General features: G+C 37.9%; 4 protein-coding genes across 4 annotated transcripts; 3 read left to right on the top strand and 1 right to left on the bottom strand.

Moving 5' to 3' along the window:
- Window positions 1–13,586: 13,586 nt before the first annotated feature.
- On the top strand, window positions 13,587–36,072 carry LOC131679333 (protein obstructor-E). Its single transcript, XM_058960043.1, has 4 exons — window positions 13,587–13,693; window positions 34,910–35,254; window positions 35,317–35,710; window positions 35,785–36,072. The coding sequence occupies exons 1-4, from the start codon at window positions 13,609–13,611 to the stop codon at window positions 35,930–35,932; spliced, it is 972 nt and encodes a 323-aa protein (XP_058816026.1). The 5' UTR covers window positions 13,587–13,608; the 3' UTR covers window positions 35,933–36,072.
- A 19,594-nt stretch (window positions 36,073–55,666) lies between these two features.
- LOC131679316 (importin subunit alpha) lies at window positions 55,667–57,966 on the top strand. Its single transcript, XM_058960024.1, has 4 exons — window positions 55,667–55,902; window positions 56,010–56,084; window positions 56,153–57,565; window positions 57,635–57,966. The coding sequence occupies exons 2-4, from the start codon at window positions 56,013–56,015 to the stop codon at window positions 57,728–57,730; spliced, it is 1,581 nt and encodes a 526-aa protein (XP_058816007.1). The 5' UTR covers window positions 55,667–55,902; window positions 56,010–56,012; the 3' UTR covers window positions 57,731–57,966.
- Window positions 57,967–89,648: 31,682 nt separating this feature from the next.
- LOC131679305 (uncharacterized) lies at window positions 89,649–705,000 on the bottom strand. The gene is made up of 23 exons (XM_058960013.1): window positions 703,954–705,000; window positions 657,751–657,852; window positions 633,784–633,872; window positions 592,208–592,309; window positions 583,562–583,680; window positions 356,733–356,797; window positions 355,877–356,078; window positions 340,588–340,724; window positions 339,949–340,054; window positions 315,447–315,713; window positions 315,057–315,347; window positions 300,055–300,189; window positions 288,469–288,585; window positions 272,210–272,421; window positions 271,525–271,674; window positions 259,196–259,375; window positions 235,281–235,419; window positions 216,849–217,058; window positions 159,520–159,911; window positions 143,866–143,995; window positions 117,810–117,945; window positions 116,973–117,707; window positions 89,649–107,938 (listed from the first exon to the last, which is right to left on the bottom strand). Exons 1-23 carry the CDS (start codon window positions 704,616–704,618, stop codon window positions 107,307–107,309), a joined length of 5,313 nt encoding a protein of 1,770 aa, XP_058815996.1. The 5' UTR covers window positions 704,619–705,000; the 3' UTR covers window positions 89,649–107,306.
- Window positions 402,559–575,202, top strand: LOC131679306 (uncharacterized). Its single transcript, XM_058960014.1, has 12 exons — window positions 402,559–404,016; window positions 418,710–419,050; window positions 419,436–419,608; window positions 428,683–428,751; window positions 456,390–456,533; window positions 456,709–456,838; window positions 492,474–492,607; window positions 493,836–493,980; window positions 509,565–509,824; window positions 521,031–521,120; window positions 556,400–556,535; window positions 574,519–575,202. Exons 1-12 carry the CDS (start codon window positions 403,953–403,955, stop codon window positions 575,002–575,004), a joined length of 2,172 nt encoding a protein of 723 aa, XP_058815997.1. The 5' UTR covers window positions 402,559–403,952; the 3' UTR covers window positions 575,005–575,202.
- Window positions 705,001–855,964: the final 150,964 nt, after the last annotated feature.

Here is an 855,964-nt window from a genome sequence, read left to right as displayed (position 1 = left end):
ACGTTTGCCGGTGAGTGGTATGCTGACTTGTGATCTGTGGTGAACAAAAGTTTTCGGAAAATTTATGAAAATTTAATTTGTGCGAAAAGCTAGCAGGAACTAGAAAACTGTTTCAATCCTCAATTTTATCACATTTTAGACTGAATACAGTTTTTTGATTCGGCAGAGTTAATCAATACATATACGGTATATTGAGCCCGCGCCACTTCAGTCCAGTTAAGAGGTTACACCACCGCAGAGCACGGAAAAATAGGCATATTACAGGAATTTTTCTTAACGGAATAAAGAGATGAATCGATACCTTGTTAAATGGGATTTATAGCATATCAGAATCAGGAATCAGAATATATTGGCTTAAATGCCACGTTCCCCGTATGTAGTCGGGGATTTGTGCCTTGCCGTGTGTTCTCATTATTTTCTGAGCAGAAGAAAAGGAGAAGGAGGTGTGGGTAAGTAAAATTGGAAGAGTGGGAAAAATAACAGCACAAAAACAAAAACAAACAGCAGGTAAGTTAACCTTACAAGTAGTTCTCGGCTGCGAGTAAGCCTAAAGCTCTTTACCACATTGGATAAGAAACTTTAGTATGTCTCTGAGTTTCAGTCGTCCAAACATGGTGTCATTTATGTAAGGACGGCCGAAAACTCGAAATCGCAATTGCGCTACTGTTGGACAGTTGCACATCAGATGATGAGGTTCCGTAGTCGGATTCACAAAGATCACATGAAAAGGACTCAGCGCGCTGAATAGTTACCATGTGATAATTGAGTTTGCAGTGGCCGGTTAAAGCCCTGGTCAGCATGCCGCAGTGGAACATCGAAAAATGTAGGAGATTTTTCGAAATCACTGGGCACGGTTGTTCTAGAAGCGTCTTTGTTTGGCGACAAGTTTCTAGATTTCTCCTATATTTTCGGTGCTCGGACGAAGCCCAGGATCGTATTTTTTCCCTTATCCAACTTGTCGAAATTAGCAGGGTGGGCTCAGGACCTACGAAGTTAATCGCTGAACCTGTCCTGGCCAATTCGTCAGCCCGTTCATTTCCAGTAATACAGGAATGTTCGGGCACCCAGACAAGGTAGATAGTGTTGACAATGCTTAGTTCTTCGATTTGGGTTCGGCACGTGATCACTAGCTTAGACCATGATTTGTCTGAGCTAAGGGCCCACACATAATCGCAAAGATTTCTGCTTGAAATACAGTACAGTATCTACCTAGTGAGTGAGATTGTTCCAATCTCATTACACGACAGTAGACACCAGCACCAGCACGTTCCTCCATCAGATAACCGTCAGTGTAACAGACCACTTGCGTTTGTTGTCTTTCCATATAGTCAGACAACCACTCCCCTCGAGAGGGAATCCTGGAATGTCTTGTAAGGCAAACTACATGTGAGTGTAATATCGCTGGGAGCAAGAATATCTTCACTCCATGTAACCATTTGTGATTACAATCGTGTATGACTGGTAGCAAGATCAACATGGTTACTGTCCCAAAGCCCAGTAACCTGCAGTCTGTACGCACATGATAGTGCTTCTTGTTTGAGGTGAATGCATTCGGAGTTGTGGTGAAAGCACCAGTCAACGCCATGAGCGCCATTCTTTGCAGATGGTTTAGTTTTGATCGGACTGTCATCACCTCTTCCCTCTGCCATTACACAAGGCATCCGTATGACAGTATTGGACGTACAATTGTCGTGTAAATCCAATAGATGTATTTAGGTTTGTGACCCCAGGTCTTTCCAAAAGTTCGTCTGCACTGCCCCAAGGCTATGCACGTTTTCTTGCCTCTGAACTCAATTCAGTTTGGAATCCAATATAACTCCGACGTATTTGACTGATCTGCACACAGTAGCTCAGAATTAAAGAACTGCAAGGGACGAACCCCGGTTGTTATTCGCTTCTTCGTGAAAAGAACCATTGAAGTTTTGCTTGGGTTAACTGATAATTTAACTTGTCGACACCACTGTTCGACAGCTCTTAATGCCTGTTGCATTAAGTCAAAGATTGCTCCGATGCAGAATCCAGTAATTAGTATTTGGTAATCGTCAGCAAACCCGTAGGTTGGAAATCCAAGCTTATTGAATTTCTTCAACAAGCCGTCGGCTACCAAGTTCCATAAGTTCCATACAAGTTCCTGTCGCAGTGACGAGTAAAGAATGCGGTTATTAAGCATTGCGTTTATCCAACCCGAGATACATGACCGCGCATCGCTTCCAAAATAGACTGAAAGGACACGTTGTCAAAAGCACTCTCAATATCTAGTAATACACCCAAGCTAGATTGCTTGAGCGAGAAGGCTTTCTCAATGTTGTAAGCAGAGTCCCAGGATTTCCCACACTGATATGCATGTTGCATTTTGTGCAGTGGATATTCAACTAAGCTAACGTTCCTGATGTGATGATCGATTATCCGTTCCAAAGCTTTCAGAAGAAAAGAACTTAAGCTGAGAGGCCTAAAACTCTTGGCTTCTTCATAGCTTGAGCGCCCCCCTTTGGGAATAAATCTAACAGTTATTTCTTGCCATGTTTTGCCGGTAGCAAGACTGGAAAGCATAATCTTTTTCAAGACATGTTTAAGAATATCAAATCTATTTTGCAGTCGCACGGGAAGTATTCCATCTTTTCCGGGTGATTTGTATGGAGCAAAGCTGTCAACTGCCCACTTGACCGATTCAGTGGAAACCAATGTCCGAATCACCAGAATGAGATCTGTGCTCCGGATCGGATAAAAAAAATTGTATATCATCTAACTAGCCCAAAGACTGGTGCTAGTTACTGATGAGGAGAATCCAAAACGATAAAAACTAATTTTAAGTTAGGTATTGTGCCCTCCTGCACGAAAAAATATTTTTTTGCATAGTGCCAGGCGTTTTGGTTCGCAAGTCAACTTTTACTATTAAAAATTCTACAAAGCTCCCAATTTTGCGGAAACGTATGTGGTGCCTCTGCTTATCTATACATACATTTACAGTAAGATTCCATTTTTGGCATGCTCCCTTTTTGGCACATTCCGATTTTGGCAACTTATGGGTTCCGTTTTTGGCAACATTTTTGTTGTACATAATAAGTCTTTTAAAAATTTGCAATTGATATTTGTTTGTATTAATTGATAACACATTTTCCAAACATGGAAGTCATGTTAACCCTCAAAGGCGCAAATCATTTTTTTAAAAATTTTGTTGAAAATTGTCTCATAGTTTCAATACATAACTGTGATAATTTTGAGATGATTTTCGCAATGTTGTTTTAAAACATCGTTATGCATTTAAGGGTTACCTATATTTTACACTATACGTGTTGTATCTAATGATCACAATAAGTATAGAGATATATTATTTATGTATAATATAACTGGTAATAGTGTAACTAGTGTCTGACGGAATCAATTTTTATAGTAAGACCCAGAGTCTGTGCACTTTAAGAGTCAAGTACAGGGGAATGCGCTACACTGCATAAAAGACTAGTTCTGGAGAAAATTTTCAATTGAACCTTAGTTGCATTGTGAGCCTCTTTCTCTTTGGATTATTACGACGTCAACACAAAGCTTGGCACTAAATTTTCAGCACATATCGAAAGCTGGCCATAGTGCGTCCCAAAAGTGTATTTAGGAAAACAAAACTGATGGCCCCCAAATAGTTTGGTGTAGCTTTGTGATGTCTTTGGAAAGGTTGAGGAGTTCAAAGTATCGACTGTTTATATGTGTGATGTTTACCTGCGCAATGCCCTACAATATTGTCCGTTTCATTGGAAACGAGCCATTAAATCATTTTGATGCGACGAATTGAATTGGCGCATTTGATAGTAAATACTCAAAAACGTGGAAAAATATGTATTACCCAAGATTAATGTGGGCTAATTATTTACTTTTTTCCTTTTTTATTTCGACTATGTTAGTCACATTTTCTTTTTTACATTTTAACGACTTTCAATTAGCTAGAGATTACTGGGTAGGGAAAGTTATGAAAATTAGAGCCATAGTATTCGAGTGAGAGCCAGGATGTAAAGTAAACAGATCGGAAAACTAGAAGTGGCAGGGTCATTAGAACAGGCTTAATATCGTACAGGCTTAATCTTTGTCTTCTGTTAATGAGGGTCGAGCTTAGGCAGTATAACTACGAATCACCCGAGTTCACTAACATGTGCCCTGGTATCGATAGACGTGTCCATCGACGGTTGTCACGGTAAAGATGGATACGTCTATCGATACCAGAACTCGTCGTTAAAATCTAATTATTTACTTTAACTAAATTTGTCAATAAAACTGACTGTCGGTGTTAAGTCAGACCGGACTAAGTCGCTAATCATACCGGATAAAGAATTTCTTCGATACATTCAACTTTTGCCAGATTTGAAATATGAATTATGGCAAAAATATTGTCCAATTATAACGCAGAGGATGCTTCAATTCAAACTTTAAACCCGTTTTTCTCGAAATCAATATTTTGTCACTTAGTCCGGTCTGACTTAATACCGACCAACTGTGCTTCTAATGTTTCAGGATTTCGTATGTTTCATTTACAGTAAAATATTTACACAAAATTGTACCACCTTTTATTAAAGTGTCATTCATCCCATAAGAAATACATTGCGACGAATCGTGCGCCGAATAGCGCTACGAATCTTGCTGCGACGAAAAATAATCGTCGCGTCTCCTTTGGAAAAGTACGGATAATATAAGGTTTGTTCCAGTACCAGGAGAAACTGGAAGTACTCCGGAGCAAACAGGGAGAAAAACGTTCCTGTATTATCTTCTTCCCTTTTTCTTCTTTTGGTAGCAAACCGGAGTGAAAAGGAGCAAGAATTTTTTGCTCCGGAGCAACAGGGAGTAACTTCCGTGTACTGGAACAAACCTATAGTAACACAAATGAATTGAAGCAAGTTTTCTGAATAAACAAGGGGTATTTGTTATGATTTCTTTTAAAGATTTGAGGTAGGGTGGCTCTTGAAAAATAGGGTTGCTTATATTATCTTTTGATGTGTTAATTTCTCGCAAATGTATTGTTCTAGAAATTTTTGGAACTTTTATTGGAGCACATTTTCACCGTAGCACTGATGTTTCAATCCCTTTTGTTTGGACAGTTGCAAGTGATTTTTACAACAAAAATAGTTTCCTTTAAACCTAATTATCTTCAAACATTGCAATTTGATTTTCAATCTATCAATTTCATCTGGAAGATCGACGATTGGTTAGTTATGAGGAACAAAATTTATTTATTTTTGTCTGAATTTGATAAAAACATGAATAAAACTGAATTTGCTTATTTTTTCTATCATCTCATTCGATTTCACATATGATTAAAATCCTTGAAACATTTTTGAAATCGTAAATTGAAAATCCAATCTTTAAAAATAAGGTTCCATTTTTGGCATGGTTCCGGTTTTGGTAACTGAAAAAAATGAAATTGTTGCCAAAAGCGGAATCCTACTGTAATATGTTGTTATACGTTCTCCTTGAACAATTGTTCGACCGTTAAAAACTAAATATTATAGCTTTTTAATATATAGCATACCCTTAGATATCACTAACCAATCGAACTACATGTTGCTGGAAAATTGTGCTTATGTGGCAGAAACATGATATCCTGTCGTGACGCTTTGCTGTGGCGTTTCGATTGTTTTCCGCAGCAGAAGTTGCATGCACGCGCTGCTCCGGCAGCAGCTTGTTGAAGTACTGAAAAGCTGTATTATTATCACTGACGTGATTCGTGATTGTTTGTGAACATAAAATTTGGACCTAAATGGCTGGGTGCCACTCCCCTACACTAGCAGCAGAGTAATTGTTATTTGAATAGCGTGACATGCTCGCCAGCAGAATGTAGTTGCACAATTTACCTAATAAAACCGAGCGCATATGGAGATGAAACGATTTTGTTTATTGTAGTACTCAGGGAAGCTAGAAAACTATGAACAATATATGGAGTTTCAGTTATTATGGCCTGTGTAGTTCGCCATGCAAACAAATCAACAGGTGTCAGTGGTTTACTTTGGCGTGAAAAAGTGTGTTTTATGTTTGATTAGCTAACACAAAGGCTTTTCGATGAATTATTAAACCATATTAATGATGTGAGTTATAATTTTGGTAATCTGAAGAGGACTCTAGGCAATGTTTTAAGATAAATAGACCAACTGCAACAACAGACGCCAGCAGGGGGAAATTTTAAAGCCTAGACGTGACTCTTTAAGGAAATTGAGTGAAAACCCATCGTTGTGATTAATAAATGGAGATTGCCTATCTAGAGAACTACTCTTAGTTGGTTTTCTTTCCGTATAATAACAAAATTCTCGAAAAATGCCATCTCCAATGACATGTGTGATTTCACAACGCATGACATGAACGAATATTTTTCTTCGAATTATACAACCGATGATGAATTGATTTCCCAATTTCCTGAACGTTCCAGTGGTTTCCATTTCAAATTTGTCGAAAACTTTGAAGTTGTTAACGCAGTCTGTTCGATGAATTCCGCTGTGGTAGGTTTTGATAACATTTCAATAAAGTTTATTAAAATAATCCTGTCATTAACACTTCCTATTATCGTTCACTTGTTTAATTCCATCATCAAAACATCGATTTTCCCAAGCGAATGAAAGCGTGCCAAAGTAATTCCCATTAAAGAAAGAAGCAATGTTACAAACATAACAAACTATCGCCCAATTAGCCTTCTCAACGCACTTTCTAAGGTTTTTGAAAAGCTGCTTAATACCCAAATCGTGAGTTTTGTAGATCAAATGCAGTTTTTGTGTCCATTACAATCTGGATTTCGCTGCACTCATAGTACTGAAACAACTCTATTGAAAGTGCATGACGATATTGCTCAAACTATTGACAAACGAGGAGTAGCCATTCTTTTGTTGATCGATTTTGCAAAGGCCACAGGGTTACCCACAACCAGAGGGGGAACAACTTGACAGCTGCTATACAAATCGTTGAAACTACATTTTTTGGGTCTGTGGGTCTAAAATGGCGGATAAATCTTTATTCAAGAGCAATTTCTAAAAAAAGCGTAAACTTGTTTACAGTGAAAATTTTCTTGTTCAGATTTTTTTACTTCCAATAATTCATTTTTGAAGACTTTTTGGGTTTGGTGTTGTTTTATTATAAAAATAATGCATCTTTATTCCGATGCATTATTTCTAAATGATTCATGATTTTTTGGAATCATCAGCATACAAACAAGCGGCACTTATTATAGTTAGTGAGCATCTTCATTTAGTTTTAAGATATTAGGTAGTAATATTTGCATTGCAATGTAAACAACACACACAATGATACTGGACTGTTTTTCTTCCTCTCCGATAGAAAATGAGCTGTCATCAGTTCTGAATTTTGTGGAAACCTTTGCACCGTAAATGTCGCATGCTGTCAGAAATAAACAATCGAATTCAATCCCGCCATTGTTAAATACGAAGTGAAAAATGATAATCACAAAACTAAATGTATTTAAGATTAACGACAAACTTTCGAGAATTTTCATATGCGAAAGATATTTCAAGGGCGACGGGAGAAGAAAAAGTTCACACTAGAAGCGCACTCAAATCAAATCATGCATTTTACATTCGGCACAATTTGTAATCCTTTTATGAAACTCCAAAATGACGAATTAACTTGTTTGTACTTATATTAAATTATTACGCTGTTTTGAAATGATCATCTTGATTACCGCTTCCGAATGTAAATAAAGAAAACAAGTTCGTAAAAGACGTCACGGAATTATTTTCTCGCATAGAAATTTACAGTATCGCAATTTGTGGACGGCGTTCTATGGTGGCGACATCATTCGAAACATGGTGGTTTCATGCAACTTAGGCTAAACGTCAAGTTGCGGGAGGGTTGCCCACAACAAATTATTAGTTAAATTGGTCTCTTCTTTCCGATTTTCCCACACTGCGGCCAACCTCATTAAATATTACTTATGTGGACGTACGCAAGCAGTATTCTGTAATAACGTCTCATCTTCATTCCATAGCATTCAATTAGGAGTCCCACAAGGATCTGTTCTGGGACCACTCCTTTTTATTATTTATAAATGATCATTTATATAAATTTATCAAATTTATTTCATCAAACTCGAAAGAATTCAGTATCGTTGTTTGCGTATCGCCTTAGGGTGCATGCAGTCGACCCATACGATGAGTTTCGAAGTCCTGGCGGGCGTTCTCCCGTTGAAAAATCGATTTTTGGAACTCTCATATCGATTGCTCATTCGATGCGATATCTTGAACCCGGTGGTGATTGAAAATTTCGAAAGGCTTGTTGAGCTCAATTCTCAGACCCGTTTTATGTCCCTGTACTTTGACTACTTGGCGTAAAATATCAATCCTTCTTCTTACAATCCCAATCGTGTGCATTTCATAAATACTTCTGAATCTACTGTTTTCTTCGACATATCCACGAAAGACGAGATTAGTGGAATTCCGGACCACATACGCCCACAAGTGATTCCAAACATTTTTTATAATAAATTCCGAGAAGTCGACTGTTCTAAGATGTTTTACACTGACGGATCAAACCTGGAAGGGTCCACTGACTCAAAAGTTCACCGCCTCCTACAAACTCAGTGACCCTGCTTCAGTTTACGCCGCAGAACTAGCTGCTATTCAGTATACCCTTGGAGTCATTGACACATTACCCGTAGACCATTACTTGATCGTCTCGGATAGTCTGAGTTCTATTGACGCTATTCGCTCGATGAAACATGGAAAGCACTCCTCGTATTTTTTGGGGAAAATACGGGAGCTACTGAGTGCTTTATCTGACAAATCTTTCCAGATTACCTTGGTGTGGGTCCCTTCTCATTGCTCCATTCCGGGCAATGAGAAGGCGGACTCCTTAGCTAAGGCGGGTACCCTAGAAGGTGACGTTTTTGAAAGACCAATTTGCTTCCACGAATTTTTCAGTTTTACCCATCAGAGAACCCAACTTTCGAGACAAACCTCGTGTAGCAATGGGGAGCTAGGAATCCCTAAGGTATCGACGAAACCTTGGTTCAAGGTGATGGATGTGGGTCGTGACTTCATTCGTGTGATGTCCCGACTCATGGCAAACCATTATACGCTGGATGCACATCTCCGGCGTATTGGGCTCGTAGAAAGTGGTATCTGTGCTTGTGGCGACGGCTATCACGATATCGAGCACATTGTCTGGGCGCGCACCAAGTACAGTTTCGCCAGGTCTCGGCCTTTGGACACACTCCGGGCCCGAGGAAGACCACCCAACGTCCCGGTTCGAGATGTGATGGCAAGCCGCGATGTCCTCTACATCTATATAAAAATAAAAAAACTCGTAAAAACCATCTATATAAAAATTTAACTGCCCCTTCTTATTTCCTATCATTCTCCCCTGTACCATACACCCACGAAGGTTTGATGGAACTCTAAGGCGACACAAAAAATCTCTGTTGAATGAGCCAACAAACACGGGACCTACAGTACGAACATCGCACGCGCAACTCGAACTCTTCTGCATCTGAGCCGCCTGGAGGAACCCCTGCCGACTCGAGGAAGAACATCCGGCCTCCCTGTACATAATTCTTCTTGATGAAGGCCACCCGAGTCTACATCCTATACCGTTGATCTCCCGATGCCTGAAACTGAAAGTTAATAACTTTTTTCCCTGCCATCTTTGTCCATCCTCCCTCCCCTGACTCTTATACCTAGAAGTATTACCCCCCCCCTCGTTTTCTATTCTCTAGTTCTAACTATTCTATTATATAATCTCATTGAAAATGCCCAACTTTACTACCAAAAAAATCCAATTAATCTCCCCGAATCTTTACAAAATTAAATCACGTTCTCTAGTTATTCATAGTTTTAAGATAGTTATAAAAAATGTTCCCCTTATTTAAAAATTATTTGCTTCAATAATCTTCCTGCTAAAAATATCAAACCATATTGCCTTAAAAACTAAATGACCCCCTAATCTTACGTAAATTATATTACCCCCTTGTGTATATGTATAGCTATAAATTCTCCTTAGTTTAATTTAAAAAAAATCAATATGTAATCCCCTATTTTTGAGTAATTTGAAATGTAAAACAAACCAAGATTGCCACCTTTAAGCTAACGCAAACCTGCAAATAAACAAATTGAATAGAAAAAAATCGCTTAATCTTTCACAGATTTTCAATAACCTGACATAATATAAGTATAAACCAGCTGTAAGGGTAGAGATTGAAGGCGTTGTCAACGATTGTCAACGAGTTTGACATGGGAGAATCTGCTACAGTGCGGGTTTGGCTGTTTTAGAGACTGCTTTCTTCAGCCGATGAAAATACTTGATTGGGAGCATTTGCATTCAGTAACAGTCGCTTGGGAATGAAAGGAAAGCCTATCCCAATCAAATTTTTCGCTGCAATCGTTTACCGAAATACATCCTCTTCAACAAGGTCCGTCTGCCTGTTCATCTGTTTGTACCGCAGGTCATGAATTGCACAAAATGTAAACAATTGGGCCACAGAGCCATCCATTGTAGCAATAAGGTCCGCTGTGGAAAATGCGCTGTGGAGGTGAATGATTCGCCCCATCCTTAGTGCAGAGAGTCTGAATGATATAGACTATGTACAAACTGTGCGGGGATGAATTGAAATGTTCCAGGTCGGGACGTCCTAAGCGTTTTTTTGCATAAATGTTAAGAAAAGTTTCGCCACCACCCTCAACGAACCTCTAGGTTCCCTTGCCTTCTAACGAGAGCGACGCTGATGATCCACAAGAAGTACCATCTACTGGAATGCCTAGAAGTTATAGAGAGAGGAGAAATGTTTCCTCTCCAAAACATCCTTGTAAAGGCCAAAATATGTTCCTTGTCGGGCTCCAAAAGTGACATCTCTTGGAAGTGCTGGTTCGTTGATGAATTAACGAGAGAAACATCAATGAGCACTCTTTGGGGCACAGCCCGATGAATGTTACACCGAAACACTACAAACAGCATGGAATGTTCAAACCATTGGATATTCGATTTCGCCAAGAAGGTTGGTCCGGACTTCATCATGGCACGATCGCGCGAACGAGACACCATTTTCAACAGTGGAGTTCTCACTCGCTCTCTTGTCATGTAACAATAAAGCCCCAGGGACAGACAGAATCAAACTTGTTCAAGAATCTGCCAAACTCAGCTAAAAACGCTTGTTGAATTTATTCAATAAGTTTCTTAAGGCTAACATTGCCCCACACGATTGAAGCCAAGTAAGTGTCACCGTCATCCAAAAACCAGGAAAACTAGCCTCTGATAACAATTCGTATCGACCGATTGATATGCTCTCCTGTATCCAGAAGTTGTTCGAAAAAATACCTTGTTCCGTCTCGACAATTGGGTCGAATGCACAATTAGGCTTCCCCAAAGTAAAAGGAAACGATTGCCGTTCGTAGATCTCAACCGAAATTCAAATTCTAGCAAAAAGCAGATGGCATCAGTGTTCTTAGATATTAAGGGGCTTTTGATTCAGTTTCTTTCAAAGAAGCTAAACCATTATGGTCTTTCACCGATTTCAAACAGCTTTTTGACAAACTTGCGGTCTTGAAAGCACATGCAGTTTTCGCATGGTGATTTATCGATATAACGATTTAACCATATGGATCATTTCCAGCGGTCGTTTCTAAATCCCTTTTTATACATTTTTTGTCTTCGACGTAGACGAATGCCAATTAATCTATTTTTAAACTACATTGTGAGCTTCAGCATAGATAATAGAAAGTGGATTTTGCTTTTTCAGAACATTAGGTGAATTATTTGTTTAAACTGTTATTCCAATGCATTTAATCGAATTAGAAGATGGGAGTTCAAGAGAATAATTCTTCAAATTATGACGAATGCCATTCATAACACCACCAAAATGGAAACATTTATTTTTTCTTATAACCTTACAAATACAGAAGATATCTAGATTATTATTACAAATGAATGACTTCAAGTGATCAATTGTTGGAATAATACTTCTACAATTCCATTGTAGCAATTTCAATTTGTTGTAAGGACATTACAAATTTGAAAATAATAGAACAATGAGAGGAAAAAATGAAGATATGTTGCTAAAAAGAGTAGAAATCGAAGGGACGATATTAATTTTTTTTCCAAAAAGAATTACATCCCAATAATTCAATAAGCTTTATTCAAATGTTACGTACCATAGATTTTGATTCATCGGGATAAAAATGATTAGAATTATTTTTATGAAAACCTGAAATATTTCTAGATAATGTAGATTAAAGTGGAGGGAATTCTTTTGGATTGAAAGTAACTGACTTGGAAGGGTTGTTATTTTTCTTTGGTTCGCGTCGAACATTACTTTTTCTGCGTTTAATTGGAGGATGGTAACTACAGTGGAGTTGAGGATCAGAAGTATAATTATCATCATTATTAGAAAGTAAATCGAGAGAATTTCCAATAGGAAAAAATAGAAGAAGAAGAAGATTAAAGTAATGCAGCTTGATTCATGGTTGAATATATTATGAGAATTAATAGATTTTCCAAATATAACTCCATCAATTTCAACAGGATCTAAAGGAACATAAACTCTATACATATCAGAAGAGTTTGGAAGATACTAAAGAATTCGCCTCAATACAATCAGAAAATTTATTTAAAGAAACATTTTTAATTTCATTGACGCGGATTTAATTTTTTTATAAATCCGTTAAAGAAATTAAAAAATTTCTTTAAATAAATTAAAAATTACTTTTTATGATTGCATTGAGGCGGATTCTTTAATATCTTCTAAAATCTTTTCTGGTATTTATAGAGTTTCTCGATTTACTTGATTTATTCTTCTTATTTGAATTCAAACTTTCTGATTAAACTAATAGTGAATCTAAAAAGTATCCACATGAGAAAGTTGAAGAAAACTCTCCAATCTTCAATTTGAATATTTGGTAGGCCAAATTAATTTTTTTTAGTTTTTGGGATGTTCAGAAGTTTTTTAGAAGTTCTTGAGTTCTGAGATGTGGTTACCCAATGAACTTTGAACAAGTTCAAATTTTAAAAAAGAATTTGGTGAATCCATTGAAAACGCATTATTAGATAAAATTTCAAGTATGATGTTCGCGTTCATTTGATCAAAGTGCATAGGAAAACACATCGAGATACGCTAAGAAATCACAAGTTTTTTTGCACACTAGTATATCCCAACAAATTGCAAAATAGCTAAAAATATATACAACAAATTAGCAAAAACAAAACAACCCAGAAAACGCAAAGAAACGTGAGCAGAGGTGTTTAATATGCGCCGAGAAATCTAGGTCCCGATCAGTCCAATATTGTTTGCCCAGTCGGAACGGTAGGCTAAGTAGGTTATGAAACGAAACCTCTCGACCAATGAACATTTCCCGCTTCCACGCCTTCGGGCAGCCAGTTGCCAGTCATCCATCGCACCATTCCCGCATGCGAGCACGACGTACCGCAATGTTTGCCACGAACCATGGCTACGCTGGCATTATTACTTTTACTACCGCGGCTTCGTGTTCAGCCAGACGGCAAGAGATCCAAGATTCGGCCTACGGGCTCGAGAGCGACTTCTTGTTTCCCGACACGACGTACGACAAAAGCGACGAACCCGCGATCAACGATCAACGACGTTCGACGAGTGCCTTTAGTTGTTGTTATTTTAAACAAATTATTTAAATGTTCAGTCGAGAAACGGGCGTCAAGATGAAAGCAGCTGCCAAGTTCGGTCTAAGTTTTCTGGTGCTACTCAGTGTTGTGTTTGGTGAGTCAGTTATACAAGGCCCATGGCAAATATTGAAGACTTACTCGCGGTAGTTTATGAGAGCAGGTAGCATTGTTGCAAACAATATGTCGTTTTTGGATAACCGGTCGGCTGTAACGATCTGCATTTGATGTCGTGGCGTCTGGTGTGTTTATCCTACATACAGGAAATACTACTATTGTGCTGAATATTCGAAAGGCGTTATTTCCTATATAGTGGCTCTATATATACACAAGAAGTGGCTGAACTTGAAACTGTTGTTGCATTAACCGACACAAGTCTATTTGCTACTAGAGATAGTGATGGGCCGATGAATGATGCAGGAACGGGGCTACTGCACGATGAGTCGTGCGTAGATTGCATATTTGAAAGCGAACCATTCCGTTGACAATATAATAAAGCTCTTACAGTGTGTGCACAGTCGAAAGCTATTACGTGCTAAAATATGAAAGTGGATGCATCAAAAGTTTATCGTACTCAAATGAAACTGTGTTGTGCAGTGTCTCATCTTCCCCGAGCTCCGACGGACCGTTATGCCTATGCAACATTAAATGGATTGGAAAATACACTATCGTGGTGCAGGCTATCATGCGTATGTGACATCGTGCCGGTGGTGTTTAGATAATCGATTACAGCACTCTTCACATTGACACGGCTCGGAATGATGTTCGCTCAAAATCATTTTAAGTCTAATTAGGTTCTATATCATTGAATGTTACCTTTGTTTCATGTGACAGTTGCTAGTTACGAGAAGTATGGGTATGATGCTTGTGGTCAGCGCAGCGGAAGCAATACAAATTTTATCGAATTTTTAGTTAATTATAATGGAAGCTATCATTTCCCATGTGATCAGTTTCAAAGTCAGATTGATCATTCTAGCGGCTAAATAAATAATGGTGGTGATGCAAGTAGGACAACAGCCCATTGGTATAAATGTTCACTTCAACAGCTCTATTCACTATGGTTGCTGTCCCGGCTATGTCTGGTTGAACGATTTCTATGTTAGTGATTCTAGTTCACATTATTCCGAAGTCTTTGATTAATTGACTGTTCAATGATGACTATTTGTAGCATTTCACGATCTCGCACTTGGAATATGAAATACTTTTCTCAAAAGTTCATGTGGAAATAAAAAAAAAATGAAAAAAATGATGTTTAATCTTAATGTATTGTATGGTGTTTTATAATATGTATAATAGATAAGCGTACGTACCAACATATAGACAATCAAAAGTTGTTTTGTGAACTGATAATAATCGTAATAAGTGCAATACTTTTTGGGTTGCCGACTAGTTTTTCTCAAAGCATTTGTAGAGTTGTATGTATTGATGTATATTAGGCTGTTCTAAAAAATGCGATAAACGAAAAATTGCTGTGTGGGAATCTTAAATCAATTCATGAAAACATCGCTTTCTTTTTCGATAACTGTTGAGGAACGCTTCCGAGAATTGCTACAGGGTTGCCACTATTTTGCAAAGAAAATCTGGCAGTCCAACTAAAAATGTTTGGCAAAATCTGGCACTTGACAGCGACCTCAAAGACATCAAAATTTGGCATACATTTTAGTTTTCATAGAATGTGATCGATTTTTGTAAAATCTAGGACATTATTACCCAAATTTCCAAAATGTGAATGTAGCAGCTTCTAAAACTTAAAAATCTGGCAGAATGAGAGATTTGTCTTTTTGTCTGGAAGCTGCCAAAACATCTGGCTGTACCAGATAAATCTGGCATAATGGCATCCCTGGTCGCATGCACGTTTTACCATGTTTAGATCTACAGATGGCATAACCGGGGCCGCAGCGTGATCTTCTGGCGCCCATGGCGAAGTATCAGTTTAACGCCTCTTTGACGTTTGCTGTGGCTTTCTTTTTTAGTTCGGTTTTCCAACAAGAGTTTAGTGTGTACATTAGAGTTACAAGAAAAAAAATAATTCTCATTGGCCTACCCCTTGTTCAGTTCCTTGTCCCAACAGGAGTATTTGCTCCTAATTTGAAGCATATCGGACAAGTCTAGCTACCGGACAAAAGTTCCTGAAATTTGTAACGGATTTTTTTGACAATTCACATGCTTTTTACTCATTTAAGATAAAATTATTATCTTTCGCGAAAAATTTCGGCATTTTATGAGTAAAAACCAACTTAATCGAAAAATTATCTCGAAAGCTTAACGTAGGGGTAAGGTATTTTTTAAATAGAATGTGTAGTGTATGCAGAATTTTAAATAAAACGGTTAAGTAGCTTCTACAAAAAGCTTCATCATCGATATTTTTGCATAAAAAAATTACAGAATGTTATTGAAATGATACATTATATTGCACAAACATTTTGATTAATTCGCTCCACCAAAATTTATTTAAAATATCGCAAAAATGTGTTTTTCACGTTTAACCCTAAGACTACCATCAAATTCTATCAAATTTGCTCGCCAGCGCCAGTTTACTTAACCAGTTTTGGATTTTCTTCAGTATCCGCTTGACGATGGACTAATATTCCTCGATTGGGCCGAGCTCTTGTGTGCTGGGAGGGTTCTTGTTCTTAGGCGCCACCTGAGCCTTGCAGGCGTCATTCCGCTACTTGTCCTTTTTCCGTTTTGGCAGGATTCAAAATTTGGCCAAAATAGCGTGGAACAATCGTGTTGCTTCATGAAAGGTATCATACGTTTTTTCATGCACTCTTTCACATAATTATCCTTGCTGACGGGCTCGGTAGCAATAAAAATGTCACTTTTCAAACCGCAGGTACAGAAAACATGCCAAACCAGATAATACTGTGTGAAGTTCGATAGCTTCATGTGTTTGAAAATATACGCCACTATTCCTTCCGGTTGCCATTACGCTTGTGGCAGTTGATTTGGCCACTTTTAACTTGGCGTGCAAGTAGTTCGGGTTGAGGCTAAACACGAGCAAAATTTCTCTGTGTGACTGCTCTTGCTTGGACGACACTTTTATAATTGAAGAATAAATGACAAAATCAAAAATCGACATCTTTCTGCACGCAGGCAAATGAAGGTTATACAAATTTTTTGAATATCGTGCAAAAAATCGTAATTGTAAAATCTTTTAAATATTGAAATTTTGTCTTTGAACGTAGCCAATTTATTAATATTTTCATATTTATTCGAATCTTTGTCTGGTTTCACCTAGAATTCGTTAAAGAAACAACATATTCGGCAAAGTCGGTGCGCTACAATATTATCAGCTTCTGAAAATACAACATCTCATTTGTTCGATAGTGTTGCTGACAATTTTTGGATTCGAGGAAAACTGATTCAAGTGAGTTTTGCAGTTTTGATAAAACTCATAATTAAAACCTTGTACAAATTGCAAAAATAGTAGCAAAAATGAAAGTGTAGTAAATTAAAAAAACAAAAGAAATGTTCAATGGAAGTAGAATTTAAAGAGAGACAAACAAAACAAACAAACGAGGAGAAACTAACAAATAGATAAAATGAAACAAAACGAGAATGCCAAAAATGACAAAATAATTGAAATAGATTAATAATATGCAAATAGTCAAAAACTTACCAATATTGTAAAACTAGAAGAAAAAAATTCAATGCGGAGAAGCAACAGAAAATGGCCAAAATTAAAACAATTCAAAAAGTAAAATTTCGAAGCATGTGAACGATTTGAAGAAATAGCAAAATAAAAACGTTGAACAATTAAAACAATCAAATTAATAGAAAAAATGAAAAAAAAATGAAAAAGGAGAAATAGAAAAATATTACAAAATGGTTAAACATTAACATGAAAAAATATCACGAGCATTGAAAACAGGCAAAAAGTAAACAAATATAGAAATGAACAAAATGGATCCACTGAGTTGAAGGTAAAAATAACAATAATTCAACAAGTTTGAAATATAAAAATTGGCAAAGAAATAAAAAATAAAAAGCATAAAAACCGGAAAATGGGAAAACCTTAAAAATGTTTTAAACTAGAAGAAATTATAAAGAACACGAAATAAAATAAATAGATAAAAATAAAATAGGGGAACTCGGGGCTATTCGGGTCTACTTAAGCAAATCGCTCTTTTAGATGGATACATGTGAAAGATTTTATTGGTCGAAGGTCCTAATAGTTAGTTTAAAACCTTAGTTACATTTTCATCATTCCATGGCAGCGCTGGGCGACGATTTACAGAACTCTACGTTTTCCATTCTTCTACAATGTAGGGGTGATTTGGACCTCCCTAGGGGCAATCCAGAAAGTATTTTTTTCAATGGAATTATGTTTACCTATGAAATAGTTATTGGAGAGACTCCTTAAAAAACAAAACAAAATAAATTGCGTTACAAAAACTTTATCTGGTTAGTCACAGCTGTCGATTGGCGCATCATGTATTTTTTTTACTGTGGCGTGTGGAATCGTATGCGTAGCCGCAAGCCGCTGAGCGGTGGTTGATGGAATAGGGGGTCCAAATAGTCCCGTACGCTCATTACGGGCAAAAGTGGTGAGCGTTTTGAAATTATCTGTGTTTTCACCGAAACAAAAATCATTCCATAAAATAGGAGCCTTAAGCTTTCCTGTGATTTTGACACATTTTATTTGTTGTTTTAAACACGGTTTCACCATTATAATGATTTTTGTTTTGAGGATGACAGAAAAAATGAAACACGTTGCATCTCCTTTCTAAAAAAAACCAAAGAATTAGATTCAGCTGTCAAAATGAACGCTTCCACAAATATGTACGACAGTCAGAAGGTCTCACGATTTTCTGAGATATCGTGGGGGTCCGAATTACCACCACGGGAATGGGAACAAATACACGGAATAGATTAAAGTTAAAATAGAAAACAGGAGCAAGTAGAAATAGCCCAAAAACAGACAAAACGGAAATTATAGAGAACATGTAAATTAAAAATGGTTTAAATGGGAAATAATTGAAAATGAAAAATATTCAAGTCCTATTTTACATTTCAATTTAATACGGGAAATTTCTTAGGAACAGTATCTAATCTGGTCGTGAAGATTATTGCACTTTATTGCTTTGGTTGGCCGTTATCGAATGCCTAACAACTGCGATGTAATTCACTTAAGTTTCCACCTAGCATTTGTTACATGAAGGTGTGCGCTAAATTGTGAACGACGATCTCTTTCACAGTAGTGTGTCATAAACTGTGAACAGAGCAAAGCGCGAAAGTTAATATTTGAATAACTAGTTGCTCTTTTCACCTTTTCCTCAATATAGCAATGAAAGCAACGGAATCTCTCCTACGATGTGCCTTCTAGTTGAAGTAATTGGTGCATGTAAGCACTGGAAGGAATACTGTTAAAGAGTTAATATCAAAACTGTGTTGGATTGTTCGTGAAGATTGAAACATTTTGGTGCCGCAGCCTTTAACTCTCCAACCTCAGCCGCATTTTACTTAACGTTTGTTTCCAGTGGTTGTTCTACATACGTTGTTGGAAGAAAACCGATAATCATTTCCGGCATGCGAACACAATACAATCTGCTAGAATTATGCAAAATTAGCGTTCATTTAATATCTCTGCATTCCGCCGGCATGCACCAGCACCGTCCATCGAGAGATCAGTATCATGAAAATAAAAAAACAACAAACGTAATGACGCAGTCTGTTCAACTGTGCCACCATTCACTTTCGCTTTTCCTGCTACTGCTCCATTGAGCCGAGTGAGCCGCTTCAAGTGAGCCAGTTTTCCCAGTTTTGCTTCCTTACGCCGGAGCATTGAGCAGAGTTCATGGACACCGCACGAAAGTTCACCGAAAGAAGGTGAACAATAATAATTCCACTAGAACCGCGGGCACTTTACGTGGACCTGAAAATTAATTAATTAAGCTGAAACTAGTTGATCCACTCGTGTTGCTATGTAACTACGAATGGTTCATAAAGATCGAGCATGCCGTGAGCGTTGCTGATACCGCCGCCACATCGACGGCGATGGCGGTCTGCGACTGCTTCTGAGAAACTGATCGTTGCTCGCGAATTGTTGAAAAGGTCAACAAGTTTTCAACAATAGTGTCGGCTTTGGGAGAGTTTATCATCAATGTCATAACAGCTTGAGGCGGTTGCTTTTTGATGGTAGCCTTATGTGGGAAGCGATTGCAAAAAATCAACGGTTATTCTGACTTCTGGAAGGACCTGGACCATCTTTCAGTTGACAATTTAGGTGTCTGGATGCTACCAGTTACATTGAGGATAATAATAACAGGTTTCAATTAATGAAATTTCCATGTTTTATTCGTAGCTGTAAATTGAAACTTTGTGACTTCTTAGAACTTCACTAAGTCAAGATTTTGGGTTAATAATATTGTTGATATAGTAAGGGGGGGAGTGAGGAGTGGCTCCTAATTTTTTTACTACGTAACAGGCCGATGTGGGTACCCAGGTACCCACAAAACTGAAATACCAATAACTAAGGTAATTTCCAACCGATTTTGATACTTTTTGGTGTTTTGGATTTAGGAACTCATCCACTTTTAGACTTGGTAAAAATGAATCGGGCTACTTCATTCGGTTCCCGGGAATCCGGATTTCCGGAAGCATGTTCCAGTGCTGGGATACTATTTGTGAATTTCAATGGAATACTAGCAATATGGGTATATTCTTGGAATTGCATCAGTAGAATATATTTCGTGATTTTGGAATCATTTGGTGATTTGACCCCGGAACGGATATTTCGGAGCAGGTTTCTGGGCCGTGAGTGGCCATTCCATTCCAATTCCATTTTTCAAACTGCCGTAAGGTCCCGTAACAATGCATAACAGAATTCCAAGACAACTTGAAGAGTTTGAATACTCATATTGCTAGGACATTATTAAAATTTACAAATCATGCCCTAGTACTGGAACATTACTCGGGAAAATCCGGATTACCAAGAACTAGATCCCTTTATCCGGTTCAGTTTTACAGAATCAAAAAGTGGACGAGTTCCTGAATCTAAAACACCTAAAAGTGTCCAAATCGGTTGAAGGAAGCCATAGTTATGAGCATTTCAATTTGAGGGTACCCGGGTACCCTCGTCGGCCTGTTGAAGGTGTTTTTTTTGTTGGACACATAACAGAGAATTAGAAATATAATTTGCAAACATTAAGGGGTTAGTAGGGTAGTCTGGCTTGTTTTTTTTTTATATTTTTATAGAAATTTTTATTTTACAATGAAACTCTTTTACATTGAGTCATGTATATTGAGGAGTGCATAATTTTTTTTCGAAAGTTGTTGATGGGTAAATGAAGTTCGTTTTTTTTTCTGCTCGCTACGCTTGATGAAATAGTCTATAAACAAAATGAATCAATATAGAATAGCTTTCACACCTCCACATACCGTGCAGGCACATAATTCCGTGCACCTAAGGCATACGTAAACCTAAACTCGTTCCAAAAATCAATCAAAATTGAGATGGTTAATAAATTGGTCCCACTGGTTAGCAATTTTATCATTTAAACAGAATTATACAAAAATTGCAAAAATGCAAGATATGTCGCTGTACCAAATTCCACGCATAATATATTGCACCGATTGAAATTCCGCGCGCAGGTATTTAAAATTCCGCACTTTTAGCAGGAATCTAACAAATATGGAAACTCATCTACATCTGGACCAAAACGCGAAAAACGAAACCACGTGAAATATAAAATTTATTTCGTTTGTGCACTTTTTTGATTTTTTGTGGGTGATAGACATCCTGAAGTATCGAGCAATGCAACTGTCAACTCAAAATTGTTAATGATATCGAAGATATCACGCTCGATTTTGCATTACCTCTTAGTGAGTAAAAACAATCAAAAATTGAACGCTAAACTAAAAACGCTTTTAATCCACCTAACAGTGTGATGAGACATTTCTTATAGCTCTTATCACTCTCTTCTGATATTATATCGTATGAGAACATTTAAAACTTGATGCTTCGCGATGTTTTTGATAACACATACTACATGGGATTGTGGCAGGACACAGAGAATCGCTCAAATCAGCATAGGACAACATCAGTGCTAGAAATCTCAAACCAAATCAATAGGAAAGCGAAAAAATGGCCCATAAAATAGACATACAAACGAATTATTGCTAATGCTCTGTTAATAAAATATCTAAATTCCTCAATCAATGCATTGTGGTGGGAAAACTGAATTTTCCTAAAGGGGTTATGTATATTGTACTGAGCCAAAAAATTGATTTTTTTTTTGAATCGAAATGAAGTTTATACTTTACTCAAATTTCCAACGCGACTGAGACCTAAAAATCAACGCTTTTTCTGGAAAAAAGCGACACTAGCAGTGACACCATTCAAAGAAAATCAACAGTGAATATTTCCAGACTTGGTTTTATTTCCTATTTAAGAACTATTGTGTTTTTTACATCCTAGATTGCATGATTCAGTGATCGAAACCCAAAACTTCATGAAGTATTTGAAATTATTAAATTAAAATTTGTGTTTGCTATTGAAATTGACAAAATGATAGTATCGCCCCTTTGACGATTGTTTACTTTTTCGGTCCCACCTATCAGCATTGAAGTATCGCCCTTACGTTTTTTTTACAATACCAATTTTACAATTGGTGGGGGTTTGGTGAAAATCGATCTAACTGTCCAAACGGCATAATTCCGAAACCGTAATTTTTAAAGTTTTAAAATTATGCAGAATTAATTTATCAGAAAATAATAACAGAGTTCGTGATTTTAGCGAATTTGTTGAGACTTTATTGTAGTCATGAATATTAACCTGAGAAAATTCACCATAAATACTTCTTGGACGATATACCGCCAAAATTATTTTATCAAATGATGCGCTAACATTTGTAAAACTCATCGAAGATACTAAACCTCCGAAATTGGCGGTTTAAAAATGATGTTATCTTGACCTTAAATTACTGTTTTTGAACATTTGACCTATACATATAATTGGTCATACAACAAAAATCAAATTCTCATCAAAATCGATCAGGACCTGCTAGAATCGAATGGAAATCGTCATTTTTCATAAATTTCTCTCTACATTCGGAAAGTGTTATCCTCGTTATTAATCATATTACGTTTGCGTCTCAACTCGACGCATTCCCAAAATATAAACTTGTTTTAATCCACCTAGTGGTGCAATTGTGCTTGTCTCACTTGTCCAGACTACGATGGTTATGTTCAATAAAATGGTGGAAATGAATATTTCATGTTCAGTACGATTTGCACATACATACAATGGATCGACAGCCACGATCTTGAGATACTATGTGATACTGAAACATCGCTTGACCGCCGCTGGTTTCAAGCGATGTTTCAGTATCACATAGTAAGATCCGGGAGGTCCGGGTCCTGCCGAAAATTTTCAACTTGTTAAGAAATTTTAAACTAGTTTTATTTTTAAAGTAGCAACCACTCACTGCATACTCCCTCCGGGCCGGTATGATTGACGATTTTTAGATTGATTGCATGACCTTTCTGTATGAGAAAGGCAAAAGGGGGTGGGCGTGGCGTAGTTGGTAAATCGATTGCCTTGTACGCAGCGCACCTGGGTTTGAGTCCCGACCCCGCACATAGGGTTCGAAATTTTTCACAAGAGATTTTTCAAACCCGAAGAGGCGAATGACCTTAAGGTTAAAACCTCTATAATCGAAATAAAAAAAGAAAGGCAAAAATGTACCAAAGTCCAAAAAAATTTTTGTCAAACATTATTTTTTCGAGTTTACATCAAATCTCGAAGTTTCATGCATTATAAAGTCATTTGGCATCAAAAATACAAATTTGATTTTGAAAATTTTTCATTTCAGTTTATATGGGAATTTGCTGTGTGATTGCACTCTTCAACACGTAACTCCGGAACCGGAAGTCCAATCAATAAAAAATCAATTGCAGCCGATGGGAAGGTTGTACCTTTCATTTGAGACTAACTTTGTGCAAATCGATCCAGCCATCTCTGAGAAACAGAGGTCACATATTTTTCCACATACATACACACAGACATTTTCCGATCTCGATGAACTGAGTCGATTGGCATATGACACTCGGCCCTCCCGGTCGGGATTAGATTGACGAATTTTAGAGTGAATGAGAAAGGCAAAAACATTTTTAGCAAATGTTGAAAGTTATGCATTTTTTGGTGCGCAGTTCTATGTTTCATAGACATTAAATCAATTTTTACTTCGCTTCCTATTAAATAAAGACCCTTATTACAGTACATCTCTACAAAAACGAGCTCAATTTGAAAAGAAATCTGAGGACCATGATTGAAAACAGAACTCTGGAATTTTCTATTGGAATGTTTTCAGGCAGGATTTTGATATTGATGCAATTAGACAACTGTGAAATCAAGACCAAAAGATCAGTTACATATCAGGACCCCATTCCGACAATTTATCAAAAGTCCTCATGATGTTTGCAACAACAGAATATCAATGTACGGATCAGATAATTGTTATTGTAGTATTGAATTAAATCAGTCTGCATCAATAAATTTTCAACTTCAATCCAATTTTTTTTGTTGGTGTGGTGGGGGGGGGGGCGTTGTATGGTGTTAAACCCCAAAACCTTCTCTTGGCTACGCCGTTGCTTGGAGTTAGTTATTTCGCTTTTCATTTTCCAATATGTTTCAGATCGATCCGATGGTCATGAATTAGAAAAATTGCAGTCAGAAGATTCGCACAAATGAACATTTTTGCACTGATAAGTTATCAAGTTCCTTCCAGACAACTTGGAAGTGTTCGGTGATTATTTCTAGCGGTTGTAGATAGAAAAATGAAATACAAAATTCGTTTTATCGAAATAATGTTTGGCTTATTTCAATGGATTATTACTATATTGAACAATAAATAGGCGACAAAGAGTAATCCACAAACAACAAGCCATAACTTTTAAAGTATTCAAAATAGATATTTGAAGTCTTCAGTAAAGTTATTTGCAAAAGTAAGAGCTACAAATTTGCTGAAGGCATCATTTCGATATAATCACTTCCAAGAAAATTTGGAAAAATATCTCACTCATAGGGGGATTAATCAGCAAAAGCACAATACCAAAAGAAAGGGCATATTTCCTCCATTAAATTCTCCGAAGATACTATTGACCTAAAATAAGCCGTTTTGGCGTTAATAATAGATTACATGTTTTTGGTCATATTTCTGGCAATGGGAAATGATAAAAATCTTTCGTCCGCATTTAATGTTAAATATCTCTTTTGATAATAGTCCGATTTCAACAATCTGTAGCTTGTTCGAAAGGTATTCGTTGAAGCTGTCTAAAAACATATAAATTGCTATTCTATATTGTCAATTTCGGCAGATAATTCAAAAAAACTGCAAAAAACGCCATTTTTACGCATTCAAACATTCATATCTTGGAAACTAAACATCAGAATCAAAAACAAATTAATAGCGTTCATACTGTTTTTTAGTTCTTTCATTTAAAATTGGTTTGGATAAGATCGGTTCAGCCATTGCTGAGAAACACGAATGAGAATTTGTCCGTTACATACACACACAGACACACACACACACACACACACACACACACACACACACACACACACAGACATTGTCCCAAATCGTCGAGCTGAGTCGATTGGTATATAAGACTCGGCCCTCCGGGCCTCGAAAAAAATCTTGAAAGTTCTATACATTTCTTTTATAAGAAATGTAAAAAATAGTTATATTCAACATATGTTATTTTTTACGTGCTATATTTTTTGGGTAGATTAAAGTTAGGTAAACGTCTCTGTAAGGAGTACTCGAGGAAACAAAAATTCATCGGTTTTTTGTATGACAAAGTATTCGGTCGCTTTTTTAAATGTAACGTAACAGTCCAAAATCCCAAAAAGTCTTTTTGTGCGTAGTTTACCACGTCATCAAAACATAAACATAAAATTTTCTTCGACCATTTTTGAACTATTTTCTGAAAAAAAAATAAAATAATGGCGTTATATTTAGAAATATCATTGTGTAGAGCCAAAAACAATTTGTAACGTAACAGTCTTTTTTCAAAGATTTCTTAATTTTTTATACTGTGTTGATTTCATAGCTCAAAATGCACTATTATGCTCAGAATAAGTTAAATGGCTTGTAGTTTGCAAATAAGTTCATTGCTGCAGTTACTTTTTTCTCTTCAAAAGCGAATTTGGTATGAAAAATTAATATAACTATTGCACGATTTCACCCGGAAAATTCTGTATTGATAGCATAGAGGCAAATGCCAAAATGATGTCAAGGAAGCATATTTTTACTTGTGATTGTATCGTACATTGCTTCAAACTTTGATACTGTAATAAACAGTACACACACCAAAAAAATCTGAATTTTATCGTTGACGTAATTGCAAACATGACACAATTCAACAAACCGTAATTTACGAAATGACAGAACATTACCGTGTTTCATTTAATTTCACATGAAACATATACTTTACATGCGCAATGACTTAAAATTACACTTCCTACCATTCAGAACAAACGCTGTATGTGGAGTAAAATTACATGATTTACGAAATTAAACGTCATGTAAAATTAAAATCAAACGTAAAACTAAGTCATTTTTGATGCTCGTATATGTCATGGTCAGAAGACGTAAATTTACACTATTTTTTCTAGGTGTGCAGAAATTAATATTAACATCGATAAAGCTACAACAATTGATATCGACGTAATATACATATTGAATGAGCTTGCCTTCATTACTAAAGTAAAAAGTATTCGCGACATAGCGACGATTCATCAAATTCAAGTGAATAATGCAGCATTCGCTTTTTGTAATACTACGTAACAAGGATATAATTCATTATACTCATTCACTTTGAATTGGGTCACAACATGAACAATAAAATTCTTTGATTGCATAAAGAAGAATTTTATTCTTCATGTAGTGACTTAAAGAAGTCAGTTTTCTAAACGTAACCATATGAATTTCCACTTGAATCTTCAGAAATAATTAAAATTCATTTTCTACTACAGTGTAAACAGATTTGTTTAATACAATCGGACTTACTCAACAATTGTTATACTCACAGGGCTTAGCGTCTTTCAACCTAAGCGAAAGTATAGTAGGAAGGTGGTTGAAAGGAAGGTATTGTCCAATTTCAAAAAAGAATTTTTAGTTCTCAATTGACCACGCATGATTAACGTCAGCTTTATCGGAATAAACCAAAAAATGACACATTGTATTGAGACCCAACTAGAAATATAGTTTTAATTTATTTATATAAAATTAAAAATAAATTGGGTGTAGCTGGGTTTTTCCTAATTTAATTTTGATTTCTTGGAATCTGTTGCATGTTTTATCGTGAAACCATGTTTTATCGTGAAAGTTATCCATTGTATAATAGAACAACTAAAGTCAGTTTAATGCATAATTCAACTTTAGACGCAAACCAAGATCGCACATGAAACGTAACAGTCTTTTAGTGTAACGTAACAGTCCGAACATTTTTGCTTTTACACGAGTCAAAAAGAAAGTTTTCAGCATTATCGACATTTTGTTTTCAGCTTTCATCTTAAGGCTTAGAAAATATGTAACATTTGTTAAAAACAGTTTACTAGGAGAGCAGACTTTTTCGACAATGTAAGGCAACTTTAAAAGCTGTTTCCAAAATTGTGTAACGTAACAGTCCATGCTTAGACGTTCTTAACTCACAAATAACAAAGCATACAAAAACTTTTATATTTGAATAAAATCTTACCAAATGAGCATACTTTCAGGTGATTGTATAAAAAATAACAGAAATATGTATTATCAGGGGAATTCATGTCGAAATATCCGTCTGAATGTAACGTAACAGTCCGCGATTTGGACCATCTATTGGATTTTTATGAACGTATCGTTCAAGAATATGAAAAACTACTTGAAATAGAATTTTTACTCAATTTTAGGGTAACGATTGAATAAGGTGAATTTAGGTAACCGCGGTGAAGATAATTTCCTTTCAACCACGGTATTTTGGTTGTTTTTTTGCTATGTGTACGCATTGTGGATTGATTCGTTACATTTATATCATTAGTTTTAGATTGGATTGGTTTTTACACTGCAGTTCCCTTTCTTTCCGTTCTTCGTCAAGTTATGTTTACTTGCTCGTTTTTATCTGTTCTCGCTTTTTATTCAATCTCACTTCTATTTTTGTAAATTTTCTTTCAACATTTTTTCTTTATTGTAACCTCATTGAAATAAATAAACTATGATAAACTAGTCGCAACAAACGATAGCTATCTTTTCGTATTGTCTTGGGATTTACGTTTGTTGGTTTGTGAAAACCTTTATCAAAAAACATTTTGGGATATTGTCAATTCAGCAGATTCTATAATCAAATCATATTTATTTGATATCAACTCAGAATGAAACATCCAGAATTTGAGTTTATCTGACTACTTATTGAAATGTTGCTTTTAAATCGCAGATTACCAATTGAAGAAGAACAACCTCTTTCCTTGGATACTGGGCGGATTACTGTCTCATCTATATTGTTAATTCCAGAAATTGCTTCCAGTTAGCGTTAGAAACAGAAGTTTTGAAAGATTCGACCTAAACCAAAGCAATAAAAGAGTACGTGATAGGTAGGGGAAAGAGGGTAACAGTGGAACTATGAAAACAATACGTTTTCATAGTTCCACCGTTACCCTCTTTCCCCTACACGTACTCTTTTATCTCCTAGGTTTAGTTCGAATCTTCCAAAACTTCGGCTCAATGTTTGAAGACAGGTGGTACTCTTCCAGATATATTTGGATGGCGCTGAAACCTTTTATCCATTAACTTTCCGGAATTTTCGCAGCTTTTCCGGTGGAATGTACTGATCAATAACCTCTTTAGGATTACTAGTAGTTGCACATTGAAAGATGAATTATCTACTGATTCCCTTTACAACTTCAGCTAATCCAGATCGATAAAGGAGTAGTAGCCAGGGATGGTCGAACATTCTTAAGCTTATTTAGCTTTAGACAGCTTATACGAAATCGATGTTTAACGTTAAATAAGGACGAATGATTTTTATCATTTCCCTTAGCAGAAATAAGACCAAAACACGTAATCTATTATTAAGGTTCAAAAAACTTTGGGTGAGCGTCCATACGAATTGAATGCTTGATAGTATGTGTTGAAAAAAATGCGTTCAACTTTGTCACCGGTTTATCCATATAGAGCATTTATTAAACTCTAAAAGAAGAAAATCAGTTAGTTTATTAGATTATTACGATTCAAATTATGCAAAATAGTTGGTGGAAAAACAATTGATCGGGCGCAATGGTGCTTAATACTTAAGGGTTTATATGTTGCAGATTGAGAAAAAACATAAATTTTCTGCTTTTTTCCTACACAATATTACAAAAGCTTATTAAACAACACTCCCTAATATGGTTGTGAAAATTATAAAGTATTTGAAAATTTCAGAGCAGCGCGTACCGAATGGACTAACGCAAGTGACAAAAGGTTATGGAAATGTTTCGTGAAGACGAAAATTCCAGTATGGATGATAATTTTCCCTATCGGGTTTCGAGAGTTTTTCATTATTTGGCATTGGGATTAGCGATAATAATTCAAATCAAAGATACTACTGGGAAGTCACTTTTAGAAAAACTCGATATCGAAGTAAAGTTTGAACTATGCTCGCATGCATTTCAGAGGTAGCGTGATATCAAGAGTTTCAATTTCAGCTCTTAGTTCTCAGTCGCGTTGTAAATTTGAGTAAACGTTATTGAGAATATGAACTTTAAATTGATTGAAAAAATCGGTTTTTTGGCTCAGAACAACATATATAAGCCCTTTAAGAAAATTCAGTTTTCCCTACACAATGCATTGAATGAAGAATTTGGGTATGTTATTAACATAGCTTTAATAGCAATAATTCATTTGTGTGTCTATTTTATGGGTCATATTTTGCTTTTCTATTGATTTCGTTTAGCCTTTGAAATTTCTAGCACTGATGTTGTCCAATACTGATTTGAGTGATCCTCTGAGCCGTGCCACTGTTCCATGTAATATGTGTTATCAAAAACATCGCGAAGCATCAAGTTCTAAATGTTCTCAATCGATGTAATATCCGAGGAGAGTGATAAGAGTTATAAGAAATGTCTCATCACACTGTTAGGTGACTTAAAAGCGTTTTTGCGGGTAAAATGACATAATTCCGAAACCGCCATCTTAGGAGATTTAAAAATTTCGAAGAAGTTTTCCAACATAAAACAGGGCGTATTTTGATAGAATAATTATAGTGATTAATCCTCCTAGAAGTAAATATGGGGATAAAATATAAGTGACTTCTTCAGTGAAGTTATTAAGAATGTCGAAAAACAACTTTGTTGCAGGTATGAATGCATGTAGCATATTGAGGTATAAAACGATATTTACGAAATTTTCCAAAATTAAGTTTTATTTAAAAAAACTGTTTATTTATTTAAGCTTTAGAAACTCATGCCTTGAACAAAATGGGATTTTTTTTGTTGATCAACAATAGAAGAGATTTTTCGTATATAGTAATAACAGAAAAAATTATTTCAAAGATTTTCTTTCATAATTAGCCTTATAGATTTCGATACCCCGAACCCAATAAAGTTGTTTGTAATTGCACTTTTGAAAACTTTAGTGAAGACATTAACTCACGATATAATTTTATTTAAAGGGTAAAGTTGACGGATTTGAAATGGTGTAATCTTGACCCTAAACAACAGTTTTCGAACATTTATTTTATCTATTCATATCATTGATAATACAACAAAAATCTAATTCTCATAAAAATCGATTCTGACCGGCACAAAGAAAAAAGGAAACCGCCATTTGTCACTATTTTCTTTCTACTTCCCTAAAGTGTTATTTTGTTATTAATCATACTATTTTTTCGTTTCAACGCACCTTCATCACAACTTCACAAAAAACATTTTCACCAATTGTTGAAACTTATGAAATTTTTCGGTGAGCTGTTCTATGTTTTATAGCCATTCATCCTACCCCAACCTTACTTGCCATTCGTCTCTAATCCATATTTCGATACACCCCTTCAAAGTGCGCTTTTGGGCCACTGGAAATCTTAGGGTTTTAATTATTAGTTTCCGAATTCCGGGACCAGTTTCTATTGGTGTCTTCTCATGCAGGTTTTCTAATTGATATTGATATAATTTGATAACTATGACTAAGATAACTCTGAACCCTACTTCTATAACCTTCCGGAGGTCGCGCAAATGGCTTACTGAACGAGCAGCCGCTGGTACTCTTAGACGATTTCGCTAGATTTTCAAATCTAGGCCTGCGGTCATGCACTTTGCTTGATCCTAGGTCTATCTGATCGTGCTAGTTCGCTGGTCTCATAACCGGCATATCTATCCTGCATGTCATGATATTGTACATGCGGTCCTATATCCGTTGACCGGTTGGATGCCCTGGTCGATTCAGCGATTCTGGTTGGAAGGGGGCTTCGGGTTCACTAGTGCCTCGATAATCCTCTTTGCGTTGGTGGTTTTGTTGCGTTCGGTGCTACACGGCATAGTCCCCGACGTTGGAGCTAGCCTACCTCGGCGGAGAGTACCCCGACGAAGGAATGTCTCCCGAAACCGTTGAAGGATGCGTTATTCTTGCTTCTATGCAGTCCGGCTGAGTGCCGAGGTCTGTCCAACGATTCCTGTTGGCGATTGCGTTCGGCTCACTGGTGCCCCATCGATTTAAGCCGGTGATTCGCGACGAACTACCCGAAATAGTCCCAGACTCCTACTCCGACGAAGACTTCCCTGGCAGTGGATGATCTTCCGAAACCGATTCTACTCGGGCAGACGCCGAGGTCGGTCCTGCGATTCTGAGTGGAGGGTGACTTCCTGTTCACAGGCCCCCCGACGACCACTTGCCGGTGCTACTTCACGATCTACTCGAGCCAGTCTCTAGTGGTGCGCCTAGCCTATTCCTATGGAGAAATCTAACGACGTCGAAAGTTCTCTCGAAACTGCTATCTCGATGCTGATCGGTTAGGTGCCGAGTTCATTCACGCGATTCCGGGGTGAGATGATTTTCGGTTCTCATATTCTCCAACGACCCATCGTCGATGATGCCTGCGCTCAGTCTAGTCCCCGGCGGTGGAAATGGCCTATTCCGGTCGTCCCCGCTGGTCTTCATTATCTCTCTTCAGCAGACTGATTTGTCGAGTGCCAAGGTCGATCCGGCGATTCTGGTTGAAGTGTAACTTCCGATTCATCGGTGCCTCGACGACCGTAAGCCTTGTACTGCTACGTTGCAGGCAGGTATTGCATTTATCGCTCGTATGAGTAAATGCGCCCCGATAGTTTGCTACTGCGACAATAAAAACTCACATTTTCACACGAAAAGTTATTGGCACTCACACAACTTCTCCGGATAAATACAACGTGTTATTTCTCTGGATAAATAAAACAGCCGGAGAATGAGTGAATGAGTTTATCACGGTATCCTTTTTTCGCTCGCTGCTTTCCTGTCGTTATTGCGAATCTTTTCTAAAATCCACATCGTGACGTTTCAGCCATGCGCTACCAAGCCGTGCGCCGAATTACGCGCATGTTCACTTTGCATTAGTGCGGTTTGATGTTTATTTTTGTTTCGTTCGCACTCATTTGTGTCACATATAGTAACAAATCGACAAAATGCTAGTTTATCTCGGGATAGACAATATTCCAAAACAAGAAAAAAACAAATCTATCATATTTCATTGCCGCTTTTCTTTGTAATTAAGTGTAATTAAGTGTATTCCAAGACCGTTTATGGCGTCCACGAGGGATCTACCTTTCGGGAAGCCGAATTTCATATCGGATAGGCCATATTCTCATTTCGTGTATGTTGTAAGTTTGTTGAGGCTTACTCTTTCAAGCACCTTGCTGACTGATTACAACAGGCATATCGGCCTGTATGCTGAAGGATCTCAGGGCGCCTGGTCTCTTCCAGATGTCGGGGAAGTTACCATCGTCGAAACATTTTTGCAAGGCGATCCTAAACAAATCTGGGCGCCTATCCGGTGGAACTGCTGGTCCTCTTATCTTCGACATGGCAACTCAATAGGCGTCGACTTACGGTTTTGAATTGGCGATAAAGCTCCTCTAGGTAGGCTTTCTTACTGAGCTGGATTTCCCTGTTAAGTGCGGCTCTTACCGCCTTATACACTGGTCTTAGAGTTGCTCTTTCAGCGACGTTGTGGGGTCTCTGCATTTTCCTCCGGGCTCGTTGGCAACAAGCTCGTAGGTCAGCAATCGTCTAGTCCCTCCAGAAGTCTGGGCGGCGACTTAACCTGGGTTTACCTTCTCTTGGCATTGTTTCATCGCACGCTATTGCTAATGCCGTTGTCGCTTCATGTGCATTTAAGTACAGATAATTGCACTCACGCATCGCTTGGACGAAGACTCCCTTGCCGACCTTCGTTGTTTTCCACCTCCGCTCGTTTCATTAGGTAACACGTGGTCGCTGGTGGTGTACTCCTCGCGCACTCTCCAATTCAAACTGTCAGTCCTGGGCTGCACAAAGTAACGTCAATAACTGATTCTCGAACTTCCCGGCGGGTCACAGTGGATGATTCGTGTTACCTTGTGACTTCGTTGCAGACGCATGTTTGAAGGTCGGATATCGTGAGCCTCCTGTAACATGTTTATTACTTTCTTCTTTTGCATAGATTAGACATTGGCCTTCTTCCCCGCACCTTCTGCATGATTTGCTTTTGTCAGGTACACGGCAGTCTCTAGCCAGGTGGCCGAACTTTTGACACTTAAAGCACACTTCCGGTCGCTGACAGACACTCAGTGGACATTAGGATGAACCAAAAGACACGAAAATCGGAAAATCCAAGGTGCACAAGCTGTCACACACTTGAAAAAATACATGTATTTCCCATGCATGCGTTAGAATGATCCAATTTCGTTCAAATTTAGCCAATTATTTTCATTTTTTTATTGATTTTATGAACGGCGATAGACAAAATCGAACATCGAAAAAATAACAACCACCCTAGAAATTTGTTTATTTGTACCCAGTTCCTATCATTATCCTAACCATTTGTTGGTTATAGCAGAATCTGCCATTTTTGATAACACATTGGCTCAAATGGTCGGTGTTAGGTCAGGCTGAACTAAGTGACATTTTATTGATTCCGAAAAAAACGAGTTTAAAGTTTGAATCGCAGCACCCTTATAAATTTTTGTTTATTAAAACACATTTCAAATGCAGCTGAAGAAATTTTTTGTCCAGTGCTGTCATCGGTCCGGCTTAAAACACTGATCAAATGGAGGCTCTCGATTTCGCTTTCGTTGTGAGCAAACACTAATATTCCACCATTTTTAGGTTCTTTTGTTCTTGTACTGGTTTTCAGGAACGAAGCTAGCAGGCACCATCACAAATAGGGTCCAAATACCAACGCTACATAAAGTTTTTAAAAAAATTTCCTTATCTTAAAATCTTCCATTACTTACGGATATAGGATATAATGAACTATTTACAAAATCACGATTCCTAATGCCATAATTTATGTATTCAGAGCTTGTTGTAGAGCTAGAGAATGCAACAATTTCAAAGAGCATCTGGTGTGCCCGAATTCCTCCACCACCTCGTGTTTGTTCGTTTACCCAATGCGTAATACTTCGCACCATCTCCGGATTGCCAGCTTTGAAGTGGGCGAACAAGACCACTACCGCAGGTTTATGTTTATTTATGAATTTATCAAAACATACGACGGACGCTTCTGTAATGGGAATGGCAAGCTACTCCGATGTGCTACTTGTCAGCTCTAGATAATCCAAATGTTGAGCAAATTTTAACATATGTATATGAATGTGCGGCGCTGGAGGCTCACACAAGGATCACCCATCGGGATTCCCGTTCTAGATATGGACTCGGCTAGAGCTTGAATTTCCCCCTTTGTTAGCTGTGTTGATTTATGGGTTGTAACATAAAGTAGTGCACGATGAGTGATTTATGGGCCCGTTCTAGTCATAAGCTACAGCAATACATATAGCGATGTACATGGTGTCACTTGTTTGTATGAGAGTGATCCGAGCTTTTTATGATTTGACAGTGCATACTTTTTGCGGTAGAATCTGTCTTACCTACATACATATTTAAATGTGGCTGTTCGAAGGGAGGAGAAAAGAAGGAAGTTTTCAGCTAGTTTGTGATTTCGATGAATGTTGCTGAAGATGACTAAAGATTAATTTAGCATTATGAATCGGTAACAGGTTCAACAGGTTTTGTTGACATTTTCAGCTGAAATTAAGGTATCTTTATTCTTTTTTGTGCGGAAATGTTGTATTATAGCGGTTGTAAACTTGAACTCAATAGCACGATGATATAATAATTGTATGTTTTAGGTCTGTCGGTGGCACAAACCCAGCTGAGGAGGCAGTATGAGACCAACCGTCGTACACCTGCTCGCGACAGAGATGCCTCGCTAAAACCAGCACCTGTGCGAGAAGCAGCTATTCCCAGTAGGGCAGCCTCGGATGACGAATTGGACGCTGAATTGTCCGAGAACTGTCCCGAGCCGAATGGGTTTTTCGCGGACGCAGAACAGTGTGATAAATATTATGCGTGCCGCGATGGACACATTGAGGAGAAACTATGCCCCGACGGAATGGTTTTCAACGATTACGATCTGGAGCAGGAAAAGTGCGATCTACCCTTTAACCTTGATTGCTCCAAGCGACCAAAGCTTCGTAAGTGGAGATGTGATTTTGAACGAATTGACAATAATGTTAAGAGAATCCTATTTTTTTAGAAACTCCCATTCCTTCACAGCATTGTCCTCGTCAGAACGGTTACTTTGGCAGTGAGAACGGATCCTGCGATAAATTCTACTATTGCGTAGACGGCAAATTCAACATGATCACATGTCCTGCTGGACTTGTTTTCAATCCGAAAACCGGCATCTGTACATGGCCCGACGAGGCCGGTAAGCTGGGTTGCTCATCGGAAGAGTTATTCAAGTTCTCATGTCCAAAAGTAAACGAAACGTTTGCTGTTAGTCATCCAAGGTACGCTGATCCAGAGGATTGCCAGTTTTTCTATGTGTGTATCAACGGTGAAACTCCTCGCCGTAATGGATGCAAACTGGGGCAAGTGTTCGATGATACCGCAAAACACTGCGAATGGGCCCGAAAAGTTCCAGAATGGTGAGAGATAAATATATTTGTCAAACCCGGAAATATGGATACAATTGATAGATATTCTGCTTTATTCATTACAGCGCCGATTGGTATAAAAACCGCTTATCTGAAGCTGAGTTGGATGCATTGGAGAATCCACCAACTACTAAGGCACCGGCAGTGAAGGGCTCGACGAAGGTTTCACGTCGACGGCCGTCTAAAAGACCAAAGCAGGATGAGGAGGAGTAACAGTGTACCGCGTATACAATATGTGTTTGCAATTAACGCAAATCATAATACTCATAGTAGTTGATACTTTGGATCAATACTCAAATATTGTTATTTATTTGTTTTCCGGGTTCATCAAATTACATCAGATTGAAGAGAAATGTCTAAAATATGTCATTTTAATTATGTATTTATACATTCCATAGTAGTTGGACAGACTGATTATATCCGAAATACTCAGAGTTTTGCTTGCATTATTTAAATTACACGGTGCTACAGTCATTTTGTACTCTTCGAGTGACCTAGTGTAGGCTGTAGATCTAATAAAAAACAATACAAAACAATGTATGAAAAATGTTCTAAACTCTTGATTTATAGCACAAAAAAACTATTTTTCGAGACTTTCGGCACTAAAAAATTAGCTACGCCATCATATTTAAACCGTTCGTCATCTTTTCGAGTGTTATAGAAAGAAAAAGAAATGGTCTTTCCAACGGAACCTTATGTTATGTACTATGCGTTTTGCGACAAAACTATGAAAGTAATTATGATTTTACGTTTTTTCATGAAAATTGAAAATTGGTCGGAAAATGACCGCTTAGCTAATTTTTTAATACCGAAAGGCCTAAAAAATAGTATTTATGCGATGAATTGAAATGTTAAGGGTATATTAAATTGATCAAACATAGTTTTGTGATGTGTACGACTAGACCTACAACCTTCACTAGATCACTTGAAAAGTACATTCATTTTTATTTATTTTGTAGCACCGCCTTATTGAGCCTTTGCATTTTTTTTAACCAAGCGCTTTACATATTTCTTGTTACAATTTTTAACGACTTCTTATCACCATCACCAAATTTACAGCTGTACATCTTTTCGCCTTCCTATATCAGGTGTATAAATAATATAGTTCTAAATTTAGAAGAACCCGAGATTGACCTTAGTCTGTGCCGGAGCGAGGCTTTCTTTTATAATGGAGCTACATTCATTCCGTCTGTCATTGGTCCGGTCTAAATTGATCCCATATACTTGCCGACTTCTGTTCAATTTTTTACTTTAGTATATCCCAATATCCCATGTAAGGAGTCTTTTTGCATCCCAAGTCACAGTTTTGGTTACATTGAAGTTTTATAGCGTTCAATACAACAAATGTTCAAAACCTTCCATGCATCCCTCATAGTTTTAATACTTTTCTACGGGCTGCTATAGACCCGTGTTATGACTAGTTGGCCCAGTTGTATTGCTATCAGTAAAACTTGATATGTAAACCCCCATAAAAGTAATCGCTTTAGAACAAAATACTTAGAGCCTCTTCTGCTTTCCATGTTTCAGTTTTCATTTCTAGCTTGAATTTTCTCCATAGAATACATCCAGATTAAACTTTATTGTGGTTTTATTCCTTCATGTCAGATGCCTTCAATCATCAAACGAAATGCAATTTAATATTTCTCAAAATATTGAATAGGCGAGATATTTGTTATAGTTTGAAACCCATGAAATATTATGCAAAGCTAACTCAAAATATGTGCGCCCTATGGAAAATAACTTTAAATTACATTTAATATGAAAAATGAACCAGAAAAATAAACTATATTAAGTTATTTACGTTCCATAAAAATGTATATTAATATAAATAAAACAATGGCTGAGTTAACTCTGAAGTGTTTATTGGAATAACGATAATAATAACGATACAATTTAGTTTTTTTGTGTCGATCAACTGAAGCTCTAGCTTGATTTATGGAAGCGTTCCCTCTCAAAATCACTCGCTCCAATTGCAGATGAGACGAGTAATGATCGCACAACATGATCGCGTGGGCCCAAGCGTTTACATGTTCGCGCTTAAATATTATATTTAAATATTCACTCAAGCTTCCCTTTTCGCGAAAGCGAAATGCTGGGCCTTTCGATTGACTCCTTCTGTCAAGTTTTGCACAGTCGCGTTGATCACTTTCCTCATCGCATAACGCTAGTTTGCCTAGAGCTGTATCTCGCTGACAACTGTCTTTTGCGTCTTCTGTAGGTTTTGCTTGACAATTGCCCAATATTTTTCTATTGCTCGGAGTTCTGGCGTGTTGGCCGAGTTCATGTCCTTGGGCACCAACTGGACGTTACTCGCGTCATACCACTCCATGGCTCAATTTAAAATGCAAATCACCTGAGTCTGTGACAAGTCCGGAAAAGCGTAAATTGACTTAGTACTTTATGCTGTCAGAACAGATCACCCAAACCAGAGACTGTCACGAACCTGAAAAGACACACTTGAAACAAACAAAAATATAATATTCAATTGGCTAACCAGCGTGAGTTCAATGTCGCCAAACCATCTCCGGGGAATTGATGTGAGTTGGTTATTTTGAACAATGGCCACTTTTCCGGGGCATTTCCGAAACCGTCTATGGTGGCCTCGTTTAAAGAGTCGGTTTTTTAAGCAATTGCATAACCTTTCTATATGAACAAGGTAAATAGATAAAAAAAATATGAAAGCTCCAGAAATTTTAAACATTTTTCTTGCAAACCTTCCTGAAATTACCTTGATAAAAATAAATAAAAAATATTCAACAAATATTTCAAATTAGCATGTTTTTCTGAAAGATGGAAAAATCTATTGGTAAATAATTCCGAAAAAAAATCTACGTGGTAGAATTTCTATTCTATTTCTATTTTTCAGGCAATCATTCAAAATATTTAAGCTTCGTTGCAGTCGACCGTTGGATGTCGCGCAGACTTCTACCCGTTAGAGAGATGTTAGTATCATCACAGGAAAGTTGAATTTCCAATACAAAATCTAGAATTCTCATTAACATGTGACATCATTCTTTTAAGGACGATTTTTTTTTTCTAATAATAGAGAACCTGGATGTTCTAGTTTTGTTGAACATTTGACAAATAATTGACTAAATTTTGTAAACATTGACCGATATCTGACAAAATATCAGGTGATTCAGGGCAAATGGCATACTCTGCATTTTCGAAGAAAGATCTACGACCCGATCGTAAATCGCTTCATTCGCGGAAATGGATATTGTATTAATCAATTTGATAATAAATCCCGAAGTTGATTTAATTTTTTTCGATTCACTTTTCATGGAGTCAAAAAAAGAACAAAGGCAGTTAATATCACAATACTTTCTATTTAAAACCCTAGAACAAGATGCTCTGCTCATGTGAATACGAAAAACTTCTGCTCGCTTGGATATGTCAAATTGATGTGTTTAATTTACGGTTGACAGCATTTGGCATATCTGGATCTGGATGCTGTGTAATCTAGCTATCTATATAAATAAAAGTCAATGTTTATATGTATATGATTTATAGACTCTCAAACAGCTTAACCGATTGCCGTAAAAATTTGTACATAGTAGGCATTTGTTATGGAGCGTGTTTATATGCTATTGGTTGGGGATTGTCTGCCCGCCAGATGGCATTTCGGAACAAACATCCTATTTCGTTAAAAGCCGCAGCAACGCGCGATGGGTATTAGCTAGCTTATTATACAGATAAAGCCAATGTTCCAACTCAATTCAGTTTAAATTATTTGCCAATAATTTATAACGAAATCCTTCCAGTTGTCATGTCGGTTTGTTGGTGGTGATAATACGATTAGGGTGAAAATAGACTCATTACCCATATGTAATAATAAACCAATTCCAATGTTCTTAGGCAGGCAGCCGTACCCTCTAGTTACTCTGTGTTATATACCTTCAGACATGCTAAACATATACAAATCTCTGCAATAGTTCATTCACGAGTAAGTTCTCGCGAAAATGGAACTAGGTATCCTTCGAAGTGCATTTGGCATATTGCATTATGATTCGCTACAAGCTCCACAGACTATGGCATGATATGTTTCGGTGGAATTCATTTCCTGTCTGAAACAAGCTTTGCGTTATTTATGGACAAACAAAGCCACATGTTGGTAGAGAAAAGTTTATTTTAGGAATTCCAGGTGAGCTTACAACTACTAAATACATTTACAAAATTTTGAGAAAATTGAGGAGTGGTGCATGGAATTAAGCATTCCATTAGATGTTTCTGTTTTTTTTGTTTTTCCTTCTGGGTTTTCAAAGTGCGATGAAATTGACGATTCGGTCGCCTGTAAATTAGTAAAGAAAAAAAATTCTCATCGAATGCTTAATTCAATTTTACCTTATTAGGTTTTTTTTTATTATTATTTTTCGCCAAAACTCTTGCTTATTATTACATATTTCAAAACTGGCAAAAGTCGAATGTAGCTGAAGCAATTTTTTATCCAGTCCTATCATTATCTCATTTTTTGATGCTTTGCGATTTAGTCCGGTCTGACTTAGCACCGACCATTTGTGTTTCAAAGCATTATATTATTGAACGGTGTGTTTTAGGCTCGGTTTAAAAATAGAATTAGCAATCGTTTTCTGATGCCGCTATTATGCAACCTACAGGCAAAAGATTATATTTGCTTAGTGTTGATTCATACAATATGCGCTATGTCAATTGCCTTGGAATGATCCGTTGAACTTGCTACCACACGAGAACCGTTGTCGGCTATTAAGACTACATCTTTAGAAAATCGTTGCTAGGCGTCGTTACCTTCGCATCGAAGCTTAATATGACTGACTTTGATGCTCCCGATGCACTGGCCATTTCAACGATTTTATCGAAATCTTTGACGTCGTCGTCGATTGGGTGATTAAACCTTATACTGGTTTTGGTCTTTTCCTATGCAGCAGATGATAAAGATACGTAGTCGTACTTCCTTCATCTTTTGTATGTAAAACCTTCCATTCATTATCTTTACTTCCTATATTTTTACTGGGTTAACTCTAAAAGATGCTAACCCACGCACAGTGGTGTTTTGACAAAATCGTGCGATCTATTAATTATGGGTGCCTTCGTAGGAATTTATGCACATTACAAACCTTTTCATATGGCGTTGTTATTTGATGACTCTCCCTAAAAGAGAGATATATTTACCAAACTTCTTGCAAGTGCTTATATTAAAATTATGTCTTCGACAAAAGTTGTAGAGCAAGCTTTTGCCAACAACTTTGCTAAGGACACAAGGTCTTTATCTTCAATATCTTCAACATTATTGCTGGTTGTTTGTTGACGATCTTTTTAAAGCCAATTAATTAATATTAACAATTAAATAAAAACTTGAACTAAAAGAGCCAACCTTCAAACATTCCATAGCTTCGTCCTATCGTCTTTTATCTCGTACAGTCCCAAAAGTGGTTGAAAATGAAATTTAATATGTACCATAAAACTGCAATAAGGAACAACCCCATTCCTTTTGTCGTTAACATTTTTTTTCCTAATTATAGAGACCCTTGTTAAATTTTACAATGTATGTTAAATTAAAAAACTCAGTTAATGGTCAAACGATGAACACAAAGTCACAATGTGAGCCAGTTCTCTTACGAAGGATGGCTTGAATTTTTTATCTTGGAGAATCCCAGTGACCTCGATTGGGATTAAACTTAGACATGCTGGGGTAAACAGGGCAGTCAGGCTGAGTAGGTGGATTGTTATTGTTTTCATCTTCCCAAGCCGGTCATAATAAACAAGTGTACAAAACGTCTACTGAATTCTTTAGCAAAAAATACTACCTCAACAAAAAATTCGTCCAGAAAGGGCAAATATTGAAAAGAGCCATTATTTCTATTCCTACAACGAGGATGGTACTCAAGGTGTTATGCGCGCTTGCAATCAACATTGGAATTGTAATGTTCATTGGAAGAGAATATGTAGCTTTCACTAAAGTTGAATGTCGCCTCTGACCAGTTTCATTACATCAGAAATGTTGTACTGATCACAATCAAGAAATTTTGAAAAAAATTAAACAGGATAATCTTACTGCATACTGCAATCAAAACGTTGAACTTAACCTATCATGCACGGTCAAATGGCGTGCTTGACTACTACTCATTGGAAAATGCATTTCCAATTTCAGTTAGCTCAGTTCGAAGCAAACACATCTTCTCTTGTTGATTGCACATTCTTTAGCCTTAGAGCTATGAGAAGAGAACTCCGAAAAAGTTAACGACAATATCAACGAACAATATATATAAAAATCTATCTATATATCTATATATCTATATATGTATATATCTATATATCTATATATCTATATATCTATATATCTATATATCTATATATCTATATATCTATATATCTATATATCTATATATCTATATATCTATATATCTATATATCTTCTTCTCTTTTTATTGTTGAAAAAATATCGTACTCAAAAAAAAATTGGCGATACCGAGAGTATTAGTCTATTCAGTCCATAATGCAACATTTAAGCAATATTTTCATAAATATTCATCGCAAAATATTGAAAATTGGGTGTATTACAGTGAATCTTCAGGAGACACCTCGAATAAATGCGATGTACAGCATAACTCAAAATCTACTAAACTAAATTGTTTGAAATTTTGCACAGTTCTCCTTCATATCATAACATCATTAAAGATCATAACTTTGTTCACAAAAATAAGTTTTATGATTTTTTTTAACGAAAACGAAAATTTTTTTAACGAAAATTTTTAGCTGCAGAATGCTACGAAAAATTCAAATATCAATAAAAAAATAAAAGCTTCGATCAATACCTGGGGATATGTAGAAGAACTGTGCAAATCTTGAAAACGATTGGTCCAATATATTTTTATTTATGATGTACACCACAAAGCAAGTTTTCAACGAGATACCTCCAGAAATTCTCTGTCACTGGCTCAATTTTCAGTATTCTGGTATGATATTTGAAGAAATATTGTTCAATTGTGCAGTGATCATATGGAAACTGAATGAATATACTAACATTCACTGTGCATCGCCAAAAAAAAATTAAATGTGCCATTTTTTATGATTTAACTTTACCCACGTCCACCAACACTCCCTTATGTCTCGTATCATTGGAAATATGTTTCGAAAACAGAACTTTTCACTATATGTGCATTCTTTTATTGAATGATTCTTATAGTCACCTTCGCAGGTCAATTCGCCAGAAAAAGTTAGATATATGGATTGGGAAAATGTTAATCGATGCAACAATAAATTGCACAACATTTCCACATGATTTTGTAAAATAATACAATCCGTTGAAGAATTAATCGATTGCGTATATTGACTTCAATTTCCTACATTACTCCATCCAAAATAAAATCGATGGGCATTCTGTTACGCATATATCTATGGATTATCGTGTTGAATTATTTAATTCAGTCGATCCACCATGCTTTCAGGAGTATTGGTTTTATACGTATCCTACCCAGCAGTCTCCGTCAGACGAAGGTTTTTATATTTATCGAAAGAAAATAGTTCTTTTTACGAATTTTTGCGATTAAGTAAGTTGCTTAAGGTGTAAATTGATCTAAAAATATACGAAAATTGACAATAACTTTGTTGTTTCGAGAGCTACAGATTCATCGTTGTTATAAAAAATGTGTATTTTATCGCTTTTAACAACTTTGTAGAAGACACTTTTAATAATAAAAAGTAATCGTAAAAATTTATATTCGAAAAACTGTTTTCAAGGGGTCTATCCCAAGCAAACCTACATACTCGATACTGTTACTATATGGAGCTTTAGTATCTTCAGTAAAGTTTTTCACAATAATATTTTCTAGAACTTTGCTGAAGACAGCGAGCTTCTAGCAAAATTTTTTGGGCAAATAAATTTTTAAATAAATAAAATAGGGGATTACTCACTCAATTCATTATATCAAAAGATGCATCTATTTATATCTAGAAACAATCCATTCTCCAAAACCAATGATTCAGGAGTTATTGAATTTTGATCATGGAAACGTCGTTTTGCAACACTGTACATCGCATGTGTTGCAATTGAAACTGTGTGTGCCTATTATATTAGTTACTGCGCAGCATCGACCCACCACAACTGTGCTTTGGTTGAAAAATTTCATTTAAGCGACCATTGTAACTAGAAAATATAAAGGAGCAGATGTACTGCTACCTCGAATTCGAATGATACCAAGGGATTTCAAACGATTGTGTGTAGGAAAACAGAGCAATATATTTAATTGTGTTCCAGGTAGTCAAACTAAGAATTGTGAGAATTGGACTGCTTGATATTTTATTTTGCTTAATCCTCTTAGATACAAGCGACCATATGTTAGCGACATTTGGTGACTAATGATATAGAATAGTCTCGATGTTAACAAATTCAGATTGAGCATTTGAAAACCGTACTATTAAAAATATTTAAGAAATACGAAATTTCGTGGTTTGTTTACGAAAATCCCTTGCTGGTCAAAACAAAATTCAAATTGTGGACGGTAAACCTCTCTGCTTCAATATTCGCCCTGACCAAGACACTCTTCATTCTCAAACAACGTCATGCAACTATGAAAGGCAGATTACCACATGTTAATTCTTTTAGGTTATTGCTACATTATGCAGCGGCTATTAACAGAAACACCACGCAATATCTTTTATTTCTAGCTTTCAAATGTCCTGTTATCTTTCCAATAACCACCACAATATTTCTCTTTTCAAAATCTTAGACTGAAACACGAATCTTCTCTGTGATATGCTCACTGAAATCCATTCGGTGAAAAAAAAATAACGCAATTAATTCTTGTTTTCTTAATTAGTTGATTTCAACCAAAACTTCAAAATGTCATTAAATTTTCCTTTAATTTTGCGAGATTCTAAAATAATATTTATTGAAAACTATTATTGATATTTATTCAAGACAAAATACATCAAAGTAACTAGTAACAGTGACCATGTTCATACACGCTGGGCACAACGGTTGTGCAGGTAGGTAGTTTTTTCAGCTTGTAAAGTTTGTTCTAGCCTGGACGCAGCTACCTGAGACAGTACACAAACAACAGAAATTTAACTGCCCTCATTGTCGGTTTTAACTAGTTTTTCTTAAAAAATATTTTAATAATGGAATGATTTTGATTAACATTTTGTTTCAATACCTATATGCTACTAAAGGTTGAAAGTATTGTCGAAGATTGTCAAAATCAATTTCGGATTTAGTAGATGATACGGTAGAATATCAATTAACAAATTTTGTAATTTGCAATATGATAATTATTTTGCATCTTTTGGGATTCCAAACTAGATGTGGAATAAGTATAATGTTTTTTGTAGTGTTGGCTGACCAAATAGAAAAGAAAATAAAATTATACCATTCACCCGAAATTGAAATCATCAATCAATTATCTACAATCCTTAAGTACGTTTGACCATTTCTTCTCTTTTAAGACTGCAGTTCATGAATCGGTTTCCCGTGCTGCTTTAAATTTTAATTGCTAGTAACCCTACCCTTTGACTGTCCGATTTTTTGCTTTTTTGGAAAACTTGCGCATGATGGAGTCACTGGCTAATAAAGTTTCAGATCATCTTACGTGTATAATGCCACCTGGTGGTGGAATCTATAACCGTGTATTTTCTCCATAAATTTTGATGGTTTTTCCCATACAAACTTTAATGTTGGCCTACTTAGTTCAAATTTTAAAGAGCCTTAGAGTGGCATGGAGAACTATATATCTATTTACACCTGTTTAATGATAAGGGCTCCTTAATTCAATAGTGCCCAGGGGCCTCACGTGGTCTTAAGACAACGCAGTATTGAATATTACATCGCTAATAAACAATATGTAAATACTATACTAATTCTATATTAACTGTTGCCGTTCTATTATGCTGATATATGAGAACTGTCTGGATACAGTGATTCTCAACCTGGGGTCCGCGGACCCCTAGGGGGTCTTGAAGTCGTTGCTGGGGGTCCGAGTAGAAAAATATTTTTTCGGAGTGCATATTCAAATGTCAAGTCTTGTTTCCTAACAAGCTGAAAATAACATTGATAGCATACAAAATGGATGTTTATCCGTGGGTGTACGCAGCAACCCAGGGTGATTTCTAAGGGGTCTGTGATTGGAAAAAGGTTGCGAACCGCTGGTCTAGAATATACGTGTTTGTACAATACTATTTTAGAAATAGGATTGGATTCATTATCATCCATATGTATCCGTGTCTTTTTCGTCCAATATCCACACACCAACAAAATAGGAATGTTATCATTTACGTAATTTCAAACTTGCCACAATTTTAGGTTGAACAGAGAATGTGCAAACATCGAAATCTTCTTAAAAATCAATCATGAAGCTCCAACACACGGTATGAAAAAAAAACTGCTTTTTTCGTTTCCGATTTTTGCCCATTCTCTGTCCGACCTTAACCATCGGTGGCGGCGTGGTGTGGCGACGCACATTTCTAGTTAAAAGCATTCAAATCGAGGAAAATCTCTTCGAATTCTTCTCAAACAGATGCCAGTCCTCGTGTTCGATTGGAATGACACTGGTAGATAAATGCGTAATCTCACAACTTTTGCATGGACATGTGTGACGTCTATGGCTTAAACAACCCAGTTTAAACCGGTTTACAAAATGTATGTACATAAATTTTATAAATTCTATTTGATTTTATGCATCATGAATTCGTGTCGCATTAATCATAATATTTAATAGATTTTCCACATCCTTCTTTCATACATTTATTTTAAAAGACGGATACTTTCAGTACTTTCTTAGAGTAGGTTGAATCAACCTTACAGACAAGCTATAGCCACAAACAGCTTCCACAAGAAAACTTGTTGCATACGTTTAAAAAGTGAAAAGCGTTGAACGGCGTACCAACCATGCGCCCTTTCCAGCGGATATGTTGTACCTACATAGTTTCGCTCTCGTGTCATCGCCGCCAAGAACATATTCCGATGCGATTCTGTTTGTTGCTGGGATTATGAGCGCATAAAATTTCGGATGCAATTTAAGAAGTTTAACTATGCTTGGCGTTCGGAGTATGTGTATCTGATGCTGGCAAGCAAGGGTGTACAGAAGTTCACATAGATTGTGCCCTAAAATTGACGCAAAACTTTTAATCTAATCAATTAAACATATTGTTCTTTTCCTTCTCTTCGGTTCCCTAGCTGGGTAAACAAATGTTCTGGGTTCGCTGTTTTACCACGAGTAAATTTTTTTTCTTTGCAAGATTAAGTAGAGTTCAGACTTGTACGGGGAACGACTGTACATTATTGGACACAGCGAGGGCGAAGGAAAGCAAAAAAAAAAGAAGGAAATTGTAGAGTTACTCTCTATACCCAAGAGATGTAAGCTAATTTATAAGAAAAGTTTCTAAGCCGGGAAACATTAAGTCAACTTTGGTACTGCTGGCCGCATGCCAACTGTGGTAATTGCGTTTACATTTGCTATTGATTTGACTTTTGCCTCGGTATTCGTTCAATGTGGTCATTTGTTGAACGACAGCCGTGGAATGTAAGTTTGCAATTGATTCTAGGTTAGAAGAATATGAATATTACAATTTTTTCATCGGTGATGCGATGCAAAAAGTCTCGTCGATATTGACTATGTTTCGGGTACTCAGCACAACATATTTTTAGATATTATTTCCAATACTAACTTCTGTCTCATGGTTAGTATTCCCGGCTGTAACATTGGCAGTGCTGGTATTATGATTGGACTGAATTTTTTATATACTTTAATGGTTCGTTCATCTATAGGCTCTAGATCAGATACTTGTTTGAGTCGCTTCCTGCATGGGAGCCTACACAAGTTGGTGTTTCGGTTAATTAGTGTTTCTCGTATCCCAAAATTTACCACAATGATATAAAGGCTATAGCAGTTTTTGTATCAGAAATGATTGATCGCGTACGGGGTGGTCACAACTTGAACCTAAATATTATAGCTCTGCCAATATATCTATTCTTGTTCGATAAATTACAACCGCTATCCATGCTATTGACTTGCGGTTATCTGTGCACCGTGCAAATATATGCTTTATTGATACATGTTCTACATGACTTGGAGCTCTTCTTCGGATATTTGAACTATAGGGATACCATAATTACGGTTCTATGAAAACGCATTTCTCAGGTAATTACACATTATCGCATAACTTTGTAAATGATTTGCACGGTCTTTGGGCACCAAATCGTATGCCAGTGATTTATAGCAATCCTAGTTGGTGTATTGCAGCGTCTTCTCACCGACACGCACAGACCAATATTACTTATAGGCAAACACCATCGACTAATTAGAGTAATGAATAATCGATATTTTGCTATATGCACTGAGTCGGTATATCTCCTATTAAAATTCTGTGGGCTCATTTCGCAATGGTAAGTGATAATGTTGTTTTGTGAGCAAAGTCAAATTGCATGTGAATTTCAAAGCGTTAGCGGTCGTAACATTGTACTAGTAGTTTGGACAGAGACATATTTTAAGGGCCATAACCAGGAATAAACTACTGCAATCAGCGGCGGATTCAGGAGGAGGGTCCTCTGCCAAAAACGCGCGCTTCGGAGGATGGGCCATAACCCCGACAACCTTGAATATTTATTTTAATTCAACTTCCCAACAAACATTTTGTGGTTTTTTAAACGTTTTAACAGTAGCTTTATTCAGCTCTAGCTGAACATTGGAGGTATACGTGTAATCATATATCGTTTATTCCACGCTTAAACATCCGGGATTTGGAGAATTTATTCAGCTTGTGTGATTAAGATACATTAAAGAACAATTCTTCAGCATGTATACATCCTGAAGAAAACCACAGTTCAGCTTTATCAATAAACCTTTCCGTTACCGCTATTCAGCTGAGAAAATTATCATAGAAAAATTATTAAAAAAGACATTTATTTCAAGTTACACACGCCGCCATCAATCTCTTTGGAAGCCATACACTTTTATTAGTGTTACGTAACAATTAGAGAAAAATTGTATTACCTTGTTGGATATCATATCACGTACCTGGATCCGAACCAGCAACCTGTTGAATACTAAGCACTTACCTTACTGTCTGCATAAATCTTGCATACATCGAATGCTTAAGATTTCACCGATGTACCGAAAAGTCCAGGCTGCTGAATAGAGTCTGTACAAAGACTAAACTAGCCTTTTATAGATTTGAGTGAACCTAGTTGGCTTGGGTTGGAATGCCAACCTACGATAATTTTTTATGCGATAATTTTTGGAACATTCGGAAATTTTAAATTAGACAATTTACTAATTTCAAAAACTAATGATTGTAGACGTTTTTGTATCCAAGATGAGGACTTACGTATGTCACAAAACTTTTAGACAAGTAAAAATAAGTGTCATATAAAAGTGGTGCCATTTATAATTCTAAGGTGGCAATCTCACACGATTTATTTACCAAATGGTCCATGGTAACAATTCTGGTGTCAAAAATTTACAGCATCGTTCGAACAAAAATTTTCTCTTGTGTTCAGTAAGTAAACAGACCATTTTGAATTAAAGGGTAAATTTACATAAACAAGGGCGCGTATGATTTGGCAAGCTTTTACATTGAAAAACTGTACAGTGACACAATCTCATATTCGTACACCTCTAGTGTATATGTTTAATATTGTTTCATAAATGTTTGCGCTATTTAATATAGGTATTGTTTTGTAAATGTCATAGTAGAATCATCATCTGTCATTTTCTTATCATTTGTAATCAAAAATGTGCAAGTTTCCGTACACTACACATAAAAAATCATTACTTGGTGTAAAAATGGCACAATTTCATATTCGTACACTTTTGAAAAGTCAATTAATTTGTAATTTAAGAACTGTTATTTCTTTATTTTTTTTGTTTTACTTAGAAAAATAGATTTTATGACTACAAAAAAAGGTTCATTGGCACAGTTTGCTCTACACTAGTTTAAGAAATTCCCTCAAATTAACGTAATGGTTAAAAAAATAAACTAACTGCCAACTAGTTGTCGCCAATGTAATAATCATATATTATTCCAGGGACTTTATAGTCCACAGATAGGCACTTCGAAACAGGAATGGGCGATGTCGAAACGAATTTTGTCAAAATCGATGTTGTTAACTTAAAAAAATTGATCTGGTAAAATCGATTTTTGTTTCAAAATTGTCATTGAAAAAGATATGATTTTGTTACTGATATATATGTGTATCAATACAGAACCCTATGATCTTGAGACAAAATGTTTAATGATAAATTATTACTATTGTTAGTTGTTAAGTTGGTAGCGAACTAGTGTGTAAGGCAGTTTCCTGTAAACGATGCGTGAGTCGGTTCTCGAGAGACAGTCGTAGAATAAAGAGGTGAAAACTAAACTTTGCCTTTTAATTATTCGATACACAACAGTTACAACCGATCTTTTTGTCTCGAAAAATCGAGAATTTTTCGAGATATCAGTATAAAACATTACTTATTACTCGACTGTGCGGGAATTTGGCTAGGTCCAACTAAGTGTGTATGGTATGAAGTGTCCTTGGTATGAATTATTTTTTAGGTTTACTAATGCATCGAACCAACTTGATAGCTTCTTTTTGTTAGCAGACATTTTTTCCGGACGAAATTGAAATTGCAAATTAAGTGCATGAAATTGAAAAAAACACTGTATAAATGTTACAATAGCAAACCGTTGAAGCAACAAATAGAATAAGAAAAGGGTTCTAAGTGAGAAGTATTTCACTTAAAAGTAAAAAAAACCAACCCAGGTCGGTTACCATTCGTCATGGTTCGCTAATCGTGTCAATTTTTGGAGTAGTTACAATTACCTTTGTTAAACACATAATTCAGCTAAAAGTGAAAGGTGGTATAAGGGCAAATGTATAGGTAGAAACAACCTTTTGAAGACATGTAGTGCAGCTTAATGATTAAAGGTAATAGTATTGGTGACTGCATCGTTTATTCAACTCGTAATTCAGACTAATTAAGATGGTTTAATAAAGGCAATAATATTACTGCTACTACATTTGTTAGTAGTATAGTTCAGCCTAGTTTGAACTGGCGAATACTGGAGTTTAAATAGGCTGAATAAACTGTTAATGTTTAAATAGTTCAGCGAAAGTATTATTCAGTTTAAATAGCATTTAATCTGCTTTTAATCAGCAAGTAGTTTTATAGTTCAGCTCCTAATGTTTGTTGGGTTGCTTTTTCTAGCTTGGATAGTGCTACTAACGAACTTTTTTTTCGCTTTTTCAAGTAAAATTTGCATAAAATACTTTTGAAAAATCACGAACTTAGCTCACTTTTTCGCCACAACTTTGTATATAACCCCTTAAACATGAATTTACACAAAGTCCTATGAGGGTTTGTTAGTAGAAACAACCAACATTTTCTTCGACGCTAATAACAAATATTTTTGAATCTAAAAATTACGATAAGGCCCTGCTTCAAAAATATTTATTTTTAATTCCAAAGCGGGTTATTTTGGAATACAATATACATATATCTCTGTGCATGGTTGCTGAAACCCGGAAACTATGTCGCTAAAATTCAGCAACCGATATTTACTTTGCCGGTTAGATCCTTGCAGGACAATTGTTTCACAAAATTATATTTTTGATTTTTATTTAAATCATTAATATAATTTACAAAACGCTTTTTGAATAAAAATGCAAAATTTAAAAAAAGGTAATTTGAATCATCCGGAAATTTAAAAAAATCCTCAAAAACATCCGCAAATTTGAAAAATCCGCGGGAAAATTTCAAATTATTGAGACAACTCAGTTTCAAATTATTGAGACATTCACCGAAACGTACACGTCGCACCAACTGCTCATTAAAGACCGCTCTAAAGTTGCTAGCAAGTTTTTGGTGTATCTAGTACTTGCATTTAATATTTGCGATAGTAATAAGTCGCCCATTTTGGTTTAAAAGCAAGGACAATTTTTAAAACAGAATTTGATTGATAAAGTATAGCTCATTAGGGGCCGTACACAAATGACGTAGCATTTTTTCCATGATTTTCGACCCCTTCCTCCCCCCTCGTAGCATTTGGTCACAAAACTCAAACCTCCCCCTTGAAAATAACGTAGCATTTCCCTACATCCCCCCCTCCTTGCGTAACGCGGTCGGGAATGAAAAAAAAATACATATGTTTTTCAATTCTTTTAAATACATGTCCTTACAATATGTTTGACGACTTTTATCAACATTTTCATTATAACAGCAAATTGCGTGCAAAATAAGCCCATTTCATGACAAATATAGTGTTTATAGTTTTGTTTTGAATTTTATATGTCAAGGAGCATTAAAAAAATTAAAGGGTTGTGTACAGGACACGACCACGGTGACATTAAAAATGTAGCTTTTTCAAGAGCGTGCAAATGAATTTTATCTATCACACATCGACTAACGTTCTTGTTCACTCGCCTGCTTTCATATGTTACAATTTGCTATATACCCTCCCCATTAAAACATAATTTATTGAAGGTCTTTCAACGGTAATCTTTTAATTAATCAAGTATCTCACTAGGTGATTGGCATTATTTGGCTGATCCATCTAGTAAAAATAGGCTGGTCTGTCCAGAAAATATATTCAAAAGAAATGTTCCATATTGAGAACTGTGATGAGGAAGCCCACGCCCGCCTACGGAAATATACAGATTCTCCATGAAATATGAAATTTCATTTTCCATTTAAATTTTCAATAATGTACTAATGAACTTAAGTAAACAATGTTAAGGTTAAGTATTTCTTGATCGATTAGTGGTGGAAAAAATGAAATTATTTGAAAAAAAAACTTTGTTATGCAACGTTCGCACTACCAGTTAAAACGGGTTTTTATGCTATCTTGATGACATTTTTCTTGTTGCTAATTATTAAGACGTATTATAACTCTGTAGTGTAAACATTGTATTATTAAACCAATTCTGCAGCGTTTTATGTTATATAGGTGTTTTATGTGGTAATAGGACTGACATAATTATATCTTCAGTACAGCGGTTTGTTTCATAATTTAAAAAAAAGATTTATTTTAAAATTAAAATTTGTATACCCAACCGTTCTATTTGTTGTAAACTTTAAAACGCAATTAGAACTGTGTTTTAAATAAATAGGGTAGGACAAATACTCTGACTGGATAAACTGGAAAAACAATTTTAAGTCCAGTAACGCTTAAGACATGGCTTGAATTTGAATCGAAAAAGAACACCCGCTTAAACTGCTGCTGGGACGGTAAGTTCTGTTTTGAAATTTTCCATTGTGTGCAGTACGAAACAAAAGTGTTTGAAATTAGAAAACAAAAAGTTCTGCTGGGAATGTGATTGTTTCCGATGCAATTACACTCAGGTTTTTTCACACAGGGGATACAGGCCGTGAAAATGAAAACCGCGTGAATTTAAAAAAACGCGTAAATGAAAACCGCGTAAATTTCAAAATCCGCGTAAAAAAAAACCTGAGTTTACTCTCCTATATAAAATACTACGCTGCTGAACGGTGCAATAACTACAGAAGCACGTTTTCAGATGCCTTACCGATAAAAAACATATAACCGAAATATGAAACATATGAAAACCAATAGGCTCTTTACCCTACGCAGCTATAAAGCGCCGTAAACATGGATTAACAAGTTACAACGCACACGGATGCATCAAATAAATATATTTTTTTCAAACGCAACACTCTTAAACAGCACACACCGTATTGAAATAACTCCAAACCACCCCACCCACCCACTTTGCAAATCATTCTGTGACACCGTGCTGGTACCCGAAAAATCCGCACACGGCCACCGCTGCCGAAAATGCATAGCGTCTACCGCTTATTGTAGTGCCCAGACGCTGCAGCCATGATCTTACCCGTTCGACGTAAGAACAAAAACTGATTCAAACGGGTACGCGTCACCTCTATTTATAAACTAACCGTATATGGTTTAGTCACTTAGGTGCGAGCAGCGTTGCCAACATTTTTTCAAAAAAAACTGGAACCTTTCTTGAAAAAAAAACTGGAAAAACTGGATGCTCGAAAAAATCCTACTTTAGCCTTGTAATGTTTAAGTCAACGATTCAATGAACGTAATTTTTAGTAAACACGTATGTTCCATACCTCCTTTTACTGAATATTTCAGTTAGTTTTTTGATATTGTTGTCTAAATTAAAAAAAATAATAAAGCATTCGAATTTAAATTTAATTTAGTTAGTCGATTTTTACTGTTTTGAAGGTTTCAATCTACACATCCACAAAATCCTAAATTTATGACCATTTGCTAAACTGGAGGATGCGCTTAAACCTTTCTTTAGATACCACTATAGCAACTAGCTGAGAATTCAACAAATGGTCATCAAAATATTAGACACAATGTAGTTTATTGTTTATGTTTGAGTAAAATTCATTTGAAAACGAATCATTTGTACATTCCCGAACCATTTTACTCACCAGTAAAAAGAGTTCAGGTTACGGTGGATTAAAATTTTATTCTGGAGTACTCGGCATCATCCCATGGCTTGCTTGAAAATTCTATGAACCAAGATTCAATTTGCGAGAAAAAAAAACTAAATATATGATTATTTTAAAAAAACTGGATAAAACTGGCTCACATTTCAAAAAACTGGAAGATTTTTCCAATTGTCTGTTTGACTGGATGCTGTAAAAAAAACTGGAAGAATCCAGTTTAAACTGGAAGGTTGGCATCGCTGGGTGCGAGTGTGTGCAAATGCCAACGTTGCCGAAAATCGATAGCGCTTATTGCATCGCCCGGAGACGATGTCACTCGTATGGGATAAGAGCAACAACTGATTTAAACGGACATGCGTCGCTTCTATTTATGACTTTTCGTCTTTCATTGAGTCACTAAGCTGCCCTCTTTTGACGGCTGTGTCTGAGAAATCTGCCTCACGAATGGTAATTTTCCCGTTTTTCGTGAACTTTTTAATTTTACCAATTTCCAAAAGTCTACTTTTATTGGGGAGATATTAAATTATTACCAATATTTAAGTTAGGTGTTTCTGAATCGGTTGGTGTATGAATGATTAAAATCCATCTAGTAATATCGGAGTTATAAGCGTGCAAACCTTACATAGTTTCGTTACATGGGAGATAGTTTAGATTTTAGAATGACACCTAGCCCCAGATAGTGGAGTAAGACATTTTTAATGTCAAAAGTTCTCTCAGTTAAAAATCCTGCAGTTGCCAATGATTCTAAGAAGCATACCTTCATCTAAATTACTAAATTTTGTTTGATTGAATCCGAGAAGAAAAGTCTACTAGTTAGCAACATTAGCTAACTAATGTAAGTAAAATCTGCATACAAAATGTTTCGTTTTTTTGCGAGCTTGCAATTCCGGGAATCGTAAAATTTACCACATCAAAAACCGCGTGAAAAATAACTTGTGTGAAATTAAATTTATTTCTCTTGGGAATGGAGGAACATTAAATTGTTTTCTCTACTCAATGAGTTTTGATGTCATTAAAAAAATTAAACTGAATGCTACGTCGCACAACTTCTGACCCTACCCTCCCCCACGTCACACTTCGTCACAAATTCGGTATACCCCCCCTACCCCCCAAAATTCTACGTCATTTATGCATGGCCCCTTAACCCTCCGGCACTCGCGCGAATGAGCAGCCGCTGATGCTGGAAGACGATTTCGCTAGAGTTTCAGAAGGTGTTGCACAAAATACAACGGCGCGAGTGCGAAGGGTTAAACCAATTTAATCAATTCTGAAATCTAAAAAGAATTTTCAAATTTTACTGAACGTGCGTTCAAGGTGCGAAAAAATGAACGGCACATTCTTTGACGATCAATTTCAAATTCAATTTCCCTTCAATCGCCCATAATTATGCAACCAGCTGGGCACATATCGTCTAAAGCATTAGTGGAATCCGACATTTTGATCGTTTCGCCGGCAGCGCGCAATTACAATGACAGCTGATTTAGCGCGACTCCGACACAAGCCAGAGACTGCACACGAACACAAACGCAGTATTCCACGATTAAATTTTTTGAATAACGATCGGCTTTCAAACGGTCTGCAAATTTCGTTCGATCTAGTTGTGTGTTGATCCTGTTTGGTCCTGTGGCCGGTGAATCCTTTGTCATTGGTTTTTTTTTGCTTACCATTGAACGTCCATAACGTGTGCCTTTTTATTTTGTTGGATTTTAACTTTTTACGAGATTGTCTAATATTTTGTTGAGGATTTTGTTATTTTTGAATTGTGTGAACTTATCGTAAAAGGAGGTTTGTATTTTTCTGTTTAATTTAAATGACTTCATTCGAGCAAACTGATTGAGGTTAAGAAGGTGCATGAACAAAAGGCGTGTTAGCAGTTTATTGTTACCTTGCAGATCATGAGTGCAGAGAATTCTGGTGTTCCTAACAACCGGCTTTCAGCCTACAAACATGGAGTCAAAAGTAATACGGTAAGCTCTTTATTGCTAAAATCAAGAATAAATGGCTGCATACTAATGGTGCCCAAATGTTCCTATAGGAACTCCGTCAAAAACGCCACGAGGTCACGGTGGAGCTGCGCAAAAACAAGAAAGAGGATCAACTCTTCAAACGTCGCAACATCCATAGCGAGGAACCAACCGTCACGTCTCCATTGCAAGAAAACAACGCCCAGAGCCCTATCGCGCTGAAGTTCGAGGAAATCATCGCCTATATAAGCAGCAATAATCCGCAGAAAGAATTCGCAGCCGTCCAAGCTGCTAGGAAGATGTTAAGTCGAGAGAAGAATCCACCGATCGATAAAATGATTGGCCTGGGACTCGTCCCCATATGTGTCAAGTTTCTGGATAAGTTTGACAGGGTGGACTTGCAGTTTGAGGCAGCTTGGGCGCTGACAAATATTGCATCTGGAACGTCCGAGCAGACCAAGGCCGTTATTGATGCTGGGGCAGTTCCTCGGTTCATTGCGCTGTTGAGTTCTCCTTCGGGCAACGTTGCCGAACAAGCGGTTTGGGCTTTGGGTAATATTGCCGGTGATGGCGCTAAAGCGCGTGATATTGTGCTGGATTATAACAGCGTTGAAGCAATCATTTATCTGGTACAAAGCTCCAACACACAGATATCGTTCCTGCGCAATATCGTATGGCTGATGTCCAACTTATGTCGAAACAAAAATCCGCAACCGCCATTCAGGCGAATTCAGCCTATGATTCCGATTATTTCACAGTTGCTTGAACACGAGGACTCTCAGGTTTTGGCGGATGCATGCTGGGCACTATCCTACGTAACGGACGATGAGGCCGCCAGGATTGAGTGTGTTGTCGCTTCTGGGGCCGTGCCACGACTAGTTCGTTTGTTGGGTTGCGAGAATCCTGCGATTATCACGCCTGCCTTACGAAGTGTTGGCAATATTGTTACCGGAAACGATACCCAAACCGATGCAGTTATCGAAGCTGGAGCTTTGGAGTACCTCGGTAAACTTTTGCGTAACAGCAAGAATAGTATTGTAAAGGAAGCCGCTTGGACAATTTCCAATATCAGTGCTGGAAATCAACAACAAATCGGCAAAGTGTTCGACTCGGGTGTAATTCACATATTAATTGAAGTCCTAATTAAGGGCGATTTCAAGTCGCAAAAAGAAGCAGCCTGGGCGATTACTAATATCACTACCGGTGGTTCGACGGAGCAGATCGTTCATCTGGTGGAAAAGTACCCAATGATGAAACCGTACTGCGATCTACTGGAAGCGAAGGATAGTCGAACAGTTCGGGTGGTGCTCAGCGGAATTAGCAATGTTTTCCAGATGGCTGATAAGATCGGTGGTACGGAGAATCTTTGCACGTTGTTTGAGGAGATTGGAGCATTGGACAAGCTTGAAGCGTTGCAGAATCACGAAAACGAGGAAGTGTACAAAAAGGCACTACAACTGATTGAAGCGTACTTTATTGACTCGGTTAGGAGCTATCCGGAAACATCCGGGACTGTTTTGGAAATTTTTATTTTGATTCGTTTTAATTTTCAGGAGGATGCCAATCCGGAGAACGCCCCGAAGGAAGTAAATGGTGCACTCGAGTTTAACCCGAGCTCGCAACAGGAAGGTGAAAAGTTCTCGTTCTAGAAACGCTTCGCCTAAACGCCGCGCCTCGTATAGCAAAATTGAGAATAAGACTGGAAGGACAACTGGATTGATCTTTCGGTGTCTCGCGATAATTGTCACTCATCGTCATTATTGTCATTCGTTCATTACTGGTCTAGTTGTACATGGTGCCTTTCCACAAATTATATCTGCCAAGCTTCTGCTACATTTAGTGAGGTGATAATTTAATATACAATTTCGTTTGAAAACAGCGTTGATAGCATGTTTGTTGTTTCCCATAAATCTTTGATGACACGGGGACATTGACAAAATCGGGACATTGTTTCTTTTTAACAAACCGAAGCTCAACATTTAGTAACTAATTACAGCTTTTAAACATTCGATTCAAAATTTATGTTTTGATTTTCATGGCAGTGATGCTGGCTGTACAGAGACGTCGTCCTTGACAGGGGGCTGGATTATTTAGCTTAAATTTCGCTAAGGGGGGTCTGACAGCACCAAATAAAAAATTTTGGTTTTGTATAGAAAAACTCTAGAAAGAGAACTGCGTAGACTCCATTTTGGATCGATTGGATTCGCGTTTAGCTGTCAAAAAACGAATCCAATCGAACATTGCCTATCCTTATGACATTGGACGTGTTGCCATACAATGCCGGGGCATACGTTGCCAAAAATGCTGTTTTTCTCTCCGCAGTTCTCTTACACTGAGCAAAAAGCATCTGAGAATTTCATAAGTCTCGGCATATGAACCAACCTTCTGACGATGTCATTGAACGCTTTAGAATGTCCTAGGCAGGCTTATGAATTCATTGATCTTTATTCATGCACTGCATAGACGTACAAATAATGTATTTCATAAAACAGTCTTATGACTTCGCTCCAATATATGCCTTTAAGAATTTCATAAGTTTTTCTCATGAAACCCATATGAGATCTGTTATTGATTCTATAAAATTGTGTTTTGTTTTTCATAAACGTGCAACGGGTGGCCATCTGTTACATTCAAACTCACGTAACTCCCATGTAAACAAACCACCGAGAATTGTTAAACGAAGTTCATCCGGCTCATTTTGTGGGGTTATGTCGGTTGGTGTAAAACCTAATATCCTCTCAAGGTTGATTTTTACTGTTGATTTTTTGTCTACTAAAAATGCTCGAGAAATTGCAGCCTTGTTCTTTTTTTATATAAATGCACAATAATATCCATAAATAAAAAACTTATGGCATTCATTCGAACATTGTAATGAATTTCATAAGACTGTTCTATGGAAATCGTTATTTCTACTATGTTTTCTACTTATAAATGTCAGCAATTTTCATAAATGGGCACCTATGGCGTTCATTCGGACATTTTCATAAATTTCATAAGACTGTCTTATGAAAATAATAAGAGATGGATTTGGAAAATTTCCCCTCCAAATCATAAGACAGATTTATAAAATCCATTCAAAATCCTTATGTCTGAAAGTCATAAGACGTTTTTTTGGAAATTCAATGTAAATTTTGCTCGGTGTACTAGAGTTTTTCTACACTGAAACGAAGATCATGGTAATTGTTACTATATTGGGGGTTTTAATTAAAAAGGGTGTACCAGTGAATTTTGGTAGATAATGTACCATGCTTAACGTGAATATTATTCCTGTCATTTGTACCATAACCATTCCGATATAAGGATATGGTATTTATTACTATTTCATGGTATTTTTTTTTATTCAAATCGTTTATTTGATAAGGCACGTTGCGTTAGCTTAAAGGTGCCAATTTTGTTTTGTTTTACATTTTAAATTGCTTAAAACTAGGAGATTACATATTGATTTTTTTTAAATGAAACTAATGCGATTTTATAGCTATCTTATATATCTACACAAGGGGATAATATTGTTTTCGTAAGATTAGGGGGGTCATTTAGTTTTTGTGGCAATATGGTTTGACATTTTTATCAGTGAGATTATTGGAGCAAATAATGTTTAATTAAGGGGGACAATTTTTTACGACTAACTTAAAACTAGGCATAACTAGAGGGCATGATTGAATTTTGTAAAGATTCGTAATTATAGTTATTTTTGTGGGTAGTAGAGTTGGGCAATTTCAACGAGATTATATAATATAATAGTTAAAACTAGAAGAGACAAGAAGAGCTAAATGCTTCGTGATGATATTGGGGGGGGGGGGGGGGGGGGGTAGGGGTGTTACTTCTGGGTATAAGAGTCAGGGGAGGGGGGGTAGACAAAGATGGCAGGGAGAGAAAATTATTTCAGTTTCAGACATCGTGAGATCAACGGATGGATTACAAACTCGAGTGGCCTTCATCAGGGGAATCATGTACTGGGACGCCGGGTGGTCCTCCTCAAGATGGCAGGGGTTTTTCCAGACGATTTCGTAGTACGGCTCAGATGTGGATCGGCTACATTTCGAGTTAAGCGTGTTATGTTCGTGCCGTAGGTCCCGTGTTTGTTGGCTCATTCGATACAGATGGTTTGATACAGGTGGAAGAGCGTTCTGAGAATGATAAGGAGATAACAAGGGGCAGTTAGACTTGTATATTGATGGTTTTCACAAAGGTGTATATAAGGGACATATAGAGAACATCGCGGCTTGCCAGCACATCTCGAACCGGGACGTTGGTTGGTCTTCCTCGGGCCCGCAGGGTATCCATTAGCCGAGACCTAGCGGAACTGTACTCGGTGCACGCCCAGACAATGTGCTCGATGTCGTGATAGCCGTCGCCACAAGCGCAGATACCACTATCCACGAGCCCAATACGCCGGAGATGTGCATCCAGCGTGTAATGGTTTGCCATGAGTCGGGACATCACACGAATGAAGTCACGACCCACATCCATCACCTTGAACCAAGGTTTCGTCGATACCTTAGGGATTATCGAATGTAGCCACCTTCCCAGCTCTCCACTGCTCCACGAAGTTTGCCAACTTTCGAGGGTTCTCTGATGAGTAATACTGAAAAATTCGCTGAAGCAAATTGGTCTTTCGTAAACGTCTCCTTCTAAGGCACCCACCTTAGCTAAGGAGTCTGCCTTCTCATTGCCCGGAATGGAGCAATGAGAAGGGACCCATACCAAGGTAATCTGGAAAGAGTTGTCAGATAAAGCACTCAGTAGCTCCCGTATTTTCCCCAAAAAATACGAGGAGTGCTTGCCTTGTTTCATCGAGCGAATAGCGTCAATGGAACTGAGGCTATCCGAAATGATGAAGTAATGGTCTGCGGGTAATGTTTCAATGACTCCAAGGGTATACTGAATGGCAGCTAGTTCTGCGGCGTAAACTGAAGCAGGGTCACTGAGTTTGTAGGAGGCGGTGAACTTTTGATTGAAAATACCGAAGCCAGTGGATCCTTCGAGGTTTGATCCGTCAGTATAAAACATCTTAGAACAGTCGACTTCTCGGAATTTATTATAAAAAATGTTTGGAACCACTTGTGGGCGTATGTGGTCCGGAATTCCACTAATCTCGTCTTTCATGGATGTGTCGAAGAAAACAGTAGATTCAGAAGTATTTATGAAATGCACACGGTTGGGATTGTAAGAAGAAGGGTTAATATTCTGCGCCATGTAGTCAAAGTACAGGGACATGAAACGGGTCTGAGAATTGAGCTCAACAAGCCTTTCGAAATTTTCAATCACGACCGGGTTCAAGATATCGCATCGAATGAGCAATCGATATGAGAGTTCCCAAAATCGATTTTTCAACGGGAGAACGCCCGACAGCACTTCGAGACTCATCGTATGGGTCGACTGCATGCACCCTAAGGCGATACGCAAACAACGATACTGAATTCTTTCGAGTTTGATGAAATGTATGTTCGCGGCGGAGCGAAAGCAGAAGCATCCGTATTCCATTACCGACAGTATCGTTGTTTGATACAACCTAATTAGGTCTCCTGGGTGGGCACCCCACCATGTTCCGGTTATTGTACGAAGAAAGTTGATCCTTTGCTGGCATTTCTGTTTCAGATACCGAATATGGCATCCCCAAGTACCTTTCGAGTCGAACCAGACCCCTAGATATTTTACTGTGAAGACCTGAGCGATAGTTTGACCCATTAATAGAAGCTGTAGTTGTGCTGGTTCACGCTTCCTAGAAAATACAACTAGCTCAGTTTTCTCCGTGGAGAATTCGATACCCAGCTTAATAGCCCAAGCAGACAAATTGTCCAGGGTATTCTGTAATGGTCCTTGTAGATCGACAGCTTTGGGTCCCGTAACAGACACCACGCCATCGTCTGCAAGTTGCCTTAACGTGCAGGAATTGTCAAGACATTCATCAATGTCGTTGACATAGAAATTGTATAAAAGGGGGCTTAGACATGAGCCCTGGGGAAGGCCCATGTAGCTAAATCGTGATGTCGATAAGTCACCATGCGAAAAATGCATGTGCTTTTCCGACAACAAGTTTAGTAAAAAGTTGTTTAAAGTCGCTGAAAGACCATGCTGGTGCAGCTTCTCTGAAAGAATGTTGATCGAAACTGAATCAAAAGCCCCCTTAATATCTAGGAACACTGATGCCATCTGCTCTTTGCTAGCATAGGCCATTTGAATTTCAGTTGAGAGCAACGCAAGACAATCGTTCGTCCCTTTGCCTTTGCGAAAGCCAAATTGTGTATCTGACAGTAAGCCATTTGCTTCGACCCAATTGTCGAGGCGGGATAGGATCATTTTCTCGAACAACTTCCGGATACAGGATAGCATTGCGATCGGACGGTACGAATTGTGGTCGGAGGCTGGTTTTCCTGGTTTTTGGATGGCGATGACCTTCACTTGTCTCCAATCGAGTGGGACAATGTTAGCCTCGAGAAACTTATTAAATAAGTTCAACAAGCGTCTCTTGGCAGAGTCAGGCAGATTCTTCAACAAGTTGAATTTGATTCTGTCTGGCCCCGGAGCTTTATTGTTACACGACAAGAGAGCAAGTGAGAACTCCACCATCGAAAAAGGTGTTTCGTTCGCGCTATCGTGAGGAGACGCGGCGCGGTAAATCTTCTGTGCCGGGGCGGAATCCGGACAAACCTTCTTGGCGAAATCGAATATCCAACGGTTTGAATATTCCACGCTCTCATTAGTACTGTTTCGATTTCGCATACGTCGGGCTGTTCCCCAAAGAGTGCTCATCGATGTTTCTCTCGTTAATCCGTCGACGAACCGGCGCCAATAATCGCGTTTTTTGGCTTTCATCAAACTCTTCATTCGCTTGTCTAACGTCGCGTACTGTCGAAAACTGGCGGGTAACCCGTCGTTCCGGAAGGTCTTAAACGCGGCGGCCTTCTCTGCGTACACGTCTGAGCACTCTTTATCCCACCAGGGATTGGGAGAACGTTTTTGTATGTTCGCGCCGGGTACTGGCCTAGTCTGAGCTTGATTCGCGCTGTCGAGAATCAAGCCAGCCAAAAAGCTGTACTCTTCCTCCGGAGGAAGTTCTTGGGTAGATTCGATGTTGTCGGATATCGCGGCAGCATAGCTCTTCCAATCGATATTTCGTGTGAGGTCATACGAAATATTGATTGATTTCAATGGCCTTGAACCGTTATTGATTGAGACTACAATCGGCAGATGGTCGCTGCCGTGGGGATCAGGAATTACCTTCCACGTGCAATTTAACCGCAGCGATGTTGAGCAAAGGGACAAGTCTAAGGCGCTCGGGCGCGCTGGAGGAGCAGGAATCCGTGTCATTTCACCCGTGTTTAAAATTGTCAAATTGAAGTTATCGCAAAGATCCTGAATTAAGGAAGACCGGTTATCATCATAGAGGCAACCCCATGCTGTACCGTGAGAGTTAAAGTCTCCTAAAACTAGTCGCGGTGCTGGCAGGGATTCTAAGATGTCTTGTAGCCGTCGGTGCCCAACCGCGGTGTTGGGGGGAATATATATGGAAGCTATGCAAAGGCTTTTGCCTTTGGTTGTTACTTGACAAGCGACAACTTCAATACCTGTTATCGAGGGAAGGTTAATTCTGTAGAAGGAATAGCACTTTTTGATCCCCAAAAGCACTCCTCCATAAGGGGTGTCTCGATCCAGGCGAATAATATTAAAGTCGTGGAAGTTGAGTTCTATGTCGGAAGTTAACCAAGTTTCACATAATGCAAATGCATCGCAACTCAAATTATTTATTAAAATTTTGAAGGAATCGATTTTCGGGATGATACTTCTGCAATTCCACTGTAGAACAGTGATCAAATCCGTGACCTCGTTCGATGAGTTAGCCATCGAAGGATACAATCGCTGAGAGGAGGGGCCATTTAGCAGTCAACTGCTTCAAAAATGTTCTCACTGTAGGGAGAAAAGCTAACATAAGACTTTTAATAGGATCAGTAATATTGAAAGTTTTTATTATCCAGTCCACTATGTCCGAGAGTTTTATAATTCCAGTGCTGTGATTACTCTCGAACTGAAACAAAGGAACACTTGGGATTTTTGATGTTCCTGGAAGTGCTGGGAACTCCTTCTCTGAGCTTAATCCTCCGAGACCAGGAGCTAATTGCTTCGGTTTGATTGCAACACTTCCAATAGATGTGACTTTCGGAGCCCCCTCAAGGGACACCTTCTGGCCTTTACACGGAACTTTACGAGAGGAAGTGTTCCTCCTCTTCCTATAAATTCTAGGCACCCTAGTAGATGTTCCCTCTTGTGGGTTACCAGCCTCGCCCTCGTCAGGAGGCAAGTGAGTATAGATGTTTGCTGAGGATGGTGGCGTAGCATTCTTTAACATTTCTGCGAAAGAATGTTTGGATCGTCCCGCAAGGGAACGTTTCAGTTTATCCCCGCGTAGTTTGTACGCGGGACATGCCGAGATATCATGCAGACTCTCCGCACAGTAAGGACACTTTTCGGCTTGCCTACTGCACGAATCATCTAGATGATTCTCCCCGCATTTTCCACAGCGGGCCTTGTTGCTACAATGGGTGGCTGTGTGACCCAGTTGTTTACACTTTGTGCAATTCATGACCCGCGGCACAAACAGACGCACAGGCAGACGAACCTTGTGCAAGAGGACGAAATTTGGCAAAGCGGTACCAGCGAAGGTCACCCGATAAGAGTTTGATTGGGGGTACGTTTTTGAACCATCCCCCGCAACTACTACTGAGTGCAAACGTTTGCACTCAAGTATTTTAACTGGCTGAAGTAAGCGGTCTCTGAATCGGCCAACCCCGTACTTCAGCAGATCCTCGCACGTCAAACTCTCATCGGTTACGACGCCTTCGGATTGTACTCTTACAGCCGGAATATACACGTTATAATCCCGCGTAAAGTGCTCACAGCAAGCAATATCGTTTGCCTGCTTTGAGTTGGCTAGCAACACCCTTATCTTGTCCGAGCGGACCTTTGAAATTTCGGTCACAGCCGAGAACCGTTCCGTCAGGTCTCTAGAAATCTGAAGAAGATTCAGTGATTTAGTCTTGGGCCGAAAGAAGACCACAAATGGACCAGTTGAGAGTTCTGGATAGCATTTGGGCCGGGGGGGAGCCTTAGAAGTTGAACCCGATTCAACTTCCATTTGACCATCCGGAGAGGGAACCATAGAAAACGTCAACGCACGGGGTCAGCGCCCGCGCAGACGGAAGAAAGCAATAAATGTGTTACAAAAGACAAAAACCACTTAGCTTTAAACTGGTGTCCAACGACGAACCGATCCAGCTTATACAGCTGGCTATTGTTTAATCCTCACACGCGAACAAAAGACTGAGGACCGAACCGAACTGGCAAAATAACCTTGAATGCGGATTAAAACTATTCTTTATCGCCTCACACAGCACTACGGACTAGAAAAAAAACAACCTCTGTCTCGATGGAGAGCTCGAAAACGAATGATCTATTATTTCATGGTAATACAATAGTAATTTTTACTACATACCTCTAATTACACTATATGGTTAAAATTACCATGTGTATGGTTGTTTTAAAAAGTTCTAGCTGATTATAGTTACTACTGAAGTTTACCATGTTATAGTAATAATAGTATATGGAATTTCTTTTAGTTACATCAGAAAAGTTTTATTCTTTTAATTCTATCAAGGCATGATTTATTAATTTTTTGAATTTTACATATCTCAATTGTTAAATTTAATATTATTAGTAGTAGTTCTTACCTACAACGTTCACATCAGTTTTAAAGCCTTACATTTCTTTTAAAATACAAACAAATAAGCAGGTCATCCTCCATACATAAATTCTGTCTGGAGATTGTTCCAGTTTCTGACAATATGAAATCGCTTCATAAAGCTCTGGATTTTTATTGACATCTAGAGGTTGGGAAATATATTAAGAAAATTTTGGCATTTGGGCTAGTGTCAGAATTTACTAATGTTTTACTTACCAATGAGAATTACGCATCCGTATCGCAGTCGATAATCAATTATCTTCACTTTATTCGACTTTATCTTCAAAAAACTTCAAGCGAAAAGAATGGGGAAAAATTGCATGAATGCAGAGAAAATGGTTTTTTCACAATATGGTGGATGCAAATTTTGCAAATACATTATCACCACGCAAACGTTACCACGCTTGTAGTAATTTCAAAAGTGAAGAGTGTTCAGTCAAAAAACACTGGTAATTCCTTTTATTATTACCACGTTCACAGTAAAACTGATTGGAGTCGAAAGAGTTGGGACAATTCGACCACAAAAGCACATTGAAATTGAAAATATTGTTACTTATTCCAACCATGGGATCAAGGTAAAATCAAATATACAAAACAGTAAAAACTACCATACGGGTTTCTTCGAATCATGTAGTTGTTTCAACCATTATCTAGTAGTTTCATAATAATTTATGGTACATTTTACTATTTATTAAAAACGTGCTTTCTACCATGACTATGTAGTTGGCACTACCATGTCTTTCTTCTCAGTGTAGTTTTGTATACAGGTCGGACTCGATTATCCGGCGATTTCAAAAAAATATTGCTTGTGGCACTAAAAACTGGATTCTAGCCGCACAGCGCACTTACCATTCTTCCATTAAATTCTTCTCATAGACTGGTTAGTTCGACTGGTCTGTCTATGAAAGTAACATCTCTATTACTTGAAATACATGTGTTTTGACAGCTCGCACTTTTGAGATCACTCGCACTTTAAAAGTGCGGAGTCCAGGTTGGTGGGAAGTGCGCAATAATCGGATCACCCGGATAATCGAATAAAACTTTTTTATGCGTTATTTTATGAATTTAAGTTTCATTCGCGAGGAAATTGGAAATAAAATGATCAGATTAAGTTTTTCTATTATGGTACATGTAAATGTACCTATTTCGACCCAAGTCGATTTTTCAGAATTTCAAGGCGTGATTTGTATTTTCAGTCGGTTTTTATTTATTATTTATATTCACAACGAATTAACAGTATGTATTAATTGTTTATAGCTATTTATTTTTTTAATCTAAAGTTTTATTGGAAACGGCTCAATGCGTTAGCACAACTGAGCCGTGGGTCTTAATTTTTTTTTGCAATAAAAATAAAATAAATTCTAAGACAAGAGCTGCCAGATCTTGTTGACGCAGTTTGCTGCTGCGTGTTGACATCCTTTTCCTTCGCGGTGAAGCCGCTTGGGGGTCATTTAGTCTGTCTTCCCTCGCGTTATCGTTCCCGTCCATGTCATCATCTGTACTGATTTCTTGCTGTTCATGATCAGATGTTCTTATTTGTTTGTTTATCTTACGGGTCGCTGTTGTGAATATCGTGGTCGTTGTACCTGTATTATTGGTTGATCGGATCGTTGTTTTTGGGTTATCTGTAAGCGTCGGTGGCAGCTTGTTAGTTGGCTGTAGTAGATGAGATTTGACTAGTTGCTTCGGCGCATGTTTTCTCGTAGTGGGCTGTATGGTTACAGAATTGGCATGTTAAGGTCTGTCCGGGATATGTGGTTAGCGTTGTTTGCTTATAGGTCACGCCTTCTGTCGGTGATTTGCATTCGATAGTCATTTAAGAAAGTATCGGTTTAGTCACTCGCATCCTCACAATACGCCGTTGGGAATGCCGATGAAAAAATTTCTCCAGGTGTCATTCGTAATAGATTCTACTTCTCCATATTAGGCAATCCATGAGACGTTTCTGATCAGCTGATTATTTCTTAACAGTTTTTTCGGCATTTAATTAGCAAGGGACTGGAAGGTGAAGTATATTTTTCAATATTTAGAGCCATAGTACTCAAGGGAGAGCAAGGTGTTGAAAGGAGAAAGTTTAGAAAAGCGTGGAAGGATCATATATGCAAGCTTAGAGCTCACCGGCGACTTAACCCTTTGTCTGCTACCGTAGTGGTCAAGGTCTTTTGGCATTAGAAATGCGAATCACCTGAGTCTACGGCATGTCCGAACAAGCGCAAAGTAACTTGTTACTTCATGCTGTCGGAACCGACAAAAAGTTAAGTCACGGTAAACTTCCACACTAAGCATTTGCGACGTTGAAACTCATTGAATGAGCCAGTTTTGTTTGTTCCCTCACCAATTGCCTGCCTGAGTGATTTTATTTTATCGACTATTGTGACTGTCTCAGCGTGTGTGACAATATGGTCACATGTGTTGCTGATTTGCACGGTGTCGGCAGCTTTCACCCAACGCTGCAACGATGAATCCCCATCACGGTAAGTTCTATTTTTACCATTTTTTTGTTAACCATTTTTGTTAACGACCTATTGAGTTAATTTGTCAACAGTTTTTTCGGCATTTAATTAGCAAGGGACTGGAAGGTGAAGTATATTTTTCAATATTTAGAGCCATAGTACTCAAGGGAGAGCAAGGTGTTGAAAGGAGAAAGTTTAGAAAAGCGTGGAAGGATCATATATGCAAGCTTAGAGCTCACCGGCGACTTAACCCTTTGTCTGCTACCGTAGTGGTCAAGGTCTTTTGGCATTAGAAATGCGAATCACCTGAGTCTACGGCATGTCCGAACAAGCGCAAAGTAACTTGTTACTTCATGCTGTCGGAACCGACAAAAAGTTAAGTCACGGTAAACTTCCACACTAAGCATTTGCGACGTTGAAACTCATTGAATGAGCCAGTTTTGTTTGTTCCCTCACCAATTGCCTGCCTGAGTGATTTTATTTTATCGACTATTGTGACTGTCTCAGCGTGTGTGACAATATGGTCACATGTGTTGCTGATTTGCACGGTGTCGGCAGCTTTCACCCAACGCTGCAACGATGAATCCCCATCACGGTAAGTTCTATTTTTACCATTTTTTTGTTAACCATTTTTGTTAACGACCTATTGAGTTAATTTGTCAACAGTTTTTTCGGCATTTAATTAGCAAGGGACTGGAAGGTGAAGTATATTTTTCAATATTTAGAGCCATAGTACTCAAGGGAGAGCAAGGTGTTGAAAGGAGAAAGTTTAGAAAAGCGTGGAAGGATCATATATGCAAGCTTAGAGCTTACCGGCGACTTAACCCTTTGTCTGCTACCGTAGTGGTCAAGGTCTTTTGGCATTAGAAATGCGAATCACCTGAGTCTACGGCATGTCCGAACAAGCGCAAAGTAACTTGTTACTTCATGCTGTCGGAACCGACAAAAAGTTAAGTCACGGTAAACTTCCACACTAAGCATTTGCGACGTTGAAACTCATTGAATGAGCCAGTTTTGTTTGTTCCCTCACCAATTGCCTGCCTGAGTGATTTTATTTTATCGACTATTGTGACTGTCTCAGCGTGTGTGACAATATGGTCACATGTGTTGCTGATTTGCACGGTGTCGGCAGCTTTCACCCAACGCTGCAACGATGAATCCCCATCACGGTAAGTTCTATTTTTACCATTTTTTTTGTTAACCATTTTTGTTAACGACCTATTGAGTTAATTTGTCAACAGTTTTTTCGGCATTTAATTAGCAAGGGACTGGAAGGTGAACTATATTTTTCAATATTTAGAGCCATAGTACTCAAGGGAGAGCAAGGTGTTGAAAGGAGAAAGTTTAGAAAAGCGTGGAAGGATCATATATGCAAGCTTAGAGCTCACCGGCGACTTAACCCTTTGTCTGCTACCGTAGTGGTCAAGGTCTTTTGGCATTAGAAATGCGAATCACCTGAGTCTACGGCATGTCCGAACAAGCGCAAAGTAACTTGTTACTTCATGCTGTCGGAACCGACAAAAAGTTAAGTCACGGTAAACTTCCACACTAAGCATTTGCGACGTTGAAACTCATTGAATGAGCCAGTTTTGTTTGTTCCCTCACCAATTGCCTGCCTGAGTGATTTTATTTTATCGACTATTGTGACTGTCTCAGCGTGTGTGACAATATGGTCACATGTGTTGCTGATTTGCACGGTGTCGGCAGCTTTCACCCAACGCTGCAACGATGAATCCCCATCACGGTAAGTTCTATTTTTACCATTTTTTTGTTAACCATTTTTGTTAACGACCTATTGAGTTAATTTGTCAACAGTTTTTTCGGCATTTAATTAGCAAGGGACTGGAAGGTGAAGTATATTTTTCAATATTTAGAGCCATAGTACTCAAGGGAGAGCAAGGTGTTGAAAGGAGAAAGTTTAGAAAAGCGTGGAAGGATCATATATGCAAGCTTAGAGCTCACCGGCGACTTAACCCTTTGTCTGCTACCGTAGTGGTCAAGGTCTTTTGGCATTAGAAATGCGAATCACCTGAGTCTACGGCATGTCCGAACAAGCGCAAAGTAACTTGTTACTTCATGCTGTCGGAACCGACAAAAAGTTAAGTCACGGTAAACTTCCACACTAAGCATTTGCGACGTTGAAACTCATTGAATGAGCCAGTTTTGTTTGTTCCCTCACCAATTGCCTGCCTGAGTGATTTTATTTTATCGACTATTGTGACTGTCTCAGCGTGTGTGACAATATGGTCACATGTGTTGCTGATTTGCACGGTGTCGGCAGCTTTCACCCAACGCTGCAACGATGAATCCCCATCACGGTAAGTTCTATTTTTACCATTTTTTTGTTAACCATTTTTGTTAACGACCTATTGAGTTAATTTGTCAACAGTCCCTTGCTAATTAAATGCCGAAAAAACTGTTGACAAATTAACTCAATAGGTCGTTAACAAAAATGGTTAACAAAAAATGGTAAAAATAGAACTTACCGTGATGGGGATTCATCGTTGCAGCGTTGGGTGAAAGCTGCCGACACCGTGCAAATCAGCAACACATGTGACCATATTGTCACACACGCTGAGACAGTCACAATAGTCGATAAAATAAAATCACTCAGGCAGGCAATTGGTGAGGGAACAAACAAAACTGGCTCATTCAATGAGTTTCAACGTCGCAAATGCTTAGTGTGGAAGTTTACCGTGACTTAACTTTTTGTCGGTTCCGACAGCATGAAGTAACAAGTTACTTTGCGCTTGTTCGGACATGCCGTAGACTCAGGTGATTCGCATTTCTAATGCCAAAAGACCTTGACCACTACGGTAGCAGACAAAGGGTTAAGTCGCCGGTGAGCTCTAAGCTTGCATATATGATCCTTCCACGCTTTTCTAAACTTTCTCCTTTCAACACCTTGCTCTCCCTTGAGTACTATGGCTCTAAATATTGAAAAATATACTTCACCTTCCAGTCCCTTGCTAATTAAATGCCGAAAAAACTGTTGACAAATTAACTCAATAGGTCGTTAACAAAAATGGTTAACAAAAAAATGGTAAAAATAGAACTTACCGTGATGGGGATTCATCGTTGCAGCGTTGGGTGAAAGCTGCCGACACCGTGCAAATCAGCAACACATGTGACCATATTGTCACACACGCTGAGACAGTCACAATAGTCGATAAAATAAAATCACTCAGGCAGGCAATTGGTGAGGGAACAAACAAAACTGGCTCATTCAATGAGTTTCAACGTCGCAAATGCTTAGTGTGGAAGTTTACCGTGACTTAACTTTTTGTCGGTTCCGACAGCATGAAGTAACAAGTTACTTTGCGCTTGTTCGGACATGCCGTAGACTCAGGTGATTCGCATTTCTAATGCCAAAAGACCTTGACCACTACGGTAGCAGACAAAGGGTTAAGTCGCCGGTGAGCTCTAAGCTTGCATATATGATCCTTCCACGCTTTTCTAAACTTTCTCCTTTCAACACCTTGCTCTCCCTTGAGTACTATGGCTCTAAATATTGAAAAATATACTTCACCTTCCAGTCCCTTGCTAATTAAATGCCGAAAAAACTGTTGACAAATTAACTCAATAGGTCGTTAACAAAAATGGTTAACAAAAAAATGGTAAAAATAGAACTTACCGTGATGGGGATTCATCGTTGCAGCGTTGGGTGAAAGCTGCCGACACCGTGCAAATCAGCAACACATGTGACCATATTGTCACACACGCTGAGACAGTCACAATAGTCGATAAAATAAAATCACTCAGGCAGGCAATTGGTGAGGGAACAAACAAAACTGGCTCATTCAATGAGTTTCAACGTCGCAAATGCTTAGTGTGGAAGTTTACCGTGACTTAACTTTTTGTCGGTTCCGACAGCATGAAGTAACAAGTTACTTTGCGCTTGTTCGGACATGCCGTAGACTCAGGTGATTCGCATTTCTAATGCCAAAAGACCTTGACCACTACGGTAGCAGACAAAGGGTTAAGTCGCCGGTGAGCTCTAAGCTTGCATATATGATCCTTCCACGCTTTTCTAAACTTTCTCCTTTCAACACCTTGCTCTCCCTTGAGTACTATGGCTCTAAATATTGAAAAATATACTTCACCTTCCAGTCCCTTGCTAATTAAATGCCGAAAAAACTGTTGACAAATTAACTCAATAGGTCGTTAACAAAAATGGTTAACAAAAAAATGGTAAAAATAGAACTTACCGTGATGGGGATTCATCGTTGCAGCGTTGGGTGAAAGCTGCCGACACCGTGCAAATCAGCAACACATGTGACCATATTGTCACACACGCTGAGACAGTCACAATAGTCGATAAAATAAAATCACTCAGGCAGGCAATTGGTGAGGGAACAAACAAAACTGGCTCATTCAATGAGTTTCAACGTCGCAAATGCTTAGTGTGGAAGTTTACCGTGACTTAACTTTTTGTCGGTTCCGACAGCATGAAGTAACAAGTTACTTTGCGCTTGTTCGGACATGCCGTAGACTCAGGTGATTCGCATTTCTAATGCCAAAAGACCTTGACCACTACGGTAGCAGACAAAGGGTTAAGTCGCCGGTGAGCTCTAAGCTTGCATATATGATCCTTCCACGCTTTTCTAAACTTTCTCCTTTCAACACCTTGCTCTCCCTTGAGTACTATGGCTCTAAATATTGAAAAATATACTTCACCTTCCAGTCCCTTGCTAATTAAATGCCGAAAAAACTGTTGACAAATTAACTCAATAGGTCGTTAACAAAAATGGTTAACAAAAAAATGGTAAAAATAGAACTTACCGTGATGGGGATTCATCGTTGCAGCGTTGGGTGAAAGCTGCCGACACCGTGCAAATCAGCAACACATGTGACCATATTGTCACACACGCTGAGACAGTCACAATAGTCGATAAAATAAAATCACTCAGGCAGGCAATTGGTGAGGGAACAAACAAAACTGGCTCATTCAATGAGTTTCAACGTCGCAAATGCTTAGTGTGGAAGTTTACCGTGACTTAACTTTTTGTCGGTTCCGACAGCATGAAGTAACAAGTTACTTTGCGCTTGTTCGGACATGCCGTAGACTCAGGTGATTCGCATTTCTAATGCCAAAAGACCTTGACCACTACGGTAGCAGACAAAGGGTTAAGTCGCCGGTGAGCTCTAAGCTTGCATATATGATCCTTCCACGCTTTTCTAAACTTTCTCCTTTCAACACCTTGCTCTCCCTTGAGTACTATGGCTCTAAATATTGAAAAATATACTTCACCTTCCAGTCCCTTGCTAATTAAATGCCGAAAAAACTGTTGACAAATTAACTCAATAGGTCGTTAACAAAAATGGTTAACAAAAAAATGGTAAAAATAGAACTTACCGTGATGGGGATTCATCGTTGCAGCGTTGGGTGAAAGCTGCCGACACCGTGCAAATCAGCAACACATGTGACCATATTGTCACACACGCTGAGACAGTCACAATAGTCGATAAAATAAAATCACTCAGGCAGGCAATTGGTGAGGGAACAAACAAAACTGGCTCATTCAATGAGTTTCAACGTCGCAAATGCTTAGTGTGGAAGTTTACCGTGACTTAACTTTTTGTCGGTTCCGACAGCATGAAGTAACAAGTTACTTTGCGCTTGTTCGGACATGCCGTAGACTCAGGTGATTCGCATTTCTAATGCCAAAAGACCTTGACCACTACGGTAGCAGACAAAGGGTTAAGTCGCCGGTGAGCTCTAAGCTTGCATATATGATCCTTCCACGCTTTTCTAAACTTTCTCCTTTCAACACCTTGCTCTCCCTTGAGTACTATGGCTCTAAATATTGAAAAATATACTTCACCTTCCAGTCCCTTGCTAATTAAATGCCGAAAAAACTGTTGACAAATTAACTCAATAGGTCGTTAACAAAAATGGTTAACAAAAAAATGGTAAAAATAGAACTTACCGTGATGGGGATTCATCGTTGCAGCGTTGGGTGAAAGCTGCCGACACCGTGCAAATCAGCAACACATGTGACCATATTGTCACACACGCTGAGACAGTCACAATAGTCGATAAAATAAAATCACTCAGGCAGGCAATTGGTGAGGGAACAAACAAAACTGGCTCATTCAATGAGTTTCAACGTCGCAAATGCTTAGTGTGGAAGTTTACCGTGACTTAACTTTTTGTCGGTTCCGACAGCATGAAGTAACAAGTTACTTTGCGCTTGTTCGGACATGCCGTAGACTCAGGTGATTCGCATTTCTAATGCCAAAAGACCTTGACCACTACGGTAGCAGACAAAGGGTTAAGTCGCCGGTGAGCTCTAAGCTTGCATATATGATCCTTCCACGCTTTTCTAAACTTTCTCCTTTCAACACCTTGCTCTCCCTTGAGTACTATGGCTCTAAATATTGAAAAATATACTTCACCTTCCAGTCCCTTGCTAATTAAATGCCGAAAAAACTGTTGACAAATTAACTCAATAGGTCGTTAACAAAAATGGTTAACAAAAAAATGGTAAAAATATGATTATTTCTTGTTTACTTATTCTGACGTTACTCCGAGGGGTGCGACGTCCGACAATATCGTTAATTTGTTCCAACATCAAACGAATCGGACTAACGAAAGTTGTTTGTCGGACGAGTTTTTCTGTTCGCAGGAGTAGACTTGTTGACAGCACCCACCGCTGAATTGTCAAACAAACGTCTAATGGATTGCCTAATTGTGACATGATTCGTTTGATGTAATCATCCCTAGTGCGCGGGGCCAAATCATGGATACGCACGTCCACCATGTCGTTTTCCATATGCACGGGGATCTTGATTCTGGTGTTATTAAATTCGACCTTGTGTTGCATGTTGTTCTTTGCAATGAAGTTTTCGGCCTGTGCTAAGCTTCTAAACTTGATCAAAACCTGGGACGGGACGTGCAAAGTGAAAAAAAGCAAATGTCACCGCGAACCGGCAATGACCTGTCATTGCGAACCGCACCTATCTTGACGATTTTCATTTTCTTGAAATGGGTGACGTTTGGGTAGTATCGTTATTTGCTGGCAAAGTCTATTACGTATTGTTGCATCTATAAAATTTGGTTTGAATCTATATTTATGTGCATTTGTTAAAAAATGCAACCTTTAAATGTATTTTGAGGCGAAAAGAAGTTCCTATTGCTATCACAATGTGTTAACGAAGATTTTTTTCCGCGCTGCTCCCGGTGTATTGGCAATTAATAAAAAGGATAAATATTTCAAACAATTGATTTTACGCTGCTGTAATTGTGCATCAATTATATAAAAGCTCAATAATGAAATTGCCACAAAACTAAGAGAGTTAAGAATTTGGTGTCAAAAAATAAATGTTAGAATTGTTGCTTTACTATATAGATTTCTAAGAAAAACTTAATGAAACCAAAAAAAAATAATTGCTTTATTTTCAAACAAACAAATAATTCCATACGTGAGTTTGATCACCTTAGCACAGAGAACATGATCGAACAAAAATATTTAAAAAACGTGTGTAAACATTTGAATTAATATACGATAAACACTAGCGCCGCCACGCCAACCTATCCCAACTATCCGTCAAATTCATTCCGGAACCGGTTCGAAATCCTGAATGGATTCAGTATGGAATCTTGCTAAAAGAAAACAACCAATTCATGCTGGAAGTCCGAATCGGTTCCGGACTAGTTTAACTGAGTAGATGAATAACCGCTGTCAATTCTGTCGAACTCAACCACAAAAAAAAAATGACGACAGTAGCGCACCTGGTTTGAATATCCCAACTACCTTCGAAACCGTTAGAGATTTTACACAAGTTCAATGCTGAAGATGGACGTCTGTTCTCTGTGACCTTAGCGACCGACAAATGCACATTTATATTATACAGTGAAAAATCAATACAGAATATATTTATTGAAAATTTTTAGGAGTATTTTTTGAATAATCAGTGAGATAATCTATAATCTTTATATATATAAAAATCAATGTATGTTTGTATGTATGCATGTCCGCTAACTACTTCTAAACTACAAGTCCGATCTTGATGAAATTTGGCATACGTCAAAAATTCGTTGCACATTGTTTTTTTTCACCGTAGGAGCTCAATTATCAACTTTCCAGAAATCCGTTTGTTTATTTCAACGATCTGATGTTAACGAAAAATGTCAATTCGCGGAGTAGTAAGCCTCGTTCCTGTGAGCCGTGGTAGCAAACTTCTGTCAAATCAAAAACAGCCACCTCAGTGCTTTTAAATGATCATAGTAACCTGTCTCTGCGTTTCCCGTAGGGAGGGGTACAGAAAATCTAGAACTAGCCCTTTACCTCTTATTTTGGATTGCCATAGCAAAAATAACCTGAACAACTGATTCAACTTATAGAACATTGCGTCTGTCGTTCAAATTTGTCGAAAATTATGTGTGCGTAGAAATTAGTTTAACTTTCTCAGCAGAAAGGTTATGTAATTGCTCTGTTTATACCAGACCGGTGAAATTGATCAATCGATTGCGCTCTATTGTTGTATGACAAGACAAATTCAAAATTCTTCTAAACCGTTATTTGATATTTGGCTCTAGGTAAAAATTAATGTCTCTAGATAAAAATAGGTAGGGTGATGAGCCTATTTGCGCCATGTTTCTATTATCACCCTCCCCATTTGAAGCCGTTGGTTAGAGCAGTGTCTGCCATCTTTGTTCACCGCATTGAGTCAAATGGTAGCGCAACAATTGGGGCACTCGATTCGAGTTTTCATTGTGCTCAAACACGAGAATTTTACTGTTTTCAACACATTTGTGATTATATATTGGTTCTTAACAACGAAGCAAAGCGGTTGATGTCAATTTTTACGCATTCCATTGATTGTAAGGCAAGAAATTATCGAATTAGTGAGGCACCTTGCTTAGTATGGTGAAAATAGGCTCATCACCCTACAAAATACTACTATTTGGCAGTTACGGAAAATGAAACTATAATCAAATTATTCATACGAATGATAACATAATTTATGCCACAGTCTACTTTCTACTTCTGCCCAAGTCAGACGTACAATCGAACCAAGTGAACAAAAACTAGCAACCTCTCGATCTAGTGTGCATTGTCTCGAGAACAAAGGAAACTTTTAATTTATTCTTGCCATCATGAGTAAAGTTGACGAAAAATCTCTGCTCCGACCCAACGCAGCGGTCGTTGACTTTAAATTCTGTTCAATAAGATTGAGTTTTCGTGAAGTGGAATACCTGCTTGAAGGTGAAGATGCAGCTTATACTCAAGGAGGTTATGTATCTACAGTATCATCATCTTCGTAATGTCGTACTTATATCATTCAACACGTTAGCACAAGCCGAACGTTTCGTTTTGCAGAACAACTTAAAGCACGTGGCTCAAAGTGATAAAGTTGGAATTAAGATTCCCGTGTATATAGAAAAAGACTATGTACACGCAAAAGAATTGTGCATGTTTGATTCTATAAATTATTTCTTCATTTTTAATCTATAAAAATTCTTTATTGTGAACCAAGGAATTTATTAAACCAAACTTATTTTTTTGGTTAGATCAACCAAAATATCTTTTGAATCAATCTTACAAGTTTTGTTATCTGTGCTTTTCGAAGATCGACAAAATTATTGTTTGTTCCAAACAAATCAGTGATTCTAACAAAAGCATGCAGCTAATTGATTCAAAAGGCTGAATGCATTACATCAACAGTCCTTGTTGAATTGAAACAAATAAAAAATAAAAGTTGCTACGAAGAAGAAAACTTTTTCCACGTGCGTCAATGCTGGAGAAATTCGCTATTTTTAAATCAGGGAATTCAGATTTCGGTAAATTCTTATAGTGCTCAGATTTTCCGGACTCGAAGGGCGCAAGTGCAGCTTGAAAATAATCATGATGTCGCACAAAGGTTAGTGAATAAATTAAGTCGAATGCACACGGTGCGTTTTAGGGTGCCTTCCTCTATTCCAGGACTCAAACAAAACACCCTGTGTGGCTTAAAAACGACAATCGCAGAACTGAAAACACGTCACCGCACCAGAGATAAATAATACCCGTTCGAGAGAGCAGTTTCCTGTACTTCACCATCTCTGGTCCAACAGGAAGACACAGCGTATTCGTGCGTCTTCTGCAATCTTTTTGGAAAAGCCGAGACTCTGAAGCACTACATTATAGCGCATATCTGGAATAAACCACGCGCACGGTCAAAGGTACTACATAAAGGGACGGTGATTGGAATCGTATGCGCTGCATGTAATAAAATTTCATTTAGTTCCAAGCAAACCTACTCCGGAACAGGTTTGGAATCCCTTATGGATTCTCGCTCAAATGCAACAAACGATTGAGTCGGAATCGGTTGTTGCCTTTGAGCTGGAACTCATAATGAATCCATTCAGAATTCCTAACCGATCCCGGAATGGGTTTGACTGGGCCATACTGCAACCATTCAGGATTCCGAAGCGGTTCCAGAATGATTTGACTGCGTAAAATTAAAGCGTTTGTAGCCTGTTTTTAGAGAAAGGCCAATAAATCAATGGCAAGTATTTACTTTGTGAGGTTCATTTCATGATGTTATCTGTTGTCAGCGAGTAATGGTTTATTCTAAATTTGTCACCATGACAATTGGCCTTTGGTTCCTATTAAAGAATAGGCATATTTTATATACAATAAAATTGGTTTTGCTTCAATATATGCTACGCATTGATTCAAATATTTGTTATGTTTAAAACAATAAAAGATATTATTTGATTTAACAAAAATGTTTTTTGTATTGAACATTTGACATGCATTGATCCAAATATTTTATTAGTTTTATTCAACAAAATGAGCTCATTGATTCAACAAAGTTATTTGTTGTTTCGATTGCTGTTATGATAAAATCAATAAAAAATTTTGTTGGTCCAACTATTTTCCATGTTTGATCCAATAAATTCTTCAGAATTATTTCAACAATTGTTTTATTTATATAAACATGTATTTTTTATTGAACACAGAACAACTTGGTAAATTTATTATTTCAACCCTCATATTATTTGACATTAAAAATAATTTTTCTGCGTGTAGATGTAAAGTTACATGACCTATCACCACGTACCCCTCCTGATCTAATCGCAAAATACATGTCGCAATACGGCGAAGTAGAATCAGTTACACGTGATACGTGGAGAAATTTCTTCCCGGGTACACCTAACGGTGTTCTTGTGGTGAGGATGCGGATCGAAAAACCTATCCCCTCCCACTTGACTATAAAACTCAAAACCCACGAAGCTACTATTAATCAAACTACGTTATGCACCCATGAGGGGCGAACTCCCACGTGCAAGTATTGTAATCAAACAGCACATCACGGACAACCTTGCGCGGAAGATACAGAGGAGAATGCATCTCTACCGATTGCCAACGAATCCACGGTAAACCAACCCAAAAAATGGTTTTCAATACCAATACCTGAACCACAAACGGTTGCCAAATTTGTGGCAGCTGTTCAGTCTATATTGACAACTGCCAAAGCAGCATCCAGCACCCCAGAAACCACTGTAAGCAACATCGGTGATGAAGATAATATCAATGACGACGGATTTACATCGGTCACCCGTAAGTGCCAGAAGCAGGAAAGAACATCTGGTCGCGAGCACCAAGGCTCTTTTAACGATGATGACCTTGATGTGGAGGACAGGAGAGAATTAAATGGTCCCCATGACGCAGTAGGTGAGCCGCGAAAGAAGGTCTCCACTCGCAATAAAAAGTTGCGCGCACGAGATCCAACGGACAATCAATAATATTTGTTTTATTTTTATTTTTTACACATTGTAAACACATAAAAGATCCACGGCTCCGTTAAGCTACCGCTATGAGCCGTGTCAAATAAACGAAATTAAAAAAAACATAATTTATGTCATGTGAAAGCTACATCATTTTCGGTACATCATCGGCACAACTCTGTACCTCATCTACACAGCTCCATCATTGACCTTTGCTTGAAATTATATTGTGAGCGGATTTTTCCTTGCAAAATAACAACAAAATTGAGAGTGAAAAAGAAGACCGTCTTCGCATGTCCCGTCCCAGATCAAAACACAGTTTTTGTAGCTGAATGTACGTAACTTCCGCGAGATTAAGCTCCATTTTATCTTTAACTATTTTTTCCACTTCCTGAACTGTAGGTCTAACACGAGTTTGTTGATAGAAATCGTGTTATCCCGCAGGTGAGTCGTAGTTTACAACAAAAAGTTCATTTTCTTCTCGGAAAAAGCTTACCACTGCCAAAATATGAATAAAACGAGTAAGAAATTTAGTTTTATTTGCAATTATTTTGAAATTACAGCCATTTGCAACTATTTGGCTCGTACATTTCTTCGAAATGTAATCGCGGTATTATTGTGGTTATAAAAAATTGTTCCATAAATAAAGTTCCATCTCGAAACCGAGATCCAATCAGTACCAGTGTCAAATTCCTTCATATTTTGGACTACGTACGACTGTACGAGATTCAGTGAAGACTATCAGAGAGAAGTATCGGCTTGTGTATGATACAAAGCTGACACTTTTTTACACCATCTCATGAAGGTTTAGCTTAATTTAGGAGGAACGGGAAATGATGTTGCGGCGGCTACGGTGCTCAACAAATTACATTTTGGAACAGCACACATATAGCTCTGCGAATAATATTAGAAACCATTACATTTTACACCCTTTTCGCAAGATGTTTACTCATCATCTTATAAAATGAAGGTTTTCGTTCATTTTCATAAACAATTATCAACAAATTGATTGGTGATTTGGTGTTTAAAAGTTATTTTTTACCAATGTTTACAGAAAATATATGCACTATGACAGAACAGAATCAAATCAGCAACAGTTCCAGCGCTATCTGTGAGCGGTTTCAACCTAGAATCACCAATAGCGTAACAATTTTTCGCTTCTGCTTTGTGCGAGGTCAGAAGACGTGACTGATATAGCTATATTGTGCTTTTCACCGAAGATTAGCATGCGACGGAATCAATTCAAAATAGCGAAAGAATTGAAAATATACCCTGTTAGCTCCATCTGCCCAGTTTAAAACAAACATCTAGCAATATATAGGCCCTGTTGATCAGGTATCGGACGGTCATGAATTGACAGTTCATGGATTTATTCACCCCTTCACTACCTGTTAAGCGAAAATCGGAAATTATTTGTTACTATTTTTTGGTACCCATTTAATTTATTGCTTAGTGTGCCTTTTTGATGCCTAACTCGATTATTTTGCATCCTTCTACGTTTTTCCTTGGTTCAAGAGCAATAGTCGCTCGAACACTTCATATAAGAATCAATTCAAATTACGCTTTTGTAGCCTTGCGGAATTGAAAAGGTTAAATCTTAAAAATGGCAGTTTCGCAATCTTGTCGCTATCTTTTTTTTCGCTATTTTTGCTAATTTTTAGTGATAACCACAATATTTATGCAACAATTCTAAGACAAAATTTTTAATAATGTGTGTCTTCTGTAATACAGGTCAAACTCGATTACCCGGGGCTTCGATTTTCCGAGGTAAATTATTCAATTACTCGTATACTAGAATACAAAGTAAGTAAACCGGGGGTCGTCTGTTTCTTACCTCCAGTTTAATTTACGTTGTGGTGTCACATATAACAGCTAACGTTTCTTTTAACCCTCATTCTAGTTAGAAGGGGGCGCATTGTTCAACCAAAAAGAGTATCTTGTCTTTGTAACATCATTTAGATAACCAATGTCGTACCGGATTGTTTTCGAAAACTCTCCCACTCAGGTTTGTCACCAGCGAAGAACTACATAAGATTACGTAGATGATGGGTTCCCGGCGGCCTCAGCGATAAGTACTGCTGGCGACTTCTTAACATGGCCTAACATCCATTTTTGCTTGAGCTATCCAATAATTAAAATCGCCTCCAGTGACTACCGGATCTCTTATCAGAATCTTGTTGACCATTCCTCTACCAACTTTTTTTCTATCGCATATAGGGTTCCAAAACTATTTTTCTTAGAATTATTGGTGTCATGAAACACGGAAAAGCAGGTTTAATAAAGATAGGTGCTTCTTTCGCAGTGTTAGAAGCTGCTCAATATTTACCTTCTGATCAAGTCCAATTTCATGAAAAAGGTAGTTGAAGGCAGTCTAAATTAGAAAGTTCTATCAGTTTCCAACGACCTCGGCTAGGATTGAACCCAAACTAACTGGAATGAGTGGCGGTCACGCTTACCACTCAACCACCGGCGCCGTCTCTGTGGCGACAATTGGGGTTTTCGATTGATTGACACCGGTGAAGTGGAGTGCACTGAAACTGCACCGTTTTTGCACTTTCTAGTAGAAGTGCAGAAAACTGGGTATGTTCCATTGACACTTCTGCTAGAAAGTGCAAAACCAGTGCAATCCACGACACCGGTGTCAATCAATTGAAAATCCCAAATGAGTTTTTCAAAATGGTAAACATACACTGATAAATAAAAAAATGCATGGTTAGTATACTTTTTATACCCGTCTCATTTTTTCTGCTGGGATTTTTATGCATTTTCATACATATACTTCTAGTAAGCATTCAATGTGTGGATAGACCGAATATATCCACACGATAAAAAATCTTCACGTTGATGGAAAGTGATTTGCAGTTGATTTCGCTCTACATGCTCAACATTTCAATGCGATGTGTCAATCTGTTGGAATGGTTCATTTCAACCCGTATAAATAAATACCATTCCAGAAATCTTCATAACCATTTCCAAACTATTCGTATAATGCTCACCATATGTGACCTGTGATTTCTTAGGTCACAATATCGTCGCTTTGGTCACTGAGCCCAGCTTGTATATATTTGTAAATATTGTTATTTTTTTTGTCGTATAAATAAATAACAGTGTACGGTCTATCCCGTGTATTTGACGACGCCTGTTCTTTGTTTATACTTTGAAATTATTGTTCGTAAATGTCTAAGTAGAATTTAAACGTCAAACCGTTACTACTCCGTGCTTGCATGTTTGAGTCGCGTTTAAGTTCTGCTTAATAGCCCAGGTTGGTGTCAAATGCAGGTTTCGTTATTTATTTGTTCAGAGATTTATTTACTTATTTATTTATTTATATATTTATGTGCTTATTTATTTATTTATTTATTTATTTATTTATTTATTTATTTATTTATATTTGTTATTTATTTTGCTTGTTTATTTATTATTCATTTTGTTATTATATTCGTTATAATTGTTCATTATAAAAAAAATCAAGGAAACAAGTACCGCACGTTTAGCATGTCAATACATTGTACTAAAATTTGAGCATATTTCGTGACACCAACCAAAACGATAAAATTTTTGTAAATGTCAACCGTCATCGTCCTGTCATCTCATCATCACCGTCATCAAATGCGGGGTGGGATGCGAGGAGGCGCGGTGGGTATATTTTGGAAAACGGACAGGGCAAGGATAAAATCTACCGCGAAAAAGGAATGCGGGCTCTAATAGAAAATTGACCCGGAGAAGTGACGACCAGCAGCAGCGAGTCATACACCCAATGTGACCGCGCGTTTCCGTAGTTGAAAAGTTTATGTGTCGATCCGTAGGATCTTGTTGACCGTTCAGAACATCCACACGATCGCTTGGTTCTGTTCGGTTGCTCGAGCGGGATAAGTGTGGCTACCGGTTTTTGTGTATTAACGACGTCCGACGCGAGTGCAGAAAACGGTCAGTGATTGGCAAGCCAAAAACGCCATTGTGGACGCCTTTACCCAAGTACCGGTAGGGTAGGGTCCACTCGACCGAAAACGTTAAAAATCCCGCTCGATTGATAGTGAGACACTCGTGTGTGAAAAGTGCGCATTGTACCACTCTCCGGGCCCAAAAGTGAAACGCAGGCCTCCGCTACAAATAGGCCGAGTTGCTGCTTCTTCAGGAGTCCCCCGTCGCTATCGTCCGTACGTTACTGCACCACCGTCGAAGCCCGCGCCTCATCGAGCCAGCTGCAAGTCGACCAACGTCATCACGATCGCAACGGTATCGACAGAAGAAAGTTTTCGTCGAATAAAAAGCAAGTAATAAATTTGTTTGTTTTTATTAATAGCCCTTCTGGCTCAAGTCAAGAAATCAAAAAAAAAGAATAGTAGTGTTAAATAAAAAGTGTATGGTCTGTATATACAAGTTGTGTCGTCCATTTTGTTTACAGTGCATTCCTTTAGGTACTTGTTTCCGCCGAAAATTAATTACGATTCGCTCAGTGACCATAGTGTGGGAAGAAAAGTCCGCCCAGTGTGAATTTCTCCAGGAGACAATAGTGAAACGACCCTAATAGCTGGTGAGTACAGTGTGGCCCCACCACCACAATAAGAACGTTACGAAACCGATACGTAACACATATTGGGAATACTACTGAAATATTTCACCATTATAATTCAACTGTTATACTACCATACCCATTTTAGTTACCATTTCCAATACCTTCCGTGTATCCTATATTGGAGATTTGTATACTACATTGCAATGTCCTTTGGCGCCAGAGGTTAATATTGCTCTGGTGGGCTTTGTTACTCGAATATCTGTTTACCCTGCTCCAAAAATCTGTAGTTTAAGACGGTCAAAAATCATCGTTTAACAATATTACGGAGATAGCTCAATTGGATAAAGTGTCAGTCCACTTAGTGTCAACGAAGCATTCTTCAGAAGATGCGAGAGCAAAATAATATTTCTTCAATCGATAGAATTTGAAATGTGAAGAAGAAGAGATTTTTTCTCCAGCTAATATCCATCGCTAAACCTAAAATATGCATGCCACCATAATCTGTATGGTTCTTGAATGGTATGTTGTCAAAATATATATGGAAAACAGCCCATTTTGGTATGGTGACTGTTCTTAACAACCCGTTGTTTGTACGGTCGAGTATGGAAAAACGACACTGGTTATGTTCGATATTATACTAGGCAATGGTTAATCTATTGTTGAACGAACCATATTGAAAATGGTTTTGAAACGATTGATGCAATGGTTGGCATATGGTACACATTTATGCGGGAAAGCACTACGAAATCAACAGCAAATCACTTCCATTTGAAATGTGTTGCACATTGCTTCTAATAGATCTTGCATTTGACTATATACGTATACCTTACGGTATATCGCATTATGGATTACCTGAGAACAAATAATTACATAATAAATTAACCACAAGTAAAATATACAATACTCACGTTCTACATTACTTTGAAAATGCAAGTTTTCCATTTTACTCCTATTTCCGAGCATATGTTTGTAGTCGATTAAAAACTTTAGTGTTTTGACACTTTTGACACTTGTAATTAAAGATGGAACCACTCAAATTCAATAGATTAGTACAGTGGTGCGAATTCAACGGATGTTCATTTCAATTTAAAATTCATTTTTATTAAATAGCTTTCAAAGACCAGGTCATTCTGATACGAATTATAAATCCTTAGAAAATCAATGCTAAATCACTTCAATTGTTAGTGATACATGATAAACTGATTCAAGTGCAACATCATTTGAATTAGACGTGACAATTTTTTACCGTGTAGTAAGTATTTCGTACCAGAGATGCCATATTCACAGACATGTCTATAAATGTGAAGACTTTTATTTTTTGATGCAGACTTTTTTGGCAATGCAGATATTTGCAGATTTTTTTAATTTTTGTTACAGATATTTACAGACTTCAAGTTTTAGAAAAAAAAAAAAGAAATTTTGATACCCTGATTTAAAACTATTCAACCCAAATCACGATTTTGTCTTGTTTCTGTCGGAATCCCGGCAGGAAAGGCAGTAACCGATTGAATTCCAAATCATTCCGGATGGGTTTGACTCGGAAATCGAATGATGCGAGCGATGCGTTTTGCAACACACATAAAATTAGCGCGAGAAGCTTCAATTTTGAATTGTGCCGAAGAATTGGGAAGCTTTTATTTCAACGTTGTGGAAATGTCGCGAAAATTAAAAAAAACTGCGGGAAACTCAATAACAAATTATTTTTAAGGGGTCAAGCGAGGAATCAAGTAAGTTTAAATTAATTTAATTTATATACCATTTAAGAATTACGATTACTTGTCTAATTTACTAAAGATTTTTTGTTTGTAGATACCAACGATGATCGATTCTCTGCTCAACCATTGACCGGCATCAGGGTTTTGAGTCGTGTTGGTCTGAAGCAACTAGCGGACGGTAAGTCCACTGACCCACCGTCAATCGGGACAGCTAATAAACTCAATCTACTGCGCCAATTTCGACATTTGATGTCACCGCTAATCCACCGTTAAAATTATCTGACTTAACCGGTCCGTCCTCGGCTCTATTATCTGAATCGACGTCTGATGATTCGTCGGATAACGAGTGTAGATCGCTTTCAGGTAAGTTGCAATTGAAGGCATTTTGATGACACTGCCCATATCTCGGTCCATATTTTCCTGTCCGAAACAATGATTTTTCTTGGTTTCAGAAACAACAGAAAAGGTTTCAAAAACAAAACGCAAGAAATATATCCGCAAGTTATCGACTGCCTGGTTAGCCAAATTTCAATAGTTGACTCCAAGCAATAAAGGTGCTACATTTGTTTATTGCAAAGTGTGCGATAAACACATCAGCTGTAGTGGAGGTATACCTGACATGACGAAGCACGAGGATAGAGAGAGTCATGCTAAAAAATCAAAAGAGCTAGCAAGTAAGCTACCTACACTAAACAAGTTTGTCGAACCGCCCAGAGCGATCAAGGATGCGGAAGTGCAGATGTGTGCCTGGGCAGTTGATCAAAACAAATCTGCGACAGATATTCAAGAGTTTTCCAAACTGGCGAAAATAGTGTTTGCGGATTCAGCAGTTTCCAAAAATATTTCGTTGGGTCGGACAAAAGCATCTGCCATTGTTGAGAATGTTCTCGGGGAATCGCATCATCAAGAACTGGCTGAAATAATGCGACACCCTTGCTTCAGCTTACTGATCGATGAATCCACTGATATTGCATGTAAGAAAGCATTGGTGATGGTGATACGAGTACATACTTGGAAAAATGGACAGCTTGTGGTGAAAGATTATTTTTATCAAGTACTTGAAACGGTTGAAGCTGATGCTACAACTATCTTCAACAAAATTGTGGATGTTTTCGAAAAAGACCAGATACCATACAAAACGCATTTAGTAGGTTTTGCTGCAGATGGCGCGAATGTCATGTTTAGGGGCAAGCATTCCGTAGCTGTACTGCCGAAACAGGTATGTCCGAGAATTTTTATGATTAAATGTGTTTGTCACTCGTTCGCATTGTGCTCCGCGTACGCCTGCAAGCATATTCCTGTATACGTGGAACGAGTGTGCCGAGATGTCCACAACTTTTTAAACAATTCTCCGTTGAGATCGGCCAAGTTCGACGAGCTTCAAGATGTGATGAACTTAAAATTATTAAAAATGCTTCATTCGTCGACCACTCGCTGGTTATCATTAGAAACCGTCATTAATCGAATGCTGGAAAGACATGAGGTACTGAAGGTGTACTTCAGCTTCCAAGATGCTTCCATCGATGAAAGCCAGGTCATCAAAATGAAGGACATCCATGAAAAGCTTTGTAATCCTCTTACCATACTATATTTCAATCTGCTTGGATATGTCATACCTAAGATCAACAGACTGAATCGGTTGTTTCAATCAGCAAATCCAAAAGTATACCAGCTACACTCTGAAATTGAACGACTTGTTCGCACTATTCTGGATAACTTTATGCGACCTGACTATATAATCAAACTGAAAAATGTTGCTGATGTTGTTCTTGAATCAGGACATTATTGTGAGTTGGACAAATTGTATATGGGAGTTAAGGTTCAAAATCTGCTAGAGCAATATGTTGGCAATATTTCTACTGATGATATTCACAACTTTAAACTGGCTGCAATGAGTCTATATATTTCGATTATTATTCAAATAAAAAAGAGCTTGATTCTCGATGATGAAGTATTATCAAGCCTAGTCGTATTGGATCCTAGAAATGTTCGGCGTAGAATCCACCCGAGCGCTTACAATCTGTTTAAACACTTTTCACGTACCGAATATAGCCAATCCTCAAGTATTAGACGATGAATTTAGAGAGTTGATAAATATGAAATGGGAAGTTGATCAAGATTTTGAAGATGGAGTACAATTCTGGGGTACAGTATTATCTACGAAAAGGGTAGATGGCAGCATAGCGTACCCTAATCTCCGAATACTCATTCCTGTGCTCGTATCGCTTCCTCATTCATCTGCATGTGTTGAACGCATTTTTTCATCGTATAATTTTATTAAAACTAAAACAAGGAATAAGTTAATTACATCAAGCATGCAAGGCATACTTGCTGCTAAAGAATACGTGCGGACACACAAAACACCTTCCGGAGTTGTCGTCGTAACCGAAGCTGCAAGGAGTCGTTTCACAAAGGAAATGTATTTTAAAAATGATAAGTCCTAGTTTATCAGACGTAAAACCTGTAAAAAAATATTCGTAGAGAAAATAACGTAAATAGAAAATGAGAGAAAATATACTTGTAAACGTATAATAACACTTGGACTTTTTTAAATACATTTAATGTTCACAGACATTTTTGGAAATTCCCAGACATTTTCAATTTTAATTGCAGATATTTCAAAAAATATCTGGCATCGCTGATTCGTACCCAACATCTGTTGGACCGGACCTGATTATCGCGGTTAAACAGCAATAAATAATACCTTTTACAACTATGTCAACGACTAGTACACGAGACATGCGAAACCGCTTACCCTATATTCTCTTTTTGGGGTGAAGTAATTAAAAAACGGGGTCCAAAGTGCTGGACCGATGCGAGATGTTGGGTACGCGCAAAATATATGGGATTTGACAACCACAGCCCACCCCTGTGTAGATCAGCTGATCACCATCAAAATATTGTTCACACGTTCAAAAGATTTTTGTACGATTTTCCAAAAATGGCTAGCCCGCAGATCACCGTCCGCTTGCCAGAGGACCATATAGGGTATTAATGTAAAGCTGTACGAGAGATGAAATAAATTTATCGCCTGTAATCGTATTTTGTTGAATATCATACAAATCAGTATAATGATGTTTACTTGGAAAAATTGTTCCTAGAAATAAGAAAGCGTGACAGAAATACGATTATAGGACAACTCTATTGAGAAATGAAAATGTGTTAAGTGTTGTGATCCCAAAATTTATTATATTAGCGAAGGGAATACTTACGCTGTACTGTCGGTGGGTATACCACGGCACTAGTGAGCTCATTACTGTGCCCGACACGTCCCAGCCGCATGATTGAGGTTCGCAATATTTTTTGCGAGTTCCGTAAACATGTATATTGGGTAAGCTTTAGTCAACGTCTACTGGTTTCCGGGTGAAAGCGTTAAAAGGAAATTTCGGTAGCACATACAAGTAAAAAACTTTGTTCGTCACTTTCCATTCTTTTATGTATTACGTTTATTTATTGGACCTTGCCTTTTCCTTGCCAACGTGTACTAAATCGAAATTTAATTGAATTTTCTCGCGAGACAGATTTTATATTCGCTCAATAGAGTGTGAAAAAAGTTCGGTTCGCTTGTTTTGGCTTGTTTCTGAAGTTGGTAGAAAAAATAAGGATGCAACGCGCGTATCGGTCGCAATCGGGTGTGTAGAAAAAGTTTTCACTAATTACATGACTATATTAGTTCAGTCTGTACAATTTGAAACAAAATGCACTCGCATGGGGATCTGATTTTCATACTATTAGCTAGATTATTTTATATAGTACAGGTGCGATGTTATTTCTCTGGGTTCTATCAAATTAAACTATACAAAATGGGTAACAAGTATCATCATTTGTCCTAATAAAATGCTATATGTACAAAACAAACTATTATTTACAATAAGTGTACCATTTTAAACGGTTCCGTGTATTCTAGCTGCCAAATGTTCTCCTTCTGAGTAGAATGTTGCTTAAAACTATTACCTGTGGCTGGGTTGCCTTGAAGAGCTTCACAAATTAACAGGGTTCCACGAACCAATTGATTTTCTTTTTTAAACACCTTTTTAGTGAGTATACCATAATATTTACCAATTTACCATAATATTTACCAATGAGATAAATCAAATTTATTTCGATCATATAGATAAGTGTAAGATCAGGTAAGTGAAAACGTAGGACAATCGGACGAAGATCCCTAGTGCTTTGTCGTTTCTCTTTTCAATTTCCAAGTTCAAAGTTCTTCATGTTTTAGCTGAAACTTAGTAGCTACAAATAGTTTAAATTCAAAAGATTTTTCACATCTCGCACAGAGCCGAAGAAAAAAAAATCCACTATACACAACAGTGAAGTAAGCAAACAATTTACCTATCGCTTTGTTCGTTATCCAGTGCACAAACTCGTAGCCTCTATCTACTGTGCGAAATATTGATGAGTTTCCCACTGTTGGCAAATTTTGTTGCTATCGACTTTATTAAATTTCCCACAAGACCAGCTATGAAATTTTTCATTTATAACCTTACTTTTTATCACAGAGAACAGACATATAAGCTAGAACAAACATTCCCGAAAAACCTGTGTAAACATTTACATGAAAATACGTTGAAAATCACCATCACATGCAGGTTTGCATGCGTGAGTTACCATTGCATTCAAGTTTGCGTACAAGTCCCGTATAGCGATTGCCGACCAATCGAAGCGCCGATCAGTGGCAAGTTGCTACTTGCTGTTGTCATTTCAAAGCGACAGTTTAATTTCTTACACAAGTTGAAAACTTTACTTGTATGTCAGTTCTCAGTGTTTTTATTACATATTTCATAGAAAGAGATCATTAAATACACCATGAAACTTTTGAACGATTTTTTATTTATTTATTCTCTGTAAGGGCTTCTTTGTCTCCATTTTTTATTTGGCTATCACTCCGTATAAAAAAGCCCTTACGGGGTATAAAGGAACAAATATAGTGGTTTTTTTATTGATATTCTACGATATAGTAAGATTTTTCTTAGTAGCTTTTTGAAGCAACGGAGTATCTCCGCCTGTACAATACCGAGAAGGAAATATTGGCGAGCTGTGCACGGCTGGTGGATTATTCAATTAGTTTGTGTCTAAATTAGTTATGGAATTTGCGTTTCGACTTCTTCTCATCAGAATCCGACATTAACTTTGTTAACAGACTAAGCTAGCGCCGGATTAACGCTAGCTCCCAAAAACGGAGACACAATTTGTATTCCTGAGCAAACCCCTAGTCGATCGTGATGCTGATTTAGGTTCCTGAGCAAACCCCTAGTCACACGCAAAGATGACTTTAAACAATTTTCTCCTTAATGGAGCAAAAGTAGTTTTTACCAAAATTGTTCTCCACTAAGGAGAAATATAGCATTGTGCATAGTATTGACGTTTGTAGCTTCTAGGGCCGATCTTTTCACCAGCGCTTGACTTTTAAACCAGATTTACCAGTACGTTTAAACCTGGCTTATGCGTTAAACAAGGATGATGAAATCGGCGTTTAAGAGGTTGCATAACTTTTTGTGAGAAAAATTTCAAGAATGTTTGAATTTAGGGAAAGGCATAAAGCAATGATTTTTTTACATCAAACCTATAGTATTTTGGTTGTACATTCTTCAGTGAAATAAACTAGCATAAGTTTACAAAAATATATTGATATTTGGCGGAGTTATGGATTTTTTTCCCGAAACCCTTTTATATTTAAGACGATTGAAGACCAATAGATCCCAAAACTTAACGTTATACAAGTGTAAACTAGGCTTGCTACCCAACGCTCGTGTATGGCAGATGCAGCAATTCAAGCGGGGTTGGTATGATTAATAATAAAACCCACTTGTTTTGAAGTCATGCTGCTTCTTTAGTTAATAACTTTTCTCTGTGAATTTTTACAAACTTACAATGTTCCACGAATGCGTTCAGTAGAAGAATACCTTTAGAAATATATAGTTTTCTCATGAATTGATTGATGAGGTGATTTTTTAAGAATTTATTTTCAATTTTACCCGATTTTCCATACTAATTTCCATATAAACTTTGAAATTTTTGGAGGGTCCGTAGACACATCCGATCGGTACCAAAATTTGCACAATTACTAAGGGCCATCACTAAGAGGAAGAGGAATCAGTAGAGCCTGGTGGAGCTAAAAGTCAAAAATTGAACCAGTCTAGTGAATAGTCTCCTACTTCGTGGTGGGCAGAGATTGCTTAGAATTGTACGCGAAAGGGACTTTTGAACGCCGGATTGCTCGATTTTTTCATAATATATGCGACGCTACAAATGCAAATGAAAAACTTGATGAAAGCTGAAAAACGCGATTATTGGCATCGGTCCGCCGACGGATTAACGGACGGATCTTCAAAGAAACGGCTAGGGCCTACGTTGTGTTTTTGATTCATACTGTGATAGGAGTACACGGCACGTTCGTCATATGATGACAGCTATACATCGGTTTTATGCTAATTATTAAGACAGTAGTGGTGAGTGCAATCATAAAAGAGTCTGTGCTGCCAACTTTCTCCCCACAAAACTGATGGTTTTATATTTACCTATCAACGACCATGCCCACATCGTTACAGTTACAGGCTCTGTTTCATGGAGCACGAAAAGCACTCTTTGTATTTCCTGGAGAAAACAGGGGAAATCTGAAAAAATCTAGCAGATTACCTTAGTTTGAATTCTTTCGCAGTGCTCCATTACGGGTAATGAGAAGGCGGCTCTTGGATTAGAATGATATTGAGAAGATGGACATTTAGACATTTAGATTTTAGACATTTAGACCCATCTCCGGTGTATTGGGGTCGTGGAGAGCGGTCTCTGCGCTTGTGGTGGCGGTTATCGCGATATTAAACATGTTGTCTGGTCGTGCGCTAAGTGTTCTAGTGCTAGATTTCCGTTAAACTAATCCCTTTGGCCTCGTTCCAGTCCAGTCCAAGATGCTATACCAAATTCGTTACTGATACTTTTTGCATGTATCTGATAACTAGCAGTTGGGAAATTAGATTCTGAGATGGATATGACTTTCATTGGTTTAGTTTTCGATAAACTTTCACTAAAAAAAAATTAAGCTTTGCAAGGAAAAGTTTTTTTTAAATAACTTTTTTTCCTTGAAAGTGCCCAACTTGAATTTTTGACGGTAGGTAGAGTACATAATTACCTATCTTGGAACAAAATTTCATCCAAATCAAATATGGGTTTTTTGTAAATCGACTTTAAATTTTTAAAATCGGTTTTTTTCAGTGTAGGAGTTAATGAAGAATTTTTTTCAATATTTGTATTCAAAAAATGACTAATGACTAATTTTGCGAAAATCACTCATGCAACATTTTTGTGTGGGATTTGTCATTTTTAGACTACAGCCATTTCAAAAAAAAATTGGTAAAAAAAGTTTGACCCTTTTCAAAAGACAGTCTGGATCATTTTTGGAAAAAACAAAGTATGCAAAGTGACTTTTTTTGACAAAGTTCTCATGTCTCGTCTTTTTTTCTTGCATTCGGGAACGTTTTTCCTAAAAAATCGCTGTTTTAACCTCTAATAATTGTATTTTTTAAATTTGATTATAGAGGTTTTATCCATAAGGTCATTCGCCTCTTCGGGTTAGAAAATTTTTTTATGAAAAATTTCTAACCCTATGCGCGGGGTTGGGACTCGAACCCAGGTGCGCTACGTGCAAGGCAATCGATTTACCAAATACGCTACGTCCACCCCTAAAATTGTATTTAAAAACTCTCATCTACAAAACAAAAATGTATGCATAAAAAAGGAATCGTGAAGGTACGAGAAAAAATGATTACGATCAACTGAAAAAAAAAAATGAAGAAAATCGGTTCAGTGGTTTTTCGTCAATCATGATCACGGAAAAATAATTTTTGGAAAAAACGACATTTCGAGATAATCGAGTTTAAAATTTCAAGTTACCACTGCTCTTGGTAGACAAAGCGCGCTTGGAAGCGCTGTAACTTTTGATCTTTTTCTCGAATATTTTAAAATTTGGGAAAATATATTCAAGGGGTTGTACTTTCAGATAAAGTAATAATTTTTTTACGATGATCAAAAAATAAAAAAGGTATGTCACCCCTTAAACCGTTCATTTAAAAAAAAATACTACTGGCAACTTAGTTGACCGATTTCAACAGTAAGGAAATTGTCGTAAGACACAGATTGTTCGTGATATTTCGTGTTCTGAAAAGTTTCGGTTTTGTATATTTTTTAAACTATTGTTTTTAACAAAATGAACAACAGATGTTCTGCGCCTCTATAGAGTAGAGTGTGGTCAAGTAGGTCAGTTTGTTTTGACGAGCTCGTGCGATGATATTTTTGCACTGATTTTGACAAACAAACATTCGTTGGAAAGGTTATACATCTGGCAACGTTTTGGCAACAATGATGTTATGCTTGGCTAAATATTTTTCAAGCTAAATACAATTATGGGAAAGAACTTTTTTTCGTTATTTTTAAAATCTGGGGGTGCGATAGATCACAATATTCGAGGTTAAATAAAACAATATACACACCTAGAAAATCAGCAGTTAAACTATTGTTTAAAGAGTGTGAATACTGCAGATTACTTAAAAAATATTAACACAAATAATACATGCCAATAACGACATATAGGCAAGAAAATGAAAAAGTGGCAAAAAATGTTTAAAAAACATGTGTGCGTCTGGCTTTGTACTTGCGAATGACTTATTCGGTGACCTCGTCATCGACAGAGTGTGGAATTGAAGTTGTGCATTCCGGCTCATTTGGTTGCTTAGCTGTGCGACAACCACGTTTGCATTATTTTGGATTCCTTTTCCTTCTCTTTTTCGATCATGTTTTTTTTTTCAATTTTCTACTCCAACAATCCCTGCAATTATTATATTGTTACCTCGCGCGAAATATCTGACACGCTTTCATTGATGACGAGCGCTTCACAGCCTTCCGTCCAATCGATCCAGTTGCATGCGTCGAACGGTATAACACTGCTCAATTCACAACCGAAAGCGCGGGAAACATGTCGCCATGTCTAGTCTAGTAGATGTGAACTTTATTTTTTGATTGGTCCAACTGAATGTATGGACCTAAGTTGCTAGGACGAAGGGAAATAATTTCCGGACGTGACCGATTCATGATCGCGCGAACACGGACTTTGCTGTTGTGTGCTCACGTGCATGTGCAATTTGTAACCGTGTGTCCATTCACATATTCGCGTTCGTTCTTGGATTGTCACGCGGACCGTCATTCTGATATTTAGTTTACGGTGTAGAATTCATGTTCTGACAGGGAGTGAGTTACCCCATATCACTGAAGCGTCCCGGCCATGTCGCCATGGAACGTGTTGTCCAGTGGATATGAAATTTTTCTTTTTTAATTTGTTTTATTGAAGACATGGACCTAGTCTGCTGATACTAAAAATAGAAACTTCCGGATGTGACCGATTCATGATCGTGCGAGCGCGAGAGTTGTTAGGCCTACGCTTGCCGTGGATGGTCGCGAAAGGCTTAAGCATTTGCACTAGAGATGGGCGGGTATGGATTTTTTCGTACCCGGACCCGACCCGAACCCGAATATTATTTTTGTAAGCTTACCCGAACCCGACCCGTACCCGGATTTTATAAAAATATAAAACCCGAACCCGACCCGTACCCGGGCCGGTAAAAAAAAATCCGAACCCGAACCCGACCCGAACCCGACCCAAATCCGACCCGCATCCAAATTAAAATAAATTAAAAACCGTGTCCGACCCGAACCCGATTTTCAATAAATAAATTTAACCTATTCGATTCGAAAGAGTAGGGAAGCCCGGTGCTAGTTGGCGGAATTTTCATTTTTTATCTCTTTTATTTAAGTAGATTGTGCATTATTGAAAAATATTATCATTCACGTAATAGAATAAAACTCACCGGAAATAACACAAATCCCACAACATTAAGGAAATTCGTTTATTACGTTTGAAAACTGCACCCATGATTTTTACAAAATAAAATGAATTGCAATATACGAAAACATATTTTACATAATTTGTGGTAAAAAACGAGAGATGTCTAATAGAAACGAAGCCAAAGGAACTCTGCCAACTTATGCCTTCCGCAAACAGGCCCGGGCTCTTCTATTACACTAGTTTACCAATTTTCTGGTAATTGCAGTAAGCTAAGAAAAAAGGCATTTTCAATGCCAATTTTGGGTCGCTGAACGCGAAAATCATATCCATTTTCTTTTTCGTAGAATCGTTTTTGAGCTTTTTGAAAAACGTGTTTTTGGAACTTTTTGTAGTCTTAGGAATAAAACTTTCAATCAACATAATCGACCCACCATTTGAAAGGTTTTGATGTGCTAATAACAAAAATGTATAACATGTTCGGATTAAATATCAACAACTTAAGGGGTTAAGAGCGACCAAAGTCAAAAAAAGTAATTTATTGTAAATTATTCATTTTTAGTAACAATTCAGAAAAAAGTCTTTTAAAATCTTATGTGACAGAGAAACTCTTTACATAAATTTCAAGCCTAAGAGTAGCCTTTATATAAAATATTTAAGCCATTAATTCTCGGAATCATTTCACATTCAATGATGTATTGATGACATGTTTTGGTCGACAAAGGTATTCGAAGGGTTAGGCCAAACGAACCTCAGATATTATCAGGGATACTGAAAACGCCCCGCCAGCAAGGAAAAGAATCGCAGTCCGCACTGGTTAATTGCGTGCGCAGGATTCGATGAGCACGTGTTGAGAATGATTTTTCTTTCATTATCTTTTTTTACAAATATATTGAAAACATCCACGACTTTGTTGTTCTAAAACTCGCACCATTGTATCTAGTACAACACCCTTAAAATCTCCAGCAAAATCATGTTTGAGCATCAGCGGCTGCTCATTTTGGGAGCTATTCACGTGAATACCAGAAGGTTGAGCTTGTGCGTCGAGCCAATAGACCAGCGGTTTTCAATCTGTTTCGTACCACGAACCCCTTATAAATCACCCTGGGTCGCTGCGGACCCCCGCGGATAAACATCGATTTTGTATGCTATCAATATGTTGTTTTCAGTTTTTTAGGAGAAATACTTGAAATTTCAATCTGCACTCGGAGAATATATTTTTCTTCGCGGACCCACTAGCAACGACTTTACGGACCCCTAGGGGTCCGCGGACCGCAAGTTGATAATCACTGCAATAGACGATTTGAAAAAGGTTTTTTCATCATAGTTTTTGAACGTTGCCGAAGCAGGCTTTTTGTGACGTTGTGTATGGCTTTCCGGAATATTCAATACAACACATACGAAAACGTTCAAGTGGAAAAGCTTATTTTCGACCGAAAGTGTGATTGGGTCAAAATTACATAGTTCCTATGTTTACTTAGTGTCTCACAACATCCGTGATGTGAGGACATTTTTTCCAATACTACCTTTCTGTAAAATCGGGGTATATTTAAGCTTATATGAGACCTCTTTAAGTAAATGTGAGATGAGATTAATTCTCCCAAAAATCTAAACAAACACCAATTTTATTCCAAACATTTAGCGGGTTATCTTGCAATTGAGAAAGGTACAATTTATCAGCATATTTTGGATCAATTGGAATAATCTCGTGTAAGCATATACATGTGAACATTGCTTCTTAAATAAACTTTTGTAGTAACCCTAAACATTTTTGCCAATAAAATCATAAAAAATCTACAATTTTTGATGTTTGGTGGTTAATTTAGACTATTTTCCTTGAACAGATCGTTAGAAGTCATACACTACATATCTTTCCCATGTACTTGTTTTTCTTTTTGAATAGTGGAATGAAGGAAATTTACAACATTAATGCTTCAAAAATGCTCGAGAAACTTCACAAAAAGCGATAAATGTTTCCCTGTTTCATTGAACAGCAAAATTTTTCAAACGAAATATTCTAAATGATGAACTTCCAGTTCAAAATCTCCCGGATAGTCCCGTTCACTCGATACACGCTCCTGGAAAATTATGTTTGTTTTAATATTTTTGTACGGGGATAAGTTATCATTTTTTGATTTTGAAGGAAAAGGTCATCCAAACATTCAAGAACGGGTAAGTGCACAATTTTTCGAAAAAACCCGACCCGACCCGTACCCGGAATAATTATTTTTTAATGTACCCGACCCGACCCGTACTCGGTGATAACAAAACCCGAACCCGCCCCGGTTCCTACGGGTACGGGTTCGGGTCGGGTATCGGGTAAAAATACCCGTGCCCGCCCATCTCTAATTTGCACGTTAATGAGATAAACTCTTTACTATGGGATTCTTGATTAATAAAGATTACAGACACGTTATACACAGACTAGCGAAGCGTCAAAAATTGCAGCCAAACGGACTGTCAAAAAGTGCAGCCAAACGAGCATGAGGGTTTTGAGAGGGGAAGTGCAAGAGGAAGCCCATGCAAATCTTATGGGAGCTTCCGTGATGCCAGTTTACATTCATGGTTGCTAGTTTTACTGTTTTTCTCTCCACTCCACTCCACTCTGTTATATAAAGTGTCTGTAATAAAAATATACTTAGTAGAGCTACTAAATTAGCTCCGAATTAGACAATATCTTCTCACAAACTGAGTTTTATTGCATTCTATGATTATTATTACTTTCATTGCTTTAGTTTTCGATAAAAATACACTGAAAAAAAATCAGTTTGGACAAGGAAGACATTTCTTCAATTAACTTGAATTTTTGACGGTGGGTAATGAACATAATTACCTATCGTGGAACAAAATTTCATCCAAATCGAAGACGTTTTCTTTTAAATTGACTTTAAATTTTTAAAATCGATTTTTTTCAGTGTAGAAGACTTTTTTCAAATATTTTTATTCAAAAATTTGTAAAAATCACTCCTACAACATTTTTTGTAGGATTTGTCATTTTTAGACTGTAGTCATTTGAAAAAAATTAGTAAAAAAGTTTGACCCTTTTCAAAAGACAGTCTAGATCATTTTTGGAAAAAACAAAGTATGCAAAGTGGCTTTTTGTGACAAAGTCTTCATGTACAGAAAGTTTTATTAAAATCTGAGAGGGTGCTACCAACTCTGAATACTATTTAGCGTGAAATTCGTCAAATGGAGAATCCTACGGGGAACACAAATCACCTTGAAACATAGTGGACATACGTGGACAAAAAAAGAATTTCAATTATTTAACAAAAACTTTGGTTGAAACCGTCTACTACAAAAGCGCGAAAGTTTTTGACATTTTCTATAAACAAACAAAATAATATCGTTTGGACATCAATAGATATAAATAAAGTACATACCGTCAGTATAACTTTTCATTATTTTAAATTCGAAACCGACCCTCTTATCAATATCCAGCTAGACTTGAGTAATATTAAAATTTCGAGAGCTCCATATAAATATGAACAAAATATGAACAATATGTTTGGATGTACCAATACCTCAAATATGTGAATTTTGGAGCGTTTCGCTGAAAATAGCATGCAGTAGCACCATCTGAAGGACAATATGTGTACTAGAATCCAAAGTACTACCATGCAATTTGCGACTTTTGGCCAGGTTTTTAGGGAAATCCGCCACAGTGCGTCGCCGCGCACGGAATTCGAACAACGGATTAAAGGCGTAAACAGCTTGCGTTGCGGCGACTCCGCGTGGACCAACAGGTCTGTTGCAGGTTTTGTAGCATTATCAAAGGATAATGAATGGATGCCCGGCTGGCAAGTGGCATTAATTCTGCCTATAGATTTGAGTTTAATGCGATGGCATAAACATATTTATACATAAATCGGATGCAAATAATGCAAGCTACAATTTATGGAACAAAGTTGGTTGAAATTCATTTGAAATATGTCATTGTGTTGAATTATAATATATTGGCTGTATGAATGAAAATTCTTAATTTCTTCGTATTTCTGTGATTTGTATATTTCATTTTTATGCATAGTTATTATTTTCACAAATGCCCACGACTTGGTGTAGTCTCTGAAACGAATGTTGAAATAATTAATTTTGCGCATTGATAGAAAAGTACTTTTTCAATAAATAAAAGAAAACTGTGCTTCTCTAATCACTTTTATCTCAATATGGTTGAAAAAGATTTGACGCGTAACATCGCACGAATAAAAATGTAAAATCATGTATGCTTAAATTAAATGCTTATTTGATTGATTGACCCCCAGAGAACAAGTGTCCTCAGTTACCATTAAACGCTGACGATTCAGAGTTGTAATGAGATTACATCAATTGGCTGAAAATTAAATCCGTTTATAATGTCTCATTTCACGAGTGAAGATGGATACATTGTTCAGACACTATGTGTGCTACATACCATCATCATAAGATAATAGCACCCATTAGCTAATTTTCAATTCAGAGCTTTGTGGGCGAACGATACTGGAATCCGAACAATTAAATTCACCTCACAATAATGGCTAGGACACGTGTAGGCATGATGTTTTCGCGAAACATGTCCCGGCACAACACCATACCTTTGTCCTCTGAACACTACCAGCGGATTAAACACGCGAATAATTATACATATATATGTTTCATTGATCAATCCAGTTTGATGTTGTCAGTTTAGCTTCACACCGCACCATATTGCTTCGGAAACACGATACGTCACGTCACGTTGCTACATATTACGCTTATTCAACCTAATTAACCACACATAGCAACGAACTGATTTATTTCATGCGCTCTTTTACCTGTTGCCAATCTTCCGGAAACACGATGCTTCCTGTTCCTCCGAATATATATTCTCCCAAAAGAAGCACATCAACAAACGGTCCCAAGACCCGGCGTATAATTTAATTAAAATTAATTAATTTAACGCATACCTACTCCTTTGTCCCGATTCATTTCAATAGGGGGAATGGGGATAAAGTATGCACGCTACATTTAGTTTATTGACGGGAGCATTTCAATTGATGAAATGCTGAACTCATCACATAGGTGCGCAACTGTTCATTACAGAATTAAAGCAAATTGTTTTAATTATATTTGTAGTTCATCTGAAATTCTCCAAAATGTTGTTTGTAGCATGTCATGCGGGAAAAATCAATGCTTTAGCGGGTACATGCACTAAAATAAAGTTGGATGTTACATGTACATGTATTATTATTTAATTCAGAGGCGACGCGTCGCACAGTGGCGGGTCTTTAAACAAAAGTCGGACAAAACCTCAAACGTTACCTAATTTGGCTGAAAATCACAATTTAAGCTAATTTTGAGGTGCTGAGCTCATTTTTGATGTCAAAAGTCGAAAATTATTAAATGCATTTTTCCATACAGTGTCATTGAACCTTTCTTATAACTATGATCCAGTTTTCATGATAGATTTTCTATTACTGTTCACCAATGTCAGCAATATCATAAAAAATGAAGAACACTACTTTAAATCCATTGTATAACGTGTTGGTTTACTGTAGATTGTTTAACTATTTTACACAAAAAACCATGCACCTCCATATCAGCAACAAAGCTTCAAAATCTCCTTAAACCTTTTTGCGCACCTAGGCGCAGAACGAGACCATGATATTCGAAAAGTAGAGGTTATTTCCCATAGAATGTATTCTATGTGACCGTTCCGAAATGATTCCGAAATTTGTACAGAATACATTAGTGAAAAAAGTATTTGCGATCTGACCACCTCAAACATATTTGAACTAAAAAGTCATAGTTCCAAGCAAATTTGCCAAACGTATTTTATTCGTAAACCAAGTTCTTTCGTTCCTCTACACAATGAAACAAGTTGTGCTAAAATCGGACCAAAATCAAGAGAGCAACATGCATTTGAAGTGAACAGAGCAATGGTGGTTTCGGAAATGAAAATCATTAAAAAACCTGGACTTTGCTACGTTTACACTCATGTTAAAAATCGTGTTCTTGTCCAATGATCATTTGAATATAGATCATACAATATATGAGAAATTCAGGAAAAATATTAAATATCAATATTTCAAAAATAATTTTTTGAGGTTTTGGCCAGCTTCCAGCCACTGTGCGTCGGTACGTTCAGCCTGTTCATTGAACAGGTAAGCTAAATCTGACGACCCGAAACCCATTTACAGTTAAAATAAATATACAGCAGCAGCACACAAATTATTTTAAATGAAAGTAATGATCTTCAAACCTTAATAATTTGATCCGAACGATAAACCAACCTAGCATTCCAAGTAGGTACATAAATTTCAAAAAAAAATCTGTCTTCCCATGACCGGTTCAACCTCAAACATGCACGCATCTCGTACTCTCACCGCATGGTCTGGATAGAGCAACTGCATGAGCGACGGCTGGAACAGCAGCGTCATTTTTTTAGCGTAGCCTAATTTAAATTTGATAATATTGCTTGAAAAATTGAGATGAATATGGATTATTGCTTATTTTCAGTTGTGAAGTAATAAAAACCAAAAAACTAGCAACGTGACAGATCAAAAATTCGAAAAAGTTTTGAGGACCACACTAAAAGCATGCATACAATGTCTAACCTGAATTTTTTCTTGCTACTTTGAGTCTACTTTTTGAAACTGTATTGTGAAAACCTTGAAGTTTAATTCATTTTTAAGAAAACACAGTTGATCTTATGTAACGTGATATATGTTTTCTGCAGTAAAGCAATTTCATCAAGTTTGATTCAATTACGTCAAGAGTTGTGATCATATTTGATTCTGAAACTTTTTACGTTTTAGCTATATGAAAGACTAAGTATTTTGCAATATTAAACAAACAAATTCAAGAGTAATATTTCAAAAGAGCGTATGAGATATTGAAAGCACTACTTTCAAAATATATTGTTCGAAAATTGCCATTTGTACAGCAAAACTCTATGATAGCGAGTTCTAGGGAATTAATTCTTCTGTGTGAATATTTTTTATTCACGTTTGTTCATCAAAACCGACATGTTTTGTTTCAAAATAAACATGAAATTTCCCGTTAATACTCAGTTCCTAGATCAAGGATGATTTGTGTACAACTGTCTTGATATCCTTGCTTCAATAAAAAATGCAATACTGTAACGTGACAGATTCTGGTTGTGACGTGACAAATCATTGAGAATTCTCCATAAAATCGAAAAACAAAGTTTTTCTTCAGGAAAACTATATTTCAAACTCTTCCTTGTTTTCCAAGCTTCAACTTAAAACTGTGTTCATGCAAATTTGGGGGTCAACGGAACAGACTTTTTCAATTTAGTCGGGCAGCCTCTAAACTAACTGCGAAAATTGTGTAACGTGACAGACGTATCAAAATGACAATAAAGTGAAAACGGCTCATGATAGAAAAAAGAGCGAGTAAGGGCGCTATAACCTAGGCTCATTAGCCAGGGCAGGGCTAAATATGTCGCTGTCCCATCCCAGGAACCTAGGACCAAATGAGTGACATTAAATCTCTTAGCAAAGTCACTCCCAACGATTTATAAAACCCCCATCAAATTGAAACGGTTATGTACGGTTGTCCACGTTTTTTCCTTATTCATGGTTTAAAATAATCCGTTGATTAAATTATTCATTGAATGAATAATTTGATTGTCGTATAATTTTGAATCATCTTTATTTTGTACGCTGCACAGTTGGCCTGGCCGCTTTAATGCTTGTGTCATATTCAATATGTGCCACAAACATTAATAATGACAAGAAAAATAGTGGACGAACGTCTGCAATTTTCCAGGATCCCTACATGTGTTGGCTGTGTATGTGTAGACTAGACTAGACTAGAAACGGTTCATGATAGAAAAAAACTTTCTGTAGAAAAAATGTGCGGTTTAGTGACCTTAATAATGTGCAGTTGTGGTAGAATCTGGTTTTAACGTTTTTGCTAACTTATCTTATGAAATATGCGTAAAAATGTAACGTGACAGACAGAAGCCTTGACCATATACACCCTAGGCCACAATGACACATGACGAGTAGCCGTTCAAATGAGCTATATAAACTTCTCATCGTTGCAGCAGCGATCACACGTGCGATAGCATAGAGACGTTGGTATGTATATCTACTGTGTTATTCAAGTTATCTCTTCACTGTGTAAACAATGTGTAGCTATGGGGTACGATATTGTATTGCATAAGTATGAGGTTGGTTGAACACTAACGAATCATTTGGGAGCTTTTCGCTCACAGTTCGAGAGAGAAAAAAAAAGATGCATTACGCTCACAAAGATTCGTTTTAAGTGTAAGAAAGATCCGTCGTCGAAGACTATTCTGAGTAGTCCGTAGTGAATCGCCGGCTTGAATCGTCAGAGCACCAGTGAACCGGACGCAATCCTCCACCCGGAATCTCTGGACTGACATCGGCATTCTACTGGACTGCATCGAAGCAAGAATAAGCGTCCGTCAACGGTTGCGGGAGACATTCTTTCGTCGCGGAACTCTCCGCCGAGGTAGCTCCACCGTCGAGGACTAGGCTGAGTAGCATCGACCACGGCATCCAACTGATCAACGTATAGAGGAGCGCATATCATGTCGTGCAGGACTGATTTGGCGGTTATGAGACCAGCGAACTAGCACGACCAGCTAGATCTGGAATCAAGCGAAGTACATTAGCTCGCCTCCCCCCGAAGTAGTCATTGCAAATGGAATCCGGGGGATCAGGCAAATGTTGGACTCCTTGGTGGAGTTTAGAGGAGTAGGGTTCAGAGTTATCTTCTCTGTTCAGAGTCCCACATTATGGCACACGATGAACGAAATTGGTAGTATGGTCTAACTACTAAACGTGTGCTGGGTCGGCGTAATGGCTTTACCACCAAGTAAAAAAAAAACATGTACACACACATTAAGATTTTTCCGATCTCGACGAACTGAGTCGAATGGCATATGACACTGTCAATTGATCGAGATTGTATCAAATATCGATAATTTTAGCTTGACATCCATTTTACAAAGTTTTGTATCATTTTGATATCAAAGTAGTACCAGTTGGTATAAGAAATTTTGTTGTGACTGCACTCTAAAACCCGTAACTCCGGAACCGGAATTCAGATCGACTCAAAATTCAATAGCAGCGGATGGGAAGGTTGTACCTTTCATTTGAGACTTCAACAGAATCATTAGATTTGAATAAACATGTTGGAATGGGAAAATTATTTTTTATGATAAATATGGTGGTTTGGAACCTTTGATGTTTGTGCTGAATTCAAAGCTCATTGGATGCCGCTGACTTCTGTTAGCATGGCGTGATTGGTGTAGGTGTAGGTAGTCAACCGGTTATAATTTTACCATGTGTAGTATATTGCAGATTTCAAATTAAACCACTGGATCAATCAAATAAAGTATTGGTCTAAGCTTGAGCTTGAGCTTGTGCGACCACCTCTGGCTGCTACTCCATTATTGATCTGGACTAGCTTAAGTTGCACAGAGAATAAGTAGATAATTATGCTTGTGAATAGCGAAACATCTTTCAATGTGCAACTCCTGGTAATCCTAAAGTATTGATCAATACCGGCGCCGGCCAAGCCCGAACGTAGATCGCGGAAGGAAAGGTAAGCAATGGTTTGTCCGATACTTGCTTTTGCTAGAGGCCGTATATACTACTGCGCACTCCACAAGTATCACAGGAGGAGGATATTTTTGTTAGTAAGAGTATAGAAGTTGGATCACTTCTTCTTTACTGACGCCAGAGAGGTGACTTCACTATCTGGACTAGATATCGATTCACCAAACTCATAGACCGGGGACCAACGACTTTACTTCCCTTCCGAAGGAAGACGTGACCACAGATTTTTTCACCTCAGAAAAATCTCAACGATCTCGGCTGGAATTGAACCCAGGCAAATTGGAATGAGTGGCGCTTACCACTCAACCACCGGCGCCGTCTCAAATAAAGTATTGGTCTAAGATATGAAAAGTACGAAATATATCTTCTACTTTCTGCATTGACTTTTTTCTTTACCATGTAAACTAACCTTAATCAGCGCTAAAAGTTGTCAAAATGTCCGAAGTGTAGTCACGACACTTGTGTTATGTCACAGACATTACCCACATCGGTTCAATTTAATTATAAATGGTATACATGATTGTATATTGCCATTGTTAGGTCAAGCATCAAAAGGTTTAACCGACTGTTTGATCCTGGCAGGTAGAAAAGAGAATAATTCTATACCGTTTATTCAAAACATAATAACTAACAAATGTAAACAAACTGAGTTTATTATGCCAAATAAAAGCTAAGCATTGACTCTTTATCGTCCACAAATAATAGAGAAAAATGATAACTCTTATATGTTAATTTAATCTTAATTCAAAATGCCACATATAGTATACACAAGCTTTGCTAATATTTTGTAGATGTGATGTTTTGCGTTGTGATGTTTCTCCAAGTCGACTGTAGTTAGTATGTTTTGCCAATGCCAAACCTCATATCTACACTCTCGGTTGCAATACAGCACATGCAATATATCACAACTACAAGCCCGTCTCTCAAAACGTCACAGTAAAATGTACCATCTACAAACGGTGTTGCCAAGACCACATATGTAAAAGAGCATAATAGCAAAAGTGATCGGCAAAATGTAATAAAATAACAGTTATCAATTATCTCTCTATTATTTTCGCGAAAAACATGTAATATGCTTATACGATCCTGCAATGAGTAAATGCCGAGGTGATAGTAGAATTAATAGCCTTCTGTGTGCTTTAATTGTTAAATAAATTTAAAAGTTTCAAGGAAATTTTTGAACGCGATTTTCTCCGTTTGACGTTTCTGTTAGATACGATGTAATGAAAAAAAGCTCTAGAATTCAATTCTAATTTGTTTCCTAAACTCACCTAATGGTTCATGAATTGAAAAGATTAGACTTATTTCAATTGATGGTAAGTTGCTAAGTCTATCATCTTGTACGTAGCTCACCTGAGACCGGTGCTCAAAATTCCGCTCAAAGGGATTTTCCTAACCCGAAAAAGTGGCGAATGACCCTATTAGAATTAATTTCTCGGTTAATTTGAACATTTTCCTGCCGTCATTCGGAAATATGTGACTATAACCTATATAATCGAAATAAATAGAACTATTTTCATAGATTGTTATTTGAAACCGCCATGTAAATTGTGAAATGTCTTCATTAGCATCGGGAGAAAATGAATATTGGAGCCAATCAGTATAAAGGGGATCCTATCACCCAGAAAAAGTGCATGTCTTAGTGCGAGGGACATTCGTTTAGAACGCGATGAGAGGAACATTTAGCTATCTACTTCTTCAGACTCTTCAATAATTACTTCGTGAACACTGTGGCAAGTCGCAATTAGTGGCGCTTTCTGACAGGGTGCAGTACTATCACTCATTGTTCCACTGGTTGCAGTGCTGCTGCTACTACTATTTACAATGTTACTGCTACTGCTACTACTACTGGCGCTGCCACAGGTTTGCCGCAGCTGAATAGGTACTACGGTAGGCACCTCAGAGGTACGATTTAGCAGATAGTCCAGATCGTGTGAGATACGGTCCAGCATACCGTCGATGCGATGTGGCTCATCGGTTCCAGTTACTGTTATGATTGGAGCAGTAACTGTCTCCACTAACTGGGAAGCGGTCGGTTGTCCTATCGACGTTTGTGGTTTTGGATGATGCTGATGATGCTCCACCACTACGGGAGCAAGCGATACCGCGGGTACTGCTGTCACCACAGGAAAAGAGGCCATAGTTGGTATCAGTGCAGAGGGGGCTCCAACCATCATTACCATCCCCACTGGGGGTGGCTGATGCTGCTGCTGCTGCAGCAGACAGAGTGAAGTTGGTGGAGGCGATGTCGTTTTTTTGCTCCCCGATTGGTCAGGTATGTCCAGTGCCATGCTACGAATACCAATTACGCTGTCTGGAAGTAAGGAAGAAAAATGTCTCAGTGAGAGTCGTTATTTATTAACAATCTTTTTAACAGTTTTGATGATGAAATCAATACTGATGGCAATAAGAAATGCTTAAGCTAAAAATATATATGGCTCAATTTCACAAAGACAATATCACAACAAAAATTGACTTTTTGTGGAACACCACACAATCGGGAGGTGATTGGCTCAATAAACATGCCGAAAATGGACTTGATCGGTTGCTTCAGATTTACTCACAAGAATTTTCAAGTTTGTATGTGAAAATATATGAAAAATTGGGAACGGAAACAATAAATTCAGTGAAAAAATACCAGAATCATCTTGTGCATCACAAAATCTGTAGATATATAGGTAAAGGGGGGCACTCCATCAAGACATTTCAAAAAATTGATTTTTGGGGAAGGATAACGGCGGATTTTATACCGCTCAATCGTAAGCAGCAGGAAAGAACATCTGATCGGGGGTACCACGACAGCTTCAACGATGATCAGCAGGACGTGAAAAACAAGAGAGAATTAAATGACCCCCCTGACGCAGAACGCAGTTTGTAATTGGCGATTCCGAAAAAAACTAGTGAACCAAATGTCTTCGTGTAGCATTTAATTTGAAGGGCATGTGTTCTATGTGAATGGCAGATTTATAAATTTTTTGAAGTACACAATGAGTGATAAGGCCACATGGTTCATATAAACGAATTAAATAAAGTTTAAATAGTTTAAACTTCACTGAATGTACCACTACAAGTTTTAAGATTGATTTCGCAAAAACCCATAAACAAATATTCTCTGTAATTAGTAGTCTTCTACAGTCCGGGGAGACACGAGAAGCTCTTCCGCATTATTTTTCGGCACGTACAAAATGTTCACAAAGCTCCCACTGCCGTTGTTGACTTTCAAATAACACGCAGAGGACCCCGTGGCTTTGGTGGTTTTACAAACGATGGTACATGTTAAATAACAACAAAAACAACACGGGAAACCCGACCACAAACGGTGCACTGAAACAAGACATAGTACGTAGATTATTCTACCGGGGAGGGCTTGAAATTTGTTCGCGTGGAGTAAATAAAAAGTGCCATAAAGTACTAATTGTATACATACTTCCAGTGTATTATCCACTGGAGGTTCAGCTAATGAGATCAAGAGTCAGTTCACCGGAAACGTTGTTACATCTGATATTTGAATGGGAATGTTACGGTGGCAGTTTTGTTGTCAAGTTGCTGGTAGTATGTTGCTTTGTATGTTAATATTGCGCACTTCCCACCAACCTGGACTCCGCACTTTCGAAGTGCGAGCGATCAAACTGCTACTGAAAACTGCGAGCTGTCAAATCACATGTATTTCAAGTGATAGAGATGGTATTTTCATGGACAGACCAGTCGAGCTAACCAGTCTATGAGAAGAATTCAATAGAAGAATAGTAAGTGCGCAGTGTGGTTAGAATCCAATTTTTACTGCCACAAGCAATATGATTGTGGTTTTTCTGAACGTGCGGTGGTTGTAATTAAAAGAGTTTATATATTATATCATGAAAAATTCTTTTTCTTAGAATGGCAAACCATAATTGCATAATAGTTTTCGAGGACACCTAAACCAGAAAAATAGTGTTACAAATCTGATAAATGAACTGTTATTTGTTCGAGTTCTGATCAGGAATCATTCTTAGTAATTACAGAAACATTGTTTTCAATGGCTCAGGAAAAAAGTTACGCGTTTAAAATAGATTTTCATCTAATCTATACGAAGGAATATGATATAGCTTATAGCTGAAATTCTCATAAAACTTTAAATGCTTCTACTGATTAGGATTCGAACAAACGACGGTTTCTTTTGTATATTGTATCACCATATCAGGCAAAAGTATTTCATTGAGCAAATGCAAAATGTATGTGATAAATTATATCAGAATGGTTCAATCTCACTGTTAGGTGAATTAAATCGATCTTTTGATTTCCCAACAACAGTTTTGTGATTCAGAATTTTTTTTTGACAAATTCTTTCAAATATTCCAAGTCTGCAATGAACGTATTCTGAGATGTTTAGGATTGAAACGTTGGTGTTGGTATTACTTTTGCAGTGTTGACAGAAACAATTGATTCCTGCGATTAATTTGACACTTCTCGACAAACACATGATTAGGGCGTATAAACTAACTACCAAAATTCTCCCTACAATACGTTATTGACCAAACACCGTTCACAGCAGTCAGCAGTTAATGAAAGAGAAAATCGTTTTTTTGTTTACTCCCAACATGTGTGTTTTGGAGCAATGGTTTGTCCGGAATTCACACTGAAAGTAAATGTTGCTAGTTGGCTTATATTCTCCAATCATATCCCAAGCAACCAAAAGTTCGTATAAAGAAGCTGCATAAGCTTCTCGTTTTAAGTAATTTTACGTTACATTTTATGTTCTAACAGCGGCTTAAGCAGCTTTCAAGTTCCATTAAAGCTTAAGCAGCTTGAAAGTTCGCTAAGAACTTTATGTGAACTTTAAAGTGTGCTTTTTAAGTATTATCCGAACTTCTGGTTGCTTGGGATGCTTGTCAAGACTTCTATCTTAAAAATCGCAATAACATTTTTATGAACCATCCTAGCAAGTTACTGTTTTCGGCAAAGTTTTCAACCGCATCTTGAACAAACTGTCTATGAAAGTGTTTTTTTAAATTTTGCTGAAATAGCAATTTGAAAGTCCGGAGATGAAAAAAGCAGTGGTTTCCATTTTAATTTCCTGGAGAGCAACCATTCGTCCACAAATTTGATACAGGCATTTGGGACGACCGCAGGAAAAATTAGCAAGCTTAAACCGAAATTTTGGGTTGCTTCAACCGACAAACTTATTCACTTAAAAAAATGTTTTCATTGACACAACAATAAACTTTCAATTTCAATAAAAACATTTTTAGTTTCAATTAAAATATTAATAAAAAGGAAACGATAAATCTTTTTATTTAAACAATAATTAAATTTGTTTAAAATCAATAAAATTATTGTCTCCCGACAAATAGTCCATCCACAAACGACGTATCAGTATATGGGGAAAGGGGGAGTTTGGTATTTTGTGACGATTTGTGACGACAGGGTGTGGGGGGTCATGTTAAGCTACGTAGCTTTTTTGGGGAGCATAGGTTTTTTAATTCTTGAGAAAATCATTTCTTTTCTCTTTGTATAATCTGTAATAATAATATTTTAAGAATACTTATTCAAAACCGCAAAGTAGAATCGTCAAACCCAAAGTATAGGATCAAGTCAAAATAAAACAATCGAATATTCCGCATTTTTTAAAAGCAGCATATTTTAAAAATATTCTCTGGAAATTTCAGGCAAATCGTTTATAAAGATAAATAACTCTAAACGGAACCGTGTTTTATCTATAAGCAAATTGTACACAAAACTTTACACGCGTTGTTATTTACGATTCCGACAAATGTTATTTACGATTCCGAATGGATTCAAAGATACGAATACTGAAGTTTTGAGGTTTGCATTTTGAGATTTCAATTAAAGTCGTTGTAGGGTTTTGTTATGGGCAATTTTGATATGGGGAAGATTTAGCAAACCAGTAGAATTATGTATCTTACATCCAATAAACCCCCAGAAGTACAAATCTTTCACAGTAGTTTAATCTATCAACTGCGAAGATTGTAACAGATAATCAGAAAATTCGAGAAATTTTTGAGGATTCTTCGATGTGACGAATTCTAGAATATTTAATATTTTTCTGTAACACATTTTGAAAATTTGATTTATTTTAAGGAGGAAATTAATTAATATTTTTGCCTCACAATTTTTAGCTGTTTCAAGCATTATTTAAAACACATATTTAAATTGTAACAGCATATAATAATGCCACTTGGATAATGCATATATTCAGAGATTTCTATTTGCTTATGAATTTTCTTTCCCCCTTGAAAGGTTTTGGATGTTTAGGCCATTATTGATCAATATTTGATTGCTTTATGCAGCATACTCACAAATAGGAATCTTTCAAATTTGAACAGGCCGCCATATTACGTTTTTAAACTTTCTACAAAATCAATCAAGTATCTTCAAAAATCTTGATTATCACAAGAATCTGTTAGCTCGGTAATTTTTTTGAGAGGAACGAAGCACCATCGAACACAAACATTGGAATATATGCATTCAAAGCACTTATCAGTTCAACCGTAAAATGTCTAACTGATCTTACGTGGAATGAAAATATACCACAATCAAGCAAACTTAAACATTTTTATGCGGGGGATTAAATAAAAAAATTGCAGTACTTTGGTAATTCAAGAAACAAGTTTTGATTGTTTATGAAAAATCCGAATAAATTGGAAAAAGCAGACTGAATATCTTCGAAGATCCTCAAAATACATAACGATGATTGAGGAGAATAACTGATAGGGTTGAATCCTCCATAATAATCAACAACTAACATCATTTGACTAAACCATTAAAAACAATGCAAAAACGCTTTTTTGTTTCAACTCGCATTTCTTTAATTCATCTGGAGTGCTTGATAGTTCGTGCATCTTCTTCGAAATAAGTTTAATAGAAAAACAATAATCTTTAGAAAAGCTTTCTGATAACTATACGATTCCAAAACTTTTTTATTAATATTTGAAGTTTTGTGTCGGGCAAGTGTCTTAGAAACTAGATAATGTCATCTCTTTCTTCAAAAATGGGTGCCTACAAAAGTTTAAAAGTAGAGAAAACTCTTTAAATGGTTGAGCCAAATATAGGTGCGTAATTTTGTTGAAGGAAATGTATAGCTACGGCAAATGCAGTATGAGTTTTTTTTAAATTTTGTTCTATTTTGAAATTTTTAGCAATTCATCAAAAATAATACAGTTAAAAAAAAATAAAATAAGTCAAGTGTGCCTAGACCACATATTGTTTGTACAATAAATGGAAGAAAAATTATGAAAAGTGACGTTTTCCGCTTGTATTTAGTACGTCAGGATCAGGTTTAATGACCATTTGATGAGATTTTTGTACTACCAATTATAAAAATAACGATAACTTTACTAATGACGCAAAGTCTCTAAATATTTACTTCTCGTAAATCTTTATCGAAAATACAGAGCCTTCAAAATTGACTATTTCGGAATTATGTGATTTATGCGGTAAAGATCAGTTGCTCAACACTCAACTCATTCTCATGCATTTCTCTTCACTTTAAGGTACCTAACATGGAAATGAGACATTATATGCAAAATATGAATACGCCATTCAAATCAGCATTCAAATATATGCAATAGCTTGTCACTAACTCGAAATTTTTTTTTTGTAAATTTTCGTAATTTTCAACCCCTCTAGTTGGTTATTAATATACTAAATAATTATAAAAAAGTCATCAAATTGTCATAAAATCAGATTCTGATGTACTAGAAACAAATGGAAAACGCCATTTTCATAATTTTCTTTCTATTTTCCGAAAAAATGAAATGCGGACTAAGTATAAATTGTTTCATTTTGCGGAACATTGTTATTTTGATGAGTAGCATAAAATTTCAAAAGGTTATTTAACGAAAACCTAAATAACATATACCTCATGCGCCGTAGCTATACACTTTCTTCAACAAAATTACACCTCTATACTCCGCTCAGCTGTTTGAAGTGTTTTAGTGTTTTAAAATTTTGCAAATATCCAATTTTAAAGAAAAATTAATGAAAAACACTAAAAATTGCACTTTTTACTTTTAGTTTTAATGTATCGGCCGCTTTCATAATCCAAAAATTGTACAAACTAACTCGTCAAACTTCTCAATTTGGATCTCTAGGAAAATTAAAAAAATGCCTAAAAAAATTAAGGACAGTTCAGGAGCACTTCAACAGGCATGAATTTGAATATCATACTCTGTTGCGTTTCGGCTCCGCCTCATCAGAAACCGACACTAACTTATTGTCGGAATAGATTAGCGCCGGCTTGACGCAAATCCCTTAAAACTAAAACACACTTTGTGTTTTAATCGAACGACTGGTCAAACGTGATGTCCCGTTCGAGCAGAAGTTCTGTTTATGCCGATGAGACACAGTGAAGCCGAAACTTGTCTTGGCTTAGCAGGCCTATGCGAAAGCACTATGCTATATTTCACCCTAAGGAGGAAAATTCGGGTTTTACCAAATTTTTCCTCCTTAGGGTGAAATATAGCATAATGAATTTGAAATTTACCCAAAATTAGCCCGTATTTAAAAAAAAACGATTCAGCACTAGTATGGAACGTTTAGCAAATTCACTACATAGAAGAAAGTGGTTCTAATACCCTAAACTTTCATTTAAGAAGGACCTGACGGAATCCCATCATCTATCATTAAAAAAATGCTCGTCGTCGCTTTGCCTACCTCTGTTCGTCGTTTTCAATATGTCGTTAAGTTCCGGAGTGTTCCCTACCATCTGGAAATCATCTTACGTTTTTCCGGTTTATAAAAAAGGATTCAAAAGCGAAGTTCCCAATTACCGAGGAATCGCATCTTTATGTGCACTATCGAAATTATTGGAGCTCATCGTTCTCGAGATTTTGACACATTGTTGTTCTTGCGACATCTCAGAAACTCAATACGGTTTCATCCCCAGGCGATCTACTTGCACCAATTTAGTAGCCTACACCTCATTTATCGCTCGCTCGCTACAGGATCGATTTCAGGTTGATGCAATATATACCGATCTGTCGGCCGCCTTCGATAAAATCAACCATCAGATTACGATTGCGAAACTGGAACGTCTCGGTTTATGCGGCAGTTTTCTGGAATGGCTTCGATCTTACTTGTCAGGCCGTAAAATGTCTGTTAAAATCGGGAATCATTTATCTTCATCCTTCGACGTAACGTCCGGCGTACCTCAAGGCAGTCATATCGGTCCTTATATTTTCCTTCTATACATAAACGATCTGGATTCATTGATTAAGTGCTTCAAGGTGTCTTATGCCGATGATTTTAAATTATTCCATACGTTTAAAAGTTACTCTGATGCATTGTTTTTGCAATCTCAGTTAGACATTTTCGCTAAATGGTGCATGACTAACAGGATGGTTTTGAATGCCTTGAAGTGTTCTGTGATTACGTTTGCACGAAAACGCTCCATCGTAACATTCGATTACACTATCTTGCAAAACATACAAAAAAGAGAAACTACAGTGAAAGATTTAGGGGTTCTTTTGGATTCAAAGCTTACATTTCACTAACGTACAGTGCTTAACCGTTGTGTGTCCCACGCGGTACCCGGGTACCTTTTTAAGTTTCAATTAATTAAATTCCTATGTTTTATCCATAGCTGGAAATTGAAACTTTGTGACATCTTAGAAGTTCACTAAGTCAAGCTTTTGGGTTAATAATATTGTTGATATAGTAAGGGTGGGAGTGAGGAGGGGCTCCTGGATTTTTTTACTACGTAACAGGCCGACGTGGGTACCCGGGTACCCACAAAACTAAAATGCCCATAACTAAGGTAATATCCAACCGATTTCGATACTTTTGGCCGTTTTGCATTCAGCAACTCATCCACTTTTGGACTTAGTAAAAATGAATCGAGTTACTTCATGCGGTTCCCGGGAATCCGGGTTTTCGGAAGCAGGTTCCAGTGCAGGGGTACTATTTGCGAACTTCAATGGAATACTAGCAATATGGGTATCAAAATTCTTGGAATTGCATCAGTAGGCTGTATCTCGTAGTTTTGGAACCATTTGGTGATTTGACCCCGGAACGGACATTCCGGAGCAGGTCCCGTGGGGCCGTGAGTGGCTATTCCATTCCAATTCCATTTTTAAAATTGCCATAGGGTTCCGTAACAATAAAAAACAGACTTCCGAGACAATTTGAAGAGTTATGATACTCATATTGCTAGGACATTATTAAAATTTATAAATCATATCCTAGTACTGGGACATTACTCCGGAAAATACGGATTACCAAAAACCAGATCCATTATTCCGGTTCTATTGTACAGAATCAAAAAGTGGACGAGTTTCTGAATCCAAAACATCTAAAAGTGTCCAAATCGGTTAAACGAAGCCGTAGTTATGAGCATTTCAATTTGTGGGTACCCGGGTACCCTCGTTGGCCTGTTAAAGGTGTTTTTTTTGTTGGACACATAACTGTCAAAAACGTTGTACGGCTCGCTCGTTCGTTTCACACTGGAATACGCCGCAGTTGTTTGGGCTCCTTTCTACTAGAACAGCATTCAACGCATCGAGAGTATTCAGCGTAAATTTGTGCGTTTTGCGCTGCGTCACCTGCCTTGGAGCGATCCCTACAATCTCCCCAGATACGAAGATCGTTGCAACCTCATTGGTCTTGAAACACTGTCTTTGCGCCGCAATGTGGCCAAAGCGTCTTTTGTCTCTGATCTGTTATTGTCTCGCATCGACTGCCCTGATTTACTCCTTTTTCTCAATGTTGATATTCGCCTCCGAAACCTTCGTTCCACCTGTTTTGTCCGTCTTCCCGTGTCTCGTACTATTGATGGCAAAAATGAACCCGTCAGTAGCATGTGTAGAGTGTTCAATCAATGTTACAATGTCTTTGACTTCAATTTGTCTTGAACTTCTTTAAAAAAATGTTTTCGCGCGCCATTTCCCAAACCTGATAGTGTTAGCCAATTTTTTATGTTATGTTAATACTTTACCTATGTAAGTTAGAGTTTAGGAAGTGTTTATTTTAAGCAGTGTTTAGTGTTAGTCATTGTATCATTTGGTTTGTTTGTTAACTGTTGATACCTAAAAGATAGAGGTTTTGTGCCTACGGGAGAAGGAGCTTTTGAAAATCCACTCCCGCGGGTTTTCCCTCTCAATAATAATAATAATAATCAAAAATAAGTGAACACGATATTTTTTTAAAACATTGTGTCACTTTGGGACACCCTAATGACGAGCCACTCTAGTATCCATCTGCTCTACTCTGTTCATAATAAGCGGTTTGTAGCCTTTTAGCCACAAATAGCCTACCTTCCCCTATTTGAACCACACTAGGTAGGGTTGCGTTAATGAGTTGATCTCTTCTGTATTAATCAAGGAACATTTAGTGATTCGTTCTAGCTAACGTACCTTGGCCAACACCTTTCAGTATATCCAGTCCTCCAACGCCAACGAACTCGTTCGTTTCCGGTTGCTGTTGGTTGTTGATGTAATACGTTGTGCCACTGACAGCGCCCTGATGCGGAAAAGAGGTTTCTCGTAAACCACTGCTGCCATTCGCACTTCCACATCCCATGATGCCGACAATGGCCTGCTGAGACTGTTCATGCTGTTGCTGTTGCTGGTGCTGCTGGTGCCAATCGAACTGACCTATCACACCACCAGACGGGGGAGGCACTGCTGTCGTTGATAAAAGCGTGGTATTCTCCATTGGGATCCCACTCGGTCCCACCGCTGCTGCTGCAGCGCCCGCTGACGACGGATGATGATGATGATGGTGATGATGATGATACCGTTGGTCCATCAGTTCACAGCATCGCGCTGCTGTGTTTGCATTGAAATTACACAAACCATGGGGACTCGATGTAACCGCGGCTGCTTTTGCACTTTCATACTCGTGCGCAACGATGTTGCAAATGCTGGTCGTACCCACCGAAATACCACCACCCAAATAGGTTTCTACACTGTGACCATCGCCATGGATGCATGGCTCGATGGTTGTGATATGGGTGGGCAGCTGAGTTTGATGATGGTGTTGCTGTTGCGGCTGATTAGGTGAGGGCAGTATTGTCAGCGGAATTTTCGTTGTTTTGCCACTAGAAGGCATACATTCATTTTCCTTATCTAGATCTTGGGTAGTATAAACTAGAAACAGTCACACAGAATGGAAAATGGATTCTATTTATTTCTATCATCTATCTGACTATATGTACAACATTTATGGGTAGCATTAATGGGAACACTTACAACTTAACGGACTATTTATTGATCCCGAACAACAATTATCATCTAAACTATTTTTGGTACTAGATTTACTACTGGTGGATTCCGATTCGTCTTTCACTTCAGCCTTTATCACGAAACTGAACAGGATGCAGAATCCCTGTGGAATAGATAAAAGAACAAACGAGTGGTTTAGTGCAATGTTCGTATGTGTGGTAGGGATTTACATGATTTGAATAAACAGTCAGTATTATTTCGAGCGAAAATGGTAAATGGTAATTGGTAAAGTTTTATCCCAATTTTCTTAAACTGAAGGGATCCCTGGTTTTATTGGATAACTTGAACCTTTCTCTTTCGAAATATAAATTCTTTAAAAGAGCTCTTTCAAGAAGAAGCAATCATCTTCTTGGAAGCAGAATAATCAAACGTACCTGAGTTAAAATGATGCTCAAAAAAGGAAAAATTTAAGAGGGTCTATTCAACGTTAAAAATTATTAATTCTGCTAAAAATATTATATCATGCTCCAGTGATACGCTTCATGAAGCACGTAGACTTGACTTCCAACTAGTTGGTATATTCCTACAGACTATGGCATGTTTATTTTGTGGTCTGAATATCGGGAAAACTTTTCTTCGAATGGAAAAAAGGTGGATATTTTTTTTGCTACTTTGCCCGGCCATTTACGAAGTGAGCTCTAAGAGTGTAAGTAGACTGTCGTTAATATGACTCGCTGCTTACGGTGGGGATTTTGATGGATGTTTACCATGGTCGCAAAATAAAAATAATAACGAAATGCGCAAAGAATTGTTGAAAACGATTCTTGAAGCGTATATAAATGATAAAAAGAGGTGTACAGTTACAAGCTGATGCTGTGAATGTGAAGCGGGGGATGAAATCAATAGGAGAAGGAAAGTTAAAATTGTGTTTCTCATCCAGAAGGTATCTCGCAGCAACAATTTCTGTCAGCATATTTTTCACCATGTAGATGATGTTGTTTGGAAAATACATATCGTTTACAGCTGTCTCGCCTTTCATCTTGCATTTTTCCTGGCAAATGGCTAAATTGAAGCTTTTGCTTTGAGCGGAATATTTCATTTTCAAGTTGATTTTAGTGTGAAGCAGCATCTTTCTGTACGTTTGCGTACAATCAATCGGGTATGAGGGTAACGTGAAATGGGGTGAAATGAGTTTTAAGAAATAATGAAATGCATATAACAATTGCAATGCGTATGAATTTTATGATTATCATTAATAACTAGGCTAACGAAGATATAAAGTGAAACAATAAGCAGTTATGATAGTACGCAATCTTCAATGGCGGGTGCGTTTTCCGTTTATATCAATCTACACTCCATATAAGTTAATAAGTGTTGAATAATATTAGGCTTGTCGATGAATGGGAACGTCAGATTTATTGAAAACGTGCGCTTTGTAAATATTTTCAGATACATATCGGGTTTGGTGATTGAGAAAATTTATTGGTATAGGCAACAGAAGATAAAAGCTAAGCCCGTAAGGTATTAAACCTGTTCCAATGACCCTGCCACTTCTAGCTTTCCGATCTGTATACTTAACATCCTTGCTCTCACTTGAGTACTATTGCTTTAAATTTTCATAACTTTCTCTACCCAGTATTCTCTAGCTAATTGAATGTCGTTAAAATTATTATGAGTTTAAGGTGAAGATGTGTGTAAGCCAGGAACGCACGCTTATTGCTAGACACCGACTCGCTTGTTTACAATGAAAAAAATTGGAATTAGAAGTGAAAATTCAAACGCACAAATGAGAGTTTTCGGACATTTTCCTTCAGTCATCTGTACAGTGGCAGAAAATTTGAAGTTTTGTTTGTAAACGATTAAAGTTTCGCGGGTGTTTTTTGTAGTGGTGTGTGAAATAAGTGCATTTGGAAAAGTGCAATGAAAATGAGAAGAAGAAACATAAGAGTGTTTCGAAAAGAAACCAAGTGAAGAGGGGTGATTTTTTTATATCGATTACACTAGTTTACAAGAAAAATGAAGCTCCAAGAAAAAGCATTTTTTAGACTAATTTTGGGTCGCTGAACACGAAAACAATATTCATTTTTTTGTTCAAAGAAGCGATTTTGTGATTTTCTCAAAAAACTCGTTTTTGAGCACTTTTTGTAGTTTTTAGTCAATATTTCGTGTCAAAATCATCCAATTAATATAGTCAATATGCAAGTTGAAAGGTACCGAGATGTCCTTTCCAAAAACATATAATATGTGTCGATCATATGTAAAATTTTTAGTGCTGCAAGCGACCAAAGTTTTAAAAAAGTGCATTTTTGACCATTTTTAAAAGATACTCATTTTTAAAAGATTTTTTTACCGAAAAATAATTTTTTTTCAGACCTTTTAGAATCTAAGATGACAGATAATATGTTTACATTAATTTTAAGCCTAATATCACTAAGATCGGATGGAAAATGTTGATGCTATGGCACATTGAGCGAAATGGAAATTTTATGATTTTGGCGGACCCTGCCCTGACGCGGCGGTTTAGAGAGTGTAGCACTGGGCTCATAAGCCAGTCTTCAAATATTCGAATCCCTATCGGGAAGGAGTCTCAGTGGGATCGTAGCACTAGCCACGTAATAATCTGTGAACTGAGAATCTGCTGTGAAGCCTGTTGAAGCAGAAGGCGAAAATTCCTTTAAATCGTAAAATATATACTCACCACAGAGAAAACAAAACTTTTCCAACAATATTTCCGCATTTGAAAAAAAGCACTTAGTTGTACAATGAAATATCCAAACCTTTCAAATGCCGCAGGATGGATGGATGCAAGCTCGAAAAGACAGTACCCAACACAAACAATAACTATCAAGTATAGAAGATTATTTCAGCCGAAAGTATGATTGTGCGAAAAATAAAAAGTTACAATTTTCACTCAGTGCTTCATACCATCTACATTTTTAATCCGACTTTTGTGACCATTGGATAACAATTTATGCAAAAAGATTATTTATCTCATTAGATTCTAAAATAATTTTCTTTTGTCCTTGATTTATTATAAAAAAATTACTAGAAATATGCATTTTTTAAAAAAAAAGGTCGAGCATTAGACTTTTTTTTTACTTTGGTCGATTGTAATCATAAAAAATGTACATTTCTCGACAAACATACGACTACAGCTTAAAAGCCAACTGTCAAAATTCTCTTTGAAAGACAATTCCGGACAAACCGTTACTGGCTAAACGCAGTTCATAGCAGTTGATGCAAGAGAAAACTTTTTTCTTTTGTTTACTATACACATCTGTGATTGGCGGGTAACAGTTTGTCTGAAATTTCCTTTGAAAGAGAATTTTGACAGTTGTCTTTTAAGCCATAATAATATATTTGTCGAGATTTGATCCACGCATATTATACATTTTCGAAAAGGGCGCATCAATACCTTTCGAACTGTTTCGGTCGGATCCTTTTTTATTGACAAATAACTAAAATAGTGCCCCTTTTTCAAAGAAATCTTGAAAATGTTTCTTTGAAAAAAAGGACTATTCAGCGATCCAAAATTAACTGAGGAAACACCTTCCTTCTTAGCTTATCGCGATTACCTTAAAATTGTTAAAATCTGTCACATTAGATTCTGAAAATATGAAAAATTATTTTTCTGTAATAAAAAATAGAGCAAAAACAAAAAAGCGGAAGCAAAAGAAAAACTTTTGTTTAACTTGAACTTCTTTTAAAGAGAAATAGAGTATTATTTTCGTATTCAGCTACCCAAAATTAATCTAGAAAACACTTTTTCTCGTAACTTCATTTTTCTTGTAAACTAGTGCAATCTTATTTAAGACCAAAAGAGATATGTGAAAAGCAGAGCAATTTTCACTCGGCGCTTAATAACATCACCAATTTTTGTCGGATTTTCGTGATCTTAGGCTTAAAATTCACGTGAGAAATTTGTCTGTCACATAAGATTTTAAAAGATTTTTATTGCTGATTTATTTTTTTATAAAAAATCAACTAAAAATTAGTAATTTTACCAAACACTACTTTTTTGACTTTGGTTGCTCTTAACCCTAAATTGTTGATATTTTATCCTAACATGTTATACATTTTTGGAATGGGCACATCAATACCTTTCAAATGGTGAGTCGTTTGTGTTAATCGGAAGATCTGTTCCTGAGATATTGATCAAAAACTGCAAAAAGTGCTCAAAAACACCATTTTCAAAAAATCACGAAAACGGTTCTTTGACAAAGAAAATGGATATGATTTTCGTGCTCAGCGACCCAAAATTGACTTAGAAAACACCTTTTTTCTTAACTTCATGCAATTAACCCAAAATTTGTAAACTAGTGTTATAGAGGTTTTAACCTTAAGGTTATTGGCCTCTTAGGGTTAGAAAAATCTCTTATGAATTTTTTTAACTCTATGTGCGGGGTCGGGACTCGAACCCAGGTGTGCTGCGTACAAGGCAATCGAGTTACCAACTACGCTATGCCCGCCCCCAAGAGGGGTGATATTTTCGCACAAAATAAGAACTACAGATGGCATTCCGTTAAAAACTCGGGTTGATTGTATCGGAAAATGTTCTAGCTTCCTCCGGTAGCAGTTTCGTGGTACACCGGCAAGGTTAGTGTGTTGAAAAACGTATTTTTATATTTGCTCATTCCAGATATATGGTTAGGCAGGGGAGAGGGGTGTGTGTGGCGTAGTAGCTATGTTGTGGCACGCTTGTATAATGTCCTTAAAGCTCAATTCAGATTTTAAATAATGATTAATATTTTTTAAATTGGGATGCTCGTTCACTAAAAACGTGTGAAGATGAATTTTTCAACTTCCTTAGGGTACATAGTGTGCATTGGTTGGCAAAGCCGTGCTATTGTGCAACATGAGACCAAACTATGTCGCCATTCACCTCTGATACAGAACTCCTGTCTCTTACCTCCCTACGGTTCCAACCTGGTTACAGGCCATCTAATGGCGTTTTTGCTTGAACCCGTGACTGGGTCGGGTTCTATCCACAAACACTGTCAGTTCATTCATTTCAACAGGTTGACGGATTTGAGCCTGTCTCAGTTTCGTTTCGAGAGGAAGGCATTAGTGAAGATCAGCCGGGATGTGGTCGTATGCAGACAGAAAATCGGAATGCGTGCGTGGAACTGCTAGTTTATCCATTATGCACTGAAGTATTTCAAATGCGGTTTTTAATGCAGCTTTTACGCGGATTTTTGAATCAACTCAGTTTTTTAATTACCGCAGTTTTTGTAATTTAACCTGCTCATGTTTTTTTCTAGCGCATATAGGGTTTCAAAACTATTTTTCCTTATGACAGTTGAGTTCAAGAAACACGAAAAACTGATTTTGATCAAGATAAGTATTTTTCTCGCAGTACTAGAAGCTGCTCAATTTTTACCTTCTAATTCCAATGCACAATACAATTTTCCTTGGATTTTTTCAATAGTCCAATTGCTTGGACAAGGTAGTCAAAAACATTCACAATTGACATTCACAATTGACAGATTTTACCAGTTTTTAATGAAATTTAATGAAAATGCAGCAAAATTTTCGTTTTTCATCATTAAATTAAAGGGTTACACCACTGTAGAACACGAAAAAGGTATATTTAGGGAATTTTTCCAGACGCAATAAAGAGGTGAATCAACATGCTGTAAAACGGAATTTATAATACTAGTTGTGAAACACAAAAAAAATCATGTTATTATGTCACAATATGGCAACCGTGCAAGCGACGTACGTAGTTTTTTTTCAATATTCTGATTGTTCGCGAAATGGCGCTCTTTTAAATAAAAAAAAACACTGAAATGGATTAACATGGTATATGAGTTCTATAAAAAACAACAAGGGGCAGTTCTATGGGGTTGCACGAACTGTAGACGTAGGACTATACTACTTAAATCAAAATTTGTATTTTATTAGTACATTTAGTTTAATAATAAATCAAATATATTTCCCACGTATAGTTTAAGCACAAACAATCAACATCGAATGTTACATATTGAACTAACCCTTCTCAGGTCATTTCATTTGTAGTAGATGATCGAATCCGATTAAACTTATTTGAGAAGATCTGAAGAAAGAAGACAGAAAACCTTGACCGAACTAATATTTGGAATCGATCCGGGTAAGTTTGTTGCTAAGAAAGTTTTCACCTTTGAGCAACGAAAGCACAGATTGCTATCATGCAGGTTATGCATGTAACCGCTAACGAACAGGGATGCCACATTGAAATCTGTGTTTCGGTCAAAAATATCTTTTTACCATTTGTGATAACTGAAACAGTAAAATCATATGTGGAAAGTCACAATATTTCCAAAAATGTGTGAAAATCTGTGAAATTTTCATCAAAATGCCAAAAATCTGCCATCTGCAAAAAGACTCTGTGATCAAAAATTGTGAAAAAATCTGTGACATTACAGAAAAATCTGTAAATATAACCCTGCTAACAAATTAGATATACCTACCCGCACATTCACCTGAAACATTGAACCCAAGTGCACCAAGCAATATGAGTCAACGTTAATGATGATGGGTAGAGCGAAAGAGACAACAAGCTACACTGGCTGTGAAAACACACAGCGCAGTGATTTACTCCGCCTGCCGTTCAACAGACAACTGATCTTGTCTGGCCAAATCCGTTCTTTAACTAGGTTGCACATTATTTAATTTTTTAATGCCATGATATCAAAAATCTTTGGGTTTATCTAGTGGAATCTATTCTTAGTAGTATTTCGGGGCGACATGTGTAAAAAATTTGAAAATGTATCGTGAGACGGCTGAATTATATGCGTTTAAAATTGGACCACTTTTCGTTACATACCATTTTTGTGGAATTTGCAAAGTGCACTCCCATATCGAAAACAAAGACGTAGTCCTACGTCAAAAAATTAATTACTCTAGTAGATATGTCCATACAAAGTTTGACAAAAAATAACATCATTTAACGCAAATCAATAAATTACGAAATATTTTCTATAAGGAAAGGATTTTTCACTCCAAACTTTTAAAATTACCTCATGGGATCCAAAAAAAACATGAAAATATTTTTTAAATAACAAGTTATTGATAATTGTTGAATATCGCGCTTGGTCAACTCTCTCTATGTTCCCCTAACTAAAATGACAAAGGAAAATATATCAGGAAGCCGTTCCACGGGAGTTCTTCTTCAATTTATTCAAGATGAATTGCCAAAATGTGGGATTTCAATTTTCCAACTTACATAATAAATATAATTAAAAATTATCTTACCCAGCGTACCTCACAGGTATTTTATCAGAATTGTACAGCCAATATGCTACCCGTTCAAGAAGGCGACCCTTAAGGGTCAAGCGTCGCTTTAATCCTAATATTTAACTTCTGATCTTCCAAATATACCCGTAGGCTATAAAAAATCTCTATTCTGAGATGAGCATCTTGACTGCAGGTAAGAGACTTAGAGTCATTTGTCGTCAAATTTTTTAAGCGCATAAACAGAGAGCTTCTAATCTTAAAACTAATCAAAAACATATTGAATTCAATGGTTTGAATTTACCGTGGGTAGATTAAGCTAAATGTTTGAATTTGATTTACGATAAAAAGTTACTTTCAAGGGCCACATTGAAGGAATCCAAATGAAATGCAACAAATTCAAATCTCGCTGGAGATGTATGGTAAATCCCCAACTAAGCACGGGGAACGTGCCATTTAAGCCAATATATTCTGATTCCTGATTCATCGTTTCCATGCACGTGGGGTGTATACATAGATTCTTTATTTTCCCCGAAACCTTTAGATCCTGAAGCCTAATTTTTGGGATATGTTGTGTAGAATTAAATGATTTTTCAAATAAAAATGTAAAAGTTTGGAGTGGTTAAGGCCCTTCGTAGTGAAAATCAAGAAAAACCAATTAATACGCATTTTGTTCACACAAAAACCAATATTTTCCAATGTTTACCACTTTTTCTTGAAACTACATTTAAACACCTTTCATTTGACTTATAACCGATAAAAATCGGTGCAGCACTTTAACCCATTCATGCCCATGTTGTTTGTGGACAACAAAGTCTTTAAACAGCCATAACTTTTGATTGAGGCAAGATTTGCTCACAAAAACAAGTAAGACCCATTAATGTGATTATTGCCTTTAATTTAAGTATTAACAGTTACAAGGATCAGCTCTAGAACTGAAGTTATTGCAATTAGTCTGATTGGACTCCGATGGAGCAGTGCTGCCAGGGCAGTTTACGTTGACGACGGAAAATGATTTTTTCGTTTATCTTCGTTATGGTGCAATATTATTGAAAACTGATAAAACTTATCAATTTAGATTGTCGTTGGCTACGTTTTCCACGTAATTGGACTATTGTAATTATTCTAGGAGAATTGTATTAAGCATTAGAAGGTAAAAATTGATTAGTTTCTAGCACTGTCGTGGAAGCACCTGTCTTTATGAAAATAGGCTTTTCGTGTTTCTTGACCCCACCGTTTTCAAGGAAAAATAGTTTTGAAACCCTACATGCACTAGAAAAAAGTTGGGCATGAAAGGGTTAAAAGTTACGAATATTTAAAAATTTCAGCGTGATTTTTCACGATTGTTTGGACCAGTCTAACGTGGAAAGGGACACCCTAATGATGAAATAAAAAAATACGCATCTAATATTTTTCGGTAAAGAACGATTTTACCAAATGTTACAGAATTCTGAGAGATTGTATAAGTTTTTTTCGTGGAGTTGCTGTTATAGGAGGATTAATCACGAAAATCATAGCAGAAAATAAAAAAAACTATTGCTATTTTGATGAGTAGTCCGAAAACACTATTAACGTAAGCTCTAACGTGGAAACGGAACAACCAAACACCATTTGAAACGCTTTATTTTTCAAAAATTGCAATGTGTCATCCCTGTTTGTTAGCGGTTGCATGCGTAACCTGCATGATAGCAATCTGTGCTTTTGTTGTGAAAAGACGAAAACTTTCTTAGCAACAAATTTACGCGGATCGATGGAAAACACAACGAAACTTTATTATTTACGTTCGATCAATTCATTGGTTCATTTCCACTTCACGTGATTCATTTCCACTTAGCCTGTCCTATTTTGATTCTGCTAATAGGTACATACTACAAACCCTATTTATGAATGAATACAATGCCTCTAGAAAAATTGTTGCAAAAACGCATCTAAGTCCACATATAAAATTGTTTTCTATTCTTGTATATTTATGGTTTCGATATATGATTAAGATCACTGCATTCGCTACATTTTTATGCGTACTTTAGGAAAGTTACAATAATGTGACTAGAAAGCTTGGTCTATACATGAAATGTTATTATATTGTCTAAAACAATCGAATAGTTTTTACAATTTTTAAACGCTGATCTTGTGCTATAAAGATTTAGTTCCATATATTAGTTCGATCACGGTTTTCTGTCTTCTTTCTTCACATCTTCTCAAATAAGTTTAACAGGATTCGGTCACCTACTACAAATGAAATGACCTGATAACCAAAAAGTTTTTGTTCAATATGTAACATTTGATTTTGATTGGTTGTGCTTAATCTATACGTAAGAAATATATTTGATTTATTATTACTCTAAATGTACTAAAAAAATAAATATGTTACATTAAGTAGTATAGTCCTACGTCTATATTACGAGCAACCCCATAGGGCTGCCCCTTGTAGTTTTTAAAAATTAATGACACAAATAATACATCCATTTACGTCATTTAGATAAAAAATGAGGAAGTGGCTTATGAAACCACGGAAGGAAATGTTGAAAAAAATGTTGGATAAACATCCCTTTGGCAAAAAAAACATTGAATGTTTTTTCTGCAGTTGCGTCTGGTTTTGTACTTGTGAATGATTTCTTCGATGTCTTAGGCGTCGCCAGAGTGTGCGATTGAAGTTGTGCATTCCGGCTTACGTGGTTGATTAGATGTGCGACGATCACGTTTGCGCTTAGGAGCATTTTTTCGATTCCTTTTCCTTCTCTTTTTCCATCCATTATCTATTGCAACAACACCTTAAATTATTATATTGTTAACTCACGAGAAATATCTGACGCACTTTCATTGATAATGAGCATTTTCCTTTCCCACGAGCACGTAATGTTTTGAACGTAACCTTGAATTGGTTAGAGGCTAATCGAATTCTGGCGCCAGTGTTTTTCGCACAAAATTACGTAAAATTTACCTGTCAAAATAATTTTAATTTACATTATAGTAGTGACCTCTAGTGTTCCCAAACCTATTGTGCCCCAAGCGTATGTTTCAGGTTGATGTCCTTATTTTTTCAAAACCAAAAATAACGAAAAACCACCACAAAACTCGTGTTCACCATAATTTTTACATAAGAAAAACTCACTGGACATTTTTTACATTGATTAAATGTACGGTACTGAGAATGAAAGACAATGAACGTTTTCGCAGAACAACTTATGCAAAATGAACGACGCCGTAACTAATACAGCTGATCCACAGTATCAGCCGATATGACAGTCGTCAACGATGTTCTTTACTGTATATATAATTCATATAACATGAGCGACCTCTGCAATAACATAGCAAAGATAATGCCATATACCTATTGTACCCCCATACCTATTTGACCCCATTGTACAATCATTAATTGCAACGATTAGACCTGTTTATAGTTAATAAGTTAGTTTTAAAGATTTGTTTAGCTCTGTTATTCACAAGATAATCAATTTGATGCAAATGTTTTATTTGCTAAATTGAATTATTTTTTCTTTTGATCTCCAAAGGTTAGAAAATATTACATATTCATTCCAATTTCTAGAAATTACCAAACAATCGGGTTCGTGTCAGGTCTTCAAAAAGCAAATATAATAAATCCCACTTATCTGCGTGCACTGTAAAATGCTGCTCCTTATAATGATTCCAATTACTTGGATGGTAAAGGGCTTCTAACATCTACATGATCGCATTAAAATTCTCATTTTTCAGTTCTTGTGAGTAAGCTCGGTTTTCTATAGGCAAGGAAACGCGGACGTCTGCTGACGGCACCCGTCAGTTCTGAGCTTAGTGCGAACGTAAGGAGGATTTACGTTTTCCGCATGCAAACAGCACAATCAATGAATGGAGATGGGAAAGATGCTGCTGCTGCTGCTGATGATGATGATGATTACATATTAGAGACTCGCACAGTACTTTCGATGCATCACGGCGTGAGCATTATAATAAGGTGGATGTTGGAATATGATTAGATCTAGCTTGGTCTTCATAATTCTTTCATATGTTTTTCTATTATACCGCCCTTTTCGATTTGAAGAAAGCTTGTAAAATTTGAATCCAATGTTGGGGAACATTCAAAATTGAATATAGAAGCTTATTGTAAAACATTTCTCTTTTATTTTAATATTTCGTTAGTTTATTAATTTTGCGACGAATTAACTTTTTTCGGGTGGAATTATCTCGCTGTGCTTGTTATTTAAGATAAATTTTCAGTAATCGATGCAGTGTTACCTCAATATTATTTGTTTTGATGTACATTTTTTACATGTTGTAAGCATATCCATCCACAGCTCGGTAAAGCTACCTTCCATTTATACCCCATTCCTACCTATACTCAGTAATTAGCAAATATGTGATACTAGTTAATCAAGTTTTAGGAATAGATTTCAAAGTAGTTCTTGCAAATAAAGATTCTTCTGCAAACATGTGTCCTTAATCTTCTGTAAACACTTTACCCACGGTTGAACGCATCTTGTTCTTCTGCTAAGCTCAATCGTACCTACACACATCACGTAACTACCATCGAAAGAAACCCGGAAAATCCAGAATCCTGTACATCAAACGGTGTGAGAGTGAATCAACGAACCGACGAAGCTGGTGGGTGGTTCTGCTCTGAATGCTAACAACGTTTCGGTGAATTTCGATCACGAGTGCAGATTTGTTCTGATTTTTACGACTCTTCTTAATCTGAACTATGGGTACTACCTACTTGTACTGCCCTGCACTGCTTCCGATGATGCTTTTTGCTACCTTCGGTGCAAGTTGAAGAAATCCAGCTTTTCCTCCGAATGATGTGGAATTTTTCGCGAAAGATGCTTTGGCTATTCAATTTGGGAAATGGTACCATTTCCTTTCAATTGCATAGAACTGATGCTCGTTGTGTATATGGTACAGAAGTGGGAAAAGGAAGGAGATACATTGATACTATTTGGGAGAAATGTTTCTCTGGGGAGGGCTTTGACGTAAGCGAACGTCCGTTCGGGCTTATGAAGATTTGCAGTAATTTTCAACTCTTAATTAAATAATATTTGTACAATTTGTACTCTAATTCTATATTTTAATTCAAAATGGACGAAATGCGATATCAAATTGTATACAAAATGCGCCAGATAGCATAAGAACGCGAGCGAATAATTATAACATAAGAATCAATCGTCCGCGGCGAAAGAAACCAATACATAATTGTCATTAATAACAATACAAAAGTTTATGCACGAAAACTTATGCTTGTATTACGAAACCTTAACATAGGGATATCGACAAATGTCTAGAGACACTATAGTCGTAAGCTCAAATGCGTACTAACTATTTTTAAACCGGACTAACTTTAAAACCGGCCTAAACTATTTGGCAAGCTTTAACCAAACGATGCTGTCATTTATATTGCTGCGTTCTGATCTGCGATACACGACAATGTTAACAACAATCTTACAACAAATTCATGTTAAAGAATATGAGTGAATTAGACAACACGGAGAATTGTTTTTCATTCCGATATTTTCTTGCGGTAAAATAGTTTTTCCTCGTCATATGTCTCGTTCCATATCGCGTGAGAACAATTTTGTCAACATGTAACCGATATGTTTCTGAACTTGGAACATTAACTTGGTGGATAGGTTATAGTTGGCCGATGATGCACAGCATTTTGTAGTGCCATAATATTCAATGCACAAAAGAAAATAAGTTTGAGGTGGTTGAACCATCGTTTGTAACTGGTGCCATGATAGTTATTTTAAACTTTGATTAAAAAATTGGTTGAAATATTTCAATTTGAATTCAAAATGAACTGTGAATGTCATTCTAATTGAACACGATACCTGTCGACACGGGGGAGATAATTTATATTCGTTTCAAGCGAATTTTAACAAGTTTGGAATAAATATCAATTATAAATAAAGGTTAGATCACACTCTGCGAATTAATATTGTACACGTTTTTTCTGCGAAGTTTAAATAAAAAGTAAACAAAGGTCAAACAAAAAATCAAACTTTGACAGAATGATCATTTTAAATTCACAAGTGTTATATTTCATATTTTTGTTTGTACTGTGGCAGACAGAGAATATAGATATATTTCTGTAATGCATCAATGCAGATTGGAACGATTTTATTTGCTTACAAAATTTCTACGATTTTATAAATAAAATAATAAGTACATTAAAACAGAATTGAAAGTTTTGAGCATCCCAGTAATATATTTTAACGAACAAATATATTGATCACCGTTGCGTTCGCAATCAATTTTAAAATATTTTTATTTGGATTTTTTATGTGAGTTTATTAAATTTTATTAGGAAAAATGCGCATATTTAAAATCTTTTATTAAATCTTTGCTTAGGGTATTTATGGAGTTACTTTGTAAGCAGTTAACATTCTGATTCAATTTGTGAACTGGGAGTGAAAATAAAAAAAAATTAAAATAGTGCATTTTACGATCTACATCCGATTGTCATTTATTTGGATCTATCCAATGAAAAAAAACTACAAGGGACAGCCCTATGGGGTTGTACGAATTAAAGACGTAGGACTGCAATACGTGAAATATTTAATTTCTTATTACATTTGGATTAATAATTAATCAAACATTTCTTTCTACAGTTAACTTCATGAATCAAATCGTCTTGCTCATCAGGTCATTTTATTTACAATGAGCGATCGAATCCGATTAAAGAAAGCAGACAGAAAACTGCGATGGAAAACCGAACTAGTATCTGGAACTGCTTTAAAATTTTAAAAAGGTTTCTATTGTGTGCGGTAAACAACCAGACCGATGCTTAAAAATCATGTTGCCTTTCTCAATAGAAAGGTATTGCAATTGCTCTGAAAACCGACTTTTTAACGGTGGCCCGAAGGGCCGAGTGACATATACCATTCGATTCAGTTCGTCGAGTTCGGCAAATGTCTGTGTGTGTGTATGTATGTGTGTATGTATGTATGTGTGTGTATGTGCGTATGTGTGTGTGTATGTGACCAAAAATGTCACTCATTTTTCTCAGAGATGGCTGAACCGATTTTGACAAACATAGTCTCAAATGAAAGGTGCAACGTTCCCATAGCTTGCTATTGAATTTCTAATGGATCCGACTTCCGGTTCCGGAATTACAGGGTGATGAGTACGAACACGCAGAAAATGTCGATTTTAATAAATTCTGCAATGAATGTATAAAGGTGAATTTTTTTCCAAAATATGACCACAACTGCTTCGATTTGTAGTATTAGGTCACTAACATCCATTCAAAGTCTATTTGGCCACATTGGCCACCATCATCGGTTCCGGAAGCCCCGGCGGAAGTATCTAAATTCAGAATAACAGTCACATCGGTTTCTCGGAGATGGCTAGACCGATTCGACTAAGCTTGGCCTCAAATGAAAGGTATTGCGTCCCCGTAAATGGCTATTTAATTTCATCCCGATCCGACTTCCGGTTCCGGAGTTACAGGTTGTGGCGTGCGATCACAGCAAATTGTGATTCAAACCGATACTCCGATGAAAGCAAAAAAGGTAAAAATTTCGCTAAAATGTCTCTCAAATAACTTAAATTTGCTGTTCTAGGTCACCGACGGCCAACCAAACTTTCGTTGACTACATTGACCACCATAGACGGTTCCGGAAGTGCCCGGGAAAAGCGGCCATCTTTCAAAATTTACGAACTCACATCAGTTTCCCGAAAATGGTTGGGCCGATTTTCACAAACTTAGTCCCAAATGATAGCTATAATATCCCCATAGATGTCAACAAAATTTCGTACGGATCGCTTATATGGGTCCGGAAATATAGACTAAATCGTCCGGTCACATATGAAATTCCCATATAAGCCGGAACTCAAATTTTTTTTTCAAAGGGGGGACCTCATGAAATTTCAGAAATCGAATTCGTATTTCTGATGCCAAACATCTTTAAAATGCATGAAACGTCGAGATTTTATGTTATCTCGAAAAATTTTTTTTTTATAAAAATCGACTTTTTGAGACTTTGCCGATTTCGCACCTTTTTTCAGTTCAATATTACCGTGGCTGTTTTTTCTTTTTCAAAATTTTAGAACTCGAATAATGATTTATTTTCCTGTATATAGTTGTCATGTGATGTATAATAATAAAATGTAATATATGCATTTAAAAGTTTTTAATGAATATAAAAAACGCACGCATTCTCGTGATTCATGATTGAGAAAGGCACAATTGCACCGCTAGGTGGATTAAAATAGGTTTTTTAGACAATACAGTTACAGCTCTAGTATAAGACAAGCTTTATAGTTTTATTTTGCCGATATCGTAATTTTCCTAAAGTACACATAAATGTAGCGATTGCAGTGGTCTTAATCATATATCGAAGCAAAACATATACAAGAATCGAAAATAGTTTTATGGATGGACTTAGATGCATTTTTTTCAGCGATTTTTTGAGTAACAGTGCATCCATTCATAAATAGGCTTTGTAGTACCTATGTATTGGTAGAAGCAAAGTGGGATAGGTTGAGTGGAAATAAATCTCGTGGAATCAATAAATTGATGAAACGTAAATAATAAACCTTCGTTGCGCTTTCTTCAATCCATTCGCGTGAATTTGTGGCTAAGAAAGTTTTCGTCTCCTTAGCCTGTCATAGAGACGACAACGCAAAGAAAAAAAAATTAAGGGTTGTGTACAAGACACGACCATGATGACATTAAAAATGCAGCCAGTTTTATGAGCAAGCAATATTATCCGTGGCCAAGTTAAAACCCCTTAATGCCATCGACTGTTTCAGAACTACACACAGGCATGCAATTTTTCACTAGAGATAATTGTTGAATTTTTAAATTAAAATCGATAACCTGTAGTGTGACGAATTCAAGTTTTAAAAAAGTTTTATTCAAATCCACGAAATGGGAACATAAATTAATGATGCTCACAAACAAAATCTTACATCTTCCTTTAAATACCTGCTATCAAATTAAATGTTTGCAAGCACGATAGAAAAATAACTGGTCATAACTCAAACTATTCGTAAACGAAGAAAGTTTAACCCTTTCATGCCCAACTTTTTTCTAGTGCATGTAGGGTTTTAAAACTATTTTTCCTTGAAAACGGTGAGATCAAGAAACACGAAAAGTCTATTTTCATAAAGATAGGTGCTTCTCTTGCAGTGCTAGAAGCTGCTCAATTTTTACTTTCCAATGCTCAATACAATTCTCCAAGAATATTTACAATAATTCAATTGCATGGAAAACGTAGCCAAAGACAGTCTTAATTGATAAGTTTTATCAGTTTTCAATAATATTGCACCACAACGAATATATATGAAAAATTCATTTTTCGATGTCAACGCAAACTGTTCCTGGCAGCACTGCTCCATCGGAATCCAATTAAACTAATTGCAATAACTTCGCTTCTAGAACTGATCCTTGTAACTGCTATAACTCAAATGAAAGGAAATAGTCACATTCATTCGCCTTATTTGTTTTTGTGAGCAAATCTTGTCTCAATCAAAAGTTATAGCTGTTTAAAAACATTGTTGTCCACAAACAACATGGGCATGAATGGGTTAACATATGTATCTTTATATATTCGGTGGTTTAATTAACATTAACTCTGAAATGTTCTATATTTGGAGTCCATTGGTGGAATCCTGAAAAGGACTATTTGTGGAATCCACCAACACGCGTACTATGGAATGAAAAGTACTAAACTAACTAAGGGCTTTTGGTTTAACAAAAATAACATGCAGAATCGAACAATTAGCTTCAAAACAAGGTCTGCCTTCTCATGCTATTTACATCAGATAAATATTTCGAAATAAAAAGAAACAATCTTTCCCTTCAGAATCTAATATGAAATACTGATAGCTTGAAACGTGACATCGGCTTTTATCACTTTCGCACTGATGATGGAAGGATACCTTCATGCAGAATAACGAAAAAATATTTGCGGATTTTTCACATCCTCCGATTTCTATAATATTGCAGACTTTTGGCTTTGGTTTGATTTTCGCCAATTTCAGCATGGTAATATACTTTTAAATAACTTTACATTTTTGTATTGTTTCGGAAGGAAAATTTTAAACAAATCACAGATTGTTGTAGATTGTCAAAGTACGCGCAAGCAACAAGTAACGAATATAAACGGCGGAATTGATGGAAGGACTGCCTTCATGCAGAATAACGAACAAAAATTTGCGGATTCTTTTTGATACGGCTTTCGCTAGTTGACAGTGTTGCCACATCCTCCAATTTTCTGAAACATTGCAGAATCTTGGATTATGTTTCCGAAAGATTATTTTTAATAAATCACAGGTTTTCATTAATTTCAGTCTGGAAATGTACTTTAAGTAGCTGCACATTTTTGTATTGTTTCGGAAGGATAAATTTAAACAAATAACAGATTGTTGCAAATTTCAGATTGCTTGCGCGTATGCAAGCAACAAATAACGAATATAAACTGCGCAATTGGATTATCGCTGTCAATGATTGGAAATATTCAAATTTGTTCTTCATTGTTTGTTATAGCCCTTAAAAGGGCTTTTAATTTAATAATAACATGCAGAATGGAACAATTAGTCAGCTTCAACTGAGGTTTGCCAACTTTTCCAGCCGCGCGCTATTTACATCGGATCACCCCCAGCGGTAGCAGTGATCAAATGCAGCACTCATCGCAGCGCATTGTCAACATGCATGATTGCTACTGCTGTTCTTTACGGCCCGACGTTCGACGGGAGAATGAAGTCGCTCGAGAAATGATATTCTTTACATAGTCGAGGATGACGTCATTCATAGAAGCGTAGTGTGCTGGGTGCTCAAATCTGTCGTACGAGACGCTATAGGCACGATGTTATTTGTTTGGCAAAAGAGCAACAACTGATTCAAACAGGCACAAGGCACATTTATTTGTAACTTTTCGTGTTCGTTTGAATCACTAAGCTGCTCACTATTGACGGCGCTGCCCGGGGTAGATTGACTGATGTATGGGAGTTTTCACGTTTTCGAGATCAATAGTGTACTATTGAAATACAAAAACACTATAGCAATAAAACATAATTTCAGTTAATTCCGAATTGTTTGGTGATAACCAGACGGTAATCCGTTCATAAATAACGAAGTTATTAGCGTTCAAAATAGTGACGCAAAGACGGGCAACTGAGCTTGCCCGACCAAATCTGCTCTTTAGATAGTCGATGATGACGTCATTCATAGAAGCGTTGCGCGTTAGGTACATAAATCTGTCGTGCCAGACTAGGGAAGCGCAGCCTTCTGTGTGCAAATGCGTGGTATTTTAACTATGTTGAACATTATTTAAAATTTTGATGCCATGATATCAAAATTTTTTGGGTTGGAATCTATTCTTAGAAGTATTTCTGAGCGATATGCGCAAAAAAAATGAAAATTTACCGTAAGATGGCTGAATTATAAGCGTTTAAAATTGGACCACTTTTCGTTACATACCATTTTTGTTGAATTTGCAAAGTGCACCCCCATATCGAAAACAAAGACGTAGTCCTACGTCAAAATTGCCCGACTTAGTCAATGTCCCCATTTTGTCAGCCTAAAATACACCATGAGAATGATAAAAATGGGTCTTTATCGTATGTATTATTCACTGTGTTTCACATTAATAGGTACATTTCATTTTTGGGGATTTTTTTATTGCATCGAATCACAACAATTTTAGGCAGTTTTCAAGGGGTTATTTTATAGACTTCTTCCAAAATTTGGCGAACCTATTCCAATTCGTATACCAACTAATTGGTATACTTAAGAGTTTATATGTTGCAGATAGAGAACATACTGAAATTTTCAGCTTTCTTCCTACACAATATTACGAAAGCTTATTAAACATTTTTTCCTAACAAGTTTGTGAAAATTATAAAGTATTTGAAATTTTTTAATAGTTTTATTTTTTATTTAACCGTGATTTATTATTAAATAGTGACCATCGCTTCACAACGTAGTCTATTTTTCATGGCTTGCGGTGAACACGATCTCTCGAATTGCTGAACTGAGAATTATGGAATAGAAATTAATTTTTAATATTTTTTACAGATTTAACTCGCCGCCCAGATAGCTCTGAATTAGACCCGCTGGTGCCCTAAGACGCTAGATTTTCAGAGCACTGTGCACCCAGCGCATTAACGCAAGTGGCGGAAGGTTATCGAAAAGTTTCGTGAAAATGAAAATTCCAGTAATGATGATGATTTTCCCAAACGGTTCGTTTTCGAGAGGTTTTTATTTGATCTTTGGCATTAGGCAGGGCAGGAAAATTTCGAAAAATGAATTGATTGCTGTTCGAAGCTTCACGAAGCACCTTCTCAAGCATACCACATGCAATCGATGAGTTTGACACAATCGCTGCGAACATTTAGGGGTAAAACTTATCTCTGCTCGGACGAAGCGAGCTTCGCATCTAGTTCGCTCTTTACAATGTTCGAAAAAGTTCACATTAACCTTAGAAGCACACATCGTCGAACACGAGGTAAGCTCTTGGCTCGTGGTTTTTGCGTTTTTGGAACATTTCCACAGAGTTTCGAAGCGATATTCGGTGAACACATATAAAGCGAATGCCTCGTTTATTTGAGAATCGCGAACATCGAAGTTTTATATCGCTTCAAGCATCAGCATCATGAGGCCACCGCGAACATGTTCGCTACGTGACTATCTGTCTTAAAATCATAAACTGTAAATCTTATTTTGAGTATAAATAAAATGGATTATTTTAAGATTATAATTTAGGATTTAGGGATTAGGTGCGTCGCATACCTTACCAATTTATGAGCCACGAGTTTGAATGAGCGTAGTGGTAGTGAAATTCAAATTCTTTTTCTCGGAATACAATTATGTTTACTAGCTACTTTGATTGCAAACTCGTCTTTTCTTCTTCAATCGGAGTATATTTTCCCTGCCAAGGAGTTTAGGTGAAGATGTATAAAGTATGTTTAAGGGGGTAAGGGTTTCAGCGTGAAAAAATGTTTTTTGGTGAAATGACTCTTTTGGATGAAATGATACATTATAATGTACAAAAGTTTTGATCAATTCGCTTCGCCCAAATTTCTAAAAAAATCGCAAATAGTGTTTTTAACGCTACAACCATTACCCCTCTCTTAAATTTCTCCCTATCTAAAACAAATTCTTCCTAAAAAGAACAATTTTCGGATGGAATCTCACTGCTGACGTCCGAGTTCAGTTAGACGGCGAACTTCAGTTATTTGCATCCACTGAGGGGTAGTTAGGCGTAGTCCATTGGCCTTTGTTTTCAACTTGTTGCGGTTTCTAACGTTCTTGCGCAACATTCCTAAATCGGCTAGTCATATTCACTCAATAATATGCGATGATTTGTGTGTTAAACGTTATTTTTAATTTTACCAAATGAATTTATTAACAAATACCTACATACTTGAATTTATTATTATTGTCATTAATTGAATTATAATTTCTTGGCATCTGTACCAAACCAAGAGGAAAGTTTCCAAATGATTTTTATAATATTGTTTTATAAGTTTATTGGTTGATTACCTAATCACAAGAGACAAAATATTTATTTTCAAACATTTTCGACAGAATCTGTTCACTTAATAAATGAAGTGTCAAACTTATTACATGTTCCACTTTTATGAAATTTATTTCCTGACTCCTATACATGTGTTTTGTGATAAATAATGAGAAGGATATTCCAACTTGTTTGTATTGTATTTGTTAACTAATTACTGATGGAGAAACGCAAAGAACTTACAAACAATGTTCTAGTGATTTTTTTTTGTTGGAAATCCAAAAACAATTCTGAAAAGGACAAAAATTGGTTTATCTTCTCCATGATGTAATCTTCCCTTATTTGACTTTTACTAATAAAAAATAAAAGAAAGAAATCTTTAGGGCCCCCTGTATTTTTTTTTTGAATCAGTTATAGCCGAAATGCTTTATGTAAGGGAAATCTCGGAAAATGAGAAGCGAAATAAATAACTCCAAGAAGAATGAAAGTCGTTCTAAACTCGAACTTTTTCGAATACTGTCTTTCCATTATTATTCGCTTTTTGTCGCATTCCATATTTTGATATATTATTTTGAAGACCCATATTTAAGATCAATACAATAGTAATTCTTCAAAAGGGCTAATGAGACTTTTGTAAACAAACTTATTTCGCTCATTTTTCCGCTACAGAGTTGAATTTTATGAAAAATACACATGAATCAACATCTTTGCCCTTGGTAAAATCGATTTCAAATGTTTTCTGTGTTGAAATGATAACAAATAAAGAGAAATCAGCAAAACAAAAGTTGGTTCACAAATCTTATTAGCCCTATTCAAATGTTGATATGGAATAATAAAATCAATCAAGATCAATTTCGATTTTTTTTTAATTTTGCGGTGGTGTAATCCCTTAAGTGGTTGATTCAATGGCTTCTTTCAAAATTTATCGAACCTACTCCCATTCGTTCATTCGTTAGAGTAGTTTATGTTAAAGAGAGTGTACTAAATTAATAGGAACACTTAAATTTAGGAAGTTATGACCCTCGCTCCACAATGCAGTTTGCGACAGAATTGCTCAACTGAAAATTATTAAATGAAATGAATGAAAACAAACATTAGACTATAGCATTTTGTACGCATGCACTTCAGAGGTCCAAGGGTTACAATTTCTGTTCTAGTTCTCGGATCGCCAACACATTTTTTTCGATTTTTTGACCCAGTTCTCAAGGGAAATCCAGTTTTTAACTTTTTGCGTACATATTGCATTGAATGAAGAACTTAGATAATGTATTCATAAAGTATTAGTAATAATTCGATTGTCCGTTCATTTTAAAAGGCTATTTTCTATAACTTTACAACTGATTTAATTTCACTTTCAAAATTTCTCGAAATATCATGTTCTAAAAGTTCTCAACCGATATAATATTCGAAAACAGTTATAAAAATGTCGCATCACACTGGTAGATGGATTCAAAGCGTTTTTTTTTAAATAAGTGCACGAAAAAACATGCGCCCTTCTAAAACATACTTCTGAATCAAAATGGTTTTACTGTTAGTCGAAAACAAGATTTACAAAACGACCAGAACTGCCAAATATGAATCGGGAATGGTCGAGTTTATTGACATTCCCTATTTATTTCTAGGATTCATCATACACATCATGACGTTATTTATTTAACTGATAATCGATTTTTTACTTTGAATGGATATCGATATCTTTATCCTCAAGAAACTGACATAACTGGATCCTCAAGAAACTGACATAGGAACATGACTAAGATAAGCGAGCCACTCAATACGTTGTGTACATTGTGTTTAACTTCATTTTCTAGCCCTAATTTATTTCATTTGAAAATTTATCCCCGCCCTGTCACGAAATCTTGATTTTATCCCTACTGGTAATATATCAGTAGGGTATCTTAAATAAACTTGTTACGTCACTTTTCAGTTAACCGCAGCATCCATAAGCTACACATTGTCACAATTATATTCACCTATTCCACCCTTAATACAAGGCCTCTGTCTAGAATATACTTTTTTTTTGCATAACTAGTGGGTAGGTATCTGAATAAATAAAACTAATATCGTCCGGCGAACATGTTAGCGATGGCCCTCGCGATGCTAAATTGATATAATCCTTCGGTGTTCGCGATTCTGAAATACTTCGAGGTAATCTTTTTTCTGTGTTCGCGAACATCGCTTCGAAGCTCCGTGTTACTGTTTCAAAAATATCGATCACACGAACCAAGACCTTAGCTCGTGTTCGTCGAAAACTACGCAAAAGCTTTTACATATCTTTCCGAACATCAATGAAATGAACAAGAAGCTTCATTTGTCCTCGCCGAAGAGCATGCAAAAGTATCGCCCAAATGTCCGCAATTACGATGGTAAGCGATTGTGATGCGAAGCTTGTGAATACGAACCAGTAACGCAAAGCTTCGCGCTTTGAAAGTATTCGAACATAGGTTCGGTTCGAATATTTCCTGCCCTGGCATTAGGATTAGCGATAATAATTCAAATCAAGGATACTACTGGGAAATCATCTTTAGAAAAAGTCGATGTCGAAGTAAAGTTTGGAACTATGAACGCATGCACTTCAGAGATAGCGTGATATCAGGAGCTGCGATTTCTTTTCAACGCTTTTTTGTGAAAAGGTCGATACTTACAAATGTAAACATAAGGCTTTTTTCATACATGCGAATGAGGGCTTTGAAACGCAACAAATTAACCTAAAAATTTTGATTCTACGATATTGCTTTCTTAAACTACAGCAAAAAATACTACGGGAAAAACCATATTTTTGTTTATTTAAAGTTTCGCCCTCCACGCTCCATGCAAACAAACAGGGCGATACTTTTTTGCTAGCAGTTTAGAGGCGAAACTGTTATTTTCGTATTTTTTTAGGATTATCAAGCTGATACCAGCTGTAAATAGTAACAATGATCGCTATTGAAAAAACCCGGACGAAATCGGTGGTGTAAAACGGTAGTTATTGTAAAAAACGTAAGGGCGATACTTCAATGCTGATAGGTGGGACCGAAAAAGTAAACAATCGCCAAAGGGGCGATGCTATCATTTTGTCAATTTCAATAGCGAAAACAATTTAATTTAATAATTTCAAATACTTTATTAAGTTTTGGGTTTCGATCACTGAATCATGCAATCTAGGATGTAAAAATCACAATAGTTCTTAAATAGGAAATTAAACCAAGTCTGGAAATAATCACTGTTGATTTTCTTTGAATGGTGTCACTGCTAGTATCGCTTTTTTCAAGAAAAAGCCTTGATTTCTTAGTTCTCAGTCGCGTTGGAAATTTGAGTAAAGTATAAACTTCAAATCGATTAAAAAAATCGATTTTTTTGGCTCAGTACAATATATAACCCCTTTAGGAAAATTTAGTTTTCCCACCACAATGCATTGATTTAGGAATTTAGATTTTTTATTAACAGAGTATTAGCAATAATTCGTTTGTATGTCTATTTTATGGGCCATTTTTTGTTTTTCCATTGATTTGGTTTTAGATTTCTAGCACTGATGTTGTCCTATGGTGATTTGAGCGATACTCTGAGTCCTGCCACTATCCCATGTAGTATGTGTTATCAAAAACATCGCGAAGCATCAAGTTCTAAATGTTCTCAAACGATATAATATCCGAAGAGAGTGATAAGAGTTGTAAGAAATGTCTCATCACACTGTTAGGTGGATTAAATACGTTTTTAGTAATAATCAGACTTTGGCTTTAAAGTGATATGAAAAGTTCGAAAATCGACCAAGAAATAAAAGCTCCATTAGTTACTTCTGGAGTGATGTTAAAAACAACTATGCCAATGTATCAACGATTAGTCCAGCAGATTTTGAGTTATGGTATACATCGCAAAACCAGTTTTCGACGTGGCATCTGAATGAATAGATATACAATCTTTGTATCGAAAAAAAAAATTAAGGAATCCAATTTTTTGCCGATAATACCTCACACAACCCCCCTTAAGTTCCGACACGATTCGGGCAATTCTTCCGCATTCAACTTTTTGTGTCATTTTGCCAAGTCATCTGTCCAGTCTCAACTTTCACAACTTCTGTCATGCCCTGTGCAGTTCAGTTCTATCACTAAGAATTAAACGACAATTTGTTTTACAGTGGAAATGCTAATCGTCCAAGATCTGATGAAAAATTATATTGCCGTCATATTTAAAAGTGTTACTTAGGTTGTATGGCTTGGTTTTATTAACAATCTTTTATTTAATCATAGTTTAGACTCTTTCGAAAGCAGTAAAAATGTACGTAAACTTCCACTTGCTTATTGTGTTCTTTGTGAGGAAATATAACTGGAAAAGGGTACAAATTGTGATTATATTTTCTTTTCTTTTTCTCTTGTTAAACTAAATAAAAAATTGTGGTCAAATTTAACAGCTTCACTCATTTTGATAGCCATAAGTAAACTAACAAACGAAATCAATTTTTATTTAATGCATCTCTGCATCCAATTATAAAATTTCGTTCTACAGTTTGTTTCAAAATGATTCGACTTCTGCTAACCTGCAATATAACTCTTCGAAGTGGCGTTTTGAAATGAGCAATGAATGATACAATTGTTCATCTGTCGGTTGATTCGATGAAACATAAGCATCACTCCCAACTATCGGCTTTTCGGAGCTGAAGTTGATTTTTTTTGCAAGCCGAGCCTTTACAAATTAATCCAACAAACGATAAATCTATCATTAATTCTTGGTATCCAGCTGCCCAGAGCTATAAACACATGATAACACTTCTAAGAGTTGCATAAATTGTATCACTCATCAAGGTAAATCCAGATTTGTGTAGCTTTTTACCCTTTCCTACTAACAAAAACTCCGTCTCGTGCAAAAGTGGAGATGCAGAGGTATACACGGTCTCCATAATAACGTTTGCTACACTAACATTCCATTCCTTTCCCGATGATTGTAAGGACGTGGCCGGCGCCGTTATTGGCATTTCAAAGTATAGCACTCTCGAAACGTGAACATTGAGAATAGATAGCTACTCCCAAGCCTCATTCGTTGATTCTGTCTGCAATTTCGCTTGTTCTGGTCAATCACGGAGTAGCAACGGAGTAAGGTCATCATGCTCATGCTGATGCTCTTTATTATTATTGTTACAATAACATGATAGCACTTTCTGAATCGCCAAAGCTAAAAACGTGTGAAAAACGTGTCTTTTTACCGAATTTACATTTACAACTCCCCTCAACCATTCTAACGATCCCAAAACATTTCACAGTTGAAAATGTTCCTCCCCTAAAATCAATTCCATCTGAGTGCTGTTTCAGTGAACATGGCCAATCTCGCCTATTCTGGCCAACAGCTGTCATTCGACGAGAGCAACATAAAGTACGCGTCAAGTACCTACGCGCCATAAACTGTGTCAACCGAACCGGTGGTAGATGAAGTAATTTACTTACCATGATAATACTGCTAGCGCTGAAGGCGTAACCACTGAGCAAGTCCTCGGTGTTCAAGTACACCAAGTAAAACGAATGACACAGCACATTGGACACGAACAGCATGGCGGTCCGGTAGAGCAGTCCTATCCTGGAATTGGAAATGAACGAGAAGAAAAAAATTACATTGGATAACAAAGTTTCAGTTGACAACAAGGAGGGCGAAAATTTGCTAATAGTTTATATATAGCTCAATATCGTGGCAGATTTGCAGGAAAAAATAACTGATTTCAATGTTGTGCTTGGTGTTTGTCAACAAGAGGAGTAAATGGAATTTAGATGTTTTTTTTTTGCGTTACGGGTTCAGTGCGATGGTGAAACATTTCCTTGGTCACCGACGCCATCATGTGCACAAATAACTTATCGTAGTACATTTTACTAGACAAAAGCAACCTTAAAAAATGGAAGAATTTCAAACTGGTGAATCAAGTTTCCCCATAAGTCATTGGAAGTATAGCGATAGTTGGGCAAAAAGATTAACGTATTGTTTGAATGCAATTTACTGAACAGCGGAGGGTTGCCACGAAGGATTGTGAAAAATCATATACATTGTGAGCATAATCTAAATGCTTATTCTGTATCTAGAACCCGAATTATTTTAATATGTCTTAAATTGGAACAGTTTTCCTAATAGCTCTTACAATCGCTAACGAGAGAAAGCAGCAGTTGAATATCTGTCCCGTTCCCGATCAGTCTGTATAGTTCAAGATAAGTTATCATTAGCATTCGCCACTCGACAACAAGCTCCAAACTGACTGTAACGAGAGATTTTCATAGCAATCTGCCATTCTTAATATTTCGCATCAGCCAGCCAGTATTCCGTTTATTCTACTGAAACGATAGAAAGCTTATCCATAGCACTTGAACCTCAACAATCTACGATGGAATAATAAAATGACAAGATTGCTTCATTCCACTTTGGAACGTTCAGCTCCAATATTCTCGGTGTGTATGAAGTAAGGAGTTTAATTTATGATAATCTGAAGCATGGGAGTTGAATAAACCCTTTCCTTCTACCTGGTAGGATTGCTTCCATATTGCCAGTAGAAATCCAACCGTGTTATGTGCTGATGAAAGTATTTCCGGTTTCGTAACTGGTAAAAAAAAAACTTCAAGTACTTTGATGAATAGCAAATTCAATCAACAGAAACGAAAGTTCTACCGGGGTAAATATCCCTTGCATCGAGTGATCGCTGGCTACTAGTCCTACCCATAAAGGTGGATAAAAATCGAGCTAAGTTAAAGCGTGTCAAACTGCAATCTTTTCTGTCGACCTTTTTCCTCTTGAGAATGGTAGGAAATAGAAAAACCATTAAAATGAGACCGAACTTTTTATAAGTTCATTCGAGCTATGGGGACTAAGTTGCACAGCTGATTCGAGTTCCTTGAGTTTTTTTTTTGTAGTCGAACACACATAGAACAACTTTTCATTCGAGTTTCCTTTAACCATGGTTTGTTGAAATACCAAAAAGTTTTACATAAACAATCTCTTTCTTCTGGTTAGTAGTTATTTCGGAGGCATGTTGTGGTGTAATGTATTTCTTCCTCGATTCATGCGAAAATTAATTCTCTTCGAAACGGAGAGGCTTTTTTCTCAATCGCAAAGGGGAAAAAGTTTAAAAAAATGTCCAGGAGGCTGGGTGAAGTTTATCGAAAAGTACCTTTTATTTGCAAAAAAGTTTCAACAATCGATTGCAGGTAGTTAAACTTGGTAGCGTATCACCATGCTGGCTTTGCTACAATTCACCCTTTTGCTTTGGTTTATTGTCTAGAATGACTGTATAACTTGGTTTATTCGAAAACTCGAGTACTGCAGAAAGTTCGAACGGTCACATGAGACGATTCAGCTTGTTCCACACCCAATCTTTACTTCGAGTTTTCATTTAAACTAAAATTCACAATTTGCCTCAATTTTTCGAGTTTTCAATTAGTTTTGGCTCTATATGTCTGAAGGAAACGCCAAAAACATAAACTTAATTTACAAGAAACCAAACCATCGAATATTTTTGTAGGGCGTCTTTGGCGGAATTATTCATATCAATATTCCCCACAATCATGGTTTACCATGATCGAACTAAAAAAAATAGCTTTTATACTGATGAAGTAGAAAGTTGGTGTCTTTGACAAAGTTTTAGAAATGCTGCCGTAAAAAATGTAAAAATTAACTTTGAAACGAATGAGTATTTTACATACATTCTTCAACAATATAATGTGGTTTTAATGTCTTCACATTTGTCTGGATCATCGTTTGCACGTCACAATGGCAAATGTTAAAATATTTAAAAAAAAATAAATTTAAGGGGGTTGTCATAGAAAAACACTTAAAAAACGATAATACGGTGCTACAGTGATTTTGTAGTATAGGTTGTAGATCTAGCCCGATCAGAACGACATAACAGAAAGCTATCAAATTTATATCTCATGTTGATATTTATTACTCACTGTGTTATCTTTGTGATATCCCAATCAGCAAGGCAAGCAAACTTATATCAAGATTATATCTTCTGGTGATATGATTGAACTGCTTATATGTTATAAATGTACGCATACAACGATGATACTATAATATATTACATATTCTTTCACAATTATCTTCGAATGCTAACTGTATACTGTAGAGCGGGCAAATGACCAGTTGATTAAAGCCCCTATAAACAAATCAATCAATCAACTGTGAATGATTGTTATATTACACAGATGACCGTCTATTTGCTAATACGCTGAAGCCTCTTTTTATGCGTCGTTTTTTGACTTTTTAAAGCAAATTTTCGAAGTTTTTATTGATTTTCTAATATTTGCGTTTTCCACATAGATATTCAAAGTTCCACAAGTTTGAGAATAGATAAGTTTTAGAAGCAAGTGGTCGGAAAATTCGAAAGTAAGGTGTTCAACTTACTTGGTTGCATTTTGATTAAGAAATTACCTATTTTCTGAGACACTCGTCTGACACGCAATTTCGAATATGGGGCTTATGATTTCAATGTTTAAGACTTTATTCAAAAAGTTTTGGAATCGTAAAGTTATCAACAAGCTATTCTAAAGATAATAATTTTCATATAAAACTTATTTTAAAGAAGATACAGGAAGTATCAAGCACTCCAGATGAGATAAAGAAACGCAGATTCAAATAAAATAGCATTTTTTAAACTATTTATTATGGTTTAGCCAAATGATCATATAATTAATTTTCTTTTAATTAATTGTGCATATTGCGAAAACGAATTTTCAGAAGTCAATAAACTGTTTGATATATATTGATTTCCACTATACCGTTATAAATTTGGAGGATCTTCAGTCCGATTTCTCCAATTTATGTGGGATTTTGATAAACAACCGAAACTTGTCCAGTTTGTGGGTATCTGATTTTGTGCGTTCTCCGAATTACCAAAGTATTGCAATTTAAACCCCCGCATAAAAATGTTTGAGCTTGAGATTCATTCCACCTAAGATAAGTTTGACATTTTACGGTTGAACTGACAATTGCTTTGAATGCGCATATGTGCTAATGTTTGTTTCCGTTGTATTCGATGGTGCTTCGTTCGTCTTAAAAAAATCATCGAGCTAACAAATTTTCGTAATATACAAGCCACTTGATTCATTTTGTTCAAATTGTTGAAAGATTAATATTTGTGAGTATGCTGCATAGAGCTATCAATATTTCAAAATGACCTAGAAATCTCTGAATATATACATATCCCAGATGGTATTTCTGTTTGCTGTTACAATTTAAATATGTGTTTTAGATAATGCTTGAAATAGCTAAAAGCTTCAATGTAAAAATATTGAATAATTTCCCCCTTAATATTAAATAAAATTTAGAAAAGAAAATGTATTTTAGAAAATATGAAATATTCTAAAATTCGTCACACCGAAGAATCCTCAGCAATTCCTCAAATTTTCAGATTATCTGTTACAACAGATAATCTGTTATAATATTCGCAGTTGATAGATTGAACTATTGTAAAAAATGTATTTCTGGGAATTTATTAGGTGTGAGATAATTGTACTAGTTTGCTTAATCATCCCCATATTAAAAATGCCAATAACAAAACCCCGAAAGCGACTTTACTTGAAATCTCAAAATGCAAACCTCAAAAGTTTGGTATTTGTTTCTTTGAATCTATTCGGAATCATAAGTAACATTTGTAGTATTCTCCGTAAAATAATGTAGGTAAATTATCCGCCCAATGTTACCATATCGCATCGACATTATTTCTAAAAATCGTGTAAAACATGTAAACGTACAAGAGAAGCACCGAGGCGCACTATTCAGAATCAAAAAAACCCCACTTTCCTAATCTGAAAAGATATTATAAAGCTATTCAGTCTATCGTAATATAGGCAGCTGTAGTAGTGAGCAAAACTGAATGAAAACAAAGCGTACGATACAAGGAAAACAAACAGTCCTTAGGCTTTGGCAAAGTTCAATGTGTGCGTTCATCTGCAACATCTGCATCTATAATCGTTTTGCCCTTGACGGATGCGTGGAATATTATGCTAACATTATAGGGGAAGATGGGGTAAAACGCACCCCCGGGGCAAAATGCACCCCTTGCTTATATCGAAAACAGCTGAAAATTTCTAGAAAACGGTAACACCAGTCGAAAGTCAGCCATAGTAAACATACTTTGTCAAAGTTTGATAACCGTACATCAATAGCAGCTCGAGAAATAAATAAAAAACAATAACGTGCTCTTCTCATGTAATTATTGTGGCTCGTAAAACAAGGATTGTCCGCTCTTATAAATACTGTTTTACTATTATATTTGAGCATTCCAGTTCTATTTATACCGCTGTTCATTATTCTGTCGCACTACATATGAAAAATCTACAAAATAATTCACTTTTTGCTAAATTTATATATCTACTCCATCGGGGGCAAAATGCCCTCTTCTCTGTTTTTTCTGATTTTTAATCGAAAGCAGAAAAATCGTTCTGAAAACCTACCAATTGCATAACCTAAGGCTATTTAATATCACGCTTTTGTGAAATCTCTTCAGAAAACAAAAATACTTGCTTGTTCGCCGAGCATTATGCCCCGTTGTTGTAGGGCATTATGCCCCGTTGTTGTGGTGCATTTTGCCCCCGCACAGGAGCGTTTTGCCCCGCTTATTTTTCAAAAGGTGATTTTTATTGATTTTGAAGAATTGAATTATTTTCATGTTTTTGAATATTTTGCAAAGCGTTATGATTTTGATTACAGAGGAAAATGTTGGCTAAACGATATCATTAATAAAATTCTCCCAATTGATGTTCTATAGCTTAGTTATGAGCATATTTCCTTAGGGGGTGCGTTTTACCCCATCTTCCCCTACATTGGTTGAAAGCAACGTCGTTGGTTCATCTAGGAAACATCCCCATAAAACTCAGAATACCCAGGTTCAAATCGCTATACAGTAATGTTTCGATTATATCACGGTCGGTCTGTATTTTAGCGTGATATATTTGAAGCGTGATATATTCAAAGCAAAACAAAAAATTACATTCAAATATTAATCTATAATTCTATAAACAAAAAGTAATAAAAAGATAAAGTTATTCAAAAAGAATAAATTATAGTAGGGTAAAGAGCCTATTTTTGCTATGTATCTATTTTCATACTACCCATTTCAAGCCGTTGGTTAGAGCAGCGTTCGCCATCTTTGTTTAGCGCATTGGGTCAAATGGTATGGCATCAGCGGATAATTTTTCTCCACATAGCTTCACTTTACGTATCCCGCACCGTTTTTTAAAATTGTTGAACCACCAAAATCTAAACTTGATGGAATTTGGCACGTTAAGATGTATTCGAAGGGACTACGATTCAGTTCTCGTTGTTTCAACATCCATATAAATAGTCCAATATCCAATCGTTGATGTTGTCCTTCCAAAAGAAAAGGTCCATTCAAGAGAAAATGCCATATCTTGGCATACCTACCACATCTTTCCTATTTTGTTTTTCTCATCATTGTGTTAGATTTTCCTGGGGATAACAAACAATTAAGCGAATAAAAATGAAGTCATTTTTTACCCGCTACACCAGACGCCTTCTTAAGGAAACGGCAATTAAGTTACGAATAATTTAAAACAAAAACTACTACTTAACTACTGTTTCTACTACTTAGACCTCTAAAAAGATTTCAGATTCATTCCTAGAATATATTCTTTAAGATAAAAGAATAAAAAAGTTCGACTTTTTTAACATCATGTATAAACCCTTAACGAAATAGTCCGAAACCCAATAATAGGCTCATTACCCTTAAGCAATTTAAAAATATCTTAAAAGTATCAGAACATGTGGCTTAATTGGGTCACAACGCAGTGTGCATTGCATGTTTTTCAAAAAGCGTGATATAATCGAGACAAAACCGTGATATCTCGACAAACATAGGATTACGGCCTAAAAGCCAGATGTCAAAATCCACTTTGAATGGAAATTCCGGACAAACCGTTACACGCCAATCACAGATGTTGGTAGTAAACGAAAGGAAAAAGTTTTCTCTTTCATAAACTGTTGTGAACTGTGTTCGACTAATAACGGTTTGTCTGAAATTTCCATTCAAAGTGGATTTTGACAGTTGGCTTTTAGGCCGTAATCATATGTTTGTCGAGATATAATCGAGGGTGATATAAACGAGTATTGATATAAACGCATAGTGATATAATCGAAACATTACTGTATCAACAAATAACAATCAGCGTGTCATATATTCATAATAACAATCAGCCAAGCATGTATGCAATAATTTGACAAAGCTATATGAAGCTTTTTGCTTGCATACGAAAAGCGCCTTTATGTATGCTATATTTTTCTATTCTATTCTATTCTATTCTATTTTTAGACATGCACGCTAAATTTGTTGATACTATACAAAAGGTAATAAAAGCTATATTGGCCGTGGGAGAACCTAACAAAATTTGTTATAATTCTGATAGAAGCCTATCACAGGTTGTCATATTTTTGATATATACTAGAAGAAATTCTGTTATGTTTTCTGTTATTTTACCAACTAACGAGACCAGAGCTATAACACAACTTGTTATCATAACAAAGTAATACAGTCTGTAATAATTTTATTTCTTTCTGATCGGGTCGACAAACATAATACAAGACAGTGTTTGAAGAATTTTGTGTACCCTCAAAATCTTGATTTATGGCAAAAAACAATTTTTCGGAACTTTCGGCATTAAAAAAAATTCTACGCGGTCATTTTTTAACCGATTTTAAATTTTTTGAGTGTTCTGAAAAGAACACCTTTCCAACGGCACGCTATGTTTTGTTCTTTTGTCAAGGATACTTTGCGGTTTTGGGTCAACAATATGAAAACAACCATAATTTTGCGATTATTCCATGAAAAATATGAAAATTTCAACGACCCGTCCCCCTGATCTTACGAATATTATATTATCCCCTCTTTTATATGTATAAGTTAGCTGTAAAGTTTTTTTAGTTTCAATATATAAAACAAAATAATATTTAAATGTGTAACCCCCTAGTTTTAAGAAATTCAAAATGTAAAACAATGAAAAAATGGCACCTTTAAACTATCGCATACGTGCCTTATCAAATAAACAAATTGAAAAAAAAATACTTTTTCAAATTAGAAACTTGCTCGAATGCACTGTTGGGGTTAGCGGGGTATTGTATCGCACTATAAGATGCTATGATTATATCTTTCATTATGTTTACCAATTTCAAGCTCAAAGTTTACACACAAACATTTGAATGTATACGTAATCTAGCAAAAAAAATCTTTTTTTGGAAAATTTTATATGAGACTGTCTCCCTAATAAATGATCCAACAATGATATGTGTAAGAAATGTTTCATCTCACTGATGGTGGGTTAAGTTGGTTTTTTCTTCATTTTTCAATTTTGAATATAATTTATCATAATAATATGGTTAGAATATCTAGCAATATAAATTTCGTACCTTAAAACTAAATCAAATCCTTGTGTGTTTTCCACTGCCAACACAAACCATCTTTGACTTTGAAATTCAAATTTTGAAATACAAACAAAGAGAAGGAAAGGCGAATTCGTGTGTCGAATCAACAAGCGCCATAGCAAGCTGAAATATGGCGGGATTCTTACAGTCCACTTTCGAAAAAAAAATTGATGACAGCCGGAATATTGACAAAATTTGCAGGTTGCAAGATTTTCTTTCAAGCCTCGTTGTTTCTCTTTTCTATTTTCATGTAAGAAATGGAGAGACTAAAAAGCGACATCTTATGGCACAATTTAGAGATACGACTATGTAGGGCTTTGTTTACGTAGTTATGCTTGCGGTCGACCGTAAGTGCGGCCCGGGACTAGAGGTCATAAAGTGAAAGTAGTTAAAGGCTTAGAGAAGAAAATATGGACACATTAACCCTCTGCTGCCCAACCCAGTCTTTTGGTGGGGTTCAGAAGAATGGTTGTAAAATGTACAATACACGTCAACCCTACCAAAACCTTTTCGAAACATGTCCACCTATCATATCCACCTACCATATAAAATGCTTGTTGAAATCTCAAAATAAAAAAAAATATATTTGATTGGAAGTAGGAAATTTGAAGGTAACGAGAAAAAAAACAATTGTGCGTGTAATAGTACAATTTAATTGGAAAATTATCACCTTCAAAAAAAAAAAATTATTGGTAAGTTACTTTACAGTAATACTTCACCGTAGAATTGAAATTTGGTCGAGTACTAACTTTAAATTACACTTATAAGCTGAAGAACTTACCCCGCCAAAAGGCGGTGTTGGGCAGCTGGGCGAAAAAAAAAATTACCGTCTTCGAAGTACTTATCACTTTAAAATTTAGGTCTTCATTTGGCTCTAGTTTTCTCAATCTTCGATCGATCTCAACAAAACCACTTACAAATGATCGGGGAATTATTCAAGATTTATTAACTATACTTGTTAGTCGGAAAAGAAAACCGGTGCTGGCTTTACAAAGAAACCTTTTAGGATCTGTCAGAGGGTCATGTGACCCATATTGAATACTCATACGACTTCTAGCTCGAAGTTCGTCTTAGCATAACCTGAGTAGAAATAAGAATCATAAATGTCAACCTTCTGAATTAATTTGGATACATATTAGCTAGTTTTGGGCAAACTAGAAATAATCCTTTAGCGGTTCAGAGGGTAAGGTGCTGGTCTCAAAAACCATTCGTCGTATGTGCGGAACTCATCCAGGAAGGATTTGTAGTGATCAGTAGTATCGTCGTAGCACTGCCCTGTAATTTTCCTGTACAGAATTGGCAGCGAAGTCTGTTGAAACAGAAAGTCAAGATCCCAAACGGATATCAAAGTTTTGTTTTGCTTTTAGATAAGGTTCCAGGAAATATTGTAAAGGGCATCCCCACAATACCGAGCGCCATATCAAACTTCACAGTTATCCACGAGAGTACTGTAGTATTCTCTATATTTTATTCCTGGTTGCATTCGAGAATTTTTGAGATACCCTTAGACCGATTTCATAGAACATGGTAGAGAAAACGTTTTCGAAAAGCACAACTATAAAACATTTGCTCCTTGATATTACTGCAATGTCATGTCTAATTTCACCAAATCGATGATCAGTGAATAATAAGCAGTTTAAAGAATCCGAACACTTGCGGAGATTTTTCTGCCGGGTCCGGGTATTGCGAAATCGGGTTCTTCGGATCACCTGTTTGTGTGAATATTACTGTCATGCGCCACCGAAAATTAAATCAATAAACGATCAATAAACACTGCAGTTACATTTGTACATCTATGCTTTTTTTGGCCGATTTCTTCACCTTCGCTTGACTTTTAAACCAAGTTCATCAGTACGTTTAAACCTGACTTAAGCGCTAAGCAAGGGTGAAGAAATCGGCCCTAAGACTGATTGCGGTAATTCTAGAATTTGGTGAATCGAACCAACAATTGTTTATTAATATTCCTGACTCATCATTATCTTTCCATTGTGACGCGAGCATCGCTTCAAACACCAGATAAGATGAATTTTGCGTCTGCCTCGATCCAATAGGATCACCTGGAAAATATACTGGAAAGCGAATACTAAGGTCACAGACCTTTATAGGTGTCGGTGTACACAAACTAGGCATGTTTCCGCGACATTCGACCCAGAAAAAAACCATTTCAAACGCTTTATACTACGTTCACACTACGAGTTAAAACGTGTTTTAACGCTATCTTGATGACATTTTTCTTGTTGCTATTTATTATAACGTGTTTTAACTCTGTAGTGTAAACGTAGTATTAGCGAGAAAAAATATTTTATTTTTTTTTATCCCAATCCTGCGTTTTGGCAGGTTACATGTTTTGAGGTTTAACTGAAAACCCCGAAACTTTCGTAAACTGGCGATATGTTTTTCGGTTTTCTCATCATAAAAACACACTACTTAAGTTTTTTGAAGTGTAACAAAAATTTGGGCAGTAGAGGGTTAACCGTTATGTGTCCAACAAAAAACACCTTCAACAGGCTGACGAGGGTACCCGGGTACCCACAAATTGAAATGCTCATAACTACGGCTTTCTTTAACTGTTGATGAATAAAATAGGTGATAAGGGACGCGGACGAAAATAGCTGACCACCGCCCATTCATCCGGCTCAATTTCACAGAATCAAGAAAACGGACGAGTTTTTCAATCCAAAACATGTGAAAGTGTCCAAATGATACAGCTGTCAGCTATTTTCGTTCGCGTCCCTTATCACCTATATCATTCATCAACAGTGCTATCTTTGAAAATGAACCACCTTGGTTATGCAACTAATTTTTCCAATCTTATTTTATTGCAAATAATTAAGTAGTCTTCATTTTATTATATTCAGAATTCTATCGTATGTAATTTTAAATGTTTTTTGATTTGATGACATTGTAAGGAAACACGTATCCGCCGGTTGATGCCATTCGAGCTGACATTTCTTTGGACTGATCAAACTAATTTCTTCGGTTGTTCAGTCTTTATTTGACCAACCAGGAAACTAATCCACTGGGTACTGAATCATATATGAGGGTTGAGAATTGACAGTTCGCGAGAAGAATCAGAAGCCAGTTACCAATTTGCAGCAGTCATATCAGCACGAAGAACATATGCTTCATTGTCATATTCATTGGCTTACTTTTAGGCCAATAAATCAATTAAATTAAACCAAATGAATAGTTCTCATTATATTGAATACTTTCATTTGCTTTGAAGTAGTACATGCACTATATTATTGATTGTCATGTTAACCATATTTCTTCATGAGTATAAAAATATTCTAGCTTGATTATTGGCGCAAAAGGTGACAGGTTAGTTTCTATTCGTTCTTATTGCTTCCAATCTTGTTCTAGTAATTAGTATAAAAATTAGCGTCATCGATTATATATTCGACATAAAAAGCTGGTCGTTTCAGGTATTTCGGCAGTGCTTATTTTATACCGTCTTTAAGCACTAGCGACCGCTAGTTCAGTGGCCATTTACGCGATCTCCGGAGGAGTAACAATGCGCGCGAATAACACTCGGTACCTTAATCAATTGTTAGCGGAGAAAGAAATCAATATATAAATAGTGTTTGTATTGCGAAGCCTTCAATTACATAGGTATTTCCGCATATATATCGACAGATCTCTTGAGACGCTAAAGATAATCGCTTTTTATAATATTGAATTCTTTTTGGAATATCGTGTTTCGCGGGAATATAGAAACAAGGAATAATAAAATTGTTCACATACCGTCTGATTCTATTAAACATAAGCAACACTCCCGCATGTCGGCAGACCAGAGTTGAAGTTGCTTTTTGCAAACCGAGCATCCCCAAATTAATTCCACAAACGATAAATCTTTCAAATTCTCGGCAGCCGGCTGCCCAGAGCAATAAACACATGATAACACTTCTGAGAGTTGCATAGATCGGAGCACTTATCAAGGTGAATCCAGGTTTGTGTAACTTTTTACTTCATCCTATTAACAAAAACTCCTTCCCGTGGCAAACGTGGAGATGCAGAGGTATACACGGTCTCCATAACAACGTTTGCTACACTAACATTCCTTTCCTTCGCCGATGACTGTAAGGACGTGGCCGTCGCCGTTATTGACATTTGAACGTATAGAACTCTCAAAACGTGCACATTGAGGATGGATAGCTGCTTCCAGGCCTCATTCGTGATTCTCTGTGCAATTTCGCTTGTTCTGGTCAATCACGGAGTAGCAACTACAAATTGTACGGTTATCATGCTCATGCTCATGTGAAATTGAACCGGATGAGTGAATCTGGTTATTGGTAATCCGGATTTTCCGGAGTAATATTCCAGTACTAGGGTATGACTTGTAAATTTTAATAATGCCCTAACAATAAGAGTATCAAAACTCTTCAAATTGTCTCGGAGGTCTGCTATTTATTGCTACGGGTCCATATGGCAATTTGACCTCGGAATGGCCACGGCCCCACGGGAACCTTCTCCGGAATGTCCGTTCCGGGGTCAAATCACCAAATGGTTCCAAAACCACGAGATACAGCCTACTGAAGCAATTCCAAGAATTTTGATACCTATATTTCTATAGACCTATAGATTCACAAATAGTATCCCAGCACTGGAAAATACTTTCGCAAATTTGGATTTTCGGGAACCGAATGAAGTAACCTGATTCATTTTTACCCAGTCTAAAAGTGGATGATTTTCTGAATCCAAAAAACCCAAAAGTATCCAAATCGGTTGGAAATTGCCCTGGTCATAGACATGTCAGTTTTGTAAGTACCTGGGAACCTTCGCCGGCCTGTCACGTAGTAAAAAAATTCAGGAGCCCCTCCTCACTACCCCTTACTATATCAACAATATTATTAACCCAAAAGCTTGACTTAGTGAAGCTCTAAGACGTCACAAAGTTTCAATTGCCAGTTATGGATAAAACATTGGAATTTCATTAGTTGAAACCTGAAAAGGTACCCGCATACCGCGTCGGACATATAACGGTTAAGCGTTTTCCTCAAATTTTCAGAACACCAGGATAGTAAGTTATAAATCAGGAAATGTCCTGGGAACCCAGAACGTCTGGTCACCCTACGTTTAACTTCGTTATAGCGATCCGCTGTCAAACTCATTCAGGGACTGGTTAGGAATTCTGAATGGTTTCAGTGTGGTTTCCAGCTTAAGGGGGTCTTCTACTTTCATGGTTTCAAAATATCAAATATTGTTTTCTTTGTTTAATTTTATCTATATGTATCTGACAATACTCTACAGAAATTGGTGAACATCATATTCCTTAGTATGTTTCTGGGAACCGAAAGGTACCCATCTCCGTTTCTGAGATACCAAACGTGGCGCACCGCGATGGCGCTTGTCTATGTAAAAATAATTGTTTAAAGAATTCACCAGTTCATGCTTTATGGTTTATGTATATGTGAGCCTCTGTAAATGGTCTCTTGTTTTTTTTTGGGACGAGATTATCGTACGGAAGAAAGAATGCGTCGGACATGTTGAGAAGCGTACGGGAACGAGATTACGAAAACTGAATAAAGGAAACAAAGGTATCGGTGGGAAAGAAAAGGGAAAGATGACGGACAAAACAATCGCCCAGTTAATATAATGTTATGGGCTGGTGATTCGGAGAAACTTTTGTAGAACATATGCGAAATGCAATCTGGGCTTCCCTCGAACACTGCTCGTCATCGAATGAAAATCCCCAGGCGTCAGGCTGAAGTAAAAGGAACTTTAGAAACTTTCGAACATGTCAGAATCTACGAAAGTCTATCATCGAACGATTTATTAGAAAGATGCTTAGGAGCTCACAACCAAAACATCAATGAATCTCTGAATAGCGGAATCTGTTCCTCAGTGCCAAACCATATGCACAAATTCTGGCAGGTAGGTGGTCAATGTTGTGACTTATTTGGTAGTCAGTGTGTTCAACCAAGAATTTTCATCGATCTTACACGCTATGGAGGTGATGGGAATTACCTTGGGGACTGAAGCTGAAAATGTTTTATTCGACTCAATAATGAACGTAAAACTCGTACTGAACGCAAAGTGGGTGTCGCGGTAAAACTGGCCCAAATTCAACAGAGGGAGCAAAATGTGCAAAGCCAAGTACATTTTCGTGATGAGGAAGGTAAGCTCTGCGGACCAAGTATAGTAGATTATCTAGTAAGTTACTACTATCGAGTTATACACCGTACTTTATTTTTAAACGCGTTCAATATGCAATCTTCAACAAAGCGGTTCGTTATAAAATAAGCCTTGTGGTCATAAGTTTTGAGGTATGCAGATCTACTGTGGAATTTTTTTTGGATTTTGGGTTTTAATTTCCGAGTTTCCTCTTGTGGGTGAACTATAGCTATTGGAAACAGCTCATATTTTGCCAATGATTTGTGCATCCAATTACCATTTGAATTAGCAGTATTCCGAAAAAAAAGTCAAAATTGTTGCCAGTCTGATACATATATGGATATATCAGAGTGATATAATTGAAACATTACTGTAGTTATATTTCTTTAAAAAAACTAGCTGACCCGGCAGACCCTATCCTGCCTATAATTATTTACTGGAAAATACAACGAGAGCCAAAAACTGATCTACTGATCGTGGATCAAATATCAATTTCTTTCAAGTTTAGTGAGGTTGTGATGTGATGATGATTCCAATTGTAAAATACGTTCCCAAATAAACGTTATAATAAACAATGTTTTTGATTGTTCATCTCTCTATATACAGGGTGTTTGGTTCATGATTAAGAATCTCGAGGGGTGATAGCGGATCATATTTGGAGAAAAAAATTGTTCTACACGTACTATCAAATCTCAACTGTTACAGAGTTATTGAACTTTTTCTGTATATGACTAGATCGTCTTTAAATACCTCTACTTCAAAAAGTATATTTTGCATTTTGAATTTTTTTGTTTCGAAAGTTTCCTATTGAATGCTGTACTCACTTGTTTCAGTTAATGAGGTTAAGTAATATTTTAGAGTTAAGTTATTTTAAAGTTAACAATTTTTATCAATTTTTCGTTCATATTTCGAAAATCTTACTAGTTAACTTCACCATTTTAATAATTCAGATTGTTCGTCTGGAAGAGGTGCACAACTTGTTCTTTGACATGATTTACTTTCACTTTTCTTGCTTCCAATCCGTCATGTCGTTCTTGAGTTACGCGATTACGAACGGAAACCATTTCATTTTTGTATATAGAGATAAGCTGGAACTAATTTATATTGAAATATATTTGAGGAGTTGATGAGGAGTTCATAATGTCTAATGTTAAAAGTTAACCTTTTTCGTTTAACCCGTATTATCCGTAGGCCGTTTTAATCCGTATAACATAGTGAGGAGTTCTAGAAGAACATATCAGCAGATTTCCACAATCTGATATCTGTGGAAAAGTTGAAGAACCCTTGTGATGATTAACACAATAAACCAAAAAGTGGGCAACAAATTCACAATCCCTTTAATTGAAATCGTAAATCAACGTCCAATTCAATTACAAGCATTAACCACCAGCAGAAGCGAAGACCGTACGTAATCTGCAGAAATTGACTGATGTTTTAAAATTAAATTGCGGTTTAACTGCCCTCCCAGCTGCCGTAGGCGGTCTTCAGCATGCAATAAAAATGTTTTTTTTTCTAGCCAAACGTTTGCCCCAATTAGTGTAGAACTACTGCAACATCAACACGTTTCGACCTACCTTCTCAGTATGGAAGTGTTGTGCTTGTCATGCTTTTTGGCGAGGTACAAAAGTTTCTTCATCAGGGTCAGAAATAGCAATAAAAACAGTATCACAAACAGCAACTCGATGACGATAAAGAGAATGAAACCGAACGAGTCCGTAGTGTGCCACCAGTGGGCCGGTGCCTCAACCATAACACTGTACACCAGGGGTGTCGAGGTGGCGCAGAGGATCGGGAGGAACCAACTTAGTCCTATGCTGCCAGAGATTCCGGTGGCCAGGGTGCTGGTAGCGGCCGTAAGCTTCCGGGGACCGAGCTCTGTCGTTATCAGTACAGTGATGGCGATCAGGGATGACGAGCTCAGGAGGAGAAATGCGGTCAGCAGTGCGATAACCACGTTGAACCATTCCTGAAATGATAGGATAAGAGGGAGTAACATTTGTTTAGAACTTGTTTTCACGTGTGTAGAATCTAAATCAAATTTCCAATTAGAAACAGTTATTCACATCAAATTCATCCGCCTTTAAATTTATTTCACCATAATGTGTGAACATTCTGGACGAACATTCATTGCAATTATTCGATCATTTGCTAAATGTTTCCGTTTATAGTGATGATGATGAAGCTGAAAGGACGAAGGAGGGAAGCCCATAAATTTCATTTTCACTTGATTGATGGTGATGCCATCAGGCATTTGGCTCTCCTGGATTACTTCCTGATACCGTAGCTACGAGAGGAAGGCATACACGTTAATGAATAGCATCGTTGGTCAAGCACAACACAATCAACCGAAAGCTTTCGGGCGGAGTACTTCAGCATTGCCTATCGCCCGTTGTACGTGGAGTGACTGCAGGAACGGAAGTGGCCACATAAGTGCACGTCTGTCGAAGATGAAAGGAATAGGCCTAGCCTCTCGACTGATGTTTAGCTTTACTGGGTCGTGTTGTTGTGTTAGTTTGGTTTGATTTAGTGTGGTTTGGTTGGTGTCCAGAATGACACATATTCATCCTAGGTGGTCGATGATTTAGCAAGGATAGTGGCAATTATTAACCAATTTGTGTCTAGTTGGGTCTGATTGGCACATACGAAGTGATAATTTGATTTGAAGTCGAAATCTAACCGGTGAGGTTTGATTTGATTTATAGTAAATTTATAGAGTTTTGGAAATAATAAACTGCGGAAGATAACAATTCAAATGCAGAAATGATGAGCAAAACACTGGAACCGAAGGTTCTCAAATTTGGAAGACCTAGTGTTTTGAGTTTCGGGGAACGCTTTGAAACTGTGCTTTTGTACGCGTATCCTAGCGACTATTTTTACTCTCTTTTGCTCATTTCAGCGCGTGTTGGATTTTATTTATTTACTCGCTCCGCATCTGATTTGTAAGTATCGAAAATAGTGAGCTCTACGGCTACTTGACCAAACGTATCCGACAATAGGTAAACCCACAATATTTCCATTATTATTCTACATCCAAACATATTTACAAACGAAATAATGTTTTAAACAAAATCAACCGGCTAGGGTACAAGAGAAGAAACCGTTCGGTCCGGTTCCTCTCAATTACGCTGCTGATATGTGTCGTGAATCGATGAGAACACTGTACGGACGCGTCTATTCGCGGTAAACGTGGTTGGGTGAATGACGTACGAGGTTTATATATTTTCGCTCGTCGATCTGTATGCATCGTACATACTCACACGCGCACACTGGCCTCTCGTTATTCCGATCTCGGGTAATAGTTCTCGTGCATCAGAATATTGCTCTCGCCCGCTCTATCGCGATTCTTCCATGCACGATGCACACATACCCTTGCAGATAGGACGATGAGACGGCGACAGGTTCTGCGGTATAGAAGCAACGAGATGCTTACATGCACACATCAGCAAGTTGCTATCCCGATTCGAGTCTCGAGCGTCTTTTAATGTTTATTTACCGCTCTTTCTCTCAGTATGGTTTCGCTTTCGTGCATGCATAAACACGTAGGTAGAAAAGTGAACGAAGAATAGAATGTTCGCTTCGTACATCTTCAACATGTGTTCGTTCGTTTATTCATTCGGATCATAGTTGTATATTTTTAAGAGAATGCGATATCAGAGGCCAACCAAGAATACATGCAAGGTCTGTATTCACCAGGAGTGAAATAAAATAAAATGATACCAACATTTTACGCTTTCCGGTATGACTCATTTATCTAGGCCTTATTCTCCACATTCTTCCCCTTCTCTACTCCTAGCAAAAACTACGCTTTCGAATTTATCATCGAATCGTTTGGGTTCTTAATGTTGTTTATATAGAGTAATAACCATTAAACCAGCCATATATGTCCTTGTTCTCTTGCTTTATCATCATTATCTGACGATACCATGTTTATGGAGCGTGCAACGTACTCCATGAGATGACTACCTTCATTCAGAAGGTTATTCGTTGAACCAAATGCTCGATTTTGCTTTCAGTTTGAACTAACTTTCTCTCGAAGAGCTTTCAAACAATTGTTTTCAACGCAGACCTTTTCTATTTTCGTCGTTTTTTTGTATTCACCAATAACATCCGTTTGGTCGTCTCTTCATCGGAAATCAGTTTGATTTTATAAACACTTTGTTGCATCACCCTTGCGTTACATAACTTCAAATTTGAAAGCCTACTTTTTGATACCGACCTATCAATTTATCTAGGTCCGTCGAAATATGCATTCTACAACTCATGTGTCCAAAACGTTTCTTTTTTTGTTTTGTTATTCCGTCCTTCTGTTTGAAAACAACCCTTTCATATAAAATTTCAATAGTTAATACTTCGAGATTCTACGAAACACTCAGTTGGAGCTGATGAAACTGCAATTCTTAAACACCAGTATTGAAAGGAAATCATCTCAGTCGTAACACTAGGTACAAGACACTTATTTATCGATAACTCACATAGTAATTATTCACAATTCATGACTAGTTAGATAAGCTAGCTGTTTAATGAAAGGAATGAAAACAGCTTATCCTAACTGATAACTATAAGATCATCCCGATTCATCGAAATCGACGGCTTCTAAATTTAATAAATATTCGTTGATCTCAATAGCTTTTGAATCTTATTTTCGGCACACTAGTCTCTCAACGCACCTACTTGAATAACAGTACTAGTCATTGCATCGTGAGATTGAGCCATCTTTTCTTCGGCCCTGTGTAAGTAAAATATTAAAATATGAAAAATATTCCACAACTTTCGATATAGTTAAACTGTCCCTTCATAAATATACTAGCAACTACTTATTTTAAAAAAAGATTAGGCGCCTTTCTGTCGTTAATACGCTAATTTATCTAAACACAGCAATACTGCCAACTTACGTGATCGTCATATTTTTTTCACCCCCTTTCTCAAAAAAAGTTCAAGAGCAACGCAGAGCTACCTATGCATCAGTAAATATCAATTTCTACTTCACATTGCTTAGCTTCTTTTCCGCCAGCAAGCACTTTATTTTATTTCAAATCATCTTTTTTTTTAATTTCTACTTCGCTCTTCCGTCGAGGAGAATACACACATTGCTTTACTGCCCTTCCGTCAGCAAGCATCTTCCTTTTTTTAATTTCTACCTCGCCCTTCCGTCGAGGAGAATTCGCACATTGCTTCACTGCCCTTCCGTCAGTAAGCATCTTTTCTTTTTTTTTTTTTTTAATTTCTACCTCGCCCTTCCGTCGAGGAGAATTCGCTTCGCCCTTCCGTCATTAAGCATATTCTTTTTTTTAAATTTCTACCTCGCCCTTTAGTCGAGGAGAAGTCACACATTGCTTCACTGCCCTTCCGTCAGTAAGCATCTTTTTTTTTAAAATTTCTACCTCGCCCTTCCGTCGAGGAGAATTCATAATTGTCAGCAAGCATCTTCCCTTTTTTTAATTTCTACCTCGCCCTTCCGTCAAGGAGAATTCGCACATTGCTTCACTGCCCTTCCGTCAGTAAGCATCTTTTCTTTTTTTTTTTTTAATTTCTACCTCGCCCTTCCGTCGAGGAGAATTCATAAATTGCTTAACTGCCCTTCCGTCAGCAAGCTTTTTCTTTTTATTCGCATAACTTCTCTCTCCCCCTAATTGAGAGGAATTTCGTACACTTACCACAAAAATGCACCATAATGTGATATATTTTCTCATTGTGATATATTTACAAAAGCACTGAACTTAATTCTTTCGGAAATGATTCTTTTCTTACCTAATTGGAGCATTTGCTGCGCCATTGTCGTGAATCGATGAGAACACTGTACGGACGCGTCTATTCGCGGTAAACGTGGTTGGGTGAATGACGTACGAGGTTTATATATTTTCGCTCGTCGATCTGTATGCATCGTACATACTCACACGCGCACACTGGCCTCTCGTTATTCCGATCTCGGGTAATAGTTCTCGTGCATCAGAATATTGCTCTCGCCCGCTCTATCGCGATTCTTCCATGCACGATGCACACATACCCTTGCAGATAGGACGATGAGACGGCGACAGGTTCTGCGGTATAGAAGCAACGAGATGCTTACATGCACACATCAGCAAGTTGCTATCCCGATTCGAGTCTCGAGCGTCTTTTAATGTTTATTTACCGCTCTTTCTCTCAGTATGGTTTCGCTTTCGTGCATGCATAAACACGTAGGTAGAAAAGTGAACGAAGAATAGAATGTTCGCTTCGTACATCTTCAACATGTGTTCGTTCGTTTATTCATTCGGATCATAGTTGTATATTTTTAAGAGAATGCGATATCAGAGGCCAACCAAGAATACATGCAAGGTCTGTATTCACCAGGAGTGAAATAAAATAAAATGATACCAACATTTTACGCTTTCCGGTATGACTCATTTATCTAGGCCTTATTCTCCACAATATGAACCTTCACATCAAGCCCATAGCCAGGATTTTATTTCGGGAGGAGCTTAAAAAATCACTGCATAACTGCAATAATTCTGATGACTTGATATAGTCACTAGAAACTGAACGAAATTCTTAAAAATTCTTAATGAAAATAATTCCAAATCTAAGATAATGAAAATTGAAATCCTAAAAGTATGTTCTCTATTACAAAAAAGTCTTATCGAATTATTAATTTTGAATTTGATTTTTAATATTTATTCCTAAGCAACATTTTTTCTAGTTGCACCAATGGACATTCAAGAGTTCAAAATATTTATGCGCTGACCGAAAATGACAATCGCAGACGGTGCTAGAAAATGCAATGTGTTCTAGTCTACATATTTAAAAGGTGTAGAAGATGATCGGAATGAGTAGAAAAATATCCAAAGGTCGAAATTTGGTCTAAATCTTCTGATTTGGCAGGCGATTCGTAGTTACGGATAAACGGTTCAACTTCAATTTTCTTGATCTGGCATCTCGCCACTATTACCAGTTCTGTGGCGTCACGCTAACACTTTTTTGTTATGATATTTTCTTTTTAAACGAAACTATTTTCAAAGTGGATCAAAGCTCCAACAAGGAACGATTCTTGGCGATCAATGGGATCTTAACACTAGCCCCGCAATAGTCCTGTACATTAAGAATCGACTGCGAAGTCTATCGAAACAGAAAGTCAACTTTCGTTAAGAAACGGAATGCATAATGGTTTTGCTTTGCTTTTTTTACTGTACTTTTACACAATATATTCGGCAATATTGTCAGACAGTTTTTCACTATTACTATTAATTTATCTGTTTTAATATTCAAATTCTTTTACTGTCCTTATTTTTTGTATTAAATTGATACTTTTATATCACTAAATCTGCTGATTTAAAATATATCAAACTAATTTTTCTAGCTCAGAAGAATTTCTAGATCTCTGCAAAAATGGCCAAAGGTAGACCAGTAATTTTCAATACATATTCGGAAATGTTTCCCGGTGTATTCGAAAGTTTGTGCACAAACACTAATGATTTCTCTATAATGCAAGATTAAGAACTTTAGCTCTGGTAACTTGCGAAACCATTGGTACCTGGTAAGATTACTTAGATTAAGTAAATCAAAGATTTAAGCAATTGAATCTTCTAGAATTCCCAGCATATCTGACAAACAAAAATATTTGTTTCGGAATTTATTGAGTTTAAGGTAGCGCAAAATATATATTTGAATAATTTAATCTACTATATCAAACTGTCCAGAATTGAATTTATTAAAGAAAACTGCCCAGAAATAATTTACTAATCGAAAAAAAAGCGCTTAACACTGACTACTGTTACCTTCTAATTTACGTAAAATTGGTTAAATGTGTCATTGATGACAGTAACAAAATAACTGGAAACTGTAAATATGGTTAAGCTCAAGAATTTCAGCATCACTCGCTTCCGATGCACGGAGGAAAATACATCGTACTTACTGTGCCTTTACCGAAGATTAGGCCAACTTACCATGATGATTTCGGTTACACTTTCTAAGTCAATTCGTCACTTCGTTGAACATACAACGGATAGTCAGGGTTGCCATTATTTTTCGAAGAAAATCTAGCAGTTCAACAAATATCTGGCAAAATCTGTCGCTTGACAGCGACCTCAACGTCATCGAAATTTGGCATACATTTCGGTCTTCATAGAACGTGAATTTATCTAATATGACCCAGATTTCCAAAATTTGTGTGCACCAACTTTTATAATTTAAAAATCTGATAGAATAAGAGATTTGAGTTTGTGCTGGAAGCTTAAAATTCCTTTGGCTGTCCAGATATATCTGATATAATGGTGTCCCGCTGTGGTGTATCGCAGAATTCAGCATATCTGGAAAAATCTGGCAAAATTCTAGAAATCTGGCATAATGTCTGGCTTGAACGAATGTCTGTTCAGTTGGGAAAAAGTTGGGATAAATCTGGAACATTGGCAACGCTGTAGGATAACGAAGACCCAAAGTTTTTTTCGAAAATGAAAGGATCAGAGAGCAATTTCGAAAGCACTCGGGTTGAGTATGGAGAAAAGATAGGAGAGATGCTCTTACGTCGCTTTCAATTGATTGATTCTTTTTCTCTCTTTTCTCTGTGTTTTCTGATCATCTCTCTGATTTTATTCCACCACGAACGAAAGACTGTTACATACTGAAAACATGAAATCGGAACAAGAATCCTATTGACTTATATAGATTGAACTAATTACAAATAGAAATATCTTTCTTGCCTAGCCCGCTTGAGTGAGATACTAAGCGTAAAGTGCGCTAACCTAATATAGAAATTCAAATTGTGCACAAATTAAAAACTTGTCATATAAATAGCTTACATTATTCTGATTCATATCCAGCATTATATCCGCGGTTTGACGTGGCAATCACTAGCGATAAAATGTTCATTTTGGAGGGCTTTAGTGCTCAGCCTGCTACAAGATTTCTATTTTTTATTATATAATTTGTTTATTTGACTTGGTTCAATCCGTTAGGTTAACAGAGCCGTGGGTCTTTCATATATTTCCTTGTTGATAAAAATAAAATAAAAAAGATAAAACGAGTTTTAATGGTTTTCCGGTAGATCTCGTGGGGACTGATTTACTAGGCAGGGAAATAATTTTTCCTTATCAACTCCGTGTCATCATCGTGACTCACGTGAGTACTACCTTTATGTTCATGGTTTCTTTTTTGTTCTTTGGCCATTGATTTTGAAGCTTTCCAAAAATTTGGCAACTGTTTGTGGTTCAAGTAATGGTATGGGAAGTTGTATGTGTAGAAATGCAATGTGTGTAATAATACTATCGCATTATGGTTTGTAAGTGCCGGTGCAGGTAGGAGTAAATGGGTCGGTTCACCTGCGTACTAACCACGAAACACCATTCGAAATAGGTGGAAGAAGTTCCTAAATATGTCCTTTGTGATGAATTCCATTTCTTACAAATATGACATGAAAGCCTTTATTGGCCTCGGTGAAAGTTATCAGATCTTGTAACCGACCATTGATTTCCTCATTATCCATATATATCAGGATATCAATCGTAGCGTTGTCGCACACAACCACGTGTTACAAATTGTTATGTAAAATGATTGGTTTTGCCTGGGCCGATTTGTTAAACGCCATCAGCACCTTGTGCAAATATTTCGGTTTTATTACGAATACTCGGTCTTATTTGAAAAGGTGGGAAGTCAATAGCGTCCGTATATGACTAGAGCACTGTTTCTTGCTTCTGCGATTTACTCAATGCGACAGACAAGAATTAGGTTATATAAGAATTAGGTTTTTTTACGCGGGCATACGCACTGCATAAAAAAAGTGTAAATGCGGGTAAAAAACCGCAGCAAAAGGCTTAGAATATTTTTAGAAGTTGTTTGGAACGGATTTCACAATTTACATGGTTTTTGCAAAAGTATTTTAAGTACGTTTGAAAGCGAAAAGAAAGCACTTGAAAGATTTTCGGACATATGGAAAAGACGAATCTGGAAGACTCCTTATGGCCCACACCTCAATAATACGGGAATTTTTTGAATTAGACATTGTTATGTTTTTCGCCGATTTAGTAGAATTGAAATTAAAAGCCGTGTGGTGTCCGGCGGGCTGAAATCTTTTTGCACTATTTCAACCAAGAATAGAACCTCTGGGAACTGCTCCCATGTCGTAAGAGGCGACTAACAACATGCTAGGAGTTCCTAGGTCGAGGTTTTGCTCCGTACCGAAGACTTAACCTGGACGGACCTTAAGGTTTTCCATATTACCCTCTTTCCAGTCTGTATTTAGTGAATCACTGACATATACTCACCTTTTCTGATTCGCCTTTCGTGATTGTGTACCAACGTTTTAAGTTTCTTCTGGCGGTTGTATATTAGCCGTAAATGACGAAATCTAATTCTACACTAAGTAACAGAATATATTAATATACCGGCACTTCCACGCCAAGGTTTAACTTCCAAAGCTTTGGTTTAAAAACCGTTTTTAAAAAATGGAAACTTTCATGTAGGAAATTTATTGAATTGGCCTAAGATGGAGCTGTCGAATTTCACAAAAAGCTTTTTATGTTGCAAGTGATCTGTAGTTGTGTTAAATTAGGTATTTTTCTATTATATTTGGAACCGTCTACCGACAAATCTACATTTACGAATACCTCCAAAAGTGACTTCTTGAGGTCTCATGAAGGCCTGACACTAGCTTTATGATACTTTTGCTTTTCTAAACAGTAATAAAAATCTTAATATTCAAGAACTTCACTTTGTCAGAAAATGTAGGGCCATCGGAAGCTAAAACTTCGTAAAATCGCACTCCTGGTCCTTTTTTCAAAATCATCCAGTGCAGTACTCTACGTCACTCGTTCGAATTTGCACCGCTCATATGGTAGTCGGTATTTGCTAGTATTGCTGTTCTTCCATCCATTCTGGTCGTCAAACGATGGGATAGCAAAATTCTCACTAGTTTCCTATCTCATGCCTCCACGCGAGTCTAAGTCTATTGATGATATTTGGTCCTTAGACCGGCGACGACTGGGTGCTATCAGCCTTTTGTCGATAGTAGCAGAATGAGAGAGTGCGAACAGATCTAGTCGAGAAAACATTGCCGTAAAAATGAATAGTTGATCGGAAATTAGCCCCAATACGACTAATCTGACTAGTATCTATGAACACGGGTCAATACGTATTGAAAATTCGCCGCGTCTGTTTTTATGAACCCAATTTAAAGCTCCGTTATTGCTAACAAGCCCGTGCATCAGGTTAACAATCCTTTATATTTCCCTTCAGTGTTCGATATTATCGCTCGTATACTTGTATTCCACAAACAATCCGATATGGAAAATAAGAAATACTGTCCTTGATTTATAACATCTCGCGCTATTTTTGCCAGTATAATATGTTGTCACTCGGTAGTTTTGAAGCCAATAAATATATCGTAGAGAAGAAGTAGAGAATTCTGTTCAAATACTGTTGCAATAAATAGTGATCCGGCCCATTACGCAGATAAGATTAGCTTTTCTAGGCAATACTCCCACGATCGGCTGTGTGGAGTTCAAATTGCTTTTGTTTAGGGAACATAGTATACTCTCGGTAGCCGGCTGCCCAGAGTTTAAAAATAATGAAAAACTAAACAAGATCTTCTCTTTTTCGAGTGATCGTGCACTCGAAGGCTAACTAAACAACTACCTAATAAAATATGCTTTACAGGTCGCATCGTTTGCTTGGAGCGAATCCTAGACCTGATACCCTTCCAAACTACCAACTCCGCGACACCTATGGAAGAGTCTGATGAATCGTCGTCCTTCCGTTAAGTAGGTGGAGCATCAACACTTCCTGTCTACCTTATCCTTTATCCTTCCCCGTGAACGATGGAGATGGGGGCGGCCGGCAATGATGGCTATCATGCTGTTGAGGTTTTAATATGGGTCGGATTGGTATGAATTCCTACTTACCACTTCCTAAGCAACTCTTATTAGATAATCAGCAGTCAAACATGATGAAGTCAGTGTGCAATCCGCCAAAATCATCGTCACAACGCAACGCAACGCAACGCAACGATTTAGTAGAATTGAGATTAAACTTAATCAGAGTACAATAGTTTTCATTGGGACGAATTAGGAACATGATCTTTTTCGATCTTGAAAAGTGAGAAAATCCTGGCTTTAGTTTATTAAAAACCAAGAAAATTTTGTATCGAAACAATTTGCATCATTGACCCCTTCATGTCCGTGTTGTTTATGAACAACAATGTTTATAAACAGCTATAACTGTTGGTTTAGGCAAGAATTCCTTCCAGAAACAAGTAAGGTTTTTACCTTTTGTTTGAGCACTGACAGTTACAAGTATTAGTTTTGGAACTGAAGTTATTACAATTAGTCTGATTGGATTCCGATGGAGCAGTGCTGCCAGGGACAGTTCATGGTAGCGACAAAAAACGAAATTTTGATACATGTTTTTTGCAATATTATTGAAAACTGATGGAACCAATCAATTTACACTGTATTCGACTACATTTTCCACGTAATTGGACTATTGTAAAAATGGTAGGAAAATTGTATTAAGCATTGGAAGGTTAAACTTGAGCAGCTTCTAGCACTGCGATGGAAGCATCTATATTTATGAAAAAAGGTTTTTCGTGTTTCTCGAGCCCACCATTTTCAGCGACAAATAGTTTTGGACCTCTGTATGCATAACAAAAATGTCGAGCATGAAAGATTTTGTTTCCACGCGCGTATTTCAATCAGTTAAGCAGAATTAACAAACATCTATCTTTGACAGTTAGTAGTGTTGCCAAGCTTTAGTAAATATTTGCAACATGGTTACCTTCTATACTCCTATGCGCACTGCTTTTTGCCACCATGTGGATGCTTCTTCGTCGTCCAATAACTACATACACACTTATATTTCGAATTCTTAGCTCTTTCTATTACGCATCTTGTCCAATCTAACACAAAGCTGACTCTCACATTCGATATATTAAAACATTTAGAATCTTCACCACACAGAACCAAACAGATATCAAACCACGCTTTTTAGTCAGATTAAATAAATCAAATAACCGTGCAAAATTTGGGGTCGGTCGGTTCTAATCCGTAGCGCATTGCATTGAGAGTTTGTGTGGGAAAACCTACTTAGCATTTTCATTTCTAGAGACCATAGTCTTTTCTGCAGTATGCAACTAATTGAACACAAGTGTAGTTAAGAATTTAGCCAACATCTTTGCTAAAGAAAACAAGGTGCGACAATATCTCTGAGCAAACTTATAGCTGTTCAAAATTCGATTAAAATCATTTATTTTGCCAACACTGCCGGTGTACCATTGCATAGTGGAGTATTCGGATAAAAAAGCTTGCCAAAAGTATTAATATATTTGAATGGCTGGTGTCCAAAAGGGGCTAACCCACATTTTTCCCGATATTTTTTGATAGTTCTTAGTAATACACGTGTAGAAATTTGAAAATATTATTTAGATTTTTTGCTATTAGCAGTCAAAGTTGACCATGGCGGTAACACCAGTACCAGGTGACGTCCAAAAGGGGCTTACCAACCCCCTCCCCTCCGGCAACTTGACGTTTAGCCTAAGAAAAATGCAAAATGCAGGTTTCGATTTAAGTGCGCTTCTAGTGTGTGTTTTTTCTTCTTCTCCCCTATGACAATTCTCTAAAGTTCGTTGATAATCCTTAAATACATCTAGTTTTGTGGTTATCATTTTCAACATTAAACAAAGCAGGGATTGGCGTCATTTGTTTATTTTTGACAGCATATCATTTAACTGATATGCGCTATGACATTTACGGTGCAAAGATTACCACGAATTTAAGGAGTGATGACAGCCCGTTTTTTACCGGGGATGGAGAAAAACAGTACAGTATCATTGTGTTGTTATGTTTTCATTGCAATACAAACAGTGCTACCATAATATCTAAATAATAACTAAATGAAGGTATTCACAAACTAGCCTGCGCGCCGCTTGTTTGTATATTCCAAAAAAATGATTCGAAAAAATTGATCGGTTTACAGATCTCGCGTGTTTTTTTAAAAGGGCCAATAAGTAAACTGTCAACATTCACTTAGAGAGGAAATCGACAAACCATTAATCGCCGATTATAAATTACAACAGCAGACGAAAGAGAAAACTTTTCTCTTTCATAAAATGTCAACATCCATTCTCGGCGAGCTACGGTTTGTCCGGAATTTTCTCTCAAAGTGAATTTTGACAGCATGCTTATTGGCCGTTTACAAAAAAAAAACACGCGAGAGATGCATTATTTTTATAACACAAAAGCACCAAACCACCAGAAGCTCTTCAAAAATGAATTATCGAAATTAAAAAATATCTAAATGAGAAAATTGTCACTGTTAAAAAGTTAACGCTTTTTTAGAAATTGGTCTTGAATAAAGATTGATTCGCCATTTTAGACTCACAGACCCAGAATAGTGGTTTCAACGATTTGTATAGGAGCTGTCAATTGTTCTCTCTCTGGGCTAACATCACATTAAGTCTTATTGAAATTCAAATTTTTTCGTTCGTTTTCCGAGGTTTTAAGAAAAAGTAGTCTATCGATTCGCGATCAGTAAATTTTATGTTGTAGCTTACATATCGGTGAACTCGATATAATACTGTTTTAGTTGGATTGCATTGTACGTTGACGGTTTGACCCAGGTCCGTGCGCAGAAAATTCTCAAGAGGGGTTTTGATTTTTTTTAACGTTTATTTTGAAAGAAACGTACAGAAACCCTCAAATTTTGAAGATTTTTTCAGTGGCCTGGACCTAGTTTTGTGAACCAAACGACTCAGCTCAACAAATTGAGTAAATGTTTGTTATCGAGAAGGAGTCATAAAAAGATACCGCCTCATAGTGGTCAAAAACGTGAACTTAATTCACTAGAGGTTGTAACACGTCAGGGTAACAATTTAGCACTGGGTGGAAATATACCTATTTGTGGGTATACACTCCGTAGAGTGTATTTGTTGACATGTAAAATTATGCTCATCGCTGTTCGATTGGTTGCTGGATATACTGCAAAGGCGATGACAGCTACGCACCGAGGCGGTTTGTCGGTTTTGTTTTGGTCGGGTGGAAAGCGGCTATCGCGGTGATAGTTTAGTTAGTGACAGACCACGGTATATGCGAGACGTCCTCGATAAACCGTTCCAAGACAGTTAATAGCCACAACAGCAAGTGTATGAAGTGCGCGTATGTGACGGATGATATTCGTCGGAAGTGCCGGCCCGTCGGGGGAAGCTAATTATAAAGGTGTTTTCGCTTCACCGGCTAACCGCAAAGGATCCGGACGCACCATTCCGCCCTTGCTGGGAAGGATAAGCAGAGCGAGCCTTGCTCTCCTTCCCAGCTAATAGGCAAGGAGGGCGAAGCAGGGTGGACAGCGGCTCCCCCTGGGAAGAACACTGCGGTGTCTTCCGGGATTCTTTGCGGGGAGCATTCGGTGGTGATTCGTCACCACCGTCACTAAGGAGGTTCCGAAAAAGGAGCAAAGCTCATCTCCCTGACTAATTGTTAAGGACCGCTGTCAGAGTAGCCAACGACCACAGGAGAACGCGGCCGTTTTAGTCCCGGCTGTCGAAAGTAATCGTCCGCCTTCCCGCCATCGTCACCAGCAGCGGACCGTAAGAAACGACCAGTGAAGTGTTGAGGAAGAATACACGGTAAAAGTGATTTATTTATTTGTTCACTTTTTTTGTTGTTACGAAAATCCGAAATTCTATAGAGGCACCTAGGCCGCCCTGAAAAGAAGGGTTCGCCGGGCAATCAGAACCCGAGTAGTAGGCAAACCGCAACTTGCAAGGTCCAACCATCGAATATATTCACAGGGTATCTTTGGACGAATTGTTTGTCAGAATATTCCCCAAAAACTGATAAAAATCAAAATTAGGCATGGCTTACTACGATCAAACTAAAAGAAATATCTTTTTATACTGACGGGGTAGAAAGTTGGAGTCTTCGACAAAGTTTTAGAAATGCTCGTAATGAAGAATTTTGTTGAACAACTTGACAACTTATAGGACTTAAAGATATCGATTTATAAAGCGTTTTCTATAGCAACACCCTTAAATTTAGTTTTTTTTTTAATATAACTTTTTCCACTGTGACTTTTCGTGCAAACTATGTTCCAAACAAATGTGGAGGGCCTTAGAAAACGCTTTATAAATAGAAAACATTAAGTCCTACAAGTTCAAGTTGTTCAATAAAATTCTTTATTACGAGCATTTCTATAACTTTGTCGAAGACATCAACTTTCTACTTGTCAGTATAAAAAGTTAATTTTTTCTAGTTCAATCATAGTAAGCCATGCCTCAATTCAATCTTTATCAGATTGTGGAGAATATTTATATGAACACCCCGTGAATATATTCGATGGTTTGGCCTCTAGTGAACGTTTTTGGTATTTCCGACCACTGTGCGCTGCCTGCTGCCGCTGCCTGGTGGATTTGTATTGGTTTGTAGTACTTGTTAAGCCAACCAATTAAATTTAAACCTCTTGTATCTCACAAACCTCATCCATCCGAAGCAACCGTTAAGTACTGTTTTGTGTTCTTACTTATTTTGTTTTGTGTTAATCGTCATGTTTTATCCATAGCTACTTTTCCTTACTTGCTATCTAACCTTCGCGATGCATCGAACCTGCTCAGGTCTGCTGCAAATATCGTACCCTGTTGAGACATGAACCGATCCGGAGGTGTCGACCAAAAGGATTTACATCTGTTTACAGCCACATTCGCCGTGCTTGCTACTCTTCTTGGTGCTAGTCGTTCCTATTTATCTGCTACCTGGTGCTGAGAACTTCTCGGCGGCGGTATTTCACCCTATATCGATGCCCCTTTTCGCGATCCATTTCGCTGCCATTCCAACGGAATAATCATCGGCGGTAAAATTTCTCTAGACAACGATATCCTGATTTTCTCCAACTTCGTGTTTTTTTCCTCATTAGCTGCCGTTACTAGCCCGCTGACCGACATCTGCTGTCTACTCACTACTGTTGCTAATATCGAAGCGTGTCGAAAAGTGATCCGATCCTTCAGAGAAGCGGTCCAACTTGACATACATTCCTTTCCAGCCACCCTCGCAAAGTTTCGTCCTTGGTTCTTCATTGACTTGTTTCTAGAGTGACCGAACTCAAATGACATTTTATTAGTCACAACGGTTTGCAGTATATTTTTTTCCTGAACAGGAAGTTAATGCATTTTTAAAAGTAATTCAAAACCTTCATGGGGGGGGGGGTTTGAACCCCCAACCCCCCGCCCCCCTTGCGCACGGGCCTGGTTTGATCCAATCAGTCGTTCCTGAAGGTGAGGGCCGCCGACACACTTGCTATATATCTCGCGTGTTCTTGTAAACGGCCAATAAGCATGCTGTCAAAATTCACTTTGAGAAAATTCTGGACAAACCGTAACTCGCCTAAAATGGATGTTAGCATTTTATGAAAGAGAAAAGTTTTCTCTTTCGTCTGCTGCTGTGATTAATAATCGGCGATTAATGGTTTGTCCAGAATTCCCTTTCAAAGTGAATTTTGACAGCATGCTTATTGGCCCTCTTCAAAAAACACGCGAGATATGGCTATTTTCTATGTATCTTTTTAATCGACTGGGGGTATTGACTTTCGCAGTCTTGTATAAATATCAAACGACTTATTTTTTGATTGTCCGACGTTTCTGCCGTTTTTGGTGGCCGTTTTTGGTGCCCCTTTTCAAGGAAAATTATCTGTCTGTCGCTGTTGTTATGGATATTTTTTCCAACGTTGGGACGTTTGGTTTCTTCTTTTCATATGTGCGCTTTGGAGTTTCTAACGGCACAAGATTTTTCACGGGTACACTTTTGGTTTCTACTTGACGATCCCTTTCAAAAACTGTTAGTTTTGGATGGATGGTTTAATTGTTTTGAGTTGTAATGGATTTCGAGGTTCTCATTAGTCTGTAGTAGGCAGATATTTAGAATCTTTCTGTCCGTGCTAGTTTGATTGTGCGTGGATTGATTGCGATTTGGCAAATCTTAAGTGTGAGTAAATTGGAGGTTCTGAAACTACAATCGCCAGTATTTGTTTTTTTATGTGAGTCTGATGCAGTGCGATGTTGTACTTGATATAAATGTAATATTTTGCGAATATTTCCCTTCGAAGTGCGCTAAGAAATAACTCATCACTTTTGTATGTATCGCACCTGAGCAGTCCGCCGTCGTTTTCGTTTAGTTTAGCAACCAATTTGGTTAGCCTTCCACGAATTCCCCAAAGCGCAAATCTGTACCTTCCTTCAATCACTTTTATATTTGGACTACCACTCATTTCCCAAAGTAACCAAAGTTTCTCGTTACCCCGCCACGAGCCTTACCAAACAAGGGGGAAAACATCGCTCCACGATGGAAACAATCACAATACGAAACGAAACAAAAATAAACCCCTTCAAAGATTCCCGTACCCGGGGCAGGACCATCCGATAGAAACAATTTTCTCCTTCCGAAAAGTATAAAGATGAGTGGTGGTCGATTGTTCAGTGGCAGCCACACCAGACTGCTCGGTCGGGCCCAGGAAAACTTTCGGTCAAGTATTTAAATAGTTGTTTTGCTAGGCAACGGTATTGTTACTGTCGGGAAAAAGTCTCGAAATTGAAAGTTTTCCGACGAGCTGCCGTAATAAGGCGCATGCTACGGAATGCAAAATGGAGAAAGTAAATGTTTCTTATTGTTGTTTTGTTTCTTTTTTTTCATTTTGAAGTCTAGGGTAGTTTTCGGAGTTATTCGTCAAAGTATTCATCTTGCGAAAACTTTGTTACAAGTCAATTGAACAGGATTGTTCATAGGAGCCCATATAACTGAATTATTGAAGGTTGGCGGGAAAGTTATCGACTAAATTAGATTCCTCTCAGTTACGTGCTGTTTATCAGTTATTGGAAATAACCCAATAGGCTTAGTATTCTTAGAAGATATTTGATATGATCTGTGAATAGATTAGGTTTTTGACGTAGGACTACGTCTTTGTTTTCGATATGGGGGTGCACTCTGCAAATTCTACAAAAATGGTATGTAACGAAAAGTGGTCCAATTTTAAATGCATATAATTCAGCCATCTCACGATAAATTTTCATTTTTTTTGCACAAATCGCCCCGAAATACTTCTAAGAATAGATTCCAACAGATAAACCCAAAGATATTTGATATCATAGCATTAAAAAATTAAATAATATACAACCTTGGCAAAATATCGCGCATTAACACACAGAAGATAGCGCTTCCCAAGCCCTGTACGACAGATTGGGGTACCTAGCGCGCTACGCTTCTATGAATGACGTCATCATCGACTATTTAAAGAACGGACTTGGCCAGACACGCTCAGTTCTCTGTTGAACGGCTGGCGAAGCAGATCACTGCGCTGTGTTTTTTACAGCCAGTGTAGCTGAGTTAGAAGTCCGTTACACTGGCTGTGGAGGGACACTACACTGTGTCGTCCAACAGGCGACCGCTCCAACTGCTTCCTAAATGCCGCTGTAATGTTGCCAGTAAATTTTTGGTTTAACTAGCACATGTATTTGCTATTTGCGCTTGAAATTAAGTAATGTAGTGGTAGTAATAAGCTTCCCATTTTGGTTTAAACGCAAGGCCTGTTTTTGAAACAGGATTTGATTAATTAGTTTAGCTCATCCCAGCAATCCCAGGAATTTTACGGAACTTGGTGAATTTGGCCCCACTTGCAACTGGTATAATCAACCTGCACAAAGTGTTGCATAACGCAGGGCTGTTTTTGGAACAAAATGTGTTATCATTCAGCCCTTCGCTATGCAAAATCACGATATTATGACAAATGGGCTAAGCGCGGCCGTTCCTTTCAATCGGGAATGGCCGCGTTGAATTTTGGTGAAATGCACTAATAGTGTCGTGGTGGTACTAGTTGTCTCTTTCGCTCTACCCATCATCATCAGCGTTGACTCATGTTGCATTGTGCGCTTGGGTTCAATGTTTGGGGCGAATGTGTTGGTAGGTAGGGGGACTGGCGGTAAAATGAACACGTTAAGCAAAGTCATTATTTTCTAACTAATAAGTGAATGAGATATTACAATCACCTTATGTTTCTTGTTAGACATGTTTTGTACATATCTGGTAAAAATACTTCGTCATAAACACATTTTTTCAAACATGATTCTTGATTTCTAACCATGTCCAAAAATGAGACATGTTTATAGCGAGTGGGTAAATTGAACATGTGGCGGTGGTAAATTGAACAGCTTCTGGTGACTTGCAAAATGTCCTGTATGTATGCAATGCGCAGCGTTGGAAAGCATTTTTCCGATCAATGCTAATATCCCAACAAATCATGAGCTTTGCATACACACAGGGCATTTTGCAGGCAAATAAAATGTCACGGAAGAATGGAATTTTCATGACGTAATATTAACCATTTTACAATACTGTGGCATCGAAACACATCTACAAACTTAGGGTTATCCAAGGGTGTTTGAACTTTTAGGATCTGTTTGAGAGCAACTAGAAAGCTTGGTCCATACATAAGATGTGATTATATTGTCTAAAATTTGATTTTTCTTCACCGGTCCGGGTGTTTTTCCCAGACACTAAGTACTAAGAAAATAAATATTTTACATTAAGTAGTATAGTCCTACGTCTACAGTTCGTGCAACCCCATAGGGCTGCCCCTTGTAGTTTTTTTTTTAAATTTTCGTTTGATATTCTTCCGTGCAAACTGTTGAGAACATTTGATGCGCTAAATTGTCACTAGGTACAACGAAAAATACATTCCACATTTGTGAATAACGTGCATCACATTTTAATAAAATTACGTTCTTATGTTACGGATATATGACCGAGGAAAAATTCATATGTTTGGAGTTGTGATTATACTGTTCGACATTTATAAGCATTTGAAGATTTTCGTATTATCAATTATAAACAGTGTAGCGTCAATTCTACGCTAGCTTAGTCGTGTCACTAAGTTAGTGTCGGATTTTGATGAGACGAAGTCGAAACGCAAATTCCATAACCAATTGCTATTCAACATTGCAAAACGTAGTATGGCTTTATCTAAAATGATTAAAAAGTTTCTTTTTTGATCTTGGTAAAATTAGAACCACATCATCGGTTGCTTAAACTAAAAGAATGGGCAAGAACAAGGTTTGACGTTTCAGTCAAAAGGTAAAATTCCCGCAAAATTCGCTTTCTGGACCACTGTGCATAGTGCCACTGCTATGGAATAACTGCCATAGGCGATTCCAACCTATCGGGTAGCGTTCACTTATGCGAGAAGTTTTTTCCTCATTTATTGGGGTGTCCTTTGTCCTATGAAATATATGCTTTAAATTGCGCAACGAATATAATCAAAATATACATAAAACGGTTATAGTTTTGATTGAACAGCTCATTGAGTAAATTTGACGAACCATAGCAAATGCAAGGACAGCAAGCAACTATAAACATGCATATAATTCTCCGAACCACTCAATTCCGATCATTATTGGCTCTAACTGCCGGAACCACAGAACATGATGAAAAGCCATTCAATTTTCCAGTTGCATATTGTGAGGTGGGCTCTTAACCAAATGGAGCACTCAAACACCATCGATAGATGAAATAAAAATCGGCTCTGTGTAGTTGATATAGAGAGGGTTTGGTAGGCGAGTGGTTACCAGCTGTATATCGATGGGTTGAAAATCCGAGGGTCACAAAGTCACTTCTTTCCACATGAGGAAAGGACGAAAATAAATTTAAAAGGCTGTGTGGAAGGGTTGTGAGCTGGTATAGCTACGATTAATATAGGCATATTTCAATTTGAAAAATTCATCAGCGTGTTGCACATTTTGAGGAGCGCGTGAAAGGTATTAAATTGACATCGGATAATTGTGGATTACCACTATAATTTCGAAGTGGCATATTTTTTAAATTATTATTACGAAAGTTATAGATGTTAAACAATTCATCCAATCTTTTAGAATTGATGTTTGACAACATCGAATGTTATATATTAAAGAAATATGGTAAAATATTTTTTTTCAAAATACTCATCACTACGAAAGATGTTTATAGAAATTCTTGCTATTAACGAAAGAGATTCGTATTCAACCCAAGAAATTTATTTTGCGCTAATCACGGTTTGTGCTAAAGAATTCGCGCAATATTTATTTAACAAAAGTAACTACGAGAGTGTATGTAACTTATTCGTAAATATCACGGACAAAGCATCTCAAAAAGATTCTAAGAGATCGGGTGAAGAATATACGAAAATTTTGTTCGATGAACGAAAATTAAATCATGCGACAAACGAAATATTCGTGCTATATACAAACACTTAGTAAAATAATGAAAAATTTCGTTTCAACCACGAAAACTGATTTGGTTTTCGAAGATAAATTTCGTGCAACGTACACCAAATATTTATAATAATGAAAATTTTCGTTCTTCAAGTCGCCATTTATTTAGTTCGCGGAATGAACGAAACCAACTATTCACAGTGCATGAAAATGATTGCGTTTAATATCATTTTCGTTCTGTTTACGAATTTATTTTATCAGTGTATCTTTTTACCTTTATTATAAAAGAAAGGAACCGCATAAACTTTGTATTTTTTCCGGGGCGTGGAGGGCCGATTCCCACATACCACTCGATTCTGATCGACCCTTTCTGACAATGTCGGTATTTTTATAGTGGACGAATTTCGCGCTAAATCGTATTCACAGTTGGCAGCACCCTCTCAGATTTTAATGAAACTTTCTGTACATAAAGACTTTGTCACAAAAAGCAACTTTGCATACTTTGTTTTTCCAAAAATGATCAGGGCCAAACTTTTTTTACCATTTTTTTCAAATTGCTATAGTCTAAAAATGACAAACCCTACAAAAAATGTTGGTGGAGTGATTTTCACAAAATTAGTCAAATTTTGAAAAAAAAGTATTGAAAAAAATCTTCATTGACTACTACACTGAAAAAAAAATCGATTTAAACAATTTAAAGTCGATTTACAAAAAACCCCATTTTTGATTTGGATGAAATTTTGTTCCAAGATAGATAATTATGTTCCCTACCTACCGTCAAAAATTCAAGTTGGGCACTTTTAAGGAAAAAAAGTTATTTAAAAAAACCTTTCCTTGTCCAAACTAATTTTTTTCCCTTCAGTGTATTATTATCGAAAACTGCACCAATGAAAGCCATAATCATCTCAGAATCCAATAAAACTCAGTTTGTGAGAAGATATTGTCTAATTTAGCAACAAAGCATATTTTTATTTATGGGGTAAGTACTTTTTCATTTTGCATAAAATCGAAATATTTTATTACTTTATCTGAAAGTACGAATCATTGAGAATGTTTTCTCAAATTTTCATAGAGATCCGAGAAATAGATCGAAAGTTACAGCGCTTCAAAGCGCGCTTCGTCTACCAAGAGCAGTGGTAATTAGAAATTTTGAACTCGATTATCTCGAAATGTCGTTTTACTAAAAATGGTTTTTCCGTGATGACGATTACCGAAAAACTACTTAATCAACTTTCTTATTTTTTTTTTTTTCAATTGATCGTAATTTATTTTTTTCGTACCTTAACGATTCTTTTTTTATTCATAAATTTTTGTTTCTTGGATAAGAATTTTTTAATACCATATTTAGAGCCTAAAACAGCGTTTTTTTACTAAAAGCGTTCTCGAATACAGAAAAAAATATTTTTTATTCAACTAATCGTTTAGGTACGAGGAATACTCATATACTAATGAAATTTTTTGAGTTTTGGGATTTTAGATTATCTATTGGTCTTCAATCGTAATCACCGCAAACCTCTTCAATAAAAACAGGTTTCGGGGAAAAAGTCATAACTCCACCAATTATCAATTTATTTTTATACTCTTATGCAGTGGCGTAGTAGCGGGGGGGGTTTTGGGGACGAAACCCCCCCCGAAATATTTTGGAGAAATTTGAAAAAATTGAATATGTTAAACAAAAATATGCCTAATATTTTAAATGAAATTCTCAAAGTTTCATTTGCAAAAGTTATCTTGTAAAAAAATTTCCTTGTGGTGAAAATTGGCTGCAGACTCGACACCTACCTGTCGGCACGTTGTGGAGGCTAGCTCAACCGCCGAGGACTATAACGAGTAGATCATGGCGAAGCGAGGAGCTAGGAACTTAATGGTTCACGAAACGGATATCGGTACCGAGAGAAATTTCGCCACATTCTGTAGTCCTTGACTTACGGCGAACATGGACTGGAGAGTGTGAGGGAAGTGTCCCCATAGAGGCCACCAGGCGATTCGCTACCGCATCGGTCAATGGAACCCTGCTGCAGCACGAAGAAGGACGGGCGGCAAGCTAAAGTCGAAGACGAAAGCCTTTAACGAAAACCTCTTTGTTGAGTTACTTCGGCGAACAACGGAATCGATTGTGACGGCTTGTGACGTTACAATGTCACGAAAACTAGGGCCATGTAGTAGACGGTGTGCAGCTTACTGGTTAAATGAGTAACTCAGTATGCTATACGCTGCTTGTCGTAGATCCAGAAGGCGGGCTCAGAGCGCAAGATCGGAGAGTGAGAGAGGAGCGCAAGCGACGTATCTAGAAGGTAGGGACTCTTTAAAACAGGAGATCAAGCTTAGCAAGCCAATTGCCATAAGTAGCTGTGCTGAGAAATAAACGCCAGTCCCTGGGGGACGCGTACTGAGTCGTCATGACGAAGATGAGGGTCCGTCGACACCAGCTGAAATATGCCCGGGTAAGCTAAAGATAATCGTTGAGGGTCTCTTCCCGAATCACGATTCAACTACCTGGTCACCGACACCGTACGGCGAAGAAGAAGGAGGTAACACAGTCGAGTGGCAAGTGACTAACGACGAGCTCAAAGACGCGTCGATGTGACTAAAATCAAAGAAAACCCCTGGTCCGGATGGAATACCAACAGCGGCGCTGAAAGCTGCGATCCTGGCATATCCGGACATGTTCAGACATGCTGAAGTCTTTAGACGATAGTAATCCCCGAAATGAGGAAGGTGCAGAAACTGATGTTGCTGCCAAAGTCAGGGAAGTCACCGGGCCATCCAGCCTCGAATAGACCAATGCCGCAGCGTGGCATAAAAGAATGAGCCAGATCCTGAAGAGCTACTTCCAGAGTAGAGCACTGCTGTACCAGACGAACAAAAGGGCAGAAGGCAATGCGAGTCGCAGCGGGCGTTACTCAGGGCTCCATTCTCTGTCAAACACTTTGGAATGGGATGTAAGATGCACTGATAACATAAATTCGTGAATATAATAAATCATGCAATGCACGAATTCATTCGTCGTTTTCTGCAACGAAGTATTTTCGTGCATTGTAAATAGTAAGTTTCGTTCATTTTATGAACAAGAAAGGCCGTATGGTGAGCGAAAGCTTTCGTAAATTTTACACATTTAATGTACACTGCACGAATGATATCGTTGATAACAATATTATTTTTCGTGAATGAAATGAAATGTTTTGGTTATTTTAATAAACGTTTGTGTATATTACGAACGATTTCGTTGGTCGCACGAAATCTTTTCGTTTATCTTAGAAAAGTTTTCGTATTTATTGGCCTCTTATTGTTTTCAGTCGATCTTTTAAGATCGATGTTTTTTTTATTTAAAAAATCTATCTGGCCAATACGATTTTATTGTGATTCGAAGAAATGGCCGCTTGATGAACGAAATTTTCGTTTATTTTAATAAACGTTTATGTATATTACAAACGAATTTGTTGGTCGCATTTTATCTTTTAGGATCGATGTTTGACAACACCGATATCGCTCTGGCAGAGAAAAACTCAAAATTATTCATACAAAATCAATGAGCAGTTCGCGACGGCTCAACTGATTCTGTACTGCTCCAGATTCTGAATCAACTGGAAGCGAAAGAGGTTCTGGAAATCTTCCTGCAACCGGCGGACACGACTACGACTACTAAATAGTCAGACAACAACAATTATCTGACGAATAGCAACAATGGCTCCATATTGCTCTTTTGACGTGGACGGTTTGACGAATGGTGCTCGTAAATTTTATAAAGATATTCGTATATAACAGCGAACGACTCGTTTGCTGAATGAAGCTGTTTCGTAATAAACTAACGAAAGTCATTTCGTGGTTTTCACGAAAAACTCGTAATAAAAAACAAAAGTGTTTCGATAGAACTACGAACGATTCATCATATGTACGAAAAATTCGTATATTTTATGAAAGTTGTTTATACGAAATTAATTCCGAGAGATTTACGAATATGTTCTATCAGTGTGGGGTCTTAACACTGCGGCTGCCCAGGAAAGTGAAAATTGTTGGTTTTGTGGACGATGTGTCAATAATGGTGAGACACTTGAAGAAATGGAGGTATCGGTGACGGAGACAATAGATGCGATCGAGAGCTGGATGAACGGGTCAAGCTGCAAATAGCTCACCACAAGACGTTGTTGTTGGACAGCAACTGCAAAGGGGTTCAGCGGATACAGATCACCATCAAAGGGCATGTGATTGCATCGAAGCGTGCACTGAAGCAATTGGGAGTGATAATCGACAACTGATTGAGCTTAAACAACCACGTTGATTACACATGCGAAATGTCGGGTCTTTATCTAGTATTTAGTCATCGATACTGCTTAGGGTGCAGCGCTGAAAACCAAGAGAAACCGCGAAAAGCTGAACAGGACGCTTCGACTACTGGTCGTACGAGTTGCGATTGCGTACCGGAGGCAGTATGCCGTGATGCCGAGATGATCCCCATCTGCATTACCCTGACGGAGGATATCAAGTGCTACAATCAATGAAATGTCAGAAACGTGAGGAAGATGATGAGAATCGATTCGATGATGACGTAGCAGCAGGAATGGGATAATACGGAGAAAGGAAAGTGGACCTACTGGCTCATCCAAACCTGTCGACGTGGGTCAATAGAATGCACGGAGAGATGACCTTCAACCTGAAACAGCTTCTACCGAGCCACGGCTGCTCAAGGAGTATCTTCATCGGTGTGGGTGCGCAACGTCAACACTGTGCCTGGAGCGTCTTTGAATGTCCGGGGTTTCAAGTATTTGAATGTCCGAGGAGAGTCTTTGAATGTTCGAGGTTTGAAGTGACGTGCAGGGAGCTACTTAAAATGGGAGAACCGGACATCAACCCGGATAATGTAGCCTACAGAATGACAAGCGACGTAGAGACGTGGAACGCAGTAAACAGAGATATGATGTAGATCAGTGATTCTCAACCTGGGGTCCGCGGGCCCCAGGGGGCCGCGAAGTCATTGCTGGGAGTCCGCGAAGAAAAATATATTTTCCGAGTGCATATTGAAATTTCAAATCTTGTTTCCTAACAAATTGAAAATAACATATTGATAGCATACAAAATTGATGTTTATCTGTGGGGGTCCGCAGCAACCCAGTGTGATATCTAAGAGGTCCGTGGTACGAAAAAGGTTGAGAACCGATGATGGCATGACCGTCTTACAGCGGAATAGACATCGAACAACGATTTCGGGAGAGCAATCACCGCCAGGGAACTCTCCGCAGGTATAAGCTAGATCCACCGCCGAGGACTAGTCGAGTAGACCGCAACAGAGCAGCGAGTATGAGTCGTCGAAACGCCAGCGAACCGGACGTCACGCTCCATGCGAATTCGCCGGACCGACCACGGCTCCCCAGAATCGATATTGGGAAAACTTTTTTCGTCAGGGAACTTTCCGTTAGCGTAAGCTAGGTTCACCGCTGGGGACTAGACGGATTAGACATCAATGAGACACCACTAGTCGCGGGTCATCGGCGCACCAGTGCACCGGATACCCAGCTTCACCAGAATCGCCGAACTGAACTCGACACCTAGCTGATTGGCTCGATCTCGGGAGAACTTCTCTCGCCGGGGAATTCTCTGTCGGAGTAGGCCAGGTCCATCGTCGGGGACTAGACCGAGTTGTTTGCGAACAAGTCGAGGACTGAATGGACCATCAAGGAAGTAGTGCTAAATGGCCCAAGAAGAGAACTAAATGGCTTAAAGGAGTTGCGGTGCTAAATAGCACCGGTTACGGAGCCAAAGGGCTAAAGAAGTTGTAGTACTGAAACCAAATAAGAATCGGTATCGGGAGAACTTCTTTCGTCTGGGACCTCTCCTTTAGCTTACAGTCAGATTCACCGCCGGGAACGAGACCGCGTAGACCGCGACGATACACCACCAGCAAACCGGATGCCCCACTCTACCGGAATCGCCGAACTGACCGTAGCACCTGGTTGGTTGGCTCGAACTTCTCTCGCCGGGGAACTTTTCGTCGGTGTAGGCTAGATCTATCGTCGGGGACTAGACCGAGTAGTTCGCTAACTAGTCGGAAGATCAACGAGGAAGTGGTACTGAATGGCACAAGGGAACTGAAGGGCTCAGTAAATTAGACAGTCTGAAGTTTGCCGCCCAGATTGTCCTCGTAGGGGAAGAGCATTTATTCTCTACCAACAGCTAGTTTTCCTACCTTGACTACCCAAACCTGTTCCCTGAGTTGTTGGTTTTTGAACATTTTTTCCTGCTCAGAATGTTTTTGAACATTTTTTCATATATATACAAAAAAAATTTCATATCCCCCCCCGAAAAATTTTCTTACTACGCCACTGCTCTTATGCTTTTTTATTTCACTGAAAAATGTACTACCAACATATTATAAGTTTAATGTAATGAAATCATTTTTTTATTCCTTTACGTAAATTCAACTTTCTTGACATTTTTATCACTAAAAAGTATGCAACCCCTTAATCAAGAATCCCATTTAAAAGAGTTTATGTCATTAAACGAAAATTCCATTATTACTTCTTTATTTTCTTGTTTAGTACTGTGGAAGAATCAGAGAAAGAAATAACCACCACAACATTATGTATTGAATTTTACATAATTATTTATTTCTTTTTATATATAACATTTGTCTTAAAACTATCTTCAGGCATGCTATTTTGTATTATTTTTATACAAGGAAAATATTTTTGGTTCATCTTCTGAATTAGAATACCTTTTCGTCCACCAGGAATAGGCACAAAGCTGTAGAATTTTTGAGTTCCAGATATTGTTGTGGAGTTATTATACAGCTCTTCGAGTTCTTCTGACATTTTGTTGTACTGTTCAGTGAATATGTAGCAGAAACTTATTTTTGTGATATTTTTATCAGTTTGTTCAACTGCCCAGTTATATAGCTAACTATCCAGTCTTCCAGTCTTCCAGTTTTCCAGTTTTCCAGTTTTTCAGTCTTCCAGTCTTCCAGTCTTCCAGTCTTCCAGTCTTCCAGTCTTCCAGTCTTCCAGTCTTCCAGTCTTCCAGTCTTCCAGTCTTCCAGTCTTCCAGTCTTCCAGTCTTCCAGTCTTCCAGTCTTCCAGTCTTCCAGTCTTCCAGTCTTCCAGTCTTCCAGTCTTCCTATCTTCTATTCTTCCGATCTTTCAATCTTCCAGTCTTCCAGTCTTCATTCAAGTTTGTTATGAATATATACCAAATTCATTACTGATACTGGTTACTGATAGCTGGGAAAATGGATTCTGAGATGATTATGACTTTCATTGGTTTAATTTTCGATAAAAATACACTGAAAAAAGTCAGTTCAGTTTGGACAAGGAATAGTTTTTTTCAAATAACTTTTTTTCCTTGAAAGTGCCCAACTTGAATTTTTGACGGTAGGTAGGGAACATTACCTATCTCGGAACAAAATGTCATCCAAATCAAAAATGGTTTTTTTTTGTAAATCGACTTTAAATTTTTAAAATCGATTTTTTTCAGTGTAGGAGTCAATGAAGAATTTTTTCAATATTTTTATTAAAAAATTTGACTAATTTTGTGAAAATCACGCCTTTTTGTAGGCCTTGTCATTTTTAGACTATAGCCACTTCAAAAAAATGGTAAAAAAAGTTTGGCCCTCATCAAAAGACAGTCTAGATCATTTTTGGAAAAAACAAAGTATGCAAAGTAGCTTTTTGTCACAAAGTCTTCATGAACAGAAAGTTTCATTAAAATCTGAGAGGGTGCTGCCAACATTTGTTCGAGTTGGCGCGAAATTCGCCAGTGAGGTTTAAAAAGCTTCAATAGCTTGGTATTTATAGTGTCTGCAATGTGTGGGACTTACTTTCGTGCCCATCTATTAAACACACTCCTTACTCCTCTTCCGCCTTTTCCCCCAAGGGAACTACATCAAAGTTTGCTTCGTGAGAGGGGGGGGGGGGGGGAGATCTCTTTCATCGCACCTCTTTCGTTTGCTTACGAGTTTTCCGCAGTTAACTCGGAGCCTCGCTTGATCTATGAAATGAAATGAGCTACCACCTGACTTTCCACTTCCTTTCCGTTATTCTCTCCATTTATTACGCTATTTAGATCATACTGCATACTTTAGCAATTTAGCTCCGAATATCACTCGAATATTCCTCGGAGCTAAATTTGCTCCGGTTCCCGTGAGTCATTTGGCTCCCAGCTTATCGCGATCTACTCGAATAATCCCCGGCGGTGAACATATTCTACTCCGATTGTGAATTCCTCGGTGGTTGATTTCTCCCGATAATGCTTTCATGAGCCGTTTAGCTCCCGGCTTCGTCAGTGCCGCCTCAGATCAGATCAGAAGAACAGATGTAAATATTAATAAAAAAAATAGGAACCATCATTTCACGAATGTCTAATTTTAACATCTGTTGTTTGAATCGAAAGCTTCTAAAATGAAGCATGAAATTGAAATCCACAGTTAGCAATAAGCTGACAGGAATAACATATGGGAATCTGTTCCTCATAGTTACATAACGTTTATTTTTGAGGATGAAGAATGCATTGGCCAAGAAAGAAGAATGATGGATTGGGGTGGTGCATACCGGGGCTGCTATCAGGAAATATTGGGGCCCTTGTTTGGGCATTCTCTGCCGGAGAGTGGGGGCCAGCCTCAACCAGACCTTTGCGGATCCGAACCTCGAAAACGTCCATTCCCGCGCTTAGCAAAAGCGTGTGACAGGGTGATAGCGTATGCCTAAGCTGACCAACTCTGACGAAAAAATCTGTACACTCGCACAGTACTGTTCACCTGAGCGTGGTGCCCGATTTCGTTTCGTTGCGGTATGGTGTACGGATTTTTTCGTCAGAGTTGGTAAGCTTACGTATGCCTCACCAACCACCGGCACCTGCTTCGACGACTGGGCGTTCTCTTCGCTCCTGACACGGACTGGTCGGATATCCTTCGGTCACTAGCTGAGGTATAATTCGTCGGATCCTAATCAGCGATCGGACGTGCAGATATGACGCGACACTTGAAAATTAGTGTACTTTCCGAAAATGAATATCTTATTTTGCCCCTTTCTGCCCCGAGGTATGAAAAAAGGTGATTTTGTATTATATGGCTGAAGGAGACGCATGGTAGCCTTTGATTGCCCAGGGCTCGTAATATAATTTATAGATGTGTCTTATCATTATCAGCAATTGAAAAAATGTGTATTCTGCTTAAAAATTCACCACACCTAATTTTTTGAAAATGAATTTTCGGATATAGTGCATTTTATGTTCGTGAATTTGCAATTTTTGAAACACCTTAAGTTCCCAAATTTTGAGGTAATAAAAAACAAAAAATGAACATCAAATATTAACTCAGCGTCACAAAATTGCCTTAATGTGAAGTTTTCATCAAATTTGGGCCACTTTTGAGGTTTTGTCCGACTTTTGTATGGAAGGCTTCCAACGACTCCCATTCTACAACACTTCTTATCTCCTTATACTCGATCCTCTACCCCTTTTTCGAATCCGGACACAGCGATGCTGCGCTGCGAAATGTTTCGTTCAGTGTGCGGAAGTTGTCCTAAAATCTTCACCAATGGGATGTTAGTCGATAGTAGTAGACTTACGAACTATGAAACGAAAAAAACTATAGATTACTTTATTAAACTAATCGAGTCAGCTCTCGCCAATCTCCTCTCACCTATCGTACCCTTCCGCTGATAACACTCGATATCATCGGCTAGAGGACTCATCCTTGCGATGATGCATACAACTTCCCCATATATGGTTCTGTATGAGCTTGCGACTCGCATGACCAATAGGGAAGAAACGCGCTGTTCAGCGTATCTGAATTTCGCTTGGTCTTCAATGCAGCGCGCCAGGCTGGAGCACTATACCTTAGTATCGAAAATACCACACAAGTCAGAAGACGCTGTGGAAACCGCCATTTGCTAACTGGAGAATCGCCCAGCACAAGATGTGCACCTCTTACCTTGTAATGTTCAACACGAATGAGGCCGCTAAGAGTGAGACAAGCAGGCTCTGTCAATCGCGCACAATCCCCCGTTCACGTTGGTAGCTCTGCGTGAGGTGTTGCTCATTCCATCAATCGCAACCGAGTCTATGTTGACAGCGTATTATATGTTATACACAACATTAACTATAGGTACCCCACAGACGCCTCCTTTTGCTTTCTGGATCACTACTATTCTGCATTATTCCAGTTACCGAGTTGGTCACATTTGCCGCTTTCTCACACGCACAATCGACGTGGCTATTGAAATTTATCCGAGCCCTGATCATTACTCGCACATGTTTCAGTACATGTATCGATGCTATGGTTATGACTCCACCGCTAATCTGAGACCGCTGTAACGCTTTGTAGTTGCTGACTAGCACCACCTCCATTTTGTGGTAGGATAGCTGTAACTTGACTCCATTCACCAAGCTTTCGATTGTGTTGATGGCCTCCATTGTCTGCATTTCCACCTCTTCCAGCATCTCGCCTATTATCGTCAGTACGACGTCATCCTCGAATCCAACAATCTCGACTCCACGTTATTTGACGCATTCTTGAAGTCTCTCGTTACCACGGCGCAGTACTGATTTCCACTCCTCTGCTTTTTGGACGCCTTCTATGCTCTCTCACTCTATGACTGTCCGGATTGCTTCTACCGTCGATTTTCGTTTCCGGAATCCGAACTGTTTATTCCCAAAACCGCTTTCGTTCTGCGTGCATTTTGTAACCCTGTTCAATCTTCTGACGGTTTCCCTTGAATGAGCAGCAACACCAGACTTTGGATTTTCGATTCCATCGGCAACGAAATCTTTCTTCACTCTTAGACCCTTTGCTACTTCCAGCAGCTCGTCATTGCAATTGGAGTCCTGAATATCTCCAGTGCTTTCTGCTTCTGCCTCGCCGTCTGACGGCCACGTCGTTGGATCGAGCTGAGGGAAAAAGCCTCCACGATAACCCTCTGGTTAACCGGGCAGATTTCAGCTGGTGTCGATGGTCCTTCGATCTTTGCTTCTTGCATCTCTACCTGTTTCGGTTCTGGCTCGTCGAACGCGTATTTTTGGTTCCAAGAGGGGCAGCCCGGAGAGTGGTTAGTGTCCCAGCTAAACGCCCTCTGTTTAATGATGCTGGGTAATTGGGCCGAAGTTCATTTGGCCGAAGGACATTAGGCCCAACCGTGATTGGGCCGAATGGTCATTAGACCTAATGGACATTAGGTCATTAGTTTATAGCCCCCGTGTTTCAGTAATCCGGGCAAATGGCTTTGCTTGCGATGGGCCGCCTCTTTCGACGGCGGTTCGGTGGCCTCTTCAACGATTTTACACTGCATTACACTGCACACCAAAAAAATCTGAATTTTATCGTTGACTTAATTGCAAACATGACACAATTCAACAAACCGTAATTTACGAAATGACAGAACGTTACTGTGTTCCATTTAATTTTACATGAAACATATACTTTACATGCGCAATGACTTAAAATTACACTTCCTACCATTCAGAACAAACGCTGTATGTGGAGTAAAATTACATGATTTACGAAAATAAACGTCATGTAAAATTAAAATCAAACGTAAAACTAAGTCATTTTTGATGCTCGTATATGTCATGGTCAGGAGACGTAAATTTACACTATTTTTTCTAGGTGTGTGGCTCCCCCGCAAAAACTAGAGCAGTGTAGAAACCGATGGTACAGCACGTGTTCACATATTTAAAAAGTTGTCGCTTTTGAAACTTCTTTACATGCCGAAATAATGAAACTGGTAATTATCTAATAGAGTTGGTTAGAATGTTTTACATTACATACAATTCGAAAGAACAGCTCATGATATAAAGAAGGGTATAAGCGAATAATTGGGAAGTTTTGATTTGTGTTGCCTTTCATTATTAAACATTCGGCTTCTTGACCTTCGGCCTAGTGTCCATTCGGCCGAATAACCTTCGGCCTAGTGACCCTCGGCCCAATGGCCGGACAGCTGTTCTATGACTCCAGTTTTCTAGGATTGCTTGTATCACAAGTCCTCATTAACGCTTCCGTTAATGATAGATTCCCGGCCATCTCGGTGAGAAGTGCTAACAGGGCATTCGTTAGACAGCTTTGCTTCCAGTTTTACCATAGATTCCAGTAGGCTAGATCCTCTTGCATTAGACAATGTCTGGATGTGTGTATGTCTGTGAATGTATGTGTGCGTTAAACTCACTAGTGTCTCAGAAATGACTGAACCGATGTTGATAAAACTAATCGGCTAGCAGAGGATAGGTTAAACACATCTCAATAACTGTGGTGGCTCTTAAGGGGTTACATACTTTTTTGTGAAAAAATGTAAAGAAAGTTTGAATTTACATAAAGGCATAAAGCAATGATTTCATTGCATCAAATTTATAGTACATTGGTAGTACATTTTTCAGTGAAATACATAAGCATAAGTTTATAAAAATGTATGGACAATTGGCGGAGTTATGGCTTTACCACGAAACCTATTTTTATTTAAGCGGTTTGCAGTGATCACGATTGAAGACCAATAGATTAACTAAAATTCCTAAAAAACTAAAAAAACTAAAACTCAAAAAAATCCATTAGTATAAGAGTATTCCTCGTACCTTAACGATTAGTTGAATAAATAAAATTTTGTTCCTGCTTTCGGGAACGTTTTTCCAAAAAATAGCTATTTTAAACTCTAAAAAGTGTACTAAAAATTCTCATCAACGAAACATGCATGAAAAAGGAATTTTTATGGTACGAGAAAAATTAACTACGATCAATATTGAAAAAAATTGAAGGAAATTAGTTGAGTGTTTTTTTAGAACTCGTGATCGCGGAAAACAATTTTTGAAAAAGGACATTTCGAGATAATCGAGTTTAAAATTCCAAGTTTCCACTGTTCTTGATAGAGGAAGCGCGTTTGGAAGTCCAGTCCTATTCTTTTAGTAGATACTGCACATCATTTGAAGTGGAAATCTTTGCAATTCTGCGGTATAATAATCTATTTTGCTCTTACAGTCAGATTACTTTAAAAGCACTTAGTTTTGCAGATTAGAGATCGGAATTAGTAATCGGAATCGCATGATGAACTCAAATTAAAGGCCTCAGATTTTTAAATGCTGTTAAATGCTGGTTTTGCCTTTCTCCTATAGAAAGGTTGCATAACCTTCACTCTGAACATCGTCAACTTAGTCCCGGCCAATTTTTTTGACTTACATAGGTTTTCTGTATTTTAACTGGGTTGTAGTTAGGGGAATACTTTTTGAAATGATTTTGAGTTTTGAAACTAATTTAAAATTTCTTAACAAGTTATAAATTTTTGGCGGGGTCGAAACCCCCGAACCCTCCTCCTGGATCAGCCGCTGGTTTCAAGTGTTTCAGCGTCCACACATAGCAACTCAAGTTCGTAGCTGTCGATACATTGTACGTATGCGTAAATCGCACTGAATATCCAATAGAAATTTCCACCATTATGTTAAACATAACCAGCAATGGAATAGTTTGAATAAATGAGAAAGGCAGAATTGCACCACTAGGTAGATTAAAACGGGTTTTTTAAGCTTGCGCTGCATCATGGCTCAATAAGTCTCGATCAAAAGGAGTTCAGAACAGTTTGGTGCGTTTATATTTTTCGGCTCAAAAACCACAGAATTAGCCGCATACTACTCCTGCACTGTTTTGGAGTAGTAGCATGGAATCACATCGGGCCTAAACAACGGGTTTTAATCGTGCTGTCTCGGAAACAGTTTTTGCAGGCATTCAATTTTGTAAATCTCACCGTTTGTGGTTCCTTGGGTCACGAATGATTCACTACGTGTGCCGCCTACTAGATTGTTTGCTACATGTGCTTGACAGCTGCGTTTCAATCCATTGCATTGATCGCTGCGCCTACAAACGTTGACCAAACGTTTGTTTCAATAAAGTAGATTATAACTACTGGAGGTCGCATGTCGCTGTTAACACTGATAATTTATCATCTCGCTCTTACATATGCTGGGCCCATTGGTTTGACACATATTACCCCGGGTATACACATGTCAAGGTAGTGGGATACGGTATGCTGGAGCGAGACCCCATGTTTCAGTCTGTGAATACATGGAGACAGTGGCGCTTTGTTCCCTCTAGTAGTTATAATCTCTTTTGTTTCAGTCGTTTAGTGAATGAATTCGGAATTTTTAGTAGCAGGTATTCGAATCGAGCCTAAACGTCTGTTGTCTGTGGTTGAACGCATTTCTAATAAGCGCATTAACATATACAGTGCGAGATATTGTTGTTGGTAGCAGATGGAAATTTCTAGAATTGGTCTTACACGTTCGGTATATTGATAAATTGACGGATTGGCGGCCTTTATGCTTTCGATATTTTTGTGAAAGAAAAACTGTTCGGAGTGACAGTGTGTTGATGGTTTTTGTAGTGCAGTGATCAATCGCTTAAAAAAATTTATTAGCAGAGCTAATAAAAAATAATTCTAATAGGTTTTGAGGCTCTTAAGATCGACAGAGTAAAGGAGAAATATAATGTTTATTTATTTTACTTGTTTTCACTGTGCGATATATATGGTGGTGGTTGTGTGAATCTCACAACGGTGCGAGTGCATGAAGATGTTGAATTGAAACATTCCAATAAGATTGGGAAATGGGACAGCGAATGAAAGCGCACAGAACAGAGTGTGCAATGAGTGGGTTTGTGTGTGATGTTGTCCATCGTCTATAGGGCAGGGTTGCCATATTGGCAGATTTGATATTCGTATGGTTTATTTTCCTGATATTTCAAAATGCTGAAACGTGTTTTGTGGAATCAATGGATTTTTAGACGTCAATTTTTTATACATAATTTTATTTAATTTATATTAGTTTTGCATTGCATTTCGACTTCGGTATGTTGGGTGTTTGGTCGCAGTTGGCTTTTGGTCCCTATTGCTCGCAAGCTTTACTGGTAAGATGTGCCTAGTATACTTTCGCTGATGAATGATTTTTGCTATAGAAGTAGTGCTTGTTGGATGTGGCGGAATACTGAACGGACCTTGAAAACTAACTTGCAAACTGTAAGGAGAGCTGGTTGTTTGAGTTGATATTTGCATCGATTGTTGTCGTAAGTTGCTTGTGATGCGGTTCGTCATGGTTTCTAGTGTCTGTGCGCAGGTCTGTGCAGCTCCTTTGTGCTGGGCCGGTGAGGACGCTTCAGCAATGTCCATAATTTTATTCTGAATACTTTGAAGCGTTTTCCGCCTGGTAGCACAACAGCTTGCCCAAATTTGGACTGCTATATGATTTGTGAAAGGGCTTGTGCGGAGGAATAGTTGGATATATATTGCTGCATTTGGTGTGATTTTTTATTTGTTCAGATGCTGGTGTCATCACACCAAAGTTATTCAGATTAGAAGGATCAGAGGTGAAAGTATTATACAGGATTGGAGCGACGCTTGACTTTGATGGCGCGTTTGCTCTGAAGGGTAGTGTGTCCGATATGGAGTTCCGATGGATTGTCTGTGGAGTGCGATCGGTTATGTAACCTTACCTTTCTTTTGTTTTTTCTGGCTTCGGTATAGTGAGATATTAAATATGTAATCATTCTTCTTGTATCTATTTTAGTAGTTAGCATAAAACAACGCGCGTGCCGTCGTTAGTATTAGGGTTCGTCGCGGTGCGGATGTGGGCGGTAAATGGATTGTCCGCACCGCAACCGCAAAAAAATAATCAAACCGCACCGCTTACCGCAACCGCAATTTATTTACCGCACCGCACCGCGCGGTAATGCGGTAAATGCGGTAAAATTTTTATATTTAAAAAAATAGTGTTGAAAAATTGTTCATTTGTGTAACCATATATAATAAAATGTTATTCACACGAAATTTAACTTTTGCATTTTCTATTAATAAAATTCCGTACATTTTAAGGCAAACATTATACATTCAAAAACGATCCACTGCAGTAATAGGAAAACTTTTATTTTAGCAACCCTTCAGTTACTGGAAAAAAATGGAATAAAAATGTAATAAAAAATGAAGTTGCATATTTTTTTCTTAAAATTTTCATATTTTCAATGTTTTTGACATATGAAAATGAAACGAATGATTTTATCATTTACGTAGTGAAAACCACTTTTCATTCTTAAAGGAATTTCACCAAAAAAAAATTTAAATTCGAAATACCAGTACTTCTATATAGTAGCGCATATATTCCAATACAGTGAAATAAAAACATATTGTATTTCATTAATAAGAACGACGCCATATTTGACGAAAAAAAAATGCTCTATACATTGCATCCGTGGAGTTCGGTCTCAACCGGCACAGAATTATTGAACATTAGAAAAACTGCGAAAAATGTATTTTTTGTAGCATACAACAGAAATGATTTTTAAAAATAGAGTGTTTTACGGACAAAATATCCCAAAACTCTAACTTCCGCATTCTTCAAGAAACAGATGTATTCTCATTCAAAAACTAAGTTTGCTCCCTTTAAAAATGTATGAAGTGTAATTTTCTAAAGGCTAGTTCGAAAGTTCTAGCATTTAATGTATTTTCCTCTAATATTTTTCCAAAGAGCCAATGCCAAAAACTTCAATTTAAGTGAACGGGAGTCAAACTATGTGGTATTTGGCAAAAAAGCTTAAAAAAATCTACAAAATAGTCTTAACTGAAAAATATTAGGACTTAATTTGGTAAAAAAATTATAGTAAATTTGAATGGAAGTACGCGAAAAAAAGTTATGTAGCATAGTTTTTGAGAAAGAGTCCACTAAATCTGACTGCAGAAAAATTCACATTGAATTTACACAGCAATCACAGCAAAGATAGAAATACGATGTTGATGAACGAATGATAATCATCCTATAATCATCCTCATTTGGACCCCTCCTTATTTTGGATGCATTCATACATTTATATCCTTTACTGCCAATTACTCCAAATTCGTTTGGCTTGATGAAGATAATTATATTCTTTGGGTTGTGTTTAAGTCCCAGCATAATTAGTTCATCTCTAATTCCTTTAAATTAGTCAAAATTCGCAGTTGAAAAATTGATATCGAAAACGATTCATAATTTCACGATTTCCAACAGAAATCGGGAGAAAAGATGAATTTTTAAATTGGATTAAAGAATACAAATTTATTGTTTTAAATGATCTAATAATTTTGTCTCTATTTGGATCTTGCATTTTAAGTATTTGAAATGGTTAGTTTGCGAAGTTTTACTCAGAAGTATAAAATATTTTCTTTCGTAATAGCAGTCTGTTTATCAATTTAGAATAATCAAAATTATTACTTTACCAATTACTTTTTTGCGGTGCTGTTGCGGTAAAACCGCGCGGTAAAAGCTCTTTCCCGCACCGCATCTGCGGGAAACAGTGTCTAACCGCACCGCAGATTTTGCGGTGCGGGTGCGGTAAATACCGCGCGGTTGCGGTAATTACCGCAACCGCGACGAACCCTAGTTAGTATGTCCGCCATACAAAGCTAGTCATTCCGAATATATTTTATACTATTGCAAGTTAACCTAACAACGCGCGCGAATATTGATTGCATGGGAGTCGGCATTTTATTCAACCGTTCGTAGAAAAAAGAAAATAATATATAGTTATCATTCCATTGCTTATAATAATACAAAAGCTTATACATGGCAAATATTATTTGTATTACGAAATCGTCAATTACGTATCTACATCGCCAAATATCTCGAGACGGTAATGGCGTTATATTTCATAGTTCTTGGATTACCTTGTTTCGCGGGAATAAAGAAACAGGATATAGTAAAATCATTCACATACCGTTTGAAAAAGATCTGATTAAATTGAACAAGAGTGATATTCCCGACAGTCGACTGTCCAACTATCTATAAGAATAGTACCTGCTACAATAAAAAGTAAATCGCACACAAATACCTGTTGTATATGATTTCGCAATTGTTTCAAACGATCGGCGGGTAAAGTTAGCACCGACACAGCAGAAACCACTGAAAATACGAAAATACGCGTGGTAAAAAAGGGGATGAAACCGATTTATTAAAATATCAGCAATGCTCCTCATAGTCGGCTATCAGGAGTTCAAGTTGCTTATTCGGCCTATCGTACTAATACAATAAATGGTAAACTTCCTAAATTCTCGGCAGCCGGCTGCCCAGAGCAATTATTACATGGTAACGCTATTGGCAAACTTACTAACAAATCTTCCCTTCCCGTGATACATGTGGAGATGCAGAGGATTTCTCGGTCTCTGATAGCAACACGTGTCGGACTAACATTCCTTCCTTCCCCAGAAGATCTGCATTCGAACGTGGCCGGCGTCGGTATTGATTAGCATGCAGGGATCAATATCGATTGCACAATGTGGCTCATCATGTTATTCCCAAGCATGTTGTTCCAATGAATATTTTGCAATCTAAATTGGTTCTGGTCAATAACGGAGTAGCAACTACGGGCGATCTCTTATGCTTATGCTATGTTTTCAAATGCTCGTTTGTCAATTTGATATACAACTTCGCAAAACAATAATAATTTGAATTCAACGAAGTTTTTTTTATTTCAATTATAGAGGTTTGAACCTTATGGTCATTCGCCTCTTTTTGGGTTAGAAAAATCTCCTTAGGAAAATATTTCAACCTATGTGCGGGGACGGTATCTAACCCAGGTGATCTATGTACAAGGCAATCGATTTACCAACTACACTATGCCCGCCTGATTGTACAACAGCGAATGATCAAAGTTGTGAGCTGATTCTTAGCTGTTAGTTGTTTGATTGATTCGATTTAAATGATTTGAAGAGAATGTTAAATGTTCGAAAACTCTCTTGGGTACGCCACTGTATGTGCATGTTATCATAACAACATTTATTCTTGAATCATCCATCGAAGGTGTTTCAGCAGTCGCAAGAAGTTGGAAAACATGATTGGAAAAAAAAATTAATTGCTAAATATAAACCACAAGAATTGTACATTAGTATTCAAATTTCACAAATCAAGTCACATACAACGCAGCAGAATCAATTTGATAAACCGGTAAAGAAAAACAATACCCAGCTCGTGTCATGAAGCAACCTTCTATTATAAAAAACGGCATACACATGTTGAGCACTAACCCCGTTTTAGCAAATTACAAACTACCAGCCGTTGTATGTGCATACTATCTGCAAAGATTATCCATACAGCCGTAAACAGTTCATTTCAACGCGAGCCCCAAATGAAACCCGATGTTTATTCAGGACCGGTCCGGTTTTTGTCTGACTTTGCTATACCACACACAAAAATGATATCATAAATATTATTCAACATCATCCCTTCAGTCTGCGGTCGCCAATCGAGTAGGAACGTTGAACGAAAGGGAAAAAAAGCGGAGCACTATGAAATTTTGATTAAAAGTTCCACTTTTGAATGCCATCAACAGGACCACATATGCAACAATTTCTGCATGGGTTCACCAATCTACAGTTATGCCGTATGCACGTCAGCAGAATTATATATTTTTGCTGTCCCTTTCCATTCTCGCATCTCCCTCAGTTTGCGCCTATCTGCCATAAACATAAATTTCCCACGCTGCCATCACTTGCATGTTTTCGAGCAGCATTCACTAGAAAGCTTTTATACGCAGGCATCCATTCAGTCAAACACAACCGCGCTTAAGGTTAAACAAACCGACTCCAGCTGGTATTCAATATGTAAGCTGAAAGGATATCAGACGCGACACGCCTAGGAATGTGAACCGAGGTGAAACCCAAGCGACGGTTTTAACACACCCTACTCCCGTGTGCGGGTGTGATAATATATGGGCAGTAAATTTACTGATTTTTGACCTTGTTAGCAGGCAATTGGGCGTGGGTAGTAGCCTATCGACACACTGCCCGAAGTAGAGATAACCCATTTAACTGGACTTCGTAGCAATCAATGACCGAAGGCAGTTAAAGTGCAGTCATGAATTTGAGCGGTTTTTTACAACGAGTGTTATGTAAGTTAATTAAGTTCTAATTCCCTTTCAAAAGATCAAAAGTCTAATCTAGATTGTATAGTAACAGTATGAGACTTTCTGGACGCCCTTTGTATGTTGAATGTATCGAAATTGGCAGTAGTTCCAAGGGTAATTTATGAGAGGTAGGCACACACTGATCTCTTAAGCAGGTCGTCATCTGTTTGAGTTCCACTCAGTAAAGATCCGGTACACAAAGATAAGTAGTGCCAAGGGTACGGTCCGGTTTATTCCCTTATCGATATTGATGTCAACTAGTCCCTATGTATTATGTCACATATGTGACTTGCACATAAACTACTATCAACCTGTCTTCAGTAATAATCCTAAAGCTTTTGATTGTTCGAATGGACGGACGTACTATTGGACAAGTAACCCGATATCTGACACAAGTCTGTTCTAATGTCAAAACGTTTGCCTCGTATGTGACAGAACATCAGATTATTCACCTAGAGCGTAAGATTACTGCACACGCTCTATCTATTCATTTCACGCTATTTGGCTTGACGCCAGCAATTATGCATTATTAACATAATTCAACACCGCTGGCCATCACAGGGATTTTGAATAAAGGTAAAGCCAACCACCACCGGGTAGCCAGAAATCAACCAAGCTGCTGATCCTGGCGATGACGACGAGGGGAAGAGGTTGAACGTGACTGTATTCACAAACGTGCCCACCGTTACTGCATCTTGCTTCTGGCTGCCGGGAGAATCGATTCAGCTTATAAGCATCGCCTTTAGTTGAGCTCGTTTATCATCAATTAATTATCTCCTGTTTCCTTCTCAGTGAGCAGCAGGTTACCTCATCGGTGCTGGGATTTCCCACGATTTGTATGTTGCCCGGGGTGAAAAGGGATAAAGATCAATCCAGTGGGGGAGAATTGAATATTAAGCTGTTTTGGATAGTAGAGTACAACTGTGGAAAGTTATAGAGGAAACTAGGAAAACTTGACCAAATGTCCAAGATAAAATGCGTATTTATTTGGTATACACAAAAAATAGTATAGAATAGAGATTTATGTTTTGACTTCGTCTCATAAATATCTGGCAGACCGATTTGTCACCAGTCAACACCAAATTCAAAACGGAAATACTACGTGTTGTGAGCGTGATGACACAGAACTGGAAATAGTGAAAAGATGCCAGATCAAAAAAATTGGAGTTGAACTGTTTCTCCGCAGACAAATCGCGTGCCAGATCAGAAGATTTAGGGCAAATTTCGACATTCTCTTCGTTTAAACATTTTCTGAATCATTCCGAATTTAACGTCTTCTACTAATTGTAAATTGGCATTTATTTATTGAAAAAATATCGACTTAAAAATCGCTTTAGTATCCTTGGAAAACTACGTGAGCTGTGGCTTAGAACGTTCTCCTATCCATTTGATCCAGTAAGTTTACAACGATTATAATTTTCAATGACTTAGATTTGCATATAAAGTTATGGCTTTTTGCAGCTGAATTCAGCATTTGCAGAGTTCCAGGTCATTGATATTCACAACACAGCTGCTTCCCCAAATTGCCTCAGAATTGTTAACAAAAAGCGGAAGCCCTTTATATGCTCCCTTGCGACAATTGCGAATCCTGTGCACGTTCAAACACCACCTATTAAAGAAAAGGGAAAACACCTTAACCTCGGGTGACATTTCCCTTTTTGGTTACAGTGCTTATTGGGTGGGTACCATAGAAAAATTAATTTTCAATACTCGATATCCCGTTGCAGTTGAAAAGTGAGTAAAAATTGAAACCCGTTAAATTTTCGGTAATAGGCTTACTGCTCCCTAATTCATCTTAGCTCCTCTATTCATCTCACCCATTTGAACACGTTAGTTAGAGCAGTATCTGCTATCTCTATTCAACTCATTAGCTCAAATGGTAGGATGAATAAGGGTACGTTGTACTCGTCTTTTCGCTTCGCTCAAACGGGAGCATTTCACATTTTCCAGGCAAAAATTTTAACTGTTCTTCTTCTTAGGTACGTAGCAAAGATGATGATACCTATTTAAGCGCAATCCAGTCACTTTAAGTCGAGTTATCAACTAAATAATGTGACATACTGACTAATAAGATGAATAAGGGCACGTCTACCCTAGAATTATTCAGAACCTCAAAAATGATATATTACCTACCATATTAATCATAATATGCTCTTTGATAAGTTTGCAAACGTGAATCGCGTTCCTTATTCGCAGTCAGCGTCGTTGCTAGCATCGGTTTCACTGTTTCATATTAACACATTCCAGCGTTAGGGGACAACGTTTGCACGCATTATGCAACTGTTAACAGCTCGTCGTTTGAAAAATCCTACGATGTACGCTCAAAAAACTTAATTGAATACTTTAAAAGTCCTAACACAACGTTTATGTTATGGGTTTGATGTTTTCAGGTAGTTCTTTCATTCTGAGAGGTGAAAATGTCGCGTTAGGGGACAACAGCGCAAAAAATTTATTTTCCAACCTACATTTGTATTTATCAAAAAACCTGCTCTGTCTCAAACTTAAGAGCATTTGATCATCGATAGTCACAGAACAATACTGTATACTTAGATTTTCGAGTTTTTAGGAATTTTTTTTTCACGACCGCTACGAACACTGCGTTTGGGGACAACACCAAAATGAACACAAACGGTCGCATATTAAGTGTTGTCCCCTAACGCGACTGAAGAATTTGTTGAAGCTCAAACAAAGCGATGTATATTACCTCTGAACCTGTAAATAACTCAAAATAAAAATTTGAAACGCCAAACCAGATGTATTTCTAGTTTCACTTTCATTTGTTTTATTAAGAAATCAAATTAATATGAAATGAGAACAGGACACACCGCATACCACAGTGTGGCGCGGTATAGAAGAGATTGTAGACCACAATCGCCACTTTCTAATGGACCGAAAAAGGTGGTTTCAAGTAGTTTTGGTAAGTTTAATATATTATTGACATCAGTGGCGGATCCAGGGGGAGGGTATTGGGGGTCCGGACCCCCCCCCAGAATTTTTTTACATATTGAGAATTTTTAAAAGTTTTTTTAAAATTCATTCTAAGTCCAAAATCTTTGCAAACCAGATTCGATTACCAAAACTGAGTTTAATTGAATGAGGGTATTATATATTACGTATTGTACAATGAATATTTTAAAGTCGAAATTTTGGACCCCCTCCGAAATTTGTTCTGGATCCGCTCCTGATTGACATAGGAAAATATATGAAATAAAATTATCTGTTTCTTAGGGTGACTCAATTTTTTGCCTTTCTCATATAAAGAAAGGCTATGCAATCACTGTAAAAATCGACTTTTTAATCGACGCCCGGAAGGCCGAGTGTTATACACCATTCCATTCAGTTCGTCGAGATCGGCAAATGTCTGTGTGTGTATGTATGTATGTGTGTGTCATTTAAACTCACACAATTTTCTCAGAGATGGCTGAACCGATTTTCGCAAACTTAGTTTCATCTGAAAGGTATAACGCTCCCATAAGCTGCTATTGAATTTTTAGTTGATCCGACTTCCGGTTCCGGAGTTACGGGTTGAAGAGTGCGGTCACACAGCAAATTCCCATATAAACTGGTACCACCATGATGTTAAAATGATGTAAAACATATTAAAATTGATGTAACATTACTCTAGTTTGCGGATCTGGATCACTAATGATCAATTAAAGCAGCTTTGACCACATTGGCTACTTATGACGGTTCATGACGCCCCCGGGGAACCCGCCAAGTTCCTAAGCTAATATCACTCCCATTCCCCAACGAATTCTCTACCGATTTTTACAAACTTGATTTCAAATGAAAGATACAGTAATAACATTGACTGCTGCTGAATTTCATTCGGTTCTGACACTTGCTTCCGGAGTTACAAAGGTTTTAGTAAGGATACACTGGAATTTCACATATTAATCGGTACAATCGTAATACCTCAGAGGCTAAAAACGATTGAAATGGTCACCAAATTACTTCTAATCGCAGATCTAGATCACTGATTGCCAATCAAACATTCTTTGAATATATTGTCCACTACCGAGATTCCGGAAGTCCGGAATTCCGGGCATATTCCACAATTAAAGTCACATCGGTTCTTCGGTGATGACTGAACCGATTTTCTCAAACCAAGTCTCAAATGGAAGGCAAAATATGCAGTTGAGTATTGCGTCGCCGCCCCCCGCCTTTCCCTTACACCTCCCTCCTCCATCACTCCCCTCCGATTGGACCACCTTCACGCCCGCATTTCCTTCATCCACCCCGTATACCGAAATAAGATGAAGGATTTCTGACGTATCCTCCACTTCCACTTTACTAACCCCCCATTCCCTTCACTTTCAAACCTATTCCACCAACATTTCAAAATATAACCACATGAAGATAACATTGAACTCATGCTGATTAAGCTAATTAAATATTATTCTTTTGCCTTTCTCATATAGAATTGCATAACCTGAAATTGCTCCAAAACCCGACTTTCCAACCGAGGCCCGGAGGGCCGAGTCTCACATAACATTCGACTCAGTTCGCCGAGATCGCAAAATATTTGTTAACAAAATGTCCACATCGGTTTCTCGGAGATGGCTGAACCGATTTTTACAAACTAAGATTCAAATGAAAGGTATAATATTCCCATAGGTTGCTATTGAATTTCATCTTCAACCGACATCTTGTTCCGGATTACGAGTTGAAGAGTATGGTTACAAAACAAAATTTCTTGATTTGTCCACACGGTTTCTCGGAATTTTCTGAACCGATTTTGACAAACTTGATTTTAAATGAAAGGTCCATCAGCTGCTGTTGAATTTTGAGTGGATCCGAGTTCTGGTTTCTGAATTACAGGGTGATACGTACGATCGCGCAGCAAATCCCGATTCTAACGAATTCTGCGATGAATGTAAAAGGGTGATTTTTTTCCAAAATGTAAACACAACTGATGAATTTGAAGATCTAGGTCCCCAACAGTCATTCAAAGTCTGTTTGGCTACACTGGGCACCATCGACGGATCCTGAAGTATCCAAATTCAGAATAACGGTTATATTGGTTTCTCGAAAATGGCTAGACCGATTTGATCAACTTAGTCTCAAATGAAAGGTGTTGCGTTCCCGGAAACTGATATTAAATTCCATCTCCATCCGACTTCCGGCTCCGGAGTTAGGGGTTGTGGAGTGTGATCACATAGAAAACTCCGATTCAAACCGATACCGCGATGAATGCAAAAAGGTGCTCTTATATATACTTACCAAGTGTAATAAGAATGAAAGACATTTTCATAATGGTATATTGTACGAACCATCTATTAAATCATAGTTTGGAGAAATGAGAAAGGCACAATTGCACCTCTAGATGGATTAAAACAGGTTTTTTTTTATTTTGTTCACCAACTAAGTTTTTTTCGTGTAAGTTTGGTGCACTGACTTTGTTTTTTGACCTTATAAAATCTTGAAAATAAAATTGACTGGTGGTTAGGGAAGATAAAATACGTCATAGGGTTGTTCAATATTGATTTTCTTGTTACGTTACAAATACACAAATGTGACTCTGAAGCAATTCAACAAAGGAAAGACAGTCAAACGATTATACTCAGTCGAGCAGTTATTATATTTACATATTGTTTATAATGTTGTCGCGAAATACGAGTAATATGGTTGAAAAAAAAATTCGAAAGAGAAATTTCGCCCTTCCAGTTCATCTTCTGGCATTTGCACAACTGTTTCTACTCATAGATCTGCAAGACGACACTTATTAGTGATGATTGCGGAAATTAATCAAAATGTAGCCGTTTTACGCAATTTTTGGAAAAGAAGGGTAAGATCCAGCTTTTTGAAAATTTTGATATATTAGAGTACAAAAAAAAAAAAATTCGTTAAGAAATTTGACACAATTGCGGTCTTATGACTCAGATGGCTGGCTTGTCATTGAATTATCTAAATAATGGAAAACTGGAGAATTTCGTAAAATTGTATCTTTTATTAGCGAATTCTAAGAAATGCGTATCCTCAGGATAACAATTTGAATTTAAAGTGCTATAAAACATCAAAAAATTGCATTAAACCACGATGTTTGGTTCATGTTGAAGAAAATCTATCCCGAAAAGACAAATCGGGTTAGTTCCAAGTGGTCAATAATTATCCCGCTAATTTGAAAGAATGTGACGACGAGTGAGTGTTATTCCCTATGACCAAATTCTTCCGCGCGCTCTCATGCTTATTTGGTATTCTAATGCGTTCCATTCTATATCTTTGAAATCACTTCGAACTCTGTTCTGAAATTATTGATTTATCCTTAGATAGTTTATTTACTGATAAATGTAATAAAAAACTTGATTATTTTTCGATATTATAGGGTGGCCTCCCCCTTAATGGCAACCTCCCCCCCCCCTCTTCCCGCCCCTGAGGCCCAACATAACACTGCATGGTTGCGGTATTGCTGAAATAGGTTAGTTATATCTTTTATGTCTATATACTGTTCTGTAGGGTCTCAAAGTATCTCTGCAGAAGGATTTATCGTACTGTAACGAAAAGCGTTAGGGGACAACACTTCAGTGCACCCCTGTGAAAGTAAGATTCCAAAGCTTGTTATATACAAATAGCATATTTTTAGAAAGGTATTGATGAGTACTAATAGCTTCTAAAAATATTTCATAGACAGCGTGCTTTGTTTTCGTGAAAAATTGAAAAAACATGACATTTGCGTTAGGGGACAACGCAAAAATGGTCAATTTTTGCCCTCCTTTTATCCGACGATCAATTCACTCAATAAATCTGCGTCCGAAGATGAAATCTTTGTACAATATGTGAACAATAAAATGGAACTTAAGCTTATTCCAAATAAATTTTATTACAAACCTGTCGGTGTGGTACGGAAAAATCAATTCAATTATTAAAAGCAAGTCATAAATATATTTCTGGTTTTCATCGACGACCGTCAAAAAATTCTTTTAAAAAAATTCTATATATCTATGATTTGGGAGCCTTAAACCTATACCAACATATTTCAGAACAACTTTTACTTATATTAGCAGATTTATTTTTATGAGGTAAGCGATACAAGTGCGTGGAATGTGTCTATTGACGAGCTACGTTTCAACTGCCCCAGTTTCCCACTTTGTTGGGCAAAGTTTTCTCAAAAAGTCAATCGTGGGCTAGCTAGTACTAGCAGTTTGTTCCCAGAGCTGTCTAATGATTGCAATTCGGGAGCAATTTTCAGAAGGATGATTTAAGGTAGGGTAATTTCGGCAGAGATGCCACGTCGGGTGAGATACCGCACTCTCTATATCTCGTACATAGGGTTACTTTTATACGGTAATATGATATTGTGAGTTTGTATTTAGAAGAATTACAACACTGGAGATGTAAAATAATCCTTTTTATTAACCCACAAAAATTTTATTAATGATTATGTGCGTCCAGTTGCATCATAGTGTACCGAAAAATTTTCAGCACCACAGTAAAATTTGTTTTTTTTTTTAAATTTTTCGATTTTTTGGTAAATCATGAGTTGAATAGCTGGGACCTTTTACAAGGTATTCTGATCATGAGCACTGTTATCCATAATTTCAGAGGAAAATGTCGTCGTGCGACATCTCTCTCCTACAATTGGGAGAGATGCCGCATCAAAATTGCGGGTGAGATGCCGCACTCGATGGAGGAGGATGCGTAGCTAAAATGTATTTGTTTCACCTCGGAATGTCATTAAATAATCATCATTTCACAGTATTTTAGAAACTTGTCGCAATCGATAGAAATTATTTCATCAATTATTAAATGGTTTAATTTGATGCAGGATCGATTTTTAGAAAATCCGAACTGATCATGGGGTGTGTAGAAAATTAGCACGTCGGTATTGAACAAATTGAAACATGTGTTACTTTGGACTGAGAGTAAATTTTGTAGTGAATTTTCCAGGCATATTGAGCTAGAATTTTGATATACCTACACGTTTGACTCGCCATAAACCGTTTTGACCGATTGCGGGCAAAATCAATTACATCCCCTAATGGGTCGCTCTGGTAGTGGCTACCCTTCGGCGTAACTACCAACCACCAACATCAACCATGCGTTAACTAGGAGTGCAAGTGTCTTGCTAGAGCTGATTGTACGTCTGGCCACAAGCGTTTGCAAACATCCACCATGAATGGAAGTGTTGAGCCACTAACAAATGGTTTGACCGTGCCGTGCGTGATCGGAATATTTCGGTCAGCTGGAGCAGAGCTAGGATTTGTTGAAGGATTTATGGTGTGATTCAATGAAACGCAGCTTTTGGAGCTCTCCAACGTGGGATAATGGCAATAAATATTCTGGTTACTCGGCGGTGGTTGGTACAATTTCGAATAAAGTGTGGTAATGTTGGTCCGTCGCGTGTGGTTGAATTTGAAATTATTTCACTGCGATTTGTTGGCTTGGTGATTTTTTTTCTTTCGGTTCCGAAATTGCCATACCCAACAGGATGATTTTGTGTCCTCTAATGAACGTATTGTCATTTCTTAACTTAAGTCACACATACATTGTTCTAAGTGTGCTAAGTCTGGCATTCGACAAAGTCAAAGTCTAAAAGTTGCATTCAAAAAAGTGTAATGTCAATCGTTTACATTTCTTAGAAAAGAAATGTATAAAATTCGCTCATTTGATAAAATAAGTTTGGCGTTATATCCTCCAAGAAGTATTTATGGCGAATTTACTCTTCAAACAAATTTAGTTCCAGACTTAATATCTTCAGCAAAATTTTGGGGACTGCTATTACAAACCACTTTGTTGAAGACATGAAGGCTTCATGTGTTCAAGGTATTAACGTATTTTAGACTATTTCTATTTAATTTTAAATTAAATTATTATGATTTTACTATTTATGATAAATCTCTTCTATTGTTTATAAATGATAAAATTTACATTTTATCCAAAGCTTGAGTTTGTGAAACTAACAAGCGAAAGTTGTTTTAGAAAAAAACTATATTAAGGAACACTTCCTAAATATCATCTTATAACTAGATATACTCCATATACGTAGTATTCATGTCTACAATAAAGTTGTTTTAAATGAAAGTCTCAACGAATTCGCTAAAGACAGGAACTCTGTCACAATTTTTTGAAAAACTGATTCTCCACAATTTTAAAGCTTCAATGATGGCGGTTTCATAATTATGCCATCTGCACAGTAAGTTAGATTTTCACCAAATCCCCACCAAACCGAATTTCTGACTTCGCCACTGACTCCAAGTAAGTAGAAACAAAGTAGTTCTACACTCGTCCATAAGAAACTTCTTCGAATACTGCTGATCTATTATAATACATTGAAGACCCGATTTGATCAGCCCCCAATTTTATCAGCCTCATATGAAAATATGTTTGATGGGCTCAAGCAGATAAACAAGGCTGTATTTGAGTAAATCCTTTCTTGACCATGTTTTCCTTATCTTAAAGATGAAAATATGCAAAAATAATAAATTCATTTTTTTTCAATTTTTGGCGCTAGAAGACTATATTAAATAATCAGAAATAGTTATTAGACTACATCAAGGGAAGGGAAGAATATTTTAACAGCTTCAGTTTATTATGAAGAAAAAAAAATATCGCGATTTAGTCAATGTCCCCATTTTGTCAGCCTAAAATATACCATGGAGATGATAAAAACGGGTCTTTACTGTATTTATTATTCACAGTAATAGGTACATCCCATTTTCTGAAGATATTTTCTTTCAATTGCGTCGAACTACACCAATTTTAGGTAGTTTTCAAGGGGGAATTTTATCGACTTCTTCCAAAATTCGGCGAACATATTCCCATTTGTTCGATGGTTTATGTTAAAAGGGTAGCCTGAATTAATTGGTATACTTAAGGGTTTATATGTTGCAGATAGAGAAAATTCATAAATTTTCAGTTTTTCCTACACATTATTACAAAAGCTTCTTAAACAATTGTTCCTAATAAGATTATGTAAATTATAAAGTATTTGAAAATTTTTAATAGAAGTGGCGGAAGGTTATCGAAAAGTTTCGTGAAAAAGAAAATTCCAGTAATGATAATGATTTTCCCAAACAGGTTTCGAGAGGTAGTGAGATATCAAGAGCTGATCATACCGGCTTGAGCCTTCGTTCGAATCGGTCACAAACCTTGATAGCGCCTGGTTTACCTAGAGTTTTTCAACAGCAACAGTCTTTCTCAAGGCTACCTATATTTTCGCTCAATCAGTCTTTCTCAAAACTACCTACTTTTTCTACTCAATCAGTCTTTTTCAAGACTAAAACATTTTTCAAGAACAATTCAGCCTAAAGATATATTTAATTCTTCCAACATGCCTGGGTCCTCCTAGTAAGGCCGTGTGCCAAAAATTAAAGCTAAGCGGAAAAGGGTATCTTCTCCACTCGAAAATTCAATTGACTGCAGCAACTGATTCGATGTTTTATCCGAATGTGAAGCTGATGAAATTTCTAAATTTCCTCGCATTGTGCATAATGCCAATGATAAGAAAACGCAATCACCTCCACCTATAACAGTGATAATCTCCGACTTCAAAGCCTTTCGAACTGAGCTTTCGACGTTCCTTCCGGACGTGAAAGTCTGTCGAGTTACAGCGGAGGAATTGATCGGCCACAAACGACTACTCCAGTATCTTACGGAGAAGTTATATAACTTTTATTCATATGATTTCAAGACAGATAGACCATTCAAGGCTGTCTTGAAAGGGCTACCACAAGTTCAAAGTTTGGATGAAATGTCCAGCAAATTGAATAATTTACTTGGCTTTTCTCCTTCACAAGTTATTCTTATGAAGAGAAAGGCTAGCGGCGATAACACGCCAGTACGCTCTGGAATTATCCAGGAGCTTTATTTAATTCATTTTAACCGTAATGAGGTTAATAATTCGAAAGTATTTGAAAAAGCACGTTTTATGTTCCACGTGCGAGTAAAGTGGGAACATTATAGACGACATGGGGGCAGAATTCAAAATCTGACCCAGTGTCGTAGATGCCAAGGCTTTGGGCACGGCACAAAAAATTGTCATTTGGATTCCAAATATATGATCTGTGGTGATAAATCGCACACGAAAGATACTTGCCGGTGAAAAAAACCACAAAAAGTTTCAAATGCGCTAATTGTAGCGAAAATCAAAAATCGAATTTCTGGGGTTGTCCTGTTCGAGAAAAAAATATAAATTCTCGTTCTAGACAACAAATAAAAATGTACCTATTTCTTCAGGTACACTTCAAGAAAACACGTCCAAACGTGTTAATCCGATTCAAAATAGATTAACAACTTCTTCTACCTCCGTCACACCATCCTACACGGGTGTGTCATCTTACGCTTCAGTGGCAGGTAACAAGGCCAAAATAACGGCTACCGTTACCAAACCTACAAACTCGTTTGCACCCAACGCTTCCTTTAGTCCAATGGATCTAGATAGCGTAACGGAAGAAAAATTAAAATACTTGCAAGACTCTATGTTACCTATGATGATTGCTATGTTAAATTCTACCTCCATGTTTGAAGCTTTTCAAGCGAAGTGCGAATTTGCTAACAAAATTGTAATGAAATTAAAGTTTAACAACGACTTTAAATAATCATTTAAATTTATTAAATTGGCATGCTCGTTCATTAAAAACGTGCGAATGTGAATTTCTCAACTTCTTGAGAATACATAATGTGCATATAGCCGTTGCGACCGAAACTTTTTTAAAACCAAATATTAAATTGAAGAGTAACTCTAATTTTGTTATTCATCGATTTGATCGAATTGTTGGATTTGGCGGAGGAATCGCAATAGCGGTTAATCGCAGGATTAAACATTCCGTTTCGCCGTCTCTTGACACCAAGGTGATCGAGAGTTTGGGTATCGAAGTTGAAACTGATCTTGGTACCATTTTTATTGCTGCGGCCTATTGCCCTTTCAGTGCACTGGCGAGCAAATTAATTTTTTGAAAGGAGACTTACAAAAACTTACAAGAAATCGGTCGAAATTCTTCATAATCGGTGATTTTAACGCCAAACACCGAGCCTGAAATAATGCTCAAAGCATTTCCAACGGTAAACTACTTTTTAATGATTGCTCTGCTGGTTATTATTCAATTTTGTTCCCGAATGGTCCTACGTGCTATTCGTCTGTAAGGAATCCATCAACAATTCCATATTAAATTTGCAAAAGGACGAATAAGATTTGTAAACAAATTTTTATTTTGATGGTTTCTCTTAATTTACCATAATTTCAAAGCAGAAAACAATTGAAATTACTTCTACGAAGGGTAAAAATTTACATTAGCGCATATTTTTCATGAAATTCCACTCTGCTGCAGTCTAATGAGCGAAACAAGTTTGTTTACAAAAAACACTTTCGCCCTTTTGACGAATTAATATTGAATTGATTTGGTTTTGACAGATCAAAGTCACCTTTGTAGCGAATTGTTTATGCATGCTGACTTTGATTCTGATCATCTTCCAGTAACTTTTTCACTTTCTCGAGAAGCTGTTTTCAATCCGATTAGCTCAGTGTTCAATTATCACAAAGCGAATTGGGAAAGGTACAAAACTTATATTGAGAATAATTTTAATCATGACTTTGATTTACAAAATAAAGCTGACATTGATACGGCATTACAAAATTTAAGTAATTCTATGGTTATTTTTTTTTGCCATTTTTTTGTTAACCATTTTTGTTAACGACCTTTTGAGTCAATTTGTCAACAGTTTTTTCGGCATTTAATTAGCAAGGGACTGGAAGGTGAAGTATATTTTTCAATATTTAGAGCCATAGTACTCAAGGGAGAGCAAGGTGTTGAAAGGAGAAAGTTTAGAAAAGCGTGGAAGGATCATATATGCAAGCTTAGAGCTCACCGGCGACTTAACCTTTTGTCTGCTACCGTAGGGGTCAGGGTCTTTTGGCATTAGAAATGCGAATCACCTGAGTCTACGGCATGTCCGAACAAGCGTAAAGTAACTTGTTACTTCAAATTGACAAATTGACTCAATAGGTCGTTAACAAAAATGGTTAACAAAAATATGGTAAAAAATAGAACTTACCGTGATGGGGATTCATCGTTGCAGCGTTGGGTGAAAGCTGCCGACACCGTGCAAATCAGCAACACATGTGACCATATTGTCACACACGCTGAGACAGTCACAATAGTCGATAAAATAAAATCACTCAGGCAGGCAATTGGTGAGGGAACAAACAAAACTGGCTCATTCAATGAGTTTCAACGTCGCAAATGCTTAGTGTGGAAGTTTACCGTGACTTAACTTTTTGTCGGTTCCGACAGCATGAAGTAACAAGTTACTTTACGCTTGTTCGGACATGCCGTAGACTCAGGTGATTCGCATTTCTAATGCCAAAAGACCCTGACCCCTACGGTAGCAGACAAAAGGTTAAGTCGCCGGTGAGCTCTAAGCTTGCATATATGATCCTTCCACGCTTTTCTAAACTTTCTCCTTTCAACACCTTGCTCTCCCTTGAGTACTATGGCTCTAAATATTGAAAAATATACTTCACCTTCCAGTCCCTTGCTAATTAAATGCCGAAAAAACTGTTGACAATTCTATGGTTGATGCTAGAAATTTATCAGTACCAACAACACAGAAAAAAAATTAATACTCCTATTATTGACGACGATTTTCAACTTCTGATTCGCTTGAAGAATGTTCGAAGACGTCAATATCAACGTTCTCGTGATCCTGCTATGAAATGTATCTATCAGGATCTACAAAAAGAAATTAAGCATAGATTCACACTCTTAAGAAATGAAAATTTTGCGAAAGAGGTTGAACAAATCAAGCCAAATTCTAAACCTTTCTGGAAACTTTCTAAGGTTCTTAAGAAACCGCAGAAACCAATTCCAGCTTTAAAGGAAGGTGACCACATACTTCTTACAAACGAAGAAAAAGCTCAAAAACTTGCTCAGCAGTTTGAAAGCGTCCATTATTCTAATCTCAACGTTGTGAGTCCTATTGAAACCGAAGTCTTACAAAAATATGAAAACGTTTCAAATCAAGTATTGTCTCTAGACGATACTGTTGAAACAAACTATGATGAGATCAAATCCATCATGAAAAAGTAAAAAAATATGAAAGCTTCAGGTTATGATGGAATTTTTAACATTCTTCTTTAAATTCTTTTTTCGAAATCACCATGAGATACTTGGTCAAAATATTCAACAAATGTTTTGAATTAGCATACTGAAAGATGGAAAAATGCCAGGGTTATTCCTATTTTGAAGCCCGATAAAAACCCAGCAGAAGCATCTAGCTATCGACCAATTAGTTTACTCTCTTCTATTTTCGATAGTGTTTGGCACAAATGATTAATTGCCAAAATGGGGGATTTAAATTTTCCAATTTACATAATAAAGATAATTAAAAATTATCTTACTAACTGTACCCTACAAGGTTCTTATCAGACTTGTAAATCTAATAAGCTACCCGTTAAAGCAGGCGTCCCTCAAGGATCAAGCATCGCACCAATCCTATACAATATTTTTACCTCTGATCATCCAAATCTACCTACAGTCTGTAAAAAGTCACTTTTCTGTGATGATACTAGCATCTCAGCCACTGATAGGAGCCTTCGTATTATCTGCAGTCGACTGCAACGAAGCTTGAATATTTTCAATGATTACCTAAAAAAATGGAAAATTTACACTAATGCGGCAAAAACACAATTGATTGTGTTTCCGCATAAGCCAAGAGTGTCTTCTCTTATACCAAATAATAACCATATTATTAAATTTAATGGTTTGAATTGGGTTTGATTTACGACAAAAAACTCACTTGTTGTGGTACTAGGGAGAAAACGCTTCAAAAGATTCAGAATAAAATTCTGAAAATGATTTTGAAGCGTCCTCCCTGGTTTAGCACAAATGAGTTGCACAGACTCGCAAACATAGAAACATTAGAAATGACGAACAGTATTATAAGCAACTTCCTAAAAAAATCGTTGCAATCTTCAATTGCAACGATTTGCTCTCTTAGCTTAGTTTGGTGGAAGTTGTAAGTGATATTGTGTTTTCGAGCATACCAAGTAAATTTTCTCAATTTTAAATACTTTGCGTTATTTAGGGTGATTTTCAATTTATTTCCCGAATGTCAAAGTCAAAATGCCGGGGTATTGAAACTGAAATATAATAGCAAATGTCGGTTAATATACAGTTTTCTCGAAAAGACATTCAGCACCTTCCACAAGGACCCTAGAAGTAATTGAATCTCCATTTAATTGCTTAGTTTTTGGCGTATAGTCACATACCGCCAACTTACCCCGGGGCCGGGGTAAGTCGGCGGGTTTTCTGCGTCACATATTTTTGTCTCTAAAATGCAGACAATGCATCAAACACTTTAAAAAAATCAGAGATGTTGCCAACAGTCTGCTCTTTCATGCCGCGTGTTCTATTTTGCAAGATCTACCTACATCAAAGCGATAAAAATTGAAAACTGAAAACACCGCCAACTAGCCCCGGTCTCCCCTATATAAAAAAACGTAAAATGCCTGAAAATGGTGAAATACTCGTGTTTCAGCGCAACGAAAACTCGAACAGAGTGTCGTTATTATCGCTCTGCGATTTGAGCCAATGCGTTGTACAATAATGACAGACGTTGCACTTGTCAACGGCTTTAAATGGGTAGGGTGGTAATAGGTATATGGCAAAAATAGGTTCATAATATTATCATCTATTTCTGATAACGTGTGAAAATATTACCGTTTTACAATATTCGTTAAAAACTTTTATAGGTAATCTCAGTTTTATTTTAACTTTATCCGTACCATCGCTGAAACTGTAGTAGTTCTTTTTTTAAAGTGCTTCGTCTAGAAATAGTCTGCAAACACTAGCTTTAGAAGTGCCAGTCGGATGCATTTCCACTACTGGCGCTGCTATCATTCATTTTCCGGGACCGCTTTGTATATGGCGCTAAAATAACACAAACAGGCAAAGTGAATGGTCCGCGAAGTGGGTTAAAACAAAGGAATGGAATTGAAGCCGTGCTTTGCATCTCGTCAAATGGGAAGCTTATAAAAGTCAATTAGTCGAGAGAGTGAAGAATAGAACAAAAATCCGCAAAATGACAGCTCAAGAGGATCGTTTGGTTACCTAGCAGTCACAGACCATTTTGAAGTTGCGTTTTTGTTGGTTTTCAAGTTGTTATTGTTATTGCTTCAAAGTGGCCTTGGTGATGGTTTAGGTCTGCTTAGTTGCCTTTTCAGACGGGATTATGAATTGAATTAATTAGGATACAGTAAAGATGATTTTGAAGCATGTTCTTAGACGTGTCTTTGGACACTGTTTTTGTGTCACTGGAAATATGGAAAAAATGCTTTTATGCTATTTTATGCTCACATTTATAATAGCCCAAAAAGAATTTGGATTATAGTTATTATTATTATTACCTTCGATATTTCCAACACGTCTGCGTTATCAGTGATAACACAGTCTACCTAGCCTGAATGCAATCAACTACTCGGCGTTTTCATTGTCTGTTGCCAGCCCCCGGTTCCATATTAAAACCACAAGACACAACCAGACCAAAAACTACCAACAGAGGTTGGTTTTCGTTAACGCTTGGCTTCGTTCATGCCATGTTGTCTACTTGTGGTTTCGTTCCCCAGTAGTTTCTGCCAGCTGTTTAATGTGAAGCTTATAAATAAATAGAAGCTCTGTTATCATCGTTATTGTTATTGCAGCTCTCGAGAAGTTGACAACTACACTTTTCCGAGAAACGGACGAGAACAAGCTCGTATCAAATGTGAGCACTCTTCACCGTGGACGTTCGCTTCGAATATAGACCCATTAAATGTAAGCCTTCGTCTGGTTTTCTAGCGCCATCGAAGTAGCAATCATTATTATCGGCAAGCATATGTAGAGCTACATCGCAGGACAGGAAGAACTTACTTGCGGGAAAAGTTGCAGCAGTCCCAGGATGAAAATTGCCATCGCCATCGACGTGGCGGAGCAGAATTGCATTTTTAAAAAGGTTACACAGCATCTCCGCCTGTACAGGATCGGCAGCATGATGGCGAATGCGATGCACGACTGCAGGAAGCAACATCCACAGCTCATCACCACCAGAATCGGTCGGGCTGAGGTTCTGGTAACCGAGGCCTGCAGTAGTTGGTTTGCGTGAAGTGTTTTTTTTGTCGGTGTCGCCACGTTGTTGTCGGTAGGTTTTCCAAGTCACCCAGCCGGAGTCGTTCGTTGTTCGGCGATGTTCATCCGTGCAGAAGGGGGTTGCGGTGTCGAGGAAAAGAAAAAGAAGAGAAAAATATCGGTTAGTTTCAAGAAGCATACTTTCAGATGAAGTAGAAAAATTCTCGATTCTACTGGTAGTGTTTTTCTAGTCCCGCTTTGCTCTTTCGGACCCAGAATTGCGGTTTGGGGGAAGTAACGTAAAAAGTAACGATGACTGTGAGTATGCGCAAAAAACAGAGCTTTAAAACGTAATTTTTTGCTCAATCGTTAAAAAAGATAACTAAAAGTCAGGCAAACTAGAGTGTACCAAATTGGTTTTATAATGCGTAAACTGCTAAATCCATTTTAAAGCTCTACAGGACAAACTTCCTAGCATATTTATGTATGTCTGATCCATTCGAGGGTAGCTGGGTGGTTCAGACTGCCGAAAACAATTTTAGTCGGTCGACTCATTGACACAGTGTCATTATTTCGTAGGCCAGCAAAGATCGTGGAATGAAAATTGTCCTGTTCAGATATGATGATTCAATTGAAACTTCCTCTTATTCAATGATGAAGGGTACAATTTCAAAATATCAATTTCGAATTTCAAATAATTTCAAATTTAAATCCCCTAGTTTTAAGAAATTAAAATTGCAAAACAATGGAATTGGCACCGCCAAGCTAACGCAAACATGACATGTAAACAAACGAAACACTTGAAATACATCCGGAATGATTAGAAACTCACACAATCCCATAATTGGGAATGTATTGGTGAATGCAATATTATCATATAGGGTTTTCGATTGATTGACACCGGTGTAGTGGAGTGCACTGAAACTGCACCGTTTTTGCACTTTCTAGCAGAAGTGCAGAAAACTGGGTATGTTCCATTGACACTTCTGCTAGAAAGTGCAAAACCAGTGCAATCCACTACACTGATGTCAATCAATCGAAAATCCCTATAGTAAAGGTTTAGAATTACTCTGCACTAAAACGTGAACGATTTAGATACGATTGAAAATTGGTCAACTTCAACTTGGTGCATTCTTTTTTTATTGCGCATTAAAAGCCTGTTACAACTTTTTATGGACGTCACATAATGCGTTTGGCAGAAATTTTCAAACATATTAAGCTGTCGAAAATGGCAAATTGGTCTTGTTTGGTAGGCCATCTGTTCCTGTGGTTTAAAGAGCTGATGTAGCTTCTAAGGAAGAATATTGATAGAAACTGATTCAAAAGCCCTTAATATCCAAGAAAACTGTTGCCATCTGCTTTTTGCTAGCAAGGGCCGTATGAATTTCTGTTGAGAGCAGCGCAAGACAATCGTTCGTCCCTTTGCCTTTGCGGTAGTTAAATTGTGTATCTGACAGTAAGACATTCGCTTCGACCCAATTGTCGAAGCGAAACAAGATCATTTTCTCGAACAGCTTTAGGATACAGGACAGCATTGTAATCGGTCGATGCGAGTTGTAGTCGGAGGATAGTTTTTCTGTTTTTTTGGATGACCTTGATGATTAGATTCTTCAAACAGTTAAATTTGATTCAGCGTGGCCCTGGTGCTTTATTGTTGCATGATAAAAGAGCAAGTAAGAAATAAGGTGGGACAACCCACGAGGCCGCAGATGGCATTTTAGAGCCAACATTTCCTCGTAGGATATGTTCACAATATTATTCCGAGACTTTGTGAATAAAAAATGGTTTAGACGAAATTAGAGTACCCGAGCAAAATTTTCTTTCAGAGCCGGCGGAGGTCACGCGATAGGAGTATGAATTAACATATGTCTCCTTCTGTCTTTGACTTTCACCCTGAAAAAGATTGCTAGTGGCCCGGTTGGCGATTTTATTTCGACATCCATTTCGCCTTGAAACAAATCATTATCAAGGGAAGTCATTTTTGCACGGGCCTGTTGCCCAATGCAGGTTGGTATTAGAGACAAGAATTGTAATATTTATGCGACATTTAACCCTCCGGCACTCGCGCGAATGGCTCCTCGAATGAGCAGCCGCTGGCGCTGAAAGAATGCTTCGCTAGCTTTTCTGAAGGTGTTGCACAAAATACAACGGCGCGAGTGCCGGAGGGTTAATTCGTATAGCGATATCCAGACGGCTTATAAGAAACGAAACACTGTTGCTCCACAGCTGTTGCCGAATAACGGTAAACGCGCACACAGAAAGACGGAAAAACTACAAATGACAGTCCTATGGGGTCGCAAGAACTGTAGACGTAGGACTACACTACATAACATACTTCCTTTCTTAGTAGGATTGGATTAATAATAAATAAGATTTAATTCTTTCGCACAGTTTAAACACTTTTTCGTCCATATCAGGTAATTTTATTTGTAGTAGGCGATCGAATCGGATTAAATTTATTTGAGAAGTTCTGAAGAAAGTAGACCGGAAAGTGCGAGCTATCTGGAATTATTTAAAATCTGTATGAGACAATCTCAATCTTGAAAAATTGTTAAAATTTTTCGATCGTGTGCAGTAAAAATCCGGACCGGTCTAGAAAAATAAAGTTTTAGAAAATATTGCCATTCTATGCATTTAATATATAGAACAAGCTTTGTAGTAGGGGAGACCGAGGAGGGCTGAAACAATTGTTTGTTTTTATTAGATAAATCGATAAAAACTCATTTTATATTCTATTTTTTTTTACTTAAAGCATAATATCAAATTACATCAGAATAACTGGTACTAATCAATAACACAGCACCAATATATTGCTTTTTGCAACAGTCTTCTCTTTGTTTCAACTCTCTTCTTACCGAGGTAAGTTGAAACAGCAATCAATGTGAGTTGAAACAAGTAATCAATTATTTTAAATATTATCAAAGCGTTTTCTGAAGCATCAAATGTGTCATTTTTATTCGCTCACACTAAGATAATTTCTTAAAATGACATGCATTATTATCTTTATTTACTACAGGGTATATTGATGTATAAACTGACACTTGTTTTGAAAAATAATGTTAGATTTTGGTTAAAAATGCAGGAATTTCTGCAGAATCTTGATTATTATTATTAGTTCAATTAATGTGATTTCATTACCGCACCACTAGAAGTGAATTATTGAGGAGAGTTGAAACAAGGTGTTTCATCTCTCCCAGGTCGAGAAGTAAGGCTTGATCCACAATTTACAATTTATTCATTGCAAAGATAGAAAAAACGCATTTAATTCCTAAATGTTAACTGTAACATCACATAATAATGATTGTCATGATCAAACATCACTAAATATCGCCTTTATACCAATTTCAAGAATATAACGAAAACTTACTTTCTTCTTCTTCTAGTTCTGGTTATTTTCCGTCGGCCTATTTCCGCTACGAGGCCAGAGAGGTGACGACTCCCACTATCTGGACTAGATATCGACCAATCAACTCATGGACCGCGGATCAACGGTTTCACTTCCCTTCCGAAGGAAAGCGTGACCTCAGATTTTTCTAACCTCAGAAAAATCTGAATGACCTCAGCTGGGATTGAATCCAGATCAACTGGTGTGGTTGGCGGTCACGCTTACTACCCAACCTTCGGTGCCGTCTAAACATACTTTTGCTATTTTTTTGTAGTGTGTTTACCGTAAATACTCAACCACACATTTAACGTAATTGGCGTGTATTAAAGGATTTGTGGGCACGATATAAATAAAACAATTGCATTAATGCTACTGTTTCGCTAGTAATGAGTACTGTTTAAACTCTCTTCTGTTTCAAATCTCGTATTATTAGCAGAATCGAAGTAGGATAGGCTGAGTGGAAACAAATCACGCGGAATCAACGAATGGATCAAACGTCAATAATAAACCTTCGTTGAGCTTTCCATCGATTCGTGTTAATTTGTTGATTAGAAAGTTTTCGTCTTTGCGAACCGAAAGCACAGATTACTATCATGCACGCATGCAATCGGTAACAAATTAGGTTTCTATACACATTCGATTCAATCATTGAACCCAAGCGAACGGTGCACAGTTGTACAATGTAGCCAGGATTTTGATTCGGGAGTGGCTAAAAACTTGTTGCATAAATGTGTGTTAATTCTGGTGATTCATGCGATATGCGTTACATTAACTGCCTTGTGACGATCCGCTGAACCTGCCATCTCTCTCATTTTAATCCAAAAAGAACAAACATCAGACCAAGCGACTGCCATATACTGAAATCGAAACTTCTAAATTCAACCAGTCACAACATTTTAGTCGCAACAATGTTTTAATACGAAACGAAGTCCTCGCATGTAAATGAAATTAAGTGCCAAAGAAAATGACATTGCGTTAAAATGACGCGAATTTAATATTTGTTTGCCTAGTACGCTTGAATGTGATGCCTAGTATTTATACTTAGAGCACAGAATGCACAGACCTATTACAGAAATTCAAATTGGGTATAATTCAAAAACTTGTCATTTAAATTTGATATAGAGTAGCCAAAATCGAGTATTATATCTGAGCGTTATTAAACGTGACAATCACTTACGATGAAGTGTTCACTTTTGAAGAGTTTCAGTGCTCAGTTGTTTATTGCTCTTTTATGTCTGTTCGGCCATCTATGGAAGTTGTCCTTTAATGTCAGCTTCTTTCTCCGAACAGCCTAGATAAGCCGTGTAGTGTCGGTAGCGGTTGTTCCAACCGGCTAAGAATTACACTACGGACTACCTGTTCCAGTGGTAAAAATCCACCAAACAGGGAACCCCAATTCCATAGTGTCATGCGACCCGTGCTGTGGGTAAAATTGTTGAGGGGGTTTAAAACATTCTCAATGGCGAACGGAGCATGGGAAGAGTTGGGCGAACTCCCCAGTATGCTGCATTACGCAGCGGAACGTTCACTCTACACACCGAAGTTTTTTCACCGATGATCCACTTAATTTTGCTGAATTTTTGTTGGCTGGGGGTTTGCTGAGACTCTCGGCTGATGGTAGTTCGGTGAAGTTTTGTTGAGTTTCGATTATCAAATTTCGATGTGTACAGATGAACCTGCCCAGAGGCCGTGTGGTATCTGGCCAAGAATTGAGCCACTGGAGTCCTGCTCCCATGTCGTAGGAGGCGACTGAAAGTAGGAGACCCTAAGTCAAGGTGTAGTTCCGTGCCGAGGACTTAATGACTGGAGGGTCTAAAATATGCCAGTCGCGCACGGAGCATTTTGGGTTTTGCCCTTACTGTGTTATGCGAATCTCTGACACAGTGGACCATTATTTTCTTCGCAAATCGTGGGAATCAAATGATCATGTCCCATTTAAACCTGATATGGCTCGCTATATGCGTTAACATCCCAACTCGCTTGGTGTCCTCTAGTTGTTGTGCAATTTATGTTGGAAATGTAATGTACAGTTCTCTAATCAACAATGGTTAGAATAGCACAAATCTATCTCCAGCATAAACGTACAGCAACTATGAATTTATCTCGACCAATGCAGGAAGGTAAAGTTTCCATAGCATTGGTTCAAGAACCGTATTTCCATAAAGGAAATTTCTATTTTGGAAAGTTACTTAACACTGCCTTCATTGCTTACAACAAGACAGGCATGACTAACCCACGTGAAATGCCTCGTGCTTGCATTGCAAATAAGGCTATTGACGCGTGTCTCTTATCGGAGCTCACAACTGGCGATATCTGTGTTGTCACAGTTACACTGACTGTCGGAAACGTAGACAATATATATATATATATATATATATATATATATATATATATATATATATATATATATATATATATATATATATATATATATATATATATATATATATATATATATATATATATATATATATATATATATATATATATATATATATATATATATATTTATATATATATATATATATATATATATATATATATATATATATATATATATATATATATATATATATATATATATATATATATATATATATATATATATATATATATATATATATATATATATATATATATATATATATATATATATATATATTCAGCATATCTACCGCATAACTTCCGCTTCATTATCGGCAGTGATGCGAATCGTCATCACATCATTTGGGGCAGCTCTCAGACTTTAATCTGAGAGGCTCTGAACTGATGGAGTACATAAGTACATAAGTACAAATCTCCATATTCTGAATGTGGGAAACCGACCAACTTTTGCGAGATCTGGGAGGGAGGAGGTGTTAGACATAACACTTTGCTCTGATAGAATTTCGCATGAGCTGGGAAATTGGCAGATTCCAAATGAAACTGAACCGCCTCTATCCGATCATAAATATATATTTTTCGATCATTTTGATGTCACCTTCAATGTGGTAACATATCGTAATCCTAAATCTACAAACTGGGACCTCTTTTTAGAAAACTTGGCGACTAAATTTCATGGATATTTTCCAACAATTAGTCAACTAGACGACTTAGATGACATCGTAGATACAACAAACTCATTCATATTAGCATTCTACGAAGAAGCTTGTCCACTTCGTACTGTTAAATCGATTAGGGGAACTACTTGGTGGAGGGCTGAGCTTGAAAGGATGAAGAAAGTTATGAGAAGAGCTTGGAACCGGCGTCAGCGTGATGACTTCAGGGCTTTCAGGTCAGCTCGTAGTGCATATAAGAAATGTCTTAGATCTGCAGAACGGGCTGGCTGGCAAAACCTATGCACTAATGTCTCTAGTCTGAACGAGGCTAGCAGGTTAAATAAAATTCTCTCCAAATCGAATGATTTTCAGATGAGCTCCTTAAAAACCAGAGATGGTGTTTATGTGACGGAAGAAAAAGATGTTCTTAATTGTCTATTCGACACGCACTTTCCAGGTTGTATCGATCCGGAGTTGAACAATGTTCACAGATCTCATTCTGGTGATTCGGATTCGTGGGCGTTAGCACGCACATTGGTTTCCACTGAATCGGTCAAGTGGGCAGTTGACAGCTTTGCTCCATACAATTCACCCGGAAAAGATGGAATACTTCCCGTGCTACTGCAAAAGGGATTTGATATTCTTAAACATGTCTTGAAAAAGATTTTGCTTTCCAGTCTTGCTACCGGGTATATCCCGAAAGCATGGCGAGAAATAACTGTTAGATTTATTCCCAAAGGGGGGCGCTCAAGCTATGAAGAAGCCAAGAGTTTTAGGCCTATCAGCTTAAGTTCTTTTCTTCTGAAAGCTTTGGAACGGATAATCGATCATCACATCAGGAACGTTAGTTTAGTTGAATATCCACTGTACAAAATGGAACATGCATATCAGTGTGGGAAATCCACGATCACTCTGCTTCACGATGTTGTTTACAACATTGAGAAAGCCTTCTCGCTCAAGCAATCTAGCTTGGGTGTATTCCTAGATATTGAGGGTGCTTTTGACAATGTGTCCTTCCAGTCTATTCTGGAAGCGACGCGCGGTGCATGTATCTCGGGCTGGATAAACGCAATGCTTAGTAACCGCATACTTTGCTCGTCACTGCGACAGGCTGAGATACGGAAGTTAAGTATTTGCGGTTGTCCTCAGGGCGGCGTTCTGTCACCTTTGTTATGGAACTTGGTAGATGACGGCTTGTTGAAGAAACTCAATGAGCTTGGATTTCCAGCCTGACTTTGCTGACGATTACCAAATACTAATTACTGGATTTTGCATCGGAACAATCTTTGACTTAATGCAACAGGCATTAAGAGCTGTCGAACAGTGGTGTCGACAAGTTAAACTATCAGTTAACCCAAGCAAAGCTTCAATGGTTCTTTTCACGAAGAAGCAAATAACAACCGGGGTTCGTCCCTTGCAGTTCTTTGATTCTGAGCTACTGTGTGCAGATCAAGTCAAATACGTTGGAGTCATATTGGATTCCAAACTGAATTGGTCTGCTCACATTGAGTTCAGAGTCAAGAAAGCGTGCATGGCCTTCGGGCAGTGCAGACGAACTTTTGGAGAGACCTGGGGTCTCAAACCTAAGTACATCTATTGGATTTACACGACAATTGTACGTCCAATACTGTCATAGAGGGGAGAGGTGGTGACAGTCCAGTCAAAGCTAAACCATCTGCAAAGAATGGCGCTCATGGCGTTGACTGGTGCTTTCACCACGACTCCGACTGCTGCTCTTGAGGCACTTTTAAATATCAAACCATTACACATACACTTAAAACAAGAAGCACTATCATGTGCATACAGACTGCAGGTTACTGGGCTTTGGAACAGTAATCATGTTGATCTTGCTACCACTCATACACGATTGTGGTCACAAATGGTTACATGGGGTGAAGATATTCTTGCTCCCAGCGATATTACACTCACTTGTAGTTTTCCTTACAGGACATTCCATGCGAAAATTCCCTCTCGAGAGGAGTGGTTGTCTGGCTTTATGGAAAGACAACAACAAACGCAAGTAGTCTGTTACACTGACGGTTCTCTGATGGAGGGACGTGCCGGTGCTGGTGTCTACTGTCGTGAAATGAGATTGGAACAATCTCACTCACTAGGTAGATACTGTACTGTATTCCAAGCAGAAATCTTTGCGATTATGTGCGGGGTGCAATCGGCCCTTCAACTGAGTTTGTCCGGCAGAGTTAAAAACTTCTGCTCCGATAGTCAGGCTGCAATCAAGGCCCTTAGCTCAGACAAATCCCGGTCCAAGCTAGTGATCGCGTGCCGAACCCAAATCGAAGAACTAAGCATTGTCAACACTATCTACCTTGTCTGGGTGCCCGGACATTCTGGTATTACTGGAAATGAATGGGCTGACGAATTGGCCAGGGCAGGTTCAGCGATTGACTTCGTTGGTCCTGAGCCCGCGCCGCCAATTTCGACAAGTTGGATAAGGGAAAAAATACGGTCCTGGGCTTTGTCCGAGCACCGCAATTATTGGAGAAATCTACAAACGTGTCGCCAAATAAAGGCGTTTCTAGAACAACCTTGCCCAGTTATTTCGAAAAATCTCCTACATTTTTCGAAGCTCCACTGCGGCATGCTGACCAGGGATTTAACCGGCCACTGCAAACTCAATTATCACATGGCAACTATTCAGCGCGCTGAGTCTTTTTCATGTGATCTTTGTGAATCCGACTACGGAACCTCATATCATCTGATATGCAACTGTCCAGCGGTAGCGCAATTGCGATTTCGAGTCTTCAGCCGTCCTTATATAGACGAAACCATGTTTGGTTGACTGAAACTCAGAGACATACTAAAGTTTCTTATCCAATGTGGTAAAGAGCTTTAGGCTTATTCGCAGGCAAGTTGAACTACTTGTGAGTTTAACTTACCTGTTGTTTATTTTTGTTTTGTGCTGTTATTTTTCCCACCCTTCCAATTCTACTTCCTCACACGTCCTTGTCCTTTCCTTCCGCTCAGGAAATGATGAAAACACACGGCAAGGCACAAATCCCCGACTATGTACGGGGAACGTGCCATTTGAGCCAATATATTCTGATTCCTGATTCCTGAACACTAAGCAAATCATCAAAAAAACTTTTGAGTAGAGTTTCACTTGTTCAAAAAATATATTGGTTGTAGAACAGAACATTCGAGTCTGCTTCAGCAATCGGCACAAAAAGATCGCGCTAATATATAACACAAATAATATTTATCAGAAAGTCCATATCTGGTTTCTGTCAAAAGCTACATAGGGGTACCGACAACCGATCAGTGCCGGCAACCGACGACTTTCCTCTATAATATGGACAAGTTGCAAGTGATTTTTAAAACAAAAATGGTTTTCTTCAAACCTAAATATCTTCAACCATTGCAGTTCGATTACCATTTTGAAGCAATAAATTTATTAATTTTTTAAAAGAGCTGTGTTTTTTAAACAAAATTGTTCAATAATTTTCAGAAAGAAGACATAACAGCCCCAGGAGCGAAATCAACACTACCATTCAATGAATTGTTCAAGTTTTGATGTTCAGTGGGCCGAAGTAATGCGATTCGAATTAAATGCTATTTTACATATTCGTAATGAGGGGAATTGCACTCGAGAAGTTCGCGAAGATTGTGAGAATTCTACAGGACGGCACAGTGGGCAGAATGCTACTTTCGATGCTCAAATCCTCTAGCGCCCTGGGTATGTATCCTGAAGGATTTGTGTCTTCGGAAAAGTATCTTGGATGAAAATGAGCATTATTTTGACAACTGACTGATAAACGTTTCTTGCAAAGAATAAGCACAGCCTTATGACTGAACTAAAATTCGGAAAACTGCAGAAAGGACTAGACACAGCAGTGATCTTAATAAGATTACTTTATGAATTACTTGATAAATTTATTCTCAGTTCGAAATATTATATTTGAATTCGAAAACAAGAAAATATTTGCATATATTTTAGTTTACTCAAAAATTATCTAGCAAAGTAGGAACTATTTAACTTGAATTATATTTTTTTCCTCATTTCATTTTTCTGCAAAAGGCCCATCTTGCCCCACTTTTTTCTCTTCGTGGTTATAAAGTTAAAGGTTTTTACTAGTCACAAACAAAATTCCAGCGTCCGCCATCTGCTGCTTCGTGGATTATTACAAATTTTGTGGAACATATTTTTTTTTATTATTTTTGATGAAAACAACCTTAAAATGTCATAATAACATTTATCACTCTTTTAAGCATTTTTATTATTGTATATTTTCGAAGATTTAGGAATAAAACATTTATTTCTAGATATATTTTTCATAAACAAATGTTAAAATTCGTTTTCTCGAGTATTTTTTTAAATGTCATGTAGCGCCATCTACATAGGTTATAAAGTATAAATGTCTTCAGTACATGTGTTAGAAATATCAAAACAAACAACTTTGCCGAAGAAAGTTTTTTGGTAGAACACTTCTATCAAAAGATAGAACTAATCTTGATCAGTTTCTACTTATCTAGATTAAAACAAAAGTGGTCAAAATAATGATCATTTCCATCTAAGATGCTTTGCTAAAGACACTAATCCTCTAGGATATATACCCAGGGCGGTAGAGGTTTTGAGCGTCGAAAGCTTGCCCCACTGTACGACGTCTGAATTTGATAAAATCATGAATAAAATTGAATTTGCATATTTTTTCTTTCATCTCATTTCATTTCACATATGATTAAAAATCTTTGAAATATTTTTGAAGTCGTAAATTGAAAATTCAAACTTTAAAAATAAGGTTCCATTTTTGGCACGGTTCCGGTTTTGGCAACTGAAAAAAATAAAATTGTTGCCAAAAACGGAATCCTACTGTACATTCATTCCATCTGTTATTGGTCCGATTTGGTCTATATTGATCCTATATACTTGCCGACTTCACTACAATTTTTTACTTTAGTATATCCCATGTAAGGAGTCTTTTTGCATCCCACGTCACAGTTTTTGTTACATTGAAGTTTTGTAGCGTTCAATACAACTAATGTTTAAAACCTTCCATGCATCCCTCATAGTTTTAATACCTTTCTACGGGTTGCTATATACTCGTGTTATGACTAGTTGGCCCAGTTGTATTGCTATCAGTAGAACTTGATATGTAAACCACCATAAAAGTAATCGCTTTATAACGAAATCCTTAGAGGCTCTTTTGCTTTCCATGTTGCAGTTTTCATTTCTAGCTTGAATTTTCTCCATAGATTGGATGTATTCGATTAAAATTTATCGTGGTTTTATTCCTTCATGCCACATGCCTTCAATCATCAAACGAAATGCAATTTAACATATTTAACAAAATAGTGAATATGCGAGATATTTGTTATTGTTTGAAGCCCATGAAATATTATGCAAAGCAAAATCAAAATATGTGCGCCCCATGGAAAATAACTTTAAATTACATTTAAATATCAATTCTTCAAAAGTGCTAATGAGATTTTTGTAAACAAAATTATTTCGCTCATTATTCCGCTGTCGAGTTGAATTTCATGAAAGATACACATAAATTAACATTTTTACCCTTGGTAGAATCAATTTCAAATGTCTTCTGTGTTGTTTACAAATCTTATTATTCAAAAGTTAATATGGATTTAATATAAAGAATGAACCAGAAAAATAAACAATATTAAGTTATCTGCGTTCCATAAAAATGTGTGTTAATATAAATAAAACAATGGCTGAGTTAACTCTGAAGTGTTTATTGGATCATTCATGGAAAACGGCTAATTAATCAAATATATTTTGTCGACCTCATGCTAACAAATATCGATACAATTTAGTTTTTTTGTGTCGATCAACTAAAGCTCTAGCTTGATTTTCGGAAGCGTTCCCTCTCAAAATCACTCGTTCCAATTGCAGATGTGACGAGTAATGATCGCACAACATGAGTGGGACATGGTTATATGAAAAAAATAAAATTTGGCTCCGAGTAACTTTTTGGGTCCCATTTAGCTCCCAGAACAACTCTGCAAATTTTTAGCTCGATCGATGAAACTATATTTTTGCGCCCACGCTTTAAAGTTTACATGGGATTTCGCATGGGAAAATTGTCTTTTGCAAATTAATTCTTCCAAGAGCCGTCCGTTATCTCCTAAAAATAAACAGATGTCTGATTTTTATAGGAAATTTGTCAAGGAAGCAAAGTCTAGAAGACTGCAAAACGATCTGATGCTTGTGGAAAAAGTTATTAAGCAAAAACCGATTCATGCCCTGAAGATTGATGAAAATTTCACTTTTCATAGCATCACTGCTTCTGACGGTTTTATTATATACAAAATTTTTAACTTTCTCTTATTATGTACAAAAGAAGCCTCAATTTATCCCTCAAAACCTTGCGAAGTGGCCAAATAGTATAGATAAACGATTTAGATACGTTAAGAGAGGATTAAAACAAAATTGCGTATAATTGGACAACCAACGGCAGTGGTGCTAGAAAAAATGAATATTTTATCAATCGTCAGAGCATCAATCGGTTTCTGCTTAATAACTTTTTTCTGAAGCATCAGATCGTTTCGTGGTTTTCGAATCTTTTTTACTTTGTTAAATTTCCTATACAAGCCACATACCGATTAATTTTTAGGAAGTAATGGGCGACTCCTGGAGGAATTATTTTGTGAAAGTTAACTTTCCCATACAAAATCCCATGTAAACTTTAAACAGTGGGCGCAAAAATATAGTTTCACCGATCGAACTAAGAATTTGCACAGTTGTTCTAGGACCCAAATGGTACCTAAAAAGTTGCTCGGAGCTGGAATCTATTTTTTGTCCCACTCTAATGTGCATACAGACTGCAGGTTACTGGGCTTTGGAACAGTAATCATGTTGATCTTGCTACCAGTCGTACACGATTGTGATCACAAATGGTTACATGGGGTGAAGATATTCTTGCTCCCAGCGATACATGTAGTTTTCCTTACAGGACATTCCATGTGAAGATTCCCTCTCGAGAGGAGTGGTTGTCTGGCTTTATGGAAAGACAACAACAAACGCAAGTAGTCTGTTACACTAACGGTTCTCTGATGGAGGGACGTGCTGGTGCTGGTGTCTACTATCGTGAAATGATATTGGAGCAATCTCACTCACTAGGTAGATACTGTACTGTATTCCAAGCAGAAATCTTGGCGATTATGTGCGGGGTACGATCGGAATTTCAACGGAGATTGCCCGGCAATGTTATAAACTTCTGCTCCGATAGTCATGTTGCAATCAAGGCCCTTAGCTCAGACAAATCACGGTCCAAACTAGTGATCGCGTGCCGAACCCAAATCGAAGAGCTAAGCATTGTCAACACTATCTACCTTGTCTGGGTGCCCGGACATTCTGGTATTACTGGAAATGAATGGGCTGACGAATTGGCCAGGGCAGGTTCAGCGATTGACTTCGTTGGTCCTGAGCCCGCGCCGCCAATTTCGACAAGTTGGATAAGGGAAAAAATACGGTCCTGGGCTTTGTCCGAGCACCGCAATTATTGGAGAAATCTACAAACGTGTCGCCAAATAAAGGCGTTTCTAGAACAACCTTGCCCAGTTATTTCGAAAAATCTCCTACATTTTTCGAAGCTCCACTGCGGCATGCTGACCAGGGATTTAACCGGCCACTGCAAACTCAATTATCACATGGCAACTATTCAGCGCGCTGAGTCTTTTTCATGTGATCTTTGTGAATCCGACTACGGAACCTCATATCATCTGATATGCAACTGTCCAGCGGTAGCGCAATGGCGATTTCGAGACTTCGGCCGTCCTTATATAGACGAAACCATGTTTGGACGACTGAAACTCAGAGACATACTAAAGTTTCTTATCCAATGTGGTAAAGAGCTTTAGGCTTATTCGCAGGCAAGTTGAACTACTTGTGAGTTTAACTTACCTGTTGTTTATTTTTGTTTTTGTGCTGTTATTTTCCCACCCTTCCAATTCTACTTCCCCACACCTTCTTATCCTTTCCTTCCGCTCAGGAAATGATGAAAACACACGGCAAGGCACAAATCCCCGGCTACATACGGGGAACGTGCCATTTAAGCCAATATATTCTGATTCCTGATTCCTCTCCATTAAACTTCTACTACTTTTTTAAAATAATTCGTTTAGTGGACTCGGTTCAATGCTTTAGCAAATCGTAGCTGTGGTTTTTTATCTATTTCTATCTATTCCCAATAATAAAAATAATAAAACGAGCTTTAATGGTTGTCCAGCTGATCTTGCGCGAGCTCTTTGCCATTGCACGTGGATGCTCGTTTACGAGGCGAGAAATATTTTTCCTCACCAACTGCGTATAGGGGGTCGTTTATATTTGTCTCGCTATTGAAAATTTCCGTGTCATCATCGAGCTTGCTGCCTTATGTTCGTGAACACCTGTTTCCGTCCTTGCTTGTTGCCTTTACGAGTGAGAGTTTTCTCAATGATAGTACTGGCTGTAGATATTGAGATACTTGACGCAACTTTTGTCGTTGGTAATATTTCCTGAACAGGTGCCACAAATTTGGTAATTGTTTGTGTTCAGCGGTTTCTGATCAAGATAAACCGTAAAGTGCCGTTTTTTCACATACTATACATACTATACTATGCGTAATTGTATTATCGTATTATGTTTTGTGCTCCGTTTCTCCCAAATGTATCTGCAAGAAAGCGGTATCCGATCTTGTAACCGAACATTGATTTTCACACACAAGCATATGTTTTAAATTATTCAAAATGAGTGGTTGCGCCTGGGCCTATTTGTTGAACGCTATGAGCGCTGAATACCTGACATGGTTGAACTCGATAAAGGCGACTATCTTTAGTCTAACCTCCATCTTCACCTTCAGAAAATGTTCCTTATCACGAATAATTGGTCTTATGTGAGTCATCAATAATCACCGTATCTGGCCAGAGCACCACTTCTTGCTTCTGTGACTCACTCATCTCGACAGCTTACTAGTATAGTAGCAGTTTCCTTTGCTCTGCAGCCCTATATCGAAAACAAAGACGTAGTCCTACTTCAAAATACTGTGACCTTGAAAGCGACTTAAAACTATTCCTTATAAGGTTACACTGCACGGACCGCAACGGTCGACTTATCATTTCGAGAATCACCGAACGAATGTAGTGGTTTAGCCTCAAACAAATTTAGCAAAGGAAATTTATGCTTTTTAAATATGTTTACTCTTTTTCTGAGTATATATCATAAGAAAACCATAGATCCTTCCATTCGTCGAACACATGAATGGCACCGTTCAGGAATTACTCCCATTAGGTGTTGTTGGTCGTATGATTTGCAACTAGTCTCCACCCTATCTAATTCCCGCCAGCCAGCGTATCACGTTTAGAGTGACAAATCAAGCAAAAAGTGGGGTAACGATTTTATTGGATGATTTCTCTTGCAAACTTTTTCCACGCAAAAACCTTCCCTCGTTCGCTGATATCAAAGTTGATTGATGGCATCAATATAAATTCCATAAATCAAACGATTCCACAAGCAGCACTTTTAGCTTATGAGAAAAAGTTGATTGCCGATAATCCAAATCACCATCAGTAAAGATCCGTTGAAATATTATCAGGGGGCGCGTCAAAATACTTTTATTCCGTCACGAAAAATTGCTTTGAATATATTTTGTCTGTACGCCTTCACCGGTTTCAGTAAAAACAGCTATTATTCGAATGGCTTCTACTTATCGGCAGACTTTTGGGTTTGTCCCAGTTTTTGCGAGTTGTCAAAAATAAAAAAAATCTTTCACGACGATAAGGCATAAGTGACGGTTACAATAAAAATCAAATGCAAGCCACTAAATTTCGAACATCCTGCAATCAATATACAATTGTTCCTCACTAACTAGTCCGTCTGAAATAGCCAGTCAATCCCACGTGTTCAAAAATACTCCGAACATGGGCTTGGCATTCGTTTATGGGAACAGCCCACTCTCCACAGTTTCCGGTGTTCTATCCGGTGCTGTACGCAGAACAGACCCCAGTGACCGACAAATTTTATGACCATCGGGCTCATAAATCCTTTTGCTGTCGTCCATCGTTGCGCCATGGCTTTCCTGGCACTGTGTATGAACGTTAGGCCCAACCATGGGACCCTGCTTTTTATGAGTCACAATTTCATTGCCACGTTTAAAGCTTCTGTTTTTCCCCCGTCCACGGGTACGAAGTCAACATGGCATTACAGTACCAACCGGGACTGGTCGGCAATTAAGTTCAGTCGCAGCCGTGATGTCTGAGAAATTTCGCTCGCATCCAGCACGGCAGCGGGGACCAGAAACGGTCGCCGAAATGCCTAATGGCTGGAAATGAGATTAGCGCCACTGCGAGTCGCAATTCTGTTTGATAGTTGCATTTTATGAGAGTTTCTCGTCGGTGCCATGTTTGTCAGCCACGATTGTGGTTATGGATCAGAATGCAAATGAAATGAGATTTTGTTCAGGCTGTAAACCATCCACTATTTTTATGACGAGAGGGTTTATCTCATCACTTGAAGGATTTTGGAGTTGCGAGAAAGACACGCTTTACAATCTGAACATTTGACTTGGTGATTTACTAAACTCAATCGCAATAACGGATCACCATAGTATATTCACTCACGACTCTACAACAAAAACAAAAAACACATTCACCCCGTGTGTTATTTTGGTGCATGAAAACTACTCGCTCGAACCGTACGATTGTTGTATCTGTGGGTAAACAGCAAATATAGAAGCAACCAACGACTAAGAATGCCTTCCTCGCCATCCCCGGCGAGTGCTGTGGCGAAGCGTTTCTGTTTCATCTCCGAAACGAAATGTTCTTTAAATGGTTTCTTAAGTATCATTAAACAGAATTAAATGGGAATTTATCGCTTCGTGCAGTGAATTATTTCCGTCTCCCCCTACACCGGGTCGTCGGGGGTGTGCGAGCGTAAGACAGCAACTGTTTTTGCGGCACGCGTGTCGGAGAATACAAAGAATCAAGTCTGACGGGATTTCAGTGATTTTCCGACTTTACTGACTTGCATTCGCAACGAGAGTGGGAGTAGAAAAAAAAACTTCGAACAAGAGAAGAACTGGATGGAATTTCGACCAGTGAGTGATGGAACGAAGAATGCCGGAAAGGAAAAGCGCCATTCTGGCGCATTGCTTTGGCTGGCTTGTGCTCGTGGTCAAGTTCAGCTACAGCTACAACTCTGTGTGATGTATTGTTCGGAATGCTCGCAACATTGTTTCTGACGGTTGGCTTTCAACTGTGTTGGGGGTGTATTTCTGTTTCCTTCCAAAAAATGGTTGATGGAGGCACAGGATACTTTGATCGCAAACAAAACAAATGGGAACGCATGGTCTACACAGTAATGCAGCCATTCAACCTAACGAATCGAATGATGTTCATGCAGTTGTAAGTTAAGTATCCTGTTGGTACATTCTCGATGATTTGAGTTAACCAACCATATCGCATCTAAGGGATAAGTTGTATTTCTTTGAGAACGGCACCCCTGTTATGTATGGTACGGAAAAACGGAAATATGTACGAGGTGAAATCATTACACAGCAACAGAGCTATCGTCGTTTCGAAACCATCATGGGCATGTCTGACCACATTTCAAGTGTCGGATAAGCGTACTTTCTAGCAGTACGTGGAATGGCACAAAGAGCAACGGTCATCGGATCAGCTTGCTTTTCACTCTGAGCAATGAAAGATGCACCCAACAAACCAGTTACGTCCCGAATTGTTTGTTGCTACTGGGAATGGCTTCCTGACATGGCTCGACGATGAAGGATGATGCTGAAATAGTGGCACATAACACATTCTTCCTGGGCTGAAAGAGCTGAACAAGTTGAACGCTGCGTCGGTACTTACGTTGTAGTTCTTTTTGGCAAGCAAAACCACAAACGTGCCCGATAATGGGCAAATGCATCGGGTGATGTTCTCCATCAGATTCTCGGTGATGCAGAGATCGGTGCGCCAGGTTGGCTCAAACGTCGCCTTCGCATCGTACCTGTACGTTGGAATGGATAAGAAAAGTGTAAGTTAATACCGAGTCCATACCTCATTTACATTTATTCGATTATGTGGCCCTTACATGATGGAAGGCTTTCTTGTCACTCAGATAATGGTAGATGTAATGGAATTAAGATTTATAAAAAAATATCGAGGTGTTTGGTTGTACAAATGCCGGTTGTCGAATATTTTGTTTAAAGTACAAAATACTTAGTCTTTAATGAGAATGAAAAAAAAGTATACCCTGAGTGCAGTTTAACTGACACGGCTCGCAGTGGAGATCATTGTGTGTCGATTTGTCGGTCGACTTCGTCATCGTGCTAATTATTTAAAAAAATGTAAAAGTCTAAGGCTATTAGTGTTATTTCATTATTGTTTACATTCAATTTTGTTATGAATATATACCAAATTCGTTACTGATACTTTTTGCATGTATTAGGGAAATTGGATTCTGAGATGATTATGATTTTCATTGGTTTAGTTTTCAATAAAAATACACTGAAAAATTCAGTTCAGGCAAGGAAAAGTTATTTTCAAATAACTTCTTTTCCTTGAAAGTGCCCAACTTGAATTTTTGACGGTTGGTAGGGAACATAATTACCTATCTTGAAACAAAATTTCGTCCAAATCAAAGATGAGGTTTATTTGTAAATCGACTTCAAATTTTTAAAATGGATTTTTTTGCAGTGTAAGAGTCGATGGAGATTTTTTTCAATATTTTTATTCTAAGTTTGTGAAAACGGCTAATTTTTTGAAAATGACTACTACAACATTTTTTGTAGGATTTGTCATTTATAGACTATAGATATCTAAAAAAAATGGTAAAAATAGTTTGACCCTTTTCAAAAGACAGTAGATCATTTTTAGAAAAAACAAAGAATGCAAAGTGGCTTTTGTGGCGAAGTTCTCATGTACAGAAAGTTTCAAGGAAAGAACATGCGTTGTATAACCCGTTTCAACTATACTAGAATATAAAAATCGGAAATAAACTTCAAGCGTGAAAATAGGATGGAGATCTTTTAGCATAAGGATTGCTTCAAAATGTTCACCCGTAAAGCTTGGCAAAATTGAACCTCCAGTATAAAAATCGGTTAAAATTAAACAAATTGTTCGCAGAAGTATCCGTATATCGTGATGTTCAAGATAAAAAATCGGCTAACAAAAACTACTTTGTAAGAATCGGATAAATTTATTTCCGTTTTTTATATGGAAGGTTATTTTATCCGACTTTTACAGAGCAAAGCCCCGGTTCGATTTTTATGCTTGAAGTTTATATCCGGTTTTTATATTCTAATATATTTGAAGGTTCTGCATGCACTGTCCTTGCGACTTTTATTTTCAGTTGCTCACATGTATGCAGCATATCGAGATATAAAACGATATTTAGGAAATTTTCTTAGAGCAACTAGCTCCTCTTCAATTTAATTTTTTATTGTACCCTCGTTCCTTGAATAGAATATGCATTTTATTCACAATAAACAGCATAATACCATCTACGGTAATATCAGAATAACTTGTTTAAAAGGTTTTCTTGCACATTTAGTTTAGTATACACCTTAATTTACGAACTCTTTTTTGGATAATATTTGATTTACGTAACTTTTTCTACGAACTAATTTCAAAAAAACGGTCGTATAAACTTAAACAGTACAGTATGAAGTTGTCTACAATTTAAAACATTCTTAGTTAACTGTTACTAATAAAAGCTGGGTATTTTCGGAATGAGTTTGACGAGTGGATGACGAAAATCGATATCTGAAGCCATTTTGAAATCCAAGATGGCGACTTCCTGTTAAGATAAATTTTCTATAACCTTCATAATGTAAGTAAATCCACGTAACGGGTAGCCCACTACTCAGGTTCTTGTTTGCCCGACGGACCCTTCTTTTCAGGGCGGCCTAGGTGCATCTACCGGAATTTCGGATTTTTGTAACACAACAAAAAAAGGTAATCAAACAAATAAATTATTAAATTTACCGACTTTTATTCACCTCTCTTCTCTGTGCACTCTCTGCTGCTCGTCGATCTGCTGCAGTTGGCGGGAAGACAGCGGTTTTGTCCGACCGGCCGAGTTTACAATGGCAGAGTTCTCCCGGAATGTCGTTGGCTGCTCCGGCAGCGGTCCTTGGCGTTTAGCTAGGGAGGTGAGCTTGGCTCCTTTGTTGGAGCCTCCCTAGTGACGTTGGCGAATTATCGCTGGATCTACTCGCTCCCCGCGGGAGATCCCAGATGTCACCGCAGTGTACTTCTCAGAGGGCACCTTTGGCCGATCTGCTTCGCTCTCCTTGACGTTTAGCTGTGAAGGAGATGTAGGCTCGTTCGGTTGATCCTTCACAGGGAGAGCGGAAAGGCGTCTTCTGGGTCCTTTATACCTAGCCGGGGAAGCGAGTGACTCCTTGGTGCTTTGCTACCTTTTCCGGCGACTTGACCCCACACTATACACTGTGCCCGAACCACGAGCCGGCACTTTCCGACGGTCTTAGTTTGCCGTCGCATTCGCGCACTGAAACTTTTCTCTAGTGCTGGAAACTGTCTCACAAAACTTATTACGGACGTCTGTTATTCGGCGTGGTTCGCCACTTTCTCCTTTTTCATGATGGCCGCTTTTTTCACTCGACCAAACACCACCAAAAACGCACCGCCGCTTAGTTGTTATTGCTATGGTACAGCATAGTCAGCAATCACTTTTGCAGCGAGAGGAGAGCGGTGACCTATCTAAACCCTATGTTTCTTATATACAAACATAAAACATAATTTACTACACGCACAAAACCGTTCACAAACGCGAAACTATACAAAAAATTTCAAATCAAATGTGAACGGTATCGAACAGCGGTAAGCATAACTTTAACGTAAACAATACACTCTACGGAGAGAGTACGCACGAATAGGTATATTTCCACCCAGTGGTAAATTGTCACCCTGGCAGTTTTACAATAACATGAGTATTTTCGGAATGGGTTGGTGCGTAGATGATGAAAATCGATGTCTGATGCCATCTGGAAATCAAAAATGGTGTCTTTCGGTTCAGTTCAAATCTCTATAACCTCAACAATATGGGTACTTTCAGAATAAGGTTGACGAGTAGATGATTGAAATCGATGTCTAAAGCCATTTAGATAGTGACTTGCGGTTTAGATGAATTCTCTATAAACTCAACAGTGTGGGTATTTACGCAATAAGGTTGACGAATGCATGACGGAAATCGATGTCTTAAGCTATTTTGAAATCCAAGTTGGCGAATTTCGGTTTAGATAAACCCTCCATAACCTCAATAATATGGGCATTTTCGGATTGGGATTATAATTGAGGAAATATATAGGGGAACCCGGGGCTATTAAGACCGTGTGGGTAATTCGGACCATCTTGATTTCGACTTTCTGACTGTCGTGCATATTCGTGGAATAGCTAAAACATTAATTTTGACAGATGAATCTCATTCTTTGTTTTTTTTAGAAAGGAGATACAACGTATTTCATTTTTTTTGCCGTCCTCACAACAAAAATCATTATAATGGTAAAACCGTGATTAAAGCAACAACTAAAAGTGAAGAAATAACAGGTAAGTGTTTTGGAAAGCTTGACGTTCCTATTTTATGGAATGATTTATGTTTGGGTGAAAACACAGATATTTTCAAGACGCTCACCACTTTTGCGTGAAAAGAGCGTACGGTGCTATTCGGATTCCCTATTCCATCAACCATAGTTCAGCGGCTTGCGGCTGCACATACGATTGCGCACACCACAGCAAAGAAAATACATGCTGCGCCAGTTGACAACTGTTATTAACCTGATTAAGTTTTTGTATCGCAATTTTTTTATTCTTAAGGATTTATTCTCTAATAAATATTTCATAGGTGTATTATGTGTACCGTAAATCATAAAAAAATAAAATAAAAAAATAAGGTCTGATTTGCCCCGTAGGGAGGTCCGAATTACCCCTACATTGTAAATGGATGGAAAAACGAAGAGTTTTGCAAATCTTCGCCTAGCGCTGCCATGAAGTAGTGAAAATGTACTTTTATAGCATCAAAATGTAGCTGAGGTTTCAAACTAACAATTAAGACTCTGGACCGATAAATTTTTTCACGCCTGTCCACCTAAAAGGGCGATTTGCTTAGGTAGGTCCGAATAGCCTTGGGTTCCCCTATGTAAGTATTAGTGATGATATGGCTATAGAAAATGTTATCCAACTGGAAGTTACTATTTCGGCCTTCAATATGACATCACTCATCGATTTCCGTTATTTACGCGTCAAGCTCATCCCGATCAGAAACACATAACAGAAATATTTCAAAACTATATCTCGCATTGTTACTTGTTATAAATTTCTGTTATTTTAACTACTAACGAGACCTAATTTATAACACAATATGTTACAAAAATTGTGTTCTGTTATTATCTTGTTATTTCATTCTGATCGGGATATCACGGGTTAGGGTTGTATAAAATTCCGCTCTACCGGACGTCGCTATTCTGGACTTCATAAAGGCGCTTCCAAACATCTATTTTCAACATCTACTTGTCAAGCCTGTTTCAAAAATACTTATATTGTTAGGGTTATCAAGAATATTGCTCAATCGGAAGTCGCTATCTTGGATTTCAAAATTGTGTGAAACATTTATTTTCAACATCTACTTGTTAAGCCCGTTCCAAAAATATCCATTTTGTCAAAGTTACCGAGAATATTACTCTACCGGAAGTCGCCATCTTGGATTTTAGAAAGGTCCCAAACATCCAGCTTCATCTTCTACTTGTCAAGCCCGATTCAAAAATACCCATATTGTCAAAGTTATCGAGAATATTGCTAAACCGGAAGTCACCCTCTTGGATTGGAAGAAGGTTCCAAAAATCCATTTTCAATATTTACTTGTCTGCCCGTTTAGAGAATACCCATATTGTTATGGTTATTGAGAATACAGTAAAGACCCGTTTTATCAGCCCCTTGGTGAATTTTAGGCTGATAAAACGGGGATATTGATAAAAACCTGACATACATTTTTCTTTCTTTTTATGAAACCGAAACTCTTAAAATTTTCTTCATTAGTCCTTTGATAAAGCCGTATAACCTTTCCTGATTATTTAGCTTAAATTTCTCTTAATGGGGTCTGACAGCGCAAAATAAAATAATTTTTTTTTTGAATATTTCGAATCTCTAAGATAAGATGAGAAAAATATGGTCATAAAAGGATTTACTCCAATTCAACTTGGTTCATCTACTAGAGTCCATCAAACTACCAACTATACTTTTTTACGAACCCCTGCGGATAAGTAAATTGAAGTTTCAGTATATTCCGATACGCTGAATACACGGAGTAGTCAAGTCTTCAGCAAAGTTGTTTGAAATAGTATCTTCGGAAACTTTTCTGATGGCATTAAGACTCGAACTAAATTGCTTGAAGATTAAATTCTCTATAATTGACGATTAACCGTCAAAATTATTTCATCAGAAGATGTGCTGTTTTATGTTGTAAAATTCTACAAAGAATAATAATTTCACTAATAATGTTCACAACTTAAGGACGTGTCCTTGTATACGCCATTCATTTTAGCATACAAATATACACCATTAATACCAAGTAACTTGAAATATTTTGAAATTTAATTTTTTTCCTATCCTGCTTAGAGGCCTTAATTGTTAACACAACAAAAATCAACTGAATTTTGAAAAGATGGGACCCGACCCGCATACCATTCATCTACAAACTGCATCACACAGTCACTGTATTGGGATAAAACTGGGTCTCTAGGCTCTGCTCTGGTTACTAATCACACTGAATAGACAGTTTAGTTTCTTTAATACCCCATGCACCAAAACTGAGTTTCGCCTAAAAAGATGAATTTTTTGGGCAGCTTATGGCGGAAAGTTTGCTTGGCTGAAATTCAGGTCAATCCAATTCCAAAATTTGAAGACGTTCGAGCGTATATTTTTGACATGATGAAATTGTAGAGAAACATGAAAAAATTAAAAAAAAAAAGTTATGATGTCAATTCATTCATCAAAAAAAACTACGATTGAAAACAAATAATGGTAAAAACACCCTTTATTTAAACTTTTCTCCCCATTCTTGCCCTTTCTTTATATTTCAGTACATTTCCAAAATGCTCACAATAATTCATGCAGGTATTTTATTTGATATTTACATGATTTAACAACAGTCTAAATGTGGATTTTCTCCAATATTGAATCATTATTTGTTCAAATTATTGTCAGAAAATAGCATACACTTTTCGTGTGGTGAATTTTCTACTAACAGAATAACTCTTAAACTGTTATTAAAATCTTCTGTACTTTACTCTTATGTATATTTAATTGAACATCATCAAATTAATCAAACAAAAATGTATGTAAAGCGGTCAAACTTTTCATTAATTCATCAAATCATGCTACTTTTGCACGTTCAATTACAGAATAAGAAAAAGTGTTCACTCAAGCTTCCATTTTAGCAAACGCAAATTGCCGGGCCTTTCGTTTGACTCCTTCCATCAAGTTTTGGACAGCCTCCTTGCTCACTTTCCTCACCGCAGAATAACAGTTTGCCCTGAACTGCATCATGTTGACAACAGTCTTTCGCGTCTTCTTGAGCATTTGCTTGACGATCTCCCAATATTTTTCTATTGGACGAAGCTCACCCTAGTAACAATTGTGGTTTTATGATAGTTTTATAGCCATCGATTAAACTTAGATTGCACTTGTGGCGTGCTATAAAACCTCAATTGTTACTTGGGCAGGCGTGTTGTGAGAGTTCATATTCTTGACGTTATTCGTGATATACCAATTGACCATTTCCGTAAAAGCAAGACGCCAAAATCCGGCCAAAACTGATTGGAAACAATTGTGTTGCTGGAGGAAAGGCAACAGACGTTTTTCCAGGTAGTTCTGCACGTAAATATCTTAGCTGATAAGTCCGGTTTTGTAATTGCTTATTGAGGGCTTTAAGGTTCCGGTTTTGATGTAAGTGTAACTCTTCAAGCCCTAGGATCAGATGGCCTGCCAAACGAGATGTTTCTTTGTGAACTTCGACAGCTTAATCTGTTTGAAAATCCAGTCGACGTATAATATTCCTGTCCAGGAAGTTGTCTAAAGTCTGCCTTGACGTAGGTCATCCTTTACCACGCAAATAAACATCGTCGGCATCTTCAGGTACAACTTCCGCGATCGTTCTCTAGCCGACTTTTTTGCTTGTCCTCACGATTTAGTGTCACCACCTTCTTGTGAGTGAGCAGTCTGGCTCGTTTATTGGCTCGATCCACAATTGTAGACGACACTTAGCGTGCTGTTTAGTCTTCCTGACTGTCGACAAACAGTTTCTGAACACTTTTATTACCTACGTTTTTGACAGTCTATTTGACCACATTCAACAACTTGGTGTTCGAGTAGTTTGGATTTTCGCGATGCCCGAGAAAAATTTTGCTTCGATGCCATTTTCACATCCAGAAAATTAAATGTCAAAATCAAACAGTACACACAGGTTTTTTTAAACGCACAAAAAATGTGTTATGTTGAAGTTGACCAATTTTTGATCGTAACACCCTTTATTTCAGATCGAAAGAAAACAGAAGCCGCATATATGAGCTTCAATCAAAGCAAATTTTTTTCTTGTTTGTTCCTCCATATCTCCACGGTATATAGTCCCTAGCTATTTAAACAAAACGTCAGCCGGATTCATCGGTTCCCCGCATGTTTCACACGAACACCTATGAGCAGTCACATTTAATGCATCTGCTGCGTGCCCGTTAAATTAAAATTAACTTGTTAAACCCTCTCGTAACACACTGTCCTGCGAGGTAATCGTATTGGTTATGTTCGCTTTGGGATGATCAAGAACGGTTCGTTCCACGGGTACTGATGTATGTAGGTATTTTGAACGCAATAAAACCGGTCGCCGTTCAACAAGGACAGGAAATTCATTTCATCATTACACCAGCATGTCTACTTTGCCAGGAAACGGACTACAGAGTTGTTTACACCAGGGCACCTGTTTTTCGATCGGAAAACACCAACCAAGGTGTGCGATTGTAGCTGATGTGGACTGTTTCCATCCGTTCTGTTTTCCCTAAAATACTAATATGAACGATATAGGCAGCATTACACCCGCTGAGTTTGTGTGTAGTAAAATGAGATTAGGTTTGTGTTAATATACCGTAATTAGGGTCACAAAACAATCAAACTAACAACGGGAGCAATTTTGAACGGATTGTTTGCCACTATGTTCAGCCCATTGTGATGCGGGTTTATTGAAAGTTGAAAGGGTTTTCCCTAACTGCTTCGAATGTAAATGCTGCGAAATTATTTGTGTTCGTGGAAATTTTAAATCAATGCTGCCTAACACCACGAGTATTCTGAGCTTTTGCAGAGAGCTTTTATGATTTTTTTTTATCCACAAGAGATAGTTACGCATCGGCTTAACCACATTTTAAATTCATCGCAGATAGCTTTCATTTTCAATGAGCTGTAATTCCGCACACGACCGTTATTTTTGCACAGGATATGACCGAAATTAGGTCAATAGAAGAGTGTCGTTCCTCAAAGCCCTTCATAGGCCTGCCAAGCAAATGTGTAGTAAGAGCGATTTGTTTCAATTTCTTCGAATGTCCTACGATAAGAGGATTAACAGCATGGGGGCTTTCATTCTTCAATGAAATAAACGTAGACTTCTCTGGAATCGGTAGATTGTCCAACGATGACCATGCAGAGGCACGTTTCTTCTATTTATTTCTGCTCGGTTATAAACACGTGTAGGATTACGAAAGAAAGAGTTACACCCATTTCTCTTTTTTGGCTGGACATTCTGACATTTGGTTCGATATTCGAAAGTGCACAAAAATACAGAAAATAGTCTGTCATTAGGAACCCGTATAAAAACAATTGTCGCGTTTTTAGTATCTATATGTAGAAATAACTCGTCGTTTGACGAAACATCTGGGCAAATTAACAACCAGCGTCCTAGCTGACTTACCGTCTCAATATAAGAGTACGATATAAAAATAAACTAGTACAAAAAATGGTTTAGAATTCATTGTTTCGAATCGTTCTATTTTTCACAGTTCCTTAAAGTAACACATTTATTGGTTGTCCGATAAAGGAATATTATTAGCTTTTCCTATCCATCTGGTACGTATAAAAGAGAATCGGTTGTATTCAATCTACGAAAGCAACGTAAGCCTTGGTGCTTCTAGTTTGCAATGAAGTGTTTTTGTGCAAAACAATCGGAATTGCCGTAAGAAATCCGATGTAAGGACTTGATTATAAAGACTGGAACTTGTATCGACACCCCTTTGGATGATGATTGATTGCAAAGGTTGGCTTGCGAAGAACATATAAAGATTAATTCAAATGTAACAAGTTAAAGGTAGAGATTCGGTTTAGCTTGGAAGGAGTTTTACTAGGAAAATTATCTGGTTTCTTTACACAGATAGACAGTACGGGAGCGGGCATAGCGTAGCTGGTAGATTAATTGCCTTGTACGCAGCTCACCTGGGTTCGATTCCCAACCCCGCACATAAGGTTAGAAGTTTTTATAAAGAGATTTTTGTAACCCGAAAAGAGACGAATGACCATAAGGTTCAAACTTCTATAATCGAAAACAAAAGATAGGCAATATGTAACTGCTAATATATTAACCCTAGAACGTTGCACTGGGGTACAAATGTACCCCACGCGTTCTTTGGAGCCGTGTGAAGACGGCATTTTTCCGACCTGCGACCCTAACCATAATTCAATTTAGAGTTCCTTGTAAGAGTAGGAAAATGTGGTATAGCCACTTTGCTTATAGCCTTCGTGGAAGAAGGTGTCAAAGTTGGCGTGGGGTACATTGGTACCCCCAGTGTACGGTTACCGTTAGCGTTTCGTCAGGTTTCGCGCTGTTAGTGTAAATGTGACTCGTGGCAATACCAGTTTAAATACTGCGTAGGTAATCGTAGTTTTAATCATTTATTCAATTAATTTATTTTAATTTTGAAGTAGAAAAAAATCGTTCTCATTTTTGCTGATTTTTATTGTTTTATTGTTTATTTTTGATAGTTTTTCAAAACAATGGCTCGCAAGTATAATTTGCGCACAATAACTGCAGTAACAGTAACTTTACGTGTTACCAATGTACTACTGGTCAGAAATATTTTTTTTCATTTCAATTTCCACCCCATTTCGTGGTATTTTCCATAACCCAATTTTCACTCTTCCAAATAATTGTACTTTTTTAAACATATGGAAATTGCACATTTCTTTGTTTTGATGTGTGTTTTTGTTGTTTTCCTTTCAAGCATTTTTATGAACGCGTCCACTGGAAAACAGACAGAGAAAGAATGACCGGAACGGTGAGAATGAAGAAATGGTGAAAATTCACCTTTATTGGAAACACTGAGAAAAGATATGTCCTCAAGCAGGAATCGAACCTGCGATTTCCAGTCTCTAGTTGGGTGCGTTAACCACTCTTCATTCTCACCGTTCCGGTCTTCCTTTCTCTGTCTATTTTCCAGCGGACCCGTTCATAAAAATCGAAATTGCGTTTTATACAGTTCGTAGATCATTCTTTCAACTTTTAGAATCATTTTATTTTTTTCAAATCGGTTGAAAATTTGCAAAGTTATAGTATTTTTGTGAAAAAGTCAAAATCACGATTTTTTGTTTAAGCCAATTTATGTACCATTAATTCAATAAATTCCGTACTTTCACTTACACAGCTGTTTTCGCAATTAAAAAACGAAAAAAATGATGTATTATACATTTCTTTTGTTTGCATTTTTACCTGCGAAAATTGCGATCAAACGCGTAGGGTACATTTGTACCCCAGTGCAACGTTCTAGGGTGGAAAACGCAAATGCAACGTTCTAGGGTTAAAAGCTAACTAATCGTCACTAAATGTCTATTCTAGTTAGGATTTGAACATAGCACGCTACAGGTGCAATGCAAGTTTTATGAGAGGCTATAAAACTACCATATAACCTTAATTGTTATTATGTTTTACTAGACCAGCGCACAGTGCTTTAAAACGCGGTTTTCGTGCTCTAAATTAATATTAAAACATTTAATTAAACTAACCTAATTAATATTGTAGATCTACCTTTAATAGCTCTCAAGCCTCAATACATGCTCATAATAATGATCCTCTTGATTCCACCATGGATAGCGACAATAGTTTCTCTTCCACTATATCCTGAAAATTCATCAGAGCCATGGATGAAATTCCATGGGTCTATATCCCAGCTCGTGAAGTTAAAGTAAATGGAGTAGTATTTTCAGGGGTTTGACTTGTGAGGACTGGACCAACGAAATTTTCTAGATTTTTAGACTAGATTTTCCCAGCTTTCAATGTTACTGATCCTTTTAAAAACTATCTGATAACAATTATCCCTATAGTGAGAGTACTTTTGAAGCAGTCGTCGTGCCCTACGGTTTGTAATTCATCGAATGAGGTAACGGATCGGAACACTGTTCTACAGTAGTATTCTCCCAAAAATCGATTCTTTCTAAATTCTAATGAATTATTTGAAAGCTTAGTTCCCCATGAAGCGAAAGTGTAATACTTTTGCATTATGGGAAACTGGGTTAATTCAAAAATAAACCTAAACCGATTTTTGTTTCATTTGCTTGGTTGAAGTACATTCCCACGGAGGAGTACTTTTAGGGATCAAAATATGCTATCATTTCAATCCAATTTACCTCTTCTCGACACCAGACATTGAAGTTGTCGCTTGCCAAATTTTAATCAAAGACAAAGACCTTTGCATGCCTTTTATCTACGTTGCTCCTAGAACCTCGGTAGGGTACCGAACGCTTTGTAATATCACGGAATTTCTTCCAGCACCGCGGCTAATTATAGGAAACTTTAATTCCCATGGTAGGGTAAAAGGTTGTTTTTATTATTACTTTTTAATTTTTTTTAGAAGTATGGAAATGCCTCTTTGAGTGAAATTTCATTTAAATCTCTTCTCAAAAAGTCATGAAAAACCTACTTATCTTTTCCAAAATATGTATATACAATATATTCTTAAACTACTATAGCTCCATCGGTTAAAAAGGGGTTGTTCTTATGATGATAATAGATCTATATTAATCCAAGAAATCACCTTTTTCGATGGTGAAGTTATCGCTTGCTCTCTTGTCATGTAACAATAAAGCCCCAGGGCCAGACAGCATCAAATTCATCTTGTTGAAGAATCTGCCAGAATGTCAAAAGACGCTTGTTGAATTTAATTAAGCCTCCAGCACACGCGCCGTTGTATTTTGTGCAACACCTTCCGAAACTCTAGCGAAATCTTCTTCCAGCAACAGCGGCTGCTCATTCTGGAAGCCATTCGCGCGAGTACCGGAGGGTTAACAAGTTTCTTGAGTGTAACAATGTCACACATGATTGGAAACATGTGAGTCTTATCGCCATCAAAAAATCTCCATCAACGGAAATTATTCGACCATTAAAATGTGTAAGGGGTTATATACAAGGTGGATGGGAAAAGTAAGCCAAGTTCGTAATATTTTTAAGGGGTTCATGCAAATTTTTATTGAAAACCCGAAATACAGTTTGAAAAAGAAACCAGGTGAATTAAAAATAAATATTAAAACTTGTCGAAGGAATAACCCCTACTACGAAGTGCGTTTGTTTCACAAAGTATTGCGGAAAACACATCCCAATGCGAACCGCTCGAACTGAAATAAACTGAAATAAAAGAAGTAAAAAAAATATTGAAGGAAAATATATTTTTGTGTTCTGGACCAGTTTGGTTTTCCGAAATTTTTTTTTATATAAAAGCAATGATGACCAAAAAAATCGGTTTTTGAGGTGTTCAAAATTCTAAACAAAAATTAATTCACTGCGAAGAATCGGAAATTTTTATACGAAAAAGGAATCCTTCAAATCCACGAGAATATCTTAATGAAATTAAAACAAAACCGGTTGATTACTTTTTGAGATACCACGTTCACCGCAGAGGTACATTTCAAAACCTCCATTCCGAGAAAATCGCGTTCAAAGGTCTGTGTTGACTTCATTCGTAGATGGAACCACCGCCCTACGAACAGCCGTAGATTGAAAGCTAGTGTACGATCTGGATGAAGTTTCGCACAGATACATTCAAAAGTATGAACTTTTGGAATAGGCAATGAAAAAAATCTCGATTTTTCGAGCTCCAACTCCTGAAGCTCCAAATTTCCTTGAAAAAATCTGTTATGTATAGTGCATACGATCTTTATAATTATGCACCAGTTTTTTGCTGCTTTTGTTTGTATTACAGAGCTTCCATTTTTTTACAGGTTTGTTTGGCCTTGGAGGACGAACATATCTCAAATCATGCCCTTCTATGTTCAAATGGCAGTGCCTTGTTGCATCATTCATTCAAACAGCCCAGTCGATCAACCATTTTCCATTCCATTCCCAACAGCCGTGTAGTCACAGTGAAGTGGGATTTGTTTGCTGATTTTCGGTGAACTATTTTCCGAATATCAGCTATGAAAAGTAACTTTTACTGAGATTTTAGTCACAAAATTGTTTACTGAGATCTCAGCGTTGAGATTTAAGAAAAAAGATGCGAAAAAGCTGTGATTCGGCAGAAAAATAATTGTGTAGCAATATCAAAAATAGCAATCCTATTCTAAGTTTAGTACAATGCAAAAACGGAAACATTAAAACAATGAAGTAATTGAAAATTTTAAAATTGATCGGAAGAAAAACTAACAAAACCAACAAAAGATGAAGTCATGATTAACAGAAAATCAATAATCGAGAAAAACCATAACACGAACGAAAAAAAAACATAAAACTAGGAAAAATAATTACAAACATTTAATAAACATAATAGCAATAGACCAATTAAAAAAGAAGAAAAGACAAGCGTTGAAAAAATTTATAAAGCACTAAAAAATGAAAGAAAAGAACACATATATGTAAATAAAGATTAATAGGAAACTTTGAAAAATCGAGAATAATAAAAATGTTCACGGGCGGGCATAACTTAGATTGTAAATCAATTGCCTTGTACGCTGTTCGTCTGGGTTAGAATGCAGCTCTGCAGCTAGGGTCAGAAATTTTTCTAAAGAGATCATTTTAATCCAAAAAATAGGGAAATCACCCTAAGGTTAAAACTTCTTAAATCGAAACAAAAAAAGCTTAATTTAAATTGTGAAATTTATTATACAATAGAAAGACAAAGTGAGATAGAAGAAATGTATAAAATTAGAGAAATGAATGTAAAGTAGTAAAAATAAAGTATAATATGAAACATAAAAAATATAAACAAAATGGCCAATTTAAAAAAAAACTATGATGGCATGAGTGGAAGAAAATGCAGAAATAGGACGAATGAAAATAGAAAACCTTTAACCCTTTCCTACCCAACTTTTTTCTAGTGCATGTAGGGTTTCAAAACTATTTTTCCTTTTAATCGGTGGGATCAAGAAACACGAAAAGCCATTTTTCATAAAGATAGGTGGTTCTCTCACAGTTCTAGGAGCTGCTCAATTTTCACCTTCCAATGCTCAATACAATTCTCCTAGGATATTTAGAATGATCCAATTGGATGGAAAACGTAGCCAAAGACAGTTTAAATTGTTTATCAGCCAAAGACAGTTTAAAGTTTTATCAGTTTTCAATAATATTGCAAAATAACGAAGAGATCTGAAAAATTATTTTTCATTGTCAACGTAAACTCTCCCTGGCAGCACTGCTCCATCGGAATCCAATCAGACTAATTGCAAAAACTTCAGTTCTAAAGCTGATCATTGTTACTGTTAATACTCAAATAAAAAGTAATAGTCACATTTTTTAGCCTAACATGTTTTTGTGAGCAAAAGTTATAGCTGTTTAGAAACGTTGTTGTCTACAAACAACATGGGCATGAAGGGGCTAAAAATTGAAATGAAAGAAACGAAATATGGAGAAATTTGGGCATTATGGATTGTACAAAAATATAATAAATGGATCAAATTGACAGTGAAAAACGCTTTTAATCCACCTAACAGTGTGATGGGACATTTCTTATAACTCTTATCACTCTCTTCGGATATTATATCGTTTGAGAACGTTTAGAACTTGATGCTTCGCGATGTTTTTGATAACACATACTACATGGGATAGTGGCAGGACTCAGAGAATCGCTCAAATCAGCATAGGACAACATCAGTGCTAGAAATCTCAAACCAAATCAATAGGAAAGCGAAAAAATGGCCCATAAAATAGACATACCATCGAATTATTGTTAATGCTCTGTTAATAAAATATCTAAATTGTGGTGGGAAAACAGAATTTTCCTAAAAAGGTTATTTATTAATCATTCGCATGTATGAAAAAAGCCTTATGTTTACATTTGGGAGTATCGCCCTTTTCACAAAAAAGCGTTGAAATGAAATCGCAGCTCCTGATATCACGCTATCTCTGAAGTGCATGCGTGCATAGTTCCAAATTTTACTTCGACATCGACTTTTTCTAAAGGTGACTTGCCAGTAGTATCCTTGATTTGAATTATTATCGCTAATCCTAATGCCAAAGAACAAATAAAAACCTCTCGAAAACGAACCGTTTGGGAAAATCATCATCATTACTGAAATTTTCATTTTCACGAAACTTTTCGATAACCTTCCGTCACTTGCGTTAATGCATTGGGTGCACAGTGCTCTGAAAATCTAGCAAAATCGTCTTAGGGCACCAGCGGGTCTAATTCAGAGCTATCTGCGCGGCGAGTTAAATCTATAAAGAACACTAAAAATTAATTTCTATTCCATAATTTTCAGTTCAGCAATTCGAGAGATCGTGCTCACCGCAAGCCATGAAAAATAGACTATGTTGTTAAGCGATGGTCACTATTTATTAAAAAATCACGGTTAAATAAAAAATTAAACTATTAAAATATTTCAAATAGTTTATAATTTTCACAAACATATTAGGAAAAATTGTTTAATAAGCTTTCGTAATATTGTGTAGGAAAAAAGCTGAAAACTTCAGTATTTTTCTATCTGCAACATATAAACCCTTAAGTATACCAATTAATTGGTATACGAATTGGAATAGGTTCGCCAAATTTTGGAAGAAGTCTATAAAATAACCCCTTGACAGCTACCTAAAAATTGTTGTAGTTCGATGCAATAAAAAAATCATATTTGGCAATTCATATTTGGCTGATAAAATTGGGGTGTCAATGTATTATAATAGATATTCAGCATTCGAAGAAGTTTCTTTCGAGTGTAGAACGACTTTGTTTCTACTTACTTGAAGTCAGCGGCGTAGCCAGAAATTCGGTTTGGTGGGGGTTTGGTGAAAATCGATCTTACTGTCCAAACGGCATAATTCCGAAACCATAAATTTTAAAGTTTTAAAATTATGCAGAATTATTTTCCAGAAAATAGTAACAAGGTTCGTGTCTTTAGCGAATTTGTTGAGACTTTATTGTAGTCATGAATATTAACCTGAGAAAATTCACCATAAATACTTCTTGGACGATATACCGTCAAAATTATTTTATCAAATGATGCGCTGTTTAAAGTTTATAAAACTCATTGAAGATACTAAACCTCCGAAATTGGCGGTTTCAAAATGATGCTATCTTGACCTTAAATTACTGTTTTTAAACATTTGACCTATACATATAATTGGTCATACAACAAAAATCAAATGCTCATCAAAATTGATCAGAACCTGCTAGAGTCGAATGGAAATCGTCATTTTTCATAAATTTCTCTCTACATTCGGAAAGTGTTATCCTCGTTATTAATCATATTACGTTTTCGTCTCAACTCGACGCATTCCCAAAATATAAACCTGTTTTAATCCACCTAGTGGTGCAATTGTGCTTTTCTCATTTGTCCAGACTACGATTCCATGGCTGGTTATCTTCATTACAATGGTGGAAATGAATATTACATGTTCAGTACGATTTGCACATACATACAATGGATCGACAGCCACGATCTTGAGATACTATGTGATATTGAAACATCGCTTGAAACCAGCGGCGGATCATGGAGAAAGATCCGGGAGGTCCAGGTCTTGCCGAAAATTTTCAACTTGTTAAGAAATTTGAAACTAGTTTTAATTTTAAAGTAGCAACCCCTCACTGCATACCCCCCCTCGGGCCGGTATAATTGAAGATTTTTAGAGTGATTGCATAACCTTTCTATATGAGAAAGGCAAAAATGTACCAAAGTCTAAAAAAGTCAATTTTTGTCAAACATCTCAATGTTTCATGCATTTTAAATTCATTTGGCATCAAAAATACAAATTTGATTTTGAAATTTTTTCATTTCAGTTTATATGGGAATTTGCTGCGTGATTGCACTCTTCAACTCGTAACCCCGGAACCGGAAGTCCAATCAATAAAAAAATTCAATTGCAGCCGATGGGAAGGTTGTACCTTTCATTTGAGACTAACTTTGTGCAAATCGGTCCAGCCATCTCTGAGAAACAGAGGTCACATTTTTTTTGCACATACACACATAGACACACATACATACACACACACAGACATTTTCCGATCTCGACGAACTTTAGAGTGAATGAGAAAGGCAAAAACATTTTTAGCAAAAATTGCAGTCAGAAGGTTCGTACAAATGAACATTTTTGCACTGATAAGTTATCAAGTTCCTTCCAGACAACTTGGAAGTGTTCGGTGATTATTTCTAGCGGTTGTAGATAGAAAAATGAAATACAAAATTCGTTTTATTGAAATAATGTTTGGCTTATTTCAATGGATTATTAGAATATTGAACAATAAATAGGCGACAAAGAGTAATCCACAAACAACAAGCCATAACTTTTAAAGTATTCAAAATAGATATTTGAAGTATTCAGTAAAGTTATTCGTAAAAGTAAGAGCTACACATTTGCTGAAGGCATCATTTCGATATACTCACTCCCAAGAAAATTTGTAAAAATATCTCACTCATAGGGGGATTAATCAGCAAAAGCACAATACCAAAAGAAAGGGCATATTGCCTCCATTAAATTCTCCGAAGATACTATTGACCTAGAATAAGCCGTTTTGGCGTTAATAATAGATTACATGTTTTTGGTCATATTTCTGGCAATGGGAAATGATAAAAATCTTTCGTCCGCATTTAATGTTAAATATCTCTATTGATAATAGTCCGATTTCAACAATCTATAGCTTGTTCGAAAGGTATTCGTTAAAGCTGTCTAAAAATATATAAATTGTTAATCTATATTGTCAATTTCGGCAGATAATTCAAAAAAACTGCAAAAAACGCCATTTTTACACATTCAAACATTCATATCTTGGAAACTAAACATCAGAATCAAAAACAAATTAATAGCGTTCATACTGTTTTTTAGTTCTTTCATTTAAAATTGGTTTGGATAAGATCAGTTCAGCCATTGCTGAGAAACACGAATGAGAATTTGTCCGTTACATACACACACACACACAGACACACACACACACACACAGACATTGTCCCAAATCGTCGAGCTGAGTCGATTGGTATATAAGACTCGGCCCTCCGGGCCTCGGAAAAAATCTTGAAAGTTTGAGCGAATTCTATACATTTCTTTTATAAGAAATGTAAAACATGATAAAGAGTAAAGCCATGTCAAGTGATCCTCGAATTTTTCACAAAATCACCGATTTTCATGAGATATATTTTATTGCATAGGGATTATAGTAAATTGCTTTTGGTATAAATATTTCGTTAAAACTCCTTTTTTCCTTTGAGATATTAACCCTTAAACTTTATTGCATGATAAAATTGTAAATTTCGTATCTCAAAAACTACTGAAGATAGTTGAATGAATTTTTGTACACTTGTGGAATGATATTTATACTATCTCATAAAAATATTTCTTTTGTATAATTGTGTGAATAACGGTACTTTGCATCTATTTAAAAATTTCAATTGTATTTTTTATTGTGTTCTTCACGCCAAAATTTTTTAAAAAGTATGTCAAGTTACGCATCATTCTTTCACCTTCAATAATATGTATTGATAATTTTTCTTTTTTGTTTCTATCGAGAGTTATGGATGATTTTGTAACGGTGCGTTCCTTCAACGCACGGCCCATTTTGATGCAGCCCGCGAGAACGTACATATTGGCAACGCCGCACTCCTCAATGTCAGAATGCGCATCGCGTTGGAAGTGTGCATCGCATGACTAAATGAAACCACATCTCTAGATTGGTGCAAAAGAACAAACTGTTCTATACGGATTATCAAAGGTTATTGTTTTCCGGATATTTTAAGATACTTTTTGATTTTTTTGACCATAGTGCACAACAAAACAATAGTTGTTTAATGAATACTTTTTTATTATAATTATACGTTACTAGAAATTAAACTGTATCGCAAAGAACCGAAACATAACTTATATAATACGTTTATGTTATTTCCATCTTCAAAGACATTGTGGGATTTTCGTTTTTGACAGTGTTCAACACCAGTGTAGTCGGGGCTATACTCATTCAAACTTGGATGCAATCAATCTGTCTCATTTTTTGCACTACACTGGTGTAGTACCAGGTACAAACGAAAACGTTATTAGTCAATGTTATGAAACATTCATTATTATTCTACAACATTATACAGGAAAATGGAACATTTTTTGAGAACATCATTTTACTTCGCATATTCATGTCCACTGAGTGATCTTACTTATAAACAACGAAGTGTCTTCCAAAGTTTACTTTGAATCTGTGTTTCAATCGCATTAACGTGTTTTATTTATCACTATTGCTTCTGTTAATTAGTGGTTCTCCAAGTTCTCGTAAGATATTATTTACTTCATAAAATTTCAGTGAATCATCAACGATTTATAATGCAAAGTCATCGTTACTGTTTTAACGCAATACAGTATTTGTTTGGTCGAACCAAATTTATAACATAAAAACAAACGAATGTTTTTTTCTAGCAAATATACCGTGCTAACACCAACGGAAACAACGCACGATAAATAGTGGTAAAATATGTTAATTTGCAAAAAAAACATATCCATGCAGATTCAAACATGCCCACTGCTCAAGTTTGCACAGCAACTGCCATCATCCGAGCGCGCCGGTTTGAGAGATTGAATGACAGAAAATTAAATAACTCCTGAAAAATATAACGCTAAAACCATGCAACTTACTCGGAATACGTTCACCTTTAATAATCCGTACAGAAAAGCTAATCTTTTTGCTCTAATATCAGAGATGGCAATTTAGGACATAAGATACGCTCTTCCAAAGCGATGCACAGTAGGACGTTGCGACATGCGTCGTTGCCAATATGTAAGTTCTCGCGGGCTGCATCAAAATGGGCCGTGCGTTGAAGGAACGCATCGTTACAAAATCATCCATAACTCTCGATAGAAACAAAAATGAAAAATTATCAATACATATTATTGAAGGTGAAACACTGACGCGTAATTTGACATACTTTTTGAAATTTTTTATCGTGAAGAACACAAGAAAAAATACAATTGAAATTTTTAAATAAATGCAAAGTACTGTTATTCACATAATTATACAAAAGAAATATTTTTATGAGATAGTATAAATATCATTCCACAGGTGTACAAAAATTCATTCAACTATCTTCAGTAGTTTTTGAGATATGAAATTTACAATTTTATCATGCAATAAAGTTTAAGGGTTAATATCTCAAAGGAAAAAAGGAGTTTTAACGAAATATTTATACCTAAAGGTATTTACCATAATCCCTATGCAATAAAATATCACATGAAAATCGGTGATTTTGCGAAAAATTCGAGGATCACTTGACATGGTTTTACTCAAAGTAATGAAAATTCAAATTAATATCGTTCGGAAAAAATTAAAAAAGGAAATATAAGAAAATAGTAACAAAAATGGGAGATAATTTCAAAAAGTGCAAGAAAACTAAATAATAAAAAAATGGAAAACTGGTGCAATGTAAAGTAAAATAAGTTCATAGAGAAAAAAAATACAAATCGAAAGAAAAAAGATTGGTCATTGAAATGGAAAAAAATAATATAACTGAATATTTTTAACGAATATGACAAGTACAAAGTAATGAAAAATAAGAAAAACGAAAAATATTGGGAATGGCGAACAGAAAAATTTATGCAAAAGCTCGGTCAATGGAAATCTGAAGCAATAGATATAAAAAACGAAATCAAAATAAATAAACAAAACCATAAGAAAACGAAAAAGAAAAAAAAATCAGCTATTAATTAACGAAACGAAAAATTGAGACAAAGTGAAATAATGGGACAAAAAATGGGATGAATGAATAGAAATAAAAAGCTTATATGAATACAAAAATGAAAAATATGATATGAAATGAATAATATTCAAAGGTACAATTGGAATAAATGAATTAAAAAGGCAAATGGAAAAAGTGGAATATTAAAATATAAAACAGTAGAATAAATAGAATCAAGAAAAAACAAAGGATGTAAAATTAACCACTGCGAAAAATACTAAATGATGGAATAATGCATTGGAACAACCAAATGAAAATTGTGAAAGAAAAATCAGCTAATAATGAAATGGCCAAAACAGAAATAGTAAGCAGAATAAGAAATGCAAAAATGTGGTAATGATTAAAAAATAGGTAAGAAAAGTAAACTAGAAGATATAAAAAATTATGTGAATAAATGTAGCAAACAAACAAAAAATAGGAATAATTGGATTAATTTGAAAACTAGAAAGTAAAAATATTGAAACATAGACAAAATTTAAAAAGGTTTGTGGTGCGACAGGTTGGTTTCAAAAAACAGAAACTTTGTGTTGGAAGGTATTACAAGAATGGTGCAACTTTTGAACAAGAAATTTTTACGTTCAGGAAGCAAAAATTATTAAGGTTCATAATGTCATGCTCCTGAAGGTGCGATCATTTCGAAACGGGCAATTATTGTAATTTCGCTATAACTTTCTGATGAATTTTTGACTATCGAAGATGTAAATCAGGATTATTTGTGTTAACTAGGTTTGGATTTTTTTTCGGTTTTCGGGGCGTTTAATAGTTTTTGTGATTATTTTTTGTTCTTAATATCAATTTTGTCAGGCAGGATCGAGATTTTTTTATAACATTTTAATAGATACTTTTGAGTTACCCCTTGTATTTCAGAAGACAGATATTTAAAAAAAGGAAAAAGTTCTAGTTTTTATAAAACTCATAGGCACAAGCAGAGCAAATCGCACGCACTGCCTCCTCGATATAGTTTTCACAAGTAAGTTAGACGAATGATCTGGCTGTGTAATACAGTGTGTATATGTAGCGGTAGAGAAATAATAATACTTGTACCCAATAATTTAAACTAATAGAAATAGATCGAAGGCCGCATAATCGAAATTGCCAATAAAATAAAAACGTTTCCACTGAGGAGCAGGTATTTGAATTGATCCATCCTGAGTTTTCAATACCAGCACTACTCAAGCGCGGTAATGGTTCTGTATAGGGAGCACTACTACAGCACAGAGCTTTAGCACCAGAATGGATCGAACCCCAGCCAGTAGAACGGATAATCGTATTCGTGGGATATACCACATGGCCATTTTTGGTTGGTTAGCAGCCTTAGTAAACGGTTTAACTTTGAAGTCAAAAACACAAAAATAATTTGCAAATAAGTTAGAGTTCAATGTTGGCGCCAATATATTGCATTAGTTGATAAACAAAATTCTGCATCCTATGATCCTCGGTAATATGATTATCCTTATGAATTTTTAGAATTTGTACAGTTTTCGTCTTTTTCTAATAGATATTTTTAAGGCCCAAATTGGCCTTAACTTAATTTATATACTTTAAATTGTATGCGTTCAAACATACAATTGAAATATCATATTACAAAACCAAATTCACGAAAAAGAATTTGGGTAGAAATTCTAAATTGCTGCAACTTAAAACTTTGAGAGAGACTAGCTATCATCATACATAAGCTGACCAACTCTGACGAAAAAATCCGTGCACCATTCTGCAACGAAGCGCGATCGTTCACCACGGACTGTGTGCATGATGTACGGATTTTTTCGACAGAGTTATTCAGTTTAGACATACACCAGATATTTAAATTTTAACTTTATTTAAAGAAAATTTTTTGGCGATATAATATTTGTCGGAATTACAGTTTTGCTCCAAATCCGGAACCTTTTGGCAATAACTCTTCTTACAAAAGCATGTTTTAACGTGTTTTCTAGTTTAAATAATTAATTTGATTTATTAATATTTCTTGTTGAAAATATTACTACTCCTTGAATACAACTGTAGTTGACCAACCTCCCCTACTATATATTGCCTCTTGTTAATCGGACTATATTCCTAGTTTCAAGATAGCTGTAAAATTGTTACCCTTAGTTAAAGTATAAAAATGATCTCAAATTGTAATCCCCTAGACTAGGGGGATAATCTTAAGAAATTTAAAATTTTTGCAACCAATTTATTATATCTTTTTTACAAGAAATTGGCATCGTCAAACTAACCCAAACAGGGCTTATCAAATAATCGAATAGAATAAAAAAGGATGTATGTAAAAAAATAGTAAGCCATTTATACCTATTGCCGCTCCAGGTTCGCAGTAATGCTTTACCCGCGAATAGTCAAAACTAAATGGTGAGCGATCCATTCAAAACAACCACCACTCAGCTTCAACGTGTGCTCTTTTTGCTCTCTCCAATCAGTTAAAACCTGCAGCTAACACGAGGTACCCTCGTAACCCGATGGGGTTAGATCCGATAATAAACTTCAAAAGCCACAATTTTACCATCGACGACTCGACCGCCCAAATATCCGTGGGTTAACTTTTCCACCAGTTGAACTATCGAGACCGCGAGTGGAAGGATCGACACAAACACACACACAAAAAAACACTCAATTGAACTTACCCGCACAACGGTATCCACTCGCTGGTCGGCGAGTTCTCGTGCTGGAAGATGATTTCCACGTGAGCCGACTCGAGGGGCACGTGCAACGGTCGGTTCGGTTCGTATCCGGTGCGGTTTGCGTAGTACAGCCAAGTGGATATGATTTTCGATGCCGGGATGTAATCGATATCCGTTCCGAAGCTAGGTGGTGGTATTGAATGGGTGGGGAAAATTGGATGAGAGAGAAAGAATAGAAAAAAACTGGATTTAGATACCAAGTGCAGGGAAAATATGCTTAGTGCCAAGCTTTTCTGCGGTTTAGTGTGCCTTTTGTCTATGCGCCGACCACCAGGGCTATGGTGGGAGGTGAAATCAATTTATCAGTTCGACTGGAAGAATGAAAAATGTTTTTTTCGTCCCCCAACCCCCTTCGGAGGGAAAATGTAAGGGTGTGGAAAATATTGCATATGTAGCCGGAAGTTTGGAGTTTCGTAGGCACTTTGGTGCTCTAGCGAGCCACACATTCGATGGAATTGAAGTGGGATGCATGGAATGACTATGCGAGAATGGGTTTGCATGTTGCTCTTGTTGCTACAGATGAACCGCTGATTGAGCAATTGAGTGAGGGTGTACCGTGATGATACATTTTCGAGAGATTTTTTTGCTGGTACGTTAGATTGTTTCTGTTTGATGCTTGCAGCTGGCAGATTTTGTTATGCTACGTTCATGGATTTGTGTTTGCGTCATATCGACAGAACAACCCTCACATGTTGAATTCGAAATGATTATTATGCATTGTGTGCCTTTGGAATTTAACAAATACGCTCGAATAGCGCGATTGGAAATTTTCCGAATTTGCAATTTGCGCTGGAACGGTCAAAGATTTTGTTATTAACATACAGTTTGGGAAGGTGGTTGGAAATCCCATAATTCCTTGTATAGAATGAACATCCTGAATAGTTGAACCATCTACTTCAAGCCAAGCAGGGTCAACATTCAAATGGAATGGATAACGTAAGGCTTATCGGGGATACACAATTGGAAACCATCTGATGTCTGCGTGTACGATAATCATCGGAGCAGTGTTGCCACATTTGAATCTGTATTGATGCTTGTTACATTAACCAAACTTTTACAACTGTTTTTTTCGTATAGTTATTATCGATGCCTCTGCTTGAATTTACTAATCAAAATTTAAAAGAATTGCTGTTATTTTAGTTGATATATGTTTCTAAAATAATTAATATTTTTATCGGATGGCTTTAGCTGAATTTGCTCTAGGACACAGCATATTGTTAAACTTTTTGTTCGTTTTATTCAATTTCGTAGCCATATCCAAATCCACGTCTATCTCTCTCTCTTAACGTGTCATTAGTGCAGCGGATCGAGAAACTATGCGAATTTTCATCATTTTCTCTAACCAAGATAGCAACATTTTATTAAGCAAGCTTTTTATTGTAAAGAAGTGCAGTAGACCGGCAACTTTTTTGAATTTTTTCTTAAACACTGGTATATCAAATGGTAATTAGTTCTGGAAACCATATTCCAAATATGATCTTTTCTTGTAGTTCTAGTTCACTCACAAGAGTTTAAAAGTTTCTACGATGAAATATATAGAAAATCAGAAATAAAAAAATCAAAATTCAATAAAAACTTCCACAGTTACTCTGCATGCATCAAAACTTCCGGTAGTGTAACATTTTTAAAAACGAACAACTTTGTTGAAAGTTGCATGGTGATTGGAGTTTACCGGCCAAAGTTATTTAACTTCAAAGATCAAATTAAACTGCGATAGCTCAATTGGATAAAGCGTCAGTCCACTGAGTGTCAATGAAACTTTCTTAAGCCGTGTGGTGTCCGGCGGGCTGAAATCTTTTTGTACTATTTCAGCCAAGGATAGAACCTCTGGGAACTGCTCCCATGTCGAAAGAGGCGACTAGCAACATACTAGGCGTTTCTAGGTCGAGGTATTGCTCCGTACCGAAGACTTAACCTGAACAGATCTTAAGGTCTTCCATATTACCCTCTTTCCATTCTGTATTTAGTGAATCACTGACATATACTCATCTTTTCTGATTCGTCAATCTCGATTGTGTACCAACGTTTTAAGTTTCTTCTGGCGGTTGTATATTAGCCGTAAAGGACGAAATCTAATTCTACACTAAGTAACAGAATATATTAATATACCGGCACTTCCACGCCAAGGTTTTACTTCCAAAGCTTTGGTTTAAAAACCGTTTTTTAAAAAAGGAAACTTTCATGTAGGAAATTTATTGAATTGGCCTAAGATGGAGTTGTCGAATTGCACAAAAAGTTTTTTATGTTGCAAGCGATCTGTAGATGTGTTAAATTAAGTATTTTTTTTATTGAATCTGGAACCGTCTACCGACAAATCTACATTTACGAATACCTCCAAAAGTGACTTCTTGAGGTCTCATGAAGGCCTGACACTAGCTTTATGATACTTTTGCGTTCCTAAACAGTGATAAAAATCTCAACATTCCAGAACTTTACTTTGTCAGAAAATGTAGGGCTATCGGAAGCTAAAACTTCGTAAAATTGCACTCCTGGTCTTTTTTTCAAAATCATCCAGTGCAGTACTCTACGTCACTCGTTCGAATTTGCACCGCTGGTAGTCGGTATTTGCTAGTATTGCTGTTCTCCCATCCATTCTTCTTCTGGATCACCGAGGGATCCCCTGTCGTAGTGTTTATTATATTTGTTACGCATAATAAACATGTCGTTTGCAATTGGTATTTAACCAAATTATGGGAACGTGTCTGATAGGGAGAGTGGAGATACCAACTTGTCATTAACATTTCGCAGAGAATTTTTTCACATTCATTTGGGATATCTTTTATACATTTGTACGCTTTATTTGTACTGCAAACTTTGAAAATGATTGTTGAAGTGTTAATAAGAAGCATTACTCCCGATGGCCGGCTGTTCGGAGTTCAAATTGTTCGTTTCGAATTCTCGGAAATTGAACGCGAGCGACTTCGTACATATTGCTAAGATCATATTGTCTATAGATGAATAGACCTCTATCATATTCAACGCGGCTTTATCCTTTCATTACGCCCCACGGAAGAATAATTTTTAAAATGCCTATTTGAAGGGTTTCATATTTCTACTGGAGGTCGCACATCTGAAAACTTTGATCTAAAAAAAAGACAAAGCTACTTAGCTAAATCACAATATCTACCAAGATATATCCTGATTCATCTCCCTACCTACTAACACCAATCCTGTCCTGTGACACTTGTGGATGATGCAGAGAATTCCTCGGTCATAATAGTCACAAGTGTTGAACTAACATTCCTTCCCATCCCAAAATTGACCTGCATGGGCGTGGCCATCTACGTTATTGATCATACTATAATCTTAGTCTCTTTAGGTTGCACGTTGAGTATGATGAACTACTCCCAAGTATCATACAATTGGTTCAATATGCAATTTCAACAGGCTTTGATCAATCACGGGAAACTCACGGGCGGTCAACTAACCTAAGCTAAGCAAAGTTATTTAACTTCGAAGATCAAAAGAATTTTTGGAAATGTCCTATTCTTAGAATGTGCGAGAAAGAGAGGCAGTATTAGGATCTTTTTTTTACCACAAAGTAGGAGTCTTCTGCAATATTGATCCTTTCATCTTCAGCTATAAATCTGAGGATTTTAGGATACATGGGATTATGCTAGCATTTTTTACTGAATTTATTGTTTCCATTGTCAAAATTTTATATTTTTCAATGCAATCTAAAAAATTCTTGCGAGTAAACCAGAAGCATCCGAATAAGTTGGTATTGGGAATAGGTATTCTGGAGCCAATTACCATTCCATTGAGTGGTGTTCCGAAAAAAAGTCTATCTATTCTATTTGGTCGACAAAACTTTAGTAAGAACACGGTGCTACAAAATAAAAAAATAAATGTACTTTTAAAAGTTGTAGATATCGTCAAATACAACACACAACCACGTTTGATCAATTTAATATACCCTCAAAATCTTTATAGCAAAAAAAACATTTTCAGGACTTTCAGCACGAAATAATTTTCTACTCCGTCATTTTTAACAGATGTTAAATGTTAATTTAACAGATGTTAAAAAGTGTTTTAGAAAGAAGAAGAAATGACCTTTCCAACGGTATGCTATGCCTTGTACCTTTGTTAATAGTATGCAGCTTTGGGACAACAATATGAAAGCACTTCAGAGGGAACTGGACAGCTTTAGTACGTGATGTGATCTAAACAGAATGGTTTTAAACCCGAGCAAATGCTCAATCGTTACGTTCACGCGGAAACGCCATCCGATTCAGTTTAACTACCATCTCTTCGACTCGAGTATTCCAAGACACTCTAGCGTCAAGGATCTCGGATTCATCATGGATTCGGCACTAACGTTCAAACCACATACATCATCCATTGTGGATAAGGCTTCAAGACAGCTTGGGTTCATCTTCCGAATAGCGAAAAACTTTAAGGACGTATACTGTTTAAAATCTCTCTATTGTGCGCTGGTTCGCTCAACACTGGAATATTGTTCTGCTGTTTGGAACCCTTACTACTAGAACAGTGTCGACAGAATCGAGGCCGTCCAACGCCGGTTCATACGCTTTGCACTCCGACATCTTCCTGGGCAAAACAGATTTCAGCTGCCGAGCTACGAAAACCGTTGTCAGTTAATACAGCTCGATACTCTAAGCATCCGGAGGGACTGCTCTCGAGCCCTGTTCGTCTCGGACTTGCTGTCTGCCAGGGTGAAAATTGCTCTGCATTTTTATTAGGAAGCCTCCTTGTTTAATAAGAAATTTAGGGAGAAAAATTAATTCCGCATCCAACGACCTATTTATGATCGAAATTGGTTGAAAAATAAGAGAGTTATTAATTTTTTCATTCAAAAGTATGTGTGTGAACTTTGAGCTTGTAATTGGAAAAAAAGACGGAAGATATAATTATAGTTTCTTATAGTGCGATACAATACCTCACTAATCCCTTAAGAGTTCATGCGAGCAAGTTTCTAATTTGGAAAAAAATAATGACTCTGCCATTTTTCAAACGATTTGGATGATAAATAGGTCGTTGGATGCGAAGTTGAATGCCCTTTCAAAAATTGTACCAAAACGAAGACGCTTCTTAAGAAGAATGTTGAGTAATTCTCATAATTTTCATGGACAAATCGCAAAATTATGGTTGTTTTCATATTGTTGACCCAAAGTCGCAAAGTATCTTTGATAAAAGAACATAACATAGCACACCGTTGGAAAGGTCATTTCTTTTTCTTTCCAGAACACTCAAATCGGTTGAAAAATTATCGCGTAGAATTTTTTTCAATGCTGAAAGTCCCGAAAATAGTTTTTTTGTCATAAATCAAGATTTTAGGGTGTACAACATTTTTCAAACATGGTCTTGTGTTGCATTTGGCGAGATTTACAATCTGCACAAAGTCACTTAAAAAGTTTACAATCGCTGTAGCTCCGTGTAATAGGTCAAATTGAAATTTCTCATTTCAATCGCTGTCTATCGGGACATCTGAAAATTTTAGGTCGTTTGTTTCAACGGTATTCAAAGTATATTGGTCACCGCGAGGTCACTTTTTGAAAAAATAGTACCGAGACAATCGCGTTCAAGCGCATACATTTCAGAGGTAGTGTATTATTAAGAGCTGTAATTTGAGTTATAGTGCTCAGATCACCATGAAAATTCGAATAAATATTATTGAGCATATGTACGTCAAATATATCAATATATCAATATATATTTTTCGGTTTTATCACCAAGCGCGACATATATAATCTCTTAACATAGCTCATATGGACTTATTTTCTGTTGAAATCCATTTTTTTGCTCCCTTCTGTTGCCGATTTCACTTTGTTACAATGCTTCCGGAGTGCCTGCTACAAGGTGGCACATCATTTCTCAATTGACCACAATTTTGGTGCGGTCCGGAGAATTCAGATTCTTGGACACGGTATTAACTTCCCTAGCCTTGCACTGCTTCAGAATATCTTTCGAGCAATGGCACGAGGCTAAATAGGCCAGTAAAGCGTGGGGCTATCGTGAGACCACAGAAGTGAGAAGTAGACGCTTTTTGGAGGTTTTCTTTCAAGTACACTTGGCCATTGACCATTCCTGTCGTCATGGACGGGGTGGTCCACATTCCGCACCAACAAATTGCTTGCGAAATCTTGCATTTTTTTTGGAAAATTTGGGGATCTTCTGCTTCAATCCAAACAATACATATTGAATTAATTTCACCCAAAATTTTAATAGGAAATACCTAATAGAAAAAAGTTACAGCAATTCGGTTCCGTACACTTTTTATGTGGCCATTCCGCTTTGATATAGAATTCCCATCTCATAGTTCTCAATTTGAACATGTTGCAGCGGGGTGTGGTTTCTTTTGAACTGCTTTAGAAAATACACCAACTTACGCATCGGAAAAAATTGAGAAATGTTAGTTATTTTAATCATTTTGAAGTCGGTTGCTGATATCCTTTTAAGATTGCGATGGCATGCGTCTCAGGATCGCTACCTTTCTCCGGATTCCGACTAAATCCTATTTGAAATTCTATTCTGGATTCAGTCGGAATCCGTCGCAGAATACTAATTGAATCGCAGCATTTCAATGAAATCTTACTTAGTATTTCTACAGTGTCCTTTTCAGCGTTCTGATGAAATTGTTTTAAGGATTTCGGTGAAATTCGACTATGAAACTTGAATGAATTTCCGCACCCCAATCGTTTGGTTGAAATCGATTGAATTGATGAGTGAAAAACGATGCCAAGGTTAACCAATGTTGTCATTTTTGAACCTGTGATCTACCTAACGGGCCAAGTCGTTCTGTTAGCTATTGATGAGAATATTTCGAAGTCGGCCTATCGATTGTTTTAAGCCTCTCGACCCCCAATAGTTTTACGATTAAAAAGTTTTGACAGTCTATAAGGCCTAGAAGTAAAGGTGGGCATGAAATCATGTATTTTTGTTCATGAATTTTTGAACGGATTATTTTTTCGTGTACAACTGCAACATATCTTTATTTCCACGATTACTACATCGTGAAAATAAAAATATGTAGCAGTTGCACACGATAAAAAATCCGTTTACAAATTCAAAAAAAAAATCACGATTTAGTGAACTGAACGATTTACGAAAATCGTGACCAGGTTCCTGAAATCATGGATAATAATCCTCGCATTCATGAAACTATGAGTGCTTTTAAAAAAACTATTTCGCGCAAAAATGTACCTGGCGTTTTGTAATGATTCTTGTTCATACACTGGTTTGTAGTATCTCATTAAAACAATGCTCATACTTTCAGTAGCTTCACCGCGATTTTTGTAATTTCCCATGCCATATTCATGAGTTTACTGCCGGATTTTTATGGCAAAGTAGCACGATCTATGCTCATAAGTTCAGGGCTTTAGTCACGACATTCATAATTTATATTCACGCTTTTGTGATATTTCATTCGCCAGCTTTGTGTTTGATTTTTCTAAGTGAGTAGTATGACTTATGTTCTTGATTTCAGGATCTCAGTCACTATTTATAGTCCCAAGTAGTGTGATTTGTGTTCATGTTTTCAGGATGACAGACATGATTTTCGTAAGTTATATGCCCGTTACCGTGATATTTTATTCCTGAGCTCACTTTCGAATTTAACTCTTGGAGTAATATGACTCATGTTTATGTTAAATTACTATCGGATTTTTACTCGGAGTAACGCGACAATATGAATTTGGTTCATAAAAGCGTAACTGATTTTCGTTTTCGTTTTCTGTACGAACATTACATCTTATCAAATGAATAGCGATGTTCGAGGTCCTAATAGTTTTTTTTAATCTGCTCCTCGCACCCACTATTAGTCGCTAGAAGCTGGACTCATGAACCAGTTGACGAACAGATGAACGATATTTTATGTCTTTTTTAACTATTTCACTGGAACATCTGGTCAGGTGTGACTATTATACTAGGAATCATGAATCAGTTCACGTATTCATAAATATTATTTTTCGATTTTATGAACTATTGCACCCAAAATTCGATGGGTATGTTTCTATTACTTTTGGGTAAGATTTTATTGTCTTTTCGGTAACAGACCAGGCAATTGCGCATTGCGGTATTAAATTCATATTCCCGCAAAGGTAGTAAACGGTGGAATGACGAACTTCGGTTGCTGTTCATGTACGTGTATCACACAACCAAACAATTTTCAGTATGTGTCAACCTGGGCTCTGATCGTATGTAGGATAATTTGGTCGATTTCTATGATAGTGTTAGTATTGGGTCAAACCAACCAAAATTCAGGCAAATTTCTATCAAATTCAGGCTGGAATCTGCCCCAATATTGGCAAAAACCAGCCAGAGTTACGGATTTTTTACTGGGTAGATTGGAAAGTGAAATAAAAATTATAGGCAGTTTTCGGATCTGGCGAAGTTCCCGAACCGGACCAGTTCTCGGATCCGGACCAGTTACAAAACCTTGTCCTCCCGGAGCCGGACCAGTTTCCGGATGGGGACCAGCACCCGGATCCGGACCAGTTCCCGGATCCGGACCAGTGCCCGGATCTGAACCAGTCCCTGAATCCAACCCATCCCGTATTCCTCTTGCCAGGTCCGGACCTGGACCAGGCCCAGACCTGGTGCTTAGATCCAGAGAAGTGTCTGGATCCGGACCCTTGGCCGAGTTTAGGGTGTGCACTAGAGTGACAGGAAAAAAATGACCCCTATCGGCCCACCCCTGAGTCGATTTATAGTCCCATCAGGAGTACTTGTTCCAAATTTGAAGCAAATCGGACAAGTCTAGCTACTGGACCAACGTGCCTGAAGTTTGCATGAGATTTTTCTACAATTTACATGGAGAAAACCCACTAACTCGCATTTTTGCCGCTGGGTGGCACTGTATGCATCGTATTATCACTGAAAGTGAAAATAAGAAAGATAATTTAATTGTCTACAACTTTGTCGAAGACTGCTAATGAATCCGGCTTTGTTAAAAGAAGTTATTAAACTTTTAGCGAAGTGAGTCAGTTTTCCATAGGGCCTATCAGTGCACGAACGAATCATTTTTGTGAAATAACCGTTGGATTTAGCTCAATAGTATGTCCAGAAGAATTGTAGTAAATAATAGGAGTCATGTTTTGGTTAGAAAATTTTAGTTCCATATTGTACCGCATAGAGGGCGCCAACACTAGCTTTTCAACGGAGACAGATAGAAATTAGGTTTCTTCCACAAAGTTGTAGAACAGGCATTTTTCAATAATTTTCCCGAACATCTCGATATTCTATCTTTTCTATGAAAAGTTAGTGTTGGCGCCCTCTATGCGATCACAGTTGGAACTAAATTTTTCCAACCAAAACACAACTCATATTATGTGGTATAATTCTTCTGAACATACTATTGAGCTAAACCTAACTGTTATTTCACAAAACTGTATAGTTCGTGGGAATCGAGTACTGATACATAACCTTGCACTGCTAGGCCCTATGGAAAACTGACTCAGACATCACTTCGTTAAAAATTTAATAACTTCTTTTAACAAAGCCGGATTGACTAGCAGTCTTCGACAAAGTTGTAAACAATTAAATTATCTTTCTTATTTTCATTTTCAGTGATAATACGATGCATACAGTGCCACCCAGCGGCAAAAATGCGAGTTAGTGGGTTTTCTCCATGTAAATTGTAGAAAAATCTCATACAAACTTCAGGCACGTTGGTCCGGTAGCTAGACTTGTCCGATTTGCTTCAAATTTGGTGCAAGAACTCCTGGTGGGACTAGGAATCGAATCAGGGGTGGGCCGATTGAGTTTTCAAAAATTCATTATTTTTCTGGGCAGTCTAGTGTGCACAAGCTCGAATGCTAAGTCGTTACTATTATACTAGGAATCATGAACTAGTTCACGAATACATGAAAATTATTGCATAGTTTTGTGAAATTTTTCATGATCGTGAATGGCGAGTTGTGGCTAATTCACTAGAAATCATGATTTAGTTCACGTATACATGAATAACACGTTATGATTTTGTGAACTATTTCACGAACATGGATAGTGCATCACGGAAAAACGCTGTAGAAAATTCCCTAGTGGACAGATTCTTTTCAAAGTTTCAGACAATAAAATATAATCCATCAGTAAGGGGAAGTGTGCCGATTCGGACCCGTAGCCAATTTGAACCCCTAGCTGTTTCTCAGCTATGGTAAAATTATGAATAGCGTATGTATCATTTTCATGATTGTCATGTAGCTCTGTTCTATCTCACACATTTTTGGGATCTCAGTTTTCGTGGGCTTGCGCTAGGGGCGAATGTTGTTTTCGAGCGCTTGTTGTGAAAAATGTGTAAGACGAAAAACAAGATTTTTGTTAGCAACAACAATTCATTAAATCAAATTTATTAACGTGATTTTGGATCTACCAGATAATATCGCAACGCAATAACTATCGAGACTATCAACTGTTTTCATTTAATCGGTGTGTGAATAATAGAATATGGGGTGGTCAAATTCGGACCTTTTTTCCGTATATACGATCTGAAATGCGATAAGTTTTCGTAAATCGGTTGAGGGATTGCGATGTTATAGCTATTTTTAAGTAATTTGGGCCAGCTCTTACTTACTATTGTAGATTTGCTACAAAGTTTGATATATCGAAAAAAAACTTCTCATTTCACAATTTAGTGAAAATCAAATTGTCCAAAATAGGAATTAAATGCTATTGCACAAAATCGATAAGCAATGGGTAGTCAGAATTGGAACAGGGTGGGAGTAATTCGGACGTTTCATGTACTTTTGCGCAGAACCGTTTATACACAACACGGTAAAATATCGGAAAAAGTCGCCTTAAAAATGTACGAAATTGTTAAGGCTTTCAGGAAAAAAAAAATATTTGTGAATCGGCTGACACGTTCCATTTCTATAGCTCATAAACCCTTACTAGGTCCAAATTGGCCCAGTTCCCCCTAAGCTTTTGATTTATTTATTTTATTCAACTTCGACACCATGACCGTACGCTTGCACCTTACGCTTAACTCCACTCATTAGGTTCTGTACAACATCTGGCTGCAGCTTATTCAGTACGGAAGTCCACATTTTCTTCATGTTTTCCTCAAATTTGACCTTCTTGGGATGCTTTTGTAGTGCCTGTTTCATAATTGTCCAGTATTTTTCGATGAGCCTTAGTCCTGGTGCGTTGGAAAGGCGATTCAGGTCCTGTTGGCTTTGTACTACTCCAGGACAACATTTGATTTGCGGCACGAAACTAAATCTGACCAGAAGATAGTGGAGGTTTCGTGTTGTTTCAACAGAGCATGCAGACGCTTCTGTAGACACTCCTTGAGGTACAGTCCCTTCCGGTCCTTGGTTCTCTGAATGAAAGACTTGAACAGATTTAATTTTTTGGCCACATCCCCGACAGAAGCATTGGAATTCCGCTTAAACACTTTCGCTACACACTTGTGATCCTGATCATTAATAGAACATCCATTCTAACTGCATTTCTCTTTCGTTCGATACTCAGAGTTTGGTAGTTATGTTTGATCACATGACTCACCGTTGACTGCACGATTCCTAGTTGTTTTCCGATATCCCGATGAGAGAGTTGAGCAAAATCATTTCGCGACGTTGCTTTTCGGGTGATGCCATGTTTTTTAATTTTCGAAAAACTGACAGCGATAAAAATACAGTGTAAACAATACACTCTAAACGACTTCTACCCAATTTTTCAAATGAGAACACCCAATGGGCTTTTTTCTACATCGCTTTTTCCGTGATGCAATTTGATGTGGGACATGCTTTAATATATTTGGAATCATGAACGACTTCACGATGAGTAAAAGGATTCATTAATGATATTACCGGTTTCGTGAAATAGCTCACGATAAAATATGTTTTGATTTTGTGAACTACTACACATCCACGAAAGCCTGATCATATTCAAGGTGTAACAAATCATGAATCAGGTCACGTCGCATCGTCGGACTCTGAACAATATTCCAAAAGCTATAAATGAAATCACGATTCAATCTTGGTTCATAAAGTTGCGAACTAGTTCACGTACAGAAAATGTAGATGTGGCAACACTGCACAGCAGCTATAATTTGCATAAAGTAAATCAATAAAAATCAGCCCCGCATTTACCCTGTCTGATGTAAATGTGGGTTGGATATGATGGATATACGAGCTTTGATCATGATGCGATGATTCTGATGATGATGATGATGAAGATTGCAAACGATGGTGACGTTGATGAATGTATCAGGTAGCTGGATGGGTCACGAAGGAAACGAGACGCGTATTGTATAATTTAGAGTAAACATGCACAGTTCAAACACTCACCGGTCAGTTGCAGGAGAGATTTACCTGTTTTTGGCAAAGTAGAACCGGGGCAAAAACGTGGTCAGGTTTTTGTACGAAATGACGGTCACCAGGACGGTCCCGTTGGATACGATATCTAGCAGCGAACTGGTTACGTCCATCTCCATGTACAGCTGATCCGAGTACAGTTGATCACTAGAGAAAGAGGGAGGTGGTGGTACCGGAGTTAATTAAATTCTATAATAAATCACTGCTGGCTGCTGGTGTGTGCTTTGGCCTAATGAGCTCTTTCTGCATGGTGTGTTTTCAATCTATCAATCATTGTTTCTATAATTATTTTCTATTGCTTTAATTACCATAGTTAAACACAAATGCAGTTAATTTTTAAGGAAGTTGTAATTTACATTTACGTTGCTTTCGTTTACACAGATTAATTTGATGCGCATTTAACGTGCTCTAAAAAAATAGAAAGTGCAGCTATTTTTAATCCAAACTTCGCGCTACGGTGATTTTTAACCCATTATTTCAGTGTCATATTACTAATCCATGTTCAAATCGAAAATATGGCAGTGAAGGTTGTGCAGCTTAGGTACTATAAATTTAGTTCGAATTTTTTTTACAAATGCTGATAACCGCAAAACAGGAACTCATAGTTTAGTTAAAGCTCACCAATATACTAATACCTCAGTATTCTTAGAATGGGAGTGTCATAGCAGCATTAATCACCTACCCGTAAATTTGTAAATTGAACGGTAATCCTTTGACCGACTCTGTGTACAAGTAGAAGGAATTAAGCTGGTGTGTCACTGTTGTGGTTGCAGCAAGGGATGCCTTTGAGGAGGATGATGACGACAGCGAGGAGGAGGAGGAAATCGGAGCGGCCATGGTGGTTTCACGGTTCAACGCTGCCGCTTGGACTAGATCTTGTAGTTGCTTGATTTGCTGGAAAATAAGTTGGAAGAAAGGGAAATGTTCGATGTTACGCTTGATTGTTGTGCGATTGATTGATAAGACTATAGTTTGGCTCAAGACAGTGTATCTCCAGCTGGTTTTAATGAGATGTGACTGTTTTGAGGATTCGCGAAAATACGGTAATGATTATTACTTCCGGATTAAAGGCGAGTTGCGGAATCAATTTTAGATTATTTACTGCTCCTAGAATTCAATGTGTTAATTCTCGAACTGTCATTCGACTGTCAACTTATAACTGAAAGACCTTGAAAACTTGAAGCATTCATCTAAACATATTAATCTCGTAGTAGATTTTGATTTTTTAGTCTTGTAGTAGATTTCGAAATGAACATTGTGAAATATTTTTTTTATGTTTTTAACGACATTCAATTAGCGAGGGACTGGAAAGCGAAGTATATTTTTCAATAATAAGAGCCATAGTACTCAAGGGAGAGTTGAAGGAAGAAAGTAGAAAAGCGTGGAAAAGGGTCATTTGAGCAAGCTTTGAGTTTACCGGCGACCGGGTTACATATCTTTTTGCGCGAAAAATGTTTGTTTGAAAGAAAGTTTGAATTTACGTCCTTAAAGCAATAATTTCATTACATCAATCTTACAGTATTTTGGTAGTACCAAACCATTTTCCATTTAAGAGTTTTGCGGTGATCACGATTGAAGACCAATAGATCAACTAAATACCCAAAACTCAAATATTTTCATTAGTACAGTCTTCCCATTAACATCGACAAGTATGCACCCATGTACAAAATTTCGTGCACGCGTTCATCCTCAAACATGCTTTGCCTTTGTGTACAGGTTTGCATCGAACACCGAACCCAAGCGAACGATGTGCAAATTTAAGTTTAAATACTGTGTACGTACACCGTGTTCGTACACAAGAAAGGTAAGCACAAAACAGAATGATTCAACGCTAGTGATGATGAATGAGAGAAAGAGAAAGCTAGTATCAAGATCCTAATCTAGTTTAAAATTTCAAGCTACCACTGCTCTTGGTAGACGAAGCGCCCTTGGAAGCGTTGTAACTTTCGATTTATTTCTCAGGTCTCTAAAAAAAATTGGGAGAATATTCTCAAGGAGTTTTACTTTCCGATAAAGTAATAAAAATTTTTTTTCGATTTGTTGAAAAATAAAAAGGTATGTAACCCCTTTAAACAAAAGAAAAAAATAAACATTTTTAACAGCTATTTTTCTTATGCGGTCGCTTTTAAACCGCTCTGCACTATATATTCGAATATCCTGTGACTCCACCAAGTTCACGAACCGACTCAAATAATAACGCTATGAATATAGCTTTAAAATAGAATAGAATATAGAATAGCTTTAAAAATTGGTATTACAATTGTAATCGATAGGACCAGTATCACCAATTTCAATACCCATACCCACCAACCTAGCACGTGTACTTTGCGCGGATGCAATTTCAAATCCCATTACCACTTACCACAGTGGCACGCCTCGACCACGGACCGAATCTCATTTCATCGCTATTTGGCGTGGTGGTCAGTTTACTTCGTCACCCACCCCTTACTCCAGCGCTCAGCTCTTCTTCGCTTTTACTTCACGGTTGAAACTTTTCTATTTGTAATTCATCCGCACAAGCCACTCGAACATCTCAACTCTCGACGGATCGAATTAGTTTCGGTAACGGTTACGGCGTGTTTGTGCCCCCACCCCCTCCCTTTTGGTGGTGGAGCAGCGAGTAACGAAATCAATCATTCGAATTTTGTGAATAACTTAGCAGCTTGCTGGAAACGCTGCACATTTGGCAAGCTTTGGGGCACTGGATCCAGTGGATAATTGATTTGATTGGAGAAAGTTTCGACAACAGCTGGTGGTTGTTGGCGATTCCAAGGGATGATTCTATTAGTGTTTACTCAGGATGATTAAAAATTAATAGGATTGTTCTAATTTTTGCGGGAAGGTTGTTTAAGTACAATCTTAATATATCTTCGATAGCATTACTCCCTATAAATCCAACGCATCAATATAGATCAGTTTTTATATTCATTCCTTCTCTGATATTTTAAAGATTATTATTATAATTGATTTCATAGAGCTTTCGTGTCTTCAACAACATTTTTTCAAATGGAACTCTCAACCATTTTGTATCTTCAACAAACAATCTAAGTATTTTATTAATTTGTTTCAAAGAGATATTTTTCCATAATTACTTCTAGGGGGACTAATTTTAGAAATTATGGTACTAAAACTTTAAGTTGCACTGTAAAACTTCATCAAAAATATTAAACCTCCAAAGTTGACGTTATCGAAACTAAGAAACTTTCGCAGAAAAAAAACTCTTTTTAAACTTTTTCATTTCACTTTTCTATATTTTAATTATTTTTTTTTTAAACTATGCTACCGAAACCTTGTATGTAAAATCCAATTACGCCATTCAATTCGATTGTAAAACTTCAAATGAATGAGCAATTCACTCAGCTGTGAACACATGACTTTTGTCAACTAGACTAGAGATTTGTACTTTCATCGGGGGTATCGCGAGAGATTGCGCTGGTGCTCGTTTGGTTCTTACATTGCATTGGCTGTGCTACCCACAATATGACGAATGGTTCACTCTCATTTATCTGCACGGAAATGCTACAACTCGTGAAGCGAGGGCATAACGTCGGAGTACGTGGTTTAATTTTGGGGCAAAATAAAAATAAATCATTTACTATCTGAATATTAGCTACGCGGGAAACGTTTTGCCATATATAAAAGCACTTTACAATTTTTAGAAATTGCTGATAAGGATTCCCGACAAAATCTCGACAAACATGTCAAATGGTCCTAAGTGCAAATGAGAGCCTCTCTTTGTTTACTTTCTCTTTCGATTATTACGGCGTCAGCATAAAACTTTTCAATATTGTTTCAGGATTTATCGGAAAACGCTTATTTCGACTAGCATATTATGAACAAACGTATAAAAGGACGAGTTATTAGCGAAAGAGCAAGTAAACAAAGAGAAACTGTCATTTTCACTTAGGACCACTTGACATGTTTGGCTAGAAATGGGGGTATCTAATAAAGATATGATTCACCTACAAATGCTGTACGAAAACAGTACAAATCATCTTCCCGAAGTTACCGCACATTCCGAGCAGTTTCTTTCCGTTTACTACCAGAACGTACGAGGAATGAGAACGAAAACACAAGAATTCCATCTAGCGCTTTCTTCTAGTGACTACGACGTCATTGTCCTTACGGAAACCTGGCTGCGCGAAGACATATTAAACGCTCTCGAACTACGTAATATATCGCTGCGACCGCAACTCAACAACCAGTCATCTGCGTCGAGGCAGTGGCGTCCTAATAGCGGTAAAGAACAAGCTCGTAGGCTTGCAGCTAAGCTTGTCTGGAATTGAACGCCTGGAGCAAATCGCCGTGCGTATCGCCCTCCCGAATCAATCTGTATATATTAGCTGTGTTTATCTCAGGCCAAATAGTGATCCGGGTTTGTATCACGCGTACGCTAATGCCGTTCAAACAATTCTAGACAATGCTGGCAGCACCGACACTTTTTTTTATTTAGATTATAGAGGTTTTAACCTTAAGGTCATTCGCCTCTTCGAGTTAGAAAAATCTCTTATGAAAAATTTCTAACTCTATGTGCGGGGTCGGGACTCGAACCCAGGTGCTCTGCGTACAAGGCAATCGATTTACCAACTACGCTACGCCCAGCCACAGCACCGACACTGTTCTTGTCTTTGGAGACTACAATCTTCCACGCCTTCAGTGGTCGCTCGATAATGATCTAAAATGTTACCTACCTATTAATGCCTCTTCGGAACAAGAAATAGCTGTAACGGAGTCTATGGTTGCAGGCGGTCTGTACCAGATCTGCTCATTGACGAATGTGAACGGGAGGATCCTCGATCTTGCATTCGTAAACAACACGGATATCGTAGAGCTGCTTGAACCTCCGACTGCTATTCTCAAAGTCGATCCTCACCACAAACCGTTTGTCCTGCGGCTAGATGTACGCACCAACACTGGAGACGATTCATTTCATTCGATTGGCGAGCTTGATTTTGACTTTAACCGTTGCAACTTTGACGAAATCTCCGCACTGATTGCCACTGTCGACTGGACCGACTTAATGTGTTGTAATGAGCTTGACGAAGCAGTCGCGCTGTTTTATGGAAAAGTATATGACATACTCCGCCTAAAGGTTCCACTGAAACGAGTCAACAGGAGGGTGGATTTCAAATTTCCATGGTGGAACGCTGAGATTCGCCGTTTGCGTAATGCACTGCGAAAACAACGCAAGCGTTATTTCCGCCATAAATCAGACGAAAACAAAGTTACTCTTCGACGGATAGAACTGCAATACGAAACGGCCCGGAATTCCGCTTTTCGTGAGTATTTGAAGTACGAGCCTTCGCGATCACCCCGCAACATTTTGGAAATTCGTTAGCAGCAGAAAACGATCTGGTAGTACTCCCACTGACGTTTTCCTTGGAAACGCAAGCGCGCAATATCCAGGTGATACCGTCAATTTGTTTGCTGATTTCTTTCGCGGAGTGTTTAGAAGCGACTATACCGTCCCTCCGGAAGAGTATTTGGAAACATTACTATCGTACAACATAAATCTCCCCCGTCCCACTGTAAGCCGAGCTGACGTCTGGAAGGCTCTGACTGCTGTTGATTCGTCGAAAGGGCCTGGCCCCGATCATCTCTCGCCCCAATTTAAGAAAAGCTTCGCCCACGTGCTGTCTCTTCCGGTGTGCATCATTTTCAATCGCTCTCTCGCTGAAGGCATTTTTCCTATCGCCTGGAAAGAAGCTGCTATCGTTCCCATTCACAAGGCTGGAAATATTCACAACGTCGAAAATTACAGAGGTATCTCATTATTAAACTGTCTCTCCAAAGTTCTCGAAAAGCTGGTTTACAACGTCACGTATGCAGCTGCATCCTACATTATCTCGGAGTATCAACACGGATTTGGCACAAAATGATCAACAACTTCTAACCTGATAGCTTACACTTCTAAGTTGTTTCCCGCCGTCGAGAAGCGTCATCAGGTGAACACAATTTACGTCGATTTCTCAAAAGCTTTCGACAAAGTACCGCAAAACATCGCAATCTTGAAATTAAAGCGTTTGAGATTTCCCACCTGGCTGACTAACTGGTTGCAGTCGTATCTTTCCGATCGCTCGGCATTCGTGAGTATAAAAACACGCGCTCAAGCACATTCAGAACACCAACAGGTGTCCCGCAAGGCAGCCATCTGGGCCCGCTTATTTTTATTCAGTTTATTAACGATATCTGTAGTCAGATCAAGCTAGTAAGCGGACGATCTCAAAATCTTTCGAACTATCGCTTCTGCACTTGACGCCCTAGTGCTTCAAGAAGATATCTGTACTATTCAAGAATGGTGCACACTTAACGGAATGGAAGTCAACGTTAATAAATGCAAAGTAATCAGTTTCGGACGCTTGCTTACTCCAGGACGTTATGAATACAGCCAAAAAGGAAGAACAATTGAAAGCGTCGACTCGATCCGAGACTTGGGAGTGCTCTTCGATAGGAAGTTGAGCTTTTCCGACCATATCACCGCGACAACTGCGAAGGCTTTCGGAATGCTGGGCTTCTTAAAGCGGAACTCGGCGGACTTCGATGATTTCTACGCACTAAAAGCACTTTACTGTGCCCTGATCAGAAGTCCGACTAGAGCGTATACAAAGATGTTTTGTGCCATTCGCCCTCAGGAAACTTCCATGGAATGATCCAGTTGTGTTGCCTCCTTATGCCGATAGATGTATGCTACTCGGTCTGCAGACTCTGGCGAAACGCCGTATCTTCCTGCAAAGAGTTTTTGTTTTCGACTTGCTGTCAGGTAATATCGACAGTCCCGATCTTCCCTCGGGCGTTAATTTGTATGCGCCTCCTCGTGTTCTCCGTAACCCCACTCTGTGGTGGATCCCCAGACACCGTACTTCATATGGACAAAATAATCCACTGGAAAGATGTGGCCGCAGATTTAACGAAGCTTCTTCAGTGTATGATTTTAACGTTTCCAAGCATAGATATAAGATATTAATAAGAAATATATAGTTTTAAAATGTGTCTGTACGGTGTATATCAAAAATAAGGAAATAAATAAAAAAAGGAAATAAATATTTATTTTGAATCGTGTTGTTTGCTCAGAGATCTGCAACCCGTGAAATATTCACCTCGTTGTTGTCTCGGGAATCATAATCTAGTAAACAAATGAAGAAGAACGCTCGGTGTAAGTCGCATCGGTTTTCGCACGAGGCATACGTGCGGCAATGATGACCAAGGAACGCAATGTTCCCATGCTCATATTCATATTTTCACTTTCCAAGCACCGTAAATAGCCAATTAGTGGACATATTTTTATTTTCCTTAATTTTCAATACCAATTTGAATTATAAAGTATTTGAGCTAACGTTTGAGCTCGTGTGACCAGCCCTGATTGATACTTCTTTATTGATCTCACGGAAAAAAATCGTTCGTAAATTCATGAAAAAAGATCACGATTTCGTGAACCGAACGATTTACAAAACCTGTGACCAGGTTCCTGAAATTATGAATAATAAACTTCATATTCATGATACTACTTGTGTTTCCATAAAACTAGTTCGCGCCGAATATACACATGGCGTTATATTCAAATATTTGGCAGAATTACTGTGGTTGTTCCCTTGACATGTTTAGTTTTTGTTGTGATCCTTGTTCCTAATTTGGGAATACACAGCCGACAGTTAAACGATGTTCATGCTTGCAGGAGTTTATTCGCGATTTCTCATCACGTTACCGTCATATTTTATTTTGTGAGTTTACTATCGGATTATTCTGTCAGAGTAGCGTGATTTAGCTGCAGGATCTTTGTCGTGATTTTCGGAATTTTTTTTAACGTTATTGTGATATTTTAGTCCCGAATCTTAGTAACGATTTTCGTTATTTTAATCATAAGAAATGTGATTTATATTCATGATTTCCAGATCCTAGTCACGATTTTTGACATTTTTGTCACTAGTAGTTCTGTTCTTGATTTTTGGATCTTAGTCATCCAAATATTATTGCATGATTTTATGAACTATTTCACGTGTACGAATGGTCAATCGCGACTATTTTACTAGGAATGATGAAAAAGCTCACGAATTAACTTTTATGATTTCGTGAATTATTTCAAGACCACGAGTGGTAAATCGTGACTTTTATAATGGGAATCATGAACCTGTTCACGAATACATGAATAATATTTGATGATGTTGTAAACTATTTCTCGAGCTTGGATAATGGATATATTAGGAATCAGTTCGAAAGGATTGCATGTATTCAGGAATAAAATTTCAAGCTTCGTGAAAAAGTTCTCGAGAAAGTTTTGATTTTATGAACTGATCTTCCTAAATCTATGAATAACATCATAAGTCAACCATTGATTTTAGAAATACTGTTCATAAAGTTGTGCATTAGTTCACGTGCAGAAAATCGATTTGGTTATGACATGGCGGAAACCGAACTAAAGTTCAACAAACGAAAACAAATATTTTTACTAATAATTGCTTTAGGCGAGCGTTACTGAAGTGTGCAAGTCCAGTTTTCGTAATCTGTAAACGTGATTGTTCCAGAATTCATGGCACTTTATTCACGATTGGGGAACAGTTTTTTTTTTTTCCGTGCAGCAATAGCTAAAATTGTATAGAGAATCAATAGATAATAAGGCCTGGGAGTAACAAATCATCGTTCAATGTGCAACTTCTGATAATTCCAATTTGTTTATTGATTAATATCTTCCCCGGCCAGGTTCGAAAAAAAAACATCGCAGCACGAAAGGGAAGGAATTGTAGTCCGACACTTGCATTTACTAGAGGCCATATATATTAATGCGCACTTCAATAGTACCACGGAAGGAGAAAAATTGTTAATAAGGATAGGGATTTGAAATTGTACAGGAGTTCATGCGCGATTGATCATTTTAGGAAACTTATTAGGTATCTTAAATAAGTTTTAGGAATATCGTAACTGTGAATTCCCAATTGTTTTCGCAACGAGAATATGATATAATTTTGAGCGGCCCAAAATAAGCATGTGGGCGTAGCGTATTGGTAAATCGATTGCCTTGTACGCAGCGCACCTGGGTTCAAGTCCCGACCCCGCACATAGGGTTAGAAATTTTTCATAAGAGATTTTTCTAACCCGAAGAGGCGAATGACCTTAAAGTTAAAACCTCTATAATCGAAATAAAAAAAAAAAAAAAAAAAAAAAAAAAGCATTAATTGGAAGTCACGCATATGGTCCATTGAACGAGCAACCGTTGATGCTTTAAGACGATTTCGCAAGCTTCTCAGAGCAGCGTACACTCAGTGCACTAGCGCGACCGCCGGAAGGTTAACAACTTACTACGGACCAGTGCTGCAAAAATTTAAAATCAGATACCTATTTCTGCTTGTATTTACCGAAACCAACATTCAGATTCGCCGCCTCCCTCATTCATTAACTTTCCAACTGACTGAAATTTTAAGCAGAATCGAATGTTTAGTGCATAGGAAACATAAATTTTTTTTATCAACCAAATCATTCATGTGTTATTAGTAGACAGCAGCCCCTGATGACACGCGCGTGTGCCTTTTATTCTAATTACTAGAACAAGATTGGAGGCAGTAAGATTGAAATGAAACTAACTTACTAATTTAAAACAATGTGTTAGAAATGCAAAGATATGCAAGAAATAAAGAAGTGACCTTTGGTTTGGTGGCAAATCATGTGCATGTACAGCACAAAAGTATTTGAAAGTGAGAAATATTATTACAATGAACATGATTTAACATTCCGGAAATTGGTAACTGGTTTTCGATCCTTCCCCCCGAATTATTTTCATTTCTCAACCCTTATACATGATTCAATAGTCAAACTTATACTCAGACAAGATCATGCGTATTTCCTGCGAACAATTAATACCCTGTGGATTAGTTTCATAATTGGTCGAAACCGAGCCAAAAAATTAGTTAGCTCAGTCCAAAAAAATTTCAGCTAGACTGGTATCACCCGGGGGTGGGCGTAGCGTAGTTAGTAAATCGATTGCCTTGTACGCAGCGCACCTGGGTTCGAGTCCCGACGCCGCACATAGGGTTAGAAATTTTTCATGAGATTTTTCTAACCCGAAGAGGCGAATGACCTTAAGGTTAAAACCTCTATAATCGAAATAAAAAAAAACTGGTATCACCCGGTGGATATATTATCCCTTACAATGCCATCAAATCAACGAAGATTTAAAATTACATACGACAAAATATGTGCAATTTTGAAAATAATAAAATAATGTCTACTCTTTAGTTGCTAGAAAAAAGATAGGAACAAATTATTTGCATAACCAAGTTGGCTCATCTTCACAGATAGTTTTGTTGATGAATTACCTTATAAAAATAGGTGATAAGGTATGCGGTGGAAAATAGCTGAACCTCGCCACAAATGCTCGATCATGCAGTAGGGTTACTGTTTTTTTTTTTTTTTTTTTTTTTTACAATGGAGAAGACCTTTATGTCCTAGCCCAGTACACGTGCTAACGGTAGGGTCCAATCTACCACACGGGGTGCACTGGGGGCGTGTCGGACTCGAATGGTGACCAGCCATTAATACCGACTAAACTCCATTGGGCTCCGCCATCATTCCTCCCAGGAACTACCTCTCGGTATTACTTCTGGGGGGATGGCTGTACTAAGTGTACTCATTCACTCTCACTCACGCGATCATACATCCTGTATGAGGCTTACTTGGGTGCTCTCTCAATCACACTTTGATTCACTCTCAAACACTCCCACATGAGGCTGACTTTTGTGCTCACCTTTTACGTTCCATGCGAGGCTGACTTGTGTGCTCACCTTACTCATTCCTTGCTAGGCTTACTTTTGTGCTCGCCCTACCCATCCATGTGAGGCTGACTTGGGTGCTCACCCTATCACCTGATTCACTCTCAATCGTGCCACTCTATTGTACCTTTGTCACTCCCTCTGGCATCCCATGTGGGACATTTTTCTTAGGCCCCACTTCTGACATACCATGCGAGGCTGACTTTTGTGCTCACCTTTTTCATTCCTTGCTAGGCTGACTTTTGTGCTAGCCTCTACCAACCTGTGAGGCTGACTTTTATGCTCACCCTTAACATGCAATGTGAGACTGACTTGGATGCTCACCCTTTCACTCCTCTGCCACACCATGAGGCATCGATAGCTTAGTTCCAACATACTACGCTACGACCCTCCCGTCTTGGCATGAGGCAGTCCACTTATACGCCTATACACTCACTCTTCTGTCTTGCTTCGGGGTGGCTGGGTTTACCCCTTACGCGGTTGCCATTCGCTGCGCCAACCTACCTCGGCATGAACAGACCTTTCACTCTCTTATTTTGCGCTTGGCCTTTTTCGCTCCAGCTAACCAATCACTAGTTAGCCGTGCCCGCCGTCTGTTGCTCGGTTCGCCAGATTACCTGTAGCCTACTGGCAATCTGGATGGTAGCAGCCGAGACTGCGTTCCACTTCTCCACCGTTTGACACATCCGCTGGATAAAGGTATCCGGGGTTGTGTCCCAGCCACAGACGTCAAGCATTGCTCTTCTTTCGACGTCGAACCGATGACATACGAACAGTATGTGTTCGGCAGTTTCATCTACACCTGGGCAGTCCGGGCAGACTGGGACCTCCGCGTGCCCGAACCTGTGGAGGTACTGACGGAAACAGCCATGGCCTGACAGGAATTGTGTCAGGTGGAAGTGAACTTCCCCATGGGGTCTTCCCACCCAGCTCGATATGCTAGGTATCAGCCGGTGGGTCCACCTACCTTTCGAGGAGTTGTCCCACTCACGCTGCCATCTGGCGACCGAGGTCACCCTGGTGCGCTCGCGGGCTCCCCTATTTCCACGTAGCTCAAAGCACTCCTCATCTTCCCGAATGACCAGCCCGACTGGCATCATGCTCGCTATCACGCAGGATGCATCGTGTGATACCGTGCGGTAGGCAGATATCACTCTGAGGCACATCACGCGGTAGGTGCTCTCCAGTTTCTGTAGGTAACTGGTTACCCTCAGTGCTCTTGACCATGACGGGCCGCCGTACCTGAGGATAGATACGGCAACGCCTGCCAGTAACCTACGTCTACTGGCGCACACCTTTGAGCTGTTGGACATCATTCTCGATAGTGCCGCAACAGCAGTCGACGCTCTCTTGCACGTATAGTCGACATGGCTGCCGAAGGTCAGCTTGTCGTCTATAATGACTCCGAGAGACTTCAGACTTCGCTGTGAAGTGATCGCGACTTCTCCCACATGGATAACTGCATGTTGTGCCGACTTGCGGTTGTTGACGATAACTACCTCCGTCTTATGATGAGCGAGCTCCAGGCCTCTCGCGCTCATCCATTCCTCCACCGTGCTAATCGCGTGTTCTGCGGTTAGTTCTACCTCAGGAATTGACTCCCCGTAGACCTCCAAGGTTACGTCGTCGGCAAAGCCGACGATCTTGACCCCAGGAGGGAACTTCAGTCTCAGAACCCCGTCATACATGAGGTTCCATAGCACCGGGCCTAGGATCGAGCCCTGCGGGACTCCGGCGGTAATCGGAACCCTTTTCTGACCGGCATCGGTCTCGTATAGCAGTACGCGGTTTTGGAAGTAACTTTCCAGGATCCGGTACAGACCCACCGGTAGGCTAAGCCGGTGTAACGAGAGCGCGATGGCATCCCAGCTTGCGCTGTTGAATGCGTTCTTCACGTGAAGTGTCACTAACGCACAGTATCGAATACCTCGCCTTTTTCGTTGGATCGCTATCTCGGCAGTATTTATCACTGAGTTGAGAGCGTCCACTGTGGACTTACCCTTCCGAAAGCCAAACTGGTTGCTTGACAGACCGTCCGTACCTTCCGCGTACGGGGTGAGCCTGTTGAGGATGATCCTCTCAAGCAGTTTGCCAGTCGTGTCTATCAGACAGATTGGTCTGTACGCCGATGGGTCGCCTGGCGGCTTCCCGGGCTTCTGCAACAGCACCAGTTTCTGCCTTTTCCATCTATCGGGGAAACGGCACTCGTCAAGGCATCTCTGCATAGCTAGCCTGAACATGTTCGGGTTCGCTATGATCGCTGCCTTGAGAGCGTTGTTTGGAACTCCATCTGGCCCTGGAGCTTTGTTCATTGCTAGGGATTTAGCCACTGCGAGTAGTTCTTCATTCGTCACTGGAGCCACCATTTCGACCGTGCCCGCACTGTCTCGTAGTGCAGGTGGCCAGGGGCTTGTGGCTCGAGACGGGAAGAGTACTTCGATAATCGTTGCCAACCGGTCCGGAGACCGTTCTGGGGGTGAGGAGCCCCCTTTGGTCTTGGCCATCACAATCCGGTAGGCGTCACCCCACGGATTCGCGTTGGCACTCTCACACAGGTTGTCGAAACACGCTCTCTTGCTGCTTTTAATAGCCTTGTTAAGGGCTAATTTCGCAGCTCGAAACACTTCACTTCTCTCTTGCATCCTCGGTGCGAGCTCTTTGCATCCTACGTCTAGCTCTGAGGCAGGCTGACCGTAGAGCTGCAATCTCGGCACTCCACCAGTATACCGGGCATCTACCGTTTCTTGGCAGTGTTTTTCTCGGCATAGTGGCGTCGCACGCGCGTGATAGAACAGCTACCAGCGCATCCCCGCTTAGACTGTCGGTGTTGGCCTCCAGTCCCAGGGCCGCGGTGAAAGCTTCGCTGTCGAAGTGATTGGACTTCCACCCGCGTACCTGACAGGGATCTCCCGCCCTCGGATGCTGCACACCATAGTTGATCTTAAAGCGGATTGCTAAATGATCGCTATGGGTGTAGCCTTCGTCTACCCTCCATTCCATGCCTGGAGCCAGACTCGGGCTGGCAAAGGTTAAATCAATCCACGCCTCCACTCCGTTTCTACGGAATGTACTAGCGGAGCCATCATTAGCTAGCACAGTATCGAGTTTCGCAAACGCTTCCATTAGCGCTTGGCCCCTGCTATTTATACAGCGGCTGCCCCACTCCACTGCCCAAGCGTTGAAGTCTCTCGCTATTACTACCGGTTTCCGGCCCACGAGGTCCGACGAGAGGCTGTCGATCATCTGGTAGAACTGTTCTATTGGCCACCTTGGTGGGGCGTAGCAGCTGCAATAGAACACACCATTGATCTTGGCAATCGCCACACCCTCGGCGGAGGGGTGTATTACCTCTTGAACCGGGAACCTTCCCGTTGTACAGATTGCCACCATTCCAGACCCGTCCGACACCCAATTGCCGTTGCCGGCAGGGATGCTGTACGGGTCTGATAAGAGGGCGACATCTGTCCTCGACTCCGAGACCGACTGCCACAGCAGCTGTTGGGCTGCTGCACAATGGTTAAGATTTAGCTGTGTGACTCTCACGGCTTCTTCTTATTTAACTCGCCGAAGGGACACGAAGGTCCGCCCATAGCATGTTTATGGGCTTGCTTCTTAGCGGTGCAGATAAGGCACTTATATGCCTTAGTGCACCCCCGCTCTTTATGCCCCTCCTCGCCGCATCGACGACATAGCTTGCTCCTGTCTATGCCTTTGCATTCGTAAGCTTTATGGCCGGATTCTAGGCACCGATAGCACCTGTCCACTGAAGGCGGCTGGGGTATACTAATAGGGCATACCGACCAGCCGATCTTCAGCTTCCCTTTCTCGGTTACCTTTTTGGCATCCGCATTCAGTAGCCTGAGGTAGGCTACTTGGGTGCCAGAGGGTCCGTCCCTCAATCGCACAGAGGCCCGCTCGATTGTGACGCCGCAGTGCTCCTTGACGGCTGCGACGACGTCTTCTGCGGTCGTGAACTCGTCCAAGTGCTTGCACTGGAGAGTTGTTTCCGCACCTAGCGACCTGATTTGGGCGCCCTCACCAAGGACCTCTTGGGCCAAGGCCTTATATACTGCACTTGATTGTGCGCCTCGCTTCAGCACCAGGAGCATCTCTCCCGTGTTGGTGCGTCTTACGCTACGCACATCCTGCCCAAGGGCCGAGAGACTTTCGGCCGCCTTCATCGATTTAAGGACATCGGTGTATTTGTCCTTGTCGGTTTTTAACCACAAGGTTTCGCCTCTGTCCTTGGCCTTCCTCGCAGGCCGCGGTACCTCCGGTTTCGGTGCCGGCTTTTTCTTGGTAACCAGCGTCCAGGGGTTTGAGCCCCCCTGCCCCGGTCGTGCCGGGTTGCTGGTACCATCGCTCTCCACAGCGAGGTCACTCTCGCCCTCGCTTACCTCACCCAGGCGGCGTTTGACCTTGACGGCTGCACGCCGAGTGGTGTCGGTTTTGGCACCCTCGCCTGGCGACTTCCTAGGGCGCTTCGCATTCGATGCCGTCTTGCGATTGCCCTTTCCCTTTCCCTTCGAGGGGAACTCGGTCGCCGCTCCGATCGACGTGGCTGCTCCGTAGAAGGTAAAGGCCACTGTCTGTGAACCTCTATCGACCTTCTCTCTTTCCTCCCTATTGGAGGCCACTGTCTGGGTTTCTCTGTCGGGCCTCTCCCGACATTCCACCCTCTCAACATAGGCCTGCTGTTCCTGTCTTGCGACACGAACAGCTTTCCGGAGCTCCAAGAGGCTCAACTTCAACTCCTTGGCTATGTTCTGCTTTGCGCTAGCGAAGTCGATTATAGAATCGAGTTGCTTCGCTACTTTGCGCATCGCAGCTATTGGCCCCTCCGATGCATTGGTAGGGATATTGCCTACCGCTGCTGGGGGGTCACTGGTGCTTTCGGATGCAGCACTCATCGCTCCACTACTCTCCCCACGGGGGGGAGACCTCGCCAAACCACCTCTTGCGAAGGGGTTTGGCACCTCCGTCTGTTTATTTTTATTTTTATTTACCTCCATGTATAGTCCCACGAGTAGCGCGAGAAATATATGCCCGCCACGCCAGAGCTCCGCATTAGCGTGGTAAGGGACGCTTACTGTGGGGGTTGCCCAGGTACCCCACAGGCTCCGTTAACGATCGAGCATCTTTTTCACCCCCTCGATCACTCATCCCTCGGCACGGGTCGCTTCACGCCTTGGAATTGGGGTTATGCCCTACCTTGCTTTACGTGGTGATCTCGGCCCGGATCATCACAATCATCCTCCTTTACCAGGGCTTTGGACCTGTAGCTCTGGTTCTCAATAGTTCCATGTACGTATGTTATTACAGACGTGCTACTATTGAGATCCGTCATTCGCTAGCGGAGTTCAGTAGGGTTACTGTGCCCTAATTCATCTTGGCACCTCTATTCATCCCACCAATTTGAACACATTAGTTAGAGCAGTGTCTGCTATCTCTCTTCAACGCATTAGCTCAAATGGTAGGATGAATAAGGGTGCATTGTATTCAATTTTTCGCTTCGCACTAGCGCGAGTATTTTACATTTTCCATGCCGCATTCTTAATTGGTCTGCTTCTTAAGAACAAAGCAAAGATGTTAATACCTATATTTAAGCGCAATCCAATCTGTGTAAGCCGAGTTATCAGCGAAATAGTGTAACATCGTGACTAATGAGATGAATAAGGGCACGTCTACCGTAATATAGATAAAGGGAAAACGCCTATTTTTTTCTACATTGTGAAAAACAATAATGTGGCGTCACCACACTCATGTTATTTTTCTTTCGAGTAGTTTTATCACCATGTTTATGAAGAGTTAATCTATGTTTGATATACTAACGCATTCTCTGACTGAACTTATCGTAACACACGTTTGAAAACTTTTTTTAACGCTTTTACAAATTATTTCACGATTGCTTTCTTGTTTATATATCTTTCGCATCCATATTAGTTCACCAGCAACAAAATTGATTCCTCCCACTGAAAATAATGCCACCGCCAACAGCATCGTACAGCGTTATTGCCCCTGGCAGTGGACGAACAGTTCGGATTGATAGCAAAACCTGATAGAATACTACGGGCAGCTAATTAGTGGACTGTCTCATTAGCAATTATATGAAAATTCGTTGTCATGAGAGTGGATTTGTTTTGTTTTTAATTTTTTTTTTCGAAAGAACCGTCGCCCCCCTTACCTGTTGATTATTCAATGATAATTTATTCTGCATAATAACGTCCACCACGCGTAGGATGATGTCCGATGCCACTTCCTGCTCGTGTTGCGTTCCGGTGTTTTCGATGTAGCGAAATATCTGAAATGAGATAACGGAAATGAGAAATGCTTTAATTGATTTTTTTGTTTCCCACGTGCGGTGGCTGCTTGGGTGCGAGTTGATTGGGCTGTCTGATAATGGCTAGCGTTAAGTGTTAAACGGGCAAGAATTTGGGAGAAACTTTCAAAATATAATTTTGACCAATCGTTTGGAATATTTTGTTACATCGTGGATCTTATTACGGGTTTAAATAACAGGAAATTATTAACCATCGTGACTGCATATGCACAATTGGTATGATACATATGTTACGAAAAATTTGACAACAACCCGCAAACCAGCATAGCAATAGCCAAACGCCCCATGAACAGATTCGTGTGGGCAAAAACGCTGAAACCACATCCCAGGAGGACAGCCCGGCCGACTAATACAGACAGATCGAACGATATTGATTTTTGGCAAACAAAGTAATTTCAGTTAGTGTTGAGGGGGAGGGTTGTGATAACACCAATTCGTTAAAAAGGCACATTTAAAAAAATGCTATACAGAGAGTGTTAGTATATTCAATCAATTTCCACATAATAATGCCACAATTAAACAATATTTATTCAAAATTTCATTGCAAAATATTGAAAATTGAGCGATAATGAATCTCCGGGTTTGCTATGTACCAGTGTCGTAGCCAGGGTTTTTATGAGCATTTTTGTTGTTGTATTATAATTATAATTGTCAATTAAATGAACATCAATTATATGAATATGAAGAGCTTCTAAGCAGGACTGAAATTGATAAAAATTTCAAAATATTTCAAATTCGGAACTATTAATGGTGTATATATGAATTGTTGAATTGACTTGATTTGATTAACATTTTATGAAAGAAAATATTTTATAGAGGTTTAAAAGCTGTTTTTATGTTGATTCTTCTTGATTATGGACCGGAATGGCATCTGATAGACTAGTTATTTATGTTTCTAAACTTTCAATAATTTAACAAACTTATATTAAATTTTAGCATTTCCGAAAAATCAACGATTTTCATCAAACTAACAAATCGTATAATCTTTCCATAGACGCCTAACCATTTAAACAATAAATTAGAAAGTTGTTTTTTTGTCTAAGTACCCCTTAAATCAAAATTTGTCACCATTATATTAAAGTATTCAAACAAAAAAGAAACCTTTCATTCCGTCCTACTATGCGAAGTGGTCATTGTTGCTATATCGATCGTTTATTTCATGATGGGTGACGTTAATCAGTAGATCAGTTGGTTCTAAATGGACTATTTTACAATTACCAAAAATATAAGGAGGAGCTTTAAAGTAGTTTAAACTAAAAAAATAAGTTGTTCTTACGAACTTTACTGTGGTATTAAGCATGGGAATGAGAAAGCGACGTTTAAGGTAAAAGTAGTGTGCTGTGGCTTCAGCAAAGTTTCATAGAACCTGATGAAGCAGCCGCATCCGTAAGGATCTTAATTTTTCCTAAAGGGTTACTACAATTTTCGCAATATTTTTTTAAGCAAAATACTAATTTACTACACTTAAAAATTTCTGCGAAATCGCGATTTTTTGGCACCATCTGAATGAAAATACGTGCACGTATTTTGTATCCAATTTCGCAAAATGTACGACTACTATAAATAAAGCAAAAATGGATTTTTAGAAAATCTTTTAGAAAATTTTTCGAAAACACAATGAGAAACATGCAAAATTTGCAAGCCTATTTCAATCAGAGCTGTCCAAAGGGAGCATCTAAATGCTTCATCACATACGGGAAGATTATTTATATAGGTCCCGCATATTCGTTTTACATCAGTCGTCGCACACATGCCAAATGAGCAACATGTTGACTGTATTGTCCGGACGGTACAATAAGCGGTAGACGTTGTGGATTTTTGACTACGTTGGCAGTAGAACACACCTGCACCGAAGTGATTCAATCAAATGCAGGTAATTTATGCATAGAAGTACCGCCCGTTCGATGCAATCATTTGTCGCTCGAATGGCAAACGAGCAACATCATGGCTATATCCTTCGGACGGTTCGTGTACATGCAAAATTTGGGGAATAAAACCCTAGTAATAATTGTAGTTTTATGACACTCTTTAAACCTTTCTAAAAACCTAGATTGATTGCTTTTAGTGTGCTATAGCAACTTTAATTGTTATATGAGAATATTCCAAACACCCTTTTTCCCACATTTTTCTTGAGGAATAAACATATCTCGATTCAAATACTAAGGTTACTTGCTTTGAACAAAAGAATAAATTTCAGAGTCCTGCTTCAAAAGTTATAGCATTTAATATATTGTTTCCTTATATTTTCCCATCACTAATCAGTAGCGACTGGCGCAATTGGCACGTTTTTCATGATGATCGGAGATTTGTGCTTTGTCGTGATTTGTTTTTTCATCATTTTTCTGCGGGGAAAGATTGGGGAAGGTTAGGGATATGAAAAATAAACCATTCGGAAGTATTCATCACTCCCAAGGGAATACAAGGCACTTCACGATGAGCGGAAATATCAACACCCCTCTGAGGATAATGAGATAATAGAACGAAAACACCCACCAGGAGATATTGTCCTACAAATTCGGATTAAACCGATTTAGGTTTATAAATTTTCGCCGTGACTTTTTGGGAGCCATAGTTCAGTTTGCAACCACTTTTTGCTAGATATTCCAAAGATCGGTGGTCGATACTGCAAAAATATTGTTGTATTTTCTCTGTAATCGACTTGGTTCTCAGAACTTCTCAGCAAACGTTATAGCTTTTTCCAAACAATCTTTGAGTTTCAGCTCCCTGGACATAGATTCATCTATGTATGGATAACCAAAAATCCGGATACGCAATTGCATTACTGCAGGTCAGTTACATATGAAATGATATGAATCTCTGTAATCGGATTCACAAAGATCACACGAATAATACTCAGCGCGCTGAATAGTAGCCATGTGATACTTGAGTTTGTAATGTCCAACAGAATACTCATTTTGCAAATATGCTTGGCAAAATGCAATAAATTCTTTGACATTTTCGGATTCACATCCGACAGAAAAGTTTGTGTTTGAATACAAGTATGTAAGCTACGCCATTTTTTGGCATATTCAGATGCAGCACACTTGCGTTTCATTACCAGTAATGCCGGCTTAACCGGACACCCATAGAAGGTAGATAGCATTTGAAATACTAAGTTCTTTGATTTGAGTTCGACATGCGATTACTAATTTCGATTTCGAATCTTTCGAACTAATTGTTTTTATGGTAGCCTGACAATTAGAGCAAAAAGAATTCTGTTACAGAAAATTCCCTGTTGAAGTGCCGATTGTATGCCACAAGGAATCGCCAAGGTTTCGGTTTGGAATACGGTACAGTATCTACCAAGCGATTGGGATTGGTCTAATCTCATTTCACAACAATAGACACCAGCACCGGCTCGACCATACAACAATGAACTGTTAGTACTACGTATTCTTCAAGTTATCGCTCTATACAGTCACACATTCATTCATCGCGAGGAGAAATTCTCACATTGAAATGTACTCATCCCAAGTAATCATTTGGGCCACAATCTTTTACGGGTAGTTGCACAATCTATTGGGTTACTGTTCCAGAGCCTAGTGACCTTAAGACGATACGCACAAGAAAGTACTTCTTGATTCAGAAAAACACATAGTAGTTTCATGTTCGAGGGTGCCTCCAGAGCAACAACAAATGTTGTCGGGAACGCATTAGTCATCGCAATCAAGACCATCGTCTGAAGATGGTTTAATTTTGATTGGATTGTCGTGATTTCTCCATTCTACCACCAAGCAAGGCACCCGTATGCCAGTATTGGTCTAACAATTATTGTGTAGATGCGCTGAACGTACTTGGGTTTGAGTCCCCAAAATTTGCCAAATGCTAGCCTACATTGGCTGAAGGCCATACAGGCTTTCTTGATTCTAAAATCGATGTGAGCTGTCCAATTATGTTTTGAGTCAAGAATTACCCCAATGTGCTTAACTTGATCTACGACAATCATTTCACAGTCAAAGAACTACGATGGACGAGCTCCCGTTGTAATCCTTCTTTGCGTGATAAGCACCATTGATGTTTTATTTGGATTAACAGATAACCCAACATGAAGACACCATTGCTCAACAACACATAAAACTTGTTGCATCGAATCAAAAAATGTGTTAATGCATATACCGGTGATCATTATATGATAATCATCGGCGAAATCATACGTCGGAAACCCAAGCTCATTAAGTTTCCTCAACAAACCGTTGCCGACAAAGTTCCATAAAAGTGGTAACAGCACACCACCTTGAAGGCATCCGTAGACACTCAGTTTCCTTATCCTTACTTGTCTTTACGATAAGCGTAGATGACGATTGCTTAGTATTGCGTGTATCCAGTTTTTGATATATAAAGGTAGGAGACTTCGTTCTGCTTCGAAAAGCATCTTCGATATCAAGAAAAACTGCCAAGCTCGATTGTTTATGGGAAAAAGTTTTTTCAATGTTGCACACAACATTGCGTAACAGCGTGAAAATTACTAAACTTTTATTAGTTACAGTTAGCTGAGAATATGATAAATTATATAAAACTTTATACTGTACTGTACGTTAGGGCATTGCAAAAAAAGCCTCTTTTTTGAAATCTCAAAGGCCCTTCCTTTCATATTGTGACAAATGTCAAAATAAGTTCAGATGCCAAATTTCACATCATTTGGACAATTTTAGACCCCCGCCCACTTCACTTGAAGTTTTTGGAATTGGCACAATGGGAAAATAAGAGGAAAAATTTCTTAATTTCTTAATAACCTCTTATGCAAGTACTTTTTGAACGTGGAAAATTCTCAGATACAAAATGGATATAGATTCGTTACAGGTAAAATTCAGAAACATCCGATTTTGTGACATTTAGGCTAGATTTTTTTTTTTAGAATCAAATATCCCAATTCCACAACTTCTTCTATTTTCTCTAAAATAAAGCATTTACTGTGTGATTCCTGAACATTTTCAGACGCTAAAAACACACCATTCATTCACAGTAATGCAATCGAGCGAATTTTTTCCGCGTCGCTTCGATATTTATACACATCAGTAGCAGAAGTTTTTTTTACCCCCTAAGGTGAGCAAGATCGGGGATCAAATAAAAAAATACTATCGCGATTAGTGGGCGGGCATAACTCAGTTGGTTAATCTATTACCTTGTTCGCGGCTCACCTGAGTTCGATTCCCCAACCCCGCACATAGGGTTAGAAACATCTATAATCAAAATAACCAACCAACTGTCGACCTCACGCAAATTCGGAAAGACTTAAAATGGAAGTGGAATTTGATCTTAAGGCAGTATTCCACGGCGAACTACATCATACTAGAAAAGCGGTACTAATAACGTTCAATATTGCTATTCGAGAGAGAAAACTTTATAGTGATGAACAACATAGAACACGACGTCGAATGCGATATCATTAAATCCAAGATCCCCGTATGAATGGACAAAGATATGACTGAAATTCGCCTACATGATCTGGCACTGCGCACCAACTTCGAGTACATTAGAAAAATGTGTCGAAATACGGACAAGTGTAATTCGGAATGAGTCCTACCTGGAGAAACTTTTTCCTGGAATTTTCAATGAAATTCGTGTTGTTAGAAACAGTTGAACCAATCTATATCTTCTTACTTCAACGTCGAATGCAAATCTGCTCAAGATATCACATACATTAAAAATGCTGGGGGTGCGCATAGCGTAGTTGGTAAATCGATTGCCTTGTACGCAGCGCACCTGGGTTCGAGTCCCAACCTCGCACATAGGGTTAGAAATTTTTCTAACCCGAAGAGGCGAATGACCTTAAGGTTAAAACCTCTATAACCGAAATAAAAAAATAAAATAAAAAACGCTATTCAAATATCCTAAACAGACGGTCGCGTAACATTTCTGCAGTCAGACGCCACACTGCGGTAAACCATGTGCCAATACTGCTACAGAAAATGGATCCATTACAAGACGCACTATCAAACCGCCTTCAACTGTCAAACCACAGGCAACCGGTCAAACTATAATCCTCGACAATATGGTGGATTCAATGGTATTACTCTCTCGCTCGACTTCTGTGTATTTATTAGGTAATAAATTTCGATTTCCGTTTTTTTAATTTTTGGTTCAGGAATCAGAATATATTGGCTCAAATGGCACGTTCCCCGTATGTAGTCGGGGATTTGTGCCATTTCAATATATACATACTGACTTAAATATGCATACTAAGATACGTACATATACATATTAGACCGGCAACTTTTTTCAGAACACTCCTAAATCAACTGGTAATTAGCTTTAAAAACCATCTGCCAAATATGAGATTTTTCCTATAGCTGTAGTTCACTCACAAGAGTTTAGAAGTTTCTATGGTGAAATATATAGAAAATCAGAAATTAAAAATCAAATTCCAATAAAAAATTCCACAATAATTCTGCATACCTCAAAACTTACAGTGACGTAGCTTATTTTATAACGAACAGCTTTGTTGAAGAATGCATATTGATTGGAGGTTCCCAAGAAAGTTATTTAATTTTGAAGAAAAACGGATTTTTTTGAAATATCCTATTCTAAGCATGTGCGAGAAAGAGAGGAAACACATAACTTTACATGAGAATATCTTTTTACTACAAAATAGGATCAATTGGCAGTCTTCGGCAATGTTGATTCTTGCACTTTAAGCTATATATTTACAAATTTTGGGATGCACAAGATGATACTGTCATTTTTACTGAATTTATTGTTTCTATTGCCAATTTTTCATATATTTCCACATACAAACTTGAAAATTCTTGTGAGTAAACTAGAGTTATCGGAAAAAGCTCATATTTGACAAATGGTATGTGAAGTCAATTACCGTTGGAGTTAACAGTGTTCCGAAAAAAAAAGTCAAAATTGTTGCCAGTCTAGCGGGCAAACTAGCGGGCACGGCACTTTTTGAGTTCCTTTTGTGGTACCAAATGCCTGAGCAAAATTTGGTAGCGGTTGGTTGCTTCCCGGGTTTGCGCATTGCGTTCAAATTTTGCATGGGATTTTATATGGGGAAATCAATTATTTTGCATTTACGTTAACAAAGATCGCTATTTTACTGAATATGAAAAACTAGCTTTATAAAACTATAGCTCAAGCCTTGGTTAACAACTTTGTTGAAGACCGTAACTAGCTACGAGTTTTCAAAAAAAATAGTTATAACGATTTTGAAAGTAATCAATTTCTGCATTTGGATTTTACCATAATAAAATCCAAATGCAGAAATTGATTACTTTTTCCAACACTGCCAGTGCACCACCGACATCGACATTAAAAACTTAAATAAATGAGAATTCATTCATCGCAGAGACTTGGTACCTTTGAATGAAATGTTCAGAATGAGTTGCTGAATAACAGAGACGTAGTCAGAAAATGAAAAGAAGAAGGGGGAGGGCTTGTGTACTCCCCAGCCCCTATTTAGATTGTTTTGTATAAGACAAAGAAGTCCTTGTCAATGTCAATGACTGAACTTTCTTAATATGTTGATAGACCCAAATATGAATCATTCTACAATCTTTGTTGTGAGAAATAACATTTACAATATTTAGGATTCACACCTACAAATTTATGTGTTGTTTTTGCTTGAGGCAAACACTAACTCAAGCCTGAAAATCGTGTTGGGTTCTAACCTGAAGTATATTTCTGGTTCACCAATAACACTTCTGTGATTCTCAAACGAAAACGTCAATATAAACAATTCCGAGACTTCAAGGAATTTAAGGATATGCATTTTTTTAAATTCTGACTCTCTGACGGCTAAGAAATAGGATTTTAAAATACGTGAAATTTATAAACCGTTGTGCCATTTTAAATGAGATAACAATAGAGCCCTTAAATAGTAGCACTCAAACACGTAAGATTAATTTTTAATTCGGCGGTATAAACCTGCGTTGAAGATGTGCTCCTTATGTTTTACTAAATTATCTAAAAATGGAACTGGGGAGTACACAAGCCACACCCCTCTTCTTTTCATTTTCTGACTACGTCTATGTTATTCAGCAATTCATTCTGCACATTTCTAAGTTACCAAGTCTCTGCGATGACTACATTCTCATTTATTTAAGTTTAAAGTATCGGTGTCGTGGTGTACTGTTGACAGTGTTGGAAGAAATAATGAATTTCTGCATTTGGATTGAACCATAAATTTTAAAATCTTTATAACTATTTTTTTGAAAACTCGTAACTAGTTACCGTCTTCGACAAACTTGTTGACCAAGGTTTAAACTGTAGTTTTATAAAGCTGGTTTTTCATATTGAATGAAATAGCGATCTTTATTAACGTAAATGCAAAATAATTGTTATCCCCATATAAAATCCCATACAAACTTTGAACACAATGCGCAAACCCGGGAAGCAACCGACCGCTTCCAAACATTTCACAGGCATTTGGGACCACAAAAGGAACTCAAAAAGTGCTGTGCTGAAAAATGTTATATTGGAGCCACATATGAATATATAAGCGTGATATAATCGAAACATTACTGTACTAATACATTTAAATATGGGTATTAGTATTACACGTGAAGTGATCAAGGCACGTGTAATCGACCTTCACGGATTTGAACCAAATTTGGAGAAATTGTTCATCTAGGGCCAATATATAAAAATCCAAATTTTTGTGTCAATTGAACCACCCCTCGGGTCATGGGAGCACCCCCCGTTTTGACAAATTGCCAAAATTCTTGATTTTCTTTAGATCATATCTTCGGTTCTATTGACTCTAGAATCAAACCGCTAAATGGATTTTGAAGAAAATTATTCAAGGAGTCTAGAAAAAATATAAATTTTTGGCGGCAGTGCTGCCAACTATGTGATTTTTTCAGTTAAATTATAAAAATTAATTTTTCTCCCAATACATATATTTCAATTTTGAAAATTTTAATTCCATCGTGTTCCTTAGACGTTTTTCCTTAGACGTTTTTACATAAGAAACACTTATAATCTCAATATAATTTGAGCGGATCCTGAGATACACCGTTTTGAAGGGAAAAACTCGCAATTTCCCATATAAAATCACAAGCGCACAACACTAAAAAACCAACTCGGGTATTCTGAGTTCAAACATGATTTTTCGTAAAGTAGACGAGAAATGATGAAAAACTACGTTTTTGGTTTGCTTCTAGCAGATCAGGGTCGATTTTTATGACCGTTTGAAGATTTTCTCAATTTCGGCCAATAAAAATGGATTTTTATATGAGAAAATGCGAGTTTTTCCCTTCAGAACGGTATATGTCAGGATTCGCTCAAATTATATTGAGATTATAAGTGTCTCTTATGTAAAATTGACTGAGAAACACGATGGCACTAGAATTTTCAAAATTGAAATATATGTATTGGGAGAAAAATTAATTTTTATTATTTAACTGAAAAAATCGCATAGTTGGCAGCATAGCCGCCAAAAATTTATATTTTTTCTAGACTCCTTTAATAATTTTCTTCAAAGCCATCTAGCGGTTTGATTCTATAGTTAATAGAACCGGATATATGATCAAAAGTAAATCAAGGGTTTTGGCAATTTGTCAAAACGGGGGGTGCTCCCATGACCTGGGGGTGGTTCAATCGACACAAAAATTTGGGTTTTTATATATTGGCCCTAGATGAACAATTCCACCAAATTTGGTTCAAATCCGTGAAGGTCGGTTTCAAGTTTGCATCTTTTTTTGATCACTTCGCGTGGAATGACCCATATGATGTTCCCCTACAACCAATAGACGACGTTTACACCAAGGTCATTACGATACACAATAAGCATAAAAAAACAACAGTGAAAGCCAAAATTGCTCTAGCAACATCGACATGGACGTACACAAGAGCGAGGGAGAGGGCAGCAAACGATGAAGTGAATAATGGATATAATGATTATTCCCCGAAAAAGATCATGCGCAACAACAAGCAGTGTGCTCAGTATAGACTTCCACAATAGTTTTCGATTTTAAAATTGTATTTATTTGAAATGATTGTTTTTTTTTTGCGAAAAATGCGAATGAGCCCCGATGTTAAAACTTCTATAATTATATAACAATATTACCGAGTAAATTTAAGCACTTTTGAAAGAATTTTGATCAAACCTCACAGCTCACCCCCTCCCAAATAACATTTCTGACTACACCACTGAATCTTCTCTAAACTGTTATGTGATTTTGATTCCCTCCCAGTGTGCGCCTGTAAGCGGCTGAAATTTCCCGGTATTATGATTTAATATGTTAAGAAGGCAAACATTTAAACAGAAATAAATTATTCAACCGCGTTGAAGCGCATGAATTTTTCATTCGCTAGAATTTCCTCGTCATTCATCTTCATAGTATCTTCATTCGAGGCAGTGAATGATTTCGAACGAGTTGGCTTTTCATAATTTCGTATTTTTATTTTTCTCCCCCTACCAAATGGTTATAGTATGCTGCTCGATCTACTTTCGGCGTTGTTTTGCGCCGGGAGTTGGGAGGAAATGCAAAGAAATGCCGGAAACCAACGGGGAAAATTTCATCATTTGGTTTGTACAAACCGACATGGTTGGATGTGGAATTGTTGGGAAAGGGTATTCTGCTGTTGCAGTTCGTATATCAAGGTTACCTGTACGAGATTATAAGAGATTATTTTGAATGGTTTGAGGTCATGGCTAAAAAATGCTACTACCAAGTAATATGATTAGTTAAAGCAAACAGGATATGTTTTCATTTATGATTTAAAATGTAGGATTTTCAAAAAACCGGATTACGTATGTAAACAATAAGAAGCAAAACAACTGGAAAGTTGTCCGATAAAAATTATTATTTCGACTTGAATTATAATTACAAAACATGAGATCATCTGTATTTACAAGGTGAGATATCGAACACAAAAGCTTTGAATAAGTTGAAGGTCATTCGGTGCGATACTGTACTATACAGTTTTGGTTTTCACAGTTTTAAAGTTCCAACGCATGCCGCAGCAAATGAAGGGTTTGAATCTTGCTCAATCGAAGAACTTTTTGGGTTGAAGTAATTTAGATCGCACAAGTGCATCTTCATCTGGCAATCGCTCCCTCTAGATAAGTAACTGCATGAACGGTGTAAACAACACTTCATTGAGAAACAGACCAAGTCCTATTTGGAATAGAGTACCATCAGAAAGTTGAATAAGAAGGCCAAGCAGTATCTATCTATAGTACCACCTGGTAAACTCACTCTGCTGAAAGTTGCATTTGGCGAGAGACCCAACCACTCATTATCATAAAACTTGTTCTGAGCTAAACATGCCGGCGCAAACATTTGCATTCTAAAGAAGGACTGGCTGCCTGGTCAGAGACTTCTATGATACACTCCACAGTACATATATTCATTAGGCTTTCATCCGGAAAGATAGCCCGGTGCCCCCATCATCCCTCGGGTACACGGCAACCAAAAGCACTCCGTAGGACCGACCTGTTCGGGGTGTAGTTAGTGGGTTAGTTAGTTTATCATTACTCACCTCGAGCAGTAGTCTTAGCAGTACGCCACCCTCACCGGGGAGGAACCCGGCGTAGTGTTTCATCGCATATTCCAAACACGACTGCACCACGTTGGTGCCATTTGTTTTCTGATAGCCAAAAGTAAGCCCACGGAACTGTTATTTGGGTAAGGATTTTTTCTCCATTCATTTCACAATGTTATTGTTGTTGTTTGTAAAGCGAGTGGGTGGAATTTCGGGATAGAGTTGTGGTGCGGTATTCCATTGTGGGGTTGGCAGCAATTTTTTTACATGACGATGATTTTTCTCGACAGCCAAGCGTTTCGACATTCAAGTCGATGGTTGTAACGTGAGATTTGGTTGTCCCGGTGTCCGTGAATACCAGTAAGCCGAAGAGCGTGGAATGAAAATAAAAAGAGAACAGAGTTAACAAACAGTGGAAATGCTTTTCGCGGAGGTTATAATAAACAAAAAGTTTTCATAGGGATTCTTTAGAATGCGGTAGGTTATTTTGAATGAGATAACAACCGTGAAACACATTTGGCCTGCGTTAAGCCAAACCGAGCTAAGCGCCATAATTTTTTTCGTGTATTTTTCGTACCAAAATTCATTTTTCGATAACTTACCATTTACATAGAAAGTCAAAGAACATTTGCTTGCTTTCGTTTGCTATTTGAGCTCCCAAAACATAATAAATATTAGAGTTCCTGGTGTTACATGGGATGTTAAAGCGATTTTAGATAAAGTACCTCAAAATGGCGCTTGGTCCTCTTTGGCTTAACACAGGCCATTTAGAGCTCTGCTTCTCTAGCAGCCTAGTAATGGAATTTATTAGAGTAAACCTTATTTGCATCTCATTTCTATTTCAACTATAATGTATTTCCTGCTAAAGCAAAGCGGTGGTTCTACATACCATTACGGAACTTGACCTTTTTTGAGTAACTAGGTAGTAGATTCTAATGTATAGAATTAATTGATTGTCGGAATCCACCCCGGTGGGACCCAGAAAGTATGAACATATGGCACATGTATGTGTCTTTTGGCACCCACTGATGCATTCTTCATTTTTTTATGAACTTACACTAACCTGTGTACATAAATAATGCCGTGATCATAATAAACTGCATATGCGTTAACATATGTGTTTCTAAAAGTTTTTTGTGTATAGTTGATACGGCTCAACGCGTTAGCATAACTGAGCCGTGGATCTTTTGTTGTTTTTAAACAATGAAATAAAAATGATGAAGGAAAGAAAATTACATCTCCCAATCCTCATTGGGTCTTATTGACCCAGTTTACTGCCGCGTGTTGAGATCTTCTTTCTTGGCGGAGAAGCTGTGTTGTTCGCTAGATTAGTTCAATTTTTGCCTATTAACTTCACCAGATTCTTCTGATTCCTTTTATGGTTCTTAGTAATCGTACAAATTTTGGTACCGATCGGTTGCGGTTACGGACCCTCCAAAAATTTAAAATTATATATGGAAATTAGTATGGAAAATCGGTTAACATTGAAAATAAATTCTCAAAAATTCACACCATTAATGAACTAATAAGAACAATATAAATTTCTAAAGCTATTCTTCTGGTGAACATATTCGAGGAACATTGTAAGTTTGTGAAACTTCGCTGAGAAAGGTTATTGACAAGGAAGCAACATGACTTCAAACGAGTGGATTTTATTATTAATCATGGCAGCCCTGTTTGAATAGTTCACAAGAGAACTTACAATGTTCCACGAATATGTTCATTAGAAAAATATCTTTGGAAATATATAGTGTTCTCATAAATTGGTTGATGAGGTGATTTTTTGAGATTTTATCTTCAATGTTAACCGATTTCTCATACTAATTTCCATATTAACTTTGACATTTTTGGAGGGTGCGTAGACCAGGGATTAGAGCAAATATAGAGAAAAACGCTCTTTGAACTTTTCATGCGAACCACCGCTCTTCTCTTTCACAATAAATCTCTTCACTCCGATATGTGTCACTCCCATATGTGCGTTCTACTCCATGGCTGCACACCTCAAAGAGTAGAAATAAATAAGCTCTAAGTGTGAATCTTGGTCTCATACGCACCGAAGCAGAGAAAGCAACAAAAAACATTTCAAAAACGTTCTTCCGATCGATCTTTATCTGAATTGTAGTTTGATTCTCCTTCCTACACCTGTTGGCCAGTGAGGGGAGGTAAAAAACCTGTTTTAATCCACCTAGCGGTGCAATTGTGCCTTTCTCATTTCTCTAAACTATGGCACGGAGGCTTTTTATGTTCAACATAATTGTGGAAATGTCCATTACATTCTTAGTACACTTTGCACTTATATACAATGGCATGCCAGCCACGAACTTGATGAGCTACGTGTCGACGGTGAAACACTTGAAACAAAAAATATCATACTCCATTAGCCTAATCAGCATTAGATCAATGTTATCTGCTTGCTAACTCATTTTGTCATGCGGGGGTGGGTATGTGAGGAGGGCGAAAGTCCCATGAACGAACGACTCCCCAGCTTAAATTGGTATGCTTTGTGATACAGTGGTGGTTTAAAGATGATGGGGTTGAAAGGGGGGGGGGGGGTATGAGGGCTGGATGGGGTGGTGGTCTGAGGGGTGATTTAAAGAGATTTTTAAAGGAGGGGAGTGAACAGTAGTTGGGGGGGGGGGGTGTAACCCCTCTCCGTAAACCATCAACTACGCCCCTGTTAAAATCCAGAAACCTTATGCGAGTCAAAAAAAATTAGGTTGACGTTTTTCAGAGTGATTGCATAACCTTTCTATATGAGAAAGGAAAAAAGGCAAAAATGTGCCAACATCCAAAAAAGTGAACCGTCGTCAAATTTTTTTTCCAGTTTGCATCAAATCTCGACGTTTCATGCACCTTGAACACATTTAGCATCAAAAATAAAAACACATACAGACTTTTTCCGATCTCGACGAATTGAGTCGAATGGGATATGACACTCGGCCCTCCGGGCCGGGATTAGGTTGGCGTTTTTCAGAGTGATTGCATAACCTTTCTATATGAGAAAGGCAAAATGTGTAAAATTTGCAGCTCTTGGTGCACAGATCTGACTCTTTTTCGTTTTCAAGTTTCTCTGTGTGCGGTCGTTCTGCATATCGCAGTGTTTTTGTGCTGCTCTGTTCTTCATCGGTGTATTTCGTTCTTTGTGCACATTGTGTGAGCAAATAACAAGCCTGCCGTAGACACAACTGATCGGTACCAAAATTTATACAGGGTGCGCCAGCTGGATATATCCTTTTTTGAACATTGACCAACTCCTCCATTTTTCAGCTGATTTTCACAAGTAATCAAGTTTTTTTAGGATATTTTATGCCATTTATTATAAACCAGGTTTGGAATACAACGTCGATTAAATGACTACCCTTATTTGATATACAAAAAGCAGCTCTTTTGCGGGCATTTTGCATGACATTGGGCAGCATTTCGGGCTTAATCGCAGTAATTTCAGCTCGTATATTAGCTTTCAGTTGTTCAAGGTTCTTAGGTTTACTAGAATAAACTTTTCTTTTCAAGTAACCCCACTGAAAATAAGTCTGCAGTACCGTTAAATCCGGAGAACGAGGCCATTCCAAATCACCAATTTTTGAGAAAACGCGTGCTAGGAATTTGCTCTGAAAGAACTTGAATGTAGCGGCTGCGGTGTGGTAAGGTGCCTCGTCTTGTTGAAAATAGGAATCTGGGGAGTTGCTACAGACTCGTACTCAAAGAAATTCTTCACCAAATTACGGAATGTCTTGTTTGTAGGCGCCGAATGCCTGCCATATTTTTTATGATAAGCACACATAGTTTTCACTATTAAACGATCGTTTTTGATGTAAGCGATTTCAGCGCGTTCTTTTGGTGTAAATCGACTCATAGCTAAAATGGTAATAAATGACGTTTCAGAATTGTGTTTATCTGTCAAAATCAGCTGTAAAATGGCGGAGTTGTTCAATGTTGAAATAGGATACATCCAGATGACGCACCCTGTATAAATTTTGGTACCGATTGGTTTTGTCTACGAACCCTCCGATATATTGTATTGTATTATATTATATTATATTATATTATATTATATTATATTATATTATATTATATTATATTATATTATATTATATTATATTATATTATATTATATTATATTATATTATATTATATTATATTATATTATATTATATTATATTATATTATATTATATTATATTATATTATATTATATTATATTATATTATATTATATTATATTATATTATATTATATTATATTATATTATATTATATTATATTATATTATATTATATTATATTATATTATATTATATTGTATTATATTCAGGACTGTAGAGATAAATTACGGGCCCGGGGGGTCCAGCATAAGGGCCTTCTCCATCATTGTAGATTTTTCGAACACACAACTGGTTGAGCTCGTGTGAGTGTTGTAAATACAAAAGATTTTTAATTCATTTTTTTTCCGTTTATTTTCCGTCTGTCTCTGTCCGCACTGAGTACCTGTCACCGATACCAGAGAGGCGTTTTCACAACCAGATATCGGGTCATCAACACATGGACCTGGACCAACGGCTCTACTTCCTTTGTGAAGGAAGTCGTGACATAGGGTTTTCCCCCCAGAATATTTCATCGACCTCGGCTGGGATTGAACCTAGACCCACTGGACTAAGTGGTAGTCACGCTTACCACTCATCTAGCAGCTATCTACCAGTCTATAGTCATAATTTGGTCAAACAGGAATGCATGAAAACTGATTTTTGCGAGTCCCTCTTTTATATATTTGGCACAGTATCATCAAAAAACTCACAAATACAACCTTGTGCAAATTTCAGTAACAAAATAGAAACGCAATAAATTAAAAAAAGCAAAAAGAATATTCAATGGAGGTCGAATTTAAAGAAATAAAACAAAAAATAAATAAAGAGCAAACGAGAAAAAATAAGTATAGATAAAATGGAACAATAAGAGGAAGCGGAAAGTGACATTTAAAATAATGGAAATAGATTAATAACATGCAAATAATCAAAAACCTACTAATATCCAAAATATAAAACCCAAAGTGGAGAAACGACAGAAAATAAACAAAATTAAGACAATACAAAAGTTGAGGTTTGAAAAATAAATTTATAAATAATCAATAAATAGCAACATAAAACAGATTGAATAAATGAAACAATCAATGAAACAGAAAATGAAAAAGGAAATTAGACTAAATTTGAATAAATAGAAAAATATTGCAAAATGGTTGAAATAATGAAAAATGGGTAAACGATTCAAGCTATGATGGTGGCTACCCATATACCCATATATTATACATGTACCAAAGACATTTACAATCTATAACATATGTAGCTGTCACTACATGACATTTAAAAAAATACTCGAGAAAATGTATTTTAACATTTTTTTACCATAAAATCTCTTGAAGAAATTTTTTATTCCTTAACCTTCGGAAATATACAATAATAAAAAAGTTTCAAAAAGTGAAAAATGTTATCATGACATTTAAAGTGTGTTCATATAATAAATATTTAAATAATATGTTCAACAAAATTGGTAATAACCCACGAAACGGCAGATGGCGGCAATTTTGTTTGTGACCTTAAGCTTTATAACTACGCAGAGAAAAAAAATGGGGCTTTTCTGCATTCTGCTCCACTGGGCATCGGAATATGGTCATGCCTTCTTCGTAGAGGTCCCAGATTTGGAATTACGTAATGTAAAGCTAGATATCGAGATGTTTAAATGATCAAAAACAATGTACTTATGATCAAATTCTCTGTCAGTCCGTGTAAATAGATTTCCTACATTAATTATATATGCAAAATTGTACTACTTAAGGGAAACTGGGCCAATTCGGACCTAGTAAGGGTTTATGAGCTATTGAACTGGAACGTGTCAACCGATTCACAAATAAATTTTTTTTATGAAACCTGATCAATTGTGCACATTTTTTTCTAACATGACTTTCTCCGATTTTTTACCATATTGTGTATAAACGGTTCTGCGCAGAAGTACATGAAAGGTCCGAATTATCCCAATCCTGTTCCAATTAGGCCCGCCCATTTCTTATCGATTTTTTTGTAATATAAATGAATTCCTATTTTGCCCTTTAGTTATTCCGATATGATTTTCGTGAAATAATGTTTTCCTGAGAGATCGGTTGACTGCGCACACTTTTCTCTCAATCGGTTTTTCGTGATTGCGTATCAAACCGTATATAGGGCAAAAGGTCCGAATTGAACCAACCCATAATCTATTATTCACACACTGATTAAACGAAAACAGTTGATAGTCTTGCCCAAAACAAGATATTAAATAAAAGATATTATCCGACACATATAAAATCAGGATTGATTTAATTAACAGTTGGTGGCAATAAAAATCTTGTTTTTCGGCTTACACATTTAAAAAAAGCGCTCTGAAAAAACATTCGCCCCTAGCGCACGCAATCGAAAACTGAGAACCGCAAAATTTTGTGAGATAGAACAAAGCTACATCGTCGCTGTTGTGCTATCTTATGATAAACGCCATTTTTGGGTAAACTGAGTTAGATATGTCACATTACTTGTCTAATAAATCTCTACAAAGTGGCGAATTTTGACATTGGGCTTGATTACTGAGATATGATGGTGATGAGAAATTGTAAGTTTTTTTTCTTCAAATGACTGTGTCTGGGGATTGTCTTATATTATATTGAAGTTTAATATGTTTTTATATGTATAACTATCTGAGAAACACAATGGCATAATAATTTTGAAGACAAAAATGCACGAATTGTGAGAAAAATGCAATTTAAGTTTTAAACTGGAAATATAGCTTATATGGCAACACTGCATCCAAAAATAACTATTTTTTCAAGATTCTCCGACTCATTTCCTTCAAAATGCATCTCACCGATTGATTATAGACCAAATGAAGCCAAAGATATGAATAAAAGTTAACAATTGATGATTTTTTTATGGGAAATTTCCCACGCACGATTATGACACGCCATACAAATTTTGTCATCAATACACACCCACGACACGTGTGAGTGCGACTTTTGTTTACATTTATAGTAAAAACTCGCAACACAATCAACTGATCTTCGTAATATTTGAGAGATTAATACAGAATAGATAGAAGCATCAATTGTTTTCTTTGAATTTTTTATACCATTCGTAAGTTTCAAGATATTCAATCTCAAACTTTAAAAATCGTTTTTCTCGTAATGTGCAAAATGGCGGTTGTCATAAGATAGCTACACCAGCGACGACATGACAGCCATGAAAGTGATATATACGCTTTTAATAATATTACAATAGCTGAGAAACAGCTGGGGGTCCGAATTGGTCAACGATCTGAATTGGCCCCCTTCGCCTTATGTATATCATCAATTCGGTGCCTCTCAAATTGATATCTGAGCTGCTCCAAATTATGCGGTGGGCATTTGCATCACTGCCGAATTTGAGTAGAAACCCATTTCTTTCCCAGTACGATATAACCCTTTTGAAATCATCAGAAGGTAATGATTTATTATGCGGCAAATGGGCAGAAAAATATATTTTCCTTTTTAATTTTTATTTACATTATTGACGTATTTCCTGTTTATGTAATCAACAGTCATACATACGTCTCCCAACCTTTGAACGGAACGGATCGTTATATTTCACAGTGGTGCTCGGTGTGTAAATTTTAGTGAGTCAAGGTCATCCTTTGTTCGTTCGTTAGCAGCCGTTCTGCTGGTGCCGACAGTAAATCCAGTACATTGTTTTCGCTGGTGCGGAACAATCGACGTTGTTTGCAGATAAGTTTTGCTTTATTTTTTTTCCTCGTTTGCTTTCTTTCCTTTTCCCTACTTTTACTCTACCTTGTAATCAAATAATAAGACACATTCCCGTTTATATAACGCTCTGCCCTCGTGCTTAAATGGCCGAGGGCGAAATACCATCTGATGCAATCATGGAAGTCCCTGATCCCCCTAATACTCGCATTGCTCCCCGTATAAAGCAGTACCCAGAAGGTTCCTCTGGGCCATGGGTGGTATATTTTCGGACCGGAGAGAAACCGGTTAATATATTAAAACTTTCTCGAGATCTGACTGCTAATTACCCGGCCGTAACTCAGATAACACGTGTTCGGGCAAACAAGATACGTGTTCTAGTGAGTGATCTCGGCCAGGCAAACGCGATTGCTTGCTGTGAGCGCTTTACGCGGGAATTTAAAGCGTACGTGCCTTGTGTGGCCTGTGAAATCGATGGGGTAGTGTCCGAACCGGGCCTGAAATGCGAAGAACTGTTGGAGCACGGGGTTGGCTGCTTTAAGGACCCCTCTCTTGAACAGATTAAGATCTTAGAATGCAAACAATTGTATACCGCAAACACCGAGGGAGGTAAGACTACCTACTCTCTATCAGGCTCGCTTCGGGTGACATTCGCCGGGTCCTCTCTTCCCAACTACATCCTCCTTGACAGGGTTCGCCTACCAGTTCGCCTGTTTGTACCGCGGGTCATGAGCTGCAGCAATTGCAAGCAGTTGGGCCACACAGCCACATATTGTGGAAATAAGAAACGATGCGGCAAATGCGAAGGAGAGCATGAGGATGACTCTTGCGACAAAGAAACTGAAAAGTGTATTTGCTGCGGGGGCCCTTCACATGCTCTTAAATCATGCCCTGCGTACAAGCAGCGCGGGGATAAAATTAAGCGCTCCCTTAAGGAACGCTCAAGGCGTTCTTATGCAGAAATGCTAAAGAATGCTTCGCCATCTGTCCTGTCCGAAAATCCCTATGCTGGTTTGGCTAACGTTGAGCAAGAATCTGACGACCCACGAGAGGGAACATCTTTGGTTAACCCAGGGGAATCCAGGAAGAGGAGAAATCCAGCCTCCCCTACATTGCCTCGTAAGGGTGCCAAGGTGTCGTCCACTCAGAGTGCGCCATCTACAACCAATAAATCCAACGGAAGTGATGCACAAAAGCCGAAGCAATTTGCTCCAGGACTTGGAAATATTAATTCTAACAAGGAGTACCCACCACTTCCAGGGACATCCAAAACCCCAAGTGTCCCCTTTTTTCAAACAGATACTCAGTCCAGTAGCGGACTAATGAAATTTTCTGACATAGTGGACTTAATTTTCACAGCTTTCAATGTTACTGATCCTCTTAAAAGCCTTCTGATACGTTTTCTCCCTATAGTGCAAACATTTTTGAAGCAGTTGACTACTAAATGGCCCCTCCTTGCAGCGATCGTATCCTTCGATGGCTAAGTCATCGAACGAGGTCACCGATTCGATCACTGTTCTACAGTGGAACAGCAGAAGTATCCTCCCGAAAATCGATTCCTTTAAATTTTTACTAAATAGTTTAAAATGTGATGCTTTCGCATTATGTGAAACTTGGTTAACTTCCGATATAAATCTCAACTTCCACGACTTTAATATAATTCGTCTGGATCGAGAAAACCCCTATGGAGGAGTACTTTTGGGGATCAAAAAGTGCTATTCTTTCAACCGAATTAACCTCCCTTCGACACCAGGCATTGAAATTGTCGCTTGTCAAGTTTTAATCAAAGGTAAAGACCTTTGCATTGCTTCCATCTACATTCCTCCTAGAGCCTCGGTAGGGCACCGAACGCTTTGTAATATCACGGAATCCTTACCGGCACCGCGGCTAGTTCTGGGAGACTTTAACTCGCACGGTACGGTATGGGGCTGTCTTCATGATGATAATAGATCAACATTAATCCAAGATCTTTGCGATAATTTCAACATGACCATCTTAAACACGGGAGAAATGACGCGGATTCCTACACCACCAGCACGCGCAAGCGCGTTGGATTTGTCGCTTTGCTCGACATCGCTACAGTTAGATTGCATGTGGAAGGTGATCCCTGATCCCCACGGTAGCGATCATTTGCCTATCGTGATTTCAATTGCTAACGGTTCAAGACCATCGGAAACAATCAATGTCTCATATGACCTCACACGGAACATTGATTGGAAGAGTTACGCGACCGCGATATCCGTTAAAATCGAATCCACTCAAGAACTTCCTCCGGAGGAAGAGTACAGGTTTTTGGCTGGCTTGATTCTCGACAGTGCGAATCAAGCTCAGACTAAACCAGTACCCAGCGCGAATACCCATAGACGGTCTCCCACCCTGTGGTGGGATAAAGAGTGCTCAGAGCTGTACGCGGAAAAGTCCACTGCATATAAGGCCTTCCGGGAAGACGGGTTACCCGCTAGCTATCAACAGTACGCGTCGTTAGAAAGGCGAATGAAGAGTCTAATGAAAGCCAAAAAACGCAGTTATTGGCGCCGGTTCGTCGACGGGTTAACGAGAGAAACAGCGATGAGCACTCTTTGGGGTACGGCTCGACGTATGCGTAATCATAATAGTACCAACGAGAACGTGGAATATTCAAACCGTTGGATATTCGCTTTCGCCAAGAAGATCTGTCCGGACTCTGTCCCGGTACAGAAAACGTACCGCGCCGCGTCTTCTCACGATACCGCGAACGAAACACCGTTTTCGATGGTGGAGTTCTCACTTGCTCTCTTATCGTGCAACAATAACGCCCCAGGGTTAGACAGAATCAAATTCAACTTGCTGAAGAATCTGCCTGACACTGCAAAAAGGCGCCTGTTGAATTTATTTAACAAGTTTCTTGAGGGTAACATTGTCCCTTATGAATGGAGGCAAGTGAAGGTCATCGCCATCCAAAAACCAGGAAAACCAGCCTCCGACCACAACTCGTATCGGCCGATTGCAATGCTGTCCTGTATTCGGAAGTTGTTCGAGAAAATGATCATGTTTCGCCTCGACAATTGGGTTGAAGCAAATGGCTTACTGTCAGATACACAATTTGGCTTCCGCAAAGGCAAAGGGACGAACGATTGCCTTGCGTTGCTTTCTACAGAAATCCAAATGGCCTATGCTAACAAAGAGCAGATGGCATCAGTCTTCTTGGATATTAAGGGGGCTTTTGACTCAGTTTCTATCAACACTCTGTCAGAGAAGCTGCACCAGCATGGTCTTTCGCCAATTTTAAATAACTTTTTGCTAAACCTGTTGTCTGAAAAGCACATGCACTTTTCGCATGGCGATTTAACAACATCGCGATTTAGCTACATGGGTCTTCCCCAGGGCTCATGTCTAAGTCCCCTGCTCTACAATTTCTACGTGAATGACATTGACGATTGTCTTGCCAATTCATGCACGCTAAGGCAACTTGCAGACGACGGGGTGGTCTCTGTTACAGGGCCCAAAGCTGCCGACTTGCAAGGACCATTACAAAATACCTTGGACAATTTGTCTGCTTGGGCTCTTCAGCTGGGTATTGAGTTCTCCACGGAGAAAACTGAGTTGGTTGTTTTTTCTAGGAAACGTGAGCCGGCGCAACTCCAGCTTTTAATAATGGGTGCAACGATCAACCAGGTTTTCACATTTAAATATCTCGGGGTCTGGTTCGACTCTAAAGGTACCTGGGGATGTCACATTAGGTATCTGAAACAGAAATGCCAACAAAGGATCAATTTTCTCCGAACAATAACTGGAACATGGTGGGGTGCTCACCCAGGAGACCTGATCAGGTTGTACCAAACAACGATATTGTCGGTGATGGAGTACGGGTGTTTCTGTTTCCGCTCCGCTGCGAACATACACTTCATCAAACTAGAGAGAATCCAGTATCGTTGCTTGCGCATTGCCTTGGGTTGCATGCACTCGACCCATACGATGAGTCTCGAAGTGCTGGCGGGCGTTCTTCCGCTAAAAAATCGATTTTGGGAACTCTCATATCGATTGCTCATCCGATGCGACATTCTGAACCCGTTGGTAATTGAAAACTTCGAGAGGCTCGTCGAGCTTAATTCTCAAACCCGATTTATGGCCTTGTACTTCGACTACATGGCACAGAGCATTAATCCTTCTGCATATACTCCCAACCGTGTTCGTTTGCTAGATACTTCTGATTCTACTGTATTCTTCGACACATCCATGAAGGAAGAGATTCGTGGAATCCCGGACCATATACGCCCGCAGGTGATCCCCAATATATTTTATAATAAATTCCGAGAAGTCGACTGCGACAAAATGTTTTACACTGACGGATCAAATCTCGATGGGTCCACTGGCTTCGGTATCTTCAACAATACTATCACCGCTTCATTCAAGCTCAATGATCCCGCTTCAGTTTACGTCGCAGAGTTAGCTGCAATTCAGTACACCCTTGGGATCATCGACACTCTGCCCACAGATCACTACTTCATCGTTTCGGACAGCCTCAGCTCTATCGAGGCTCTTCGTGCGGTGAAGCCTAAAAAGCAATTACCGTATTTTCTGGGGAAGATACAGGAGTCCTTGTGTACGTTATCTGAAAAATCTTATAAGATTACCTTTGTTTGGGTCCCCTCTCATTGTTCTATCCCGGGCAATGAAAAGGCCGACTCATTAGCAAAGGTGGGCGCATTAAATGGTGACATATACGAAAGACCAATCTGCTTCAATGAATTTTTTAGTATTTGTCGTCAGAGGACGCTCAACAGTTGGCAAACCTCGTGGAGCAATGGGGAACTTGGACGATGGCTACATTCGATTATCCCAAAGGTATCAACGAAGCCTTGGTTCGGGGGGATGGATGTGGGTCGGGATTTTATTCGTGTAATGTCCCGACTTATGTCCAATCACTACACCATGGATGCGCATTTGCGGCGTATTGGGCTTGCGGAGAGTAGTCTGTGCGCTTGTGACGAGGGCTATCACGACATCGAACACGTTGTCTGGGTGTGCGCCGGGTATTGTGACGCCAGGTCTCAGTTAAAGGAATCCCTTCGGGCCCGAGGTAGACCACCCAATGTACCAGTCCGAGATATGCTGGCAACTCGTGATTTCCCCTATATGTCCCTTATTTATACCTTCATAAAAACGATAAATATCCCAATTTAGCCCCTCTCTTTTATTTCTCGTTTTTAGAGTTTCCTCCTGCCTTGTGGAACCGATCAGCTCCAGAGTGCCACTATGTAACCGCCGTCGCCCTTACCACTACGCCTGCATAGAAGGAAACTGAAGCGAGAGCGACTCGAGGTCCGATGACTTTTGAAGGATTCCCCGCGGGTCCGAAGAATACCATCCGCCAATCCGGTACTCGGCGACTTACTAGACTGAGGCGCAAATTTGATACGCTGATCTCCCCCCCCCCCGCCGTTCGAGCGAAAGTTGCAAGTTTTGCTCTTCTTTCCCTGTCTCTCCCCTGTCTTTGATACAACTGCTGCTACACTGATGCGGAAATAAGCCACCCTTTGAATATCTTGACCAAGCATAAGTTTTAGTTAAAAAATTCAAATTAGTGTTCTGTATTCCTAGTTTTAAGATAGCTATAATTTTTACTCTTTATTGAAACTCTTGTCCTCCATCTTGTAAATAGAATTGAATCCCTAGTTTTAAGATTTCTGTGAAATTTCTCATAAATATTTGTTCCCCCTTTTGTGTACTAAACTATATTGTTAGCTTTAAGATAACCGTAAAATATTTCGTAAAATACTATTACTCCCCCTCTTGTATATCAAAGTGAATCCCTTGTTTTAAATTTTTTTCATAAAAAAATCTTTTGGCCCTCTTTTGTATATTGAATCTTATTTCTAGTCTTAAGATAGCTGTAAACTTTCTTTTCCTTTGTAAAAAAAAATATTTCAACATTGTAACCTCCTAGTTTTAAGATATCCAAAAAGTAAAAACAAAAGCATTTGGGACCGCCAAGCTAACGCATTTGTGCCTATCAAATAAACGAAATGAATAAAAAAAAAAAAAAACAGTCATACTGACTGTGACAGAACAAATATCACGAGTTGTGAGTTAGGATATAAGACATGCCTCAATAGCATTATTTACAAGTATACATTTCACGTGGATTTGCTATGAGCGGAATTTTCGTAGCGGACGTTTAAACACGAAAAAGTGGAATTCGATCAAAGTGGCGTTTACATTTGCATACAAGGGCAATGGAGAATTCATTTATAAAATAACTCGATCCTAAACAGACTTATCTCTTCTGTTTTACAGTTAATCCAACCAGTCCAGCTTGATTTTCTCGTTCGCCAAACACCACTCAGTTGAACAAATACCAGATTCGATTAATAAACGCTATTGTACAATTTGTACTAGTCGAACTCAAACGCCCACCTTGCCCTAGCTAAAAATGTGATAAATATATGTGTACCAATAGAGATCGTCCATAGCCCATTATTTATTCATTTAGGCTAAAAGCTTTCGAAGCTCTGTCTTCGCACGGCCCAAACTTAGCAGCAATGAGAAAAAAAAACAGAGCTCCGAGTTCACGATGGAAATCGAAAAGGCAACAACGGCTAAAGAATGAAGCCACGGGACGACCGAAATGATGCTATTTTGCATAAACGGGAAGGATTTTTTCCCCAAATCGATAACGATAAAATAAGCCTTCCTACCGTGAAATGAGGGTGCCGTCACCCTGAAAAAAAAAATTGTCTTCGATAAATGGAAATGATGGTTCTAAATGAAGGTGGGATTCGGGGTTGTGATGAATATTAACGCCGTTGACTTGTGAATGGAGTTTTGTTACTGATTGGGAGCAACTGAGGGCATTATTAAAATAAATTCGTGCTTTTCCGGGGAAAATGAATGACTGGTAAAAAGTACATTGACATTTGCGACGGAGCATCAATGCGATGGTTGAGGAATCTGTTTAATACTACGTTCACACTATTACTTAAAACGTGTTTTAGCGCTATCTTGATGACGTTTTCCTTGTGGTTAAATATTAGAACGTTTTTGAAATCTGTAGTATAACCATACCAATTGCTGCGATAGCTAATTTCGGCCATGATTCGACCCCAATTTTCCCTACGTTCCACGTCTAAAGTTTATTTCTGTTAATCCAGCCAATAATAATAATTATGTACCAAAATTAAGTTAATAATATACTATACTATTATCTCGTTTCATCAAATGTAACCTGAAACCACAAATCATCACATCGGCTCGGAAACAAAAGAAAGGCTTACCTCATTCTCGATCTCGATGACGGCGTCCGGAACGCACTGGGAAAAATCCGGCGTTAGCCATTCCGGCCGCCCGAAATCCCTCTGCTCGCAGATCCTTTTAGCCTGTCCCTCGCCACGCTTCGGACAGTCGGCCAGAGCTGCCGGACCGGATGCACTTGCCGGCCAGTTCACTCCGTAATCCGTATTTTTCGGACACAGTGTCACTGATCCGGGCTCAACGACAGTTACGTGAACGCTTTTCGAAATCGGTGCAACAGAGTTCGAAACGATGCAGGTGTAGACGACGGATTTCTGGGGATGGAAAAGGAGAACCGAATAAAGGCAAAAGTGAGCCCATTAAATGCACGTACTCCACAGTACGGAGCCAATTGACATTAATCTTAATTTCACCTGGAGATTTTTCACTTTCAGGATGCTCCCGTCTGGATAGAGATCTTCCCACATCTCGGACTTGGGGGCTGACTGGAAAAGGGCACCATTTTTTGTCCAGCTGTATCCGAGCGTGCCGTACTGTTGATCGGAGTCCTGCGAGAGGCACCGTAGGAGTAGTGAGTCGCCTCGAAAAAGTGTCACACTCGGTGGATCCACTCGGAGCTGAGGGGCACCGAGGATTTGCACTTTCGTCGAGCGACACTGCTGCATTCCCATGTCGTTAACCTGAGGTGAGGCGTTGGCAGACAAAGGTTCGGATCGGAACCAACCCGTTTGGAGCATTTTTTGTTTGGAATGAGAAGATAAAAGAAACGTTAATGAATATAAATTCAATGGAAATAGAATTGTGTGTTTGTTGTAACCTCTGTGCTTGTTGACAGCAAGGTTGAAGTCTGATACGAGAGCGAAATAAAAATGCTAGGGTGCTGTACCAATTGAGCTGGATGATAAATGTATCAATTCTGATGTCTTGAGATAGACACTAGAAACCGTAATTTTATGTAATTTTGAAAAATTCTCAGAAACAGTTCCAAAACTAAGACACTAAAAATCGTTAAAATATGTTATCTGTTACAAGAAAGGCTATATTACATCGACGACAAATTACAATTTTCTCTAGTTACAAAAATGAATATTCAACATGCTAAGCGACAATCCCTGATAGTGCTGGAAAATGTAAGGTATCCTAGACAACCCGTTTACAAAGCGTAAAAGACGCTAAATTTGAGCGAGTAGGAAAATATTATCCAAAAAACTCGTCTCACGAAACTTTGCACGCATTTGCTAATCAAATCCTGTTCCACTGTGATGTAGGACAAACCTTATTTCAAGGAAAAAAATGAAAAGGAATATAACAGCGTGAAATCCAAGTTTGCCGTTGCGGGGAATGTTCGATATCCGAAAATTGCTCTAAACATTCTGATTCGGCAAGCGATTTGAAGATTCGGTGAAACCGTTCAACTTCTGTTTTCTTGATCAGGCGTCTTGCCCCTATTACTAGTTCTGTCGCATCACCCGAAGTTTGCGATTATTAGACAAGAGAGAACAACAAGTAAAGTGTGTACAAAAAAAGCTACTGATTTCTCTACTAAGCAAGAATAACAACTTTAGCTCGATTGACTTTCAGAAATCTTACAAACCCGTTGGGACTCGATATGATTACCTAGATCAAGCAAATACTATATTTGAGCACATGAAGCTAATAGGTTTTATTGCGGAATTGGTGGATTTTTGGACAATGCAAAATTGCAAATGAATTTGATTCAGAACGACTGACAGATGTTAACCCTCCGGAAGTCGCGCAAATGGCCCACTGAACGAGCAACCCCAGGTGCGCTAAAACGATTTCGCTAGATTTTCAGAGCCGCATACATTACGTGCGCTAGCGCGACCTCCTGGGGGTTGAAAACTGGTAAAACGGGATGGTAGGTTGTATTAATGTTTCGGTTCGTATTTCAAACTGTTGTCAGTTTGTTAATTTGACATGAGATTTTGACATTCAGTTGCTTTATAGTTGGGCAATGGTCTAATTTAAATGCGATCCAGTTAAACGGTGTCGAATCAGTGAATCACGACTGTACTAGTTTAACATTTCTAGCATCAGTTGCGTAGTAGCGTGGGGACAATCCCCCCCCCACCCGAAAAAATTTCGAAGAAATTTGAAAAAATTGAATATGTTCCACAAAAATATGCCTAATATTTTAAATGGAATTCCCAAGTTTCATTTGCAAAAATTATCTTCTGAGAATACTTCCTTGTAGAGAAAGTTGGCGGCAGACCGCGACACCTACCTGTCGGCTCGAGGAGACTAAGTCAACCGCCGAGGACTACAACGAGTAGATCGTGGCGAAGCGCGGAGCTAAATGGCTCCATATATTGTGACACAACTGGGAGCTTATTGGTCCACGAAACGGATATCGGTACCGAGAGAAATTCCGCCACATTCTGTAGTCCTTGACTGACGGCGAACATGGACTGGAGAGTGTGTGAGAAGTATCTCCATAGCGACCACCAGGCGATTCGCTACCGCATCAGCCAATGGAACCCTGATGCTGCACGGAGCAGGACTACCGGCAAGCTAAAGTGGAAGACGAAAGTTGTTAACAAAAGCCTGATCTACCAAGAAGGATTGTGATGGGTTACAATGCCACGAAAACTGGAGCCATGCAGTAGATGGCGTGCAGCTTACTGGTTAAATGAGTAGCTCAGTACGCTACACGCTGTTTGTCTTTGAGCCAGAAGGCAGGCTCAGAGAGTAAGATCGGAGAGTGAGAGAGAAGCGCAAACGACGTTTCGAGAAGGTAGGGACGCTTAAAAAACGGGAGATCAAGCTTAGCAAGCCAGTTTGCCATAAGTAGCTGTGCTGAGAAGTAGACGCCTATCCCTAGAGGATGCGTACTGAGTCGTCATGACGAACATGAGGGCCCGTCGACACCAGCTGAAAAATGGATAAACTAAAAGGTTACCGTTGAGGGTCTTTTCCCGAAGCACGATTCAAATACCTGGTCACCGACACCGTACGACAAAGAAGGAGTTAACACAGCCTAGTGGCAAGCGACTAACGACGAGCTCAAAGAAGCGTCGACGTGACTAAAATCATAGAAAACACCCGGTTCGGCTGGACCGGATGGCGCCGAAAGCTGCGGTCCTGGCATATCCGGAAGCTACTGTTGAAGTCTTTAGATGACGGCAATTTCCCCGAAATGTGGAAGAGACAGAATCTGATGTTGCACAGCGAAGTGACGAAGTGATCGGGCCATCCAGCGGTCAGCGTCAGCGAAGTGACCGGGCCATCCAGCCTCGTATAGGCCAATGCCGCAGCGCTGCACAGAAGAATGAACCAGATCCTGAAGAGCTACTTCCAGAGTAGAGTACTGCTATACGAGATGAACAAAGAGCAGAAGGCAATGCGAGTCTCAGCGGGCGTTGCTCAAGGCTCCATTCTCTGTCCAACTCTTAGGAACGGGATGTAAGATGGGATCTTAACACTGCGGCTACTCGGGAAAGTGAAAATCGTGGGTTTCGTGGACGACGTGTCACTAACGATGATGAGTGAGACACTTGAAGAAGTGGAGGTATCGGTGACGAAAACAATATATGCGATCGAGAGCTGGATGAACGGGGTCAAGCTGGAAATAGATCAACACAAGACGAATGTGTTGTTGGTCAGCAACTGCAAAGCGGTTCAGCGGATACAGCTCACCGTCGAAGGGCATGGGATTGCATCGAAGCGTGCACTTAAGCAATTGGGAGTGATAATCGACGACTGGTTGAGCTTTTACAACCACGTTGATTACACCTGCGAAATGTCGGTCTATTATCTAGAGTTATCGCCGAGATGATTCCCATCTGCATCACCCTGGCGGAGAATATCAAGTGCTACAATCAATGAAACGTCAGAAACGTGAGGAAGATGATGAGAATCGATTTGATTGTGACGTGGCAGCAGGAATGCGACAGTAAGGAGAAAGGAAAGGGGACCTACCGGTTCATCCAAACCTGTCGACGTGGGTCAATAGAAAGCACGGAGAGATTACCTTCCACATGAAACAGCTCTTACCGAGCCACGGCTGCTTCAGGAAGTATCTTCATCGGTTCTGGTACGCAACATCAACACTGTTCCCGGAGTGCGAGAACGTCGAGGAGACACCGGAGTATTTGGTCTTCGATTGTCCGAGGTTTGAAGCGACATGCAGGGATGCGTACAAGATTGCATACAAGTTTTACATGTAAAACTGTGAGTCAGATTAACTTTGTCAAATGGAAGTAAATAAGTCTTTCAGTTACTTATTCTTATTCTAAAATAGCAATTAACAAATAAATATTAATCAAAAAAGAAACATAATGCATTACATCACATGCATTATAAAAATCTAGTTAACAAATTTTCTATTGCGATTTGAGCTTTGTTCACCAGTTTAAACATATTAAGATATGTCCAAGGAACAACCTTTGATGATTTATGGGCATGTAGGGCCTATTAAACCAGAGTGTAAGGAGAATTTGCACCTAGAACAAGAATTTGGGGTGACCAATGTAAATTTTCAAACTATTAAAAATGTGGAGTGGTCTAATGAGCATCAACAACCGTCGTAGATGGTAAATGTGGTCAAAGCGACTTTGGTTAGTCATTATTGATCTAGACTGGCAAATCCAAGTAATTTGTTACCAATTTTAATAAGTTTGCATCATTTTGATACCATGGCGGTACCAGTTTTTATGGGCATTTGCTGGGTGACCACATTCTTCAACCCGTAACTCCGGAACCGGAAGTCCAATCAATAAAAAAATCAATTAAATAGCAACCAATGGGAAGGCTGTACCTTTTATTTGAGTTTGTGCAAATCGGTCCAGCCACCTCTGAGAAACAGAGATGACATTTTTTGCCACATACACATAATACATACATGTATTACACACACACATACATATACTTTATATATAGGAGAAAGCAAAACTAGTTTTGAATGGCATTCATAAACTTTTACACAGTAGTATCTGTAAATGCTCTTCCAGCTTACTTCTACTTTTGTTATATTTTCATTTCATTCTCAGCAACATCTGATTCTTTTAGTTGCTGCTTTGTAATTATTTGTAATTCTGTCGATTTACTGAAGTTCCGGGCAGTTTGGCGTTAATAGACTTAGAATTGATTTTGCATAACGGCACGATGTCAAATTAGCTCAAAATTCCAAAGAGACCTAAAAGAGGTAATCGACGTTTTTTAAGTCACCCCTTGTAGTAAGTTTCCTGCCTCGTACCATAATCTCAGTTGTGACATAAATCTGGCTTCGTTTGCCGCAACTGCAGATTGCTTGCCAGACCAAAAATCCTAGACAATTTCGAATAATTTTTTGTTTGTATTTTTCGACGATATGAAATTTATCTCTGGCTGTAAATATCGGGCACTCTCGAAACCTTTACTGCCAGAGTCGTTGCTAAGTTTGCGATGGGATAATTTCGAATTGTTGCGACGTGCGAGTGGATTTGCTTTTATTTGCTTGGAAAAATGTTCTTGTTAAATGAATTTATAGAAGGAAATCTCACCAAATTAACCAAACTATAAAAAACAACCAGACTTCCCATTTCTTTAGTTTCATTATATAAAAACAAAATTATATTAAATGTGTAACCTCCTAGTTTTAAGAAATTCAAAATGTAAAACAAAGAAAAAATGGCACTTGAATTAACGCAAACGTGCCTTATTAAATAAATTGAAAAAAAAAAGAAAAAAAACAGACTTCCCATGAACATCGACAAGTTTGTGCCTGTGAACAGAATTTCGTCCTCGCATTCAACCTTAAACATGCTTCGTTTCGATGTAAGGGTTCGCCTCGAACATCGACCGCAAGCGAACGATGTACCAACTCTAGTTCAAACAACCGTGTACGTACACGAGAACGATTCGCACAAGGTTAAAAGAGTCAACGCTAGTGATTATGAGCGTGAGAAAGAAAAAGCTGGTGCCACGAACCTATGTTTACGCACACCGTGTACGTACAGGGGGTCCGGTTGTGCAGACGAACATGTGCACGTTTGTTGGTACGAAATAACGTGTTTGTGCTCGTACACAAAGTGTGGGTTTAATATGAGCACAGAACCAGAGCGAACATTGTGTGCGATGTTTGTTTGCGCATCATGAAGTGCAAACAATTCTTTGCTGGCATGGACAATGGAGTTCGAATAGTGAATTTACGGTAAATTTGTCCAACTCCGTTATTCCTGCTTCTTGGCCAAGAAACTTTTAATCCTCAAACAACGCATTGTAACTAAGGAGGTCAAATTACTATTGTGAATTCTATGTGTATATTGCCAACTGCGCATTCAATACGGATGCTACTAAACGAAACTTCGCATATAGGGTAATTTCGGGAGGGATGCAGCGTCGGGTGAGATGCGGCACTTTCGTATATAGGGTAACTCTTATACGTTAATATGATATTGTGAGTTCGTCTTTCGAAGAATTACAACATCGGAGAGGTAAAATAATCCTTATTATTAACTCACAAATTTTTTTTAATGATTATGTGCATCCAGTTGCATTACGGAGTGCCGAAAATTTTTCAGCACCGCATTGAAATTTCGTTTTATTAAATCGTTCGTTTTTTACTAAATCATGTAGCGGTTGAATAGCTGGGATCTTTTAGAAGACATTCTGATCATCAGCATGGTCATCCATAATTTCAGAGGAAAATGTCGTCGTGCGGCATCTCTCCCGTACAATTGGAATAGATGCCGCTTCAAAATTGCGGGTGAGATGCCGCACTCGATGGCGGAGGATATGTAGCTAAAATGTATTTTTTCACCTCGGAATGTCATTAAAGGATCATTTGCGTCAGGTAAAGGTTCTTCATAAGGTATATCCACAAACTAACGGACGAAACACAGCGACATTTAGGATTATGAGTCTATTTATCTATATATTTAAACGGGCGATATGTGTCTAAGTATTAGTTATTTTGATTTATTTATTTGTAGATTTATAGATGCAGGCACTAATTTTCATAAACGCATTGATTTGTAGTGATGTCAATATTGGAAAAAAAAACGAAAATTTGAACGAATTCATGTTTATTCAAAATGATTTTTTTTTTAACAAATCTAAGATGTATAAATTTATTGTCGGAAGAAACAGCCAAAAACTGCTTTTAAGGAACCCCTACCAACACATAATTTTTTTTTATTCAATTCGTTTTTTTGATAAGGCAGGTTGCAGTAGCTTAAAGGTGCCAATTTTGTTTTGTTTTACATTTTAAATTACTTAAAGCAACACATGGATATATATCGCTTGTACAAACATATAGATAAATAGTACCCTTAATTAACCGTAACACAAGGTTGCGTAAGAAAAATATTTTTAACATGTTGAATAAAAATTGTTTCTAGAAATGGTAGTACCCCCTTAAGAAAAGTGAAGGTGCTAGCCGATTTATAGGTGTAATCAAACTTCATGAAACTCAGCTGAAAAGACACTTAATCACAAAAATACCAACGAGAGCTAAAATATTTTTGTTCATTATTTTTCAGTTTGTGACCACGGTGCGACGTCTCACCCGCACATACGGAATCTCTCCCGCAATGACCTTTTTTTGTAAAATGTTCATGGAAATTTGATGAATTTTTATTTTTCATTACAAAAACCATTTCACAATATTTAAGAAACTTGTCGCAATTGATAAAAATGATTTCAGTAAATATTGAATACAGGATAGATTTTTAAAAATTGCTGCATCTCTCTCCAAGTTACCCTAATTCAATTGTTCTAATCAACAGCCATTACAAAATGTCCCAATTACAAACCCTTGAAGTAAAATATGATACGCTGACTTAATCTTTGTGGTGGGACGCTTAATCAGAATTATCGAATGTAACTCTTAATCTGTTCCCATCCGTTGAATTACAAGCGATCAATAGTGCCCACGGACCGTGAGCGGCCCTGTAATGTACATTTCTCATATTTAGGGGGGGCTTATATGACCTAGAACATTTGAATTCAAACCTTTCAACTTAGCTAAATATATTATTTTTTTAATATTTTTCAAAATTGGATCGTAGAAGGACCTCGTTTCTCGAATTTACTTACTAAAAATGCTATCGAAACAACTTTGTACCTAGAACTTCTATAATCCATCATTTGCCAATGTAACGTACAAATCGCTTCATAGAATCTATTAAATTTCAATTGATTAGAAAATATTAAAAAACGACATCTCCATTGTGAGCAGCACAACAAACATCTCTTTATGCTTCAACTTCAATAGGTTAGAATCCTGCCGGGCACATCATCCCGTTGGGAACAGACGCCATATCCCGGGCAAACCGATGCGTGGTGGATCATAGAAACGGAAGATCAAGCGAAAAGGCACATCTCAACCTCTCCCTTTCATCCTGGTGAAGCACAAAATCAATGAGTGGGACCATCACTCGTTTGTGGCTTGCGTGTGTGTGTGGACGTGAACCACATCGAACCAACTGCCCTGTGTCCTTCCAGCAGGGGAACGATGCATAAGTCCTCGGTATGTTCCACTCTTTTCGATGTTTGAATCCTTGTCAGCGGGATATAGATAGTCATGTAATGGTTTGCTATATCCAATGCATCGTATCTATGCTGCAAGCATTCATCGGAAAAAATGGCAGCAACATGAAAGAAGCTTTTGTTTAGTTAAAAAAAACAGCGGATAAAATTACTGAACGGATGATTCGCTGTGTCAGTTACATGCCCTCCGGGTGGGGCTGCTGTAATTTGAAGAACCATCAGTTGAAAGTCGCTTGTGAATCCGAGGTCGAGTTCAATGCGGTTGGGTGCACCGATTCGATTCGTGACAGTAAACGGCATAAAGCGAGCTCTGGGAGATTAACTAATAAACGCATCATACTTGAAATGATCGGAGATGTCAGTAGGTTCAATACGCTAAATGTTAAGCCGAATTCCTCAAAATTGTTAAACAATTACAACATAACTGGTTTTCCCCTATGTCAAAAATGAAACTTTAAAAAAACCACTCTCGGTCTATCCAATTTGTTTACAATAAATAACACCAATCTTGGAAGCATTATATCAGTTAGGTAGTGATAACATTTTATTGCAAATGTAGGAATTTTTTCATTGCTATTTTCGCATTTTGCTTGATTTGTTCTACGGGAATCGCTAACGATATTTGAATCGTTTCTTCTGTTATTATTGACGATATATTTATATTAGCTTGGCGTATTTTCTTTGTTTTCTACTCATATATGCAAGGTTTTTTGTTTCTACCACAAGTCACCCTTATGAAAAAATGGACCATCAATTAAATGTGATTCGAAAAGTCAAATGACTGTGATTTTGTTAGTATATCATTAGATCCATTCGACACATTCGCCGTCAGTTGTTAAACATGATTCCCTACATGATATCATTTACCCCTATGGCCATGCCTCTATGCACACAATTGAACCGACAGGAATGAAAGGATAAACGCACTAAAGTCCGGATCATCGGCGTCAGCCAAGGCAGCGCTGGATCCTAGCAGACAGCAAAAGGGTCGAGGAATGGTTGAAGACTGAAAAACTCTAGAACCAGAAATTGCACAATCAAAAGCTCACACAATATGGCAGGCTAAGGATGTGCTGGGTGGTTTTCCGATGATTGTTCCCTTGAATTGACTCTCCGGATAAATGAAGTGGAATTGCTGCAACTGATGTTGAAGTACGGGTATATACGGTAGTATGTACATATAAAATGCTTTGTACGGAGTTTTGTTTTCAGCAACTTTGATCCTAAAGAATTCGATAAAGCTAAATTGTTCTATGGGATTCCAACTATTTGTATTTTATTTTTGTTTCCCAGTAAAACAAACCCTAACACCGACTTATGCTTTGATAGTACTGCTCTAGCTTGACTGTAGCCAACTGAAAAATGGTATACGAGGAAGCATTCCTTGGTTGATTATCAGACAATTGATGAAGTGCAGCTGATATAGACTCTTTTGTGGTATCGTAGTGCTGTGAGAAATAGCATTGATTGGACCGTACTGTAGTTTTTTTTACCTTTGCTATGAAAGAAATTGTATATGCAGCTTCAGCCGGCTGGCAAAGGGTGAGAGGGGGGCGGGGGAGAGGCTGACACGACTACTCGACAAAATATATCTTATTCACAATTTATAAATTAAGATTCAACAAATTCATTCATTAGTGAGAATGATCTAGCTGGTTCAATCACACTGTTTTTGAAGATTGTGAGATAACATAGTCTTCACTAAAGTGATTGGAATGGTAAGGAGAGGCCATGTTCCGCTTGGAGTTTCAATTCAGCTGTAGAAGCTTTTAGCTGAGTTCGGATTCAGGATGGAGCATGTCGTTTCTTTGTTTTTTTTTTAATCTCTGTAGTTCTCACAAGTCTCCTATCTCATGCCTCCACGCGAGTCTAAGTCTATTGATGACATTTGGTCCATAGTCCGGCAACGATAGGGTGCTATCAGCCTTCTGCCGATAGTAGCAGAATGAGAGGGTACCACCACCCAGCTCATCAGGGCGAATTTTGGATATTTCTGTCACGGCAGAATATCGTTCCGTAAGAACTCGAGAAATCTGTAATAGGTCTTTGGCCGAGAAAAAGATCACGAAGGATCCTGTGGCCGAGCCTGGATATACCATGAACCGGGGAACCGATTTTGTTTCGACATCCATCTCTTGAGGCAAACCATTATTAGGGGAAGACATTTTTGCACGGGTGTTTGGAAGAAGCAGTTTTATTCACACTGTTGGCAACTTTTTCACCAAAACCAATCAAGAGTATTCCAACCATGATTTTTTGGAAATTGTGTAAGGGTAGCGAAAAAACTGCTTCTTCAGTTTTCAAAGATGACCACTATTTAAAGCTTTCTCACTTGAACCTCAATGAACCTAACGACACAAACAAGTTGGATATTTTGACGCTTGATTTTGACGCATCCAGCTTCATTCATACGAATCCGCTGGATCAGTTTTGTCGGAAAGCCATATTCAAGTATTATTTGCTGCAGTTCGACTCGTTTCACAGAATCGTACGCCGCCTTGAAATCCCCCAAACAGGTGATGAGTGGTATTTCATATTCGAAATCTTAAAGAGCAGTTTTTCACATTCACAGTGGAAACATCTTCATGAAAAACCAATTAGTAGTACTCCAGCTGTGATTTTTATAAAGATTGTGTAATGGATAGCAGAAAAAAATGCTTTTTCAGTTTTCAAAGATGGCCGTTTTTCAAAGCTTTCTCGCTTGAACCATAATGAATTTATCGCTTCAAACGAGTGTCGGATGCATCTCCGTCTATTTTTACGCTTGATTTTAACCCATTCAGCGTCCAGCGAATCCGCAGGATCAGTTTTGACGGAAAGCCAGGTTAAAGGATTGCTGACTGTAGTTCGTTTCATTTCGCAGAATCGTACCGCACCTTAGAATCTCTAAACAGATGAAATTTCATCCTGGATTTGTCGCAGGGTTAAAATCTGATTCGTCGTTGATCATTCTTCTCGTAACCCACTTTGGCATTCGCCTATAAAGTATTCAACCAATGGGTACAAACTGCTAAACAGAAAATGGGTAAGAACCGTATAAGCGGCATGGAGGATCTTTGTGCGTCGATAGTTACTACATGCAAGTTTGCGGCCCTTCTAATTAGAAGGCTTTTTTCAGATCAGTGTAGCACGATTTAGATAAGCTAATGTGTTGCTTCGTAGGGCGATCATCCAGGACACCTTATATTCTCACTATTTGCTATAAGCGGCATGGAGGATCTTTGTGCGTCGATAGTTACTACATGCAAGTTTGCGGCCCTTCTAATTAGAAGGCTTTTTTCAGATCAGTGTAGCACGATTTAGATAAGCTAATGTGTTGCTTCGTAGGGCGATCATCCAGGACACCTTATATTCTCACTATTTGCTAACAGCGTTGCCAAATATTTTGACCGCAAATCTGGTACCTCCTTTTTAAGTTAAGGAGTAATCAATTTGCCATCTTGCACATCATCACTCACTTCCATGTCGTAATCACTGTCCATCCTCAATTTCGGTTACTTTCTTGCTGATTGTTGAATTGGAGGTACTAGATGCAGTCTTTTTCTTCTTGGGTTTTGTGGATGACATAACAGGGTGGCTGGAGGCGGCAGCCACTAGTGGTTTCACGCAAGACATGAGTGATTCGTAGTTATGCTGACCCTCGCCAACAGAAGACAAAAGACTAGTCTGTAGGATATTAAGTCTGTTTATTATGATCCTGCCACTTCTAGTTTTTCGATCTGTATACTTCACATCCTTGCTCTCACTTGATTACTATGGCTCTAAATTTTCATGACTTTCCCTACCCAGTAATCTCTAGCTAATTGAATGTCGTTAAAAAGTAAAAAACGAAAGGTATGTTTGACTGAATTATTGATTGATTTCTTGTTTGATAGAGTGTCGAAGTATATAATTCATAATTAGGTACCTTACGATTCTTTACACGCGGTTTATCACAACGTGGGGAAGTCCTCTTCTTCGACTGTCTCCGTTTTAACCCAAGGAGTCAATGTACCATGTTATTAATTTATTTATTTACAAAAACAAGAAAATCACTAACATGCTTCAAACGGCCCCAATAACAATATTTTAATATAAATATTAAAAAAACGGGACTTTGTTCTTACCACGCCTCGGGACAAATGAAAGTCATATAGATGCGCCACACAATTGAAACGACGTGTTGTAATCGCGTGTTGACAGTGTTCACTGTGTGATTGGATCGCTTAAGCGGTACTCTCAGGAGAAGGTTACTGTTCAAGCTTGGAAGTTAACTCGTTCGCTTAAGACTAGTGAATCAATACGTACTGATAACAGATCGGCTAAAATTAGGGATCTTGCAGTATCTCTACATTGACGAAGGCTGCCAAACAGAAATAATTGATAACAGCTCTCGTACTCGGGAAGCAGGAAAAAATCCTACTAAGGAAGCCGTCTCAGAATGAACCGTACAAATTTTCGTTGTGTAGTTTCAATTTGATTGTAGCCGTTTATATAGGGCGAGTATCACACCGCCGAATAATACTCCAAAGATTACCGAACTAGGGAACTGTATCGATTTTGTTGGCTATTTTCGGCAAATTTGAGACTAAGAGAAACGAAAGCAATGAATTTGAAAGACGGATAGGTATTCTAGAGCGAATCAGTTATAAACTTAGAACGGAAAACTAGAACTAGGCAGGCTCATATGGGCATGATCGAAAGGAAATGTGAAGAATTCTTTGCCTTCTGCAGAGTAGGAGTTGGGCGTTGCACCCAAGTCTACCGCATGATCTATGGTAGAACATAACTCATCATCATGTTTTACCGCCGACACCGGCAAAAAATTCTTCACAAATCCTCGCCTAGAAAGACCATGCGATCATTCTTCTCCCTTAAACACTGCTACTGCTACTGCTAGTCGACTAACGGTTAACACACACACACACACACAAGAAGAAAAAAGTCCAAAACCTCGAAGAGGCGGAAAATGCACAAGATAACCTTGAACGCGGATTAGCGCTATTCTTTATCGTTATACACTGCACAGACTGGAACAGCTTCGAGAGTTACCGTACGAATGATTACAGACGAAAAAAAAATTGTTCCCAAAATCGTGAATAAAGTGCCATGAATTCTGGAACAATCACGTTTTTACGTTACGAAAACAGAACTATGACCAAAAATCATGGCTTTTACAATTATGTTCAATTTCCCTTCAGTAACGTCCGCATAACGCTTTCATTAGTGGAATTATTTGATTTTGTTTTGTGAACTTCAGTCACGGTTTTCGCCAAGAACTAGTTCACGACTTTATGAACATTATTCATAAAACCAAAGGTTGACTCATGATTTTTTTTCATAGTTATAGGAACAATAGTTCACAAAATCAAAATATTCTGGCTATTTTTTCGTGAATTATTTCACGAAATTCGGAATTTTATTCATGAATCCATTCAATCCTCGAGAACTAATTCATGATCCTTAATATATTAGTCACGATTCAATATCCGTGCTCGTGAAATGGTTCACAAAATCATCAAATATTATTCATGCATTCGTGAACTGGTTCATGATTCCTAATATATTAGTTACGATCCAATATCCATGCTCGTAAAATAGTTCATGAAATCATGAAATATTATTCTTACATTCGTGAACCGGTTCATGATACCTAATGTAATAGTCACAACTTACCATTCGTTTTCGTGAAGTAGTTCACGAAATCAAAATATGCATGTATTCGTGAACTGGTTCATGATTCCTAACATACATGAATATGTATGTATGAATATGAAATCATGAAATATTATTCATGTATTTGTGAACTTGTTCATGATTCCTAATATATTAGTTACGATCCAATATCCGTGCTCGTAAAATAGTTCACGAAATCATGAAATATTATTCATATATAATTGTGAACTGATTCATGATACCAAGTTTAATAGTCACAACTTATCGTTCGTTTTCGTGAAAAAGTTCACGAAATCATAAAATATTATTCATGTATTCGTGAACTGGTTCATGGTTCCTAGTACATGATTTACGATCTATCTAGTATCTATTGGCGTGCTTGTGATATTTAGAAGATATTCCGAATTATTTACAATTTCATGCAACATGGTAATGAATTTTTTACGTCAACTCTATCACAAAAGTTGGAGTATTATTCGTGGAATCATTTTTGTTCCATGCACTTTTTTATGAAATACCCAGCTGCTAGCGACTAGTAATAGGTACGAGCAGTAGATATAAAAAAGCTTTAAGAACCTCGAACATCGTTATTTATTTGATAAGGTTCATTGTGATGTCCGGACAGAAAACGAAAACTGCACTGAGAACCCAAAATAGCATGCGCGATATAGTTTACAGAACCAGATATCGCGAATGAGTCTTATTTTAATGATCCAGTGCATATTGTCACGTTATTTCGAGTAAAAAACCATTAGTAACCAAAAAGTAATAGTTCACGATAAGGCTAAGAGAATTTACGAATACCATGATAAAACTGCTGATATCATGAACATTAGTTACGCCACTCTTTGAAAGTAAACTCTAAAATAAAATATCATGATAACAAGAACAGAAATTACGAAAATCGTGACTAAGATCTTGAATCATGAACACAAATCACACAACTAGTGACAAAAATATCTAAAATCGTGACCCAGATCCTGAAATCATGAACATGAATTGATCTATTCATCACTAAAATATCACGATAACATGAACAGAAATTACAAAAATCGCGACTAAGATCCTGAAATCATGAACTTCAATCACACAACTCGTGAAGAAAATATTTAAAATCGTGACAAAGATCCTGAAATCGTGAACATGAAGCACTCTACTCATGACTAAAATATCACGATAACGTGAATGGAAATTACGAACATCGCGACTAAGATCTTGAAATCATGAACTTTAATCCCACTAACGTCATGAGTATGCACAAGAATCGCGAATAAGCTCTTGAAATCACGAACAACGTTTGACTGTCGACTGTGTATTCCTAAATCATGAACAAGAATCACAACAAAAACTAGACATGTCCAGGGAACAACAACAGTAACCCAACCAACAATTCTAATGTAACGCCCTGTATATATTATTTTAGAAAACACAAATAGTTTCAATACGAATACGAGGTTTATTATTCATAATTTCAGGAACTTGGTCACGGTTTTCGTCAATCGTTCAGTTCACGAAATCGTGACCTTTTGTTCACGAATTTATGAACGGTTTTTTTCCGTGTAGACTGTTACCAACCTCCTAATGGACGTGAACCGGCACAATGTTAAGCCTTGTAGGCTTAACATTTTTCGTACAGATACAAATAGTAGGTATCTAGAAGAACCCGTATGTAGCTTACGCTTTGGGACTTGTACTGCTCTTAATATTCCTATGATGGTACACAACATTATAATGAAATATAAGAAAATTATATTTGTATACTTTTCTGTGATCTCAAAATGTTACCACATTAATTAGTCTCATATAAGCGTCGGATGCCTTACAGCTAAAACAGAACGGTGAGAACAAAAAAACGGTACGAACAAAAAAACATACCGAAAACAGTTACACAACCAAAATTGAACAATATCTGTTTCACTTGCTAAAGTTTCAAGCCGTTTCCCATCCCATAGGCCGTGACGCACTCTGGCCGAAGCGTCTGCTGAAAAGTTTTCCATCCATCATAAAATATTACCCAATTAGAGTAAAATGCTTAATTAAACTGAGGCGGCCCAAGCCACCGCCAGTCAGTTTCCGCCGCGGAATGGCACGCCGTGGTGGTCCTGAGGGATTTTGCAACAGACGTACATGGGCTTACCCCGCGACGCGTTTCCCGACGGGTGGGCCCTATTATGACTGCGAGAGAAACCGCGAGCACTGACTGGCGCGATTGACGTTGCTCAACTCGCGAACAACAGAGAAACTGAGACGGGTATGCAAATTAAAACTATTTTTGTAATTTTCTTCATTATCACAATGCGGTGCGGCGTCGTCAACGCAGCCGTCGTCAGATGGCGGCTCTGTTGTTGAGCTCACTTGATCTATTTTCCATCCGTCGGCGTCGTCGCTGGGGTTCGTGTAGGATGGTTGCTTCAACTCCGGAACCGGAACCAGAAACGTAACTGGGCGCAGCAGGGATGATCGACGGAAAGGGCCGTCGGGGTATGCACAGTGCAATCTGTTCCGCTGCTAGTTGCTGGCGTTCTGTCGCAAGAATTGCAACGTTTTCTGAGCAAACGGAACAGTGCAAACCTAGGTGGGATGGCCAATGCTCGAGGGATGGATAATAATTATAAAATTTATTACTTTTCGTCTTGGTTCTCAAGCGAGCTGACAGGGCGACAGTTGACACTTGGGATGAGATAGTACGATGTGAATGGACTGACTTTAGCTTTATTGCGCGCTTGCCATTGCGACGTTTTATCTATTCACACAGACACACACACACTTACACACCGCTTGGGCTACAGATTGGCTTCATTATGCAAATTGAATGCAATGTAGCGGTATAATGAATAGCCCAGTAAATTCCAATTTTTGCAGAAGAGCTAATGGCATCGCAAAGGAATAGATTTATTCAGAATATTTATAGTTAATTGTTTTTAAGGTGGTAACCCATTTTAGGAGAAAATAAGAAGCTTATCTTAGCATTTTTGGAAGGGAAGCTTTCACTAAGCTAGAAAATTTTAAATATATTTGGCGGGTAAAGTGCAACTCCTAAATCTAGTTAACCCCTTCATGCCCATGTTGTTTGTGGACAACACCGCTTTTAAACAGCTATATCTTTTGATTGAGGCAAGATATGCTCGCAAAAACAAGTAAGGCTAATTAATGCGACTTGAGTATAAACAGTTACAAAAATCAGTTCTAGGACTGAAGTTTTTGCAATTAGTCTGATTGGATTCCGATGGAGCAGTGCTACCAGGGATAGTTTACGTTGACGACGGAAAATGAATTTTTCATACATCTTCGTTATTTCGCAATATTGTTGAAAATTGATAAAATTTATCAAATTAGACTGTCTTTGGCTACGTTTTCCACGCAAGTGAACTTTTGTAAATATTCCAGGAGAATTGTATTGAGAATTGGAAGGTAAAAATTGAGCAGTTTCCAGCACTGCGAGGGAAGCACTTATCTTTATTAAAAAAGGTTTTTCGTGTTTCTTAACCCCACCGTTGTCAAGGAAAAATAGTTTTGAAATCTTACATGCACTAGACTAAAGTTGGGCATTAAAGAGTTAAAATAAATAAAAGTAAAACGTATTCTAATTTACAAAGACATATTTCATATATGATCAAAGTATAACTAGAACTGTCAATCAAGTTTTTAAAAACATGTGCTTTTCCGGGAATATTTTCATTTTAACATGCAAATTTAGTTAATTCATTTAGAAGCGAAATAAGTTCTGCATAAAAGCTTTGCTTCGTTCAATTAGGTAAATAACTTTCCTGGTTATCCTGGGCACAATGAGATTAATGGTCCCCTATTATAAAAAAGGTGTAAATATATGTATAGTAGGATGTTGTCCATGTCATTTTAAGACCCTTAAAACTTGAGCCAAATATGTTTTTATGGGAAACATCATCAATCTTTGAGAATAAAAAACGATTTTATAGATGTCCCCACCTGGTTATATCCAATACACGTAAGATGATCTGAGTAGAAACAGAAAAGTTTTTGATAAGTGACTCCGTCAAGATTCCTAAAAAAAGTTTTTGATAAGTGACTCCGTCAAGATTCCTAAAAAAATTCCGGACATTCTAAGGAGTTGTTAGCAATGAAAATGATATAGTATCATATCAGAAATTATTCGTGTTTCAATCTCAAAAAAGAAACATTGTAATGTACATTTGAAGGCTAGAATTAAAGGTACGGCGTGGCATTTGCATAATGTGAAGGCTACTGTCAGAGTTAACATGTGATAATCTGACCTTCATAGTTGCATGGCGTTGTTTGAGGATGGAGAGTGCCTTTGTCATGGACGAATGATAAAGTATGGCGGCTTGACTGTTGAATGTTGTATCTACCAAAAATGATGTGATGTACAACTTTCGTGATGTGACGAAACTGGACAGAATTGACATCCATCTTTGGAAAAGCCTCATATTCTCTTCCAATAACAATTCCACCTCGCCGAATATTGCCATCCTTGAAATCAATCGAACTAATCCTGATTCCAAGCGTACAAATCGCCCATGTTGCATCCTCGTTGTAGGAATAGAAATAACGGCTCTTTGTAATATTTTCACTTCTACGAATATTGAATCGGAAGATCATGTACTTTTTTTTATAAAGGTTTATTGATAATAAATTTGCTTTAAAATACACCCAGGTTTTTTTTACGCGGGGGATGCGTACCGCGTAAAAAAACCGCGTTAATTGGAAAATCCGCGTAAAAAACCGCGTTAATTGGAAAATCCGCGTAAAAGAACCGCGTTAATTCGAAAATCCGCGCAAAAAAAAAACTCTCAGCAAAAGACTTAGAATATTTTTGGAAGTTTTTTTTGCGAGGATTTCGCAATGAACACGGTTTTTGCAAAAAATATTCTAAGTCCTTTTGAATGCAAAAGACTTAGAAGATTTTCGGAAAGATGGAATAGACGGGTCTGGAAGATTCCTTATGGCCCGCCCCCAACAATATGGGTATTTTCGGAATGGTCTTGAAGAGTGGGTTCCAGAAATTGATTTTTGAAGCCATTTTGAAATTAAAGATGGCAATTTCCGGTTTTAGCGAAATTCGCTATAACCCAATCAATATGGGTATTTTCGGAATGGTCTTGAAGAGTAGGTGCCACAAATTGATTTTTGACGTCATTTTGAAATCAAAGATGGCGACTTCCGGTTTAGCGAAATTCGCTATAACCCAATCAACATGGATATTTTTGGAACGGTCTTGAAGAGTAGGTGCCAGAAATTGATTTTTGACGTAACTTTGAAATCAAAGATGGCGGCTTCCGGTTTAGCGAAATTCGCTATAACCCAATCAATATGGGTATTTTCGGAATGGTCTTGCAGAGTAGGTGCCAGAAATTGATTTTTGACGCCATTTTGCAATCCAAGATGGCGACTTCCGGTTTAGCGAAATTCGCTGTAACCCAATCAATATGGGTATTTTCGGAATGGTTTTGACGAGTAGCAGACAAACGTCGAAGTTTGCCGTCATTTTAAAATTCTAGATGGCGACTTCCGGTTTACCGAAATTCTCGTATGAAAAATTTGGGCAATCGTCTTAATCACCCTCAAATATAAGATCTAATCATAAACCAGCAAAATGCAAAATATTTTTATGTGTTCATCCAGGAAAGTGCGGTGATAATAGAATAGAGAGAAGAAAGAGACGTATGTGGTGTGAGTTGGGGGTTTGAATTTATTCAAATTAAACATATTGCTTAAATTTAAGTAAATTCAACTGTTTAATTAAAACTATTTGTACTACAACTTCAACTTCCAAAAATACCAATATTGATTGGGTTATAGCGAATTTCGCGAAATCGGAAATCGCCATCTTGGATTCGAAAATGGCGTCAAAAATCAATTTTTGGAACCTACTCGTTAAGATCATTTCAAAAACACTCATATTGACTGGGTTATAGTGAATGTGGCTAACCCGAAAGTCGCCATCTTGGAATTCAAAAAGGCGTCAAACATCTATCTTTGTCTACTACTCGTCAAGACCATTCCGAAAATACACATTTTGATTGGGTTATAGCGAATTTCGCTAAACCGGAAGTCGCCACCTTGGATTTCAAAATGGCGCCAAACATAAATTTCTGGTTCCTACTCTTCAAGACCATTCCAACAATACTCATATTGTATGGGTTGTAGGGAATTTCCGCTAAACAGGATGTCGCCATCTTGGATTTCAAAATGGAGTCAAACATAAATTTCTAGCACCTACTCTTCAAGACCATTCCGAAAATACCCATATTGTTGGGGTGCGGGCCTTGAGGAATCTTAGAATATTTTTGCCAAAACCGTGTTAATGGCGAAATCCGTGCAAAATAAAAACTGCCAAAATTCTTTGCATTTAAAAGGACTTAGAAATTTTTTTCAGAAAAAAGTCTAAGTCTTTTGCATTCAAAAGGACTTAGAATATTTTTGCAAAAACCGCGTTAATTGGAAAATCCGTGTAAAAAAACCGCGTTAATTGCAAAATTCGTGTAAAAAAACCGCGTTAATTGGAAAATCCGCGTAAAAAAAACCTCGTAAAAAAACCGCGCAAAAAAAACCGCGTAAAAAACCTGGGTGTACTGGTCGATAACATCTACATCGCTATTAATCGAGTATTGACATCATTGTTAGGAATAAAACAGAGCTTTGTCGTTAGCAAACAGTCTAGGAGTTCCGGTAAACCTCAAGTTACCTAGGTTATTAATATACAACATAAATAACAAAGGTCCGATACTACTACTTTGAGCGACACCGATTCCAATGAGAGCAGGGGTACTATGTTCACCATTCACAGATACAATTTGCTTTCTATTCGTCAAGTAACTATAAATAACAGAATGAGTAATGCCCCTGATATCGTAACATTCCAGTTTGGCCAGAAGGATTGTGTCATCCAATGCGTCAAATACTTTTTTAAGGTTTAACACTGAATTTGGGCGCGAAAAATTTACCATTTGCCATAGCAAGATATATGACCAAAAACAGGCAACCTATTATTAACGCCAAAACGGCTAATTTTAGGTCAATACTGTCTTCGGAGAATTTAATGGATACAATATGCCCTTTCTTTTGGTATTGTGGTTTTGCTGATTAATTCCCCGACGAGTGAGATATTTTCATAAATGTTCTTGGAAGTGATTGTATTGAAATGTTGCTTTCAGTTAATTTATAGCTCTTACTTTTGCGAATAACTTTACTGAAGACATCAAATACATATTTTGAATATTTTAAAGGTTATGGCTTGTTGTTTGTCGTCTATTTATTGTTCAATATAGTAATAATTCATTTAAATAAGCCAAATATGATTTCGATAAAACGAATTTCGTATTTCATTTTTCTGTCTACAACCGCTAGAAATAACCACCGAACAATTCCAAGTTGTCTAGATGGAACTTGATCATTTCTCGGTGCAAAAATTTTCATTTGCGCAAACCTTCCGACTGCAAATTTTCTAATTTATAACCATCGGATCGATCTAAAACATATCTCGAAAATAACTGATATAAATAACTCCAAGCAACGGCGTACCCAAGAGGAGGCATTGGGGTTTAACACCACCCTCTCTCCCATAAAAAAATTAGATTGAGGTTAAAAATGTATTGATGTTGTCTGATTTCTTAATGTTTCTAATTATCTGATCAGTACATTGATAACCTGTTGTTTGAAACATCATGAGGACTTTTGAGAAATTGTGGGAATGGGATCCTGAACTGGTACTGATCTATTGGTCCTGATATCATAGTTGCATAATCACCTCAATATAAAATACCTACATGAACACATTTCAATAGAAATTCATCCCAGAATTCTGAAATCAATTATAGTCCTCCGTTTGTGAGCTTTTTGGTGTGGGGGTAAGAGGCTGGCTATTAAAAAAAACACGGTTTTGTTTTGAGAATGCGTAGTGTTTAGACGAGGGTTTTCCGTTCGACTCTAGCAGGTCCTGATCGATTTTGATGAGCATTTAATTTTTGTTACCAATTTTATATGCATAGATAAAATAAATGTTCGAAAACAGTAATTTAAGGTCAAGCTCACATTATTTCGAAACCCCAAATTCGAGGGTTTTGTATTTTCGAAGAATTTTACAACGTAAAATTGCACGCCATCTGTTAAAATAATTTTGGCTTTATGTCTTCCAAGTATGTATGGAGAATTTACTCTTCAATCAAATTTAGTTCGAGACAATGTCTTCAGCAAAGTTTTCGAGAATGCTTTTACAAACCACATTTTTGAAGACATGAATACTGTATGTGTTTAGGGTGTCGAAATATTTTAGGCTATTTGTGACAGAAATCCTTTAAAATCAGTTAATATGATATTACTGTTTATGATCAATCTCTTTTACTTTTCATTAACAATAAAATTTACATTTTATCCAGGGTTTGAGTTTGTGATGCTCATAGTAAAAAGTTATTTTGAAAAAACAAGATTTACGGATTTAGTAATTATCATGTTTTAGTTCGATACACTCCTTACACATAGCATTTGTTTTCGATGAATTGTTTCTCTATAAATTACTTCTAGAAAATTAAACATTCAAATTATTATATCAGAAGATGAGCTGTTCTATGTTGGGTAAAAATTCAAAGATGACAATTTCGGAATTATGTTATTTTGACAGTAAGTTCGATTTTCACCAAACTTCTGGCAAGTAGAATCAAAGTCGTTCTATACTCGTTCACAAAAAATTTCTTTGAATACTGCCTCTCTATTATAATACAGTGAAGGTCCGATTTTAGCACCCCCCCCCCCCCCTTATGTCGACCTCATATGAAAATATGTTTGATGGGCTCTAGCAGACGAAAATGGCTGAATTCAAGTAAATGCATTCTTGAAAATATTTTCCTTATATTAAAGATGCAAAAATGGAAAATTCAATCTTTTTTGAATTTTGCTCTGGAAGACCCCATTAAGGTGGCAGTGTCATTGCTGCCCGAAAAAAAATTAACAAGTTGCTCAAAAACAGAAATCTGAGCAACTTTGCATCTTAGAACCCCTCGGTTTTTATTTTGGGCTTTGAATCATCAGCTGATTAATGTTTACCTTCCTGAAGAATTCATAAACACTAACAAAAATCAAATGAAATGAGTCGGCCATGTATTCATAGGTCATATAGGACATCCGCGATGGATCGGGAAGCTGCGAGGGAGTGGCAAAATTTATCATCAACTAAACGAGACTAATACATGTTTTAGGGTTCACAAACACAAGTTACTGGTTGAGTTCGTTGAACCCTGGGGGAATTGGTTCTAGGTATCTCAATATTGAATTGTTGGCCATTCGAAATTCCAGGGAAGATAACGAAGTACGAAACTAATGTAAATTACAAAAAAAATTAGAAATGTTGGTTACTGGTGGCCGAATAAAAAATCATCTATTTTTAATTTCGAAAAAGCTGCCGCGCCAAGGGGTTCAAATGGAACTGCCACCTTAAGGGAAATTTATACCAAATAATCAATAATGGTTAGCACCTTACATCACGGGTCTAAAAGAGAATATTTTAATAGCTTCGGTTTATTGTAAAGTAAGAAAAAAATATGTCCAGATTTAGTCAATGTCTCCATTTCCTCAGCCTAAGGTACACTATGAGAATGATAAAAACGGGTATTCACTACAATTATTATTCACTATGTCCCACACTGAAATTTGGCGAACCTACTCCCAAGGGTATCCTAAATTAATCGGTACATTTGAAGGTTTGTATATGCTGCGGTTCGAGAAAGTACAGGAATTTTCGTCATTTATTCAATATTACAAAAAATTATTAAACAAACTTTCACTAATAAGGTTGTGAATATTATAAAGTATTTGAAAATTTTAATTCTTTTTAATGAACGGAGCAGTTACCTTCGCTCCACCATGCAGTTTTTTTCGTGGCTTGCGATATAAACGGCTCCAGTCCAATGATTAAGGGGGAGTAAAGGTTTCAGCGTGAAAAACAAGCACTTTTTTTGCGATTTTTTTAGAACCTTGGGTGAAGTAATTTATCAAAACTTTTGTACATTATAGTGTATCATTTCAGTAACATGCTGGAATTTTTCTATGCGAAAAAATCGACAAACGACTCGGTGACGAAGCTTTTTATAGAACGTATCTGGAAAAAAAATGATTTGCTGTGTTACCTGCCATTCAAAAACTACTTAACCGATTTCTTTCAAACTTTGCATACACATTCTATGTAAAAAATGGGGTTAGGCACGTTGAGTTTTGAGATAAATATTTTCGCGAAATAACCGATGGCACGAGCGGATAGCATTCCCCCTTTCGGGTGTGCGCCCGCACGGTGCCTTTTTGGTTTTGACCCTGTAGCTTCAAAAATGCTTCCAACCTATATATCTGTGATAAATTCATAGTTAGTATATCTATCGTTTTAAGTAATAAAGAGTGATTTTTTCGATCGTGTAAAGCTTTTCACCCCTTTATAAGAAATTGCGAAGAACAGACATCACACCTGTTGGTTTGTTTAATTTCAATTGCTTACTGTGGGACATTCCGCAGTTGAGTCCTCCTTCACGTGTAAACTCGTAAACAAACAGATAAAACAAATCGGTTTATCTCAGCTACCAGGGCCGTAAAATGTGGCCAAGAAAAGCGTTTGATTTCGACTGAAACAGCTCATCTTAAATGTTGCAAACCGAAGCCCGAAGGTGTTGATTTCATCCCTCACGTTTCTGACTTCAGCTTGATTATTTCGATACGACAAACGATGCCATCTAGCACCGGGTGCCAGATGGATGCCAACCCATAAAAGTAACACGAAACTTTGCCCGTTATTACCTGGCAGGTGTAAATGCCTTCGTCGAGCTGGCTCGCCTTGGTGATGCCCAAAAGTGCCGTGTAGTGATCCTTGGAGTCCAGGGGCAGCAGCCGGGTCCACATGTTGCTGAATTAATGATGTGCCGTCGTTGTCGTCGTCGTCGTCGCCGTTTTTGTTGTTGATGTTCGTGTCGCGCATGAAATCCAGAAGATCGAACGGGTTCCAAGCAAGTCAAAAGGCCATCAAAGCCAAGATGAAAGCCAGTGCCCGTTTGTAGGTCGATGGGACGAAACGCAAATAAGGATAAGATTAAATAACATGTTATGAGTTTATATGGGGCTACTGTCATGTAGGGGACAGGTTCAAGAGCGTATATGAGTGACACGTTTGAATTTCAAAGAAATCGATGAGACATAGTGAACAAAAAAGTATAGGCAAGGGTGATCTTTTCACATGCGTTAAGGTAAACAGAAGATACTGTCTCTATTCCTTTGAAGCTTTCAGATTAGGGTGTTTCTACAGAAAATAAACGAAGCGAGGAAAGTTCGAAAGCGGTCGCCGTCTAGGTGAACCGAAAGGGTTGACTAATGGTGAGGGATAATCGAGAGAAGTGGAGTTACTCGAGAATTTACGAGCTGAGTCTATTATCTGTGACTTACCGTGTGGCCTTTGTCACGTTCACGAAGAAACCGTTCTTGTACCAGCGGAAAGTCATCGTCGATGATCCTTGGGCCACGCAGGACAGGATAAACTCGGTGTTCTCACGCACCGGGCTCTTCTGATTGACGACCACGGACTGGAAATAGAAAGAGGGAAGAGGAAGCCGCAAATTGCGAATTAATGTTCTGTAAAGTTATATTAGGTATTAAAGGTTGGAAAGTTTTTCATACACATGCTGTGAATATCAATGAGATTTTGTAGCACCGAATAGGTGACAGTTCAGACCCATCATCGGCCGAGTGTGCTTGCCAAAATAGCAATGGGTCGACTTCATATCATAGTACAATAAAATAAATTAAAACACTTATCTCAAGTTTTTCTCCATTTGGTAAAACGCCATTAACAGAAACGAACAAATGTACAGTGAGCTCAAATGGACAAGAGATATGAAAAAACTAAGATTGGGCACATGAGGGGAGGTTCTCATTAAAATTAAAAAAAAATTCTTTTCTTTCCATTTTTTGAAAGGTTTAGTTGTCTACTATATTGTGTTTAACGGGTTTTTCGATCCGCGCATCAAAAAAGTTTCTATAGGTCATTGTTCGAAATGGCGTCCTGGCCGCCATTGAATGCTCTCGTAACGAGACGCGCGTCCAGGCACGTAGCCAGAGGGGGGGGGGGGGCTAGGGGGCTAAAGCCCTTCCCGAAATTTTTCAAAAATAAATTTAAAAAACCGGTGACTTTTAACAAAATTTGTTGCTCATTTGGTTTAAACAAATTATTGAGAAAAAGTTGAAGAAGGCTATTTCTAACCACCGAAGGCAATGGTCACGAAATTCAGTGTGATTTATGCTTTTGCTCGAGCCAGTGCGAAGCGAACGACAAAAACAGTAATTTTTATATTTGTGCCATGTCTGAAGAATACAAGAAACTGTTACTTTAATTGTAGCTGTAATAATCTGTCGAGATTAGTGAGTAACAGAAGCAAGAATTGGTGCTCCAGCCAAATACGGTGATTATAAAATTATTGATGATTCGCATAGGACAGAGCATTCATAATGTCGAACATTTCCTGAAGGTGTAAATGGAGATTAGACTTTCGGAAGCCGACTTTATCGAGTTCTACCATGGCAGGCATTTAGCGCTCAACAAATTAGCGCAGACGAAACCATTCATTTCGCCCAACTTAAAGCACAAGGTTGTGTGTGACAATGCTATAATTAAGATCCTCCTGTATATGGACGATGAGAAAATGAATGTTCCGCTACAAGATCGGATACCGCTTACTCGCAGATTAATGTCACATTTGGGAGAAATGGAATCTATTTAGAAGGGCAATGATTGAGGGCGAGAAGCAAGGAAGATATTCGCGAACATAAAGGCAGCAACTACGATGATGACACGGAAATGTACAATAGCGTGATAGAAATGAACAAATGCCCCCCCAAGACATAGTTTGTGAGGAAAAAAATATTTCCTCGCCTCGTAAACATGTTTCCACGTGCAACGGAGAAGCGCTTGCGCGAGATCTGTAGGACAACCATTTAAACTCGTTATATTATTTTTATTGTTTACATAAGGAAATATATAAAAGACCCACGACCCCGTTTGTTGTTTTTAAATGATAAGTTTTTGAATTGCACACAATTTTGAATTTCTGTATTAGGTCAGTGCACACTGTACACTCTGTTCTCTGTACTGTGCTACACAAAAAGTATTTCAATTTGTCTGAGAACGATTGAGCCAAGAAGAGAATTTTTGTTTTGCGTCATTTTAACGCAATACCATTTTTATTGACGCTTCATTTCATTGTTACGAGGAATTCGTTCCGTACTAATACACTGTTAACCCTTGTGAAGGCAAGCTAAAATCCTAACATTAAAGGGCAAGCCGGGCCTCTCAGGCCCGTCTAAATTCAAGCTCCTTTTTGCCGTTCTCATATAGAAAGGTTATGCAATCGGTCGAAATTTCGACTTTCTAAACGAGACCCACAGGGCCAAATCTCTTATACCATTCGACTCAGTTCGTCGAGATCGTAAAATGTCTGTATGTGTGTGTGTGTATGTATGGATGTATGTATGTGGCAAACAATCTCACCGATTTTTCTCTGAGATGGCTGGACCGATTTGTACAAATTTAGTCTCAAATGAAAGGTGCAGCCTTCCCATCAGTCGCTATTGATTTTTTTTATTGATCCAACTTTCGGTTCTGGAGTTACGTGTTGAAGAGTACAATCACACAGTAAATTTCCATAGAAATTGATATCACCATGATGTCCAAATGATGCAATATATATTAAAATATGTGCAACATTACTTGGCTTTGCATGTCTATATCATTAATGACCCACCGAAGGCACTTCGACCACATTGGCCAGCTATGGAGGTTCTTGATGCCCCGGGGGAACTTACTAAGCTCCTAAGATAATGTCATACATATTTCTCAGCGAATTCTTTACCGATTTTTACAAACTTGGTTTCAAATGAAAGGTACAGCATTCCCATTGGCTGCTGTTGAATTTCTAATTGATCCAACTTCCGATTCCGGAATTACAGGATGATGAGTACGAACACGCAGCAAATCCCGATTTCAGCGTATAAGGCGATGGATGTAAAAAGGTCAACTTTTTTCCAAAAGGTGAGTACTCGGAAGATCACGTCGACTGTCGATTGGTTCTGAGATCCTTTTCGTTTGAACACGACCAATAAATGTTTCTTGGTTGCTATTAATTTCTTCTGATGCATAACCGGAGTACATATTCATATTTTTCTGCATCAGATTCATCGTCGGAAGCAATATCATTCACATCTTCTTCCTCGCTTTGCAAATCAGTTTCGGAATCGTCTGCTGTTGAATTTTCTCGAATTTCTTCCATTATTTCAGATTCTTTGAAACGATTGAAAACATGGGCATATCGTCTCATAGCCATTTCAATTTTTGTTGCTTTTAGATCCTACAATTTGAATAATTACGACAACTATAACACAAAGAATAGACAATAAAAATAGACAATAACGACAGAGATAGGTTATGTTGTATCCAAATAATTGTCAAGTAGACCACAGTGGGTGAAATAAAAGTATTTACCCAAAAAAATATGACACACGTCATTATCGTATGCTATTTTTACATTTCTTATAAAAGAAATGTATAAAATTCGCTCAAACTTTCAAGATTTTTTTCTTATAAAAAAAGTAAAAAGATAAAATCAATCGAAACATGAAAAAAATTCCTGCTAATATGAAGATGAACTCATAAAAATGTTTTTTTCAGATAAATATTAATGTATAAAACCCGTGGTATTCCTAGTAAATATTGCATGCACACCGGGCCTGCCAGGCCCGGCTTGCCTTTTTGTGCATGTAAAAAATTCAAACATAGCTGCGCATCACTCCATAGATGAAAATTTCACAATTCTTTATTTTTGTTATAGATTTCAAAGCTACTTATCAAAATTTCCATGCCCAAGCTTATACTGCATACACATTTTTTTGTAACTAAAAAATTGTAACGTGCCGGGCCTCTGAGACCCGGTTGCCTTTTTGAGGGTTAATCCGTAAATCCGTGATATCTGCAACAAACGTGTAAAAGAAAATTCTTTTAAAAGTGGACCGGGATAAAAGTGGTAAAACAATAGGCAATCACGAAGAGGGACTAAAATGTTGGGACTGATTGAATCTGTAAGCCAATAAGTTGGGATAAGAGTTTCGATTTCATGTCTTCAGTATGTGACAGTCTTTCGTTCCGTTTTTGCTCGTCTTGGAATAAAATGAGAGAGCTATCTTAAATAAGAGAGAAAAGAGAGGAAAAAATCAACCAATCTAAATTGACTCAAGATCACTCTTCTATCTTTACTATACACTCAACACGAGTTCTTTCCGAATTGCGCTCTGATATTCTCATTTCGTCTTCGTTGCGTTAGGTGCAACAACTTTAATTGAAACATTTTCCCAAATAGTGGTAAAACAAACATGTAATCAGACAAACATTACAACATTCTTCAAGAAATCATACATCTCTTCCAATCTTGATGATGATTGAAAAAAATCAAGAGCTAATTATTTTTATTCATAAGCAAACCTATTACTGAACAGATTAGTGTTCATATATTTGTTTAATGAATTGACAAAGAGTTTTGCTAAAGTTTCACAGGAAACGGATAATTTGCTGTGATTTAAAAACAGACAACTCTAAAAGAAAGCCTCTTCGGCAAATTAGATGCAAGTGCGATGTATTCTCTTCCACGTGTCGGAAGCAAGTGATACTGAAATTATCATCTATGCTTATATTTTCCAGTTATTTTGGTGGTGTCATCAATGTTATATTTACCAAATTTTATGTAAATTAGAAGCATTGACTAATGAGTGCTAAGTAATTTTCTTTCGATTAGTGTATAAATTCTGAGCAGTTTCGCTCAGTAGATTAAATTCTGGGTAGTTTCCATTAGTAGATTAAATCATTGAAATATATATTTGACATTGTCTAAAAACCCACGAATTCTGAAATAAAACCTTCAAATGTTCAAGTATAATATTTACTTAATGTAGATAATCTTCTCAAGTTACAACGGTTTTGCAAGATTGTTATAAGTCAATAGAGCTAAGGTATTCTTGTTTTGTAGTGAAATCAGTAGTTTTTTGCACTCACTTTACATTTTGACTTTTACTGTAGTATCAGGGATCTAGGAAAATCAGTCTACGATATTTTTAATTCGTAAGTACAATGATATAAAAAGTACCTAAAAAGAATCTACTTAAATAGATAAAAAGATAGTTATTCTGAGTTGCCTGATAATATTGTCGAAGATAGTCTTTAACCCATTCCATATGAAAGTCAAATGAAAAACCTGTTTTAATCCACCTAGCGGTGCAATTGTGCCTTTCTCATTTCTCTAAACTATGGCACGGAGGCTTTTTATGTTCAACATAATTGTGGAAATGTCCATTACATTCTTAGTACACTTTGCACTTATACACAATGTCATGCCAGCCACGAACTTGATGAGCTACGTGTCGACGGTGAAACACTTGAAACAAAAAAATATCATACTCCATTAGCCTAATCAGCATTAGATCAATGTTATCTGCTTGCTAACTCATTTTGTCATGCGGGGCTGGGTATGTGAAGAGGGCGAAAGTCCCATGAACGAACGACTCCCCAGCTTAAATTATTATGCTTTGTGATACAGTGGTGGTTTAAAGATGACGGGGTTGAAAGGGAGGGGTATGAGGGCTGGATGGAGTGGTGGTCTGAGGGGTGATTTAAGGAGATTTTTAAAGGAGGGGCGCGAACAGTAGAGGGGGGGGGGGGGGTGTAACCCCTCTCCGTAAACCATCAACTACGCCTCTGTTAAAATCCAGAAACCCTAAACGAGTCGAAAAAAAAATTTGGCCGGGATTAGGTTGACGTTTTTCAGAGTGATTGCATAACCTTTCTATATGAGAAAGGCAAAAATGTGCCAAAATCCAAAAAAGTGAATCGTAGTCAAATTTTTTTTTCGAGTTTGCATCAAATCTCGACGTTTCATGCACCTTGAACACATTTAGCATCAAAAATAAAAATTCTATTTTTAATTTTTCCTATAGTTTATATGAGAAATTTCTGTGTGGCCGTACTCTGAAACCCGTAATTCCGGAACCAGAATTCCGATCGATCCAAAATTCAATAGCAGCCGATGGGAAGGTTGCACCTTTCATTTGAGACTAAGTTTGGGCAAATCGGTCCAGCCATCTCTGAGAAAAATGAGTGACATTATTTGACACATACGCACATACATACACACACACACATACACACACACATACATACATACACACACATACAGACTTTTTCCGATCTCGACGAACTGAGTCGAATGGGATATGACACCCGGCCCTCCGGGCCGGGATTAGGTTGACGTTTTTCAGAGTGATTGCATAACCTTTCTATATGAGAAAGGCAAAAACATGTGTTTTTCTCAGGATTGTTTTGATTACGACATGATCAGTATCATTTAAATTGAAAATTCCATAAAGTCGAGTTAACGCAAACTTCGGATGAAGTCACAGAACTAGTAATAGTAGAAAGACGCCTGATCATGAAAATAGGAGTTGAACCTATTTTCTGCATCTACAAATCGCCTGCCTTATCAGAAGATTTTAAGAAAATTTCGACATTCACTTTGTTCGGACATTCTTTGCAACTGTTAACTTTGATTTCACACTGATATATTCCTATCCATGGGGACAACCTTGACGTTGATTTCGTTCTACTGATTAGCAAATGCGTGTAAAGTTTCGTGAGACGGGTTTTTGGATATTTTTTTACTCGCTCCAATTTAGCGTCTTCTACAAATTGTAAAGGTATAGCGAATGTGTAGCATTTTCAAGCAGCGTAGCATGCAGCGCAGCATTTTCAAGCAGCCCTAAATACTTTGAACTCGTGACTATTCGTTTTTGTAACTAGAGAAATTTCTAACTTGTAAATTAAAAATAATCAAATTTACTTCGTCGATGCACTATAGCCTTTCTTGTAACAGACAACATATTATTAGTGTTTTAGTGTCTATTGTCTTAGTTTTGGAATTGTTTTCACTAAGAACTTTTCATAATTATGTTCAGTTTCCAGTGATTATTTCAAGTCATCAGAATTGATACATTTATGCAATAATTTTTAAGCTCCTCCCGAAACAAAATTCTGGCTACGGGCCTGCGCGCCTCAGGTAGAAATCTTTTCATGACATTATGCACGTTCCCAGAATGCTTCGCCTTGCACTGTACATGTGTACAAGTCTCGAGAACGTATTTTACGGCTTGATCTGTAGAGGCATCGCAGACTAATCGTGAGTAATCAAACGACCACAGAAAACTGTGAAAAACGAAAAAATTTGGTCAACATTGTTAAAATCACATTTTAGTCAGCCATATTTTAATTGATCGGAGTTAAGTCAGACCGGACTAAGTGACAAAATATTGATTTCGAGAAAAACGAGTTTAAAGTTTGAATCGCAGCATCCTTTACATTATGATTGCAAAGTATTTTTTGCCATAATTTTTGGTTATTGTTACATATTTCAAATCTGGCAAAAGTCGAATGTAGCTGACGATATTCATTAGCCAGTGCTATCATTATCTCATTTTTTGATGTTTTGCGACTTAGTCCGGAATGACTTTACACCGACCAATTGTCTTTTTAATTTTTTTTATACATATTATCTCAAATTTGTGTTTATAAATCACAAAACTTTTTTTCTCGATTTTGGCTGAAATAACATTTATTTTTTAGTTGGGATCCTCCATATGGTATCGGCCTTTTCGAATTTCGAAGAACTGGCTTCAGATTCGTAATCGGTGATGTCCAAAATCCGTAATGCCATGTAATTGTTGCAATATATTGACATTCTAGTACGAATAAAGCATCGAATGTGTTCTCAAAACTTTAAACGCGTTTATCTCAAAACATGTTTTTCAAAACTGCCGGTTCAATTTTAAGACTTCATCTTTTGATCTTTCATAAGGAAACCTTTTTCATTGAAGGAATGACCTATAAACCCTACATTCTTTGTATTCACTATTTTTAGTGAAGCCCTTAAGTGAAGAAGGGCTAAAAACGATCACAAAGTTTGAGATCGCGCTATTACGTCAAATTAGAAGTTTTTTTTCCTTTCTTAGGTCATCCTTCCAATAAATTTAGTTTACTTTAGAACCTTATTATTAGTTTTGTGTTTCAGATTGATCCTGAGACAGCAGACTGTACGCAATTTTAAAATTCCACGCGCACCTAACCTCAGACAGAACATCACCATGGACGCCATTTTGTTTTTTTTTTGTCTTAAAAAAATGTAAATGAGGAAATGAAGACAAACATATAAGCTTTTTGATTCCTTAGACTGTTTCCTTCTATGTTTTTTATTCATAGGCCCACAAAAAATGCCAAATGTTGCTTACTTTTTGGCCACTTGAATGAATAGATAGAAACTTCAATTGTCTTCTCATAATTGTTTCTACCATTTATAGGTTTCAAGACACCTATCTCAAACCTAAAAAATCGTTTCGTTGAAATGAACTTATTCAACCTTGCATGACGTTTGAGCCAACTTGTGTTTGTGTGTGCGGGAATCCATTTTTTCTCATTTCATCTTCAAGATGCGTTCAGAGCATCTGCCTCATGATGACCGTGTATTTTTAAGATCCTTTGGTATAAAATTGACCCTCTCAACATATCCAACAACCAATCCAGAATATCTTCCGAGTATTGACACGAGGCTAAATTCGGTCAGAAAAGCCTAAGGCCATCGTGAGACCTTAGACGTGGAAGTAAACCGCATTCTTTGAGGTAGCATATTGACCGTTCCAGTTGTCATGCACGCAAGACTCGCTTTCCACACAAACGAATTGCCTGCCAAATCATATATTTTTGACAACGTAGACATCTTGTGTTTTCAAACTTCCTCAGGGACGTCATACTTATGACGAGCAGTGAAGAAAAGGAGTTTCGGAAGCCGCTGGCAATCTGCTACCACGGAAATCTCGTCATCTATGGAGAGAGAATGCGGTTTCGTGAACATCTGAGTGTAGAATTCCCACATACGTGATTTCTCTACTGTATTCTGCGAATCATCACGGTTCGGCGGCTTTTGGACTTTGTATGTGTGTATACAAAGTCTTTTGCATCTTACAGAAAATTTTAACTTAAATGTAATTTCTCGCAACATTTCTCACAGTACTATTGGGATTTCTCTTAAAACAGATTTGAACTCTTCCCGAGCCAAGAAAGCATAATGATTTGTCGTGGACTATGGTGTAGTTTTCTTTAGTATTTCTGGATAAGATTGCATAATGCGTCTTTTAAAAGAACGCTTCAGATTGTCCGGGTGCTTTTTATACGTTGGTCAGAGTAGTAGGTGATGTGGACTCTCCCCACAATAGGTACAGCCTAGTCTAACAAACAAGACGGAAATAGGCAAAGCAGTCCGACTAGTGTTCATCCCACATTCTATTTGGTCCCGTCCTGTGCCGTTGTAAATTAAAAAAAACTCAAAATGTCCTGAAGTGCAGTTGTTTTGTAAAATCATGAAATTTGACATGCCGCAAAATGAGTTTTATAACCGGTCGAAAAGTGTCCTTTTTGTCGGAGAAACCAGGTTCCCGGAGTACCCTGCGATGAGGCCATTTCAACCAAAAACCCTCAGAAATGCTTTTATTTTACAAAATCATAAAGTTTTATGTATCGCAAGACGAGTTTGAATGTTCTTCGTTCTTCGGAAAGTGGGTAACCCAACAATGTATCCGGAACTACGGTCATTTCCGGAAAGATGGTCTTGGTTCCAAAAATTAGGCAAATTTTGTAATCGTTTCTAAAAAACCACATTAAGTTTGGTTGGAGTGCGGTTGAGTACCATTATTTTGAAGTATAATATTTTTAATAATATGGGGGTTAGGGACGTTAGTTAAGCAAATAGCTACCCATTGTATTCGTGTAGTACGATTTAACAATATCAAACATAATGTACTGAATATGCTCAGGACCATTACTCAAACAGAGTCGTTCATTAGGCCGAATTGGTCATTGGGCCGAAGTGGCCAGTAGGCCGAAGTGGTCAGTAGGCCGAAATGGTCAGTAGGCCGAAATGGTCAGTAGGCCGAAATGGTCAGTAGGCCGAAATGGTCAGTAGGCCGAAATGGTCAGTAGGCCGAAATGGTCAGTAGGCCGAAATGGTCAGTAGGCCGAAATGGTCAGTAGGCCGAAATGGTCAGTAGGCCGAAATGGTCAGTAGGCCGAAATGGTCAGTAGGCCGAAATGGTCAGTAGGCCGAAATGGTCAGTAGGCCGAAATGGTCAGTAGGCCGAAATGGTCAGTAGGCCGAAATGGTCAGTAGGCCGAAATGGTCAGTAGGCCGAAATGGTCAGTAGGCCGAAATGGTCAGTAGGCCGAAATGGTCAGTAGGCCGAAATGGTCAGTAGGCCGAAATGGTCAGTAGGCCGAAATGGTCAGTAGGCCGAAATGGTCAGTAGGCCGAAATGGTCAGTAGGCCGAAATGGTCAGTAGGCCGAAATGGTCAGTAGGCCGAAATGGTCAGTAGGCCGAAATGGTCAGTAGGCCGAAATGGTCAGTAGGCCGAAATGGTCAGTAGGCCGAAATGGTCAGTAGGCCGAAATGGTCAGTAGGCCGAAATGGTCAGTAGGCCGAAATGGTCAGTAGGCCGAAATGGTCAGTAGGCCGAAATGGTCAGTAGGCCGAAATGGTCAGTAGGCCGAAATGGTCAGTAGGCCGAAATGGTCAGTAGGCCGAAATGGTCAGTAGGCCGAAATGGTCAGTAGGCCGAAATGGTCAGTAGGCCGAAATGGTCAGTAGGCCGAAATGGTCAGTAGGCCGAAATGGTCAGTAGGCCGAAATGGTCAGTAGGCCGAAATGGTCAGTAGGCCGAAATGGTCAGTAGGCCGAAATGGTCAGTAGGCCGAAATGGTCAGTAGGCCGAAATGGTCAGTAGGCCGAAATGGTCAGTAGGCCGAAATGGTCAGTAGACCGAAATGGTCAGTAGGCCGAAATGGTCAGTAGGCCGAAATGGTCAGTAGGCCGGAATGGTCAGTAGGCCGAAATGGTCAGTAGGCCGAAATGGTCAGTAGGCCGAAATGGTCAGTAGGCCGAAATGGTCAGTAGGCCGAAATGGTCAGTAGGCCGAAATGGTCAGTAGGCCGAAATGGTCAGTAGGCCGAAATGGTCAGTAGGCCGAAATGGTCAGTAGGCCGAAATGGTCAGTAGGCCGAAATGGTCAGTAGGCCGAAATGGTCAGTAGGCCGAAATGGTCAGTAGGCCGAAATGGTCAGTATGCCGAAATGGTCAGTAGGCCGAAATGGTCAGTAGGCCGAAATGGTCAGTAGGCCGAAATGGTCAGTAGGCCGAAATGGTCAGTAGGCCGAAATGGTCAGTAGGCCGAAATGGTCAGTATGCCGAAATGGTCAGTATGCCGAAATGGTCAGTATGCCGAAATGGTCAGTAGGCCGAAATGGTCAGTAGGCCGAAATAGTCAGTAGGCCGAAATGGTCAGTAGGCCGAAATGGTCAGTAAGCCGAAATGGTCAGTAGGCCGAAATGGTCAGTAGGCCGAAATGGTCAGTAGGCCGAAATGGTCAGTAGGCCGAAATGGTCAGTAGGCCGAAATGGTCAGTAGGCCGAAATGGTCAGTAGGCCGAAATGGTCAGTAGGCCGAAATGGTCAGTAGGCCGAAATGGTCAGTAGGCCGAAATGGTCAGTAGGCCGAAATGGTCAGTAGGCCGAAATGGTCAGTAGGCCGAAATGGTCAGTAGGCCGAAATGGTCAGTAGGCCGAAATGGTCAGTAGGCCGAAATGGTCAGTAGGCCGAAATGGTCAGTAGGCCGAAATGGTCAGTAGGCCGAAATGGTCAGTAGGCCGAAATGGTCAGTATGCCGAAATGGTCAGTAGGCCGAAATGGTCAGTAGGCCGAAATGGTCAGTAGGCCGAAATGGTCAGTAGGCCGAAATGGTCAGTAGGCCGAAATGGTCAGTAGGCCGAAATGGTCAGTAGGCCGAAATGGTCAGTAGGCCGAAATGGTCAGTAGGCCGAAATGGTCAGTAGGCCGAAATGATCAGTAGGCCGAAATGGTCAGTAGGCCGAAATGGTCAGTAGGCCGAAATGGTCAGTAGGCCGAAATGGTCAGTAGGCCGAAATGGTCAGTAGGCCGAAATGGTCAGTAGGCCGAAATGGTCAGTAGGCCGAAATGGTCAGTAGGCCGAAATGGTCAGTAGGCCGAAATGGTCAGTAGGCCGAAATGGTCAGTAGGCCGAAATGGTCAGTAGGCCGAAATGGTCAGTAGGTCGAAATGGTCAGTAGGCCGAAATGGTCAGTAGGCCGAAATTGTCAGTAGGCCGAAATGGTCAGTAGGCCGAAATGGTCAGTAGGCCGAAATGGTCAGTAGGCCGAAATGGTCAGTAGGCCGAAATGGTCAGTAGGCCGAAATGGTCAGTAGGCCGAAATGGTCAGTAGGCCGAAATGGTCAGTAGGCCGAAATGGTCAGTAGGCCGAAATGGTCAGTAGGCCGAAATGGTCAGTAGGCCGAAATGGTCAGTAGGCCGAAATGGTCAGTAGGCCGAAATGGTCAGTAGGCCGAAATTGTCAGTAGGCCGAAATGGTCAGTAGGCCGAAATGGTCAGTAGGCCGAAATGGTCAGTAGGCCGAAATTGTCAGTAGGCCGAAATGGTCAGTAGGCCGAAATTGTCAGTAGGCCGAAATGGTCAGTAGGCCGAAATGGTCAGTAGGCCGAAATGGTCAGTAGACCGAAATGGTCAGTAGGCCGAAATGGTCAGTAGGCCGAAATGGTCAGTAGGCCGAAATGGTCAGTAGGCCGAAATGGTCAGTAGGCCGAAATTGTCAGTAGGCCGAAATGGTCAGTAGGCCGAAATGGTCAGTAGACCGAAATGGTCAGTAGGCCGAAATGGTCAGTAGGCCGAAATGGTCATAGGCCGAAATGGTCAGTAGGCCGAAATGGTAAGTAGGCCGAAATGGTCAGTATGCCGAAAGGGTCAGTATGCCGAAATGGTCAGTAGGCCGAAACGGTCAGTAGGCCGAAATGGTCAGTAGGCCGAAACGGTCAGTAGGCCGAAATGGTCAGTAGGCCGAAATGGTCATTAAGCCGAAATGGTAATTGGGCCGAAATGGTCAGTAGGCCGAAATGGTCATTAGGCTGAAATGGTCATTAGGCCAAAATGGTCATTAGGCCGAAATGGTCATTAGGCCGAAATGGTCAGTAGGCCGAAATTGTCATTGGGCCGAAATGGTCATTAGGCCGAAATGGTTATTAGGCCGAAATGGTCATTAGGCCGAAATGGTCAGTAGGCCGAATGGCCATTGGGCCGAATGGTCATTAGCCGCGTCATCAATAAATCGTATGGTCATTAGGTCAAATGACCAATTGGCCGAAATACACGCGGCCAAATGAAGTAAAGAGAGCGCCAAATAAAGTAGTTGGAAGTTAACACAAGATTTCAAACAATGACCAGTCTTAAAAGAAAATAAATTTAGCGATTTCATTTCAAACAAAAACCTCCAAACTACGCCATTCATTGCGCTACATATTTAAATAAAACAAAGAGTTTGTTTAATCTTTAAGTACATTTGTAATAAAACTTGTGACAAAGCAACACTAATTAGTCTATTATTCTTTTGATTTGTTGTTACAAACGTAATGGAATAATTAGCTAACATCGGCGTCTAATGTGGCTAGGCGAGATCGCTTCAAGAGACCGCAGTTTCCAACGGCGGGTCGGCAGTCTGTTCACCCGGAGGACCCTAACCGGCTTTGCGCCACTTCGGATACTTGTTCTCGGTTATGCGACAAAGACGCATTACACTGGCTTCGCTAGACCTACAGCAGTGTAGAAATCGACGGCTCAGAGAGCATACATACATTAAATAAATTGTCGTTTTTTTTAAATTTATGATATCTAGACATGATAAAGCTATTAATTATCATCTGGATCAAAAAGTACTGTGTGAAGGTTTACATTGTAATAATTCTAAAGAACCTCATGACAAAAAGAAGGATGATGAATTTTTTTTTTTGATTATTGAAACTTTGTCTTGAGAAGTGAGAGGTCCGGACGTGTGCAGGCGTTTTCATGACGACATAATATTTGATTGGCTTCCTCAGTAATTGTGGCGAAACCTCAAACACATCACATAATATGGTAGCTGTGATGCGAAGAAGTTGCAGGAAGCCGAATGAAAAGCGTGGACTTTGTACGACGTAACGCAAGCAGTCACGATCGGACCGGAAAGGAAGAGTCTTCGTGTCAAATTCCGACTAATTTGGTAGTTAGCACAGCGTAGATAAACGCAATTTGGATAACTTATGTATTACCATCAACCCTGTAATATTTGATTTCATAGGTGTCGAAATTTTCTGTAGGTGTTGAAGTGATTTTATATATGTTTCAGATTTTGGATTTACTGAAATGTGTCACAAGTAAATTATTCTCGATGCGGACAAAACAAACCTAAATCGAACCAAGTTCTTAACCTTCAAAAGTAGTATCGTATCAGAACGACTTTTGCCAGCAGCCAGTTCATATATGAAAGCTGAGAGCTGCAGGTTGCGAATGAATCCCCTTGAAAGCTTCATCCGATTTTCAAAAAAACAAACCCACAAGTACTCTCAAGGAGAACCAGAGGTTCAAGTGTCTTTCCCACAGTAGCAACAGCAGCAGTATCCAGAGCACATGACACTTCACAATTAGATGATCACTCATTATACTTGTGAAGGATGTGGTACTTATGCTCGAGAGACTTTTCCCATGATGTGTTGCCTTCCTTCCGTGCGTCGAGCGCTTCAAGTGCCTTTATGTGCCTCTGGGTTACACTCTTTCCAGCGATGGGAAATAAATCTCAACCATCCCGGATGGGAAGCTGTGTGTGTAGGAATATTTCATGTGGGACGTTGAAAGACTTTTCCTAGCACAGGCACTCAAATACGCGCAGAACTCCTCTCGCCGCTTTCTAGCACCCTAATGTGTGACTAAGCTTGTTTCCAGAGCCTTCGACAGCGACGCGTGCACTGTCAACGATTGTACCTTTATGTTTACATACTAATTATTGCACCTGGTTACGTTCTAAAGCGTCGAGTCCCGAGAAAGACTGAAAATAATTATCTTTCCAATGTCTGTACCTGTTGCCGGTACGAGGCAGGTGGGGCGTGTAATTGTTTGACTTTACAAACGTACTTTGGACGAACTTATTGGAGCATTAGGCTAATGAAGTGTCGTTCAGGATTCTATTTCTATAACATTAGTGATGCAATTCAGTCGGAAATTAACGTCGTGATGATGCTGACTGCTTCATTGGGCTATTTTGTATTTCGCTTAAAGTTTTCTTGTGTAGGCTTTATCCTGTTGTGTTCCATAATTATAACACTAGGAAAAATGTACAACAAAAATTTGGTCTGAATATTTCCAGATTTCAGTTTAGTTACCCTATCACTATCACATTACTGCACTTGAAAGGCACGCATTTAGCGCATTAAGATAGACATAACAAGGAAACTGAATTATGATCTTTTGGGAAAGGTTTATTATAGGTAGATATGGCAGTGTACAAGTATCGAAATAAATTGATAATTTCTCCCCACAAATCTTTTCAGTCTCATCGAACCAATCGAATGACATCTTATTAACTGATCGATAAAATAACGACAAATTTCACCTCCTTCAAACAACCGGCATAATCTTTACACTCAAAAAGTAAGAACCCGAAAGAAAAGAAATATCCTCGTCTATGAAGAGAAAAGTTCTGCTCTTACCTGCAGCATTAGACCAGCATCCTGTCGAAAGATGGGTTTGTGGGAGGCGAAGCTAATGCTGGAGCTGCTGCTGCTGCTACCACTACTGGAACTAGAACCGGAGCTTCGCCCCCGCTGCTCCACCATTCGTTCCATCGCTTCCCGTATCCGTGCGGAATCAATTTTGGCGCCGAAAAATTGAATCGTTACCTCGTTGTTGGCCCTACAATTTGGTAAGGTGGAACAGATTGAGTATTCATATATGTACTGCGGTGCGGTGTTCGAGCATGCCTGAGTATTGAACATTTTTACACTTCAGTTAACAAATGCGTTTAGTAGGGTGGCTGGGTGAAGGCTTGAGGTTTGAGCTCGTAAGATAAGAGGTGTTAACTTGCCATTTCGAAACGTGCTCGGGATCGTGATTTTTTGTTCATGTTTCATATGCTGCACAATAGCATAGAAGAAGTTGACAGTTTTTAAATTACTGTGATAATGAAGCTTCCGGCTTTTCTTCGGAAAGTGGGTTCTATCATATTTGCTCTATGCCATTGCCATACAGAGGCAATCTCATGGAGAGAATTGCCCGAAGCGAATCGGGAATTAAGTATCAGGATGAGGGAAGCATAACGGGGATCACGCTTCACTTGCATACAAGTAGACATGAACGGTCCCGCTTGTTTGCTACAGACAATGAACTATATTGTGGCAATTCATTATTAATGGCATACTGAAGATAAATGCAATTAGCCTCAGGAGCAACACCTCTTTTTTATTCGTGAACAGAAACTGTTTAAAAGCAATTGAGAGTTGGAAGTCCTTTTTAGAAGTCTTGCTACTTTTTGATTAGTTATGGTTGAAACGGATGAAGAATACTTACTTCCCAGAGAATACTTCCAGGTCGTTTATTTTAGACAAATTCGAGTTTCTTAGAAAGCGGCTAATCTGAAATGAAACAGAAAAATAATGTGTTAGATTACATGCTTTGGGAATTTTTTTTGTCTGGCTCAAATGGCACGTTCCCCATGTTGATCGGAGATTTGTGCCTTGCCATGAATCGTCTTTTCATCCATGATGGGAAGGATTGGGGAAGTGGTAAGGTTAGGGGTAAGAAAAATAACGACACAGAACAATTAAAACAAAGCTTTCTGCACCCTCGGAAGGATGCTGAACGCTCTGCAGGTGCTACAGTATTCGATGATGGTTATCGACGTTTTTCGGCGAGATAAAAACCGCAAACGCATTACCAGATTGTCCGGATGTTTCGAGCTACTCCTGGATTTCATTTATCTTCTGCGGACACTAAAACATATATTTGTCAAATGCATTTTTTCATAACTTATAATCTAACAATCTTCAATCCTTGTTACTCTAGCACTATCTCTGGCTGTAATTGCTTCTGTCACTTTTTGATCTCAATTTTTGGATAATAGAGTTGTATGCCGTTCTAAACGTAATGGAGTCAGTTTGTTTGTTAACTAAACCAAATGTTTCGATTTCATTCAGGGGTTCCTTTTATTGCGGGACATCACGCTTGACTAGGGGTTTTCTCAGGAACACAAATTGTGTCCCCGTGCTTTGGAGCTAGTGTTAATCCGACGCTAGCTTACTCCTGTCGCTAAGTTAGTGTCGGATTTGGATGAGACGAAATCGAAACGCAAATTCCATAACTAATTTAGTTATAGGCTTTGTGCTCTTCACGCGCCATAATGGTTTAAAATCGACACATTTTACAGAAAATCTAAACGCTTTGCTTTACTTAATGGAGAAAAAATAGTTTTTACCTAAACTGTTCTCCATTAAAGAGAATTATAGTATAAACTGCTTCAGCTTGCCCAAAATATTCCTAGATGTTGCGGACTTTTTAAACAGAACTTGTTTAAATAATTGTACACCAATCAAAGTGTTCTTATACTCGATAGCCTGTGTTAAAGGAAACATAAGTGCCCGTGCTACGGAATAACACATTTCGATCGACTTTAATAAAACTCGTGTTTGGCCAACAGTTTAGGAGGTGGAACTAGTTGGAAGTTAGAATGGAGCTTAACCCATTACGACACAACGTATAAAATTTTATACGCAAAAATTACAAGGGGCTGCCCTATGGGGTTGGACGAACTGTAGACGTAGGGCTATAGTACTTAATGTAAATATTTATTTTCTTAGTACATTTATAGCGGTAAGCTTGAATCTAGTTGGTACCGCCACACGGTACTACCTTTGATTTTAGGCCCGAGTTTAGTCCGGCCTAAGACGTTAGTACTTGTCATTACAGAAATGGCTGCATCCTGAAGCCAAATGAAAACAGTGTAAAAGGCCGCCATGTTCCTCTTGCATACATCTCAATAATTTGAATCAACTTTTCGAACTTTATGTGCAATATTATGGCCCATGTTTCACAAAAATCATATGAGGGCAAGTAAGCAAGTTTTATCCCGTACGAAAAACAGGTGTAATCGAACTTTAAATGCATTTTTTTTAAATATTCTTTATCGTCCTATATCTAGAAGGTGCTACACGCTCATTTCAAAATGCCACATCGAAGATTTATATTGTAGGTTAGTAGAAGTCGAATCATATTGAAACAAACTGTCGAACGAAATTTTATAATTGGATTCAGATATGAAAATTGTTTTCGTTCGTTAGTTTACCTATGGCTATCAAAATGAGTGAAGTTTAATTTGCTCTCATTAAAAAAAAAAAGAATATATAATCACAATTTGTTCCTTTTTCTAGTTGTATCTTCTCTCAAAGAACACCATAAGCAAGTGGAAGTTTAATTATACTTTTACTGCTTTCGAAAGAGTTCAAAACTAAGATTGAATAAACAATTTTAAATGAAGCCATGCCATATAGCCTAAGTAACACTTTTAAATATGACGGCAAACAAACTGTTACAAATATTATCATTTTGATCGTTATTGAAATGTTATCGGAGCTTGTTTGTATTGTTTCGTAATTTATAATTTTCTAGCATTTCTTGAACGATTTGCATTTCCGCTGTAGTACAAGTTTTCGTTTAATTCTTTATGATAGAACAGATATGCACAGGGTATGAAAGAGCTGTGAAAGCTGAGACTAGACAGATGACTTGGCAAAATGACGCAAAAAGTTAAATACGGAAAAATCGCTTAAATCGTGTCGGAACTTAACTTGTGTAACGTATAATCGGCAAAAAATTGGATACTTTAATTATTTTTCGATGCAAAGATTGTCTTTTCAGTCAGGCGCCACATCGAAAACTGTACACCATAACTCAAAATCTACTGGACCAAACGTTGAGACATTTACACAGTTGTTTTTCACAGCATTTCACAAGTAATTAAGGGAGCTTTTATTTTTTGGTCGATTTTCGATTTTTTCGTAGTACTTTGAAACCAAAGTCCGATTATTGCTAAAACAACGATTAACATGTTATTGTAAAGTAATAATATTTAGCAGTATGCAAAAAGCTTTTGTAGTTGCCTGAGCAATGGTGTGAAGAAGAAGAAGAACTGTGCAAAATTCAGAACGATTGGTCCAAGAAATTTTGTCTGCATCCAGTATCAGGTTCAATTTATAAATTTATTATTGTCAATTCATTATCAGACAGATGGCAGACTATAGGAAATAACTACTTATAATTTTTATTAATTAAAATTACTGGACTTTTGGTATTTCAGGCTTGATTGGGTAGCCGTGCTGATAATTTGAATTACTTCATTTTCAGCAAAGTAGGTCTGCCAAATTCTATATGCATGGTTAGTAGACTAGTTGAGTAGGATAGTATAAATTTCAGATTTCCATTCCATGGACGACAAAATTATCTGAAGCAAATAAATAATTTTTATGGCATTTTTCATGTGTTGCACAACAGCAACTGAAACAAACTTTTCAAAAGATGTAAGCTTCCACTCTTTTTCTATAAGCATTTGATTTAATATGGAACAGTCAGATTTGGCTGAACTGACTACTAAGTGTAATGCTAGAGAAGCTCTTCGAGCCCTTGGAGTGGCTAGCGCCTAACAATACAACTCTATAACGTTCTCGATAGTATGCACCATTATTAGCAAATTAACGTTTTAGTCAATTATGGATCTTAAATAATAAATTGTTTAAGCGGTTACTCTACTGTAAAATTTTAAAACAATCGATTTTCTATTTATTAGTCTAAAATGTGCTTTAGAATGTAAATAATGATATCCCAAAACATGGAGAACGAAAACAATTCAAAAATATACAAATCTCGACAAACATATGATTACGGCGTATAAGCCAACTGTCAAAATTCACTTTGAGAGGAAATTCTGGACAAACCGTTACTCACCAAGCACAAACGTTGGTAGTAAACGTAAGAGAAAATTTTTCTCTTTCATTAACTGATGTGAACTGTATTCAGCCAGTAACGGTTTGTCCGGAATTTCCTTTCAAAGAGAATTTTGACAGTTGGCTTTTACGCCGTAATCATACGTTTGTCGAGAAATTTTCAATTTTGCCGCAACGCTTCTTATGTATAACCCATATGTACTGCAAACTTTACCCGCGTTTTTCTCGAAACCACTGGCCGGAAATGTAACTCGAACAAATGATTTTTGGTCGCTTTGACATTTTCACAGTATATTCAAAATTGATTTCTCCAGTCACGTACGCAGGATTAATTTTTTTTTATTGCTTACCTTTTTATTGATTAACGATTTTGTGTAGATTTTTATGACATTTTCTACGTTTTATAACTCAAAATTGCGCCATTTCGCTTAAAATCAAAATATCGAAAAAATCCTACGTACATCGCTATTGACATAAGGAATCAGAAAAACTTTAGTTTTTGGCGCTAGGTAAAAAATCACGGGAGATAGATTTCCGACTATGGACCCCTTCCAAAAACGCGCATGAGGTGAAAATGCTGCAGAGCCGCCATCTTGTGATGAAATTGCTCGAAAAAATATTTTATTTGATACAATACTTATGCTATAAATCCCATTCAACAAGATGTCGATTCACCATTTTATTGAGCAATAAAAAAATTCTCGAAATAATCAGACTATTAAATGGCATAAACAGTGAATTTTAAATAAACTTTATTGTACAGTTTTTTAACATAGCCGTGTATTGCTGATCAGAACGCAGCAATGCAAATGGCAGCATCATGTTACCGGAAGATGACAAAAATATGCAAAAATTTGTCATGCTTCTCCTGCACACATTTCGTTATTTTCAATCCTCTCTTCGGCTTTCTTCTGGATAAATATGGCTCCCTTTGCTCGCAATAAAGATGGCAATAAATAAGCCAGTTTATCAGGTAGGAAAGACAAGCACGGTCGAACTACACTAATAAAATAAAATACCAATTAATGCGTCGAAAACTACGCATTTTCAATAAAAGTGGAATAACCCATTAAGTGGGTAAAGAGTTCGTATCCATAAATGAATACAGCTCTTGTACGTCAACGTGGGTATGCTTTACCCTTTATTTTTCGCAGAACTGTTGCAACAAAACGAGTGAAAAATATCCATTTATGAAAATCGCGCCAGAATGAAAAATACTGTCAATAGAATTATTTCTGAATTAAAAAAACATAAAATAACATTCATTTCACATTATTGTCTCCTTAACTACTTAACAAAATAAAACTGCCAACTGGATATATTTTTGGTGGCTAGATCTTTTGGCTGCTCTAAAAATGCCAAACTTGCGCATATTTGCAACATCCTCAGTAGTTTAAACAGCCGTTTTTACGAGCATTGCCGAAATGTTCCGTTTCCGCCACGTACTCAGATGCAGGCCGGTAATTTGCAGGTTCCGCTACAAACCTTAGGTTGCAGGTAAACTCGCTTAAAATAATTCTTAATGACTTTTCACTCATTATTAAGATCAGTATATCCATTGACATTATAGTTGTGAAATGAATAAAAAGCACCCATGGTTAGAAGCAAAAATTACTTATTTTTTGACAGCTCGAATAACTTCCGAAAATGGGTATTTTGAATACTTAAAATGGGTAAAGTTTTTTTACCGTGTTTATCTACCCGCATTTTTTTATTTCCTCGTTGTTGTTTTTGTGAATTAGAAGCAGAACTACAATAGGAATTGTTTTGATTCTTTTCTTTTTGCTTATCGCTAAGAAAATAAGCGGGACCATTTAATTCGTTAATATAAATCGATAACAAATTTTCACGAATTATTGCCCATATATCTATTGTATCACACATCAAAGAAAGTAAATAACGGAAGAAAATTATTGTTTTAGGGGATAGATCCAAACAAATGACAATTGGATATAGATCGTAAAATGCAATATTTTATGAATTTTCCTACACTCGTGGTTAGCAAATTGAATCAGAATGTTAACAGCTTAGAAATTAGCTCCACAAATACTCTAAGCTAAGAGTAAATAATTGATTTTAAATATGTGCAATGTTCCAATAAGAATAAAATCACATAAAACATCTGAACACAAAATATTTTGAAATTTATTGTGAACACAACGGTGATCAATATATTTATTTCGATTTTTGGCATATGCATCAATAGTTCTGAACAACCGGTACGTTATTCCAAAACATTGCTTGAACCGCGAATCAGACAAGAATACGACATAAATATGAAATACGTTATATTAAAATATTAATTAACTCTATAGAAATAATTAAACAGGTATAAGATTCTGTCAGTTGTTGTAATGATCATAAGTTAGTTTGAAGCAAAATTGCGTATAAACGGCACAAATAGTTACAGGGTGTTGGTAAAAATATATTGCTAGGATGTTTTAAACTCTCATTTATGTTTTACTGTACTTATTATTTTATTCGTAAAATCATAGAAATTTTGTTAGCAAATAAAATCGTTCCAATTTGCATTGATGCATTATAGAAATATATCTATATTCTGTCTGCCACAGTGCAAAAAAATAAATATAAGGCTCGTGAATATAAATGATCATTCTGTCAAAGTTTAATTTTTTGTTTGATCTTTGTTTACTTTTTATTTAAACCTCGCTGAAAAACGTGTATAATTTTAATTCGCAGGCCTTCATTGATAATTGATCTTTATTTCAAACTTGTGAAAATTCACTTGAAACGAAAATAAATGTTCTCCCCCACGTCGATAGGTATCATGTTCAATTAGAATGACACTCACAGTTCATTTTAAATTCAAATTGAAATATTTTAACCAATTTTTTAATCAAAGTTTGAAATCTCGACAAACATATAATTCCGGCTTAAAAGCCAACTGTCAAAATTCTCTTTGAAAGGAAATTCCGGACAAACCGTTACTCGCCAATCACAGATGTTGGCAGTAAACAAAAGAGAAAAATGTTCTCTTCCATTAACTGCTATGAACTGTGTTTATCCAGCGACGGTTTGTCCGGAATTTCCTTTCAAAGAGAATTTTGACAGTTGGGTTTTAACCAGTAATCATATTTTTGTCGAGAAATAACTATCATGGCACCAATTACAACCGATGGTTCAGGCACCTCTAACTCGACGAGCGCCTATTCAAACTGAATAAAAACATGCATATGTATATCAATTTATTTTCTTTTGTGCCTATTATGTCACTACAAAGTACTGTACATCATCGGCCAACTTTCAACTATCCAACATGTTAAAGTTCTATGTTCCGAAACATATCGGCAACAAGTTGACAAAATTGTTCTCAAACCCTATGGAACGAGATATTTGACGAAGAAAAGCTATTTTACTGCAAGAAAATATCGGAATGAATTTACTCATTTTCTTTAACTTGAATTTGTTGTTTTTTAACATTGACGTGTAACGCAGATCAGAACGCAGCCATATAAATGACAGCATCGTTTGATTAAAGCTTACCAAATATTTTAGGCCGGTTTAAAAGTTAGTCCGGTTTAAAAACAGTTAGTACGGCTTTGTGCTTACGGCTATTAGAGTAATAATAAATTAAATATATTTCTTACGTATAGCTTAAGCACAACCAATCAACATCGAATGTTACATATTGAACCAAACCTTCTTTGTTTTCAGGTCATTTCATTTGTAGTAGGTGATCGAATCCAATTAAACTTATTTGAGAAGATCTGAAGAAAGAAGACAGAAAACCGTGACCAAACTAATATCTGGAACTAAATCTTTATAGCACAAGATCAGCTTTTGAAAATTGTAAAAACTTTTCGATTGTGTTTGGTGAAAAAAATTCGGACCGGTGAAGAAAAATCAAATTTTAGACAATATACATCATTTTATGTATAGACCAAGCTATTTTAATATTTTACCATTATTGTAACTTTCCTAAAGTACGCATACAAGTGTAGCGAATGCAGTGGTTTTAATCATATATCGAAACTATAAATATACAAGAATAGAAAACTGTTGATGCTTGAATTTTTCGAGAAATTCTAATGAACTACCCAAACCCAAATTTAAAGTAATTAAGCCTAATTGAATTAACTAAACACCTAAAATCTATAAACTAAACTTAATCGTGTGAATTTAGACAAGGAGTATTAATCTAAATCTTGCATAATAAACCGCATGCAGATAAGTGCGCCACCCTATTAAAAGGCACACAATCCCGCAATTAATCATAAACTGCGTACCGATCAGCGCAGCGTTCATACACGACACTAGCACACAGAAAGCGATCGCTGTAAACCAGCCCGTGTGAGACAGATTACGCAAAATCAGCTGACAAAGGCAATTGTGATTAATACCGCGATGAAGACAGTGCGTACGTATCCAAAGTGAATAGTCCGTCGTCGTGAGTGTGAATTGGTAAAATATTGGCTTTGTGAAAACCCCGATAAAAGGTGATAATAAAGATTATCAACGAGTGCAACTGGACAGTGTAGATTACCGAATAATCCCGCGAGTGCAGTGAACGATCGATGCTAGTTTACTAGCGAAGAAAGGCTCCCGTGCAGTGAGAATAAGTCTGGAGAAATTTTGAATTAGGACATCACCGACAATCATTCTGGGCCGTCCTACCACAGACGGAAGAAAAACCTTCGACCGGAACACCATCAAGTAAGTCGCCCCAACATTGGTCCTTCGAGTCGGATCGGAGGAAACCCCAACCAGAAAGGATCGATGCGGTGAGTACACCATTATAAATTGCTACTGACGCGACGTTACGGCAAAGACACTGCCCATCCCAGCCTCTAAGGTACCTACCGTTAAGGCCATTTTGGACGCTATCGCTGCAGTTCATTGCGAACTTTTGTAATCCCAGCTGACTTGCGCCAACTCGGAACAGGACTTTTTGATAACTTTCTGTTTGCGAAAAAAATTGCACGTTTTTGCTGAGGTGGTGGTGAGTGGCAAATTCGCGTACGCTCGCGTCAGGAAGGATAATTTCGTTCGATTTGCGTGCCATTCTCGGTCGTTCCGCGTAAAATTGGCATATCGCGACGGGAAGGATTTTTTTCGTTCGAATTGTGTAATTTTCGATTCCGTGTCGTGTAGGAACGGTACCCGCGCCGGGAAGGAGTCCGATTTTTCGATTTGTACCGTTTTCCCGTTTTCGATATTTAAAGTGGTGGTAGTGAAGATCAGTGAAGTGGTACAATAATGGCTACCAAGCCAGAAAAGAAGCTGTCAGAGTACATGATCCAGCGGAAAGGGATTCTTGTAGTACAGAAGGGAGGGGAGAAGTTTGCGGAGAATTTCGATTGCGATCGGGATGCGTGCCGAATTCCAATTCGCCTTGATTCACGGGACCGGATCTACAAGGAGTTCCTGGAGGTACAGGGACAGATCGAGTTGTACGATAAACCGGAGATGTTGGATACCCACCTGGAAGAGAGAATGGATTTCGAGACGCGTTATTGTACGGTCAAAGGATTTCTTCTGTCCAATCGTGCTGTGGACCCCAACCCAACCATGCTGAACAGCACAATGGCGGCACCCGCTCATGCTTTGGCCTCATTCCATCTACGATTACCCAAAATCGACCTACCTAAGTTTAACGGCGATTTCTCGCGATGGCTCGCATTCCGAGACACGTACACGTCGATGATCCACAGCAACACAGATATGCCGACGGTTGCGAATCTGCAGTATCTGTTGCAGTCACTAGAGGGAGAAGCTCGAAAACCATCCGAGTCCGTAGACGTAGAAGCGGACAACTACGCATCGACTTGGGAAGCATTGCTGAAGCGGTATGACAACAAGCGGTTCCTGAAGCGTCAGCTCTTCCGAGCTCTGTACGACCTCCCACCAGTTAATCAAGAAAGTCCCCATGAAATTCACGCTTTGGCTGACGATTTCCACCGGCATGTAAGGGCTTTGGCAAAGTTAGGCGAGCCAGTTCATTATTGGGACACCCCGTTGGTCAACCTCCTTTGTTACAAGCTGGATCCAACTACGCTACGTGCTTGGGAGGAGAAAACCAGCAATAACGACGATGTAACCTACGATATGCTGATCGATTTCCTTTACCAACGTGCCCGTATGCTGACGTCCGTCATAACCGATCTGCGATATCTGTCCCAACAACCGGTTACAGCCAAGATGGCCGGTCCCATTCCAACCCCGCAGCCGTTCAAGGTGGCTACAAGGCAGCCACCGTTGAATCGAGATCAAGTGCTCTGCCGTGTCTCGCCTGTCCGGAGAAGCATTTGCTCTTCCAATGTCCAGCATTTTCCGAGATGTCCATCTGCCAGCGTCGTGAGCTGGTTTCCCAGAAACGCTTATGCTGGAATTGCTTCCGTACTGGACACCAAGCCAGGAACTGTACCTCCGTATTCTTCTGCCGAAACTGCCATGAAAAACACCACTCCCTGCTGCACGAGCCAATACCTTCGAACATGCAATCTACTCCTGTCGTGGCAGCAAGCCAGCCTCTTCCCTCGACGTCCGCCATCGCTGACCCTTCCAGCTCGGTGAATTCGAACAGCCAAGTGAGCTTGTCGGTCCTGGCTGAACACAGCACAGCTTTGCTGGAAACGGTTTGCCTCCTCGTCGTAGATCGGAACGGCAAGGAAATACCCGTACGCGCACTGCTAGATTCAGGATCCATGTGCAACTTAATCACCAACAAGCTTGCAAATTCCCTGGATCTTCGACACACCAAGGTGGATATCGCAGTAGCTGGTATAGGTGAATCCACCAAGCAGATCAAGTGCCAAATGACTGCTAAGATCAAGTCGAAGTCGACACCGTACTCCACCAAGCTTAAGTGCCTGATCCTCAAGAGATAGACGGTCAACCTTCCAACCGCTCCGATCGACATTTCCGCGTGGAATATTCCCAAGTTGTCGTTGTCAGACCCCAGATTCCATATTCTATCCGACATTCACATGGTTGTCGGTGATGAAGCGTACCACGAGCTGCATCTTGACAGCAAGCGTTCCCTGGGAGAGGGATTACCGTTGCTAATAGAAACGGTGTTTGGATGGACTGTTTCCGGGAAGATATCCATCGATCATCCCACCGTTCACCGCGTATGCCATCTAACCACTGTCGATCGAAGCTCAGAACAAGTGGTGCAGAAATTCTGGGATCTAGAAGCTGTTAAGTCGTTTTCTGTGTATTCCGTAGAAGAAAAACAATGTGAAGAACTTTACGCTACTACCACCACGCGCGATTCGTCAGGTCGTTATCTCGTTTGTTTGCCACTCACCCATGATCCGCTAATCTATCTCGGCGAATCCAAAGCCATCGCCGAACGTCGTTTCCTGAGCCCTGAGAAGCGACTAGAGCGTGATATACCTACCAAGGACGCATACTGCAAGTTTATGGACGAATACGCACGAATGGCGCACATGTTCAAGGAATCCAGCACAACCACGAAGGTCCGAGTTGTTTTCGACGCGTCGGGTAAAATGTCGTCAGCACTTTCCGTCAACGATAAGCAGCTCGTTCGACCTGCCCCCCAGAAGATCAAATCAGACCCGTTTGAGTCTCATTCGACAAACGACAACGCGAGGCTGATCTAGCCTTATGTCGCGTAGAGACATTCTCAAGAGAGTTCATAGAAGTAGCCCACCGTGATCCCCTCATAGCGTTGTTGCAGTGGCAGCATCCGAAGCTGTACCAAAACGGCATCACCAGGGTCGGTGGGAGGCTCAAGCAAGTCGCCGTTAAGTACCCAATAGTCCTGCTTGTGAAGCGTCTGCTATCCATACTGCTGCCCAAATACTACCTCAAGCTGCATACAAGACCGCAAACGATGCGAACCACTCTGCGTCAGAAGTTTTGGGTGGTAGCAGGACGTGACCTCGTTCACCACATGTGTCACACTAGTTTTCATAGAAAGTCTCGTTTGATCCTGCAAACCGTGGTAGACTTGTCGTCATCGCAAATCTCACTAACCAGACCGGTTTCTGTCTGTGATACAGACTATAACAGGCCAGTATACATTGGATCACCTATATGGAACCATGTGTCAATGAAAGTGTTCACCGCGATCTCCATGTGTGTTTCTCCTCCAATATACATCAAACTGGTCTCTGACCACGTCATCGTTCTTGGCTTCTATCAGCCGTTTCGTCGCCCGTGGAAGAAGCAAATGTATTTTGAAGTATCCGAGCTACTTCAAGGTGACCGGAATGTTGATGCTTGAATTTTTCGAGAAGTTTTAATGAACTACCCATACCCAAATTTAAAGTAATTAAGCCTAATTGAATTAACTAAACACCTAAAATCTATAAACTAAACTTAATCGTGTGAATTTAGACAAGCAGTATTAATCTAAATCTTGTATAATAAACCGCAAGCAGATAAGTGCGCCACCATATTAAAAGGCACACAATCCCGCAATGAATCATAAACTGCGTACCGATCAGCGCGGCGATCATACACGACACTAGCACACAGAAAGCGATCGTTGTAAACCAGACCGTGTGAGACAGATTACGCAAAATCCGCTGACAAAGGCAATTGTCATTAATACCGCGATGAAGACAGTGCGTACGTACCCAAAGTGAATAGTCCGTCGTCGCGAGTGAGAATTGGTAAAATATTGGCTTTGTGAAAACCCCGATAAAAGGTGATAATAAAGATTATCAACGAGTGCAACTGGACAGTGTAGATTACCGAATAATCCCGCGAGTACAGTGAACGATCGATGCTAGTTTACTAGCGAAGAAAGGCTCCCGTGCAGTGAGAATAAGTCTGGAGAAATTTTGAATTAGGACATCACCGACGATCATTCTGGGCCGTCCTACCACAGACGGAAGAAAAACCTTCGACCGGAACACCATCAAGTAAGTCACCCCAACAGAAAACAATTTTGTATATGAACTTAGATGCGTTTTTGCAACGGTTTTTCGAGTGGTAGTGTATTCATTTATAAATAGACTTTGTAGTATGTACCTATTAGAAGAATCAAAATTGGATAGGTGATCATAAACAGTCCTTTTCAGGAACACCATTATTTTAATGAAGAATTAATTGGAGGTCTTTCCCTTTTCCGAAAATCCCGTTAATAACCTACATGTTCATATGAATAATCCTAATTGTATTCTACTTCACTCCGGTTATGTCTCTGACATTACACACTCATCTTTATTTTGACTTGTTCGTAATTTAACTGCCGTGTCCTTGAACGATTCCATTTTTTCGTCAAAATTTTCATATTATTGTTATGAATTTTTTGATAATTTTTTTCAGGTGAAAATAGTGTTTTTACATTTCTTATAAAAGAAATGTATAGAATTCGCTCTAACTTTCAAGATTTTTTCCGAGGACCGGAGGGCCGAGTCTTATATACCAATCGACTCAGCTCGACGATTTGGGACAATGTCTGTGTGTGTGTGTATGTAACGGACAAATTCTCATTCGTGTTTCTCAGCAATGGCTGAACCGATCTTATCCAAACCAATTTTAAATGAAAGAAATAAAAAACAGTATGAACGCTATTAATTTGTTTTTGATTCTGATGTTTAGTTTCCAAGATATGAATGTTTGAATGCGTAAAAATGGCGTTTTCTGCAGTTTTTTTTAAATTATCTGCCGAAATTGGCAATATAGATTAACAATTTATATATTTTTAGACAGCTTTAACGAATACCTTTCGAATAAAGAAATCGGACTATTATCAAAAGAGATATTAAACATTAAATGCGGACGAAAGATTTTTATCATTTCCCATCACCAAAAATATGACCAAAACATGTAATCTATTATTAACGCCAAAACGGCTTATTTTAGGTCAATAGTATCTTGGGAGAATTTAATGGAGGCAATATGCCCTTTCTTTTGGTATTGTGCTTTTGCTGATTAATCCCTCTATAAGTGAGATATTTTCACACATTTTCTTGGAAGTGATTATATCGAAATGATGCCTTCAGCAAATTTGTAGCTCTTACTTTTGCGAATAACTTTACTGAAGACTTCAAATATCTATTTTGAATACTTTAAAAGTTATGGCTTGTTGTTTGTGGATTACTCTTCGTCGCCTATTTATTTTTCAATATAGTAATAATCCATTGAAATAAGCCAAACATTATTTCGATAAAACGAATTTTGTATTTCATTTTTCTATCTACAACCGCTAGAAATAATCACCGAACACTTCCAAGCTGTCTGGAAGGAACTTGATAACTTATCAGTGCAAAAATGTTCATTTGTGCGAACCTTCTGACTGCAATTTTTCTAACTTATAACCATCGGATCGATCTGAAACATATCGGAAAATGAAAAGCGAAATAAATAACTCCAAGCAACGGCGTAGCCAAGAGAAGGTTTCGGGCTTTAACACCATACACCCCCCCACCACACCCAAAAAGAAATATTGGATTGAAGTTGAAAATTTATTGATGCTGACTGATTTAATTCAATATTACAATAACAATTATCTGATCCGTAGATTGATAACCTGTTGTTGTAAACATCATGAGGACTTTTGATAAATTGTCGGAATGGGGTCCTGATATGTAACTGATCTATTGGTCTTGATTTCACAGTTGTCTAATTGCATCAATATTAAATTCCTGCCTGAAAACATTCCAATAGAAAATTCCAGAGTTCTGTAATCAATCATAATCCTCAGATTTATTTTCAAATTGAGCTAGTTTTTGTAGAGATGTACTGTAATAAAAGTCTTTCTTTAATAGGAAGCGAAGTTAAAATTGATTTAATGTCTATGAAACATAGAACTGCTCACCAAAAAAAATGCATAACTTTCAACATTTGCTAAAAATGTTTTTACCTTTCTCATTCACTCTAAAATTCATCAATCTAATCCCGACCCGGAGGGCCGAGTGTCATATGCCAATCGACTGAGTTCGTCGAGATAGGAAAATGTCTGTGTGTATGTATGTGTGTGTATGTGTATATGTGGAAAAAAATGTGACTTCTGTTTCTCAGAGATGGCTGGACCGATTTGCACAAAGTTAGTCTCAAATGAAAGGTACAACCTTCCCATCGGCTGCTATTGAATTTTTTATTGATTGGACTTCTGGTTCCGGAGCTACGAGTTGAAGAGTGCAATCACACAGCAAATTATCATATAAACTGAAATGAAAAATTTTCAAAATCAAATTTGTATTTTTGATGCCAAATGACTTTAAAATGCATGAAACATTGAGATATTTGACAAAAATTGACTTTTTTGGACTTTGGTACATTTTTGCCTTTCTCATATAGAAAGGTTATGCAATCACTCTAAAAATCGTCAATCATACCGGCCCGGAGGGAGTATGCAGTGAGAGGTTGCTACTTTAAAATTAAAACTAGTTTAAAATTTCTTAATAAGTTGAAAATTTTCGGCAGGACCTGGACCTCCCGGATCTTTCTCCATGATCCGCCGCTGGTTTCAAGCAATGTTGCAGTATCACATAGTATCTCAAGATCGTGGCTGTCGATCCGTTGTATGTATGTGCAAATCGTACTGAACATGTAATATACATTTCCACCATTGTATTGAACATAACCAGCCATGCAATCGTAGTCTGGACAAATGAGACAAGCACAATTGCACCACTAGGTGAATTAAAACAGGTTTTTATTTTGGGAATGCGTCGAGTTGAGACTAGGGTTACAAACCGTCCTTATTTTAAAGGACATGTCCTTATTTTCGAGGTTTTTGGAAAGCGTCCTTATTTTACTTCAAATGTCCTAGTCTCAATCCTTGGCATATACAAGGTGGTTCTACATGAAGTTTTTTAACAGGGCATTTTCTAGTTGTTAACGGGTACTAAATGCAAACTGTCATGCTATTATAGTTTAGTATTGTTTGCCATTTCATAATGGAACGACTTACACTGGCTCACCATCTTCAAATTATTCAACTATATTTCGAAAATCAGCGTTTAGTGTTTAGTGCACTCCGACCATAAGGTCGACATAATCGGCCAAATGACTCAACTATTCGCCATACAATCAAAAAGTAAGCGTTGTAGCTCTCGTTATTGGATGATTAGCGAACAAATCGACCACATCCAACACGCAGTGAAGAAAACATAGCGGCGGTGACATCCCCAATCATTGGAAACCAATATTACTCGAGTAATTAGCCAGATACCACTTGAAATAGTCGAATTTGACATCAAAAATTGGACCAGTTGAATGGACTACCTGAAACGCCAACATGGTCAACATTTAAAAGAAATTGTTTTCAAACAATAAATGGCAAAAAATGTTCTTTCGATTGACAAATAAACAATTCGCGATTTACTCCATTTTTAATTTTTTTTTGCTAGATTAAAAAACGTCATAACGAATCACCCTGTATTAAATTATTCATATCAGCTTTATTCAAAGAGAATCAATTTCAATTCCTTCCAGCGATTTTTTTGTTAATGCATATTCTCTGCGACTCATGGCAACCAAAATTTGTTTTACTCAGAAATAATCACAATTTGTTGGATAGCTCAATATGAGGTTTGGCCAAAGTGGTATCTTCGTTCGGTATTGGCACTACACCATTCTAATTTGTCTCGAGTGAGATTCAACGTCCCACTTCAACCGCTGGAAAATTAGCCAGAATTCCGACAGTTTTTTTCAGAACTCTGGCTCAAGTGACATAACTGGCATAACATTGGGCAGGGATGTCCTTAATTTTCTCTCAGTCCATTTGGTAACCCTAGTTGAGACGAAAACGTAATATGATTAATATCGAGGATAACACTTTCCGAATGTAGAGAGAAATTTATGAAAAATGACGATTTCCATTCGACTCTAGCAGGTTCGGATCGATTTTGATGAGCATTTGATTTTTTTTTGTATGACCAATTATATGTATAGGTAAAATGTTCAAAAACAGTAATTTAAGGTCAAGATAATATCTTTTTGAAACCGCCAATTTCGGAGGTTTAGTATCTTCGATGAGTTTTACAAACGTTAAACAGCGCATCATTTGATAAAATAATTTTGACGGTATATCGTCCAAGAAGTATTTATGGTGAATTTTCTTAGGTTAATATTCATGACTACAATAAAGTCACAACAAATTCGCTAAAGACACGAACTCTGTTACTATTTTCTGAAAAAATAATTCTGCATAATTTTAAAACTTCAAAAATTACGGTTTCGGAATTATGCCGTTTGGACAGTATGATCGATTTTCACCAAAAACCTACCAAACCGAATTTCTGGCTACGCCGCTGACTTCAAGTAAGTAGAAACAAAGTCGTTCTACACTCGTTCACATGAAACTTCTTCGAATGCTGAATATCTATTATAATACATTGAAACTCCGATTTTATCAGCCAAATATGAACATATGTTTGATGGGCTCTAGCAGACGAACAAGACTGAATTCGAGTAAATCCTTTCTTGCGCATGTTTTCCTTATAATGAAGATGGAAATATGCAAAAATAAAAAGTTCATCATAATCAGAAATAGTTATCAGACTACATCAAGGGACGAGAAGAATATTTTAACAGCTTCAGTTTATTATAAAGAAAAAAAATTGCCCGATTTAGTCAATGTCCCCATTTTGGTGTAAAACGGTAGTTATTGTAAAAAAACGTAAGAGCGATACTTCAATGCTGATAGGTGGTACCGAAAAAGTAAACAATCGCCAAAGGAGCGATACTATCATTTTGTCAATTCAATCAATAGCAAAACAAATTTTAATTTAATAATTTCAAATACTTTATGAAGCTTTGGGTTTCGATCACTGAATCATGCAATCTACCCTCTACTGAGATTAATCCTAGGCACGCTGGGATAAACAGCAATCAGGCGTATTAGTTAACCACTGGCGTTGTCTACAAAATGTGAGTCGGGGGACATTTATTATAATTAAAAAAGAATTATTCCGTTCGTAGTCTATGCCTTCCCGTCTCCCGAACCGGCAATAATGAGCGAGTGTCCATAATGTCTATTGAATTCTACAACAAAACAAGAGACCTCCGAAACGTACAATGGAGATACAAATGAACTACGGTTAAAATCAACAACAAATAAATGTTTAATTTAATAATTTCAAATACTTTATGAAGTTTTGGGTTTCGATCACCAAATCATGCAATCTAGGATGTAAAAAACACAATAGTTCTTAAATAGGAAATAAAACCAAGTCTGGAAATATTCACTGTTGATTTTATTTGAATGGTATCACTGCTAGTATCGCCCTTTTCAAGAAAAAGCGTTGATTTCTTAGTTTTCAGTCGCGTTGGAAATTTGAGTAAAGTATAAACTTCAAATCGATTCAAAAAAAAAAATTCGATTTTCTTGGCTCAGTACAATATATAACCCCTTTAGGAAAATTCAGTTTTCCCACCACAATTTAGATATTTTATTAACTAAGCCGTGTGGTGTCCGGCGGGCTGAAATCTTTTTGCACTATTTCAACCAAGAATAGAACCTCTGGGAACTGCTCCCATGTCGTAAGAGGCGACTAACAACATGCTAGGAGTTCCTAGGCCGAGGTTTTGTTCCGTACCGAAGACTTTATCTGGGCGGACCTTAAGGTTTTCCATATTACCCTCTTTCCAGTCTGTATTTAGTGAATCACTGACATATACCTTTTCTGATTCGCCTTTCTTGATTGTGTACCAACGTTTTAAGTTTCTTCTGGCGGTTGTATATTAGCCGTAAATGACGAAATCTAATTCTACACTAAGTAACAGAATATATTAATATACCGGCACTTCCACGCCAAGGTTTAACTTCCAAAGCTTTGGCTTAAAAACCGTTTTTAAAAAATGGAAACTTTCATGCAGGAAATTTATTGAATTGGCCTAAGATGGAGCTGTCGAATTTCACAAAAAGCTTTTTATGTTGCAAGTGATCTGTAGTTGTGTTAAATTAGGTATTTTTCTATTTTTTTTTTTTTTCAATTCGTTTATTTGATAAGGCAGGTTTGCGTTAGCTTAAAGGTGCCAATTTTGTTTTGTTTTACATTTTAAATTACTTAAAACTAGGGGCTTACATATTGATTTTTGAAATTAAACTAAGGCTAATTTATAGCTATACATATACACAAGGGGGTAGTATAATTTTCGTAAGATTAGAGGGGTCATTTAGTTTTTATGGCAATACGGTTTGACATTTTTAGCAATGAGATTATTGGAGCAAATAATGTTTAACTAAGGGGGAAAATTTTTACGACTATCTTAAAAGTAGAAATAATTAGAGGGCGTGATTAAATTTTGTAAAGATTCGGAGACATTAATTAGAGTTATTTTATGTGGTAGTAGAGTTGGGCATTTTCAACGAGATCATATAATATAATAGTTAAAACTAGAAAAGGCAAGAAGAGCTAAATGCTTCATGAAGATATTTGGGGGGGGGGGGGGGGAAGGGGTGTTACTTCTGTGTATAAGAGTCAGGGGAAGTAGGGTGGACAAACATGGCAGGGGGAGAACATTATTTCAGTTTCAGACTTCGGGAGATCAACGGATGGATTACAGAATCAGGGTGGTCTTCATCAGGAAGAATCATGTACTGGGACGCCGGGTGGTCGTTCTCGAGATGGCAGGGGTTTCTCCAGACGATTTCGTAGTGCGGCTCAGATGTTGATCGGCTACATTTCGAGTTGTGCGTGTGATGTTCGTGCTTTAGGTCCCGTGTTTGTTGGCTCATTCGACAGGGATGTTTTGTGTCGCCTTGGAGTCGCATCAAACCATCGTGGGTGTATGGTACAGGTGGAAGAGAGCGTTTCTGAGAATGATAAGGAAAAAGGGGCAGTTAAAGTTGGATATTGATGGTTTTTATGAAGGTGTATATAAGGGACATATAGAGGACATCGCGGCTTGCCAACACATCTCGAACCGGGACGTTGGGTGGTCTTCCTCGGGCCCGGAGGGTGTCCATAAGCCGAGACCTGGCGGAACTGTACTCGGTGCACGCCCAGACTATGTGCTCTATATCGTGATAACCGTCGCCACAAGCGCAGATACCACTCTCCACGAGCCCAATACGTCGGAGATGTGCATCCAGCGTGTAATGGTTCGCCATGAGTCGGGACATCACACGAATGAAGTCACGACCCACATCCATCCCCTTGAACCAAGGTTTCGTCGATACCTTAGGGACTATCGAATGTAGCCACCTTCCTAGCTCCCCATTGCTCCACGAGGTTTGCCAACTTTCGAGGGTTCTCTGATGAGTAATACTGAAAAATTCGTGGAAGCAAATTGGTCTTTCAAAAACGTCACCTTCAATGGCACCCACCTTAGCTAAAGAGTCCGCCTTCTCATTGCCCGGAATGGAGCAATGAGAAGGGACCCACACCAAGGTAATCTGGAAAGATTTGTCAGATAAAGCACTCAGCAGCTCCCGTATTTTCCCCAAAAAATACGAGGAATGCTTTCCATGTTTCATCGAGCGAATAGCGTCAATAGAACTCAGACTATCCGAGACGATGAAGTAATGGTCTGCGGGTAATGTGTCAATGACTCCAAGGGTATACTGAATAGCAGCTAGTTCTGCGGCGTAAACTGAAGCAGGGTCACTGAGTTTGTAGGAGGCGGTGAACTTTTGATTGAAAATACCGAAGCCAGTGGACCCTTCGAGGTTTGATCCGTCAGTATAAAACATCTTAGAACAGTCGACTTCTCGGAATTTATTATAAAAAATATTTGGAACCACTTGTGGGCGTATATGGTCCGGAATTCCAATAATCTCATCTTTCATGGATGTGTCGAAGAAAACAGTAGATTCAGAAGTATTTATGAAATGCACACGGTTGGGATTGTAAGAAGAAGGATTCATATTTTGCGCCATGTAGTCAAAGTACAGGGACATAAAACGGGTCTGAGAATTGAGCTCAACAAGCCTTTCGAAATTTTCAATCACCAACGGGTTCAAGATATCGCATCGAATGAGCAATCGATATGAGAGTTCCCAAAATCGATTTTTCAGCGGGAGAACGCCCGACAGGACTTCGAGACTCATCGTATGGGTCGACTGCATGCACCCTAAGGCGATACGCAAACAACGATACTGAATTCTTTCGAGTTTGATGAAATGTATGTTCGCGGCGGATCGAAAGCAGAAGCATCCGTATTCCAGTACCGACAGTATCGTTGTTTGATACAACCTAATTAGGTCTCCTGGGTGGGCACCCCACCACGTTCCGGTTATTGTACGAAGAAAGTTGATCCTTTGCTGGCATTTCTGTTTCAGATACCGAATATGGCATCCCCAAGTACCTTTCGAGTCGAACCAGACCCCTAGATATTTTACTGTGAAGACCTGAGCTATAGTTTGACCCATTAATAGAAGCTGTAGTTGTGCTGGTTCACGCTTCCTAGAAAATACAACTAGCTCAGTTTTCTCCGTGGAGAATTCGATACCCAGCTTAATAGCCCATGCAGACAAATTGTCCAAGGTATTCTGTAATGGTCCTTGTAGATCGACAGCTTTGGGTTCCGTAACAGACACCACGCCATCGTCTGCAAGTTGTCTTAACGTGCAGGAATTGTCAAGACATTCATCAATGTCGTTGACGTAGAAATTGTATAACAGGGGGCTTAGACATGAGCCCTGGGGAAGGCCCATGTAGCTAAATCGTGATGTCGATAAGTCACCATGCGAAAAATGCATGTGCTTTTCCGACAACAAGTTTAGTAAAAAGTTGTTTAAAGTCGCTGAAAGACCATGCTGGTGCAGCTTCTCTGAAAGAATGTTGATAGAAACTGAATCAAAAGCCCCCTTTATATCTAGGAACACTGATGCCATCTGCTCTTTACTAGCATAGGCCATTTGAATTTCGGTTGAGAGCAACGCAAGACAATCATTCGTCCCTTTGCCTTTGCGAAAGCCAAATTGTGTATCTGACAGTAAGCCATTTGCTTCGACCCAATTGTCGAGGCGGGATAGGATCATTTTCTCGAACAACTTCCGGTTACAAGATAGCATTGCGATCGGTCGATACGAATTGTGGTCGGAGGCTGGTTTTCCTGGTTTTTGGATGGCGATGACCTTCACTTGCCTCCAATCGTGTGGGACAATGTTAGCCTCAAGAAACTTATTAAATAAGTTCAACAAGCGTCTCTTGGCAGAGTCTGGCAGATTCTTCAACAAGTTGAATTTGATTCTGTCTGGCCCTGGAGCTTTATTGTTACACGACAAGAGAGCAAGTGAGAACTCCACCATCGAAAAAGGTGTTTCGTTCGCGTTATCGTGACGGGACGCGGCGCGGTAGATCTTCTGTGCCGGGGCGGAATCCGGACAAACCTTCTTGGCGAAATCGAATATCCAACGGTTTGAATATTCCACGCTCTCATTAGTACTGTTTCGATTTCGCATACGTCGGGCTGTTCCCCAAAGAGTGCTCATCGATGTTTCTCTCGTTAATCCGTCGACGAACCGGCGCCAATAACCGCGTTTTTTGGCTTTCATCAAACTCTTCATTCGCTTGTCTAACGTCGCGTACTGTCGAAAACTAGCGGGTAACCCGTCGTTCCGGAAGGTCTTAAACGCGGCGGCCTTCTCTGCGTACACGTCTGAGCACTCTTTATCCCACCAGGGATTGGGAGAACGTTTTTGTATGTTCGCGCCGGGTACTGGCTTAGTCTGAGCTTGATTCGCGCTGTCGAGAATCAAGCCAGCCAAAAACCTGTACTCTTCCTCCGGAGGAAGTTCTTGAGTAGATTCGATGTTGTCGGATATCGCGGCAGCATAGCTCTTCCAATCGATATTTCGTGTGAGGTCATACGAAATATTGATTGTTTCCAATGGCCTTAAGCCGTTATTGATTGAGACTATGATCGGCAGATGGTCGCTACCGTGGGGATCAGGGATTACCTTCCACGCGCATTCTAACTTTAGCGAGGTCGAGCAAAGGGATAAATCTAATGCGCTTGGGCGCGCTGGTGGGGGAGGAATCCGTGTCATTTCACCCGTGTTTAGAATTGTCATGTTGAAGTTGTCGCAAATATTGTGAATTAAAGAGGAACGGTTATCATCATAAAGGCAACCCCATTCCGCACCGTGAGAGTTAAAGTCGCCTAAAACTAGTCGCGGTGCAGGCAGGGATTCTATGATGTCATGTAGCCGGCGATGCCCAATCGCGGTGTTGGGGGGAATATATATGGAAGCTATGCAAAGATCTTTGCCTTTGGTTGTTACTTGACAAGCGACAACTTCAATACCTGTTATCGAGGGAAGGTTAATTCTGTAGAAGGAATAGCGCTTTTTGATCCCCAAAAGCACTCCTCCATAGGGGGTGTCTCGATCCAGGCGAATAATATTAAAGTCGTGGAAGTTGAGATCTATGTCGGAAGTTAACCAAGTTTCACATAATGCAAATGCATCGCAACTCAAATTATTTATTAAAATTTTGAAGGAATCGATTTTCGGGATGATACTTCTGCAATTCCACTGTAGAACAGTGATCAAATCCGTGACCTCGTTCGATGAGTTAGCCATCGAAGGATACAATCGCTGAAAGGAGGGGCCATTTAGCAGTCAACTGCTTCAAAAATGTTCTTACTGTAGGGAGAAAAGCTAACATAAGACTTTTAATAGGATCAGTTATATTGAAAGTTTTTATTATCCAGTCCACAATGTCCGAGAGTTTGATAATTCCAGTGCCGCGATTATTCTCGAACTGAAACAGAGGAACAATTGGGATTTTTGATGTTCCGGGAAGTGCTGGGAACTCCTTCTCTGAGTTTAATCCTCCGAGACCAGGAGCTAATTGCTTCGGTTTGGTTGCAACACTTCCAATAGATGTGACTTTCTGAGTCCCGTCAAGGGATACCTTCTGGCCTTTACAACGAACTTTAGGAGAGGAAATGTTCCTCCTCTTCCTATAACTTCTAGGCGCCCTAGTAGATGTTCCCTCTTGTGGGTCATCAGCCTCGCCCTCGTTAGGAGGCAAGTGAGCATAGATGTTTGTTGAGGTTGGTGGTGTAGCTTTCTTTAGCATTTCTGCAACAGAACGTTCGGATCGTCCAGCAAGGGAACGTTTTAGTTTATCCCCGCGTAGTTTGTACGCGGGACATGCCGAGATATCATGCAGATTCTCTGCACAGTAAGGACACTTCTCAGCATTCTTACTGCACGAATCATCTAGATGATTCTCCCCGCATTTTCCACAGCGGGCCTTATTGCTACAATGGGTGGCTGTGTGACCCAATTGTTTACACTTTGTGCAATTCATGACCCGCGGCACAAACAGACGCACAGGCAGACGAACCTTGTGCAAGAGGACGTAATTTGGCAAAGCGGTACCAGCGAAGGTCAACCGATAAGAGTTTGATTGGGGGTACGTTTTTGAACCATCCCCCGCAACTACTACTGAGTGCAAACGCTTGCACTCGAGTATTTTCACTGGCTGAAGTAAGCGGTCTCTGAAACGGCCAACCCCGTACTGCAGCAGGTCCTCGCATGTCAAACTGTCATCGGTGACAACGCCTTCAGACTGTACTTTCACAGCTGGAATATACACGTGATAGTCCTTCGTAAAGTGCTCGCAGCAAGCAATATCGTTTGCCTGCTTTGAGTTAGTCAGCACGACCCTCAGCCTGTCTGAGCGGACCTTTTTTATTTCGATCACAGCCGAGAACCGTTCCGTTAGGTCTTTTGAAATCTGTAATAGATTCAGCGATTTTGTTTTGGGCCGAAAGAAGACCACAAAGGGACCGGTCGAGAGCTCTGGATATTGTTTGGGTCGGGGGAGAGCCTTAGGAGTCGACTCGATCTCCATTTGGCCATCCGGGGAGGAAGCCATCGACACCGTCAACGCACGGGGTCAGCACCCGCGCAGACGGGAAAAAGCCGTAAATGTATCAAAAAGGTAGATTTCACTTATCTGTATACTCGTTTCCCACGACGCACCAGTCCAGCTTAAATAGCTGGTTATTGTTCAATCCTCGCTTTACGAACAAAAGGTTGAGGAATGTGGCCTAACGGTTAACACACGCACAAAAGAAAATAAAAGTCCAAACCGAAGAGGCAGAGAATGGCAAAATAACCTTGAACGCGGATTACTGCACTGTTCTTTTTCCAACAGACCGAAAACAAAACACTTCTATCTCGATCGAGCGATGCGTAGAGACTGTGTATTTTTCTATTATATTTGGAACCGTCTACCGACAAATCTACATTTACGAATACCTCCAAAAGTGACTTCTTGAGGTCTCATGAAGGCCTGACACTAGCTTTATGATACTTTTGCTTTTCTAAACAGTAATAAAAATCTCAACATTCAAGAACTTCACTTTGTCAGAAAATGTAGGGCCATCGGAAGCTAAAACTTCGTAAAATCGCACTCCTGGTCCTTTTTTCAGTGCAGTACTCTACGTCACTCGCTCAAATTTGCACCGCTCTTATGGTAGTCGGTATTTGCTAGTATTACTGTTCTCCCATCCATTCTGGTAGTCAAACGGTGGGATAGCAAAATTCTTACAAGTTTCCTATCTCATGCCTCCACGCGATTCTAAGTCTATTGATGACATTTGGTCCTTAGACCGCAGAATGAGAGGGTGCGAACAGAATGAGAGGATGCGAACAGATCTAGTCGAGAAAACATTGCCGTAAAAATGAATAGTTGATCGGAAATTAGCCCCAATACGACTAATCTGACTAGTATCTATGAACACGGCTCAATACGTATTGAAAATTCGCCGCGTCTGTTTTTATGAACCTAATTTAAAGCTCCGTTATTGCTAACAAGCCCGTGCATCAGATTAACAATCCTTTATATTTCCCTTCAGTGTTCGGTATTATCGCTCGTATACTTGTATTCCACAAACAATCCGATATGGAAAATAAGAAATACTTTCCTTGATTTATAACATCTCGCGCTATTTTTGCCAGTATAATATGCTGTCACTTGGTAGTTTTCAAGCCAATAAATATATCGTAGAGAAGAAGTAGCGAGTTCTGTCCAAATACTGTTGCAATAAATAGTGATTCGGCCCATTACGCAGATAAGATTAGCTTTTCCAGGCAATACTCCCACGATCGGCTGTGTGGAGTTCAAATTGTTTTTGTTTAGGGAACATAATATACTCTCGGTAGCCGGCTGCCCAGAGTTTAAAAATAACCAAAAACTAAACAAGATCATCTCTTTTTCGAGTGATCGTGCACTCGAAGACTAACTAAACAACTACCTAATAAAATATGCTTTACAGGTCACATCGTTTGCTTGGAGCGAATCCTAGACCTGATACCCTTCCAAACCACCAACTCCGCGACACCTATGGAAGAGTCTGATGAATCGTCGTCCTTCCGTTAAGTAGGTGGAGCATCAACACTTCCTGTCTACCTTATCCTTTATCCTTCCCCGTGAACGATGGAGATGGGGGCGGCCGGCAATGATGGCTATCATGCTGTTGAGGTTTTAATATGGGTCGGATTGGTATGAATTCCTACTTACCACTTCCTAAGCAACTCTTATTAGATAATCAGCAGTCAAACATGATGAAGTCAGTGTGCAATCCGCCAAAATCATCGTCACAACGCAACGCAACGCAACGCAACGCACAATTTAGATATTTTATTAACAGAGCATTACCAATAATTCGTTTGTATGTCTATTTTATAGGCCATTTTTTCGCTTTCCCATTGATTTGGTTTGAGATTTCTAGCACTGATGTTGTCCTATGCTGATTTGAGCGATTCTCTGAGTCCTGCCACTATCCCATGTAGTATGTGTTATCAAAAACATCGCGAAGCATCAATTTCTAAATGTTCTCAAACGATATAATATCCGAAGAGAGTGATAAGAGTTATAAGAAATGTCTCATCACACTGTTAGGTGGATTAAAAGCGTTTTTTTTTGGAAAAATCGTCCCCGTTTCCAAAAAGAATTTTTTTTAATCGATCGTTCAAGGACACCACAGGTACAAATACTAATGATTTTTTTTAGTTTGATGGTTTCTGTTGAGCTGTTGGACTGGAATCGTAGTCACGGTAAACCTCTTTGAAAAAAAAATGCGTTTTGCGGAAATTGCTATAGCTTCGACAATTATTAATATTTTTTTATTTTCTCAAGTGGATTTTGCAAATTGGACATTTTAATACGCTAAACGTATAACAAGTAATTCATCAAAATATGGCTACATACCTTTAAAAAAATTCAAACTTTTCCCTTTTTTCCCGCATCCCAACATATATAACCCCTTAAAATGACTTTTCTGTAGCTTCGCCGTCACGGACCCATCAACAAAAATAATCCTCTAATATATCCAGTTTATGAAGTGCCGAAAAGTTCTGTCCCTAAAAAATCAAACCTGTGTGAAATCCAGGGACACTTTTCTATGTATACGCATGTAGATTTTGCACCGATCCCTATTACCACTATCGTGATCGCAGTAGTTTCGCTGTGGCTAAACTTCAACAATGTAGGTTGAAAATTAAATTTTCCCTGCAGAATAGCTAATGAAATTCCAGCAAAAACTTTCCTATTTTTCGAAACCCAGCACACTCGCACACACACACACATCCATTAATCCGCTGCAGATATGCTTCCAGTTTTTATCACTTCATCACCGCAGGCTTTTAGATCTACATACCAGCAGTAATATAGTTACCAAGCGGGTTTCGGTTCGCTAGACTAGTCTACCGAAAATGTCCCGTTAGCCGAAAAAGTTGGACTAGCACAGCCCCATCTGAAGGTGCGTTTAACGTGGGTCAACTTTGGAATGATAATTTTGTATCAGTACATTTATTTTGGCATCTCTGGGAAAGGTCAGAATTTAATATAGTATTAGCCTTTTGTTTCCAGGAACATTGAGAACAACAGCGTTTTGATTAAAATTAATTGACATTTAACTAAATGATGCAAACTGCCTTCTGGAAAAGATTATTGAAAATTAATTGGTTGTACTGACGTTATTTTCAACCGACGAGTTGTTAAACGAGGCTTAATGATACTGAATATGCTAGGAAAAATGCTAGTCATTTTTCGCATGTGCTAATGCTGCTTCCGAAAATTTTCTCTGTGATGCCGCTCAACAGCACACAACACTGTGTTTAACATTAATTAACATGTTTGTTTAATTATCAAACACCCGCTGGTTTGTGTTAAACATTTCACTGTACGATTATATTAGCACCTCGTGTAAATGTGACAATTTCTCGTACGTGCGAATAAATCGGATCGCTTCCGAGGCGAGCTGATGCCCCACATGAACAACTTTTTTGAAAATAATGGGTATTATTAGTTGCTTTCGGAAAAGTTCGAAGGCTTACAATTAATGCCCTCTTCCACAACACGTTAATCTTCTGAATAAGCGAACATTCGTACGATTATAATACCTATCGCTAAACAATTTCTCAAACTACTCCATCCCTTGCGGGATCATGTTTACCAAAACTCTTAGCGAAGCCGTCGACAGCAGCCCAAATATTTGCGTGATTAATTTTATCACTTCATTTATGCCACACCGTGGGTGAAATTGTGCCCAACAAACGACACCTCCAGATACCAGCACGCAAAACACAAAGTACATACCGCCGAGCGAGCGTGTCAAGAGCGAGGAAAATCAGTGTACGATAGCGAGCAAATACTTCAATTAGCGGGTTATTAAAAAAGAGTCAACTCCCATTATGCCCACGGTACGGAGCAAAGCGAGAAAAATGGAATATCTGGGACAGAATCTTGTTAGCGTGTTAGACACCATCACAGCTTTCTGCATTACAAAAACTAGGCCAGGAGGTCGCGAGCTGCCGTGAGAGCCGGCGGCCGACGGGGTTTGCAATGAGGGTGGGACCCTTTCCTCGTGATAAAAGCTGGAAAGGGAATAATTGCCGCATAGAAAAGTTTAATACGGCGGCGGCACTTGGCGGTTGGGGCTCGGGTGGGGTTTGGATTTTTTTTCTTCCTGCCTGCCAGCTGGAAAATGTCTAAAATAAGTTAACTGGCTTAGAGAATTCTCGATCCGCTTAATTTCAGTTGAGCTTTGCTAGACGCGAACGGTGCCACTCACCGTCGATAAGAGAAGAAAGCTACCTACCAGTAGGGTGATTTGTCTGTTTTGACCATGGGATTTGGGGTGCTGTACTATTTCGTTGATTACTCGACGGAAAATGAATAAGTTCGATCACTGGAAACAGTATAATAACAAAAAATTAGATTAAGAATGAGAACTACTTATGAAAAATCGAATGAAGCCACCTCACTATTTGCGCCATTGCGTCGAGCGAATATGGTAAACCCTGCTCTATCCTCTATAACAATAAATAGTAGTAGGATGAACATGAGTTGAGCACGCTATATAAAAGAATCGCTTGGAGGAAATGTAAAACACGTTAGGCAACGTGATTACACAGTAATTGGCTCTTGCGATGTGGCATTGGTTGTAATTTTAATTAACTCACTGAGCCAAACTGATCGGAGTGATTTCATATTAGAATGACATTATGTCGGTGGAACGTTAATCACAATTCAGAGTCAATTCTCGCCAGGATAGTTGTACATTTGGACGTCCAGGACGATTTAGCTTGGTCGTCGATATCAGGCCCGATGAAGGAGTGGTCAGGAGAGCGAGGGAATGTCCGAATGTTTAACTAATAATTAAATTTAGATGTCGGTGGAGATTAAAAAAATTTAAAACCTCATACGAAGTTTAAAGTTTAATTAAAATTTCCGAAAAAAATATGAGGTTTAAGCACATTTGAATTGTTTTATTTTTTGAAACAGTATTATTTTTTATAAATTGCTGAAAATGCAAAGGTTTGGGGAAACTGGGCTAATTCGGACCTACACTGATAGAATATATTCGTAAATCGCTAGCAATTAGTTTCGTTCAGAAAGTTTTCATAATATATACGAATCTTTCGTACATATTATGAATCGTTAGTAGTTCTATTGAAACAATTTTATTTTTTATTACGAGTTTTTTGTGAAAACCACGAAACGACTTTCGTTGACTTATTAAGAAAGGGCTTCGTTCGGCAAACGAATTGTGCGCTGCTATATACGAATATCTTCATAATATTTACGAGCAGTATTCGTCAAACCGTCAACGTCAAAAGCGTTTCAATAGAGGTAGAATATGGAGTCATTGTTGCTATACGTCAGATAATTGTTGATCATCACGACGGTCTCGGACTGACTATTTAGTAGCCGTATCCGTGTCTGCCGGTTTCAGGAAGATTTTCTGAACCTCTTTCGCTTCCAATTGATACAGAAACTGGAGCAGTACGGATTCAGTTGAGCCATCGCGAACTGCTCGTTGGTTTTGTATGAATAAGTTTGAGTTTTTCTCTGCCAGCGCAATGAATATGCTATTAAATACGAAAACTTCTCTTAGATGAACGAAATGAATTCGTGCGACCAACGAAGTCGCTCGTAATATACTCAAATATTTGCTGAAATAAACGAATCGTTTCGTTTCATTCATGAAAAATAATGTCCTTATCAACGATAACATTCGTTCCGTGTACACTAGATAATTCTTTATCTTTCTAGTCCTCAATAGAGGTGAGCAGGTTGAAATAAAATCGATTTTGCCAGATCGATTCTTTTAGTTTGTTAAAAAATCGTTGTTGCCTCTGTTAAACATCGATCCTAAAAGATCGAATGAAAAAAGGTATGCTAATAAAAACGAAAACTTTTTTTTAAGATGAACGAAATGAATTCGTGCGACCAACGAAGTCGCTCGTAATATACATAAACGTTTATTAAAATGAACGAAACATTTCGTTTCATTTACCAAAAACAAGGTTGTTATCGACGATAATAGTCGTGCAGTGCACACTAAATAAGTAAAATTTACGAAAACTTTCGTTCATCAAGCGACCATTTCTTCGTATTACAATAAAATCGATTTGGCCACATCGATTTTCTTAAATTAAAAAAAAAACGACGTTGTCAAACATCGATCACAAAAGATCGACTGAAAACAATAAGAGGCTAATAAATACGAAAAATTTAGAAACGAAATAAATTCGTGCGCCCATCGAACCATCGAAATCGTTCATATATATTGAAATAAACGAATCATTTCGTTTCATTCAAGAAAAATAATGCCGTTATCAACAATAACATTCCTGCAATGTATACCAAATATGTAAAATTTACGGAAACTTTCGTTCATCAAGCGGCCATTACTTCACACCACAATCTTTCTAGTCCTCAATAGAGGTGAGCAGGTTGAAATAAAATCGATTTTGCTGGATCGATCCTTTTAGTTAGTTGAAAAATCGTTGTTGTCAAACATCGATCTTAAAATATCGATTGAAAAAATAAATACGAAAACTTTCCTAAGATGAACGAAATAAATTCGTGTGAGCAATAAAATCGCTCGTAATATACATAGACGTTTATTAAAATAAACGAAACGTTTCGTTTCATTCACGAAACATTATGTCGTTATCAACGATAACATTCGTGCAATGCAAACTAAATAAGTAAAATTTATGAAAACTTTCGTTCATCAAGCGGTCATTTCTTCGTACTACAATAAAATCGATTTGGCCACATCGATTTTTTGAAATTTAAAAAAATCGATGTTGTCAAACATCGATCCCAAAAGATCGACTGCAAACTTTTCTAAAATAAACGAAATGAATTGGTGCGACCAACGAAATGGTTCGTTATATACACAAACGTGTATTAAAATAAACAAAACATTTCGTTTCACACACGAAAAATAATGTTGTTATCAACGATAACATTCGTGCAGTGTATATTAAATGTGTAAAATTTACAAAAGCTTTCGTTCACCAAGCGGCCATTCTTGTTCATGAAATGAACGAAACCTACTATTTACAATGCACGAAAATACTTCGTTGCAGAAAATGAAGAATGAATTCGTGCATTGCATGATCGAATTCATTATATTTACGAATTTATTTTATCAGTGTAGTAAGAGTTATTGAGCAATAGAGTGGAAGCTTGTCAACCGATTAACAAAAACATGATTTTTTCGAGGATTAAACAATAGCCAGCGGTATAAGCTGGATCGGTTCGTTGTTGGGCACCAGTATCTCATCGGCATAAACAGAACTTCTGCTCGAACGGGACATCACGTTTGATCAGTCGTTCGATTGAAACACAAAGTGTGTTTTAGTTTTTAGGGATTTGCGTCAAGCCAGCGCTAATCTATTCCGACAATAAGTTAGTGTCGGTTTCTGATGAGGCGAAGCCGAAACGCAACTGAGTATGAAATAAGGATTTGTGCCCTCAAGTGCAAAAACTGGTTTTACCAACAAATTTTCACCCTAGTGAGAAATTTTGGTTTTTACCAAATTTTCCTCCATAGGGTGAAATGTAGCATAGTACCAGTTTAAAGCTAAGCGGGGGTTTTTTTTCGTAACATTTATTGCTTTCTTCCGTCTGCGCGGGCGTTGACCCCGTACGTTGACGTTTTCGATGGTTCCCTCTCCGGATGGTCAAATGGAGGTTGAATCGGGTTCAATTCCTACGGGTCCCTCCGGCCCAAATACTACCCAGAACTCTCAACTGCTCCTTTTGTGGTATTCTTTCGGCCCAAGACTAAATCACTGAATCTTCTTCAGATTTCTAAAGACCTGACAGAACGGTTCTCGGCTCTGACCGAACTTTCAAAGGTCCGCTCGAACAAGATAAGGGTGTTGCTAACCAACTATAAGCAGACAAACGATATTGCTTGCTGAGAGCACTTTACGCGGGATTATAACGTTTATATTCCAATTGTAAAGGTACAATCGGAAGGCGTCGTCACCGATGAGAGTTTGACGTGCGAGGATCTGCTGCAGTACGGGGTTGGCCGTTTTAGAGACCGCTTACTTCAGCCAGTGAAAATACTTGAGTGCAAGCGTTTGCACTCAGTAGTAGTTGCGGGTGATGGTTCAAAAACGTACCCGCAAATCAAACTCTTATCGGATGACCTTCGCTGGTCTCGCTTTGCCGAACTACATCCTCTTGCACAAGATTCGTCTGCCTGTGCGTCTGTTTGTACCGCGGGTCATGAATTGCACAAAATGTAAACAATTGGGTCACGCAGCCACCCAAAGAAAGCCGAAAAGTGTCCTTACTGTGCAGAGATCCTGCCGGGCTTGTTATTTGCTCACACAATGAGCCACAAAGAGCGAAGTACACCGATTAAAATAGAGCAGTACAAAAACACTGCGATGTGCAGAACGACCGCACAAAGAGAAACATGAAAACGAAAAAGAGTAAGATCTGTGCACCAAGAGCTGCACAATTTCGTTCAAAGAGTCACCTTGAAGAGCCACTTTTTTGTGCCTCCCCTCACTGGAAAGCAGGTAGGAAAGCGAATCAAATAACAATTCAGATAATATTTGATCGGAAGAACGTTTTAAAAATGTTTATTGGTTGCTTTCTCTACTTACGTGCGCGTGGGACCAAGGGTGCCTAGAAGTTATAGGAAGAGGAGGAACATTTCCTCTCCTAAAGTTCTTTGTAAAGGCCAGAAGGTGTCCTTTGACGGGGCTCCGAAAGTGACATCTATTGGAAGTGTTGCAACCAAACCGAAGCAAGTAGCTCCTGGTCTCGAAGGATTGAGCTCAGAAAAGGATTTCCCAGCACTTCCAGGCACATCAAAAATCCCAAGTGATCCTTTGTTTCAGTTCGAAAATAATCACAACACTGAAATTATCATACTCTCGGACATAGTGGACTGGATAATAAAAACTTTCAATATTACTAATCCTATTAAAAGTCCGTTGTTAGCTCTTCTATCTACAGTAAGAACATTTTTAAAGCAGTTGACTGCGAAATGGCCCCTCCTTTCACCGATTGTGTCCTTCGATGGCTAACTTATCGAACGAGGTCACGGATTTGATCACTGTTCTACAGTGGAATTGCAGAAGTATCATCCCGAAAATCGATTTCTTCAAAATTTTAATAAATAGTTTGAGTTGCGATGCATTTGAATTATGTGAAACTTGGTTAAATTCCGATATAGATCTCAACTTCCACGACTTTAATATTATTCGCCTGGATCGAGACAACTCGAAATGGAGCCGATCAACATCTGAGCCGTACTACGAAATCGTCTGGAGTAGAGTAAGGTGGGGCAAAAGTGCGCACCTAACAGTTTTCGTAAAGTAACTATTGGTAGAAAAGCACTAGAAAATCGGCATGATTACAAATTAATACTCTCATCACACATCTTCAAAACGTTATACTAGATATCTCTTGGTTTTGCTTGTAATCCGAGAAATAGTTATTTTCTTATGAATACTCAAATGCGCACTTTTGCCCCATGGTCGGGGCAAAAGTGCGCATAGCACGGGGCAAAAGTGCGCACAGCTTAAATAGCCGATTTATTTCCGCCCATAAATTAAACTAATCAATTTTAGGATATCCATCCCCTCTTATTCTTCCTTCATAACTAAAAAGTACCCCTCCCTCTGCCTCGGTTGATGTTGTTCAGTTTTCCTTTATATTGAAAAAACTTGGATGTTTCATCTTTTAGACAATGTGGTTCATGATCAAATTGTCACCCCTGGTAGCATCATTATTTGTCATAGTTGGGTAGATCACTACAAGAATTCTTGCGAATATACGTTTTATATTGGAAATACATCTTTATTTACATATTCATAGTTTTTTGGTTCTTTTTTAATTACTCTGAGCTGTCGGCACTCTATATTTTTCCTTGGAACCAGTTATGCTGATGCTTTTGTTCCTAAACCGCTCATATCAGTCGTGATTTGACCGGTAAGCTCGCAGTTATTGAAGATGCTGGTCCCTTCTTTAAATCATGGAAGAATTAGTTCAATTTTTATATAAAAAGCTTTACTCGCGTCTTTTGATTTGGGCGGATATGCTATGCGCACTTTTACCCCACTGTCAGTTTTTTAACTTATTCAATTGCTACGAAAATTACTGAATTTTTTCATCAAATCAAATATATCTCGCAACGAACCATATGTTGAAGATTTTTAGGGTACTGTAGTTTTATAGATCCTGATTTATTCAAACAGCCAATTTATGATTCCTAAAATTCAAAAAATAATATCAAATCAGCGAAAAATAGTCCTTCCCCCTTAATTTCAAGCCACTATATTCAAACCTTTCATGCTTATATGTGCGATTAGTTGACTTAATGATACACTAAATCCATACAGAGTTGCCAGGTTCTAGCGCTTCTGTGCTTCTAAATATCCTATGCGCACTTTTGCCCCACGCGCACTTTTACCCCACCTTACTCTAACCCCTGCCATCCAGGACAGGACCACTCGGTGTCCCAGTATATGATTCTTCCTGATGAAGACCACCAGAGCCTGTAATCCATCCGTTGGTCTCCCGAAGCCTGAAACTGAAATAATTTTCTCCCCCTGTTATCTTTGTCCACCCTCCCTCCCCTGACTCTTATACACAGAAGCATCACCCCTATCCCCCCCAAATATCATCCCGAAGCATTTAGCTCTCCTGTCTTTTCTAGTTTTAACTATTATATTATATAATCTCGTTGAAAATGCCAACTCTAAAAATAACTCTAATTAATGTCCCCGAATATTTACAAAATTTAATAACGCCCTCTAGTTATTTCTACTTTTAAGATAGTCGTAAAAATTGTCCCCCTTAGTTAAACATTATTTGCTCCAATTATCTCACTGCTAAAAATGTCAAACCATATTGCCATAAAACCTAAATGATTCCCCTAATCTTACGAAATCCCCTTGTGTATATGTATAGCTATAAATTCGCCTTAGTTTAATTTAAAAAATCAATATGTTTTAAGCAATTTAAAATGTAAAACAAAACAAAATTGGCACTTTTAAGCTAACCCAAACCTGCCTTATCAAATAAACGAATTGAATAAAAAACAGTTTTTTTAGAACTACGCAGAATATCCAGAAATACTGTTTAACGTTTGATGTTCATATTATGTAAATTTGGTGAAATATCTTTGTAAAGCTTGACAAATTTGATGAGTTTTCATTCTTGTAATTAACATTCAGATTCGTGCCGCATCCGGGATTATGAACCAGGGTAAGCAACTTATCACAAAGAGTGCCTTAACAAACGTCGACTACCTCTTTTGGACAAGACTGTGGTTCTCCGGTATTTAGCGTGATTTGTATAGAGCCACCAAAATAAATTTTGTGCCCATAGACTGCAATTCACCAAACTGCCCGAAACTTTAGTAAATCGAAAGATACTGGACAATTAGGAAGCAGCTGTTAAAAATCCAATTTTATTGAAAATGAAATGAAAATGTAATAAAAGTAGAAGATAGGTGGGAGAACAGTTACAGATACTACTGTGTAAAATTTAGGGCTACCATTCAAGACTGTTTTTAAATATTACATATCACAAACTAAAACTTTGTCCTAATTTAGATAACGAATTTATTTCGGGCCACAGTTTCTACGTAGTCCAATCACTTCGTGGGCAACCTTTGGTTGTAAAACATAAAATATTTAATATACCAGCAGTACATCAATACCACCTAGTTTGACGCGTTTTACTTCGGATTGATATAACTGAAATCAGAAGTGCATCTACTGAGGATTCGATTGTCTGTTTCGTTTGACCATGCATGATAATAGGGCTGATATATCACAATGTCAATCTGCGTAAACCAAATAACAATAGGCCAATAGAACTCAACTGGTAAAATTATGCATTGGTTACGATTTCAACACGAAGACGTCTTTAAACGATCCCATAAATTTTTATTGATCTCTATTTTTAAACTACGGGGTTTACAAAAGAGTTATTCTTAACATATTGAACGTGAGTAATACCATGTTCCTGATGTGATGAAACTGGATATAATGTGGCTTCTGAAAAGCTATATTTTGTTTTCCAATAAACGTTCCACTTGGCCTCGCGTTTCTTGCTGCAGGATAGGGAATAACGATTCTTTGGTTGGTCGAGTATATGTCGCCGTGACACATAGTTTATCTTTGCGTTTGACATTAATTTGGTTTAACCAAAACTGTAATAAGCATCTGAAGAATATTCTACTTATGACCGGTATGTTATCCCAAGAATGCTTATCGAAATGTTTTTTGAAACAAATAAAGATCTATCTTCTTTTGAAGTTTTCATGGCGCCAGTAATACAGACAATCAATATGATTTTATATGCCTATCATCATTGGGGGCCCCTAAAATCCCGGGGCCCCTGGCCTGGGCTCAGCGTGCCCATGCGTAAAGACGGTACTGGTACTCAGTGCGGATCATTTGAATTTACAGTGTATTCTTCTACAGTTCTGCCATTAACGTTTATATGCGCTATACTATCTTTTCAATAGATTTCGAGCTTAACCGTATCTGTGTTCGGAAAATCTACAATGATGGAGGGGGCTGTTATGCTGAATCCCCCGGGCCCGTAATTTCTCTTTACTCGCTCCTACGACATGGGAACAGGAACCCAGTGGCTCAATTCTTGGTCGGATACCACATGGGTTCTGAGTAGGTTCTTCTGTACACATCAACATTTGAAAGTCAAAACCCAGTAAAACTTCACCGAACTACCATCAGCCGACTACTGGGGAGTTCACCCGTCTGTTCCCAGGCTTCGTTCGCTATTGAGAATATTTTAAATCCCGTCAACAATTTTAAACATAGCGCGGGTCGCATGACACTATGGAATTGGGGCTCTCTATACGGTGGGTGTTACCACTGGAACAGGTAGTCCGTAGTGTAATTCTTATCCGGTTGAAATAACCTCTACCGACACTACACGGCTTTACTAGGCTGTTAAGAGAAAGAAGCTGACATTGAAGGACAGCTTCCATAAATGGCCGAACAGCCGGATTAAGAAATATATAATCTAAAGGTTGTTTACCTAAGTTTATTAGTTCATTATTGAAAATTTGAATTAGATTTCACATTTCATGGCAGAACTAAATATTTCTTTTGGCGAACTAGCTAAGATGAAAGCGTAAGAAGCGAAGAAATTTTTAGAAATCAATTTAATGTATTCCGGCATGACCGTAATTTGTCTCTTTGTCAGAAAAAGTCTGGAGGAGGTGTTCTCATTGCCATAAATGCAGACTTTCTTTCAGAAGAAATAGAAACCACGAAACGCAAAGAATTTGAACATATATGGGTAAAAAGCAGTAATATCAGGAGAAGTACACATATTCTCCTCTGAGTATTTTCCACCTGAAAATGCTCACAAAAATCATTTGAGCTATTTTTTCAAACTGTAGAATCTATTATGTCAAACATGGAACCTGAAGTAAAACTGCATATTTATGGCGACTTTAATCAATGTAACATCAACTTCATCGTAGACATTGAAAACGAATCTAGCTTACTCCCAGTCGTAGGCGAAAATGAAACACTTCAATATTTATTTGACAAAATATCAGAATTTGGCCTACACCAAATCAACCGTGTAAAAAATAAACAAAATTCATATTTAGACCTCTTATTCACGAACTGCACTGAAGACTTAGGAATTCCACGAAGATCCGTCCGAAAATCTTTAAAATCGTGACCGACCATCTTAGATTCCAATGAAACTTTACACGTTTCACCGTCATGCAAGACTAAATATTTTCCACAGGTAATAAGATTATTTTGACAGCAACTTTTCAAAAGGGCGTAAACGTTTCTACGTGTATGAATTTCAAATTTTTTTTGTTCGATTACTGTATTTTATACAGCAAAACTATCTGAGAACGAGTTACAGGGAATGAATACTTCTGTCTGAAAAAATATACACTGAAAAAAATGCTGTGTCATTTTTCAAAAAAACAAAAAATTTATGATAAAAATTTAAATTGCGAAAAAACCCATTTTTTTAAATTTTTTATATTTTGTTACCAAAAACCTAAAGAGAAAAGAAACATTTTGAAAATTGCATGATGGAGAAAAAATCGGTAAAAAAGTTTTCCTAACAGTAACTTCGTACATGTTTTTAAATTTCATACTAATTGACATACAAAATTGTAATTTTATTACATAATATAATTCTCAGCACCATTTAAAATCAAAATGCATTTAACGAAAATCTTCCAAAATAATTTTTTGAGATATTTGAAATTTTGCTCCTTCAAAAACAATTAATTCGTGTAATTATGCTCTTTTTAAAAGTTATTCACGTTACCCCATCAAAAAATGTCAAAAATTTAATGTTTATCGTTTTAAAGACGTAAAAGCAACTTTTTTAGTGTATTTGGATCCTGGAGAAGCTTTCAATAAAAAAGTTTTCCTAGCAACAACTTTTGACATTTTTTTATAATTCTTACTATTTGCAGTCAAAAATACAATTTTCTTTTTGAATATGATTCTAAACGCCATTTTAAATCGAAATGCTCTAAATAAAAAAAAATCTAAAATGTAGTAGTGCTCGAGATATTTTAACTTTTGTTTTAACAACACAATTATTTTGTTTTATTACGACAAGTTAGTCGCGTTTCTCCATCAACAATAATAGGTTTTTCAAAAGGCCCGTAAACTTTCGTGCAATTTTCTCTTTGACATCAAGGCGATATTGTAAACCATTTGAAAGTTACATGAAAGCAACCAAAATATATTTCAACCATAGGGTCTGTTGATTAAACTATATAGCTGAATCATATGTTGGTTGTTTTCATGTAACTTTAAAATGTTTCACAATATTGCCTTGATGTCAAAGAGAAAGTTGCAGGAAAGTTTACGGGCCTTTTGAAAAACCTATTATTGTTGATGAAGAAACGCGACTAACTTATGAAAAGGTCGTAATAAAACAAAATAATTGTGTTGTTAAAACAAAAGTTAAAATATCTCGAGAACTACTACATTTTAGAATTTTTTTTTTGTTTAGAGCATTTCGATTTAAAATGGCGTTTAGAATCATATTCAAAAAGAAAATTGTATTTTTGACTGCAAATAGTAAGAATTATAAAAAAATGTCAAAAGTTGTTGCTAGGAAAACTTTTTTATTGAAAGCTTCTCCAGGATCCAAATACACTAAAAAAGTTGCTTTTACGTCTTTAAAACGATAAACATTAAATTTTTGACATTTTTTGATGGGGTAACGTGAATAACTTTTAAAGAGAGCATAATTACACGAATTAATTGTTTTTGAAGGAGCAAAATTTCAAATATCTCAAAAACTATCGCATTTTGGAAGATTTTTGTTAAATGCATTTTGATTTTAAATGGTGATGAGAATTATATTATGTAATAAAATTACAATTTTGTATGTCAATTAGTATGAAATTTAAAAACATGTACGAAGTTATTGATAGAAAAACTTTTTTACCGATTTTTTCTCCATCATGCAATTGCAATCAAAATGTTTCTTTTCTCTTTAGGTTTTTGGTAACAAAATATAAAAAATTTAAAAAATGGGTTTTTTCGCAATTTAAATTTTTATCATAAATTTTTGTTTTTTTGAAAAATGACACAACATTTTTTTCAGTGTATATTTTTTTTGGACAGAAGTATTCATTCCCTGTAACTTGTTCTCAGATAGTTTTGCTGTACAAAATACAGTAATCGAACAAAAAAAATTTGAAATTCATACACGTAGAAACGTTTACGTCCTTTTGAAAAATTACTCTTGTATCAAAATATTCCAATTGCCAGAGAATATCATGGAGATTCATACAGCGAACACACCTGCAAAGTTTCGTTCGAATCGACGATGGTCATATTTTGCGGTCGGCCGGTTTCTCATGGAATCCCTCTTCTGTGTTATCTTTAACTCCATTATGGAAAAATGAAGTATTTCACACAGCGATCGAATACTTATCAAAACTCATTCCCGAACGAACTGTATTGAGTATAGAAGGAAATGTCAACGAAGCAGTTACTGAATTATATTTAATTGTAACGAGTTTAATCTCTGGAACAGTACCAGTAAAAAGAAGAAGAAGAACTTATGGCGGACAACATCTGTGTGGTTCAACCAACATCTGAAAAAAAAAAATAGAAAACAAATGGCACATAAAATTTACAAGAAAGAAAATAGCATAGAAAATCGAAAAAAATATTTGGACATTTGTTCCCAACTTGCCATTAACACTGAAAATGAAGAATATAATCGAGAATGAAGTCAAGACTTGTCCAAAGCAAGTCATTTTTCAAATGACATTTCCGTCCAGGAACTCTCTGAACACGAAATTATTACTGCACTAAAAAATCTAAACGCATCAAAAGGACGTGGACCTGACGGAATTACCCCAATATTTTAAAAAAATCTAGCAGCAGAACTTACTCTATTATTACTACATATTTTCAACATGTCACTGAAAAATGGAACATTCCCAGAAATATTGAAATCATCCTTTTTAGTGCCAATTTTCAAATCAGGCGCTAAATCGAACAATCGAAACCATCGAGGGATTGCCATTATCTCATGCATTCCAAAATTATTTGAAAAACTAGTAAATGACAAAATATTACAGCAAATCAAAAATCAAATAACAAGCAAACAGCATGGCTTTTATAAAGGCCGCTCAACAACGTCAAACCTTTTAGAATTTCTAACATTCACTGTAAATGCAATGGACAATGGCAACTCTCTACACAGACTTTAGTAAAGCATTCGACCGTATTGACATACCTTTATTGCTCTTCAAACTGCAAAAATATGGCATGGAAAATAAACTCTTGAAATGGCTTGAATCATATTTAACGAAACGCGAACAAACAGTTCGCTTTCAGAATATACTCTCTGAACCAATTCGTGTCACCTCTGGCGTACCCCAGGGTTCCCACTTAGGCCCTTTTCTTTTTAATTTGTACGTAAATGACAATACCTTTATACTCAAACATCTAAAAGTGCTTATATATGCAGACGACATGAAACTATTCATGGAAATGAGAAATGTCAAAGGCACTGAAATATTCTAAAACGAAATCAATCTATTCCAAACGTGGTGTAGCAAAAGTCTACTCCAACTTAACGTAAAGAAATGTAACACAATAACCTTCAGCAGAAAAATTTCAAATGTTTTCATAGACATACACTCAGGCAACCAAATTGTAGAAACATGCAAAATTGTACGAGATTTAGGCGTAATCTTAGACTCCAAGCTCGCATTTGTGGAACATTATAATACAATAATAAATAAAGCAAATAGTATGCTGGGATTTATTGGACGTTTCAGCTACAATTTTGAAAACCCTTACACTATAAAATCATTATACAATACATATGTTAGGCCAATTTTGGAATATTGCAGCATAGTATGGAACCCATACACTGTCCTGTACGAAGAACGCATCGAATCAGTCCAAAAACAATTTATTTTGTAAGCACTTCGTAAACTAACTGGACGACATTTACTTATCCATCGTATAAAGCACGCTGCATGCTCATTAGACCTCTCCACATTTTGGAAAAGTTTTGAAATATACATGGGTCAGCTAAAATTTTTGTTCTAGGTGTGAATTCAAGAACTTTCGCCAAAAATGGCTTAATTTGGACATGATTTAGAGGTGTCTCCAATAAAAAATCGTGTGTTTGCTGTGTTTCCATAGGAAGATCACATACACTCTGATTTGATAGGCCCTACATGCCCACATATCAAAGATTGTTCCTTACACATATCTTAACATGTTTTAACAGGTGAACATAGCTCTAATCGCAATAGAAAATTTGTTAACTGGATTTTTGTATAGAAATGAATACCAAAACAAAGAAAAAATACTACTAATTTTCCTTGGTTTTGATATACTTTTCTATATGAAAATCCAGTTAACAAATTTTCTACTGCGATTAGAGCTATGTTCACTTGTTAAAACATGTTTAGATATGTGTAAAGAACAACCTTTGATGATATGTGGGCATGTAGGGCCTATCATATCAGAGTGTATGTGATCTTCCTATGGAAACATAGCAAAAACACGATTTTTTATTGGAGACACCTTTAAATCATGTCCAAATTAAGCCATTTTTGGCGAAAGTTCTTAAATTCACACCTAGAACAAAAATTTGAGCTGACCCATGTATATTTCAAAACTTTTTCAAAATGTGGAGAGGTCTAATGCTCATTAACACACAAACATTCAAAGAACGCCGCGAATTTGCCATGCTTTGCTTTATCAACGACATTATTTCTCAACGTCTACAATCCGCATCATTACTTTCGCAAATCAAATTTTATGCACCTAGCCATCAACTAAGAACTCGTAATTTATTCCAAGAACAATCTTTTAGGACAAACTATGCTAAAAATAGCTCCATCAATAGAATTATGCGTCGTTATAATGAAAATTGTGCAATAATCGACCTTTCCATGTCCAGAAAACAAATTAAATTTGAACTTAATCGTAGAAATAATGTGTAGTATATAAGCAAATATTGTACAGTAATGACCCGTTTTTATCAACCAGCCGAAAAATTTTGGTTGATAAAACAGGGAAGTTGATAAAATCGGGATTTTTTTATCTTCATTTTATCATCCTACATAATTAGAAGCAACCAGGGAACTATCTCAAGTTGTTAGTTGGCAGAAAAATCAAATCTAATGCCCTATCAGTGCAAAAAATTGTATTTAACCGAACCGTCCGACAGTTGTCTAATCCAACTTCCAAGCATAGGATCGATCTTAAATTTTGCAGATAGACTCATTATGAATGACAATGTAATCTGCCAACGAAATTTAATAGTTAATCTCCTTAAAAGTGCAATGCAGAATTTATTCTTTAATTAATTAGACACAGGGCGTTGGTAGTTCACAACTAATCTACGCCCATGTTCCAAAAATGACAAACGACTGACGAACAATTTTCAGCGCTAAAATCTGATAGAAATCAGAAAATTCTGAGCCTGTTGGTCTAGCCACGATCCACGATGATGTCTATTCATTTTATTTGCGAACGTGTACGCTGATAGCTTTCTTGTTGAGCGGGCGACTTTTAGTTTTACTAAAATCGGAAATGGATGTATTTGTCATGTTTTAAGTTTTTGTAAGCAACGACAGTGATGAATAGTTTTACAGGATCGATCTCACTATTCTAGTTATTAATATCGTATCCATGGCTAAGTCAATGAAACTTTCTCTTTCCACAAACTTACTATTTACTTTTTTGGTTATTTTATTAGTAGGAAAGTTATGCGAAGAATTTCAATTTTCAATTAACAGGTTTGCTATTTTTTAGGGTTTTTCGTCGTCAAACAATATTCCGTATCACATTTCAAAGAGTTTGAAACAGACACACGTATTTTTATAGAGATAGGTGGTTTGAGCCTGGTTCTGTGGCTTTCGACAGGCTTCGCCCGTTCTCATTGGTTCGGACAGGTTGGTGTGTTCCAGCTTACAATTGAATAGATTAATACGCTTCGATGACATAGAAGATAACAAACGAGAACAGGAATCTTGTTAGCTGATTCAATTCGAAGTTTGTTTAGTGAAAATTCAAGCGCGCTGGAAGGAGATCGTTTTAAAGGAGTAGATAAAGTAGAGAACAGATATCGCAATCTTAGAGACTAATATGCGCTAAATTGTATCTTCCGGACCGGTGTTTATAGACAGTTCGCAAAAATAAATTTTGTTTGCAGTTTGGCATGCTCACAACATAAAAAACAATATTATTAAGTAGGGGAGAGTGAGGACACTTGATCCTTGGGGATATTTGATTCCCTGGCCATATCTCCTAATCTATACACATAAAGTTATCACAATATAAAAAGAAAATCAAGTACTTGGTCGTTTATGATGTTTCAAAAACAATTCTGATGTATTACATTTGGTTTGGAAAAATTGTATAATATTTTAGAAAATATGTGTTCAAATCCATCTCGAAGATCTTTTCACAAATTTTTTGAACGGTCGTACGAGACCGCCGAACTAATTTTTTATGAATATTTTCAAGTACGATTACTTTTAAGGACTTTTGCCTAGAAAAACACGTTTTTCGAATAAAAAGTTTCACTACCCACACAAAAAAATTAAATTTTTTTCACCTCATACAACAGCTATCTTTGATCCCCGTAACACTGGGTATTCTTGATCCCTATCATTATTTCTCTCAAACTCTTTCGAATTGTACAGAAATAGAAAAACATAATTTTTATAACGTATCTGGCACTATTGATTGATATAAAATGTTTTCTACATGTGGGGGTGGGCGCAGCGTAGTTGGTAAATCGATTGCCTTGTACGGAGCGCACCTGGGTTCGAGTCCCGACCCCGCACATAGGGTTAGAAATTTTTCATAAGAGATTTTTCCAACCCGAACAGGCGAATGACCTTAAGGTTAAAACCTCCATAATCGAAAAAAAATTACATGAGCAAATGATGGTATACGTTATTGAAGGTTGAAAAAGCCAGTTAAACAGCATTGATTTACCGCAAATATTTTTCTCGACTTTCTTCTGTGGTTAAAGTTTGTCGTGCATCTAAAAAGGTAGTCTTAATAATTAATTTGTCAGGATAGGTGATTAGCTGAACTTTCGTATCTATAGGTCGTAGTGTGCTTTGTTTCTTTAGCCTTAGTAGGCGGGGGATCAAGTTACCACACGATTTTACATGAACATCATTTTGACATGATTTTTAAAACTATTCCTTTTACTGACAAACATAGTATTCGAATTTACACATTATTCATAGCTCTTACAATTCGAATTGACTACAAGATGGCGAATTTTGTAATTGAAATTTTTATTTCATTGAAAAGTTATGAGAAAAAAAACAAAAGTGGGATCAAGCGTACCCACTCTCCCCTATTCAATTCGTATTGCATACAACGTCACTTTCAATTGTTATGTTTTCCATGGATAATATGTGACAATTTGTTAGTTTATCATAAAAATTTTGCTTTTTTTGAAAATTGGAGGAAAATGCGATTCTAGTTCATCAATTACCTTAAATAGCATCAAAATTGGGTAAACTATTCTACAATTTGACTACTAACAGTGCAGGACCAACTACCTTGATTGAATATAATTGTAAGACTGTGGACCTGAATTGCTGGCATAAAAGAATGAATTAACGGCAGGTTGATAAAATCGGGTACAAAAAGTTCATAAAATCGGGGGTGCATAAAACCGGGAGTTTATAAAAACGGGTTGAAACTGTAATACCATTCTATGTAGTCCACATATGCTTGACGAAAAAAAAAAATAAAGTGAAACATACCGTTGCATAGGACTATTCTTCTTCTTCACAAATGATCTATACTCGATCATACATACGTACACAGGGCTTTACGAAGAAGGTTGTAGTCGTAATCCTTTCGATATCAAGGCAATTCTAGATCAGATCAAATTACAATAAACTTCACACTCTTCTAATGTATGAGTTTTTCGTTTACATATATGTTATCACGATTATCCTTTTGGACCAGTTGTATGTGTCGAGCGATTTTCAAGCGAAGTCACGTAGCTCCTTATATGTATGCATTTAGTCTGTGACTTATCCAGTCTATTTTCTAAAGCTTAGCAGTCAGAACCGAAACCGTAATGAAATGCACTTTATGCTACGTGTTAACTACTACTAGATAGTAGTTGTAAAGTGATTACAGAATGAAAGCTCAACCCAGCTTACAGACCAAAGCTGGACAAGAGTGTTTACGTAGCCCTTTCTGCACTTACGTAAAACACCTCACTTTAGCTTTCGCACTTCGCTCACGTACGGTTTATTGCTCTAATTAGTTCCGCTGCCGTTGTTGGCCCTTTTATCCCTAGCCGCCCACCGAACGGCCCGCGATGTACGGTGCTAATCACAAGAAACTAACTCTTTTGATATTTCAAAACGAATCGCTCCGGTTGGTACCTAGTGTACTTTTAACCTGCGCTGACTACGCTCTGATTGTTGGCAAACTATCCGGGAGGGACGCAAAACAAGCGACCACACAAGCTAATCACATTTCGTTTGCGAAGCGTTTAGTTACTGAATCCTGAGAGGATCGTCGAGTTTGTGTGGCCTTGTGACGACGAAACTAGACTGCAACTTTGTTCTCGTTCTGCCGGGATAGGAACGCTAGGCAAAGTGACTCCCCCCATTGGATGGCCCTTGAGCGTCCACTGAGGAGTTCGGACGAGAGACTGTTGGGGGGTACATGGTAGCATGGTTGTGACACTGCATACTGGTTCTATTCGGTGAAAGTTGTGTAATTTTGTCGGCTTTGAAGAGGGCCGTTGAAGGAAGTCAACTTGATAGTACGAGGAGAGAAAAAAAGCAAGATCAAAAGGATTCAGCGTTACCGTGCCAACGACAGAAGTGCGGTGTTCAGAGCTAAAGTGGACGAATGAAGTATCTACTGCAGTGCTAAACTCAAATGGCGGTCAAGTTGTTGAAAATTGTGTTTTCCAGGTGAAATACAGATGCTGTGTGATGTTCGTTTTCGTAAGGACGTAAGAGGAGTACGATGAGTGAATAGGAAAGTTTAAATGTCAATAAAAGCCGTGAAAATTTATTCCTAAATATTACGAGTCTGTTGTTACGGATTTGAACTAGGAATCAATCCGAAGGATTATGAGAATAATTCAGATACCCCAGAAACGGTGTTGCGGTACATGGTATAATGACTATTTGAACTTTAAAACACTGTGAGAATGGTCTGTTAATTCCCAGCACTACGAACTAAGCCATTACTTCTAGCATCTAATCGTCACAATTCGAGCGCTGTTCAAGTTTATCATTAGAAAACAGCTCAACAGCTAAACCCTCAGATAAGTGCAGCAGTGAACCGCCCCAGCTCGCCTTGCCAGTGTAGTGCACAGCAATTTATGCTTCGGTACAAGCACGCCCAGCCGACAGGAGAATAAACACTTCGGAAGCATCCTGGCTGCATGTGCTTCACAGTTCTTAGAAAACGTGCATCATCGCCACCGCAAACAGCCCCTGTGAAGTGGAAAGTGCATCCTGTCTGAGAGTGTTATAACACGTGGACTTGAAAGTTCGGAAATAACAGCGTTCGTGTTAGGTGGGTATCTAGCGGCAGGAAGCAGACCACCGAGGTGCCAAGTGCGTACCGGAACACCCGGGGTGGAAAGGAAGAATGCCGGGAGTGGTATTTCTCGTTTGTGTGCCGACGGCAAATTATGAACGGGTTCTAATTAATGGTAAGAAATACTTTGCAGTTTAATTTACTTTTAAATGCTGGCACGAGCATCGGGCTGCTTACTTGAGGGCACACTTGCTGTGTAGTTTTATTGGCTGTATAAGCTTAAACATATGCTAAGTCTCTTCCGGGGTTAAAGGATAACATTTACCGAGCGTTGTGTTGCAGAGAAGTTTATAATCTACTGCAGAGCGGGAGGCGGCCGACTAATTTTGTGCATTTGTTACGGCGGGAAAATTAATTTCTGGCAACTGTGAAGAGCAACTTGCACAAATTAGGTTAGCGAATCCTCCTTGCGGCGTGAGTGAGTGTTTTTCATTTCAAAAGTTTACTAGTATTCTCTACACCAGCTGGAATATTGAATAGTATCATTTTTCGAACTGACAGCTTTGAGTGTTCAGAGCAACCCATATCCAAGGTTAGTTCAAATGATATGATCAGTACTCCCAGCCCAAACGATAATATATATATAGAATAGGGCATTGCAAAAAAAATTTTTTTGAAAGGCCCCCTCTTTTTTTTCTCAAAGGCCCCCCTCTCATCTTGTGACAAATGTCAAAGTAAGCTCAAATGCCAAATTTCATTTGGACAATTTTAGAACCCCGCCCACTTCGCTTGAATTTTTTTGAAATTGGTGCTATGGGAAAATATGGAGGAAAAATACATTAAATGCTATAACTTTTGAAGTAGCAATCAGAAAATTACAATTTATACCTCTTTTGAAAGGAAATAATCTTAGTATTTGAATGGAGATATTTTTGAATCTAGGAAAATACGGAAAAGTGGGGTACTTGGTCATTTTGGACCCAAAATCCCATATTTTTAATGATTTTTTCTGCTCCGTGATGCAAATTATACATATTTTGTAGTTTTTCTAATGTGAAAAAATCTCAGAAATCGATCGGAATCTTTTTGACTTTAGTCCGAATACGAGAAGTTGGGGTTATAGGGCTTTTTGTCATTCATATTAAATTTTATCATTTTCTCATGCATATATCTCTATTATTCTTCAATCAATTTTCATAAAATGTAACTTGTTGAACGTGTAAAATTCTGAGAAAGAAAACAAAAATAAAAACGTTAAAGGTTAAATTCAGAAGCATCAAACTTTTTGATATTTACTCTACAAATCTCATTTTTTTCATTATTTGTCCTAATACCTCAACTTCTCCTATTTTTCCAGGAATGAAACTTTTCTCATGTGATCCCTAAGCATATTTTACACTTAAAGTAGTAAATTAAATAAGAATTTTGTTGTTAAATGGAGTTAATATGTGCGAAGTGTCAGATAATTTTATGTTCCTGAATTTTACCGGTAACGAAGCGATTTTTGTTATAATCCTAAAGGATTTTTCACGTTTAACAAGGTATAGCTTATGAAAATTGAGTAAAGAATAATAGAGATATATTCACGAGAAAATGATGAAGTTTAATATGAATGACAAAAGGCCATATAACGCCAACTTCTCGTATTCGGACAAAGGTCAAAAAGGCTCCAATCGATTTTTGAGATTTTTTCACATTAGAAAAACTACAAAATATGTATGATTTGCATCACGGAGCAGAAAAAATCATTAAAAATAGGAGATTTTGGAACCAAAATGACCAAATACCCCACTTTCCCGTATTTTCCTAGAAACAAAAATATCTTTATTGAAATACTAAGATTATTTCCATTCAAAAGAGGTACAAATTGTAATTTTCTGATATCTACTTCAAAAGTTATAGCATTTAATGTATTTTTCCTCTATATTTTCCCATAGCACCAATTTAAAAAAAAATCAAGCGAAGTGGGTCTAAAATTGTCCAAATGATGTGAAATTTGGCATCTGAGCTTACTTTGACATTTGTCACAATATGAGGCCCCCCATTCGAGAATTCAAAAAAAAATTTTTTTTTTGCGATGCCCTAATATAGAACATCGAGTTATAGTATTATACAGCTCATTTGATGTGGTGATTCGATTAGCGGTAAATATGCTGACAAAATTCGTGCAAGATACGCGTACACGTCCTATTTTCAAAAAAGCATGTACAGCAGGCACGTAGCTAGAATGGGGCTAGGGGGCTAAAGCCCCCCCGAAATGATTCGAAAATAAATTTCAAAAACATTATTATCAGCGACTTTAGCTTGTAGATCGTTTGGTTTGTTCCTTGTCTGAAGAACAAAGGAAACTTCTACTATATTATGTCCTAGTAATCTATCCAAATAAGTGAGTCGCAGAAGCAAGAAGCGGAGCACCGGCCAAATACTGTGATTAGTCGTGATTCGTATAAGACCGAGTATTTGTGATGAGGAATATTTTCTGAAGGTGAAAATGGAGGCTATATTTACGATCGCCACTTTCATTGAGTTCTACCACCTCAGGTGTTCTGCGCTCGTAGCGTTCAACAAATTGGATCAGGCGAAATCATTGATTTTGAATGATTTAAAGCCATTATATTTTAATGGTTGTGTATGACAATGCTGTGATTAAGATCTTCATTTGAATGGACGGTGAGAGAATTAATGTTCGGTTACAAGATCGGATACCGCTTACTTGCAGATACATATCACATATGGGAGAAATGCAGTACAAAACATAATGCGATACGTACAATTACACGTAGTATTCTTTGCACATATCAAAGGTAAACTAGTACGTTCCAGTTCTGTGAAAAAAACGTCACATTACGATTTATTTACCGCTGAACACAAACAATTACCAAATATGTGGCACATGTTCAGGTAATATTGACAACGGCAAAAGCTGCGTCAATATCTCAAAATCTACAGCAAGCACAATCATTGAGAAAATTCACAATCATAAAGACAACAAGCAAGCATGTTTCATAAAGGTAACAAGCAAGCATAAAGGCATCAACCACGATTATGACACGGAAGTGTTCAATAGCGAGATAGATATGAACGACCCCCTATACGCAGTTGGTGAGGAAAAAATATTTCCCTGCTTCGTAAACAGGTATCTACGTGCAATGGTTAAGAGCTTGCGTGAGATCTGTTGGACAACCAGTAAAACTCATTTTATTATTTTTATTATTAGAAATAGATATAACTGGATAACAGAACCACTGTTTGGATTGCCTAAAGCATTGAACCTAATTCACTAATGAAATATATAAAAATAGTAGAAATAGTTTAATGGACGACTGAGTGCTAAAACTCTCCAAAAGTGAACGCATCATCGCAAGTGATTGTCCCATTTAACAAAACTCAGATGCAATGCTCGATATTGCCAACTCTATTTTAAATTTAAATAACAGGTTTTTGAATTGTACCCGATTTGAATTACTGTATTAGGTCTGTACTCTTAGTATAATTACTAGAAATCACATTCAAGCATACCAGGCAAAAAAATATTTCAATTTACTGAGATAGCTGAGGCGACAGAATTTTACTTTCGCGTCATTTTAACGTATCATCATTTTCATTGGCACTTAATTTCACTTTCATGCGAGGAATTCGTTCCGTTCATGCGAGTTCGCAACACTGTTGCGACTAAAATGTTGTGACTGGTTGACTCTATTAGTTCAGTAATTTCGATTTTATGTCTTCAGTATATAGAAGTCTCACGATCTGTTTTTTATTCGTTTAGGACTAAACTGAGAGATGATCAGAAATCACGGAGGAGGAAAAAAGAATCAGCTAGTCTAAGAAGCCTCAAGAGCACCTCTTCTATCTTTTCTATGCACTCAGAACGAGTGCTTTCGGAATTTCGCTCTGATCCTCTCAATTCGGTTTGAATAAAAACGGCATTTTCGAAAACACATTACGTCTTCGTTATCTGCACAACATTCAACGCTAGGTGGAACAACGTTGATTGAAATGGTTACCTGAATTTTGGTAAAAGAAACCTGTAATCAAAAAACATTACAGTTTTTTTCAAGAAATCATGCATCTCTTCCAATCTTGATAATGATTGTAAAAAAACTTGAGCTAATTAAAAACGAACCAATTACTGAGCAGATTGCTTGAATTGACTTAGAAAGTGTAACTGCAACCATCTTCGCATCACGAAAACTGCCGCTGACAAAAAAATTTGCAAAAGATTCACAGAAATCGGATAAATTAAAGCAATTTAAAAACATAGAAATCTGAAAGAAAGTCTCTTCGGCACCGGAGAAGCAAGTGCGATGTGTTTTCTTTGATTTGTCGGAAGCAACTGTGATGCTAAAATTATTTAGCTCATCCATATTTATAGCTTCGAGTCATTCTAGTAGTGTCATCAGTGTTACATTCAGTGCTTCGAAATTTCAAAATCAGTTAACTATTTCTGCTTATCGAAACTGACATTCAGATTCAACGCCTCGGTCATTCATTAACTTTCTAACTGACTGAAATTTCATGCAGAATCGAATGTTTGAGTGCAGAGGAAATATAAATTCTTTCACCAACCAAAGCATTCATTTGTTATTATGTGGACAGTTCGAGCATTAATGAGCTCTATGCGTAATATATGTTTAGTGCATTTTCGCTCAATAATCCTTCTCAGAGCTAGCATAGAAACAAAATTCAGTTTGCTTCTGAAATCGAACATATGCGAACCCGAATGCGCTATGTCGGGAGAATGAATGACGAGGGAAACGAACCAAACATTTCCTTCATCACGGCGGGCAGGAATTGAAATTCGGTTCTCTTTCAAGTTCACGCAGAGATGTCAATTTTTTAAAGCTCTGGTTATATTTAACAAAATTTACGTAAATTGCAAGATAACAGTAATCAAGGGATTTCCTTTCGATTAGTGAAAAGTCCTACAGTAGATAAAATTCCGGCTAGTTTAGTAAATTAATTCATTAAAACATCTCTTTTGTATTGTCCAAAAATCCATGATTTCCGAATTGAAACCCGTAAGCTTTTGTGTGCTCAAATATAATATTTGCTTAATCTAGGTAAATACAGCTATAGATCTTATTTATGCTTTGTAGAGAAATCAGTAGTATTTTTTGTACACCCTTTACATGTCAACAAACAAAATTACTGGTCGAATCACAAAAATGAAATTCAAAATTTTACTTTTTATGTTTAATATTGAATGAAACTTTAAAAAAAATATTTATCATTAAATTCATTACCCCATTAGTGATAAACAAGCAATAAATTTTAGAATAAACCATAACATCAACCAGAATAGTCTAAAATAGAGTGTTAAAACATTTGCTTGGTCTCGTACAGTTCCTTTGGATTTGGTAGCATTGTCTTGAGCATTTCTCCAAATTTAATAGGATTTTTGTAGGATTCTATTGATTCTTTAAAGTTCTAGAACTATCCTAAATCTCTTAAATTCGTTAGATTTATAGAAATTCCCTGAAGATTTTCTTGAATTTTTGATTTTCTTAAAGCAGTTTTGTATATTTTGTTCGTGTAATAATAGCAATGCAATTTATTACACTACTAGCTAATATCCATCGCGCGTTGCTGCGACTTTCACCGAAATATGAGGAAAACACAATTTCTTCCGAAGTGCCATCTGGCGTGCAGATAATCCCCAACCAATAGCACGCGCCATAACAAATGCCTGCTATGTATAATTTTTTACGGCCTTCGGTTCAGCCGTTTGGGAATCCATAAATACAATTATTGACTTTTATATATATATATATATATATATATATATATATATATATATATATATATATATATATATATATATATATATATATATATATATATATATATATAGCTACCAGAAGAAACATTGTTTCTCTGATGATATATATATATATATATATATATATATATATATATATATATATATATATATATATATATATATATATATATATATATATATATATATATATATATATATATATATATATATATATATATATATATATATATATATATATATATATATATATATATATATATATATATATATATATATATTGTATTTTTTTTGTATTTGTATAAAAAAGTCCAACTGACAATTTGTCTAAATGAACTAAGCTAAACTAAGTTAAACTAAACACAATTAAACTAGTGACAATACACGACGACGAAGCTGCGAAGAATTCACGACGAAATCGAAAATTTCAGCAAACTCGTTGAAGCGGCGACTCATTGCTAAAATCGGACTATTGGCAGCGTAGTTAGTGCTGCGCATTTCAGAATGCAGCAGGGCTCGTAGGCAAAGAGAACGGGTAGGCGCGTAGAGGCTGATTTGCGCTAGTAGCTCCGGATCATCATATTCAGCCAACAGAATCTTTGACACGAAAGTAGCCTGCGCTGCGTTAAAGTATTAAGTCCTAAAAGACGACAACGGTCCTCGTACGGTGGCAGGTTTAACGGATCGTTCCACGGCAATCCACGTAACGCATATCGTATGAATTTACGCTGGACTGCTTCGATTCTAAGGCTCCACGTTGCTTGATAGGGGCACCAAACGACGTTTGCAAATTCCAACTGCGGGCGCACCAATGAGCAATAAAGAGCCTTGAAACACAGAGGATCCCGAAATTCACTGGAACTTTTGAAAATAAATCCCAGTAATCGATTGGCTTTGTCGATGGACGCAGAGACGTGATGAGTATACGTTAGCTTTTCATCAAGAATGACTCCAAGATCCTTCACGTGGTCGACGCGTTGCAGTTGAGTTCCTGCGATGTTATAGTTGAAGGTAAGCATATTTCTCGTTCGAAAATAGCTGATGACAAAACATTTTGCAACACTAAGGACCATCATGTTTCTTACACACCAGCTATAAAAGGTGTCGATAAGATGCTGTAGCTCACGGCAATCGGCTTCATTTCGTATAACAAGAAAAAAATTTAAGTCGTCGGCAAAAAACAGCTTTCCTCCACGCCTTAGAACGAAAACTGCATCATTCACGAACAGTGAAAAAAGCAGTGGACCCAGCGTACTACCTTGAGGAATTCCGGAAGTGTTGATAAAGGATTCTGAAACAATATCGCCAATTTGAACAACGACTTCACGGTGTACAAGGTAGGATCGAAGCCAATGGCAGAATCTAGTAGAACACCCTAGCTTATCAAGCTTTGTTATCAGTATCTCATGATTAACTCTATCAAAAGCTGCCTTTAGATCAGTGTAGATAGTATCCACCTGCAATTTCTTAGACAATTGTTCCAAAATGACGTGAAGCAGACGAGATTCGTCTCGACCGAACGTCCGGGGAAAAATCCGTGCTGGGATGTACTGATGTAGTGTCGACAAGCAGAAAATAACGCTTCGTTGATGATTGATTCAAATACTTTAGATTCGACACCAAGCGAAGTGACTCCGCGATAGCTCTCCATGTTGCATCTGTCACCCTTCTTGAATACCGGGAACATTACTGAGCGTTTCCAATCCTCAGGAAACGTTTGCTGCTGAAGCGATAGGTTAAAAATATATGCAAGTGGTGTTACAAGTAAGTCCGAATATTTTTTCAATACAGTTGAAGGTATAGCACTGAGGCCGGGTGCATAAGATGACTTGGTTTTCTGGATTGCAGATCTAACCATTTGTTCGGAGACAGTAAACACATCCATATCAACAGCACAAGCAGGAACGTCACGAGAAGCATTTTCGAGTTCGATTGCGGTTGGCGAGTCAGCTGAAAAAACACTTGAGAAGAATCTGGCAAACAGCGTACATTTCGCTACAGTTGTCGTGGCTTCTTCGCCGTCGTAAAGCATCCTTGATGGAAGTTCAGTTTCTTTTCGCTTCGTGTTGACAAATGACCAAAAGCCCTTCGGGTTTCGGCGTAGATTATTCTGGATGCGGTTTACATAGCGTTTGTACAGAAGCTTGTTGTAACAACGATACTCATTACTGGCTAAAGTGAACATGCGCTTAGAAAGAGGACACCGTCGATTTGTGTACGCACGTAGGGTAGGGTATATAGATTGGAACAAACCAAAATTTGGTAGGTTAAAAAGCAGAAGTTCCCGTTTTTGTGGGCGTGTGAACAACTCTTCTCAGATACATACAGATTGTTTTTATTGATTTAACTTTTTGGTCGTTAATGAACTTCAAAAACCCTAAAAACGAATATTTAAATATATTTAAAAAAGGCAATATAATTTTAAATTAAAATTATCCCGGTACATGAGCTAAGAGGTGTAGGTATAAATAGAAATAATTAGAAATGTACAGTAACAAAACTATGATTTTTCTTATGACAGTACAGTAATTTTACAATAATTCACAATAAAGCCTAATGTTTCGCTACAACAGAAAAACAATAAACTTCAACGTTAAAAAATCGACTTTTTATACATTTTTTGCACAGCAACAGTAACATTAAATGTGAATTCACTGTATCATTTTTTCGCTGGACAGTAAAATTAGTTTTTACAGGAAGTTTTATGGTAAATTTACTGCGGGAACTCTGCGTCGAACAATATTACAGCAGTAATAACCATAATATCTATTATTTTATGATTGTTTGTAGGTTATACGCTATTGACGAATTTCGCGCTAAATCGTATCCAGAGTTGGCAGCACCCTCTCAGATTTTAATTAAAATTTCTGTACATGAGAACTTTGTCACAGAAAGCCACTTTGCATACTTAGTTTTTTTTCCAAAAATGATCTAGACTGTCTTTTGAAAAGGGTCGAAGATTCCTAACCATTTTTATTTCAAATGGCTATAGTCTAAAAATGACAAATCCTACAAAAAATGTTTAACAAAATTAGTCCAATTAAAATATTTAAAAAAAAATCTTCATCGAATCCTACACTGAAAAAAATCAATTTTAAAAATTTAAAGTCGATTCACAAAAAAAACCCTATCTTTGATTTGGATGAAATTTTATTCCAAGATAGGTACCATACCATTAAAAATTCAAGTTGGGCACTTTTAAGGAAAAAAGTTTATTTTTTTAGTGTATTTTTATGGAAATCTAACCTAATGAAATTCATAATCATCTCAGAATCCAATTTCCCAATTGCTAGTTGCCTGATATATGCAGAAAGTATCAGTAACGAATTTGGTATATATTCATAACAAACTCGAATAAGGGCAAAGATAAGCCATTTAACATCATCAATATATGCGAGATTTAACTAAATACCATTTGGCAGTGTACGAAGAAGTATCTTCTCTATGTACCCGACCGGGAAGTAAAGATGGATGGTGTAGTCTCCAACAGGGGCCTTAACTGCAAAGTATGGGGTTCGCTCCTTCAAGAACCCTTTGCTTCGGCCAGTGAAAATTCTGGGTTTCAAGCAATTGCGTTCGGGAAAATCAAGGAGTATATGAACTTATTTTCCATCAGCCTCATTTCGAACCTTTCCCCGAATCTGCTCTTTGATCTTTTAAACGGGGCTAGTTTATCTGTTCGCCTTTTTGTGCCGCGAGGCATGAACTGCCGTTTTTGCAAAAAAAAAAAATGGTCCCATAGCGACTTAATCTAGAAACAAGGCACGCTGTGGAAAATGCAGCAAGAATCATGAAAAGTTTTCCTACTGTGGAGAGACTCCATATTCATATCCACATATCCCGCATATACGACTAATTTCTACGTTTGCTTGTACACTAAAGAGCAAGAGTCTGACCATCTCATTGTGGGAACATATTCTAATGTGCCTATAAAATTCCGAAAGAGGAAAATCAGTTTTCTCTCCTAAGCTTCCTCGTAAAGGCCTGAGAGTGTCCCTTGAAGGGTGCTGTTACAAAACCGAAGTAAGTGGTTCCTGGTCACGGTAATCTTGATGAAAGCTGAAAAACGTGATGAAAGCTGAAAAACGCGATTATTGGAACCGGTCCGTCGACGGATTAACGGACAGATCATCAGAGAAACAATGTTTCTTCTGGTAGCTAGGGCCTACGTTGTGTTTTCGATTCATCCTGTTACTGGAATACACGGAACGTTCGTCATATGATGACATCGCTTTTATGCTAATTACTATGGCAGTAGTGGTCTCCACAACATTGATGGTTTTATATTTACCTATCAACGACCATGCCCACATCATCACAGTTACAGGAGGCTCTCTGTTTGATGGAGCATGGAAAGCACTCTTTGTATTTCCAGGGGGAAAACATGGGAGTTTTTGAGTACTTTATCAGGAAAAATCATAGCAGATTACCTTAGTTTGAATTCATTCGCAGTGCTCCATTTCGGGTAATGGGAAGGCGGACACTTGGATTAGAATGATAATGACATGGTGGACAGTTGGGAAATTGGATTCTGAGATGATTATGACTTCCATTAATTCAGTTTTCGATAAAATTACACTGAAAAAAATCTGTTTGGACAAGGACAAGTTTTTTTAAAAAACTTTTTTTTCCTTCAAATTCATTCATTTCATTTATTTAGTTTAACATCAATTTCATGATAGCACTGAATCAACAATTTGCCTCCACAATACTCGATTTGTAGTTGCAGCTCTCCAACGTCGGTTACGCCCAACACTCGCCAAATCACGTTCCATCTGGTCCGCCCATCGTGCTCTCTGCGCTCCTCACCTTTTTGTACCAACCGGATCATTAGCGAACACCATCTTTGCAGGATTGTTGTCCGGCATTCTTGCAACATGCTCTGCCCACCGTATCCAGCCACCTTTTGGATACTGGGTTCGCCATAGAGTGCATCGAGCTCGGGATTCATCCTTCGCCGACACACACCGTTCTCCTGCACATTACCGAAGATCGTCCTTAGCACCCGTCGCTCGAAAACTCCTAGCGCTTGCAGGTCCTCCTCGAGCATGGTCCAAATCTCGTGCCCGTAGAGAACCACCGGTCTTATAAGCGTTTTGTACATGGTGCATTTGGTACGGGGGTGAAAGCTTGACCGAAGTTTCTTCTGGAGCCCGTAGTAGGCACGACTTCCACTGATGATGCGTCTTCGGATTTCACGGCTCACGTTATTGTCAGTCGTTAATAAGGATCCTAGGTAGACAAAATCCTCCACTACCTCGAAGGTATCCCCATCGATCGTAACGCTGTTTCCTAGCCAGATCCTGTCGTTTTCGATTCCGCCTAGCAGCATATAGTTTGTTTTGGACGCATTTACCACCAGTCCGACCTTCACTGCTTCGCGTTTCAGGCGGGTGTACAGGTCTGCCACTGTTCCAAATGTTTGGACGATAATGTCCATGTCGTCCGCAAAGCATACAAATTGGCCGGATAGCGTGAAGATCGTGCCCCGGCTGTTGAGCCCGGCTCGTCGCATCACACCTTCCAGAGAGATGTTGAATAGTAGACACGAGAGTCCATCACCTTGTCTCAGTCCCCGTCGAGATTTGAATAGACTGGAAAGTCCACCCGAAATCCTTACGCTATTTTGTATAACGTCCATCGTTGCTTTGATCAGTCGAGTCAGCTTCGCGGGAAAGCTGTTTTCGTCCATGATTTTCCATAGCTCTACGCGGTCGATACTGTCGTATGCCGCCTTGAAGTCGATGAACAGGTGATGCGTTGGGACCTGGTATTCACGACATTTCTGGAGGATTTGCCGTACGCTGAAGATCTGGTCCGTTGTCGATCGGCCATCGATGAAGCCGGCCGGATAACTTCCCACGAACTCATTTACTTTAGGTCATAGACGACGGAAGATGATCTGGTATAGCACTTTGTAGGCGGCATTCAAAATGGTGATCGCTCGGAAGTTCTCACACTCCAAATGGTCGCCTTTCTTGTGAATGGGGCAGATCACCCCTTCTTTCCACTCCTCCGGCAGCTGTTCGGTTTCCCAGATCCTGATTACTAACCGGTGCTGACAAGTGGCCTTTTTTCCGGGCCCAACTTGATGAGTTCTGTTGCGATACCATCTTTGCCAGCTGCTTTATTGTTCTTGAGCTGTTGAATGGCATCCTTAACTTCCCTCAACGTGGGAGTTGGTTCATTCCCGTCCTCAACTGCACTGACGTAGTCAAATCCTCCGTTGCCTTGGTCATCTGTACCTACATTCTCCTCGCCGTTTAGGTGCTCGTCGAAGTGCTTTTGATCACCTTACGGTTGTCCGTCAGCAGGTTCCCGTCCTTGTACCCCAAGAAATAATACCGAGAGGTAGTCTCTGGGGGGAACAATGGCGGAGCCCAATGGAGTTTAGTCGGTATTAATGGCTGCGTCACCATTCGAGCCCGACACACCCCCAGTACACCCCGTGTGGTAGCTTGGCATCTACTAATAGCACGTATACTGGGCTAGTACGTAAATGTATTCCCCATTGTAAAAAAGGGCTCCCGTCCTTATCCCTACATATTTCAAAGGCACAAATCCCCGACTATGTACGGGGAACGTGCCATTTGAGCCAATATATTCTGATACTGATTCTGATTCTGAGCTTCTGGTAGCACTTCCGTGTAACTTGGGAACGGCATAGCAGTTCCATTCCCTCGCACTCCGCTTCTTCCAGGCGGCGTTTTTTCTCCCGGAAGAGGCGTGTCTGCTGCCTCCGCTTCTGTCGGGTTCCATGCTGCAGCATGACCACTCGCGCCGTATTCTTCTCCTCCAAAACCGCTCTGCACTCCTCATCGAACCAATCGTTCCGTCGTCTCCGTTCCTCGTACCCGACAATGTCCTCAGCTACGTTGTTGATGGCTGCTTTTACTGTTCTCCAGCAGTCCTCTAAAGGGGCCACGCCGAGCTCTCCCTCGTCCGGTAACGCTGCCTCGAGGTGCTGCACGTAGGCAGTGGCAACATCTGGTTGCTTCAGTCGCTCCAGATCATACACAGGGGGCCGTCAGTACCGTACATGATTAATGACGGATAGTTTTGGGCGCAATTTAGCCATCACCAGGTAGTGGTCAGAGTCGATGTTAGCGCCACGATAGGTCCTGACGTCGATAATATCGGAGAAGTGCCGTCCATCGATCAGGACGCGGTCGATTTGCGATTCCGTCTGTAGCGGTGATCTCCAGGTGTAATGATAAGGGAGGCCGTGCTGGAAGAAGGTGCTACGAATGGCCATGTTTTTGGAGGCGGAGAAATCAATGAGTCGAAGGCCGTTCTCATTCGTCAGCTGGTGAGCGCTGAACTTTCCAATCGTCGGTCTGAATTCCTCCTCCTGGCCTACCTGAGCGTTTAAGTCGTTTAAGCGGTCGTATTCTTGTTCGAGCTGCGCGCAGAAACCGTCTTTGTCATCATCGGTGCTTCCGGCGTGAGGGCTGTGCATGTTTATTATGCTGATGTTGAAGAAACGGCCCTTGATCCTCAACCTGCACATTCTTTCGTCGATCGGCCAGCAACCGATCAGGCGCCTTTGCATATCGCCCATCAGTCCATCGCCCATTCCTTAAAAGTGTCCAACTTGCATTTTTGACGGTAGTTTGGGAACATAATTACCTATCTTGGAACAAAATTTTATCCAAATTAAAGATGTTTTTTTTGTAAATCGACTTTAAATTTTAAAAATCGATGTTTTGCAGTATAGAAGTCGATGAAGATTTTTTTTTAATATTTTTATTTGAAAATTTGGCTTATTTTGTGAAAATTACTCCTACAATATTTTTGCAGGATTTGTCATTTTTAGATTAAAGCCATTTGAAAAAATTGTTAAAAAAAAGTTTGACCCTTTTCAAAAGACAGTCTAGATCATTTTTGAAAAAAAAAAAAAAAATCGCTATAGGTATTAACCTTCAAAATTGCCTAAAATCTTCGTTGATGTTAGTAAAATGTCTCGAAATTTTGCAATTTTCGTTACAGTTAGCAAGACCTCTCTGAAGCTTGAGGGACATGCCGTACCTAAAGCTTGAAGAGGTTTTTTGATATTTATCACTTTTTTAATTTTGTGAATTTTTCTCGAAATACTTCGTTGAAGTTAATTGTGGGTTTCATGAAATGCACTTGGCGGCAGTGATTGCTGGGCTCTCTCCCTCCTACCATGGCTTGGTTTTGAAATGCAATAATATAGCAAAAAATATTTTAGTATGTATACTACCATAACTAACTATAAAATCCTCGTGCTCATGATTGAGAATGGCACAATTGGCCCACTAGGTGGTTTAAAACAAGTTCATTTGTAACACGCTACTTTTCCGAACTGCTAATATCAAATCTTAAAAAGTACTACAATTCGTTTGTAAAATTTAAGTCTTCTGTTTCGATTGGCTTCACAGGTGCTGGACAATAGCGGCGATAAGGGAACATTAAAAGCTTACGTAACAGATATCTGACGCAACAGTGGCCAAACGGCTAAAATGAATGAAATATGAATTCATCATAACATCGAATAATAATTCAGATGTGGTATCCACCTAAATCTAGAGTAACTAGAAAATATTGGTTCAATATAAAATTCAAATCTAATTACTAAAACTGCTAAAAAAATCCTTCCTGGATGCCACGCAAAAACATCCGTTCTATAGAGGTCGACGAGAGTGTTGACCTAATTTTTCATTTAATCTTTTTAACTTATCAACTTCGATAATTTTCCATTCTCCTACTTCCCCGTTGAAATCGATGTTCATCACGAATGGGAACAAAAAATTCTACGCTGCGCAAATTTGTACAAAGATAATGCAAAAACTTTTTTTTTTCGACAGTTCGTAAAACTTGTTATCAACCGACTGTTTAATTGCCTTTGAATAATTCATTCGGAAGCAGGACCTGATAACAAATAGCAATTTTGACTTTTAACTATTCGAATCACACAAAATCCGAGCCGGATAGTGGGGCACCAATTGCAATCATCTAGCCGTCAGCGAGCCGATTTGCTTTCCACAAATTTAGCACCCCGTTTGATGATTATTTACAAATCTCCCTTTCTCTTTCTATCCTCCCCTTCACACCACCGCTGATAGGATTGGAATTCGAAAACAGTCAATCGTTACCGCCCCCGATCCCACCCCACCACCAGCAGCAGCAGCAGAATCAGCTCGGCAATCTGAACATAAACGTACCGGAAAATGCAGTGCAATCGAGCGAGCAGAGCGAAACTGCTAATGCAATTCTGCGACTGGAGGTTGAGCTACGGGATAAGCACGCGCTGCAGCAGAATAATCGACGGCCGGGCAAACCACGACCATCGCCAGGGAGAGGGCCTCCGCCGCCACCACCACCGGTTATCAGTAGCCCATTCGCAGGCCATGGCGGCGGCGGTAACAAACGGCGGAACGATAATTGCTTTGTTCCGATGGAAAAGGTGAGAATTGGTGTTTATTACACCCAACGGTCGGTCCTTTTGCAGGTTAATGGTGGCGATGAGATTGATAAAATGATCCGCCTTTGTGTGCAATGTACCGGATTCATTGGATCTATTGGATCGTGCGTGTGGTGGTATTGGCGACAGAATTTATTTCAGTAAACTAATAAAATTTCATAGTTGAACGGTAGCAGGAACTGTACCGGAGACAGAGTAGCTCATGAAATTTCCATGCAGTAATTCAATTTAGTTGAATCCTAATACCGTCCCATTTACAAATCATGTCACACATTCATCCTACTACTACTACTTGTCGCCATCCGGACTAACAGCTTCAAGATCTGAACGGTCATTCATTTATCAACTGTCTGATGCTCTCCGCCAGGTACTTGACGAGCTGCTGAAAAAGCTCGAGATTGAGCACGTACTGTGGCAACTGGATCGGTCCGGTCACAACTTCCAGGTGCTGTTCCCGCTGGCCGCCGGTGATCCGTGCGAAACGACCCTGCACTGTTTGACCGAGCTGGGTATCGGCTTACGGGCGAACTCAAGTGTGAGGTAAGTATTTTTGATGACTGTTTGGCACCGTGCTGGGGACACTCTGTAGGTGAATCAGAATATATATTATTGCTGGAACCCAGTTTGTATGGTTCATTGACTGTAAGTGGAGAAATTTGTGTCAAGGGATTTTATCAAAACTTGAATATTGTGGAGCTATTCCATGGAGGTATGCAAATCGGTACGGGTTGATCTTTTCGAATTTGGTTGCATATTAGCACAGTTCTTATGATAGGAAGCCATATTTTGATATCAAACATTCATATTGAGTCAGGACTAACGTTTTAATAGGGCCTATGTGAAGTGCCAAGGGAAATACGTACCGGACATTTCTATCATATGATAGAGTATTGTATGGAATCAGTAAAGTTGTTCGAGATGCCACGGACTGTCGATAGCCGAGTTTAGTTTAAATTCTCCTCTTTCATTTTCGCTAGTGTGGCATTAATTAAGGGGAACTGGGCCAATTCGGGCCTAGTAAGGGTTTATGAGCTATACAACTGGAGCGTATCAACCGATCCACAAATACTTTTTTTCCTCAAAGCCTGATCAATTCTGCACATTTTTTTCAAAGGCGACTTTTTCCGATCTTTTACCGTACTGTGTATAAACGGTTCTGCGCAAAAGTACATGAAAGTTCCGAATTACCCCAACCCTGTTCCAATTCGGACCATTCATTTCTTATCGATTTTTTTGCAATAGAAATGAATTCCTATTTTCCCCTAAGTTATTCCCATTCGATTTTCACTAAATTTTGAAATGAAAATTTTTCTTTGATATATAAAACTTTATAGTAAATATACAATAAAAAGTAAAAGCTTGCTTTATGGCTTTTGGCTTTTTTTTTTTAAAAAAAAAGCACTCCGAAGCAACATTCACTCCTAGCGCACGCACACGAAAACTAAGAACCACAAAATTTTGTGAGATAGAAAGGAGCTACATGCCATGAAAGCCATGAAAATAATATATACGCTTTTCATAATAATACCATAGCTGTGAAACAGCTGGGTGTCTGAATTGGCCACTTGCCCTATTGATTACCTAGAAGCAGGGTATCTTAAGTCGGATCAGGCAAAGTTATGCTTTATTACCAAACATTTTAAAATTGAAATTACTTTACTCGACTATATGGGGCTGGGGCTAGGTGTAGGTATACACGGGATGCTCTATTTACGAACCAAACCGGTGGCACGTATTTTTTTTAAATCGTTTATTTGACGCGGCTCATAGCGGTAGTTCAATGAAGCCGTGGATCTTTTATATGTTTACAATATGTAAAAATAAAAGACGCACAAATGTTATTGTATAAATATTGGAACTCTTGATCGCAACTTTTTATTGCTAGCAGAGACCTTCTTTCGCGGGGCCGAAAAATTTGTCAGTTGGCATACTGCGTCAGGAGGTCATTTCATTCTCTCTCTTGTTTTTCACGTCCAAGTCGAAGCTGGCTTGGTGTCCGCGATCAGATGTTTTTCTCTGCATCTTACATTTATTATTGACCAGTGCACAGGTGGGCAGGAACGAAAATTAGCAAAACAAAACCTCTAGCGCTATGTGAGTGCATTTTTTGACGTTGGACTACGTCTTTGTTTTCGATATGGGGGTGCACTTTACAACTTCTACAAAAATGCTATGTAACGAAAAGTGGTCCAATTTTAAACGCATATAATTCAGCCATCTCATGATAAATTTTCAAATTTTTAGCACATATCGCTCCGAAATACTTCTAAGAATGGATTCCAATAGATTAACCCAAAGATTCTTGATATCATGGCATTAAAAATTTAAATAATGTACAACCTAGTCAAAATATCACACACAGAAGATGGCGCTTCCCAAGTCCGGCACGACAGATTTGTGTACCTAGCGCGCTACGCTTCTATGAATGACGTCATCATCGACTATTTAAAGAACGGATTTGGCCGGACAAGTTCAGTTGCCTGTTGAACGCCAGGCGGAGCAGATCAATGCGCTGTGTGTTTTCACAGCCAGTGTAGCTGAGTTCAAGGATGCAAAATGCCCACCTTTTCTGCGGCTGTATTTTTTCTGCCTACATTCTCAGTTCTCTTTTGACGCTGCTGTCGTTCGCTATTGCAAGACGCCCAGTGCTGTACGGCAGTCTGTAAGCAAAGCAGTAACATGACAAAGAAATACTGCTCCCAGTACAGCCACCAGACGCGGGCGGTACAGCTTCTCTTTCCTTATATTCCACTTTTTAATATTTTTAATCTATTCAATATTTTCAATCAAAAACGACTACAATAAATGCGGTTCGTTTACGCCACGGGCATCATCGCTTTCGTGTGTGGGCCTCTCCCTTTGACTATGCAGAGAAAAATGTACAAAGCGAGAGAACAAACTTTACTACGCCACACTCTCACCGAGCAGTTGGAGTACAGCAGCAAAACAAAAATGTATTCTACTGCTTTACGGGAAAATGTACTCGGTTTGGCTACCGTTCTGGTATGAGCTGTAGTGATGCGTCGCTGTAGCGGGCTGTACGGCTTGTGCAAATGTAAATATACCGAAAAAAATGTAGTTTACCAGTAACTTTGGCATCCCTGGCTGAGTTAGAAGTCCATTACACTGGCTGTGGAGGAACGCTACCCAATGCCGTCCAACACGCGACTGAGCTTGTACGTTCAAACACTATGCTTTCTTTTGTGTTGTGCTCGTATCCAGCACACTTTTATGTACAATCTCGAACACAATTATTCGTACACAAAATCGTTTGTACATTCGAGCTCCATTTGCAAACACGGTTAACATAGTGTCGTGGTAACAGTTGTCCCTTTCGCTCTACCCATCATTATCAGCGTTGACTGATTTTGCTTTGTGCGCTTTCGATATATGATTAGGACCATTGCAATAACACTATAATAATGGCAAACTATTACTAGAAAGCACATAAAATGTGATTATATTGTCTAAAATTTGATATTTCTTCACCGATCCGTTGTCGTTGTCGAAGGTAGTCAATCTCTGTGTCTTCAAGTAACAATGTTATAGCGATCATTATAAAATTTCATTGAAATTCACATTTTTTGTATTATTTGCTTCATTTTCACTAAATTTGTCACTCATAACATTACGATTCAACCAAAACTAATGATTTGCGTCTATTATAGAAAACCGCGAATTTTTGACACGTTTTAAGTAAAATATGAGCAAAAATATTGAAAAAAATTAATGATTTTAAAAATCAGTTTTCTCAAAAAGTTGCAAGTTTTGGCAAACAATCTTCAACGTTTCTGAGTCTACCATATATGACTTACCAAATGTGAAAATACGCCGGATAGTTATTTTGACATATTTTAGATATCTTGAGGAATTCCACGAAGATCCGTCCGAAAATCATTAAAATCGTGACCGACCATCTTAAATTCCGATGAAACTTTGCACGTTTCACCGTCATGGAAATATTTTCCACAGGTAATAAGATTATTTTGACTCAAGAGCAACTTTTCAAAAGGGCGTATACGTTTCTACATGTATGAATTTCAAAAAAAAAAATTCGATTTCTATATTTTATACAGCAAAACTATCTAAGAACGAGTTACAGGGAATGAATACTTCTGTCTGAAGAAATATACACTGAAAAAAATGTTGTGTCATTTTTCAAAAAAACAAATTTATAATAAAAATTTAAATTGCGAAAAAACCCATTTTTTAAATTTTTTTATATTTTGTTACCAAAAACCTAAAGAGAAAAGAAACATTTTGAATGTGATTGCATGATGGAGAAAAAATCGGTAAAATTTTTTTCTAACGATAACTTCGTACATGTTTTTAAATTTCATACTAATTGACATATAAAATTGTAATTTTATTACAGAATATAATTCTAAGCACCATATAAAATCAAACTGCATTTAGTAAAAATCTTCCAAAATGCGATATATTATTTGAAATTTTGCTCCTTCAAAAACAATTAATTCGTGTAATTATGCTCTTTTTAAAAGTTATTCGCGTTACCCCATAATAAAATATCAAAAATTTAATGTTTCTCGTTTTAAAGACGTAAAAGCAACTTTTTTAGTGTATTTGGATCATGGAGAAGCTTTCAATAAAAAAGTTTTCCTAACAACAACTTTTGACATATTTTTATAATTCTTACTATTTGCAGTCAAAAATACAATTTTCTTTTTGAATATGATTCTAAACGCCATTTTAAATCGAAATGCTCTTAACAAAAAATTTCTAAAATGTAGTAGTTCTCGAGATATTTTAACTTTTGTTTTAACAACACAATTATTTTGTTTTATTACGACCTTTTCATAAGTTAGTCGCGTTTCTCCATCAACAATAATAGGTTTTTCAAAAGGCCCGTAAACTTTCGTGCAAATTTCTCTTTGACATGAAGGCGATATTGTGAAACATTTGAAAGTTACATGAAAACAACCAAAATATGATTCAACTATATAGTTTAATCATCAGACCCTATGGTTGAAATATATTTTGGTTGCTTTCATGTATCTTTCAAATGGTTTACAATATCGCCTTCATGTCAAAGAGAAAGTTGCACGAAAGTTTACGGGCCTTTTGAAAAACCTACGACGAACAAAAGTCTGACAAAACCAAAAATGTTCTATGCTATATTTCACCCTAAGGACGAAAATTTGGTAAAAACCAAAATTTCTCACTAGGGTGAAAATTTGTTGGTAAAAACCAGTCTTTGTACAGGAGGGCACAAATCCTTATTTCATACTATGTTGCGTTTCGGCTTCGCCTCTTCAGAAACCGACACTAACGTATTGTCGGAATAGATTAGCGCCGGCTTGACGCAAATCCCTTAAAACTAAAACACACTATGTGTTTCAATCAAACGACTGATCAAACGTGATGTCCCGTTCGAGCAGAAGTTCTGTTTATGCCGATGAGACACAAGTGAAGCCGAAACTTGTCTTGGCTTAGCAGGCCTATGCGAAAGCACTATGCTATATTTCACCCTAAGGAGGAAAATTTGGTAAAAACCAAAATTTCTCACTAGGGTGAACATTTGTTGGTAAAAACCAGTCTTTGTACAGGAGGGCACAAATCCTTATTTCATACTATGTTGCGTTTCGGCTTCGCCTCTTCAGAAACCGACACTAACGTATTGTCGGAATAGATTAGCGCCGGCTACATAGTATGAAATAAGGATTTGTGCCCTCCTGTACAAAGACTGGTTTTTACCAACAAATTTTCACCCTAGTGAGAAATTTTGGTTTTTACCAAATTTTCCTCCTTAGGGTGAAATATAGCATAGTGCTTTCGCATAGGCCTGCTAAGCCAAAACAAGTTTCGGCTTCACTTGTGTCTCATCGGCATAAACAGAACTTCTGCTCGAACGGGACATCACGTTTGATCAGTCGTTTGATTGAAACACATAGTGTGTTTTAGTTTTAAGGGATTTGCGTCAAGCCGGCGCTAATCTATTCCGACAATACGTTAGTGTCGGTTTCTGAAGAGGCGAAGCCGAAACGCAACATAGTACCAAAAATGTTGCCCAATCTGGTTGAAATTACATGTTAAGGTAATTTTGAGGTGCTGAGCTCAATTTTAATGCCGAAAGTTATAAAAGATAAAATACATTTTCCCATATAGTGCTATCGAACCTTTCTTATAAGCATAATTCCATTTTTATTATTAATATTTCTTTACTGATCAGATGTAACTGAAACTAGATACACCCAAAACTCGGCCGTAATACCTTTACGGTAATAATAAAAAATGCTCTAATAGCAAGACGTTTAATGCTAAAACGGTCCCAACAAAAAATTTCCCAAACAGTAATACCAACACATTCAAATCTCTACTGCATCGCACTCATGTTTCCTCAATTCTTATTCAATAAATATTACCGCGTCGAATTGTCTGGAAGTGTGTAGCACTTCGCTTGTCATTGTATTGCGCATCGAGCAAATCGGCGTAAAATAACTATTGAAATCCATAAGAATTGCTTATGACTTTGCGCCACAAGTATTTCATATGAAAATCATAAGTTTGTCTTATGATTTGGCGAAGAAAATGGCCATCTAGCCACTTACGGATTTCATAAGATATGCTTATGAAATTCCTAGGACGTTCTTATGATCTTCATACAAGTATGCTTATATTAATCATCGTGTTCAAATATAAATTATAAAAGAGATTTCTTGCGAAGTCCTGAATGTTATGCGCCTGATATAATAAATAAGAAAAAAAAAATTATTCATTTTTTTCATGTCTTTTTTTAATTTTTAAAAATAACTATAATTACCCTTATATTCAAAAGTCTCCAATTGGAAAAAAGATTACGTATTAGGAAGCTAGATGTTTCCAGGTGGGCTCAGAATTGGCCAATAACCTACGGTAGAAACTTCTGTTATTGCACAACATTGAAAAGATACTGTAAAATATTTACAAAAAAAATGAGGCAATAATCATTTAACAAAAAAATACTTACATTTTTTAAAGCAGAGCATAATATCAAAACTAAATCTAACAATGTTTTCTTGACTTATGGCATTTTCACAATTATATTTTTATAATAATCTTAGGACACATGTATGAATTTTATAAGGCGAACTTATGAAATTCATATACATGCTTATGTAATGCATAAGCATCTAATGGAATCAAAATTGTACATGGTCATAAGTCGAAACTTATGAAATTCTTAAGTTCTTTTTCCTCGGTGTATTTGAAGATCGGCTCATACTCGGCTAGCTTCAAAGCACAGTCAAAAAAAAAACGACTCGGAATAGTGGTGGGGTACTTCGGCCGGTGTTAAATTGAAATTTCTTTTCTATCACGGACGTTAACAGCAAGGTAGCGACTGCACAAAACATGAATAGTCCTTCCCGTCGTGTATGGGAAGCAAGACCTATGGTTTGGATCCACGTATCCGAACCGAGGGTCCAGATCCAGACATTTGTCTGGATCTAAGCACCAGGTCTGGGTCTGGTTCAGGTACGGACTTGGTAAGGGGAAAAGGGGATCCGCTAGATCCGGGTACTGGTCCGGTTCCGGGTACTGGTCCAGATCCGGGCACTGGTTCGGATCTGGGCACTGGTCTGGATCCGGGAGGTCCGTATCTGGTAGCTAGGCCGGATCCGGAAACCGACTAAACTTTTTATTCCACTATCTAACCTACCCAGTAAAAAATCCGTAAGTCTGGCTGGTTTCTGCCAATATTGGGCCAGATACCAGTCTGAATTTGGTCAGAGATCCACCAGGATTCCGGTTGGTTTAGCTCGGTACTAATACTATCATAGCATACGACCGAATTATCCTACATCCGAACAGAGCCGAGGTTGACACATACTGAAAAAGTGTTTGATTATGTGATACGCATACATGAACAGCAACCGAAATTCGTTATTCCACCGTTTACTACCTTTGCGGGAATATGAGTTTAATACCACAATGCGCAATTGCGTGGTCTGTTACCGAAAAGACAATAGAATCTTACCCAAAAGTAATAGAAACATGCCCGTCGGATTTTGGGTGTATCAAAGATAGGCAAAACACATAAAATTTTCGCACAAACTCGCGCAAAACTTTACCTATTATTGCAATACCTATAAGCGTCATATAAATCTCATCGTTTGATATAAAAGGAATATATCTAATCAAATTTATTCACTGCCATGCAATATGAGTAAGATCATTGCCGTTGCTGCTGCCGGTACGATTTCGCAGTGATGATTGCACAACATATAAAGATAGGACGAATTTTTCTTCCATTTCTCATTTAACGTGAACTGCGGAAGGGAATCGGTCGTCTATGCGTACTGCAAGAATTTTGCCGTTGATGGCATATGAGCATTGCCGCAAAGGGTCAAGACATTTGATAGAATACTCAACCAGAATTACAAGACATAGTTACTAGCAAACCGTCCTTATTAGGATGAATACATAATGGAAAAAGAATTGAATTCGAAAAATCCCTCTATTCACTTGATTTACTTTTGCGTTTGTTGATGATCAAGTCTGTGCCTTGCCAATGAATAATAACAATAAAGAAAATATCCCATAAAATTATTAATAATCTATAAACTCAAAATTTTCGAAAATATCAAAAAACAGTCAATTGAGCAACTCTTTCATTGAGCGAAAGCCAAATCAAAGAGAATGAGGAAATTTTCCCGTTTGTTGTATAATCGGCAGCTACTTCATTTGCATCACAAAGTTGATAAAACAGGTTGCCGTGTTTCAAACGCTCTCATTTGACATGAGCTGCGGAACTGAAACGTTTGTCTATGCGTACTGGAAGGAGTTTGCTATTCGTAGATGAGAGCTCCGCGTTTGTTGTCTTTATTATTGTTGTGACCATTGCCAGGTGACTCCCTGTGTGTTGTTATGGGGGATAGTGAAGGGTTTAAAAAACGAGAATGGCACAATAGATAGCGAGATGCTGAATTACTGGTTTGTAGAGTGCGTGTCAGGGCTGTCTTAAAACAACTCGGAGCCCCTGGGCACTATTGGTAGATGTATAGTAGCATGATTATCTGTGTCACTTTGAAACTCTAACACATTTAAATTAAGTAGGCCGACAATCAAGTTTGTATGAAAAAAATTCAAAATATGTGAATAAATTATTTAATATTTAATATTGATTAACGAGTGACTTGCTGGCTGTGAAATTTTGTTGTCATTGGAAATTGAAGTAATCAGCAAAACAAAATTTCATATGTCAAATGTGGAGTTGGAAATTTCTGAAGAATAAAAAACCCGTAAAGTTACCTACTGATATTGATATACGCATTCCTTCGATTGCAGGACAAAGTAGTGCGACATTCTTCCCACCAGGCACAAAGCGCCCATTATACCAATAGCTCGGTTGAGATGAATCCTAAGTTTCCTCTTTTACTTCGCTACCCACAAGGAATAAGCAGCAGGTGGGAAATCAGAAAAAACAACATCGCAGGTGTCGTAATTTAAAACAATGTTGCTCACGAGAGCAGAACAAAAGAAGCAGTGAAGCTTAACTATGACACGCTTATTATTACTCTTATTACTATTATTTCTATCCCGGTACGGTGCCAAAGTCACGCCACTATCAGAGTGTTGCACTTACGCAGATAGTCATGTTTTGTTCTTACTTCCAGTGTACTACCATGCAGCGTTTGCTACGACGGATCTTCGCTGGATGCCGGTGCGAATGAAGATGAATATGGGTTTGTATGAACAGATTCTAATTCATGCCCTACTGCTTCTCGTGTATCTGTGGGGGATGCTTGACTGAATGTTCAGAGGTTGTATGCCGATGTCGAATGCGGTTTATTGTGTCCATAGTTTTGAGAGTGGTTTAAACAGATGAGTTTGCTTCAACGAAGTCTTTTGAAAACTTGGAAATGCTTTTAGGCAGATGGAAGTTTCCATCTTGTATTGAATCCCTGGTGTGTGAAATTAATGTTGAGTCAGATGCGGTTCTTGAGAATTTTTGTTACCAGAATCCAGAATGTCGTATAAAATGCAAGAAAAACGCTACGACAGTATGTAGAATGAAAAACTCCATTTGGGTCATTCCGTTCAAAATCGCACACTTTCCAAACGATAATTTTTTTCTATAACTAATGTGTATAAAATTAATTCATTCGTTTTCACTTTGTGTATAAAATTAACACATTCGTCACTTTTCTTTCTGAAGATTCACAGAATTTCCTCAAATATACTACTATCTAAAATTCATTAACTCTAGTTGCATTAATCGAACTAATGTCGTTTGTTTTGCTTTGCACGTGATTACATAAGCTTTCAAAGTGTTTTCAAAAAAATATAGCTGAAATTATTTCTACTGACAATTATTCCATTGATGTAAATGCGCACCACATAATTTGGGGCTGCTCAGATATCAATTTGAGAGGCACCGAATTGATGCACAAATCTGCACTTACTCTATGCGGCAAATCGCCCAACATTTACACAGCAGATGAGACCTTCTGCTCCGACAGTATTACGCATGAGTTTGCAAATTAGCTCGTATCATGTTTTACCGCCCGGCGTCGGCGGTAAAATATGATGATGAGTTATGTTCTACCATAGACCATGCGGTAGACTTCGGTGCAACGCCCAACTTCTACTCTGCAGAAGGCAAAGAATTCTTCACATTTCCTTTCGATCATGCCCATATGAGCCTGCCTAGTTCTAGTTTTCCGTTCTAAGTTTATAACTGATTCGCTCTAGAATATCTATCCGTCTTTCAATTTCATTGCTTTCGTTTCTCTTAGTCTCAAATTTGCCGAAAATAGCCAACAAAATCGATACACTATACTAATACTGTTTCAAACTTGTTCGGGGAAATAATTTCACAATGCTCGTTACAAACAGCCATCATCTGTTTTAGTAGGCCGAATTTAGCGTTATCTCTATTTATAGATTACATATTTCTATTGCGTAATTGGCATGCAAATTTAATTTTGACAATAGGGAAGATGAGCCAAAACACTGCATGACGATAGCGTTTATGAACGAAATCATGGCATGGTCTTTCAATGTTTGAACATTTATCAACATGCAACGTACTTTATAAGATGGAAGAGGGAATGCTGTACAAATTACATAGTGAATATAATAGGAACTGCTATTGAATTTACTCCATTCTTACTTGGTAATTCTTTATGTAAGGTGATCAAACAATACTACAATATTCTAAAATAAATATTGCCAGCTCTATGAACAATTGTGTTTTAATGGTCCACAAATTTAATTCTTTTTGTTGAGGATAACTACTAGATCACTTATTTTATCGAACGATTTGATTACCTAATGTAATTGAAATGGAAGTCGTAAAGACCGGATGCCTTCTCGTTATAAGATTTATTGAAGATTGTAATACAAATTCATATTTGCAATATGTTTTTCTAATTTTAAATGCGCTAAATTCTATAATTTATATTTGCAATAATCAGTTAGAACATTACTAAAATGCTAGAACCATAAATCGTAATGTACATCACAACGTAATAAACCCATCAACGAGGGTTTCAATTCTCGCCACTGTCAGCAACTCGTTAGGGAAAGACAAATAACTACTATCAACAACCTGAGCCCAATCCCCCATTTGAAGTAAAATACGACAACCAGTGAAATGAGTAGTTCCAGCATGACCTTGCACTACTGGTGGAGCCGGGATGTACCTGCTGTACATGTTTCTAGCAGCATGTTATTATAACAGAATTTTTTGCATGCTGCCCAAGCTCTCCCACTACCGCACCACGTTGCACAGTGCACGTGCAGCTGCATGAAATCATCTTCACAACGCCACAACTTTTGTTTCGTAGTGAATATGATGAGGATTCTTTGCAGCCTCGTTTTGCTCTAGCTGTAATGAGGTTTGCTGGGCCCATGACTTATTGCTTGCACGCAACGCTGCCTAGTGCCCTTATCGTAGGCAATGCAGCAAAACAAAAGAAACGGAAGAATTCACTGAATGGAACTAGACAGCGTAGGACCGATGATAAATTGCAACGTACATAAATGGTTCAGGACAGTGAGATATATATTCCATCTCGTTGTGGGTCCGTTGGGGAGGACAAATAAAAACACACATACCTACCTACCTACGTATTCACAGAGGCTTTCGCAGCAGTACCGGTTCGCAAACGGAATAATGAGCAGGAATCTCATTAACTCTTGTGGTATGTTTTCTGATAGCATGTGACATTGAGCAGAAAAAGTTACATTGTTTGCAGAGTGGGAAGTTTCCTCATTTCAAGGTTCAGGAATCACTGTGCCAAGGTTAGAATTCGTTTCGGTTGGTTCTCATATATAGCTATTTCGAACAAAACTATACTTCACTGAACTTAGCTGAAGTAAACTGATCTAACCAAATGAGAAAACTGAACTGTACTGAGTTACAATGGACAGAACTGAACGAAATTGAACAACAAGTGTGCAGTGCCGTTTATAAACCAAGTCCGTAGCCAGGTTTGTGTTGCACAATTTAATCAGTTCTGATTACTGAAGGTGATTAACCAACTAGTCACTGCAAACAGAAAAAGAAGCACAATGTAAAATGTGCATATGGTTATTGCTACTGATTTATTTACAGCGAGTGTTACAATACACCCAGGTTTTTTTACGCGAACGGGATACGGGATACGTACCGTAATTGGAAAATCCGCGTAAAAAACGCGTTAATTGGGGAATCCGCGTTAAAAAAATCGCGGTAATTGGAAAATCCGCGTAAAAAAAACGCGTTAATTCGAAAATCTGCGCAAAAAAAACTCTCAGCAAAAGACTTACCCATATTGATTGGGTTATAGCGAATTATACATTTTGATTGGGTTATAGCGAATTTCACTAAACCGGAAGTCGCCATCTTTGATTTCAAAATGGCGTCAAAAATCCATTTCTGGCGCCTACTCTTCAAGACCATTCCAAAAATACCCATATTGATTGGGTTATAGCGAATTTATCAAAACCGGAAGTCGCTATCTTTGATTTCAAAATGGCGTCAAAAATTAATTTCTGGTACCTACTCTTCAAGACCATTCCGAAAATACCCATATTGATTAGGTTATAGCGAATCACCATCTTGGATTTCAAAAATCAATTTCTGGAACCTACTCTTCAAGACCATTCCGAAAATACCCATATTGTTGGGGTGCGGGCCATAAGGAATCTTCCAGACCCGTCTCTTCCATCTTTCCGAAGTCTTTTGCATTCAAAAGGACTTAGAATAATTTTTGCAAAAACCGTGTTAATGGCGAAATCCGCGCAAAATAAAAACTGCCAAAATACTTCTAAGTTCTTTGCATTTAAAAGGACTTAGAAATTTTTTTCAGAAAAAAAGTCTAAGTCTTTTGCATTTAAAAGGACTATTATAATATTTTTGCAAAAACCGCGTTAATTGGAAAATCCGCGTAAAAAAACCGCGTTAATTGGAAAATCCGCGTAAAAAAACCGCGAAAATTGGAAAATCCGCGTAGAAAAAACCTCGTAAAAAACCGCACAGAAAAAAACCGCGTAAAAAAACCTGGGTGTAAAGGATTTTTAAAAATCCAATGCACATTCAAGCACTAATCATTGACGTCATTCAGTAAAGAAAATGAGTAAGTGGCGAATTATTTGAAAAAGTTGGGTTGAATACGCGGAAGGAAATGTTAAAAAACACGCTTTTTCAGCAGCTACCTCTGGTGTTGCACTTGCAAATGACTTCTTCGGTGTCCTCGTCGTCGCCGGAGTGTGGAATTGAAGTTGTGCATTCCGTTACGTTTGCGCTTCGGAGCATATTTTTGGATTCCTTTTCCCTCTCTTTTTCGATCAATTTTACTCGATTATTTACTTCAACAACACCTTAAATTATTATATGGTTAACTCACGCGAAATATCTGATGCGCGTTCATAGATGACTAGCACTTTTCTTTCACACGAACACGTAATGTTTCTAACAGAACCTTGAATTGTTTAGAGGCTGATCGAATACTGGCGCCATCTTGAACAGATGCAATTGCGATCATTAGGTCCTATTCTCATAGTTTTGGCGTTTTTCGCACGAAGTTACACACTATTTTCCTGTCAAAATGCTTCAAATTTACATTATAGTTTTGACAGTTGGTGCCCTCAAACGGCTGACCTATCGTGCCCCTAAGCGTATATTTCATGCTAATGTCCGTATTTTTTCAAAACAAAAATATCGAAAAACCAACCCAATACTCGTGTTTAGCATTATTTTTTCGTTAGAGAAAACTCACTTGACATATTTTACATTGCTTAAATGTACTATACTGAGGACGAAAGACAATGGGTTTTCGCAGAACAGCACACGAAAACGTAAAGGACACAGCTGCTCAACGGTAATATCCGAAATGACAGTTGTCAACGATGTTCTCTACCATGTATGGTTCTATCCCATTTGGCATAATGTCTCTTGGCATAATTCCCTTTGGCATAATGCTATTTGGCATAATGACCATTTGACATAATGGCAATTTGGCATAATAGTCAATTGGCATAAAGGTTATTTAGCATAATGGTCATTTGGCATAATGTCATTTGGTGTAATGCCATTTGGCATAATGCCATTTGGCATAAGAGTGATTTGGCATAACCAATTAGCACCCCGCATTTGCTGAATGTGCGCAAACAAGGAGAATGCCTATGCGTTATGAGTGCAGGGAGAATGGTGATTGACGGTCCAGGAGCGATCAACCTAGTCGACAATACATTCTAGTAGTTTAATTCGTCTGCTTTTAACTATCGAGGGGATCACGATGCTGCGTTCTCTTTGGTGTTTCCTCTGATGACAAGCAAATCAGAATCTCTCTATAGACTATTATTGTCTAAGCTTATCGAAATTGCTGATAAGATTGACGTTGAACTGCATCCAGAAGTGATTATGACAGATTTAGGAAGGCTTTTATCAATGCGTTTGTCGCAGAGTTCCCTGGTTCAAGGCATAATTGATGTTTTTTTTCATTTAAGCATGAACTGGTGGAAATATATCCAACAAAATCGTTTGTTACAGATTTTCAACAAAAATGAAAACTATTTTAATACATTCAAAAAAACACAGGCTCTCGCATTTTTACCTGCCGAAAAAATATCTGACGCCTTCGCAAACATCAAATCATCAGCACCGACAGAACTCACTGGATTTTTCAAGTATGTTGAAGAATATTATGTGTTAGGCAAATCCAGACTAACAACAAAATCAGGTCATGTTGAAACATGATGATAAGTTATTTTCTATCAATGACCATTAGAGTGGGACATGGTTATATGAAAAAAATAAAATTAGGCTCCGAGTAACTTTTTGGGTTCCATTAAGCTCCCAGAACTACTCTGAAAATTTTTAGCTCGATCGGTGAAACTATATTTTTGCGCCCACTGTTTAAAGTTTACATGGGATTTCTTATGGGGAAATTGTCTTTTGCAAATTAATTCTTCCAAGAGTCGCCCGTTATCTCCTAAAAATAAGTAGATGTCTGATTTTTATAGGAAATTTGTCAAGGAAACAAAGTCTAGAAGACTGCAAAACGATCTGATACTTGTGGAAAAAATTATTAAGCAAAAACCGATTGATGCCCTGAAGATTGATGAAAATTTCACTTTTCATGGCATCACTGCTTTTGACGATCTAACTATATACAAAAATTTTAACTTTCTCTTATTATGAACAAAAGAAGCCTCAATTTATCCCTCAAAACCTTTCGAAGTGGCCAAATACTATAAATAAACGATTTAGACACATTAAGAGAGAATTAAAACAAAATTGCGTATAATTGGACAACCAACAGCAGTGGTGCTAGAAAAAATGAATATTTTATCAATCGTCAGAGCATCAATCGGTTTCTGCTTAATAACTTTTTTCTCAAGCGTCAGATCGTTTCGTGGTTTTCGAGACTTTGTTTCTTTGTTAAATTTCCTATAAAAGCCACGTAACGATTTATTTTTAAGAAGTAATGGGCGACTTCTGGAGAAATTATTTTGTAAAAGTTCATTTTCCCATACAAAATCCCATGTAAACTTTAAACAGTGGGCGCAAAAATATAGTTTCACCGATCGAGCTAAGAATTTCCACAGTTGTTCTAGGACCCAAATGGTACCTAAAAAGTTGCTCAGAGCTGGAATCTAATTTTTGTCCCACCCTAATGACCATGCGGTAGACTTGCAACGTCCAACTCCTACTTAGCACTAGGCAAAGGATTCTTCACATTTCCTTTCGATCATGTCCATATGAGCCTGCTTAGTCCTAGTTTACCGTTCAATGTTTATAACTGATTCGCATTAGACTACCTATCCGTCTTTCAATTTCATTGCATTCGTTTCTCTTAGTCCTAAGTGTGCTGAAAATGGCCCATCAAAATCGACACAGTAGAACCTTCGGGCAATTAAAACCTAGTAACATAGTAACACAAAATTAGGTCGAGTACATACACGGGAACCTTTGTATCCTCCTGATCTTTGGTCGGTTTACCGAAATGTGAAACATGGAATCCTACGTACCCAGGGCCGGCGGAACACCTCTTTTCTCGAGTGGGTAGTATGATTCGGAGTGATTTCTCCCTGTACTGTGTGTGTTGAATACAGATACTACAAATGTTCCACAGATAATTACAATTACTCCATTCTTTTAGATTTCGTTGCATTAGTTTTCCGATCTCTGCGATTAAACCTTTCTTTCGCTGGTACTGAAGCCCGCATGATAGTGTTGACTAATGGGAAGGTATCTTCGACGACCGACATCCTTTCAGGCTTAGTAGAGGCCGATTTGAATATTTCGCCGATGGGAAAAATAATGCCGATAAGTCTCGCTTTCGATACAAATTATATCTAATACAACCAACCCCTCGATGGTCTTCTTCCGGACCATAGACAAGCCATTTAACATCATCGATATATCGCGTGATCTAACTAAACAACACTCGACCATGTACGAAGAAGTATTTTGTCTACGTATCCGCCCGGGAAGTAAAGATTGATGGTGTATTCTCCGAGAAGGGCCTCTATTGCGAAATATGGGGTTAGCTCCTTCCAGATCCCTTTGCTTCAGTCCGTGAAAATTCTGGTATGCAAGCAATTGCGTTCAGCAAAAATCGAGGAGTGTAAGAGAACAACTTATATTCCTTCAGCCTCATTCAAAGTTTTTCGCCGGATTTGTTCTTCCAAAATTTGTTCTTTTGAACCGGGCTCGTCTACTTGTTCGCCTTTTTGCCCAAAACACTTATGGTTTTATATTTACCTATCAACCACCATGCCCACATCGTCACAGTTCCTAGTAGGCACTTCGTTCGATGGAGCATGGAAAGCACTCAAGCACTCCTTATTTTTCCTGTAGAAAATAAGGGAGTTCCTAGATTCTTTATGACAAAATTGTTCCCGATTACCTGATATAGTTTGAGTTCTTTCACATAGTTCTATTCGGGGTAATGAGAAAAGTAACACTTAGGCATTAGAAGGTAATATTTGTGAAAGATCGCGCTGCATCAACGATCTTGCAGTATTTCTTGTCAGGTGACGCTCGAAAATTGGCAAATTTTGTGGGACAATGGATGTTTAGGAATACGCTGAATGCGTGGAGAGCGGTCTCTGTACTTGTGCTGATGACTATCGCGACAGTAAATATGTTGTCTGGTCGTGTGCCTAGTGTTCTAGCGCCAGATCTCTGTTAAACAAATCCCTCCGGCATGGTTCTAGTCCGAGATGTTCTGGCTATCCTCGATCTCTCTTATATGTCTCTCATATACATATTTTTAAATACGATAGATATCCAAATTTATTCATATCTCTTCTTTTGGTTGACTTGCTAACAGCTGCCTGCAAATGTGATCCCAAGAGTTCCCAGCGAATCCAAGGAATCCAGTCGGTGATCCGGTTCAGTGATCTTCCGTTTGCCACAAATCGGCAAATTTAATTTCTTTTTTTCCCTGCCATTTTTGTCCACCCTCTCCTCGCTTTCTCTGATACGGTCTCTACTACTGATGTTAGAATCAACAATCTTTTGCCTTCCTTATAAAAACCTACTTGTGTCTCCTTGTTTCAATTTTTAATCAAATGATTGTTCATGTCGAAAAATTAGAAATTGTATATTTTGTCCTTAAAAATCTTTCTAACTGCATCCCAGTCTGAATAAAGTTGTATTAATATTTTTTGTCTATCGATCTGAACTCCTTGTTTTAATATGAAGATGTGTCAAAATGTATTCCCATGAGCTTAAATTTAAAAAATAGTTCCAAATTTCAAACAAATCCTGATTATTATCCCATATGCTCAAGAAATTTAAGGTTCAAAGAACTTTCGGTGAGTGTCTATGGGAATTGAACGCTTCATAGTATGTGTTGGAAAAAATGTGTTCAGTTTTGCCACCGGATTATCCATATAAAACTTTTTCAAAAATCTAAGAGAAGAAAATCAGTCGATTTATTAGATCATCACGATTCAAATCATGCAAAATAGCTGCTGGAAAAATTATTGGTTTAGTTCAATGGTGCTTTTGAAAAAGTGGCTGTGATTTTTTGCCACACTACCACAACGTGCTGGGGTACGCAATACAACTGCGCAATGAAAAAACCACAGCCATTTAAACTGTAAAACAAATAAATTTGTATCTGAATTAAAATATGAAATTGTTTAACATCGAGAATATCAGACGCAAGAATTTTGTGCGCGAGCCACGTACGTGGTTAATCTCTAAGACAAGACGTGACAATCGGCTTCTTATTTTTCCTTCTGCACTCTTCTTTTTGCACATTTTCACCCTGCCGAAATCTTCCGAACAGTGTTGCTATTTTTATTAATGAAAATGGAGTCTTGTTAACAGGGACGGCGAAACACTTTACGCCCGAGTAGAAAACATAGGGTGAGGGGTCCATTAGCAGGCCCGACGAGAGGGGGGGTCAGGGGGGGCAACTACCCTGGGGCCCGGGTCCGTTTTGGGGGCCCGCATTTTTAACTGAATTAAATTTATTTTAATTTAATTGATGAAGTTTATTGTTTCTGTCGACACTGCAAATATATTACAATCAACTACTTCAACTTTAGCAGCATTAATTGGGTTCGCAATAATACATCATTTCTGTACCCAGACTCATCACACTCATCAACTAACACGTGTATCACTCAGCTACTCGACGGTTACAGCACCGCGGGGCTAGTTCAACTATGTGACGTCACTAATGACAACAACTGTATTTTGGATCTTTGCTTTGGAAGCCAGGAGCTCTCCGATCACTTTGCCGTTTGTCGTGCTCCAGCTCCTCTCGTTAAACTATGCCAACACCACCCTGCTCTTCATTGTTTTCTCCGAAAATGTGTACCTTGTACATTCGAAGATACCACTGAGAAACTGACATATGCCTATCGCAAGACAGATTTTCGAGGAATGCACCTTTTCTTGCCTCGTATCAATTGGAATGAAATCTTGCCACAATCTGATGCAAACGCAGCGGCTGAAATTGTTTCGAACGTACTGATTTATGCTATCGACCAGTTTACTCCTAAAAAACTCAATCATGGCTGTGAATATCCTCCATGGTCGAATCGTACACTAAAAAAAGTTTAAATTGGCCAAAAGGTCAGCTCTAAAAAAGTTTTCGAAATACCGAACCGATATGCTAAAGAATCAGAATCTTCTTAAATCATTGTTACAAGAGACTTAATAAGTCTCTCTTCAATTCCTACCTTCATCGTATTCAGAGCCACCTTCGTAACAATCCAAAAAAAGTTTTGGAATTACGTTAATGAACAGAGGCGTGAGTCAGGTTTACCCACTTCTATGTCGCTGGGTGATTTAGAAGCGACTTCATTGCCGGACATCTGTGAGTTATTTCGCCAACAATTCAGTAGTGTTTTTACCAATGATACTCTTAATAATCAACAAGTCTCCGCAGCAGCCGACAACATTCCCCGTAGGACTAGTATTGGACCTCATTTCACGATATCTTCCGATATTGTACAAAAAGCTTGCACAAAACTCAAGTGTTCTAACACTCCTGGACCTGACGGAATCCCATCATCTATCATTAAAAAATGCTCGTCGTCGCTTTGCCTACCTCTGTCCGTCGTTTTCAATATATCGTTAAGTTCCGGAGTGTTTCCTACCATCTGGAAATCATCTTACGTTTTTCCGGTTTATAAAAAAGGATCCAAAAGCGAAGTTCCCAATTACCGAGGAATCGCATCTTTATGTGCACTATCGAAATTATTGGAGCTCATCGTTCTCGAATTTTTGACACATTGTTGTTCTAGATACATCTCAGAAACTCAACACGGTCTCATTCCCGGGCAATCTACTTGCACTAATTTAGTAGCCTACACCTCATTTATCGCTCGCTCGCTACAGGATCGATTGCAGGCTGATGCAATATACACCGATCTGTCGACCGCCTTTAATAAAATCAACCAATGGCTTCGATCTTACTTGTCAGGCCGTAAAATGTCTGTTAAAATCGGGAATCATTTACCCTCATCCTTCGACGTAACGTCCGGCGTACCTCAAGGCAGCCATATCGGTCCTTATATTTTCCTTCTATACATAAACGATCTGGATTCATTGATTAAGTGCTTCAAGGTGTCTTATGCCGATGATTATAAGTTATTCCATATAGTTAAAAGTTATTCTGATGCTTTGTTTTTGCAATCTCAGTTAGACATTTTCGCTAATTGGTGACTAACATGACTAACAGGATGGTTTTGAATGCCTCGAAGTGTTCTGTGATTACGTTTGCACGAAAACGCTCCATCGTAACATTTGACTACACTATCTTGCAAAACAAATTAAAAAGAGAAACTACAGTGAAAGATTCAGTGGTTCTTGTGGATTCAAAGCTTACATTTAAGGATCACATTACTTTTATCTCGTCTAAGGCTTCGCGTAATCTAGGAGTTATTTTTAGGGTTACTAAGCATTTCACTAACGTACAGTGCTTAAAAACGTTGTACTGCTCGCTCGTTCGTTCCACACTGGAATACGCCGCCGTTGTTTGGGCTCCTTTCTACAAGAACAGCATTCAACGCATCGAGAGTATTGAGCGTAAATTTGTGCGTTTTGCGCTGCGCCACCTGCCTTGGAGCGATCCCTACAATCTGCCCAGATACGAAGATCGTTGCAACCTCATTGGTCTTGAAACACTGTCTTTGCGCCGCAATGTGACCAAAGCGTCTTTTGTCTCTGATCTGTTATTGTCTCGCATTGACTGCCCTGATTTACTCCGTCTTCTCAACATTGATATTCGCCTCCGAAACCTTCGTTCCTACTCTTTTGTCCGTCTTCCAGTGTCTCGTACTAATTATGGCAAAAATGAACCCGTCAGTAGCATGTGTAGAGTGTTCAATCAATGTTACAATGTCTTTGACTTCAATTTGTCTCACACTTCTTTAAAAAAATTGTTTTCGCGCACCCTTTCCCAAACCTGATAGTGTTAGCCAATTTTTTATGTTAATGTTAATACTTTACCTATGTAAGATAGAGTTTAAGAAGTGTTTATTTTAAGCAGTGTTTAGTGTTAGTCATTGTATCATTTGGTTTGTTTGTTAAATGTTGATACCTAAAAGATAGAGGTTTTGTGCCTACGGGAGAAGGAGCTTTTGAAAATCCACTCCCGCGGGTTTTTCCCTCTCAATAATAATAACTACGTTCCAATCGTTCCAATGGTTTTCTGAAGTACGTGAACGTAACCCAATTAGATTCATTCAACAGTGCAATAGAACCATTCTGGTTTCATTTATCGCAAGTGTTTGTCAAACTGTACAGTATGAAGTTGTTTACAATTTATCATATTCTTAGCTAATGTTACTAATAAAAGTTGGATATTTTCGGAATGGGGTTGACGAGTAGATGACGAAAATCAATGAATGAAGCCACTTTGAAAACCAAGATGGTGAATTCCAGTTAAGACATCTCTATAACCTAAAATATTGACATTTTCGAAAAAAGATAATCATAGAATAGATATAGGTATATTGATTTGTGATGCGGATGATATGATTATAGAAAACTTCTCTGAACCAGAAGACGCTATATTGGCCTTCAAAAGGGCATCGCTCATCTACTCGGCAAACCCGCTTAAAAATACCCTCATAGTTTATACAGATATTGTTTGAAATAGCTCCAAGGTACCATTTCTATCATCTACTCATTAAGCCCGTTTCAAAAATTCCCAAATTGTTAGGGTTATCGAGATTATTGTTCAATCGGAAGTCTCCATCCTGGATTTCAAAAAGGTGCCAAATATCCATTTTCATCATGTACTTGTCAAGCCCGTTCCGGAAATACCCATATTGTTAGGGTTATCGATAATGTTGCTCAACCAACGAATTTTGATAAGAATGTGAAGCGAATTTTTTACGATCTAAATCCCAAAAAACGAACTAATTCAATTTACGAACCCTTGGCTTGGTCCGTAAATAGAGGTTCCAGTGTACACATTTGATGCAGAAAAATGTGGGAATTGAACTAGATACTTATTCTACCTATTAGTATTCACCAAAAGTTGAAACTCTTTCTCTCACAACTCTCTGTCTCAGTCTTTCTAACAGCAGACTTCGCTGTTGGATCCCATTCATCGCATTCGGAATGTTTTCTCTCTGAATGTTGGCGCAAATGTAACAACTGATTCCAAAACCGATTTTACCATGTTCAGAAACCAATAAAGAAAATTCGTTCAGGTCATAGTGACAACTGCAATAGCTGCATCCAGTGCCTCAAAATCATCAACATGTACCAACAATGAGAAACAAGGCAGCATCAGTGGTGCGAAATTTTACATTCAGTTGCCTATTTCTGATGAATTTGCTGAATTCAATATTCAGTTTCAATGCTTCCCACATTCATTCACTTCCAAACTGACTGAAATTTTATGCAGAATCGAATGGTTGAGTGCAGAGGAAATATAAATTCATTCACAAACCAAAGCATTCATTTGTTATTATGTGGACAGTTTGAAGGCTGAAGTTCTTTTACATTTTCGAGCATAACTGAACTGCATAATCTATATCTGGTGCACTTTTGCTTGATGATCTCAGAGCGGACGGACGAGGAAAACAAACAAACCTTCGATTCATCGCGGCGGGCATAAATAGAATTTTATTTCTCTTTCAAGCTCACGAAGGGATGTCAATTTTTCTAAGCTCGGATTCTGAGCAGCATTAACGATGGTAGCATTAACGTGCGTCAAGGGAGCATGAACGATGGCGATATGGACTGTATGGCAATGTCGCAAAAAAGGTTTCCAATTGCAATGGCAAATCGGACGCAAGTCATTCTAATGGCCAGCCACAAACAAATATTCCTTTATTATTTTTATTTTTTCATCTATTACTTATTTAAAATACTGACGACTCTGGTAAGCTAACGCATTGAATCGTATCAAATAAATAATTTTCATAAAAAATAGTTTAATTGAAACGGTTGCATTTGTATAGTTCCTCTAATCGATGTTGAAATAAGAAGTCATATGTGGTACGGCCCGTCAGTACTTCGAACCCCGGGGCCCGGCGCGGCTCTCGACGGCCCTGTCCATTAGTAAGGATTTTTCCCTTTTCGCAATGCACACGCTTACATTACATTCACATTAAATCACGGTCGTTTATGCAAATGGAATTGTGGTACATCGATGGTTTCAAATGTGTGTAGTGCGAGATACATGCGTTGCACATCTAAATTTTTTGAAATGGTTCAAAATTTCGGTTATTTTCGAGTGGGTAGTACTACCCATACTATCCACGCTTTCCGCCGGCCCTGCACGTACCACCAACCAAATTGAAGCATGGCACGGTCGTTGGAATCGTCTGGTAGGTCGCAGTGCTGGTCAGATGCATATCATCGAAGAACTGAGACTAGTGGAAAAAAATATCGCTTCACAAATCTTGGCGCATATGTCACTAAACTCTGAGAAGAAGCGTGGTACGAAAGATCAGATAATTGATGCGAAACTCTGCAAATTTGTACGAACTTACAAAATTTTGATGCTATTGATTATCTTCAAGCAGTGGCAGCAAATCTGGGCTCGCAATCAAGATGATTTTTTAAATTCATCTGAATAAAATCATTGAATATAATTTATTTTGTTTTAATTTGCACATAAACTATTAAAAGAAACAGAACCAGAACAAACGCTTAGTTCACTGAATTTATCTACATAAGGATTTTAAAAGTAAAATTTGCTTTGAGTCAGATATCATAAATTGTGGAAATATGACATTAGGAATTAGCAAACTTTCGCATTAAACAACAGCTCATAGTTAAAAGATGGATAAATTTTCAGTACAGTATGTCATTTATCTTTCAATAATTAGGATCAGTACAGACTAGATAGTTCGGTATAAATCATTGATGATTTTCCTTTCTTTTAAACATGAGCTGTTCTTAATTAGAAAGATTGTCAAAATTTCTATTTAAAATTTACATAAGTAGAATGAAATCCTCAGATGCTAACTAGTCGTTAATCTAATGTTCACTTTTCCAAATAAAAAAAATATACTAATATATAATAGAATTATGTCATGCGTTATGACAAATGGCGTTTTTCCAGATGGTCTTTATGTCAAAATGGTCATAATGCCAAATTGCCATTATGCCAAGTCACCTTTATGCCAACTGACTATTATGCCAAATAACAATTATGCCAAATAGTCATTATGCCATATGGCATTATGCTAAATGGCATTATGCCATATCACATTATGCCAAATGGGGTAGAGCCCAAATTAAAAACATTCCCTCACAAATCAATCCATGAAATCAATAGAATAAATAAAATCAACAAAATCACAAATCAAAGAAATTAATCAAATTTATGAAATGAATCAAATTAATAAAATGAGTCTAATAAACGTAAAGAATAAAATGGATAAAATTAAGGAAATTAATAAAATGAATAAAGTGAATGAAATGAATTGATGAATTGAGTAAAATAAAAAAATAAGATGAACGAAATTGCTGACATAAATAAATTGGAAAAAAATGAATATAATCATTAAAATTAATATAATAATGGAAATTGACGCAAAGAATAAAATGTATAGAATGAATGAATGGGATAGAATTGATAAAATGAAAAAAAAAAAACAAAAACTAAAACTAATAAAATAAAATTAATTGAATGATTCAAATGAAAAATATATAATATTAAAAGGTAGAAGATTAATAGAATAAATCAATTTGTCTCTAAATAAATTTGGTGGACGCGATTGCGTTTGCAAGGTGTGGTAGCTGCAGAGATCACTGATTACGCCACCGGTAGCCACAGCGGGTACCGGCAGCGACTTGGTAAAGAGTGAGCCACGAAGAAAACCAGTCTTCCCAAGTGAACATCGAACACCATGTTCGCTATAGTTCTGTGTTCATCTTATTCCCACATTTCGTGTGCAAACTTGAACGCGCTAATGCGTACTAAAACACGCGCACGTGTTCATCTGCACATCCGAACCCCATGTACGTACGCGGTGTTCGTACACACAGGATCTTGCCACTAGTTTTCTCTTTCTCTCACTCATCATCACTAGCGTAGACGCATTCTGTTTTGTGCATGCCTTTCTTGTGTATGCACACGGTGTACGTACACGGTGTTTAAACCTAAGTTTTCACATCGTTCGCTTGGGTTCTGTGTTCGATGCAAACCTGTACACAAAGGCAAATTATGTTTGAGGTTGAACGCGTGCACGAAATTTTGTACACGGGTGCAAACTTGTCGATGTTCATGGGAAGACTGAAGAAAACCGACGGAAGATGGGGTTACTGAATCGAGTGTTCACCCATAAATTAGGTAGCGACACCACCCAGAATGACCCCACATCTTGGGAAGTCGTACTTAACGAAGGCGAGGAAAACGATCGATGAGCTCTATGAGTTCGTGAAGGACAATTGAACAATGTGCACACCAAGGTGAAGCAGCTAGCGACGAATATTAAATCGGCCCTTAATAGCTTCTGAACGCTGACCGAAGGCACTTTTGGTGATAGCTGAATCAGCCGAAAAAGCTCTGATGGAAGCCGCAGAACACGCGACGACACAGACTTAGTCACCGCAATTAGGGTTGTGGTACCGGTAATACCGGTACCGAAAATCCCGGGAATACCGACCCATTTTTAGTACCGTAATACCGGTACTGAACAAAAGCCAGTACCGGTATTTTCGGTACCATACAATTTTTTATTGAAATATGTGGACTCTCTAGGGAGACCTGTTTCAAAATATCGGTCGGCAAGATGACTTTTAATTATATTAATTACCTTCTAGATAAATCGTTGAGCTAACACCTTTCTGGGGGAATGAGGTGGGGCATTTATCATAATAATTCTAAAAGTTAAACATAACTAGCTCGCGTTGTACTGAACGGTATGTTTAAATTTCTGCACTATTTTGTCGAAATTAAATTTTAACAATCTTGTACTAAATTTCAAAATACTCACATATAGCGTAAGAGACGTAAAAATTTGCTATGATTTTTTTTTTTATTAGCGACATTCTGATTGGTTTCCATTATTCATTAGGTGGCGCGTTATAAGACTATGGTCTAAGTCATGTCTGTATTTGGTTTGTTCTTAAACCTTTATCTATAAAAGAACTAACAGCTATTTAGTAGCTAACAATTTTAGAGTTAATGAACTGTTTAAAATTGGACGATTTGTAATTATTGGTGATGGAAAAATTCTGCAAAACTCCATAGTTTACAGGAAAGCAAGGAGCGTTGGTATGCATTAGAGAATAGTAGGCAAACGACATAAAGGTCGAAACCAATCTACAGAAAAGCAAGAGGGGAAATGCGAGCAACCTGTTCGGATTTACTGGTATTCTCGCTTTGATTTACTGTTGATAATAGGGTTTCTTACATTTACCATCTGTTGAAGTCGACGAAAGTCGCACCGCTTAGCAGTTATTGATTTCAAAGTGGCCTAGATTTCGAAATAAAAAAAGGTGCCGCATACAAAAAATATCTTCTGCTGAAATGGGTCTTGCAAGTCAATTAAAAGCAACAACCATGTTTTTTGATCAGCACAAATCAATCATCTGAAAATAAGGTCATCAGTTTGCGCATTCAACTTCACTTTGAAGCTTTTTTCGATTTTTTTTTTTAAATATTCGAGTACCGGTACTTTACCGGTACTACCGGTACTGAGGGCTTCAGTACCGTAGTACCGGTTCTCGCCAAAAAGGGTTGGTACTGCGAACCCTAACCGCAATATACGCTCGGAGAAAAAAATGGTGGACAAGCTGGTTGAGCAATATGATCCGAAATAGCAGAAGAGCAAGCTAGAGGGCACCAGCGACCAGAGAAACGTTGGGAAAGATTGTAGCTGGTGCATCTTGAGAAGCCAGCAGACGAAGCGGAACCCGATCAGAAGAGCATAACAAAACAATAACACTATTATAACTATGGTTGATATTTATAACAACTGGAGTTATATTCAGATAACTGAATTGAAGGTGGATTGCGGACAGTTTCCTATACTATCAATATTATAACATAATCTATTATGAGACCAGCAATTTATGAATTGATCGTTTGTTACTAGGTCACTGTCATTAAATGATTATATATAACTAACCAGCCGGATTTATAACAGGTTCTGTTTCAAAATATTTTTGCAATAAATAACTCCAGGTGTTATAAATCAGTTATGCCCTTCTGATCGAGAAGGAGCAGAAATGAAAAGGAAGAAAAGAAGAAGGAACAAGAGAAGAAAGAGAAACGAGAGCTTCCTCGGGAGAGGTACAATGACGGTGTAGTGATCATCAAAACGAACGATAAGATGTCCTACGCCGCTCTTCTCAAGAAAGTAAGAGAGAACCCACCCAGAGCTAAAGAAGTAGGGAGAGAACTTTGTTAAAACGAGGCGCACTCAGAAAGGTGAGAGACGCAGAATTTCGTACAAAGAGTCACCTTGAAGAGCCACTTTTTTGTGCCTTCCCTCACTGGAAAACAGGGAGGAAGGAGAATAAAACTAGAACTCAGATGAAGTTTGATCGGAAGAACGTTTATAATGTTTTTCTGTTGCCTTCCCTATTTCCGTGTGAGTGGGACCAAGATGCACACTAAAGAACCTCTTTATTTCTACTCTTTTATGTGTGCAGCCATGGAGTAGGTTGCACACATGAGAGCAACACACATCGAAGTGAAGAGGTTTATCGTAAAAGAAAAAAGCGGTGGATTGCGTGGAAAGTGCAAACAGTGTTTTTATTCTTCTCTATACTTGCTCTGAGGTGATTTCCATTCCTGGACAAGATAACAACCGTAGAAGATCTGAGGGTTGCACTGATCGAGCAATGCAAACAAGATGTCCTGGTAACTATCCGGATAAGGAAGTCGTATAAAGGCACTCAAACAGTGGCATTTTGACTACCGGTGGTTGTTGCCAATAAGCTGGCGGAGACCGGTAAGATCAAAATCGGATGGTCGGTGTGCTCGCTGAGAGTTACCAGTTACCGCTGAGAGTTACCAAGCAGATGAAGCGATGTTTCAGGCGCTTGGACCTCGGAATTCAGGCGAGGAACTGCAATGGCCTGGACAGGTCTGCACTGTGTAGAAAATGCGGAGCAAACGGGCTCGTTACTAGACACTGCACAAAGCAACCAAGGTGCATGGTTTACAAATCGGAGGACGGAAACGATTACACGACAGGTTGCCTCAAATGCCCTACATACAAAAAGGCGAAGGCAGGCCAATGACGATGGAGATAACCCAGCTTAATCTCAATCATTGCAACATTGTAGAGCAACTGTTGGGGTAATCGACAACAGGAACGAAGTACGAGGTTGGAATTATTGCAGAGCCGTATCGTGTTCCGCCTGGAAAACGGTAACTGGGGTGGTGGATATTGCAGGAATGGCAGAAATCCAAGAGATGAGCGGTTTCCTGTCCAAGAGGTGGTGGATAGCACACACGAAGGCTTGATCGTCAGGGTCAACGGCGTATTCGTATGTAGCTGTTATGATCCTCAACGATAGACACCAGAGCAGTACAATCGGATACTGGACGCACTAACCGACTCATCAGTCGGGCGAATGCCGGTTGTTATAGGAGGATACTTTAACGCTTGGACCGTGGAGTGGAGTAGCAGGCTGACCAACGCAAGAGGTTACAGCTTGTTGGAAGCCCTGGCGAAGCTAGATGTAAGGCTATGCAACGAAGACTTTGCCAGAACATTCCGTAAAACGGTCGGGAATCCATCATCGACATCACATAAGTTTTTCGCTGATGGTTTACATGAATTGGCGAGTTGGTGTGCAGTACACTTGTAGTGGCCACCAAGCGATCCACTACATCGTTGGTCCGAGGTATTGCATTATAACTCGGAGAGTGAGGACTGGCGAAGCGGGATGCTACAATTGCTCCGAATATGGCCACAAAGCACAGGCCTGCTCCAAGCCAGTATGTTGCCCAAAATGGGCGGAAGGCCACAAAGCCAAAGACTGCGAAGCCGCTAACGCGAAGGGTGTGAACTGTGTTAGAATGAATGCAGCAGCACAGTCTGCCACCGAGAAAATGAACAAGAATCACGCTGCGTGGAGTTTGGATTGCCCGCTTTATTCAAGGCGCCTGAAGCTGGCTAGATCGAGGATTGATTACTCGTAGCAATTACCTGTAATAATGGAGCTGTCCGGAAAGGAAACCAGTGCCTACCCTGGTTCGCCAGGTAAAAAATTCGAGAGTATATGCCTTCACGAAGCTAGGATTGATACTGCAATCACATTGAGAGAAACCTCGCAATTGCAGACGTTGCAGTTCACGCACGCCAACCTACCTGGGCCTCAAACTACAAGCTCGGGAAATCATTTGGAAACTAGTGCCAACCCTGGTTCGTCAGGTAAAAATATAGAGCGTATATGTCTTCCCGAAGCTAGGTCTGATGCTACACACACGTTGAAAGAGTTTACCCATTTGCAGACCCAATCTACCACTGTTTCACATGATCACCTCAACGTTATCTGGCTTTATTACCAGAACGTACGTGGCTTACGAACCAAAATTGATGCTGCTTTTCTTGCTGTACGCGATTGCAATTTCGATGTCATTATTATGACCGAAACTGGTCTTGATGATCGGATCGAGTCTCTTCAACTTTTCGGCAGTTCCTATAATGAATTCCGCTGCGATAGGAACAAAACCAACAGTACGAAATCCACCTTCGGAGGAGTTCTGATCGCTGTTGCACAACAACATTCTAGTTCACGTGTGAACATTACCCACGGGACTAATTTGGAACAAGTCTGCGTAACGGCATTCATCAATGGACGTAAGCTTTTTCTTTGTGCAATATATATTCCTCCAGACAACAGTAGAGATGTCTGTATGATTGAGTCACACATTGCATCAGTGCGTGAGCTTTGTGACAAGGGATCAATTGAGGACACTGTCTTGGTTTGCGGAGATTACAATCAACCACGCTTGAGTTGGTTATCGCATGACAACGTAATCCAAGTTAAAAATGCTGCCCAGTTACCGCCAACGAGCTCCGCCTTAATTGAGGGAATGGATTTTTTAAATCTTAACCAGTTTAATGTAAATGCCAATCAAATCGGACGGGTCCTTGACTTAGTTTTCTGCTCGATGGACCACAACATTTCGGTCGAGAAGTCAGTATCCCCCCTTCTACCCGTCGACACGCACCACCCTCCGCTAGTTATCACGATGCAATCGCCTAGTTGTCCGGTTATGCCGGTAGTTGTTCCAGCTAGCCAACAGTTGAATTATCGCAGGATTCATTTTTCCGAGCTGTGTGATTATTTGCTCCATCTGGATTGACCAACGCATCTAGGAAACAGCGATGCAGATGCAATGACTATAAACTTCTGCCGAGTAATTCAGGACTGGTTGCAGAATAATCTCCCGGTAAAACGACAGCCTGTTTCCCCGGCGTGGAGTACATCGACGCTGCGATCCCTTCGCCGAAAACGAAATGCATGCCAACGCAAACTTCGTCGCAAACGATCGCCGGCTACAAGTCACGACTTTCACGTTGCCAGTGAAGCATACCGGAATCTCAACGCTGTTCTGTATAGATCGTATGTACAACGAGTTCAAGTAGGCTTACGAAGTAATCCTAAAGGATTTTGGAACTTTGTGAATCCTAAACAGAAAAATCACAGCGTTCCTTCCAATGTGTACCTCGATGGAAAGGCAGCGTCGTGCACTGCAACAGCCTGTGAATTGTTTGCCAATCATTTCGCCTCCGTCTTGCTCCCTGTTCAGCGTCTGATCAGGAAATCGCATTAGGAACTGTTCCGCAAGATATCGCTGATTTAAGTACCTTTTTGGTTTCACCCGACATGGTAATAGCAGCTGCAAAAAAGCTAAAAAGTTCTTTCTCCCCTGGACCGGATGGGATTCCAGCTGCTGTATACTGTCGCTGTGCCGTCGCTTTGGCTGAACCTTTGTCTCGCATCTTCAACCAATCATTTGACCAGGCTAAGTTCCCCGACGTTTGGAAGCAATCCTACATGTTCCCGGTGTTCAAAGCCGGAGATAAACGAAATATCAAGTAGTACCGCGGAATAACGAATCTTTCAGCTGGATCTAAGTTGTTTGAAATTGTTGTCAATAAATTCATCCTCAGCCGTACAGGAAGTTTCATCTCCCCAGACCAACATGGCTTCATGCCCGGGCGATCCGTTTTAACAAACCTGCTCGAATTTACGTCAACTTGCATCAATTGCATGGAGAAGAAAACACAAGTGGACACTATATACACAGATTTGAAAGTAGCTTTTGACCGAATCGACCATGAAATTCTTCTCAAGAAGTTGTACAAGTTAGGAGCGTCCGACAAGCTTACATCGTGGCTACGCTCCTATCTTACGCACAGAACGTTTTGTGTGAAATTGGACTCTTCTATATCGGCTCCGTTTACCAATAGATCAGGTATACCGCAAGGCAGTAATCTGGGCCCACTACTTTTCTCACTGTTTTTTAATGATGTAGCAGTAGTGTTAGGTTCCGGGTGCAAACTCATATTTGCTGACGACCTTAAGCTGTACTTAGTCATCCAGTCAGTCGAGGACTGCCGCCAGCTGCAAGCACTTTTGGATCGCTTTGTGAAGTGGTGTCGAATGAATCAGCTTACCGTAAATATTGCCAAATGCTCCGTGATGACGTTCCATAGGAAGAACGATCCGTTAATCTTCGATTACAGTATCGACGGGGTTGCGCTACAAAGAGTCAAAGAAGTCTGTGACCTGGGTGTAATTCTTGACCACAAACTGTCCTTCAATTCTCATATGACCAACATAATTGCGAAAGCAAATCGGAAGTTGGGATTTATTTCGAAGATTTCACGGGATTTTACGGATCCTTACTGTCTAAAATCCCTATACTGCGCATTGGTTAGACCAATCCTCGAGTTCGTCTCACCGGTTTGGAATCCGCATCATCTAACTTGGTGTTTAAAATTGGAAAGAGTTCAGAAAAGCTAGCTTTGCTCTTAGGAATTTGCCTTGGCGGGACCCGCAAAATTTACCACCGTATCGTGACCGTTGCCAGCTGCTCAATTTGGAGACTTTAGAATGTCGTCGTAGTATCCAGCAAGCTACTACCTTGGTGAAAATCTTAAATGGAGAATGTGATGCGCCTGAACTGCTGTCCCGCTCAGATTTCCGAGTAACGAGGAGAACACGAGATACATCATTATTATTGCCGAGGTTCCATCGGACATCTTTTGGATTCCACGAGCCACTGTCTTCAATGATTCGAACCTTTTCTCGTGCTGACGCTGCCTTTGAGTTTGGTGACTTCTCGAAAATATTTGCAAGCAATTTAAGAAGATTGCGTTTACTGTGATTATTATGTGTATTAGTAATAAGAAACCTGACATGTAATTTTACTTGACTTTATATTTTAACCTTACGAAAAGATAGTGGTTTTTACGTCCATTTGAGGGTGGTGCCTGGTAGGAGGAGGCCAACTCAAACGGACTTTTTCCCACTAGAATCATTTAGACTATAATGTCCGATGATACATAAATAAATAAATAAATAAATAAATAAATAAATAAATAAATAAATAAATAAATAAATAAATAAATAAATAAATAAATAAATAAATAAATAAATAAATAAATAAATAAATAAATAAATAAATAAATAAATAAATAAATAAATAAATAAATAAATAAATAAATAAATAAATAAATAAATAAATAAATAAATAAATAAATGACTTTGACAAGAACATTTTGATGGAAGCACTTTCTGTTGGCAGCCTCACTCCAATCACAGTGGTCGGAAACGTCAAAAACGTGAACTTAATTCACTAGAGGCCAAACCATCGAATATATTCACAGGGTGTCTTTGGAGGAATTGTTCGTATAAATATTCCCCACAATCTGATAACAATGGAAATTAGGCATGGCTTACTATGATCGAACTAAAAAAATTAACTTTTTATACTGACGAGATAGAAAGTTGGTGTCTTCGACAAAGTTTTAGAAATGCTCATAGTGAAGAATTTTGTTGAAGAACTTGAGCTTGTAGGAGTAAAGGTTATCGATTTATAAGACGTTTTCTATGACAACCCCCTTAAATCTAGTTTTTTAATATAACTTTTTTCATTATGACTTTTCGTGCAAACTATGTATAACACAAATATGTTTTTACATACAGTCTTCGACAATATTATGTAGTTTTGATACCTATCAAAACTACATAATATTGTCGAAGACTGTATGTAAAAATACTCATTTGTTTCAAAGTTATTGAAGATTTTTATATTTTTTTACACCAACTTCAACTACGTATAAGAAAGAAAGGTGCAAACCAAAATGCAGGAACAGGCACTTTTTTAACTCTCTAAACTATGCACAATAAAGCTAAGAAGGTTTGGTGCGTGGCACTCTAGAACCCTATGAATAGGGTAAGCTTACTTTATCATGTTTTTTGACTTTTTCCATACAAAAAACAGCAAATTTTTTTTTTTTTGATTTTTGCCGTAAAATTTAATAAATAATGGTATGACATTCTTTTGTAAGCATTAAATTCATTATGACATGTCTATTTGAGTATATATTAGGTTGGAATCTCCAATGATATTAAAAACTTTATATTTTTGCTCCTACGTTTATAAAATCTGAAATATTCAGGTATAAGTGAAAATAATACTTGTAATTGAACATTAAACCAAGAATTTCAAAAATTGGGGCAAAAAAACTAAAAAAAAATTTTTTTGCTGATTTTTGTATGGAAAAAGTCAAAAAACATGATAAAGTAAGCTTACCCTATTCATAGGGTTCTAGAGTGCCACGCACCAAACCTTCTTAGCTTTATTGTGCATAGCTTAAAGAAGTAAAAAAGTGCCTGTTCGTGTATTTTGGTTTGCACCTTTCTTTCTTATACGTAGTTGAAGTTGGTGTAAAAAAATGTAAAAATCTTCAATAACTTTGAAACAAATGAATATTTTTACAAACAGTCTTCTCCAATACTATGTAGTTTTGTTACTTACACATTTGTCTAGAACATAGTTCGCACGAAAAGACACAATGAAAAAAGTTATATTAAGAAAACTAGATTTAAGGGGGTTGTCATAGAAAACGCCTTCTAAATCGATAACCTTTACTCCTACAAGCTCAAGTTCTTCAAAAAAATTCTTCACTATGAGCATTCCTAAAACTTTGTTGAAGACACCAACTTTCTATCTCATCAGTATAAAAAGTTATTTTTTTTAGTTCGATCATAGTAAGCCATGCCTAATTTCAATTGTTTTCAGATTGTGGGGAATATTCATACGAACAATTCCTCCAAAGACACTCTGTGAATATATTAGATGGTTTGGCCTCTAGTGAATTAAGTTCACGTTTTTGGCGTTTCCGACCACTGTGCAATGCCAAATGCTGTTGAGCTGTTTGAAACAGTAGCGAGGAAACGTGATGCAAGAATGCCGACGAAAATAGAGCCTAGAAAATGCCGGCGTCCCATGCACTGGCGGATCTTAAGGTTCAGTATCCTACGGGCTGCTTGCCTAAAAGCCAAAGGATGCGTTCAGAGAGCAAGATGTGACGCAGTCAGAGAAGAGTATAAGATAGAATTTTAGGCGGTCAGGGCCGCTTTTAAACTCGAGATATTGCTGAGCAAGTCCACTTGCTACAATGAACAGTATACAGAAGTAGAGTGCTTACTGGATACTCTTAGTAATCATCTGGAAAGGGTCATCCCCAACAAGCCGACGAACTCTCGACGGTTGATGTCATCCACAGTTATCGCGGGCGCGGAGAAAGCAATGAATCAAAAGAGAAGGGGTAATTGCTACTGCGCTGTGGTACCGGTAGACGTGAAGAACGCGTTCAACAGTGCCAGCTGGGTGGCGATTGCAGTAACCCTGCATAGAATGCGGGTTCCCAACTGTTTGTGCAAGATTCTGAAAGGGTACTTACAGAACGGAGTGCTGGTCTACGAAACGAACATGGGGAATAGGTCGATTTGGGTTACGGCGGGAGTACTTCAGGGCTCCATACTTGGCCGAACGCTCATATACAACGGAGTGTTAACACTGGATCTGCCCAGAGGAGTTGAGATCGTCGGCTTCGCAGATGAGGTTGTCCTGATGATAACCGGCAAATCTTTTGCGGAAGTGGTGATGTCGACGGCAGAGACGGTAGACATCGTGGAATTCGAGATGGCTGACGTCAAGTTGCCGCTAGCTCATCACAAGACGTAGGTAGTGCTTGTTAGCAACAGTAAAAAATCTCACATTGGAGGAGCAAGATGCAGCACGAGACGTCTTCTGGCGGGTGTCTCATCTTCAATACTGCGGTATGGCTTACCGGCCTAGGCTGCTGTGCTGAACTCAAAGCGGAACCGGACGAAGATGACATGAACGTTTCGTCTAATAGTGTTTTGTACGCGCCAGAGACAAGAACAACTGTTAGACGAAACCGATATCGTCGGAGGAGGCAAGGAATACTTCCAGAAGTACCTGCTTTGGTTTGGACATGCTTCGTTACCCCTTTACCCGGAGTGTGTGAACGTGCAAGAAACACCGGAAGTAGTTGTCTTTGAATGCCCTAGATTCAAAGAAGTTCGAAGGGGTGTGCCTGGTGTAGCAGTTGACAATATCGTAGAAGAGATGTGCCACGACGAGCATATCTGGGATGCTGTCAACAGAGTGGTTAAGAGTATAATCCGAGCTGCAGAGAAAGTGGTGAAGGGACCAACAAAATAGCGCCATCGGCTAGAAAGCCGTCGTGAAATCACAAATCGGTTTCGGGAAAAATTCCATCACCAGGGGTTCCATTGAATCGGACGTCAGGCTTCACCGGAACCGCCGAACCAACCTCGACAGTCTACCGGCTAGCTTGTGAGTAGGTTAGATCCACCGCCGGGGATTAGCACGAGTAGACCGCGTTGAATAGCTAGCAGTGGTACTTTGGGGCGCCAGTAAACTACCTTGAATCGCTCGACAGACCTCTGCACCTATTGGCTGCTCCGTTGAGTAGGTTAGGGCAACCGCCAGGAACTAGATCGACTAGATCAGGACGAAGCGGGGAGCTAAATGTATCGAGAGAAATGTACCGCCTGCGAATTTACAGTAGGGTAGATTCACCACCGAGGACTATCCGACCATATCGTGACAAAAATGGAAGCCAATTGGCCCACGAAACAGACATCGGTACCGAGAGAAATTCCGCTATCGGGGAATTCTCAGCCAGATAGTTCAACACCGGATAATATCTGAATAGATCTCGATAAAACTGGGAGGTAAATAGCTCAAAGAAGCGGGTATCGGTTTCGGGAGAAATTCCTCCGTCGGGGAACTCTCAGGGTCAGTTCGGTCAGTTACGGAACCAGGAGCTAAACGGCTCATTTAAATCAGCATATAAGCAGCTCACTGGGAAGGAAACTTAATGTGAACGTAATGGATAGAGACAAGAAGCAGGGGAAGAGTCGAGAGTTAAATCAAAGCTCAAAGGTAGAACCATTTCATGGACCAAGTGAGGCTCCGAGATAGAAGAGAAGAAGGGTACGAAGAGAGCACAATGAGCCTCCCACGAAGTAACACATTGATGTAGTTCCGTGGGAAGGAAGGGCGAAAAAATAGTAGGGAGCGTTTTTAGTGGTTAGGCACAGAAGTGAGTTGTGAGCCCCACACAGTTCACTATGGTCCCAAAGCCGTATTTAGGAAGACAAAATTGTTTGCACCCAAACCGGTGGTTTTAGAGATATGGTGTCTGGCAAACTTTTTCAGTACCGATTTTTTTTAATAAGTAAAATTAGGGTGGTTCTTGGGATCAGGGCGTTCAAAGCTAGCGATTCATGCTTCAATGAAAGAGCGTCTTTCCGAGCTAGTTTTGGGTGTAGCTTCCGGTAGCAGAATGTACACTATCGCCAAACTACATCTATAATTTCCGATCTACCTTTCTCTAACTCGTTACGATTAAATTGCAGGGACGAAATTGGCGAGGAAAACTCCAAGTGGAACAAATTTGTCGATTCGATCCGCTCGAAGCTGACGGTAAAACAGGTGGTCGACGGAGTCCGGGCCGGCGGTTCGCTATCGTTCGACTATCTTCTGCTTATCGTTACGGCCGAGTAAGTACCTGTCCCATTATGCGTTGGTTCTGTTCCATTAGGTTTCCGAACAGGACGGACGGCACCTCCTTGCTTGTCCCGGTTGTGCGCCGTTCCGGGACCGTGAAATTGCTTTAATTGATTTTCGTCTTTCTCGTCATCATGTCGCCGGAAAACGGTATGATGGAACTTGCAGTTCACTGGCCGCCCTCGGACTGGTGGAGAACAACGCTCCGAACATCACTGCTGCCATGCTGGTGTCACCGCTGATGGGTCCGGTTATGTCAATTACCTTTGGAGCGATTATCGCCGACCGGGAGCTGGTGGTAAGTAGCACGCTGCTCAGATTGTCAAGTAAAAATAGCTTGACTAAATGTGCTCACGCTTAGTTTATCATGCAGTCACCTACGACTTTTGCGTTGACATTATCGGTACCATCTTATTCAACAGAAGGGAAAAACATCCTACAATTGCTTAAAAATAGTTAGGTGAAATCCATCAGATTTGGATGTTTTGGATTGATTTAGTTATTGCTACAGTTTCAAACTTTAATTAACCAAGCATTAATTAAGAATAATAATTTGGAATGTTTTGGTCCTACTCTAAGCTCAAGTCTGTTATCTGTGACATTTAATCAACGCTGAGTTCTTGATTTTACAGGGAGAGCTGTTTCCAGTAAGGACCGAACAATTTACAACTTGTCGGAATCAACTGGGATTACTGGATGCTGTGTAGGGAAAAGTTCTCTGCGTCGAATTGAAAGGGGAAGGGTTTTCCAACTGGAACTATTCGCTGAGCAGTTGATTGAAACGCGTAACTTTTCGAACTCCATTCGCATTTTGCGCAATTGAATGCGAGCGTAATGTCGCTAGAGCACGGGGATAGAAGTTGCTGTGCCGCAGCTGCTAAATTAAAATTAAAACCTCTTCGCTTGTTTGAATCCATTCGAACGCAACAGATTGAAAACTGGGGAGGTCCTTACAGCAGCCGATAATAATTGATTCTTGTTCAGTTGTGATTCTGAGGATATGGACCTCGTGCATTGTGTTATGACGAGTGGTATTTATGACCATGACCATTGTTGTTTAAATACTCAGCCAATTCAAGAATATGTTGATTACTTCAAGTTCATAATAACGATAAATGCAAAAAAGCTGGGTGGGTAATGTCTGTGGCATAACCGGAGCATCGTGACTACACTTCGGAAATGTTGTTTCAAATCTAATGATATTTAACAGCATCATTATATTTGAAAAACCTGTTTTAATCCACCTAGAGGTGCAATTGTGCCTTTCTCATTTCTCCAAACTATGATTTAATAGCTGGTTCGTACAATATAACATTATGGAAATGTCTTTCATTCTTATTACACTTGGTAAGTATATATAAGAGCACCTTTTTGCATTCATCGCGGTATCGGTTTCAATCGGAGTTTTCTATGTGATCGCACTCCACAACCCGTAACTCCGGAGCCGGAAGTCGGATGGAGATGGAATTTAATATCAGTTTCCGGGGACGCAACACTTTTCATTTGAGACTAAGTTGATCAAATTGGTCTAGCCATTTTCGAGAAACCAATATAACCGTTATTCTGAATTTGGATGCTTCCGGATCCGTCGATGGTGGCCAGTGTGGCCAAAGAGACTTTGAATGACTGTTGGTGACCTAGATCTACAAATTCAACAGTTGTGTTTACATTTTGGAAAAAAATTTACCTTTCTACATTCATCGCAGAATTCGTTAGAATCGGGATTTGCTGCGTGATCGTACGTATCACCCTGTAATTCAGGAACCAGAACTCGGATCCACACAAAATTCAACAGCAGCTGATGCACCTTTCATTTAAAATCAAGTTTGTCAAAATCGGTTCAGAAAATTCTGAGAAACCGATGTGGACAAATCAACAAATTTTGGTTTGTAACCATACTCTTCAACTCGTAATCCGGAACAAGATGTCGGTTGAAAATGAAAGTCAATAGCAACCTATGGGAATATTATACCTTTCATTTGAATCTTAGTTTGTAAAAATCGGTTCAGCCATCTCCGAGAAACCGATGTGGACATTTTGTTAACAAATCCGCACATACATACATACATACATACATACATACATACATACATACATACATACATACATACATACATACATACATACATACATACATACATACATACATACATACATACATACATACATACATACATACATACATACATACATACATACATACATACATACATACATACATACATACATACATACATACATACATACATACATACATACATACATACATACATACATACATACATACATACATACATACATACATACATACATACATACATACATACATACATACACACATACATACATACACATATACATACACACAGATATTTTGCGATCTCGGCGAACTGAGTCGAATGTTATATGAGACTCGGGCCTCCGGGCCTCGGTTAGAAAGTCGGTTTTTGGAGCAATTGCATAACCTTTCTATATGAGAAAGCCAAACGAATAATATTTAATTAGCTTAATCAGCATGAGTTTATTGTTATCTTCATGTGATTATATTTTGAAATGTTGGTGGAATGGGTTTGAAAGTGGAGGGTATGGGGGGTTAGTAGAGTGGGAGTGGAGGATGCGTCAGAAATCCTTCATCTTATTTCGGTATACGGGGTGGAAGAAGGAAATGCGGGCGTGAGGGTGGTCCAAGGGGTGGGGAGTGATGAAGGAGGGAGGTGTAAGGGTAAGGCGGGGGGAGGGGCGGCGACGCAATACTAACTGCATATTTTGCCTTCCATTTGAGACTTGGTTTGAGAAAATCGGTTCAGTCATCACCGAAGAACCGATGTGACTTTAATTGTGGAATATGTCCGGAATTCCGGACTTCCGGAATCGTCGATAGTGGACAATATATTTAAAGAATGTTTGATTGGCAATCAGTGATCTAGATCTGCGATTAGAAGTAATTTGGTGACCATTTCAATAGTTTTTAGCCTCTGAGGGATTATGATTGTACCGATTTATATGAGAAATTCCAGTGTATCCTTACTAACACCCCTGTAACTCCGGAAGCAAGAGTCAGAACCGAATGAAATTCAACAGCAGTCAATGGCATTACTGTATCTTTCATTTGAAATCAAGTTTGTAAAAATCGGTAGAGAATTCGTTGTGGAATGGGTGTGATATTAGCTTAGGAACTTGGCGGGTACCCCGCGGTCGTCATGAACCGTAATAGGTGGCCAATGTGGTCAAAGCTGCTTTGATTGATCATTAATGATCCAGACCCGCAAACTAGAGTAATTTTACATCAATTTTAATATGTTTTACATCATTTGAACATCATGGTGGTACCAGTTTATATGGGAATTTGCTGTGTGACCGCACTCTTCAACCCGTAACTCCGGAATCGGAAGTCGGATCAACTAAAAGTTCAATAGCAGCTTATGGGAGCGTTATACCTTTCAGATGAAAAAACTGCAGCGTGGTGAGACATTTTTTCCCGCTGATGCGGTGCGGGAAATGAGCTTTTACCGAGCGGTATTACCGCAACTGCACTTAAAAAAAAATTGATAAAGTCTGCAGTTAAATTAACAACTAATATTTTTCAGTTAGGAGTATTTTATAACTTTTTGAAAGCTTTTGAAGTTAGTTATCCCCTATTTGCGGCATTTTATTAATAAAAATTGAAAAAGTTGATTTTTTTCGTATATGTTACATTCTGAGGAGTCCGTCAAAGTTAGTTTTAGTGTAAATAAGAATAACATTTTATTATATATGGTTATACAAAATAAATGAATAATTTTTCAACACGATTTTTAAAGATACATGACCTTTACCGCATAACCGCGCGGTGCGGTAAATGCAGTGCGGTTGCAGTAAGCGATGCGGTTTTATTATTTTTTTGCGGTTGCGGTGCGGACTATCCATTTACCGCCCACATCCGAACCGCGACGAACCCTACCTAGCCCTATGAATAAATTAACTAATCCTAGAATAAGAAATGCACTGTAAAATAATTACCATAAGATTCGAACGCCAAACCCACTGTGCGAACATAAAGCAGAAATGAATTCTGGAATCACATAACAGTTGTCGAACGTCTATAGTATAACACATATAGACACATGTAAACAAAAGCATACAATGAAATAGATAAACCAGGCTTCTGCGACCATTTTGTCCTAGCCAACATCTGCCTTTGTTAAAATCAAAGCAACCCAATGCTGTTGCATGGGCGACATGGGCCTACACTGAGAAACAAAAATGTGCATAGTTAGCATACTTTCTATTCCCGTCTCTTTTCTTCTGCTGTGATTTTTATGCATTTTCATGCACTTCTAGTAAGCATTCAATGAGTGGATAGACCGAATATGTCATATGCAGAACATTTACAGTAGAATAAACGAGAGGTAGATAGAAAAGTATGCCATCGATGCATAAATAAAATTCCGCGTGTGTAAGCGGCTAGGCCCATCATGTGTTTACTACTGTCAAAGTCTGTATATCTCCTATAACGGATGACAGGAGAGACACCCCTGAGATAACACAATCAGTGGTGTCGGTCAAAAAACTCAATCCGAGTTCTTTTTTTCGCCAAATCCCAATACCCTGCAAAACCGTTCAAGTTGCGCGCGAGAGCGAAAAGAACAGTGGTTGCAGAAGAAAGTCCTGATCAGACAGGTGAAAACAAACGGTGAGCGGTTTCGAAAGATCCAAAAGTGAGAAGAGTTGTGAAGTGCGTGAATATAAATTTGGTTCTTTGAGCACGGTGCACAGAAGAGTAACTAGAACAAATTCTCGACCAATAACCAATTTTTTTTTCGATTTTTTATTTAGTTATATTTTTTTAGATACCTAAAAGCATACTGCATATTGTGGCAAAATAAACAATATGCCAAAAATTGCTAAAGAATTTTTGCATGGATGCAAAATGGTGATATTTTAAAGGTTTTTAATCATTTTTTATTATATATCCAGCAAAATCGCTTTCAAATGATGATGACTGTATTAAATAAGACAATATTATAACAAACGTAATAGAACACAACTATTTGTATAACCTCCGCTTAAAAATAACCGAAAATAGTAGTGTTGCTGTTTATTGGACCAGCATTAAAAACACCTTTTTACATTTCTTATAAAAGAAATGTATAGAATTCGCTCAAACTTTCAAGATTTTTTCCGAGGCCCGGAGGGCCGAGTCTTATATACCAATCGACTCAGCTCGACGATTTGGGACAATGTCTGTGTGTGTGTGTGTGTCTGTGTGTGTGTGTATGTAACGGACAAATTCTCATTCGTGTTTCTCAGCAATGGCTGAACCGATTTTATCCAAACCAATTTTAACTGAAAGAACTAAAAAACAGTATGAACGCTATTAATTTGTTTTTGATTCTGATGTTTAGTTTCCAAGATATGAATGTTTGAATGCGTAAAAATGGCGTTTTTTGCAGTTATTTTGAATTATCTGCCGAAATTGACAATATAGATTAACAATTTATATATTTTTAGACAGCTTAAACGAATACCTTTCGAACAAGCTATAGATTGTTGAAATCGGACTATTATCAAAAGAGATATTTATAATTAAATGCGGACGAAAGATTTTTATCATTTCCCATTGCCAGAAATATAACCAAAAACATGTAATCTATTATTAACGCTAAAACGGCTTATTTTAGGTCAATAGTATCTTCGGAGAATTTAATGGAGGAAATATGCCCTTTCTTTTGGTATTGTGCTTTTGCTGATTAATCCCCCTATGAGTGAGATATTTTATCAAATTTTCTTGGAAGTGATTATATCGAAATGATGCCTTCTACAAATTTGTAGCTCTTACTCTTGCGAATAATTTTACTGAAGACTTCAAATATCTATTTTGAATACTTTAAAAGTTATGGCTTGTTGTTTGTGGATTACTCTTTGTCGCCTATTTATTGTTGAATATAGTAATAATCCATTTAAATAAGCCAAACATTATTTCGATAAAACGAATTTTGTATTTCATTTTTCTACCTACAACCGCTAGAAATAATCACAGAACACTTCCAAGTTGTCTGGAAGGAACTTGATAACTTATCAGTGCAAAAATGTTCATTTGTGCGAACCTTCTGACTGCAATTTTTCTAACTAATGACCATCGGATCGATCTGAAACATATCGGAAAATGAAAAGCGAAATAAATAACTTCAAGCAACGGCGTAGCCCAGAGAAGGTTTTGGGGTTTAACACCATACAACGCTGGGCCCCCTCCCCACCACACCCAAAAAAAATATTGGATTGAAGTTGAAAATTTATTGATGCAGACTGATTTAATTCAATATTACAATAACAATTATCTGATCCGTAGATTGATAACCTGTTGTTGTAAACATCATGAGGACTTTTGATAAATTGTCGAAATGGGGTCCTGATATGTAACTGATCTTGATTTTACAGTTGTCTAATAGCATCAATATCAAATTCCTGCCTGAAAACATTCCAATAGAAAATTACAGAGTTCTGCAATCAATCATAGTCCTCAGATTTATTTTCAAATTGATCTCGTTTTTGTAGAGATGTACTGTAATAAGGGTCTTTATTAAATAGGAAGAGAAGTTAAAATTGATTTAATGTCTATGAAACATAGAACTGCTCACCAAAAAAATGCATAACTTTCAAAATTTGCTAAAAATGTTCTTGCCTTTCTCATTCACTCTAAAATTCGTCAATCTAATCCCGACCCGGAGGGCCGAGTGTCATATGCCAATCGACTGAGTTCGTCGAGATCGGAAAATGTCTGTGTGTGTATGTATGTGTGTATGTGGAAAAAATGTGACCTCTGTTTCTCAGAGATGGCTGGACCGATTTGCACAAAGTTAGTCTCAAATGAACAACCTTCCCATCGGCTGCTATTGAATTTTTTATTGATTGGACTTCCGGTTCCGGAGTTACGAGTTGAAGAGTGCAATCACACAGCAAATTCCCATATAAACTGAAATGAAAAATTTTCAAAATCAAATTTGTATTTTTGATGCCAAATGACTTTAAAATGCATGAAACATTGAGATGTTTGACAAAAATTGACTTTTTTTGGACTTTGGTACATTTTTGTCTTTCTCATATAGAAAGGTTATGCAATCACTCTAAAAATTGTCAATCATACCGGCCCGGAGGGAGTATGCAGTGAGGGGTTGCTACTTTAAAATTAAAACTAGTTTAACATTTCTTAACAAGTTGAAAATTTTCGGCCGGATCTGGACCTCCCGGACCTTTCTCCATGATCCGCCGCTGGTTTCAAGCGATGTTTCAGTATCACATAGTATCTCAAGATCGTGGCTGTCGATCCATTGTATGTATGTGCAAATCGTACTGAACATGTAATATTCATTTCCACCATTGTATTGAACATAACCAGCCATGGAATCGTTGTCTGGACAAATGAGACAAGCACAATTGCACCACTAGGTGGATTAAGACAGGTTTTTTTTGGGAATGCGTCGAGTTGAGACGAAAACGTAATATGATTAATAACGAGGATAACACTTTCCGAATGCAGAGAGAAATTTATGATAAATAACGATTTCCATTCGATTCTAGCAGGTTCTGATCGATTTTGATGAACATTTGATTTTTGTTGTATGACCAATTATATGTATAGGTCAAATGTTTAAAATCAGTAATTTAAGGTCAAGATAGCATCATTTTGAAACCGCCAACTTCGGAGGTTTAGTATCTTCGATGAGTTTTACAAACGTTAAACAGCGCATCATTTGATAAAATAATTTTGACGGTATATCGTCCAAGAAGTATTTATGGTGATTTTTCTCAGGTTAATATTCATGACTACAATAAAGTCTCAACAAATTCGCTAGACACGAACTCTGCTACTATTTTCTGAAAAATTAATTCTGCATAATTTTAAAACTTCAAAAATTACGGTTTCGGAATTATGCCGTTTGGACAGTATGATCGATTTTCACCAAACCCCCACCAAACCGAATTTCTGGCTACGCCGCCGACTTCAAGTAAGTAGAAACAAAGTCGTTCTACACTCGTTCACAAGAAACTTCTTCGAATGCTGAATATCTATTATAATACATTGAAACCCTGATTTTATCAGCCAAATATGAACATATGTTTGATGGGTTCTAGCATACGAACAAGACTGAATTCGAGTAAATCCTTTCTTGAGCATGTTTTCCTTATCATGAAGATGGAAATATGCAAAAATAAAAAGTTCATCATAATCAGAAATAGTTATCAGACTACATCAAGGGACGGGAAGAATATTTTAACAGCTTCAGTTTATTATAAAGAAAAAAAATTGCCCGATTTAGTCAATGTCCCCATTTTGTCAGCCTAAAATACACCATGAGACTGATAAAAATGGGTCTCTATTGTATGTATTATTCACTGTGTTTCACATTAATAGGTACATTTCATTTTTGGGGATTTTTGCCTTTCTCATATAGAAAGGTTATGCAATCACTCTGAAAAACGTCAACCTAATCCCGGCCCGGAGGGCCAAGTGTCATATCCCATTCGACTCAGTTCGTCGAGATCGGAAAAAGTCTGTATGTGTGTGTATGTGTGTATGTGTGTGTATGTGTGTGTATGTATGTGCGTATGTGTCAAATAATGTCACTCATTTTTCTCAGAGATGGCTGGATCGATTTGCCCAAACTTAGTCTCAAATGAAAGGTGCAACCTTCCCATCGGCTGCTATTGAATTTTGAATCGATCGGAATTCTGGTTCCGGAATTACGGGTTTCAGAGTGCGGCCACACAGAAATTTCTCATAAAAACTATAGGAAAAATTAAAAATAGAATTTTTATTTTTGATGCTAAATGTATTCAAGGTGCATAAAATGTCGAGATTTGATGCAAACACGAAAAAAATTTGACGAAGATTCACTTTTTTGGATTTTGCACATTTTTGCCTTTCTTATATAGAAAGGTTATGCAATCACTCTGAAAAACGTCAACCTAATCCCGGCATAAGGTTTCTGGATTTTAACAGGGGCGTAGTTGATGGTTTACGGAGAGGGGTTACACCCCCCCTCTACTGTTCACACCCCTTCTTTAAAAATTTCCTTAAATCACCCCTCAGACCACCACCTCATACCCCTCCCTTTCAACATCATCATCTTTAAACCACCACTGTATCACAAAGAATACCAATTTAAGCTGGGGAGTCGTTCGTTCATGGGACTTTCGCCCTCCTCACATACCCATCCCCGCATGACAAAATGAGTTAGCAAGCAGATAACATTGATCTAATGCTGATTAGGCTAATGGAGTATGATATTTTTTTGTTTCAAGTGTTTCACCGTCGACACGTAGCTCATCAAGTTCGTGGCTGGCATGCCATTGTGTATAAGTGCAAAGTGTACTAAGAATGTAATGGACATTTCCACAATTATGTTGAACATAAAAAGCCTCCGTGCCATAGTTTAGAGAAATGAGAAAGGCACAATTGCACCGCTAGGTGGATTAAAACAGGTTTTATTGTATCGAAATACAACAATTTTTAGGTAATTTTCAAGGGGTTTTTTATAGACTTCTTCCAAAATTTGGCGAACCTATTCCAATTCGTATACCAATTAATTGGTATACTTAAGGGTTTATATGTTGCAGATAGAGAAAATACTGCAATTTTCACCTTTTTCCTACACAATATTACGAAAGCTTATTAAACAATTTTTCCTAATAAGTTTGTGAAAATTATAAACTATTTGAAATTTTTTAATAGTATAATTTTTTTTATTTAACCGTGATTTTTTAATAAATAGTAATCATCGCTTCACAACGTAGTCTATTTTTCATGGCTAGCGGTGAGCACGATCTCTCGAATTACTGAACTGAAAACTATGGAATAGAAATTAATTTTTAGTATTCTTTACTTTACACGCCGCGCAGATAGCTCTGAATTAGACCCGCTGGTGCCCTAAGACGATTTCGCTAGATTTTCAGAGCACTGTGCACACAGTGCATTAACGCAAGTGACGGAAGGTTATCGAAAAGTTTCGTGAAAATGAAAATTCCAGTAATGATGATGATTTTCCCAAACGGTTCGTTTTCGAGAGGTTTTTATTTGTTCTTTGGCATTAGGATTAGCGATAATAATTCAAATCAAGGATACTACTGGGAAGTCACCTTTAGAAAAAGTCGATGTCGAAGTAAAATTTGGAACTATGCACGCATGCATTTCAGAGATAGTGTGTTATCCGGACCTGCGATTTCATTTCAACCCTTTTTGTGAAAATGGCGATACTTACAAATGTAAACATAAGGCTTTTTTCATACATGCGAATGAGGGCTTTGAAACGCAACCAATTAACCTAAAAATTTTGATTCTACGATATTGCTTTCTTAAACTACAGAAAAAAATACAACGAGCGAAACAGTATTTTTGTTTGTTTATTTAAAGTTTCGCCCTCCACGCTCCATGCAAACAAACAGGGCGATACTTTTTTTGCTAGCAGTTTAGAAGCTAAACTGTTATTTTCGTATTTTTTTAGGATTATCAAGCTGATACCAGCTGTAAATAGTAACAATGATCGCTATTGAAAAAACACGGACGAAATCGGTGGTGTAGAACGGTAGTTATTGTAAAAAAACGTAAGAACGATACTTCAATGCTGATAGGTGGGACCGAAAAAGTAAACAATCGCCAAAGGGGCGATACTATCATTTTGTAAATTTCAATAGCAAAAACAAATTTTAATTTAATAATTTCAAATACTTTATGAAGTTTTGGGTTTCGATCACTGAATCATGCAATCTAGGATATAAAAAACACAATAGTTCTTAAATAGGAAATAAAAATTTGGAAATATTCACTGTTGATTTTCTTTGAATGGTGTCACTGCTAGTATCGCCCTTTTCAAGAAAAAGCGTTGATTTCTTAGTTCTCAGTCGCGTTGGTAATTTAAGTAAAGTATAAACTTCAAATCGATTAAAAAAATGCGATTTTTTTGGCTCAGTACTACATATAACCCCTTTAGGAAAATTCAGTTTTCCCACCACAATTTAGATATTTTATTAACAGAGCATTAACAATAATTCGTAGCTATGCCTATTTTATGGGCCATTTTTTCGCTTCCCATTGATTTAATTTGAGATTTCTAGCACTGATGTTGTCCTATGCTGATTTGAGCGATTCTCTGAGTCCTGCCACTTTCCCATGTAGTATGTGTTATCAAAAACATCGCGAAGCATCAAGTTCTAAATGTTCTCAAACGATATAATATCCAAGAGAGTGATAAGAGTTATAAGAAATGTCTCATCACACTGTTAGGTGGATTAAAAGCGTTTTTTAACAAGTTATCCCAAATTTGAATGATAAAAAAGTTACATTATACGGCAAGATCCGGAAAAGTTGCTGAAAAAACATTACAAAACAGATCCCGGCTATTCAAAAAACATTCAATCTCTTCCGATCTTTTCCGATCCACAAATTCTAAGCGATTTTAAAATATTGATATTTTTATTAATTTGAGGTACGCCAAAATGCTGTAGGGTCAAAAACTATGTTTGGCAAAATGAATCTTTATGAATATGTGCACAGGTTTCCCTTTTCTTCTTCCTTTTCCACTGACCAACTGTTCATACAGCGGAAAAAAAACAAATGTATTCACAAAGTGTATTCGGAAGGACCTAGAAAATTGACCCCTGCACTCGAAAGTGGATAGATGCCAAATAGTCCCAAAAACCAGTTATTTTCTATTTGTAGGTCATATTAAGGTGTAATAACAGCAATAGCCGCAATAAATAGTTTTGGCCAGGATTCGACCCCAGTTACTCCTCTGTGCGGTGGTGCAATTGGAGATGTTTTTCACCGATGCACAGTGGTTTTTTTCGCCAAAAGCGTGCGAAAAATTATTCACGCGAAAACGGTACAGCGTACAGAAATGATGTCTTCTGAGATGTCTTAAGATGATCCAAGACGATATAGTCATAGTGATTAATCTCCCTTGGAGATATTTGCAACATTTTTTTTAAAGTATGAAAAACAAGATAAAGTATTCAGAAGTATCAAAGAACTTGTTTTTGCGAACATTTTTACTGAATTCAAAAAATCTCCATCTAAAGTACACTCGAAGTTATTGACCGTTGTTTATGAACGACCCCTTAAAAGCTTTTATTCAACATAACTTCTTAAATATCGAAGATAGAGCTTCAGTATATTCAAGAAAGTTCTTCGCCTTATCAAGATACATATCTTTCCAGAAGCGATCATCAGTCAATCTCTTGCTTAGAAGTTATTAAGCAATTTTTGGTAAAATTAGCAAAAGTTTTGAAAGCAATAACTTTTGAACGACCAGCCAGCTCTAATTGCAATTAGAAACTCTGCAGAAACACTATGAAATGAAATAGAGTTTACTTGTCGCTCGTTGTCTCCAGTAGATTTATAGATGATTTGAAAAGACTATTGTTTTTCCAAATATGTCAAATATCTCCAAAAATACTCGAGATAAGAAAAATTATACGTTTATAAAAATTGTTTATTTTGGCGATTGAAATAACATCGTAGAATAAATGAAACCCGTAGGAATGATAATAGAAAAGATATTTTAAAAAATATTTCTGCGGGTCATCCCATTCATAACCATTTAAATAAGAGACTTGCTGTTTTCAGCAAAGATATTCGTAAAAGCAATCTACACAACTATTCCGAAGACGTTAGATCATTTCTATTACTAAAAAAATTAGCTAAAAATCTCACTTATAGGAGGATTAATCACGAAAATCATAGCAGTAAATGATAAATGATGAGTAGTCCGAAAACACTATTGGCGTATACTCAGCCCTTTTGCCGTTAACAACCATTTACCATTTAAAACACTTTATTAAAAAAAACTGTCAAATTACCTTGAAAATACACGAGATAAGCCACTGTTGTAACATAGAAAGTTTTTCATTTTGATAATTTAAAGCTTTTTACTGAACCTATCGAAGTTGTCGGAATGATATTTCAAAAGTTATATTATTGAATTGGCTTTAAAGGGATCATCCACAAACAACCAGCCATAATGTCGAAGATTTTACAGATAAAGACTTAGTGTCTTCAGGAAAGCTATTGGCAAAGGCTTACTTTACAACTTTGCCGAAGACATATTTTTGATATATCACGGTGTCTTTGTCGAACAACTTTATTCAAAAAAATTCGGCATCTGTAAAACTTCGAGATATGAAAGTATGGACTGTTCCCTTTCATTTAAGACCAAGGGCAAAATAATCGGTCGGGGGGTCTAGAACAACTTTTTATTGTAAAGTTTTTTGATTGAAAACATAAGTTTTGAAATACAATTAATTCGAATTTTTGCTAGTAATTGGTACTACAGACATTAAAAAAAATGCTAAATGTGAGAAACTGATGAACAATCTCATTGTCTACAACTTCGAAAGCTATAAATCGATGTAAAAAGTTATTAAAATTTTATCAGCTTTTAGATGTGCGCGGGGTCTATGGATTAGGAAGTCGATAAACAAGGACTTACAAAAAATTTTGGGTTTAGATGAACAGTAAATTCAGATAAATTTCAATGTTTATAAAGTCCCATTCTCAGTAGAAAAAATATATTTTCAGATTCCTCCGGTTCTTGGGCGAAAATGACACTTTATGAACAAGGAGGTGTGGAAAAGTGTTGACCAAACTTATGCGATAATTTTATATTTTTATATACATGTTGATTAATGTAGTAACGGATTTTATCATGCCTTTTTCATTTCTTTACTCGCTCTAGGAGATAGCTAATGTAAACTAGAATGACCCTTCTTTCTGATACTATCCTGCCTGTTAAAATACAATTGGCTTAAATTCAAAACTTTATGTTTGAATGAACTAAAGTAGACAGTTCGAGTCATTGTAATAAACGATGGATTTTATTGCAATTTTGGATTGAGAATCCAACAATAAACATTAAAAGAAAGATGATTGAAATCTTTTGGGGTAGATTCATTTCATCAGAATTTATAGATGAAGAGTTTTGCTTGTCCTCAAATTTTATTTTCAAATCGAACATACTTCACATAATCTTTCTTAACCAATAGTCCCCACGCGAGTCTAGAAAAAAAAATTAATAGCTTTCTCTGGCGATTTTAGATCGAGATCTAGTTTTCTGCGAAGTTCTGCAAATTTTCTATCAGATTCTCACTTTTGGTAATATTTGATCCATGTTCATTGAAAAATCTAGGTCTTCAAAAAAAAAAAACTTTAAAATAAAAAGTTGTTCTGGAGCCGAAAGTTGACAAATAAATCTCACTTTTGGGGAGATTAATCATTAAAATAACAACACCACATGATAGGGCTCATAGTGTCAACAAAACCCTCCGAAGACGTCATCGATCTAAATTTAACGATTTAGGCGTAATTAGTGCACTGTGCGATGAGAAGCCAGTCGACCTAAAAAGGAACATCACTTGTTCGACGGTCGCTATTGTGCTCTCCAGTCCTTCTACTTGGTCAAACTGGCAAAGAAAACCCGTTCTACCCCTTTCGCCTGCCCGTCACCATCGAGACCATTGAACATCAGATTTCCGGAGCTAAATCCACCAAAGTTTAGCGATAAGTAAGAAGACTGGTGTATTTTTTGCGATTCGTTTGAACCTGCTGTAGGTTCCCAGAGCAACATCAGTGAGGTCGAGAAGATGCACCATCTAAAGAGCCTCGTTCAAAGAAAGGCAGCACGCATTCTCGACCCCATCAAGATAAACGAGAAGAGCTACAAAGACGCTTGGCGAACGCTGCGGCTGAGAACAACCAGCAGTTAATAAAGTGTCACATTCGGATGCTTTTCGACATTTCAGAGATGTGCAAGGAATCAGCTGAAGATCTGCTTGCGCTGATCGATCGCTACGAGCAGCAGATTTCCGTACTGAAAAGCTTGGGTGAACCAGCAGACCGATGGAGCTCTATCCTGGTTTACCAGCTATCTATATGTAGCAAACTCGATGCTGACAACATCGCTCCGGTTCTGGGAGCAACCGCCGACACATTAGAGGACACAAGCTCTAGTATGTCTACTTCATTGCCTGATGATGCTAAACTTCCTCTAGAATTACGCTCGGGTTTTACAAGCAGTTTCTTCGGCCACTTCGAATACTGGTCCTCCTCGCAGCAAGCCAAATTCTGACATTTAAGCTAGCTGCCTTTCCAGTCGTAGCAACGCAGCAAGCCGCAGTATCCAGTGTACCCTCTTCTAGCTCCAGCAAGATGAAGCCGTGCGACAAGTGCGGTGAGAGTCACCACCTGTACAACTGAACGGACTTTCGGCAATTTAACCTTCGCCAACGGATCGATATGGTAAAACAGAAAAAAACCTTTGCATGAACTGTTTGAGATCGAGTTCCCTTTGTGCCTGGAACTGTTCTAGGTCAAGGTGCCGTACATGAACCAAGAAGCACCACACGCTTCTTTATACTGAGCCCTCTGGCAACAATCTCGCTTCTGGTGATCAAGCCACCGGATTAACTTGCTGTGTTGTCCTCCAGCCAACTCTCACCGCAGCAACTGTGCTGCATGCTCCAAACCCACTGTCAACCCAGTCTGTTTCGCAAACTCCCACCCAGCAACCGTCTACCTCTACCTCAGTCGCAAACGTAGCTCACGTTCATGCGCCTTTCATGAGATCTCAGAATGCCTTCGTATCACAAACCGTTTTCCTTCCAACTACGCTAGTGAATATCCGTAACGGTAGAGGTCCCATCGTCACCGCTCGTTGCTTGCTGAACTGTGCTTCCCAACGCAATTTTGTTTTTGATTGCAGCTTCCACACCAACGCTGGTTGAATACTAGGTCACGATAATCGTCTTCTCGCGAGTACAATGCTGCAAACTCGTTCTGCCTTCCATTACCGTGAAGCTGCCCGAGTCGACACTGGCCGATCTCAGAGCATGTGGAACTTGTAGATTCAACTTTCGCTGTTACTCGCGACATCGACATGATTCTGGGCGCTGTTTATTTTCCGAGTTCTTCGATACGGCAGACTATCGCTCGGAGCAGAGCTACCACTAGTGCAGAGTGCAGAATTTGGTTGGATCGTCTCCGGAGAGTGTTTGTTGATCAACCACGATCACAGCGATCCATGTAATTGTCAGTTCAATCGATTGAATTGGTCAACCGATTCTGGCAGCTCGAAGAAGTCCATGATGCAAAGGGATGGTTTCCGTCGAAGCGATTCTGCGAGGAACACTTCGTGAAACACACCACCCGCAACTCCGACGGTCGTTATGTCGTCAAGTTTCCCAAGCATGACGACCTGCTATTACAGTTAAAGGACAACAAATACAACGGGATCTGTCGCTTTTTTTTTTCTCAAGAACGCTCACTCGGTGCGAGTTCCGATAAGAAAGCGATGTACCAGCAGTTCATCTACGAGTACGTGACATTGGGACATATGCGGGAGATTGGCTCCGATGAAATTGATGCGCAACTGCAATACTTCCTTCCAAACCACGCTGTTATGAAACTCGACAGCACCACTACAAAACTTCGTACCGTATTCGACGCATCATGCCACTCGAAGTCCGGTATCTCCCTGAACTATGTCCTGCTTCCTGATCCTGCAATCCAGGACACTCTCGTTACGATTGTTCACCGTTTTCGAATCTATCAGTTCGTGATATCTGCGCACATTAAAAAAATGTAGCGGCAGATTTTCGTCTGTCCCACTGATCAACAACAGCAGAGAATTTTCTGGCGCGACTCCCGAGGCTACACTGAAGAGTTACCAGCTTCGCACCGTCACCTACGGCACAAGCAGTGCCCCATTTTTGGCAACTAGGGTGCTCTAGAAGCTCGCCGATGATGAAGGGCAACTTTTTCCACTGGCGAAATTCGTTGTCCGCCATGATTTCTACGTGAACGATTTGCTGTCCGGTTCAGACGAAACTGAATCTCTCGCCGTTACCTGCTCGCTTGCGCAGGACTTCCTCTCCGACAATTGTCTTCGAATTGTTAAGCCCCGTGACTGCACTTGGTCTCCGCTGGGAGCCGTCGACCTATTTCCTTTCGTTCAAGTCGCCGAATTGGAAAGAGTACATGGCTATGGACAAACGAATGATCCCCTCTCAGATCAGCAGTCCGGGTTACGATCACTTGGAGATTTACTGGTTCAGCGATCCCATTTGGCACATGCATGCCGATGGTCCTTGTACAGTTCACCTATTGATTTCCAAGTCCAATGTCTCTCCGATGGGGTATCAAACCATTCCACGCCTTGAGTTATGCGCAGCTCATCTCCTGTCGAGAGCTATGAGACAAGTTCGGCGATCACTACATATCTGTGGACCAGTTCTCCCATCGTCTTGAACTGGATATACGCAGCTCCATTGACATGTAGGACATTTGTTGCCAACCGGATGGCTGAAATCCAAGAGCTAAATCATGCCCGTCCTAAGACATTCCCGCTGATCACGTTTCTCGAAGAATGGACCTCGAAGAACTCCTCGCCAGTGCATTGATGGTAAAGACCGCAGTCGCTGAAACCAATGTTCACTTCCTTGACCAGCGAAGTACGTCGTCATAGCGAAGCCAAACTCAGAACAAACGGAGGTCCGACAGATTATTGTCTTTCCGGTCGTGAGTGAAGAGCCGTTAGATACAATCGATCGATATACTAATCTCCGTCAGCTACTGCGAATCGGCACACTTCTTCGACGTTTCGCCAATAACGTTTATAACAGCAGCACTTTGCCAATAAGACACGCCAAATTAAAGCAGTCGGAAAAGTTCACAGTAAATTCAAACTACGGTATCTGCACCCGAAACTCATGGAAGGCTTTATTTGTATCGTCAGCCGGCTTCACAACGCTGGAATACCTATCGACGAAAGACACCCTATCGATGTCCCCAAACATCATCTCACTGAGATGATTGCCATGAGAGAACACCACAAGGCACGCCACACCGGTCCTAGACTGCTTTAGTTTTCGCTGCGCCAGAGATTCTGGCTTCTCAGCGAACGAAAATGCGTTCACAACATTGTACACGGCTGCATGGTCTGCACACGTACCAAACCCAAGTCGTTGCAGTAGCTGATGGGGGACACCAGCCATCCATTCCAGTCTACCAAACGTACTCGTTTCAGAATACTGGCGTTGACTTGGCTAGCTCAATGTAAGTTAGAACGTCACTCCAGAATAAGAGATCGTCATAATCACGGTCTACGTGTGTATGATCACCAAAACCGTGCACTTAGACCTTTTGTCAGATCTGATCACCGGTAAATTCATTGTGAACCCTGAGAAGATTCGTCGGCCTTAGAGAAAAACTTGCGCGTATCTACTGCGGCAACTTCGTTTGAGCACAGCGAGTGCTGGAAGAACTGCGAAAGTTTTTCGAACCTAAGTTTAGTAATAAGCAGTAGCAATTGAATGGACAGGCAACGAAATAGAGTTCAATTGCATTCCACCTAGCTGTCCTACATTTGGTGGAATTCGGGAAGCCTGCGTATAGTCCTCGAAAATACGCACCTTACTGAATCGGAACTGCAAACGGCATTGGTTCAAGTCAAGTCAATACTAAATTCTCGCTCAATCACACCGTTGTCGCAAAATCCTTCCGATGAGCTTACTCTAACTTCTGGACATTTCCTGATTGTTCGAACGCTGAATGTGGCACCTGATCCAAATTGTGGCGAAGTTCCTGGATTCAGATTGTCTCGATGGGAAAGAGTACAACTCAGCACTTCCGGACTCGATGACACAAGGACCCTGCACTGCAAAATTGTTACCGCTGGACTAAAGCTATGGACAACCTAGTTGTTGGTTAGTCGCTCTCAAAGCCGATAGAACACCGCAGCTGAAGTGGCCCCGGGGTCGCGTGCTCAGCGTTCATCCCGGCCTTGTTTGTGTCGCTGTCGTGAAGTCGACGTTCGGCATAGTTCAAAGCGTCGTCCTGAAGCTTTACTTACTTCCGGTTGAAGTTGCTTCAACTAGCATAGCGGGAAGTTCAGCACCGATTAGTAACCTTGCGTCAACCATGCCGTATGAAAGCCCTTGCTCAAAGCACAGAGCCGCCGGATGCGATCCCGGCCCTTGCTCAGGGTACAGAGATGCTCCGGATGAGTTTCCGGCCCTTGTTCAGGGAACAGTGCCGCCGGACGAGCTCTCGGCCACTACTTGGGAAAATGAGTCGCCAGGCGAGATCCTGGCCCAAGCTCGGGGGAATCGAGCGGTTCATGGTTCACCTGTAAAGAACCAAGCCACGCAGTGTGGGTCTCTGGAACCCCCAGTTGGGACTTGACTCAAGTTAAGTGTCCCATTCTAATTTTCAAACCAACAGTTCGCATACTTATCTAGTTCTAAAAAGAATTGAACTAATCCTAGAATCTTATAAACAAAATGCAGTGTAAAATATTTACCATACGATTCACACAGTCCACCTGTGCAATCCCTAAGCAGAAATGGATTCTGCAAACAATAACATAGCTGTCATTCGTTTTCGAGCTCTCCATCGAGACAGAGGTTGTTTTTTTTCTAGTCCGTAGTGCTGTGTGAGGCGATAAAGAATAGTTTTAATCCGCATTCAAGGTTATTTTGCCAGTTCGGTTCGGTCCTCAGTCTTTTGTTCGCGTGTGAGGATTAAACAATAGCCAGCTGTATAAGCTGGATCGGTTCGTCGTTGGACACCAGTTTAAAGCTAAGTGGTTTTTGTCTTTTGTAACACATTTATTGCTTTCTTCCGTCTGCGCGGGCGCTGACCCCGTGCGTTGACGTTTTCTATGGTTCCCTCTCCGGATGGTCAAATGGAAGTTGAATCGGGTTCAATTTCTAAGGCTCCCCCCCGGCCCAAATGCTATCCAGAACTCTCAACTGGTCCATTTGTGGTCTTCTTTCGGCCCAAGACTAAATCACTGAATCTTCTTCAGATTTCTAGAGACCTGACGGAACGGTTCTCGGCTGTGACCGAAATTTCAAAGGTCCGCTCGGACAAGATAAGGGTGTTGCTAGCCAACTCAAAGCAGGCAAACGATATTGCTTGCTGTGAGCACTTTACGCGGGATTATAACGTGTATATTCCGGCTGTAAGAGTACAATCCGAAGGCGTCGTAACCGATGAGAGTTTGACGTGCGAGGATCTGCTGAAGTACGGGGTTGGCCGATTCAGAGACCGCTTACTTCAGCCAGTTAAAATACTTGAGTGCAAACGTTTGCACTCAGTAGTAGTTGCGGGGGATGGTTCAAAAACGTACCCCCAATCAAACTCTTATCGGGTGACCTTCGCTGGTACCGCTTTGCCAAATTTCGTCCTCTTGCACAAGGTTCGTCTGCCTGTGCGTCTGTTTGTGCCGCGGGTCATGAATTGCACAAAGTGTAAACAACTGGGTCACACAGCCACCCATTGTAGCAATAAGGCCCGCTGTGGAAAATGCGGGGAGAATCATCTAGATGATTCGTGCAGTAGGCAAGCCGAAAAGTGTCCTTACTGTGCGGAGAGTCTGCATGATATCTCGGCATGTCCCGCGTACAAACTACGCGGGGATAAACTGAAACGTTCCCTTGAGGGACGATCCAAACATTCTTTCGCAGAAATGTTAAAGAATGCTACGCCACCATCCTCAGCAAACATCTATACTCACTTGCCTCCTGACGAGGGCGAGGCTGGTAACCCACAAGAGGGAACATCTACTAGGGTGCCTAGAATTTATAGGAAGAGGAGGAACACTTCCTCTCGTAAAGTTCCTTGTAAAGGCCAGAAGGTGTCACTTGAGGGGGCTCCGAAAGTCACATCTATTGGAAGTGTTGCAACCAAACCGAAGCAATTAGCTCCTGGTCTCAGAGGATTAAGCTCAGAGAAGGAGTTCCCAGCACTTCCAGGAACATCAAAAATCCCAAGTGTTCCTTTGTTTCAGTTCGAGAGTAATCACAGCACTGGAATTATAAAACTCTCGGACATAGTGGACTGGATAATAAAAACTTTCAATATTACTGATCCTATTAAAAGTCTTATGTTAGCTTTTCTCCCTACAGTGAGAACATTTTTGAAGCAGTTGACTGCTAAATGGCCCCTCCTCTCAGCGATTGTATCCTTCGATGGCTAACTCATCGAACGAGGTCACGGATTTGATCACTGTTCTACAGTGGAATTGCAGAAGTATCATCCCGAAAATCGATTCCTTCAAAATTTTAATAAATAATTTGAGTTGCGGTGCATTTGCATTATGTGAAACTTGGTTAACTTCCGACATAGAACTCAACTTCCACGACTTTAATATTATTCGCCTGGATCGAGACACCCCCTATGGAGGAGTGCTTTTGGGGATCAAAAAGTGCTATTCCTTCTACAGAATTAACCTTCCCTCGATAACAGGTATTGAAGTTGTCGCTTGTCAAGTAACAACCAAAGGCAAAAGCCTTTGCATAGCTTCCATATATATTCCCCCCAACACCGCGGTTGGGCACCGACGGCTACAAGACATCTTAGAATCCCTGCCAGCACCGCGACTAGTTTTAGGAGACTTTAACTCTCACGGTACAGCATGGGGTTGCCTCTATGATGATAACCGGTCTTCCTTAATTCAGGATCTTTGCGATAACTTCAATTTGACAATTTTAAACACGGGTGAAATGACACGGATTCCTGCTCCTCCAGCGCGCCCGAGCGCCTTAGACTTGTCCCTTTGCTCAACATCGCTGCGGTTAAATTGCACGTGGAAGGTAATTCCTGATCCCCACGGCAGCGACCACCTGCCGATTGTAGTCTCAATCAATAACGGTTCAAGGCCATTGAAATCAATCAATATTTCGTATGACCTCACACGAAATATCGATTGGAAGAGCTATGCTGCCGCGATATCCGACAACATCGAATCTACCCAAGAACTTCCTCCGGAGGAAGAGTACAGCTTTTTGGCTGGCTTGATTCTCGACAGCGCGAATCAAGCTCAGACTAAGCCAGTACCCGGCGCGAACATACAAAAACGCTCTCCTAATCCATGGTGGGACAAAGAGTGCTCAGACGTGTACGCAGAGAAGGCCGCCGCGTTTAAGACCTTCCGGAACGACGGGTTACCCGCCAGTTTTCGACAGTACGCGACGTTAGACAAGCGAATGAAGAGTTTGATGAAAGCCAAAAAACGCGATTATTGGCGCCGGTTCGTCGACGGATTAACGAGAGAAACATCGATGAGCACTCTTTGGGGAACAGCCCGACGTATGCGAAATCGAAACAGTACTAATGAGAGCGTGGAATATTCAAACCGTTGGATATTCGATTTCGCCAAGAAGGTTTGTCCGGATTCCGCCCCGGCACAGAAGATTTACCGCGCCGCGTCTCCTCACGATAGCGCGAACGAAACACCTTTTTCGATGGTGGAGTTCTCACTTGCTCTCTTGTCGTGTAACAATAAAGCTCCGGGGCCAGACAGAATCAAATTCAACTTGTTGAAGAATCTGCCTGACTCTGCCAAGAGACGCTTGTTGAACTTATTTAATAAGTTTCTCGAGGCTAACATTGTCCCACTCGATTGGAGACAAGTGAAGGTCATCGCCATCCAAAAACCAGGAAAACCAGCCTCCGACCACAATTCGTACCGTCCGATCGCAATGCTATCCTGTATCCGGAAGTTGTTCGAGAAAATGATCCTATCCCGCCTCGACAATTGGGTCGAAGCAAATGGCTTACTGTCAGATACACAATTTGGCTTTCGCAAAGGCAAAGGGACGAACGATTGTCTTGCGTTGCTCTCAACTGAAATTCAAATGGCCTATGCTAGCAAAGAGCAGATGGCATCAGTGTTCCTAGATATTAAGGGGGCTTTTGATTCAGTTTCGATCAACATTCTTTCAGAGAAGCTGCACCAGCATGGTCTTTCAGCGACTTTAAACAACTTTTTACTAAACTTGTTGTCGGAAAAGCACATGCATTTTTCGCATGGTGACTTATCGACATCACGATTTAGCTACATGGGCCTTCCCCAGGGCTCATGTCTAAGCCCCCTTTTATACAATTTCTATGTCAACGACATTGATGAATGTCTTGACAATTCCTGCACGTTAAGGCAACTTGCAGACGATGGCGTGGTGTCTGTTACGGGACCCAAAGCTGTCGATCTACAAGGACCATTACAGAATACCCTGGACAATTTGTCTGCTTGGGCTATTAAGCTGGGTATCGAATTCTCCACGGAGAAAACTGAGCTAGTTGTATTTTCAAGGAAGCGTGAACCAGCACAACTACAGCTTCTATTAATGGGTCAAACTATCGCTCAGGTCTTCACAGTAAAATATCTAGGGGTCTGGTTCGACTCGAAAGGTACTTGGGGATGCCATATTCGGTATCTGAAACAGAAATGCCAACAAAGGATCAACTTTCTTCGTACAATAACCGGAACATGGTGGGGTGCCCACCCAGGAGACCTAATTAGGTTGTATCAAACAACGATACTGTCGGTAATGGAATACGGATGCTTCTGCTTTCGCTCCGCCGCGAACATACATTTCATCAAACTCGAAAGAATTCAGTATCGTTGTTTGCGTATCGCCTTAGGGTGCATGCAGTCGACCCATACGATGAGTCTCGAAGTGCTGTCGGGCGTTCTCCCGTTGAAAAATCGATTTTGGGAACTCTCATATCGATTGCTCATTCGATGCGATATCTTGAACCCGGTCGTGATTGAAAATTTCGAAAGGCTTGTTGAGCTCAATTCTCAGACCCGTTTCATGTCCCTGTACTTTGACTACATGGCGCAGAATATTAACCCTTCTTCTTACAATCCCAACCGTGTGCATTTCATAAATACTTCTGAATCTACTGTTTTCTTCGACACATCCATGAAAGACGAGATTAGTGGAATTCCGGACCACATACGCCCACAAGTGGTTCCAAACATTTTTTATAATAAATTCCGAGAAGTCGACTGTTCTAAGATGTTTTATACTGACGGATCAAACCTCGAAGGATCCACTGGCTTCGGTATTTTCAATCAAAAGTTCACCGCCTCCTACAAACTCAGTGACCCTGCTTCAGTTTACGCCGCAGAACTAGCTGCCATTCAGTATACCCTTGGAGTCATTGAAACATTACCCGCAGACCATTACTTCATCGTTTCGGATAGCCTCAGTTCCATTGACGCTATTCGCTCGATGAAACAAGGCAAGCACTCCTCGTATTTTTTGGGGAAAATACGGGAGCTACTGAGTGCTTTATCTGACAACTCTTTCCAGATTACCTTGGTATGGGTCCCTTCTCATTGCTCCATTCCGGGCAATGAGAAGGCAGACTCCTTAGCTAAGGTGGGTGCCTTAGAAGGAGACGTTTACGAAAGACCAATTTGCTTCAGCGAATTTTTCAGTATTACTCATCAGAGAACCCTCGAAAGTTGGCAAACTTCGTGGAGCAGTGGAGAGCTGGGAAGGTGGCTACATTCGATAATCCCTAAGGTATCGACGAAACCTTGGTTCAAGGGGATGGATGTGGGTCGTGACTTCATTCGTGTGATGTCCCGACTCATGGCAAACCATTACACGCTGGATGCACATCTCCGGCGTATTGGGCTCGTGGATAGTGGTATCTGCGCTTGTGGCGACGGCTATCACGACATCGAGCACATTGTCTGGGCGTGCACCGAGTACAGTTCCGCTAGGTCTCGGCTAATGGATACCCTGCGGGCCCGAGGAAGACCAACCAACGTCCCGGTTCGAGATGTGCTGGCAAGCCGCGATGTTCTCTATATGTCCCTTATATACACCTTTGTGAAAACCATCAATATACAAGTCTAACTGCCCCTTGTTATCTCCTTATCATTCTCAGAACGCTCTTCCACCTGTATCAAACCATCTGTATCGAATGAGCCAACAAACACGGGACCTACGGAACGAACATAACACGCTTAACTCGAAATGTAGCCGATCCACATCTGAGCCGTACTACGAAATCGTCTGGAAAAACCCCTGCCATCTTGAGGAGGACCACCCGGCGTCCCAGTACATGATTCCCCTGATGAAGGCCACCCGAGTTTGTAATCCATCCGTTGATCTCACGATACCTGAAACTGAAATAATTTTCTCTCCCTGCCATCTTTGTCTACCCTCTCTCCCCTGACTCTTATACCCAGAAGTAACACCCCTACCCCCCCCCCCCCCCCCCAATATCATCACGAAGCATTTAGCTCTTCTTGTCTCTTCTAGTTTTAACTATTATATTATATAATCTCGTTGAAATTGCCCAACTCTACTACCCACAAAAATAACTATAATTACGAATCTTTACAAAATTCAATCATGCCCTCTAGTTATGCCTAGTTTTAAGTTAGTCGTAAAAAATTGTCCCCCTTAATTAAACATTATTTGCTCCAATAATCTCACTGATAAAAATGTCAAACCATATTGCCACAAAAACTAAATGACCCCCCTAATCTTACGAAAACAATATTATCCCCTTGTGTAGATATATAAGATAGCTATAAAATCGCATTAGTTTCATTTTAAAAAAATCAATATGTAATCCCCTAGTTTTAAGCAATTTAAAATGTAAAACAAAACAAAATTGGCACCTTTAAGCTAACGCAACGTGCCTTATCAAATAAACGATTTGAATAAAAAAAAAAAAAACATAGCTGTCAAGCAGTCGCAGCATGAACACACATAGACACAGTTATGCCCTGTTTTTCAAAGTAAAGAAGTGATGATTCAAGATCTCACGATTTTGGAAACAATACGTTTTGCTTGAATAGAATGTTCCCTTCGCTCCTTTACACTGCGATAGAACCACCCCAACGCGAATTCGTTTGATCGTTTGCCGAAACCAACTAGTAATGCTGAAAAGTTTGCAAAATTAATCGCAAACGGCACCAGCCAGCGGTATCCAGCACTGCTCCTGCTGCTGCTGTTGCTAGATACCTCAAAGCAAAAGAGTGAACCTCATTAATTTTGCAAAAACTTTGCACGCTGCGGAAAGTATGCATTTACAGCAACATTTTAGTCGGCAACGAACATCCGAACCACGCAATGTTTATTGGTGTGGATAAGCTCGCCGGGAAATGTGTCTAGTAGTGTCGGTCGGTTCGTGGGTTGGGCAACTGCGGTGGATTGTGTGTCCAAACTATATTCCAGTTCAATTTGAATAATCAACATGGAGAGCGGTGCAATGCTTTGCGTACTATAAGCCGATAGTTTTTGGCAAACGCATCTGCTCCTTTACTGATGAGTGGGATCACCATATTCATAAATGGTCAGTGTTAGCCAACGCGGACCAAGCGTCGTTGGGAGATACATGACCAAAACGCTATCATAGCCAACATACCACTAGCAACACGCATATTTATTTTTGATAATTCAACGAGTTATAGAAATTAAGTAAGTAACCTCTAAATTTCTTTGTTAATGGTATATTATCGAAAAATGAATTTTGGCATGAAAACTCCCAGAAGAAAATATGGCACTCAATCCGGTAAAGCTTAATACAGGCATTATACGGACACATTAACCGCACTCAAGGCGAGATCAAAGGCCACCATTTAATTCAAAAAACATTAATTTCATATAGAATGTGTGACTAAATTTCAAACGAACACACGAAAGTCTGTCCCGGACGTGATCCAGTCGTCTAGTACGGGCGAACGATAAAATTAAACGTTCGGTAGTTGATATGTGGCTTGGAAAGTTAGTAGCCGTCACAACATAGCCGGTTTTTGTTGTTTTTGATAAAAGGTTGAGTTTGTTACGGGTTCCTTTGTTGGCAGCTGCCAGTGGCATTCGGCTTTCGCGTTGCCAAAAAAGAATTTTGAAGGTTTGGTCCCGCTTATGCGCAGATAAATACTGTTTATTCAACGTTACAACAATCCACATAAGCTAGGACTGAACTGTAATATAATATAATATAATATAATATAATATAATATAATATAATATAATATAATATAATATAATATAATATAATATAATATAATATAATATAATATAATATAATATAATATAATATAATATAATATAATATAATATAATATAATATAATATAATATAATATAATATAATATAATATAATATAATATAATATAATATAATATAATATAATATAATATAATATAATATAATATAATATAATATAATATAATATAATATAATATAATATAATATAATATAATATAATATAATATAATATAATATGGACAACTTCGGCGGAACCGGAAGCTTCGGGAAAGTGGTTATGTTCTTGAGTTGAATTCACATCTGCTTCTCTGAAATGTCAGACTCGATTTTCACAAAATCAGTCTCAAATAAAAGCTAGAATATTCCTATTGAATGCTGTTGAATTCTCTTTGAATCGGAGATCTGGTTGCTGTGTTACAGGTTGAAGTATGCGGCCACATGCGAAATTTCCATATAAACCGGTAATCAATATATGTATAAATGATGCAAAAATAATAAAAATGAGTTACAAATTGCTTGAAATTGTTGGCCGACACTCTCATACCATTCGATTCACTTCGTTGAGTTCGGAAAACATGTGCATTCGTATGTGTGTATGTCTGTGTGTGACCAACAATTGCGCATCGGTTACTCGGAGATGACCGAACCGATTTTCTCAAAACAAGTCTCAAATAGAAGGTATAATATGCAGTTCGGTGTAGTATCGCCCCCCCCCCCCACTTGCCCTAACACCTCCATCTTTCAATCATCCCCCTCCTCTTGGTCACCCTCGCACCCGCATTAGAGTATTGCAAAAAAAGACTCATTTTTTAAATCTTAAAGGCCTCCTATTGTGAAAATAGCAAAGTAAACTCAGATACCAAATTTCATATCATTTGGACAATTTTAGACCTCCGCCCACTTTGTTTGAAGTTTTTGACATTGGTTTCATGGGAAAATACAGTGTGTCCTACATTTATACGTTCACCCTAATTTCTCAGCATAACTTTTTTTTCTATTCAAACAAACTGCACCATTTTTTTAGCGTTTGTCTTGAAGCTTAATCAACGATGTTTCTCGAAATTTAGAAGCCCTGGTGCGTTTTGTTCGTTTGTTATGGTAGTTTAAGTGAAAAAGTGATGTCACATATTTATAAGTTCACCTTACTTTTTTGGATTTCTCATATAGAATGGATAGGGTGATGAGCCTATTTTGGCACCATTAGGGAAAAGAAGCCATATTATCTATAACCTTTCTCAGAATGAAGTATCAGTGTACTGTTTCTTAAACATCTATATAATGCTTTTTTAGCAGAATTGCCTAAATTTTCAGCATAAATGAAAATAAATGTTCCATTCTGTGCATCTATTCCCACCTCAACGATCCAATTATCGCCTCATGGGTGTGCCAATTTCCACCTCATCGAAAAACAATCTAGTTGAAACGCAATGCCTCATATTCCATTTGTGTCGATTCTAACTAGGTATGCAGATCATGGACGCCAACGTGTGATTTGTAAAACGAATCATTCTGCTTTTTTCAGCCGATCAAAACAAACGTAAACATCACGCACATCAATGAAACTCATCAGCTGTTAGTAAAAGAGCGCCCAGAATTGCGCACACAGAAAAAAACCATTCGAAGGTTAGCTACTGGAATGACAAGTTTCACATCACACATTGCTTTCTCCCGATCCGAATTGTATGTGCAGATGAAAATAAAATATCTGCAATCAACAATTAGCTGAATAACTTGAAGTAATTGATTACTTATACCTGAAATTGCATTACATTATATTTACAAGTTCATGTTTTGGTTTGGTCGCACTGGTGATTCTTTTCTGTATGATGGATACAAAAAGTTGGTTTTGATTGTGGTAGTGTATCAGCAAAACATGCCAATAATAGAAACCCCCGTATTTAGTTTTATCCTATTATAACACTAGGCCTATTCTAGTGTTTGACGAGTGATTTTAAAGTGAAATTATCGTAAAAAGGTTCTCCAGCTAAAATAAAGGTATGTATCAGTGCAATGTTTAGTATATTTGTGCTTGAATAACGGAAATAAGGTGATTTTGTTTTAATTAAAAGTTGGATTTAGAGGATAGTTCTTAATACATATGTGCACAACAAATAAAGAATATAACTTGAGCTTATTTTTTCTCACCTGTTTTAGCCAAATCGATAGTGTCATTATCTCATATGCTTGGTTCGAAACCAAGGGGTACGAAATAGGGTCACAATAGGCTCTACTGCCATAATAGGCACATAACCCTATATCCATATATGCAATTAATCTGAACATCGTCAACCTAATCCCGGTCTATCCACCAATCACACACCATCCTTCTCTAAACCCACCGTTCCTCATCAATTACCACTCCCCCCCTCCCCCTCGAAGAAAATTTCCTAGTTCCTCCTAAATAAACTTCCCTAGTAGGTCTGTAAAACCAGTGAAAAATTTGGTTTGAACTGATTTTGAGTTTGAAAACTACTTTAAAATTGAAAATAATTTAAAATTTGTTAACAAGTTGAAACTTTTTGGCGGAGTCCGGACCTCCCAACCCTCCTCCTGGATCCGCTGCTGGGTTCAAGTGTTTCAGCTACGACACATAGCTTCTCAAGTTCGTGGCTATCGATCCATTGTATGTATGTACATTTCCACCATTATATTGAACATAACCAGCCATGGAAACGTACACGAAAAAACCAGTCAAAAATTCATGAACAAAAGGTCACAATTTTGTGAACTGAACATTTTACGAAAACCGTGACCCAGCTCCTGAAATTATGAATAATTAACCTCGAATTCATGAAACTATTTGTATTTTCAAAAAACTAGTTCGCCCCGAATATATACATGGCGTTACATTAGAATGTTTGGTTAGGGTACTGTTGTTGTTCCCTTGACATGTTTAGTTTTTGTTGTGATTCTAGTTCATGATTTGGGAATATACAGCCGACAGTCAAATGATGTTCATGATTTCAAGAGCCTATTCGCGATTCTTGTGATTTTTCATCACGTTATTGTGCTATCTTATTCATGAGTTTACTATCGCATATTTCTGTCAGACTACCGGGATTAAAATTCATGATTTCAGTATCTTATTCGCGATTTTTGTAATTTATTTTCACGTTATTGTGATATTTTAGTTATGAGTAGAGTGATTCATGTTCATGATTTCAGGATCTAAGTCGCGATTTTTGTAACTGCTGTTCATGTTATAGTAATATTTTTGTCATATACAGGGTGTTTGGTTCATGGTTAAGAATCTCTCGAGAAGTGATTGACTGTCATATTTGTAGAAAAAAATTGTTCTACACATACCCTCAAATCTCAATCGTTACAGAGTTATTGAACTTTTTGTGTAAAAAACTTATTTGTCTTAAAATACCTCTAACTTTAAAAGTATACTTTATATTTTAAATGTTTTAGTTTCATTCGAAAGGTGAGAAAATTTCCTATTGAATGGTGTTTTCATATCTATTAGTTAATTAGTTTTATTTACCTTTTAGCTGTAAAGTAGTTAAAAGTTAGTGTTTTTGAGGAGGTTTTTGCTAATTTTCTCGAAATAATGAAGAATGATTATAGCAACATCCTTTATCCAAAAGCTGGGTTTTAGGACGATTCATAATTTGTTCTTGGACGTCATACTCCTATCTCTTCTCATTTATTTGTAATTTCATTACCATACTTTTCCTGTAACCGACTTGCAAGTGCTTAAAAGACTCTAATCTAAAAAATATGCTTTATATCGTTATTTACAAGATTTCATTGGAAGGCTGAGAAAATGTCTTTTAGTTAAGTGTACTAAATGATTTTTTACTAACGAAATAACTCAAAATTTGTGTTTTTGGAGAGTTTTTTAATTATTCTAATTATTAATCAACAAAATTTATCGTTACTCTTGTTCATTTGATGCCCCTTAATGTTCTCTATAACTTTTTATTTGACGCTTTGTCTATATCTCTTTTCATTTTGTTGCTATTTAATAGTTAACACAGCATGACCTAGCCACAAATGTAGTGGGTTCGAAATCGTTATTTTTGCATATGAAACGATGTGATAAAAACGATTTTGCGTCGAAACCAAAAGAGATAATTGGATGGAATCAAAGGAAGAACTGTAGAACTTGCTGAGATGCATTATTTCCATGATAATAATGGTGATGTTTATTATTTACTAATTATCGAAAATTATCGAAAATGTTAATAATAGCACTAACTTTAAACTAATTTACTTCTAAAAGAACACTAAATTCACTTAACTGAAAGGTATTGATACATTTTTCTCTGTGAAATTTTCCTGGCTTTCGAATAAAAAGAAAAAAAAGTACAATAAGTGCCATACTTTTTCAATTAGAGCAGGTATTAGTGAAAATGAGATAAAAATATCCAAGTTGAATAACCCAAACTCATGAAAATAAGAAAAGGTAAGTGTATCATGTCAGAGAACGAATTATGCAGCTCTTCAAGACTAACGATCTGGATTATTAAAATGATGAGGTTAACTATTAGGATTTTCAAGAAATGAACGAAAAATCGATTAAAATTGTTTAATTTTCAATAAATTACTTTGAAAAGGCTACTTATACTCATTTACTGAAACATGTGACGACATCGCTCAATGCAAAATTTTCTCACCTTTCCAGTGAACCTAAAATATTTGAAATACAATGTATACTTTTTGAGTTAGAGGTATTTTAAGACAAATAAGTTTTTAACACAAAAAGTTCAATAACTTTGTAATGGTTGAGATTTGATGGTATGTGTAGAACAATTTTTTTCTCCAAATATGACAGTCAAACACTCCTCGAGAGGTTCGCAACCATGAACCAAACACCCTGTATAGAGTAATTCATGTTCATAATTTCAGGATCTTAGTCATAATTTTCGTAATGTCTGTTCATGTTATCGTAAATTTGACACGAAGATTAATATGACTAATGTTCATGATATCAGAAATTTTACTATGGTATTCGTAAATTTTCTACGTCTAATTGTGATCTATTTCTTTTTGGTTACTATCGGTTTTTTATTCGGACTAACCTGACAATATGAACTGGATCATAAAAATATGACTGATTCGCGATATCTTGTTCTGTAAATTATATCACGCACATTATTTGGGATTCTCAGCGCAGTTTTAATTTTCTACCGAGACATCACCATTAACCTTATCAAACGAATAACGATGTTCGAGGTCCTAATAGTTTTTTTTATATCTAATGCTCGTGTCTATTACTATGGTCGCTAGCAGCTGGACATTTCATAAAACAGTGCATGGAATAAAAAATATTCCATGAATAATTCTCCAAATTTTGTGAGAGTTCACGTGAAAATTTCATTATCATGTTGCATAAAATTGTAAATGATTAGCGATATCTTCTAAATATCACCAGCACACAAAATAGATTGTAAATCATGTACTAGGCATCATGAACCAGATCACGAATACATGAATAATATTTGATGATTTTGTGAACTATTTCACGAGCACGGATATTGGATCGTACCTAATATAATAAAGATCATGAATTAGTTCACGAGTATTGAATGGATTCATGAATAAAATTTTGAATTTCGTGAAATAGTTCACGAGAACATATCCAGAATACTGTGATTTTGTGAGCTAAGACTCCTATATCTATTAAAATCATCATGAGCCAACCTTTGGTTTTGTGACATAAACTTGTGAACTAGTTCGCGTACTGGAAATCACATTAGAAATAGCTTGGCGGAAACCGTGACACAAAACAAAATCAAAAACTTTCACTAAAATAATCGTTATTCGGGCGTTATTGAAGGGAAATTGAAAATTATTATGAAACACATGATTTTTGTTAATGGTCATGTTTCCATAACGTAAAAACGTGATTGTTTTGGGTTTGGGTTTTGTGAACAATTCTTTCCGTGTAGTTTGGATAAATGAGAAAGGCACAATTGCACCACTAGGTGGATTAAAACAGGTTTTTTAAATAGCATTCAGATTTAGAACGATGTAGGTCAAATGTATATTTGAAAGAATGCTTTATCTTGTTTGCTAAAGTTAAAAACGCAACAGATATTTTCTTGTCTTTCAAGAGGGATAATTCCTTGAAAGTATATAACAAGAATACCAAAATATTTTGAGGCGTCCATGGACATTCCAGAAGACAAAATTGAACTATTGTCGGCCGTTAGAGCACCAATAATCCCTGTGCATCTAGTCAAAAATTCACTGTCTTATCGAGATTGTCTTACATCTGACTAGCTGTGAACGGTTATAGCAGCTTACATATTTGAGCTTTGCGGGAATATTATCTAAAGACCTGACTGTTCTGATTTTGTCACACAATCATAGTAGAGTAAAGCCATGTCAAGTGATCCTCGAATTTTTCGCAAAATCACCGATTTTCATGAGGTATAATTTATTGTATAGGGATTATGGTGATTAGCTTTTGGTATAAATATTTCGTTACAATTCCTTTTTTTCTTTAAGATATTAACCCTTAAACTTTATTGCATGATAAAATTGAAAATTTTGTATCTCAAAAACTACTGAAGATAATTCAATGAATTTTTGCACACTTATGGAATGATATTTGCACTATCTTATAAAAATGTTTTTGTTTTATAATTGTGTAAATAACGGTACTTTGCATCTATTTAAAGTTTTCAGTTGTATTTCTTCTTGTGTTCTTCACGCTAAAAATTTTCAAAACTTATGTCAAATTATGCAAAAATCTTTTACCTTCAATAATCTGTATTTATAATTTTTCATTTTTGTTCCTATCGAGAGTTATAGAGGATTTTGTAACTGTGCGCTGTTTCAACGCATGGCCCATTTTGATGCAACCCGCGAGAACGTACATATTGGCAATGCCGCACGTCGCAACGTCCTAATGCGCATCGCTTTGAAGGAGCGTATCTCATGTTCAAAATTGGCATCTCTGAGATTAAAGCAAAAAGACAAGCTTTTCTTTATGGATAATTGAAAGTGAATGTTTTCTGAGTAATTTGCATGCTCTTTAGCGTTATTATATTGTTCAAGAGTTATTTAATTTTCTGTCACTCAATACCTCGGACAAGTGCGCTCGGTTATTGCCAGCCGATGAGCAAAGTTGAGCAGTGGGCATGTTTTAATCTGCGTTAGCATATTTTTCACAAATTGACATACTTCACCACGTTTTATTTTCACTTGGTTCTGTCTAAGAGGTAGATTGTGAATCTTTTCTTAAATCCACATAGCGCCTTTTCAGCCATGCGTCATCGGGTCGTGCGTTAAATTACGCGCTCATTTAATTTGCATCAGTGCGAGTGAGAAAACGTTTTGACGTTTGTTTTTGTTTCGATCGCACTTGGGTGTTTCCCATATAGAGAGAACTGGACGAAATGCTATATTATCTCAAGATATACAATATTTGCTCAAAAAAACATTCGATTGATTTATGTTATAAATATGGGTCGATCACACGAATGATGTATTCCGTTAAAAAAAAATCATAAATATGTTCGTCGTATCTTGTTTTTATGGCATCCATGTGGAGTGATAAATTTAAAAATTATATTGGTCAACACATGTGTAGCATATGTCGTAATGGGCGCAAAAAATACAACGAAAATAAATATGGACATGAGCAAAACACAATTTTCCTTAAATTTTCGATTTTACATCCAATGTTTATAGTAATGGGTTCCACTATGACGCGTTTAAAATATAGGAAAATTTACGCGTTTAATTTTTCTTCTTATAGTGTTTGCCAAAGTAATGGAACTGGAATATTCGATGACTCAACAGGTACATGCGGAAAACTGTAACGAGGATTTTGAAATATAGATCGTTGATGAATAATTGAAATTCGACAAAAATAAATAATATCGTACCAGAACTTGGAGAACCACCAATCAACAGAATTAACAGAAGCAATAGTGATAAAAAACCCCAACATCGATGCGATTGAACAACAGATTTTATGTAAACTTTTTTCAAAAGACACATCGTTGTTCACTCGGTGAAAATAAAAACGTGAAATAAAATGCTGTTGGCACAAGATTTTCCACTTTCATATAGTAATGTTGTAGACTAAAAAAGAATTTGGATATAACGTAGATGTATTTTGACTAACAAAAGTGTTTTTAAAGATGTTAATCGTTAGTAGCATTAAATTATAATAATAAAAAATATATTTAACAACGATAATTTTCGTTGTGCACTTCAGTCAAAAAAATTTAACGCATCTCAAAATATCCGGAAAAAAATTACCTTCGATAATTCGTATTGAAAAGTTTGCCCTTTTGCGCCAATCGAGAGATATGGTTTCTTTTAGTCATGCGATGCGCACTTCCTACACGATGCGCTTTCTGACGTAGTGACGTGCGACGTTGCCAATATGAACGTTCTCGCGAGCTGCATCAAAGTGGGCCGTGCGTTGAAACAGCGCACTGTTACAAAATCCTCCATAACTCTCGATAGGAACAAAAATGAAAAATTATAAATACAGATTATTGAAGGTGAAAGATTGCCGCATAACTTAACATACGTTTTGAAATTTTTTAGCGTGAAGAACACAAGAAAAAATACAATTGAAAATTTTAAATAGATGCAAAGTACCGTTATTCACGCAATTATAAAGTAAAAATATTTTTATAAGATAGTGCAAATATCATGCCATAAGTGTGCAAAAATTCATTGAATTATCTTCAGTAGTTTTTGAGATATAAAATTTTCAATTTTATCATGCAATAAAGTTTAAGGGTTAATATCTTAAAGAAAAAAAGGAATTGTAACGAAATATTTATACCAAAAGCTATTCACCATAATCCCTATACAATAAAATATACCTCATGAAGATCGGTGATTTTGCGAAAAATTCGAGGATCACTTGACATGGCTTTACTCAGTAGACTTAGTGAAATGCGTACGTCATTCTGGCTCTAGGGTACCCAAAACAATCCCCGTCTTCGAAAGGATCGCACTGATTCCATGTTGCTTAGTTCGAGTTTCTAGCTTTGAGGCAGTCCTGCAAATAAAATTACACTCCAATTTTCATGTGACCCACCCGAAACTTTCGCGCTGTGCTTTATCCGTTATTGAAAGCGATTCTTTTCATCCGTTTGTTTATTATTTCATATTTTCAGAAGGTCGGCTTCATCGCGTTGGGCCTCGGAATGTTCATCTCCGTCTTGTTTGGATTTATTTTCGGTTTGATCCTGGGCACAACCGACATGCCGTGGGGCTTCGGCGACTTTCCGACCGAGGAAATGAAGGGGCGGTAAGTAGCGGACAGATTTATTTGGCACGTTTTTAGGATCATTGATTTTCCATGGCGACGACGACGACGACGGTGGTAATCGGTTTGCTGAGATTCATTGGAATTACTGGTCCCAGTGGCGAGGTGCATACTGAAAATGGTTGCTAAATAATTGAAATTAGGAATTCTCATTGCTCACCAGTAGATTGCGAAATTATGGCAGTGTTAAATTTCTTAGTCAAACATAAAGCTCACCGGTTGAGGCAAACCAAAAGTCGGCAGGATCCATCGGGTGAGGATACGTAGAAAATTAATTAAAAGAAAATACGTAGGATTATGTATATTTAACACAGGAATGGAATGTGAAAATTCTGCCCACAGAGCAAACGAAAAGAGGTTTGTCCCAGTTTGCGCTAGTGCTGCTAGCTATACATTAGTTTTCCAGTGAAAATTCATTATGCTTTCTAAAGCATTTGTAATTGTTCCTTTCGGAATTAGCTGGCAATAAAAGCATCAATGGATGAAATTTAGATACGTTTAAAATTTAACGTCGCTTATTTTGATAGAGTGAGGTGTGCTTGGGTTGAATGTTTGGGGATATCTTATGGTATGAAAATGTGGTTCAGTAGGACTTATTAATTTACTACAGTGCGTTTCAGTAGTCGGCTTCTCTTCTTTAAAACTTCATCTGAATATCATCTGTTTCACTCAAAGGGGTTTTTCCATACCTAAAAATATCAAGTAATGAATTAATAAATAAATAAACTAAAATTAAAATTGAAGATCATCTGTTTCGAACTTAAAATTTTGTCGTGCATTTGTTGATTTTTTATAAATTTTTGAAACGATGTAAAACAGTCTTTTCTGTGGGCTTAGACTTGTCTAGAATAATGGAAAGATGGATAGCAGTCTGTGGTTAGGAATCCTTCTGGTTCAGAGCCTGAATTTACCACGAATGGAACCACCGGCCCGGCGTCAAATAAAAGAATTGCAAAAGTGCAAGCGAAATTCCAATTAGTATAACAATTTCCTCGAATCATTTAGATCAAACAAAAGCGAGAGCAAAATACACAAGCAAAAATTCATCCTTATTGGCGTCGTCATGATCGAAAGCAAACTGCACGGATATTTCAATTTCATTTCTGTAAACATCGATTCCATTTTTTTAGCAATAAGTGATTATCTATCTATCGCTTTCTATCTGTTTAACTAACGTTTTTTTTTCTCTCTCGTAAATTCCTTCAACCAGTGGAAATGCTCGCTCACTGTGGATGGGAATTCTGTGGGCGCTTACATCTGGCAGTGGCGTTGCGGTTGCATTACTACAAGGGTCGGCTGGACCGCTGATCGGTGTGGCCATTTCGGCCTCCTTGTTGCCACCGGTCGTTAATTGTGTAAGTAGTTTTTGTTTTTTGTTTTATTCCGATTAAAGAGGATTTAACCGAAGGGTCATTCGCCTCTTTTGGGTTAGAAAAGTCTCTTTTTTTAAATTTCTAACCCTATGTGCGGGGTTGGGAATTGAACCCAGCTGAGCTGCGTACAAGGTAATCGATTAACCAACTACGCTGTTCTTCGTGCTATTCAGTGTATGTGTAATTTAGATTCATTTGATAAAACCTCGAAAAGTGGCCATGTTATATTATATTAAATGTTATATGTTATGTGTTATATTAAACCCTTTTTTGTGATGTCTTCCGTTTAATTAAACGGAAGAAATCGAAAAAAGCATTTTTTTTGTGCACTGGTGGCGAATTCTTCATAAAGAGCTGTCGGTAGTACTCTTATAGCCGTAAGCACAAAGCCGTACTAACTGTTTTTAAACCGGACTAACTTTTAAACCGGTCTAAAATATTTGGTAAGCTTTAATCAAACGATGCTGTCATTTATATGGCTGCGTTCTGATCTGCGTTACACGTCAATGTTAAAAAACAACAAATTCAAGTTAAAGAAAATGAGTAAATTCATTCCGATATTTTCTTGCAGTAAAATTTTGTCAACTTGTTGCCGATATGTTTCTGAACATAGAACTTTAACGTGTTGGATAGTTGAAAGTTGGCCGATGATGTACAGTACTTTGTAGTGACATAATATGCACAAAAGAAAATAAATTGATATACATATGCATGTTTTTATTCAGTTTGAATAGGCGCTCGTCGAGTTAGAGGTGGCTGAACCATCGGTTGTAATTGGTGCCATGATAGTTACTTCTCGACAAAAATATGATTACTGGTTAAAACCCAACTGTCAAAATTCTCTTTGAAAGGAAATTCCGGAGAAACCGTCGCTGGATAAACACAGTTCATAGCAGTTAATGGAAGAGAACATATTTCTTTTTTCTTTACTGCCAACATCTGTGATTGGCGAGTAACGGTTTGTCCAGAATTTCCATTCAAAGAGAATTTTGACAGTTGGCTTTTAAGCTTTTAAGGCCTGCGAATTAAAATTATACACGTTTTTCAGCGAGGTTTAAATAAGAAGTAAACAAAGACTTTGACAGAATGATCATTTATATTCACGAGCCTTATATTTTTTTTTTTTGCACTGTGGCAGACAGAATATAGATATATTTCTATAATGCATCAATGCAAATTGGAACGATTTTATTTGCTAACAAAATTTCTATGATTTTATGAATAAAATAATAAGTACATTAAAACATAAATGAGAGTTTAAAACATCCTAGCAATATATTTTTACCAACACCCTGTAACTATTTGTGCCGTTTATACGCAATTTTGCTTCAAACTAACTTATGATTATTACAACAACTGACAGAATCTTATACCTGTTATTATTTCTATAGAGTTAATTAATATTTTAATATGACGTATTCCATATTTATGTCGTATTCTTTTCTGATTCGCGGTTCAAGCAATGTTTTGGAATAACGTACCGGTTGTTCAGAACTATTGATGCATATGCCAAAAATCGAAATAAATATATTGATCACCGTTGTGTGTTCACAATAAATTTCAAAATATTTTGTGTTCAGATGTTTTATGTGATTTCATTCTTATTGGAACATTGCACATATTTAAAATCAATTATTTACTCTTAGCTTAAAGTATTTGTGGAGCTAATTTCTAAGCTGTTGTCTGATTCAATTTGCTAACCACGAGTGTAGGAAAATTCATAAAATATTGCATTTTACGATCTATATCCAATTATCATTTGTTTGGATCTATCCCCTAAAACAATAATTTTCTTCCGTTATTTACTTTCTTTGATGTGTGATACAATAGATATATGGGCAATAATTCGTCAAAATATGTTATCGATTTATATTAACGAATGAAATGGTCCCGCTTATTCTCTTAGCGATAAGCAAAAAGAAAAGAATCAAAACAATTCCTATTGTAGTTCTGCTTCTAATTCACAAAAACAACTTTGATCTGAATTGATTGAATTGATCTCAATTTATCCAAGTCTACTGTAACCCTTTGATGTGCAATTAGAATCAAGCGTGTAGAGAGAAGGAAAGAACGAATAAAAAAAATGCGGGTAGATAAACACGGTAAAAAAACTTTACCCATTTTAAGTATTCAAATTGCCCATTTTCGGAAGTTATTCGAACTGTCAAAAATGGGTATTTTTTGCTTCTAACAATGGGTGCTTTTTATTCATTTCACAACTACTCGATAAGATAATGTCAATGGATATACTGATTTTAATAATGAGTGAAAAGTCAAGAATTATTTTAAGCGAGTTAACCTGCAAACTAAGGTTCGTAGCGGAACCTGCAAATTACCGGCCTGCATCTGAGTACGTGGCGGAAACGGAACATTTCGGCAATGCTCGTAAAAACGGCTGTTTAAACTACTGAGGATGTTGCAAATATGCGCAAGTTTGGCATTTTTAGAGCAGCCAAAAGATCTAGCCACCAAAAATATATCCAGTTGGCAGTTTTATTTTGTTAAGTAGTTAAGGAGACAATAATGTGAAATGAATGTTATTTTATGTTTTTTTAATTCAGAAATAATTGTATTGACAGTATTTTTCATTCTGGCGCGATTTTCATAAATGGATATTTTTCACTCGTTTTGTTGCAACAGTTCTGCGAAAAATAAAGGGTAAAGCATACCCACGTTGACGTACAAGAGCTGTATTCATTTATGGATACGAACTCTTTACCCACTTAATGGGTTATTCCACTTTTATTGAAAATGCGTAGTTTTCGACGCATTAATTGGTATTTTATTTTATTAGTGTAGTTCGACCGTGCTTGTCTTTCCTACCTGATAAACTGGCTTATTTATTGCCATCTTTATTGCGAGCAAAGGGAGCCATATTTATCCAGAAGAAAGCCGAAGAGAGGATTGAAAATAACGAAATGTGTGCAGGAGAAGCATGAAATTTTTTTTCATATTTTTGTCTTCTTCCGGTAACATGATGCTGCCATTTGCATTGCTGCGTTCTGATCAGCAATACACGGCTATATTAAAAAACTGTGCAATAAAGTTAATTTAAAATTCACTGTTTATGCCATTTAATAGTCTGATTATCTCGAGAATATTTTTTATTGCTCAATAAAATGGTGAATCGACATCTTGTTGAATGGGATTTATAACATAAGTATTGTATCAAATAAAATAATTTTTTCGAGCAATTTCATCACAAGATGGCGGCTCTGCAGCATTTTCACCTCATGCGCGTTTTTGGAAGGGGTCCATGGTCGGAAATCTATCTCCTGTGATTTTTTACCTAGCGCCAAAAACTAAAGTTTTTCTGATTCCTTATGTCAATAGCGATGTACGTAGGATTTTTTCGATATTTTGATTTTATGCGAAATGGCGCAGTTTTGAGTGATAAAACGCAGAAAATGTCATAAAAATCTACACAAAATCGTTAATCAATAAAAAGGTAAGCAATAAAAAAATTAATCCTGCGTACGTGACTGGAGAAATCAATTTTGAATATACTGTGAAAATGTCAAAGCGACCAAAAATCATTTGTTCGAGTTACATTTCCGGCCAGTGGTTTCGAGAAAAACGCGGGTAAAGTTTGCAGTACATATGGGTTATACATAAGAAGCGTTGCGGCAAAATTGAAAATTTCTCGACAAACGTATGATTACGGCGTAAAAGCCAACTGTCAAAATTCTCTTTGAAAGGAAATTCCGGACAAACCGTTACTGGCTGAATACAGTTCACATCAGTTAATGAAAGAGAAAAATTTTCTCTTACGTTTACTACCAACGTTTGTGCTTGGTGAGTAACGGTTTGTCCAGAATTTCCTCTCAAAGTGAATTTTGACAGTTGGCTTATACGCCGTAATCATATGTTTGTCGAGATTTGTATATTTTTGAATTGTTTTCGTTCTCCATGTTTTGGGATATCATTATTTACATTCTAAAGCACATTTTAGACTAATAAATAGAAAATCGATTGCTTTAAAATTTTACAGTAGAGTAACCGCTTAAACAATTTATTATTTAAGATCCATAATTGACTAAAACGTTATTTTGCTAATAATGGTGCATACTATCGAGAACGTTATAGAGTTGTATTGTTAGGCGCTAGCCACTTCAAGGGCTTGAAGAGCTTCTCTAACATTACACTTAGTAGTCAGTTCAGCCAAATCTGACTGTTCCAAATTAAATCAAATGCTTATAGAAAAAGAGTGGAAGCTTACATCTTTTGAAAAGTTTGTATCAGTTGCTGTTCTGCAACACATGAAAAATGCCATAAAAATATTTATTTGCTTCAGATAATTATGTCGTCCATGGAATGGAAATCTGAAATTTTAGCCTGGTGGGGCTTATTATACCATCCTACCCAACTAGTCTACTAACCATGCATATAGAATTTGGCAAACCTACTTTGCTGAAAATGAAGTAATTCAAATTATCAGCACGACTACCCAATCAAGCCTGAAATACCAAAAGTCTTGTAATTTTAATTATTAAAAATTATGATTAGTTATTTCCTATAGTCTGCCGTCTGTCTGATAATGAATTGACAATTATAAATTTTCAAAATGAACCTGATACTGGATGCAGACAAAATTTCTTGGACCAATCGTTTTGAATTTTGCACAGTTCTTCTTCTTCACATCATTACCCAGGCAACTACAAGAGCTTTTTGCAAACTGATAAATATTATTACTTTACAATAACATGTTAATCGTTGTTTTACGTTGTACGAAAAAATCGAAAATCGACCAAAAAATAAAAGCTCCCTTAACTACTTGTGAAATGCTGTGAAAAACGACTGTGCAAATGTCTCAAAAATAAAGTATCCAATTTTTTGCCGATTATACCTTACATAACCCCCCTTAAGTTCGGACACGATTTAAGCGATTTTTCCGTATTCAACTTTTTGAGTAATTTTGCCAAGTCATCTGTCTAGTCTCAGCTTTCACAGCTCTTTCATACTCTGTGCATATCTATTCTATCATAAAGAAATAAACGAAAATTTGTACTACAGCGGAAATGCAAATCGTTCAAGATATGCTAGAAAATTATAAATTACGAAACAATACAAACAAGATTCGATAACATTTAAATAACGATCAAAATGATAATATTTGTAACAGTTTGTTTGCCGTCATATTTAAAAGTGTTACTTAGGCTAAATGGCACGGCTTCATTTACAATTTTTTATTCAATCTTAGTTTTGAACTCTTTCGAAAGCAGTAAAAATATAAATAAACTTCCACTTGCTTATGGTGTTCTTTGAGAGAAGATACAACTAGAAAAGGGAACAAATTGCGATTATATATTCTTTTCTTCATGTTAAAATAACGAAAAAAATGTGAGCAAATTAAACTTCACTCATTTTGATAGCCATAGGTAAACTAACGAACGAATACAATTTTCATCTCTGAATCCAATTAAAAAATTTCGTTCGACAGTTTGTTTCAATATGATTCGACTTCTGCTAACCTACAATATAACTCTTCGATGTGGCATTTTGAAATGAGCGTGTAGCACCTTCTAGATATAGGACGATAAAGAATATTTTAAAAAAATGCATTTAAAATTCGATTACACCTGTTTTTTGTACGGGATACCTGAGTATTCATTACATCATCCTTAACCATGGCAACCAATGCCGCGTTTTGTTAGTTTTATTGCTCTGTCTTGTATAATTGCTTTTACAACATTTTCACTTCAATTTATTCGAATCATTGAGAGCGTATTTATGAGAGTATTATCAACATTAAAATGATAGATGCTGAACATTGCTAAACCTTTTCATCCAGTTTAAAAATAATCCGGGTTAAAAGAGCTAGTACGATGCGGAACTTACCGCAATGGGAGGCACCAATTCACACGCAACGACTTTATTTAGTGCACGTTTTGAAGAAGTGCATTGTGGGAAAGTTACAAAACCAACTGGGTTGGGTATGGTGGAGAATAAATTGCTATTTGATAACCTTAAATGTATTTGGCGGCACTGTACGATTATGCGTGTCCTAACTCGTTGTCAAATCGAAATCCAATCCAAATAGTAACTGAGTTCGAAACACTTGTTCGATGTAATGTAGATAGATAGATCGCACTTGAATTGGATCTCGTGCATCATGCCAAAACCGAGTCCGGTTACCATTTGTAATAGATTGCATCGATTCTCGAAATCAGACCGCTACTTTCTAAATCACATCTGCTTAGCAAAAAAAAACATTTTCCGCATGCGTTGACCGCAGTATGGACTCGTGGCTTTCAGCTAGGCCGTGGATGCTTTTCCTTCCCCAGCTCAAACCGAACGGGTGTGGATGTTTGCATATCTACAGGTTCCGAACTAGTGTCAATCACGTTGCATTTTCCTCGCTATTGGATATTCCTACTGCACGATACCGCCGCCGCCCCCGTAGTTAGCGAACGACAAAATATACACGCGGGTGTGGTTGATTTAATTTTCATCGGTTTCTGTGATCCACTCGAACGTAGAACTCCCGAGCTGCTGGTGGATTGGATTGGCTTGTCTGTTGCGTCACGTCGAGGTCTTCTTCGAACTGGCCCGCGGACGACATCCGACTGTCACATCAGAAAATTGATTTGTTGAAAAGCAATTATAGCGATTCCATTCGACAGTGTGGTTGACTAGAGGTTTGATCATTGGGGAGTTTCGCTGTTATTCTTTTTCTTTCTCTCTCTCTCGCGCTAGTCATCGGTGGATTCTATTTCGAGAACAATGTGTGATGTCGACGATTTGTCTCCATTGTTGTTAGATTAATTAAAGGGACATAAGGGAACCGTTCCGCTGATAGATTTGACGTTTTCTGTCGAACTGCTATCATGTAATTTAACTAAATACTCGATGTTGGTTATAATTTTGGCAATTTACTATAATCTGTCAAATACTTTCGACCGATGGTTCCTCAGATAGAGGTCGGTACAATCACCATGCAGGGACGTCTTTAGACCACTCCACAGTGGTCCCCCATAGGCCAATAATACAAAAAAAATTGGTAAAAGTGTGTATTTATCTCGCGATTATATGGTTATGAATGCGCATTGTATTCATTCAAACTTGATTTTGAAAATAATGAACTGATTTTTTAGTATATAGAAGAATGCGTAGGGTGCACAGTATTTCCAATCAGGCTCAAACGCAATCAAAATTCTTTTGATCACAAAAAAACGATTTTTGAGCTAGAAAGTTTGTTTATAAAATATTTCGAATTTTAAAGAATTACTAGTTTGGTTATTAATCCCCCTAAAGCTGAGAAGCAATTTTTTTTGGTCATTTATGAAAATAAAAAAAAAACTGTATCTGCAGATTTGTAGAAAATATAACTAGAAATAACTTTGCTAAAAAGACTATGTATCTATCTGTTAGTTATAATAAATATTTGTGAATTTTTCTATGGTACTCCCCTGAAAATCACTTTTATCAAAATAACTTTTCTTGGAGATTTTACAGAATTTCAAAATATTCTGAGATTTTGTCCGGCATTAGAAAATACACAATTTTTATTATGCAAGTTTATTTCTTTCCCTGATATAAAAATCTCCAAGAAAAGTTATTTTGCAAAAAAGTGATTTTCTGGGGTGTTTCATAGAAAACTTCACAAATGTCTATCAAAACCTGATATATACATAGTCTCTTCAGCAAAGTTGTTTCTTATTATATTCCTTATCATTTTGCTAAATACAGTTTTTCTTTGTTTTCATAAATGACCTCACAAAAATTTGCTATTCAGGTTTAGGCGGATTAATGACCAAACTAGTAATTCTAAAACATGGGAAATATTTTATAAACAAACTATGCAGAAGACACTATAGCTTAAAAATCGATTTTTGATGGTCAAAACAATTTCGAACAAGTTTTTGCCTATTTGGAAATATTGTGGTTGTGGGGTAGCTCGTTATTTATCTATAAATTAAACAATATTGATGATCGATTGCTCGTCAGAATTTTTTTTTGTCAAACTGTAGTTATCAATATTAGTATTTTTATTAGAAAACGTTACTATTAGTTGTGTATTGAATGATAATTATCAGGTTTTGGGGAATATGGAGTGCAGAAACATGAGTATATTTATATATGTATTCGAAGAATTTAACTAAATATTTTCAACTGCCCCCAGAATGCCTAGAGAATCTAAGATGTTTTATTTGTTTGACGAGATAATACAAGACAAAAAAAAATTATTTAACGTTTTAAAACTATATTATTTTATTATTAATTTTGATCTTGATATTGTGTAGCTTAATTATTAATTTCCCAAAATTCCAATTCGATCATTACAACTTGAGTTATATTTATTTACTGGACTCTACTTTTTGAAACACCTATCGGTACGGAATATTCGATGTACGAGGCAAACGACTCACTCCACTTCGCATCATAACGATGTTCTCGATTTCGGTTTTTTTTTAGAAAGTCCATTGCACAGTGGTTCAGAATGTGAATTTAGCAGAAATTTTAACTTTTTGCTAAAATTAAATGTGTTAGCCTTACAATATGTTTAGCAAAGTTGTTGTACTTTGCAAGACCTTTCTTTTTGTTTGAACAGAAATTAGGGTGGTTCTAATTTTAGCATTATTTTAAAATTGAACTTTTTAACGGTACGAAATATAGCTTGAACGAAGTTGTAGAGCAATACATTTTAGACAAATTTGCTGAAGACACGCAAGCTCTAGCTTTTATACTTTCCATTGTACGTGAAATCCAAATAGAGAGAAAATATATGGTCATAGATTCCACCACAGGTGGCATTATACACGCAGGATGATCTTAGTTGATCGGAAAATTTATTGGCAAGAGATGCGACCATGCAAAATCCCGGACAGCCTAAGGTTGAGTTACTAGCGATTAAAATGGTAAAGCAGATTCGTGTTTCAAAGATTTCCAAAAAGAAACATATTGTTATGGCTATTGGAAATTTCCTTAATAGCGTAACGTAGCAGTAAGCTGACCTTCATAGTCGCATGACGTTTGAGAATGAAGAGTGGTTTGGCCAAGGAGGAATGCTGAAGCAGGGCGGGTTTACCGTTCACCCTTTGAACGTTGTCTTAACCAGAAGAAAATCTTTGTATTTCATGATGAGTATGAGATGGCTTTCGTAAACAAAGCGCAACATTTCCTTTTTCTAGATTATTATTATTTATACGGTTTTTATATGTTTAATCTAAACTTGTTAACATCGCGATTATAGTTTCGAAACGTTGATATATGAACGAGCATTGCAATTTTAGAGGATTAAGTATAGTTAAGTATCATACATTCTAATAGTCATACTGATGAGAAAATATAGAAAGGAGTATACAGATATTCGCAGTACATGAAAGGCAGTAGTCAGTAGGTGATGAAAATTGATGATTGGCGCCATTTTGAAAACCAAGGTGACGGTTTCCAGCCTCCCAAAACAGTGACAACCAAATTAAATGTGAATGCTATTAGAAAAGTGATAGTAATATGGGTGTCACATGAAAGGAGCTTGAGTAGACTTATAAGGAGGGGGTTGGCAATTGAAGTTCAAATTAGCGATTTTCGGTTCCCGCAAATCTCTAGAGCCTTCATTAAAAAGGGTGTAATTTGAAATCGGGTGATGTAGTTGACGGAAGTTTGTTATTTGAAAACACAAAGGTACAGCTTTTGGTTACCATATTGTAGCACATTATCATTTGAAAAGAAGTTGAGGAGAAGGTTTTTTGTAGAAATATGCCTGAAAATGTCATAGTTTGCCATCATTTCTCGAGAATGAGTATCAGTTTCGTGATCACCGCCACAGCCTCCAATACCTCCTAATTGACCCATCGAGAGAGATTTGACCCGATCGATGAGAGGGAGAGGTGATGATCTGATTATAGGAGATATTAGGGGTCGATGGGTCAATTAGGAGGTATTGGAGGCTGTGGCGGTGATCACGATGCTGTTGGGAATATCTGATGACATCATCACAGTTCCTCGATGGCGGATTAGTTAACGCACCCAACTAGAGACTGAGAGATAGCAGGTTCGATTCCTGCTTGAGAACATATCTTTTCTCAGTGTTTCCAATAAAAAAGGTGAATTTTCAGCGTTTCTTCATTCTCACCGTTCCGATCATTTTTCTCTGCCTGTTATCCAGTGGACACGTTCATAAAAATCCTTGAAAAAGGAAAAAAAACAAAGGCTCACGTCAAAACAAGGAATATACCCATATTGATGTTGGTTTTCACTGTTTAGTGGTAAACAGATGCCGCCATCTTGGATTACCAAATGGCCTCAATCATTAATCTCCGTCATCAGCTGCCCAGCTCCTTTCAAATGACACCCATATTGATGATGGTTTTCACTATTTTGTTGTGAACGAAAACCAGTATCTTGGATTTCAAAATAGCTTCAAATATCACATTCCATCATCATTTGCTGATCAGCCCCTTTCAAATGACACTCAGATTGATGATGGTTTCCCCTTTTTTGTGTTCACCGAAAACCGCTATCTTGGGTTCCAAAATGGCCTTAATCATCAATTTTCATCATCTGCTGACTTGCCCCTTTAAAATAACGTCTATATTTATACTAAAGCACGATAGGGGGTCGTTTTTGTTCCATAGAAAATGTTGCTGCTGGGATAGGGAAGTGATGTTTGGCAGTGTTGCCATATTTATAGGAAAATACAGTGATGATCTTTAGCAAATAACACGGTGCTACAGTGATTTTGTACTGTTCAAGAGACCTGGTATAGGTTGTAGATCTCATCAAATGCAACACAAAAGAATGTATGAAAAATGTTGTATACCCTCAAAATCTTGATATATAGCAAAAAAAAAAAGATTTTTCGAAACTTTCGGAACTAAAGAAATTTTTGCGTGATCATTTTTCAACCGATTTTAAATTTGTTGATTGTTTTGAAAATAGGAAGAAATTTTCTTTCCAAAGGTATGCTATGTTATGTTCTTTTGTTAAAAGTACTTTGCGGTTTTGGAACAACAATATGAAAGTCACCATTATTTTGCAATTTTTTCATTAAAAATATAAATTAAAATCGGTTGAAAAATGGCTGAGTTATTAATTTTTTCCAAATTAGAAACCTACTCGCATTAACTCTTGAGGGGTTAGTGTGGTATTGTCTCGCACTATAAGATGCTATAATTATATCTTCCGTTATTTTATCCAATTTCATGTTCAAAGTTCCCACACATACTCTTGAATGTATACGTAATCGAGCAAAAAATATCGTTTTTTTGAAAATTTTATATGAGGCCATCTCCTTAAAATTTTATGCAAGAAAGTTTCTAATTTAGAACAAAATAAATAACTGTCATTTTAAACGGATTTTGATCATAAATAGGTCGTTGGATGCGAAATTAAATGCTCTTCTTAAATTTTGATTAAAACAAAGACACTTTCTAATAAAAATGCAGAGCAATTTTCATTTATATAATGAGAAAATAGCAAAATAATAACAATTTTCATATTGTTGTCCTAAAACCGCGTAGTACTTTTAACAAATGGACATAACATAGCATATTATTAAAAGGTCATTTCTTCTTCTTCTTCTTTCCAAAACACTCAAGAAATTTAAAATCGGTTGAAAAATAGCCGCGTAAAACAATTTTTAGAGCCGAAAGATTCGAAAAATCGTTTTTTTTGCTATAAATCAAGATTTTGAGGGTATATTGAATTGATCAAATATGGTTTTGTGTTGTATTTGACCAGACCTGCAACCTAAAATATATCACTTTAACCCGATCATGCCCAACTTTTTTCTAGTCCACATAGGGCTTCAAAACTATTTTCCTTCAACACGGTGAGATCAAGAAACATGAAAAGTCTATTGTTAAAAAGATAGGTGCTTCCCTTGCAGTGCTATAAGCTGCTCAATGTTTACCTTTCAATGCTCAATACGATTTTCCAAGAATATTTACAATAGTCTAATTGCATGGAAAACGTAGCCAAAGACAGTCTAAATTGATAAGTTTTATCAGTTTTCAATAATGTTGCACCATAACGAAGCTATATGAAAAAATCATTTTCCATTTTCAACGTAAACTGTCTCTGGCAGCACTGCTCCATCGGAATCGAGTCAGACTAATTGCAATAACTTCGATTCTAGAGCTGATCCTTGTAACTGTTATTACTCAAATGAAAGGCAATAGTCACATTCATTAGCCTTACTTGTTTTTGTGAGCAAATCTTGCCCCAATCAAAAGTTATAGCTGTGTAAAACGTTGTTGTCCACAAACAACATGGGCATGAATGTGTGAAAAATACATTCAATTATTTTTATTTTGTAGCACTTTGTAATATAATTATCGTCAAATGAATGAAAATGATCAAATTGAACGGAAATTGGTGCTGTAAAGTAGAAGAAGAATTGACCATACATTTGCCGTACATGCGGTTGATTGACTATAACTGTAATAAAAAAGCAATCCATCCGTAAGCTAAAAATTTAAAAAAATGGCTGCATTAAACCATGACATAAAAACAATATAATGGATTCAAGATACCAAATATTTCAGACATAAACTAAAGCAACAAGAATTTATTTTCATTAATAAAAGTAGCAACACTGTTCGGAAGATTTTGGCACGGCACTGTTCGGAATATTTCGGCACGGGTGAATTGTGGGAAAATAGGAACGTCGAAGGAAAAATAAGAAGTTGATTGTCACATATTGTCTTAGAATTGATAGTGGTTTTTACGGTTTTTACCGTTCTGTGATAACCGGGAGCCGTCTTTCAAAATGGCCTCAATCATTTGCTTACCACTACTTTACAAATAACACCCATATTAGTAGTTGATTTCTATTTTTTGTGGTTACCGCCAACCGCATTCCTGCATCCCAAAATGGCCTCAACCATCGATTTTCAGTATCTGCTGATCAGCCCGTTTCAAATAGTACCCATATTGATGATGGTTTTCACTGTTTTGTGGTAACCGGCGACCGTTATTTCGGATTTCAAAATGGCCTCCATCATCAATTTCCATCATCTGCTTACCAGCCTCTTTGAAATGATATCCATATTTGCATCATCTTGGACTACAAAATGGCTTTAATCATCAATTTTCATTGTTTATCGCCTTGAACATTGCACGATAACTATATCTCATTCAACTGGTGTTCGCACTGGGTCACTTGAAAGCGGTATCTTTTCATTTGACCTGGTCAAACGAAGGAAGTTGAACATGAACAGCGACTCATTTGAATGCGGTGGTGAATAAACGGTCATGAACTGAACGTCAGTTTAAAAGCAACTGATGTGCTAAATAAATATGAATGTTGTCAAAGCCATATAATTTCCGTAGAACGAACTGAAAAATTTAATGCACTGGTTATTCCTTTGTGTTGTCGTTGTTTGTTTTCGGAGTTTTTTTCTCATAGCTCTAATGCTAAATAATCTCCAAATAAGAAATTATTTGCTTTGCTTCGAACTGAGCTAACTGAAATTGGAAATCGATTTGACATGGAGTAGTAGTCGAGTGTACCGTTTCACCGTGCATGTTAAGTTGGGTTTAACTTTTAGAATTCTTCTGATCAGCGTATAACAGCAATCTTGATCGCGATATAGACATTATGTTCATAAATGCAAACAATAAATCCAAATGTTCAATAAAATCAACTAGTTTTTTGACTACGGGAGTTACAATAGTACGCAATAAAATTGTCCCGTTTATATTTGTTCAGAACGTCTTGATTGTGAGCAGTACAGCATTCCTGATGTGATGCAACTGGTCAGAGTCGACATGCAATTTCACCACACTTCTCCACAATTCTCCGAATCTTGTCACCTTGAGATTCATTGATGTTTCATTCTCGCTTTAGGAATAGAAATAACGGTTCTTTGTAATATTTTCCCTTTTTGAACGCATTTTTGATGATGTAGAATTTTTATGTTAAATAATTCAATAGTCGTTTTGTACAGTTGTGTATTATGACTGGCTTGTGAAGGCGAAGAAAACGAACTAAATGTTACATTTTAAATACTAACAATCTACCTGCTCACATTTTATGTACAGCGCCAGGGTTAACTAATAAACTTGATTTGTTGATGTTTTCGTTTTTTCTTGGTGCTACATCGGTGTAATGCAATAAAATGATGGAAGCCTGAATCATTTTCCATATCCGCAGAACGCTTGCCAGATACAGATTTGTTGTCGCTACGGTTCGGTCCCTTCTGAACTTTGTATACTTGTAGCCCAAAACACGTTATTGATTCAAAATAAATTGAAGCTATAGAACCGAAATGTTTATGTGACGTTTGGTAAAATGCCATCCTGACGATGCTGGGATGCGTTTTTTACCGCTAGTATCATTCCGCATGGTTGTCAGGACGGCGCCGGTGGTTGAGTGGTAAGCGTGACCGCCACTCATTCCAGTTGGCTTGGGTTCAATTCCAGCCGAGGTCGTTGAGATTTTTCTGAGGTGAAAAAATCTGTGGTCACGTCTTCCTTCGGAAGGGAAGTAAAGCCGTTGGTCCCCGGTCCATGAAAATTGGTGGATCGATATCTAGTCCAGGTAGTGGAATCACTTCTCTGGCGTCGGTAAAGAAGAAGTATATCCAACTTCTATACTCTACTAACAAAAATATCCTCCTCCCGTGATACTTGTGGAGTGCGCAGTAGTATATATACAGCCTCTAACAAAAGCAAGTATCGGACTAACAATTCCTTCCCTTTCCTTCCGCGATCTACGTTCGGGCCTGGTCGGCGCCGGTATTGATTAGAAACACTTTAGGATTACCAGGAGTTGCACATTGAAAGATGTTTCGCTAATCGCAAGCATAATTATCTACTGATTCCCTGTGGAACTTCAGCTAGTCCCGATCGATAACGGAGTAGCAGCCAGGGGTGGTCGCACAAGCTCAAGCTCAAGCTAGTATCATTCCGCATGGTTGTCAGATGCTGTTTGAGCGGTTAGTCACATGGGATGCGACTCCGAACTGCGCTGTATTAACATTAAACTTTAAACGACTTTCAATTAAAATTTCTGACATTTTAAGCAACACACTGAAGAGTTACAAATATTCGAGTGTATCTTTTCTATTTTTTACGCCAATCCTCAGTGCAAAATCCTGGCCCAGGCCTAGTGCACCCATGCGTAAAGACGGTACTGTCCCCAAGAGTGAAGTATGGTAATAAAACATAAGTTAACCTATTGTTTTCAATTTCACCCAAAATTTCATCAGGACTCGGGACGTTTTAGGACCTAACTTTAATGGCAATGAAAATGCTCAGCTGATTGTTCCACCTCCACTCTAAGGATTACTGACAACAGCAGTTTATTATGGTGCCATTCTCGAGTTTCGATTAACAGTATCGTAAAGTTTAATTTGAATTGTGAAGCTGACACTGGGTAAAAGTCTAGCAGATTCTAAAAAATAAAAGCTGCTCGCTTAAATTTTAATCTCTCGCGCCATCTTTGCAACGGCCCTGTCCCACTGGCCTCAACGATGGAAATGCCACGAAAATAAAACGGCGATGATCGTTACGAGATGATTACTGAGCCTGTGAAATGTTAGCTTATGGCATAATAAATATAATGTTTCACGTCTTCCGACTGACGTTTGCTTTTTTTTCGTTGCTGGTCTTTCGCACAGGGTCTATTTTGGGCACTGGCCTGCATCTGGCTCATCTACGAAGACATCAAAATACCGCATCTGAAGGGCGAAGCTTTCACCGGAAATTCAAGCTACGAGTTTCTCTATACCAATTACATCCCGACGGAATTCCTAATTAGCGGTATCGTATCCGGCCTGCTGACGGTGATCAACGTAATTTGCATCTTCATCACCGCCATCATGGTGCTGAAGATAAAGGAAGTGGCCGCCCCCTACACCTCTAGCCCGGATTTGCGAAGGTAAGTGACGAGTTGTTCGTTATACCCATATAATATGAACATTGTCATACTGGGAAAAGGCCTGGGGTATGAGGAGTTCTCTTTATTCGTTTCCGGTACACAAAGACAGTACTAAGTAGAGTCATTGTATTTTTTTTGTTGTGGCTGCGAAATGGTTGTGAAATTAATTTGCAATTATCCTGTTATCTGTCAAGTTAAAAACACAATACATTATACTCAAAATTTAGTGAATTACACTCCCTGGGAGAATGGAATGATGGACTACGTAAACTGAAACTCAAACAATCACAAAAAACTCTTTGTTCGATCAGCGATTAAACTGAACTGCACAATGAATAGATGCTCGTTATCAGCGAGTTGGAAAAAGTCATCCATAAACGAGATTCCGGCCAGTCAGGTTTATTACTACGGTTGCTCCACCGGATGCTGAAAAAAAAAATAATTGTCCGGATTATACTCTTCGGCCGTGGGCTGTAAAATCGAAGCGAATATTTTTTGTCATGTTTGCAGAAAACTCTAAATTGTCACAGTTAAAAGCTGTTTTCAGATTTATTATTCGCTTCGTAACAATGGACGCGGATGTTTCAATCGAAAGCACTCGAACATACGGCTATCGTTGGTTCAGTTGACGACAATAACGACACATCACATGACATCAATGACCTGGTTTAATGTACTGGTTCGTGTAGCTTGTAACTTGGCGTGGATTAGTTTGTCTGCCTAATTTAATACCAGGGATCCCATAAAAAGATTTAAATCCTTAAAACTATTTTCCACTGACAACCTGTCAGTAGTAGAGTGTTTATAATTTTTTTGCTTGAGGTGTACACTTTTAAAATAATGAAATTTATCAATCAAATGCGTTTGGTGACTGATATCAGCCTAACTATTTTTAATAGGTAGTTGTTTTTTGCGCATTGTTGAAAAAAAGAGACTAATTTCCACCAGTATCAACAATTGCTTGTCAACTTCGTCGCAAACTGTTTAACAATTATTTACTTAATTTACTTAATCCTTAAGAAAGGAAAAAAACAAAGAATATATAAATTTACCGTATTCGGTGGAAAGGGTTCTCCTAGTTCATCAAATCAGTTGGACTTGCAATGTTAAAGTGAAGACACGTTTTCCTCCAAGCTTGTTCTTTATACAGGGTAATATTTTTGCAATTCTTATAAAAGAAATGTATAAGATTTGCTCAAATGTTGACAGCTTCTTCCGAGTCTGGGATGGTTGTGTCTCATGCAGCAATCGCTTTAGCTCGACGAATTGGGAAAATGCAAGAATGTGTGTTTTTATCTCTATTAAACAAGTTTCAAAAGAAAGGTTTGAAGTGATAACGCTATTACTTTGTTTTAGGTTAAAGGTCAAGACGATATTCATTGCGACACTTTCAAACTTGCTTAGCTATTTCCGTGCTTGACAGAAATGACAGTTGTCAGTAAAATTCCCGATGAAAGAAATTCAGGAAACCGTTCGCGAAATTATTTTGTTCATCTACATGCAAAATCCTGGGTTATCGTATCGTGCCTTGGGAACACTGATGGATAAACATCATTCAACCGTCTCCAAGGTGCTCCAAAAGTTCCAGGAATGGATGTTAGTGGACCAGAATACAGGAGCTCGGCGAAAACTGGGAAAACGAGTAAAAACCGACAAAGCACTAATAGCTCATTTCAAACGCAATCCAAACATTTCGACGCGGGACTTGGTCCTAAAACTTTATCTTTTGCAAAGTCGCTGCTAACGAAATACTGCTGCAGCGTCATTGATGATGAGACCTACATCAGAGCAGATTTTAAGCAGTTGCTGGGACAGGACAAATTTACTGTGGATGACCTTTTCAAACGGAAGAAACTATCGGAATTCGCCTCGAAGTATGTGATTTGGCAGGCCATATGCACTTGTGGCTAATGTAGCGAACCATTCGTGACCAAAGTCACCATGAACGGTGAGATTTACAAAACTGAGTGCTTCCAAAAAAGGGGCTTTTGCCGTTCTTGAGCGAGCATGACCAAAGACCTGATTTAGCATGTTTTGACCTGATTTAGCTGATTCGGTGGATTTGAGGCTAAAGACATAACCAACTTACCAAACTGTCTTGAAATCTGTTCGACAGAAACTTTTTGGGCCATGAATTACTGCAACCTTGGCTTCTTTTCGATAACTACCGCTGATTATAACAATCAATTAACAACTTTCCCTTCAAAGAGTTTTGTTTCTGTGAATTGGATGATTTTGTCAATTCACTACGATTTTTAAAAGTATAATGTAGAAATAATATATTCGTAAAATTATGCGAATATAATTAAAAAGGTTATAAAAATGCCTGTTGAACGAGCTATAGGATGTCACTAGCCGTTCAAGGATGACGGAGATAATAAACATTGTATGGTTTTGTCTCTCTCATTAATATAATGTACTCATTAAATTTATTTAATTCACTTGTTCTATTCGTTTAGTTCATTTTTAAAAATTTTGATTTAATAGGTTAAGCTCATTTTTTTCACTTAATTCATGTAATTAATTTAATTCAAATTTTTTTTGTATTTATTTAATTCATTTGATTCATTTAGTTAATTTAATTCATTTAATTCATTTAATTCATTTAATTCATTTAATTCATTTAATTCATTTAATTCATTTAATTCATTTAATTCATTTAATTCATTTAATTCATTTAATTCATTTAATTTATTTAATTCATTTAATTCATTTAATTAATTTAATTAATTTAATTCATTTAATTCATTTAATTCATTTAATTCATTTAATTCATTTAATTCATTTAATTCATTTAATTTATTTAATTTATTTAATTCATTTAATTCATTTAATTCATTTAATTAATTTAATTCATTTAATTCATTTAAGGGGGGGGGGGGTTAAGGGTTTCAACAAGTAAAAAAACACTTTTTGCGACTTTTTTAGAACTTTGGGTGAAGCGAATTTACCAAAACTTTTGTGTATTTTATTGTATTATATTAATAACATTCTGTAATTTTTTCATGCAAAAATATCTACAAGCATCTCGGTGATGAAACTTTTGTAGAACGTCTCTGGAAAAAGCACGATTTGCGATATTAACTACCATTCAAAAATTACTTAGCCGATCGATTTCAAATTTTGCATACACATTTTCTGTAAAAAATAACTAATCCCTACGTTGAATTTTTAGAGACAATTTTTCGATTAAGGGGGCTTTTACTCATAAAAGAGCGGATTTTTTCGTGAAAGATAGCAATTTATATTTGAATAAAAACTCCCTTAATTGAAAAATTCTCTCAAAAACTTAAAAACTTAACATAGGGGATAGGAATGTTTTACATAGAAGCAGTACACAAAACAATTTGCTTCACCCAAAGATCTGAAATAAATTCTCCAGAAAAAAATGCTTATTTTGCTTGCTAAATCCCTCTCTTAATCCATTTTATTTATTTAACTCATTGAATTGTTTCAATACAAATAATTCATATAGTTTATTTGGTTCACTTTGTTCACTTAGTCCACTTACACTTAGTTCACTTGGTTCGATTATTTCACTTAGTTCAGTTAATTCATTTAATTTGTTTTATTTGTTTAATTTATTTAATTTATTTAATTTATTTAATTTATTTAATTTATTTAATTTATTAGATTCATTTAAGTAATTTAATTCATTTAATTCATTTAATACTTTTATTTTTTTTCATTTATTTCTATTAATTCCTTTAATTCATCTGGTTCATTTAGTTCACTTAGTTCATTTAATTCCTTTAATTCATTTAATTATTAAAAAATATTCAATTCATTTAGTTTAATTAATTTAATTCATTTAATTAATTCATTCATTAATTCATTAATTCATTAATTCATTTAATTCATTTAATTCATTTAATTCATTTAATTCATTTGATTCATTTAACTAATTTAATTAATTTAATTAATTCAATTCATTTAATCCATTCAATCCATTTAATCCATTAAATCCATTTAATCCATTTAATCCATTCAATCCATTTAATCCATTTAATCCATTTAATTATTTAATGTATTTAATCCATTTAATCCATTTAATCCATTTAATCCATTTAATCCATTCAATCCATTTAATCCATTTAATGCATTTAATTCATTTAATCCATTTAATCCATTTGATCCATTTGATCGATTTGATCCATTTGATTCATTTGATCCGTTTGATCCGTTTGATCCATTTGATCCATTTGATCCATTTGATCCATTTGATCCATTTGATCCATTTGATCCATTTAATCCATTTAATCCATTTGATCCATTTAATCCATTTAATTTGTTTAATTCATTCAATTTATTTAATGAGTTTAATTAGTTATATTCATTTTATTCATTTAAATTCAATTCATGTAATACTTTTAATTAATTTATTTCAATTAATTTGTTTACTTTATTTAATTGATTTGGTTCGTTCAGTTCATTTAGTTTTTTTAGTAGATTTAGTTTATTTGATTGTTTTGGTTCATTTGGCTTATCCAATCATTTAATTCATTTTATTTATTCAATTAATTTATTTAAATTAATACATTTAATTACTTAATTTAATTTAATTTGTTCAATTCATTTCAATAATTTAGTTAATTTAATTCATTTAATTCATTCAATTCGTTCAATGTATTTAATTCATTTATTTCATTTACATCATTTACATAATTTAATTCGTTTAATTCACTTAAGTCATTTAATTCATTTAATTTATTTAATTCGTTTAATTCTTTTAATTCAGTTGATTAATTTAATTCATTCATTCAGTTGAGTCAATTAGTTAAATACATTTATTCGTTGACTGCCCTTAATAAATTTATTTGATTTAAAATATTTTCATTTCAATAATTTAAGGATTTTATTAATTCTATTATTTTTGTTAATTTTTTTTTAATTTTATTAGGTTTATAAATTTTACTTTTATTATTTTAACTAATTTTGTCAAATCTATTCGAATACAAAAATAATTTTGGCAAACTATATTGATTTTATTGATTTTATTGTTTCAATTTTCCTAATATTTGTTAATATTTTGTTCCTGCTATTGAATTTATATATTTCATTTGTTGTATTCTTTGTATTCATTTTATTTGTTTTATTAATCTTACTCGCTTTGTTCATTTTATTCGTTTTAGTCATTATAGTCATCTTATTCTATATATTAGTTTTATGCATTTTATTCAGCTTAATTATTTTATGAATTTCATTTGTTTTATTGTTTTATAAATTAAAATATTTTTTTCGTTTTTATTTAATTATTCTTATTACTTTCATTTATTCGATTAATTTTACTAATATCAGAAATTTAAATAATTTCATTAATTCTATTACTTGTATAAATTTTATTAATCTTATTACTTGATTAATCTTAGTAATTTTACTAATTTTGTTATTTAGTCTATTTCTTTAAATTTGACTAATTTCAATAATTTGTTAATTTAATTATTCTTAAAAATTTGATTCATTTTATTCAACTCGTTATTTTTTCTCATGTTACAGTGAAAACCTGATTTTATCAGCCCCTGATTTTGTCTGCCCCGATTTTATCAGCTTCTTGACCCGATTTTGTCAGCCTCATATGAAAATTGATAGTTGGTAGTTTGATGGGTTCTAGCAGACGAACCAAGTGGAATTCGAGTAGATTCTTTCTTGAACATATTATCGAAGACTACATATTAACCGTTATGTGTCCGACGCGGTACCCGGGTACCTTTTAAGGTTTCAATTAATGAAATGTCTATGTTTTATCCATAGCTGGAAATTGACACTTTGTGACATCTTAGAACTTCACTAAGTCAAGCTTTTGGGTCAATAATATTGTTGATATAGTAAGGGGAGAAGTTAGGAGGGGCTCCTGAATTTTTTTACTACGTAACAGACAGACAAAACTGAAATGCCAATAACTAAGGTAATTTCCAACCGATTTTGATGCTTTTAGGTGTTTTGGATTCAGAAACTCATTCGCTTTTGGACTTGGTCAAAATAGATCGGTTTACTTCATTCGGTTCCCGGGAATCCGGATTTCCGGAAGCAGGTTCCAGTACTGGGATACTATTTGTGAACTTCAATGGAATACTAGCAATATGGGTATCAAAATTTTTGGAATTGCATCAGTAGACTGTATCTCGTGGTTTCGGAACCATTTGGTGATTTGACACAGGAACGGACATTCCGGAGCAGGTTCCCGTGGGGCCGTGGGTGGCCATTCCATTCCAATTCCATTTTTTAAATTGCCATAAGGTCCCGTAACAACAAATAACATACTTCCGAGACAATTTGAAGAGTTTTGATACTCATATTGCTAGGACATTATTAAAATTTACAAATCATACCCTAGTACTGGAACATTACTCCGAAAAATCCGGATTACCAAGCACCAGATCCATTCATCCGGTTCAATTTTACAAATCTAAAAGTGGACTGAATCCTGAATCCAAAAAATCTAAAAGTGTCCAAATCGGATAAAGGAAGCCACAGTTATGAGCATTTCAATTTGTGGGTACCCGGGTACCCACGCTGGCCTGTTAAAGGTGTTTTTTGTTGGACACATAACAGTTAAGAAGACTGATATCTCTTTCCTTCCCCAATACAAACGAGAAGCGACAGCAGTCTTCGTTATTTTTCATATCTTAGAAATCCGAAATATGCAAAAATAAAAAATTAAATTTTTAAGGGAAATTTAAACTTAGTAATTAGAAAAGGTTAAAGCTAGGGGCAAAAGAAGAATATTTTAAAAGCTTCGGTTCATTATCAAAAGGAAAAATATGTGTCCCGATTTTGTCAATGCCCCCTTTTTATTAGCATAAAACTCACCAAGGGGCCGAAAAAAAAGTGTTTGCTCTGTATTCATTTTATTCGCTTTATTTTATCTATTTATTCATTTTATTTATTGATTTATTCATTTTATCAAATTTTGTACATTTTGTTAATTTTTTTTGTTCTCTTTTATTTCTTTGATTCATTTTATTATTATTTTTATTTGATTTATTTTATTCGTTTTATTTATTAAGATCATAAAATTGTTTTTTATACGTATTATTCATTTAATTATTTTATTAATTTTACTCATTATATTAATTTTATTAATTGTTCTGATTTCCAAATCTGGCGAATTTCGTTAAATTTAACAGATCTATTTATTTTTTTACTTTCGTTAATTTTATTATTTTGTTGATTCTATTAATTTTATTCTCTTTATTTTTTATTAACTTTATTATTTTATTAATTTTCTTAATTGCATTTTCTGCATTTTTTCAATTTATTCGTTTTAGTCTTCAAATAATTCATTTTTGTTGGTTTTTGACACAAATGCTTATTTAAACCTTTTTGATGGTATCCGACGGGGCAGACCGATTGAAATTGTGAGTTAAGCGAAAGCAATTGTGTGATAAAATCTCCCCCCCCCCCCCCCCCAGACGCAGAATTCGAACCTACAACCCTTGGGACTTCGGCCGAATGCATAAACACTTTCCCAGGGATATGATTACGTTCCAGAAAGAATGAGTGGCTGACTGAGTTAATGAAGCCTGGCCATTTCTGGTCCCTTGCACAGTTAACAGAGGTATGATGGGAGCGAACCCGGCTTTCGAATTAAACAAATAATTCTAGACCAACATGTGAAAAAGACGTAAGTGCAAATGAAAGTCTCTCTTCGTTTACTTTCTCTTCCCTCAATTACTCGGCCGCTTTTACCTTTTTGCTTCTTAACGCTTAGTATAATACGCTAGGCGAAAAAAGAGGCGTCATATCGCAGGGAGAGTATACGGGTTTGGCCGTTGGGTTGGAATCCCAAGGGTTGCAGGTTCGAATCCTACCTCTGGGGGAATTTTTTCACACAATTTCTTTCGCTTAACTCACCATTTCAAACTATTTTCCCCGGTGGATACCATCCAAAAGTCGTTTTATTCTCCTTAATATTTTTATTTATTCTTTTCATGTGCATTATTTTTTTAATTAATTAATTTATTTTTTGAAATTGATTTTATATCAATTTTGCTACTTATATTGTTCAATCGATAACTTTTTTATTTTTTTTTTGCATTTGCTTCTTTATATTTGTTTATGTTTGTATATAAGCTATTCTTTGGATCTTCTATAACTTACTCAGTTTATTCAAGGTTTTATTCATGCAGGACTTGAGACAATATTCATCCTACTATTGCTTACTTCGCACGAGTTCTGCAAACTTATAACTGATACAGCAGTGATATGTTTAAGAAATGTCTCATATTACTGCTAGCTAAGTTAACTCGGATTTTTTTCAGTTTATTCGCTTTATTCATTGGATCTACTTTATTTCTGTTTATCAAATGTACAGTTTTAATTATTTTATCAAGTTCATTTATTTGACTCCATACATTCATTGTGTTCGGTTAATTGAATTCATGCATTTTATTCATTTCATTTTCTTCAGTCTTCATTTCATTCTTTTTATGTATTTTATTCATGTGATTGATTTTATGCATTTCATTTTTTTAATAAAATTTTCACTTATTTTCTTGCATTCATTTTGTTTGTTTCATTTATTTCGACTATTTTATTTCTTTTGTTTTTTATTATGTGTTTTTGGCTTTACTCATTTCGTTTTTGACATATTTTGAATTTCATTTTTTTTATACATTTCATTTAACAAGTCGATCACTGTAATAATTTCTTCACATTATGTTTGTTTTATTTTATTCATTACAAACTTAATTCTGTTTTATTTATTACTTGTATTAATTTTGTTTCTGTTTGTCATTTTATTTATTTCATCTTTTCCATTTATTATTATTATGTTGTGTATTATATTTTTTCATATTGTGTATTTTAGTTGTTTCGATCATTACAGTGCATTAATTTTGTTTTATTTTTAAAATGCATTTCGTTCATGTTATTTATGTGAAACGCAGTAAATCGCCTTCATTATAAGTTTCTTATGACTGTCCAAACTTTTAGATAATACGTCAAATTATTCGAATACAAACAAAAGATACAGAGGAAGGTTAAAAAGTGACTCAACCCTGATTTTCAGTAATTTCATTTATTTTATTGCTTTTTAATATTTTTTAATTTTATTCCAGTTTTTATTCGGACTCGAAACTGTGTTCACCCCGTTTTTAGTTGGGTGCGTACTTCACCTGGTTTCTGCAAACTAATAAATGAGCAAACAGTAATATGTGTAAGACATGTGTCATCTCACTGATAACTGAACTATATCTGGTACAATTATTTGTATCTTCAAAACTATTCATCAGAATCTAAATCAAATTAGTAGCGTCTTGTCTATAGGATGTTGCTTTCATTTGAGACTAGTTTTATTAAGGTTGGTTCGGCAATTTTAGAGAAACGCGAGTATATCAATTATATTCATGCGGACATTGTCTTAAATCGTCGAGCTGAAATGATTGATATATAAGACAAAGCTCCAGGGGCGGCGAAACACTTTACGCCCGAGTGGGTACAAAAGCATAGAGTGAGGGGTCCATTAGTAAGGATTTTTTTCCCTTTTCGCAATGCATACGCTTACATTACATTCACATTAAATCAGGTTCGTTTATGCAAGTGAAATTGTGGTACATCGATGTTTTCAAATGTGTGTAGTGCGAGATACATGCGTTGCACATCTAAGCAAAGCTCTCCAGGTCTCATCAAACTCTTCAGAGTTTCAGCGATTTAAATATCTTTCTTTTTTTAAAAACTTTCCTTCCGCATTCTATCTGAAGCACAATTTCGAACCCAGACGTTTCTCGTTGCGAAGTCTACAAACCACAGCAAAATTGTTCACTACAATTCGCACACCTACTGCTTCACACTTAAAGCATTGTCACCCTCTAAGACATTACCTTCTGGCCGTAATTTACGCAACAACTCATTTCACCAACTTCGCAGCAAATTATAGCCTACATCATCTACTGCCTTCAGGTCCCTAGCAACGTCGTCGTGCCACCGCGCCGCCGTCTTACCGATGCCGTGACTAATTTAGCAGCCTTTAGCTGGTGTACCGTAAAATTGAAGGCAAGTTCTTCCTACAGGCCAAAAGCTGATGGATACAAATTTCAAGGCGACCGGAGCTGGGGATAGGGAGTGATTTCAAAATTCTAAAATATGTCTCCCATTTGTTTCCTACCGAACAGAAACCTCATTCCCGCAAGATTTCATCTTGGCTTTGCTGAATTACAAAAAGGCTGTGACTGCCGCAAATTGGAAAACTTTAGTCATCCGTTTGTCACACAAAACTATACAAGGCACGGAATGGAATGGTGCTGGAACTGATTCTTCAATTCTTGGCACGGAACGAAATAATAAAAAGAGAAACAAAAAGTTAAATTTCCTAAATGTTGATCTTCTTCCGTAAATAAAATAAATCATCGGATGATACAAAACATGTTAATTAAACTGGTTTCAAGAAAAATCATATGCATATCAAAATTTATTGATAGCAACAGCAGAATGTGCTTTGGTAGTTCTGTGATTGTAAATTTCGTTCATATTTAAATATGTGGAGATTAGTTTAGTTTAGATGGAAAGCAACTTTTGCAATAAAACATATTTCTACTCGGCAACTGGCTTCGATCACCAGAAGAGCTGTTGAAATATCTATATGATCCAATATGATACCAAAGAGGCCACTCGTCGGGAAGCCAGATGTATGTACAGTACAGAGTACCATTTACTGGCCTGTTCAGTTGCTATCAAGTCTTGAGCACATATCTATATTCCCCCATTAGGTGTTGAAACCATACAAGTATTTCTCGAGTGCCATCCTAGTTTCCGATGCATAAGACGCAATACAAAATAGCCGACCAGCTTTTCGCCAACCCAGTTCGACTGATATCCGTGCGCTTCTTTCCTTTCATTGTGCTTACAGTTGGGGAATCGATTTATTGAAATAACATTTCAATATGAAGCTGTTTTCCTTCATCCCACCAACAGTCACTGTGCCATATTCGTTTTACCTTTTTCGCCCTCCGACGATGACTACCGGGCTGATTTTCCCCCGATCGAATCAGTAGGAGAAAGGCCATGCAACGGATTGAAAACTACCTGTTGATGGTTTCTCTTTGTGCATTGATTCGGAATTCTTTTCCCTAGCGTTCCCGGATGTCATACAAACAAGCTACCCTAGGGTGCGCGCGGGTTGAATACGGATAGTCTTGGGCGAAGAAAAAAATACCTCATGTGTGTGCACTTTTTAAACCATCATTTTCTGTCCCGTTTTCTTTTGCAGGTTCTGGGAAACGGATATTCGAACCGCTCGGACGGCTAACCGGACAACCATTAGGAGAAAGCGAACTGACGAGGCGGATATAATGTCGACGTGAGTATACCCAGAATATTTCGCTATTGGATTGGAAAACATGAATGAATAATGAACTATAAGTGGTCTAAGGCACCCAAGCGGGTTGGGATCGTATCGTTGCGCCGGAGTCGCTGGTTCAGTGGCTTTGTAGATAAATTCGAAGCTTCCGTTCGCCGTGTAGCATGTTTGATAGTGGCTTAGGCTGAAGCAAGTCCGCTTTCGCTTTCAATCAATTATGCAGGATTCACGTGTTTCCTTCCGAAGCCGTGTTTCCTTCTGAGGACGTGTGAGTAGTTAGTTGTCTCCAGATGTTTGTTGCATGATTATTTTGATGACAATGCTTTAGCGCATTTAGTGAATGTTATTATTTATAATTGGCATTTCCACGTATAGAACTCTCGAAACGTGCACATTGAGGATGAATAACTACTCCCACACGGCATTCGTCGATTCGGGTCGATCACGGAGTAATAACTACGAGTTTTACGGTCATCGTGTTCGGTAGACTGAGACACGGTTATATGAAAAAAATTAAATTTTGTCCGAGCAACTTTCTGGATTCCAATTTGGGTCCTAGAATAACTGTATTAATTCTAAGCTCGATTGGTGAAACTATATTTTTGCGCCCACGAACAGTGCATTGTTTCACTGGTCAATTTCTTACTAAAAACCCATATCGATTTATTTTTAGGAGGTAATGGGAGACTCCTGGTGGAATTATTTTATGAAAATCAATTTTCCCATGCGAATTCACATGTAAACTTTAAACCATGGGCGCAAAAATATAGTTTCACCGATCGAGCTAAGAATTTGCACGATTGTTTTAGGACCCAAATGTAACCCAAAAAGTTGGTCGGAGCAGGAATCTAATTTTTGTCTCACCCTAGCGCACAGTGGTCCAGAATACAAATTTAGCAGGAATTTTGAGACCTAAAAACCCGGTTTAAAAACTAAAGCACTTGGGGTCAAATTTTTTAACCCTCGCTTAACTATCAAACTAGGTCCACAGTACGTTTAAACCTGGCTTAAGCGCTAAGCAAGGGTGAAGAAATCGGCTCTTAGCCTTATTATGTTTTTGAAAAAGTTTTCAGAGTTTGTGAGCCCCTTCTTTTTGTTAAAACGACAGTTCTAATTTTACCAAGATCAAAAATTTAACTCTAATCATTCCAGATAGAGACATACAACCTTTAGTGAAGTTGAAGAGCGACAAGTTTTAGAAACGTTTGCTGAAGACATCAAACTCTGTCTACCAACTTTACAAACTCTACCATACATATCTAACTATTATCCTTGAAAAGTTATAAGCGCTTTTTCGCTTAAAGTACGGTCCTTTCGAATACCAATATCACTCTTTGGGGCAAACAAAAGATAACTTTTTTCAACCACAAATAAGGTCAAAATTCGACGCATAGTCGAGAATTTTTTTTTTTAAATATCGCAAAGTTGATTTCAAAAAATCAATTTTTGGTATTATGAGTTCTTATATCTTTTAAATAGTTGAAGGAAAGTTATGAAAATTTTGAGCCTAGTACTCACGGAAAACTAGAACTGGCAGAGTTATTAAAAACTGACTTAACATCCTACAGGCTAGTCTTTTGTCTTCTGTTGGCAGGGGTCGAGCTCAGGCAGTTATGCTCAAGTCTACTAACATGGCTCAACTTGTAAGTAGGGGTTAGTCCACTACTCGGGTTCTTGTTTGCCCGGCGTACCCTTCTTTTCAGGGCGGCCTATCAGGAATCAGAATATATTGGCTCAAATGGCACGTTCCCCGTACATAGTCGGGGATTTGTGCCTTGCCGTGTGTTTTCATCATTTCCTGAGCGGAAGGAAAGGACAAGGACGTGTGGGGAAGTAGAATTGGAAGGGTGGGAAAAATAACAGCACAAAACAAAAATAAACAACAGGTAAGTTAAACTCACAAGTAGTTCAACTTGCCTGCGAATAAGCCTAAAGCTCTTTACCACATTGGATAAGAAACTTTAGTATGTCTCTGAGTTTCAGTTGTCCAAACATGGTTTCGTCTATATAAGGACGGTCGAAGACTCGAAATCGCAATTGCGCTACCGCTGGACAGTTGCATATCAGATGATATGCGGTTCCGTAGTCGGATTCACAAAGATCACATGAAAAAGACTCAGCGCGCTGAATAGTTGCCATGTGATGATTGAGTTTGCAGTGGCCGGTTAAAGCCCTGGTCAGCATGCCGCAGTGGAGCTTCGAAAAATGTAAGAGATTTTTTGAAACCACTGGGCATGGTTGTTCTAGAAACGCCTTTGTTTGGCGACACGTTTGTAGATTTCTCCAATAATTGCGGTTCTCGGACGAAGCCCAGGACCGTATTTTTTCCCGTATCCAACTTGTCGAAATTGGCAGCGCGGGCTCAGGACCAACGAAGTCAATCGCTGAACCTGCCCTGGCCAATTCGTCAGCCCATTCATTTCCAGTAATACCGCAATGTCCGGGCACCCAGACAAGGTAGATAGTGTTGACAATGCTTAGTTCTTCGATTTGGGTTCGGCACGCGATCACTAGCTTGGACCGGGATTTGTCTGAGCTAAGGGCCTTGATTGCAGCCTGACTATCGGAGCAGAAGTTTATAACTCTGCCGGACAAACTCAGTTGAAGGGCCGATTGCACCCCGCACATAATCGCAAAGATTTCTGCTTGGAATACAGTACAGTATCTACCTAGTGAATGAGATTGTTCCAATCTCATTTCACGACAGTAGACACCAGCACCAGCACGTCCCTCCATCAGAGAACCGTCAGTGTAACAAACCACTTGCGTTTGTTGTTGTTTTTCCATAAAGCCAGACAACCACTCCTCTCGAGAGGGAATCTTCACATGGAATGTCCTGTAAGCAAAACCACAAGTGAGTGTAGTATCGCTGGGAGCAAGAATATCTTCACCCCATGTAACCATTTGTGACCACAATCGTGTATGACTGGTAGCAAGATCAACGTGATTACTGTTCCAAAGCCCAGTAACCTGCAGTCTGTATGCACATGATAGTGCTTCTTGTTTTAAGTGTATGTGTAATGGTTTGATATTTAGAAGTGCCTCAAGAGCAGCAGTCGGAGTCGTGGTGAAAGCACCAGTCAACGCCATGAGCGCCATTCTTTGCAGATGGTTTAGCTTTAACTGGACTGTCACCACCTCTCCCCTCTGCCACCACACAAGGCATCCGTATGACAGTATTGGACGTACAATTGTCGTGTAAATCCAATAGATGTATTTAGGTTTGAGACCCCAGGTCTTTCCAAAAGTTCGTCTGCACTGCCCCATGCACGCTTTCTTGACTCTGAACTCAATGTGAGCAGACCAATTCAGTTTGGAATCCAATATCACTCCAACGTATTTGACTTGATCCGCACACAGTAGCTCAGAATCAAAGAACTGCAAGGGACGAAACCCGGTTGTTATTCGCTTCTTCGTGAAAAGAACCATTGAAGTTTTGCTTGGGTTAACTGATAGTTTAATTTGTCGACACCACTGTTCGACAGCTCTTAATGCCTGTTGCATTAAGTCAAAGATTGTTCCGATACAAAATCCAGTAATTAGTATTTGGTAATCGTCAGCAAACCCGTAGGTTGGAAATCCAAGCTCATTGAGTTTCTTCAACAAGCCGTCAGCTACTAAGTTCCATAACAAAGGTGACAGAACACCGCCCTGAGGACAACCGCAAATACTCAACTTCCGTATCTCAGCCTGTCGCAGTGACGAGCAAAGTATGCGGTTACTAAGCATTGCGTTTATCCAACCTGAGATACATGCAGGTATCCCATGACCGCGCGTCGCTTCCAGAATAGACTGGAAGGACACATTGTCAAAAGCACCCTCAATATCTAGGAATACACCCAAGCTAGATTGCTTGAGCGAGAAGGCTTTCTCAATGTTGTAAACAACATCGTGAAGCAGAGTGATTGTGGATTTCCCACACTGATATGCATGTTGCATTTTGTGCAGTGGATATTCAACTAAACTAACGTTCCTGATGTGGTGATCGATTATCCGTTCCAAAGCTTTCAGAAGAAAAGAACTTAAGCTGATCGGCCTAAAACTCTTGGCTTCTTCATAGCTTGAGCGCCCCCCTTTGGGAATAAATCTAACAGTTATTTCTCGCCATGCTTTCGGGATATACCCGGTAGCAAGACTGGAAAGCAAAATCTTTTTCAAGACATGTTTAAGAATATCAAATCCCTTTTGCAGTAGCACGGGAAGTATTCCATCTTTTCCGGGTGATTTGTATGGAGCAAAGCTGTCAACTGCCCACTTGACCGATTCAGTGGAAACCAATGTGCGTTCTAACGCCCACGAGTCCGAATCACCAGAATGAGATCTGTGGACATTGTTCAACTCCGGATCGATACAACCTGGAAAGTGTGTGTCGAAGAGACAATTAAGAACATCTTTTTCGTCCGTCACATAAACACCATCTCTGGTTTTTAAGGAGTTCATCTGAAAATCATTCGATTTGGAGAGAATTTTATTTAATCTGCTAGCCTCGTTCAGACTAGAGACATTAGTGCATAGGCTTTGCCAGCCAGCCCGTTCTGCAGATCTAAGACATTTCTTATATGCACTACGAGCTGACCTGAAAGCCCTGGAGTCATCACGCTGACGCCGGTTCCAAACTCTTCTCATAATTTTCTTCATTCTTTCAAGCTCAGCCCTCCACCAAGGTTCCCCTAGTCGATTTAACAGCACGAAGTGGACAAGCTTCTTCGTAGGATGCTAATATGAATAAATTTGTCGTATCCACGACGTCATCTAAGTCGTCTAGTTGACTAATTGTTGGAAAATATCCATGAAATTTAGTCGCCAAGTTTTCCAAATAGAGGTCCCAGTTTGTAGATTTAGGATTACGATAAGACACCACATTGAAGGTGACGTCAAAATGATCGAAAAATATATATTTATGATGGGATAGAGACGGTTCAGTTTCATTTGGAACCTGCCAATTTCCCAGTTCATGCAAAATTCTATCAGAGCAAAGTGTTATGTCTAACACCTCCTCCCTCCCAGACCTCGCAAAAGTTGGTCGGCTTCCCACATTCAGAATATGGAGATTTGTACTACTTATGTACTCCATCAGTTCAGAGCCTCTCAGATTGATGTCTGAGCTGCCCCAAATGATGTGATGAGCATTCGCATCACTGCCGATAATGAGCGGAAGCCCATTTCTGCTACAATATGATACAACGCTTTTGAAATCATCAGAAGGAGATGATTCGTTATGCGGTAGGTATGCTGAACAATATATATATATTTTTTGTCTACGTTTCCGACAGTCAGTGTAACTGTGACAACACAGATATCGCGAGTGGTGAGATCCGATATGAGACACGCGTTAATAGCCTTATTTGCAAGAATACAAGCACGAGGCATTTCACGTGGGTTAGTCATGCTTGTCTTGTTGTAAGCAATGAAGGCAGTGTTAAGTAACTTTCCAAAATAGAAGTTTCCTTTATGGAAATACGGTCCTTGAACCAATGCTATGGAAGCTTTACCTTCCTGCATGAGTCGAGATAAATTCATAGTTGCTGTACGTTTATGTTGGAGATTGATTTGTGCTATTCTAACCATTGTTGATTACTGTACATTTCATCACCAACACAAATTGCACAACAACTAGAGGACACCAAGCGAGTTGGGATGTTAACGCATTTAGCGAGCCATATCAGGTTTAAATGGGACACGATCATCTGATTCCCACGATTTGCGAAGAAAATAATGGTCCACTGTGTCAGAGATTCGCATAACATAGTAACAAAATGCTCCGTGCGCGACTGGCATATTTTAGACCCTCCAGTCATTAAGTCCTCGGCACGGAACTACACCTTGACTTAGGATCTCCTACTTTCAGTCGCCTCCTACGACATGGGAGCAGGACTCCAGTGGCTCAATTCTAGGCCGGATACCACACGGCCTAGGATCCTTTTTTTCAGGGCGGCCTAGGTGCTTCTACAGAATTTCTGATTTTCGTAACAACAAAAAAAGGTAAACAAAACAAATTACTAAATTTACCAACTTTTATTTTCTCCAAAATCCTCACGCTGGTGCTGCTGCCACGTTTCTGGGTGGATTGTTTCTTCCGACCGGCCGGGACTACAACGACCGAGTTCTCCTGGAATGTCGTTGGATGCTTCGGCTGCGGTCCTAGGCGTTTAGCTAGGGAGGTGAGCTTGGCTCGTTTGTCGGAACCTCCCTAGCGACGTTGGCGACAAATCGCCGGATCGTCTACTCGCCGTAAACGATCCCGGAAGTCACCGTAGTGCTCTTCCCAGGGGGAACCTTTTTTCGCCCTGCTTCGTTCTCCTTGACAATTAGTTATAGAAGAGAGCTTGGTTCGTTTGACTTATCCTCTATAGCGAGAACGGCCGATGTCGTGGTTCCTTATTGTTAAGCCGGGGAAGCGATAGCATTCCTTTACACTTAGCTTACCACTATTGGCGAACCGACACCGTACACTTCACTAATGCCCGAACCACGGGCCAGCACTTTTGACGGTTTTAGCTTGCCGTCGCACGCGCGCGCTGAAATAATTTCCTATTGGCGGGAAACTGTCCCGAAAACAAAAAAAACTGATTGGGCGTCTGATCGATTCCGTGGTCCGTCACTATCTCCCTTATCTCGATCGCCGCCTTTTTCACTGCACCATAACAAAATGCCAACCGCCTTGTCGCACAGCTGTCAACGATGAGCAGCATAACCAGTCCACACGAATTTTCGCAAGAGGAGAGCGGTAGCCTACCTAAGCCCTATGTTACTAATTCACAAACATAAAACAAAAATTATCTAACCTATCTGTACGTATAAAACCGTTCACAAACGCGAAAATGAACAAAAATTTACAACTAAATGTGAACGGTACCGAACAGCGGTGAGCATAATTTTACTTAAACAATACCCTCTACGGAGTGTATACGCAAAAAAGTGTATATTTCCACCCAGTGCTAAATTGTTACCCTGACGGGTTACAAACTCCGCTAGCGAATGACGGATCTCAATAGTAGCATGTCCGTAATAACCTACGTACTTGGAACTATTGAGAACAGCAAAGCAGACGTTCCTTTTTTTAGATACCAGCGAAACGTCGAACGTCAACTGAAATCCAATCCCAAGTCGTTTTGGAAATATGTGAACGAGCAGCGAAAAGAATCCGGATTACCATCTTGTATGTCATTAAACGGAGTTTTAGGCACCGACACTAAAGAAATTTGCCAATTGTACTCCGACAAATTTTCAAGCGTTTTTTCCAACGACAGCCTTTCCCCACAACAAGTCGCTGCCGCTGCAAATCTAACTCCTTCTCTAGGACGACCATCAACCGAATTTGTGTCGATAATACTGCCATTCTTGCAGCAAATTCCAAGCTGAAAGCATCTAGTTCCTCGGGCCCAGCTGGCGTTTCCTCGATTTTTGTCAAAAAGTGCATCAGCGGGCTTCGGACTTCGGCGAGCCTTTGTGCTATCACTCACTACTACACAGTTCACAAAAAAGGAAACAAATCGAACATTGACAATTATCGGGAAATCTCGTGTTTAAGTGTAGTATCAAAACTATTCGAGCTGGTTGTTTTAGACTCTCTTTTCTCATACTGCAAACAGTACATTTCAGACGACCAACACGGTTTTATGCCTAAACGATCGACAACGACCAACCTGCTCTCGTTCACAACATATGTACTTGATGGATTCGCTGACGGATTGTAAACCGATGCTATTTACATGGATTTATCTGCGGCCTTCGACAAAATCAATCATGATATCGCAATAGCGAAGCTGGTCTATCTATCAGGAATCAGGAATCAGTAGCGTCTGGCTCAAATGGCACGTTCCCCATGTTGATCGGAGATTTGTGCCTTGCCAAGAATCGTCTTTTCATCATTTTCCTGATGGGAAGGATTGGGGAAGTGGTAAGGTTTGGGGTAAGGAAAACAACGACACAGAACAATTAAAACAGAGCATTCTGCACCCCCGGAGTGATGCTGAACGATCTGCAGGTGCTACAACAGCAGGAATAAAACTTCCAACCCCCGGAGGGATTTAGAACCTCTACTCAAACAGTGAGCGGATATATCAACACCCCCGAGGGGATATTGAGATAACAGAACGACAACACCCCCGAAGAGATATTGTCATTCAAATACGGCTAAAAAACTATAGCTCTTTACCACACTGGGTTAGGAACAAAAGCATATCCTTAAATTTCAGCTCTCTGTACATAGGTTCATCTATGTATGGAGAACCAAAAATCCGGATGCGCAATTGCATTAATACAGGGCAATTGCATATCAAATGATATGATGTTCCGTAATCGGATTCACAGAGATCACATGAATAATACTCAGCACGCTGAATAGTAACCATGTGATAATTGAGTTTGCAATGTCCAGTCAGTGCCCTGACCAGAATACTGCAGTTGTGCTTGGAAAAATGCAACAAATTTCTTGACATTTTCGGACTCACATCCGGCAGAAAAGCCTTTGTTTGAACGCAAGTTTGCAAGCTACGCCAATCGGCGAATGCAGCCCAAGAGCGAATCTTGGGCTTTATCCAACTTATTGACAGTGGTAGAACTGGTTCTGGACCAACGAAATCAGTCGAATCTGCCGAACTAAGTGCTTTCAGGGCAGCCTGACTGTCAGAGCAAAAATAGATTCTTTTACCGCAAATTCCCTGTTGAAGTGCGGATTGTACGCCACACAGAATCGCAAAGATTTCTGCTTGAAATACGGTACAGTATCTACCAAGCGAATGAGATTGGTTTAATCTCATCTCATGACAATAGACACCAGCACCGGCTCGGCCCTCCAACAAAGAACCGTCCGTATAACAAACTACGTATTCTTCAAGTTGTCGCTCCATCCAGCCAGACAGCCATTCCTCACGAAGAGGAATTCTCACATTGAAAGTTTTAGAAGAAAAACTACATGTGAGTGTAAGGTCACTGGGAGCAAGTGTATATTCATCCCAAGTAACCATTTGGGGCCACAGTCTTGTGTGGCTAGTTACACGATCTATTGGGTTACTGTTCCAGAGCCCAGTAACCTTAAGACGGTATGCACAAGAAAGTGCTTCTTGTTTCAGAAACACGTGTAGTGGTTTTATGTTCAAGAGTGCCTCGAGAGCAGCAGTAGGTGTTGTCGAGAACGCACCAGTCATCGCTATCAAGACCATCCTCTGAAGATGGTTTAACTTTGATTGGATTGTCAGGACTTCTCCCTTCTGCCACCAAACAAGGCACCCGTATGCCAGTATTGGTCTAACAATTGTTGTGTAGATCCACTGAATGTACTTGGGTTTAAGTCCCCAAGATTTGCCGAAAGCCCGTCTACATTGGCCAAAGGCCATGCAAGCTTTCTTGATCCTGAAATCGATGTGAGCTGTCCAATTAAGTTTTGAGTCGAGAATTACCCCAACGTACTTAACTTGATCTTCGACAATAATTTCAGAGTCAAAAAACTGCAATGGACGAGCTCCGGTTGTAATCCTTCGTTGCGTGAAAAGCACCATTGAGGTTTTATTTGGATTAACTGATAGTCCAACATGAAGACACCACCGCTCAACAACACATAAGGCTTGTTGCATCAAATCAAAAAGTATGTTAATGCAAATACCGGTGATCATTATATGATAACCATCGGCGAAACCATACGTCGGAAACCCAAGCTAATTTAGTTTTCTCAACAAGCTATCGGCGACAAGGTTCCATAGAAGTGGTTACAGCACACCACCTTGAGGACATCCGCAGACACTCAGTTTCCTCATCTCTACTTGTCTTAACGATGAGCACAGATGTCGGTTGCTAAGCATTGTGTGTATCCAGTTCGTGATATATGAAGGTACTCCATGATCTCGTGCTGCTTCCAAAATGGATTCGAAAGACATGTTGTCAAAAGCACCTTCAATATCGAGAAAAACTCCTAAACTTGATTGCTTTTGTGAAAAAGCCTTTTCAATGTTGTAGACAACATTGTGTAACAGGGTGGTAGTAGACTTCCCCCGCTGATATGCATGTTGCATTGCATGCAGCGGGTGCTCGCCCAAGCTACCATCCTGAATGTAGTGGTCGATTAAACGTTCCACTGATTTGAGAAGGAAGGAGGTCAGACTGATCGGTCTAAAGCTCTTTGCCTCCTCATAAGTGACGCGGCCACCTTTGGGAATGAATTTGACAGTTATTTTCATAACTGACATACTTCAACCCGCAGGATGCCACGCGGCCTCTAGGCTGGTTTTGTCCGGAGAAAGATAATAGAGTTGTCAACCTCCTAGTGGACCACAGCCAGTTACTGGGGAGTTCGCCCTGCTCTTCCCAGGCTCCGTTCGCCATTGAAAATATTTTAAACCCCCTCAACAATTTTACCCATAGCACGGGTCGCATGACACTATGGAATTGGGGTTCCCTGTTTGATGTTACCACCGGAACAGGTAGTCCGTAGTGTAATTCTTAGCCGGTTAAAACAACCACTACCGACACTACACGGCTTATCTAGGCTGTTCGGAGAAAGAAGCTGACATTGATGGACAGCTCCCATAGATGGCCGAACAGCCATTCGACAAAATCAATCATGATATCGCAATAGCGAAGCTGGACAAACTCGGTATTCATGGACAACTACTGCGCTGGTTTCGTTCCTACCTCGATGGAAGGCAACTCCAAATCAGCATTAAGGACTGTCTATCTATACCATTTTTCGCTACATCCGGCATCCCACAAGGAAGCCATCTCGGTCCAGTGATATTCCTTCTCTACTTTAATGACGTCAACATCAAATTACAAGGACCCGCCTTTCTTTTGCTGACGGCATGAAAATGTTTCGACAAATACGTGATAAAACCGATGCCGAGTTTCTTCAGAGTGAATTGGAAAGTTTTAGTACGTGGTGTGATCGAAACAGAATGGTTTTAAACCCGAGTAAATGCTCAATCGTTACGTTCACGCGGAAACGCCATCCGATTCAGTTTACCTACCATCTCTTCGACTCGAGTATTCCAAGACACTCTAACGTCAAGGATCTCGGAGTCATCATTGATACGGCACTAACGTTCAAACCACATACATCATCCATTGTGGATAAGGCATCAAGACAGCTTGGGTTCATCTTGCGAATAGCGAAAATGTTCAAGGACATATGCTGTTTAAAATCTCTCTCTATTTTATATCCTGCGACTTTCTGTTAACAGAAGCTTCTGCGCATTCCCTATCGAGACTGCGAATTGCCTTAAACGCTTGCGTGCGATTTGTCTTCAACCTCAACAGATATTCCCGCGTCTCCCACTTACATCGTCGGTTGATCGGTTGTTCGTTTGAAAAGTTCGCAGAAACGAGATGCTGTCAATTTATTTTTAAGCTTACGACCGTAAAAGAACCGGGTTATCTCATCGACAAATTGCAGCCTCTCAGAAGCTCGAGAACCAGAAAATTCACGATTCCCCGTCATCGTACTTCTAAATATGGAAGTTCCTTTTTTGTTAGAGGTGTGTCATACTGGAATCATTTGCCAAATTATATAGCTTTTGAACAATCTGCAGCTACCTTTAAGAGAAAATGTATTGAGCACTATAATTCAATTTAATTTAATTTAATTAATTAGCTATATTCCAAACCTGATATTTTAAAAACTTGACTTTCGATTGTATTCTTAAATTTTTTGTTGCGCACGTTCTACAGACAAGCATATACATTGTAACATTTAGAAAGACATTTGTCTTAAGTTGCATAATATTGATAAATAAATAATAATAATAATATTGCGCGCTGGTTCGCTCAACACTGGAATATTGTTCTGCTGTTTGGAACTCTTACTACCAGAATGGCGTCGATAGAATCGAGGCTGTCCAACGCCGGTTCATGCGCTTTGCACTCCGACATCTTCCTTGACAAAACAGATTTCAACTGCCGAGCTACGAAAACCGTTGTCAGTTAATACAGCTCGATACTCTAAGCATCCGGAGGGACTGTTCTCGAGCCCTGTTCGTCTCGGACTTACTGTCTGCCAGGGTGGATTGCCCTACAATCCTCGGACGTCTCGATCTTCAAGCTCGCGTTCGAGCTCTGCGCAATAACTCTTTTCTGCGAGTCCCGTTCAGGAGAACAAACTATGGGTGCTAGAGCGCTGTTACCGGACTCCAGCGTGTGTTTAACAGTGTGGCGACGGCTTTTAACTTCAACCTGACAAGGAAAGAAGGCACCAGCAACTCGGCACAACGGGGACAGGGGGGCGAAAACCCCTGGAAACTGGTCACTAGGAGGAAGCCGACACCGACACCGGACGCACCTCAGCCCGCGAAGAAGGCCAAGGACAGAGGCGAGGCCTCGTGGTTAAAGACCGACAGGGAGAAATATGCCGACGTCCTAAAGTCGATGCGGGCGGCCGAAAGCCTCTCGGCAAGACGTGCGCAGCATGAGACACACCAATACAGGTGAAATGCTTTTGGTGCTGGAGTGAGGCGCACAATCTAGTGCGGTTTATAAGGCCTTGGCCCACGAGGTCCTGGCGAATGCGCCCAGGTGAGGCCGCTGCCGTCAAGGAACAATGTGGCGCAGCTATTGAGTGGGCCTCTGTGTGCTTGAGAGCGGGACCCTCCGACACGCAAGTAGCCTACCTCAGGCTACTGAAAGCGGAACCAAAAAAGGTTACCGTGATAGGTAAACTGAAGCTGGTCAGTATTCTCAGTTAGCATACCCCAGCCGCCTTCAGTGGATAGGTGCTATCGGTGCCTTGAGTCCGGCCAGAAGTCGTACGAATGTAAGGGTACAGACAGGAGAAAACTATGTCGTCGCTGCGGCGAGGAGGGGCATAAGGAGCGGGGCTGCACTAACGCACATAAATGCCTTAGGGACCATACATAAATTACGTAACGCTTTTAGGGGGGGGGGGGGTTCGACGAGTTGTTACATATTGTGACATAGGGGGAGGGGGAGTAAGCTAGATCGTTACGTAACATGTTTTCACCGAAGAAAAATTTTTTTTTTCAAGGAATTTGTTTCGTAATAGGGGAGGGGAAATAAAGAAATTTGTGACAATGTGTTACATGGGGGGAGGGGGGAATCAATTTTGGGCAATTTTTGCGTTACGTAATTTATGAATGGTCCCTTATCTGCACCGCTAAGAAGCAAGCCCGTAACCATACTATGGATGGACCTTCGTGTCCCATCGGTGAGACAAATAAGAAGAAGCCGTGAACGTCACACAGCTAAACCTTAACTATTGTGCAGCAACCCAACAGCTGTTGTGGCAGTCGGTCTCGGAGTCGAGGACAGATGTCGCCCTCCTATCCGACCCGTACAACATCCCTGCCGGCAACGGCAATTGGGTGTCGGACGGGTCTGCGATGGTGGCAATCTGTACAACAGGACGGTTCCCGGTTCAAAAGGTAATACACTCCTCCGCCGAGGTTGTTGCGATTACCAAGATCAAGGTGTGTTATATTGTAGCTGCTACGCTCCATCAAGGTGGCCTATAAAACAGTTCAACCAGGTGATCGACAGCCTAGTGGGGTGGAAACCGGTAGTTATAGCGGGAGACTTTAACGCTTGGGCAGTAGAGTGGGGCAGCCGCTGTACAAATAGCAGGGACCAAGCGCTAATGGAGGCGCTTGCGAAACTCGACGCTCTGTTAGCCAATAATGGCTCCGCTAGCACATTCAGTAGATACGGGTTGGAGGCATGGATTGACGTAACATTTGCCAGCCCGGGTCTGGTTCCAGGCATGGAATGGAGGGTAAACGAGGGATACACCCATAGCGATCATTTAGCAATTCGCTTTAGGATCAACTATGGTGTGCAGCATCCGAGGGCGGGAGATCCCTGTCAGGTGCGCGGGTGGAAGTCCAATCACTTCGACAGCGAAGCTTTCACCGCGGCCCTGGGACTGGAGGCCAACACCGACAGTCTAAGCGGGGATGCGCTGGTAGCTGTTCTATCACGTGCGTGCGACGTCACTATGCCGAGAAAAACACTGCCAAGAAACGGTAGATGCCCGGTATACTGGTGGAGTGCCGAGATTGCAGCTCTACGATCAAACTGCCTCGGAGCTAGACGTAGGATGCAAAGAGCCCGCACCAAGGATGCAAGAGAGAACCGCCGTGAAGTGTTTCGAGCTGCGAAATTGGTCCTTAACAAGGCCATTAAAAGCAGCAAGAGAGCGTGTTTCGACAACCTGTGTGAGAGTGCCAACGCGAATCCGTGGGGTGACGCCTACAGAATCGTGATGGCCAAGACCAAAGTGGGCTCTTCACCCCCAGAACGGTCTCCGGAGCGGTTGGCGACGATTATCGAAGCACTCTTTCCGTCTCGAGCCACAAGCCCCTGGCCACCTGCACCACGAGACAGTGCGGGCACGGCCGAAATGGGGGCTCTGGTGACGAATAAAGAACTACTCGCCATCCAACGAAAAAGGCGAGGCATTCGCTACTGTGCGTTAGTGACACTTGATGTGAAGAACGCATTCAACAGCGCAAGCTGGGATGCCATCGCGCTCTCGTTACACCGGATTAGCCTACCGGTGGGTTTGTACCGGATCCTGGAAAATTACTTCCAGAACCGCCTACAGCTATACGAGACGGATGCCGGTCAGAAAAGGGTTCCTATTACCGCCGGAGTCCCGCAGAGCTCGATCTTAGGCCCTCATGTATGACGGGGTTCTGAGACTGAAGTTCCCTCCTGGGGACAAGATCGTCGACTTTGCCGACGTAACCTTGGAGGTCTATGGGGAGTCAATCCCTGAGGTAGAACTAACTGCTGAAGACGCGATTAACACGGTGGAGGAATGGATGAGCGCGAGAGGCCTGGAGCTCGCTCATCATAAGACGGAGGTAGTTATCGTCAACAACCGCAAGTCGGCACAACATGCAGTTATCCATGTGGGAGAAGTCGGGATCACCTCACAGCGGAGTCTGAAGTCTCTCGGAGTCATTATAGACGACAAGCTGACCTTCGGCAGCCACGTCTACTATACATGCAGGAGAGCGTCGACTGCTGTTGCGGCACTATCGAGGATGATGTCCAACTGCTCAAAAGGTGTGCGCCAGTAGACGTAGGCTACTGACAGGCGTTGCCGTATCTATCCTCAGGTACGGTGACCCGTCATGGTCAAGAGCACTGAGGGTAACCAGTTACCTACAGAAACTGGAGAGCACCTACCGCGTGATGTGCCTCAGAGTGATATCTGCCTACAGCACGGTATCACACGATGCATCCTGCGTGATAGCGAGAATGGTGCCAGTCGGGCTGGTCATCCGGGAAGATGAGGAGTGCTTCGAGCTACGTGGAAATAGAGGAGCCCGCGAGCGCACCAGGGTGGCTTCAGTCGCCAAATGGCAGCGTGAGTGGGATAACTCCTCGAAAGGTAGGTGGACCCACCGGCTGATACCTAGCATAGCGAGCTGGGTGGGAAGACCCCATGGGGAAGTTCACTTCCACCTGACACAATTCCTGTCAGGCCATGGCTGTTTCCGACAGTACCTCCACAGGTTCGGGCACGCGGAGGTCCCAGTCTGCCCGGACTGCCCAGGTGTAGACGAAACTGCCGAACACATACTGTTCGTATGTCATCGGTTCGACGTCGAAAGAAGAGAAATGCTTGACGTCTGTGGCTGGGACACAACCCCCGATACCCTTATTCAGCGGATGTGTCAATCGGTGGAGAAGTGGAACACAGTCTCGGCTGCTACCATCCAAATTGCCAGTAGGCTACAGGTAATCTGGCGAACCGAGCAACAGACGACGGGCACGGCTAACTAGTGATTACTTAGCTAGAGCGAAAAAGGCCAAGCGCAAAAAAGGGAGTGAATGGTCTGTTCATGCCGAGGCAGGTTTGGCGCAGCGAATGGCAACCGCGTAAGGGGTAAACCCAGCCACCTCGAAGCAAGACAGAAGAGTGAGTGTATAGGCGTATAAGTGGACTGCCTCATGCCAAGACGGGAGGGTCGTAGCGTAGTATGTTGGGACTTAGCTATCGATGCCTCATGGCGTGGCAGAGGAGTGAAAGGGTGAGCATCCAAGTCAGTCTCACACGGTATGTTAAGGGTGAGCACAAAAGTCAGCCTCACATGGTATGTTAGAGGCAAGCACAAAAGTAAGCCTAGCAAGGAATGAAACAGGTGAGCACACAAGTCAGCCTCGCAAGAAACGAAAAAGGTGAGCACAAAAGTCAGCTTCATGTGGAGTGTGTGAGTCCCTAGGGGGAACGATGGTGGAGCCCAATGGAGTTTAGTCGGTATTAATGGCAGCGTCACCATTCGAGTCTGACTCACCCCCAGTACACCCCGTGTGGTAGCTTGGACACCTACTAATAGCACGTGTACTGGGCTAGTACGTAAATGTCTTCTCCATTGTACAAAAAAACATCTTTTACTGCTCCTCAAGCAATGGGCAAATGAGATGAAAATTTTCTCTTGAAAGGCTGCCGTATGTAACAGCTCTTGTACGCTCTGACTCAAAACTGAAGCAAACTGCTACTGGCCTTAGAAATTTGATATTAAACAAGGAGTTTTCAGCACTCTTCCAGGAACACAAATAATACTCATGTGATTTCAATAATAATTTTGTGTTTACCAGGAAATGGCACTCTGGCACCTAAATCATTTTGTAACTTATATACAATGATAAAAACGGGGGTATCCTGGGGACCATTTTGCATTTTCAGGTTATTATATATTATTATTATTATACTTTCCATTAAAAATATTGTTGGAAATGCAATCGTGGTTCGATTTTTTTATGCATGAAATTATTTATATTCAGCATATACTTAATTTATTTTCCAATGATACAACAATTTTTCCTCAATATTCCGATGATGTCTTATCTATTTCTATAAATATATTTCGTTATTTTGAAGAACGATTTGATGCACTTCACATTTTGTTCGACAAAATAGGATCATAGGCAATACTTTTCCGGCTAATTTTACGATCTCGTCCAAATCCTCCAGAACAATAACATCACGGAATATCAACACATTCCTCACTTGTACTGCTATGCCATAGGTTTCTATATCTTTTTGTTGCGTTTTTTTCATTAATTCAAAAATTTCAACAATCTCTTCGCGCTCGATTCAAAATACGCACTTGTATGCATCCAGCAGCCTACTCTTCCGAACACAAAACACTGCAAAAATGCATCCGATGGAGAATAACATTCAGCGAGTTACATTCAAAACACCTGCTACATTTACAGACTCTCCAGGGATACTGTGAGACAAAACCTAGCCACATTTGATCCTTAATGAAAAGCACTTCATGTTGTCAGCACTGAATCCATCGCATTCACAAGGCACGACACTTACAACCACTCAAACAATAATCAAGCTCCTGGCAGGAGGCAGTCGTCGCCTCGTCGAAGGGAAAACCGAACCCTAAAAGCTAGCGGTGCGAACAAAATGTGAAAAATTGCTCCCCATCAGGTGATGATGATAGAGCAGCGCTCATTACGGGAGTTGACAGGCGAGTAAGCATACAGCATACCTTTGCTAATACCGTCTTGTCGCCATCCCAGCCAGCAGTCTGTGTTGGAGATTATGTACCTTAGCTGCCGAAGAAACCACCGGCATCGTCGTTGTCGTCGTCACCTCCAAGGCGAGACGGCAAATGCGCGGTGAAAGATCTATGGCTAGATACACCTGACACTCTGTAGCCTATCATATTCGTCTAGCATACTTTCAAAATGGCGTGGAGTTTCGCCTCGCCACTCGATGTCACACTTTTGTGATATGGCAAACTACACATTTTCCCAGCCTCAGTCAGCAAGCGGGCGAGCGAAGCGTTTGCCACGTGTGCGAAAGCACATTCCCCACTTTAAAACAACAAGGCATGGCTTTGCTCGACATCGCCGCGATTACACCTGATGAAGTAAAGTTGACTTTGGTTAATTTCGCCAATTTAAATTACTCAGAACGTCAGCAGATGAAGAATAACGGGCGGTAATCTGTATGCACAATTAATTTTCTCGTTAAACTGTGCTGCATGTGGTAGCGAATTGTTCTGGCTTTGCAGTGGATTCTGTGAAAAAAAACGAATGAAAAGCACGGAGCTGCAATTCTTGTGAAATTTCGCGAGTTGAGTTAAATGGGTGGGATATCAGCGTATCATTGCGAAAGTATGTGCAGATTAAATAACACACGTATTGTATTCCACATTGTTTTTTTTACTAGAAAAATGGTAAAAATCAAATACAAGCAGACACTTTCGTTATATTTTTCCACTTCACCTGTTTTTTACACATAGACGTATTTTGGTTCCAATTGATTTTAGAAGAGATTGTAAGCAAACTATGATTTTAGACAATGACGCGGTTTTTAAAAGTGACTCGAAGTTAAAGCTATCGACGCCCCTGCGTATCTCGACTACGACTGGTAGTCGTCATCAGTATTGCTGTCATTCTAAGGAACTTAGAGACCTTCTTTGGCGCTGATATTAGAGGACTACTTCCTCCAAAAAGTAGATAGCGGCGCAATCTCATAAGCGAGTAAGGTTCGAGCTAAACTAATCTACATAATCCAATCGACAGATCTAATGAAACAGAATAAATCGACTTAATTTCGCCTGACTTTTGTAGAAAAGAGCGTAAAGATTCCCGGCACTAAAATTATTGATGGTGCTTTCAATTCATGCACATACCTTCCAGAACGGATTGGATACGATTCTTGAACAAAAGCGCCAGCTGAATTTATACATTGGATAAATTGTATTCTAGATTCGACACAGTGGAAGATCGTTGATATTGGCTAACTTTGCGCAAACCGTTGTGCAGTCGTACGTAATGCAGATTGGCAAAATGAAAGTTGGTTTTCGTTCGTTTTTGTCTGGCGTTGGTAAATTTCAAGGGACGCTGTTTCTAATATAGTTATCAAACGTATCAAGTACATTTCACACGAGCATAGCTATATATCGGAAAACGTTGACCCGCGGAAATGAACCGCAACGCAAGGGGGAAGAATTCCTTCAGCTCTATGACTGATCTATTTCTTTATTTATAGTCAAGTGAAAATAATATTTCCACCGGTTTCCATCGTCTGACGCAACGGAGAAATTGGCATCGAAAAGCACTCGAAATTTAGAACACCAAAGATTACAGAGAAATCGACAGCTGCCCGAGACCCGCGCGGAAGATTCATATCGAAAACTTAATAAATATTTGCACTGCTGTTGCATCGTCTCCCAGGCAGGGCACTAAGTCTCACGACTGCAGCAGGACAGTGCAAGGGCGCGACACGATTGGATGGTTGCCTAGTTGGTTGGTTGGTTGGTTGGTTGGTTGGTTGGTTGGAGTGAAACACTTGCCGGATAGTTGCATGAAGTTATCTGGTTGAAAAATATAAGCGCTCGTTAACTTTCGCAATGTATCTTCGCCTACCCTGTTCAAGGAACGCGATATCAACTACTGTGGGTCAGGGTTCTGTGCTGTTATCGAGTACTTTCCCACAGTCTTTGGTGAATTCAATGTTACACCGAGTGTCCGAAAAAGTTGGAACTGTTATAGCTTTAACATTGCACATTTTGGTTAGATATATTTCTGATTTAACGGACCACTTCAATGAGATTTGTGATAATACCGCATTTGCGTTTTTTCACGATTTCCTCGATTTCGGCAGTTTGAATTGCGTTAATTTTACTTTGATATCTAAAATAAAGCGCAAAAAACACTTAGAAATATTCATCAAATCAAAATATTCATCCGTTACGAAGATTTCCTGTCCCAAAAATCCGAATCTCAGTGCAGCTCACCGCAGTATGGGTCTCTCTGACACTGTAGTATTCTGGGTCAGTTTTCTCCGCTACTAAATAATGGAACACACTCAACATACCTTGATCCCTTCATGATAGGTATACGAAGCTTTCCTAATTTATGGTTTCGTGAAAAACAGCGTTGGAACCATAGTTTCCAGTCCGAAAGTTTTTTTGTAAAAACATGTTTGTTTACATATCTATCGGCAACTCTACAGCATATCGCAAGGTTTTTGAGCACTACGTGAAAACGGTTTGATTGTGATCAAAATTGGATATATAATCTTTCGAAACACATGTATTACATTATAGTAAAATTGAAATTTGAAATAAGTCTTTGAGAGTAAGTTTTATTTCGGAAAAGTAATACAGATGAACGTTTATCTCATTTTTTGCAAATATACTAAGAACACCTGCTAGCATAATTGGCCATTCATAATCGATCGTTTGTTACAGTGTGAAAGCTTGTTGCATAAAGTTATATCTCATTGCCAGCTACTCATAGTTTCGCATGTTTGTTGATACAAATTAATTGACTTGCATTGATGGCAATTTTGTATATCTAGGCAGCAAGCTGAAAAGGGTTTATATAGGGTGATGAGCCTATTTTGGCACCATTAGGGAGAGGGTCGCACTATTTTTTGAACAACTTTAAAAGAAGCCATATTATCTATAACCTTTCTCAGAATAAAGTATCAGTGTACTGTTACTTAAACATCTTTATAATGCTTACTTAGCAGAATTGCCTCAATTTTCAGCATAAATGCAAATAAATGTTCCATTCTGAGCATCTATTCCCACCTCATCGATCCAATTATCGCCTCATGGGTGTGCCAATTTCCACCTCATCGAAAAACAATCTAGTTGAAACGCAATGCCTCATATTCCATTTGCGTCGATTCTAACTAGGTATCCAGATCATGGACGCCAACATGTGATTTGTAAAACGAATCATTCTGCTTTTTTCAGCCGATCAAAACAAACGTAAACATCACGCACATCAATGAAACTCATCAGCTGTTAGTAGAAGAGCGCCCAGAATTGCACACGCAGAAAAAAAACCATTCGAAGGTTAGCAACTGGAATGACAAGTTTCACATCACACATTGCTTTCTCGCAATCCGAATTGTATGTGCAGATGAAAATAAAATATCTGCAATCAACAATTAGTTGAATAACTTGAAGTAATTGATTACTTATACCTGAAATTGCATTACATTATATTTACAAGTTCATGTTTTGGTTTGGCCGCACTGATAATTCTTTTTTGCATGATGGATACAAAAAGTTAGTTTTGATTGTGGTAGTGTATCAGCAAAACATGCCAATAATAGGAACCGCCGTATTTAGTTTTATCCTATTATAACACTAGGCCTATTCTAGTGTTTGACGAGTGATTTTAAAGTGAAATTATCATAAAAAGGTTCTCCAACTAAAATAAAGGTATGTATCAGTGCAATGTTTAATATATTTGTGCTGGAATAACGAGATATGAGGCGGTAAATGCTGGCTCATAAGTGTTTATTTTGCTAAGCGCCGTTGCATCCAATTTCGGTTCACTACGTGAGTGAGGCGGATTAGTAGATATTTCAATAAGGTGATTTTGTTTTAATTAAAAGTTGGATTTAGAGGATAGTTCTAAATACATATGTGCACAACAGATAAAGAATATAACTTGAGCTTATTTTTTCTCACCTGTTTTAGCCAAATCGATAGTGTCATTATCTCATATGCTTGGTTCGAAACCAAGGGGTACGAAATAGGGTCACAATAGGCTCTACTGCCATAATAGGCACATCACCCTACATTTTATCGAATCGATGTGTTTGATTGTTTGCACATTCTACTAAGCATGATGTTTTGTAGTTAACATAAATAGTAAAGGTAGCATATGATGCAACTGTATATCTGTTTCGGAAATAAATTGGTATCAGGAGTATAATTTGAATGTAAGAATTCAACATCTATCACGTTGTACGATAAATAACAGGTGGCTTTTAAAAGTATTCGGCATAACCAATCGACAAAAATGAGGTAGACTACAGCAATGGCAAGCTTGGCTGATATTTAGATAAGCGAATAAAATGAATATATTTTTTGATACATATCATTACTTTCAACTATTAACGAAACAAAAAAATGCTTTGAATTTTTTTGTGAACGTATATTACGTTACGAATATTTGTGTTGTCAACCTTCATCACTGACTTTTCATAGTTGAACGATATGAACGTATGATTACTATCTTAAATGTCAGCGGTAGTTTTCGTGATGCGAAGATGCTTGCAGTTACACTTTCTAAGTCAATTCAAACCAGTGAAGACAAATCTCATCACATTGAACGTTCATTAGCGCATTTATAACGATAGCAGCCACCCTTTTCAAAAACCTACAAAAATCTACGTTCATATAGGTTCCTTAGTAACCACAACGTTGTTGAAAATTATAACAGCGAAAAAAATCCTGTTCGTTACACAGATTTTATAATTTGACACTATTTATGATGTAACTGATTCGTTTTGTCGAAAAGACTGCTATGATTCACTCAATGCTGAACCCTATAGCAGATGAAAATTGAATCAAAAAATTAATCTCAGCATCATTAGACTCGACTGAGACATTCAGACAGCAGGATGAAGTCATTTCGATATTCCCAGAAGAACAAAATATTGAAGATAGTAGAAGAAGTAAGGAACGGTGAAGATTGTAAATTCCGCTGTATTGCTGCTGACGACGAGGACCGGAAATGTGCATACGTCCAAACGGTTTGAACACAGGAAACTTTAAACGCCACGTAGTTACGCATCATGCCGGAGTCGCATAGCGGCTTGGTTTTGAGTACAGTCCAGAGAAGAATCACACTGAAGTAACCTCAAAACCAACAGCAGGTGAACCGCCAGCCAAAAAAATAAAACAAAAACTGTTAGTTGAGACATCCAAGAAAAATATTTTCCTTGGTACATTGCAACTCGCTACAAGCTTAAATTTGCCATTACGCTATCCTGACTGGCAGGGAATTAAGCTACTTGCAGGTCCACTTTGGGACGCAGCCAGTCTACGCATGAAAAAGCACGTGATGCAGCAACTCATTCGAAGGGCTGCTGAATTGATGAGAAGTATTCTAAAAGCGGAAATGAATGGTAAAATAGTTAACTTGAAAATTGACTCAGCCTCTAGAAGATCGTGTTCAAATTCGTCATCTTGGTTAGTAGTGCTGAGAATTCGGAACATGTGTTCTAGTTTTCACATGTTCTATCGTAAACATATTTAACCCTCCGGAAGTCGCGCTTATGGCCCACTGAACGCCGCTGGTGCCCTAAGACGATTTCGCTAGATTTTCAGAGCAGCGTGCACTCAGTGCACTAGCGCGACTTCCGAAAGGCTAATTAATTTCAATATAAATGTACAACGGGATATATTTTTTTAATATTTAGCTGTACAAGAAATGATTCAACGGCAGACCTAGGAAAATTTAAAAATTGTTATGGAAGAGGTAATGTTGGTCTATGGGTTATCTTCCAACCAGCTGTTAACAATAGCTCATGATAATGGAGCAAACATGTGTGCGGCCGTAAAACTGCTAAAACTAACGATGGAGAATAACTCAAAATATACAAGCGACCCTTTGAGCACAATGCTACCGCAAGAATCGGATATTTTGAAATCAGCTATCGATGGCTCGTTTACAGCTGAAAAGGAGTGACGATGTGCGAACGCTGAGTGATGAAGACGAAAGCGATTGGAATGACGAACATGTGCAAGATATTGGCGACGATTTTGATAATGAACAAGAAGGTACTATCAATTACAGTTTTGACCAAAGTGCTGACGAAGAAAACAGCGTTGATTTGGGTGTTCTGAACAGCGTAAGATGCGATTCTTATCGATTCTGCAAAGTCAAGATTCCTCATTTAGTAAGTTTTAGTGTTTCAGGAGAATATGATCACAATAACTTATTTCAATATTGTAATTAATATTCAAATAATTTATAGATTTATCACTCCACTGGAAGTTTATTTCAAAGTTTTACAATGCATTTGAGCCTATGTTCGAATTCACGATGCGGGTTCAAAAGGACCACGTGACGCTATCGCAGTTTTATGCTGATTGGCTCGTGTGCCAAGCAAAACTGAGTTCATTTAAAGATTGCAGTAATGTTCTGGTTGTAAAGCTCTTGGCTGCAATGGAACAACGAATTGGTAAACTGAGAGATAATCCGACATTCGAAGCTTGTCTATTCTTGGATCCAAGATTTAATTTCGCTGGATCAGGCAGGATAAATGCTGCTGGCAAAATCGAAGCTCAGGTTTGATTTTATACGTACTATTCTAATGAAACATACTAATCTGAGCTGTTTCAGAATTGTTTGTTGGCCCTAAACAGAAGACTTGATGATATTACGGGTGTGGAAAATGAACAAATAGATAATATTCATGAAATTGACCAGTCAAACAACTTTGTTGAAAGCTATATATCTGATTTCTTCAATGAACAACACGTGACGATCGTTCAAAACCAATCGCAAACTGACTCGTTATTGATCGACTTAATGAAGCTTGAATCTCGTGAACAAATAGCTATCTGTGCAACAGTATCTTTTTCTAATTCTCGTGAAGCAGTGCGCCTTGAAGAAAACTTTAAATCATCATCCTATAAACCACCATCTATCGAACCTACATTTACCAAAGCAGGTAATCCGGATGCATCACCGTTTGATATAGTTCAATATTTGAACAAACGAAAATGCACCAGTCCCCGATTGTTTCGACTGGCCAGTGTTGTGCTATCAGCGCCATCGACTCAGGTAACCGTTGAATGACTTTTCAGTCAACTGAAATATGTACTCTCAGACTCCCGAATGCGGCTCAACGAAATATCCATAAAAGATATAATGGTGTTAAAAACACTGAGAACTGTGTTAAAAATAATTGGAGCTTTGTTACCAAAAGTAGTAGATATTCTTCTAACGAAATATAATTATATATAATTTAATAGATGATTATCTATGAAAATAAATAGTATTAAATAAACAAAAAGACACATACGCTTTTTATTGCGCAGCAGGTATGTACTCAGCGAACAGCACTTGACCTCACGAAAAAATTGTCAAAGAAACCAAATTAGCATGATATTGACACACAATTTCAAAAAAAATTATGTGTACATTAACGCCACCTGGCGGATGTATTCCATGCTAATCTCTCCATCGCTGAGCAGCTCTTCATTTCCCCTAACTTCGTCAAAATCACCATCTCCTGAAATTATTAGACATCCGAGATTGATTATAATCAAGCATGTATTGAATGTTTATAATTACGGGATTTCATTTTGTCGGTTCCTCAGCAGAAGAAATCCGTGCTGTAGGAGACGGTTGTAGCGTACACCTGACGTATTTCTCATTAATTCATTAATACCTAATAATACCCGGGGCATTCAAAGTTTCGTATAGTTCTCACATAATACCGATTGCCTAAACGGCAAAGGAAACAAAAGTATAACGTCAAACTTCACAAAACCTTAGAATAAGTTCGAGAGGCAGCTTTTTATTGAGAAACATCAACAGATCGATGCGGGAATACGTTTCCCCGCGCCAATATTCAAGATGCCATCGTACAAGGTTAATTTAGACCCGGAGCTGCTCTGTCCCTATTATACAAACCAGAAATCTCTGAACACATAAATTAAATCGAGATGTTTTGATTTCTGGTTCGAAGTAAAGCTTGTTCCAATAAATACATCCATCACAAGAAAATCATTTAAGAAGTTCTCATAGAAAAACATGATATTATTTTTGGAGTTTTGGACAGCAAATGAGTAAACATACTCCATGATATATCTACACAACGTCTATATTGGCTTTGAATACAAGGTGTTTAAAAGTCATAAGTTGATCTTGATAATTGGCGAATTACCTATAATTTTTTTGATTCATCTACGCTTAATTCTCACTCTTGAATCTAATCAATTTGTTATTGGCATGCTGCCATTCAATACCGAATGAATATTGTATAGAGCTTTGATAGCAGCATAAAATTATATGGAAAAATGAAACAAACTGTGATGTCGTTGCTTACTACTCGCCTACTACAAAATAAAACCGATAAAGGCTGCAAGCCAAATTGTAGCTGTTCTGGTTCGTAACTAAGAGTAACTCTTTTTTGGTCAATAGATTTTTCATCAATTAACATCACTGATTCAAACGATCTGCTTAGTAATTGGATCGTTTTTAATTAGCTCAAGTTTTTTTACAATCATCATCAAAATTGAAAGAGATGCACGACTTCTTGAAGAAAGCTGTAATGCTTTTTGATTACAGATTTGTTTTACCAAAATTTAGGAAACAATTTCAATCAACGTTATTCCACCTAACATTGAACGCTGTGCGGATAACGAAGACGTAACGTGTTTTCGAAAATACCGTTTTATTGAAACCTAATTGAGAGGATCAGAGCAAAATTCCGAAAGCAATCGTTCTGAGTGCATAGAAAAGATAGTAGAGGTGCTCTTGAGACTTCTTAGATTAGCTGATTCTTTTTTCCTCCTTCGTGATTTCTGATCATCTCTCATTTTAGTCCAAAACGAATAAAAAACAAATCGTGAGACTGCTATATGCTGAAGACATAAAATCGAAATTATTGGACTAATAGATTCAATCAGTCACAACATTTTAGTCGCAACAATGTTGCGAAATCGCATGAATGGAGCAAACTCCTCGCATGAAAGAGAAACTAAGTGCCAATGAAAATGATGATGCGTTAAAATGACGCCAAAGCAAAAACTGTCGCCTCAGCTATATCGTTCTCAGTAAATTGAAATATTTTTGCCTAGTACGCTTGAATCTGATGTTTAGTATTTATACTAAAAGAACTACAGAGTGCACAGACCTAATACAGTAATTAAAATTGGGTACAATTTGTTGCCAATATCGAGTATTACATCTGAGTTTTGTTAATTTTTTTTTATTTATTGATGGAATTCGGTTCAATGCTTTAGCCAATCGAAACAGTGGTTCTGTTATCTAGTTATATCTTTTTCTAACAATAAAAATAACAAATGAAATAATTTTTTTTTCCAACAATAAAAAAAAATAATTTTATTTTACTGGTTGTCCAACAAATCTCACGCTCTTAACCATTGCACGTAGATATCTTTTTGCGAAATAGGGAAATATTTTTTCATATCTATCTACTGACCACTTCCGTGTCATAATCGTGGTTGCTGCCTTTATGCTTGCTTGTTGCCTTTATGAAACATGCTTGCTTGTTGCCTTTATGATTGTGAATTTCCTCAATGATTGTGCTGGCTGTAGATTTTGAGATATTGACGCAGCTTTTGCCGTTGTCAATTACCTGAACATGTGGCACATATTTGGTAATTGTTTGTGTTCAGTGGTAATTAAATCGTAATGTGACGTTTTTTCACAGAACTGGAGCGTACTAGTTTGCCTTTGATATGTGCAAAGAATGCTATGTGTAATTGTACTATCGCATTATGTTTTGTATTGCATTTCTCCCATACATGATATGTATCTGCAAGTAGCCTCCATTTTCACCTTCAAAAAATGTTCCTCATCACAAATACTCGGTCTTATGCGAATCACCACTAATCACAGTATTTGGACGGTGCACCACTTCTTGCTTCTGCGACTCACTCATCTCGACAGATTACTAGGGCATAGTATAGTAGAAGTTTCCTTTGTTCTTCTGACAAGGAACAAAATATAATAGTAATTTTATTTGTTGTTCGCTTCATGACGGCTGGGACAGAAGCTTAAACCACACTGAATTTCGTGACCATTGATTTTGGCTGTTGGAAACAGCAATCTTCTAACATGATCTCAAACCAAACGAGTTACAAGCTAAAGTCACTCATAATAATGCTTTTGAAATTTATTTTCAAAACATTTGAGGGGGGCTTTAGCCCCCTAGTCCCCCTCTAGCTACGTGCCTGATCACAATGTAGCGTTTTTCCCTTAATCCCTTATTGCTCGGTGAACTTTCAATGTAGAGACATGACACCTTCACTAGAATTTTCGAAAAAATATTCTCAACAATATACATTTGTGCAAGAAATTTGTTTTAGATAGAAAATTGCCAGACAAAGCAAGTGTATGAGCGGCTCTTACCTTCAGGAACGACTGTTTGGGCCGAAACGTCCACGTACAATGCAATCCAACTAAAAAGAGTATTATACCGAATTCACCGATATGTAAGCTACAACACAAAATTTACTGATTGTGAATCGATTGACCACTTTTTTCGTAAAACCTCGGAAAACGAACGAGAAAACTTGAATTTCCGTAAGACTCAATGTGGGGTAGCACCACATTTGGACGCCAGCTAGTACTGTGGTTATCTCTATGGTCAACTTTGACTAGTAACAGCAAAAAATCTAAAAATTATTTTCAAATTTCTTGAATGGCAGTACACGTGGATTACTTTTCGCTATCATAAATTCAAAAATGTCGATTTTGGAAAAAATGTGGGTTAGTCCCTTTTGGACGCCAGCTATTCAGATTGCCTGTTAAATATTCTAAAGATTTCGAAAAAACTAAAGCAGCCGTGACAGACATTTCGAAAGTTTGGCCAGATATGCTCAGAATTTTGATATCCTATCTAAAGTAATAAATTACATTACTGGCGACAAGTATTTCTTGAAGAACTACCCCGTCTACATGCCTGCCCATAAAGTTGAGATCGATGGTGTGATCATCCATTCGATTTTGTTGTGCGTGAATCTACTGAAACGCGAGATTGGCTGCTTCAAAGACACTTTGTTTCAGTGAGCGAAAATTTTGAATGGCAATCGCACAGGACGGAACAAAATTGTATGCTACTTCAAACTCTTATCCCGATCAGAATACAATAACAATATTATAACAGAATGTAATTTTCGTAGTGAGCTTTGTTAAAAACCTGGTCTCGTTAGTAGTTAAAATAACAGAAAATTATAACAAGTAACAGCGAGAGATGTAGTTTTGAAATATTTTTGTCATTTGTTTCTGATCGCGATTGGTTATTTGCACCACGCGTCATACATAGCACCAAAAAGATCACAGATTCCGTAGGATGACTCTTGCATTTGGAATGCTTGAAAGTGCGCTTTTATTGTGGAAAGAGTCCATATGATCTAGCCGTATGCTTCGCGAATACACAGCTCCCGGAGAATCCGATCCCTTTCCTTAAAAGACGCTCAAAGTACACTTTTTCAGAAATGTAAAAGAGTTACATCATTCAATACGGCCGATCATTATGCTCGCTTGACTAAGGAAGAGTGCAACTCTAGCGATCCCCTTGTTGGGATATCTATTACACTACTTAAAACTATAGGCTGATGGGATATTTTGCAAAGGCTAAACAATCTCTTAAATGGCCGCCAAAAATAACAGCTCGAGGAAGCGCTGACAACAAAACATTCTGGTCTTAGAAAGTAGAGATCCAACGAGGAATATCCAGGACTAACTTTCAACCAGAGATTCATCTTAATGGTTCAGGGCTGATTAGAGCTAGGTGGAGCACCGGCAAATTTGTGTTATTGTGTAACTTCTTTCGGTACCGAGGAAACTTCTCTTGTCTTTTCAATTGTCCAATCCATCCAGTATACTCCCCGACATGGGCGGCTCCAGCCGGCTAGCAAAGGGGGGCACATCTTTCTGAAAAAAGTTTCGAATTTTGGAAATTTATTTCTTAACACGATTCGTATTTAGAGTTATACGAATAATTAGACGAATCACATCATCCTTGAATGCTAGTGATTTATTTTGCTCTACTAATCGTCAGGGAGTCCATTTCGCTATTGATTTTGTTAACATAAACAACACGTGTTAATAGTTTTTGTTTCCCAGATAGTCAAGCCCAATTTTACGCAATCGATCAGGATACAATGGGTAATATGCAGGGTTTCACTATAGCAGGTCGTCGCTGTTGTGCTATCTTATGACAAGCGCCATTTTGCACATTTCGAGAAAAACGATTTTTAAAGTTTGAGATTGAATATCTAATTCAAAGAAGACAATTAATGCTTCTATCTATTCTGTATTAATCACTCAAATATTATGAAGATCGGTTGTCTATGTTGCGAGTTTGACTATAAATGTAAACAAAAGTCACACTCACACGTGTCATAAGCGTGTATTGATGACTAAATTTGTATGGCGTGTCATAATCGTGCATGGAAAATTTTCCATAGAAAAAAATCATCAATTATTAACTTTTATTCATATCTTTGGCTTCATTTGGTTTATAAACAACCGGTGAGATGCATTTTGAAGGAAATGAGTCAGGGAATCTAGAAAAAATAGTTATTTTTTATTACCGTGTTGCCAAATATGCTATATTTCCAGTTGAAAAAATAAACTGTATTTTTCGCACAATTTGCGTATTTTTCTTTTGAAAATGATTATGCCATTGTGTTTCACAGATAGTTTTACTCATAAAAACACCTTATACATCAAGATAACTTGAGCCAATCTCCAGACACAGTCATTTGAAGCAAAAAATTAAAAATTTCTCAGCGCGTTTCTCGCTATATCTCAGTAACCAAGCAGAATGTCAAAACTCTGAAAACGCCACATTGTAGAGATTTTTTTGACAAGTAATGTGGCATATCTAACTTACTTTACCCCAAAATGGCGTTTGTCATAAGATAGCACAACAGCGACGAGGTCTGTTAGCATTTACAGAAAAACGAAATAATATTTTAATATTAGCTTCAATTTTAAATGTTTAATTTCAGCCTATTTTTTATTCAGTTCGGCTAATTCCAGCCTATGATTGACATATAAGATATCGTTTGTTGTCATTTTGCTTTTTTTAAATTTTTTTTACATTTTACATTTAAACGAGAGATTACTGGGTAGGGAAAGTTATGAAAATTAGAGCCATAGCACTCAAGTGAGAGCAAGGATGTGAAGTAAACAGATCGGAAAACTAGAAGTGGCAGGGTCATTAGAACAGACTTAATATCGTACGGGCTTAATTTTTGTCTTTTGATAATTCGGGTCGAGCTTAGGCAGCATAACTACGAATCACCCGAGTTCACTAGCATGTGTCCTGGTATAGACAGGCAAGTGCATCTTTACCGTGACATTTTGTTGCGCTTTTTTGTTGATTTATTTTTCCTCGGCAAAACATCAAATTGAATACTTGCTTTATTATCAATAAGACATTTCAGCATCTCAATGAATTTTTAACTTTTTTACTGATTATACAAATAGAAATTCAGTTTGATGTTATGGGCAATTTTTCTGACCAACATCGTCCCAGCATTCATATTGGAGCTAGTATTTTCAAAATAACTGCAGAAAACGAAATCAGGGACCAACTAGCACAAGTCCAAGAACAAGTGTTCCAAGATTGCTCAATTACGTAATGGCTTAATCTAGCCAACTGTCATAACAGCAAGGACCTGTTTCAATGGTCGACTATGGGGTCCAGTTGTGTGTTTTTTTACTTCGTGGTAAAGCTATTACACTGACCCAGGAATCGTTCAATAGTTAGACCATACCACCGATTTCGTCCATTGTGTGCCAGAGTGAGGGACTCTGAACAGAAAAGATAACTCTGAACCCTACTCCTCAAACCTTCACCAAGGAGTCCGACATTTGCCTGATCCCCCCGAATTCCCTTTGAAATGACTACTTCGGGGGGAGGCTGTGCTCATGCACTTCACTGGATTTCAGGTCTAGTTGGTCGTGCTAGTTCGCTGGTCTCATAACTGCCATATCAGTCCTGTACGGCATGACATTATTCATGCGCTCTTCTTTGCGTTCACCAGTTCCCAGACGAAAGAATGACTCCAACAACCGTTGACGGACGCGTTATTCTTGCTTCGAGGCAGTCCGACAGAATGCCGATGTCTGTCCGGCGATTCTGGGTGAAGGATTGCGTCCGGTTCACTGGTACCCCGACGATTCAAGCGGGCGATTCGCTGCGGACTACTCAGAATAGTCCCCGACGGTGGATCTTTCCTACTCCGACGAAGAGTTCCCCGGCAGTGGAAGATTTTGCGAAACCGATGCTACCCGGGTATTTGCCGAGGTCGGTCCTGCTATTCTGGGGAGAGGGTTGATTTTTAGTTCACAGGCGCACCGACGACCTTTTGCCGGTGCTACTTCACGATCTACTCGAGCTAATCCCTGGCGGTGGGCTTAGCCTACTCCGACGGAAAATTTTCCCGACGTTGAAAATCCTCTCGAAACCGTTATCTCGATGCTGGTCGGTTAGGTGCCAAGGTCAGTCCTGCGATTCCGGGGGAGGATCACTACCGGTTTTCTTGTGCCCCGAGAATCTATCGTTGACGATCCGTGCGCTCAGTCTAGTTCCCAGCGGTGGATTTAGCCTATTCCGGTCGCACCTGTTGGTCTACCTTCTCTCTAAATTGTCGAGTGCCAAGGTCGGTCCGGCGATGCCGGTTAAAGTGTAACTTTCGGTTCATCGGTGCCTCGGTGACCCAAGGTCGTATACTGCTGCGTTGCTGGTCGTTGCTCCTCTCGCCAGCATCGTTGTAATGCTGGCATGATCTGAATAACTGTTCTATTCATCGCGTCTCTCTTTTCTTTGTCCACGCACATTCTTTGGAAAATATGGTTCATGTTAACCACATCGACAACAGTTCTCATTTCGTTTGGCTCTTGCTCGAATCGCGAGAATTCGAAGACCACGTGCTCAGGCGTTTCCTCTGCATCACTGCACGCGATGTAGTACGGCGATCTTGTGTGGCAGGAAACAGCTATGCCCAGACAAGAATTGTGTCATGTGGACGTTCACTTTACCATGCGCTCTGCTCATCCACATCGACAGGCATGGACTTAGTCGATGTGTGCATCTACCGTTTACTGCGTTATCCCACCGAAGTTGCCACTTGCTTAAGGTATCAGCTCGGGCTTGTTTACTTCTTCGAATAGAAGGTTTATGGGAATCGTTCCAGCTATCACGTAGGCTGCCTCTGACGAGATAGTTTGATACGCGCTACACACCTGCATGGTCATCAGCCTGAACGTGCTGTTCAGCCGAGATGTATTCCTCTTCGTCTGCAGTGCCGTGTGGGTGAGATCCTGCCAGTAATCGCTATTTACTGCTGACCACCCAATTGTTGGGTATGATCCGAGATAGTGCCGAGATCACTTTTACGGCCCATCCGCATACGTGGTCGATGTGGATATTAAAGCTTAGCCGGTCGTCTTTCATTACTCCCAGTTGTCTAACTTCCTGCGTTGAGTTTATGATACACTCTCCGACCGAACCTTGCTACACTGCCTTACGGTTACTTATCAACACCATATCGGTTATGTGGTGAGCTAACGTCAGCTACTTCTCGCGCATCCAATCTTCTACAACATCTATCGCCTCCTTTGCGAGTACTTCTACTTCCTCTAGTGATTGGTCGATCACTTGGAGCACCACGTCGTCCGCAAAACCGACAATCTTCGCGACCCTAGGGAAGCTCAACTTCAGCACTCCGTTGTACATAGCATTCCAAAAAGTTAGGCAGAATATTGAACACTGTGAACGCCCGCTGTTTTGATTACACTTCTTTTTCCGGCATCAGTTTCGTAGATCAGTTGTGGGTTCTGGAAGTAGCTCCTCAGAATCCTACAGAGGTACTCGGGAACTCTCAGTCTGTGCAGCGAATCAGCGAAGCACTGTTGAAGGTGTTTTCTACATCCAGTGTAACCACTGTTTACTTATACTGCGTTATTCTACTGATGAGTGTGTTATTTAACTTCAGTTATCATCGGATAGATTTCTGGAGGCGATGGCATTTTGAGTTTCAACTCTACGTTAGTAATATTCTATAGAATCGTGACGCACGCGAACAACGAGCCCGTCGGGATTCTCGAAACACTAGGGTACCACAACCCTAGTAGAACTATTCTTTACTTGTTACTAGCAAAAATTCGAAATTACGTTTGTTACCAAATTTAATTGTCTTTCACTTGGATAAAAAAGTGTTATAAAGAACAAAACAAACTGATCACCTTGTTGATCACTTCTAGAATATTAGCATGTTGAAATAGGAAAATACAAATATCTTTTTACCAAAACAGTTTCTGGTCGAATAGGGGGGGGGGGGGGGGGCACGTGCCCCTCCTTGGAGCCGCCAGTGCTTCCCGATCTTTGGTATCGCTTTAAGGAGGAGCGATAGTTTGCAATAATTTTCGCCATTTTAGCGCTCATCTACGGTTGGTGTCCTTGGCGGGCTACTTTTCGCTACGGGCCTGCCAAAGCACAGACAATGCCCTGCTTACTTACTGTATTTTTTTCTAGTTAACGAAAAATCGAATCATGTACCCGAATAATTTTGTTTGACATGTATAGCAAAAGTTAGACCTTATTAAAAAAATCCTTTTAAATTCTCAAAATCGACTAGGGTCAGAACAGGTAAATTTATATTTACCATAACAGGAAAAATTAGCTTGCTCGTTTTATTTCCAATTGCTTCAGGAATGTAGCTTAAATTCATAAAATAACACAAAAAAAGTTTGACGCGATTATCCGGGACGAGATTATTTTTAAATCCTTGTATAATCGAGTCTAACCTGTACCACAATATCAATACTTAGTTGGCGGTATAAATCCCAAATTAAATCCAAGGCTTATACAACTTGCAACATGAACAAAGGCAAGCATTGCAACAGTAGTATGATCGCATTATTTACGGTATAATTTTTAAACCAAAATAGAATTCAATTAAAATCGGATTCTTCATGGGAAGAAGGAAATTCATGAGTGAATGTAAAACCTTTTGAAAAGCAATAGTACATAGATCAAGAGAAATACGTTACCGATTTGAGGCCTATCATGCAAACATTTGTTTGTAGTTATATTAATTTCAAAGGTATTTTTGCCTCATCAAATCAGTCTGTCCTCTTGTGTGGTACGGTATTCAATTCTGTCATTTGTTTCTGCCACAGCAAACCAAAGGGGCCCAATGTTGTAGTCTTTATCAGCTTAAGAAAATTATGGTACCGAATTTACAATCCGATCTTGTTATACAAAAACTACTACTTGTAGATACCACTCTGTTTTAACTCCGTACCTCGCGCCTAAGTAGCCCACTGAGACGTCCAAAAAATTGTTTCAAAATCGTTCAACACGGGTCCAACGATGGACGTTCGTTGAACTGTTATTTGGACGTTGTCCAAATTGGTGCAACGAACGTCCTTCATTGGACGATTTTGAAACCAACCGTTCTTAGAGGGAGATCTCAAAAAAGCTCGTCAAACATATGATCAGGGCTTATATGCCAACTGTCAAAATTCACTTTGAATGAAAATTCCGGACAAACGGTTACTTACCAATCACAGATGTAGGTTATAAACAAAAGAGAAACGGTTTTCTGCTTCATTAAGTGATCTGAACTGTGTTCGACCAGTAACGGTTTGCCCTTCAAAAACAATTTTGAACGTTGGATTTTACGCCGTTCTCATATATTTGTCGAGATTGCTGTCGATGAAATATTTGCTCTGTCTCCAAAAATGTGGTCAGCACTGTTGAAAACATTCACATATTTGTACATATAGAAGATGTATACATATTATTTATCCTTTCTCCCTTCTAGGTACGCCGAACTGGAGAACGACCCGAAGGCTCACGGACTGGAGACAGCACTGGAGCAGGCTCTGAAAGAGGCCGTCGACGATGATACCTATCGAAAGGTGAAACGGATGAGCTACTCGAGCAACGCTGCAAGTGAGGTAGGTTGTTGTTATTGTTCTTGTTGTTGGATTAAACGGCCCGGGATGTAGCTGGATGGGCAAAGCCTTTCCAAACACTCGATAATAGAGTTGAAGTAAAAGTCCTGGAAAAGTGCTTGACTACTGCAACGAGTGAAGATTTATGGCAACAAACAATGAGCTGGGATGGGTAGATCGGAGGATATACGGAGAGTCTGAAAAGAACCTCTGCCTGCTGTTGGCATTTTATTTATACTTTCCAACTGTTTACAGCCCGGATTGCAAAGTCACATGGCGCGAGCAAATAAAAGTTTGGATGCTCAGTTCGGATTGTTGTATAGATTTTTGTTATTTTTGTGTTCAACCAACGGCGCTGCTCAGCCTGACACTCGATGTTTGTTGTTTCCGACTAGAAAAAAAAGCATAACCAGGATCGATGCAGCAAGGCCCTGGGAAATGTAATCACAAACGAACAATTTGTCACATTTTCGATTCATCATTGTTTGGGTAGAGATGCAAAAAGTTTTTCTTTGTTTGCGCCTTCGTTTCCAATTTAGTCAACTACAACAAACTATGATAAGAGCTTTCCAACAAAACGTACACATAGTTTCGTACTACTTTCCACTCAAAAGGAGCGAAGGACGCTTTTTGCCTCATCCTTCTTCCAGCGATGGAGCAATGGCCCTGGAACAGGGAGGAAAAAAGCTGAATGCCAAGTGCTGCGAATGAATGCAAAAGACCAGCCAAAGCGCCAAATGCATAATGTGCTGCATTTATCTGCTTTGTCCCGGTGCCAAGTCTGTTGCAATGCAATAGTTGGTATACGCATGGCACAAGTGGGCAAAAGAAATTGTCCTCGCTTTAAGGAAGATGCGACAGAAAACGCTAATATTCCGAGAATGTCACTCATATCATCTTATGCATTATGGGTTTTGGCATGGCTGGCGATGCAGGGAGCGCTGCTGCAGTGTGCAGTGTTTTGCGGAAGGCAATATGTAACACAAACCGCATTCCGTGTGGAGATATGCTTCGAAACATTGTAGTCTTTGCGAAGGAAGGCAATACATTTAATTAAATTTAATTGGATAGATATTTGATGTTTTAATTTTCTAAAGCTATGCAGAAAAATCGTAAATTTAACCTAATTTCCCCTTTCTCTGTATATCTACTATAGTACTATACTGCCCATGATCGCATATCAGTCCCATAAAGATAGGAAATCCCATAGAAAACGGGACATCTATGCGATCATGGGTAGTATAGTAGCGTTTTTGGACGATATAGGATTGCAAATATGTTGAAGCATTTGCTTCCTGCAGAATATGACAGTTTAATATAACTTAAAAAATTGAGAACACGCACATTTCTATAGTCATGAATCAAGTAAGAGTACATACCTACATGATGTATCATTATTGGAAAGAGGGGCCGATTTTTATTTTATAACGGTATAAGACGATAGGAGGATGACCTTCACAAAAGAATGAAATTTCCGAGCAACTCAACTGTTTACGGTTATTATTTTTTTTGTGTATTTCCTTCATTGACAGGGTCAACCTGTCTCCGGGAATGATATCAGAGAACACTAATAACTATGAAAGTCAAACAAAGCTACTAACTAACAGAATCAGACTCTACCAGAGCGAATTTGAATGATTCAGGACTCGCAAGCTAAATTTCATATGAACGATCGAATCTAAAGACATACAATTTGGAAATGGTCACTTAATTGGATTTATATTGTTAGGCTTTATGCCCTTTATGTGCAAAATGGTGTTGAACGAATTTTCTCCTTGGGGAGGAATATTGCATACCGGAAAGTGGGTTTAATTGAGTATCCTCTGCACAAAATTCAATGTTGTTTACAACATTAAAATGACCGAATCGCTCAAGCAATTTAGTTTAGGTGTACTCCAGATATTAATCTCTTCATGCCCATGTTGTTTATGGAGAACAACGTTTTTAAACAGCTATAACTTTTGGTTGAGACAAAATTTGCTCACAAGCACAAGTAAAGCTAATAAATGTGACTATTGCCTTTCATTTGAGTATTGACAGTTACAAGGATCAGCTTTAGAACTGAAGTTATTGCAATTAGTCTGATTGGATTCCGATGAGCAGTGCTGCCAGGGACAGTTTAGGTTGACGACGGAAAATGATTTTTTCATATATCTTCGGTATGTTGCAATATTATTGAAAACTGATTAAACTCAACAATTTATATTGTCTTTGGCTACGTTTTCCACGCAATTAGACTATTGTCAATGTTCTAGGAGAATTGTATTGAACTTTGAAAGGTAAAAATTGAGCAGCTTCTAGCACTGCGAGAGAAATAATTATCTTCATGAAAAAAGACATGTACTAGGAAAAAGTTGGACATGAAAGGGTTAAGGGTGCTTTTGAACAGTCTGCATGTTTCTCGGGTTGGATTAATGCAATGCTTACACAGAAAAAAATATTTTGTAATTTTAAGTTTATTTTCATGCACATATTTGGAGCATAAATATAAATGTAAAATTAAGTTCCACCACAAATACACACGACTTGTCGTGCTTTCTTCAACGAATTTTATTATAATTTTACACGTGAATTGAAAAGTGCAGTTTCTTTAAACGGAAAACCAATGCACTTCAATTTATTTTTACTCGAATGATGCTGTAAAATGAATGACATGTAATATTACACGAATGGAAGTGTAAAATTGTATGCTGTTTGATGCTTCAATTGATTTTAACGTAATTTTCAAATTTTTGATTCAATCGTTGTATGTTTACATTCGTATTGATTTACATGTCGCTTAAATTTCATTATTTTTTAGTGTGTAGTAACCGCATTCTTTGTTTGTCACTGATACAGACAGACATAAGGAAATTGAGTATTTGAGGTTGTTTTCGGGGTGGCGTTCTGACATAATGCTATGGAACCTGGTTGCCTACGGCTTATTGAGGAATCTCGGTGAACGTGGATCTCCACCCTACGCGCTTACTGTCGATTACCAAATACATATTATCGGATTTTGCATCGAAATTACCTTTGACTTAATGCAACAAGTTCTGTATCGTTTTTACGCTAGGGCATAATGGATCCAAGCCGGTGCTCCCGGAATTCGAGAGGGGTCAGCACTTAAGATATCCAAAAAATCATGCTGAAAAATTATGAAAAATATCTATAATGTCAGAAGTACAATCAGAGCGTAGTAGAATAAGAGAATGCTTGATTCCATGACAAGATTTGGCACTCTAAATACCATTTACAATGGAACAATCCAGTTTAATTCTACATATTATTGGAACACTTCAGCCAGGCCGAAGCTCCAAATGTCGAGATTTAAGATCCTGTCGAGCTGTCAATAGTGTAATATTACAAACAAATAGTATCTTGGTTTGAATCCAGTCTGGCGGTTTAGCGCACATTACGGCATGTCGATAAAATTAATTTTCGTGTAAGCCACATCCATATAAGATTCGTTGCTAAAAAGGCGTATACGATTTTGCTTAGCACATCTTGTAGGATCGAAATATGAGTATTCCAGATTCTGGGGTAAGAAAATCGAATTGCAGACGCATTCTTGAACACGAATATAAAATGGTTTTGGCTTACACGATAAAATAATTTAATTGCTCAGTCGCAGAGTGTTCCAAGCCGTCGGTATTGTTTGTAAATTTGTTTCAAAAATTCGTTGGCTAAAATGAAAACATCCAAATGTTTATGTTGCTATCGTAATGGAAAACTGGGTATTTTATTTTTGAATATCGTTTTCAGATATGCTAGTTTCCAAGCATCGAAAATATACATTGTTGTTAAGGGACCATCTATAAATGACGTAGCATTTTTTAGTGATTTTTAACACCCCCCCATCCCCCTTCGCAGCATTTCGTCACAAAGCTCTAAATTCCCCCTGGTAATTACGTAACTTGACGGTAACCATCACCCCCTTGTCTCGGCAAAAAATAAAAAAAAATAAAGAACGATGTTAGATAAACCGGGTAAGATTGTCGTGACATCAGGTCAACCCCTATTCCCATTTAAAAAAGATATGTAGTATGACATGACCCCCTGCCCCCCCCCCCCCCCCCTGTCGTCACACATCAACACAAAATACAAAAATCCCCTCTCTCTAAAATGCTACATCATTTACGGATGGCCCTAATGGGAAAATATGAAGTTATATATTAACTTAGCTGGCACATTTTTTTGATGGAATTGGAATCACCGCGACCATTGAGTTGATCTATTGTGGTATAGCCCTGTTTAATATCGCATCGGTTCAAGCCGTTCAGGCATTGTCTGATGGAGCAAAGTACCCCAATCTGGCATAATTCTTAGAATGAATGACTATACAACGGTCGGTCTGCTTTTCTCATAATTCGTTTGATCGTCGTTGTGCTACCAGCAAGTATCAGCAGTAGCAGATCAGAATTTTTCGTGCGATGGTCCGTACCAAACAGTCCGCAAGTCCACCGGATGGAAAGTTCCTCGATAGCGATTAGCTAGCAACGAAGGCCATCCGCAAAAGTGCTTTCGCTACCGACCAGGAAACGTTGCCTTGTGAAAAATTTGACGCCATCAAAAGTTAACGGAGCTACTATTACGCAAGCTGCCCTTCCTGCGTCTGGTCCGTGAGATTGCGCAGGACATCAAAATCGACCTACGCATCCAGACATCAGCCAACAAGCCAGCAAAACCTACCCACTAATTTCTTCTGTCAACTTGGATTATTTTCAATCTTGATACTGTGCAGCGAGACATTCAAAATGTAAAAGTGTGTGCGTTTTTTCCCAATGGTTTGTTAGGTGTGTGTGTGTGTTGTTTTCAATGAAATTGCATTTTAATTTAAAAAATATGAAACGCCAATGAAGTAGAGAGAAAGAATAACAAATCAGAAACCCTCATGCAAATACAATGGTCGCCCTGAAAAGGTCAGGTTCGGTTTTTTCTCTTCATCGTTTCGTCTGCCAACAAAGAAAAACTTAATTCTTTGCGGTCTTCTTTGACAGAAGAGTGGTGTGGATGTTAAACAACACACCATACTGGGAAATGATCACGACGGAGAGCAATTTGTTCAACTCCGTCATTTCGAATGGCCAGCGGAAACTCACGGGAGATAATCCTGATCTTTTTGTTTGCACGGGATGCGTTTCCTGCCAACTCCAATATTTCGGCGGCGAGATTTCCATTACGGCTGGTCATCGAATGAAATTAGTTTACTTCCATCGTCAAAGAGGTGGAGCTTTGAACAAAACTGTTCAAGATTTGCGGCTCGGTGCATGTAATTAGTGGGAGAACCAACCAGGAATGAGCTTCAGTCACGTGATTTAAAATCGGGTTTCTTGTGTGTGTGCATGATAATTTCGACCTTTCGGATATAAAAATAATAGTTGATGAAGAAAAATATTTTCAAAATTTAATTCTTGTTCAATGGTTTAATAGCACTGATATGGGCTAATTTGTTTTCCATATCAAATATTTTCTGGATGGGAGATTTTTGTTAAAATTGGTCCCGTTTCTAGCCCGGAGCTGTACAAATTGATTATTACAGTCAGTCCGTGAAGCCAACTGAATCCTAAAAATCACCTTCTTCGATATTGAAATGCAGTCTACGGCCATTCAACAAGGTTGACTAATAGAAACCGACTAAAATTACAAATATTTTTGCTCAAGATTTGCAGCTCGGTGCATAAAACTAGCGATAACCTATTACGAACTGGCTTTGATCGGGTGTTTTAAAATCCGATTTTTTTTTTTGTGTGAGCTAATCTCTAACCATCAAAAATAAAAATAATTGCCTCTGCTAGGTAACGACACAAACTGATTCATCCACCAGCCGTGTACAGCTCTCAGATATCTCCTTTTCGGTATTGCACAGCCCTTTGACGAGACGCCGCTAAACTGCTCAACACGAATAATAATGAAACAAATCTATATTTAAAACTTTTCATCATTTAAGTGTTCGATTGGTGCACCATACTGATGGCTTCGACCGAGATGAGCTGAAAATTTTCACCATTTTTGCGTAGTTTTTGAAAGATTTTTTCCAAACAGTTTTTCGTTATTAATGCATGTCATAAATACTTCAAAATTTTATACAACATTGTTGGACTTATTTTCGACAAAATGGCAAATAAATTGATTGACTATATGCAGTAGAGCAAAAGATGTAAGCGTTGTAAACCTTACACGACTTTCATTCCGAAATTTTGTAAAGTGCCGTATTTTGAAAGGTAAGTCGTTAGTCACAACAAAAATGAAGTGGAAATTCACAATATGTATAAAGGGTTACGTCGTGGTACAATTTTCGAATAAGATAATTTTTATTGACCTACTTTTAGGTCCTAAAAATAATATATCACTTAAAATAATATATCACTTACTTACTTATATGATTTACTTAGTACTTTGGAATGGTTGTTCGTATTTCTATGACCTCATATGGACTGCCATTCTAAACTATTGATTTGTATTGCCCAGTTTGGAAGTTATGTGTGGTACCAGATACTACCAAAAAGTCACCATCCGGCATTCAAGTGACCCTAGTGTCCTTGGCCTACAACCTAAACATCAGTCCCATACTCGTACAAGCAATATCAAATGGGTTTAGTTCGCAGCACATGGCAAGTCTAGAGGCGACCAACGAGCACCAACGGCAACAACATACACCACATCTCTGCGGCGATAGCAAGCAACATGCGCGATGAATCGCACAAAGCTAAATGCCAATACCCAGCCGGTTCAGTCTCTACTACGAGAGCGTTCGATAAGCGCCGACAGCAATGTTGCAACTCTCGCAGGAGACGATCTACCCAAGCCGGAAGTCCAAAGTAAAATTCATGTAATTGATGTACCCCCGACTGGGCAGACAGCGCAGTTGGCATGCACGCTTTGCTTGTCTGCAAGGTATTAGGGGATGCTGAATATAATAGAAGCACTGCACGAATTGGATTGTAGCCTACTTAGGTATTTTTTCTAGGCTGGCAATGTTCTAGCGGAATGTAGTATTTAAGTCCCGTAGTCCGCGTAAGGTGACAGAATATATGATACCAGATATGACGAAAAAGTCACTAATCGGCGTTCTAACGACCCTAGTAGCACTCACCTGTCACCAAAATATCAAGCATATAACCGTGCAACCAATGCCAGTCCAACTGGGTTCACAGCGCATTGAGTACGCTTCTTCTGACGCCATTGGGCGGAAATATTAGGAAACATTCAAAAGGTGTATCAAAATATATTCATTCTCGTCGAGCAGGGATTTGCGTGATAATATATGAATGCTATGGTGTTAGCACTACCATGCGGCAAAAATTATATTTTTACAACGAGACACAACACACCTTTGAAGTTTTGTATAACTTCGCAGAACATCAGCTTGCACTATCTCTATCCATTGTATAGATAGGCGTATTACCTTGAATGAATTTTGTTCACTGGCGCCACCATGTGGTAAAATTTTGAATTTTCAAATGAGAAAATAAAGTATTTTTTGCTACTCTACAACTTTGTAGAACATCATATTGCTCCATCTCTTACCGCTTTACAGATAGGATATTCCCTTTAAATTACTTGGCTCACTACCGCCACCATGCGAAGAAATCCCAAGACCTTCAAGTGAAAACAAAAAGTAATTTTATTCCTCTACAATTTTGTGGAACATCATAACTTTCTATCTCTCATCGTTTCAGAGATATGTGTTTTGCCTAATTTTGTCCCACGTTTACGCGTGGTTCACCCGCTTGAGATAAGCGGAGTACGCCCTTTGCAAATGTTAAGCAGGAGTATCCAACTTCAAACGCTAATAACTCTTCAACGGTTGGTTGGATTGTTTTGCAGTCTTCGACAAACTTGTTCGGCATATCTTCAAAAGCTTAACTCCTTCCTAGATCCGTGTTCGGACGTGTACAGCGACTTTTAACGGCAATTTTGTGAACTGTGAGTGTTACCCCATATATTTTGGCCAAAAAGCCCATACAAACTTTAAGCTCTTTGGGGGAGGGGTTAGGGTTAACCGATTTCGCTCAACCTTGGACAGTGTCAATTTTTCATGGTTTGGAACGTCGCTAAGGGGTGTAGGTTGTGAAATTTGTTTTTCATTGTCACCCTAATGTTCCAACGTCACGAAATCAGCCGTATTACTGCTTACTTTATTTTCTAGTACTAAAAAATATAGACTGATGTTTGATGTAGGATGATTTTGTGGCGTGATTAACATCAACAATAGGTACCACAGCACAGTAAATATCAGATTTTTTTATTTTTCTTCAGCTTACTTGGTCAAGTCTCCCCACCATTAGTTATTGCGTGAAATCTCGTGCAAATTTTAGTAATAACTATTTCAACGTTCCGAATTATGTAAAATTGTTTTACTAGTTCATAAAGAATAAAATAATGTATGAGTGCTTTAAAAGTAATTATTAGTCGAGTAGATATGTCCATACAATTATACGTTATTCATAAAGGGGATTTGTGACAAAATGCTAGGAGGGGGAGGGAGGGGTCGAAAATCGCCAAGAAAAGGCTACGTTATTTGGGTCATTTAAATAATGCTATCTTTTAACCCACATTTTCTCCTGTAAACGCAATCATAACGCTTTGCAAGAATATGCAATGTTTCAAAATCATTATAAATTATACTTTGAAAAATGGGCAGGGCAAAATGCACTTGTGCGTGGGTAAACTTCGTTAAACCAGAGGTTGACTAATGATGTTATTCATAGATTTAGGAACATTAGTTCACAAAATCAAAACAGTCTGGATACTTTCACGTGAACTATTTCACGAAATTCGAATTTTTATTCGTGAATACATACAATCCACGTGAACTAATTCATAATTCTTAATATATTAGTCACGGAATCATGAATTATTATTCATGTATTCATGTACTGGGTCATGATCCTTAGCATACTAGTCACGATTTACCGTTCGCGCCCGTGAATATTCTTTATGTATTCGTGAACTAGTTCATGATTCCTAGTATAATAGCCACGACTTACCAATCCCTAATCATTTTCAATTTCATGCAACATGGCCATGAAATTATTTCACAAAATCTAGAGTATATTTTTCGTTGAGTCTTTTTTGTTCCATGCACTATTCCATGAAATGTCATATGTGTCCAGCTGCTAGCGACCAGCAAGAGGCACGAGCAGTAGATATAAGAAAACTATTAGGGCCTAGAACATTGTCGTTTATTTGATAAGGTTCATTATGATGTCTCGACAGAAAAAACAAATGTCGCTGAACACCAAAAACACATCATAGAATCACAATTGCTGTTCGTGATATAGTTCATGGAACAATATCCCACTTATTAGTTAAACATTTATGTTCCTGTTTATATTGTCGCGATACTCCGAGTGCAATTACCGATAACAACCAATAATAACAGATCGTGAAAAGGCGAAGACAAAATACGAAAAACATAATAAAATCACTCCACGTGTAAAATTCGAAAGTAAGTTCTAGAACAAAATATCTTGACAACGTGCAAAGAAATTACAAAAATCGCGACTAAGATCCTAAAATCAAGAATACATAAATCATACTATTCGTGACAAATTTCAAAAATCGTGACGAATATCCTGAAATCATGAACATAAATCACTCTACTCGTGACTAAAATATCACGATAACGTGAAAAGAAACTATGAAAATCGTGGCAATGATCCTGAAATTATGAATATAAACCACATCACTAACACAAATGTCTTGACTAGTATCGTGAAATTATGAGCATTTCTCACTCAATCACTCAACTCATGACTGAAATACCACGAAATAGAAATTACGAAAATCGTGACTAAGATCCTGCAATCATGAATATAAATCACGCTACTCTGACAAAAAAATCCGATAGCAAACTCATGAATCAAATATCATGGTAACTTGATAGGAAATCACGAAAATCGCGAAGAAGCTCCTGCAATCATGAACATCGTTTGACTGTCGACTGTTTATTCCAAAATTATGAACAATGATCATAACGAAAACTAAACATGTCCAAGAAACAATCACAATAACCCTACCAAACATTCGAATGCAACGCCAAGTATATATTCAACGTAAACTAGTTTTTTGGAAACACAAATAGTTTCATGAATACGAGGTTTATTAATCATAATTTCATCGGTTTTCGTAAATTCTTCAGTTCACAAAATCGTGATCCTGTTTTCATGATTTTATGAACGGATTTTTCTTCGTGTAAGGACAATGGCATGGATTAAAACTGTGACCAACCAAATACGCTGCAATCCGGCCAGATCCACTACAATGTGTTGCGTAAGACGATCCAAAGTGTGGAGAAAAAACGCTTTTAATCCACCTAACAGTGTGATGAGACATTTCTTATAACTCTTATCACTCTCTTCGGATATTATATCGTTTGAGAACATTTAGAACTTGATGCTTCGCGATGTTTTTGATAACACATACTACATGGGATAGTGGCAGGACTCAGAGAATCGCTCAAATCAGCATAGGACAACATCAGTGCTAGAAATCTCAAACCAAATCAATGGGAAGGCGAAAAAATGGCCCATAAAATAGACATACAAACGAATTATTGCTAATGCTCTGTTAATAAAATATCTAAATTCCTCAATCAATGCATTGTGGTGGGAAAACTGATTTTTCTAAAGGGGTTATGTATATTGTACTGAGCCAAAAAAAATCGATTTTTTTTTTAATCGATTTGAAGTTTATACTTTACTCAAATTTCCAACGCGACTGAGAATTAAGAAATCAACGCTTTTTCTTTAAAAAACCCACCATTCCACTATGGGTCACAAGGGCGGTTTTTCGGTACAAAAATCAATAACTTCCAAACCGTTCATTTTAGAGAAATTATGTCTGAGAGAATATTTTTGGAAATTAAATTTTCTTACTTTTAAAGCAAAATGTAGCTAGGGTGGTCCTCTCAAACATTATTTTCGAAAAATTATGTTTAGAACTAAATGGTGTAGCAAGGTACTTACTTCAGCAAAGTTGTAGAAAAATGTTTTTCAAGTAACATTTTCAAATGCATCAAAGTTATAGCATTATAGCATTATCGGTTTTCATGTTATAATTATTTTTCTTCTTTATCTTAGGGTGTCATTTTAGTGTTTCTGAAAAAGTCAGTTTTTTAACTATAACTTTTTAAATAGTTAGTCTATCTTCATACTCTCTATGAAGCAATTTTAGTACTTTTCATTGCGCATATTTCTGCTGAAGAATGTGAATCGATATCATTTTTCGTTATCGAATTACGATCATTTTTTTAAATAAAAGTGATAGTTTTCAATGACCTCTAACTCAGAAGGTTGCAAAAACTAGCAGCTAAATTTGTACTCTTTCGAAAGTGCATCAAAAATACTGTAAAATATCTCAAAATCAACTTTTGCTTTTTTGTCATTCAGCGAAAAATGTTGACATCAACATTATGATTAAATGACATCAGCATACGGCTGTTTTTAAGGGTCTGGTCATTGCCATTTAGAACCTGCTTTACTAGATCAAAAAGTCGAGTTGTTAAATGATTTTTTGAGCTTGTCAAATATATGTACACAAATATTGAAAACGTTAGGCTCAGACAGATATTTATTTTTCTATTCTACGTAACTACTTTATTATCATCGTCATCCTCATAGTTATTATAATCACAATCATCAGCATCGTCGTCGTTATAGTTATCTGAATCGTGTCTCTTTTCTCAAAGTGCTAACTCATTTAATATTGAACTTATTTCAGTGCATTTACTGTATCGGGATCTTCTAACTGCAAGAACCGGATTAGACGAGTCCATTGCTCTAAAGAAAACATCTTCCATGTTCGCGACTCTTGAACAATTTCTACCGTGACTCAGTCGATCGTTCCGAGCCTCAGCTCCTTGTTCGCTCATGAAACTTGTTGGTAATGGAAGTGTTGACATAATATAAAATGTAGCGCATTTTGCCTTAAAAAGCAAATGAATTAAGGATTACCCTTCATTCTGTTCTAAGTAACCGACGAATTTCTGTGAATGCTGGTTTGGGAAGAAGTGCAGTTTGAATCTTTTGTAGGAACTGTTAACGGCTTCTCAAAATATTTCGAATTTTTATCGAGCACTTTCGTCTCAATTCGATTACTGTCTTTCCAAAATTGATCAAACCTTTTACATGTTTTAATTGTTACAGCTTTTGCATTCTGAGTGAACTTATTTTTTTCATTTTGTCCCACATCAAATTATCTCATTATTTCCTCAAACACAACTTTTATTTTATTTTTATTTTCACCTTTGGCCACTTTCCAGAGATCGAACAACTTTATTTTATCCATTTTAACAGCACTAATAATACAAAGCACTACACGCGTTGATCAAAGCAGTCGTCGGCTACTGCGATTCGATTCATGAATGAGATTGATACCAATTAAACTGTCACGACTCGTGGTGTTGTTGTTTATATTTGACATCGAAGGGCAAAAATGCTGACTTTGATTTTGAAATATTTTATAGTATTTTTGATGCACTTTCAAAAGAGTACAAATTTAGCTGCTAGTTTTTGCAACCTTCTGAGTTAGAGGACATTGAAAACTATCATCTTTATTTAAAAAAAATGATCGTAACTCGATAACGAAAAATGATATCGATTCACATTCTTCAGCAGAAATATGCGCAATGAAAAGTACTAAAATTGCTTCATAGAGAGTATGAAGATAGACTAACTATTTAAAAAGTTATAGTTAAAAAACTGACTTTTTCAGAAACACCCTAAGTTAAAGAATAAAAATAATTATAACATAAAAACCGATAGTGCTATAACTTTAATTCATTTGAAAATGTTAACTGAAAAACATTTTTCTACAACTTTGCTGAAGTAAGTACCTTGCTATACCATTTTGTTCGAAAAATAATTTTTCGAAAAGAATGTTTGAGAGGACCACCCTAGCTACATTTTACTTTAAAAGAAAGCGAATTTAATCCCCAAAAATATTCTCTCAGACATAATTTCTCTAAAATGAACGGTTTGGGAGTTATTGATTTTTGTACCGAAAAATCGCCCTTGTGACTCATAGTGCATTCAAAGAAAATCAACAATGCATATTTCCAGACTTGTTTTTATTTCCAATTTAGAACTATTGTGTTTTTTACATCCTAGATTGCATGATTCAGTGATCGAAACCCAAAACTTCATGAAGTATTTGAAATTATTAAATTAAAATTTGTGTTTGCTATTGAAATTGACAAAATGATTGTATATATATATATATATAGTATATAGTCCCTTTGGCGATTGTTTACTTTTTCGGTCCCACCTATCAGCATTGAAGTATCGCCCTTACGTTTTTTTACAATACCAATTTTACAATTGGTGGGGGTTTGGTGAAAATCGATCTTAATGTCTAAACGGCATAATTCCGAAACCGTAATTTTTGAAGTTTTAAAATTATGCAGAATTAATTTTTCAGAAAATAGTAACAGAGCAAATAAGTACCAAAGTCCAAAAAAATCAATTTTTGTCAAACGTTATTTTTTCGAGTTTACATCAAATCTCAATGTTTCATGCATTATAATGTCATTTGGCATCAAAAATACAAATTTGATTTTGAAAATTTTTCATTTCAGTTTATATGGGAATTTGTTGTGTGATTGCACCCTTCAACTCGTAACTCCGGAACCGGAAGTCCAATCAATAAAAAATTCAATAGCAGCCGATGGGAAGATTGTACCTTTCATTTGAGACTAACTTTGTGCAAATCGATCCAGCCATCTCTGATTAACAGAGGTCACATTTTTTCCACATACACACATACACACACATACATACAGACATACATACACACAGACATTTTCCGATCTCGACGAACTGAGTCGATTGGCATATGACACTCGGTCCTCCCGGTCGGGATTAGATCGACGAATTTTAGAGTGAATGAGAAAGGCAAAAACATTTTAAGCAATTGTTGAAATTTATGCATTTTTTGTTGAGCAGTTCTATGTTTCATAGAATTAAATCAATTTTAACTTCGCTTCCTATTAAATAAAGACCCTTATTACAGTACATCTCTACAAAAACGAGATCAATTTGAAAATAAATCTGAGGATAATGATTGATTACAGAACTCTGGAATTTTCTATTGGAATGTTTTCAGACAGGAATTTGATATTGATGCTATTAGACAACTGTGAAATCAAGACCAAGAGATCAGTTACATATCAGGACTCCATTCCGACAATTTATCAAAAGTCCTCATGATGTTTACAACAACAGGTTATCAATCTACGGATCAGATAATTGTTATTGTAATATTGAATTAAATCAGTCTGCATCAATAAATTTTCAACTTCAATCCAATTTTTTTTGGGTGTTGTGGGGGGGGGGGGGGTTGTATGGTGTTAAACCCCAAAACCTTCTCTTGGCTACGCCGTTGCTTGGAGTTATTTATTTCGCTTCTCATTTTCCGATATGTTTCAGATCGATCCGATGGTTATAAGTTAGCAAAATTGCAGTCAGAAAGTTCGCACAAATGAACATTTTTGTACTGATAAGTTATCAAGTTCCTTCCAGATAACTTGGAAGTGTTCGGTGATTATTTCTAGCGGTTGTAGATAGTAAAATGAAATACAAAATTCGTTTTATCGAAATAATGTTTGGCTTATTTCAATGGATTATTACTATATTGAACAATAAATAAGCGACAAAGAGTAATCAACAAACAACAAGCCATAACTTTTAAAGTATTCAAAATAGATATTTGAAGTCTTCAGTAACGTTGTTCGCAAAAGTAAGAGCTACAAATTTGCTGAAGGCATCATTTCGATATAATCACTTCCAAAAAAATTTGTGAAAATATCTCACTCATAGGGGGATTAATCAGCAAAAGCACAATACCAAAAGAAAGGGCATATTGCCTCCATTAAATTCTCCGAAGATACTATTGACCTAAAATAAGCCGTTTTGGCGTTAATAATAGATTACATGTTTTTGGTCATATTTCTGGCTATGGGAAATGATAAAAATCTTTCGTCCGCATTTAATGTTAAATATCTCTTTTGATAATAGTACGATTTCAACAATCTATAGCTTGTTCGAAAGGTATTTGTTAAAGCTGTCTAAAAACATATAAATTGTTAATTTATATTGTCAATTTCGGCAGATAATTTAAAAAAACTGCAAAAAACGCCATTTTTGCGCATTCAAACATTCATATCTTGGAAACTAAACATCAGAATCAAAAACAAATTAATAGCGTTCATACTGTTTTTTAGTTCTTTCATTTAAAATTGGTTTGGATAAGATCGGTTCAGCCATTGCTGAGAAACACGAATGAGAATTTGTCCGTTACATACACACACACACACAGACACACACACACACACAGACATTGTCCCAAATCGTCGAGCTGAGTCGATTGGTATATAAGACTCGGCCCTCCGGGCCTCGGAAAAAATCTTGAAAGTTTGAGCGAATTCTATACATTTCTTTTATAAGAAATGTAAAAGAGCTTGGTTCATGTCCATATAAACTCCGGCAACACCAGCTTCTTTCTGAGGTAACGAAAAAAGGAACTGGGAAGGCTTCAAATTGCTAAAGAGTTGGTTCGCAGATCATCCTGACGTTATCGATTCGGGTGAGAAATTATTCGATGTAAGCCGCAAATTTAACCATCAAAATGATAGGGTACACGGTACAAATCTTGATTCCATTTATCCCAGGGGCAATCCCAGCAGCAAATGTGTTTCGAATTTTAGATGGTGTGAAAATCAACGAGAACCTCTACTTAGAATTTTTACAGCCGAATGTTTTGCCATGGATAAAAATGAGCTTCCGGAAGTTAAATTTGCTTTATCCAAAATTCAGCACCAGCACACGGAGCAAAGCGTATTACGTATTTTTGGATCAAAGAAATGTGGTCTTCTTCTTCTCTGGATATCAACTTATTCGACTTTGCAATGTGAAGCATTGTTGAGAGAGTCACCAACGCTAAATTAAAATTCAATAAGGAATGCTCTAATGACTGCAATTGAAAAAGCATGAAGCAATGTCCCAGACGAAATCGTACGAGTTAGCTAGAAAAGAAGCTAAAGAAAATGTTTGAAAAATTTATGGAGCCTCCCTGTATATGAGGATCCTGATTATAGCGTTGTCACACACAATCACGTCTTATAAGTTCTTATGCTAAATAAATGGTTTCACCTAGGCCAATATGTTGAGCACTATCAGCATTGAATGCCTGGTATAACTCGATAAAGGCGACTTCCGTAAGCTTAACCTCCATTTTCTCGTTCAGCAAATGGTTCACATCGCGAACGCTCGGTCTTATGCGAAAAGGCAGGAAATCAATAGCCTCCGAAGGAAATAAATAAATTTGTTCGGAGCACCACGTCTTACTTCTGCGACTCACTCATTTAAACAGATTACCATGGCACGAATTAAAGTAACAGTTTCATTTGTTCTTCAGATGACGTGTACAATGTGTAAGAAACTATTTGTGTCGTTCGCTTCACACTGACTCTGGCGGAAGCAGAAAGCACATTGAATGTAGTGATCATTGTCATTGAGGGGATCGAAGTAGCAGTATTCTTCAACATTAATTTGTTCGACCCAAACGAGATACAAATTTGTTAGGAATCACCGAAAAACATGTTTCTTCTTTAATTTATTTTTGAGAAATTTTAGAAGGGGTGATGGGGGAGGGGGTTCCGTCGAGATTATTTATAATGCGCATTCACCGCATTGGCGTGCGTTTGTGGTGCGCTAAATACAATGCAGATGCAGTTTCGAATATTTTTCGTGGGTTTCAAGGAGGTGAAAATCCTACTACTTCCCACAACTGCAGAGCGACGAATCCTTGTTTGAGCAGTGTATATCGAAAGTGACAAACTCAAACGGAAGCCCAATTTTTTACCCAGAAAACTAAGATTTACAACTCGCTTTGGCACATGACAGCAAAACAATAGCAGAGGAACTACGTTAGACGAAACAAAAAAAAAATAACGAAACCCCATCCGAGCAGCATCCTATTTCCCACTTGAAATCATTCCTTGTTCTTCGACCGACACCATAAATCAAAATGCTTACATGTGCGCAAGTAACGGAGCTACATCGACCAGAGGGAAGGGAAATGCTTTCTGCGCTGAGGGAACACTAACTTCGCATTTGGCACACGGACAGACTTTTAATGGACTCTCGTTAGGAAGCTACTCCACAGCTAAATGACAGAGCAGGAAATATTCCAACCAAGCGGCCATCGAAGCTGAAGTTCAAGTTTGATTGGCAATTTTCGAAAATAAATTACCTCGGAACGAATCGAACAAGTTTGTGCTTCCTAGCAGGGAGAAGCGTTAGCATGGGTGGTAAACAGGGTTTTTTTCCTGGTCGAAGTGCAAACAACGGAACCGATGCGATGTACTTTTTTAGCTTTGTAAGTGGCGGAATGCAAAAGTGGCTTTTTTGTTTGTTGCGCGTTCAGTTTATATTGGACAGTTGTTCACGGGTTCATTTCATTAAACTGCGTGTCAGAATTTCAAAAGCTAGGATAATAATTATATAATTATTAGTATTGGTTTCAATATTTATATAATTTCTAAACAAATCTATTTCTGAAACTCAATGTTCGATTTGAACTACTATAAAATAATTGTAACATTGAAATTTTTAGGAAACACTTGGATAGATAACAGAACTACTAATTTAACAACTCAACATTTGACACTTTTCAACGAAGACAAACTTAATCTGTAATTTTATTTCGCTTTCTCGACCTACCGAACGAACAACCTCATCTTTAATTTTCACAAATTTAAATAAATTAATACCTCAGTTCAAACCTACGAAGAAACGGGATGGCGAGGAGTTTGTCACGAAGCAATATTTAAATAAATGATTCTCGAGTATAATTCAACCCACCTCCCCTAAATTATGAGGATAATCAAATTAAGCTCCATTTGTTCAACCAACTCCCGTGTATTCATTATTCATTGCTTTCTCTCTCTCTCTCTCTCTCTCTCTCTCTCTGTCTATATCTGAAATATTGCTCTTTTTTACAGATCGCCGAACGATTGTTTGGAATCGGTGGCGTTGGCTCATCCTCTACCCCTAGTGGCATTCCACCGAACCGGGCCAGTATTCGTAATTCGAAAAATACGGCCGATTTGAAGCTGCTGGAGAAGCTGGTTACGTCCCTGCTGGAGGCACAGGACTCCGCCAATCGGCAGCGTTCCACGGAGACTATCGGAGGTGGGTCGTCTTCCTCGGTGCGGCAGCGTTTACGACCCCTATCTCGCTCGTTCCGGTTGCCAAGTTCGATACGACGCAAGGAAAGCGGAGGATCATCGCAGCCTGGTAACGGTGGTGCTGGACCGATGCCAACCATTCGCGAATCGGCTGGCAGTGGTCATCGGACAAATTCCTGGGGTGACCAGAATAGCAACGTTCGGCGGGTGTTGAGTTCGATTGCCAATGCACCGCAAAGGTTTAGTCAGTCTTTGGGTGGCGACGAGGAAAGAAGTAATTTGACGCAGAATATTTTATGAATTGTTAGTGGTTCGTTGTTGCCTACCGGTCACGTTTGCGAACTACATAATTATATATTAAAATGATTCCACAATGATTTATAACGATTTCATTTTAGCTCACCCTTATATGTCTTTGTATAGTAAAATATCAGTTACAACCACTTGGAAACAAGTTCAAAAAGTTTAACCAATAAATGACGAACAAATTAACAAAAATATCACCAGTAAACATTTTTTTTTAAATTATTTGAATATAAATATGATTTTCTCACATATTTTGATACACCGTATACGAAAATCATCGTATTTTTTATTAGAAACCTTTTGCGTTTAATTTTATTGAAAGGATATCTTGCATTTTTTAGAATCGTTTTAGAATCGTCCTTAATTCGATTCGGTTGTCACAATTCTACGAGCAAATGAACTACCTGGAAATAATTGAGGGGCAGTCATCAGTGATGACTGCCCCTCAATTATTTCCAGGTAGTTCAATTCTTCCGACCAGTCCTTGCATCTGCAATTCCAAGTCGTCTACATAACTTTTTCAGTAGAACAAGTTCGGTATTCCACCGAAGTGTTTTTGTAAAAGCACACATAAGTCAAAGCGGACAACCCTCTTGGTATGCTGTAACAATGAGTTTGTTTGGTTTATCCATGACCTCATCCCAGTCACTTGGAGATTCAATCGTTGGTAGATACCCATGAAACCTAGTCGCCAAGCACTCTTCGTAGAGGCTTCGGAGATTTGGGATTACGATATGTGAAGATACCTAGCGAGGCGTTTAAATGATCAAAGATGATGTACTTACAACCAGGTAACGACGGTTCGAGCCTTCTCATGTCATGTGTAATACCGTCAGAGCAGAGAGTTACATCTTACACCTCTTTTCTACCAGATCATGCAAATGTTAAGAGATTTCCTACATCAAGCATGTGCAGATTTGTACAACTTAAATATTCCGTCAATTCGGTGTCTCTCAAATTGATATCTGAGCTGCCCCAAAATATGCGGTGGGTATTTGCATCACTGCCGATTATGAGGGGAAACCCATGTCTGCCACAGTATGATACAACCCATTTGAAATCATCAGAAGGTGATGGTTGATTATGGAGCAAGTATGCCAAACAATCTCGTTTATGTTAACAACAGTCATATTGACCGTGACAGCACAAGTATCGCGAGTTGTGAGGTCGGATATAACAGATGCGTCAGAAAACTATTCGCAAGTGTACAGGCACGAGGTATTTCACGTGGAATTGTCATCTCATTTTTTTAGATCTGCAAAGACGGAATTAACTAGCTTTCCAACATAGAAGTTACCTCTAAGAAAATGTGGCTCTTGAACCAAAGCTATGTAAGCTTTTTCTTCCTGCACAAGGCGGGATAGATTCATCCCTAGTTACAATTGAAGTTTTATGATAGTTCTATAGCCACTCATAAAACTTAGATTGCACTTGTAGCGCACTGCAAAACTTGAATTTTTATTTGGGATAGTTGCTGTACGTTTATGCTGAAGATAGAATGATGCACCTTTAACCATACTCGATTACAGCAGTACACATTTCATCATCCGCATTTGTTGTACAGCAACTAGAAGATAGAAACACATTGGCTTATAATCGGTCTTAGGGAACCCCGAAATGGGTATTAGGGACATGACCATCATTTGAATCCCACGATTTGAGAAGAAACAAACGTTCACTGTGTCAGTTATTCGCGTAACAAGGCTTGGGTAAGACCCATGATATTCCGTGCGAGACTGGCATATTTTAGTCTTACGAGCCATTCAGTCCTCGGTACGGAAAAACACCTTGACTTTAGAATTCCTAGGCCTCTAGGCTGGTTTTGAAGAAAGATAATAGACTGTTATCAACACTAACGGGGGTTCAATACAAAATGAGAATGATTTCAGTACCTTCGTGTAAATCAAGTAAAGAGCGTAATTTTTTTCTCTCCAAGAGAATTGCTCTCTGGACTCCCTAGGAATGGGTGGCATGTTTCTTTTCGCTCGGGTGCTATCAATTCAATCGAAGATGGCGTCGAAACAGCAAGCACTCCGCGAGCGTGTTGTACGGTTTTACGAAACGCATGATCATCGTGGAAAAAAGGTTACGGTAGACCACTCTCGAGACAAAAGCGTGTCCGTGAGTATAGTTTACCGGATCCTTGCATCCCTGAGCATGGAGCGGAATGACGATAGTGGCCGTCCGTCGAAGATAATGACGTAGAAGCAGCAGAAGGAAGCGTTGAAAAAACTGTTCGACAACAAAGGACGGAACGAGTTTGCGTGACGCCGGCCGAAAATATCACTGCTCCCATACCTTGATTGACCGAGCCCTCAAGATGGAGGACATATCATCTGTCGGAAGAAGACTCGGTCCCCCGACTACACAGACGAGCAGATAGCGAGTGTGAAATCGCAGTGCCGGTGGATGACGAAGAACTAGTGCGCGATGTCGTTCGTGCTGGACGAAGAAAGTTACTTTCCGCTCTCTAAGACCCACATGCCAGAAAATGACAGCTACTATTCCAGCGACAAGTCGGCCACAACCCCCGAAGTAAAATATAAGTTTAAGCATAAATTTAAAAAAAGTTATGCTGTACATTGCCATATCGGACAGAGGGCTTTCAAAGCCGTGGTTCAAGACGAGCGGTCTGCCCATCAATCAACAAGTGTACCAGGAGGAAAGATGAGAAAATTCTTCTGCCGTTCTTAAAAGAACATCATGCGAATGAGAAGTACGTCTTTTGGCCGGACAAGGCGTCTTCCCTTTACGCCAAGAAGACGCTGGAGTATCTTGAGCAGAAAAAGGTACCGTACGTTCCGAAAGAAAACAACCCGACCAACTTGCCCCACTGTCAGCCCATTGAGGATTTTTTCGGCTCCCTCAGTGCCCTAGTGTACAAAAATAATTACCGGGCCAAGGATACGAAGCAGTTGATCACCAGGATACGGAATTGTATCCAGAAGATAGACGTCAGTGCCGTCCAGCGCTATTGTGTGAGCATCGCGACTAAGTTGCGTCGTACGGCTGACCAGGGCCCCTTCTACAATATTTATTAACGTTTTATGAAGAATAAACATTTTGTTTTTAATAAATAATACTGGATCCACTGATTTTTTTTGTTTTTTTAACTACATGACTGAAATTTTTTTTATTGAACACCCGTTAGTGGACCACAGCCGTTGGTCCAACGTTGAACCAATGATGGTATGCTATTAATTCGGCATTGGTCCGACGTTAACCCTACATTCCAACAAACGAGTTAGATGTAGGGGAGTGTACGTGGTTGTGCGCCAGTCACCCGCGGAGCTGTGATACACTGCCTTCAGAGCTTACGACTAGACACTGCCTTCAGAACTTTCGACTAGACCCAAGGTAGGTTTTGAATACACTTAGAACCAAAAGTATCTATTCGGTTTTTCTCCGTTGCACAGTCTTAAGAAACTAACTGGAAAGCAGAGGTGCAAAATCTCAATCTCAGTGGCTAATATCTGCTTGAATTTATCGAAACATTCAATTTCAATACCTCCCTTATTCATTCGCTTCCAAACTGACTGAAGTTTCACAGAGAATCGAATGCTTGAGTGCAAGCAGGGGAAATATAAATTCATTTTCCAACTAATTCATACATTTTTCAGCCTAGATAAGCAATGTAGTTTCGGTACACACTTCTCGGTAAACCAGCACATCGACGTAGCAATCCTTAACATCATGAAAGCTTACAACACCGTGTGCATAGAAGGAGTGCTGTGACAGATGCGAGAGTAGGAAAGTAATGGGTAATATGGACAATTTCATAGACGAATACTTAAAAGAGCGTACATTAAAAGTCTGCGTTGTAGGTACACTATCGGAAAGCTTTTCGGAGAAAAATGGAGTGCCCCAAAGATCCGTCCTAGCTGACACCTTGTTTCATGTCAGCACTAACTCAATATTTGCTACGCTACCAGAGGGCTTATACATTCCCGAATACGCTAACGAAATCATAATAGTCGTCATCGGAAACCAACAAAAACGGATCAGAAGCTGCAAGCTGCGGTCAATGCCGACGGGAGTTGGGCTGAGTCCGTCGAGTTTAATATAACCGCATGCAAGTGTGCCACAGTCCACTCCTGCTGAACTAAACACGTTGCCACCGGGGGACCAGTCGAAACAACGACCCCTTTTCGGAAAGAGACGAAAATGCTCAGATAGATCGTCAATTATCTTTCGCTCAACTCTTTCGTCGAATCAAAACAAACTGCGAGTGTAGAATCAGACTGATCAAAGCAATCAGCACAAGGCATCCGAGCGGGAACCGGAGAACTTCCAGAACTATAAGCAGCGCATTGGTGTTTAGCAAGATAGACTACGGTATTGACCGGACCTGTCTGAATCAAAATCGTCCGGATCCTTGCCTCACCATATAACAGAGCAGTCAGAGCGGCATCGAACTTATTTCCCAGCATCCCAGCCGAGGCGGCTTGTGTGAAAGCAAGAGTGCTCCCCTTTCAATGGGAGCTACTGTCAAACGAATTGTGGGATGTATAGAAAGAACGGCCGAGTTCTAGAACAAAACCTTAACAAAATACACTTTGAAAACGCTGTAAGCGAGTTAAATACCACCACTAGCAAAACTACACAGGATAAACCCTCGCACATGGAACGAAAGGGACCTCAATATCGACACCAGCCTAGCTACCTCAATCCGCGTTGGAGACCCTCCCAGCGAATCACGATCTATTCAGATTGACCTTCGACTAATAAACAGTGAGTACGCAAAACACGACAAATTGTCAGAGCAACGGATGGAAGACACTAAGCGAAGTTGGTGTACGGATGTGTGGGATCGATAATAGGATCGCCATTCGACTTCCCGGGATATGCTCCATATTCTAGGTCAAAGTATTAATCAACGGAAAAAAATACAGTGTTGATGACACTCCGCACTGGTTCACTTTTCGTCGATTTTGTAGATAGAAACTCGCGTGTGACTTTAAACTACGGACTTTATTGAACTGAACCTGCTTTATTAATATTTGCATGCACTGGTTTTATTGTACTTGACTCGTTGATAATGTAGAAACGACTAAAATGTATATCCTATATCCCGTACTACCTAGCCTACGATCAGTGATCGGTGATAACGAGAGCAAGGGAGGATCGAGAGAATGATAAGCCGAAGCTATATTCACCACAGCACTCTGCGCTTGGTCTTCTGTGGCTGCTAGGTATCGCCTTAGTAGCTTTTAGACGATCATGTCGCGTCCCTAAACTACTCTTCTCTTCGTTGCTCCAACATACAGAAATAGTATTTTTTATTGGACTTACTGTCCGTTCTGCGAGTTCTGCTGGTTGATTGCCTGGATATAAAGAATCTCTGCAACAAATACAGAATCACTTCCTCTAGTCGAGAGGTCTTAGGGAACGTTCAAACCCAGGATTCCTGAAAGACGCACAAATGCTACGAGAAATTTGAAGAAAGGTTTCGAGACACAACGCCACGCCACGGCTCATATCCAAACTTGCCCATTAAAACAGCTATAGCAGCAAACCGCATTGAAAAACAGGCAGACAAAATGGAAACTACATAGGAAAACTGCACTAGTGGAAGGAGAAGAGCCAAGTTAACAAGAACATCAGGCACCGGAAATACCAGAAGAATACGGAAGATATGATATGAATAAAAAAGTATTGTAATCACACTTACACAAAGTCGTCACAGCGAATAACCCTGAGGGTTAAAACTGACAAATAAACAATAATGATTGAAGTTTCTCCCGAGGGCTAAAAGTGTGCAATTAAGTTGTTGGAATCCGGTCCAGATCATTAATTCACACATATTTTGAAATTAGAGGTATGTTTCTCATATTATCTCTTTGCAATTACAAAATATTCTAAATGGTAATTGGTAAACTGTTTGTTTGTCATTGATTGGTGAATTCAATTTTGGATGAAGCTGTAGTTTTTTATGTTTTATTCGGTCAGCAAGCTTTAAATTCCTGATCTGAAACGAATTGCAAAATAAAATTGTATGCTATTGACTACTAAATCCGAATAAACGGATCTCGACAATTTCAACCATTGGTGGTATTCGGTGGAATAAGCATTGACCGAAAATGCAAATAAAAATCATTTTCTTATTTTCAAATATTTTCAAGGATTTGAAATTAAAATTCCAATGTGTGCTAATTCGAGTGATTGTGTTCAGGCTGAAACAAGCGTATCAAGCAGAGACATCTACTTCAGACTTACTTAAACGTTTGTGTCTAGACTTTGAGAATCTCGCGAAATATTAATATAAATAGAACATTCCGCTATTTTTTTTATTATTCTGTGAAATAAACTAATTAGCAAAATAAGAATCTTTTTGTTATTTTTCTTGTCGAATGGCATTCAGTGTATGATAAGTGAAAGAGTAAAGAAGATTTTTTTTGTCATCCCAATCCACAGTGGGCACGGGCCGGCCAAAACCTCCAAAATTTATTGTCGATTTTCACACCTTTTTCATTTTTTTCTAAATGTACTAATTGTACCTAAAGCTGTATTCGCCAATTATTTGAGTCAATCGATTGAAAAATATAAGTGCTACATTTTTTTGAACCGTACACGGTCTTGAAAATTTGCAAGAATTTGACTGACAAAAAGTTTTTGTTCATTCTAATTCATCTCGCTCCAATAGGTACTACAACGGAAATTTAACAACACATATAGGCGTTTCTAATAGAAAATCATCTCAGGAATTCAATGGTGTATTTCGATTTGAGAAATAATCAGTATTTAAAAAATTACCAATAAAATCATTATATCTATGCTGTTTAACGCGGACTTATTCACATTCAGAGTGTCATCTCTTTATCGTGTTGAAGGATCTCATCTAGTACAACTGACGTAGAATTTTATCTAATTTTCAAAAAATATACTGCCATCTTGCGCTATTTTGCGCCGAAGGTTGATATTTGGACATTTGTAAAATTAGTTTTTTCATGGAAACGCATGGTATTTTTTGATTTCATGAAGTTTTGCATTTTTATTCACCGGTGGATTTCTTTTCTGAACACTGCTTGTAAATTCAGGGTTTGGGGCGACTTCCTTGATACAAATATAAGTATGCCTTAACCGTCTTGCAACTATGACTCTTGATTCTACATTATCACAGTTATCTGCAGTATAGAAAAATTCAAATAAATACAATCCAACGAGCCAAACTAACTGCAACTATTATCATATCTTTCCATGAATACTATTTCTTTAGTAGGTATTGGTTGTTAGCTTTACTGGTGACCGATATACGGTAAACACGTGAGTGTGGGAAGTGTTCTTTTTTACCCGATTTTTAGTTATTGGCCAGTAATTCAACATTTATTTTCAAGTGCAAACTCCCTATTGAAGCTATCACAATAAAATTCAAAATCTCCCTCAATAATTCACTTTCAAATTGGTGAGAGTTTCATGCAAAAACGCTCACGTCTCTATTTCAAAGCATACACATACAGTGCAAAGTATAGGCAGGAATATTGTAAAAATGCTCAGGATGTTTTCGTACGCAAAACCAAGTCAGTACCCACAAGGAGAGATATTCATATCATCATTGGAATTGAAAATCAATGGAAAAGTATTGAGCGGCTTAGCTGCAATATGCATCGTATGAGCAACTGTGAATAGAGCATAGTAGAGCATGATTTGAGATCTTCATCAAAATCAAATAAACCTGTCATCTTTTAATAGCTTTGGCGATAACTATAAATAAATAAACCAATAAAAATTTAAGGCATTCTATCAATCACCTTAAGATGTGCTATCTTTTGTAACTATTCTAAACGCATACGTTTAGCTATGAAGGGATTATTTTTTCTACGATGGTATTCAGATTGAACTGAAGATCTACAAACAAATTTATAAAATTACATCATTTTTTATTCACCAGATTTCGATAAATTGGATCCACCCTATTTAACTCGTTACTATGGACTACCCAAGAAAATCAAAATGTTTCTGTTCACTTACGAAGTAACTGTTTTGAGAAGTTAATAAAATTCACTTTCGCGAAATTAAAAAAAAACTTTTAGAACCACCCTAGGATGTCCAATTTTCATTTTAGCGTCCTAATTTAATCAAAATCGAGTTTAGCGCACCAAAATTACCCTTAGATGATATTTTCAGACATTTTAAACTACTTTTGAGGTTTTGTCCAGCTTTTGTATGGAGTGGATCCACTGTGCAATACCGCACATAGGGCTAGAGATTTTTCTTAGGAGATTTTTCTAACCCGAGGAGGCGAATGACCTTAAGGTTAAAATATTTATAATCGAAATGAATAAGAATCTTTGTTGGCAGTAGCTTAATTATTCTAAGAACAGCTCATGTCGAAAATAAGGTAATATAACCGATATATTACTCGAGCCTATTAAAATAATACACTAATACGAATACAGAAATACAGTCTGCAAATGCTTTGCTATTATTGCCACAGTAAAAATACGATTACTGATAGCATCTGATACATCAATATTTGTATGTTTTGTTTCGCACTTAAACCGCATCATATCGGTAAGTGCCAACTGCGCGTCTTCTGTGTGATCGTACTTACATGCTTCTCCAACAGGTTGACCATATTTTCATTCAGCTGCCGATCACCGTTTTCGTTCGTTTCGAAGTAGGATGCGTTCATCAATCGCACTGTCACTCCGTATTTGGATCGACCGCGTGCTGTTGGAAAGAGTAGAACAATACAAACGGGAAGTTAGTTCATAGTTAGAAAATTCTTAATAAGTAATTTTTACTTGGGGAGACGACCGGAGTTAGATTTATAGGATTTTCGGCTTTTGCGGTCTGATTAATCAGAATGGGTGATTTATACTGCCCGACGTTTCGGCCACTGGTTATGGCCTTTTTCAAGGGAAATACGTTATCGTTCTTCGTTTGACGCAAACGACGCTCAAACGAAGAACGATAACGTATTTCCCTTGAAAAAGGCCATACCCAGTAGCCGAAACGTCGGGCAGTATAAATCACCTGTTTTGATTAATCAGACCGCAAAAGCCGACAATCCTATAAAACTTAATAAGTAATTTAGTTTAGCATGGTGGTTTTTTTAATTAATTTTCTTGACACGGTTAAATGGGTACGCTTTTCCATTCAAAGACTTTGGCATTCGACATTCAAATTTTTTTTCTTTAAATTCAAAAATCGATCGCCCTTTTTTTAGAATTTTTTTTTTTCGATCCACTCACTACAATTATTGGTGAAACGGGAAATGTCACCCACTAAAACACTGCTTAAGATCAATTACAGTGGGCCATGATTAAGATTGTGATATTGAGTGTTACGGCGTAGGCACTTGACGATCGCGTGGGAAAAAATGTTTTTTTTGGGCGTTCTTTAGACAGCGTTATTGTGTTTGTGTTTGCGAAATCTAAGGCGTGTCGTTGTGCGTGGATGATCGTGATTGCATGTTCGTCTTCGTGTATCATCGCGAAGGACTTGGGCGTTGGTAAGTTAACATTTTCGATCGCGTGGGCGTTTGAATGTCGCGGACGAATTTCGCGCTAAATCGTATTCAGAGTTGGCAGCACCCTCTCAGACTTCAATGAAACTTTCTGTATATGAAGACTTTTTCACTAAAAGCCAGTTTGCATTTTTTGTTTTTTCCAAAAATGATCTAGACTGTCTTTTAAAAAGGGTCAACCTTTTTTACCAAATTTTTTCAAATGGCTATAGTCTAAAAATGATTGATTCAGATAAAAAAACAGATGCTTTTCCTTTTAATTCCACCAGGTGGAATTAAAAGGAAAAGCATCTGTTTTTTATCTTTATTTTTTTAAATTTTGTTCCAAGATAGGTAATTAAGTTCCTTGCCTACCGTCAAAAATTCAAATTGGGCACTTTCAAAGAAAAAAAAGTTATTTGAAAAAACTTTTTCTTGCCAAACTAATTTTTTTTCAGAGTATTTTTATCAAAAACTAAGTCAATGAAAGTCTTAACCATCCCAGAATCCAATAAAACTCAGTTCGTCAGAAGATATTGTCTAATTTAGAAATTAAGTATACTTTTATTAATCAAGAATCCTATTGAAAATAGTTTATGTAATTAAACAAACATTTCATTATTGCCACCAGGAATAGGCGCAAAACTGTGGAATTTCTGAGTGCCAGATAGTGTTTTGGCGTTATTATTATATATAGCTCTTCAAGTTCTTCTGACATTTTGCTGTACTGTTCATTGGATATGTAGCAGAAATTTAATTTTGTCATATTTTTAACAGTTTGTTCAACTGCCCAGTTATAAAACTCTCGGGGAGTTGTTACGGTAATCCCATAGTTGCGAGTAAGACTGGCTCTTTTGCCATTCGCTTGAGAGTGCCACTAATAGCATCACAGGGTCTTTTTCCATGGGATGTTGCAGAAAATGTCACTCTGGGCTCAATTCATACTTTGACTGGAATTTACACAAGCTTGCGAAGTTTTTCTTGTTTTTTGTATTGTGCTGCTGCTCTATCAGACATAAAATAAATTTTAGAAAAGTTTGTCAATTAATATTTCAAAAAATTTATCACTTTTGAGATGAACAACTGAACTGCAGTCTTTCAGTCTATCAGTCTTCCAGTCTTCCAGTCTTTCAGTCTTCATTCAAGTTTGTTATGAATATATACCAAATTCGATACTGATGCTTTTTGCATATATCATGCATCTAGCAGTTAGAAAATTGGATTCTGCGTGATTTGACTTTCAAAAAAATTCAGTTTGGACAAGGAAATTTTTTTTTAAGTAACTTTTTTTTCCTTGAAAGCGCACAACTTGAATTTTTGATGGTAGGTAGGGAACATAATTACCTATCTTGGAACAAAATTTCATCCAAATCAAAGATGGGATTTATTTGTAAATCGACGATAAAATTTTAAATTTGAGGAGCCGATGAAGAATTTTTTCATTATTTTTATTCAAAAATTTGACTAATTTTATAAAAATCACTCCTAACACATTTTTTTGCAGGATTTGTCATTTTTAGACTTAAAAAATAACTTTTTACACTGACGTTGGTGTCTTCGTCAAAGTTTTAGATATGCTGCAATAAAGAATTTTGTTGAAAAACTTAAACTATCGTATCGAATTATAAAGCGTTTTCTATGCAATACTCTAAACTTAGTTCTACTGTGACTTTTCGTACAAACGATGTTCCAAACAAATGCGAAGGCATTAAAACCAAATAATATTGTTGAAAACTGTGTGTATGTATTCGCTTCAAATTTATTGAAGATTTTTACATTTTTTACGCCAAATTCAACTATATAAAAGAATGGAAGTTGCAAACCAAAATGCAGGCACTTTTTTCAATTTCTAAGCTATGCACAGTAAAGTTAAGAAGGTTTGATCCGTGGCACCTATAAATAGGGTAAACTTATTTTATTGTGTTTTACTTATTCTATACAAAAATCAGCAATTTTTTTCGTAAATTTGAGTAATAGTTCTAGGTTTGATATTGAATCATAAGTATTATTTTGACTTACATACTTAATTTTTGCTGCCGAATCTCAGCATTTTTGGCAACTTTTACCGCGATTGAACAGCCGAGCACTCGACAAAGTCATTTTTCGTTGAGATTCGGGAAATATTTCGCTGAAAATCAACTAACAAATTACACTTTTACGAGATATCAGCATAAACATTTACTGATCGCACGGCTGTGCGGCAAATCGCCCAGCTGAACTAAGTGTGTATGCTGCATTTTGTTTTACTCCAATCATCCCTCCGCCGCTATGAATAACTCATGACCTGAAACATCTAGAAAAAAAATCTGGTCACCAGATTCCTAGACTGTTTGTACGCATGTCGGGAGATTATATGGGTTTTTCCCACAGTAGAGACACTTTTCAGCATTCCTTCCACAGGAACCATCCACATAATTCCCACCGCATTTTCTACAATGTACCTTATTGCTACAATTGTTTGCAATTAGTACAGTTAATGACACGTAGCATTAAATGGCGAACAGACCTTGTGAAAGAAAAGGTAGTTAAATAGGGCAGACCCGGCGAAAGTAACTCGATAGGAGTCTGAGTTGACATATCATCGCTGTTGTGCTATCTTATGACAAGCGCCATTTTGCACATTTCAAGAAAAACGATTTTTAAAGTTTGAGATTGAATATCATGAAACTTATAAATGGTAGTAACAATTCAGAGAAGACAATTGATGCCTATTCTGTATTAAACTCTCAAATATTACGAAGATTCGTTGACTATGTTGCGAATTTTCACTAAAAATATAAACAAAAGTCGCACTCACACGTGTCATAGGTGTGTATTGATGAAAAAATTTGTATGACGTGTCATAATCGTGCATGAAAAATTTTTCATAGAAAAAAAATCACCAATTATGAACTTTTATTCATATCTTTGGTTTCATTTGGTCTATAAACAATCGGTTGATTGCATTTTGAAAGAAATGAGTCAGGGAATCTAGAAAAAATAGTTATTTTTGGTTACAGTGTTGCCAAATAGGCAATATTTTCAGTTTAAAGCTAAAACTGCGTTTTTCTCCCAATACATGTTTTTTTAAGTTATAATGCCATTGTGGTTCTACGACATTTTCACAGATATAAGCAACTAAAACTTCATTATAACTTGAGCCATTCCCAATATATAATGATTAAAAAAACTCACAATTTCTGATCACTTTTCTCGCTATATTTCAGTAACTTAGCAAAATTTCAAAATTCTGGAAACGCCATCTTGTAGAGATTCGTTAGGCGAGTAATGTGGCATATCCAACTTAGTTTACCCCAAAATGGCGTTTGTCATAAAATAGCACAACAGCGACGATATGTCCTCTTTCTGTCAGCTACGACTGATACTGTATGCAAACGTTTGCCCTCCAGTACTTTCACTGGCTGAAACTCGAATCGGAAACGACCCCGCATACCTTAACCCGAATAGCTGGTTCAGATACTCTTTACTTCCTCGTAAAGGCCCGTAGCAAGCAATATTTTTTGAATTAAACTATTTACCTCCACCCGAAGCTTATCAGGGCGTATTTTAGATATTTCTGACACGGCCGAATATTGTTCTGTCAGAATTCGAGAAATCTCCAATAAATTCAAACACTTTTTGTCTTTGGTCCGGAAGAAGATCACGAAGGACCCGGTGGCCGAGCTTGAACCGGGAATCCGATTTTATTTCGACTTACATCTCTCCTTGTGGCGAACCATTGTCAGGGGAAGTCATTTTTTCACAGACTTTTTTCCCATTGCACGTTAGAAGGAGAACCAAGAAGGGGGAACGTGAAATAATAGCTGTGCTTATTTGGAATAACGGTATCCAGGCAGCTCACTGAAATGAAGCACTGCTATTGCTCCGCTAGTCGACTAACGGTTAACACACGCACAAAAGAAGAAAAAAGTTCGAAACTTCGAAGAGGCAAGACAACCTTGAACACGGATTAGCACTATTATTTGTCGCTATACACTGCACGGACTGGAAAGATCAACTGATCGCTTTGAGAGTCACAGTACGAATGACCGTTAAACTTGATTATTTTAGAATTGATTTTTTTTTGAAAAACTTTTTTGCGTCGACCATTATATCTCAGGAGTCATTTTACTGACTCTTCTTCAATTCTTATCAAATCTTCCTTACTATCAGTTAAATTGAGTTAAAAAATATTTTCATTTGAATACCCATTTCACGTTTCCCCGCCGGAAAACTCAATTTGTTCTGCGCATGAAAAATAGGTCGGGTAGCAATGGGTTAATGACAAATTCTGCCTGATGTTAATTTGAACAAAAGGCTTAATATGAAAATTAATCATCGTTTTTTGGTACTATTATGTGGTTCAACATAATCAATATTTCCAATTTTATCACTATGAAATATTGCCAGCAGAGCCAAATACTTTCTAAATTCCCTTTCAATTTCCGGGAAGCAATTGCAATACTGTTTTACCACAAAATATTTTATTTAAATAGTCATCGTTCCTTATGTTGAATTAAAATTGACAAAACTACAGGGATAAGGTCACTGAACATATAAAACCTGAGTGTTATTCTCAAAAAAGCATTAACCTTAGCATTAAGTGACTGTCGACTACCCAATTCCTAAGGAATGCTTCCATGCGATGCTTTCAAAAGAGAAAAAAAAACTAATTCCCTTACCTAGCCCTCTTCAAATCCGTTCCGTTTGGATACATTCCGACAACGGATTTCGAGAGCAAGGTTTCCCGTTCGCTTCGATGGATAATTTCAAAGTCACTATTAAGCTGGTGCGGTTTCTATTGCCGGAAGGTTCAATGGTTTCCACGGATGTCCTGGTGAATATTTGATGTAAATTGGGTTAAATCCCGACCAGCCGCCAGGAAGCGCAGCCACCCTTCAAGATTCAATGAACCATCAGCAGTGTCTTATCAGTTCGTTAACTTTGCGGAATTTCTGGGTTGGCAGAGTGAAATTTCAACGAGTGACTAGTTTTTCAATGGTTCCTGGCTGCAGCTTTTTATCGGTTTCACCACATCCAAAAGTTGTTGCGTAAAAGTTGCTAATGGAAAATGGAATGGCCGGTTGGTTTTGACCAGATAAGAAGCTTATCCGGTAGAAGGTTTTTTTTTGGTCGGGGCGTGTTCATGCTCGATTTGCAAGTATAATGAGTTGACCAATCTATGTGCTGCTAAAAAAGGATGGGTAAATTAATAGTCGGAGAAGAGATTGCAATTATAGCCTTTCCGGGTGACAGAAGACATGCAGAGAGTAGAGAAGTGTGGAATACCTAAACTGCTGTAATCATTTTAGCATGTTTGGAAGGTAGGTACATGTAAACACTAATTGAAAATAACAAGGCTTCAATGTTTTATCATGCTCTTGATCTTAATATTGGATCTTTGCTAGATTAGAAACTTCTCAGATGATTTTTTGTGCAATTGATATTGGTATCTGATTTACAACCACAATTGTTCCAACAATATTTCAATTAGATGTCGCTGATTAAATGATGATCCGCTGAAAACAGGAAACAGGTCTAGTAAATAAAAGGTAAGTTTCAATTCAAGCAGACCTGTAGGTCAAACATCTAATTAAATATAAATTGCCAGCCATTCCTAGCTTCCCCAAATAAAAAAAAACTAATTTAATACCAAAGCACAGTGTTTTAAAATGTCGTTTTTGTGCTCAAAATTAATAGCGTCTAAACCGTTAACTTTAGAAGTATAGTTTGTTTGGAGAAGTTGTTGTCCTTATGATTGCGCATCCACAGGAATATACCGTTCAGTGATTAATTCACCTATAAGTGATATACGAAAATTATTTTCTGAACTAATTAAGATAGAGGTTTTGTGTCTTCGGCAAAGTTATAGAAAATATTTCTGCAGAAGACACCATATATCTAGCTACAATGGTTTACAAGTTATGGAACATATCATACGGAAGACCCCTTAAAACTAGTTTTTTCATGATAACTTTTAATGACGTTCTCGTACCTTCTTGGAATCTTCCACAATGTTGTTTGCGGTATCGAAACACATATTTTTGCCGAACATAGTTACTTCATATCTGTTGAAATCAAAAAGATATTTTAAATTTTGCGACATTTTTGGGGTAACTTCCACCTTAAATAACTCATTAAGGAGCAAAAAGGAGCAAACAACATCATAACATACTGAAAGTACTAGCTTTTTGCTTTCATATAGTGGCCCAATTGTTAGTCGACGCGATTCTCCCCGAATGTTATGTTCAAAACAATATGGCATCGCAGTGGTATAAAATGTTATATTCGAGCGCACTACGACAAACAGCTTCATCTTTTCATGGTAAATTGCATAGAACACGTTCGTCAATAACAAGCAATGCATATGGTTTGCCTTTAACAAATCGAACTGTAGAATCTACAGTGTAGATTTGGATGTGTTTAATAATATTGATATTTTCTTTATAAATTAGATAAATAAATTTATTTTTGATAATCGTATTCTGTGTCATCGTCAAAGCTTTCTTATTCCGCCAGAAGAGCTTTGGCGTCTTCTGAAAATCGTTTTATGCTTTTTTGCCATCCCTGAGCTTCAGTCACAACAGGATCCATATTGTGAACAGGTAACGTTTATCAAGCTCCACTATAATTGTCACTCCATATCACTAATTAAAATTGTTGCAAAACTGACGGTGGGATTTCCGTCATTTTTTCAAGCTAACCAGTATCGACAGATTGCTTAAATTTCACTTGACGCACTTCTCGAACACACTGTAGGCTACGTTTCGTACTTTGATCTTTATTGTGGCCAAAGTTCCCTTTTCCTTTTTTATAGTATATTATCGATGAATATGTTATATACAATTTACCATGAAAAGACTAAGCTGCTTATCGCAGTGCGCTCGAATATTGTATTTTATACCACTGCGATGGCATATTGTTTTGAACATAACACTCGGGGAGAATCGCGTCGACTAACAATTGGGTCACTATATGAAAGTAAAAAGCTAGTACTTTCAGTATGTTATGATGTTGTTTGCTCCTTTTTGCTCCTTAATGAGTTATTTAAGGTGGAAGTTACCCCAAAAATGTCGCAAAATTTAGAATATCTTTTTAATTGGAACAGATAGGAAGTAACTATGTTCGGCAAAAATATGTGTTTCGATACCGCAAACAACATTGTGGAAGATTCCAAGAAGATAGGAGAATGTCATTAAAAGTTATCATGAAAAAACTAGTTTTAAGGGGTCTTCCATATGATATGTTCCATAACTTGTAAACCATTGTAGCTAGATATATGGTATCTTCTGCAATTTCTTTTGTAGCAACATTTGATACAACTTTGCCGAAGACACGAAACCTCTATCTTAATTAGTTCAGAAAATAAATTTCGTATAACACTTATAGGTGAATTAATCACTGAACGGTATATTATTGTGGATGCGCAATCATAAGGGCAACAACTTCTCCAAACAAACTATACTTCTAAAGTTAACAGTTTAGACGCTATTAATTTTGAGCACGAAAACGACGTTTTAAAACACTGTGCAAAGATAGGGTTGTTCGCTACAATTTCACTGCGTTCTGTTCTTACTATTGCGAAGAAATACGTACTTCACTTAGTCATTTTCAACTAAAGTACAATGTAATCCCATTCTTTCTCAATTTATGCACAAAAAAGATGCCCCTTTCTACCAACCCCTCTATTTGTATATTGTACCTACGTATATGTTTTCACAAAAAAGCAACTCACTGACACTGGCTGCATCGGGCACAGATTATACTCACCGGAAGACGATATGCTTTGATCACATTTGCAAGCGTCCTTGCCGCCGTCCTCGGTGTAAATGCACTGGCGAAAGCAGTCCTCTCCGTTATCCAGATGGCAACCTGTGCGAAGAAAGGAGGAAACGGGAATCAGTACTGAATGAAATGGTTGGGTATGGAAAATTGCTTTGCGAAATCGGGCTAATAAAGTATGCTGCAAGGTAGGTGCGAATGAATTCAGACATTTGACCCATTCGGCTACGCTTGGGAGTACTCGAGGATAACAGTATGGTCATTTACCCTGGTACTGTGGAAACCTGAATGCAAATTGTGTGCACATGAATATATTTATGGAGTATAGACAGCGATCTAGCTACCGGTACTGTTTGTCGTGGGTAAATTTGGTATTTGTGTAATCTCGCTGCTGGTGGATCAGATAAGCACTCGACGGAAGTACAATTTGAGGATAAAATAAATGGAACCCGTGAACAAGGGTTTGTGTAAGCTAATCCCGAAATCCATCAGTTTGTTGATTTTATAATAAAAGTAAAAAAAAATGATGTGCGTATTGTAGATGTTTCAAGTTTAATTATTATATAAAGTGTTGGTATCTGTTAAAAAATCTCAGAACCGGTTTCGTTTCACTCGTAACGGTCGATTTGCAACCGATTTTAAAGCAAATGAAAACATTCTTTTGGCAATTTACTTTCTATGTAAAATTATTTTTTTTTTATTTCAATTATAGAGGTTTTAACCTTAAGGTCATTCGCCTCTTCGGGTTAGAAAAATCTCTTAGGAAAAATTTCTAACACTATGTGCGGGGTCGGGACTCGAACCCAGGTGCGCTGCGTACAAGGCAATCGATTTACCAATACGCTACGCCCACTCCCCGCATGTATGTATATTAGGGTGGGGCAAAATGATCGTTTTTTCAGCACAGCACTTTTTTGGTTCCTTTTGGGGTCCCAAACAACTGTGCAAAATTTTGGGTCGATTGGTGTTGACCCGGCGTAGCGCATTGCGTTTGAAATTTGTATGGAGATTAGTATGGGAAAACCTACATTTTTGCATTTTCAATTCTACAGACTGCAATTATTCCTGAAGTATGCCAACAATTAGTTTTTGAAAAAACTTGCGGAAAACCCAAATTTATTTTGGATGTGCAATGAATTTGTCAAGCTGATGAAGTTTGCTCGCTTTCGCGACACCGTTCCTTCACTTGGATGTGTTATCGCTGCTATTGCTGGGAAAACGGATGGCGTCTGTGCTGAACTAAAGGCCGAGTTATCCAAAAATAACCAGCAAATTTCACGCCTCGCTAGAAAGGTTTCAACATCTACTCCAGTCCGGCCAAACTCCGGTACCTCTCGATTACCTCAGAAACGTCGTCGCGAGTATGGCCCTGATCCGAGCAATATTCTTGTTGGTGGTCGAAAGCTAGTCGATAATAGCAACATTGTTACAGTTTCACCTTCCGCGCCGTTGCTCTGGATGTATCTTTTCCGCTTTCATCCTAGTGTTAGCAAAGAGACTGTCGAAAAAATGTCTAAAGAAGGACTAAATTGTAACGACGAGATAAAGGTTATTCCGCTTGTTAAAAAAAGGCATAGACGTCAGTGCTTTGAACTTCATACCCTTCAAAGTTGGAGTTCACCCAAAGTACCGTGATGCAGCTCTTAACCCAGACACATGGCCGCAAGGCATACTGTTCAGGGAATTTGAAGACAGCCGTACTCAGAACATTTGGAGCCCGCCGACTGATTTTCCACCGCCTCCAGAAGAAGCATGTACTTCTCTAATGCAACCCGGCCCATCAATGGTCCTGCAGAGGACTCCGCAACGATTGGCCATGCCACTATATCAAGCTACACCGCCCTTGTGAAGGAGTATCGATGCCGATTGCATACTGGGATGCAACGCAGTTGGTACTATGGAAGCCCTCGATCCCCCCGCTACAGTCGAGTACTTGCAGCCAGCGATCATCAGTCGTCCCGGTCCTGTACGTGTGGGTGGAGAAAGGGTCTTCCAAGCCGCCTTTCTCGGCAAGTATTATACAAATTGTAACGATACAACGGTTGAACCGATTCACGCTTCTAGCTCATCGTACGACTCTCGCCGTAAGCTGCTACCACCCCATTCCCGCTCGCCGCATTCCGCCATCGGGTTTCAACGCATACTGGGACGCACCGCAGTTGGCACTATGGAAGCTCTCGATCCCCCCGCTACAGTCGAGTACTTGCAGCCAGCGATCATCAGTCGTCCCGGTCCTGTGTGTAGGATGGGTGAAAGGGCCTTCCAACCTGCCGCAAATGGCAAGTATACATCTGTTCCGAACACTTCAAGCTCTGATGCATTCTTCGCTTCCAGTTTTTTGCCTTTTGCTCCGCCATCTTGTTATCAGATGCCAATCATTTCTCTCGACGACAACGATAGTCGTATTTTGTGGCGTGACGCAGTTGATTCGGGATGCCTCGAATCCCTCACCACAGTCGACCAAGCGACCGTGAACCATTCCGATACTGTTCGTGGGATTGACGAAAGCATCTTCCTACACGGCAACATGGCTTCGCTCTCTGCTGTACCTGATCCGTCCTCCAAAAAACATCGAGGTTTACTACCAGAATGTTGGTGGCTTAAATTCATCAACGGACAGCTATTTGCTCGCGACCACGGGTTGCTGCTACGACGTTATAGCCTTGACCGAGATGTGGCTCGACAACCGTACTCTGTCTCGCCAGGTCTTTGGTTCAACATTCGATGTCTATCGCTGTGACCGCAATGCCCTCAACAGCCACAAGACATCAGGCGGTGGTGTGCTTATCGCCGTTCGCCGTGGTATAAAAGCCCGAGTGATCAATGATGACCGGTGGGCGAGCTCCGAGCAAGTGTGGATATCAGTGAAACTTGCCGATCGCAATCTGTTCCTGTGTGTTGTGTATTTTCCACCTGACAGAATTCGTGATTCCAGCCTGATCGATGTACATCTTTCCTCCGTTTCTTTTATCGCCTCGATCGCCGCCCCGTCGATGATATTGTTATACTGGGCGACTTCAACTTACCTGGCTTGACGTGGTGCCAGGCAAGTAATGGTTTTCTACGATTAGATATCGAAAAATCTGCGCTTATTAACAATGCCAGTTGTATTTTGGTCAACTACAGCAGCGCAACTCTTCGGCAAATTAATAATGTCACCAACGAGAATGGACGCACATTGGACCTCTGTTTTGTAAGTGCCCGGGACTACGCTCCGTATTGCTGCACTGCACCGACTCCTTTAGTCAAATAGGTGCGTCATCATCCCCCACTACATCTTGTATTCGCTGGTAACCTAGGAGTGAATTTTGAAGACGTCTCAAGCTCTGTCGTCTACGATTTTAAAAACGCTGACTACGACAGCATCGTTGGCACGCTGTTGGATATAAGCTGGGACGAAAATTATAACAATGACGACGCGAACGAAGCAGCGATGACGTTTTCTAGTATTCTTAACTACCTTATCGACCGCCATGTGCCAAAACGAACAATTAGTACCGATGACCACCCTCCCTGGCAATCAACCGTCCTTAGACGTTTAAAATCAGTCAAACGAGCTGCATTTAAAAAATTCTCGAAGCATAAGACACTTGCATTACGAAATTACTACTTTCAACTCAACCACGAATACAAACAACAAAGCAGACGCACCTTTTTTAGACACCAGCGAAACGTCGCGCGTCAGCTGAAATTCAAGCCCAAGTCGTTCTGGAAGTATGTTAACGAGCAGTGAAAAGACTCCGGTTTACCATCTTGTATGTCGTTTAATGGAGTTTTAGGCACCGACACTAAAGAAATTTGCCAACTGTTCTCCGACAAATTTTCAAGCGTTTTTTTTTTCAACGAGCACCTGTCACCACAACAAGTCGCTGCCGCCGCCAATTTAACTCCTTCTCTAGGACGAACCATCAACCGAATTTGTGTCGATAATGCTGCCATTCTTGCAGCAAATGCCAAACTGAAAGCATCTTGTTCTCCGGGTCCAGATGGTGTTCCCTCGATTTTTGTCAAAAAGTGCATCAGCGGGCTTCTTGAACCACTTCGGCGAGTCTTCGAGCTATCACTCACTACTGGAACATTCCCTTCCTGCTGGAAAGCAGCGCACATGTTTCCAGTTCATAAAAAAGGAAACAAATCGAACATTGACAATTATCGGGGAATCTCGTGTTTAAGTGCTGTATCAAAACTGTTCGAGCTGGTTGTGTTAGATCCTATTTTCTTTCACTGCAAACACTACATTGCAGATGACCAACACGGTTTCATGCCTAAACGATCGACAACGACAAACCTGATCTCGTTCACAACATATGTAATAGATGGATTCGCTGACGGATTGCAAACCGATGCTATTTATATGGATCTATCTGCGGCTTCCGACAAAATCAACCATGATATTGCAATAGCGAAGCTGGACAAAGTCGGCATTCATGGACAACTTCTGCGCTGGTTTCGTTCCTACCTCGATGGAAGGCAACTTCAAATCACCATTAAGGACTGTCTATCTGCACCATTCTTCGCTACATCCGGCATACCACAAGGAAGCCATCTCGGTCCAGTAATATTCCTCCTCTACTTTAATGACGTCAATTTCACATTACAAGGACCCCGCCTTTCTTTCGCCGACGACATGAAAATTTTTCAACAAATACGGGATAAAACCGATGCAGAGATTGTTCAGAGGGAACTGAACAGCTTTAATACGTGGTGTGATCTAAACAGAATGGTTTTAAACCCGAGCAAATGCTCAATCGTTACGTTCACACGGAAACGCCATCCGACTCAGTTTAACTACCATTTCTTCGGATCGAGTATTCCAAGACACTCTCACATCAAAGATCTCGGAGTCATCATGGATTCGGCACTAACATTCAAACCACATACTTCATACATCGTGGATAAGGCATCACGACAGCTTGGGTTCATCTTCCCCCCCCCCCCCCCCATCTTGGTCCGCTCAACGTTAAAATATTGTTCGGCTGTTTGGAATCCGTACTACCAGAACGGGATTGACAGAATCGAGGCTGTTCAACGCAGGTTCATACGCTTCGCCCTTCGGCATCTCCCATGGCGAAACAGATTTCAGCTGCCGAGCTATGAAAACCGTTGCCAGCTAATACACTTCGATACACTCAGCATTCGGAAGGACTGCTCTCGGACTTACTCTTTGCCAGAGTGGATTGCCCTACAATCCTCGGACGTCTGGATCTTCAAGCCCGCGTTCGAGCTCTACGCAATAACTCCCTTCTGCGAGTTCCGTTCAGGAGAACCAACTATGGTTGCCAGAGCGCTGTTACCGGACTCCAGGCACAAATCCCCGACTATGTACGGGGAACGTGCCATTTGAGCCAATATATTCTGATTCCTGATTATTCCTTAGGAAGTAGTGAAATAATTTTACATTAATCGGACCATTGGAATAGTTATTACTACAATTTGTACGACATTGAACGTAAGGACTAATGACTAAGTGGCAATAAGCTGAAGACAGATTTAAAAAAATCTGATATTTACTGTGCTGTGGTACCTACTGTTAATGTTAATCACGTCACACAAAAATCTCACTTAAAACATCTGTCTATATCTTTTAGTACTAGTTATCAAAGCTAGCAGTAATATGGCTAATTTCGTATCGCGTGAACATGCAATGCAAGCAGTACACAAAATATATTTTTTACTGCTACCTAAGGATCTCGACAATATGGAAAAAAAGATTTCAGTATGTTTTATATCACTATTTTTTGTCCAGATTTTTCAATATTCTCTTGGTCAAGTCTCCCCAGGCCTTGGTCAACTTTTATAACTTGCAAAAGTGAATTAAAAATTCTGCAAAAAAATTATGAACACGCACAATACCTTTGCACATCACATCTCAATGAGTTTTGATGAAATGAAAATGTTTTTAGAGATTTATGCAGGTTTAGCTGAAAACTTGGTCATGTCTCCCCGTGTTCCCTATATACAGTTGAAATATACCTGAATTGTCAATTTTTTTTAATTTCGATTATAGAGGTTTTACCCTTAAGGTCTTTCACCTCTTCGTGTTAGAAAAATCTCTTAAGAAAAATCTCTAACCCTATGTGCGGGGTTACCCGATCAGAACATCATAACAGAAAGCTATCAAATTTATATCTCATGTTGATATTTATTACTCTCTGTGTTATCTTTATGGTATACCGATCAGGAATGCAAGAAAACTTATATCAAGATTATATCTTCTGGTGCTATCATTGGATTAATAATATGATATTTATGTACGCATACAACGATGATGTTACAGTAAGTTATATATTCTTTCACAATTATCTTTGAACACTAACGGTTACACAAATGACAGTCTATTTGCTTATACACTGAAGTCTTTTTTATGCGTCGTAATAGAACTTTTTAAAGCGAATTTTCGAAGGTTTTGATTTTTGATTTGCGTTTTCCACATGGATTTTCAAAATTCCGCGTATTGAGTATAGATAGTTTTAGATGCAAGTGGTCGGAGAACGTGTCAGTAAGGTGTTTGATTGACTTACTTGGTTGCAGTTGGATTAAGAGATGACGGTTTTTTTAACACTCCAAACTTATCCAGTTTGTGGGTTTCTAGTATGCGCATTTTTTAAATTTCTAAACTATCGTGACTTTTTTATTTAATCCTCCGCATAAAAAGTGTTTGAGTTTACTTGAGTATTATATGTTTTCATTCCCCGTAAGATAAGTTTGATATTTAATGATTGCACTAACAAGTGATTTGAATGCGTTTTAGATAATCCTCGAAAAATCTAAAAACTTAAATGCAATTTTTTTGTTAATTTCCTCCTTAAAATTTAATCAAATTTGGAAGAAAATGTGTAACAGACAAAAACATGAAATATTCAAGAATTCGTCCCATCGAAGAAGCATCAACAATTTCTCGAATTTTCTCATATATCTGTTATATTTGCAGTTGATAGATATAACTTCTGTGGAAGATTTGCATTTCTAGCAATTTATTAGGTGCGAGATAATTATACTGTTTTGTTTAGTCTTCCCCATATCAAAAATGCCAATAACAAATCCTCAAAAGAGACTTATTTTGAAACCTCAAAACTCATTTGTTGCTTTGAATCTATGCGGAATCCTAAATAAGATTTGTCGTATTCTCCGTATAGTAATGTACGTAAAATATCCGCTCAATGTTACCATGTCGCATCGACATTATTTCTAAAAACCATGTAAAATATGTTAACGTACAAGAGAAGCGCCAAAGCGCACTATTTAGAATCTAAAAATAGCCCCTCTTTCCTTATCTGAAAAGATATTATAAAGCTATTCAGTCTATCATCATATAGGCAGCTGTATTAGTGAGTAAAACTGAATAAAAACAAAGCGTATGACACCAGGAAAACAAGCAGCACATAGGCTTGGGCAAAGTTTAATGTGTGCGTTCTGGAAACGTCTTCTACATCTATAATCGTTTTGCCCTTGACGGATGCGTGGAATATTATGCTAACATTAAAAATCAGTCGAAAACAACGTCGTTGGTTCATACAGATAACTTTCCCATCAAACTCGGAATACCCAGGTTCAAAGCAGCAATATCGACAAATAATAATCTGCGTGTCATATATTCACTATAAAAATCAGCCAGCAAGTATGCAATCAATTGGCTAATGCTATAAAAGCTTTTGCTTCATGAAGCTTTTTGCTCCCAAGCAAAAAGCGCCCTAATGTATGCTTTTTTTCTCTCGTATTCTATTTTTAGACGTGCACGCTAAAATCGTTGATATTATACAATAAGTAATACACGCTATATTGGGTTTAATTATGCTATCTCAAGTTGTTATGATCGTGTTATATTGCTATCAACGTTTGTTATAAATGTGATATTAGTAGAGAGTTTTTTGTTAGAATTTTTGTTATTTTAACACCTAACGGTTTCTACTTTATAACAAAATTTGATAGGAATTTTTTCGTAACAAAATATCAGCATGAGTTATAATTGTGTTATTTCCTTCTGATCGGGTAGGAATCGAACCCAGGTGAGCTACGTACAATGCAATCGATTTACCATCTACGCTATGCCCGCCCCCGTCAATTTTTATTTCAGAACGTAAGTATACCGTAACTCTGAGTAAGACTACAACAGCAGACCAAATATTAGGCCGCGCACTTTATCTATTGTACTATCGTGAAGGGTATCCGTGTCTAGAAAAAGCATTGCCCTCTACTGAATCTTTAATCAATATAAATTACCTAATTATCAGCAACCGTGAAACATTTGCACTATCATCCATCTAGACAGTCCTCCTTGCTAGGTGCAAACTAGGAGGCACTCGAAACGAAACACAGAAAATAATGATGTCTGATCAAGGGTGGGCGGAAGATGGACAATCCTAAGAAGCACAAATTTAGGATAAAAATGGCCGCGACGAAGGCTGCCAGACGATGGATGAACTGCCGCCGTTATGGACCAACTCGGCGGCCAATAGCGTCGACCGACCGCGTTGGCTAGGAAGAACGGAATAATGCACGATTTCCTCTGCTAATAAATTATGAAAGTTTCTTAAATAAAATACCAATAAATCTAGTTAATTTGCCTGATGGAAGCGAACTTGCGAAAGTGAGAACATAAAAGCTTCATTGTTCTGCAGAAGAAGCATAACGCCGCCGCCACGATCGCCGACATCGTCCCTTCGACGGCCGGAAGTGGAACACACTCGGTGCCGAATAAACGAATAGAGGAAAGGACATTATTTCGACGCGGAAAAGATATGCACAAAACTTTGTTGCTGCGTTTCGGTTTGTTCTGTTCGATTCGTCCCCTTGCCGGGATTCTATGTTATAGTATATCGAAATTGTTTTATGGGGTGAACGGAATGTATATCTTTGTGTGTTGAGTCGAAGTTTGAATCAAATGATAAAGTTCACAGCAGTTTAACGCCTGGAAAAGTTATTGACTTTATTGAAGTTGTCGAGTTAGTGTAGAGTTTTATTTAACTTGCAAGCATTTTGTGTTTCAGTGATTTGGTGACAGCTTTATTTATTACCACTCGATTTTGTTGAAATCGTGTCTCTGCGATCTTTTAGTCTAGTAAAAATTAATGAACAATATTATTGGCATTTTCCGATTAGGGTTTATGACACATACACCACTATGTTCCTGTCGACATTCAGCATCAAACAATCGGTCTACAGAGCATGAAGGCAATAATCGAACAGTCCGAAAAATGCCCAAAAGCCAATCATTTACATAACGTTACCTGCACTAAAATTTGTCTGTGGCCCACCCTCTCAATCGGTTTACTTACGTGTGCCTTTATCTACACGGTAGCAGCCAGAAGGCATCACCATCCCTGTCGCAATTTAGGTTACATTACATCGCCAATGGAGATCCTCAAGGAGTTTACTGGGCAAAGTTTGTTATAATGCTATCATTATTTTTTATGTTTATAGCGTATCAGCCAGAAAATACTTGGCTCTTGCCAATCAATTTCATACGGTCAGATTAGCTGGGCTGACAGACGGACCAATACAATTGCTATTTTTACGTTTGTAGCCTTGTGGGATTCCGAATTATTTACTGCGAGTAGCAATTTCTATGATAAATTCAAGACCTTATGTACCGAAATATCATCTTCATCGATTGTATTGTTGGGATATTGTCAATGGTTCTAGTAATGTTCGATCGATATAATAAAGAAAAACAACACTTGAACCCGTTCATTTGTGGACGCAGATCAAATATTAGAAAGCCTGTGATTGTCATCAGGGGTTCAATATCTCAGTATCTTGCATATGTATTTTTTCCGCAGATTTTATCCTCAGGCCTGATGGTTTTAATAGCCCTTTTTGGCCACTTTTTCCAGTCCCACCCAGTTTAAAAGCACAGTTATCGTTCTTCAGTCAAAACCAGCTGAGAAACCGTGTGTTATTGTCGACTGTAACCAAAATTGACCGACTAGGTTGTACTTTCATGTGGTTGTTGTTGTTTATTAGCGACACTTTACACCAAAAGTGGTGCATTAGTGTCGAAAGCAAGCGATTCATGGTATGTTACATTTCATTTTACATTTTTTTCATTAAATCTGTTTCTTTGAGATAACCTAATAATTTCGTTTCGTTGCCGCTCGTAACCTCGTCGGATCGAAATCGTAGTTTTCTCTGGCTCCGTCGTATTTCCTACAGTAATCCATAGTGACTCCGCAGCAGTCGCACACAGGTGGGGCCGTCTTCTTTAGTAGAAACTCGTGCGTTAATCTGGTATGCCTAAGCTGACCAACCGTACGGAATTTGGGAGGCCAGTACGGATTTTTGGTCGCGTGTCCGAAAAAAAAATACTTGTACGGATTTGTCCGGAATTTGCACGGAATTTTCAACCTCAGTGGAAGTGGAAGTACTCCCGGCACAATCTTCCAAATCTTCCACAAATGGAAGCAGACTAAATAACGTTGCAAACTAGGTTGTCCAGGTTCCAAACATGCAATTTTGTTAGCAAAAGGAAACCAGTCAACAAGAGTGATAAAAAATCAATTTGTATAAATTATCTTATGAGCTTTGGGACTACGTAATCTTTAATATTTTTGCCTTTCTCAATATAAAGGTAATTGCAATTGCTCTGAAAACCAACTTTTTAACGGAGGCGCGGAGGGCCGAGTGACATATACCATTCGATTCAGTCCGTCGAGTTCGGCAAATGTCTGTGCGTGTGTATGTATGCGTGTATGTATGTATGTGTGTGTATATGACCAAAAATGTCACTCATTTTTCTCAGAGATGGCTGAACCGATTTTGACAAACTTAGTCTCAACTGAAAGGCACAACGTTCCTATAGGCTGCTATTGAATTTCTACTGGATCCGACTTCCGGTTCCGGAATTACAGGGTGATGAGTACGAACACGCAGAAAATGTCGATTTTAATAAATTCTGCAATGAATGTATAAAGGTGAAAAATTTTCCAAAAAATATGACCTCAAATCCTTCGATTTGTAGTACTAGGTCACTAACATCGATTCAAAGTCTCTTTGGCCACATTGGCCACCATCATCGGTTCTGGAAGCCCCGGCGGAAGTATCCAAATGCAGAATAACAGTCACATCGGTTTCTCGGAGATGGCTAGACCGATTCAACTAAATTCAAATGAAAGGTATTGCGTCCCCGTAAATGGCTATTTAATTTCATCCCGATCCGACTTCCGGTTCCGAAGTTACAGGTTGTGGCGTGCGATTACATAGCAAATTGTGATTCAAACCGATACTCCGATGAAAGCAAAACAGGTAAAAATTTCGCTAAAATGTCTCTCAAACAACTTCAATTTGCTGTTCTAGGTCACCGACGGTTCCGGAAGTGCCCGGGAAAAGCGGCCATCTTTCAAAATTGACGAACTCACATCAGTTTCCCGGAAATGGTTGGTCCGATTTTCACAAGCTTAGTCCCAAATGATAGCTATATTATCCCCACAGATGTCTATAAAATTTCGTACGGATCGCTTATATGGGTCCGGAAATATAGACTAAACCGTCCGGTCACATATGAAATTCCCATATAAGCCGGAACTCAATTTTTTTTTCAAAGGGGGGACCCCATTAAATTTCAGAAATCGAATTTGTATTTTTGATGCCAAACATCTTTAAAATGCATGAAACGTCGAGATTTTATTTTATCTCGAAAATTTTGTTTTTATAAAAATCGACTTTTTCCCATGAAGCTATCTCACAATGATCCGGATTATACATTTTTTATCTTTAATCTTTTTCAGGACCAATATATAATCGCTGCAGTTCGAATGTGTTCTGTAGTTCTGAGACATAATACAATTAAAATTTGTAGTGGATTCCGGAACTCCTTCAAATTTTCCATTTACATAACTGAATAGGTTTATCCTTTAATTTTACTTGAAAGGTTTACCCGAAAATTTCAATGTACTCGAAGAACATTAGATACAGAAAGGAGGCTGTTAAGTACAATAGAGTATTTAATTTTACGTTAAATTTCCAGCCAGATAAACTGATCGGGCAGCTTGATATAAACAAGGAACATGACAAACATAAGTGCATAATTCGTGGACACGTGGCGACATAACTAGGAAGGAACTCTAGTGATATAGGAGAACTCACTCTCTGCTAGAATCTGTACTGGACACTGCAAATAAAGTATCAGATACGGGGTACGCGCGCGATCATTCAAGAATACACGAAAAATATGCGAGGAGACACAGAAAAATGATGCTCATATCCACTAGACAACACTTTCCATGGTGACATGACTTGGAACTCTAGTGATAGAGTTGAAAGTGATAGAGAACTCACTCTCTTCTAGCATCTGAACTATATACTGAAAATGAAGTTCCAAATTCACAGTCCGCGCGATCTTCCAAGAACACACGTGAATATGCGAATAGACACACGATTATAAAATCGAATTTATATACGTGAAGTTACACGCTAGCACACGCGACATGCAAAGTCCACGTGATCAAACACGTTAACATACAAACGCCCGAGCCTTTCGCGCTGATACACTTCTAATTGATTAACGCGGTCTCAAGCGCACACAAATGAACGTTCATTCCCACGCGATCGTAAAGTCCATACGCCCGCACAACTGAACCGTGCACTCAATATCACAATCAGAATCACTGTCCGCTGCAATTGACTTTAAGCAGTGTTTTAGTGTGTAACATTTCCCGTCGTCTGTCAGTAATTGTAATAAGCGATCGGACGGGAAGCCCTTCCACGTACCTAGCTCTACAGCTCCAGTAGAACAACTTTCAAAAAAAAAAGAAACAAAATAAAATTTTAAATATCTTGAAATCTTACAGATTTTGGAAATTTTTGCTTACGAGCATTTTGATTGGAAATGAGAATCGTATTGTGTAATAAAATTATGTTTTTGTCTGCCAGTTAGTATGAAATTTAGAAACATGTTTAAAGCTGTTGCAAAAAAAATATTGTTACCAATTGCTTTTCCGCGAAGCAACCGCATTAAATATGTTTCCATTCCCTACAGACTTTCCTTGACAAAAATAAAAGTTTTCAAAAATGTTTTTTGAAAACTTTTATTTTTGTCAAGTTTTTAATAAAAAAATTAATTTTTTTGAAAATTCACAACTTTTTATTCAGTTGTTTTTTTTTGCAAAGAAAAGATTATTCGCTGCAACTTTTTCTCGGAGTGTTTTGCTGTATAAAATACAGATCTCGATTTTTTTTAAACTGTTAAGGCCTTTTAAAATATTGCTCTCGAATCAAAATTCTTTGCTTTGCATGCTGGTAAAACGTCGTGATTTTAAAGATTTTTGGGTGAATTTTGGAGTAATTACTGTATTGTAGAATCTATCGGAAAGTGCCGATTTGAACACCAGTGCATTTTCTACTTCAGTTCGAATCAACAAAAAAGTTATCTTACTTCAGTTCTTACCGAAGTGATCGTTTAGAGATATGTCAATATGAAAAACAAAAGTGAGATTCTGGTCAACTAACCTGACTTCGAGTCCTTTCGTATTAGCCCGAGTTTTTGGAATATTCACTTACAGGTTTCAGAGCTTAGACTCTATCCAATACCATCATATCAGGCATTCAATAATGATAATTTTCGATGGATTGCGCCAGGCTAATAATATCATTTTGCAGAATAGTCTACAACATGTCGCTGATTGTGACCAAGTTAGAATCAAATTTAATATCCTCGTGTTTATGGATAATGGCAAAATCGAGATTTGACTACACGATATGGCACCTCGAACTTGCGATACAGCCTTTAAAAGTGTCGCTGTATAGAAAACTGGAATCGGTTATAAAGAATACATGCAAACACTAATTATTCCTAGATACTTCAATGGTGATTATGCGGTGGTTGCCAACTTTGTGACAGTTGATCAAGCAATAACGGCAACTCAAAGCCGCAAAAACTGTGTGCAATAACTCCAAATCAAAAACCAGAGTTTTCAGTGAGAACGAAAATTCCAAAGAGGACGAATCCACATCTGTAATTTGTAATGGCCAGAAGTAAGAAAGAAGACCCTCCCGCGAACTTAATGTATTGTAGAACAACATTAGAGAAAAAATAATACTTAGAGATAGAGTCCCGCTACGGAAAAGGACTTCCATGTACCATAGCAAGTTCATGCACTTTTTTACCAGCAAAACAGAAATTCTGTGCTACCAGCAAAGATTGATTGGACGGTTTCGAAGCATGTTTTCAATCGCGATGTTGCGATATGGCTGCTTCTAATGCCGATAAGCAACTGACCAAGTCAGACTTAATCACCAAATCGCTGACCGTGTTATGTGTTGCTAGCGCTGTTTTGATTGCAAACGCTTCTGCTGAGAAGACGCTGCATTGCGATGGAAGACCAACCGATTGTTGAAAGTATTCTCCATACGCTCCCGCACCTACTGCATTGTCACCTTTCGAGCCATCCGTGTAGACGACAGTCGAACTGTTGAAACGACCTGCTAGGAGCTCCTGAAAAGCAGGCCGATCAATTTCCGGGGGGTCTCCAGCTTTCACACGTTTCTTTATGTCCCACACGATCTGGGGCTTGGGTTCGTACCATCTTCATGCAGCTAAACGCGTACGAGTGCAAATATCTGGAAGAGGGATTCCGACCACCTCTATCAGACGTTCGGATACTCGATTTACCAGGAGGAGATCGGCATTATCCCTGCTTTTTCCAGCGTATGAATGGCCAACCGGGCTATACTTTGAAGAACAAGTAAATCGAATGGTAGGGTTCCGGATTCTGGCATAATTGCTAGAATTGGACTCGTGACATATGCACCGGATGCAAACCTAATGTCGTTGAAGCATTGGATAACCGATGCAGTCCGGTCCTGAAGAGCCCCTTCGTCCTCGGTCGAGTGCCCACAGCAATTCATTCAGAGTGAAGTCAGAATTGTAAATATCATCGGTATCTGGCGAGAAATTTATGCGGTTTCGTTTGGCCTTTTCTTTCGCCCTCTGGAACAATGACGAATAACTGGAGGTTGCGGGATAGATCTTTCGCTGTAGTAATGCGCCAGTTCTTTAGCTATTTCTTCTGGTTTATCCGTGCAACCACTGGACCGCTTGATCACAGTTGGGCGATGTTGGCGTTTCCCTCTCAACGTGTTTACTGTTTGCCACATCTCCGTCGTAGTTGAACTTGGAGACATCTTCGCGACGAAGTCTTCCCATGATCTTTCTTTGGCATCATTGATAGACTTTCTCGCTGCCGCCCGTGATTCTTGAAAGTCTTTCAGTGCATCCGCTTTTCGCGGGTCCTCTGCTGGTATACGCTTCAGTGCTCCAAGTGCTTTTCTTCGTTTTTTGATAGCTACTTTCACCTCTGGACACCACCACGGAACCGCTTTGGGACCGACTCTGCTGGTACTGGGAGGTATCGCGGTTTTTGCTGCCCTAATCAACCGATCAACGAAACCGTCAATTGAAATTTAGACGCCCGGTCGAATAGCGTTGGCAGTCAATCGCTCATAGGTTGTCCCATCTGCTGGGTAGATCCATTTCTGTCTTTTCGTTGGGATAGTCGACAGTCCGGGAATGGAAACGAGAATGGGAAAGTAATCACTGCTGTGGGTGTCCGGAAGTGTTCGCCAAACAAATTTCGAAGCCACCGATTCAGATCAGATCGAGAGGTCAATAGCTGAAGTGACACCGGTAGCTGGATCAATCCGGGTGTGCGATACGTCGTTGAGGATGAGTAATCTTTCCAATAGCGTTTTCTCGGCGATAAAGTGACCTAGTGCGGTAGATCTCGTGGACCCCAGCAAATATGGTGCGCGTTGAAGTCGCCTAGTATAAGCATCGGACGTGGAAGCTGTTCGAGAAAATCACCCAGCTGTTGTTGGCACTGTTGAGTACTGGGGAGGATGTTGACTGATACCACCATCATTTGCTGTGGCAATTCTATCCGAACTGCGATTGCCTGTACACTGTCGTCGACATCAATTCGTTCAAAGGGAACACCATTCCGAATGGCAAGACCTACTCCTTGTTGCCAGTATCGACAACTTCCAGTCTTCAGCAACAAAGTTTAGTTGAAATCTGCTGGAACGACTCGGTTGTCCACTTTTGTTTCCTGTAGCGCTATCAGGCTTGGTCCGTACTCACAGATCAGCTGTTTAAGTTCGCTGACGTTGGTTCGCAGACCCCGGATGTTCCATTGAAGGGCGAAGCATCTGCTGTCTCTATTGGCGGAAGTCGCTGACGAAGACGATGTTGTCTGCGAGTTCTCGCCGACTATGGAGGTGATGGGAATTAGCTTGGGACTGAAGCTGAAAGATGTGCTACTCGACTCGACAGTAAACGTATAACTCGTTCTGAAGGGAAAGTGGGTATTGCGTTGCGTAAGCACGGTATACTTCGTAGATTGCAGACTAATGACTCTCATTTCCAGCCAGACTACTTGAGAAGCAATGTTTGGGAATAACAATTGATCCAGTCCAAGCGAGAATCTCGCCTGAGAGCCACCATTGCGGGCCACGACCATCTTTACCGTAATTTGGGATGAGAAAGGAAGTGTTGATGTGGTACTTACTTAACGGAAGGCTCCGACTCAGTGACACTCCCATAAGTACCACGGATTGGGTAGTGGGTGGGTTGTTAGTCAGGATTCGCTTCAAGCAAGCGATGCGACTGAGAATATATTTTCGTGCAAAAGATGTTTGAATAGTTTATTGACTGTAGGATACGTAAATGTTCTAGGCGTTTAAACTCTGGGTAATCGTTTATCGAGATTGTTTAATCGAAAACAACTTGAACTCCGGACAGCCGGCTGTCGGGAGTGTCGTCGACAATGTAAAATGGACCGTAAATAATGAGTTTAAAAGTGGAACATTCATAAATTATGTCACGCAAAGATTACCCAATACTAACTAACTCTCTGTCATATTACCACGTTATTTTTGTCTTTGGTCTAATACGAACCAAATGATTTTAGTTTTTCCTTTATTTTGTAGTATCACATTAATGCCGCTACTCGCAAAAGTGTTCATGTTCTAATGAATTTCCTATATACATAGCGCAATTTTGCGTAAAACGGCCGATTGGGTCAAAGCACATGATGTGCTCCCTCCCGTTTATGCCACAATTAGTCATATCTCCTCCTCCTAATAGCGTGGCAGAATTTATTGGTATAGTCACAAGCATATTGAGATCCCATAACTTGAAATTTTCCACCTCGATCGAGTAAACGTTCCGATATTACAATGAAGACGCGAATTAGAAGAAATATAAATGCTGCGTTCCTAAACGATATTAACATTATGCACGAATCAAACACCCCCCGTTTCCAAATAGTACGTACTTATTCTTAGCTTAGTATAATTGACTGATGAGTTAATGGACTAAAAGTAAAGCATTAAATATGACCATAAAACATTTGTTCCTCGTGTTGAAATGATTGCCGCAAATTGGTAACTGGATTTAAATTGATCTTGCGAATTGTCAATTCTACACCTTCATACATAATTCAAAAGTCATTCACTCAGACAAGACCATGCGTATTTCCCACACGCATTAAAGACCCAGTGGATTCGTTTCCTAGTTGGTCAAATAAACATTAAACAATCAAATAAATTAGTTTGCTCAGTCTAAGGAAATGTCAGCTCGATTGGCATCAACCGGCGGATACGTGTTCCCTTACAATGCCATCAAATGAAAGTACATTTAAAATTACATACGACAAAATGTGTGCAATTCAGAATATAACGAAATGAAGATTGCTTAATTATTTGCATTTAAAAAAAGATCGGAAAAAATTAGTTGCATAACCAAGGTGGTTCATTTTCAAAGATATCACGCGGACGAAAATAGCTGGATACCGCCTGTTTCGAAGCTATATGATATTGACCGTAAAACTGTTTTCGAGCATTTATTTTACTTTCCTTCGCTATTAAAGTTCATAACATAAGAATGAGCCCTTGTATACGAAATTGTATTACGCCATTTAATTCAGTACTCAAATGTACATTATAAATAGTCACTAATTTGTTTTTTTAAAATATTCTTTATTTCCAATCCTGTGGCTATTCAAATAATTGATAGTACAAAAGAAAATCAAATACTCATAAAAACTGATCCTGGGCTACTAGAACTCAACGGAAAATGCCTTTTTGCATCAGTTTCTATGTGGATATTTCCATGCAGGTATCGTATTAGATATTGACATGATTTGTCAATTATATGTTTCTCACTAAGAGATCAGTTAAAAAATCCCATTCTCACAATTTACCAAAAGTCCCAACGGTGTTTAAAACATTAAGTTATCATTGTAATGATCAGACAATAAACTTCCAAAATTCTTATTTAAATATTAAATATTTGGTCAATCTTTTTTTCGATTAGGTTGTTTACGGACACAGTTAACGTCACTTTTATTGACAGTTTGCTTGTACTGTTCACATGGAATTTTGTGGGCGACTAGATTCGCTCGAAGCAATTCGCAAAGAATTTATTTAAGTCCATGTAAACAGTACAAGCGAACTGTCAAAAATGAACACTTGAGTTCATTTGTGACGTCAGTGTAAACTAGTCAATTCAATAAATTTTGGTTTGGGGAGGTGTTTTAACCCCCATACTCCCCGCCCCCTGGCTACGCCACTGTCGACGTTACAACTACTACGAATCCGACAAGCCCTGCGTCCATGGCTGAATAGACAATTCAGACAAAGACCCAAAGCTCGGACTCCAACAGTCGTCGACGTGCAACGCTTTGAGTGCAATACACTCGCGCAATCGAAAAAAATAAAATTTGCTCCGAGTAACTTTTTGGGTTCAATTTAGCTCCCAGAACAACTTTGCAAATTTTTAGCTCGATCGGTGCAACTATATTTTTACAACCAGGGTTTAAAGTTTACATGGGATTTTTTATGGGAAAATCGTCTTTTGCAAAATAATTCTTCCAAGAGTCGCCATTTACCTCTTAAAAATAAATAGATATCTGATTTTTATAGGAAATTTGTCAAGGGCACAAAGTCTAGAAGTCCGCGAAACGATCTGATGTTTGTATAAAAAGTTATTAAGTAAAAACCGATTGATGTCCTGAAGATTGATGAAAGTTTCATTTTTCAAAGCATCACTGCTGCTGATGGTCGAATTTTATACAAATTTTTTAACATTCTCTTATTATGTACAAAAGAAGCCTCAATTTATCCCTCAAAACTCTTGCGAAGTGGCCAATTAGTATATATAAATGATTTAGACACATTAAAAGAAAGTTAGAATCAAATTGCGTATAATTGGACAACCAAAAGCAGTGGTGCCAGAAAAAAATTAATATTTTATCAATCGTCAGAGCATCAATCGGTTTCTGCTTAATAACATTTTTCTCAAGCGTTAGATCGTTTCGTGGTTTTTGAAACTTTGTTTCTTTGTTAAATTTCCTATAAAAGCTACATAACGATATATTTTTAGGAAGTTATGGGCGACTCCTGAAGGAATTATTTTGTGAAAGTTAATTTTCCCATACAGAATCCCATGTAAACTTTAAACAGTGGGCGCAAAATTATAGTTTCAGGGATGGAGCTAAGAGTTTGCACAGTTGTTCTAGGATCCAAATGGAATCTAAAAAGTTGCTCGGAGCTGAAATCTAAATTTTATCTCACTCTAATGGTCAGTTGTGCTACAGTGTGCGCAGTCAAACTGTTTCGCCGCGCCGGTCGCCACATACCTTGACCGTACAGAACTGTCTGCTCCTTCCATCGCGCAAGAGTTTACGAACGCTTTGTTCTTCGGACGATCGCATGTTTTGTTCCTTTTGGATTTTGATTTGAGGGTTACTACGATTGACGCGTCCTACACCAATGTAATCGCCCAAGGTTTTTAAATCGACAACCTGTTACGGTTCCTACGGACGTAGCCTTATCTTTCTCCTACACTTTACCCGGGGAAGCCGAGTCACTATTGTTCAGGGCAATTCAGGGAACTAATCGACAAATTAACACTTACCGTTCATATCAGAATCAAGCTTCGTTTCTTTTATATATAATAACTAATATTTTAATTCAACACATATTTTATTTTTATTAAAACTAGATTTCTAAAGAAAGAAAATAGCAAACTTGTATTCATGTTTTATATAGAGGTTTACAATTAATTCACACGCGAATTCAATAAAATGTGCGAATCGTTGGCTAGCATGCTGCGGCCGGGGTGGGTACCTTCGATGGTTCCGAACTGACTGACGATCGGGAGCTCGATGGAAGCGAAAGTAAGAGAGGAATGGATTCACGTACCTTGGAAGGCGACCCGTCGGTCGCTGGTTTGATAGTGGTGGTGTCGCTGTTGATGGGGCGACTTAGCTCAGCCTAAAGTCCCATCAGGCGGCTGATGATCGCAGGTCGATGTAACGACCGGCAGGCGGGGTGGTCGGAAAAGCGGGACCATGTGTTGTTGGACGGTCAGGACGGACTCGAACGTATACACTAGATTTTTCTGGTATCACTGTGCACTAAAGTTTACGAGTGGTTTTCAAAGAGGGAAAGTGGCGCGTTTCGGGATCGGGCATGCGCTACCGCTATGATCCTCTAGCGTATATACCGGACGGGGATTTCCGGATCAAGACGGTGCACTTTAAGGTACCTTAGGACACCACTCCGCGTACTTTTCCTCGGGTATCGCACTATTTTCCGTGATGCAATTAATTGATTTTCGCCCGATGTAACTTATATCAAACCCTCGTGGGATGATCTTATTCGAGTAACCGCAATTCCGAAAGACTAGTGTCGACGCTGTACTAGCGTATATGATAGAAGAGGCTAGGGTTCGTCGCGGTTGCGGTAATTACCGCAACCGCGCGGTATTTACCGCACCCGCACCGCAAAATCTGCGGTGCGGTAGGACATTTTTTCCCGCCGATGCGGTGCGGGAAAGAGCTTTTACCGCGCGGTTTTACCGCAACCGCACCGCAAAAAAAAATTGATAAAGTGATAATTTTGGTTATTCTAAATTGATAAACGGACTGCTATTACGAAAGAAAATCTAGCTGTGTCCGAAATATTTTGACGCTTTTATTTTTACGACATATTTTGGACACTAGTTATTTTATACTAAGTAAGACTTCACAAACTAACCATTTCAAATACATAAAATGCAAGATCCAGATAGAGACAAAATTATTAGATCATTTAAAAACAATAAATTTTTACTCTTAAACCCAATTTAAAAGTGCATCACTTCTCCCGATTTCTGTTGGAAATCGTTGAATTATGAATCGTTTCCGATATCAATTTTTCACCTGTGAATTTTGATTAATTTAAAGAAATTAGAGATAAAATAATTATGCTGGGACTCAAACACAACCCAAAGAATATAATTATTTTCATCAAACCAAACGAATTTGAAGTAATTGACAGTAAAGGATACAAATGTATTAAATCGTCCAAAATAAGGAGAGGTCCAAATTAGGATGATTATTCTATCACTCGTTCATCAACATCGTATTTCTATCTTCTTTGATTGCTGTGTAAATTCAATGTGAGTCAATGCAGTCAACTTTATTGGACTCTTTCTCAAAAACTATGCTACATAACTTTTTTTCGCGTACTTCCATTCAAATTTACGATAGTTTTCTACCACATTAAGTCCTAAAATGTTTCAGTTAACCCTCCAGCACCCGCGCGAATGGTTTCCCGAATGAGCAGCCGCTGTTGCTGAAAGAAGATTTCGCTAGAGTTTCGGAAGGTGTTACACAAAATACAACGGCGCGTGTGCTGGAGGGTTAAGACTATTTTGTAGCTTTTTTGAAACTATTTTTGCCAAATACCACATCGTTTGACTCCTGTCCACTTTAATTGAAGTTTTTGCCATTTTTAGCAGTTTTTCTAATGTTCAGTAATTCTGTACCGGTTGAGACCGGACTCCTGATTGGATGTAATGTATAGAGCATTTTTTTTTGTCAAATATGGCGTCGTTCTTATTGATGAAATACAATGCTTTTATTTCACTGTGTTGGAATATATGCGCTACTATATATAAGTACTGGTATTTCGACTTTAAATTTTTTTGTTGAAATTCCTTTAAGAATGAAAGGTGGTTTTTACTACGTAAATGCGAAAATCATCCATTTCATTTTCATATGTCAAAAACATTGAAAATATGAAAATTTAAACAAAAAAATATGCAACTTTATTTCTTATTACATTTTTATTCCACTTTTTTCAGTTAACTGAAGGGTTGCTAAAATAAAAGTTTTCCTATTACTGCAGTAAAACGTTTTTGAATGTATAATGTTTGCCTTAAAATGAACGGAATTTTATTAATAGAAAATGCAAAAGTTGATTTTTATTTCATAATCTTTACATTCTGATGAGTCTCTTAAAGTTAAATTTCGTGTGAATAAGAATCACATTTTATTATATATGGTTACACAAATGTACAATTTTTCAACACTATTTTTAAAAATATAAAAAATTTACCGCATTTACCGCATTACCGCGCGGTGCGGTGCGGTAAATAAAGTGCGGTTGCGGTAAGCGGTGCGGTTTTGATATTTTTTTGCGGTTGTGGTGCGGACAATCCATTTACCGCCCACATCCGCACCGCGACGAACCCTAGAAGAGGCCTTGTCCATGTGTCCGAAGGACCTTTTATACCTCTCGCTCTCCCTATTTTGCTCCTCTCTCGCTCTTAAGATTTTCCGGAAACTGCAAATACTCCGTTTTTTTCTGGGAACGCAACGTTGTGAGGACAGCTACTAGAACTTACAGATTACATCACCTACAACAACATAATCATTGGAATAGCCCTGTTATTGTTATTTTCCAACATAACAAGCTCTCAAATCACTCTCAGGACGGTAATCGGTAATCTAACAAACTCCTGAAGTTAAGTTGGCATTGGAAACGCGCCTAGTCAAACGAACGAGGTGATCCTCTCTGAACGTTAGATGATCGTTTACCGTCAATATTTTACAGCAAACTAAAGTAAATACAAGATAATATATTCCTATGCGAATCAAATTATAAATTTGTAAAGTTTTATGTTGAAAGTTATGAAATTATATTTGAAATATTTCGGTCTGATATGAACGATTGTAACCCATGGGTTACAAACCTGAAAGCTACGGTTATATCCTGCCTATAACATCCTATAACATTGATCTGCGGGAAGCTTCGCAACGAGCGTTCTGAACGGAAAGTGGGTGTTGCGGCAAAACAGGCCCGAATCCAACAGAGAGAGAGAGAGAGAGAGAGAGAGAAAGAGAGAGAGAGAGAGAGCAAAACATGCAAAGCCAAGCCCATTTTCGTGGTGAGGAATGTGAGCTCTGCGAACCCGGTATAATGTAAGTTATTACTATCGAGCTATACACCGTACTTTAACTTTAAACGCGTTTTCCCGAAAGTAGTGTTTTTTAAGCGGTCAAGTAAGATTTCTCATAGAAGTACTGGTCCGATTTCAATAAATTTTTTCTCCAATTGTTCAGAAAACATACCGATATGTTTAGTCGAGAGGGATGTGCAAAATGCCAATTTGTTCCATTTTATGACCTCTAATAGGCAAACAAATAATGTAAATATTGGAATTTTTTACGAATCGTTACATAACTTTTACAAATTATAAAATAAAAGAAATCCCTCTCGTCTAAACATAACCAACGTGACTATGATTATAAAAAATATGAGTTTTCTGATTGCAGATTACTCAATTTGCCACACGGTAAAGTACTTAAGCGGGACTCATGCAGTTTCAACATCAATATCATCAATGAAGTTTCAACGTCGTAAGAGATTTTTTTTCGCCTTCAAAAGTAAAATTGAAAAATCAAAACATGTACAGTAAGATTCCGTTTTGGCAACAATTTTTTAAATCTTCGAAAATATACTATAATAAAAATGCTTAAAAGAGTGATAAATGTTATCAAGACATTTTAAGGTTGTTTTCATCAAAAATATTAAAAAAAATATGTTCCACAAAATTTGTAATAACCCACGAAGCAGCAGATGGCGGCAGCTGGAATTTTGTTTGTGACTAGTAAAAACCTTTAACTTTATAACCACGAAGAGAAAAAAGTGGGGCAAGGTGGGCCTTTTGCAGACAAATGAAATGAGGAAAAAAATATAATTCAAGTTAAATAGTTCTTACTTCGCTAGAGAATTTTTGAGTAAACTAAAATATATGCAAATATTTTCTTGTTTTCGAATTCAAATATAATGTTTCGACCTGAGATTAAATTTATCAAGTTATTTATAAAGTAATCTTATTTAAATCACTGCTGTGTCTAGTCCTTTCTGCAGTTTTCCGAATTGTAGTTCAGTCATAAGGCTGTGCTTATTCTTTGCAAGAAATGTTTATCAGTCAGTTGTCAAAATAATGCTAATTTTCATCCAAGATATTTTTCCGAAGACACAAATCCTTCAGGATACATACTAGGGGCGCAAGAGGATGTGAGCGTCGAAAGTAGCATTCTGCCCACTGTGCCCCTGTAGAATTCTCACAATTTTCGCGCACTTCTCTTACGAATACGTAAAAAAGCATTTAATTCGAATCACTTTTCTTCTGCCCACTGAACGTCAAAACTTGAACAATTCACCGAATGGTAGTGTTGATTTCGCTCCTGGGGCTGTTATGTCTTCTTTCTGAAAATTATTGAACAATTTTGTTTAAAAAACTCTTAAAACAGCTCTTTTAAAAAATTTATAAATTTATTGCTTCTCCATAACTAAACCATCGTTGATCTTTCAAATGGAATTGATAGATTGAAAATCGAACTGCAATGCTTGGAACTATTTAGGTTTGAAGAAAACCATTTTTGTCGTAAAAATCACTTGCAACTTGTCCATATTATAGGGGAAAGTCGTCGGTTGCTGGCACTGGTCGTTTGTCGGCACCCCTATGTAGCTTTTGACAGAAACCAGATATGGACATTCTGATAAATATTATTTGTGTTATATATTAGCACGATCTTTTTGTGCCGATTGCTGAAGCAGACTCGAATGTTCTGTTCTACAACCAATATATTTTTTGAACAAGTGAAACTCTACTCAAAAGTTTTTTTTTATGATTTGCTTAGTGTTACAGAAAGAAGTAAATCGATCGAAAAAGTATGCGCATTGAATATTTACGATGTGAATTTATTCTATTTTGTAATTCAACGTTGAATGGCGCCGAAATGTTCGTCACAAGTTTTCTTTTGTTCAGTTTTCAAAAAGCTTACTAAAATCGGTTGTCGGCACCCAATTTTTTGTGGCGAATGCTCTCAATAACCTAATCAATATGGGTATTTTGGAACGGGCTTTACGAATAAATACCAGAGATCGATCTTTGGCATTATTCTGAAAACCAGAAGGGCGACTTCCGGTATAGCGTTTTACATTTATATGAAGAAAGCCCACCTGGTCGTGTTTTCGCCGCTAGGTAGCACCGTATATACCAGATTGTCACGACCAGATAATTTGGTGGGGGGGGCTCGGGGTTATCCTGGAGTTCCCTTCCCATTTTGACTGACTTCTATCTGATCTGTCTGAAGCTTTGGTAAAAAACTGGAGTGCCTGAAACTAGCTCAATGGCAGTGAATGCGATCCGTTAGTGCATTAGCAGTGCGTAATATTCGCACTAGTTTTTCACATACACATATTGTGGTTCTGATGAAGAATGATGTTCATAATGCCTTTGATGGGTATTGAACTGAACTTTTCCCTTTGAATCGTAATGATCATCATTCATATTTTTCCATTTTTAAAAAAAAATTTTAGGGTGGCGACAACCGACCACATTTTTCAATATGGTAAACAGTTATCATTTTACTAAATTGTTAATAACTTTTTTTAAGTTGACAAATGAAATTAAATTCTCCGATAAGTTATTAGCTAAGGCCTTTAGCTTTCTATTGGTATGCTTATTCCCATATATTGTTTAATTGGAGTAATGTTGTGAGCCAAAAACAAAAGTGTTCCGACAACCGATCACATTCCCCTACATAAATAATGCATCTTTACACTTATTGTAATGATTAAATAAAACACGTATAGTGTAAAATATAGCTAACCCTTAAATACATAACACTGTTTTAAAAACAACATTGCGAAAAACATCTCAAAATTATCACAGTAATGTATTGAAGCTATGAGACAATTTTCACAATATTAAAAAAAAATGATTTACGCCTTTGAGGGTCAATATGACTCCTATGTTTGGAAATGAAGTCAAATGTGATATAAATTGATACAAAAAAATATCTTTTGCACATTTCTAAAAGACTTGTTATGACCAACAAAAATGTTGCCAAAATCGGAGTGTGCCAAAAAGGGAGCATGCCAAAAACGTAACGTGCCAAAAACGGAATCTTACTGTATCTAAATCCATACCATATATGTATGACCGTCTGCGATTTACGGTTCAATGAACACACGGTGTCAATATACCGTATAACACATTCACAACGAGACTTCGTTCGAAATCGATAACAAAATGTCTTTTGTTCTCGTCTCGGGAGCGTCTGGCATTTGCTTCAAGGCCAACCGCTTCCAGTCCGTCTAGCAACAATAATGTGAAGGTACACAACACAAAGAGGGGATTAAGGGAGAGGCCTACTTTAGAAACTTTTGCAAAAATCGAATTGCGGCAACTAGATAATCTAGCTATAAATATCAAATCAATCTCGAAGAAGACACGATCAAAAAATGTACTGCTTTTTAATGTAAAAAAATGATTGTGAACAAAATATGTATATGAACACCTGAAACATCAGAAGAACCATTCTTGGAGAGTTAGATGAACAATTACAGCTGACGTAGCCAATTTTCACACGTTAAACTTGGGTAATATACATTTTTCGACATTTCTTAGGATTTATAAACGATTTGACGCGACGTATTAAAGGCGCATTTCCAATGAAACTTGCAATATCCCGGTCAAACCATTCGGAATTTGATTCGGAATCCCGAATGGAGTCAGTATGGATTCCAACTCAACAATGCAACAATCGCTTCTGAAACCGATTGAGTCGGAATCGGTTGTTGCATTTGAGTTGGAATCCATACTGACTCCATGCAGAAATCCGAACCGGTTCCGGAATGAGTTTAACTGGGATAGAGCGCAACGCACGGACGAAATTGGTCATGATAAGCTGACCGACTCTGACGAAAAAATCCGTACAGCGTGCGAACTGCTTGGCTGAGCGTGGTGAACGATTACGCTTCGTTGCGGTATGATGCACGGATTTTTGAGTTGGTCAGCTTATATGGGAAATACCACTCACTGAGCCACCCTGGTCGTTTTCGTGTTTTGTTTCGTATTAGCTTGACAGATAACAAAATGGACAATTTTCAAAAAAAAAAAACAATAAACAATAAATATATTTTTTTGGAGTTTCATTACTTTCAAGCAAAATTACGAGCTGCATTTTTCCGACAATTAGAATCTCCACACGTAGAAAACATCGTATAAATTAACGTCTACTGACCATGACATATACAAATATCAAAAATGGCATAGTTTTACATTTGATGTTCATCTTGCATGACATCGAATTTCGCAAATCACCTAATTTTACTACGCATATATTATTTATTTCAACTATTTTAATTAAACGAAACACGGTTATATCTCGTCATTTTGTGAATTAAGGTGTTGATAATTTGTGTGTAGCTTGGCATTATGTCAACGATAAAATTCCTGTTTTGGCGTGTACAGTAACGAGTTGCTTCACAACAATAACCCCTAACTTAATAATTTTGGGAAGTTTTTTTTAACTTGAAGTGTTATAGTAGTTTGCTAAATGTGTGTACAAATATACTAAAATTTTTAAAAAAGCTTGAGCTTGAGCTTCCTATCCTAATAAAAATCGCGGAAAACAGCTTCTTTTTTGCCTCCTAAAACAGGCGACCCCCTTAATCTTTGCAATCCGCAGGTCAACGCAAAGGTACGAAAATAAATAGCACATAAGTGCTGTTATCCGACGGCGCTGAACAATATCCAATCATATTTGTATGGTTATTTTTCGTGGAATCCACTTCACATGTATTCTATTGAGCCGCATAGATTTGCTCAATTATTGCCACATTTATTTATCGTACTCCTGTCTGGTATCATGGTGATGAGGAAATCCGAACAAAAACATCAAAATTACAGAAAATCTTTTTTTTTTGTCAGAAACAAATTGGATTCTTCATTTGATTTCAGTTTATGAATGCAAAATGTCGCATTGATTTTGTTTTGATAATTTTGCGTTTCATAAGGGACTTTTTTGTTTTTATTTTCTTGAGAAAACAGCAATCTGATTATTAATTTTGTTATCAACTAGAAACTTTTATATCTCATCGATTTTTTTAATTTGTGCTCTCAAATAGTACGAGTTGATTGGCATCTCCGGGTCGGTTCACGTCTCTACATGCCTCGATATTAGCAACAGTTGCGGGTAGACCAGCTTTACAGAAAGGTCGGCTAGTGAGATAGCAACGGCAGGTTACTAAACTAATTAATAACACAAAGTCGGAGAAGATCGGTATGTCGTTGTCTAGAGTAATTTCAATGCCGCTGAATTGAGTTATCATGGAAAACGAATCAATTTAATATGAATGACGAAATATTCTAGAACCCCAACTTCTCGTATTCTGACAAAAGTCGAAAAGGCCGAATGAATTCCTGAGCTTTTTTTCACTTTAGAAAAACAGCAAAATATGTATGGTTTGCAGCATATCGAAGAAAAGTTTTTAGGAATGCGAATTTTTTTTATAAAATGATCCAAAACTCCAATTTACCGTAAGTTTCAAGTAACGAAAATATTTTCATTGAAATGCTTAGAATTTTTCCTTTAAAAAAAAGTAAAACTTGTATTTTTCGAGAGCTATTTCAAAAATTTAATATAGTTTTTCCTTATATTTTCCCAAGGTGACAATGTTTCAAAAACTTCAAGCGAAGCAGGCGGGACTAAAATTATCCAAATGATGTGGAATTTGGTATCTGAGTCACATTATAATGAGGGGGATATGCTCCGAAAACAAAAAAAAAATTTTTTTGCGATACCATTATGGTTGTAGATGACACTCCCAGTTTGCTTGCGACACCCCGGATGGAGAGGTTGGGGTTCCGCTTAACACAGATGGTCATTTTTTTCGTCGTGTTTTCTGCCTCTGGCTTTCGATTTCCCCTGATTTAATCCTCCTGACTATTGACAAATGTTTTCCGAAATATTTTATTACGCTGGTGACAGTTTATTTGGCTACATTTAACCCATTCATGCTCATGTTGTTTGTGGACAACAACGTTTTTAAACAGCTATAACTTTTGATTGAGGCGAGATTTGCTCACAAAAACAAGTAAGGCTCATTAATGTGATTATTACCTTTAATTTGAGTATTAACAGTTACAAGGATCAGCTCTAGAACTGAAGTTATTGCAATTAGTGTGATTAGATTCCGATGGAGCAGTGCTGCCAGGAACAGTTTGCGTTAACGACGAAAAATGAATTTTTCATATATTTTTGTTATGGTGCAATATTATTGAAAACTGATAAAACTTACCAATTTAGACTGTAGACGGAAACTTTAAGTATGTCGTTTGGGATGATTTGTTTTTCTTTTCATATTTCGCAAATAAAAATTTAAATCGATATTTATCAAATTCGCAAAAAATCCATCGCATTCAGTGTTCTGGAATATGCAATCTCCTTTAAAACAATGAACATTTTCTCCAGGATGATATTTACAAGGGCTGTACCTACTTTAATAGTACTATTATTTACTACAAAGAAAATCTGAAACTGAACCATTCCTGAACCTATCCTTCGGTCATTACTTGACTTGAAATTATTTTCCCCAGTCGATCGAGTGTAGTGTGCTGATTACTCTTTGTTCATAACCACAATTTTAAATGTGTTTCAAATGAAGCAACAAAAAGAACGACAGTATATTTCAGTTTCAAAGTTCGAAACAAAACTGTTTGAAATAATGAATCAAAACGCTATGCTGGGGATATGATCGCATCCGTTCCAAATCCACTTTGAGTCTCCTACATAAAATCTCACGCTGCTGAATATACCCTAAGGAATTTGATCGGTATAAAACACTAACGCTTGCAAACCTGTGATGAAAATAAAAACCACAAGTAACGCATTGCTCTTGGTCACGTCTCAAATACAACTCAATTTCCTCATCCACCAAAAATCTCCTACTAACCCCGCATTTAAGAAAGCACAAACCCAGTTGAGTCCGCCCGTGCTTTAGAAATACCTTAGTGATGAAAATGCATCACGTATATCTGAAATATGAAACGTGTGTATCGATAGGTATGTATATCGCACCCTGTAGTGTGTAGAACTCAATTAACCCATTCATACCCATGTTGTTTGTGGACAACAACGTTTTTAAACAGCTATAACTTTTGATTGGGATGATATTTACTCACAGAAACAAGCAAGGCTCATTAATGTGATTATTGCCTTTCATTTGAGTATTAACAGTTACAAGGATCAGCTCTAGAACTGAAGTTATTGCAATTAGTCTGATTGGATTCTGATGGAGAAGTGCCGCCAGGAGCAGTTTACGTTGACGACGGAAAATGATTTTTTCATATATCTTCGTTATGGTGCAATATTATTGAAAACTGATAAACCTTATCAATTTAGACTGTCGTTGGCTACGTTTTCAACATAATTTGACTATTGTAATTATTCTAGGAGAATTGTATTGAGCATTAGAAGGTAAAAATTGAGTAGCTTCTAGCACGGCCATGGTAGCACGTATCTTTATGAAAATAGGCTTTTCGTGTTTCTTGACCCCACCGTTATCAAGGAAAAATAGTTTTGAAACGCTACATGCACTAGAAAAAAGTTGGGCATGAAAGGGTTAAGTTAAATATCTAGACGCCAGTATCTTAAATAATAAGTTGTAAATTGCTCAATACATTGTCATGCATATGTTAGCCTCTATTTCGACTCTCTCTGATTGAAACGAGTGTTTCAATTTTATTACCTCTATTCATTGAAGAATTAAAAAAAAAACTTGAACATCATCGCACAACTTTTCCCAGAGTCGCCAACTTTTGCACACAATCAGCCTTTATTCTGCAGCGCCTTTTATGGCTTTCGGGCAGTAAAAAATTTACTTCCCCCGTTAACTAACAACAATCAACCCATCGGATCCATCACTTCAACAACAATGATAAAACTCGTAAAAGCTGCAGCAAATTTTGTTATGTAGGAATTCAATAATTTTTTGATCGAATTTTGTTCTGCTAGTTTCCGCTCAACCGGTCCGCCTTTCACTATGTATCCTACGTGTTCCCCGAAGCAACTGCCAAGATTGACGCTCTATAGCAATAAAGCCATTCAACCGTTGCTGGGACGGTGTGTAACCGTGAATGCGGTTGAAGGAGAAGCAAGAGGTGGGGTGGGGGATCGATCGAAGTGATTTGGCAAAGTTACTCGAGGCAGCAGCAGGACGAATGCGAAGACGACGCTTCGGAGCACCTCGGACGGGGTGGTGGTGGTGGTGGTAGATCGCTGCCGATCGGGGAAGGGCAAAACTTGCTGGAAAAGTTGACGACGAGGAACGATTTCGCAAGTACCGAACTGAAAGGATTATGATGAAAAATTTATGACCATCGGTTGCTGCCGGCAGCGTCATACCGATTTGTGGTTGGGAAATTGTTGATGCCTTAGCTATCTGTCGGAAAGCCATCATCAAATTGCGAAAATAGTGATGTTTACATGCAGTTTGCAAAGATAGTTTGTTCGGATTGTACAATAGCCATACTAGGGAATCTTTTTATTGTTCCCTTGCCGGCTGTGGATCTGAAGTATATTTTTATCTGTGAAATTCGTTTTCAGGAACCGAAATGTGCGGTTTTCCATTGTGGTTATAAGTTTCCATCTGTTGAACAATTCATCTCATTTCGACCATCAGAAACCAAATTTTTCCTTAAAGCATTTATCTAAATACAGTACTCTACACTCTAACTGATGATCTCATAGCCGTATTTCGATATGAAATTGTTTTTCTTTGATCGTTGGTCAATCTTTCAAGTCAGATGAAAGCATGCTAAAACTAATTCTGTCGAGGATAAAGCTTTATTAAATTTCTTCCAGTGTTAACTCGGCTCGGAGCTCAATCAAAATAAGTTCACCTACATAGGAGCTTTTAGGTTCAAAAGAAAATTAAATTCTGTGGCTACTTTTTGCTGCAAGTTTCAATTTTCATACATGGACTTTTAATGATTTTTTCTGGAAGACATACGAGGGTTGCTACATATATAAGTAGAGAGTCTTGCCACTGAGTGCTGCCCGCTGCAAAATGGCACTTCCACTGAGAATTTTGGCATTTGTGATGGTAAGAAACATGGTACACATGGTAGCATTGTATTGAAAATAGTGTTTCGGCTGTGAAGTAAAAGGAGACTCTCGAAAAGAAATAGAATTAAATATTGAAATTTTTCGTGCAATGATTAACTATGACTTTCAATACGGATTATCACTACAAGAGTACATTAAGTACATTTGAATGCGTCAGAGCTTTTACTCCAAACCTATACAACAAGACAGAATGAAACAAAACTTTGCCCAAAAAATTGCTGAAGATAAAAATAATTATGACCTTTTTAGTTAGTACCTAGTGTTGCTAAAATGTCGAGCAACCAAGCATGTGAGCATTCATTCATCCTGCGGTATCTGCTAACTACAAAGGAGTGACAGTGGGTACTAGATGCTAGAAATGCGAACGAACGATGAAGCTGGAACTGTTGAAAACAGCGTAGATTCTTTGCTCCCGAATGTTTATCACATGAAAACGGTTTAATTAAAAAAAAAATATTGGGGAAGCGTATTTGAGGTAACTCATATTAGGAATTTGCTCGAATGTTAGAAGAGCGTTATTAAAATAAAATTACGATTATCGGAAATAATCGTATTTTTATTTTAATAACTACAGATTGTCCGACTACCTCGAGTTGCAACTCTGTTATTGATCGAAACTAGCTGAAATTGCACAGAAAATCAACAGATGATCACGCCTGGAAGTAACAAATTATCATTCAATGTACAACTCTTGAAAATCCAAAGTTACTTGTTAAATAATGCCAGCGCCAGTCAGGCTTGTATGTAGATCGCAGCAGAAAAAAAGAAAAGGAGTGTTAGTCCGACACATGTTATTACTAGAGGGCATAAATACTATTACGCACTACTCATGTGTCAGAGTAGGAAAAATATTAAGAGTAAGGATAGGTATTCGAATCGAATTCTGAACTTCCCGCGTGAATCAAGATTTCAGAAGTTTTTGGGCGTCCGGTCACCAGGAGACTCATAAGGTGCCTATTAATACGTTTTAGGAATATTATAACGACGAATAGTAAAAAAATGTCTAGCAATAAACTTAATTCAAATGTTTTCGAAAAAAATGGAAATGGTAAACCACTGAGTAAGCCCCTGAGCCTCAGGTAGGCTGGAGCTAAAAGCATCGGTTTTAACGAAAATATGAAATAATTTTGAGCGGCCCAAAATATAAATAACCTATAAGTGAAACCATACTTTTCATGACAGACATACTAGCAATTTCACGCACTTATCGTTTATTTTTGTTCTAACTACTACAATTAAAGGTTAATTTCGAATATATTGGAATAAAGATAAAAAAAATTACTAATTTATTTCATAAAATTGTCTAAAAGAGATGCAGGAAATAAAGAACAGGATTCAATTTTAGGAAATTCTTACGACATGGGAGCAGGAACCCAGTGGATCAATTCTTTGCTTCTGCCGCCGCATGCCACTAGGCAGGGTTTATCTGGAGTAAAATACTATTGATCAGAGTCGAAAAAAATCAAAATGACGAAAGACCGACGCTACTTTCCATATAATCAGAACCGAAAATGAAATATTGGTCTAAGACAAAGCATGCGGGAGGGCGTAGCGTAGTTGGAAAATCGATTGCCTTAAACGCAGCGCACCTGGGCTCGAGTCCCGACCCCACACATATGGTTAGAAACTTTTCATAAGAGATTTTCCTAACTCGAAGAGGCGAATGACTTTAAGGTTAAAACCTCTATAATCGAAATAAAAAAAATGGTTTAAGACAAAGCATGCGGGTAAATTCAAAAGATAGCGTTTTCATTATTTCCTCCGCACATTCGTTTTGGTTTTGAGATTGAGAATGATATTGGTTCCTTCGATATTGAACTTTGTGCTGGGAAAACGAAAATACGCTAGTAATAATATGTATTTTTCGTTGCTCGATTCTGTGGATTTATGAGCTAGCGATAGTATTGGAAGACTGAAGCATGATAGTTGTGCATATTTCCGTGTTTACAGTCTTTTAGTTGAGCATCTGCTCAACTAAAAGACTGAAAGCCATTTCATTTTATGAAAAAATGAGAAGCAAAAATTGTTGAGATTGTCATGGGAAAACGAAAGTCGCTACTTCTGCTACTTGTTTACGTAAAATCAAGAGAGGAGGGGACTGGGTCTTTATTGTTTTTTTGTATGTTTTTAGTAACGAAGAAGGCAACGGGAAGACGGCGGTGATTCTTTTTAGTTTCATCGTTCATTGAATACATATGAAATTATTTGGCCTTGATAATGATATCAACCTCTTAGTGAACACCTCTATGATTATCCGATGTCCAACACACGACAAATGATTATCCAAGTATTTAATGTATTGTGGGGAAATGATGTCAAAATAGAATTGTTTGACTTCATTTTTACTTTTTAACGACATTAAATTGGCTAGAGATTGCTGGGTAGGGAAAGTTATGAAAAATTAGACGCATAGTACTCAAGTGCGACCAAGGATGTTAAATATACAGATCGGAAAATAAGAAGTGGCAGGGTCATTATAAACAGGCTTAAAATCTTACGGACTAATCGTTTGTCTTCTGCTGGCTGGAGTCAAGCTAAGGTAGCTTTACTACGAATCGCTCAAGTCTATCAACATGTCTCCCGACAAAGACAGATTTGTCCCTCTTTACCATGAGAATCGACAGACCATGTCACTTCTAGTTCTCCGATCTGTATATTTCACATCCTTGCTCTCTCTTGAGTACTATGGCTCAAAATTTTCATAACTTTCCCTACTGGATTACTTTAAGAGGATTCGAGTGATTAAAAAGTTGAAGGAAACTTTCTCTCCGCATAGTGCAATTGAAGCATCGGAGTGGTACCGTTTATCAGCAACTGCACTTTCCGAACAACTTAAGGTCATTCGGAAAATGTTTTTTCCGGTTCAGATGATCATTTGGCCTAAAAACTGAATACTATCCGCTGGACTGTTAGCAAATCCATCTTCGAAAATACTTCAAATGGTACTTAGAAAATAAACAATCGAACCAAAGCCCCAAACAACCAACAGTGGTCAAAATCCGAGCCGGTATGCTGTACGACCAGGTGCTGATGAAGCTCAGTGGATGTGTTTTGATCGTCGATGAATCATACGCGAAAACCAATTTTAAACAAATCTTTCTCGTGGAAAGTGTCCTAGCAGATTCAAGTTTATTTTCACGAAAAGGAAATCTAATTTGGCAATGGATTTGTTTAATTAGTTATGGAATTTACATTTCGGCTTTGTCTCATCAGAATCTGACACTAACTTAGTGCAGGACTAAGCTATATTAATATGGTATGTTTTAAACCTATATCCTAAAAATACGCCAAGTCGTTTCATACGACAAACCAAGCTATTGAGAACGGCGTCGACTCGATTCTTCACGATCACACTCGGCCACTTCCTCTGTGATATCTTCACTGCGCGCGACTTCTAACTTTTCGATTATATGGAGAATAGTGAGCTCAGTTGGCCGATTGCGCTGCCCATAGTACGGTCGAAGCGCACGAAACACAATCCTCACAGAGTGCTGATTTTCGTATTACATGACAGTTTGCTGTTAGCACCCGTTAACTACAATAAAATTCCCTGTTAAAAAAATCTCATGTTGAATCGCCCTGCATTTCTCTGACAAAACATCAAATCTAGTACTCATTTTATTCCCAACACGAAATTTCAACCCCTCGGAGAGTTTACACATATCACACTGATAACAGAAATAGTTTTCGATTTGGTGTCAGAGGGAAAATTTTCTGTTTTTGATCTTTTAAACCTAAAAACGACTAAAACGATATCAACCTGATTAATCCCGCAACAACATACCATCAAGTTAAAATTTTCTTGAGGAAAACTTTTTTTATGACTCTTTGGACTTCGAACAGTTTTTTAATTGTCGAATTTTTCAAACCAACTGAACTGAACAAAATGAAAAAATTGCTAGGGGTTTAGTGTTTCTACTAAATCGCTGTAAAGAAATATACAAACTTTAGTTTAAGCTGTGAAGTCACGCTCCACTTTTTTAAAAAAAAATTCACAGCGGCTTCCAAAATTTTTTTTTCGTTTTGGTTTCGGGGGGGCCCTATGGCTGCCTACGTCCACGCCGGTGCACGCCAAACTTTCGGTCTTGTTCTATTATTTTCGCAAAGATTTCTTAAAGTATATACAGCAGAATAAAATGTGGATCGAATTTAATGAACTTCAAATTCAACAACATCAAAAAAATAGTTCAAACAATCATGCTCTTACCCGAGACCATTATGCCTTACATATATTATGCCTTACGCCAATTATGTCTAATCTCTTTATGACTAACGTCCATTATGCCTAACGTTCGTATGCCAATCGACCGTATGTCCAATGGGGTACACCCTAATAGCATCTTCATTATCATTGATGCGTTAGGCGAACTAGGCTTCGATTTCGCATTGTTTCAGTAGATGATCAGAAGTTTTGTTTATTTACATGATCACTGGAACCATTACAACTTGAAGGTGCCAATTTTTGCATTTTAAATTTCTTAAAGCTAGGGGATTCCAATGTGTGATTTATAAACCTACATTTAAAAACTAAGGAACAATTTTAAACTATCTTAAACTAGGAATGTTCAGTTCAATATACTTGGGGACTAATAATTCAGCCTGGAATATTAATACTATAAATACCGGTGCACGCCCAGACAATGTGTTCGATATTGTGATAGCCGTCACCACAGGCACAGACACCACTATCCACGAGCCCATGCCAAATGCCAAAATGCCAAAATCGATTATTTCGCCGTCTATTACAGCGAAGCATTTCTTTACAGTAGCGTTAGTGGTGCGCATGATATATTCGCAACCGATGAACCAATTTATGGATTTTTTAATAGTTCTTTCTTGTTTTAATAACGATCCCTTGCAAGTAGAGATTAGTTACGAAAATCGGACTGATTTCTTTAAAAAATCGATTAGTTTTAGTTACACAAATAGAGATGGTTTGTAAAGATATCGTGATGCTTAACGCAAACGCTATTTAAAATAGAAAAAAAAATTCCCGGAGGTCTGCAGAAATATTTGGTCCGTTCATCGAATACATATTTCGTCCAATGTGATTTACTGGAATTGTTATACACTCAGTTTTTTACGCGATTTTCTTTGCGCGGGTTTTACGAGGTTTTTTACGCAGATTCCGCATAAAAACCCGCAATTATTGAAAAATCCGCGTAAAAAACCGCGTTAATTCGAAAATCCGCGTAAAACTACCCTTAGCAAAAGACAATTTTTGAGTTTTTTTGCGCGGGTTTAGCTAAAATATTCTAAGTCCTTCGGAAAGATGGTAGAAACAGGTCTGGAAGACTCCTTACGGCCCGCAGCTCAACAATATGGGTATTTTCGGAATGGTCTTGACAAGTACGTGCCAGAAATTAAATTTTAACGCCATTTTGAAATCCAAGATGGCGACTTCCGGCCTTAAAGAAATTCTCTACAACTTAATCAATATGGGTATTTTCGGAATAGTCTTGACGAGTAAGAGACAAAGGTGACGATGTTTGATGTCATTTTGAAAATTTAGGTGGCGAAATTTCCGCATAAAAAATCTGGGCGATCATTCAAAACTTCCTCGAATATAATATCTAATCATAAACCAGCAAAATGCAAAATATTTTTATGTGTTCATACAGAAGAGTGCGATGATATTGGAAGTGAGAAGAGAAAGCGAAGGATGTGGTGTGAGTCGGGGGTTTGAATTGATTCAAATTGAACACATTTCTAAATTCAAGTAAATTCAACTGTTTAATTAAAACTATAATTGTACCACAACTTCATCTTCCAAAAATACCCATATTGATTGGATTATAGAGAATGTGTCTAACTCGGAAGGCGCCATATTTGATTTTAACATAGCGTCAAACATTGACCTTTGTCTATACCCTATACCGCCCCCCTCTTTATTATTGTGCACCCAAAACTCGGCCGTAATACTTTTACGGTAATAAAAAAATGCTCTAATAGCAAGACGTTTAATACTAAAACGGTCGCAACAAAAGATTCCCCAAACGGGAATACCAACACATTCATATCTTCTCTGCATCGCACTCATGTTTCATCAATTCTTCTACAATAAATATTAACGCGTTGGATTGTCTGAAAGTGTGTAGCACTTCACTTGTCATTGTATTGCGCATCAATCGAAGCAAACACAATGCAAATAAAGACGAGATTCGATTTTCTCTACACGACGCACAGTGGCTGAAAACAGCGTTTTGAGGTACTTAATTCATTGGAATCAAAACTGTCCATATTAGCTCCATAACTGTCCATATCACATAAAGGGCGAACACGAAATTATTGCGATACCGAAAATGTCATGCTAATTTTCTTATAATGTTTAAAATCAAACCAAAATTTTAGGGTAGTTTTATACATATATTTTCATCAAAAATCAAAAGAAAAGTTAATCGATGGAGCCGTGAGTGTAAAATTGAACGCATTTTCGCTTGATGTCCTCCATCCAAGTCTTTACAGTGTTATCCGGTACCAGTTTTTCAGTTTTTTTCCATTTTCTTAACATGTCCTTCTCGTCTTTGACTGTCTTCTTGCTCTTCCGAAGTTCCCGCTTCATCATTGCCCAGTACTGCTCCACTGGGCGCAGCTCCGGACAGTTTGGCGGATGCATGTTCTTTGGAACAAAATGGACAGAATTGGCCTCATACCACTCCAGAACACTTTTAGAATAGTGGCATGATGCCAAATCTGGCCAAAATAGCGGAGCTTCGTCGTGCTGCTGCAAGAACAGCAAAAGGCGCTTCTCGAGGCACTCAGATTCTCGCCATTTACTGTGCCCTTTGTCACGAAAGGCTCACTCCTCACTCCTCAGTCCGCACGAGCAGATGGCCTGCCAAATGAGATATTTGCAGGCGAACTTTGACATTTTATTCTTCTTAAATTTGTCGTCCACATAGAACTTGCTCTTGCCGGTGAAAAACTCCAACCCCGGAATATCCTTAAAATCGGCTTTTATATACGTTTCGTCACCCATCACACAGCAGCCATATTTTGTCAGCATCTTCTCGTAGAGCTTCCGTGCTCATGTTTTAGACGTCGATTGTTGCCACTCATCGCGGTTTTGGAAGTTCTGTACCTTGTATGTATGTAGTCCAGCTCTCTTCTTTGCATTCTGGACGTAGCTCTGCGACATGCCAAATCACGGCTTGAGACGTTGGAATTTGCTTTAATCATCCGCTTCACCTTTCCCTCCGTCTTTTTGTTCTCCGGTCCTGGTTTTCTTCCAGCTCCTTTGCCGTGGTCCAACGTCAACCGCTCCTGGAACCGCTTCAACACTCTGGAGACGATTGAATGGTGAATGTTCAACATTTTTCCCAACTGCCGGGGCGACAGGTCAGGAAATTCCAGGTGTTTGGAAAGAATTTGTTCTCTCGACTCGCGTTGGTTCACCTCCATTTTCGTTGAATCGAAAAACACGACTTCGAGTTTGACAGCATGTAAACAATACACATCAATGAGAAAGTGTGCAAAATTTGGTTGATTTTTACCCAATGGTTAAAAAGTTATGCCCTGTCGAATGTGTCGCAATAATTTTGTGTTCGCCCTTTGTTCTACAATGTTTGTGTGTGTGTAAAAAGCGCCATCTATTGGCAATATTTTTTTTTTAAATTTATCATAGTAGGCTACAGAAAATTTAACTTTTGAACAAAAAAGAGATAGCGCTTGGCTGTCTTCGACAAATTTGTAGAGGAGAGTATTTTTATAAATTTTGCAGAAGACATGTTGTCTCTGTCACTCACATTAATCGAGTAATGATAAATTATCTATTGTGAACTCCTTATTTTTACTTATAACTATTTTATTTCTGATTTTTTGCCTTAATAATGTTCCAAGGTATTTTTTATCATCGCTAAATACACAACTTTTCCGAACATACCAGATAGCTGTGAATGCTGTGTAAAGACTTATAACTGATTTTGATTTAATTTTTACCTGTTTTCGAACCCGTGAATCTTCACTATCGATAACAATTGTATTCATACTATCAACTATTCTGATATGACTCGGTTTCACCTATAAAACGAAAGTAGAATTGTTTGTCCATAAGCACCCGTTCAAAAGATATACACTTTTGAAAACTTTATGTCTGGCCCTCCTGAAGTAGCGTAAATGGCTCACTGAACGAGTAAGCGCTGGTGTTCAAAGACGCTTTCGCTTAATTTCCTGAGTGACGCGCACTCTGTGTATTAGCGCGTCTGCCAGAAGGTTAACACTGATATAGAATGATTTTCCAACGGGTAATATACAATTCTGTTCAGTGGAGTTTCACATTTAAAAAGAGGCACTATTTTATTGTCATGTCAAGCATAGAAATTTTACACAACTTTCATAATGAGGGACCCGTATGTGTTGAAACAAATCGATTAAGACGGTAACCCGTCTTATCCACCACTCTCTTTTAAACCCGGTGTCCTCTAAGTATAGACAGCGCCAACCAGAAATCCTTTCACAATTTTAATGTAAAATATTGTAAACCCCATGTGCTTGTTCCTGATAAAAAGATTCCAGCAATAATGGCCACATTTCTTCTCAAGCGCCTATTCCCGCACAATCTGATGTGTGCACCTTTAGTACCGAAACGATAAAAATACATAACCGAAAGCACCAAGTAAACAAACGGCAAGCTACCGACAGGAGAACAAGTCTGCTATCCTCAAAGCAGGGAATTTTGATTTAATTAAAGATAAGAATCAATCTCATTTCCATCGAAAATTATTTTCCGCTATCCTTACCAACACGCCAGATGGGACGTTCGAAATCCAGAAGGAAACGGGATCGGTGGGACTCGATGGTGTACCGCTTAAGGTTTCATTCCGTCGCAGAAAGAGAAGGTTCCTTGTTTAGGTTGACGATAAAACCAAGGATAGAATTATATTTGGCAGCTGTGTGTATCAGATAACATGTATTACTTTCAAACATTTCTATGTTAGTTCCGGATAAGTAGAGTTTTTTGGAAAAGCATTTGAAATCAAGTTTAATTATTTCAGAAAATGATCGATGCTTTCGAGATTAATGCGAAAAATTACCGTTAGCGCTCAACAGAAAATCGATACGTTTTAGCATACTGAAGAGTAATTGGTAATTATTTCGAACGATAGTGCCAACTTGTAGCAGCTACTTCACAAGCGTATAGGTATGTATCATCTCCCTAAGGGAAAATTAACGCTTCGAAGGAAAAACGAAGGGGGACAGGTCGCCGATTGCAAGTGGAAAGATCCACAAGCTTGTTATCGAACGGAGAAGAAGATGCTGATGATGATGACGATGATGAAGTTGATGATGGTGATGAGCGTAGGATAATGAAATTACCTGTAATTTCGTCGTACTCGCTTATCTCGCATTTGTTGCCCTTGAACCCTGGAGGGCAAATACAGCTGACGGCGGTGTCACCGATGTGTCTGAAAAAGGAGTAAAAAGGGGAATATTAAAAGAAGCAAATCAAATGGTTTGAAGCCGTGGTGGGTTTCTTTAGCTACTTTGTTGTTGATGGAATTGATAACTTTTTATAAACACTTTCGGCTGAATGTGTACCGTTGACGTACTAGAAGTGGGAGATGAAGTTGTTTTTGTGAAGTTCAAGAAAGCAATTAAATCATTCTAGGTAATGCTCAGAGTGAGAAATTGATATAGAGAACCATGAATGTCGAAGCGAAAAAACTTGCATTACAAATGTCTCACTCTGCCTTTATCCTATATCCATATTTATCAATGCTGCATGTTCATTAGAGTGACAGGAAAAAAATGACCCCTATCGGCCCATGCCTGAGTCGATTCCTAGTTCCACCAGGAGTACTTGCTCCAAATTTGAAGCACTAGGAATAGGAATCGACTCAGGGGTGGGCCGATTGAGTTTTCAAAAATTCGTTTTTTTCTGGGCACTCTAATGTTCATCTTACCCACCCCAGGTGTCCATTAGAGTGGCTCGCGGTTGTATGGGAAAACCTCAAAATGATTAAAACTAGCGGGCACAGCACTTTTTGAGTTCCTTTTGTGGTCTCAAATGCCTGTGCAAAATTTGGTAGCGGTTGGTTGCTTCCCGGGTTTGCGCATTGCGTTCATAGTTTGCATAGGATTTTATATGGGGAAATCAATTATTTTGCATTTACGTTAATAAAGATCGCTATTTCACTGTGTATGAAAAAACAGCTTTATAAAACTATAGTGCAAACCTTGGTTAACAACTTTGTCGAAGACCGTAACTAGCTACGAATTTTCAAAAAATAGTTTTAACGATTTTAAAACTTATGGTAAAATCCAAATGCAGAAATTGATTACTTTTTCCAACACTGCCGGTGCACCACCGACATCGACATTAAATACTTAAATAAATGAAAATATATTCATCGCAGAGACTTGAAACCTTTGAACGAAATGTTCAGAATGAATTGCTGAATAACATAGATGTAGTCAGAAAATTTAAAGAAGAGGGGGGGAGGGGCTTGGGTACTCCCCAGCCCCTTTTTAGACTGTTTTGTATAAGACAAAGAATCATTACGTCCTGGTAAATGTCAACGACTGAACTTTCTTAATATTTTGATAGACCCAAATATGAATCATACTACAATCTTTGTTGTGGGAAATAACATTAAAAATATCTAGGATTTATACCTACAAATTTATGTGTTGTTTTTTCTTGAGGCAAAAACTAACTCAGGTCTGGAAATCGCGTTGGGCTCTAACCTGAAGTATATTTCTGGTTCACCAACATCACCTTTGTTTTGCGTGAACCTAACTCAATTTCATCAAAAAACGCTTGTTTGAAGTAAATATTCTGGTTTCGTTCCTGAATTCTCAAACGGAAACTTGAATAGAAACAATTCTGAGACTTTTTTGCATTTTTTAAAATTCTGACTCTTAACGGCTAAGAAATGGGGTTTTAAAATATGTAAAGCTTATAAACCGTTGAACCATTTTAAATGAGATAACAGTAGAGCCTTTAAATAGTAGCACACACACGTAAGATTAATTTTTAATTCGGGGGTATAAACCTGCGTTGAAGATGTGCTTCTTATGTTATACTAAACTATCTAAACAGGGAACTGGGGAGTACACAAGACACACCCCCTCTTCTTTTCATTTTCTGACTACGTCTATGTTATTCAGAAATTCATTCTGAACATTTCATTCAAAGATAACAAGTCTCTGCGATGACTATATTCTCATTTATTTAAGTTTAAAGTATCGGTGTCGTGGTGTACTGACAGTGTTGGAAGAAATAATGAATTTTTGCATTTGGATTGAGCCATAAGTTTTAAAATCGTTAGAACTATTTTTTGAAAAATCGTAGCTAGGGACCGTCTTCGACAAAGTTGTTAACTAAGGTTTGAACGATATTTTTAAAGAGTTGGTTTTTCATATTGAATGAAATAGCGATCTTTATTAACGTAAATGCAAAATAATTGATTTCCCCATATAAAGTCCCATACAAACTTTGAACGCAATGCGCAAACCCGGGAAGCAACCGACCGCTCCCAAACTTTGTTCAGGCATTTGGGACCACAAAAGGAACTCAAAAAGTGCTGTGCTGAAAAACGTCATATTCGAGCCATTCTAGTGTCCATCTTTTCCCATACCACTTTTGAAATGATGCTTTTGGGTGTCTTTTTCAAAACTATTTTAAATATGATTTTGTTTGAAATTTTATTAGTATAAGTTCTTATATTGATGCAACATGATCTCAAATCACGGTTTACGTGCAATTTACGAGCAATGCTTCCATGGATGAGTCGAATTTGCTATTTAAACTTAAGGTGTCCGTCTTAAGCACCGTTCCCCTATTCGTCCAAACGCCGCCTAGTGACCGAATCCTGAAATTATCTATTCGCCATCGGGCAGCATTTAACCCACTGATGAATATTGCCGAGGACATCACACTTCTAAATTATCACGATCTCGAGATACAGAATTTGAAAATTACTAAAAGCTTACTAGTGCAGTCTAACGGATCCCCCTTTCAATTTGTTTTGTCCCGCGTAGCCATTGATCTCTTCTAGAACTTCGCCGGAAGCACCATCTTTGTATGTTAATAGACTTCTGAGAGCGCCACAGAGTAAGCATATTCCAAACTAATCTGTCAACATTTGATAGTCTAGATTACCCGAATAGGTTTACTGAAGCCAAAACCCTTCTAAATAGTGTTGTTATTGAGATTAAGAATAATTTTAACATTAGTTGAACATTTGATTTCGCACTAGCGCGCCCTAGTGGAACAATTCCAAGTTACTATTGCCACCATTTCAACTATTGTTTCTGATCGGCGAGACATGGATCATGAATATCGATGAAAGAGCAGTGAGATTAAAGCCAAGTTCCCTCTCGGTCGTGAAAAACTGAGAAGCAACATCAATTTAGGCACAAACAACAGACGGCCATCTCAAACGAGAACAGGAATAATAACTAGCAGAAGAGTTCCAGGGAAATTCGTATTCGTGGACACTACGGTTACCAGTGCTCACTAATTTACTTAATGGTCGATTGGTTCGCTTCAGACCTAGGGGACCCAAGAGGAGATCAGGAAGAAGACTGAAGTGAAATCAATGCAAAGATTTAATTGCATCATGCATGACATATTGGACTAAAGTTTAGATCGCGATCGGCTTAAGAGGTTGGAGCTAGGTCCAGCCCGCAGGTGCTATAACTAGATATACGAAAGACTAAGTTGTGGCTTAATTTGAGTGTTAAAATACTCGTATTTTGTGGTCTTATTACCCAATTCTCAAACGATTAATGGTATCAGACTCGATGGCAGACGATCACTCTCAATGGCCGGCTATCCAGAGTATAAACACAAGACAAACATAACTAAATATTGTTTTCTAACTATCCCACTGCATAAAAACATGTTCATTTCGTGGTCGCATTGCCTGCTGGTGGCGAATCCTAGACTTATACCTTTCCTTGAATCCAACTCCGTAATACCCATGGAAGCATCGCTAAGTCGGTGGCCTTCCTTAAGTAGGTATTACATCAACATTTCCTACCCTATCCTAAGTATCGGCGAAGATGGTCGTGGCCGGCAGTGACGATTCTAATGCTATTGGTTTACTGTACTTAAAAGAGATAAAGGTCTTTATCTCACAAGAAAGGTGAGTTGAAATACCTATAAGCAACATGATAATCGTTAGTATGCAATCTATGAATAGCACCGTGCTTCGTTGCGTTGCTTACGCAGGTACGTAAAAACGTTGTAAAATGAGATTTTTTTTCTAATACATTTTTAGTTCAGTCTGTGCACAATTAAATTATCTAAAAACCAATGCTTTACTTGTATACATTGCATTTATAGTTTTTTGAAGTCGTGGATGGAATTTCGAAAAACGTGGTTTTCTTAAATTGGCTTTAAAGTTTTTAGAGGCTTTCCAAATCAAATTAAGGGAAACTTACAGGCATGAAGCGTTAACCTCGGAAACTTTGTAAGAATATTCTTTGATAGAAATCTAGCAATTGAAACAAAAAAATTAATTTTTTTAAACATACTAATCAAGAAACCACCTTAAAGACCCATTCTGTTAAATGACTTTGGCTAAATTGACCCAGAACATCCTAGAACGCTCACAAATTGTAAAATTAATAAATAATTTAATCTATGGCCTTTTCATGGTATAAAAAAAATTTCACGATTTTTGTATTATCAATCAGTGACCGTAAGAGAACCAGAGCTTAGAAATAGTAACATATCTAGGTGAGCTTGAAAGAGAAACTATATTTTATTCAATGTGCACCATCGCGCCACGCCGTCGTCGTTACGTTTTGAATCACACCGACGCACAGTGGCTGGAGGCTCGCCAAAACCTCAAAAAATTATTTTTGAAATATTGATATTTTATATATTTCCTAAATTTCTCATGTATTGCATGATATTCAAAATATATTCAAAATTTTATGATCATTGGATAAGAACACGAGTTTTAGCATGAGTTTAAACGTAGCAAAGTCCGGACTTTTTAATGAATTTAATTTCCGAATCCACAAATTACTCTTTTCACTTTAAATACTCTTTACTTGCTCTTTTGATTTTGGTCCGATTTTAGCACAACTAAGTTCATTGTGTAGAGGAACGAAAGAACTTGGTTAGTGAATAAAATACATTTGGTAAATTTGCTTTGAACTATGACTTTTTAGTTTAAGTATGTATGAGGTGGTCAGATCAAAAATATTTTTTTCACTAATGTATTCTGTACAAATTTCGGAATCATTTCGGAACGGTCACATAGTATACATTCTATGACAAATAACCTCTACTTTTATATATCATCATCATATCATGGTCTCGTTCTGCGCCTAGGTGTGCAAAAAGGTTTATGGAGATTTTGAAGCTTTGTTGCTGATATGGAGGCGCATTGTGTTTTGTATAAAATAGTTAGACAATATATAGAAAACCAACACGATATACAATGGATTTAAAGTAGTGTTCTTCATTTTTTTATGATATTGGTGACATTGGTGAACAGTAACGGAAAATCTATCATGAAAACGGGATCATAGTTCTAAGAAAGGTTCAATGACATTCTATGGAAAAATGCATTTAATATTTTGCAACTTTTGACATCAAAAATGAGCTCAGCACCTCAAAATTAGCTTATATTTTGATTTTCAGCCAAATTAGGTAACATTTGAGGTTTTGTCCGACTTTTGTTTGAAGACCCGCCACTGTGCGACGCCAAATCATGTAGGCGAATTTCCGTCATATTATTGTCCATATACACGGGGATGTTAGTGTTGACGTTTTCCTATTCGACGTCTTGTTGCATGTTGTTTTTCGCTACGAAGCTTTCTGCCTCGGCTTAGGAATTGAACGTTATTAGTACTACATTCCTCGTATGATGTAGTTGTATGTGTGACACATTTGTAAGCACCAATTCCATTTTCATCTTGATCAATTGCTCCACCTTGCGCATTGTAAGTCTAAAATGGGTCTACGTAAAGTTTATTGCGGCTGTGTTCTTCCCCGCAATGGGTGTAATTTATTTTGGGAGTCACTTATTTCACTCGTAGTTGGGGGCAGCGGTATGCGCTATAGTGGAGCGACGCGGCACAGTGGTCGGAAACGCCAAATATCGTGAGCTTAATTCACTAGAGGCCAAACCATCGAATATATTCACAGGGTGTCTTTGGAAGAATTGTTTGTATGAATATTCCACACAATCTGATAAAAATTGAAATTAGGCATGGCTTACTATGATCGAACTAAAAAAATAACTTTTTATACTGATGACGTAGAAAGTTTGTGTCTTTGACAAAGTTTTAGAAATGCTCATAGTGAAGAATATTGTTGAAGAACTTGAGCTTGTAGGACTAAAGGTTATCGAGTTATAAGGCGTTTTCTATGGCAACCCCCTTAAATCTAGTTTTTTTAATATAACTTTTTTTCATTGTGACTGTTCGTGCAAACTATGTTCAATACAAATGTGTAGGTATCAAAACTACATAAGATTGTCGAAGACTGTATGTAAAAATACTCATGCGTTTCAAAGTTATTGAAGATTTTTACATTTTTTTACGCCAACTTCAACAACGTATAAGAAAGAAAAGTGCAATTCAAAACGCACGAACACGCACTTTTTTCACTGTCTAAACTATGCACAATCAAGCTAAGAAGGTTTGGTGCGTGGCACTCTAGAACCCTATGAATAAGGTAAAGTACTTTATCATATTTTTTACTTTTTCCATACAAAAATCAGCAAAAAAAATTTTTTCTATTTTTTCCGTAAAATTTAGTAATTACATACCATACATTCATACATTCTTTTGTGAGCATTAAATTCATTATGGCATGTCTATTTGAGTATATATTAGTTTGGGATCTCCAATGATATTAAAAACTTCACATTTTTGCTCCCACGTTTTCAAAAATCTGAACTATTCAGGTATAAGTTGAAATAATACTTGAAATTTAATATCAAACCAAAAATTTTAAAAATTGGGGTAAAAAAATCAAAAACAAATTTTTTTGCTGATTTTTGTATGGAAAAAGTCAAAAAACATGATAAAGTAAGCTTACCCTATTCATAGGGCTCTAGAATGCCACGCACCAAACCTTCTTAGTTTCATTGTGCATAGTTTAAACAGTTAAAAAAGTGCCTGTTTGTGCATTTTGGTTTGCACCTTTCTTTCTTATACGTAGTTGAAGTTGGCGTAAGAAAATGTAAAAATCTTCAATAACTTTGAACGCATGAGTATTTTTACATACAGTCTTCGACAATATTATGTAGTTTTGATACCTACACATTTGTCTTGAATATAGTTTGTACGAAAAATCACAATAAAAAAAGTTATATTAAAAAAATTGATTTAAGGAGGTTGCCATAGAAAACGCCTTATAACTCGATAACCTTTAGTCCTACAAGCTCAAGTTCTTCAACAATATTCTTCACTATAAGCATTTCTAAAACTTTGTCGAAGACACCAACTTTCTACGTCGTCAGTATAAAAAGTTTATTTTTTTAGTTCGATCATAGTAAGCCATGCCTAATTTCAATTGTTATCAGATTATGGGGAATATTCATACAAACAATTCTTCCAAAGACACCCTGTGAATATATTCGATGGTTTGGCCTCTAGTGAATTAAGTTCACGTTTTTGGCGTTTCCGACCACTGTGCGCGGGTATTTTCGTTTCGTTTGGTTGCTGTGCACAAGAGGTGCATTTTTTACCTCTAATCTGTACGATATGAGGAATCAGACCTACAGAAGTTTTTTTTCAAAAACGGAAGTATAATTATCTTATAAATGTCTTGTCTAATACAAATTTATATAAATACAAAATTCAATATAAAAATCTTCCAGTTGTCATGTTAAAGATAATTCAAATTTTGTTAAAACAAATAATTTGAATCAAACCTATTTTAAAAATCATTTACGTTTCTCCATCAACAATCACATGTTTTTCTTCTCAATACCCACTTACTTTTTGACATCAAGATGATTTAACGATTCACTCAAAAACAATAAATGAAAATAATGCAAAGTTACAATATAAATAATACGACCAAATTGTTTTTTTTTTTCATTTTAAAAGATAGACAGCTACCCTGATTAACGAAACAGATTGTGAGTTACTATTATCGTACATTAACAATGTAACATTTCATCAGTCTACTTTCTCATTTCGCCAAAACGGTTTCACTACAGCTTAAAACCGTTCCACTAAAGCTATCAATAAAACAATCAATTCTACTTAACACTTCGTTACTATTCCCTGCACAAACAGTGTAACATAATGCCGTTGCTCCTATCTACTGTAGTGAAATAGTAGCGCGTATCGATCCATGGCAAAAATGTCCTGTATGGCCTTATCCTTTCTATCGAGAAAAGCAAAAACGCTTCAGGGAACTTCACGGGTAGCCTCACTGTTCAACTTATAACTCCGGAACCATAACTCCGATTCAAATGAAATTTGAAAGCAGTTGTGGTAACTACATTAGTAAACATCGTGTTAGCCATCCTGGAGAAAAAGGTTAGTGTTTAATTCAGAGAATTTGTCACTTATTTCAAGCTTCCAGTTCCGTTGTAGGTGACCAAAGTCGTTAAAGAGGGAATCGTCCTTTGCATTACTTTGGTTCTGAGTTACTGCGTGCAGATCAAGTTAAATACATCGGTATCATAATGGATTCCAGACTGAACTGTTCTGCCCATGTTGAGTTCAGAGTCAAGAAAGCGTTCAACTGGGATCTCAAACCTTTATTCATCTATTGGATTTACACACATACACACACATTGCACGACACTTTAAATTTCGAAAAATTTGGACAAAAATGTTACAACTTTATAAAATGAACGCCTACATCAAAACTTATTACAGAATTGGAAAGTAAACAACATTTCACGAAAGATTCAATCATCATGAACTGAATATACTAGAATTTGATGATTTGAGACTTTTATTGTATAACCTGTCAGGGTAATAATTTAGCTCTGGGTGGAAACGTGCGTACTCTCTCCGTAGAGTGTATTGTTTACGAAAATTTATCCTCACCGCTCGCTGTTTCGATACCCTTCACATTTAGTTTGTAAATTTTTGTATAGTTTCGCGTTTGTGAACGTTTATGTGCGTGCAGATAGGTGAAGAAAATTTTATTAAACATTTTTGTATACGTAACATAGGGTTTAGTTAGGTTACCGCTCTCCTCTTGCTGCAATAGTGTTGTGATTATGGTGTACCATAACGATGACAGCTGTGCGTTTTGTTTTGGTCGTGAGGAAGGCGGCCATCGAGTTTTTTAGATAATGACGAACCACGGTTAGTGTCAGACGCCCGATTTATAACATCCTTTTCGGGACAGTTTTCCGCCACTATTGCAGTGAAGTGAAGTGCGCGCGTGTGACGGTCAGTTAAATCCCTTGAAGCGTACCGGCCCGTGGTTCGGATACACGTAAAAGCGGTGTCGATTCGCCATTAAGGGGTAAGCTAAACGTCAAGGAGTGTTTTCGCTACCCCGGCTAAACATTACGGAATCGTATCACTGACCGTTCTCGCTGTAGAGGATAAGTCAAACAAGCCAAGCTATCCTCTAAGGCTAATCGTCAAGGAGAACGAAGCAGGGCGGACAAAGATTCCCCCTGGGAAGTGCACTGCGGTGACTTCCGGCATCGCTTGCGGCGAGCAAGTTGATCCGGCGATAGTTCGCCAACGTCGCTAGGGAGGTTCCAACAAAGAAGCCAAGCTCGCCTCCCTAGCTAACCGCCAAGGACCGCTGCCGGAGCAGCCAACGACAATCCTGGAGAACTCGGCCCTTGTAGTCCCGGCTGGTCGTACAAAACCGTCGCCTTCCCGTCGTCAGCAGCAGCGGACTATAAGGGACGACTAGCATAGGAGAGTTTCGGTGGAAGAATAAACGGTAAAGTTAGAATTTTATGTGTTTGTTTAACTTTTTTTGGTGGTGTTACGAAAATCAGAAATTTCGGTAGGAGCACCTAGGCCGCCCTGAAAAGAAGGGTACGCCGGGCAAACAAGAACCCGAGTAGTGGGCAAACCGCTACTTACAATTGAAATACGTTAAAAGTTCTAATTCGTGACGCGTTGTAACGTCAAGTTACATTATCGGTCATAAAACAATCTTCTTCCAGTATATTCCAGTATAGTTTATGTTAATTCAATCTTTTGTAAAATTTGTATACTTTCTGAATCTCTAATAAGTTATGATGTTCATTTGATAAAGTTATAACAAATTTGTCGAAGGAAGATTCGTCAAAAAGTTGTAACGTCACGAAAGAATGTGTCATATGTACAACTTTCGTCTGGAAGCCTGTCTTAAATCCATCATAGGTTTCGTTGTCTATTAGGGCATCGTAATTTTTTTTTTTTGGTTTTCGAAAGCTCCCCCTCTCATATTGTGACAAATGTCGCTCAGATATCAAATTTCGCATCAATTGAACAATTCTAGACCCCCGTCCACTTCGCTTGAAATTTTTGAAATTGGTGCTATGGGAAAATGTGGATGCTATAACTTTTGAAGTGACACTCAGAAAATTACAATTCATACCTCATTTTAATGGAAATAACCTTAGTATTTGAATGAAGATTTTCTGTTTCTCGAAAAATACGGGAAAGCGGGGTACTGGGCCAGTTTGTCCCTAAAATCCCTGTTAAAAAAAAAAAAATCTGCTCCGTGATGCAAATCATACATATTTTGCAGTTTTTCTAATGTGAAAAAATCTCAGAAATCGATCGGAACATTTTTGACCGAATACGAGAAGTTGGGGTGATAGGGCCTTTTGTTATTTATATTAATTTTTTTCATTTTCTCGTGCATATATCTCTATTATTCTTCAATCAATTTTCATAAAATATAACTTGTTGAACGTGGAAAATTCTTGGGAATAAAACAAAAATGGATTCGTTACCGGAAAAATTCACAAGCATGAAATTTTCTGGTAAATAGCCTCGATTTCACAAATTATTGAAAATAGGGGATTTTGGGGACAAACTGACCCAGTACCATGCTTTCCCTTATTTTCCGAGAAACAGAAATATCTCCATTCAAATACTAAGGTTATTTCCTTTAAAATGAGTTATGAATTGTAATTTTCTGAGTGCCACTTCAAAAGTTATAGCATCCATATTTTCCCATAGCACCAATTTCAAAAATTTCGAGCGAAGTGGGCAGGGGTCTAGAATTGTCTAAATGGTGTGAAATTTGGCATCTGAGCTTACTGTGACATTTGTCACAATATGAGAGGGGGGAGGCTTTGAAAATCCAAAAATTTTTCTTTGCGATGCCCTATTGTCTATGAGAAGACATTCTATTACCTTCGTCAGAATTCAGTCCTACAGCTTACGGGACCAAAGAGTACCTCCGCATCACTGGCTTATTAAAAAGGTATTTTTGGGATTTCTGTGAACATGAAAACAACAAGGAAAACATGGCCTTCATACAATGCAGATGAACTTTTAGATAGACCTGGGATCTCAAACCCTTATACATCTATTGGATTTACACACATACACACACATTGCACGACACTTTGCATTTCGAAAAATTATATCGTATACTAGCATATTGCATATTTCTCACATTTGATGCTATGAGAATGTGATGACAAATTGTATTAATGCAAGCAAGCTTATAATAAACTTTTTTGGAAACAAAATGCAGCACGAAATCCTGGACAGTGCAAGACTTGGTCTCGGAAAAAATCCGTTCATACATTCATGAACAAAAGGTCACGATTTCGTGAACTGAATGATTTACGAAAACCGTGACCAAGTTCTTGAAATTATAAATAATAAACCTCGTATTCATGAAACTATTTGTTTTTTCCAAAAACCAGTTCGCCCCGAATATATACATGGCGTTACATTAGAATGTTTATGAACTGGATATCACGCACACTATTTGGGGTTCTCAGTGCAGTTTTCGTTTTCTGTCCATACATCACAACGAACCTTATCAAATGAATAACGATGTTCGAGGTCCTAATAGTTTTTTTTTATATCTACTGCTCGTACCTATTAAGCGGCGCCGGTGGTTGAGTGGTAAGCGTGACCGCCACTCATTCCAATTTGTCTGGGTTCAATTCCAGCCGAGGTCGTTGAGATTTTTCTGAGGTGAAAAAATCTGTGGTCACGTCTTCCTTCGGAAGGGAAGTAAAGCCGTTGGTCCCCGGCCTATGAGTTTGGTGGATCGATATCTAGTCCAGGTAGTGAAGTCACCTCTCTGGCGTCGGTAAAGAAGAAGTGATCCAACTTCTATACTCTTACTAACAAAAATATCCTCTTCCTGTGATACTTGTGGAGTGCGCAGTAGTATATACGGCCTCTATCAAAAGCAAGCATCGGACTAACCATTCCTTTCCTTTCCTTCCGCGATCTACGTTCGGGCCTGGCCGGCACCGGTATTGATCAATACGTTAGGATTACCAGGAGTGTTGCACATTGAAAGATGTTTCGCTACTCCCAAGCATAATTATCTACTTATTTTCTGTGCAATTTCAGCTAGTCCAGATCGATAACGGAGTAGCAGCCAGGGGTGGGTGGTCGCAAGGGGTTTCCAACGAGCCAAAATAGTGAAACTTAATCAAGAATTACTTCGATTTTTCGAAATAATTCGGTAATCCGCCGATTACTTTGGTAATCAATAATAAGCAGGGTAATTGTCTGTATTTTTAAAATAATTCGCGTAATCAACCATGAAAACAATGTCATCGGTTAATCATGAAGTAATCGTAAAGTAATTTATTACTACAAGACTCATTCTATGTTGATTTTCACATTTTTGCTTTCATTTTTTAAATATTTTTTGGTTATTCTATATATGAATTTCACTTTACATTTTACTTGTGGTTTAGGGGAACTGCCCCTAAGACGGATATCTTATGGTTAAATAGCAAATGCGACTCATCGAGTGATGCAGTGCTCGCAAATTGTACGCCAACCGTGATTTGAGATCATATCTCATCAACATGTGGAAGAGTAAAAAGCTTCGCAACTTTGATTTCTCTCGGTATATCACAACGTTTCTATATTAAAATATAGCCTAAGGGTGTACTGTACAATTTAACGGCATTTTGCTGTGGTTTATCCAAGAAATATACCCATCTTTCTCAACCCCATTATGTTCGTTGTACCCAAAATGATACCAAATTTAAAAAAAAGTTCCTTGATTATGAACGACTTATTAAAATTTCTGTTTTTCACCAGTCATGTGCTAAATAACCAATACAACATATCAAACTGTTTCCCGAGAGCAATCATTATTTTCTGGTGTCAAAAATTATACCCATTAGCGTGCCCTTCATAAAAAGTATTGATTTGTTTAAATATCTAAACATTATAGCATTATCGTTCAGAATCAGTAAATTTTTCCATTTTTTCCAGTTTGTGAGAAACGTCTTAGTCCACTATCCCCTACCTTAATTTCAGTCGGAACCTGTAATTCAAAGTATATCAAAATGATTGGGCCACAAACTCTAGCGTAATGACTACTGAGGAATGACGATGCTGCCTACATGGTACTCTCTCGTGTTCTGTTTAGCAGACTACGCCCGTTGACTATATCATTTGTCGGTGAATTCCAAGAAATCTTATAGTTTATAAAAATCGTCGGTAGAAAGGGTTTAATGATAAACTGGATCACATAATAATACTATCAAAACAGGATTGTGCCTACACATTTTGCATTAAGTAACATTGTTGGTGGCTCGTTCTGACATGCATTCCCAGTTGTGTTTTTCAATTTCGAATCATATTTAATTTTTGGTGGAAAAGGGGTCACATAAATATTACTTACTTAAAAATATTTTACCAACTAATTCTCTTTATTCTCATTTTTACACACTACTATTCGACCGTTTTTTTATTTATTTACCCATTCCAATTAAGTTCTTACTGGACTTATTGCAACTTCAGAGGAAAAGGTTAGCACACCTCATGCTGCTTTTAACAACTCTTCGTCCGACAAATCCTCAAAAACTCGTTGGTGCTTTAAAAGCAATAAATACAGAAATCGAAGTGTCGCAATAGGGGATGACATGGCAATATACTAAATCAACTTTTTACTCTTACATTCATCAATAACTCTGCTCTATTTAAAGGTTCAGAATGTTACCACGTTGCAGATATTAATATTTTCAAGCTATCGTTATTAATTTCCTGGATAAGTACAACTCTTGATAATGCATTTGAGAACAACGCAACAATGGACACAATCAGTAGCACATTAAATAATGTCCCCTAACGGATATTAAACTTATTTGGGTTCTATTTAACTAGCACGTTTACGTTAACTGGATGGTGCCAACAATTTTATTGTTTGACAATTCAATATTTTTTAATCTACGGCATTTTAGCTCCAAATATTTTAGGAACTTTTTTTATGTTAATACAATGATCATTTTAAAACTAGGAATATTGGTAATATACAAAAGTGATTAATGGAATTTCTTAGGCCCTAAAATATTGACTGAATTTTTGATTAAGAATTAGAGAGGCAATCAAAAACATTTGAATACATCTTAGCATTTTAATAAGAAAGATTCTTTGATTTAACAATCAAAACTAGGAGAAATACTTTTCGGCACTTGGTAGGCGCGCAAAATATTCTTCGGAAAGACATTCACATAGGGGATCAATTCTTTGGAAATACATTCACAACGGGTTCATTCACAAGAGCGACATTCGGGGGATTTAGTAGTAGAGAGCATATTAGGATCAGCAAAGAGATGGCGGAAAACGATGACAGAAACAAGACGAACACAAACTTGCACAGTTATAGCACGCGGCTGGTCTTTTTTAAAGGCCCGACTTCCAGTCCGTTATTTGCATTCGGATTTCAATAGTGCAGCGATAAATTTTACGCTAGTCTTGTAGTAGAGATCTTGAACCACAGTACTCGTCTCATGACCAGACAACACGTTCGATGTCGTGATAATTCTTCGCCACAAGTTCAAAGGTCGTTCTCTACATGCCCAATATGCCGGGAATGCGCATCCAACGTATAATGATTTGGCATGGGCATCACGCGAATTAAATTACAATCCATATCTATCCCCTTAAAACAGGCTTTCATAGACACTTGTGGGATTATAGAATGTTGCCACCTTCGTAAGACTCTACTGCTCCACGAAATTTGCCTTCTTTGGAGTGTCCCTTGAAGAGAAAAATACATGTAAAATTCGTTGAACTGAATTGATCTTTCATAAAAATCACTTTCTAATACACACACCTTAGCTAGAGTTTGCGCCTTCTCATTACCCAGAATGGAGCAATTGGAAGGGGCCCAAACTAAGGTTAATCTGGTATGATTTCTCCGAAAAAAAAACACTCAGGAGTTTCCATGCTTTCCCCAGAAAATTCTAGGAGTGCTTTGCACGCTCCATCGAACGGAGGAACTCTATACAACTTATACTATCCGTAACGAAGAAATAATGGTCTACATGCAGGGTGTCAACGATCCCAATGATATCTCAAATTACGGCTAATTCTGTGATATAAACATGAAGCAGTTTGTGGAAAGCGGTGAATTTTGATTGAATGTGCCGAAACCAGGAGACTCGTCGAGTTTTGGTGAGTCAGAGTACCCCACTATATTCTAGTTATTGAATTGAAAAAAATGGAATATTGATCCTATGTTGCCTGTATTCTAATTCAGATTTCTAATGTGGTTTTAGAGTCGAACCAGATGACGAGATATTTTACTGCGGCGACTTGAGCGATAGTTTGACCTATTAAAAGAAGCTGTACTTGTGCTGAACCACGCTTCCTTGAAAATACGGCTAGCTTTGTTTTGTTCATGGAAACCTTAAACCCTTTTGAAAGTTGAAGGAGACAAACTATCCAAAGTACCTTGCAGATCGATGGCTTTGGATCCTATTACGGAGACCACTCCCTCACCTGCAAGTTGCGTTAGCGTGTTAATATTTACAAGATATTCATAGATGTCGTTAACAAGCAAATTGTACAAAAGGGGGCTAAGAGATGAACCCTGAGGAAGACGCATGCCGCTTGCCTTTTTTAATTTTATAAAAATTGTTAAAGATTGTGTGAAATGATAAAAAACAAATAAACAACAGCTTACTATTTATCCGAATAGTCGCTTTGAATTTTTTTTTCGGTTCACATGGTTACGGATTCTTGTAGTGATAATAATCCAGCAGAGCTAGAATGTATTAAAGGTGTATCTAATAAAATAGCGAAAAATTTGCTAAGCATCGACAGTTTCCGCTTAAAATAATTGAGTAGTCTGAAGTAATCCCAATAAGAACTCGCTTTGTTTCCAAATAATAAAGAGTAATCGAGGAATTTTACAGTAATCGAGTAATTAATTAGAAATCGGTTTTTCAAAGAAGTAATCTTTATAATCATAAAGTAATCTAGGTAATTTTTTCGGGGGTGACATGTAATCAATGCTGTTGGAAACCCCTTGGGTGGTCGCACAAGCTCAAGCTCAAGCTCTACTGCTCGTACCTATTACTGATCGCCAGCAGCAGGGTATTTAATGAAAAAGTACATGGAACAAAAAGGATTTCGCGAATAATACTCCAAATATTGAGAAAGAGTTCACGTAACAATTTCATTACCATTGTTACTTCAAGTAACGTGTGGCCCACTGTTTCTCGTAGCAGATCGTAAATACTGTTGTAGTGTGATGATCAGCTGTAGCTGAAATTTTATTTATTTAGGTATAGATGTACAAGTTCAACAGTAAGTTCTACTTACAAATTATAGTGATATGGCTTTAGATGAGATGAGAATCGATCTCATACGTCCCTCTTAGTAGAGCTCAACCTAACCTCAACTGGTACCTACTGTAATACATACAAATTGTAATGATTTCTTGGCTGTTCGATGGTAATTTACCTCTCCAAATGGATCTTTAGTGACAAATCCTTTCTGCTCACTCTAAGCGTTTATCCGTTTAGTTTAGCTTAGTTTAGTTTAGCCTAAGTTATAAATTCACGCATGTTTAGTATATATAGGATCAAATTAATCTTGTTGCCACTTACTATTTTAGGATAATATTAATTTAGAATATTTATAAACTTAGACATTGTTTTCCTAAACTTTACTTTTAGCGAAATAGGGTATATTTTAATTTAATGTTTAAGAAATCTGGCGATATATAATTTTGGGAAAAAACTGCTTCGTCATCTGACACCTTCACTGCGTTATCTCCCTTGAACGATTATTCGGCTTTCTGTTGTGATCATCATATTCCTCGATTGTCTTCGATATTGTCGTCAAGGTTCCGTTCGCAAATGAACTGCTAAATTGGCTGCATTCTGGCATCGTAACATCCCGGCCCCCGTAACACTGGTCATTAGAAACAGTTTTACCTTCTTGAAGAACGTCGAGTACAGCCAACTTAGTAACTGGACGACGAATTCTTCCCTTAGCAGTCAACACTATGGCTTGACGAACTCTACCATCTGGTGCCGGAATTGTTTGTGAAACTCTTCCGCGTATCCAACCATTCCTTTTCTCCGAATCCACCAGCATTACTAAATCTCCTTCTTTTAACGGCTTTGTTTCCTCGTGCCACTTAGTCCGTTTCGTGATTTCAGGTAGATATTCGCTAATCCAGCGTCGCCAAAACTCATCCAATCTGTGGCGAATTTGGTTCCATCCTCGACGAAGTTCAGCTCCTGTAACATTTTCCATATTTACGCATGGTTGTTTTACTCCACTGGAACTGCCAAGCAAAAAATGGTTTGGTGTTAAAGCTTCCTGGTCCGCTGATTCTAGAGGTACATAAGTAAGCGGTCGGGAGTTGACAATCGCTTCAGCTTCTACGACCAATGTGAGAAAGCTTTCGTCATCAAGTAGTGCGACTTGCCCTTCTGTCGCATGTGCCATTGCAGATTTTACAGAACGCACCATGCGTTCCCATGCACCACCCATGTGTGGAGCGGCTGGAGGAATAAACTGCCATTTTGTGTTGATGTTCGTGAATGTTTCAGCTAGTTTTCCATTTATTTGCCTGCGAAGAATGTTTTCCGCGCCTTGAAAGTTTGTTGCGTTGTCGGTATGAATCTCCAGCGGCTGTCCACGACGACAAATAAAGCGGCGTATGGACCGGATGCACGCTTCTGTGGTTAGATCATGCACTACCTCCAGATGCACCGCTCGAATAGTGAGGCATGTAAATAAAGCCACCCAGCGTTTTACCGAGCTGCGTCCTTGACGTACAAGAATTGGACCAAAGTAATCAAGGCCAACGTAACTGAATGGTCTTACGAAAGACATCAAGCGTGCTGGTGGCAAGGGGGACATTTTCGGGGCTATAGGCCGTGCACGATTAATTTTACATTGTTGACAGTTTCTAGCAATTTTCTTGATAGCAACCCGTAAATGCGGAATATAAAACCGTTGGCGAATCTCATTAAATACGGTCTCTTGTTGACGGTGATGAAACTTGCCATGGTAGAAGTTAATTAGAAGTTTAGTAATGTGATGTTCCCTTGGTAATATAACTGGAAATTTAGATTCAAAATCTACGTGAGGTGCATAACAAATTCGACTGTTTGATCGTATCACTCCTTGTTGATCGAGAGCTGGTAAGTGATCGAAAATAGAACTTGAATTATCCAGCACTTGCTTTCTTGTAAGGCAAATCATTTCCACAGGAAAATGTTCCCATTGCGCAGTTCTCCACAACATATTCTCAGCAGCGACTAGTTCCTCCTGCGTTAATGATCCGGCAACTTTCTCCTGGTGATTTAGCAATCGTTTTGCATTTAAAATGAAACGTAGCGCATAGGCAGTTGAGCGAAGAAGCCTTTGCCATTGCGAAAATCGGCTGTATTCGATGATTGTCTTAGGTACATCGGTTGCACGATGCACAAAGCATACTCTCAATTCCTCTTTAGTAGTGAGTTGACGTGTTGGCTGCTGTGGCCAGTTTTCCTCTGTATCGTATAGAAACTGTGGTCCGATGAACCACCGGCTTTTATTATCAATGCATGGTCCATTCCCCCACTTAGTTGCCTCGTCAGCAACATTGAATCTCGTTGGTACCCACCTCCAGCAGTTGATTGTTGATGATGTTAAAATCTCACCAACACGATGAGCTACATACTGACGGTAGGTTCGATGATCAGAGCGGATCCATGCTAATACAACAGTGGAGTCGCTCCAGAAAGTTGTACCGGTAATATGCAATTGGTGATTTTCATTGATGAATTTGGCAATTCGCGTGCCCAGAACTGCAGCATTAAGCTCTAAACGAGGAATTGACGTTGGCTTCAAAGGGGCCACTTTTGTTTTCGCAGCTATCAACGTGCAGGTTACATTTCCTTCCATTGAGACAATCCGAAAGTACGCTGCACAACTATAAGCAACTTCGCTGGCGTCGACGAAGACATGCAGCTGTAAGCTCTTACACTTCTTCCAGGGATGTTGAAAGTAACAGCGGGCTATTTGTAACGGTTCCACCATTTTAATTGTTCTTGTCCATTTCTGCCATTTATCAAACGCGTCATCACTAATTGGTTCGTCCCATCCTATTCCACTACGCCACACGTCCTGCATAAGAATTTTCCCATGTATCAGGATTGCCGCTAGTAATCCAAGTGGGTCGTATATGGTCATCACGCACCTCAGCAACTCTCGTTTCGTCGGTCGCGCTCCTTCGTCAATAAGCCTTTCAAGGTCTGCTCGCATTTTTGTTTCGAACCCTAAAGTGTCTGCCGCTGGCCTCCATAGCATTCCAAGAACCCTACTCATTTTGTCGCTTGCTGTAAGGTTGAGGTTCTTAACGATTGTCGGGTGCGCAGGCATTCCTAATAAATTCAACAGCTCTGGACTATTTGATAACCAGTTGCGTAGCTCAAATCCACCTTTTTTATGCACAAGCATCACTTCCGACGCTACCTGTATAGCCTCATTGATGTCGTCAAAACTGTCGAGGTAATCATCGACATAATGCCCCTTTTGTATTGCTTCCACTGCTTTAGGGAATTGCTCTGAGAACTCCTGCGCATTTTTATTCATCACATACAAGGCCCCGCATGGGGAGCAAGTCGCTCCAAATGTTTCCACGTCCATGATGTAGACTGTTGGGTTTTCGGAGACATGGTTCCTCCAGAGAAAACGTTGAGCGTTTCGGTCTGCTGGGCGAATGGCTACTTGATGGAACATCTCCTTAATGTCAGAGCAAACGGCAACCTGTCTTTGTCGAAATCGGAAAATCGTTGCAGGCAGTGAATTGATTAGATCCGGCCCAGAAAGTAGCATGGTGTTCAGGGAGACTCCATCCACTTTGGCTGCTGCATCCCAGATAAGGCGGACTTTCCCCGGTTTTTTTGGGTTCACGACAACCCCTAAAGGCAAATACCACGTTCGCCTCGGATCAGCTTCTAAAATTTCTTCTTTACTCGCTTGGTGCACGTAGCCTTTCGCCATATATTGTTCCATTTGATGGTGAAGGGTTTCTTTCAGAAGCGGATCCTTTTCCATTTTGCTTTCCAGGCTGCGTAATCGACTGACCGCCATAGAATAACTTTCTGGGAACTCCACGTAATCTCTATTCCATAATAGGCCTACTTCAAATCGTTCGCCAATACGTCTTGTCGTTTGCTCCAAAATAATCTTTGCTCTCCTCTCCTCGTTAGAGTCCAATAAAATCGGTACCTTGCAACCTGAATCTTCTTGCTCGAAATAAGTTTTAATTATTGTATCAAACTCTCGTTCTCTTTCACATGCGTTGCCTTCACATATGTGAAGAACCGAATGGTGATCGGATTCACCGTGTCCACCGTAAACTCCCCAGCCGAGCCGAGTTTTGATTGCCACTGGTTCGTTTCTTCGACCTTCCCTTGATTTCAGTGATACGGACAGATGTGAATTATTTACTCCAATAAGTATTCGTGGAACTGCACGCTCATAACTCGATATTGGTAGGTCTCTTTAGTGAGGGTAACGATTAACCAGCTTTTCTAATTGCAATGTTTGCTGTGGTAGTTTTAATTCGCTTACAGTTCTGGCATTCATGGAGAATGTCTTTTGTTTCCCACGTTCCGAGATGCGCACATCGATAATCTGCGAATCCGATTCATTTCGTTTCACATTTCCTGTCCACATCAGCATCAAGGGTCGGACGACTCCGCTAATTCTCAATTCATCTGCAAGAGAACTCTCAACTAGGGTAGTATCCGATCCATCGTCTAAGAAAGCGTATGTGTCGATAGTGCCAGTTTTACCATAGAGTGTGACAGGCAGTATTCTAAATAGAAACGGTGACCCTCGGCTGTGTGTATGACTCTCGGCAGTCGCGAGGTCTGTAACTGACGTTTCGTTCAGTTTGGAAACGGAATGTAGCAGGGGATGATGGCGATACTGACATCCATCAACGCCACAACGGGTTAATGAGAAACAGGGTTTCCTACCGTGTCCATTGAGACAACTACGGCACAGTCTCAATGAATGAACTGTTTTCCAGCGCGTATCGCAATCCATTGATTTAAAGCTATGGCAATCCTTGACACGGTGCCCTCCTTGCTTGCATACGGCACATGACCTTGCATCTGTGACAATAATAGCCTTGGTGTCATGAATAGTTGTTACGTCTACATCGGTTTCGTTTGCCAATTGACTATATGAAGATTCTGAGTGTGCGTTTAGCAAAAATTTGTCTGATCTGGTCTTATCTCCTCGATCACGCTTGCTGGACTCACCCACACGAGCAACTTGGCTTGCAGCCCTAACTAATCGCATTAAATAATCGCTGAAATGCTTCAGTGTTGGTGTGTCAAGATCAAATTTGACTAGAGCCCATTCTAGTCTCATGGAACCTGGTAGCTTGTCTTCAAGTTTTTGCAGTAGTGCTGGGCTCTGAATATGAGCTAGTTGATTTGCTGCTTCAAGGTGATCGTAGAGGCCTTGCACGGTAATTCCAAAGTCGATTATAGTTTCCAGTCGTTCAGCCTTCGGTGTCGGACAGTGCTCGACTTTTTCCATTAGTGTTTCAATTAATAGCGCAGGACGACCGAAAAGCATTTCCAGAGTTTCCATTACTCGTGGCACTGATGTAGGCAATAGTAGCCGGCTTTTAACTGATTCTAATGCGCGACCTCGTAAACAACGCTGAAGGCGGATCAAATTTTCGGCATTGCTGTAACCGCATGATTCAGTTGAGTTGTGAAACTGACTTATAAATAGTGGCCAGTCCTCTGCATCGCCGTAGAATATCGGCAGGTCACGAGGCATCACATGTCGCGCAGCAAGTTGCTGTGTCGATGGGCAGACTTGTGGCGTCGTTTCTTGTACTGGCAACATGTTTGTTGCCGATTTCTGGACATAGGGATGTTGTGTATGTGGAGGCGTTATCTTCGAACTTCGCAGTGATTCGGTGTTACTGTATGGAAACGGTTCTGGTAGTGAAACCGATTTTATTACCCAGTCAGCCACTGATTGTTGATGTTGGGTTGCTCGACTGTGCACACTCGCGGCGGTATCCTGTTGTTGTCCACAGGTTCGTATCATTTCGTATTTTTCCTTTAGAAACACCCTTTCCATTTCCTCTTCTTCTTTAAGACGTTGTCGTTCCAGTTCCTTTTCGCGTTGCCAATGTCTTCTGCGCATAGCTTGTTGCTCTTCCAGCTCCTTCAGTGCTATTGTATCGAGTTGATTACGTTCGATAATTTTCTCGTCTGGATGTTGGCTATGGCACTCATTACAAGTCCAGCCTGCGATGTGGCTTCGATCGGTTACTCCGATTAGGTGGTATTTATTTCCACATTGTGCGCATTGCACGTCGAGGCTGTCGCTAGACAGTCCATCGAAACCTGCCGGGTTAGGTTGGGGATTCATACAGGCGGTGGTACGTTACCGTCGACTGTATAATTTCTACAGTATGTTACTTCAAGTAACGTGTGCCCCACTGTTTCTCGTAGCAGATCGTAAATACTGTTGTAGTGTGATGATCAGCTGTAGCTGAAATTTTATTTATTTAGGTATAGATGTACAAGTTCAACAGTAAGTTCTACTTACAAATTATAGTGATATGGCTTTAGATGAGATGAGAATCGATCTCATACGTCCCTCTTAGTAGAGCTCAACCTAACCTCAACTGGTACCTACTGTAATACATACAAATTGTAATGATTTCTTGGCTGTTCGATGGTAATTTACCTCTCCAAATGGATCTTTAGTGACAAATCCTTTCTGCTCACTCTAAGCGTTTATCCGTTTAGTTTAGCTTAGTTTAGTTTAGCCTAAGTTATAAATTCACGCATGTTTAGTATATATAGGATCAAATTAATCTTGTTGCCACTTACTATTTTAGGATAATATTAATTTAGAATATTTATAAACTTAGACATTGTTATCCTAAACTTTACTTTTAGCGAAATAGGGTATATTTTAATTTAATGTTTAAGAAATCTGGCGATATATAATTTTGGGAAAAAACTGCTTCGTCATCTGACACCTTCACTGCGTTATCTGGTACTTTATTCACGATTTTGGGAACAATTTTTTTTCCGTGACTACCCCCAAATGTTTATGAAAAAGAAGCTCGTGTCGAAATATGGTTTGATGGTTTGACATACAACACTCTAAGTATGACACTCATGTTTGAAAATAGAGTCGAATGTGTTATCAAATGTTAAAACTAAATATATATTATACATTTTTAAAAGACTTACTCTGAACAACAAAATTGTTGCCAAAATCGGAGCATGCAAAAAAACCAAAGTAACAAAACAGAATCTTACTGCTCAAGTGACGTTTTTTTTTAAATTGTAATCTTGTGATAGCGATCGATTTTCAAAGCTATCAATTCAAGTGCCCATTATGCAGTGTTTTGATTGACTATTTTGGAATGAAGGTCACATCCTAATTGTGACGTAATGTTATGTCAAATCAAAGATACATTACTGACACGATTGGCTGTCAGAATCCATTGACATATAATAATAGTATTTGTCTGTCCCAAAAGCAAAAAATCGTCTAAGACATTGATAACCGGTGACATCGGGAACGTCCTTGAGCAACATTAGGCTAGAATTCGCTCTCGCTGCTTCTACATAATATATAACTCCCAGCGTGTCTAAGTGATTAATTGCTTTGTGATAGATGATGTCCCCGTCGGTATTCCTACATTATTCTCGTCTACCATCGCAATGCTATTTTTTCCCTGAAATGCAGAACAGTCCGTTTCATTCTCCGCGGAATTCAGCTCAATCCTATTAACACGACGCATAGCTTGGTAGAGACAGAAACTTTCACCGGGCAATAAATTAGAACTTTCCATAATTTTCCCATCAACAACCAGCCGATTGTAGGCAAATTGAAAAAAAAATCAAACTAAATCTACCGATCCGGCGCAAATGGAAAACTTACTTGCACGTGCCTCCGTTCTCACAGATATGCGAATCCTTGCAGAGCGGTCCATAGCCACAATCGATGCCACTGAAGCCCGGATAGCAGTCGCAGTAGTAGGATCTGGAAGGAAAAAAAATGGAAAGCTAAGAACGTGGGATGAAGTACAATTAATTGGTTCCGTATTTTCCCTGCCAATAGAATATATGTATGTGAAAGCATCCCAGTTTTACAAACAGGCGAAGAACGTAGCTACCACGCTGCTGTACGGGAAATATATAATCAATCTCTGCCGGTAAGGCTTTCCAGAAAGGAAAACGATTGCCATTAGAATAAATTAAAATGCATATTTCTTCTCGATAATGGAACTGTTCCACATCGCTGCCCGGGAACGTAGCGTCCTGTTTTGCTGCCAAGGTGAGTCCCCGGGATGGGATCACTAGGACTTTGTGTAGAACCTTGAAATTTGATCAGGATCAATATTTGCCTGCTATGAATATTTAAAGCACCCAGTCCTGCCTCTTCGTCATCGGTACCAAAATTTGTTATCCATCCCGCTTCTCAAGGGCTCATATTTACGAAGACCCCAAAGGCACGCCAGCACGCGAATTATTACTTATAATAGTATTAAAATAAGGTGCTTCTTGTGCAATCATAACTGCTCGCTAGGAGCTTCGCAGCCTCTTTGGCCTTGTTTGCCTTCGGGTTCAGCATAGAAGTGGGTACTATCGCAGTGAGGACGATTACGAGTCGCTGTTGTGTGCAGTGGAGCTTTCCCCGCGCTGAAGCACTCACCGATACACGAAAATTGTGCGGGGCAGGAACAGCACGGGTATCTATTTTTATTAAGTTTAGGGAACAAATTTATTACGCCTTTTAGCCACACCCCTGCATTTACCAGCAGGATGCGCACCTATTAATATTTATTCATTCCCTGAGTAAAAAAAAATGCAAAACGAAGGAAGAGATGATTGGCGAAAATATTGAGCAAAACTTTTTTAAACGTTTTTCATATCTACATTTTTTCCTTCTACCCGCTTGTTTCAACGCTGGAAAGTTTTCCTAGGGGGATACAAAAAAACGACGTACCGTCTCTTAAAACAATGTTATAAGTTTTAGAAGATTCAATCGAGTGGTAATGAAGCTTATCGAACTTATCGCTTTGGGGATTCCTTGATGGTCTTAATTTTTCGTGAGAATTAATTACAGTTTTGTCTTCGAGCATATTAAAGGTCACGTGACATTGTAAAGCGCACTACGTCAGTTGACATGTGTCAGATAACTTATCACTGAAAACGAAGCTGTTGAAGCGAAATAATGAGTAGATTACCATTTTTGTTATTTCATCGATGCTGTTGGTTTAAATTCAGGAAAATATCGCACATTGCAAGAACAACTTGAAAAAAATGCTTCAAGCGTACTTAACATTCCGCTTTAAAATTTCTTCACCGTACTTTTGTATGCGGAGCTCTAACTCATATTTGCATAAGCTTCAAATGAAGCAGGTAGTTGGAAAATGTTCCCGATATGGGCGAGCGTTTCGTGTAATTTATGAGTTTGGGCTAAATAATGAGTACGTATTCAAACTGTCAAAAAATCGGCAACCTACATATTTTATGTCATCCAAAAGCGCGAATGGAAGAGTGTAAATGTAAAACAAGCTAGATATGCTTTTCGTATCATGATCACCTTCATAATTTAGTACGCATTTCCAAAATGGAACAAGCACCTTGCAATGCAGTTGATTTATAAATGCCCTGCGTCCATCGCACCACCTCCATGGGGCCATGGATAGGTAGATAACGTCACATTAAGGGCATTCCTGAGGGAGCATTTAAAATGTCACTGCAATTTATTGCCCTGGGTTGGAAAGTGCCAACAATTCGGTTGCGTTGTTGCAGGCCAAACCGGACAAACAGTGGCCAACTACGGTTCATATTGTATTTTAGCAGCTTCCGGTTGAAAAAAAAAAAACCAACCTACCTACCTATCATGATTTGTGACAATTTTCCTCTCGAACGAGGGCTACTGTGTGTGTATGTGTGGTGTATTCAGCTCAGCTGCGAAACGCTTCGGGGTCAAATGAGATAATCTATAGTGACAGAAGACAACAAGGACTGAAGCGGATAAGAATTGGCTGCCGCATGCTTGACACTAATACCGAAGAAGGTCAGTGAAGCAAAATGGTTGCCAACTTCGTAAAATTTTATGGAAGATGTATGAATAATGTATTTGGGTCCTATCAGATATTATGCCAGGTAGCTTTTTAGCTCCATACAGGTTTAAACATACTGTATGGTAGTTTAATTAAAACCCTGTTTCTATTCACCTAGATGTGCAATCATGTCTTTCTCATTCATGAACACACGGATTGTATTGGGGCAATTTCAGGTGAAATCTACCAGAAATAGCCAAATTTAGGCACGATTATTGGTTGAAATTTGTTATGGGTGATAATTGTTCACTAGTCTAGGGACCTTCTTGACTCAAGGCAAATTTTGAGAAGGGTTGAGTTGGATAGACTCAATTCCATAATGCCTCTTGAGAAATCAGAATGTATTCGTGCCTTGCCGTGTCCTGAGCGGAAGGAAAGGAGAAGGCGGAAGTAAAATTGGAAGAGTGGCAAAAATGACAACAACAAACATAAACAGCAGGTAAGTTCAACTCACAAGTAGTTCAAATCGCCTGCGAGAAAGCCTAAAGCTCTTTACTGCACTGGATTAAAAACTTTAGACACATTCCAGCGTCAGGGGACAACGTTTGCACGCATCATGCAACTGTTAACAGCTCGTCGTTTGAAAAATCCTGAACTTAATTAAATACTTTAAAAGTCCTAACACAACATTCATGTTATGGATTTGATGTTTTCAGGTTGTCCTTTCTTTCTGAGGGGTGAAAATGTCGCGTTAAGGGACAACAGAGCAAAAAATTGATTGTTCAACCTACAATTGTGTTTATCAAAAACTTGCTCTGTCTCAACCTTTAGAGCATCTATTTGCTCTAGAAATTTGATCATCGATAGCCACAGAACAATACTGTATACTTAGATTTTCGAGTTTTTAGGAATTTTTTCACGACCGCTGCGAACGCTGCGTTAGGGTACAACACCAAAATGAACACAAACGGTCGCATATGAAGTGTTGTCCCCTAACGCGGCTGAAATATTTGTTGAAGCTCAAACAAAGCGATGTATATTACCTACAAACCTGTAAATAACTCAAAATAAAGATTTGAAATACCAAATCTGATGTATTTCTAGTTTCACCTTCATGTGTATTTGACAAATGATATTTAGAAATCAAATTAATATGGATTGAGAACATGACACACCGCATACCATAGTGTTGCCCGGTATAGAAGAGATTGTAGACCACAATCGCCACTTTCTAATGGATATAAAAAGGTGGTTTCAAGTAGTTTTGGTAAGTTTAATACATTATTGACATCGGAAAATATATGAAATAAAATTAACTGTTTGTTAGGGTGGCACAATTTTTTTTTATTTCGTTGACCAAATAAGTTTTTTTCAAGTAATTTTGGTACACTGACTTTGTTTTTTGAAATTAAAAAATCTTGAAAATCAAATTGACTGTTGATTAGGGCAGATAAAAACGTCATAGGGTGGCTCAATATTTATTTTCTTGTTGCGTTACAAATACACAAATGTGACTCTGAAGCCACTCAACAAAGGTAAGACTGTCAAACGATTTTACTCAGTCGAGCAGTTATTATATTTACATCTATCTATCTATCTATCTATATAAATCTCAATGTTTGTATGTATATGTATATTGTATATTGGACTCCCAAAAGGCTTAACCGATTGCCGTAAGGTGGAGGAATCTGCATTTAGCATAAATTTGATCTGAATTGCAAAGTAATTGCTGGTTCTGGAAATCATGCGGGTCAGGGTGATGGTGACCGAACTGAATATTTATTTATTGAAGTTCGTGTGAATAACGATAAATTTCTTCTAGGTGTAGTCTATTCTCCTCCAGAGGTCGATTGCTCTAATATCCTTGATCAGAAACTCTCCGAATTGTCACTTGATTATGAAAAGATTGTTGTGACAGGTGATTTTAATACAAATTTGAAAAAAGTTAGCACCAAACTGCTCGTCTCTGTGAAGTTCTAGATAATTTATTTTGCATTAACAATGAACCTACCCACTTTTATCCCGGTGGAAGCTCATTATTAGACCTATTGATAAGAAATGACATAAACTTTGTTCTGAATTTTAACCAAGTGTCAGCCCCTGGTTTCTCCCATCATGATATGATTTTTGCATCTCTCAATATAACTCGCAACAGTAACAACCGTTCTAACATGTATAGAGACTATAATCGAATCAATTTCCTGGCATTACAAGACGCCTTGAATATTATAAATTGGTCTTTACTTTATAGTATAACCGATTCTGATTTAGCTCTCGATTTCTTCAATAGTCATATTGTTCAACTCTATGATAGCTTCGTACCATTGCGAGCTCCTCGACCTAAATCCAATGCTCCATGGTTCAATAACGAAATCTTGAATGCAATGATTGCCAGAGATACTGCATATCGCCTATGGACTTCTAGTAAAAGAATTGTTGACCAGGTCCAGTTCAAAAGACTTCGTAATAAAGTAACTCAACTCGTTAATAAAGCTAAATCGAACTATACGACCTCTAACTTAGAATCATCTAATTCAAGTAAAGAGCTTTGGATGAAACTCAAAAATCTAAGCGTTACTGGTGGCACGAAGAACTGTGCAAAGTTCGACAACACTGCAGACGAAATTAACGCATTTTTGGTGACAACTTTACACAAGATCCTGAACCTGAATCTATACCACCATCAAATTCTAATTGTTTTCTATTCACGCCGTGCAATGAGCTGGAAGTCTCTAATGCTATTTTTTCGATAACTTCAAATGCCATCGGTATAGATAATATCCCACTAAGGTTTATAAAGGTCATTTTACCGTATATCCTCACCCCAATAACGTACCTTTTCAATTTATTCATTTCAACTGCTAAATTCCCTCGAGCATGGAAGACCGCTAAAATAATTCCGGTACGAAAAAAACCTGCCGGATCTAGCTTGAATAATCTCCGTCCAATCAGCATTTTATGTTCACTGTCCAAAGCATTTGAAGTTATTTTGAAAACTCAAGTGCAAGCCTATATTCAACGGTTTAATCTTCTCAGTCCGTACCAGTCTGGTTTCAGATCTGGACACAGTACCACCTGGGCGCTTCTTAAAGTACATGATGATATACACCAGTGTATCGATAAAAAAGGTGTTGCCTTTTTGCTTTTGATAGATTTCTCTAAAGCTTTTGATAGAGTATCTCACGTCAAATTGCTTCGGAAACTATCATATCAGTTTGGTTTCAGTCGTGATGCTGTTTCTCTTATCAAGTCATATTTGAATTCACGTACACAAGCAGTAGAAATAGGTGGAAGTCTATCAAGTCCAATTAACATTTTATCAGGCGTACCTCAGGGATCCGTTCTAGGACCGCTCTTATTCTCGTTGTTCATAAACGATTTGCCTTCAGTTCTAAAATTCTGCTTAATTCATATATTCGCAGATGATGTACAACTGTACATCTGCTCAACTGATTCCAACTTAGAGGACTTAGCCAAACTTATCAATTTGGATTTCAAAAACATTTTGGATTGGTGCTTCCCATTAATTCGTCGAAAACTAAAGTCATGTTTATTTCCAGAAGGCAGATTCGTACCGTGTTACCAGATATAATTATCCACAATGAAAAAATAGAATACGTTGCCAAAGCTCGCAATCTAGGTGTGATATTCCAATCAAACCTTGAATGGGACTCTCAAATAAATGTTCAGTGTGGGCGCATCTATGCAGGATTGCTACACTTGAGACTTACAGCGGGAATGCTTCATGTTTCTACCAAACTTAAGCTGTTTAAATCACTTCTGTTACCCTATTTTTCTTATGGTTTGGAATTGATTTTGAATGCTTCAGCTGCTTCCTATAATCGATTAAGAGTATCATTGAACCATTGTGTTCGGTGGGTTTACAATCTATCTAGATTTGCTAGCATAACCCACTTACAGCGGCAACTGTTGGGATGTTCTTTTTATAGCTTTTTCCAATATCGATGCTATGTCACTTTATATAATATTATACACAATGGTCCAAACTACCTCCTTGACAAGTTGCAACCTTTCAGAAGCACTAGAATCCGCCACTTTGCTCTTATACCTCATAACTCTTCTCATTACAACGGCACTTTTTTCGTTCGTGCAATTATCCAGTGGAATCTGCTTCCAATCCGAATAAAATCTCTCAATTCAATAGCAAGATTCCGTCGTGAATGTATGGCCTGGCTAAATGAAGGGAACTAACTCGAGTGAAATGAGCGACAAATAGTGGAATAGGGTTCACATGTCTGTTTTTAGATTATAGTTTACAAATATTTTTTTTTATTTAGTATGAAAAAGAATGTGGTGTGAGCAACGTGTAAACAGATTGTATAAATTTTATAAGGGTGATCCATTACTCTGCAAGTATAATGAAATACAAATACAAATACAAATTTTATACATAGTAGGAATTTGTTATCGAGCGTGTTTGTGTGCTATTGGTCAGGGATTATCTGCCCGCCAGATGGCGCTTCGGAAGAAATTGTGTTTTCCTCCTATTTCGTTGAAAGTCGCAGCAATGCGCGATGGGTACTAGCTAGTATTGTATAAAATGTTGTCCCGAAATACCAGCAATACGGTTGAATTAAACATTTCGCAAGAGAACATCGCTCTTCCAGTTCAACCTCTGGCGTTTGTACAACTGTTTCTACTCAGAGATCTGCAAGACGACACTCCTTAGTGATGATTGCGGAAATTAATCAAAATGTAGCCGCAAATCTTTAACAAAAATTGTTTTACGCAATTTTTGGAAAAGAAGAGTAAGATCCAGCTTTTTGAAAATTTAGATATATTAGAGTACAAAAAATGATCGTTAAAATTTTTTACACAATTGCGGTCTTATTCAATGACAAGCTCGATGGCTGGCTTGTCACTGAATTATCTAAATGATAGAAAACTGGAGAATTTAGTGAAATTGTTTCTTTTATTAGCGAATTCTAAGAAATTCGTATCCTCAGGATAACATTTTGAATTTAACTTGTTATAAAAACATTAAAAAGCTGTGTTAAACTACGATGTTTGGTTTATGTTGAAGAAAATCTATCCCGAAAAAACACAAGCTTTGGTTTTGGACTGTGAGGCCCAGTTCCGGCTTTTTTTTTAAAAAAAATCTTCGCCAGGGGTTTCCTGGGACCCCAAAGTTTTGCCACTTTTTCTCATTCTTTTTCTCGTTCTGCTCCCCGATCGTATGTTAAACAGTGTTAAAGGGCGTAGTGCCCAGATCGTATTGTCTACCAAGACATATCCTGATCTATTTCCTTACCTACTAACACAATTCCTTTCCCATGATTCTCGTAGAGATGCAGAGGTAGTCTCGGTCTCTGGCCAAAGCGAGTGTCGAACTAACATTCCTTCCCTTCCTCGGTAGAACAGCCATGGTCGTGGCCGGCGTCGTTATTGGCCAGTTTATTAAAGTATTGAATCAGTAAACATGCACAGTAAGAATGCTTTATTTCTCCTAAATAACATTCCGTTGGTTTGTAGCGATCACGTGTATCAGATTTTAAAATAGCTTCCTACTCAGTAACTCCCGTGCCCTGCTGTAAAGATAGGTTGTTCACTTCTTCCATCTCCTATGATGAAGAATGAATACCGGGCGGCTAGAACAAATGTTCTGCTTGCGTGCAAGCCAAACGACGTTTCTCTCCATGACGTTTTCTCTTAGCTATAGCGCGGACGTTGAACTTACAGGCGATACGAGGTGCCGACTTATTTGTCATGTTCTTGTTTCCCCAACTGTTGGACCCGAAGATCACTAAAATTTGGGTGGATGAAATGGTTAGATGCAAAATACCAAAGGGGAAACGAGATGTGGTTCGATCCCGATCGGTACCAAATGAGTTCGTAATGTAATTTCCGGTTTCAAAAACCCAAAACTCGTTAATCTGAGGATTCATAGTTTCCCTGTTCAATGATTTCAATTTGTTCAGTGGAAGAAGACAGAGTGTGCTTGTAGTATCGTGATTTCGTTCCGAGGGCTAGCGCAGTTAGGAGAAACGTTGAATGTGCGGAGACTTTGCGGGCAAGTGCGAGAAAAAGAAAAGCCGTGCGACGGCTTTTAATTGCAGATTTTGCGCCTGGCGAAGCTACTACCGCACCGCCAGCAAAGATCATCCCACCTCCTGCCACCACACTCTGCATCCACGTTTGCTGAGGAATTGCGTCCGTTGCAGTAAAAACCCGCACAAAGAAGCGTCGCCACGTGCGTAATGCGGCATCACTAAACGCCGTCAGCCGGACTCGTAGATCCGTAATTTGTTGCTGGTACGCTGTCCGGAGGTCCGACACTACCAGCAGTTACCATCAATCCCTCCTAGGACCTCAACAACATCGTCGGCGCTAGAAAGCGCGAAACCGCCGCGTCAGTACCGAACGGCCTTCGTCGTATTTGGAGCAAGCAGCGCGGCACCAGCAGTCGTCGAAGCTTGATGGTGTGAGTGCGCATCGAAAGCCGCAGCGTGAGATGGTCAGCGAATAGACTGTGAGTAAACGCCTAAATTCCCTGCGCAGGGTAAGCAAAAGCTTGAGCAAAGGCAGATATTATAGCTAGTACAAAAATTTCCACCCGCACATGCTAGGGCCCTGAACCGATATTAGAAATGTAGGATTAGCAAAATAAGTGTAGTTTTGGAATAAATGTAAAATTAGATTGTGTGTCCCCTAAGCGAATGTTTAAGTGATTTGAAGTGATATTTCGATAGTTGTCTCGTTGAAGGGTCTCATGTTTCGCGTTCGTTCCTTTTAGTTTTTTTTTGTTGTTTACTCCGGGTCGGACTGCTCGGGAAAACAGTCCCCACTCTGGTTTTAGAAGCTGGCTTATTGTTTGGTTGGTTTTTAGGACTCTGCCAGTGATGAGAACCACGAGTTGGTGCAAATTTTCGGTTAATTGGTGTCGGACTCTTTGCGTATTGTTTGGTGTCGTCCCGCGAGACGGAGTACCCTTCGGCTTTTGCGTCTGCCGTTTCGTTTCCTCCAAACTTTAAATAAAACTAACCCGCCCTGGGGTTGGGTTTCTTGTCGGGCAACCTTGAACGTGACAAGCGGTCCTCATAAGAGGTGGCGCTTAAATCGCTTGTTCAGTGATCCGGGAAACGCTATAGCAGACAGATACGTAGGTACGTTTGGCACGCGCTACATTTTTGCGCCCAATGTAGCGCGCACGACGTTGCTACGGAATCAGTCTGCCCAATCGTCCCACCTTTCCGAACAAATGGCTTAAGCGCCACCTCTTTCGAGGACCATTTGTCGTGCTTTAGGGTTGCCCGACCAGAAACCCAGCCTCAGGGCGGGTCGATATAGTGAAGGTTTGGAGGAACGACCTAGCAGACGCAACTGACTCGAGAGGTACTCAGTTTTATGCATCAAATTACCCCCGAATTAACCCAAAGAAGTTCGCTTTGCGCGTGCGCGAGCGAATAGTACGTTTTAGCCGCCTAGTGTTCATTCTTCCTCCTACGGAATAGAGGAAGTGAACACATATTTGCAACAGGGAACTTGGGTTACCGAATTTGGAAGTTATTTTGACTTCTGATACACGTGATCGCTACATATTGGCGCCCCACGTTGGGCGCAAAAATGTAGCGCGTGCCAAACGTACCTACGTATCTGTCTGCTATAGCGTTTCCCGGATCACTGAACAAGCGATTTAAGCGCCACCTCTTATGAGGACCGCTTGTCACGTTCAAGGTTGCCCGACAAGAAACCCAACCCCAGGGCGGGTTAGTTTTATTTAAAGTTTGGAGGAAACGAAACGGCAGACGCAAAAGCCGAAGGGTACTCCGTCTCGCGGGACGACACCAAACAATACGCAAAGAGTCCGCAACCAATTAACCGAAAATTTGCACCAACTCGTGGTTCTCATCACTGGCAGAGTCCTAAAAAACAACCAAACAATAAGCCAGCTTCTAAAACCAGAGTGGGGACTGTTTTCCCGAGCAGTCCGACCCGGAGTAAACAACAAAAAAAAACTAAAAGGAACGAACGCGAAACATGAGACCCTTCAACGAGACAACTATCGAAATATCACTTCAAATCACTTAAACATTCGCTTAGGGGACACACAATCTAATTTTACATTTATTCCAAAACTACACTTATTTTGCTAATCCTACATTTCTAATATCGGTTCAGGGCCCTAGCATGTGCGGGTGGAAATTTTTGTACTAGCTATAATATCTGCCTTTGCTCAAGCTTTTGCTTACCCTGCGCAGGGAATTTAGGCGTTTACTCACAGTCTATTCGCTGACCATCTCACGCTGCGGCTTTCGATGCGCACTCACACCATCAAGCTTCGACGACTGCTGGTGCCGCGCTGCTTGCTCCAAATACGACGAAGGCCGTTCGGTACTGACGCGGCGGTTTCGCGCTTTCTAGCGCCGACGATGTTGTTGAGGTCCTAGGAGGGATTGATGGTAACTGCTGGTAGTGTCGGACCTCCGGACAGCGTACCAGCAACAAATTACGGATCTACGAGTCCGGCTGACGGCGTTTAGTGATGCCGCATTACGCACGTGGCGACGCTTCTTTGTGCGGGTTTTTACTGCAACGGACGCAATTCCTCAGCAAACGTGGATGCAGAGTGTGGTGGCAGGAGGTGGGATGATCTTTGCTGGCGGTGCGGTAGTAGCTTCGCCAGGCGCAAAATCTGCAATTAAAAGCCGTCGCACGGCTTTTCTTTTTCTCGCACTTGCCCGCAAAGTCTCCGCACATTCAACGTTTCTCCTAACTGCGCTAGCCCTCGGAACGAAATCACGATACTACAAGCACACTCTGTCTTCTTCCACTGAACAAATTGAAATCATTGAACAGGGAAACTATGAATCCTCAGATTAACGAGTTTTGGGTTTTTGAAACCGGAAATTACATTACGAACTCATTTGGTACCGATCGGGATCGAACCACATCTCGTTTCCCCTTTGGTATTTTGCATCTAACCATTTCATCCACCCAAATTTTAGTGATCTTCGGGTCCAATAGTTGGGGAAACAAGAACATGACAAATAAGTCGGCACCTCGTATCGCCTGTAAGTTCAACGTCCGCGCTATAGCTAAGAGAAAACGACATGGAGAGAAACGTCGTTTGGCTTGCACGCAAGCAGAACATTTGTTCTAGCCGCCCGGTATTCATTCTTCATCATAGGAGATGGAAGAAGTGAACAACCTAACTTTACAGCAGGGCACGGGAGTTACTGAATAGGAAGCTATTTTAAAATCTGATACACGTGATCGCTACAGGTTCATTGTGCATTTTTACTCATTCGGTCAATCACGAAGTGCAACCACGGGCAGTCTACCTAAGCTAAGCTAAGCTAAGAAAATCTATCCCGAAAAAACAAACCTTGGTTAGTTACAAGTTGTCAATTTGAAAAATGTTTAAGGAGGACGAGTGAGTGTTATTCCTTATGACCAAATTCTTCAGCGCACTCTCATACTTATTTGGCATTCTAATGCGTTCTATTCTATATCTTTGAAATCACTTTGAACTCTGTTCTGAAATTGTTGATTTATCCTAAGATAGTTTATTTACCGATAGATGTAATAAAAAACTTAATTTTGATGGAAACTCACCCATCCCCCCCCTCTCCCCGTCCCTGAGCCACCCATAATACTGCATGGCAGCGATATTGCTGAAATAGGTTGGTTATATCTTTTATGTCTCTATACTGTTCTGTAGGCTCTCCGCAGAAGGATTTATCGTACTGTAACGGAGAGCGTTAGGGGACAATACTTCAGTGCACCCATGTGAAAGAACGATTTCAAACCTTGTTATATACATATAGCACATTTTAGAAAGGTATTGATAAGTATTAATAACTTCTGAAAAGATTTCATAGATAGCGTGCTTTGTTTTCGTGAAAAATTTAAAAAAACATGATGTTTGCGTTAGGGGACAATTTTTGCCCCCCCCCCTTTTTTCCGACGATACATTCACTCAAGAAATCTGCGCCCAAAGATGAAATCTTTGCACAATATGTGAGCAATAAAATGGAATTAACAATATCCCAAATAAATTTTATTACAAACTTGTCGGTGTGGTACGGAAAAATCAATTCAATTATTAAAAACGAGTCATAAATGTAATGCTGGTTTTCATTGACGACCGTCATAAAATTCTTTTAAAAAATTTCTATATATCTATGATTTGGAAGCTTTAAACCTATACCAACATATTTCAGAAAAACTTTTACTTATATTAGCAGATTTATTTTCTTGAGGAAAGCGATACAAGTGCGTGGAATGTGTCTTTAGTATGTTCCTCAGTTTCAGTCGTCCACACTTTCGTCTATGTAAGGGTAACCGAAAACTCGAAATCACAATTTCTGCTGGGTAGTCCAGATTATATGAAGTTCCGTAGTCGGATCTAGAGATGGGCGACACACTGAATAAAAGTAGCCTTTTTTTTCTCTCAAAAAAATCGAATATTAAATTTATTTTGTAAATTGCCAATTTCGTCACAGCACAATAAAAATTACTTAGAAAAATGGCAAATAATAAATTCTGATTCCTCAAGTAGAGGTAATAATAATATTGCTTATAGTAATCATCATCTTTTGGATTTTGTTCCAGTAAATAATTCGTGATGTTACACCTTTTTCATAAGTTATTCACGTTTCTTTATCAACAATCGTACCATTTGCATGCTAAAGCTAAAGATTAGTTATTCTGTTGTTTTCATGGGGATTATGTAACTGCTATTCTTCAAGGTGGTCTGAACAGATCGAAATAATAATACTAACTCCGATTACACTAAAATACGTAATGAAATAACTTCTGTATTGTATCAAACATTTCCGACACTTTTTAACGACGCGGGTGCACCGTGATAGATATAATTCTGCAGTCGACTGTATGATTTTCTCTCTCTTCATTAGCCGAGCTTCACTCCGGTCTTAATTAACGAACGAACAATTAACAACTTTTTGGCACATGGGTGAACAATAAAAAAAAATGCTCTAATTGCAGGAATGAGACCTCCACAATCAGCTGAGCTCTCCATCACGATGCAGCAACAATCAAGCCCGTGGCGTGAACCATTAGACTTTGTCTCGCCAGCAAATTGACCGTTAAATTATCTCCCGAAGGTACTAAGAGACAGAACCACCGTCATATTGGTTATACTGCAGCAGTTATCAACATAGAACCATGCTGGGAGGGATAAAATACCAGCCACATCACTCTCATCAGATAGCGCTTGACCGCACATCGAGCGACGGTATTTTTTTTTTCACCATTAGCCGGCAGGACAGAAGCTCCATCCGTCGGCGCGACAGTTCGACTTCCTTCCTCATCCGGGATGACTTCCTGACCAGTACAGGCAGTCTGCTGGCTCTCGATTGTCATATTTAACGATCACCTTGGGGTGTTGCCGTAATCACCGTCCGGTTCATGGTTCCTGGACAGTGGTTGTAAGAGACGGTGTGCTAGTAATGAACGTTGGAGATGTTGTTGGTTAAAAGTTATAATTGATCTATATTGGTATTTATATTGGTATTTATTGGAAACTTTTCTTTTAACTTTTACACATGACTAAAATTGGTATGACTGAAATTTTTATTTCAATACTGTACATACCCACAGTTCGGTTTTGCAGACTTAATTTTTTGGTGTCAAATCTCAGCTAATTTTGCAACTTTTGCCGAGATTTGAACAGTCAAGCACTCGATAACTTCATTTTTCGCTGAGTTCTCAGTAAAAACTCCAATTGCTTGCTGATAATCGGGAAATATTTCACTGAAAATCAGCAAACAAATGACACTTTTCAGAGATATCAGTATAAACATTTACTGATCATTCAGCTCTGCGAGAAATTGCCGAGCTCAACTAAGTGTGTGTATAAGTGAACTAGTGACTTGTTTTGTAAATCTTTGTCCAGACAATAACAGCAAGAAATCATAAACATTTCTGTTTCACGCCTTTTTCATCCAATCGAACAGTGCTAACCAGGATGTTGGTATATGCTACTTTTCATTATCAATTTCATCTTATCCAGGTGTATAAAATAATAGTTATTTTTCTTTCTAAACAATAGCATACTTTTGTGCCGTACCAGTAGAACCAGTAAGATCGAGTAATCCGCACAATCAATCCAGAAACTGGTATGACCTATCCGTTCCAAAGCGACCACGTTATTTTATCTAGCAAGCAAATCGAAGAACTCGTCAATCGATCGGTGGAGCAAAAAGAGATGAGATGCAATCATGCTTGAAGTTGGTGAACCAAATTGAAAATGAATATGTCCAGAACAGTCTACTGGAGAGGTGTGGATGTGGGAAGCAAGCTTTCCGGTATTGTGCTTCCCCTGGAAGGAGAATAAAAAACTGCCGGGGTGTGAATGTTTTTTTTTGTGGAAACGTTATTGTTATTCTTTTGTTTGTCTCAGCTGTAGTAAATTTTTATAGAAGGGACTATAAATTGCTCAATAAAATATGTTACTTTGGAATACGTACTGTTGGCAGCACTCTGTGAATGTAATATAGCAGAGTATCGACGGACGAAATGCTGGAGGTCACAACAATTTCATTTTATAATTAGACAGCAATACCTCACAGAAGCCGAAAATAGTTACAGCGAAGTGCTTGGTGGAGGAGCGCCACAAGTTTGTGGACGCAAGAAACAATATCCATAAGGTTGGTTCTAAGAATCCGAAATGCGCTACTGACTGCCATGAAGGAATACGACACGGCAATGCTGAGAACTGATGCAACTGAACGAGCAGTGGCATCGACAAAGGCTACTAAAGGATGCCCCACATAACATCAACGATGTAGACGATTACCTAGGAGGCCGATCCTTTTCAAACTTTCAGATAATCAAATTTAACCTATTAGTAAGCTATTGGCATATTTATTTCATTTAACTTCAATACCATAATCGAACGCACGCAGCTTACGCTTAACTCCACTCATTAGGTTCTGTACAACATCTAGCTGCTGCTTCTTCTTTACAGAAACCCACTTTTTCTTCATGTCTTCCTCAGATTTGATCTCCTTAGGATGCTTACTTAGTATTTACTTCATAATTGTACGGTGTTTTTTGATGGGCTTTAGTTCCGGTACGTTGGGGGTGGGGGGTTCATGTCTTTGGGTACGAAAGTGACCCCGTTGGCTTCGTATCACTTCAGGATAACATTTGAATAGTGGCACGAAGCTAGATTCGGCCAGAAGACCGTAGGGCCCTCGTGTTGCTTCAACAGAGGAAGCAGACGCTTCTGTAGACACTCCTCAAGGTAGATCTCCCCGTTTACAGTCCCGATCATCATGAATGGCGCAATCCGTTTGTCACTTGAGCAGATCGCTTGCCAAATCATGTATTTATTGGCAAACTTTGAAAGTTTCTGCTTCCTTACTTCTTTCGGAACATAAAACTTGTGCTGAGCGGTTGAGAACAGTAGCCCTGGAAGCTGCCACATTGACGTAAGTCTCATCATTCATGCATCTTGGTGTACAGTTTGTGGGCCCGTGACATTCCACCGTATTTTGCCGTTCGTCACGATTTGGAGCCTTCTGCACTTTGTACGTATACAGCCCCTCCCGGTTCTTGGGTCTCTGAACGAAACACTTGGACCGATTCAGCTTTTTGGCCACATTCCTGACCCAAGCATTGGGTTTCCGCTGAAATGCTTTCACTACAAGCTTGTGATCCTAATCACTAATAGAACATCCATTCTGACAGCAGTTCACCTTCCGTTCGATGCTCAGAGTTTGGTAGTAATGTTAAATCACACAACTCACCGTTGACTGCACGATTCCGAGTTGTTTCCGATGTCCCGATGAGAGAATTGAGGATTTACCAGGTGCTTGCGGAAAATCAATTCGCGACGTTTCTATTCGGATGACGCCATTTTTTCCAATTTTCGAAAAACTGACAGCGATAAAAATACAGTGTAAATAATACACTTAAAACTACTTCCTAGCCTCTCCGAAGCAAGGTAAGCTTGTTGGCGTGGAGAGCACGCCAGTTGCCGTGATTCCAAAGAAGGCAAGAACCTCGCCAGGAGACGGAAGACTAGGCGGGTCCAAGAGGCCGATGCGCGAGAACGCTCTTACTGGCGAAAGGAAGTACACCACTCAACCGGGAGCAAAATGGAGTACCATTGTACATCGGAAGGGGAAACATGGGAAACAGCAAAAGCGGATGGAAGAAAGAAAAGTAGTGGAGTAGGAAAGACAAGGAAAACCTCCCGCTTGTCAGATGGCGCCAAAGGAAGAAGCCGTACTCGTCAAAACTAATGAGGCGACGACGTATGCAGTGTTTCTCATGAAGGTTAGAGAGGATTCGGAGAATCAGACGTACCCAAAAAGGTGAAAAGCTTTTCGAGCTGAAAGAGGATCCCACGATCAATAGCTCGACTTTCCTGGAGATAATGACCAAATCAGTGAGTGAAGCGGCAGAAGTTAAAGCCTTAAGCCCGGAGACGGCGATTGTGTGCAATGACCTGGATGAGATCACGACGGAAGATGAGCTGAAAGGAGCACTGACGCAGCGGTGCAACCTGAGCGAGGTGCGCATGATGATCCGGTTAACCGTTATGTGTCCAACAAAAAACACCTTTAACAGGCCAACGAGGGTACCCGGGTACCCACAAATTGAAATGCTCATAACTATGGCTTCCTTTATCCGATTTGGACAGTTTTAGATTTTTTTGGATTCAGGAACTCGTCCACTTTTTGATTTGTAAAATTAAACCGGATGAATGGATCTGGTGCTTGGTAGTCCGGATTTTCCGGGGTATTGTTCCAGTACTAGGGTATGATTTGTAAATTTTAATAATGTCATAGTAATATGAGTATCAAAACTCTTCAAATTGTCTCGGAAGTATGTTATTTATTGTTACGGGACCCTATGGCAATTTAAAAAATGAAATTGGAATGGAATGGCCACTCACGGCCCCACGGGAATCTGCTACGGAATGTCCGTTCCGGGGTCAAAGCACCAAAAGGTTCCAAAAACACGATATACAGCCTACTGATGCAATTCCAAGAATTTTGATACCCATATTGCTAGTATTCCATTGAAGTTCACAAATAGTATCCCAGTACTGGAACCTGCTTCCGGAAATCCGGATTCCTGGAAATGGTATAAAGCAACTCGGTTCCTGTTTACCAAGTCAAAAAGTGGATGAGATACTGAATCCAAAACACCCAAAAGCATTAAAATCGGTTGGAAATTACCTTAGTTATTGGTATTTCAGTTTTGTGGGTACCCGGGTACCCACGACGGCCTGTTACGTAGTAAAAAATATTAGGAGCCCCTCCTAACTCCTCTCTTACTATATCAACAATATTATTAACCCAAAAGCATGACTTAGTGAAGTTCTAAGATGTCACAAAGTTTCAATTTCCAGCTATGGATAAAACATAGGAATTTCATTAATTGAAACCTAAAAAGATACCCGGGTACCGCGTCGGACACATAACAGTTAAAGGAGGAGTGCGGAGGAACTCAGACAGCGATGATTCGTTTACTGGTTTACTGGGGAGGCGCATTATCTTGCGAGAGACTGCACGCAGAGACCGTAGTGTATACACTCTAGAGAACGGTAACGACCATCGGGCAGGTGACTTCAAATGCTCTGCCTACAAGAAGAGGACAGTTGTAGGGAAACGGTGATGGAGATAAGCCAGCCGACACCGCACAACTGTTTTAGCAGTGTACGACAGAAACTATGTGCGTAACTAGTAAACGATTCCGGAACACTATATACGATTAACTCTGAATCGTGGGTAAAGAAGATCAAATTATACAAGCAGTATTGGCCAGATCAATCATCTCCAGCATAACAAAATACGTAATAAAATGGGATTGTGAAACCGTGACTAAACGCAAACCCAACTATAGACATATCTTCATAATAAGATGGGTTTCAAACTTGCGTCATTTGGATTGTAGAACAACACTGACTGCACGGGGCTATTTTAATTATTATAAGTGTGACAATATTTCGTAATCATATCATATCTTCACGTAGAGAAACATTCTAACCCATTATAATTATTCCGATAAACATTCGCCATATATGCAGCAATCTCATTTCAAAGATATGAGATAAGTCGTAAGTAATTTTGCGGAATCGGTTGTCTTATATCTTGTGATATACTAATCCGTATTTAATATTTTGAAGTCATTGTGATATATACAAGTCGTACATATGTTTATGTTGCTTACTAACTATTCCCATACATAGAAACGACCACAATGACTTTATTAGGTTGTTAATCCGACATTGATCGAGGTAAAATACAATCAAATGCGAGCAAAATGCGATTTTTAACAATTTAATTTCTCGTAGCCATATGAATATAGGTTGCCAGTGCTTTACGACCAGCTCCGATTGAGCACGATTAAATTAGTACATCAATTTCTGCAGACTAAATTCGACTGCCCTATCGATTTCGACTCTTTGTAGACATCATTACGAGTCTTTTAATACATTGATATACGATTAATGGTTTGCTGCGGACCTCGCTATGGGTCGAATACCACACGTGTCGCTGAAAGCTGCGGTCCTAGCATATTTATCCGGATATTTTCAGGATGGAGCTGCAAAAGTGTTTATATGAACGTAATTTCCCAGCAATAGGAAGATACAGAAGCTGATGTCGCTGCTAAAGCCAAAAAAACCCGGACGATCCTGCCTCGTATAGGCATATATGTCTGCTGGATAAACTTGGAAAACTTCTGAAAAGACTCATACTTAACAGACTGTCGAAATACACGGAGGGCGAGCGCGGACTGCCCAAGATGCAGTTCGGATTCCGCAAAGGAGGATCGACAGTGCAGGCAATTCGGGCAGTGCTCGAGAGCATCTGCACAGAAGCGAGGAGGAGATCGATACTGCGTTTTGGTCACGGTAGATATGTAGATAAAGCTCAACAGCAACAGTTGGAAATCCATCGCCGCTGCGCTGCACATAATGTGATGCCAGATCTACAAGAGCTACTTCCAGAGCAGTGTGCTGCTGTACGAGATGGACGAAGAGCAGAAGTCAATGCTAGTCATAGTGGGCGTTCCTCAGGGCTCCATTCTCGCAACAACTTTTTGGAATTGGGTGTATGATGGAATCTTGACAGTGTGACTGTAATGAAAAATGAAAATCATGGGTTTCGCGAAAGACGTATCACTAAGGGTGATGGGTGAGATTAGGGATTTAGGAGTTATATTAGGTTCAAAGTTAAATTTTATTGATCATTATAACACAATCATTCACAAAGCTAATAAAATGCTCAGTTTTATAAAATGCTTTAGCTATCATTTTGAAGATCCCTATACAATAAAAACATTATATATTGCATAGGTTATTGTGATACTGCAGTATTTTTGGTGCTATTTTCAAACAGACATGAAGAACGAATAGAATCGGTACAAAAACAATTTTTAATTATGTCCTTCGTAAACTAGGATGGACAGCATTCCCTCTGCCATCTTATGAAGCACGCTGCTTGCTTATCAATATTCAAACATTAAAGGAGTGTCGCGAATTTGAAATGCTTTCGTTCATTAATAATATCGTTTCGCATCGTATCGATTCTGTTGAAATTTTATCCAAATTGTATAGGGGGGGGGGGGGGGGGGTATAGAACAATATTGTCGGGGACAGTACGCGTTATTGCCAAGATGATCCCAATCTGCATCACCCTGGCGGATGACATCGAGTGCTACAATCGAAGAAACGTGGAGAAGATGGTTAGAATCGATTCGATGGAGATATGGTAGCAGCTTCTGACACAGTTTCTGTCGAGCCACGACTGTTTCAGGATGTATCTTCATCGGTTCGGTCACGCAACTGAGAACTTCTTTTTCCAGAAAACTCTCTATTGGCGTAAGCTTGATCCACCGCCGGAAACTAGAGTGAGTAGATTGCAACGCGACACCACCAGTTACTGGTTGTCTGCGCACCAGTCAACCGGACGCCTTGCTACACTCGTATCGACGAGCTGATCTGGGCACCTATCTTTTTGGCTCGGTGTCTGGAGAACTTATCTCGCCGGGCGATTCTTCGCCGGAGTAGGTTAGGCTCATCATCGGGGACTAGACCTAGTGGTTCGCGAACAAATCGGGAGCTGAATGGTTCAACGATGAAGTGTTCCTAAATGGCACGAGAAGGGAGCTAAAGGGTTCATGTGGCGCTGAATGGTATGAGAGTTCCGAGTAGTAGCGCTGAATGGCATAAGGAAGCCGAAGGGCTCATTAGATTGTCCTCGTAAAGGAAGAGCACTAATTCTCGACAGACAGATTCGTGTAGATGATCGAAAGCTGGTAGCGTTTCGAGGACTGATCTAACCCTGCAGTAGGAACTACTGCCGTAATGTAAGTGCCGGTGAGAAATCAGGATCAACGACAAGAGCAGTTATTTTGGCAAAGCACGGTTTCCATATTTCGGGAATCATCGTTGGTTAAGCTTTAAAACAAATCTTGAAAATTGGGTGCAGTCTATTGGAAAAAGAAGTGTTACTCTACGGTCCAGAAGGGTTAACCGTGCAAGGACCTCGATCCCTGGTCAAGCCACGGGGATCTAGTGAGGCTGGGCTTTGCAACAGCCTTCTTTTTCGGGCCTCTAGCTCGATCGTGAGTAGCACGCTTGCTCTCAGGGTCGGCTCTTCAATAAAGATGCTGATTAAGGGACCGGGAAGGAACGTAAAACAACTCTTTTTCAATGTAACACTTTTATTCCCTAACGACTTACAATGTGTCTGGTGTGGCGTGTATGTTGGCCGGCCGGCTGCTGCTGATGCTGCTCGTGATGGTGATGTTGAAGGCGGGAAGTGATCTACGCTGTGACGTTATGTAGATCGCTGGGCGGGAGAAGCTGGAATACGCTAGTCGTCGTGTGCCTGCTTGGAGTTCGTGCTTCGCTATACACGTGTCGGACGAATTCCTTCCTCGAGTGTCCCGTGATCGTCTTTCCGGACCGATCGGTTCCCACGGGTTTGTCTCTGGGCGGATTCTCGCTTCTGCTAACCGCAGCTAGAGCTTTCAGGCTAGATTTTCGGGTCCTATGGGTAGTTAGTCCGCCACGCGGAAAGGAAGGTTAGCTTGCTACTGGGTTTTAGTTTAGAACTCGGGGTTGGTCTTAATCGACCCAACGTACCTGATTCGTATCTATTTTCCACCGAATCGTTGGTAGTTTGAACCGTGGTGAATAGCTAATTATTCAACTGCGGTGTTAATTTTCACTTTTAAAAATCTTCATCAAAAAACTTCGATGATGTGCTTCGTCGAATGGTTGCACCGGAATAGACCTTTCCCTTCGCTCAGAACCCAGTAGCTCTTCCTTTTTCCCTTTTTTTTTTTTAGCTCCCTTTTCTTATTCCCTTTTCGACTCCGACAGTCTTATCCTTTTTATTACGTTGGTAGCAACAACAGGGTTGAATCTTGTAAATGTGTTTCAACAAATTTTGTTTTATCTATCTCCTAACTGTCTATTAAATTTTGTTCCTAGAGTGTGATTTTTGATTTTAAACTAAGGTAAGTTTTATTATTTTTAATACGTGTATAATTATATTTTTTTAATCCTAAACACAAGCACAACATGTAACATTTTTTTGTTCTTTATTTTAATTATGCTTTTTTATTTAATTGAATTGCCTCGACGGTAACAGAAGAAAAAGTTATACCGAAAAAAGTAAACTTATAAATGTGGGACACACTGCACAGTGGCACGACTTAGAACAAAAGGTGGACTAAAGTCCAAACTTTGCCATATCGGTTCAAACAAGACGGTTTTATGTAATTTTGGTACGCTGAATTCGTCTTTGATATTAAAACATTTAAATCATTAGGGTGTCTCAAAATTATTTTTTTTTCGAAATCTTAAAATTTGTGTATATTAATTTTCGTGTGCAGAATCGGTTTTGATATTAACACTTGTAAAAAAAGTCATTATGCATTAGAGTGACTCAAAAATAATTATTTTGTTGTGAAAGTTAAAAAAACATTCGAAGAAACTTTTGTGCGCTGAATTCTTTTTTGGTTATAAAAATAAAAATTAACTTTACTACTTATTAGGGTGGCTCAAAAGTAAGTATTTTGTCTTTTATAATGATTTTTTCAATAGTAATTTTGGATTTTTTTTTCATATTGAAACGAATTGATTGACATCTCATTTTGGGGCTTCAGAAATGACTATTTTGTTTCTACGGATCAAATAAAATCTGTTTGACTAATATTGAAACGTTTAATTCATTAGTGGGTTACTTGATATGGAAACTAAATTTTCTTTCATTTTCAAAACAAACATTTTGAGCGTCTTAGTGGAATGTTTAATTACATTCACTAATCAACAAGATTATTAGCGTTTTTTTTTGCAGGTGTGTTTTAAGTTACTTAGGTTGCTTATTTCTTATCTTAAATAAAAATTAATTCAAAACCCTTTTTCGCGTATATGGTACATTTAAAAATGGTCTAATTTTATTTGGATAATGTTGCATAACCTTAAGGTATATCAGTGCTATGCAAATTTGAATCAAAATAGTCTCACCAAATGGCTTGAACTGTGTTCAATTTGACAGTTATTGCGTAAGTGAGCAAGAAATAGTTCCAAAAACATTTTATGACATATTTCAGATGATGAAAATATTTACTGATTTTTAAAAATTCTTAATACCCTTACCATCTAAAAACCATACTCCGCTCCTTACTCTTGATTAATAGTAAAACCCTTGTAGATCATGCTCTCAATGCTATTTGAAAGTTGTGCATGTATACGTGTCATTATTCTAGCTAAAAGTGATTATTCAAATTCTATATCTGTAATAACCATGCGTCTCCATTCACAGTTTTTTTTTTTAATTTTGACTGCTTATCGCAAGTTTTCGCAAAACTAGCGTAGGCTTATTTTAAAGAGAATATTAAAAGCTTTCGAATAAGTACAGTGTGATTGCGGGCATTCGCGGGCGTCGTTGTTGATATCGCATTAGAAGTTCGAATTCAATAAAAATTCATGACAAACAGTTATCCAAACACTAACTAAATCAACTAGCGACTTATTTTTGACAATTTTATGATGTAATTTTATCACAGGGATAATTTAGGGAGGTAATGCAATGCATAAAATCAACCGTTTCTTTGAATAACGAAAATAACCGTATGTAGTTCCTATGGTCAAATATTGCAAAAACCACTTGAGTTATGTCCTTCAAAAAGCTGTCAAAAATTTTACATTCAAATCACCTAAAACCTCGCGAAAATGTATCTGATGGCTCAGCTGATACGAGAAAAATACTAGTGAGAATATCGCATAACCTTCATATATGGACTTAAGTCCGGGCTCGTCCCACTGTGCACTGTACGACAAACACAAAGCGGTTGCATGGGGCTATGCGTCGGGTTTGTTTTTTTTTGTCCCTCAGTACGTGCTAATAAAGTTCAACTATGCACATATGCATTCCCTATTAAATTACCTTTTATCAGTGTGGGTACATGCCAGCATATCTAATTTAATTTGATTTGGTTAGATGTCTCAAAATTATTTTCAAGAAATCAATTATATATGCAACTATGCTACTTTATATCAATGATTCTCCATAACACTTTACCCTTCCTTGGATTGACTTAATTGCAAGCAACAATATATGTTTGCAATGCTCTGAAGAATCCAATAGTTCATAATAATTTACGATTTACTTCCGGAACGTATAGCACCATGCACGTCAATAATTAACCCATTCATGCCCATGTTGTTTGTGGACAACAACGTTTTTAAACAGCTATAACTTTTGATTGAGGCAAGATTTGCTCACAAAAACAAGTAAGGCTCATTAATGTGATTATTGCCTTTCATTTGAGTATTAACATTTACAAAGATCAGCTCTAGAACTGAAGTTATTGCAATTAGTCTGATTGGATTCCGATGGAGCAGTGCTGCCAGAGACAGTTTACGTTGACGACCGAAAATGATTTGTTCATATATCTTTGTTATGGTGCAATATTATTGAAAACTGATAAAACTTATCAATTAATCACAGGTATTTAACGGCTTTCTCAGTCTTAATACTTTAGGCAAACGATTTGATTTTAGATTGCCCGACGTTTCGGCCGTTTTTGGTGGCCTTTTTCAAGGGAAAATCTAGTCTTGTCGTTTTTGTCGGAGTCGTTTATTACCAACGGTGGGAGGTTCGGTGGTTTTGCGTGGTTCCATGTACTGGATATTGTGGGGATTTTTCACGATAAACATTAAATACCTGTGAATATTCCGTAACCAGTCGACAAACACCCAATCTTATCAATTAAGATTGTCGTTGGCTACGTTTTCCACGTAATTGGACTATTGTAATTATTCTAGGAGAATTGTGTTGAGCATCAGAAGGTAATTATTGACCAGCTTCTAGCACTGCCATAGAAACCCCTATCTTTATGAAAATAGGCTTTTCGTGTTTCTTGACCTAACCGTTTTCAAGGAAAAATAGTTTTGAAACCCTACATGCACTAGAAAAAAGTTGGGCATGAAAGGGTTAACAACGTACAAGGGCTTCCACCATCCTTGGTCAAAAACGCATTTTCTTTTCCGAGCTAACGATCTTCAATCAACTTCCTACTGAGTTAAAAGTCGTTTCGTAGGCGATTAGTTTTGTATATTTCACTGTGTATGGTGCCTTTGGTTACGAATGGTTCGAAGCGAATTTCATCCAACTTCATCCATTTGAAACAGATATCCACAACAAACTTGTCCGTACCCGTGAAATATTTCTGTCTTGATAGAATCAAGCATAAATGTTCAGTTTTAATGTCGCTTTATTTTCAATAAGATACCATACAATGAAACGAAGCATTCGCCTCCAATTCCAGTTAACTAATATTACATTACAACAATTTAAGCGTTCTTTAAGTGACCCACTCGAAAAGATCTTTTGAAACCATGAAATCAATCCCAATCATTAGACCATATCACTGTCCTACGTTACAATTGCAGTAATTTAATTTTCAATAACACCGCTCATTCTTTCTCTTGATAAACTGCACCAGTTGTCACGCACGCATTCACCGTCGAAGGTCAACATCTCTCCTTCCTACTTCAACAAACGGCAGTGAATGGTAAACAGAAACAAAGGTCACCGGTTCGAGCGTTGATTCCCTTCGTCGCAACACACTTCAAACAATGGTAAAACCAACCCATTTTCTCGCCACAAAATCCTGTCACGTTGATAGCCGCCCCTTTTCTGTCGTTTACCAGGCAGGCAGACAGACCGGCAGAGCGCTGCAGCAGCCCAACTTGTCTGCCATGTTAAGTGACAAGGATTTATTCCTCACGGGCTTCCAATGTCGTACAGTTTCTGTGTTGCACTGGTGGCCAATGTTTCGTGTGACAACGATGATTGTTTACATTTTGATAAAGTTGAAAGCCCATGTGGTTCCAGCTCGAGCAATTTGTACCAATTTTGTTAGAAAACAACTAGTTTAGTTTCGCGATTAGTGGAAGAGCACTTGGGATCTGATTTTCATTTAAAACAGGATTTCGAAAGAATTTTTTTTGGAATAGACATGCAACGAAGCTCACGTTAGCTTTTATCCAAAGAGGATCAGCGCCTATGATCTTATGCAAATTCATCAGTTATTTCCATGGTAAATCAACGAAATATGGCACCGTATATAATAAACTCAAATATTTACAGAAAAAAACGCAATTTTATTCAATGGAAATCCCAGAAAAAACATAAATAGCATCAAAGTTGCAAAATTATCACTAATGAAATCGCCTATGCATATGAAAATTCTCCAAGCAACTTCAAAAAATTCCCATGAATTCAAAATCAACACAACAACCAATCGCGGCCCCCCTGTCCCTAACGATCCATTTCGGCACATTGAAGATTGTAGCACCATCGGGTTCTGCCAACGATAGTAGCACCGTCGCCATTCCAATCTCATTTGGTCGCAGCTTATGTACCGTACCGTACCGTACCGTACGTATGTTGCACCGGGGAGCAATGCGGAAGTTGTGGAAAAATTGTCCGCTCTTTTGAGTTCTCGTTACTGCCAGTATGGATCACCGCCCCCTTTGAAAGTGCACTCGCAAAGTATGTATGCACCAGAGTTACATTCATACATGCCGGTAGTTGGTGTGGCAGTAACTGCAGTACCTACCAATGCCAAGGGTGGCGCAGTAACCAGCAAACAGAACCGAAACGAAATGCTTTTATTTTGATACGGCATTAGTGGTGCTTTACAAGCGCGAAAGCTCTTATTTAAATATTTAAAGTTGATAGGTCGTTTGCTAGCGACAAGAATGCAGTTTTTTTTTTCGTTGGTCCTAGCCGGGCAACGTTTGTCCAGTGTACCGATGTACTTGATCCGCCTGCCAGAAACCATTTGTGTTGGAAAGTTTTTGTCTTTGCTCCTGTTTTGATACAAGATTTAGGTCGAAAGTACGATTTCACGGGTTGTGGGAGAAGCATACTTTCGAGAAACACAAGGACGGCCAGATTGAAATTCAACTTCCGATTGTTTGTAATATATATTTTTTGCACTTTTGTACTGCGTTTATTTTCAAATTAATATTTGCTAACTGAATTATTAATTAACTTCGTTCGAACCTGTTTGAAAATAACACAATGAGCAAGCGATCCTTCGAAATGTTGAATGATTGTTAGATAAAATGTTTTAAGAGAGCACGTATCAAGCGGAGCCGCTAATCGAGATCACACAACTTAAAACGGAACAAAATATATATGTGCTGTCAGAATTGGTATGCCTACTTGGAAGTTGCATAATCGGGTGTCGAATATGCGTTAGGAATGCGCATTGTTTAGCCCACAATGGGTTGTTATATACGACGAATTTCGCGCCAACTCAAACAAATGTTGGCAGCACCCTCTCCGATTTTAATGAAACTTTCTGTACATGCGAACTTTGTCACAAAAGCCACTCTGCATACTTTGTTTTTCCAAAAATTTATCTAGACTGTCTTTTGAAAAAGGTCAAACTTTTTTACCATTTTTTTTCGAATGGCTATAGTCTAAAAATGACAAATCATAGAAAAAATGTTGTAGGAGTGATTTTCACATAATTAGTTAAATTTTTGAATAAAAATGTTGAAAAAATTTTCATCGACTTCTACACTGAAAAGAATCGATTTTAAAAATCCATATCAACTTTTGAATAGGGCTTATAAGATTTGTAAACAAACTTTTGTTTTACTGATTTCTCTTAATTTGTTATCATTTCAACACAGAAAACATGTGGAACTGATTGTACCAAGGGTAAATATGTTGATTCATATGTATTTTTCATGAAATGCAACTCGGTAACGGAATAATGAGCGAAATAAGTTTGTTTACAAAAATCTCATTAGCCCTTTTGAAGAATTACTATTGAAATCAGTGGCGTAGTAGCGAAATATTTTGGAGAAATTTGAAAAAATTGAATATGTTAAACAAAAATATGCCTAATATTTTAAATGAAATTCTCAAAGTTTCATTTGCAAATGTTATCTTGTGAAAATATTTCCTTGTAGTGAAAATTGGCTGCAGACTCGACACCTACCTGTCGGCACGTTGTGGAGGTTAGCTCAACCGCCGAGGACTATAACGAGCAGATCGCGGCGAAGCGAGGAGCTAGGAGCTTAATGGTTCACGAAACGGATATCGGTACCGAGAGAAATTTCGCCACATTCTGTAGTCTTTGACTGACGGCGAACATGGACTGGAGAGTGTGAGGGAAGTATCCCCAGAGAGACCACCAGGCGATTCGCTACCGCATCGGCCAATGGAACCAGGGTTACCAAAAATACAGAATAATCTGTATTTATACAGATTTTTCAGCCATTTTCAGACCAATAATCTGTATGTGCAGATATACAGATTTTTGCGTGTATGTACAGATATACAGATTTTTGAGAAATGATGTTACAAAAACTATTTTTAGAAATATTTTTTACAGTTTCAGTAATACTTCCTCTTTGTCTCTCTCAACTTAGCCCTCTATATTAGGCTGTGCACGCTGACGAAGTCGACTTAAAAATGACTTTTACTGTGAGCCGTATTTACAAACATTGCTTCACACGGCTCACAGTAAGTCATTATTTATGTCTACTTCGTCTGCGTGCACAGCCTAATCAAAATATATCTTCACATTCGAGAGTGGTCGCTCTTTCTGAAAGGTTAAGGTTTGTAGTACACTCAGGTTAGCACCCAGCAAACGCCTGGCTGAAACCTACTTCCAGAACCGCTCTGTGACTTTGTTAAGTCTTAATTCTTTGTCCGAAAATATGACAACTACATTGGTCGACTTAATGTATATAACATTATATATCAACAAAAGTCATTAAATGAAGAAGAAAATTATTTTTCCATTTTGCACATCGGTAAAGTTCAAGTTTCTGGATGTAAAATATCAGAACGATTTGTAGTGTTTTTTTACGAAAATATAAACAGGTCCTTGCTTGACTGATTTAAACAACAGGAATTAATATCTTCGATAGATAATCCAGCAAAAGGTTAAACGACTCAACTGATTCGATACAGATATCGACACAGATTTTTCGAAGAGTAAACACAGATGAAAAGATTTTTTAGGATAAAAATACAGATTTAATTTTGGCAACCCTGAATGGAACCCTGCTGCAGCACGAAGAAGGATGGGCGAAACGAAAACCTCTTTGTTGAGTTACTTCGGCGAACAACGGAATCAAGTACGTTGATACGGCTGACGGCTAACAAGAAGGATTGTGACGGCTTGTGACGTTACAATGTCATGAAAACTAGGGCCATGCAGTAGACGGCGTGCAGCTTACTGGTTAAATGAGTAACTCAGTACGCTACACGCTGCTTGTCTTAGAGCCAGAAGGCGGGCTCAAAGGGCAAGATCGGAGAGTGAGAGAAGAGCGCAAGGGACATATCTAGAAGGTAGGGACTCTTTAAAACTGGAGATCAAGCTTAGCAAGTCAATTGCCATAAGTAGCTGTGCTGAGAAATAAACGCCAATCCCTGGGGGACGCGTACTGATTCGTCATGACGAAGACGATGATCCGTCGACACCAGCTGAAATATGCCCGGGTAAGCTAAAGGTAATCGGTGAGGGTCTCTTCCCGAATCACGATTAAACTGCCTAGTCACCGACACCGTACGGCGAAGAAGACAGAGGTAACACAGTCGAGTGGCAAGTGACTAACGACGAGCTCAAAGACGCGTCGTAGTGACTAAAATCAAAGCAAACCCTCGGTCCGGATGGAATACCAACCGTGGCGCTGAAAGCTGCGATCCTGGCATATCCGGACATGTTCAGGATGCTACTGCTGAAGTCTTTAGACGATGGTAATCCTCGAAATGAGGAAGGTGCAGAAACTGATGTTGCTGCCAAAGTCAGGGAAGTAACCGGGCCATCCAGACTCGAATAGACCAATGTTGCAGCGTGACATAAAAGAATGAGCCAGATCATGAAGAGCTACTTCCAGAGTAGAGCACTGATGTAGCAGACGAACAAATGGGCAGAAGGCAATGCGAGTCGCAGCGGGCGTTACTCAGGGCTCCATTCTCTGTCCAACACTTAGGAATGAGATGTACGATGCACTGATAATATAAATTTGTGAATGTAATGAATCATGCAATGCACGAATTCATTTGTCGTTTTCTGCAACGAAGTATTTTCGTGCATTGTAAATAGTAAGTTTCGTTCATTTCATGAAGAAGAATGGCCGTAAGGTGAACGAAAGCTTTCGTAAATTTTACACATTTAATGTACACTGCACGAATGTTATCGTTGATAACGACATTATTTTTCGTGAATGAAATGAAATGTTTATTTTAACCCATTATTGCCCAACCTACTATATATAGTAGGTGCTAAGAATAACTCCTATTACTCAATTAATAACGCAGAACAGGCATTATCAACGAGTTAATATTGTTCATATACTCTTGCAGAATATGTTTAGAGAAGTTAGAGTGGTTAAACCGGTGTTTATGTTTTGTTTTTAATCAATTTTCCCTTAAGGGGTTACACAATTTTGTTAGGATGAAAAAATTAAAGGGTTGTGTACAGGACACGACCACGGTGACATTAAAAATATAGCTTTTTTATCTATCACACATATCGACACACGTTCTTGTTCACTCGCCTGTTTTCATATGTTACAATTTGCTATATACCCTCCCCATTAAAACATAATTTATTGAAGGTCTTTTAACGGTAATCTATTAATTAATCAAGTATCTCACTAGGTGATTGGCATTATTTGGCTGATCCATCTAGTAAAAATAGGCTGGTCTGTCCAGAAAATATATTCAAAAGAAAAGTTCCATATTGAGAGCTGTGATGAGGAAACCCACGCCCGCCAACGGAAATATACAGATTCTCCATAAAATATGAAATTTCATTTTCCATTTAAATTTTCAATAATGTACTAATGAACTTAAGTAAACAATCTTAAGTGTAAGTATTTCTTGATCGATTAGTGGTGGAAAAATGAAATTATTTGATAAATTACATTGTTATGCAACGTTCGCACTACCAGTTAAAACGGGTTTTTATGCTATCTTGGTGACATTTTTCTTGTTGCTAATTATTAAAACGTGTTATAACTCTGTAGTGTAAACATTGTATTATTAAACCAATTCTGCAGCGTTTTATGTTATATAGGTGTTTTATGTGGTAATAGGACTGACATAATTATATCTTCAGTACAGCGGTTTGTTTCATAATTTAAAACAGATTTATTTTAAAATTTAAATTAGTATACCCAACCGTATTTGTTGTATACCTTAAAACGCAATTAGAATTGTGTTTTAAATACATAGGGTAGGACAGATATTCTGACTGGTTAAACTGGGAAAACAATTTTAAGTCCAGTAACGCTTAAGACATGGCTTGAATTTGAATCGAAAAAGAACACCCGCTTCAACTGCTGCTGGGACGTTCTGTTTTAAAATTTTCCGTTGTGTGCAGTACGAAACAAAAGTGTTTGAAATTAGAAAACAAAAAGTTCTGCTGGGAATGTGATTGTTTCCGATGCAATTACACTCAGATTTTTCAGGCAGGGGATACAGGCCGTGTAAATGAAAACCGCGTAAATTTAAAAAAAAACGCGTTAATGAAAACCGCGTAAATTTCAAAATCCGCGTAAAAAACCTGAGTGTACTCTCCTATATAAAATATTACGCTGCTGAACAGTGCAATAACTACAGAAGCACGTTGTCAGATGCCTTACTGATAAAAAACATATAACCGAAATATGAAAACCAATTGGCTCTTTACCCTACGCAGCTACAAAGCGCCGTAAACATGGATTAACAAGTTACAACGCACACGCATGCATAAAAATAAATATATTTTTTTCAAACGCAACACTCTTAAGCAGCACACACCGTATTGAATTAAATCCAAACCACCCCGCCCACCCACTTTGCAAATCATTCTGTGACACCATGCTGGTACCCGACAAATCCGCACACGGCCACCGCTGCCGAAAATGCATAGCGTCTACCGCTTATTGTAGTGCCCAGACGCTGCAGCCATGATCTTACCCGTTCGACATAAGAACAAAAACTGATTCAAACGGGTGCGCGTCACCTCTATTTATAAACTAACCGTATATGGTTTAGTCACTTAGGTGCGAGTGTGTGCAAATGCCAACGTTACCGAAAATCGATAGCGCTTATTGCATCGCCCGGAGACGACGCTGCTCGTGTGGGATAAGAGCAACAACTGATTTAAACGGACATGCGTTGCTTCTATTTATGACTTTTCGTGTTTCATTGAGCAACTAAGCTGCCCTCTTTTGACGGCTGTGTCTGAGAAATCTGCCTCACGAATGGTATTTTTCCCGTTTTTTGTGAACTTTTTAATTTTACCAATTTCCAAAAGTCTACTTTTATTGGGGAGATATTAAATTATTACCAATATTTAAGTTAGGTGTTTCTGAATCGGTTGGTGTATGAATGATTAAAATCCATCTAGTAATATCGGAGTTATAAGCGTGCAAACCTTACATAGTTTCGTTACATGGGAGATAGTTTAGATTTTAGAATGACACCTAGCCCCAGATAGTGGAGTAAGACATTTTTAATGTCAAAAATCGAATTTTTGTAAATTAAATATTCTGAAACTACATACGCTGAGGAAAATTTTCTCAAAGTTTCATTAAGATCGGAATACTACAACTTGAGTTACATCTATTCATAGACCGCCACCCTTTAACCACTCGTAGGCGGTGCGTAGTGTTTGATACGCTAGACCGTTGACTCGCTGCACCGACAGTAAAGCTCGAATATCTCGGAGTTGTATATTGTTGAAAATTTCATCCGCGGCGATCACGATATCTCATGAACCGATAAACCGATCAATCTTAAATTTTCACTGGTTATTCCTTATTATATCAGCTACTTTAAGTACAAAAATAATTTTACTGGAATGACCACATCATTTTTCTTCGACCGGAAAACACAATTTGTGATGCGCGTGAAAAATAAGTTGGGCAATAATGGGTTAATAAACGTTTGTGTATATTACGAACGATTTCTTTGGTCGCATGAAGTCTTTTCGTTTATCTTAGAAAAGTTTTCGTATTTATTAGCCTCTTATTGTTTTCAGTCGATCTTTTCGGATGGATGTCTTTTTTATTTAAAAAAATCGAAGTGGCCAAATCGATTTTATTTTGATACGAAGAAATAGCCGCTTGATTGATGAACGAAAGTTTTCGTAAATTTTACTTATTTAGTTTACATTGCCCGAAAGTAATCGACATTATTTTTCGTGAAAGAAACGAAACGATCTTTTAGGATCGATGTTTGACAGCACCGATATTGCTCCGGCAGAGAAAAACTCAAAATTATTCATACAAAGTCAACAAGCAGTTCGCGACGGCTCAACTGATTCTGTACTGCTCCAGATTCTGAATCAACTGGAAGCGAAAGAGCTTCAGGAAATCTTCCTGCAACCGGCGGACACGGATACGACTACTAAATAGTCAGACAACAACAATTATCTGACGAATAGCAACAATGGCTCCATATTGCTCTTTTGACGTGGACGATTTGACGAATGGTGCTCATAAATATTATAAAGATATTCGTATATAACAGCGAACGACTCGTTTGCTGAATGATGCTGTTTCGTAATAAGCTAACGAAAGTCATTTCGTGGTTTTCACGAAAAACTCGTAATAAAAAAATAAGTGTTTCGATAGAACTACGAACGATTCATCATATGTACGAAAAATTCGTATATTTTATGAAAGTTGTTGAACGAAATTAATTCCTAGCGATTTACGAATATATTCTATCAGTGTGGGGTCTTAACACTGCGGCTGCCCAGGAAAATGAAAATCGTTGGTTTCGTGAACGATGTGTCACTAACGGTGAGACACTTGAAGAAATAGAGGTGACGGAGACAATAGATGCGATCGAGAGCTGGATGAATGGGTCAAGCTGCAAATAGCTCACTACAAGACGGATTTGTTGTTGCACAGCAACTGCAAAGCGGTTCAGCGGATACAGATCACCATCGAAGGGCTTGTGAATGCATCGAAGCGTGCACTGAAGCAATTGGGAGTGATAATCGACGACTGATTGAGCTTTAACAATCACGTTGATTACACATGCGAAATGCCGGGTCTTTATCTAGTGTTTCGTCATCGATACTGCGATATGGGGCTCCTGCTTGAGGTGCGGCGCTGAAAACCAAGTGAAACCGCGAAAAGCTGGACAGGACGCCTCGACTGCTGATCGTACAAGTTGCGATTACGTACCGGAGGCAGTATGCCTTGACGCCGAGATGATCCCCATCTGCATTACCCTGACGGAGGATATCAAGTGCTACAATCAATGAAACGTCAGAAACGTGAGGAAGATGATGAGAATCGATTCGATGGTGACGCAGTAGCAGGAATGGGATAATACGGAGAAAGGAAAGTGGACGTACCGGCTCATCCAAACCTGTCGACCTGGGTCAATAGAAAGCACGGAGAGATGACCTTCCACCTGGAACAGCTCCTACCGAGCCATGGCTGCTTAAGGAGTATCTTCATCGGTGTGGGTACGCAACGTCAACACTGTGCCTGGAGCGTCTTTGAATGTCCGAGGTTTGAAGTGACGTGCAGGGAGCCACTTAAAACGGGAGGACCGGACATCAACCCGGATAATGTAGCCTACAGAATGACAAGCGACGTAGAGACGTGGAACGCAGTAAACAGAGATATGATGTAGATCAGTGATTCTCAACCTGGGGTCCGCGAAGTCATTGCTTGGAGTCCGCGAAGAAAAATATATTTTCCGAGTGCATATTGAAATTTCAAATCTTGTTTCTTAACAAATTGAAAATAACATATTCATAGCATATAAAATTGATGTTTTTCTGTGGGGGTCCGAAGCAACCCAGTGTGATATCTAAGGGGTCCGTGGTACGAAAAAGGTTGAGAACCGTTGATGTATATCATGACCGTCTTACAGCGGAATGGACATCGAACAACGGTTTCGGGAGAGCAATCACCGCCAGCGAACTCTCCGCAGGTATAAACTAGATCCACCGTCGAGGACTAGTCGAATAGACTGCAACAGAGCAGCCAGTATGGGTTGTCGAAACGCCAGCGAACCGGACGTCACGCTCCATGATTCCAGGATTCGCCAGACCGACCACGGCACCCCACCGGTTGTTCCGATAGAAAAATAGCGAAAACCAAAGAAGAATCGATATTGGGAAAACTTTTTTCGCCAGGGAACTCTCCGTTAGCGTAAGCTAGATTCACCGCTGGGGACTAGACTGAATAGACAGCGACGAGACACCACTATTCGCGAGTCATCGGCGCACCAGTGCATCGGATACCCTGCTTCACCAGAATCGCCGAACTGACCTCGGCACCTAGCTGATTAGCTCGATCTCGGGAGAACTTCTCTCGCCGGGGAATTCTCTGGCGGAGTAGGTCAGGTCCATCGTCGGGGACTAGACCGAGTTGTTCGCGAACAAGTCGAGGACTGAATGGACCATCAAGGAAGTAGTGCTAAATGGCCCAAGAAGAGAACTAAATGGCTTAAAGGAGTTGCGGTGCTAAATGGCACCGGTTACGGAGTCAAAGGGCTCAAGAAGTTGTGGTACTGAAACCAAACAAGAATCGGTAACGGGAGAACTTCTTTTGTCTGAGACCTCTCCGTCAGCTTACAGTCAGATTCACCGCCGGGAACGAGACCGTGTAGACCGCGACGATACACCACCAGTCGCGCCGGGGCTCCAGCAAACCGGATGCCCTACTCTACCGGAATCGCCGAATTCACCGCACCACCTGGCTGGTTGGCTCGAACTTCTCTCGCCGGGGAACTTTTCGTTGGAGTAGGCTAGATCTATCGTCGGGGACTAGACCGAGTAGTTCGCGAACCAGTCGGAAGCTCAACGAGGAAGTGGTACTGAATGGCACAAGGGAACTGAAGGGCTCAGTAAATTAGACTGTCTGAAGTTTGCCGCCCAGATTGTCCTCGTAGGGGAAGAGCATTTATTCTATACCAACAGCTAGCTTTCCTACCTTGACTACCCAAACCCGTTCCCTGAGTTGTTGGTTATTGAATGTTTTTTCCTGCTCAGAATGTTTTTGAACATTTATATATATATATATATATATATATATATATATATATATATATATATATATATATATATATATATATATATATATATATATATATATATATATATATATATATATATATATATATATATATATATATATATATATATATAAATTTCATATCCCCCCCCCGAAAAATTTTCTTACTACGCCACTGATTGAAATATAATGTCAATTTACAAAAAATTACAACAATACAATACAATTCTCACGTACAGAAAGTTTCATCAAAATCTGAGAGGGTGCTGCCAACTCTGAATACGATTTAGCGCGAAATTCGTCGTACTGTTTCATTATTAGAAAAGACACAAAAAATTAGGATATTGCGGGCGAATGACCATCTGGTTAAACCCCTCAATAAACAAATTACAATTACAATTTAGGATGTTGGTTCATAGAGTAAGGCAGGCCTAACAGGATACTCGTCATGTGTTCGAGTTCCAGCGAGGATCGTAGCACTAGTCCTGCAAATGTCTATACAGGTCTGTACAAAAATCGACTGTGAAATCTGTATGTAGTACCTGGGGTTCGCAGTACCGACCCTTTTTGGCGAGAACCAGTCATACGGTACTGAAGCACAGCACCAGCGGCTGCTCAGTCGGTGGGCCTTTAGCGCGACTTCCGGAGGGTTAATCAAACTTTTTTTTACGAACTTGGTTCGTGAAAAAAGATTTCGTTTTTTCGAACTTAGTTCGTAAAAACAGTTACGTAAATCGAATATTACGTAAAAAAGAATCCGTAAATGGAGGTTTAAGTGAACCGACACATATTTGTGTAGTAGTAATTGCATCATATTACTGCTCTAATAATGATACTTTTTGTACATTATTTGACTTAGTTTGCACTCATATACGATAATCTTAAAAGAGTCATCAAAAAGCACTAGTTAGGATAAATATTGTATAATGCGTATACATACGGTGTACCATTATACGATTCCGTTAAAAAATGTATGCTTATACGGTTTTTGTTTGTCATCATTATACAACACCTGGTTATCTGGGTGATTTCACATTATATATATATGAGAACATGGTCTATTAGTTATATTTTATCCAGGGCTGTAGAGAGACATTACGGGCCCGGGGGGTCCAGCATAAGGGTCCCCCATCATTGTAGATTTTTGAACACAGAAACGATTAAGCTTGAAATCTATTGAAAAGATAGTTCTCTGCTTTTGAGTATAGTGCATATAAATTTTAGTGGCAGAAATGTAGTAGAATACACTGAGTGCCGTAAATTGAAATGATTTTTTTATTTCAATTTTTTTTTCGTTTATTTTCTGTAGGTCACTTTCTGCACTGACTGCCTATCACTGACGCCAGAGAAGTGTTTCCACAAACAGATATCGCATCATCAAGACATGGACCGGAACCAACGGCTCTACTTCTCTTGTAAAGGAAATCGTGACACAGAATTTTCACCTCAGAAAATCTCACCGACCTCGGCTGGGATTGAATCCAGACCTGCTGTGCTAAGTGGTAGTCACGCTTACCAATCATCTACCAGCGCAGTATATGATCAAAATTTAGTCAACAAGAATGCATGAAAATTGGTTAAATTTTTTATTAAAAAAGCAATTTATTCATAAGTTCAATTAGTATTAAATACAAAAAAATATTCAGTTAAGCATTCGGTTAAGCATCGTATTAATTACTGCCATCAAATTCTATACAGCCACTTCGTCCACTTTGTTCGCCACTTAAATAGTTATGGGTCTTCTTCAGGTTCCGCTTGACGATGGACTAATATTTCTCGATTAGTCCGTGCCCTAGTTTGTAGGGAGGGTTCTTGTCCTTGTACACCAACTCAACATTGTTGGCGGCATACCAATTGTCCTTTTTTCGTTAAGGCAGGATTCTAAATCCGGCCAAAATAGCATAGAATGTTCGTATTGCTTCATGAAATATAGCAAACGTTTTTTCATACCCTCTTTCACGTAAATTTTCTGGTTGAAGATCTCGGTTACAATAATAATGTCACTTTTCAAAGCACAGGTACAGAAAGCCTGCCGAATCAAATATTTCTGTGTGGACTTCTACAGCTTCATATGCTTGAAAATATCGGCTACTTGTACTTTTCCCTTCTGTTTGGCATTAGGCTGGTGGCAGTTGATTTGGTTACTTTTAAAGATTTCGCTAACCCGGTGTGGAAGTTTTTTGGATTTAGGCGATACGTGAGCAAAATTTCGCTGTGTTACTCCTCTTGGTTATACGACACTTTCATAACTGAAGAGCAAATTCCAAAATTAGAAACGCTTTTAATCCACCTAACAGTGTGATGATACATTTCTTATAATTCTTATCGTTTTCTTCGGGTATTACATCGATTGAGAACATGTAGAACTTGATTCTTCGCGATGTTTCTGGTGACACATATTACATGGGATGGTGGCAGGACTCAGAGAATCGCTCAAATTATCATAGGACAATATCAGTGCATGAAATCTCAAAGGCTAAACCAATTTAGCGGAAAATGGGCCATAAAGAGACATACAAACAAATTATTGCTAATGCTCCATTAATAACATATCTAAATTATCCAATCAATGCATTATGTAGGGAAAACTGAATTTTCTTCAATGGGTTATATATGTTGTGCTGAGTAAAAACATTCGAAAAACAAACTTTTGAATAAATTTGAAGTTTCCAACGCGACAAAGAACTAAGAACTGATGTTTCAGCTCTGAATATCTCGCTACTTCCCATTGATCTGAATTATTATCCCTAATCCTAATGCCAAAGAACAAATAAAAAACTTTCGAAACCCGTTAAGGAAAATTAAGAGCTTATCGGGTTGAATCGAAGCTTTTAGACGTTTGTTGTGATCAGGGTCTGATTTCGTCGCTGTTGTGCTATCTTATGACAAACGCCATTTTGGGGTAAACTGAGTTAGATATGCCACATTACTCGTCTAATGAATTTCTACAAGTTGGCGTTTCCAGAATTTTGAAATTTTGCTTGGTATTGAAATAAAGCGAGAAAAGTGATTAGAAATTGTAAGTTTTTTACTTCATATCATTATATCTTGGGATTGGCTCAAGTTATAATGAAGTTTTAGTTGCTTTTATGTGTAAAAATGTCTTTGGAACACAATGGCATAATAAATTTCAAAAGAAAAATACATGTATTGTATGTAGAAAAACGCAGTTTTAGCTTTAAACTGGAGATATTGCCTATTTGGCAACACTGTAACCAAAAATTACTATTTTTTCTAGATTCTCTGACTCATTTCATTCAAAATGCATCTAACCGATTGTTTATAGACCAAATCAAACAAAATATATGAATAAAAGTTAATAATTGATGCTTTATTTGTATGGAAAATTTTCCATGCACGATTATGCAACGTCATATGTTTTTTTCATCAATACACACACACGTGTGAGTGCGACTTTTGTTTATTTTTTTAATGAAAACTCGCAACATAGTCAATAGAGTGGGACATGGTTATATGAAAAAAAATAAAATTTCGCTCCGAGTAACTTTTTGGGTCCCATTTAGCTCCCAGAACAACTCTGTAAATTTTTAGTTCGATCGGTGAAACTATATTTTTGCGCCCATGGTTTAAAGTTTACATAGGATTTCGTATGGGGAATCTACTTTTGCAAAATAATTCTTCCAAGAGTCGCCCGTTATCGCCTAAAAATAAATAGATGACCGATTTTTATAGGAAATTTGTCAAGGAAACTAAGTCTAGAAGACCACGAAACGATCTGATGCTTGTGGAAAAAGTTATTAAGGAAAAACCGATTGATGCCCTGAAGATCGATGAAATTTTCGCTTTTCATAGCATCACTGCTGCTGACGGTCGAATTATATACAAATTTTTTAACTTTCTCTTATTATGTACAAAAGAAGCTCCAATTTATCCCCCAAAACCCTTTCGAAGTGGCCAAATAGCATAGATAAGTAATTTAAACACATTAAGAGAAGATCAAAACAAAATTGCATAGAATTGGAAAACCAACAGCAGTGGTGCTAGAAAAAATGAATATTTTATCAATCGTCAGAGCATCAATCGGTTTCTGCATAATAACTTTTTTCTCAAGCGTCAGATCGTTTCGTGGTTTTCGAGACTTCGTTTCTTTGTTAAATTTCCTATAAAAGCAACATAACGATTTATTTTTAGGAAGCAATGGGCGACTTCCGGAGGAATTATTTTGTGAAAATTAGTTTTTCCATGCAAAATCCCATGTAAACTTTAAACAGTGGGCGCAAAAATATAGTTTCAGGGATCGAACTAAGAATTTGCACAGTTGTTCTAGGACCCAAATGGTATCTGAAAAGTTGCTCGGAGCTGGATTCTATTTTTTGTCCCACCCTAATAGTCAACCGATCTTCGTAATATTTGAGAAATTAATACAGAATAGGTAGAAGCATCAATTGTCTTCTCTGAATTGTTTCTACCATTTATAAGTTTCATGATATTCATTCTCAAAGTTTAAAAATCGTTTTTCTCGAAATGTGCAAAATGGCGCTTGTCATAAGATAGCACAACAGCGACAAATTGATGATGGAGTTATGTTGGCTTTGCTCAACAATGGAGCTAATCTCGGTTATTGCTGCGATAGTGGTAATAACGGAGTTGGTTCGTTGAGTGTGGTGCTTGGTGATTTCTTCTGATATAACAATGCATCGGGTTCAATTCCTGATCAATCCAGGATATTCCGGAAAGGAATATCCCTAGATTACCTTGGCTTAGTGGTAGGCAACTTTCAATAAAGGGGCCTGATGTGGATGATCTAACTCGACTGGACTCTGCACTGCCACTAGGCTCGTCACTTCTTACCTTAGCTGCTGGTAGTACCGATGTCTTGGTCAGGCGGGAGGAATCTAACAGAGAATTATCGGAAATGGAAGCTATTGGGTTTAATTCCCGATTGTATCAAGTATCTTCCCGGAATGGAAATTTTCTTGATGGACTCTGGTTGTTGGTGGAATATTCGAAATGTATCTGGTTGCGTTCTTTTGAACGAAAAGCTATGTCTGCAAATTGAACCAGTCCGTTTTTTTGTTAACTGGTCTTGTCATGAGTTAAAATATTAATTATCATCTAGATACATCGTTTAACTCACACCTTTGTGGGGGTATGAGGTGGGTTGTAAGTTAGAAAATTTGCTGTCAAAAGGTTCATGTAAATGAAATTTTTTGCACCGATAAGCGATCAAGTTTCATCTAGACAATTTAGAATTGTTCGGTGGTTATTTTTAACTGTGATTGATAGAAAAATTATATACGAAACTCCTTTTACCGTAATAATATTTCGCTTATTTAAGGTTGCACAGAGAATGCGCAAAATTCGCAAACGAAAAAAGCAGTTTTTTTCCACACCGTATGTCAGATCTTCATAAAAATCAATCAGCGTATGTAGAATGTTGTTACAGTACTGCTGATTGATTTTTATGAAGATCTGACATACGGTGTGGAAAAAAACTGCTTTTTTCGTTTGCGAATTTTGCGCATTCTCTGTGCAACCTTAAGTGGATTATTACTATATTGAACAATAAGTAGGTCCTTTTAACCACACACAGGAAGCCATATCTTTTAAAGTATTCAAAATAGATATTTGATGTCTTCAGTAAAGTTATTCGCGAAAGTGAGAGTTACATATTCGCCGAGGGCATCATTTCAGTACAATCACTTCCAAGAAAATGTATGAAAATATCTCACTTCTAGGGGGATTAATCAACAAAAATATAATATCAAAAGAAAGTGCATATTGCACCCATTAAATTTCCCGACGATGCTATAGACCTAAAACTATTCGTTTTGGCCTGTTTTTGGTCTTATTTCTTGCTATGGGAAATGGTAAAAAATTTTCGTTCAAACTCAGTGTTAAATATCTCTCTTGATAGCAGTCTAATTTCAACAATCTACAGTTCGTTCGAAAGGTATTCGTATAAGCTGTCTAAAATATTTAGAATGTTTATCTATGTTATCAATTTCAACAGATAATTTCAAAAAAAAATCCAGAAAGGCATTTTTTACACTTTCAAACATCCACATCTTGGAAACTAAACATCGGAATCCAAAACAAATTAATTACGTTCTGTCTGGGTGGTAGGTATTTCATTTGCAATTGGATTGGATAAAATCGGTTCAGCCATTGCTGAGAAACACGAATGAGAGTTTGTCCGTTACATACACACACAGACATTGCCCCAAAACGTCGAACTGAGTCGAATGGTATATAAGACTCGGCCCTCCGGGCCTCGGAAAAAAATCTTGAAAGTTTGAGCGAATTCTGTTCAATAAGGAATATAAAACGGGTGAACGCCAAAATGAAAAATAAAATGTCGTAAGTATGGAAAAGAGGGGAAAAACGACAAAAGAAAGAAAAATGAACATAACGAAAAAATAAAACAAAGCTGCAAAAGAAGTAAACAAATAAAGAATTGGGCGTAATGGATCCACTGAGTTAGACGTAGAAATAACAATAATACAAAATGTTCAAAACATATTTTTTTTAACAAAACGAAAGATGGAGAGAATGAAAACAGGAACACGAGAAAAATGTTGAATATATTTTAAAACAGAAGAAATAATGAAGGCCATGCAATAAATATTTTTTTCGCTTTGAAAAATAAAAAAACGTACGAATTATTTTGTTTTTAAATAAGCTAATTTAGAATTGAATGAGTGCATTGGAATAATAAAAGTAGAAATAAATAGAAATAATTGGACGGAATTGATTGAAGAAAAAAATATAAAACAGGAATACGTGGAAAGAGCCCAAAAACAGACAAAAGCGAAACCATAGAAAACAAGTAAAATCAAAATGGTTTAAATAGGTAAAAATGGAAATACTAGACGAAATGGGAAAAATAGGAATACAGCAATAAATAAAATAAAATAAAACTAAATTCATACAAAGTCAAACTTAAAAATAGATGCAATGAAAACAGAAAACATTCACAAAACACACGAAGATCTCGATAAAATGATGGAAAAAATATTTAAATGATAAAATGAACAAAATGGAAAACATAAAATTCAAAATTGTTTAAATGGGCTTAAAACTAAAGTGCTAAAGGTAATTAAACAGAACAATAAAGAGAAACCCGTTTTAATCCACCTAGTGGTGCAATTATGCTTTTTTCATGTATCTAAACTATGGTTTAATGCCTCATTGCGTGCAATATAACATTGTGGAAATGTCTATTACATTCTTCACACTTGATAAGCATATATAAGTGTACGAGTGTCACGAACCTGAGAAACAACATGTCGACACTGACACTGACATACTTGAAACAAAAATATAATATTTATATAGCTTAACCAGCGTGAGTTCAATGTTGTCTTCATGTTAACTTCATGGTGGAGAAGGGAAGGGATACAATTAGGAGGGGGAAGATGCGTCGAGAATCATCTAACTTATTTTAGTATACGGGGTGGATGAAGGGTATGCAGGAGGGAGGTTGGTCTGAGGGGAAGGATGGTGAGAGAAGGGGAAGGGGGATTGAGAGGTAGGAGGAGGACACACAGACATTTTGCGATCTCGACAAACTGAAGCGAATGGGTTATGACACTCGGCCCTCCGGGCCTCGGTTGGAAAATCGATTTTTGGAGTGATTGCATAGCCTTTCTTTTATAGCAAAAATTGAAAAATATTGAAAAACAATCCATACACAAGAAAATAATAAATTTTAAAACTTATAATGGTGTAGTAAAGTTCACGAAAAAATAAAATAAATCTAAATCGAAAAAGTAGAAAAATTGATTATTTTCTAAAAAAAATGAAAGACCTAATAATGAAAAACATGGAAAGAGTGCGCATCGAGAGAAAACTAAAATATTGAAAAATTATTACAAAAATAATTACAAGGATTAAAATTTTGTAAAATGAATTCAATATATTTAATGAAATCAATAGCACGCATGGATGAAAAGAAAAACAAATTTAACGGTAGATAAAACGCAAAAATTAAAAAACATGACAAGATGAAATGGATCGAAAAAAATGGGAAAAATATAAAAAAAGTGCGAATTAGAAAACAGCAAGAATGGTAAATATATTGGAAGGAAAATATGAAGAAAAATATTTAAAACATAATGTAAAACAAGAATACATGGAAAAAAGACTGAACAATCTGGATGGAATGAAAAACTAACAACAAAAAATCCACAAAATTATTACGAACAAATTGGAATGAATGGAAACTCATAATTATATCTCGCGTTTTTTTTAAAGAACCAATAAGCATGCTGTCAAAATCAACTTTGAGAGGAAATTCTAGAAAAACGATTAATCGCCGATTATAAATCACAGCAGTACACGAAAGAGAAAACTATTCTCTTTCATAAAACGTTAACATACTGTCTTGACGAGTTACGGTTTGTCTGGAATTTTCTATCAAAGTGAATTTTGACAGTATGCTTATTGGCCGTTGACAAAAAAACGCGAGATATGGACAATATAATCTTTCTCAGACGAAATGTCAAAAAAATGTAAAAAAATATTTTAATTGAGAAAGCTAGTTAAATATGAAAAAACTTTTGGGTTCTCGTATTAAAATAATATTTTTTAAGAGCGCACGAAAAATTACTATGAATCGTTTTCTTGGTGGATTTTCATGTTCATTCTTAATTAGTAATGGATTTTTTGTTTCGACTTCGTCTCATCAGAATCCGACACTTACTTAGTGACAGTGCTAAGCTAGCGCCGGATTTACGCTAGCTCTAGAAAACGAAACTATGTTTCTGATCAAAGCCCTAGTCCTGCATGATGTCCCACAAGAAAACAAATTACGATTGGGCTAATGAGAATTAAGGGGTTACATACCTTTTCGAGAGAAAGACGTTAAGAAATTTTGAATATACGTAAATGCATAAAGCAATAATTACATTACGTAAAATTTTCTGGTAGTATATTTTTCAGTAAAATAAACAAACATCAGCTTATAAAAACATATTCATAATTGGCGGAGTTATGGCTTTTTTCCTGAATCCCTTTCTTATTTAAGAGGTTTGCGGTGATCACGGTTGAGGACCAATAGATCAACTAAAATCTCAAAACTGAAAAAAATCCATTACTATAAGAGTATACCTCGTACCATGACGATTATTTGAATAAATAATAATTTTTTCCTGCATTCGGGAACGTTTTTCCAAATAAATCGCTGTTTTAGCTTAAAAATAGTATTAAAAAATTCTCATCTATAAAACATAAATTTATACATAAAAAATCCATTAAGGTACGAGCAAAATTAATTACGACCAATTGAAAAAAATTGAAGAGAATTGGCTGAGCGATTTTCTGGCAATCGTGATCACGGAAAAACCATTGTTGAAAAAATTACAATTTGAGATAGTCGAGTCTAAAATTTCAAGTTACCACTGCTCTTGGTAGACGAAGTGTGCCTGGAAGTGCTGTAACTTTCGATCTATTTCTCGGATCTCTAAAAAAAATTGGGAAAAATGGTCTCAAGAAGTTGTACTTTCAGATAAAGTGATAATTTCTTTTTCGATTTTTTTTAGATAAGGAGGTATGTAGCCCCTTAATGGAATAGAAATGCACTATGCTATATTCCCTGTACCTGTCACTAAGTATCGGTGATGAGACGATGTCGAAACGCAAATTCCATAACTATCATTTCCAATAAATTTTTATTATTATTTTTTTGTTTTTTTTTTATTTATTTTATTTATTTCTTATCTTCGGTATACACCGTACAGACACATTTTAAAACTATATATTTATTATTAATAACTTATATCTATGCTTGGAAACTCCCTCCCCTCTTGACGGTCCTGACCTTAGCTGATTTGTATGATACTTTAAGGTATACTAGAAAACAACAAATTTTATCTTGTTCAAATGTGGTTAATGAATTAACAAATAAATGCAATGATCGGAACTGGTATTCGAATCTTCTCAATCTGGTAAAGTAAACGATGTTTAATGCCTAAAACTATACGACATGCCGTGTTTTTTTATATTTCCATTTGGGAACTCACGGGAGCCTGATGAAATACGACAGTCGAGTAATTGGCAAACCAATCGAAAAACAATTGACGAAAAGCAATCAACCAAGTTGACAGCATTTTCAAACATTACCCCATTTGTTTAATTGTGAACTCGGGCTCGTCTTCACGCATATGTGATTTATTCTCATTGCTTGATACGCTTCGACTAATACAGACGCAAATAAGAGTAGCTGAATTTCAATCCTAAAAAATGCAATATGCAGTTTGATGCAAATTAATTTCGAAATAAATACAACCAAGGCCTGTTTACATGTTGAAAGAAGGGTAAGAATTGTATATGTAGCGCAATACATATCCGCTGTAATAAATCTGTAGTAATGTGCTAACAATTGAACGTATGAAAAATTTGTATCTGATTGGTAAAACAAATTTGCAAAACGTTTCACTTGATTCCGGGGAATTTCGCATCAAATCGTTTCTGTATTTTCGAACCAACAAACAGCACAATGTTAGACGCATGTTGCACCAATCGAAATTTACACCATAAAATCAAATACGCCCGGATAGGAAACAATGCAAATACTTACGAATAATCCTGCTTCGCGTAGCAGTGACCCAGGAAGCGGCACTGCAGCGCATTGCACTGGTACGATTTCACGGTATCGACTTCGTAGGTGATGTTAAACCCGTACACGTCCAGCAAGCGATCCAACGCCCTCAGATGCGTCCCGTACAGGTTATCCATGGTGAACCGTATCTCCAGGTACGGACTGTTGAACTTTATCCACGGTACATTGGTCACATCGTCTTCACTCAATTCAAAAACATTCATACTTGGCACTTTATAGTCCTCACTGTAGTACATATACTCGGTGAACCGTAGCCCGCTGAGAACGTACTGCTGGGTAAGATACACCACAATGGAGTTGTTCGCTCCGACTACTGCCGAGGCATCGATGATCCAGGTACAGCTGATCGGAACCGGGAAACGTTCCGGAAAGTTAGGCGTCTGAATTGTGCCATGGCTAGCGGTTAGGGTTCCTCCGCACAGCTGCGACGATGCGGAAAGGGAAGGCCAATCGTCCATGTCGATGCCATTGGAACTAGCAGCACCGGTGACGAAATCAGAGCTCAAACCGGCAGTGATCACCAAGAGCAACAGCTGACGGTAGGCCCTAAAATACCCGGTAAAACCGGCTGTCATTAACTGCTGTCCGGATGTGGCCGGTGGTGGTCGATTCAATCTCAACATAATACCACCTCCCGAGTGCCACCTGCATGCAGAGTATTAATTTTTAACCACCGCTTTCATCGTCGGTTGGTGGTTTTCCGTGCATCCGCTGGTGATTGGACTGTCGATGGTCATTCGTCGGCGGTGATGCCTCAGCGGTCTCATTGAACTTGATTTTTCCAGTGTCGATAATATCAATCAGCACCTCCGGCGTGATAGGAATGGAACACACCGCAACTGTCAACCCGCCGTTTGTTTTGTCTGGCGATGTTGGGCAGTCACGCGGAATGGAAATATTTTCGCAGGCTGGTTCTCCGGTAGCGCGGTACGGTCTTGTGGATGTTTAATTTATTTCGCTGTTTATGGATGATTTAATGACGGCACTGTTAATCATTGGTGGTTTGGAATCTGCAACGAACACGGAAAAAGGTAGAGGATTTAATATTTAATTTGTACCGGTTGGTTAAATATTTGGAATTTGCAGCAAATTGTAGGGCAGCTGGTTGGTGGTCGGTTCATCGAATCACAGCATATAATTGGTACAGCAAGTTATTATTTCCCAACGATGAGTGGCTGTCGTTTTGGATAAACGGCACGCGCTACCGTTCGATCAATTGTTCGCATTGACGGGATGTGGTGAGATGCAATCAAATTGGTGAGGCTTTTAAAATTATTTGTATTTCAACGTGTACTCCCCACTATTTTGCCTCGCTAATTGATTGCTCTAGAATACCCAAAACACTTCCCAAATGCAAAAAAAAAACACTTTACTGTGATTCGTTAATAATTCAAGCGCATTAGTTCAATTAAAATAAAGTATAATCAGCGCACCTAAAAAGTATTACTTAGTTGATTTCCGAGCCTTTGCATAATAAAATGTATTTTATAAACATAAAAAACACCTCATTGGGATTTTCACGAACATGTAGGTGACACCATGAACCTTCTTCTTCTTCATGTTCTAGTTATTTTCCGCCGTATTACTTTCGCTACGATGCCAAACAGCGACGCCAGAGATTTGACTCTACTAATTCTGGTTTAGATATCGACCTATCAACTCATGGACCAACGGCTTTACTTCCCTTCTGAAGGAAGGTGTGACCACAGATTTTTTCACCTCAGATAAATCTCAACGAGCTCGGCTGTGATTGAACCCAGACCAACTGCACGGGAAAAAACCTATTTTAATCCACCTAGCGGTGCAATTGTGCCTTTCTCAATCATGAATCACGAGAATGTGTGCGTTGTTTATATTCATTAAAAGCTTTTAAATGCATATATTACATTTTATTATTATACATCACATGACAACTATATACAGGAAAATAAATCATTATTCGAGTTCTAAAATTTTGATAAAGAAAAAACAGCCACGGTAATATTGAACTAAAAAACGCTTTTAATCCACCTAACAGTGTGATGAGACATTTCTTATAACTCTTATCACTCTCTTCGGATATTATATCGTTTGAGAACATTTAGAACTTGATGCTTCGCGATGTTTTTGATAACACATACTACATGGGATAGTGGCAGGACTCAGAGAATCATTCAAATCAGCATAGGACAACATCAGTGCTAGAAATCTCAAACCAAATCAATGGGAAGGCGAAAAAATGGCCCATAAAATAGACATACAAACGAATTATTGCTAATGCTCTGTTAATAAAATATCTAAATTCCTCAATCAATGCATTGTGGTGGGAAAACTGATTTTTCTAAAGGGGTTATGTATATTGTACTGAGCCAAAAAAAATCGATTTTTTTTAATCGATTTGAAGTTTCTACTTTACTCAAATTTCCAACGCGACTGAGAATTAAGAAATCAACGCTTTTTCTTGAAAAAAACCCACCATTCCACTATGGGTCACAAGGGCGGTTTTTCGGTACAAAAATCAATAACTTCCAAACCGTTCATTTTAGAGAAATTATGTCTGAGAGAATATTTTTGGAAATTAAATTTTCTTACTTTTAAAGCAAAATGTAGCTATGGTGGTCCTCTCAAACATTATTTTCGAAAAATTATGTTTAGAACTAAATGGTGTAGCAAGGTACTTACTTCAGCAAAGTTGTAGAAAAATGTTTTTCAAGTAACATTTTCAAATGCATCAAAGTTATAGCATTATAGCATTATCGGTTTTCATGTTATAATTATTTTTCTTCTTTATCTTAGGGTGTCATTTTAGTGTTTTTGAAACAGTCAGTTTTTTAACTATAACTTTTTAAATAGTTAGTCTATCTTCATACTCTCTATGAAGCAATTTTAGTACTTTTCATTGCGCATATTTCTGCTGAAGAATGTGAATCGATATCATTTTTCGTTATCGAATTACGATCATTTTTTTAAATAAAAATGATAGTTTTCAATGACCTCTAACTCAGAAAATTGCAAAAACTAGCAGCTAAATTTGTACTCTTTCGAAAGTGCAACAAAAATACTGTAAAATATCTCAAAATCAACTTTTGCTTTTTTGTCATTCAGCGAAAAATGTTGACATCAACATTATGATTAAATGACATCAGCATACGGCTGTTTTTAAGGGTCTGGTCATTGCCATTTAGAACCTGCTTTACTAGATCAAAAAGTCGAGTTGTTGAATGATTTTTTGAGCTTGTCAAATATATGTACACAAATATTGAAAACGTTAGGCTCAGACAGATATTTATTTTACTATTCTACGTAACTACTTTATTATCATCGTCATCCTCATAGTTATAGTTATCTGAATCGTGTCTCTTTTCTCAAAGTGCTAACTCATTTAATATTGAACTTATTTCAGTGCGTTTACTGTATCGGGATCTTCTAACTGCAAGAACCGGATTAGACGAGTCCATTGCTCTAAAGAAAACATCTTCCATGTTCGCGACTCTTGAACAATTTCTACCGTGACTCAGTCGATCGTTCCGAGCCTCAGCTCCTTGTTCGCTCATGAAACTTGTTGGTAATGGAAGTGTTGACATAATATAAAATGTAGCGCATTTTGCCTTAAAAAGCAAATGAATTAAGGATTACCCTTCATTCTGTTCTAAGTAAGCGACGAATTTCTGTGAATGCTGGTTTGGGAGGAAGTGCAGTTTGAATCTTTTGTAGGAACTGTTCACGGCTTCTCAAAATATTTCGAATTTTTATCGAGCACTTTCGTCTCAATTCGATTACTGTCTTTCCAAAATTGATCAAACCTTTTACATGTTTTAATTGTTACAGCTTTTGCATTCTGAGTGAACTTATTTTTTTCATTTTGTCCCACATCTAATTATCTCATTATTTCCTCAAACACAACTTTTATTTTATTTTTATTTTCACCTTTGGCCACTTTCCAGAGATCGAACAACTTTATTTTATGCATTTTAACAGCACTAATAATACAAAGCACTACACGCGTTGATCAAAGCAGTCGTCGGCTACTGCGATTCGATTCATGAATAAGATTGATACCAATTAAACTGTCACGACTCGTGGTGTTGTTGTTTATATTTGACATCGAAGGGCAAAAATGCTGACTTTGATTTTGAAATATTTTATAGTATTTTTGATGCACTTTCAAAAGAGTACAAATTTAGCTGCTAGTTTTTGCAACCTTCTGAGTTAGAGGACATTGAAAACTATCATTTTTATTTAAAAAAATAATCGTAACTCGATAACGAAAAATGATATCGATTCACATTCTTCAGCAGAAATATGCGCAATGAAAAGTACTAAAATTGCTTCATAGAGAGTATGAAGATAGACTAACTATTTAAAAAGTTATAGTTAAAAAACTGACTTTTTCAGAAACACCCTAAGTTAAAGAATAAAAATAATTTTAACATAAAAACTGATAGTGCTATAACTTTAATTCATTTGAAAATGTTAACTGAAAAACATTTTTCTACAACTTTGCTGAAGTAAGTACCTTGCTATACCATTTTGTTCGAAAAATAATTTTTCGAAAAGAATGTTTGAGAGGACCACCCTAGCTACATTTTACTTTAAAAGAAAGCGAATTTAATCCCCAAAAATATTCTCTCAGACATAATTTCTCTAAAATGAACGGTTTGGGAGTTATTGATTTTTGTACCGAAAAATCGCCCTTGTGACACATAGTGCATTCAAAGAAAATCAACAGTGCATATTTCCAGACTTGGTTTTATTTCCAATTTAGAACTATTGTGTTTTTACATCCTAGATTGCATGATTCAGTGATCGAAACCCAAAACTTCATGAAGTATTTGAAATTATTAAATTAAAATTTGTGTTTGCTATTGAAATTGACAAAATGATTGTATATATAGTATATACTGCCTATGATCGCATATCAGTCCCATAAAGATAGGAAATCCCATAGAAAACGGGACAACTAAGCGATCATGGGTAGTATAGTCCCTTTGGCGATTGTTTACTTTTACGGTCCCACCTATCAGCATTGAAGTATCGCCCTTACGTTTTTTTTACAATACCAATTTTACAATTGGTGGGGGTTTGGTGAAAATCGATCTTAATGTCTAAACGTCATAATTCCGAAACCGTAATTTTTGAAGTTTTAAAATTATGCAGAATTAATTTTTCAGAAAATAGTAACAGAGCAAATAAGTACCAAAGTCTAAAAAAAACAATTTTTGTCAAACGTTTTTTTTTTTCGAGTTTACATCAAATCTCAATGTTTCATGCATTATAATGTCATTTGGCATCAAAAATACAAATTTGATTTTGAAAATTTTTCATTTCAGTTTATATGGGAATTTGTTGTGTGATTGCACTCTTCTACTCGTAACTCCGGAACCGGAAGTCCAATCAATGAAAAATTCAATAGCAGCCGATGGGAAGATTGTACCTTTCATTTGAGACTATGCAAATCGATCCAGCCATCTCTGATTAACAGAGGTCACATTTTTTCAACATACACACATACACACACATACACACACATACATACACACACAGACATTTTCCGATCTCGACGAACTGAGTCGATTAGCATATGACACTCGGTCCTCCCGGTCGGGATTAGATCGACGAATTTTAGAGTGAATGAGAAAGGCAAAAACATTTTAAGCAATTGTTGAAATTTATGCATTTTTCGTTGAGCAGTTCTATGTTTCATAGAATTAAATCAATTTTAACTTCGCTTCCTATTAAATAAAGACCCTTATTACAGTACATCTCTACAAAAACGAGATCACTTTGAAAATAAATCTGAGGATTATGATTGATTACAGAACTCTGGAATTTTCTATTGGAATGTTTTCAGACAGGAATTTGATATTGATGCTATTAGACAACTGTGAAATCAAGACCAATAGATCAGTTGCAAATCAGGAGGACCCCATTCCGAAAATTTATCAAAAGTCCTCATGATGTTTACAACAACAGGTTATCAATCTACGGATCAGATATTTGTTATTGTAATATTGAATTAAATCAGTCTGCATCAATAAATTTTCAACTTCAATCCAATATTTTTTTTTTGGGTGTGGTTGAGGGGGGGGGGGGTTGTATGGTGTTAAACCCCAAAACCTTCTCTTGGCTACGCCGATGCTTGGAGTTATTTACTTCGCTTTCATTTTCCGATATGTTTCAGATCGATCCGATGGTTATAAGTTAGAAAAATTGCAGAGAGAAGGTTCGCACAAATGAACATTTTTGTACTGATAAGTTATCAAGTTCCTTCCAGACAACTTGGAAGTGTTCGGTGATTATTTCTAGTTGTAGATAGTAAAATGAAATACAAAATTCGTTTTATCGAAATAATGTTTGGCTTATTTCAATGGATTATTACTATATTGAACAATAAATAGGCGACGAAGAGTAATCCACTAACAACAAGCCATAACTTTTTAAGTATTCAAAATAGATATTTGAAGTCTTCAGTAAAGTTATTCGCAAAAGTAAGAGCTACAAATTTGCTGAAGGCATCATTTCGATATAATCATTTCCAAGAAAATTTGTGAAAATATCTCACTCATAGGGGGATTAATTAGCAAAAGCACAATACCAAAAGAAAGGGCATATTGTCTCCATTAAATTCTCCGAAGATTCAATTAACCTAAAATAAGCCGTTTTGGCGTTAATAATAGATTACATGTTTTTGGTCATATTTCTGGCTATGGGAAATGATAAAAATCTTTCGTCCGCATTTAATGTTAAATATCTCTTTTGATAATAGTCCGATTTCAACAATCTATAGCTTGTTCGAAAGGTATTCGTTAAAGCTGTCTAAAAACATATAAATTGTTAATCTACATTGTCAATTTCGGCAGATAATTTAAAAAAAAACTGCAAAAAACGCCATTTTTGCGCATTCAAACATTCATATCTTGGAAACTAAACATCAGAATCAAAAACAAATTAATAGCGTTCATACTGTTTTTTAGTTCTTTCATTTAAAATTGGTTTGGATAAGATCGGTTCAGCCATTGCTGAGAAACACGAATGAGAATTTGTCCGTTACATACACACACACACACAGACACACACACACACACACACACAGACATTGTCCCAAATCGTCAAGCTGAGTCGATTGGTATATAAGACTCGGCCCTCCGGGCCTCGGAAAAAATCTTGAAAGTTTGAGCGAATTCTATACATTTCTTTTATAAGAAATGTAAAAAGGTGCAAAATCGGCAAAGTCCCAAAAAGTCGATTTTTATAAAAAAAATTTTTCGAGATAACATAAAATCTCGACGTTTCATGCATTTTAAAGATGTTTGGCATCAAAAATACGAATTCGATTTCTGAAATTTCATGAGGTCCCCCCTTTGAAAAAAAAAATTGAGTTCCGGCTTATATGGGAATTTCATATGTGACCGGACGGTTTAGTCTATATTTCCGGAACCATATAAGCGATCCGTACGAAATTTTATAGACATGTATGGGGATATTATAGCTATCATTTGGGACTAAGTTTGTGAAAATCGGCCCAACCATTTCCGGGAAACTGATGTGAGTTCGTAAATTTTGAAAGATGGCCGCTTTTCCCGGGCACTTCCGGAACCGTTTATGGTGGTCAATGTAGTCTACGAAAGTTTGGTTGGCCGTCGGTGACCTAGAACAGCAAATTTAAGTTGTTTGAGAGACATTTGAGCGAAATTTTTACCTTTTTTGCTTTCATCGGAGTATCGGTTTGAATCACAATTTGCTATGTGATCGCACGCCACAACCTGTAACTCCGGAACCGGAAGTCGTATCGGGATGAAATTAAATAGCCATTTACGGGGACGCAATACCTTTCATTTGAGGCCAAGTTTAGTCGAATCGGTCTAGCCATCTCCGAGAAACCGATGTGACTGTTATTCTGAATTTAGATACTTCCGCCGGGGCTTCCGGAACCGAGGATGGTGGCCAATGTGGCCAAATAGACTTTGAATGGATGTTAGTGACCTAATACTACAAATCGAAGCAGTTTTGGTCGTATTTTGGAAAAATTTTCACCTTTATACATTCATTGCAGAATTTATTAAAATCGACATTTACTGCGTGTTCGTACTTATCACCCTGTAAATCCGGAACCGGAAGTCGGATCTATTAGAAATTCAATAGCAGCCTATGGGAACGTTGCACCTTTCATTTGAGACTAAGTTTGTCAAAATCGGTTCAGCCATCTCTGAGAAAAATGAGTGACATTTTTGGTCACATACACACACACATACATACATACACACATACATACACACACACAGACATTTGCCGAACTCGACGAACTGAATCGAATGGTATATGTCACTCGGCCCTCCGGGCCTCCGTTAAAAAGTCGGTTTTCAGAGCAATTGCAATACCTTTCTATTGAGAAAGGCAAAACGTGTTTAATCCACCTAACAGTGTGATGAGACATTTCTTATAACTCTTATCACTCTTCGGATATTATATCGTTTGAGAACATTTAGAACTTGATGCTTCGCGATGTTTTTGATTACACATACTACATGGGATAGTGGCAGGACTCAGAGAATCGCTCAAATCAGCATAGGACAACATCAGTGCAAGAAATCTTAAACCAAATCAATGGGAAAGCGAAAAAATGGCCCATAAAATAGACATATCAACGAATTATTGTTAATGCTTTGTTAATAAAACATCTATATTGTGGTGGGAAAACTGAATTTTCCTAAAGGGGTTATATATTGTACTGAGCCAAAAAAAATTTTTTGTTGAATCGATTTGAAGTTTATACTTTACTCAGCAGTGAATATTTCAGACTTGGTTTTATTTCCTATTTAATAACTATTGTGTTTTTTACATCCTAGATTGCATGATTCAGTGATCGAAACCCAAAACTTCTTAAAGTATTAGAAATTATTAAATTAAAATTTGTTTTTTATATTGAAATTGACAAAATGATAGTATCGCCCCTTTGGCGATTGTTTACTTTTTCGGTCTCACCTATCAGCATTGAAGTATCGCGGGCGAAACTTTAAATAAACAAACAAAAAGCAATATCGTAGAATCAAAATTTTTAGGTTAATTTGTTGCGTTTCAAAGCCCTAATTCGCATGTATGAAAAAAGCCCTATGTTTACATTTGTATGTATCGCCCTTTTCACAAAAAAGCGTTGAAATGAAATCGCAGCTCCTGATATCACGCTATCTCTGAAGTACATGCGTGCATAGGTTCAAATTTTACTTCGACATCGACTTTTTCTAAAGGTGACTTCCCAGTAGTATCCTTGATTTGAATTATTATCGCTAATCCTAATGCCAAAGAACAAATAAAAACCTCACGAAAACGAACCGTTTGGGAAAATCATCATCATTACTGGAATTTTCATTTTCACGAAACTTTTCGATAACCTTCCGTCACTTGCGTATGCACTGGGTGCACAGTGCTCTGAAAATCTAGCGAAATCGTTTTAGGGCACCAGCGGGTCTTTAAAGAATACTAAAAATTAATTTCTATTCCATAATTTTCAGTTCAGCAATTCGAGAGATCGTGCTCACCGCAAGCCATGAAAAATAGACTACGTTGTGAAGCGATGCACAGTGGCGGATTTGGTTAAAAACCTGGCCAAAAGTCGAAAATTGCATGGTAGTACTTTGGGGTCTAGTATATATATTGTCCTTCAGATGGTGCAGCCGCATGCTATTTTAAGTGAAACACTCCAAAATTGTCATATTTGAGGTGTTGACACATCCAAATAGTTAAAACCATCGCGCTTTGCTCATATTTTTCATCGAGCGCCCGAAATATCAGTATTATTCAAGTGTAGCTAGATTTTGATAAAATTGTCGTGTAATAATGGAAAGTTATGCTGACGGTATGTACTTTAATTATTTGTACTGATGTCAAAACATATTATTTTGTTTGTCTATAGAAAATGTCAATAACTTTCAGGCTTTTGTAGCAGACGGTTTCAACAGACATTTTTGCTAAATTATTGAAATACTTTTTTTGTCCACGTATGTCCACTATGTTTTAAGGCAATTTGTGTTCCTTGAACGATTCTCTATTTGGAACATAATAGAATTCTTGCCCGAATTTGCCCGTTTATGAGTAATCTTTGATTAAGTGGAGACGGAGATGGATTATAATATTTTTAGATTAAAATTTGGACTCGTACTTTTAATTACTACTGCACCTCCGGTTGTCATAGCGAGTCTCACAATACTGCATTTTTATCAGAAAGAATTGTGTATTTAGTGGTGAAAATTTCATCGAGATTCATAAGCATGTTCAAAAGTTATCAAAAGTGGAACGCAAAAGACGTAAATAATTTTGGTCGTTCATATTGAAACCCAACAACGTCATCAGAAGTAATCGCCGAAGGTTCCAAATATCAAAAATCGATTATGGATGCCATGATTAAACGTTATCGGGGAACTATGACCTTTGGTCATGCAAAACAAAACAAATCTAAAGGTGGAATATATGACTGGATACTACAAGCGAAAAGAGTAGAGTAGTGCAAAAGAATACTGGGATCTCCGGCCGTTATTTGGCCAAAGAGCTCACTTTGGCGTACACTCCAGTTTGTCGAATTTGTTTGCGAGAAGGTTAACAGTCGTAGCATGTCAGCAAGCATGACAATAAAACGTGGTTGCTCAAAACTATAACAGGAAGCAGTACTAGCATGTTCTGACCAAGTATAACGCAAGAATTTAAATGTTTCATCGTATCATAATGTACTTTGGACAAATCCTCGGTCAAATTTAATTTAAATAAAACTATCAATCTTAGTGAATTTCACTTATTTTCGTATTTTTCTCATATTTATTTTTAGTTACTGCAATTTGCATGCAAACTTGTTGTCAATTTTCACTCCATGCATTTCGTCGCAGAATCGGCTTATTTTCTGTATATTAGAAAATACTATTTTTCGTTCTTTGAGAAATATATGCATCAGCAATTGAACTACGATTATACGAGAGTTTAAAGTTTTGTAACTATGTTGCATAATATTTCAAAATACATAGTTTGAAATTACTAATAACATCAATTCTCATAATAGCCAGATTATCTAGACACCCAATCCTCTTAATGCATGCAAATCAACAAATTCTGTCATTTAGCTACACACTATTTAAAATTCGATACATTATAAACGTTATTGGCATACACTGGAGCCATTAAATCTTCATTCGTGAAAATTTACTTATTTTTAGATTAAAATGTCGGCCATTTTGCATACGCCATTTTGAATTTTGAAAATCTGACATCAAAATCGTAATCTGCGCCCCAAAAAACCATGGTATACACCTTTGCAGATCAATCAAAACCATTTTCGACTTTTGGCCAGGTTTTTAGGGAAATCCGCCACTGTGCGATGGTCAATATTTATTAAAAAATCACGTTAAATAAAAAATTATGCTATTAAAAAATTTCAAATAGTTTATAATTTTCACAAACTTATTAGGAAAAATTGTTTAATAAGCTTTCGTAATATTGTGGACAAAAAAGGCTGAAAATTTCTCTATCTGCAACATATAAACCCTTAAGTATACTAATTAATTGGTATACGAATTGGAATAGGTTCGCTAAATTTTGGAAGAAGTCTATAAAATAACCCCTTGAAAACTACCTAAAAATTGTTTTAGTTCGATGCAATGAAAAAATCTCCAAAAATGAAATGTACCTATTAATGTGAAACACAGTGAATAATACATACAATAAAGACCCATTGTTATCAGTCTCATTGCGTATTTTAGGCTGACAAAATAGGGACATTGACTAAATCGGGCAATTTTTTTTCTTTATAATAAACTGAAGCTGTTAAAATATTCTTCCCGTCCCTTGATGTAGTCTGATAACTATTTCTGATTATGATGAACTTTTTATTTTTGCATATTTCCATCTTCATGATAAAGAAAACATGCTCAAGAAAGGATTTACTCGAATTCAGTCTTGTTCATCTGCTAAAGCCCATCAAACATATGTTCATATTTGGCTGATAAAATCGGGGTTTCAATGTGTTATAATAGATATTCAGCATTCGAAGAAGTTTCTTGTGAACGAGTGTAGAACGACTTTGTTTCTACTTACTTGAAGTCAGCGGCGTAGCCAGAAATTCGGTTTGGTGGGGGTTTGGTGAAAATCGATCATACTGTCCAAACGACATAATTCCGAAACCGTAATTTTTGAAGTTTTAAAATCATGCAGAATTAATTTTTCAGAAAATAGTAACAGAGTTCGTGTCTTTAGCGAATTTGTTGAGACTTTATTGTAGTCATGAATATTAACCTGAGAAAATTCACCATACATACTTCTTGGACGATATACCGTCAAAATTATTTTATCAAATGATGCGCTGTTTAACGTTTGTAAAACTCATCGAAGATACTAAACCTCCGAAATTGGCGGTTTCAAAATGATGTTATCTTGAACTTAAATTACTGTTTTTAAACATTTGACCTATACATATAATTGGTCATACAACAAAAATCAAATGCTCATCAAAATCGATCAGAACCTGCTAGAATCGAATGGAAATCGTCATTTTTCATAAATTTCTCTCTACATTCGGAAAGTGTTAACCTCGTTATTATTCATATTACGTTTTCGTCTCAACTCGACGCATTCCCAAAATAAAAACCTGTTTTAATCCACCTAGTGGTGCAATTGTGCTTGTCTCATTTGTCCAGACTACGATGGTTATGTTCAATAAAATGGTGGAAATGAATATTACATGTTCAGTACGATTTGCACATACATACAATGGATCGACAGCCACGATCTTGAGATACTATGTGATACTGAAACATCGCTTGAAACCAGCGGCGGTTCATGGAGAAAGATCCGGGAGGTCCAGGTCCTGCCGAAAATTTTCAACTTGTTAAGAAATTTTAAACTAGTTTTAATTTTAAAGTAGCAGCCCCTCACTGCATACTCCCTCCGGGCCGGTATAATTGACAATTTTTGGAGTGATTGCATAACCTTTCTATATGAGAAAGGCAAAAATGTACTAAAGTCCAAAGAAGTCAATTTTTGTCAAACATCTCAATGTTTCATGCATTTTAAAGTCATTTGGCATCAAAAATACAAATTTGATTTTGAAAATTTTTCATTTCAGTTTATATGGGAATTTGCTGTGTGATTGCACTCTTCAACTCGTAACTCCGGAACCGGAAGTCCAATCAATAAAAAATTCAATAGCAACCGATGGCAAGGTTGTACCTTTCATTTGAGACTAACTTTGTGCAAATCGGTTCAGCCATCTCTGAGAAACAGAGGTCACATTTTTTTCCACATACACACATACACACACATACATACACACAGACATTTTCCGATCTCGACGAACTCAGTCGATTGGCATATGACACACGGCTCTCCGGGTCGGGATTAGATTGACGAATTTTAGAGTGAATGAGAAAGGCAAAAACATTTTTAGCAAATGTTGAAAGTTATGCATTTTTTTGGTGCGCAGTTCTATGTTTCATAGACATTAAATCAATTTTAACTTCGCTTCCTATTAAATAAAGACCCTTATTACAGTACATTTCTACAAAAACGAGCTCAATTTGAAAATAAATCTGAGGATTATGATTGATTACAGAACTCTGGATTTTTCTATTGGAATGTTTTCAAGCAGGAATTTGAAATTGATGCTATTAGACAACTGTGAAATCAAGACCATAGATCAGTTACATATCAGGACCCCATTCCGACAATTTATCAAAAGTCCTCATGATGTTTACAACAACAAGTTATCAATTTACGGATCAGATAATTGTTATTGTAATATTGAATTAAATCAGTCTGCATCAATAAATTTTCAACTTCAATCCAATTTTTTTTGGGTGTGGGGGGGGGGTGTTTTATGGTGTTAAACCCCAAAACCTTCTCTTGGCTACGCCGTTGCTTGAAGTTATTTATTTCGCTTTTCATTTTCCGATATGTTTCAGATCGATCCGATGGTCATAAGTTAGAAAAATTGCAGTCAGAAGGTTCGCACAAATGAACATTTTTGTACTGATAAGTTATCAAATTCCTTCCAGACAACTTGGAAGTGTTCGGTGATTATTTCTAGCTGTTGTAGATAGTAAAATGAAATGCAAAATTCGTTTTATCGAAATAATGTTTAGCTTATTTCAATGGATTATTACTATATTAAATAGGCGACAAAGAGTAATCCACAAACAACAAGCCATAACTTTTAAAGTATTCAAAATAGATATTTAAAGTTTTTAGTAAAGTTATTCGCAAAAGTAAGAGCTACAAATTTGCTGAAGACATCATTTCGATATAATCACTTCCAAGAAAATTTGTGAAAATATCTCACTTATAGGGGGATTCTTCAGCAAAAGCACAATACCAAAAAAAAAGGGCATATTACCTCCATTAAATTCTCCGAAGATATTATTGACCTAAAATAAGCCGTTTTGGCATTAATAATAGATTACATGTTTTTGCTCATATTTCTGGCAATGGGAAATGATAAAAATCTTTCGTCCGCATTTAATGTTAAATATCTCTTTTGATAATAGTCCGATTTCAACCATCTATAGCTTGTTCGAAAGGTATTTAAAAGCTGTCTAAAAACGTATAAATTGTTAATCTATGTTGTCAATCTCGGCAGATAATTTAAAAAAAACTGCAAAAGACGCCATTTTTACGCATTCAAAGATTCATATCTTGGAAACTAAACATCAGAATCAAAAACAAATTAATAGCGTTCATACTGTTTTTTAGTTCTTTCATTTAAAATTGGTTTGGATAAGATCGGTTTAGCCATTGCTGAGAAACACGAATGAGAATTTGTCCGTTACATACACACACACACAGACACACACACACAGACATTGTCCCAAATCGTTGAGCTGAGTCGATTGGTATATAAGACTCGGCCCTACGGGCCTCGGAAAAAATCTAGAAAGTTTGAGCGAATTCTATACATTTCTTTTATAAGAAATGTAAAAACACCTAATTGGGATTTTCACGAACATGTAGGTGACACCATGAACCTTCTTCTTCTTCATGTTCTAGTTATTTTCCGCCGTATTACTTTCGCTACGAGGCCAAACTCCGACGCCAGAGATTTGACTCTACTAATTCTGGTTTAGATATCGACCCATCAACTCATGGACCAACGGCTTTACTTCCCTTCTGAAGGAAGGTGTGACCACAGATTTTTTCACCTCAGATAAATCTCAACGAGCTCGGCTGTGATTGAACCCAGACCAACTGCACGGGAAAAAAAAACCGTGAATAAAGTGCCATGAGCTCTTGAACAGCTACGTTTTTACGTTTTGAAAACAGGACCATAAACAAAAATCATGGCTTTTATAAATATGTTCAATTTCCCTTCAGTAACGCCAGCATAATGATTTTATTAGTGGAAATGGCTTTGTTTTGTGAACTTAGTTATGTTTTCCGACATGCCATTACCGAATCGATTTTCCGTACGTGAACTAGTACACAACTTTAGGAAAATTATTCATAAAACCAAAGGTTATGATGTTATTCATAGATTTAGGAACATTAGATAACAAAATCAAAAAAGTCTGGATACTTTCTTGTAAATTATTTGACGAAACTCGAAATTTGATTCATGAATCCATACAATCCTCGTGAACTAATTCAAGATTCTTAATATATTAGTCACGATCCAGTATCCCAGCTCGAGAATTATTTCACAAAAGCAGCAAATATTATTCATATATCCGTGAACTGGTTCATGATTCCTAGTATAATAGTCCCGACTTACCATTCGCGCTCGTGAAACATTTCGCGAAATCAATATTATGCAATGTTAGTCACGTATTTGTGAACTGGTTCAAGATTCCTAGTATAATAGCCACGACTTTCCACTCATGGTCGTGAAATAGTTCAAGAAATCATAAAATATTATTCATGTATTCTGGTGAACTGGTTCGTGATTTTTGGAACAATAGTCATGACTGACGATTCGTGCACGTAAAATATCAGGGAATATTATTCCTGGGTTTGTGAACTAGTTCATGATTCGTAGTACTTGACTTAGGATCTATCGTATGTTCTTGTGATATTTAGAAGATATCCCTAATCATTTTTAAATTCATGCAATATGAAATTTTCACTGGAACTATTTCACAAAATCTAGAATATTGTTGTTAGAATCATTTTTGTTTCATGCACTATTCCATCGGCCTAGAACATCGTTATTCACAGCGTTGCCATTATTTTTTTTTGGAAAGTCTGCAAATGTGGTACAGTAGGATTCCGTTTTTGGCAATTTTATTTTTTTCAGTTGCCAAAACCGGAATCGCGCCAAAAATGGAACCTTTTTTTAATCTTTAGATGTTCAATTTACGATTTCAAAAATGTTTCAAAGATTTTTAATCATATGTTAAATAGAAAAAGATTAATGAAAAAATAAGCAAATTCAATTTTATTCGTGTTTTTATCAAATTCAGACGTCGTACGGTGGGGTAGAATGCTACTTTCGACGCTCAAAACCTCTAGCACCTTGGGTATATATCCTGGAGGAATAGTGTCTTTAGAATAGTATCTTAGATGGAAATGATAATTATTTTGACAACTTTAGTTTTGATCTAGATACGTAGAAACTGATCTAGATCAGTTCTATCTTTTGACAGAGGTGTTCTATCAAAAAACTTGCTTCGGCAAAGTTACTTGTTTGATATTTTTAACGCGTGTACTGAAGACATTTATACTTTATAACTTATGTAGATGGCGCTACATGACATTTAAAAAAATACTTGAGAAAATGAATTTTAACATTTTTTTTTTGAAAAATATATCTAGAAATAAATGTTTTATTCCTAAATCTTCGCAAAAAATGCAATAATAAAAAAACTTCAAAGTGTGATAAATGTTATCATGATATTCGCTCTTGGGATTATTATCTTTTCGTTCGTGAATATTAATGAACAATTTTGTTAAAAAACTCTTTTAAACAATTTTGTTAAAAAGCTCTTTTAAAAAATACGTAAATTTTGTTCTCTATAACTAACCAATCGTCGATCTTCCAATTGGAATTAATAGATTGAAAATCAAATTGCAATGTTTGAAGATAGTTAGGTTTAAAGAAAACCTGTATAAATCACTTGCAACTATCCAAACAAAAGGGATTGAAACATCAGTGCTACTGTGAAAATGTGCTCCAGAAAAAATTTCCAAAAATCTCTAGAACAATGCATTTGCGAGAAATTAACACATCAAAAGATAATATAAGCAACCCTATTTTTCAAGAGCCACCCTAACTTAAATCTTTAAAAAAAATTATAACAGATTAACCATTATAGATAGCCTTGTGTATTTAGCAAACTTGCTTCAATTCATTTGTGTGATTATGCAGAGTCCCTAATTTCCTCCGGTTTCAATCCCGGTAATATTCAATCATCATTTGCCAATCTCTTGGATGCTCGATTCCATGAGTTAAGTTGCATCATAAAGAATTAGCCTTAAGCTAAGTAAGTTTCATTAACGCTGCGCCTTGTATACGCGAAGGCAATGTTTAATAACAACAAAATTGTTTGCTTACGCCGCGACCCTACTGTGGCAGGGGCATGGCATCACCTTATGGAGCAGTCCATTGTTTTTAATTGAATCGGCCAGCGACCGACAGTTCTAGAGAGAGCTTTAGAAATGCTTTCAAAAAACTTCGTGCATTTCTCTCAGAGATGCGCGAAAGTGATCTAAACCCGCGTTGTTAAGAAGTCTTTTAAACCCGAGTTAAGAGGTCAGTCGAGATAAGTCAATTGTGGTTAGCACGCGAAACCGGGGTGCGTCGTGCAGTCTTGAGAAAAGTTAGTCGATAGTTGAGAACCACCTGACCGGGTTCGGCGGCTGAGAAAATTCAGTCAGAAGTCTATTCGTATCGAAAAATTAGTGATTAAAATTAAGCGCAAAATTCGACCGTATGTATGTATGAACATGTATGTATGTGCCTGAAGGTGTATCGCAAAACTAATAAAGGTAGTGAAACTTAGTGCCTTTTCTGTGCGATATTTGTGCGAAAGAAAACGAAATTGCTTACGTTGGACCGAGTCCGGTAAGGCAAGTCTGTAAGGAAAATCCATCCTGCTCCCGTCATACAAAACCAGTGGCCACCGGCGGCCTACGCTACAATTATATTGTAGGGCATTTCGCAGGTAAAATTCACACATCTAAACAGTCGATACTTTAAACACCTCAACCACAAGGACCACCCTAATTCCATTCATTTGAAAAAAAAATCGCCAAAAAAACTAACAAATGTTTCAAAGCTAAACCAAACTATTTGGGGGCCATCAGTTTTGTATTCCCAAATACGTTTTTGGGACGCACCAAGGTCAGCTTTCGATATGTACTGAAAAGTTAGTGCCAAGTTTTGTATTGACGTCGTAATGATCCAAAGAGAATGAGGCTCGCAATGTTACTAAGGTCCTATTGAAAATTTTCTCCAGAACTAGTCTTATTATGCAGTGTAGCGCATTCCTCTTCACTTGACTCTTAAAGTGCTCTGGGTCTTACTATAAAAATTGATTCCGTCAGGCACTAGTTACACTGTTACCAGTTATATTATACGTAAATAATACATTTCTATACTTATTGTGATCATTAAACACAACACGCATAGTGTACAATATAGTTAACCCTTAAATGCATAACACTGTTTCAAAACAACATTGCGAAAAACATCTCAAAATTATCACAGTAATGAATTGAAACTATGAGACAATTTTAACAAAATTTTAAAAAAATGATTTGCCCCTTTGAGGATTAATATGACTTCCATGTTTGGAAATAAAGTCAAATGTGATGTCAATTGATATAAAAAAATATTTATTGCACAGTTTTGATAGACTTATTATGTACAACAAGAATGTTTCCAAAAACGGAACCCATTTGTTGCCAAAATCGGAGTGTGCCAAAAACGGAACGTGCCAAAAACGGAATCTTACTGTATCTCCGGTTGACGTAAAAATCCGCGAAAATTCGCAAGCATTAAAATCCCGCTGTTCATTTTTTCTACTACTAACGGCTTTTCGTGTTGTTTACAATACTATGAACAATATGTATCATACGTCTCCCAACCTTTGAACGGAACGGATCGTTATATTTCACAGTGGTGTTCGGTGTGTAAATTTTAGTGAATCAAGGTCATCCTTTGTTCGTTCGTTAGCTGCCGTTCTGCTGGTGCCGACTGTAAATCCAGTACATTGTTTTCGCTGGTGCGGAACAATCGACGTTGTTTGCAGATAAGTTTTGCTTTATTTTTTTTCCTCGTTTGCTTTCTTTCCTTTTCCCTACTTTTACTCTACCTTGTAATCAAATAATAAGACACATTCCCGTTTATATAACGCTCTGCCCTCGTGCTTAAATGGCCGAGGGCGAAATACCATCTGATGTAATCATGGAAGTCCCTGATCCCCCTAATACTCGCATTGCTCCTCGTATAAAGCAGTACCCAGAAGGTTCCTCTGGGCCATGGGTGGTATATTTTCGGACCGGAGAGAAACCGGTTAATATATTAAAACTTTCTCGAGATCTGACTGCTAATTATCCGGCTGTAGCTCAGATAACACGTGTTCGGGCAAACAAGATACGTGTTCTAGTGAATGATCTCGGCCAGGCAAACGCGATTGCTTGCTGTGAGCGCTTTACGCGGGAATTTAAAGCGTACGTGCCTTGTGTGGCCTGTGAAATCGATGGGGTAGTGTCCGAACCGGGCCTGAAATGCGAAGAACTGTTGGAGCACGGGGTTGGCTGCTTTAAGGACCCCTCTCTTGAACAGATTAAGATCTTAGAATGCAAACAATTGTATACCGCAAACACCGAGGGAGGTAAGACTACCTACTCTCTATCAGGCTCGCTTCGGGTGACATTCGCCGGGTCCTCCCTTCCCAACTACATCCTCCTTGACAGGGTTCGCCTACCAGTTCGCCTGTTTGTACCGCGGGTCATGAGCTGCAGCAATTTCAAGCAGTTGGGCCACACAGCCACATATTGTGGAAATAAGAAACGATGCGGCAAATGCGAAGGAGAGCATGAGGATGACTCTTGCGACAAAGAAACTGAAAAGTGTATTTGCTGCGGGGGCCCTTCACATGCTCTTAAATCATGTCCTGCGTACAAGCAGCGCGGGGATAAAATTAAGCGCTCCCTTAAGGAACGCTCAAGGCGTTCTTATGCAGAAATGCTAAAGAATGCTTCGCCATCTGTCCTGTCCGAAAATCCCTATGCTGGTTTGGCTAACGCTGAGCAAGAATCTGACGACCCACTAGAGGGAACATCTTTGGTTAACCCAGGGGAATCCAGGAAGAGGAGAAATCCAGCCTCCCCTACATTGCCTCGTAAGGGTGCCAAGGTGTCGTCCACTCAGAGTGCGCCATCTACAACCAATAAATCCAACGGAAGTGATGCACAAAAGCCGAAGCAATTTGCTCCAGGACTTGGAAATATTAATTCTAACAAGGAGTACCCACCACTTCCAGGGACATCCAAAACCCCAAGTGTCCCCTTTTTTCAAACAGATACTCAGTCCAGTAGCGGACTAATGAAATTTTCTGACATAGTGGACTTAATTTTCACAGCTTTCAATGTTACTGATCCTCTTAAAAGCCTTCTGATACGTTTTCTCCCTATAGTGGAAACATTTTTGAAGCAGTTGACTACTAAATGGCCCCTCCTTGCAGCGATCGTATCTTTCGATGGCTAAGTCATCGAACGAGGTCACCGATTCGATCACTGTTCTACAGTGGAACAGCAGAAGTATCCTCCCGAAAATCGATTCCTTTAAATTTTTACTAAATAGTTTAAAATGTGATGCTTTCGCATTATGTGAAACTTGGTTAACTTCCGATATAAATCTCAACTTCCACGACTTTAATATAATTCGTCTGGATCGAGAAAACCCCTATGGAGGAGTACTTTTGGGGATCAAAAAGTGCTATTCTTTCAACCGAATTAACCTCCCTTCGACACCAGGCATTGAAATTGTCGCTTGTCAAGTTTTAATCAAAGGTAAAGACCTTTGCATTGCTTCCATCTACATTCCTCCTAGAGCCTCGGTAGGGCACCGAACGCTTTATAATATCACAGAATCCTTACCGACACCGCGGCTAGTTCTGGGAGACTTTAACTCGCACGGTACGGTATGGGGCTGTCTTCATGATGATAATAGATCAACATTAATCCAAGATCTTTGCGATAATTTCAACATGACCATCTTAAACACGGGAGAAATGACGCGGATTCCTACACCACCAGCACGCGCAAGCGCGTTGGATTTATCGCTTTGCTCGACATCGCTACAGTTAGATTGCATGTGGAAGGTGATCCCTGATCCCCACGGTAGCGATCATTTGCCTATCGTGATTTCAATTGCTAACGGTTCAAGACCATCGGAAACAATCAATGTATCGTATGACCTCACACGGAACATTGATTGGAAGAGTTACGCGACCGCGATATCCGTTAAAATCGAATCCACTCAAGAACTTCCTCCGGAGGAAGAGTACAGGTTTTTGGCTGGCTTGATTCTCGACAGTGCGAATCAAGCTCAGACTAAACCAGTACCCAGCGCGAATACCCATGGACGGTCTCCCACCCTGTGGTGGGATAAAGAGTGCTCAGAGCTGTACGCGGAAAAGTCCACTGCATATAAGGCCTTCCGGGAAGACGGGTTACCCGCTAGCTATCAACAGTACGCGTCGTTAGAAAGGCGAATGAAGAGTCTAATGAAAGCCAAAAAACGCAGTTATTGGCGCCGGTTCGTCGACGGGTTAACGAGAGAAACAGCGATGAGCACTCTTTGGGGTACGGCTCGACGTATGCGTAATCATAATAGTACCAACGAGAACGTGGAATATTCAAACCGTTGGATATTCGCTTTCGCCAAGAAGATCTGTCCGGACTCTGTCCCGGTACAGAAAACGTACCGCGCCGCGTCTTCTCACGATACCGCGAACGAAACACCGTTTTCGATGGTGGAGTTCTCACTTGCTCTCTTATCGTGCAACAATAACGCCCCAGGGTTAGACAGAATCAAATTCAACTTGCTGAAGAATCTGCCTGACACTGCAAAAAGGCGCCTGTTGAATTTATTTAACAAGTTTCTTGAGGGTAACATTGTCCCTTATGAATGGAGGCAAGTGAAGGTCATCGCCATCCAAAAACCAGGAAAACCAGCCTCCGACCACAACTCGTATCGGCCGATTGCAATGCTGTCCTGTATTCGGAAGTTGTTCGAGAAAATGATCATGTTTCGCCTCGACAATTGGGTTGAAGCAAATGGCTTACTGTCAGATACACAATTTGGCTTCCGCAAAGGCAAAGGGACGAACGATTGCCTTGCGTTGCTTTCTACAGAAATCCAAATGGCCTATGCTAACAAAGAGCAGATGGCATCAGTCTTCTTGGATATTAAGGGGGCTTTTGACTCAGTTTCTATCAACATTCTGTCAGAGAAGCTGCACCAGCATGGTCTTTCACCAATTTTAAATAACTTTTTGCTAAATCTGTTGTCTGAAAAGCACATGCATTTTTCGCATGGCGATTTAACAACATCGCGATTTAGCTACATGGGTCTTCCCCAGGGCTCATGTCTAAGTCCCCTGCTCTACAATTTTTACGTGAATGACATTGACGATTGTCTTGCCAATTCATGCACGCTAAGGCAACTTGCAGACGACGGGGTGGTCTCTGTTACAGGGCCCAAAGCTGCCGACTTGCAAGGACCATTACAAAATACCTTGGACAATTTGTCTGCTTGGGCTCTTCAGCTGGGTATTGAGTTCTCCACGGAGAAAACTGAGTTGGTTGTTTTTTCTAGGAAACGTGAGCCGGCGCAACTCCAGCTTTTATTAATGGGTGCAACGATCAACCAGGTTTTCACATTTAAATATCTCGGGGTCTGGTTCGACTCTAAAGGTACCTGGGGATGTCACATTAGGTATCTGAAACAGAAATGCCAACAAAGGATCAATTTTCTCCGAACAATAACTGGAACATGGTGGGGTGCTCACCCAGGAGACCTGATCAGGTTGTACCAAACAACGATATTGTCGGTGATGGAGTACGGGTGTTTCTGTTTCCGCTCCGCTGCGAACATACACTTCATCAAACTGGAGAGAATCCAGTATCGTTGCTTGCGCATTGCCTTGGGTTGCATGCACTCGACCCATACGATGAGTCTCGAAGTGCTGGCGGGCGTTCTTCCGCTAAAAAATCGATTTTGGGAACTCTCATATCGATTGCTCATCCGATGCGACATTCTGAACCCGTTGGTAATTGAAAACTTCGAGAGGCTCGTCGAGCTTAATTCTCAAACCCGTTTTATGTCCTTGTACTTCGACTACATGGCACAGAGCATCAATCCTTCTTCGTACAATCCCAACCGTGTCCGTTTCCTAGATACTTCTGATTCTACTGTATTCTTCGACACATCCATGAAGGAAGAGATTCGTGGAATCCCGGACCATATACGCCCGCAGGTGATCCCCAATATATTTTATAATAAATACCGAGAAGTCGACTGCGACAAAATGTTTTACACTGACGGATCAAATCTCGATGGGTCCACTGGCTTCGGTATCTTCAACAATACTATCACCGCTTCATTCAAGCTCAATGATCCCGCTTCAGTTTACGTCGCAGAGTTAGCTGCAATTCAGTACACCCTTGGGATCATCGACACTCTGCCCACAGATCACTACTTCATCGTTTCGGACAGCCTCAGCTCTATCGAGGCTCTTCGTGCGGTGAAGCCTAAAAAGCAATTACCGTATTTTCTGGGGAAGATACAGGAGTCCTTGTGTACGTTATCTGAAAAATCTTATCAGATTACCTTTGTTTGGGTCCCCTCTCATTGTTCTATCCCGGGCAATGAAAAGGCCGACTCATTAGCAAAGGTGGGCGCATTAAATGGTGACATATACGAAAGACCAATCTGCTTCAACGAATTTTTTAGTATTTGTCGTCAGAGGACGCTCAACAGTTGGCAAACCTCGTGGAGCAATGGGGAACTTGGACGATGGCTACATTCGATTATCCCAAAGGTATCAACGAAGCCTTGGTTCGGGGGGATGGATGTGGGTCGGGATTTTATTCGTGTAATGTCCCGACTTATGTCCAATCACTACACCATGGATGCGCATTTGCGGCGTATTGGGCTTGCGGAGAGTAGTCTGTGCGCTTGTGACGAGGGCTATCACGACATCGAACACGTTGTCTGGGTGTGCGCCGGGTATTGTGACGCCAGGTCTCAGTTAAAGGAATCCCTTCGGGCCCGAGGTAGACCACCCAATGTACCAGTCCGAGATATGCTGGCAACTCGTGATTTCCCCTATATGTCCCTTATTTATACCTTCATAAAAACGATAAATATCCCAATTTAGCCCCTCTCTTTTATTTCTCGTTTTTAGAGTTTCCTCCTGCCTTGTGGAACCGATCAGCTCCAGAGTGCCACTATGTAACCGCCATCGCCCTTACCACTACGCCTGCATAGAAGGAAACTGAAGCGAGAGCGACTCGAGGTCCGATGACTTTTGAAAGATTCCCCGCGGGTCCGAAGAATACCATCCGCCAATCCGGTACTCGACGACTTACTATACTGAGGCGCAAATTTGATACGCTGATCCCCCTCCCCCCCCCCGCCGTTCGAGCGAAAGTTGCAAGTTTTGCTCTTCTTTCCCTGTCTCTCCCCTGTCCTTGATACAACTGCTGCTACACTGATGCGGAAATAAGCCACCCTTTGAATATCTTGACCAAGCATAAGTTTTAGTTAAAAAATTCAAATTAGTATTCTGTATTCCTAGTTTTAAGATAGCTATAATTTTTACTCTTTATTGAAACTCTTGTCCTCCATCTTGTAAATAGAATTGTATCCCTAGTTTTAAGATTTCTGTGAAATTTCTCATAAATATTTGTTCCCCCTTTTGTGTACTAAACTATATTGTTAGTTTTAAGATAACCGTAAAATATTTCGTAAAATACTATTACTCCCCCTCTTGTATATCAAAGTGAATCCCTTGTTTTAAATTTTTTCATAAAAAAATCTTTTGGCCCTCTTTTGTATATTGAATCTTATTTCTAGTCCTAAGATAGCTGTAAACTTTCTTTTCCTTTGTAAAAAAATATTTCAACATTGTAACCTCCTAGTTTTAAGATATCCAAAATGTAAAAACAAAAGCATTTGGCACCGCCAAGCTAACGCATTTGTGCCTATCAAATAAACGAAATGAATAAAAAAAAAAAACAATATGTATGGATACAAAACATTTTTTTCAAATTACAAATGTCCAATGTCCATACATGTTTGTAATACATTTTTGAAGTTTTTGTTAATTACTTAGGGCAAAAAGTGCCACTCCTCCATTTTCACAAAGTGGCAAATTTTGTAGTGCGTTAATTTTAATTGTTTAGGTATCCGGAAACATGTTCGTAAAATATTTTCTCGCTTTTCCAAAGCATTAAATTTTAAAAAATATAAATTTTATATTTGTTATTACTTGAAAATTAACAAAATTTTTCATTGAAATTTTTTACAGCAAAAGTTTTATTGCGAATTGCATGACACTTCACGGGTGGGTGAACAAATGTTAAGTCTAGATAATACAGTCTATTCTCAACCACCAAAGGCATGAGTCACAATACCAGTGTGCTCTCTGCTGCTACCCAAGCCAGCGCAAGCAGTTGCTTTTTTCTTGTGTGCTTTGTCTGAAGAACAAAGGGAACCGTTACTATTATTCTATCAAGATGACTGAGTCTCGACAACAAAATGTGATTCTTCGGGCCAACACGGTGGCCATTGACTTCCGGTCTTTCCGCATAAGACCGAGTATTGGTGATGTGGAACATTTGCTGAAGGAGAAAATGCAGCTTCGGTTTTCAGACGTCAGTTTCATTCAGTTGGAGCACGTTAGACACGCGGTGCTGATAACGTTCAACAAATTCGCGCAGGCAAAAAGATTCATTTCGCAAAACAACTTGAAACACGTTCTGGATTGTGACACCGCAAAAATCATGATCCCTGTGTATATGGATAACGGAAACGTGGAAGTTAAATTACATGATTTGGCACCACGTACTTGCAAAGTGGCCATTAAAAGATTCATGTCGTATTTCGGAGAAGTGGAATCAATCACGGAGGATACGTGGAGGAACTACTTTCCAGGTATTTCAAATGGTGTTTTTGTGGTGAGAATGCGGGTAGACCAACCCATTCCCTTCTACCTTATCCTGCAGTACACAACAGAAGGGGGTGATACCATTATACAGCGAACTCTATGTACATATCAAGGACAAACTAACACGTGCCAGTTCTGTGAACAAACGGCACATTACGGACAACCCTGCTCAGAAACCGCTAAGAAAAGCTCATCTACAGAAAGAAATACCAACACTCAGTCTCCATTATGATTCCCTGAGCCACAAACGGTTGCCAAATTTGTGGCTGCTGTTCAAGCAATAATGACAACTGCGAAAGCCGCGTCAAGTACCACAAACTCAACAGCTAATTCTAGCAACGAGGGAGCTACTAGCAATCACGGAGGGTTCACGGTCGTGACCCGAAAGGGAAAGAAGTTAGGAACAACACCTGATCGCGAACATCAAGGCAGTAACCCCGATGATGACCCGGACATGTGCGAAGACGACAAAGATACAAATAACCACCTTGATATAGTTGAGGTGAATGCAAGGATTTCCCCGACACGAAAACGGATCTCCGCGCGCAATGGCAAGTCGCGCGCACGGGATCGATCTTAGCATTAATTGTTTATTATTTTTATTGTTTACATCATGTAAATATATAAAAGACCCATATTTAACATGTTTTTAAACAAATTTTAAACAAGTGCAGTTTAAATCTTTCTCTTCACGCGATAGTCATTCTGTTTAAGTTGTAAAATATTTAATATATTTCAATTTCAGCGAAAAAGTTTATCATTTCCACGTGTCGCCTAGGGAACGGCAGGTTGGCTTGTGTGATTCAGGTCTATGCTTGCCGTGGCGAGTAGCGGTTATTTTTCCCGCACGTTGCGTGTGGCATGATGGGCAGCCAAAGAAATCAAATATTTTAAAAATCTTGTGATTGCTCAAAAAATGTTGATAGCGAATGAAAAATTTTACAACTTCAACGGAATGAGTATCGACTGAAGAAAACGATTTAAACTGCATTTGTTTTAGAAATTGTATAACATATAGTAGACATAGTTAACATTTGTTTAACACATTTTTCTCATTTTCTAGACAAAACATTTGTTCAACCACCCGCGAAAGAAAACTGTAGCTGTAAAAAGTATAACAATAAAAAGGCGTGAAAATTTGCAAGTAAAAAAAATATTACACAAACATGTTTGCGGACACCTAAACAATATAATTAAAACACTTATTGTAAAATTGTCTACTTTGTGAAAAATAGGGGGTCACTTTGAAAATGTTTGCTCTGCATTCATTGTCTGATTTGTTATGTCTATGTAACAATGTCTTCCTACGTAGAATGGCCACGAATTTCTAATTTATTCAAATTTATTGGAAATCTAATTCTTTCAACATGTGCCGTTTAATGAGGAAGGGAATCCACTTTCTCCATGAACTGAAAGAGTCGTGAAAATTCGTGGGAGTCGCTGGGATATTTCGTGCTAGTTCGTGTTAATATAGAAAATTTGGCTTGAAATCAGTTCGGGTTAGCTGTGAGGCTTAATAGCTGGTTTTTACTGGTTGTGGCTTATCATTTCTAACATAGTCGTAACGTGATCATGTTTTATAGTATTCTAGCTGTTAAAAAGTTCTCCCAACTGCGGAAAAGTTTTCATTGTTACTGAAATTACCTCTGATTATTTTTAATTAATTTTTAATGTTATCTCCGTCGGCATCAACTGATCCAAATCCAAGTTTTGCTACTTTTCGTAGCGTATTCTTTATAGCACTTTTTAAATCGCGCAAAATATTGATTTAAATAACGGCTTATTAAGTAAATCAAAATATGCTAACCATTTAATGTTAAAACTTTTAGGTTACGCGGAAGAATTTTGACCCCAAGGGAGCTGCGTACAAAGCAATTAACACACAACCAACTACCCTTTGCCCGCCCCGACTTTTAATAGTATCGTTTCATTCCAATTAGTCAACATTTGATAACGGATTCTTGAGAAGCTAAAAGTTGAGTACTGAATTAACAACGTGAAACAATAAATGTGTTGAGTTCAAACCTGCCATAAAACGGAGAGCGCAGCATTAAAACTCAATAAAATTGTAATAATTGAATTTGCATAAACCTAGTACACTTTCCAACAACAACGTTGAATTTGTAATCACTTTACGAGTGAGCGAATAAAAAAAATCGGATAACTCGGTAAGAGAAAGCAGATTATATCGAAAGGTGTTCCACCCCGTTCGGAAGAGCGATGAGTTGAGACCGACACCGGTAACCCGTTTTAGGCCGCACAAATCTACACCCAGACACCACCACTCCACTGTGATTCCTCTCTCTCTCTCTTTCTGTTTTCGTTTTTTTTTGCAAACGAGCCCAACCACCGGAAAGCAAGTGGCCAAGAATTATCTACTTTTTCAACCGTTGCGGGTGGTGAAAATTTTCTCCCAGCGGGCACGGGTGAAAAATATGCTGGAATTAATTATTCATAAAGTGTTCTTTGTTGTTTTTGTTTTATACGTACCACACCACTCCAGCAGCGGATGTGATGGCGAGAAGTGGGTTTTCCGGCTCCGGTCAGGATGCTTCGCTATTGAAACAGTAATGAGTGGAGCGTTGCACTAAACAATTATGTTGGCCAGTGAGTGGGAGGATTCGGCTGGAGTATATGTATATGAAGTCAAATTAATTTACATCCCCTTAACCGTTTTTGCCGGCAATTTTATGGTGAAGCGGGATAGATTCAGCACAGGTAGCCGCTCTAGGATAATATAAGCTTCAAGTAGATTTTTATTAGCGTTGTTTACCAACGGGGCAAATATGTTCCGTAAATTTACCGAACAAAGCTCACGGTAATTGAATAGGTGTGAGCGGGCAATAAGGTCGAGCGTGAAGCCATAACATCGCTGTGGTGCTCTCACACATCAAACGCAATCAGATAGATATGTCATGTTCCTAGATTTTTAAATCACAACAAAGTGGCTTTTTCAGCATATTGAAATTCGACTTGGCTACTGATACATAATTCCTATGCTGCTCTACCATAATCATCAGTTAGGTTTATATTTCGGGAGAAATATTTTTTCGTCTAGTCGCCTGTCAGCTATAACGTTGTTTGATATATTGCCTCTAAATTGTTAATTAAACAAAATTTTATCTATAGTTTTTCTCGAATATAATTATAAAAAAATTGAGTTCTAATCGTTTAGTAGTAGAAAAGTGTAGCATTGGGCATAATGATCTAAAACGCATTTTATAAATCATTAATTGTTCATTTTTACACGAAATCTTTTGTGCACATTTGTGACACGTCATACATATTTTATCGTCAATACACACTTAAAGGATTTTACGATCAAAAATATCTTGTTTGAACAATTTCACACACACAATCGGTCAAACTTTTTATTTAAAAATCAAATCATGTTTCTTTTGCAAGTTCAATTCATACAGAATGAAGAATGTTGTCGTTTTGTAGGTGATATTTTTCGGTGATAATAAAATCTAAAAAAAGACAACTTTCAAGAACTGTGACCAAAACCGGTAAACATAGAATCAAGAATTGTGAAATACCGGGCCTTTCGTTTGACTGCTTCCATCAAATTTTGCATAGCATCCTTAGTAACTTTCGTCATGGCAGAAGGCGAGTTTTCTAGTTTAAGGACAATTGACGAGGTAGAAGAAAATAATCAATTGTTTTGGATGTGTGTGCCATGTAGCTCACTAATGAATGATATTCGCTTTCGAAATGCCACCCGTTCTGCAAATGAAGCTGGCCAGGAACTAGCACAAAACAACCTGGACAATTTTAAATCGGAAATTCTGAGTGAACTGAAGACTGAAATCAGAACAAATTTCGCCGCTCTAATTAACTCCAGCACGTTCACACCGAAAACGTCCCAACGTGATGCTGTACAACCACAAATCACGAAAAGGCGTAGATTGTTCAACACTAGAGAAAATGCTGCCTCTCGTCAGAAACCACCGCTGTTACAAGGAACCGGTAGCACTTCACCGTCCACAGATTTTGAAGTGGTACCAGATGTCCAACCAAAATTCTGGTTATATCTGTCACGAATTGCCAAAGACGTTACGACCGAACAGGTGTGTGCGCTAGCCAAAAAACGGTTAGAAACAGATGACGTAAGAGCACCCGCACCAATGCGTTGCTATGCCTGGTTGGACAGCATTCGGCAACCTTTACCACAACGCGGCAACCACACCGAAGGTTGCCGTACGAGTGCGGGAAATAGCAATTTATACTTGGAGTAGTAGCGAGTAAATAAATCTAGCAACTCGATAGCAACGCATCACCAAGTTGCTAAAGTTTGTTTATTTTCGTTTCTGGCTATTGCCGAATTCTCGTGCGGTTCTAGTCGAGGCAGATTCATCCGTTTATTGTGTCGAAGGTTTATTCCTACAAAATTACAGTCCAGTCCGAAACATCCTTTTGATTTGGAATACCAGAGATGGCCATAATTTGTTGGCCAAACAGTATTTGTGTATTCCCGAAACCAAAAGTGCATTGAATTTTATTTTACTACGGGATAATCTGCGGCAAATCAATTAAGTTTGAATTTTCGTAGGCTAGTTGTGAAGAACCAGAAATCCCGCGAAAATGTACTGTGATTAATACTCAGATCTTCTGAAAACCTATTATTTATGGTGTAGTTCTGATAGAATTATTAAAGCTACACTCATTAATCTTTGGGTGTAATCAATCGTTTTTTATAACACACCGGTGCAGCAGCACTACCAGAAAACGAACACGTCATTAGGTTTCAATGGACCGTAAAGGATAATTGCACGACTGCACGTCGTTTGCTTCACTATCATTGAAAATCTTTTCTGGTCTTATTAAAAATCCTCCATGAAACCACAATGACAGAGAAAATGCAAATGGTTTCTCTATTTCTAAAAAGACATCCAAATAGCATAGGACGATGAACCACACAAAAAATATGCGTGGTCCAACATAGAAAACTATACTCGCAGAACGGGTAAGTTCTCAGGGCAATTTGTCGTAGTTGAAACAGTTCGATGATCTGGGCTAAATATGAATATGAAACTGATTAATCAGGTAGTTCCAAAGTTGATGGTGATGTGAACTCAATTGAACCGAGCCATCACCCCTCTTTAAGAAAATTATGAGTTTAAATTACACATACACACATGTCATTCGGCCTAATAATCCTGTATCGAACGGTGGATAATGCCCTTAAAAATTTAGAAATACTTCATACTGATTTTTGCTTTCAAGTATGATTGATATTTTTTTTGCAACGCAGTATTCGCAATTGATTTTGGAATGCGCAGTGGACATGTTGAGCCCGTCGCGCATTTTTATGTACGTAAAAAACAATTTTATTTTTTTAAATTTTTGCAATGTAAATGTATTCGACTGTTTCCACGAAAATAATAAAATATTATACGGAAATGGTGTAATATTACGAGTTTAATATCATGATAATTCGGGAATAATAAATTATTTTTATTGCATCATTCCGTATGTTAAAACGACCATTTCAAACCAATTGCATCTGTGGTGAAGTCATGGTGTGTTCACTATTAAATTGCAGCAGAATGAAAAAGATAGGATTAAAGTGTCGAATAACACGTTATAGCGAATATGAAGAGGCTTAATTACTGAACAATCGCTACGAAGAATTTTATTACTTAAAAAATTAAAATAATTACAAATCTCCTTTGAAAAACACTAATTGTGAGCTATTTTACTAGTAATAAGTAATTTAGTGCTCTTTACTAAAATATTTGTACATAATTGGGTAGGGTATCTCAGCTTTCCAATGAAACCTTGAAAATATGGATATAAAACATATTTTTTAGACTTTTTACATTTCTTATAAAAGAAATGTATAGAATTCGCTCAAACTTTCAAGATTTTTTCCGAGGCCCGGAGGGCCGAGTCTTATATGCCAATCGACTCAGCTCGACGATTTGGGACAATGTCTGTGTGTGTGTGTGTCTGTGTGTGTGTATGTAACGGACAAATTCTCATTCGTGTTTCTCAGCAATGGCTGAACCGATCTTATCCAAACCAATTTTAAATGAAAGAACTAAAAAACAGTATGAACGCTATTAATTTGTTTTTGATTCTGATGTTTAGTTTCCAAGATATGAATGTTTGAATAGGTAAAAATGGCGTTTTTTGCAGTTTGTTTGAATTATCTGCCGAAATTGACAATATAGATTAACAATTTATATGTTTTTAGACAGCTTTAACAAATACCTTTCGAACAAGCTATAGATTGTTGAAATCGAACTATTATCAAAAGAGATATTTAACATTAAATGCGGACGAAAGATTTTTATCATTTCCCATTGCCAGAAACATGACCAAAAACATGTAGGGTAAGGTGGGGCAAATCCGACCTAGTAAATGTTTTTGGCTGTAAAATGATCATTTTACATCGGATCAAGTTGTTTTATATACCAAATTAAAGGTTAGACTTCTGGGCAACTTTCTATATATAGAATTTTATTTGCATCTCTAGAAAATTTGGAGATAAAAGCGTTTTACGAAAAAGTTCATTTTTGCTGTTTTCAAAAATGGTGGGGTAATCCCGACCGCCTATGTTTTTGGTTGATTTAGTACAGATATTACCCAAATTTTATGGTTGTTCAATGATAAATCGATGAATGTTATGTTATTCAATTGTAACATGAAGAAAATGGAATTCAATGTCAATCTTGGAATGTCAAAATCACGAGCAGTAGCACGTAAAAATATTCCCATTTGCATCGGAGCAATTGCTCGACGAATACTATATTCATCACGTTTTTGTGTTTTTCGTTTGTAATTATGAACCATTGCGCGAAAAAATAATAAATAATAATAATAAAAATATTTTAAATTGATAAATAAACATTTTCTTAGTAAAAAACGGTCGGATTTACCCCACTATTTATAGGTCAGATTTGCCCCACCGCGTCATTTTTCATTACGACGCGATTAAAAAAAATATGAAAAAAATTGACCTAAATTCATCTATGTACTTTGTAGGACTTAACTCAAAGAATTTAAATCCACTTACATTTTTTATGCTATCACTTTAACAATCAGAAATATCTTGAAGTCAATGATGCACAAAAATCTAATTAAAAGTTGAAAAACACACTTATTGTCGTTTGAGCATCTCAATGTAGACTAATAAAATGCTGTCATGCCACCATTATGATGATTTTCGATGCTCTACACGACAACATTGATATTAGTTCGTGTAGTGCTTCCGATTTTCGATAACAGAGGGAGGTCGGGTTTACCCAACGGTCGGATTTGCCCCACCTTACCCTAATCTATTATTAACGCCAAAACGGCTTATTTTAGGTCAATAGTATCTTCGGAGAATTTAATGGAGGAAATATGCCCTTTCTTTTGGTATTGTGCTTTTGCTGATTAATCCCCCTATGAGTGAGATATTTTCACAAATTTTCTTGGAAGTGATTATATCGAAATGATGCCTTCAGCAAATTTGTAGCTCTTACTTTTGCGAATAACTTTACTGAAGACTTTAAATATCTATTTTGAATACTTTAAAAGTTATGGCTTGTTGTTTGTGGATTACTCTTTATCGCCTATTTATTGTTCAATATAGAAATAATCCATTGAAATAAGCCAAACATTATTTCGACAAATCGAATTTTGTATTTCATTTTTCTATCTACAACCGCTAGAAATAATCACCGAACACTTCCAAGTTGTCTGGAAGGAACTTGATAACTTATCAGTACAAAAATGTTCATTTGTGCGAACCTTCTGACTGCAATTTTTCTAACTAATGATCATCGGATCGATCTGAAACATATCGGAAAATGAAAAGCGAAATAAATAACTCCAAGCAACGGCGTAGCCCAGAGAAGGTTTTGGGGTTTAACACCATACAACGCTCCCCACCCCCCCCCCCCCCCCACAACCAAAAAAAATATTGGATTGAAGTTGAAAATTTATTGATGCAGACTGATTTGATTCAATATTACAATAACAATTATCTGATCCGTAGATTGATAACCTGTTGTTGTAAACATCATGATGACTTTTGATAAATTGTCGGAATGGGGTCCTGATATGTAACTGATCTATTGGTCTTGATTTCACAGTTGTCTAATAGCATCAATATCAAATTCCTGCCTGAAAACATTCCAATAGAAAATTACAGAGTTCTGTAATCAATCATAGTCCTCAGATTTATTTTCAAATTGATCTCGTTTTTGTATTTTTTTTATTTAATAGGAAGAGAAGTTAAAATTGATTTAATGTCTATGAAACATAGAACTGCTCACCAAAAAAATGCATAACTTTCAACAATTGCTAAAAAAGTTCTTGCCTTTCTCATTCACTCTAAAATTCGTCAATCTAATCCCGACCCGGAGGGCCGAGTGTCATATGCCAATCGACTGAGTTCGTCGAGATCGGAAAATGTCTGTGTGTGTATGTATGTGTGTATGTGGAAAAAATGTGACCTCTGTTTCTCAGAGATGGCTGGACCGATTTGCACAAAGTTAGTCTCAAATGAAAGGTACAACCTTCCCATCGGCTGCTATTGAATTTTTTATTGATTGGACTTCCGGTTCCGGAGTTACGAGTTGAAGAGTGCAATCACACAGCAAATTCCCATATAAACTGAAATGAAAAATTTTCAGAATCAAATTTGTATTTTTGATGCCAAACGACTTTAAAATGCATGAAACATTGAGATGTTTGACAAAAATTGACTTTTTTTGGACTTTGGCACATTTTTGTCTTTCTCATATAGAAAGGTTATGCAATCACTCTAAAAATCGTCAATCATACCGGCCCGGAGGGAGTATGCAGTGAGGGGTTGCTACTTTAAAATTAAAACTAGTTTAAAATTTCTTAACAAGTTGAAAATTTTCGGCAGGATCTGGACCTCCCGGACCTTTCTCCATGATCCGCCGCTGGTTTCAAGCGATGTTTCAGTATCACATAGTATCTCAAGATCGTGGCTGTCGATCCATTGTATGTATGTGCAAATCGTACTGAACATGTAATATTCATTTCCACCATTGTATTGAACATAACCAGCCATGGAATCGTAGTCTGGACAAATGAGACAAGCACAATTGCACCACTAGGTGGATTAAAACAGGTTTTTATTTTGGAAATGCGTCGAGTTGAGACGAAAACGTAATATGATTAATAACGAGGATAACACTTTCCGAATGTAGAGAGAAATTTATGAAAAATGACGATTTCCATTCGACTCTAGCAGGTTCTGATCGATTTTGATGAGCATTTGATTTTTGTTGTATGACCAATTATATGTATAGGTCAAATGTTCAAAAACAGTAATTTAAGGTCAAGATAACATCATTTTGAAACCGCCAATTTCGGAGGTTTAGTATCTTCGATGAGTTTTACAAACGTTAAACAGCGCACCATTTAATAAAATAATTTTGACGGTATACCATCCAAGAAGTATTTATGGTGAATTTTCTCAGGTTAATATTCATGACTACAATAAAGTCTCAACAAATTCGCTAAAGACACAAACTCTGTTACTATTTTCTGAAAAATAATTCTGCATAAATTTAAAACTTCAAAAATTACGGAATTATGCCGTTTGGACAGTATGATATACCCACCAAACCGAATTTCTGGCTACGCCGCTGACTTCAATTAAGTAGAAACAAAGTCGTTCTACACTCGTTCACAAGAAACTTCTTCGAATACTTAATATCTATTATAATACATTGAAACCCTGATTTTATCAGCCAAATATGAACATATGTTTGATGGGCTCTAGCAGACGAACAAGACTGAATTCGAGTAAATCCTTTCTTGAGCATGTTTTCCTTATCATGAAGATGGAAATATGCAAAAATAAAAAGTTCATCATAATCAGAAATAGTTATCAGACTACATCAAGGGACGGGAAGAATATTTTAACAGCTTCAGTTTATTATAAAGAAAAAAAAATGCTCGATTTAGTCAATGTCCCCATTTTGTCGGCCTAAAATACACCATGAGACTGATAAAAATGGGTCTTTATTGTATGTATTATTCACTGTGTTTCACATTAATAGATACATTTCATTTTTGGGGATTTTTTATTGTATCGAACTACAACAATTTTTAGGTAATTTTCAAGGGGTTTTTTTATAGACTTCTTCCAAAATTTGGCGAACCTATTGCAATTCGTATACCAATTAATTGGTATACTTAAGGGTTAATATGTTGCAGATAGAGAAAATACTGAAATTTTCAGCTTTCTTCTTACACAATATTACGAAAGATTATTAAACAATTTTTCTTAATAAGTTTGTGAAAATTATAAACTATTTGAAATTTTTTAATAGTATAATTTTTTTTTATTTAACCGTGATTTTTTAATAAATAGTGACCATCGCTTCACCACGTAGTCTATTTTTCATGGCTTGCGGTGAGCACGATCTCTTGAATTTCTGAACTGAAAATTATGGAATAGAAATTAATTTTTAGTATTCTTTACTTTACTCGCCGCGCAGATAGCTCTGAATTAGACCCGCTGGTGCCCTAAGACGATTTCGCTAGATTTTCAGAGCACTGTGCACACAGTGCATTAACGCAAGTGACGGAAGCCCAGCCAGCCTTTTTGGTGGTATATCCAAGTTGCAACTGAATAATACGTATTTATATCCCAATAAAAAAGTTGCACAAAATGCAGAAAATCGGCATATGCGTACCAAACTGGAGGCAATATACGTACATAGCAATTGAAATTGACGATTTATGACAATAATATACACGTTAGGCGCGATAATTTCTAGTATGAATGCGATTCTAGAGAATGTATTTACAATAGGATATGCGAAACAATCTCGCATTATATGCGATATCCATAACTAGTAAGCGATTCCGGAATACGATATACGATTTACTCTCATTCGTCGGTAAAGAAGATCAAAACTTCCTAGCATAAAGGTAACCAGTTAACAGGCACATAAATCATCTCCAAAAAAAACTAATGTCGGTTGTGAACCGGAGCCAAAACCCCAACCCATAGAGGTCTCCCCCTCTCATGTTAAGGTGGGATTCGAACTTACGACATTTGGATTTTAGGAAAGGACTTACTACACAGAACTATTTTAATTGATATGAGCGTCACAATATTTCGTAATCATATCTTCATGTAGAGAAACTCTATTCCGATAAACATTAGCCATATATGCAGCAATCTCATTTTAAAGATATGAGAAAAGTCGTAAGTAATTGCGCGAAATCGGGTTTCTTATATGTTGTGATATATTAAGTCGTATCTAACTTTTGGAAGTCATTGTAATGTACATCGAAGTCGTAGATATGTTTATGTTGCTTTTTGACTATTCCTACACATAGGAACGACCACAATGACTTTATTATGTTGTTAATCCGACATTGATCGAAGTAAAATACGATCAAATGTAAGCAAAAATACGATTTTTAATGCTTTAAATATTTGTAGCTGTACGAATATAAGTTTGCCAGCGCTCTACGACCAACTCCGATCAAACACGATTTAACTAGACCATCAATACGATTTTGAATGAAAGGTCGTATTCAAATCAAGTTTTTAGTAATATGCGATTACAAATCAATTTCTGCAGACTAAAATCGACTGTCATAACGATTTCGACTCTTTGTAGACATCTTTATGAGTCTTTTTCTACATTGATATACGATTGATGGTTTGCTGGGAGGTTATCGAAAAGTTTCGTGAAAATGAAAATTCCAGTAATGATGATGATTTTCCCAAACGGTTAGTTTTCGAGAGGTTTTTATTTGTTCTTTGGCATTAGGATTAGCGATAATAATTCAAATCAAGGATACTACTGGGAAGTCACCTTTAGAAAAAGTCGATGTCGAAGTAAAATTTGGAACTATGCACGCATGCACTTCAGAGATAGCGTGATATCCGGAGCTGCGATTTCATTTCAACCCTTTTTTGTGAAAATGGCGATACTTACAAATGTAAACATAAGGCTTTTTTCATACATGCGAATGAGGGCTTTGAAACGCAACCAATTATGTATTTTTGTTTGTTTATTTGAAGTTTCGCCCTCCACGTTCCATGCAAACAAACAGGGCGATACTTTTTTTGCTAGCAGTTTAGAAGCGAAACTGTCATTTTCGTATTTTTTGAGGATTATCAAGCTGATACCAGCTGTAAATAGTAACAATGATCGCTATTGAAAAAAAACCCGGACGAAATCGGTGGTGTAGAACGGTAGTTATTGTAAAAAACGTAAGAACGATACTTCAATGCTGATAGGTGGGACCGAAAAAGTAAACAATCGCCAAAGGGACGATACTATCATTTTATCAATTTCAATAGCAAAAACAAATTTTAATTTAATAATTTCAATACTTTATGAAGTTTTGGGTTTCGATCACTGAATCATGCAATCTAGGATGTCAAAAAACACAATAGTTCTTAAATATGAAATAAAACCAAGTCTGGAAATATTCACTGTTGATTTTCTTTGAATGGTATCACTGCTAGTATCGCCCTTTTCAAGAAAAAGCGTTGATTTCTTAGTTCTCAGTCGCGTTGGTAATTTGAGTAAAGTATAAACTTCAAATCTATTAAAAAAAAATGCGATTTTTTTTGGCTCAGTACAATATATAACCCCTTTAGAAAAATTCAGTTTTCCCACCACAATTTAGATATTTTATTAACAGAGCATTAACAATAATTCGTAGCTATGTCTATTTTATGGGCCATTTTTTCGCTTCCCATTGATTTGATTTGAGATTTCTAGCAATGATGTTGTCCTATGCTGATTTGAGCGATTCTCTGAGTCCTGCCACTTTCCCATGTAGTATGTGTTATCAAAAACATCGCGAAGCATCAAGTTCTAAATGTTCTCAAACGATATAATATCCGAAGAGAATGATAAGAGTTATAAGAAATGTCTCATCACACTGTTAGGTGGATTAAAAGCGTTTTTAAGTACTAGTCGACTACAGAAAAAGTTTATTGATGAAATTACAAAAAAACAAGAAGAGATAGGAATACATTGTAGAAAAACAGTTTATGGGTCGTCGTAAAACTCACCTTTTCGGAAATAGAGATTGCTGTGTTCATAATTTGTTATTTTGAGAAAATTAACAAAAACTTCATCACAAATGCTACTTTACCACTAAAAGTTAACTAAAACTACTTAATTTATAGATATGGGGACACCATTCAACAGGAAATTTTCTTACATTTGCAATGGAACTAAAAGATTTCAAATGCCAAGTATAATTTTCGAGTTAGATGTATTTTAAGGCAAATAAGTTATTTACATAAAAAATTTCAATAACTCTGTAACGGTTGATATTTGATGGTATGTGTAGAACGATTTTTTCTCCAAATATTACAGTCTATTGCCTCTTGAGAGGTTCTTAATCATGAACCAAATAGACTGTATATGTTATGCTGAGCCAAAAAAAAAAAAACAAAAAAGCCAAATTTTTCGTATCAATTTGAAGTCTATATTCTCAAAAGCGTTTACTCAAATTTCCAAGACTGCGTACATAGTTCAAACTTTACTCTGATATCGACTTTTTCTAAGTGGCTTCTTAGTAGTATCTGTGATTTGAATTGTTTTTTTATTCAGTTCGTTTATTTAATAGGCACAAATGCGTTAGCTTGGCAGTGCCAAATTCTTTTTTTTACATTTTGAATATCTTAAAACTAAAAGGTTGCAATGCACAAATATTTTTTTTAATATTGAGAGGAACATTATTTACAACTATCTTAAACTAAAAATACGATTCGATATACAAGATTGAACAATAATTATTTTTTACAAAAAAAAATTACAGCTATCTTAAAACTAGGAATGTGGATTAATATAAAAGAACGGGAACAAATTTTTATGAGAAATTTCACAGCTATCTTAAAACTAGGAATATAATACAAATTGTTTTTTGTAACAGCAGCAGGGTGCACTGCTCTGAAAATCTATTAAAAATTTTCAAATATTTTATAATTTTGCCAACCTTATTAGGAAAAAATTGTTTAATATTGTGTTCGAAAAAAGTTGAAAAATTCTGTATTTTCTCGACCTACAACATATAACCCCTTAAGTATACCAATTAATTTAAGATACCCTTTTAACATAAACTATCACACGAATGGGAATAGGTTCGCCAAATTTTGGAAGAAGTCGATAAAATAACCCCTTGAGAACCATAAAAAATTGGTGAAGTTCGATGCAATTGAAAAAATATGCTCAAAAAATTAGATGTATTTATTAATGTGGGACACCGTGAATAATAAATATAGTTAAGTCATTCTACACTCGTCCACCAGAAACTTCTTCAAATACTGCCTGTCTATAATAATACATTGAAGACCTGACCTGACCTGATCAGTCGGAAAATTTGTCACCCTCATATGAAAAAGTTTGATGGGCTCTAGCTGACGAACAAGGCTGATTTCGAGTAAATCCTGTCTTAAGCATAAAACATGCTTATCATAAAGATCTTAAAGAGCAAAAAAAACATCAATTTTTTTTTTTTTGCGCTAGAAGACTATATTAAATAACCAGAAATAGTTATCAGACTACATCAAGGGAAGGGAAGAATATTTTATGTCCCGATTTAGGCAATGTCACCGTTTTGTCAGCTTAAGAGCTAACATGTTGCAGACGAACAAAATACAGAAACTTTCAGCTTTTTTCCTGAACTATATTACAAAAGCTTATTGAACAACTTTCCTAAATAAAGTTGAGAAAATTATAAGGTATTTGAAAATTATTAATAGATTTTCAGAGTAGCGTGCACCCAGTGCACTAACACAAGTGGCGGAAGGTTACCGAAAAGTTTCGTGAAAACGAAAATGCCAGTAATGATGATGAATTTTCCTAACGGGTTTCTCGAAAGTTTTTTGTTCTTTGGCATTCAAATCAAAGATACTATTGGTTAGTCACTTTTAGTAAAAGTCGATATCGAAGTAAAGTTTGAACTATGCACGCATGCACTTCAGAGGAAGCGTAATATCAAGAGCTAAAATTGCAGTGCTTAGTTCTCAGTCGCGTTGGAAATTTGAGTAAACGCTATTGAGAGTATGAACTTCAAATCGATTAAAAAAAAATTTTTCGTTTTTTTTTGGCCAAGCAAAACATATATAACTGCTTTAGGAAAATTCAGTATTCGCTATACAATGCATTGATTGAAGACTATAACTATTTTATTAACAGAGCATTAGCAACAGTTCGTTTGTATGTCTATTTTATGGGTCATGAAAGTCAGATGAAAAATTAAATAAATAAATAAATAAATAAATAAACAAATAAATAAATAAATAAATAAATAAATAAATAAATAAATAAATAAATAAATAAATAAATAAATAAATAAATAAATAAATAAATAAATAAATAAATAATTAAATAAATAAATAAATAACTAAATAAATAAATAAATAAATTTGGTTTAGCCTTTGAGATTTCTAGCCCTAATATTATCCTATGCTTTTTTGAGCGATTCTCCCTGCCACTATCCCATATAGTATGTGTTATCATAAAACATCGTGAAGCATCAAGTTCTAAATGTTGTCAATCGATATAATCCCTAAGAAAGTGGTAGGAATTATAAGAAATGATAGGAATTATAAGGTGAATTAAAAGCGTTTTTAACTTTAAATATATGCTTTTTAATTAATTATTTCATTCAGCATCTTTTTATTCATTTGGTTCATCTGCGTTCATTTTATCTATTTTATTTGTTTCATTCTTTCACTCTCATTAGTTTATTCTTTTCGTGCATTTTCCTGATATCATTCATTCAACTTATTTTATTCACTGTTTTCATTCTATGCATTCTATTATTTTTTCAGTTCACACATTTTGTTCAGTTTCTTCATTTTAATAATTTGACTATTTTCAGTTTTATTCATTTCATCCAAATAATTTATTTGACGCAATTTATGTTTTTTATTAATTCATAACCTTTTAACATCGTTTTTTCATTTTAATCAATGCACTTTATTCTGATTTTGTTTATTTGATTTGTTTGTTTTATTTATCCTTTAATTTATTTTTTATTTTATTCATTTTGTTCATCCCATTCATTTTATTCATTTGAACCATTATATTCACTGGATTCATTGAATTAATTTGATTCATTTGATTCATTTGATGCATTTGATTCATTTGATTCATTTGATTCATTTGACTCATTTGATTCATTTGATTCATTTGATTTATTTGATTCATTTGATTCATTCGATTCATTTGATTCATTTGATTCATTTGATTCATTTGATTCATTTGATTCATTTGATTCATTTAATTCATTTTGTTTATATCTTTAATTTTATTCATTTCATGTTCAGTCATTCCTTTTATTTATTTTATTCAATTTTTCTATTTATTCTATTAATCTTATAACTTTTTCAAAACATAGTCCAAATATTCATTTAATGAGTTAATCTAATCTGATTCGAGTATTTTATAATTTTGATTTACATTAATTATTCTACTCATTTTATGAATCTGAACCCGTTTTATTTCATTTTTCGCTTTATTTTTTTTGTTCGTTTGTTTAATTTTCTATAATTCATTCAGTTCATTCGAGATTTTATTCGTGCAGGACTATAAACTGTTTTCATGTCTCCTCTAGGGTGCCTACTTCGCATGAGTTCTGCAAACTAATAAATGATCCAACAGTGATATTTGTAAGAAATGTCTCATCTTACTACTAGGTGGATAAAATCGGGTTTTTCTAACAAATCGCGGCCAGGCTAATCAACACACTGGAAAGATCGTTACATGTTATTTTCAACGCATATATGTTTTCCTTTTTGTAAACGGGAGCCAGAATCGAAAATATTATTCTTCAATCTGGAAGTGCGAATATATTGGAAATGCCTATTTAATTGATACGTGGAGGTATCCGCGCGGGCCTATTGTGGGTCGTTGGATGTACAATCGAGTTAATATGTTTTACGTCATTTGGACATCATGGTTGTACCAGTTCATATGGGAATTTGCTGTATGACCGCACTCTTCAACCCGTAACTCCGGAACCGGAAGTCGGATCTTATGGGAGCGTTATACCTTTCAGATGAAACTAAGTTTGTGAAAATCGGTTCAGCCATCTCTGAGAAAATTGTGTGAGTTTAAATGGCACACACATACGCACATACATACACACACAGACATTTGCCGATCTCGACGAACTGAATCGAATGGTGTATGACACTCGGCCCTCCGGGCCTCGGTTGAAAAGTCGATTTTTTCAGTGATTGCACAGCCTTTTTCATACGAGAAAGGTAAAAATATAAAACGGGTCAACACTGTCACATATGTTCATGACAAATCTTTCTCGTGAGTATTTTGTAACAATTATGAATGAGTAAACTAAATAGGAAAGTATAATCGAAACAAAATTTTATTATTTAGAATTATTATGCAAATGCATTTTTTTCAACATGTACGGGCATTGATAACTAAATTTATTTCACTTCATTAAACCCTCAAATCATCTATATCCCGTAGACAGTTGCTATCGACGGGACTAGCCTCATCCGCGAACACTTGGGTAGATCGAAGTTTAAGATTTATGATCACGACACAAATGTGGACGTTTTATATTGTCATCGGCTCTCCCTTTATGGCACACCTAGTTTGGGGACATTCTCTGATTCACATTCAATTTTGATCTTTGAAAATTTTCACCAAACTCTCAATTTCGCGTAGATAGCTGCTATCGATGGGACTATCATCAGCCTTGAAGATATGTGCAAAATCAATCATGCGAGCGCTTGCCCATACTTTGTTGTTGTACGATCCTAATAGATTATCTTTCGTAAAAACGTAATTTCCACGCTTTGTTTTTTTCCTTGGTTCAAAAGTTTAGAAAATAGTTAAAATTTTATCAGTAGATAGATGGTATACCCTACCTCTTCATAATTATGGTTAGCTGAATGACTTCTTTGAATTTTGAAGTAATGTTGCAGTGAATTGATACCCGTATCTTCCCCGATAGGCGAAAGGTGTACTGGTGAGCTGGGCCAGCGATTGGACTATTCTATTCATCGCTGATACCTGTGGGACTACCAGAACCTACACTGTTGATGTTGGGTACAGAACTATAACTAGCCAGACTTTTCGGTTGATACTGAAGTATTGGTTTCAGACGACGCGCATCGTACACTAGCCAGGACGGAGCTGGAGTATAGTCGAAATGTGGTTTTTGTACGGTCCCATTTCTGGATTGTCCACAGATCGGATAGGAACTGCATCAATAGTTGTCGACAAAGACCACTGTCAGCGCTCAGGAATTTTTTCCGCATATATTTAGATGTTTCTGAAAAGTATACTTTGAACAACCGAATTGCACCTCCTCTGCTCGTCGATCAAGATTCGATCATTTCCCAGGTTGGGTTGAGAACCACCTCGGCATCTGCCACTGATTGAATTTGTCGCCCATATGCGTATGCCAATATTTGTTCCGCGAAATGATTTTCTTCATCGCTCGAATCAGAAAAATATTCAAGAAAAATTTCCGCGTTCTCCATTATTTTGTTCCACCTGGGAGTAGCAACTTTATTTACCAACTACCGGTGCGAAAAAGAGTAGGTAAAATAACAATCATGATAGTAACTGCCGGTGCGTAACACGGTTGTTAGCCAAAATAGTGACGAATAAAGTTGTCAATCTAGCATGCTTTGCCAACCCGAATAGCAACGCATTAGTGCGGGTGCTCTAAATGTGGTTCGACTAGTTGCTAAAGGCAGGGACATCAACACACTGTCATTTGTCTCATTTAAAATTGGCGTTAGCGCCGAGTTGAAAACTAAATCGCTATCAACTTCCACATGGCCAAAAGGGATAATGTATCGTGAGTTTTCGGATAATAGAAACAGCAAAATTTTTTGGCGTCCAACTGTTCCTCCGAGAAACAACGATCCGGAAATTATCTCATCAGAGTCGGAAATGAAAACAGGGGAATAATGAACTGTGATGTCAACCTCTCAATTCGGACACCGGGACGCATATTTGCCGCAAGCTTTAAGGAAGCCTCCAATCCTCCAAGCACAGTCGAGCCCTTCCTGCCAGCGACCTGCAGCCGTCCCGGTCCTGTGCTTAGGTCTGAAAAGGAGGTCTTCCGAAATCGTTTCCCAGGCAAGTACGATGATATTTTCGACAATTCGTCCCCTGAAATTTCTGTCGCTTCTAGCCGGCCTCCAACCTCCAACCCTCGCCATCGATATTTAAACGCAGTTGGTCCAAGACAACAAACCACACCAAGTACAGTAACGATACGTCTACAAGACAGCTTGTTGCTCTACTACCAGAACGTCGGCGGAATGAACTCCACCATGGATGACTACATACTAGCTGTTGCTGACCACTGCTACGATATCATCACGCTGACTGAAACATGGCTCGACTGTCGCGCTTTTTCGTCTCAGATATTTGGACCCGAATACGAAGTCTTTCGTTGTGACCGAAATCCATGTAACAGTAAAAAGCTAAGTGGCGGAGGCGTTGCTGTTGCTGTGCATAAACAACTGAAAGCTAGAGTTGTTGAGGACGAAGCGTGGAAATGCGTTGAACAAATCTGGGTAGCTATTGAGCTTGGTGACCGAACCCTTTTTCTATGTGCAGTTTATTTCCCACCGGATCGCATTCGTGACTCCATGTTGATCGATGCTCACATTCAGTCAATTTCGCATGTTATGACACGTATGACTCCAGTCGACGAAATCGCTATTCTGGGCGATTTTAATCTTCCAGGACTGTCGTGGCAACCATCTCATAGTGGCTTCCTGTATCCTGACCCTGATAATTCCGTGTTTCATGCAAGTTCAATCAACCTTCTCGACAGCTACAGCACAGCTACGCTTTTTCAAATCAACGACGTGGTTAACGAAAATGGCCGTAGTTTGGACCTATGCTTCGTAAGCGCCCAGGACGTTGCTCCAACTATTTATGCCGCGCCAGCTCCACTGGTGAAAGTTGTCCCCCATCACCGGCCTCTCGTTGTCGTGATGAATCAGAAACGACCCCGTGTAGCAGAGATAATTCCTGATCCGGTTTTCTACGACTATCGCAATGCAGACCATCGCAGCATCGAGGTTTTTCTAGCAGAGTTTGACTGGGACGGCATTCTCGATAGCAATGATGTCGAACAAGCAGCGCAGACCTTCACACATGTCATGGCATATATCATCGATATATTCATTCCGAAGAAGGTAAACCGCAATGGGGTACATCCGCCGTGGCAATCCGCTGAGTTACGGCGACTCAAAACAGTAAAGCGAGCCGCCTTAAGAAAATTTACAAAATATCGCACTATGCCACTCAGGAACTATTATGTGAGGCTTAACATCGAGTACAAAAAAATAAGCAAACGTTGTTACTGGCATCATAAACGCAATGTTCAACGCAAATTCAAATCGAATCCAAATTCATTTTGGAAATATATCAACGAGCAACGCAAAGAGTCTGGTCTCCCGTCGACGATGACTTTGAACGGAGAAATGGGTACCGATAACAATGAAATCTGTCGTCTCTTCTCCATTAAGTTCGCCAGTGTTTTCAATGCTGAAGTTTTACCTCCTGAGCAAATTTCCGCCGCCGCCAGAAACATCCCTTTGCAAACACAGACTTTTAGTCAAATGGATGTAGACGATGCAATGATTACCCGAGCAGCCCGCCAATTGAAGTCAACTCATAAACCGGGACCTGATGGAATACCGTCCGTTCTTTTGAAGCATCATGTCGATCGTTTGCTGTCTCCACTTCGTCACATTTTCCAACTGTCTTTATCTAAGGGAATTTTCCCCTCATGCTGGAAATACGCGCATATGTTTCCTGTATATAAAAAAGGTAAAAGGAATGACATCGACAACTACCGTGGCATCACATCTCTTTGCGCCGTTTCAAAGCTGTTTGAACTTATCGTCATGGAGCCTCTTATCAGTCACTGCAAGCAATACCTGAGCGATAACCAACACGGTTTCATGCCCGGACGCTCGACTACTACGAATTTGCTGTGTCTTACCTCATTCATCACTACGACTATGGCGGAACGGAATCAAACGGATGTTATTTACACTGATCTGTCGGCAGCTTTCGACAAGATTAACCACGCTATAGCCGTTGCCAAGTTGCAGAGACTAGGATTACATGGTTCACTCCTTAAATGGTTAAACTGTTATCTTACCGACCGGTGGATGAATGTCACTATAGGTGATTCACAGTCAGATAAGTTTAAAGCTACTTCCGGTATTCCACAGGGAAGTCATCTTGGACCGATAATTTTTTTATTGTATTTCAACGATGTAAACCATGTTTTGGAAGGACCTCGTCTGTCCTTTGCGGATGACTTGAAAATGTATGCACAGATTCATTCGATTGCTGATGCCCATTTCCTACAAAAACAACTGGACAGTTTCGCAGCTTGGTGTGATTTAAATGGAATGATCGTCAACCCTAGTAAATGCTCTGTGATCTCCTTTACAAGGAAAAAGCAACCTATTCGCTTCAAATACACCTTGGGGGAAGTTGAAATCGATCGCGTCACCCACGATAAAGATCTTGGAGTTATCCTGGATGCCCAACTGACTTTCAAACAGCACGTCTCGTTCATCGTCGGTAAAGTATCACAAACGCTGGGCCTCATCATGCGAATAGCTAGAGACTTCACCGATGTACATCGTTTGAAGTCATTGTACTGTGCATTGGTCCGCCCAACTATTGAGTTCAGCTCCGCAGTGTGGAGCCCTTTCTTTTTGAACAGTGCGGAAAGAATAGAATCTATACAACGAATATTTATTAGATTCGCTTTGCGCAGGCTACCGTGGCTAGATCCGCATCGGTTACCCAGCTACGAAAGTCGTTGTCTACTTATTGACCTGAACACCCTGCGAATCCGGCGGGATCTCTCCAAAGCGCTTTTAGTAGCAGACATTCTGCAGAATAGGATCGACTGCACTGCCCTTTTGCAAGATATCTCGCTCAACGTCCTCCCCAGAGCTCTAAGGAACAGACTCATGCTACGGTTGCCATTTCGTCGAACCAACTACGGGATGCACACAGCGATCAACGGTATCCAGAGGACCTTCAATAGAGTCGCTTCGGTCTTCGACTACCATCTTCCACGCGCAACGCTCCGTCGTCGGTTTGCGAGTATGCTGTCAGAATCAGAACCATACTGACTAATAGTGTTGTCCATACTCGTTAATATATTTTACTATGTTATTTGTATGGTATAATGTGTCTTAATTGTGTATTGTAATGATAATCTTTAATTTGTATTTTATGTTAATTAATTAATTATTTTATCATTGGGGCATAACAACATAGCCTGTTGATATACATAAACAATAAACAATAAACAATAAACTGACGGACCTTGGCGTAAAGGGACTCATGTTTCTGGGCACCATTCGGCTGGGGTCCACTAGGAGGTTGATAATTGTCTAGCATCTTTCTCCGGACAAAACCAAACTAGAGACGGCGTGGCATCCGGCGGGTTGATGTTTCTCAACCAAGAATTGATCCACTGGATTCCTGCTCTCATGTCGTAAGAGGCGATTTAAAACAGAAGGCCTCAAGTCAAGGTATTTCTACGTGCCGAGGACTGAATGGCTGGCGGGACTAAAATATGTCAGTCCCGCACGGTGTGTCGTGGGTCTTACCCTTACTGTGTTAAGCGAATCTATGACACCCAATATCTAAAGTTGGAAAAGTTGGAATCATTCCAGTTCTACTACAAAGAGGATATAAACACTTAAAGCATATTTTGAAAAAGGTTCGCACTTGTAGTCTTGCAACAGGAGATCACGGCTTGCCTGTACATCTTGAGCTGGGACGTTGGTTGGTCTTCCTGGGGTCCGCAGGATAACCAATAGCTGCGACCTTTTTTATTTATTTTTTTATTTATTAACAGATTAAGGCCGAAGTGGCCTGTGCCGTATACAAAAGATTCCTCCATTCCACTCGGTCCATGGCCGCGCGTCGCCAGCCACGCAGTCTGCGAAGGGTTCGCAAATCGTCTTCCACCTGGTCGATCCATCGTGCTCGCTGCGCGCCACGTCTTCTTGTACCGGTCGGATTGCAATTGAGAACCGTTTTCACCGGGCTATTGTCCGACATTCTGGCTACGTGCCCGGCCCACCGTAGTCGTCCGATTTTCGCGGTATGACAGATGGGCGGCTCCCCCAACAGCTGATGCAACTCATGGTTCATTCGCCGTCTCCATGTGCCGTCTTCCATCTGCACTCCACCGTAGATGGTACGCAGCACTTTCCGTTCGAAGACACCAAGTGCGCGTTGGTCCTCCACGAGCATGGTCCAGGTCTCGTGCCCGTAGAGAACTACCGGTCTAATCAGCGTCTTTTAGATGGTCAACTTCGTAGGACGGCAAACTCTGTTCCACCGAAGTGTCTTGTGGAGGCCAAAGTAAGCACGATTTCCTGCCACGATGCGTCTACGAATCTCTCTGCTGGTATCATTGTCGGCGGTCACCAGTGAGCCCAAGTACACGAACTCTTCAACCACCTCGATTTCGTCGCCACCGAAGCAAACTCGAAGCGGCGGTTCTCATTCTCTTCTCGTGAACCTCTTCCTATCACGTACTTTGTCTTCGACGTGTTGATGGCAAGTCCGACGCGCTTGGCTTCTCTTTTCAGTCTGATGTAGGCTTCCTCCATCTTCTCAAAGTTTCGTGCAATAATATCAACGTCATCGGCGAAGCCAAGTAGCTGAACGGACTTTGTGAAAATCGTACCACTCGTGTCGATCCCTGCTCTTCTTATTACACCTTCCAGCGCGATGTTGAATAACAGACACGAGAGACCATCACCTTGCCGTAACCCTCTGCGTGATTCGAAGGGACTCGAGAGCGTCCCTGAGACACGTACTACGCACATCACCCGATCCATCGTCGCCTGCACTGATCGCGTCAGTTTGTCTGGGAATCCGTACTCGTGCATAATCTGCCATAGCTGATCTCGATCGATAGTGTCGTATGCGGCTTTGAAGTCGATGAACAAATGATGTGTGGGCACATTGTACTCGCGGCATTTCTGCAGTACTTGACGAAGAGCGAACACCTGGTCCGTGGTAGATCGTTCGCTCATGAAACCCGCCTGGTACTGCCCCACGAACTCTCTTGCAATTGGTGATAGTCGACGGCATAGTATTTGGGAGAGTACCTTGTAGGCAGCGTTCAGCAGGGTGATTGCTCGGTAATTACAGCAATCCAGCTTGTCGCCCTTTTTGTAGATAGGACACACGACACCTTCCATCCACTCCTCCGGTAAAATCTCCTCCTCCCAAATCTTGGTAATCACCCAGTGCAGCGGTGACTCGCCACCGTGTTTTAGTAGCTCGCTTGGTATTTGGTCAACCCTAGCGGCTTTATTATTTTTGAGCCGGCTGATCTCCTGAATTTCTTGGAGATCCGGAGCCGGTAGTGTAATGTCTTCCGCGCGTGCTCCCAGGTGCGTTACCGTGCCATCCTCGTCGTCTGCTGCATCGCCGTTCAGGTAGGTAGCCGCGACCTGACGGAACTGTACTCGATGCTCGCCCAGACAATGTGCTCGATGTCGTGATAGCCGTCGCCACAAGCGCAGATAGCACTATCCACGAGCCCAATACGCCGGAGATGTGCATCCAGCGTGTAATGGTTTGCCATGAGTCGCGACATCACACGAATGAAGTCACGACTGACATCCATCCCCTTGAACCAAGGCTTCGTCGATACCTTGGGGACTATCGAATGTAGCCACCTTCCTAGCTCCCCACTGCTCCAAGAAGTTTGCCAACTTTCGAGGGCTCTTTGATGAGAAAATGAAAAATTCGTGGAAGTAAATTGGTCTTTCAAAAACGTCACCTTCTAGGGCACCCACCTTAGCTAAGGAGTCCGCCTTGTCATTACCCGGAATGGAGCAATGAGAAGGGACCCACACTAAGGTAATTTAGAAATATTTGTCAGATAAAGCACTCAGTAGCTCCCGCATTTTCCCCAAAAAATACGAGAAGTGTTTATTTGTAGAGGTTTTCCATACATAATCACAATCACTTTTCTGCAGGGATTTACCAATCAGAAGCACAGACGATTTAGACCAGTTTTCACTTGTCAACAGTCGGAAGAACTAGCCGAGCATTGTAGAGCACTGGACAGGACGTTTTACGGTTCGACTTTCACCGACTTGCGACGCTTGGCTTTTCAGTTTGCTGAAGCAAACAAAGTGCAGCATAGATTCAATCAGGGCACGAAATTGGCAGGGAAAGATTGGGCACTTACTTTCATGATAAACATCGTCTATCTTTGAGAACATCTCAGCAAACCAGTCTGGCCCGAATCATGGGATTCAACAAAGAGCAGGTCAAAATATTTTTCCAAAATTTGTTCGATGCAAAAACGAAGTATAAATTTCCTCCAAATCGGCAATATAATATGGATGAAACGGGTATGTCGAGGTCGACAGTTCCCAATTGTCCCCCAAAAGTAATCGCCAGTACTGGTAAAAAAGCTGTCGGCAAAGTTAGTTCAGCGGAAAGGGGTGAACTTAACACAGCTGTGTGCGCCATGAGTGCAACTGGAAATTATGTTCCCTCTGCACTGATTTTCAAACGAAAGCGTCTAAACCCTTTGCTCTTGAATGGGGCACCTCCAGGGTCTCTTTTGCTTGTGTCAGACACTGGTTATATGAATAGTGCACTATTCTTGGAGTGGCTGAGACATTTTCACAAGGAGGTGAAGGCAGCGGTGAATGACCCTGTTTTATTAATCTTGGACAATCACAGTTCTCATCTGAATCTGGAGGCCATCTTGTACTGTCGTGACAATGGGATTGTAATGTTATCAATCCCGTCACACAGCAGCCGCAAGATACAGCCTTTAGATCGTTGCTTTTTTAAATCCCTAAAGACCCATTTTTCAGAGGCTTGTAGTACATGGATGACGAATAACCCAGGTAGGGTCATTACCCAATACCAAATTGCAAAATTGTTCGGCATAGCCTATCGTAAATGTGCCATTATTGAGAAAGCTATCACTGCGTTAAAAACCTGTGGAATTGAACCTTTCAACCCGGATGTGTTTGATGATGGTGACTTTCAACCGTGTTTAGTAACGGACATTCCGCAAGAATCGAATCAATCTTGTACAATTTCCGAAATCCAGATACCCATTCCGAGTAATGCTACGCCACTACAAACATTTGTACCACAGGTATACGATGCACCAATGATTCATTCAGTGCCCAATTCATATCCGTCGACCTCTGGTGCATTGCGATTCAAAAAGAGAAACTGTTTTGAAGATTTCGAAGTTCAAGCATTGGATCTTAGCAAGTCGGCTAACGTGTCACCAGTAGCAATACGCCCACTTCCTATAAGAAAGGACCCACAACAACGACGAAAGAAAGGACAAAAATCCGAAATAATAACTAGCTCTCCTGTTAAAGAAAGGCTGACATCTGCAGCTCAAGAGAAAACACAGTGTACCAAGATGAAACGTAAACTGACTGTCGAACGCTCAGAGCAGAAAAACAAAAATTTAAGAAAGCAGAAATAAATATGAATTTTGAAAACCTATAGAAATATTTTCAAAAAAATCATTCAATTGTCTATCCATTTGTTATGACACGAACGACTCGATCTGAAGATACGAAGATCAGTATTTTTCAGTATTACAAAAAAAATATAAACAATTTCAAACCAGGTTGATGGAACTACTTTTGAATCATAGAGAAAGATTCTGTCAGTTGTTGTAATGATCATAAGTTTGTTTGAAGGAAAATTGTGTAAAAATGGCACAAATAGTTACAGGGTGTTCGTAAAAATATATTGCTAGGATGCTTAAAACTCTCATTTCTGTTTTAATGTACTTATTATTTTATTCAAAAAAACGTAGAAATTTTGTTAGCAAAAAAAATCGCTCCAATTTGCATTGATGCATTACAGAAATATATCAATATTATCTGTCTGCCTTAGTGCAAATAAAAATATGAAATATAACACTTGTGAATATAAAATGATCATTCTGTCAAAGTTTAATTTTCTGTTTGATCTTTGTTTATTTTTTATTTAAACCTCGCTGAAAAACGTCTACAATTTTAATTCGCAGACCTTCATTGATAATTGATATTAATTCCAAACTTGTGAAATTGTGAAAAGTGCCATGTTCAATTAGAATGACATTCACAGTTCATTTTGAATTCAAATTGATATATTTTAACCAATTTTTTAATCAAAGTTTGAAATCTCGAGAAACATATGATTACGGCTTAAAAGCCAATTGTCAAAATTCTCTTTGAAAGGAAATTCCGGACAAACCGTTACTCGCCAATCGCAGATGTAAGCAGTAAACAAAAGCGAAAAGTTTTCTCTTCCATTAACTGCTATGAACTGTGTTTATCCAATAACGTTTTGTCCTGAATTTCTTTTCAAAGAGAATTTTGACAGTTGGCTTCTAACCCGTAATCATCTATTTGTCGACAAATAACTATCATGGCACCAATTACAACCGATGATTCAGCCACCTCTAACTTGACGAACGCCTATTCAAACTGAGTAAAAACATGCATATGTATACCAATTTATTTTCTTTTGTGCATTTAATACTACGTCACTACAAAGTGCTGTATATCATCGGCCAACTTTCAACTTTCCAACACGTTAAAGTTCTAAGTTCAGAAACATATCGGCTACAAGTTGACAAAATTGTTCTCACACACAATGGAACGAGTAATAGGGTTCGTCGCGGTGCGGATGTGGGCGGTAAATGGATTGTCCGCACCGCAACCGCAAAAAAATATCAAAACCGCACCGCTTACCGCAACCGCAATTTATTTACCGCACCGCACCGCGCGGTAATGCGGTAAATGCGGTAAAATTTTTATATTTTTAAAAATAGTGTTGAAAAATTGTACATACCATATATAATAAAATGTTATTCTTATTCACACGAAAATTTAACTTTAAGAGACTCCTCAGAATGTAATGTTTATGAAAAAAATCAACTTTTGTATTTTCTATTAATAAAATTCCGTACATTTTAAGGCAAACATTATACATTCAAAAACGTTCTACTGCAGTAATAGGAAAACTTTTATTTTAGCAACCCTTCAGTTAATTGAAAAATGTGGAATAAAAATGTAATAAGAAATGAAGTTGCATATTTTTTCTTTAAATTTTCATATTTTCAATGTTTTTGACATATGAAAATGAAACGGATGATTTTCACATACACGTAGTAAAAACCACCTTTCATTCTTAAAGGAATCTCACCAAAAAAATAAAGTCGAAATACCAGTACTTCTATATAGTACCGCATATATTCCAATACAGTGAAATAAAAACATATTGTATTTCATCAATAAGAACGACGCCATATTTGACGAAATAAAAATGCTCTATACATTACATCTAAGCAGGAGTCCGGTCTCAACCGGTACAGAATTATTGAGCACTAGAAAAACTGCAAAAAATGTATGGTTTTTAAAAATAGGGGGTTTTACGGACAAAATATCCCAAAACTCTAACTTCCGCATTCTTCAAGAAACAGATGTATTATCATTCAAAAACTAGGATTGCTCCCTTTAAAAATGTACGAAGTGTAATTTTCTAAAGGCTAGTTCGAAAGTTCTAGCATTTAATGTATTTTCCTATAATTTTTTCCCAAAGAGCCAATGGCAAAAACTTCAATTGAAGTGAACCGGAGTCAAACTATGTGGTATTTGTGGCTTCATAAAAGCTACAAAATAGTCTTAACTGAAAAATATTAGGACTTAATTTGATAGAAAATTATAGTAAATTTGAATAAAAGTACGCAAAAAAAGTTATGTAGCATACTTTTTGAGAAAGAGTCCAATAAAATTGACTGCAGAATATTCACATTGAATTTACACAGCAATCAAAGAAGATAGAAATACGATGTTGATGAACGAATGATAGAATAATCATCCTAATTTGGATCCCTCCTTATTTTGGACGCTTTCATACATTTGTATCCTTTACTGCCAATTACTCCAAATTCGTTTGGTTTGATGAAGAGGGTTGTGTTTAAGTCCTAGCATAATTAGTTCATCTCTAATTCCATTAAATTAGTCAAAATTCACAGCTGAAAAATTGATATCGAAAACGATTCATAATTTCACGATTTCCAACAGAAATCGGGAGAAGTGATGCACTTTTAAATAGGATTTAAGAGTACAAATTTATTATTTTAAATGATCTAATAATTTTGTCCCTATTGGGTTCTTGAATTTTATGTATTTGAAATGGTTAGTTTGTGAAGTTTTACTTAGAAGTATAAAATAACTAGTCCAAAATATGTCGTAAAAATAATAGCGCCAAATATTTCGGACACAGCTAGATTTTCTTTCGTTATAGCAGTCTGTTTATCAATTTAGAATAATCAAAATTATTACTTCATCAATTTTTTTTGCGGTGCGGTTGCGGTAAAACCGCGCGGTAAAAGCTCTTTCCCGCACCGCATCTGCGGGAAAAAGTGTCTCACCGCACCGCAGATTTCGCGGTGCGGGTGCGGTAAATACCGCGCGGTTGCGGTAATTACCGCAACCGCGACGAACCCTAACGAGTAATATGATGAAGAAAAGCTATTTTACTGCAAGAAAATATTGGAATGAAAAATAATTCACCATGTTGTCTAATTTACTCATTTTCTTTAACTTGAATTTTTTGTATTTTAACATTGACATGTAACGCAGATCAGCACGCAGCCACATAAATGACGGCATCGTTTGATTAAAGCTTACCAAATATTTTAGGCCGGTTTAAAAGTTAGTCCCGTTAAAAAACTGTTGGTACGCCTTTGTGCTTACGGCTATCAATGTATTCTATATCAAAGTTTAAATCCTGATGTGCTGAATGACGCATGTTATGAGATAGCACGCTAAATTGTGATAGAAAACAAAAAGGAAAACGACATAAACCGACAGATCTTTATACAAAAATGTTTACTAGGGGAAATGAAGGTTTGATTAGAATCCCTAACAAACCACGTGGGACGTCCTTAAATTGAATGGGCAGAAAGCTTATCTCATTGTGTAATAATTAACTGACGCAGTGAGTCAAACATGTAGTGATGCCTAAGCAACGTTCCCCGTTGGCATCGTTGCGTCATTATGGTGGCGTATCGCGCGTCATTCATGTCAGCACATCGTCCATGCTGGAAACTGAAGCTCCTAACTACTGCTAGGAAACCCAAATGATGTAATCCAGAAGCTTGACTGAATCCAGCCAGCCTGGTGTTACTTTTTTTTGTATTACTGCGATTTAACAACCTGTCATGAACCTTCGTTATGTAAGAGTAGGAAATAGACGCCCGCTTCATGTTTCAGTAGTTTCTGTTTGTGTTCAAAGGGGATAGTGATTACGTTATTCTGATTTCAGCACGAGATTGTATTTGTACGGTTGATTTGAAAGTTTTTATGCAATATATTTTTGTAACCTTATAGAAGTGAACTTAACAGGATTTTTTTTCGATTGGAGCAGTTTGTTTTAGGATATCTCATTTGAAACTAAACTCGATTTTCCTGCGGTGTGACTGTAAGGCCCACCAGTTACCGGTTAATTTGTATTGGACATACAAACAACTTGCGGTCCGAAACGATTTCACAAGTGTTCAGAATCAATAAGTATTATTGTGCTAATTGATATTGAAAGCATTTTACTGCGATTCGGTCTAGAATTGCTATAGAGGAATTCCATCAAAAAAAATTTTAATCGTTACTATTCTCGATTCAAGTGCAATTTTTAAAAAAGCGTAAAAGTTTTTGCATTCAGAATTTTCCAAAAAAAAAGCTTGATTACTCTATTTTTTATAACCAAACTATTCGAGAGAGAGAGAGAGAGAGAGAGAGAGAGAGAGAGAGAGAGAGAGAGAGAGAGAGAGAGAGAGAGTTAGAAATTATAAACTGATAAAAGTTTTGAAATTTTTCAAAAAATTAAAAATGCATGCTGAAAAATTAAATTTCTTTTTTAATTTTAATTTTAATCGTCATCGTATCATGGAGGAACTATCAGTAACAAGTTTTTCTAATAATAATATTTACCATGTTCCAAAAGATCCAAAAGCCCTCGTAGCAATTAATTGCTTTGGCATGCAACAAACAATCCGGGAAAGTATCCCGTCCCTCTAGAAATATAATAACTGCATGCAATAGCTTTGTTTGTAACAGCTTCCGCAGTTTGCCAACAGGGATCACCCCCGCAAATCTAATCAGCAGGCGAAGCTTCAGCATTCAGAAGGGTGATTTTCACGAAATGGTTTCACTGAAACTTGTTGGCAGTACATGGTGCCATTAAATATGAAACGAAGCACTTCCCGTCAGTTCGCTGGTCAACTGCTGCCCAGCTTCACAGGGGAAAAACTTTGCCACGAGAAAAGATTGAACATTAAATATTTACTGTGTGAGCTTAGTGGAGGAAATGACCGAAGTGGGTCTTATTTGGCCATTCCGGGCGAAAAGATGCACTAAGTAATTGAAAATATTTGCGATTGCCGCAGCAGCAAATATTGTTGTAATTATTGTCAATTCATGTGCACATGCAAATAATGGGATTCTATATGGTCAGCAGCTGTGATTGAAAAATGACCACCCATTTTATATCACATTGCCAGCATGATACTGTTTGCATAACCAATTGGCATAGTTATTTATATTTGTTTTGCTTGAACCTAGTTTGCTGTTCTATCAGAACCATGCGATAAACAGCCGATGTAAATCAATAAATCAGACAGTAAATTATCATTGAGAGTGCAATGCATTTATTGTGAATTTCGATTTCGTCATTGACCATAGAAACAATTGATAATTTTACTGTAGTGGACTGTTTCGGTGACATTAGTAGCCAACTTGTTTTGGACATATGTCAAATTGCAAACAGTGCAAAATGATGATGGAAAATATAAATCGCAAAAACAGAGAATATTTAGCGAAACGCTATGAATTGTGTCAAATAAACGAATGTTTCGTAAAACATTAGAGTGTAAAAAATGGATATAATCTTTGAGAGATTAGAATTAATAGTCACCCTTTTCAACATTGTAAAGTTCAACGCACAAAGGAATAACCGAATTTTACATAGTAGTCAAGCTGAAACGATCTTTTGTTAAAAATTCGATTGTACTATCAACGCATATAAATATCCCTAAATCAAATTCAAGTTATAATAAAGAACGATTCCCGTCCATATTGCTCTGATGGAAATCCCACTGCGGCCAACAGCGCACAATAAATTCCACTAGCTTCATCAGATACGCAACTAGACGTTGTCCATAAACCGAAGAGTACCCGCAAAGCTCCTTCCAGACAACTCCGGGACATTATTGTCATAGTGTCCCGAAATGCATTATTTCCAGGCAGCGTGCAAGAAGGCAGCAATATTTTTTCCCTCGAATCGGGTGCTTGCTACTGCTTTTGGCCGCAGCATATCTTCCACAGGGCAACTTATGCACAACCAACAAAGATGCTGCTACCGCTTCCGGAGACTGGGCGAAAAATGCAAAAATAGAACAGATTATGTGCACGAAATGGCACACCGCGCCCGGCACTTGGTTAGCAGGGGAATAGACGGCATCCGTCCCATGGACCAGGAAAAAAGCCAGCCGCACGGGATGTGCCGGGGATCGGCACTCTACCGGTAGGGCGGTAGGTCAATGTATCTGGACCTAAGATGGAGCTCGTTTGTTGTGCGTCCGCTCCCAAGGAGAAGAAGACCAGTGACGGCACACTGCAAAGTGCGATGGCTTCGGTTTGCTCGTTTGGAAGTAATACGTACGACTACTAGCAACGAATATTCCAAGAAATATGAAAATCGTTTATAAGCACAGCGAGTATGCCAACAGCTTTTGTGTGTTATCCTCCAGCACTTGTTTGGATTTATGATGATTGGTGCCCTGTTGGGATGATAACTTTCGACGAGTGCGGACTCTGCGCCGCTTGGGGCTACCACGGACGAGGAGAACCGAGTGTATCCGCAGTAAATAGATTGTGTCCGTCTTTCGATTCCGCAGCAATGCAGTACTGTAGGATGGGTTGTTTTGAAAAGATTTCCATACGATTTGATCGGAAGGGTTTCGATTTGTAAGCACGGATCGGTTCCTAAATATAAATATTCAATGTTGATGTATATGTGTAGGACAAGGGAATATAACTAACCAATTTGCATCAGAATACAGTCCTTTACCATATTATTATCAAAAACAGGAAATTAAATTAGATATCCTTGGTAATGATTCACCTTAGTTATGTAACATTAATGTAAATTTATTTAATAGAGATATGTAACTAATAGTTTACATTTCATCAATTTCAAAATTGCACATATTTTTACCTTTCTCATATAGAAAGGTTATGCAATCACTCTAAAAATCGTAAACCTAATCCCGGCCATATGCCATTCGACTCAGTTCGTCGAGATAGGAAAATGTCTGTGTGTATGTATGTGTGTGTATGGGTGTATGTGGAAAAAAATGTCACTTGTTTCTCAGAGATGGCTAGACCGATTTGCACAAACTTAGTCTCAAATGAAAGGTACAACCATTCCCAGTGGCGTAGCAAGAAATTTGGTTTAGAGGGGGTTTTTGGTGAAAAATGCTAAATTTAATATGACTTTGATAAATTATCGAAAATTCAGAAACATAGGTAGACTAACAAATGTCATTCCAGTCTACACACAAGAAGAATCAACATGGAACAGTTTTCAAACCTCTATAAATTATTTTACTGTATAATATGTCAATGAAGTCAAAGATTGCAGCAAAGTGGGTAAGCCTAGTTTACACTTGTATAAAGATTCTTGTATAAAGCTAGTACATTCCGTAGAAACGGAGTGGAGGCGTGGATTGACGTAGCATTTGCCAGCCCGAGTCTGGCTCCAGGCATGGAATGGAGGGTAGACGAAAGCTACACCCATAGCGATCATTTAGCAATCCGCTTTAGGATCAACTATGGTGTGCAGCATCCGAGGGCGGGAGATCCCTGTCAGGTACGCGGGTGGAAGTCCAATCACTTCGACAGCGAAGCTTTCACCGCGGCCCTGGGTTTGGAGGCCAACACTGACAGTCTAAGCGGGGATGCGCTGGTAGCTGTTCTATCACGCGCATGCGACGCCACTATGCCGAGAAAAACACTGCTAAGAAACGGCAGATGCCCGGTATACTGGTGGAGTGCCGAGATTGCAGCTCTACGGTTAGCCTGCCTCAGAGCTAGACGTAGGATGCAAAGAGCTCGCACCGAGGGTGCAAGAGAGAACCGTCGTGAAGTGTTTCAAGCTGCGAAATTGGCCCTTAACAAGGCCATTAAAAGCAGCAAGAGAGCGTGTTTCGACAACCTGTGTGAGAGTGCCAACGCGAATCCGTGGGGTGACGCCTACAGGATTGTGATGGCCAAGACCAAAGGGGGCTCCTCATCCCCAGAACGGTCTCCGGACCGGTTGGCAACAATTATCGAAGTACTCTTCCCGTCTCGAGCCACAAGCCCCTGGCCACCTGCACTACGAGACAGTGCGGGCACGGCCGAAATGGTGGCTCCAGTGACGAATGAAGAACTACTCGCAGTGGCTAAATCCCTAGCAATGAACAAAGCTCCAGGGCCGGATGGAGTTCCAAACAACGCACTCAAGGCAGCGATCATAGCGAACCCGAACATGTTCAGGCTAGCTATGCAGAAATGCCTTGATGAGTGCCGTTTCCCCGATAGATGGAAAAGGCGAAAATTGGTGCTGTTGCCGAAGCCCGGGAAGCCGCCAGGCGACCCATCGGCGTACAGACCAATCTGTCTGATCGACACGACTGGCAAACTGCTTGAGAGGATCATCCTCAACAGGCTAACCCCGTACGCGGAAGGTACGGACGGTCTGTCAAGCAACCAGTTTGGCTTTCAGAAGGGTAAGTCCACAATGGACGCTCTCAACTCAGTGATAAATACTGCCGAGATAGCGATCCAACGGAAAAGGCGAGATATTCGATACTGTGCGTTAGTCACACTTGACGTGAAGAACGCATTCAACAGCGCAAGCTGGGATGCAATCGCGCTCTCGTTACACCGGCTTAGCCTACCGGTGAGTCTGTACCGGATCTTGGAAAGCTACTTCCAGAACCGCGTACTGCCATACGAGACCGATGCCGGTCAGAAAAGGGTTCCGATTACCGCCGGAGTCCCGCAGGGCTCGATCCTAGGCCCGGTGCTATGGAACCTCATGTATGACGGGGTTCTGAGACTGAAGTTCCCTCCTGGGGTCAAGATCGTCGGCTTTGCTGACGACGTAACCTTGGAGGTCTACGGGGAGTCAATTCCTGAGTTAGAACTAACCGCAGAACACGCGATCAGCACGGTAGAGGAATGGATGAGCGCGAGAGGCCTGCAGCTCGCTCATCATAAGACGGAGGTAGTTATCGTCAACAACCGCAAGTCGGCACAACATGCAGTTATCCATGTGGGAGAAGTCGCGATCACTTCACAGCGAAGTCTGAAGTCTCTCGGAGTCATTATAGACGACAAGCTGAGCTTCGGCAGCCATGTCGACTATACATGCAAGAGAGCGTCGACTGCTGTTGCGGCTCTATCGAGAATGATGTCCAACAGCTCAAAGGTGTGCGCCAGTAGACGTAGGTTACTGGCAGGCGTTGCCGTATCTATCCTCAGGTACGGCGGCCCGTCATGGTCAAGAGCACTGAGGGTAACTAGTTACCTACAGAAACTGGAGAGCACCTACCACGTGATGTGCCTCAGAGTGATATCTGCCTACCGCACGGTATCACACGATACATCCTGTGTGATAGCGAGCATGATGCCAGTTGGGCTGGTCATTCGGGAAGATGAGGAGTGCTTTGAGCTACGTGGAAATAGGAGAGCCCGCGAGCGCACCAGGGTGACCTCGGTCGCCAGATGGCAGCGTAAGTGGGATAACTCCTCGAAAGGTAGAAGGACCCACCGGCTGATACCTAGCATATCGAGCTGGGTGGGAAGACCCCATGGGGAAGTTCACTTCCACCTGACACAATTCCTGTCAGGCCATGGCTGTTTCCGACAGTACCTCCACAGGTTCGGGCACACGGAGGTCCCAGTCTGCCCGGACTGCCCAGGTGTAAACGAAACTGCCGAACACATACTGTTCGTATGTCATCGGTTCGACGTCGAAAGAAGAGCAATGCTTGACGTCTGTGGCTGGGACACAACCCCTGATACCCTTTTTCAGCGGATGTGTCAATCGGTGGAGAAGTGGAACGCAGTCTCGGCTGCTACCATCCAGATTGCCAGTAGGCTACAGGTAATCTGGCGAACCGAGCAACAGACGACGGGCACGGCTAACTAGTGATTGGTTAGCTGGAGCGAAAAAGACCAAGCGCAAAAAAGGGAGTGAATGGTCTGTTCATGCCGAGGCAGGTTTGGCGCAGCGACTGGCAACCGCGTAAGGGGTAAACCCAGCCACCCCGAAGCAAGACAGAAGAGTGAGTGTATAGGCGTATAAGTGGACTGCCTCATGCCAAGACGGGAGGGTCGTAGCGTAGTATGTTGGAACTTAGCTATCGATGCCTCATGGCGTGGCAGAGGAGTGAAAGGGTGAGCATCCAAGTCAGTCTCACACGGCATGTTAAGTTACAGCACAAAAGTCAGCCTCACATGGTATGGTAGAGGCTAGCACAAAAGTCAGCCTAGCAAGGAATGAAAAAGGTGAGCACAAAAGTCAGCCTCGCATGGTATGTCAGAAGTGGGGCCTAAGAAAAATGTCCCACATGGGATGCCAGGGGGACCGACAGAGGTACAATAGAGTGGCACGATCGAGAGTGAATCAGGTAATAGGGTGAGCACCCAAGTCAGCCTCACATGGTATGGGTGGGGCGAGCACAAAAGTAAGCCTAGCAAGGAATGAGTAAAGTGAGCACACAAGTCAGCCTCGCAAGGAACGAAAAAGGTGAGCACAAAAGTCAGCCTCATGTGGGAGTGTTTGAGAGTGAATCAAAGTGCGATTGAGAGAGCACCCAAGTAAGCCTCATACAGGACGTATGAACGCGTGAGTGAGAGTGAATGAGTACATTATGTACAGCCATTTCCCCAGAAGTAATACCGAGAGGTAGTTCCTGGGAGGAATGATGGCGGAGCCCTATGGAGTTTAGTCGGTATTAATGGCAGCGTCACCATTCGAGCCCGACACGCCCCCAGTGCACCCCGTGTGGTAGATTGGACCCTACCAATAGCACGTGTACTGGGCTAGGACGTAAAGGTCTTCTCCATTGTAAAAAAATAAAAAAAAAAACACTTGTGTAAAGATGGAGTTATTCAAACAGGGTTGCTATGATTAATAATAAAATCCACTTGTTTTGAAGTCATGCTTCTTTAGTTAATAACTTTTCTCAGCGAATTTTCATAAACTTATAATGTTCCACGAATGTAGTTCAGTAGATCTTTAGAAATATATAGTGTTCTCATGACTTGACTGATGAGGTGATTTTTTAAGAATTTATTTTTAATTTTACCCGTTTTTCCATACTAATTTCCATAATAACTTTAAAAATTTAGGAGGGTCCGTAGACACAACCGATCGATACCAAAATTTGCACAATTACTAAGGGCCATAGAAGGAATCAGTAGAGCCTGGTGGAGCTAAAAGTCAAAAATTTAACCAGCCTAATAAATAACCAATAAAATGCCAGAGCAATGAAAAAGGTCAGTGCAAATACCGATACCAAAAAAAGAAAAGAGCAAAAGAAACAGCAGACTACAGAAGGATAACATTAACCAATATAGGATATAAAATATATGCAAAATGGATAGTAGCAAGGTTGAAAACATATGCAGGAGATCCAGGATTCCACCAAACAGCGTTTACACAGAATAGATCTACGGACGATCAAATATTTTATGCACGAAGATGCATGGAAGAAAATTGGAATAGTGCTAATACTATAATTTTAGTGTCAATAGATATTAAAAAAGCATTCGATTTTGTTGAAATATCATCGGTAAGTAGTATTAGAAAAACATTATATAAATGAATATAACTGCAATCCAAATACTATTATGTGTAGGTTGAACATATCTTGAGGCAACTCAATGTACCTGAACACATTATTAATATGGTTCTTCAAGCGATATCAACAGAAAGCACGAGTGTGCTTTGGGAAGGTGTTAGAACCGAATAAAAAACTAAATCTAAAGGAATCAAGCAAGGTTGCCCCGTATCACCGTACATATTCACACCAATTATCCAAGAAGTAAAACAGCAATATCCCAATATTAATCTATTGGAAATGAATAATGCAAGGTTACCTGTCATGCTCGCGTTTGCAGATGATTTATTAGTAAGTACGAAATGCAAATTTTAAAAGAAATGCTTAATTATTGTAAAAACAGGCCGAAAGGAAGAATGAAATTGTCAATGATATTAGACGGAAAAACGGCGGTTAAAAAGATAAGAGTTATGAGAATAAATTACTGGGGTCACATTCAATGAAGATAATGTGGGCATCCATTAAAAGTTGCACAGAAAATGAAATACGGGATAAAGAAGATAGGTAGGCCAGTCAAGACATGGAATGACTCAGTGGAAGAAGACAAAAGAAAGATAACAGGAATAGAAGAAAAAGAATGGTTTGAATTAGCTAAGGACAAAGAAAAATTAAAAGCTAGGGCCGAAGAGATTTATAAATATGAAGGAAGTGAAGAAGAACCAGAATCAGGAGTAGAGAACTAGAGGAGATGAGGAAAATAAAGAAAAAAAAGGCGAAAAAAGAATAAAAATATAATATAAAAAAAGTTCGCAGGTTTTTTTGGCTACTTCCGAAAAAAATAAAACATGTCAGACAGAAAAATAAATAAAAATTCTTTTTTGTTGGGGCTTGTCAGAATCTTGAATGTCGCCGAGCGTGTCTGTGTATGTGAGAGGAAAGGGAGGAGAGAGAGAGAATGAATGGCTTTTTCAATCCCGCTTAACATTAATATGGGCAAACTTATAATTATATGATAAAGAAACCCCACTTAAAACATGTTTCGGGGAAATTCAATAATATTGTCAATAATCATTCCTAAACCAAGGACCAAGGACGACGTAGGAAATGTTTATAGTGAGATCATTTTTTTATTTTTAGTTTATTTTATTTAACTACTTTATTTTCTTTTATTATGTTTTTTCATGTCATAAAACATATAACTTGCTTATACTAAATACGCTGACCTAATTGTATATGAAGGCGACCTCAGAATGTACGTGTAGGAACAGGCATTCTTGAAAAGGGTCGTTGGATATACAATAAAGCTATCACCTTCCATAACCAGGGCTAAACATATTTGCATCAATGAACGAAAATAAAGTAATTGTAAATAGATGCAAGCAAGTTTTTTCCATAAAAACACTGCCGGGCAGTGGGGAATGGATTACATACACACACATTGTTGTTTTAAATCGGCAAATCAGTTTCTTTTCGTTCTTAGGTATGGGTCATTTCACGTCAGATTTTCAACCAAAATCCTCATTCCTTCCAAATTTTTGAAGAATAATACTATAATACTTCTAACGTTTCAGTATAGGGGACCCGTTCCGAAGTTTTCAGCCGGAATTGTATCGCATTTTTTAATCAAGAATATCTGCGGGCGGTGCTCGGACTGCCCCTTTTTCATCAAATGAACTGCGACACTTATAAAAAGAAAAAATCGCTAGTTTGTGTTCTACAACGCCTAGCAGCTGCTGCGTTTCATGTCAGCTCGCATTCTTCGGTGGTAGGTAAAACATTCCACGACTGCCGCCAGGCGCTGATAGCATTTCATTCTAGTAATGCATTGGCGTGCCAGATTCATGCATACACAGCAGATACAATGATGACACATCACAGAAAAAGCAGAAAGCTCTTTCTCTTAGAGATGAATAAATCGATTGGCGGCGGGGTGGTTTGGTGCGAGAGAACCGCGCTCTCTTGCACTTTAAATTATATGTGGCGTCAAGTGCGTGTGCAGATAAATTCACCAAGGCGCACGTTTCGGAGTTCACTGCGGTGTATACATTGAAGTGTGAGCTGGCGTGTGCTTTTTGGTTCGTATTCCTCTGGCAAGCGGTAGTGTGGGTGTGATTGACAATAAAATAAGCACTGGTAGTTTCATTGTGTAAAGGAGGTAGTGTTGGCTTAATGGATTTCAAGTATCATCAATGTTTAAAGACAATTAAATAACGATCCGTAAAACCGTGACGGAATTTTTACATCCACATTAAGACCGGCTTAGTTTATGTGTGGCTAGATGACGCAATGTGCCTTTTACTTATTTTGTTTGCGAATATCGCGGCTCAACAAGTGAAAAGCTCCTTTAAAAGTAATGTCCTGGTACTGCATTCGTTGTCGATTATCATACGTGACAATTGCAAGCGAATATCCAGCGGTTTGAATATTCCACGTTCTCGTTGGTACTGTTTCGGTTACGCATACGTCGAGCCGTACCCCAAAGAGTGCTCATCGCTGTTTCTCTCGTTAACCCGTCGACGAACCGGTGCCAATAACTGCGTTTTTCGGCTTTCATTAAACTCTTCATTCGCCTTTCTAGCGACGCGTACTGCTGATAGCTAGCGGGTAACCCGTCTCCCCGGAAGGCCTTATATGCAGTGGACTTCTCCGCGTACAGCTCTGAGCACTCTTTATCCCACCACAGGGTGGGAGACTGTCCATGGGTATTCGCACTGGGTACTGGTTTAGTCTGAGCTTGATTTGCACTGTCGAGAATCAAGCCAGCCAAAAACCTGTACTCTTCCTCCGGAGGATGCTATTGCGTGGGTTCGATTTTAACGGATATCGCGGTCGCGTAACTCTTCAAATCAATGTTCCGTGTGAGGTCATACGAGACGTTGATTGTTTCCGATGGTCTTGAACCGTTAGCAATTGAAATTACGATAGGCAAATGATCGCTACCGTGGGGATCAGGGATCACGACGATTTCAATGCCTGGTGTCGAAGGGAGGTTAATTCGGTTGAAAGAATAGCACTTTTTAATCTCCAAAAGTACTCCTCCGTAAGGGTTTTCTCGATCCAGACGAATTATATTAAAATCGTGGAAGATGATATTTATGTCGGAACATAATCAAGTTTCACATAATGCGAAAACATCACATTTTAAACTGTTTAGTAAAAATTTGAATAAATCGATTTTCGGGAGGATACTTCTGCAATTCCACTATAGAACAGTGATCGAATCAGTGACCTCGTTTGATGACTTAGCCATCGAAGGATACGATCGCTGCAAGGAGGGGCCATTTAGCATTCAACTGCTTCAAAAATGTTTGCACTATAGGGAGAAAATGTATCAGAATGCTTTTAAGAGGATCAGTAACATTGAAAGTTGTGAAAAATTTCATTAGTCCGTTACTGGACTGAGTGTCTGTAGGAAAAAAGGGGACACTTGAGGTTTTTGGTGTCCCTGGAAGTGGTGGATACTCCTTGTTAGAATTAATATTTCCATGTCCTGGAGCAAATTGCTTCGGTTTTAGTGCATCACTTCCGTTGGATTTATTGATTGTAGTTGGCACACTCTGAGGCTAGATTGCAGGGCATGATTTAAGAGCATGTGAAGGGCCCCCGCAGCAAATACACTTTTCAGTTTCTTTGCCGCAAGAGTCATCCTCATGCTCTCCTTCGCATTTGCCGCATCGTTTCTTATTTCCACAATATGTGGCTGTGTGGCCCAACTGCTTGCAATTGCTGCAGCTCATGACCCGCGGTACAAACAGGCGAACTGGTAGGCGAACCTTGTCAAGGAGGATGTAGTTGGGAAGAGAGGACCCGGCGAATGTCGCCCGAAGCGAGCCTGATAGAGAGTAGGTAGTCTTTCCTCCCTCGGTGTTTGCGGTATACAATTGTTTGCATTCCAAGATCTTAATCTGTTCAAGTGAGGGGTCCTTAAAGCAACCAACCCCGTGCTCCAACAGGTCATCGCATTTCAGGCCCGGTGCGGACACTACCCCATCGATTTCTACGGCCATAGCAGGCACATATGCCTTAAATTCCTGCGTAAAGCGCTCACAGCAAGCAATCGCGTTTGCCTGGCCGAGATCATTCACTAGAACACGAATCTTGTTTGCCCGAACACATGTTATCTGAGTTACGGTCGGGTAGTTAGCAGTCAGATCTCGAAAAAGTTTTAATATATTAACCGGTTTCTCTCCGGTCCGAAAATATACCACCCATGGTTCAGAGGAACCTTGTGAATACTTCTTTATACAGGGAGCAATGCGAGTGTTAGGGGGATCAGGGACTTCCATGATAACGTCAGATGGTATTTCGCCCTCGGCCATTTAAGCACGAGGGCAGAGCGTTATATAAACGGGGATGTTTCTTATTATTTGATTACAAGGTAGAATAAAAGAAGGGAAAAGGAAAGAAAGCAAACGAGGAAAAAAATCAAACAAAATTTATCTGCAAACCACGTTGATTGTTCCGAACCAGCGAAAATAATGTACTGGATTTACTACCGGCACCGGCAGAACGGCAGCTAACGAACGAACAAAGGATGACCTTCACTCATTGAAACTTACACACCGAACACCACTGTGAAGTATAACGATCCGTTCCGTTCAAAGGTTGGGAGACGTATGAAGCCGATAGACTTGCTAATGCGGCGAGCAGTGGTTTGCTCCATGAGATACTAAACAGAAAGAAGTGACACGAGACATTAGAGAGACAGAGACAATGCAGCTGAACAATGTGTACTGACACGGCTGAGGATCGGTCACACTCGCCTAACACACAGTTTCCTTCTGACAAGAGGTGCTTCTCCAATCTGCGAATGCTGTTGTACGAATCTAGATGTGCGACCTCTTATCTTACACTGCAGAAAGTACGAGGCAGAGAGACAATAACTCAACATTGATTCAACCAGCTTACGAAGTGCAATAAACGAGGACGTAAACGAAAAGAAAGCTCTGGAATTTTTATGAAAAACTGGATTGTATAAAAAATTCTAAACTACAAACTTTCTTCTGATACGAATGTATCATTCAAATGATGTAAAATATCATTAATAAACAAACAAACAGTCTCCATATCAATGTTCATAACACACACTAACAATCCTCTCTTTCCCCAATGACTGTAAGCAAGTGGCCTGCGCCAATTATTGGTATTTCAAAAGATAGAACTCTCGAAACGTTCAGGATGGATAGCTACTTCTAGGTTCCATTGGTTGGTCTCTGTGCAATTTGGCTTGTTCTGATATTATGACGCACATCCGTTTTCGAACGTTATGACGCAGCCTAATACAGTATTGAATCAGAAAACAAATAACTGATCCTATTTTAAATCACATCTGATCCCATACCATTTTAATATACTTGGCAGCAGCCAACACTAATCCTGGGAAACATAACCCAGCGCGAAACAGATGCTAATACGTACCAGGAATAAGCCAACATTACCGGGCTATTTATCAGTAACGAGTCCATAAAACACAATATTTCTTCCATGCCTTACGACTTTACATTCGAATGCTATAACCATCATCGGTTTTCTATTCATCCACAGTGAATTTGCAACCATTTTTGCGCATATCAGTCAGCCTGGCGAAGCTGGGCGTAAATCGACGGGATGGGTTTTCTCCCATAGTCCTTCACCCTATCTGTATTCTCACACCCCGGATCGGAGAATTCATTCCACAATAAATTCCTTTCGGGACTTGGGTGTAACTGGCGCACTGACTGAGTGCTGGCTGGTGCCGCTTTTCAGCAGGATTCAACGGAGCACGTGCCTGAACTTTTATGGAATCGTAAAACATGATGAAATCGCCTCGTCGGTTTTTCTTATTAGTTTGACATCCGCGGGTCGTACGAAGCTGGGCAAAAATGCATTGACTGCTTGAGTTAAGGATTCAGAAACACGTATTAATTTAATCATCGCAAAATACTAGATATTTGGTTTCTGAAGACGCCATTAAGTGTGCCCACGAGATCAACTTCTTTTAGGAGTTTCTTTCCCAGGAATTTTTCGGAATTAATGCATGAGAAAGGGTGGTGAAATGAGTCATGAAATGACAATAGAGTTTTTTGTACTTTATAAATGAGTGCGATTTGGCTTGAATATCCCTTAACTGATGAGTTGCGAAAAGGAAACCAACAAGAATAAGGTGAGTTCAAAGCTAGGTTGCAATTGAGATGGTATTGATAATGATGGTAAGCTCTCGCATGACATTAATATAATACATCTAAGCTCTACACAGCACATGCTCCAACTTCTACACAATCCTGCAGCGTGAAAGTTTCATTAGTGTAGGCAGATGAAACCTTACAATTCATTCGTAATGCATATGCAAGTCGTCATAAAATCAGACTAACCCACAACACGCTGCTATTCGTTCGTTGCGCGACACTATCCTGAAGCAAGAAAATGGCGTGGAAAAATCCGTTCTCATGTTGTTGATCAACTATTGAAGGCGGCCGAGAAGGGCAGAAGAGAAATTGCGAATCTTGGAACCAGCAGTATATACCCATGGCATGACATGACATCCATTCGTTCTTTCGTTCGCCGTCAGCTGCTGGCATTAAACATTGACAAAGTTACATTATTACACCGCCGCTCTTCGTGGGCTGAATGAGATAGAACAGGACGATAGTAGATGCGAAGCGAGCGATATATGTACGGAATAAAATCCATTTAGGGGTAAGCTCTGATTGCCATCGACGGCGGAGTAGCAGCCGGTGGAAGAAGAAGTTGGTGTCGCTTTGAGCTTGCCATGGGAGCTATCAGCTTGACGAGCTTCCAGTAAGCAACGCCAAACGGTATGCATTCTTTCCGTCCAATCATCGTGCACATAATCTGCTATGTAGGGTAATCAACCTGATTTGGATCCTTACGTATTGTGGACCCATTTCTTACGTTTGTCTCCTTTACTGTCAATTCCTCCCAATTCGCTTGTAGTAATTGCTTGAACTCGTTCTAGATACACTGTAGAAAAATGTTATAGATAGCCCAGGCGGCTCCAGCCGGATGGCAAAGGGGGTCCAGCCTTCTTAACGAAATGATGCACGATTTGGAAAATGGAACCTCGAATTATTTGCAAAGAAATTTTTTAACATGTTCCTCAAGGAAGCCACTAAGGACTACTCGTATCTGTTTTGTTTATCAATTACTATTGTTCAATAAGCAACAATGAAAATAAACATCTTACCACTTCATGATAATTTACAAAAACAATTATTCGCGAAAATGTTGTATTCACACTCATTAGAGTAAGGTGGGGCAAAAGTGCGCACCTAACAATTTTATTATTTGTTATAGTTGGGTGGATCACTACAAGAATTCTTGTGATATATTTTTTATATTGGAAATATATCTTTATTTACCTATTCCTAGTTTTTTGTTTCTATTTTAATTACTTTGAGCTTTCGGCACTCTATATTTTCCCTTGGAACCAGTTATACTGATGCTTTTGTTCCTGAACCGCTCATATCAGTCTTCATTTAACCGGTTAGCTCGCAGTTATTGAAGATGTTGGTCCCTTCTTTAATTCACCGAAGAATTAGTACAATTTTTATATAAAAAGATTCACTCGCACCTTTTTATTGGGGCGGATATGCTATGCGCACTTTCGCCCCACCATCAGTTTTTATCTTATTCAATTGTTACGAAAATTACGATTTTTTTTCATTAAATCAAATATATCACACAACGAACCATATTTTGAAGATTCTTAGGGTACTTTAGTTTTACAGATCTTGATTTATTCAAACAACCAATTCATGATTCCCAAAATTAAAAAAATTACATCAAAGCAGCGAAAAATGGTCCTTCCCCCTTAATTTCTAGCCACTATCTTCAAATCTTTTATGTCTATATGTGGGATTAGTTGACTTAATTATATATTAAATCCATACAGAGTTGCCAGGTTCTAGCGCTTGTATGCTTCTAAAAGTCCTATGCACACTTTTGCCCCACGCGCACTTTTACCCCACCTTACTCTACTACCGGAATACTTCTGTTTTTGCCTTTCTCATATAGAAAGGATATGCAATCACTCTGAAAAACGCCAACCTAATCCCGGTCCGAAGGGCCTAGTGTCATATCCCATTCCACTCAGTTCGTCGAGATCGGAAAAAGTCTGTATGTGTGTGTGTATGTGTGTATGTATGTGTGTGTATGTGTGTGTGTATGTGTGTGTATGTGTGTGTATGTGTGTGTGTATGTATGTGCGTATGTGTCAAATAGTGTCACTCATTTTTCTCAGAGATGGCTACACCGATTTGCCCAAACTTAGTCTCAAATGAAAGGTGCAACATTCCCATCGGCTGCTATTGAATTTTGGATCGATCGGAATTCTGGTTCCGGAATTACGGGTTTAAGAGTGCGGCCACACAGAAATTTCTCATATAAACTATAGGAAAAATTAAAAATAGAATTTTTATTTTTGATGCTAAATGTCTTTAAGGTGCATAAAACGTCGAAATTTGATGCAGACTCAAAAAAAAAATTAGACGAAAATTCACTTTTTTGGATTTTGGCACATTTTTGCCTTTCTCATATAGAAAGGTTATGCAATCACTCTGAAAAACGTCAACCTAATCCTAATAACTTTTTTTGACTGGCATAAGGTTTCTGGATTTTAGCAGGGGCGTAGGTGATGGTATACGGAGAGGGGTTACCCCCCCCCCCCCTCTCTACTGTTCCTTCCCCACCCTTTAAAATCCCCTTACATCACCCCTCAGACCACCACCCCATCCAGTCCTCATACCCCTCCCTCTCATCATCTTTAAACAACCACTATATCACAAAGCATACCAAATTAAGCTGGGGAGTCGTTTGTTCATGGGAATTTCGCCCTCCTCACACACCCACCCCCGCATGACAAAATGAGTTAGCAAACAGATAACATTGATTTAATGCTGATTGGGCTAATGAAGTATGATATTTTTTTTTTCTTTCAAGTGTTTCACCGTCGACACGTAGCTTATCAAGTTCGTGGCTGGCAAGCCATTGTGTATAAGTGCAAAGTGTACTAAGAATGTAATAAACATTTCCACAATTATGTTGAACATAAACAGCCTCCGAGCCATAGTTTAGAGAAATGAGAAGGGCACAATTGCACCGCTAGGTGGATTAAAACAGGTTTTTTGTATAGTAGATGAATCTAATATGATTTTATATGACAGAGGAACCTGTTGTGTTGTCTTTTGTCATTCCTAGTAAACACTAGAGTGGGACATGGTTATATGAAAAAAATAAAATTTTGCTCCTAGTAACTTTTTGGGTCCCATTTAGCTCCCAGAACAACTCTGCCAAATTTTAGCTCGATCGGTGAAACTATATTTTTGCGCCAAGGGTTTCAACTTTACATGGGATTTTGTATGAGAAAATAGTCTTTTGCAAAATAATTCTTCCAAAAGTCGCATTTACCTCTTAAAAATAAATAGATGTCTGATTTTTATAGGAAATTTGTCAAGGAAACAAAGTCTAGAAGTCCGCGAAACAATCTGACGCTTGTGCAAAAAGTTATTAAGTACAAACCGATTGATGTCCTGAAGATTGATGAAAATTTTATTTTTCATAGCATCACTGCTACTGATAGTCGAATTATATACAAAATTTTTAACATTCTCTTATTATGTACAAAAGAAGTCTCAATTTATCCCTCAAAACTCTTGCGAAGTGACCAATCAGTATAGATAAATGATTTAGACACATTAAAAGAAAATTAGAACAAAATTGCGTATAACCGGCAACCAAAAAGCAGTGGTGCTAGAAATTTTTTTTAGGAAGTTATGGGCGACTCCTGGAGGAATTATTTTGTGAAAGTTAATTTTCCCATACAAAATCCCATGTAAACTTTAAACAGTGGGCGCAAAAATATAGTTTCAGGGATGGAGCTAACAGTTTGCACAGTTGTTCTAGGTCCCAAATGGAACCTAAAAAGTTGCTCGGAGCTGGAATCTAATTTTTGTCCCACTCTAGTAAACACGTCACAATATCATGGTTTTATTCATTTTTTCATCAAAAACATGTCACTACTTAGCTCACTTCCTCTCCACAATATGATACAAAATGTTTCAATTTGTCATACAATGCGTTACAGAATTTATGTAGGATTCCCAGATATCCAAGCAATAGTCTATGTTTGTTAATATGCACTAAAAGTTAACTATTAATACTTCACCTCAAATGCTTAGCCTGTGGAAAAAAGATTCCAGTGGTTAGTGTATGTGACATAACCGGAGTGCCGTGACTACTGCTGCTATTGCAAATCTAATGATATTTAACTTAATCACGTTTTGAAGGAAAATTTCCATCGCTGAATAGGTGGAGCTTCGAACAAAAAGTGTTGAAGATTTGCGGATCGGAGCATGAAATTAGCGGGAACCGACCGAAGCCTAATAATTATATTGAAATCTAGACTTTTGCCATCTGACAAGGATGACTAGTAAAAAATCGACCAAAATCCCAATTCTTTCTGTTTAAGATTTGCGGCTTGGTGCCTGGAACTAGCGGAAACTTTCCACCCATCGGAAATAAATAAGCTTTATTTAATCAAAATAGTATGCTCGGTGGATGAAAACCTACTTTACTGTATGTATCATCAGACGATGGAATTTTTATTATTTAGGGTGCCATTGCAGCAAAAAAAAACTTGTCAAATGTCAAATGATTCCATGAGAAATCGGCCGAACGCAAAATATGTGCATAACCGATTCGACCGAAACTTTGCAGTTGTGTTCGGGCTATGAATTCCATGATTTTTTCTGGCAATTGCAATATTTTAATACAAGAGCAATTTTTCAAAAGGGCGTAGACGTTTCTGTGTGCACTACGTTCAAAAAAATTTGTTAATAAAAACCTAAAGTAAAAAGAAACATTGTGAATGTTATTGCATGACGGAGAACTGTTTTTTTATTCATTTCGTTTATTTGATAGGCACAAATGCGTTAGCTTGGCGGTGCCAAATTGTTTTGTTTTTACATTTTGGATATTTTAAAACTAGGAGGTTACAATGTTGAAATATTTTTTTTATAAAAGAGAAAAAAATTACAGCTGTCTTAAGACTAGAAATAAGATTCTATATACAAGAGAGGAGCAAAATATTTTTTTATGAAAAATTTTAAAACAAGGATTCAGATATGCAAGAGAGGGAGTAATAGTTTTTTTTAGAAATATTTCACAGTTATCTTAAAACTAACAATATAAATAATAAAATAAATAAAAATAAAATAAAATATAGTTTGGTACACAAAAGGGGAAGCAAATATTTATGAGAAATTTCACAGATATCTTAAAAGTAGGGATACAATTCTATTTACAAGATGGAGGACAATAGTTTCAATAAAGAGTAAAAATTACAGCTATCTTAAAACTAGGAGTACAGAATACAAATTTGATTTTTTAACGAAGACTTATGCTTCGTCAAGATATTCAGAGGGGGCTTAGTTCCACATCAGTGTAGCAGCAGTTGTATCAAGGACAGGGGAGAGAAGGCGTATGGTGACAGGGAGAGAAGGGCCAAACTTGCAACTTTCGCTCAAAGGGGAGATCAGCGAAACAAATTTGCGCCTCAGTCTAGTAAGTCGTCGAGTACCGGATTGGCGGATGGTATTCTTCGGACCCGCGAGGAATCCTTCAAAAGTCATCGGACCTCGCTTCAGTTTCCTTCTATGCAGGCGTAGTGGTAAGGGCGACGGCGGTTACATAGTGTCACTCTGGTGCTGATCGGTTCCACAAGGCAGGAGTAAGCTTCTAAAAACGAGAAATAAAAGAGAGGGGCTAAATTGGGATATTTATCGTTTTTATGAAAGTATAAACAAGAGACATATAGGGAAGATCACGATTTGCCAGCATATCTTGAACTGGGACATTGGGTGGTCTACCTCGGGCCCGAAGGGAGTCCTTTAACTGAAACCTGGCGTCCAAATACCTGGCGCACATCCAGACAACGTGCTCGATGTTGTGATAGCCCTCGTCACAAGCGCACAGATTACTCTCCGCAAGTTCAATACGCCACAAATGCGCATCCAAGGTGTAGTGGTTGGACATAAGTCGGGACATTACACGAATAAAATCCCGACCCACATTCATCCCCCTGAACCAAGGCTTCGTTGCTACCTTTGGGATGATGGAATGTAGCCATCGTCCAAGTTCACCATTGTTCCACGAGGTTTGCCAACTGTTGAGTGTCCTCTGACGACAAATACTAAAAAATTCGTTGAAGCAGATTGGTCTTTCGTATATGTCACCATCTAATGTGCCCACCTTTGCTAAAGAGTCGGCATTTTCATTGCCCGGGATAGAGCAATGAGAGGGGACCTGACGGAGAACTTATCGGAAAAAAAGTTTTTCTAATGATAACATTATACATGATTTCAAATTTCATACTAATTGACGAACAAAACTAATTTCATTACAGAATATGATTCTACGTATCATTTTAAACCAAATTGCATTTAACAAAAGATTTCCAAAATGCGATAGTTTTCTAGATATTTGGAATTTGGCACCAACAAAAACAATTAATTCATGTAATTATGCTCTTTTTATCAGTTATTCGCGTTTTCCCATCATAAAATGTTAACAATTAATTGTTTATCATTTTAAAGACGCGAAAGAAACTTTTTCAGTGTATTTGGATCATGGAGAATATTTCAATTAAATAGTTTTCCCAACAATAACTTTTTATATGTTTTATAATTCATACTATTTGCAGTTTTAAATACAATTTTCTTCCTGAATACGATTCTAAATGCCATTTCGAATCAAAATGCTCATAATAAAAATTTTCTGGAATGTACTAGTTCTAGAGATATTTTAAATTTAGTTCTAACCACCCAAATATTTGGTTTTATTACAACATTTTCAAAAGGTTTTTCGCATTTCTCCATCAACAACAATAGGTTTTCTGTAACTTTTCCTATGACATCATTTGAAAGCTACATTTAAACAATCAAAATATGATTTAACTATATAGTTTAATCATCAGACATCACATTCAAAATGTTTCTGTTCTCTTCGGGTTGGAAAATATAATAATTTAAAAAAATGTTTCTTTTGTGCAATTTAAGTTTTTAACCTATTATTTTTTTTGTTTTTGTAAAAAAATGACAACGTTTTTTGCAGTGTATATATTTGTCGTACAGAATTATTCATTTCCTGAAATTCGTTCTCAGATAGTTTTGTTGTATAAAATACGGTAATCGATCAATTTTTCTCGAAAATGTTACATGTAATTTTCACGTCCTTTTAAAATATTGCTCATGAGTCAAAATAATCTTGTTGACTGTGCAAAATATTTCGTCTTTCATGCCGGTGGAACGTGTAAAGTTTCACCGGCATCTGAAATGGTCGATTACGATTTTAAAGATTTTTGGACCGATCTTCATGGAATTCCTCAAATGCTTAAAATGCAGATTAGTTAGAGATGTAGAGAAAATCAAATGAATTCTTTATGTGATAGAAATGGTCGCTCTAGCCAGACCGGTTTTTCCGTTGTTTCGGCCAGAAAGGTGATGTTAGGCAACGCTCCACTCTGGACAATATGCAGCTTTGCGTCATTTCGAATGACCAGCTGTAGATGACGATCTGTTTATTATCACGACCAGCTTTCCCTGTCAGCTCCAATACTTCAGCGGCGAGATATTCCATCACTGCTGTCAGGTAGAAGGGTGATCCCTTTCTCAGCAGACAATGGATTCAGCCGACGGGAAACTGGAGACCGACACGAACCGTGTGGGAATTTGGTTTTCCCTTCAACTTTCCCCCTTACCGCGTCTTGGCATATCTAGCGTATGTTTGATGTAGCCAGCACGAGTGTAACACACGAATGATGCCGCACTTGCATACTACCTCCGGTTTGTACTCGATTCAGCTTATGTTCGAAGAAGAAAAGAAAGTCAACGCTCGCGTCTCTCACATACTACCCCTTGTTCATAGTGAATGCTGTGATCTTTAAAATCGTGACCGACCATCTTAGATTCCAATGAAACTTTACACGTTTCACTGTCATGCAAGACTAAATATTTTCCACAGGTAATAAGATTATTTTGACTCAAGAGCAACTTTTCAAAAGGGCGTAAACGTTTCTACGTGTATGAATTTCAATTTTTTTGTTCGATTACTGTATTTTATACAGCAAAACTATCTGAGAACAAGTTACAGGGAATGAATACTTCTGTCTGAAAAAAATATACACACAAATTTATGAAAAAAATTTAAATTGCGAAAAAACCCATTTTTTTAAATTTTTTATATTTTGTTACCAAAAACCTAAAGAGAAAAGAAACATTTTGAATATGATTGCATGATGGAGAAAAAATCGGTAAAAAAGTTTTTCTAACAATAACTTCGTACATGTTTTTAAATTTCATACTAATAGACATACAAAATTGTAATTCAATTACAGAATATAATTCTAAGCACCATTTAAAATCAAAATGCATTTAACAAAAATCTTCCAAAATGCGATAGTTTTCGAGATATTTGAAATTTGTTAATTGTGTTGTTAAAACAAAAGTTTAAATATCTCGAGAACAACTACATTTTAGAAATTTTTTGTTAAGAGCATATCGATTTAAAATGGCGTTTAGATCATATTCAAAAAGAAAATTGTATTTTTGACTGCAAATAGTAAGAATTATAAAAAATATCAAAAGTTGTTGTTAGGAAAACTTTTTTATTGAAAGCTTCTCCATGATCCAAATACACTAAAAAGGTTGCTTTTACGTCTTTAAAACGATAAACATTAAACTTTGACATTTTTTGATGGGGTAATGCGAATAACTTTTAAAAAAAGCATAATTACACGAATTAATTGTTTTTGAAGTAGCAAAATTTCAAATATCTCGAAAACTTTCGCATGTTGGAAGATTTTTGTTAAATGCATTTTGATTTTAAATGGTGCTTAGAATTATAATTCTGTAATAAAATTACAATTTTGTATGTCAATTATGAAATTTAAAAACATGTACGAAGTTATTGTTAGAAAAACTTTTTTATCGATTTTTTCTCCATCATGCAATCACAATCAAAATGTTTCTTTTCTCTTTAGGTTTTTGGTAACAAAATATAAAAAAATTAAAAAAATGGGTTTTTTCGCAATTTAAATTTTTATCATAAATTTTTGTTTTTTTGAAAAAGGACACAACATTTTTTTCAGTGTATATTTTTTTCAGACAGAAGTATTCATCCCCTGTAACTTGTTCTCAGATAGTTTTGCTGTATAAAATACAGTAATCTAACAAAAAAAAAATTGAAATTCATACACGTAGAAACGTTTACGCCCTTTTGAAAAATTACTCTTGTATCAAAATATTCCAAATGCCAGAGAATATCACAGCGAACACACCTGCAAAGTTTCGTTCGAATCGACGAAGGTCTTATTTTGCGGTCGGCCGGTTTCTCATGGAATCCCTCTATAGTGTCACATCCTGACTAATAAGACGAATAAGGGCTCGTCTACCCTAGATATTTTTTTTAAAATTTCTGTTTTGAAAACTAATGAATGATCCGACAGTGATATGTAGTAGGTTTTTTTTTGGAAAATGCTGCATGCAAAAGCATGCAAAAATTTCTACTCCGGTTCTGCCGGTGAGGCCTGTAAAGTAAGGTGGTCGGTCAAGATTTGAAAGATTCCTCATAAACCAGAAAGATAAATCTAGCATAACACGAATGAATTGGGGTTTCAACGATGAACAACTAGAATATCAATTATCACCTTCGATTCACATGCTGCCAATAATTTCTGAAATAAGTTGGCTCTATAACATTCCGTAAAGAACATCCTTGTCTGCGTAGTTTCAGCCAAAGCTGTATCACGGCCTTTCCATTAGAAATCCGATTAACCCACCCTCCACACAAACACTGAAACCCTATCTTCTCCAGAAGAGTTTCTCGTGGCCGTTGGTTTTTTTTCGAATCGGCTCAGAAAAGACTAATCCAACAGGATGGAGAAGATACATCCGACCAATCCGGCTACGAAGGGTCAACGAAACTAGCAACCCCTACAACCGGCGCGAACGTCAGCGGAAACAAGCCAGCTGTGCGGTCGTAAAAACTCATCAAAAAAACGGTACCCACTGTAGGAAATTACGCTCCCCAGCTTGCTCACTAAAACCAGATTCAGACGATACATCAGCTTCCGTCAACGGGAAAGAACGACGTCACACGTATCGTCGTTCCCTGCCGATGATGTTGGGTATTCATGCCTCCATTTAACTGAATGCAACTAATTTTAACGTTCCGTTGACACACTGTACCGGCGACGCAAGCCTCAACGTACCGTGTAAATCGTACCTTACTCGTCGTCAGTGGCATACCTAGCTTCGGGACTAGGAAATAAATGGCCGATGATTGCGCTTCTTCCCACCACGGATCACTCTCATGTAGAAGATGATTCAACAAAGCCGGAGGTCTTTAATTTTGAATGGGAATAAACATCGGGTCTGTTGGTTTGCCCGTCGAATTACCTACAGCTGCAGGGGTTGTTTGTCCCCCCTGTACCTCAATGCTGCCCACCGGTCGGACCGATGATGAATTGGGGAGCGAACCGCTTTGATCCCCAGCTAACTGGTTGGTGGCTTTCCCAGCAAAATTCCCACAGTCTTCGATCGCAAACGTCAACGGATGGGACGGGAGGGAGCACTTTCCACTCTTTTGCTCTGGCGAACAATTTCCGGAGCAATCAGGCGCGATTTGATGAGCAATGCTGTCCTGCCCTCAATCATGTGAGCTTTGTTTGATGGTTGCTGTTTGCGCTCTTGTTTTGCATTTGGTCTTCCTCTAGCCTCGAGATGCGATACTTCGTAACGGTTAAATGGGCTGGGAAATGACAAACTTGATTGGAACTGTTTGTGTTTCTCCGAAAGTAGATACGGCATTGACTCATGTTGTGTTCCTTTGTGGGTGATAAAGTGGTTAGCATTTTGCATTGGTCCGTTCGGTTGTGTGCTGACGTTCGAGTGGTTTGAGAAGTAGGTTACTGCACAGTGCACACCTAAGGATTATGTGATGTGAGTTCCACGATGTGTAGAAAAAAACCGTTATTAACACGACGACCGTTAATTCGATACTCATCCATAGAAATAGTATCGCAGTATGTCCTTCGCGAATTATAAAATCCATCGCGATAATAAAGCATCAGATTGTAGCTTTTCTTCAGGTTCATACTTCATAGCCAGGATTTTGTTTCGGGAGGCGATTGAAAATTTATGCATGCAACATTTCTGATGACTTGAGATAGTCACTAAAAACTCAACGAAGCGTTCTTAGTGAAAACACATTTCTGGCTATAGTAGGAAAACATGGGGAGACTTGACCAGGTTTTCAGCTAAATCGGCATAAATCTCTAAAAAAGCCTTAAATCCCTCAAAAGTCATTGAGATATGATGTGCATCGTTATTGTGCGTATTCATGATTTTTTGCAGAATTTTTAATTTAATTTTTCAATAGATACAAAAGTTTTTCTGTTATCATTTTTTTGGTCAAATCTCCCCACGGTACTATTCCAATGTTCCGATTTATGAAAAAATTATTTCACTGCTTCATAAGGAATAAGATGATATATAAGTACTTTAATAGCAATTAGTAGTCTGGTTAATATGTCCCTACAAAGTTTAATAAAAAATTACATCTTTAATGCAATTTAAATAATTACGGAATATTTTCTATTTCTTACCTTAATAGGACGTCACAGCCAAAAATAGAATCTTGCGCTTGGTCAAGTATCTCCACGTTCCCCTTTATCGGTGAATTATTGATTTTGAATTCGATTTTAATTTATTATTTGCAAGTTTCAATTTTTTCTAGTTATAATAATAAATATTCAAGAGTTTAAAGTATCAACACTCGGAAATCAAAGTGGGTAAAAAGTTACGCAGACTACCAAGGGGGTCAAAAAATGGGAACGCTTACTTTGACCGGTCATATCTCAGCTGTTACTTAATCGATTTCTAATCCGTCTTCACCACTGGAAAGGTATATCTTTTGTTAATACGTCGAAGTTAAAGTTGTCTACTGTAATTTATAGCAAAATGAATGAAACGAAGTGAGCGAAAAAAAATGGGAACGCTACCTTGACTTGCCATATCGTAGCTGTTTGTTCACTGATTCAAATTCAAATTAAGAATAGTTCTGGAGAAAATTTTCAATAGAACCTTAATAACATTGCGAGCCTCTTTCTCTTTCGATTATTACGACGTCAATACAAAACTAAATTTTGTGTACATATCGAAAGCCCGTATTTAGGAATACTTAATGATGTCTTTGGCAAATTTGTTAGTCTTTTAGGCGATTTTCTTCAAATGAATGGAATTAGGGTGGTCCTTGTGGTTAGGGTGTTCAAAGTATCGACTGTTTAGATGTGTGAAGCTTACTTGCGCAATGCCCTACAATACAATAACAGAAATAGATTGAAGCAAGTTTGCTGAGTAAACAAAACTATCTATAACGATTAATTTGTTATTTTGTTAAAAATTTGGGGTGGCTCTTGAAAAATTGTGCACTAATTTTCAGAAAAAAGAGATAACAGCAGTTTTGACGTCCAGTTGGCCGAAGAAAAGCGATTTGAATTAAATGATATGATACACCTCCGTAATGAACGACATTGTACTCTAGAAGTGCGTGATTGTGGATTTGGATTTTTCACGATTTAACATTTTTCTCTATTTGTAAACAGGTTGAAAAATCTTCTCAAAATATTGAGTCTTGAGGACAAAACATAGATTTTTAACAGACCTTCAAAGGTAAAATAGATGATCAATTCTGGAAAAAACTGTGTTCAATCCAATGTTATTCAAATGAATATATTCTTTTTATTAAGATTAAGGTCGAACTAATTTCATCAGTAAAATTAATCGCTGGACTAATATTTGCCATTCAATTTAGTCGATACAAGGCTTTCTTCTCAATAACTCTTTCTGCAGAACAAATAATAAATCGTGCATTAAATTAAAATTATTTGTTCAAAGTGGCTGTACCTTTCGAAACAGTTCGGATAGATCGCTTGTAGTTCATGACTCTTGAAAATTAATGTACTTTTCGAAACTAAATGTCTTGTTTTGCCCCATTCTTCCCCGAGGTATGAATAAAGGTGATTTTCATGATATGTCTGAAGGAGACGCATGGTAATGTTTGATTAACCAGGGTTCGCAATATAATTTATAAATGTCTCTTAGCATTATCAACGATCGAAAAAATTTGTATTCTGCTAAAAAATCACTAAACCATTTTTTTAAAATGAATATTCAGATATAGTGCACTTTATATTCGTAAATGTTGAATTTTAAAACCACCCTCGGTGCCAAAATTTTTAGGTACAAAAAAATTAACGCCAAATATGAATTCAGCGACGTAAAATTATCCAAATGTGATGTTTTCATCAAATTCGTACCCCTTTTGAGGTTTTGTCCGACTTTTGTATGGAAGGTGAATTTGATAAAAAACATGAATAAAATTGAATTTTCTTTTTTTTTTCTTTCATCTCATTCCATTTCACACATAGTTAAAAATCCTTGAAACATTTTTGAAGTCTTAAATTGAAAATCCTAACCTTAAAAATAAGATTCCATTTTTGGCACGGTTCCGGTTTTGGCAACTGAAAAAAAAATGTTGCCAAAAATGGAATCCTACTGTATTTGTAAATACAGTAACTGAAAGTCAGTACAGACAAAATGAGCATTTCTATTCAAACAATCTATCTCGGCCGTTTGTCAATCAATTTCAATTTTCCTTGGGGAGTGGGCGTAGCGTATTGGTAAATCGATTGCCTTGTACGCAGCGCACCTGGGTTCGGGTCCCGACCCCGCACAAAGGGTTAGAAATTTTTCCTAAGAGATTTTTCTAACCCGAAGAGGCGAATGACCTTAAGGTTAAAACCTCTATAATTGAAATAAAAAAAAATTCCTTACGCTAATGAAAACTTTAGAGTAGGGCATTGTAAAAAACTTTTTTTTTTGGATTCTCAAAGGTCCCCCTCTCATATTATGACAAATGTTAAAGTAAGCTCAGATGCCAAATTTCACATCATTTGGACAATTCTAGACTCCCGCCCACTTCGCTTGAAATTTTTGAAATTGGTACTATGGGAAAATATGGAGGAAAAATATATTAAATGCTATAACTTTTGAAGTAGTAATCAGAAAATTACAGTTTATACCTCTTTTTAAAGGAAATATCCTTAGTATTTGAATGGAGATATTTTTGTTTCTAGAAAAATAAAGGAAAGTGGGGTACTGGGCCATTTTGGCCCCAAAATCCCCTACCTTGAATATTTTTTTCTGCTCCGAAATGCCAATCATTCGTATTTTGTAGTTTTTCTAATGTAAAAAAAATCTCAGAAATCGAACGGAACCTTTTTGACCTTTGTCCGAATACAAAAAGTTGGGGTTATAGGGCCTTTTGTCATCCATATTAAATTTTATCATTTTCACGTGCATATATCTCTATTATTCTTCACTCAATTTTAATAAATTGTACCTTGTTGGACGTGAAAAATCTTTAAAAAAATAAAAAAAAGATTCGTTTTCGGTAAAATCCAGAAACATCACATTATCTGACATATAGTCTCGACTTAACATTTTTATCAAAAAATCGCACATATTAACTCTATTTAGCAACAAAATTTTTATTTCATTTACTACTTTCAGTGTAAAATACGCTTCGGGATCACACGAGAAAAGTTTCATTCCTGGAAAAATAGGGGAAGTTGAGGTGTTAGGACATTTAATGAAAAAATGCGATTTGTAGAGTTAATGTCAAAAAATTTGATGTTTCTGAATTTTACCGCTGACGAACCTATTTTTTGTTGTATTCCTTAGAATTTTCTTCGTTAAATAAGTTACATTTTATGAAAATTGATTGAAGAATAATAGAGATATGTGCACCAGAAAATGATAAAATTTAATATGAATTATAAAAGGCCCTTTAACCCCAGCTCATTTCCTTTAAAAAGAGGTATAAATAGTAATTTTTTGATTGATACTTCGAAATTTATAGCATTAAATATATTTTCCTCCATATTTTCCCATAGTATAAATTTCAAAAATTCCAAGCGAAGCGGGCGGGAGTCTATGATGTGAAATTTGGCATCGGAGCTTACTTTGATATTTTTCACAATATGAGAGGAGGGAGTGCTTTGAGAATCCAAAAAAAATAAATCTCTGTACTTCTACGAGCTTTTGTCTATTTTTTGATGACATATAAAAATTGGTTTTTCAGAAATTGTAGCCGAAATCAATAACAAACGATTGGTATTTGTATTTGTCATATATACATATAAACCAACAAGCATAAATGGTACATAAAAGGTATAGGTCATTGCATTGAATTAGAAGTTATTTGGCAACTAAATGAAATTTCTGTAATTCTATGTACTTTTGTCTATTCTTTGAGAAAATATAAGAATTTGGTCACTCAGAAATTATAGCCGCCATCAATTACAATCGACTGGTATACAAAAAAGTATAGATCATCGTTTTAAATGTAAAATTATATGACGAATTTTTAAAAAAATCAGAATTTCTTCATATTTACTGAATTTTTTTATATTATTTTGTAACTTACTTACTTTTTTACTATTATTTTGTAACTTACATACAATATTACGTTTCGTTAATAGGAACATTTGGCTATAATGATATCCATATGTAATGTGTAGAACTTTTAAGTAAACACATTACACTTCAAACCGTAATACTAAACAAAGCGCAATAAATTTAAATAATCGTGTGCCAGGCGCATTGTGAAAATTATACCGCCTGAAACATCAAAAAAGTATAGTATTTTTTTGAAAATGTACTATCTATTGCATACATTACAAATCTAGAAGCTATAAGGATTTCATTAGTGTAAGGAAAATTGAAATGGATTGACAAACGGCCGTGATTCGATTGTTTGAACATAAAAGCTTGTTTTGTCTGTAGTGTCTTTCAGTTACTGTTTTTACAATTACTTCGGATATACTAATTTGTTTTTTAATATTTTATGATCACCGTTTTTGTAAAACATATACCTATCCAATGGTGAAGCAAAATTTGAATCCAGTGGGAAAAATAGATATGTCAGGTCAAAGTAGCGTTCCTATTTTTTGCTGAATTTGTTTTACTCTTTTCGCTATAATTTACGGTAGACAACTCTATTTTTTTAATGCGACGTATTAACAAAAGCGTACCTATCCAGTGGTGAAATCGATTAGGTAATAGCTGAGAAGTGGTGAAATCGATTAGGTAATAGCTTTGACTGGTCAAAGTAAGCGTTCCCATTTTTTGACCCATATTTTCAATACATGATGGTTATCAGTAAAAGAGTTTGTTCAACGATAATTTTATACATGTTTAATAATTTCATACTATTGACATACAAAACAATAATTTTATTACAGAATATGTTTCTAAATATTATTTTAAATTAGAATGCATTAAGCAAAAATCTTCCGAAATGCGATAGTTGTCAAGATATTTGGAATTTTGTTCCAACAAAAACAATTTCGCCACCATTAAATGTCAATAATCTAATGTTTATTGTTTTAAAGCCGCGACAGAAACTTTTTCAGTGTAGTTGGATCACGGAGAAGCCTTCAATAAAAGTTTTTAACAACAAATTTTAACATATTTTTATAACTCATACTATACAAAAATACGCTTTTCAGTTTGAATGTGATTCTAAACGCCATTCTAAAGCAAAATGCTAATAACAAAAATTTTCTGAAATATGGTAGTTCTCGAGGTAGACCTTCTCATAAGTTAGTCACATTACTCCATCAACAACTATAAAATTTTCAAAAGGCCCATAAGATTTCCTGTAACTTTTCCCTTGAAATCGAGATGATTTTGAAAACCATTTGAAAGCTACATGAAAACATTTAAAATATTATTCAACCATAGGGTCTGATAATTAAGCTACGAGTATACAGTTGAATCATATTTTACGCCTAGGTTTAGTTTGAATCGCAATGGTCATATTTTGCGGTCGGCCTGTTTCTTATTCTCAATTTAAATAAATTTTTCCATTTTTTTAGCATTTTGTCAGAGAAATTCTATATTCTTCGTATAATGTAGAGTTTCTGTTGTTTTCGTTTTTTTTTCTCTTTTTCTATTGTTTCATATTTTAATTATCTGCATTTTTATTTTTTCCTTCTACCATTTCATCCCGGCTATTTTTTTTCTATTTTCTCAATTAATTCCTATTTTACATTTTGATTATATATTTTACTCAATGTTTTCCTTTTCTTTTTTAAAATTTTTTGCTTCTACTTAAAAATTCGGCAAATTCTATATATTTGTACCATTTTTTTCAATTTGCTTAATCTTTTCTTGTTTTGTTTTTCATTTATTCATTTTATCTACCATTTTAATTTTCCCTTTTTCATTCATTTGTTCAATTGAGTTTCATAAATTCAATTTATTTAGGGTGATGAGCCTATTTGCGCCATGTTTCTATTATCATCCTACCCATTTGAAGCCGTTGGTTAGAGCAGTGTCTGCCATCTTTGTTCAACGCATTGAGTCAAATGGTAGCGCAACAATAGGGGCACTCGAATCGAGTTTTCATTGTTCTCAAACACGAGAATTTTACTGTTTTCAACGCATTTGTGTTATTATATTGGTTCTTAACAACGAAGCAAAGCGGTTGAAGTCAATTTTTACGCATTCCTTTGATTGTAAGGCAATAAATTACCGAATTTGTGAGGCACTTTGCTTAGTATGGTGAAAATAGGCTCATCACCCTATGTTTCTAAACGTTTATTGTCTATCATTTCTTTCGTTTCTTCAAATAAATATATTTTAGTATCTTCTTTTCCTCCTATTTTCACTTTGAAATTACCCCGTTTTCTTAATTTTTTTTTCTATTTTTCTTTTTCAATCTTTTTTATGTTGTGGATTTTTCTGTTATCCATCAGTTTTGAAATTTGTGCTCTCCTTTTGTAAGAATTTTTTTCAATATTCGCCCGTTTTCCTTCATTGCTTAACACTTTCCTTCTTCAACCAATTATTTATTCGAAAGCCAGGAAAATTTTACAGTGAAAAATGTATTAATACCTTTCAGTTAAGTTAATTTAGTATTGTTTTAAAAGTAAATTAGTTTAAAGTTAGTGCTATTATTAGCATTTTCGTTAATTTTCTTAAAATAGTAAATAATAAACATCACCATTATTATCATGGAAATAATGCATCTCAGCAAGTTCTACAGTTCTTTCTTTGACTCCATTCAATTATCTCTTTTGGTTTCGACGCAAAATCGTTTTTATCACATCGTTTCATATGCAAAAATATCGATTTCGAACCCACTACATTTGTGGCGTGCTCTTGCTGCGTTAACTATTAAATAGCAGCAAAATGAAAAGAGATATAGACAAAATGTCAAATAAAAGGTTATAGAGAACATTAAGGGGCATCAAATGAACAATAGTAACGATAAATTTTGTTGATAAATAATTAGAATAATTAAAAAACTCTCCAAAAAACACAAATTTTGAGTTATTTCTTTAGTAAAAAATAATTTAGTACACTTAACTAAAAGATATTTGTACATACACTGATAGGACATTTTCTCAGCTTTCCAATGAAATCTTGTAAATAACGATATAAAGCATATTTTTTAGATTAGTCTTTTAAGCACTTGCAAGTCGGTTACAGGAAAAGTATAGTAATGAAATTACAAAGAAATGAGAAGAGATAGAAATATGACGTCCAAGAACAAATTATGAATCGTCCTAAAACCCAACTTTTGGATAATGGATATTGCTATAATCATACTTCATTATTTCGAGAAAATTAGCAAAAACCTCCTCAAAAACACTAACTTTTAACTACTTTACAGCTAAAAGGTAATTAAAACTAATTACTTAAAAGATATGAGAACACTATTCAATAGGAAATTTTCTCACCTTTCGAATTGAACTGAAATATTTAAAATACAAAGTATACTTTTAAAGTTAGAGGTATTTTAAGACAAATAAGTTTTTTACACAAAAAGTTCAATAACTCTGTAATGGTTGAGATTTGATGGTATGTGTAGAACAATTTTTTTCTCCAAATATAGCAGTCTATCACCCCCCGAGAGATTCTTAACCATGAACCAAACACCCTATATATACATATATAGGGTGTTTGGTATATATATATATATATATATATATATATATATATATATATATATATATATATATATATATATATATATATATATATATATATATATATATATATATATATATATATATATATATATATATATATATATATATATATATATATATATATATATATATATATATATATATATATATATATATATATATATATATATATATATATATATATATATATATATATATATATATATATATATATATATATATATATATATATATATATATATATATATATATATATATAGGGTAAGGTGGGGCAAATCCGACCGTTGGGTAAACCCGACCCCCCTCTGTTACCGAAAATCAGAAGCACTACGCGAACTAATATCAATGTTGTCGTGTAGAGCATCGAAAATAATCATAATGGTGGTATGACAGCATTTCATCAGTCTACATTGAGACGCTCAAACGACAAAAGGTGTGTTTTTAGAACTTTTGATTTGACTTTTGTGCATCATTGACTACAGGATATTTCTAATTGTTAAAGTGATTGCGTAATAAATGTAAGTGGATTTAAATTCTTTGAATAAGGTCTTACAAAGTGCATAGAAGAATTTAGTTCAACCTTTTCCATATTTTTTTAATTGCATCGTAATGAAAAATGACGCGGTGGGGCAAATCCGACCACTAAATAGGGGGGTAAATCCGACCGCTTTTTTGCTAAGAAAATTTTTATTTTTCAGATTGGAATATATTTTTATTGTTATTATTTATTATTTTTATGCAAAATGGTTCATAATTACAAACGAAAGACACAAAAACATGATGATTATAGTATTCGTCGAGCAATTGCTCCGATGCAAATGGGAATATCATTACGTGCTACTGCTCGTGATTTTAGCATTCCAAGATTGTCATTGAACTCCATTTTCTTCATGTTACAATTTAATAACACAACATTCATTGATTTATCATTGAAAAACCATTAAATTTGGATAATAGCTGCAGCAAATCAACCAAAAACATAGGGGGTCGGGTTTACCCCACCATTTTTGAAAACAGCAAAAATGAACATTTTTGTAAAACGCTTGTATCACAAGATATTCCCAAGATCCAAATAAAATGCTACATATAGAAAGTTGCCCAGGAGTCTAACCTTTAATTTGATATATAAAACGATTTGATCCGATGTAAAATGAGCATTTTACAGCCAAAACCATTTACTAGGTCGGATTTGCCCCACCTTACCCTATATATATATATATATATATATATATATATATATATATATATATATATATATATATATATATATATATATATATATATATATATATATATATATATATATATATATATATATATATATATATATATATATATATATATATATATATATATATATATATATATATATATATATATATATATATATATATATATATATATATACATATATTTCCCTTATTCTATTGCTCTTCAATAAGAACAAGAATTCTAAAATAGACCATTAAAAAATAATTTGTCCATTTCTTAATTTTACATTGTTATCCATAGTTTTTCATTATCATTTCTTCTATTTTGAAACCTTTTTAAAAAATTTCCTTTTATATTTTTATAATTTTTCATTTTTTTCCCAATTTATATTGTATTATTTCTATTTCTAACTCAGTGGATCAATTTTGTTTTTATCTATATTTCTTTATTTCTTGTAGCTTTGTTTTTATGTTTTTGTTAAATTAATTTTGTCGGTTTTGCTGATTTCCATGATTATGCGATTTTATTTTTTATTTGGCGCTTAATCCAATTTTTATCACTTTAACCATTTTTCAATATTTTTCTATTTCTCCAATTTTTGCCTAATTTCCTTTATCATTTCTGTCGTTTGATTTAATTATTTCAATTATTCAATCTGTTTTGTTTTGATATTTCTTCAACTTTATTTTTCATAGTTGCAAATTTTAATTTTTCCATTGTTTTATTTATGTTCATTTTCAGTTGTTTCTCCTTCTGATTTTTTTGTTTTTGATAGGTTTTTGACCATTTGCATATTATTGATCTTTTTCCATTATTTTACATGTGATTTTCAGTTTTTTTGTTTTATTACATCTTTTTCCTAGTTTGTTCCTTATTCTTTATTGTTTTTTCGCTTTAAATTCTACGTCCATTGATTCTTTTTTTTTAATTTATCACATTTCCATTTTGCTACCGTCGTACATGGCTACTTTGGGTATGATATTTCTTTATCGCACATATCAACAGGCCGCACTTGGCCCCAATGATGGAAACTTAAACTAATTACATCTAAAAAACTGCAGGAATCGCTTTCTTAAAGATAACCGAGACAAATGAAAGTCGAACAGGTGCGACACACGATTGAAGAGGCGTTGTAGTCCCATGATAGCGGCATTAGCTGTTTGAATAGTTCGTCGAAACGGCACTCTCAGAAGAACGTTTCCGTGTAACGTTCTGGACCTTGCTTGGATGTTGACTCGCTCTAGTAAATCTGGGGAATCGATGCGTCCTGACAGAAGATCAGAGATGAATAAGGCTCTTGCAGTTTCTCTACGACGCTGAAGGGTATCGAGCTGGATAAGTTGACACCGACTCTCGTAGCTTGGTAGACGAACAGGATCGCGCCAAGGCAGGCGTCGAAGAGCATACCGTATAAATTATCGTTGAAGGCCTTCAATTCGATCGCTGCTGTTCTTGTAATTCGGGTTCCAGACTGCCGAACAATACTCCAGCGTGGAGCGCACTAAAGAGCAGTAGAGGCTTTTGAGACAATAAATGTCTGTGAAGGATTTAGCCGTACGGAAAATGAAGCCCAGGCTTCGCGATGCTTTACCAACAACATACGAAATGTGATTCTTGTAAGTTTTGAATCTAACAGCACTCCAAGATCCTTAACGCAACTCACCCGGGAAACAAGAGCTCCAGACAAGTTATATTCAAACTCAATAGGATTTTTTTTTCTGGAGAACGATATCACAGAACATTTCGCCGGATTCAGAATCATTCGGTTGTTTTCACAACATCTGCTGAGAGTGTCAAATTGCTGCTGCAAATAAAGTGCGTCCGTTCGGCTCTTAATACTGTTGAAAATTTTTAGGTCATCTGCATACGACAACCGTGGCCCTTTCAGCTGATAGTTTACATCGTTGAAATGGAGAGTGAATATCAATGGTCCGAGATGACTTCCTTGCGGAATTCCAGACGTTGCGGAGAACAGTTTGGAGTATGCATCACCTATGTTCACACTGAGTTGACGGCCAACGAGATAGGATTGGAACCATCGCAGGAGTAATCCACTGAAGCCAAGTTTTTCCAATTTAGCGATTGCGATATCGTGATTGATTTTGTCGAAAGCTGCAGATAAGTTAGTATATATAACATCAGTTTGTTGCTTCGCATCGAACCCTTCGGACACAAGAGAGGTTAGAGATAGTAGATTCGTCGACGTCGATCGATTCGGCATGAATCCGTGTTGGCCTTTAGAAATATATTCCTTACAGTGAAAAAACACTGACTCCACCACGACTAACTCAAAAAGCTTGGAAATGGCACAGAGCGCAGAAATTCCTGATTTGATTGATTTTTATTGAAGGCGGGTTTTAACCTTATAGGTCATTCACCCGTGAAATTCCTCTATAATTGTCAATGTTCCTCTTATTACCTTTTTTGTGGACAGGAAAGATGAAAGCTGCTTTCCACAATTGAGGAAAAATCGCGGTTGTCAGTGACATTTTGAATAGTTGACAGAGTGGTTCCACCAAACCAGATATACTTTTTCAAAAACACAACAGGGACACCATCTGGCCCAGCAGATGGGTATGTGGGGCTACTTTCCACACGTAAGTTTTTCAAGATTTTCTAACAGACGCACTTTTATTACTTTTATTATTGTTGCATATGTCTGTTGTCATATTCGTAACACTGTTTACCAAAACAAACAAAACGCATCGATAAAAATGATTGGAGGCTCGTAAAACAGGACTGCTCGACAAAACAAAAAATCTTATGTGTACCGAGACCACATATTATTTTTGTTACTATGCTTCAATTGCCGCAAGGTTCTACTGTATCGATTTTATGGGCTATTTTCGGCAAATTTAAGTCTAGGAGAAACGAAAGCAATGAAATTGAAAGACGGACAGATATTCTAGAGCGAATCAGTTATAAACTTAGAACGGAAAACTAAGAATATTATTTTTCGGAGAGAACAAGAAACGCGATGAAAAATGGCGTTTTCCGTGTGTTTCTACTACGTTAGGATCGGTTTTTAGCAGCATTTGAAGATCTGTATGTCTTCAAAAAGTCGTTTCTAACATCATTCTCAACAACTTTACCGAAAATATCAAGCCTTCAAATAATGTTTTTAGTTTATGCTCCAAATTTGTTTCCATGAGGAATGTGAACACAATCTCACTCACCTGGCTTAACCGCTTTTCACAAACTTAGTCTGCACCGCTAGGTGGATTAAAACAGGTTTTTTTTTATTTTGACATTTGCTATTTCAGTAATAAAAGTGTCGTCCAAGCAAGAGGAGGAACATAGCGAAATATTGGTCGCATATCGCCTGAATCAGAACTACTTGAAGATAAAAGAGAAAAGCGGCCGATATTTTCAAGCACATGAATCTGTCGAAGTGCACACTGAAATATCTGATTTGGCAGGCTTTCTGTACCTATGATTCGAAAAGCGACATTTTTATGGTAACCGTGACCGCCAACTTTACGGAAATTTACGTGACAGATTGCTTGAATACACGTCTGCCACCTTTCATAAAACAAGATGATTGTTCCATGCTATTTTAGCCAGATTATGAATCCTGCCATTACGGAAAAAAGAACATGTAGTGGTATGATGCCACCAACGTTCAGGTGGTGTCCTAGGACAAGAACCCTCCCAACACACTAGAGCTCCGAGGAATATTGGTCCATCGCCAAGCAGAACCCGAAGAGGACCCAATACTGTTTGTGATGAACAAAGTGGACGAGGTGGATGTACAGAAGCTTAGCTGAATATTTTTCTGTATTTCACACATAAGTTAAACAACCTATAAAAAAAAAATATTTTTAATAAAAAAAAATAATGGAAGAACGAAGTCGGCTGTCTCAGTCTGGATAATCAAAACAAGGGTTTCTTACTACCCGACGTTTCGGCCTTTGGTGGTGGCCTTTTTCAAGGGAAACTATAATTTTATTGGAGAGGAACATTAACATAAATACATAAAAACATGAAGACAACATGAGGACAGATTGGGTTTACATTGTGAACTTACTAAAGTCTATTGTTTATCGTCAAAATATCGCTGTCCGACAGTACGGTGTCTGGTGAATGTTCCTGGATGCATGAAAAATGTGCTTCTGGATGCGCGAAACTAATGCGAATTTGCATTTAAAAATATATCGATCTATATTGGGCCACTACTACACTGCTTGACGGTTGTTTCAAAATTGAAAATAGGTTTGACGTGCCAAGCTCAAACTCCGCCATCTTGGCCCAAAACATCTACGGATGAAAGTTTTGGCACTATGGTATTAGTATAACTAGAATTAATTAATTTACATGCATTCTTGTTTGACCCAATTTTGATCATAAACGACGCCAGAGGTTGAATGGTAATCTGACCGCCACTCAGCCCAGTGGATCTGGGTTCCATCCCAGTTGTGGTTATTGAGAGTTTCTGAGGTGAAAACTCTTGTCACGTCTTTCTTCGCAAGCGAAGTAGAACCGCTGGTCCCGGTCCATGTGTTGATGAACCTGAATATCTAGTTGTGGAGTTTTTAGCGTCGGTGATAGGCACTCAGTGCGGACAGAGAACGATAAAAAAATAAATGAAAAAAGTAAGGAGGGGTTTATTTATTTATTTATTTATTTCGTCAATCGATGTAGACTACAGATTTCCTTAATTACTAATGTGTATATTTCGTGAATTTAGTATAAATGAAGCAATTTCGGCTTTTACTGAATCATCCTCTTACGCGTTAGAATTTCTTTTGTGTATAAAATATTGCTTTAGTTTCAGTTTAGACATTGTAAAATCAATTGAGTCGCAATAGTGATTATAAATAGACATCATTCGATTTATGGGGCTATATTTTGCATAGTTTGTGCGAAAAGGAGTTATTGAAAATATACTTCGATTTCGTAGCTGTCGTGAAGGTGCATAAAAGTTCAATTTGGATAAAATTTCAGCTGAATCGATACGATGCGAAACGATATTATTAATGAATGAGAGCATTGCAAACTCGCGACGCTCCTTTAATGTTTGAATATTGATAAGCAAGCAGCGTGCTTCATAAGATGGCAGAGGGAATGCTGTCCATCCTAATTTACGAAGGGCAAATAATAAAAACTGTTTTTGTACCGATTCTATTCGTTCTTCATGCCTGCTTGAAAAAGGGCACCAAATAATACTGCAATATTCCAATATCGACCTAACATATGCAATATATAATATTTTTATTGTATAAGGATCTTCAAAATGATAGCTAAAGCGTTTTATAAAACTGAGCATGTTGTTAGCTTTGTGTATAATTGTGTTATAATGATCAATAAAATTTAACTTTAAATCTAATATAACACCTAAATCCCTAATTCTTTCACATTTTACTACAGTCTGATTTCCTAAGGTAATCTCAACATTCGGTGTTTGTCGTTTTCTACTAAAGGTTATTGAATTACACTTTTTCACGTTCAGTTGTAAGAGGCTTTTTTGACACCACATGTGGAAAATTTGTATTTCGTTTTGAAATGTATTAATATCCTCGGCATTTCTTATCTCCAAATAAAGTTTCATATCGTCCGCATAAATTAGTATTTTCAGTTTTTTGAGAATGAAGGAGATATCGTTCACGTATAAAATAAACAATAGAGGGCCTAAATGAGAGCCTTGTGGAACTCCTGAGGTGACTTTAATTGGATTAGATTGCTTTCCTTTAAATTTAATTATTTGCTGACGTTCGGAGAGATATGATTCTAACCATGTAAGTAGCCCAGGCTCAATGCCGATCTTTGTCAATTTATAAAGTAACATTGGGATGTCAATGCGATCAAATGCTTTACTAAAGTCTGTATAAAGTGCCTCCACGTAGTTTCCATTATCCATTGCAATCAGTGTATAATTAATAAATTCTAGTAAGTTTGTTGAGGTCGAACGACCTTTGAAGAAGCCATGCTGGAGGTTGGAAATTCTGTTTTTTATTTGAAGAAATATTTTTTTGTTAATGATTGATTCGAAAAGTTTCGGAATACAGGAGATTATGGCTATACCACGATAATTACGTACGTCAGATTTTTTTGCCAGATTTATATATAGGCACTAAAAAAGATTTTTTCCATATTTTAGGGAACTGTCCAGATTGCAAAGACATATTAAACAGCCAGAACAATGGGACAGTTAACTCGGTTGCTAGGTTTTTCATAAATAATGGTGGGATTCCATCAGGGCCAGAACCTTTTGATACATCTAAATGTTTTAGAGAATTGAAAATGTCTTCCACTATGACATGATTGACACTAATATCCAAAGGAAAATCGGGAAGAAAAGCGAAGTAATCGCGATCACGGTCTTGTTCAGAAAAAGTCGTATATATTTCTTGGAAGAATGTTGCAAATAGGTTGCAGATTTCTTCCGAGTTATCACGTACGTTGTCATCCAAGTGCATTGTTGATGGGAAATTGTCTGATTTTAATTTAGTTTTGACGTAATTGAAAAAATTCTTTGGACAAGATTTGATCTGCTGTTCCGTTTTTGAATTATAATCCGCAAGTGCAGAATCTATGGCCATATTTAGTTTATCGCAAATGTCGAAATATTTTTCCAAGTCCTCATTATTTTGGTTTTTCTTATATAGCTTATGGGCTTTTTGCTTCCTATTTTTCAAACTCTTAATTTGTCTATTATACCAAACGGGATGCTTCGAGTTGCCGTGTCGTCTTTTTTTCTTAATAGGCACCTCTTCATAAATTATTTTGAAAATAATTTTGTAAAATACGTCCACTGCGGTTACTATATTTTCTTCATTTCTAAGGCTATTTTGCCAGTCGACACTACTTAGCTTCCGCCTGATATTGTCATAATTGGCTTTATGGTATTCAAAGACTTCTTCAAAGTCACAATCGCTGGGTTTTTGAATTTCATGGATGAATAAGGAAAATTCAATAGCAGTATGAAATGCTTCATTTTTCCACAAAGGAGTTAGAGATTCAGATACACAGAAGTCTTCCTGAATGTTTGTAAATAAAAGATCGAGATAGCAATTCTGTCGATTTTTTACGTGATTTATTTGATTTAGTCCTATGCTAGCAGTTTTGTCGAAAATATACTGCATATATATGCTGGACTCCTCTGGCCCTTAATTTCTCTCTACAGCCCTACGCGTGAGTTATCTCATCGTTTACCGACCAAATGTATGTCGTAAGCATGACGGAACACACACCCATACACACATAGTTTTAATTCGTCTAGCTGAGTCCATATGTATATACGACACAGCCCTGCGAACCTAGGAAAAATTCTTGAAAGCTTGACCGAATTCTGTACAATCTTATATGATATAGCTTCTGGATTCATAAACCGAACACAACTACAAAGTTTCGATCAAAACGGGGAAGGTCGAGTTTAATGGGCGGCTGCTTAGTCATGGAAATCCTCAATTCAGTATTGAGTCATTGTAAGTTATTTCCACAAAATTATGGAAGACAAATTGAGTTCATAGAACGTGGTATGCGTGCAACACATTTCAGATTCACAGCCAACATGCGTGACAGCCAAGATGCTACTTTTAGTGACACATTGTTCAATTAGTACCCGGAATATCAATAACAAAAGCGCACGTCAAGATGATCTCAGCGATTTGAGTGATGCCTATCGGCTTCAGCCGAGTACACTAACGAGAAACGTGCCTCTCCTTCATGCTATGCCAACGCCAGCAATAACAACAGAATGCACAGTCAGCACACAAATTCAATCGTTTCCAGCAGCCAGTAAACCCCTCTCTAAAGTCCAGGCCAAACCCCCGTACCGAGCAGGAAAAGCACACGGATAAGCCCGACAACTAGTGCAGAACGCATGATTCCACATTCTTCGCAACACGGTCTGCTCCTGTGTCGGGTGTCATAGCCAATTTTATTTTTAATACATTTTTCATGTCTTGACACGACCCGAAAATTGAAAGCAGCTTTCGCCCAGCATCACCACTCAGCGACCGGCGGCGTCTCGGGGACAAAGAAAGGAAACGCGTACGGTTCGGTCGCACGAATGGGGGAGTGCTGAGAGATTTTTCAAACCCGCGTGGGAAAAATCTTTCATCCTGTGTTGCCCAACCATTCCAAGAGACGAATAAACTTGTGATTGATTGCTGAATTTGACTTCGATTAATGCCACTCGTCAGAATTTTACGAGAAACTGTGATGTGCTGTATTGTGTGAGGAATCACACAAAAAAAGTGAAATGTTTAGGTACATCAACCTGTAAGAAGGAAGCGGATCAGAGTGAAAAACAAACCTGTCGATCAACATGTGCGGTTAGGCAGATTATCTTAGATCGACAATAGATGAACACAAACAGGCAGCTGGTTGGTTTCCGACTGTTTGCCCATCTTTGTTCAGCTTGACGAAGGAAATAAATACCGTGTAGATAGTAGCAAATGTGCCAGTAAAAGACACACAATAACCACTTCAATCTTGGATGGTGCTGCGTGTTTGTGGTATGCCCATATGTATTTTTTCGTTGCTGTCTAATCGCCAGGGAAAGGTAAATGTGAGCAGATAAAATCACGACAAACTGTCACCAGGATAATGGGACGAGTGAAGTGGAATAGCAGCTGGTGAGCCATCCAGACTGTGAACACAGAGATGCTCTGGCGCACAATCACGCCTCAGGTGAGTTGCAATGTAACAAGCGTACAACAGTGAGTTTGGTTTTTGCGAAGGAAACGTAGCGATATGTTTGATTGCCTTAGTGAAATAAAATCAACTAAGCAATTTTATGCCTTCTGAATGGTATTTGTCGTCGGTAAAGAGGAAAGAACTAAGAGTCGGGGTGGGCGTAGCGTATTGGTAAATCGATTGCCTTGTACGCAGCGCACCTGGGTTCGAGTCCCGACCCCGCACATAGGGTTAGAAATTTTTCATAAGAGATTTTTCTAACCCGAAGAGGCGAATGACCTTAAGGTTAAAACCTCTATAATCGAAATAAAAAAAAAAAAAAAAAAAAAAACTAAGAGTTTTCCATAAGGGGCCGCCCATGTATCACGTGGACAAAAAAACCTTCATTTTTGACTCACTATTCACCTTCCGTGGACAAGCGCAGACAATTCCTGCAGCCCTTCTTTCCTACGATATCCACGTGGACGGGTAATTTCCTAATGATGGGTTATCAGAAAATGGTCCAAAATGGTTAGACTACTATGATGCACAGGGACTGAAAACCGTTCAAACTTCAACTACAGAATGTCATTCTCTTCTTTAGTCTTTTGTGAAATTTTCACGAAAATTTCTCATTCCTGAACGACATTATGATCTTTTATATTTACGTTTTAAAGATTCATGGTAATAACAGAACATTAAAGTAACATATGAATTCTTGAATTGGCTCGTAATTTTAACCAGAAGCTTTCAAATCCAAAATTTGATTTGGAATTTGATCAATTTACAGAAGCATGGATCAACTGATTCAGACAGAGATTTTTTTCTCGCATTTGGTATCGTACCATTTCCTCTGATTTTTTTGATAATAGTTGCCATCGATGTATTCAATTTTTACTCTCACACACCGTGCTATTATAAGCACTTTGACTATTTCAACATATTGGAAAATTTGAAGGTAAACGCTCACACCAATGAAGATACAAATTTGTTTCATATTCGTATAAATGACAAAAATATAATGAAATGTCCACGTGGACCGATGGACAAACGTGGATTTTCTCGTGACACCTCCCCTCCCCTAAATTGTCCACGTGGCATATGGATGGCCCCTAAGTGAACAGACTTTTTGAGTAATGTTAATAACTATTCATGTATTTTCGCATACCCGGTATTAGCAAAAAATCTAGTTCAACATGGTTATTGTATTCGATATTCTGGTTTTTCAATTAAATTTTGTATTTGACCCTTTGTCTTCAGAATTAGATTACCAATATTCCACTAGAGGCTATAGTAAGAATACTGTCGCCAAAGAGATAAGCATGTGTTCTTCCTGGGACGTAATCATCGGCCAGGGCAAGTATAAGGGCTTGTACATTGAGCCGGAGTCAAGGGTGCAAGTTCGAATCATGCTTCTGGGGTGATTTTTTCCACATAATGCATTCGTTTAACCAGGGCTGTAAAGAGCAATTACGGGCCCAGGGGTCTATCATAAAAGCATCCTCCATCATTGTACATTTTTCGAACACAGAAACGGTTAAGCTCGAAATCTATTGGAAAAATAGTTCTCTGTTATTATGTATAGTGCATAGAAATTTTGTGGAGAACTATAGCAGAATGCATTTGGTGTTGTAATTCAAATGAATTTTCATTTCAAAGGGTGTTACGTTCAATTTTTTTTCTAGTTTATTTCCCGTCATGCCTATCACCGACGCCAGAGAGCTGACTCCACAACCAGATATCGGTTCAACACATGGATCAGGAGGAACGATTCTACTTCCATTGCGGAGGAAGACGTGATACAGAGTTTTCAACTCACAAAATATCAACGACCACGGCTGCAATTGAGCCCAGACCCTGGGCTCAATTGCAGGGCCGGTGACGCTTACCACTCAACCAGTGGCGCCGTCTTTGATCGAAATTTGGCAACCAAAGATTTTCTATCGAAACATATTTGTTTTTCAATGCTTCAATTAGTATAAAGCACAAAAAAATATTCAGCTAAGCTTTCGGTTGAGCGTCTTTTAACTACTGCCATCAAACTCTATACAGTCACCTGGTCCACTTTGTTCGCCATAGCCAGTTTATTTTGACAGCTTTGGTCTTCTTCAGGTTCTACTTGACGGCGTGCCAATATCCCTAGATTGGGCCGAGCTCTAGTGTTTGGGAGGGTTCCCCGAGCAACACCGTTTGTTGACTAGACCACTTCTGCAACATAATTCTTTGAAAGATACGTACATCAACCATTATTCAACAGATTTAGCTACCAAAAAATGATTGGTTATGCAACTAACTGCGGCCATTACATGTTGCAAGTGTTACTTGGGTCTTGTTCTTGGATGCTACCTAAACATATTGGCGTCATACATATCCTTTTTTCCGGATTCAAAATCCGGTCACAATGGCATGGAACAATCGAGCTGGCTGCTTCATGAAATGTGGCAGACGTTTTTTCATGCACTCTTTCACGTAAATTTCCTGGTTGATGTCTCGGCCACAATGAAAATGGCACTTTTCGAACCGCAGGTACAGAAAGCCTACCAAACCAGATATTTCTGTGCGAACCTCGACCGCTTGATGAGCGTGAAAATATTTGCCACTTTTACCTTCCAGTTGCCATAACGCTGGTGACATTTGATTTGGCCGCTTTTAACGATTTCGCTATATCGACGTGCAAGTAGTTCGGAATCAGGCGATACGCGAGTAAAATCTCGCTGTTTTGGCATCGTTCGGCATGCAGGCAAATGAGAGTTTTGCAGATTTTTTGAATGTCGTGCAAAGAACCACGGACCATGGCGAAACCTATGATTTTTACTGGCTTTGAAAGGAGCCGATTTCTTAATAATTCACATAAAACCAAAATTCGTTAAAAACAAAAAAAAAACATTCGAGGGAAGGGAAATTTAAAGAGAAAAAATAATAAAGAACAAGCCATGAATAGTAACTAAATAGATAAAAATGAAACAAAGAGAGATAGCTGAAAAATTACATTTTAAATAATGGTATAAGAATAATCAAATGCAAGTAGTCAAAAACCAATCAATATCGACTCAAAAACGGAGAAACAACAAACAATGGACAAAATTATACATTGAGAAATTTACATGTAATAGTATGTAAACAATTTGCAGAAATAGCAAACTATAACAGATTGCATAATGTAAACAAATAAAATAAACAAATGATTTAAATAGGAAAATTAGATGAAAATAGAACACTTCTATTGCAAAATCATTAAAATAATGAAAAAACGGTAAACGGCAAAATGAGAAATATAATATAAGCATGAAAAATATGAAAAACGGCAAAACAATGAAAAATAAATACAACAAAATACATGAAAACAAAGCTACAAAAACTTAACCAAATATAGAAATAAACAAAAGGGATCCACTGAGCTATACGTAGACATAACAATAATATTAAATGTTTACTATGCTATATTTCACCCTAAGGAGGAAAATTTGGTAAAAACCAAAATTTCTCAATAGGATGAAAATTTGTTGGTAAAACCAGTCTTTGTACAGGAGGGCACAAATCCTTATTTCATACTTAGTTGCGTTTCGGCTTCGCCTCATCAGAAACCGACACTAACTTATTGTCGGAATAGATTAGCACCGGCTTAACGCAAATCCCTTAAAACTAAAACACACTTTGTGTTTCAATCGAACGACTGATCAAACATGATGTCTCGTTCGAGCAGAAGTTCTGTTTATGCCGATGAAATAAGGATTAGTGCCCTCCTGTACAAAGACTGGTTTTACCAACAAATTTTCACCCTGGTGAGAAATTTTGGATTTTACCAAATTTTCCTCCTTAGGGTGAAATATAGCATAGTGCTTTCGCATAGGCCTGCTAATCCAAGACAAGTTTCGGCTTCACTGTGTCTCATCGGCATAAATAGAACTTCTGCTCGAACGGGACATCATGTTTGATCAGTCGTTCGATTTAAACACAAAGTGTGTTTTAGTTTTAAGGGATATGCGTCAAGCCGGCGCTAATCTATTCCGACAATGAGTTAGTGTCGGTTTCTGATGAGGCGAAGCCGAAACGCAACTAAGTATTAAATGTTTGAAATATAAAAATTGGTAACAAAATAAAAAAGTGGAAAGAATGAAAACAGGAAAAAATGAAAAAATTATAATAAATATGTCAAAATGTAAAAAAATTAAAAAAAAGGAAAAAATAGAGAAAAATAAAATAACTATGAGAAATTCCAATGTATACAAATTTTGTTTTTATACTAACTAATTTAGAATTGAAGAAGTGCTATGGAATAATAGAAATGTAAATAAATCGGAAAAATTCGATGGAACAGATTTAAGTCAAAAATAGAAAACAGTATTCCCAAAATTTGTGTGGAAATAGCCCAAAACACTCAAAAGTGAAGTCATAGAAAATGTGTAAAATCAAAATGGAGAAAATGGGTAAAAATGAAAAAGCTAGAAGAAATGGGAATAAAGATAGTATAATAAAGAAAAATAAAAGAAAATTTTAAATATAAATGGGTTAAATAATAAAAAATATGGAAAAAATTTAAATCAAACAAAATTTATAGAGACCAAAATAAATTACTGGGATAAATTTTCAAAAAATAAAATGAACAAAATAGAAAATATGAAATTCAATATTGTTGAAATAAGGTTAAAATGAAATTGCTGTATGTAAAGGAACAATAAAGAAAATGGGAGAGTATTGAAAAATCCATACAAAGCAAAAGTACACCCAGGTATTTTTTTACGCGGGGGATACGTACCGCGTTAATTGGAAAATCTGCGTAAAACGCGTTAATTGAAAAATCCGTGTAAAAAACCGCGTTAATTCGAAAATCCACGTAAGAAAAATTCTCAGCAAAAGAAAGAAAGTTATTTTTGAAAGTTTTTTTTTTGCACGGATTTCGCAATTAACACGGTTTTTGCAAAAATAAGTCCTTTTGCACTATGCTATATTTCACCCTAAGGAGGAAAATTTGGTAAAAACCAAAATTTCTCACTAGGGTGAAAATTTGTTGGTAAAAACCAGTCTTTGTACAGGAGGGCACAAATCCTTATTTTATACTATGTTGCGTTTCGGCTTCGCCTCATCAGAAACCGACACTAACACATTGTCGGAATAGATTAGCGCCGGCTTGACGCAAATCCCTTAAAACTAAAACACACTATGTGTTTCAATCAAACGACTGATCAAACGTGATGTCCCGTTCGAGCAGAAGTTCTGTTTATGCCGATGAGACACAAGTGAAGCCGAAACTTGTCTTGGCTTAGCAGGCCTATATAAATATAGCATAGTGCTTTCGCATAGGCCTGCTAAGCCAAGACAAGTTTCGGCTTCACTTGTGTCTCATCGGCATAAACAGAACTTCTGCTCGAACGGGACATCACGTTTGATCAGTCGTTTGATTGAAACACATAGTGTGTTTTAGTTTTAAGGGATTTGCGTCAAGCCGGCGCTAATCTATTCCGACAATGTGTTAGTGTCGGTTTCTGATGAGGCGAAGCCGAAACGCAACATAGTATGAAGTCCTTTTGAATACATGCGAGATTTTCGGAAAGATGGAAGTGACGGGTCTGGACTCCTTATGGCCCGCACCTCAACAATATGGGTATTTTCGGAATAGTCTTGAAGAATAGGTGCCAGAAATTTGCCATTTTGAAATCCAAGATGGCGACTTCCTGTTTAGCGGAAATCGCTGTAACCAATATGGGTATTTTCGGAATGGTCTTGACGAGTAGGTGCCAGAAATTTATGTTTGACGCTATTTTTAAAACCAAAATGGAGACTTCCGGAAAAATTCAAAAGAACTTAGAATATTTTTGCAAAAACCGCGTTAATTGAAAAATCCGCGTAAAAAACCTCGTAAAAACCGCGCAAAAACGCGTAGAAAAACCTAAATGTATAAACTTCAAAACTGATAAAGGGAGAATATATAAAAAGTGTTTTTTTAAGAAAAAGATAAAACGCAAAAACATGAAAGATTAAACAAATTGAAAAATGGGACAAATTTTGACGGTGGTGGCAAAGTGGTAAAAGTAGAAAAAGGAAAATATGGAGCAAAATATAAGGGAACCCGAAGCTGTTCGGATCTACATAAGCAAATCGCCTTTTAGGTAATTGAATCACAAATAGTTTATACGACAATTATTATTCATAATCTCAGGAACTTGGTCACGATTTTTGTAAATCGTTCAGTTCATAATATTTTTTTTTCATTTGTGAATGGATTTTTTGTGCGTTTAATCAATTTTCCCTATCACCGCAGGAATCTGCAGTGCATATCGCGAATATGAGTTATCGAAAAACTTTCTTCATTGAATTATTTACTCATTCAGCAAAACTTGCACGAAAGTGATTTAATCTATGGAACCATGGCAGAAACATATTCTATTGACATGGTGATTCCATTGTAGTTCTGCTAGTCCGCCTAGTCAAACCCACGGTCGGAGATCGGTTGCCAATAAAACTTTTCCAATTAAAACCTAATTGGTTGCTTGAAATTTGTTGACACGGAAGCAATATTTTTTTACCAGTTCCAAACAACTCACTCGAAGCAAAAGTTCGAAATTAATTTGAACGGGATTGATCGAGTACCGACTCAATCGACATCCGATTGCGAGCGGCACATTTCAGCGTCAAGTACCACGTAAAAACTAAGCAGCATACCACCGTACTTTAACAATAGTTTACTAGGGCAGTGAACCATTTCCGTTAGTCCAGTGTACCTTCTAGAAAGTTGAAAATCAAATTACTTCATCTTCACTTCACATACTTTGATAAACTGTACGGCTACTCCTTCATAGAGTAATTGATTTTTTTACTCTTTTTGTAAGCAACTTCACTTCCTGAATCCTGTATTTGCAGAATTTACTTTTCTTTTCAATAACATACATCCCATTTGAACGGAACCAACTCATGCCGCACCAGACAGCATCATCATAATCCATCCTACTATGATGCATCGTAGGTGCATCTCGTACGAGAAACATAGGAAGTAGTTTCCAGCCGGCAGGATGCGGTAGGTGACAGTGCGTGTAGTGGAAGAACGAACGGGAGTAAGATTTTGTTGACGATAGTTTGATTGGTTTCCGTTTCCCATGCGAAGGGAACAGAGCGCCCTGAGAAGATTGTAAAGTGAAAGATTTTCACCTCCTCATACAGGCACCACCAGCAGTCAACATCATCCGACAGGATGAGCGATACATCATACATGGTTATTAATTTTTACAACTATCTACATACGTTGCGTTGGGAGGAGTCCTATAAGTTTTTGCTCTACCTTGCCGCTTGGTCATGCTCATGGTGCTTCACAATACGGGTGAGTATCGGTTGGTTTAAGATATAACATATTTCTATTGGATAGATGTCCGAGCAAGATATGCAATCTTCTGACCAGATTGTAGTTTCAGCTGGAATTAGGTGCGTGATTTTGTGTTTCGATAAACGAAACATGCATAAAAAATTTCTGCTACTATCCTTTCAATAGACTGAGCTGGATTATAAAGTTCTGCACGAGATAGTGTACACCTGGAGGGTACATTACAGTCAGTCCCTGGCCAAATTATTATGCTTTAGCTAGAATAGAACCATCACTTTATATTCGTCGTTTTATTGTATTATTTATCAACAGAGTTCCTATTCGTCTACTCATGTAAACATTAACTGAAGTTATTTTAAAGATTTACCATGTGTTCTTATTTGAACGTATTTAACGTAATAATACAGTAAACTGTATAACGAAACAATATGGTAAAGTAACTGTGTTTTGACACATTTGGTTAAGATTTGGGCTGAAATGCCGAACCATGTACTGCAGGTGGCTAGTAATAATTTCGAAAAACTTTGACGGGCTCTAATAAAATATCAAAATATTTCAATAGGATTAAAATCACTGTAACTCGACTACTTTCACATGTTATTAAATGTGAAACAGAAAATAAATAAAATCCAATTTGGGTGTTATGTAACACTTTAAGCGTATCGCTTTCAAATTTCCAATCTGTATACAGTAATGATCCGTTTTTATAAACCAACCGAAAAATTATGGTTGGTAAAACGGGGAAATTAATAAAATCGGAAAAAAAATTTTAACTCCCTTTTTCAATCATACATAATGAAATGCAACTTAAGAATTATCTCAAGTTGTTAGTTTACAGAAAACTTAAACCTGCCCTATGCAAAAAACGTATTTAACCGAACCGTCCGACAGTTGTCTAATCCAACTTCCAAGCATAGGATCTATCTGAAATTTTGCAGATAGACTCATTATGAATGACAATGTATTCTGTCAACGAAGTTAACAGTCCTGAAAAGCGAGATGCAAAAACCATTCTTTGATTGGAGAGCGCTGGTAGTTCACTGCTATTCTACGTCCATGTTCCAAAACTGACAACTAAGAAAAACGTGATCGAAGATGAAAATTAAATTTGCGATCTGGAGAGAAACGGTGGATCAAATAATGTTTTACAGTCTAAAATTACGTTCATATTCAACGTAATTTATCCAGTTTTTAATTTTGTGGATGATTTTACAAAAAATGCTCAGTGGGAAAATTTGATAGAAATCGGAAAATTCTTAGCATAATAATCCAGCCACCACAAATGAGTTATCTAAACATTTTATTTACAAAAGTGTGTGCTGAGAACTTTCTTGTTAAGCGGGCTACTTCAAGTTTTACTGAAATCGAAAATGGATGAGTTCGCCATGTTTGAAGTTTTTGGAAGCGACGACAGTGACGGATAGTTTCACAGGATCGATCTCACTATTGTAGTTATTAATATCGTACCCATCTTGTAGTTAATGGAACTTACTCTTTCCACAAACTTTTTTGGTTGTTTTATGCGTTAGAATTTCAAGAATGGGAAACCAGGCTTGATATTTTTTTATGGTTTTTCCTCATCAAACAAAATTCCGTATCGGATATCAAAGAGTTTGGAATCGGCATACGTATTTTTATGGAGATGGGCGGTTTGAGCCTATGTCAGTGGCTTTCGACTGGCATGACCTCTCATTGATTCGGACTGGTTGGTTCGTCCTACTTACAAGTGAATAGATCAATCCACTTGGATGGCAATAGCTGATTCAATTCGAAGTTTGCTTGCGCTGGCAGGAGATCGTTTTATAGGAGTAGAGTAGAGCAGATATCACAGTGTCTGAGACAAATATGCGCTAAATTGTATCCTCTGGACCGGCGTTTACGGACAATCCGCCACAAATTGTCTTTGGATTAAATTTTGTTTACAGTTTTAAATGAACTACAACATAATAAAAATATAATATAAATACACAATTTTTACTACATACTCTTCCAATTGTTATGTTTTCCACGGATAATATGTGAATGTATGATAGTTTATTATTAAAACACACAGCTTTGACTTTTTTAGAATTCAAGCAAAATGTGAATTTAGCTCATCAGTTACCTTAAATGGGACCAAAATTGGGTAAACTACCTTACAATTTGACTGCTATCTAACACTGCAAGATCCATTACCTGGATTGAATACAATTGTAAGATTGTAGGCCTGAATTGCTGGCATAAAAGAATAAATTAATGGGAGGTTGATAAAATCGGGTACAAAAAGTTAATAAAATCGGGGGAGCATAAAAACAGGGGTGCATAAAATCGGGAGTTTATAAAAACGGGTCGAAACTGTATTTGTAATGGGATTATGTATTTGTAGACAATTGTGTTGCTGTGAATTTCGTCGAACAATTTCGCAAGTTAGTAATTTGTTACGCTTTTCTTATCCGATGCTATCAAAATTTCATAACGAGCCTGTGATTTTGAGTAATATAAGTGTCTCGAGGTAGCTTTCGAAGAAGATAACCTAGAAAATGGTAATAATTAAACAAAACAGACGAAATTTCATTAACAAAAGTTATTTGCTACCATCGTCTGACGTCTAGTGAAAAGTAATCAGGAATAATTAATTTTTGTTTTGCAGACACATAATGTAAAATACACAAGCTAATTTGCCCTACAGCAAATTTTCACGGTGAGTAAAAAACGCGTACAGCAGAAATCGATGAAATGATAACTTTATATTAACTCTTTTTGAAAGGTACTATCTTGAGAAAAAATATACATCAAGAAGTCGATAAAAATTCTTTTTGACTTCACCAGTTAGGCGTACCGATGTTTCGTTAAATTCGTTTAAATAGACGAATTTCGCGCCAAATCGTATTCAGAGTTGACAGCACCCTCTCAGATTTTAATGAAACTTTCTGTACATGAAGACTTTGTCACTAAAAGTCACTTTGCGTAGTTTGTTTTTCCATGATTTGGACTGTCTTTTGAAAAGACCCAAACTTTTTTAACCATTTTTTTCAAATAATAGTCTAAAAATGACAAATCCTAAAAAAAATTATATAGGAATGGTTTTCACAAAATTAGTCAAATTTTCGACTAACAATATTGAAAAAATTCTTCTTTGACTCTTACACTGAAAAAAATTGATTTTAAAAATGTAAAGTCGATTTACAAATAAAAACCATTTTTAATTTGGATGAAATTTTGTTCCAAGATAGATAATTATGTTCCCTACCTACCGTTAAAAATTCAAGTTGGGCACTATCAAGGAAAAAAAGTTATTTGAAAAAAAGTTTTCCTTGTCCAAACTGAATTTTTTTCTTCAGTGTATTTTATGTTGGCTAAAAAGACAAATAGGAATAGATAGGTTTAGCCAAACACATACCAATCACACAAACGCCGTTGTGAACGCCAGCGAAAAGGGTTCTTCGCGTATCGTTCGTAACGGGTGCCACTTCTCCATATTCCAACATGAATTTTTAATGTGGCCTGACTTGGTGCATGGTGCTAGGTCGTGCGAACGTATTTCGACTTCAGCGTCATCAATGTAAACAGGGATATGGATTTTAACGTTGTTATGTTCAACTTAGTATTAATTGTTATTCTTTGCATTAAAGTTTTCTGCCTTGGCTAAACTTCTCAACATGATCAGTATGCGATTACGGACGTGGTGTAGCTGTATGTATGCTTAAGATTAGGCTCCAGTAATTGTTGCAGCTCGCATTTCGCAACTGTTCCACCTCGTCGACTGCTGGGCTAACATGGCTAAATCAAAATGGTGTATACACAAAAATATTAATTGGCCAAACTTCGCGAAAAGGATTGGCCAAAAACCAAATAATTTAATAAGCTTTGGAATAAAAAATGAAAAGGGGGAAATTGAATGGTTCTTGAGATAGACATGGTACCAAAGACATGGTTCGCGAAAAACGAATGTAAAGTTTTGTATACGATTGCTTGCAGATTGAAACCGGTTCAGTTCAATATTTATCTCCATGAATAATAATCAGATTTTTTTTGAAATTTTTAGCGAAAAGTTTCGAAAAGTTTCATGTTCAGAAAATGTAGAATAATCGATTTTGTTCAAAATTTCTATTTGGGCCTTCGCCTTGGTTTCGACGATTCAGTTTGCACGCTAACCCGAGCAAACAAAAAGCCCATAATTCCAGCATGCTCATGGTCTGAATTCCCCTCTCCCCACTGCATGGTGTCTTGATAATGCTTGAAATAGGTTCTTCCCATAAAAACACCACCACAATGATCCGGAAGGTCCCATATAAAAATCATATTCTGGTGTATTTATTTGTTTTTGACACCATTTCAAATGTTGTGATGGTCATGAAAGGTGAAGCGGACCAAATTCATGGTATTTTCATGGGGTTGTACGATGTTGGAACCCATAAAAATTTGCTCGGGAAGCCTTATTTGCCATCGCGGAGCTTGATAATAACAGCTGAAACAGTCTATCGTTCGAATTTAGACGACGCCTGTGGCTTAGTGGTAAACGTAGCCGCTTCTCATCCCACTTGGTCTGGGTTCAAACATAACTGAGGTCATAGAGATTTTTTGAGGTGAAAAATTTTTGGTCGCGTCTTCCTTTTCAAGGCAGTAATGCCGTTGGTACCGGTTCATGTATTGATGGGTCCATATCTAGGGTACAGATAATGACGTTACCTCTCTGGTGTCGGTGATAGGCATTCAGTGCGGAAACGGACGGAAAATAAAATATGGCAAATAAGTAAAATAACTGTTTTGGTATCGAAACCTCGACCAACTGACTGATAATGAGCTAGAGCATCAATTTCTCGAAGGTTTTCAGCTTCCCGGGATTCGGGAAATAAATAATAAATTTGCCGGGAAATCCCAGGATCCTGGGAATACAGAAGCAAAATAAAAAGGTGAATGATCTTCTTGAACTCAAAAGAATAAATTGGAAAGTTTTCAAACCCGTTTGATTGCATGTATATCTGTCCTAAAAGCAGTTGTCAGAAGAGGGCGATTTGGTGGCCCACACATCATTAAATCATTTAATAACTCGTGAATACACTTACGTAACATGAACTTGTTTTGATTATTTTTCTTGGCTATATGTATAATCTGATTTTTGATAATTACGATAAGGATTGGGACGATATACTAAACGCAGCTGCTGGAGGTACTGTCCAAAATTCTAGAATTCGTTGTTCTGATACGATGAAATGTGATCAGTTTACTGCAAAGCACCTTCTTTGGTAATCTTGAATGAAAAGATTAAGCTGCTTCAGGGTAGTGTGCAATTATTTCCGAATAAATGCGAAAATGTGAATTATAGAGTCAATTTCCGTCACAGTAAGATCTGCATCATGCCGAATTAAGTGTGAATCAAAACCAAGCAGATAATAGACGAACTGTGTAGCGATGGATGACGACTACCATCGATTTCCTGTTACGGGCGAGTATCTGGATAGCTTGATCTTATCCCTTCAAAAATCCTGCCTGCATCAAAGCAACATTCAAAGAGTTTGGAGACGCATGAATTAGGAATCCCGGGAAATCCAAAAATCCCGGGATTCCCGGGGAATAAATTCCCGGGATGGAAGCGCTACTGTTAGCCCCCCCCCCCTCATAATGGAAAAGGCTGCGCACGCCTATGGCTACTAGCATTCGATCAGAAATTCACATCAAAATTATATCAAAATAAGAACTTATTTCACGGCAAAATATATATCTCTTGTTGATATAAAATATAGCTGGATAGTTGTTAAAATATCAAGGTTTTACCGCAAGAAAATGTATCGGTTTTATCTTATTATATCTCAGTCTATTTTAGTATAAAGTATTTTGGTTGTATCTTGGTTTTATAAAATATGTATATCACACAGACGGATATTTAAGATATTTTATATCTATCTATCTTCAAAGGCTCATATCACATTTGTCAGTGGCGCAGCCAGAAATTCGGTTTGGAGGGGGTTTTTGACAAAATCGGTTATTTTTTGAAAACGCTAGAATTTAATGTAAATTTGAAAAAATAACGTACAAACAAGAAGAATCATTAAAAACAGCTTTCAAACTTTCAAAGATAACTTTCTTTTATATGGTTTAGCAGCTAAAGAATATGCACTTCGAAAATATTTCTGACGGTTTAAATGACATAATTCCGAAATCGTCATCTTTGGAGGCACAAAAACTTGATATATTAATATTAGTAATGCATTCCCCTAGAAGTCACTATGCAGAAAAAATAGTTAAAATCAATGAGTATTTAGAAAAGTTTTTAAGAATGTCACTTAAAACAACTTTATTGAAGGTATGTATGCAGAATATCGTGCTATAAAACGATAGTTACGAAACTTTCTCAATTCAAATTTTCTTCAAATAACTTTCTATTTTAAGATTTAGAAATTGAAACCTTTGACAAAATGTGAATATTATTTTTTATGAACAACAGAAGAAATTTATCGTATACAGTAGTATCACAATAACACTCTCGAAAACTTAACTGAAGACATTAAGTATCAAACTAAACTTGTTTGAAAACTTAATTCTCCATGACTATTTCTAGGAGAATAGAAGGCCAATTTTTTATCAGTATATATGTTTTACTACGTTATGAAAATCTTCGAAGATGACAAACCTCCAAAGTAGACGGGTTCGAAATGACGTGATCTCGACATCAAATATTTTTATCATTGGTTATATAACAACAATAAAATGGCCAGAACTGATTCTAAACTACTAGAGACAAACTGGAAATGTCATTCTTCGTAATTTTCTTTCTATTTTACGAAACCGTTATTTTCGTTATTAATCAAATTGTGTTTTTGTCTCAACTTCACGCATTCTTTAAAAAACATGTACAGCAAATGTTGAAATTTATGGAAAGCTTATTGAATTTCGCTTCTCATGATTGAAACACACAACATCCTTGGAAATCTTACAGATATGATTGGTTTTAAAACGCCGCAAAGGGATTTTATTGAAGTCTTCTCATGTATGTATTTTAAATGATGCGTTGCGTTGCATTGTGACGATGATTTTGGCGGATTGCACACTGACTTCATCATTTTGACTGCTGATTATCTAATAAGAGTTGCTTAGGAAGCATACCATCCGACCCATACTAAAACCTCAAGAGCATGATAGCCATCATTGCCGGCCGCCCCATCTCCATCGTTCAAGAAGAAGGATAAAGGATATGGTAGACGGGAAGTGTTGATACTCCACCTACTTAACGGAAAGACGATGATTCATCAGACTCTTCCATAGGTGTCGCGGAGTTGGTGGTTTGGAAGAGTATAAGGTCTAGAATTCGCTCCAAGCAAGCGATGCGACCTGTAAAGCATATTTTATTAGGTTGTTGTTTAATTAGTCTACAAGTACACGATCACTCGAAAAAGAAAAGATCTTGTTTAGTTTTTGGTTCTTTTTAAACTCTGGGCAGGCGGCTACCGAGAGTATCCTATGTTCCCTAAACAAAAGCAATTTGAACTCCATACAGCCGACCGTGGGAGTATTACCTAGAAGTTATTCTTATCTGAGTAATGAGCCGGATCACTATTTATTGCAACAGTATTTAGACAGAATTCGCTACTTCTTCTCTATGATATTTTTATTGGCTTGAAAACTACCGAGTGATAACACATTATACAGGCAAAGAGTTGTGATAGCGCGAGATGTTATAAATCAAGGAAAGTATTTCTTATTTTCTATATCGGATTGTTTGTGGAATACAAGTGTACGAGCGATAATAACGAACACTGAAGGGAAATATAAAGGATTGTTAACCTGATTCACGGGCTTATTAGCAATAACGGAGCTTCAAATTAGGTTCGTAAAAACAGACGCGGTGAAATTTTCAGTACATATTGTTTTCTCGACTACATCGACTACATCGGTTCGCACACTCTCATTCTGCTACTATCGGCAGAAGGCTGATAGCACCCAGTCGTCGCCGGTCTAAGGACCAAATGTCATCAATAGACTTAGACTCGCGTGGAGTTTCCTATCTCAAACTTGTGAAAATTTTGTTATCCCACCGTTTGACGTCCTCATGTAAGTATGTTATATGATGCTGACATAAATTGACAACTATGGGATTCCGACCATGCGATCAGCTAGAAGATCCCATTCCTACGATTTTCTAAAAGTCTCAGTAATGCTTAAAACGATCAATACATTGAGAATTGATTAGATTACTATTATTGTAAAATTTAATTAAATTAGTTAACATCAATAAGTTTTTTTCTTCAATCCAAATAATTTAGGTTTGGACCCCCAAAACCCCCCCTTGGCTACGCCACTGACATTTGTCAATTAATTATGGCAATTACTGTATCACAGCCACTTGGCTTTCGACTGATCTGAATCAACCAACAACAGTGAAACATTGCCACAGTCATATCAATTTACGGATAACAATCAAAATTGTAAATTAATTGACTCTACCAAGTTACAAAATAAATTAAAATTGCAACGAAACATTTGAAACAATAACGTGTTTGTCATTAAAAATTTCAGCCATGCTGTATAATTTCGTTTATTGTTTTCACATTTAAAATTACAAACGCAGAGGCACTCATTCGTAAACCCAATAACCCACAGTTGCCAGCTGACTGCGGGTTATTGCCAACTGCGAAGGGCAGCACTTCGCACTTTACGTAATACGCCTACTCATAGCTGGCATTTGTTCGGCTATCACTAATTATATCATCAGAGTTACGAGGGGAAGAAAATAATTAAAAACTTTTCAAATGTTTCTCACCCTCCGGAAATCATCAAACCCTCGTCGCCCCATCCGGTGATGAGTGGCAGTAAAGTTGTAACGAGCTACCGAATGGACGGCGAAAATTTAACAAAACAATTGAGAACTTAAAATGGAATAATGATAATAATAATAATAATAAGCATCATCACTGGCGCGAACGCCTAAACAACCGTCAAATGTCACGGAATTTAATGTAATATGGAATCGGTTGGAGCATAAAATTAAAACAGAAGAATGCTTTCAACGGAGTGAAATAAGAAAATGTCACGCTCGACTTCAGCCCAGCAATGTGGGGAAAATAATATTTTGTTTTCATCCCGCACCACACCGGGATTGTTGGGTATAACACGGTAGCTGCATCATCCCGTTCATGCTGTGACGCATTTGGGGCCCTAGGCGAACCGCGATTCAGCACCACCTAAAAAAGAGCAATTTTTTCATATTTCAAGATGATACCAGATTAAAGCGTGGAAAAACATAGTGACGTTTGGGGAACATAGCTGGGAATTTGAATTCATCCGCACAACTGACGTAAATCGTAAATCGGCTTTCCCGGAACGGACTGGGAATGCAAATGGGTAGGTTACGAGACTCGCGCGTGTTAATATTTATTTATATACCATTCCGACCGAGTCTGAGCCTGGTAGCTATATTTCCCTGATTTTCGAGATTGCTCTTTTAAAAGGCTGAACCGAAGTGGGTACCACGAATCATCACCAAGCTTAAGTATAATTTAATTTGATTCTAAATTATTTGTCCTTCGAAATGGGGGTACCCTTTTTATTTAATTTTATTATTGAGGCGAGGCTCAACTTGTTCGGAAAATTGGAAAAGTTTGGGTTTTGCTTTCGTTCGGCTTTCGTCGTGTACCGTTTCGTTCACAGCTTTTCGATGATCGGTGAAATGTGATGCGTGTGGTTGGGGTAGCAAATGACCTGCTGCGCGGTCGATCTAATTACTCACTGAGTTTATTATGTTGCCGAGAGGAAAATATTGAAATTGTGTTTAATTTAATGTTGTGTTATATAAAATTTGAAAATCAATATGTCAAACGCTTGTAGTTAAACGAAAACAAATCAGTTATTACCCACCTACGTTTTTGTGGCATTCCGCCACAACTCCCACCAAATAGTTGAGGTTTAATACCCTTCAACCGCTTCGACTGGCTCGGAAAACAAAGATAGCGTTGTACTCGCATTGACTAGTGACATAATCTCCAACGTCAACTACAACAGACATTTAGCCAAAAAGGAAGGGAAGGAAACGGTAGTCAGCTAGAGACCTAAAGACCCCCAATTTCCAAAAATAATTTATTTGTATTACGTTTGGTTTGAACAAATTGATGAGAGAATATTGAAAAAGAATGTTATTTTCAGACAACAGTCACGATACTCAGTATGCTTCCTGCTTCTAACCGAGCCAGCGCGAAGCAAACGTAAATACTTTTACATTGTGTTCCTTATCTGAAGAACAAAAGAAATTGTTTTTCGTAATTCTTACCGTGATCTGTCCAGATGAATGTGTCACAGAAGCAAGAAGTGGTGCTCCGGCCAACTATGGTAACTATTGATTTGGTCTGGTCGCAAAACATCGAGCATTCGTGCACATTTGCTGAAGGGGAAAATGGAGGTTAGGCTTACAGAAGTTGCTTTTATTGAGTTCTACCATGCAAGACATTCTGTGCTGATAACGCTGGTTCGAGCGAAAAGATTGATTTTGCATGACAACCCACAATATGTGGTTGCGTGTGACTACGCTATTATGAAGATCCCCATATAAATGTACGATCGAGGTTCGGCTACAAGATCTGGCACCATTCACTTGCACAGCGTCCATAAAAAATTTTATATATGACATTTGGGGGAATTGCAATCCATTATGAAGGGTACATGTTGGGATTATATTCCGATATTTCATATTTGTTTTAGCGGTGATAATGTGGGTTGACCTACCCATGATCCTGAAGTATAAATCAAAATGCGATGCGCGTATAATTTCATAGAGAATTATTTGCACATATCTAGGGCAATATTAATGCCTGCAAACCTGTAATAGAAATGAATATCAATCAATACTTTTCTCACAGATAGTATTACTCTTTGTTTGACTACCAAGAATCCTTTCAGATTATCTTCGCATCTTTTAGAAAACGAATCAAAACTGCATCTGCTCTAACCTAACTCAATCGTCTCACCTACCAAAATCTCAAACTTCCCGCCATTGAGTAAGTGCAAACCCAGTTGAGTCTGTCCGTATTTAAGAAATACTTACCAAAAAGCATGTTGTCAGATGTCTTAGCGATAAAAAACGCATCACGCGTATCCGAAACATGAAACGTATGTGCCAATAAAACACGTGGTACCTACAAAAATATTTTGACATAAGAAGCGCGCGTGTAATGTAACGTATCTAAATGCAATTAAAGGAAGAGCAAAAACTAATATTCTCCGTCAATGGCGCTGCAAGTTTAATCTATCTAGACACGAATTAAAAAAAATCATTCTTTTTTCAACAAGAAATTCTGTGATGGACTAAAAAATGTATAATGTTCTTGCATCATACGCGTTTCTAGTGCCTATGCACATCACTACTTCTTTCAACTCGATCACAAAAATATCGAGACAGCTTTTCTTTCAGAATTTAAAAAAATGAAGAATTTAAGAAATGAATTTAAAAAATGAAATTAATTGCTTCACAATAAGGCATTGTTATGTATCCAGCATAAAAAAAGAGGAAGTGTATCTGTTATTTATTAAATTATTCGTATGATTCTGACCATGTTCCATTATGATGCTTTCCACTGTTTGATGGTTACCGAAAATCACCTCCCTGGATTTCAAAATGGCGTTATTCATCAACTTCCGTGGTCTACTGAACAGTCGATTTCAAATGACACCCATCTTGATCATGGTTCTCTCTTTTCCTGGAAACCGAAAGTTACCATCTTGTATTTCAAAATGGCGTTATTTATCAATTTTCTACTGAGCGCCCCATTTCAAATGAACCAAATTTTGTTGGAACCGTAAGTCGCCATCTTGGACTTCAAAATGGCGTTAATTTGTTTGTTGATTTGTTTATTTGCGACGATTACTGAGCAGGGTACATCTGCCTTCGTATGCGGGCAAATTTATCGGATCATTCCAGGGAAGACGGCGCAAGGCGAATCGTAAGAACTTGCGTTGAACGGTCTGGATTCGTCTGATGCTGTTGTGATAGAATGGTGTCCAGGCCACTGATGCATATTCTCATATCGAGCGTACTAGAGAGCAATAGATAGACTGTAAACAGTGAACATTTCTGAAATTTTAGCTATACGAAAGACAAAGCCAAGTGAAGGATCGAAGCCTGTTCTAATGACCCTGCCACTTCTAGTTTTCCGATCTGTTTACTTCACATCCTTGCTCTCACTTGAGTACTATGGCTCTAAGTTTCATAACTTTCCCTACCCAGTAATCTCTAGCTAATTGAATGTCGTTAAAACGTAAAAAAGAAAATGTGACTAACATAGTCGAAATAAAAAAGGAAAAAAGAAAAAGAAACTGATGGGAATCCATCGGCAGCGGTGGGTAGCCGCTGTAGACACAGCCATTGCCTTACACAATGTAGCAAACCCGCCACGACTGTAAGAACAGTGACAATAGTCTAATAAAAATCTATCCCGGCATGCAAAAGGCATACAGAGATGAACAGCAGCAATCATCATTCAGATTGATGCTAATCGTCGACAGGTTTTCAGTGGTGATCTTGCGTGGCTTAATTTTTGCCGGTTGTCACGGTAAAGATAGATACGTTTACCTTTATCAAGGACACATGATAGTGAACTCGGGTGATTCGTAGTTATTCTGCCTAAGCTCGACCCTCATTATCAGAAGGCAAAAATTAAGCCCGCACGATATTAAGCCTGTTCTAATGACCCTGCCACTTCTAGTTTTCCGATCTGTTTACTTCACATCCTTGCTCTCACTTGAGTACTATGGCTCTAAGTTTCATAACTTTCCCTACCCAGTAATCTCTAGCTAATTGAATGTCGTTAAAACGTAAAAAATTATATCTATTGTTAGAAATAATGTAACGAATTTTCAATGGATGTGTGCGAAATTTTGAGATTTTTTTCAAAGCAGACCTTTTGGAAGATTTCAAACGTTGCAATGTTCTATTTTTTCAATGAGGGAAGCAGGGAGCTATTTAAACTTTTTGGTTACATAGTGGTCTATAGTAGAACGTTTGATATGACGGTTACAGATTCGTTAACATCTCTTCCATCGACGACTTGGCTCCAGATTATGCTACTGAAGAATTGCTTCATAGCGAGGAAATTTGCATCCTTGTAATCATAATCGATAGACTCAGACATATCGCGAATAACGATAGGCGAGCAATCGCGAACCGGAAATTGTAAAGGTCGATGATGGTGGCATTTCTTTATAAGCGAAGACGGTGCTTCGGAAATGGAGCTAACAGTGGAGTATGAGTTATCTGGGAAGAGATACTTGAAGGGACAGGAGACCCATTTAATACCTGGGAAGTTGAAATCGTATATTACCATATAATCACTAATTTTCATTTGTGAAGCGATCCATGTAACAGAGCTAAAATGTTCATTAATCAATATTACGTCTAATAAACTAACAATTCAATTTTTGGTTTTTGACTTAAGTGCCAATACCTTATATAGGACTGGTAGTATCCAATGGGGAAAAACGATCGAAAATGGTGAGTAAAGCTAAACAATCATGTGAAAAAAAATTCCCCCAGAGACGAGATTCGAACTCGCAACCTTTGAGACTCCGGCCCAATGCACCAACCCTTATGCTATCCCTGGGTATGGTGACATCCCAGAAAGAGCATATGATTATCCCACTGGCGACGAATAATTCGTCGCTGGATCGATCCGAAGGAGTATATGAAGACTTTTTTTTTCAATAGGTCCAATCTGCAAAAGAGAGCCTCTCTTCGTTTACTTTCTCTTCCGCGAATTACTCAGTCACCTTTCTGATTTCCCTTCAACTCCATGCATAATAAGCTAGTAAAAACCTTGATCTTTCGAAACATACTGATAAATGTTTAAAAAGTTTTATGGTTTCGCAGTAATAAGCGAAAGAGAAAGCGAAAAAAGAGGGCTCTCATTTACAGATTGGACCTAATGAAAAAAAGTGTTCATATATTACACAAATGAATAACGTAGATTTTGAAAGCGTTGGAGCGGCGCATATTTATTCTACACATATGAGCAATTAGGGGCAACATGTTGGCGTGATTTGTAGCGCGTTGTAATAAGAACTCCACCTCCATGGTTCCTGCTACTGTGAGAAATTAGTTCGGTCGGATCGAAAAACGGTGAAAAGCTGGCCAAATATTTGGTATGATAAAGTATTATCATTCAACCAGGCTTCGGTAAAGACATAGATGTTATATGATACATCGGAGCCGGCTAAGTAGTAATCAATTTTTCTCGTATTCATACCACCAACATTTTGATAATAAAATTCAAGTTGTTGGTTCAAACCAGTGATGTCCGAATTCCTCGTTCTCGTGGAAGTTGAAGTAGGTGTGTTGGTGTGCGATGGGCATGAAGGGTGTACTGATAGATATGATTTGGCAATTGAGTATTGGGTATCAAAGGGGTCCTCGGAGATTGAATTGTTCCTGTTGGTATTCCGTTGGTAATTTGTCGCACGGTATTGGAAAGACACTTTTACCGTTGTCTTCCTAAAACGGAAAAGGTTGAAAAAATTTTTGGTAAGCAACTTACGTTTCTTTTCACTTTCACTTTGTTCTGCTACTTTCACTTTGGTCAAGAATATAGTGTATTGAACGTGACAACTTTGGAGTGTTACAATTTGCATCTAAAATTAGCAGTGGAATTTTAAGGTGATTTTAATTTTTTTTTGACCAAAGTGAAAGTAGCAGAACAAAGTGAAAGTGAAAGGAAACGTAAGTTGCTTACCAAAAAAATTTTCAACCTTAAAAGGAAATATTCTCTTGACCTCCAGCCAAAACATGCTGTACAGGTTTTGGAGGACTTCGTGGTTAATCGCTCTTCACAGAATTTTACCAATGATCAATTGGAATTATTAAACCGGGGAATAAATTATGCAATAACACCTAAACAAAACATCGAAGATATGATTATTGACCTGGAAACAGGTATAAAGAATTCCAACCTCCCTTTTGAAAAAATTAATGATGCCAGAACAGTAGTAGCTGGCATCATTAAAGAAAATGTTTCGGAAACCCAGGAAGATACAAAAAAATTAACAATCACCAAAGAATTGCGGGAAAAGCCGGTTTACTTCATCAAGGCTGACAAGGGAAATAAAGTAGTATATGATATGATACTGACATGCAACATAAAATAAACTCTGGTCCATATAGAATTCAAAGAATAAATCCTCTCCCTGACATGATCAAACGTGTCGATAAAACTCTGAAAGAATGCAAACCCGTCCTAGCGGATAGCCTGTCACATCTCAAAGTTTTAAATCCCGCCTTACCTAAAATTAAGGGACTACCTAAAATCCACAAACCTGGGAATGAAATGAGGGAAATTATTTCAGCTGTAAATGCCCCTACCCAAAAAAATGCAAAATGGTTGGTTAACGAATTCCAAACAATGCCTAAACAATTCCATAGTTGCTCGGTTAAGAGCACACAAGATTTCGCAATCAAACTTCAGAAGTCAGGTGAAATCAAAGATGACGAAATAATGGTCTCTTTTGACGTAACCGCCCTATTCCCAAGTGTCCCTGTAAAAGATTCAATTAACCTCTTAGAGGATTGGTTACTACAACAGAATAACAATAGTCTATGGAAAGGCAAAGTGAGATCTTATCTTACACACTCAATTGCATCTTCCTAGCTCGGCAAATAATTTAGCTGAGATATGTCAGTAATACCAAAAATTGCTGACATTTCAGTATTTTCTGGATATTTCCGAAAATCGTTAATTAATTTTACCGAACGATCGTCATCTAAAGCATTTTAACGAGAATTCGGAAACTTAAATACCGAGAACACCAGTAATTTTTGTCAAGAACCGAGGTCAGCATACCTCATTGCCGTAAAACGGTATACTGCTTGTCATTCATTAGGATCCGCCATATTTTTTTTTTCGTTTCATACGCGACGTAAGTGTTCTTGAAAGTGTGTTTAAAAATTGACAGTTCAAAGATGGACCGTGTTATACAGCACTTGGAAATCGAGGAGGAGTCAATAAAGAGTTCACAACAAGTCGTCGTCAAGTTCGCACGCTTTTATCGTTCGATCCAGGTGCCGTGCGCGATATTTCATTTAGTTTTTTTTATTAATTCAGCTTTTCGTGTGTGTACATCAATCATAATGAGTTGCGAAATTTGCACTTTCGACACTTCCGCCGATACAGTTATGTGGACGTGTATAGGTTGCCCAAGAAAATTCCACGCCGCTTGCATTGGAGTGACTGTTCCGAGGGGATCACTGCGGAAGAAGGACAAGAGGGTGGACATCAACTCGTATCTATTACCGTGCTGTGAATCATGTCAAGAATTGATGCAGGCCAAGATTGAGTTCAAAGGGCTTATTGAACAACAACAACTTCTGGAATCACAACTGCAAGCCAATACGGAAGTAATGCACCGGCTCGCGTTTCAATTGGAGAAGCCTAACATAGTTCACGAAGCGATCGATGGCCTAGAAATTTTGCTTACAACAATAAAACAGGAATTGATAGCAATAAACAAAAACAGCAGTTTGACTGGAAGTGTTGTTGCCATTAAAAATCACATTACCTCGCTATTCGATACAGCAATGACGACAACGAAAAATAATGTCTATAGCACGCTGAAAACGGTAACGTCAGAGCTATCAGCTGAACTGCGCACCATGAATGATGAAATAAACCAGCTTAATCAACTGTCTCTGGACACAGCGGCTAGTATTACTATGACGTCAAACCCGACGCTGGGGATTGATATTCTTGACGAGCTTAAGTCTCTGTCAGCGAACATATCCACCAGTCAAAACTTCACAAATTCTGCGCTAACTATTGATATCCTCGACGAACTTAAGGCGCTTTCATCAAACATAACGGCAAGTCAAAACGCTACATCATCGCTTGATTCATGCCCCAGTTTGGAAGCCGAATTAAATAACGACAAAAATATCGATAACTCAGGTTGGCGCTTTTTAGGTACAAGGAAAGTATGGAAAGCAGACTGGAGCGATTACGATGCACGCAAATTAAGAAACCTGAACCAGCAAAAACAGGCCGAAAAGGCTAGAAGACGTAAAAAAAGATCGAGGCGAAATAATAATAATAACGTTAATGAAAAAAACAAAAGCACCACAAATTTTCCTCGACCTGATCAAGAGCAAGCAGCGCGCCACTCACGACAGCCAGTTAATAGTAACCATACGAGTAATACCAATCGCAGAATCACATTTAGGGCCGGCAACACCCACTATAACAAAAACCATACGAGTAGTCACTACAACAATAGTTTCCTGCCACCGGATAGAGTGCTTCTTGCGGCTGCAAAAGATCATTTCTCAGGACCCCCCACGAACTATAGGCCAACAATTCAGTTTCAAAGAGGACCGACATTGAATCCCTATTCAGTGGATGATTTACCACGGTCGACGATGCAAATGCACCCAACATCGGAGCGCTTGTCAACAGTTTTGTGTAAGGCGTGCCATTCTCAACATTCGTGTTTTCGACGACATTGACGCATTCCCTAGAAGAAAGAAATGACGAGGACACCGCAGTTTGCCAAGATTCGACGCCATTTGAACGACAACAAAAAGAGGTAATCTCGATTCCTCAAGTAGAGTCGTCAGTAGAAATTTTAATTTACTGTCAAAATTTTAATAGAATGAAAAGTGCATCGAAAATGAATGAAATTCACAAGAATATTTTAAGTAGCTCCTATACAATTATTTTGGCTACAGAAACTAGTTGGGACGAAAGTGTTAGAAGTGAAGAAGTTTTCGGGAACAGCTACAATGTGTTTAGAGCTGACCGAGACATTCATATGTCTGAAAAGAAGTCAGGAGGGGGAGTTTTAATAGCAATTACATCAAAATTTAATGCAGAAATCATTACTACAAGGAAATTTAAAGAATTTGAGCATGTGTGGGTTAAAACCCATCTGGCAGGTGAAACACATATATTTGCCTCTGTGTACTTCCCCCCAAATAATGCCCGCAAAGATACATTTGAAAAGTTTTTTCTTATTGCCGAAGACATTATAACCAAGCTCCCCCCAGAGGTAAAAGTTCATATTTATGGTGACTTCAATCAACGAAGCATTGACTTCTTTCCAGACACTGAAAATGAAAGCATTCTACTTCCAGTCGTTGGGGATAACGAAACTCTGCAGGCCATATTTGACAAAACTGCAAGTTTAGGACTTAACCAAATTAATCATGTTAGAAATCAGCAAAACTGTTATTTAGATTTATTATTCACAAACATTCTTGAAGACTTCTGTGTCACCGAATCATTAACTCCACGATGGAAAAATGAAGCGTTTCATACAGCAATAGAGTTTTCTGTATTTGTACATGATAACAAAAGACCCGATGACTGCGAGTACGAAGAGGCCTTTCAATTTCAATTGGCAAATTTTGACAACATAAAACAAAGACTAAGCAGTATAGATTGGCAAACGTTGTTTAGAAATGAAACAAGTATCGAAAATTCAGTAGACGTCTTTTACACAAAATTGTTTGATATAATAGTTGAACAAGTACCACTGAAAAAAATTAGGCGACAAGGCAACACAAAATATCCAGTTTGGTATAACGAGCAAATTAAAAATTTAAAAAATCGTAAACAAAAGGCCCACAAAAAGTATAAAAAAATCAGAAATGAAAGGAACTTATTTAACTATTTGGACATTTGCGATCAACTAAACCTATCCATTAAAATAGCATTTGAAGAGTATAACTCAAAAACCGAACTTCAAATAAAATCTTGCCCAAAAAATTTCTTTAATCATGTTAAAAATAATTTAAAATCGGAAAACTTCCCTTCAAAAATGAAACTTAAAGAAAATGTCGGTGTCAACGCGGAACAAATCTGCAATCTTTTCGCAACCTTCTTTCAAGACATCTATACCACATTTTCTGAAGAAGATCGTGATCGCGAATATTTCGGTTTCTTCCCAGAATTCACCACAGACATTGGCGTCAATCATGTCAGTGTGCAAGATATTATGGAGGCTCTAAACAAACTAGATGCCTCCAAAGGTTCTGGACCTGACGGGATCCCACCCGTATTTATGAAGAACTTAGCGTTGGAACTCACAGCTCCTCTGTTTTGGCTTTTTAACATGTCGCTTGAATCTGGCATTTTCCCCAATTTATGGAAAAGCTCGTACCTGGTACCCATTTTTAAAAGTGGCAAAAAATCTGACATATGTAACTACCGTGGAATTGCCATTATGTCATGTATGCCTAAACTCTTTGAAGCAATCGTTAACGAAAAACTATTCAATCAAATCAAAAACAGAATTACTAACATGCAGCATGGGTTCTTCAAAGGACGTTCAACTAATACAAATTTACTAGAATTCGTTAACTACTCATTGATTGCAATGGAGAATGGAAACTACACTGAAGCTCTTTACACGGACTTTAGCAAGGCATTTGATCGTATCGACATACCCTTGCTATTATTCAAACTGAAAAAATTAGGAATTGAATCAGGTCTTCTCAAATGGCTCGAATCATATTTAACTAACCGTCAACAAATAGTTAGATTTAAAGGGAAGAAATCGAATCCCATTCAAGTCACATCAGGAGTTCCTCAAGGCTCCCATCTAGGCCCTCTTTTGTTCATTTTATTCGTAAACGACATATCATACATTCTCAAAAACATAAAAGTTCTTATCTATGCCGACGACATGAAGCTCTTTTTAGAAATTAGGAACGAACAAGACATAAAGATACTACAGGAAGAAATACATATGTTTTACCTCTGGTGTAACAAAAGCCTTCTGCAACTAAACGTAAAAAAATGTAATGCAATAACTTTTAGTAGGAAACGAAATACACCTGACATTTCAATCACTCTAGGAAATCAAGTGGTACAAAAGTGCGAAAGAGTTAAAGATTTGGGAGTCATTCTAGATTCAAAATTAACATTCATTGACCATTACAACACAATCATCAATAGAGCAAATAACATGCTTGGATTTATAAAGCGTTTTAGTTACAATTTTAATGATCCATATACAATTAAAACATTATACATCTCGTATGTAAGGTCAATACTGGAATATTGTAGCATAGTTTGGTCACCTTTCTCAATCACACATGAAGAAAGAATAGAATCAGTACAAAGGCAATTTTTATTGTTTGCACTTCGCAAAATAGGTTGGACACGATTTCCTCTCCCATCTTATAAAGCTCGCTGTATGCTCATTAACATCCAAACACTAAAAGAGCGCCGAGAATATGCAATGGTTTCATTTCTAAACGATATAATTTCGTGTCGTATTGATTCAGTCGAACTTCTATCTAAACTTAATTTTTATATACCTTCCCGGCAGTTACGAATCCGAAATACATTTATAACAATCAATTATCGTACAAATTATGCCAAGTTTGGACCATTAAATCAGATGATGGCAACTTACAACAAGCACTGCGAAGCTATTGACTTAACAATGACAAAAAGCAAATTAAAAAAATATTTCAATTCTATTCGCTTATAAAAAACATCCTAAAGTAGTGCTATGTAAACCAGATAGTGTTTAGTTTAGTTATTAGTATTTTATGTTTTAAGTGTATACTATATTTTATCGTTGTAACAAAACGGTCTACTCTTGTTTGACGACAATAAAATAAAGAGCCGTATTCTCCAATTATTGAGTAAGTTAACTATCCATACTTTCTTAATTTTTAGATATCCAGTGAAACTGACGGCTGCAAAGATAGCATAACCCTGTCGTAGGAGGAGAGAGACTCGAGAATGGCAGAAAATGCTTCATATCGTGGTCTCAGTTCAACGATGTTGGTGATGATTTGATTGATGCCTTGAGTTCTTAATAAAAAATAACCAACAGTGGAAATAAAAAGTGCTCGATGTTATTGTTTAAATTCCGAAAGTCGGTATTAGATTTTAAAGAAAAATATTCAATATTGCGCACTTCCCACCAACCTGGACTCCGCACTTTTAAAGTGCGAGTGATCTCAAAACTGCGAGCTGTCAAAAAACATGTATTTTAAGTGATAGAGATGGTACTTTCATAGACAGACCAGTCGAACTAACGGTCTATGAGAAGAATTTAATGGAAGAATGATAAGTGCGCAGTGCGGTTAGAATCCAGTTTTTAGTGCCACAAGCAATAGCCAAACATAGTAAACATTTTCATTTGAGATTTACCGTAAATATCAGTTGAAATTAAACTGAGCCTTCGGCAAAGTTTGACAGTTCTGAATAAAATCATATTACCGAGATTTCAGTTATATAGATGTGAGTTTTCATTTACCGAGACTATTGCTGAACAGTCGGCTGTTTGATTCTCGGCATTTTGTTTTGCTGACTTCGGCAAAAAAATTTAAGTGTGTAAACTTACTCGCCTTTGCATGGAAGAAAATTATTTCACATTCCGAGATGTCTTCTATAAACAAACTAAGGGTGCCCCTATGGGTAACCCACTCTCTCCTTTTCTTTGTGAGCTTTTCATGACAAACCTAGAAGAATGTTTAAAGATGTAAAATTTGTTGCCAGAACGCTGGTGGAGATATTTTGATGATATTTTTTGCATTATCAAACGGAGAAATTTAACAAAGATATTGGAAGCTTTTAACAACATTCATAATAATATCAAGTTTACACATGAAGAAGAAAAAGATAACAAATTACCATTTTTGGATATCCTTGTAATAAGAGAAGGAAAATCCTTGACTTTTGAAATTTATAGAAAACCTACCAATACAGATAGAGTTATACAAAATACTTCAAACCATTCTTATCAGCATAAAATGGCAGCATTCCATCACATGGTTCATAGAATGCTTAGCCCTTAAATGCGCAATGTTGTTTTAAAACAACATTACGAAAAACATCTCAAAATTATCATAGTAACGTATTAAAACTGTTAGGCAATTTTCGGAAAATTTGAAAAAAAAAATGCTTTGCGCCTTTAACGGTTAATTTACCACTAAGGGAAGAAGCAAAATTTAAAGAAACAGAGTTTATTTTCAGAATTGGCAGGCTCAATGGATATCCAGAGCAAACTATCCAATCAATAATCAATAAAAAAAAGTAAAAAATTCAACAAGCAATCCCTCACAACATTAACCCCATTAACCGAGAATTTAAAAAGGGTAGCAGTAGACTTCAACAAAAATACGGCTTATCCACTTAGACATAAATTAAAAAAGTTTGGTATGGATCTTGTTTTTAGTAGTAGAAAGAACCAACTTAAATCGATTTTAGGATCCACTAAAGATCCAATTGAAACTCTGGGAAAATCTGGGGTATACAAAATTTCTTGTTCTCATTGTGATAAAATTTATATTGGACGAACTAGATATTCGGTTTAAAGAGCACATCGCTGAAATCACAAAAGCTTCCAAGGATGCTGTTAAAGATGTACCATTTCACTTCAAATCGAAGGTAGCGGAACATTCCTTTTCAGAAAAACATGATCTGACTACCGAGGATATAAAAATTCAACGTCAAACTTCTAATCCATGGAAATTGGATGTTGCTGAGAGCCTAGAAATTTTTAAACAGCCCCCTTCGTCTTTACTCAATCGAGATCAAGGTAACGGATACACATGGCTTTTCCAAACATTACCCGTACGCAAATGATCATCTTCACACACCTAAGTTACCTAATTTCTACCTGCCTTTTCGGTACATAAAGCGGTACAGAGGGTATTTTCTTCATTCTGATACAATAGCAAGTCGTAGCCGAAATACGTATCTGTAACAGAAAAGTGCAATTTTGCATTTTGTTCATCATAGTGGAATTAAAACGGAAGACAACGGTAAAAGTGTTTAATATAACATTCCACTAAGTCGCTCAAAACAGTGCTTTTGTTAAAGTATTGGAAAGACGTTGACTTGGTAGCGAAATTGATCTTTGATCATTTCTTTGATCAACGGGGCGGTTTGAAAACGTCTGTTCAAACTCCGATCTAAAATGGAGAGATAGTAATTCCGGGAGGCCAGAAATCCTTTGAGGTGAGGAGTCCCTCGAGCGTAGTAATGTTAGAATTCCCAATGTCTGCTGACTACCTCCTTTCAGATGCCGCCAATGTTAAAAATGAACCTCTGGTAACATTTTCGATTTCGAAATAGCCTTTATCAATTTCCGATATCTACTAACTATCCACTTCCAAATGACACCAATATTCATCATGGTACTCTTTATTTCTAGAGAACGGGAAGTCACCATCTTGGATTTCAAAAAAGGAGCTATTCGTCAATTTTCCATGTCTATTGACCACTTCCTTTCAAATGACACCCGCATTAATGATGGTTCTCACTATTTTGTGGTAATCAGAAGTCACCATCTTGGATATCAAATTGGCACTAAGTATGAATTTCCGATGTCTATTGACTAGCCCCTTTCAAATGACACCCGTATTAATGATGGTTCCCACTATTTTGTGGTAACCGAAAGTTACCATCACGGATTTCAAAATGGCGCTGTTCGTTAATTCGCGTTGTCTGCTGATCACCTTCTTTCAAATGACATCTATAGTGATGATGGATCTCACTATTTTGTGGTAACCAGAACCCATTTTGAAATCCAGCCATCATGGATTTCAAAATGGGGGCAATCATAATTTTTTGATGTCTCCTAACCACCCCCTTTCAAATGAGATTTACATTGATCATGGTTCTCACTATTTTATGGTGACCGGAATTCGCCATCTTGTATTTCAAAATGGCGCTATTCGTCAATTTCTGATGCTTGCTGACAACCCTCTTTCAAATGATATCTATATTGATGATAGTTCTCACTGTTTGGTGGCAACCGGATGTCGCCATCTTGGATTTTAAAATGGCGCCACTCATCAATTTCCGATGTCTGCTGACTACCCACTTTCAAATGATATTCATATTGATGATGGTTCTCACTATTTTGTGGTACCGTAAACCGGGGTGACTTTGATCACTCGAAACTTTTTTCGAAGATTACTTATTGAGCTAGAATAGTCTACTTAAACATTCCCATTTGAAATAAGTTTTACTTTAAACTTATAAAGTGGTGATTTGTTATAGTTTTTGAGTATATTGTTCGATTTTTGAGCACAAAATGTACAAAAATACAAAAGTTTTCTTTACCTTATTTTGGCGAAGCATCGTAAAGTGTCAACTAAAAAATCATAGATTTTAGCCACAATAGTAAATTCCAAGCGAGTTTTCATTTTTCTTTAGAGTCTTATGTGCCAAATTTATTTTAAAGAGCGTACTTATATTAAAAAAATTGTGGAACTAGTTCGCAATTATTCAAATTTTTTCAAGCTTAAAATCGCAATTTTTTTTACTATTCAGTGGTCCAGCACGTTAAAATGGATGAAACTCTTTGTTAATTGATAAACCGCTAAAATAAAACAAATTTGGCGGTTGAATAAATTTTCAGAAACTTTTACTCAAATTGAACTCGAATTATGCGAATTTTGTTTATTAGAATTTTGCAGTATATTGAAATACATTGTATAACACCAATTAACAGCTATTTAGCAATGAGTATGTTTTCAGAATTAGTTTAACAAACATTTAAATGAAAAACATTTGCATCAAGTATTTAATGTGGGTGAACATACAGGTTATCAAATTCACCCCGGAATATGAAAACGGACTTCAAATTATAATGATTTTTGAAAAAATAGTACTAAGCGGACAATTTCAGGTAGAACCATCCAATTTTGTTCTTCATACACCAGTACATGATTTAAAAATATTAAACTTGAAAATAATGTGTTGCGCCACAAAATATATAATGATTACTTCGAACAGTGATCAATGTCACCCCGATTTACGGTAACCGGAGAATAGCGATTTCAAAATAGCGCTAGTCATTTCTTTCCGATATCCTGTGACCACTTCCTTTCAGTCACCATCTTGAATTTCAAAATAGCGCTAGTCATCAATTTTCGATGTCTTCTGACCACCCCCCTTTCAAAAGACATTCATATGGTTCTCACTGCTTTGTAGTAACAGTAAGTCGCCATCTCGACTTTCCCTGTGGCGTCAATAATCAATTTCTGCTAGTTGCTAACCTATATGGATCCTATATCTTACGGTTTCTAGGGCGTCGAAAAATTTACTAAAATTGCTTCATCCACAAGTCCGAATAATCCATATTCTGAGCCTGTTATGAAGTTAAGTATTATTTTCTTAGCGCAAATATTCTATACTTTTCTTGTCCTGAAAATTTTGTAGATCCATTTTTGCGCTAATTAATATTTGAGGTCTATGCTATATTTCACCCTAAGGAGAAAAATTGGGTAATCACCAAAATTTCTCACCAGGACGAACATTGTTTTTTCGGTAAAACTAGTCTTTGCACTTGAAGGGCACAAATCCTTACTTATTTCTTGGGTGTGTTGAGGTTGTGATAAATATATGATAAATATATAATATTTATGGATCGTCCCCTATGGGAAAATATAACGGAAAAATATATAAAATTCTATAACTTTTGAAGTAGGACTTAGAAAATTACAATTCATACCTCTTTTCAAAGAAAATAATCTTAGTATTTGAATAGAGATGGAACAGAAAGAATCAACACACTTTTACTCAGAATAAAATTTTAACCCATCCTTGCTCTCAGTCTCTTATCTGTTAGCGGACATGAAGGCAGCAACCATGATGATAAACCAAATCTTGAGCGTTTTTTCAAAAAGACATATCTGCAATGAGTTACTTTCTTTGTTTACTTTCTCTTCTGTTAATAATTCGGTCACTTTAACATTTATCCCTCAACTCTTTGCATAATATGCTAGTTAAAACCACCGTCTTTCGATCTGTACTGTAAAATAAGTGAAAAGTGTTATAGTGACGTCGTAAAAATCGAAAGTAAACAAAGAGAGTAACTCATTGCAGATATGTCTCTTTGAAAAAACGCTCAAGAAATCTGTTCAAAAGCGAGATAGGAATAACGCAGTAGGCGAGAAAAAACCAATCTTTCTCCGTCTCGTAAACGAGCAATGGCTTGTCGCTCGCATGAGATCTGTTGGTTAAAACTAGTTATGTTGTTTTGATGAATTATATAATGAAAATTAGAAAAAAATCCTGGGCGAATAACTAAATCGTTAAAGCCCCAATAAACAAAAAAGTAGAAGAAATTTTATAGAAAACGGGGCACTGTTCGAAAAAGTGAATTTGTCCTTTTTTCAATCCGATGCCAATTGCTGCTAAATCCCGTATTAGTCAATCAATCATATAATTATCTTTCATTGTTTGCTTCCAATTTTCGCTCCTAGATTGAGTTAACACGATGACCTTAACGCCAGTAAGTTTGGAAATGAGGCAACGAACACAGGAAACTGACATCAACAGACAAGCAGAGGCCAACATGTTGCGACTGGTTGAATCTATACGTCATATAGGAGAGGAAAACTATTATGCTGAAAAATATCTGTATAATTGCAACAAACATCCTAGATATTCGAACAATTCCAAGTTCTTGTTCAATGATATAATGTACTAAAAACTGACTTCGTTGGTCCTGAACCAGTTTTACCAGTGTCGATTAGTTCTATAATGCAAAAGATTCGCTCTTGGGCTGCATCCGAATATTCCAACCATTGGCGTAGTTTGAAAACTAGCATTCAAACTTTTTCTGCCGAGAATCCGAAAAGGTTAAAGATTTTCTTAGCACTTTTTCAAGCGCAATTCTTGCATTCTAGTCAGGGCACTAACTAGATATTGCGAACTCAGTTTACACGTGGCTTTTATTCAGGGTGCTGAGTACTATGCAGATGATCTTTGTGAATCCGATCACTGAACTTCAAATCATTTGATATTTGATATTAGACTGCCATTCAGTAATATAATAACGTATTTGTATTTTAGTTCTCCACGCGAATCGATGTTCAGGTAGCTAAAATATGAGGAAATGTTATTGTGCATAACCCAAAGTAGTAAAGAGCTGTAAGCTTTATCAGTAGGGTTCATTATTCCTTCAGCAGAAAAGAATTCTGACTGTATTGTACCTAAAATGGCGGCAGATACTGTATCTCATACCCGTTTACGATTATCAGGAGATCGAAAATGTGATAAATTTTAATGTGAGATCATTGTAATCAGGTGAAAAACGTATGAAAATATGATAGGTATTTACGCGCATTTAAGGTCTACTTCAGAAGTGAATGTTGAAATGGACTTTTCTCATCCAACAATAACAACATTTGATGTAGACCAACACGGGTCCGAGTAAAAATAAATATATAAAAACCTATTTTAATCCACCTAGCGGTGCAATTGTGCCTTTCTCAATCATGAATCACGAGAATGTGCGCGTTGTTTATATTCATTAAAAACTTTTAAATGCATATATTACATTTTATTATTATACATCACATGACAACTATATTCAGGAAAATAAATCATTATTCGAGTTCTAAAATTTTGAAAAAGAAAAAACAGCCATGGTAATATTGAACTGAAAAAAGGTGCGAAATCGGCAAAGTCCCAAAAAGTCGATTTTGATAAAAAAAAAAATTTCGAGATAACATAAAATCTCGACGTTTCATGCATTTTAAAGATGTTTGGCATCAAAAATACGAATTCGATTTCTGAAATGTCATGGGGTCCCCCCTTTGAAAAAAAAATTAGAGTTCCGACTTATATGGGAATTTCATATGTGACCGGACGTTTTAGTCTATATTTCCGGACCCATATAAGCGATCCGTACGAAATTTTATAGACATCTGTGGGGATATTATAGCTATCATTTGGGACTAGGTTTGTGAAAATCGGCCCAACCATTTTCGGGAAACTGATGTGAGTTCGTAAATTTTGAAAGATGGCCGCTTTTCCCGGGCACTTCCGGAACCATCTATGGTGGTCAATGTAGTCAACGAAAGTTTGGTTGGCCGTCGGTGACCTAGAACAGCAAATTTAAGTTGTTTGAGAGACATTTTAGCGAAATTTTTACCTTTTTTGCTTCCATCGGAGTATAGGTTTGAATCACAATTTGCTATGTGATCGCACGCCACAGTCTGTAACACCGGAACCGGAAGTCGGATCGGGATGAAATTAAATATCCATTTACGGGGACGCAATACCTTTCATTTGAGACCAAGTTTAGCCGAATCGGTCTAGCCATCTCCGAGAAACCGATGTGACTGTTATTCTGAATTTAGATACTTCCGCCGGGGCTTCCGGAACCGAGGATGGTGACCAATGTGGCCAAATAGACTTTGAATGGATGTTAGTGACCTAATACTACAAATCGAAGCAGTTGTGGTCATATTTTGGAAAAATTTTCACCTTTATACATTCATTGCAGAATTTCTTAAAATCGACATTTTCTGCGTGATCGTACTCATCACCCTGTAATTCCGGAACCGGAAGTCGGATCCATTAGAAATTCAATAGCAGCCTATGGGAACGTTGCACCTTTCATTTGAGACTAAGTTTGTCAAAATCGGTTCAGCCATCTCTGAGAAAAATGAGTGACATTTTTGGTCACATACACACACACATACACACACATACATACATACACACATACATACACACATACATACACACAGACATTTGCCGAACTCGACGAACTGAATCGAATGGTATATGTCACTCGGCCCTCCGGGCCTCCGTTAAAAAGTCGGTTTTCAGAGCAATTGCAATACCTTTCTATTGAGAAAGGCAAAAATGGGGAACAGGCATAGCGTAGTTGGTAAATCGATTGCCTTGTTCGCAGCTGGGTTCGATTCCCAACCCTGCACATAGGGTTAGAGATTTTTCCAAAAAAAAGAGATTTCTCTAACACGAAAAGAGGCGAATGACCCTAAGGTAGGTTTTAACCTATTATCAAAATTATCAAATAATATTATCAAAATAATAAAAAAAAATATGAATAAATAAAATACCGATTATCAGTGCATCAAATTTTGAAGAATTTAAAAGTGCTTCTAAGCATAGTCTCCTGAATGTCTTTATGTTGTTTACTAGAGCGAAATGGCAAAATCTCATTTCGCACTCACTCCACCTCATTATTATCAGCAATTCATCTCCAGTGTTCATAACGATACAATAAAGCAAATTTCATCAATTTTCAAACATATTTTCATTCGTGCAGCATCCGACCAAGATAATCTACGCTTTTATGAGGGTCATAAAATTTGTCGTTTCCATTCGCGACTGATAACTCTTGTCAGTCGGTTGAAAAATGTATAGCAATTTTCTCCCGTCGTCGTCGTCAGTGCAGTGAAGGCAATCAATTGGAAAAGCAATTTTTCACGATCCAATTGTCAGCAAGACGCTCTATTAGTTCCGATACGGAAGTGGCCTTAGAAAGTTACCCCTCCTTCACCAACCGCCAACTGCCCAGTCCGCCAGTGGGGACGACAAACGTTTTAAGTGACTGTACGTTTGCCAGATTTCTCATTTCCCGTGTGCAAAATATTCCGAGAAGAATCTTTCGGCATTGTCTGCCCATATGGTTCGGTGATTTGATTGGTAGGGGGGGTCTAAATTTCATTCCGTGAATGCCGGAGATGAATTATGGAACCACCTAAGAGCAACTTTGTTTTCGTTACCGGGAAATAAGCAGCGGAAATCTTGCAACGAAAGCTATTACGGTTAAAAGAAGGTTGGTCCATATCTACTGCGGGAAATCGCTTTGTTTTGCCTGTAGGTAAGTAGCAGTGGGTGGTGGAAACCGTCGTATGGCAGCGTGATCGTTTGCGCACACGATGCGAGCGGACAGGATCAAAGGGAGGCTACCTTTTTTGGGGATATTGTTAAGTATTCTTAGAAGGTATGGCCCACTGGCAAACGTATTATTCATGTATTTTTTTAGAGGGCTTCGGCCAGCGTTGAGAGTTTAGCTTTCTTTCATCACCCTGAAAAAATATTGTTAGCTTATTATGATGAAGTGGTGCAGATGTTGTTATGCGGGTCAGAAGGCATTGCTTTTCACGACCTTTAGTGCTGTAAGCTAAGGTGTGCGGTACAAAAGATACTTATTGCAAATGCAGAATTACTCCTAATAAAAGAAGGTGCTTATTTACATTTTTAAATAACGTGTGTTATTTAGCTTAAAATAATTCTCCCATTCCTATTCGGGCAGTTTTAAGACTGTTAGCTGGGATCGTCATCTGCATGGTACTTTCGGATAACCGGGATAACTCCGGCTTACATTTCCGTGTTTTCATGAAACATCTATCTTGTCGAATCTTTGAGTACCACTCGGAATACCAAGGGGGTAAAAAAAATGGGAACGCTTACTTTGACCGGTCATATCTCAGCTGTTACATAATCGATTTTAAATCTGTCTTCACCACTATAAAGGTATGTCTTTTGTGAACACGTCGAATTAAAAAAATAGAAGAATAGAGTTGTCTACTGTAAGTTACAGTAAAAAGAGTATAACAAAGTCAGTGAGAAAAAAATGGGAACGCTTCTTTGACTTGCCATATCTTAGCTGTTTGCTCACCAATTTTAATTCTTACTTCACCATTGGATAGGTAAATCTTTTATAAAAACAGTGAACAAAGAATGATGGAAATCAAATTTGTATATCTGAAGTAATTGTAAAAACAGTAATTGAGAGTCAGTACAGACGAAATGACTTTTTCTGTTCCAACAATCGTATCACGATCGTTTGTCAACCAATTTCAATTTTCCTTACACCAATGCAATCCTTAGAGCTTCTAGACTTGTAATATATGCAATAAATAGTAGATTTTCAAAAATTACTATACTTTTTCGAGTTTTTAGGAGATAGGATTTTTACAATGTACGTAGCATACGGTTGATTGAAATTCTTTGCGACTTGTTAGTTTTACGGTTTGAAAATTACCTGTTTACTCAATAGTTCTACATATTATACATGGATATTATTATATCAAAATGTTTGCACGGACGTGGAGAAACACATTATTGTATGTAAGTTACTAAATAATAGAGTGTGTTAGGACGATTCAGTAAATACGAAGAAGTTCAGAATTTTAAAATATTCGTCATATAACTTTAAATTTGAAGCGATGACCTATACATTTTAATACACCAGTCGATTGTAATTGATGGCGGCTACAATTTCTGAAAAAACACATTTTTATATTTTCTCAAAAAATAGCCAAAAGTACGTAGAAGTACAGAAATTTCATTTAGTTGGCAAAAAATGTTGAATTCAAAGCGATGGCCTATACCTTTTTATATACCAATCGATTATAATTGATTTTGGTTACAATTTCTGGAAGAACAATTTTTATATTTTCTCAAAAAATAGACAAAAGTACGTAGAACTACAGTAATTTCATTTAGTTGACAAATAGCTTCAAGTATTCAAAGCTATCACCTATTCCATTTATACACCAATCGATTGTAATTGATTTTGGCTACAATTTCTTAAAGAACAAATTTTTATATTATCTCAAAAAATAGCCAAAAATACGTACAAGTACAGAAATTTCATTTAGTGGGCAAATAACGACGAATTCTAAGGGATGATTTATACTTTTTCATACACCAATCGATTGTAATTGATGGCGGCTACAATTTTTGAAAGAACACATTTTTATATTTTCTCAAAAAATAGACAAAATACGTAGAAGTACGGAAATTTGATGTAGTTGGCAAATAAGGTCAAATTCAAAGTGATGGCCTACACTTTTATGTATATACCAATCGATTGTAATTGCTTTCGGCTACAATTGTTGCAAGAGAAACTTTTCATATTTTCCCAAAAAAACGACAAAAATACGTAGAAGTACAGAAATTTCGTCTGATTGGCACATAACTACAAATTTCCGTACTTCTACGTATTTTTGGCTATTTTTTGAGAAAATATAAACAATTGTTCTATCAGAAATTGTAGCCGCCATCAATTACAATAGATTGGTGTATAAATAGTGTAGGTCATCCCTTTTAATTTGCAGTTATTTGTCAATCAAACGAAATTTCTGTACTTCTACGTATTTTTGTCGTTTTTTTTTAAGAAAATATAAAAAGTTTATCTTGTAACAATTGTAGCCGAAATCAATTACAATCGATTGGTATATATAAAAGTGTAGTCATCACTTTGAATTTGACCTTACTTGCCAACTAAATCAAATTTCCGTACTTCTACGTATTTTGTCTATTTTTTGAGAAAATATAAAAATGTGTTCTTTCAGAAATTGTAGCCACCATTAATTACAATCGATTGGTGTATAAAAAAGTATAAATCATCCCTTAAAATTCGACGTTATTTAACCACTAAATGAAATTTCTGTGCTTATACGTAGTTTTGGCTATTTTTTTAGAAAATATAAAAATATGTTCTTTCAGAAATTGTAGCCAAAATCAATTACAATCTATTGGTGTATAAATTGCATAGGTGATAGCTTTGAATACTTGAAGTTATTTGTCAACTAAATGAAATTACTGTAGTTCTACGTACTTTTGTCTATTTTTGAGAAAATATAAAAATCGTTCTTCCAGAAATTGTAACCAAAATCAATTATAATCGATTGGTATATAAAAAGGTATAGGCCATCACTTTGAACTCGACGTTATTTGCCAACTAAATGGAATTTCTGTACTTCTACGTACTTTTGGCTATTTTTTTGAGAAAATATATTTTTTCAGAAATTGTAGCCGCCATCAATTACAATCGACTGGTGTATTAAAATGTATAGGTCATCGCTTCAAATTTAAAGTTATATGACGAATATTTTAAAATTCTGAACTTCTTCGTATTTACTGAATCGTCCTAACACACTCTATTATTTAGTAACTTACATACAATAATGTGTTTCTCCACGTTCGTGCAATCATTTTGATATAATAATATCCATGTATAATATGTAGAACTATTGAGTAAACAGGTAATTTTCAAACCGTAAATCTAACAAGTCGCAAAGAATTTCAATCAACCGTATGCTACGTACATTGTAAAAATCCTATTTCCTAAAAACTCGAAAAAGTATAGTAATTTTTGAAAATCTACTATTTATTGCATATATTACAAGTCTAGAAGCTCTAAGGATTGCATTGGTGTAAGGAAAATTGAAATTGGTTGACAAGCGGTCGTGATACGATTGTTTGAACAGAAAAAGTCATTTCGTCTGTACTGACTCTCAATTACTGTTTTTACAATTACTTCAGATATACAAATTTGATTTCCATCATTCTTTGTTCACTGTTTTTATAAAAGATTTACCTATCCAATGGTGAAGAAAGAATTAAAATTGGTGAGCAAACAGCTAAGATATGGCAAGTCAAAGAAGCGTTCCCATTTTTTTTCTCACTGACTTTGTTATACTCTTTTTACTGTTACTTACGGTAGACAACTCTATTCTTCCATTTTTTAATATGACGTATTCACAAAAGACATATCTTTCTATTGGTGAAGACAGATTTAAAATCGATTATGTAACGGCGGAGATATGATCGGTCAAAGTAAGCGTTCCCATTTTTGTAGACCCCCTTGGTAGTCCGCGTAACTTTTTACCCCCTTGGTATTCCGAGTGGTACTTTAATGGTGTGAGGTGACCGAAATCAAGCTTTCTTCAAAACGATTTTCCTTACTTTAATATAGCAGTGGCGTTGAAAAATGTGGTTTGGGTGGGGGAGGGGGTTTGTGTAATTCGTCGTATTTCTCAGAAAATGCTTAAACATCATACAAACCCGAAGAGTAGATTTAGAACTCCCTTGATATTGAAATATTAGTCTAGTAAATAATATTTCACACTCAAAAAGTAGATTTTTTGTCAAACCAACACATCATCAATGTTTAGTCAAAATCAAAAATCTATTTTTTGAGCAGCCTTTTTATAGTACTTCACTGTAAATGCGAATTGGTCTCGTGGAATTAACTGCCTTTATTGTGAAATACTGTCCCTTCCTAGAGGCGGTTCTGGGCAGCCGAGCGAAAAAATATTCTGTCATTTTGTAATTACTTCAGTCATCTCGCTGGCAACCCACTGGCCGAAACTAGACTTTTTTGTACTTCATTTGCCTATCTCAAGCCGAGAAAGAGCACGACTACCCCATCGCATCTGGTAATAAAGACATCGCACGGTGGTATTCAATCGCTTCGATGGTTATAAAAATGAACAATTTAACTTGAGAGTCCTTTCGAACAATATTTACCCACTGTAAAACATCAGTCGTTCCAACAAACCCAGTTGGAAGCAAAAAAAAGTGTCCCAGTCTCATACGGGTTTGATAGCATCGGCAGAAACATGCTGGGCCACATTGCCCTCAGTCGCCTGTGGGACGGGACGGGACGGTTCCCCATGCAAGTGGACTCCTTTGTCTATCATTAGAGAACGTTGTTGTCAACTGCTTCGAGCCGCAAACCGCTGGGTTGGCTGTTGTGGCCGAGCCAAGCTAGGGTCTACCGGAAGACAAACAACGGGGCGAGCAATTTCAAAGATTTTAGATGGATGAACAAAAGAAAACAGACAAGAGTCGGCTCGGTGTCATGTAGACGATGCGACAAAAGGTATTTGACTAACCACTCGAAGTGGAAAACAGATTCGGAAGTGCCTGTTATGATCACTGATTGCTCAAGGCTTTTTTGTGTGGAGGCTCGTGTGATGTGGTGAGAAGTGAACAAGTTGTTGGGTCCATGACTGGTTTAAGTGTACCGGTTAGCGTTTTTCTTTATTTTTTTATTTAAAAATAATCTAGATCGAGTATTATTCGCGATGTATAAAGCATACGTTAGAAAAAAATAAAATCTATGCGCGTGGTTCAAAAAAAGTTTCCATGTTAAAGGCTTAACCTTTTTGGCTTTCCCATATAGAAAGGTTATGCAATCGCTATAAAAATCATCAACCTAATCGCGGCCGGAGGGCCGAATGTCATATGCCATTCGACTCAGTTCGTCGAGATCGGAAAATGTCTGTGTGTATGTGTATATTTGGAAAAAAATGTTATCTCTGTTTCTCAGAGATGGCTAGACCGATTTGCACAAACTTAGTCTCAAATGAAAGGTAAATTTTTTTGTTGATTGGACTTCTGATTCCGGAGTTACGGGTTGAAAAGTGCGACCACACAGCAAATTCCCATATATACTGAAATGAAAAATTCTCAAAGGATGGAGTAAAGGAAACTTTCAAAATCGAATTTGTATTTTGTATGCCAAATGACTTTAAAATGCATAAAACATTGAGATTTGATGAAATCTCGAAAAAAAATTTTTTGACAAAAATTGGCTTTGGCACATTATCGCCTTTCTCATATAGAAAGGTTATGCAATCGCTCTAAAAATCGTCAACCTAATCCCGGCAAAAAAAAATTTTGGCTTGTAAAGGCTTAGGTAGGAGTATGCAGTAAGGGGTTGCTACTTTAAAATTATAACTAGTTTAAAATTTCTTAACGGATCTTCCTCCTTGATTCGCCGCTGGTTTCAAGCGATGTTTCAGTGTCGACACATATGTAGTATCTCAAAATCATGGCAGTCGATCCATTGTATGTACTATGTGCAAATCGTACTGAATATGTAATATACATTTTCACCATTGTAATGAACATAATGAGCCATGGAATCGTAGTTTGGACAAATGAGAAAGGCACAATTGCACCACTAGGTGTTAACATCGAAGATCTTATTACAAATATGTTAATTTTTTGGTGAAATATATTCGTTTATTTGGGAGATATAACCGCGCAAAGTGGGCATGTTTTTTTGAGTTGGCGTGATGGATTGCAAGTGAACTGCTCGATCGATTTTTATGTTATTGATTTTAAATTCAAAGTAAATTTGAATCTCTTCAATCCAAGCTTTAAAAAATTAAACATTTTTCACTTTCTAGTATTTTTGGCTAAAAAATAATGAAAATGTTTTTTTATTGTTGTAAGTAAAAATTACAAAAAAAAGATTTTTATATTCACATTATCTCGAAATTACCTATAATTTGATATCCGTATCATAAAAATCGATCAAACCGCAGTCCGGGACGCCAACTGATAAACTTGTCAATTTTGTGCGTTAATATCTACTAAATGAATGAATATATTTTAACAAAACAATAACATATTAGAGGTGTGCGCCGATGCATTTTTAATCGGCGGCGGCGTAAGCGACATATTTGGCCGGCGGCGGCGTCACGCCGTTGGACCCTATCGGCGGCGGCGCGCCGGTGTGTGTCGGCGTGACGAATATTGACGCCTAGGTAACTAAAAACAATTCTTGGCAGTACAATTCCTTTCCCAAATTGGTAACAGACTTCACAGCACATACAAACAGACGTTACCAGCTTGAAGAAAATTTTAAAAAAATCATCGCCCACGATGTACTAGCGACATCTGTTGAACACATTGCACAAACTGTAATTCTCGCAATCATATCAAGTAATTTTTTTTCAACTGAAGCTCCAATAGTGCTCATCTAGGGGCAGATCACTTTCAGAATGTATTACAAATTTGCTTCAAATTAGAAAAAAATGCATTTAATTTCCATTTTTGCAACAACTTTGTACTCCTTCGCAGAAAAGATTGTTTAACAATCGTCCTACGCTGATCCACTTTGTTAGATGTTTTGTTGAATGTAGGGCTGGTTTTTTGTAGGGTTTTGACGTCTTACACGCAACGCAAAATGCATTATGAATTTCTATTTTGATGGAAAGAAATGCATTTAATTTCGCTGATGCGTCACAAGTGATCTGTCCCTAGGTACCCACCCTGCTTGCCAAATGCAAGATAATAAATGAATGGTGGAACTATTTTTACAGTTGCAAAATTTAAAGAACGAAATAGAAAAATTGTCGATGTCGCATACTACGACTTCGCATGAAATAATGATTGCAATGTACACATTTAAAGAATGCAGAGTAACAACTGTATTTCAATGACCCATAATAATTATTTATTGTTCTATGTTTGGGAAATTAAGCAACGGTAAAAGAGTTTTTGTTTTGTTTGAGGAAATTAATTCTTGTTGTCGTTTCATTGTTTTTTGTTTCATTTTAGTCTTCTTTACCGTCGCTCTTTAAGAATCCCACTGATATCGGGTAGGACTCTAACACGAGCCGTTACTAATGGCATTAATGGCATTACTGCGCAGAAATGTCACTTTCAATGGTCATGTAAGGACCTTTCAAGGTATACACATTACTTCATTTTCCAGGTTGGAATTTACTTTTACTTCTTGTAAGTACAAAATAAGGCATACGATTCCGTGGCACCACATTTTCTTTCGACTTAAGATTTGCTTCTATCTAGAGTGCAAAGTATGCTCGATGTGCTGGAGTCATACAGATCTACACCATAACGAAACCTAAATATACAGTTTCTATCATTCATAATAATTCCACGACTTGATGTTGGGTTGAAACTGATTACTAAACAAGTCTGATTGAAAATGGCCTGAGCGTATCTCTAGTTTTCGTAGCACCTGAACTCCGCCAATTGCTCCAGCAGTTCCGGGGACCAACAAATTCGAATCCATTGCATACATCTAGTTAGATTCGATACACCGAATCAATCAAATTACTAACATCCTATTAAGTGCTTACTCGCCGATCGGCATCGTGTTGTAACTTAAGAAATGGTTGTGAACAACTCCCGCCTTGGCACTTCGACAAGAATGAATCTCACATTTCCGGCCCATTTTGTTTGTATGGGTTTGCATGAGACGGTAACGTTTTCTGGTGGCTGCAGAAACTAAGTAACGCATTTAGCTCTGTGTCAAAATCTCTTCACTAACACCACGCTCACTGATATGGCGAATTTTTTGTAATTTAAAACGAACGTTTTTTCTACAAGTGCACAGTGTTTTTTTTTTGCCAAAAACACGCGATTAATTATTTACACAAAAACGGTCAAGTTTAGATCAATAATGTCTTCTGAAAGTTTTATCAGTATTTCAAGACCTTTCTTCTGGTTTAGTACATTGAGTGATTAATCTCCCTAAAAGTGAGATATTTTTCTTATTTTTTTTTAAATGAATAGATAATGAGATCATATGTTCTGCAATGTTGTAGAGCTACTTTTTGCGAACAACTTTGCTTAAGAGTCCAAAATTGTAAATTCAATACTTGTGAAGTTATAGTGCCTTGTTTGTGGATGACCCCTTAAAATCATTTTTTTAATATAACTTTTTTGGTATCGTACCTATGAATTTAGAATGTTCTACAAAGTTATTTGCGTCAATGCCACCCGCAACTCTTTATAAGAATGTTTTGTTCTAGCTCTTATATCTTCGAAGTTATTTAGCAATTTTTGAAAAAAATAGTGCTATTTTCAATGGCAATAACTTTTGAACGGGCAAAAACGGGCAACCAGCTATAGTTATAAACATTAGTACAACAAATGAACTACAAAATCCAATTTATTTCATTTGTCTACTGTTGTCTCCGGTGCTGTTATGGACGGTTAAGGAAGTGCTTTCCGCTGCTTAGTATGCATTTTTCATTAAGTGGAATTGTTCATCTGTTCCTCGCTGGATTCTCTTTTTACGTATGCGTGTGCAGGAAAGAAATTGAGAGAGAGAGAAAGAGAAAGAGAGAGAGAGAACAAGAGAGAGAGCGAGAAAGAAAGAGAGAGAAAAAGAGAGAGATTGGAGAGAACCGCTAAGCGCATAACTTCTACGAAGTCGCCTTTAAGAAAATCAGTGTTACACAGCTCCGAGATGTAACAATCCTTGACTGTTACTAAGGGTAACTCTCAAAACTAGAAGATTTCCGAATTTCGACGCGGTCACTTTTCAACTCTTAAGCAAAGTTGTTCGCAAAAAGTAGCTCTACAATATTGCAGAACATATTATCTCATTATCTATACATTTTAAAAAAAATAAAAATATCTCACTTTTAGGGAGATTAATCACTCAATGTACTAAACCAGAAGAAAGGTCTTGAAATACTGATAATACTTTCAGAAGACATTATTGATCTAAACTTGACCGTTTTTGTGTAAATAATTAATCGCGTGTTTTTTGCCAAAAAAACCACTGTGGAGTGATGAAAATTCATCTCGTGTTACGTCTTATTTGTCTGTGATACCGGGCTGATGCAACTGACACGGAAAATCTTTCCTGAGTGGGGCTAGATTACACGATGAATAATTTATGAGACCAGAAATCTTACCCTCTGCATCGCCACATAAGTGCACCAGCGTCGCGAAAAGTCATGATCATTCTGTCCAACTATTCTTCGAGAAAAAAAAATTAAAATAGGTCCCGATTCAATCAATGATAAGTAAACCTCGCATTGAAAATAATATTTGTGTTTTGACAAAACTAGTTCACGCAAAAAAGAAATCATTATACTCAGATTATACTCAAATGTTTAGTAGGTGGTTGCGTCTGAATATGTTTAATATTTTTATGATTGTTAGTTCATATCTTGATGATACATTGATTTGTATTAACTTTATTGACAAAAAAAGAATTTAATGATGTGTAACGATTTTCGTAAATTCTCTTCGTGTTATCGTGATATTTTAGTCTTGAGTTTATCGTCGGATTTTTTACACAGAGTCACGTGTTTTATAGTTTTCTTAATTATTTCACGGACTTGAATTGTGGCTAGGTAACGTATTTTTGATGCATAGCGCAGTTTCATTTAATTCCCAACATTACACTGAATCTTAACAAAAGAATAACAGGGTTACAGGTCCTGGTAGTTTCCTTGTATCTAATGCTCGCGCCTATGAGACTGGTTGCTAGCATTTGTACACAATAGCTCACATAGAAATTTCAAAACCAAAGAACAGAGCGAATAATCCATAAATAATAGTCTGAGTTTCTTGAAATTGTTTTCGTAAGTATATTAAGATTATGTGGAAAATTAATTACTTCATGAACTATATCATGAACAGTTTCACGAGCTCGACTGGTGAATCGTGTTTAGCATAGTAGAAATCATGAATCGGTTAAAAAATCGATGAATAATACACTGTGTTCCAGTAAAATTGATTACGTGCAAAGATTAAGATCAGGCACATTATCGTAAATTCCATTACCTATACCTTGAAAGTGGAAGAGTTTTTTTTTAATTGGTGGACATTTCCACGCGCACGAATGGTGAATTGTAACTTATATGCTCGCAATCATAACCAGTTGACAAAGCAAGAATGGATCCATGAATTGTATTCCGAGTGTCGTGTAATGATTTGCGAGAAAATATCAAGACTTTGTTAATTTTGTGATCTAATTCACAACCACTAATACCAAATAAACATCAATATGTGATAAATCATGAATCAGTTAACGTCGTATATTCGGTCCATAGACAAATGTTTCTAGAATTGTGGTTAAAATTATGAGTCAACGATTTTCGAGTTCGCGAATTGTCGGCGTGGGAAAAAAGCGTCGGCGGCGCGCCGACGGTCTACCTTTCGGCGTCGGCGTTTGTTAAAATTTACCGGCGGCGGCGCACAGGTCTATAACATATTAATAATAAGGCCTTCAAAAAAAATTTAAGCCCTTAACATAGAAACTATTTTTTTAACCACGCTGACGCTCAAAGATTCAGTATAATTTTGACCGTTTGTATGACAATCCCCCCTTAAGTTCAATTTATACACTTATTCAAGAATTCACTCTTTTTCCTATATGTCCACTAGACCGGCAACAATTTCGACATTTTTTCGGAATACGTTAAATCAAACGGTAAATGGCCTCACATACCATTTGTCAAATATGAGCTTTTTCCGAAAACTCTAGGTCACTCACAAGAGTTTTCAAGTTTGTATGTGAAAGTATATGAAATATAGCCAAAACAAACAATAAATTTAGTGAAGAATGCCAGTATCATCTTATACCTCCCATAATCTGCAGATATAAAGCTTAAGGTGTAAGGATCAACATTGCCGAAGACTGCAAATTGATCCGATTTTGCAGTAAAAAGATATTCTCCTTTAAAATTATGTGTTGCCTCTCTTTCTCGCACATGCTTAGAATAGGAAATTAAAAAAAATTCTGTTGGTCTTCAAAGTTAAATAACTTTGTCGGGGAACCTCTAATCAATATTCAACCTTCAACAGAGCTGTTCGTTATAAAATAAGTTATACGACCGTAAGTTTTGAGATATGCAGAGTTACTGTGGAATTTTGCATTTGATTTTAAGTTTTTATTTCCGAGTTTCCATATACAGTAAAGACCCGTTTTTATCAGCCCCTTGGTGAATTTTAGGCTGATAAAACCGGGACATTGAAAAAATCGGGACATATATTTTTCTTTCTTTTTAAGAAAACGAAGCTCTAAAAATATTCTTCTTTAGTCCCTAGACATAACCTCATAACCTTTCTTGATTATTTAGCTTAAACTTCCCTAAAGGACTTCCCTGACAGCGCAAAATTAAAAAAAAATGCATATATCGGATCGTTAAGATAAGAAAAATATGCTCAAGAAAGGATTTGCTCGAATTCAATTTGGTTCGTTTGCTAGAGCCCATCAAACTACCAACTACCAATTTTCATATGAAGCTGATAAAATCGGGTCAAAAAGCTGATAAAATCGGGGGTAGCTAAAATCGGGTACTGATAAAATCGGGTCTTCACTGTATATTAGTATAGAAGCTTGAAACCTCTTGTGGGTGAACTAGAGTTCTCGGAGAATGGGGTGGGCGTAGCGTAGTTGGTAAATCGATTGCCTTGTACGCAGCGCAACTGGGTTCGAGTCCCGACCCCGCACATAGGGTTAGAAATTTTTCATAAGAGATTTTTCTAACCCGAGAGGCGAATGACCTTAAGATTAAAACCTCTATAATCTAAATTTAAAAAAATGTTATCGGAGAAAGCTCATATTTTGCACATGATTTTTGCATCCAATTACCATTTGAATTAACAGTGTTCACAAAAAAGTCAAAATTGTCGCCAGTCTAATGTCCACCTTTCTCTTCACTTACTGATTTCAACCGGGGTCTGAAATTTTCACAAAACTTAATGATGCCGTAGCTTGAAGGATCACTGGTAATTTAAACCTACAAAGGCTTCGTAACTTTTTCTATATATATACACGGTTTTGTGGGGTACATTCGTACCCCATAACTAAAATCGCTCTAATATGTCAATTTATTATTAAATTTATCATTAAATTGGACAGGTTTATTCTAAAGTCTTTCGTGAAGTAGCCTGTTCAAAAATATTCGTGTTTTGTTTATTTTATTATGCAATATTTCATTTTTTATAGAACAATTCTTTAAAATATCTCTTTTCCCCCTAATATTACTATAACTCTGGTAGTTTCTAATCTATTTTGACCATCTGAACGGCGTTGTGAAGATTATTAAATTGCCTTTTGAACAAGTTGTAAACTATTCAAAAACTGGTCGAAAAGTGCATTTATTCGGATGCTTTTATGAGCACCAAATGCCAAAACAAATAGTAAAAATACAGCAATATGCAGTAACGGAGATAAAACAGAAAGACCTCGAAGAAACAAGTGAAGCCGGTGCATTGTGCGTGTATATAGAGTAATTATGTTCCAGAGCCTGGGCTACAGAAGACGACGAATGAACGGTGCGTGCTCTATATTATATATAAACTATATTCACGAATGTGTTTTGCCTCTTTCATCCGCAAAAGCAAAAATTATGATAACGATTCAAGCGTATTTTCTAGTTACTTTGCCATAGTAGCTTTATTATACAGTGAAGACCCGATTTTATCTACCCCCGATTTTATCAGTTTCATATGAAAATTGATAGTTGGTAGTTTGATGGGCTCTAGCAGACGAACCAAATTGAATTCGAGTGAATCCTTTGTTAAGCATATTTTTCATATCTTCGAGATCCGAAATAAGCAAAAAAATTTTTTTTTAATTTTGCGCCATTATACCCCCTAAGGGAAGTTTAAGCCAAATAATCAGGAAAGGTTATGGGCTATATCTAGGGACTAAAGAAGAATACTTCAAGAGCTTCGGTTTCTTAAAGAGATTGAAAAATATATGTCCCGATTTTATCAATGTCCCGGCAGCCTAAAATTCACCAAGACACTGATAAAAACGGGTCTTTACGGTATCAAGTAACATCTTTTATTGTTTAGCAATGTTAAATCTTATACAATTTTATACAAGTTTCTTGCATGCTGTGTATCGATATTTTTCTATTAAAAAAGATATAATAAATTTTCCGGATTATGTGCACATGACAACATTCCAACGTAAACGATTTTGTGGGGTACATTTGTACCTCAGACAAACTTTATGAGGGCACTGTTGAGTTGGTCAAGTGAAACAAATAGTTTGCATATGCTTTAATGGAAGTTAAATAATCAAATCGATTTATGATAAAGATTGCTTGCAGTTAAAATAAATCGTAATGGAATAACTGGGATTGGAAATAGCTCTGGGGTACAAATGTACCCCACAAAATCGTTCTAGAGTTAAATGCAAATTCGGATGACGAAATATGATGTTTATCATCTGGAACCATGTACCAAAAATAGTGTAATTGGTAAATCGATTTCCTTGTACGCAACTCATCTGGGTTTTATAGAGTTAGCGAACTCGAAAAAAGAAGTAAACAACCCTATGGTTAAAATGACCGCATCATTTTAAAATCCATAACTCAACATATCTAAAATCAGGCAATATATTAATATAGGCGGGTAATCGGAAATGCAAGACGGCGTGGTCTATTAATTGATTCATTGATCATCAACAAGTATGCCATATGGACATTTTTGAGCTTGAACTTGTGCGACCACCCCTGGCTGCTACTCCGTTAACGATCTGGACTAGCTGACGTTGCACAGAGAATTAGTAGATAATTATGCTTCTGGTAATCCTAAAGTATTGATCAATACCGGCGCCGGCCAGGCCCGAACGTAGATCGCGGAAGGAAAGGGAAGGAATGGTTAGTCCGATACTTGCTTTTGCTAGAGGCCGTATATACTGCGCACTCCACAAGTATCACAGGAGGAGGATATTTTTGTTAGTGGGAGCATAGAAGTTGGATCACTTCTTCTTTAACGACGCCAGAGAGGTGATTTCACTATCTGGACTAGATATCGATCCACCAAACTCATAGACCGGGGACCAACGGCTTTACTTCCCTTCCGAAGGAAGACGTGACCACAGATTTTTTCACCTCAGAAAAATCTCAACGACCTCGGCTGGAATTGAACCCAGGCAAATTGGAATGAGCGGCGGTCACGCTTACCACTCAACCACCGGCGCCGTCGTATGCCATATGGACATTTTTGTATGTGAATTACTTTTGGAAGTTGAAATTTAACATCCACCGCCAACTCAAAATCTAACAAATGACCTACCACTATTTTATTAGCACCGTTGTGTTCATAAAAAATCTATTCCTAGGGATACATAAATTAACGAATGTATAGCAAATTTTCATTCAGGTTCACATGAATGTTTAGTTTTTTTGTTTTTCGCATATTTGACACGGCTCAATGCGTTAGCTTAAGTGAGTCGAAGATCTTTGAATATTTTCAATGCGTAAATGTAATTAAACACAACGAATTTAATCAAATATCCATCGGATCTTGGGTACCGTAAACCGGGGTGACATTGATCACTTTTCGAAGTAATCATTACATATTTTTAGATGCAACACATTTTTTTCAAGTTGAATATTTTTAAACCATGTACTGATGTATGGAGAACAAGATGGGATGGTTTTACCTAAAATTCTCTGCTTCCAGCTATTTTTCCAAAAATGATTTCAAATTGAAGTCCGTTTTCGTATTCCGGGGTGACTTTGATAACCTGCATGTTCATCCACATTAAGTTATTGATGGCGATGTTTTTCATTCAAATGTTTGTTTAAACTAATTCTGAAAAGATACTCATTGTTAAATAGATGTTAATTGGTATTATACAAAGTATTTCAATATATTGTAAAATTCGAGTAGCCAAAATTCGTATAATTTCTGTCCAACTAGAATAAAAGATTCCGAGAACCTTTAAAGCTGCTAAAATTGTTTTATTTCAGTGCTTTATCAATGTACAAAATGTTTCATCCATTTTAACACGTTGGACTATTGAACAATAAAAAATATTGTGAATATTAGCTTGAAATAATTTGAAGTAATTGCCATCTAGTTTCACAAAAAATTGTATTTAAAATAAGCAAACTCTTAAAAATAAATTTGACACATCCCACTCTAAAGGAAAATAAAAACGTTTGTAATTTATTACTCTTGCTCAAATCTGAGATTTATTTGTTTTATAAAAAATAGACACTTTACGAAGCTTCGTAAAAATAAGGTAAGGTCAAATTTCGGGTTTTTGTAGTTTTTGTACCCAAAAACGAACAATATACTCAAAAAGTATAACAAATCAGTATTTTATAAGTTTAGAGTAAAAATCATTTCAAATTAAAATGATTCGGTAGACTATTCTGGTTTAATAAGCAATCTACGAAAAATGTTTCGAGTGATCAAAGACACCCCGATGATCAAAGTCACCCCGGTTTACGGTACTTGATTTTTCACTTCACGAGAAGATCTTCTTTCTTCATGGAGATCTATTATCGGTATCGCCTTTGCAGGCTATCGGCAATCATTTTTTCGCCGTGATCCTTCCTGCAGCACGACCACTTCAAATTTACTACCCAAACGTGAGAGGACTACGTACGAAGATTGATGAGTTATTTGTTGCAGTTTCGGTTGGTGATCGTGATGTTGTTTTGACCAAAACATTTAAGGTTTACCGTAACGATGGCGACCCTGCCAATACTGGTAAAAACGGGGCGGCGGGATACTCATAGCAATTGCAAACGACTTTCATCCAAACAGAAAACCGTTATCAGTCTAAGTCTCGAACAACTGTGGACATCAATTAATAGCCACAACCCGACCAGGAGAAAATTGCTGGCCAATAACCCGAGCATATTATATTGTGGTATTCATACCAAAACTT

The sequence above is a fragment of the Topomyia yanbarensis genome, chromosome 2, assembly GCF_030247195.1.
Source record: "Topomyia yanbarensis strain Yona2022 chromosome 2, ASM3024719v1, whole genome shotgun sequence".
Taxonomy (NCBI): Eukaryota; Metazoa; Arthropoda; class Insecta; order Diptera; family Culicidae; genus Topomyia; species Topomyia yanbarensis.
The sequence above is the reverse complement of the archived record's forward strand: the minus strand, read 5'-3'. Positions and strand labels throughout refer to the sequence as shown.

Excerpts from the sequence above, each read along its gene's own strand:
- LOC131679305 (XM_058960013.1), bottom strand. The coding sequence starts at position 704,618 with ATGTTGAGATTGAATCGACCACCACCGGCCACATCCGGACAGCAGTTA. Across the intron at positions 340,055-340,587 it reads AACGTGACAAAGGCCACACG|CAACATGTGGACCCGGCTGC; the intron begins GTAAGTCACAGA and ends TCATTAATTCAG. Across the intron at positions 143,996-159,519 it reads AACACTTCCATACTGAGAAG|GATAGGACTGCTCTACCGGA; the intron begins GTAGGTCGAAAC and ends TTCCAATTCCAG.
- LOC131679316 (XM_058960024.1), top strand. The coding sequence starts at position 56,013 with ATGAGTGCAGAGAATTCTGGTGTTCCTAACAACCGGCTTTCAGCCTAC. Across the intron at positions 56,085-56,152 it reads ATGGAGTCAAAAGTAATACG|GAACTCCGTCAAAAACGCCA; the intron begins GTAAGCTCTTTA and ends ATGTTCCTATAG. Across the intron at positions 57,566-57,634 it reads AAGCGTACTTTATTGACTCG|GAGGATGCCAATCCGGAGAA; the intron begins GTTAGGAGCTAT and ends TTTAATTTTCAG.
- LOC131679306 (XM_058960014.1), top strand. The coding sequence starts at position 403,953 with ATGCCGGGAGTGGTATTTCTCGTTTGTGTGCCGACGGCAAATTATGAA. Across the intron at positions 419,609-428,682 it reads CGGGCGAACTCAAGTGTGAG|TGTACTACCATGCAGCGTTT; the intron begins GTAAGTATTTTT and ends TCTTACTTCCAG. Across the intron at positions 556,536-574,518 it reads CGAGCAACGCTGCAAGTGAG|ATCGCCGAACGATTGTTTGG; the intron begins GTAGGTTGTTGT and ends TCTTTTTTACAG.
- LOC131679333 (XM_058960043.1), top strand. The coding sequence starts at position 13,609 with ATGTTCAGTCGAGAAACGGGCGTCAAGATGAAAGCAGCTGCCAAGTTC. Across the intron at positions 13,694-34,909 it reads GCTACTCAGTGTTGTGTTTG|GTCTGTCGGTGGCACAAACC; the intron begins GTGAGTCAGTTA and ends TGTATGTTTTAG. Across the intron at positions 35,255-35,316 it reads CTCCAAGCGACCAAAGCTTC|AAACTCCCATTCCTTCACAG; the intron begins GTAAGTGGAGAT and ends CTATTTTTTTAG.